Here is a 1,153,433-nt window from a genome sequence, read left to right as displayed (position 1 = left end):
AAGGTCCAGTTTATCATTTTTTCCTTTTATGGTCTATATTTTGTTGTCCTAAGAAATGTTTGCCTATTAAATTCTCCTATGCTTTTCTCTAGAATTTGTATACTTTTAACTCTTACATTTTTCACTATTAAATATGATGAGTTTTTTGTAGATCTTTATCATGTTGAGGAAGTACCCTTCAGTTCTTAGTTTTCTGGAAGTTGTTAAATTCTTTTTAATGTTATTTTTGCTGTTGCTGAAATGACCATATGATTTTCCTTTCATATTCTATTGATGTGTGGAATTACAATGATTAGTATTTTCTTTTCCTTTTTAAAATTGAGATATAATTCATGTACCATGAAATTCATCATGTTAAAGTGAACAATTCAATGGTTTCTAGTATATTCATGAGGTTTTTCAGTCATCACCACTAATTCCAGAATATTTTCATCACCCTCAATAGTAATCACAGATTCATTAGCAGTCACTCCTAACTCTCCATCCCCCAAATCCCAGGTAACCATTAATTTACTTTCTCTTTCTATGGATTTGCCTATTCTGGTTATTTTATATAAATGGAACCATACAACATGTGGCCATTTGTGTCTGGCTTCTTTCAATTAGTATGTTTTCTAGGTTTATCCATGTTGTAGCATAAATGAGTTATTCATTTACTTTAATGGCTGGATAATGTTCCATTGTGTGTGTGTGTGTGTGTGTGTGTGTGTGTGTGTGTCACATTTTGTTTATCCATGTATCAGTTATTGGACATTAAGGGCTGTTTCTGACTTTTTGCTATGCTGAATAATGCTGCTGTGAACATTTATGTAAAATTTTTGTGAAAACATGTTTTCAATTTTTTATTTATTTATTTTTTTGGTACGTGCCCCTAGCAGGAACCGAACCAGGAACTCTCTGGTCTGCAGGCCGATGCTCCAACCACTGAGGCAAACCAGCCAGGGCTATGTTTTCAATTTTTTGAGCATATACCTAGGGAGTGGAATTGCTCGGTCATGTGGTAATTCTATATCTACCTTTGTGAGGAACTACCAACCTATTTTATAAAGCAGCTTCATCATTTTTGTTTTGTTTTATTTTTATTAATTCTAGAGAAGGAGGAAGGGAGGAAGAAAGAGTGAGAGAGAGAGAAACATAGATGTGAGAAAGACACGTCAATTGGTTGCCTCCCATAGGCACCCTGACTGGTGGTCAAACTGCAACCAAATATGTGCTCTAACTGAGAATCAAACCTGCGACCTTCCGGTGCTCAAGATGACATTCCATCCAACTGAGCCACACTGGCCAGGGTAGCAGCTACATCATTTTAAATCCCACCAGCAATGTTTGAGGGTTCCAATTTCCCTACATCCTTGCCACATTTTTAATTGCTTTTTTTTTTGTAGTTATCCTAATAGGTATGAAGTAGTATTATATCATTGTAGTTTTGATTTGCCTTTCCCTAAACACTAATGATGTTGAGCATCTATTTGGGGACTATATTGGCTCATTGTATAACTTCTTTGGAAAAAGGTCTATTTAAATCCATCACCACTTTATTAACTGGGTTTTTAGCTTTTGTGTTGTCGAATAGTAAGAGTTCTCTCTATATGCTGGTTATTACACTCTTATCCAATATATAATTTGGAAATATATTCTCCCATTCTATGAATAGTCTTCTCACTTTCTTGTTAATTACCTTTATCAGCATAAAAGTTTTTAAAGTCTGATTTATCTGTTTTCTTTTGTTGTTTGTGCTTTTCATGTCATATCTAAGAAACCATTGTCTCTAAACCAAAACCACAAAGATTTACATGTGTATTCTCTTCAGATACTTTTATAGTTTTACCTTACATTTAGGTTGTTAATCCATCTTAACTTTTTTTAAAATTATTATATTTTTATTAATTTATTTTTGTTACAGATGTTTCTTCTTTTTTCCCCATTGACACCCTCCTCCCCATCTCTCCACCCCGTCCCCAACTTTGTTGTCTGTGTCCATCGGTTATGCGTCCATGCATATAAGTTCTGTGGTTTATCTCTCCCTTCCCCCTCTCCCCCTCTTCTGAGAGCCATCTTAACTTTTTGTATATGATGTTTTTATATACGAATTTAGTTTTAATCTTCCATATGACTATCCAGTTGACCCAGAACCATTTTTTGAAAAGAGTATTTCTTAATTGAGTTGTCTTGGCATAGTTGTTGAAAATTATTTGAGGATATGTGAGGGTTTACTTCTGGAATCTCAATTCTATTCCACTGATTTATATGTCTATCTTTATGCTAGTGCCACAGTCTTGGTTACTGTAGCTATGCAGTAAATTTTAAAATAAGAAAGTATGATTCCTCCTATTTTATTCTTTTTCAATTTTTTTTAGCTATTCTGGATTTCTTATAATTCCATATGAATTTTAGTATCTGCTTGTCAATGTCTCCAAAAAACACAGTTGGGATTTTGATAGAGATGGCATTGACTCCAGGGATTAATATTAGGGAGTATTGCCATCTTAACAATATTAAATCTTCCAATCCATAAATATGTCTTTCCATTAATTGAGGTCTTCTTAAATTGATTTTAATGATGCTTTATAGTTTTCAACATGCAAATCTTACACCACTTTTATTAAATTCAGTCTTAAGTATTTTATTATTGTTAATGCTATTATGAATGGAATTATATTCTTAATTTTATTTTCAGACATTTTTATATTGCTAATGGATGGAAATACAATTGATTTCTGTATATTGATCTTGTATCCTGCAACCTTACGGAACTCATTAGATCCAATATATTTTTTGTGGATCCCTTAGCATTTTTATATGCAAAATTGTCTTCTTAAAATAGAGGTAGTTTTAGTGTTTTCTTTCCAATCTGGATAGCTTTTTTTTTTTACTAAATTTCCCTGGCTAGAACCTTCAATACAATGTTGAATAGAAGTGGTGAGAGCCCTGGCCGGTTTGGCTCAGCGGTTAAAGCATCGGCCTCCGGTCCGGAGAGACCCGGGTTCGGTTGCTGCTAAGGGCACGTACCTCGGTTGCAGTTTGTCCCCGGCCCTGGTTGGTCGTGCAGTGGCAGTTACTCAATGTGTCCCTTCACGTGGATGTTTCTCTCTCTGTGTCTCTTCCTCTCTCTCCCTCCCACTCTATCTGTACAAAAAATGGAAAAATGTCCTCAGGTGAGGATAAAAAAAAAAAAAGTGATGAGAATGGACATCCTTGACACCTTCCTGATCTTAGTGGGTAAGAATCTAATCTTTCACCATTAAGTATGATGTTATCTCTGGGATTTTCAGATACCCTTTATCAGGTGGAAAAATATTCCTTCTATTCCTAGGTATTGAATCATGAAAGGGTGCTGGATTTTGGCAAATGTTTTCCTACATTTACTGAGATGCTCGTGTGGTTTCTGTCCTTTTTTTATTATTATTAATATGGTATATTATATGAATTGCTTTATACATGTTTAACTACCTTTGCAGCCTGGATAAACCCCACTTTGTCATGATGTATAATCCTTTTAATATAATGCTAAATACTGTTTGTTAGTATTTTATTAAGAATTTTTGTGTCCACATTCATAAAGGCTACTTACTGGTCTGTAGTTTTTTTTTAGTTTTTTTTTTTTTTGTTATGGCTTTGTCTAGCTTTGATATCAAGGAAATATTGGCATCTTAAAAAGAGTTAGGAAATGTTTGTTACTCTTCTAGGTTTTGAAAGAGTTTTTGAAGAACTGATCTTAATTCTTAAACAATTAATTAGAATATATCAGTAAAGCAATCTGGTCCTGGACTTTTCATGTGAGAAGATTTTTGATTTACTAATTTAATCTCACAGCAGTTTTCTTATGCTTACTATTTTTGCATTGCACACCATTTTCCATCCTTTAATTTTCAATCTATTTTTATCTCTATATTTAATGTGTAGCTCTTGTAGACAGTGTACAGTTTTTCTTGTATCCATTTCAAAATTTCTGCTTTTTAATAGAAGTGTTTAGTCCATTTACATTTAAACTAGTTATTGATACAGTTGAATTATTTGCCATTTTACTATTCTTTTCAATTAGTGGTACCTGATTTTTGTTCCTCCTTTCCTGCATTTTTTAGTTAATAAATTATTTTTCTTTTTTAATTTTTTTTCTTGCCTTGCAAGATATATCATTTTGCACAATTGTTTCTAGCAGTTGCTCTGGAGATCACATTTTGCATATCAACCTATCACAGTCTCCTGAGAGTGAATATTGAATTACCTCAGGTAAAATATACTAACCTTGCAAAGATATATTTCCAATTATCATCTCACATTCTTAGTATTATAGTTGTTATAAATATGATCTATAAACATTATAAGCCCATTAATACATTTCTATACGGTTTTTTAACTCATCTGTATTGTTGAATGTGCCCCTTTTTCCGAATTAACTCCCTCCTCCCCAACCCTGCCCTCCTTCAGCCCTCCCCACACTACTGTCAGTGTCCATTGGTTGTGCATATACGTATAGAAGTTCTTTGGTTTCTCTCATCCTGCCCTCCCTCCCCCATTCCCTTTGAGGTTCATCAGTCTAACAACCAATTTGTACTTCTTAATTCCTTCATCTTTTTCACCCATACCCCCAAACCTCGCCCATCTGGCAAGCAAGGAAACGTTCTCTGTATCTATGGGTCTGTTTCTGTTCTGCTTGCTCATTTTGTTTGTAGATTCAATTGTTGATAGATATTATTAATTGTCGTTTTATTGTTCATATTTTTGTTCTTCTTCAACATTTCATGTAATACTGCTTTGGTGGTGATGAACTCCTTTAGCATTTTCTTGTCTGGGAAACTCTTGATATGTCCATCGATTCTAAATGATAGTGTAATCTTGGTTGTAGGTCATTGCTTTACATCACTTTGAATATCTCTTGTCACTCCTTTCTGACCTGCAAAGTTTCTTTTGAGAAATCAGCTGACAGTCTTATTGGAGCTCCTTTGTAGGTAACAAATTGCTTTTCTCTTGCTGCTTTTAAAATTCTCTCTTTGTATTCAACCTTTGGTGTTTTGATGATGATGTGTCTTGGTGTGGTCCTCTTTGAGTTCATCTTGTTTGGGACTCTCTGTGCTTCCTGGACTTGTATGTCTGTTTCCTTCACCAATTTAGGGAAGTTTTCTGTTATTATTGTTTCAAATAGGTTTTCAATTTTTTTTCTCTCTCTTCTCCTTCTGGCACCCCCAAGATGCAAATGTTGATATTCTAGAAGTTGTCCCAGAGGCTCCTTACACTATCCTCATTTTTTTTTTTATTCTTTTTCTTTTTGCTCTTCTGATTGGGTGATTTTTGCGTCCTTATATTCCAAATCAATGGTTTGCTTCTTGGCTTTACTTACTCTACTATTGATTTCCTGTAAATTATTCTTTATTTCAGTTAGCGCATCTTTTATTTCTGACTGGACCTTTTTAATGTTGTTGATGTTTTCACTAAGTCCCTTGGAGGTCTCCTTAAGTTCCTTGAATGTCTCACCAAGTTCCTTGAACAACCTTATAACCTGTGTTTTAACTCTGCATCTGATTGATTGCTTATCTCTATTTTGTTTAATTCTTTTCCTGGAGTTTTGTTCTTTTCTTTCATTTGGGACATGTTTCTTTGTCCCCTCATTTTGGCTGCTTCCCTGTGATTGTTTCTATGTATTAGGTAGAGTTGTTATGTCTCCTAGGCTCCGTAGGGTGGCCTATTGTTGTAGGCCAGTGTGAGCCAGGTTGCTGGATCCCAGATATGGGGGCTGTCTGCCGCCCCAGGGAAGGGCTCACCAAAGCAACATCAGCCTCTGCCAGCAAGTCTGTCCAGGAGAAAGCCGCCTGTCCAGCCCTCATCCTGAGGCCAAACAGCTCACTTCTTTCCTGTATGTCTCTGGTGCCCTTCACACTGCCTCTGCTCTGAGCTGAGGGAGCAGGTCCCAGTAAGTCCATGTAGACCCTTTAAGAGGAGCTGCCTGGGGCTCCAGCAGCCACAGCCTCCCTTAGCCTCAGTTCCCACTGGTTTTACAGCCAGAAGTTATGGGGATTCTCTTCCTGGAACCCTGAGCTGGGCGCCTGGTGTGGGACGGGGACCCCTCACTCCTCAGGAAGGACCTTCCTAGCCGAGGTATCCTCCTGATTTTTATCCACCACACGTGGGTGTGGGACCAGCCCATCTGCCTTCGCTCCTCCTACCAGTCGATGTGGCTGCTTCTTTAATTGCGTAGTTGTAGGACTTCCGTTCAGCTCAATCTGAGGCAGTTCTGAATGATGGTTGTTCTATAGTTTACTTGTAATTTTGATGTGGTTGTGGGAGGAGGTGAGTACTGCCTTTACCTACCCGCCATCTTCCATTTCTATAAGTTTTGCTTCAAATAGTCATATGGCTTTGGAACACTTTAAGAAAAGAAAATTTATATAAATAATTTTGGATTTCTTTTCAATCCTATACTTTGGAGCTGCCCTCTGTTGTCATATCCTTTCAGCCTAAAGAATTTCTGTTAGCATTTCTTATAGTGCAGGTCTGCTGGTAACACATTCTGTCACTTTTTGTTTATCTGAAAATGTATTTATTTTGCCTTAATTTTTAAAAGTCATTTTTGCTGAATATAGAATTCTTGGCCAATACTGTGTTTTTTGTTCAATTCTATTTGTTTTTGTACTTTTGGCACTTAAAAAAAATTTTTTTTAATTGATTGATTTTAGAGAAAGAGGCGAAGAAAGAGGAAAACAGACAGACAGAGAAACATGAATTTGTTGTTCGACTTATTTATGCATGCATTGGTCGATTCTTTATGTGCACTGGCCAGGGATTGAACCTGCAACCCTGGCATATTGTGATGATGCTCTAACCCACTGACCTACCCAGCCAGAGCCACTTCTACCACTTTTAATATGTTGTTCAAATGTCTCTAGTCTCCATGGTGTCTGTGAGGAAATCAGTCATAATCATACTTGTGTTTCCCTATGTCTAATGTATCAATTCTTTCTAATACCAAAATTGTCACTTCGTATTTGATTTCAAGTAATCTGAATATTGGACGTGCTTAAGTGTAGTTACTTTATGTGTTTCTTACTGACTTTCATTGAATTTCTTGGAAATGAAAGTTACCTTTTTTTAACAACATTTGGGAAGATTTGGGCAATTGGTTCTTATATTTTCCCCCTTTCTCTCTCTCCTCTTTTTGATTTTGCCCCACAGGTCTCTGAGTTTCTCTTTATTTTTCTTCAATTTTGCTCACTCGCCAGGCTAGTGTGGCTCAGTGGATTAGGTGTCGTCCCATGTACTGAGAGGTCCGAGTCAGGATACATACCCGGGTCACTAGCTTGATCCCCCGTAGGGGGCATGCAGGAGGCAGCTGATCAATGTTCCTCTCTCATATTGATGTTTCTATTTCTCTTTCACTTCTTTTCTCTCTAAAAAAAACCAATAAAAACGTATTTTAAAAAATATTCAAAAAAATGTTTGCTCTCCTTTGAATTGTATAATTTTAACTGATCTATCTTCAAGTTTACTAATTTTGTTTTTTGCTCTCTCCTACCTGTTATTAAGCCTATCTAGTGAATTTTTATTTCCATTATTGTATTTTGTGGATGCTTTAGCATTTTTATATGCAAAACTGTGTCTTTTTAATTCAAATTCCATTTTTGAATTTCCATTTTCTAAATAGTTTTTATTTTTCTGTTGAAATTCTTATTCTGTTTACTTATTAATTCTATTTCTCTAACTCTTTGAATACATTTATAATAGTACCTTTGAAACCTTGATCAGTTATACTCAACATTCTGAAGCATTTTCTATTGACTGCATTGTTCCTGAATGTGAATTATACTTTGCTGTTTTTTTATATATCTATAACTTTAGTCATTGCAGATAACTCATAATGACAATTCAGGATTATGTTGTATTCTGAAGATATTTTTATTGCTCTTATAGGCAGTTAACTTTCAAGGATTCAAAATGTAAACTCTGTTGGGTAGGGAGTGGGAGGGGAGAATCAGTGTGGGGGAAAAGGAGATACATCTGTAACAAAAATAAATTAATTAATTAAATTAAAAAAATGTAAACTCTGTCTCGCCCATGGTATATAACCCTGATGTATTTGCTCCGTTTCTATAGCTTCTTGCTACTGTTGTTTTTACCCTGACTTCCTGGGAATTTCATCCGCCACTGCTTATGCTGGAGGTCAGTCAAGGATTTGGGCACAGTTTATATTCAGATATTGGGGTTCACCTTCTCTGTAGGTCTTTTTCTTATGAGATTTTGCCCTTAAATTTCTCTACCAGCCTTAGGCTCTGTTCTCTGATACCTCAAGCCAGTAACACTTCAGTTTTCTGTCCACCTGAGCAGGTTGAGGAACCCACTCAGATTAAATAAAAAAAGAAAAAGTAGCAAATTTATAAATGTCCTAGTACACCTTGCACAGCTGTTTGTTCTCTCTGTGCCCTCACTATTTTCTCACCGGATGCCCTGATTTCTCCTCCCACACACGCAGTCAACCAGCATTAGGGAGGAGTTTATGCTTAGATTTTGTATCTCACTCATTGTGCATTTCTCTTGCTTCGAAAATTTTCACCTTAAATTTACAGCTACTTTTTCAGGTTTGAACTCTTCTCTGCTATTATAATGCTGTGAATTTTTTCTGCTATAATCATGGTGTTAGGGAGAATCTTTAAGAAAGAAAGCCAAAAACTTATCATTCTTCCTCCTCTGATTGCAGTTATTCAAGAATAAACTTTCCGATGCCTGTCTGCTCTTGGATGACTTCCAGCACTTTAGAATGTTGGGAATATATATATTCCAGATTTCATAATTATTAATGGCACAAGGTTTCACATAACCACTTCACTTTGCTGTCATTAATGAAAGTATTTCAATAAAACAGTACTTTGAAAGGAATCTAAAAGGAATTTGTGGGCTCAATGTAGTCATTAGGAATTTTGATAGCAAATTTGACAAATGAAATTTTTTTTCCATTTTCACTTATTGGCATCACGTGGACAGAATGTCAAGTCTGTGTTTGATTTTTTTTCTCCCCACAGCCACAAAAATAGCCAATTGCTAAACCATTGATTAGATCATCTGAGAGACAATGTCATGGATATTAAGAAGGTAGAAATCCCCTATCTTATGAAAAAAGGTTGATTGTATTCAATCAATCAACATATGATTTGTTGAAGTACACTGTGTATACCAAGAAGCTATGATGTGATTCAGCAGCTTATTAGCCAACTTGAAATATATTAACTTGACTGAATTCTACCAATTTTTGGTCTATTAATAGAGAAGATTACATACCAATATAATATTCTACTTTATAAAACTGGGTTAAAAAGATGATTTTCTCAGAAGTTGAGCATGGTGTTCTATATTTTTCTTTTTTTCTTATAAAAATGTGGATAAATTTAGAAAGCTAATTGAGAAAAACTTTAATTTAGGAGAAAAAATCTCTTTAACAGTTCCAGATGTATATATCAAAGTGAGGTACTCTTAGAACAGACATTAATTTTAATGTGTGTATTTTTCAAAACATGCATGTGTTTGCATGCACACATGCAAACACACATACACACAGCATGTCTTGATGTTCAGCAACTCTGCTTTTCAAAGTCATTGATTCCACTTGTGTATAAGAGTACCATGAAATAAATAAGCAAGTGTCACCTCTCCAGGTAGGTAGCAATTGAAAACATCATTCTTTAACATTTCAGATACATAATGCTTAGCACCTCTTTACAAAGAATGACTCTACACTATTGAAATTTAAGTGTAGATTACAAATAGACCAACAGTGAAGAAATACATGGTTCAATGCCTTGACTACTAATATGAAAGGAAGCTGGTATGACAAATTCAACTTTATGTAAGGACCTGAATTGCCATTTGCACCCATACTATGGGCAGTCAAAGGATAAGAGCACATAAGCTTTCCCTGAATCTACTGTTCCCTCAAGACTTCTGCAAAAAGCGCTTTCCTTGTTGTGTTGTTTCTTTTTCAGGTTTTTTTCTCCACACAGTCAAAGAATTTCAGTAATGAAGCTATGTAAAGAGAAGTTAGAAGGGGAAAAGAAATAACTAATATTTTAAAATAGAAAAATAATCTATATTCTATTTTGCTGTGTTTTTCAATAAAGTTCAGTAATACCTTCCCAAGATTTCCTGACGTTTATATAGAAATAACAAGGTCATGTTCACATGGAGTAATTTTTTTAAGTAAGCACAAATCAAAAGTCATGTTATTTTACAATGTGAACCTACCTATTCACCAACCACCCTCATAAATAGATAAAATGGTACCAGCTTCACAGAGGCCTCTCCATATTTCTTCATAATATCCCTCTTCCCTAAAGGTAACTACTGTCAAGAGTTCTATCACCATAGGTAAGTTTTGCCTATTTTTGACTTTTATACAAATAAAGTAATAAAATATGAATCCTTGTTGTTGAACATCTCTTGCTCAATATTTTGTTTTGTGACATGTTTATGTTGCTATATTTATAAGTAATATGTTTGTTGCTGTATTACATTGTTTTAATAGGTCAGAATGTATTAATTTTACTGTTGATGAACATTTTAGATTCACCCAGTTTTGTCTTTTATGAATGTTGTTACTACGAACATTTTCCTATATGTCTTTTGGTGATTATATGTACTAATCTGTGGAATATATATCTAGGAATGACATTGCTGGGTCATAGTCTCATTTTTGTCTTTAGTAGATATTATTATCTGGGTAATTTTGAATGGTTATTAGTAAGTTTTTAAGGAATGATTGGCATATGATAAATATCACACTAATTCTTTAGCAAGACAGTTACAATTATTCCCTGAGATTCAAGGAACATGAATAGAATAGTAAATGTGATTCACATCCATTCAACAAGTTTAGGGAGATTCCAAGATGGGGTCAGATTAAGTGAAAGCTACACTGACCTTCTCCCAGGACCAAACTGGAATTACAACTAAAATATAGAAAAATCATCCTGAATAACCAACTGAAGAGAACCTTTATAACCAAGGATGTAAAGAAGAGCCCGCATTAAGGCTGGTAGGAAGTACAGAGGCATAGGAGGGCTGGCTGGGCTCCCACAGGCAGCAGCTGAAGTGCTGGAGGGATAACTTAGCTGTGGGGCTTCCCCCTGGGAAGTCTGGTGTCTAAACCCCTAGCTGGGCTCCCCAGCCCAGAGTAATGGAACTGGGAAAGGTACTCACATAACATCTGGCTGTGAAAAGCACCAGAGGTACTGTCCAGCAGGGAGAGACAACTAGAAACACAGGCACCTCTTAAAGAGCAAGTACACTACATTTTGTTTCCAGCCACTCATCCTGGGATCTGACAGAGGGACAGTAGAGTGGACTAGTGCTGTGTGAGGAGAGTCTGGGGTTGGTGGCTCTGGGGAGAGAGCTGAGAAGATAGCTGCCAAGATCCCCGTGCTAAGTCATTTCCCACACTGCAGAAGCCATCTTTCTCAGGCAGAGCTTTCCCATCAATGCAGCTTTAGCCTGGGGGGAAGCAACAGCCCTACCTGTTGGAATCCTTCTTGCCCCATCCTATGGAGTTTATGCCCTGCTGAAGACTACAGCCTGAGGCTCATTAAGTGACTGACAGTCAGACTGCAGGCAGAGACAGATCTCTGGGTGTTTTGAGTCTCTACCTGACCTGCTTCTTGGTACAGGGCTAGTAAAAGCAGACCTTGGTGTGCAGTTTGGTCCATTTCAAATGTACCCAGCACAAGCAGAGGGAGCCGCAAGCTGTGGATCACTAATAGCTCCAAACAGGGTATTCAGGGCTAGTCAGAGATGTCCATAGTATGCAAAGAAATCCATAAATTCAATGCAATCTCTGTTAAAATAAGACGTATTTCACAGGTCTAGAACAAATACTCCAAAAATTTATATGGAACCAAGAAGATCCCGAATAGCTGCAGCAATCTTGAGAAAGAAGAACAAAGTAGGAGAGATCATAATACCTGATATCAAATTTTACTTCAAAGCCATTATAATCAAAACAGCCTGGTTCTGGCACAAGAGCAGGTATATAGATCAATGGAACAGAACAGAGAACCCAGAAATCAACCCAAACCTTTACGCTCAATTAATACTTGACAAAGGGGGCAAGAGCATACAATAGAGTAAAGACACTGTCTACAATAAATGGTGTTGGGAAAATTAACTACTTGCAAAAAAATGAAACTAGACCACCAACTTACATCATACACAAGAATAAACTCAAAATAGATAAAAGATTTAAATGTAAGTTGTGAAACCATAAAAATCCTAGAAGAAACCATAGGCAGCAAAATCTCAGACATCTCACATAGAAGAATTTTCATTGATACATGGCCTAAGGAAAGAGAATCACAAGAAAAAATAAACCAATGGGACGTCAAAATAAAAAGCTTCTGCACTGCAAAGAAACTAGCATCAAAATGAAAAGGGAATCCACTGTATAAGAGAACATATTTGCCAATGATACTTCTGACAAGGGGTTAATCTCCAAAATATGTAAAGAATTCATACGACTTAACAAAAGAAAAACAATCCAATAAAAAAAAAAAATGGGCAAAGGACCTAAATAGACATTTCTCCAAAGAGGAAATACAGATAGCCAACAGACATATCAAAAAATGCTCAGTCACTAATTATTAGAAAGAGTCAAATTAAAATGGCAATGAGGTATCACCTCACACCTGCCAGAATGGCTGCCATCAACAAATCATCAAACAAGTGTTGGCGAGGATGTGGAGAAAAGGGAACCCTAGTACACTGCTGGTGGGAATGTAGACTGGTACATCCACTATGGAAAACAGTACGGAACCCTGGATGGTTTAGCTCAGCACTTAGAGCATCATCTCATGGACTGAAGGGTTGTGGTTTCGATTCTGGTCAAGGGCACGTACTGAAGGGTGCAGGTTCAATCTCCAGCCCTAGTCAGTGTCATGTGGGAGGCAAACAAGGCGTCTCTCTCACATCAATGTCTCTCTCTCTCTCTCTCTCTCTCTCTCTCTCTCTTCCCCTCCCTCCCTTCCACTCTCTCTAATAATCAATGGAAAAGATCCTCTAGTAATTCTCTGGTAAGGATTAACAAACAAACAAACAAAAAACCAGTATGGAGTTAAATTAAAAATGGAACTGCTGCTCTGACCAGTTTGGCTCAGCAGTTAGAGCATTGGCCTGCGGTCCGGAGAGACCCGGGTTCTGTTCCTACTAAGGGCACATACCTCAGTTGCAGTTTGTCCCCGGCCCTGGTTGGGTCATGCAGGTGGTGGCCACTCCATGTGTCACTTTCACATCGCTTCCTCTCTCACCCTCCCACTCTGAACAAAAAAATAGAGAAGTGTCCTTGGGTGAGGATAAAAAAAAAAAAAAAAATGGAACTGCTATTTGACCCATGTTCCCAGTTCCAGGAATAAATCCTCAGAATCCTTAAACAGCAATCAGAAACAGCCCAAGTGCCTATCAGTAGATGAGTAGAGAAAGAAGCAGTGGTACCTTTACACAATGGGATACTATGCAGCCATAAAAAAGAAGGATTTCTTGTATTTTGAGACGACATGGAGGGACCTGGAGACTATTATGCTAAGTGAAATAAGCCAGTCAGAGAAAGACAAGTATCACATGATCTCACTTATATGTGGAATCTAATGAACAAAATAAACTAATGAACAAAATAGGTCCAGAGATATGAAAGCATGGAGCAGACTGATGAACCTCAGAGGAAGGGTGGGGGTTGGGAATAGATTTACCATGAAACTTATATGCATATATGCATAATCTATAGACACAGACAATAGTGCCGTGAAGCCCGGGGGGGTGGGGGGGTGGAGGCAGGACCAGGGTCGAGGGGGTCAGTAGGGGGGACAAGGGGAGGGACATATGTAATACTTTCAACAATAAACATAAGTTAAAAAATATCAAAAACAAGTTTGGATAAGCAATTTAAGATGTCAAGGAGCGTATTAGGCATTGGCAGTACAGCATTGTTCAAAGCAGTCTCTGTTTTCACCAAGTAACTTTATAATTCCCTCTATTGAAATCGTTTACATTTAACAGAAAACACAGAAGAAAATCTTTGTGACCTTGTATTATAGGCTAAATTATCCATCCCCACCCCCACCCCCACCCCCAAATAATATGTTGGCGTCCTAACCCCCAGCACTTCAAAATGTGACTGTATTTGGAGATAAATCTTTAAACAAGAGATTAAAATAAAATGAGGACATATGGTTATGCCCTAATCTAATATGACTGGTGTCCTTGTAAGAGTAAGAAGAGGAGATTAGAATACAGACATGTGTGTGCACCAAGGGGAGCACACGAGGGCACAGTGAGGCAGCACCACCTGCAAGCCAAGGAGAAAGGCTGCAGAAGAGACCAAATCTTCATCTCGGACTTCTAGGCTACTGAGCTGTGAGAAAATCAATTTGTGTCATTCAAGCCACTTATTTTGTGATATTTTGTTGTGGTAGCCCCCTAGCAAATGAATACACCTTGGGTTAGGCAAATAATTTTTAGATATGGCTGCCATCATAATGCATAAAAGTAAAAAAATTATAAACTGAACATAATCACGGTTTAAAACATTTGTTCTAAGAACCCAATTAAAAAATGGGCAGAAGAACCAAATAGACACATCTCCAAACAGGACATACAAATGGCCAAGAGATGTATGAAAAATGCTCAACATCACTAATCATCAGAGAGATGCAAATTAAAACAACAATGAGGTATCACCTCACGCCTGTCAGAATGACCGCCATCAATAAATTATCAAACAAGTGTTGGCGAGGGTGTGGAGAAAAGGGGACTCCAGTACACTGCTGGTGGGAATGCAGACCGGTGCAGCCGCTATGGAAAACAATATGGTGTTAAATCACAAACTGAAAAATTGAACTTTCATTTCACCCAGAGATCCTACTTCTAGGAATATACCCTTAGAAACCTGAAACACCCATGAGAAAGAATGTATTCACCCCCATGTTCATAGAAGCACTATTTATAATAGCTAAGATCTGGAAACAGCCCAAGTGTCCATCAGTAGATGAATGGATAAAAAAAACAGTGGTACGTATACACAATGGAATACTATGCAGCTATAAGAATGAAAGATCTCTTGTCCTTTGAGACAACATGGAGGGACCTGGAAAGTATTATCCTAAGTGAAACAAGCCAAGCAGAGAAATACAAATACGACCACATGATCTCACTTATTTGTGGAATATAATGAACATAACAGTCTGCGGAACAGGGTAGTCCCAGAGACTTGGAAGTAGGGTACAGACTGACAATCCCCAGAAGAGGGGGTGGGGGAGAGAAATAAACCACAGAACTTATATGCTACATTGTATGCATGAACAACAGACATGGACAACAAAGCTGGGGACCGGGAGTTGGAGGGGAAGGGGGGAATCAGTGGGGGAAAAGGAGAAACATCTGTAACACAAATAAATGAATTAATTTAAAAAAAAAAAAAAAAAAACATTAAAAATGGAAAAAAAAGTTTGTTCTGCAAAAGATCCTAGTAAGAGAATAAAAAGGAAGCCACAAAATGGAAGAAAATATTTTAAAATTATATTTCTGATAAAGGAATTTTATTACAAATATATAAAGAACTCTCAAAACTTAACAAGAAAACTAAAAACCCAACAAAAAAGTGAACAACAGATTTGAAGGGACACTTTACCAAAAATATACAGATAGCATAAAAGCATATGAAAAGATGCTTGACATATTAATCACTATGAAAATGCAAGTTAAAACCACAGTGAGCTACCTCTACACACTAATTAGAATAGCCAATATTAAGAGACCGGCCATAACAAATGTTGGAGAAGATGTGAAGGAAATGAAACCCTCATACATTGCTGGTGGGAATGTAAAACAGTACAACCACAATAGAACACAGTTTGGCAGCTTCTTTATAAACACACTTACTGTACATCAGAGCAATCCCACTCTTGGCCTTATGTCCAAGTGGAATGAAAACCTATGTTCTCAATAAAACCTATAAGAGAATGTTCATGGTAGCTTTATTCATGATTACCCACAACTGAAAACAACCCAAAGCCCCTCACCAGGGGAATGGCTAAACAGACTGTGGTACATCCATACAATGGAACACTACTCAGCATTAAAAGGGAATGAACTTCTGCTCAGCCAGTGTGGCTCAGTGGTTGAGCATCGACTCATGCATCAAGAGGTCACCGGTTTGATTCCGGGTCAGGGCACATGCCCAGGTTGTGGGCCAGATCCCCACTGGGGGGGAATCAGGAGGCAGGCAATCGATGTTCTCTCTCCTTGATGTTTCTCTCTCTCTCTCCCTCTCCTTTCCTCTCTCTCTAAAATCAATAAAGAAAAATAATAATAATAAAAGGGAATGAACTTCTGAAACCTACCACAAGTTAGATGAGTCTCAAATTCATTATACTGAGTGATACACATATAATATATGATTCTATTTATATGTCATTCTAGAAAAGGCAAAACTACAAGAATATAGAACAGATTAGTGGTTGCCAGGCCATAGAGTCTGACTATAAAGGTAACAAGCAAGAGATTGAAGTAGGGGTGGGGGGCAGTGATGAAACTGTTCTGTATCTGGAATATACTGCTAGAGGTCACCTAAGTCTGTATATTTGTCAAAACTCACAGAACAGTCACTTATAATTTTGCCTTTCCTAGAATAACATGTAAATAGAATCACACATTATATACGTATCGCTCAGTATAATGAATTTAAGACTCATCCAATTTGTGGCAGGTTTCAGAAGTTCATTCTCTTTCAGCGTTGAGTTGTGTTCCATTGTATGGATGTACCACAGTCTGTTTAGCCATTCCCTTGGTGAGAGGCTTTGGGTTGTTTTCAGTTGTGGGTAATCATGAATAACACTACTGTATATAAATTTAATATAATAATAATAAATTGATGAATTCAGATATCCACACAACAACCCTCCCCCTAAAAATCATTTTCCTGGTTTTCTAAAAGTAGAGATAAATTCAAGGATTAATAAAAGTAAAGTGCCCGGCCAGTGTGGCTCAGTGGATTGAGCATCGTCCCATGGACTGAGAGGTCCCAGTTCGGTTCCCAGTCAGGGCACACACCCAGGTTGAGGGCTCGACCCCCCAGTAGGGGACCTGCAGGAGGCAGCCGATCGATGTAACTTCCTCACATTGATGTTTCTTTCTCTCGCTCCTTTCCTCTCTCTCTCCACAAAATCAATAAAAACATATTAAATAAATAAATAAAAGTAAAGCAAAAGGTATCATGCTGTGTTAGGACAAATAGAAACAATGTGTTATCGCTAAGGAGTGAAGCTGAAGAAGCACACAGGAATGAATTTATGGAGGGCCTTGTGTGCTGGACTGTAGGGAATGGGAGCTATTAAATGATTTTGAGAAAGAGAATGCTACCATCAGCTTTACATTTTAGATAAACTGGTCTGGCTGAGATATAGACAAAGGATTTGACATGCAGGAAGACAGAAAGCAGCGAGATCAGTAAGGTGTTGCTGTAGTCCTAGTGAGATACGCAAACATTCTGAGCTCAGTCAGTGATAATGGGGATACAAAGTAGGGGAAGGTTTCTGAGCCCTGTGGAGTATAGACACGGAAACCCAAGAGAGCTGGAAAGGAAGGAATGACCTCAGAAAGGGATCTTTTAACTTTGGAGGGTCCCTTAGTACCTTGTCCTCACTATCTTGTTTCAGTCATAAAGGACAGAATCACTACTTCTGGGCCCTACTCTAATTTCTGTTATATGAACACATATGAATTCCAGGCAATTTTTTAAGTACATGGCCTCGCATGATTTTCAGATGTTTTTTCTAGAAAATCCAGAGGGCAACCAAACGCATGTGATTAAATGAGGTATAGTTAGGTTGACCATATGTTCTATGGACCCCATTACTACTGATTGCCAGGCACAATTATTTTAGTATATTAATAATAGCACCTCCTTTCATTCTCAAAAGTGCCCTGGCTTGGATGGTAAATTTTATGGTCACCCTAACTTATAATAGCTTCCCCATTTGACTATTCTTCAGGGAGGAAGAAAAACAAACATAAAGATGTCAATAAATTCATCCTTTGACTAGAAACCAAGGGAGGTTTTTTTTTTCATCTGTAAAAGCCTATCGCAAAGTAAAATAGAATGGAAATCTAGATAAAATGAGCATCAAGGTAATCATTTAATGACATAAGATAAATAAACCCTATTAATGGCCTTAACCCTCAAATAATTATCAAATTCTTCCCACTTACTTTGTGTACTAAGCCTTACTATCCCTTGTTACTTAAAAATTTCAACAGAGTGCCCTAGGGCCTTGAAGGAAATTAGGGGGTTGTAACTGGCTGCTAGGTCCCTGACTGTTCTCCTTTCAAAGAGTCATCCTTCATCCTGTCTTCTGTGGTCCTGTGAGAAGCCAAAGCAAGCTTGCTCAGTAGGGCTCCTTGTGAAATATCAAGAATTCTGCCCTAAATCATCACTTCACTCACGCTAGGTCCACATAGGGCAGACCGAAGAGAAAGAAGCATAACAGCTTTGTTTGGTGGCACACTGTTCTGTCACATCAAAATTGGTTTTTGATACACCTCAATCCCTGTTTTCACACTCTTGACCATGAAGCTGAAATATAATTCTGGCCTGTGTAAGCCAATACAAAAGTGACGGACTAATGGACTACCGAGACAAGGAAGAAACTACTGAAGATCGGAAGAAAACTAACATCAGATTGTGTTATTTCTACCTATCCTACTTCATAAAGGACTTAAAGCAATAAAATAAATAAGCAGCTGGAATGAATTACAATCATTGTCGGCAATCATCAAAAGAGAAGTTGCCGCTATGTTGCCTTTTTCTTGCTTGATCTTTAGTTTTAAAATAAATTAAGAGTCCTGCAAACTCTTCACAGGTTCAACAGCTTGAATAACATACTAACTCAAAAGATTAATACTTGGCTCTTTTATCTCTGTAACAGTCTGATGCCTTCAAGCTTTCTAAAATGAAATTGAATTTGAATAAGGATAGCACTCCTGAGGTCTGTAAATTGTCAGTTCTCAAAAGGTTCCTTCTCAGTATTCCATAGTCTCTTTTTTTAACACCTATATGACACATTGTTTAGACCCAATTCTAAATATAAGAGGTAACATGCATGGCAAAATTTTCCTTTTTTTTTCCAGAAACTGATATGCTCTTCAATTCCATTAAATCTAAAAAATCTCTATACAGCCCTGGCCAGTTTGGCTCAGCGGTTAGAGCGTCGGCCTGCGGTCCAGAGAGACCCGGGTTCGGTTCCCGCTAAGGGCACGTACCTCGGTTGCAGTTTGTCCCCGGCCCTGGTTGGTCGTGCGGGTGGCAGCCACTCGATGTGTCCCTTCACGTCGATGTTTCTCTCTCTCTCTCCCTTCCTCTCTCTCCCTCCCACTCGATCTGTACAAAAAATGGAAAAATATCCTCGGGTGAGGATAAAAAAAAAAAAAAAAAAAATCTCTATACAGATTTTATCAACAGAAGAAGTTTTGACATGGTCAGCATGGAGTTTTTCAACAAGGTAAAGAGAAGGGCTTTCTTCAGCATCCTTTACCCCCAGCTGGGCCCAGAAGAGGTACTAAATCAGTTACTGTAACCATCTGTTCTATTATTTAATATGTTACACTGTAATGTATCTCTTTGTTTATGTAGCTCCCCCACTAGACTCTATGAACTGCTTGAGGGTAGGGGTAGTTTCCCATTCATCTTTATTTCTCTGGCACCGAGCAGGAAAGAAATTCAGTAAATTGTTGTTGAATAAATGAATAGGGTCTTATTTTCATTTTGTTAGAGGCCATTCATATATAAAACTGGTAACACTGTGCCTCTCACAAAGTAAGTGTTCAGTAAACGTTAACTGTATTTGCTATAAAGCTATAAGATGAGGCTGTACTGGAACATATTCCTACTAGCTGTTAAATTTTCAGAAATTTTGAAAGCTGGTTGTCAAATTATGGGTAGTTCAAAATAGCCTGTGGTGGGGTATTTACACCATGGAAATTGGCAAATGGTGAAAATTCTGCACACAGAACCCCCACCCCCACCACTACCATCAAAGCCAGCTGCTTAACATTTACCAGCTCAGCGTCAGAAAACATTATCCTGGGGCTTGAATCCCTCCAAACGTTTTAATGTGCACATATGATAAAATGTATATGCGATGTGTGTTGGATTTAGGAGAGATAATAAAAGCAAAAATAAAGGGAAGTATATGAGGAAAGAGAGGTGATCTGCCAGCAACTGAGTGAAGCTCTAAACTCCATCTCCCTTCACAGCGCACCTCCCTCCGACAATAGCCTTTGCAACCATTTATGATACAGTCTCCTAGTGGGTTTAATTTTGGCCCACAAAACAGAATTGGCTGATGATCTCAAAAGTAGCAATTCAATTTCCTAAATAAAAAAACTTTACAAGTTATGGTATTGACACTATAAAGAATTTGTTTTCTTTTCTTTTTTTTTTTTTTTTTTTTTTTGGTACATGCCCCTAGTGGGAACCAAACCCAGGACTCTCTGGTCCGCAGGTCGAAGCTCCAACTGCTGAGCCAAACCGGCCAGGGCAGGAATGCTCTCATGGAAGCTAGATGCAAATCTGCAGAGATACTGCAGAGTGACCTGTCAGTAGCTGGTCCTCTAGCATCTTGCTTATCCAAGTCTGATCTGCAGACTTCTCCAGACCCAGCCCAAAACTACTAAATCAGAATCCGCATTTTAATAAGAACCTCAGGTTGTTCATATTAATTAAATTTTGAGAAGTCTTTGTTCTAGATCACCTCGAAGGCCGCAGTTAACTGCAGGATTCTAGGCCTCTATCATGACTTGATGAAGACACGCAAATCCTGCTTATATTTTTCAGGAAAAAAACTGTCAGCATAAAACGCCTCTACATTAAATTCCAGATACAAATTCCAAACTAACCTCAATGCACCTAATGATAGGCAAAAAAAAAAAAAAAAAAAATCAGCAAGATGAAATTCAAAAGCAAAAATATGAAATCTCTGCTTAGACAGATTCTAAAACAAAGGAATCAGGCACTTCACGGGACTGGGGCTTAGAAAAGCATTCAGGTAACTGACTCACAGGCAATTCATCTTTTATCCTCCTGTCCTAATTCTGAGCTCTCTTCATTGGTTCTATGGGTTTATATTATTTTGTGAGTTTTCAAAGTCACTGTAGGAACAAACGACTTCTTAAACTAGACCAGTTAGTACAACAACATCTGCTTTTCTGAGGCTCTTTGCTCCTCCCACAGGGCCTGGAACAGAGCTTTTTTTTTTTTTATCCTCACCCGAGGACATTTTTCCATTTTTTTGTTCAGATAGAGCGGGAGGGAGAGAGAGGAAGAGAGAGGGAGAGAAACATCAATGTGAAGGGACACATCGAGTGGCTGCCACCCACACGACCAACCAGGGCCGGGGACAAACTGCAACTGAGGTACGTGCCCTTAGCGGGAACCGAACCCGGGTCTCTCTGGACCGCAGACCGATGCTCCAACCGCTGAGCCAAACCGGCCAGGGCTGGAACAGAGCTCTTTACCAAGCAGGTGATCAATCACTGCTATTGACTGACACTAACTATTAATAGCATTTTAGATAGTGCCTTTGTTCCTATATCTTTTCAGTTACTACAAAATCTGTATAACACAACAACAAAGTGAATCCATGATAGAAATTATTTATACTGATAAACAATATATATAATATGAATTTTAATAGATCAAATAACAACTGATATACTGTTACAATATCTAAGTAATATCCTGAAACTACCATTTTCAGATTAAACTTTAGACTATAAACTATCAATGTTTCCCCAAGGTGATCAAATCCATTTGTTGCCAGAGAATCGAGTGGGTAGAATTTCTGTCACTAGTGGGAGCGGAGTTCTTGCGATATCTTGAGAAAAAGAATTCTCTCAGACTCGCGCGAGAGAAGTAGTGATTTTTACTTGCATAAAGTTACATCCCTCAGTTTGCCAAATCCCGTTCCTTCCAGTCCTGGAAAATATGTAGCTATGGGTTCAGTAGAGCTAGAAGCAGGGCCAGTGTCCGGAGTTTCCATTCCATGGTGGAGTTGGGTCCGGCACAGCATCAGGCTAAATTCAGTCCATCAATCCATTGTGTGAGCTGCAGGGAAGTTGCTCCCCCTGCAATAGGAGTCCCAAGAGAGCAAGAGCAAAAACTTCCTTTGTTAATGAGTTAAGTATCACAGAGTGGCCATGTCTAGTCTACTCAATTACCTGTTTCCAGGTGTGGCAGACAGGTAAGCATCTTCCCACATCACCCAGACCCTACTGGGCATGCGTCTGTTGTCCAGTCCCTTCACCCAGCAATCTGCAGGGAACAGACTTGGAAAGTGCTAAACTGTAGATTCCTGGCAAAGCTGTATAACTGGCATGCCTATGTTATCCAGTCTCCCCTTTGCTCCTTTTCTGTTAAATAATAACCAGGTTATTATAACAGTATCACACTGACCACTTCTGAGAACCCTTGCCTCTTCCTGATTTCTGTTGGGTAAAACAGAGTTGGCAAACTTTCTCTAAAGGTCCAGACAGTAAATATTTCAGGCTTTGTGTGTGATATAGTCTTTGTCGCAACTACTTCAAAATAGCCATGAAATAGGCAAACCAATCAGAGAATGAGGATAGGTGTGTTCCGTGAAAACTTTAACTACCAATACAGGTAGGCCACAGTTTGCTGACTCTGAGGTAGAAGACTCAGTATTACAAAAAGCCAGAGTCTCCTCTTGTACTTACTCCGGGTAAATATTGCTCTAGTTCACACGGATTTGACCTCTTTTCAACACAGGAACCCATATGTGTCTTCTCTGTTCAACATAAGCCAATAAGTATGATTCAGACACGTGTGTAGACAAAACGTTGGAAGTAAGAAAGGTACATTTGCACAAATATGTCTTTCTTCCCCCCATTTCCACTTCTTTCCTCCTCCATCCTGTGTAAATGCAAAGCTCTATTCTATTCTGCTTATCTTTCTCAATTTGATTCGGGAGGAAAATTCACATACTAAAAATTCTTCTTTGACTCTAATAATGTAGATAAACAGGCCCATGAGCCAAGAGTGAGCTCAGTTGCCTAAAGAAATATAGATTGAGAAATTCAAAGGCATTTTGCTTTTTATTCTCTACCAGTCATGCCAGAGGAGTGACTGGTTACAGAAAGCAGCCCTGCCCTCTGGGGGGTGGGGGGACTAACTGATTCCCCCTGAATCTATTTAGTTCCAAGTCCATGCTACTCCTCATGATACCACTTCTCACACTGACTTATTTAACCAATTTGAAGAGGATTAAGGGCTTGGATGACACGTACAAAGGAATTTCATGTAGTCCAATGAAAAACAAGTTCTGACAGCTTTGAGCAGTACTACAATGAGTTAGAATGTCAGATAAAGGAAGCTGGAGATTGCATCCTATTATGAATGCAAGCTGATATCAGAAAGGCCTTAAAAGTTCTGTTTTAATTTGCAAATTGAGATTTACCAGAAGCCAGGAAAGACAAACAGTCTTCATCAATGCAGCATTTTTGCAAGTTTAATCCACAAGTTCACAGTTTCTTTGACCCTGGTGGTGCTTGAGATTGTTTTGCTTCTCCCAGAGCACCATGCAATAAAAAGAAGTTGATCAATGAAGAGACACCTCTGCTGCATGTAAAAAAATAGCTATGGGGAACTATAGAACTGTTTTTATTTCATGGCTGAGTATATCTTATATTTCCCCAATGTTTTTAATTCAGGCTTTTTACCCTGCTTAAAACAAAAGATGAAGGGGAAAAGCTCTTATGAAAAACTTATTAGAAACATTGATTTGGGCTGTGCTCTTGAAAAGGTTTAGGGGTTAGCCCTGGCTCAGTGGTTAGAGCATCAGCCTGCGGACCAAAGAGTCCCAGTTTCGATTATGGCCAAAAGCACGTACCTCAGTTGCAGTTCATACCCGGCCCCAGTTGGGGTCGTAGGGGTGGCAACTAATCGACGTGTCTCTCTCACATCAATGTTTCTCTCTCTCTCCCTCCCACTCTGTCTGAAGATAAAGTGGAAGAATATCCTTGGGTGAGGATTTAAAAAAAGAAGAAGCAAGAAAGAAAAGATTTCTGGGTTAATTTATTTATTTGAGAAGACAGACAGTACAGAATTAGATAATCCAGCTGTTATAATTTTGAAATAAGCATAAATGTGATTTAGAAGTATATTCACTTTGCTGTGTGCCCGCCAGTGAAAGATAATAGTTGAAAGGTGAAAGTCGGTGGTTCGAGGTGCTCGGGCATGCTAAATAGCAATCTCAGCCAGTGAATAAAAAAAAATTGGATTTATTTAAAGAAAAGGGGCTGGGGACTGGGGTTATCCAAAGGGAAGAATTACACATCACCAAGCCACGTAGTACTGGGTCAATGATGGCAGCCCTTAGGAGCTGGAGTTTCATCCTTATATGAATCCACTGGCAGAAAGCTTTTGTCCTCAGTGGGTCGTGGGGTCTTGGCTGGTGGGTTTGGGCAGGGGGTTGGGACTACAGGAATGCGGATGTGTGATTGGGTGCTTCTTTGGTTGCTGGTGTCCGGTGGCATTTCTTCCGGGTAATTCTCCTGTGGCAGGATGTTTGGTCTTTGTTCTCCTGGACCAGGAAGGCTTGCAAAATGGCCATTAGGAATTGCCTGTGTGAGTCCTAACAGTAGTGAAATCCTCAGCAAAGGCACCAATTGCAGTGATCTTAATGAACTGGAGCCTGACAACTGTGAAGAAATAGCCACAATATCTGTAATACAGAGAGCAAGCAAGGGAGAAAACAATAATAAACAGGGTAAATGTTCATATTCAGTTTCTTCTTCGCAAGACATGCATCAAACATCCCCTAGCTTCTCTCCCAAAAGGTACAAATGAATATGGGCTACTACCCCTTTCATCGAAACTGAATGTTGAAAAGAAGCTTCAATCTCATTGATTAATTCAGCTATTCCTTTAAATTGAATTTTTAAACATATGGGCACACAAAGCAATCTATATGCAGAACAATTCTGCGAACAGCATGCGAACGGTTTGGGATTACATGCTAGGTATCACACAAGTGAGTTTTCACAGTACAAAAGAACAAGTTCCTTATTGTGACACTTGAGATAACAATACTAAAGAATTTCAGCTCAACTTTAAATTTTTCCTTCCAACTGCTATAGTTTTCTTAGTAGGAGTATAATACCCTCCTTAGCTTCTGGTTTCTTCCACCAAATTAATTGTTCATGGCTACTAAAAAATGGTCCTTCAATCCTTTCATTCACTTAGTTATTCAACAAACATGTATTGAGGAACTCTTATGTGGCTAGTACAATCTTAAACACCAGATTAAACGTGGCATAAATCCATTACAAATTACATCCTTAATAAATATGAAAGACGTATGTGGAAAGTAGTTATATCAAAAGAGAGAGACGCCAGCTGCTGTGGCTCAGTGGTTGAGCGCCAACCCATGCACCAAGAGGTCACCGGTTCGATTCCCAGTCAGGGCACATGCCCAGGTTGTGGGCCCGTTCTTTCTCATCGATGTTTCTATCTCTCTCTTCCTCTCCCTTCCCCTCTCTAAAATCAATAAAGAAAAAATAAATTTTTTAAGAGAGAAAGAGAAACACATCCTTAATTTGAGATATTTATTTCAATACAATAAATCTTATTTTTATCACTATATAACACACTGACCCTGTGTTTTGATTTGTTTATGTGTCTCTCTGAGAAATTCCTCTTTTCAGTCATCTTTCTTGATAAAAAAATAAAGATTAATAAACCAGGGCCTGCCATTGTATCTAGGGCACCGACCACCAGGACGGTGCAGACAGCAAGTCGAAAGTGGTCTGATGGAAGCCGTTAGCAGTGATGTGTGAGGACGGAAAAAGTTCAGCCCTGAGACTTCCATTGACATACAGGGTGGGGGCAAAAATAGGTTTACAGTTGCAAGTACACAAAACACAGAGTTTACTCTTGTATTATTATTTATTAATTATTGTATTATTTTCCATATGAACAACTATAAACCTACTTTTGCTTCACCCTGTATTTCTTAGTGCACAGTGAGGGTTTCAAGGGCTGATTCTGCCCCAGCTCACTTACTGATGAGTGTAGCCAATGGGGGAAGAGAAGCTGGGAAAAGGGGAAAAACTCTTTATTTATTTTCTTTATTGATTTTTAGAGACAGAGGAAGGGAGAGGGAGAGAGAGAGATAGAAACATTGATGAGAGAGAACATCAACTGGCCGCCTCCTGCATGCCCCCCACTGGGGATCAGGCCTACAACATGGGCATGTGCCCTGACCGGGAATCAAACCTGCGACCTCTTGGTGCATGGGTCGAGGCTCAACCACTGAGCCACAGTGGCCGGATGAGAAAAACTCTTTAAATATTAAGGTATTTATGGTCTAATAAATAGGATGATACACAATCCGTATGAATTGGTTAGGCATCTGTACTGATTGCTCACTCTTTTAATATCACCCTGGGTCTAGATACCAAATGTAATGCATAGAGAATTGAAAGAGAATATAATATATACATCAGTGGAATATTATTCAGTCTTTAAAAAGAAGGAAATCTTGCTATATGGATAACATGGGTGAACACAGAGGACCTTACGCTAAGTGAAATAAGCCAGACCCAGAAGTACAAATACTGCATGATTCCACTTATATCAGGTATCTGCAATAGCCAAATTCACAGAAACAGAGCAGAATGGTCAGTAGGAGAGGCTGGCACAAGTGGGGGCAGCTGGTGGTCAATGTGTATAAAGTTTCAGTTATACAAGATGAGTAAGTTCTAGAGATCTGTTGCGCAACATAGATAACAGTATTGTATTGTGCACATAAAAGTGTAACAGGGTAGATCTCATGTTAAATGTTCCTATTGCAATTTAAGAAAGGAAAAAAAAGAAAATTTAAAATTCGAAGCACTTCTCCCCCGCCCACCACTCCAAATAAGGGAATTTGAGTTTCAAAAATTATGTTACCTTTGAGACTCAATCAGGAAGGAGTTACCTCCTGTGATGAGTCTTTATAAAGGAGAAAGAGTAGCTAGGCCTGCAAGGGGGTTATGGGGGCTTTCCAGGCAAGGAGGACACACGCGTTAATAAGAAACATCATGATGAGTGTGGGTGAAGAGAAGTTGAAGATGAGACCAGAAATGTACACAGATCGCAAATTACAGCTGATCTTGTATACGTTATGGAGTTTGGACTGTGTCCTCAGAACCATGAAGTGCCATATAAAGCAAGGTGCCTTTTCATGAAGACGACCACAGAAGTGAAGAAGGAAGCCCCTGCCCCTCTCAAAGCCAAAGCAAAGGCTTTAAAGGCAAAGAAAACAGTGCTGAAAGGTGTCCACAGCCAGAAGAAAAAACAAGTAAAAAGACAACCCACGTCACTCCCCTTTCCACAGCCCAAGACGCTGCGGCTCCGAAGGCAGCCTAACTATCCCGGGAAGAGCACCCCCCAGGGGAATCAAGCTTGGCCACCACGCCATCATCAAGTTCCCCTTGTTATAATGTGTCAGCGAGATAACCAGAGACGCACAGCCAAATTGTAAAGGAGTGGAGGGCATAGTCTCCCCTCAGATCAGCAGCCCCGATTCTTCTTGCTCATCCAATTTTAAAGACAGAAGCCCCATCCTCCTTCCCCCAACCCTCCCTCCGAGGACCAGTGCAACAGTGGGTGTGACAGCGATTACAGCTGTCAAAATTAGCATTATTCACCGGGCTCATGAATACCTACAAATGCCTGCAGATACTGATACTGGAAGCTGCAAATGCCTCCCCAACATGTGGGACAACTATAATCTTTACTTCTAGGGGTAATTAACCTATTATTGGAAAAATATTGAGGAAGGTCCATTGATGATAAAAATGGAGTCATTTAGTCGCCTTAGCTCGGGGCCCAGGTCATTCCCCACTGGTTTTCCTGACAAGTCAAATCCTTGACTCGACTTAGTTTTTGTGAGGCTGTTTATTAGACATGGCCCAAAGGCTAGGAGTAAACATAATATAGCAAGAGGGCCAGCAATGGTGGATAATAGAGTTGTAAACCAATTTTCAGATTATTGCCTTTTTCTTTTTTGTTCCGCAATATTTTTTCCTAACTAGTGATAAACTGTCTTGAATAATCCCTAAGTCATTTGCATAAAAACAACATTTTTCTCCCAGTGCAACACACAATCCTCCTTCTTTAAGAAATAAGAGGTCTAATCCTCTCCAATTCTGTAGGACCATTTCTAAGTTCCCAGTTCCATTGGGGCTCAGGTGTATAAAGATTCCCCTGAACAGTCATAACCAGAAAAATCAAAGTCCCAATAAACGCAAGAGTCTTATCTGGAGAGGCCTGAACCATCCATTTTGTTTTTTCCCCCTCAGCCAGAAATGGTGCTGCCAGATCGGGATGCCGTTGACCTTGAGTCATTGGTGTAGGCAGGATGACAGTGGATAGGGTGGTGAACCTCTTTACCCACACAGCGTCCCTGGGCTGGAAGGTGTGCATAGGGTCCGAGGTGGGCACAGGCAGGGCGTCACAGCTGTGTTTATGGACAGCTTTCTGGGCAAATTGCAGGGCCTTCCAGAACTATAAGAGGGCAAGAGGGAGCAGAGTGGTCCAGTTTTCACCAGTTTCTAAAGTAAATTTGGTTAAGGTTTCCTTCCTGTTCATGCGCTCTACCTGCCAGGAAATCTGTGGGTGGTAAGCACAACTGAGCTTCCAATTTATATCTAACCCCTTAGAGATATCCTGTGATCTCTTTGCTATAAGGGCGGGGCCATTGTCTGATCCAAGGGTTAGGAGTAGCCTAAACCTGCTACTCCCTTTACTACATCCCAGACTGTTATTCCATTACCAGGGGCACGCTCTCCCTCTCTCAGTGTCCTGTTTTCTTCCCTTCTTGAGTATTCCTCCAATGTCCTGTCTTCCTGTAATATATATGTCCCTTTCATTTTTTATTTTCTCTGCATAATCCTTCTCTTTTCATTTCTTGCATAGACCCTCTGTGACTTTCCTAGTCCCTCCCCTGACATGAACCTGAGAGCTTGCTCGGTCCACCTGCCATCTGCACATCCCCCAGCTTCCCTTCTCCCCCTCCCTACTCAGATCCACACATCCCTGCTTCCCTCCACCTCCTCCCTTTCCCTGTGAACTTACTGGACATTACCTGCCTCTCAGGAGTTCAGTAAGCTTTAGTGTAACCTAAGTGGGTAGTCTGGTGCAGCTGGTTGACTAGAGTCTGACGTAGAGCCTCTGGGACCAACAACCTCCCATCAGGCAGAGTCCATCACCCGTTTGGTTCTTGGATGGCTTGCTTCTGTTCAGCCAAGTCATTATCTCACCTAGTGTATCTGGAGAGGCCCCACTGGTTTTAGGGCTACTTCTCGAGCTTCCTGGTGCAGCAGATTTCCCTGTCCTTCTATGGAGTTCCCCTTTTGATGTCCTTCCTGGCCAAGGTTAATAACTCTCGTTCCCCATAGATGATGCTCTGCATGTGCACTGTGGCAAAGGCATATCTGCTGTCAGTGTAGATGGTTACAGACTTTCTCTTGCCCCATCGGAGAGCCTAGATCAGGGCTATGAGTTCAGCCTGTTGGGCTGAAGTTCCCCTATTCAAGGACTGAGACCAGATGACACGGCCCTGAGTTACTCCTGCTGCCCCCGCATACCTGATTTCTTCCCGGACATAGCTGCTCCCGTCTGTGAACAATTCCGCACCTGATAGGGCAGCAGGACATGCTTGAGGTCTGGCTAGGCTGTCTGCACTGTCGATCACCTCCAGGCAGTCGTGTGGAGGTTCCTCCGGGTCATCATCAGGGAGCAGGCTGGCAGGATTGATGGCCAGCGTTTTGTGGAATTTGAGGCGGGGTTGACCCAGGAGGAGCGCCTGGAGCTGGGGGACTCAGGTGTTTGACATCCAGCGCTCTGGAGCACTCCACACTCCGGAGAAGGGCTTCAGCCGCATGGGGTGCAGTTAGAGCTAACTCTTGCCCTAGAGTTCACTTGTCTGCCCCTGTACTAGGAGAGCAGTAGCTGCCATTGCTCTGAGGCAGGCAGGCAGGCGTCCAGTTGCTACAGGATCTCGTCTTTTGGACAAGTAGGCTACCGGTCTCTTCCAGGGTCCCACGTTTTGAGTGAGGACTCCCTTTACTATGCCTCTAGCCTCGCTTACATACACATGGAAGGGTTTTGTGACATCTGGTAGGGCAAGAGAGAGTGCTGAAACTAGGGCCCTTTTTAAAGTCTCGAAGGCCTTCTGTTCTGTCTCAGTCCAAATCAAAGGTGGTGCCCCTCCTGTACATGTGTACAGCGGCTTAGCAATGGTTGTGAATCCTGGGATCCACAGGCGGCAGTATCCTACTGCCCCTAGAAATTCCCGGACCTGTTTCTTGGTTTTGGGGGCCAGATACACAAAATTGCCTCTCTGCGGCTAGAGGATAGAGTCTGATGGCCCTTGCTGATCTTATATCCCAGGTAAGTAACCTCCAGGGAACATAGTTGAGCTTTTTTGGCTGAGAACTTGTACCCTAATGCCTGTAACATGCCCAGGAGGTGCTCAGTACCTCTCTGGCAATTCTCCTTGTCTTTTGTCACTAGGAGAAGGTTATCTACATATTGGAGTAGGGTACATTCAGAGTGTTCTAGTCTGAAGGCCTGTAGGTCAGAACGGAGAGCCTCATCAAATAGAGTAGGAGAGTTCTTAAAGCCCTGGGGCAGCCTTGTCCAGGTTAATTGTCCCGAAAATCCCTCTTCAGGGTCTGTCCACTCAGATGCAAAGATAGGCTGGCTAACAGGGGCCCAAGGGATGCTAAAGAAGGCATCCTTCAAATCCAGAACTGTATCGAACAGGTGTGCTGGTGGAAGTGGGCTCAATAGAGTAAAGGGGTTTGGGACCGTGGGGAGTATGGTCTCAACCCATTGGTTCATTTCCCTCAAATCTTGCACCGGCCTAAAGTCTTTGGTGCCAGGTTTCAACACTAAAAGTAAGGGTGTATTCCAGGATGATTGACAGGGAACCAGAATCCCAGCCTCCCAGAGCCGATGAATATGAGAGGCAATGCCCTTCTTTGCTTCGTGGCTCATGGGGTATTGTCTTACCCTGACTGGAGTCACCGTGGCAAGCATTTGAACCACAGTTGGTGGCTGGTGGCCAGCTAGTTCGGGAGGATTGTTTTCAGCCTTGACAGAAGGGAAGAGATGTTGCCCTGGCCAGTTTGGCTCAAAGGTTAGAGCGTCGGCCTGCGGTCCAGAGAGACCCAGGTTTGGTTCCCGCTAAGGGCATGTACCTCGGTTGAAGTTTGTCCCCGGCCCTGGTTGGTCGCGCAGGTGGCAGCCACTCGATGTGTTCCTTTCACGTCGATGTTTCTCTTTCTCTCTTCCTCTCTCTCCCTCCCACTCTATTTGAACAAAAAAAAAAGAAGGGAAGAGATGTAATTCCTTCATGTAAGCCGGTGTCTCAGGGTTCATTTCTGGAGGACCTGGGGTTTCTTCCTGTAAAAGATATTCTCTGACAAAGGGCAGGTTACAAGTATTTTTGAAGGGGAAATTGGGAGTCGATCCTGATGTTCCGGGTTTATAGTAAAGTGCGCTTCTTCTCCAATAAATGATATTGTAGCCTGTAACTTTTGGAGGAGATCACGCCCCAACAGTGGATATGGACATTCAGGCATAACTAAGAAAGACTGTGTAACGGTGCCCTTTCCAAGATTTATAGTCCTGTTAGTGGTCCAAGGATAGAGGACAGTCTGACCTGTCGCTCCTTGAACTGAGGTCTTCTTCGTTGTTAGTGGACCCAGAGGCTCAGTTAGGACTGAATGTGTAGCCCCTGCATCTATTAAGAAATTAACTGGTTTGCCCCCTACCTGTTCAATGATTCTGGGCTCCCAGGGGCTGAGTTGCAAGGAGCCCTGGCCCCGTCATTCTTCTAAGGACGGCTGGGGTACTTCTACTGGGGCATTTTCTCTTCCAACGTCTTTCTTTTTTGCAGTAGGCACATTGGTTCTTCCCCAGTTGGGTCCTAGGCCTGCCATCCTGACCCGTCCTCATGTTTCCCTTCCTAAGGCGATCTTTCCCCGTGGGCCCTGTTTCCCTTAAGGCTGATACTACCACCTTTGCTATTTCAAACAATTTCTTTAGGCCTAACAGGAGAACACGGTGAAAAGTGTCCAAGGAAGCCCTCCCCCCCCCCCGGCAGTACTGGGGTTCCACCTTGGGCAGAGGGATGGGAAAATTTCCTCTGACCCCAGGTTTTCAAAAGGACACAGGGAAGGGGAGCGTCCTCTTAGTGCACATGTTTACATGGGGCAGAGTGTTTTTTTCAACTCTCTCCAAGAGCATTTCATGCCAGTGCCCAACTCCCCAAAACTCCCCAAAGTTAACAGCTCCACGGGAAACCTGCGTTGTTGTACTCGCTGCCACCAAACCCGAGAGCCCTCTGGGCTGGCACCAAAGGAACAGGCCTCTTCTGCAGCCGAACCGCTCTCTGGGGAACCCTGTGGCCCCTGCAGCCCCTGAGTGAGTGCCTGTGTGACTGCTCGCTGCCCCATTTCCCAGGACAAGGGGCTCTCCACAGCGACCTCAGTTCTGATGCTCGGCGCCATGCAGGATGCACAGGGCAGCCCACTGGCAAGGATGGCCCCTGAATCACTTATTACTCTGTTAACTGCCTGTAGCAACCAAGCTACAAAATCTTGATATGGCTCTTCAGGTCCTTGTCTGATGGATGTAAGACCTAGCAAATTTTCTCCTTTTGTTGGGAGCTCTTTCCAGGCCTTCAAAGCACAAATATTAATCACAGCTGTAGCGGAAGACGGTGGGAGAGCCTTTAAGGACTCATAGCCTTTCACTACACCTGGCTTCCCCACCTTATTAGCCCCCTGCATGCCCCCCACTGGGGATGGGGCCCACAACCTGGGCATGTGCCCTGACCAGGAATCGAACCAGTGACCTCCTGGTGCACAGGTCGACGCTCAACCACTGAGCCACATCGGCCAGGCTTTTTGCTATATCTCTGCCTCGCAGGCACTTCCCTACCTTTGCCCAAGTTTCTCCTGGGGCCCAATTTGAGGCCCACTAGCAGTATTTGTGCCCTAATCAGAACCTTCCTCAAATCCTTCTCTAAGAATGTTTACTATGCATCCCAATGAGGTATCTTGGGCACTAGGGCTGCTGTCCATGATTAGACTAACCGTAACAAAGTTGAGGGAGACACAGTAGGGAGGTAAAGGAGGACAAAAACAAGGGAAGACACACAAGACAGAAACTTTCACTTTGCCCGCCTGGCCATTCCCCTCGCAGAGATTTCAGATGCCTCTTGGCATGTGGCAGGTTGGAATAAGCCCCCAACTCGGATCAGGTTCGCTGGTGGAACAGCAGAGTGCTCCAAGAACCTGATGCTGCCTTTTAGCCATATGAGGCCATCACGGAACCACAGGTAGGACTCACACAGGCTCCGTTACAAACGTCATGGAGCACAGTCACTCACACACAATTACAGTCACACTCACACATCATTTGAATTTCCTTCCAGAAATTCCCTATCCGGAGCGGTGCCTATGCCGCTTGGGAGGTGATCAGTCTCCCTTTCTGCCCCAGTGGCAGGTCTGAATGAACAGAATTTTCTAGATTTGAACCCCACCTAACGTCTTAGGGGGATTCCGAGGAGAGGGGAGGCTGTGATGCGTCTGGCCCTCTTACTCTCATCCAGATAGACCTGTCACCCAGAACTCATCTCCGGAGGCTTCTACCAGGTCTCCTTCAATCATTTTGGGGATGTCTTGGCGTTTCCTGGCCGCTCGTCAGAAACCCAAGTAGGATCTTCAGGGCTCTGGAACCCAGGGGTCGCCTACCCTCAGATCTATAGGGGTCCAGCAGCCAGATCGGCTGGATCAGGAGAGGCTGCCCATCCCAGGGGTCTAGCCCTTGGTGCAGCAAAACACCAGGGGATCTCACTGGAGCCTCCAAATGTTATAATGTGTCAGCGAGATAACCAGAGACGCACAGCCAAATTGTAAAGGAGTGGAGGACATAGTCTCCCCTCAGATCAGCAGCCCCTACTCTTCTTCTTCGTCTGATTTTAAAGACAGAAGCCCCAGTCTCCTCCCCCACCCCCGCCACCTCCTGCAAGGACCAGTACAAGAGTGGGTGTGACAGCGATTTCAGAAGTCAAAATGAGCATTATTCACCGGGCTCATGAGTTCCTGCAAATGCCTGCAGTTACCAGTACTCAGGAAAGTGCAAATGCCTCCCAACACGTGGGGCAACTATAATCTTAGGCAAAAGTCCTTTACTTCTAGGGGTAATTAACCTATTATTGGAAAAAATATTGAGGAAGGTCCATTGATGATAAAAATGGAGTCATTTAGTCGCCTTAGCCAAGAGGCCTACATAAGAATGGAACCTAGTCCCCTTAGCCTCGGGGCCCAGGTCACCCTGACTATTGAGTGAAGAAGATAGAAGACAACAGTACCCTTGATTTCACTATGGATGTCAAGGCCAACAAGCACCATATCAAACAGGCTGTGAAGTAGCTCTAACATTGACACGGTCAAGGTCAACACCCTGACCAGGCCTAATGGAGAGAAGAAGGCACATGTTCGACTGGTTCCTGACTCTGGTGCTTTGGATGTTGCCAACAAAATTAGGATCATCTACACTGAGTCCAGCTGGCTAATTCTAAATATAAAACTTTTTCACTGTAAAATAAATAAATAAATAAATAAAAATAAGACTGAAGCAAGGAAAGTTAGGGAGGGAGGCTTGGTCCTGTCATCTGATTTGCATTTGAAAAGGTTACTCTGGCTGCAGTGTGGAGAATGAATTGGATTGGGCAAAGGCAGGAAGTGAAGATAGTTTTGAATACGTGAGACCTGGAATTTTGTGGGACTGGAACAGCAGAAGGGACAGGTTATGTGAGTTTTGAGAGGCCAGTAAGGGGCAAATAGACTGGAGGAAATTGGAGTCATCAAGGTTGTAAGTATCTTGTTATAGGAAAGAGCAGCTGGAACGGGATCGGGGAAGGAGTGGAGTGTAAACTTTGGAGGTTAGAACCAAATAATGATTTCTTGGAGTTTAGGAGTTCTTAGGTGGTGTGGTTCAAAGTATGTGTGATATTGTGATTAATAATAAATATATATTTTGGTCTTCCATCCAAGGTTCCTGACTCAGAGATCCCAAAACCCTTGGCATTTCCTACGCAATAAGAGCAATGGGAGCATCTTTTGTTATAGTGTCTTGTCCTCAGTTCAGAACTTGTTATTTATAACAGGCCCCTTTCCACAACAACTGAGTTTATGCTAATGAGGTGACTTTTAAAAATCCCCTAAAAATGGGGGTGGGGAAGATGCTGGTTGCCAGGGGAACCAACCATGATTAGAGGGTTAGAACTTTTAGTCCCACAGCTGATTTCCAGGGACGGGAGAGACCTGCAGGTTGAATCAATCACCAATGGCTAATGATTTAATCAATCATGCCTCTGTAATGAAGCCTCCATAAAACCCCAAAAGGACAGAGTTCAGAGTGCTTCCAGATTGGTGAACCGGGACACATCCATGTGCCACCACACGGAGCCTCACACTCCACAAGGAAAGATGCTCTCGTGTTCAGGACCTTGTCCTGTGCATCAATTCATCTGGCTGTTGATTTCTATCCTTGAATATTCTTTGGACCAAACTGTTAATCTAGTTGAGTAAACTGGTTTCCTGAGTTCTGTGCATGGCTCTGGCAAATTTATTGAACCCAAGGAGGAGGTCATGGGACCCTCTGATCTATAGCCAGTGGGTCAGAAGCACAGGTGACAGCCTGGTCTTGTGATTGGAATCTGAAGTGAGGGCAGTTTTGGGGACTGAACACTTAACCAGTGGAATCTGATGCTATCTCCAGGTGGAAAGTTTCAGAATTGAGTTGAATCGGAGCACACCCAGCTGGTTTCAAGGAACTGCTTGGTGTGGGGGCAGGAAACACATATTGGTATTGGGAGAAGAATGAAAATGTAATGAAAATGTCTATAGTGTAGCCATGGAAGTTAAATGCAGAGGTAGGAGTAGAAGCAGACAAAGCTAAGTCTCTAAGAGATTCATAATTCTGATTGTGTATCAGAATCATGGGTAGGGATTTTAAAAGTCATAGAAGCTACGGCCCCATCCACAGAGATTCTGTAGGTTATACACACTTGAAAAAAAAATGTTTATAGATGTTTCTAATGTAAGCTAAATTGGGAACCCCTGAGCTGAAGTTGGATGGGTTATCCATACAAACCCTGAATCTCCACATGACAGCAATTTCCGTAGGATAGAAAGCAAAGTCTTGCCCGGTTGGTGTGGCTCAGTGGTTGAGTGTCGACCCATGCACCAAGAGGTCGCTGGTTCGATTTCTGGTCGGGGCACATGCCCAGGTTGTGGGCCCCATCCCCAGTGGGGGGCATGCAGGAGGCAGCCAATCGGTGTTCTCTCTCATCATTGTTTCTATCTCTCTCTCCCTCTCCCTTTCTCTCTAAAATAAATAAAAGAAAAAAGAAAGAAAGAAAGCAAAGTCTTCACTGAATCAGAACCAGTGAGCACAGTCAGAGTAAGAAACAGAAAGAGGAACCAACTGTGGCATAGCCAGAGGGCAAGAAGTTCAAAGGCGCAGGGGTTTTTACTGGAGGGTAAAGGATTCAACTCAGCATCAGAGAGCAAGGGTGAAGGTGTAAATCTCACCTCCCAACACTGACTTCCTGTAAACTGGTTCCCACAGCACAAAGCTGTTGGCTCATCTCCACCTCACCCTTGGCATTTCCAAATTTCTACTTCACTTGATTCTGTGAAGAAATGGCTTCAGGGATGTTCTCATATTCTGAAGCTCTACTTTCCACCTTTCAGAGCCCACTGCCATCTTTTAGATATTTCATTCACTTTTAGATGACCATAGCTCCTGGGGGGAATAAAGTGAATCCTGTGGACTTGAGTCTAGGAATTTTAAAATATAAATTATTTTCTATAATGTTCAGTAGCCCATCTCTTATAGCTGGTTTTCAAGATATTTATGTGAAAGAGGATTAGGATGGAGGGTTATTAGATCATGTAAATGAGATCATTTTCAGGAAAAAAAATGGAATTCTTTAGAATAGAGTGGAGTATTTGGACTAAAGGAAGTTCCAAGTGACTGTCTCTAGCAATAGTAGTAGTAGTTGTAATGAAGCATTGCAAATAAATGAACAGCACACGTCTTATTCATCTAGTATACTTTATTATCATTTTAATTGTTTTCATTGTAAAAGTAATACAAGCTCCATGTAAAACTACTGGATGATTCAGAGGTATCTAAAGTAAAAGTAAATGTCATCTTTCCATAGTGGCACTACCAACGCCCCTCCCCTAGTGTGTATGTGTCCAGAACGTTTCCTATGCATTTATAAAAATATATGTGTGGCCCTGGCCAGTTTGGCTCAGCGGTTAGAGCGTCGGCCTGCGGTCCAGAGAGACCCGGGTTCGGTTCCCGTAAGGGCGTGTACCTTGGCTGTAGTTTGTCCCTGGCCCTGGTTGGTTGTGCGGGTGGCAGCCACTCGATGTGTCCCTTTCACATCAACGTTCCTCTCTCTCTCTCTCTTCCTCTCTCTCCCTCCCACTCTATCTGAACAAAAAATAGAAAAGAATGTCCTAGGGTGAGGATTTCAAAAAATAAAAAATATGTGTGTATATACAGGGTGGGGCAAAAGTACATCTACAGCTGTTCATATGGAAAAGAATATAATAATTGATAAATAATAATACAAGAATAAACTATATTTTGCATACTCACAACTGTAAGCCTACTTTTGCCAAACCTTGTATGTATTACGCATTTTTCTACAATGTTTCTTTCTGTTAGCAAGATATCACAGATATCTTTCTACACCAATACATATGGATCAACCTTATTCTTTTTAGCATCTGATAGCATTTCATAGTATGGGTGCACAATGTCTTTAAATATACACCCTTTTTTTGGATATTTGTTTCAAATTTCTTCCTTTTATAAAAATAATTCTTCCATAAACTTCCTTGTGCACATATTTTTGTGTTCATGTGTTAATATTTCTGTAGTATATATTCCTAAAAGGAGAATTGTTAGATCAAAGGATATGCATGTTTAAAATGTTGATAGATTATTGCCCATGTCATTAAAAAAAAAAAATGTACATATCCACAAATATCAAGTGTTCATTTCCCCAACTCTCTTACTGGTTGTGTGTGTATTATCAACATTTTTCATTTTTCAAGTTAGCATATTCTTTTTATTTGCATATCTTTGATTTTAAGTAAGGCTTCTTTGATTTCAAATAATACTGTGGCAACATCTTTTCCTTGAATTTCCTCCCCATATGCATTAACCTTTGAGGGAGGATTGTTATCTTCTTAATGATTTTTAGGAGTTTTTTATATATTGTGGCTATGAACTCTTTGTCTATTATGTATATTAAAGATATTTTCTCCAAATCCAATGCCTGTCTTTTAACTTTGTTTAGGATGCCTTTCATGATACAGAAAGAGCTTTTTAATTTTCATATAGTCATATCTTTTCATTTCTTTCCTTTATAGCTTCTGGCTTCTATGTTCTGCTTAGGAAAGACTTTCACATACACAAGATTATTTTCAAGATAAATATTCTTTTCTATTTTCTAATGTATTGTCGCATGTAGAGTTCCCCGGGATGCAGAATCTGAGATGGAATTTAGCCTTTTGGATACTGGTTAAGGAATGCTCTTGTGACCAACACCCATGGAAAATGGAGCGGGGGGAAAGAAGCAAAAGTGGTCAGAGGAAGCAGCTAAGGTGCCATGCTGGGCCAGTGGCAGCGTCAGCCCCCTCATGGACAGCTCTGGGGCTCAAATGGTTCTTCAAAATTTTCTTGAATTGAGCTGAGATGACCAAGCCTATGTATTCCTGCCTTTCATCTGTCAGTGGATGTGGGCTGCCCTGGGAAGAGATCTGACCTTGGGTGAGGCAGATCTTTGCTGCTGAGGTAATTCCTAAAGGGGCCAGCATCTGAAGATTGTCTACTGAAGTATTCAGCAGCTGGAACAGTAAGTCCTTCATTGAGGAGACATCTGGATAGTACTTCATAATGTCTACCACATATACATATGGTTTAGAGTCTTTAATCCATTTGGAATTTATTTTTATACATGACATGAGGTAGACAGAGGTCCTCATTTTCCTATTTAAATCAATAGCCAGTTCTTCCAACATTTTCTTGATAGTACATTCTTTCTCATTAAACTTTGAAGTCATTTTTTAAAACTCAATCAAAACACCTATTAATTTGAAATCTACTTGTTCGGTGTTTTTGATAACTCAGATACAATGTGGGAATTTCTTATTAAGTTAGACTAAAATAATTGTCTTAGTCCATGCAGGCTGCCAGAAAAAGTAACATAAACTGGGTGGTTTTTAACAACAGAAATTTATGTCTTACAGTTTTGGAGGATGGAAGTCCAGGATCAGGGTACTAGCATGGTCGGGCTCTCTTCTAGGTTACGTTCTGTCGCCAACTTCTCCTTGTATCCTCACATGACATAAAGAGAGGGCTAGCTCTCTTCCTCCACTTAAAAAAAAAAAAAAAGCCACTAATCCCATCATGACCCCTCCACCCTCATGACTTATTATCTTCTAAAGGCTCTACCTGCTAATATCATCTTATTGGGAGTTAAGGTTTCGACATAAGTCCTGCAGGGTAAAAGGTGGGTGGGGGTAGGGACACAAACATGCAGTCCCTAATAATAATTTCAAAACAGAAGAATGTATCTAATTAAGGGCTAAAGAAGAGTTCTCTGTTGAAGGTTTTTTTTGTTTGTTTGTTTTTTATCATTAAAGTCATAAGCTATTAAAACCAGAAGGGAACATGATACACATTTTCCAGTCTCCTCATTTCCCGGATGAGAAAACAAAGGTCTAAAGAGTGATAGGGATAGATTAAGACCCAGAACATAAGAGTCTTGATTTCCAGACCAGTGTTAATTCTTCTATACTTGATTGGGTGCTTCTAGTATGCCATTTTATAATATAGGTTTTTGAGGCTTTTTAATATGTTTATTAAAATCTTTATTTGTTTATATTCATTCATACTTTCTTTTTGTGTTTTTTGTTTTATTTTTTTAGAGCAAGAGGAAGGGAGAGGGGGAGAAATAGAGGGTGAGAATCATCAATGTGAAAGAGAAACATTGATCAGTTGTCTCCTGTATGCACCCCAACCAGGGATCGAACCCATAACCTGGATATGTACCCTGACCAAGAATCAAACTGGCAACCTTTCCGTGCATGGGATGATGCTCAACCAACTAAGCTGCACTGGCCAGGGCTCGTTTATACTTTCTAATATGTCCTCCAGTTGAAAATAAGGCGACAGTATTTTTTAAAATAATATTCTCTAATATAAACTCTTCATGAAGCTCAGCTGACCTCTTCTCTCATCCTCTAATTATTTGGAATTAGTATAAAATTTGTTGTACTGGCCCCATTCTCATAGAAAACCACAGAGCAATTAGCAAGTAGAAGGCACACCAAAAGCAGACGATACTATTTTGGCTCGTAAGGATAATTGTGAGTTTACTGATAAAAATCAATTTTTATCAGCTCACTTATACTTCATAATAAGGCCACTGTGGCACTTCCTGCTCAAGGCACATAAGTGAGAGTTCGTATTTGATTTTAATAAATGCTATCTATGGGAAGCCTGGACAGAAATGAACAGATGTTGGAACCATATGATAATAGGGTGGCAGGGTAAAAAACCTGTGCATTTATGTGGCACACCTGGTGTTTATGATACTTTTGCAACTTTTATCACTATAGCATCTGGCCCTTGGCTGCTGTTCTTTAATTTTCAAATACCCAGGATCTTATGTCTCTTGCAGTATAGACATGCCCATCAAAAGGAGAAAGAGGCAGTAAACATGTCACGAATTATGCAGAGAGAGACTTTGGCGACCCCACAAAGAACTTGTATTGAAATTGTTAGTAAAATTTAAAAATATGAGAAAACATTTAGATCAGCCTTTTCCAGCTCTTAAAAAGCAAGAAGGATTCACTCAAGGGTTGTTACATCGCCCATCTGCACTGCAAATTTTCTCAATATTTAAATTTGCAATAAAGATAATTTATGGGGAATATCCAAAATACTTAGAGCACTATAGGCTCCAAGTTATGCCACTTAAATTCTATTTGATCCAAGTGATGTAGGTTGAGGTGGACAAAAAGAATGTAATTTGATGTAATTCAAGTTTGCTTGAATTTTGTGATTTTCTCTGAGATTTAGGTGGTGCTCATGTGTTAAAAGCTACCAGATGTAAAATATTTCATGTAAATTTTCAGCTTTTCTAATGAGTAAACCTGGTTAATAATATAACTCATCCAAAAGTTGATTTTTAAAAATCACTTGACACATACACATAGCATTATACTAAATTTATTTAGTAACTCTCTAACTCTTCTGGGGTTTTCATGACCAGAACTTGGCATACACTTCAGGGTGGTGAATAAGATCTGACTTTTACAACAAGTCATGTTCCCTGAAGATGACCCCAGTTTTGGCAAGACCCCCCTTTTTTTTTTTTTCAGGAAACCATCCTACTTGGGTTTTTGAGATGCTGAAGCTGCTAGGGTTGGTCAGATGTCAAACATATAAGATTTTCATGAACTGGATAGATTTCAGTGAGGAGGAAATCCCCCAGAAGACAACCTCAAACCCCTAAATCAAGGATGGTAAGCTCTCAGTGGGGTAATGGATTATGGATTCTTTCTCACTGAGTACTAGCAAACTTCAACCAGGTCTATTCCCACACATTCTAAGTTGGTTTATGGGATAAGCCAGAAATGATTGACAGGGAGCATGAAACAAGAAGAAAAGAGAATCAATTCAATGATGCATCACCAAGTGGGCCACTACAATGAGTGCTCAATCATTGTCGGACCATCTAATTTAAATTTACCTTGTGAGGAGAAGGTGGCAGCGGGCAGGATTGTAGGGAGGGTGAGTGTGTGAGACAGAATGAGTGGACATGAAGGTGGACGACCAAACCCCTGCAGTGCAGAACTGCGGAGCAGAAGGTTCCTGTGCTGTGGACAGAGCAGGCGGTTACCACAGTAAGGGTCCCTTCAAGGTGCTTCTCCCTGCCCCACGGGGAGGTCCCACCATTTTGGAAGATCCCAGGTCTTCCCTGGGAGGAGGCAGTGGGAGCAGCTAGGGCCCAGCAACCTGAGCCCACCAGTGCACCTGGCACCATCGGACCAGTGGACAGCCTGTGTCAACACAGACCAGTGTGCAGTAGCAGAGCTGCCAAGGTGCTGGTCATGGAAGCTGCGAACAGCCGGGAGCCTAGCACCACTCCCCACAGTAGCAGCCCCATCAGAGTCCAGATATACCCCCAACAACAGAGGCTGGGGAGCAAACATCCATCCCCAGGCAACAGAAGCACAGACCAGCAGCAGAGAACCATCCCCAAAAACTACAGCAAAAGCTGAGGAGGAGTTGAGTCCCATGGGGCAGCAGCACTCCCCAGCCGCCAGCAGCGGGACCGGGGGCTCAATACAGGCCTGTGTGACCCAGTAGCCCACAAGAGCAGTGGGAAGCCGGAGCTCAAGAGGGACTGGTGCAATCCTGCTGCCTGCCCACGGGACCTGCAGGGTGCGAGGGCACCAGAGAGGCCTGTGTGACCCAGCAGGGACTGTGCAATCTAGTTACCCACAGGAACTGCGGGGTGCTGAAGCACCAGAGAGGCCTATGCGACCCAGCTGCACACAAGATAGGCATAGAGGATGTGAAAATGGAGGTGGAGTGAATGGAAGCTACACAAATGATTTCCTAAGACCAAACGGGAATTACAACTAAAATAAAGACAAATCCTCAAAAAAAAAGCAACAGTAAAGCACCAGGACAGGACCATACAACCAGGGAAACTGTTAGGATCTGCAGAGGTGCAAGAGGGTGGTAGGCTGGGAACCCATGCACAGCAGCAGTCATAGCTGTGAGCAGCGCCCTTGGGGAATAAAAACCAAACCTGCTCCACAGTGCAGAGAGCCAGGACAGAGCGCTAAAACAGCCACAGCCACAGCCACTAACCTGAGGTCTACAGCAGAGGGAGGGCAGACTGGGCTGGAACTCTGTGGGGACACCCGGGATTTAGAAGGCACTCAGAGTTTTTGCTGAGTTGCAGCCACAAAGGACGGTGGCCTGTGTGCTCCTTCCCCAAGCTGTGGGGAAAAGCTGCAGCCCCCACCCCCCTTGGAGATTCAGCCTTTCCCAGGTGAGCCAAAGAAATGCAAATTGAGGCTCATTAACAACCAGCATCTATCCCACCCTCTAGAAATCGTTTTCTGTAGTACACCAGGGCTACATTCCAAGCCACTGAGTAACTGAGACTACTAGCCTCCAGGAAAAAGCTAGAGGATAACTGAACTTTTCCAGGGCTTGCAAATCTACCCAGGAAAGTAAGACTTGACAGTGGTGTTTAACGTGGGCCCACCCAGGCTCATCCAAACCCAGTAGAGGGAGCCACAAACAGCAGAACAACAACACCCACAGGGAAAATTTGGCAGGCTCCAAAACCCACTGAGATAGCCAAAACAGTGAAACAAAAAAAAAAAAATCCCAAATGAAAGAACAAGAGAACTCTATCGAAGATGAGAAAAATGAAATGCAGCTAAGAAAATGATCAGAGGTAGAGTTGAGAGCCATGATCTTGAGGAAGCTCAACAACAGGAATAATGACATCAGCATCATAAGTAAAGATATAGAAACATTGCCCTGGCAGGTTTTGCTCAGTGGTTAGAGCGTTGACCTGCGGTCCGGAGAGACCCGGGTTCGGTTCCCGCTAAAGATATGTACCTCGGTTGCAGTTTGTCCCCAGCCCTGGTTGCGTCATGAGGGTGGAAACCACTCGATGTGTCCCTTTCACATCGATGTTTCTCCCCCCTACACACACTCTATCTGAACAAAATATCGAAAAATGTCCTCGGGTGAGGATGACAAAAATGAAAATAAGAAAAAAAAATTTTTTTAAAAAGATATTGAAAACCAACCAAGTGGAAATGAAGAATGACATAGCAGAAATGAAGAACACATTGGAAGGACTAACCACCAGATAGAGGAAGCTGAGGACCGGATCAGTGCATTAGAAGACAGGGTAGAAAAAATCAACGAATCATAAAACCAAAAGGAAAAAATAATTTAAAAACAAGAAGACAGCTTAAGAGAACTGTGGGATAACTGAAAACATAATAACAATGACATCATAGGAGTCACTGAAGAAGAAGAAAATGGGCAAGGGTTAGATAATATATTTGAAAAAATAGTGACAAAAATCTTCCGATTTGGTGAAGGAGGAAGGTATTCATGTTCAAAAACCACAGAGAGCCCCAAGTAAGAACACAAACAGGCCCACACCAAGACACATAGTAATTAAAATGCCAAAAATTGAAGACAAAGAGAGAATCCTAAAGGCAGCAAGAGATAAGCAACCTAGAAAGGAAACCCCATAAGGCTCTCGGCTGACTTCTCAACAGAAACACTATAGTCCAGAAGGGAGTGGCATGAAGTAATCAAGGTCATGAAAAACAAGGATCTGAATTCAAGACTGCTCTATCCAGCAAGGCTATCATTCAAAAGAGAAGGTCAAATAAAGAGCTTCCCAGACAAAAAAAAAAAAAAAGGCTAAGGGAATATATTAACACCAAACCAGCACTGCAAGATATGCTAAAAGGACTGCTGTAATTAGTAGAAGAAATGGGAAGAAAAATAGAACCACATTAAACACAAATGGCAATAAATAAGTACATATCAATAATCACCTTAAATGTGAATGGTTTTATGCTCCAATAAAAAGACACAGAGTAGCTGACTGGATAAGAATGCATGACTCACATATATTTTGTTTACAAGAGACCCACCTCACAACAAAAGACTCACATAGGCTGAAAGTGAAGGGATGGAAAAAATCTTTCAAGCAAACAGAAAGCAAAAAAAAGCTGGGGTAGCAATCCTCATATCTGATAAAGTAGATTTCAAAATGAAGGCCATAACTAGAGACAAAGAAGGCCACTATATAATATTGAAAGGATCTACCCAACAGGATGATATAACCTTGGCAAACATATATGTACCCAATATAGGAGCACCAACATATATTAAAAATCTTCTGCAGGACTTCAAAGGAGAAATCAACAGCAATACAATCATAGCAGGGGACTTCAACACCCTGCTGACATCACTGGATAGATCTTCTAGACAAAAAAATTAACAAGGAAACACAGACTCTGAATGAAGCGCTAGATCAAATAGATTTAATAGATGTCTACAGAGAATTACACCCGAAAACTGCAAAACTCACATTCTTATCAAGTGCACATGAGACATTCTCAAAGATAGATCACATGTTATGGCACAAATTAAGTCTCTTCAAGTTCAAGAAGACTGAAATCATATCAAGCATCTTCTCAGATCACAATGGCATGAAACTAGAAATCAATTGCAACAAGAACATGCAAAGACATTGGAACATATGGAGGCAAATAGCATGTTATTAAACAATAGGTTACCATGGAGATCAAGGAAGAAATTAAAAACTTCCTGGAAACCAATAAAAATGAACACACAACAACACAAAATCTATGGGATGCAGTGAAAGCAGTTCTGAGAGGGAAGTTCATAGCACTACAGGCCTACCTCAAGAAACAAGAAAAATTTCTAATAGACTATCTAACCTCACAACATAAAGAACTAGAAAGCAAACCAAAAGAAACCCCAGAGCAAGTAGAAGGAAGGAAATAGTAAAGATCAGAGCAGAAATAAATGACATGGAGACCAAAAAAACAACTCAAACGATTAATGAAACAAAGAGCTGCTTCTTTGAAAGGATAAACAAGATTGATGGACCCTTATCTAGACTCACCAAAAAATAAAGAGCGAGAACCCAAATACACAAAATCAGGAATGAAAGAGGAGAAATAATAATTGACACCACAGAAATACAAAGGATTGTTAACAAATATTATGAGCAATTATATGGCAACAAATTAGACAATCTAAGCAAAATGAACAAATTTCTAGAAACACATAGTCTCCCAAAACTGAACCAGGAAAAGATAGAAAGCTTGAACAGATCAATAACAACAAAAGAAATTGAAGATGTAATCAAGCCTCTCCCGGCAAACAAATGCCCAGTCCTGGAGGGCTTCACGGGCGAATTTTACTGAACATTCCAAGAACTAATACCCATTCTCCTCAAACTATTTCAAAAATTCAAGAAGAGAAAAGACATTCAAACTTGTTTTATGAGGCCAGCATAATTCTAATTCCTAAACCAGAAAAAGACACTACAAAGAAAGAAAACTACAGGCCAATAGCCCTGATGAACATAAGATGCCAAAATCCTGAACAAAATACTACCAAATTGAATCCAGCAATACATCAAAAAAATTATTCACCATGACCAAGTGGGATTCCTCCCAGGGATGCAAGGCTGGTACAATATTCGCAAATCAATAAATGTGATACACCACATCAACAAAATGAAAGATAAAAATCATATGATCATATCAATAGATGCTGAAAAAGCATTTGACAAAATCCAGCACCCATTTCTGATAAAAACGCTCAGCAATCTGGGAATAGAGGGATCATATCTCGACATAATAAAGGTCATATATGAAAGACCTACAGCCAACATCATACTCAATGGGCAAAAACTAAAAGCATTTCCCTTAAGAACAGGAATAAGACAAGGATGCCCACTTTCGCCACTCTTATTAACATAGTATGGGAAGTCTTAGCCACAGCAATCAGACAGGAAGAAAAAATAAAAGGGATCCAATTTGGAAAGGAGGACGTGAAACTGTCATTATTCACAGATGACATGACACTATATGTAGAAAACCCCAAAGACTCCATCAAAAATTTACTAGACTTAATAAATGAATTTGGCAAAGTAGCAGGATACAAAATTAACGTCAAGAAATCAATGACATTCTTATATACCAATGATAAAATCACAGAAAGAGAAACTAAAAAAAAAAAACCATTTACCATCATGGCAAAAAAATTAAGATACCTAGGAATAAACTTAACCAAAGAAATAAATGACCTATTCAAAGAAAACTACAGGTCATTGAAAAAAGAAATAGAGGAAGATATAAAAAAGTGGAAGCACATACCTTGTTCATGGATTGCAAGAATTAACATCATTAAATGTCTATACTACCCAAAGCAATCTATAGATTTAGTGCAATCCCCATCAAAATACCAAGGACATACTTCACAGAACTAGAACAAATATTTCAAAAGTTCATATGGAACCAAAAAAGACCTCGAATAGCCACAGCAATCTTGAAAAAGAAGGACAAAGTTGGAGGGATCACATTACCAGATTTCAGGTTATACTACAAAGCCACTGTAATCAAAACAGCCTGGTACTGGCACAAGAACAGGCAGATAGATGAATGGAACATAATAGAGAACCCAGAAACAATAATGAGGTATTACCTCACACCTGTCAGGATGGCTGCCATCAACAAATCATGAAACAACAAGTGCTGGCGAGGGTGTGGATGAAAGGGGACTCTAGTACACTGCTGGTGGGAATGCAGACTGGTGCAGCCACTGTGGAAAACAATATGGCGTTACCTCAAAAAATTAAAAATTGAACTGCCATTTGACCCAGTGATCCCACTTCTAGGAATATACCCTAAGAATCATGAAACACCAATCAGAAAGAATATATGTACCCCCATGTTTGTAGCAGCACTATTTACAATAGTTAAGATCTGGAACTAGCCCAAGTGTCCATCAGTAGACGAATGGATAAAAAAGCTGTGGTACATATACACAATGGAGTACTATGCAGCTGTAAGAAAGAAAGATCTCTTATCCTTTGAGACGACATGGAGGGACCTGGAAAGTATCATCCCAAGTGAAAAAAGCCAAACAGAGAAAGACAAGTTCATATGATCTCACTTATTTGTGGAATATAATGAACATAACAGTCTGAGGAATGGGTAGTCCCAGAGACGTGGAAGTGGGGTACAGACTGACAGTCCCCAGAAGAGGGGCTGGTGGGGGAGAGATAAACCACAGAACTTATATGCATATATGCATGAACAATGGACATGGACAACAAAGCTGGGGACAGGGCGGGGAGGTGAGGGAAGGGGGAATTAGTGGGGTAAAAGGGAGAAACATCTGTAACAAAAATAAATTAATTTAAAAAATAAATAAACAAAAATACAAATTTACCTTGTGAAATGCAATCCAAGACCAACCACCTAAAAGGGAAAAGCATTTAACTATCAGCTCTGTTTCCCATAGGCTAAAGTTGCCCTAACTTTCTCCCCCACCCTGCTTCCAGGTTGCTCTTGTTTGAATGTCAAATGCCTTCTGATTCCTTGGCGAGGAATCAGAGAAGCTCTGAGCTCAGGAGTGAGAGTTCTTTGTGGCGGCCAAAAACAAGGCACTGTAGCTGGCCCCTTGCATTAAGACTGGTCAAAGCCTGCTCGGTTGCCCAGATGTGACTGGGTAGGAGATGAAACCAGGGGATTTGAGGGGGTACACAAGAAATGTTCCGTATACCCTTTGCAGGGCCTGCCAATGAGAAATTATCAAAATACTTCATACTATAATGACAAACAGAAGAGCAGTTTGTTTTCTACAGCTATCTAAAAATTCCCCCACATAATTTAAACCTGAACTGTAAAAGTTTGTTCCTCTTTCAATTAGTATTAATGAAATAATGCCACTGAGATTGGTTACTCTGATAAGCACCATGGAACCGATGAAAAATGGATTTTTTTATTAGTATTTTATCCTTATTAGCAAGGAAATTCCACAATCATGCCGTTACACATAATTTTGAATAAGCAGCTTATAATTATGAAATATAGAGTTATGGAATCTAATTTAAATAATTCCACTAATGCTCCGAGGTTTTTAATCACATCTGTGATTTTTTTTTCAAGACCAAAGATGACAGGTTTACCTTTCATGAAAGAAGACAATTTACTTATCAACAAAATCTTATCATATCATAATTAGTAACATGTCTTTTTCCCTTCCTGGAATGGATTTAAAATATTTTGAAATTGCTATAACTTAAATTCATGGATATGCTTTATAATACTCCTACTTAGCCCTGGCCAGTTTGGTTCAGCGGTTAGTGTCGGCCTGCTGACCAAAGAGTCCCGGGTTCGATTCCGGCCAAGGGCATGTACCTCAGTTGCGGTCCATCCCTGGCCCCAGTTGGGGTCATGCGGGAGGCAACCAGTCAATGTGTCTTTCTCACATCGATGTTTCTCTCTCTCTTCCTCCCACTCTGTCTGAAGATAAATGTAAAAATATCCTCAAAAGTATATATAATACTCCTACTTAGCCTATTTGCCCATATTACCCCAGGGTATCCCATGTGTACTGAGAATGCAGTGGAGGGTTGAGAGGGGGAGAGGAGGCCATTCATTTGGAAAGGCAGTATGGTTAACATCTGCCATTTATTGAACTCTTGAAATGTGCTAGTCACTGTGCTAAGTATATGCTGGTCGTATATCATGTCATTTAATACTCACCATATAGGTGTTTTTATCCCCATTTCACAGATAAGAAAAGTAAAGCTCAGAGAGAGGTTGAATGTCCATGGTCACACTGTTGTAACTGATTCAGCCAAGATTTAAACAAGCGTCTTTTATTTCAGCATTCAGGCTGTTATTTAGCAGTTTGCTGCCTTTGATTTAGATGTCTGGAATGGCTAGGGCAGGACCTATAATTCTTTGTACATTGAGTCCATTAGAAATTTGTTTTGTTTTTTGCTAAGTGTCTGTAGCCAAATCTGTGGAAGAATCACACTGCTTGGCCTCCTTCTGATAAATTTCTAGCAGCGCCTTATTCAGGAGAAAAGTAATGCATCAAACAGAATCACATTTCTAGTCGTCAGTTTTTCATCATCCTTACAGATGTTCATTTTGAGAGTTTTTAATGAAGTTTCTAAATAGTATAGCCTCAATTGCACTAACAATGTGAAAGGTTTTGTTTATTTGTTTGTTTATCCTCACCCAAGAACACTTTTGCATTTATCTTCAGATAGAGCGGGAGGGAGAAAGGGAAGAAGAGAGAGAGAAACATCGACGTGAGAGAGACGCATCGACTGGCTGCCACCCACACAACCCCAACCAGGGCCGGGGACAAACTGCAACTGAGGTATGTGCCCTTAGCAGGAACTGAATCTGGGACTCTCTGGTCCCCAGGCTGACGCTCTAACCACTGAGCCAAACCTGCCAGGGCAACAATGTGAAAGTTTTGATGTTGTTTGGGTCTCTTGCACAGGAATCCTGCACATGGCCTTCCTCTTCCCTTTAAGCCCACATCCCTCCCATCCATATTCTCAAATATTAAATTGAACAATGTTCATTCAATTTATTAAATTGTCCCCTTTTTATTTTAACATACCCATGTAGGTACATGGGTACTTAATGAAATTATTATTCTTTGTTTCTCATCTAGCAGAAATCACCCAGCCTAGACAAAGTGAATTAGAGGTAATATTCTAGGTTCTTTATTTCTAGAACACATGTGGTTCGATTTGGAGGCAACTACATTATCTCTGCCCCAGTCTCCACAAATGTTTCTCTATAATTGGTAATGCTTGACCAAATTAGCCTGTATGTCATGAACCAAGACTACTGAAAAACCATGAGCTTAATTAATTGACAGGTAGAATATGTCTTTCTCCACGTCCTAGCCTGTTGGGGCAGTGTGTGTTCAAATGGGTCATCACACCAAGACAGAGGTCAAATCTTTCATCTTGTTTTGCTTCAAGTTTCCAATTGACATATGATACCATTTAGTAGTTACAAGGATGATTAAAGCGCTATAAAAAGTGTCTATAGCAGTAATTAGCTAACTATACATCCGAATAACAAAAGACGCTTGGAAAGTTTGCTTTACCTACCACTAAGCTTTGCTCTCGGGCAGGTCAGGGTTCTTTTTGCTATGACAGGGTTGTGAAAATCATGCCCTTGATAAAGCAATGGACATACAATGGGGAAGATTTGAATTACCTACAGAGCAATCCCTGAATTGTGAGATTGAGATTCCTTGTGACAGCTCCCAAGGGAGAATAAATGCTTTCTGAGATACTCATACCACTGTCTCAAATCCTTATGTTGACCCTGGCCCATAAGGCTCTAGTCACCCTATACATCAAGGCAGCCTAACTCTTGTAACAACAAATTTCAATATCTGAGTGACCATACACAATAAAAGTTTAGTTCTCATTCACCACCTAGTCCAAAAAGGTGATGAGTGAGAAGCCATCTCCAAAATCATCCAGAACCCCAGACTTCCTCCACGGTGTGGTCTGCCATCCCCTATTGCCCGAGAGTCTTCCATTGGATCCTCTGCTTCTGTCTGGGTAAAAAGGGAAGAGAGAGAATACGTGTTTTTAACAGCCTTAGCAAAGCCATGATATGCTGGCTTCCACTCATGTTCCATTGGCAAGAAATAATCACGTAGCTCCACCTCGATACAAGAGGACTAGGAGAGGTGATGTGCCCAAGAAATGAGTTGTACCTGAAACAACCACAGCAATAAATATTCCAAAATGATGTTCCTTCAGAGCACCTTGTTTGTTGACTTTGTAACACATCACGAAGTGCCATTACTTTATTTATTAATTCACTTGAGATTTACCTGTTGTTTTGTTTTGTCTATCTTTTCAACAAGAATATATACTGAGGACAATGACCATGTCTGTGTTTTCCACTATTGAATTCCCAGCACAGGGCATAGTGTCTAGTACTTTATAAGCAGAGTTGTTAAATGAATGAATGCCAGTACTATGGGAAAAAAAAGAAAAAAAAAGATGAGGGGACAACTGTAAAACTGTAATAGCTCTTTAATTCTAAGATGTACTATCTAATGAATAACAGGTGTTCATTGGGGGTGGGGAATCACCACCATAATAAATATACATATTGATAAGTCACACGCAGAGTTCAGAAATATTAATCTGGAACAAATGGATAACAGTTAATGATAATTCTGCCTGATGGGCTCTGGAAGTTTCCACCGGGGATATTTGAGCTAACGGAAAGATGGCACTGCCAGGTTTCAGAAAGCCGGGAAAAGACGTCGTGGACGTGGAGAAGAACACGCACAGAGCCGGTGCAGCTTCCTACCTTTGGGAACAGAGAGTAATTTGGTACAAAGCGAAGAATGCTGGACTCGAGATGGGGCTGGAGAGGCAGGCGCCAGCAACGGTGTGTCATTGACAACTTCCAAGCAAAGAACTGACTTGGTCAGATACTGTTTTCATTCTGGCAGCGGCCTGAAGGGCGTTCTGAGGAGGTCAGACTGGCGTGAAGGAAACCGTGAGGCTGCTGCAGGTGTGGGACGTGGAGGGAAGGGTGTTACATGTCAGCTCAACAAAATATAATAGGCAAACACAATAGAATCTCTTTTTCTACTAGGATAATTAATATCAACTTAAGGAGTAGAAAAAAAAAAACATCGGTTGTATAGAATTATTTATTGCAGACAACTTCTCATTACCGCATCAAATTAGCTTGAACCACCCTGTGAAAAATAAAAATCACTTGGTGATACAGAATCCTTCTTTAAAATGATATTCTTTGTAATGTCCTATATGACAATCAGTTTTTCCTTTGGTCTATTTTAGCAATTAGGAATGTTCCATTTCCATCATATATTAAACTATTGGGTGTGTGGAGATGGAGTGTTTTGACTTTTTTATGCCCATCCCCGAATCTATCTTTTCTCCTAAGTAAATAGAAATTTATTTATTACTCTTCATTGTTTTGTTTTCAGATTTGAGGCATTCCTAACACACTGTGGGGAAGGGGGAAATTCCTCTCCTTTCCTCTCTGGCTTCTTATGGCTTGTGGAATAATTTAAACGACATAAGGCAGCCCTGGCCAGTTTGGCTCAGCGGTTAGAGCGTCAGCCCGCAGACCAATGAGTGGTGGGTTCGATTCCGGTCAAGGGCACGTACCTCGGTTGCAGTTTGTGCCCCGCCCTGATTGGGTCGTGCGGGAAGCAACCAGTCGATGTGTCTCTCAAACACTGGTGTTTCTCTCTGTCTCTCTTTCTCTCTCCCTCCCACTCTATCTGATAATAAGAAAAATATCCTTGGGTAAGGAATTAAAAAAAAGAAACACAACAGCATAAGGCAGATTAATAAGAGAAAATCCAGATTTAACATGTGCCCACAGGGAATTCACATAAGCATGAAAATTTCAAAGACAGTAAAGCACACAGAGGTATATATGTCATTCTGGACCAAGGAGAAGGAGGTAGGGATCTGAGACTTCAAAGGGAAGTTCGGGCAATTCACAGGGAGATGGAAAATGTTAATGTTTAGTAAACAATTGTTTGCTGGGCCATCTTGAAACAGAGGCAGAGAGGACTTGGATCAAAGGGGCCTTGCTGGGTTCCTCCCCGTCTACCACACTTAGTTCAGATTAAACTATAGTGATCTATGATGATAGCTTCTTCTTGGCACAAGCCTTCTAACTTAAATTCTTTGAGGCAGTTAAGGAGAAGTTCAAAGATTCTTCCCGAGTCTTCTGGGCCGTGATTGTTTTCAGCTCGAAATAATCTGTATGCCAGAGTGGCACCTTTTGGGGCAAGTCATTCTGAATCCCTACAACACCTCTTGTTCTTAATAGTATTGTGATTGTGGAGCTGAGAAAAGTAAACCTTCTGAAGACTGCACTTTGTGCTGAATATATTGAAAGAATGGTCTGGTGCTTTCTAGATAGATCACAGTTTGATGAAAAGAACACAGGCTTTATAGTCAAAACAACTTGGGCTGAGTTCCAGCTCTGCTTGGGCAGGTCATGTAACCACCGCCTCCTTGGGTGGTTGTCAAAAGTAAAATAAGCTAATGTAGGTAAAGGCCCTAGGAGATTGCCCCGGGGCTCAACAAATACTTACTGCATCCATCCTCCAGGGCCCTAGTTAGCCATCCAACTCCCCACATGCCCAGATTCACCGTCATTGTTTCTCACATTAGCACTACATGTTGGTTTGTATTGAAACAGTGGTACAGTTATTAGTTTTTCCTTTTGTTACATTTATTCATAGAAAACATTTTTGCATAAGAGTGCTTGTCTCTTGTGTTGTGTTTGTAACGTTGTGTTTTTCCCTAAGTGGCATGATGCCCATTTCTGCCCATCAGCCTTCATGGCATTTTCTCCCAAAAGATTTTTTTCTTTAAAGTTTGTTTCCTTATCAGCAATAGGATTCATTATAAAAATGACAGCAATAACAATCATTTTCTAACTATTCCCTTTATCATAGGCTTTGCTTTGTATTTGTCTTTCAATAAAGTAGTACTATTGTGGTACATCCACACAATGTCCCTATTCTCTTTATAAGATTTTTTTCTTTGTTTTCTAAAAGTTGAAAATAACTTTTCTTCCCTTCAGGAGACAGTGCTAGTAAACATCTCGATTTTCCACTTTCCAGTTTAGTGCACATGAGTTTATTATCTTTTTAAATAGGTGTTAATACTTTGGATTCAAGCTTCTTAACCTGAACTTTTACTGAGATTTCATCATTTTAAAGCTTTTCTTCCACTCCTACACATCTAGTTATTCTTGGTCTGTAATCACTCCATGCGAGGTCTAGTTCTGTTAACCTCTGAGTACCACTACATACATCCTTGCTTATTCCTCCTACTCAATTGGTTTGACTATGTAAACTTGATTATATTTTTTAAAAATGATGCCTTGCAGTTATGGCTTTTTGTTGTGGTGGTGGTGGAATGGAATCCCTTAAAAAGTTCTTATTTATTTTAAGAGACTTTTATTTATTTATTTATTCTTTTTTTTTTTTTCTCTATTGATTTCAGAGAGAGATATAAAAACATCGATAAGAGAGAACATTGATTGGCCGCCTCCTGCATGCCCCCCACTGGGGATCAGGCCCACAAACTGGGCATGTGTCCTGACCAGGAATCTTACCAGCGACGACTTGATGCATGAGTCGACGCTCAGCCACTGAGCTACACTGGTTGGGCAAGAGACTTTTATTTTGTTTCTTTATTTTACAATGTGGAGAGGAATTGCATCTTCTGTGCAGTTTTTCCTCTATATATTAAAAGCAACTTAAGACATCCGTCTTGAAATCACTTGGAAAGTGGAAATTGTCTTGATATCTCCATCAGTGATTTGAAGCATCCACCTCCTCTGGTGACAGAGTTAAAAAGGGACATTACAAATTGTACCTCCCGCTTTTAGCATTTAGCAAAGGGCCACCTCCCAGACAATTAAATATAATCAAAGGACACAATACAATCTTCAGCATTTCTGTAATATTGTATTGGGAAAGTCTATGCATAGTCTATGTATAGTATTCATACCCTGAACTGATGAGTTGTTTTGATTCATATCCTGAAACAAAAGCAACCAGAGATAAAATGCCAGTCTCCAATTCAGTTGGGTTCAACAGATACTTACTGAGTGCCTACTATGTGCCTCTAGTGTGATACATGAACCTCATGATTTCTAGAGGATATTTTAATACTGATGAGGAAGATAGGGAAAAATTGGGGCCCCAATGTGCTCATCTAGAAAACCAAGAAGTTGTTGGAAGTTTTTCAAATCTTGAAAAACCTCTGAAAAGTCTATCTTAATTTGGCCTATATCTTTTCGTTCAACAAAGAAGATATCCAACACTTGGGAAGGAGGGCACAGAAAGCCACAAAAGACCTATGAGCTACTTTAGGCAACATGTCAAAATAATACCATTGTTAATAACCTGATTGCTATTAACAGGAAAGGAGCAAAAGGGGAGACTAGATAATCTAGGCATGCCATTTATACAGCTTTGCCAGGAAGCTACAGTTTAGCACTTTCCAAGTCTGTTCCCTGCAGATCAGTGGGGGAAGGGATTGGACAGAGGCAGTTTAGATGCATGCCCAGTAAGGTGTGAGTGACATAGGAAGGTGCTTGCTTGTCAATCACACCTGGAAACAGGTAATTGGCCAGAATAGGTGTAGCCACTGCAAGGGTGCAAAACATGATATATTTAAACTCCTGAACAAAGGGAGTTCTCTCTCTTAGCTCTTGGCTTTCTTGGCCCTCTTACTCTCTTGGGACTCCTGTTGCAGGGGTCACACTCCCATTCATTCACCCATGTGGCTCATGGCCCCATGGGACCCACACAATGAACGGCTGGGCTGTGACTAGCCTGATGCCTGATTCTATGCCAGAGTCAACGCCACCATGGTATGGAAACTCCAGACACTGGCTTTGCTTCTAGCTCTACTAAACCCTCAGCTGCACCTTTTCCAGGACTGGCTTAAGGGAAATAGGACTTTGGAAACCGAGAAATGTAACTCCATGAAAATAAAGCCGTTTACTACACCTCATCCTCCCAGGGGGGACTCCAGAAATGCTTATTCCAGCAGAGCTTTAAGAACCCCACTCCCACTACTGACGGAGAAATTCCACCTGTACATTTCTCCAGTAACCAAAGGAACGTGGAAACGCTAGTGTTTCCTGACTACCTTCTCCCTGGTAAACAAGTGTGACCCAACAGTAGATACACATGCGGAAGATGTTCCCCTGCTGAGATGGAGGACCTGTGAATTATCCGCCAGAGTCCTTTTGTTATTTGAAATAACTCAGGCAATCAAAGGGGTAAGACCCCTGCCTTACCCCAGGTAACCTTGGCAGAAATAATCAATGTTTTGCAAGAATAGGTTTTTTACCCCACCTCCTTCTGCCTATAACATCAAACAGGTGGTTTTTATTTATTGACATCTTCACCCCCCCTTCACAGGCCATCACACTTTCACCCAAGCCTACCACGCATACTGTACACTCACTTTTTACCTATGTAAGGGAGGAAATTTTTTCTTCTACCCTCTTTGGTCTCTGGCTGACCCTAAGAATTAAACAGATTAGCCCTGGCCAGTTTGGCTCAGCGGTTAGAGCGTCGGCCTGCGATCCTGAGAGTCCTGGGTTCGGTTCCCGCTAAGGGCACGTACCTTGGTTGCAGTTTGTCCCCGGCCCTGGTTGGTCGTGCAGGTGGCAGCCACTTGATGTATCCCTTTCACATCAATGTTTCTCCCCTTCTCTCTCTCCCTCCCACTCTATCGGAACAAAAAATGGAAAGAAATGTCCTCGAGTGAGGATAAAAAAAAAAAAGAATTAAACAGATTAATGGGACAGAAGCATACATATTTTATTGAATATTTATATGCACATGGTAGTCTTCCCAAGAGAATGAAAACCTGAAGAAGTAACCAGAACAGAAAGCTTTTTTACCTTTCAGGCAAAGAAACAATAAATTTGTGAAGAATTTACAAGACAAAGGGTTTTCGGCTATGCATAGTAAATGATAAAGAAGTACTGTAACTAGGTTTGTTTATAAGCCTACTAAGGCCATAAATTCCCCATCTCTGGTGATAAGCATGTCTTCTCTCCTCCTGGTACACGGTGGGTACATTTCACATGGGAGATTTATCTCCTGCTTTCAGGAGGACAAAGGAGGGCCAAAGTGTCCTATTTGTACCAGCTGTTTCTTAAGTACCTTTAATTCAAAATAATCAGTGTGCCAAAGTGGTATATTTTGAGGTGACATATTCTGCTACCCTTCACAAATATAAAGGGAATGGTTTCTACTCACATGTGCTGGAGCTTTAGTTTTGTTACATGAGGAAAGAAGAAGTTTTGGTTGAGGGAGAGGGTCAAGGGAGACTAGAGCGAAAGCCCAAGGGTATGGAATGAGCTCCATGTACACAGTCCTTTGGACTGGGTTTGGTGCTCTTATATAGAGAGTAGGTTAGAGGGAGAAGCTGAGAAATAAAACACAATGTTCCTACCCAAAGACAACATCTTTGACATAGATGATGGCTTATCTTTGTAGGGGAGAAAAAATAATTTTCACTCTACTTTTGAGTCCTTGTCTAAGACTCCAGGTAATAAAAGACAGATTAACAAGAGAAAAACAAACAAGTTAATTAACATGTGCACTTCATTTATACATGGGAGATACCCAGGGAAAAATGAATAAACACACAGAGATGGCCGATACCACAACCTTAAAATATCATCATCAGCTAAAGACAAACGAATGATATGGGGATGGAGGGGTGGGTAGTTCAGTTATAGGACGCGACCAGGAAAAGCATGATAAACAAGGGTAAAGTTGTTATGCAGATCTAAGTCAGTGCCTTCTCCACTGCTAAAATTCTCTTACGATTTAGTCAACCTTTTCTTCCTGATACAGAGAGAGATAATTACAAATAGAGATCTCTTTTATAAATGTAAATGCCCCTTACAAAAGGGTAACTTCTAGTCTGGTTTCAGAGACTCTTTGTCTGCTATTTGTCAAAAATAATCTTTATGCCAAAGAAGCATGATTTTGGGTGGCATTTTCTGCTCCCCTTCATCATTATGGTCTATAACAGCAGTGAGGTCCCACCAGGATATTTTAAGCACAGTAGATACAAACAAATAGGGTCAGGGAAGAAGAATATAGAAGACCCCACTTATGAAAGTAACTGACAGACTGTTTTGTAGGTTCATGTGAAGCACTCCTCTGGGGACTCTCAGAAATAACTGGGGGAACATTTGCAGGTTGTAAGGCTGAGACCTTGCTTCTACACAGTTGGAAGTTAGCAAGTCATTGAATATCTGGGTTACAGTTGGTAACACTTTCCCATAATAGTGTTAAAAAAAAAAAAGAAAGAAAGAAATGATAGGCCCACAATGGAGTCACTTGTGCTAAGCCCCATGTCGGCAAAGCAAGACTTAATACTTAACCTAATTTCAGTTTCAGCCTCTCCCAGGAATGCAACCTTTAATCAGTCAATCTGGAATTACCTGGTCAGCACTAGTGAGGTTATCTGCATGATAGACCCCTGCCTTACCCCAGATGATCTCGCCTGAACTAAGCCATTCTTTGCTAGAATAACCTCCTTGCCTCACCTCCTTCTGTGTATAAATGTCTTCTGTTTTGTACAGCTCCTAGGAATGCCTTTGTATCTGCTAGATGAGATGCTACCCAATTAGTGAATTATTAAATAAAGCAAATAAGATCTTCAAAATTTACTCACTTTTTTTTTCTTTTGACACTAGCATACAATTCACAAGGTATATAGAGCTACAAATCAACAATGCAAAGCTTTGGCCTCACAAAAATTTTAGGCTACTAACTAACCACATCTCCAGAAGTGAAAAACTTCAGCCACTCTTTAAGGAACTCAGACTTCACCCCCACACTCCACCACAACACATATGCACACACATCTAATCTTTTTAAATTTAAAACCAGCTCCCAAGGCTGCATGGTCAGTCTACACCCACCCCCAGGACAAAGTGCACTTGTTCTTTGGAAACATTTGGTTTCTACTACAAAGATAGGCCTTTTCTTCATGGCCTTTTACTTCACCAGGAGTAGATTCCATCTCAAGAAACGACTTTATTTGCTCACCCATAAGAAGCACCTCTTCATCAATTACAGTTTTTATTGTTATGGCAGAAATTCGGTGGGCGGGAAGAGACAGACTGCATGAAGGTGTCTTTGGCCCCTTCCAAAGCCCCCATTTCATTCCTTACAATGACCACTTCCTCTTTCCTTTGTGTCCTGACATCTTCTTTCTATACTCTACCCACCTCCCTGCTCGGAAATGCCTAGTAATCTAATATCTCTAAGAACAAAAGGCTTCTTTGAGTTTAATCCCACAGGGGATTTACATTTTAATAATGGGTAATCCTCCCAACAAAAGAAATTAATTACACCTGAAGCAATTTGAGATTTTAGCAAAAGGTCCTAAAAAGTTTGTGTGGAGAGTGGAACTTGCAGCAAATTCTACCACTGAATAATTGCATACGTTAGGGTGGACTAGCGTCCTTCATTTTGGTAATAGTTTAGGACTTCAAATCCACACACCCTCTCTTCCCCTACATCTTTTCTTGAATTTTATTTTTCTATACATCTCTCCCTAGTTTTTCAGAGAGATAAGCATTTTCCAATGAACACAATAAAATCTAGATTCTGCTGACCCTGATTGTTTTCCAGGCAGAAGGAGTGAACACATACTTTATGTAAGATGAAAAGACAATTGATCTTCTTGGTTAAGGAATTTTTCTTGTCACCTTATGTAGTTACTAATTTATATCTTCAAAAGCTATAGGTGTACCTCAAAGATATTGCAGGTTTGGTTCCAGACAACAGCAATAAAGCAAATGAACATTACAACAAAGCAAATCACACACACGTTTTGGTTTCCCAGTGACTGCAAAAGCTATGTTTACACTATACTATAGTCTGTTACATGTTCAATTGCTTTATATCTTTAAAAATGTAGTGTACATACCTTACTTTAAAATACTTTATTGCTAAAAATTGCTAACCATCATCTGATCCTTTGACAAGTCATGACCTTTACACTACAGAGGGTCTTGCCTTGATGTTTATGGCTGCTGACTGATTAGGGTGGTAGTTGCTAAAGGTGAGATGGCTGTGGCAATTTCTTAAAATAAAACAACAATGAAGTTTGCCACATTGATTGACTCTTCCTTTCACAAACAATTTCTGTGAGCATGCAACGATATTTGATAGCATTTTCCCCATGTTAGAAATTCTTTCAAAATCAGAGTTAATTCTCTCAAGCCCTGCCACTGTATTATCAACTTAATTTATGTAATATTCTAAGTCCTCTGTTGTCATTTTAATAATCTTCAGAGCATCTTCACCAGGAGTAGATTCCATCTCAAGAAACCACTTTATTTTCTCACCCACAAGAGGCAACTCTTCATCCATTACAGTTTTATTGTTATGGCAGAAATTTGGTTGGCGGGAAGAGACAGACTGCACGCACTCGGAGGATTAGAAAAGGACTGTTTAATGCACAACAGTGCTGGTCCAGTGGAGTCACCTCCAAAGGCTGAGCCCTGCACCCAGGTTCCCACTGCCTTTTATACATGATAAGCTTCCGGGTATTTGGGGGCTTCTAGTTCCTCTGTAGTTTAGGCAGTTGGTGGATGTAAACGGATTACAAGAGCTAGGGGCAGAGGTCTCTGCACTTCAAGGAAAGGGGATGTCTGTGTTTGCCAGGGGTGGGGGTCTTTACACTGTGAGATAAGGGGATTGTCTGTATCTGGCTTGCCTTCCCATTATCATGAGACTGCAAAAGTTCAGTCCCATCTTCAGGCTCCACTTCTAATTCTAGTTCTCTTGCTATTTCCACCACATCTACAGTTACCTTCTCATCGAAGTTTTTAATCCCTCAACATTATCCATGAGGCTCAGAATCAACTTCTTCCAAACTCCTGTTAATAGTGATATTTTGAACTTTTTCCATGAATCATAAATATTCTTAATAGCATTTAAAACAATGAATCCTTTCCAGAAGGTTTTTGATTGAGGTTGTCCAAATGCATCAGAAAAATCACTGTCTATGTCAAATATAGTCTTATGAAAAGTATTTGCTAAATAATAAGAATTAAATGTTGAAATTAGTCCTTGATCTATGGGATGCAGAATGGATGTTGTATTAGCAGTCATGAAAACAGCATTAATCTTGTTGTACATGTCCATCAGAGCTCTTGAGTGAGCAGGTACATTGTCAATGAGCAGTAATATTTTGAAAAATATTTGTTCTGAGCAGTAGGTTTCAACAATGGGCTTAAAATATCCAGTAAACCATGTTATAAACAAATGTTGTCAGATAAATTAATTTCTCTATCGCTAGTGGGAGTGGCGCTCTTGCAATATCTTGAGAAAAGGAATTTGCTAAAACTCACACAGGAGAATGATTGGTTTGTATTTGTGTGGAGTTACATTCCTTGGGTTCTAAAGTCCCAGTTCCCTTAGTTCAGTCCTGAAAGAGTGGTAGCTTGGAATTCAGCAAAGCTAGAAGTAGGGCCAATGTCCAAAGTTTTCACTCCGTAGTGAAGTTGAGTTTAGTGTAGTATCAGGCTAGATTTACACCATTAGTCCATCGTGTGGGTTCCACATGGTCGTGAGCCACCTGGGAAAATGCAGAGGAGTGTTCCCCTTGCAACAGGAGAGCCAGAAGAGCCAAGAGAGGGAGCTTCCCTTGTTTAAGAGGTGATATATTTCAGATTTCATGCCACTGCTGTGACCATACCTATTCTGACCAAGTACCAGTTTTCAGGTATGATTGCCAGTAAGCATCTTTTCACATCGTCCAGAATTTATTGGGCATGTATCTAAGCTGCCTTTATCCAGTCCCTTTCTCCATTGATATATGGGAAGTAGACTTGGAGTGTATTAATTGCTGCTTCCTGGCAAAGCTACATAAATGGCATTCCTACATTTTTTTAGTCTCCCCTTTTGCTCCTTTCCTGTTAAATAATAACCAGGTTATTATAACTGTGTCAATACCAGATTTGATGTTCCATTTATAGAGCACAAGCAAAGTAGATTTAGCATAATTCTTAAGGGTCCTAAGATTTTTTAGGATGGTAAATGTGGATTGACTTCTATTTAAAGTCACCAGCTGCATTAGCCCCTAATACGAGAGTCTACCTGTCCCGTAAAGCTTTGAGCTTTGAAGCCAGGCATTGACTTCTCCTCTCTAGCTATGAAATTTATAGATGGCATCTTTTTCTAATATAAGGCTATTTCATCTACATTGAAAATCTGTTGTTTAGTGTAGCTATCTTCCTTAATTATCTTAGCTAAATCTGGTGGATCACTGGTTACAGCTTCTACATCAGCACTTATGCTTCAACTTGCACTTTGACATTATATTCTTTTAAGGAAAAAAAAAACATTATTTTATTAAACTTTATTAATCAACCTCTTCTAGCTTCAAACTTTTCTTCTGTAGTGTCCTCATCTCTATCAGCCTTCATAGAATTGAAGAGTTAGGGCTTTGCTCTGGAGATTGTTTTGGCCTAAGAAAATGTGGTGACTGGTTTGATCTTCTATCCAGACCACTAAAACATTCTCCATATCAGCAATAAGACTGTTTTGCTCTCTTATCATATGTGTGTTCACTGGAGTAGCACTTTTAATTTCCTTCAAGAACTTTTCCTTTGCATTCACAACCTGGCTAAATAGTTGGTGCAAGAAGTCTAGCTTTTGTCCTATCTTAGCTTTTGAAATGCCTTCCTCACTAAGGTTAATTATTTTTATCTCTTGATTTAAAATGAGAGACATGTAACTATTCCTTTCCCTTGACCACTTAGAATTCATGGTAGGATTATTAATTAGCCTAATTTCAATATTGTTGTATCTCGGGGAATAAGAAAGACTGAGGAGAGGGAGAGAGATGGGGTAACAGTGGGTCAATGAAGCAGTGAGAACTCATACACATTTATCATTTGAGTTGGCCAGTTTATATGAGTGCCATTCACGGAGCCCCAGAACAATTACAATAGTAACATCAAAGATCACAGATCACCGTAACAAATATAATAATCATGAAAAAATTTTAAAATATTGTGACAGTTACCAAGATGTGACATAGAGACACAAAGTGAGCAAATACTGTTAGAAAAATGGTACCAATAGACTTGCTCAACGCAGGGTTGCCACAAACCTCTAATTAGTAAAAACAAAAACAAACAAACAAAAAAACACAATATCTGAAGAGCACAATAAACCTAGGCATGCCTGTATACATTCTAGGATTTCTTTCTACTGAAGAGTTTGATATTATTTTATTGGCCTAAAATTTGAAATAAGAATAAAAGGTTTGGATGTTTTTTGGTTTTGGTCATTAGTGAAAAACTGTCTTAATATGGTCTTGAAACATTACCAAAATAGCCAAGAAAATGTCATCATCAGGAAAGGTATAGTTCTTGGTCTAGTTTGCAGTAATGAGGACAGGACCTTAGTGGGTGAGCCTAAATTATGCTGTTATGTTCTTCAGAAGCAGTGGGGTTGAGACTAATCCACGGGAATTGTACATTTGTAAACAGAAGTAGGTTAAAGTAATTAATCCTATGTCTTGCAGCTCCAACATTTTCTCCCTTAAGAGAAATTACCCAGAGTCCAAGGCAGCTAACAGCAAGGTGCAGTGATAAAGTGGTTGAGTTCTCTCTGATTCGAGACCTGTTATTCGTTTCAATGTATATTAGTCTGTTGTGTGCAGAGTGCACGTTTTAAGCCAAAGAGCAAGTATAAATTTTGTGTAACCTCATATCCTTCCCAGTCAGAGATATGGAAAATACTTTTAGAAACATAGAGTCACATTTTTAAAAGCAACTCACTGGAACTATTCAAGAAGCAATTAGATGCCATCCTGTGTGGGGAAAAGCTTCAATAAAATGAGTGAGTGATTTCTCTTAGCATTTCTTATATTTCTAGTTTTATGCTTAATGAAACAGAAGGATAAGAAAGAAACTCTGCTCATTAATGCTTGGGGTTTTTTCCTGGAGAAAATTCGAAGTCATTTTTTTTTTTTAAATTACAATGTTATTTAGGCTCCTGGAAAAATAACTGCATTTAGGGGTCTCACTCCTATCATGTTAATCCCAGAATTAAGTGCTTCATTCATTCATATAATAGAAAACACCAAAACAATCTTCATAATTCATTCACAAAACAACAACAAAAAAGATGGATCTGCAATCTAAGACTTTGCTAGCACAGTAGGGTGCATATTCCTGTAGAGCAAACATACAGCACGTATTATGTGCCATGCATGGTGCTAAGTGTCATACATAAGTTAACTCATTAAGTACTACAAAAATTCTCAGACATAGGTACCTAGACATTCCTATTGTAAATAGGCAACCGAGGCTCAAAGAGGTTGTCTGCCCTAATAAATAGTCAAGCTGCTCCAAAGTCGTTACAAAGCTCAAGGAATTTCATGTATTCATCACAGTATACAGCTTCCCCTGAAGATAGCATGCTACTAAGGCACATAAGTAAAGACATATGCCAATCTGTGGGCATTAGCATGAAAACTCCTGGTCTGACACTGATTAGAAAGAGCCCCGGGCAGGTGTGGAAGAGCAGAGTTGAAATGTACTATGCCTGGAAAAAACAGTCACTGGCTGGCTTAGCAACAGACTGAAAACCCAGGGGCTGTTAGTTCTCCTCAAAGCTTTGTTTGAGCACAGATGTGACCTTGATCTCACTAATGAACCATGCTAGCCTCAGTTTTCTCATCTGTGACTTAGAAATGGAGACATGGAATACTTCAAAACAGACCCAAGGTGACAGGAAATTTTAAGAACCCACATTATCATACTTGATGTACAACCACACATCGTTCTGTATGGAGTTAAGTATATGTTCTATGCAGAAACATGGACAAAAGACCTATTCCCCTTTAGGGGAAAAGAAAAGCTATTTACCAAGTTTTCCTTCTGCTAATAAATGTCACCTTGATGGATATGGCTAAATAGAGCATTGAAAAAATGGAAAGGTTTGTCATTTCCAGGAGTAAACTTTTTGAGTTTTCTGTTTCCAGGCATAGTCAAAGTACTATAGTTTTAATAAATATGGAGCTAATAAAATAGTATTATTTTGAGCTTATGAATTGTTAAGCCTATTTTTTATAATGATTAATGATAAATCATTTTATAAAGCTTGGGTGATTCATCAACAGAGCAGCATGCCTTTAAAACAGGTGTTCTGGGAATTCAGAACCTCTGTAATAAAAAGTTTTTTATTCTCTAATTTGGGGATTTCCAAATCACCTGCAAATGGGAATAAAGACAAAGAAAGTAGGAGATGTCTATTCTCAGCTCCCCACATTACTTCCATCTACATGTGATCTTAATAAATTTATTATAACAAAATGTAAACTACAAGTAGAGTCCAATTTCAGAACTGATGTAACAGCATTATCTAAAATAGATTATGCAGCCCACCAGTGTGGCTTAGTGGTTGAGCGTCGACCCATGCACCAAGAGGTCGCCGGTTCGATTCCCGGTCAGGGCACATGCCCAGGTTGTGGGCCCGATCCCCAGTAGGGGGCGTGCAGGAGGCGGCCAGTCGATGTTCTCTCTCATCAATGTTTCTATCTCTCTCTCCTTCACCTTTCCTCTCTCTCTAAAATCAATAAAGAAAAAAATAATTTTAAATAAAATAGAATAGATTGTGCAGCTTTTATACCATATTTTTTCCCCAAGTATTTTGTTCCTGCTGTGTTATCTTAAAGGATTAAAAAAAGAAGAAGAAAAAGGAGAGTAGCAAATCTGTGTCTGCTTCACAGCTCAGATGTATTTTTGTTGTTGTTGTTTTTTGTTTTTTGTTGCTTTTTTTTTAATGTAGACTGCTTCCTTGGCATTATTTTTCAGAAGGAAGGGTATAAACTTGATTTTAGATAGAAGATATAAGGTGATGTGACAAAGATCAAGGAGAAAAAAAAAAGAAGCTGAAACTGCCCACTTAATTCCATTTCTCTGAACTCATGAAATCATCATTTGATGGAAAGATAATTATCATGACTATATTTTTGCCTCATGATATTTTTAGCTTATCTAAAAAGAAAGTCTTAACATAAAATACCAACAATAAAGAAATGCTTAAGTTATGAATGCCTGTATGATAGAATATGCTGCAGCCACTATAAGAAATGTTTTAGAAGAACATTTAATAACAGACATATTTTATAATATAAATGAATAGAAACAATAGAGTACAAAACTGTAAGAAGAGTATGAATTATTATTGGTAGGAAGCTCTCCATGTCCCCACTGGTTGCTGGGGAAGGAGACTTCTTGTGATGTCATGAGAATAGGAATTTTCTGAGACTCACTTGGGAGAATGAGTTGCATTGATTTGCATAGAATTAAACCCCTGAGTTTCCAAGGTCCCCCATCCCTCTGTTCCACCATGGAAGAAGTAAGTGTTGCTGCATCCTTAGTAAAGCTAGTATTAAAGCTGTTGCCTAAAGTTTCCATTTTATATTTGCCAGTCCAATCCAGCATCAGGCTAGCTTAACTCGTGTTCCCAACAGCAGTCTATCAGCCTATTGCACGTGGGATCCACATAGTCCAGAGTCATGTGGCTTCTAGGAAAATGGGCGAATACGAGGAAGCAGGAACAAAACCAGAAGAACAAGAGAGGAACCAGACAGCAAGAATTTCTTTGTCTGAGGGGTTTTAACTAGGAGCATAACTTGTTAAGCCTTCAGGATTTCACATGCTCACAGTGGCTCTGCCCTCCTCACCAACTGTCTTTGTTTCCACGTTAGAATAATAGTCATCTTCCCTACGCCATCCCTACTTCATGTCTCATGTGCCCATCTCCGCTTTGTTGGACCCCTTCCCCCGGTGATCTGCAGGGAATGGACCAGGGGTTCCCTGAGGAATGTGAAATTGCAGCTTCCTGGTGAAGCTGCGCAGATGACTGTGCTTATAATGTCTGGCCTTCCTTTTGTTCCTTTCCTATTATTAATAACTACCTAATTACAATGGTAACACTATGAATTCAAAATATCTAGGAAAAAAGAAACATTCATATTAATGACTAACCCTGGTGGTGTTTTTCATTTGATCTTTTTTTTTTAAATCCTCACTCGAGGACATTTTTCCATTTATCTTCAGATAGAGTGGGAGGGAGAGAGAGAGAGAGAAACATCCAAGTGAGAGGGACACATCAATTGGTTGCCTCCCGAATAACCCCGACCAGGGTCGGGGACCAAACTGCAACTGAGGTATGTGCCCTTGACCAGAATTGAATCCAGGATTCTTTGGTCCACTGGCTAACACTAGCCACTGAGAAACCAAGCCAGGGCTATTTGATCTTTCATAATTTTCTATATTCCTCAATTATACATTGAACATATTCTTGTTTTCCTCTTAAAAAACAAGTACACATATTTTTATTAATGAATTAATTTATTTTTGTTACAGATGTTTCTCCATTTTCCCCGACTTATTCCCCCCTTCCCCTCTCTCCCCACCCTGTCCCCAGCTTTGTTGTTCATGTCCATTGTTCATGCATACATGCATATAAGTTCTGTGGTTTATCTCTCCCCCACCACCCCCTCTTCTGGGGATTGTCAGTCTGTACCCCACTTCCACGTCTCTGGGACTACCCCATTTCTCACACTGTTATGTTCATTATATTCCACAAATAAGTGAGATCATACGATACTTGTCTTTCTCTGTTTGGCTGGTTTCACTTAGGATACAAATACTTTCCGGATCGTCTCAAAGGATAAGAGATTTTTCTTACAGCTGCAGAGTACACCATTGTGTATATGTACCACAGCTTTTTTATCCATTCGTCTACTGATGGACATTGTAAATAGTGCTGCTACAAACATGGGGGTACATATATTCTTTCTGATTGGTGTTTCAGGTTTCTTAGGGTATATTCCTAGAAGTGGGATCACTGGGTCAAATGGCAGTTCAATTTTTAATTTTTTGAGGTAACACCATATTGTTTTCCATAGTGGCTGCACCAGTCTGCATTCCCACTAGAGTCCCCTTTTCTCCACACCCTCGCCAACACTTGTTGTTTCATGATTTGTTGATAGTGGCCATTCTGACAGATGTGAGGTGATACCACATTGATCATATGAGTAGATGCTGAAAAAGCATTTGACAAAATCCAGCACCCATTTCTGATAAAAACGCTCAGCAATCTGGGAATAGAAGGAGCATATCTTGACATAATAAAGGCCATATATGAAAGACCTACAGCTAACATTATACTCAATGGGCAAAAACTAAAAGCATTTCCCTTAAGAACAGGAGTAAGACAAGGATGCCCACTTTCGCCACTCTTATTAACATAGTATGGGAAGTCTTAGCCACAGCAATCAGACAGGAAGAAAAAGTAAAAGGGATCCAATTTGGAAAGGAGGACGTGAAACTGGCATTATTCACAGATGACATGATACTATACATAGAAAACCCCAAAGACGCCATCAAAAATTTACTAGACTTAATAAATGAATTTGGCAAAGTAGCAGGATACAAAATTAATGTCAAGAAATCGATGGCATTCTTATATACCAATGATAAAGTCACAGAAAGGGAAACTAAAAAAAAAAAAAATCCCATTTAGCATTGTGGCAAAAAAATTAAGATACCTAGGAATAAACTTAACCAAAGAAATAAATGACCTATTCAAAGAAAACTACAGGTCATTGAAAAAAGAAATAGAGGAAGATATAAAAAAGTGGAAGCACATACCTTGTTCATGGATTGAAAGAATTAACATCATTAAAATGTCCATATTACCCAAAGCAATCTATAGATTCAGTGCAATCCCCATCAAAATACCAATGACATACTTCACAGAAGTGGAATAAATACTTCAAAAGTTCATATGGAAACAAAAAAGACTTCGAATAGCCACAGCAATCTTGAAAAAGAAGAACAGAGTTGGAGGGATCACATTACCAGATTTCAGGTTATACTACAAAGCCACTATAATCCAAACAGCCTGGTACTTACTGGCACAAGAACAGGCATATAGACCAGTGGAACAGAACAGAAATGGACCCAAGGCAATATGCTCAATTAATATTTGACAAAGGTGGAAGAGCATACAGTGGAGTAAGGACAGCCTCTTTAATAAATGGTGTTGGGAAAATTGGACGGCTACATGCAAAAAAATGAAACTAGACCATCAACTTACACCATACCCAAGAATAAACTCAAAATGGACAAAAAAATTAAATGTAACTCATGAATCTATAAAAATCATAGAAGAAAATGTAGGCAACAAATCATATGATTTTTATCTTTCATTTTGTTTATGTTGTGTATCACATTTATTGATTTGCAAATATTGTACCAGCCTTGCATCCCTGGGATGAATCCCACTTGGTCATGGTGGATAATTTTTTTGGTGTATTGCTGGATTCGATTTGCTAGTATTTTGTTCAGGATTTTGGCGTCTATGTTCATCAGGGATATTGGCTTGTAGTTTTCTTTCTTTGCAGTGTCTTTTTCTGGTTTTGGAATTAGAATTATGCTGGCCTCATAAAACGAGTTTGGAAGTCTTCCCTCTTCTTGAGTTTTTTTAAATAGTTCAAGGAGAATGGGTATTAGTTCTTCTTTGAATGTTCGGTAAAACTCCCCCGTGAAGCCATTCAGGCCTGGGCTTTTGTTTGCTGGGAGAGCCTTGATTACATCATCAATTTCTTTTGTTGTTATTGATCTGTTCAAGTTTTCTCTCTCTTCCCAGTTCAGTTTTGGGAGATTATGTGTTTCTAGAAATTTGTCCATTTCAGTTAGATTGTCAAATTTATTGCCATATAATTGTTCATAATATTTGTTAACAATCCTTTGTACTTCCGTGGTGTCAGTTATTATTTCTCCTCTTTCATTTCTGATTTTGTGTATTTGGGTTCTCTCTCTTCATTTTTTGGTGAGTCTAGCTAAGGGTCCATCAATCTTATCTTTTCAAAGAACCAGCTCTTTGTTTCATTGATCCTTTGAATTGTTTTTTTGGTCTTCATGTCATTCATTTCTGCTCTGATCTTCACTATTTCCTTCCTTCTACTTGCTTTGGGGTTTTTTTGTTTGTTTGTTTGCTTTCTAGTTCTTTACGTTGTGAGGTTAGATAGTCTATTAGAAATTTTTCTTGTTTCTTGAGATAGGCCTGTAGTGCTATGAACTTCCCTCTCAGAACTGCTTTTGCTGCATCCCATAGATTTTGTGTTGTTTTGTGTTCATTTTCATTGGTTTCCAGGAAGTTTTTAATTACTTTCTTGATCTACGTACATATTTTTTAACCTCTTAAAGTTAAATTTTCCATTTATTTTCACACAAGTAACACACGTTGACTCATTTTTATTTTTCTAGAGACAAAACAAAAGTTACTTTGACATAAGGGCAAAAGTAAAATAATTTTACTTTTAATACTCTTCCTATTGCTCTCTATCTATCAAAGTATGTGACCCTTGTACTTGAGAGTTCTGTAAACCCAAGCCATTTCACATTACATTTAGCTTCCTTCTGTAAAGATAGCCATTGTGTTTATAATTGTCAAATGTTAATGTTTGTATAGTCATTTATTTGTTCATGTATTCACTCAACATTCTCTTATTGAGGAACACAGGCATAACATTATCTTAGTTTTGGGGACAGTTTGGAGGAGGGAAAACTAAAGATGGGAGACCAGTTAGGCAAGGACAGATGCATGCCTGAAACAGGGTGGGTATTGTGAGTATGTGAAGAAAGGAACAAAGTCAAGAGATAGCCTGAGAATATACAGAACAGAAGTTGATGACTTTTCATAAACAGTTATGTCCAGTATGTACTAGACAGTGTGCTAATGTAGATTGCACAACAGTAAACAAAACATACCTTCTTTTCATTCCTCGAACCTCGAACACAACCAACCTCATTCACTCCTCACTCTCAACTGATTGTCTGGGAAAAAAAGCAGCAATCAGAAGAGATTGAGTCACAATCCTACATCCAAATCTAGCAATCTCTCTATATCTTATACCTTATATTCTGCCTTTCTTCCTGTTAAAATGGAAGATCTATCCATCCCTTCATGTGTGTCCTGCATCACCTCCTCAAGGATATCACTCTCATAAATGCTCAGCTATTTTGTACCATCAAAATTTCCCCCTCTAATGGATCATTGTAATCAGCACGGAAATATTGTGTCATTCTCTCATCTTAAACAAACATGCCCTTGATCTCAACACTGTCTCCAGCCACCACCCCATCTCTTTGATAAAATTTGAAAAAGAAAAGGAGAAAAAATATATACCTTCACATAGTTATCTACCTTGATATCCAGACTTCCTCTCCTTGCATTCTCTTTAGAAACCAGTCCAGTTAGGTTTTTGTCCTGAAAACTCTACCAAAACTCGTCTAGTAATTGTCATCAATGACCCCCAGGTTGTAAGCGCTAAAGACAGGGCCAGTTTTATGGTATGCAACCTATGGAGTAGCACTGGGCCACATGCTTAGAAGGGCCCAGTGCTTGGCTTAACACTCTGCTGTTGCCATCCTGAAGTTCTGAATAACTTTTATTTATTATTATTATTTTTGGTACATGCCCCTAGCGGGAACCGAACCCAAGACTCTCTGGTCCGCAGGCCAATGTTTCAACCGCTGAGCCAAACTGGCCAGGGCTCAATAACTTTTAAACAAAGGGCCACACATTTTTATTTTTTTTCAATGGACCCAGAAAATTATATTGCTGGTTCTATCCAAAAGCCATTCTGAGTTCTCATTTTTCTACTCACCTGCATTTGCTTCAACTGATCACACACTTCTTGGAACCCTTTGTCTACATGGCTTTGTGAACACCATGATTTTGGTTCTCCTATCTCTCTGGTTCTCCTTGTTTGGTTAGTCCTAACCTTCCAAATATTGAGTATTCTAGAGTTCAGATCTCATTGTTTTTCTCTTCTCTAAATTTCTTCTCTCAGTGATTTTATTTATTTTCATGATGTTAAATAGCACTTAAATACTAATGCACTTCACACACATTTACACCTCTAAGCCAAAACTCTCTGCTGAACTCTAAGTTTCTATAAGCAATTCTTTACTCAATACAGGATGGGGCAAAAGTAGGTTTACAGCTGTTGGTATGGAAAATAATACAATAATTAATAAATAACAATGCAGGAATAAACTGTTTGCATACTCACAACTATAAACCTACTTTTGCACCACTCTATATATCTACTTGGATGTTCCATAGGTAAGATGACTCTCAGTTTGTCTGGGACAGTTTTGGTTTATACCTATCATTTATAAATAGTGTTCTCTTTCACACTCAAAGTGTAATGGTTTGTACAAGAAATTATATGGTCACCCTACCTAGATAGCTCAAACTGAACATGTTCAGAAATGAACTCGTGGTTTTCTCCCCCGCCTTCCACACTCTTTTTGATCTCATTGAAAGACACCACTGTTCACATAGTTTCTCAGAACCAGAGGCTGATGTATTGTGCAGCTAATAAAGGCTTCAGGTCTCCTTCTTTTCATGGGTCCTGCTAAGACCCTAAGAGCAGATATGTATTTTTATATGGTTCTGTAAAATTTATGAAGTAAGATATAAATTATTCTGATGTTAGGAAGCAAATTAGAAAAAGATGCTTTGGAAAGGTTCTGTAAACCACATGAACATTTACAGCCTCCTGATTTGGCCAAATATGAAAAGTACTCCTTTTGTCATCTTTAAATTTATTTAAAGCAGAGAGAGAAAATTCAGATAAAAAATTAACGAAATATGAAGCAAAAGTGATAAAAATGAATGATTGAATCAATAGAAATTATTCTGACATTGAGAGAAGTGACTTGAAACATTTTTTTTCCAGATTATGCCAAAAGCAGTAATTCATTAAGAGAAAGATATAAATTTGGAATAGAAGTAATGAGTAGGTTCTTGGATTGTTTAAAAGTCCAAATAGTGAAGAGAAGTGAATCATATGATGTATCGGGGAAAGATTTAAAATTTTTGCTGATTTGATACAATACTGACACTGATGAAGATAACATCAAACTCATAATAATGCCACTACAATGAGCACATTGATGCCAAAGTGGTTAATGAGTGTCATCAATTCAAATAGTTATTTCATATTAGTCAGTGTACAAGAAAATTTGCAATACTCTGAAATCTTACATGTCATAAATTAAATAAACTTGATAGAAGTTACTCAAATTGGACAAAAATCCTACAACTGCATATGACATTACCAATAATATATTGAGAAGGTGACAGAAAGGTCTAAAAGCTATCAGTAATAAAAAGATTGATCAATTATGCTAGAGAAGACCAACTTCTTCTCAAAGGATTTGCAGACAAAAAAAAAACAAAAACTAAAACAACTATAGGCAAAAAGATAGCCTAGCAGTGTACTGGGCAGTTTATTTAATGAGCATTATGTTATTTGCCTGGATTTGTGTCCTGTGTGTGATATTTGTCAGCTTTTTAAAAAGTAAATGATTTATTGCGATACCTTTTCTCATTCTGTAACAACTGTTAATTATCCCAAAACTTAAATAATAAGACGTATTATTTCACATCTGTGACTCAAGAATGAGTGGCCTCTTGACTTGGGAGTTCGCATTCAGCGTCTTTCACAGGCTGCAGCTAAGATATCAGCTGGGGCAGCACTCATGTGAAGGCTTGACTGAGGCTGGAGGATCTGTTTCCAAGATGGCTCACAACCAATTACACTGGCTGTTGGTGGGAAGCCTGAGTTCTTCCCCATAGAGACCTCTCAGTTGGGTTTCTTACAACATGAAAGTTGACTTCCCCTAGAGTAAGTAAGTGATCCAAGAAAGAGCAAGGTAAATGCCTCAATGTTTTGGTGGTGGTGTTTTTTTATCATTTGGCCTCAGAAGTCAGATAACCATCATTTTGACACTGTTCTACTGATTACACAGGTCAGCCCCATTTAGTGTGTAAAGGGACTGCTCAAGATCATAAATATCAAGAAGCAAGAACCATTAAAGTTTGTCTTGGATGCCCTGGCTGGTTTGGCTCAGTGGTTAGAGCGTTGGCCCACAGTCCAGAGAGACCTCGGTTCGGTTCCCGCTAAGGGCACGTACCTCGGTTGCCGTTTGTCCCCGGCCCTGGTTGGTCGCGCAGGTGGCAGCCACTCAATGTGTCCCTTTCATGTCGATGTTTATGTTTCTCTCTCTTCCTCTCTCTCCCTTCCGCTCTATCTGAACAAAAAATGTCCTCGGGTGAGGATTAAAAAAAAAAAAATAGTTTGTCTTGGAGGCTTGCTACCACAATCTTCTCTCTGGTTACCAAAGATTCATGCCTTTCTCATAAGAAAAATATAATCACTCTCTCCCATGTATCCAAATAGCATTCCAGCATTAGCTGGAATTTCGAATCTCCTTGTCTAAATCAGGTTCTAGTGAGGCCGAGGCTCCTCCAGTATAGTTCTATGAGCAGAGTTTCTCAAGAACACTTCTTGATCCAAAGACCCATCAACTAAAGAGATAACCTACCTGATGTCCACACACCCGATATGCAATATTGGAAAAGGCATAGCTATGATGAGGATTGTAGGCGCTCTCATTCAAGAGGGAGAAAAATGGGAAGCACCCTGGTGCAAAGAAATTCTGAAAATTAGCTGGGCGAATGGAAGTTTCTTGATTAGTTCCAAGTCTTCCTCCTGCCCAGGAAGTATGCGGCATGATCCTTGTCTCTGCCTCCTGCGCTCTTGGTTCTACCCTCTGAGTCCCAGTTTGAAGTTGCATAGTTTTTTTTTTTTTCAACCCGTTTCCTGCCTGGAGCAGTTTGGGGGTTCAAAGTCCTCTTTTGATTTTGTACTTTTCCGTCATTTTTCAATACAAGCTAGCGGTATTTTTTCCAATCTAATTCTTTTATTTTTTTATTTTTATTTTTTTGATATTTTGTTCAGATAGAGTGGGAGGGAGAGAGAGAGAGAGAAACATGGATGTGAAAGGGACACATCGAGTGGCTGCCACCCAAACGACCCAAACGGGGCCGGGGACAAACTGCAACCGAGGCACGTGCCCTTAGCGGGAACCGAACCCGGGTCTCTCCAGACCGCAGGTCAACGTTCTAACCGCTGAGCCAAACCGGCCAGGGCTCAATCTAATTCTTTTAAAACCTTGATGAATATACTATGAATCGTATTGGGGGTTCACTCTATTAGATAAAATTTCCTTGAGATAAGCAGTTTTCTAACTTCAGGTTTTGCTGAAACTGATGAGGAACAACACTCCTAAGCTTCTTACAAGCCTTATTGTTTAACTAAATGGATCTGTGAAGCACGATTCCGCATTGTTCTGAGGTCTTAATTTTACAGCCACAGTCGGATCCCCATCTTTATACCCAGTTTTTCTGACAGTGACCTGGATTTGATCCTTGCCCCTGAGCCGTTCCTTAAGTTTAGCAATGTCTGCCATCTGGAGATGTTGAGAATTTTCAAAACCTGCAACACTGGCTCTTGTTTTCTAATATTTCCCCCAGTTTTACTGAGATAAAGTTGACATATAACATTATATGAATCCAAGGTATACAACATAATGATCTCATTAATATATATATTGTGAAATGATTACAATAGGTTTAGTAACATCGATCACCTCACATAGTTACAATTTTTTTCTTATGATGAGAACTTTTAAGATTTACTCTCTTAGCAAATTTCAAGTTTTAAGACCAGCTCCTATTTGTTAACAGTGCTTCCTTAAGCTTACCATTCTCTTGTCACCTTTTATGATCAATAGCAAAAAGAAACCAGGAGGCACCCTCAACACTCTGCCTAAAAATCTCCATTGCACCCTGGCCAGTTTGGCTCAGCGGTTAGAGCGTCGGCCTGTGGTCCAGAGAGACCCGGGTTCGGTTCCCGCTAAGGGCACGTACCTCAGTTGCAGTTTGTCCCCGGCCCTGGTTGGGTCCTGCGGGGGGCAACCACTCGATATGTTCCTTTCACGTCAATGTTTCTCCCTCTCTCTCACTCCCACTCTATCTGAACAAAATATCGAAAAATGTCCTCAGGTGAGGATAAAAAAAAAAAAATCTCCATAGCTAGATCACCTGCTTCCTCAGATATATTTCCTACTTTCTCTATTAACACAGGTGACAGTGTTGTTAAACTTTTAACCTCTATATAACAAGGATCCCCTTTCCTCCAGTTTCCAATAACATTTTCTCACTTTCTTTTAAGCCATCTGCAGCTTCATTAAAGCCCATCAGGATTCTACTAAGAGTCTTGTTAATGTTTTTAGGCTCTCTCTAACATCTCAATATCCTTCTAGCTTCTGCTCATTACCTAGTTTCAAGGCTTCTCCATAGTTTAGGGTTTTATTATGGTAGCACTCCATGCCTGGCATCAAAGCTGTATTACATATGTTTTCCTGCAAAACAAATTTGCCCAAAACGTAGTGTCTTAAAATAGTAAAGATTGCCCTGGACGGTTTGGCTCAGCAGTTGGAGTATTGGCCTGCGGACCAGAGAGTCTTGGGTTCGGTTCCCGCTAGGGGCACGTACCAAAAATAATAATAATAATAAAGATTTATTACCTCCCACAGTTTCTGTGGGTCTGGAATTCATGAATGGCTTAGCTGGGTGGTTCTGGCTCAGGATCTCTGATGGCATTGCAGTCAAGACATTGTCAGATGCAATCAAGATCACCTGGGACCAGCTTGGAGGCAAGCCACAACACATTCAAAATAAATATTTCCCACCACATTTTATTTATTTATTTTTTATTTATTTTTTATTTTTTATCCTCACCCGAGGACATTTTTCCATTTTTTGTTCAGATAGAGTGGGAGGGAGAGAGAGGAAGCGAGAGAGAGAAACATTGATGTGAAAAGGACACATCAGTGGTTGCCACCCGCATGACCCATCCAGGGCCGGGGACAAACTGCAACCAAGGTACGTGCCATTAGCAGGAACCAAACCTGGGTCTCTCTGGACCACAGGCCGATGCTCTCACCGCTGAGCCAAACTGGCCAGGGCTCACCACATTTTATTTTCATTTGTAATTTTATATTTATTACATGTATAAATTTTAACTTCAAAACACTTGGATCTCCAACAACTCTTTAAAAAAATTTTTTTTAATTGCCCTGACCCAGAATCAAACCCACCACCTTTTGGTGTATAGGACAGTGAGCCACACTAGCCAGGGCAGATCAACAACTCTTGACTTTTCTCCTTGTCTCATACCCCATAGTTGGGCTGTAAGTACATCCTGTTAGATCTACCTGCAAAATATATCCCCAATTCATTCACATATCACAACCTCTACTGTTACCAATGTCTTCAGATCAAACTCATCTCTCAGAGATTACTGCCATTGTCTTCTACTTGGTCTTCCTGTTTCTATCTTTGTTCTCCCGTAGTCAATTGGCAACACAACAAAGTGGTTATTTAAAATAAAAGCTATATCATGTTAGTATTTTGTTCAAATCCTCCTATGACTTCCTATCTTACCCCAAGCCGATGTCCTTATATATTCTACAAAGCCCTACATGAGTGGTCCGTCTCACTCTCTGCCGGCATACCCACCTCTCTCCTGCTCACTGTGCCGTGCATCAGTGTCTTCCTTGCTGTTCCTGCCTCAAAGACTTTCTTTTTGCTGTTCCCCCATCTGAATGCTCTTTCCCCAAATTCACCTCTTTGTTGGCAATAACACGTCATATGTTTTACTCTTTAAAAAAAAACTGTATTGCCAAGATGTAAGCTCACTGAGGGCAGGAGCTTTGTTCTGTTCGTGGAAGTAGTCCCAGAGCAGAGAACAAGGCCTGACACATGATGTATAGTCAATAAATATTTCTTGAGTGGATGAACAGTTGAAGGAGTGAATAAACGATGGAACTTTTGGAGAGGTCACATTAAAACTAGGACTGTGTGCTATTACTATGGTCAAGAGGAAAAAGGAGACAAAAAACAGTGATAGTGATACCATTAATAACCTGGCTGTTACTAACAAGAAAGGAGTAAAGGGGAGACTAGATAACATAGGCATACCATTTATACAGCACTGCTAGGAAGCTGCAGCTAACACTCTCCAGGTATATTCCCCACAGACTGATGGTGGAAGAGACTGGACAAAGTCAGTTTGTTTGTTTGTTTATTTATTTTTAAATATGTTTTTATTGATATTTTAGAGAGAGGGGAAGGGAGAGGGAGATAGAAACATCAATGTGAGAGAGAGAAATTGATCAGCTGCCTCCTGCATGTACCCTACTGGGGATCAAGCCTGAAACCCAGGCGTGTTCTCTGAATGGGAATTGAACCAGGATCTCTCAGTCCATGGGATGGATGCTCAATCCACGGAGCCACACTGGCCGTGCAGACAAAGGCAGTTTAGATGCACGCCCAGTAAGGTGTGTGTATAACACGAGAAGATGTTTACCAGTCCATCACACCTGGGAACAATTCAGGAGCCAGAATAGGTATGGCCACTACAAGGGAGCAAAATCTGAGATACATAAATTCCTAAACAAAGAAAGATTACTCTCTTTCTCTTTCTTGCTGCTCATGTCTGACCCCTGGCTTGCAAGGCTCTCACACTCTGCATTCGCCCATGTGGCCCATGGCCATGTGGACTCCACACAGTGGACTGATGGATTGAATCTAGCCTCATGCCTGATGCCTGATGACTGATGCTACATTGGACTCAGCTTCACCATGGAATGGAAACTCTGGACACTGGCCCTGCTTCTAGCTCCACTAGAGACCCAGGTGCCCCCTTTTCAGGATTGGCTTAAGGAAACTGGGACTTTATAAGTCAAGGAATGTAACTCCACACAAATAACGTCTTTTACTACATCTCATCCTCCTGTGGGGGCCTCTGGAAATGCTTATTCCAGTGATGCCCCAAGAGTCCCACTCCCACTAGAGACCAAGGAATTCAATTCTCCAATAACAATAGGATTCTCTGTGTCAAATGCTGTACAAAGGTAGAAAATGAGACTGGAGAAAGGACAGAGGGGAAAGGAAAGGTCAAATTTGGTGATTAGAAGATTAGTTGACAGAGTAGTTGTAATGCAGTTGTGGAAACAGAAATCATTGCCAGAAGGTAATGAATGAGGAAGGAAAGCATAGAGGCTGTGAATATCCGTTTGAGAAAAAGGATAATAAAAGAAAGGAAGAGGAAGATAAGAAGGGAAGGAGTGAGGTAGATTGAGAGAGGGAAGGAGAGACAGACAGACAGAAAAAGAAAGAAATAAGAGAGAAAGCCCAGTGCAGTGGTTAAAACCTTAGGTTTTGGAATCTGATTCTTATGGATTTAAGTTCCAGCTCCACCACTAAATACTTGCATGACTTGAGACAAGTCGCTTAAACTCAGGAGCCTCAGTTTTGTCTGTGTATTGAGAATAATAATATTATCTACCTCATAAAGTACATGTGAGGATTAAATTAAATAAGTCATGCAAAGAGTTGAGTTTGATAAACTTTCTTGAACATAGTAAGTGCTAGCTTAAGAATAAGTGCCTTTAAAAAAGTCACAGAGTTGCCCTGCAGTTGTGGCTCAGTGGATTGAGCATCCTCCCACGGACTGAGAGGTCCCAGTTCAATTCCTGGTTCAGGGCACATGCCCGGGTTTCGGGCTTGATCCCCAGTAGCGGGCGTGCAGGAGGCGGCCAATCAATGTTTCTCTCACACTGATGTTTCTCTCTCTTTCTCCCTTCCTCTCTCTACAAAATCAATAAAAACATATATTTTTTTAAAAACTCATGAAGGATATGGGAAGACGTGATCATGCTTAAAAGCTAAGGCGAATAAGCTAGAGGAAGGAAGACACTGAAGATGTAAGAAGTGTACGGGTGAAATGAAAGTGAACCATCGTTGATAGTTCTGAGAAGAGTGGAATTGAATGAGAAGGGCTCATTTCTGATGTGACATTGAAGTAGGTAAGGACAATGGAATGGGCAACAGGGAGAAATTTTAAAGAGGGAAAGCTGGCTTGTATTTCCCAAAACAGAAGGAAATGCTGTGAGAAAAAGGAGTTTCTGGATTGAGATTGAGAGAGGATCAAGAGCAAAGGGGACCCAGTGGACTGCTCAAATCTTCTACAGTAGGGTAGCCACACTGAAATCACCACATTGGATAGAACTGTGCATACTACTATGGCAGTGAAGGTTGCTTTAAAAAATGGTTTAACAGCCCTGGCTGGTTTGGCTCAGCGGTTAGAGCGCCAGCCTGCAGACCAGAGAGACCCGGGTTCGGTTCCTGCTAAGGGCACGTACCTCGGTTGCAGTTTGTCCCCGGCCCTGATTGGGGTCGTGGGGGTGGCAACCAGTCGATGTGTCTCTCTCACATCGATATTTCTCTGTCTCTCTCCCTCCTACTCTATCTGAACAAAAAATGGAAAAATGTCCTCGGGTGAGGGTAAAAAAAAAAAAAAAAGAAGCTTAACAGCACTTAGTGCTTCCTGGTGACATTACTTCACTCCATGTTTGACTAGTTCTATTTATGGCTTTAAATAAGAAGGTAGGAGAGGATGAAGGGGAGGAATGGTGGGTCAGCCCTTAGATTTGAAAATGTTTTTTGGTCTGAAAAATACCATCATCATCCACAACAAACATTTGTCAAGTACTTAGTACTTTGAGAATAGTTCTAAGGTCAGAGGAATGATTTTAAATGTCACTGCGTAGTGTTGGGAAATTTATCAAGAGAAAAAGAAGACATGAGTTGGAAATTGTTTGGATGACTTTTTAAAAGACAGTTGGGTTGTCTAAACCATTCCCACATGTGTCTTCTAAATTCTAAAAAGCTAAGAAAAAAAATAGTAATTCACTGTGGAATGTACATTGTAGTTTTTCAAACCCTTGATTTAGATAGGATAGTGGTTAGTAATAGCCGCATTTGTTACATGACAATACATGCTTTCAAAAATAGGTAGAGGACAGCCCTGGCCAGTTTGGCTCAGTGGTTAGAGCGTTGGCCAGCGGACTGAAGAGTGGTGAGTTCAATTCCAGTCAAGGTACATACCTCGGTTGTGGTTCGGTCCCCAGCCCTGGTCAGGGTCGTGCGGGAGGCAACCAGTGATGTATCTCTCTCACATTGATGTTTCTCTCTATATCCCTCCCTCCCTCCTACTCAATCTGAAGAAAAATGGAGAAAGAATACCCTCGGGTGAGGATCAAAAAAAAATAGGTAGAGGACATAAATATTATGTATCACTGCTTAAAGCTATATTTTTGCTATTGATTCCTCAGTGAAGTTACTGAACTCCAATAATCATTGTTCCTGTGGAAATTTTAATTCATTCTATGCTAGTTCCTAGGAAAACAGTGCAGCAAATGAGAAGCATATATATTTTGTTTCTATGTCAAAAGTTTTGTTCTTAAATCTACACCTTAAAGTTTGCCAGCCTTGAGAGTCTTGATTGGAATCCGCTGAAGACTGGTGGCCCGCCCCCAGCAGTCAGACTCCCGCAAAGCTCAGGCACTTAGAGTCTCGCATTGGAAACCTGTTGGAGAGAGGCAAGATGTTAGAAAGAAAGAAAAAAGGCTAGAAGGGAGGTTATATTCCAAAGTAATGGCTTTTTGAAAGGATGGGCACTTCAGGACGTTTCAGGAAGAAACTATTCTGATAACTCGAAGAAGCGGCTGGCCCTGGATTTCAACAGAGTGGTGAGAAAATAAGTAATATCACACTGGAGTCTTAACCTTGAGTGTTTTATGAATCACTCCTTAGCATGCTCTGCAGGGTGAAGTGGCCCGAAATACACGTTACAAGGTAACATGAAAATTGAGCATTTGACTTGTATTTCAGTTTTGCTTCCTTTTCCTTGGCCCTCTAGTTTTGTATTATTTAATGTATTTACTTGGCGTTCATAGAGTGACAGAGAACTAGCATCAGTAATTCAACTGAAGTTTTAGCGAAGAGAAATACTGGGTTGGAGTATAAATTGGTACAACCTTTTTGAAGGCATTTGCATTGAATTTCACGGTCCTTAAAAATATTTGTAGCCTTTGACCCACTAATTCCACTTTAAGAAAGCTTAAGGAAACAATCAAATGGGCATAAGGTTTTATACACAAAATTAGAGAAGACTGGCTATATTCTTTCTCTCCCCTTCCTTCCATTATAGGTGATTTAGAAACTACAGAAAAACATGATCATGATAGTAAGAATCACTTGCAATTACCCAGGGACAATCACTGTAATTACACTCTTCTTGCTGTTATTTTCTTCCAAACTGTGATGTTTTCTATTTGAGGCCCTAACAAATGACCACGAACTTACTGGCTTAAAACAACACACATTGTTTTGAGCTTCTAGAGGACACCCACATTCTTGGCTAATGGCCTCATTCCTCCGTCTTCAAACCCAGCAAGGTTGCGTCTCTTTGTGCTTTTCTTTCATATAGACCTTTCTTTAAACACTGCCAGAAAGATTCTCTGCTTTTTTCCCCCCCTTTCTATTTTTTTTTAAATTGATTTTAGAGAGAGGAAAGGAGAGGGAGAGAGAGATAGAAACATCGATGAGAGAGAACATCGATTGGCCGCCTCCTGCATGCCCCCCACTGGGGATCAGGCCCAAAACCTGGGCATGTGCCCTGACCGGGAATCAAACCGGTGATCTCTTGGTGCACGGGTTGATGCTCAACCACTGAGTCACACCAGGAGGCCTCAATGAAATGTTTTTATTTGGAGGGGAATTATATTCATTCTTGAAGTAATTATATTCATTCTTTTAATAAGGATTCAGTGACCACCTGCCAATTTTCCTTGTGCTCTCTTCATCTTCATCAGTCCTACCAGGGTTCATGTCACCATCATCTCTGGATAGAATAATTACAATATCTACGTAACGAATTTCTTTCTCTCTAGTTTTGCTACACTGCATTCTTGCTCTTAGATAGCTATTAGAGTAATTCTTCTGAAATGTAGATATGACCCATCCCTCTCTTCCCCCCTCCATCCCCACCACGTCAACTATGAAATGGTTCTCTATTTAGCAACACACTTGTCATCAGCTTCCAGATCAAGAAACATTACCAACACTCCAGGAGCCCCCTCATGACACCTCTAGTCACTACCACCAAAATAACCTCTAGCCTGACTTATAAACAGCATAGATTAGTTTTGAACGTTTTGTACATTATGCACATAAAACTATACAGAATATATGCATTTATATCTGGTTTCTTTTATGCAACATTATATTTATAAGATTCATCTATCTTGTTTTATATGTTTGTAAATTGTTTTTTCTCCTACTGTATAGAATTCAATTGTGTAATATACTACAATTTACTTATTCATTCTACATTGGGTATTTAAGGAGTTTCCATGTGAGAGCTGGTGAGCCTGGGAATATTTATTTGTTGGTTATAAAACTAGGAGAGGAATTTCTGTGTCATAGGGTATGTATATTGTTAGCTTAAGTAGGTACTACCAAACCATTTTCTGAGGTGATTGTGCCCATTTCATTCCTACCACCAATGAGTTTGAGTTCTCCTTGCTCTATATCCTTGTCAACACTTATTTTCTATCTTTCTCATTTTAGATATTTTGATGGGTGGACTCATACCTTTTTATATATATTATCCTCGGTGTAGTTCCATAATTGCAGCTATGGGTTTTCTTCATTGATTGAATAGCTATTTAGGAAAGTGGTTTTTAAAATTATGACTAGGCCCGGCCAGTGTGGCTCAGTGGATTGAGCGTCGTCCCATGGACTGAGAGGTCCCAGTTCGATTCCAGGTCAGGGCACATGCCCGGGTTGTGGGCTCGATCCCAAGTAGGGGGCATGTAGGAGGTGGCCAATGGGTGTTTCTCTCTCACATTGATATTTCTCTCTCTCTCTCTCCCTTCCTCTCTCTCTAAAAAATAAAAATAAGTAAAATTATAATAGTTGTGTCCTTTTCTTTAAAGCATTGTTAAGTTTTAGTTTGAGCACAATGATCAACTCATGTGGCCTTGATTACCTCTGGTTTTTGAAATGTGTTTTCTTTTAGAATCTGTGTGATCAGTTTTGTAATTGTACAAGGGATATTTGAATGTAATGTAGATTTTCTGTGGTGTTTTTAGTTTATTCTGACAGCCTGATTGATATTTCAGTCATTTGTTGTTTTTGCTATTTAATCTCTACGATAGAAAGGGCGGATTAGAGATTTCCACTTCAGCTGTGTTTCTCTCATTTTCTTGGAGGCAGCACATGTAGTATAGTGGTTCTCAGATTTTAGCATGCAGAAGAATGAACTGGAGCACTTCTTAAAATGCAAACTCCAGAGCTCTAGAATATATCTGAGGTGATGCCAGCAGTTTGCATTTTTAGTAAGCATCCCGCTTCAGGTAATGCAAGGATTAACCTCTCAGATACACTAATGTAGTGTCTTAGAGGATCTCGAGTCTTAAAGACCAGGGTCCAAATCCCAGTTAGGTCTTTAACAGTGAACAACTTGAACAGCTTATTGAACTTCTCTGTGCTCAGCTGCTTCATCTGTAAAATGAGAAGAATAATCATGTCTACTACATCATGTTGCTCTGAACATTGAATTAGCTAATGTAAGTAAAAATGGTAGCTCAGTACCTGGCCACATTATTTATTATTATATAAAGGCTCAGGCCTCTTATTTTCATTGGCCATATGCTATTTAACAATGTAAAAGGACTCTGCCTTATTTACTGGATTCTACTTTGATCCTTAAGGGCCACTAAGACCTTTTTATTTCATTTTCTGTTATATTTTTGCACATTTCAAAATATTTTAATTTTTAAGACACTTTAGTTTTGATATCTTATAAGTTGCAAATAGCTGTTTTTATTTTGTTGATTCAGTCTGACACTTTTTTTTTCCTTTATTGATTTAGAGAGAGAGAGGAAGGGAGAGGGAGAGAGAGAGAGAAGCATCAATGAGAGAGGCATCCATTGGCCGCCTCCTGCATGCCCCCCACTTGGGATTGGGCCCACAACCTGGGCATGTGCTCTGACTAGGAGTCAAACCAGTGACCTCTTGTTGTGTGGGTTGATGCTCAACCACTGAGCCACACTGGCTGGGCTCAGTCTGACACTCTTATTAGGGGAACAAATTCATTTATATTTGCTTTATCTTACATAAGTTCCCTTTGCTTTAATATTATCATATTTTCATGCTGTTTGCCTTGGTTTAATACTAGATTTTTCTGTGCTTTTTTGTTTAGATATCTGGAACAACTTAACCATCTTTTAATTTACCTTTGTGTTTAAAAGTTGTACCTATTTTTTTTATCAAGGTTAAGTATACAACAGTATATATTTTTTAATTTCTCCTCTTCTCCTGACACAATTTTAGTGTAAATAGAGCAATGTTTTACATAGCTAAATGTTCATAAGACTTACTTATAAACTTTGAATTTTAAAAATTTCAACCAAAAAATGTCTGCTCTTGCTTGCCTCATTTAGTTTGTATTTTGTTGACCTTATTTCAGCTCAAAGTTTTCTTCTAAACTTTAGTTTTTTACTTACTTGACCTGTCCTTCATGTGATTGGAAAGTTGGGATCTCCTAGATCTGTTCACCATATTTTTTTACATTTTTTTCATTCTGAAATTTTTTAAAGTGCTTTAGGATTTGACGTTGACACCTAAACAGCATCAACCCCTCCAATATTATTTTCCATATTCCCTGCTGTGCTCAAAAGGCATTGCTCCCCTCTCACAAAAAATATAACTTATCTCTGATGTGGAACATATGTAGAGAAAATGGAGCTAATCAAATGATAATAAACACTGACTCCAATATATAGGTTCAAAATGGACCAAGCTATGGTGTTTATAAGAATAAGTTCTAAGTGGCATAAGCATGCCTTGTCTTTCTATCCCTTACTGTCTGCCATTGGGTAGAAGAACTCTTCTTGTATGGAAGCCCTGAACTTCGTGTGTTGCCAGCACACAACTTTGCTTCTGCTACTTCTCCAACTTCATCTTGTTTCCCTCCATAATCATGTTAAATTGAATTTCTTTCACCCTGTCAAATACTCTATAGTTAGCATTATTTTGACTCCAGGTAACAGAAAACACTAAGTCAAAATGCCTCAAGTAATAAAAGAATTTATTAACTCAAAACTAGAGATACAAAAGGATGGCAGACTCTACATATGATAGCAATCAATAGTTACTCAATTATTATTATGAAACACCCCAATTTTTTCCAGTTCTGTGCTAAGCTCTCCACACTTTGACTTCATGTTAAGGCTGGTTATCTTCTGTGTAGGAAAATGATTACCAATGCAAATAAGGGCTACAAGCTTTTCCTGATCATGTCCAACAGCAGAAAGAGGGGAAAATCTCTCCTTGATGGAATACTGCACAGCTGTAAGGAAGAAAGTTCTCTTAACTGTTGAGACAACATGGAGGGACCTGGAGAGTATTTCCCTAAGCGAAATAAGCCAATCAGAGAAATACAAATATCACATGATCTCACTTATTTGTGGACTATAATGAACAAGGTGGGCTGATGAACGAAATAGACCCAGAGACATAGAAAGGAGTATGGTTCAGACTGACAAACCTCAGAGTAGGGGGATACGGGCATGGATGAGATAAATAAAATAACTTATATGCATGTATGCATAACCAATGGACATAGTCAACAATGCTGGGGACAGGGTGGGGGAGGGGGATTGGGAGGAGGGTGTCAATGTCAGAAAAAGGAGAAACATCTGTAACAAAAATAAATTAATAAAAACAATTTTTATGGCACAAGAACAGGTAGATAGATCAATGGAACAGAATAGAGAACCCAGAAGTTGACCCAAGACAATATGCTCAATTAATAATTGACAAAGGTGGCAAGAGCATACAGTGGAGTCAAGACAGTCTCTTCAATAAATGGTGTTGGGAAAACTGGACAGCTACTTGCAAAAAAAATGAAGCTAGAACACCAACTTACACCATACACGAGAATAAACTCAAAATGGATAGAAACTTAAATGTAAGTCGTGAATCCATAAAAATCCTAGAAGAAACTGTAGGCAATAAAATTTCAGACATCATATGCAGCAGAATTTTCACTGATACATCACCTAAGGCAAGAGAAACAAAGGAAAAAATGAACACATGGGACTACATCAAACTAAAAAGCTTCTGCACAGCAAAAGAAACAACCATCAAAACGGAAAGGGATCCCACTGTATGGGAGAGCATAATTGCCAATGATGCATCAGATAAGAGGTTAATTTCCAAAATATATAGAGCGCTCATACAACTCAACAAAAGGAAGACAAAGAACCCAATTAAAAATGGGCAGAGGACCTAAATAGACACCTCTCCCAAAATGACATACAAATGACCAAGAGACATATGAAAAAATGCTCAATATCACTAATCATCAGAGAGATGCAAATTAAAACAACTATGAGGTATCACTTCACACCTGTCAGAATGGCCACCATCAACAAATCATCAAACAACAAGTGTTGGCGAGGGTGTGGAGAAAAGGGGACTCTAGCACACTGCTGGTGGGAATGCAGACTGGTGCAGCCGCTGTGGAAAACACTATGGTGTTACTTCAAAAAGTTAAAAATCGAACTGCCATTTGACCCAGTGATCCCACTACTAGAAATATACCCTAAGAAACCCGAAACACCAATCAGAAAGAATATATGTACCCCTATGTTCATAGCACCACTATTTACAATAGCTAAGATCTGGAAACAACCCAAGTGTCCATCAAAAAGCCATGATACAGCCCTGGCCAGTTTGGCTCAGCGGTTGAGCCTGTGGACCAGAGAGTCCCGGGTTCGGTTCCTGCTAGGGGCACATACCATACACAAAAAAAGCCATGATACATGTACACAACGGAATACTATGCAGCTGTAAGAAAGAAAGATCTCTTATCCTTTGAGATGGCATGGAAGGACCTAGAGTATTATGCTAACCAAAACAAGCCAAGCAGAGAAAGACAAATATCACATGATCTCACTTATTTGTGGAATATACTGAACTAACAAAACTGCCGAACAAAATTAACTCAGAGACACAGAGGTGGGGTACAGACTGACAAGCCTCTGGGGGAGGGTTGTTGAGGGGGAAGAGATAAACCACAGAACTTACATGCACGTATGCATGACCAATGAACATAGACAACAAAGCTGGGGATGGGGTTGGGGGGAAGGGGAGGAGGGTGTCGATGGGGGGAAAATGAGAAACATCTGTAACAAAAACAAATTAATAAATAAAAAATAAATTTTAAAAATAAAATAAAAATAATTTTTGAAAAACTGAAAGAGAAATAAATAGCTTTCAAACCAAAAAAAGAAAAGAAAATCTCTCCTTGAAATGTGGACTAGGTCTTTCCCTTTGTTTTATGGAGCTAACTTAGGTCAGGAGGCATCTGCTGGACAAATAATACTTGCCAAAGGAATGCCACATGCTGATTAGCTTGAACTAATCAGATTCTCCTGACCATCCAGAAATGGGATTGGACATCTGAAAAAAAATTAAAATCACAATCAGAGTAAGAAAAGGGTAAATGGATGTCAAGGAGGCAATGAACAGTGTCTACCACGGATGCCACCTTCTTTCTCAAATCCTTATCTTTGCACACTCCATTTCTTTGCCTCCCTCTTTACTTAGCTTTCTTTTGCTTATCTTTCCACTCTTATCTTAAACGTAATTTCCTAACCCATGCAAACTGCATTGAAGATGTTGGGGCCTATACAGATTTTGTATGTTAAATCCAATTTTGTGAATGGGGTAAGGATAACTCAAGTGTCTTAGAAATATTTGCTTCTAGAACGTATCTCAGGTTTTAGGCAGCACTTTATGGCTTCACAGGCTGGGTACTTCAATTCAATCATATCCCCTTGACTGGGGCTGGGGTAGTCTGTGAACTGTGACCAATGGGCCAAAGCCAGCCTGCCACCTTGTTTTGTAAAGTGTTATTTGAGCACAACCACATTTATTTATTGTATGGCTTACAAAGCTCAAAATATTTGCTGTGTGTCCCTTTACAGAAAAGAAATATACTATCCTCTGACTTGGACAATACAGAGGCACCTTTTCTAGGCCTTGTCTTGCTAAAGTTGCTATACCTGGGGAATTGACTTGGGATTACCTATCCTCACTATAAATAGGAATGTAATGGGTGTTTATGCCCCTTTTAACTCCCACTTGGTGAGCATACAAATAACCATAGTCTCAATAATAATCGATGGGAGAGCGAGTGGGTGGGACTGGAGTGCATAGAAACACCTGTGAGATGGACAGAGATGAGCAGCTCACAATTCAGCTTCCTCATACTGTGCTGTCATCAGCAATTGTAAGTCACTGTGGGGAACTGGGAACTGTACACATCCATCCGGGTTCATGCTGCTTTATCGTCTGTTTTACGCAGGAGTCTCTAAATAAATGGGTTTCTGTATCTGTTTCCTTAAACAGACTTAACATCCTTAAACTATACATATGTAACTATCAATCACATTACTGGACTAAGTGTAACAGCAGATTTGTCCATCTATATTGATGGCTAAAGGTCTTATGTGGATATAAGGTATGAAAGTATTTACTTTGAAAGTTGCACCTGATTTTTTTTCCAAATGGTGAACTTGATGAAGATAGGGACCATATTTTATACTACTTTGTATGTCTCACCTAGAAGAGGATTAAGTGCTAGGCTGCTCAGTAAATGCTTGTGAATGTGGAATAAAAACAGCACAGTCTAGATCGGCAATCAAGCAAGATTGAATGTTTTGGCTAATCCATTGTTTTAAGGAGGGAGAAGTTCAGAACACTTCCCACATCTTATCATTTTGTGTGTTTTCTCATATAAAAGGTATAAGTGAAATAGTAATAAACCCAATATAAGTGAAACTAGAATGATTGATTTGCTGCTAAAAGCACACATAAGGACTACATGGTAGACTGTACCCTTGATCTGTAGTTATAGCCATATTCATAAAAGGCTCAGGGACTTAAGCATGCTTGAGCTGCCCCAGATGAATAAGGCAACTCTGCTCTCTATTTCTTGCAAATGGCATGTTTAAAAAAAAAAAATCGAGCCCTTCAATATCAGAAAGCTCAAAGTCCAATTACTCAGAAAGATGCAGACTTTTCATAAATTCAAAAACGCTTAGAACCAAAGGTGAATTGTGATTCTGGTCTGCAAGATTGATTCATGAAAGGTAGTAAAGCTAGCATAATGTCATCTCTGTGATTGAATATGAAGCCCTAGTTCTACCTTTGTTCCTAATTCATTTGCAAAAGACATAAGGCTAAAAAATGAATGTAATTATTCTTCTTCCCATATGCCAGACACTGTTCAAGGTACCACAAGTGTAATGTTGGATAATGCAAGCAAGGTCTATGCCCTCAGGAAGTTTATATTCTATTGGGGCAAGACATAGGTAATAAGATGCATTTTAATATAATGACCATAATAAGTGATAGGCCAAATAAAGTACTGGGTGCTATGAGAACACAGATGAACAATATTCAAAGCAGAGTGAAGGACTAAGCAAGCTCTTCCTGAGAAATTACACTGATATCTATACATCTATACTATGAGTGGAAGTTGACTCAGTAGAGAGGTAGGTGGAAAGTTGGTGAGAGTAGTGGGGAAGAACATCCCAAGGAAAGGAAACAACAAATACAAAGGTCCTGAGGTAGAAACAATGGGGGCGGGGGTAAAATTTTGAAGGGAAAAAATCGTTTTTTTTTAAGAAAAATGTGTATTTACTGAAAACAATTCAACAAATAGCATGACTGACATGAGACTAGGCTTCAGAGGGAGGCAGGAGTGATATCATGAACAACTTTATTAATTGTGCTAGAGCTTTTGAACCATGTTAATGACTTTTAGGACAATGAGGAGTCACAAAAGGATTTTGCATAAGATAAGAGTATAATCAGCCCTGGCCGGTTTGGCTCAGCGGTTGGAGCGTTGGCCTGCGGACCAGAGAGTCCCGGGTTTGGTTCCCGCTAGGGGCATGTACAAAAAAAAAAAAGTATAATCAGATTTAGGTTTTCTTAAAGAATATCGCTAGTCATTGTATGGAAATCCAGAAGAGATAGAGCAAAGGCAGGTTGCCCAGTTGGGATACATTCCGCTTCTTTCCTTTCCCACGCTTTCATTTGTAGGGAGCATTGCGCAGTGTAATAACCACCGTACCTGCGATAAGTCAGTTAGTGACTTATTTGACCCTTTGAATTGGTCAAGAAACTTGTTATACTTCAGTAACAACAACAACAAAACCAAATCTCTATGACTTAAAACAACAAAAGTTTGTTTTTTGCTTATGATACATGTTCATCTAGGGCAGTGGTTCTCAACCTTCCTAATGCTGCGCCCCTTTGATACAGTTCCTCATGTTGTGGTGACCCCGAAAGGTAAAATTATTTTTGTTGCTACTTCATAACTGTAATTTTGCTACTCTTATGACTCGCCATCAAAAATATGTGTTTTCCAATGGTCTTAGGCAACCCCTGTGAAAGGGTCGCGACCCACAGGTTGAGAACTGCTGATCTAGGGTCTACTGGTAGACTCTGTTTCATGTCACCCTCATCCCAGGACTCAAATTGACAGAGAAGCTATGATCTAACGTGTTACCCATTTCTGGGAATTGACTTGGGATTATCTGAGTCAAATAACACACATGCTCCTGTTCCATGTAGAAATGATGCATATCACTTTTTCTCACACTGAGAAGTGATGAGGAATGCAGTCCTATAATATGATTGAAAAAGAGGAGAATACAATTTTTATGACTAAAAAACAACCTATAGAATGAGAAATATATACAAATCCTATATTTGATAAGAGTCTAGTATCCAGAATATATGTGTCTAGTATCTAGAATATATAAATAATTATGAAAACTCAGCAACAAAAAAGATCAGCCCTATTACAATATGAGCATAGGACCTGAATAAACATTTCTCCAAAGAAGGTATACAAAAGGCCACTAAGAACATGAAATGTCTAAAGTACTAAATGCCACTGAATTATTCACTTTAAAATGAGTAATTTTATGTTACAAGGATTTTACCTTAATAAAAAAAATTATATATGACAAGAACTAATGACTACCACACCTCTCTCTAAAAATCCCTCATGAGACAACTGTAGAATATTTTCAAATATTTGTTTAAGATACAAACACATTTTAGAATGTAATGTCTCTCTGGAAACTATTTTCTTATAACCGTAATTGCCACCTTCCTTTGTAGTTCTGTTGCCTCCTATGACAACAACATCAGCTATCTTCCTACACATTTAAATATTTTAAATTTTTCTCCACAGAAGTCATCATTAGCAAGATACTTTGACCACATATGTGCTTCCTGAAGATCATTAGGTTGTCCCTTGTCCCTTTGTATAGAAACCAGGCACGATCGCCATCTGGATATTTAAGAGTCAACGTTAGCAAAGTATTTGCTATAATTTTTCAGGAGGAGCTAGCTTTTAGTAGGGGTCAAAATTTTCAGAATCCTGGACCTGGTTCAAAGTGCTTACTCTGTGTTTTTTAATGACATATTAGCCAGTCCTGAAAAGAAGCCATCAAATAGCTACGAAATAAAGAAGGTTAGGTATGCTTGCTACGGAAAGGAGAACAGGCACCATTACCATTCAGGCTGTAGACCATTTCATGCTATTCAGACCTTAATATGCTTGCTGATTAAAAGCATATTGATAAAAGTTTTATCACCTAAGGTCACTCGGGATTGTACTTTCTTCCCAGAGATGGTTTGGTGGTGTGGTCCAGTCATGAAATTCATTTATTTTTATTTGCAAAAAATAAAATAGAAGTTATTTAAATTATTAGAGCAAGTCAAAATAATTTGTCTAATGGTTCCCCAAACAGTCACTGTCCTTTGTTATCTAAGTTGACACTGCTGACAATGGTGTTTTCTATATCAGACTTCTCTACCTCGGCAAGTGATACACAGAGAATCAATCATTCTCATGGTAGGGCCTCTGCAATACCCGCCCTTTCATCTCTGACCAGCCTCATGCAAAGGATTATGGATGTTTAAGAGCCATGGGTCACCTTGGCTGGTTTGGCTCAGCAGTTAGAGCATCAGTCCTCGGACCAATGAGTCACAGGTTCCATTCTGGTCAAGGGCACGTACCTCGGTTGTGATTCGTCCCTGGTCGGGGTCATGCGGGAGGCAACCAGTCGATGTGTCCTTCTCATGTCAATGTTTCTCTCTCCCTGTCTCTGTCTCTCTCCCACTCTATCTGAAGATAAATAGAAAAATATTCTCGGGTGAGGATTTTTTTTAAAAGCCATGGGTCCAAAAGTATGTAGATAAACAATAGGTGGTGATTTTTTATTTGTATTTTTATGCAGGATACTAAAGGCATGGGGCTAGATGGGAATAGCCTATGATGTGATCAGCAGACGTGGACAGCCACTCTACCTTTCTGTGCTTCGGTTTCTTCATTTATAGAGATGATAGTACCTAACTCATTGAGTTGATATGCAGAATACATGAAGTCAATTCATGTGAAATGCTTAGAAAAGGGGTTCTCAAACTTTTTTGCATGCATCAGTCACCTGGATGGGCTTGCTGAAACAGTGCTGGCTCCCCACCCCTTGAGTGCACTGCACCCCTCATTTCAGTAGGTCTGATATAGGGCTCAACTGTGCATTTCTAGCAAGATTCTGATGCCACTGCTCTAGGGAACCGCACTTTGCAAACCACTGCATTAGAATGATGCTTGGCCTATGGTAAGTTAGGAACAACTGTTTCATAAAATCACAACTACAATATATTAAGCATTTGCGGTACGCCAGGCACGTCAGAGATTTTATTATATGCATTGCCTCACTGAAGCATCACTACAACTCACTGAAGAAGGTATTGTGACCAGGACCTGTTCACAGATGAAGAACAATCGCCCAAAGGGGTTGGGAAAATTGGCCAAGGCCCCATTATAAGTGGCAGAGATGCAAATTAATTCCGTTCATCTTACTCCAGCGATCCCAACTCAGTAGTCCCTGGACCCTCCCCCAGGTACTTTGGTGCTGTTCTCTTTGGCGTCAAGGAATCCTTGCCAGGCTATACTGGATCTTTAAAAATGCCTGTGTTTAGTCTTCCCCATTATCTCCACCCTTACCTTTTCCACCTCTAACCCAAATCACGGAGTACTTCCCCGGTGATCACAGCCTATATCTAGAATGACCCCCTTCTCCTCTCTAACACAAATGTTTCCTATTTTGTATTTTTCATCAATACCTAGCTCAGATGTCATCTTTAGAAACCCTTCCCTGATTAACCCTCCCTCCCTTTGTCCCTCCCTCCCCCCTCTCCTCCTGCTTCTCTTTCTCTCTTCCCATCCCTCTCCCATTGCAAAAGAGTTGATCATACTCTTCTTCTGAGAATGTAGCATCTAAGAGTACAGTACTGGAATTAAATTCTAAACCTACCTCTGTTCCTTACTGGCTGTATGACCTTACAGAAGTTATTTAACCTCTCAGCCTCAATCTCTTCATGTCTAAAATGGCGATAATAGTGCCTACCTCACGATTGTTAAGAAGATCAAATGAGTTTATCCATATAAAATAGTTAACACAGTTTAGAGGGCATATACTGTGATATAAAAAAAAACACTCAAGCCCAGCCAATGTGGCTCAGTGGTTGAGCATCGACCCATACACTAACAGGTAGCCAGTTCGATTCCCAGTCAGGACACCGGCCCAGGTTATGAGCCTGATCCCCAGGGAGGGGCATGCAGGAGACGGCCAATCGATGTTCTCTCTCTCATCGGTGTTTCCATCTCTCTCTCCCTCTCCCTCCCTCTCTAAAAATCAATAAAGAAAAAAAAATTTTTAAATACTCAAAACAGTAGCTATTATTTTTTTTTTGGTGCTATCTTTATAATATCATCCATATCTAAAGTGTTTACTCAGTGTATCACCTTATCACACTGTATTATAACCATCTGTTTCCTTACCTATGTCCTTTGCTGGGCTTAGGGGCTCTCTGAGGAGCTCTTGCCTGTGTAGTTTATATCGTTCTCAGTGTGGTCCCTGCTTGTAACCCGCTGCTTGGGTTTGTGGTCTGGGTCCTGGGCCTGGGTTCACTGCACCCTGGGATCTTGTTCCTTTGGCTCCTGGCCATGCATCTGCATCAGCTCCATTTACAAGGAGAGCTCGGTTTTGATTAACACTTTAAATCTTGACATTCAGGCCACTTAGAAACTTCAAAATCCAGTATGTTTTAAACAACGCCCAGTCCAAACTTCTGTATTTTATAGACAAGGAAATGCAGTGCGTGACTCTCTAGGAACTCTGTAAAGGGGAAGTACTATTTAAAAAAAATTATCTACACTAGGGATCCTCGCAGTGTGGTCGCATCAACATTATCTGGGAACTTGTTAGGTCAGAAAAAAAAAAATATATATATATAGTTTAAATAACATTTTATTTTTATAATTAAAGTAAAAAATATGTATATATAGTTTAAATAACATTTTATTTTTATAATGAAAGTTAAAAATATGTATATATAGTTTAACTTTTTCTTTTTATAATTAAAGTTTAAAACATGTAGCTATAGTCTAAATAAATTTTATTTTTCTAATTAAAGTTAAAAAAATATAGAAGCTCTGGGAGAGGGGCCCAGCAATCTGTGTTCTCCCAAGTCCTAGGCACAAGTTTGAGAACCACTGCTATCTCCTGCTTGGCTGAAGAAATGTCTGATTTCCTAAGGGCCCACTCTCAATTCCCTTTTCTTTTTATCACAAGGCATCTTGTTTGTGAGATTTTTCTAGGACCATACTCTAGCAACACCACAGTGACATAGTTATTACTGGAGTTGGCCTTTAAATATCAAGGTTATGAGGAGAAGAAAACATAAATCTCCATATTATATATAATATTCTTTTTTTTTTTTATCCTCACCCAAGGACATTTTTTTCTTTTTTGATATTTTGTTCAGATAGAGTGGGAGGGAGAGAGAGAGAGAGAGAGAGAGAGAGAGAGAGAGAGAGAGAAACATCGATGTGAAAGGGACACATCGAGTGGCTGCCACCCGCACGACCCAACCAGGGCCAGGGACAAACTGCAACCGAGGTACGTGCCCTTAGCGGGAACCGAACCTGGGTCTCTATGGACTGCAGGCCATCGCTCTAACCACTAAGCCAAACTGGCCAGGGCTATATATAGTATTCTTAAAATCCTCAAGTGTCGAGCAACCCGGAGTTTTCTAAGACTATGCCATTTCTAGGAGGAAAATATCATTTTTAACCATCCTTATCGCAATTAATAAAGCCCCGGAAGACTTAAGGAAAACAAGCGTCTCTCTCCAACAACAGAAAACACCCTTCTTTATGCTAAACTAAGACAATTTCCCATTGATTTCAAGATATCTCTTAATCACATATTTAACTCCTCTATTGAAGTATACTGCCTGTTTATGCATAGACACAATTACTGACAACTGTAGAGAATTTTAACTCCTTCAGAGGGTTCCAGAGGCAAATCTTTAGTGAAAAAACAAAAGTGGCAACTTTATCAAAATACTGTGGAATTAATTCATTTCCACACTGCAGTGTGCTCAGTACTCTTTAAAGCTCATCAAACCCATTAAAATATACGTTGTTTGCATATGATCTAAGCATGAGTCTGGGCTGGTGAGGCTACTGCATCTCACTTTTGGGGGTACTTCAGAGACCCTTGAGTGGGGAGTTAGGGCACCTAGATCCTAGTCTGGGTACTGTCGTGGACTAGCTCTGTGACCTTGAGCAAATCACTCCTCATCTCTTTACCTCATTTCCTTGTCTATAAAACACAGAGGTTTGAACTGGGTGATGTTTAAAACATTGCTTTTTGGGTCCTGGCCAGGTAGCTCAGTTGGTTAGAGCATTGTCCCGATACACCAAGGTTGTGAACTCAATCTCTGATCAGGGCACATGCAAGAATCAACCAATGAATGCATAAATAAATGAAATAAGAAATCTCTCCCTCTCTCCCCCTACTCCCCCTTCTCTCCCCCTCTCTCCTCCTCACTTCCCCTCGCTTCTCCTCGCCTCCTCTCTCCCCTCCTCTCTAGCCATCTCCCTCTCTCTATAATCAATAAATAAAATTGTTTTGGTTTTTTAAAAAATATTTTTTCTTTAGTGATTTTAGAGAGGAAGGGAGAGGGAGAGAGAGAGAAACATCAATGACAGAGAACATTGATTGGCCACCTCCTGCATGCCCCCCACTGGGGATCAGGCCCACAACCTGGGCATGTGCCCTGACTGGGAATCGAACTGGTGACCTCTTGGTGCATGGGTCAATGCTCAACCACTGAGCCACACTGGCCAGGCAGCCTGCCTTCATCTTAAAGGCCTGTGCAGCCTGGAGAGTCACCTATCATTGAAGCAGGTGACAGAGTAAGGCACTCTTTTTTCATAATCTTTGGTGAACTGCAAAACAGTCTTCAGAGCCTCTTTGCTACCTAAGACTGATCCAGACAATGTCTTTGAATCTAGAAAAGGTGTATTTATTTTGTTTGTTTGCATTTATTGTGAAATTTTTAGATCATTGAGTATTTAAGCCTATTTTTTAAGTTATTAATTTGTCTTAGTTGTAGCATCCATTCATTTTTTAAAGTGATTTTTAGAGAGAGGAAGGGAGAGGGAGACAGAGAAACAATGATTTCAGAGAGAAACATCCATTGGCTGCCTCCTGCACACCCCTCACCGGGGATCCAGCCTGCAACCCGGGCATGTGCCCTGACTGGGAATCCAACCGGCGACCTTTTGGTGCACGGGATGATGCTCAACCAACTGAGCCACACTGGCCAGGGCATAACTTCCATTCTTCTTACTTTTTTTCAGAACCAATGACCCAAGAGAGTTTCTGATGCACTCCCAAGACACAAAATAGTTCTAGATTGGCCATGAAACTTAGCATTTAAAAGCGTCGTATTGATATTGGTCATGAAATTATGCTAGAGACATGTCAAAAATTATAACTTGCTACCCACAGTGAAGTTAATCGACTCATCCTATAGAATTGTCTATTGCTACCTGAACTTCTAAATATTTGTTTGGGTACACAGTTATAAGTTTGATACTTCCTGATTTTACATGCCTGATTTTGGATCATTACCCTTGTTTTACTGTTGGTTTTCATATTTAAATTCAATGATTTTTTTTTTAAAGCTAGTAAATACTAAAACAGCTTCAAGATGAACATAAGCATCTGAGTGCCCCGGGGTCTGGCAGTTAGACAAACAAATACAGTCTAAGCAGATGCTTGAACAGCCAGGGGAGGCCTTCGGCAGAACAGAGTACTTAGACTCCAGGAGATGCTGGCAGAGCCCAGAGACCATCATTTCCTAGCTTGTAAGCAGCCTAACTCCCCAATGTTATGCCTCAAGCTTGGGTGGTGGTGGTGGGAGGTGTATTTCCCAACTCAAAGTCGGCTCTTGTAGCTTTGCCTCACTCCTTCCAAACCTCTGCCTGAAATGCTCCGTCTCCCAGGCACCCATGCCAAGAGAACCAAAGGAGGAAGCCCAGAGTCGAAGCAACAGAAATGAAATCCCCAAAGATCTAAAAACGTTTCTGTGAATTTTAAAATAAGAGTTAACATTTGTAGAGTGCTTCTTGTCTGCCAGCCCCTGTGCCAAGTGCTTTACATGGATTATCTAATTTAATCCCCGCAACAGTTGAGGTGGTAGACGCTATTATTTTCTCCCATGCTAGCAACAGGGAAACTCCAGCTGAGGGAAGTTTAGCGACGAGCCCGAGGTCTCAGAGGTAATAAGGGACAGGATTAGAATTTGGAGTCAAATCAGACACCAGCATCCAAGTTGTTTTTTTTTTTAATGAAATTTTTTTTTTTTTTTTTTGGGTATATGCCCCTAGTGGGAACTGAACCCGGGACTCTCTGGTCCGCAGACCAATGCTCCAACCACTGAGCCAAACCGGCTACGGCCAGGATCCATGTTCTAACCCCTACACTAGAGTGTCTGCATGGAGCGGGCGGGAGATGTAGTTCAGGGGAATACTTGTGCAGGACTTCCAATGCTGAAGACTGTCCCAGCATGCTCTGCAGCAGTCCAGCTGCTTGTGCTATTCAGGGCACTCAAACCCAGGGCTGAGGCCCTGCAGTCCGTTGCCCACATGGTCCTGTCACTATCTCTAGAGCATGGCTGTGATCGGGAGAGGTAAGTCTGCCAGGCACAATTCAGCGGATAAAAACCACTGGAGTCAAAAATTGGCACGCTAGGGCACCAGGTGGCAAGAAATAGGGAAGGAAACAGCAAAGACCTGGATAATTTGAGTGGAGCCTGAGGGTCCATGGGAGGCAGAGAATAAACAGCTTCTATACATCGTTTGCCAAAAGCACCTAGTGAAAGTCTCATTTTTAAAAAAGAAACAGCCAACACACCAATGAGCAGGTGAATACGCGGTTGCTAGCAGGTGCACAAAACCATTAAAAGAAATCTCGCTTTTCCTGCACAGTCCCATCCTTGATGGCTGTTCTTGCTGATTCCATCCTGGCTTGCCAAGACTGCTTCAGCGCCTGCCCTTTGAAAGACAATTATCCTCCTCAGAGGAGTCCAGAGACTCTGGGTCAGGGAGACTTCTGCAGGTCACCAAGCTCTTCTTCCCGTGGCCCAGGAAGCAATGCAAACAGAAGTGCCTTTCAGAGCCTTGGAGAAAATGCACCAGGAGGAAAGAGTGGGTCAGATGGAAAAAAATACTCCAGGAAACCCAAGGTGAGAGCGGCTCCCAGCAAGGCTCTTGTCTTTTCCTCGTGTTTCATATAACACACTGAAGTTTGCCCCGTGAGCATTAGATACAGTTGACTTGAGTCATGAGTGTATGCATTAGTAGTCAGTAACATTGTGCAACTACATTTAAAAACTATACATTATTGATTCTGGAGAGAGAGGAAGAGAGAGAGAGAGAGGGAGAGGGAGAGGGAGAGGGAGAGGGGGAGGGGAGGAGAGGGGAGGGGAGAGGGAGGGGGAGGGAGAGGGAGAGGTTGCCTCCCTCCTGCCTCTACTGGGGGATTGGAATCAAACCGGCGACCTCTCAGTCCATGGGAAGACACTCAACCAACTGAGCCACACCGGCCAGGGCATACCACTGCACTGTGACCTCCTGGAGTATTTCTCCGCCATCACTCTGCCCCACACCCCTCGGTTGTCTGGAAAACCTAGATAACATAGCCCAAATCTCTTTCCTGGAACATCCTGGCTCTCTGCCTTGTATGCTGTGCTCCATTCATACACCTGCGGATGGCCCACCATGAGCCAAACCTGTAGGAAGGCACCTCCGAGGCTACAAAAGGGAATTAGACACAGCCCCTGCCCTTAAAGAGAAGAGAGTGCTGTCAAGACCTGTTTCCCCAGTTGGAATTTTCCCCAGCTTCAGGAACTAGTACAGATGAGGCCACTTAATGGCAATGACCTGGTTCTCCGCTGCTTACTCCCACCTGCTGGTGTAGGAACTTCAGGCTGTGTGCCAATCATGACTGCGTTTTCAGCAAAAAGGCGCTTGCAATTTTTACTTGTAGCCCAGCCCCCGCTTTCCAGGAGGCTTAGACATGAGCTAAATGGAGAGCTGAACTGGGAGCTAACTCCAAGCAGCACACAGTAGATGGGGGTGCAAACTCAGGCCTGTCTGATTGCAGGATCTGAACACTTAATGCCTATACCATTACCATGCCCATCCATTATGAGTTTTGCTTGCCTGTGAAAGCGAACTTTCCAGTGGCGATAATTTTATCCTTCCGTTTACACATTCCAAACTTGAGTTAGGAGTGTGGGCATAGGTGACATTGGAGAAGGCCATAAAAAGAGATTAAAGCCCCATGGCCTTAGAAAGCCAAGTTTACAATCTCTCTCAGCTGTGGAAACTTAGTATTAGGCTTTTTTTGCAAAGCACTTCCTGATGTGAGGGTAGAGAATTCCTAGAACTTGCCAGCAGAAACACTAGACTGACATGCCAGGCTGTGAGCTACTGGGTACAAAATTCTACAGCCTTCTCTCCACTTTTATTATTAGATTATTTTCCATGTAATAGCCGAGGCTGCCTGCGATCCCTTCTTGGAATACATTCTGCCCTATTTTTCTCTCCTAATACTATGGTTTCAAATTCATCTAATTACTTCCCTGTGCAGCACTAACTCAAGGTGGCTTCAAAATGGAGATGACCCAGTGAGTTTCATTATTCTCTAACGTGCCCCACTGTGGCAACGGTGTGTTTGCGGCATAAATAACCATTGTAAAGAACAGCAAGGGTTTTTGCTTGTTTTGTTTTGTTTTATTAAGATAGAGTATGCCCAGGCAGCATGGCTCAGTTGGTTGGAGCATCATCTCATACACCAAAAGGTTGTGGGTTTGATTTCTGGTCAGGGCACGTACCTAGGTTGGGGGGAGTCAATCCCCAGTCGGGACATGTACGGGAGGCAATAAATGAATGTTTCTCTCTCATATTGATGTTTCTCTCTCTCTCCCTTCCCCTCTCTCTAAAAGTCAATTAAAAACATATAAACACAGTATAGGTTTCACCTGGGTTTTAAACCTGAGTGCCATCTTTTTCAACTGACGGTGCACCATAGCAAAACTGTTTACACTAAGTCATTCAGAATCTTTATCCCTGCCTTTTTGTTCTTTTTAAAAAAAAGACTGAGTGCAAATTTTAGGGACATTAAATCAGCTGCCACTCCTATCAAGCTAGCTTACCCCAATGACTTGTTTTCCCACAAAAATCATTGTTGTGTCAATAAGCATCGGTGCTATTTATTGTGGGGTTAAAGCTAGAACACAGCAACGCCTGCCTTGAAATGAGAGAAAGACAGAGTAAAGAGTAGGAAGAGAAAGTCTGTTGTCCTTTTATCATTTGACTCAAGTCTATTTGAAAAATCAAAATTTGTTGTCTCGCCAGTGTGGCTCAGTGGTTAAGCATTGTCCCATGCACCAACAGGTCATCGTTCAATTTCCAGTCAGGGCACATGCCCTGGTTGTGGGCTCGATCCCCAGTAGGGGGCGTGTGGGAGGCGGCCAATCCATGTTTCTCTCTCACAATGATGTTTCTATTTCTCTCTCCCTCTCCCTTCCCCACTCTCTCTAGAAATCAATGAAAAATATATTTTAAAAAAGAAAAATCAAAAGTTGATTTCTTTGAGTCCTTCTGCTCAATTTTCCTTTTATTTTTTTCCTGTGAAAGCAGAATACAAGATGGCTTCAAGGAGCATATTCTCAGTTCACTCTAAAAAACAAAATGGCCATGTCTTAACTGTCAGGTATTATTTCTGCTCCACAGGCAGAAATGAATCCATAGCTAGAAGAGGTGTGTGTGTGTGTGTTCCCCTTGTTAACAAGAGAGTTTCTGGAAGAGCTTTGCTTACTTGCATCACGAGAAAGTGGGACCAGTTGTGCTGAGACGCCTTTGAGTCATGATGCAGCGTCAGGCTCCCATACACCTTTTAGGTAGCACCCACTTACCTCTACACTGTGGAAAGACTTGGGGATCCCTGAAAGGAGGACCTCACCATTCAAGAGGAATTTACTTCTTTTATTTTTCATTTATCCAATCTTTTATCATTGAGAAAATCTGTATATCTGCTCATGTCAAAACAGAGCATAGCAAAGAAGTTGTGTGGAATTGACTCCGCTTTAGGTCGCAGGGCTCCGGCAGCTGACCACGTTCACCTGGGCTGCCCTCTGCTCCACACACACGGCCTGGCTACCCCTACCAATCTGTGGCTCTTTCACAAGATGCCAGACTTTCCCAGCCCTGACAAAGGCAACAAAAGAGATACTATGAGCCTGGGAGTTCCTATATAGATTAGGAATTCTTACAGCTGCGTAGTCCTCCATTGTGTACATGTACCACTGCTTTTTTATCCATTCGTCTACTGATGGGCACTTGGGCTGTTTCCAGATCTTAGCTATTGTAAATAGTGCTGCTATGAACATGGGGGTACATACATTCTTCCTGATTGGTGTTTCAGGCTCCTTAGGGTATATTCCTAGAAGTGGGATCACTGGGTCAAATGGAAATTCAATTTTTAATTTTTTGAGGTAACACCATACTGTTTTCCATAGTGGCTGCACCAGTCTGCATTCCCACCAGCAGGGTATTAGAGTCCCCTTTTCTCCACACCCTCGCCAACACTTGTTGTTTGATGATTTGTTGATGGCGGCCATTCTGACAGGTGTGAGGTGGTACTATGCAGCTGTAAGAAAGAAAGATTTCTTATCCTTTGAGACGACATGGAGGGAGCTGGTAAGTATTATACTAAGCAAAACAAGCCAAACAGAGAAAGACAAGGATCATATGATCTCACTTATTTGTGGAATATAATGAACATAACAGTCTGAGGAATGGGATAGTCCCAGAGACATGGAAGTGGGGTACAGACTGACAATCCCCAGAAGAGGGAGTGGGGGGGAGATATAAACCACAGAACTTATATGAATGTGTGCATTAACAATGGACATGAACAACAAATCTGGGGACAGGGTGGGGGGGGAATTAGTGGGGGGAAAAGGAGAAACATCTGTAACAGAAAGAAAGAAAGAAAGAAAGAAAGAAAGAAAGAAAGAAAGAAAGAAAGAAAGAAAGAAAGAAAGAAAGAAAGAAAAGAAAAGAAAAGAAAAGAATTCTTCCCAAATTGATAAATGCCATGGAACAGCATTTTCCTGCAGGTTGGAGATCTGAGTCTAGGTGAAGATTTATTCATCTCTAACCTGGGGATTTCTGAGCCTAAGCTTCCTCAACCTTGAAATGAGAAGCTAGGATAAAAGAGGATCTCTGAACAGACCGATGGAGGCCAGAGAAGAAGTATGTTGGGAGACTGGGTGAAAAAGGGATTGAGAAGTACAGATTGGTAATTACAAAATAGTCATGAGGATGTAAAGCACAGCATAGGGAATATAGTCAATTGTGATAACTATGTATGGTGCCAGGTAGGTGCTGGAAATATCAGGGAGAAAACTTTGTAAAGTATTTGATTGTCTAACCCCTATGCTGCACGCCTGAAACTAATACAAAATAATCATGAATGGAAACTGTAATAGAAAAAATAATTTTTTAAAAAGAGAAAAATAATAAAATATTTTAAAAATTAATCTCTGAGGTAGTTTTCAGCTCTAGCACTTTGTGACATGTCCCTTCTTCTCATCCTCTTCCTCCTCTGATTTGAAGCAAACAACTGAGTACAGTGGACTGTCTGGTTCATTGCATCTGTCAAACGACATCTGGGCTAGCCCTGGCTGGTGTGGCTCAGTTGGTTGGGGCATTGTCCAGTACTGTACACCGAAAGTTGCGGATTCAATTCCCGGTCAGAGCACATACCTAGGTTGTGGGCTCGATCCCCAGGTGGGGCACAAATGGGAGGCAACCAATCAATGTTTCTCTCTCACATCAGTGTTTCTCTCTCTCTCTCCCTCTCCCTTTCTCTCTCTCTGGAATCAATGAAAAATATATCCTTGGGTGAGGATTAAAAAAAAAAAAAAAAGACATCTGGGCCATAAGAAGCATTGGGGCTCTGCACATATGACCTGAACATACATGTGGCCGGATTCAACTTTATTTCCTAGGCAATGAACCATTATCCTCATCAGAACTCTATGTAAATATATCTATCCTCTGGGGCCCAGGGCTGTAAGCCATGTAGGTCATTCTTCCATTCTGCTTTATGATCTCTTCTACTTTTTAAATTTGTTTGGCCAAGTAATGGTGGTATTACACTTTTTTTTTTTTTCATATGCCTTCAATTCAACATGTACTAATTAAATACCTGCAAAGTTCCCTCTGTTGAAATGGAGGTCATGGTAGGTTGAAGATATATACTATACTATATATAATATAGACATATATGTATATTTATGTGTGTGTGTGTGTGTGTGTGTGTGTGTGTGTGTGTGTAAAAATCTCACGGAACATAAACATACACTCCTGGGGGGAGAGAAGAGAGTTGTGCAGGAGATAATTGTATATGGGCCAATATTTGTAAATGGACTACACCCAAGACAACTGAATGTCATATCATGTAATGAAGGCTGTTCGAACCATGGGCCATCACCGAGGACAGAGGGGGTTGTAATGATGTAAAGAAGACTTCAGCAAGGATTTGAGGTTATAATTGACTCTTGAGTGATGAGTGGGATCTGAAGAGCTGGAAAAGTGGGAAGGCCTTACAGGATGGCACTGCAACCTGAGAAAAGGTACTGTTTTAATTAAGGTTCTCTTGGTTTCAGACAACAGAAGCCATGCATAGCTTTGCTACTCAAATGTCACTCCTAGACCAGTGGCATCAACATACTCTTAGAAATTGTTGGTAATGAAGCATCTTGAGCCCCACCATGGACCTACTGAATCAGAATGTACAGTTTATTCAGACCTTCAGATAAGTCATGTGTACATTAAAGTTGGCCTAGCATCGGAGTAGGGTAACTGCTCACAGCCTTGGGTGCATATTGGTATCAAAAACCCAGAAACAGCTAAATTAAAACCATCAGATCAAGAAATAGTGTTTCATAAGAGTTTATTGTACATATAAGAACAGTTCACAAGCTGGGAGCTTTCAAATTCAGAATGATGTGAAGCTTGGGGGCATGAAATTATAAGGTGGCTTATAATGTGCAAATTAGGAAGAAAGCTATTTCTTCTTTACAACAATTGGATATTACACTGGAGATTTCCAGGCAGCAGGGATTGGTTAAAGTGATTAGCTCACACCATTTTTAGGAAGACGACTTAAATTTCTTTAATGATTGTCAGAAGCACTTATAAGAAAATAACCTCAGTTAAGTTTTGCTTATGTTTATGAAATAAGATAGATTTAGTTTTGCTTATGTGGCTTACACAGTTTTGTCTGCTCAGGGAATTCTCAAGTCTGGTCTTCATTTTGTATTTAATTTTAACATTGAGATCATCTGGGAAACTTAAATAAGAATAATACTGTGTCTCACTCCCATTGACCTGAAGCTACCTTAAATAGTGGGCAGTGAAGGGGTGTGTTTATTGAAATGTCACTAGAACGTTTCTTGAAATTATTGAAGGACCAACTCAAGGAAGCCAGGAAGCAAGGTAGCTAGAGAGAAATATCAGATATATTTCATGAATTTTCCTTCTAGAGCAGTACTTCTCAATTTTAACATTTATTCCTAAAACAATCAGCTTAGAGATAGGAATTTCTACTTTATATCCAGGGTCATTTTCAGAGAAGGGAAAATTCTGAGCTAGGCAGCTGCTGTACAAAATGTATACTATACCCGCCATGGCAAAAACGAGCATGAAACATGCAATCAGACAAGAACACAGAACAAGAATTGGTACCTCCCTTCAGGTGAGAGCTTCTCGGCTTAGATAACTATGACCACACTCACAAGTAATCGCATTCCTTCTTTGTTTCATTTGTTTCCTTTAGGATATTTTCTAAATGGCTACTTATTTAAAATAAAATCTCTAACAGTACAAAACAATGTAAAAAGGAAAAGTCCGACTTCTACTCTAGATTATCCACCTTACAGTCTTCTTTTATTTATTTATTTATTATTAATTGGTTTTTGTTACAGATGTTTCTCGTTTTTCCCCCATTGACACCCTCCGCCCCTTCCCCCTCACCCTATCCCCAGCTTTGCTGTCTATGTTCACTGGTCATGCATACATGCATGTAAGTTCTGTGGTTTATATCTCCACCCCCCAACCTCTGAGGCTTGTCAGTCTGTACCCCACCTCTGTGTCTCTGGGTTAATTTTGTTCAGCAGTTTGTTTAGTTCATTATATTCCACAAATAAGTGAGATCATGTGATATTTGTCTTTCTCTGCTTGGCTTGTTTTGGTTAACATAATACTCTCCAGGTCACTCCATGCCATCTCAAAGGATAAGAGATCTTTCTTTCTTACCGCTGCATAGTACTCCATTGTGTATATGTACCACAGCTTTTCATCCACTCATCTACTGATGGACACTTGGGTTGTTTCCAGATCTTAGCTATTGTAAACAGTGCTGCTATGAACATAGGGGTACATATATTCTTTCTGATTGGTGTTTCAGGCTTCTTAGGGTATATTCTTAGAAGTGGGATCAGTGGGTCAAATGGCAGTTCAATTTTTAACTTTTTGAGGTAACACCATGGTGTTTTCCATAGTGGCTGCACCAGTCTGCATTCCCACCAGCAGTGTACTAGAGTCCCCTTTTCTCCACACCCTCACCAACACTTGTTGTTTGATGATTTGTTGATGGCGGCCATTCTGACAGGTGTGAGGTGATACCTCATAGTTGTTTTAATGTGCATCTCTCTGATGATTAGTGATGTTGAGCATTTCTTCATATGTCTCTTGGCAATTTGTATGTCTTTTTTGTAGAGGTGTCTATTTAGTTCCTCTGCCCATTTTTTAATTGGGTTCTTTGTCTTCCTTTTATTGAGTGGCACCTCACAGTCTTCTTCAGGTTCCTACACAGAAATCACCACACTGAAGTCTTTCCCTTTTGCAAAGATTGAAGTTTCTAGCTTTGGGTTTGATACAGCAAGCCAACGCCATTTGGAGAGTTTCCATAATCACATTATTATGGAAAGACTTTCCAGGAAATAAATTGTATGTTAGCCATTTGAAAATGGAAACTTAAGTAGATCAAATTAACATCATAATACCACCTTACCCTTGTATCACAGGACGTTAAATTTTACAAAGCACTTTCGTATGCATTATCTCATTTGATCTTCATATCGATTCTGTGAACTTCTGCAGGGCAGGTATTTTTCCCCTAATTAAGCAATTTCTGAGGTTCAGAAAGGTTATGGTATGTCCCCTAATCATATTTCTCACCAAAATAAAAGACCTTCTGAGGTAAAATTGAATTATAGTCAAATATTTATTTTCAACTCTTAGGAGCCCTCTTGCCCCTGACTGCAAACTTCTCCCAGAGTAGGATACTCAACCCCTTTCCACTAATTAAAACACTCCCGGGGTTTCCCCAGGCCCAGCTACTTATAACTAACAAACCAGGCTCAGGTAATGATGGCAATACTTGGCAATTAACTAGAATGTCCAGATTTCCAAGCAGCTTCATGTCCAGGCAAGTATCATCAATTCACTGAACAAATATCTCATCCTACTTGGTGCCAGGCACTGTTCTGGACACTGGAACACAAGACAGGCAGGGTCCCTACTCTATTGAGCTTACAGTCCACTGGGGAAAGAGAGACAAAGGAGAAAGCAAATGTGTATGAGTTTTAGACGATGATGAGTGCTATGAAGAAAATAAAACAGAATGATGGGTGATATGACACAGAACGACTTGTGCTGGGTGCTAACTACCTTAGATCAGAGGAGGCGGGAAGACTCTGAGAAGGTGACTTCTGAGCTGAGAATTGAATTCGGGTCCTGGAGCTGTGCCATTTGCTAGCTATGTGAACCTCAGGCAAGGTGGTTAACTTCTTTAAGTATTAGTTTATTCCTCTGTAAAACATGGGTTATATACAGTAATCTAATAATGATAGTCACTGCATAGTCATCCTCATTTTGAGGATGGAAATGAGGTAAAGTAGGCAGAGAATTACTCACAAAATTTAGTACGTGAACAACTGCCCAACAGAGATTGGTATATGGTTATCTATGGTTTCATTTTCTCCTTGTTAATGATCCTTTTCGTTGTACAGGGTGGAGATTATCGTGTCTGTTTTTTAGTTAAGGTAATTGAGAGTTAGAGAGGTGAAATCATATTGGTCACTCAATGCGTCGACAGCTTGCCCAGTTTATCCGTTTGAAGTTAGAGTTCTACTAGCAATGTTGTGTTTGAGACAGTTTGACAGGCTGAAGACCGGGATATGGGGGCAGGGCATATGATATCCTGTTCCAATCAGAATAGAGCTTGGGCTCTGGCCGGTTTGGCTCAGCGGTTAGAGTGTCGGCCTGCGGTCCGGAGAGACCCGGGTTCGGTTCCCGCTAAGGGCATGTACCTCGGTTGCAGTTTGTCCCTGGCCCTGGTTGGGTCGTGTGGGTGGCAGCCACTTGGTCAATGTGTACCTTTCACGTCAATGTTTCTCTCTCTCTCTCTCTCCCTCCCACTCTATCTGAACAAAATATTGAAAAATGTCCTCGGGTGAGGATAAAAAAAAAAAAAACAGAATAGAGCTTGGTATCCCATTCTCAGACTTCTAGAGGAGTATGAGGCAATTATTTTAATGGTCACGACAAAGAAAGCATCATTACAGGGGATCAGTAATACTAAATACAGTAGGTATAAAGCAACTTCATTAAGTTAGTTGAAAATGTACATTATCACCGGCTCCTGAATAATAAGCAATGCTCGTTCAGTGAAATGAATACTCTCCTGTAAAACTCTAGCCTATTTTTTGCTTAGCCCAGTGCATTTTAATCTAATAGAGTTAGAAAAAATTAATTCACATGTGCTCAAATCATTACATTTTTATATTCAACACTGCCTGATATATAGAATCTATAAAACGTGTGTTATTACAAACTGATAGGTTGTGATGGCGCATAATAAAGTTAAACCAACGTTCGCAGGAACGATTCACAACCCTGGGACTAAAAAAGCAAACTTGTTAGTGAGATAATCTCCTGTGCCCCCCAGAGAGTCAGTCACAATATTCCTATCAGAACCCCCAGAATCTGGAATCCCCTTATAAGGACAACAGCCATATTGAATTAGGGCCCCACTCTAATGGCTTTATTTTAACACAATCACCACTGTAAAGATCTAATCTTCAAATAAGGTCACATGCTGAGGTATTGGGGGGTTAGGACTTCAACATATAAATTTAGGGGAGGGGTGCACAATTCATCCCGTAACATACTATTATTATTTTTGTTTCAAAACTGAGCCCTGGCCAGGTGGCTCAGTTGTTTGGAGTGTCGTCCTGTACACCAAAACGTGGCAAGTTCAATTCCTGGTCATGGCACATACCTAGGTTTCGGGTTTGATCCCCAGTCGGGGCGTGTATGAGAGGCAACCAATCAATGTTTCTCTCTCATATCGATGCTTCTCTCTCTCTCTCTCTCTCTCTCTCTCTCTCTCTCCTTCTGTCTCTCTCTCTCTCTGTCCTTCTCTCTCTCTCCCTCTCCCTCCCCTTCCCTTTCTTCCCCACCACTTCAGATCAATGAAAACATATCCTCTGGTGAGGATTTTTTAGAAAAAACTTAAAAACTAAAGATAAAAATAAAATAGAAAAGAGGATGCAGAAGCACCTGGGGATTGGGTATCTTATCCCAGACTACACACTAATAAGTGGCAGAGCTGAGAATTGAACCCAAGCAATTTGGCTCCTGAGCGAACATGTTTTTACTCACTACCCTAAGGTACCCTATGCACCAAGAAGGTGGGGTTCCCTGTCCCGCTCCTTGAATACCCCTTAGGAGACTGGTTTCTCTGCAGTTTCTCATGCAATGTAGGCCAGAGGCAAACTTACGACAGTACTACTAACTGAATTTTATTTTCATTTTGAATTTGGGAGATGGGGATGACAGAAGAGCATTTGTTTACCCCAAGAACGGTTTGTACGGAGTGAACATTTCCTGGAAGAGGGTATCTCTGAGAGACAGCCCCATCTTTCTTGCATCATGATGCCTCCATCTGGAATGCAACACATTCTGTGAAGAATAGAGCCAGGGAATCTTGGCTTGTCTCTCGGTTCTCCTAGAAACCTGTCTCTTCTGAACAGGTCACATCCTGTCTGCTTGTTCTGAGCTACTTAAGCTGATTGTCACCAACTTTGCCTCCCTTCATTCTTTCTGGAGAACTGGGCTGCTGTGGGGGGGGGGGGGGGGGGGGGTGATTTAAATTGAGATATAATTGACATGTAACATCATATTAGTTTCAGGTGTGCAACACATAATACTTGGACATATTGTGAAATGATCGCCATAATAAGTCTGGATAACATTCATCGCCACACATAGGTACAGCTTTGTTTTCTTGTGATGAGGACTTTGAAGATCTCTTTCAGCAACTTTCAAATATACAATGCAATATTATTAACAATAGTCACTGTACCATACATTACATCCCCAGGACTTGTTTATATTATAACTCTAAGTTTGTACGTTTTGATTTCCTTTACCCACTTCACCCACTCCGCTGCCCCCCCACACCTTCGGCAACCACCAGTCTGTTCTCTCTATTTATGAGTTTTATATATCTCGCATTTAAATGAAATCACATGGTATTTGTCTTTCTCTGTCTGACTTATTTCATTTAGCATAATACCTTCAAGGTCCATCATATTGTCCCAAATGGCAAGATTTGCTTGGTTCTTGTAGCTAAATAATAGTTTAGTGTGTGTGTGTGTGTGTGTGTGTGTGTACACGCACACATTTTCTTTTGTTGTTGTTTGTTTGTTTGTTTGTTTGTTTGTTTGTTTTTATCCTCATCCGGGGACATTTTTCCATTTTTTGTTCAGATAGAGTGGGAGTGAGAGAGAGGAAGAGAGAGACAGAGAAACACCGATGTAAAAGGGACACATTGAGTGGTTGCCACCTGCATGATCCATCCAGGGCCGGGGACAAACTGCAACCGAGGTACGTGCCCTTAGCGGGAACCGAACCCGGGTCCCTCTGGACCACAGGCCGACGCTCTAACCGCTGAGCCAAACCGGCCAGGGCCGCACATATTTTCTTTATCCATTCATCTATCAATGGAAACTTAAGTTGTCCCCATGTCTTGGCTATTGTAAAAAATGCTGCAGTGAACACAGGGGTACAGATCTCTGAATAACTGCTTTAATCAGAATCTTTTCTTTTTGAAAATAGAAGCGAGGAGGTTGAAGAGAATATGGTTGCCAGGATGAATTTGCATGTGTCACACCTGGAAGAAGCCTGCTCTATTCCAGCACTGAGCAGGTGCTTGTGAGAAATATTCGTCAGTGGCTTCCAAGGGCCACATACTTCCAGGTTTGTGAGATAAATCGGTAAGTGCTTTGCCATGCTAGTTCTTTTAGATTTCTAAGTGTTATGCATGGAAAAAATTTTAAATGGCCAAGTTTCCAGACACTGACGCTAGGGGACCAAGAAATTAAGAAATTATAATGAATAAAATCTACCTATTGGTCAGCCTCAAACTGACTTTTTTCCAGGTTGTGCCTCTCCCTCTGCCATTGGTGAGAAATGACCTTGCCTACCTTTTTTTTTTTTTTTTTTTTTTTCCTTATCCTCACCCGAGGACATTTTTCCATTTTTTGTTCAGGTAGAGTGGGAGGGAGAGAGAGGAACAGAGAGAGACAGGGAAACATCAATGTGAAAGGGACACATCGAGTGGCTGCCACCCGCACGACTGACCAGAGCCGGGGACAAACTGCAACCGAGGTACATGCCCTTAGCGGGAACCAAACCCGGGTCTCTCAGGACCGCAGGCAGAAGCTTTAACCGCTGAGCCAAACCGGCCAGGGCCTATTTTTGAATTTACAAGCTAAAAGAATGTTAGAGATTACTTAGCCTACCTCCTTCGTAAGACAATGAGGAACCATTCAATAAGCTCCAGGGATACAGGGCTGGCTTTGGTGTTCACTGCTCTCTCTCCAGGGCCTAGCATAATGTTTGGCCTGCAATAGGTCTTCAATAAGCAGTTTCACATGGGGAAATGGTTAGGGACTCCTATGGCTGATAAGGACCTTAAAAAAGGCCCTGAGATCAATTTCCCTAACTTAAAACAATTTTTTTCTTTTCTTTATTGATTTTAGAGAGACAGGGAGGGAGAGGGAGAGAGAGATAGAAACATCGATGTGAGAGAACATCAATTGGCCGCCTCCTGCATGCCCCCCACTGGGGATCGGGCCCACAACCTGGGCATGTGCCCTGACCGGGAACCGAATCCGTGACGTCTTGGTGCATGGGTCTGCGCTCAACCACTGCGCCACGCCGGCCGGGCCCTAACTTTTGTACTGTCTTATTAAATCCTCTACAAAATACATATGGATCCTGTTGCTCAAGACTCAAAGAAGGACATTTCACAACCTCTGTAGTAAACTATTCCAAATGCTAATGATCTGAAATCTCTAGTAAATTCTCTATTCCCAAGTTGATGGTTCTCAGGAGGCCAGTGGTCAACTGGCCTGTGTCATCTCTTTTTCCAGCTTGAAAAATCTTGACCATTTTGACTTTTTAGTCATCTTCTTGTTTCTCTCCTGTACGACCTCTAAATTTCTATTGTCCTCCTTAAGTACTAAAATCACTTTGAATGTACAGAGGTCAAATATGAAAATAATTACAAAAATGTAAATGGGTTGTAGATAAGATCTATTTCAAATGCAAATATACACATATAATGATAAGGATACGCTTTTGCTCTTTAGGACAGTGCTTTTCAATGACAAGCCTAGTCTGGCAAGTAGGGGAGAGTAAAGAGGAGAGATTTTTTTTTCTTATGTTTTCCAACATTCCCCACATGCATTTTTTTTTTCAGTCCCCCTTACAGGCTATGCTCGACAATTCTCTAGGCGACTGCTATTTCAAATGCATTATCGTGCCTGTTAGCTGAACTGCAAATTGTCACCTCTCTCTCTTGGGAGTACTACTGCCTAGTAAGACTGAAGAAAAAGAAAAAAAAAAAAAAAAAAAAAAAAACATCATTTCTAATTGCTGCAGTACTGAAGTTGACCAGAAACATCACAAATCTAACCTTACTTTTCACTGGAGTAGCAGAGCCTCAAAGTTGCTGGCCATTTTCTCGATTAGCAACAGTAGTTGACTTTTAAGACAATGCTCTGGTTCCCGGAGCAGGATTGTAGATCGTGGGTAAATTGGAAGAGATGATTAAGGAAGTTTCATACCTTAATAATAAACCATCATGGGTTTTTGTTTATTTATACAGCTTGAATGCTTTAGAAAATTGAATTTTTATTATGTTTTTGTAGCTTTGCTTTCTACGCCTCAACCCATTCCTATGGGGAAAAGATATTGCATGAAGCACAGCTTGCTAGCGAACACACACACCGAGATGGCAGAGTGGACACTGGGCTGTTGTTTCCTGGCCTCTTGGTTCTTTTGGAAACATTATTTCTGATGGTTCCCTTTCTCCGAAGAATAACATAAAGTGAAAATGAAAAATAAGTGTAATGTCGTGAAGCTGCAAAAATAGTAAGAAATTGCTTTTCCACTCTTTTTTTCTTATTCAAAATTATATATACACAGAGATTAAAAGTCAAATAATATAATATAGTTCCATAATAATAAAATAATAGTTATATAATGTAATATGATTCTATAATAATACGAAAAACAATGGTTTCTTTACTTCCTCCATATCCTATATCTTGCTCACTGGCAATAACTTTCATCTATTTTTAGTAGTTCTTTTGCTATTAGTCTAAATCTGTTGTTGACCAATAGAAATAGAATGAGAACCACATATATGAATTGTAAATGTTCTATTAGCAACATTTAAAATGTAAGAACATGGCAAAAAATACTACATTGACCCCAGTACTTCCAAGATATTTTGAAATGGATGCAATGTAAAAAAAGAGAGAGAGATTTTACATTTTTTTTTTATACTATGCCTTGGAAATCTAGTGCGTAGTTCACATCACAGTACATCTCAATTTGGACATTAAATTTGCATCGGAAATGTTTGATCTGTATTTAGATTCCCTATAGTTTGATAAAGGAAATTCTCATGCACAAGTTGTTCTCGAGGCACTTAAAAGCTTTCCAATAACTGAACTGAGTATAAGATCTTTACATTTTAATTAGTTAAAATTAAATCAATTTAAAAATTCAGTTCCTCCATTGAACTAGCCACACTTCCAGTGCTCCATACCCATGAGGGAATAGTGCCTACTGCATTGAACAATGCAGGTCTAAATAACACGATTATATTGTTTCTTTGTTAGTATTTCGCCTTTTACACAATCTCCTAACATCTCACTACTGAAAATAAGATTCAACTCTTTTTTTAAAAAGTATTTTTTCTTTATTGATTTTAGAGACAGAGGAAGGGACAGGGAGAAATGGAAACATTGATGAGAGAGAACGTCGATTGGCCGCCTCCTGCATGCCCCCCACTGGGGATCGGGCCCACAACCTGGACATGTGCCCTGACCGGGAATCGAACCAGCAACCTCTTGGTGCAGGGGTCGACACTTAACCACTGAGCAACACTGGCCAGGTAAGATTCAACTCTTTTATCATTCCCAACCTTGTGCAAATATATAAACGTTCTCCTCTTATCTTTCCACCCTTCCCTAATAATTACATCATTTTATTAAATCAATATTTATAGTTAATAGTTGTCTTTTTTTCCCCTTAACTTTCTATATATGTATTTTTTGCCCTGTAAAAAAATATCCTTTAGTACATTTAGACATATTAAATATTCTATCTACTTCATCTTCTTGGCAAGAACATCATCTATGCAGTGGTTTTCAACCTGTGGGTCACGACCCCTTTGGAGATCGAATGACCCTTTCACAGGGGTCACCTAAGACCATCGGAAAACACATATTTCCGATGGCGATTCATAACAGTAGCAAAATTACAGTTATGAAGTAGCAACAAAAATAATTTTATGGTTGGGGGGGTCACCACAACATAAGGAACTGTATTAAAGGGGCGTGGCATTAGGAAGGTTGAGAACCACTGTTTATAGCCTGTAGAGTGGAGTGTACCAGACCGCCAGTCACCTCCATTCTGTGAATTCCTTTTGCTACTCTTGTTAGTTAGAACCCACATGACTTTTATTACCAGTCTTCTTCCTTCTTGGTTTTCTCCTCCATTTTGGTGGGAGATATGCCCTGGTTATTTTCTGGAAAGATGTGTATGAGAGAGAAAATTTTTGTTTGTTTTGGAGAATTTTCAAGTTTGAAAATGTGTTTGTTCTGCCCTCATATTTGATTACTGGTTTGGTTGGATGGGGCATTTTAGGTTGAAAATCATTTTCTCTCAACATTTTGAAGGTTTGTTCCATTGCCTTCTAGCTTTCAACATTGCAATGGAGACATTTTGTTGCTGCCTTGTGTTCAGTTTGTTCTCTCTGAAAGCTTGTAGGATCTTCTCTTTGTCCCAGGTAGCCTGAAATTTCATAGTGATGTGCTTGGCAACGAGCCCTTTCAATCCAAAGATTGTTGTCTTTTAGAAGCAGAAATTTTTCTTGAATTATTTCTTTGATTTTCTTCACATTTTCAGTGTATTATTTGTTTGTTTTTTCTCTACATTCTGAAAGATTTCCAATTGCTTTGTCTTTAAAACATTCTATTCTTTTGAGGATTTTTGTTTTTGCTACATTTTATAATTTCTGAGATACTTTTCTTATTTCCTGAATGTGGTGTGTGTGTGTGTGTGTGTGTGTGTGTGTGTGTGTGTGCGTGCGCGCGCGCGCGTGTGTGTGTGTGTAAAATTTGTTTTTGTTTCATGGACCTTTTTAAAAAATATCGTATATCTCAATGCATAGTTAGTTTCTCCCTAATTCCTCTTGTTTAATTTCTGTATATATGTTTGTTTGTTATTTAGGTCTCTGTCATTTCTACTAAAGACTTTCCTCAAATGTCTGGTCATCCTTGACTATCTGTTTATATTGAAGAATGAGAAACTGAAAAGCCAGTTTATAAGCTCAGAGCCTGCACGTCTCATTACAGGATATTCTGGCTGAGTCATTTCTTTGGGGGAACCGCTGATTTCAGGATTTTCAGGTCTTTCCTCTTATGTTGCTCATATTCACCAAAGAAAATGCTTCAGATTTGCTGCCTAGATAACGATGTTATGAAAGGTGAGTCGGAGGAGAGCACTAGGAATCTCAGTATTGAACTAATATTCTTTTTTTGCCCCTCGATTATGACTGTTGACCCCTGCCCAGAGTTTGTGTTTACCCTCTGCGGAGAATAAATTCCCAATCTTCTGTCAAGGTATAGGAATGCTGGATCTTCAGTTCATTGAGAGCAAAAGAAGATTTGGTAGATATAATTGTTTCTTAATGTAAATTTGACTATGTAAATTGAATGTTTCTCTTTCCCCCTTGTCAGTTTAGGATTAGGCTTTTGGGGGGGGGCTTTAAATTGGGTATTTTTTGTCCATAAGCTTTCCAGCTTCCAAATTTTACTGCTCTGATCACCTTCCATGTTTACTTTTATTGTATCCCTTTAATTTGTAAGAGAAATCAAAGACTAATTTTAAATCTTCCATCTTTAATTTGAAATCCTACTTGCCATTATTTTGCGTGGTTTTTGTTTGTTTGTTTTTTGAAACAACATCGATTTTTGCTGGTACAAAAAGTGTATGAAACTTTTCCTTCCCTGAATCCCTAACCCATTTGTTTGTGTGTATGTGACAATTTTCTGCAAATCCCAAGCTGCCTTGGGAACATCTACTCATTCTTGAGAACATCTACTCATTCCTATAGTAGTGCAATAATTACTCAGACAATAATTCCTGGGTAAGAAAAGATGGCCAAAACTCCTGTGTACATAAATAATACTAGACAGAATTAAGTGATTCTCATATTGAACTGAGTTTTTCTCTATGTATATTAAAATACTGTAGGTTGGGAGCAGAAAAGCAATGACAGATGCCAAAGTTGTTCTAATTGCATTGTTCCGAAGTAAGCACTTTTAATTTATTGTTATCCTAAATAATTTTCAAAATATCACCAACAAGCTCTACCTTAGTAACTCTCAAGAACTGCACCAGCACTTACGTACTATGATGGTGGATAACATCACTTTTCTTGCCTACTTTAGACTGTGGAAAGAGGAAATCTTTTGGGAGCCCAATATGTCTTGGCATCTTCTTCCATTCGTCTTCTATAATTACAAATCTTTTTGTTCCTAAAGCTATAGATTTTGCTATTTTTGTGGTCTGTTTAATGCTTTTCCCATAAACTCCACTTGCTAGATCTTCAAGGTAGGCTATAACACATTCAAATAAGTCCACTGTGTTATTTGCCACTATATCTCAATACTGTGGACATTAGCTGATTGCTTCAGTAAAGAGTATAATTAACCACTGAGCTGAGTCCCATCTTCTCACATACAACCTAAAATTCAAGGTGAAAATGAAGAACTAATACTGCTACTCTTTGTCTAAAATTATTTGAGTTGTCAAATATTATCTAAGAGTCTAGAGTTGATCAGAAGCTCCAGAAATCAACCATATGATATCCAACATGTCTTACAACTAGTAGGTAAAGCTTTACCCTCAAGTAGAAGCAGACTGTTTTTCATGGACTGTCTAAAAAGCATCTGCAGTAATAGTGGTATATTTTGAAAGTAATCATGAATGCTATGCTAACCCCAGAGGTGTATTACTATACTTGTTTCAAAAGAATTGTTGGTCCATGTCAGCCTCGAAGAATTCACAAAAAGCAGTATTTCCAACACAAGTCATTATGCACTTGGCATGCATTGGTTATTCTACTTAGCTCACAACAGATGTGACTTGGGTGTTACGTTCATGGACCTACTGAAGGTGGTGTCCCATAAGTTAGCTGATATGGAAGAAGTCTTTCAAAAGTTTAATTATATGTCTTATTTTATTCCCACCACTAGGGAGTTATAATGAGGCTTGGAGGTTGGAGGTTTGAATAGCAGAGAATGGTGAGGGGTACATTTCCTGGAATAAATGTAGACTAGATTCTTTTTTTGTAAACCTTTTTTTTCTTTTCTTTTTGAGAGTATGTGCCCTTAGCGGGAACCAAACCCGGGTCTCTCTGGTCCGCAGGCCAATGCTCTAACCACTGAGCCAAACCGGCCAGGGCTAGACTAGATTCTTGAATTCTATTACTTATCTTATTTTCAGCAATAGCCGAAGTTGCTTTCAGGATTGCAGTTCATGTGACTGGAACACATAGGCATATGTTCTAACTATGATACATTTAAAAAAATACTTTTAAAATTGGATATAACCTACCACACTTGAACATTTTTTGATAAAAACAAAGAACTAAGATTTCCAAAGGTTGATGACTGAAAAATTATGCTTCAAGAAGGAAGTTCCATAGCAATTGCTCTTTATAGGTTTAAGCAAAGTTTTAGGGTCAGTTTTTTGTTTTCTTGTTTTTAATAGAGGGTGGGAATAGTATGCTAATCTTTTCCTTTAAACACATGTTTATAGTTTGTGCCTTATGGGTTGGACTATACGACTACCACCTAGTGGCAGCATGCCTAAATTGAGAATTTGCAAGATTTTTTCCCCTTTTTCATTCTAACAAGGTGAATATTCCCTTGTAGGGCATAACTCTGAAGGACAGAAAATATCACACATACTTATCCAGATACCTAGAGCCCATTTCGGGGCAATTATTAGTTCACCTCCCTATGGAAATAGATTATAGTAATCCCTTTCTGCCATTTACTTGTACATTTATTTTCTTGGTTGCTAATTTGAGATAATTTGGCTTTGGCACATGTACTACATCATGATTTTTATTTTTTCAAATATTCTACAGATTGCCAAGTGTTGGAGATGAGCGTGTGGGTTTGTGTGTATGGCTCATGAATGCTTTGATTAACTTGTTAATGAGACAGGTAGAATCTCATTATATGAAAGTTTGTCTTCATGAAAAAAAATCTCAAGTAGACGATAATGAGATTGCACAGACGGGGCATATCGGGGGCAAAATTATGAGATGTGTGCAGCTTCTCTTGGGTGCCCTGCCTCCCCGCCCCCCTTTTTTCAGTACTTCAGATCTCCTCCAGCAGCCTTCTTTCCCCCAGGGACCTGTTCTGGTTCTCTCTTTTCGGTCCAGAATATAGCTTCTCACCCACACCTGCCCTGGAGTCTGCCCAGGGCATCTCTTACCACATTTCCCGAAGCCCCACAATCAAATTGAAATTGATTTGTCCTGTATCTTCTCTCAAGCTTCTCAGGATTCTTAATGCAGGATTCCCAACGTCCTCTCCACTGCAATGCTTGTGTCTGACGATGTCCACATACATTACATGACTCTCACAACGTACTGTACCAGGATTTCTGAAATTCCTTGGGCACAATCTGTAATTCTTGCCCACTCAAGAAATCAATTTTGAGTGCGAAGAAGTAGAGGTGGTGATGTTGTAGGACTAGCTTTGAGTGTGCTCTAATTTTATTTTACTCCTTAATTCATCTTTTGAACTCCAGAATTTTTAAATCCTCCGTATTACTTTTGATATCTCACAGCTGACTGTGACACAGCAATATGTTGAGACACTTGAATCCACCATTCTGGTCATGACACACAATGTGGCAACCAGTCTGTTTGAGGATCATTTAGACATTGCTAAAAGTGTCGAGCCGGTTCCCCTTTATCCTCCAAAATAACTATGGTAACAGAAGAAGGAAGACAGCAAACTTTTGATAGATTATTGGGAGAGATGTTTGGACCTGATAAGGCCTTTTAGTAGCTTTTGAATGGTATTAGGTGGTCAGTTTCTTGCTCTGCCAATGCACAGCATCAGTGCCTTATACTTTCCTCAGTCTTGGTTCGGTTGACATCTATTGCATTGATTACCCAGCACACCTTTGGAAGGATTGGCTCCAGTTAGATCTATATGATGGTAGCTGACGCTGTTCAAGTTTGACACTGTAACTGCAGCCCCAAGCTAGGCTTCTTATTGAACCAAGGGTGAGCTGAACCAATCTGGATGTGGAAATGATGAGGAAACCCATTTCTTTCTGGGTGGCTAGATAAGAACGTGGAATCCTGAGCACTGAGGTGGCCGTATTTTTGATGATGTGGATAAAAGCAGCAGCAAAACCTGGAGTGCAGAGAAAAATAAAGACTTCTCAGATGACATCTGAGTTGTCATTTTTGTTTCTTCTTGAAGTCCAGTTACATTTCTGTTCATGAGTTCTCTGAGACATTCCTTCATACTTGTTATAATTCCCCCCTTTGTTTTTCTTAAGTTACATTGAGTTAGTATTCCATTACTTGCTCTTGTTTTGAGTTTTTTAAATATTGATTTTATTTTTCAATTACAGTTGGCGTATACTATATTAGTTTCAGGTGTACAACATTGTGGTTAGACATTTATATACCTTAGGAAGTGATCACCATAATAAGTCTAGTACCCATCTGACTGGACCCCACATAGTTATTACAATATTATTGATGATATTCCATCATTCTAAGTGAAAAAAATCTAGTAATATAGTATTTCATTCAATGCATTTTGAGGCCCTTTCTTAAAGGGAAGGGTCTCTTGGGGTGTGATTTTAAGAATGTGGTAAAAAATCATTTAAAAAATAAAATAGAAACAAGATGACAAAAAGAAAAAAGAAAAAAGAATGTCATAAGTTCATTTTATTGCTCTCTCCCATTTTCTTTACTTGACAGAAGGGCAAATAAAATGTTTATTATCTGTTTACATTACATTCAGAGATAATCTCTCAGAGGGGAAAGACCACAATATTTTTTGTATCAAGCCAAAAGCATCTGGCATGGTACCATGTACATGACAGAACCTAATAAATACTGCATCATGATATTGCCTTGGATTACAAGAGGGAGAAACTTCCATTGACTGTGGACTCAAAGAAGAACAAAATAGAAGAAAAGCCGTGATCAAAGGACGTTTGGTAGATTGCCTTTTCCAACCCACGTGCTCTCTGGAAAGTTGCCACGCCCCCCTCAACATGTGTGGTCTAGTTCTTCCCCCCCCCCCTTAACTCTGGCTGGTTTTGTGACTTGCTTGTCATCAGCAATAACGCAGCGGGATCTATGAAAGCAGGTCTTCAAAGGTAATGTAGCTTCTGCTTTGCTTGCTGGAAATATCACCCTTAAAGCTTTTCGACACCCTATAAGCAGTCCGACACCCTAATTCTGAGGAAGCCCAAATTAGCCTATGCTAGTTCTCCTCGTGGAGAAGCACTGAAATTTCAAGAGGAGAGAGAGAGAGAGAGAGAGAGAGAGAGAGAGAGAGAGAGGCCTAAGCAGCCGCCTCTTCTTCAGCCCAGCACAGTCGGGCTCCAGCCACTGCCCAGTTGCAATTACACGAGAGTCTCCAAGCCAGAATCTCCCAGATGAACCCTTTCTGACTCACAGAATCCATGGGAGGTGACGGCATGATTGTGGATGTTTTCAGCCTCTACATATTAAAGTGATTTGTTACAAAGCAATAGTAACTAGAACAGGAAGCATAACCCCAAAATCTGCAGGAGGGGAGCTAGAATATGAATGGCAAGTAACCCTGAAGAATAACAGACCTCTAGCAGAATTGTGTTTATCCATCTCTCCATCAAGATAGCAAGAGGGGAAGGCATGATGGATCGACTAGAGATGGGAAAAACAGAAACAACTCCAGCCTAACTAATGTTGCTGCCATTCTACGGTCACTTAAGGGTTATTGACAAACAAAGGAACAAACATAAACATTTGAGGACAAAACCTCCAGGCAAAGGAAATAAGAAAATGCATTATTTTTAGCTGTAGTTTTTTTCCTTAAAAATAAATCTAACCTTTCTTAAAAATAAATAAATCTGGACTTTTTTTTTTTTTTTTTTGACAGAGAGAGAGAAACACCATTTTACTTCGTGCGTTCTGTATCCATTTCTCCCATATGTGAAATGTGGTGGTAATGAGCCAGATGATAGATTCGGTGGTGAAATTGTTTTTGTTACTCAATGATTGTCAGTCTGTAGTGATGTATAATCAGAAAAATATGCTTATAGAAAACTGAAGGGAAGGAAAAGGAAGAAGAAAAATATCAATTTAGATATAATGGCTTATCCTGCTAATTTACTAACTGACTTAATAGTTACTGTAAGTTCTTCTGATACTCACATGCACCTTACAAAATGATTGATTCAGATAGCAGATTGTCCATGGAGTTCATTGTCATCCCTCTTTGTAAGGTACCATGTAATGTGGCCTATATAACCAGAGGAAAGTGAAGGTCTACTCTAGGGAAACATACATGGTGGCATTTGTGTATGAAATGGTGGCTTTGCTGTAGGTGATACTGAGTGATAATTAAAATAAATCCCATGCAGCCCAGCTGGTATGGCTCAGTGGTTGAGCATCGACCCACGCACCAAGACATCACCAGTTCAATTCCTGGTCAGGACACATGCCCAGGTTGTGGGCCCGATTCCCAGTGGGGGGCATGCAGGAGGCGGCCAATTGATGTTCTCTCTCATCGATGTTTTTCTCTCTCTCGCTCTCTCCCTTCCTTTCTCTCTAAAATCAATAAAGGAAAAATAAAAATAAGCCCCTTGCAACCTTCCAATTTTAGGAAGAAAAAAAAAAGTTTCTTCCTGATACTTCAGAAATGAACATGCAGTTACCATACCCTAACCTTAGCACTCAGAGAAAGTTATCTTTTCTACTAATTTCCCGGACAGCAATCTACTTTTAGCTGTTCAACTCAGTATTATTACATAGTACATCTAAGTTTTACTCCATATTTTTATTGTTTTTCCCAACTACATGACAGAAAAACTTTGGTAGTTCAGGAAAGTGTGTTAATTTTCTCTAGGGTCCCAGAACATGGGAGCTGTAATTTTCCAAACAGCACCCTTGCGGTAAGTTGATACAGCTTCTCCAAGTGTCTAACTTTCTCTCAGGGAGGAGCGGGAGCCCTGGGAGAATTTGGCTCATTAACAAGAAAAGCTATGTGAGGCTCACTCCATGGATGTGGGGCAGGAGAAAAATCCGGCTCTTTTGGAGGGAGTTTGAAATATGTCTCAGATGCTTCTTTTTCACAACTCTCAGACCATTGAATCCAGGAAGAAAACACCTCACGAGTGAAACTATGTGTGGCAAATATTGATGAATACTAAGTTAGTCCCGCACCGTGTGCAAATGTAAAATGCAGTGGTTCTAGTTCAAATGGATTTCTCCCAGAAAATAAGGATTGGTTCCATCCAAAATAGTACGTAATAGAGAAATGCCCTACCCTGACTTAACAACTATATATTTAAGTGATAAATAGTCTCATCCACGAAGCCTGATGTTTGTGGCCATTTCATTCTAATTGTCACCATTTTCCTTAAGTAACATAATTTTCAGAACAATCTGGCTAGGAAATACATACCCTGGCTCACATAATGTACAGTTAGCATATTCCTAAGCTAGCGTGATTTCTTTTCTGCTTCAGCTTCTTTTATTTTAGAACGTCTTTTGAAACAAATAACATAGCCTTGAATGACAGAAATAGGGGAAAACACTGTGTTTGCCCTCTCCGCCATCCTCTTACCTGCCGGGTAATTGTGTTTAATGGGGGTGAAATTCACGTAACAAAAATTGAGCATTTGAACGTGTAAAATTAAGTTGCATTGACTACATTCACAATGTTGTACAATTATTATTTCCATTTAGTTCCAAAATATTTTCATTGCTCTAAAAGGAAATTTTACACTGTCATTCCACATTACCCCCTCTCTCCAGCCCATAACAACCATTAATCTGCTTTCTGCCTATGGATTTACCTATTCTGGTATTTTATATAAATGGAATCACACAACATGTGGTCTTTTGTGTCCGGTCTCTTTCAGTTAGCATACTGTTTCCAAGGTTTATCCACACCGTGGCATGTATTAGTACTTCGTTACTTTTTAGGTCTGCATCATACTCCATTGTATGGTATATCTTTGTTTACCCATTCATTTGTTGATGGATAATTGGGTAACTTCCATCTTTTGACTGTTGACAGCAGTGATGCTATGAACTGTGGTGTACAAGTGTTTCTTTGAATACCTGTTTTCAATTCCTTTGATTAAATACCCAGCAAGTGGAAATGCTGGGTCATATGGTGTTTTTGTGTTTAATGCTTGAGTAACTGCCAAACTCTTTTCACAGTGACTGAACCATTTTACATTTCTGCCAGCAGTGTAGGAGGGTTCTAATCTCTCCACATCCTCAACATTTTTAAGAAATTTTTATTCTAGCCATCCTGGTGAGTGTGAAGGTGGTATAGCATTGTGATTTTGGTTTGCTTTTTCCTAATAGCTAATGGTGTTGTGTATCTTTTCATGTGCTTATTGGCTACTTGCGTATCTTTGGAGAAATGTCTATTCTTTTCCGGTCCTTTGTCCATTTTTTTTTTTAATGAGTTGTCTGTCTCTTTGTTGTTGAGTTGTAAGAGTTCTTTATATACCTGGATACTACACTTTTATCAGATATATGAGCTCTACTTTTAAAATGTACTGAGCTAGTCATAATAATACACATTCCTAATAACTGACAGTTGGTAATAATCTTTCTTTCTTTCTTTCTTTCTTTCTTTCTTTCTTTCTTTCTTTCTTTCTTTCTTTCTTTCTCTTTTTTTGGTACGTGCCCCTAGCGGGAACCGAACCCAGGACTCTCTGGTCTGCAGGCCGACGCTCCAACCGCTGAGCCAAACCAGCCAGGGCATCTTTCATAGAAATTTCTGGACCTTCCTAAAAAGAAGAATGGGTTCTAGACCAATGTCTTTGCCTTATATAGAGAAAGACCTAAGTGAAAAAGAGAATGTAGCACTTACATCTCCAAATCTACTGAACATCTGCGGTGGAAAGCAGAGTGAATTCCATATTTGCCATTTCAGTTCAAAAGCAAATGTCTAAGTTTCCTTTTGCTCTGGATACAATAGCATATGTTTGGGGCACGAATCCTTCTTACTTTAGATTAGTGCAGTGCAACAAGCAATAGGAAAGGCATTTTCTCATTCATAAGAGAAATGGTTGAAGGAACTAGAAATGTCTAGCCTGGAGAGCAGAAAACTCAGGGGATACGATAGCTGTCTACAAATTTTAAGGGTTGTCATGTGGAAGAGCAATTAGAATTGTTTTTGACATCCCCAGGGGGGGTGAAACCAAGACCAATGGGTGGGAAAACTTATGGAGACAGATTCTCAATTCTATAAATGGATAAAACATTCTAATTGTCAAGGCCATCCAAAGTTGGATGCAGGAATGCATAGCTTTGGAGTCAAGTTAGAATTTCAGCTCTGCCGTACATATTAGCTGTGTGATTGGGCATGGCTTAATCTCTTCAAGCCTCAGTTTTCTCATATATAAAATGAGGTTTATAGTGGCTGCCTTATAGGAATGCTATGATGACTAAATATTCAGTCCAGGGCATGTACCCATTGAGTGCAAAGGTGAATAAATCAGCAGCATTGTTTTCATAGTGTTTTCTCTCGCGCGCTCTTTCTTCCTCTCTTTTTCTTTCTCTTCCTTTCCCTCCCTCTCCCTCTTATCCCTTTCTTTTCTCCTTTCTGATATAAGTGCTTATAGTTAAATTTGCCTGTGTTAAATATTCATATAGTATAACTCTTTTCTATTAGGATACTTATGAGGTGTTCAAGCAGTAGATAGATAACTCCTTGTTAGAGTGAAGAGGTTGCCCTGTGGAGGAACAGCCCAGCAAGAGGGGACCTAGAGAGGAATGTCAGAGCCTGAGCCTACATGGGACTCAGTCCAGTAAGGTCTGTGAGAGCATAGCAGGATTAGAAAGGAATCCACCAGAAGACCTAAATAGACACCTCTCCAAACAGGACATACAAATGGCTAAGAGACATATGAAGAAATGCCCAACATCACTAATCATCAGAGAGATGCAAATTAAAAGAACAATGAGGTATCACCTCACACCTGTCAGAATGGCCGCCGTCAACAAATCATCAAACAGCAAGTGCTGGCGAGGGTGTGGAGAAAAGGGGACTCTAGTACACTGCTGGTGGGAATGCAGACTGGTGCAGCCGCTATGGAAAACACTATGGTGTTACTGCAAAAAATTAAAAATTGAACTGCCATTTGACCCAGTAATTCCACTTCTAGGAATATATGCTAAGAAGCCTAAAACACTCATCAGAAAGAATATATGTACCCCCATGTTCATAGCAGCACTATTTACAATAGCTAAGATCTGGAAACAGCCCAAGTGTCCATCAATAGATGAGTAGATAAAAAAGCTGTGGTACATATACACAATAAAATACTATGCAGCTGTAAGAAAGAGAGATCTCTTACCCTTTGAGACAACCTGGAGGGATCTAGAGAGTATCATCCTAAGCGAAACAAGCCAATCAAAGAAAGACAAATACCACATGATCTCACTTATTTGTGGAATATAATGAACAAAACAAGCTGATGAACAAAATAGACCCAAAGACATAGAAGTAGGGCACAGACTGACAAACCTTGGGGGAGGGGGAGGGAGATAAACCACAGAACTGATACGCATGTATGTGTAAACATGGATGTAGACAATAATGCTGAGGGGGAGGTTGAGATTGGGAGGAGGGTGTCAATGGGGGGAAAAGGAGAAACATCTGTAACAAAAATAAATTAATTAACTTTTAAAAAAAGAAAGGAATGCAGGATTTTATCTGGAGATCATAGAACTAGATGGAGGTGGTAGTTGCACAACATTGTGAATGTACAAATGCCACTGAATTGTTCACTTTGAAATTGTCAAATTATGTTATGTGAATTTCATCTCAATAAAGGTCAACAAATAAATAGTCATTGGTAGTAATGGGTTGTTACCCATTGACTAAAAAAAGGAAGTCCTGAGCCCATTGGGATATAATTTTAAATGTGAATAAATTGAAAGTTTGATGAGGAATGGATTTCTACATGGCTTCAATGTGCCTGCTCACAAAATATTAATATAGTCATTGAAGATGCTTACATCTGGGGAAAGTTGGGGTGGGGGGTGAATACCTGGGATTTGGGACACAATATATTTGCTCTAAATCTAAACTTATTTCAAAATAAAAAATTTCAAACTATGCTAAGTGGGAAAGAAATAAATTTACAACAGAGATTTTTGGCCCACATTCATTTAATCAAGTGATCAAAATGAACACCGCCAATAATGAAACAAATAGAAATCACAACATCACTTCTGTGATATTCCTACCAAAGGTTCATAACATGATCTTCATTGAGACAAAACGTCATTCACCCACATTGAGGGAGAAACTGCAAAATCACTGACCTGTAATCTATGAAAGTGTCAAGATAGTCAAAGTCAAACTAAGGAACTGTCCCAGTTTCCAAAAGGGTTCATAGTTATGACAAGTCAATGAAACGCTTTATTTTAAACTGAATTCTCTTGCTCTAGGTGACATTATCGGAACAACTGGCAAAACCTAAATGGAATATTAGGAAGCAATGGTAGTAATGCATGTCCTGATTTGGGTGGTAATATTGTGGTTATGTAGGGGAACGCCCTTGTTTGGAGGAAATAGGCACTAAACTTTATGTTTGTGGGGTGTTGGGGGCATTAACTTACTCTTAAATGGTTCAGGGCATAAAAAAAGTTATTTATAATGTAAGTGTAACTTTTCTGTAAGTGTGAGGTTATTAAAAACAAAGAACAAGAAACCTTAAGTCAATTTACTAAGGCTCCTGTTTTTTGACTGCATGAAATGTCATTTTGCCCCGTAGAACTGATGAGAATCAGATTGCACTGACTGCTTCGGCTGTGACTTGGAAAGACTCGTTCTGTCATTTAGTCTAATCTTTCTTTTCTTGGGCTAAGTTACCCATAGCATAGCTCATTATCAAGGGAGTGGAGGTGCTGGGAGAAGCCGGGGAAAGCATGACTCTCACTGCCTAAGGCAGGAGCTACAGTGATACCTCGGTTCTCGAACGCCTCGGTTCTCGACCAAATCGGTATTCGACCAGGAGATTCGAGAAACTTTTGTCTTGGAATCCGAACAAATATTTGGAACTCGAACTTCCGAGATGAGCCGAGTAGAGCCGAATGGCGTTCATTCGGCCCAGTGCGCCTTGCTCGCGTCATCAGTGTGAGTGCAGAGAGAGAGTCACGCTTTGTGGAGAGAGTCACGCTTTACACTGAATTTAACCCTTAGACATACTGTACACTTTTATTTCTTGTTGAGACTTATATTTTTCTACATATTATATACAAATTAGGCCAGTAAATAGGCATTTTCTGGGGCTTGGAACGAATTAATCCAGTTTCCATTATTTCCTATTGGGTTTCATTGCTTCGGTTCTCGAACAATTTGGTTCTCGACCGTCCTCCTGGAACGAATTATGTTCGAGAACCGAGGTATCACTGTATGTGCAAGAAGGTGACACAACCCTCCAACTTTGGCTTTGTTTTTTTGTGGGGTTTTTTTTTTTTTCATTGATTGATTTTAGAGAGAGAGGAAGGGAAAGGGAGAGAGATAGAAACATCGATGAGAGAGAACATGGATTGACCGCTTCCTGCATGCCCCCCACTGGGGATCGGGCCCACACCCTGGGCATGTGTCCTGACCGGGAATCGAACCGGCGACCTCTTGGTGCATGGGTCGACGCTCAACCACTGAGCCACACCAGCCAGACATCCAACCTTGGCTTTGAGGAGAGATGATTAGGAGCTAGTGCATACACATCTCCTCCCCCTGGTGGCTGCACAATTGCCCCAGGCTTTGAGGATGACTCTGTTTAACAGCATTTAATTAATGTGTGGGCTCAACAGGTACCTTGCTATGTTACTGCCAAATTCATCCATTTTCAGGGCCCCAAGCCTGTTCAGGGTCTACTCATTCTCCTTTTAGCTGAGAAAGAGCGAGCTTAGCTGTATAGTTACAGTGTCAGAATCTTTTATTAGGACATGGGCTAAGAGCAGGGACTTTAACTCTGAAAGGTAAGAGAGTCTCATTCCTTAGCATAATGACCAGGGAGCATAAAACAGTCCAGGAGCCACAATATAAAAGTAATGTCTATCAAGTGTGCAGTTAAGCATTACCTAAATATAATAAACTGCAGGCAACAGCATCCACCCAGCCACACACGGTCAGATTACTCCCTTATCCTTTTATATTACAGTATGACAAAACCACTTTCAGAGAGAAATTGGGGCTTCTTCACAGCACTTGCCAAGCTATTACAAGCTTAGCCCTGGCCACATGGGCTGCATCTACAAACACGGACTCTTTAAAATAAAACTACATTTAAAACTCTCTGCCTTTCTAACTTGACAAATAATCCATGCAGTTGATGATGACACACATTGGTTCCAGTTCCCGTCCTTTTTTTGAACCTGTATTTTCTTTTTCATACTATATTAAGAGGCTTTGGAACGGGTCTCTGTGAAGAGGGAGAGACCGTAGCTCCCACTCAAATCTTTCCCAGTTAAGATGCTGGTCTGGGGTTGATGGGGCGGTGGGTGGGGGGAGGAACACACCAATTGTTCCTATGCAAATAGCCCTTTGAGCTTGAATAATTGTACCACCCTATCACAATCACTGCGTCTCATTTAAGCTGTTTAGATAAGTCATTTTTGTTTCAACTGTTATTAATTTATTTTTGTTACAGATGTTTATGTTTCTCCTTTTTCCCCCTTAGACACCCTCGTCCCCATCCCACCCCCCCTCACCTCCCCAGCCTTGTTGTCTATGTCCATTGGTTATGCGTACATGCATATAAGTTCTGTGGTTCATCTCATTCATCCCCCCGCACCCTACTCTGAGGTTCGTCAGTCTGAACCCTACTCCTTTCTATGTCTCTGGGTCTATTTTGTTCATCAGCCCACCTTGTTCATTACATTCCACAAATAAGTGAGATCATGTAGTATTTGTCTTTCTCTGCTTGGCTTGTTTCGCTCAGCATAATACTCTCCAGGTCCCTCCGTGTCGTCTCATAGGATAAGAGATCTTTCTTTCTTACAGCTGCATAGTACTCCATTGTGTACATGTACCACAGCTTTTTTATAGATAAGTCTGACTTGATCCTTAAAGTAGTTGAACAAAGCACTCTCATCCCCTGTTTAACAGGATGTTCTGCATCGTAATAAGTAGCTCATTGCAAATCCTCGCTAAAAATGAGAAGAAATCAACAAAAATAAGATATCACTGGTCCAGAGAAACGGAAGCTGAGTTGATGAGACTATGGACAAGTGTCATATTTCTTAGTGACGCTTTGTCCTAGGAGAGGGGTCTTCAAACTACACCTTTCAGGGTCAAAGCCACCCTCGTTCTTGATTTACTGTCTACAGCCACTTTTCTCCTACAATCACATAGTTAAGTAGTTGCCCATGGAGATCGTCTGGCCCTCAAAGACTAAAGTATTTACCATCCGCCCCTTTACAGAAAAAGGGTTCTGACCTCCGTCCTAGAAGCCTCTGGCACAGAGCATAGCTCTTCTAATGTCACTCTGGGGGTCTGGCTCCCTGCTTAGCCTGGAGATGTCAGTCATACCTTCCTTGCCTGCATGACTTCTGTAGGAAATCTGACCCAGCCACTAGATGAAAGGGGTAACTCTGGTGACTCCACCTTCCGATCACAGCTAATAGGACCCGGATTGGAAACCTTGTCCAATTGCCCATACAAATTGGCAAGAGAAACTGCTTTACCTGGCACGTGTGACGTTGAAGTGGGAGCTGCTATTATGGCAAACCAAATTAGGGTGCAAAGTTGTGTGACAAGGGCAGAGGAACTATAAAATTTGCGGGGAAGCTGCTATCTGCAGAAAAGAAATTGAGAGCAGACCAGTAATTCATTCGAAAAACCACAAGGCCCCAAAGAAACAGAAACTGACGCTCTTTCTCTGCATTTTTTTAGTACCCATGTGGTTTGCCTGTATTTCCTGTCATATGGGGCCCGTGAGGTTGTCTCGATTTCTTCACCTAAACCCCCTTTGCCTAACCTAGCCTGAATGGTTTTATGTTTTCTATAAATAATTGACTGTGAGACAAAAATACAGAGAGATAGTTCTTATTGGTATACATAAAATTTATTGGCTGACACTTCTGTTGCAAATGTTGTTCTGGTTGCTCAAAATACAATTGTGAAAAAACCAAACAAAAACCCCTGCCCTCATCGAGTTCCTATTTTAGGGTGGTGTGCATTTGGCTGACTTGTCTTGCCTTTCCTTCCCCGTCATTCTTATTTGGAAAGAGGAGATAAAATACGACCCATCTCATTTGGATTGTCAAATGACAAAATGAAAACAGTTTTTTAAAAGCTTGATGTCTTGCCCTGGCCAGTTTGGCTCAGCGGTTAGAGCGTCTGCCTGCGGTCCGGAGAGACCCGGGTTCGGTTCCCGCTAAGGGCACGTACTTCGGTTGCAGTTTGTCCCCGGCCCTGGTTGGTCGTGCGAGTGGCAGCCGCTCGATGTGTCCCTTCACATCGATGTTTCTCTCTCTCTCTCCCTTCCTCTCTCTCCCTCCCACTCTATCTGTACAAAAAATGGAAAAATATCCTCGGGTGAGGATAAAAAAAAAAAAAAAAAAGCTTGATGTCTTGCCTGGCTGGTATGGCTCAGTGATTGAGCATCGACCCATGCACCAAGAGGTCACCGGTTCGATTCCCCATCAGGGCACATGCCCAGGTTGTGGGCCCGATTCCCAGTGGGGGGCATGCAGGAGGCCGCCAATTGATGTTCTCTCTCATCGATGTTTCTATCTCTCTCTCCCTCTTCCTTCCTCTCTCTCTAAAAATCAATAAAGAAAAAAAATAAAAAAAAGAGCCTGAGGTCCTGGACAAGAGTGACTTTTATAGATCCTTAGAAGAGGCCATAAGAAAAGAGGACATGATTGGGCCCACCGGTCCCACTTTCTGAGGTAAGGCAAGCTAGCTAAAGCTGAGTTGGGGGATTGTGATTGGTGTTGGGCTTCCTCGACATTGAATAATTTTCTGACTTAGGTTTAGATTTGTGACATATACTAAGCCACTGAAGTGGCCTCCATTTTGTGGGTCCTGACATACAAATTAACTGTATCAGGGTTCATGGGATGATGACATGGAATATGCACATATGTATGTGAAACACATTAGAGTTCCTGGCATGATGTTTATGTGCAATAAATGGTGGTGGTTTGTTGAAAAGAGAAACTGAAAGGAAATATAGGCTATAGCCAGAAGAATGCTTGTGAGGGAGAGCAAATATAAGCAGGTATTAGTGCAAGGACTACAGAGGTATAGAATTTTTTTGTATCCTTGCCTTTTGTAATTCAGAAATTAATTGTCATTCATTACTACCAGTGTCCCCAGCAACAATCTGCCTTCCCACCTTTGTGACTCATTTAGAAGGTTTTGCTCTTTCTTATCCTCCCCAGAAGAAAGGCACTGGGAGATGAAGAGGAAGCCAGGTTTAGTAACCTTACTCAGTTACTCTTTGGCTATGACGGTGGGTGGTAATTATGTTATGGGCCCCAAATATCCCCGTGATGATTTCTACCTGCCCAACAGAGCAAGCCTGGTGATAGCCAACCTCGGAACTTTTTACAGGAAGGGATGCCAAACAGATGGACCAGGACTGGTTCTAAATAAAGAAAGCTTATTTTGATGAAACCTAAGAACAGTATCCATTTTAAGAATTTTCAGAATGGACCATTTGCAGAATGGACCAAAAGCATAGGCAACAACCTACACCAGAGTGGTCTGTGGGTCAGCTGCTTTGGAACCACCTGAAGGGAGGATGCATTTAGAAAGTAGATTTCTGGCCCAGCCGGTGTGGCTAAGTGGCTGAGCATCGACCCATGCACCAAGAGGTTGCTGGTTCAATTCCCAGTCAGGGCACATACTCAGGTTGTGGGCCCGATCCCCAGTGCGGGGCATGCAGGAGGCGGCCAATCGATGTTCTCTCACATCGATGTTTCTATCTCTCTCTCCCTCTCCCTTCCTCTCTCTCTCAAATCAATAAAGAAAAAGTATTTTTAAAAAAAGGATTTCTGGGTACCCCAACCCACAGTCATTGAATCAGAATCTCTGTTGATGGGGCCTAGGAATCTGCAATTATAGGAAGCCTCCCTGGCGATTGGTAAGCTGGCTAAGCTTGAGAATCAGTGACTTGAAATGCCACCAGTAAAGATTCTTTGGTTTGGGGCTCTGACCTTGTTTAAAATGTAAATATTTCTAGAAAAGATAATATTTTATTTTTATTTTTTTTTATTTTTTATTTATTTATTTATTTTTTTATCCTCACCCGAGGACATTTTTCCATTTTTTACTCAGATAGAGCGGGAAGGAGAGAGAGGAAGAGAAACATCGATGTGAAAGGGACACATCGAGTGGCCGCCACCCACACGACCCAACCAGGGCCGGGGACAAACTGCAGCCAAGGTACGTGCCCTTAGCGGGAACCGAACCCAGGTCTCTGTGGACCACAGGCTGATGCTCTAACCGCTGAGCCAAACCGGCCAGGGCGAAAAGATAATATTTTAATATGTGAACATAGAGAGGGTAAGTTAATGTGTGCCCAGCAATCCAACATCACTACTCACAGAGAGCGGAGTGGAATGAGGAGAGGGGGAGGGTCCATAGGGCACGGGCTCCCTGGTAGAGGCGCTACAAGGGGAAGAGAGCACTACTGTACAATTTTCCCATGAGTCTGTTCTGCCTCGAAATATAGTCCTGTTTCCTTATCTGGGGTTCCAAGAAACCCCTCTGGTAGCAAAATCAAGTCCCTTAATATAAATTGGTGTAGTATTTGCAGGTAACCTAAGCACATCCTCCCATGTACATTATATCAGCTCTTGATTACTTACAATACCTAATATAGTCATGCATGTTTAACAGTGGGGATATGTTCTAAGAAATGCATCATTAGGCAGTTTTGTCAAGGTGCTAACATGGAGTGTTCGTATACAAACCTAGACGGTATAGCCTCTGACTGGAATTGGATGTGCTACACTTCTGTGCGACTGGTCTGCCACACAATAGGTTTTCTTTACATCAGCATCTCGAGTATATGAGTAATATATTGTGCTACAACATTACAGTGGTTATGCCATCATTAGGAAATTGGAATTTTTCAGCTCCGTTATAATCTCATGGGACCACTGTCGTATATGTGGTCCTCATTGACCAAAATGTTGTTACGCAACGCATGACTGCAATGTAAATGCTACGTGAATAGTTGTTATACTATGTTATTTTGGGACTAGCAATAATGACAAGAAAAAAGTCTGTACGTGTTCAGTACATACGCAGCCATCAGAGGCCTAACGACATAGCACGTGTCGCCAGGAAATAACGTTTTGTTCCTAATGGTTTTGATCCGTGGTCGGTTGACTCCACAGCTGAAGAACCTGTGGCTACAGAGGGCCACCTGTAACAGGTAGGCCTATGTTAAAGTTCTTCTATGTGCAGTGTTGCTCCGTCAGCAGCTGCACCTGAGTTTGGGTCATGCCTCTCTGACAGGCAGGCCTGCTCCTGAGGGTGCTTGTGATGTGCACTGTGTGTGCGTAAGAGGGGACTCCCCAGATAGGTCCAGTCAAGCTTGCTCTTGGTTATGTGAGCTGGGAGAGGTAGTGAAAGCTTTCTGCTCTCCTATCCATGCATTGCCCGGGGCGTGGGGGCAGGGACCCACCATGCACAGCTCCAAGCTCTTCCTTCTCTGGACGAAATGGTAACCATCACCAAAAAATCCCAAACCCTGTTATTGCCCCTGTGTTTCCCATTGTGGAATTTTAAAAAATCATTAGGGTTGCGGGGAGCAAGCTTTCTTTCTTGTTAAAGGCTATAAAGCCGAGCCTTGTGGGCAGCTCTGGCTGATTATCAGGATTTTCAAATTGACTCTTCTACTGTGTAGAAGGAAGTTAATTCCGTATCTAATTTTAATCTGCATCCCATGGTCAGGCGTGTTGTGCTAAAGCATTTGTTAACATTTAAAGAGGGGGAGCTGATTACATTGATCCTTCTTGTGTAAATTGGCCAAGGTGATCAATTTTGGGTTGTAAACTTTTGATGCTTAAATGCATTACCTTAATACCATTAAGCACAGTGAATTGTCAACCCTATTAACCCACAGTGTACAGTTTGAATGTGGAACTCCACTTGTCCAGAATGGTGACAGGAGGAGGGGAGTCTCACTGTCTCCACACAAAGTGGAGCTGCACGTTTCTTACAGGCTGTATCCTGCGTGCGCTGCTGAAATCCTGGGGTCATTGCCATAGTCACGGCTCGCCTTGCTGAGAATCTACCTTTCCTTCCTCATCGCATCTTGACTGCAATGATGAGAGAATGAGCAGATTTATATTAAGTTAGTGTTCAGGCCGTTAGTATACAGGTGGGGAAGGATTAACGGTGGCATCTGTTGTTGCAAACCACCAAGAGATAAACAAAGGCAAAATGTTGGCAGCGTGAAGCTACTGACACACTGAGGCTAAGGGCACAGTGATTGCCACAGCCCAGGAGATGGTTGGTGGGCACAGGGCTGCTTTGACATGAATCACCCGCAGATCATTCCTTCCTAAGTGCTTTCTCTGCCCTTTGCCCACGCAATACATTCCCTCTATAAGGAAAGAAGTTGATTAAACGCTGTATCCGTTAGGATTAGGAGCAGCTGTGAGTTACGGGAAATCCAAATTAACAGTGGCTTAAATGCACAAGATTTGATCCTCTCTGGAGAAATCTAGAGGTTGAGAATCCAGGTCAGGTTTGGCAGTTCTGCGAATTGACTGGGACACAGGTTCCTTCCAGACTTGAGATCCATCATCTATCTCTAGGGTGTTTCTCACATGCTATGACTGAAGATGATTGCTTGAACTCTGGCTATCATATCACCTTTCCAGACAGTAGAAAGGAAAAATAGGGCAAAGGACAGTATATTCTTTTCCCTTAAGGACGCTTTTTAGAAGTCACACATGCAACTTTTCCTTATACACTAATGGCCAGAACTTAACCATGTGGCCATACTGAGGCACAAGGGAGGCTGGGAAATATACTAGTAGGCCTGTGTTCTGCTAAAAGTCAAAATTCTCTTACAAGGGGAGAGAATAGTATTGAAGGTCAACTCACTGTCCCTGCCCCTGCTGCTGTGTGTGTTGGAGGTAGAGAGAGAATAACTGAGTCAAGCTTTTTTCTTTTTCTCCTGCCATCATATATCAACAACTCTCCATTCCCCTTTATCTCAACCAGTCTAAAAACTTTATAGCAACCTAAACAAAATGAAAAAGCATCCAGAAAGACCCGAGACAAGGGGAAAGGGAGTGTGTAACATCAGCATTTCTCCCACAAATGATTTCAAAGCATTTTATTTCACTTGCTCACTTTGTATGGCATAGTCTGGCCATCAGCTCTCTTATTTTTACTCTGGTAAGCTAAGAATGTGATTTTTCCTTTTTACAGTTCAATTACAAGTCTCATTAAAGCACACCAGTTAAACTGTGCATGTTTTTTATCCTCACCCGAGGACATTTTTTAATTTTTTTGTTCGGGTAGATTGGGAGGGAGAGAGAGGAAGAGAGAGAGAGAGAAACATCGACGTGAAGGGACACATCGAGTGGCTGCCACCCGCACAACCAACCAGGGCCGGGGACAAACTGCAACTGAGGTACGCGCCCTTAGCAGGAACCGAACCTGGGTCTCCCAGGACCACAGGCCGACGCTCTAACCACTGAGCCAAACCGGCCAGGGCAAACTGTGCATGTTTTTAAATAAAAATAACTTACCTGTAATTTGGGATACTCCAGAAGGCACCTACCTACCTATCTATCTATCGTACCTACCATTCCAGATGTCCCAGTTGTCAACAAGAAAGCTCATGGAGCCCTGGCCGGTTTGGCTCAGCGGATGGAGCATTGGTCTGAAGACCAGAGAGTCCCGGGTTCAGTTCCCGCTAGGGGCACATACAAAAAAAAAAAAAGAAGAAGAAGAAGAAGAAGAAGAAGAAGAAAGCTCATGGAAACTTGAAGCCCCACCACAGTGTCCGTAAACCATGTACTTTGGGTTCCAGACCGTGTTCAGGGTCACTGGGTCCCCCTGGGATTGAATCTACACTCTCCATATAGTCCTTTTCTTAGGAATTCTTTCTTAGGAACTATGAATTTCTATTTGTTTGGGAAGGTTTACTGAACACATCTTTAGGAATGAAGAAATCTCTAATAAGGCAGATTCTCAACCTGTGGATTAGCCATGCTTAATGATTCAGCCTACAGAGACTTCGCACAACTCTATCATATGCTTCTTAACTCTCTCTTTGCCTATTTATGTGTGCTGAGGGAATGCAAATTTAAGTTTAACAGGAGCCTAAGCAAAATCTAATTGAGAAGGTAACTTTCCCCGAAATAATATACAAGGTAAAATAGAAATGATTTAAAAATTATCAGTGTCACATTCATTGATGTGGATAATCAAGAAATGACTATACAGTAAAGCTTCATTATTTTGGGCCCCAGTAATTCAGAATCTGTGATTAAATTTCTGCCCAGTTCCTGTTCAAATTACCATTGCACTGTCCATGAATGAATGGTTAGCGAAGCAAAGGAGTAGTGTAAACAAGATTGCAAAGGGGCATGTTGCACCTAGGAGGGATCCATCTCTTTTTAAGGGCTTTGACACATTAATTATTTGCATGCAAATGATTTCTGCTCATTACAAATAAGTGTTGTATAGTCATTAAAACTCAGAACTTTGTTTGGAAACATTTTGTTACCAGTTAGTTTGTTACTAGGTATTATGGCAAATAATCAAATAATGTGTAATCTAATATATATATATATATATATATATATATATATATATATAAGCTTTCTTCTTCTTTTTTCTTTTTTTTTTTTTGTATGTGCCCTTAGCCTGGCCAGTGTGGCTCAGTGTTTGAGCATCGACCCATGCACCAAGAGGTTGCTGGTTCGATTCCGAGTCAGGGCCCATGCCCAGGTTGTGGGCCCGATCCCCAGTGGGGGGCATGCAGGAGGCGGCCATTCGATGTTCTCTCTCATCCATGTTTCTCTCTCTCTCTCTCTCTTCCTTCCTCTCTCTAAGATCAATAAAGAAAAAAAATTTTTAAATATATATATATATATATATATATATATATATATATATATAACTTAGACCCTTCATAAATTGAGAGGCACCGTGCCTGTATTTGGCCTGTATCATTGAGGTTTTCCTGTATGTATGGAGATACATTTAGCTAGCCATAGGCTGAAACTAACCCATGTATAAATTAGTGACTATTTTTGCAAATGGGCCAATGACCCTGCCCACATGAGGAAAACATTCAGGATCATTTCAAACTACCTGAAATATTTCCCAACTCTGAACAAGCTCAGTGAAGGCACTGGTAAGACATTTAGGCTTTGATTCTAGTCCAGTTACATCAACTCACAGCCAAACATCTTGACAGTATTACAATCGCACTGAAATTTTTTTGTTTGTTTTATTCGATCTAATCAGCCCAGTCACAAGCCACATAACTAGGTATGCTTAAAACAACTACAAACAACAAACTATCATTTATAGTACACTTATATCAGTGGCTTTTTGGTAAATCCGATCAGGTAATCCAGCTAGTTGATTCATTATTAAAATCTCAAGACTTATTCCCTTGGCTCAGCAAATAGGTTCACTGGGAAAACAGTGTTTCATCGTAGTTAAGAGCACAAAACAAGATAGTTCAACCCCCAATTTCTCTGTTCTCACCTTAGGCATTGTTAGTCAGTCTTCTCTCTTGTAAAATGGGGAATATATTCCCTACCTTAGGACTTAGCACAGTGCCTGGGAAATATCCTTATAGCTATCATTAATATTAGTGACAGTATTTGCTGAATTTATGTAACAAGTTTACAGATCTGAACAGCTTTAAAGGGGACAGACAGTCCCATTGGTTATTAGTTGCAACAGGCTTAGCCAATGAGGTTCCAGAGTTACTGGCCTGTAGCCATCGCACAGTGTTTAAACCTCAGTTAACCTTTTTATGCATTGACAGTACTTGGAAACCCATGGTGAACTGTATGTGAGTGTAACTAAAAAAGTCACTTCGGGATCAACAGTACCTTCCAAACTAAGCACATGTGAAGTCTGTCCTCTGATTAGTGAGTGTGGCTACTATCCAAATTGCCGGCCACCTAGACTCTCCATATGCCACGACATATTGTATACACGTAAGAAATTCCCGGGCTCACTGCATTTCAATGATTTTGATGACATACTCATAGATCACTGTTGCCCAGCAGAAGAGCTATATACAGTATCAGCTCAAGAGAACAAAATAGAAAAATGAGTGTGAGTCTGCCTAGAGTCAGTCATTAGAGCACATTCTTTGTGGTCTTTTACTGAATGGCAACCCTTTCTAAAAGCAGTGTTTATTCCTCCTCAGCCTCTTAATCTAACAACACTGTATAAGCTATTCACCCATCTCTATGCCTTCAAAGGTATTTATCATCACATTATCTATAGGACCAGACCCAGGTACAGGTGAGGGACTAAACGAATGAGATCAGTCCTTCCTCAGACGCTAGCCAAACAAATTAAGAGGTTGAGCCCTGGCCGGTTTGGCTCAGTGGTTAGAGCGTCGGCCTGCGGTTCAGAGAGACCCGGGTTCAGTTCCCACTAAGGGCGTGTACCTCGGTTGCAGTTTGTCCCCGGCCCTGGTTGGGTTGTGGGGGTGGCAACCACTCGATGTGTCCCTTTCACATTGATGTTTCTCTCTCTCTCTCCCTCCCACTCTATCTGAACAAAATATGGAAAAATGTCCTCAGGTGAGGATTAACAAAAAAAAAGGTTGAATTGGTCAGATAGTTGGGCATGCTTTAATTTTTTTAAAAAAGACAGTGAAATCAAAGTGATCTTTCTAATTACATCATTTCCACTTAGTACTTACATCCCATTAATGCTTTCTTGAGTGGCAGCTAAAGAGGTAGGGTTACACACAGAAAACAGGGTATTGCCCTTCACTCTGGACATATTCAAAGGTAGGTGACTGGACATCAGCACCCTCTATCTGGTATGTTGCAACTGGGAAAAGAAAGGTCGCCCTGGCCGGTTTGGCTCAGCGGTTAGAGCGTCGGCCTGCGGTCCAGAGAGACCCGGGTTCGGTTCCCGCTAAGGGCACGTACTTCGGTTGCAGTTTGTCCCCGGCCCTGGTTGGTCATGAGGGTGGCAACCACTTGATGTGTCCCTTCACGTCGATGTTTCTCTCTCTCTCTCCCTTCCTCTCTCTCCCTCCCACTCTATCTGTACAAAAAATGGAAAAAGATCCTCGGGTGAGGATATAAAAAAAAAAAAAAAGAAAGGTGATTAGCCACTGGCTGAGTGTGCATCCTAAGGCACCCGCTGGCACTAGGCTTTATCTTGCTAAGAGCTCCTCATTTCATTGTGTTTTCTCACCCTCCTTCTCTTAGCCATTCCCAAGTCCTTCGGGTCTAGAGACCCAATATCTGGACTTTATTCTTGGGGTTTATTTATTACCAATCAGAACATAAAAAATTCCAAATTCCATTCTTTTTTCATTAGTATTATTATTCCTCATTTCTGTGTAGAGTCATGTGGTTTTGGAACACTTATGAACCCACATGACATGTGTAGCTGAATTCACATTTGCCCGACAACCTATATCATGTTGAGGTAAGAAAAGCTTTGGACAAAAATTATAAAAGTTATCTTAGGTAAATGGCGCAGCTCCAACACAGAGATGTAGAGTGTCATTTCCACCCCCCCGCCCCCCCCCCGCCCAGGTCATGTTATCACTGCGAAATTACGTCTACCTGTAGAAGTCTAAGTTTCTCCATTTATGAGATGGGTTAGATAACATTGACATCTCTTTTTATTGATGGGTTTTGAGGGCTATTAAATTAGCACTTTTTAAAGGGGTTAAATAAGTGTCAAGCAGTAGTAAACAAATTTCACTTAAAACAGTGAATAATGGAATCTATGCTTCATTTATCATTTCCAGCAATGCAAATACATCAGAGGAAGGCAGTCATTTTTTTTAGCTTTCATGGCGAATGTGCAATTCAGAATTAGTTATTTGGGTTCTCTATGCATTTCTGCTCAATCTATCATTGACTGTTGAGACTGCTGCCTGCTTGTTGGTTTTGTATTTGCTCCTCAGCAATCTGCTGGAAACTGATGATAAATAAAAGGGTACCCCGATGAAACAGTACGGGCCCGAGGTTGAGGCTGGAGGTGAGGGTGGAAGAGGTGAAGGGATGGACGCTGGGAACTCAGTCTGGAAATGCAATTAGTCAGCCTACAAGGGGAATGTCTAGGTCTAAACAAACTGCAATTTAATACATGTTTCACTTTTCGGAATACACACGCAGTCTCCCATCTATGCATGCCTAAGGCTCTGGTACCCTTGCACTAATCACAACTCAGCTCTCTACTGTTCCTAATGGGTGGAGCATCTAATCAACAAGGGCGCTGTGTTCTTCATGCTTGAATGTTATGTCTGGATGGTTGTGTTGCAGAGTCAGAAAGCACTCTGAAATGAAGGAAGAGATCAGCATCCCAAAGTCCATTTCCAAATATTTTGGCCCACATGGTTTGGATCAAATCTGCCCATATTGAAAATGTTACTCCCACATCTTTGAAATATATGTGCATTTAATATTGAAATAGAAAATAATATTTATCAAATATTAATGTTATAAATAATAGTGATGCAATAAACGTTTGCTTCTACTAACCACCTAATTTTAAAATAACCACCAACGTGGTCTCTGGAAAGCCCTTCTGATTTCTCCCTCAATGTGGATGACTGACGTTTTGTCTCAATGAGGATCATGTTATGAACCTTTGGTAGGAATATCACAGAAGTGATGTTGTGATTTCTATTTGTTCCATTATTGGTGGGAATGCAGACTGGTGCAGCCACTATGGAAATCATGTGCTTATCAGTCCCTTGCATTTTTAAAATGTGTTTTTATTGATTTTTAGAGAGAGAGGAAGGAAGAGAGAGATAGAAACATCGATGTGACAGAGAAACATGGATTGGCTGCCTCCTGCACACCCCAGACCAGGGATCGAGCCCACAACCTGAGCATGTGCCCTGACAGGGAATCGAACCAGGACCTCTCAGTCCACTGAGCCACACTGGCCAGGCGGTCCCTTATATTTTTAAAACATTTGTGTCACAAATATTTATATCAGTGTATAACATCTTGTTTAGTTTTGTATAGTTTTGAATTTACTTTTTATAAAGGAAGAATATATGTTTCTTTTGCCATGAAATACTGCGTTTTTCATGAAATATTCGGAGGGTCATCCATGTACTTCTGTGAAGCAGTACTTCACTAATTTTCAAATATATGACAAAACTTGTGAATGCATTCCACTGTTGATGGACCTCCGGTTTGTTCCAGTTTGGATATACTATAGACAACCGTGCTATCAACATTCTTATTCATGTCTACAGCTGTGAGTTTTACCCATTTCATTAACATGTTGTTTCTGATTGTCTTACTGATTTGTAGGATGCATACATATGTGTGTTTTTGTGTGTACATAATCTAGATACTAACCGTCTGTTCATCGTATGTTTTGGAAATGTCTTCTCCCAGATTATAGATTGTACTTACATTCTTTAGGATGATTTTTTAATTGAATTTATTGGGGTGACATTGGTTAATAAAAATATATAGGTTTCAGACGGACAATTCTGTAACACACCATCTGTATATTGTATTGTGTGTTTACCACCCCAAATCAAGTCTTCTTCTATTATCATTTATCCCCCTTTATACCTTCCTCTACTACTTCCAACTCCTTTCCCTCTGGAAATCACCAGGCTGGTACCTGTGTCTGTGAGGTTTTCTGTTTGTTTGTTGTTGTTTTTTGGTTTAATCCCTTTAGTTTTTTCACCCAGCCCTGCAAAACCCCCTCTCCTCTGACAGCTGTTCTATCTGTGGATCTGTTTCTATTTTATTTGTTAGTTTATTTTGTTCATTAGAGGCCACACATTTGTCTTTCCCTGACTGGCTTATTTCACTTAGCATAATACTTTCCAGGTCCATCTATGCTGTCTTTTTTTTTTATGACCGAGCAGTGTTCCATAGTGTACATGTACCACAGTTTTTTAATCCACTCATCTACTTACCGGCACTTGGGCTGCTTCTAAATCTTGGCTCTTGTCAATAATGCTGCAATGACCATAGAAGTACATATATTTTTTTGAATTAATGTTTTGGATTTCTTCATTTAAATTCCCAGAAGTGATAGCCATTCTCACAGGTGTGGGGTTATATCTCATTGTGATTCTAATTTGCATGTCTCTGATGACTAGTGACATTGAGCACCTTTTCACATGTCTACTGACCGTCTGTATGTCTTCTTTGGAGAAGTGTCTATTCAGATCCTTTGCCCAGTTTTTAATTAGATTTTGTGCTTTTTTTGGTGTTGAGTTGTATAAGTTCTTTATAAATTTTGGGTATGAACACCTGATCAGATATATCATTGGCAAATATGTTTTCCCATTCAGTGGATAATCTTTTCATATTGTTGATGGTTTCCTTTGCTGTGCAAAATCTTTTTAGTTTGATGTAGTCCCATTTGGTTATTTTTCTTGTCTTTCCCTTGCTCGACAAGATATATCAGAAAAAACATTGCTATGAGAAATATCTGAGATTTTTCTGCTTATGTTTTCTTCTAGGAGTCATGGTTTCAAGTCTAACATCTAATTTATTTTGAGTTTATTATTGTGTGTAGTATAAGAAAGTGGTCGTTTCTTTCTTTCTTTCTTTTTTTTCCTGCAAGTATCTGTCCAATTTTCCCATCATCATTTATTGAATAGACTATCTTTACAGCACTATATGTTCTTGCCTCCTTTGTCAAATATTAATTTACTATAAAGGCACGGCTTTATTTTTGGGCTCTTTGTTTTGTTCTTCTGATCAATGTGTCTGTTTTTATGCCAGTACCATGCTGTTTTCATTACTATGGCCTTTTGGTATAGTTTGAAATCAGGTGGCGTGATTCCTCCAACTTTGTTCTTTTTTCAAGATTACTGTGGTTATTCATGGTCTTTTGTGATTCCATAATAATTTTTGAAATATTTTTTCTAATTCTGTGAAATATGCCATTAGTATATTGATAGGAATTGTATTGAATTTATAGATTGCCTTGGGTAGTATGGACATTTTAATGATGTTATTGATTCCTATCTATGAACATGGTATATGCTTCCACTTATTTGAAACTTTTTTATTTCTTTCTTCAGTATATTATAATTTTCCAAGTACAGTTCTTTCATCTTTGGTTAAATATATTCCCAGATAAATAGATAGATGATTGATTTTTTTTTTAATGCAATTCTGAATGTGATTGTTTTTTTACTTTCCCTTTCTGATAGTTCATTATTGGTATATAAAACATGCAACTGATTTCTGGATATTTATTTTGTAGCCTGCTACTTACTAAATCCATTTATCAGTTCTAGTAGGTTTTTTTGTGTGGAATCTCTAGGGTTCTCTATATACAGTATCATGTCATCTGCAAATAATGACAGTTTTACTTCTTCCTTTCCAGTTTGGATACTTTATTTCTTCTTGTTGTTTAATTCTTGTGGCTAGGACTTCCAGCACTATGTTGAATAAGAGTGGTGAAAGCAGTCATCACTGTCTTGTTCCTGAGCTTAAGGGAAACATTTTAGTTTTTGCCCATTGAGTATGATGTTGTCTGTGGGTTTGTCATATATGGCATATGGCCTTTATAACTTTGAGATACGTTCCTTCTAGTCCCACTTTGCTGAAAGTTTTTGTCATAACTGGGTGCTGGACTTTATCAAATGCTTTTTTTGCATCTATTAGTATGATAATCTGGTTTTTATCCTTCATTCGGTTTATGCGGTGTATCGTGTTTCTTGATCTGGGGATGTTGTATCAAATTTGCATCCCCGAAATAAATCCCACTTGATCATGATGTATGACCTTTTTAATGTATTGCTGGATTTGGTTTGTTAATATTTTGTTGAGGATTTTAGCATCTATGTTCATCAGGGATATTGGCCTATAATTTTCTTTTTTGTTTTAGAATAAGGATAATGCTGGCCTCATAAAATGAGCTTGGAATTCTTCCTTTCTCTTTAATTTTTTGAAATAGTTTGAGAAGGATAGGTGTTAGTTCTTCTTTGAATGTTTGGTAAAATTTACCTGTGAAGTTATCCGGTCCACGACTTCTGTTTGTTAGGAGTTTGTTTTAGTAGTGCTTCAGTTTCACTAGTTGTCATCTGTCTATTCAGATTCTCTGATTCTTCCTGATTCAGTATTGGAAGATTATATGTTTCTAGGAATTCATCCCATTTTGTCCAGGTTGTCCAATTTGTTGGCCTATAGTTATTTATAATATTTCCTTTCAATCATTTGTATTTCTTTGGTGTCAGTAGTTATTTTTCCTCTCTCATTTCTGATTTTATTTGTTTTGGTCCTCTCTTTTTTTCTTGATGAGTCTGGTTAAAGGTTTGTCAATCTTGTTTATCTTTTCAATAAAACTGTTTTATTGCTTTTGTATTCTTTTTTTTAAGACTCTATTTTGCTTATTCTATGATTTTTATTATTTCCCTCCTTCTAGTCACTTTGGACTTTGTTTGTTGTTCTTTTTCATGTTCCCTTAAGTGAAAAGTTAGATTGCTTATTTGGTTTTTTTCTTGTTTCTTGAGACAGGCCTATAATGCTCTAAATTTCCCTCTTAGGCCTGCTTTCACTGTGTCCCATAGATTTGGGGTTGTCGTATTGTCATTTTCATTTGTTTTAAGGTCTCTTTTGATTTCTTCCTTGATCTTATTGTTAACCCATTCATTGTTTAGTAACTTGTTATTTAGCCTCTATTTCTTTGTGTGTTTTTCAGTTTTTTTCTTGTGATTGATTTCTAGTTTTATACCATTACGATCAGAGAAGATGCTTGATATGATTTCAATCTACTTACATTTATTGAGACTTATTTTGTGTCCTAAAATTTGCTCTGCCCTAAAAAATGTTCCATGTGCACTTGTAAAGAATCTATATGCTGCTGCTTTGGGGTAAAATGCTCTGAGGATATTAATTAAGTCCATCTGATCTAGAATGTTATTTAAGGCCACTGTTTCCTGGTTGATTTTCTGTCTGGAAGATTGTCCATTAATGTCAATGGGATGTGAAAATTCCCTACTATGACTGTATTACTGTCAGTCTCTCCCTTTATATCCATCAAGATTTGCTTTACATATTTAGGTGTTCCTATGTTGGGTGCATACATGTTTACAAGGGTTATGTCCTCTTGCTGGATTGCTTCCTTTTTCATTATGTAGTGTCCTTCTTTGTCTCTTACTATAGCCTTTGTTTTAAAGTCTATTTTGTCAGATATAAGTATTGCTATCCCTGCTTTTTTTAAATTTTCCATTTGCATAAAATATCTGCTTCCATCCCTTTGCTTTTAGTCTGTCTGTATCTTTTGTTCTATGGTGGGACTCTTGTAGACAGCATATACTATATGGGTCTTGTTTTCTTATCCATTCAATTACCCCGTGTCTTTTGACTGGAGCATTTAAGCCATTTTCATTTATAATGATTATTGGTAGGCACATCTGTATTGTCATTTTATTTTTTATACCTATGTTTCTCTGTGGGTTTTTGTTGTTATTTGTTTGTTTGTTTTCATTCTTTTTCTTAAAGCAGGCTTTTTAACATTTCTTGTTATACTGGTTTGGTAGTAATGAACTCCTTTAGCTTTTTCTTTTCTGAAAAGCTCTTTATTTCTCCTTCAATTTTGAATGATAACATTGCTGGGTAAAGTACTATTGGTTATAGGTCTTTGCTTTTCATCACTTTGAATATTCATGCCAATCTCTTCTGGTCTGAAATATTTCTGTTGAGAAATCAACTAAGAGTCTAATGGGAGCTCCGTTGTAGGTAACTAACTTCTTTTCTCCTGCTGCTTTTAAGATTTTCTCTTTGTCTTTAAACTTTGCCATTTTAATTAGGATGTGTCTTGGTGTGGGCCTCTTTGAGTACAGCTTGTTTGGGATTCTCTGTGCTTCCTTGACTTGTATGTCTTTTTCCTTCACTAAGTTAGGGAAGTTTTTGGTCATTATTTCTTCAAAAAGGTTCTTAATCCCTTTCTCTCCTTCTCCTTCTAGTACCCCTATGATGTGAATGTTGCTATGCTTCATGTTATCCCAAAAGTCCCTTAAACTATCCTCAGTTTTTAAAACTCTTTTTTTCTTTTTGGTGCTCTGATTGGGTGGCCCTCCTGTCATAATTGAGTCTTGATTGCTATTGGCCTGTTCATGTATGGCATCGACCCTCAGGCTGGCTGACTGTGAGGCTCAACCCCAACCATGGTGTGTAAGCTGCTGTGCAGGTCCTGACCACATAATGCAGAATTTGCCTCAGTTGGGTCTGGTGCCTGCCAAGATCTCCCTTTGGATATGTTGCTTGTGAAACTTATTGGATCTTGCTCTGATGTCTGAAGCTGGTTACTGGGTGTGTTGGTTCTGGGCCTCTTTGAGGAACTCTAATATAGCCTAGTGTCAGCTGATGCCTGTGACTGGCCCTGGGAAACCTGTTTGGAACTACAAAGCCATTCACAGTTTGTAGTTGCCTCTGCTGGGCCTGGGTGTGCACAAGAAGGACCAAGCTGTGCACCAAGGCCAACTAATATCAGCACTGGTCCTGGGGGCAGGTCAGCACCCTGAGATCTTCCTTCACCTGTGTCAGCCTGCCAGCTGCCTATTAGACTCAGTCACTGAAAAAGCCTCTGGTGGTAATCGAGTTGCATGAGGTAGGTTCTCAGTGAGTCAGCAGGTAAGAGTGAGTGGTGTTCACCAGATTGATACAAGTTCAAACTCAATGCCAGTGCTGGATCTAAGGCCACTTAGCAAAATTCTTAAGGTAAATCAAGGCTAGCTGCCACCTGCTGAGTTTGCACACTTTTGTGGTAGGGCAAGTTCTTAAGGTGAGGCCAACAAAGTTTGTTGGGCCCTAACAGACCAACATTTGTTTGTATGAAGGGAGGGCTCTACACTGCTCAGACATGCAAGGGAAAAAATGGTCTCTGTCCTAGAGCCACACAACTTAGTCTGTCCCGGATTTTGTCCAGCCCTCAGCAGGGCAGAGCCATCAGGAGTTGGGAGGTTGGGGCCACCAGGAGCCTGAAGGTTGGGCTAGTGGATCTCCCATGATGGGGAAATGCCAGTCAGGTTCACAGGGAAGTGGGAGAAATAGCCTCCACACCAAAGCCTCACAACTCAGTCACTGATATTCCTTGAGTCTGCCTACACCTTTACACCCCATCCAAGGCAACTGACTCCTCAGCGGGGCCCAAGCTCTGCAGGGTGAATTGAGAGGAAGTCCAGAGGGTGTTGCTGTAGCATCCCCCCAGGTTGATTCTGTAAGGAGTGGTGTCTACCAAGAAAGATGGCATGTGTGGTGTGGTAGAATGATTCGGCAGAGGGATACCTGTGGCTGTTCCTTCAGCTCTCTCCCCAGAGCCACAAACCCCAGACTCTCCTCATGCAACTCTAGTCCAGTCTGCCATTCCTCCTCCAGAGCCCAGGTGAGTGGCTGCCAATGAGATTTTGTGTGTTGGCCCTTTAGGAAGGCACTTGTGTCTCTAGCAAACTCCTATCTCTCCCTGGAAATAAAATCTCCACTGATTTTCACAACCACATCTTATGTAAGTGACTCTTCCTGGCTTTGGTGCTCTGGGCTAGGGAGCACAGCTGTGGGTTGAGATCCACACTGACCAGGGGTACCCCCACAGCTGGGATAGCTTTCGGGAACCTTGGCTGCTGCCTGTGGGAGCAGGGCCAGCCCTTTTCATATCTCTGCCCTTCCTACCAGTCTCAATGTGGCTTCTTCTGTAAATCTCTTGATTATAAGGCTTTTCTTCAGGCATTCTTTAGTTGGTTATTCAGGATGATCTTTCTGTATTTTAGTTGTACTTTCAGTTTGGCCCTGGGAGGAGGTGAGTGTACCTTCCTCCTCTCCACTGCCATCTTGGATCTTTAGGATGACTTTTGATGAATGGAAGTCCTTGCTAGATTTTAATGCATTTAAATTTCCATAATCTTTTTCTCTGTGGTTTGTGCTTTCCATATTTTTAAAAACTTTCCTTTTCTACCCTGGAGGAATGAAAATATTCTCCTATAAGTGCCTTTAAAAATAGGTGTCCTTGTCTTTTACATTTAAGCCTTTAGTCCACCTGAAAGGATTTTTTGTATGTGGTATAACATAGTTATCTATTTTTGTTCTCTATTGATTTGTAACAAACCACCCCAAAACCTAATAGGTTAAAACAACAATTTGTTTTCTCACATGGTTCTGGGGATTGAGGTTCATTAGAGTTGTTCTCACTTAAAGTCCCTCTTATAGTTACTATCAGATGGAAGTCATTCTGGAGTAAAACAAGGCTTCTTCATTCATATATTTGATGCCTGAGCTGATCTCCCATCCTCTCTACACATGGTCTCTCCAGGTGGCTAGATTGGCTTCTTTGTAGAATGACAGTCTCAGTATAGTCAAACTTCTTACATGTTGGCTAGCTTCTCCCAGGGCAAACGTTCCAACAGATAGGGAATGGAGACTGCCAGTTTTTACAGGTCCAAGCCCATAAACTGGCACATATGCTATTGTTTGGTCATGTTTGATTGTTCAGAAAAGTCACACGGCTCCCCTAATTTCACTAGGAGGAGAAATAGACCCTACCTTTGGATGAATGGAGTTTCAAAAAATTTGAGCCCATTTTTAATTGACCATAGGATCCAAATTTATTTTTCCCCATATAGGTAACCAGTGGACTCACTAAAACCTGCATGGAGTCATTAACAACAAAACACCACTTTAAACTTAATTTTCAGGGGAGATTCTTGCCCCACTAGCCAACACCAAGTTTTGAGCTGGGCAATTTTCTTTAGAATCCCTTACTGGATGAGCTGGAGTATCTTTAGTTCCAGATCACCTTTGTACTACAGACATAGCTTTTTGAAATCTTAGTTTTATTTCAGAATAGGGATCTTTATAGTAGATTTCCTACCTCATCAGCCCTGGTCTTTATCTCTGGCTCCCCACACCCCACAAGGTCATAAAAAAACAACTGTGAGTTCAAACTCAGTTTTATTAGTACCCTCCAAGCAAAAGTGAGCTTACTTCTGTGAGTTCCTGTTTTCATTTTGTTTTTTTTACTCCTCTGCATAGTCCTCACTTACTTCCTTGACAACTCACTTATGATTAAACAAGTGCGCGTGCACGCACACATGCTCACACACACACAAATGTCATTGTTAAGCAAAATCAGAAATTAATTCATGCTAGTGTTATGGAAATGAAAAGGGCTGGAGGAGATGTGAACATAACCCTGGAAGCTGTGCTCCAGGTGTGCAGAATTCCATGGAAGCTGTCATTGCTTTCTTAATCACTGTAATATGCTGACTTGCTTTGTTTTGTTTGTGCATCGTTATTGTTAGAGAAAGTGAGACTTCTATAGCTCACCTCAGGGAGATAGGAAATAGAACACCCTCATTCCATCCAGGTAGATAGTGAACCATAAGTGAATCACTGTTATCTTACTGAATGTACAAATAGTCTTCCTCTAACAAGGTAATACTTTCATTGAGTAGCATTTCTTAAATTTCATTTGTTTTCCAGTCGTCATTACCAAGTACATGTGAAGCTCTAAACCTCGAGAAAGAGATGAATACATAAAGATTCGTGGCAATTCCAAATGATACTGTGTTTTTTTGTTGTTGCTGTTCTGTGTGTTTTATTTAGGGACATTTTTGTGTGTCCTAAAAAGAAACCCATTAAATTGTATGCTTCAAAGAATATTTATTAGGAAGTCAGGTGTTTTTTGTTTTTTTTTTATCCTCACCCGAGGACATTTTTCCATTTTTTGTTCAGATAGAGTGGGAGGGAGAGAGAGAGAGAGAGAAACATTTATGTGAAAGGGACACATCGAGTGGCTGCCACCCACACGACCCAACCAGGGCCGGGGACAAACTGCAACCGAGGTACGTGCCCTTAGCGAGAACTGAACCCGGGTCTTTCTGGATCACAGGCCGATGCTCTAACCGCTGAGCCAAACTGGCCAGGGTAGGAAGTCAGGTTTTAAAACAAAACTCTGGGGCTTGTCACATGCCTGAACCTAGGATGAGATGATATCGTATTTGCTATGGTCCAAATGTCTGTGTCTTTCAAAATTCATAGGTTGAAATCCTAACCCCTAAGCTGATGATATTAGGAGGTGGGGCAGTGTCTTCAGAAAAGAAGCCCAGGGAACTCCTTTGCTCCTTCCACCATGTGAGAACACAGAGAGAAAGTGCCATCCGTGAACCAGAAAGCGAGCCCTTACCAGGCACCAAATGTGCCAGCAGCTAGATCTTGGACTTCCCAGCTTCTTCAACTGTGAGAAATAAATTTCTGATGTTTATAAGTCCCTCAAGCCTCTAATATTTTGATAGAGAAGCCGGAATAGACTAAGAAAGTCGTCACGAACATGCTCTCTGATGTTACTTTCCAGCTCCACCTTTTCCTAGGTAGATCATTTTTGTCAAGTCACTTAATCCCTGCATCTTTCCATAAGGACCGCAATAAGTCCTTCACCTCACAAAGGAAAAAGGTCTAGTCTTCTATGACTAGTATTTGTGAACAGGAATAGCTTCAATCAGTCTAGCTTTTCTTTCAACCATTACTATATTTAAGCTAAGATTGAGCAGCAATGTCTATCACGTACAGGGCAAGGCAATAGGAATTAAGAAGAGTCCAGTACATTTAAGATTGTTGTATTTTTAACTTGATCATGAAAGTGTTGATGTCTTAGCCGGTTTGGCTCAGAGGTTAGAGCGTCGGCCCGTGGACCGAAGGGTTGCATGTTTGATTACCGGTCAAGGGCACGTACCTGGGTTATAGGTTTGATCCTCTGCCCTGGTCTGAATCGTGCAGGAGGCAACCAATCAATGTGTCTCTCTCACAGACGTTTCCCTCACTCCCTCTCTCTCCCTCCCTCCCTCCCTTCCACTCAATCCAAAATCAATGGAAAAATGTCCTTGGGTGAGGATTAACAAAAAGCAAAGAAAGTGTTGACTGATCTGGCTTCTTCAAGGTGCAGTTGTACTTACAGTTTTATTTATGAATGGTCACCACTGACCTCCACAATCTAAATGCAATGATCAGACAATTACCTTTTGCATTTGAACTGAAAAAAGAAGAGAGTCATTTAATTGGTAGTAATTTTTTCTCTATATACAAAAGCCCTTCCTTACTTCTCGGTGACATGATAACAACAGCCAGATAAAGCACTGATTTTGTACACAGTAACCCATTTTGCTCCTTAAAAGCCAAACTGTAAATCCCAAATGGCCTCATATGGCTTATAAGCATAGGGTTGAAAGGGCTATATTTGCCATATATATATATATATATATATATATATATATATATATATATATTTTTTTTTAAGAACAAAAAAGGGATTTGGGCAAGCATTGAGATAAGGGAACTATTTCTCCTCTCCCATTGTGTCTTTCTAATAACATGGTTGACCTGAGCAAAACAAATCTATGAGATGATTTAGTCCTCTTCTTCTTTTTTCTTTTTCTTTTATCTTCAGATAGAGTGGGCGCGAGAGAGGGAGGAAGAGAGAGAGAAACATCGATGTGAGAGAGATACATCGAGTGGCTGCCATCGACCCGAGGTACATGCCCTTAGCGGGAACCGAACCCGGGACTCTCTGGTCCGCAGGCCGACGCTCTAACTGCTGAGCCAAACTGGCCAGGGCTTAGTCCTCTTCTTGTCTTCCTCTACCTTTCCAGACTTGTAAGTCTACCCCCAGACTTGATCCCCTCACCGCATTCTTGAAAGTGACTTGTAATGACAGATTTGGGTGAATAATTCTGACTTTCGGATGAAAGAGGAAGAAAAACATACGACATGCCTGAGTCTTGTTCTGCAGTTTGACTCCCAGCTGCTCCTGAGCTGCTCACAGAGAACTAACATGGGTTTGATTAGCGAAATCTGGGGTGTTGGGAAGGTCACACAATGTCTGGCAGCTTTCTTTTAAACTAAATCCAAGTAATTTATTCACGGTGGTATCTATTTCGATTGCAAAGAGACAGAGGGAAAGAAAACATAGTCAGAACAGTGATTTAGAAAACAGAAATTCTTGGGCTTTGCTCCCAGCCTTAATGTCAACTACCTCTAGAGCCTGGATGCGTGTCCCAGAAGGGTACTCCGAGGATTAATTAGCTTCTTAAATGCTTTGAATGTGACAATGTGCTAAATAAACATATGGCAGATTGAACTCATCAGAGGAGAAGAGAGACCTGAATTGGGGTGAGGGGGGTGAGGAACAGTTATAGAAATAGATGATTGAATGTTGGTTCATTCTTACTTTGGAACAATAAAAAAGAAAATATCCTTGTGGTGTATATTGCTTTATGTAAACTGGAGGAAGAGGAGAATAAGGTTAAAAAAATCATTAGGAGCAATCCAGCCGGTGTGGCTCAGTGGACTGAGATCCGTCCCATGGACTGGGAGGTCCTGGTTCCAATGCCCGGGTTGCAGGCTCGATCCCCAGTAGGGAGTGTACAGGAGGAGCCAATCAATGTTTCTCTCTCACATCAATGTTTCTATCTCTCTCTCCCTTCCTCTCTCCCTCAGAAATCAATTTAAAACAAAACACACATTTTTTAAAAAATCATCCGAAGCTAATAGAATACTGTGATCCATAACCAGTGACTAGAGGCAGGAGGCTGAGGGAGGACGAGGGTGAACATGTAATAATGGAGAGCAAGGCTCTGTAGCTAGGAAAAAGGGTAGAAAGAAAGCTCATCTTTCAAGAAAGGAAATAGGACACTGATCTTAGGAGGCGGAGAGCACTGCGGTACAGAAAGCAAGAGACAAGACTGGATAATTAGATGGACTTGTCCCAGAGGAAATAACTCAGGAGGAAGTGGAGGTAGGTGATATTAATGTTGTAGGCAGATGGACAGTATAATATCAAACCAAGGTTGCTGATCCAAAACATAGGGGCAGACATGATGTAGTCAAAACAGCAGGGCATGATTGAAAACGAGAGGGAAATTTTACAGCTGGAAGATAATCAGCTAGTCATAAAGTGCTGCTTATCAGGTTGGAAAGAAAAAGAACACAGTGAAATGCTGAGGAGGTGGGGGAGATGACATCATGTGGTCCCAAAGGCAGTGCAAGTCAGGCATCAGAATATGAAAGAAAAGAGAAATGCTACAGGAACACGAGGAAAGAGATACTGAATATCAGATGGTACTGAGTGAGGGGGAGGGGTTAGGACATTACAGGAAGAGATGTGTGGTGTAATAAGACTGAGTATGGATGGGTCTTTGACATGCATGCTATCTAGTCTCTCGGTAAAGAAAGAATTCTGAAGCAGGAATAGAACTATTCATATGTACAGTTGGCTCGCTGAACACCAGCACCTCCTCCCCGTAATTGCTTTGGATGTCCAGTTTGCATTTGCTTCTGTAGAATGAATGTGTGCACCTGCTCAGAACACTCTGCTCTCGTTTTAGCCTGTCGGCTAAGAAAATAACAGTCACAGTTTGCATACCCAATTAAGAACTTCCAAGGCCATCATTCTCCATTATTTCCTTTCAGGGCAATAATTCCATCCAGCAAGTTTGCTAGTACTTCCACCAGCCCAGACCTTGGGGGAAACCCACTTCATCGACATCAATCATTTAACTCAAGCTTTAAATTTTTGACTGCAGTTTCAAAGTTAAAACCTTGTTCGGAGCTTTTCTTTGCTTAACTCTTGTCTTACACAAAGTGGGACCCGGAAATGCGTAAAGAGCATTCCTCCAAACCCAGATTACAAAATTATTTGGTGATTTATCTAGTTATCTCTTCTGAATTGGCTAGATAAAAGCCATAAACCGTAATTACATAATAAAGTTGCCTTCTAAATATCAAAATCCCTAAGAGAACAATCATTTGCAGTATCTGGACCAAGATTTTGTGTACAAGATCACCAAGCGTCCCCACGTGGGTTGGGGGGCACAGGCTGTTACTGCCAGCTTCATGGCTGCTTCACCACCTCAGCTTCACTGGATTAACCCTCTGTCTGTCCTGCTCGATGTTACCCGAGCCACTCGATTCACAAAATAAACAGGGGGCTCCCTGTGGAGTCAAGGTGCTTATTTAAGAGTTCAAGTGTTTAATTCTGGCCGCACCCATAGGTTACCCCGGGGAGGCATTCAACATGGACCCCTCTGTTCTTTGCAACGACTTGCTTGATTTGTTGTTTATTACTATTCCCAGTAACTTCTTCAATATAAACGTTAATAAATACTCACTGCAGAAAATTCAATATACAGAAAACCACGAAAAGAAAGGCAGAGGCAAGGACATTCCTCCAGAGAAGACATACAAAAAGCCAACAAGCATATGAAAAGATGCTCAGTATCACAGATCATCAGGGAAATACAGATCAAACTATAGTGAGACATCACCTCATACCCATTAGGATGGCCATATTGAAGAAGAAGGAGGAGGAGGAGGAGGAAGAGGAGGAGGAGGAGGGAGGAGGAGGAGGAGGAGGAGGAGGAGGAGGAGAAGAAGAAGAAGAAGAAGAAGAAGAAGAAGAAGAAGCAGCCACCCAGCCAGTGTGGCTCAGTGCTTGAGCATCGACCCATGCACCAAGAGGTCACCGGTTCGATTCCCAGTCAGGGCACATGCCCAGGTTTTGGGCCCGATCCCCAGTGAGGGGCAGGCAGGAGGCGGCCAATCAATGTTCTATCTCATTGATGTTTCTTTTTTTTGGGTATGTTCCCTTAGCGGGAACCGAACCCGGGACTCTCTGGTCCACAGGCCGATGCTCAACCACTGAGCCAAACTGGCCAGGGCTCATTGATGTTTCCATCTCTGCCTCTCCCTCCCTCTCTCTCTCAAATCAATAAAGAAAAAAATAAATAAAATAACAAGTGTTGGTGAGGACGTAGAGAAATTGGGACTCTTGTGCACTGTTAGTGGGAACGTAAAATGGTGCAGCGCTATGGAAAACGTTATGGAGGATCCTCAAAAAACTAAAAATGAAATTAACATATGATCCAGCAATTCCATTTCTGGGTATATATGCAAAAGAATTGAAAGCAGGATCTCAAAGAGATATTTGCACTCCCATGTTCATTGCAGTATTATGCATAATACCCAAGAGGCGGATGCAACCCAAATGTCTATTAGTATATGAATGAATAAAGAAAATGTGGCATATGCATACAATGGAATATTATTCAGCTATACAGCCTAAAAAAAGAAAATTCTGCCACGTGCTGCAATATGGATGATACTTAAAGACATTATTTTAAGTCAAATGACCCAGTAACAAAAGGACAAATATTGTATGATTTCACTTGTACAAAACATCTAAAGCAGTCAAGCTCATAGAAACAGAAAATAAATGGTGGTTACCAGGGGCTGGCAGGAGGGGAAAAGAGAAGTTAGTTGTTCAATGAGTGCAGAGGTTTAGTTTTGCAAGATGAATATGTTCTAGAAATTTGTTGCACAACAATGTGAATTCAATTGACACTACTGAACTGTACACTTAAAAATGGTTAAGATGGTACATTTTTTGTGTTTTTTAACCACAGTTAAATTTTTTTAAAAAAGAGCCCTGGCCATTTTGGCTCAGTGGTTAGAGCATCAACCCATGGACCAGAGTTTCGGGTTCAATTCTCGATCAAGGGCACATACCTGGGTTGAGAGTTCACCCCAACCCCAATACAGGTCATGCGTGAGGCAACCAGTCGATGTGCCTCTCTCACATCAATGTCTCTCTCGCTCTCTCTCTCCTCCTTCCCTCCCACTCTATCTGAAAGAATCAATGGAAAAATATCCTCAAAAGATCCTCACCCGAAGACATTTGTGCATTTATCTTCAGTTAGAGAGGGAGGGAAAGAGAGAGAGAGAGAGAGACTTCGATGTGAGAGAGCATTGATTGGCCGCCTCCTGCATGCCCTTCACTGGGGATCGGGCCCACAACCTGGGCATGTGCCCTGACCAAGAATCGAACCAATGACCTCTTGGTGCATGGGTTGATGCTCAACCAGTGACCCACACCTGCAAGGCATGGCCTGCATATTTTTGAACTAAATAAATGGTGGTTGTTTGGGGGGAAAAATTTAAGCAAAACAGAAGTCACTCAAAATTCTTGCACTTAGCCTTTCCTGGTTTGGTTCAGCAGTTAGGGCATCGGTCTGCGGACCAGAGAGTCCCAGGTTCGGTTCCCACTAAGGGCACGTACCTCAGTTGCAGTTTGTCCCCGGCACCAGTTGGGGTCATGTGGGTGGCAACCACTCAATGTCTCTCTCTCACATTGATGTTTCTCTCTCTCTCTCTTCCTCCCTCTCTCCCGCCCACTCTTTCTGAAGATAAATGCAAAACTGTCCTCGGATGAGGATAAAAAATAGTAATAATAATTCTTGCACTTAGAGGAGCCCAATCGTGAATTTATATAAGTCGTGTGAATGTGTTTGTGCACATAATAATATTCTATCATAACTTTGCATTTTTACTTCTTTGATCCCAGTGTCTTGTTGTGAGACATTTACCTTGTTTTCAATATTGTGATATTGAAAAAAGCACTGAGATGGGCACTTTGGGGATATATTTTGTGTATAACCATGATTATTTTATTAGGATGATTAGGCGTTGAATATTTGGGTGAGCACTACATACATTACCAGGTATCTTAAAAGCATTAACTGAATCCTGTTTAAAATGGGGTGGGGGCAGATTTTGTCTTCACGTCTGATCACTAAATTATAACACTTTCTGGAAATCTAGCACTGTCGAACTGTAAAAATCAGTTGATTAACTACTTTGGGTGAACAGCTCAAGAAAGAAATCTGTAGGCAATGAAAATAGATATTAGTGGGTAAATTCTTATTACAGCTGAGAAACACACAAATGCACCCCAAATAGAAAAACACATTTATTGCTGCTGTTGCGATGTTTGCCTGGTTTATGAAAAGGAGCAGAGCTCGGTGCCCGCGGTGAACAGCAGCACACGTTGGACTGGGACAGCAGACACCGAGAGCTTTCCACGTTAGTAACGCTGTGAGATCCACTAAATTGTTTGTGCATAAATGCCTCGAAACATTAGTTTATCCACACCCTCGAAGAAATAATATTAAGGTTGATTTATTGTCCATCTTCATCTATTTTAAATGCCAACCAACCTGTGAATGGTTCATATCAGAAGGCCATTCAACACCTCTCCAAAAAGGATGTACCAATGACCAAGAGACATATGAAGAAATGCTCGACATCACTAATCATCAGAGAGATGCAAATTAAAACAACAATGAGGTATCACCTCACACCTCTCAGAATGGCCGCCATCAACAAATCATCAAACAACAAGTGCTGACGAGGGTGTAGAGAACAGGGGACTCTAGTCCACTGCTGGTGGGAATGCAGACTGGTGCAGCCACTGTGGAAGACAATGTGGTGTTACCTCAAAAAATTAAAAGTTGAACTGCCATTTGACCCAGTGATCCCACTTCTAGGAATATACCCTAAGAAGCCTGAAACACCAATCAGAAAGAATATATGTACCCCCATGTTCATAGCAGCACTATTTACAATAACTAAGATCTGGAAACAGACCAACTCTCCATCATTAGACAAATGGATTAAAAAGCAGTGGTACATATACACAATGGAGTACTATGCAGCTGTAAGAAAGAAAGATCTCTTATCCTTTGAGATGACATGGAGGGACCTGAAAAGTATTATGCTAAGTGAAACAAGCCAAGCAGAAAAAGACAAATACCACTTATTTGATCTCACTTATTTATGGAATATAATGAACATAACAGTCTGAGGAATAGGGTACACCCAGAAACATGGACGTAGGGTACAGACTGACAACCCTCAGAAGAGGGGGTAGTGGGGGGAGGGAAGAGATAAACCACAGAACTTATATGCATGTACACATAACCAATGGACATGGACAAAAAAGCCGGGGACGGGGCGGGCGGGATGGGGAGGAGGGTGTCAATGGGGTAAAAAAAGAGAAATATCTGTAACAAAAATAAAATTAGAAGTAAAATTAAAATTAAAAATAAATAAACAACAGGTGTTGTGAAAGACAAATATCACATGATCTCACTCATTTGTGGAATATAATAAACTGAACAAAATTAACCCAGAGACATAGAGGTGGGGTACAGACTGAAAAGCCTCAGAGGAGGGGGGGTGGGAGGAGGAAGAGATAAACCACAGAACTTGCATGCATGTATGCATGACCAAAGAACATAGACAACAAAGCTGGGGATGGGGCAGCGGGGAAGGGGAAGAGGGTGTCAATGGGAGGAAATGAGAAACATCTGTAACAAAAACAAATTAATAAATAAAAAATTAATTAATTAATTAAGAAAAAAAGGCCATCCAGCTGTAGACTATCAATAAAATGGCATGAATCAATATTCTTTTAACTAAGTAAGATGTCATCCTAGATAAATATTTTGGAACTCAGACAAAAAATATTGTCCTTTTTAACTAAGGTATCAATAGATATCTAGTCCCTCTTATACCCTGCAATGCAAGTATAACCCAGTTTTTACATATGCCTGTGAATGAGGAAAAAAGAAATATTTTCTTAGGTAGACTAAAGTTAGCTTATGCCCAACATGATGAGTACAGATTAAGACATTGGATAAAATTCAATAATGGGTTGATTTTCTAGGTAACTGATATTTGGGGGGCATTTCTAAAAGCATAATGTTTAGTTGCCATCAATAATGTGTATTTAGTGGAGTTTTGACAGTTCTTGGCAAATCTCTGCACATATTCTTTTGAGAATTAGCAGAAGTTTGAATCATTATGTTGGCAACAAATAACCAGCCGTCCAGGTCAGTCTCTGGGCCTCACATCTTACAAGGGGCTGCTTAGGAAGTAGCTATTTCTTTCTCTATTGATTTTCGAGAGAGAGAGAGAGAGAGAAACATCAATGAGAGAGAACATCATTTGGCCGCCTCCTGCATGTTCCCCACTGGGGATCAGGCCCACAACCTGGGCATGTGCCCTGACCGGGAATCGAACCGGAGACCTCTTGATGCAACCACTGAACCACACCGGCCAGGTAGGAAGTAGCTACAGTGATACCTCGGTTCTCGAACGCCTTGACTTTCGACCAAATCGGTATTCGACTAGGAGATTCGAGAAACTTTTGTCTTGGAATCCGAACAAATATTTGGAACTCGAACTTCCGAGATGAGCCGAGTTGAGCCGAATGGCGTTCATTCGGCCCAGCGCGCCTTGCTTGCGGCATCAGTGTGAGTGCAGAGAGAGAGTCACGCTTTGTGGAGAGAGTCACGCTTTACACTGAATTTAACCCTTAGACATACTGTACACTTTTATTTCTTGTTGAGACTTATGTTTTTCTACATATTATATACAAATTAGGCCAGTAAATAGGCATTTTCTGGGGCTTGGAACGAATTAATCCAGTTTCCATTATTTCCTATTGGTTTCATTGCTTCGGTTCTCGAACAATTTGGTTCTTGACCGTCCTCCTGGAACGAATTATGTTCGAGAACCGAGGTATCACTGTATTTCTATAAAGCTAGAGAAGCTTGTCAGTGAATAGCACCAGCCTCATACACCAAGCTTCCCTTTCCAGTTCCTGGAGTGTGTATGCGTGTTGGAGGAGGGTCAGTATGTGCAAAGAGGAGAGAATCTCCGACATTGTAACAGTTAGCGGAAATAGTCCCCAAGAAAACTCTCTCCACTGCTGCGCCCTGAACTTCATACACTAAGCAAAGGCATCTTATGAAGCCCTAACAGTGGAGCCAAGTCAGTGTGAAATCGAGCACTGAGGACAAATTAAAAGATGCTGTTGCTGCCCTGGCCAGTGTGGCTCAGTTGGTAGGGCGTCATCCTGTGCACCGAAGGGTGGCCGGTCCAGTCCCGCTCAGAACACATGCCCGGGTTGCAGGTTTGAGTCCCAGTTGAGGCACATGTGTGGAAGGCAGCCGAACAGTGTTTCTTTCTGTCTCTCCCTCTCCTCTCCTCTTTCTAAAAATTTAAAAAAAAAAAAATTTCTTTTTAAGATGCTGTTATTGGCCCTGGCCGGTTTGGCTCAGCGGTTAGAGCGTCGGCCTGTGGACCAGAGAGGCCCGGGTTCGGTTCCCGCTAAGGGCACGTACCTCAATTGCAGTTTGTCCCCGGCCCTGGATGGTCGTGCAGGTGGCAACCACCCGATATGTCCCTTTCACGTCGATGTTTCTCTCTCTCTTCCTCCCTCTCTCCCTCTCACTCTATCTGAAGATAAATGCAAAAATGTCCTCGGGTAAAGATTTAAAACAAAAAAAAAAAGATGCTGTTACTGTATTTTGTAATTAAAATAATTTTATTTTTGTGGTCGTCACCTTTGGGATCTGGAACCTGCTTCTCTCCACCCTCCCACCTTGAAATGCAAACAAAGGCTGTTGATGTAGTGCTATGAAGAGCAGTTTTTTTGTTTTTTTTTAATCTTCAGATAGAGTGGGAGGGAGGGAAGGAAAGGGAGAGAGAGAGAAACATCGATGTGAGAGAAACACATCGGTTGCCACCCACATGACCCCAACCAGGGCCGGGGACGAACCACAAGTGAGGTACATAACCTTGACCGAAATCGAACCCGCAACTCAGTGGTCCACAAACCGACGCTCTAACCGCTGAGCCAAACCGGCCAGGGCTGATGAGGAGCAGTTTGACCCTAGAAGAGCAGGAGCATTTATTTTTTCTCTTCTGTTCGTAGAGCATTGCATGTGTTTTGCAGACAGCAGCCATGAAAGAAATGCTTCAAATCCCTATTTGATCTGGCCCTGACACACACTTTCGTATACACACACACACACACACACACACACACCCCTTTTGGAAAGGAGGGAAACTTAAGCATAAAAGTTTCTCTGGTATATAAGCTAGTAATGATAGATTTCGGGTACTATAAATCTAAGATCTATGATTGAATTCTATCTTCCCCACCCCAAAAATATGTGTTAGGTGTTTTTATTCTAACTAAAAACTCCTTTATCTTTAAATTGCTCACTCGAGGAACATAGGGCCTGGATATCCCTGAGATATCTTATTTGCAGATACAGAAAATGGAGCGAGGTTGTGGGCGAGCACATATTTCAAGGACATAAGTGGAAAATAAAAGTAAGATGGCACAGTAATTAACACAGATGAAAATAGTTCAGATTCTTCCCCAGAATTCTTGTGCATGATAAATTGCCTTAGCTGGAAACTATATTTTCCAGTTGTAAATCTTCATATGACTAATGACTTTCCTGTGCCTTGCAATGAAATTAGAGAACAAATATTAAGATGTAGTTTTTATTTATCTATAAAATTATACCAGAGCAACAGCATGAAACTGTACATGAAATTATGGCCACAAGTTATTACTTGATATCCATTTTCCCCTATTAAATTATATGGGTAGCAGTAGGTAGATAGAAATACAGGATAACTAAAGTTCATAGCCTGCATCTTGTCCAGTGGGTAAAAGATTTCCATTGAAGGGATCAATTCATGCTGGAAATATTTATTATAATTCAAATCTCTTCATGTATTAAAAATTCAGTTCACTGAAAAGGAAGATCAGAGCCGTCTTGTAAACATCTTTGAAGAGCGCATTTGCCACACTTAAGTTGGTATGTTGACTGTCGAATGTTTTTATAAATGGGTGTCTCTGGCTTTCCACATGTCATGAGTGTTTCAGCCAACTGTTAGGTACATCAGACAAGTATTGCTTCTATTGCCTTCCCTGGGCATCCAGTGGGGGCTGCTTCCTCAGTTTAAACATTGCTTGAAGGAATTTAAGAACATAGAATAGTCCTCAAGTCATGTCCATGAATTCCTGGGTACCATTCACATAAAAAAAAAGCCTAGCCGGTGTGGCTCAGTGGGTTGAGTGTTGTCCTATGGACTGAGGTCACTGGTTCGATTCCCGGTCAGGGCACATACCTGGGTTTGGGCTCAATCCCCAGTAGGGGGCATGTAGGAGGCAGTCGATCGATGTTTCTCTCTCACATCGATGTTTCTATCTCTCTCTCCCTTCCTCTCTCTCTAATAAATCAATTAAAAAAACAAACAAACCATGAGTTCTGCCTCCATAGTCCAAGGGCTAGAACTCACCCATTCCAGCAGAGGTAGGAAAAGACTGGCTTTGATCCACAGCTCAGCAGTTGTTAGATCCTGAGTCTAATTATATCAGGCAATCCATGATGTGGAAGAAGTATTTGGAGTCAAAAGGCATTGATATATTATAGAAAATATAAAAAGTGCAAAGCTTTTAATTTTTGGAATTTAATCAGAGTCTGAATGCCCACCCATCCAGGATGCTGTGAGGGAGATTTCTGTATTGGGTGTACCCTGTGAAATCCATTCCAACTGTCTGATTCTATGATTTGGAGGTAGAATTATTAAATACGAATATTTTGGGCATCGTATTATCATGATTATTTTAATAGTTTCCTTACACAGACACTTGTGTGAATTAGAAGATGCTCCCTTAGGTAAAGTGACAAGGAGTAGCCAGATCCCTACAACAAAACCCCTGGGTGAACAGACTGTGTAAATGTTCATTCATTTGCCCATTTTATCAACTGCTTTATTATAATTCATAGTCTGTTTTATTCACAATGAGTCTGGTGATAGAAGGGTGGCTTGTATCTCCTACAACATCTACAGATAGCAATGATAAGCTCTGGAAAAATATAAAAAGAACTGCTATTTGAAGGAACTAGGGAGAAAGGAAAGCTGTCAGAAATCGTCCAGTTCTTTGACTCTTGACTGAAGGAAGCTATACTGTTTGAGGATCACCTTTATCTATCTTTTCCTCTGAGACCAGTTCCTAGTCGGAACATCGTGAGGATACAGGGGAGATCTGCAAGCCCCGCCCCCATCTATGGTTTCCTCCTTTCCTGGATTTCCTTTGCAAATTCCGATCCTTATAGCAGCCGTAGGCTTCATCCTTTAGCATAGGGGGCAGCAAAGTTGTTTTTTTTCTTATTTTTTAAATTAATTTATTTTTGTTACAAATGTCTCTACTTTTTCCCCTATTGACACCATCCTCCTGACCCCACCCTCACCCCGCCCCGCCCCCAGCATTGTTGTCCATGTCCATTGGTTATGCATACATGCATATAAGTTCTGTGGTTTATCTCTCCCCCCTTTCTGAGGTTTCTCAGTCTGTACCCTACTTCTGTGTCTTTGGGACTATTTTGTTCATCAGTTTGTTTTATTCATTATACTCCACAAATAAGTGAGATCATGTGATATTTGTCTTTCTCTACTTGGCTTGTTTCTCTTAGGATAATACTCTCCAGGTCCCTCCATGTCATCTCAAAGGATAAGAGATCTTTCTTTCTTGCAGCTGCATAGTACTCCATTGTGTACATGTACCAAAGCTTTTTTATCCATTCGTCTACTGATGGACACTTGGGCTGTTTCCAGATTGTAGTGACTGTAAATAGTGCAGAAGGCAGCAAAGTATTTGTGTGAAGGGCGTTAGTATATACTTAAGGCTTTATAGACCACATGCAATCTCAGTTGCATATTCTTTGGTTTTTGTTTCCCACAAGCTTTTACACATGTAAAAATCATTCTTAATTTCCATTATTTTAGTTTGAGGGCCCTAGAAACAGGCCAGAATTGGTCAGGAGGCAGTAGCTTTTGTATCCGTGATCTAATCCCTCAAGCTAGTAAGACTGCAGTATCTAACATGTTTGTAGTATTTGGCTTCCCCGAAGGAGAAGAGGAAAAGAATAGAGCAAAAGAGCATGTGAAGATGTAATCCTGACAATTTTGGTGAAAAGCATCAATGTACAGATTTAAGAAGCTCAATGAACTGCAAGAAGTATAAATACATGAAACAAAAAAAATGAGGTGCCTCTTAATTAAATTACCCCCAAACAAAGATACACAAAACATCTTGAAAGTAACTCTTTTTACAAATTTAATTCTATGTAGACTGTGAAATGTTAAGGATACATACCATAATCCCCAGAGAAAACACTAGAAAATAACACAAAAGGCAAAGTTAAAAAGCCACAAGCTGAATTTCAATGGAAAAAATTTTTTAAACTAACCCAAAAGAAGACAGAAATGGAAGAACAGAGAAATAAAAATCAAATTGAAAAGCAGAATAGTAGAAATCCACCCAACCATATCAATAAATTACGTGTAAATCAACTAATCTCTCCAACTAAAAGGCACAGATTTATTCTCTTTTTAAATTTATTTTTGAATTACAGTTGACATTCAATATTATTATATTAGTTTCACATGTACAGCATAGGTGTTAGACATTTACATAACTTATGAAGTGATCCCCTGATAAGTCTAGTACCCCACCCCCCAACACATACTTATTACAATGCTATTGACTTTATTCCCTATGATGTACTTTACATCCTCATGAATATTTTGTAGCTACTAATTTGTACTTATTTTTTAAAAATTATTTTTCTCTTTATTGATTTTCGAGAGAGAAGAAGGGAGAGGGAGAGAGAGAAAGAAATAACCATGCGAGAGAACATCGATTGACCGCCTCCTGCACGCCCCCCGCTGGGGATCGGGCTCACAACCTGGGCATGTGCCCTGACCGGGAATTGAACTGGTGACCTCTTGGCTCATGGGTCAACGCTCAACCACTGAGCCACACCGGCTGGGTGCCAATTTGCACTTCTTAATTTTTTTACCTTTTTTTTTTTTTTTATCCTCATCCGAGGACATTTTTCCATTTTTTATACAGACAGAGTGGGAGGGAGAGAGAGGAAGAGAGGGAGAGGGAATCCTTTTACCTTTTTTACCCAGTCCCCTAAACCCCTTCCCATCCCCCTAAACCCCTCCCATCTGGCAATCATCAGTTTTTTAGACTGTGTTTTATTTTTAATGTGACCTTACTCTATGATGCAACAGACATTGTGTTTTGATGTAATGACACAGATAGGTTGAAAACAAAATGAAAGAAAAACGTGTATGGTACAAACATTAAACATAAGAAAGGTTGTGTTATCATTAGACTAAGGAGAAAGAATATTACCTGAAATAAAGAAGAACATTTCACACTATAAAAGGGTTACTATATGAGGAAGACTTGCAATCAAATCTATTTGTGTAGTTAATAATATTGCTTCAGCCAAAGCTGACAAAACTAAAGGAAGACATAGACAAATCCACAGCCATAATTGGATATTTTAGTACCTCTTCGGAGTAACTGATGGAAACCCTGGAGAAAATATTTGAGGCTATAGAAAGTTTAAACATCATCATCCAATTTAACTTAATTGATATTTTTAGAACAACACACATGTCCAAGTGTCTACATAACATGTTCACCAAGACAGAATGTATGCAAGGTCATAAAATAAGTGAATAAACTTCAAAAATGTAAACCTTATATAATATATTATTTAACTATAATGGAGTTAAATTATAAATCAATAACAATAAGATATATAGGGGAAAATGCCCAAATATTTGAAAACATATTTGAATTTACATCATTTACCCATGTTTCAAAAGAAAAACCACAAGGAAAGTTAGAAAATATTTCACATTGAGTCACAATGAAAATACAGCATGTGAACATTTATGGAATGAAGCTAAAGCAGTACTTAGAGGAAACTTTGTAGCCCTAGAGGCCTATATTAAAAAAGGAAGAGTTTAAAAGCAATAATCTAAGCTTCTACCTTAAGCTACACAAAGAAGGGGTAAATTAATCCAAAATGAATAGAAGGAAGAAAATAGTGCAACTAAGAGGGAAATCAGTAGATTAGAAAATAATATAAAATTTGGTTATTTGAAAAGATTACTGTGATTGATAAAGCCCTATCAATACTGATCAACATAAAAATAGAGCACAGATGTCCAAAATCAAGAATATAAGAGGGAATGCCCTGGTCAGTTTGGCTCAGCGGTTGGACATCGGCCTGTGGACCAGAGAGTCCTGGGTTCAGTTCCCGCCAGGGGCACGTACCACAAAAAAAAAAAAAAAAAGAATATAAGAGGGAATATCACTATTATTATTTAATTCAGGGAAGATCCCACCTGCATTAAAAGGGTAATGAAATATATTATTAATTTCTTTGATACCATGGGTCAAATTCTTGAAAAACACAGCTTGCCAAAATTGACATAAGAAAAATAGACCATCTCAACTGTGGCAGGTCATTTATCCTAGAAGCAAATACTGTCTCTCCTTGCAAAGACCAGTTCTCCAGTGTGCTGAAGAGCAAAATTTGCTCTGTATATAAATGTCTTTGCAAAGATATCTAGTCTCCTTGCGAAGTCCATCACCCCACCACCTTCCCCCCACCCCCCAAAAAACATACTGTGTGCTTTGTAAAATGTTTAGGTAATACTTACGTGGGGACGTTTAACCAGGTCTCTGCTAAGATTGCAAAGGGTTCATGTTCTTCATAGAAGTGCTGCTACTTAAGAGATGGTTTCTTTTAAGGCAGGAACAAATACCAGTCAGGATACCCCGCTCCAGTAGCTGTTAGTTCATTTCCGAGGCCTCTTGCAGTGTGAACATCTACGCAAGGGATCAGGGGGGAGTTCTGGAACGTGTGCTTCCTTGTCTCGAGTTTATTCAGAGTTGGGTTATTTGGGTGGTAAAATGTACAATTTGCTCAGCAGATAACATCATTTTGCTTTCTCCGGGGTGTGTGTCGGGGGGTCCTCCTTATATTACCTAAAGGTGGTGGGTGAATATTTTGTCAATGTATTACATAAATTCTTTTTGTTGAAATGCCCTTTCAATAAAGGGGCTCCCCCCCAAAGGTCGAGTATTGTCAAACACCCTTTCCTTAAATCCCACTCACCATTATCTCTTTAAATAAAAGGTCTTATCGTAATATGCAAAGTTTCAAGAAGTAGACATCATTCGTTTCAATATTCACTGAGCACCGACTGTATGCAAGGGCTGAGGTGGGGAGAACTGTGGTGCCTGCCCTCCAACAGCTCGTACTCCCGTAACGAGGTATTTCCATTCCTGAGGATTAGTTTGTACCATATAATGTCGCCATTTCCGTAGGTCAAAAACAACAAAGTAATGGCAATTTCATGTGGACCACCATAATGCAATCTGAGGGAGAGCGTGTTCAGTCCCTGCAGCCCAGAGAAAGGAGAGGGCGTCTTAAGGGAGTGGCGAAGAGGTAAAGAGAGGAGGGTTTCTGCCTTTTTGTGACTCATTTGTTTGTTCCCTTTGTAGTCATCATGAAAATGCATCGTCTGCCAATTTAGAGTAGATCCGTATTTCATTTGTGCTTTGAGAGGGGGGATTGTAAAAAGAAGAGGGATGGAATATGGAGGGGACATTGGTGTGCGGGCACTCAAGATCTGGGCCTAGACATTGTGGGACACTGAGATGTCTCTCGCAAGAGCGCCTACTACTGGGGTGAGGGGTGCTCTGCATCTAAAAACGGGGCGATCTTTGAAGGATGCACAAAGCCTTTACAATTGTAAACAAAAATATCTGTGTTTTTGGATGAGGATATTGCATGCATTTTTCTGGGGGACAGATGACATGGAAAAAAAAAAGAGTCTATAATGCTCACCAGATTCTCAAAAGATCCGTAACTCACAATAGGTTAATTACCATAAAGTTATGTGCACACAGACTTTAGGTGTGGGTACGTATATTTGGAGGGAGTTTGTGATCAGAGTCTTGATACCCAGAGGAGGAAAAAGTTCACTTGCAGTGGGAGGGACCAGTGAACATTTAGGAAGGGGACTTTAGCATCAAAGGTTAGGAGATTTCCTGCAACGGATTTGGTGAGAAGTGGCGAAGTCTAGAACCATGGCATTGTCGGGGGGGGGGGGGGGGGTAAAGCAGAGGGGTAGAGCAAGAGCTACAGACATAATAGAACTGGCAAGATTTGGCAACTGATGAGCTGAATGACCAAGACAGATGGAAAATTTGAAGTTGATGTTAAACTTTTAAGCCTGGGTGAATAAGAAGATCAATTTCTCACTTCAAGAAATCTTAAAGTATCAAACATTTGTTTACAAAACACATGTTTCTGTTCTGTTCTGCTTTTAAAAAACACTGGATTGCCCTGGCTGGTTTGGCTCAGCGGTTAGAGTGTCGGCCTGCTGTCCGGAGAAACCCGGGTTCGACCGAGGTACGTGCCCTTAGTGGGAACCGAACCACATACCTCGGTTGCAGTTTGTCCCTGGCCCTGGTTGGGTCGTGTGGGTGGCAACCACTCGATATGTCTCTTTCACGTCGACGTTTCTCTCTCTCTCTCTCTCCCTCCCACTCTCTCTGAACAAAATATCTAAAAACGTCCTCAGGTGAGGATTAAAATAAATAAATAAAATAAAAAACACTGGATTGACACTTTAGCTTTTTAACTCTTTATAATGGAAAACTTCAAACATATAAAAGTAGAGATAATTATACATTGAACCCCGTTGTACCCATCATCCAACTTCAACAATTATCAATGTCAAAGTCCTGGTGTCTGGTTTAACAACACATAGCTGAAAATTAAATTCTCCCATAGCCCAATTGCCCATGGATAGGATTTCTTTTATGATACCCCTAAAGTGTATATAACATTGTGTATGTCTCTGTGCATTTGTAGATACAGAGAAATATTCCACAGCTTCTGATAGGTTCTATGACATGACCCCATCCCACAAATCCCACCCTACAGGAAGCTTTGGTCCTATAAAAAGAGAATTTACTTAAGACATGATCTCTGAAAGTTGGGATATAAATTAAACATTACTCTTGATGAGTTATTCTGATTCTTCAAAACTAGAGTATTAAACAGAGAGGAAAATAAGTAAGTACTGGGGTCGGGGAGGTCTGTAGCATGTAATTGTGCCCACAGAGGATATGTCTAGATGGGTGTGGTCTATACTTCTACCTGTGAGCACTGGTTGCTTAGGTATATATTTAAATTGGATGAGAAAGTTTAACAAGTAGATGGTTGTTGATTATATACAGAATCTTCATTTATTCACTTAGCAAGTATTTAGGGACTATCTATAATGCACCAGGCACTATGATAGGCCCTAGAGGTACAGCAGCAACAGTCTCTACTTTTGTGAACTTACATTCTCATTGGGAAAACAGATGTCATCTCAATTATTATAAAAAATAAGCATACGTCCATAAAATATGGCAGCTGCTAAAAATGAAAGACAACGAATAGCATGTGCAAATGCCCGGAGTTGGGAATGAACAGGAAACTATATCTGCACCCTAAATCACAGCTACAATTATCAGGAGCTCAAATCTTAAATGTAGCGGGTGCACAGATCATGAGGAAGATCAGAGTGTGTGAGGAAATTTGAGGGACCGGTAGGCAAAGGACAAACTCTGTAGGGCATTGTAGACCATAGCGAGGAGTTTCCTTTTTGTAAACTATGGGAAGCTTTTAAAGTTTTTAGCACAAGTACTGGAAGTGGGGAAAGTAAGTTGACATGATCAGATCTGCATTTAGAAAAGATAACTGTGCCTGGTATGTGAATATCAGATTTCGGCTTGGGGCTCAAGCTCATGGTGAGTGACCAGTTCAGTAGCTATTGTAGAAGTTCAGGTGAGAGATGATGGCTTATGTTGTAGGGTGGTGGTGATAAAGATGAAGCAAACTGGATGCTGGCGTGGAGTACATTAGCCCACTAAACAATTTTGACACATCTCATTGCAATGGAAACATTTGAACCTCACTATACATATTTCTTAAGTAAAATAGAGCTTCCTGGTAGTTTAGCTGATTAGTTAGGGTTAAAGCTCTGGGACATGCCAAAAGTGACATACTAAGTGGCCAAGCCAGGCCTCAAGCACAGACACTAGTTCAGGTTGTGTATACAAGATAAAAACCACTGATTAATTCTGTAAAAACAGTTGATCAAGTAGCTTCAATGTCATCTTAGCTTCAGTCAATCAACACAAGGTATTGACCATGCACTGTGCAGAAAACAAAACTATCCCACTAAAATAGCCTCTAGTGTGCAAAGAAATAAGCACGCTATGTACGATACACTCAATAAATAAATTCTGAATATTGAATAGATACTATTGAACCTAGCACTGGGCTCTGCAAAATTACCAAGGGCAGTTCACAAGGTAGCTATGCTGAGTAGTCTGATAGACCAATTTCTAACTAATGGGATGGGACTACGAAGAAAGAATTGTCTTAGGTATAAGTAAAGGACACTTAATGATTCTTTCTCCGAAACCAAGAGTAGTAAGTCTGTTGATTCCTCCCATGATTCTTCTTCAGCAGTGGTGGGTTTTTTTCCCCTCTCGTTAAGGAGCTATATAAGACTGTCATTAATAAAGGGGTACTAGCCCTTTAAGTCTAGGCTAGCTAAATGAGAGAATCAAAAACTGTGGTTCCCCTGAAGGCCTTTAGTTTCTGGAGGAGTTATGTGCACAATTTATCGCACGAGCTTCGGTTTACAGTCGCTCCCTGATTGGTCTGGCTGATCCTGTTCTGCCCACCCTGCAGAATCACTGGGGCCTTGAATGAGCCAGCTGGTGGCCTTCCTGCTTGCTTCTCAGATCACCACCCAGCTACCTCTCTTCCATCTCCATCCCTTCCTGACTCTTGCCAGCCTCCCATTCACTGTCCGCCGTCTTCACCACTGCCCATTTCTGGGTTTACCTCAAGTTTCTTAGCACGGCCTATTGTGTTTCACGTGACATCACTGGGAAGCCTTGGACGACCACCCTCCACCAGTGGTTCTCAATTCTGGCTGTGTGAGAATCACTAAGCAGAACTTGTTGCAAACGGAGATTCCTTGGTCTGATTTTGTGTTAGATTCTCTGGAGGGTGAGTCCCGGGGATATGCATGTTTAGAAAGCTTCCCAGGTGTTTTGGAAGTAGTGGACCGGTTTTGGGACCCCCTGCAAACTCTTTGACTTCTGTTCTCCTTAGAGGTTTCAGATTCCCAGAGAAGGAAAGATGGGTCAGCATACTGGCCTTTAAGTTCCTCTCAAGAAAGAACTGACCATTCCTCAAACATGATATTGGAGTAGAATGGTACTAACGCCGGTTGACACCGAAAAGACATCATTTTCCAGTCATGGTAACAACCATCATTTATTGAGTTCCTACTGTGTGGTAGTCACCATGCTATAGGTTTTTGAATTTAATCTTTTTGTTTTAATCCCATGAGGATGTTTAACATTCCTCAGATGAAAACAAAATGCCACTCAGAAGGGTTAAGCAACTTGCCGAAGAGGAAGGAGACAAGTTCGGATGCGAAGCCAGGGCTGTCAATGGCCACGTGGCCTTCATCTCTTACTAAACAGGTAACAGAACTGAGAACCAGAAGAAGGTCTGTCTCCTGCTGGGTTCTCCGAGCTTACTCTAAGGTGCTCCGCCGTGGGGGCCGGACACCCAGTTAGGGCAGGTAAGACCTGTAGCCGCTGCCCGTGAAGAAGGATTTGATCTCACCGACGAGGCTCATGAAAATGGATGTGCTAACAAACCTGAGGCAAAACCGTGTTTTGTGCACCCTGGCTGTTTTTGAGTTTATTTTAGCTGTACCATTCCGTTCGAGTCTCAGCTCCCTGCCCTGTTTGGCTGTGATGCTGTTACGCACTGTGAAACCCCCAGCTGCCCTGAGATTGTCAGTCCTGCGGGGGAATCTGCCGGCAGCAGCTGAGATGCCTCGATGCCATTGTCTTCCCGGCCACGATAACTCCCACGGTCTCCTCCCCCTTGGTAAGCATCGGCCTGGGTTCACCAGCACAGCCGGCTGCTTTTGTTCAGACTCAGAAGGAGAGGAATAAACACAAAAAGGTACCCTCTCCTTCATGGCTGTTAAACCACTGTAATCAAGGCAAAGTGTTCTGCTAGTGGCAAGAAGTTGATGGATCTGTGGCAGAGTTCTAAGAAGTGGACAAGAAACAAAAGGCTTCTCTAACAGATGGGATTTCCTGTTGAGTTATTAACATTTGTATCGCAGGTTCTATTTCCGCTACATTCACCAGGGACAAATAACACATTAGTTTTGATCCTGCTATTCAACAGGAAGCTATAAGGTGACTGGTACAAAGGCTGTCCATTCCACAAATCCTGTTGGAAGGCAGTACACTATTAATTGTTCTCAGCTGCCTCATAATGGAAACGAAATACTTGCTGATGTTCTTATTTTTAAATGCAAAACTGTGTTTTTAACATAACCCGATGTAATGTTCGCACCAAATACTTACAGTAAAATTTGTTTTGGGTATTTCCGTTCTCATTGTGCAATATACTAGATTTTCTTTTGACTCGTGTTCCACAGTATTATAACCCCGATAAAGCAAGTAATGAACACTTACCAGTCAATAGAAAGGATTTAGCCATTTCTGATTATCTATGGAAATCAGATTATCCCACAGTGCTTCCTGCACAATCACATCCTAATGTAAGGGCTAAAGCAACCGTCCGTCCAGGCCATGGAGACCGTTCAGCCAGACGAGCCATTCATCCATAGGACAGCCCCATGCAAAGCTCACAGGCACCTCATTTGCCACCTTCTGAAATGCCTCCTTGATCCGGTGTGCACACATAGGACCACAGTGAAATCGTTTGACACCGGCAAAGTGTCTGTCAGCTGCCTGAAGTGACAAACGAGGCATAGTGAATTTTCTTTGTCACATCTAGAGACGCGAAAGTGGAAAGGACAGTTTCTGGTTAATCTTCCAGGAGAGTCCAGATACAGAGGCTGATACAGTCCAAGTCACTTCTGTCCGGAGCGCGGCAGATAGGGCCCCTCTCCAGAAACACAGGTCTCTGTCTGACAGCCTGTTCCTGCCAGCTAGGTGCATAGGTGGACATTACTTTACCAACCAAGGTAGGTTTTTATCAAAGAGAAGTCCTATAAGGGCACCACCCCACAACCTTGCCTTTTATTGTTGTCCCTAATCTGAAAAACAGTTGTCTCAAAGTGTTTCTCTTTGTCTTCAGAGTTAACCCCATTTCCTCTCATGACCATGTCAGGAAAGCTTCTAGAAATGCCTCCTACCCACCTGCCAGCACTTTCTTGCCTGAGCTCAATTCGATCGATCGCCACAAGCAAATAGGCAGCTGGGATTCAGGCAGAGGGACCGACCCACTAAACTTGACTGCAGGCTAAACCCACCGTTCCGACAGCCTTTGCAAAGGAAGACCTGAGTTCTCAGCACATCGTTCCGCTTGAACAATGTGTGTTTTGACTCCTTGGGGGGTTTTGGTTGTTGTTCTTATTGTTGTTTGTTGTTTGATCCACAGTCATCCCAGGAACCCAGGGTAAAACTGATCTCAGTGTAATGATCACAGAATCACTTTTCAAGGCCACTTTTTTTTCTAAGGAGATGCTACCAACAGGCATGCTGGCCTCCTGCTGCAGAATGGACGGTCTGCACACACTTTGGATTGTCAAGTGGAGTCTTCCTGAAGTCTGGTTCCTAGAAGCATTGGCCTAATTAGCTCTTTTAACTTATTCTTGCTGAAGAGAATATTGGATACTAGCCCCCCCCCCCCAAACTTATGTTGTGTCCAGTATCAGCATAGGTCCCATTAGCAGAATTCCATGACAATTAGTTTCTATTGTTGATTGCCCAACTGTCTGGTCAAACATCAATTTCTCCGCCATCTGTTTGGAAATTTCCGACACGAGCAAACGAATCTAGCAAAGCAAACATTTTCAGCCTGGCTTTTGACAAAAGACCTCTTGTGTGGTGGTTTCCTCCTTCCTTTCTCCCCAGGTTTGCACACAGCACAGTGCTGCTTTTGAAAGCGGAATGCACACAAATATCAGCGACTGGGCTGAAGAAGCAGTATTTACAACACTGTGCACATTCCACAAGCTAGAGCTTTAATCAAAGCCAAACAGTACATTATCAGTGGCTATGAAATTTGCTCACAAAGCTGGGCTCATCAGTGTCTCCAATCCCAACGATCTCTTCCCTTCCACCGCCCATCCCCCCGCTTCTGTTGGCTCTTTCGAGCCGCAGTAAAATCATGTTGTGAAATAAGATGCGATTGAATAGCGAGAGCATTAAGATTTCACATTCTGTAGCATAACAATGAACTGCCTTGTATTAGAATTCTGGCTTGTTAGTAAGGCTCGCAAATATTATCATCACCTGTGGTGGCAATTTTCTATCCATCCAGGGAAGTGGGTTTTATAACTGGAGCCAACACACACAGTGCCTTGGGGGCGGCAGATAGCGTCTCTTCACCATCGTCCCACGTGCTGGACTGCATGACACCCAATTCCTACCTGCACGCAAGAGGGTCAGTATCTGTGATGGATTGTATGTGTGTATCATGTTGATCACTCAAAGGGAAAAGTAGTTCCAAATGGCTATTTTTTTTTTTTTTCGAGGCAAGGTTTTTCCAAGGAAGAGGGCCAGTGCCCAGTCACAAGCCTGTAGACCTGTCAACGGTGTGGAGTCCAGTGATGCGATGTCCAGGTCTGAAAAGGAGGCAGGCGGGAGGCTTTGAGCTTCCCCTGCCTCTGTCCGACGGCCTGCCTATTCAGGAGCCTGGGTAGCCGCTGTTTCTCTCTGTCCCGTGCTCCAGTCCAGGCCTGGGAGTTTGTGCAGAATGGAGTCGGAGCATGCGTGGCCAATTTGGTAGGTAGGACACACTTGGAAGATGATGGAAAATTTGCGCCCTGGCTGGTTTGGCTCAGTGGTTAAGCACTGGCCTGCGGTCCCACGAGACCTGGGTTCGGTTCCTGGTTCCCTCTAAGGGCACGTACCTCGGTTGTGATTTCTCCCCGGCCCTGGTTGGGTTGAGTGGGTGGCAGCCACTCAATGTGTCCCTTCATGTCGATGTTTCTCTCTCTCTCTCTTCCTCTTTCTCCCTCCCACTCTGTCTGAACAAAGAAATGGAAAAATGTCCTCAGGTGAGGATAGAAAAAAAAAAGAAAGAAGATTTGTGTTGAGACTACCAGACAACCTCTCCCTCCCTTCTCTCCCCTCTATGCAGAGGGGCTTAGAGTCTCTGAAAAAGCCAGAGAGGAAACATATTACCCCACTTCCCAACAAAGGAGGCCAAATGAATTCTTTAGGGGGTAAACTGTCCATGCTTGGAGTGAAATAGGATCGTTTTTGTTTCTTTTTTTAATATTAAAGTTCCTAAGGCAAAGTCGGTCAGAAATTTCAGTCTATAGAAAAGGTTAACACTAAGCAAGTTGTTGTTTTTTTCCAATTGATTATCATCATTAAACTCTAAACCCCTGAAAGTCTGAAAGTTGGCACATTTCAAATCTTTATTGAGGGCTAATTGCTATACCTAGTAGGATATAGATGAAGAAAAATGTCTTACAATTGACAGAAACATCAGAAGAGAGAGAATACGCTGCTGAGAAACTTGTTTGCATTTTCTTAACTCAAAAACAGTTTTCTAATTAGGGTTTTGACAGGGAAAGTTAACCTCTGCAGGGCTCTGGAACGGAAGTAGATCCTTTGATTTCGAATCATCGACTGTGACCTGGAATGAATGTTTACTGTGAATTCCTGCTTGGAGAAGTAAAACCTAAGGTGATCCAGGAATAAAAGCAAAATGTGTTTTTATCTTCCTGGAAAACGTGCCTGCTAGCAACAGGAACAATGCGTGTGCCCGGTTTCTCCTCCCAGTAGGAAAGGGAGATTGCTAGGAATATCAGTAACGGAATAATGCAGCAAGAGTCCCGGTGGGGATCTTGTCTGTGTGCTCACCACGGGACCCCTGGAAGGCAAGGACTGTCACCCAAATGGCAGCCAGGTCCCTTGGTCCCCTAGGAGACATGCAAGCAGTGCAGGACTGAGTGGCTTCTGGGAAATCAGGGACAAAGACTCTTGAATTTGAAAACATGCTGAAGTCTCCTTTTCTCCTTTGTTGCCCCAAGAGAAGGAATTCGCAAACAATATCAGTTCCATGTCATGGTCGATGAGGAGAAATCAGAACCTCATGCTGACTAGACAGGTACTCAGCAGGAGCAACGACAGAATGTTTTTCTGGAGTCTGTTTATCCTTCCTGATACCATTCTTCTTTCCTCCTCCCTCCTCAGCCAAATTCCTCAGAAGAGTGGTCGAGGCTAGATTCACCGTCTCCAGTTACCTGCCTCCCAGTCACTTCTCAACCCACTTCTTCCATCCACCCCCTAGATCCAACCTCAACACCTACCCAAACCATCCTGACTCCATCAAGGAGGTCCTAAGTGTGGTAGCTGGTGGCCTGTGTGTCCGAAAATCCAAGCACTCTTTTTAGTATTCTATCTGGTTTGATCTCCCATCAGCATTTGACATTTGATCTTCTTCCTTCAAGTTGACTGTTGGTTAATGTTATACTGCTCTCCACTCATTTTATTTCTACTTATCTGACCACTCCTTCCCAAGCTCCCCTTTCTCTGTCCAGTCTTTAAAGGGAAACACACCTGTCCGGCCGGTGTGGCTCAGTGGTTGAGCGTCGACCCATGCACCAAGAGGTCGCCAGTTCGATTCCCGGTCAGGACACATGCACAGGTTGTGGGCCTGATCCCCAGTGGGGGGCATGCAGGAGGCGGCCCATTGATGTTCTCCCTCATCCATGTTTCTATCTCTCTTTCCCTCTCCCTTCCTCTCTCTCTAAAATCAATAAAGAAAAAATAAAAAATAAAATAAAATAAAATAAAATAAAATAAAATAAAATAAAATAAAGGCAGGCATTCCTCACAGTTCTCTCCTAGTCTTAGGCTTGTCTATCTCCATGCTCCTGGTGGGCTGGCTCAGATGCTCACATGCCTCACGGACGCAGCTTCATGCGTGACCTCTCCCTGGTGCTTCATCTCCCTTTATCTGACGGCCTAATTGGCCTCTCCACTTGGATGTCGTAATGATCCCTCCAACTCCACACTCTAACATTAAAATCACATTTCTCCCCAAACCAGCCACTTGTTTTTTATCTCCTACCCTAATAACGTACATCACCACTGTCTCCCGAGTAAGTTACCTAAACCAGGACCCGTATGCCATCCATGATCCCTTCTTTTCCTTGTTTTCCCAGATCTTAGTTGAATCTAATCCACCTCTCAAATCTGCCCAGTCTGCTCTGGCTCCATGCCACTACCAAAGCCCCAGGCCACCAACACCTGTAGCCTGCCTCCCACAGCAACAGACTCAACTCTTTTCCCTTCCTCCCTCCTTGACCTTTTCCAACCGGTTCTGCCACACTCCAGTCAGAGCGGTCCTTTCCCAATTGCCATCCTGATCACGTGACTCCCGTGTTTATATCCCATACTGCACGAGAAATTCTGAAGTTTTTAGAATGCATTGCAAGGTTTCCCATCATCTAGATTTTTTTTTTTTTACTTTTGTTTTTCCTTATTGATTTTGGAGAGAGAGGAAGGGAGAGGGAGAGAGAGATAGAAACATCGATGAGAGAGAACATCGATTGGCCGCCTCCTGCATGCCCCCCACTGGGGATCGGGCCCACAACCTGGGCATGTGCCCTGACCGGGAATCGAACCGGCGACCTCTTGGTGCATGGGTCCACGCTCAACCACTGAGCCACACCAGCCGGACTACATTTTTTTTTTAATCTACCCAGTCTGATGTCTTACCGCAGCAACCTTTTTGTTCTTTATTCCAGCTTCAGTCATTTTGCAGTGTTTCAAATTTGCCAGGTTCTCTCTTTCTCCTGCACTGTCACACTTCCTATCTGGAAACAGTCTCCACCTCTACCCACCTCTTCTCCTCTGAGCAAATGCCTTCATGGTTCATCTGAAGAGCCATTTACTCGGAGGGGCTCTTAGGTTTTGCAAAATCTGCTTTTCCATGCATAACGCTCATTATGCTTTTATGTAATCACTTGCTTGTTCTGCGGAACTGGAACCTCTGTGAGGGTAGGAACCTTCCATGTTTTACTCATCGCTTTATCCCCCGTACCTAGCACAAGCCTCAAAAAGCATTTTGTCGATGATGGATTTATTGTGTGTGGGAATTACAGGAAAGGAGGGAGGAGGAACTACTTACATATTTGTTATCTCGGAAGAGTGGTTAACAGGCAATGAGAAATGACAGGACTTATTCAAATACTTCATGGTTCTTTCTTTCTTTCTTTCTTTCTTTTTCCTTTATTGATTTTAGAGAGAGAGGAAAGGAGAGGGAGAGGCAGATAGAAGCATCAATGAGGGAGAACATTGACTGGCCACCTCCTGCACGGCCCCCACTGGGGATCGGGCCCACAACCTGGGCATGTGCCCTGACCGGGAATCGAACCGGCGACCTCTTGGTGCATGGGTCGACGCTCAACTACTGAGCCACATGGTTCTCTCTAGGGGAAATTGTTCTAATACTTAGAGAACTATAAACCTGAAGGAAGAAGTCTACTTTGCATTGGGGATACAAAGCAACTGAGATCATTGATTATTCAGGCTACCAAAGGACATTTGAAAATGCTATGGCCAAGTGGGAGAAAGATTGTCCTCCAGAATCCAAGGCAACAGAGCAAGACTGCACATGGCACCATGAGGGGCGGTTAGGGCCCCGATGAACGCCTCCATTACAGGGTAAGGACACCAGCTGTAGCACTGCAGAGACCCCAATGAAGAGCTCAGTAATGGTCAAAAACAGGAATTGCAGATGCTAGTGTCACCGCGGTAGGAACCATAAACTATCAGGTGCCATTGGAAAAGGGCTGCTAATTTTGAGAACTGCTTGCCTTCTTCTGGAATGAAACGCTGGTTTTTGTGAGACTCTTTGTAGCTAGGGCATTCTTAATGCCCCTCCCCATACACAAATAGAGAGACCACTTCCTCTGAGTCAAGAGAGGGAGAAAGATGGGCAAGCCCTCCTTGCCTGCCTGGTCCCTTTCTTCCACTGAGCTGGGGTGTATGGGGCAGTGGTCACCCGCTCCCTTCCCAGCCAAGGTTTATGTCTGCGGGTAATATAAGCTTTTCAGAGAGAATTCACCCACTGCCTTTCCCCAGATACAGTAATCCTCACCTGCGGCTTGCTTTCTAAACTCCAAATGGAAAAGAATAGAAAACAACAACAAAACCCTTGAGGTTGCCTAATAAACCTTGACAAGGGTAAAACTACAGAAGAGAAATCAAACTTGGCCCCTACGTGGTTCTGACTGAGCAACATACTTTTCCTTTATCTGCAGATATTTGATTTTGGAGCAACAACGTTCTAGAGAATTCAAAATGGCATATTGAGCATGTGTAATGCCATATTGTCTTCTGTACCTTTACAGAGGCATGCTGAGATGTGTTCCTTTGAATGTTCACACATGTGGCTACTTGAAAGTATGATTCAAAAGGAAGAGGAGAAAGAAGCAGAAGGGAAAAGACCTGGAAGTGATATTAAGCACCATGAAGCAAAAATTGATCTTTCTCTACCGTGTCTTCCAGGAGACTGGTGTGTTCGACAACTTGCCCGGAGCAGAAGCCAAATCACCCTACACTTAGCGGTTGGGCTCATCAGCTGCAAAGAGCTTTTCCAAAAGTTTCATAAAAAAAAAAAAAAAAAAGTAAGAAAATGAATGCAAATAATAACCAAAACACGGAGGGGAGAGGGACACATTGTAGTTCTGCAGAATTGCAGTGGCAGCCGTTTGAGATTCTACTTTTGGATCTAGTTCAGGAAGAAAGACTGCCTGGCTTCTCAATACCGTATTATGATTCTACTCTTAATTATTAAATATATTAATGATGTATCTGCCTACTTTTAGAATCGTAATCGATATTTGCCCTGAAAAACAGCCATTCGTAAGTAGCAAATGTCATCAAGAATGAGCAAATGTGATGTTCATTTCCTACACATTCAGCTTCCCCACAGCCATGAGCTAGTCTTCTGAGAAAGCGTATGTGTGCGGGGCATTGGCTTCCACCATGATGCTGTGTTAAAGCAGCACTGACAATTCTCCCATGTGGTAGCTATTTCGGTAACATGGATTTGCAAGTCCCTCTCTGTGCCTTTTGTGCCTTCTCTATCTTCACGCAGTCTCTCTTTGTTAATGTAACTGTGTACATGTGTGTGTGTGTGTGTGTCTTTTTTCTACTCCTCCTTATAGCTGTCTATTTCTGTCTTATTTTGAAATGTTCCCTTGGAGTATATAACTGTCTCCGTTTTTCTCTGACCTATCAGTCTCTCGTCTGCTAACCTCCCTGCATTCGTGTGTTTTCTGTCTCTCTTCTTGGTAAATTTCTACTCACCGTTTGAGGACTGAAGCATAACTCACCTCTGCCAAGCCCTCCCTCCCTCCTCCTTCCTCCACCCCCACTCCCTGGCCGGGCCTCCCGCAGCCCTTGCACACCGGACTGTAATCTGCATGGAGGACAGTGTGGTTGACCAGGTCTCTGAGCCAGTCACATCGAATGCATAATGTGGTTGATGAGTGCCAGGAGAAACCCCTGATTAAAATACCCTCTGCTCCATGACTTCAATATTCATACTTTTCCTGTTGGAGCCTAAGCCGATTGCTACTAAAATGAGAAGGGAGGTGTGTTGCTTTCTGTTCATGGTCTTGAGTAATGGCTCTAACCCAGTGGTCCTATGTGATGGCGGAATAGTTTCTCTGGCAACTAGCTGAGTAGAAGCCTATGCCTTTCCCTGAGTACACCCATCCCCTGCTCCCTGACACTGCACTTATGTTACAATGATGTGCCTTAAACTTTGCTGTGTCAGCATTCCCTGGGGAGGCTTGTTAAAAATCCAGGTGCCCAGACTGTACCCCGGAATCAAAGTTGGGGAGGGAGATGCTGGGTATTTGTATTTATAATAAGCTCCCCAGGGCATTCTGATGCTCAGTCAAGGTTGAAAATCAATCATTAGAGAAGAATTTCTGTAGGTTAAGCATTGATCTCCTCCCGGACCTCATTTAAAGTAAAAATAAATTCTAGGTGGGCAGCACAGTAAGAAACAAATGCCTTGGTGTAAATGAGTTTAACATGAGGGTCTTAGACAGGCATGAAGAAAAGTAATGATATGTGTTTAGCATACTCCGTGTGCTCCACACTGTCTGCTACATTGTATGGCTGTTCGAAGAACCTTCTATTCCCATGGCCTTATGGGTAATGCCCCTTCTTACTAGAGCAACACTTCTGAATTCTCTTCCCACCCTTGCTCACTTTTATCCCATGGGTCCCGTTGCCAGGTAAAGCCCCATTCAATTTGAATTTCAGATAAACACTGGATGATGTTCAAGTATAAGTAAGCCCTAAACACTGCATGGGGCATACTTATATTAAAAGTTATTCATTTTTGCCTAGCCGGTGTGGCTCAGTGGATTGAGCGTTGTTTCATGGACTGAGAGGTCCCGGTTCGATTCCCGGTCAGGGCACATGCCCGTGTTGTGGGTTCGATCCCCTGTAGGGGGCGTGCAGGAGGCGACCGATCGATGTTCTCTCTCACATCAATGTTTCTCTCTCTCTCTCTCTCTCTAAAAAAAAAAAAAAATCAAGAAAATATATTTAAAAAATAAAAATAAAAGCTATTCATTGTTTATCTGAAAGTCAAATTTAATGGTGTGTTCTGTATTTTCATATGCTAAATCAGACAATCTGACCAATGGGAGGAGGAGTGAATTATCCAAACAGAAATATCGGTCCATGTTTTCAATTCTATAGAACTAAGAGGACATTCTGGGAATGCTTGTCTGTTCCACAGACCCACACAGCCCTGCAGGGAGGCCTTCCCAACAACTGGAGGCAGGGAGGAGAGAACTCTCGGGGCCATTTGGCTGCATATCAAAGTTATATCCTTGAGTTCAGCATGATTAGTAATAAAGCTGGTGTTTTATCTTTCTCTGCCTTAAGCCTGTGTCTTATTTCTCAGTTGGCTTTAAAACCAGATATTATTTCCTCCCCCAATCACCACAATGGTTATTTTATTTACTTTTATCTTAACAGTATCTCTGCAAGGTAGGTGCTGTAATCTCATTCTACAGTAAAAAAAAAAAAAAAAAAAGATGGGGGATGCCCGGCCGGTGTGGCTCAGTGGTTGAGCACCGACCCACGCACCAAGAGGTCGCTGGTTCGATTCCCGGTCAGGGCACATGCCCGGGTTGTGGGCCCGATCCCCAGTGGGGGGTGTGCAGGAGGCGGTCCATCAATGTTCTCTCTTATCGATGTTTCCATCTCTCTCTCCCTCTCCCTTCCTCTCTCTCTCTCAAATCAATATAGAAAAAAATAAGATTAAAAAGAAAAAAAAAAAGATGGGGCACTGAAGTAGGAAGTGGAAGGAGCAAAATCCCGACTTCCCAACACATGATTAGGCCTCAGGCCTTTGACTGGGGCAGGTATTTTCATCGCATTAGGGCAAATCCGACATCTGGATCTGCGTCTGATTTGGCTGACTTTATAATGTACTAGCCTTAAATCATGAAAAAAAACACCTTCAGTACTCCCGATGCTTTTATCCAGTTTGACAAAAGGAAAAGTGAAGTATTATCCTTTAACCCTCATCCTATGCTTTATGAATGCACAAGTAATTTTTTTTTTTTTTTTTTTAATAAACAACAGGGCCACTGACCAAGATAAAAGGCAGCATGTCTAAGGGGAAAAAATTCCCTCACCGCAAACATCAATTAGAAATGTTTATTAGCGGTATTTGATTGACAGGTCACATTTATTTGCAAGAAAAAAAGAATGAATCCTCTTTAGGCTGGAATGCTTAAAAGGCTGCAGGTAGGATCTCATGCTTTGGAGTAATTGCTCAAGACAAGTGACCTTTGGAATCCAGCATTAGTCAGTTTCGGGAAGAGAAAGAGACCATACACAAAAGACCTGTTCAAAACTCATCTTTGGATTTATGCAATGGCCTTTTATTTTAAGCCACAAATATAGGCTATGCATAAGTATTAACTTTCTAAATAAATTAAGGGAAGGGAAGAATAGGCAGGCACTTGAAAAATGATTGCACGTTGACTCTTGAATGTGGATATGAATATGAGTATGTATATATGTATGTGGATCTTTGAATGACAGCGCTATTTGTATGTGTGTTCAGATGTTTCTATACATACCCGCTATGCTTGACTCTGTAGCTTGTGAGCTCTCGCTCCTCATCTATTACTGTACAAATAAAACAAAGACACTTAGTGTCGGGCCCGCCCAGCTTGAGTCACTAATACAAGTTTTCTTCAGGCTCAGCCCAGTCCAATATTAAGCTGGCCCTGACCACCACGGCAGAAAATATAGAACATCAGAAAAAAATAGAAAGTTTCAGACATACTAATAAGCGAGGGCTAAATTTAGTGCTGTTGCCTAAACCCATTTTTTGTGTGTGTGCCAAGCATGACCCTTGGGCATGTGGGTGCTGCTTCCCTAGCCTCACCCCTCAGATTGGCCCTTTTCACCATCAATTCCTGCTGCCTCATGTTCAAGGTCACCATCACCCTGGACATTTTTTTTTTTATGTTTTTTTCTTTCTTTCTTTCTTTTTTTTTATCCTCACCCGAGGACATTTTTTTATTTTTTGTTCAGGTAGAGTGGGAGGAAGGGAGAGAGAGAGAGAAACATCTCCTCGAAAGGAACACATTGACTAGCTGCCACCCGCACAACCCAACCGGGCCAGGGATAAACTGCAACCGAGGTACGTGTCCTTAGCAAGAACCGAACCTGGGTCTCTCTGAACTGCAGGCCGACGCTCTAACCGCTGAGCCAAACCAGCCAGGGCAAATTTTTTTCTTTATTGATTTTTTTTTTTTTTAGAGAGAGAGGAAGGGAGAGGGAGAGAGAGATAGAAACATCGATGAGAGAGAACATCGATTGGCCGCCTCCTGCATGCCCCCCACTGGGGATCGGGCCCACAACCTGGGCACGTGCCCTGACCGGGAATCGAACCGGTGACCTCTTGGTGCATGGGTCAACGCTCAACCACTGAACCACACCAGCCTGGGCCTCCCTGGATATTTTACATTGGATTCTCCATTATCATTTTCAGCAGTAAGCCCTTTACCCTGCTCTTCCGTTATCACGTATTTCTCATCTTGTAGCTGGTCTTCACTTTCTGTATGTTGAATTCTTTTCTAGTGCTTACCAGATCATCATTGGCCAATCCCAGGCCCGTTGATGCTCATCGCAGAGAGTTCTCACCTTCTATCCCCACAACTGTGCAAATTTAAGTCCTTAAAATACGTGGAGTTTTTGCCTCAGCTACAGAAAGCCCACCCATCACACCTCCGTTGCTCTAGTTACACGAATCCATGTGATGTGAACATTCTGGCTTGCGTAGACCCTGACATAGCATTTGCTGCTATAGTAAGAGGGCTTCTGTTGGTCACAGTTTTTCTTTACCATTACAGAATACAGCATGAATCTTGGGCAAATTGTGAAATATCTTTCTTGGGGGTGCCATTCACCCTCCTTCCTGGATAATAATAGATAGAAAGATAGCTAAGGCTGCATTTTTTCCCAGATACAGCCACACGCTAAGCTCTCCCCGTGCATTATTTCAGTTGACGCCTCAGCACAATCCTAATGTGTAGAATTTAAGTTCAGGGGTACAGAGACCCTGTCTGGCTTGTTTTCTGTGGGATCCCCAATGCCAGCACAGAGCCTAACACGTAGGAGGCCATCAAATTTGTTGAATGAATCAATGAAGGGGTTGCTGGTATTAAGTTTCTGTTTTACGTACGAAGGAAGTGAGGCTCAGGGAAGTTAGGTAACTATCCCAATGTCTGTGTGAATGGTAGATCCATCTCACCTCCAAACCTTTATTCTTGGAGACTGTGCTATACTGTGCCCCTTTTCAGGAAGCCCATTCCCACCCATTGGGCACTCAACAGCCCCATGAGCTCCACCAGAGAACCAACTGAATCAATGCCAATGGTCCCTTTATGACATCAAGATCTGCATCACAAACGCCATCGTCCCTGTCAGCTCACTTATGCTAAGGATTTCCTGGGTTAACTTTCCTGTTTGAACCGTAGGGTTTTAATCCAGTCACTTAAGTAAATAAGAGTGACAATTTCGGGCAATATGACAAGGCACTGAAGAACATATTTCTGGTCCGGGACATTTCAACAAGACCTTTGGGATCACAACACACGGTGTCCTTGTATTTAGGGACATTGTAAGGCACAATCACGTTTTCACTACATTTAGCACATTAGCATAGAAATGTGGTGAATGAATGAATCCCTTAGTCGTGTGAGTAAGGTAAGAAGTAATGCACTATAGTAAATTATCATACGTGACAGGATACCATGCAGGGTTCTGTCGGGTTGGGGAGGATAGTGCTACAAAGCCAGATCAGGTAAGGTCCCTACCCTTCATAAGCTTACAATTTAGTTGAAGAGTTAAAGCAATTTAAGAGTGAAATCAATTCCATAATACATGAGCTGTCACAAGGCTGTCTGTGATTAACTTCCAAATGAGTAGTTCAGTCAATGAAGGCTGAGCTCAAAGGCATGAGACTTCAGAGTGGACTGGGAAGGCTTCATTGCTTAGTTGACATCTCGGAAAGTTGCTTCCTCGCCTCCTGGTACCTGGCCCATTATTTTCAAAGCACTTACCACTCAAATGGTATCTTTTTCAAATGGGCTTCAGAATATTTCTTGATTCAAAACAGTAGCCTGTCTCTGTGACAGAGCAACAGAGTAACCTTCAGCTAGTGACTTCTCCTGTCTAGATTTTATTGTTCTCCACATTAAAAGGAGAATCAAATGTAGCTGTTGCCAAATTTGTGCATCAGGGTCAGCTCTTACAAATACAGATTCATGGGCCCAGTAATATATATATATATATATATATACATATATATATATATGTATATATATATGAAATATACTTCAAAATAACCCCGAGGGTCGCCCTGGCCAGTTTGGCTCAGCAGTTAAAGCATCAGCCTGTGGTCCACAGAGACCCGGGTTCAGTTCCTGCTAAGGGCACGTACCTTGGCTGCAGTTTGTCCCCGGCCCTGGTTGGTCGTGCGGGTGGCAGCCACTCGATGTGTCCCTTTCACATCGATGTTTCTCTCTCTCTCTCTCTTCCTCTCTCTCCCTCCCGCTCTATCTGAACAAAAAATGGAAAAATGTCCTCAGGTAAGGATAAAAATAAATAAATAAAAATAACCCCGAGGGTGGTTAAATAAGATTATAAGTGAAATAAGATTAAATATGCGTGGTTAATTGTGGAATCTTGGTGATGATTATTTGGGAGTTGTTTTTAATATTCTGTCATTTTTTTATATGAGTGAGTTTTTCATAATAAAAAGCTGAATGAAATGAACAGAAAAGAGCCTACATTTGTCAAAGGCCTCCTCAGTGATTCAGATGTAGTTGGTTTTGCCAACTGGTATTTGAGAGTCTTTAGACAAGATTATCTCTCAAAGCTTTTCCGGGTAAGACACACTGGTTTTTCACAAAGAGAATGACACCTGGAATGGAACAAATCAGAAGTGCCTTCTTGATTAGGGATATATGTTTTTCTAGCGATAAATGCAGATGGAACCATCAAATGTAGAGGATGACACATGAAGAAAGAATTTCATACGGTCTAATATTCTGCATACAACTAAAGCCCAATACGAAAAGTGGTTTCTTTTTTTTTTTTTTTTTGAGGAGTGGGTTTGAAAATTAGAAGTTTTTCTAATCAAGGTAACTGTAAGTTAACAGCCAAGATGTTCCTTTTTAAAAAAATATGTTTTTATTGATTTTTTTAGAGAGAGGCAAAGAGATAGAAACATCACGTGAGACAGACACATCGATCAGCTGCCTCCCGCACGCCCCCTACTGGGGATCAAGCCCACAACCCGGGCATGTGCCCTGACCGGGAATCGAACCAGGACCTCTCAGTCCATGGGACAACACTCAATCCACTGAGCCACATGGCCGGGCATGATGCTCCTTTAAAACAGTTAGAACAGCACCATTCAAATAAAAACAAAGAGTAATAATGTTAATACCTTGTGGCATCTTCCTCAATGCATCTACATTGTCCATTTGAAGCTCATACCTCACTCACGAGGTGAAGGAGGGGGTTGAATGAGATCATTTGGAAGAGGCAGTTCCAACTTCTAATATTTCAGGATTTCAGGGGATTGTGTTGGTGTGGCAGGTTCTATCATTCTCATTTTACAAGTGTGGACATGGAGGTTCAAAGAACTGGTGTCCAAGTTTCTTTTATGCTGCTTTGATTCTTTAGATTAGTGAAACTTATCAGTATTTGCAAAATCTTAATAAGTTTCACCAGTCTAGACACTTCATAGCATAAAAAATTTTGCTGCGCCTGGCCAGTGTGGATCAGTGGATTGAGCGTCATCCCATGGACCAAGAGGTCTTAGTTCGATTCCCAGTCTCGGCACATGCCCAGGTTGCGGATTCGATCCCCATTGGAGGGCATGCAGGAGGCAGCTGATCTGTGTTTCTCTCTCACATCCATGTTTCTATCTCTCTACCCCTCTCCTTTCCTCTATATCTAAAAAAAAATCAATAAAAATATTTTTAAAATTTTTTGCTGAAATGGAGGGTGTAGAGTTTGAAAAAGCAGCGTCAGACTTAGATTTATTTGGTTAATATAGCTGAGGTTTCTGTGTCTTGGAATAATAACTGCTGGAAGGGTACTATCCCAGGAAGTGAGGGAAGTTGTGGCCCCGTTCCAGAACTTGGGAGAGACCTAGCAGAGAGGCAGATTCATCCAGGGGAGGTACAGCTAATAAGATCTGAGCATACAAAGCATGTTTAAAGGCTTCTTTTGAAACATTTGAGAAAAAGTGTTTCCTGTTTGAAGGTTAAGAGTTAAGTGTGGTCTTGAGTGTGGGTTTTGCTCCCCAGGGCTTTGGATGACCACATGGTGCTCTTCTTCAACTAACTCCTAGGAGTGCCATTTGGCCATCAGATATTTTATACATATCAACCAGAAAACGTACGTGTCATCTCGCCGAACTGTTACCAGCCGTTCCTACACCTAACACAGGATCATAGTGTTGATACAGTGGATAGCAGACAGTCTGAAGGACAGTTTCTCGACTGTGAATTAAGTTTTCAATGACTTGACAGCTCAAAGTTTGCTGATAAGAAGTAAAGTTGAGGCCTGGCCGGTTTGGCTCAGCCGTTACAGCGTCGGCCTGCGGTCCAGAGAAACCCAGGTTCGGTTCTGGCTAAGGGCACGTACCTCGGTTGCAGTTTGTCCCCGGCCCTGGTTGGTCGCATGGGTGGCAGCCAGTCAGTGTGTCTCTCTCACATCGATGTTTCTCTCTCTCTCTCTCTCTCTCTCTCTCTCTCTCTCTCTCTCTTCCTTGCTCTCCCTCCCACTGTATCTGAACAAAAAATGAAAAAATGTCCTCGGGTGAGGATAAAAAAAAAAGAAGTAAAGTTGATCTTGCAAATATTATTTATGAATGGGGAGACCTAGTTCAGCCTCTATTCGATCTACATTGACAGCTTCAGAAAATTGTAAAAGTTGACCCATGTATTAGCCAGCCAGGTTATGAAGAACAGCGACATGCTCCCAAATCTCCGTTAAGGAAAGTTGATTGTAAATAAACAAGCCACACACACTTTCCAAACAACTGGAGCTTCATTCATCACACAACAGCAAGCTCTCCTCTCACAAAGAGTGTTCTGTTACTCCATCTCTCACTGCTGGGAGGTTGGTGCTGCTATGGTCTCTGCTTCCCCCACTACCGACCACTAGACTGAATCTCTTTGAGTCTCGAATTGTAACTCCCCACGAGTAAGGATCTGCTTACAATCCTTATACCAGTCTACCCCATAGGCCGGTGGTCCGTCTGTAAATGCTGCCTTTGGGTCTCGTGTTGGACCACAGTTCAGTTATGAATACAGCAAAGTAACTAGGTCACATTGTAACTCATCATCTGATCTCAAACCACACTTTTTGAAAATCTTCACACGTGCTTTCGATGGAAATTGGAGAGAGTTAGCAAGGAATAATTATATCTAGTGGACACTTTCCAAACATTTCCTAAATGAATTTTAGCAAATGGGAAGATTATTTTGTACAACAGATGGCTTTATTGAGAAACTTAAAATTACATATTGAACAAAACTTTGAGTATCACCAAAGAAGGAATTTTTCCAATAGGCTTTCTAATCATAGAAACTAAAGACAATATGTACAGAGGATGGTTAAGGCTATCTCAAAAGTATAGCACTTTGACAGAATATTTCCTTTCTTACATTTTTCGATTAACCCTATTTTTGTTTGGCTTTTATTTTGTTTTCCAGTGGGAACTAAAAAGGAAAAGTCATAGTACGCACGCGCGTGCACACACACACACACAGCACACTCATTTGAAAAATCATGATATTAAAATGGCTTTGCGAACCCTGCCGAAAGCGAACCAAATTAGTCAGGAGTACAGGTCCTGCCACTAGCATCTCAGATGTTGAAAAATATCCCTTCTAGCATCAGTTAAAAGGACAGTTCAAATAGCCACAATTGTGAGGCCAATCACTTTTAATCTGTCCCCGTGGCATATCACTTCTCAGATGGACTACAGGGACAGCTTGTGATATTGGAATGTCTGGAGAACTATGAGCAATTACAAAATTGTTTGAATTGTCTAGTTACTCAGTAGTTAAGGTTTTCACTGACAGAAGCATCGACATATTATGCCTCCATTCAGAATCAGGATTCCGGATGGATTTTACCTATGCTGAGACTTCTAAGGCAACCCACTGACTCAACTGGACTTTTTTTTTTTAATTCTCACCTGAGTACATTTTTCCATTTTTTGTTCAGATAGAGCGGGAAGGAGAGAGAGAGAGAGAGAGAGAGAGAGAGAGAGAGAGAGAAATATCGACGTGAAAGGGACACATCGAGTGGCAGCCACCAGCACGACCCAACCAGGGCCGGGGACAAACTGCAACCGAGGTACATGCCCTTAGCGGGAACTGAACCCGGGTCTCTCGGGACTGCAGGCCGACGCTCTAACCACTGAGCCAAACCGGCCAGGGCTCAATCAGATTTTTAAAAAATTTAGGTCTTCGGTGGTTCCCTAACTCAAATGTCCTGAGTTGTTTTGTGCCTATGATTTTTCGGGTTGACTCAGAAACACAGAGATGAGGAGTTCATCATTTTCAACTCTTGGACCTAGATGTGTTTTGAGCTGAAGCCTTCCAGGTTGTTACAGCGGCTCTTCTGTCCAGCACTGGCGTCGCTTATGTGAAATTCTGAATGGCATCTGGTCCGAGGAAATGACACAGAACACACCACAGTAGGCACTTGTTCTCCACCACCATCACCACCACCAACAAGTTCTTGTGACTGCCCTTTAATTTCACTTTTAAGAACTATAATTAGATACATACCAGAAAGAGTGGGATGGATAACTTAATTGAAATACAATTGTTCTGTGTAGACGGCATGTGCTGGTTAAGGTGATAGCTACCGAGATTTGACCGTGTTGAACTGCAACTTCATGATTCTTAATGACTCGAACAGGGATGCCATCGTTACCATCTGATGCCTAGGTGGCTTCTAGGAACAAGGGATCTATTTATTTATTTATTTATTTATTTATTTATTTATTTATTTATTTATAAATACGCTTTTATTGATTTTTAGAGAGAGAGGGAGAGAGAGAGAGAAACATTGATGAGAGAGAAACATCAATTGGCCGCCTCCTGCACGCGCCCTACTGGGGATCGAGCCCACAACTCGGGCATGTGCCCTGACCGGGAATCGAACCAGCGACCTCTTTGTCCATGGGACGATGCTCAATCCACTGAGCCACACCGACTGGGCAATAAGGGAATTATTCAGTGCAGAGGCCTGTAGGCAGGGGTGTTCAGTGTCATGCTTGTTTGGTCCCCTGGCTAAGGGAGCTGACCTGAAGCTTAAGAATTAAGTGGGTAGGTTTTGAATCCTATTACCTTGATTGGGGTCTCCCCCCTAGAAGAGTTTGAACTCATGTCTCCCACATATTCCTACACACAGAGTCAGGATAGTGTTGCTTTGGGAGGAAAGTAGAGAAGTTTCAATAGTTGTGGTTTGCTCTGGGAAGGAACAGAAGGAATTCATCCTGCCCATTGACTTAAATATTAAGTGCTTACTGTATATGCTAGTCACTATACTCGATGCTGAGGATATAGTGATATGCTTTGGGCCCCCAGGTAGCTTACTGTCTAGAAGACGAGGTGGGCTTTAATCAAGTAATTACACCAATAGTAGTGATTGTGTCATCACAAACTGAGAAGTATTTTGAGGGAAAGAAAATGATTCTCTGAAAGCATCTAGCAAAGGAAATTGACCTAGAGTAGGAAGCTCAGGAGGTTTCTCTGTGGTCGAGACATTTGAGCGAAGATCCAAAGATAGGTGGGGGTTAAGTAAGTGTGAGCTTGTGTGGCTGTGTGGGGGTAGGAAGAGGGTGGATGCTGAGAAGATAATTCCAAATCCATGGAAAACTGGACGCACAAACTCAGTAGCCGGAGGAAGTGGGGGTTGGTCACAGAACTGAAAGAAAGCTACCATGTGTCAAGTACAGAGGACCATGGGGAGAGCGATACAAGATGATGCAGGGGAGGTATGCAGGGCCAGACTATGCAGAGCCTTGTAGACCCTGATAAAGAGTTTGGTCTCTGTCCTAAGATCAACAGGCAACCTTTGCAATGTTTTACTTAGGCAGGTGATACAATAAAATTTTAGTTTTAAGTGCACGCAGGCATATTTGTGGAGAATGGACCATTGGACAGGAAGAGTAGAAGTGGGCAAACCAGGGAAGAGGCTAGGGCATAATCCAAAGAAGAGAAAATAGTAGATGAGGTCCGGAATGGACTAATCATAGAGCTCCATGAATAAATGAGCAAGGAATTACTTGGTACCTATCGAAATATTCATAGTTAGCTCTACTCATCATCTTGAAGAAAGATTCATGTTCAGCCTCCCACCTCTCTTTCTGGCCGCCTTGCTTCTGTCCAATTATCAAGAATTCTAATTTAATGGAGTTGAGTTAACAAGGTGGTACTTTATTAAAAGTATTAGCATTTAAGGAAACCTGGGGATTGATTCAAGTGCTGTTAACTGGTGTTCTTGTGTAGAACACTATTTCTCAATCTGTGATCCGAAAGTTAATGTCTCAGAGTCCTCTGGGGGTTGGAGGAGAGGGGGCGAGGACATATAATAAGTCGGGTTTCTGGGTCCTACCCCAGACCTACAAAAATCAGAATTTGGGGATGAAGTTCAGGAACATCTCTGCTTATCAGGCTCCCGGGTGCTTCTGATGAGCTCTCAAGTTTGAGAACTGCTTATGGAGGCGAACTTGGGGATTGACTTTGAACAAGGCCGATGCGTGTGACACTGAAGAGAGGGGCACTCTGTCCTGAGGGAATGTCAAGAAGTGAGAATCAGCCAGTTGAATGCAAGGAAGACGAAGTAAGTAGATTGACTTCACTAGGGTACAAGAGCCTTCTCAGAAGCACCGAGAATCACCTCGAGGAGGAGAAGGGACAGCCTATGACAGCAGTGCTGCCAAGCCTGAGCCACACTGAATGAAGTAGTTTCTGTAACCCTAGAGTCACCAGATGCGGGGTCTATGGACTGCAAATTTGGAAATTTCCTCTCCCATGAAGTGAAGGGAACATTATACCATTTATTGGGCACATGGCACTAATAGCCAACCTTGCTGAGTTTGTACTGTTTGCCAGGCATTTCGCCAAGTACTTTTATTTATTTATTTATTATTTATTTATTTATTTTTATCCTCACTCAAGGACATTTTTGCATCTAGCTTCAGACAGAGCAGGAGGGAGAAAGGGAGGAAGAGAGAGAGAGAAACATCGATGTGAGAGAGACACATCGAGTGGCTGCCACCCGCATGACCCAACCAGGGCCGGGGACAAACTGCAACCGAGGTACGTGCCCTTAGTGGGAACCGAACCCGGGACTCTGGTCTGCAGGCCGACACTCTAACCACTGAGCAAACAGGCCAGGGCTGGCCAAGTACTTTAAATGCATCACATCATTTAATCCTCACAGCATCCCTATGAGATAGGGACTCCTCTAATGATCTCCATTTCATCGATGAAGAAACTGAGGCCTAGAGATCAAATAGTTGCTCACAGACACATAGCTGGTAAGGGACTCACTCAGATTTCTAACCCAAGTCTATCTCTCAAGATTGTGACTCTAGTTACAGTGCCGGGTCGCTCCCATCAATTCTAACTTATGCTCACACGGGTTGATAGTCCTCTAAATGAGGGCACATTCGTTCTTTCGGAAAATCATCTCCGATCATTATCCATGATAGAGCCTGGCCCCTGGGAATCCAGAGACAATTCCAACCATAACAAGGCTTGGCCGAGGCCTGGGTAAGCACACAAGCTCACGCACACCTTGCTCTGTGGACTGCCGGCCATGATGAGTTAAGTGTAGCTGTTGAGACTAAACCACTGAGAGCACCATAGCAATCTGTCAGAGTTCTTTTATATCTGTGGATGCTAACAAAAATAAACACGTAAATAAGGGCCTTTGTTTTGCATGCCTTTTTCATTACATTTTTCTAATCATTTATTCTTATTGTCTTTTATAACAGTACCTATACATTAAAAATGGAAAGCAAATCAAAACAAAATAACGGCTCTTCACTCCAAATGGTTTGCAATGCCTAGGCCCAGCGGGTGGGAGAGAAATGAAAATAACTGACAATGCGAAGCTATTTTAAAGTTCAGGTGCGGATGGTGGGCTGACCAGCGGAGCGGGTCTGAACCTCTGTTTTGTCAAGGCAGCCTCTTTGAAGTTACAAAAACTATCCCTCTTGAGAATCATTATAACAGATTACAGTGAGAAACCAGCCCCTTTTTAGTACACTTAGATTTTTAGAGGTCATACATTCAATTCTGGCCAATTATTGTCAGATTAAAACATTCAAGATGAAAGAAGGAAGTATGTAATTAGTCGAGTCCAGGCATCTAGAACCTGAGCAGAAACGCTTCAATGGGATGATAAACAGAATGGAGGGAATAAGGAAGGGAAGTCTTGTCGTTTTCACTGACACCCTTCACGGAGTCGGATGCTAAAGAATCTGAAATACTTCCAGTTTGTACTTTTGTTAAAAACAGAACAAGAGCCCTGGCCAGTTTGGCTCAGCGGTTAGAGCATCGGCCTGTGGTCCAGAGAGACCCGGGTTCGGTTCCCGCTAAGGGCACGTACCTCGGTTGCAGTTTGTCCCCGCCCTGGTTGGGTCATGCGGGTGGCAGCCACTCGATGTGTCTCTTTCACGTCGATGTTTCTCTCCCTCTCTCTTTCTCTCTCTCCCTCCCACTCTATCTGAACAAAAAATGGAAAAATGTCCTTGGGTGAGAATTAAAAAATGCAAAAGAAAGAAAAGAAAAAAACATAACAAGACACCAGGAAAACGATGCAGCAGCACTGAGTAAGTCTTCCTGTGGCACCGTTGATTCATTCAATGGGTATTTAAATGTGCGGCTATTACTTACCTGTCACTCGCTTGGCACTTATGGGTGCAAAGAGCAGCCAGTTTACATCCCTGCCCTCAAAGAGGTCACAGTCTAGTGGGACAGACATGAAAACTCTTGTAAATGTAACAAAACTTGATAAGTAATAATAGAGCAGTGATTATCAAGGGGCTAGGTTTCCGAATCAGGCTGGGAGATAAAGATCATATCAATATTTTATCACATTATATATAGAGGTGCATTGGTCTCTTAAGACGGAAAATAAAGATCAGTAAAAATGTGGCTGCTGGTAGACATAAGATGATGATTATCTAATCCAAGAGTCCAGAGTCTCAGCTGGGGGTAAGTACACAACCTCACACAGGGCTCGGTGTCTTTGCAAAGAGCAGGGAGAGGGCATGAATGGCAGGGCGTGCAAGAGGTTTATCCTAACGCGGCCAAGGTTTAAAAAGTTGAGAAACACCTTTGAATCTCGGTATAAAGAAAGATTTATGGGAACCACGGAGGCTAAAAAATTACCTGGGGTTGGTGGGAAGAAGATCGATATAGAAACAATGCGTTTTAGGTCACAATCTTTCAATCAGGAGTCAGAGTGACGCCGTAGGGCTGCATGAGGCACAGGAAGAAGGAGCCCCCGGTGCCCGCCTTCCGAAGCACATGGTCCCCGCCCACACCCCTGGCGGTTCAGGCACCTGGTGTAGCACCATCACCGCTAGAAGCTCTGGCTTTCAAATGCTGCTTTTTCATAAACAGGGTTTGCTAACTTCCACAGACCTCACAGACCTGCTGTGAGCCCCAAACAAGATGCTAGCTGTGTCCGGCCGCTGTGGCTCAGTGGTTGAGCGTCGACCCATGTACCAAGAGGTCGCCGGTTCGATTCCCGGTCAGGGCACATGCCCAGGTTGTGGGCCCGATCCCCAGTGGGGGGCGTGCAGGAGGCGGCCAATCGATGTTCTCTCTCATCGATGTTTCTATCTCTCTCTCCCTTCTTCTGTCTGTAAAATCAATAAAGAAAAAACTACTTAAAAAAAAAAGATGCCGGCTGTGAAAGCATTTTGTGAACTCTTTAGGAGTCATGTGCTGGGTGCTCACGCCCTGTGAATCACACCTCCCAGTTAAGTGAGATCATCAACGTAGAAGGCACCAAGCCCCTCAGAAGGAAACCGTTGTATGAAAATCTGAATGATAATGAGCCACCTCTGCCTCTAGCTGGTAAGTCCTTTCTGTAAAGGCTTGACAACCAAGAGAACCCACACAATCTGCCCTCTACTCTTGGACATGGGCCGCATTGCTGCGTCGTTAGCTGCCAAGCACTCCGTTTCCAATTCAAAAGAAATGCGTTTTGTCAACCTCGATGCTTCTTGCCAAAATCTGGAGACGGGCACTCATGTCAATGTCGTGTGCATACAAAAACCGCCATCTCCCTGTTGTTTGAGGCCGTGCACCAGATATCAGATCATGCTGAGCTATTGGTCACATCTGGCAGAACCCTTCAGGAAACGTTGAGATTGAAATCTGTGGTGGAGCAGAGCTCACTGAGAGCAAACATGAAGAGTGTCATTTTGTTTTTTAAAAAGTCCAATCATGGGATGGTGATTCCCAGCCTCGTGTCCTGGAATGCTGATGGTCCCTTACAACGCAATTTCACTCTTCGGACTTGAAAGGGCTGCTCCTCACTAGGGTCCACTCTTCTTGATGAATGGCTCAGACCTGAGTCATCCAAAACACAAAAGCAGTCCTGAGCCAGCCAGTGCCTTCAAGGAGAGAGGCGGGCAAACTCAAGGCAGGCAGGGGTGGGCAAAGGGCACCAGGGACGAGAAGAAATATTGCACATCACCCCAGATGTTCCTACTCCCGATGCTTCCTGCAGATGTGTGATAGTGAATCCACAGCGAAAGTTAGAGATGGCAGCCAGGAGCACGGTCCTGAGCCATAACTGGGAGTAAGCAACACTGACCTCTTTATATCTATCTCAACTGCCCTCTCCCCATGCTGGGCCCTCTCCTGGCCTTACCGGCTGCCCAGGTTTCAACCCATTCCCTCTTTTTCTTTATATCCCCTTGCCCTGTGTCCTGTTCCCGAGTGCCTCCCCTAATTCAGTTCTGGTCTGGTTAATTTATTGGAGCTGAGAAATTAATAGCTGCTAATGACTTTGTTTCTGAACATGAACTTTCTATTTTATTTTTGTATTGATTTTTTTTTAAGGGAGAGAGAGAGAAATATTGATGTGAGAGAGAAGCACTGATCAGCTGCCTCCTGCACGCCCCCTACTGGGGATCAAGCCCGCAGCCCGGGCATGTGCCCTGACCAGGAATCAAACCGGGACCTCTCAGTCCATGGGCTGATGCTCAATCCACTGAGCCACACCGGCCGGGCTGAACTTTCTACTTTAAATGGAAGGAGTCAGAACAGCAGCAGTTAGGCGTTGGGGCGGGGTAAGGAGCTGTTTCTGGGATCTCAGCCCAGCTCCTGCAAGGATAACGTGGAGGACAGGCTTGCATTTTAGGGCAGACTTTCCATCGCTCAGAGGGACAGTGTAGAGCATGGACATATATTTTTCCTTTACCTTAGACCAAGAGCACTGAGAGAGTCAGACAGCGCAATTCAGGATACGAAGATTAAAGCAATTACTGTAAATTAGCTTAATCATCCCTCCATATGTCTTCAGAGGCAGGGTTTTTCCTTCTCTCCTTTTGTCACCACCAAATAAATGGAAGCTTGTAAATACAGATAAACTTAATTTTTAAAGGATTATCTACCCTCAAGGATTCGAATGCTTTTAATTAAAAATGCCCTCACTTTATAAAGGCAAGTGTCCGTGTTGTGACAGTGCGAGTCACCAGGACAGCGTGCATGAAACCCGGGAAGGAAATGATGGCTAACGTGCGGTTGTCTTTGCATCTTACACACATATTCTTTTATTCTAAAGACAGCAAAATCTGCATTGCATGGCCCCGGACTGCCACAAATAACTCCCTCCCTTGCAAGCCATAGATTTGAGACCTCTGTTTCCGAGCAGCGCAGCCAGGGATCATTAAGGGAGCGCTCCAGAAGGTGGAGAGCCGGGCCTCTCAAGCTTTTCATGTGCACAGGAATCACCTGAGAATCCGTGAAAATGCAGATTCGGATTCACTAGGGCTGCAGTGATGCCTGAGATGTTTTATTTCTAACAAGCTCTCTGGGGACGCTGCTGCTGCTTATCCATGGAGCATATTTTGAGTCGCAAGAAACAGTCTAGATACAGAGTCTGGATGCTGAGCCCTCGGTGTAGGAGGCAGTGAACGCGTGGAGGAGCCGGGGCGGGGGGTGGGGGGAGCGACGCTTCTATCTGGACCAAGTGAAGGGCAAAGACAACGAGAGGGAGGCAGATAAGAGGCAGATGGCACTCATGCTCCTCGGGGGTTCAAATAGATGGGTTTCAAGCAGGGCATGCAAGAAAGGCAACTGCTTTCTCAAGCCCAGGGAGAAAATATGCCTAGTGGTTAAGAATATGCGTTCCAGCCCTGGCCGGTTTGGCTCAGCGGTTAGAGTGTTGGCCTGCGGTCCGGAGAGACCCGGGTTCGGTTCCCGCTAAGGGCACGTACCTCGGTTGTGGTTTGTTCCCGGCCCTGGTTGGGTCATGCGGGTGGCAGCCACTCGATGTGTCCCTTTCACGTCGATGTTTCTCTCTCTCTCTCTCTCTCTCTCCCTCCCACTCTATCTGAACAAAAAATGGAAAAATGTCCTTGCGTGAGGATTAAAAAAAAGAATATGCGTTCTCAGTGGTTAGAGCGTCGGCCCACGGACCAATGAGTCGCAGGTTCAATTTTGGTCAAGGGCACGTACCTCGGTTGCAATTCGTCCCCTGTCCTGGCCGGGATCGTGTGCAAGGCAGCCACTCGATGTGTCCCTTTCATGTCGACGTCTCTCTCTCTCTCCCTCCCACTCTATCTAAACAAAAATGTGGAAAAAAAGGTCCTCAGGTGTGGATAAAAAAAAAAAGAATGTGCATTCTGGAGTCATATTCTGTGGGTTCAAGAGCTGCCTCTATCGCTTTCTAATAAAGATGTTTTTTTCTTTTCTTTTTTTTATTCCTTATCCTATGTTGTACACCTGAAATGAATATAATATCCAATGTCAAATGTGACTAAAAAATAAAAAATTATTTTTAAAAATAATATGTTTTTCCGTTTACCTTAAAATATCTACTACAGTTTAAAAAAGAAAATTTAACATTTCGTAGAAGTTAAATACACACTTAGATATACATAGATATGTTTTTCTTTTTTTAATTTAAATAAGCGTAATATTATATTTGAAGTATTTCATTATCATTGAGTTATTTAATTTTTGTCAAAAGCAATAATTTTCTACTTAGATTAGATTAAAATGCGTTATCGCCACTACCTACTTACTTGTTTATTACTAGAGTAAGTTTAAAATAAGAAATTGAGAGTTTTTTTTATGTTTTTAATGATATTAATTACTAACTCACAAAGAAGATATAAATTTTATGAATTAACAGTTAACCACAAAAATACACCTGTCAAATCCACACAATTAGATGTAAATATAATAGCCAAAATTCGGGGGCATCTATTTATGATTAGATTTTATGATTAGATAGAGTAGGAGGGAGGGGGAGAGAGAGAGAGAAACATCGATGTGATAGAGCCACATCGACCTGTTGCCTCGCGCACGACCCGACCAGGGCTGGGGAGGAACCGCAACCGAGGTACGTGCCCTTGACCGGAATCGAACCTGGGACTCGTTAGTCTGCGGGCCGACGGTCTAACCGCTGAGCAGAACCAGCCAGGGCCCTAATAAAGATGTTGATCATGTCCCCTTACCTCCCTGAGCCTCAGCTTACTTCTCTGTGAAGTTTGAATAATAGAACCCGTCTCAGGGTGGTTGTGAGGATTCAATGAAATACAGAGCGTGAAGCCTGCGGCGGGGATGCTATAGCTGGTCCACGCTTTGCGCTTCTATTCTGCTGGGCTTCATCCAGGCGCGAGCCAACCATGGCAGTGCTGTATCTGCTTTTGATGTGACTCTCAAAGCAGCTTCAGTCGTTTGAGACTTAAGAAAAGTCTGTGATTTCAGATTTAAATAAATGGACTTCTGGACAAAAGCGTGAAAATGGGAAGAAAAACTCCCTGGCAGGAACTAAGCTTCTTTGATGCTTTGACCCTTGTCACTGCTTCTGCTTATTTCTCTGGCTTGAGAATCACTTGAATGATGAAAGAATGACTTGAAAATAAAGATGGATTAGAAAAAACAAGCTGCCTTCTGTCTCCGGGAAAAGCAAACGTGGAATCTGGGCAGTTATCATCCGACCTGGGGCAGGCCAGGAGCAAGGGAAGGAAAGGGAGAAAAGAAGACTTGAAGAAAGACATTTCCAAGTCCACCGAGTACACACGGAGAGTCGCAGGCTTGTAGGCACTGTCTTAGCGTAAATAAGGGCATTAGCTCTAACCCCTGTTTCAGGGGTTTCTGGTCTCGATGGGAAGAAATGGGAGTTAAATACATGTCCACGCTTGTGCGTGCACGTGCAACCACACATAGTGGCCTGTGACAAAGCCCCCGTGAGGACGCCCGTTAGTTTAAGCAAAGGGTGTGTCTCTAGGAGTGAAGATTAGTTTCGAAGGGAATGTTGAGTCAGACCGTGAAGATCCTTGAATGTGAAACGTGTCCGGCAGGCAATTAGAAGTTAATGATGTTTGGATGGGAGTGGTGGATCTCAGATACAAAAAAGAGCATTTTAGGAAGATGAATCTGGTACTAGTTTAAGCAATTCAATTTAACAAACATTTACTGAGTAACAGGTATAGCAGCAGGGTCCAAGGTGCAGGGCGATGCAAGAATGTAGAAAAAAGGACAAAACTGATATCCTCTAGGAATTAAAAGCCTCTTCAGGGAGACAGGTATGCTTTATGGAACAACATGGAATGATCTCCGATATAGACTCTCACGTATCAAAATGCAAGGTATAAGACAGTACGTTTAGTGTGCTGCCATTTGTTTAAAAAGGATAGAGGAAAGAAATGGATGTTTACATATGTATTTGTATATGTATAAGATGTATTCGTGAGGATAAACAAAAGTCGAATACCATTGGTTGCCTCCAGGGGAAGGGATCAGGGTGGCGGAAGGTATCATTGTACCATATCCCTTGGTACGCTCGGAGTTTTGAAACAAATGATTATCTACCCACAAGTCTTAAAGATATATAATAAAATGATGTGTATGCGAGTATGGAAGAGGGAAAAGATGAATTTCAGTTGAGGGGCTCTAGGAAGACTTCTTAGAGCATGTGGACTATGAAGCTGGGTCTTTGGAAGGTAAAATTTTCCCAGATGGTGGTTTGAGGGGGAGGTATTTCAAGCACAGGACAGAAGTTGCCTTGAGCCACAGGGTGAGGGCCAGGTCTGTGCCATCCAATATGGGAGCCACTTGCTACACGTGGCTATTGAGCACTGGAAATGTGGCTGGTGTGTGTGAATTAAGACATGCTGTAATTGTCAAACAAATACTCATGGGTTTTTGAAGACGTAGTATGAAAAAGAATGTAAAGTGTTCCATTCATAATTTTTACTTCGATTGCATGTTAAAAGGATAGCATTTTGGCTGTCTTGGGTTCAATGAAATATGCAGCAGGTCCTCAAATTGCATTGTTTCGTTCAACGTCATTTTGTGATAACATTGATGAGAGAGAAAGAAAAATCGATGCCTGTCTAGGGCCACTTTCTGTGTGGAGTTTGCACATTCTCTCCATAGCTGCGGGGGTTTTCTCCAGGGACTTCTGTTTCCTCCCACATCCTAAAGATGTGCTCCTTAGGTTTACCAGGGTGTCTACATTGTCCCAGGCTGAGTCAGTGTGGCTGGGTGTGAGTGGCCCAGTGAAGGAAGGGTGTCTTGTCCAAGGCGTGTCCTGCCTTGTGCCCTCAGCTGCTGGGAGAGGTTCTGGCCACTCATGACCTTGAAGTGGAATAAGCAGGTTGAAAAATAATGATCTTAACTTGTTACTATTCATCTTTCTTAAATGTGTGTAGAACTCGCATTTATTTCAGCGTTTCAGAATAGAAACATTTTGGGTCTTCATTTCGAAGTTTTTGTGACCGGAAATATGCCACGGGAACTTCTGTTTATATCAATTAGCCTATGGTCAAAGTGGTTTTGTTAAACATCCTTTGCTTGAAGTGGCAGTTTCCAAGAAGCTAATGATGTTAAGTGAGGTCTTACTGTATTAAAATTCATGGCACTTGGCCTTGTTCTGCGCTCCAGACAAGGGGGTTGGATTTGGTCTAGGGAGGCCCAAAAAGAAATAGAAAAAGCCCTGGCTGGTTTGGCTCAGCGGTTAGAGCGTCAGCCTGCAGACCAGAGAGACCGGGGTTCGGTTCCCGCTAAGGGCACGTACCTCGGTTGCAGTTTGTCCCCGGGTGGGGTCGTGTGGGTGGCGGCCACTCGATGTGTCCCTTTCACGTCGATGTTTCTCTCTCTGTTCCTCTCTCTCCCTCCCACTCTATCTGAACAAAAAATGGAAAAATGTCCTCGGGTGAAGATAAAAAAAAAAGAAAGAAAGAAAGAAATAGAAAAAGAGAGAGAAGCCTAGCATCAGAGAACGGCTGTTTTCCGGCGGGATCTTGAAGCCAAGTACCACGCCCTGATCTCAGAAAATCGACGTTCTGTTGCTCAGCTGTCTTTGGAACTTGAAAAGGAAAAAAAAAACAAACCAGAATGACTAGTTATCCAGATGCCCTTATTGCTCAGGGACGCAAGCTGGTGGAAGAAAAGAAGCTTCTGGAACAGGGCTCAGGTCATGCAAGAAAAACGACAGTTGCGGCCCTTGAGAAGTATGTATCTGAGCTGCATGGAGAAGGAGGAAGACTGGCCGAGGCGAGCCCAGCTTCTGCAGGAAGAGTTGGAAGGTGCTGTTTCAGAAAGACAGAGCGTCTCCTGCAGCCTGCTTCTCCCTCGCAGCAAGCGACTGGAAACGCAGAAGAACTTACTGGTCCGAGCGGCCACTGACCCAGCTGCTGCTGACCCAGAAACGGCAGCTGGCCTGCCCGGCACAGTTAAGCCCGGTACCTGTTGCGGTGAAGTCTGCAGCACCAACAAACGCCAACACGGGAGACTCATGTGGCTGTGTCGCAAATACTGGGAAGTCACTGCCGAACTGAAAAAGGTTAAGAAAGTAGAGAAAGCCATACTAGAAGAGTAAGACAAGAATGAAATGAAACTTCTTTCAGTGACTCAGGTCAGACTGTCATTGTGACCTTCTGGCTTATCTGACGTTTTCTGTTTTCCTTCTTCCAGTGCCGCCTGTGTGGTGGCCACGTGCACAGAGTGGCCTCCGGGCCTGCCGCGCTCTTAGCGGGACCGCAGCCCTCAGCAGACAAAGGGTTTCCTCCCGGATCCTCTACGGTTATTAAGGAATCTGTTTCTCAGAAGCATATTTAAGCCATCAGCATTTTATTAAGCAGAGAGTATAACCTTACATCTTAGCTCTAGGGTAAAGTTGTTTTTCAGAAAGTGAAATACAGTGATGCTCGCTGGAAGAAATTCCTTGTCTCGTTTTGTCACTCCCCAAACAACTTCTCTTTTTTCCTTGAATTATTTTTCTTTCTTGTAAAATTACATTTAGAAGTTGTCAGGCAATGGATGATAATAGGAAAACACTAATATTATCGAGGTTTTATATTGTTTTGTTTTGTTTTTAATCCTCACCCGAGGACATTTTTCAATTTTTTGTTGTTGTTCAGATAGAGCAGGAGGGAGAGAGAGGAAGAGAGAGAGAGAGAGAGAAACATTGATGTGAAAGGGACACATCAAGTGGCCGCCACCCGCATGACCAACCAGGGCCGGGGACAAACTACAACCGAGGTACATGCCCTTAGCGGGAACCGAACCCGGGTCTCTCGGGACCGCAGGCCGACGCTCTAACAGCTGAGCCAAACCGGCCAGGGCAGGTTTTATATCGTTTTAAAGATCTCTCCCACCAAAGGGGAAAAAAGGGTTTCTTATATCCACTTGATACCCTAGTGTGTGTTTGGAATTTGGTTGTGTCTGTACTCAATAAACAAATGTTGACTAGTGATGATGTATAATAAAAGATGCCTACAGTTCAAAAGATAAAAAATAAAAATTCATGTCACTTGCTTGTAGTTACTTTTCCAAATGGAGCTGCTAGATCATTTCAAACGGTGTCTGTGGCTTGCATGGGATTTCTACTGGTCACTGCTGGTCTAGATCATGGAGCCTTTCAGCCGAGGGAGGGCTAGGCCGGAATGGCTGCCGCAAAGGGAATGTGGGTAAAAGTGGGAGAGAAGGTTGGAGGAGATGGGTCGAGCCAAATCGTGGAGAGTGTTGGGTACTCAGCTGAAGAGTTTGGACTTGAACTTTGTGAGCCACTACAGGGCTTTGAGGGTGGGAATCAGACGCTCAAGTGGCCTCTTTGGACAGGGCTGAAGGTACAGCTGACCCTTGAACGACACGGTTTAAACCGTGCGGGTCCACCTATATGCAGATTTTGTTCAATAAACACCTGTATTGCCCTGGCCGGTCTGGCTCAGCAGTGAGAGCATCAGCCTGCCAACTGAAGGGCCATGGGTTTGATTTCTGGTCAAGGGCGTGTACCTGGGTTTGGGGTTCGATCTTCAACCCTGGTCGGGGTCATTTGGGAGGCAACTAATTGATCTCTCTCTCTCTCTCTCTCTCTCTCTCTCCCTCCCTCCTTTCCACTCTATCTAAAAATCAATGGAAAAATATCCTTGGGAAGTATTAACAACAGCAAAAAAATAATAAAATAAATAAATACTTGTACTGTTGGGAGTACACAGATGCGGAAGGCCAACTGTATGCATCAATCTACACCATTTTATAGAGGGCGCTGCGCATCCATGGATATTGGTATCCCCAGATGGTCCTCAAACCAATCCTCCACAGATAGTGGAAAAGTTATACCTGAATTGTTGACTGTGTGGTTGGGGGAGGGGGGGTTGCCACACTTAACCCCCACATTGTTCAAGGGTCAACCGTACAGGCAGAAAGAGTCGTTATGACAGTAAACACGGAGTGAAGTAGAGGGTCTGGGGTTGGGTGGTGACTGAAATTAGAGAAAGATCTATATAAACTATACTGTTTATATAGACTTGATAGAACTGAGTAGAGATATGAGCGTCAAATATAACCGGAAGATTTCTAATGCTGGTGATTAAAAGCATGTCAGTGTCAGTGATTAAAAAAAAAAGCCTGGAGAGGAAGTTGAATGGGAATCGCTGGGAGAGAAGATTACTTTCTGTTTTGACCGGGTGAGCCTGGGGTGACGCTGAAACATGGGATAGAGGGATGAGAGACACAGATTTGGGGGTATTAGTAGAGATGATCGTGGCGGTCAAATAATTATAATAATGATTTGTATTTGTATGGCATTATAATACACAAAATGCTCTCACATAGACTATTTTACATAATTCTTATAATAGTCCAAGTTCCAAAGAGTTTAAGTACCTCATGCAAGGTCACATAGCTGCTTAGTGGCGAAGGTAACATGCTAAAACTATCTCTGGAATTGAACATTTTAAAATGTCAAGGGAAAATGTAGAGAAACCTTAGACTCTAAACTGTTTCAGTTCTCCCAAGCTGCTGCCTAAATTGAAGGCTGGACCCAATGCTGGAAAAAGCATCTTAGGTTCTCTTCCGTTATTTTAAACATTTTTAGAGATGAAAAAACTGAGGCATGCCCGGCCGGTGTGGCTCAGTGGTTGAGCGTTGACCCATGCACCAAGAGGTCGCCGGTTCGATTCCCGGTCAGGGCACATGCCCAGGTTGTGGGCCCGATCCCCAGTGGGGGGCGTGCAGGAGGCGGCCAATCGATGTTCTCTCTCATCCATGTTTCTATCTCTCTCTCCCTCTCCCTTCCTCTCTCTAATATCAATAAAGAAAAAAAAATTAAGGAAAAAAAAAAACAAAAACTGAGGCCCTGGGAAGTTAAGGAAAATGTCAAAAATGTCTACTGGTAAGAGAGAGAGGTGGAATTCAGACAAGGGCCTGTGGTCCATTGCATTATTGTCTCCAGATATTAATCTTTCCTTCCCTGTTAGAGAGCTTGTCCCTGTCTCCTGCCATGAGCCCTGCCAAGTGGGCTTGGTCATGGAACTTGCTTTGGTCAATGGAATGTGAGCCAAAGTGACCTCCGCCACGTATGACCAGCAGCACTTAAGAGCCACGGCGTGGGGCAGCCTATATTGTTCTTTTCCCTCGGTCAGAAGAGTGGCGTGTCTCAAACAAGGACCCTCCTTCAGCCAGGGTCCTGGAATGAAGAAGGTATGTGAGGCAGATCCTCGGGTGACCTAGAGCTGCCACACGGACCTTCACTATGGTCACTGAGGTTTGGGGATTGTTTGTAGCCATAGCACCACCTAGCCAAAGCTGACTGATAACCACCCCATTGCAGGGGCTTCGTTGTATGACATTGACTCGACGCAAATGCGCACTTTTCACCTGGTTAACTTCTACTTGTCCTTTAGGTCTCCAATTTTATATCACTTTTTCAAAGAGGACTTTCTTGATCCCCTGGTCTAATTTAAGCCTTCCCCCGCAGCATACACCCACCCCATCATTTTCTCCTGTAGTATCTGTATTCTTTCCTTCTTAGGCACTTAACGCAGTTGTCATCATATACCGATGTCTTCATCCTTGACACGCTCCACTCGACTGTAAGCCCACGAAGAGCTGGATCACGTCTATCTCGGCTCCCATTGAATGGTGCCTGTCGCTCAGCGGTTATCTGTGGACTGAGTGATGAACACACGAATCGCTTATTGTTAACATGGTTAAAACCAAAAAGGCAGGGCGATGCTGTGTAATTCTTCCTGTTCCTTGTCTTTCAAGGAAACCCGGGAGGCAGTGGTACTTTTCAAAACCCTTAACAACACATTCACTGGCCAACAGACGTGTGCGGTCTGGCAGGCTTCCTGGCTAATACCGGGGCAGCCCGCAGAGACAGGAGGCCTCCTTTGAAAGCAGGGAGGGTCATTGCCATTGAATGCTTCATTGTATGGAGTAGGAGCAACACCTACCCTTTCCCTACTGAGGGGTTGATACAAAGCAGGGAAAGGGGGAGGAGAAAGGACTCCTGGGCTAAAGGAATAACGGACTGGGCACGGTGAATGCCTTTCTGGTCCAGACCCAAAAATAATCAGCCCACTTGCCCTCGCTTTCACCGGCCAAGAAACCACTTAAGAAGTGACTCCAGGACTGCATCCCGCCCAGCTGACAATCAAGAGTTGAAGGCTTCGTGCAAAACTGTCAACTTCTTCATGACGGGGACATACACTCATCCGTGTGCTCGGGTGATGGGACGGAGGAGGGAGCACCCATTCTGTTCTCTAGCTCACGGACTGTCTGGTATGGGGAAACCCCCGAGGTCCCACAGCTTGACTCGTCGAAACGCCCAGGGAAGCCTGATGCTGAGTATATTGTGTCAGTAGGTGGAGTCACCGACCCAGGAGGTCCCTCTGCTATTAGGGAAGCCCATTAATTCGGTGACCCTCAAGTTCCTGCCTTCTGTGACTCCAGAACTCGCAGCCAGGCTAGAAGCTTATAGGAATATACTGCACTTTTCAAAAGTAAATGAAATGTAGTAAAAAGCGGGCGGCATAATTGCCGTGACTTATACCCCATGACATTTGATAATAACAAGGTTGGTACATTACCGATAAGTTCCACATTTACAACTCTGCCTTGATATTTACACTTATTAAATTGTTTAGGGAGGTGATTCCTGGATGCTGGAGGCCCATATATAAAACATATTAGCATAATTGGAGTATAGCCAAATCCCTCAGTGTGCATTGCAGATACTTGTTAAAAGCTTGACCTTGGAGGAAAAACCTTCCTCCTTGTCTTCAATCAGTCACAGCTCCTGAAAGCACTCCCCGGAAATCCACGTCTAGCCATCCACCGTGGGAGCTTGTCCTCAACGCTGACCTTACGCAGGCCCTCAGTTCCCAGAACAGTGATGAAGGCTATGCTCTCACCTGGATGAGGAAATTAGCCCTGATCTTCCATTACCTGTACCCGACATTCCTTTTCATTTGTTTAATTCACCTGGAGTTGACACTCCACATTAATTCAGTGAGCAATTGCTTTGTGTAAAGGCCCCGAGATGAATGAGACAGTCATTGACGTCAAGAAACTTACGCCTTAGTCAAGGACACGGGCAACTAACCCGAGCGGAAGGCAGGAGGAAATGATGGGAGTATGAACCGATCGCTGAGGGAGCCTAGATACCACAGTTTGTTTGGATGAGGGAAGGAGAGGTAAGGAAGGCTTCCGGATTAGCAGGAGAAAAGCAGTGAAGCTGGGTGGTGAGGGCGGACCAGACTAAACCGATGTCCGGGACATGGCATGAAAGGGATACACACGTTGGGGGATGTGATCATATATCTGTGTCTCATCGGCAAGTTCCAGTGGCAAATCCAGCACGGCGTGGCTGGAGGGATGGTGGAGAGGCTTGAAGGTTATGGTTGAGTCTGCTCCTGGGACCTGTGAAGCCCATACTGGGTTTGTTAATTAAGGGGAATAATCAAAATCTTTGAAGGACGTGAAGAAAGGCCTTTTAGGCGGCAATCTCCAGCAGCGTGGAGCACGGGTTGAGGAGGGAAGGAGTTGAAACAGGGAGACAACTTCGGAGCCTCACTGGATATTGGGAGAGAGGGACTAATACGAGATGCTTCTGGCATTTCTGGCCTTAAAGACTGGGAAATGTGTAGCGCCCATAATGAGATGGACAACTGGGTAAAAGGATCAGTTTGCTGGCCCTGGCCTGTTTGGCTCAGCGGTTGAGCGTCGGACTGCGGACCAGAGAGTCCCGGGTTCGGTTCCCGCTAGGTGCACGTACCACAACAACAAAAAAGGATCAGTTTGCTGGAGAAGAGCGTATTTAGTTGGGTATATGCTGCATTTAGTGGCTCTCTCTGGGGTCCCGGAGAGATCTCAGAGTCACCTGCTGGTAGGAAATTGTCGAGGCCTTGGAAATGGCTAAGATGACCCTGGTGGTGGGGAGGATACAAACGAACACAGGAGGCACCACCTATATTCAGGAGTCATGTGAAGACAGCCAGTAATAAAGGAGACTGGAACCTTCTGAGTGGTAGGAGTAGACAGGGCTTCGTGCACTGCGGGACAGTGGAGGATGTGAGCAGGATGAGGGTTCAGAAGAATTGACAGGACTGGGCAGTTACGTGGTCAATGGTAACCTTGTAAGAGAGATTCACAGGAAGGTTACTGTTGTTTTTGTTTTGTTTTGTTTTTTTTCTTTACTGATTTTAGAGAGAGAGGAAGAGGGAGAGAGAGATAGAAACATCAATGAGAGAGAACATCGATTGGCCCCCTCCTGCATGTCCCCCACTGGGGATCGGGCCCACAACCTGGATATGTGTCTTGATCGGGAATCGAACCGGCGACCTCTTGGTGCATGGGTCCATGCTCAACCACTGAGCCACACTGGCTGAGTGAAGGTTACTGTTGTTTAATCAGATGGAGGAGACTTAAGGATGCGTGTAGACTGAGAGGAAATGAGGTGATGGAATCATGGATATAGAACATGAAAGTTCTTTCCCAAGTACAAAGCACCACACAGCTGAAGGTCACAGCAAGTCAGCTTTTTATCCCAGATGCTCTAGAGTCAAAAGGTCATTGACATCTAAAAGGCACTTTCAGCTCCGCCGGTGTGGCTCAGTGGTTGAGCATGGACCCATGAACCAAGAGGTCGCCAGTTCGAATCCCGGTCAGGACCCATGCCTGGGTTGCTGGCTCTATCTACAGTGGCGGGCATGCAGGAGGCAGCTGATCTGTGTGTCTCTCTCATCGATGTTTCTATGTCTCTCTCACTCTCCCTTCCTCTCTCTCTCAAAATCAGGAAGAATAAAAAATAAAAGGCACTCTCATTTTTATCATTGTACTAAATTCTGCTGTGGAGACTTATTCATGGCCCCTGCCCTCCATCCCCTCAGCGCTCAGATACAACACTTCCTTACTCGATTTCTGTTAGCAAGTCTAGGCCGCCCGACTATTATATGTCCTCGGTTTCCAAAAGCTGCTCAAAGAGAAAATTCACAGTATTTGGGTATTTTCAACTTAATCCCCACTCTAAAATTCAGTTGTTTGGAGGAAAACGAAGAGACAATAATAAAAGATATCTGTGGGAAGTGAGGTGGGGCGGGGGAATGGAGCAGATTCATAAACCAGTTCCTCTTCCAAAACAAAATAAAATTAAGTAAAATAAAGCCATTCAGTGTGACATGTACCCAGCAGTTGAATGTATCGAGAAGGGCAGCCCTTCGGTTCCTGCAGGTGTTTATCCTAAAGGGAGTGGACTTCGGCGCCGCTTAGAAGCCTGAGAGATTCCTGGGAAAATCGTAAAAACAGGAGACTGCTCCTCATTTAGAGAATAGCAATTGTTCAAGAACCTCTTAAATGTATGGCTTAACGTGTTAACCAGACACTTAAGAAGTCCTAGCTGTGAACTAATTAGAGCTTTTTCCATAAATTATACTTCATCTAAATGCCTTCCCTGTCGCTATGAGGCCAACACTCAATCAGTACATTTTAATGTCCACTCAGTCTTTGTCAGTGTTTTGTTTCTTTGAGCAGCCAGTCAATGCTTTGCCTTTCAGCATTGTTACAAAGGAAAAGAGAAGGGAATGGGAGAGAGAGAGAAAAAAGGGGAATAGGAAGGAAAAGAGAGAAAAAAGGCAACCTAGAGCCATTCCCCTGGTCCTTATTACCATAATCCCTGTAACATCACTGAGTAAGTTCTTGTGCAGAATCATGTTCTCCTGTCTTTTCTCTGTCTTTATGACGATGTCCCTTGTATATAAAACTTGTATGAGCCATTCAACAGTGCAGATAATAAGATCATAGCAAATGGCAGAGCTACAGCTGTGCGTATCCATGGTATCATCACTACAAAGATGAGCTCTTATTCTTGCGTTCAATTTTTCTGTTAAAAGTAGCCTATCAGTCACTCGGGTCTGAAACCTTGGGGTCCGATTTGAATCCTCCCTCTCTTCATACCCTCAACATCTAATTGATTGCCAGTTCCTCGTTTTATTTTATCTTTAATATGTTTTTTATTTTACTCCTCACACGAGGACATTTTCTTCTATTTTGCTTCAGATAGGGTGGGAGGGAGAGAGAGAAACATCGATGTGAGAGGGACTCATTGACTGGTTGCCTCCTGCATGACCCCAACCAGGGCTGGGGACAAACCACAACCGAGGTACGTGCCCTTGACCAGAATCAAATCCATGACCCATCTAACCACTGATCCAGACTGGCCAGGGCTTTAATATGTTTTTAATTGATTTTTGAGGGAGAGAAAGAAAGTGGAAGAGAGAGAGAAACATCAGTGTGGGAGAGAAACATTGATCAGTTACCTCTTGTATACACCCTGACCAAGGATTGAACCCGGGGATTCAACTGTCTTGGGTCACTGTTGAATCAATGTGATATACATGGGAGGCCCACAGAGGTTTTGAGAATGTTATACCAGCAGAATTTGTAAGTAATGAACTTCGATATGTGCCCTCACCGAGAATCGATTTGCAAACTTTTGGTGGACAGGATGACATCCAACCACCGGAGCCACACCAGCCAGGGCAATGTCCACTTCTTTCGATGCCACTTGGATCTGTCTCACTGATGCTACGCTTGTTTAAGGCCTCATGATTTATCAAAAGTTTTTTTGCACACTGGCCAGTTTGGCTCAGTGGTTGGAGCATCGGCCCGTGGACCAAAGAGTCACAGGTTCGATTCCAGTCAAGGGCACGTACCTCCAGCCCTGGTCAGGGTCGTGTGGGATGCAACCAACCGATGTGTCTCTCACGTCATTGTTTCTCTCTCTCCCTCCCACCATCCCACTGTATGTGAAAATCAATGGAAAAATATCCTCGCATGAGGATTTGAAAAAAAAAAAGTATTTTTGCAATAGCCCCCCCCCAAAAGTCAGCCTTTTGTGACCTCTCTCCTCTTCGCCCTACACAGAGCTTCCAATATCATCTTCTTTAAGTGCTTTATATCATCTCCTGCCTCAAAAATCCCCCGGTATTTCCCTGCTGTTTATAAAATCAAACCCAAACCACATTATTGCTGCTGCCTTTTGTGGGCCCGACACTACAGGGGAACTGAATTGTTCAGTATTCCCTGCATATGCATAACCGTTTGTCCTCCTGCTCATGCCTTCCCCACCTCCTCAAAAAGATGTAAGCTCCATGAGAATGGGGACCACGTCTGTCTGCTTCACTGTTAGGTTCTCGCAGCCTTGTATTGTGGTTGGCATGCAGTAGGTGCTCATTAAATATTGACTGAATGAATAAAAGCTTCACGTCTCCAAATCAACTTACCCTTTAAAATTCAGTTCAAATGCCACCCCTGCCAAAAAATCGATACTGATACCCGCTTCCCATCTTAATACCTACCTCACCTCACCTCTAAATCTAAGTGATTTGTTTTTTCTCTGAACTCTCACAGGCTTTATCGATACCACTCTTTCTTCGCACTTTGAATTATAATTCTTTTTGTACCTGTGCCATCTCCCACTAGACTGTGAAATCCCTAAAGGCATCAGCTATGTTTACTTCATAATTGTGTCCTGACACACAATGTCCACTGAATGGACACTCAGTGATTAGAATAGCCACACTGGAGGCTACAGCAGAGAACGCTGAGGTTCGTTAGTATGTCTAATCAGATGATAATAGCTCTTGTCCTTTGGCTCATAAGCATCAAAAGGTGAAAATGTTGTCTGGATCTCAATTAGCCAAAATATAGGTGCAACTATTGGCTGAGCCTCTATTAGCCAAGATATAAGGCCATCATGGCTAAAAATTGAACCCTGGCCAATCTCCAAGAACTAGGAACAAAGTCATGATTTGCATAATTAATGAAATTGCAAATTGGTTTTCCCTGCAATGGATGCTAACTGTAATAATATTTTATTTGTGGCTATTGGGACTATAGACATCTAAATAAATTCAGTCTGTAAATGGGATCTTTGGCTATAGCTTTCTTTGTATTATAAATCAAAACCATACAGCACGTTGCATGCATTGCATATCTATCAATCGTCAGATTGCCACTTTCCTTCAAACTTTTGACATTAAGCTCAAATCCCCCTAGTGTGGGTACTAAGGATTCTCAGACTCCCTACTAAGGAATTTGCCTACTTGGGTGTCTGGGGGAGAAAAAGCCTATTTGATTCCTGGAGCAAACCATTCCAAGGGCAGCAATGGTGTTGCCAGGCACTTCATGTGTCGCCTGACTGGTGTAGCTCTGTGGATTGAGCACCATCCCATGGACTGAGAGGGCCCGGTGCTCGATCCCCAGTAGGGGGCGTGCAGGAGGCAGCCGATCAATATTTCTCTCATTGATGTTTCTCTCTCTCCCTTCCTCTCTGTAAAAAATAAAAATGAAAATAGATCGTTTCATGTATAGACCTGGTTACTACCTAGTTCAGCCCTCCATCTTCAAGTCAGCAGACCTATGATGAGAGATTTTATTTTTTTATAATTTTTTTCTTTTTTGATTAGAGAGAGAGAGGAAGGGAGAGGGAGAGAGAGAGAGAGAGAAACATCAATGAGAGAGAACATGGATTGGCCGCCTCCTGCACGCCCCCCACTGGGGATCGGGCCCACAACCTGGGCCTGTGCCCTGACCAGGAATCGAACCGGCGATCTCTTGGTGCGTGGGTCGACGCTCAACCACTGAGCCACACCAGTTGGACTGATGGGAGAATCTTTTGAAAGCCCTTCAGAGAAGAATTATCTATAATCCTCATTTATTACTCATTGCAGATTTTTACTCCTCTGAACATTTGAAGCCCATTTGCTTTCATTCTATAATCAAGAAAACAAAAAACACACCAAAAAAACTCTTTCCTGTAGAAACACTTTCTCTGGAGGATATAAATCACCCTTCTGACTCTTGTATTTCTGTTCAGCTTCTCTTTCTAGAATGTTCTTATATCCTGTGTTGATATTTCAGTTTGTACCTTTTCACCCATCCTTTTTTTTTTGAGGATATTTTTCTATTTATCTTCAGGTAAAGTGGGAGGGAGGAAGAGAGAGAAACATTGATGTGAGAGAGACACATCGACTGGTTACCTCCTGCAGGACTCCAACCAGGGCCGGGAACCAAACTGCAACCGAGGTCCATGCCCTTGGCCAGAATCGAACACGAGACTCCTTGGTCCGCAGGCCGACGCTCTAACTGCTGAGCCAAACCGGCCAGGGTTCACTCATCCTTAATAGCAATTATCAGAGGCAACACACCATTTCATGTACATCTTAACTTTATTGAATAAGTGTGCATTACATATAGATTGCAAGTCATTCTTGGTCCTGCGAAGAGACAGGTGTTTATTCTGAGGCAACATGAGAGCATGAATCCACAGTTCTACTGCTACTGAAATACTTCTGGGTGTCTTGGTCTGGGCACAATCTCCCTCAACACTATTCAAAGCAGGCTTTGCTGTCACCTCTCCCTTCAGCTAGGGCTATCTCAAATCAATTTGTAAAGAACCCTTCTGTATCAGAGGTAGTTTTATGCCTGCGTTATGAATCATAGAAGACATTTGGTCAAAGACTCCATAAAAGGGGCAGAAGAGATACACTAGAGCTCAGAGTTGGAACCAATTATGTTTTCAAGCAAATTGGCCATAGTAGCAAAAGTATCAACCAAATTTTCGAATGGCCTGTTCAGCCATTGAACATCGAAGCATGCGGTAGCCTGTGCACACAACAGCTTTTAGAGACAACCTTGAATTTGGCCTGAGCACCAAGGATGCATTTTAAAAAGTGCAAAGTACACTTGTGTGCATTGACTAGTGTAGTGAGCTGAGTGGTGGCTCCCTAAACGTACCTCCCTGTCCTAAATCCCAGACCCTGTCATGTTATCTTATTTAGAAAAAAGTGTCTTCAAAAATGTAATGGGGTTCAAGATCTTGAGATGAGGAGGTTATTGTGGATAAACTGGTGGACCCTGAATGGCATCTCAAGTGTCCTTAGAAGAGAGAGGCAGAAGTTGGTAAGATACACACTGGGAAGGGTGATGTGAAGACAGAGTCAAGAATGATTTGGCCACGGCCGTGGGACAAGTCACAAGAAACTGGGCCAGGCAGGGAACCGATTTTTCTCCTAGAGCTTCCGGAGGGAGTGCAGCCCTGACGACACCTCAATTTAGGATTTCTGGCCCCCAAAACAGTAAGAAAAGAACTAGCTGTTGATTTAAGCTTCCACATCTGCAGTAATCTGCTACAGCAGCCCCAGGAACCTAACACAGATTTTGGTGCCAGGAAGTCAAGACTTGCTATATATCAAATAACTGAAAATGGGGTTGACTTTGGAATTGGATAATGGGTAGAAGCTGGAAACATGTTGATGCACGTGATAGAAAACCCATAGATTGCCTTAAACAGACTGTTTGCAAAAATCTAGATGTTAAAAGTGCTTCTGGTAAGGGCTCGGAAGGGACTAAGGAACATTAGAAGCTAGAGGAAATGTGATCCTTGTTAGATAGCAGCATACGTCTTGTCTGAATTGTCTCCAACAGCTGCATGGAAAGTAGAATTTGTAAGTGATGAACTTGGATGTTTAACTGAGATTTCCACGCAAAGCACTGGAGGTATGGCCTAGTTTCTTTGAGCACTTACATTAAAATACAAGAGGAAAGAAATTGAGGAGAGAACTTTTAAGCAGAAAGGAACCAGCACTTGTTGATTCAGAACATTTTGAGCCTATTCAGATTGTGAAAGATGCTAAAATTGGGAGATTCGCTGTTAGGATAGTGTGCTCCCCAGATCAAGCCAAGGATGTGGCTGGACAACCTCTGGCAAGTGCTGGAGAGATTAGACCCTGACTCATGGATCAACTCAACCTTATCTCAACAAGAGCCAAGAACAGAGGTGGGGTTATCCAGCAAAGATCTGTGAGGACTCTCTTGTGTCACTGTTGAATCAATGTGACATTCATGGGAGGCCCACAGAGGTTTTGAGAATGGTATACCAGCAGAAACACTTCTAGGTTGGCCTGGAAGGGGCTGAGACGGGACGCAATGAGAGAGGCTGCCAGACTACCAAAATTTTACAGGCAGCAAACAGGCTGAAAAGACTGCAACCTAGTGCTACCCTTCAATGTAAAAGGCCACCTCTAGGGCACAGCTGTAGGTACAGAGGCAGGGGCCCAAGCATGGGAACAGAAGCAGAAGTGACAGCCATGGGCAGAGAGGACAGAGCGGCGGGCCTAAGGGCGGAGCCCTAAGACAAGGAGGATTATTATCAGGCCTGCAACCTAAGGGGGTTTTGCTGGCTGAATGTTGAAAATCATCGGGACAGATGACCCCTTTCTACTTTGTTTGTCCCTTTGGGAATAGGACTGTCCATCACCATTACCCAATGTCCCACCGTTGTGTTTTGGAAGCAGATAGCTTGTTTTCTTGTTGTCCTGATGCACAGATGGAGAGGAGTTTTGCCTGTACCTGATTTAGATGATCTAAATGAGGAGATTTGGGACTTTTGAACTGATGAGCTTTGGATGGAATTTTAGACGTAGACCTGATGCTGCAAGGAGTTGAGACTCTGGATGAAGGTTGAGATGGAATAAAGATATCTTGCCCGTGGGACAGAGCCACGCTGGGGGAAGCCAGAGGGCATACTACAGTGGGACAGAGGTCACCTCCGAAACAGAGATGTTCATAACCTCATCCCCAGAGCCTGTAAATGTTACCTTATTTGGAAAAAAGGCCTTATAGATGTAATTAAGTTTAGGATCCTCAGGTGAAATCCTGGGTTATCTGAGTGGGCCCTGAATGCCAACCTAAGAGTGTCCTAAAAGAAGGGAGGCACAGGGAGATCAGGGACACAGAGGGGAGGTGATGCGAAAACGGGGCAGAAGAACGTGGCCAGAGCCCGAGGAGGGCCAACAGCCGCCAGAGGCTGGAAGAGAGAGGCAAGGGGACATCTTCCTTTACAGCCTCTGGAGGGAGCATGGCCCTCGGTGTGAGCTGTCTGGACATCAGAACCGAGAGAGAATGTGCTTCTGATGGATGCAGCAACTGAGCGGTGACCACCTGTTATAGCAGCCAAAGGAAACTGATGCAACTAGTAAACCTCTCAAGGATTTTTTAGTAATTGTTCAAAAAACATTCTGAAGAAAATCTTCTTCGAGTGGTGTTTCTCACGTGTGGTGGTCATGAACGCAAGAGAAGCCTTCAGTGTGACCTGGTTCTATGCTAAAAAAAATGTCATTGTGTACTTTTCTGGTGATACCTGTCTACCGAACCCCAGACTGCGCGTAGCTAGAGCAGGACCGTTATGAATCTGGGAAGTAATTCCCTGAACTCGATGATGGGAACTTCATGAAAGACCCTGAAAAGGCTTCGTAATATCTGTGAAAAGCATGTGGGATTACTCTAAATACAAATATATAATTTATCAATAATAGTATTTCATTTGTTTGTTTTTTCTCACAAACTACAAAATAAGGCAAGTTCACACCTGGAAAAGGTGACCCACCTCAGGATGTCTACCTTGACCAGCTGGACAATATGGCATGGCGAATGCCCCTACATCTTAGTCACGGTTAATTTTGCAAAATGTTTTCCTACAGCCAAAAAAAAGCTATCAAAAGACTCAAAGAAGCCATACCGTGATTTCGGAAATGACTTGAAGTCAAAAATCCACAGGTTAAGTATTTACATAAATTAGTTGAACCTGTATCTCTGTTGTTGTTTAAAAACCAGGCTGTGTGGAATTGATATCTCCCTTAAATTTGTCCGTGTGCCTATGCACGCGTCTTAGGACGAGATCAAACTGTAACATCTCAGATACTGTAATTCGTTCTGATTTCTCTACTGTAGCAGCTTCAGAGCTTTTGAAAGTATAATACCCAAGTACGAATGCACTGGAGGAAAAGGCAGCAGTTTGAATCATTACACATCTCTATAAAGGAAACTGAGCTATTGGTCCTTTGTTCTTTCTGAATGTCTACAGTGTGCTTTGGAGGAGAAATAGGATTCTCTGTATAAGATATGTACACATAAGAAATCTTTTACAATAATCATCTGCATGGATTAGTCTTGAAGTTGCACTCCAGAGAAGTTATGCCACATTACTTTAATGCATATTTTAAAATAATAGGCAATTTAAATATAATCGTCACTCGTCGATTTCAGAGAGACGGAGAGCCCATTTTCCTCCTAGAGTTGTTTGTGGCAGCATCATTTTAATTTGTTAATATAAGTAAGTGAGCATGATGACTGAGAGGTTCACTTAGTCACGGGGATGTGGAATTGCTGTAGCAGGAGATATAAATATATACACATATATACACATACATACATAGAAATGTGTTTTCTTCCTCAGCCCACCAAAGCGGAATTGGAAAGGGGAGTAGAAAGGCAGATAAAACAATTGACCTTTCGGTTTTCTGCTGCCTCCTGCAGAGAGAAATCTTTTTCCTCTCAGGTCTCCTAGAATTCTATTCCGTGCTTGGAAAGGGGTACGGGAGAAAGAAGCGAGAGAGAGAAGAAATAAGCCACAGAGATTAGGAATCAATATTTACCTTGAAAAATCTAAATAAAGGTAATGGGATTTTCAGGTTCATCCCTCGCACAAACGTGAAAATGTGAAGTTTTTCTCAAAAATAGCCGTATAAAGTCTTTGTAGAAAGTAGAGCTATGTGCATAATTAGAAAACACGTCTTTAAATAAAGTTGAAATCACTGTAACTGCTTCTGCTGAACTTTGGTTTATTTTTAGCCACGAGAAGCGCCTGCAATATCATTGCTGAGACGCTGGATTAATGATCAGTTTCATTTCAGCCAAAGCAGATGAAATTCATCAGCTTTCACTTGAGATATAAGAGTCTGAATAACTTGACAGGGTGAGGCAGGACTATTTCTGAGTTGCAAAATGGCTTCTTCTACGGAGTAGGCAATGTTGGTGCCCCTCCAAATCATTTCATTGGCCTTTTCTCCTTTTCTATGTAACAAGAATCAGAAGCAGACACTGAGTCATTCTTTCTATTCTGATTTTTTTCTTTCTTCCTTTTGCTTTTGGAGGGGGGGGGGGTGACCTACAGATTTGAGTAACATTGTAAACTTTTGACAGCCTGAATGTTTTTGAAAAGCCTGAGATCTCTTACACTTTCCACCACCACCATCAGGTCACACACAAGAACAGATAACACACATCTCTGCACTACAACGGAACACACATTTATAACCCCGATCGTTGTGTTCATACTAGTACAGCTGTGGGAGGAGTTTGGCAATAGCTTTACAAATGCAGGCTGCTTTATCCGGCTTAGCTTGATCTTTGCAGAAATGCGCTGATTTTCCCCTCCATCCCTTGAGTGCATGTGTTGTTCTTCGCAAAATGAATGATTTTGTTTATTTAAAGATTTTGATCTTCTTTGGCATCAGGAATCACTTAGATGAGACAGCTCCATTGTGGCGAGAGCGTGACCTTTCCAAAGGTGCTCGTCTGTTATCTGGAAGACAAAGAGAAAAAGGACCAAAAACACGGTGAGCTTTAGATCTCGGCTATTACAGGATGTCAGGGCGAGAGAGGGTTTCGAATCATCCTGAAAAATCACTTCGAATGAATATGTAAATAAGTAACGCGGAGCCCAGATCGGAGGAGTTTCTGCCGCAGCTACTAGGCTGACTTCAAGAGCTCTGCAATCAGTCCTAAGTGACTTTTCTTGGTAAGTGAAGTCAGAGTGATGCAAGAAATGGAGGAATTCGCTCAAGCACAATCCCCTTGGAAATGGCAGGCGACAACGAAATTTCTTGGTCAACATGTTAAATTGAAAGGATCTATATACTGTGCCTTTTGTTGGAAAAGCACTTCAATTCCCCATGAGTTTTCCATCTGTATACCGGCTGCCTCTAGGGGCCACCAGTGTGGGCAGAGCAGAAAAGAGTTTTGATTTTTTTTTTTTTTTTTACAATGACTGCAATATGTGGCCATCAAACCAGCTACCGAGTCTTTGCCTGATTGTATGATGTAAACAAATTCAATACACTATATAGTCATAATGGGAATGAATAATGAATAGGTCCCATTCCCCTCAACTGTCACAGGAAGAATAATCACTGTCGAGATAACTGTTGGCACGGAGCTTGAAAAGCGAAGTTTTCAAGTATTGAAAGTTGCTGAAAATAGTTTTAGCTTTAATAGGAAAAAGGTTTACAGCTTTTCATGGAGATGATCACTACTATGTTATTACCTCTGTTTTATGCTCGGCTTAAATGCAATTGATGTAGGTGAAAATCCTTTTCTGACAAAAGCATAATATACTTAGATTCTCTAGGTAGAAATGAGACTAGGTCCCTACAAATAATGACAACCACCAGCACTAACATAAATGCTAACACTTTACACTCATTAATTTGCTAATTCATACAATATCCCCGGGAGGTAAGCCCATTTCATTGTATCCTATTATCTTCACTTTCCTGTTGAAGGTTACACAGCAAATCAATGGTATGTTGGGGGATTATCATGCAAAGTTAATGCCTAAATGCCTGCTTTGTTCGGAGGTAAATGTTGGGGGTTGGGGCCTCCCAAACTGCTACTCATTTCTTCCCTATGATGACGCTGTGGAAGGAAGGCATCCTCTGTGTCCCAGAGAAGGATGGACTGTGAGAAGTGCTGAGATTTTGCTATGGTATCTTTTTTAAAATTTTTTTATCCTCACCCACGGACATTCTTGCATTCATCTTCAGATAGAGAAGGAGGCGGGGGGGCGGGGAGAGAAACATCGACATGAGAGAGACACATCGACTGGCTGCCACCCACACGACCCAACCAGGGCCGGGGACAAATTGCAACCGAGGTATGTGCCCTTAGCGGGAACCGAGCCCGGGTCTCTCTGGTCCGCAGGCCAACGCTCTAACCGCTGAGCCAAACCGGCCAGGGCTGCTATGGTATCATGTTCATCTGTGCCGTGTGTCTTGACCGACTCCCCGTGTCTGTGCTCAGTACGCAGAGCAGAGAGAGCTAACTGGCCTCCATGACCTTGGCCTCATTACCGCCCTGGTCTGAGTGCACCCAATCAACCAGCTATGCGCCGAAAGTGCCTTATATGCAATGATATCACTGCGAAAGTAAGAGGCATTTTCTTTTTCAGAGATATATCTGAGTGATGGATTATTTGGGCATCCTTTTAAAGATACGATTTAAAAAATCCAATATTTAGTTTGTGATATGGATCACAATTCAGCTAAAAATGTGAAGATAACATTCCCAGATAAAGGGCTTATTAGCTAGATGTCACTGGTTTGCATGCAGATGGGTTTGGGACTTCTTAGAAAACATTTAAAAGGGAGATTATAATATAACGGTTACCAGCTCAAAAAGAGGCTTGCTTCTTGGTGGTCTGACACAAAAAAGCCAAACCGGCCCTCACACTCACTCCAGGAATGCCCCTGGCTCCCAGGACATCACTCCCTGCCCGCTGGGTCCAGAGAAGTAGCACATTACGGACACCCAGCCTCACGGCACTGAAGGCTGTGATGTGAGGTTCATGTCAACCTGCAACCTATTGCTAGCATTTGGTGCAAGAAAATAAACTTTCAGGTCAAAATGAACTGAGGCAAGGACACTGAAGCTTTTGGAAGGCAAAATAAACACTGGTTCAGGGTCCAAATCTAGCTCTTGGCATACACAAAGGAGAAGTATTCTACATCTCCTCCCTCCCTTTCTTCATTCACCTCTCTCATTTTTTAAATCCTCGCCTGAGCATATATATATATTTTTTCCTATTTATCTTTAGAGTGTGAGGGAGGGAGACAGAAAGAAAGAGAGAGAGAGAGAGAGAAACATCGATGTGAGAGAGACACATTGACCGGTGGCCCCCGCACGACCCTGACCAAGGCCGGGACGAACCACAGCTGAGGTTCGTGCCCTTGACCGGAATCGAACCTGGGACTCCTTGGTCCCTGGGCTGATGCTCTACCTGCTGAGCCAAACCGGCCAGGGCTCCCCTCTCTCTTTTAATTTTTTCGTAGCTAATCAGTCCCCTATGTTCAGGAGATAATTACAAGTGGAAGCAATTCTGTAAAGGTCGCCACTTATGTTTTTTAAATATCAATGTACAACCTTGTTTATGAAAACAATGCCATTAGAAACAATGACAGAATGACTGATCTAGATTTTACGATTTATCTACAATTGTCTATATTTATGTTAAAACTATTTTAGGTACAAAATATATATTTATGTTCTACAGTTGTATAGATCAGACCATAGTGTAATTTAGAGGATACTATGTTATAAGCACATATAACATGAATATATATATTCATCGCTCTTCACACTCTAATAGCTTGCAAACTAATGACAATGTTTCATGCTTGGATTCATGCCTTCTTTGAAGCAGGGACTGTGAATCACTAATTTTTTGAAATGCAAACTTCAGTGTTTATATTATTAAATACTAATGAGTAAAAATCAGTGGCCTGCCTGGCCGGTGTGGCTCAGTGGTTGAGCATCAACCCATGCACCAAGAGGTCACCGGTTCGATTCCCGGTCAGGGCACATCCCTCTCCCTTCCTCTCTCTCTAAAATCAATAAAGAAAAGAAGATCAGGTTAACCAGCTCAAACCAAAAATGGTTGAGGCTTTTCTCACTATTTTTTTTAAGAGTTTTTTTTTTTTAATTATTTTTCTTTATTGATTTGAGAGAGAGAGAGAGAAACATCGATGAGAGAGAACACCGATTGGCCGCCTCCTGCATGCCCCCCACTGGGGATCGGGCCCACAACCTGGGCATGTGCCCTGACCGGGAATCGAACCGGTGACCTCTTGGTGCATGGGTTGATGCTCAACCACTGAGCCACACTGGCTGGGTCCCCACTATTTGAACAGCAAGAAAGCTTTAGACTTTTTCCGAGCCTAAATTGATGTGGCATTCATCTCAAAATTTTCCCAACTGAGTCCTGCACTGAATGAATTAAACCCATTCTTGTATTGCTTTCAAATTCATTCATTCAATCATTTCTTCAGCAACTCTATACAAAGCACATCATTCATGAAGCACCTGAATGTCGCAATGGGTCAGACCCACAGCTAAATCTACACCACTCATGTTCTTCTTACCGAAAACGTGGTCAAGGAGTGAGCACATCATAGATAAGGCTGGAACAGAACGTGGTACGAGATAGACTGAGGGACTCAAGCCTGTGGTGTGTGACCTAGGAATGGGCGAATAATCCTCTGACAAAGTGAGTGGACGCCAGAAACAAAGCTACATGGCTGCACCTTGTCTATTGCATGAGTAAGTCAGATTGGAAGTGAAAAACTGTGATAAAAAGGCCGCGTCCATTATTTATTTCCCCCCAGGTTAGGTGTCCATCTGTTGTCCATGGCAGAATCGTTAACTTCCTGGTGCTTCCTGATATAAGATGTATATCAGGGGTGACCTAACATAACTCACTAGACACTCCTAGCAGAGTAACAGAAAACAAGTGTGCCTGGTATGTGCTGCCCATTGTGCCTGGTATATGCTGCCTGTTGTGTAACAAAATATCCCATTTTCATGCAAATTAGCTGGCTAGAAAACAAAGTAAAAGAAACCCTCCATAGTCATTTACTGTGAGCTTCGTTTTCTCCAAAGCTCTTCAAAAGGGATGGTGTGGCCCACTGACCATCAACGGGTATGCATTATTTCCAGCAAACTGAGCGAAGAGATGATTGGGTTTACCGAGTGTAGGCTAAAAAAAATTTTTTTTTTGTTTAGGTTGCTTCAGGAAATGTCTATTGAGTAGCTGTTTGCATTCCAAGCACCGATAAAGATAATTTGAGACTGTTCTACTGAAATCTCATGAATTTCCACTTTTCCCCTTGTGTCTCATGATTCCGAAACTGTTTGATTTAGGTGTGGTTTTTACTGTGATTTTAGGTATCTGGAACTGATACAGTCTTTTCCTCACAAGAAATGACAAAAAGGTGGCGGCTGAATTAGCTTTAGGCCTGATCTCTTGGTGGAGGACAGCCAACTGCTCTATTAGCTGAGCAGATTCATTCTCTTCACTCTTACCAAAATGGTGACTTTTTAAAAGAAAAAAATATATATATGTTGAGCTCAAACTGCATAAACAATTTGGTGTTCTAATTTTTCATTTACTGTTTTATTGTAGAAATGTTCCATGCCATTAAAATTCTGAAACATGGTATTGAAAACATGATTTTCAATGGCCCCTTTCTTTTATATTATATAAATGTACCTCAATTTGGTTAATCAGCTCTCTATTGGGCATTTCAGCTGCTCCCAATTTTGTCTATTATAAATGCCTCACAATGCACATTCTTACAAATTATATCTTTATATTATAACGTGTGGAAGTGACATTGTTAAGTATGCAAATAAGTCTTTCTCTAGCCAGAGCCACTGGACACACATTCAACTGTATCTCTTCTTTAAGGTTTGATTTTTTTTTACATTTAATTATTGAAGTGATTTTGAAGCTATTGTGTTGTACACTGTCAGATGAGTTTCTACATTGCTTGTTTGCTTGCTTTTTTTTCTTGCAAAGAAGAAATGGGTCGTCCCACGCTATCTGTTGAATAATCATGGATTTCTAGGCTGATTCACGATTACCTTCTTTATCCTGTTATCTATACTAAGGTACATTTCTATTCCATCGACCTAAGTGTTTTTCTGACTAGTATTTTCGTGCCAATACCTTCTGACTGAGTTGTTTCAGTCTCACGATGTTTTAATACCTGGTGGAGATAATCCTCCATAATTTATATTTTCATCTCAAATATGTATTTTCAGGGCACGTTTTGGAATGTCCACATCATGCTATCATCACAAAACATCCTGAAAACAAACAAACAAACAAAATGCAGCTTGAAAAACAAACCCAATGGGTACTAACTAGACTACCCTAGTAAGACCAGGCAGGTGTCTGTCTGTTGACTGCCAATGAGTCAAGTGACTCTCAAGTCCCTAATGATGTTTTTCAAGAGTTCTCCATTTTCTTAAATGTTTTTAAAAAGCCCCTTTCCCTGTCTTCTGATCACTTTTTCTACCAACTGACCCGTTTTCTTCTAGAAACACAACAGAGGCCATCACTAAGAAAAAGAGCATCAGGCCCTGGCTGATATGGCTTAGTGGTTAGAGTGTCGGCCTGCGGACCAATGAGTCACAGGTTCGATTCCGGTCAAGGGCACGTACCTCGGTTGCGGTTCATCCCAGGCCCTGGTTGGATCATGCGGGAGGCAGCCAGTCAATATGTCTCTCTCTCATGCTGATGTCTCTCTCTCGCTCCCTCTCTCTTCCTCTTTCTCCCTCCCACTCTGTCTGATAAATAGAAAAATATCCTCGGGTGTGGATTACAAAAAAAGAAAAGAAAAAGAGCATCAGCAATTCTACCCAGAGATTTTCTAATACTCTTATTCGCATTATTTTTGCCTTGTCAAAAATATGAATAATTGGAATGAAATGTATCGTTTTGTTGGTTGTTGATAAAGTCTAGTGTTTCTAGTTTGTAAATCTAATTTTCTCATATGTTTTATAAAATTGGCTTCCACTACACTCCGCGCACTACGCTATATCACACATTATTCGATTCCAACAGAGTTGCAGACAAGGGCGCTGAGGAAGAACGCGTGTCTGGAAGCCAATCAATTACCTCCACCTAACACACAGTTCTAGCCCTTTTCTAATCTCCACGACATAATCTTCTTCAAATTAGAAACGGGCCATGTTGTGAAATCTATATCTTTCATTAAATGCAAATAAATCCATGCAAAGAAAACAGAAGCCCAGATCACCGTGCTAGTTCAGGTTGGCAGAAGAGATGAAAGTATTTTAATGAGGATGGTAATGGAAAGCAATAATGTTCAAGTAGTTCAGAGGCTACTGTGACTATAGACACACAACTCCCATTAACTGTAATTGGAGTTAAGCACATGTAATGATAACAAAATAGACCCCTAAATATCTTTCCAATTGGAAAATAAGCAAATACGTTCCAGGAAATGGCGTGCTTTTGTGTGGAGAATACAATATTCTAATTGAGATGCACAAATTAGTTTCACATTGATATCACTCAGGGTGTGATGCTGGGATTTTTCCTGAGCTTAGGGATGTAGATCTGCTAGAGGTAGAATCTGTACAAAGAATGCCTTGCCTTTTTTCTTCTTAATGCTCAGCATTCGTTATGTTATTAAAGGAAAAGTCTCAATAGTTGCAATGGATTTATTAATTCAGTCGCTTGTTATCAGCATGAAACTCTGCTGTGCTAGGGGAAAAACAAATTATATTTTACAAAACTGCAGTACTGAGATAGAATCACTTTTCTATATTTCACTTTCTTCTTATCCTCCCTGCCAGGTAGTAACTGTACTCTCTATCTCTATTATGAACCTCATATTTTGCAAACTATCAAGTCTTGTAGTAATATAAAGGTACATTATCAAACAAACTCAATTATAGCAACTTTAGGAAGATTGAAATACGTGATAAAAGTACAACCACATAGTACAATAATAATATTACTTCAAGGCACTAAAAACTTAATCCATATTAAACTACAAATGTAGAAAATATGCAATACTTACTTTTATCTATCATAAACATGATATTTTCATAACATGTACAACCAACCTCTTGGGATTTTAAATGACTCACATTTACATAATTGGTAACTTGAGTATTTCAAAGGATTTCAGAAAAGTATGGCTCAGAAAAAAGCTAAAATCAGTATATTGTTCAGTATTTCAACCGCCACAGACCTTGCTATTGATTATCTTTGGACACAATGTCAAAGCTAGTGAATAGATTTTTTTAAAAAATGTCCTTGCTTTTGTATATTAGCCGTGCATTATGTTTGCTTCTATACTAGGAAATGCAATTGGGCCCTAAGACAAATTTTCTCTCTGTGGGGTTGCAAGTCTGATTATGATGCCTGTACATCTGGAAAATCTGGAAAAGGCAACAAATAAAAGGCTGAATAATATTAGAAAATAGTTGGAAAAGCTCCCAAGTAACTTACATATATGAGAAACTTACATCAAACCATACAAACTAGGACAGAGCTGCTCAGGTGTCTATCACAGTGGATTACATGTAGCAGTTTCTCAAAAACTATCTGTTGCTTAATCATCCAATCATTAGCAATGAATCAAGAACTGATCCTTCAGTTCACCTTCTGCTACGCTACTTACTCACAGGGAATAAGATCTGCCATCAATTGAAAGAATGAAAAGGAAACCTACACTTCCTTCCTTTCTCCCTCCTTCCCGTCCACCTTTTCATCCACCCACAAATGTTACTGCACAAAGTATTTGGGAGTACCTACCATAACAGGCACCCTCATAAGTTACTAGGGAGGAAAGGATAAATGTACAAACAACCATAACACGAAACTCTCTCTCTTTCTCTCTCTCTTTTTTTTCCTTTATTGGTTTTAGAGAGAGAGAGGAAGGGAGAGGGAGAGGGAGATAGAAACATCGATGAGAGAGAACATCGAATGGCCGCCTCCTGCATGCCCCCCACTGGGGATCGGGCCCACAACCTGGGCAGGTGCCCTGACCGGGAATCAAACTGGTGACCTCTTGGTGCATGGGTCGATGCTCAACCACTGAGCCACATTGGCCGGGCCGAAACTATATATCTCATAGCATCTATTACAGTCTAAGTATGATGGAGGTTCAAGATAGAGAAAAGTCATATCCCTCTGAGTGCAGGAATTGGGGGTCAGGAATAATGTCATCCCAATTAGGCCTTAGAAGACAGGTGGAATTTCAACAACAAAAAGTAGAAAAATCGTTGTTAATTTTGGCTTCGAAAAAGCGAGTTCCTTATATTGCTGACTATTTTAGTAACCTTTTTTTTTTTTTTTTTTTTTCCTATTTGGGGTGCATGAAAAGCAACGGACATATAAAGGCAGATTCAGAAGATCTCCACATAGTGAACCTTTTTTCCTAGGAAAAGGAAGAAAATGAAAGGACATGCACTGGATTGGCCAGATGCATAGCGGTAGCTATTTCCATGAACATGTGATTTTAATTTTAATTGTAATGCTTTTTTAAAAAGTCCTGAATGACCTGCACAGAAGACAGCAGTGTGTTGCAGAAACAACACGCACGAAAACACCTAGCAGAAGTGGGCCCTCTGGAACCATCTGCTCGGGCCCTGCTCTTGAAGCCTGGACAGCACTGTCACGTGGGGCAGAGCAAGACGTGCAGGGACGGCAGTGAGCTGGGCCAACAGGACTTGGCAAGACGAGAGCCTGAGCTACCATTTGCGTTGGTGCAGATAAACCAGCTGTTAAATGATAATGTGGCTACAGGGTCAATTCATTTCTACCACCTGTCATCTCTGTGCCTTTCTACTCCATAAGTGACATGGTTCCCGATGACTAAGACTGCGAGGCACCGGCCATTTCTCTAACTTGGATCATATGATGAACAAGCCTCTGTCATTTTCCGTGGCAGCTGCCTGTGATCTGTCTGAGCTCTGTTGCCGAGACGCTGACCTACGACATCCTCACCTGTCATCTGCTTCTGTTTCTGAATCACTCGAGGAAGACGAGAGATCTACTCTTTTTGTGTTCGGCCTGTGCAACCTAGTCTGGGCTCCCCAGTTCTTGCTGCTGATGGACGATGCGGTCGTCGGCCCAGTTGCACAGCTTCGGGAGCCCCTGGGCCGCGGGGTCCCCTGAGCTCACGGGTTCTGCAGTCATGCAGAAGTGGGAGGCTTTGCCCGCGTGATGCCTCTATTCCCCAAAGGGCCAGATCACGGAAATGTACCACTGGCTGTGGGTTTTGAGGAGAGAAGAGACTCATCCACAAGTTACCATGTGCGAGCCCAGAAACAGGTGCTTCCCATTAGTAGTGTTCCCTCTGCTGCCCTGTGTCTAATCACTTACCCAGTTGTACGGACAAAGGCAGCCTGTATGGTTAATATCACAGGCACTTTAGCAGCTGCCGGTGCCATTGTTTTGAACTATAAACAGTCCCTTAAGGTAGAGAGCAGTCAGCAGTTGTTTTAAATATGAGTAATTAGGACAGAGTTAAAACGCAGCTTCTCAATGTCATATTCATGACGGGCAGAAGTTCTTTTGTGATTTTAGTGTCCAAGGCAATCTGTGCACAAGCTGAGTGCAGGCCAAACCGAGGCAGGAGTAACAGTAACGGCTACTGACTAGCAACGTACCTATCGTATGTCTCAACAAACCTCTCCCGGTTTTTAGGTCTATCGGAACAAAGTCGGTCCTTACATTATCAGACGAATGTATAAATATATAGGGCTGTACGCTGATGTTCTTTGCAGCATTGTTGACACTAGTGGAAATCGTAAATAGCCTATGTGTCCGTCATAGGGTTGTCTTAGTAAAAGATGGGACCCATGTGTACTGGGAAACAATGCAGCCATTCTGAATTATTATATAGATCTCCATGTGCTTGACACAAAGGTCCATGTTATAAAGTGAAAAGTGCAGTACCAAAGAGTATATCATATTCTGTTATTTATTTATTTTTTCCTTTATTGATTTTAGAGAGAGAGGAAGGGAGAGGGAGAGAGAGAGAGAGAAACATCAATGAGACAGGACATGGATTGGCCGCCTCCTACATGCCCCCCACTGGGGATCGGGCCCACAACCTGGGCGTGTGCCCTGACCGGGAATCGAACCGGCGACCTCTTGGTGCACGGGTCGATGCTCAACCACTGAGCCACACCAGCCAGACATATATCCTTTTTTAAAAAAAAGATATAATTCTTAGAAGTTTGGAAGAATATATACCAAGAAAACAGTGGTTATCTCTGAATGGTAGGGTCATACATTTTTTTCTTTTTTATATTTTTCCCTGTCTGAATTTTTGGTATTGAGCATGATTAATCTGGCAAATTAGGGAAACAACCCAGGTAAGATGTAAAATTTTCTGTCTTCAGATAAAAAGCACTCACTGTTCTCAACTTAATGAAAGAACAGTCTACTATTCAATAATCTGAATTAATTCATTGTTGATTATACCATCACAAAGTACATAATAATGGAAAGGAAAAAAATAGAAATCAGGTATCATTTTTAGCCTTGCTTAAATAAGGGCCATAGAATATACCCTCATCAGAATGTAATGGCTTACGCCTGGCCGGTGTGGCTCAGTGGTTGAGCGTTGACCCATGCACCAAGAGGCCGCCGGTTCGATTCCCGGTCAGGGCACCTGCCCAGGTTGTGGGCAAAATCCCCAGTTGGGGGGCATGAAGGAGGCGGCCAATTGATGTGCTTTCTCATCAATGTTTCTTTTTCTCTCTCCCTCTTCCTTTCTTTGTCTGTAAAATCAATAAAGAAAAAAAAAAAAAGTAATGGCTTACCTTAGCCTCTCTCAAGCACCTCCAAGTATAGCGCAGGCAGTAACCAACCACAATCATTCTGTAACTCCTACCGGCAGCCCCAAGCCTGGCACAGGTGGTGGCTGACCTTGCCCTGCACCGGAGCCCTCCCAAGATGCTCCAAATGAGAGTAAAAAGAAATGAAACAGAGTCCAAAAGGAAAAAAACAAAACAAAACAAAAAACAATAGAAAAGATCAATGAAACCAAGAACTTGTTCTCTGAAAGGATCAACAAAATTGATAAACCTTTAGCCAGACGCATCAAGCATAAAAGAGGGGCTAAAATAAAGAAACTCAGGAATGGAACAGCAGAAGTGACAGCCCAACGCCACCGAAACACACAGACTTATAAGAAACTACCAGAACAATCATGTGACAACAGATTGGACAACCTGGAAGACATGAATGAATGCCTAGAAACATAATCTTCCGAGACTGAATCAGGAAGAAACAGAAAATCCGAACAGACTGGTAACTAGTAGTGAAAAGGAGTCAATAATCAAAAAACAAAACAAAAACAAAAGCAGCCCTGGAGAAGATGGCTTCACAGGCGAATTTTACTCAACACTGAGAGAATTACTACCTATACTTCTCAGACTAGTCAAAAAAATGTAAAGAAGAAGGAAAGCTCCCAAACTCATTTTATGAGGTCAGCACTGTGCTAATACCAAAACCAGACCAAAAAAAAAAAAAAGAGAGAGAGAATTATAGGCCAATATCCCTGATGAACATAGATGCAAAAATCCTCAACAAAATATTAGAAAACCGAATTCAGAAATATATTTAAAAAAAAAAAATCATACACCATAAGTAAATGGGCTACATTCCTAGGAGGCAAGTTTGGTTCAATAGCTGCAAATCAATTAATACAATGCACCATATAAACAAAATGAAGAATAAAAATCATGTGATCATATCAATAAATGCAATGAAGTGGGGATAGAGGGAACATACCTCAACATAATAAAGACCATATATGACAAACCCACAGCCAACATCACATTCAACGGTGAAATGCTAAAAGCGTTCTCTTTAAGATCAGGAATAAGACAAAGATGTCCACTTTCACCACTTTTACTCAACATAGTATTGGAAGTACTACCCACAGCAATCAGACAAGAGGAAGAAACAAAAGGCACCTGAATTGGAAAGAAACAAGTAAAACTGTCATTATTTGCAGATGAAATGATACTATCTAGCTAGAACCCTAAATATTCCACACACAAAAATGTTAGAACTAATAAATTAATTCAGCAAAGTAGCAGCATACAAAATTAATATTCTGAAATCAGTTGCATTTATATACACCAATAACAAACTATCAGAAGGAGAAATTAAGACAACAATCCTACTTATAATTGCATCACAAAGAATAAAATACCTAGGAATTAATTTAACCAAGAAGGGAAAAGACCTGTACCAAAAAAACTGCAACATTGAAGAAACTGAAGAAGATACAAATAAATGGAAGAATATACCATGTTCATGGAAGAATGAACATAATTAAAATGTCCGTACTACACAAAGCAATGTAAAGATTAATTGCAATCTCTAGTAAAACACCAATGGCACTTTTTCCAGAACTAGACAAATAATTCTAAAATTTATATGTAACCACAAAAAAATCCAAATAGACAAAGTAATCTTGAGAAAAAAGAACAAAGTTGGAGGTATCACACTACCTGGAATCAAACTACACTACAAGTCGGTAATAATCAATAAAGCATGGTAGTAACATAAAAAGAGACACATGGATCAATGGAAAAAAAGAGAGAACCCAGAAATAAACCCACACCTATACCTTCAATTAATCTATGACAAAGGAGTCAAGAATATACAATGTGGCAGAGACAGTCCCTTCAATCTAAAGTGCTGGGAAAACTGGACAGACACATGCAGAAAAATAAAACTGGATCACCTTCTTACACCATAGACAAGAATAAATGCAAAATGGATTAGCGACTTCAATGTAAAACTCAAAAACATAAAAGTCCTTGAAGAAAATATAGGCAGTAAAATTTCTGATATTTCTCTTAGCAATATTTTTTTCCGATATAGCTCAGGCAAAGAAAACAAGAAAAATAAACAAATGAGACTATATCCAACTAAAAAGTTTTTACACAGCAAAGGAAATCTGTAGAATGGGAGAATATACTTGCCAATGATGCATCCAATAAGGGGTTAATAGCCAAAATATATAAGGAACTCATATAATTCACCAAAAAAATAAAACATCTGATGAAAAAAATGGGCAAGGACCTTTTTCCAAAGAGGACATACAAATGGCCAATAGACATGAAAAAATACTCAATGTCACTGAAACCACAATGAGATATCACCTCACACCTATCAGAATGACCATCATCAATAGATCAACAAACAACAAGTATTAGGAAGATGTGGAGAAAAGGGAGGAATTCCTAGTGTGCTGCGGGTGGGATTGCGAACTGGTGCAGCCACTATGGAAAACGGCATGGTGGTTTCTCAAAAAACCAGAAACATAAACTACCATATGACTCAGCAATCCCACTCGTGGGTATTTATCCGAAGAAATCCAAAACACTACTTTGAAAACATGTACACTCCTAAGTTCATTGCAGCTTTGTTTACAATAGTCAAGAGATGGAAGAAACCTAAGTGTCCATCAATAGATGAATGGATAAAGAAGTGGCACATACAGCCCTGGCCGGTTTGGCTCAACGGTTAGAGCGTCGGCCCGCGGACGAGAGAGTCCCGGGTTCAGTTCCCGCTAAGGGCACGTACCTCGGTTGCAGGATGTCCCCGGCCCCGGTTGGGGTCGTGTGGGTGGCAGCCAGTCGATGTGTCTCTCTCACATCGATGTTTCTCTCTCTCTCTTCCTCCCTCTCTCCCTCTCACTCGATCAGAAGATGAATGCAAAAGTGTCTTCTGGTGCAAAAGCATCCTCTGGTGAAGATGAAGAAAAAAAAAAAAGAAGTGGTATATATTTACAATGGAACATTACTCAGCTATAAAAAAGAATGAAACCTTGCCATTGGTGAAAATATGGATGAACCCAGAGGGTATCATGCTAAGTGAAATAAGTGAGAAAGAGAAATACCATATGATATCATTGATATGTGGAATCTAGAAAACCAAATCAACAGATGAAACTGAAACACAGAGATACAGAGAACAAATTGATGGGCACTACATGGTAGGGGGTAAGAGATAGGGGACAGGGGGAAACAGATTAAGTAGTAAAAATAGGTAGTTATAAAAAATAGTCACAGGGATGGAAAGTACAGCATAGGGAATATAGTAAATAATATTGTAATAACTGTATGGTGTGAGACGGGTACTAGACTTATCAAAGTGATCACTTCATAAGTTATATAAATGTCTAATCACTATGTTGTACACCTAAAACTAATATATATTGTATGAATACTGTAACTAAAAAAGAAAAAGAGAAAACGGCTTACACACTGACTGGCTTTAGACACAACTAAAACTGTCTTTGTATATTTCTGTCATTTATAGAAGTATTTCCTTATTCTTAGATTCTAAATTTGAACAGTTCTAGTCTTAAGAAGGACAATGTCTCTATCCAAAAAGATGGGTAAAAATTCAGAAAGATAGAAACTTTACTTCAATGGTAAAATCGAATTAGACTGAAAAATTGCTTTGCAGCAACATGTTACCTACAAATGACAAATTAAAAATAAAGCCTGTCCTTTGGTGGTAAACCGTACTGACCCATTTTCAAAAGCCATGCCCAGGGGGTGTTCTTCCCGGTTCATGCAGGCAGTGTGGTGGTGGCGAGGGGAGTCTTGGCACAAAGCATCACATTTTTTCTTACCACCATTTGTACAGGTGCGATGCTGTGCATGTTTAAGTCACTTTGGGGACAATGGGATAAGATGCAAACAGATGTTCTTAGTGCATACGGTTAGGAAATCAGAATTTATCAGGTTCTGACTTTAGATTTATTTCATAAGTCATCATGGGCTGGGAAGCAATTTTAGTATCTTTTGTAGCAATTTATTTCTTTTTCTTATAGTCAACCACTGGGCAGAAAAATGTTGTCAGGCTGCTTTCTACTACGTCTTGGCTGTAGGATTCCGGTTGTCTGGACAGATTTGTTCCTTAGGGGGGGGATTGGTATCTCTAGAGATTCCAGCCTGGCTTGAATGAAGTATCTAGTAAAACCGACCACTTACCCCCCCCCCCCATAGGACAGCAGATTTACCAGGCGACCCGCTGACCTTGAATTGGGTTCTTGAGCAGGACCGCTTCACTGGAAAGAGGGAGCCTTCCTTTTTTTTTTTATCCTCACCCGAGAATATTTTTTCCATTTTTTGTACAGATAGAATGGGAGGGAGAGAAAGGAAGAGAGAGAGAGTGAGAAACATCGACGTGAAGGGACACATCGAGTGGCTGCCACCCGCACGACCCAACCAGGGCCGGGGACAAACTGCAACCGAGGTACGTGCCCTTAGCGGGAACCAAACCCGGGTCTCTCCAGACCGCAGGCCCACGCTCTAACCGCTGAGCCAAACTGGCCAGGGCAGAGGGAGCCTTCCTTACAGTCATAACCGGGGTCTGTTCCCATGTCAGGTGTATTTCCCTCTGTCTAAAGACTGGCCAGCAATTTACTTTAACAATCCTTTCACGAATACCGACCATGTCCCTCAAGTGGTACCGTGAGGTAAATGAGCCAGTCTCCTCTTTCCAAGCAGGTGCCATGTAGTATTGTGACTTTTCGGTTAAAAAGAGAGTCCGATGAGATGTGTTAGCACTTCTATAGTTTGCTATACGGTTCTCAGCGAGTCACACTTCGCAAGACATTCGCACGTAAACGAAGGTAGCATATACGAATAATTAGAACATAGTTACACAGTGAGGTCTGTGATTAAAGGTATACTCTTCAGGAGCACAGAAGAGGAACACTTAGCCAAGCCTTAGGGGAAATATCTCTGGGAAGGCTTTCTAGAGAAGGCAGTGTTCTGTGTGATTCTTAAAGGATGAGGATGAAGTCCGGCCAGTGTGGCTCAGTGGTTGAGCGTCGACCCATGCACTAGGAGGTCGGCGGTTCGATTCCCGGTCAGGGCACATGCCCAGGTTGTGGGTCCGATCCCCAGTGGGGGGCATGCAGGAGGCGGCCAGTCCATGTTCTCTCTCATCAATGTTTCTATCTCTCTCTCCCTCTCCCTTCCTCTCTCTCTAAAGTCAATAATAGAAAAAAAATTTTTTTTTTTTTAAAAAAAGGTTGAGGATGAATTAACCTTGATGGAAAGTATATTCCAGGTAAAGGAGAAACAGTGAGGATAGGGAGACAAGACATGAGAGAAAGTGTGTGGGTGGCTACTAGCAAATCACTGTTGATTAAAAGCAGGGGACCATGTGCTCAGATCATGGAGAGTCTTGTGTACCCTTTTCAAGCTGTTGGGCTTTAGATGTTCAATAGAGACTGAAATTGTTAAGATAGTTAAATTTGGCCCTGGCCTGTTTTGCTCAGCGGTTAGAGCGTCGGCCTGTGGACCCCAGAGACCCGGGTTCGGTTCCCACTAAGGGCACGTATCTCAGTTGCAATTTGTCCCCAGCCCTGGTTGAGGTCGTGTGGGTGGCAGCCACTTGATGTGTCTCTCTCACATCGATGTTTCTCTCTCTCTCTTCCTCCCTCTCTCCCTCCTGCTCTATATGAAGATAAATGCAAAAATGTCCTTCAGTGGGGTTAAAATAAATAAATAAATAAATAAATAAATAAATAAATAAATAAATAAAGATAGCTCAATTTGGTGATCATGTAGTGGAGGGGCTTAAAGGGGACGAGATAAATGGACAAGGAGGATAGAGAAAGAGTTAAAGAGAACTCTAAAATTTCTAGCTTATCCATTTGGGAGAATGGAGGTTCATCAACTAAGATAGCGTATATAAGAGGAGGAGGTGTGGAGTTCAGGGAGAAGATGACTTCAATTCGGACTTTTCAAATTAGAGATACCTTTCAGACATCCAGGTGGAGGTTCCTGCGGGCAGTGAGACATGACAAGACTGAGGTTCAAGGCAGAGTTCGGGAACGCGTATGAGAGACTTGGGAGACTTATCATCAGGACCGTAACTGAAGCCATCACACAGGACAGTATGCAGAATGAGGAGAGCAGTGGGGCCCTGGCCGGTTTGGCTCAGTGGTTAGAGCGTCGGCCTGTGGTCCAGAGAGACCCGGGTTCGGTTCCCGCTAAGGGCACGTACCTCGGTTGCAGTTTGTCCCCGGGTGGGGTCGTGTGGGTGGCGGCCACTCGATGTGTCCCTTTCACGTCGATGTTTCTCTCTCTGTTCCTCTCTCTCCCTCCCACTCTATCTGAACAAAGGATGGAAAAATGTCCTCGGGTGAGGATAAAAAAAAAAGAAAATTAAAGCAGAGCAGTGGGCTGATGATCCACCCTGGGAAACACTGCCATCCAGCAGACGAGCACAGGAAGAGGAGTCCACCAAGGGGACAGACAGCAGACATTCAGAGCGGGCCAGAACGAAACATCAGAGCGCACACATTACAGAACTGGAGGAGTAAATATTTTGAAAAATGGAATAAGCCATGATATCGCATTCTGTAGAAAATGCGATAAAATAAAGACAGAAAACTATCAGCTTTAGAAATATGAAGGTCATCAGAGACCTTAATGAGAACAATTTCAGTAAAATAAGAGGAGCAGAAGCCATATTGTCAAAGGTTGAGGAATAAGTGGAGGCAATGAATGTAACTTATACTTGCATTTCCCATGACCCTGAAAGAGGTGATATTTTCACAGACCAAAAACAGTTATCTCAGGTCATTGTGCCTGACATGCCCAGCACACCATTTCTAGCTGAAACTGTTCTGCCGGCAGTTTTTTTTTTTACTTAGGGAACCAGCACTGAATAGGCTCCCCTCCCCCACCAGAGGCCACTGAATGGACGATGATGGTCATCTGTCCCCCTCAAAGGCAGCCAATTCATAGGCTGCCTAGTAACACATGACAAACCTTTTGATGAAAGGCACTATTCACAGGGTAATAGACCAGTGGAAAGAGAAATGAAAAAGAATGAGCAGATACATAGAAGGAAGTGAAATCCATTTTGTTTCTTTTTTTTTCTTCTCTTTTTCCTTTATTGATTTTAGAGAGAGGAAGGGAGAGGGAGAGAGAGGTAGAAACATGGATGAGAGAGAACATCGATTGGCCGCCTCCTGCACGCCCCCCACTGGGGATCGGGCCCACAACCTGGGCAGGTGCCCTGACCGGGAATCGAACCAGCGACCTCTTGGTGCATGGGTCGACGCTCCACCACTGAGCCACACTGGCCAGACCCATTTTGTTTCCTAAGGTGTCCTGAGTAAGTTTCTGTTGTAAAAGAGCCCAATATAACAAAGACGTAAATTACATGATATAATTCCTAATGCTGGGGCCAACTGCATTAAAAAAACAGTCAATGAAGCTCACGAGGCCAATATTTCTTGTATCAGGGTATCTGTAAAGTTTTTTTTTGTTTGTTTGTTTTTTGGTATGTGCCCCTAGCGGGAACTGAACCTGGGACTCTCTGGTCTGCAGGCCGACACTCCAACCACTGAGCCAAACCAGCCAGGGCTAAAGTTTTGAGTTTTCATTTTTATGTAAAAATGTTGCTATGAACATAATGTGTATCATCACCTTATAATTAACTAGTGTATTGCTCACGGGTGGGTGGCTATAGTATATGAAAGACAAACAGTCAGAATATATGGCGACAGAGGGAGACTAAACACTGGGTGGTGGGCACATGATGCAGTGTGCACACGATGCAATTTAGAGTTGTACACTTGAAACTTATATAATCTTATTAACCAATGTCACCCCAATACATTTAATTTGAAAAAAAAAAGCTAAGCAACATCACAGTATACTGAAATAAAGTTTCACAATAATATAAATAAAGAAACTTTTCAGAGAGTTGAGTCACCCCAGAGTATGATACTATTTCACACCATAGCCGGACATATAAGGACCTGTGGCAAAGAAGTCACTACCAACTTCATAGTCTGAGCAGATGTACAATCGGAATCCAGTTTTTATGGACCAACTTGCAACTGTTCATCAGCTACAAATAAAGGAATAAATATGCAATGAATGATATTTTTTTCTAGCAATAACTGCATTACATAGCTATATTATGAAGATTTCAATCCTAGCCTTATCTTTATGGAAGCAAGACAACTTTACAAAATTATCGAGGAGTTACCCTATCAAAACGGAAATCTGAGAGTTGCTCAATATCAGTTTTTGTTCAATGTGGAATCTGATGGTACTGAGTCAGAGGACAGTGCCTTGAAGTTATTAATACCATTTTTTTGCATGAGTATCAATAAGGTCAAAATACGTGATTGGGCCCTGGCCGGTTTGGCTCAGTGGTTAGAGCGTCGGCCTGCGGTCCAGAGGGACGTGGGTTTGGTTCCCGCTAAGGGCACGTACCTCGGTTGCGGTTTGTCCCCGGCCCTGGCTGGTCGTGCGGGTGGCAGCCACTCGATGTGTCCCTTTCACGTCGATGTTTCTCTCTCTCTCTTCCTCCCACTCTGTCTGAACAAAGGATGGAAAAATGTCCTCGGGTGAGGATAAAAAGAAAAAAGACATGATTGGATCCAAAGTGAAATCTTTCTACTATGAATCTAGCATTAGTAGACACATTACTGTTCTTATCTGTTCTATAGTTTTACTAAAATTGTTAAAGCATAAGGAGTTTATGTCTATTTTTATATTTGTTGGTAGTTTATGGCTATTTTTATATTTGTTGGTATTTAAGTAACGATATATTAATAATAGTTTAAATAAATAACCAGAGACCCCAAGGAATTAGATTCCCATTAAAATGAATCTAGAGATCCCTTTTATCACTACTAAAATGGGAGATACGAGGCACTGGCTAGACTTATCACTATACCTCGAGTTTCCTCCATCCAAGCCATCCTCCCACCTACCTCCCAAGCAGTGTTCTCAAAGAAACCTTACTCTCCAGCTCAAAAGGCTGCAATGGCTCTGGCTGGTTTGGCTCAGCAGTTAGAGCATTGGGCCGCGGACCAATGAGTCGCGGGTTCGATTCCGGTCAAGGGCATGTAACTTGGTTGTGGTTCATCGCCGGCCCTGGGCGGGTTGTGCGGGAGGTGACCGGTTGATGTGGCTCTGTCACATCAATGTTTCTCTCTCTCTCTCTCTTTCCCTCCCTCCCACTCTATCTGATGATAAACAGAAAAATATCCTCGGGCGAGGAGTGAAAAACAAAAAAGGCTGCAATGGATTTTTATCTGTTTTTTTAAAAAAGTTATTTTTATTGTTGAAAGTATTACAGAACCCCCCCTTTTGCCCCCTCCACTCCACTCCCCCCCCCCAAAAGGCTGCAATGGATTTAAAACAAGACTAACTTCCATAGTGGTTGCACCAATTTGCAATCTCACCAACAGTGCTTGAGGGTTCCCACTTCCTCAAAAAAGTAAAAATAGAACTATCACCCTGGCTGGTTTGGTTCAGTGGTTAGAGCATTGGCCCGCAGTCCAGAGAGTCCTGGGTTCGGTTCCAGCTAAGGCACATACTTCGGTTGCAGTTTGTCTTGGGCCCCGGTTGGGGTCGTGTGGGTGGCAACCAGCTGATGTGTCTCTCTCACATCGATGTTTCTCTCTCTCTCTTCCCCTCTCTCTCTCTCTCCTGTTCTATCTGAAGATAAATGCAAAAAAAAAAAAATAATAATAATAATAATAAATGTCCTCGGATGAGGATAAAAAATATATATATATAGAATAACATACGATCCAGCAATTACACGTCTGATATTTATCTAAAGAAAACAAAAACACTAAATTGAAAAGATTTATCCACGCCTATGTTCACTGCAGCATTATTTACAACAGCCAAGATATGGAAGCAATGTAGGTGTCCACCAATATATGAAAGGATTAAAAAAGATGTGAATCACCCCCCCATACACACGCAATGGAATATTACTCAGCCATAAAAAAGAAGAAAATCTTACCATTTCGACAACATGGCTGGACCTAGAGTGCATTATGTTAAGTAAAATAAGTCACAGACAAATGCTGCATGATTTCACTTATATGCGGAACTTAAAAGATAAAACAATGAACAAACAAAACAAAAACAGACTCATTGACACAGAGAACAAACTGATGGTTGCTAGAGGGAGTGAATTGGGAGGATGGGTGAAAAAGGTAAAGGGAAATAAGAGGTACAAACTTTGTAATAAAATAAATAAGTCACGGGGATGTAATGTACAGCACAAGGAATACAGTCAATAATGTCGTAATAACATTGTATGGTAATAGGTGATTATTAGACTTATCATGGTGATCACATGGCTCAACTATAATTTGAAGTGCTGAAAAAAGAAAACAACAATCAAATCTTTAATAAGTTAACTTCTAAAAGGATTTTGGAGGGCTCGTAGATTAAAATTCACTGCAGGATTAAGTCTTATAAAGTTAAAAGTGAGCAGATTCAGTGTAAAGAAAGTAGTTCAGGGAGATTAGAATATATGTGTAATAAATTTGGCTCTAAAGTTTGTGGCCGCCAAAAAAGTAAAAGAAATTTATGGATTATACACTTTCTATTTTTGTTATCATTATTATTTTTTAATCCTCACCTAGGGATATTTTTACATTTATCTTCAGACAGAGTGGGAGAGAGAGAAACATCGATGTGAGAGAGACACATCGAGTGGCTGCCACCCACACGACCCCAACCAGGGCCGGGGACAAACAGCAACCGAGGTACGTGCCCTTGGCCGGAATCAAACCCGGGTCTCTCTGGTCCGCAGGTCAATGCTCTAACCGCTGAGACAAACTGGCCAGGGCCACACTTTCTGTTTTTGTTTTACTTACTTATTTATTTATTTATTTATTTATTTATTTATTTATTTATTTTTACACACACTCCATTCTAGCCCATCAGACTTTCCTCTCTTCTCTGCTACTCGCACTTGAATCTAGTTAGGTTGGCTTCTGCCTTCTCCCTCCCCTCCATTAAAGTCTACTCATCCTTCAAAGCCCAGTTCAAATCCTGCCTCCCTCCCCTCTCTGGCTTTCATTGATCTTTCTCTCCTCGGGACCCAACAGCACCGACTTGGCTTGTATCACACAATTCAGCTTTGAATTTTAGGCAGTTTCACTATCATTTTATGAATTGCCTTTCCAAGAGATCAGAGGATACATCTCTCCTCTTTTTTTATTAGCCTTCTCAATACTAAATAGCCCTTTGAAGTATACCTATTGGTTCTCTTTCCATGCACAAAACTTTTCTGAGGATTTATGGACATACGTATGTCATCTGTTCCCATCTACACATATTGGTGCGGGACAATAGCTTACAAACTCTACTCTGTCTTTTCAATACTTTCTTTTACTATGGGTCTAAATTGTGACTCTTTGAAATTGGTTCTGGAGATAGCTTTGTGTTTTTAGGAGAATTGAGGGAAAAGGAAAATGTGCATGGTTAGATTGTGAAGTACATAAAATAATATTTAGCAGTCCTGAGAGTGCTGATGTTGACCACATAAAAACAGACAACGACTTGAACGGAAAGATCCTTCCTTGGAAGACTCTGTTCTGACCCACCACCTTAACAATCTCATTCTGAGACGCTCTATTTTATCCTACTCTGAGCACTAGTCACAAAATACAATAACCATAAATATTAGAATTTTAAGACCAAGGCAGAATTTTGTATGTATTGCTTTGAAAAGAGTCTCTGTCAGGATTACTTAACCACCTTTTGATAGTTAAAAAAGGATTCACTCCAATAGTGAATGCTTTCTTATAGAATAGAAAAACTAGATCATGTAAAAAAAAAAAACCAAAAAACCCACAATTTCTATAAGTATAAAATGTTATGCTGTATAAATGCATTCTTTTCTTTTCTCGAGTAATACACAGTGAAATTCTATTGAAAATACAGGGTATGTACCACGATGAACATACTTATGAATAGGCCTATTCTGAACCATTATCACATTCCTGCCTTAGGAATTAGACTTTTTCTTTCAGTGTTTATTTTCCTTGACCTCTCTGTAGCACATGGTACGGTCAATGATTATTCTTCTCATGTAACTCCCACCTCCCTTCGCGTGTATATATTATCACTCTTAATTTCCTAATCACCTCTTTGCATGATTCTTCTCTGTTGCTTTCATAAGTCGCCATTCTTTTCCTTGTCTGCAATATGTTAATAATCTTCACGGTTTTAGTCTTTGTCCTTTCCCATATCACTCTGTATATTCCATGAACTACCTCCATGGGTATATTCCTTCAGTTGCAAAACTTCGACTTCTCTACATCCTTCGTGCTAATGAACGCCATTTTCACATTTTGCAGGCTCGAGGTACAACTTCAACCACCTTCTAAATATTTCTCCTGATGGTTCAAAAGCTACCTCGCACTCAAGATCCTCCCCTTGCTTCTTTGAGGTCTCCTTTCCACGTTTCCTGATTCTGATGGATGGTACAGGTTGAATTGCTCCTCTCCCCCCAATTCTTATGTTGAAGCCCTAACCCCCATTACCTGAGAACGTGGTTTTGTTTGGAATAGGGTCTTTACAGATGTAATCAAGTTCCAATGAAGTCCTTAGAGTGGGTTCTAATCCAATCTGCTTGGTGTCACACATGGAGAAGTTTGGAGACACACTCACAAATGGAGAACGACACGTGAAGGTGAAGGCAGAGGTCGGGGTGATGGCCGCCAGCAAATCACTGGGGAGCCCAGAGGCCTGGAGCAGATCACTCCTAGCGGATCACGGGGACCACAGCCCTGCTGACACCTTGATCTGGGACCTCTATTCTCCGGAACTCGGAGACAATACATTTCTATTGTTTAAGCCACTCGCTTCGTGGGCCTTGGTTTTAGCAGGCCTAGCAAAGGAACACAGCCTTCAGACATCAAGTCGCATAAAAAGACAACAAGCAAACCATCGCCCTAGACGCTTTCCTTTTCTTCACCCTCATATCCAATTGCTCAACAAGTTCGGTCAATTCCGACTCCTGAATCACTCTCGGGTCGACCTTCTCCCCAGCAGCATCCCCACTGGTCCAGCACAGGGCCTTCTTTCATTGCCTAGGCTCTTCCCACACACCCCGATGGGCTCTCTCCTGCTTCCAGCCGCACCCCACCCAGTCCACCTCCCGTGTCGCCAGAAGGCGGAAATAGCTCTGCATCAGCCATGCAATGGGGAAAGAAAAAAAAAAAAAAAATCAAACTTCTTATTATCTAAGGCCTCTCCTGACAATTCATTTGACCACTTTCTATACTTCAGCAACGTTGAACTCTTTTCTCTTCCTTGAATATCTCCTGCTCTCCTGTTACCTCCACAGACATGCTTCGCCTCCTTTTTCTCTTCCTGCCCAAGAAACTCCTACTCATCTGTTAAGATTCAGCTTGAGCTGTACACTGTGACTGGCCCGGGGCCATCTGTCCCCCTCACTGCACTGCAAGCTCTGGAAAGGCACAAACTGCCATTTGCATGTTTCCTTGGTGCCTGAAATATAAAAGGCATTCAATAAATGGTTTCTGAGTGCATCCAAATGAGCACATTCGCTTGTTTATCCACAGAGAAAGCAAAAATATTAGAGCCACAAATGTGCATGAGTCCGTTTGTGTGTATGTATTAAAACTGTTCTTTAGGTAAGTGAATGCACCTATTTCGCTAAAGAGGGCTGGCCAGATCTGTCTCTCACAGTTGGTCAGGACGTATTGCCAAAACTTTGCCTTTTCCTGTGCGCTTTGAAGCTTCGAATAAGAGAGTTCTATTGAAGATCTGTTAGTTCCGCGGTCGTTATAGGGCAGAATTAAATTAATCTTTCCAGTCCTTAGATCCCTAAAAAAAAAAACTTTAGGTCTGTCAACTCTCCTTAGATGGCTTTTAGGAGAATCAAAAGCAGTCAATTTGCTGCTATAGTTGCATACTGTATTTCGACAGAAAGCCTAATTCTTACTTTATACTTCAACAACCCAAATCACGCTTTATACCATATATTATGAAGGGTTAAGTGATCATTTCTACTAGGTTGCACAGGTTGTACAACCCTCCCCCTTACACACACACACACACACACACACACACACACACACTCCAGTGACTTCACTCATCTCATATGATCGCCTCCAGGTGGCAAATGCTTGAGCGCACTTTCATTTTCTTTAAACAGTAAGAAAACCATTCCTGGTTATACCTGCCTCCCTAGACAGGGGAAGGGCAGCAACACAAACACACAGAGCTCAGTTAACACAACACACAAAGACATATTGCCAAAAAAGATTCAGTGCTTTCTCGTGAAAACAGTCGCAAGTCCCTGCGGAGCGCAGCGTTGAGAGTGTCCCGCCGAACCCGTGATGTGAATTTGCTCAATGGGACGGTGCGTACGGGTGTCGAACAATGATTCGATTTGGTATCTGAATGAGCTCAGGTTCCCCTTAGAGGCTGACTGCTTCAATGACCCCATTATTTTGCTTCCACGGCTCCCAGAACTGATCAACTTAATTATTCTGACTAACGAAACATTTAGGACATGAATTTCTGATTTGTTTTAAACCATATGGGACATCTAAAAGTGCTTCACTTAAAAAAAAAAAAAAAATCACAATACAGAAGAAATGAGTATGAGGAGATGTTAGCCGCTTAGAAGTAGGGCAGGGCCGAGGTCCATGCCGGGCGCACAGCGACTGTGTCCCTGGAAGCGTCCTGTGTTTAAATGACTCCTTGGGATCGGTTCCGTCCTAGCAATTTCACTCTCGCACGGAGAACTCAAAACAGAAGCATCAGTTTGGCAGTGGGGGTGGGGGGCTCGGAGGTGGTTGAAGTTAAACCTCGTGCTCCCTGACATAATACTTTCAGATTCTTAAAACAGTTAATGTTCAGAAGGGCAAATAAAACATTTTGCAGAGCAAGCCAATTACAGAGAATCTTTGGCAAGGTGAATCAAGAACGAGAAAAGGCAGAAAATGGGACGAACTTCAGAGTTGATGTGCAAGGAATATGGCCTTTCAGAGGTGGACAGTTAAGGTCAAAGTATATCTCTTAATAAAAAGTGCTGTCACCTTTGAAATATTGGATTTTGACATTAACTTGAGCCACAGTGGTACATTAGCAATAGTATATACTTTGGTAAGAACAAGATATACTATTTTGATATAGAAATATACTGATTCTGGCCCTGGCCGGTTTGGCTCAGCGGTTAGAACGCCCGCCTGCGGTCCGGAGAGACCCGGGTTCGGTTCCCGCTAAGGGCACGTACCTCGGTTGCAGTTTGTCCCCGGCCCTGGTTGGTCGTGCGGGTGGCAGCCACTCGATGTGTCCCTCTCACGTCGATGTTTCTCACTCTCTCTCTTCCTCTCTCTCCCTCCCACTCTGTCTGTACAAAAAATGGAAAAATGTCCTCGGGTGAGGATAAAAAAAAAAAAAAAAAAAGAAAAGAAATATACTGATTCTGATAAGTCACAGTTGCTTTAGCCTTAGCATCTTGAGCAGCAACCCCAACGTCGCTCATCGTTTCTGTTTCTATCAATGACTATTAAAAAAGTACACGTTGCCCTGGCCAGTTTGGCTCAGCGGTTAGAGCGTCGGCCTGCGGTCTGGAGAGACCCGGGTTCGGTTCCCGCTAAGGGCACGTACCTCGGTTGCAGTTTGTCCCCGGCCCTGGTTGGTCGTGCGGGTGGCAGCCACTCGATGTGTCCCTTCACGTCGATGTTTCTGTCTGTCTCTCCCTTCCTCTCTCTCCCTCCCACTCTATCTGTACAAAAAATGGAAAAATATCCTCGGGTGAGGATTAAAAAAAAAAAGTACACGTTTACCTACAGGAAAAGGCAGAAAAGTACTACTGGTCTCCAGAATTTTACAGATGCCGGTTTATTTCTCATCAGCGAATGGATCTGTCCTTAAAAAGAATGAAAGTGACATCAAGATGGTCCCCCTTGCCTCCCTTCACTAATGGTACATAACGGTTGCTGAGCCCACAAGAAAACGTGTTTGTGTCCAGTCACATTGCCATCATTTTACAATCCAGTCTGATTCCTTAAAAAAAAAAGGAAGTCACAGGAGATGAGCTCAGGTTCCTGCTTCAAGGCATTCCCCGGCCTCGGCCCTTCTGATTTGACAAAGCACAGGGCAAGTCAGGAGACAAGTCTCTTCATCTCCTGGCCAAACCTGTCTGACAGGCGTCAATAATGATTCTCTCCCACAGCTACACTCTCGCCCTTTTAGATGAAAGTCTGAGGGGCCGCTTTCTAGCCATTCCTCACAATATTTTATGAAAGACGGGGGTGTAGAAATGCGTTTGCCTCAGTGGGGCTGGTCCCCTCCTCTGGTTCCAACAAATCCGTGTGAACAGTTGGCAGTTTGAATAACAGGACGAACAGGTTGCCACGCACAGACAAGAAAGCACAGAATTCGGAGATGGAAGCAAAAACGGAAAGCAAAATACAGCAGCCTCTCTTCTATAAAAGGATGTCTTTAATAACAGCAGCTGGGGAAAATGTCTCTGCGCTGTGTCCTTCTCCTACTGTTTTATATAAAGCAGCTAACCACACTTTTCTTCCGAGGCGACATCTACTGACAGACTGTCAAAGGCAGACAACTTTCCCCCTTACATTGCAATAATCATCTGCTGTATTTTTAATGCACTCCAAACAAATTTTCCTATTATATGCCATCGGTGACAATGCCCCCTGTATTCCCGATGTAAAATGATATCTTTGAAATATGATCATCGGAAAAGCAGCCTATCCATAATTACTATTTTTAGGTTAAATAAAATATCAACATTTTTTATTCATGTTTAGGTTAACATTTGCAATTCAGCTTTTTGCAATATTTAAGTGGAATTGAATATGTTATGGGAAACTAAAAAAAAAAAAAAAAAGAGCAAACTTTAAGATTGGTTCTTTCTTGAGTGGGTTGTCATCCTTACTGCTCACCCGTGACCTTCATCATGTAACAGTAAAGAAAATCTCAGGCCCTGGCCGGTGTGGCTCAGCGGTTAGAGCGTCGGCCTGCGGTCCAGAGAGACCCGGGTTCGGTTCCCGCTAAGGGCGCGTACCTCGGTTGCAGTTTGTCCCCGGCCCTGGTTGGAGTCGTGTGGGTGGTGACCATTCAATGTGTCTCTCTCACATCGATGTTTCTCTCTCTCTCCCCACCTCTCTCCCTCCTACTCTATCTGAAGATAAATGCAAAAATGTCCTTGGGTGAGGATAAAGAAAAAAGAAGGAAAAACTCAGATATCAATGGACACAGACAACAATATGGTAAAGGCGGCAGGGGTGGGGGATGGGAGTGGGGAGGAGGATGTCAATGGGGGAAAAAGAAGGGACATCTGTAACAAATAGATTAATTAATTTAAAAAAAAACCAACAACTCAGACTTGACATTAGCTGGGGGAGCCCATTATTACCTGTTAGCTGTGTCTCTGTTCTCACCAACTGGAACTTAACTCCATTTAGAACCCATACTTAGCGATTATTTAGAAAGAAAAAATGGCTGTTTTTATCCAAGGTGCTGCAATTATAAAGATGAATAGATACAGCATAATTCATAGGCTTCTGACTGTGACCATACTGATTCTGATAGAGCCCAGTTGCTTCACAGTTGACATCCTTAACAGCTCTAACATCACCCATTGTTTCACTTTATATTAATGGATATTAAAAACCTATTATGTTTACCTACAGGAAAAGAAGGTATAAATGTATTACTGGTCTCTAGAATTTTACAGATGCAGGTTTATTTCTCATCACTGAATTCCTGTCCTTAAAAAAGAATGAAAGTGACATCAAAATGGTCCCCTTTGCCCCTCTCCTCCTGTCCCATTCAGACGGTGAATTAATTCGTGTGGAAGAAGGGGTGGGGTCGGGTTCTGTCATTACATTTGGACACATATAAACTAACTACATATAAATGTGTGCATATAAACTAACTTGGAGAGCAATGATGATGTCTGTATCTTTCTTTTTTATCCTCACCCAAGGACATTTTTCCATTTTTGTTCAGCTAGAACAGGAGGGAGAGAGGGAGAGAGAGAGAGACATCGACGTGAGAGGGACACATTGACTGGTTGCCTCCTGCGCGACCCCAACCAGGGCCGGGGATGAGCCGCAACCGAGGTACCTGCCCTTGGCTGGAATCGAACCCGTGACTCATTGGTCCGTGGGCCAATGCTCTAACCACTGAGCAAAATCGGCCAGGGCAATGTCCGTATCTTTAAATGCCAATTTTCTATAACTTGAGTCTGAGGGTTTTCTCTTAGGAGAAATATCTCAGAAAAATAAGTAATTAAAATAATAACTATATAAGCAAATACATAACGTGCCTTCCTGTTGAACTGTGAGAAACAGCCCCAGTCTGGTTTTATTCCCCCTCAGGTTGAGACTTCCTGGATTTAAAGCACACTAGAGGGGAAGTTACCTGATGTTGTGCATCAGATGGTTACTTCTTCTAACGATGCCCAGCTTCTGCTGCATTTTTTGACGCACTGTGACATGACTCACTATTTCGTCATGACCTGAAGACTGATGACCCCCGTATCTTTTCTTTTCAGGGGCTAAACATTCCAAATACATCTCCCTCTCATCACAGATTCAAGCACAAGAGTTTTTGTTTTTTAAATGAAAATGATTTGATATATAACATCTTATACATTTAAGGTGTACAACATGTTGATTTGATACATTTATATATTGATATATGACTGCCATCATACCGTTAGCTAGCATCTCTATGACGTCACAAAATGATCATTTCTTTTTTTTTGGTGGTGGAGACGATGAAGATCCAGTCTCTTAGCAAGTTTGAAGTGTATAATACAGTACTGTTGACTATAATCACTGTGCTGTGCATTCGATCTCCAGGGTTTATCTAGTAGTTACACGTTTGTGCCCTTAACGACATCTCTTCTATCCCCCCGCCCAGCCCCTGGTAACCACCCTTTTACTCTCTGTTTTTACGAGTTCAGTTTTCTTTAGATTCTACATATAACTGACATCATATAGTATTTGTCTTAAGCACAAAGGACTTTTGATACCACATCAGATCTCGATTCATGTAGGTCAATAAAGTGTTTCCTAAAAGGTATCTATTTTTTGAAAGAGCCCCATGATCTTGTATAATAGTTTGGTCATAGTCAACGGAACACAGACTTTGGCAGCTAGAAGAGAATCTATGGATTATTTAATTGAAATCTAAGCCTTCATTTTATAGATGATGATACTGACTTCCAGAGAGAACTGATTTGTCATAAATACCCTAGACAGTAAAGATATGACACTGAGAGGCTTAAAGCAGGGAATGGAGGTGACGTAATAAACCATACGCTCACAATTGTTCTATCATTCATTTACTGGATAATATATGACTGTTTATAAAATATATATTCATAATGAAAGACAGCAATAACACGACAGAGTATGATCTTCTGATGATCCCGTATAATAACTAATCTAAAGAAGTAATTAGAGAGTATCACTATGCTTAAAAGTCCTATAATTCTATAAAATAACATTCAGTCATTCAGTTATTTGGTAAGGAAAAGATCACTGGAAAAATATATATCTCCTATAATCTGCATTTTGATGAACCTAAAACATATTGACATCATTCACTGTCCACAAAAATCCTTACAGGACAAGTTTATACAAAGACCTCAAAGAGGAAAACACAGTCATCTGGGCTAGTGCCTTGGTGAGATGAACTCTGGGGTGGAGAAATGGACACAGGCCCGTACACACGCGCGTGCGCGCGCGCACACACACACACACACACACCTATATATGTATACATTTGATGTTTGGCACCAGGTCTTTATTAAAAAGCACTGGACTTATGCATTAGTTAAGATTGCAAAGTTCAAAGCCCTTCTAGTTGTGAATGCAAGTTAAGAAAGTCACTGCCCTGTCCCTTCTGCTAATTCCATCATGTTCCACATTGATGATGGAAGGAGCTCAAAGCTACTGGTGTCACATGAACGTTCACTGTCGCGGTGTTTGTCAGCCTTTGTCCCAAGCTTAATGTTATTTACATAGAGTATGTGTTTTAGTCCTTGGGCCACTGCCTACGGCGTTTTGCTATGAGCTGGGTATTTTAATTCATGTTGAGTGGTAAGAAACTATAATTCGAAGCCAACTGCCAGGTGAACAAGTTAAAGGAGAGCCCTCTTTCATCAAGTTTCTTTCCAATTATTCTCTGGAACCTGAATGAGTTGTACATCGTCAATAGAGATCTTCGGAACTTGACTAGAAAGCAACATCAGGTTTTGAATTCATTCTTCATGCCACTTACTATGGTGTATCTGTTTTAAAATGCTATAAAATACGGCTCCTTTCACTGATTTCAAGTCTAATTCTTTTTCTGAACAATTACCTCCTCATCATTGTTTCTTACTCCTGCAAGACAAAACGGTGTGACTAGAGCAAAGGCAGGTGGATGTTCGTGTGTACGTGGTTTATGTACAAGGTGGGGCAAAAGTGGGTTTACAGTTGTGAGTACGCGAAACAGAGTTTATTCTTGTTATTATTTATTATTGCATTATTTTCCGTATGAACAACTGCAAACCTACTTTTGCCCCAGCCTGTATATGAATCTCATTACGTTATAGCCACATTGCCTATTTCTAAACATTTTTGTTGTTTAAAAAATTTTTTTTTTCTTTATTGATTTTAGAGAGAGAGGAAGGGAGAGGGAGAGAGATAGAAACATCGATGAGAGAGAACATCAATTGACTGCCTCCTGCATGCCCCCCACTGGGGATCGGGCCCACAACCTGGGCATGTGTCCTGACCGGGAATCGAACCAGCAACCTCTTGGTGAATGGGTCAACGCTCAGCCACTGAGCCACACCGGCCGGGCTCTTAACTCTTTGTTTTCTGCCAGATTCCTCCTTCTCTTCTGCTCAACAAGACAGTTTTCCAATTCATCTTTTTACATGATTCATACCAGCAGCCCCTCTGGCCCCCATCTTAATATATTGGTTATCATCTGGTACACGTTTCCAATCTCAATAGTATTCCAGCCGTCACAGATAAGCAAGCATTTCAATCATCCCAATGCAGTCTTAATAATGTTATATGATGGGACAGAAAACATTCTCATAGTTAATATATTTCATTGCACCAATCACCACTTCATGCTTCCACGTAGCCCTGTTTATTTATGATTTTCCTCACCTTCTGTAAAATTTCCTTGTTTGCATTATGTAATGTTATGTCAATTTCCTGTTGTTATTGGTCGGCATGCCAACCTCATGCACTTCTTGAAATAAAACTTCAGCCCAGCTGGTGTGGCTCAGTGGATTGAGCATTGTCTCATGGACTGAGAAGTCCTGGTTCAATTCCCAGTCAGGGCACATGCCTGGGTTGCAAAGTCGATCCCCAGTAGGGGGCGTGCAGGAGGCAGCCGATTGACGTTTCTCTCTCACATTGATGTTTCTATCTCTCTCTCTCCCTTCCTCTCTCTCTCAAAAAAAAAAAAAAAATCACTAAAAACATAAAATCAATAAAATTTCAGCATTTTTTATCAGCTCATACATTTTATTTAATTGAACTCATTAAAGTAGTAGAGAATCTTGCTTCATGTTTGGATTCCACTTAAATTGCTGCTATCATTTTCAATTGCTTTGTATCAAATTTTCCAAATGCCCTTATAAAGAAATTTTATAGCAAAAGTATATATTTTCTTAAATGAGGAGAAGTAGCACACTTTAAAAAAAAAACAAAAAGGTCTTATTTTAAAATATGCTGCTCTCTGTACTGGCCAGTTTGAATCAGCAGTTAGAGCATCAGCCCGGAGACCAAAGAGACCCGGGTTTGATTCCAGCCAAGGGCACGTACCTAGGTTGCAGTTTGATCCCCAGCCCTGGTCGGGGTTGTGCAGGAGGCAACCAGTCGATGTGTCTCTCTCACATCGATGCTTCTTTCTCTCTCATTTCCCTCTCTCTCCCTTCCACTCTATCTGAAGACAAATGGAAAAATATCCTTAGGTGAGGATTAAAAAAATACACACACACACACACACACACACACACACACATAAATGCTATTCTCTAAGACATTATTGTACATGTTTAAAACTATACCATGAGCCATAACGCACAGTGTGCGTTCCTTTTGTTGGGAAGTAGCCACTTAAAAATGCAGAAAAGAAAGAGCCCCATCCTAGGCTCTGAAGAGACCCGCCTACTGACTTGATGCCTGCTTTTTGTCACGCAAGAATAGAGATCATATTTCAAACCTCAAGATTAAGTGAAATCTTCTCTATAGAGTCCCAGGTAACAATGGGTGGCACATGGCAGGCATTAAATCCATTCAATTTCCTAGCTGAATCTAAATCTGATCATTGGCTGTGTGTGCTTAATAAACACATCTCAATGTATCAACCTTGGAGAGGGGGAAAGAACCAACTTTGAACCGACAGGTAAAGGTCAAGAATGAGCCACTGAGTACTGGGTGGAAGGTAGAATAAGCACTGCCTCCTGTATTTACCTAGTGGGGGCAAAGCATTCGTATTGTGAAAGGGTTTAAAATGCAGGATTTATAAGGAAAAGATTTCCTTGTTTCTCATTACTATAATAAACAGTGATCAAAAAAATGCCTCATCAGACTTACGGTAGATAACGAAGGAACTACAGCTTCAATTACATCCCTGATTTATGGATAATACTGCAACATCACAAAGAATGAACATCATATTCTCCCACAATCTATTTGCAAAAATGTGTGTATGTGTACGTGTTTTAGGGGTGTGATGGGGAATCATTTTTCATCCCATTCTTTTCAAATTAGAATGAGCTTAAATAACTGTACTAGAAGGAAAATGCAAATGAACATTAAACTACTTACATTCCTTTAAATTCTCTTCCAATATGTGTCAACGTACACAGTATTATAGATATAATCAGTATTTATACACTCTCTTGCGATCTAATTCTTTCACTTAACATTGTTTCGTGTATACATTTCTATGAGTTGTCGCGCGATGGCACCACCATCAAATTGCACCCGTTTCCCTACACCTCCTCCAACACCTCACTTTGTACACGGACATTTTAGCAGATAATATGTTGCTACCTACTGTTAGTTTGTTTATTTTGTAAAGAAAGATCTCTTTTTTTCTTTTTCCTTTATTGATTTTTAGAGAGAGAGGAAGGGAGAGGGAGAGAGAGATAGAAACATCGATGAGAGAGAACATCGAATGGCCGCCTCCTGCATGCCCCCTACTGGGGATCAGGCCCACAACCTGGGCATGTGTCCTGACCGGGAATCGAACCGGTGACCTCTTGGTGCATGGGTCGATGCTCAACCACTGAGCCATACTGGCTGGGCGCCTCACAGTTATTTTTTACAAATCAACCCAGAAAGTTAACTAAAATACAAATCCGATTGTATACCCCCGTCTCTAGTTAATAAATCTGTCTTTATTGCTTAAAGGATAAAAAGAAACTTTCTGAGCATAGCTTAGAGAAGTCCTTTGCAATCTAACCTCACATACAGCCCAGCCTCATTTTCCCATTGTTCCCATAATTCTATGTTATACCTAAGTGGACTACTCATTGTTCCTGAATATCCTTCTCGCTTTTCTTCTTCTTTTTTTTAAATCTTCACTCAAGGACATTTTTCCATTTATCCTTAGATAGAGTGGGAGGGAGGGAGGGACAGAAAGGGAGAGAGAGAGAACAACATCGATGTGAGAGAGACACATCGAGTGGCTGCCACCCACATGACTCCGACCAGGGCCGGGGACGAACCGCACCGAGGTACGTGCCCTTGACTGGAATCAAACCCATGACTCACTGGATCCCGGGCCGACGCTCTAACCACTGAGGCAAACCAGCCAGGGCCATCTGTGAAGTTTTCAAGTCCATAACCTGAACCACCACACTGTATGGCTGCACGAGCCTGAATTTCTAGGGCCATGACTTTGACAGAATGATGCCTTACATAAACAAAGGGGAAGTCAAAAGTAGGACAAGAACAAGAAGCTTTGTCATCCATAAATGCATTACCATCTTCAATAGTAGCGCTGTTAATACATTTTTTATTTTTAATACATTTTTAAACTAAAAACACAAAGAACAGCACACTCATGGTCTATTTAGCCTCATGATTCTATTTCTGGTGAGCGGCACCAAGGGACGCCCTATAGAAGGACATAGCTGTCCTCCTTTGCTTCTCTAACCTTCTCTTTGCTAACCATGTGTCGACAGTGATTAGCTGACTTGGATCACTTTACTTTAAAAATATATATTAAAAAAATTTTTTTCCCCTTTATTGATTTTAGAGAGAGAAGAAGGGGGAGAGAGAGAGAGATAGAAACATCTATGAGAGAGAACATGGATTGGTCGCCTCTTGCATGCCCCCTACTGGGGATCGGGCCCACAACCTGGGCATGTGCCCTGGCTGGGAATTGAACCGGTGACCTACTGGTGCCTGGGGTCAATGCTCAAACACTGAGCCACGCTGGCCAGGCAAAAAATATATATACATTTTTAAAATATTTTTTCTTTATTGATTTTAGAGAGAGAGGAAGGGAGAGGGAGAGAGAAATAGAAACATGGATGAGAGAGAACATCGATTGGCCGCCTCCTGCACGCGCCCCACTGGGGATCGGGCCCACAACCTGGGCATGTGCCCTGACCAGGAATAGAACCGGCGACCTCTTGGTGCATGGGTCCATGCTCAACCAGTGAGCTACATCAGCCGGGCTCACTTTACTTTTTTTTCCCAATATTTATTAATTTATTTTTGTTACAGATATTCCTTTTCCCCCGCTAGACACCCTCCTCCCCATCCTGCCCCCCACTCCCCTAGCATTGTGGTCTATGTCCATTGGTTATGCATACATGCATGTAAGTACTGAGTATGGCGGTGGGGGGATGGATGAGATGAATCACTTTACTTTTTTAAACATGCTAGTCCTTTACAACTTCTGGGCTTATTCCATAAGGTATGTATAATAGGTCCCCTTCCCAACTATTCACTTATTATTATTTTTTTTAATCCTCACCCGAGGACATTTTTCCATTTTTTTGTTCAGATATAGTGGGGCGGGGTGGGGGGAGGGAGGGAGGGAGAGAGAGAGAGAGAGAGACAGAGAGAGACAGAGACACAGACACAGACAGAGACACAGACATCAACGTTAAAGGGACACATAGAGTGGCTGCCACCCGCACAACCGACCAGGGCCGGGGACAAACTGCAACCAAGGTACACGCCCTTAGCGGGAACCGAACCCGGGTCTCTCTGGACCGCAGGCTGATGTTCTAACCGCTGAGCCAAACTGGCCGGGGCCCAACTATTCACTTCTGATACTCCTTATTTCCAATATTCTTAGGTCTGGTAAACAGTTTTGCACATATCCTATCCACACCTTTCATGGTTTCATGATTTGATGGGCTCTGAGCAGAGCCTCACTCAACCATTTTATTTTCCAACAAAAGAGCCCTAATTGCTTTGGCCTTTCATAACCAGGAGTCTTCCCCGTTAGCTGGTGCGTTAGAAATGCCTTCTCTGGTTGGATGCAGCAGCAGCAGCAGCAGCTTTTTAAAAAGGAGCAGCAACCAGAATTACTTGCAGTCTTTCATCAAGTGCTCATCTTGTACGAAGTCGAACATTTTCTGCTTGGATGCCAACATCTTTCTCTTTCTTTGACGGCTGACCAGCAGAATGTTGACCTTTGTGGCAACAGCACCTTCTGGAGCGAAACTTTTCAGGCAACAGTTCCCAACCACTCCTCGGTCCCTTTTCAAGACGGGAACTGAGAATTCAGAGCCTGCCAGTCGGTGAATGCAGCCTGGCTTATTTTACCTTCGTTTTTCCCACTAAATACATCACCTTACCTCCACGGGAGCTCATCTGCCATCTCTCCGCCCACTCAGGAGTCTCAGGAGAGCTCCCGCCGGTTCTCCCTGGCAGCTTGGCAGTTACTTTCAGTGAACAATGCAAATCCTGCTACTTCAGCTTCCTTAACTTTGTCACGGAATAAACTACTTCCTGGAAGTAAAGTGATGTTTCAAACTGAAGGAGCAATGTTAACTGTAAAATGATCCCCCAATTAAAAAAAAAAAAAAAATTGCTCCACACAGTGATCGTTGTCTTTGAAAAAAAAAAATAATTCACCTTTCTTCACACTGATGATGAAAAGTAGATTGTAATAAAAGTCTAGGTGTAGACATGCCCTTGGCCTCATATTTCTGAATGCACAAAACCAAAGGATTAAGCTGCCCAGTAGCCGAAAATGCATCTGCTTTCATTGTCGTAAATCCTTCCAATTGGTCTCCCCCAGGTTGCTTTGTAATTCTATATGCCTCGTACATATTTAAACAGCTTAATGTTTATCATTGCTTCATTTTAAAAACTTTTATTTCCTACTCTGGGAAGCCTTATTAATTTTTATAATACTCCCTTTTCGGATTGTGAGATAAATAAAATAGATTTCTAGTCTTCTCAGATATGCCTCAATTGTAGAAGGGCTTATTAGGAATTTAAAAAATCAATTAGCAGAATTCTAATCTTTGCATGGACATTTCAACAGAAAAGAATGCAGACACGATTTTTAAAAACCTTGTACATGAAGGAAATATAATTCTAAGGTTTGTTTTGGAGTATTTTGGGGGCAACCAATATAAAATTAATTTTCATAATCCAACTACACTTACTTTGGGGGAGAGGGGGTGTCCGTGTAAACGTATACCACAAAATGGTAGTGTTGGAATAGGTAGACATAACCTAGGTGTTTCCTTCCACTACAGCCTACACCCACATGAATTGAACAACTATAGAGTTATCGTAATATGTACCTTAGTTTTATGTTCTGTCCTGAACACAGGTTGCTTTATAGTAAAGATTCTGAATGATCTGCCCAAATCCCATGCTACTTAGGTAGACGCAGCATGATAGAGCAGAAAAACCACGGAATTTGGACTGAGAGGTCGTAGGCCCAATTTTTAAAAAATCCTCACCTGAGAAAAAAATTTTTTTCTTTATTTGATGTTTTAGAGAGAGAAGGAGGAAGGGAGGGCCATCAATGCGAGAGAGAAACATCAATTGGCTGCAGTTGGGGATCAAACCCACAGCGCAGGGATGTGCCCTGACCAGGAACTGAACCTGCAACCTTTCAGTGCACTGGATGATGCTCCAACCAATGGAGTCCCCTGGCTCAAACTTTGCTCAGCCTTGTTCAAACCAAGAAACTAGAAATGAGTCACTTAACCTTTCAAATGCCCAGTTTCCTCACCGGCAAAGTAAAGAAGGTAACCCTGCCCTGGCCAGTTTGGCTCAATGGTTAGAGCGTCGGCCCGGGGACCAGAGAGTCCCGGGTTCGGTTCCCACTAAGGGCACGTACCTCGGTTGCAGTTTGTCCCCGGCCCTGGTTGGGGTCGTGTGGGTGGCAACCAGTCGATGTGTCTCTCTCTCTTACTCTCTCCTGCTCTGAAGATGAATGAATGAAAAATGTCCTCGGGTGAGGATAACAAACAAACAAAAAAGAAGGTAACCGTATGTTACTATGCTCACACGTTTCTTGTAATGATCAACCAAGATACTGTAAAATTAAGGTAGCTACTGAACAAGACTTTACCAGGCAGCCATAAAGTTTTACTATACTTGGCTTCATTAACCGCAAGGCCTCTCTAAAGACAGACCCTCTTTCCAACTTTGTATCTTTTTGACTGCCGGCTTTCTAGTTTATATTATGATCCTCGAAACATATTCCCGGTTTTATGAATGTATTCATAATAATAAAATCGAAGTATTTTCCATGCCACCTGAATAAATAAGCACAGAAGACACAGCCTTATTGTTTTTCTTTTACCATTTTCTTTTTAGCTCAGATTCTTCAGCACCAGCCACTCTGATGATGTTTAAAACCGAGATATCAAATGACACTGTCATGATCTGGAAATGTCTGCAAAGTCCAATGGGAAGTCTCAGCAAATGTCAGAGAACCTCTAAGGCAAGGCCGATCCTCAGGATGGATAATGATTCACGAGTTTAGTGCTGCACTAAAGATACAGCAGGGTGCTGGGGAAAGGCTGCTTGAGGCTCAAAGGTCAAGCAGTACAAGTTTAATGCCAAGTAAAGTAAAAGGTCACTTAACATTGTGATTAGTGATGCCGAATGGGTGCAGGGTGATGTAATGGAGAGAGTCGACTCACACTGCCATTTCAGAAGGTGTCAGAACAGATATTTTCATCCATCCCCCTGCCTTTCTGACAAGAAATGACTCAGAAAAGCCAACGAATGGAAACACATCCTAGGCAGCCGTCAACTGGTCAGTAGTCTACTGCTATTGAGTTGCATTTAAAAGGCATCATAGGCCCTGGCTGGTTTGGCTCAGCGGTTAGAGCGTCGGCCCGCGGACCAGAGAGACCCGGGTTCGGTTCTCGCTAAGGGCACGTACCTCGGTTGCAGTTTGTCCCCGGCCCCAGTTGGGGTCATGTGGGTGGCAACCAGTCAACATGTCTCTCTCACATCGATGTTTCTCTCTCTCTCTCTTTCTCCCTCTCTCCCTCCCGCTCTATCTGAAGATAAGTGCAAATAAATAAATAAAAGGCATCACAGTATAGATCTAAGGGAAGAGAAATTATCTTTCCACATCTGTGAAGAATGGTCCCACTGGTGTGTCTATCACTGGCAAGTCAATTGTCGATTTTTCTTTTAAAGCAAAACAAATACACGCATCAAGATAATGCAGAAAACTGGAAGAAGAATTGATCCAACCCAGAAATACTAAATCAAACGATACCTATCATCAAATATGGCAGTCGCATAGTAATATGCACTAAAAGAGGTGGCAAAAAATCTCTAATAACAATATCCCAATACCACCACCACCACCACCAAAATATTCCCAGAAATGGAAAATGAAAGCATTTCTGCCCCTCATCTTCTTCAAATGCCTATAAGGAATGCTGAGATACGTGATAGTGTGTGAAAGTTAGGCCTACACTTTCATAACAAAAAACACTTGTTGCCCTGGCCGGTTTGGCTCAGTGGGTGGAGTGTCCGCCTGCAGACCACAGAATCCCGGGTTCGGTTCCCGCTAGGGGCATGTACCAAAAAAAAAAAAAAAAGCACTTGTTGCCCTGGTCGGTTTGGCTCAGTGGTTGGAGTATCAGCCTGTGGACCGAAGACTAGCAACTTTGATTCCTGTCAAGGGCATGCACCTCGGTTGCAGTTTGGTCCCCGACTCACTCTCTCTCTCTCTCTCTCCTTCTCTCTCTCTCTCTCTCCCCCTCCCTCCCTCCCTCCCACTCTATCTGAAGATTAATGGAAAAATATTTGAAGGTGAGGATTAAAAAAAAAGCACTTGTTGAAGTCTAACGCTTCATTGTATAGATATCATTCATTTCTCTATGTTCTATCATATCATTTCCTATATGACTGTAATTAGTCTGGTCAGAGCATTCAAAGCTTTACCCTCACAGCTAACTGGATATTCATGCTGATACTCTAGTAGGCCTCTGGGGTTTATACAGATTAGACCTCAGGCTACTTGAGGACTTGTCTACATCTTTGTATGTTTAACGCCTAACATGGGGCCTGCCAAAAAGCTTGTGGCCAAGAAAAGCCTGTTGATTTCTTTTTTAAACAATTGTTGTTTTCTTTATTGAGTTTAGAGAGAGAGGAAGGGAGAGGGAGAGAGAGATAGAAACATCGATGAGAGAGAACATCGATTGGCCACCTCCTGCACGCCCCCCACCGGGGATCCGGCCCACAACCTGGGCATGTGCCCTGACCGGGAATCGAACCGGCGACCTCTAGGTGCGTGGGTCAGCGCTCAACCACTGAGCCACACTGGCCAGGCTGTTGATTTTTTATGTACAGAAACTTTGTTCTCATGGGCCTTAGAGTCTCGTATACAAAAAAAAATACAATATCAAGTGAGAGAAAATAAATGCTAAGAATTGAGATGAGACACTCTTTTGCCTATTTGCATCTGTGGCATCCAGAGAGGCGCAGGGCCTGTGGGCAAGGCCGCAGGAACACTGAGATATGGGTGTCATGGAGGTGAAATTTGATCTAGGTCTTGAGCAAGGGGTAGGATTTGAAAAGTTTGTTCCCAACCCTTCTTAGCAATAGTCTCTAATGAAACTAGAGAGGGATGTCCCTCCTCTAACCTCATACAATTTTTTTTTTTCCTCACCCAAGGACATTTTTCCATTTTTTTGTTCAGATAGAGTAGGAGGGAGAGAGGAAGAGAGAGAGAGAAACATCGACGTGAAAGGGACACATCGAGTGGCTGCCACCTGCACGACCCAACCAGGGCCGGGGACAAACTGCAACCGAGGTACGTGCCCTTAGCGGGAACCGAATCTGGGACTCTCTGGACCACAGGCCGATGCTCTAACCACTGAGCAAAACTGGCCAGGGCTGTACAAATTTATATGAGTCTCTTCCTTCTTCTTTTATTTAATCCTCACCTGGGGATATTTTTCTATTTATCTTCAGACAGAGTGGGAGGGAGAGAAAGGGAGAGAGAGAGAAACATCCATGTGAGAGAGACACACTGATTGGCTGCCTCCCACACGAATCTGACCAGGGCCGGGGATGAACGGCAACCGAGGCACGTGCCTGTGACCAGAATCGAACCCGTGACTCACTGGTCCATGAGCCGACGCTCTACTGCTGAGCCAAATCGGCCACGGTGAGTCTCTTCCTTCTTAAAGCATGGCTTCTTTTCCATGAAGTGAAACCTAACCCGATTTTCTGATAGGTCAGGATTGTATTAATGACAGAAGTTGGACCCCGAGGACAAATGCCAGGGAATCTCTCCCTTGCTGTAGGATACACCTCCTTTTGACTTTATAGCCCTGCGGGTTCATTCTCTTTATGTATTTTGTTGGTGAAATAAATTTTCACTTTGTTTTTCATCATTTGAGTTCAGGAGATATTTACTGTGTCTACCATGCACATGGAAACAAAAAAAAGAGTATATAAAATAGAGATATAGTTTCGAGTGCCTATATTTATGGTAAAGAATGGGAGTGAACTGTTCTGACTGTTGTTAGGGATATCTCTCCCATTACCAGCCTTATAAAAAAAATATATTTCTAGATCAGTTCAACGGAAGAGTACTCTGACAGGACAAGGAGAGTTGTTTAAAACTTACTATTTACAACAATTTACCCAATCAAATCAGAACGGTCTCTTTATGGTAAAGTAATAAATCAGATGTAATTTCGATGCTGAATCTGATGTAACACAGGAACTATAATCTATAACTCCCAATTTCAAACGTTTTCGTTTGAAGCAGTCTGTAATTCATTGACCGCATAGTAAATAGATGTTCTACAGTTGAACATATACATTTATTCTAATAAAACCCCACTCTTATCTTTTGTCTGTCTGGGTTGGATGCAAAATTTTATTTGGAAATGTTTTCTCTGCATAAAAACAAAAGTGTTTGAAAGCCGCTGCTCTAGTCTCTTCTCCCCAGTTACTCCCAGAGGTCTCTTTCTAAAACCCAAATTGGATCATGGCCCTCTTCTGGTTAAAATCTGTACACGGTGGGGGGAGGGAAGAGATAAACCACAGAACTTACATGCATGTACGCATAACCGATGGACATGGACAACAAAGCTGGGGACGGGGCAGGGGGGATGGGGAGGAGGATGTCAATGGGGTAAAAAAGGAAAAACATCTGTAACAAAAATAAAATGCAAAATTAAAAAATAATAATAAAAAAATAAATAAATAAAATAAAATCTGTACACGTATATGCCTGGCCGGTGTGGCTCAGTGGATGAGCGTCGACCCATGCACCAAGAGGTCACTGGTTCGATTCCCGGTCAGGGCACATGCCCAGGTTGTGGGCCCGATCCCCAGTGGGGGGCGTGCAGGAGGCGGCCAGTCGATGTTCTCTCTCATCCATGTTTCTATCTCTCTCTCCCTCTCCTTTCCTCTCTCTCTAAAATCAATAAAGGAAAACAAAATGTTTTTAAATAAATAAAATCTATAACATATAAAGAAGTACATCTTGTCACATATAAATGTTCAAATGCCTTTGTATCAGAACCCTCTTTGGCTGCCATTCAACTCCCCAGCCTCATCTCTCACCTTGCCGTTCTCATCTACATGTCAAGCTGCCTACTTTTTTTTTTTAATTTACTCTATTTAATCCTCAGAGATGTAGTTTCCTTACACACGAGAAAATTAAAGGATAGAAAGTTTAAACAATTTGCCCAAAGGTCATAAAGTTAGTAAATGGAGGACAAGAAATTTTTCCAGGCAGTCTGAATCCAGAGTCTATGTTCTCAACCTCGATGCCAGTGAAGAAATGGATGGAATAGTTTACTGAGTACATACTATGCTAAGAAGTTTATATACAGTATCTCAATGAACATTCCAAAGAATTCCAGGTGGAAGGTAAAATTGATGTTCCTACTTTAAAGACAAGGGAACTGAAGCTTAGGGAAACTAGGTAAGTTCAATGAGTAGGGAGGTCATATTCAGGTCTCATTTCTTACCTACCCTCCTCCCTGGGTCTTCTTTAAAAAAATTGTTTTAAATTAATTGATTTTTGTTACAGATATTTCTCTTTTCTTCCCCCCAGACACCCTCCCATCCCCACTGCCCCCAAGCAAGGCATCTACTGTCAATGTCTTGTTGTTCATTTCCCCCACTTGTTCAAGAGCGGTACCCAGTACCTAGGATGCTGACTATGCAGGCTGGCATCCTTATCTACTAAGAAAATGACTTTTTATCCTTCCAAGTTCAACCAAACTATAAGCCTTTTCTGATAGACTATTTCCCCCTCCTACAAAGAACTGGGTCTTTCTCCTACTGTGTTCACCAGGCAACCAGTATAAACCACCACTATCCAACTCAACAAGTTGTTGTTTTTTTAAAATATTTTTTCCTCATTGATTTTAGAGAGAGAGGAAGGGAGAGGGAGAAAAAGATAGAAAAATTGATGAGAGAGAACATCGACTGGCTGCCTCCTGCATGCCCCCCACTGGGGATCGGGCCCACAACCTGGGCATGTGCCCTGACCGGGAATCGAACCGGTGACCTCTTGGTGCATGGGTCGAAGCTCAACCACTGAGCCCAACTCAACTAGTTTTAATGGGATTATTTGTTTGCACCCTGGTCTCCCCAACTAGATTGTCAGTTTGACAAGGACAGTGATGTGTGCTGTCATGTCTTTGAATCCCTGCTACTTAGGACAGATCAGTTCACAAATGTTAAGTAATACATACTTGTTGAATAAATAAAAACTGACTAACTCAGAATTCATCAGTTGCCCAGGAACTAGGGTTGATGTTTACCTTAGTTCAGCAAACTCCTTCCCCACAGATAATCTAAAATTAATAGTATAAATAAGATTATAAGGAGAATATTAAAAATGCTTAAGAGAACAAACTTTTCAAATCCCCTCAAGTACTTTATAAGCATCAATTTACATATAAGCAATTGATATGCTAATTACAATTTAGCCATATTAGTTCATTAAAACTGGGTCCTTAAGGACCTCTATGAGGCAATGGTTTGAATGACTGAATCTTGTTAACTTGTTGGAGTTCCTGAACATTCTCAGAGATAAATAAAAATGCATTTCCATAATATTATTCTATAATTCAAATAATTTCCTCTGAGTCGGAATGGCCGTTCCAATTTTGCAAGATGCTTTATTAACTACTGTTTCATTTGATTTTATGATACTACTTAAATCCATTCTTTCTTACTTTAAAGATAAAAGAAATTCCCACAAGGGTATTGGTAGAGGCTTTCTATTCTACACTATCATAAAGTTCAAATTCTTTGGCAGGAAACAGAAGGCCAGCTACCAAATACCACCCTGTTCATTTTCTCTCCGTCTGTGTATTCTACCATTCCCTACGACTAAACCCATAGTCCAGTTACACTAACTCCTTGCTCTCCTTGAAGGATGCTAGGTCTTTTCATAACATCTCATTTTTAAAATTTTATGTTTACTTTTGCCTGGCCGGTGCGGCTCAGTGGGTTGAGCACCGTCCCATGGACTGAGAGGTCCTGGTTTGAGTCCCAGGCAGGGCACATGCCCGGGTTGCGGGCTCAGTCTCCAGTAGGGGGCGTGTAGGAGGCAGCCAATTGATGTTTCTCACATCAATGTTTCTATCTCTCTCTCCAAAAAAATCAATAAAACTTATTTTAAAATTTATCTTTATTGTTGAAAGTATTACAGATGTTCCCCCTTTTTCTCCCACTGATCCCCCTTCCCCATGCCCTGCCCCCCTGCCTTCACGGCATTGTTGTCTGTGTCCATCGGTCACGCATATATGCATGTAAGTTCTTTGGTTTCTCTCTTCCTACCCCTCTCCCCTTCCCTCTGAGATTCATCATATTTTCATACATATGAATTGCTTTTCTCTCCAATATCCTTCGTATACTCACAACCACGAATTCACCTAAGAACTCCATTCTCCATTATCTTTTTTTTTTTTTTATCCTCGCCCGAGGACATTTTTCCTTTTTGTTTGTTTGTTTGTTTGTTTGTTCAGATAGAATGGGAGGGGGAGAGAGGAGAGAGAGAGAGAAACATCGACGTGAAAGGGACATATCGAGTGGCTGCCACCCGCATGACCCAACCGGGGCCGGGGACAAACTGCAACTGAGGTACATGCCCTTAGCGGGAACCGAACCCGGGACTCTCCGGACCGTAGGCCGACGCTCTAACCGCTGAACCAAACCCGCCAGGGCAGAACTCCATTATCTTTTATCCTATGCTTCAAAAGACAGCTCCATAATAAAGCTTTTTTGGTCAACTAAGACAGTTAGTCACCTCTTTCTGTGTTCCCGTAGCATTTTGTTGAGACATATACTACTTATGACACTGTATTGCAATGATATCTTTATGTGTACCCCAGAGTGAAGTCCTTGAGCGCGATGAAGTCTATCCCCAGCATCTAGCATTGTATCTGGTAAACAGAAGGCACCCACTGTGGGTTGAATTGTGACCTCTAAAATGATGTGTTGTTGTAGTACCTGTGAATGTGACCCTAACCTGTAGTACCTGTGAATGTGACCCTATTTGGAAATTAGTTCTTTGCAGATGTAATCAAACTGAATATGAGTGGGCCTTAAATCCAATGACTGGTGTCCTTATTAGGAGAGAGTTGGTGACACAGAAGACACACAGAGGGAAGAAGGCCATGTGACAACAGGGGCAGAAATTAGCGTGATGTAGCTGCAACCCAAGGATTGCTGGCAACCACCAAACATGGAACAGATTCCCCCTCAAAGCCCCAGAGGAACCAATCCCGCTGACACCCTGATTTCAAACTTCTAGCCTCTCGCGAGAATGAATTCCTGTCGTTTTAAGCAACCTAGTTTATGGTAATATATTCATGGCAGCCCTAGAAAACTAATACAGCACCCAACACATTTTCACTGAAGGAAGAAATAAGTGGATGAGGAATGACTTAACATTCATCCTCTCAATGAGATCTTTTTACTTGGAAAAAGATCTATGGCCAATGAATTCTCCAAAACATCTATCCTTCTCTGCCAAGTAAGCGTCTCGGTCAGTATATGGAGAATCCCCTTACCACTTCCGTACACGGCCAATTCCAAGATGATCTGGCTACAGGAAAGGGGGCGGGCAGAAAACTCACGTAAACGACTGCTTCTCTCTACCATCGCTCCCACCGGGAAGAGAACAGATCTCGGAGCCACAGTTGAAAGACTTAGAATCATGAATGAACCCATGAAATTTCTTCTCTATGGTGAGAAATTGCCTTTGACATTTTGGGGGGCGTTTTGTGCTCTAAAATATGCAATATAATGCTGGAACCCACAAAAAAATGTTCTGGAGTCTATGGTAGATTGGTCATGTAATGGGGACTGTTGGTATTACTTCTGTCGCTTGCAAAACCTATTTTAGGGTTAAGTTTCCAACAAAAATTACAGTAATACACACAGTACATCTGTATATAAAACCAGGTAGGCTATTACTTCTCTAGCCATTTCATCACCTTGGCCTTTGCTATACAAACAACCATTGCCTACAGTCATATGAAAGTTTTATTGTTTATGAAACACTGTGACGCATGGTCTTATTCGAAATAAAAATAAAATGACCTTTTATTCATGTTTATCATTAAAAAATTCCTTTTATTCCTACTGTCTTGTTCCTACACTGACATTGACTTGCTAGTTTTTTTGTTTTTGTTTTTTACCTGAAGTCATTTTCTTTATCTCTGTTTCTAATTTTCTTAATAAGGCTTTCTCTCATTCACCCTATTTAAAATATGTCTATCACGTTCATTATAATGACTTCCTAAAACGATTTCAACTCTCCTGTTTGTAGCTAGCTGTCTCTTCTTATCTCCTTCCCTTAAGAACTGTAGAGTAAACTAAAACAAAATTGAAGGTAAAGGAAGATTGCATTTGCTTTCCTTTTTTTAAAACTTATTAAAGTATAGTTGACAATATTATATTAGTTTTAGGTGTAAAACATAGTGATTCAACATTTATATACCTTACGTAATAATCATAATAATAAGTCTAGTAATTATCTGTCACCGTACAAGGTTATTACAATATTATTGACTATATTCCTCATGCTGTACATTACATCATCATGACTTGTTTATTTTATGACTGGAAGCTTGTACCTCCTAATCTCCTTCGCTTATTTCACCCTTCACCCCTCCCCCATTCGGGCACTTACCAGTTTGTTCTCGGTGTCTATGAGTCTGTTTCTATTTTGTTTTGTTCTTTAGATTCCACATATAAGTGAAATCATGTGATATTTGCTTTCTCTGACTTATTTCACTTAGCATAACACCCTTTAGGGCCATCCATGTTGTCACAAATGGCAAGATTTCATTTTTTCACATGGCTGAGCAATTTTCCATTGTATGCACTAACAGCTATATACAGAATGGCCTATCCAAAACCAGCAGAATAGCCCTGGCCGGTTTGGCTCAGCGGTTAGAGCGTCGGCCTGTGGTCCGGAGAGACCCGGGTTCGGTTCCCGCTGAGGGCACGTACTTCGGTTGCAGTTTGTCCCCGGCCCTGGTTGGTCGTGTGGGTGGCAGCCACTCGATGTGTCCCTTTCACATGGATGTTTCTCTCTCTCTCTCTCTCCCTCCCACTCTATCTGTACAAAAAATGGAAAAATGTCCTGGGGTGAGGATCAAAACCAGCAGAATAGACATTGTTTTCAAGTGCACATGAACCATTCTCCAGAACAGATCACATTAGACCACAAAACAAGTCTCAATAAATTTAAGAAGACGGAAATCTTCTTAAAAGACTGGCATATTTTCCAACCACAATGGTATGAAACTAGAAATCAATTACAAGAAGAAAATTGGAAAAAAACACATACATGTGAAGCCTAAACCACATGCTACTAAACCAATGGGTCAACAAAGAAATCAAAGAGGAAATCAAAAAATACCTTCAGATAATAAAAATGGAAACACAACATTCCAAAATCTATGGGATGCATCAAAAGCAGTTCAGGAGGGAAGTTTATAGTGATACAGGCCTACCTCAAGATACAAGAAAAATCTCAAATAAATCATCTAACCTTACACCAAAAGGAACTAGAAAAAGAAGAACAAAGCCCTAGATTAGTAGAAGGATAGAAATAATAATGATCAGAATGAAAATGAATCAAATAGAGACTAAAAAAAAAAAAAAAGAATAGAAAAGATCTTTTTTGAAGAATTCAGATCCAATGGTCAGGCAACTATTGCCTATAAATGACTATAAAGCTATGACCATAAAGAAGCACTAGAACTCAGGGAGACCCATATTCTTCCTGTATATCACTGACAAGTTTAAGTCAAAACAGACAGAGATGAGTAATGACACAGTGTAAACCCAGAAAGAGACATATATTAATGATGCAGACACTGGAAACACAGATTGCAAAGCATCAAAGCAGCACATACCAAATGTCCCACCAGTCTGTTTTTTGAATCTCTTTAGGAAAAGTTTGGCTGAAACCAATTTATAATCTTTTGTCTGCTCAGGAACCCCAAGAAAAAAAATCCTGAAAGATCTACTGTCCGGCCGATGTGGCTCAGTGGTTGAGCGCCGACCCATGCACCAAGAGGTCGCCGACCCATGCACCAAGAGGTCGCCGGTTCAATTCCCGGTCAAGGCACATGCCCAGGTTGTGGGCCCGATTCCCAGTCGGGTGTGATCAATGTCCTCTCTCATCGATGTTTCTCTCTTTCTCTCCCTCTCCCTTTCTCCTCTCTAAACTCAATAAAGAATTTAAAAAATTTTAAAAAATACGGAAAGAGCCCTGGCCAGTTTGGCTCAGCGGTTAGTGTCGGCCCGCAGACCAGAGAGTCCCAGGTTCGGTTCCCGTTAGGGGCACGTACCAAAAGTAAAAAAAATATATATATATACAGAAAGATCTACAGCTGCCTTATTGGAAAATCTCAAGTAGGTTTATAGTGGCTCTTGATCTGGAAGGACCTGTGTGAAATAGACTAATTTTTGGACCACTGTTTTAAGTAGCTAGGGGATGCCAAACATTTGATCTTACTTATGTCACATACACTTAGAATAAGTGCCATCACTTACTTTGTGCCAGGAACTCATTTAAGCATGTTACAAATAGAAATTTACTTAACTTCATTACTTTAGGAAGCAGATAATCTGATTATCTCCATTTTCTAAATAAGGGAAATGTGGCACAGAGAAGTCAAAATGACTCGTCCAAGACAGAACTATTCAGCTGCAGAGCTAGGATTCGCACCCAGGCGGCCTGTTTCCTGTAGTCCCTGCACAAACCACTGTTCCATCCTGCCTTTCAGCGATTTCCTGAACCTTTGAGGCGAATGTGGATCCAGAGAAAGGAACACCTTTAGCCTTCCTCGGTCTCTTGAATGATGCGTTAGCTCCAGGTTCCCATCAGACTTCATGATTTTTTCAGTGTCTGAGATGTGAGAGAGCTCATGGCAGGTACTGTTGAAGTTTTCTGAGGAAAGTATGCAGTCTTTGCCTTCTGAGGGCTTCAAAATGAGTTAAACACATGGGCCATATGTAGGCCAAAGGAAAGCTTAGGGGCATTTACGGAGCTTTAGATGTATCAAGAGATTGCTCATGTGCGGAGGGGAGTGGAAGGGAGGGATTTGGATTCTGTGCCACAATCCCCTATAGGTTAGAAGTAGTGTCTGCGAGGCCGTTAATCACCAGACATGCTGCTATATGTCTAATTACAGAAAGATGCTCCATTTGAGACCGATTTCACCAGCTGCCTATGTCTCTGCTAGTTTATCCACTGTGAAGGGAGAACTAGCCATTAGTTGGACTACATACAGCCTAATAGTATACCAAAGGGAGGGTTAGGAATATACAAATGGATTTTATTTATTTAAATTTTTTCCCCTTTATTGATTTTTAGAGATACAGAAAGGGAGAGGGAGAGACAGAAACATCGATGAGAGAGAACATGGACTGGCCGCCTCCTGCACGCCCCCCACTGGGGATCGGGCCCACAACCTGGGCATGTGTCCTGACCGGGAATCGAACTGGTGACCTCTTGGTGCACGGGTCGACGCTCAACCACTGAGCCACACCGGCCGGACTACAAATGGATTTTAATATGTATACATATTACACATATGAAGACATAATATATATATACAAGTATATACTCATGCATACACTAAATTGTTGAGAATCTACTATATGTAGGCTGTGTGCTAAATGCCTTATATAAATTATGTTATTAATCATATCAAGCATGTCATACAGGTATCATTATTCACCCCCTTTTACAGATGAGAAAACCGAGGTACAAAGAAGTACCGTAAGTGGGAACTGTCAAGACACAAACCCAGGCTGTCTGGCACCATAGACATATAATCTAGTGTATATAATTGGAGTTAGGCCTTCTGCTTTTTCTTACTTTCTTAAAAGTCTTTTACATCTTCCCAACCATTTTTTCCCTCACTGGAGGATATTTTTCCATTGATTTTTAGATACAGTGGGAGGGAGATAAAGAGAGAGAGAGACAGAGAGAGAGAAATATCAATGTGAGAGAGACACAAACATTGGTTGCCCCCTGCATGTCCCTGACCAGGGTCGGGGATCGAACCTGCAACCGAGGTACGTGCCCTTGACCAGGAATTTAAGCCTCGACTCTTGGGTCTGCAGGCTGACGCTCTAACCGCTGAGCCAAACCAGCCAGGGCCCAACCATTTTCTTTAAACCTACTCATTACATAAAGTATTTTAAAGTCATTCAGAAAACAGAATCAAGGATTTGGTGTAATGTCAAAAGTTGCAATTTTGTGTTTCAGCACTGGGCCACAATAGACTTGAATCCTTTCCCTCTTAGGATTGTTATTTTAGCTTTAAACCCTGCTGTTTATATAATATCACTAGTAAAAAGGCTATTGCGTTTGCATTTAAGGGAGTCTTCAAATTAAAGGCAATAAAGTCTCATTGCCATGCCCTGCCCCCTAAATCCTTATCAACACAGACTATGATAAAAATGTCTGGTTGATTGGTTGATCTGTAATATGTGAACAACATCCAAGTCTCTGGTATGTTTAACAAGGAAAAAAACTCAAATGCTATGAAAATGTTGTGAATATTTAATTATCTTAATTACGCTATATTTTGAAGCAATAAATTTCACCTCCTTGGCACACTGTGATAGCTGATACATGTGAAAGGAACTGTACCATTAAAAATTAAATTATATTCAGTGCCCCAAACAATAGTAAGAATAACATAAATCCATGTTAATTATTATAAAAAGCACAGTGTTTATTAGGAATATATCCTAAGAAGCCTGAAACACCAATCAGAAAGAGTATGTGCCCCCCTATATTCATAGCAGCGCTATTTACAATAGCTAAGATCTGGAAACAGCCCAAGTGTCCATCAGTAGATGAGTGGATTAAAAAGTTGTGGTACGTGTACACAATGGAGTACTATGCAGCTGTAACAAAGAAAGATCTCTTATCCTTTGAGATGGCATAGAAGGACCTGGAGAGTATTATGCTAAGCAAAATAAGCCAGTCCGAGAAAGAGAAGTATCACATGATCTCACTTATTTGTGGAATAAAATGAACAAAATAAGCTGACGAACAAAATAGAACCAGAGGCATGGAAACATGGAACAGACTGACGAATCTCAGAGGGAAGGGGGGAGCAGGAAGAGATTAACCAAAGAACTTATATGCATATATGCATCACCCATGGATACAGACAATAGTGTGGTGAAGGTGGGGGTGGGCGGGAGCTGGGTGGAGGGGGTCAATGGAGGAATAAAGGGGGGACATCTCTAATACTCTCAGCAATAAAGATAAAGGAAAATAAATGAACAGTGGTATGAGTTGAATTGTGTTCCTTCAAATTCCTATGTCAAAGTTCTAACCCCCAGTACCCCAGAATGAGGCTGTATTTGGAGACAGGGCCTTCCAAGAAGTACTTAAATTAAAATGGGGTTGTTAGGATGGTCCCTAGTCCAATATGATTTTGGTATCCTTACAAGAAGAGGACATTAGTACACAGCCACACAGGCAAAGGAATACCATGTGAGGACACAGCGAGATGGCAACCATCTAAAAGCCAAGGAGAGTCAACAGAAGAAACCAAACCTGCCAACACCTTGATGTTGGACTTCTAAACCTCTAGAATTTTGAAGAAGTACATTTCTGTTGTTATACTACCCAGTCTGTGGTATTGTTATGGCAACCACAGTAGACTCATACATATAATAATGATTATGAAGTCAACAAAATTCTATGACTTGGAAGTTCTTTTTCTTTTGGATTCTTCAGATAACAACATAGACATAGATTTTCCACAGGGAGTTGCACTACCATTAAAACCAACAAACGCTCACCCGGCCGCTGTGGCTCAGTGGTTGAGCACTGACCCATGCACCAAGAGGTCGCCGGATCGATTCCCGGTCAGGACACATGCCCAGGTTGTGGGCCCGATCCCCAGTGGGGGGCGTGCAGGAGGCGGTCAATCGATGTTCTCTCTCATCGATGTTTCTATCTCTCTCTCCCTCTCCCCTTCTCTAAAATCAATAAGGAAAAAAAAAAAACCCATGGAAGAAATATTGCTCAGAATGGACAAACAATTGTCTGAAATCTGTGTATGATAGATTTTTCCTAAACTTATTATATGAGACTACCTTTTGAAATGGCCATTCCATTATAAATAGAACTTTAGTCTAAGAATGTTTTTCTTTGACTCTCAAAAACAAGTCTTTCTTTGAAAACATGCTTAAGCCTCCTTCGGTTTTTCTTCTTTCTTAAGAAAATTAAAAAAGAAAATATGCATATGTACCTCCTTGGAGATGTATCCAAGCTTAAAAATCTGCCATTTCTGAAGAGTACAGGTAATTTATTTTGTAGAATGTGCATCTGTTTGCTGTTTCCTCATGATCAGATTTCGGTTCTGCATTTGGGGCATGGGAACTGTTCTACAGGTAAACAAGACATTGTAACAAAATGCAACGTGTGCTCTTGGATTTTTTCTTTTGCTATAAAGCAGCAGTTCTCAACCTGTGGGTTGCGACCCCTTAGGGGGTCGAACCACCCTTTCACAGGGGTCGCCTAAGACATAACAGTAGCAAAATTACAGTTATGAAGTAGCAACGAAAATAATTTTATGTTTGGGGCTCACCAGAACATGAGGAACGTATTAAAGGGTCGCAGCATTAGGAAGGTTCAGAACCACTGCAGTATAGAGGATATTAGTGGGAGAATTGATGAAGTGTGAATAAAGTCTATAAATTAGATAAGATTTTATCAAGGCGAATGTACCAACATTAATAAATTTACTGTCCCTATATAAAAGAATGTTTTAATTTCTGAGAAATGCACACTCAAGTATTTAGCGGTCAAGTGACATTATATTGCAACTTACTTTCAAACATTCAGAAAAAATAATGCATGTGTGTGTCTAAAGAAAGAATGAATATGCAAACATGATAAAATATTAATATCTGGGGAATCTGAGTAAAAGGCATATAAAAATCTTTGGACTATTTTTGTAAGTCTAAAATTATTTCAAAATAAAAAAATTAAAAGCTATAGAATATTTTGAATGTGTTTATGCCCAAGTTAGGTTATTTTCTCATTTACACATATACCCAGGCAAGAAGATCTGAAAGGCAAGTTTTAACCTGAAACTTTAATTTCTAAGATCTACTTCATAATAAATTAAACTCAAATACTGAAGCCATTTAGCAAACCAGCGTTATCAACAAAGTGGACCATAGTAAGGTGAATAAAAAGCAAGCTGAAATCACAAAAGATAATATGTTAGAAGGGTTTTTTAATGAGTGTCTTTTCTTCTGCTTTTAAAATGTAGATAAAATAATTTCTCAGCACTTAGGAAAATCTCTACCTATTATTTTATAAGTGGGCAGGTTTCTTGATATGGGCTTCAATGTACAAATAACTCAGCAAATTTCCAAAATGGATTCTGTTTAAAAATAACAAACATAGCCCAGGCTGGGTTGGTTCTGCATTTGGAGAGTTGGCCCGTGGACCGGGGAGTCCCGGGTTCGGTTCCCGCTGGGGGCGCGTGCCTTGGTTACAGTTTGTCCCCGGCCCCAGTTGGGGTTGTGTGGGTGGTGGCCACTTGGTATGTCTCTCTCACATCGGCGTTTCTCTCTCTCTCTTCCCCCTTCTCTCCCTCTCCTTCTATCTAAAGATAAATGCAAAAATGTCCTCGGGTAAGGATAAAAAAAAATAAAATAATAAACATATGAATTTACTTTATTCCACTTGCAGGTAAGTTAGTACTCTGCTTGGACAAATTTCAAGTTCTTTTATTTTTTTTATTTTTTTATTTTAGAGAGAGAGGAAGGGAGAGGGAGAGAGATGGAAACATCGATGAGAGAGAACCTTCATTAGCCGCCTCCTGCATGCCCCCCACTGGGGATTGGGCCCACAACCTGGGCATGGGCCCTGACCGGGAATCGAACCAGAGACCTCTTGGTGCATGGGTCGACCCTCAACCACTGAGCCATACCGGCTGGGTAAATTTCAAGTTCTTATTGTGAAAAGCAAAAGCTTTCAAAGTAACATAAAGGTTTAGAGTTGTTTGGGGTCAATTAATTAAATCAGAACATATTCCAGAAGACCAAGTAGTCTATTTTACAGATTTTTTTTTCTTTTTAAGGGATCATCTTGTAGTGGCTACAAGCAAAATTCTATATGGCATACAGAAAAAACCACCCCTAAGACATGAGCAAAATACTACCTATCGCTCTGCTTTAAAGGCACTGTGAATTCTGGACTGAAGTGGACTTGTACTGAATCCCCAATGCCCATACTATTGCACATTCAATTAAATTAGCTTCGAAAACTGGGTCATGTCACTAAGTAGTGATGCCTTTTCATGATTAAGAAAAGCAACACAGCTCACAGAGCCCTCCGGATAGGCCGTGATTTCTAGCCACAGGCCATCCCTGCTCTTTAGAGCATATTCAAAAAGGCACGAAATGAGAATTCACAACAAAGGGCCTCGAGGAGAGTCACGCAGAGTGAGTCATACTGTTGTGGGCAGGTTGCATCGCCCTGTGATCAGGAAAGAATACAGAAACAAGTTCTCCAGATTCAAAATGACCTTAAAACTGTGTGTCCATCAAAAATTGTGTGGGGGAATGGCCGCCATCAACAAATCATCAAACAACAAGTGCTGGCGAGGGTGTGGAGGAAAGGGGACTCTAGTACACTGATGGTGGGAATGCAGACTGGTGCAGCCACTGTGGAAAACATTATGGTGTTACCTCAAAAAATTAAAAATTGAACTTCCATTTGACCCAGTGATCCCACTTCTAGAAATATACCCTAAGAAGCCTGAAACACCAATCAGAAAGAATATATGTACCCCCATGTTCATAGCAGCACTATTTACAATAGCTAAGATCTGGAAACAGCCCAAGTGCCCATCAGTAGATGAATGAATACAAGAGCTGTGGTACATATACACAATGGATTACTATGCAGCTGTAAGAAAGAAAGATCTCTTATCCTTTGAGACGACATGGAGGGACCTGGAGAGTATTATCCTAAGCGAAACAAGCCAAGCAGAAAAAGACAAATACCACATGATCTCACTTATTTGTGGAGTATAATGAACATAACAGTCTGAGGAACGGGGTAGTCCCAGAGACATGGAAGTAGGGTACAGACTGACAATCCCCAGGAGAGGGGGTGGAGGGGGAGAGGTAAACCACAGAACTTATATGCATGTACGCATAACCGATGGACATGGACAACAAAGCTGGGGACGGGGTTGGGGGGGATGGGGAGGAGGGTGTCAAGAGGGGAACAAAGGAGAAACATCTATAACAAAAATAAATTAATAAAAAAATTAAAAAAGAAAAAGAAAAAAAAGATTTTCCAAAGCAAAAAAAAAAATGTGTGGGGGGAAGAGAGAAAGAGAGGCTATGAACGACCGCACCAATGAATGAACGAATGAACGAACGAATGAATAGGGAGACTGGCTCTGGATTGCACAAAGTACTCTGACATCCTCAGATTGGTTCTTTTTCCTGGAAGAGAGTGGTTTCTGCTGTCAGGTATTAGAGCATGGGTTTCATTTGGAACTATTGCAGGGCCACTTGAACATTTCCATCAGCACTGCTTAGCCAAGACCAGGTCACAAGAATTGATGCTAAACTTCCTGCACCTTAGTTCAAATAGGATACGTATTTGTGGAGGGCAATTATACAAATAAGATCCTTAAGTAGGGAGACAACATGGAGCTGAGAAAGACAAATGGATTCAGAATTAGGCAGATCTGGGGTTAATTCCAACCATCACTTAGCAGCTGTATGACCTTAGGCAACTTACTTAACTTCTCTGGGCCTCTAAATTGCTCCGTCTGTAAAATGGGGATAATGATGTCTATCCTAAAAAGACTCTTTGAAGACTTTTCCCTTTTTATCCTCACCCGAGGACATTTTTGCATTCATCTTCAGAAAGAACCGGAGGGAGAGAGGGAGGAAGAGAGAGAGAAACATCGACGTGAAAGGGACACATCGAGTGGCTGCCACCCACATGACCAACCAGGGCCGGGGACAAACTGCAACCGAGGTACGTGCCCTTAGCGGGAACCGAACCCGGGTCTCTCTGGACCGCAGGCTGACGCTCTAACCGTTGAGCCGAACTGGCCAGGGCTCAACCTTTTGCAGTTTTAATGAACTTTCTGTCTAAGCTCAGCTGAAACTAAAAATTAAGAGCTGTGTCACATGGTCTGAATGATATGTGGCACCTAATGAACAAAATAAACTGGCGAACGAACTAGAAACGGAGACAGGGAAGCAGGGAACAGACTGGTGGATCTGAGAGGGAAGTGGGGAGGGCAGAAAAAGATAAACCAAAGAACTTTATACACGCACACATACACACACACACACACACACGCACACACACACGCGCACACACACACAAAACCAAGGGACACAGATAATAGTGCAGTGAAGGCCTGAGGTGGGGCATGGGGGTATCAATGGGGGACAGAAGGGGACATCTGTAATACTTTCAACAACGAAGATATCTTGAAAATAAAAAAACAGAGCTATATTTTCTTAGCTTGATGTAAATTGACATCTGTATGGCAATAATAGGGCAGTTTGCTTTTAGAGACTCCATTGTGATTTCAAGAATCGTTCGTACCAGTATTTGACAATCAAAATCATTTGAGGGGGAGGACAGGGACGCTTTGCTTTTAGGAAAAACACTATTTAAATCTCATGCAAATCAATTTCTGTGTTATTGTACTGAATTTTCCTTTGATTTTCAGAGGATCACCTTGCGGACATAGTTATATGGATTGTCCATACATTAAGTCTCATTTGAATTTGAGAAACCTCGCTGAAAATGAGTAAAAATAGATTTTCCCCCACCACAGAGAAAGAACTATACCTTTCCATTTTAACTAAGCTAAAAAGGGAAGGAAATATTAAAAAGAAAAAGAAACAGTTTCTGAATTCAATTTATTCTTTTTTTCCTATTAAGACTAAGTTGAAAATTGGGTATCCAATTTACCACTGAGAGGGTAGTCAAATATTTCTGCTCAATCCCTCATTGCTTCTAAATTTACTCAAAGGCAAGATTATTAATTCCTCCTGACAGAAAATCAAGATTTAATGAGTAGCTGACAGCCCTTAGGAATTACTTGGAAAATTTAATACAATAGTGTTGACTAAATAATGTGCTTTTACATATATGAGAAACGCATTATGCAGAGTAACGAACATACAGTAAATGTTAGTTTAGCTGTTAAATTTTGGACAAGAGATTAATTTTATGGGAATATGTATTTTTATCAAAATTCCAAGAAAAAAGCTACCTCTACTCCAACGTCGTTATACATTTTGGCAGATTGCCACAATATTTTCTTGCATGCATTTTTAATTCAACTGCTCAGCTATTTTGCCTGTTCCTGAGCGCTAGGTCCTGGAAGAGTGTTTCTACTTTCAGGATGTCAAATCCAGTGGGTGATGGAGATAGGATACAGAGACAACTGTTACACACAGAAGAATTGAGCGCAATGACAGATGGGCTAGGAGATAAAAGCAGAGGAACATTTGATTTGGGGGGGCAGTGCGTGGTAGTGGTGTGTGTGTTCAGGAAGAAAGTCTTCATGAAGGAATATGTGTTTGAAATGAGCCTTAAAGAGTGAGTGGTTGCCCGGCCGGTGTGGCTCAGTGGCTGAGCGTCGACCCCTGCACCAGGAGGTCGCTGGTTCGATTCCCGGTCAGGGCACATGCCCAGGTTGTGGGCCTGATCCCCAGTGGGGGGCATGCAGGAGGAGGCCAGTTCATGTTTTCTCTCATCGATGTTTCTATCTCTCTCCCTCTCTCTCTAAAATCAATAAAGAAAAAAACATTAAAAAAAAAAAAAGGGGAGTGGTAGGGTGAAAATGAGGGGGAAAGCTGTGCGGGGAGGAAGGTAAGGTACAGTCAGAGAAAAAGGAATCATTCCGGTGGGCTGGAGTACAGGGTAGATGAGAGAATAGTGAGAGACAGAAAAGGTCCACTGAAGGCTATACCATGGATGGCCCTGTCAATGCCCACGTTTGTCTCACAAGTAGATTCGATTTTTTAAAAAATATTACTTGTTTTTCTTTTTCTTTATTGATTTGAGAGAGAGAAGAAGGGAGAGAGAGAGATAGAAACATCGATGAGAGAGAACATCGATTGGCCGCCTCCTGCTCGCCCCCCACTGGGGATCAGGCCCACAACCTGGGCATGTGCCCTGACCGGGAATCGAACCAGCAACCTCTTGGTGCATAGGTGAGCGCTCAGCCACTGAGCCACACCAGCCGGACATCTCACGAGTAGAATGTAAGCGCCTCAGTATGTCTCTGCTCTCCCCAAAGCCTCCAGGTACGGCCTTCTTGGATACTGAGTAGATCTGCATGAAATACTCAGGGAACTGACTGGGTTGTCAAATTCATTTTCAATGGATTTTCTAATTTTACTATTTCTGAAGCCTTCCTGTTAAACCTCCTTTTAAAAAATAGACTTTAAATTGCTTTTCTAAGATGAAAACACGAAAAGAATGTAAGGCCAATGATTCACACAGCTATTAGAGTCCCACCTAAAAGAATGATACCACAAGCTCAGGGTGTCTGTACTGCCTGGTGCCCCTTGAACCAGAACCATTAAAGTAATAACTTGTGGTACATTTTATAGGAAAACTGACTTCCAGTCAGTAAAAATGACACGGCCTAACCGATTTTTACTTAAGATTTTAGCTTTCAGATAGCCTCCGTAGGGAAATAACATCAACACTAAAATTGGCGTGGAAAATGGAGATTCAGTAAGCCTGCACTTGGTACACTGATTTTATTTCTGGTCTCCGCTCTCCTCAGAGGAACACTCTACAGCGAACTAAAAAGAAGCTAGTAACAACCCATTTGTAAATTTCATGTTGCTGACGGTAATGACAATGGAATCACTTTGGTTTAAACGCTACATAATCGTTAACGATCACATAAAATAATATTCATTTAAGTGTGTACAGTATTGATTTAATATTCTACCAGCTTTCATTTCTTGGGAAGAAGATATGTTTTATATACTTGGAGTGCAATTTGAATATGCCTTACTAGCGTTCTCCTCTTCCCTTCCAGCTATAATTTCATGTGATACTATTTGAATCTCCGGGACTGTAGAGGGGTGGAAATTGAATGAGTTCAATAGGGAAGGCTATTTTTTATGCTTTTGATGAATAATTATAATATGAATTAATCTTTTTCTGGCAAGGGTCAGTAAAGCACTGACAAAGAAAGTTCAACAATTATTATGATAAAGCAGCAAAGAATCAATTTACATCTCAGGCTGCTGAAAAATCTGAGAGTCACAGATAAATCATAGTGCCAGACACCAACAGGTACTCAATGTTTATTGAATGAATAAAAGAAAAATATTTCTCATGACCATTAGCTTGCGAGAGATTCAAGAATAAAATATGTAGAGACATTTAAAACATGTTAAACAGAGGCTCCGTGAGAAGTACTGGAAAATGGTGGACATCAAAAACGATTCCACTTTAGAATACACTAGACGTTCATGGTGTTTATTTTCACAGTCGTTTAAATTCTGTGCTAGATTAAATGTAAACACGTATCATGTGCCACTTCTTCCAACTAGACGAGGAATCTATCTCCCCACCCCTTTGATCTCGGCTGGCTCTGACTTGCTTTGACCCGTGTGTGACTTGTGACCGGGCCTCATGAGATTGTTTCGTTTATATTCTTGACCTGTAGGAACACTGCACTGGCCGTGAACTTCCTCCTGGGGAGCCCATGAAATTACAATTGCTGGGCTGACAGCCCCAGCGAACCACCAGGCATGAGAGTCCACCCTGGACCACCCGGCCCCAGCAGAGCCTTGAGATAATTGCAGCTGCATGAGTGACCTTAGGTGAGACACGCAGCAGAACTTCCCAGCTGAGGCCAACCCAGAATGCAGAATCATGAATAACTGTTTTAAGCCATTAAATTTGGGGTGGTTGGTTATCCAGCAATTGATAATGTATAGACCTTCTAATATGAAAACTTATTTCTTTCTTGAGTCCCTTTTTCTTTCTACTCTACCTTGCTCGCTTTTCATTTTGTATCTTGAGCTCAGCCTATTTATTCAGTATATCTCGGCTTTTAAAAATGTCTCCTTGTGCTGAGCCGGTGTGGCTCAGTGGCTGAGTATCAACCCACACACCAAGAGGTTGCCGGTTCGATTCCCGGTCAGGGCACATGCCCAGGTTGTGGGCCCGATCCCCAGTGGGGGGTGTGCAGGAGGCGGCCAATCGATGTTCTCTCTCATCGATGTTTCTATCTCTCTCCTTCTCCCTTGCTCTCTCTCTAAATCAATCAATCAATCAATAAATGTGATGCATTTTTTTTTTTATCCTCACCCGAGGACATTTTTCCATTTTTTGTACAGATAGAGTGGGAGGGAGAGAGAGGAAGAGACAGAGAGAGAGAGAAACATCGACGTGAAGGGACACATCGAGTGGCTGCCACCGCACGACCAACCAGGGCTGGGGAAAAACTGCAACAGAAGTACATGCCCTTAGCGGGAACCGAACCCGGGTCTCTCCGGACCTCAGGCCGATGCTCTAACCGCTGATCCAAACCGGCCAGGGCTAAATATGATGCATTTTATTTCTCTTAAGAGGAAACAGAAAAACACCTCCTCTTTAGAATTACAGAAACATATTTATCGTCGTTTTTGTGATTATGTTTCTTGTCTGCCTTCTAGTCCAGGGCATATAATGGATAGAACCTTCTACAAAGCCACCAGTAAAGCCAGATTGTCTTGGCGTGTACACACGTGCCCGCAGACACACACAGGCGTGTATGAAGACTGGAAAAGAGAACCATCACCTGCGCTGTCCTCCCCTTCCCAGCTCAAGGTATCACTGGCACATCTGCATTCCCTTGGGATGGTGAAGAGATGGACAGAGTTGCAAAAAATTGTTTTAGATCATTGTGTCTTCCTGTTGACTATGTACTTCAGTAATCTGTCCCCCTTTTTCTTTTTTGTATTTTTTTTTTCTTTATTGCTTTGAGAGAGAGATAGAAACATCGATGAGAGAGAACACCGACTGGCCGCCTCCTGCATGCCCCCCACTGGGGATCGGGCCCACAACCTGGGCATGTGCCCTCACCGGGAATCGAACCGGCGACCTCTTGGTGCATGGGTCAACGCTCAACCGCTGAGCCACACCGGCCGGGCAATCTGTCCCGCTTTTCCCATTGTATGTGATATGTAGGCAATGTTCACTGGAAAGATGGCTGCAGAGAATAAAAGTTTGCTTTCCTCTGGGTCACAGATCTGCCTTCCCTTCCCCCAGCTTCGGTCATGATATTACAGCACTTCCCCGTGACCTCAGAAGGATTTCTCGAGTATCCACACAACCCACTTCATCCGGCTTTTCAAAGCGCTGAGTCCCCTGCTGAGTAAGTGGATGGGGACCCTTGCTAAACGTAATTAACCCTCTTCTTTTCTCTTTACCTTCTTGACTCAATTTTTCTTTCATTTCCTTTGCTTCAGAAACAGAATTCCAGTTTGGCATTTCATATTTGGGAGGAAATGTCACGGTCAATGTGGGAGCGAAGTGACCCATGAGGAATGTGCAATTTTTACTACGCCTGTGAGCACGAGGTAGTTTATTTTTCTTATCGCCCTGCTCATGCTTTGGCTCTTTTTCTCTGGAGACTGCTCAAGGGTGACACCTGAACATATGTATATATCCACTCCGGTAAGTTCAGTGCAGGTGTATGAACAATTATTAACAAAGTTACGGAATTGTTATAAATAGAAAACTTGAAGTATCTATGACTGATCGTTAGCAAAGGTTCTGAAGGTCACGCATCTTCCCTTCCAGAGAAAAGTTTGCAAGAAGGCTGCCAAACCACTACTTTGTTTCTAGGTTATCTTTCCCGCTAATTATAAGTTGTCATGCACCTGCCTCCACAGTTTTCACATTCTACAGTGCCTATCATTTTATACATGATGGGTTTAAATATTTATATCTTCTAATCAGTTGCATAATGATGATCAATTCTCTATTAATAACTTGGTGATATTGTTATTTAAATTTTTCTTTGTGTGTTCAACACCTTATTTTTAAAAACATGCAAAAGAATTAAACGTATTCCATTAAACCATTGTGAAGTTAACTACTGTTTCACTTAATCTCAGCAAGGTGCTAATTACCAGAAAATTCTACTGCAGATTTTGCAAATCAATTAAAAACCATTCAAATCTGGTTTGCGTTTTTGCACAAGGGTAAAGGATATAATATTTTTATCTCAACTCCTGAAAAGGTGTCCATTTCCAGTTGACATTTCCAACTTCTACAACTCTTTTAATTACAGACACACACACACACACACACACACACACACACACACACTCTTGGGGTGGGAAGCAGGACAAAGATAAACAAAACAATAGGAAATTGTATCCATTCATCTGAGCCTTAAAGAAATATAAATATTTTTCACTCAGATCCTATCAGTGATGCATTGCAGTTCATATATTTCTCTCTTCTGGATCCCGAGTTAAGCCATTTGGGGCAAATATTTGTTAATGCCAACAGTGTACCGAGTGTGACAAGGATAGAAGACAAGCACTGTCTGTAGGGATCTTGCACCGCTTGAGCAGATGGATAATCATGGGCCAATTGCTTAAATTAATGCTTTTGGAAAAGAAAATACTTTGTATCTAGTGGCATTTCTTTGCTCATTTTTTTTTTTTCATCTGTAAATTCAGCATAATCCTAAGTAATCTATAATAAACATGTAATTTGCTTCTCAATGAATCGAGAGTATATCCTTATGATATGGTGGGGTTAGTATATGAAGTATAAATTTGTATATATTTTCTTCTGTTTTGTTTTCCCATCTTCCATAGTACCACCCCCTAGAATAGGGTATCAAAATAAAAATAAGTTCAGTGGCAAAAAATAAAGAAAATTACATCTTATATACCCATTTGTGAATTTCAGATTCATACAATACATACATACAGTATATATTATATATATATTCTAATATTTTTGGGCTCTTTTAAAATTCAATGCCAAATTTAAAGGAATAAATTAAATAATCTAGCAAAAGGAGTTATGACATATATCTGTCCATACCAAAGGAATCTTCATGTACTTGCCAGGTCACCTGTTTCTTCCTAGGCTATTGCTTTAAATCTAAATTATTCTGTTTCTGGAAAATGACACAGACTGGTGTGGCTCAAACCTAATGAAACTCGAGCGAATTCCAATTTCGAACCTGCAAATTCTTCCAGGATTTGGCTTTTGAAAACCCAATGCACTTGAAGGTCAGTATCAAGAAAGGAGGGGAAGAACTCTATTGTTTTAAGTCAGAATGCAGTCACTCCTTTTACCCTTTAGAGAACCTTGGACCTTCTGCAGAGACCTCTCTGGACGATCTACTCTAATTATAATTGAAAATCTGACGGCTGTTTCTTCAGGCTACAATGCTTCACTGCCATGATTATAGCTAAGGAGCCATAGAGAGCGGGAAGGGCTGGAATCGTTCTGACTGCTGACAAATATTTCTGTCCACTGTTAGATTTCTTTATGGTCACTTATATATAAAGCTATTTAACCTTTTTAATTGGGTTACAAAACCAGTTGTCTTAATGCAATGAGCAAAGCGTTATTTTTCCTCTCTTCTTTCTAAATATACTTAGCATTCAGAAAATGAAAATGGTCAGTGGGTTATAAATGCAAATAAAACCCACAACAAGCACTAAAGACAGACTGATTAAATACAGTTCAAACGAACCCTGGAGGACAAGGCCCTCTGAGTGTAGAATCTTAGCGGAGGCTTGAATCTATGCAGAGGTACAGCTTCCTTTATTCAGCGTCTTCGAGACAGATCTACTTAGATAGAAATCAACCACAAAGGAAGAGTCAGTTGAGTTTATCTTCACTTCTGACTTTATTTGAGTAGGAGTTTCTGGCTAGTACAGCATCCGTTTCAATTTGTTTCAGTATAATGTGCAGCAGATACACTTGATTAATGAACTGATTAGCAACTTCTTTATTTTCTAGTTGTTTTTTTTGTTTTTCCATTATCAAAGCTGCAGCGAATAAAGGTACTGTCCTCTAACTATGGTACTTAAAAATTTTTAAACACCAATTTGTGTTCCTAAAAAAGATGAATGGAAAGTATGACAAATGTCTAATTTCAAAATAGCTTCCTAAGACCTCTCTTATATATAAATCCTGTATCTTTCATTTCTCAAAAAAGCTGTAAAGGTTAAGGGGGAAAGACGGGGCGGACTTTTACAACAAATAGTTCAGATTATACAAAACAATATGGAGAATATTCTGGGTGCTGATAATTCAGCTGTCTTGAAGCTACGCTACATACATAAATCATAGAAATGAAATATTTGATAATCTAGCACAAAAACAATATAGGCTAGATACTGGATTTGACCAATGATTGCTGCTTAACCAATTAACCCCAAATTGAGTGGCACAAAATAAATATTTATCATCTCCAGTTTCAGTTTCTTTATGTTGAGAATCTGAGCTTAGTTTGGGTGGTGCTCCCTGCACAAGGTTTTTTTTGTTTGTTTTTTTTTTTTTAATCTTCACCAGGGATATTTTTCCATTTATCTTCAGATAGAGTGTGTGTGTGTGTGGGGGGGAGGGGGGCCGAGACAGAGACAGAGAAATAGTGATGTGCGAGAGAGACATTGTTAGAGAGACACATCGACTGGTTGCCTCCTGCACGACCCCGATGAACCGCAACCGAGGTACATGCCCTTGACCGGAATCGAACCTGCGACTCTTTGGTCTGTGGGCCGACTCTCTAACCTGCTGAGCCAAACTGGCCAGGGCCCCGCACAAGGTTTTTTATGCAGTTGCAGTCAAGCCATCGGCCAGGGCTTTGATTTGACCTGAAGGCTCAACCAGGGCGAGAGAGTGAGGCAGGATATTTTTCCAAGTTCACTCACATGGTCGCTGGCAGCCGGCGACCGCTAGACATGGGGACCTGTCCTTAGACGGCCTAGGTAGGTGTCTTCCCAACATGGCACCTGGTGACCCGTGAGAGACTGAGCGTCATCCCAGATGGAAGCCAGGTCTTCTTGTAACCTCATCTCAGAAGTGCCATCCCATCAGAAGGAAGCCCCGCGGCCCAGTGCTCACTCAGTGGGCATCAGTGCCGGGAGGAACCATGAAAGCCCACGTCCGAGGCCACTTATCACGCAGACTAACCTGTTCAAATTAAGCTAAGAACTCTACTTAAATAAACTCGAGCCTTATTATCGCATCACCTAAGTGATCTCTACATCCTTCCAATCTATCTTTGCTATTATTGCTGATAGATCATTCAAATATGAGGTGTGATTTGGAAATTCTGCTGCTCAGAAACCTTCAATGGTTCCCCACTGCAGAGCGTTCGAGAACACTGTTCAAACTCCCGGTCATCTATCTGGTCTTCTGTGATCTGACTTGTCGCTCTAGTGTCACTGTAAACACTGGGCACTTTTTCATTTTCATGCTCCCTCTGAAATACCGCCCACCTGGCACTTACTTCTCTCACCTATTCACCTGCCGAAGTTTAACCCATTCAGTCCGGACCCATTCCGAACACTTTTTCTGCCATGAATTCTTCCTCGTAAAATTCAATCCTTCCTTCCTCCATGTTCCCATATAATTTCGATTTTTTCCTCTATTATAAGATTATGACTGTGTACCATATGAAAGGTATTTGCATGGATATTTGTCTCCTCCAGTGAACTCTATGCTCCTTGAAGACAGGGATCATGGCTTTTCAGCTTCGTTTGTCAAACTTTACAGCAGTCAATAAAAGAAGTTTAGACTTAATCACGTGTGGATAATTTTGTACAATTTTTGCGGAATACAGGCCTCTATCGGATTCCACTCAATCTGATGACATATCCTTTGGCAACAGTGTTTTATGAGGTTGCAGGGTATATGATTCTTCATCCAATACTGAAAGATATTTGAAAAGAGTGCAGCGAAGCTATTGGATTTCCGGGGGAGAGGGTGGAGAGCCAAAATGCCATTGAAAGACGATGTAAATAATCCAATGAAGGAATTCGACAAATACGTATTAGTGTGAAATATCTGAAGGCCTTGGTAATTTAATATACTCCGGTGGTACAAATATTAAATGGCTATTTTGTTGAAGATAATTTTCATGGAGTTATAATGTGTTAAGATCAGACCAACAGAAATTTTTTTTTTTTTAAAGGAAAAGCTGACTCCTAAAATATTTTCATTCTAAAGAGCCAGAGTGCGCCCTGGCTGGTGTGGCTCAGCGGTTGGAGCATTGGCCTGTGGACCAGAGAGTCCCGGGTTCGGTTCCCGCTAGGGGCACGTACCAAAAAAATAAAAAATAAAAAAATAAATAAATAAATAAAGAGCCAGAGTGCGAATGTGGCTTCATATAGTCAGTATTACATCTGAGTAATTTGATAACTGGGGTTCTTATTCACAGAACATTTTACATTGAGTATTCATGGTAAAAAATGGTATGATGTTTTCAAAGAAATTTATTTTGGCTTTGTCTATAAAATGCCGCTTATTATAATAGCTGAGCCAGAGTTTCCAGATCCATTCTGAAACGTATTCTCTTTATGATTCACGTAACTGCATTTTCCCCTCATTTCTCATTTAGTAAACTCCTTGAAATTCTTAGAATTTCTTGGTACTGCAAGTGTTTTATTTGCACGACATCTCCATGAAGTGTAAGAAGTGTGAAGTAATTATCTCATTTAGATAGAGCTTTCCCTAAGGATACAGAAAAGATTGGAATGAACACTCTATTCTCTGTTGTTTTAGATGTTCACCTGTGTTGCTATGTATAGGGACCACAGTCTTTTAATCATTTTCTATCATTTTCATATTTTCTGAAACATATATTATTTGCAACTCTGATTAATAAGAATTGCTGTACCAGTAACTATCAAATTAAATGTGCACACTTTGTTATTTATTTATTTTTTTATCCTCACCCGAGGACATTTTCCCATTTTTTGTTGAGATAGAGTGGGAGGGAGAGAGAGGGAGAGAAACATCAACGTGAAAGGGACACATCGAGTGGTCACCACCCACACGACCCAACCAGGGCCGGGGACAAACTGCCACCGAGGTACGTGCCCTTAGTGGGAACCGAACCCGGGTCTCTCCAGACCGCAGGCTGATGCTCTAACCGCTGAACCAAACAGGCCAGGGTACACTTTGTTATTTTAAAAATATAAAGCTGGCCTGGCCGGTGTGACTCAGTGGTTGAGCATCGACCCATGCACCAAGAGGTCGCCGGTTCGATTCCCGGTCAGGGCACATGCCCAGGTTGTGGGCCCGATCCCCAGTGGGGGGCGTGCAGGAGGCGGCCAGTCGATGTTCTCTCATCGATGTTTCTATCTCTCTCTCCCTCTCCCTTCCTCTCTCTCTCTAAAATTAATAAAAACATTAATAAATAATATAAAAATATAAAGCTAGATGGTAGTGAGCGTGAGCAATATCTATATTCTTTATCAAGCATAAAAAAACATGTCTAGAGCATTTTATATATTCAGGAATTTTCTGCTGATTTTAGAATTTCTAACTTCACATCTCCTATCAAATATACTATTCCAAATGAGCCTATTTTTTTTTACATAAAATGTTTAGAATAACTTTAGATTTACAGAAAAAATTGCAAAGATAGTGCAGAGTTTCCCTCTATTCTGTGCCCACTTTGGTCTGTGGTTACTATCTCACATTCGTGGGGTATGTTTGTCATGACTAATGAGCCAATACTTTAACATTAGGTAAAATTCATACTTTGTTCAGAATTCCTTTCTTATTACTTAGTGTCCTTCTGTCCCAGGATCTCATTCAGGATACTACATCACATTTAGTCTTCCAACAACTCTCTTTTTTTTTTTTTTTCCTTATTGACTTGAGAGAGAGAGGAAGGGAGAGGGAGAGAGAGATAGAAACATGGATGAGAGAGAACATGGATTGGCCGCCTCCTGCATGCTCCCCACTGGGGATCGGGCCCACAACCTGGGCATGTGCCCTGACCGGGAATCGAACTGGCGACCTCTTGGTGCCTGGGTTGATGCTCAACCACTGAGCCACACTGGCCGGACTAGTCTTCCTATCTCTTTAAGCTCCTCTAGACTATGATAGTTTCTTAGACTTTCCTTATTTTTGATGATGTTGACCATATTCTGGAGTAATGGTCAAGTAGAATTTCCTTCAATATGGGTTTGTCTGGTGTTTTCTTCATGATTAGACTGGGGTCATGTGTTTTGGGGAACATATTATCTATGTGTCTTATCACTAATGATGTTCAATTTAATCATCTGGCTGAGTTATCCAATGAACCTAATTTTCCTCATTTTTACACATCCAAAATGTATCAGAGACTTAAGGAAGCAGCTAGAAAGCTGTCAGGTAAATAATTTACTTTACTTATTTCAATTACATATGTATATACCAAGTAGTCAGTGTTCATGGGGACGTTGAAATTTTTTTTTCGTTGAAACACAAAACCTGTTGGCTATTTATGGGGAATGCTAAATAGAAAAATATTAAAATTTTAAATGAAAAGATTTAAATCAGAGTTGATACCCTGAATAGAATTTGCCTTTTGTACAGTTCCCTAAATATACGAAACACCAATTAGTAACTATTATACAACCATTTTATTATATAGTAACGATATAACATAACTTTAATCTCTTTCATTGTAATGCCTGAAAGGTCTCATGTCCAATTGTAGAACATGGCAAAGATACTTATTAAATAAATGGCATGCATAATTTATAAGAAATAAGTATGAATTAAAACCAGGTTGAAAATTTAAGTAAGCCTAACCACAAAGGATTTGGGGCAGAAGGAAGAATAGAAATACATTAATTAGATGGGACATGACTAAATGGATGAGGTGATCATTTGAAAAAGCAAAGCCTGAGAATTTGAAAAGTGCATAAAACAAATTCTAGAAAAACTAAGGTGTTTGGAAACTACAAAATTCTGCCAATAAGTCAATTAAAAACCACTACTGTTTTTTTTTTTTTCAAGAAGCAATCAAATTGGGTTATATACCTGGAGTACAGTTTTAGGATAGTTTACAACTTATTGGTAAGCTAAGAAACTATCATAGTCTAGAGGAGCTTAAAGAGATAGGAAGCATTTATATTAATTCTAGAACACAACTCATTTGATTTTAATTTCTGCTCATTTCCACTGAGTTAGATTGCATACACTACTCTGTGATTCCATAGAGAACAACGGCCTATATTAGAACACTGTCAAAGGAAATCAACTGGATTCTTCTGAAAATTACCAGAAGAAAAGGTTTTTTCCTGTTCCAGAAGAAATTCACACAAGATGACTTACAATCATTGTGGTAGAGATTAGTTCCGGCTAGAATCATCAATACTTATTAAATTTAGTTGTCTTAAAGGGTCTGCTCCCTAATTGCTTATTCGTTGAAACGGAAAAAATAATACGTGCTAAGTAGAGACACCGGGCAACACACTGACCAGCGATCAAAATCAACTTCACCAATTAGGAACAGAGAGACACTGTGCACCTCCAGGTGGGAAATGCTCAGGAAGACATACTTTGCGCGTGTAGTATTCTGCATGGGACCCCATAACCAGAATCACGAGAGAAACCCAAACTGAGGAACGTTCTATACAGGAACAGACCAGTGTTCTTCGTGTTCAGCAAGGTGAGATGCAACGTCACGCGGAACCGTTCCCCAGTAAAGGACGCTAACAAGACAAGACAACTAAAGCAATATGTGACCCTGGACTGGAGTGGAAATAATAGAAAAAGGTATCATTGGGATGATTAAGACAACTGGAATATAGACTCTGGGCTGTGAATCAGATGAAAGTATTATATTAATGATACAGTTCCCGAGTTTGATCATTTTACTGTGGCTACCTATGAAAATAACCAGGTTTTTAGACAACAGTCACTGAAGTATTGAGGCGTAAAAGGCATAACGAAATGTATGTGGCCAAACGTTTAAAATGGTGACTCTGAGTAGAGGGCACACAGGAATTTGCAATATGATTCTTGCAACTTTTCCTGCAATTTGCAATTATTGCAAAGTAAGAAATCAGAAAACAGATGAGTATCGGGAACTCCATCCAGAGGGTTGTGCACTGAGAGAGAAACTGACTAATTACATATTAAAGACAGGCGGCAAAAGCAGCCTTTTCCATGTTACTTTCAGGTCACTGGGCTAGCTCACTTGTCAACTGCCATGTCCTCAACACAGTCACACAGCCTATGGAGAGGCTCCTCCTCCTGAGGAGGAGGAGCTAACATCTTAAAATGGATTTCACTTCATGCTAAGCAAGGGGAAGGAGCACATGCCAGTTTGCGATCGTTTCTACAGCACTAGTGAGTGTAGCTTTACTTATAATAAATTGATACATTTCTTCAAACAGGATCACAAGAGAAAAATAGAGCGGAGTTCAAGCTGCCTGTGCTTTTGGATTTTAGATATCCTTTTTGGATTTTGTTAACCTATTTCTAACTCTTTCTCATTCTCGAGATCTGCCTGCTGGCAAAGCCACTTCCTTTGTTTCAAATTGCCCACTTGCCCAGCGTGGGGGAGGGAAACCTCTTTCTGGAGATGATTCTGGCCCATAATTCAAGACAGAATCCGTTTTAGTGACACTTAAGATTTGGCCTCGAGTAGAATGCAAAATGAATTGTAGACATTTCCCAACTCACCAAAGTGCCCAGGAAAAAAATGCTCCAAAGCGTGCAGCCTAGATTTTCAGAAATATTATAGTTGTAAAATCTGTGACACCAGTAATAGTTGTGCCAAGCATGGGTTTTATTTTAGCAAGTTGTTTACCTACGCCAATGTTTAAGTGTACTTCTGTGCAAAAAGATGTAGATAATAGTTCTCTTTATAGAAAAATCAATGCACCCAAATAGTAATAAAATACAACAGTGTGCACATGTCCATGCATTATGCAAGTACAAATAGATCTACGTTGGGCCAGATGTGATCTAATCATTCTGGAAGTTCTGTTTAGGTATATGGTGTTAAAAAATGCTGAACGGGCTTTTTCCCTTGGAGGGAAGCCATACATTTCATGTTACTCCTAGCAAATTATATTTGACATGTAATTTTAAAATGAAGTTACCCTAATTTAAAGTAATAGTGCAACAACAGGGATAAGCACTGAAGCCTTTTGTAAGATAGAATGGATTTTAAAATTCTAGAGAGTTTTAGTTACAAGTAAATAGAAATGCAATTTGCAACACTTAAATTGTATTTCTTCCAATGGTTAATTACATTAGAACAGCTATTGTTCCAAATGGTGATGGACTAATAAATTGTAATAATCACCTCCCTAAAAATTGGATTGTAATGTTTTAATAAGCAGTCTACATGACCAGAGAAGTCTATATTTTCCAACCCTGGAAATTTATTTCATTAAAGCGTTGTGTTGGCATACACACAGATGTATATACAGATAGATTCACGCACATAACAGATAAATAGTATTGACACATATGGGGGAAGGGTAAAGTAGGTCTACAGTTGTGAGTATGCAAAACACAGAGTATTTTGTTGTATTATTATTTACTGATTATTGTATTCTTTTCCATAGGAACAAGTGTAAACCTACTTTTGCCCCACACATATAATTACGGTCTTGTAAAACTGAGTGAGACTCTAAAAGACATTTTAATTGTAATGTATGTTATATCTGTAAAAATTCAGGTAGAGTAGAGTAGATTTTACTAGAATACACATCACTTTTTTTATTTTATTTATTTATTTTTTTAATCCTCACCCGAGGACACTTTTCCATTTTTTTGTTCAGGTAGAGTGGGAGGGAGAGAGAGGAACAGAGAGAGAGAGAGAGAAACATTGATGTGAAAGGGACACATCGAGTGGCTGCCACCCGCACAACCGACCAGGGCCGGGGACAAACTGCAACCGAGGTACGTGCCCTTAGCGGGAACCGAACCCGGGTCTCTCAGGACCGCAGGCCGACGCTCTAACCGCTGAGCCAAACCGGCCAGGGCGAATATACATCACTTTTAAAAAGAAGTTGCCATCTGATGGTTGCCAGATGGGAGGGGGTTGGGGGCTGGGTGAAAAAGGTGAAGGGATTGGGAAGTATAGGTAGGTGGTTACGGAACGTCACAGGGGTGTAAAGTGCAGCACAGGGAATACCGTCCATAATACTGTAATAACTACGTATGGCGTCAGGTGGGTCCTAGACTTATGGGGATCACCTCTTAAAATATATAAATGTCTAACCACTATTCTGTACATCTGAAACTAACAAAATAATGTTGAATGTGAACTGTAATTGAAAAAAAAATACCCTAAAATAAATTAAACTACATGTAGGGTCTAAGTAGGTCTCTGTATACAGGCTCCCTTCTTTCAATTGTCCCAGAGACGTGGAAGTGGGGTACAGACTGACAATCCCCAGGAAAGGGAATGGGGGGAAGATAAACCACAGAACTTACATGCATGTATGCATGAACAATGGACATGGACAACAAAGCTGGGACAGGGCAGGGAGGGAGGGGGAGGAGGGTGTCGATGGGGGAAAAAGGAGAAACATCTGTAACAAAAATAAATAATAGCCCTGGCCGGATTGGCTCAGCGGTTAGAGCGTCCACCTGCGGTCCGGAGAGACCCGGGTTCGGTTCCCGCTAAGGGCACGTACCTCGGTTGCAGTTTGTCCCCGGCCCTGGTTGGTCATGCGGGTGGCAGCCACTCGATGTGTCCCTTTCACATCGATGTTTCTCTCTCTCTCTCTCTTCCTCTCTCTCCCTCCCACTCTGTCTGTACAAAAAATGGAAAAATGTCCTCGGATGAGGATTAAAATAAATAAATAAGTAAATAAGTAAATAAATAAATAATAAATAAATAAATAAAATGTATCGCTATTTGACCATTAGAAACAAAGGAAGGAAGGAAAGGAAACAAAGAATGGAGAGGAGAGAAAAGGTAAGGAAACGAGAAGGAAGGAATGCAAAATGGAATCGGAAAGGAAGCAGAAACAGAAACACACAGGGGGTAAGAGAGGGGAAGGGAGAGGAGGGAAACCCCCATATTCTTGAAGGCTGTGAAAACTCACTTATACCAGTACACCTACCACAGGAAGAATGACAACCTTTAGGAAAATAAACAACCTAAGGTTTGGCCACACCCTATTTTGCCATCCTACCAAAAATGTAAATTATTTTAATTTTTAAGTCAAGGTCAAAAGCAAATGGTAGGTCTCTGTTAAAAAAATGGATGGTGTCCGGACAGTGTGGCTCAGTGGCCGGAGCATCGTCCCATGGACTGAGAATTTAATTCCAGGTCAGGGCACATGCCTGGGTTGCAGGCTCAATCCCCAGGAGGAGATGTTTCTCTCTTACATGAATGTTTCTATATCTCTCTCCCTAAAAATCAATAAAAATATATTTTTAAAAAACTGGATGATGATAACATGATTATGAATTTGTTACCATTTTAATGAAATCTTAATGAACATTTATATTTTTGGAGATTTTTTTTTCCTCATATGAACAGTATCCCACATACCCTCCATGGTTATTCCTTACTCCCCCCCACACACACATCTGTCTCAATCACTGATTTCACACATCCATCTCATTCAATGTATAATTAAAACCAATTCAACTAAGTCCACCTCAGAAATGATAGGCAATAGCTTCACGCGTCCTTTTCTCTGACAACAACCTCCTACGCGTCCAGCTCTTTCCCGTAATGACTTCCACTATGTCTGTTCTGCATTTGAAAAGGCATTTCATATGTCTGAGCCCCTCTACTTTGTTTTAAGCTATCAGCCCGTCCCTGTCCTAACTTCTTTCCCTCTCCAGCCTAGAGCCCATGGTTATCTGCGATTTTGTTGCTGATAACTGGTGGCTGGCTAACCCAGCAGCCTTTGCCAGTTACGTCCTCCCTCGCCTTTAGAGGTGAGTACACGAAATACCCACTTTAGCAGCAGCTAATGCAGCAAGACCTGCGGCACAGTTCTTGGCACTGAGATGCTGGTGAAAGTTTTCTGGACACAAGCAACAGATAGAGTTTGCATTTCCTTGTCCCCATTCTGCTTGCTTTGAGTACATATAGGATGCCTGAATCTGTGGGAGCGATCTGTGACCATGACTGAAAGGTGGAAAGAATCAAGTTCTAGCCCTGACACACTTAAGCCCCTGAACCAAGGGGAGAAGCCACCTACTTCCACACTTGTTATAGGAGAATAATAAATGCTCAATTTTAAAGCCACTCTCTAAGTTGGGTTAGCTGTTCCATCTAACACCCCAAAAGGTATTCTTATCTCCTTTCTTGCTAACTCCTCAATTCCTCTGCCCCATTGTAATTCTCTCAAATGTTGCTGACAAAATTCCTACTCTGAATCAACCTAATAGTCCAACTGACCTCCATATTTTACCTAAGTTGATGAGTGTTACTAGAGAAAACTATAGCACCATATAGGTAGATATCACTGTAAATTCATAAACCATAACTTGAACTGAGTCACCTTCCCTACGTATTTCAAATCTATGACCATCATGGTTTCTATACCCCCAACTCCACTGAAACTGTTTGCATCCAAAGTCGCCAACCTATTTATAAAATCCAAAGGACTTCTCAATACTGACTCTGCTTGTCCTTACATCCAAAGAATCTCTCTGCAGCATCAGTCAGTGTCAACTACTCTCTACTTATTGAAACAGTCTTCAGTAATTTTATGATACTCTCCTCCCACCTCTCTGACTATTCTCTTCTTATTTTATTTTTTTCCTTATTGATATTTGAGAGAGAGAGAGAAAGGGAGAAGAAGAGATAGAAACATGGATGAGAGAGAACATCGATTGGCTGCCTCCTGCATGCCCCCCACTGGGAATCAGGCCCACAACCTGGGCATGTGCCCTGACCGGGAATCGAACTGGTGACCTCTTGGTGCGTGGGTCGACGCTCAACTACTGAAGCCACAGCAACCGGGCTTCTCTTCTTATTTTAGGTGGATTCCAGTTCCCTGGTGAAATTCTCCATATGGTCATCTATTTTTCTGAATGTATTAATCACAGTAACTTGTTTAATCAGAATAATTTTCAAGTCTATGAGGATGCCAATACCTAGCTCATTTGTGGGTCTATTTCTATTGTCTGATTTTTCCCATGGTCCTGTTTGATTGGCTACAGAAATTTTGTATATATATAAACTGCAGGGGCTCTGCATGGTATTTTCCTCCTGAGAGGATTCCCCTTGTCATTTGCAGGCTTTTCGAGTACAGGCAGATCACCTTGATCTAACCAAGTAGCAGAATGACTAGAAGCTGAGTGGCAGTCTTTCAAAGGTTCAGTCTGCCCCTAATTTACCCCCAACCCCTAGAGAGTAGATTCTTCAGGGGTCTCAGCTGAAATCCTGAGGTGTTTCCTGGGGTCGCTCTTCTATGGAACACTGTGAACATTAATTGTTGTTTCTTCAGTAACTATAAAACTGGGGAAAACTCCACTCTGCATTTCAGCTACTTTCTGCTCAATCAGGCTTTCTCAGGCCATGAACAGCTTAAGAATTTGGTAAGTGACTAGAGGGGAAAAAAAACAAAACAAAACTACTGATTGCCAAGTTCACTTCTTTGCTCAGCCCTTCTCTTCAAGATGTTGGCCCCTCTAGTGCTAACTGCAGAGACAGCACCCTGTTTTCTTCTCTTCCCTGACCTATGAGATAGCTGAGACCTCTAATGACTACTTTGTATCACAACAACTGGCAAAAGTCCCAAAGGGAAATGTGGCTAACTCTCTAGAGTTTTCCTTACTCAAGATTTTAACTTAAGCCCCGGTTGCCTTGGCAGCTTTCCTATGCTTTCAAATAGAATATTTGTCTTCCATCTGGCTCATTGAGACGTTCTCAGTAGAGCATTGTTCGGGATCACGTCACTACATCATTGCCAGCAGTGGAAATCTTTGGTTGGCTATTTTTTTTTCTTTAGTCCCCTCTCCAGACTCTTTGCCATATGATGGAGTCTTAAATATTATTTCTTCTGCTAGGAACATTTGTCTGCCGTCTCCTCTTTTCCTGTTTCGCCCCAACTCGTCTTTCAGGTGTCATCCTAGAACGCTCTGGGAAGTGTTTACTAATTGTCAAAGTCTGAGTGAGATAACATTTCTATATATGCCCTTCAACATTGTTCCCCTTTATTGATTTTCTTACAGAGAGAGGAAGGGAGAGGGAGAGAGATAGAGATAGAAACATCGATGAGAGAGAACATGGATTGGCCGCCTCCTGCATGCCCCCCACTGGGGATCGGGCCCACAACCTGGGCATGTGCCCCGACCGGGAATCGAACCGGCGACCTCTTGGTGCACGGGTCGATGCTCAACCACTGAGCCACACCGGCTGGGCTCTATATATGCCCTTAATATTCAATAGTACTTCCACATCAAAACTTAACGCAGTTCATTATTATTTCCTACTTACTTATCTGTACCTGCCCTGCATGTGAGGGCAGAGATAATGTCATGGCTACCACTGTGTTCCCAGTATTTTCCCCACTGTATCTCCAAACACGTAGCACAGGGCCTAGCCCACAGCACAGTGAATATTTGTTGAATGAATGATCTGGCAGTCAGCTGTTAAGCAGCACAGAGAACTGCGTGGCTCAACGCTCCTCCCCTATCACCTCTCTTCTCTCCCTTCAGAGGAATCATGCTGTGAGGCGGTCCCCGGCTCCTTTTCCCCAGTGACAGCTTAATTAACGTGATTGTGGGAAATCTATCACACTTGTATAATTTAAATAAAGCCGAGCTACCCCCGGTTCCCTCCTGGCATCTAGCTGAACGCCAGTAAAAATCAATCAGAATGAAACATGATTGGAAAACAATGTGAATAGTCACTGAATTTTCTCCAAGGACACCAAAGGAGGATTCCATTTATAATGTGCGACCAGACTAAAAAAAAAAAATGTTCCCATCACTCTCTCTTTCTGACTCAAACTTTGATACTCAAGGCAGCACATTCCCAAAGTTGCCTCCCCCATTCCAACATCTATCCTATAAAGCTGGAAAACAAGGCAAATAAATAGCTCTCTCCCTACCTCAGCTCAAGCAACCTCTGGATTTTACTCTTCCTCTCTGTATCATCTCTTTACAGTGTGGCTCAACTTAGCCTCTCTAACAGATTTCAACTTTTCTGTCCATCCATTAGCACACATATAAATGATGGCCTGACAGCAGATTATAGAGCAAGAACTCCTTGCCCTTTGGAAGGTGGTCCCTGTGGAATGCTAAAGTATACTGTTTGTTTTCTTTATCCTCACCCAGGGATTTTGCATTTATCTTCAGGCAGAGTGGGAGGGAGAGAGAGAGAGAAACAGCGAAGTGAGAGAGACACATTGACGGTTGTCACCCACACAACCCCAACCGGGGCCGGGGACAAACTGCAACCGAGGTACGTGCCCTTAGCGGGAACCGAACCCGGGTCTCTCTGGTCCGCAGGGCGACACTCTAACCGCTGAGCCAGACCAGCCAGGGCTATAGTTTTCTTTTTATCCTATGTATTTGTACGTGTGTCTTCTTTCAAAAGTTTCCTGGGGCACCATATCTCCCTTCTCCCCCCCCCTTGTTTGATCCCTAGCCAATCACTAACCTCAATCACAGCGTGGTAATCTCAGTATAAAACCCCTGTAAGTAAAAAAAGAGGTGGAAAGCAAAAGTTCACAAGTTTTACAATTCAATTAGGCTTGCTAAAGAACACGTGGCATTTAAAGTCTTCAAAAAATGCTCCTGAGGCCTCTTCGGAGGCCTCACACAGTCTCCATCTACTTCTTCAACAGCTTATAATGAAACGTGTTTTTCCTCACGTACCAACATTCGAGCCAGAAATAGAAAAGTCTCGTGTTCAATGCTATTGCTTTTGTTTAATTATGAGTATCACAAATGTGTTCGCTACTGTTCCGCTGCAAATGTATAGGATTTCAGTGACATTATTGGCTGTCCTGGGGGAGCCCAGCCATCATTCATCACATTGCTTCTGTGGGAAAATGCTTTTCGGATTCCATACAACTGACATCTAAACAAAGTTTTCCCACTTGAGTAATCAGGATTCAAACAATAATATGTCCTACATCTGTCGACAAGTCATTTGTAAGATTGGGAGTGTCTGTATTTGAAAAACACAGGCTGGTATGCTGCTCTTAATCAAGGGGGAAATATTAGCGCGATGAGATTCTTTACCTGAATTTTTCTGCCTAGTCCTCTGTTCTATCGGATTAGATTCACGTAAATCCTAAAGAAAATTCTGTCAGTATCAAAGATGCCGTTTTTAATCTTTTCAGAATAATTTTCAACACGGCAGACATTAGTTAGGCATGCAGGTTACAGAAACCTCTCAATAACTAGAGGAATCACAGTTTTGCAGAACCAAGTCGATGTAGTGAGAGAGATGTTTTGTTTTCAGAATTCTATCTAATGGATCGACAATTTTTCTTTTGCTCGCAATGGACCTGATCAACATACTACCACCAAATGTTATTGCCTACAGCATCAGTGAGCCTGGGGGCAATAGAGGAGAAAATGGTCAGTGGATAATTCCAGGCTGAGGATGGTAAAGCCAGTAGCGACCGAAGAACCGTGTGAACGAGGGTAACTCTTGACTACAATGCTACAATGGCTGACAACAGAGTTCTAGTTGCGTAGATACAGAAGTGGGTGAAAACTGAAATGGGACGAAAGCTTGTAGAAAAGCCCATGGAGAAGCACAACTACAGGTCTGATAGACTGGGAAGGATGGAAGGAGAAGAGGCTGTGTTCAAATAAGAGAATTTGAGAGTACCTAGAGGTACCACAGTTTCAAGGGATAAAATCCAAATTGGTGATCGCTAGATCTAGGGGATCAGTGAGAAAAAGGCTTGAGTCAAAGTTGACTCCAAGGGTTTGAATCTAGGTAACTGGGCTCATCACGAATAGAGATGGAGAAGGTAGAGGAGGAACATGCTTTGGAGGGAAGACACAGTCAGAGCAGTGCTGGGATGAATACTAAAAATGGTATTATATGCGCCCTGGCTGGTTTGGTTCAGTGGTTAGAGCATTGGCCCATGGACCAATGAGTTGCGAGTTCAATTCTGGTCAAGGGCACATACCTTGGTTGAGATTCGTCCCCGGTCCTGGTCAGGAGACAGCCACTCGATGTGTCCCTTTCACATCAATGTTTCTTTCTCTCCCTCTCTCCCTCTCTCCCTCTCTCCCTCTATCTCCTTTCCACTCTATCTGAACAAAAATGGAAAAATGTCCTCAGGTGAGGATAAAAATAAAATAAAAAAACCAAAAACATAAAAATGATATTATAGCAAATGCCTCTTCTAGCTTTTTGTTAACAAGTGACAAATGGCTACGACAACACTGATTGCTGTTTTGCATTCCTTCTTCTCAAGTAGCCGAATCACAAGACTTTCCATTCCTGTGAATTCAAGAAAAAAAAAAAAAAGATTCTACTTTGAGACCTCCAGAGCAGTGGCATTTTACCCTTCTGTTTGCTGGGTCACTTAGGACGGCCATTCAAATCCCTCATGTTCAGTGTCACCATCATCTGTATGAAGCAACCTCTGCACGACTGCTTCAAAGACATCTGTGGCGCTACGACCTGCTTAGGGGAAGAAAAGCTTTCTCAGAGCAAACTACACACTCCTGCTTGAGGTCATTTTTGTGAAGAAAGAGGTTTGACAAGGCTCCAGTGATACTAACTCAACCTGCCATGCCCCGGTATAGTCATCTACAGATGATGACGAACTCCTCTGGACAGTCAAAACTGTGAAGTGATTGCCAGAGGCCTGGTTTGCTGACATTGATCAAGGTCAGACTTATGTATTTGAAGTAGTAACTATGAAACGTTTTTCATTTATAGCAGTCATGCAAATTGTTCTACCGTCTAGGCGCTTACATGGAACCAAGCCATGGGCAGAAGAGTTTCTAGCGAAATATTCAACATGTACCTCACAGCACTGGCAGTCGATGTGGCCCAGATACTCTCTGTCACATCAGACCCGAAAAGGCCAAGTCAGATGAAACAGTAGAGAGTATGAGAAGGGATGTCTTAAATTCTGGTAGATTATAGCCCTTTCATATTTTCATTTTCCCTAATCAACTTATAAGATTGATATCTAAAGTAGAAAGAACATAATTTTATATTTTTTGATATCCTAATAATGCACCTCAAAGCCACCCTCTGTTCGCCTGTTTGTTCTTTTTTTCATTCATCTTTCATTCATTCAAACATTTCTGAAGGGCCTATTAAGTTCCAAGTGACATGCTCACCACCAGATCTACAAAAACGAGTAAGACGTCGTGCCCCCGAAGAGCTCACACTCTAGTGAGAGAGACAGGCAGGGAAAGGAACCTACATAAAGCAGTGTGATGGGAGCATCACGGAAGGACTGAGGAGGTCCGATCAATCCTCCTGGGGGCAGGGCCAAACTGAGTATTAAAAAACGAGCAGGAGTAAATGAGCAGGTGAAAAGCATAAGGGTGTAGGGATAGGGGTTTGCTGGATGAACAAAATGTAACCTTGTGATGTGCATTCTCACAACCTGGCCAGCCAAGGATCAAAGTATGTGTGTGGACAGATAGGCTTGTCTGGAGGGCAGGAAGACCATTTTGTTTGCTTGAAAATAGATAAGGTTTGAATATCAAAGGGTTGGAAGACCACCCCAAGAGGATAATGGGCGAGGAAGCCCAGGCGTGGATGGATATGTTTTATTTTTTTCTCTTTGATGTTTCTTCGCTGTAAAAAGTGAGAGACAGGGCTTGGCTGTATGGTCAGCAGAGATGCCATCTCAAGGAAATAATTACCTAAATCAACATGTAACCTGGGGAACCACTTTGCAAATAAATTGGGCTGCATCCAGAGATCTGGAGCATTGACTCCCTTGCGATGCTCCCCCTCACTCCAAGCAGCGTGTACTTGCAGAGCACTGCACTGCACCAACGTAAGGGAGGGCAGTCTAGGCAGAGGGGCATGGTGAGCAATGGTTTGAAAGGAGGGGTGGGTGAGACCGTGGACAAGACTGGGAGCTGAAATGTCATTTAGAAGATGGCTGCAGTCACCTCGGCAAAGGGTAGTGAGAGACGGAAACAGGGCAGTGGCAGTGAGGATGAGGTGACACATCTGAGAACTATTTAGGAGGAACAACCGACAGTATTTGGAGATGTGGAGGCTTATGGAAAAGGAGGAGCCAAGATTCATGCCCAGTTCCTAGCTTGTGTGACTGGCTAGATGGTGGTGTCACCAACACAGAATCAAAAAAGGAAGAGATTTTTGGAGGAAAAGGCAGAAATACGATTTTGACATGTTTAAATGGAATCTTACTTGGCCGTAAATACAATGAAATCCAACCATTTGCAACAGCATGATGGACCCAGAGGGTATCATGGTAACTGAAATGAGAGAGTCAGAAAAAGCCAAATGCAACATGATTTCACGTATATGTGGCGTTCAGAGAACAAAACAAACAAAACTGAAACAGACTCATAGACACAGAACATACTGATGGATGCCGGAGGGGAGAGGGCTGGGGGCTGGGTGAAAGAGGTGACGGTGAGAGCTACACATCGGCAGTTACAGAACAGTCACGGGATGTGGAGTACAGCTCAGGGGATACCGTCAGTCATATTGTAATGACTGTGTCTGGTGCCAGGTGGGTGCTAGACTTATCGGGGGATCACTTTGCAAATGATATAAATGGCTAACCACTATGCTATATATATAAAAATAAAAGTAACATAAAATAATATTGACTGTGAAGTGTAATGGAAAAAAAGAAAAGAAAATCCTGAAATAAATCGAACGACATGTAGGAGAAAGAAGAAAACGATGCTGACATGTTGAACTGAAGGTGCGTGGGAGACACCCAGGTAGCAGGGCCCAGCGGGCGTCTGGCTGCACAAGTCTGAAGTTCCAGGGAGAACTGTGGGCTCCGCTGCAGAGTTGGGAACCGTACACATGACAGATGGAAACATGGGAGCGGGTCAGGTCATGCAGAGAGACATGCAGAGCAAGAAAAACAAGCACTGAGGGTGGAAACTTGGTCAACAAGAGCATCTCATGTGCAGGGATTAGAGGAAACGTTGGTGATGGAGGAGAGAGAGAAAGGTATTGGAGAAATCAGGTAAAGGGTGGTGTCACGCCCTGGCCGGTTTGGCTCAGCGGTTAGAGCATCGGCCCGCGGACCAGAGAGACCCGGGTTCGGTTCCCGCTAAGGGCATGTACTTCGGTTGCAGTTTGTCCCCGACCCTGGTTGGTGTGGGTGGCAGCTGCTCGATGTGTCTCTCTCACATCGATGTTTCTCTCTGTCTCTCTCTCCCTCCTGCTCTATCTGAAGATAAATGCAAAAATGTCCTCAGGTGAGGATTAAAAAGAAAGGGTAGTGTCACACACACACACACACAAACACATACAATTTTGTGGAGGAACCTACAGACAACTGTGGAGACAACAGGGATTCTGAAAAAACATTTTTTTCCTGGGGTTGCGTTCTAAAGAATTACAGCAAGGGTGCAATATCTTAATTTTCTGTCTCTTTCTGGGCTAGTATCTGGCTCATTATAGTTCTCAACGTATATTGATGGATGAATGAAGGAATGTTTGTTAATATGACCGACTGTATATTGTTAAGTGAAATATAAGGTACAAGGAAAGCATTGAAGCCATGAAGTGGCCAATGAAGAGAATGGTGATGATCCAGTCTGGGGGCAGATTTCTCAGGTGGGGGAGAATACTGATCACAGACCTTGAAATGAACAAGTGGCATAGCTCAGGCATACTAGTCACTAATTCCACAAATATTAAAAAGACTACTATAAATAGTTGCCAGACACTGTTTTAGGCACTGGGGAGTCTTTGGATTACTAGAAGAGTAAAAACTTTCTTCTCTTGTGGAATTTACATTTTAGTGGGGGAGGAAGAGACAATGAACAAATAGCCAGATGACCGGTGGTGAGAAACGCTAAGAAGAAAACCGAGTTGGGTAAGGGGGCAGACTGGGGCTACCGGTTTACCGGTTACACTAAAATCTAGTTGTTGCTTCTTTCTTTCTTCTTTTTTTTCTTCTTTATTGATTTTAGAGAGAGAGGAAGGGAGAGGGAGAGAGAGATAGAAACACTGATGAGAGAGAACATCAACTGGCCGCCTCCTGCATGCCCCCCACTGGGAATCAGGCCCACAACCTGGGCATGTGCCCTGACCGGGAATCGAACCGGCGACCTCTTGGTGCGTGGGTCGACGCTCAGACACTGAGCCACACTGGCTGGGCAGTTGTTGCTTATTTCTAACATAAAGATGATCCGACATTTTATGAAAAACTATGAAAAATGAATTTAAGAACTAAATAATTTCCAGGAAATTGTAATACCAGTAATAGTTTAAAATGTTTGTGACTTAGAAAACAGAAATGAGATGGGTCATTAAAAAACTGGAAAAGGTAACAACACCTGTTATCTATTTCATATACACACACACACACACACACACACACACACACACATACACATTTAATCCTCACTGAGGACATGCTTTTATTGATTTTAGATAGAGAGGAAGTAAGGGGGAGGGGAGGAGAGAGAGACAGAGAGAGAGAAATCGCTGTCAGAAACATTGATCTGTTGCCTACAATATGCACCCCAACCAGAGATGGAACCTGCAACCTGGGCATGTGCCCTGACTGGGAATTGAACCTGCGACCCTTCGGGACTGTACTCCAACCAACTGAGCCACACTGGACAGGGCTCAAGTGACATTTTTAATGAGCAGATCTGGTTTTGGAATTGCTCCGAATTTACTTGAATGAGCTCTCCCCTTCCCCAGACCTTTTTTTCTTTCCTGTTTTCTAAAGATTGCTCAACAGGTGAGGAGGTGGACGAGAGATGTTGTGTCACCACCCAGCTTCCACAGAGTGAACCCTGGGAGTCGTGCAAGCGGAGGACGTAATTCCCCTTGGCAGGCTGCATTATTACCAGCGCTGGCATCCTTTGGCTAATTGGAATTCCAAAGGACAAAGATAACCACTTAAATAAAACAGGATTATGAATTGGTATTGATATGAATGAGATGTTCAGTCCATTTAATCTTGGTCATTATCTCAGGCTGGTTTCTGAGGTTAGTTACAATTCTTTCAAATGCATTGCCACGCTTATTAAGAAGGGAGAGCGTTCTGCAGAGGGGTCGGGGACAAAGGAAGCCCTCATCAATCTCTTTGCCTTTATCTGGTCTGAAAAATTCGAGGGGGTGTGGTGTACGGAAGTGCGTAGGGACAGAGAGAGGAAAACATTCCAATTTTCCACTAATTTGATTTCAAAGTGTACAGGCAATAAGGACAAAAGTCTTAGGAGAATAGACACGGTCTTTGCCTCTGGGCTGAAATGAATCGCCTTTATTTGTGACCAACCTGGGAGACAACAGGCCTTCCTCCACTGCAGGCCCCTTTGCTGGGCTCTCCAAAGGCAGGAACCTGGTATGTAAACGGTTAATAAGCCTCCCCTCAGGGGCCTGTGATCACCCGGGAGGCCTTTAGTTAGGAACAATGAAAATCCTCATCTATTCCCCTGGAGAGGGAAGGAGGGGTCCGGCGAGGGGGAAATGTATTTACTGTTTGTGGTAATGTGGCAGGGGCCCTTTGTCCTAGTGAAAACCAGAGCATGGAGAATATTAGCATTGAAGGGAAGTACAAAATGTCAGGGTTCCATTTGCCTAAAAGGCACATTGTAGATCAATTATCAGTAAAAGCCAGTTCCTGGCTTTGCCTCTGTGAAATCCAAAATTAGGCTAATTAAAGTGCTAATGAAGGCAGTCATGATTTTTTAACCAAATGGACCTCAAATTATAAACTATAGAGTTCAGAAGTATTTGTTGACTGAATGGATCAAAGATTAATTAATCTGCTATATAAACAATGTCATTATGAAAGTTAGAAACTGAGAGTGTACATACTAAGCAGGGATGTAAGTTCTGTACAGAGAAGGGAATGATGATACAGGGCTCAGGTCTGTTGCGTGCGGGGATGCGACAGTGATTAGAAGGCATTTCTAACCCTGCAATTCTATGTTATGGTAGAAAAAGTGCCACAATAGTCACCAGAGGATGTGAGTTCTAGGGTCAACTTTCCACTCAGGAGGTATGTGAAGCTGCACAAGTCTTTTCCTTTATGTGAAAGGAAGGCGTTGATAAATGTACTTTAAGATCATTTCCACCTTTGCCCAGCTGGTGTGGCTCAGTGGTTGAGCGTCGACCCCTGCACCAAGAGGTCGCTGGTTCGATTCCCGGTCAGGGCACATGCCCAGGTTGTGGGCCCGATCCCCAGTGGGGGGCATGCAGGAGGCAGCCAGTCGATATTCTCTCATTGATGTTTCTCTCTCCCTCTCCCTCTTCCTAAAAATCAATAAAGGAAAAATAATTTTTTTAAAAAAAGATAATTTCCACCTTCAAATTTCTATGAGTCTAGGACCTATATGCAAATAAATATCAATAGATATGCAAATCGTTATCAATCACAAACTTTGTCTATAAAGACTATTTGGTGCCCTGGCCGGTTTGGCTCAGCGGTTAGAGCATTGACCAGCAGACCAAAGAGTCCCGGGTTCGGTTCCTGCTAAGGGCACGTACCTCGGTTGCAGTTTGCCCCTGGTCCCGGTTGGGGTCATGTGGGTGGCAGCCACTCGGTGTGTCTCTCTCACATCGATGTTTCTCTCTCTCTCTTCCTCCCTCTCTCCCTCCCACTCCATCGGAAGATAAATGCAAAAATGCCCTCGGGTGAGGATAAAAAAAAAAAAAGACTATTAGGCTAAATAGTTTTACGGTTAACATTTCTTGTACATTTGAAATTGTTTGTAACTTGAAAAAAGAGCGAGATGCACAAAGTTGGTGCTCAATACCTGCTTGCAAGTGGAAGTAAGATTTGAAAACTTTTTTTTTTTATCCTCACCCGAGGACATTTTTCCATTTTTTTGTACAGATAGAGTGGGAGGGAGAGAGAGGAAGAGAGAGAGAGGGAAACATCGATGTGGAAGGGACACATCGAGTGGCTGCCACCCGCACGACCAACCAGGGCCGGGGACAAACTGCAACCGAGGTACGTGCCCTTAGCGGGAACCGAACCCGGGTCTCTCTGGACCGCAGGCGGACGCTCTAACCGCTGAGCCAAACCGGCCAGGGCAAGATTTGAAAACTTTTTAAAAATAAATGAATTTTTTCCTGTCTCAGGACTATCACCTGTCACTTTACTTCGGGATGAGGTAAGGTAAGGACCGTGCATGTGAGGAAAAGGGAGTGAGGAGTGGGGAGGACTTATTACAGAATAAATACTTTCTACAACATGTTTCAAATATATTCCACCAATGCAACGACACGTAATTGTGCTTCGTAAGTGAACAAAGGTAACATGACAGTGGCTTGTTGATGAAACAAATGAGCACAGAGAACATTTTTGTACCATCTCTACTTTAGGGATTTGGTATCATCTCTCGAGTTTGTATCTCTAACTACGATCGAAGACCATGTCATTCTTTGTTTTCCATTTTAAACATCTTCGTTTTGTCATGATGAGATCTGTAAGAGATAGGCTGTTTTTCTTTTTGTCTTGGCTTCTAGGAAGCTCAGAGAAAAATGTAATGCTCAATAATAACAACCATCCTTAATTTAGGTATCTGAAGTGATTGTCTAAAAGATTCCTTCTAACTTGTAATGTTATTTTAATTGCTTTTTGTTGTAAGCTACCTGAAATCTTTCTGGGAAGTAGATGAGGGATAAATACGTTAATGCATACAGAAAAGGAAGGAATGAAGGGAGGGAGGGAGGGAGGGAGGCTAATTTAGATGGGAGGAAGAAGGTTGAGTAACTAGCCCTTCTAGACTTTAAATCTGAGCTAATAACTTAGCAAAATGGACCAAAAGTAGCTAGCTGCTTAGGATGCAATCAACATGTATCTCAATTCTATCCAGAGGGGGGAAACATTTATATATGTGGAAATTTGAGTATACTTTAAAACCACGGTCTGAAAAAATTCATTAGAAATAAATCAGCTTTGAGTAATTAATTCCATAAAAGCACTGTGATAACTGCTAACTAGATGTGGAACACAGAGACCGAGATGGAATGTAAAATTCAATGCCCTCAGCCCTCACTGGGACTACACAGAGCAACAGGAAGTTTAAAGGAAAACAAGCTAAAACACTTTTGAAAATGCAACATTTGGAAACTCTTTGAAGTTGTACATTTTTAACGGTTTCTCTAAAAAACAACAACAATAAAACGAAACAACCTTAGTCCCTACATACATAAAAAATCTTTTTTATTTCAATTGGAGGTCTAAGGATAGCTAAGATTAAAATAAAACTCAATACCATTCGCGTTATCCATATTGGGTAGGTGAATTTCTTGATTTGCTTTCAGAGTGGACCATTGGGGAAAGGAGGAGGATAAATGTGTAGAAAGAAGAAAAACAGCCCTGGCCGGTTTGGTTCAGCGGTTAGAGCATCCGCCTGCGGTCTGGAGTGACCCAGGTTCGGTTCCCGCTAAGGGCATGTACCTCGGTTGCAGTTTGTCCCCGGCCCTGGTTGGTCGTGCGGGTGGCAGCCACTCGATGTGTCCCTTCACATCGATGTTTCCCTCTCTCTCTCTTCCTCTCTCTCCCTCCCACTCTATCTGTACAAAAAAGTGGAAAAATGTCCTCGGGTGAGGATAAAAAAAAAAAAAGAAAAAAAAAAAAAAAGAAAGAAGAAAAACAACCTAAAGGGCTGGGGAAAAATGAATAACAAACTATCTGACAAAGATTGACAGATGGGTATCTGGGCCACCGTTTAAACAGTAACCTGTGTTGAAAATTACTTGGCAGCCTTCTCAATCACAGTCACAAGTGTACTTCATCTTTGTAGGCTCACAGAGGGCTAGGCACGAACTATTATTCCCTTAAACATTTAAAAACCACTTTACCCCTGGCCGGTTTGGCTCAGCGGTTAGAGCGTCGGCCTGCGGTCCAGAGAGACCCGGGTTCGGTTCCCGCTAAGGGCACGTACCTCGGTTGCGGTTTGTCCCCGGCCCTGGTTGGGTCCTGCGGGTGGCGACCACTCGATGTGTCCCTTTCACATCGATGTTTCTCTCTCTCTCCCTCCCACTCTATCTGAACAAAAAATGGGAAAATGTCCTCAGGTGAGGATTAAAGAAATAAATAAATAAAAACCACTTTAAAGGTGTCTAAGCAGCCCGGCCAGTGTGGCTCAGTGGATTGAGCGTGGTCCCATGGACTGAGAGGTCCTGGTTAGATTCCCGGTCAGGGCACATGCCTGGGTTGTGGGCTCGATCCCCAGTAGGGGGTGTGCAGGAGGCAGCTCATTGATGTTTTTCTCTCACATCGATGTTTCTATCTCTCTCTCCCTAAAAATAAATAAATAAAAACATATTTAAAAATAAATAAATAAAAGCATCTTAGCATTTTTAAAGAAAGGACAGAACATGTAGCTGCTGAGCGCTATGTGGCAATGACCATCTTCTTGCAAGTTCGTGCACAACCAGGTGACAAACGATATATTTGTTTCGGGAAAGTTCTCCATAAATTCTTTTTTTTTTTTTTCATCCTCACCCAAGGACATTTTTCCATTTTTTGTTCGGGTAGAGTGGGGGGGGAGAGAGAGGAACAGAGAGAAAGAGAGAGAGAAACATCGATGTGAAAGGAACACATCGAGTGGCTGCCACCCGCACGACCGACCAGGGCCGGGGACAAACTGCAACTGAGGTACGTGCCCTTAGCGGGAACCGAACCCAGGTCTCTCCGGACCGCAGGCCGACGCTCTAACCGCTGAGCCAAACCAGCCAGGGCCATAAATTCTTTTTTGAAAATTTGAAACAGAGCAGTCTTAAATGCAATCAAGAAAATGACTAACTAAAGTGACCCTACAGTGAATCTCTCTTTTATTTTATTGTTTACTTTATTTTATTCTTGTTTTCCATCACCGCTATACCCTCTTCCACCTCCCCTCCCCGCCCCTGTCCCCACATCACCACGTACAGTGAGTGAATCTCTAATTTTTAAAGTGAGAAATCCCTCTGGGGGGGGGGGGGGTCACCTTAGCTTACCAATTTTGTGAAATAATATTTTCATTTGCTGAGTTGACTTAAACAGGGACACATCTGTATACTACTGTGAGCAAAAATGAAATAGCCATTTAAAGGTACTGTTGAGCCCTGGCCGGTTTGACTCAGTGGTTAGAGCGTCGGCCCGCGGACCAAAGAGTCGCAGGTTCTATTCCAGTCAAGGGCATGTAACTCGGTTGCAGTTTGTCCCCAGCCCTGGTCGGGGTCATTCGGGAGGCAACCAGTCGATGTGTCTCTCTCACATCAATGTTTCTCTCTTTTCCTCCCTCTCACTCTATCTGAAGATAAATGGAAAAAAATATCCTCAGGTGAGAATTGAAAAAAAAAAAAATGTTCTGTTCACAATGCTCAATTCTTGTTATAGGTATCAGGGAATATATATAGCCAAGTCTCAATTATCTGTGCTAATGGAGAAGAACAGAGGCGTGGCTAATTTAAAACAGCAAATAATCTAGAAAGTACTTATGTAAATTTTTAGAAACGCCACCTTTACATCCAGATTAGAAACTGAGCTGGAGTCAGGAATCATGAGAGCTGAGCAAGCTTTCTCTATGGATCCCCAAGGCTTTCTTTCGTTCTTTCTCTTTCTTTCTTAACTGTGTTTTTATTGATTTTTTTAGAGAAAGAGGAAGGGAGAAAGAGATGGAAACATCGATGTGAGAGAGAAACATGGATCAGTTGCCTCCCGCACGCCCCCTACTGGGGATCGAGCCCACAAGCCGGCCATGTGCCCTGACCAGGAATCGAACTGGTGACCTCTCGGTCCATGGGACGATGCTCAACCACTGAGCCACACCGGCTGGGTCTCAAGGCTTTCTTATTCCTGCTTCTAGAAGTGGAGGAGCTAGAAGGCACACAGTTATTATTCTCAGCTACAGGGAAAAGCTTAAGAATCCGAAGGGCAGGAAGGGGCCTGGAGTCTCTTGGACAGTCCCGTCTTTCCTCCTTTGGGCGTCCCTGTTGCAACTGAGGACTGAAGCTGCATCCCTGGCGGTCTAGTGCGCAGAATCGAATATAGCGGGAGATCCTGACTTGGGAAACAAGCTTGATCAAATGGACACTGCTGAGCGAAAACGAGGTGGAAAACATTCTATATGTGACTTCAGAACAACTGGACTGACTTTTTCTATTTTAAATGTATCTTTATTGTTGAAAGTACTGCAGATGTCCTTCCTTTTTCCCCCCCTGCCCCCCTGCCCCCCTTCCTACCCCACCCCGACCTTCCCTGCACTATTGTCTGTGTGCACTGGTTGTACATATATGCGCATAGAGTCTCTGCTTTATCTCTTCCCGACCTGCCTTCCCCCTTCCATCTGAGGGTCCCGGATGATTTCCAGCAGGGATTAATAAGGTCCCAGGGTGTTCTGGGAATTCTTCGCCATCCTGATTTTTCAACATAGCTCTCTGCCGTTCCTTTATCTCCTCCAGTTTGGGAGCTACGTGGAAATAAGCAACTGACTTTAGATCTATATGAGAAATAAATACGAGAACCAGGAACTCGCTGTTTATGTAGATACCTCTTACTGCTAGCTCTGCTTACCAAAAATAAGAGAGACTAGAATAAAACAAAATAAAATTGCCTACCGGGCCCTTCGAATCCACGCCTGTTTCCACAGCAATGAGCAAGTCTTTGCATCCATTTAAAGTTTGGGGAAGAGCTTCATAGCATTCTGGCCCCAAGACTTCTACTCATTAGGTTTGCCATACCAGACTGCATCCCAGTGCCAGGATCAGCAGAAGCGAGCCCAGCACGACAGTGCCGTTCATTTTCAGAGCTACCTGCTCTTGCGGGTGACCAGTGCCGTCTCCACCGAGTGCCACTTCCGTAGCTAATGTCTGCTTGCCTTGTAACATGCACCTATTCGGGGTCTGGCGAGCCTCGGCCAGCATGGGGAGTTTTAATTCAGCATTTGGCTCTTTATAACATTATTTTGCTAGTTCTGACATTGGCCATATGTCCACCCTTAGAAAAATTACATTTTTTTTTTTTTTTTTTTTGCCTGTAGGGTTTCCTTTAATAAAAACAGAGCTAGAAAAATGTGGAGATGATGTTTGTAAGTAGATTTTTTTAAATCATAAAAGATATTGGTTTGTGAGAAACCAAGAATATGTCTGACTTAAAGCCTTAGCTTCTCAAATTTGTATCAGCGATAGATTTTAATAACAATTTATAAAAACGCCCCCCCCCCCAAATTTCTTGCATATAAATTTTTGTTTTAAAAGCTGGAGAAAACTAGCCTCACTTTATCCAGAAAGATGTCCTTTTCCCCCTTCCATTTGGTCCTGTCAGTGATTCTCAGCTTTACAGATGAAAGATATATAAATTATACATCATTGCTGTGCTTTCTGAAAGTTGTGAGGGAGACGGTTTGAATTGCTCATTTTTATTATTTCATTGGAAGGGAACAAAAAAAAACACAAACCAACAAAAATCAAGATAGACTGTCAAGGTCTTTTAAGTAATTTTCTTCTTCAAACCATGGAACAAACGTGTTGCAAATGACAACGGAATTAGACTTGCTGCCTGACCACAATGAATGGGTTCAAATGCTACATTTACTGAGTTCAAATGCTCCGCAATAATTGATTCCCTGTGACTGTGAACTCGCATAGTGAATGTGCTTGAATGGGGACTGGGAGAAGCAGCGAGGAAACAACATAACAATTAATCCCAAAGATGTAGAACTGCTTCCAATTTGGGGTTATTTTGGATGAGTGAAAAGGAAGACAAAAGAAAAAACAAATCAAGTAGTAAGAAATTCAAGGGGAAATAGCAAGATGTTTCATTAGAAAATGATCTGAAAAGAAATGATGTACTAATTGTAAGATCAAAGCCCCCCCCCCCCCCCGAAGCCGTCTTGGGATATTTCAAACTGCGGTGATCTTGTCCTTCCCTGAGGTCCTGCTGCCACAGCGGCTGTGTTTTGCACTAAAAATGTATGTGAACAGCCCTGGCCGGTTTGGCTCAGCGGTTAGAACGTTGGCCTGTGGACCAGAGAGACCTGGGTTCGGTTCCCGTTAAGGGCATGTACCTCGGTTGCAGTTTATCCCCCGTCCCGGTTGGGGTCGTGCGGGTGGCAGCCACTCCATGTGTCCCTTTCACGTCGATGCTTCTCTCTCTCTCTCCCCCTCCCACTCTATCTGAAGATGAATGCAAAAAAAAAAAAAAAAGTATGTGAACACATGATGTGATAATGAATAAAAATAATTTTGGAAAATCTAGGATATGCCAGAACCTATACAAAACATTGTAGTACACATTAATTGTTGAGCATAATTGGTTTTTGCTCAACCATTAGGTAAGTCTTCATTCCCTATGAAAGGGAATATGCTTTCTACTTTCATACTTCCCACAATACTAAGCTCGTAATATGTCCTCATTAAATACTACTTATTGAATACATTCATGACCTGATGGGTTATTTTACTTTTTATACTTTTATTTATTTATTTATTTTTAATCCTCACCAGAGGATATTTTTCCATATATCTTCAGACAGAGCAGGAGGAAGAAAGAGAGAGAGAGAGAGAGAAACATCTACCGGTTGCCACCCAGACGACCCCAACCGGGGCTGGGGAAGAACCGCAACCAAGGTACATGCCCTTGGCCGGAATCGAACCTGGGACTCTTCGGTCTGTGAGTTGACCCTCTAACCGCTGAGCCAAACCGGCCAGGGCTGATGGATTATTTTATATATATAAGTATGATCCTTCAGCAGCAGAGTTCAACGATCTAGAACCTTTCCACAGAGGTCCCTTCTTGGTTCTGCTACACGAGGGACACAGACACAAGTCCTGTGCCAAAACTGGATGTGGCAAATGTCACTTTCCCATCATCATCCAGCATTCTAGCCCCCTCCCAAGGAAGTTTAAGCTCCGTTAATTATAAACCGTGCTGGGTATGAGCTCTCTGCCTTCAGAGAACAAATCCGTGGTTTCCTATTTTGCTACTTCGTAATGTGCTAGCTTCATCTGCGTTGGGCACAGACAGGAGAGGACGGGGCGGGCTAGCGGCGGGGGCGGCAGCTGCGGTGTGAGCCAGCGCGGGGCTGCTGGCAGATCGCTCCATCCACACACTCCGAACAACGCAAATTTGCGAGGTCTGGCGATTTTCATCCATTCTCTATAGCAGATATGTAAGCTCATTAGTCTTGACAAAGGTCAAGAAACTGAAAGTAAATCTGTACACACAGTAGTATGCTCCAATTTCGTTTACAATTAAGAGTCTCCATTACAGCATTTTAAACTCTCATTTTGTCGACTCTAAATCTATGCAAGGAATGAGCAATTTGTTAGTAAAGCCAAGTATTTCGATGAACAGTAGTGTGGGTCTAAGAGGAAGTGTGCGGGATGCGAGGCGCGTGGGAAGTTCAGATTGAAAGGCCAATGGGAATAAAGATGTGTGTGAAAGGTCAGGAGATTTTTTTTCTTCTTTAGATCTGGCACCTCATCGACTCCTCATTTAAAATGTCTAAAAGACAGAGGAGAGCACAGAAAATTACTCTTGGGGGTGATGGTTTGGGATGGGGATAGGCGGGTGTGACAATAGATAACTGATTATGTGGGGGCGCTGGGAAGGAGAAATGCTGCCGAGTGGAAAACGTTGCCATTCAAAGGCAGGAAAAGGCGCCCTGGCCGGTTTGGCTCAGCGGTTAGAGCGTCGGCCCATGGACCGGAGAGACCCGGGTTCGGTTCCCGCTAAGGGCACGTACCTCAGTTGCAGTTTGTCCCCGGCCCGGTTGGGGTCGTGTGCGTGTGCGTGTGCGTGTGCGTGTGCGTGTGCGTGTGCGTGTGCGTGTGCGTGTGTTGTGTGTGTGTGTGTGTAGTGACCAATGTGTCTCCCTCGCATGGATGTTTCTCTCTCTCTCCCTCCCACTCGATCTGAAGATAAATGCAAAAATGTCCTCGGGTGATGATAAAAAAAAAAAAAAAAAGGCAGGAAAAGGCAATTACATCATCCTCTTAGCCATCCCATTATCTGCTGGCTCTACAAATCCCACCCTTTCCACATCTGGCTTCGTTTCACTGGCCCCTTCTTCCCCTCACTCCCCGCTGGGCGCTCTGCTCCTCCCCAGTTTGCAACCGTCAGTCCCTAAGCCTGCGCGCCCTGTTGGGGAACTGGTGGCGTCGATGGCCCGACTTTATGAAAAGCTGCTGTAATGTTAGTCAGCTCTGAATCAAAAGCAAAAGATTGTCTTTTCTTTTTTTTAATCCTCACCCGAGGATATTTTTCCATTTTTCTTCAGAGAGAGTGGAAGGGAGGAAGAGAGAGAAACATCCACGTGAGAGAGACACATCCATGTGGTTGCCTTCTACACAACCCCGACCAGAGCCCGGGACGAACTACAACCGAGGTACGTGCCGTTGATCGGAATCGAACCCACAACTCATTGGTCTGCGTGCCGATGCTCTAACTGCTGAGCCAAACCGGCCAGGGCAAAAGACTGTCTTTTCTAATGTGAAGTCAAATGGTTTCATCTGAATTCCAACTCTCCAACAAGAATAGAGGCACCCTGGAAGACGATCTCATTGTTTTAACTGTCACGTATACGAAATGATCACTTATGAAACATCTACCATTTTACAAAGCATTCAGAATCAAATATAATTATGATTACCTTTCATAAGGAGGCTAGATAATCAGGACCTCATCAGGAATAAAAGTCACATTAAGATGGGAGACCATTTTATTAAGTACCAGAAAAAAATACCTTTACAAGTAAGTAATGCTTCAGTTTTTTTTCTTTCTCTAAAAACTATCTAGAGAAAGACATAATATAAAGATAGTAGAAAAATACATTTAATTCCATTATGTTGAAATGTTTATCTATACTGGAGAACAGATTCCATGTGTGCCTCATTCATTCATTTAATAAATATCCATTGAGTACGTATTACCATTCACCCTCGAACAACGCGGGCATTAGGAGTGCTGAAACCCCGGCACACAGTCGAAAATCTGTACTTTTGGCTCTCCCAAAACTTTGTTTCCTCCCTCAGTATCCACTGAGGATTGGCCCTAGGACCTCCCTCAGACAGCAAAATCCTAAGAAGCTCAAGTCCCTTATATCAAACAGTGCAGAACACACGTACAGTTAGCCCTCTGTATCCACGTGGATACCCAACGGCAGATAGAAACAGCACAGGTATTTATTTTATTTTTTAAATCTGCATGAGTTGACTTGCGTAGTTCAAAGTTGTGTTGTTCAAAGATCAACTGCACAGGTAAGTACTGTGGAGATAACAAAGACAGAATCCCATTCTATGTCAAATAGAGGCATAAATAGAATTGAGGCTCCCTGAAAGCAGGAATTTGGAGTCTGATTTTTTCACTGTTGTATCCCCAGCACCAAGACCAATGGCCAGCAACCTTTTCCTTCTAAAGGGCCGGAGAGTAAATACTCTTCTTGTCTGTTTATTTGAAAATGGGTCATAACGTATACAAGTATAAAAAGTATTCTTAACACCAGTCCCACAGGCTGGAGATGGCCAACTGACTATAGTTTGCCAAACTCTGGTGTAGATCATTGCCCAGCACTAGAAAGAGCACATACAGTATTTCAATGAATGACGTATAAGCAATGGAAAAATAACAAAGGTAGTATGGCTGATGCCCTTCAAGAGCTAATGGGTAAGGAGAAGGTCTATACAGAACTAATGATAGTCAGGGTTAGAGGGCTGGGAGGAGAGTTGGAATGACCAAAGTCCATGACGCTTGAGCTGACTCTTGGATAGGAGTTTTAATGAAAAAGAATTCAAATGGTTCTAAGTAGAAATCAGTTCTGATGATTTGGGAACTCATGGCTAAACATATGTAGTCATTTCTGCACCTCTCGGAAAGTACAGACCAAGAGTTATGTCACATGCTGGGGTTATAATTTTATTTCCTTCTAGTTCACCACCTGCCAAAAAAATCAATGGGTATCTGGAAACATGCTGAAAGTCAAGGAAGCTAATTTTCTTTGACTGAGGATGCTGATTCAATGCTGTACTTTGGGTAACATACAGATGCCACCGTTAATGCTCTGAGGCGAACCAAGCATAGCAGCCGCAACAAACCTTCCCCGGCTGCTTGTTAACTAGAATCAAAGCGGTACCTTCCATAAAATAAGAGATAATCGGCAGATATATAGAGCCATAGCCTTTTAACAATCCATTTAGAGTTTGATAAATAAGAAGGACAGTGACAAATCAGAGACCCTAATAGTGAAACTGCACATCAGTATTTCTATACAAATGATTTGGCTCTTTTTTTTTATCTTCACTCGAGGACATTTTTGCATTTATCTTCAGATAGAGCGGGAGGGAGAGAGGGAGGAAGAGAGAGAGAGAAACATCGATGTGAGAGAGACACATGGAGTGGTTGCCACCCACACGACCTCAACCGGGGCCGGGGACAAACTGCAACCAAGGTACGTGCCCTTAGTGGGAACCGAACCCTGGTGTCTCTGGTCCGCGGGCCGACACTCTAACTGCTGAGCCAAACCGGCCAGGGCCAAATGATTTGGCATTTTTAATATGTTAGTACAGGTATGGAGTTGCCTTTAAACTGTTGCGCATTTAGGTTATAACAGATGCAGGAGATTTTTTTTTTTTTTTTTTAAAGCAGCAACTTCCTGAAAAGATAAGTTGGAATGTTCTAGGATTGATGAGTTAAAAAAGAAAAAAAGCCGTACCTCATTTGCTGCATTATGCTTCGGTGAGCACTATGGCAGAATTGACCTTTCTTTATTAAGTACCGCATATGTTCATTCTTTACATGACATCCAAATGGATTCAGAATGCAGCGAGGCTGTTGGCGTGGTTACCGCAAGCTCGAGGGTGCTCGCTTACCCAAAGGAGGTCATTCAATTCTCGTTTTCGCTCAATCCAGGGCTAATCTGCACAACCCAGGATGTTTGTTAATCTTCCTCAGGTGGTCCCTTGCATCCGGCTGTCTTTGCTAACCCTGCTTCTGAGTCAGGTTTCCACCCTGTGCTGCGTGATGATGGATGTCTTTCCCCTGACTACTTCTCCCTGTTGAAAGTCACCACTGTCAGCAGCATGGCCTAACACGACTAGTGTCATACTCCATAACGGTGATGATTCCAAAGCAGACAGGAAACAGAAAAGAAAGGGCAGCAGCAGCCGCAGAACAAGAGGCCTCTTCTGCAATGTAGGCATCACGAGCCCCTTAATTGCAAAATATAACTAGGGCTTTAAAGACATAATTGTCCACTGGTATCTGAAGTGGTAAGGATGACCATGTCCTACCCGATCCTCTCGATTTCCAATTACGAAAGGAGTTTCCTGGTGTTTGACTAATTGAACTGCAATTCTGACCTATGTTTATTACGGCCACGTGATACATTTTATACTATGTCAATGTACCTATTAGTGATTCACTCTTAGAGACATGCATAATCTGGTTTAGGTTGTGATAAAGAATGTAGTAAAGCCCTGGTCGGGTGGCTCTAAGGTTAGAGCGCCGGCCCACAGACCCACAGACCAAAGGGTCGCGGGTTCGATTCGGTCAAGGGCATGTACCTCAGTTGCGGTTCGGTCCTGGACCCTGGTTGGGGTTGTGCGCGAGGCCACCAATAGACGTGTCTCTCTCACATCGATGTTTCTCTCTCTCTCCACCACCCCCACTCTATCTGAAGATCGATGGAAAAATATCCTCAGGTGAGGATATATATAAAAAAAAAAAGAATGTAGTAGATCTCAAGCTCATTTTTGGGGGGAACGTTAATTCCCTGCAAAACTTCAAATCGGTGTCGTTTTTTCTGTTATTAAATCTATCTGGGTGTTGCAACAGAAATGAGTTGAATTTGGGTTTCCCTTCTCTAGTTTACCTGGCAACACTCCCAACACAGAAACCGACCAAGTAATAGTCGGTGAGGTTGGCCGCCGTCATTGCGCGTGAGAAAGGAACAGTTCCTGTGAACAATGACTGACTTAGCACCGAGGTCCTACGGAAGCTAGAAAACCGTTCCAGGGTGCTTGCCTGGAACCTGACTTCCATGAAAAAGACATTTGAGAACCAATGAAAACATTATAGTCTTCCTTCACTACCACAGAAAAAGACTTGTAAGGTAGTGGAAAGTAAAAGAATCTATTTACACAGCATCTTCTTTCAAAAGCGTCATTGGATCCAGATGGTCGACAACAGGGCAGGGCAGCCTGAAATTGTTCCAGGGAAAAAACCTCCAACAGCCTAAGAAGAAACCATCGGGGGAGACAAGGTGCTTTTTCACTCCTGTAAAATCTCTACTGTGTGGCTCAGCTAAGACGAAGAGCTGTGATAAACTTAAGATGATTTCATAGATAATTACCAGAGGTATTATCATAAATATATCCCCCATTTTCCACGAATTTAAATATAAGGTGTAGTCAGCAATGAAAGTAGGCTGAACATAACAGAAATATTTTTTTTGATGGTTCAAAAGGTACTTCGGGGCATTCCACTGCCTCGGGGTCATCATTATGCACATCAATCATCGCTGTTCCGCAGCTGTACAGATGTGCTGGGTAAAAGAGAGTTCTTCGGTTTAATAAGAGGCTACTTAACATATCTGACTATTTATTTTGAAAAGAGAGAAACTGTGAAGCAGACTGAATGCATAAAATTAGACCTATGCCATTATAACCTGTTTTTCCCAAAAAAATAATTGCTAATAGATCATTACTGCAATCCTCCTTTCTCTGTGATTTTCTTGGTCTTGCTGTTGGGTTTCTCTTAATTTTCTTTCTGCTGTGTATTTGTGCCCTACCTCCTTTTAACCAATTTTTCACCCTGTCTTCCAATTTCTTAATTGACCTCATGAGCATTCTACCAAAGGCTTCTTTCCTTAGTCGGGGAATTTCACTTCTCCATAGATTTCCTATGCTATTGCTTTTACCATTAAAGTAAAGAGGACTCGGCCGGTGTGGCTCAGTGCTTGAGCGTCGACCCATGCACCAAGAGGTCGCCGGTTCGATTCCCGGTCAGGGCACATGCCCAGGTTGTGGGCCTGATCCCCAGTGGGGGGCATGCAGGAGGCGGCCAATCGATGTTCTCTCATCGATGTTTCTATCTCTCTCTCCCTTCCTCTCTCTAAAAAATCAATTAAGAAAAGAAAATGTGTGTGTGTGTGTGTGTGTAAAACTAAAGGGGAGAGAGTGAAAAGCAAAAAGTGTGTGTTTGTCCCCTCTTGAAAGACTAGACTGAGAACCAAGAGACCTGGGTTCTAGTTACCACTCTCACTGATTTGCTGTGTGACCTGGAGAAAATTGAAGTCACCCTCTGTGGGCCTAGTCTGCCTCCTCCGGAAAATGAGAGATTTGGACTAAATGATCTCTAAGGGCCCTTCTGGCTCTACCATTCCCCAGATGATTTTTTAAAAAACTATTTTTAAAATTATGTTTTTATTGTTTTTTCAGACAGAAAGATAGAAATATCAATGTAAGAGAGAAACACTGATCGGCTGCCTCCTGCACGCCCCCTACGGGGGATCAAGCCCGCAACCCCAGGCATGTGCCCTGACTGGGAATTGAACAGGGACCTCTCAGTCCATGGGACGACGCTCAATCCACTGAGCCACGCTGGCAGGCTCCCCAGCTGATTTTATCAGCAATTACACAAGATAACAGTTATGCGGGGGCAGTTCAAATACATGTAGACTTTGCCTATAGACCTCAGCCTGAGGTAGATCTGTTTAGATCATAATATGTCAACTCACTGTGAATGCCTTCGCTGTTGGCCCTTTGGAGTGTTTCTACACTTTGTATAATCGCTTGAGGACAGGGAACATTTCTTATTCTTTGCAGTATTCCCAGCATTTAGAACAGTGCCGGGTCCTCAGTAACGATCAATTAATAAATATTCCTTCTGTTCCAACAAAATGAACTAACAAGCAAAATAGAAACAGACGCATAGAGAACAGGCTGACAGCTGTGGGGGAAGGGTGGAGGGATTGAGCAAAAAATTTAAAAAAGAGAAAAAGTCATGGACACAGATAACAGTGTGGTGATGGTGGGGAGGAGGTGGGCAGGAGGCGGGGGAAGGGATAGGGTGATAAATGGTGATGGACGGAGACTTGACTTGGGGTGCTGCTCACACAATACAGTGTACAGATCACGGGTTGCAGAATTGCGCACCTGAAACCTGTATACTTTTGTTAACCAGTGTCAGCCCAATAAAGTCAATCAAAAGGGAAAAAATATTCCTTCTCCTTGGTGTTTCCTCATCTCACAGCATTTTCTGTCCATAAATGTTTGCCTTATATACGTTTATCGCATTTAACGTAAAGTATTCAGTGTCTATACTTGCTGTCTACTTAGTTACTGGTATTCGATTCTTTGGAATATAACATTTTCCTGTAAAATGGCAGGGCTAATGGGAAGAACACTCTTTTCAGAAAGAGACTGGACGGACTCACAAGGGAATCAACGTTCACCTCCTAAATAATTCACTAAAACTTACTGCTAGGACTGCACTGGGATCCTACTTGTGTTACTAGAATTTCAGTTCCCACTCGAAATTGTGCCTTTTCAGAATAAAAAGTTTAAAAAAGTCATGACTTTTGGAAATGCATTTGAAAAGGCAGCTCCAGAAATAATAAAAAGTTTTAATAACATATTTCTTCTGCTCAAATTCTAGAAGCCTAAGTGGTATGATAAAAATGACTGTCCCAACTTACACTTAACATCAAGAATAGGATTTTGGTGAGGGAACCCTATTAAAAGAAGTTCTCAGAGTCACTCATTGATCGTGCAAAAAGAGAAACAAAAATCTGTAGACTGGTTATAGATGTCAAATTAAAATACTGGTATTTGTTTGGACCACTTTGGTTAAAAAGCATGCTTTCTTTGCATCTTAAACTTTACATTTCTAACATTTAACGATGATTAATTGTAAAGGACACATGTAAGACTACAATGCAGCTAAATGATGCATTTGTAATTCATGTGAAACAACATAATTAGTTCTCCAAGGGTTCATCAATATATTATTCTGCTAAACAGAATACTTGAAAGTCCCACTTGAGTTTTAAATGCAATATGAGGCCTTTATTTTAAGCATGGTTTCCTCTGTGTAATATTCTCATAATTATTTTCCAGCTACAAGAAATATTAGGTTGATTGTTTTTATTCTAGCTGTTAGCCCCTCATGCTGCGAAGAAAGCAACACTGTGAATTCATTTATTTCTATACAAACCTGACAGATTTGGGGAGCTTTAAAATAAGAAAACGTAGAAAAGCTCCTAGCTAAAAATTTTTATGTTATAAGAGGTGAACAGCTGAACTAAAATAATTATTTTGAAAACCCACATTTATTAAAAGTCAGAAAATATTTCTATTGATTCCCTCCGCAAAGAAGAACCTCCATTGCACAACATACGATAAATAAATAGAAGTCGGTTTTACGTACAGAATTTGATTCACGGAAATAAATTTCCATCTTCCAATATATAACATTTTTATGTATACTAAGAAAGAAACCCCAAAAGGCCACCTGTTTCATTTTGAGATGCGTCCCTATGTACAAGACAAACTCCTTAAGCATATTTGTCTTTTAAAAACAAGATCACTGTGCGTTGTCTAAACTTTTAGATAAGAATGAACACGAGCCACACAGCTCCTACCGCTCCTGAAAGTTCTGCTCTTTCCTGCAACTCCTGTCCGCTAATTGTCTCTCCAAACCATGAAGCTTGAAAACGACCCAGTGCTTTTGAAAAGAGGCTGAATGAAGTCATTCAATGCCACTCCCTCCTCGCCTTCTAGGTAATCTGATTTTTAGTGGCTGTTCTCTCGGTTTATTTTGAAAATCCCCAACTCCAAAGAAGAGTAGTCATCTTTGTACAGTGGCTTGTCCATGTGCCTTGCTCTGCGGAAGGAGAACCCAGATGAGCAGGGACGAAGCCACAGGGGAGCAGCCACTTAAGTGCCGCTGCCCAGCGGACCCAGGAGACTTTTATTTCTGACACTGGAAGTGTGGGGGGGAGCGGGGTGGGGGAGTGTCTGCTAAATTAGTTTCAGACAATAGCAGCCTGCAGCATTTCCTGTGCTCTAGCCATTTTCTTTATTGAGGCAGAAAATAGAAGGTTGGAGTAAAAAGCAAAGGAAAGAAAGGAATGGAAGAGTGGGTTCACGAAGGCCTGGCGTGTGTGCAGGGGTGCAAGGAAGGCATTTAGGACACGTGTCTCGGGACCCCTAGAAGGCACCTGTGAGGAGTAAGACTCAACAGACATCACCAAAGGACCCCTGCGGGCCATTGCAGTCACTTGCAAACTGTTTAACTTGGCCGAAAAAGTATCACTAAGTGGCCACAGTGGACTCCAAGGTTACTTAGACACTGTTACCCTAGTCTAGACTACGTCTAGCAAGTGGTATTGAAATCATGGGTACTGTGGCAAAGAGGAGAGAGTTTTTTTATTATTACACGAAGCTCATTGTTGAGATGTGTCAAGTCCTGGATAATCAGGGTGGCCCTTCAGCTGTGCTGTGTGGACGATATTGGGGACTTGAATTCTTCCCCCCAGAGTATAGCTGAGAGTCTAGTTTGGTCTCAGAAACCAAACTGACCCCTCCTTTTTTTTCTTTACTGATTTTTAGAGAGAGGAAGGGAGAGGAAGAGAGAGAGAGAAACATCGATGAGAGAGAACATCGACTGGCCGCCTCCTGCATGCCCCCCACTGGGAATCGGGCCCACAACCTGGGGGTGTGCCCTGACCGGGAATCGAACCAGTGACCTCTTGGTGCATGGGTCGACAAGTTACCATACATCACAGTTTCTTTTCAGTGACAGTATCTTATTGGATCATGGCCCAATCTGGCATTCTTTCTCTTCCTCAGTTTGCCTCCCTTCCTCAAATCATCTTGGACTAGTCAAACTTGAGCTCCTTTCCAGCCAACAGACCTAACAATGTTCACGTGATTATTTGAACGAATCCGATTAAGCCAACATTGATCAGGGCACTGTCTTCCTGTCCAATATATCTTAAATGTGTCCAAGCTCTTCAGACTGAGGACTGAAAGAAACTATAACTCAACATGGTATTTTTATCTCAGTTTTGGAGTTTATAAATACGAAAAAGTATCAGTTTTTACATTTCACATATGGAATACAAATTATGAGAATTATTTTCTCCCTTTCTAGAGAAAACTGTCAGTTGAAAGCTTCCAATGCAGGGTCACGAGGAACTACTTACCCATGGACTGTACCAACTTGTATGAGGGTTTCAGACAGAAGGCTATTTTCTTTTTTTTTTAATGAATTTTTTATTTATTTTTTTGTTACAGATATTTTACCTTTTTACCCCATTGGCACCCCCCACCCCACCCCACCTCCGCCCCGTCCCCGGCTTAGTTGTCCATGTCCATTGGTCATGCATACATGCATATAAGTTCTGTGGTTTATCTCTTCCCACCCCCCACCCCCCCACCTCCCCACCCCCTCTTCTGAGGGATGTCAGTCTGTCAGAAGGCTATTTTCATACATTGTCTTACCACCTGTGAAAGTTGCAAACTAACACATGATTATACTTTCTTTCTTTTCTTTTTTAAATCCTCACCCGAGGGCCCGGTTGGTGTGGCTCAGTGGTTGAGCGTCGACCCATGCACCAAGAGGTCGCCGGTTCGATTCCCGGTCAGGGCACATGCCCAGGTTGTGGGCCCGATCCCCAGTGGGGGGCATGCAGGAGGCGGCCAATCAATGTTCTCTCTCATCGATGTTTCTCTCTCTCTCTCCCTCTCCCTTCCTCTCTCTCTAAAATCAATAAAGAAAGAATAAATAAATAAAATCCTCACCTGAGGATACTTTTCCATTTATCTTCAGATAGTGTGGGAGGGAGGGAGGGAGGGAGGGAGGGAAAGAGAAACATCAATGTTAGAGAGACACATAGATTGGTTGCCTCCGACAGGACCCCAACCATGGCCAGAGACTGAACCGCAACGGAGGTACATGACCTTGACCAGAATCAAACCCAAGACTCTTTGGTCTGAGGGCCGATGCTCTAACCGCTGTGCCAAACTGGCCAGGGCACTTACTTTTCTTTTTTAACATTCGAATGAATTTAAGACTTGAAAGGGTAGTAATTCAAACCCAATTTGCTACTCTTAATCTTTGTAAAGGTGTAATCCTATTACCGTCTTGAGCACCTGAATTCTAGCAATAACCTTCTGGGACAGTTTCTGCCCCTTAAATTCAATGGTTTCCTTCACTTCTTTGGTTTTGTAAAGACCAGAGCTTGTTTCATTTGCGTGTGTTTGTTGCTGTCCTGTGGTTTGACAATATGAAGTGAGCTGAAATTCTCTTACATTTTGGCTACCGAATAGGCAATGATTTCCTAACAGGGCGGAATGACACTCTCCAAGACTGGTCATCACCGTGAATATGACTGTGTACGGGAAGGGATAAAATGAAACAAAACAGTCATCTTCACTCAGGCATGCATTTGTCACCAGGACAAGCAAGAGTTCAAACTGCATATTTAACACGTGCCAACATTGCTTTGCAAACATGCTTACAAAGACTTCACCACCTCTCTCTTTCTTCCCTTCTCGTCATCACTTTGAATACATTTTTAGTCACTTTCTAAGATCTTGTTTTCCATCACATTTATTGATCAAACTTAATGGTGGGAATTCCTGACTCTTACTCTTTAGACTGTGGCCTGGTAAGGAGTATGCAGTTTTATATGAGGCCTCAAGTTGCCTGCCGGGGTCCTGTCAGTTACGTGGGTGTCACTTAAACATGTTTTACTTTAACAGTGCCAGGGTGGAGGGGGATTCCAGATTGCCTTTTGAAATGTAGTCATTCTAGGCAAAATGTGTTCACCAACCTGCATTACATTGTACTCCTGCTCACCTATATAAAGGGAACTGCAGCCTTCCTTCCTCCCTTCCTCCCTTCCTCCCTCCCTCCTCCCTCCCTCTCCCCTTCCTTCCTTCCTTCCTTCCTTCCTTCCTTCCTTCCTTCCTTCCTCCCTCCCTCCCTCCCTCCCACTCCCTCCCCCCTTCCTTCCTCCCTTCCTCCCTCCCTCCCTCCCTCCCTCCTTCCTTCCTTCCTTCCTCCCTCCCTCCTTCCTCCCTCCCACTCCCTCCCTGCTTCCTTCCTCCCTCCCTCCCTCCTCCCTTCCTCTTTCCTCCCTCCCTCCTTCCTCCCTCCTTCCTCCCTCCTTCCTTCCTTCCTTCCTTCCTCCCTCCCTCCTTCCTCCCTCCCTCCCACTCCCTCCCCCCTTCCTCCCTTCCTCCCTCCCTCCCCCTTCCTTCCTTCCTTCCTTCCCCTCACCTGACGACATTTTTGCATTTATCTTCAGATAGAGCAGGAGGGAGTGAGAGAGAGAGAGAGAAACATCGATGAGAGGGACACATCGAGTGGCTGCCTCCCACACGACCCCAACCAGGGCCGGGGACAAACTGCAACCGAGGTACGTGCCCTCAGCGGGAACCGAACTCGGGTCTCTCTGGTCCGCGGGCCGACGCTCTAACCGCTGAGCCAAACCAGCCAGGGAGGAAACTGCGCTTTTAAATAACAGTGTGCTGTTTCTCAGGGGGAAAAAAGTGATTGCCTCCTGGCACTGGGCCAGGCTAAACAGAAGTGGGAAACCAAGCTCCACACACCACTTTCAGGCCATGTTTACCGCAGCCACAGCAACGCACCAGGAGCAGGCGAGGGTGTGTTCCCACAGCCCAGATCAGTGATTTTCCACCCCTTTCATCTCAGGGCGCACGTAAACTAATTCCTAAAGCTCTGAGACACACCAAAGAATGTAGTTTTTGCCAATCTGACAACAACAACAAAAAAGTATATAATTTTGATTCATTCACACTGGACGGCTACTGTGTTGGCTGTTGTCATTTTTTTATTTGACACTCGAAGGGAAAAGAGGTCAGTGCCCCTGACTGAACAGTCAGGTCCTGCATGTTTCGAAAATGCTTGCGGCACAGCGGTTGAAAATTGCTGACTTAGGTGATTTTAGAAGCTGGTCAGCCACATAGATACTGTTTAGGTAACAGAAGTTCTACGTGGAGCTTACCTTTATTTCTTTTTTAAATTTTTTTTTCCTTTTATTGATTTTAGAGAGAGAGGAAGGAAGGGGGAGAGAGATAGAAACATCGATGAGAGAGAACATCGACTGGCCGTCTCCTGCACGCCCCCCACTGGGGATCGGGCCCACAACCTGGGCATGTGCCCTGACCGGGAATCGAACCGGTGACCTCTTGGTGCCTGGGTCGACGCTCAACCACTGAGCCACACTGGCCGGGCACCTTTATTTCTTATAACGCTCTCATTTGGTTCTAGCTAGAGTCCAGAAAAGACCCAAAGAAGACAGGCAGAGTGAACGTTCCTCTCTTGGTCTAGGGCAGCGGTTCTCAACCTGTGGGTCACAACCCCTTTGGGGGTCGAACGACCCTTTCACAGGGGTCGCTTAACACCATCGGAAAACACATATCACCAATGGCGATTCATAACAGTAGCAAAATTACAGTTATGAAGTAGCTACGCAAATAATTTTATGGTTGGGGCTCACCACAACCTGAGGAACTATATTAAAGGGGCGCGGCGTTAGGAAGGTTCAGAACCCCTGCTCCAGAGTATTCCAGAGGAGACAGCCTCAGGCAACTAAATAGCTATTTATCAGCAGTCAAAACGACTCATTTGCTTAAGTTAGAGCAGAGATAACATGGCAGCCAAATGAGAATTGGGAAAGACATTGCCACTTCCATCAACTTTTTGTTTTCAATTACTCAGAGTATCTCGGGTATATCTTTTTTTTTTTTTTTTAGAAAAGCAGCATAAATTAGATGCAATTTATTTTTCTTGAAAAGAAATGCTGACCTCTACCTGGAGCCTGCTAATAGCGTTATTTCTTCTTTTCTTTCTCTGCACAGAGGAAGGGAGGGGAGGGATACTGGGGGAAGGAGTGTGACAATAAATACCTTTTTGTAGAAGTATTTTCTTGCACCTCCAATTACCTGATGGCAGGTGCAATGACCACTCTGTGCTCTCCTGAGAACAAAAAGTGGCAATTTGTACTTACAAATACATAAGTGTATCAGTAAAAATGAGGCCATGCTGAAAATCTGCCCTGAGATGTTTAAAGGACACTGAGTTTTGACTCAAATTTACACATAAGTCAATGCCAAATGACAAATTTCAAGCTTCACAAGTTCCGACAATGATCAGGGAATTGGAGAGCCAGAGCCACAGAGCCGAGAGCGTTCGGGCCACGGAATATTCAACAAAAGCTGTATAAACACGCCTCAAGGAAATGCAATCACCTCAAGCAAAAGTCATCAAGGCACAACAAGGATTTGATGAATGAAGAATTCTAATTTCTTCTATTCTTTGCACTTCCCTGGAAAATGAGATTTGCCATCACTGTTAAAGGTTGATAACTGCATTTTTTTTTTTTTTTTTTTTTTTTTTTTTTTTTTTATCCTCATCCGAGGATATTTTCCATTTTTTTGTACAGATAGAGTGGGAGGGAGAGAGATGAAGGAGAGAGAGAGAGAAACATCGACGTGAAGGGACACATCGAGTGGCTGCCTCCCGCACGACCAACCAGGGCCGGGGACAAACTGCAACCGAAGTACGTGCCCTTAGCAGGAACCGAACCCGGGTCTCTCCGGACCGCAGGCCGACGCTCTAACCGCTGAGCCAAACTGGCCAGGGCGATAACTGCATTTTTAAAATTGACTTGCAGCCCTGGCCGGTTTGGCTCAGCGGTTAGAGCGTTGGCCCGCGGACGGGAGAGTCCTGGGTTCGGTTCCCGCTAAGGGCACGTACCTCGGTTGCACTTTGTCCTCCGCCCCGGTTGGGGTGGTGTAGGTGGCAGCCAGTCGATGTGTCTCTCTCTCTTCCCCCCTCTCTACCTCCCGCTCTATCTGAAGATAAATGCAAAAAATGTCCTCAGGTGAGGATAAAAAATAAAATAAAAATGGACTAGCAATCCATTTGAAAAGGTGTGAAAGAAGACCAGAAATTTGTGTAGCACTTCATTTATAAATGGTTCCTACATTCATTACCACATTTCCTTCCCACTTGGAGGCTCTGTGACAGGGCCAATATGACATCTTCATTTGATACGTAGAGGGTAAGAGATTTGTCTGTGGTAACACAGTGTTATGTGCTGCATGTTTGCACACCCCCTGAAAAGTCATATGTTGCAGCCTAATCCCCAATGTGTGGTATTTGGAAGTGAGGCCTTTGCTAAGTGATTAGGTCCTAAGAGTGAAGTCCTGACAAATGGGATTAGTGTCCACATAAGAAGACACAGGAGAGAGATCATCTCTCTCTTAGTCATGTGAAGACTCGGCTAGAAATCTACAAGCCAGGAAGTGGGCCCTCACCAGACCGTGGGTCTACTGGCACCTTGATCTTGGACTTCACAGCCTCCAGAAATGTGAGAACTAACTAACTAACTAACTAACTAACTAACTAACTAGCTAGCTAGCTAGCTAACTAACTAACTAACTAGCTAACTAAATATTTATTGTTTAATCCACCCAGTCTACAGTATTTTTTTGTTTAAATCGTCACTTAAGGATATTTTCCCATTTATCTTCAGATAGAGAAGGAGGGACAGAGAGGGAGAGAGAGGGAGGGAGGGAGAGGGAGAGGGAGAGAGAGAGAGAGAGAGAGAGAGAGAGAGAGAGAGAGAGAGAGAGAAACATCAGTGTGAGAGAAACACATTGATTGGCTGTCTCCTGCACGACCCCAACCAGGGGCCGAACCGCAACTAAGGTACACGCCCGTGACCGGAATTGAACCCAAGACTCTCCCGTCTGCGGGCCAATGCTCTAACCTCTGAGCCAAACCTGCCAGGGTAAGTCTACGGTATTTTTGTTAGAGCAGCCTGAACTAAGATACAGAGCTAAGAAGCATTGGAATTGTATGTATGTATGTATGTATGTATGTATGTATCTATCTATCTATCTAATGATCTTTCCTCTGTTCCAGGCTATGAGGACAGACTGTCCCTGTTTAGACATGGTAATATTTGATTATCCTAGGGTGTGAGCCGGGTATTGCTGCTGGTCAGACTGTGAATTGCTTTTGGTATTTACACTGATACCCTAGGCAGTTCCCCCCCTCCCCCACTCAATAAGTTCAGTACTTTAACACTCTCTAATTACAAATTGAGATATGAATAATGTGTATGTCTAGCTGCCAACATATGGTTAATATTAATAAGGATATTCTACGCTATGAGAATAATCATGTGTGACATTATTTTAGTCTAAGATAGTTCTGTTTCCCCATTGGGTAAGATGAAGTGATGGGTATGATTAATTTTATATACTCTTTGAGGCATGAAAAAGTACTGTGCAGGTAAATATAATATTGATGTAGAATCTAATATTTACTTTAAGTGGAGGCAATTCGAATAACCCATACAAAAGAATCTACTTCTAAATCATAAGAGATAAGCAACATCAACAACATTGATTATATATATATATTGGTATTATAATCACTAGCTACTGTGCTAAGTGTTTTAGATTAATTAGTGCACTTAATCCTCAGAAAAACCCTTTTATTATCTATATTTGATGGGTGAGAAGACTGAATTTTAGATAAAATTTTATCTGTGCAATTTGCCGAAGTTCACACAACCAGTAAGGGTGGAAAATGAATCAGAATCCAGTTTATCTGATTAAAAACTGTACAGGTAAATAGAACAGAATATCTTTTTAACTATTACGTCTCTGGTGTTCAAACTTTAGTAGTGCACAGAAGAATGATCTTAGGCACCTGTTAAAATGTAGATTCCTGGGTGCCATACACTGTGCTTCAGTAAACCTGGGGTCGGGGTCTGAGAATCTAAATTTAAATAGGCTCCCCAGGAAATCCGCATGCTGATCATTTCTTCCCCCAGACTTTGAGAAATACTGACATACATTATACTGACATAGCTAACGTCGCTTGTTCCGTATTACTTTCATGAGTCTTTTCAAAACAAACCATCTAATTGCGGTTGTTCTGCTTTTTTTTTTTTTAACTCATACTGCTTACTGTCTCTTTGTAACTGAGAAACGTACCAGGAGAACGGAAACCAGGACGTGATGTGAGCGTATTGATATTTGCATAATGGCTACATATGTAAGAAATAGATTTGATCTGATTCAATGAGGCCAGACAACAGGCTTTCTCCGTCGGGTTAAGTGAAGGCAGGTAGCTAGCAAGGAGGAGAAGAAGACAGAAATGAAGGGAGACAGGGAAGAAAAGAAAGAAGAGGAGCCTTCAAAGACTGAGAGCTACTTTTGAACAAAAATAATTACATTTCTTTCCCAGGACAAACAGTTTCTGATTAAAATTTGCTTTTGGACAGACGTGTCTTTTTATCTAATTTTGTTTAGGTCCTCGAGTGGATGACAGGACACACAATCCAATTGGCAGTTGTGATGAAGAGGTCAGGCAGTGAATTCAGTGCTTTAAATAAATCTTTCTCCCCCACCCCTCCAACCTGCACTTCATAGTCTCCTGACTCATTCATATCAGCAGACAGCAGTGGCTGACCACCCTCCACTCACAAATCCAACGATAGGCTTCATTATCACCTTTTGCTTCAATGAAGTCTAGATAATCCAGGCACATATATAGCTTTTCAGTCTCGATGATTGTTTTTTTTTCGAGGAGAAGAAGACAGAAATGAAGGGAGACAGGGAAGAAAAGAAAGAAGAGGAGCCTTCAAAGACTGAGAGCTACTTTTGAACAAAAATAATTACATTTCTTTCCCAGGACAAACAGTTTCTGATTAAAATTTGCTTTTGGACAGACGTGTCTTTTTATCTAATTTTGTTTAGGTCCTCGAGTGGATGACAGGACACACAATCCAATTGGCAGTTGTGATGAAGAGGTCAGGCAGTGAATTCAGTGCTTTAAATAAATCTTTCTCCCCCACCCCTCCAACCTGCACTTCATAGTCTCCTGACTCATTCATATCAGCAGACAGCAGTGGCTGACCACCCTCCACTCACAAATCCAACGATAGGCTTCATTATCACCTTTTGCTTCAATGAAGTCTAGATAATCCAGGCACATATATAGCTTTTCAGTCTCGATGATTGTTTTTTTTTCTGAACGATTAATCTAGTATGGAAAAGCTTAAAAAAAAAAAACTAAAAGGCTTTTTTAGAAAAGGAATCACTTTTGTCCCTATACAAAAGAACAGCCAAAAAAGGTACTCCCAAGGACAGACTCCGTTAAAAATCAGATTATTTCCACCACGCTCGCCTATTATTCACCTGTCAGTAAAATATGTCGTCTCGTCGTCTGGGCTTGAATGCCTGGTTTTCTGACTGGAGCGATCCGGTCATTTTTGTATTTATTATTAAGTTCTTTAGGTTTTCCTCCCCATTCTGCTCCCCCCACCCCAGAGCATGTTTTCGGTTCTTAAAAACTGGGCCACATGCCTCGGAGGGGAAAGTGGTGCATTATTTCATTCCCACCTTTCCTTCTCTTGTGGCATCTCTGAGGCCTGCTATGCCCAGAAGTGCTTCCACTCAGGCCGGACCATCAAATCAATGATCACAGCAGTCTGCTTTCTAACTATGAATGGCAATGAATGACAACAGGCCCGGCAAACTTTCAACTTTGATCTGTCATTGGTAATGTTAATCTTTTTTTTTTTTTTTTTATGGTAGTCCCCTCCCCCTTCCTTTTCCATCTCTCTCCCTCTCTCCCGGCCTCTCCCTCTCAATCTCGCCCTCCCTCCTAGACCTCTGAGAGGGTCCGGCGGATGGGACAAACTCTCCCATCTGCTGTCTGCAGCTGCATGGTATCAAATCTTCAAATAAAAGCGTCACCTTTGTGAGTCCCAGTCACAAGAGAAAAATGGTACTGGGAGCCATTATTGCTATGAAACCTCGTCCAGCTCACCCTCAGCCTGATTATTACCGCATCTGAAGAAGCACCGCGGTGCAGCATCCTCATTCATTTGGCCTGTTTAAAATTCTTGCCCGCGCCAGTAGTTGAAGCTTCAATTGTTTTGTGCTTAATGTTGCTCATTTCATATCAAGTTCTTGGTGGTGTGAAATACTTTAATTTTTAAAATGTTATTATATCCTAGCTGTTTAAAAAGATTGAGGATGCCATAAAGAGAGAGACTGGTTTAAGCAAACTCTAACTAGCTCTCATAATGTTGCATGTGGTCATTAATCCATCACTTTTGTGAGGAGGTCTGCAATTTCTGGAATGCCCGAGTGCTTTGGTTTCTTTTCTGAAACTGGCAGCAATTCTTTTCAGTGGCCAACGACGCCATACTTTTATCAGTGATATTTATAAATATTGCTTTTAAAAATGAGTTCAGAGAAATAACATAACTTGAAAATAACAGGCAAGAGAATCAATTATGCCAACCACTGTTAACCAGAAATTCGGTGCCGGAATCTCAGACTATAGATTGTCTTGATTGAGCTAAATAATGATGAGCTGTGTAAGGCTATGCCTAGAAGCGGTTAATTGTTGAATTAAATTGTCAATTCTGGCCTGGCCCTTGTGGCTCAGTGGTTGAGCGTGGACTCACGCACCAAGAGGTGGCCGGTTCGATTCCCGGTCAGGGCACATGCCCAGGTTGTGGGCCCGATCCCCAGTGGGGGGCATGCAGGAGGTGGCCAGTCCATGTTCTCTCTCATCGATGTTTCTATCTCTCTCTCCCTCTCCCTTCCTCTCTCTCTAAAATCAATAAAGAAAAAACAAATTTTAAATTGTTGATTTTGTCCTGATTAGTCTACCAGCATTGAAAACTATGCATCGCAATTGACTATGACACACACACACTGCTCTTTGTGTACTGCAGATGTGGAGGAGGGGCAGGAAAGAATATGAATTCTGATTCCTATCGTCTAGGAACAACTTCATGTACCAGATTTGTCACACACGTATAAAAACAAAACGATAATAAAATATACTATTTGTTAAGCATCAAGGGAATTGCACAGAATGCAAAAAATTATGCAATTGTGGGAAGCAGATTACCCCCAAACTGCGTGGCTGATGGCGCCTTCAGGAGGAAGACGAGATCTGAGCTATGCGGGGTGGAAGCGTGGTGGAGGTTTGCACCGGGGGAGTAGGAGAGATGTGATTCCCAACGGGCAAGTAAACAGCTTGAATTGATATGTTCATTTGTTATTCTTTGAAAAATTATCTTTGAGCTCAAAACAGATCTTTAGTACCTAACTATATAAATGGTTAACTAAACAAACTAAGAAAACCTGAAGAAGGTAGAAAAAAGTATACATATCAGCAAATGGACCCTAACTCTAAGGAACAGTCTTTTTGCAGATTACCCTTAGGCTTGAGTGTATGAAATGTTGGGTCAAAGGTGGCTTTAAAAATTCTTTTTCTTTATTGATGTTAGAGAAAGAGGAAGGGAGAGGGAGACTAGAAACATCGATTGGCCGCCTCCTGCACGCCCCCCCACTGGGGATCGGGCCCACAACCTGGGCATGTGCCCTGACTGGGAATCAAACCGGCGACCTCTTGGTGCATGGGTCGACGCTCAACCACTGAGCCACACCGGCTGGACTCAAAGGTGGCTTTTAAAGGACCAGCAGTAGCTATAACAAATAGGATGCTAGTTCAGGCTGATTCGAGATTTTATAAGTGTTCCTGAACTCTTAAGAAATTCTGAGGTGCTCCAAAGAAGATAATAATGGTTGATTTCTATTAGATTTCTAAAGATGTCCCAGGCTGAGGTTGGGTGTCCTACAGTGGTTGAAATCTATGACTGACCCAGGACGGAGCTGCATACTTTGGGGACTCTCCCTAGACTGGTCTCCCAACCTTCTGTATGAGTTTCTCAGGGCTGTCAGAAGGAATTACCACAAACTGGTGCTTAAAACAACAGAACTCTATTCCCTCACAGCTCTGGAGGCTGGACATGTGAAATAAGGTGCTGGCAGGGTTGGTTCTTTCTGGAGGCTCTGAGGGAGAATCTGTTCCATTCCCCTCTCCTAGCTTCTCTTGGTGCCATCGATCCTTGGCGCCACTGGGCTAGTGGCTGCATTACTCCAATCTCTGCTTCTGTCATCATATGGCATTCTCCCTGGGGGGCTCTGTGTCCCTGGGTCTCCACATGGCGTTCTCATGACACCAGTCATTGGATTTAGGGCTCACTCTAATTCAGTCTGACCTCAACTTCATTACACCTACAAAGTCCCTATATTCCAATAAGGTCACATTTACAGGTACTGGGGGGCTAGGACATCAACATGTCTTTTAGAAAGAACACAATTCAACCCACAACCGGTTCAGAGTCCATTATTATTGTTTTTTTAATCCTCACCCAAGGATATATTTTTCATTGATTCTAAAGAGAGGAATGGAGAGGGAGAGAGAGAGAGGAACATCAATGTGAGAGAGAAATGTTCATCAGTTGTCTCCTGTATGGGCCCCAACCAGGGATCGAACCCGCAACCTGTATGTCTGCCCTGACCTGGAATCAAACCCTCAACTCTTCAATGCACAGGACGACACTCCAACCAACGGAGCCACACTGGCCAATTATTAAAGTATTAGTCCTCCGAGTAGGATTACCTAATCCCATCCCAATGATTCATTTCCCACACTTTCTTCTTTTGAAACATGCAAGTTCATATAACACCTACACCTAATAAATAACCAGAGTTTCAATTAAAAAGGAATGTCTAATTTCCAAGCTAGTTCAGTACATATTACAGCTGTCTTCAAAATCTATTTTCTACTTCACATAACAGGAGCAAGGTAGTGAACTCCAAGTTACATTAGGCCCTGTGGGGAGATAAAAAATGATAAAAAAAAAAAAAAAATTGGCTCCTACTTTCATGTAGTTTACAGCCTTGAGGTTTCACAGTGTAGAATGTTCGCAATGGAAGGGATCATAAAGATCATCTATTGTAAACCACTCGTTTTATAGACGAGGCCTTTGAGGCCCAGAGAGGTTAACTAACTTGCCCAGGGCTCCCAAAGTTAATTGGGGAAATAGAACATGCAAAGGAAATAAATGAAGGGCACCATTTTAAAGAAACCCTGCAATGGCTAGTATCTTGCTTTTATGTACTAGGTATACCCTGAATGTTGATTGTGCCATAGAGAGATGAGACAGAAGTTTTGCAGTCAAGTGCAATTCTGGAGTAGATGACAAGACACTCCCTTCTCTCTTTTGTCCTGATCTCTGAAGCCTCCCAGAAAGTGAAACGACTCCCTGACCCTTCTTTTCCTGGGGCCTGGGGTTTAGCTCGAGGTTCAGTTGTCTAGCTAAGAAATAGCTTTCCAGGAGAAAGGGAAGACAGATGTACTGTCATGTCCGCGCTGTTCCGCCTGTAATTCTCTGATGACCATGAACTGCTCAGGGAGAAGCAGCTCCCAAGGAGGGGAGAGGCCAGGAGGAAGGACTCAGGAATTACAGATTTGCCATAGACAAGAGAACTTTAATACACTACATGGTTTGTTCTTTCCTGTTTTAAAAAATGATATATGCAATATTACTAACTGATTTCGGAAGAAGAAGAAGAAGAAAGGTTGGATTGCCTACTTTAGATGCAACCAATCGTTAGAATAGCTTGCAAGTCAGTTTGTTAATCAGAGTTCTTCTTTCCTTTCTCCTTTCCCAGAAAAAGGATGGTATTTAAAAAATGACTACTAAGATGGCCAAGAGAAATATGAAGAAATGCTCAACATCACTAATCATCAGAGAGATGCAAATTAAAACAACAATGAGGCATCACCTCACACCTGTCAGATTGGCCGCCATCAACAAATCATCAAACAACAAGTGATGGCGAGGGTGTGGAGAAAAGGGGACTCTAATACACTGCTGGTGGGAATGCAGACTGGTGCAGCCACTGTGGAAAACAATATGGTGTTACCTCAAAAAATTAAAAATTGAACTGCCATTTGACCTAGTGATCCCACTTCTAGGAATATACCCTAAGAAACCTGAAACACCAATCAGAAAGAATATACGTACCCCCATGTTCATAGCAGCACTATTTACAATAGCTAAGATCTGGAAATAGCCCAAGTGTCCATCAGTAGATGTGTGGATTAAAAAGCTGTGGTACATACACATAATGGAGTACTATGGAGCTGTAAGAAAGAAAGATCTCTTATCCTTTGAGATGGCATGGAAGGACCTGGAGAGTATTATGCTAAGCGAAACAAGTCAAGCAGAGAAAGACAAATACCACATGATCTCACTTATTTGTGGAATATAATGAACTAAACAAACTGCTGAACAAAATTAACGCAGAGACATGGAGGTGGGATACAGACTGACAAGCCTCAGAAGAGGGGAGATTGGGGGGGGAAGAGATAAACCACAGAACTTACATGCATGTGTGCATGACCAATGGACATAGACAACGAAGCTGGGGATAGGGCGAGGCGGATCGGGAGGAGGGTGTCAATGGGGGAAAAAGGAGAAACATCTGTAACAAAAACAAATTAATAAAAAAATAAATAAATAAAAACGTAAAAAATGACTACTAGGGCCCTAGCTTGTGTGGCTCCGTTGGTTGAGCATTGTCCCTGCACTGAAAGGTCGCTGGTTCAATTCAAGGTCAGGGCACATGCCTGGGATTGTGGCTTGACCCCTGGTAGGGGGGGTGCAGGAGGCGGCCGATCCATGTCTCACTCTCACACTGATTTGCCTGCCTTCCTTCCTTCCTTCCTTCCTTCCTTCCTTCCTTCCTTCCTTCCTTCCTTCCTCTCTCTCTCTCTCTCTCTCTTTCTTTCTCTCTCTCCCTTCTTCTCTCTATAAAACCAATAAAAATATATTAAAAAAATTAAAGACTACTGGAAACAAAATGTACAAGAACCAATCACTGGTGTTAAAGAACACGGAGGTCCCATGACATTCTATCGTAACCTAACTGAAGATTTCACAAATCAAGAAATATCTGAAAAAATGGCAGGACATTACAGGGATGAACCAAGTAAGAATTTGCTTATCTTATTTTTGAACCAGCCTTAAATCTTCATAAATGGAGCCTCGTTTCTCTGAATTAATGGCACTAGCATTTGTCTGACTTGCCTAATATAGGGATAAACTTACTTCTTACCCATAAAATGTACAAGATTTTTCATTGCAGTAGAAATGCACCGCTTTCCAAGCCTACTATTTGGGTCTTCACAGAAAAACTAACTATGTTTCTACTAATGTATTCAATATTTCTCTCAAAATATTTTTTTACATAATTGCATTTTTTAGAGCTAACTCTAAGAACTGCAATTTCAAATTAGGTGATTTCAAGTACACCTCTATGCCTATGTGTGAATTAACACAAATGTTAGTATCATCAACTTGAAAACAGAAATGCAGAGAAACCAAGTAATGTGTTGTCGATTAACATAAACAAATTTACATAATCAGAGCTTCTGAGACCTAGTAGAATGTTACGTTTCCTTTGGGATTTTGAAAAAAGAATAAAATTTGACAAATAATGCATTATAATTACCATCTTCATGGGAGTGTAACTGTGGAATAGAATTTCTGGCTCCACTAGCAACAAGTATTATGAATCGAATGCTTTAAGAGTGTGTACATCATGCTTCTCTGGGAATCGTGACACAATTGTGACAATACAGCAGGTTACCTCTCACGAAATGTTTTTCCTTACAAAAAAGTTAAGATGCGAAGTAACTTTGGAAAACTGCACAAATGAGTAAGTAACTAGAAGAGTCGCTCTTCCACTTAGCACTGACTTGTGCCTTGAGAATTGAGTTTTTGTCATTTATGATATAGCTGAGATGAGGAGCTGTTTGGTGGTTTTTTTACTAGAAATTTCATCAAGATTGCCCAGCGGTGTGGCTTGGTGGTTGCGCGTCGACCCATGCACCAAGAGGTCACCGGTTCGATTCCCGGTCAGGGCACATGCCCAGGTTGTGGGCCCGATCCCCAGTGGGGGGCATGCAGGAGGCGGCCAGTCCATGTTCTCTCTCATCGATGTTTCTCACCGATCTCTCTCTCCCTCTCCCTTCCTCTCTCTCTAAAATCAATAAAGGGGAAAAAAAATTTTAGAAAGAAATTTCATGAAGATCTGTAACTGGAAAAGTACCCATTACCTAGGCAATAACTCTAAGTTCTATAACAGTTCTCACACTTTACTTCAGTGGTCAAATAGAGACACAAATCAATGCGAGATTTCAGTGAGAAATTACACATGCTAGTTGAAATCTGAAAGTACTTTAATTTAGTAATTGGATTCACCTTCTGAAAACGATACAGATGAATCACCTGCATAACTTTTTCTAACACAAAAGATGACTTAATCTGAAAAGGACATATGTTTTTAAAATAGTACTACTCATTCAATTGAATAAAATACTTCTACCGCCCAGGTTTTTGCTTTTTTTTTTTTTATCCTCACCTGAGGACATTTTTTATGTTGCATTTATCTTCAGATAGAGTGGGAGGGAGAGAAACATTGAAGTGAGAGAGACACATCGAGTAGTTGCCACCTGCACAACCTCAACCGGGGCCAGGGACGAAATGCAACCAAGGTACATGCACTTAGCGGGAACCGAACCCAGGACTCCCCAGTGTGCGGGCCGATGTTCTAACTGCTGAGCCAAACCGGACAGGGCTTTTTTTTTTTTAATCCTCACCCAAGGACACTTCTCCACTTTTGTTCACATAGAGTGGGAGGGGGAGAGAGAGAGAGAGAGAGAAACATCGAAGTGAGAGACAGATCAATTGCTTGCCACCCACACAACCCCAACTGGGGCTGGGGATGAATCGCAACCGAGGTCCATGCCCTTGACCGGAATCGAACCCAAGACTCATCGGTCCGCGGTCCAACGCTCTAACTGCTGGGCCAAACCGGCCGAGGTCGCCCAGGATATTTTGAAGTTGTATTTCATAACCCAAGTTCTGTACAAAAGCACTTCTTAAAAGCTCTTAAATATAAGTTGAATTTCAGAATTTCAGTTCTCAGACCCAGGAGACATACAATTTAATTAAGATTGGGCCAGATGCAGACACGAAGTGCACACGCCTGTGACAAAAGGGGACTTTAGCTTAGAGTGTTTATATCTTTGCTATTTCACTTCTATCACAAGCCCAAGCTAAACTTTAGCAGTTTATGCAAATCCTTGGCTAAGGGGTGTAGGAAAAGCGCGCCCTTATGCTTTCACAATACTAATGTGTGAAACCACTGCACTTGCCTCCATGCGCAAAGTACAGTTACTTTTTATAACCAAATCAGAACACCGTAGTAAATTACAGGTCTATATGTATGTCGTGACTTCAACCAAAATTGGAACATGACTTTCTCAGTCTTCGCGTTAATATGATGTGACGTATCCCTAAACAGACTGAAATTAATGAGAAAATATGGACATTTCGCTTAGAATGAAAGACTTAGAGGACAAGCAATTTGTCTTAAACCATGATGTGTTGGGTTCTAACAACACAGAGTAAAGCTACAATTGAGCTGAATTTTATTTTATTTTATTTTATTTTTTATCCTCACCTGAGGACATTTTTGCATTTATCTTCAGATAGAGCAGGAGGGAGTGAGGGAGGAAGAGAGAGAGAGAAACATCGATGTGAGAGAGACACATCGACTGGCTGCCACCCACACGACCCCAACTGGGGCCTGGGAGGAACTGCAACCGAGGTACATGCTCTTAGCGGGAACCGAACCCGGGTCTCTCTGGACCACAGGCCAACACTCTAACCGCTGAGCCAAACCGGCCAGGGCTGAACTGAATTTTACATATAATATGGCACATATCGGTGGATTTCCAACCTCTGCCTGCTGACTCACGTACAGTGCTTTATTTTTCGGAAAATGGACCATGTTGTTCATTTCAGGTTTACAATACTCATGCTATCACGTGATCAATTCGGGAAGTCCTACCACCTTTACCAAAATGACTAAGAGATACAGTTGACAACTGTGTTTACATAGCTAGCACGGCAATTAGAAAATCTAAAACTTGCATTTCCAGACTGCGTATCACCTACACCGCACTGACAACCAACCATTTTCTCGGCAAATCACTGACTGACGGCTCATTCTTCACATGCTTGGAGAAGCACATTAATAAGATAACCCATACCTTTTTCAACTCTAACATCTATAGATGATCCCTATTCCAGATGACTCTAAGCAGCTAAACACGAATAAAAAAGAACACCTTTCTGGCTCATTAAGGCAATTGCTCAAGCTGTCATTAGCATTACCTCTCTGAGAAGGCAGTGGGCCCTGTCTGCTGCAGAAACGAAAGAGCTACCTTTTGACAGCAGGACTAAATTTACATACTTTACATATTCAGTGAGTAAAGGAATAATTTACATTAATCAAATAAGCGATGTTTGGGGGACTCCCCCCTCCCCTCCGCTGAAATGGACCCATGCGCGCTGTAGGCCTGGTCACAGACAACTGCATGCTAAATGAATTAATTGCGCGGACACAAAAAGGGCCCTTTGTACTTCTTCAACCCTACCCGTTTCCTATAGGGCAACTGTAAATTATGCCTCAGAAGATAAATAGCAAGTCAGGCCTGCGAAGATGAGATGCTCTGGTTTTCCTCCTCCAACCTGCTCGGCTGACTACCTGTCAGATAAGGATGAAGCCAGGATTATGCCTTGAAAAGCTGACAAACCACAGATTTTTATCACTAAATCAAACCTGCTGGGTTTAAACTCTGTGAACTTTAATTATCTCAGATTTAATTAAAAGAACTAGATTAAACCCAAAGTGGCGGGGTGGGGGCTCTGGCAGAGACTCACGGAGTTGTTAGGGATGAGGAGACTTCCTTTTGCGAATCAAATCTCTCCTTCCTAATACAGCCAGGTTCACACAGAGGACACTCCAGGACCAGTGGTCCGCATGAGGCTGGAGGTTCTCTAGTCCATCCCAGAAGGACAGGCATCCTCCCCGTTCGGAAGAATCCCCCCAGGAAGAGGTTCTGCACGTGCTGAGAAGGGGCACTATTACCAGAGATGAAATAATGACAATTTCTGTACTTCATCGACTGAAAGATAAGAATGATCTACGCCCCAAGGGCTGCTTTTGTTATTATTGTTCTTTATTTAAGGTACGATAACATAGTCACCAGTCCTTACAGAGTGTCTTATTTCATAGTAGCATAGTCAGAAGATACTGAATTATTTAACCATAGGCACTCCTCATGGATGGTCTATTCTAGCAGTTTCCAAACCTTCACTGTAAAGGGCCAGGTAGTAAGTAGTTTAGGCTTCCCGGGGCATAGGGGACTTGTCACAGCTGCTCAGCTCTGCTGCTGTAGCCCCAAAGCAACTGTGGACAATACATACATGAATGAATGTGCCTATGTTCCAGACGCCTTTATTTATTTTTTTCTATCCTCACCCGAGGACATTTTTCCAATTTTGTTCAGATAGAGTGGGAGGGAGAGAGAGAGAGAAAAACATCGATGTGAAAGGGACACATCAAGTGGCTGCCACCCACAGGACCAACCAGGGCCGGGGACAAACTGCAACCGAGGTACGTGCCCTTAGTGGGAACCGAACCCGGGTCTCTCTGGACCGCAGGCTGACGCTCTAACCGCTGAGCCAGACTGGCCAGGGCCAGACATCTTTATTTATGGAAGGTGAATTTCATATAATTTTCTTTTTTTTTAATTTGTTTTACTTATTGAGTTGAGAGAGAGAGAAACCCCAATTTGTTGTTCCATTTATTTATGCATTCATTGGTTGAGTCGTGTATGTGCCCTGATCGGGGAATGAACCTGCAACCTTGGTGAATCAGAACGACGCTCTAACCCACTGAAGTTATATAATTTCCATGTCACAAAATATTCTTCTTACTGTGATTGTCTGCAACCATTTAAAGATGCGAAATTCAGTCTTAGACTTTAGGCCAGATTTGGCCTGGGCCATAGTTTGTCATCTCCTGTTCTAGTCCATATTTAAATCATTATGAAGGGGACAGGAAACAGTGTAAAACATGGCCACTTTTCATAACGATTGGAGAAACAAGGAAAAAAACATTAAAAGAGTGGCAAATAATAGAATAAAGGACTAGCCCGGATGGTGTGGCTCAGTGGTTGAGCGTCGACCCATGCACCAAGAGGTCACTGGTTCGATTCCCGGTCAGGACACATGCCCAGGTTGTGGGCCCGATCCCCAGTGGGGGGCGTGCAGGAGGCGGCCAATCGATGTTCTCTCTCATCGATGTTTCTATCTCTCTCTCCCTCTCCCTTCCTCTCTCTAAAATCAATAAAGAAAAATAATTTTTTTTTAATATATAATGAAGGACTAAAATATGTGGGGCACCTCATGGGGTCTAAAAGAATGAGGGTATGGAAGACACGACTTTGTGATAGTTGAAATAGTCAAAACAGGGCTCATGTGGTAACTCATTGTACCAGGAAGAACTACCTGGATTTATACAGGTGGAGAAGAGAAGGAAAGATAACTCCAGGTAAGAGAAATAATATGAACCTAGACAGAGAAACATGAATTAGCAGGATACATTTGTGGGGAAGTAGAATAGACTATCTAAGCAGTATCAATTGGAGAAATGAATTAATTTATTCAATAGATAATTATTGATCACGTCTGTGTCAAGCCGGAGGCTAAATACTAGAGATAGTGTGATAAGTAACACACAACTTCCTGCCCTCCAATTGCTCACAGTCCTGTTACAAGGACAAATAGGCAGACAGTTAAAACACAAGCAAGAATATACGCCCTGGCCGGTTTGGCTCAGCGGTTAGAGCGTCGGCCTGCGGTCCGGAGAGACCCGGGTTCGGTTCCCGCTAAGGGCACGTACCTCGGTTGCAGTTTGTCCCCGGCCCTGGTCGGTCGTGCGGGTGGCAGCCACTCGATGTGTCCCTTTCACATCGATGTTTCTCTCTCTCTCTGTTCCTCTCTCTCCCTCCCACTCTACCTGAACAAAAAATGGAAAAATGTCCTCGGGTGAGGATAAAAAAAAAAAAAAATTATAAGAATATGGGACAGGATACTAAAACTAAAGAGTAGAGCTAACTGAACATTTTAAAAACTATGTCAATTCTCAACATTCCATTCATTTACATTTAAGGTAGAAATCTGTGCTTTAAACCATAAAGGAAATCCAAATGCAAAATAAAAATCTCTCTGCGACTCATCCAAGGCCTGATCATTGAAATGTGCAGACTTAACTGCCTCTCCTAGAGAAATGGCAAAATCACATAAACGTCCTATAAGTAATTTCCAGGGACCCTTTGAAGATTATAATTTTAAAAGGGGGTTATCATTTTACTGGCTTGATTCACTGGAACGGGGCATCACGTCACTGGCCCTAACGCTGTGCCGACGCCTATCTGTAAGCCTTCTCAGCGACGGGGTAAATTACTGCAGAAAAGCCTGGAGCGCTTTGCACCAGAGGTCTTTAAGAAAAGGATTTATATCTACCTGCATGAGATGTCTCAGGATCAATAATGCCTGGAGCACAGCATGAGTTTTCAACTCTCTGATTTGAAAACTCATAAATGTATTCCAATGAATATTTCCACAAATTAATCACTCATTCTTTTCTAATGTAATGGTGTTACTCGTCTTTTTTGAGGCGAGAACTGAAAATTCAGCTACAAGTGTTCCTAGAAGTATGAGAGAAGAAAATCTGGGAGATGTCATCAATCTTTTTTGCAGGAGCCCCCAAGTAAAAGGCAACATTGAGCAGAAATAGCAGAGCAGGTGGTTTGGAAGTAGACAAGTTTGTGTTCAGATTCTTTTTGTTTTTTAATCTTCACCCGAGGACATTTTTACATTTATCTTCAGACAGAGTAGGAGGACATTTATCTTCAGACAGAGTAGGAGGAACAGAGAGAGAGAAACATCGATGTGAGAGAGACACACAGACTGGTTGCCACCCGCACAACCCCAACTGGGGCCGGGGACGAACCGAAACCGAGGTACGTGCCCTTGACCGGAACTGAACCCAGGTCTCTTGGGTCTGCGGGCCGATGCTGCAACCGCTGGGCCAAACCGGCCAGGGCTCATGTTCAGATTCTGACTCCAACTGCTCACTAGCTGTGACCTTGGCCAAGCTACTTCACTTCCCTAATCCTGCATTGCTTCTCCTGTAATCTTGGGAAAAGGAAACCTAATGTTCAGTAATTTGGGGGAAATGGAGGGAGGAGGTTGCATACGGGACCTAGGCAGTGCCTAGGCAGAGAGAAAGAGAGACTGGGTCAAATGGATATTTTATTTCTACTGTTAAAAAGTCCTGTTGTGCAACCCCCCCAGTCTTGTTCAATACAGGACTCGGGCCATTTATGTAGCTGCACTTGGATTAGCTCTTGTTGCTCAAGGATGACTTACTATTGCAGAAAAAAAGAAATGAACAGAAACGTTGTTTGAAATGTGCAAATACACAAATAGGTATTCTACTGCACCCAGAACACTGAATAAAACGAAATCACCAACGGTACATTTATAACATTGGCTCAGGACAAAAATTAAGACTATAGCTTGCACACAAATCGCACTTTTATTTCATTGGTTATCACGCAGGTCATGATGAATTTCATGTCACACAATAAAGGAGTGAACTGGTTATTGTTAGCATTCCGTCCCTAGCTGTGTTCTTGCTTCTTTCTTTGGAAAGTAGTAAGTTAATGAATAGATGCTACTTTCTCTGATACGGATGTCCTTCGCTATTACAATCTATTGAATTCAGCACTGAATACATATTCATGAATGCGCACTCTTCTCAAAACAGGGATTTAGACAGTCTACTCCATTAAACATAAGTTTATTTTTCTTCCAGGTGTCAGCCAGGGAATCAACATTTTGGTCAGTGGCCTTTTCATGATGTTTGTCCTAATGGATGCCACCTGGAAGTAAAATCAACTTATGTTTAATGGAATAGATTTTCTAAATCTCCATTCTGAGAATGGCATTGCTTCGTGAAGAAGTAATTAATTCTGCATATTAGAAATGAACATGCATTCACAAATACAGCTCTAGCTTAATTTGGTGCTGATTGAAATAAGAGTTAAACAAAGACTATATAATTTATATCGCATTATATATTCGCGTTGTATTGTGGTGAGATAGTGGTGCCGACGAGTATGATACGAGTCCCCATCTCCCTCCAGTCTTGTGTGTTTCAAGAACCGTTCTGTCCTATTCACGACGATGATTACGCAGAGCATAGCAGCAGCCTCTCATACGTGATAGTGGCCAGAGGCTGACATTTGAACATTAAAATGGCCTAGTATTCTGCTCCCTGGTGAGGACAATGTGATGGCAGTAGGGATACAGTGTGGAAACATCCTAAGTGGGAAAATTGTGCTTCTATCTTTTTTTATTTTAAGTATCCCCCTGCCAGCTTGGGCTGATTGACAACTCTTACAGACTGACCTAATGAACCTTCAGCCTGGGAGCCTTCACACATTCCCGGTAAGCGGTGAACTCGAGTTTTACTGTAGGCGTCATCGCCTAAGCCCCAGTGATCCGACTCGAGTGGCGAGGCCTCCCAACACCACTGCGAACATACAGTGAAGGCGGATCCCAGCAGGAATGTTGTCAAACTGCTTTTTCAGCTTTTACGGTCCCTCTGCAAATCAGCTCAAATTACACTGTTCCAGGTTTCAATGAAGCATCTAATTGTGTCTTCCCATAGAAAATACATGGTCTCTGCTAGGATTTTCCAAAGGGGTAAATTATGGTACACCAGGCAAATTATCTGCTTATTCCCCTGTAGACAGTGAAATACGTGTGTGTGTAAATATATATATATATATATATATATATATATATATTTTTTTTTTTTTTTTCAAGTATGTTTTTATTAAATTCAGAGAGAGGAGGGGAGAGGGAGAGAGAGATAGAAACATGGATGAAAGAGAACATCAATTGGCTGCCTCCCGCATGCCCCCTACTGGGGATCGAGCCTGCAACCTGGGCATGTGCTCTGATCAGGAACTGAACCAGCAACCTGGTGCATGGGACGATGCTCAACCAACTGAGCCACACTGGCCAGGCTGTGAATTATATTTTCAAGTTTAAAAAAAATCTACCATTCATGTTATAGTTATTTTATTTTGCTGTTTCTTCCTTAGCCATTAGAGTCAGCTCATATGTAGAATGGGGAAGATGAGACCTAAGGTAGGACAGGAATGAGTTAGGACTGGGATGAACACACATTTGTCCTGCATAAAGGGAGTCTCCGGTCACATTTAGAAGGATTCTTCTACAATGTACATCGTAGGTATTTTTTTTTTTTTTTAAATCCTAACCCGAGGACATTTTTTTCATTTTTTGTTCAGATAGAGCAGGAGGGAGAGAGAGGAAGAGAGAGAGAGAGAGAGAGAGAGAGAGAGAGAGAGAGAAACATCGACGTGAAAGGGACACATCGAGTGGCTGCCACTCGCATGACCCAACCAGGGCTGGGGACAAACTGCAACCGAGGTACATGCCCTTAGCAGGAACCGAACCCGGGTCTCTCTGGACCGCAGGCCGACGCTCTAACCGCTGAACCAAACTGGCCAGGGTTATACTGCTTAGGTCTGAAAGTATAATTGCACAGAAAAAGTGTGGAGACCAGTGTACGAGTCTATTAGAAGACAGTGGATTGGGGTTTGAATCTTTGTGTAACAACAACAGAAAGGAATTAGCCTGCCTATCCGTAGTTTTCTAGAAATAGCAAGTGATTTACTTTGGAATCAAATGAAGATCATGGAACTTTAGAGTACGGAAGCTATGATTTACATATCAAATTTCTGAAACCACATTTACGATGAAGTTTGCATATCAGTTATTCTTAAATTAAGTATAATGTTTATTGTTCTACATCTTAGATAAAGGGTGTGTTCATGAGATCATACTGCTTAAACAGAACTTGAATTTTAGCTTTAAAACTGTCTTCTGTTCCTCTTAGAAGTTAGAATGACTAAAAAAAAAAAAAACCCAGAGAAATAAAGATACTTTAATCCACAGGAATAGAGAAAAATATATACTTTTCTCAAATCACTTCATAAATAAAGCATATTCATCCCCAGGATTTGAACTTAGCAGCAGAAACACACACACACACACACACTCACGCTCAAGCTCCATAGCAGTCACAATAACCACCAAGATAAATCTATTTTGCCCCTCTGGGGCTTTTGCCTGTACTTGTAGCACTGATTTTGTATAATATGGTAAAACAACAACAAACAAACATAGGATTCATTAAAATGGCTGTTTCAGCACGGCTGGTGTGGCTCAGTGGTTGAGCGTGGACCCATGCACCAAGAGGTTGCTGGTTCGATTCCCGGTCAGGGCACATGCCCAGGTTGTGGGCCCGATCCCCAGTGGGGGGCATGCAGGAGGCAGCCAATCGATGTTCTCGCTCATTGATGTTTCTACCACTCTCTCTCTCTCCCTTACTCTCTTTGTAAAATCAATAACGAAAAAAAAATATATATTTTTAAAAATGGATGTTTCAGGAGGTCTGTGGCAAAGTGTTCCTCTCATTCTCCTAAAAGCACTAAATTCATCTTCTTAGTTTGCAATGTGTCTAAAGGACTTCAATCTATCTTTTTTAATGTGAGGGCATAAGAAAAGCATACTGATCGTGGATCAGATAAGTTGAAGTAAATGGGAGACACTTGTTTTTTCTTTTTAACACTTCAGTAAAAGAGTCCAACCAAATTACTTTGAAGTCTCATAACTGGCTAGCAACACATTTAACTGGTCACTTGTATTTGGTAAACTTTCTTATAAGTTTGCTACTCTCAGGGATGGGAATGATCTGTCCTCATCAGTGCAGTGGGCGTTCCCGAATCAGGCAGTGGTTGTCATCATGGGAGACATTTGAGAAGTGCCGCGCTCATGTATCTTCAGGGTCAGCTTCACATTCATTTGAATCGTCTCAACGACAGCGTATCTTTGATCTTTCATAGTACATTTCGGTTTTGGAAAACAGAGAAGCATTTCAGAGCCCAATAGAATAAATAAGCTTGGCAATTAAGCTGTGCAATACTCGGGTGTGGTTATAAACTAGGTTCAACAACCGAAATGATACTAAATTTCTTCTTAGCTCAAATCATGGGACTCTGAAGAACATTTATTGGGATGAATAAATTCGTGTTGGTTTGGTAATAAAGGCAATATAGTCTCTAAATATAAATAAATGTATAAATACATGTGTACTCTGTATGTGTGTGACAGGAGTCTATAGCTGGATAAGACAATTAATTTTACAGGTAAAGAAAAGGAGGCCCAACGCCTCATATACTCCTTGTAAAGTACCTGGTATACAGTAAAGTGCTTATTAAATGGCAAAATAGCCCTGGCCGGTTTGGCTCAGCGGTTAGAGTGTCAGCCCACGGTCCAGAGAGTCCTGGGTTCGGTTCCTGCTAAGGGCACGTACCTCGGTTGCAGTTTGTCCCCGGCCCTCGTTGGTTGTGTGAGGGGCAACCACTCGATGTGTCCCTTTCATGTCGATGTTTCTCTCTCTCTCTCTCTCTCTCTCTCTCTCTCTCTCTCTCTTCCTCTCTCTCCCTCCCACTCTCTGAACAATAATGGCTCTCTCGCCCTGGCCAGTTTGGCTCAGCGGTTAGAGCATCGGCCTGCGGTCCAGAGAGACCCGGTTCGGTTCCCGCCAAGGGCACGTACCTCGGTTGCAGTTTGTCCCCGGCCCTGGTTGGTTGTGTGGGGGGCAACCACTCGATGTGTCCCTTTCAAGTCAATGTTTCTCTCTCTCTCTCTCCCCCTCCCACTCTATCTGAACAAAAATGGAAAAATGTCCTCGGGTGAGGATAAAAAAAAAAAAAAGAATGTAAATGGTAAAATATTTTCTATGTAGCCACAATGATGGTCTATGGAAAAATGCACAATATATTTTAAAACTGTTACAGTGCTAGGATTACAGGTGTAGCAATCATCAGTCCATTTGCCTGCCCTCCCCATACTTCTTCCTCGGGGAATCTGCTCTTCCATAAGTCCCCGCAAGAGGCAGCCACCCTACGGACCATGTGATCTTATCTCTTCCCTGGCGGGCTGCACGAAGGTTGGACACCTGACCCACGGGGAATGACCACAGGGGCTAGGCTGGGCCATTTAGATTCCATCACAAGAATCTAAACCCAAAGAGACTGGTGTCACATAAAGATAAGCACTTGAATTAAGGGCCATACTGTCTCCCAGCTGTGGCTGTCACGTTGCAACAAAGAAAACCAATGGAGAAGAAGAGGGGACAGAGATGAGTGAGACCATTCAAGGACAGAGGTAGTGACTTATTTTTCTAACGTCTCAGTTTTGGTTCCAGTCCAAGGCACGCGATGGTTTTTTTTTTTTTTTTTTTCCTGTCCTTGGATGTCCAAAAGGTCGCCTACCATGTCCCCGAATAAATCCCCCTTCACTCCAGCCAGGTTGAATAGATTTCTATTCCTTGTAAAGAAGCCAACACAAGGACATGTATCACTGGGCTTCTAGTCCACCCATTAGCTTTTTAATAAGTCAGTTTTTAAAAATACATTTTAAACCGTTCGTGGAGCAGCTGAATGTCCAGGGAGATTAACTGGTTCCCTCCATGTCACTGACACAGTAGCAGGTCAAGGACTAGAAACCAGATCTCCTGACTTGGCACGTAGCATCTATCAGTAGCGTTTGCTGGTTCAGGGCACGGACCCAGGTGCTACATGACCTTGGAAATGTTCCTTAACCCTCTTTGCCTCAGTTCTCCCCTCTATAAAATGGGGTACGATGATGGTGCTTAATCTAGCCAAAGGGATTTTGCGAGAATTAAATCAGTCATGATGCGATGCAAAGACTAATAGCTCATTGAACCTGGGTAGGACCATGACTCAAGAGGCAGCCATCCTAAGCTGTGGAGTACCTGGGCCTGGTGAAAGGGGGGGGGGGGGGGAGCACTAAATAATATCCCCCTCACGGGAATGTGAAATTGGAACCCAAGAGTCTTTGTCAGGAGGTAGGAGGGGCAGTTAGACCAGGGAAAGCCAAGTACACCTCCCCAAAGGCCCCTAAACTTGGACTGTAGGACCCCCAGAGCCACTTTAAAGTAGATCAAAGACCCCACCATCAGGGATGTAGGTCTAGATATTTCCAGTCCTGAATTCCCACGAGCCTCTCCGTGTCTCTTCAGTAAACACCCTATTTAAATAGCGTTTTGTCCCTTGCAATCAAAAGAGCCGCAATTCAGTAAAGTGTTTGTTAACATCGCCTTCACTTTTTATAGGAAAGTGAACAGGATTGCAAATACAGGGCTTGGGGGGCAGGGAACAGCCAGAGGCGCCCATCTCCACCCTCTCCTCCTTGGTCCTCGCTCTGTTCCCAGCATCACGATGCCTCTCGTTTCTCTTTCCGGGCAGAAGGGCCCTGTCACCAGCTTATCACCGGGAACTGGGCGGCGCCCGTCTTAAGAATGAGTAATTAATCATTCTATATCCATTCGGCATCATTGGATTCATTTTGTTTAACATGACAGATAATGGTGGAGGCCTCCATTCTTCCAATTAAAATGTGAAAATGTTCTTTACTGAGGTCCTTTCCCCTTACACGGCTAACCAAACTCGAGAGCATGTTCTATAATTAGCGCCCTGAAAATATTTTTTAAAACAGCAACCTGAGCACAAAGCAGTAGAGAAACAAGACCGCTGCGGATTGTAAACAACTTCCGATGATTTATAGGAAGAGAACTCCACGAAGCTTCCTTAATGTCAGGGTATAAACAGTTTTTTAGTGCTATTTAGTTGAATGATAATTATGAAACTCATTGAACTGAATGAGAATTAGGATTGTCAGACAAGTGCTTGTAAGGGGTTAATTAATTCATACGAACCGCACAGCTCAGCTGAAAATGGGCTCATTATTCTAAGCCACCAACTTTGTCGGCATCTTCGGACTGTCCTCCTTTCTCCATCCGATTCACCCTGTTGCACCCCCCACCCCCAGAAGCAAACGTCAGGAGAGAGAAATATTTCAAAGAAACTGCGAGCTGAAGGCGTTTTGCCAGGGTACGTCGGGGCTACAGAGATGTCTGCTGGAACACTGGGTTGGAAAGATCATTTATTAGTACACCATGGTTCATAACATCCCAAAGGGTTCAATATTTTCATTATGCACACAAACATCCCCCCTCCTCCTTTTCAAATGCCTCATTACAGCCAAGCCTGGAGCTTTTTTCTTAAAAAGCTTTCCTCTGAAATTATTAATAATTTGAAGTTCCCTACAGGCCAAGGTTATTATTACAGTCAAAATGCATCAATATGTATATATACTTATATACTCTCTTTTATGCTATTTTAAATAACAAAGTATTTAGTGGGAACAGTAAAGAATTTATAAGCTCTATACAGAAAAGCCCAGAGGAAGACGGCACCATCCCAGCCTCGGAAGAAATGGCTCTTGAAGCTTATTAGGTGGGGTAGGAGACAGTAATAGGATTATGAGTTTTGGTTTAGCCTGTCCATCATTTCAAAATCCCCATAACTAAAGGGAATATCTTCATAGGGGTCTGAGTTGAATATTGAAGCTGCTTTATTTAATTCTTCCTATTTTATAATGCTGAGTGCTAATTAGTTCCATCCACTTTCTTCAGGCTTGTCAACACGGCAACTTGGAAGCCAAGAACCTGCTGAATTATGGATTACCCAGTTCCCTAACAGCGTGTTCAAGCAACCTAGTTAGCTACTCCAAAGCGTGATGTTATTAGGGGCACAGAAAAGCAGAAAATAATCTTTTGTTATCTTCTGCTTAAAAGCAGAAAAATAACTCCCTAACAGTGCAAATGGGTTAGTTTAGATGCGTTGATGAACATTTTAGACTCGTAAACTGGAATAAGTCAAATGTACTTCCGTGTGCAGCAGACACAACCTCTTACATCCACAATTTCCACGAGATCGGCTCTGTGAAATGACAAACTCGTCTGAAACTTTTTTTTTTTTTCTTTTAACACAGAGATACATTTTAAAGGCAGAGAACTTGAGCGATTGAGCCTGGCTAGGGAGAGTTCCCTCACCTACCTGCGCTTGTATTGAACCTGCATCACAACCTCCCAGGGCCCTTCCCATCATCCCTCCTTTTGGCATTTTAATCGATTCCTTTCTTCTTTGGGGAGACTCTAGAATCAGCCCCTCGGGGTCATAAATTCTGAAGTGAGAAGGGAAGGTAGAGAAAAAAACGGATGGAGCTCTCTCATCTGACAACAGAATTAACTGAGACGCAAAGGTGAAGTGACCTATTTGCAGGTCATACAAGCTAGGTGACAGGAGAGTTGAAAAGTGAATGCCAGCCTCCTAATGTCCTGTTCAATGTTCCTTCCTGTCTACTTACCATCAGAACCAACCCGCCCTGGCAAGTCTGGTTCAGTGGTTAGAGTGTTGGCCTGCGGACCAGAGAGTCCCGGGTTCGGTTCCCGCTAAGGGCATGGACCTAAGTTGCAGTTTGTCCCCAGTCCCGGTTGGGGTCGTGTGGGTGGCAGCCACTCGATGTGTCTCTCGCACATTGATGTTTCTCTCTCTCTCTCTCTCTCCCTCCTGCTCTATCTGAAGATTAATGCAAAAATGTCCTTGGGTGAGGATAAAAAAAAAAAAAAGAACCAGCCCACCCAATCATGCCCAAACTCACGGGCCTCACTAGGCTGCTGGGCTAACCTTCCAATAACCTGGGATCTCTCTCCCCAGACATTCATTATCTTGGCCTCGAAGAATCGAGCTGTGATTGAGCATTGACAAAACTCAACTTGGTTCTGTCTACTGTGTGCTCCCTGGCATACTCCCCAAATCGCTCTTCCTTCATACGATCTCACTTATCTGTGGAATATAATGAACATAACAGTCTGAGGAATGGGGTAGTCCCAGAGAGGTGGAAGTGGGGTACAGACTGACAATCCCCAGAAGAGGGGGTGGGGGGGAAGATAAACCACAGAACTTACATGCATGTGTGCATGAACAATGGACATGGACAACAAAGCTGGGGACAGGGCAAGAAGGGTGATGGAGGGGGAATCAGTGGGGGAATCAGTGGGGGAAGAAGGGCCAGGGCCAAGTTCGACCCAGGAAGCTGAGCTCCAAATTCTATACTCCCCTTTTTTTTTTTTATCCTCACCCGAGGACAATTCTTGATATTTTGTTCAGATGGAGTGGGAGGGAGAGAGAGAGAAGCATCGATGTGAAAGGGACACATCGAGTGGCTGCCACTCGCACAACCCAACCAGGACCGGGGACAAACTGCAACCGAGGTACGTGCCCTTAGCGGGAACCGAACCCGGGTCTCTCTGGACCGCAGGCCGACGCTCTAACCGCTGAGCCAAACCGCCCAGGGCTAAATTCTGCATTCCTAATAATCACACTTCCTCTTTAATATATGTCATAGCTTCACCGTCACTTATTAGCTCAATGACACTGGGCAACCTACTGAACTTCTTGGAGACTCAAGTCTCTTTACATGCACAATGAGAAGAACGTCGCTAACCTTGTAGGATTGATATGAGAATGAGGTGAACTGGAGAAAATATGTAATGCACTAGACCTGTCATATACGAAGCAGTCAACAAATGACACTTAGTATAATGACAGTTAATATAATAATGATAAGGTTTACAATGTGTTTAAGAAATCCTTAGCAAGCACTGTTCTTAGTACTTCACCGGTGTGAACTCATTTAGTCCTCAAAACAACCATGGTGGGAGCTCTACTATCACATCCAGTTTATAGATGAGAAAACTGAGACAGAGAGAGATAATGAACTTCCCCGAGGTCACGAAGCTAGTAAGTGTCAGAACGAAGATTTGGACCCAGGCAGTCTCGTTCTAGAATCTGCGCTGGGTAGACTCTGAGTTTTTTGTAGGAGGGAAAACTTGAGCTAGCCATGTCAGAGCAAAACACAATAGATGCATAAAAGCTGCAGGAAGTATGGAAAGGCAGAGTCTACTTGGAAACTCAAGAAAATTATCTGGAGATTAAAAAAAATAAAATAAACATGCAAAAATCAAACCAGAATCCTGCGCCCCATCCCAAATCTACCGGGACTGGAGACCAGTAGAAGCTAACAGAGGAACAAATCAGAATCACTTGGGTAGCTTTTCAAAAATTCCCACGCCTGGAGACTCGGCTTCAGCACATCCATGGTGGTTCCGACTTCACTTGTTATCTTTGGGGGAAGCTAGGGAGCCACCGAGTCATTTTGAAAACTGGTAAATAAAGGAAAAGAATCAAGCACTTAGCTTGCCTTCTGTTCATGAAATATACCTCCATGTAACAAAACAACTGTTTAGGGGACATTTCTCTTTGTAGAGAGATAAAAAAGATGAAATCATCATTTCACTTGTTTGAATGAATGGATCTAGGCAATGATTGTCAGTGGCTGCTAATATTCTAGGAATCAACCAGTCATCATGTGCTCTATGATTAAATGACACACCACGCCTTGGCCGGTTTGGTTCAGCGGTTAAAGCATCGGCCTGAGGACTGAAAGGTCTCGGGTTCGATTCCCGGTCAAGGGCACGTACCTGGGTTGCAGGTTTGACCCCTGTCCCTGGTTAAGGTGGTGTGGGAAGCAAACAATTGATGTGTCTCTCTCACATCTATTTTTTTTTACTCCCTCCTTCCCTCCCTCCCTCCTTCCCTTCCACTCTATCAAAAAATCAACAGAAAAATATCCTCAGGTGAGGATTAACAACAACAACAACAACAACAACATAAATAAATAAATAAATAAATAATAAACAAAAATGACACACCAACAACTATAAGGATATGTTACCAAAAACACTAAATTCTCAATCTGATCTAGCTTCTTTATCTAAGTTTATAGGCAATATATTGGGTGGGGAGACAGGGAAAGATATATGTCCATGATACCAGTGGCATGCAGTAAGTAAACTACAAACTATCAACAAATGACTTGGTTGCTTCAACAATACCAACAGAAAATTATAATTGGAAAAAAAAAAGGACAGAGAGAGATGGAGAGGTGCAGTAGTGAGCCTTCAGAAGACCCCCTACTTATCCCCACCCCTGGGTATTCACGCTCGGGTTTAGCTCTCTCCCACGCTGTTTCTGGGTTGGTCTGTGTGACCAACAGAATATGCCAGAAGTGTTGCTTTGTCATTTCCAAGGCTAGGACATTGAAAGTACTGTGGCTTCCTCTTGGCTCTCCCTGTTAAGCCATTCACTATTGGGGAAGCCAGCTGCCATGTCGTGAAGAGACTCAAGAAACCCCACAGAGAGGCCCACATGGCGAACTGAGCTGAGAAACAGATTCTCCAGCCTCAGTCGGTCAAGCCCACAGACAACCACAGCCCTGGCGGACATCCTGAGTGCCGCTTCATGAGAGACAGTGACAGAATCACTCAGCTACATCCCTGACACCCACAACTTCAAGATAATAAATACTTGTAATTCTAAGCCACTAAACTTTGAGGGTGATTTGTTATACAGCAACTGATAACTAATACAAGAGGTATCTCCTAGTTTAAAAGGGACTTAAGAGGACAACATTAATAAGTTAGTTCGTTCCTCAAACTGGGGAGAAAAATAGTAGGTAATCAAGAAAATGTGAACGCTGAGTCTTTATTAAGAAGTATTAAAAAAAAAAAAAAGGTATAAGCCCTAGCCACTGTGGCTCAGTTGGTTGAGTGTTACTTGTGCACCTAAATGTTGCCAGTTTGATTCCCCGTCAGGGCACATGACCAGGTTGCAGGTTCAATCCCCAGTAGTGGGTGAGCAGGAGGAAGCCAGTCGATGTTCCTCTCTCTTGCCCCTCCTCTCTCTCTCTAAAAGTCAATAAAAAAAATCTTTAAAATAAATAAATAAAAACAAGGTATCATAATTGTATTTGGTTTTGTTAGAAATAATCCTAATATTTTGTGAATACATATAGAAATATTTACAGATTAAAAATGCACTGTTTAGCCCGGCTGGTGTGGCTCAATGGATTGAGCGTCATTCCATGGACTGAGAGGTCCAGGTTCGATTCCCGGTCAGGGCACGTGCCTGGGTTGTGGACTTGATCCCCAGTAGGGGGCGTGCAGGAGCAGAGGATTGATGTTGCTCTCTCACATCGATGTTTCTATCATTCCCTCCCTCCCTTTCCCTTCCTTTCTAAAATCAATAAAAACATTTTAAAAATGCACTGTTTAACATTTGCTTGAAAATATTCAAGGGTGGGAGTATACATGGAATGAGACTGACCAGGAATTAATCATTGTTGAACCTGGGTTGGGTTCATTATATTAGTATTCCATTTTGTAGATATTTGAAAATTGCAAAATAAAGAGTGAGAGGATAAAAAGAACTGACTGACCATCATGGCACCGCATCAGCTGAAATAATTCCAGCTCAACCACCCAATTAGGAGAGGTGAGTTCCCAACAGCCATATAGGTTCATCTGTGGATGCTAGTATATGCGAGTGGTACATTCTGTACAAACTGTACACTGGGCATACATATAGATGTACACATATCTTACTTCTTTGGTGTGACCATGTTGTTTCTCCCCAGGCAGACATAGGATAGTAGCTTGGGGATCTTTTTTATTCATTCATTTACTGTTTGGTATTTATCACTGAGGTTTGCTTTTTTTTTTTTTTATTCCTCACTTGAGGATATTTTTCTACTTATTATCAGATACAGTGGGAGGGAGGGAGAGAGACAGGGACAGAGAGAAACATCGATGTGATAGAGACACATTGATCGGTTGCCTCCCGTAGGACCCTGACCAGGGCCGGGGACAAACTGCAACCGAGGTACGTGCCCTTGACCAGAATGGAACCCGTGACTCATTGGTCCGTGGGCCAATGCTCTACCACTGAGCCAAACCGGCCGGGACAAGGTTTGCTTTTATTTTTTATTTATTTATTTATTTTTATCATCCTCACCTGAGGACATTTTTCCATTCTTTGTTCAGGTAGAGTGGGAGGGAGAGAGAGGAACAGAGAGAGAGAGAGAGAAACATCGACGTGAAGGGACACATCGAGTGGCTGCCACCCGCACAACCAACCAGGGCCGGGGACAAACTGCAACCGAGGTACGTGCCCTTAGCGGGAACCGAACCCGGGCCTCTCCGGACCACAGGTCGATGCTCCAACCCCTAAGCCAAACCGGCCAGGGCTTTTCTTTATTGAATTTAGAGAGAGGAACAGAGAGAGAGAGAGAAACATCAAAGTGAAAGGGACACATCGAGTGGCTGCCACCCACATGACCAACCAGGGCCGGGGACAAACTGCAACCGAGGTACATGCCCTTAGCGGGAACCGAACCCGGGTCTCTCCAGACCGCAGGCCGATGCTCTAACCGCTGAGCCAAACCGGCCGGGGCAAGGTTTGCTTTTAAAGTACAAGGAGGACCTGGGCATTTGTACAGAAGAAAGAAATCAATGTAAAGCAAGACGTTAAGAAGAACACAAGCAGGGGGTAACTGGTGAAGCGAGATTCTGAACGGGGTAAGAAGAGTCAGATCAGGAGCACCTGTGGGCCTCAGCAAGGGGTTCTGAGGGAAACTGAGGGAACTTGGGAAATAAGGTCCTTTACTGAGATGGATGGGTGTGAGTTCCAGTTGGAGGAACTGAGGACAGGAGAGCAAATCGGGAACAGACACCGCGGCGTGCGATTCAGCGAGCAGCGAATAAGGAGATTGCCGAGCAGTAATGAAGAGTCAGCTAATGCTACCCGTGTACTTCATACATAAAAGATGAAGGTAATATGTGAGATTCTTCCACAGGGCAATGAATTCATTTTGAGTATTTATTTTGTTTTGTTGTTATTGTTTGATTTTTAGTTTTTAAGGAGAGGGCTAAGGAGCAACTGTGCTTCAACTGTAACACAACTAAAAGGGAGATATGATTCTAAATACGATATTCTTTATGCTGTAGATTTTTTTCTCAGGAAACTTTCCAAATAGCTTGAATAATTTATGATTTGATTTTAATACTTTGCAATAGTTTGGAAAAATGTAAATATTTCTTCTCTTACTTTGTGGAAGTCTGCGAAAGTAAGGGTCAACCAACAAAGGCAACATCGAAGAGGAAAAACCTCACAATGGAGGAAAGAAGATATATTTTTAAATCTAATTGGGCCATTTACAAAAGAAGAAGGACAATCAGTTAAACATTTGTTTCCATGGCCATCTGAAAATAATGCCTCAATAAATACCTATGGACATTCAGGAGAGGAAGCTTAGATATAACAATAATACATGATTTAATAGGACAAAGTGCTGTAGAGCAATTTCATTTTAAAATAGAAAAACCTAAATGGAGATCTCAGCTATCCAGAAACCTCAGAGAATGAGCTGATCTGCATAGGTGAGAGTTTATCATTTGTTTTTTTCATTCTTGCCCAACGATATGTTTTTTATTGACTTGAGAGAGCGAGGGAGAGAGCGAGGTGAGAGAGAATTATAGATCGGTTGCCTCCCGTGCATGCCCTGATTGGGATAGAACCCACAACCTGGGTATGTGCCCTGACTAGGATTCGAACCCACAACCCTTTGGTGTACGGGACAATGCACCACCAACTGAGCCACCTGGCCAGGGTGAGGGTTTATAATTTTTTAAATAGGAACATTTTTTATCTTAGTCACTTCGTATAGGGATGTTTCAAAGATGTATTATACATTTTGCTGTCTTTGTAAAGAGAAAGTACTGAAAATACGTCTTTGCAGATTCACATAATTATCTTGTCCATCAAATATTATGCTGTTCTTTAAATCAAACGAGGTCCTCGGGGTGCACTTGAGGTGTATCTTATTTGTTTCCTCTTTAAATAGACCAGAACGACTCTGTGTTTCAAGTTCTTTTCCATCTCAATCATTTATGTTTAAATGATCGATTTATTTATTCTCATGATATAATCAGCATGTGGTCACCAAAGAATATTAGCAAAAGCAGGAAGTGAAAATCATCCACAGTCCCATGATATAGCCACAAAGACTGTTCATATTTTGAAGTATTTCATTCTGATTTTTTTTTTTTTTTTTAAGCAACTACATACCTATATTTTATATCGCTGAGATCGGTTCTAAATAGTGTTGTATCTTGGGCTTTCGCTCTGTAAGATGTTACCTGCTCGGAGAATTAGTTCATCGCCACTGGTGCAGCATATTCGCTCCACCACTTCTTCCTGCTGCTGGTGGGTCTGAACGTATCCAGCCTTACTAATATACTACGCCCTTTCCCATCCACTGGGGTGGGGGTGGGGCGGCGGAAAACCAGATTTAGTAGAACTGTGTCTGACAGAGGAGTGAACAGACATGAGCGAGGGACCGGGAAGGCTCTCTTCAGATGAATTCCATGAGCTGTTGTTTAGGGACTTTCATATTCCTTTCGCCTATTTAGAGCTATTTGGGGTTTTGCATACCTATCAGGTTCATGGCCAGATACGGAAGGGACAGGTGGCATTTCCAGGTAGGCACGATTGCTCGAGTAACTGACCCTCGGAGAAGGGAGGCGGTATTTGGACTGCAATGCTACTGACTATCATAAATTGGATGCATGAGTCTGGCCTAGCCCCCTTCCAGCACATACCTACATAGACAAGAAAGACCCCCCCCTCCAAATTCATTCTTGCTGAATAAATAGCAATAATATGCATTATTGGTTGTCAGAAGAATGACTAGCTGACAAATCTGTATTCCTAGGCCATCATGTACTTGTTACCACATTAACCCTTATTATACTGGATTACACTAGGTGGAAGCATATGCAATTGACATTTTTGTAGGTCAAAAATGGAGAATCTCATATGGCTCAACATAATAGTTAATTTCATATGTCTCTCTTTTCCACAGTAGATAGTAAACACCTTTGGGAGTAGGTCCATCTTTATGCCCTCAGGGTCTGGCTCTAATAAATATTGAAAATGTTTGTTTAAAGAATGTGAACAATATATAGATTTAGACAGCTAGATGGATCAATGGATCCATCCAAAATCAGCAATTACAGATTTGATTTGACCCAGGTAAACAATGCTCTGGATGTGGTAAGTGATAAAGATTTCTCATTTCAAGTCATTTACTTTCTTTCGCTTTTTCAGACAATGTAGTGGCTCAACTTTACTCCTCCTTCTAATCACTTGTTTTTATGTCTCTTGCCTGGAGCTGTTCTTCTCATAAACCATTTTTTTTCTCCCAGCTTTATTGAGATATAATTGACCCATAACATGGTGTAAGTTTGAGGTGTAATGATGATTTGATATGTGTATATATTGTGAAATAATCCGTCAACTCATACATTTTTTATGAGAACATTTAAGATTTAGTCTCTTAACTTTCAAATATGCAATGTAGCAGTGTTAACTACAGTCACTGTGCTGTACATTAGATTCCCAGAACTTACTCGTCTCCTAAATGAAAGTTTTCACTCTTTGATCACTATCTCCTCACTACCCCCTCACCCCCCACCCCCCCAAGACCCTGGCAAACACCAATCAATTCTTTGCTTCTATGAGTTCAGCTTTTTAATATTCCTCATATAAGTGAGATCATACAGTATTTGTCTTCCTCTGACTTATTTCACTTAGCATAATGCCCTCCATTTGGTCTATAGTGTTATTTGAGTCCACTATTTCCTTATTGATTTTATGCCTGGCTAATCTATTCAATGTTGAAAGTGGGGTATTGTAGTCCCCTACTGTTATTGTATTGCTGTCTACATCTCCCCTCACTTATGTTAATATTTGCTTTAAATATTTAGATGCTCCAATGCTGGATGCATATATATTTATAGTGATTATATATCCTCTTGATAAATTGACACCTTTATCACTATATAGTCTCTTGTGACCAATTTTGATTGAAAGTCTGTTTCCTCTGATGTAAATATAGTTACTCCTGCTCTCTTAGTCACCATTTGCATGGAATACCTTTTCCATCCCTTCGCTTTCAGCCTATGTGTGTCCTTAAAACTAGAGTGAGTCTCACAAAGATAGCATATTGTTGGATATTTTTTATCCATTAAGTCACTTTGTATCTTTTAACTGGAGAATTTAATCCGTTTATATGTAAAGTAATTAGTGATAGGTAAGACCTTACCACCATTTTGTTAATTGTTTTCTGTTTTTTAGTTCCTTTCTTCCTATCTTGTTGTCTTTGTCATTTATTTTTTGTAGTAGTATGCTTAAAATTTTTTTTCCCTTTTATTGATTTTAGAGAGAGAGGAAGTGAGGAGAGAGAGATAAGAACACTGATTGGCCGCCTCCTGCACACCCCCCACTGGGGATCGGGCCCACAACCTGGGCATGTGTCCTGACCGGGAATCGAACCAGCGACCTCTTGGTGCATGGGTCAGCGTTCAACCACTGAGCCACACCGGCCGGACTGTAGTAGTATGCTTTAATTCCTTTCTCTTTATCTTCTGTGTATCTATTACAGGTTTCTTCTCTATGGTTACCATAAAGCTTACACAAAACATCTTACAGATATAACAGTCTATTTTAAACTGATAACAACTTATCTTCAGATGCACATAAAACCTCTACACTTGACTTCTACTCCCCCCACACACATTTTATGCTACTGATTTCCCACTTTACATCTTTTATATTGTGCTTCATTAACAAATTATGATAGCTATAGTAATTTTTAATATTATTGTCTTTTAATGTTTATACTAGAGATAAAAGCTGATTTGTGTACTACCATTACAGTATTAGGGTATTCTGAATTTGACTATATATTTACCTTTACCAATGAGTTTAATATTTCTGTATCTTTTCCATTGTTACCCTGTGTCCCTTCATTTCAACTTACAAAACACCCTTTAGCATTTCTTGTCAGGCAGAAATGGTGATGAACTCCCTTAGATTTCATTTTTCTGGGAATGTCTTTTGTCTCTCCATTTCTGAAGGACAGTTTTAGAAAGTGTAGTTTTCTGGGGTGGCAGTTTTTCTTTTTCAGCACTCTGAATATATCACCCCATTCCTTTCTGGTCTGCAAAGCGTCTGCTGAGAAAACCACTGACAGCCTCATTGGGGTTCCCTTATATGTGATAAGCTGTTTTTCCCTTGCTGCATTCTGTCTTTGACTTTTAACATTTTGATAATAATTTATCTTAGGTTAATCTTCATTGGGATGATCTTATTTGTGGTTCTTTGAGTTAATGTACCTGGGTATCCACATCTCCCCAAATTTGGGAACTTTTCAGCTATTATTTCTTTAAATAAACTCTCTACTTCTTTCTTCTCCTTCTGTGCCTCCCATGATGCAAATGTTCATTCACTTGAGAGTGCTCCATAAATTATGTAGCCTTTCTTCAGTATTTTTCATTCTTTTTTCTCTTTGTGTTCCTCTGGCTAATTTCAAGTGATCTGTCTTCAAATTTGTGGATTCTTTATTTTGACTGACTCTTCTGGTCATGCTCTCTATTGATATATTCAGTTCTGTCACTGTATTCTTCCGCTCCAAGATTTCTGTTTTGGTTCTTTTTATGTTTCCTATTCCTTTTTATTTATTTTTTTATTTCTTCCTCACCCGAGGCCATTTTTCCATTTTTTCTTCAGATAGAGTGGGAGGGAGGGAGAGAGAGAGAGAAACATTGACATGAAAGGGACACATCAAGTGGTTGCCACCCGCACGAACCAGGGCCGGGGACAAACTGCAACCGAAGTACGTGCCCTTAGCGGGAACCGAACCCGGGTCTCTCCGGACCGCAGGCCGACGCTCCAACCGCTGAGCCAAACCGACCGGGCATGTTTTCTATTTCTTTATTAAACTTCTCATTTTGTTCATGCATCGTCTTACTGATTTGTTTAGTTGTTTATCTGTGTTCTTTTCTGTTTCATTATGTTTCTTTTTTAAAATTTTTTTTTCATTATTAATTTTAGAGAGGGAGGGAGGGAGAGGGAGAGAGAGACAGAAACATCGATGAGAGAGAACATCGATTGGCCGCCTCCTGCATGCCCCCCACTGGGGATCGGGCCCACAACCTGGGCATGTGCCCTGCCCGGGAATCAAACCAGCAACCTCTCGGTGCATGGGTCGACGCTCAACCACTGAGCCACACCAGCTGGACTCATTACGTTTCTTTAAAATGATTATTTTGGGCTCTGTCAGGGTACCTCAGTGAGTTAGAGCATCGTCCCAATATGCTAAGGTTGCGGGTTTGATCCCCAGTCAGGGCACATACAAGAATCAACCAATGAATGCATACATAAGTGGAACAACAAATCAATTCTCTCTTTCTCTCATATCAATAACTTTTAAAAAATTATTATTTTGAATTTTTTTTCTTCTTTTTCCTTTATTGACTTCAGAGAGAGAGGAAGGGAGAGGGAGAGAGAGATAGAAGCATTGATGAGAGAGAACACTGACTGGCCGCCTCCTGCACGCCCCCCACTGGGGACCGGGCCCACAACCTGGGCATGTGCCCTGACCGGGAATCGAACCGGCAACCTCCTGGTGCATGGTCAACCACTGAGCCACACTGGTGGACTATTTTGAATTCTTATCAGGTAATTCATAGATCTCCATTTCTCTGAGGTCAGTTACTGGAGCTTTACTTTGGTTTTGCTCCTTTAGTTTCCTTTGGTAGTGTCGCATTTGCCTGATTCTTCATGATCCCTGTAGTTTTGCATCAGTATCTGTACATTTAAAGGGCCAAACACCTTTTCTAGTTTCTACAGACTGATTTCAGAAGGTAAATACTTTCTCCTCTCAGTTCCTCAGGCTGATAGGATTACCTCCAAAATTGCGGTCATGCTGTTTTGGAGCTCGGTCACCAGCGTGACGTTGGGTCTGCAGTGCCATGGCGGGGGTGGCCCCGGGTGTATGGGGTAGCCTGCAGTGCCTTGTGCAGCAGGGTGGTGCTGGGGATAAGGGTTTGCTTCAGAGTTCACGGTTGGGTCCTCAGACATTGGGTGTGTTACCAGGTGGACGGATGGGTGTGGCTGCCACCAGGTCCCTGAGAAAGCTTCTAGGTCACAGGTGTCTGGGCAGGTAGGACCATGGCCAAGAGGGTGCAGAACTGAGTCCCAGGACCACTTCAGGTCCCACTGTCAAGACTAAAGTCTGTGGAACTGAGTCTGCAGACATGGAAGTGCACGTCTCCCACCAGGCCCCTGGGTGGGCTGGACGGCTCCTGACCCCGGTTGGGGGCGCTGGTGCCGAGTACGGGGCGATCTGAAGATCTCTAGAGGTGCTGATGGGAGCGCCTCTGGCTGGGCTCCTGGGCTGCAGTCCAGGTACAGGGCCGTTTCACCGCCTACTGTCAAACTGAGCTTGGCAGCCTTACCTCCAGGGGCTATGGGACCACAGCTGAGAGGGACTGGAGCCAGTCCACGGGGCACTGCAGGGTACACGTCCGGGACTGAGCTCTGTGGGCCTATTGCCAGAGGTATGCGTTGCTGTGACTCCTCCCAAGTCCCTTGGCACATAGCACTGGTGGCAGATCCAGGTCATACGGGGCTGTGGCTGAATCCTCTGGGGTCTGGAGCTATTTCTGGATCTGTAGCTAGGACCACAGTCAGTGAGTCAGCCACCTAGGTGCAAGCCTACCTTCTCAAAACGGCTGCCCTGGCTGGTTTGGCTCAGCGGTTAGAGAGCATTGGCCCGGGGACCAGAGAGTCCCGGGTTCGGTTCCCGCTAAGGGCACGTACCTCAGTTGCAGTTTGTCCCCGGCCCTGGTTGGGGTTGTTTTCCCTGGTCTTAGACTCCCTGGGGTTTCAGCATCTCCTACCTGGATCCAAAGGCCCCGCAAGGGCACTTCTGTCGGTAGATGGATGCTGAAGTCTTGTTACTGAGGGAAAGACAGGTAGAGGACCTCCTGTTCTGCAATCTTGCTGATGACTCCTCTACATTTACTTTCTGAATCCCTTCTAGGATCAAGTTGTGCTGATTTATAAGTATATGCACTATATGTAGAAAAGTATTTACTACAGCATTATTTATAGCAGCAAAAAAATAGAAATAAATTCAATGTACGATTTAAGGGATTGATGAAATGAATAATCATATATCCAGATACTTGAATATACAACCATTAAAAGGGTAAATTATTGTCCTGGCTAGTGTGGCTCAGTTGGTTGAGTGTCATCCAGTGCACTGAAGGGTTGTCAGTTCGATTCCTGGTCAGGGCACATGCCTGGGTTGTGGGCTCAATCCCCAGTAGGGGGCGTGCAGGAGACAGTCAATTGATATTTTTCTCTCTCTCATAGATGTTTCTCTGTCTTTCTCATTGATACTTCTCTCTCTCTCTCATCAATGTTTCTCTCTATCTCCCTCTCCCTTCCTCTCTCTCTAAATATCAGTAAAAAAATCTTTAAAAAAAACCAGGTCAATTATTAAGAGATTTATTAATACATGAAAATGCTTACATAGTTAAGTGAAAAAGTAAAAGACACAACTGTGCATAAAGTATAATATGAATAATATAAAATATACAAAAAATACAAGAGAGAAGGAAATATACCAAAATGTTAATGGTAGTTCTTTCTGGATATTGAGACTGTAGATGAAATTTTTCTTTGTCTTTATATATTATACATTTCCAATTTTTCTACAAAGAGCAAATATTATCTTTTATCCTGTAAAACTTTTTTTTTTTTAAATTTTTTTCTTTATCCTCACCTGAGAGCAGTTTTTTAGTTTTTTGCATTTATCTTCAGACAGAGCAGGAGGGAGAGAGGGAAGAAGAGAGAGAAACATCGATGTGAGAGAAGACACATCGAGTGGCCGCCACCCACACAACCCCAACTGGGGCCGGGGACAAACTGCAACCGAGGTGCACACCCTTAACGGGAACTGAACCCGGGACTCTCTGGTCCGTGGGCCGACGCTTTAACCGCTGTGCCAAATTGGCCAGGGCTATCCTGTAAAACATTTTAATAAAGAAAATTGTGATGGTAACATATTTGAAATTATTTGGTCAATCTTGGAAAGAGGACAGGCAAAAGGGAAATATAATAAATTAATAAAAATGGAACATTTCTTTCATTCATTCATTCATTCAATAAATCTTTGTTAAGAATATACTATGTGCCAGGAACATAAACAATCTTAGCCATTACTTTTCATGTGAATGACTCAGAATACTGCAGAAGTCCATTTCCATTGTGTTTTCTGTTTTATCTTCCAGAAAATGGAACCAAACTATATAATTTTAGTCAGAGGATTCTGAAATACTGGCAGGGGACACTGACCAATATGTAATTTATAAATGATGTCCCTCTTCATGTGCATCATTCCTTTTCACAGTCATATTTTTTACCATCGCAATCAAATATAATAAGAGAACAAGAATCTATAGCATTTGAGAATACGAATCTACCCACAATCATTTCTCAGGATAGCCAAATTCTGGATGACCTCAGCAGGAAATCCTAGTATCACTTTTACAGCATGCTGAATTTTTAACTTGAAGACAACCCCTAGATGCTGATAACTTCTGCTCATAGGTTTCAGGAAAGCAAGTGGAAAGCTAAAATATTAATACTATGTTTCTGCTTCTGAGAGAGCTATGATGGCTATGGCCCCTCTGATCATGACACTTAAATATACATTTGTGTCCAGTAATGGACACAAATCAGAATAACAACATAAAAATCTTTATGGAGATACTAGTACAAGTATGAGCAAGTTGCATCTCTTAGGCGCATATTCGACTATAGTGGTTTCTTAAGAGAGAGTTATTACTTTTGCAGTCCACTTATAACTAATACGTTTGAATCTTCAATCTATCAAAGCAAAATATTGGTACCATATATTTAAATTTTTTTTCCTACCTTAAAAAATAATCAGATAAACCAAAGAACTTATGTGCATGAATGCATAACCAATGGACATAGACAACAATGTTTGGGAGGGGGGTAGGGACGAGGGTGTCTGTAGGGGGGGAAAAGGAGAAACGTTTGTAACAAAAATAAATTAATGAAAAAAAAAATCAGAAAAACATTACTATTTTAATTCCTGGATTTGCTTGTTCTCGATCCAAAATAAGTTTTCTTTCCAAAACTTGACTGCACTTGAATAGCTTAGCCAAGAAAATAAAAACATTTTCAACATTATAGACGTAACAACATAAAAAGTAAGTCTAAGTTTGAACTGTAAAGCCCAGGGCACAGGCAATATTTTCATTGCTTTGTAAACTTGTAATAGAAGCATTAAGTTTCATTATAATGATTTAGAGTCTGGAGTATGGGGAGATGGATACTTTAAAATAAGATTTATTCTAATTGTTCCACTTAGAAAATATGCCTTACTCTATATTGAAAGTCTGAGAGACAATGTAACTGAAAGTTCAACAAAATGTATTTACGGGTTTTTATTTATTTATTCATTCATTCATTCATTCATTCATTCCTCACCCGAGGATATTTTTCTACTTATTATCAGATAGAGTGGGAGGGAGGAAGAGAGAGAGACACACAGAGAAACATCGATGTGATAGAGCCACACTGACTCGCTGCCTCCCGCACAACCCGACCAGGGCCGTGGACGAACCATAACCGAGGTACGTGTCCTTGACCGGAATCGAACCCGTGACTCTTTGATTCACGGGCCGATGCTCTAACCGCTGAGCCAAACCGACCAGGGCTATTTAGTGGTATTATTTAAATACTTCATGAATTCTGGCTTACACTTTAATTACAATCAATTATAGATACACATGAAACCAAAACCATTTTCCCTATTTTCCTAGTCATGACCAAACCATCATAATAAAACTTACCTTCTGAACCATCAAATTTTATAAAAAAGCCCTAGTTTCCGGGATGAGTACGGGAATATTTCTGCTCCGAAAACAATGCTTCTCTTCTCAATATACTAACAGTTCTATAGCCGAGAGCCACATTTCCTCATAGCTCTGAACTATTCAAGATGAGGCAGGTAATATAAGTACAGATTGGATCACACAGAGCCTTTTAAGCTGCTGTAAAAATTTTTCATTTCCCTAGAAGTAATGGGAAGCCATTGAAATAAATGGCACTGGCTTAACACGTATAGTAATGATAATAATCTTTATACACTTTAAAGCTTTTTCCAAATTTCAAATAAATAACATTTTTAAATTCCATGAAATTGTCACCTCTGGCATCTCATTTTGTCTTCACAACCACTGTAGGAAATAAGATATCCTCATTTGTGATTAACTTATGTATGGAAAATGTACCATCACGATGAAGATTCCCCAAGTTTTAATGTCAAAACTTTCTCTTTTTTTTGGGGGGGGGCAGGGGTGGATTAGCAATGGTATGATTTCACTCATATGTGGAGTTTAATGAACCAACTGAACTACCAAGCAAAACAGAGACAGACTCATAGATAGAGGGATACTGGAGATGGTAGAGGGACAGAGGAAAAAATAAAAAAGAGAGAGCCCGGCCAGTGTGGCTCAGTGGTTGAGCATCGACCCATGCACCAAGGGGTCACCGGTTCGATTCCCAGTCAGGGCACATGCCCAGGTTGTGGGCCCGATCCCCAGTGGGGGGCATGCAGGAGGCAGCCAGTCGATGTTCTGTCTCATTGATGTTTCTATCTCTCTCTCCCTCTCCCCTCTTCTCTCTTGAAAATCAATAGAAAAGAAAAAGAAAAAGAAAAAAGAAAAAAAAGACAGAGAGGGAACTCATGGACATGGACAACAGTATAGTGATTGCAGGAAGTGGGGGAAATGGAAGAGGGAGGGGATAAATGGCGATGGAAAATATAAAATATAAATTTTTTAAAAAGATGAGAACAAAGAAAAAGTGAAAATGAAAGAAATCAATTTTTAAAAAGTCTTAAAAAAAAAAAGCTGAATGTTTATTCACTACCCTTCGTCTAGATGCCGCAGTACTCAAGAAACTTGAACTGATATTCCCACAATACATAACAATCACTTGATCCACTGGGGGCAAAAAAATAAAAGGCAGCTGCTTTGTAGGCTTAATCACACTCAACATAATGCTGAGGCCAGAACACGATAAATACCACAGCCCATTGAAAGGGTATAAGCAATTTTAGCACGTAGAATGTAAGACATACAGGATCGTACAATGCCAAACATTTTCACAAGCAATGGAGAGAGGGGCCGACCCCATGGCATACTGGGTTCATCTAAAGGGCGCCCCGGGGTGGGGTGACTCACTCAGATACTGGTCCACCCACCCTTTGTCCCTTTGACTATAGCTCTCATTCTTTGCTTGTCATTTCAGTGGGGATTTGGTCAGATGAAATTCTCTAGGATTATAATAGGAATTGTTTTGTTAAAAGCCTGGCAACCCGTTGAAAATACCGCGTTCTCCCACACCTTCTCAACAATCTTCCTTTTGAATGACCAGGAGTTGTTTCACAAGATAAAATACATTTATATGGTGTAAAGTTGTTTGCTTGCTAGTTAGCCAGGAAATATTATTAAGTTTTATTACTTTAATTACAAAAATCATAAAATAAAATGCCTCTGCAATAAAAACAGATTATGAAACAAATACCTGTTTTCAAATTGCCTTGGGACTGTTTATGGAGCGGTTTGGCCTAAAGCAATTACTAAAACCAGATTTGAATGCTATTATAAATAGGCAAAGGCTTTCCTTACATAACCCATACTTATATTTATCAATAAAAAGCTGAGACTTAAAGCCTGCAGTGATAACTCTGTGGAGAAAGCAGGGCAAATTTATTATCTGTGATCCCTTCTTCATCTCTTCCTAGTCCATCTGGGACGACTCTGTGGTACTTAGGTGATATGACTAAATCTTATTAGTGGAGGGTTTTTCTATTTTAAGCACAAATCTGGCATTTAAAAATCCCAAAGTAAAAAATTAACACAGAAAATGTCAGGAAATTAAGCAAATTAAAAGATACTGTCAATAGCATGCACTACTGTCAGAGGGCCACTAATCCCTGGTAAAGAGTGTCAGGAATGGGTCGTGGATTTTTGAAAAATAGATACCAAGGCAACAGAGACACTTAATGTCAAAGCATAAAAGATATTTAGAGCACAATTGCCATTATATTAAGCCATCAGTCCTTTGATTATTATTTTATCATTTGTACAGTTGACACCAACGGGTACAAAAAGCAGTAAAAAAATCTATGAGGTTTTTAAATTACCAGCTTGTACCAGTGCTAACCATGAATCATAACCAGTGCCAGCATATACGTGAGATTCATGTCCAGCTTCGTGTATTTATATGTTTCAAAATGAGCTTATTTAGGAAAATATAAAGTACAAAAATTGTTAATGATATATAGACTTTTCAAAGCAGGCTTATTTTTATTTCAAAACTGTATTTTCCCTTCCAGTTTAAGTGGCAGGTAGTCAGTAATACAAATTGCTTATGTGGGTTCTGTTGTAATTAGCTTCGGAGGAATCATAAATGTTAAGAAAAACGAATTTTTAACTTTGTTTGGAAAGGAGAACATTTATACCATTACAAAATATTAATCTCCCTGTTCTTCTGATGCCGAATTTTGACATTATTAAAGCATTAGACGGGGAGAACCCTTTGGAGTACATATTGAATTTCTCCTTTAATAATGAAGATGTGCTTCTGTGTAATCTAAAATTAATTTAAAGCTAGTGAAAAGGAAGTAATATTCCACTATCTGTGTTTTGTTCTCTCCTATTCGAATGTATCAAGTGGTAGCGGCTTTTAGACAGCAAGATTCAAATGAGATGTCCAAGTTGAGTAAGTCAAGTTTGCCTTCTATTATTTGAGTGGGATTTAACTAATGTGTTCGATAACCCCCTTTTTTAAATGAAAATTCAGTTTTCCTCAAAAAAACTCACAGCGCGCTGCAAGATGAACTTCAAAAGCAGTGGCCATTCCATAAACAATGTGATACTCAAGGCAAAATAAATGAAATGATAAATGGATGGGGAAGGAGCCCATAGAGGAAATGCTGCGGTGGGCGGGGCTTTACAAGGCAAACCTCAGCCAAGCCCTCGCCTTTCCTGCCCTGCCTGCAAGTCAAATAAGACGGTTTCATTTGGCAACAATGTATTCCAATGACGAAAGCACCATAAACAATGTCCCAGTGGCTTGTTTTCATTTTAGCGGCCTTTTTGACGTTTGATGGCCCGTGGAGATGTTCCCTGCCTGGATCGCACCGACCCAGGTACCAATCTCTAAAGATCACCTCACTGGGACTATATTCAGGGAGTCCTCGCTTTGGGTTGTTTTTCTAATAGGAAAGATTGATCTGGAAATATTCATTTATACTCTCTTGCCCAGTCCCCATTATTCCTACAAGCTGCACAGTCCACCGATGTGCTTTAAAACACAACCGAAGCATCCGCAGCGTTTAGAGGACGAGAATCCCAGGCATAAAGGAGCTGGGGTGTACCTTCCAGCAGGACCTCCCCTGCAGACACAGGAGGACACGAGGGCACGTAATACCACTGCAGCTGCGATATTTCTGAAGTAGGACACGCAGAAAAGGCCACGAGCTATTCATGTTTCTAGAAACATTACATTTAATTCCTCTGCCAAAGATTTAGCAGCTTAGTGGAAAGAAGCAGCATGGGGGAGAAAAAAAAAAAACAACTCAAAACAAAAAAACTGGCCATGAAAGGAGAGACAGCACTGCGAGGAGATTTGCTTAAACTAATATTAGAAGGAAAATAGTTCAGAAACAGTCGCCTCTAATAATCTCATACCCTAAGGCTAGAATCAAAGGTCACTGCTAATTGGTACAAAAGCCGCTTTGGACAGACAATTAGGAAGTGAAATGCCGTGATGAATTCAACCCAACCACTACCCTTTTTACCTTCAATTATGCCAGGACACGTACCACATATTAGAGAGCCCAGAAAAGAAGCCAAAGGAAGCCATAATTCAAAATTAAGCTTCTTTTCCATTTACAAAAATGCCACATTTAACTTTTATAGCCAAATCAACCAGGAGAACAAACCCGATTTGATGGTCAGGAATGGAAGTTAAATAGTAGTTTAAAAAGTGATGCATAATGCATAACAGAAATGTTTTCGCATGATTTCGTTTAAAAAAGTCACTATCGGTAAAACATGCGAGTTTCCAAGGGCCCCGCTTCAGCCTTAGGAAACAGAGAGGCACACGCATTGCAGTGCTTTGCTGGAGCTCGCCTGCAGGTTGGGGTACTTGAAATATCAAGGGGTGCACTATGTAAATCATGTGATTGTCTGACCATGAAGCTGTACACCTGAAACCAATGCAAAAAAAAAAAAAATGATTTTAGGAGGAAGAGCGATGAACAACACCGACAAAAGACAAAAGGTGAAAGAAAGGAGTTTTAAAAATAAATTAATTAAATTAAAAATTAAAAAATAGTGAATGAAAAGGTTATGGGCTGGATCCCTGGTTGGGGGCGTGCAGGAGGCAGCCAATGGATGTTCCCTTCTCACACTGATGTTTCTCTTTCTCCCTCTCCCTTCCTCTCTCTCTAAAAATCAATAAAAAAATATATATTTTTTTATCCTCACCCGAGGATACCTTATCTTCAGATAGAAGGGAAGGGAGAGAGGGGGGAAGACAGAGACAGAAACATGGACGTGAGAGAGACACATCGACTGGCCGCCACCCGCACGACCAACCAGGGCCGGGGACAAACCGCAACCGAGGTACGTGCCCTTAGTGGGAACCGAACCCGGGTCTCTCTGGACCGCAGGCCGATGCTCTAACCGCTGAGCCAAACCAGTCGGGGCCAACAAAAATATTTTTTTCAATGGTGAATGAACAGAGATGTGTGTTTTCAAAATATTAGGGGAAAATTAACATATGAAACATATTATAAAAAAGGTGCTTTTAAAAAAAATGTTTTGCACGCCTTAGTAATAAAGAACTCTCCTAATTATGACTTATTCCAGTAAGACCTAATATTGTATTTGAATGAGTTTAGAAAAACAAAAATAAAAACATGTTGAACCTGCCAGACGACTGTAGGTATTGAATCCTAAACATTCTCCTTTCCATTGAGCACGTTGTCACCTGTCAAGCTATAAATAACTGTTTGCTGTGGTTTGAGGAACTGATATGAAAAGGTATTTTCCCTTTTAGGGTTTTTTCTTTTCTTTTAGAGTATATACTTTTTTTAAAAAATCCTCACCTGAGGACATTTTTCCATATTTTGTTCAGATAGAGTGGGAGGGGGGAGAGAGAGAGAGAGAGAGAGAAACATTGACGTGAAAGGGACACATCGAGTGGCTGCCACCCGCACAACCGACCAGGGCCGGGGACAAACTGCAACCGAGGTACGTGCCCTTAGCGGGAACCGAACCCGGGTCTCTCTGGTCCACAGGCTGACGCTCTAACCGCTGAGCCAAACCGGCCAGGGCTGCTTTTTGACAGCAAAAATAATCACAATTGTCTCTACTAATGGATGAAACACTTGAGGTAGCTCTACAAAAGGCTTATCATCTACTTGCTGCTTAGAAATTCCAGCAGTGACAACATCATAATTCCAGAAAGGCTGGGGGCCAAGGGTCCATCCAGAAACTTGTTTCTGGCCCTTTGAAATGTCTCTCAGTGCCCTCCTCCCTGCCGCCAAGAACAGAACCATTCGGCCTCCAGGAAGAGTGGCTTATTGGGGGCAGTAATGTCAGTCTTGGTTTTTGTTTGCTTTCCTCAAAGAGAATGCTGAGACCTAAGAGAAGTCAAATAGACTTCACACACTGCTCACACGATTAGATTTCCCTATTTTTTCCTTCCTGCAGCTAATGTGAGGAACAGCAGATTGGGACAATGGAGGCGGGAAAAAGTGTCGTGAGGAAGATAAAGAGATGAAAGAGGATTCTTCCGACGCAGCGGAATGGAACAGAGGAAACCGGTTCACCGAGGGCCCCAGGACCACAAAGCATGACAAGCAGGAAAACGTTCAGAAACTGGAAGCATGAGGGTGTCTGTGATGCTCGCGATCTGTGTGGACAGCATTCAACTTGACCATCATCCTTTTTCAGCCAGGAAGTTTCAGCTCTAAATGAGCCGTGCAAACTGATCGATACTATTTCTGGCAAATGCAAAAAAGTATTTAAATTGCTAGATGTGATATTTTTCTTCCCATTTGTCCTTCCCAATCTGATCCCACTTGATTTCAACATTTAAAACATCCTCTAATAATTTCCTAGAAACTCACTATGTTGGAACTTCATTTCTATATTTATTTTTACCCTGGGCCATTACCCCGGTCACTAACAATGGTCATCCTCTTGGGACCTTCACGCTGTGTGTTTTGAGGACTATTAACGAATGAATTTGTTTTAATGTTCTCTACAGGTCCACGAGAGTTCATTTAAATTTGAATCATAAAATAAAAACTATATACTAGAAAAGTTTTTTAAAGTCCTTTTCTTTTCAGTTCAAGTATGTTTTATTACAATTATCTGTTGCTATGACAAAATGAAATCCACAGATATGTACAATGCACAGTTATTTCTTATTATCTCTGCCACTTAAAGTAGGACTAACATAAACACCTGAGATAATGTCATAAACATAACTAAAATAAACACCGGAATATTCATACAAAGTCATACTGTGTATGCCTCCTGATACAAACATCCCATTATAGGTTAACTCCAAATATTGGAAGATAATTTATCAGTATACTAGAACATAAGATAAATACATACACTTTAAAAAATACATTTTTCTTTATTGATTTTAGAGAGAGAAGAAGGGAGAGGAAGGGAGAGAGAGAGAGAGAGAAACACTGATGAGAGAGAACATCAATTGGCCGCCTCCTGCATGCCCCCCACTGGGGATCAGGCCCACAACCTGGGCATGTGCCTTGACCAGGAATCGAACTGGCAACCTCTTGGTGCATGGGTCGACGCTCAACCACTGAGCCACACCAGCCGGGCAACACATACATTTTTGATTAACAGCTCTAACCCTGTTAAAAATCTAACAGGTATTATAACTGGGCACTAAAAATGAATCCACATATAATAATGTTAAGTTTCCCAACAACAATATAAAAATCATATCCTTGTTTTGGTGTCTTTTCATTTCTTTGTGCCCTGGATATACACCGACTTTCTGAAACCACTGCAGAGTTGTAAATAATGTATGAAAAATTAAAAAAAGAAAACAACAACTCTGTTCATTGCCCAGGGAGAACCGTATTGCTTGCTGTATAGTACATCTACGCAAGACAAACAATAGAACAGACCAGTAAACCCAGAAGTCTCAAGCTAAAACCTTCCCAAGTGGAAAGGGAAAATATCATCCTGGATTCTAGAAGTCCCTCAACCAAACAGTTCAAATCCTTAGAATACTCCTCTGTGCTACATAAAAGCTCTTAAACTTCAGAAAGATCTGTTCTCCTGAGTAAATCTGTGGAAAAGCAATTAATTAGTTAATGTTATTCTAAAGAGATTCACTAGCTCCCGTCTCCGTCCGGTCTTACAGAGCACATGTGCGAAGACTGATGAGAAGATATGCAAAACTTCCACAAAAGGAGGTTATTGCTGCTCTCTTTTTCCTGTATTTTCTGTAGCAGTATTTAGGAATTTCCCCTTTAAGTAGTAGGAGTATAAGAAACTGTGATTTGAGCTGAGAATGACCAAGAAGTAGCAAATACTGGCATAATAGACATAGAATAAGAGTAATGGCATATAGTTATTTTTTTTTTTCAAATATAAATTTGGCATTTTTCTCCACTTTCCAGCCTAAACACTACTGTATAGAAAGGTCATGTGACATGGAGGGACCTGGAGAGTATTATGCTAAGCGAAGTAAGCTAATCAGAAAAAGACAAATACCACATGATCTCACTTATTTGTGGAATATAATGAACAAGGTGGGCTGATGAGCGAAATAGACCCAGAGACATAGAAAGGAGTAGGGTTCAGACTAACGAACCTCAGAGGAGGGGGGTGGGGTGGATGGATGAGATGAACCAAAGAACTTCTATGCATGTACGCATAACCAATGGACATAGACAACAATGCTGGGGGGGGGGGGCAGGATGGGGAGGAGGGTGTCTAGGAGGAAAAAAGGAGAAACATCTGTGACAAAAATAAATTAATAAAAATTGGGGGAAAAAAAAAAAAAGGTCATGTGGATGTAACATACACAGGACCTTCAAGTTTGCCCATAGGAAAAAAACCTCAGTTTTAATGACATTCTGCTTACAGTGATATGGAATAAAATTTCTACTTGCTTCATACCCCAAATTTCAAACTTGAGAGATCGTTTTAGGTACAATATTTGGAAAAGGCTTTTGGGGTGATTCGTGTTTTTTTTTTTTTTTTTTTTTACAACTGCAAAGTATCCAACAAGCAGTTATCAAGAGCATATACTGACTATATTATACTGAGTTACTCCTAGGTGCTAAAAATAAATCACAATCTTTTAATAGTGAAATACAGTTATGAGCCTTATATTAAGTATTTTAGGTTTGTATTATCTTCGTCCTTAAGGGAGTTGACACTGAGCATAACCTAAAAAGCTTCCTGGGTTAGGTGAAGCAGTGAATTAGGTGCAAGGCATCTGGGCTCAAGCTTTTGCAAAAGCAAAATACACCAATGAATAAGACAAGAAATTGAATCTCAAAAGGGTCCCGTGGAACTGAAGATGCCCACTGCCCTCTTCCTTCCTTCCGTCACCTTCCAGCGCTCTCAATTTAATTGATACAAGGAAAGGCACTACCAGGAGCAAAGGTTCAAATTGTAATAAATGGGAGAGGTGTGTCTAAAGATTTCACAAAAATTGGGAGGGAGGGAGGCAGCGCATTTGTATCCAGGAGAATCTAGCTGCCTTCATCCACTGGGGAAGCAGATAAAATCTGGCTGAAGAGTAAGCAATTAACAATTTCTTACTCCTTTTTAGGAAAATAATCATATATCAGAGTCCATTCAAGAGGAATATAAGCCCATCATCACAAGCGCAAAAAATTATTTTCCTTTAGTTTTGAAAGTAATTAGTTGCCCAGAAAATTTAGAGTACTTATGACAATCTGATCAATACCTTGGCAGTTAATGTAGTTACAAATGCACAGGGTGTCTGCTTGTATTAGAATGGCATCATGCACCTGACATACAGGGTCCCAGCCACTTATTCTTGAATTGAAGGTTTGTAAATAAGCAGGTGGTTGTGAGCTTAGCCACCAACATTAGCATGTCTGTGCATGTTTGACATGGAATTAAAACGACCACGAGGAATTTATTGCTGCACAATAATTGCTTGTCCTAACGTCTCCCAGATTCCAATATCTAAAGGAAGCCTGCTCAATTCATATTCTTATAAAAATCAACTGAAATTGACCTTATCTCCTACTGGCCTGCAGCGATCACCAATGAAGAAATGTGCAGCAGAGCTGATTATACTGTGGAGGAGAACAGACAAGCCAAAGTGATTGAAATTTCTATAGAGCACATCATCGGTGCTTGCTTAGAACAATTTTGCATATAAATAGGGCATAAATGGTCTGCGTGCGATTTGTTCTCCAGTTGTCAAAAAATAATCAAGGGTGGGACTACACAGCAATCTTCTGTTTTTAGCTTCCTTAATGCAAACCTCGATCTTATTAATCAATACATGTATGTGTCTGCCCCAAAAGTAAAATTTAATTTCCATAAATAAAAAGAAAACAAAAAATCATGTAACTAATGTAGGTACACACTTCATCATAAGATTCACATGGAGTGATGAAGAGAACAGGCACTAAATTACGCAGTCTTAAAAAGTCGTAGCATTTGAGAATCCAGTACAATCTTGTTTCTACTCCACTCTCATCCCGGCTCCAAACACTCTCCTAAAACTCTCTTTGCTAAAGTCACCAATGAGCCCGGTCGCTGTGGCTCAGTGGTTGAGCGTCGACCCGTGTACCAAGAGGTCGCCGGTTCGATTCCCGGTCAGGGCACATGCCCAGGTTGTGGGCCCGATCCCCAGTGGGGGGCATGCAGGAGGCGGCCAATCGATGTTCTCTCTCATCGATGTCTCTCTCTCTCTCCCCCTCTCCTTTCCTCTCTCTCTAAAATCAATAAAGAGAAAAAGTAAAATAAAATAAAGTCACCAATGAGCTCTTAATAGTTCAATCTAATGGATTCTTTCCAATCCTGAGTTTATGGTTCTCTCAGCTCCATCTGATGCTCTTCAGCGCGTTCCCTTTGGAAAGCTCTAGAACTTTGGCCTCTGTGATAGACACCAGCTTCTTCTCCCCACAGCGCCATGACCAACCCTTCATGCTTTCCTTCATGTGCTCCACCTGCCAAGCCGGCCCCAGAAGCTGGTGGTTCTCAATTTTGGGGGCACATTAAAATCACCAAAATCACTTGGTCAAAATTGTAGCTTTGTTTTCATTTGGTATCATTTACAGGCAATAAATGGAAGTGTCTGGTTCAATTAATGTTTTTTTCAAACTTGTTTTTTTTTTTTTAACCCTCACCTGAGGATATTTTTCTATTTATCTTTAGATAGAGTGGGAAGGAGGGAGAGAGAGAGAGAAACACAGATTCGAGAGAGACACATCAATTGGTTTCCTCCCGAACGACCTCTTCTAGGGCTGGGGACCGAACCACAACCAAGGCACGTGCCCTTGACGGGAATCGAACCCGCAACTCATTGGTCCATGGAACAATGCTCTAACCGCTGAGCAACACCAGCCAGGGCGGTTCAGTTAATTTTTAAAAATATATAATTGGTCAGGCTCTGACTCCATAGAATTGGATTTGATTGGTTCAAAGAGGAACCAGACTTGGGTATCTTGGAGAAGTACCTCAAAGTGATTCCAATGTGTAGGTAGGGCTGAGAGAACCGCAAAGTGTTTTCTCCTTCGTCCACCTCTCTGCTCATTTCCCCAGATTAGCTTACCTACTCCTGTATTCTTCACTGTCACCTGAATGTTGATCAATTTGTTAAGATTCCCAGTATTTGCCCTCTAGTCATCGCCCAGAGGTAACCAAGCTAACGAATGCCACTGAGAACGCTAAGTGGCTGGCCTGAGGAGTATCTGATTTGCTGCTTCTTTTAAAAAAAAAAAAAATTTTTTTTCCTTTTCCTTTATTGATTTTAGAGAGAGAGAAAGGGAGGGAGGGAGGGAGGGAGAGAGAGAGAGAGAGAAAGGGAGAGAGAGAGAGAGAGAGAGAGAGAGAGAGAAACAGCGATGAGAGAGAACATCGACTGGGCCGCCTCCTGCACGCCCCCCCACTGGGGATCGGGCCCACAACCTGGGCATGTGCCCTGACCAGGAATCGAACCCGCAACCTCTTGGTGCATGGGTCGATGCTCAACCACTGAGCCACACCGGCTGGACTGATTTGCTTCTTCTTAATCACCTCCTTCTTTCCTCTCAAAAGAATCCCACATATACTGTGGCCTTCCTCCCCCTGACTTTCAGCACTTATAAACCGGCTCATTCCAAAGTCGACAAAGGTTTTCTGAAAATGGTCTCTTTCTTTTTGTCTCCTTTCCTAACTCTTCTCCTGCTTCTACCCAATTAACTGAAGAATGTCTTTCCTCCGCCCCCAGTCCATTCTTTCTCAGTATGAGCCACGGATGTCCTTCATTTTAACTCATGAGAATGGAACTCAGCCTGAGATGGCTGTGAATCACACATCGCACAGTAGATGAGAAAGCGCTTTGTTAACTGTAAAGTATTGTAACTACCTCACACAGTATATGCTTAATAAATGCAACTGAATTAAGAGGGGGAATAAGCCACACAATGGGAAGTACAAGCAGGCATAATGATATATGACTGGCCACTCCATTCGAGATGCTTGAAAGTGTCTAGAATTTCCTGTCAGAATCCCTGGAAGAGACGCAATTCATCTTTTATTCTCTAACAACCTTTCTTTCCTTCAAGCCTCAGTATGTATGGTACAAAAGATATTCTTCACTCTCTAATCCATTAGAACCTGGCTCTTGGCCCTCACTATTCTACCAAAATCGCTCCGGGAAAGGTCAACTGTTACCTGCCAGTTGACAAACCCATTTGTCTACTTGCAGTTGGCATTCTACTTAACTTTCTGCAGAATGTGTGTTGACTTTCTCCATTCTGAAATGTTCTCTCCCCTCTGTCTTCCAGGTATCACTTTGGCTACTTCTCTTCCTCTGTGTCTGACCGGTTTTTGTCCTCAGTGTCTTTTGTTGATTCCTCCGTTTGCCTCTTAAATAGTATAATCAGCAAACTCACTAACCTTGGTCTTCTTCGCCTCTCATTGCACACACTCCTCCTGGGTGACCCCAAGGTTTCTATAACGGTATATATGCAGGTGTTCTTCGAATCTGTTATCTCCAGCCTCCACCCCTCTTGCTTGTCTGTCTGTGTGTGTGTGTGTGTGATTATGCCATCCTCTACTTAACCCCTGCTGGCTCTCTGCTGTCGCGACAAATTTGTCATCATTGCCACTGTAATCTTCCATATGTCCACGGCATGTGTTTGCCATGTCCTTTCTCTGACATGCCTATCCCCCTCCTGTTCTTCCCTAGACGAAACCACTACTCATCCTTCAAAGCACAGCTCAGATGCCACTTTCATCATGAAATCTTGAATTTTCCAGGCACTGAGTCGCTCTTTCTGCACGTTCTGCACACTTACGTCATAGCATTTCTACTGCGCATGTATCTGTTTTCCCCACGAGACTCCTGCTATTTGATCAATAAATAATATGTGGCTGAATGCCATGTTTTTCTTTATTTGCTTACATCACATCATTTTTTGCTAGATTTGAATTCCACATAAAAATGTAGTAGCTGCACTAGAGACAAAATGGGATTTAGCTGGTCAATCTAAGTTTCTATCACAAAAGAGAGTCTGGGGAACCTCATGGGGAAGAACCAATCCTAAGGGAGAAAGAAGTAAAAAGCTTGAAATGAATGACCCAGCTTGACCTACTAATAATAAAACAAAAACAAACATAAAACTCTAATAGACCTTGGTCATCAAAAAAGGAGGATAATACTGAGTACTTCATGGTGTACGGTGGCAAAGAAGAGAGGGATATGCCTCTTCTTAAACAAGGGATGTTGCTTTCATATTAATAGATCAGGAATAGTTAGAGACATGGCCCAGTAGTTAAAGGAATGAATTACAAAAGACAGGAATTAGCAGAATCTTGGAGTTCCTGGAGTAATATATGGAACTGGGCATCTTGGGTACTCCCATTCCTGGTCCTCTCTTAATGCTTTTTATAGTGCTCCTGGGTAGCCCTTGTGTTCTCAACATGCTAACCCGTTTCATTTCCTCTCGCTTAGAAACAATAAAGCTCCAAATGATGTTTCAAATAGGATCCCCAACTACTCTCCTCTGGATGGTGAAGAACTCTAGTTGCTGCATCCTTCCCCTTCAATGCCCCTATTTCAGCAGGAAGCAGTCAGAGAGATCATCGCCCCTCTTCCTCACGTAACACTAAGGGAACTCTCTGTCCAAATGTTCTCTAAGTCTGCTAGGAGCAGCTTGAGAAGCAAGAGAGGGAAAGGAGAAGGCAACCCGGAGAGAGACAATCCCCTTACCTCGCAGTGCAGAGACCCCTGCCCCTGACTCTTGTAATCCCCTTATATCCGCCAACTGCCTAAACTACAGCGCAACTAGAAGGCCCCCAAATACCCGGAGGCTCATCGTGTATAAAAGGCGGCTGGAACCCGGGCTCGGGGCTCAGCCTTTGGAGGTGACTCCGGCGGGCCAGCGCCCGTGCACATTAAACAGTCCTTTTCTAATCCTCCGAGTGCGTGCAGTCTGTCTCTTCCCGCCGACTGACTTTCTGCCACAACAGTGGAAGCCGTTATGGGCTGGTCTTTGGGTCTTGCTGTATAAGGGTCAACTGCTCTAAGGATGCCCTAAGTGGTACTGCTTGGTACACTGGTGGAATGCCACACCTAAGGAAGGGAGTGGCATTTCCCCTGACTCTGCCGCTGTTAAGCTCCAGCACGGTAAAGGCACGACAGTGCCAGCTAGAGCCACCGGCAGCTGTGGGAACGCCTGGTATTAGAGGTGAAGGTAGAGGAACCGTGGCGGGTGACGGAATTTGTGAGATGTCCCCTGAGACTTTCTGGAAATGCTTCAGTGACCCCTTATAGGCAGCTGAGGTCCTGAATGTTTATGTGCAGACCAGCCAGGAAAATGTGTGTTTTATGACTGATGGGCGGTAGAGGGGCCTAGGAAAAACGTGTGTTTTGTTTCGCTGTAAAGATATTTTCCCTAATACCTAGGGTTTGTTTTTGTTCTCTGTTGAATATCGTTGTTTCTTGTCCCCTATCTGTTCTCAAATGGTAAATTACACCTTCTCATTTATACGGTTATCTTGCTGATCTATAAAACTAGGATCATGTGTCTCCTGAGTGTCTCCTGTTTTTTCAAATTTCGTTTTCTTGGTTGCCCTGTGTGGTTCTAAAACCAAATTACATTTATTCTGTTTCCTGGTTTCATTTCTTTCTAATGCTTCTCCGGTGTGCTTTTTTAATGTCTAGAACTATATATCAAAATCTAGTCCCAACCAGAATAGCTAAGTTAGATATCTACCTATTGCTGAGAAGCCTGTTTATACAGACTTACAGTGGGCAAAGAACGAAGGAGTCAAGTTGGTTAAAGGAGAGGAAGCAAGTGCTAAGTATTGATAGCTATTCAGTAATAAAACAGAGGCCGCGGTGTGTATTTATATTTCAGTGTACTTTTCCCTCACTCCTGCAAGGTTTTTCTCTGTGTTTTTCTAACCCTCCAAAGCTTACCTTCGATCGTATAAGGACAAAGTCAGGGATACTGATGGGCAATTCTTGACAAAGTGGATTATAAACATATGGAACTGAGCACCTTAGGTGCTAACAAAGGCTATGATAAAGAGGGTACAGAAAGTCTGGGCAGAATTCATAGATGATGGATCCATACGAGGTTACTAAGGAAAACTGGGATGGCCCTTTTACCCACCGAGCTTCTAGAAAGCAGAGTCCATATTCTAGGGATGCAAAGGCGCTCGAGAGGTGAGTTACCCTAACTCCTGTGCTGCACAAGCAGACAATTACTATCTCGTCACAGCACATATTAGATTGTGCTGCAATTGCATCACATGGCTTACGTTCATGTTTTCCTGGAGAGTATATCATGAAGAGTATATCATGAAGAGCATATCATGAAGAGTATATAACTCCCTGAGGCCAGTGGCCTATTTGGAGTTGCATCCTCTGTGCCTATGTATATGACACTCACGAGACAGTCAACAGAATTACTCAGTTGTTGAATGAATACTATCTATCCCTACAGCTTCACTATCTACTCATTGCTTAGTTCCTGAATTCAACTCCAAGGTCCATCCCAATATTGAAAACAAAATAAAAATGATCTTAAAAAGTCACTAGAAAGCTCCCAAGTGGCAAATCGTTGGTCTTGACCCTTTCTGATTCCATTGCAGTAGGTGTCATTGTTGAATATGCCCAAAGTTCTTGCCTACTTTTTATAAAATCTTTACCCAAGAATATGTTTTTGTTTTTATTTTAGAGAGAAAGGAAAGGAGAGAGAGATGGAAACATCGAAGTTAGAGAGAGACATCAATCAGTTGCCTCCCGTACACATCCTGACCAGGGATCGAACCCACAACCTGGGTACGTGCCCTGACCAGGAACCAAACCCACAACCTTTTGGTGCATGGGACAATGCTCCAACCAAGTGAGCCACCTGATAAGGGTAATTTTCTTGCCTTCTTAACACTTTCCTCTTCCTTTGTTTCTAGAACAGTAGTGTCTTGATTCTCCTCCTATCTGCCCAACTGCTCCTTGTCTCTCTTCTTTGCTAGTTCTATTTTTAGCCCCTAAGTGGAGGCATTGTCAAGGTTCTGGTTTTAGATCCCTTTTCTCTTCAAAATCCCTCTAACAATCTCTTCCATTTCCAGAAAGCTCATGAACTCAGTCCACCCTGTTGTGATGACATCTACACCCCTACTTCCAACAAGCTCCTGAGCATCCGGACCTCAGTGGGAATTTCTCTTCTATCAGCATTCATTTCCTTGATCTTAACTGTCCTCCCAAATAATCACACTCAAAAACCTTAAAATCATCCAGGACTCCTGGTTACTCCTCTTCCTCTACATTATCTCCTTTGACTAAGAACATGACAGTATCATCCTCATTCATCACTCGCACTTCTATAGATGAAATGTCTTTATATATATATATATATAGCTTTGCTCGTGGTCCTCCATTGCTTAAAAGCCTTCAGTGTATCGCCATTGCCTGAAGACTTACATGCTAAAACCTTAGCAACTTATTCAAGCACTCCATGACGTAGCACCAACCTACTTTTCCTGCCTTATCTCCAAACTTTGACACTTAGAGAACTACTGGCTGTACTATTTGCCATTCTCCCAAAGTACTTCGTATTTTCTTACCTCTGTATTTTTCTTAATGACCTTTCCTTTGACTACAGTGCTTACTACCCCCACCTCCAACTCCTACTGCTGAAATCCATTCTCATCTTCCAAGTCCCCCCCCCCCTTTTTTTTGGTACGTGCCCTTAGCGAGAACCGAACCTGGGACTCTCTGGTCCGCAGGCCCAGGCGCGAACCGCTGAGCCAAACTGGCCAGGGCCTTCCAAGCCTTTTTCTCCGTGATCTTTTTTTTTTTCCCAGATATATCCAGTAAGTCATACTATTTCCCTTCTCCGAACTCGCATAATATGGCATTAATACCTTTTTGTATAATACCTATTATCATCTGCCTCATTCTGCCATCTTTCTACACTTTGTATCCTCCCTACAAGACACAAGGGTCTTTAGCTAAGGCTATCTGATCTTAATTATTTCCGCATCTTCCATCATTTGTGGTGCGATGCCTGTCACAGAACAGATGTATGTTAAATTAATGAATGTTTAGGGGCTCATCTCCTAATCTCAGAGTTTGACGACGGCAGAGCCGTAATCTGGGTGGATACGCAGTGGTATGAATTAGCACGACGACAGTGGCCACTCATTGCCTGTGTATATTCTGTCCGGTTGGAGCCTGCACTACCCCAGCTATTCATATTTTAAATATCACTCCTGGTATGATAGTGTCCCTTAAAATGTCTTTTGGTGCCCTTAAGAGAAACAGCGCACTCAGCTGAATTGGCTGGAGGCAATATTGGGAAGCTCCTTCCGAGTTACCTGCAGTGGGTTACTCTTGCGGAGGGGCCTAGGCTCCGTATGCAAGCTCTGTAATTTAGGCAACTCATTATAGCATGTATTACCATGTTCGTTTTCGAATGAAGAATACAGACTATCACCTTATTTTGTTTAAATATGGGATTGAAAACACTGCAATTCGAAGCAGAATTGAAGGCCCTGGCTGGTGTGGCTCAGTTGGTTGAGCATCGGTCCGTGTACCGAAAGGTCGCTGGTTCTATTCCCGGTCAGGGCACATACCCAGGTTGCAGGTTCGGTCCTGGGTCAGGGTGCATACGGGGGGCAACCAATCAATGTATCTCTGTCACATCGATGTTTCTCTCTCTCTCTCCCTCTCCCTTCCTCTCTCTGTAAAGTCAATAAAAAGATATATTTTTTAAAAGAGCAGAATTTTAGAGAGCTCTGTATTTCACATACCATCATTTCCACCTGTGCACGATGCTGACGGAAACGGCAAGCAGAGCTTCAGGTTTTTGCCTACGTATTTTACTTGGAGAAGATGGCCATTTTCCATCAGTTGGTTTTACTGCTGTTATCTCATGGTGCTGAGGTGGAGATTGTTAAAAAGCAACAAGGACGCTGGTGTTGAACAGGGGAATTGTAGCGAGATAAAGTCAATGGGGCCCTGGCCGGGTTGGCTCAGCGGTAAGAGCGTCGCCCACGGATCAAAGAATCCGGGGTTCGATCTGGCGAAGGGCACGGACCTCGGTTGCGGTTCATCCCTGGTCCTGGTTGGGCTCATGCGGGTGGCAACCAGTTGATGTGTCTCTCTCACATCGATGTTTCTCTCTCTCTCTCTTCTTTCCTCTCTCCCTCCAGCTCTATCTGAAGATTAATGTAAAACTATCCTGGGGTGAAGATTAAAAAATAAAGTCAATGGGATCTTGGAAAGAAACGAAATAAGGTGCCTAATAAAGTCAACATGCAAACGGGCCAGAGGAAAAGACGGGAAGCCAGGAAAGGCGGAAGCAAGGAAGAAATCTGGAAAAGCCCCCGATTGTGTTGCTTATGGAAAGAAGCAAGCAGATGAGAGAGTTGTGCACTCTGTGCCTGCCTTCCCCTCTCCTCTCCTGGCTCTTCTACCGATGCCCAAGAGGCTTCACCCACCGTTGCCAATGCCTGCCTTCTCGCTTCTGGTCGCCGCCGGACATGTGCATTGGCCGCTGCCCCTTGGACTGACCGCCAGGGCTACCTGGGCTGACATTTCTTTGACCCTATGTGTTCACGGAGACACTCCGGCTACAAATCCAAGGAGAGCCCAATTTAGATTACTTGGAATCAGTCCTCTCAATTTATGCAGTTTCTGAATATAGTCTTGGTGTTTCACAGTTGACAACACTGCATTCCCTTGAGTGCCAAACTCCCAGACACCCCATGGAATGATCGCTCTCTCCCCGTAGTCTTTCTAGAGTCAGTCGGAGGTGTGAGACTAATCAGACAGGGGCCTTGGCGAATGTATTTTCAAAATAAACAGACTGGAGAGATGACGGCAGTTCTTTTCGGGCACAGAATCACTTCTACTTATCAGCCGCCTAACAGAAAACTGAATTGACATACAAATGATTTCCACTTGCTTTCCACGAACTATTAATGCTCTTGTAGTTTGAGGAAAAGCAGTGAAGGTTTGTTTTCCTTAAGAGGGGAAGGGGGCCCCTGACATCACTGTAGGACGTTCTCATCTCGCAGACTGGCGGCCTCGTAGTTACAGAGCCGTACTGCCCCTAATATTCCGCCAGGCAGAATTACCTTAAGAAATGCATATGAACATATAAACATAGATCGAAATGTTCTTTCCTCCAGGCTTCCCACTCCTTTTATAGGTCATCTTCAATGTCTTCATACACACAAAGCAAAACACTTCTCTCCTCTCAACCATATCTTACCTTCAGGCTAGACCACCCACCCGGATTCACTCAAACGTCAAACAGGTGAATATAGCTTGTGCCGCCTTTTGCCATAAATCTCAGCATTGCCCAGAGCCACCTGGATAGCTCTGCACTGGGCTCCATTTCCTCCACTGCTTTGTTGGAGGACACTGGTTTTGACAGCCACCGATTTGCATTCTAACCCCACCCGGTCGTTTCCAGGCCAAACACGGAATATTTGGGGACTCGCAGGCTATTCAAGGCAAATCTTGTAACTCTAAATGAAGCAGAGTCTACATGTTTGCTATTCATTTTCCTTTTTTTATTTACTTCTCTGTCTAGCTTTACAGCCCATGAAGAGGACATTTACAATCAACACAGCTGATTTCTTCCTCTACTTTAAGAAAGACAGGAACTAAAAAATAGAAGAATGTACTTAGAAGAGATGGATAGCTTGGCTTATTTGGATGATCCGGAGTGGAACTCCTATCGACCTCAGCCATAGGGCGTAAACAGAGAAGGTGGACAACTTGCTAGTTATGCTTCTAATTTCTTGGAGATCAACTCTCATTGGGTGACTTTGCTACTAATCAAAACACACACAAACATGTGTTCCAATGCTTGGGACTTTGGGGGACCTTCGATTATCTGCGCCTCCCCTCTCTTTGTGAACATGGAGAACAGACCGTGTCCGATGGCCTGGGGACTGGCGCCAGGCAAAGTGCTCAACCATTGTCTCCTTGCTCAGCCTTGCCTCCCACCCTGAACGGCCTGCCTCGAGCTTGTAGATTAACTCCCATCTTGCTCTTATCGACTCACATTCCAGAGGCTCCATGCATAGCCCCCGCAGGGCCAAACCCTAAGAGACAAATTCCAGCTACAACAGGCAGATATAAAAGACACGAGCCCCTACATTGAGCGCGGCTTCTAGGACTCGACCCCCGGAGTCTGTGAACCCGCCCGGAGTGCACCCAATAAAGCCTGATCCCTGTTTATTCGGCTGATTGGCTCTCCAGTCTCTTCTCTGTTTTATTCGGCGGCGCCCCCGATTCCTTACAGACCGTACTGCAAAGCCCAACTGGCCTCCAGAAGGAAACATTATCTCAGTTTCCTTACCTGTAAACAGCTAATGTGCCATCCTCGGGGCCGATTACTTTTAATGATTTAATTACATTTATGGTTTTAAACCACACCTTCCACCTAAACCACACGCTCATAAAATAGCAATTAAAATATTTAATATTAAACACAGTGGGAGTCTCCTTGTTTCTGATTTTTTTTTTTTTGCAAAGTCTACAGTTATCTGAAGATACTTTCACCAGGTTGCAACCTGCAATCATGTAGACGGAGAAGCCTGCTGAGACTTCGCACATGAACTGAGATCAAGGGTCACAAAGCCGGCTTCCAGGGGGAAGTTTCTGCGTGTGTTTCGGGGTGGGGGGTGTCCCCTGGCTCCGAACGCGAGCTGGGCGGGGTCTTACCTGGATTCCTGGGGATGCGCTTTCTGCGGTCTCGGAACGCGGCCCCTGACTGCAGGGCCTCCAGCAGATTATCCATCACGCCAGTCTCATCACCCTCTGGAGGGAAGGAGAAATCGGAATTAATCTTGGAGCAATTAAAGTTAAACTACAGGAAAATAAAGGGAAAAAACTCCTGTCAGATTTACATAATACCCCTAAATTAAAGACATATATCTGTTTTAACATAATGGATCCTGTCAGTTTCTGGCGCCGCGGAGGACTTTGCTTATTAGGCACCATTAAGCAAAATTCATGCCAATCCCACTGTTCTTTCAACTTAAAGACCTTGTCTTTTGTATTATTGATGACACGCTCAGTATGCAAATAAACAGTAGCTGATCAGCTACTGCTGCTTTCCTGTTAAGATTCTTATAAGATATTCCTAAGCAAGAAACCACTGACCCAGCTTAATGCAATCAATGCACAGGGTGTGATTTGATGAAGCGGAGTTACACAAGGTTAAATACTGATTGTATTAATACCTTCAGCATTCAACCATCATCTGCGATTATCTCAAAAGACACTATTTGCGAAGCACATTTGCATTCAATTCCTACCTAATCCATATCCTTTTCCCTTTTCGAAATGCTGACATTGTTCAAAAAAACACACAAAAGGTGACCACATCATCTGAAAGGCCACATTTTACATTTGAGAAACATCAGGCAAACTCATCATTCCTTTTAGAATGCTGCTGTGTTTCTAAGCTTTTCCCATGGGAAAGAACTGTCAAAAATCCATGAGCAAGCCCTGACTGGTGTGGCTCGGTGGATACAGTGTTGGGGTGGTGGGGGGGCGCACACCACAGTGTCATGGGTTCGATTCCCGGTCAAGGGCATGTACCTGGGATGTGGGTTTCATCCCTGGCCCCGGTCGCGGCCCTTGCAGGAGGCAACCAATCAAAGTCTCTCTCACATCGATGTTTCTCTCTCCCTCTTCTACTCTCTTTAAAAATATCAATGGAGAAAACATCCTCATACTCAAAAAAATGTTTGTGGAAATGCCTGATGTGAACGCATGTAGAACATTTCACCTTTGACAACTCTGGCCATCGAAAATATTTTGAGATTTGTTAGAGCACTTGTCTCAAGGTGTCAACTGTCAGGAACTCTCTACTACACTGAGGATAATCACTGGCTCTCCCGATGAGAAGGATCCCAACAGGATGGTTGATGTGCGTGGTCGCTGAATGTGTGGGTCTGGGGTAGAGGACATTTGTAGGCAGGAAGGTTAAGACAAGTAAAAGGGAGGAATGAGAAAGAAGACATTGTTTCTAAATGGCATTGCAAAGTTAAATTTAAATCCTTTTTTGTTTAAAGAGTTGACTATGGGGTATCAAATCACAGAAATAAAATATTCTCTTATGGGGCAAGAACAAACTAAACTCTTTATGATCATGCTGTTCATCTGACTGGAGATTTCTTCAATGTTACAATCATTGATTTGAAAATGAATTCTGTAGGACAGGAATTCTGAATGAAAAAATAATAATAATAAAGGGAGACCAAGGTCTTCAGGTCTAATATTTGGTGAAAACAGAAAAGTAGAAGCCTAGTGACTAGAGAGGGAAAGGGGGTGGTGCACTTTTAGGAGCATTAAGGCTGCAGATATCTGAATAAACACTTGCTCTTCACAATAGAAGGGAAAAAAAAGAACCGAATGTAGTCTGGTGCGGCTGGAACGTATCTAGGAAAATTCAATTTTATGCAGTAGGTACTTTACATTTTTTGTACCTTTTAATCTGCCCAACAACACAGCAAAATAGGTATTCTCTCTGTTTTTCAGCTGAGGATAGGAAAACTTAAGAGAGTTTAAGCTTCTTGCTCCAGCTCAAACAGCAGGCACGTGGAAAGGCCCAGGCATGAACCCAGATCAATCTGACCCCAAGACCAGCCCTCTTTGCATGACAAGTAACAGAAGATGAAAGGGAGAGGGAATACGGTGTCCAGATGATGCAAGATCATAATTTTCTGACAGACTTTGGGCATAATCCTATAAGCCAGCACTGTCCAATAGATCTATAGTGCATGCCAAAAATGTGAGCCACATAAATAGTTTTAAATTTTCTAGTAGCCATATATATACACATATATATTATATTTTTTATATATAAAATATGTATAATATATATATATTTTTTTAACAAAAAAGAACTGGGGAAATTAATTTGAATATATTATGTAAGCCCGGCCGGTGTGGCTCAGTGGTTGAGCGTCGACCCATGCACCAAGAGGTCGCCGGTTCGATTCCCGGTCAGGGCACATGCCCAGGTTGTGGGCCCGATCCCCAGTGGGGGGCATGCAGGAGGCGGCCAAGTGATGTTCTCTCTCATCGATGTTTCCATCTCTCTCTCTCCCCCTTCCTCTCTCTCTAAAATCAATAAAGAAAAAAAAATTAAAATAAATATTATATAAATATTTAACTCAATAGATACAATAATTATATATTTTACATTCATTTTATCAGACTAAGTGTTGAAAATCGAACACTTTTATTTTGGCACACTTCACTCCAGATTAGCTACAGTTCCAGTGCTCCACAGTGATACGTGGCTCCTGGCTCCTGTCTTGGGTAGTGTGGGAATAAGCAATAGGAAGTGACTTGATCAAATTTACTCTTTAGAAAGACCTGTCAAACAGCACTGTGGCGGAAGACAAGGCGGCATGACAGCAGGCAGGGAGGTGTTTAGGAGTTCAGGGTAATTGTCTCAGTAAGAGACAAAGGACTGAACGAAGGGGATCGCAGAGCGAACGGAGAGTATGGATGCTGTGAAGTTATTAATGCTCTTAATAGGGCCTGTCTGGGAGGGTGAGATCAAAGGGAAGGGAGTCTAGATGACCAGGGATGAACAGGTTTGAGAAAATGTGATCATTTTTTTGAGATTAGTTTTTAAGGACTATCTCAGTAGAGATGTCCAGTAACGAGTAGGAAAAGTGAGCCTGGAACCAGGAATGAAGTCTGGGCTGGAACGAACAGATCTGAGTGCTCCTGGGAGATGGACGAGAGTAAGCTGAGATAGTGGATGGAAAAGGGAGGGGGCACAGCATGCAAATCCTGAGAACCCTAATTTTTATTTTTAAAAAATATTTGTTTTCTTTATTGATTTTAGAGAGACAGGACGGGAGAGGGAGAGATAGAAACATCGATGAGAGAGAACATCGATTGGCCGCCTCCTGCATGCCCCCCACTGGGGATCGGGCCCACAACCTGGGCATGTGTCCTGACCGGGAATCAAACCAGCGACCTCTTGGTGCATGGGTCAGTGCTCAACCACTGAGCCACAGTGGTCAGGCATGAGGACCTCAATTTTTAATAGGAAGTCAGGAGACACAGAACTGGAAAGAAGACATGGAAGGAATGTTTAGAGTTACAGAAGTACAACCAGAAGAGAACCACAGTACAACTGAATTTGATGTATCCTTATAAAAAAAAAATAGTCATTATAGATGAATCTATGTATTCAATAAAATACAGAACAGTATGTATTTATGATTTTGCATAAATATTATGTAAAACTGAAACAAATTTATAACATAATGACATCATGGATACCATTTCAATACAAGTCTCTAAAGCTATCCTATTGTACTCTGATAAAAAGATGGAAAACAAATGTCACAGAAAGAAATTTAAAAAATAAATCCCTTAGGTTAATTAATTTAGTTGCTGCCATCTGACACCTCAGATCAAAATATTACGCTAGATCACTGTTTCTGAGCTTTTTCTTTCATTATCATCTCCCACCCCAGGAACCTTTTTAGGTTTTTTCTAACCTCCCATCATTAAAATCTAATACCACAGATAGACTACGTATCTGTTTATGTACTGTGGCTCTTTGGAGGGTTACAAACCAATGTAATATCTAAGATTTTTTTCTCCACTCACCTCCCCCCAAACCAATATTCATCCCCTTGGGGGTGATATTGCCCCTGCTGAGAAATCACAGGCCAAATGGTTCGGGATTTTGTTTAAAAAAAAAAAAAAGGCCAGGTCTTTGTAAACATTACTGATGTATTAAAGGAAAGAAATGTAGGTTTCAGGCCACCTTTATTTTTTCATTTGCTTCACGATAACTTTCAAAGGAGCTGAGAGATTTTTCTGAAATGTCTAACCCCATAGAATGAAGGTTATATGACTATACCGTAGAACTGATTTATATTTCAGTTAGTCTTCCTAAAACAAAATGGAAGCCAACTGATCCTTTGAAAGACATTATCCTTCATTTGAAATAAATTTCAGTGACATTTGGTATGTGATTGAATTGTGTGACGTTGCCAGCTCACTCAGCATCATTCATTCTTAGATGTGATTAGTAGTAAGTAGCTGTGATTTTCGTTTGTTTTTTTAAATGTTTTAGTCTATGTGATCAAACTCAGGAAAAATATCTTTTAAGTTGGTTTTTTTTTTTCCCATTGAAAAGGAAAAAATAGCTTTTCCTTTTTGAGTTACACAGAAAATGTGCTTTTTAACCATTTACAATACCTATTTTACTGAGTGAAAGAATTATCAAGGAGAGAATTGTTGATGCTTTTTAGCCACTAAAATGGTAATATATGGGTATGTCTGAGAAGTAACAATTCAGAGACAGCTCTCTAATCTTTCATCCTGAAATCAGATCACAGACAGCATTAAGGACCTAGGCGGGTTGCGTGCAGTCCTATGGGCTCTGTGGGAGCTACTTATGTTTGAGTAAATTAAAGGCATGGGTTGAACCTTCTATTTCATGTTTCCAACAATGTTGGTCATTCAGTGGATACTGAATGTTTGCTGATCTCAATGTTCAGCAGCGACATTTCCCTGGATTGTGTTGACTTAATTTCCCCAGAAGAGTTTGAAGATGCTACAGATTAAAATTTCCACTAGGTGAATTAATTATTCCTGTTCCACCTCTGTGCAAGGCTATTCCCCAGTGCCTAACTCAAACTTATTTAGAGGCTATTTTCCATGGGTTTCTCACATTTGTGTATATTTTGTGAGTACAGGCATTGATGGTCTTTGGTCTAAACTATCTTTTCAAGGATGTTTTTGTAGTGAACGACTTTGAAACACGTAGTGTCTCTCTCCAGAGCAGAGGGCGGATTTGTTTGCTTTCAGTCCATTATAAAAGATGCGGGTTCCCTAGGCCTGGGTTCCTCAGCTGTGATACAAAACAACTGTGTGCACAGCCTCCACCGGGGCCCACCTTGGCGTCACCCTGTGGGAGCTGGAAGGCAAGGAAAAGCAGTGTGAACGTGATGCTCCGACTGCTGGCCGTACCGCGACTTCTTTGTCTCGGACCCTGCATCTCGTGGCTTTTGCCGACATACCCGACACGGTGGCAGACTGACTTGTTAGCGTGCCAGTAGGGTAAAATCCCTGCCCCTGCACGGTTTTTTAAAGAGCTCTCCTTCCTTTTTAAGCATCATTAATTGGAATACCCCTTATTACTCTAGGAACCTAAACACCTAGTGCCTTGGACTTTCCCATTAACTAAGACCTCACTCCAGTTCATTACTCCTCAAAAATGATTAAACTAAAGCCAATACTATAAAAATCATTCGATAAGATCCTAGCAACCTGGGTAGAATGGCTTTAGTTCACTATTAAAGCCTCCTTGGATTCTCAATCATGTAATTATGGCTTTCTAGAAAAGCTGAGCTGCTCAAAGTTGACAAAGTTGCTACCAGCCCATCAGTGTGAAGTGACCCAAAAGAAGCAACAGGCTTCATACTGATGGCAGGACCCTACCATGTAAGATCACACTTATGTAGATTAAGTAACAAAAAAAACAACAACTATGCTCTCTGTGGGCTCAAAAAACTGGGAAAGACTCATGGAAAAATTAAAACTCAAGCATCTGAGAATGTTATATTAATAAGGCTGGGTAATGACTGGTATAAAGACAGTAAAATCTAGATTCACTAACTCCCAGCACACATGCATGTATTTACTCGTTTGCTGTGTGTGTGCGCACGCGCACATATACATTTGTAAATATCGTCATGCACAGATTTTAAGTGTACAGTTTGGTGAGTTTTGACGAGTTTCAACACCCATGCAATCACCACCTCAATCAAGATATTGAACATTTCCATCACCCCCAAAAAGTTCCTTCTTGGCCCCGCTATGCAGAGGCAACCTCTGCTCTGATTTCTACCGTCACATATTAGTTTTTCCTGTGCGTATCAGATAATTTAAGAGGGCAAAATGTGTCAAGGTTATTTTCAATCAGTGCAGCTACCTGAAATTAAACACGTGCGGTGTGCCTGATAAGCCACGAGGAGAGCGACAGAGATGAAAGGTACAGGAGCTATAATCTGAGCCAAGTTCTAAAGAGACCTGGATATCAAAGACAGAAATTCCAACATGCTTCAAGGGACTCTAAAACGTCATTGGGAGATCTTCAGCAAGATAGTGATATGATAAGGGTGACATTTAAAATCAGCCTCACAGTAGTATGCAAAATGGACCAGAGTGGGAGAGATAAATTATACATAGAATACAATTTCCTTTGCAGTGACAAATATTATTCTGTCTATAACCCTGGGTAAAGCACAACAGTTAATTCTGGCATTAATGGTGAAAGACTAAATAGAAAAGTAAAATTGGTTTTGTGAATGGAAATGGAAGCTGACAGCAGAGGAAGGTAGTGATAAGTGGAGGGTAAGACAAATCAGTGTTCGATTCAATCTTTTCTATACCAGCTACTACGGTCCAGACTAAGACCACGTTGCAAGATGTATGGACTTGTAGATGACACAAAACTAGAAGACCGCTCAGTTATCAAAAAAGAGGGCATCAAAAGCCCTTCTCTGGGAATCTAAAATTTTTTTTTAAAAAGGCACATGGCTGACAAATAGCTCTTATAACTCAACATGGAACAATAAGTGGGAATAGACGACGCAAAGGCAACCATAGCCCAGCTGGTCTGGCTCAGTGGTTGAGTGTCGACCCATGCACCAGGAGGTCCCTGGTTCGACTCCCACTCAGGACACATGCCCAGGTTGGGGCCCAATCCCCAGTGGGGGGCATGCAGGAGGCGGCCAGTCGATGTTCTCTCTCATCCATGTTTCTATCTCTCTCCCTCTCCCTTCCTCTCTCTCTAAAATCAATAAAGAAATAATAAAATAAAATTTTAAAAAATCAAGTTATTATTCCAAAGAGATTAAAAAGGGGCATAAATAGAATGTATAAAGTTCTAAGGGAAATAATGAAGGCAGATGCTCCTTTTCCAAAGAGGAAAACTTCCAAGAGGCAAAAGAGGGCACAGGAACTTTGAAGAAATTACCAGAAACCCCAGGATGAGCTACGGGCAATGTAGCGATTACATTATGCAGTAGTTGAAAATTTGTAAAACAAAACAGAAAAACATGATGCTCCCAGGTTGAGGCTTTGCACATTGGTATGCACCAAAAAGCAAAATTAATCTCAGAGCAATTAAAGGTAAAACTAGAGGAGGACATGTTGGTTGGAGAGTTCATTCAGTCTGTTATCTCCTCGCTAGATTAGGTCATTAACTGTTTCCCGCAGTGAGGAAAATCAGCAGAACCTTGATAAACTTCATTGTGACTACTCCTCTTCCCTAATCATGTTAATTTAAGGTTGATGTTTTAGGTACATTTTGTCAAGAGAAAGGTACTGGATTCGGGTAACGAGATAAATAGATATTCCACCGCGAAGTGATGAAGGGTGAAGGATGAGGTGGTTTCTCCCCAAATATCTACATGAGAGGTACTGCCTAAAAGTTTGTCAGGGGAACTGAACCGGTGAGTTAACTTTCCCTGATGTATCTGCACTTTAAAGAGGAGCTTGTTAACACAAATGAATGGATTTTCTAAAGGGAGAGTTTCAGTGGAGAACTTTTCTGGCCAGAGGCACCTTTGTGGCAGTTTGCCTATGGTGAGGCAGCTTCATAGTAAATGGCGGTTAAAAAATACTGTTTACCTGCATTCTTTTTTTTTTCAGTTTACCTATATACAAGAAGATCGAGACAAGAAAATTACACATTCTATAAATCAACAAACACCCAATAAACCTGAATGTTAATGCTTACCAGAAAACCACTGTTGATGCCTCTGGTAAAAGATCTCACATTCAATATTTTAAGTAATTAATATTTCAAAGAGACCTTTGAAATACTTGGTGTGTCTTATCAGAATCAATCATTTACTAAGGGCATGGAACACTTGTGAAGGGAGAAACAAGCAAAAACAAACTTGGAGAAAGAATAAATTTAAGTCAGTTCAAAACCATCCACCAAGGTAAATCTAAGTTACTGTCTGAAAAGATAAAACGAAGATGTTTTGCAGGTAGGAACGGTAATAGTATCTACCATTTATTGAGAGTATAGTGTGTATGTCAGGCCCTGTCCTAAGAGAATCCTCACATCGACCTATTTTCCAGGTAAAGAAACTGAGGCCTATTGATTAGGTGGAGTAACTCGCCCAAGGTCCCATAGTTGGGAGGAAGCAGACCAGCATTAGGACCTAGGGAGTATGTCTCTAGAGCAGGGGTTGGCAAACGAGGTCCCTCAGGGTCAAATCCAAACTACCCTCTGTTTGTTTGTTTTTTTTTCAATCCTCACCCGAGGACATTTTTTTTGCATTCATCTTCAGATTGAGCGGGAGGGAGAGAGGGAGGAAGAGAGAGAAACATCGATGTGACAAACTGCAACCGAGGTGCGTGCCCTTAGCGGGAACCGAACCCGGGTCTCTCCAGTCTGCGGGCCGACGCTCTAACTGCTGAGCCAAACCGGCCAGGGCCAGACTACCAACAGCCTACATGCTAAGAATGGTTTTCACATTTCCAGTGGTTTCTAAAAAGATCAAAAGAATATTGCGTGCTACATCAAAATTTCACAAGATTCAAATTTCAGTCCATGGGATCGAGTCGGCTCCTTAACAGACCTAGTTTGATGGGAACAGAGCCAAGTTCAATTCATTTCGTCCGGTCCCTGCGGCTCTCCGGCTACAACAGCGGGGTCGAGCTGGGACAGAGCTTTTGTCCTGGGAGGCCTGCAGTGCTTACTATCTGACCCTTTCCAGAAAAAGTGTGCTGACCCCTGCTCTCGAGTACACGCTAGGCGCAGACGCCTGTGAGCCCGCAGTGTGCCTAGGCAACCTCGCTATCACTGAAACACGGGCTCCCCCTCGTGGCCGGGGGGGGAGGCCATGAGCAGTCCCAGCAAGCATCCCTGAAACGGAGATGCTTCCATTCAGAGAGCCAGTGCCCAGAATGAGACAGAATGAAGCAACGATCACACACACACACACACACACACACACACACACACACACACACACACACACACTTACTTCTATCTGGATTTCCAGTTAGGAGTCCTTGAAGTCCAGTTCCTGAGGCACAGTTACAAAGAGACAAAAACGATTTTTCAAAGGCCAGTGGGAGACCCTTGTCTGCGAACCAGCCTCTGAGTGACATGGAGTAAATTCAGCGACTTTACAGATCTAGCTCCTTCCGTGTGAACTTCACCTGGACTGCCGTATCTGCACGTAATACTGTCTGTCATAACCTACCCCTCTTCATAAGAAACACGAACATCCGCAGGTGGAGGCGAGGAGAGGGAAAGGGTGAGTTTCAGCTTCTAGAGCGCCACCATGCGGTCAACTGTATCCTTGTACCTTCCTCAGTGCCTAGCACAGGCCTGCCCGAGGTAAGCGTGGGAATGGAAATGGCTTTTCCTTTTTTTCCCCTTTATTGATTTTAGACAGAGAGGAAGGGAGAGAGAGAGGGAGATAGAAACACCGATGAGAGAGAACACTGACTGGCCGCCTCCTGCACGCCCCCCACTGGGGATCGGGCTCACAACCTGGGCATGTGCCCTGACCGGGAATCGAACTGGTGGCCTGTTGGTGCATGGGTCAATGTTCAACCACTGAGCCACACCAGCCAGTGCTTATCTATTTTTAAAATGCAAAATATCTGGTATGTGCGTGTGTGCGTGCCTGAATATGTGTGACCACTTTACTTATTTATTTGTTTAATCCTTACTCGGGGATATGTTTTTATTGAGTTGAGACAGAGGAGAGAAACATCGATATGAGAGAGAAACATCAATTAGTTGCCTCCCATATGCACCCCAACAGAGGATCGAACCTGCAACCTGGGTACGTGCCCTGGCCAGGAATTGAACCCATGACCTTTCGGTGTAAGGGACAGCGCTACAACCCACTGAGCCATACCGGCCAGGGCTGACCACCTTATTTTTTGAATGCCCAGAAACTTAAGGGTCCTTCTAACAGCTACCCTTTTTCACATTCAGGAGCATATCTTTTTTTCAACCTGATGATATTACACACTTTCGCTTTTTTTAAAAAAAAAAAAAGCAAGTGCAGTTTGAAAACAGGCATGTATAACTAGTTTACTGAGCAGTCTCAACTCAGTTAAGATAGAGACATAAAATTGTTTTTCATTTTCTTCACGCAATGTCAAATCCCTCTTTCATGTCCCTTACTGACATCTTGGGAAGATTCCATCGTTTCCTGGTTGTAGTTTACGCATTAATCTTATCTTTGCTTCAAGGTGTTGCCTTCCTGTTGCTAGTTAGTCTTTTGGACCCGGGTACCTCAGGAAGAGAATGAGTGTCATAATCTGCTCCCTCATTCACTCTCTCTCTCGTGGAGCTATGAGATACCCCAGTGGATTGGAGCACCGAGGAAGGAAAAGGAAAAGAGGGATGTCTGTTAACTGGCTACTGTTACGACCGGCTGGATAGACATGTTACAAGGCTTGCAAGAAACAAAGGTGGGGGTTTAACATAAGGATGCACGCAGATGTGAGGAGGAGGAGGAGCCAGGCCTCTGCAGCTGTATGGGCGGCCTCACGAAGAACTGCAACACCATTCAAGATACAACCATGACTCTTACCCTGCGGCTACAACATCCCTGGTCATCCATTGATGTTATTACTTTAGTACTTCGATGTCCATTCTCACTACTCTACCCAAGTGCAGCTACTCTTAACATCTGTTTTTATTTGCCCTCTGCCATTTGCGAACTAATTATCTCTCTTTGTGTCTTTGAGCCCAAACTCCCCAAGAGAAAGGATCAAACTGGTTCAACCAGTAGAGAACAGCCTTTTGGGAGGAGTGTTCATAACAGACTATCTCTAACAAAATACACCAGCCTGCAGATGGCTGTCCGTGGGTCAGGAATCAATGTCTGGCCCAACCTGCAAGGAGGGAAGGGGAGCCTGGTACAAGCGTGGTCAGCAACGCTTAAGAGGCTGCCTAGTGCCACTTGCCTCAGATAAGGAACCTAAGGCATGTGCTGCTGAGCAGCATTATCAAAACTCAGTGTAATTTCCATTGATGCTGCCAAATGGGAGAGGAAAGGGTTTACCTATAAGCCTTGGTCGAAGTCCCTCAATCATTCCTTCCGAGGAGTTCAACACTCTGCTCCAGGAGAGAGCCACTTTGACTCTGAACATACCTGGATTCTCTGTCCGGCAACTAGATGGACTTGTCCTCTCAGTAATCTTACTGCTGTCTCCCGATGGCACTGAAACAAACTGCTGAAAGATTATTTGGAAAGTAGACCAACGTGTCACAGGACAGTCTGTGGCCTTCCTTTCTTGGACTCTGGGAAGGGATCTCAGTTTCAAGGTTTACTGTTCTCTTCTGTGATGGAGATGGCTTCATTTGCATCCCTGTCGTTGACTCCTATTCCCATTTCAGGCCCAAATCACCAGCTACCCCTGAATAACGTTATTTACAAAATTTCACATCATCTCAGACTCAACGTGTCTAAGACTGATTTACTCATCCACACACATCCCAACCCAACCACACCCCTAAAGACTCTCCATCACGATCTTCTCATGTCTGGTTATCCGCCCCCCTCCCCACCTTCCTCCCCACCCCCGGCTTGGAAACTTTGGAAACTTTGAATGGTCTCGGGTATTTTCCTCCTTTGTCTCCAAATTCAAAGCGTGACTAGGCGATTCCACTTCTTCCCAGGCAGTCTGCCACGGAACCAGAGTTGCTTCCCCAAGCCACCACTCACCCCGTGACCTGGATTGCACTACATGACTCAACTGTTGACTTCTCGAATTCTAGTCTCCTACATTACTCAACTCTAACTCGAACCACATCATCTCCTTTTCCAACACCCAGTGCTCATCAGATCCAATCCAAACTCAAAAGGCCTCATTAATTGTTTCCAGATTTTTCTTTGGCTCCTCCAACCACACCAGCCAGGCTACTTCTCTTTATCATTTTGTATATTTCCTGAGTGCTCAGTGTTCACAGCTATATGTCTTCCCTCATGTGCCTAAATAATAGATAAGAGATAAATGTAAATTCTAAAATAAAAAGTAACCCAAAAACTTAAAAGCTGTATACTTTCAAATTTAAATGGATATCGTTTTTGGAAACATTATTATTATTATTTTATTTTTTATCCTCACCTGAGGACATTTTTGCATTTATCTTCAGATAGAACAGAAGGGAGAGAGGGAGGAAAAGAGAGACAGAAACATTGATATGAGAGACACATCGTCTGGTTGCCACCCACATGACCCCAACTGGGGCTGGGGACAAACCGCAACCGAGGTACGTGCCCCTCGCGGGAACTGAACCTGGGACTCTCTGGTCTGCGGGCTGATGCTCTAACCGCTGAGCCAAGCCAGCCAGGGTGGAAACATTATTATATAAATATACTTTAGCTCACCAGATCTATTCAAGGGGTCAAATTCCTAGAGTGAGTGCTTTGGAAATAGAAATGACCTAAATTCTGGTAATTCAGACAATTTATACAAATATATATATTAACAATATTCTGCTCTATTAAATAATTAAAATTCAGATAGACCTTAATGATATGTTTTATTAAATAAAAGGAAGTTGGTCTCCAATAGAAAATTTTAATTTCAAAATAAATAAATAAATATCTCCCTGAGGCAGATACTCATAGTAAATTTAACAAACTGCTACTACCATTTAATTGAATCCAACCTTTAAATTAAAAAAGAAGACATATTAAAAGCAATATGGTAATTGTATATTAGGTGGTATTGCCTTTTGGTGTTTCAAACAATCAAGGCAACAGTGATTAACCTCATCATTACTTTATAATGTTCATCTGGGGAAAAAAATAGCTCTTCTAAGTTCAAATTTTCTAAAATTGAAACCCACAAAGCTCCCAAGAACACAGGGCAATAAAGCATAGGGTGCTTCATTAGAGGAAGTCTATAATTACAGATCACTGAATAAATAAAATGGATGCGATCGAGTTACATGGGAGTTGACCAGTTAGTAGAAAATGTTATAGAATTACAAAATTAGGCACCAATACCTCAAAGATATAATTATGTCAATTTCTGAACATTATGTGCTTCTTTTACTATAAAGTCATGAATGATAATTATGCTTAAATAATCTGCTAAAAGCTGATGAAACCAGACAAAATACTGGCATTTAAAGACTGTCATTCTTAGGCGTTTACCTTCATACGTGCATTATTTTAATTGATGTGTCTACTTGGCCTCTGCATTTCTTTGATTTTTCTTTCTATTTTTCTTTTTTCCTTTATTGAGTTTAGAAAGAGACAGGAAATGCGAGGGAGAGAGAGATAGAAACGTTGATGAGAGAGAACATCGACTGGCCGCCTCCTGCATGCCCCCCACTGGGGATCGGGCCCACAACCTGGGCATGTGCCCTGACCGGGAATCGAACCAGTGAACTCTTGGTGCATGGGTCGACGCTCAACTACTGACCCACACCAGCCGGACTGATTTTTCTTTTCAAATTAAAATAAACTTCCATGGTTGATATCATATATTATTTTAAGAAGTAACTCTGTCGCTATCTAGCTGTGATTGTGCGACTACTGTTTGCAAATATTGTTATGTGTTTATTGAAATGGATAGAGCGGTGATCAGAGACACACTTGTAAATCGGCACCTGATTTCATGCTTCGGTTTAAGGAGAAAAGATGCACAATTTCAAATTTGTTCAAGCACATCTCTTCTTGGGACAGTAGGCTCCAGAGAGGAGAGCGGGGAGGACTAGACACAGCTAATCAGCATCGCTTCAATCAGACCCTCAGCACATTCCTTATTTAGTTTTTTTTTTTTTTTTTTTAATCCTCATCCGAGGACATTTTTCCATTTTTTGTACAGACAGAGTGGGAGGGAGAGAGAGGAAGAGAGAGAGAGAGGGAAACATCAATGTGAAAGGGACACATCGAGTGGCTGCCACCCGCACGACCAACCAGGGCCGGGGACAAACTGCAACCGAGGTACATGCCCTTAGCGGGAACCGAACCCGGGTCTCTCCGGACCGCAGGCCGACGCGCTAACCGCTGAGCCAAACCGGCCAGGGCCCTTATTTAGTTTTTAATTTACTCCTTCAAGCTTTCCACACACAACCACGGGGCGATTACTCGGCGGACAGCACTGTGAGAGACGGAGAACTACAAGGCATCCTCTTAAGGTTACGTTGCTACAAGTAAGTCAATTGTGCGTTTCCTTCTCTGTGCAGTCTAATTTGAAAATTAAGTAAAGTTTTGGCTAATAAAGAGCCTTGCTTCTCAATCCAAGTAAAAATGAAATACTCTCTAAAAATCTCTACTTGTTTGATAGGTGATATATCTGCAGAACAGAGAGAAAAACAGCAGATGTTTGGCTTTTAGAACACTAATTTAATAGAACATCCTATATTTTGTTATACTTTGGGCACAGTTCAAGTGTTTTCTGAAGCCAAAAGTTCCCATTTAGAAAAGCAAGTTATTTTTGTACAGTCCCTATACTGATAAATTACCTCAGATAAATATGTGATAAAAGGCGGACTTGCTGATCTTTATTAAATAAAGTATACTGAAGACTGGGGCTATTTTGCTTGTCCACTGAATAATCTTTTTTAATATTCTTAATTATTTCTCCTATTTTAGATTAGTAAAAAGATATTCAAAATCGAACGTCTCTTACTCTTCATAAATGGGGTTAAAAAATGGTATCTGCCAGTCCTGGCCGGTTTGGCTCAGGAGTTGGAGCGTTGGCCTGCAGACCAATGAGCCATGGGTTCGATTCCGGTCAAGGGCATGTGCCTCGGTTGCAGTTCGTCCCGGCCCTGGTTGGGTTGTGTGGGTGGCAACCAGTCGATGTGGCTCTATCACATCGATGTTTCTCTCTCTCTCTCTCTCCCCTCCCTCCCTCCCTCCCACTCTATCTGATAATAAGTAGAAAAATATCCTTGGGTGAGATATTAAAAAAGCAATAATAATAATAAAAGTGGTATCTGCCAAAAGGGTGCAGAGTGAGGAGGTTACTATATGATTCCAGGCAAAGATTTAGGACCAGGTGATATTTTGTTCTTTTTATGATTTGCTCACCGAAAGTCACCAGTGAAATCTTTGCACACGACCTGATTTCATTTGACTCTTTATTTCCTATTTATAGCCTGCATCAACAACAGGCACTGCAGTCCACAAAGAAATGGTGAGGACGGTCTTCTACTCTGCTTCTTTGGCAGCCGGTGATTTCCAGTATAAGGGCAATTCAGCCTTATCCTTTATAAGGAATCCACTACCTATGCTCTTATGATGTATGGAATCCGGGTCTTCCACAGGACTAGGGCTCTCTATTTCAGGAAGAGGAAGAAAGGAATGCAGCATGATTTCTTAAAGCAATTACCTACCTTGGGAGGTGTTTAAAATATCATTATATTTGTTTTAGTAACTAAGCACTCACACTGTCTTCAGTAAAAAAAAGGAAAAGCATATTTAGAGACGCTATTCATTGCTGAGATCGTCTTTGCAGCCAGGCTAGAGGAAGCTATACACGGATGTGACCTGAGGTGAGGATAAACTGAGGCAGAGGTCACTTCCACCTCAGGGTCAAACCTGGAGACCTCTGCACGTGCCAGACGGATTAATGGTCCTCATTTAACAGGTGGCTCAGGAAAAGTTGTCAACATCCAGCTATAGCCAAGATACGAGACAGTTGTCTCTAAATCTCATTAGAATGACCGGGGCATGTTCATTTAGAACAAAAAGAAAGAAGATGATACATTAACCGACCACACTGTATTTTCTCGGAAGAAATATTTACAAACAGAACTGTATCCACAGGAAACCAGGCTACTGATTAGGTGACTTCATTAAGGCCTGTTTCCCACGGTGGCCCTGTAAGAACAGGGAGAAGGTTTTCCTATTTAAAATCTCTCTTAATGTCAAATAATCTGCTAAGGAAACTGTCTTAAATGTCAAACTTCACCACCAAATGATCAACTATGGCGGAGTTTGAGTTTCATATACAACAAAAAAGTGGCTAAGTAATAGTAGGGTATTGCCTTTCTGTTTGGGGAATTATATATTTTGTTTTATTAGACTGAACCATGCGAAGTTCATTTTTATAGGCTGAAAAATGGCCAAACAGCAACAATTTCATATGGTTCAAACCAATATTTAGGGATCTAGCAAAGCCATGTGAACTATTACCAACTCTCTGAGAAAATATTTCAAAATAAAAGAGGGAATCTTTGTATATACCAAACTCTATTTATAATGTAGGACACCTGAAACTTGTGTCATGTTATAAACTCATGTTACTTCAGTTTACAAAAAAGAAGAGGAGCCCTGGCCGGTTTTGCTAAGTGGTTAGAGCATCGGCCCGCGGACCAGAGAGACCCGCGTTCGGTTCCCACTAAGGGCACGTACCTCGGTTGCAGTTTGTCCCCGGCCCTGGTTGGGGTCATGTGGGTGGCAACCAGTCAATGTGTCTCTCTCACATCAACGTTTCTCTCTCTCTTCCTCCCCCTCTCTCTCCCGCTCTATCCCAAGATTGTCGAAGATTAAAAAAGAGGAGAGGGGTAGACAAGAGTGGAAGATTGTAAGATGCAGACAGCTATGACAATGAAAACGCGCCTTTGAAAATATTTCCTGCCCTGGCCAGTTTGGCTCAGCGGTTAGAGCGTCAGCCTGCGGTCCAGAGAGACCCGGGTTCAGTTCCCGCTAAGGGCACGTACCTCGGTTGCAGTCTGTCCCCGGCCCCGGTTGGGGTTGTGTGGGTGGCAACCACTCGATGTGTCTCTCTCACATCGATGTTTCTCTCTCTCTCTCTCTTCCTCCCTCTCTCCTTCCCGCTGTCTGAAGATGAATGCAAAAATGTCCTCAGGTGAGGATTAAGAAAAAAAAAAGAAAAAGAAAAAAAATGCATTATTCGAAAGCCATCGTCCTGCCAGTCCCTACACTGCATTGGTCCTACCTCCATGTTCTTTTTCTTTTTTAATCCTCACCTGAGGACATTTTTTAGATACTTTGTTGAGAGAGAGAGAGAGAGAGAGAGAGAGAAACATCGACGTGAAAGGGACACATCAAGTGGTTGTCACCCACAGGACCCAATCAGGGCCGGGGACAAACTGCAATCGCGGTACGTGCCCTTAGCGGGAACCGAACCTGGGACTCTCTGGTCTGCGGGCCGACGCTCTAACCGTTGAGCTAAACCAGCCAGGGCCCTACCTCCATGTTCTAACTGTGTGTGACTCATCGATTCGAGATGAAGACACGCCAGTGCTCTCTGCACACAGTCAGCACGTCCTTTTGCCTCTCCTCTCCAAGGTGGAGATGTTGCTAGTGTTTCACTGAGGTCAATAACTGGTACCTGTTTCCCCTAAAGCTCAGGGATGGTTTGCAAGCTCTCTCAGAACTCTGTCCCTTGCCCCCACCCCAGCACAGGAACGCAGGGCAGCTTATCTTGTCATTTTAACGACACATCTTTGAGGTATGATTTCACTGGGGAGAGATTTAGAAATCAAAGCTTAAGCAGGACTTGTGAAAGCAAGTTATGCAGTTCCGAGCAAAACGCAATCTCTAGAAGTCATTTTTCCCCTCAGCAAGCATTAATGAATGTCAAGCCTTTATAGATTAGTTAATATACTTAGAGATAGAGAATACATGTTTGTTTTTCCAAAACCTTGATACAGCCAGCACCTCACTGAGAGCTGAATAAACACATCCACTCATTATGGCATTTTTTGGAGAAGAATTCAGCAATATTTGCAAAGAAGTCACATTGATTTAACACATGAAATAATGACAACTGCTTCAAGTATTAACATATCTGCCACGTTGGCGCGTATTAATTGTTATTTTATTTTTGTGTCTTCGAATTTATCAGATAAAAAAACAACAACCAACTCCATTCAACCAAATATCTAATTACATTTCTCATGCTCTTTGTCATTTTCGTAAGTTTTTTGAAAGCGAACGCCAGCATGACTTTTATTAATGTCAGAGAATGCATTTTTCCCTTTTGATAAAAGAAGAAAGAACCTTTCACATTCAAAATTCAATTTTTCTCCTAACATTTCCAATATGACATAAACATACGGTAAATAAAATTATTCTAATAAATTTTAGAGCCAGTGGACCAGTGAGGGGATCTCTGAGCATGCTGCGAATATACTGAATACTAAAGAGCATCGGAAATATCAAAATCAGTGAACTTTTAAGAAAAATGGAATAATTCCATAGCTTTTCATTAAAGAAAAACATAAGCAGTAATAACAATTAGCCAAGATACGTCTACGTATTGAAAAAGACTGACAAGTGGACCAGACGTGATGGCGGTTTTCAAGAGTTTTACATAGTGGGATATACTGGTTAGAAAAGTGTATATACATATACATATACATATACATATACATATACATATACATATACATATACATATACATTTTTATCCTCACCCGAGGACTTTTTTTTTTGCATTTATCTTCAGATAAAGCAGGAGGGAGAGAGAGAGAGAAACATCGATGTGAGAGAGACACATTGAGTGGCTGCCACCCACACAACCCCAACTGGGGCCGGCGACAAACTGCAACCGAGGTACGTGCCCTTAGCGGGAACCGAACCTGGGACTCTCTGGTCCGTGGGCTGACGCTCTAACCGCCGAGCCAAACTGGCCAGGGCAAAAAAAGTATATTTTTGCTTTTTATTTCCTCAACAGGAATGTAATTAAGGTTAGGTTTAGAAATAAAACACTTTGCCTGAGGTAAAGAAATAAGACACATCAAATAATTTCAAAAAAAAAAAAAAGAATGATTGCATTCGAGAACAATGGGACTTGTGAGGAATCCGAGAGCAGTGGGTGTTTCCCTGGACATCCCTCGCGATCTCAGCACTACTGGTGCTACCACGCGTGTCTCCTCCTGGGACATTCAGAAACATGCCGCCTTGACCATTTGTCTCCGAGATACACACGAGCACACCTGGAGGCAGGGAGCTGGCTCGGGTAACCTCGATAGCACCCCAGTGCTTCATGGAAACCAAATCACAGAAAACAAATTTCAAAGCATTGCTACAACACTAAGTGAACTGAGGATCAACTGCAAACAGACCCAGAGATAATGCTGTGGAATGAAATGCGACAAGCCCTATTATAGCACTTACAGGGGACAAACTGCAACCGATGTAAACTCTGTGTAGATATGATACCTTAAGCCTCTGGGGATTAAAAAAAGAAAAACAGGAAACTCTTCAGCAAAATCTGTGAGAAATGGGAAGCTGTTTGCTCAGAGTATGTAAAGGATTCATCAGAGAAAAATGTTCAAACCTACTTTAAGAGAGATGAGAACTATTTCTTAGTATATCAGAAGAGGGCTGAATAAGACAGTGTCCTGACAGAAGTCCTCGAGGGAAACGCTCCCCTTTTTATTTGCTGCAGAGATCATGTTGGAATTGATGGGAAAAGATAGACATTTTGAAATAAATAAAACAGGTCACTTGCAGGAAGAGAATTTCTTTTAGAAGTGGATTCTTGTTAAAAGAGACTCAGTTTTATTCAAGTTAAAATGTTCATTTTGTTCCTTGAACAAAGTGGGGCGGGCCCAGCTGGTGTGGCTCAGTGGTTGAGCCTCGACCCATGCAGCAGGAGGTCGCCGGTTCGACTCCCACTCAGGGCACATGCCCAGGTTGTGGGCCCGATCCCCAGTGGGGGCCATGCAGGGGGCGGCCAATCGATGTTCTCTCTCATCCATGTTTCTATCTCTCTCCCTCTCAAATCAATAAAGAAAAGAAAAAAAAAGGGGGGGTGAGGGTGCAGATTTTGCTTCTTTCATTAACTGTTATCACTTAGGCAAAACACAGGGACTTCCAGGACTTGACCCATGCAGTCACACAGGTCCCAGTGCTCAGAGGGGCCCCAGAGTTGGTTTAATTCTCTGCTACTGCCATGTTGAAATGAACAATCTTTGAACGAGAGGCCCATCTTTTCATTTTGCAGTGAACCCTGCAAATGATATAGCCGATGCTGGTCAAAATGAAACCCATCTGCAACATAATAAACTGCCCTGATGGCCTATTTCTCGCCAGATTCTTATTAACATTTGAAACAGATTACAAGGTCTTCGACATGATGTAGTAGTTACTATTCCTGATAATTCCTTAATGCTATTTTCTTTAACATTCATAAAATCACATCAAAGAAGAATTTCCCAGTGGTTGAGTCACTTCCTTCAGAGGCCGCGCTAACTTTTCAATCCACTCAAGCGTGATTTAGGAAGATAATTGTCTCAATGCTCCAATTAGCACTGAAAAGAAATGTTTGGCTGTTGAAAAGAACATTGAAAGTGGGGAAAAAAAAACCCGACACAGTAGCTTGGGATCACCTTTCTGCTAAGTTCAGGTCCAAGCGGGCATCTGGGGCAAAGGTGTCAAACTGAAACCAATGAAAACTCAGACATGTGTATTTACTCTCTGGAGAACATTCGAGAACATCCATCCAGAGGGAACAGAAGCCCTTAATGTAAAGTTCAAATAAGAATAATTTTTTTTTACTTTCTTTTCCTCCCCCAATTTTTATTAATTTATTTTTGTTACAGATGTTTCTCCTTTTTCCCCCCTAGACACCCGCCTCCCCCCCTAGCATTGTTGTCCACGTCCATTGGTTATGCGGACATGCACATAAGTTCTGTGGTTCATCTCATCCATCCTCCCCACCCTGCTATTCTGAGGTTTGTCAGTCTGAACCATACTAATTTTTTTCCTTTATTGATTTTAGAGAGAGAGGAAGGGAGAGGGAGAGAGAGAGAAACATCGATTGGCCGCCTCCTGCATGCCCCCCACTGGGGATCGGGCCCACAGCCCGGGCATGTGCCCTGACCGGGAATCGAACTGGCGACCTCTTGGTGCGTGGGTTGATGCTCAACCACTGAGCCACACTGGCCGGACTAATGAAACGTTTTGGCTGGCCATTAACCAAGGGATGGAAATCACTCAGAGCAATGAGTGAGGAGACAGGAGGAACGCCTTTGGTGAGATGGAACTCAAGGAATGAAAGCCCCTGTGACCTTAATATGAAGGCCAAAGGTCCCACGCCGTGGGGGTGGGGGTGGGACAAACCTTGGCTCTCTCTTGGTCCAGAAAGTTCCTATAGAGGCTTTGCCCAAATCGTTTGTCATTCCCACCCCTTGGAAATTCTAAAAGATATATTTCTGGCAGAAAGAGTAATTCCAGGTGGGTGGTCTGAGAAGCAATACCTGGATACATGCAAATGAACACTGTTTGAAAATAACTATCAGACTGTCATACAAGACCCTGACATCAATACTGTATGCCTTTCTAAGCTAGTTTTAAACACTTCAATGGAAGTAAAAAGAAAATGAGTTATGATAATCAATTGTATTATTACACAGACACACACAAAAAGCCCTTTAATTGTGGGAGTCTGGCCCTGGCCGGTTTGGCTCAGCGGTTAGAGCGTCGGCCTGCAGACCTGAGGGTCCTGGGTTCGGTTCCCGCTAAGGGCATGTACCTCGGTTGCAGTTTGTCCCCGGCCTGGTTGGGGTTGTGTGGGTGGCAGCCACTCGATGTGTCTCTCTCACATCGATGTTTCTCTCTCTCTCTTCCTCCCTGTCTCTCTCCCACTCTATCTCAAGATAAATGCAAAAATGTTCTCGGGTGAGGATAAAAAATATATAATAATAATAATAATAATAGTGGGAGTCTGTATAATAAGTGTGTGTGTATGTGTGCATGTGTTTATATACATAGTGTGTGTGCACATATGCGCACACACTGTATATATTCTGTCACCTTTGGTATACTTAAAAGGCATCTTTGCTAATGAGTTCATCTAGTAAAACCATATCCATATTCACTTTTGAACATACTGAAGTTTCATTGACCTCACACATATTTCCAACTGCCCAAGCCCACCGAACACCTATGAACACATCATGTCTACATGGACAAGGATAAGGTCAAATGGTGATTATTCTTTCCTATCACTCTTCTGAGATAAGCACTTCTTTACTCTCAGCGAAAATAAAGACATACTGCTTGAAGCCTTTCTGGACTGCTCCTAGAAAATTAGCGGTTATTAGCTATTACAGAACGGCAAGCACACTGCGGCATGACGGAAACACATCCGGCAGGAGGGTCTATCATAACACATGGCATACTGCCGTTCCAAGTAGATTCGGAATCAACTGGTTTTTTTTTTTAGAAATGAAATGAAAGCAAAAAGGGGCCCTCCCAGAGAGCCCCGTAGAGTTGTGAAAACACAAAGTGGAGGAAAATGTAAGAAAACAGAAAGGGACTGCTTCATTCCTTTGCAATGCAACCTGGACTGCTGAGGCAGTTCTCACCACCGTATTTATACATCAGATCGCTCACAAACCATGATGTCACCCACCAGGAACTCATGCATATGGAAGAGTGTGACAGTGTGACGGTCCCGAAGCAGGGAGAGAGGCTTCATCAGCTCCAAACAGCCACACGGTTTTACGGATAAAATCACAGACAAGCAGTATGTGGCGATCAGAAACTAGTTGCTGAAACTGCCCACAGGCCGGGGTGTGTGTGTGGGGGAGAAGCTTATAACAAAGGACTTATGTTTTGTGAACAGAAACACAGGATTTCTTGAATGTCAGAGATTTAGAGATCGCCAGCTTCCCCGGAAAGGCCTCCTTTCCCTAACATATTTGTGAGACAAGCAACTAAGGTAGCTTCTTATTCCCCCCCCCCTCAAAACAAAAGAAATCCCTGGCACATGGCCTCGTTTTCTGTTTAAATAATGCCTTTTCCTTTAAGACATACTGCTGTCTGCGTAGATGTCTGCAATGGTGCCACAAGATGCAGACTTGTGGTTTGACTTTAGTACGAAAGCACAATCAATTCTTAGTTGCTTTGTGTTTAAAGGGCTGTATCCTTCAGAAGTGTTCACTACAGTCCAGGGCACTCAATATCTTCCTAGCATTATGATCATCTACGATTTGAAAAGAGAGAACTTAAACATTTCCTTATAAAGATGTTGATTTTTGTTGTTGTTGTTAATTCGCACCTGAGGATATCTTTCCATTGATTTTTAGAGTAAAAAGGAGGGAGGCGGGGAGAGACAGACAGACAGACAGACAGACATGGATGTGAGAGAGACACAGCACTTGGTTGCCTCCTGCACAACCCTGACCAGGGCCAGGGATCGAACCTGAAACCCAGGCACATGCCCTGACTGAGAACCAAACCCCAGGCCCTTTGGTCTGCAAGCCAACACTCTAACAACTGAGCCAAACCGGGAATCGAACCGGGACCTCTCAGTCTATGGGACGACGCTCAATCCACTGAGCCACACCGGGCAGGGCTACGTCTCATCACATGTTGAGGAGAAACAGAGACTGAGCTATAGAGGTGGACCCTGGCCCTGGGACAGGCCCAGAAATGCAGGAGAACATGACAAGTGTCGTTCCTGCTTATGTGTGGTTTATGTTCTAGTAAGAGGATTCTGTTTTTAATTGAAAAGTTTACAAGCGCCTGGCCAGGTGGCTCAGTGGATTGAGCGTCGTCCCATGGACTGAGAGGTCCAGGTTCGATTCCCGGTCAGGGCACATGCCCGGGTTGCGGGCTCCATCTCCAGTAGGGGGCGTGCAGGAGGCGGCCGATTGATATTCCTCTCCCCTCCTCTCCCTTCCCCTCTCTCTAAATCAATAAAAATCATATTTAAAAAAATAATGGCCAGCTAGCCCTTAGAACAAAGCTGCACTGACTCTTTGAGTGAAGAAAAAGAGATGCAAAGAAAAATACAACAAAACCGAACGACATAATGGATTCCAGTTACGCCAGACTGAGCTCCGACTCAGAACCCGTTGCCGCAAACAAGGAGAGCTTCCTTTTAAACACCGGGGAAGACACAGGGGAGGCGGTCTCACATACCATACTGAATTTCAGTAGAACTAGGTCGGTTAAACACTCTGTCCTGAGACACACACCTTTCATTTTCAATTGTTTTCAAATAAAAAGAGAAAAATCCCCTTTTCCAGTTGGATTGTTTAAATGCACCTACAGCTACTCCTGTCTAGCAAAGGCTAGGCAAGCTCTCCCTACTGGTGCATTTCAAAAAAGGTTCAATTGGCAAAAGAAAGCAAGTGCAAAGGGTTTTTGACAAAAGAGGACTAGAGGGAACACATTTCCTTTCGCAGAAATACTGTTCTAGGAAAGCAAAGGCGGTAGCAACTCAAAACAGGAACGCACAGATACTGGTGAGCTAATCAGGGAATTTGGAAAACTTCCTCAACTTCAGACATTCAGCTGCATGAAATTATTAGCTTAAAAATGGAGATGGGGGTTATGACATAAAAAGGAGAGACTCAACATCCAAACAAAACAATGTATTTTGACTTTCAGATTACCACACAGTCTAACACAGCCTACTGGGAGAATGTGGTTCTTCTACCACGAATCATATAGGTCTGAAAAAAATGGGGGGAGGGAAGAAATAAACCAAAGAACTTATATGCATATATGTATAACCAATGGACACAGACAACAGTGTGGTGAAGGCACGGGGGGGCGGCAGCAGCGGGGAGGAGGGTGTCAGTGGGGGAATAAAGGGGGGACATCTGTAATACTTTCAACAATACAGATAAATTAAAAAAAAAATTCCTGCCCTGGCCAGTTTTGCTCAGTGGTTAGAGCATCAGCCAGTGGTCCAGAGAATCCTGGGTTCGGTTCCCACTAAGGGCACGTACCTCGGTTGCAGTTTGTCCCCGGCCCCGGTTGGGGTCATGTGGGTGGCAACCACTTGATGTGTCTCTCTCACATTGATGTTTCTCTCTCTCTCCCTCCTGCTCTATCTGAAGATAAATGTGAAAGTGTCCTTGGGTGAGGATAAAAAAAAATTCCCTAGACCCTGGCCCACCCAACAGGGGATGGCTGTGGTTCCCTGGACCCACACACCTCCATCCTGTTTAGCGATGTTCAAGTATTTCCTAATCAGCTCTGTCCAGGGCTCGGCAAATAGAAAAGTTTAAATCAAATTCAAGAACTCTGAAATATCTCCTCTGGCCCTGGCCGGTTTGGCTCAGCGGTTGGAGCGTCGGCCTGCGGTCCAGAGAGACCTGGGTTCGGTTCCCGCTAAGGGTACATACTTCGGTTGCAGTTTGTCCCCGGCCCTGGTTGGTCGTGCGGGTGGCAGCCACTCGATGTGTCCCTTCACGTCGATGTTTCTCTCTCTTTCTCTCTCTTCCTCTCTCTCCCTCCCACTCTATCTGAACAAAAAATGGAAAAATGTCCTCGGGTGAGGATAAAAAAATATATATATATCTCCTCTGCTGAAAAGAGAATTTTTTTTTTTTTTTTACACAATGCGCACTAAAAGTAGATTCCAACACCGGTTCAAACAAATAAAAGTGTTACGCCATCCATCGTTAATTGCACGTTTAAAAGGCTTATTATTTATTGTTTGCTTCTCAAATGAATCATACCATCATCTTCTGAGCTAGTAGGAAATAGCATATGAAAGCCATTTATTCATTTAGATGACAATCAGTATTGTCGAATTAGGTTATAATGTTATTCTAATAGCATTATAACAGAGGCATAACTGCTAACTTAAACTAAGAGCGGGGTTTTTCCTGCATTTTGCCCGCTGATTAGTCTGCTGCAGTTACAGACTGTTCATGTGTGAAGGGAGTAACTGAGGGCTGACTAAAGAAACAGAAGTTTTCATAAAGAAAAAATACGTGAAACCATGAAAAGCTCCATGTTATATGCCACACAGGGTGCTGTGTGAGTGGATGCACACACACACACGTGCATACGTGTGCAGCAAGAACCATTATTTGTCACGGAAGAGGGAAGAGACACGGAGCGGGAGAGAGGCTGACAGCCCCTTAAGCAGGTGAACAGTGCTGAGTTGTCACACGACAACACTGTGATTAGGGTGTGTCACCCCTGCGCAGCGCGCTGTGGGCACTCAATGAATCCTTGGAGAATTTAAATTAAAAATCACTGAAAGGTTTTCATCCATAATAATCCTTTTGCATATTTCGTGTGCAATAGATTTCGCCCTGATTCTGCAGCAGTCCAGGGGCTCAGGAATTCAATGTGGGCGGAACAAATATAATTAAAAAAAAAAAAAAAAAAAAAGAAAGTCATTAGAGACTCGGACGGGTTCAGTGCAGTTTGTTGGTTCTATGAATCCGTTAGGTGTAATTACTGACACGACTCGCGACGCACTTGACCGAGAACAGAGCCCAATTAATTGCGATGTTGGTATAGAACAGCTGTCATTCATTTGACACTTTTCTCTAATAAGTGAGGCTATGAAAATATGCAACCAAAGCCTGTTGCTAATAAATGAGGAGGCCACATCTCTTACGGAGCCAACGGGATTGTTTTCAGCCCCCTGCTCGGGGATTCCCAGGGTTTCTTTCTGCCTGAGTCCAGTCCCAGGAGGAGAGCCAGGGGCCCGCCCGCCACGCTCACCCTCCGCGCGGGCCGGCGAACTCTTGTTAAATGCTCAGCACACGGAAGACAGTTCGGATCGTTTCTGCAGATCTGAGTTTCTGAATTTAGGACGTAAGGACGCTTAATGAGATCTAAAGTATATTGCCTATCTGGTTTCACGTATTTATTTTGGTCTCCTACTTAAAGGCGTATTTTTAGGAGACGCAGAAAAATGTGGCCCTGCTAACGCAGATAGAATGGGAGTTTAGCACTTACTTCCAGACAGCGGATGCTAGAAATTTAATTAATTTTAGTATGAGGTCGGGAAAAAAAAAATTCCTAGTGATGAGTGGCTGAAATAGACTACAGGAAAAAATAACTAGAAACTTCAGTGACTCTGGAGGGTATGGAATGAGCACAGATGATGGCCACCCTCTGACGCCTGCAGGCAACCATCACTGATGCTCTGAATAATGGTCCACAGGCAATAACAACGTCCTAAAGATCTATCAGTGATCTATATAGTCTGTGTGCTGGCTATCTGTACAAAGTTCCAGCTAAATGCTGTGTGCTGCGAATTTTCGTCCGTGTAAAATGTAAAGCCAACAATACTGGGAGGTAGTGGGGAGGCGGTTGGGAGGGGGGGAGGAGGGCTGTAGACTAATAGAGTTCAGAATGATTATGAATAATAAAGACTGATATGCACATGGCTTTCTATATAATTACAAAATCCAATTAATCAAAACATCTCTTCCCCAGGCATTCTAGTCAACCAAGATTTTATTGTAGTGAGTATTGCCGTTAATAGATTCCCTTGATATGTTCGCTGAAGTAGCTATTATCAGTAATGGGCTAACACATGTAACATGTAAGCGTTAACCATGTGTCCGGCAAGTGCTAAGAGATTTGTATGTATTGTCTCATGCAATCCTTATGAAAAGCCTAGGAGGAGGGTGCCATTCTTCCCACCGTTTTTACGGGCAAGGAAGCTGGGTATCACAGGGTTCCGGGGAACTGCCCAGAGTTACATTGTTCAGGGTGCAGAGTCGGGATTTGAACTCAGGCTTGTTTGGCTCCAGGGGGGAAAGGGTTGAACTCATCTCAAGTGAAGGCAACCCAATGAAAGATCTGTCTGAGACGCTTGTCACAGGGCTTATCACAACCAGCCAGCAGGGTGTGATTTATCACTGGATGGTTACTGCTGTGGGAGCTCCTTACACCTTAATGGCTTAACCCAGGATTTGAACTTAGAAATTCAAGAAGTGTATACTGCGTGAATGGTAGTAGTATGTCATGATGTTGCCTAAAACGGGCTAAGGATGTTTCATTAAAACAACAAAGCCCCGTCCTGGTCAGTTTGGCTCAGCGGTTGGAGCGTCGGCCTGCGGTCCAGAGAGACCCGGGTTTGGTTCCCGCTAAGGGCACGTACCTGGGTTGCAGTTTGTCCCCGGCCCTGGTTGGGTCATGTGCATGGCAGCCACTCGATGTGTCCCTTTCACACCCATGTTTTTCTCTCTCTCTCTTTTCCTCTCTCTCCCTCCCACTCTAGCTGAACAAAAAATGGAAAATAAGTCCTCAGGTGAGGATGAAAAAAAAACAAAGCCCCAAATTTACACTAAATACCTTCGTTTGCTAAAAGCTCTAAAGACCTGGGCAAATCTTTACTGTGCTGAATAATTTTATTTGGAAAAACTGTCCCATAAATCTCCACTGAAAAACAAACCTAGAGAACAAAGAGAAGGAAAAAATTCTGACTGTGAATAAACATAGATTTGGTGAAAGCTTTTCTAATGTAGGGAGCAAGGCAATTTAAATAAATGAAATATCAGCCAGATATTCTTTTTCTTTCACAGATAAGGCTTTTAGATCAATGGTTGTTTGCTAGGCCCGCAAAGTATACACATAAAAGAGATGGAGAAAAAGGCAGCTGCAATTGCAGCCATGGGCCATTCATAAGCATGTGTGAAATATGCCAGATTGATGGTATCTATATTGCCTCAGTAATTGACACTCCCAGGAGACCTTTAATACTACTGCGATCAATTCCATTAATTACGGGTGTTCTAATCTATAGTTTTGACCTATTCAGTTTAAAATAATGTAATATAAAATAAACTCATTTACTTATAAGATGTAATTATTTTAAAACCTAGAAAACAGACAAAAATTGCTATCTCCCACTAATCATAGAGTTTGAGTGTTTAGGTTTATTGGTGAAAATGTGCTATTTCACTCTCGAAAGACGGATTTACCATCAGATCTCACTAAAGCAGATCATTCTTTATTATTATCCTAGAAGTAAATAGGCAATTCTAATTTCCACATACTCTTATGTAAGGAGGAACAAAACTGTTCCTGATTAAATAATATTTGCATACAAAACACACTTGGAGATTCCAATCTCAGAACAACCTTTTTTTAAATGCATTTCTTTTTATTGCTTCTTTCAAATCCTTGCAATTAATTTGCTGACTTCCATAAACATGAGAAGAGATTTACTCACAAACATTACAAATATTTGGTAAGCCTCCTTACTCTACCTACAGAATTAATTAATTTATTCTTAGTGGTCCCTAAATTAATTATCATCTACACTAATATAATCAAAGGTTGGAGAACATATATTATACCAAGTACTTTGCATACTTTATATACTATTACACATTTTAGAGTACATTTATTGATTTAGCATATTTCTGGCTGCATTTAAATTAGCTTTCTCAATTTTACATTTAAATAAATAGTGTATTACTGTGCATGCTCTAATTATAATTATTTGGGAAATGGTGCAATAAATGTTGGTTGAATGAATGAAATAACCTAATATGTCAAAAACATCAATGCGTAATTATATATTGGTAAAACAAGCTGTTTGTTTTTTTTTAAAGTCTTGGTTATTAGTGAATCTGTTGCCAGCAACTCCCACTGCCTTTTTCTCCATCTCTTTTATGAAAATTTCCTTCCTGTTACTCCCATCTTCTTACACTGCCTCAGGTTTAAATTCCTTTGAAGACAGAATAAGGTATGAGCTAATTCTTCTTCTTCTTCTTTTTTTTTTAATACTCACCCAAGGATATTTTTCTATTTATTTTTAGATAGAGTGGGAGGGAGACAGAGAGAGAGAGAGACAGACAGACAGACATCAATATGAGAGAGACACATCGATTGGTTGCTTCCCGCATGACCCCGACCAGGGCTGGGGACGAACTGCAACCGAGGTACGTGCCCTTGACCGGAATGGAACCCGCAACTCTTTGGTCCACAGGCCAACACTCTAACCACTGAACAAAACAGCCAAGACAAATTCTCTTTTCTCCCCCCCTCACCTTTCACTGTCTTTTTGCAGCTACATCTACCTTGTATTCACCTCTCCTTTCTTGTGCTACTGAACCCCTACCCCGGGAATCCCGGAACCATTCCTACCATCACTTTGGCTTCCAACCTCATCACAACACAACTCCCCCGTCTGACTTGGAAGGCTTTTCACAATTTTTCCAACAGTTTTCCCATTCAAACCCTTCTCTGCAATGACAATGAGGGAAATGACAATGTCAGAAAATATTTACTGAGCACTGAACTATTTATCAGAGACCAAAGACATCAACATATAACTGATCGAATGGAGTGTAAATAACACCAGTCTCTGTGGGTTACCTCGTTTAGTCTTCACCAACAAGGAAGGTGCTGTTATTCCATTTTACAAATAAGGAAATTGAGGCACAGAGCAATGACACACCTTACTAGAGGTCATATGGCCAGTCAGTTGTAGAGCTGGGACATGAACTTAAGGCCGATCTTCTTAATCATTCTGATGCACCTTCCTGTGGGCCATTAAACATTTCTTACATAAGGCCTGCAGCCGTACGTGATGACGTGCACTACCGCTGATGTTCTCCTCCTTCACTTGACCACTTTTTGCCACTGCTTAGCCAAATATTTCCCATCCTTCAGTGCCCAGTTCCACTGATATGCTCAGAGACTGTACTTAGCCTTTTCCACGAAACCTTACATTATTTTACCAGACTTCATTGATTTCCCCTTTCACATAGTTCTAAATAATGTCTGTTATACACCAGTATACAGTTTACACTTTGCTGGTTCAGAATGATTTTACGCAAAAGATAGCAGAATATGCCACCCCAAAATCTGCCACTTTGGCATAAGGATTATTTGGAACTGAAGGCAATTAGAAGAAGCAAATACAAGCAAAGCTCTCTGCCCTCCCCCTATTTGCCTAAAAGCAGGACATGTATTTGTGTCCCTTTTCTCCTCTGTACCAGGAAGGACAGAAGTTAATCACCAGAAACAACTCTAGAGAGACTTTGATTAGTCCAAAACAGCACCAGAGGTACTTCCACACAAAACCTTACTAACTAGCCCTTATCGTCAGTAGTTCCCCCAGACACTTACCTTCCCCTCCAGAAACTCAAAATCTCTTTCCTTTGCCTTATTTAAAAATGTCTACAAATGAACTGTTCCGTTGTGAAGATGCTATATAAGCCCGAGTGCTAACTACCCCTTTGAGTTACTCATCACTGAGTGCTCCCACCTGTACGTGTAATGCATGAATTAAATAAACTTGCCTTTTGTTTTGTTTTTGTTTTTTTGGTACGTGCCCTTACTGGAAACCGAACCGGACTCTCTGGTCCAGGCCAATGCTCCAACTGCTGAGCCAAACCGGCCAGGGCACTTGTTTTTTTTCCTTGTTAATCCATCTTTTGTCGGTCTAATTTATAGGGCCCCAGGGAATGAACTGAAGGTGGGTAGCTGCAAAACAGTTTTCAGCCCCCACACATCTGTCTGACAAAACTGTAAATCACATAAGGGTGGAGAGTATGTCTTGAACGCCTTTTGAGATTCTTCAATTGCGCAAAATGACTCATTATCAGGAGCAACATGTAGACTCTAGGCCCTGTGTTATATACTGGACTTAACGATCTTATTTAATCATCACTAAAACTATGCTATAGGAGGTAAATGCCATTCTCCTACATTACAGATGAGGAACGGAGGCACGAAGAGATGAAGGAACAGAAGAAGCCAAGGATAGTAAGTAGTAGAACTAGGGTGGATCACATTGTTGACAGCCAGGCTTTAATACCTATTTAGTCCTACCACTTAATGTTTATGAAATGACAGTCTAATCGTGCCTTTTAGCTCCTTTACAATGAGAAATATACAATTTCCACCCTGGCCAGTTTAGCTCAGCGGTTAGAGCGTTGACCTGCGGACCAGAGAGACCCGGGTTCGGTTCCCGCTAAGGGCACGTACCTCGGTAATGGTTCATCCCCGGTCCTGGTTGGGGTCACGTGGGTGGCAACCAGTCGATATGTCTCTCTCACATCAATGTTTCTCTCTTCCTCCTTCTCTCTCTCCCACTATATCTGAAGATAAATGCAAAAAAAAAAAAAAATGTCCTCGGGTGAGGATTAAAAAAACAAACAAATAAAAATATATGATTTCCTATGCTGGCCTCTGCCTCCTGATCACCAATTCTCTCAAAATGCAGCCTAGAACATGGTAGAGTTCACAGATTTAACCTGAAAGATATAATTCTCTGGCTGCTTCATTTTCATATCTTTACTTAATTCTGAGCTCAGCTGATCACATCTAGATTACAGAAATAATCTTTTGTACTTGCTTTATTCTATTATTCTTCTGAATGATAGAAATAATCTTTTGTGTTTGCTTTATTCTATTATTCTGAATAAGTAAAATGTAAAATATTTTTTCTTGATGATGTACATACTTTTGCATGCCATGTAAAAATATCTTACTGTTATTACTTATTGGCTATATGGGATCATGGAAGATTTTTTTAAAGGGAGAAGTTTGCAATTTGCTAAGTTGATCTGAAATTAAAACTTACAGAAAGAGTATGTGTGTTTTTCCAGTTGTTTGTAATTTTCAAGTGATTTTCTTTACCCAAGGGACTCTTTACTTAAGTACATTGTTTAAATGTACAGTCTTCTGGTTCCAATGGATCTCTAGTCACACGGGCACAATAGACCTCTCCACTCCACATCAGTGATTTTTCAACCAGTGTGCTGCCAGAATTTTAAAACATGCAATACCTGGCTAGTTAGTCAGGAGCACTGACTTCTTTCCCATAGTTTGTCAAATTAAAAAATAACAACAACCCTGGCCAGGTTAGAGCGTTGGCCTGCGGACCAGAGAAACCCGGGTTTGGTTCCCGCTAAGGGCACGTACCTCGGTTGCAGTTTGTCCCCGGCCCTGGTCAGGGTCGTGCAGGAGGCAACCAATTGATGTGTCTCTCTCACATTGATGTTTCTCTCTCTCCTCCCTCTCCCTCTATCTAAAGATAAATAGAAAAAATATCCTCAGAAGGATTAAATAAAAAAATAAATAAATAAAATCATCCTTCAAAAAAAAAAAAGACGACAACAGCCAACAGAACAATGGTTGTCAAGTGTGAATGAATCAAAATTATACCTATTTTTCGGGTAGATCAGAAAAAAAAACCATAATATATATTTTGGTGTGCAGAGTTTTAGTAATTACTTTCTGTGTACCATGAGACGAAAGAGGTTGAAAATCGCTGCTCTACCTAATACGTTATCTCACAATGGAAGTCAAATATTCAACATCATCGTGCATTCAATGGAAAGAAAGATGCCATGTTCCTTGGGTGGAAAGTGGAAGACACTGTTCCAATGGGACACATCTGAAGTTCTCTAAATCCCTCTCCGACTGCACCTCCCTCTCACGGACCCCCATGTCATACAGCTCGGCCAGGCTGCCCCCAGCTCTCAGAATGTCTGTAATCGCCTTTCGCCTAGTTAACACTGTCTGGGAATCTCACTGACACTGAGTTCCATCTTCACACTCAACGCTGTTCTTCTTATTTCTTTTCAGCATCTTTTCACCTTAATTAAGGCGACACGCGTCCTTGCCCTGCGATGAGCATCCCAGCGGGGCCACACGACCTGCAGCCTCCCGAGTCAGAGGGCCCAGCTCATGCTCAGAGAGCAACCCAAACAAAACCTCGAGGAACGTCTGTTCAAAAGAATAACTTTTTCTTGGCACACACACAGGAGAATCAGATATTATCTAGTAGAAACTAGAGTGATGACACGAGGGTCAGATCCAAGAATAGACAACAGTTCTGAAACCTATGACAAAAACGGCTGATAAAGAAAATGTGCATAGACCTACAAGAAGCAAAAATAACATTACAATGGGGAAAAACTACATTTCTTCATTGTATTATTTTTAAAATATTTCTTTACTGATTTGAGAGAGAGAGATGGAAACATCGGTGAGAGAACATCAATTGGCCGCCTCCTGCATGCCCCCTGCGGGGGGATCGGGCCCACAACCTGGGCATGTGCCCGGACCAGGAATCAATCAAACTGGTGACCTCTTGGTGCATGGGTCGACGCTCAACCAGTGAGCCACACTGGCCAGGCAAAAACTGTATGCCTTTAAAACCGTCTAATGAATTAACCAACTCAACTATAGCAATTGATACACATACTTTGGACAATAATAATCAAACTCTGTAGTTGTTACCAATCAAAATGAGCCCCAAGATCAACATATGACATTAAGCCAAACATTTCATGTTAAAAACAATAAAACACACAAGTGACCACAGCAAAACCAAAGCAACATGCCAACATGCTCAAGAAACCTGTGGTTGGATCTCATTGTGGCCAGTTTGTTCAATGTAAGGTTAATTCATTCAGAAAACTTGCGCAAGTCAAAAAGATGAAAGTTCTGCAACGATAGAGAAATTTGCAGCTATCTCTTAACACTGCAAAACCTCAGCCTATAAACACCAACAGTGTAACAGTGAAAAGTCATGGAGCCTCAAATACGATGACTATCACTAAATTTGTGAGGACATCTGAGAACAAACAACTTTTGCATCCTATTAGAAGTTACCACAATAATACCCATAATATCCAGGACTCCCTGAAACAAGGCGTCAGTAGAACCTCTGCCAATGTTACAATTTGGAAAGGGTCTCATGAGAAAGAATTCCTACAATTAAATAGTTTTATCGAGCATTAAAACCAGTTCTTCTCAGGAACTAAAAAGAAAAGACAAGCTCTGGCCGGTTTGGCTCAGCGGTTAGAGCGTCGGCCTGCGGTCCAGAGAGGCCCGGGTTCGGTTCCCGCTAAGGGAACGTACCTCGGTTGCAGTTTGTCCCCGGCCCTGGTTGGGTCGTGCGGGTGGCAACCACTCGATGTGTCCCTTTCACATCGATGTTTCTCTCTCTCTCTCCCTCCCACTCTATCTGAACAAAAAATGGAAAAATGTCCTCGAGTGAGGATTAAAGAAAAAAAAAAAGAAAAAGAAAAAAGAAAATATCAAGATTGCAGATGGGTACAGCCACTATGTAAAACAGTATGAAATGTCCTCAAAAAATTAAAAATTGATCTGCCATTTTACCCAGTGATCCCACTTCTAGGAATACATCCTAAGAGGCCTGAAACACCAATCAGAAAGAATATATGCACCCCTATGTTCATAGCAGTGTTATTCACAACAGCTAAAATCTAGAAACAGCCCAAGTTCCTATCAGCAGATGAATAGATAAAAAAGCTGTGGTACATATACACAATGGAACACTAGGCAACTATAAAAAAGAAGGCTCTCTTGCCCTTTGAGACAGCATGGATGGACCTGGAGAGTATTATGCTAAGCAAAATAAGCCAGTCAGAGAAAGACTAGTATCACATGATCTCACTGATATGTGGAATCTAACAAACAAAATAATCTGATAAACAAAATAGAACCAGAGGCATGGAAACGGATCAGACTGACGACTCTCAGGGGGAAGGGGGCAGGGGACAGGAAGAGATTAACCAAAGAACTTATATGCATATAACATTACCCATAGACACGGACAATAGGGTGGTAAAAGCCTGGGGCAGGATGGGGACCGGAAGGAGGGGGGCAACCTATAATTCTAAAACACTCAATAAAGATTTTTTTTTTTAAAGTATCACATCTTAAATTACAGATGGGCCTGCTCCATCTTCTGATACCAAACTGACAGAAAAGTAGAAAAGCACTGAGCAGCACGGACATATTATAGCCAGAGCACCTATCGACAGTAAGTGGGCTCAGCGCAAAGAAACCACTGAAGAGAAAAGCTCATCTGAGTGAGCAGAGAGCTAGCGCAGGAAGGATGCTGAAAAGCCTCCTAGCTCAGTAGTTACAAAGCCTGAATCTGAAGGACACAATGAAAAACCAGTCGGGCCCTTCTGGACAACCATGGCAGAAGAAGACAAAGATTATTTACTGAAAAAGTAAACAAGATACTTTCTGAAGGCCTAAACCTGATTAATCAGGGATGCCCCAAAGAAGAAACACTGGACACACTGAGTGACCTGATTAAAAATATTACAGCTGCAAGCCCGGCCAGTGTGGCGCAGTGGTTGAGCGTTGACCCCTGCAACAAGAGGTCTCCGGTTCGATTCCCGGTCAGGGCACATGCCCAGGTTGTGAGCCCGATCCCCAGTGGGGGGCATGCAGGAGGCGGCCAATCGATGTTCTCTCTCATCGATGTTTCTATCTCTCTCCCTCTCTGTTCCTCTCTCTCTAAGATTAATTTTAAAAAATTTTTTTTAAATATTGCAGATGCCAAAAAACTTTTTAAATATTGGCGATGCCTCGCATGTGTAGAACCACTCACAAGTTCTATTGGAAATATTATCTCAATCCAGATGAAGGCCATTCTGACAGGAGCTCAGCCTATTGAAGAAATGTGACATGCAATTGTAAATATTCTAACAATGAAAAGTCAAGAAAAAGTTAAATTTGACAAAAATTTAGAAGAGGCTTGTGCAACCAAGGACCGAATCTAAGATGTCAACATTGAATATATTGGTGTTAATTTAGAGTCAGGAAAACCTGAAATGGAAAATAAAAATCATAGAAATGCGGTATTTTGAGATTGTGAAAATCAGCAAGTGAGTCAAATAAACCATCCAACCAATGATGGTAAAACCCCCAATACAGAAGCTAAGGAGGGTTGCTTAATTAAATATAATGTGTCTACCACACCCTTCTTGCAAAGTGTGAAAAAGAAAATGCAGTTTGATTTTTAAAATTCCACATTTAAAGAGCTAAAGTTGCTAACACCAGTTAGACGTTCTCAACGTCTTCAACACAAGACTTTTAAATTGCCTGACATGTTAAAAAACCATTATCCTCGTGTGTCTTCATTGGAACAGTTAACAGAGTTGGCAGATGGAACTGATGTGCTAATATGTCACCCTCCTGCAGGTGCCGCGAGTATTTGGAGACAGAAACAACAAAAGAGAAACGAGGTTTTCAGTATCCCTGGGATGTTTTGTTTGTTTGTTGTGGCTTCACATGTCTCTTAGGTCAGGAGTTGGCCAAGTATCTAAGTATTCATGGCAGTAAGCTTTTCTTCTCCTAATTTTTTTTTTTTTTTTTTTTTTTTACTAACACTCACATTATAACACGTTTTGCCTTCTGTGTTGGAAAGCTAAACCCTCCATTGTCTATCTCAACAGACGAAGAATTTCTTTAGTAGGTGGGTAAATTTGGCAACTAGTTAACTATGTTCCTTGACTATAGTTAATGCACGTCATTCTAGTTTCGGTGGTATTTCTAAAGTAACTAATACTTAAACTTGCTTTGAAATAGAAAACTTAACTGTTAGATCATGTCCCCTGAAACCTGACAGTTATAGGTTGTAATTTCTTTTTTATTAATTTATTTTTGTTACAGATGCTTCTCCTTTTTTTCCCCATTGACACCCTCCTCCCCATCCTCCCCACCCCATCCCCAGCTTTGTTGTCCGTGTCCATCGGTTATATGTACATGGATATAAGTTCTGTGGTTCATCTCTTCCCTCTCCCCACCACCCCCTCTTCTGAGGGTTGTCAATCTGTACCCTACTTCCATGTCTCTGGGTCTACCCCATTCCTCAGACTGTTATGTTCATTATATTCCACAAATAAGTGAGAACATATGAAACTTGTCTTTCTCTGTTTGGCTTGTTTCGCTTAGGATACTACTTTCCAGGTCCCTCCATGTCATCTCAAAGGATAAGAGATCTTCCTTTCTTACAGCTGCATAGTACTCCATTGTGTATATGTACCACACTTTTTTATCCATTCGTCTACTGATGGACACTTGGGCTGTTTCCAGACCTTAGCTATTGTAAATAGTGCTGCTATGAACATGGGGTGTACCTTCAATTTTGCTAACCAACAGAACAGCTACTTTATCGGACGTGGGCATAGCAGCACTTTGTACCTAGGCTCACAGCTGAGCAGGATGCTTGTCCTTATTTTTCCACTTATAACAGTGTTGTCAATATCCATCACGACTTGAAATGTTCAAGCCCCCCAGGAAGAGTGTTAATTGTTGCTGCTCTGTGTCAACACAATGGACATCAGAGCTTATAAGGCTCATCTCCCCATATCAGTTTTTCTCTCTTCATCTCGCCCTCTTCTTCCCTCCACCACCGCCTCATCCAGAACATATTATAATTTGGTAAAACAAACAAATGAAGAGAAAAAGACTCTTTCAACAACATATTACCTTGAATGGGTTACCAAAAATCTGGAGTCCTCCATGTAGGGGGACAAGAAATACAGATGATTTGATGAGAGAAATTTGACACAAGTCATCAATAATATTTTGAATTTTTCTACCAAGCACACAATTCGCTTTATAATCCAAAGGGAATTAAGTGCAATGATTTTGCACTCTATAGATCATTTAAAAAATGGAAGTACTTCATACCTCTGTTTATATTAATGAGCTGTTTCTTTTTCTTCTGGCGTTCCAACTTTTCTTGTTCGGCTTTCTCTTTCGCAAGCTTCGCCCTCCTAGTCTTCTCTTCCATTTCTTTTCTCTTGTTGTTTTCTTTTACTGCTTCCTGTGCGTATAAACAAAGGTAAACAGAAATCCTTCCATTACTTATATATTGGAGAAGCTGGACGATTTTATAATTACATATTCACACATGCACTTGGGTGCTCACAAATAGTCAAGTATTACAGTAGCGTCAAGGTGCATACATATACTTTGAAGAAAAAACAATAATCCTAAGACACTGAAAAAATTTAGAATTAACTTAGGCTTTAAATATGTTTTCTTTGTGTGTGTTTTTTTAACTGATTTTAGAGAGAGAGGATGGAAGAGGGAGAGAGAGAAAGAGAAACCTCAATGTGAGAGAGAACATTGATCGGCTGCCTCCTGCACGCCCCCTACTGGGGATTGAGCCTGCAACCCGGGCATGTGCCCTGACCGGGAGGGGAACCGGCAACATCCCCATGTATGGGATGACGCTCAACCACTGAGCCACACCGGTCAGGCCTCACTCAGGCTTTAATTGACATTACCTAGGGTGCCAGAAAATTAGGGACATGAATGTTTACAGATTTAACCAATAAACATACTTTCTCTGTTATTGAAATATGAAACAGTTTTGATTTACAAGAAACAATTTAATGCCCGGCCGGTGTGGCTCAGCAGTTGAGCATTGACCCATGCACCAAGAGGTTGCTGGTTCGATTCCCGGTCAGGGCACATGCCCAGGTTGTGGGCCCGATCCCCAGTGGGGGGCGTGCAGGAGGCGGCCAGTCGATGTTCTATCTCATCCATGTTTCTCTCTCTCCCTCTCCCTTCCTCTCTCTATTAAAAAAAAAAAAAAAAAAAGCACCAAGAAAAGATTTAATATGGAAATATAGCTAAGCAAGTATTTTACAACTTTATTGTATCTTTTGCGTTTATCTGCAAAATGGGGGTCTAAAAAAACAAAACTACCTTATAAGATTTTTGTGAGGAAAAGTGAGATGCACTTATAAAGTGCTTAGAACATTCAGTCTGTGGTGGTGATGGTGGTGGTTGTGGTGGAATGGTTTCGACCGGTGCAAGGCATGGAATAATCAGCCATATTATCACAGGAAAGAAACACCTGAAGTGCCATAGCTTTTTACACGCCAGGACCTTTAGAAATGCTGAAACAGATTTCAAGCTATTGTCTGTTTTATTTTCGATAGATTATTTATGGCACGCTAGTGACTCAGGACATTCTAGTAGATGGTACGGGCTAAAGTTGAAGTGACGTGATCAGCTGGAATAATAATATTAACTTCCTTTGAGGTCAGAAAATTCACTAATACGGAGGCATATCAACGGCAGGTGTCTTCCATCAAGCTGTTCTGTTTCTTTTTTCCCATTATGATTGATTGGATATACCTCATAGCATGTACCAGCTATTTCACAAAAACTGTTTTGTTCCAGAAACCCTAAAGAAAAGGACTCAATAACAAGAACACATCTACAAGACTTTGCCTGGAGGTGTCTGTATCGAAATATTTCTCTTCATATTAGACACAATAGTTTTTAAAAGCCCTGAAAACACTTTCCAAAAAAAAACCTCTGACTTGCAGGAATTATTGGCGCCCCTCCCTTCCACTGCGCCAGCAGGCTGGTACTTCAAGTGTTAGGCTAAGAGCACAGGGCGATCTGACTCCTGCAGACAGACTACCAGTGAAAAGCAGCTGGGATAACAGAAATAGAATTTTAGAGCAGGGTTTCTCAACCTCGGCCCCGCTGTCGTTTGGGTCTGGCGGATTCTCTGTTGTGGGAGCGGTTCTGTGCATTGTAGCATGTTTACCAGCATCCATCACCTCTACTCACTGGGTGCCAGGAGCAACCGTCCCCAGTTGTGACATCCAAAAATGTCTCCAGAGACTGCCAAACGTAACCCAGGTGGAGAACTACTAACCTGGGCGGTTTCACAGAGATCATTTATCCACCAAAAAATTACCAAGTGCCTTCTCTGCGGAACCCAGCTTCTTTTCACGAATGTGGAAACTGAGTTCCCAGTGGGTGTGAGTCCTTTCCTGAGCCCACACGTTTCTGTAATTGCAAAGGTGGGAACAGAGCTCATGTCTCTTTACTCCTGGTTTAGTGTGGGTTTTATTCTTCAAGGATGGAACGATAATGATTGATATAATACCAAAAGCATAAGCAACCGAAGAAAAATAATAGATAAATATGACTCCATCAAAACTAAAAACTTTTACCCATCAAGGGACACTGTCAAGAAAGTAAAGAGATAACCCATGCAGTGGAAGAAAATATTTGCAAATCATTTTCCTGATAAGAATATATAAAAACTCTTACAACTCAACAACAAAAAGACAAATAACCCAATTAAAAATGGGCCAAGGATTTGAATAGATCTTTCTAGGAAGAAAATAGACACATAGCCAACCAGTACATGAAAAGATTGCCTGATGTCATTAATCACTAGAAAACTGCAAATCAAAATCACAATGAGGTACCACTTCACACTCACTAGGACGGCTGTAATGATAATAGAAAGCAGATAATAACAAGTGAGGGTGTGGAGAAATCGGGAACTCTTTGCATTACTGTGGTGAATGTAAAATGGCCCTGGCCGGTTTGGTTCAGCGGTTAGAGCATTGGCCTGCGGACCAAAGAGACCCGGGTTTGGTTCCCGCTAAGGGCACATACTCTCAAAAAGACAAAAAAAAAATTAAAAAAAAGGTGAGTCACTTTGGGAACGAGTTGCTTAAAATGTTAAAGAGTTACAATGTGACTCAGTAATTCCACTCCTAGATACAGACCCAAGGGGGAAAAGAAACCACATGTTTGTTCATACAGAAACTTGTATAAGAATGTTCATAGCAGCATTATTCCTTAGAATAGTCAATAAGTGGAAACGACCCAAGTGTCCATCAACTGATAAACAGATAAAGAAAATGTGTTAAATACAACGGAATATTATTCAACCATAAAAAGAATGAAGTGCTGATACATGCGGCAACATGGATGGACCTTAAAATATTGCGCTAAGTGAAAGAAGTCAGACAGAAAGGCCACATATGGTATGATTTCATTTATATGTAATATCCAGAATTAGGCAAACACATAGAGACAGAAAGTAGATCAGTGGATGGGAGAGGGGGAAATGGGGAGCAACTACTGATGAGTATGGGCTCTTCTGGGAGCTGATGAAAATATTCTGGAATAAGATAGTGGTGTTGGTTATACAGCCTTGTGAATATAATAAAAACTACTGAACTGTATACTTCAGAGTGGGCCATTTTATATTATATCTCAAAAAAATTTTAAAATTGGTGTTTGAGACAGGCAGGATTGAAGTACAACTGTGACTTAAAAAAAACACATAAATAATGTGAAAAAACAACCTATATTCAGGCTGTGATACTAACAAGTTATATGACCTTTGGTAAGTAACAAAACAGGCAAGTAATAGAGGAGAGGAGGGCGGTTAATGCTGGTATATATTTTATTACTGGTCGAAATCTGATTTGGTAATGAGTCACCAACATCTTGGTGGACTCTTTTATTATTCACTGAATGAAGCTCAAAAAAAGCTGCTCACTTCCACTTAGATTTCTTCCTTGTTCTGATAACAACTACTCTTTCACTATTATGTGCTAGGTGTTTTAAGTAAATACTTTCTAATCTTTATAGAAAACCGCAAAGGAGCTACTATTTGTTCTCATTTTACAGATGATGGAACTTAGGTTCAGGTAAGTTAAGTGAGATGCCCAAGGCTACCCAGTTACCTAAGTACCAGAACCATGAGTGTTCACGCCTTCCAAGTAGAGTTGCCAAATAAAATACAGGGTGCTCAGTTACATTTTACTTTCAGGTATACTACAATTTTTTTTTTAAGTGTAAGTATATCCCATACTATACTTAAGCAAGTCATGTAATGTTTGGGACACATTGATGTGAAAATTATTCATAATTTATACAATACTTGGAATATACGTACACTAAAAAAAATCATGTAAAATCTGGGACACTTTGATACTAAAAAAAACATTCATGCTTTATCTGAAATTCAAATTTATATGGGCATCTATTTTTCTTTGATAAATCTGGCAATCCTATTCCTAAGAGTTTTTTATAGGTATCCTTTCACAGACTAAGATCATCTAATGAAAACTGTAGAATGATTACAAAAAACACAAAAAAGCCCAAATATAAGCCATATTTTGAAAACAGAAATGTTGATATAGATTACTGATGGGCATTCCGAGGGTCATGGACTTGAATTATATTATTTCTGTAGCATTCTCTCTATATTCCTTCCCTTTATATTTCTTGAAAATGGAGTAAAACAAACAAAAACATGATTATATCTGGCCCTGGCCAGTTTGGCTCAGCGGTTAGAGCATTGGCCCACAGACCAAAGAGTCTCGGGTTCAATTCTGGTCAAGGGCACGTACCTCGGTTGCGGTTCGGACCTAGCCCTGGTCAGGGTCATGCAGAAGGCAGCCAATCAATGTCTCTCTCTTTCTCTCTCTCTCTCTCCCTCCCTCCCACTCTATCTGAGGATAAATGGAAAAACATCCTTGAGTGAGGATTTAAAAACAAAATGTTTCTATCTAAACTGATAGAATTGGGGTAGAAGGAAGTAAGTCAACAATATCGATAATGAAGAAATTTGGCAGATGTAGACGGGTTCATTTTCTATATAAAATGGAGGCTTGAATTTGGCAACATACACATAGTAAATGATGAAACAGACCAAGCAATAGGTATGTTTTGGAATAGATTTAACTACAAAACAAGCACATGATTTGAAATGGCGTGCATTAACCTAAAGAGACCAAAAGGGAAGAGGAAGATAACTTCTGTGGTTTGGCAGCAATGTAAATGAATGAAAGCATCTACAAAGACATATATGTGTTCAAGCCACACAGACTGCGAAGTCTGATTCTGGTCCTGATGCCACGAGTTCTGTCTTCATGAAGAGGCCTCATGCTGAAAAGAAGACCCTATTCCTCTTGCTCTGACTTAAAAAAAAATTAGGCGTGGGAAACACATGCCTGTTTAATTCTTTCTCCTTAAGAGAAAATATTAAAGGAGAAAAGCAAATCTTAACTATGGTTTCATATCATCAATCTTGACTTTTACTAGCGTGAAAGACAAGACATTTCACAATCTGGTTTAACTCTGCTAAAAACGTGAAATCTGATGGGGAGAGAACTTTCTTGAGGAATGAGATATTGTCTTTTCATCCTAACTCCTACAAACAAAACCCAAATAATCAAACGAATGAAAGCAACAGGAGCAAATTGAAGCTCAGGTTTAAAAAAAAAAAAACAAAACCCTTAAATAATTGGCTGTGAGTCACAACACTTTATATTTGTCAAGCCTCACTAAACATTTTAAAACACTAACTTATGAGTGCTATCACCCTCAAGTAAGCATTAATCATTATTTCTTAGGGCTGGGAATGCCAACTGATTAGATTCTGTCAATGTACAGGACTGTGTTCTGTTAAAAGGATGCTAATTGAGAAAGTGTTTTAGTAGTAACCTCGAACAAGATAAGAAATATTTACAGAAAAAAGGCCTCAGTTTTACTGGCACATCTATTTTTCAAGAGCCAGTAAAAAGTACAAAAGGAGCAAAATAGAACTGAGAATGTCGCTAGGATTTACTGCAAAATATATCATCTTAAATCTCTCACTGAAATCTCTATTGCCTCGCTGAAAAATATGAATAAATTAAAAATCTTATTTCCCTTGCTATACATAATTAACAAATGAGACCTAGGGACTGAAAATGCCATGCGCAAATAAAAAGAAAAAAGCGCTCATGTAAATGCTAGGATCTCTCATTTATTCCAATTACGCTTTAAGGAATGGATGAACCCGGTCCGAAAACCAGTCCTTCCTTCCGTTGTCTCCAATGGCTTAGTGTCCAGGGCTGACTACACAAGCACTTGGCAGGCACTGTGATCTCACTGAAAGCCAGAGGTCTTTTTGAGGGATGGAGAAGTGGAGAAATTAGTAAGGAAAATGGATCTTGGAGTCAGGAAAACCTGGTTTCAAATCCAGGCTCCCATCATTGCCCTGGTCGGTTTGGCTCAGCAGTTAGAGCGTCGGCCTGCGGTCCAGAGAGACCCGGGTTCGGTTCCCGCTAAGGGCATGTACCCGGTTGAAGTTTGTCCCTGGCCCCGGTTGGGGTCGTGTGGGTGGCAGCCAGTCGATGTGTCTCTCTCACATCGATGTTTCTCTCTCTCTCTTCCTCCCTCTCTCCCTCCGGCTCTATCTGAAGATAAATGCAAAAATGTCCTTGGGTGAGGATAAAAACAACAACAGAAAAAAACAACATCCCTTCACTAATCCTAAAAGCTGTGTGACCTTGAACAAGTTCATTACTTCGTCTTTTGAGCTTTGGTTTCCACATCTGCAGAATGGAGGGACTCAAATCAGTTGGTTGTTAAATAGATGAAGGGAAATAGTATTTATATAAAAAACTGAAGACAATGCCTGGGACAGAAGAAATGCTCAGTCCAAGCTGGCGCTGATTATCATGTGTAATAGAAACATCTGAAAGTTTGAACAGCAAGAATTGGGTCATTAAGATACAAATGAGCCCTGGCCGGTTTGGCTCAGCGGTTAGAGCGTCGGCCTGCGGTCCTGAGAGACCCGGGTTTGGTTCCCGCTAAGGGCACGTGCCTCGGTTGCAGTTTGTCCCCGGCCCTGGTTGGTCGTGAGGGTGGCAGTCACTCGATGTGTCCCTTTCACATCGATGTTTCTCTCTCTCCCTCCGACTCTACCTGAACAAAAAATGGAAAAATGTCCTCGGGTGAGGATTAAAAAAAAAAAAAAAAAAAAAAAAGATACAAATGACCACATGTGTTTTCAGTGGTTTACTCTGCACAAGCCCCTCTCTCTCGTTCGGAAGTCAGGAAGGAGGATGTGATCTAGGACTAGAAATGTTGCCTCTTGACACGGTGTACCCTCATAGGAGACTACAAATGTCTTTTCTTCTCGTTTGGGTTTTGGATCATCCTGGGAACCCGTGTGAATATACTTGGAAAGACTTGCGATTCATTTCAGTGTCAGGAGCTGTATGAGCGTAGAGTCCCACAGCCTTAAAAGAACGTAAATGGGACACGTCCTGGTGGACGAATGGAGAACTCTGGTGCCCGAGGCCTACGGGATCACCCTGCTGAGTATTTCTTCATTCCTCAGGGATGTCAGAAGGGTTCGCAAATGACAGAGTCAAATCATTTGGCAACGATATAAAGAAATCTGGTGTCTATTATCTAGAAAATCTTTTCACACAATAAACATATGTCGTCGAGGTGAAAACTCAGTAAAACAGGTGAAATTCTCTCCCCTGCTCCCCCCTCCCTTTTTTTTAAATCTTGAACTGCCTAGCACCTGACTCTCTTAGCTTTAATCAAACTGGGCTTTTAGAGGGATTTTTTTTTCCACCCTTTTTTTTTTTTTTTTTTTAATTTATTTTTTATCCTCACCCGAGGATATTTTTCCATTTTTTGTACAGATAGAATGGGAGGGAGAGAGAGAGAGAAACATCGACGTGAAGGGACACATCGAGTGGCTGCCACCCGCACGACCAACCAGGGCCGGGGACAAACTGCAACCGAGGTACGTGCCCTTAGCGGGAACCGAACCCGGGTCTCTCCAGACCGCAGGCCGACGCTCTAACCGCTGAGCCAAACTGGCCAGGGCTTTTCCACCTTTTTTTATTTTATGTTAATCACTTCAGAACTTTAAAATGTTTCCTCCGATCGACTTTTTACAAAACAACAGAGGACACAAACTTTAAATGAAAGAAGGGCTGACATGGCCACTGTAAGTGTCTGTCTTTCCTAGACAAGTGTGATGATTCTATGGCTTCATTTTTTTACACAGCTCGTTGATACGACTTCTAAAACCTGACCTAAAATTTTACGCCCAGAGTTAAAATAATGAGAAAGAGGCCTATTTATTTTGTGCCTCTGAAGTCAGAGCCCATAATCCACACATTCTAGGTAGAGCAGCACACGCTTGTGAACACAGGGTGGCCTTTAGGAGGCGAGAGTTCTGGTTTAAATCCTAGCTGTCTAGTGAGGAGCATGCTTGATCCCCTTGGGCCATTTACTTAACTGAGCTAAGCCTCCTGTCCTGATTTATGAAGTACCTGTACTTCAGAGTGCTGGTCTGCAATTTAATGAGAAATTGCATATCAAGCCATTAAGCTCAGTGCCTGGTACACAGAAAGTGTGCAATGAACAGCGGGGGGGTTATCATTATTATTCCACAGTTGGGCAATACCAGCGCCTCATGCAATCCAGGGTCTGTATTCCATGTCCCTCAACCCAGGCGTGTGCCCACAGATGCGCATGCTCACCGGGGAGAAGGAAGAATCCTTCATGATACGGCAATTTTGCAGCATCTGGTAAATATATGAACAAACAAAACGCATATTCTCTCTCTTATCTACAAACTTTGAACAAACAATAGGACTTGCCTTCCTGAGCCATGAGAACGACGACAGAGAGAGAATGAACAACAGAAGTTTGTGGGGAATATTCTTGTTTTTGTTTGTTTTGTAATGCTCACCCAAGGATATTTTTCCATTTATTTTCAGATAGAGTAGGAAGGAGGGAGGGAGGGAGGAGGAGAGAGGAAGAGAGAGAGAGAAACATCGATGTGAGAGAGACACATCGACTGGTTGCCTCCTGCATGACCCCAACCAGGGCCGGGGACGAACCGCAACCGAGGTACGTGCCCTTGGCCAGAATCGAACCCTAGACTCTTTGGTACATGGGCCAACGTTCCAGCCACTGAACCAAGCCAGCAAAGGCGGACTATTCTTGTTTTGATATACCATTTTGGACACATCTAAGACACAAAAACAGTATCGGATATTTTGTTCTGTGGACCAATAATGAAATTCACACATCATCTTACTTAAAGTTCAACACACCTTAGGGGACTATTCGTGGAAACTGAGGGATAACGTTCCCTGGAAGAAGGCAGTATTTTGTTCTTGTTTTGAGTTGTTTGTTTTTAAACATCTGGAGTTAGTTCTCTCATCTCCCTGAGAAAATAAAGCTCAAATTCTTTAAAACAAGAATTTGGAAATTAGAAGTCTGATTGTGTTTTGTGGGAGACCATTTGCACGGCATCCACCTTGTTAAAGTCTGCTCTGCTGTCTCCGGCCCCAGGGCGGGGTCTCTCTGCATACAGTGCCTGCCTTCCTCTAGATAATTGTTTACTCCATTCTTTGCTTATCATTTGTTCCACCTGGGGTATTTACTGGAGTTTGCTTCAGGTGGGATACTCATTAACTGTTTCACCTGTTTTTCCCCTATATATTATGTGACCTCCCCCTGAATAAACGAGACTTGATCAGAATCCTGTCGTGTCTCCATTTCTCGCGTCTCTTGTCCCTCCTCATCCTCACTCCCCCTCTAGGGTCCTCGTTGCTCGACCTGCGGGACGGGTCAGTGTTTCTTTTGTCTTTATCTCAGAATGCAGTATTCGCTTGCTCTGCCTCAAGGCTGACGGAGGGGTCAGAAGAACGAGCCTACACTCAGTCCTCGACCTCAGGCCTTGCTGATCTTTCTTTTTATCCTTACTCAAAGACATTTTTCCATTTTTTGTTCAGACAGAGTGAGAGGGAGAGAGAGGAAAAGAGAGAGAGAGAGGAAAAGAGAGAGAGAGAAACATCGACATGAAAGGGTCACATTGAGTGGTTGCCACCTGCATGACCGGGGACAACTGCAACCGAGGTACGTGCCCTTAGCGGGAACCGAACCCGGGTCTCTCTGGACCGCAGGCCGACGCTCTAACCGCTGAGCCAGGCCAGGGCTTGCTGAGCTTTCATATGCTTCCTCTTCCCATCTTTACCCATAGGAGGCTGCTAGTCTTGTGGGAAAACCAGCTCCTGAAGGATTTCAAATAGAAGATAAGCTGCATAGTATAACCTTTTGGCTTGTTGGTGGGGTCCTCATTTAATTCCAGGCATAACAGGAGGTAAACGTGAGATGGAAAGTTTGTCCGGACTGATGCTCTAGGGTTGCAGCCCACTGTCCTTTCCCTGTTGCAGAGATATTCTGAGCATGACAATGAACAGAAAAGGCAATTCTATGTATGATGCCTTTTCAGCATCTTACCGAACAATTTTCTTCCAAAAAAAAAAAAGTCTTCCTCCCCCTTCGACTGTGCTTCGTAGAGATAGATACCTAACACATTCTTTGCTGGAATTGTTTTGGCAGCTGGTGACATTTTTGCAATTTGTCACGCATGCTTGTAACTAAGAAAACACAGATCCCAAAGTCGGTTACCACTAACTGATGTGTGACACGGGCCAAGTCCCGTTTGCCAGCGTAAGTGGGTGAAAATCCTGAATATCAAAGGTCACTCCCGTTTTATTTATTTTTTCCTAATTTTTGTTTTTTTTAATCCTCACCAGAGGGTACTTTTCTATTTATCTTCAGATAGAGTGGGAGGGAGGGAGGGAGGGAGGGAGGGAGGGAGAGAGGGGTTTAGAAACGTTGATGACACATTGACTGGTTGCCTCCCGCAGGACCCCAACCAGGGTCAGGACGAACCGCAACCGAGGTGCGTGCCCTTGACCAGAAACAAACCCGCGACTCATTGGCCCGCAGGCCGATGTTCTAACCACTGAGCACTGGCCAGGGCAAGGTCAGTCCCATTGTAGAATGATCATGTCAGGTTACAAATGGGATGATGTGAGCCAAGATGAGTTTTTCAGCATTTGAAGAAAGAATCGAACCAGCAGATGATTGGAGAGGGAAAAAACCTATGTAAGATGGTGGCAATAATTCATTAGATTTTTCAACCGCAACCAGGGGCAAATTAAGGCTTTTCATTAAAGAAAGGAAAGAATCCTCCACTTTAATTAACATCAGACAACATTAGGTATTCCTTTTCTATAGTTGTTCGCTGTGTTTAAAGGGCATATTGGATTGAAGGAGTCATGACAAATGCTCAGGGCAAAGACTTTCTGGCGACAGCAACTACACTCGGAGAAGCAGTACCTCTGAAGAATTGTCGGCACTATAATACGGCGAACCTTTTTCTTTCCCAGAGATTTCCACTGATTATGGTACAAGTGACTTATAAGGCCCCTCTTATGCCAGGTCTCATGAATATTTCACCAACCAATCAACTACGATTGTAACTGAGAGGTATAACTTTCTCACTGGGGTAACTGAAATCTTGATTAGCTTGCTCAAGTACTAGACATTGAATACATGTATTGATACTGCATTTAGATAGAGATTGAAGTTGTGTTTATTAACCTATGTAAATGCGGTATGAATTATAGAAGTATAATGGGCCATAGGTAACCTGCTAAACCAAATCAAACAAAATAACACGTTTTCTGCCCACTCAGATTCCTGGCACTGTGTCCCTTCCTTCCTATAGACCCAACTGCTCTCTCTCCATCTCATTTCTAGACGACACTGCCTTCCCCAAAGCTCCTTCCTTACCTCTTTTCCCCTCCTTCCTTCCACGTCCTTTCTCTCTCTGTCTGTCAGCCTGTCCGAGAATCCATCTATTGCTGTTCAGAGTTGAAGAAGAAACAGCCCTTCCAGTAGCCTACAAGGCCTTCCATGACCGGGGCCCTACTCCTTCTCTGACCACGTCTTCTGCATCATTCTGTCCCAGCCCACTGGTCTCCTTCCCTCAGCTCTCGGTTCCAGCAAGTCTCTGCTTAAATGTCCACTTCTCAGTGAGGCCTTCCCAGACCACCTTACATAAAATAACCCCCAACGACCTCCCTAGCTCTCATTCCCTCCTGCAGTCTTCATAACATAAAAGGTGAAAACCTACTGCGACTTGCAATACTCTTCACATTTTCTAAGAATTAGCAGCTGGGGCTAAGTCTATTTACGTAACAGTAGTTTTCAGCCTGGGAATTCTCAAAACACTGAATTACCCAGAATATCTCTATACAGTGCCTCACACACCTCCTATTTCTTTATTGTGGAAAACATTAGTGGCCTTGAAATAAGCATTATCCATCTTGGAATGATAGGTTCCCTCCTAATCGTCTACAGGCTGTGGCTCGCTGACAATTACAGTTATTTTCTTAAAAATGCCGATGCTTACTGTTTCTTAGGCCCGGTATCCATGCCATTTGCCACACTGACATGCTCAACACTCTGCAGTGAAAATTTACTCAAGCAGAGATTAGTGTTTACAAAGAAACTCCAAGGTGAAAAAGAAAGATGTGTCCCAATTTTGAAAATGAGTCTTTGTTTCGAATGAGTTATTTTGGGGCTCCATGAACATCAGTAACACACAGCTTTCCCAGGGACCTTTTGGTTTTAAGACCAAACTGCGTCAGGTTCAGGGGAAGGTTGATATCAAAAGTTCCTTGAGTTGATTTGTATCAGTGACTCCCTTTTGGTAGAGGGGAGACTCACTGAAGACACTGATCGGCTGGCTAGTGGTGAAGGAGCCAGCTAAGTCGATTCTAGCACATGTTCATTGAAATCGCCCTCTTGAATTCAGCACAACCAGCTTACTGCTCAGCCCCCTTAGGAAACAAATAAAAAATTAATGTAGCTTTCACATGCTCTACATATCTGGAGGTTTGACAGACAAATAGATCTTTGCACACCAGCATGGTTGAGAAGAGAACTGCAAAGGTAAATTATTAAAAGTGAGAAGAAAGATAAAAAGACTATGTGCACATCTTCTTGGATAGTACACTTGCAGTTGGTTACAAAGCGGTCATGCACCGATAATGAAGGCTGGCTGTGATCCCCAAGGCCTTCTTTTAAAATATCCCTTCCAACTGCAGAAACATGTGATCTGAAGTTGGGGGAAAAGCTGCCTCTCCCGTCACAGTCTATTAGAAGGCTGAACTCTGAGTAGCTGGGAGTTAATCTGCAATCTGTAGCATGGACAAGGTTTCAAATGCTGCAGGTTTATGCAGACACCTTTTCTTAGCAGGCATCTGAGTATCCCTCTTTCCACCTGGGAAAGAAAAACACTCGAGAGTCGCCTGCCTTTATGAACCTCTACTTGATTCAAGTCTACCAAGGGCTTTGAGCGTCTAGGAAGTCAATCTATAACTTAAATTCATTTTATCTTGAACCAAAGGAACAAAATGAATCTCTAAAGTGACTGGTACAACCTTTTCATGGGAAAATGTCTTGGAGAGACATGCGTGGGGGGGAAGGACAAGACAATGGTATCTTACAGGCCTGAGGGTTGAGTTGACTGATTTACCACTGTCACCATCTTAGAATATACAAAAGGCAGCACAATCTCAATAAGGGGTTTTTTTTTAATTTTTTGTTTTCCTTTATTGATTTTAGATAGAGAGGAAGAAAGAGGGAGAGAGAGAGATAGAAACATTGATGAGAAAGAACATCGACTGGCTGCTTCCCACATGCCCCCCACTGGGGATCGGGCCCACAACCTGGGCATGTGCCCTGACCGGGAATCGAACCAGTGACCTCTTGTTTCATGGGTCGATGCTCAACCACTGAGCCACACCGGCCGGTCTCAATAAGGTTTTTGATGAGACCAATTTGGGTGCGCTGAAAAGCACTGGCGACTTGGGAAGGCATATCAAATGACCTTGACAAGAAGAAATATGGAGTCAGACAGGAAGGGCCCTAAAGAAACGCTGGCTCTCGTCTTCCGCCCGTGAATAGGGCTCCTTGCCCTCCCGCACGAACCTGTGCTGAGTTCATCATGTCTAAAAGAAAATACTTCCTCAAGTCTAACGAAAAGCTGATGGTGTTTTAAGCCGATGCCGTGTCTATTGGCTGTTGAGAAATAAAAATCTGGTCAATATATTCTTCATCAGTTTTTCACACGGGTGTAACTTGCCCCCAGGACAAGGGGTGCCTGAGTTCCACAAAAGCAAAGCGAACCCTCAAATGCAATGCAGGTGGATTTCTTAGTTTGTGGGGAAAATGTTGGGGGTGGGGTTTAGAGGCCCTTAGATCATTTGTTTGGACCCCAAATTCAGCCGCACAATATCATTTTCTAGAAACAGTCTCTCACAGAGAGTTCCTCCTAAAATTTTAATGATGTTAAGGGTTTCCTCTGGGTCTTCTCTCTACTTGTTGGCCATTATTTTTAAAATTATAGGCTTCTTCATCCTTTTATGACCTCCCCCTCCAAAAAAAACCTGAACAAAACTGGAAACAATAATCTAAGAGATGGGCTAACGAATATCCAGTGTAAGGATATTCCCAGTTTTCCACAGCATGTGTTTTGTAACATTTCATGGTGCAACGGTAAACTTTTAAGATTGGTTCCAATATATCTGTTGAAATAATGAATCTTGTTCGTCAAATAACCATAAAGTTATTTTGGTGAAGGTCTTCACTCTGTGATTGAACCTGCTCTTTGAGAATTAACCTTTCAATCAAATGAAATCAGTTTGGTTTTAGGTTCACAATATTTTAAAAATTTATTTATTGATTTGAGAGAGAGAGAAACATAGATTTGTTGTTCCACTTACTGATGCATTCATTGGTTGACTCCTGTAGTGCCCTGACTAGAGATCAAACCCGCAACCTTGGCGTATCGGGACGATGCTCTAACCAACTGAGTAACCTGGCCAGGGCCTAGATTCACAATATTTTTGACAAGAGATTTTGTTACTCAATTTGATTGCACATCTTTTCATAAATCCTGGGTCAACACCACTTTTAGCTGTTTGTAAAAATCAAATCCACTCTCAAATTGCAAACATTTAGCACCTCTGAGAGGGTCTAATTCCTAACTGAACTTGATCTTATTTCTGAGGGAACATACACAAAAGAAATTTTTTAAATGAAGTATTATAAATCCCTCTAGACATACTACCGTTGATAATTTTTCTGTCCTCTAGGTGATGGGAGAGACAGGGAAAGCAAACAGAGGCCAAGGAAGCGGAAAAACTATGATAAATGTAGCCAAATTATTCATATCCAGTGACTTGCATCTGCACTGAGAACCAGGAAACAGTCATTCATTCATTCGTTATTGACCGTGTATTGTCACATACAGTTCTAGTTCCTGAGGGATCAACAATGAGCGTCAGGCTGTTGCATTCCTGCCACTCAGGAGTTACCCAAAGAAGCACTAGAGTGTTCGTCCCCTTTTAGTCAATTTCCCTCTCACTCACCTGGAGCCCTGTCTTACTGCCAGTTCAAATGACATTCTAGAGTCCAGAATCTCGATCCTGTTTTTTTACAAATCATCATTAAGAATGCATGCCACATGGGAGAGCATCAAAATCTTAGCAAAATCTTTATCTTGGTCTAGAAGTTACCAACTCGATCACAGAAGTAAGTTAAAGTGGGTTTGCTCAGTTTGCTTTTCACAAAGCCACCTTGATTGGCAGTCAGAACCCTGGGCTCTTCCAAGTAGAAAGTGATTGTTTGGTGAGTTGTTAGCCTACCTGCCAGGATATTGACAGACAGTAAGATGTCCTTCCAGTAATTATGCGGAGGCAACTTGCCTGCCTTTTACTGATGTTGTATGAACAATCAGAGTAATTTTCATAGGTAGAGAAATACATGTAACACTGAACAAGTAGTGGGAGGCAAATAACACAAAGAAGGGAGCACTGATGACACACGGGAGAAAATGGTCACACAGTCCCTAGAGGTCACAGTGATCCTGAAGTACATCTGACATTTCCATGCTACAGTGTTGGTAAGAGAAATGTCATTTTCTTCTTTTTCTTCGAGAGAGAGGAAGTGAGAGGGAGAGAGAGACAGAAACATCGATGAGAGAGAACATCGACTGGCCGCCTCCTGCACGCCCCCCACTGGGGATCGGGCCCACAACCTGGGCATGTGCCCTGACCGGGAATCGATCCAGGACCTCTCAGTCCACAGGGTGATGCTCAATCCACTGAGCCACACTGGCTGGACAAAAAAATGTCATTTTCATCTGTTAGAAGAGAGAGAGCAAACCTTTAAACCTCTACTCGCTCAGATTAAATTAGAGACCCCAAGGACTGCTTCACTAACCATCACCATAAGAGGCACTCATCCTTTCTTGTATATGATGTTAATATGTCTGTTAAATATTTAACATGCATTCAGACATCCATATATTTCCTTCATGCATTTTTGCTTCGGTCTTGGCTTAATTTCACAGCCTCTGAAAGGGCAGGCGCGGTGTAGGTTTAGTTTGCTGCACGTGTGTGTGTGTGTGTGTGTGTGTGTGTGTGTGTGTGTTATATTCAGATAAGCACTCCTTAAGTATAAACTGAATACAGCACCTATACAAAGGAGACGTGTAGTAATTATTTCTTAATTAATAAAGACCATGATGGTCTTTATAAAGACCAATAAAGACCTGGTCGATTTGGCTCAGCGGTTGGAGCGTTTGCCTGTGGTCCAGAGAGACCTGGGTTCAGTTCCCGCTAAGGGCATGTACCTTGGTTGCAGTTTGTCCCCGGCCCTGGTTGGGTCATGCGGGTGGCAGCCACTCGACGTGTCCCTTTCAGGGCGATGTTTCTCTCTCTCTCTCTCATCCACTCTATCTGAACAAAATATCAAAAAATGTCCTCGGGTAAGGATTAAAAAAAAAAAAAGATCGTGATGATTAATTTATTGTAAATATTAGCTTTGTACATGTGATATTCTTTTTTTTTTAAATCCTCACCTGAGGATGTTTTTCTATTTATCTTCAGATAGAGTGGGAGGAAGGGAGGGAGAGAGAGAAACATCCAGATGAGAGGGGCACATCAATTGGTTGCCTCCCACACGACCCCAACCAGGGCTGGTGACGAACCACAACCGAGGTAGGTGCCCTTGACCAGAATCGAACCCATGACCCATCGATCTGCAGGCTGATGCTCTAACCACTGAACCAAACCAGCCAGGGCACACATGTGATGTTCTTTTTTTTTATCCTCACCCGAGGATATTTTTTCCATTTTTTGTACAGATAGAGTGGGAGGGAGAGAGAGGAAGGGAGAGAGAGTGAGAAACATCGACGTGAAGGGACACATCGAGTGGCTGCCACCCGCACGACCAACCAGGGCCGGGGACAAACTGCAACCAAGGTACGTGCCCTTAGCGGGAACTGAACCCAGGTTCTCTGGACCACAGGCCGACACTCTAACTGCTGAGCCAAACCGGCCAGGGCACATGTGATGTTCTTATTTGGGTTTATCCTTTTTGACAGTTTGGCCCTTTTTAAATTCCTTTTATGCTTTTTTATTGTGGACACTATTACAGATATCCCTACTTTCTCCTCATTTGCCCACCTCCAAACCAGCCCTCGACACCCCCATTTCCCTCTGTCCAACATCATACTGTAGTCTGTGTCTATCGGTTACACATATATATTCTTTGGCTGATCCCTTCACTTCTTTCATCTAGTCCCCACCTCCCTCTTCCCCTCTGACAGCTGTCAGTCTGTTCCATGTATCCATGTCTCTGTTTCTATTTTGTTCATCAGTTTATATTGTTCATTAGATTCCACATGAGTGAAATCATATGGTATTTGTCTTTCTCTGACTGGTCTATTTCACTTAGCAGAATACTCTCAGGTCCCTCCATGCTGTTGCAAGGTGTAAGAGATCCTTCTCTCTTACAGCTGCATAGTACTCCGTTGTGTACATGTACCACAACTTTTTTATCCATTCGTCTACTGATGGACACTTGGGCTGTTTCCAGATCTTAGCTATTGTAAATAGTGCTGCTATGAACATGGGGGTACATATATTCTTCCTGATTGGTGTTTCAGGCTTCTTAGGGTATATTCCCAGCAGTGGGATCACTGGGTCAAATGGCAGTTCCATTTTTAATTTTTTGAGGTAACACCGTAGTGTTTTCCATAGTGGCTGCACCAGTCTGCATTCCCACCAACAGTGTACTAGAGTCCCCTTTTCTCCACACCCTCGCCAACACTTGTTGTTTGATGATTTGTTGATGGCAGCCATTCTGACAGGTGTGAGGTGATACCTCATTGTTGTTTTAATTTGCATCTCTCTGATGATTAGTGACTTTGACCATCTTTTCCTATGTTTATTGGCCATCTGTATGTCCTCTTTGAAGGACTGTCTATTCAAGTTCGCCCTTTCATCAAAAAGCTGTGCTTAATTTATGGGCAGGACAAGTCGAAGGGCAGAGACAGATTTACCATGAGGCTAACGAAACAAAGCATCATGTTCCCTCACTTGCATGGGAGGGTCGCTGGCAAAGTGTTCACCTGGCTGTATGTTTTTATAAAATTTGCAATAGAGCCCTGGTCTGTTTGGCTCAGCGGTTAGCGCGTCCAGCTGCAGACCAAAGAGTCCCGGGTTCGGTTCCCGCTAAGGGCACGTACCTCGGTTGAGGTTTGTCCCCGGCCCTGGTTGGGGTTGTGTGGGTGGCAACCACTCGATGTGTCTCTCTCACATCGATGTTTCTCTCTCTCTCTTCCTCCCTCGCTCCCTCCCACTCTATCTCAAGATAAATGCAAAAAATGTCCTCGGGTGAGGGTAAAAATAGATAATAATAATGTAAATTTTGCAAAAGAAAGATATTTTTATATATTTTTAATGGTTCCTCCCAAAATGTATGCATGCAGGCCTCACAAATGTGGGTCCTCCTCTGTTGAAGGGATGTACACAAATCTGAAAAAGAAGCCTGATGAATGATAAAAGTGCTAACAGTTTGGGAAATGCTCACCTATGAACAAAAGATGGCTAATTAGGCTGAGGGGAGCTCGGGTTAAGGAACGGGACTCTATCCGTGCACATGAATGGAATATTTATTTAAACGATGAAGATTATCAGGTATCTTCCCTATTTCCCGAAGGTGAAATAATAGGACCCGAATCGCGGAGTTCTAAGAAAAGAAACTCGGAATTACAAAGAGCTTTACAGCAAGAGTGGCAAAGCAGTGGAACCCAGTGAAATTATGAAACGGCTTTCTCTAGAAATGTATTTGAAAGATTAGCTAGTTAGCTGCTAAAAGGGTTGGGAAAATATGCCAGGAGCCAGGCTGTGCGAGAAATCCACGCACATTCCTCGGCTTCTATTCTAGGCTATTTTGGCTGCATCAGTATATGGGCCTGAGTCATTAGTTTATAAAACAGGATAAATAAAATGAATATACAATTTCATGTCTCTCTTGACACCATGGATCTGGGCTGCGATCAACTCTGTGAACATATCTGAAAACGGAATTATAATATGGATCACTGCAAACTTGGGTTTGGATGGGATAGGGGTCGGAACCAGAGATATTCTGCTTTAAGATCCCCTGTTGAAAACTAGAAATAATAAGGACATTGTTACATAGCGGTGACTGCGTTCTGGGAAGCAAGCCATTCGCTCTGTGAGCGCCGCAGCCTCATTCCGCAATGGGAAACCCATCTCGCTTGTGATTATATCCTTGATCGTGACCTAGATTTGGTCAAATATCACTGCTTACTTACTGATGGGAATATCCTTTGCCTTCTATGCTAATGATCTACTGCCCTCTCCTTTACCTCCTTCCTCCCTGGGGACTCTGCCATTATTTATAGAGGAGTTGTCTGGCTTCCTCATGAATCTTCCGCTTAAGTTGCCTTATTTATTGGTATAGAGGGATTTCGCCATTAGGCTTGACATGTTGGACAAATAACTTACTAAGGGATTTAGGGAGTTTACAGACACTCTGGGTTTTATTTCTTGTGCAAAACTTTGCGGTCATAAACGCCGTGTTTTAGATTTGACTTCTCTCAATGGGAACGTGTGTAGAAGGCCCTCTGGCCTCACAGGTTCTCAAGCACAATGCCCGCGGCCCTGTCTACACCCAAGTCCTTGCCGAAGGACGTCACGACGCCACATTATGCGTCCCAGCGTTAATGTGACTACATTTCACATAACGTCTGACTTTTTCTCCTCTTCAAGTGCAGCAGCTCCCCAAACGAGAAAAATTCAAACCTGTTCCTCTTTTCAAAGGGTCTCGGAAGATGGCAAGACTTAGAGAGGGTGGAAAGATCAGGCACATGTTTGAAGAAGAGTCCTTCTCTAATGATTTTTATTCTAAAGAGAGAGAGAAAAAAATAGTCCTAGAGCCCTGGCCGGTTTGGCTCAGCGGTTAGAGCGTCGGCCTGCGGTCCAGAGAGACCCAGGTTCGGTTCCCGCTAAGGGCATGTACCTCGGTTGCAGTTTGTCCCCGGCCCTGGTCGGTTGTGCGGGTGGCAGCCACTCGATGTGTCCCTTTCACGTCGATGTTTCTCTCTCTCTCTCCCTCCCACTCTACCTGAACAAAAAATGGAAAAATGTCCTCGGGTGAGGATAAAAAAAAAAAAAAAAATAGTCCTAGAGACATGAGCCAGGGAGTCGCTGGCTATGGATAAATACTGAAGATTGAAGGGGTCAGAGAGCGTCACGAGGGAATAGTAAATCACAGAGCGCTGCTGATAAGTGGCAGGTTGTATACTTGAATGTCCATATAAACGGGGGTCAACACAGGTACTTCCTGTCACCACTGAAGGTATTCACGGAGAACGGAGTTCGTTGGGGGATTTTACCACTTCCAGCGATGTGGCGAACGTAGATGAGTTGAACTACTTTAGTCAAATATTTGCCGAATCAATGTTGATGGAGAATCAAAGGCGTCACTAAAATAATGAAAGGTTTTGGAAAAACTGGCAGAGAGAGTGGGAAGGAGGGAAGAGAGCAGCTAAAGGGCTTTGAGGCCTTTAATACAAGGCCATTTATTACTAGACTCCTAGCGTGGGGGGAGCATGATTACCAGTTGCAAATATGGGGACTGATCAATAACTATTTGCTGACTCCTTCTATGTGCCACACACTCTGCTGTGGGACAAACATTCAAAGACACGTGAGATCCATTTACTCCCCAGGAATGCACTGTACAACCAAGACGGTAGGTCTGCACATCCCCAGCTAAAATGAGTGGCATGTTACAGCCCCACATTCGTACCGTGATATCAGTATACAAAAGAGGGAGCAATGTCCAGCCAGTGTGGCTCAGTGGTTGAGCGTTGACCCATGCACCAAGAGGTCGCGGGTTCGATTCCCGGTCAGGGCACATGCCCAGGTTGTGGGCCTGATCCCCAGTGGGGGGCGTGCAGGAGGCAGCCAATCGATGTTCTCTCTCATCGATGTTTCTGTCTCTCTCTCCCTCTCCCTTCCTCTCTCTCGGAAATCAATAAAGAAAAGGAAAGTTACAAAGCAGGAGCCTGCATGTTTTCTCTGATTTCCCAGGTCAGCATCTCTCTTTGCAACCCTGGTTTCCATGCTCTATGTTGAAGGCCCACAGGTTCCCTTTCTAAAGGGCCAGACAGTAAGTCCTTTTAGCCTTATGGGTCACGTGGATTCTGTCCCAGCGACTCCACACTGCTATCTTACAGTGACAGCAGCCACAACGCACACAGGGATGAGTTGTGTGCCAACGCAGCACGCTTACAAAGGCAGAGGGCAGGCTGGATTTGGCCCCTGGGTCACAGATGGCTGCCCCCTGGTCTTTATCATGGCAGAGGCCATTACCAGAGGACGCCCATCTGAAAAGCAAAGATCGGATTATGAGTCCACAACAGACAGGTTAAGTTGTGGACAGTCCTTGATGGGAAAAAAAAATTTTTTTAAAAACCCTAGACCCAGGAAGACTAGGCAGCCACGTACACGATATTCTTCCAGAGGAACAAAAAAGGCTGCCTTTCCCCCAAAGATTTCCTCTATCAGCTACCATGATGCATAGAGTTCTTGCCGGTAGAACTGTTCTGCTGGCTTAAGGCATTACCCTGACTTCACAGGGCATGTATGTAGCGCAGGATGAGGGGTGCATTAGTGCTGATTAGTTTATCAGATCAAGTAGATGACAGCCAGCAGAGAACAAGGCCCAGGACAAATGGAATCCAAGATGAACTGTCTTTGTAAGTTCCTTACAATTTTTCATACATTTGGCACCAAAAATATGCTTTTACTCCACTACATGCTTTGTTATACATGCCATCTTTTATCAGACTCTCCTGTCTAGAAGCTCATTTTGGAATATTAATGTCTCTCTTCCAAAATAAGGCATCTGGGTTACCCTTGGGGAAGAAGCAGTCACCGAGGTTGAGTTAGTATTCATCTGAGGTACTGTTTTGCTCTGTTTTCTTTTCTCTTGAAAAGGGACAGGTGTTAATTAATAAGGACAAGAGCCACAGGCCTTAGAAATAATATCAGGAAAAGGATACACATATCCTCCTGAATTTGCTCTTTTAAGTTTTGTATTTGACCTATGTCTAAAAGTAGTCAATGTGGTCCGGCCGGTGTGGCTCAGTGGTTGAGCGTCGACCCACACACCCAGAGGTTGCCGGTTCGATTCCCGGTCAGGGCACATGCCCAGGTTGTGGGCCCGATCCCCAGTGGGGGGCATGCAGGAGGCGGCCCATCGATGTTCTCTCTCATCGATGTTTCTATCTCTCTCTCCCTCTCCTAAAATCAATAAAGAAAATAAATAAATAAATAAAAATAGTCAATGTGCCCCGCCTCTCGGTATAGACCTCCGCATATCCACCATATGGCAGAAGATAATATTGCAATTCTTTAACTGAGATGATAAAGCCCTTGGTAAGACTCTCTCTCAAGTGGGGCAGAGTTCATTTATACTTCTACTCCACTACGTAAGGATACATAAGTTATGAAATAGTTACAGTGTGTGTGTGAAAATCATCTAATTGTAATTAGTGAAATCTTGTACAGAGGAAAACTCGGTGGCTCTTGTATTTAAGGAAAAAGCTACAGTGCCCAAATCTAAACCACAACTTAAAATACTGATTGCCCAAGGAACTTAATAACTAATAATTAAACCTTCCAGCCATGGTCACATGGCCATTCATCTCCTTGGCATGTTTTTTCAACACATAATATGATTTTCCTAATTACGTTTATAGTTCATTGTCTCACTTTCCCCATCACCAATTAAGCCCCACGACGGCAGAGATTTTAGTGAACTAAACAGTGCCAATGGCTAGAACAGGGTCTAATTTAGTGAGCACTCAATAAGTATTTGTGGAATAAATGAAGGAGAAAAAGCAAGCAAGCAAATTGGAAAAGCTAAGCTATCTTGTATAATAAGTATATTCTAGCTAAAGACAGAAAACACACAGGAAAGGATAACTTGAAAATAAAAGAATAATGTTTTTTTATTTACATTCCTACTCCCCACGATTTTGTTTAAAAAAAAACAACAACGCCCTGGCCGGTTTGACTCAGCGGTTGGAGCGTCGGCCTGTGGGCCAGAGAGTCCCTGGTTCAGTTCTTGCTAGGGGCACGTACCAAAAACAAATAAACAAAAAGAACAACAATTTAAATAAACAGAAGTGTACATTTCACAAATACATCTCATTCATTTGTATTTTGCCAGTTCGGAACTTTTGACAATTCGGAACTTTTGACAATTCAAACAATGCTGAGCAGCGATGTACTTCTACATTGTCTATTGTATAGAAACTGTGAGTGGTCTGCCTTAATCCATCCAACATCAACTTTATTACTTGCTAGCAGAGCCCTAGATTGGTTGGCTGCTCACTCTCTGCACAGTCACGTGCTCAGGGAAAGGCCCAACCCCAGGCTCAGGGGTGAGTCATGATTAGTCTAAGATTCTCCTTGATGGTGACAGTTTAGAGATGGGAATGTGATCTAATCTGGATAACAGAATTTGAAGAAAAAAATCTGCCCAGGGGCTTCTGGAAACACTTTTCTGCTTAATTTAAAAAAAAAAAAAAAAAGTTTTATGGGAGGCAATACCCTTTTGTTTGTTAAATAATCATTATATTTGCATGTGATGCCTGGAACAATTGCAGTCATCTTGTAACCATGAGTCAACATGCCAAAAATGGGAGCACAGAAATACTTGGAAAATCAGAGATCCTGGGTGATATTGCTAAGCTACTGAATTACCCAATTCTGTTATTAACTTAGCTTTACACTTGTCATATGTGAGAGTAAAACCATATCCTTAAGCTAATTTTGGTTATGCTTTCTGTGACTTGGCAGCCAAAAGCATCCTGAAATTATTATTTTTCAAATTTTAGTAATACTGCACACACAAAAAAACAAATATTTATACTGGACACGGAATAGTTTGGATTAGTGTGTAAGAAATCGCAAATGCCAAAACATGCTAATCTGTTTAAATACAAAGTAAAAGCAATATTTTCAGGTGCTTATAAAAATACTTAAACAGCAATATCTACAGACATAAGCAGTTATAGTAACAGTTACAAATTAATTTGGCCTATGCATTAAAGCCTTCTACCTAAAGGGTTACCTAAAAATATATTTTGTCTAAATGATGCTCAAATATTTTTCAAAAGTAGATTTCTATAAAAATATCATATGCTTTAGACTTGTCTTGTGGTATGAGGGAACAATCACACATGATAATGATGTATTAAAGAGACTTAATCTTAAATTGATTTTTCATTTATAAATCTTATATTTTAAACTACAGCACACGAACATGGCCAAGTACTTTCTGGTAGAAGTCATCTGATGGGAGAAAGATGGTTTCTAATACTAAAAATAATTAACCTTCAAAATAACATCTCCAATTTGTTGGGGACATCAACTCATATCTCCCATTTAGAGATATTTTTTCTTTATTGATTTTAGAGAGAGAGGAAGAGAGGAGAGAGAACATTGATTGGCCGCTTCCTGCATGCCCCCCACTGGGGATCGGGCCCACCACCTGGGCATGTGCCCTGACCGGGAATCGAACCGGTGACCTCTTGGTGCGTGGGTCGACGCTCAAGCACTGAGCCACACCGGCTGGGACCATCTAGAGATTTTATTGGTCCCTATGGTTATATCTATTATTTTACCCCCACTTGAATTAATCATATATTTTGTTCTTCCTAATCACTGTCGCAGTTATGTCTCTAATGTACGTGAAACTTTACGTTTTTTTTTTTAACTCATAGACCAAAGACGATTGAACAAAAACAAATTATACACTAATCCAAACTATTCTGTGTCCTGTATAAAAATTTGTTTTTTTTGTGTGTGCAGTATTAATACAATTTGAAAAAAAAAAAATTCAGGTAAACCATCATATTGAGTAACCTATCAATTTGAACACAGAATTTATAAGATCTTGAAGAATAATGAATTTTGAACATTATCTATTTCAAAATGCCAACATTTGAATAGATGAACGGTCTGTTCCCTGGCTTTTCAGGAATACTGTGCAATCTTGGATTTGCCCACAAACTCCATCAAGAATATCAGGAAATTCTGATTATCATGAGAACAAACACTTGCAGAAAATAAAATTAACTTGGGGTGGTGAACACACAATACAATGTACAGACGATGTATTACAGAATTGTACACCTGAAACCTATGTAATTTTATCAATCAATGCCATCTCAATAAATTCCATGAGAAAGTTAAAAAAAGAAAAAAGTAAAAAGAAAGGAAAATCAAAACAGATATATGAGCAAAAATAGGAACCATTTCATCATCAGGATTATAACATGTTTCAGATCTAAGAAAAAAAAGGTTTAAGAGACTATATTCTATGACTTTGAAATTTGGTTCAAGGAGAGAAGGAGAGAAAACAAAAAGAAAACTGATCTAGATATTGAGGATAAAATCAATAGATTATAAGTAATACTATTACCTTTGTTAAATCTCTTTTTGTGATTAAATGACAAACCTTTATATAATTAATAGTTTCCATTTATAAACTGAAAGACAGTCTAGTTGAGGTAAATGGTTCTTACATCAAAACATGCAGCAGAGCCCGACTGGTGTGGCTCAGCGGTTGAGCGTCGACCCATGCTCCAAGAGGGCACTGGCTCCATTCCCGGTCAGGGCACGTGCCCAGGTGGGGAGCATGCAGGAGGCAGTCAATTGATGTTCTCTCTCATCGATGTTTCTATCTCTCTCTCCCTCTGTCTTCCTCTCTCTCTAAAAATCAATAAAGAAAAAAAATATTTAAAAAAATACAGCAGAGACAGGTAGCAGAGTGCTTGTAAACACTAGTGTGAATGGGACTGATACTGTTGTAATGAAGCTGGCTATTAATAAGAGGAAAAGGAGCAAACGGAAGGCCACGTTTTAGAGGCATGCCACTTGTGCAGCTTTGCCAGGAAGCTGCAGTTTAGATGCACGCCCAGTAAAGTCTGGGTGACATAGGGAAGGTACTTGCCTGTCAGTCTCACCTGGGAACAGGTCACTGGCCAGAGCAAGTGTGGCCACTGTAAGCTTAGGAAGATTTGGAACACTTAAATTCCTAAACAAAGGAGTTTGCTCTCTTGTGCACTGGGCTCCTGGTTCTCTTTTTGCAGGGGGTGTGCTCCCCTGCATTTGCTCACATGGCCAAGTGGACCCCACACACAATGGACTCCAACTAGCCTAATGCTAAACCGGACCCAGCTCCAACATGGAATGAAAACTCTGGACACTGGCTTTGCTTCTAGCTCTGCTGAATCCCCAGCTGCACCTCTTCCAGGACTGGATTCAGAGAAATGGGACTTTACAAACCCAGAGATGTAATTCCATGCAAATACAGCTTTCTACCACATCTCATCCTCCTGTGGGGGCCTCCAGAAATGCTTATTCTAGCAGCACCCCAAGAACCCCACTCCCATTAGCAACGCAGAAAGACCATCTATGCATTTCTCTGATAAGACCAACTGGAATGTCACCAATGACCCATTTAAGGCCCCTTGTCACAGGTAAGTTTAATAAAGGAAACAAAAAGAGAAGGTGAGATTTCAGGAGTCTATTTATAGGTGGCTTTCAATAGTCAATTATAGTTAACAGGGCACCAAGTAATCTGGAAAAGCCAATTAACATTTTAATCACAACTGAAGACATAATCAGTGGCACTACACACTAAATGCTGATGGTCATATCCACATAGGAATAAGCTACAAGGATTTTTACAAGTAAATATAAATTTGGGGGCTTAAATTTTCACAAGACTTTTACTACTAAGAAAAACATATTCAGCATCTAAATACATATGTACATACACAGAGAAATGCCTGGAAGTATATATGACGAGGTATTAATTTAAATTATCTCTGGGTAGTAGAATCTCAGTTGAGTTTCTTTCCTTCTGGTTTTAAAATTTTCCACAATTTACATGCATGATTTAAAAATTTTACAAGTCATTATGAAACAGGACATGTTTCAATGATAGAGAAAATATTAGCAACCAAAACAATACCTTATAGTGATCAAGTTGATAATTGAAATTATCATTATAATATTAAATTGATGTGACAGATAGATGCATTATTAACTTAATCTAGTGCAAATTTTGCATACTAATTTGAATCATCTCACATTGTTTCCAAATGAAAATTAAAAAAAAAAAATCTTTACCAGATAACTCTAAGCAGTGTTTCTCAATCTTTGCATTTGGGGGCAGATTTTTCTTTGTTATGGGGGACTCTCCTGTACACTGTAGGATGCTTAGCAGAATCCCTGGCTTTACCCACTATACACTAGTAGTAACTCTTCCTTGGTTGTTGACAACCAAAAATGTCTCTAGACCTTGCCTAATGTCCTCTAGGGGGCAAAATCACCATTGCCCTAAAGTAACACCAGACAAGTCGGTCTTTTTTTCTTTTTAATTGAGTTTTTTTTTTTTCTTTATTAATTTTAGAGAGAGAGAAACATCAATGAGAGAGAACATCAACTGGCCACCTCCTGCACGCCCCCCACTGGGGATCGGGCCCACAACCTGGGCATGTGCCCCGACTGGGAATCGAACCGGCGACCTCTTGGTGCATGGGTCAACGCTCAACCACTGAGCCACACCGGCTGGGCTATTTTTATATATTATTTATCATCTATTTTTAAAGGGCAATATTCAGCTTGCCATAAACCATTCTAACAACGTTTAGAAATAGTTTTAGGAACACATGATGTTTTACAATTTCATAATATTAATCTAAAATGTATACGTATTTAAAAACTCTTTATACCAGTAGGTACGTTTAGCATGTTGGGAAATTTGGGTTTTCTTTAAACTACATATGCCATTATTACATATTCTTTTAGTTCCTTATGATATTTAGCTTTTTTATACAAGGAACGATCATATCAGAAAAATAGGACATCTATTTCTGGCCCAAAGTAAACAGTCAAGCAGAATACAACAGTTGATAGGTGACATCTTTTTCTAAAGAAGAATCCAATGATGTCTGTATAATACCATAAAGTCTGCTCTCTGGCAAGGCCGGGGAATGAGGCACTCTGGTCCCATATTCTGCTTAATAGACTTACCATATATTTTACATGGATTGCCTAGTTTTCAAAGAGTTGCAATAGATCAAAATAAACCTAAGGCTATGTAGCCTGGGTGGTCCTGGCTGAGCTCAAAGGGAATTGTCTGGTGTGTGTGATTAAATACAGGGAGTTGGTGCCCTTTGGGGCTCAATTTGCATGAAAGGATTTAAGCTGGTATTTTATTTATCCCTGGCTTCCAGAAAAAGGAACACACACGCCTAGGTGCCTGAGCAAATTCCAGGAAGGGGAGCGATGGTGGGGTTTATGGTCTCAGGAACCCCCCCCTTCAGGTCTCTAGGTCTTGAAAAAAATGTTGTTTCAGCCTCCAAGGAGAAAAGGATCAGGAGAGAAGAGAGGGACCGGTGTTTACGAAGGGTCCTATGAAACATGGCTACCTCTGCCCTGAGCATAAGCCCATTATGGACTGTGAGGGTCGGTGGCGACACTGGAGCGGCAGGGGACTGCAACCTTGGCCAGAGGCAGGCGCTTCCATTGAGGGCGAAACCAGCAACTTTGCCAGCAAAGGGCATTTAGCAAAGGGGAGCTGAAGCAACAAAGGGACAGGAAGGCAGGGCTTGGTCTGTTTCGTTCAATGCTATATTCTCATCACCCTGGAATAGCAGGCGCTCAGATATTTGTGAGAAAATATCAGGTGGTGACTATAGAGGACACATTTTTGAGTTGATAGCAGATGATTCCAGATGTACTTCTGGGAACAGTTGACGCTTTGCAAGGAGTCCCGCCAGTGGGGGAAATTCAGAAGGTACTTTGGGATATCTGGGTGATTGTCAGCAAGGTGACCCCCGTCTAAATTCACAGGGGATGCGACCTGGAGACATTTACCCTACAAATATAACTCTACGATTCAAGAGGCACATCAGGGTCTCTGCAGTTTCTCAAGGGCATCGTCATGATATTAATTAATTACCATTTTATTGGCAAAGCAAAGATGTAGCAATTTATGAGGCATCTAATAGAGATTTTGGATGATGAAACTGTATAGATAACAGAATTTCTGTGATTGATTAAGTCTCTTCTTTGTTAAAGACTATATTTGGTTTCTTATGTAAGTCCACAATTTTTATAATGTTGCACTAAAGTTTCCTTTAAATGTCAAGTGCTTTGTGAATTGAAGGTTTAAAACGTGTCAAAATAGCTTCGTCGTCTTGGATCAGGAATTATATATGCAATCTTTTAATGCAAAAATTCATCCTCATTTCTTTAAAAGCAAATTGCCCTTAATGAATGAATAAAATGTTCTGTATATCATCAATTTAGTCTTTTGAGTCTAACTAAAGGCAGATGCTCACTTTGGCTTTCCAATTATAGTTTAGATTTAGACATGATTGAGGCCTTATAAAGAGGAAGATGTCTTGAGAGAGATGGGAGCTTCTCACAATGAAGCCTCCCCATAAAGCAACACAGGGAGCTCTCGGACAAGGTTAGATTTTAAAAGAACAATTACTTAAGAGGGAAGGAAGCACATCCCTGAGAATTAAGAGTGACCTCGGTTGTCATACTCCCCATGCCATCCTAGCTATGGGAGCAATTAAGGCACAGTGACAATAACACTTGCCTCGGAGACCTCATTTAATTTGGCTACTGCGATCCCCAGGTTTCTCTCCACCAAAGAGGCTCAAGTCCTCTTGGGCACTTGCCTTTGTGTTGTTTTGTGGCTCCCGCTTTCCATACCCGATTGTGCCCGTCGGGGAGGGGAGGTCATGCCAAGTGCTTTCAGTTCGTTCAGCCAACCTTCGATGGTCTGGCCTTTAAGTAACGACAGTTCTGATTTGGGAAACCACCATGAATATTTATTTATTTTTCCTTATCCTCACCTGAGGACATTTTTGCATTTATCCTCAAATACAGCGGGAGGCAGAGAGGGAGAAGAGAGAGAGAGAAACATCGATGTGAGAGTGACAGATTGACTGATTGCCACCCACACGACCCCACCTGGGGCTGGGGACAAACCGCAACCGAGGTACGTGCCCTTAGCGGGAGCCGAACCCGGGACTCTCTGGTCTGCGGGCCGATGCTCCAACCGCTGAGCCAAACCGGCCAGGGCAAAACCATCCCAATTTTAAACAGTTTAGATTTTATCCAGAGGCCACGGGGGAGTCATGAAAGCATCGGAAGTCAGGAAAGTAACGTGATCTTGTGAGTTTCGTTTTTAGTTTTACTCCGACTATAAAATGTGGTGAATGGGTCCCAAGTTAGAAAGGGCGAGAGAAGTAGACAGGGTCCCCCCGAGAGATGGGGGAGGCCCCGGACTTCAGCGGCGTCAGTGGGCTGGGAGAGAAATGGATGGATTCAAACGGTATTTCGGAGGCAGGAGCAAAAAGGCTGAACCGTGGCAGAAAACGCGATGATTTCCAGACATCACTTAGCCTCCTAATAGCCATTTTAATGCTCCTCTAAGAGCAGTTCAAAAATTGTTCAAGTTCCGATTAAAAAATATTCCAGTTTATCAAATGAACGGTAGCAAATGCTTCCTTTGTGGAGGGGAAATCTTCTGGCATGATTACTAGTAATGGCAACATTTTCTTCTTAAGTTATGTCAATGAATCTAATTCTGCAAAGCCTTGCTCCTGTATTTCCAGTGTGTGAGCTGCAGAATAATATGCACACAACAAATATTTACTGAGTACCTAGGTAGCATATTGTTCTTTACAAAACAAAACGCGCACACACAGAAGCAGCAGGAAACTGATGGATTTAAAACAGGGAAAAAAAAAAAAAGTGATTTTCTATAATTTATTTGGAGCTATGAAAGTTATTAAAGTATAATACTTGCCTCGAACACTTCCCCAACAGCTGAAATTAATTTTTATGCCTAAGCAAGATACTGCGCGGTGGCAAAACATATAAGGTTCACTGACTTTGAATATTCTATTCAAAATCTCTCAAAAGAAGAAAGGCTGTGCAGTCAACTATTTGAACTAGGCGAATGGCCGAAGCATACGGAAGAATAGCAAAGAAGATGTTTAGACATTACTCAAATATGGAATTTTATTCTCCTCCACAAAATATTCAGTCTAAACTTAGGGATTATTAATTACTCTTGCCTCTACTAGAAGCATTTTTTAAACTCCGATGAGCTCAGAGAAGCTGACTGGAAAGAGAGCCTTCATTCTGCATTCAGAAATGTTTCCAATTACATATATCTTCGTGCCAAAATATAGGACATTCATCTTGAGTGTCTTTCATATCCTCATTAGCTGGATAATATTAATGATATGAATAATTAATAGAGCAGCATCTCATGGAGATTACTCCATTTTGCTTTCATTAATTGGAATGTGATTATTTTGAAAAGGGTCTTAATCCATAATGCCCCCTCCTCTCTATCTCTTTGAGGAAGATTTTTTTGGTTTGTGCATGTTGTTTTCGCCATGCATGCCAGACCTCTCCCCAAGTGAAACCTGGAGCTTATGTGGAAGTCAATTTTGGTAGCGCATGAATCAGAACCCTTATTTTCTTCTCAGCACTACGGGCATTTTACGGCTTCCGTCTCCAGTCCGATATGCTTTTAGCACTAAGACCCCTGAGGCCAAACACACAAAGCGCGAAGAAAATGGGAACTTCTGGCGATTACGAGTTTTGTCTCCCTTTCGGGGTCCTTCCCTCCCCTGGGAGAGCGAAATCACTTTCAGCTCACTGCGAAACAGGAACATGGTGGGCACGGATGATTGACTGAAGTTGGTGATGTTGATTTAGGAGTGTTCAGCTTATAGGTCAGGTGTAAAACCCTTAAATCTGTTTGTCAAAGTCTGCCTGTCAAACTCCTATGGATTTTTCCAGACTCGGCCTAAATGTCACTTTCTCAATGAAGGCCAGCTCAGGCAGGTCCCCTCTGCATTATTATAGCACCAGCCACGGCAGCGCTTATCAAGTTAGATTGTATTCACTTGTCTGTCTCCCTCTACTTATGTATATAGAGAGACTGTTCTCTTCCTTTTTTTTTTTTTTATTCTCACCTGAGGACATTTTTGTATTTATCTTCAGATAGAGAAGGAGGGAGAAAGGGAGGAAGAGAGAGAGAAAAACATTGACGTGAGAGAGACACATCGACTGGCCGCCACCCACACGACCCAACCAGGGCCGGGGAGAAATTGCAACCGAGGTACGTGCCCTTAACGGGAACCGAACCCGGGTCTCTCTGGACCACAGGCCGACGCTCTAACCGCTGAGCCAAACCGGCCAGGGCTGTTCTCTTCCTTTTATCTCTAGACTAAAGCATTACCAAAATCAAGCTGGTTCTCTTTCATAATAATCAAATGGATGGACAGAGAATGGCCAATAATACTCTTCATCTGCATAGCGTGGGTTACATGGTACTTTCACCTAGTGGTGAAGACACGGCAGGAACTGTCATCCCTATTTTGTACACGAGGAAACCGATCCCCAGAGAGGTTACGTGACCAAACCAAGTTCTGAACAGCTAGTTAGTTTCAAGCCTAGTTCTTACGGGAGCCAGACAATAAAGATTCTAGAATTGGAAGTGGTGCTGTTCCGTCAGAGAGATGTCAATGCCTGGCCAGGACACAGGGTAGGAGCTGCTGACCTGTTTTGAACGCTCCAAACTCAATCTGAGCAGGTTCTCAAGAAGTTAAATGCACACAGAACTGGACTTCAGAACATCAACTTATTTACAATGAGAACGATTTGCGACGTTACCGCCCTGTACTTAAGCTACGTGGGAAGTCAAGCTACATACTTGATTCTCTTTCTGAAATTCAGACCATGACTCTTACAAGGCTAAAGACGAATAAGGTCTTATAGATCACTACTATAATCCCTTCACTTTACTAAATGAATGTAGGAATACACAGATAAATAAACAAATGGCCAGAAAGGATAAATGACTTACCTGCACTCACATAGCTTGTTAATTATAGCATAAGGACCCAAAATCAGGTCTTCTTTTTTTTTTTTTTTTTAATCCTCACCCGAGGACATTTTTTTCCATTTTTTGTTCAGATAGAGCGGAAGGGAGAGAGAGGAAGAGAGAGAGAGAGAAACATCGACGTGAAAGGGACACATCGAGTGGCTGCCACCCGCACGACCAACCAGGGCCAGGGACAAACTGCAACCGAGGTGTGTGTCCTTAGCGGGAACCGAACCCGGGTCTCTCTGGACTGCAGGCCGACGCTCTAACCACTGAGCCAAACTGGCCAGGGCAGGTCTTCTTAACAATGATACCCTTACAGTTTTTGAACAAGTTAGGACTGAGAAGTACAACTATAATTCTTAGCAAGTCTTTTAAGCCTCTGGCTAACAGGACCAAACACGGGCTGTGGGACAGATACTGTCCTTCATCAAATGCTGCACACAGAGAGAAGTACAGCAAATTCCACTTTGTGTCTGTGTACTGGGAGGGGCAAGGTGGGGGGCGGGGGCGTGTACACAGACAGGGTTTTTTGGTTTTTTTTATCCTCACCCGAGGATATTTTTCCATTTTTTTGTACAGATAGAGTGGGAGAGAGAGAGAGAAACATCGACATGAAGGGACACATCGAGTGGCTGCCACCCGCACGACCAACCAGGGCCGGGGACAAACTGCAACCGAGGTACGTGCCCTTAGCGGGAACCGAACCCTGGACTCTCCGGACCGCAGGCCGACGCTCTAACCGCTGAGCCAAACCGGCCAGGGCTACAGACAGGGTTTTAAGAGCCAATCTATGTTAAAACAAGGCACTTGACAATATTAGTTATATTTATTTCTCTCCATTCACCCATAGACACTGTTACAAAATTAATCCACTGAATTTATATTTTCAGTGGGTCAACTGAAGTGTCCTTTCTAGTCCCCATTCCTTTGCAACATGCTTTGTTTTTCTTTTTGAAAATAATCTAAGTAGATATGACCTGGGTGTTCCTATGCTCATATCCTATTTGTGACTTTTTTTTTTATCCTCACCCGAGGACTTTTCTTTTTGCATTTATGTTCAGATAGAGCAGGAGGGAGAGACGGAGGAAGAGAGAGAGAGAAACATCAATGTGAGAGAGAGAGATCAACTGGTTGCCACCCACACGATCCCAACTGGGCCGGGGACAAACTGCAACCGAGGTACTTGCCCTTAGTGGGAACCGAACCCACGTCTCTCTGGACCACAGGCCGACACTCTAACCGCTGAGCCAAACCAGCCAGGGCATATTTGTGACTTTTAAGTTTTGAAAATAGTCTGACCACTCATGACCAGTAGAACACCTTTTAGTACTTACTGGCCAGCTACAAAGTTAAAAATATGTCTATTAAGGGGCAAAGACCAAGGGCCAAAATAAGCCAATACTCTTAGCAAAAAAAGAAGACAAATGATCATATTTATAAAAGCTTTGGGGTTAGCTTCCGTTACCAAAGGCGGGGTGAGCGCTGGGTCCTCGGTCCTAAGGCAGCAGATGGAAGCAGATGCTTTCCACAAACACACTGGTACCTCGCAGGCTGTGCAAGTCACGCCAAAATCAAATGATTTCACGGGGCAACACCATCAATTAAGAGACGGAGCCTTATTTAGCAAATAACTGCTTTGGAGCTAGAAACCTACCTTGAACTGCAATAATTAGTTTGCTAATTGGTCTTCCTGCTGGGGATAATTGCTAGAATTCTTTCTTTAAAATAGATGGACCTTGACCTGTTTGATATCAACTCCCGTGCATAGCTTTCTGTACTCTCAGCACCAGGGTCTGGGTTCTTCTGCTCCTCGGCTGGACCCAGAGTAGTTCCACTGCATTTACCCCGCAAAGCTTCGGTTTACCCTCTAGGATCGCAACTGGCACCCTGATTGCCCCCCTCCAATTAACGCTAATATCTGCTGTTATCCCCAAGAGTTACAGCTGGAAGCAAGAGCCCACATTCCAGAGGAAACCTTAGGTATTCACGGTCATTTAGAGTCCAATTTGAGATCAGTTTCTCATCCAGACTATGAAAGAAACTTGTTCATTAATCACAGCATTTTAATGTAGTAAGTGAAAGATTCTTTTAGATAAGAATTTTTAGCTAGGTCAAATTTTAGTATTAGGCGCTGTAAAAATCATGATCATTTAAGTGCCAGTTCATTTATTTTCTGTAAAATTTCAGGAGAAAAATCCCCGTGTATAGCTAAAGTTGAAGAGAATTCTTTCAGATCTCCATTATACATTAAGCCAGCCAAGCACTGTCACTCATGTCGCAGGTATAAAATATCTGTCAGTGCGTGTTAAAGGGCTATAACATAAAATCAGTATGGTCAATCGTTATACAAAATACCAAATGGAAGAAAAGGATCTGAAAACAAAGGCAGCAGACTCTGCAGTGTGCGAAGATGTAGGACTCACCAGAAACAACGTTCGGAAGTTGTTGAGATCGCCGAAAAACTCCTCGATGCTCACTGTCTTCGAGTCAAAAATGAAGTAGTCTCCAAGAGTGTCATAGAGCTTCACCATGTTGCTGTGCATGGTGGACAGCTTGTCATACTGCTCTCTGGCACTCTTTGTGAAGCTGTGGCTTTCTGTTAAGGAACATGATCCGATGGTACCTCAAAGACAATCGTTGCACGTTAAGATCTAATTATCCCACCATTTCTCAAAATACTTGTGTTCCTTTGCGAGGGTTGCCATGACAACATGCCCCAAACTGGACAGCTGAAATGACAGACATTTATTTTCTCACAGTTCTGGAGGCTGGACATTCCACCAATATCAAAGTGTTGTCAAGCTTGGTTTCTTCTTGTCGATGGCGACCTTCTGGCTGGGTCCTCACACGGTGGTCCCTCTGCATTGTCTGGGTCCTAATCTCTTATGAGGACACCAGTCACACTGGATTAGGGCCCACCCTTGTAACCTCATTTGAACCTAATTACCTCTTTACCGGCTCCATCTCCAACTAGTCACCTTCAGAAGTTCTGGAGGTTAGGGCTTCAACCTACGATTTCTGGACAGACACAATTCAGTCCATCCCAACTTGCTGGTGTCATTAAATTAGCTAGTGAGTTTTGAAAATCTATAAATTAGGCAGAAGTATTTCATGTATACCCGTGCAAAACATGTCTGCTAAATCAAAACATGTAAGTATAAATACCCCCAAACTACCTTATATCTTTTTTATGAACAAGGTACAGTAGAGATAAACACCAAGAAAACACTTAGACAAAAGTGTATATTCTCCTTTTTTAATACACACTTTCCATACAGGTGGAGAGGTTACTGTGAATTCTCCAAATGGGTTCTGTAATATATCAGTGTGTGAGCGTGTGTGTGTGTGAGTGTGTGTGTGAGAGTGTGTGTGTGAGTGTGTGTGAGTAACCCTCATGAGGAGGGGAAGGGAGAGGGAGAGGGAGCGAGGGAGAGAGGAGAGAAAGTGAGAGAGACATTCTGCTGTCGTTCTGTAACCTTAACCACTCCAAGGGCTTATTAAAACCCAGATTGCTGTTTGCTGAGCCTGAGCCCAGGGGCCTGAGCATTATAATCTCTAACGAGTTCCCAGGTGATGCTGAAGCTGCCAGTCCAGGATTACACTCTGAGTACTATGCTTCAGAAAAGCTACTTATCCACAAATTAATTACATCACTGTTGTACAAATTGTATCGAAAAGCGATAACCATCACCACTATCGAAGCATAAAATACACCATATTTTTAAATGTGTCAAACGAAAGGTATCTCATTATATCTAAATGTAAACTTCCAAAAGAAATTATACTATTTTTTTCCTGACTATGGAAGATATATTTATAGAAAACTATTTCTTTAGGGAACTTAGAAATCTAAAAACAGAAGTAAGTAAACAAAATTTCAACAACACAGAAGCAAGTATTGTGAACATTTCAAAGTATTTCCTTCTGGTCTTGCTTCTATGGCTAATGATCTTAGAATGTTAATTGGTAAGAATGCTTCGGAGAAAGGTAAGCAGGCTCACCATGCAGAATATAGGCAACCAAATCCGCCTAAAATTCCAGTTAAATCCATTAAAAATCAGTAGTGAGTCCAGCCGGTGTGGCTCAGTGGTTGAGCGTCGACCCACGCATCAGGAGGTCGCCGGTTCGATTCCCGGTCAGGGCACACGCCCAGGTTGTGGGCCCGATCCCCAGTGGGGGGCATGCAGGAGGCGGCCAATCCATGTTCTCTCTCATCGGTGTTTCTATCTCTCCCTCCCTCTCTCTTCCTCTCCCTCTAAAAAATCAATAAAGGAAAAAAAATGTTTAAAAAGAAAATCAGTAGTGATAATAGATGCAAAATGTCTGTAAATGGAAAGGAAATAGACTTGGATGGAATAGTAAAAGAAGAACATGGTTTGGGGGCATGCTATTTTAAGATCTGCTACAGTGTTTTAATATTTTGTGCCTGTATTATTTTATCAGGTACTGCTACTTGTGTCTTGAAATCCTTGATTTGATAAGAGTTTCTGAAATTTTCAGTGTTTTATTATAACCTGGGGCCAGATTTATTTTCCATGGGAACACCGCTCTAGTTGTACAGTGGAAGTCAATGGGGAAATCAGACCATGCTCTTGTGCTACTGAAGTATAAGCATTCACATTAGTGACCCAACAACCTGTTCCCTGCTAAGAAGTGACATTAAATCTTTCAACTCCCAAGTCCATTTTGATGTCAACAGACCTGAAAGAATTAATGCATTTCTGACTTATTCTCTTTTCTTTTTACCAACAAAGGGTTATAGGTACTGCTACATACATATTCTGGTTTCTCCTCTGAGAATATCACCACATATTTATTTATTTTTTTTTATTTTTTATTTTATTTTTTGCATTTATATTCAGATAGAGCGGAGGGAGAGAGGGAGGAAGAGAGAGAGAGACATCGATGTGAGAGAGACACATCGAGTGGTTGACACCCACACGACTCCAACCAGGGCCGGGGACAAACTGCAACCGAGGTACATGCTCCTAGTGGGAACCGAACCCGGGACTCTTTGGTCCGTGGGCTGACGTTCTAACCACTGAGCCAAACCGGCCAGGGCTATTTTTATTTTTAAGGAAGTGTTAAATATCCCGTTTAAGAGTTGCAGAAATAAGACAATGTTCTTCGATTCTTAGCACAGAATGAAGTGAGAATTCTGTTTTCTAGTCTCTCTTCCCTAAATTAAAGACTTATGCCAGAGACTTTGTACACAGAAACACTTTGCAAAGGTCACTTGCTTGCACTCTATTTGCAATGCAAAGTTCTAAACTATCTATTTCAGAAGACAAAACACAGAGAAAAGGCACAAGGTAAAAAAGGCACAAAACTGTATGTTTCCCATTTATCATAACACAATTTTTCACCCACTAAAATATGTCCGTGCAGCGATACACAATTTCATAAATTTGTTCTCCCAAAACAAAAACCGATTTCAAAAATTCTGTCTGTATACCAAAGCAAGACCATTTGAAAAATTCGAGGAATGCTTGATCTTAGAAATAACACAAAGAAAGCAGCCCGATTTCTAAGTCCTTCATTTGTCTTCAAAGTGATTACTTTGTAAAAGGGAGAGTCAGCATGAGCCAGCACAGATAGCTTCCACAATTGCAACCGTGTTACCAAATCCTACTTGGGACAGCAGGTAAAAAAGAACTAGACGCCATCTCTTTTCATTCTTTTATATCAGTTACAACATTCTGATTTCATTTTATTTTTTTCAGCAGCCACTAAATACAAGATACTGGTTAGTACTGTGCTAAGCAGCATGATGAATAAAATGATCATTCGAGTCTAATTCAGACTCTGAAGACACTTATAATCTAATAATTCAAATAATTCTCCCATCAACAATTTGCTTTTGTATAGGACTTTACCATTTTAAGATATATTTTTTCCTTGCATTATATCCCGTATTCTCGGTAACTACGGTGGTAGACAGCCAGGCAGACATGAGCAGAGCAGAGATGAAAGGCCACCAGAAGGGGAAACCCAGGTGCCTAGCAACGGGCAAAACTGGGAAAACAAGGATCTCACCCCCAGGATATCCTTTCTTCCCCTAGCACATCACTGAGTCATGTGGTTTATTTTATTTTATTTATTTTTTAATCCTCATCAGAGAACATTTTTGCATTTATCTTCAGAGAGAGCAGGAGGGAGAGAGGGAGGAAGAGAGAGAGAGAAACATCGATGTGAGAGAGACACTTCGAGTGGCTGCCACCCACATGACCTCAACCAGGGCAGGGGACGAACCACAACCGAGGTACGTGCCCTTAGCGGGAACCGAACCAGGGTCTCTCTGGTCCGTGGGCCGACGCTCTAACCGCTGAGCCAAACTGGCCAGGGCTGGGTCATGTGGTTTAGACCCTCCTGACCTTTCATATCGCGGGTCATGGGGCTCGGACCCTCCCCTGACATTTCCTCCCCTGGCATGTTGCTAGTCACACGGGTTAGACCCCCTTAGAGGGGAAATGAGCAAGGAGGGCAGAGGATCGGCCTTAAGCAGTAAGCCCCCAGGACAATGAGGTTCGGACCCAAATCACATACATCTAGGCCTCAGTTGTGTTTCAGCGCCAGGCCCAGAAAAGCAGCAAAACCAAATAAGCGATGCTATGGCTGACCTCAGGACCAGCTGCACTGACTAATGACCCCCCCCCCCCCCCCGCCCTGGTGCCGACCAATCAGTAGAGGCCACAACCCTGAAAGGACACGCCATGAAAGGTGACGAATATTCTATTGGGATCCTCCCGATAAATATCCTCAGGGGCGTTTTCCTTGCCTCTTCTCCTAAGCTCCGGGGGCCTTTCTTTTGTCTCTGTAACTTGTTCCCTAAACTCATTTCTTCTGTGACTCACTTCTTCTGCCTCTGTGACTTTCTAAATAAATGTTGTCCGATAGTTTGAGGGTTGCCTCTGAATTCTTTCCTAGCCAGAACTCAGGTACTGAGGTTGCTGAACCAGGTCCTATCTGGCCTCACCAGTCTAACATCAGGTGCCCGTTTGCTGCCGACACAACCTGATGTGAGACCTTTCTCGGTTCAGTAAAAAATGTAGGGTTGTTCTATTTTTGTAAAAAATGCCATTGGAATTTTGTATGGAACCAAGAAAGATCTCAAACAACCAAAGAAATCTTGAGAAAAAAGAACAAAACATCATACTCCCTGATTTTAAACGATAGTACAAAGCTATAATAATCAAAACAGTATGATAGTGGCATAAAAATAGCCACATAGATGAATGCAACGGAATACAGAGCCCAGAAAAAACTAATATAAAATAAGAATGAATGTACATTATAATTAAAATGTTAAAAAAGAAAAGATATATGCCATCCTATGTCCACGGCAACATTCTTTCCAATAGCCAAAATATAGAATCAATTGAAATGTCCATTGATGAATGAATGGATAAAGAAGATGTGATCACACACACACACACACACACCCTAATGCAGAGGTGGCTTCCTTATATCAGGACAAAAGGAACATCCTTATCTCCAAGATGGAAGGAGACCCAGAGGAATCCAAATGAACAGGCCTTGCTAAGTGCCCCCTAGTTTACAACACTTACCTCGATTCTTTGACCTATCACCTTTCCACGACTTTCCACTCTTTATCAAGTCTAGCATAAAAATACACAAGTTTAACAATTCCTTTGGGCCTTAATTTCTTTCTTTTTTTTTTTAAATCCTCACCCAAGGATATTTTTCTATTTTATCTTCAGATAGTGTGGAAGGGAGGGAGAGAGAGAAAGATCAATGTGACAGGGCCACATCGACTGGCTGCCTCCCGCTCAACCCCACCCAGGGCCAGGGACCAACCGAGACTGAAGTACACGCCCTTGACTGGAATCGAACCTGCGACTATTTGGTCCGGGGGCCGATGCTCTAACCACTGAACAAAACTAGCCAGGGCCTTAATTTCTGAATAAAGACTACCACGTCATGGGAAAGCTATATTCAATACATTCCTGTTTTCTCCTGTTAATCCAGCTTTGTCAGTTTAATCTTTAGGCCCAGGCAGGGACCCTAAGCGGGGTGAGGAAAAATTTTTCCTCCCCTACATGGTATTACTGCATCAAATACTAGACAGAGAAAACTGTTTATCACCACACTTAATTGTGATGTAAAGAGTAATTGTTATACGTATTGCACAGCTAATTGAGTGAAGTCAGTTTTCATCTTTGTAGGTAGTACGTTACTTATGATTTTAATAAAAACTCAAAATTTTCAATATCATTTTTGCTGGATCATTGAGAACATGGAAAGAAAAATCAACTTGAGATCCACTTAACCTTCACACAAGCTTTAGTTAGCAACGGGGCATAATTAGTCATTAAATAAAAGGAAATCACAAATATATAATTTCCTCAAGAATATAGATAGTATTTCCTCGTTCCATAACCTCCCAGAAAAGATTTCTCTAAATGCTAAAAACAAAATATTTTTTAAATTGAAATATGTCATTTTAGTAAAAAGTTATTAATATTTCAAAAACTTTACCTTAAAAATAATAGTAGGGCATATTCAAGTAGCTGAAATTTAATTACAAATCACATATTATGTGATGAGTATGAGTTGACAAGTATTTTAAAATGTGAAACATTAACAAGGACAATATGGACTTAATATATTAATTTGCATTTGGAGTTAACATAATACTTTAAAACAGTTCAGGGCATTGACTACAAAATTATTTAAAAATCAGCCTGGCCAGTGTAGCTCAGTGGTTGAGCATCGACCCATGCACCAAGACGTTGCCGGTTCGATTCCTGGCCAGGTCACATGCCCAGGTTGTGGGCCTGATCCCCAGTGGGGGGCATGCAGGAGGTGGCCCATCGATGTTCTCTCTCATCGATGTTTCTATCTCTCTCTCCCTCTCCATTCCTCTCTCTCTAAAATCAATAAAGAAAAAAAATATAAAAAAATAAAATAAAATGACAAAATCTAGGCATAGGACATTTAACTAATATAACAAAGATAGCATAGTCAATGATAAGGATTCTAAAACAAAGTTTCCAGTTTTTAACATATAGGAGGCAATTCTGGTACCTACTGGAGAGAAGAAACTATTTTGTAATGACCCCGCTTCTCCACAGATGGCCTCAGTCAGCTCGGTATAAAGGAAATGCTTTTAAGCCAGCTTCCAGTTAAAGCCACAAAGTGATGGTTATTATAGGTAAGAGGTACACTCAACACTGCTACTTTTCTCTACACTTTCATTATTCACTCCATGTGTCTTTCTAAACATTTATTTTGACTTTTCCTTTGAAGCCGGGCTCTATCTTTGCACTCTTAGGTACCCAACAGTGATTTTCCCGTTCACTCAAATCTACGTATTAAGTGCCTACTACGTGTCAGGTGATCTAAGTGCTGCGATATAGCAGTAAATATGCACACAGGTAACAAGTCACTGCTTTCATGGAGATAACGGTTTAGAGGGAAAACATGCATTAAACAAATAAAAACAACATTTTTCAAGTTACAAACTGAAAAATTTCATTGCAAAGCACAGGTTCTTAGAAAGTGTATATTTGGGAGACCTAACTTAGACTTGTGGAGGGGTGTGGTAAAGCCTCTTGAAGGATCAAACATTAAAAGTGAGCCTGGCTGGTGTGGCTCAGTGGTTGACCGTCGACCCACACACCATGAGGTCACTGGTTCTATTCCCGGTCAGGACACATGCCCAGGTTGTGGGCCTGATCCCCAGTGGGGGCGTGCAGGAGGCGGCCAATCGATGTTCTCTCTCATCAATGTTTCTATCTCTCTCCCCCTCTCTCTAAAAAATCGATAAAGAAAAAGAAATTAAAAAACAAACATTAAAAGTGAGACCTGCCCTGCCTGGGTACCCAGTTGCTTGGTGCGTCATCCAGTACACTGAAAGGTTTTGGGTCCCCTTCCCGGTCACGGTACATACTCAGGTGTGGGTTAGATCAGATCTCTGGTCAGGGTGCATGCAGGAGGCAACCTAGTGATGTTTCTCTCTCTCTTTCCCCCTTTCCCTCTCCAAAATCACTAAAACATATCCTCAGGTGAGGATTAACAACAACAACAACAAAAATACACACACATACCCACAACACACATGAACAACATCAAAGTAACCCTAGGACTAATGGAATACAGAATACTGTCCAAATGATAGTAAGTCTACTAGCTAGTTCCTGACTACCGATGAGAAGAGTATATAAAGTATATTTGATAAATTATTAAGATTATATAGAATCAAAGACAGTTAAAAAAACAGCAGGTGTTAGGCAATACATAACTATTGAGATTGGCATAGAAATAATTGTCTTTAGAAATAAACAGTTGTGTTTAGAGGAAGAGAAGAGTTATGATTGTAAAATGTGGAGATTGATGTGTGTATTTTGCAATGTCAGTATTATTATTTAATATTCATGGAATGCACACATGGACGGTAATTAGATGAAGTCCTACCTCCAGCCCTACCTCACATTCAGCTCTCAGCATCATTTATCACGTGGCGACAATGTATCAGAAACGGAGAGAGATTAAGTAGAGAAAAAGCAAGTAAATTGGTAAGACATGGCTCCTAACCCTCACCGAATTTATAAAGCAGTGTTGGGAGACAGATAAATAATAGCCGAGCAGCAGTAACAGGAACTGATGTTTACTGAACTCTTACAATGAACCAGACACTTAACTAAATGCTTTACAAGCCTTGTCTTCCTGAACCCTCCCAATGGCCCTGTGCCGCATATATGCTATTAGCGACTCCATGTTACACGCCACGGGATTAGCCTCAGAGAAGTCCACTGCCCTCCAGCCCATCTCAACAGAAGGGGTGGACTCAGGCTATGAACCCGGGTACCCTTCCTCACTCCCCCACAGGACAAAACTACGCATTTAAGCAACTGCTTTACTGTGTCTCCTGTTTGCAAAAGTAAGTAAATATAAGTGTGCAGTAAAATAAACTAAGTTCCACAAGAGAATTCAAGAAAGATGTAGAAATACGTAGAAAGGAGAGGCTCTGAGATTATTAGGAAAGGTCTCAGGAGGAAGGAATTTTCCAGTTCCATCTGGAGGTATGAAAAGGATTTTTCTACCCAAAGAGAAGCCACCTAGGCAATGACAACAGAATGAGCAAAGGTGTAAATGTATCTAGGCCCGGCCGGTGTGGCTCAGTGGTTGAGCGTCGACCCATGCACCAAGAGGTCGCTGGTTCGGTTCCCGGTCAGGGCACATGCCCAGGTTGTGGGCCTGATCCCCAGTGGGGGGCACGCATGAGGCGGCCAATTGACGTTCTCTCTAAAGCATGCATAAGGGTTATTTTGAATTGAAGGCACTTGAGAAAACGGCAAATTCGAGGAGAGATTTTCTCTGAACTCCCTTTATTTGCTTAAAGACAGCTCCAACAGGAACTCAAATGTCATAAATCTCCTCTCTGGGCGTTTCATCAACCAGCAAGAGTTAACTCCTGTCAAAGGAGAGGAGACTAGAAGTTGACACCGCACCCGGACAAACTCTGTCACACACCATCATATCTTCACCTATTCTTCCAAGGGCCCGTCTAGTTTTTCTGAAAATCCTTTGCTCTCTCCTCTAATTGGCCTACATCCCTCCTCCCCTCCTCTATTGAGACAGGATATGAGCTCTCAAATCTCACTGTTTGGGCATTTCCTTGTTTCCCTGTGATGTCCCCATGCACATAACATTAAAATGTCATCAGTTTGTACACCTTTTCTCCTGTGCGTCTTGCCTATTGGCAATTTGTTTCATAGACCCAGCTATGAGACCTAGCAACACAGAGGGCAAGTCTTGCTTGTCCTACACCTGGAAAGGTGCTGAAAGCACGTTCAGGTTTTCTTTATATGCAATGAGTCATCAATGATTTTTTTTGTGTGTGTGGCATATGCCCCTAGCGGGAACCGAACCCGGGACTCTCCAGTCCGCAGGCTGATGTTCCAACCACTGAGCCAAACCGGCCAGGGCTGTGTTTTGGTTTTTAATTTTTACTCCACCAGGTACTTCTGCTACGCCTGCTGCTTTGGCATACATGGCTAGGTTTGGGGGACTGATTGTTTCCTATAAAACAAGTCTCAATATTATTTGGGCGTTTTATTTTTCTAGTTTTCCTACACTGGTTTTCAAATGCCCATTTCAGGTTTGGGGATTATTCTACTGAATTGCAGACAGTTTCCGATCCTGCTTTTCCAATCCAAGTAGTTGTCTGAAATTCAGCTGACAATGCTTTATTATTTCTTGCTTATCACTCCTTAACTGTAATCACCAATGAGGCAAAGAAGTGGCTACAAGAAGGGAACAATCTTTAATTTTATTATTATTATCCTCACCCAAGGACATGTTTCCATTTTTTGTTCAGATAGAGTGGGAGGGAGAGAGAGAGAGAGAAACATAGATGTGAGAGACACATCGAGTGGCTGCTACCCGCACGACCCAACCAGGGCTGGGGGCAAACTGCAACCGAGGTACATGCCCTTAGCGGGAACCGAACCCGGGTCTCTCTGGACCGCAGGCCGACGCTCTAACCGCTGAGCCAAACCGGCCAGGGCATGAAGCGAACAATCTTGCAAACCAAGTTGACTCCGACAAGTACGAGGCAACTCTGTGCATTCTAATAATTAGCAACTGAGGCACGAGACTGAATCCCTTTTTGCATGGGCAGGGTGGTCTGCAGGATTCACTTCTTAGAGAAATGAAAATAGTTACAGCCCTGGCCGGTTTGGCTCAGGGGTAGAGCGTCAGCCCGCGGATCAATGAGTCCCGGGTTCGATTTCGGTCAAGGGCACGTGCCTCGGTTGCAGTTCGTCCCCAGCCCTGGTTGGGGTCCTGCGGGAGGCAACCAGTCGATGTTTCTCTCTCTCTCCCTTTCTCTCCCTCTCTCTCTACCTGAAGATAAATAGAAAAATATCCTCAGGTGAGGATTAAAAAAAGAAAAAAGAAGAAGAAAAGAAAAGAAAACAGTTACAGAGTGGAAATTCTGTAAGGTTCATTCCGGCTGTAAAGTGCTGGACCCTAGAAGTATTCAGGTAAAATGAAAGCATCATGTCTCGAGAAACAATGACCACAGTGCTCGGATTTCTTTCACGGAAATCCTTGATATATACGCCAGGTGCTTAGTTTTATAATGTATTCCTGTTCTAGATTGAAGACAGCTGAAGGTAAAAATATATTTTGCATATTTTTTGCATGCTCTTTGGTCTCTAAAACAGGGTGAAGAGCCTGGTAAATGCACGGCAACCTCATCCTGAATTTAACCCACAATAAACAATTTCAAAGACAGACATATTACTCTAAAATAAATAATAGCATCATTGACACACAACTTTGTATTCCTAACCCAGTTCCTTATTGAGGACTCGTTTCTTTGCAATCCGGGCTGTTGGCCACCCCGGACATTAAGCTGCCAACTCCTAGTTCTCTAAGCTTTCGAGATCTATCTTCACCGATCAGAATCCATCCATGCCATCCTCGCCACATATGCGTTGTGTTTAGGTGATCATGTAAACCTAACCCTGATACTAATCTCTTCCTCAGTTACTAAAACTGCTTGCAAGATTGAAAACAAATGCATTTCAGGATATAAAGAGCATTAATATCTCAGGCATGGCAGTCAAACATTTCAGAACATGTGCCTGTGCTTATTAAATATGGTAATAGCTATTCTGGACCAACTCTGGGCCCCAGTTTCTGCTAGGAAAATTTTATTTTTGCTACAATGAAGTTCTCAGAAAAATGAAAAATCTGGGGGTTTTTTTGTACAACATTTCTTATGCTTTTAAAAAAAATTATCTTTTATTTTTAAAAATGTTTTTATTGATTTGAGAGAGAGGAAAGGAGAGGGAGAGAGAGAAACATCGATCAGCTGCCTCCTGCATGTCCCCTACTGAGAATTGAGCCTGAAACCTGGGCATGTGCCCGGACTGAAAATTGAACAAGCAACCTCTCGCTGCATGGGGTGACGCTCAACCACTGAGCCACACTGGCCAGGGCTTCTTATGCTTCTTAGCAACTTATCTATTTTTTTTTTAAATAATAATTTTTATTTATTTATTTATTTATTTATTTATTTATTTATTTATTTATTTATTTATTTATTTTTATCCTCAACTGAGGACATTCTTCCACTTTTTGTTCAGATAGAGTGGGAGGGAGAGAGAGGAAGAGAGAGAGAGAGAGAAACATCGACATGAAAGGGACACATCGAGTGGCTGCCACCCACACAACCTCAACCAGGGCCGGGGACAAACTGCAACCGAGGTACGTGCCTTTAGCGGGAACCGAACCCGGGTCTCTCTGGACCGCAGGCCGACGCTCTAACTGCTGAGCCAAATCAGCCAGGGCTATTTTTTACGTTTCTCTAAACACATATGCTTTTATGTGGATGTGTGTACCTATGTGTGTATGTATGTGTATATATACATACATATGCATTTATTAATTTTATTGTGTTATGAATGAATGTGGTTATTTCTAGCATGTCTTCAATATGAAATTGCATTATTTAATTCTACAAGACCTTGTTAGATGCTTTATGTAGAAGAAGTTATTCAAATACAGTGGCATTACTTCCAAATAATGCATTCTTCTTCTTTTCTTTCCTTTGTTGGAAAGATCAAAATGTGCCCTGTGAAATTTTTCTGCTTGAGGAAAACAAACAATAACAAAATAGCTTCAGTAGTGTTCAGTCTGTGACATGGATATAAACCAGTACTGCAAATCTATCTTTAATGTGTTTGCTGTCTCTAGGTGTTTCTGACATCTCCAAAAATTACATGATCTTAGGAATCATATATGCTTCAATGTCAATGTGTTATTCAAAGCCAGCACTTGTACCAAAAAAAAAAAAAAAAAGGTAGAATCTCAAAGAGATAGCTGCACTCCTGTGTTCATTACAGCATTATTCACAATAGCCAAGAATTGGGGGAAAATCTAAGTGTCCATAAACACGGGAATGGATAAAGAAAATGTGGTCTCTTCATACAATGGGATGTTGTTCAACACACAAAGGACGGAAATCTGTCACATGCTACAGCATGGATGGACCTGGAAGACATCATGCTTAGTGACATAAGCCAGTCACAGGACAAATATTTCATGATACCACTCACAGGAGGGATCTAAAGCCGTCAAACTCATAGAAGCACCAAGTAGAACGTGGTTGCCAGGGGCTGGGGGGAGGGGGAACGGTGAGTTGCTGTTTAATGAGTGTAATTTTAGTCACACAAGATGAAAAAATTTTAGAGATTGGTGATACAACATTGTGCTTATAGTAAAACATACTGCTTTGTATACATTTACAAGTCTATACAAATATCACATGATCTCATATGTGGAATCTAATGAACAAAATCAACTGATGAATAAAATAGAATCAGAGACAAGGAAACCTCGCACAGACTGAAGAATCTCAGAGGGAAGGGGGTAGCGGAGAGATTAACCCAAGAACCTATATGCAGATATGCATGGCCCACGGACACAGACAATAGGTGGTGAGGGCCTGGGGTGGGAACAGAGTGGAGGGGGCAGTGGGGGAAAAAAGAGGGAGACCATCTGTAATACTCTCAACAATAAAGACTTAAAACAACTTTAAACATCTAATAGGAAGGTAGATCTCATATTATGAGTGCTTTTTTAAACCACAATTATTTAAAAAGGCACGTTTCTATGTAGGTCAGTAACTACACACACACACCCCGAATCCAAATTTTTGCGTGTTAAGTCTGAGTAGTCTCAGGGTTCTTGCAAGTTCAAGGGGTCAGTGACTTTCTCCTTCTCCCTTTTCCCCTGGCAATTTAGTACACATAGACCATGCTTAGGAGCTCAGAGGGAGGGAGAACGAGAGAGAGAGAGAGAGAGAGAGAGAGTGTAGCATGGAGGAAGGGCAGGAAAAAGGCCGTGGTTGTGCCTAGACAGATTTTCAGACTTACATTTTAGAGCCAACAATGCCGAGAGAAGGCTTCTAAGTGTTAGCCGAGTTACCCAGGGAACAGCAATAGAATTAGAGCTATAGCAACAATAGAAACATTCGATGTTTCCACTGACCATAAGTCGAGTACCTGCCTGCTTCCTCCTGCGGGTTCCCCCCTTCGGAACACCCAGGGGCCCTGGAAGATAGGTTGCTGCCCGAGAATACTAAAAGTAGTCACTGGCTGATCTAAGGAAACTCAGATGTACAGGTAAGCTGCAAACAAGGGATACAATAGGTTACACATACCAATGCCCAGGTATGTGAAACAGTCTAAAAACAAACCACCAAATCCTAGCACTCCAACGATGGTTAAACTGTGCTTCTATTTTATACTAACACTCGACTCCCTCTGTTTGTTGTGATTTTTATTTTTTTAAGTGGGCACTTACCTTTTAGCATCTCCATTTATTCTCATTTTAGTGGGGGGACTATTTGGGGGAGTGACTTTCACTTGTTTATATGTACAAACAAACAAAAATACATCTCTTTTATCCACAAATGCCCGGGCATTGTCAAGACACAAGAGCGAAGCATGCCAAAATGTTAGGCTGTTAGTTATTTTGCATAAAACACACATCCAGACACATATTAACTGAACAGCAGATGGCAGAGAAAAAAATCAGTGAGATTGCGGTGTGGGTGAAACATACCCAATAAGTTCTGTAAAGATGGAAACCTGGGCATAAGAGACACCATATTGAGTAAGCAAATGGAATGTCTAATCTGATTCTTTCATCTTTACTGCTTTTGATTTATCCTGTCTCTATAAATACATTATCATTTTTATCATGATGACTTAAAGCTGTATTTTGATGGAAAAGGGGGGGTAATGGAAAAAATATGTGTATATATTAATACATCTTGGGAAATACTTAATCTAGGAATAAAAACTTTTAATGATGCACAGTGCTTCCTAATAATTCATTAGTAGATGAAAATTAGTTTAGCTAAAAATACAAATATATTCATGAAAAATGATGAATATGGCTCTATAGTCTAACATCTATGAGAAGTGTTTTCAGCTCATCTTCACTCTCAAATTAATAGAATATTTATATATTTTGATATTTTTCAGTTTATAAATTATTTTTCCCAGTCAAAATAAAATAGAAGTAGAAAATAAGGCTATGTATGTCAAAAGAACATGTGGAAAAGAATGAAAAGATATGCACATTTACTACTGACTTAGGACTTTTGGCAAATAAAATGGACATTTTATTCAAATTAGGTGGAAACTAAGATGCATGAAGTAAACAAGGACAATGACAGATGCTAGATCTGGAAAAAAACAATAAGATAACCTAATACTTAAGGAGCTCATAGTGTATTTTTAGAGCAAAATAATATGATTAAACTAGACTGCAAAACACCATATACCTAAATGATTTGCTAGTCTTAACAAAACAAATACACACATGCCCCAAGCTAACAACAACGGGGAAGAAGAGTGATTGCTACTGGAGGGGCATCTTTGCTTTTAGATGAATTAAGAAGGAATTAATTAAATAGATTGTAGGGGACGGTATGAAAACTACTATTTTAAAAGGCAATGTAAGTAGTAGGAAAATGTCAACTTTGAAGAAAAGGATGAACCTAACAAAGAAATTTCCTAAGCCTGCAGATACTTGCCCATCAAAATAAAACCTGTTGGCCCTGGCCGGTTTGGCTCAGCGGTTAGAGCATCAGCCCGCGGACCAGAGAGACCCGGGTTCAGTTCCCACTAAGGGCAGGTATCTCGGTTGCAGTTTGTCCCCGCCCTGGTTGGGGTCATGCGGGTGTGTCCCCGCCCCGGTTGGCCTCATGCGGGTGGCAACCAGTCGATGTGTCTCTCTCACATGGATGTTTCTCTCTCTCTCTTCCTCCCTCTCTCCTTCCCACTCTATCAAAAGATAAATGCAAAAATGTCCTGGGGTGAGGATAAAAAAAAAAATAATAATAATAATAATAAAACCTGTTGAACATTCTATATTTCCGCCTGCAGGCACAGAAATTGGCTCTCGTATAACTGCTATTTATAAATGCCCGGGAATGGGGCTCAACCAGTTTTTCCTACTGGCCAATTAAACAACCACCTTCTCCTGTTCCATCTGCTCCTGTTTCTCTCTTCCAGAAATGACCACGCACAGAAGACCGCAGAGGACCCTTCTGTGAAAACACGAAAGTGCGGCACACGTCCCTCTCCAGGGCAGGGGTGTGTCCCTTACTGTGGCAGGCCCGGGAGGGAGTCTCCGCGACGGTGACACCGAGCTGAGTGTCTGCGCGTGTGCCAAGCGGGAGGCTATTCATCAAGCGGGAGAGTCGCCCAGGGCAGCTCAGCACAGCATGGACCACATCCTGCTTCCCTTTGATGCCACTTGGCTGAAACCTGAACTCCAGCGGCACTGTTGTCCTTCCCAGACTAGGTTTGGTGCCGTTCTGGACAAGCTGCAAATGCTATTGTCACAGCTCATTATAATTTTCATAGCAGCCACCTCGCAGCCCCGGGAAGCAAGGCTGTTTTGTATGCAGAAAAGAGAGTCCCAGGTCCCGGGCAGGTGGGTAGGTGCTTATTTCTGGCTGCAATTTTGCTAAGTTTCTAAATCAGTTCTGCTTTAATTAGGAGCTTTTCTTCTGAGTTATTTTGATACTAATAATATATGGCTGTCGCATTCCTTGTACATGTTCCCAAACAGTGATACAAACATTATTAAATCTAATCAGTGTTTATGGAGTATTCCATATGCTACCCACTGTGAATCTTTTGAAATGTCATTTTAGTGGATAATGCATAAAGGTTGGTGTGTACAATGACATGCTTTTGTTCCTTCAGTGATTTTTATGAAACCTTTTCTACAGACGGTAGCTGCTTGCAATTTGTATGTGACCACATTTAAAAAGGAATATTTTGTGTATTAGGCTTCTATATCATGTACACTTAAATCCACAAACCCTTTCCAATTCCGAAGAGTACAATGATTAACTTTCCCTGGAGTCAATGAAAAAACAGGAACAACGCGGCAAAGGCCTAAAATGCCTAAAGTAACATTTCGAAGGAAAGCTAAGCAATGGGAAACTTCCTCTCGCCAGGGCCATCCGAGTGACTGTCCAGCCTGGACCACTGCTGTGCATTACAACATAACATCCTTCCTGCTCTCTGTGCTGACAATCACCTACTAATATTCAACGTGGCCATTAAAAGCCTTTCTAACCAGATGGCCCTATATTTCCAAAGGCATGTGTTTCCTCTCCTTGAGCAACGCTGTCAAGTACGTTACTTTTCTAAGAAGCAGAGTGGAGGAACAGAGTGTCCGCCACAGAAGAGCCTGCTCCCGGCTCACACGCACGCGGTGCCCAGCGGAACTTGTCCGTTTAGCTCTCCATCCAGTCAGGTCCGCAAAGAACGACCATCACTAGGGTCACTGTCTTTAAACTCTCAGATGAGTGATCTATGTTTCCGAAAAAAACAATTTGCTTGCACGGCTTTGCAGCAGTGTCATACAGATGGGTCTCCCTGCCCGAAGAGAGAATATAAAAAGAGCTGATGGGCGCTGTTTGCCTCTGGACATCGATAAGTTGGAGTCCCTTTCACACTGACTGCATGTCGGTCCTTCCAGACCGCACACGCCATCAAATTAGGTCTGTCAGATCAGACAGGAAAACAATAAGAACGCACACCGAGATGCCGTCATTAAAAAATACAAGGGCTGAAAGGCAAAAAGTGTTTTTGTCAAAGACGGATTTTAAAAATTTATTATTTGACGAGTTTATTTTATCTACCGTGATTGTGGGGGTGGCCTGTTTTGTCATTTTACTGATCTCCTGATGCCTTCCAATCACCACGGCATTCCTCTCTAACATGTTATTTATAACATCTAAGGAAACTATAAAGTCAACTATAAAGGGGTTTCTCCTTTTCTTTGTCTTTTTGCAAATTTATCTTAAAAAGCACTAGAAGCGTGTGATTTCTCTACTGTTTACTTCTATACTTAAAAGGAGGACATTCAAAGCCTGGCAGGCAGGCCCTGTGTTTTACACTTAATGAAAGGAATTTTATAGGAAATGACAGTTGCGGTTTCCGCCTGAAAATATTAAGTGGTGCGTCTGACTTTTAGCTACCAGAGGTGTTTACCTGTTCCTTATTTACAGCTTTCTACAGAGCAGTGAACAGTGTAGCCCTTCTCACTCCCTGCTGAAGACTTGCCGGACCATAGAGAATGCAGCTTCCCGAATGGGAATATCATGGAAGCCTTTGAATGACCGGTAGTTCCCTTTAAATATGTTACTATAGTTATCTCTTTAAATATATTTTATTGAAAGCAGAGTTAGCCCTGGCTGGTTTGGCTCAGTGGTTAGACCGTCGACCCTCAGACCAGAGAGTCGCGGGTTTGGTTCTGATCAGGGGCATGTGCCTCGGTTGTGGTTTGATCGATGTCTCTCTCACATCGATGTTTCTCTCTCTCTCTTTCTGCCCTCCCCTCTATCTGAAGATAAAAGGAAAAAATATCTTTGGGTGAGGATTAAAAAATAAAAAAAAAGGCAGAGACATCTTTATGCACCAAAGGGTGATTGTTTCCCTTAAAGTTGGTTATTAGTGGAGTTGAATTATAGCATTTAGATTCTGAATACACAAATGAGGGCCGCATTTTAGGAGTAGGCCCCAGAAGTTACTTGGTTTGGCCCAGAAAGAGCCTTTCTTTCCTGTGTTTGCTTTTCAAAGACTGGGAAAAACTTAGGAATCAATGTGAAAAGATTTCTATTTGCAGAGCTGTATCACCGTTTACGGCAAGTACGAATGTTGCAAAAGACCTCTCGCTATTAACAACCTAGTTTTCAGTCGGAAAGAAAATCTCGAAGCACCATCTCTAATCTAACTTCAATTTTGAGTGCGACCACTTTTCAATTAAAAAGGTGGGTTTTTTTTCCTTCTTGAAAAATTAATCGAAATCAGTAGATTCAGCTGGACTCCCAAATCTCTCCAACGCTGTCCATATTAAACCAGTGGCTAAGAGGCGGGGATGGTTTCTGGGGTGTTTTGTTTCCATATGCCTTCAGGCGCACACATGTAATTTTGTGCTTCAAGGAGTTAGCACTTCATAAAAACAGGGATGAACAGTTATAAAACACATACCAGTGCCCTTTGGAAGTAATTAAAAATACGGCCTTTCCTATACCCATGCACAGCCTCTCCTCCAACTCGAACTTGCAAAATACATTTTCTTTCTTTTGTACTCTCACCAAAGAATCATAGGCTTAAACTTTCAAAAAGTGTGCCATGAATAATATGATTAGGCTTTGACACACATCGGTTTTTTTAATTGCATTAAAACTAATAAGAATGAACTCAGGAGAACATTGTCTCCACATCACAAACTACATGTAGGCTATTTGTGTCCCGCAAGTGTGGGTTTTTTTTTTAATCTTCAAAGGGTCTCCAAAGTGAGAAGTATAAATAAATAATGCATTTTCATTAAATACAGTGGGACATGTATTTGATGAATACATTAAAATTTAGTTATAATTAAAATTTCAGCTCTACTGCTGTGGGTTTTTGCATTTGACACTAACATTTGTTTATCCAAATACTTTAATAAAATTGTGTCTTTCCAAATTAAACCACATGCAAATGTATTTCTACAGGTATAAATTAGCATGGCATTTGCTTAAATATGCCTATATTCAAAACAATTTCCTGTATGATTTTTAACCAAGATTAGAAGACAACTTTAAAGAGCAAGCGAATGGCCTTTTAAAACACTTATGCATGTGAATGTATGTAATATACATGCATGCATGTATGTATATGAATATGACTATAAATATACTTAAGTTCGCTTACTTTATACTACTTCTTATTCTGCAATGCTAATATTCTAAAAGGAAGGATAACTTTGGGAAAAAAAATTGGGCTCATGATAATTGAACATGTTCAGCTGCATGCTAGGGGCTATGATAATGTCTATATCATATGCTCCTTGCATTATTTAAAATTTTTATCTCACAGTAATGCCGTGTTTCACATGGCACACTTTGATCTCTGACATATACAAAATGAGTCATGTTATGAAGTTCTAAGAAACACTTTATCCTTAAATTTGCTTCCATACCACTGCAAATGGAATCCTAATTTCCTAGTACATAGCATGATTCAGAGGTTAATTGTCCATCTAGTACTCTTCCAGGTCCCAGTTATTAAAAAATTGCATAATGCTATTCTAAATAGTTCAAGTTAGAAAATCTGCTCCTCTTCAGTCATCTTATAAATGATGTTATAAAGGATAACTGACAACTGTAGTGGACTCATACATATTAAATGAATTAGTAATAAAATCTCTACGAATACCATTTGCAACTAAAGATATAGCCTTTAATGAAAATAATTTTTTCTACTTTTCTTTTTATTCTTTCTATGCCGAATAATAATTTTGAGGGTGAGCAATTAGTTTGCAGTTTGCCTGGGACTTTCCCAGGTTCAGCACTGAGAGTCCTGTGTCCATGGAAACTCTTTGGTGCTTGGGAAAATCTGCAAGGCTGGTTACGCCAGAGGTAATACTGAAACATACGGTCCCTTAGGCTGTTTAACAATTTATGTTCTGAATATGTCATGGGAACAATAGGCTTTTTTTTTTGGTTGTTGTTAGAAAGTTATGTGTCTCTCGGCAAAAATAAATAAATAATAATAGCTTTTAAAGAGTATATTGAAATACTTATGAACCATAATATTTAGAATGTTTGCAGTTCCTGGTCAGTACCAAGTGCTACACTAGGCAAAAATTCTTTTTCTGAAACGGTATTATGAAAATTTTATATTCGAGATACTTTCAAGTTCTGGTGCCCTAAAAAAGAGTTAAATCCCTCCAATTAGAATAGGAAAATGATCATTGTCACACTTGATTTGTAATTGTCTTTTGTGTGTGAATATACTCTAAAATCTCTACATTGCCACGGAGAGGAAAATGAATATAGACTCAAAGTTCCTGTTTATCGAAGAAGAGAAACAGGAAGCATGAGAGAGAACTGGAGAGATAAGCAAATTCCTTAGTAATTTCTGTACACTTTGTGGTACTGTAGAACCTGTTTACTCATTAATTTTAGAAAATTCTCCAGATTATGAATGGGAAACAGTCATGTGCAACATTCTATGTTTAAATAATTAAGAAAAAAGAGTGTGCCCTGGCCAGTTTGGTTCAGTGGTTAGAACGTCAGCCCGCGGACCAAAGAGTTGTGGGTTCAATTCCAGTCTAGGGCACGTACCTGGGTTGCGCTTTGGTCCTGGCCCTGGTCAGGGTCGTGTGGGAGGCAGCCAGTCGATGTGTCTCTCTCACATTGATGTTTCTCTCTCTCACTCCCTTCCACTCTATCTGAAGATAAATGGGGGGGGGGAGGGGAGTATCCTCGGGTGAGGATTAAAAAAAAGAATGTTTAGAGGAGTGTATCAACATACACTATTTCTAATCTGATCTTTGTCTCAGAAAAGAAAAAAACACATCTACTGTTATTTCTTGAAGATTCTTTTGTGTTTGAGACCTTATGACAAAGCACTCTGTATTTCTGATTGCATTAACAATACAGTTGGGAAGCTTTATTCAAGTTTCATGTCTCTGTAGTTTTACCACTAGCCTTTCTCCAAATGTGGGTGGTTTTTAACACACTGGTGATGATTTGACATGTTAAAAACTGTAATCAAGGTACAGTGGGGTGATTATAATCACTCTCCAGGCCAGAGGCATACTGGTTGCTAGACAGGAAAGTAGATATAATTACTGTTCACTTCAGTCGCATGAACAGTACGACCAGCATCACATTCTTTTGCAAATGCACAGTGTTACATTCCACAATTCTGGGACTCTCGCTCCAGTATTATTTGTCCAAAATATGCTCTCACAAAAGGGCTCATATCTCTAGCATCAAGTTCAACATGGTTTGGGGTTAATACTAACATTTCTTCAATCAAATCAATGTATGAGTTTTAACATCTGACTGACTTAACTGGAATTATCATCGGGTAATAGTAACTATAAGAGCAGTGTCTGTTTATAAACTAAACCTTGAACAAATCATTCCTAAGAAAGCAAAATGAGATTTCAAGTCTGAATTTTGCCTTGCCTAGGCCAGAGAAGGTGGGACATCAAAATAAATAACTAAGCCCTTGAACTTTTTTTTTCTTTTAAATTTTTTTTTCTTTATTGACTTTAGAGAGAAAGATGGAAACATCGATGAGAGAGAACAGCGATTGGCCGCCTCCTGCATGCCCCCCACTGGGGATCGGGCCCACAACCTGGGCATGTGCCCTGACCGGGAATCGAACCGGCAACCTTTGGGTGCATGGGTCGACGCTCAACCACTGAGTCACACCTGCTGGGCCGAACTTCTTATTTTAAAACATTCTAACAAAATTGTTTGAGTTTCACAAAGTTAATCATGAGAACGAACAACAAACAATGGACAGGACTGGAGAACTTGTTCTGCAATCAGAAAGGTGGTGGTTGGGCCATCAAAGAAATGATGATGTTTGAACATTTTCAGTATTCACCTGCTTTAGTTCATTTCTTACAGATTGCACCCCGAATGGACATAGTAATCCTCTGGTTCAAGCTCAATATAAAGTCATCCTGATTTTCCGAAAATAATAGGAGCATTACAATAGTCATCATGCAATTCATATTCCAGGCAATTTGCTTTCTCATTTTGCCTGGACACCTTGCACAGGTTTCTATTACCTTCCTGTTTCAATTTGTGCTGTTCCTATTATGGAAGCCAGTGCACATCTAACTCTTTCATTTGACTTGGACCCCAATACATAAACACATTTGCCCCATCTACACAAGACTATTACAAATTTTGCCCAAGGTAAATGGAAACCCAGAGGGAAACTAGTCAACTTGTAAAAACATGTTTTTTTTTTTTTTCTTAATATGTAAATAAAATTTGTCTGCATAGGGCTTAGGGACAGAAGAATGAACTGGACTGTCTGTCTCCCTTCATCAAATCGCCTGTGCTCTGTGGTTCACTTGTTTCTTTGGCCTTTGTAAATCAGGGGGTTTGAAGACAAGAAAGAGAGAAAAGGAGAAACAGAGGGAAAAAAGGAAAAGAGAAAAGGAAAGAGAAGGGCCAACTATGCTTCACTGTGTATCTTTATACCATCTGCATTGAAGAAATGGTCATCTTTGAACGGCACCCCAGGGTAAACAGATGAGGCTGCTCGTGAACTAATGCAACAGGCTAGGGGACACAGCCACCCCAAGGGCTGATATCTCAATGCAGTGAGGCTAAAACAACGCAGAATCAAATGTAATTGAAATGCTTATTTGTTTTGTGGGGAGCAAAAACAAATACACAGATCTATAAGTTAATGGCTGCCAAATATGGTTATTTAGGCAAAATCACATGAAGTCACGTAGACTAGACATGAAATCAATAATCATTACCTTCATAAAAATGGGAAGCAGCTTTTTCTAAGGTTTTCAGATAATGCCTTCCCATTCACAATTCTTCTAATTCAATAAAAATTATGCCCTGGCCAGTTTGGCTCAGCAGTTAGAGCATCGGCCAGCAGACCAAAGAGTCACGGGTTCGATTCCAGTCAAGGGCATGTACATCGGTTACGGTTCAGTTCCTGGCCCTGGTCGGGGTTGTGTGGGAGGCAGCCAATCAATGCGTCTCTTACATTGATGTTTCTCTCTCTCTCTCTCTCCCTCCTTCCCCACTCTATCTGAAAATGGAAAAATATCCTCAGATGAGGATTTAAAAAAAATTACAATGCACATTCTTCTAATTCAATAGGAAGGTGTGGCCAGCCACGGCAATAGGCACACTACACATATCTGTCGTTTATCCTCACAACTGAGAGACTTAATTAGAGGGATAATGGTGATGGATGAAGTAAGCATTATCTAAGGGCAGAACTGAAATTTCAACCCAGAACTCTCTTACTCCAACATTTTCTACTAAAGCTGTGACTTATACTTTTTTTTTAAAATTTAAAGAATGCTCTCTTTCCACGAAATCTAACACAAAAACTCAATTTATAAAACAGATGAAAATGGAGCTGCTCTGTATGGGCGTGCATGAGTGTAGGGGGCTGGGGGTAAGGTTCCCATCCCACCACCACTTTCTGATACATTCTGAGGGAAATCCAGATCTAGGGTCCCTTGGAGCACACTTTGAGAAACGATTGCATTGGATCATATAACCATAAAATCCACATCTCACATGTTAATCTACAGTAAAAATAGGACTGAAAACATGTTTCTCTGTTACACCACATCATGCCTCACGGTTCGTGTTTTTTTGTTTTGCTTTTGTATACTTGTTTTATCTCCTTTACTGGGTCTCTAATTACAGAGGGAAGAAGGATAAGAGTCTAAGAAGAAGAGTGATAGCCCTGGGCAGTTTTGCTCAGCGGTTAGAGCGTCGGCCTGCGGTCCAGAGAGACCTGGGTTCGGTTCCTGCTAAGGGCACGTATCTCGGTTGCAGTTTGTCCCTGGCCCCGGTTGGGTTTTGTGGGTGGCAGCCACTTGATGTGTCCCTTTCACGTCGATGTTTCTCTCTCACTCTTCCTCTCTCTCCCTTCCTCTCTATCTGAACAAAAAATGTTAAATGGAAAAATGTCCTCGAGTGAGGATTAAAAAAAAAAAAAAAGAGTGATAGCCCGGAGTGATAGCCCAGCCGGTGCGGCTCAGTGGATTGAGCCTTGTCCCATGGACTGAGAGGTCCTGGTTTGATTCCCGGTCAGGGCACATGCCCGGGTTGCGGGCTCGATCCCCAGTAGGGGGCGTGCAGGAGGCAGCCAATCAATGTTTCTCTCTCACATCAATGTTTCTATCTCTCTCTCCCTTCCTCTCTCTAAAAAAATCAATAAAAACATATTTTCAAAAATAAATAAGAGTAATAAATAAAACTAGGTATACAGTCAAAAGCCACATAGTAAAGGCAGACTTTCTGTCTCATCACGTGTGACTAAAAGAGGGAAATGTTAAAGATATGGACCAATTTGCTTCTAAGGATTATTCAGCTAAAACATTTCCCAGCAACAAAACCATGTCAGCCTTGCAAGGACTCGGGGCACCACTGACATCCATACACAACATGTTATCTTGAAAACAGTAGCCTGGCCAAATGGCCTTTGTGGTTTCTAAATCTGCACAAACTACATGATGCATTTAAGTATTCCTCTAAATTCTCTAACACCTTTTCAGTCCGATTCTAAATTTTCCCTTGTAAATTCAAATGCAGAAGAAGCAATCGGCCCCCCCAGGAGACAAAGATACGCATCACAGAGGCTGCTAGTCAGGCAAAAAGATAAAGTCAGACCAACCGATAGACCCTTATCTTTAACTTGTCCTAGAAAAATACTGTGACCCCTTTTTAAAGTATATTGTCAGCACTCTTGACAAATGGGTATCAATGTGTGTTAATTTCTGATTTAAATGCAACTCGGCAGTTCAGATTTTCCATTATACTCCATTTTACTGTGGTAATCTTGCTTCATATGTTAACTTACCGAAAGAAAATACAATGTCAAATATTTTACTTCCACTTTTATGAATATATACAATACTCCTGGATTTCTCTTTTTCCACACATCTGCGTGACTTACTTCTGTTCGAGCCTTAATTAGGAGTTACCATGTCCATGAAGCTTTAACTGGCTACCCTATCCCAAACACCATCACACCCCAACTCCCCCTTCTTTGCTTTCTTTTTCCTATAACATTTATCGCTTTCTAAAAGACTTTGCAATTTAAAAAAATTTTGTCTGTTTTTCCTTACTAGTATGTAAGCACCAGAAAATTGTATCTGTTCTGTGTACTGTGGGGTGCCCAGAGCTTAGAACAGTGTGTAGTTCCTTAGTAGGTTCTCAATAAATTCTTGCTGAATGAATGAATGGGTTTTAAAAGTTAAGCTGATCGGTTGAGTAATTCACCCTTCATTTGAGTCTATTCTTCACATTCCAATCATGCTGATTCTTTGGTGGCAATTTTGTCACATCGCAAATTCAGAGCGGGAAAATGTAGGAGGGGACCAGATTAAAATGGGAGAGTGAAGATTTCTCTCCGGCATTCTTTAGGGATAGAACAAACAGCTTTGCTTTTCTGTTCTTTTTCTTTCCACTTTTTCACTCCAGGAATATCATGATTGCTTGTCCAGCAACTTTCTTTTATTTTTATTTTTTTAATCCTCACACGAGGACATTTTTCCATTTTTGTTCAGATAGAGAGGGAGGGAGAGAGAGGGAGAAACATCGACGTGAGAGAGACACATCGACTGGTTGCCTCCCCCTCCACCAGACCAGGGCCAGGGCCGAACCGCAACCAAGGTACATGCTCTTGACCAGAATCAAACCTGTGACTCATCAGTCTGCAGGCTGACGCTCTAACCACTGAGCCAAACCGGCCAGGGCTCCTGCAACTTTCTTGTTACATCAAGATTAGAACTAGCAGAGAAGAAACAGGTTTATGAATTCACCGCGTCTTGGGCCCTAAAACCAAATGGTTCTATATCTCAAGGATTCCAAGATTCTTCATGAGACGAGATGAAATCCCCGACAGATATCTGAGGTTTTATATAATTCATTCTTAATGCTGTCATATGAAAATGGTGGGGAAATGACCAGTATCTAAACATAGCACTTTCTCAGTAGACATCAGAAAAGTTGCTAGGAAACATTCTAGCAGCTGTAAGGAAGAGTCACAGAAATATTGTTCTTGAAATGTTATTTAAAACATTTTCTATAGCAACACCAAAAAACAAACCGTTTTAAAAGAGTAACTCCAGTTCTTCTAGGTTCTTCTGGGACAAAGTTACCTTACTGCCAAAGCCCATGCAACATCAGGGAACATATTTAAGCCTTGAGAATGCATCAATGAAAACTGGGTCTAAAAAGTAAAATTGAGCCCTGGCCGGTCTGGCTCAGCGGTTAGAGCGTCGGCCCACGGACCAGAGAATCCCGGGTTCGGTTCCCGCTAAGGGCACGTACCTCGGTTGCAGTTTGTCCCCGGCCCTGGTTGGGGTCGTGTGGGTGGCAGCCACTCGATGTGTCTCTCTCACGTCGATGTTTCTCTCTCTCCTTCTTCCTCCCTCTCTTCCTCCTGCTCTATCTGAAGATAAGTGCAAAAATGTCCCTGAGTGAGGATTAAAAAAAAAAAAGTAAAATTGAACGAGCCACAAATCAAAGAAAATGTTGAATAAAAATCTGGCAGCAGAGGCTTCCCCACACATTAAGAACTGGAGGCTGCACAGAGTGAAGGGAGAAGGAAGTGTAGCAAGCGAACCAAAGTGGCAGGATTTGAGGACGAGAGGAGCATTGTCACTTCTGATACTGGGGACCTTAATAAGCACAGTGTGAGAGGACTTCTGACCCGGAAGTGAGGCAAGGTCAGTCTGTAAGACCAGAGTAGGTTAAGCAGTAATGAAACGGTGTTTCATTTAATTAGGAAGCTATCTGATTTAGGCCTAGGTCATTCTGTGTCTTTCCAACCTTGCCTATCTTTTTTATTTTTCGAACATTGCTAATATCTGTGTCTAACTAATTAGTGTTTAGACAGTACTGACACTATTTGAAAATGATTCCTTTTAATATTAAAAACCTATTGAAGCCCTGGCCGGTTTGGCTCAGCGGTTGGAGCGTCGGCCTGCGGAGCAGAGAGTCCTGGGTTCGGTTCCCGCTAGGGGCACGTACCAAAAAAAAAAAACCTACTGAAAAGTAGATGACGATATTGTGTCTGAGACTCATTAGACTATGTTTGGAGGATCTGTATGATCTACCTTTAAAGTCACCTGGGGCAGCACAAAGAACACACTAAAGCCAGGTCTCTGAATCGCAGGAGTAAAAATACTAGGTAGAGCCCAGCCGGTGTGGCTCAGTGGTTGAGCGTTGACCCATGCACCAAGAGGTCAGTGGTTCGATTCCCGGTCAGGGCACATGCCCAGGTTGTGGGCCCGATCCCCAGTGGGGGGCATGCAGGAGGCGGCCAATCTATGTTCCCTCTCATTAATGTTTCTCTCTCTCTTTCCCTCCCCTTTCCTCTCTCTCTAAAAATCAGTAAAGAAAAAAAAAATTTTTAAATACTAGGTAGAAATGATGAATCAGTAAACGAGGTTGAGTCATAGCAACCTAGTCTTTGATGATGCATTCTTATAACCAATAACATTTATACATTTATACAACTAATAACATTTATACAACTAATGTGCTAATAAAACTTATACAAGTAATGCTTGTTCTATTTTTCAGACTGAATTGGAAATCTATAAAAGCTTAATAAATATAAAGAAAAAATAAAACCTTTACGTGGCTTCAAAATCTTCTCAGGCAAAATCTATTGCTTATAAATCACATTTAATTATAGCCTCCTTCCAATCAACTGATCATTCAATTCTCATAAAAGATTACTAGCATTCTTTCCCCAAAGGGATTCCCTTTACGACCAAAAGCAAGACTCTTTCAGCCCTGGGGAAACGTTGGTTTGCCAAATAAAACAGAACAATTAAACCTGAAAGACGGGAAAAGACTCCTAGCTTTGGCACAAATGCCGTTTTCACGTTTCTTGCTCTCTGTGGTCAGCTATGACGATTTCTGTCTCATAGGAATACATTTCTAGCTTCCCAAAGCTCGGGATTTATAACTGACAAGAACATTCTTGCAATTCACACTGGCTTTTTCATGCCCGCCCCTCACAGTAAGGTCCTACTCACAACCCTCATGTACACATATGACAAAAGCTTCTTCCTTAAGCAGTTGGGTCTCTCAGGGGGCTGGTCTCAGTGGACACCTCCAACCTTTTACTATCTCAGTCACAGTGAATTATCTATCCAATAACCCAATTAAATAGAACAATCCACTGCTCCTTAACTGTTAGATTGTCCCACCTCTCGGCCTTTGTTAACTGTCCCTCTGGTATGGAAAGTCTTATCTCCATTCCTACTTCAACTATATAGCTGAAAGTCATTTCTTTGAGGTAGGGGATTAGGTTCCAAAGCAAGTGTTTACATATTCAAGTGCTTTGGAAGCTGTGCTGATGAATACAAAAGTACCCACGGGGGAAACAGACGTGTGACTGTATTCCTCCCAAAACACCCGGAACATTAGGCGGTATATGTGCACACAGAGGGGCAAGGGGTAGGCAGCGGACTGCAGGGAAGTGGACAAAGGTGTGTTGCCCCAGGGTACCCGGCTTTGCCCCTTTTATCTCCCTCCAGGTTGAGCCCATGGCCTTGGGTCATGCTGAATTTGGTTCAGGGAGGAGGAAAGTCCAGTGTTTGTAAACATTCTTTTTTTTTTTTTTGAGAATTTTGTTTTTCCTTTATTGATTTTAGAGAGAGAGGAAGGGAGAGGGAGAGAGAAGGAAAAACATCGACAAGAGAGAACATGGATTGGCTGCTTCCTGCACGCCCCCCACTGGGGATCGGGCCCACAACCTGGGCATGTGCCCTGACCGGGAATCGAACCGGCGACCTCTTGGTGCTTGGGTCGACATGCAACCACTGAGCCACACTGGCCTGACTGTGAACATTCCATTAAATGAGAATGTCTAGACGGTGGAAATCCTGTATGAAAGGTGTGTGAGGAACAGAGCAGCGGTACAGCAAGAGTGGAGCTTTCCAGACCTGGTGACGGCCAGCTTAATCACCAGCTACCACTAAGGCCCCCAACAACAAGCACCCCACCCCCTTACGCAGCTCTGGAACCGAAGAGAGCTCTGCTGAATTCTGCTGCAGGCACTTCAGCCCGTACTTCCTACTACATGGTGCGTCTTTGACTAACTCCATCGGGAACTTCTTCTAGCCCGAGAAAAAGAGAGGGAGGAGGCCAGCTGGTGTGGCTCAGTGGACTGAGAGGTCCTGGTTCGATTCCTGATCAGGGCACATGCCTGGGGTGTGGGCTCGATCCCCAGTAGGGGGCGCACAGGAGGCAGCTGACTGATGTTTATCGATGTTTCTATTTCTCCCTTCCTCCCTCGCTAAAAAAATTAACACAAACATATTTTTAAAAAAGCGAGGGCGGGGGAGGGGAAGAGGTAGCATTGAGGGTACTGCCGGTCTGCGCCTAATCTGAAATGCCTTCAATGACACTTAGTGAGAACACTGTGAATTAATTACACCAGGTTTCCTGAAGCTTCTTTTTAATATACTTTCTATTCAACCTTGTTCAATTTATTTTACAGACAAACCTTGCTGGGGCCAGACAGCAACATTAACATGCCACCGGGCACGAGGTTGTTCAAAGCAGCTCCAGGTGAGAAAAACTACCCAGTACCACTGGCTGACGTGCCCCGGTGACAGCTCCCTGCCTTCTTGCCTCCTCTTGTTTGGCTCTTTTCTCGGCCTGGGATATCTTAGCTCCTACTCTTGGCTATGACATTAGCCTCAGATCAGCTCGGGAGAGATGCCGCCTGTTGACACTGGACGCTCTCCGCCCGCGACTCTCTCAGGGCGTGTTGCAGCAGCATCGCACTGCCCACCTCGCTGTTTCTCCCTGCAAGTGTACCCCACTTAAAAACAAATCCCAAACAAAAATAACCATAGATCCTTTCTTATAATGAAACGACAAAACCCGGGAATTGATACATTAAAAAGCAGAATCCTACTCTGTCGGTAGCAAAATCCTCCCTTTACAACGGTGCAATGACTACAGCAGCATACAGAATGCAATTTCTGAAAAGACAGCTTCATGTCAGTGTTTATATGCAACAGCATCCTTTATTAAAAAGAAAAGAGCTATAATAAACACAAATCATAGTGACAGCAGGAATCATGCTATCAACAAACCCATCAAAATGGAATCAAACATCATGAGATGAACACCATCACAGAGATGTGTACAAGTGCTTTTCCCATCTGGGAGTCGCTGCCACTTCAATTTGAAACTACAGAACTAGGGCAACTGTTTCCAGCAGTGTATCTGTCTGGGCTTCTTTTCAGTGCTATGCTGCGCTCGCTCGCTCGGGAGTGGTTCACAGAGGGGGTTATCCTGTAACATGAGGGTCGTTCATGGGCACCGCTTCATGCAGTCCCAGGTTTTCAATATTGCTGCTCTAAGTGTTCAAGCGATTCATTTTCGGATCAGCTAATTCTGCTATTAAATACCTTTGTAAGGCTTTAAGTAACTCACACAGCAAAAAACATGGTTATGCACAGAAAATCCTTGGACAGTGATTATGGTTTGTTGGTGTAAATGGATCATGGGTTTTATTTATTTTTTTCTTTATTGATTTTTTAAAGAGAGAGAGAGGAAGGGAGAGGGAGATAGAAACATCGATGAGAGAGAACATTGATTGGCCGCCTCCTGCACGCCCCCCACTGGGGATCGGGCCCACAACCTGGGCATGTGCCCTGACCGGGAATCGAACCACTGACCTCTTGGTGCATGGGTCGACGCTCAACCACTGAGCCACACCGGCCAGACAGATCATGTGTTCTAAAAGTAACATCTTTCTTACTAATTAACAATAATCAGGCTTGTATCCATACAAAGCTTTACGATGTTCTAAAGTCCTAGGTATAACAGAACCCATATTGTTTACTTACATAGTATCTAAAAGTCTTCTCTGCTTTCCTATATTCAACACCAAGGGTATTGCCAGTGCATGTTTTAAAGTAATCCTATTTAATTGTTTTATTTTCTCCTCCTGAACATTTCATAGGAGGTTTCCTAAAATCAGGAAGCTTGGCTAATAAGGCCTGTAGGTATTTTGGGTATGGAGTCTAAGAAAATTTTAACAAACTGTCCTGTGAACATTTTACGTATGCCTTATTCATCCAAGAATAAATAGCTAGACTACTTTTTCTCAAACTGTGCACTTGAGATGTCAAACACACACACACACACACACACACACACACACGCACACATGTAAATACACGCTGCGTGGCTAAATAAGTTGTGAAACATTGCACACCCCAGCTCCTTTTAGACATTTACAATGAAAGTAGTATATTAAGTCATGGGAAATTCTGGAGTGAATAGACTTGTTGATCTTTATTTAACCTTGCATATCCGCAAGTCATTTCCCACAGACAATCCCCCTGTTTACCTCCCCCGACAATTTTCTTTTGAAATTTTACCTGAACAGCCCATGGAACAATATTCTGGAGAATACAGTTTGGGAGCACCAACCTCAATAAATAAATAATACCGCCCATGTATAATTTAACATAATTTCAGTATTTTATAACAACAGCATATCACAACCTTCTTTCCTGAGAATGCTAGTTTATCAGGACTGGTATGAAAAGCCCTGGCTGGGCAGCTCAGTTGGTTAGAGCATCATCCCAATAAGCCAAGGTTGCAGGTTTGATCCCCAGTCAGGGCACGTACAAGAATCAACTGACAAATGCATAAATAAGTGGAACAACAAACTGATGTGGTATGAAACATTTTCTGAATAGTATGGGGCTAAGAAATAGAGGGTGACATTGGGAATTTGGAACCCTCTCTGTATGTCTTATGATATATGCAACCCACAGTTGGGTGTCTCTTGTTGATAACGAAAACAAGATGATCTAGCATTCCAGTCTTTTGGATGAAGATCAAAAGTATTAGCAATTGGAAGACAACTCAAACACATTAGAGGCCAAACCAAATCACAGGGTGGGACAAAAGTAGGTTGACAATTGCTCGTATGGAAAATAACACAGTAATTAATAATCATACAAGAATAAACTGTTTCATGTACTCCCAACTATTAACATACTTTTGCCCCATCATGAATTTCTTTTTATTCATCAAAGACACTAAGTCACAAAAATTTAAACCAGTAAAGTCATAAACCTTTTATCTATTCAAAGTAAAAAATAAAAGTGACATGCAACTCTGTAAACCAAAAAGTTAAGTCAAGTACTAAGAGTGTTAAGAACCCCAAAACATACTTGAAATCTTTAAAAAAAAAAAAAAACAGCCCTGGCCAGTTTGGCTCAGCGGTTAGAGCGTTGGCCTGCGGTCCGGAGAGACCTGGGTTCGGTTCCCGCTAGGGGCAGTTTGTCCCCGGCCCTGGTTGGTCGTGTGGGTGGCAGCCACTCGATGTGTCCCTTCACGTCGATGTTTCTCTCTCTCTCCCTTCCTCTCTCTCCCTTCCACTCTATCTGTACAAAAAATGGAAAAATATCCTCGGGTGAGGATAAAAAAAAAAAAAAAAAACAGTTTTTCTTTTTTCTTTTTATTGATTTTAGAGAGGAAGGGAGAGGGAGAAAGAGATAGAAACATCGATGAGAGAGAACATCGACTGGCTGCCTCCTGCATGCCCCCCACTGGGGATCAGGCCCGCAACCTGGGCATGTGCCCTGACTGGGAATCGAACCAGCAACCTTTCGGTGCACAGGAAAATGCCCAACCAACTGAGCCACATGGGCCAGGGTGAGTTTCTAGTACTACAAAAGGTTGAGTAAGCATCTAATATATTGCCTGGGCCACACAGTTCTAGGGTCCTTTCCTGAGCTCTACTGACCTCATCAAATTGGATGAGCAAAAGATACCACTCCAAGGGCCATTCACTATGAGATAAGAAACATGAGCAAGAATGTAAATCATGTCAGCTCTCGGTAATGAATATTTTCTGTGGAAACGAACTGTATTTCTTTTATTTCATCATTTTGTTCCTACAAATGTCCGGATTTAAAGTTTTGTTTAAGACTTAAAAACATCTCAACAAAAACTCTGTAATGTACCCTTAGTTTTGCTAACACATTTTGTGCTTATTCCCTGAAAGCTAATCATTTTAGGCTGGGTCAGAGGTGAAAAGTATATGATAAAGAACAATCTGGTAGCCCTGGCCAGGTGACTCAGTTGGTTGGAGCAACGCCCCATGCACCAAAAGATCATGGGTGCGATTCCAGGTCATGACACATACCTAGGTTGCGGGTTCGATCCCTGGTCACTGTGTATACAGGAGGCAACTGATCCATGTTTCTCTGTCTCTCCCTCTCCCTTCCTTTCTGTGTAAAATCAATGAGGACATGTCCTCAGGTGAGGATTATAAACAAAAAGAACAATCTGAGAGTCCTTCACAGATCTCATAGCCCTGCCCCAAGAAGGTTCTAATGCTTTTTTAAATTGTTATAAAATGTATTTGTTTTCATAAGAAACTTAGAATATATTTTTTTCAATTTTTATTAATTTATTTTTGTTACAGATGTTTCTCCTTTTTCCCCCAAACACCCTCCTCCCCATCTCCCCCCACCCCCTGCATTGTTGTGTATGTCCATTGGTTATGCATACATGCATATAAAGAATATAATATTCTTAAGGTATCATATGTGACAAATATTTTATTTAAATGTTTAAGACCTTCATAGAGGGCATAAGTCATATCTCACTGTATAAATATCTTAGCCCTCTGAACACCATGGGGACATTAATATATGCATTCATTTTATATAAAAGCTACTTATCCAATCACTTCAATTTTGACAATTGTTATGTTATCAATAAGAATGGGGTAATTCTTCTTGCTTATGTAAAAAAAAAATAAGCTAAATACCAGTTACTAGTCTAGTCAGTCACTTTGGCCTTGGTATGGTCTAGGTGCATTAGATCCTGGTAAAGTTGGAAAACCTCACTGAATTGTCCTCTCTCTATAACCATCTATAGTTATTATAGGTACACATTTCACTATCGATAGTATGCGTTCTACATCTAAAGGAGAAAATGTTATTTCTTTCCACAAAAGAGCTGAGGCGTGACGTCTTTAATTTATTCTCAGAATAGGTCTGGGGAGTGTCTGATTTCCTAAGACTTGTAGACTAAGGTATCTTATTCATGTCCCTAAGTATCAATCTCGATCATTCTCTTGACAGCCTTTTTCTTCAGAACTCGGAATGACAAGATGTCTGACTCACATAAATCTTAGTAGTATGTTCTGGAGTGTGACCATTTGCCGACCAGGAAACCAATCCAGATGCCATTCAAACATTTCCCACTGCTGGTCATTATCAATCACAATCTGTTCGCAAATTTGGATGGGCACTTCACTACTGAATACATCTCTTAGTTCCCATCTTCTGAGTCATTAACCACCCTAAGAAGCTGTACCACCATCTACACAATATAGACAGTTATGTACTCTAGGAAGAACAACGTATAATTTATTCCATGAATTACTAAAGAGACATACTGTCATTTCTAAAGTCCTTCAGGTATCAAAACCTCCCAAACAAACACATGAAAGTTCCTAGGAATCACAAAATATCTCTGCAAACAACATAGAATTGCAAATGACCTATTCGACATTAATCCAAAGTTTGTCAGTCTGACAACACACAATAGGGAGGGAATCTCTTCCATCACTTATACCTATGATCGTGCATTCTTGTTACATTACCAAACACAGCTCTCAAGCTTCTATTGTTCTAACAGAAAGAGGTGCAGTATATAAATTTCTACTAGTACTTGAACAACAACAACAACAAATTGCCGTGCTTTTTCCATTGGAGTACAGTTTAGTCTCGAGATTCGATTTTGAACGCACTGTAAATGTACGACATATGGAATTAATTAACCACAAATGGCATTTATTATGCAGCTTGGATGAAACTATCTTAATTGAAATTTTAAAAGTCTGTTTATTTCGGTCACTACAGTTACATCAACTGCAATGTATATGCATCACTCTTCCTTGTCTAATTGAAATACCAGCATCTTTTGCTTGACAGTGACATTTACAATATCCATTCCGAACAACGTTGCCAGGCTGTTCAAATGAAAAGAACCATGTGCTAACTGCATGTCTGGTGTCCGAGGTTCCAGGCCTTGCTTTGCCACTAGCAAACGGTGTGACCCCGGCCAGATCACCCGCACCTCACAGGAGCTCGGGAATGAGTGGGACTGCACTTGGTGACATTTCAAGGCCGGAAATTCCAATGTATGAGTTAGATCTTCCTAAGGTGTTTTTCAATCAATGCACTTTATTTAATTCATTTATTTGTTGCATTTCTCTTCAGATAGCTTGGGAGGGAGAGAGGGAGGAAGAGAGAGAGAGAAACATCGATGTGAGAGAGACACATCGATTGGTTGCCACCCGCACGACCCCAACCGGGGCCGGGGACGAACCGAACCCGGGTCTCTCTGGTCCGCGGGCCGACGCTCTCACCGCTGAACCAAACCAGCCAGGGCCATCAGTGCACTTTATGAGATCAAGTTCAAGCTACGTGGTTTGTAACTCAGGCTCCTCTCACTCATCCTTCTGGCATTTGCTACCAGCACTCCCCGCAACGTAACGCTGTATCCGGACAGGTAGCTGGCAGCCCTCACCGGCAACTTCATCCTCATTAAGCCTGAATCATGATGGTTTCATGGGTACCTCTTGTCACCTCAAAATATAGATGGTACTAGTAAGACTGATATCAACATTACTATAATATTATTAACTATTATGAATGCTAATAATAATTCAAGGCCTCCAGCCTAATTTAGTTCAAGGCCTTCACAATAATAATAATTGGTATTATTGTTACTTCATATAAGACACTATGTGCCCACATTTATTTATTTATTTTCTTTATTGATTTTAGAGAGAAGAAGGGAGAGGGAGAGAGAGAGAGAAACATTGATGAGAGAGAACATCGACTGGCCGCCTCCTGCATGCCCCCCACTGGGGATCGGGCCCACAACCTGGGCATGTGCCCTGACGGGGAATCGAACCAGCGACCTCTTGGTGCCTGGGTCAGCTCTCAACCACTGAGCCACACCAGCCGGGCTAATTGCCCATATTTATATCTCTGTTTCATCTCGTCCTCTCAGTTACTACCTGGCATTTTCCCTCTTTTTAGCTCCTTTTCTGTTCTACCTCAAAAACATGGAGATCTGATTAAGAAAGGTAGGCTAGCATATTATATTCTTCCTAGTTTCTGTGGCAGGCGGAAACCAGAAAGAGGGAAGAAAAGGATTGAAAATTCTTTGACAGTAAATGTGAAAATCACATTCATCAAATCCGTCATTTCACAGATTGTTGAAATAACACAGTCTACATCCTGGACCGCCTGGCAAGGAATTTCTCCACTTCTGACTTGTTCAAATGACTTTGCAAACATGACTTCTTAAAGCTTTCATTTAATTTTCATTTCCTTTTCAATGTAACTAGAGTCAGATAAGCTATGTTGTATTTATCCTACTAGATTTGACTTCCATGTTGACAAAAGTAAGGAAACCATAATAAGACCGCTGACTGTGCCTTGTTATTAATCAATGTCGTAGTGCCAAAGTCAGGTGTCAAGTTCAATCCATGGGTTTCTTTCAGCCATTTCAAAAGAGAATTCATTTTATCGTGTTCACTATTTATTCAAACTTTACTTACTAAATTCCAAATGCCTAACATCAGGGTATGAGGATAAAATTAATTCAGTTAGGCCTGGCCGGTGTGGCTCAGTGGATTGAGCGTTGTCCCAGGAACTGAGAGGTCCCGGTTCGATTCCCGGTCAGGGCACATGCCCGGGTTGCGGGTTCGATCCCCAGTAGGGGGCGTGTAGGAGGCAGCCGATTGATGTCTCTCTCTCACATCAATGTTTCTCTCTCACATCGATGTTTCTCTCTCACATCGATGTTTCTATCTCTCTCTCCTTTCCTCTCTCTAAAAAAAATCAATGAAAACATATTTTAAAAAATTAATTCAGTTAAGGTAACACCCAGAAAGAGTCAAGAAATGCAGCTTTAGTTATAATTGAAGAAAAATGCCCTAAGCCCTCAACATTATGAGAAGTATGTACAGAATTTGACACAGAATTTGACCTCTGAGATGACTAAAGCTGTACAAATGTGTTCTATTTTTGTTTGTCCAGAAGACTGACTCAAAAAGTTGTTAATTTTCACATCAAACTTAATATCTTGGTATCTCTAGATCCTGGAGGAGGTAATTGTGATACATAAACTACAGGGTTTCCCCAAAGTCCTGAAATTCAGAAGAGAATCAGAAATAGGCCTCAGTTTTCACAACAGAAACTATCAAATTCCACCCCATATTCTATAAGGTGGAAACAAAATAGTAATAGTAATAGTAATAGTCATAGTCATAGTCATAGTCATAGTCATAGTAATGGCTGTCTTGGGGGAAAAGTCACTCCCATGGTAAACTTTGGCACCTGTCCATTTATCAAAACCACTAGAACCACAGCAATTTTCACTTCTCTGCTTCAGTCCAATACCACAGGAAACAACAAAACAACAACAACAACAAAAACCCAGTGCACTACAAATTACTGAAATCAACTGGCAGAGTAGTTTGGGGAATTGTGTAGGATACTTCCACTCACTAGCTCATGTTTGCCACCAGTGCTGTTTGCATGAAGAAAAATCTACCGGAAAACTGAAAAAACATATTACTGACAGGTAGTTAGAGCCCTTGTGTCTATAAAAATCTACATTACACGAGAAAGAAAATAGTATGTCAGGACAACTTCCTGGCTTTCGATCTCAACTGCTATTGGTACATTGTTTTTTTACTCTTAAAACAAGCAACTCTGTGGGATTAAGAATCTGAACAAAATAAACTGATGAACGAAATAGACTCAGAGACATAGAAAGGAGTAGGGTTCAGACGGACAGACCTCAGAGGAGGGGGGTGGGGGGATGGATGAGATGAATCAAAGAAGTTATATGCATGTACGCATAACCAATGGACATAGACAACAATGCTGGGGGGCGGGGGGGGGGTGAGATCGGGAGGAGGGTGTCTAGGGGGGAGAAAGGAGAAACATCTGAAACAAAAATAAATTAATAAAAATTGCACACACAAAATAAGAATCTGACACAAGCTGCAAAATGTAGGTCTCTATTTGGATATGCTCTTTAAGAAAATTATTTCCCAACAGGCCATCTTATCGTTAGTTCTATTTTCTCTTCCGATTTGTTGCCTGTGTAATTTCTATATGTCAGAGTTGATTAGCTGATGGTGCTAATGAGGCCAAGGTCATGGATTTCTGCATGAGCTAGTTAGCTTTGCAAAAAGAACAACAACAAAAGGTTCTGTAGCAAGTACCCGAATCACAGCCAGCCAGGGGGCAAACTCGTGTCACTGGTGCAAAGAGGAAGCAGAGGGAATTTAGACGGGGCTGTGAAGACCCTTCACCCTCAAGCGCATGTTCTAATGGCAGCAAGTAAAGAGATTCTTCTTCAGTTCCAGCCCCAGAATGTTCACGTTAACATTGGGAGAGTATGTTGTAAAACCACGATCATGTCAACCACACACTGGACATATTTTCAGAATAAATCTACAACACGTGCTTACGTATGAGGGCACGTTAAAAGTCTCAGAGGGAGCCCTGGCCAGTTTGGCTCAGCGGTTAGAGCGTCGGCCTGCGGTCCGGAGAGACCCGGGTTCGGTTCCCGCTAAGGGCACATACCTCGGTTGCAGTTTGTCCCCGGCCCTGGTTGGTCGTGCGGGTGGCAGCCACTCGATGTGTCCCTTCACGTCGATGTTTCTCTCTCTCTCTCCCTTCCTCTCTCTCCCTCCCACTCTACCTGTACAAAAAATGAAAAAATATCCTCGGGTGAGGATAAAAAAAAATAAAATAAAATAAAATAAAAAGTCTCAGAGGGAAAACAAGTCGTCCATATGATGCCCGTTACATGATCCGGAGATCTATGTACCCAGGGTGATGTATAATATGGATAATTGCAAAACCTTATACACAAATGCGAACATGAAGCTGACAACTTCAACCATATATAAATCAATACTTAAGATAATGGTATTTATGCCCTGGCCGGTTTGGCTCAGCGGTTAGAGCGTCGGCCTCCAGACCAGGGAGTCGCAGGTTCGATTCTGGCCAAGGGTACGCACCTCAGTTGTGGTTGGTCCCTGGCCCCTGTTGGGTCGTGCGGGTGGCCAGGAAAGAGGGAGGTGGAACATGTTTCATATTAATTCTACTGAGTTTGGAGGTGGGGATATAGATCTAGGTAAAAATATGCAGCTGATTGTTAGAAAATTAGTCTGATGTGTGGGATGCTGAGCAAAAAGAGGAGATACAAACGTAATAGTTCTGCGTGTTGAAGGACTGACTAAAGATCTGGGACTCGAGCCCTGGCCAGTTATGCTCAGTGGTTAGAGCACTGGCCCGCAGACTGGAGAGTCCTGGGTTCCGTTCCTGCTAAGGGCACGCACCTCGGTTGCAGTTTGTCCCGGGCCCCAGATGGGATCGTGTGGGTGGCAGCCACTCGATGTGTCTCTCTCACATCGATGTTTCTCTCTTCCTCCCTCTCTCCTTCGCACTCTATCTGAAGATGAATGCAAAAAAAAAAAAAAAAAAAAATGTCCTCGGGTGAGGATTAAAAAACAACAAAAAAACAGATCTGGGACTCGGGTACCCTGGCCAAGGGATGGTGAGAGGAAAAGGGGAGACAAAAAATTATGAAAGCAGATGAAGCATTTTATATCCAAAGGCAAAATCTACCATGTCAATAGAGTAAATAAAATACAAAATAATGTCATGTACTTAGAATTTCATAAATATTAGTTGAAAATTTCCGAAATCACAAAGCTACTCTCAATTTTATTTTTTAATATATTTCTATTGATCTTTTTAGAGAGAGAGGGAGAGATGGAAACATCAACTGGCCGCCTCCTGCACGCCCCCTACTGGGGATCGAGCCCGCAACCTGGGCATGTGCCCTGACCCGGAATCGAACCAGGACCTCTCAGTCCATGGGGCTATGCTTTATCCACTGAGCCACACCGGCCAGGCAAACTACTCTCAATTTTATAATTCAATTCTATGATCTATATATTTCCTAGAGAAAATAATATAGTGATGGGAGGGTATTAAAGAAGGGTTTCAAGGTTCAATGGAGAATAATATATCTAAATTGTTAAGTACCATTGATTTTTTTTTCTTCTGGTTGTTCTCCTTTCCTATAATTATCTATGTGAAATAAAATCAGAAAAATTAGTCTGCTTTCTGTAACTAATATTCATATACACAACTTGAATAACTCAAAGGAAATATAATTCCTTACAAAACTCCAAAGCTCTACAGAAATAACCTTTGTCTTCAAATTCCAATAAAAAGGATACCAAATATGCCCGGCTGGTGTGGCTCACTGGTTGAGTGTTGACCCATGCACCAAGAGGTCGCCGGTTCGATTCCCGGTCAGGGCACATGCCCAGGTTGTGGGCCCGATCCCCAGTGGGGGGCATGCAGAAGGCGGCCAATTGATGTTCTCTCTCATCGATGTTTCTATCTCTCTCTCCCTCTCCCTTCCTCTCTCTCTAAAATCAATAGAGATAAAAAATTTTTAAAACCCCCCAAAAACCAAAATGTTAGTCAATGCAGACATAAGTCACACTTCTGAGTCTCAGTTTCCTCATGCATAAATGCAAACCAATGGACTAGAATATCTCTAAATCACTTTCCATTCCTAATAAATAAAGCAATAATCTTCATGAAAGTCTTGTTAGCTAGTCTGGCATTGGGTAGTGAGAGAAAACAGGAGGCAGGCCAGGTCACCCTCAAATAATCTATGGGTCAAAGTCACGGCCTATCTGTGACTTGGGAGGTCAAGACCAGGATAAACAGCAAGGGCCGCGGTGTGACAAGATCAAGCGGGGGCCTTCCGGGGATAAGAAAACAAAGAACCCACTCAGGTACAGGAGTGACTGGGAGACTACAGCGCAGATCCAGCCAGTAAACTGTGCTAAACAGTTTCCTTTGAGCTGTTTTTATAGCTGTTTTCTGTACGCAGAAGCCTGCATTTCACTTGGTCTCAGATGCTAAAATATTACCTCATATACTCTGAACATACTATTATCATAAAAGGAATAAAGTAGCTTTTGAAATTCAAATATTATCTCTTGCAGTAGCCATTGTGAACTATAATCACTATTTGTGTACAAATTAGGAACAAACTAAAAAAGACAAGAGAATCCGAAAAATGTGAAAGCAAGACTATTAAAAGAATGTCGTTTTTCCCTGGAGTGTAATTAAGTCCAACTGCTTAAAATCCAACAAAGAAACAAATACCTCAAATAATCCAAACAAAGTGATTCCATAAAAATGCTCAAATATTTATAAAACATGTTTCCAAAATTTAGTTGTTATATCAACTATGAAAGAGTCAATTTTCCAATACCTGCATCTCTTCTCATGATATACACAAAATAACAGCAATAAAAATATGTCAACAAAAGAGAGAGCAAAAATAAAATTTCTAAGCCCTGAGCATATGAGACTATAAAACCTTGAGAGATGTTGGGTAGGGCACCAAACTACTGGAATTTATAGGGACATTATACAATCTCTAAGAGTAGATTTGTTGGCCTAAGTCATTTGTAGGGTCACACATGCTTTGGAATTCTCTGGATACCACTCCATCTCCCCTTTCATTTAATTAGGGAATGCTACCCTGGATGGGTTGGCTCAGCGGTTAGAGTGTAGGCCCGTAGTCCAGAGAGTCCCAGGTTCGGTTCCCGCTAAGGGCGTGTACCTTGGTTGCAGTTTATCCCCGGCCCCGGTTGGGGTCGTGTGGGTGGCAACCAGTCGATGTGTCTCTCTCACATCGATGTTTCTCTCTCTCTCTCTCTCTCTCTCCCCCTCCCACTCTGTCTGAAGATAAATGCAAAAATATCCTTGGGTGAGGATAAAAATAAATAAAAAAAAGAAAAGAAAAAGGAGCCCTGGCCGGTTTGGCTCGGCGGTGAGAGCGTCGGCCTGCGGTCCAGAGAGACCGGGGTTCGGTTCCCGCTAAGGGCATGTACCTCGGTTGCGGTTTGTCCCCGGCCGTGGTTGGTCGTGCGGGTGGCAGCCACTCGATGTGTCCCTTTCGCGTCGATGTTTCTCTCTCTCCCTCTCTCCTTCTCTTCCTCTGTCTCCCTCCCACTCTATCTGAACAAAAAACGGAAAAAAAAATGTCCTCAGGTGAGGATAAAAAAATAAATAAATCATTAGGGATGCCTACCTGACTTGTGGGCGATTTCCTGCTCTGAGGAGCTGGAATGACTAAGTCCACACCCCACTGCTCAGCCACCTGAACACTGCTCTGTGGTCTTCTTCCTTTTGCACACATTTCTAAATGGTTTTCATTTCGTTTATTAAGTAAGGATTTATCTACTGACTGCTCCCAAATGTTTTTGAAGTGATCCATAAAATTTAATATAAAAGATTTTAATATAATGTGCAAATAGCATTGTCAAGGATAAAAACAGTAGATGTCATCTAGAAGGAGTTGAGGGACTGGATAAGGTAATTTTGAAAACGGGGTGTTGAATTTGAATATAAGTTCCCCAACAGCCAGGCTAAAGATTGGAGCGTGTAACATTTTCAACGTCTGATCAAAAGAAAGCACACATCTTTTTACAAAAAAAAAAAAAAAATCTTGCTGGCATTCAACTAAAACCGCCATCATGGGGATCTTTGTACGAGGGGCTTTGAAAACACAGTAGGCAACGACTTCACCTATAATTTAATAAAATCCACCATAATGTTCTACAAGTGATGCCTTCAAATTGCTTCTATAAATAGCTATTAATAATAAAACTAGCAGTATTAGTAGAGTAGAAATAGTAGTGTAAATGTCAGAAAGGCTGATTCAAATCCCTTACACATCAATCACTAGTCACATCATTTTGGGGAAGTCACCACTGTTTTCTGGTCTATAAACCAAGGATAACAGCATATGCCTTCCCGACAACCAGATGGTTGAAGGATCAAATGACAATACTGTATATGAAAGGGTTTAAGTGCTATACTAATGGAGGCTATTACTAGTACCATCGCTACTATCACAGTCATAAGAGTTAAGAATCACAGAAAAAATATGGAGACAGACACACTAGGCTTCATAAAAGACATTGCTAGTGCCTTGTCTCTTGACTCAACAATCCATTTTTCCACCTAGTGGTCAGAATTATTATTTTTTAAATGTTTATTCTTTTTTTTTTTTTTAACATTCTAATTTTTTTTTTTTAACTTCCTGCCATCTTTTATTCTTTTTTGTTGTTGTTACAGATGTTTCGCCTTTTTCACCCCATTGGCAACCCCCCCATCCCCCCCTACCCTGTCCCTGGCTTTGTTGTCCATGTCCATTGGTCATGCATACATGCATGTAAGTTCTGTGGTTTATCTCTTCCCAAGCCCCCCCAACCCCTCTTCTGAGGGATGTCAGTCTGTGCCCTACTTCCATGTTTCTGGGTCTACCGTGTTCCTTAGACTGCTATGTTCATCATATTCCGTATATAAGTGAGATCATGTGGTATTTGTCTTTTTCTGCTTGGCTTCTTTCACTTAGGATAATACTTTCCAGGTCCCTCCATGTCGTCTCAAAGGATAAGAGATCTTTCTTTCTTATTCTTTATTAATTTTTAGAGAGAGAAGAAGGGAGAGAGAGATAGAAACATCGATGAGAGAGAACATCACTTGGCTGCCTCCTGCATGCCCCACACTGGGGATCGGGCCCACAACCTGGGCATGTGTCCTGACCGGGAATCGAACCGGCGACCTCTTGGCTCATGGGTCAACACTCAACCACTGAGCCACACCGGCCGGGGAGAACTATCTTTATAATAAACCTTAAGTTATTCCTTTGCTTTACTATTTCTCATCCCCCATTACCTTCAGGATAAAACTCAGGGTCAGCTTCATGGACACGAGACCAGTGCAGTCACACAGGGGCCCAGGCGCAGAAGGGCTCTGAGCTTGATTCAGTGCTATTCTGCCCCATTTGAAATTCTTCCTGATTTATGAACAGGGTCACATACTGTCCTTTTGCATTGGCCCCAAAATTTATGTACAGCCCCGCCTCGTTATGTTGCGCTTCGCTTTATTGCCTTTCACAGATGTTGCATTTTCTGTTGTACAAACTGAAGGCAAGACCCTCCACCAGCAAAATGACTACGACTCGCTTTACTGTGAGATTTGCTTTATTGCGATGGTCTGCAACCAAACCCGCAATATCTCTGAGGTATGCCTGTAGCTGGTCCTGATCCAAACCCTTGAGATGAGATCCCGAGTCCTTAAGAAAATGGTGTGTACTTATATCACCAGCTATTCTAAGACTCAGTCATTGTAACTGTTAGCTCCCCAAAGTCCCAGCTCTTTCAATCTTTGTCTCTGCTCAGAGTCTGCTTGCCCTTCTCCCTGTGTATTGCAATAACAAGAGGGCAAGCCAATGGATCTCCTTTAAAATCTACATACAGCCTGGCCAGTGTGGCTCAATGGACTGAGCATCGGCCCATGGACTGAGAGGTCCCAGTTCGATTCCTGGTCAGGGCACATGCCGGGTTGTGGGCTCGATCCCCAGTGGGGGACGTGCAGGAGGCAGCTGATCAATGTTTCTATCTCTCTCTCCCTTCCTCTCCTTCTAAAAACAAAAATATCAATAAAAAGCATATTAAGCCTGGCTGGTTTGGCTCAGCGGTTAGAGCATCGGCCTGTGGACCAAAGAGTCGCAGGTTGGATTCCGGTCAAGGGCATGCACCTCGGCTGTGGTTTGTCCCGACCCCAGTCGGGGTCGTGCAGGAAGCAACCAGTCGATGTGGCTCTATCACATTGATGTTTCTCTCTCTCTCTCTCTCACTCTCTCCCCCTCTCCGTCCCTTCCATTCTATCTGAAGATAAATAGAAAAAAATATCCCAGAGTGAGGATTAAAAAAATAATAATATAAATGAAAAACATATTTAAAAAATCTATATAGAATCTCACTTCCCGAATCCTGTTGCATTTTGCAATGACCTTTGCTAGAGGTGGAAAAAGACACAGCTCCGATAACCCGTGAACGTGACGGCATCCAATGATATCTGTCACAAAAAACGACTGCCAAATGAAGAGACATGGAAGTGGAAAGGGGAGGTAGAGAGTTGGCCTGCTGTCGCTTTGGTTGCCCCAGCCGCACAGGCCACAGAGTGGCAGGGGTCGGAGAAGAACTGTCGCCATGGTTCTCAGAGCTGCGGCCCTCGAGGCTGGGATTTCACTGGTCTGGGGTGGTGCCCAGGCATCAGTATTTGTAAAAGTTCCCCGGGGGATTCTAATGCGTATCCAGGGCGGAGAACCACTGAGTTACAAGGACTTTAAAGAGCAATAAGTTAAATGAGATGTAGCAGCTCAAGGTGTTGAAGGATAAATAAACCCACTAATTATCAGAGCTGGGGAAATCTATTAAGTGGACAATGTAAATGATGATTTAACAGACCACCATTTAGCCCTGGCCGGTTTGGCTACGTGGTTAAGAGCGTCGGCCCCGTGGACCAGAGAGACCCGGGTTCGGTTCCCGCTAAGGGCACGTACCTCGGTTGCAGTTTGTCCCCGGCCCTGGTTGGGTTGTGCGGGTGGCAGCCACTCGATGTGTCTCTCTCACGTCAATGTTTCTCTTTCTCTCTTCCCCACTCTCTCCTTCCCACTCTGTCTGAAGATAAATGCAAAAATGTCCTCGGGTGAGGATTAAAAAAACAAAAACAAAAAACAGACCACCATTTAAAGCGATTCAAATCGCAAAGATGAGAGACATTACAGCATGTACCCCATACTTAGCTGATAGGCTCCACAATTCATTTGTACAAAATGTAGTTGTTCACCTGTGAAATCACCAAGAGAGCTAGAACACCATGGACCAAAAAACAATCGGTACCAGAAAATATCTGGGAAGAAGCCTTCGATACAAAAACATCAGCTAACCAAGCAGATGAAATAATAAAGTTACTACAAGAAGAAAGGTGCTCACAATGAACCTAGAGGAAATGAATTGCTAAGGACATGGGGGATTGCTAAGTAATCGAGGACAGAGAGAGATTAACGAGTTTCCATTGGTTGGCTTTCCAATGCTGCAGAAAGCACTCCTAGAGTGAAAGCTGTTCTTTTTTTTTGTTTAATTTTTTTCTTTATTGATTTTACAGAGAGAGACAGAAACATCGACTGGCCGCCTCCTGCATGCCCCCCACTGGGGATCGGACCCACAACCTGGGCCTGTGGAACCGGCGACCGCCTGGAGCATGGGTCGACGCTCAACCACTGAGCCACGCCGGCCGGACGTGAAAGATGTTCTTAACGAGAGAAAAAGATGGTTTATAGGGAAAGAGCATGGTGTCCTGGAAAGAATAAAGGCTTTGAAGTGAGCTAGATCTGGGGCTGAGGTGATTTAGTCGCGTACAGACTAGCCATAAAATCGTGGACAAATTGCTTAAATTCTGTATGTCAGTTTTGCTCAGCTGAAAAGGGATTAATTGGTAAAACATTAATGACTGTTGAAGCTGAATGACAGGTACACAGGGGTTCATCATGTCATTTTCTCTGCTGTTGTGCATGCTCAGTATTTTCCATAACAAACAAGTTAAAAAGAATATGTATTTCTCTGTGTTAGGGTACATATTAGAAATCAAGGTGAAGAACCCAATTCACTGTAGACAATAAATAAATAAACTAGGATTTGCCCCCCAATATAGTGTTCATTCTCTTACTTCTCCACTCTCATCCTCGTTTCTTTTTTTTATCCTCACCTGAGGACATCTTTGCATTTATCTTCAGATAGAGCAGGAGGGAGAGAGGGAGGAAGAGAGACAGAAAAACATCAAGGTGAGAGAGACACATCGAGTGGTTGCCACACACATGACCCCCATCAGGGCCGGGGATGAAGCACAACTGAGGTACGTGCCCCTAGCGGGGACCGAACCCAGGACTTTCTGGTCCGCAGGCCGACGCTCTAACCACTGAGCCAAACCAGCCAGGGCTCATCTTCATTTCTTACAGACATGCTCTTCAACTGTACCGCCACCCGCCGTCACTCCATGGATGCTTAATTATTTAGGTCTTTGACAGCTGGCTCAGAGACTTGCTCTCCACAGCAAATCCTCCCTCAATTATTCTGCCTGACTCAGTAGCTCTCCTTTCTCTCACTACTGCATATTGGTAACTCTGTCATCTGGATGACAAATCCATTCTTATTCCACCTTTGAAATATTTTTTTAAATATATTTAAAAATTTTTTCTTTATTGATTTTATCTTTTTTTTTTTATCCTCACCCAAGGACATTTTTCCATTTTTTGTTCAGATAGAGCAGGAGGGAGGGAGAGAGAGAGACATCGATGTGAAGGGACACATCGAGTGGCTGCCACCTGTACGACCAACCAGGGCCGGGGACAAACTGCAACCAAGGTACATGCCCTTAGCGGAAACCGAACCCGGGTCTCTCTGTACCGCAGGTCGATGCTCCAACCCCTAAGCCAAACTGGCCAGGGCTTTTCTTTATTGATTTTAGAGAGAGAGGAACAGAGAGGGAGAGAGAGAGATAGAAACATCGATGAGAGAGAACATCGATTGGCCGCCTCCTGCATGCCCCCCACTGGGGATCGGGCCCACAACCTGGGCATGTGCCCTGACTGGGAATCGAACCAGAGACCTCTTGGTGCGTGGGTCGACGCTCAACCACTGAGCCACACCAGCCGGGCTGAAATGTTTTTTAAAATTTTTATCAAAGTGTAGATGGTATTCAATATTGTATTCTTTTCAGGTGTACAACACAATGATTTGACATTAAACTTTACGATATGATCAGCACAATAAGTCTAGTGACTATAACCATGCAAAGTTACTACAATACTATGGAGTACATTCCCTGTGCTGTGTTCTGCAACCCCTCATTAGGAAAATGCGAATCAAAACCACAATGAAGTATCACCTGACGCCTGTCAGAATGGGTATCATCAATAAATCAGCAAACAACAAGTGTTGGCGAGGGTGTGGAGAACAGGGAACCCTCGTGCCCTGTTGGTGGGAATGCAGACTGGTGCAGCCACCGTGGAATCAGGATGGGGGTACCTCCAAAAATTAAACACAGAACTGCCATATAATCTAGCGGTTCCACTTCTGCAATCTTCAACTCAAGATCCCCCCTTTATGACAGTCTCATGTCCACGCATTCTCCACAACTTCCTTTATTGAATTTTACAGAGAATTTTCCTTCCTTATTAAATTCATGCGTGTTATCTGACTACTTGGCCCGGCACTGCTCTTGAAATCTCCAAGTACGACATCCTACTTTGTGATCACGATCACACAGCCATCAAACCCTCTGGTTTCCAGTACATCTGCTGCTCACCTGCGGAAATCCTTTTAGCTCGGCCATCTATTAGTGGACTCCTAGCCTCCCTTCCTCCACTGCCCGGCCCCACGGCTTATCACGTGAACCATGCAATCACTAGCCCTGTCAATTTCTTTCTACTCTCTGCTTCTTGAACTGCCAAGAAAAGCCCCAATCTGGACCAATACAAGTACCAACTCTGCTGTTCTGCTAGGGTGACTGCGAGATACTAAATGAAGTCACACAACTACCAAGTAGCGATAATACTAATTCATAATCTCCAACGTCAGCCAAGCCCTAAGCATCACCTATGAACCATTTTTGTCTGTATGTGTTAAGCATTCCCTCCTATTCTTCCCAGTTAAGATTCCAAACCAACTACCTTTCTAAAGTCCCATAACTAGATTTTTGCTGCCAAACAGAAATTTTAGATATGCTCAATTAATTAAATCTTCCTCTCCGCAGACAAGATGTTCATCTTTTTGAAGGTATATTGACTTTTATTTTCTTAATCCTCACCTGAGGATATGTTTATTGATTTTTAGAGAGAGAGGGAGGAAGGGAGGGAGAGACAGAGAGAGAGAAAGAAACATCAATCAGCTGCCTCCCATACGTGCCCTGACTGGGGATTGAACCCACAACCCAGGTATGTGCCCTGACTGGGGACAACCTTTTGGTGCACGGGACAATATTCCCATCAACTGAGCCACCAGGCCAGGGCAGAAGGTATATTAACATTTTAAACTTCTTTTTACAAAGGTCAGAGAGCAAGTTCAAAAGAGGAAATCTGAATTTTGCACACTGAACACTGGTGGCGAGTAAGCACAGAAATGCCTTTCACAGTCGTATTCAGCCTGCTGACATAGGAAGCCCTCAGGTGTACGGAAACAACAAAATATACCTTGCATGTACCTTGATACTAACATTGGACTCTTGTTTCATCTTTTTTTTTTTTTTTTTTAATCTTCACCCGAGGACATTTTTCTATTTTTTGTTCAGACAGAGCAGGAGGGAGAGAGAGGAAGAGAGAGAGAGAGAGAAACATTGACGTGAAAGGGACACATCGAGTGGCTGCCACCCGCACGACCAACCAGGGCCAGGGCCGGGGACAAACTGCAACCGAGGTACGTGCCCTTAGCGGGAACCGAACCCAGGTCTCTCTGGACTGCAGGTCGACGCTCTAACCGCTGAGCCAAACCGGCCAGGGCATCTTTTTTTTTTTTTTTAATCTTCACCCAAGGATCTTTTTCTACTTATCTTCAGACAGAGTGGGAGGGAGAGACAGAGAGACAAACATCGATGTGAGAGAGACACATCGACTGGTTGCCTCCTGCACGACCCCGACTAGGGCTGGGGACCGAACTACAACCGAGGTATGTGCCCTTGGCCGGAATCAAACCCGCAACTCTTTGGTCTGCGGGCTGATGCTCTAACCTCTGAGCCAAACTGGCCAGGGCTTCTTTTTTTTTTTTTTTGTGGTACGTGCCCCTAGTGGGAACTGAACCTGGGACTCTCTAGTCCGCAGGCTGATGCTCAACCACTGAACCAAACTGGCTAGGGCTGGCCAGGGCTTCTTTTATCATTTTTGGCTGACATGCTAATGTCAGATAAATGTTAGACAGAAAAATGTCTCTAGACTCACATGCAGAATTTGCAGAAAAAATTCTTGAAATTGGTTTCATGACTTTCCTATTCCCTCTGCTGGGAGCCACCTCTCACCCACTTCACAAACATAAGCAGGTCAGTAGAGCGGAGGAAAAAGGGTTCGTGAAGAAAGTCTCTGGAAAATGCTGTTGCCATGACGTGAGACACCTGCCGAGGACGCGGACGTGCGAGGAGATGCGACATCCTTCAGTCCCAACTTACTGAACGGGGCTTCCATCAGACTGTTCAGGGCATGAATGTGTTCTCTGAAGTTAGGGGACACAGTAGAGGGATGCTTGACTCATTTCTTTTTTTTTTATATCTCTTTTAATTTTTGTTTTTTAATCTGTATTGCTTTTAGAGCGAGAGGAAGGGAGAGGGAGAGAGAGATGGAAACATCGATGAGAACATAGATTGGCCGCCTCCTGCATGCCCCCCACTGGGGATCGGGCCCACAGCCTGGGCATGTGCCCTGACCGGGAATCGAACTGGTGACCTCTCGGTGCATGGGTCGACGCTCAACCACTGAGCCACAGCAGCCGGGCTTGACTCATTTCTGCAGAAGCTAAATGGCCTGGGTTGTTGGCATCAAGACAGCTGGGCTTCAATCCCTCCACTCACAATCGCGCATGCCTGTTTTCCCTGGACCAGAGGCGAGCCCCGTGGAAGAGAGGATCTGGAGCCTGTATTTGAGTCCTGTCCAAGAGGAACTTCTGAGACTGAGGGTGCACACACAGAATCCTCGCGGTAACATTGGTGGCATGGAACTCAAGTTGACTGCAGCATCGTTCCTTTTTTTTTTTTTTTTATCCTCACCCGAGGACATTTTTTTCCATTTTTTGTTCAGATAGAGCGGGAGGGAGAGAGAGGAAGAGAGAGGAGAGAGAAACATCGATGTGAAGGGGACATATTGAGTGGCTGCCACCCGCGCGACCAACCAGGGCCGGGGACAAACTGCAACCGAGATACGTGCCCTTAGCGGGAACCGAACCCGGGTCTCTCTGGACCGCAGGCCGACGCTCCAACCGCTGAGCCAAACCGGCCAGGGCTGCAGCATCGTTCCTTACACCAATAGGCTGTGGGTTCGATTCCTGGTCAAGGCACATACCTAGGTTGTGGGTTCGATCCCAGTCTGGGTGCATATGGGAGGCAACCAATGTTTCTCACATGGATATTTATCTCTCTCTCTCCCCCTCCTTCTTCTGTCTCTAAAAAAAACCCCACAAGAAACATATTCTCAGGCGAGGATTTAAAAAAAAGTAGGATGAGGGGAAGCGGCAGGTGGAAGGAAAAGCAATCATCCACATCAAGGGAGTTGTGGGGGGGGCTCCCCAAACAGGAGAAGCATCTTGATCCGGAAGCACTGCAATAGCCCAGCTTGGGAATCAGAAAAGATTCAAATTTCCACTTTAAATCTGGGAGTTTAGATTGCTAGCACTGTTAGCATGCTAGAGGCCAGCATTCTAATTTCGGGACTGAGGTTGTGTTTGCAATTTAAAGAGACTTGAGAGACCGAAAAGCCACGGGGACTGTCTAGATTTTCCTCTAGGTGCAAAGTGAGCCGATCCCCGGGGGATAGACGGTAAAGGAGGCAGCAGGAGACACACACTTGCATTTTGACCATTTTCTATGGTTTTGCTTGCTCAACATATGGGTTACAACTTATAAAACGGAAGCAATAACCAGGTTAGAAGTACCTATCCTGACATCTTGGTGTACTATTACAAAACGAAGTAATCATGTAGAATGTCAGCCTGACCAGGAGCGAATCTTACAGGCATGTTAGAAAGCTGAATTTGAAATGTCCGTGGCATGATGCATGGATTGCAAGAAAGGAGGAAGGGGAATAATTAATTTAAATAACTGGTTTCGCTGCCAATTTGATTGTTATAAATATTTGCTGGTTTCAATCACCAGCAATATCCTTTGTGCGGTGAGGATATTGTACTTTTGTCTCTCTCTCTTTTAGAGATAAAGAGGCAGTCTTACAGCTAGGATAATCACTCTGGCAAGACTAGTGAGCTTATTTCCTTAATTTATGCCTCTTCATCACCAATACAATGGTTTTTCATTAGGGGCGCTCAATGCTTTCATTTGTTCAGTGACAACTGAGCACCTGGTCTGTGCCAAGCCCAGTGCTAGGCATTAGCAACAGAGATGAGTAAGGCACAGAGCCCTCACCCTCTGCGAATTCACGGACTAGACAAGAGCAAGATACACATGTAACATAGATACGGCCCAATGAGATTCCTACCCGCCCTCCCTTTCCTCGTGCTGTAATCCCAAACCTTCCTAGTTTGAGAATTTCCTGGGGTTGATGAGAGGAAGGATGGGGCTGATGCATGCAGTCTGCTTCCCAAAGGCTCAGAGCATGCTGACTCGCTTGCTAGGACTCTTGTCACTTCGGTATCGAACATAGAAACATCAATAAGAGATGTGCTTATAAATGTGACAACCACCAGTATCAATTATCTTGGCCTGTTGGACAACATATTGTGCTGATCAATAGTCAGCCGCTATAGTCTGGAATGGCCATGCTGGTTATTAAAACATTTAAAAATACTTTCACACCAGTCGGGAAAAACTGCTGTCCTCACTGCACTAGCCCCGCATCCCATGATTTCCCAGATCTACCCAGGACCCAGCAATTAAAAGGGTAATCTGGCCCAGGATGGGCTTCGTGAATCCTACTCCAGACTATGATTTCATTCACTCTGGTCAGTTCTATGACATGTCAGTTGTTAAATATTTTAAATAGTACCCATGAGTACAAAGAAATGTTAAAATTGGCCAAGTACATGGAGTCCTCATTTGATTACAAATGTATGAAAATTGGAATAAAGTCCTAAGATATTCCTGTATAGCATTCATGTACAGTGAGCAGTCTTCCTTTAATTTTTTATATGTGTTTTTTTTTTAATTGATTTGGAGAGAGAGGGAAGGAGAGAGAGAAACATCAAGAATGCCTCTGTGATCAAGAATTCCTTCCTTATCAATAAGTAGATAGATGATAGAAGATGGATAAAGATATTCATACACATGTGCTATCCCTGATTTAGTTATCAGCTGGCTACGTGACCACATGCAAATTACACAGCTGGCTTAGGAACACTCAGTCTTTTTTATTTATTTTTCTTTCTTTCTGTATTTTTATTCCTCACCCAAGGATATTTTTCTATTTATCATCAGATAGAGTGGGAGGAGGGGAGAGAGAGACAACTAGACAGAAACATCAACGTGAGAGAGACACATGGACTGGTTGCCTCCCGCATGACCCCGACCAGGGCCAGGGATGAACCACAACCGAAGTATGTGCCCTTGACTGGAATCGAACCCACAAGTCATTGGTCCATGGACTGATGCTCTAATCGCTGAGCCAAACCAGCCAGGGCAACACTCAGTATTTTTTAATTGGACCTAAAAGGTATTTGTCAGTCACCATCTAGAACTCCCCTTCATTTCTAACCCTAAGTCTGGACATGCAATTATGCTATGGCATCTTCATGTCTCATTGGGGAAAACTGCCGGGAATTTGATGGAACATGAAACATGACAGTACATGAAATTTACTGTGTAAATCATGAGACAAGCCATGATTTTTTTAAATTGTGTTCTTTACTACTGAAAAGAGCATTCTGGGGAAGGCTGAACAAAGCAGATGGAACTCCAAGCATAAATTAATCCAGAGCGCACCTACTATCATGTTAGAACTGTTTCTCACCTCCTTGTAGATAAACCACACCTCTGGCTGAAATTGTCCAAAGCAAAAACATTGTCTTCTATTGAGAGGACAATGAAAGGAAAGGATTAAGGATGACTTCTTAGTTCAGTTGGTCTGTTATTTGGATACATTCCTTTAAAAATGCACTGAAAGTGGCTAATGGGACTTGCAATTTCATACTTTGGGGTGTGCTTGGCTGCAGTGTGAAGGCACAGGCCCATTAAGACAAATTACAGATGCCTTCTCCCGCATAAAAGCCCGGAGACTTCAGTGAGTTGAATGTTGAACTCTGAGGGCATAATTTGACAAATTAGTTTTCCCACTTCCTGAACTTCACAACTGCCACAATTGAGTTCTTTTAGTAAGTGAACATTTCATTTCCTCATCAGTGGTGCTTTTTCTTAAATGAAAAAAATACGAATGTGGGTTTTCAATAGATTCCTCTTTGACTCAGCTACGATTAGACAAGGCTAGCCTTTCAAGAAGTATATAGTCGGTGCCAATATTGCTTAGCATATCTGCTATAATACAATATTTACATTTTGTGGTCTTATATATCAAGCTAGGAAGCTTTCTTTGCATTATCCAATTTTCCCACACACTTTGATGAACTTTGTTGCAAACACGCACACACACACACACACACACACACACACACACTGAATTATGCTTGATGTCAACCTTTCTCATGGGCCTTCTAAAATATTCTACTTCTAGGTAATATATTAATGGCATCCATGATATATCCATGAATGATCTAGCCAAGTTTCAAGAAGTCCTTGAAAAGGGACAAGAGAGATCTGTTAAGTCATGAATAGCTATATATGTAGTAAATAGTAAGGGTAGTAAGGGTGTTAATCGATTAAAATCAAATTTCAAAGAATTTGTTCCAGGTGGATTATGCTATACCAATGATGTGTCTGTACATAAATCTATACCACTTCTCTAAGAAATCTTTTACCTGCATGTTTTGTCCCATATGAGTCTCAAGAACCCTATTAAATAAAAAACAATCTTAAGAGTTTGACTCTTGGAACATGATTTAAAACAAACGCATCATGGCCCTGGCCGGTTTGGCTCAGCAGTTAGAGCATCAGCCTGTGGACCAATGAATCGCGGGTTCAATTCCGGTCAAGGGCACGTACCTCAGTTGTGGTTCACCCCAGCCCTGGTTGGGGCCATGCAGGAGGCAGCTACTCGATGTGAGAGAGACACATCGATGTTTCTCTCTCTCTCTCCCTCTCTCTCGCTCCCTTCCACTCTATGTGAAGATAAATGGAAAACTATCCTTGGGTGAGGATAAAAAAAACAAACAAAAAAACCACTCACACACATAAGTATCGTGATACAGAAAAGTAGAAAAATCTTTCAATTTAGGAGCAACTTAATACAAAGTCAAAACACATCTGTACATTTCACTTCCTTTACTTTTCAAACTACTGAAGTTATACCTGCAAAACAGTCATTACTTGGCTTAAATTAGTGATAGCTGAAAGCTATACAAACACATCTTGTGGTTTTAATGTTATTCATCACATCCGCACCTCGGGGACCCGGGCCAATGCAGACACGTGCAATGCATATTTATAAGGCCTCTGGGACCCTCACGAGCTTCCAAACGCCTTGTTTGTTGCAATCTGCTTGTCAAACTATTAAAGAAGTGAAATCTACACTCTATCCCCTATTGTGCATGCAGACTTTCTAAGTTAATTAAATCAAAACTCCACGATTGCAAGGATGAGAAGTGATGTAACATCTAGCGCATCACCACCTTCTCTAGGCAACCTGAAAATATAACGGTTTCAGTAACGAGGCTTATATTTATTTCTTTGTCACTGACTATCATATTAAAAATATTTCAAGTCTGACTGATTCCTAAAAATGTTCACTTAAACTTCAGCTTTAGCAAATTTACTACTAAAATTCTCTCCATTCTAGTCCTTAATTATAGCTACTGTAATGTAACTCTAATCTGGTATAGACTTATTTACCTCTCTGATGGAAAAGGCTCAACATTAAAAAGGCCCAAGACTAAGAAAGCTTGTGGTGATTTAGGGGAAAAGAAAACTCCATGCCCATCTGGTGTGGCTCAGTGGACTGAGCATCATCCCATGGATTGAGAGGTCCTGGTTTGATTCCCAGTCAGGGCACATACCCAGGTTTCAGACTGAATCTCCAGTAGGGGGCGTGCAGGAGGCAGCCAATGGATGTTTCTCATCGATGTTTCTCTCTCTCTCTCTCTCCCTTCCTCTCTCTCTAAAAAAATTAATTAAAAGATTAAAAAAGAAAAAGAAAACTCCAGGATTTTATTCTGCGTTAAAACAAGGAGGAAAAAAATCTATATCTATATATCAACATCGACATCTCTCTCAATGTATTTATGATGTAGAAAACGGGTAATTTTGGTCCCTACTTTAACTACAACGAAGTCATTGGAAAGGCTAACTCATCCACCTGTCTTCTCGCTCTCGTGAACATGGTCACAGGTAATGACAGTGCTATAGGCGTCCCGGCCTGACTAGGAACAGTAAAAAGACAGCCTGAGAAATGTATTCTTCCAGTTCTTTCCACTAGTTACATCTGTGATGCTAATCATAGATATAAATAAACATTCACTACCCTTTTAAACCTGGCATGATTAGGAGCAACGACACCATCAGTGAGGAAAAAGGTATAAAAATTATTCGCCTCCAGAACATTATAGAATTACCTGTTTTACAAACAGAAGCCTAGGTGGACATCTTCAACAGTCAAAGCTCAAAGAAAAAAAAAGGTTCGGTTCCTTTTAATCTTTTTCTTTTTTTCCCCCACCAATTTACTTTCTACAATCAATGGCTTTGAAACAAGAAACAGGGGTTTTTACATGAAAAATTCGGAAACAAAGTGTGAAATGAGAGAGAAAAAAATGCCAGAACAAATCTAGAGATTACATTTCTAGTCCAAGCAGTGACAATAATCTGTGATATTATCTCCTTGGGATTAGTTCATTTCCTTGTGCTTGCTTTTCTTGCCTTCAAAACTAGAAAATGAGACCAGATTATCAGATTTCACAATTTAGAGGAACCTTGGGGTTCATCTTGTACCTCTTTTTGGGGGGGGGGGTCATGCCCTTAGCGGGAACCAAACCCGGGTCTCTCTGGTCCACAGGCCGACGCTCTAACCGCTGAACCAAACTGGCCAGGGCCACCTCGCACTTCTTTTGTTTCCTAGATCAGGAAACCAAAGTCCAGAGAGGTGAAGTGCTGTGTGGCCTGGCGTTGAGCAAGGGGCAGAACACAAGCGGGAACTGCAGATGCTGGAAAGCCAGCCTCGCACCTTCTCCCACGCGTGTTGTTTTGTGCAGCAAACCAGCGCCGCACAACCCTTCCTCACGTCAGCGGCTGTGATTCTCGGGGGGTGACAACAGTCTGCCACACTGACAGATGGCAACCTGTGCCCGGCGCAAAGCCAGATAACAGCACACCTTGGGACTCTTTGCCAAAATCATGGCTATTCGCAGGTATCCAGACAATGGCATATTCTGCAGCAATAGAATGAAATGTGCCAGCAAACCTTGGAAAGACGTGGAGGAACCTTAAATGCGTATTACTAAGTGAAGGAAGCCAATCTGAAAAGGTTACGTACGATAAGATTGCAACTGTGAGCAAAGGCAAAGTTATGGAGAGAACAAAAAGGCCCGTGGTTGCCAGACGTGGTGGGGGGAGGACAGGATGAGCACAGGAGATGTTTGGGGCAGCCAAACCATTCTGCACGATACAGTAATCGTGGAGAGATGTCTATAAATTTGTCAGAACCCATAGACTGTATAAAACAGCGAATGAACCTAATGTAAACTGTGGACTTCAGTTAACAATAACTTATCCATCGTTGTTCAGCAATTGCAACAGAAGGACCACACTAATGCCGGATGTTAATTACAGGAGGAACAGTGAGGGGGATGGAGGGGGCACATGGGAACACGCTACCATCAGCTTGGATTTTATGTAAACCGAACACTGCTCTAAAATATAAGTCTATTAGTAAAAAAAATAGCTAGTTTTTAATTTAATTTAATTTAATTTAATTTATTGATTTTAGAGAGGAAGTGAGAGGGAGAGAGAGATAGAAACATGGATGAGAGAAAACGTGGATTGGCCCTCTCCTGCATGCCCCCCACTGGGGATCGGGCCCACAACCTGGGCATGTGCCCTGACCGGGAATCGAACCGGCGACCTCTTGGTGCCTCGGTCGACGCTCAACCACTGAGCCACACCAACTGGGCAGGGCTAGTTTTTTAAAAAGCTTTTCTTTTCAAGGAGTCAGAATGGGTAAGTCTAACGAACAGCAAATAATGATCCCAAATCCCTATTTTTGGAATGGAACTGGTCAAATGGCTAAAGTCATTTCTACAAATCTTTCCCAACTGAGGTAACAGCGCAAATGCGATCAAAGTCTCCAACAAGCAGCACTCAACCTGCAGGGTAGGGAATGGACAGGAAGGGTAAGGATAGATCCCAAGTCCAGCGGGAGGGCTGTTGGGAGACTGCATAGTGGAAGTACTGGGTGCTCTTCATGTAGCGGGGTCGTTGGGTGCGCACTCTGAGCTTCCTTATCCTGGCTGAAGCCACTGTGTCCACTCAAGCTTCCCTCCAAGCTGTTTCCAGGCGCTCTCTCTCCTTCTTTATACACACACACATACACACCCCACTAACTAGTTTTATTAGCGTGAAAGTTTCAAGGTTTCATTTGGTTTCAGTCATTAAAAGGAAACTGAGGATGACCATTTCTACTTTCTGCTGGTAACGATGTCAAGGCCAAGACTAAATATGGGAAATTACTGCTACTGTGGATAGTTTCTGAAGGTCCGAGTATTCATTAAAATGACCAATGTCAAATTACATGCGAAACAGGGTACTGACTCAGTGGAAACCGAAAGTAACTATTATCCTGGCCCCCAGGTGGCCTAATTAGTCAGCAGACCTTTGGGGCCATTTTAAATATAAAAATTCCCCCTTAAACACAAGCCTACTGGAAAATATCTGAGTATCACAGAATAGTATATCATTTAGCTGATGGTAAATGTTTCCAAATCTATTTTTTACACACACACACACACACACACACACACATTTATACAATCTTACATATCATTATTGGAAACAGCACAGAACGATCTGGGTTCAAACCCAGCTCTACCACTAAATGGACACGAGATATTGGGAATTTTCTTCTCTCTGAACCTATATGTGACCAGCCAAAAAAACCCCTCAATGTATTGAAAGTGCCTGAATACAGTGCCTGGCTAACAGTCTGTTTCAAGAAATGTCATCTTCTTAACAAGCCCTGCCATTCAGATGATATAATTATTTTGTTTGTTTCTAAGATGCACAAAGCTAAAATACTTATATGTAGAAATATATTCAGAGATCCATCACAAACAAAAGCTGTTGCTTCTGTTTTATAAATCTTCACTCGAGGATATGTTTCTATTGATTTCAGAGAAAGATAAAGAGAAAGGTAAAGAGAGAGAGGGGGGGAGGGAGAGAGAGAGAGAGAAACATTGATGGGAGCAAGAAACATCGATCAGTTACCTCCCATATGCACCCCAACCAGGGATTAAACCACAACCTAGGTATGTGCCCTGACCGGGAATCAAACCCGTAGCCTTTAGGTGTACGGGATGACGCTCCAACCGACTGAGCCGCCTGGTCAGGGCTATTGTTGCTTCTTGTAGCTATCATATTATTAACAAAGATACTTGCACTCTGTTTTTGTTTTTTGTCTTATTTTCTCTACCCTATAAATCCAATAAATATTGCCTTTTATTTGTTGGAGAATTACATGTGGTCAATGGAATTCTCGTATCTTATAAATTCTCTAGTCTATTTGAATTATTTTCTTATGTTCATTGGTATTTTATGCACCTATTAATTTATTACCCATGAACTTAATTAAACTGCTGTTTACTGGTACTCCTTACAGATCTTTAATGAAAATGTTAATTAATTACAGGTCTAGTACTATCAAAATTTCTAATGTAATGAAAGAACCTCTCCTATCCCATTATATTTACATCCTAGAGTCATTCCACAGAGGTCCTGTCTGATAAAATATTGATTCATTCATAAAATGATTTCAAAATTATGCTACATTAAAGTTCTCTATCAGTTAATTATCAGTAAGGTAACACCAATAAATGCATGATGTTAAGGTTAGCCCAAATGAGACAGCAGAAAGGATAATAATTTGTTGTAAATAGGCACTTGAACTTTTTTTTTAATCCTCACTCGAGGACATTTTATTTATTTATTTACTTTGCATTCATCTTCATATAGAGCAGGAGGGAGAGAGGGAGAGAAACCTCGATGCGAGAGAGACACATTGACTAGTTGCCACCCACATGACCCCAACCAGGGCCGGGGACAAACTGCAACCGAGGTACGTGCCCTTAGCGGGAACCGAACCCGGCCGGGCCTCTCTGGTCCGCGGGCTGATGCTCAAATCACTGAGCCAAACCAGCCAGGGCTAGGCACTTGAACTTTATAACATGGGCATGCATCATTTCATTATTTAGTAGAGAATCCTGCCACTCATCCAAGATTTCACAGAGTACAGTGGAAAATATCTATATCTAGATAACCGTATCTGTATCTACATGTATTTCCATAGACAGCCCAATCTCTGCAAAAAGCAATGTGTTGGGGTTCCAACCTGACCTGAACTTGACTATGTTCAGTTGACTTGTGTGATGCTCTATACAAATGCCAGTTGAATGGCCAGAGTACAGGTGCTTCGGTCTTGCTGAATTCTCCACTGTGATAACAACATTAGCCACAACTGGCACCAAATTGCACCCCATGACGGCACCTCGAAATGCCTCGACTGGGCTCACGTGGTGGCAGAGCGCTTCTCAGATGGTGACAGTGAATCTTTTCAACCAGAGCTGAGGCCCGATCGCTACTGCTCAAGGCCTTTCCCTCCGGCTCCTGACTCCCCTTGATGTCACTCAGACATTGTACTCGGACATTTCTCCTGGGGAGATTTGCTTCTCAGCACTGTTATTTAACTTGGCAAATGAAACTTTTAAAGAAGTTCACACAGCAAAGTAAAACTGTCTTCCTTGTTGTTGTTACAGCATGTGAACAATGATGTGCAGCACAGCGCTGACGAAGACTCCGTGTCTCTCAGTCCCTCGTTTGCTCAGAAATACGTACGGTTCCGGGAGTCTGCACAGGGCCTGGCGCTGGGTACTGCGGGGAACGTGAGGCGGGGTGAGCCGCTTCTGCCTGCAAGTGTGTGATCCTGTGGTGTAAGCAAGGCGTGTGCACAGGTGCACCTAGCAGAAGACTGCTTACTTAAACCCTAACGTCAATAAGGGCAGACAATATTCCTACTCATCAGTTTGTATAGTAAGTGATAATTGCAACATCTTGGGTAGACACTGAATCGCTCGGTGCGGAGGACATATTTTGCTAGTCAGTTCTCTCTAATCGGCAACACCTGGCACAACATTTTGCACACAGTAGGGACTCCATAGATAAACACTCAAGGAAACAATGGAATTTGCTAATCACTCTCATCAAATACCACCTTTTGCTTTAGACGTGGGCACCCAACCAATGCAAAGACAGTGCAGAATTCAAGCAGGAGGCATGGGAAATGTTTTCCAATATTTCCCCGGACAGTCATCGTGTGGAAGGAGGTGAAATCAGTCTGTGTAGTGTCAGAATGACGCAGGATCAATGGGCAGAAGTTCCAGGAAAAGCAGATTTTGGCTCCGATCCAGAACTCTCTAGTAATTACAGCTGTCCAAAAATGTAGCTAACTATTTCAAGAGCTAGTTAGGTGCTGGTCGTTAGGTACTCAAACAGAGATCAAAATGACCACTTGTCAAAATGTCATAGAAGGGATTCTACTACTGGATTCAAGCAAAGGAGTCAGCTTCTGAGCCAGCGAGTAATGGAGAAGCAGCATAGCAAACCCGATTGAGGTGCCACCCCCAGAGCCCCACTGATTGGGTTCAGACTCAGCTCTGCCACTTGGCCGCTGCGTCGCCTTGGAGAATTTGGCCCGTCTGTGCCAATATTCTCCAGCTGAAGTTAACAACACGTACCTCACTGTGGTTGCTCACGGGATTCAATGAGTTACAACTGGAAAACGTTTACAGCAGGGTCTGGCCTGTAGCAAATGCTACCTAAACATTGGAGGAATCAATGACATTGATGACAAGGCTGTGTCTTTGTATCTACAAGGAATTTTTGAAGGAGTTTCCCCACACACTATCCTGTTTGACCCTAATTTTCCACCTACTCCCCAAACCCCTGTCCTGAGTTCGTCACTTCCATTTCCTGCCCGCTATGATTCTTCTGTGACCTCACCCGCGGCACCGAGTCCAGCAAGAACTGTATCCTAATTGTTAGGGGCTCGGCTTTCTCCCCACCACACTGCGGATTCCTAAACACAGGGACTCTGTCTTGCCATCTGTCTCCCCCATTTGCCTGAACACATGGGAGGTGCTTGATAATTTCAATTCAACTGACAGTTACACTACCTGGTATTAACAATGGGAGAAATATTGGACTTAAATACTTTGCCTGCAATTGATATCCACCGCATGGATGATCATAACCTCTTCAGGTTTGGGGGGAATAAACATTAACCACTACTTAAAAAAAAAAACATATATATATATATATATATATATGTGTGTGTGTGTGTGTGTGTGTGTGTGTGTGTGTGTGTGTATTTCTTTATTGATTTTAGAGAAAGAGGAAGAGAAAAGGAGAGAGAGATAGAAACATCGATGAGAGAGGACATCGACTAGGGATCGGGCCCACAACCTGGGCATGTGCCCCGACCGGGAAGCGAACCAGCGACCTCCTGGTGCAGGGGTCGACGCTCAGCCACTGCGCCACATTGCCCAGGCTTGACCACTACTTTTAAAGTAAATAAACTTGAACATGAAATGGCAACTGACTTTCCTATGGTCACATACTTGGTAGAACTCAGCATATAACTCTAACCCAAGTTTCATATTTTTCCCAAGAGACCATACCACATCAAAAGAAGTGATATTAAACCCTAGGCATGACGTTTTGCTAAGAGAGTCATTTTTAGGTGGACAGAGAAATGCTGTAATAATTGACATATCACCATAGCACAGTAAAAGTGAAATACTGGAAGCTGACATAGGTCCTTTTCAGGATAGGACTTGGAAAAAAAATACTTGGTTGGTTTGAATTAGAATGATGTAAAAATAGGCCGGTACACATTGTTCTGGAAGTAGGTAGAGTGTAAATAATAAATGCAATGAAGTTCTTTGTAAACGAAATGAAATTACTCGAGCATATGAAATAGCACAATTCAAGGGTCAGTAATTTGTTTCATTTTACAAATTAATAACGAGGGGAGGCGACAGTCCAGCACGGGCAGCTGCCAAGAGCAACACTGCACAAACACAAATTGGCCGGGAACCAGAACCTGCATCTTTTCCACTGGAACTCTTCGATTATGGTAACTTGCCAGGCCCAACACTGCTGAACTTTTTCCGGCCGCAATGGTTCATTTGGTTAAATGGCTCTAAATGACACGCGAGTTCCTTTCATCTAGTGGCAAGCCAGCAGGGTGCAGAGAGCTCACTTTCGCATTCCAGGGAGGTGGCCACTTTGAGTCCGACCCTCGCAGGTGAGGCAACTATTTGGGGGGTCAAAGTTGGACAGCTCAGTTGTCCGTTAAGTGTTTTAAGCCGCATGGGTGCTATTCTGCACACTGAGATCACAGGAGAAAAATCAATGGGGTCCAGGTGCCCTAAAAGAGTTATGTATGTAAAGCGCCTGATTTATACCCGGGTGAATATCTTATTCACGAAGCGGGAACTGACACGCTGGGTTTTCCATCCACTTAGTGCAAGCGAGTCCCAAGTTCATTCGATCACCGCACCTGAGAACAAGTCGTTCCTGAAACAATATCTCACGGCCACATTTAGTTCTTGTCTGAGGAGTTAAGAAGTGAATGGGACTTCCTACTTGTTAGCCGAGCAACGGGGAGCTTGGCATGTTCTATTTCGAGGGATCGCCATCCTTCATCTTAATGAGGGCACAGAGGTAAAAAACAATGTTCAAAAAAATCTGAGGACACCGGGAAGGTCAGTGGTCGGAGTAGTTCGGAAAGTTTTTTCACTATAATCGAAATAAGGTTGATTTTTTTAAAAGAACAAGGAGACATTTTAATGGATTAAAATATTATGAAAAAGAGGATACGCAGCAGATGGTAACGCTGAGCAACATTTACTGCAATATCTCACTCGGATCCAGCTGCCGCACCCCATTACGTTTCATCCTCAGCATCCTTATTATTGATAACTCAGAAACTCTTTGCAGATTCTTAATGTGTACAAAGTCAGATGGAACGGTCGATAATTGGAGAGTTAATTTATATTGCAAATCAACTCTATGTACAGTCCAAGTGGCACCATCCTGTATAAGAAAAGCATTTCTTTTATATGTGCACATTTTCCGTGCAACACATCATTTCTTGGCTTGATAGCAGATATTAGAAAGCTTAGCCTTGTAGATTAGCAACCTCCAAATACGCAGTTTGTTCTATGCCATGAGAATCTTAACCACAGCAAAAGAGGTTTCAAAAAATAAGCTGTGTTACACTCCAGAAAAATCAACAAAAACCACATTTCATGTACACTGTTTGGGCTCAAAGAATGAGCCTGTCATTTCTGACACATACATAAAGGGCTGTGATTTTTCTTAAGGTAAAGCCAGAATTGATTTGGTGATTAAAAACATGAGGTGATGCCCGGCTGGTGTGGCTCAGTGGTTGAGCGTCGACCCACGCACCAAGAGGTCGCCGGTTCGATTCCCGGTCAGGGCACATGCCCAGGTTGTAGGCCCGATCCCCAGTGGGGGGCATGCAGGAGGCGGCCAGTTCATGTTTTCGCTCATCAATGTTTCTCTCTCCCTCCCTCTCCATTCCTCTCTCTAAAAGCAATAAAGAAAACGATTTTTTAAAAACGTGGTGATGAAAAGAAAATTCCTGCTGAGAGTAATAAAAACAAAAACCCTATTTATAAAAATATGGATGTATCTTTTGCTTTCTACTTGACTGAAACAGCACAAATTGAGACGTGAAACGCTTAAGCAGGATCACGGGCTGATGTGTTATGTTACTTTCTACACTTTCTCTCTCTCTCCCACTCCACTTTACAGAATTCAGATCTCCAACCGCCGCAGAAGCACTGCTTTGGTGGCAGACAGCATAGCTGTTTCACATCAGACATGGGGCCAGATGTCCTGGCCGTGGTCCAATAAGGACTATGACCTATGACAGTCATTGCTCTAATTCTCAGGCACCACCCGTAAAGTTAACAATGTCCAAACTGACAATGAGGGAAACTCACACTCTCAAAGTCTATCAGCAAAATAAATGCTGGCAACAGAGTCTTCAGAGACACAATCGTTTGTATACAACAAGAAAACAGACAATATCTGTTCTTCCAAAGTTTGGGGGGAAAGTTCGTCTTTTCCCAAATCAAAAGAATAGATTATTTATATCGTAAACTCCTTTGAAATAATTACTACGAGTTCTTCTCCAGGAGATCTCTAGCACCAAGCTAGGGTTAATCCTAAATATTAGAGAACTGACTAGTTAAAACCCAACTCAATTGCAATAATAATATTACTCAGCACCCAGATTTGGTACCGTTATGTCCAAACTCTTTATCCTGGCCAACAAGGACCTACATGATAGATCTCCTACCTGTTTCTCTGTTTTTATCTTATATTAATTTCCTCTTTTTTTATTATTTTTTTCTTTATTGATTTTAGAGAGAGGGAGAGAGAGATAGAAACGTCGATGAGAGAGAACATCGATTGGCCACCTCCTGCATGCCCCCCACTGGGGATCGGGCCCACAACCTGGGCATGTGCCCTCACCGGGAATTGAACCGGCGACCTCTTGGCGCAGGGGTCGACGCTCAACCACTGAGCCACACCGGCTGGGTAAATTTCCTCTTTTTTAACGAGCCACATGGGCCTTCTTTTTGTTCCTCGAACATACTAAGCTTATGTTCGTTTCACAATTCTGAACACACTATTCTCTCTGTCCAAGATGCTTTGACCCAGATTTTTACATGGCTGGAACCTCTGTATATTTCAGGCCTCAGTTCCAATGTCACCTTGACAAAAAGGCCTCGTCTGCTCTCCCAGTCTACAGCAGCATCCCAGTCACCATCACGTACATTTTCTCTCCTGCAGCAGCACTGGGTGCTGCACTGCCCCGGATCCCCAATGCCCCCTGCAGCTCGGCCCCAAAGAAAACTGAAGCTCCATGAAAACGGGCACCAGTCTGTCTCATTAATCTGTCTACCTGAAGGCCTCAGAACAGTGCCGGGCACACAGGCAATATTTCACTTTCTTAACTGATATTCCTGTTTTTAGTCTCTCCCTTTCCTTAGCCCTGCTGCACGCCGTGGGCAGACGGATCTTATTAAGTCCCACCCCCTCCGGCACGCAAGGGCCCAGCTCCCTCTGAAGGGACAGGAGCAGATTTTGAGTGCGTCTCTCATCTCCACTCCTGTCAGCTGCCTCCAGCTGGGCTATTCTTCCTCTGGCCTGAACTAGATTGATGAGGAACGGGAATAAAATAGTGGTAGAACCACACGTGCAGAGATTAAGATCACTAACACAGGCGGTATACACTGACAACAGAGAGTCAAGTCATTTCTCAAGAGACGGAAGATTGACCGTCCCTGAGTTCCAGGAAAGGAGGAGCCGGGGAGGACCGACAGTCATGCAGCCCAGAAGCCAGGGAACTGCCCTGAAGTGTGTGTAACCACCTGACCAGGTTGCCCTAATGACACTGAGGGCGTGTGCATGTGCGTGTGCATGTGCATGTGCGTGTGCATGCATGAGCGGGCAGGACATGCACAGCCGTTCTTGTTTTTTTTTAATCTTCACCCGAGGACACCCCTGCATTTATCTTCAGATAGAGCTGGAGGGAGAGAGGGGGGAAGAGAGAGAGAGAGAGACATCCACGAGAGAAAGACACATCGAATGTCTGCCACCCGCACGACCCAACCGGGGCCGGGGACAAACTGCAACCGAGGTACGTGCCCTTAGCGGGAACCGAACCCGGGTCTCTCTGGTCCACGGGCCGACGCTCTAACCGCCGAGCCAAACCGGCCATGGCTGTGCAGCCACTTTCGCTTCAATACAGTGCCTTTAAATGTGTGACATGTTCTGTGTGTGTGTATGGATTTCTGGGAAACATGCATACACGTAGAGAGACTGCAAAAGAGATTCAGACATATGTGATGTTTTCACACACAAGGGGACACTGATCTGTGCCTCAAAGACAACAATGTGACACGGGCAAAGCAACAGATGAAACCACGTTTCTGACCTAAGGTAGGCTGGAGAAACTGAGTACGGCCTCACCGGGACACGTTTCTGAAGCACTTCACAAAACTGATAACCCAAGATCATTAGGGTATGGTTCGAGTGTGGCTGGAACACTGTGTGTGTGAAGGAACACAGAGTACAGTTTCCGTGCCTAATAAAATGCCTAGCACATGGCCCAGGCTGGTTTGGCTCAGCGGTTAGAGCGTCGGCCACAGACCAATGAGTCACGGGTTCGATTCCAGTCCAGGGCACGTACCTCGGTTGCAATTTGTCCCCGGCCCTGGTTGGGGTCGTGTGGGAGGGAAGCAGCCACTCAATGTGTCCCTTTCACATCGATGTTTCTCTCTCTCTCTCTCTCCCTCCCACTTTATGTGAACAAAAATGGGAAAATGTCCTCGGGTGAAGACAAAAGAAAAAAAGTGCCTAGCACGTGGCTGGTGCTCAGTATAATACTGGACTGCAGAAGGCTAGTCCATACAAAAGGGGAGGGGTCGATTCCAGCACTCAAATGGTTAATGCTCAAACTTGGGAACCCTGGCTGTGTATAGCGGGGTACACACTACTGCAATTCCACATAACTGAACACTTAGTCAAAGCATCTCAGAGCCTTTAATGCAGCGGACTCGAAACACATGAAATGAATGGCTCATGGCAATTATTTGTGATCTGACTGACAACTTAATGGGGGCCTCCCGGCTGATCTGGAAACACAGAGTCAGCTCCGATGGAAGAAAAAGAATCCAACTTCACTCTCCATGTGCGCTATCCGAACAAATCGCAAAGTAAAAGAAATGCGTGATAGGAGTCTACATTTTGTCAATAAAACGCTGAGAGTGTTCTCAAGTCCCCAGCTCCTCTCTGCTGTCCGTGTTCAAGGCCTGACACGAGATTCCTGTCGCAAACTACTCCACGGGATTGCTGCGTGCGTTCTGTGTGGCCAAGTGGCCTGCGGGGGCCTTACACTGACACTAGTCCCTCCCAAAAAGCATGCCCTAGGTAAGTGCCCACATGTCACAGGCAAATATCAATTCCTGATGTGACTTCCCCTGGTGCACCCTTAGGTAAGACCCCTGCGAAGTTTACCAAAGCCTCACTCTTTTGGCTTCGAAGTCACCCATCTGGCCCAGAAACCCCAAAGCGAATAAAGGCATGTGCCCAGGTCCTTCGGCCCTCTCTGCCTGCACTCGGCCTTGACCTCCCCAGGGGCCCCTTGAGGCCTGCTGTGTACGTCCCCAGGGCCTGTGACAAACTGCCCTGGTGCTCTCGGCTCGCGACAAACTGCCCTGGTGCTCGCGGCTCGCTTGGGCTCGCCATCTGACACTCTGGGGCGCTGCCTAACAAATGTCAGCTCAACACACAACAAAACTTTTCCCATCAATGCAGAGCACACAAGGGTCTGGGCAAAAGGACCCCCCTTTAAACATTTCTGTCACTTGACTGCTAGTCCAGCACAGTTTTCTGTTTTCCTCCTACCACACTCATTGTACCTTTTCTGTTGTTGTTGTTAATCCTCTCCGGAGGATATTTTTTCCATTGATTTTTAGAGTGGAACGGCGGGAGGGAGGGAGGGACAGAGAGAGAGAGAGAGAGGAACATTGATGTAAGAGAGACACATTGATGCCCTGGCCTGTTTGGCTCAGCGGTTGGAGCGTCGGCCTGCGGTACAGAGAGGCCCGGGTTCGGTTCCCGCTAAGGGCACGTACCTCGGTTGCAGTTTGTCCCCGGCCCTGGTTGGTCGTGCGGGTGGCAGCCACTCGATGTGTCCCTTCACATCGATGTTTCTCCCTCTCTCTCTTCCTCTCACTCCCTCCCGCTCTGTCTGAACAAAAAATCGAAAAATGTCCTCGGGTGAGGATAAAAAAAAAAAAAAAAAGAGAGAGACACATTGATTGGTCGCCTCCCACACAACCCGGACCGGGGCTGGGGTTTGAACCTACCACCCAGGTACTGCCCTTGACCAGGAATCGAACCTGACATCCTTCAGTCCTCTGGCTGATGCTCTAATCGCTGAGCCAAACTGGCCAGGGCCTAACTGTACCTTTTTGGAAAAAAGATCCTCACCCAAGGATATTTTTCCATTTATTTTCAAACAGAGTGTGTGTGTGGGGAGATTGATGTGAGAGAGAAACATCGACTGGTTGCTTCCCGCATGACCCCGACCACAACGGGTGACCAAACCACAACCAAGGTCCGTGCCCTGGACCAGAATCAAACCTGAGACTGTTTGGTCCACGGGCCGATGCTCCAACTGCTGAGCCAAACCAGCCAGGGCCTAACTGTACCTTTTACTTCCCCACCTCTTTTGTTACAATTATTCTCACTTTCCTACTTTTAACAAATTATTTTTCGATTACAGTTTCCATTCAATATTATTTTGTATTAGTTTCAGGTGTGTCATCTTCCTAACTTCTAAATGTTGAGGTACCCCAGACCTTAGTCTTTGGACCCTCTCTATCTACACTCTCTAGGTATGTAATATTTTCCTACTCTAATAGCTTCAAATGCCATGTACATGCAGATGGCCCCTAAACATTGATATTGAGTCTAAATCTTTGCCTATAGTGTACGGCCAGTGTGGCTCAGTGGTTGAGCATCGACCCACGCACCATAAGGTCGCCGGTTCGATTCCCGGTCAGGGCACATGCCCAGGTTGTGGGCCCGATCCCCAGTGGGGGACATGCAGGAGGCGGCCAGTCGATGTTCTCTCTCATCGATGCTTCTCTCTCTCTCTCTCTCTCTCCCTTCCTCTCTCTAAATCTTTGCTTATAGTCTAGTCTCAAATATTCAAATAGTCTAGGCTCTGCATCTCTACTTGGATGCCTCACAATGTCTCAGACTTAGTAGATCTGAAACGAAACCCCGGATTCACCACTGCCCAACTACCCTTCTTCCTCAGCCCGTCTTCCCCGTGTCTGTAACTCATGCTCCTCTTTTCTACCCTCAGAAGGCTTTCCGTCACACAACGAAGTCTTCCATGCCTTCACCTTTGCCACCCTTTCTCCTTCTGACTTTCTCCCTCCCTCCCAGCAAACCGGCCACACTGATCTTTTCCTCTTCCTCCTGCTCCTCAAGCTCGTGTTCACACCTGAGCGCCTTTGGCCCAATTGTTCCCTCTACGGAGAGCTCTGCACTCGGTTATTCGCACAAACCGTGTCCTTGATTCAAATTCCTGTTTAATTGTCACTCCCTCAGAGAGGTCCTTCCTTGACCCATTTCATTTATCTTTTTTAAAAATGTTTTTATTATTTATTGAATAGCTATTAAGTCCTGGGCATGAGGTGATGAGCAAGTCAGAGAGCCTTATTATCACATCTTAGAGAGGAAAGCCAGTTGAAGATGTAAACAGATAAAACAATCTCAGAGCAGTAAATGCTGTGAAGTTTTATAAAGAAAATACAAAAGGGTGATGTGCTACTGAATGAATGGAGGAGGAGATTAGATCTCTCTGAGAAGATGACATTTAGGTGGAGATTTGAATCTCCTCTTTCTTCTCCTCCCTCCTGCCCCTCCACCCTCCATCACCATCAACTATCATCTGTCTGTCTTTCTATCATCTTTCTATCCACCTCTCTATGATGAAAACAACTTCTGTAGTTAAATTTTTTTAGTTACTACATTAAAAAAATAAAACAAAAAATAAAATGTGTTTTTATTGATTTCTTTAGAGAGAGAGAAAAGGAGAGAGAGATAGAAACATCAGTGAGAGAGAAACATTGATCAGCTGCCTCCTGCACACCCCCTACTGGGGATGGAGATTTGGAGTCAAATCGGGACCTCTCAGTCCATGGGTCGACACTCAATCCACTGAGCCACAGTGGCCAGACATCATTTACCTTTTTAAAAAGCATCATTATCTTTCTTAATACATTGCCCATTGTTATTTTTCTTATTTATCATCATCTGGTATAATAACTACACTTTTTTTTGCCTGTCTACTGCATTAGACTATACGCTCGAATATTATATGGAAAACAAGTTTAATTGCTCAAACATTTATATATATATATAATAATTTTTATATAGAGAAAATAAGTTTTACTGCATTAGACTATATGCGCAAATACTGGGATATGTATGTGTGTGTGTGTATGTGTGATATGTGTGTGTGTGTGTGTGTGTGTGTGTGTGTGTGTATATATATATATATATATAGTTTCACATTAATGAATCCCCAGTGAAAAACACCGTGCTTGGAAAATAGTAGGTATTTCATAAATATTTGCTAAATGACTAGATAATTTTTTTTTTTTACCAGAGTAGGAATAACCAGTAAGAATAATGTTACAGCCCTGGCCGGTTTGGCTCAGCGGTTAGAGCGTCGGCCTGCGGTCCTGAGAGACCCGGGTTCGGTTCCCGCTAAGGGCGCGTACCTCGGTTGCAGTTTGTCCCCGGCCCTGGTCGGTTGTGCGGGTGGCAGCCACTCGATGTGTTCCTTTCACATCGATGTTTCTCTCTCTCTCTCTGTTCCTCTCTCTCCCTCCCACTCTACCTGAACAAAAAATGGAAAAATGTCCTCGGGTGAGGATAAAAAAAAAAAAAAGAATAATGTTACAGTATTACATTATCAATATTGGTAAAATGAATCAGGAAGGAAATTAATTCAACATTTCTGCATTTAATGTTTGAGGGAACAAGGATGGACACACTGCAATGAATTAGGAATATAAGAACTTCCTAGAGCTGAAAGGGATATGCAAGATTACCTAATGTAATCCTTCCGTGCGCAGATATTTATTTGTATAACTTGGAATTATCATTTCATTTCCCTGAATTGATGGGTTCAGGCTAATTTATTAAAAGCTAAAACTTTTATTTCCTCTAGAGGGAATCAGTATTAACACACTTAATTCTTAATAACATTAAGATTGAAATGCAAAGCGATGACTTACAGAAGAGGCAAGTAAGTAACAATCATTCATACGTCCAAAGAGTTTGGGATCAATGTTAGTATTATTAGCCTAAGCACATCTTGGCATTTTATGTTGTAAAAATCAGAGATAACAACATAATAAAATATGAGCAGAAAAACAAACACTGAGGCATGTGTCCCCTGTGTCATGTGATTGAGTTAATAAAATTAGAGGAATCTTCCTTTAATTAACATATCAATAACGTTAATCTCATTACTCTTTTGGCATTTCACACACACATATACACATGGATCAAAGGAACTGCTAGGTTTGTATAAACTTTCAATTCAAAGATGTGACCTTGCAATCCCAAACTAGATCGTTTGGTATTTAAAAAACCATCATTTTAAAACCTCAACTTCCTGGAGGCAGCAAGCAGGGTTTCTTCTGTAGGACTAACCCATGGCAGCTCTATTTCATTTTTATTTGAAAAGACTGATCCAGTGTTTTTATAGCTCTCGATTAAGCTGTTTAAATAAAAAAAAGTAAATGTTGAAAGAGGAAACCACTGTAGTTAAGCTCTATGTAAACGAGTAATGGGTAAATCTCCGATTGTTTGAAAGTTCGGTTTGGATAAATATCTAAATCTATTCGAACCTCTTTAGCTCAAAAATTCCAGCTCCCAGAAGGTTAGTCGAGCTTTAGGTTTTCAACTGACTCTGACATAGCTTTTCAAAAATATCCACATTCAATCCCTAGCCAATAGTAAAAGCCACTTTTGGGGAAAAAAGTTAATAGAGTTTGTGCAACATAAAATGTCCTCAGTATTTGGTTCAATTTTGGAGATTCCTAATTCCAACTTTAAAACTCCACTAAAAGCACAACTCCAATAAGGTCTTGGACAAGAAACTATATGCATTGGATTTGCAACTAACCATGTCATCGTCGAGGTACCAAACTGTCAAACATTTCTGACACTTGTAGATAAACAAGCAGAAGAAAAGATTCATGTGCACCTCTCCCCTGACTTCTTATCCATTCTTCACATGTCAGCTCAAGCATTCCCTTCTCAGACAGCCCTGCTTAACTAGGTTGCCAATGGGCATGGCATTATAAATCTCTTTCACGTCACTTGCCATGATCATTTGTGGAGTTGCTGAATGTCTAACTCTCCCATCAGATTAAAACTTCCCTGAGGGTAAAGATTATGTCATGTCTTCTTTTGTTCACCACTATATTCCAAGTACCTAACACAATGCCTAGCACATAGGGAGAATCACTAAATAAAATTTGCAGAATGAATGAATCGTAGAAAACATCAAGTAGGTGCACAACTTAAAACGACAGTTTTTGTGCCCAGCCAGTGTGGCCCAGTGTTTGAGCATCGACCCAATGCACCAAGAGGCACCAGTTTGATTCCTGATCAGGGCACATGTCCAGGTTGTGGGTCCGATCCCCAGTGGGCGGGCAATCGATGTTCTCTCCCAACGATGTCTCTATCTCTCTCCCTCTCCCTCCCTCTCTCTAAAATCAATAAAGAAAAATTATTTTTTAAAAAAGTGACAGCTTTTGTTATGGAACATTTCAGAAGAGATATTCTAAGATAAAAGAGCTTTTTAAACTGAAAAATACTATCATCTATCTATCTATCTATCTATCTATCTATCTATCTATCTATCTATCTATCTATGTTGTTATTGCAAATCCAAACTATAAGGCAGCTTTGAATGCATTATTACAGGAAAAAAACAAACAACTACCTGGCCCATCAGGTACTCATTTGCATGTGTGAACACACACATGCACACACCTTTGTAATTTTGTAAACAATTCTAACTTGACTCCTTACTTGGCTCAGTAGTCTGCAGGTGGCAAGCATTACTCCATTCAGGGAAATACCATGTGGTAGTTGGAAGCAAGAAGAGGAAGGAGAACAATAATTATTTGCCTTTCAGCTCCGTGCAACCCACCAAATGCTGTTAAAACTCTTTAGACTGGTATTCTTTTTTTTTTTAATTAATATATTTTTTTCTTTATTGATTTCAAGGAGAGAGGAGGAGAGAGGGAGAGAGAGACAGAAACATCGATGAGAGAGAACATGGATTGGCCGCCTCCTACATGCCCCCCACTGGGGATCGGGCCCACAACCTGGGCATGTGCCCTGACCGGGAATCGAACCGGCAACCTCTTGGTGCATGGGTCGATGCTCAACCACTGAGCCACACCGGCTGGGAAGACTGATATTTGCAATTTGATTTTTAACTCTTTCCTAGTAATAACTTTCATTATCTCAAACAGGTCTACTCGATGTTCTTTCCATACATTTTTTTATCTTTACTGATGGAGTCCTGGTGGTTGGTCTGTACCTCTGCATAAAACCCTCCCCTGAGCTTTCAGTGAGAAGTGATCTCTAGTGCTCTGACTACTTCTAACGTGATGTATGCGAATCCTGTATGCAGACCAAAACCTCTATGGATGCACTAGGTTTTATTATTTTCTACAATGAATTTTCCATTTGTCATACCCATACTGTCTTATAAACATTGGGGTATAGTTTTGGTTCTGTTTACAAACTTACATATCTTATTTATTTATTTTTAAAATTAATTTTTTTTTCTTTATTGAATTTAGAGACAGAGGAAGGGAGAGAGAGAGATAGAAACATCAACGAGAGAGAACATCAATTGGCCGCCTCCTGCATGCCCCCCACTGGGGATCGGGCCCACAACCTGGGCATGTGCCCTGACCGGGAATCAAACCCGCGACCTCTTGGTGCAGGAGTCGATGCTCAACCACTGAGCCACACCGGCCAGGCTAACTTTTAATGCTTTTATAAGCAGTGCCACACAATTAAACTTATTAAACATTATCCTTTTAGTGACTTATTTCTCATAGGCATGCCCTGAACTAAATGTTATGGTTCTTTAAAGCAAGAGAATATTCTGTTCTTCATTTGAATGCTTCCGTCCCATGGGAACTAGTATAGGGCTAGATTCTGGAGTAGCCGCTTAATAAATCTATGCTGACTGACTGCTAAAAACATGGACAGGATCTCAGTTTTGAACCTAGAGAAACTGTTGGTACAGCCAGTTCTTAATCATCTGTGCTAAGGGAGATGGCTACTGCGAAATAAAGGATAATATACAAGTCATTTCCATTAGGCTCTGGAATGCATTTCCATACTTAACTTTTCATTGGGGTCTCTGGCTTGGTTCGAGAATATATTTCCAACCAAAAAAAATAAAGAAATAAGAAAGTTGCAAGGTTAATTCCCAACTGCGGTCAAAACGTGAACACTGTCTCACCGACCAGAAAGAGGGAGGGAATATTGAAAAATGCCTATTGCGTGTTTAGCCTGCACTACACTCATTTAGCAATGGAATCAGCTTGTATTGCTTGTTGCTGTCTTCTTTCTGTCAGTTTCACCTCCCCGACGTTTCTTCTTGAAAGCAGGAAACATATGTTAATCTTACTTTATAGATGTCCTAGTGTTCACAATATCAGCTTTCATGGAGTATGCAATTATCTTCAAATTCCATTTGTTGTTTTGTCCTCTCTTCTACTGCAGTGAAAAAGGCAGGGATTTGTTTAATACCAAACATCTGGACACTCCTGGAATAATGAGGTGTAAGCATCCTGCTTCCTCCATGGGCATTTACTGCATTTTATTAAATGTGACTTTTTAGTCCAGTCTTTAAATAGAAAGAAAACGTAGAATTTAGATTTTAAAAAACACGAAGTTAGATAACATGAAAACGGAGAAAAGCAGATTATGGTTATCTATAAAGAACATATTCCTTGAGGGATATTGCTTCCCATTTAGCATGTTCAAGGTCATTATTATACCTAGACCTAGTAACAACGTATGTGAGGTGGGCAAGTACAGTTGACCCTTGAACAACATAGATTTGAACCGTGTGGTCTACTTATGTGCAGATTTTGTTACAATAAGTATATAGCCGGCCCTCTGATTCCCTGGGTTTCATATCGATGGATTCAACCAATCAGGGATCAAAAACAGTATTTTCGATCCTTGGTTGGGAATGTGTGATGTACAGGGCCGACTGTATGCATTGTTCAATGACACTTTATATAAGGGTGCTTTAGCATCTGCAGATTGTAGCAACAGTGGGAAGGTGCTGGAACCAAGCCCTGCAGACACCCAGTGATGAATAAGTTTTGGGGGAGTCAAAAGTTACATGAGCCCTGGCCGGTTTGGCTCAGCGGTTAGAGCGTCGGCCTGCGGTCTGGAGAGACCCGGGTTCGGTTCCCGCTAAGGGCACGTACTTCGGTTGCAGTTTGTCCCCGGCCCTGGTTGGTCGTGCGGGTGGCAGCCACTTGATGTGTCACTTCACATCGATGTTTCTGTCTCTCTCTCCCTTCCTCTCTCTCCCTCCCACTCTATCTGTACAAAAAAATGGAAAAATATCCTCGGGTGAGGATAAAAAAAAAAAAGAAAAAAAAAAAAAAGTTACATGAAAATTTTTGTCTGTGCATGGAGGGGGTGGGGGGTCGGTGCCCGAACCCTTGCATTGTTCAAGGGTCAACTGTATTATCGTTTCAGTTTCACAAACAGGGAGACAGAGCATCTTTCCGAGGGTCACAAAGACCGAGGCTAGAAATTCAGGTCCACTGATACTCAGTCTAAGTATCTTTCCACTCAAAGGGATTAATAAAACTGCTTTGCGTTTGTATAGAACACGAAAGTTTGAAAGTACTTTTGTATATATGGGTCAAATCAAGTGGCTAGAATACTTCATGTAAAAAATGAAATGGGTTTGATCTCTTTAAAGTTTAAAAAAAAATTTTTTTTTTCCTTTATTGGTTTTAGAGAGAGACGAAGTGAGAGGGAGAGATAGATGGACACATCGATGAGAGAGAACATGGATGAGAGAGAACATCGATTGGCCGCCTCCTGCATGCCCCCCACTGGGGATCGGGCCCACACCCTGGGCACATGCCCTGACCGGGAATCGAACCAGCCACCTCTTGGTGCATGGGTCGACGCTCAACCACTGAGCCCCACCGGCCGGACTCATTTAAGTTTTGAGTCAGATCCACAACAAAGGAATTGAGAGATCAGTAATTGAACAGAGTTGCTGTGCACAGATGTGAAAGGTGCCTTAGCAGATAGGAAAACGCCATGTACTAAATGTTTGTTTTTCATACGGTAAAGAGGGGTTGATTCCTCCACCCCCTGGAAGCATTTGCAACTCAGGTCCTCATGCGTTTTCTCACCCAAACAATACCAACTGATGACTGGGTCACAGTCTCCTCCTCAGGATGATCTTGGGAAATCTTGTCCATAGTTCTTTTTGTTTTTCATTTATTTTCCATGGTCACCATTGGTGAGTGCCTTAGCTTTAAATGAATAGCTGAGATGTAATCATCTCAAGTTGAAAAGAATTCTAATGGTTTCTCTTATGAGGGTGTGTGTGTGTGTGTGTGTGCGCGCGCATCCACTATTCAAGTTCAGTTGGATAATTTCAGTGATGTTTGTTTTCTATTTCCTTTCACTTCTCATGTCACTCATGAGTTGAAACAATGTAATAGGTTATTATCCTATTTTGCCTTTGCAACACAAAGGAAAATAGCATTACATGATTACTAAAAATACTGAGTTGCTTTTTTCCCTTCCATTTAAAAAAAAATGTTTTCAGTCTGCACCCTACAAAGCTAATTCTCTTCTTATATCTTAGAGTTTAAAACCAGAAAAACAGGGAATGTTCAATGAAAAGCTGTCTGCTTGCTATAATTTTCATAAGCTGTATCTCAAACAGATTCCAACTAGAAATAACTAAACAGACTTCAATTATAGAAAATGATACTGATATATTTTCTACATTATGAAAATAGTACATGATTCAGATTTTGCTGCAAGAGTATATTACTTGAATAGTTCTGCTCACATCATTATCATTGCCTATAAACTGTGTGTATTTAACACACCATGCATGTCCTTCATAATTGAAAATAAAAAGAGTTTGAGTAAATTTCAAATCAAAGCAAAAGGAAGCAAACTCACAAATTCCTTGCTTACAGTACCTAATTTATTGTCTTGCGAACACCAAAGGGCTTTAAATTGTGGCTGTGTCTATATAGACATGTGAGTGCTACATGTCCCCTAGGACACAGGCATATACAGAAAAACATACCCATGCTGGGTCATTTACTTTTTTCAAGCTTCTTTTTTTGTCCCATTTCTATTCAATATAAATAAATCCCAGAAAAAGGTTTTAATCACTTAAAGCTTCGCTTCTGATGGGAAAGATGAGGATTTGTCATCTTTCAGACAAATTGTCCCGTTTTATGTTCTGGAAAAGATGATTTTCCAGATGAGACTCTAGGGGCCTGAAAGGGTTTATGCACCCTTTAACTGAGTAATATATTCTCATCATTAGCAGTATGCACAAAATGTCTATCAATTCCCTAAACAGAGTTGGAAAAATATAGCTCATCGTCTATGCAATTTCAGGCTGAAGTTCAAACAAGCACGTCTCTCCAAATAGAAAATTTTTTGTGCTGACGGATCCTAAAAAAAAATATGCTCCATTCAGTGTCTCAGAATGTGATTTCTAGCTAAGAGTTTAAGAGATGATTCTTTATAAATACCCGCATTTTAAATCAAAACATAACAAAGGCATGCCACTGGAAATCTGTTAGACTCTTCTTTTGTCAAGTCGAAGTTATGCCAGGAGAGCGTATAACTAATGTTTTCCCTTTACTTGCCAGAATGCTGTTTAACATTAATCATTAATACAATCAACTCTAACCTATTTAAACAAACATGGATGAAGACAACTTGCTGAAAAGCATTGTGCTGTGTTTGAGGTGGAGTTGCTCAAAGATGAATAAGAATCTGTATCTCGAAAGATTTTATAACCCAGTATGCAAAACAGACAGCAGAGTACAGGGAAGTCTGCAAGTACAATAATCAAAGTATTAAAATATTATGAGAACACAGGGGACAGGCAAATTAATTTTGATTGCTGTGATTAGGAAAGGCTTTCTGGAGGAGATGGTATAAGTGAGCAGCTAATTTTAAAATTAGCTTACAAACTTTTCGAAAAGGAAAACTTTCCCATTTGAGGGAGATTGGAAAGGAAGCAATAGTTCCACAGCGAACACACGTGGAATTCATGTCAGGTTTACAAAGCTTTCTGACCTCAGAGGCAGGACAACCACGGTTTCGAACACGAGGCTCGGAGTCGGGCGGACCAAGACTTCAGTCCTGGCCCTTGTAGGGGTGCAGAACAAGCTTCCCCAAAATGTGCACATTTGGCATGTGGATTATTTTGAGCTGAAGGCAATCAAGACCTTGCAGGCTCATGAAATACTTTAACCTCTCCTTTAAAGAACTGAATTAGGGTCCGGTCAGTGTGGCTCAGTGGTTGAGCGTCGACCCATGCACCAAGAGGTCGCCGGTTCGATTCCCGGTCAGGACACATGCCCAGGTTGTGGGCCCGATCCCCAGTGGGGGGCGTGCAGGAGGCGGCCAATCGATGTTCTCTCTCATCGATGTTTCTATCTCACTTCCTCTCTCTCTAAAATCAATAAAGAAAAATAAGTAAATAAATAAAAATAATTTAATCAGGGGCCTTGCCCACAAGAGTTACCACCAGAAATGACTTTTTATGATCTATAGGATAGGGAAAATTTCTAATTAGTTAACATGCGATCTCCTTATCATCCTGCAAAGACCTCCGTGCCCTCTGTAGCCTCACAGAGCTCCCTGGCTCAGCGTGCTGCCTGCGGCCCTGGCTGGTCTGCTCAGCAGCTAGAGAGCTGGCCCGTGGACCGAAGGGTCGCGGGCTCGATTCCCGGTCAAGGACACGTACCTGGGGTACATGGGCTGCAGGTTCGGTCCCTGGCCCTGATTGGGGTCCTGCCAGAGGCAACCAATCAATGTGTCGCAGACACGGCAATGTTTCTCTCTCTCTCTCTCTCTCTCTCTCTCTTCCTCCCTCCCTCCCTCTCTTTCACTCTCTCTAAAAATCAATAGAAAAATATCCCTTCCTGAGGATTAACAACAACAAAGAAGCCACCTGTACTCCATTTTTCTTTTCTGTCTCGGACTGTGGAGTACGTGGGGTTCCCATGCTTGTGTATGTATTACATTTGGTTATTTGCTCTTGTTAATCTGTCTCATGCAGACTGAAATGTCAGACCAGCCAAAGGACCCGTGAGGCTGCTAGAGAACAGTTCGTTTCCCCCCACTCCCAGGAACTGGCCTTACTACGTGTGTGATCTCACGTATGTGGGTGAAATACACACCTCAGTAGCCTCAATAGTCACATATTTAAAATGGGGTTAAAAATAGTGCCTACCTCATAGGATTGCTTTAAAAAAAATCACTTGATCCCGGTCGGTGTGGCTCAGTGGTTGAGCGTCAACCATGGACCATCTCGTTCATATTTCTCTCTGTCCCTCTCCCTTCCTCTCTAAAATTAATAAAAACATATTTAAAAACTAAAATAATAAAAATCGCCTGAGATTATATGTACATTTATATATAAATATATATGTATTTATATACCAGTGGGGCAAAAGTAGGTTTACAGTTGTCCATATGGAAAAATAATACAATGATTTAATAAATAATAATGCAAGAATAAACTGCTTCGTGTACTTCACACTGTAAACCTAATTTTGCCCCAACGTGTGTGGGTGTGTGTGACATAGTCCTCGTACTGTGACTGGCACATGATATTCACTAAACAGTTGTTATTATTACTATTTTATTATCATCTTTACTTTTATTATTATTATAAATGATTATACCTTCTATTTCAAATCAATGCACAATAAATTGAACTAAAAAACTCCCAATACCATTATGAAGAGTATATATTTCAAAGAATGGTAACAATCTTCCTTTTACAAAAAGCAGTATTACCCTGGCCGGTTTGGTTCAGTGGTTAGAGCTTCGGCCCATGGACTGAAGGGTCGCGGGTTCAATTCCAGGTCAAGGGCACATGTCTGGATTGCAGGTGTGGTCCCCAGCCCTGGTTGGGGTCGTGCAGGAGGCAGCCAATTTGATGTGTCTCTCTGACATCAATGTTTCTCTCTCTCTCTCCCTCCCTCCCTTCCACTCTATCTAAAAATGAATGTAAAAATATCCTTGGGTGAGGATTAATAACAACAACAAAAAGGCAGTATTGTTTTTACCCATGTGGTTTGCTGGAACATTTTGCTCCTCAATGTATGCATTGTCTCCATTACTGACTACGCGCTTTTTTGGTTCTCCATTTGCTTTTTTGAACCCTGAACCATCTCTCTGTGAGCAGTCTCATTTAAAAAAGTTTTGCTTTGAACTTCCTAATTTTTTAAGTTTGAGATCGGCAGTCAATTGAAAGTAAGAAATAAGAGTCAGAGCCGGTGAACTCCTCGCCAGTCTAGTCTCAAGTTCTCCATTTCGCATAAAGAACTAGAAAATAACCTGACTTCTTTTATCAAAACAAAACAAAACCGAAAAGGCTTTGTTCTTGAGGGTGTTTATTTATTTCCTGGTCAATTTTGTATGGCATTTACATTACAAAGTGTGGCTCCTCATTCCACTAAAACCTATTACTGGCATGTTCTCAAAGGTGATCAATGTTACTCTGCTTGAATAATATGTGAGTTTTTTTCATCTTTTTAGAAATTATTCTCTTAATAAAAAACAGTGGGGGACATTCACATACTTGCAGTGCAGTGTGGCCCCCAGATCTGTTTTGGATTGTCTGGTCAGGACAATGTGCTTCTTTCTCAGTAAGTAGATTTTTAACCACTTCAAATGACTCTCCCTCCTGCTAGGAGGAAATCCCAGGTGTTGATATTAGTTGACAGGGTGTTAATGTCATTAACGTTCCGTCAGCTCTTCTTGTCAGTGTGTTAATGGTGCCCCTGCTGCTCAGTCACTCCCTGTCCTCCGGTGGGTGAAATGATTTAGCCAGCAGTCAATCAAAAAGCTAAGCTGATTTGGGGCAACAGACAGCCCTGCCATTGACAAAATCTATGTGAGTACATGTGGGAAGAAATTTGTCGACAGGATATAAGCGGTAAGGTCAACATTGTATTTAATGTGCTTTTTAGCCAGTAGATGATGTTAAGAATGGATCACAACAAATATTTAAAAGTCTAAGATGCTCTCTGTTAACAATGGTCTTTGCTGTCAGAAAAAGGAAGGAGTGGTGAGGAAAAGTGATGCTTTGATTGAGAAGAAAGAAAGAAAAACTCTCGAGAAGACAAAACCTGTAAAAACTGGAATCCACCCATAGTGTCAAGTCAGAGAGAACAGCCTGAGGACTGGTAAGTGGTCCATTCGCAGTGCTCCTTCTTAGGTGTCTGAAGTATAGGTTCTTTTTCAAAACTTTGAAACTAGATAGATGTGATTCTGAACCTCAACCTACCAACGTTTGCAAACACTAACACAGATGACATAATTCCTGGTAACCTTAAAAAGTACAAAGTGATGACCCCTAGAAATTAGTGAATGAAAAACAAAGGGGTGTCCGGCCGGTGTGGCTCAGTGGTTGAGCACTGACCCATGCACCATGAGGTCGCCGGTTCGACTCCCACTCAGGACACATGCCCAGTTTGTGGGCTTGATCCCCAGTGGGGGGCATGCAGGAGGTGGCTAATCGATGTTCTCTCTCATAGATGTTTCTATCTCTCTCCCTCTCCCTTCCTCCCTCTCTAAAATAAAGAAAAAAAAATTTAACAAAACCAAAACAAAGGGGCTATGGCAAATAACTTTGAGTTGCTGAAGTTATCCTGACCTGACTTGAGCTCACTACAATGACACAGAGACAACTGTGGTCAATTTTATCATCAGACATGGAAAATAATAAACAGAAAGATTTTTTTTTTTTTTTATCATCCTTATCCGAGGACATTTTTCCATTTTTCGTTCAGGAAGAGTGGGAGGGAGAGAGAGGGAAACATCGATGTGAAAGGGACACATCGAGTGGTCGCCACCACACAAGCAACCAGGGCCGGGGACAAACCACAACCGAGGTACGTGCCCTTAGCGGGAACTGAACCCGGGTCTCTCCAGACCGCAGGCCGACGCTCTAACCGCTGAACCAAACCGGACAGGGCAACAGAAAGATTTTTAAAAGGTCAAGTGTATAAAATATAGGCAATGTCTGATACATAGTATAAACATTTAATAAATGACAGTGAATATTATAATTTTTATAACTTACTAAAAAAGTACACAGATTCTATTTCAATCTACCATACAAGCAGTTGAGCTAAAAACTTCCAATGCTATTACGATGAGCATATTAGCATGAATACTTAAGAACTTCGCTTTTTTTCTTTTTTTTTAAATCAGGAAACCATGATAGACTATTCCCTTCAATCCTAGAATGAAGTATAAGAGAATTTTCCCCATTTCTCCATGTTTTGTAGTCTTATACAATTAGTTTTGCCTATTTTACTCTTTCCATCTATATTTGGAGTCATTCAGCGGCTCAGAACAGGCCTCCCCACGATGTGCCACTTTGGCGTGTTGATTATTTTGAACTGAAAGCAATCAAGAGCCTGTGGACTCATGAGAAACCTATCTTTCCCTTAAAGAATTTAAATTGGGGGTTGTACAATAATAAGAGTTATTACCAGAGACAACTTTTTCTGACCTATATATATATATATAGGGCAAGGCAAATTTCTAATTACTACATGTCTCCCTTCTCATCATTCTATGAAGGACGGTCCTCCCCTCTGAAGCCCTGGGCCATGTCTCCTCACTCCTTGGCTCTAGATGCCATACAGACCTCATTCCTCTTTCTGTCTCGAAACCTCTCAAGTATGTGGGGTTCCCATATGTACATATGAAATTAAATTTGGTTATTTTTCTCTTGTTAATCTATTACATGTCCATTTATTTATCAGATCAGCTGGGAGAACCTAGATGGGTAGAGGAAAATTTCTTCCTCCCCCACATTCAGAATAAGCAACCAACTTGGGGGTAGAGAAAGGGAGACAGAGGCGAGCAGCTTCCTTCTAAAGCCACTGGGGGAGGGAGGGGATAGGGAGGAGGAGGGTGTCTGGGGGGAAAAAGGAGAAACATCTGTAAGTAAAGCCACTGGCTATTCTTTTTTTTTCTTTTTGGTACGTGCCCCTAGCGGGAACCGAACCCAGGACTCTCTGGTCCACAGGCTGATGCTCCAACCGCTGAGCCAAACCGGCCAGGGCGCCACTGGCTATTCTTCAGGAGGCAGGAAATAGCCCAGGCCCCGCCATTCACAGGAAAGGTTTCGTTCTCTTGTTGTTCCATTTTTTTGACATTGACTTTATAAAGGTGTGGATTACCCCTTCTAAAACTCATTCCACTTTACACGCATGCTCGAAAACAGGGACTCAGTGTTACTCAAGTACCTCAGAAGATTTATATGAAGACAAATTTGGTAACTGCAAGCACAACCTACTACTGTTTAACAATATCCCTTTTTGAAGTACTAAGTAAAAGTCAGAGATTGGACAAGGTCATCTCCATTGTCTCTGGCCCTAATATTCTGTGACTCAACACAACTTACGCAGCATCTACATGTTATTAGGCGCTGCACATTGTGCGAGGCATAGAGAAATTAGTCCATCAGACGTGATCTCGGCCGTGAGGACAGCAAGATGCCTGCCTGTCTGCAGGCAGAGGTCAAGTTTTCTATATTGTGCAATGTTGTATTTTCATGGCCTGGCAATGCCTAGCATATTATAAGTGTTTAATGAATACTGTTGAAAGAGTAAGGGTGAACATAGCTGGCTGGCGATGGGACTTTCGCCCTACCTGGAGGTTTGGTGAACATCCAATCTGTATATTCACCCTGTATGTGCCCTGGTCATTGCGCACTGTTGCTAACTATAGCACTGATGTTTTTCTAAAAGCCCAGAGGCGTGGCAGTGTTATCCAGTTTTTGAACTCACGGTGCTTATAACGAGATGACTGCTTAAGTCGGTAAGGTTACTTTCAAGGGAAACTACTCCCATACTTGTGCTTGTAGTTTTTCAACGTAAAGGGTCGGTGACCTGAATCCTCGCAATGTATTGGCAGTGGACAGAAACAATGGGGAGATCATCCAGGACAAAGAATCCTGTACTAGAAAGAGAATCAGGGCCCTGATTTTAAAACAGAATCAAATAGCCCTGGCTGGTTTGGCTCAGCGGTTAGAGCATCAGCCTGTGGTCCGGAGAGACCCGGGTTCGGTTCCCGCTAAGGGCATGTACCTTGGTTGCAGTTTGTCCCCGGCCCTGGTTGGTTGTGCGGGTGGCGACCACTCGATGTGTCCCTTTCACATCGATGTTTCTCTCTCTCTCTCTTCCTCTCTCTCCCTCCCACTCTACCTGAACAAAAAATGGAAAAATGTCCTCGGGTGAGGATGATAAAAAAAATTAAAAAAAAATAAAACAGAATCAAATATCCCACAATAAAATATCCTTCCAGCCCAGCTGGTGTGGCTCAGTGGTTGAGCATCAACCCACGCACCAAGAGGTCGCCGGTTCAATTCCTGGTCAGGGCACATGCCCAGGTTGTGGGCCCGATCCCCAGTGGGGGGCGTGCAGGAGGCGGCCAGTCGATGTTCTCTCTCATCAATGTTTCTGTCTCTCTCTCCCTCTCACTTCCTCTCTCTCTAAAATCGATAAAGAAAAAAAAAATTAAAATATCCTTCTGTTTGAAATCTGCCAGAACAGCAGAAAAATATTAAGTGGGCACCAGAATTTATCCAACATTCATACATATGATGATTATGCATTTTGTTTGTCATTTTCCAGAAGTCCAAAGCTCTCAGTGGTAGACCATGGAGTTTTCCCAAAAAAGAATAATTTGAGTAATAGTTCTATCATTGTAATTCATTAATTTGGAGTTTTTAACCAACTCAACTCAATTTTTCTAATTTTTTCTCTAAAATAAATTGCTCTATATTTTATTTGTTTTTTTTTAATACGATATGCGAAGTTACAGCCCCATACATTTTAATATCATTTTCAATCCCCTTGTAGACAAATAGTCACACTTTAGTGCCCCTTAAATGAAGAATAACCATTCATCTGTAACATACAGATACAGAAGGCTCTGGATTTTCATTTTAAAGAACTTAATTACCTGCATAAAGAGAGAAATAAAATAAAGAGCCCAGGCCAAGTTCATGAGGGTTTGAAATTACTTTTCTTTTTCTAAATGAGCAACAAAGACTCCTCAATGGTGCACGCTGTTCTTTGGCCACAAGCCAAGTGTAGAAGGAACTGTTGAAAAGAACAAGGGGATCAGGAATAAAATGGAAATATCTGATGCAAGAACCAAACTCAAAAGTTGAAAATGGAGGTGGTGTATTCAGCCACAGGACAACGGAACATATTTGCCAGAATCATCTAATCAGCACTGAAGTTAAAGCTTCACATTATGGATCCCAACACGGGCAGTTACGTAATCCAAGATTATTGGTGAGGATTTCCTGCCTCCAATCACCCACAACTTGTTTACAATATCCCTATTTATGCATGGACTCCGCATCACTAAAGAACCACACAAAACACAGCTTTCATACATGAACCATAAAACCGAGAATGAAAGACAATTTTTTTTCACGTAAATCTCAACTGCCATTCCCAAGTCATTCACGTTCAGTACTGGAACTTACAAATTGGGAAGGAAAGAGAGCATATCAGAGCAGAAAAAAGCAAGAGATTTAACCTTGAAACAGGGTGACTGCCATATAGTTGCTGAAGGAATTTCCTTATTATCAGATAAAGAATTTACAGTATTTATTCCCTCTTGAGATATAAACTAGTGAATCAATCTGCAGTTCAAGATATGTACTTAAACCCCGAGTAGGAGGATATGGCTTTAACTTCTGAAAACCCAAAGAGAAAAAAAAACAAAATAAAAAACAGCTCTAATGTAGTTTATCTTTAGACACCAGATTTAACATTAAACAATTCAGGCTAAATGCTATTTCTCAAGTTCTCCTTTCATTTATTCCTGTAATTTCGATGAATATACCATATGTAAAATGGAAGTTTAAAACCATTTCTTTATCAGGAAATGCTTAATGGTTCATAGATAGCTACTATAATCTATTTAAATATATAACCTCCTGATCAATCCATCTATTCGTCCATCCACGCATCCATTTTATCCTTCGCAATCCTTTTAGTCTACGGATATTAGTCACCCTCCGATTGCCCTTGAAAATGTATGTGTGTTCTCAGAAAAAGACGCGCGCACATAAGAAAGAAACATCAAAAAGTCCTGACGAAAACTAATTTTCTCCTGTTGATCATTTCCTTTAACCAAATGGTTATAAAAGGAGAGTCTCTGTTTTGTTTTAGGACTAATCAAGCCTCATAAGACTTACCTTGCATCTTGTGGCCTTCAAATGAAATTCTTCTTTGAGAAATGGCACTGTTTTCTCACATAATTGTTCCCTTGGCTACTCTACCTGGTTCAAAACACTATGAACTAAAATTTATACTGCTAATATAAAAACCGCCTATACACAAATTCATCCAGACAGTGTGAACAGACTAAGTTTAGAACTAACCGGATAGTAAATATACAGGCAGACACACAGACAGGCAGACACACAGACAGGCAGACACACACACACGCGTACAGACATAAACTAACAAATAAACAAAATGCTTCAATAAAGGATATCGTCATCTTTTCCACGAACTTATCGTGTTGATTTTCCATTTGGGGAAATTTCTCGATGTCACGTTCCAGATGAAGAATTTGCTGTTCCATCGCTGCAAGATTGCTCTTGAGAATTTGAGCTGAAACTGAAGAAGAATATGCAAATGCTTTAGAATATTTTACCAGGTAGTGCAGAAAAAGACTAAAAGAAAACAGTATCGGTTATTTTTTTTTCTTAATGTGGAAAAGAGTTCTATGAAGTCAACTCACATTTTTCTGAAATACTGCTCATAAAAATTCTACTCTCCATGAAATAAGAGAAAATGTGTAATATAATATACCAAATCATCAGGTTTAATATGAGAATGTCACCATTTTATTCAGCCATTAGTTCAAATGAATCTATTTCTATTTAAATTTATTGATGGAATTCCTAATATTTCATTCTTTAAAATCTAATTTGAAGATTAAAGAGAAACTAAGGTTCAAAGAGATCTTATTTTATTAATGCCTGTTCTTGGCTATCTAAATGATTTAAGGTTAAATTATACAAAAGAATCAAATATTTTTCTTTTGTTGAAACACCCTAGTTTTTATAAACCAACATCTATGGCGAAAGCTCCATTCTCATAGAGAATGTGAAAAATTCTTTTCATACTCCTAGAGATGTGAACAATAACTGTTGACGCATGCGTAAAGAGGATTTCGAGCAAAACCCAGCAAACACATATGCTCATACATACCCACACACCTTCAGCAAGACTTCAAACACTATCATCACTTGCGTTAATTACCCCTGACATTCTCTGCACTTTTTATTCCCCTCTCATCATTGACAACCAATAATTTTCAGTATTGTATTCAAACTGTTCTTAAATACACTTTCCAGATCTCTCATGATGCCTTCTTTTCACAGAGGTACTTCTTTGAAAAAAGAATACTACTTTATAGATACTCTATTGTTGCATGACAACCAATTATGCATGAAGACATTTCCATCAATATCAATGGCATTTTGCAAGGTTCTACTTGAAAAGACAAGGTAGGTATTAGAACGTGATAGGTAGGCTGTGACCTTGGATCTTAAATCCAGACCTCTGATACACTGTTTTGTTTTAATTTTTTTTTCCTTTATTGGTTTTAGAGAGAGGAAGGGAGAGGGAGAGAAAGATAGAAACATCAATGAGAGAGAACATCAACTGGCCGCCTCCTGCATGCCCCCCACTGGGGATCGGGCCCACAACCTGGGCATGTGCCCTGACCGGGAATCGAACTGGGGACCTCTTGGTGCATGGGTCAACGCTCAACCACTGAGCCACAGTGGTTGGACTGTTTTGTTTTGTTTTCATTAAAGAACTAGAGAAACAGAAATAGAACTATATTACAATTATTTTTTGAGTAAATTTCAGTCTCATTCTGACACATATCAGAATTACAATGTAAAATTCAATCATACTGACAAAAATCAATCCCCTGGCCAATTCTGGCCAAATTCTCCTGACACAAACTCCTCACACTGACTACATACCTTTATGACTCAATGAGGAGAAATTGCCTTAAATATACCTGGGAGTTCAAGAGACTAAAAAATCAAGCACCAACGCTAAAGACCATTCCCCCCCCCCCCCCGCCTTATTAATCTGTCAGTTGAAATACTTCTGTCCAATTTATTTCCATTTGTTTAGATCTGAAAAGCTTGGAACTTTTTAAAAAATTTAATTAATTAATTTATTTTTGTTACAGATGTTTCTCCTTTTTCCCCCACTGATACCCCCTCCCCCACCCTCTCCGCCCTGTCCCCAGCTTTGTTGTCCATGTCCACTGTTCATGCACACATGCATATAAGTTCTGTGGTTGATCTCTCCCCCCCACCCCCTCTTCTGGGGATAGTCAGTCTGTACCCCACTTCCACGTCTCTGGAACTACCCTGATCCTCAGACTGTTATGTTCATTATATTCCACAAATTAAGTGAGATCATGTGATATTTGTCTTTCTCTGCTTGGCTTGTTTCGCTTAGGATAATACTCTCCAGGTCTCTTCATGTCGTCTCAAAGGATAAGAAATCTTTCTTTCTTACAGCTGCATAGTACTTCATAGTACTCCATTGTGTATATGTACCACTGCTTTTTTATCCATTTGTCTACTGATGGACACTTGGGCTGTTTCCAGATCTTAGCTATTGTAAATAGTGCTGCTATGAACATGGGGGTACATATATTCTGATTAGTGTTTCAGGCTTTGTAGGGTATATTCCTAGAAGTGGGATCACTGGGTCAAATGGCAGTTCAATTTTTAATTTTTTGAGGTAACACCATATTGTTTTCCATGGTGGCTGCACCAGTCTGCATTCCCACCTTGGACATTATTCTTGAAGAAGTCTAACAGAATTTTGTCTTGCCAAAAATTTGCTAATGGCTTAGCGACCACTGCTTGCTGTATTTAAAGGTTGAGTTTGCTGTGGAGGAGATCATTCTCTCTGACTTGAAAACAGAAATTTTTTCATTTGTTGTTTTGTTTGTTTGTTTAATTCTTGCCAATTATTCTCAAGGTTTCTCCTTGCCCATTTGTTCTATTGAAAAACTGAAGATGTAAAAATGACAAGTTGTTGTTGATGTCATTTAGGCTGCATTGAAGAAATAAACTCACGATAACTTTCTGCAATAAACAAAATGTGCCCCAGGCCAGGTTTAGGTCAAAATAGTAAGCTTCCTACTAAAAGCAATAGTAACTCCAGTAGTAAAAAGAAGATGAGGAGGAGGATTCATCTTTTTATTTATTTATTTTTTATCCTCACCCGAGGACATTTTTGCATTTATCTTCAGGTAGAGTAGGAGGGAGAGAGGGAGGAAGAGAGTGAGAAACATCGATGGGAGAGAGACACATCAAGTGGTTGCCACCCACACGACCCCAACTGAGGTCGAGGACAAATTGCAACTGAGGTGCGTGCCCTTAGCGGGAACCGAACCCGGGACTCTCTGGTCCGCGGGCCGACGCTCTAACCACTGAGCCAAACCAGCTGGGCCAGGATTCATCTTTTGATTGTTCAATACAGAAAGAGTCCCAGCAAGTTGCTATGCACACAGAAGTCTCGATATAGTTCGTTGGAACAAGGGGCGATATTTTTAATGCAGTAAAATTGCTTTATACCCTAAAGTGAAATTCTCAATAAAACACTGCTTTCCAGACACCTCTCCTCCTCAATTTCACACGTCGAATCCCTAATCCTCTAGAAGGCCCTCCAGAGCTCTGGTCCAAACTCTCCAGCATTCACGGGCACTTCTGTTTAAGTGATCTTCCACGCCCCACCTTCCACTTGAATGGGAATGATTTTTGCTTCCTGTACATAAACATGGTCTCCACTCTAGAACCTCAAGCTACTTGATGGTGAGATCCGTATCTAATTCTTTGCTTTTCCCTCAGTACTTGACATATGTGGTCCTCAATAAATGTTTGTTGATTGAGCCCTGGCTGGCTTGGCTCAGCGGTTAGAGCGTTGGCCTGTGGACCAGGCAGTCCCGGGTTCGGTTCCAGCCAAGGGCACGTACCTCGGTTGTGGTTTGTCCTCGGCCCCGGTTGGGGTCGTGTGGGTGGCAGGCAGTTGATGTCTCTGTCTTGCACTGATGTTTCTGTCTCTCTCTCTCTCTCTCCCTCCCACTCTGTCTGAAGATAAATGTAAAAGTGCCCTCAGGTGAGGATAAAATAAATAAATTAATTAATTATAAAAAGGTTTGTTGAATGAACATGCATATTTCAAGAAGCTTTGGTTCAGATGGAAATGCATACCCATTTTTGCAACTGAACGTGCATGCAGCGGTGAGAGGCAGTCAGGACTGGAAGTTACTGTGTCAATTACAACATGAGTATGGAAAAGCCAGGAGAAAGCTGACGTTTGTCTAATTATATGTAGAGGAGGCAGGGTTGCAGGAGATGCTTATGTTATTGGTGGAAGTAGGGTATCCAGGGGTGGAAGTGGGGGATCCCTTTCCCCACTGGGTACTGGGGGTTGGGTTATTACAACATCTTGAGAAAAGAATTTTCTGAGACTCATCCGGGAGGATGAGTGATTTTTATTTGCATGGAATTACATCCCTGTGTTTCTAAAGTCCCATTTCCCTTGAGCCAGTCCTGGAAGAGGTGCAGCTGGGGATTCAGCAGAGCTAGAAGCAAAGCCAGTGTCCAGAGCTGCCCTTCCAGGGTGGAGCTGCTTTGGCCCAGCATCAGGCCAGTCGCAGTGCGTCAGCCCACTGTGCGTGGGGTCCACGTGGCCATGAGCCATGTGGGCGAATGCAGGGGGGCACGCCCCCTGCAACAAGAGAGCCAGGAGCCCAGTGTGTAAGAGCAAACTCCTGTGTTTAGAGGATCAAATATCTGAAATCTTCCTGCTCTTGCAGTGGCCACGCCTGCTCTGGCCAACGACCTGTTCCCAGGTGTGACTGACAGGAGAATACCTTCCCCGTGTCACCCAGACTTCACTAGGCATGCGTCTATTTTCCCTTTGCTCCTTCCCAGTTAATTAATAAGTGGGTTAATTTACAATGGTATCGCTTAGACAAATGAGAAAGGGAGGAACTGAGATAAGAAAGAGAAGGAACACCATTCTTTATTAAGCTCCTTTATTCTTCCCCTCTAATGAATTATTAATACTATGCCGAACAAAAGACTAAAATACCGGAGCTGGAATAATCCAAGGATTTTAGCCACTTGCATATTTGTGGTTGCATTGAACCAACAAATATATAGAAAATGTCTACCTTTAAATTGGTGGAATTGTGGTACCTTCCTCTCCAGTTCCAAAAACTCAGGTTACACAGTGTCAGTCTACTGAAGGAAACCAGTTTTGCCACCCAGAAGCTACCCTTTTTTGGATACTGATTTTATTCTTTTTTGTTGTTGTTAATCCTCACCTGAGGATATTTTTTTAAATTGATTTTTAGATAGAGTGGAAGGGAGGGAGGGAGGGAGGGAGAGAGAGAAACATTGATGTGAGAGAGACACATCAATTGGTTGCTTCCTGCATGACCCATCCAAGGTCAGGGATCGAACCTGCTACTCAGGTATGTGCCCTTGACCAGGAATCAAACCCATGGCCCTTCAGTCCATGGGCCAATGCTCTAACTGCTGAGCCAAACTGGCCAGGGCTGGGATACTGATTTTAAGCTGATTTTTAAGAAATAAGACGCAGAAAGAACCTTTGGTCCCCATCTTCCTACCCATGAGATGCAGACAGAAAATCTGCTCCAGGATAGTGATTTTAGGACGGTGCCTTGCCCCAATTTGAATTAAGTACGGTAAACAAAAGGGCTTGAGCCCTGGCCAGTGTAGCCCATTTGGCTGGAGCATCTTCCCGTGCACCGAAGGGTCTCAGGTTCGATTCCCGGCCAGGATACACACCCCAGGTTGCAGGTTCGATCCCTGGTTGGTCTGGGTTCGTACGAGGCAAGAGATTAATGTTTCTCTCTCACATCGAGGTTTCTCTCTCTCTCCCTCTCCCTTCCTGTCTCTCTAAAATCAATAAAAACACATTTTAGCTCGGTAACCCATTCCCTACTGTCTCTGGGCTGCTCTGAAAGGATTTCCCCACCACGCGTGCTCTGTTTTTCCTCAACTACCTGGTAGTCGCTCATTCTCGCTTCTGAAATCTAAGACCCTACCCCCTCTTTTCTCCTTTGTCCAAAATGTCTTACACACCCAGCGTCGCCTCCCTGTCTTTGGAATTTTTATGTTCACCTGAATTCCCCATGCTCATGTCTGAAACATTGGATTTTCTCCCGTTCATCTGCCCCTGTTAATTTGATCATTAGCTCAGCCAGAAGAATTTAGAAGGTGGGAGAAAAAGTATTAATTCTTTTTTAGTCCCCACACTAGGTTCCTAGAAAACAGAGCCTAAGACACAGCCTCTTGTGAAGACTGTATTGGGGGGGGGGGGTCCTGCCAGGGAACTGGGCCTGAGGGAAAAGGGAAGAAAGCAAGTACGAGAACGTAAGTTACTTTAATGCTTTGTTGTCACCATTTTAAAATTCTCAATGAATTATTAAAAGGGACCCTGCGTTTTCATTTTGCACTGGGCCCCACTAACCACGCAGTCCGTTTCGGCCTCCAGATAAGACAAACGACACAACTACAACTTGGAAGAGCTGGTTAGAGGCGGTGAGCAGTTCGACTGCTGGTCCCTTCTCGCTTCCTATTCTCTCTCTGGGGAAAGTCTCTTCCGAGGGGTGTGAATTTCCTACTCCAGCTGGGGAGCAAGACAAGAGGCCCAGGCCTGGAGGTGGGGGTGCCATCGAAGGGTGCCCAGTGAATCTAAGGTGGCGCATAAACTAGATCCAGAACAGAGGATTCACTCAATCCTAAGTGGCTTACTCCCTTTTTGACAGTGGATAAAGCTAAAAAAAATTCGTTCACTTATAATCAACACCAGCCTACTTGAAAAAAAAAATTTTTTTTTAATCTATCAGATCGGACCTCATTTTGCCTTGTAGCCACACTGAGGAAGTCTACTCCCTATTTTCCAGGGAAGGTGCCACTAGCGTCTTCTTAATCTTCCCAGGCTACAGACACCCAGTTGCTTCCACTAGTTCTTCGAAGACAGGGTTAGTCATTGCACCACCTCGTAAGCAGTAACTAACAATTACTGAGTCCTTACTTTGTGCTACACATCGTTTTTTTTTTTAAATGATTTTTTAGAGAGAGAGGAAGGGACAAAAAGATAGAAACATCCATGTGAGAGAGAAACATCAATCAGCTGCCTCCTGCACGCCCCCTACTGGGGATCGAGCCTGCAACCCGGGCATGTGCCCTGACCGGGAATCAAACCAGGACCTCTCAGTCCATGGGACGATGCTCAATCCACTGAGCCACACACACGGCCGGGCTGTGCTAGAGATTTTTCTAAGTAGTTTTATCTATTATTTCATTCAGTGCTCACAAAAACTCTACGAGGTATGTACTACTCTAAAGCAGGGGTATGACTCGAGCCACATGACGTCTTCTCAGGACACTGTAAAGGTAAACTAGTGTCTCTAGTGCCTGGAAGGCTAGGCTGCTGAAATGCAATCGGTATCCATTGGCACAAAGGCATATTACTTATACAGGGGAATAGGCGTGGTCTTAGGTGCCAGATGGACCTAGATTCTAATTTCTGCCATACCAATTACTAGTTGGGTTACCTTGAGCCACTCACTCAACCAATCGGGGTTGTCATTTTCCCATTCGCAAAATGAAGATAATAATCCCTTCCTTAAAAGGCAGTCATTCGGCCCTGGCCAATTTGGCTCAGCGGTTAGAGCGTCGGCCTGTGGTCTAGAGAGACCCGGGTTCGGTTCCCGCTAAGGGCATGTACCTCGGTTGCAGTTAGTCCCCGGCCCTGGTTGGTTGTGTGGGTGGCAGCCACTCGATGTGTCCCTTTCACGTCGATGTTTCTCTCCCTCCCTCTCCCTCCCACTCTATCTGAACAAAAAATGGAAAAATGTCCTCGAGTGAGGATTAAAAAAAAATTAAAAAAAAAATTAAAAAAAAAAAAATGGCAGTCATTCGAGTTAAATGACTTGATAAACAAAAGTTTCTATTGCTACACCTGGTATATAATAGATAATCTATAAATATTCATGTCATATTTCACTATCATTTCCCCCCCACCATAATTTACAACAGACAAATCCCTACTGTCTATGTGCCACCAATAAATAAACGACAATTTAGATGTACCTGGACAACTAAGGCATTCCCTGCTTGCTACCATTTTATGGCTTGATTGAACTTGATATAGGTCTTCTTTCTAATCAAGAGAACTGAACTTAGATTGTGTTCTCTTTGTAGGTTTTACAGGGTACATGAAAGTTTAGGTCTGCGAACCTGTGACAATTATACAAATGAGCAGCTAATTTATTAGAGATACTAGGAAGTTCTACATTAAAAGAAGATTTCTGGAAATGAGAACCTGTAGTCTGTATTTCTGTAGAGACATTTAAAAGTTAGGTATTTTGGGTTTCTAGACTGGTCTAAAAGATAACAGGTTTTTTTAAGTGTTACAAAAGAATTAACATGCCTGATTATTTGCCTTGGATATATCTGGTTCAATCTCAAGAACTGGGAGTCGCCCTGGCCGGTTTGGCTCAGCAGTTGGAGCGTTGGCCTGCGGACCAGAGAGTCCCGGGTTCGGGTCCCGCTAAGGGCGCGTACCAAAAAAATAAAAAATTAAAAAATAAATAAAAAAAGAATTGGGAGTCAATGAATGTTGATTAGTTAACTATTTTATTAGGTCCTAACCTACATTACTTCTAATATTTCTTGAGTGTGAGTGTGTGTGTGTGTGTGTGTGAGAGAGAGAGAGAGAGAGAGAGAGAGAGAGAAATTTTCTTTTGTTTAATCCTCGCCCAAGGATATTTTTACATTTATCTTCAGATAGAACAGGAGGGAGAGAGACAGAAAGAGAGGGAAACATCGATGTGGGAGAGAGACAGAAAGAGAGGGAAACATAGATTGATTGCCACCCGCACGACCCCAACCAGCGTTGGGGACCAACCACAAATGAGGTACGTGCCCTTGGCTGGAATGGAACCCGGGACTCCCTGGTCCGCAGGCTGACGCTCTAACCGCTGAGCACACCGACCAGGGTGAGAGAAACTTTTAAGAAGGAGGGGAGTGTACATGGAGTTCTAAGAACATTTAAATAGCAAAGGGGTTAACAATGCATGTCTCCTGCATAGCCTCAGTCTTAGGGTACAGTTCTGTGCCTGTCATTATATTAGTTCCCTAATATAAATTAGGGAGTCTTTAATGACAGTGCAAACATTTTCTATCTGAGTAAATTCCCACCACAGGCATTTTCAATGACTGATTAGTCATTCTGGTGGCACTTTAATTTTTTCCCCTCTCATTTCATTTTTTACATCTGCTACTGAATTACTGAATCTAAATTATAACACTAAAAAATTAAATTATAGCTATCAGGTTCTTTATTATAGCTTTCTTCCTGTACTCCATAAATAACCTTTTAAGTTCAGTATACTCTTGAGCTATATGTAGGGAGAAACTTTCCCCCACAAATCTTATTTATCTCCTTATTTCGGTTGAAAAATATACATGTACAGGGGAACCTCGGTTCTCCAGCTTAATTCATTGCGGAAGGCTGCTCAAAAAGCGACTTGTTCAAAAACCAAATCATGTTATCCCATTAGAAATCATGTAAACTGAATTCATCTGTTCCAGACGCACAAAAGCAAAAAACAACACAAAACATAAAAATATTCACAGCACAATTTCCTGAGATGTTGACAATGTGCGGTTGAGCAGTAAACTGACTCATACTCACGCATTCTCTTCTTCGTCTGTCACCGGAGAGATGTGTGACTGATCGTACAAGTATCAGCACAGAACGGTTGTAGGGTGAGAACGGAAGTTTTGTTCATCAAGGCATTTTGCCAGTGAACAACTTGGTTGAGAATGGAATTGCTCAAGAACAAAGGTTTAACTGTAGATTTTTCCTGGCTTCAACCAAATATATGACAGTGGCCTCATTCAAAATATTTTAAATGACTGATTTGCTCTAATTCATAATTTCTTTCCTTTATCGATTTTAGAGAGAGGGGAAGTGAGAGGGAGAGAGAGACAGACACATTGATGAGAGAGAACATCGATTGGCCGCCTCCTGCATGCCCCGCACTGGGGATCGGGCCCACAACCTGGGCATGTGCCTTGACCGGGAATCGAACCAGCGACCTCTTAGTGCTCAACCACTGAGCCACACCGGCTGACTAATTCATAATTTTAAAGAAATTAAAGTTGAAAATACGCCCTGGCCAGGTGGCTCAGTTGGTTGGAGCATCATCCTGTACACCGAAAGGTTGTGGGTTTGATTCCAGGTCAGGGCACATAAATGGTTTGCAGGTTCGATCCCCAGTCAGAGCACAAATGGGTGGACACCAATTGATGTTTTTCTCTCACATCAATGTTTCTCTCTCTCTTCCTCCTCTTTCCTTTCTCAATAAAAGCATATCCTCGGGTGAGGATTAAAAAATGTATTTGAAGTGAGATGTTTCAATGGAAAGATATATAAGAAAACCGATATGAATTTAAAATTAAAAAAAAAAAAAGTGCTCCAATGACACTGTCCAGACCACGTGCAGCCTTTGTAATTTTACATAAATATAAAAGCTTTTCCAGCAACCTGAGGGGTTTTTTCCCCTCTAAGTTAAATATTTCTATTAATTTTACCCATTGACAAAGTAACCAGGCACTTCCTCCATCTTTGTTCCGAGAAAGGCCAAGTCAAAATTTACTCCGGCAAGTCTACATGTGAATAGGCCCAAACGTGATTATAAGTACCCTGTAATTTTCTGTAACTGAATATATTTAGTTGAAGAATTACTGTCAGCTGAGGCGCACAGCATTAAAGTGACTCATCCAGAAAGCATATGTAAAAAGAAAAGGACATTACAAGCAGCCTGAACAACAGGCCCAGTTATATTCTTTCTCAAGTGCGTTTATAAGTTAATAGTTTCATTCTATATGAACGCCGCGCATGAGAACGGAGCAAATGTGTTCATATAACAGCAGCAGCAAAAGCTCATCACTGTGGGCTTCTTAGGCCTTTGCAAAAAATATGTGGTAATGGCACCCAAATAAGAATTTCCTATAATGACAAGAAAAATCTGTTAGAAAACGACTCATTGCTGAAAGGGAAAAAAAAAAATGTTAAAAAGAAAATTTCACTAGAATAAGTATTAAGTGAAAGGTAAGAAGGCACATCCTCAGCATGCGCTCACAAGCTCCTTCGCTGCTCCTCGAACGCGTGCCCTTGGGGATAAAGGGACGGTGAGTATTTCTAGACTGGATTCATCAATGGTCTGAACTGATGCTAAGAGCAGAGGAACTTCCATTGGAAATCATGAAACACTGCTCTATAAACCACATAAATAGCCCAGCCAGTGTGGCTCAGTGGTTGAGCGTCGACCCATGCACCAAGAGGTCGCTGGTTCGATTCCCGGTCAGGGCACATGCCCAGGTTGTGGGCCCGATCCCCAGTGGGGGGCATGCAGGAGGCGGCCAATCGATGTTCTCTCCCATCGATGTTTCTATCCCTCTCTCCCTCTTCCTCCCCTCCCTTTCTCTCTAAAATCAATAAAGGAAAAAATAAATAAACCACATAAATATTTCACTCTAAATACTTCACTAAACATATTTCCGTGTCGGGGCTCACCTTTGCAAATGTTTTCAGCCTGAAAACCTCATTCTGAATGCATGTTTTAAAAATAAAGAAATGGAACCTTCTTTAAAACATAAAACTTACTAATACCTCTGGAGAGCATGGCACCAAAGATAGCTGGGGTAAAGGAGGAAGAAGACGAAGTTTGTAATCTTCTGAAAAATGATTTGCACTAAAAAAAATTCTAGAGCCTGCCCAGCAAACCACCAGCAGTGGACAGTCAAACCACCCATGAAGAATTACAGTTCTTTCCCCCCTCGGTGTCTTCTGCAGCTGCTATTCTGCCTGCAGCAAATCGCATGTGTGAATTTTAAAATCAAAGGCTAAAAAACAAACTGAAAGCTCCTACTCTTGTTGACAGTCTTAGCTCAAGGCCAGGATTGGGAAGTATATAAGCAAGCTGAAGCTTCTATAAAGCCGAGCTGGATACAGGCTTGTTGCAATACTTTGTTCTCATCACGAAGAATCTTTTATTCAAGCTCATTTGTTTCCCTTGCAATAAAAGAAACCTCACTCAGCTACACCTTGAACTGGAATAATTTTAATTTATTTTTTATTCTTTTTTTTTTTTTAAATATGTTTTTATTGATGTTTTAGAGAGAGAGGAAGGGACAAAGAGATAGAAACATAGAAGTGAGAGAAGTAACGTCAATCAGCTGCCTCCTGCTCGCCCCCTACTGGGGATCGAGCCCACAACCCAGGCAAGTGCCCTGACCCAGAATCCAACAGGGACCTCTCAGGCCATGGGAGGATGTTCAATCCACTGAGCCACACCGGCCAGGCATGAACTGGAATAATTTTAATGGGTCAAGTTTTCACTCACTTGAGGTTGGCTATACAAAACTGTCCTCCCCTGATGATTTTATGTAAGCGGCTGTAACAGGTATTGTCCTCAACAAAAAAAGCTTGCCACATCCTTCAATTGCTGCTAAGTCACTTCATGACAACCTATACGAATGTTTGCCCTTGTCCAATGTATGCAGTGCCTTTTTCTTTCACCTTGGAATTAGAACAGTAGTGGTGAAAAGGGACTCTGTGAAAGGAGGCTACTTAAATATTACAATAGGAAGCCTTAAAAATAAATTAGTAGCCCGGCCGGTGTGGCTCAGTGGTTGAGCGTCGACCCAGGCACCAGGAGGTCCCCGGTTCTATTCCCGGTCAGGGCACATGCCCAGGTTGTGGGCCCGATCCCCAGTGGGGGGCGTGCAGGAGGCGGCCAATCCATGTTCTCTCTCATCGATGTTTCTCTCTCTCTCTCCCTCTCTCTTCTTCTCTAAAACCAAAAAAGAAAAAAAAAATTTAAATAAAATACTTAGTACAATTGTGAAAAAATAAGGGCTGTGGAAAAGATAGACACGTTGACTAAGACTAGAAAGGACAAAGTCTCAATTTACTCTTAATCTGAAATGACAAAGTTGCCAAATTTAATATTTTAAGTATGCTTTTCTGTGTCCAGTTTTGAGATATAGTAATTGATACTGTTTTTTAAACTCACAGAGAACAAACACCTAGAACTCAACTATATTCAATATTGCCAAAGTTCTGCAAAAACCAGGTGTGAGAAACAAGCACTGTTTATTTCACATCAAGACAACCACCTGCTTCTTCAACAAGCATTCAAAAATGCTTCTATCTCCCTGGCCGGTTTGGCTCAGCGGTTAGAGTGTCGGCCTGCGGACCAGAGAGACCTGGGTTCGGTTCCCGCTAAGGGCACGTACCTCGGTTGCAGTTTGTCCCCGGCCCTGGTTGGGTCATGCGGGTGGCAGCCACTCGATGTGTCTCTCTCTCTCTTCCTCCCTCTCTCCCTCTCACTCTCTCTGAAGATAAATGCAAAAATGTCCTCGGGTGAGGATAAAAAAAAAAATGCTTCTATCTGAGCGATCACTTAATGGCAACTTTACTAACAAGCCCTCACTCCTGGTATTTATATCCTTAACAAGATGTGGAAAGATCATATGATTGATAAACAATTTGAGTGCTTTCGCTCATATGCTAACTGGCAAGAATGAAATACATGGAGGTAGAGTTGTCATAAAGTTATATTAAAGGAATGTCAGCCTTCTTGAGCAAGATTTTTGTGATCGTGGACCAATGTTCCGTGAACTCTATTCCTACACTTAATGGGACTACACGATCTGCCCTAGTTATTCTTGTACTTGACCGGGTTTTCCCAGAACAAGTGTAATGTGTGAAGTCCACAGGTGTATACATATACAAAGCCACCAACTTTCACCCAAACTGAATGCAGGTTGTCACCAGATCAGTGCTGAGGTCATAATGCTGGAGTCATCAGAGTCCATTCCGCATTACTGCTGTCGTGGCTAGCAGCTCTGCTTCGTAGTAGGGTTACAGGACACATAAAACGTGCTTAGAAGGGTATAGTAACCTGATGATTACATTCTTCTTATTTATTAACTGATTGCAGATACTAATAGGATTACTACATGCCCACAGATAAAAGATTGGCAACGCAAGCTAAAGTAATTAGAGGATATGACTGCAATGATTATCTAAGTTCTTTACCACTGAAATCAGTCCATAAAAAAACAAAACAAGACTTTATCAGGGTACTATCATCTCATTATACCGTAAGTCTTTTTTGCCTAATAACCAAACAATGAATTAAAAGAGGGGATGAGGTTCATAGGCAAGGCCTTCTAGATAAGTTTAGGTTTCACCCTAAGAGTAGTGGAAAAAGACTGAAGGGCTTATAAGCAGAAGAGGTTGATGAAATGTACACTTAAAAAAGGTTACTCTGCCTGGCCGGTGTGACTCAGTGGCTGAGCATCGTCCCATGCACCGAGGTCGCTGGTTCGATTCCCAGTCAGGGCACATGCCCAGGTTGTGGGCCAGATCCCCAGTGGGGACATGCAGGAGGCGGCCAGTCAATGTTCTCTCTCATCGATGTTTCTCTCTCTCTCCCTTCCTCTCTCTCTAAAATCAATAAAGAAGAAATAATTTTTTTAAAGGTAACTCTGGCAGCTACATGGCAAATGGATGGAGGGGGGTCAAGAACAGAAAAGGGGAGGAGAGTTAGGAAACAATTATTATGATCAGGAGATGTAGGAGGCTTGGATTAGGGGGACCAAAGATAGTTAGTGGCAGTATGTATTTTAGAGGTAGGACCTGGCTTGGTTGGGGTGGATGAAATGTGAGAGGAAAGGAAGAGGGAATTGTTAAGAATGACCTCTGGGTTTCTGACACGATCGATGTTTGGGAGATTTGTGGGGAAAGATCAAGGGTTTAGCTTTGGACCTACTAAGTTTCAATTGTATGAAACATCTAAGTTGAGACTGCGAATAGGCAGATATATCAGTCTGGAGCTCACAAGAGAGGTCTGAGCTGGACACATTAGAAAGGAAGGCATTCTCATACAGATCCTACATCAGAAAGTTACAGTGTTTTATTACATTGCTATAATATCATTTAGTCTACAGTTAGTTTTCTGTCTGTAAAAATCTAGGTATTAATTCCTGCATCTCTGACTCATTCTAAGTATAAGCATTTCTAGATGTTGGTTAAGGTCATTTTCCTTTGGGCTACGCTTGTAATTTATTCCAATTTTTTCTCTCTATTCTGCTTTTCTGTGAGTTACTTCAAACTTGCACAGGTACCATGGCTATTCCTATTAAGACATGTTTTTTTTTTCCTCCAAGTCGTGCTGTTATACTTCTTTTAAAACAAATGTTGCCAATAACAGCCACACAGCTAATTGCATTTAGAGGTAGGGGGAGTACACCTAATCAACACTGCAGGCCTTGAAAGCACAGAGCCCGAACATCTGCCAGAATTCCCTCCAAAGCAGGAGGAGAAATATGACTCGATTGTTTTGCCTTCACTGTGCACATTATTGGCATGCTAACACTGGTACTGGGGAGGAGGCTGGGGCGATTCAGCCAATGAAAGACAATGAAGGTTTCATCCATCTTTGGGCCCTTCCTCCCATTGGCTCCACCTGAGGCATTCATAGTAAATCATGTCTTCTTCCTGACTGTAGCTCTACCATCTTTTTTTTTTTTCTTTATTGATTTTACAGAGAGAGGAAGTGAGAGGGAGAGAGAGACAGAAACATCAATGAGAGAGAACACCTACTGGCCGCCTCTGCATGCCCCCCCCCCCACACACACACACACTGGGGATCGGGCCTTCAACCTGGACATGTGCCCTGACCGGGAATCGAACCGGCGACCTCTTGGTGCATGGGTTGACGCTCAATCACTGATCCACACTGGCCAGACTCTACCATCTTCTTTTAGGATATATACATCTCTAGTTTTCACTGTTGGCTGCTTTTCTTTGAATGATCATTGCAATTAATTGCTGATTTTCTTATCACTGAGCTATTCTTTTCAGACCAACAGCAATGCTTATCTGTATTTTAATTAGGACGGACCAATATAATTACCACTTCTGAGTGTATTGAGTGGATAGGGAAGCTGCACACATCTGCTTTAGTTCCCAAGTCAGTAATTCTGCTGCTGCCCTGGATGTGATAAAGTCCCTATAGAAGCATCGCTCTCTAATTTTTTTAAATGAATCTAACTTTCTGTCAATTTCATCCTTCCAGTGAATCAGCATGCTACACTTGCAACTGTAATCTCTAACCTTTAGTATTCTAAAATAAAGGTTTAAAAATTATGGTCCTTTTGCCCAAATTATTTTGCCAACTTATAAAAGATATGGATGTTTTCCATGGGGCCAGTAATGGATAAGAAAAATTAGAAATCTACCCAAATGCTCATTACTTTTAACCTAGGTCAACTAGAAATCAACATTCATTAGGTAGGTATAGCTATTTCCTACCAAATTCAAATTGATACTGTTTCAGTATCAAATATGGTTTGCCTGCTTAAAAGCTGCAGAATGACTTTTGATTTTTTTAGAGGGGGGGGAAGAGAGAGAGAGAGAGAGAGAGAGAGAAACATCCTGTACGACCCTGGTTAGGGCCAGGGACAAACCGCAACTGGGGGTACATGCCCTTGACTGGAATCGAACCCACAACTCATTGGTCAACGGGCGGATGCTCTACCACTGAGCCAAACCAGCCAGGGCCAGAATGACATTTTTAAAGATGTGATCACAGAAAATTCCATCCATAACACACAGCAAAATGTCACACTGGTAATACTGACAAAATAGATTTAGCACCGGACATCACATATGTTCTTCCAAAACAGTTTTGTTAGTAGCTCAAACCAACCACAATGATAAAACATGTTTTGATATTTAAAAAACTGAACTTAACCACAATGAACATTAATTCAGAAAATGTGGCCCGGCTGGTGTGGTTCAGTGGTTGAGCATCGACCCAGGCACCAAGAGGTCGCCAGTTCGATTCCCGGTCAGGACACATGCCCAGGTTGTGGGCCCGATCCCCAGTGGGGGGAATGCAGGAGGCGGCCAATCCATGTTCTCTCTCATTGATGTTTCCATCTCTCTCTTCCTGTCCCTTGTTCTCTCTCTAAAATCAATAAAGAAAAAATATTTAAAAAGAGAGAGAGAAAATATGGTAAAATACACATAGCAGAGTACCCAGCACGTGGAAGGTGCGGACTAAATGTCAGCTGACCCAGAATTGGAATCTGAGTGATCATTATGTCCTACAAACAGTCCTCCTAGAGACACACATGGAAATTAATCAATAATGGCACCATAAAATCTGGTTCCACACTATGCCAGATTTATCCTTTAAAGACTAAAACCTGGTTTTGCCACCATGAGCCTTAAAATCGTTCAGTCATCCAGTGGTTGTGCTATGTTACGGCAGAAAAAAAAAAACAACCTTCGGAGTCAGACATACCCGCTTTAAGTTCCCTTTTCACTACTTAGTGTGTGATTCTGGGCAAGTCACTTACCCTTTGTGAACCTTACTTTCCTGATCTGTGAAATGGAGAAAATAATTTTAACCGCATAAGGTTGTCATGATGATGACATGAATAATGTATACGAAGCTCTAATCATAAACTAGCGATTTATAGAAACAGACATTTCCGTTATTTGTGTGCCGCAGAATCAATACAGATAAGTCCCTGCAGTATGTGGCTGCTGTCTCCCTAACATGGATTATCACTGAAGGCCGTGCTCCTGCACTGGTTTGCTCCTGAATTCCCATACTGACCTGCTCTTTCATGCCCCCCTCTTTGGTTCACATTTCCTCTGCCTAGAATAATTTTTGGTTTTAAATTTTCACCTGAGGATATTTTTCCATTTATCTTCAGATAGAGTGGGAAGGAGAGGGAGAGAGAAAAACATCGATATGAGAGGGACACATCGATTGGTTGCCTCCCGCACGACCTCGGCCAGGGCCAGGGACGAACCGCAACCGAGGTACATGCCCTTGACTGGAATCGAACCCGCGGCTCATTGGTCTGCAGGTTGATGCTCTACCCCTGAGCCAAAGCGGTCAGGGCTGGAATGCTTTTTTATGCTACCTTGGCCTGATTCTGCACCTCTTCCTTCTCTTACTCCTCCTCCTCCTTCTCTTTAAAGAATATAACAACTTTCGCCCTGGCCGGTTTGGCTCAGCGGTTAGAGCGTCGGCCTGCGGTCCGGAGAGACCCGGGTTCGGTTCCCGCTAAGGGCACGTACCTCGGTTGCAGTTTGTCCCCGGCCCTGGTCGGTTGTGTGGGTGGCAGCCACTCGATGTGTCCCTTTCACATCGATGTTTCCCTCTCTCTCTCTTCCTCTCTCTCCCTCCCACTCTGTCTGTACAAAAAATGGAAAAATGTCCTCGGGTGGGGATAAAAAAAAAAAAAAAAAGAATCTAACAACTTTCAATTATTTCTTCGTGTAAATTTTCAACGTAGTCTTTATTTTTAAGTTATACATGTATGTAGTTTCTTCTTCACCCGAGGATATATTTTTCCATTTTTTGTACAGATAAAGTGGGAGGGAGAGAGAGGAAGGGAGAGAGAGAGAGAAACATCGACGTGAAGGGACACATCGAGTGGCTGCCACCCGCACGACCAACCAGGGCCGGGGACAAACTGCAACCGAAGTACGTGCCCTTAGCGGGAACCGAACCTGGGTCTCTCCGGACCGCAGGCCGACGCTCTAACCGCTGAGCCAAACTGGCCAGGGCTGTAGTTTCTTCTTTTTTTTAAACGTCAGTCTTTAAAAATTTTTTTTTCCTTTATTGATTTTTAGAGAGAAAGAAAGAGAGAGACAGAGGGAGAAGGAGAGGGAACATCGACTGGCCGCCTCCTGCACGCCCCTCCCCTGGGATCAGGCCCACAACCTGGGCATGTGCCCTGACCGGGAATCAAACCGGCGACCTCCTGGTGCATGGGTCGACGCTCAACCCCTGAGCCACACCGGCTGGGCTACATGTATATAATTTAAAGAGTCAAATCATTCTATAAGTCTGGTTATGAAAACGGCACTTGTTAACTCCCACCCCCTATTTCCCATGCCCCAGAGGCATTTGCTTTCTTTTAGCTGATTACAAAAATATTTACCCTTTATCTTGAAAAAAACAAAAAAAGCTAATGCCACTAGCTCTTATTTTATTTTTGTTTGATTTCTATCCCCCCCCCCTGCTTTATTGACATGTACATGTTGATTTCACATGTATATATGTTGCAACATGGTTACCATCATAGCCTTAGCTACCACCTCCATCCCGTCACATAATTACCATTTCATTTTTGTGGTGAGAACATTTAAGATCTACAATCTTTGCAAATTTCAAGTATATAATGGAGTATTCTGAGCTATAATCACCATGCTCTCACCATTAAATCCCCAGAAGTATTTGAGCTTATCACTCGAAGATCAGTAATACCTTTGAACCCTTTGACCTATGCCTCCATTCCCCATTCCGCCCACTCCATCCCCTGGGGACCACAAGCTCCTCTATTTCTCTGGAACGCCCCTTCTTCCTGAGGTCACCTCTTCTATAAACCTTATCGTGGCTCCTCTGGATGTAGAAACTGCTTTCTCAGTGCTCTCCTAGTATTTTTTACTGTTTCTAGGATTTTTTTCACTGCATTATAATAGTTTATATGGCTACTTCTCTCAAGAAAATTGTAGTTCCTTGAAAGCAGACTGAGGCTTTAAAAACTATCTTCTTATTCTCCCCTTCTAACACTGCACCTGCTGAACACATTTTGTTTGAACTGAAACACTGTTTTCTTTCATTTACACAATTAGTAAACACGGTTTTTAGACTGTAGACTAACTTGTACTGCTGAGAATACAGTTATAGGAACTCTCATACAATGTTAATAGGGGGGAAATTATAACTTTTCTACAAAAAAATTAGAAAGAGGCTTACAAATATTCATACTCTGACACAGTAATACTAGTTGTTGTAAACTGTCTTTAAGAAAATGCCAGAGCCCTGGCCGGTTTGGATCAGCGGTTAGAGCGTCGGCCCGTAGACCGGAGAGTCCCGGGTTCGGTTCCCGCTAAGGGCATGTACCTCGGTTGCGGTTTGTCCCCGGCCCTGGTTGGGGTCGTGCGAGTGGCAACCACTCGATGTGTCTCTCTCACATCGAAGTTTCTCTCTCTTCCTCCCTTTCTCCCTCCTGCTCTATCTGAAGATAAATGCAAAAAAAATGTCCTCGGGTGAGGATAAAATAAAGAAAAAAGAAAAAACCAGGAAGACAAAGGGTTTGGGGCCAAAAAAATCATAATCTTACATAAAGTGGCAGAAATATGACAAAACCTAGATAACCAGAGATAAGGGAATGATAAAATCTTTAGTGCAATGATGTGAATAATGATGATACAGAAACTAATGTGAAATTCCTGAAAACTTTTTAATAACAGAAAAATACTTGTGATTTCTCTCATGTCAAGTGAAAAAGCATCACATGAAAGTTTATCCATCATTTGATCCGAACTGTGTAATGTCTTTTGTTTTAATAACCTCTCTCTAAATGAAAAGGAACTCCTTAACTTTGAATGGTACCCCCATTACCACACACATGCTCATTACGCATTTTATAGAGAATAATTGCTGGGACTTATGGTGAGCTGAGAGCTAACAAAGAAGGAAATGAACCTTTTTAAGTATATGGGAAGATTCTCTGAAGCAGCACTTACTGCCGCCCCCCGAAAAATCACTGAATGTGCCTAGGGTTCTGAATAATTGAGCTACCTAAGAGGCACCGAGGTTGTCTTAAATCTGCCTTCTTCCATAACACCCACATACATATCTGAACTGTGTTATTCAGAATTCTCAATCTATTCAAATACGTTCCTGACAAGTCCCTCCACCCTGGCGAGAAGGGACTCATCAAACACACACCATTGTGTAATTAAATAGCAACCCGTCTCCCAAGTCATGCAAAGAAAAGCTGATGAAAAGTTTCATTCATCTACATAGGTGGGAAAACATTAGGCAAAGTAAAGCTGAATGAAAAGCCCCGAGACTCTGAAGTATTCAGGCAAAAATATATATGGCCACACACACACACACATACACCTATCTGGCCAAAGGTCCTTCAAAATATTCAAATGCCCTGTGATCACTTATGAAATAAGGGAAGGTAAAAATAGTTACGAACACCAATACTCAGAGGTAATACCTTGCATACCGTATATTCTCAAATATATATACATGTAAAAATTGTTTGGCTGTTCCAGATCTGGGGTTGGCCAACGACTGCTCATAGTCCAGATCCGAGTCACTGTCTGTTTCTGCACGGCCTGCAAGCTAAGAATGCTTTTCACATTTATAAGTGGTTGGGGAAAAATGGAAAAAATGATATTTTGTGACGCACAAAAACTGTATGAAATTCAAATTTCAGCGTGCACAAGTCAAGTGCTATTGGACCCCGGCCAGGCCCTGTCATTCACCCATTCATTGCTCATGGCTGCTTTTGCACCCAAGTGGCAGAGCTGAGTCCTGTGCCAGGGAATCTGTGTGGTCTGCACAGCCTAAAAGATTGCATATCTGGCTCTTTGTGGAAAAGGTTTGTTGACCTGCATTCCATATTTTTTATTGAGTTGTAATTGACACATGACATCCCTGTATTAGTTCAAGGTGTACAACATAATGGTTTGGTACGCAGTTGACCCTTGAAGAGGGTAGGGGTTAGAAACGCCAACTCACCCACCTCCATGTGCAGTCAAAACCCCATTTATAACTTTTGACTCCCCAAAAACTTAACCACTAATAGCGCACTGTTGAGCCGAAAACATAGTCGATTAACACAAATTTTGTATGTTATACGTATTATACACTGTATTCTTACAATAAAGTAAGCAAGAGAAAGAATGTTATTAAGAAAATCATAAGGTGCCCAGCCGGTGTGGCTCAGTGGTTGAGCATCGACTCATGCACCAAGAGGTCGGCAGTTCAATTCCTGGTCAGGGCACATGCCCAGGTTGTGGGCCCGATCCCCAGTGGGGGATATGCAGGAGGCGGCCAGTCGATGTTCTCTCTCATCGATGTTTCTATCTCTCTCTCCCTCTCCTTTCCTCTCTCTAAAATCAATCAATAGAAAAAAAAAAAAATCATAAGGAAAAAATACATTTACATATTTATTGGAATAAAACCCTCTTATAAGTGGACCGACACAATTCAAAACTACATTGTGAAAGGGTCAATTGTATGTATATATCGCAAAATGATTACCACAGTAAGTTTAGTCAACATCTGACACCTTACATAGTTGCAGCTTTTTCTTCAGGGTGATGACAACTTTTAAGATGTACTCTCTTCACAACTTTCTTTTTTTTTTTTTTTTTTATCCTCACCCGAGGACATTTTTCCATTTTTTGTTCATGTAGAATGGGGGGGAAAGAGAAGAACAGAGAGAGAGAAACATCGATGTGAAAGGGACACATCGAGTGGCTGCCACCCACACAACCGACCAGGGCCGGGGACAAACTGCAACCGAGGTACGTGCCCTTAGCGGGAACCGAACCCGGGTCTCTCAGGACCGCAGGCCGACGCTCTAACCGCTGAGCCAAACCGGCCAGGGCTCTTCGCAACTTTCAAACACAGTCCAGTATTATTAACTAGAGTCAGCAGGCCCCCAGGACTTCCCTATGTTATAGCTGGGAGCTTGCACCACTTGACCTCCTTCACTCACGCTGCCCGCTCCCCCCTCCACCTCTGGCTACCACTCCTTTTTCTAGATTAATAAAAGCACACTCTTGGGAGTGACACTAGCAATTTCCTAGTCCAGATCTCTCATGAGGATATGGGAACAGACAGAAAACAAAGGCGATTGACTGTGTATACATCTACAGCCAAGGCTCTGATTTCTGGTTCCTCTATCATCGTAACGCAACTGATTCCCTTTGCAATGACTGTTTCCACCCTTCTGCGGGTAAAATGTATGTGATGAATTCTATCAGGTGAAGTTGACTATACAAGTTTATTCTGCCAAATGTCTCAACAGAATAATTATTTACCAGAACTAAAACAAGCATTTTTTTGTTTGTTTGTTTGTTTGTTTGTTTTATCCTCACCCGAGGATATTTTTCCATTTTTTGTACAGACAGAGTGGGAGGGAGAGAGAGGAAGGGAGAGAGAGAGAGAAACATCGACGTGAAGGGACACATCGAGTGGCTGCCACCCGCACGACCATCCAGGGCCGGGGACAAACTGCAATCGAAGTACGTGCCCTTAGCGGGAACCGAACCCGGGTCTCTCCGGACCACAGGCCGATGCTCTAACCGCTGAGCCAAACTGGCCAGGGCAAAACAAGCATTTTTAATAGAGTTAGCACAATGCCACCGACAGGATCAAGGCATTCCGGCAAAATTTATTTTTAAAATTTCAAATTAAATAAATAAAAATTTAAAACAATAGATATATGCAGAAACTCAGTCAGGTCCTGTAAACTAGTCAGTATAAGAGAAAAAAAATCAGTCCTGGCCAGTTTGGCTCAGCGGTTAGAGCGTCGGCCCGCGGACCAATGAGTTACGGTTTCGATTCCAGTCAAAGGCACGTACCTCGGTTGCAGTTCGATCCCAGCCCTGGTCGGGGTCCTGTGGGAGGCAACCAGTCAATGTGTCCCTCTCACATCGATGATGTTTCTCTCTCTCTTCCTCTCTCTCACTCTCTCTCCCTCCCTCCCACTCTACTTGAAGATAAATAGAAAAATATCCTCAGGTAAGGATTAAAGAAGAGAGAGAGAAACAGAGAGAGAGAGAATCAGCCACTATAAAGCAACAGGAAATTCTATCTCAATGGCCAAATTATCACTTTAAAAATTTTTTTTTCTTTATTGATTTTAAGAGAGAAGAAGGGAGAAAGAGAGAGATAGAAACATGGATGAGAGAGAACATCGATTGGCCGCCTCCTGCATGCCCCCCACCGGGGATCAGGCCCACAACCTGGGCATGTGCCCCGACCGGGAATCGAACCGGCGACTTCTTGGTGCATGGGTCGACGCTCAACCACTGAGCCACACTGGCCAGATTGAAGGGTAAAGTTAAAGTCATAATGAGGCCAACAGACAGGTTCCAGAGGCAAGGGCTGAGTGAGGATGGCTGTGGGTAGGAAGGCACATTTGGGAATCCTGGAGGTACCCATATTCTAAGTGATGACAAAGTCTATTTTCCATGCATATGAGGGAGCTCTAATGGAGGGAAACATTCATGCTGAGGGACTGGAGGCCAAGGAACTCGAGGCAAACTGTAGAAGAGAAAAGTTATCAACGTTCATCTCCTATTTTCTACTAAAAAAAAAAAAAAGAAAACATGTATTTCTCCTATTTTATATTGCTTTTGTGGTTTTGTAATTTTCTTCCTTGGAGGATGTTTTTGTTTTGTTTCTTGTTTTGATGAGGGTTATGTTTAGAAAGGAGGAGGAGGAGGAGAACTCTGAGAAAGAGTGTATGATTAGCATAAGTGAAAATCAGATTTTAGCAGAGCGGTATTTTATTATCTCTTTGGAGGAATGCAGATTGGAAAAAACACATTTTTCTTCAGAGTAACAGGCACCCCAACATTTTGAACAATAGTCCCATATTTTCAAAATAGATAATATAAAAAGAATTGGTAATTCTTTCAAAACGAGACTGAAGTGTTACTGTGAAAATATTTCTTAGCTACTTATATTACACTGAAGTTGTAAGTTACATAGATACGCCAGGATATTTTTAACATGGCACTATAAATTTGGCGGCTTTTTCTTTTTTTAGAACATTTTTATACAGTATCATGGAGCTACAGTAAATTATTCTTAATTATATACATGCTGTTTACTTACCATATTTATTTTTAAATGGCCACGATTTTCAGACATGAATACATAGTGGTTAAAATAAAAAATACAAAAAAAAAAAACCCAGTACATCCAGATGTTAAGAGATGAGTGAGCTATTTCCCTGGTGCAATCCACATATGTTTTCTAAGCCAATTAACTCTCCTTGGCCTCTGGAGAATACCAATAAGAACCCTTTCAAGAGTAATTTACTCCAAAAGCTGGGAAGAGTTAGTATGCCTCAAACTATATTCAGAAGAGCCCAGTAAATGGTCACTTTAGACCCCTGACCTATCATACGTAATACACTTAAAATGGATGTTCACTCGGTAAAGCAGAGCGAAAATCTATCCTGTACCTTTGGGATTTGTTTTGATGAAATTCGAAAGTTTCGCTTGCAGGAGACTTCAGGAACTGTATAATAAATGTGGGACTGCACCATCACAACGAAAAGAAAGTTTGTCTTGCAATCAGAAGTCCTGAGTCCCACTCACTTTCCATATGACACTGGAAGAGACACTTAAACCTCTTTCTGTGTCTATTTTCTTACCTGTAAAACGGGAATAATCCACCTGCCTTGCTGACCTCATAGGATGGTTATAAAGATAAAGCATGAGTTGGGGAAATTCATTATAAATAGTGTTTGTGATCTAAAAAACCTTGAGTTGATGGTATTAAAGATGTAGCTGTAGGGAGATTGTGCTGGGCAGCAGGGTGGGGCCAAAAGAGCTTCGAGGTTTCTATGTGGAAAGGGCATCCTTAGAAAGCAAATGAGCTAGATTCTTCTTGGGCACTTCAGGAACGCCCCTGTTCTACAGCAGGGTCGCCTGTATTTATTCGAGCTTTGTCAACTTGGGAAAATAATTATGGTACATTTTAGACCCCGAGGATACAATATGAAATCCCTAAGTACCTTTATTGTGATCTCTATGAAGATTTCCGATCTTTTGTTTGAAGAGAAATGAGTATCTGACACAGAAAACTTCTTTGTGGCTAATGCTATAACACTGCTTCAATGCCAAACACGCATCTCTTTGTTCTACCGAGCAGTGGACTCTTCTTCCTGTTTCACCTGCTGCCTTCTCTGCTTCTCGCCAAGTAGATGGGAGCACTCCCAAGACCCTCTGCCTTTTTCTCAAGAAACTCTTTATCCTAATGCATTGCTTTTATACCAAGACTTGTTATTATATAGGTTAGGATTCTCAAATCTGTATATCCAAGTTCCAACTTCTTATTTGAGAAAGTCTTCTATTCTCACACACCAATTCAACACAGCCAAATGGGTCTGCCGTGTCCCCATGAGCAAATATCTAAACCTGAGCTGCCTGGCCAGTGTGGCTCAGTGGTTGAGGGTCGACCCACGCACCAAGAGGTCGCCAGTTCGATTCCTGGTCAGGGCACATGCCCAGGTTGTGGGCCCGATCCCCAGTGGGGGGCATGCAGGAGGCGGCCAATCCATGTTCGCTCTCATCGATGTTTCTCTCTCCCTCTCCCCCTCCCTTCCTCTTTCTCTCTCTGATATCAATTAAAAAATTAAAATAATTTAACCTGAGCAATCACCTTTGCCCGGAAACCAAAATCTATTTGATTATCTCGTTTTCACCAATGGTACCACCATTCTCTCAGCTGTCATTGCTTAAGACCACATAGTCAGTTTCCATTCTTTATCCTTTTCATTAACCAGCCAGTCACCAAGTCTCATCAATCGTCATTTTCAGCATGCCTTTCAGCATCGGTCTTTGCCTTCCCACGGCAACGGCCCCTTTTCTGAATCTGCATCACCTTAAGGTTACACAATTGCATCTGGTCACACTTTCAATCTATCTCACAAATGCCTCCGGGAGAAAAGATGTTTCTTCTTAGAACACTGATGTCACCATATCACTCTTTGATCCTATGAATTAAAATTAAACCCTTCAATTACATTTGAGGTCCCAAAAGCTACCATAGGTTACAGAATGCAATTAGAAACTAATGAATATGACTAATATCCTGAACACAAATCAAGACATTTTTAGGATAGAATGCATTAAAGTAATACAAATTAATAGGAGACTACAGTGCTGCTCGAAATATAAAAATAGTTATAATCTCCATGGTGGACATAAAATGAAATTGCTTTTGTAAACTTCATACACCAGCCTTATTGTCTTTGGGAATTAAAAATGCACTAGAGCCCTCTGGGTAAACACGTGGGCTCTGCTATACATAGATGGACAATGGTGCATCCGTGTTACGTTACTGCTTTCTCTCTGTGGTGTGGTTTATAAGCTACGATCAAAATCAATTCTTTAAATATGCAAATCACATTTCATGCAGATATCCCTCATTGATCTTGCAAAGACCAGCTCTCAGCTATATTTTTAGCATGACATAAAGAGAGAAATCTCAATTTTCCAAGATAATCTTGTTTTATTGCGTTTCTACAGCTTCCTCTTTGCAAATTGTGACTAGTGTCATCCTTTAATGAGTAACAAGGTACAGAGATTTTAATTTTATTTGAGATTTTATTCATTAGGGGGAAAAGTTTTCTCTATTACTTTTCAAAAGCAGAAAAACTATGTTTTATTTACATAATTGTAAACTGCTCATTTTCTTTTCTCCATTAACAGAATATTGCTGCCTAATAAAGGGTGTGATCTTAGAAAGAAAAAAATGAGCATACACTAATGAGTACTACTAGAACAACAAAGTTGGAAAAGACTTCCTTTTTGCTTGTCTTACCACACACACATCAACAGATTTCATTTTCTATGTGGATTCTCTACTCACAAAAAGCGTAATTTCCTATTTTCCACCATAAACACAGATTCTAGTATATGACCCCGATCATTTTAGGACTCATGACCTCATACTATTTACAGTCAAAAGTTTATATATTAGGCAGTAAACTACCATTCCCCCCCACCCTAAGATTTGTTCCATGCACCTGCTAAATTTTCTTATAAAATTCTAGGGCAAGAGTTAATAATTAAATAGTTCAAGGATTTAAACATTTGCCTAGGAATAAGTTTGAATTTTAAAAACTGGATGTCAATTTCGCAGTCACTTTGATTTAATTACGCCTTATAGTCACTAACCTGAATGCAACAAATGGGTTTGGCTTCCTGATTATCGCCTCTTCTTTTTTTTTTTATCCTCACCTGAGGATATATTTTTCCATATTTTGTACAGATAGAGTGGGAGGGAGAGAGAGGAAAGGAGAGAGAGAGAGAAACATCGACGTGAAGGGACACATCGAGTGGCTGCCACCCACCCGCACGACCAACCAGGGCCGGGGACAAACTGCAACCGAGGTACGTGCCCTTAGCGGGAACCGAACCCGGGTCTCTCCGGACCGCAGGCCGACGCTCTAACCACTGAGCCAAACCGGCCAGGGCTATCGCCTCTTCTTGAGTGACCTGAAGAATCTCCTTTTTCTTCAGTATTCACTATCATGTGCAAGTTCGGTTTTTATAAGATTTGGAATAAACTAAGACCTGTTTGAAATGTCTTTCTAAACTCTCTCTGAGTTTCAGAGAGTTTTTAATTTGACTAAATCCTTTGCAATCATTTTATCAGAGACATTATATTCCTGCCAACTTCTTGCAAGCAAGGGGTACTTTTTGTATTTCTCACTGAGCCTGACAAAGTGCATCACACATACATTTGAAGTGAAATGAACAAATGTGTTACTATCCAACAGCCTAACTGTTAGTCAGCAAAGACTAAACCACATCAAGTCCCAAATAATAAATGAACAGAATGGGGAACTATCCATATATTATTCATGTATCACGTCACCTACAATGCCTGCATACTTTTTTAAGCCTTGTACTGTGTTCAGAATGCTTCAGCGCCATGCATACCTAAGGTATTTTGTTAAGTCTGATCATATTAGGTGAATAAGATGATCTAAATTTTCATATTAGCATATTATTTTATATATACATACATCTTTTTATCCTCACCCGAGGCCATTTTTGCATTTATCTTCAGATAGAGCGGGAGGAAGAGAAAGAGAAGCATCGATGTGAGAGACATATAGACTGGTTGCCACCCACATGACCCCAACCAGGGCCGGGGACAAACTGCAACTGAGGTACAGGCCCTTAGTGGGAACTGAACCTGGGACTCTCTGGTCCACGGGCAGACACTCTAACCACTGCGCAAAACCGGCCAGAGTTCTATATTTTTATTACATACTTACATACATTAAATGTGACCATATATATATATGTATTGCTACTGATTAATGCCCTTGAGGGGATTTTAATAGAAACATAATGGTTGAAACATATGAAACTGCCATTTTTGTAGGTCACTATATCCATGTCAAGGTATATATCATAGAACAAGTTCTAACCTTATCCTAAAAAGCAGAATTCTTTTGTCTTCGCTGACTCTCTAAATATTTACATTCCATGCTTGTAAGCATACATCCACTCTTCACCCCTCAGGAACAAGCCTTGGCATGTTTCCAATTATATGATATACTCCCGAACATAGTATTTCTTTTCATAGCCTTACATTTTATCAACTATTTTCCAATTTGCGGTGGAAAAGGCTATTTCATTGAAAACACCAATAGACTTTCCAAGACGTCCTGATCCATTCATTTATGCAATTATTAGACATGGGTAAACACTCGGAGATTGGTACCATAATTATACTTCTAGCTCTTCCAGCTCTTAGTTCCTACAAAAAAATTATAATCTGCCCTACACCATGGAAGCATTTGAGTCTCTTTTACTGCTCTCTAAGTGTTTCTTATCTGTAAATCCTATCTCTTCAATAAGAGGGTAAGTTCCTCTAGAGCACAGACGTCACATTCTTCTCATAGGATCTACTAAAGGCCCCACTGGAAGTTCTGTTTATCTCTAAGTTAGAACTGAGATTACCAACAAAATTATCCTCAGTCCACTATGAGCTTCTCCTTTGCAGATAGTTGGTGGGCTACTGGTAATCTACTTTCTGAATAGAGAGAAACAGACAGGTGCCTTCAGGTTTGGTTTGTTTTATTCCTTAACGGGTAAAATGACAACAGCCTATGGGAGTTGAGCTTGTCTTTCGGGGTGGGGAGCATATTCAAGGCCGAACACACAATGACCCATTTTTACACCATAGAAAGGAAAGAAACTGATGGACTTAGAATACGAAGTTAACATTTCTAGTAAATATGAGTGAGCAGCAATAAAGTTTTTAATACAGTAGACATGACTAGGAAAGATAATTAGAAAATCAGGCAAGGTCAATTAATCAAAGAGTTCAGTTAAAGTAGGTGTTCATAAAACATGATGTACATCTTAAATATTTTAACCGAAGAAGTATAAATAATATTCATTTGCCAATCTTTCTGATGTAGAGCTAAGATAGTCTGTTTGACTTAGGATCCTCTGATTGGCTCTCTGCAGAGACTTATTTGCATATAACCAACTTACAAAATACACCCTCTAAACCATCTCTAGATTGATTCCTAGATTTCAGTTTCTAGAACTTAAACACATTCATGACGCAATCCGAGTACAGAAAGCTTTTGGAATCGGTCTCCTATCATTTAAGAGTGCTTACCGACGCCGGACTGAAGGGAAAGTTTAAAATGACTTGAAGAAGCATTTCTAAAGTATTCAGCACAGTTTCCATAAGGAAATGGCATACACTGTTTTCAAACACTATTCCTTAGTTCACACAATGTTTGCAGGACGCAGAGAACTAATGGGTACGATTGGCACACACCGGAGGTTTGGAGACTAAACACGCGGTCTCATGGGAACCCGAGATCTCAGATGTTCCGAGCAGAAGTGCCAGGGTACCCCGAGAACAGCCCACTAGCTGCGAGCAGTCACAGTGCCCTGGGCCTCAGTCAACACCTCATGGCCAGCCAAGTGTCAGCATTGATTTCTCAGGCAACTTGGTTTCGAGGAGGGAAAGAGATTTTCTACCAGAGGGGAGAGAACAACAGAGCGCCCAGAAACAGATGCAGCCTTTAAGAACCCCTTACTGAGATCTTTTTTTTTTTTTTTTTAATCCTCACCTGAGGACGTTTTTGCATGTATCCTCAGACAAAGCAGGAGGGAGAGAGGGAGGAAGAGAGAGAGAGAAAGATCGATGTGAGAGAGACACATCGAGTGGTTGCCACCCACATGACCCCAACCAGGGCCGGGGACAAACTGCAACCGAGGTACGTGCCCTTAGCGGGAACTGAACCCGGGTCTCTCTGGTCCGCGGGCCGACGATCTAATTGCTGAGCCAAACCGGCCAGGCCACTGAGATCAGTTTTAATTCTCAGAATATTCCAATATTTTGAACTGGAAACTATAAGACAGATACCTTTCTAAAAGAATGGCTCATGTTAAGAATTAAGACGCTACTGATGTTGGAGCTCATCGAATCTTAGAACATCAATTCCTCTATCAAATACATATTGAAAAACTGAGAGAGAACACAGTGTATTTCCATTCAAAGACCTACTAGTTCACCTAGAAATAGCGTATTGCACTCATGAACACATAGCAAAATTCAAGAGAGTAAAAACAACACATAAACAAAGCATGTCCGCTCAGCAATCTTCCCCTCAAGAATGAAAGCAGAAAATGAGTTTGTTGTTAGATTCGCACACAATTAGGGAGAAGTGGGATCATTAGAGGCAGTTTATGGACGGGCCTCCTTGTTCTCAGTCCATAAATGCGACCATTTGGCTTCTCATGACCATAATCCCCTCCTCAATCTTGGCAGTGCTAAATTACAGCTGGATATGTAATGATCTTAATCTTTCCCTTCGTTTATTAAAGCATAAAAAGATTAAGGAGCTACTAAGTGACCTGATGATAGTTAAAGAAAGACAGTATCATAATTTTACTCTGTGGTAATTAAGGAGACTGGCATTTGTCACTGCAGTTTAATTGCAAACCTTGAAATGCTGAAAACCGGTATTTTCAGAAACTGACAACTAACTGTTAGGGTAACAGTACAACCCAAATAGATGAACTACCATCATGTTTTTATTGTTAATGAGGGTCTAACTTGGTCAGGAAATGAATACACGCTATTCCAGTTGACATTCAAGACTAATCTATCCTTGTGCGTTTTACTTCATTTCAAACTAAAAAGGATAACAGTTCTGGTTTCCAATAATTTTCTTTACTTGGAGATGAACCCGCCATCTGTTTCTGAACAAAAACAACAACAACAAAACAAAACAAAAAACCTCCAGAAATATATAACTGCTGCTTCAATTGCTAATTCTGAAATTCTTCCATTCATACTTCTATGCCCCTGATCAAACTACTCAACTATAAGTTGAGTGCTGGCTTCAAGTTGCTGTTCATAAGTACGAGGACACTACTCATTTAAATCAGCTGAAACAGGGGTTTAACTGCATCCCAGAGAAAGTTTATTAAATATCAATTACCCTACATGTTTTAGCAATTAGAAAATATATGATCTATGACTTTCTACCCTAAAAAGGTGGTGGGGGCATGCTAAGACATATTTTTAAAAAAGGAGCCCTGGCCGGTTTGGCTCAGTGGTTAGAGCATCAGCCCATGGACCAATGAGTCGTGGGTTCGATTCCAGTTAAGGGCACGAACCTCGGTTGCGGTTCGGTCCCCGGCCCTGGTCAGGTCAATCAGGAGGCAACCAGTCGATGTGGCTCTATCACATCGATGTTCCTCTCTGTCTCTCTCTCTCTTCCTCCCTCCCACTCTCTCTGATAATAAGTAGAAAAATATCCTCAGGTGAGGAATAAAAAACAAAAAAAAACCCATAAGTTCATATAAGTCAATTTTAATCACTCCTACATAAGAAAACACTAGTGGGCTGAAATTTAGGGGAATAAACTTATAAATGAATCTCTAAGTAGTAAGAGGCCATTGAGCTAAACCATCTAGAACTTTGAGTAGAATACTAAACCATAGATGTGATAATAAAATGTCTTCATTTAAAATAATAAACATGAAAGAACAGAAATTCACTTTGGACTCACAACTAAAGAAAACTCAAGGTTGTTTCTCACTTTAACAAAATGATACTCACGAGAAAAGTCTAATCTTCAGACAATTCTCTGAGAATCCAGGGGTCACACGATGCTAACACTGTGTTTATTTTAGGCTTGTAAATGAATGAAGACTGACATGATACCTTTATATGTTCCTTTAAAATATTCCACAATACTACATATGTTAATGTGAATTTAGCAGAAATTCAAGGGGTGATTCATATTTAATACGTGTTCTTATCATTAAAAATCAACTTTAATTTCTGTATACAGGTTAATGTAGTTTCTGTGGAAGCATTTTATCATTCATGAACAGGTGTTTTAGACTTTTATTTTTTAAGTACCAAAACAAACAAAACAAAAAATGAAGGAGCCAGTCTGGATGTGGTTGAGAGTATCACATGCTCTCACTTATTTGTGGAATCTAATGAACAAAATGAACTGACGATCAAAATAGATCCAGAGACTTGGAAGCAGGGAACAGACTGACGAACCTCAGAGGAAAGGGGGGTGCGATGAGATGAACCAAAGAACGTATATGCATCTATGCACAACCAAGGGCCACAGACAACAAGGGTCACTTCACAGAAGTGAAGGTGAGGGGGAGGGGGGTCAATGGGGGGAAAAAAGGAGAGACATCTGTAATACTCCCAACAATAAAGATGCATTTTTAAAAAATGATGTTCACTTAAGTGTAATACTATGAGATTTGCTACAGAAATGTAAATAACACTTTGATATTGTTGGAATAACTTCAGCTAAATATACATTCTTTGGTATAAAGCCCAATTCTATTTTCATCTGAGTTAAAATAAACTAATAAGCACTTTTAGAATAAAGACACAGACATTTAATAGCAATCATTTTGCATTTTATAAAGTCAGTTCATTACAATCTAAAAAGTGTCTCAGAAAGAAAAAAAGGGAGGGGCACAATCATTTTGTTAAATTGTGGGAGAAGTTTCATACTATTACTTTGGACAAAATTTTGAAGAAGGAATTCCAGTGACCACCCTAAGAATGAGTTCCTTTATTTTAAAACAAAACCCACACTATTTAGCAGCTTCTCTGGTGCAGCAAATATTTCTGTGTATAGCAGAGTTACCTCTGCGTAGCTGTATTAGCAAAGGGAGCTTTGGTTAGTAAATTACACACCAACCAACCCTCTCAGAGAACTTCTATGGAGACAAATCTCAACACCTGTGCAAACGGTATTTTTAATTGAGCTAGACTCTCGGCAGGTTTGGAAAATTGTATTTCATCTTTATTTAGCTGCAAGATGAAATATACACACACATGGTTTATAATTTATTATTTATTCTACCTAAACTCAACATAAGGAATAAAAATATATATGTATATATAGATGAGGCTGAATCATACCAAATTGATATTTTACAGTTCAAAAAGGGTTGAGTATCAGCGATTACACGTGGTTTGACCTAATACAATATGTTTTTGTTGCAACCACGCCATATGGCTGAAAACTTCAAATCAATGCCCCACACATGTCCTCTCGGGGCGAGATGGCAGAAACATTTGCAATGGATTCATTTTTACGGAAAAAGAAGACCTTAGTCAAGGACCTATTTCAACTTAAATTAGGCCATTTGCTTTCCTTTTTTAATGGCAACCAGAATTTCAACGGAAGAGACCAGCAAATGCTCATGTGAGTTCTACAATTGAATGTGAAATGAGAAAGAAAGAAAAAAAATCCACTAAACTGATTTTTAACAGTATTTGCTTCTGCTATATAAATCGATTGTATGGTGAAGTTATAGGGACATATCTGTGTGTGTCAATATCAGGGTTGTTGCATGCATTAATTATTATTTATAATATACATACAAATACCATCATCATCAGAGTTGTTACATGTACTAATTATTATTCACCTGGAGACCGAGAACAGTGAACACTTTTTTCGACGTTTCAGTAGATTCATTACCACACGTGCCGCCTTTAGACAATAGAAGAGAAAGAATGCTTTTATAGACACTGTTTGCAATGGGAAGGAGAGCTAGCTATATGGTGACAGCAAAGTCGAGTTTTGAAACATTCAGATATTGGCACAGCTTGTTAGTACATCTACCTCTCTGTAACCATGCCAACAGTGCCATGGAGTGCCTCTCTTCCCAGCTACCATCTGCGCCCACACCGCCCCCCCTTGCTCTCCCCTCATCCCCATTGTCCTGCACCCCCTCCTGTCCCTCCCTGTTATGTCATTCCCCTGGAACTCTGCTGTCTGTGTGCTGGGGGAGCAGGCAGAGGAACACAAGTGTTTATCAGTAAACCCACAGCTCCGGGTTGTTGCTCTATTTGCTGTCCTCCAGAACCAACTTAAATCATGACATTAAAGGTCATCTCAGATTTCTTTCTTTCTTTCTTTCTTTTTTTTCCTTCGAAAATGTGTATGCACTACCAAGGTCATCCTGAAAAGGAGGGCCTGTCAGAATGCAACTTCTGTGCATTCAGGATTTTTCAGAACAGAACTTCCAGTTCTCTGGCTAAAAAGCACAGAAGTGTTAGAATCTTTGGAGTGAGGCTGGAACTGAACCGCTTTTCACAAAGGATAGCAAAGGAAATAGCATTTTGACAGAAGGTGAGTTACATCTGGGTAGGAGAAAAATACATTATATAACAAATGTAGCTTGACAATAAATATAGGTGTAATTTTCTACACCCAGTGTTTATTCTGCAAACAATCTCAAAATATAAACTGCCCTCCCTTCCTACCATGAAAGGAATATATTCCTGAGAATTTATTGAATACGGCTATGATTTTGCATGCCTGTTGAGAGACCTATTTTCAGTATTAACTTGTCCTTGCCAATCTTCTAAGTGGTCTATAATTCTCAACGATGAGTATTTTGCAGACGGTAAATCTAATCATTCTGACATCTATAAAAGATATTTAGTTGGCGAGCAAGATGAAAAATGATGGTGCAGAAATATAAAGTCTACCTTGGGATAACAATAAGGTAAAACTATGGGTAAGCATATACCTGCACCAGGGTAGTTTCTCTTTAGAGCTACTTACATTTATGTTTTATTAATATTCCTTTAAAAACCCAAACAACTAGTATATGTATATTTGCTCATATTTATTCAACGGATTTCATTGTAGTCTTGGCTGTGAATCCCTAAGAATAAAACTGTGGCTCTACAATGGGGTTAAAAAAATGACACCACCACCACTTATAAGACCTGTCAGGTTATGGGTACAATTTTTTTTGTTTGACCTTTTTCAAACTTTCTAAAATATCATGGAAGAAACCCTGTTGCCCTTCTTTTATTAATGTTTTTCTCTAAACAACAAAATAATTCTGACATTTACTTCAAAGAGTTAACAAGCAAACTATTTACATTTAATGTTTCCATATAGTATCCCATAAGATAGTCAAATGTGTAATATACCTATGTATGCCTATTGTCTAACATAGAAAATGCTAAAGTGTTAAAGTATAGTATAAAATTTTACATTTTACTCTATTCATTCTATAAATAATTCTATTCCTTTCTCCATGACTTCCTTTCATGTTTTTATTTTTTATCCTCATGCAAGGACATTTTTGCATTTATCTTCAGATAGAGCGGGAGGGCGAGAGGGCGGAAGAGAGAAACATCGACGTGAGAGAGACACATCGACTGGCTGCCACCCACAAAACCCTAACCAGTGCTGGGGACGAACTGCAACCGAGGTACGTGCCCTTAGCGGGAACCGAACCCGGGTCTCTCTGGTCCACAGGCTGATGTTCTAACCGCTGAGCCAAACCGGCCAGGGCTCCATGACTTCCATCCAGAAGAACTTGCAAAACATAGGAAACATTTTTCATGTAGAACCTAGCTTGCACCAGTCTACTAATTCCATATATGCAGAACAGATTCACTGTATACTTAGTATATTATATGAAGATTTAATAATTTCTCTAAAGACTCACTATCAGAAGACTACATCTGGCAAGGACCTATGATATCCGATTCTGACTTTAATAAATAACATTGCTTTAGGTATGAGTTATTTATCTCTGAGTATTCCACAGATCCCTTGTACAAATATGAATAAGAGGACCATGGGAGAGGCAATGGGCACCACTCTGGTCCTTTTTAAACAATTTTTCTTTATTGCTTTTAGAGAGAGAAAAAGGGAGAGGGAGAGAGAGAAACATCCATGAGAGAGAACATCGATTGGCCGCCTCCTGCATGCCCCCCACTGGGGATCGGGCCCACAACCTGGGCATGTGCCCTGACCGGGAATCGAACCGGCGACCTCTCGGTGCATGGGTCGATGCTCAACCACTGAGCCACACCGGCCAGGCACCACTCTGGTTCATTTTTATGCAGCTTAGAAGATCTGTATTAAATATGTTTCTCCTCCTATCTGATTTCTGTCCTTCCCAGCCTCTTGTATTTAATGCACGCTCTAGTATCAATCCTCTAGTGTTAAAAGGATTGATGTTATTAAACTCCATTCCACACATACTCATTAAGTGATTATTATGTGAGAGAAATACTGTGTTAGGTTTGGCAGAAGCCTCTGTCTTACACAGCCCCATTCCCCTGTTTCCCGATTTAGTCTAGCAGCTGAGACAAGGCAATCAAACCCAGGGCTCAAGGAAGAAAATCATGAATGCCACAGGTGAATTTCAAGAAGATGCTTGACTGTTCAAGGGAAGACACCCTTCCCTCCAGTGCGGGTACTGCCACTGAAGAGAAAGCATTTGAGACGGGGCCCAAACAATGGGTATATTTTATTTATAACACTCAGCTCTTCAGTCAGGGTCACACAAACGTCAGCCTAATTCTCCGTTGCTACCCACTCCCCCTTTGCTCTCTCAACAAACATGCATTGCTTTCTTAAGAAAAGTTTTGGGCCCTGGCCAGGTTGGCTCAGCGGTTAGAGCGTCGGCCTGCGGTCCTGAGAGACTCGGGTTCGGTTCCCGCTAAGGGCACGTACCTCGGTTGCAGTTTGTCCCCGGCCCTGGTTGGGTCGTGCGGGTGGCAGCCACTCGATGTGTCCCTTTCATGTCAATGTTTCTCTCTCTCTGTCTCTCCCCCTCTCTCTCTCCCTCCCACTCTATCTGAACAAAAAATTGGAAAAATGTCCTCGGGTGAGTATAAAAAAAAAAAAAAAAAGAAAAAAGTTTTGGCTCGGCCGGTGTGGTTCTGAGGTTGAGCATCCACCCATGCACCAAGAGGTCGCCGGTTCGACTCCCACTCAGGACACAGGCCCAGGTTGTGGGCCCGATCCCCAGTGGGGGGCATGCAGGAGGCGGCCAATCGATGTTCTCTCTCATTGATGTCTCTATCTCTTTCTCTGGAGTCAATGAAGAAAAAAAAGTAAAATGAAAATTTTTGCAGCATGAGCTAAAAATTTTAGTTATAGCCCATGAGACTCCTCTGTTTATGAAGTATCTTTCACCAGTCAACAGCCTTTTAAAAGTGGTTCCCTAGAGAGTAGAGTGATGGTTATCGAGGGCTGGGGTAGGGGTGGGGATTCGGGAGATATTGGTCAACGGGTACAAACTTCCAATTAGAGACAATGAGTAAGTTCTGGGGATCCCATCCACGGCATTGTGATTAGAGTTAACAATACTCTATTGTGTATTTGGAAACTGCTGAGAGAGTCGATCTGGCATGTTTTCACTACAAAGAAGAAGTGGTAATTACGGGATGTGACGGAGGTGCTGGCGAGTGCTACAGTGGTAATCACATTGCAACACATAAGTGGATCAAATCAACATGTTGGACACTTTAAATTTACACAATGTTATATGTCAATTTTATCTCAACAAAGCTAAAAAAAATTGAAAGCTAAAAAAATAAATAAAAGAGGTTCCCCACAGAAGATCCATTCGTCGAGGGCGCCTAGTATCTGCATTGGTATAATGGCACGTGGTGCTAAGAAACACTATACAGAAAATTGTTTTCCTTTTTTTTCTTTATTGATTTTAGAGACAGGGAGGGAGAGGGAGAGAGAGAGAGAAACATCGATGAGAGAGAACAATGATTGGCCACCTCCTGCATGCCCCCCACTGGGGATCGGGCCCACAACCTGGGCGTGTGCCCTGACCGGGAATCGAACCGGCGACCTCTTGGTGCATGGGTCGACACTCAACCACTGAGCCACACCGGCCGGACTCAGGAGGGGGGCGGGGAGAATGGATGAAATAAACCAAAGAACTTAGATGCATATAAGCATAAGCAATGGACATAGACAGCAATGCTGGTGGGGAGGGGGGGGCAGCATGGGGAGGAGGGTGTCTGGGGGCGGCGGGGAAGGAGAATCATCTGTAACAAAAATAAATTAATAAAAATTGGAAAAAAAAAAGAAACACTATACAGAACTTCTCTCAAATAAATTTAACAGTCCTCAGAGTGATCCATCTATTGGTTAAAAATTCTTTCAACAGATGACTCAAGTGAATTAGTCTCTGACACTATCAGAAAGAGGTAAATCACCACACAAATAACAGAAAATAGTACAGCTTTGGTCTCCAAGTTTGATTGCTAAGCCAACTGCATCAATTTCATACCTACATCTTCAAGGACAAAACATTTTCAAGTGTGTGAGCTATAAATGAAAATAAACTACTATCTTTCCTTACTGTCAACTGCATGTATGTGTTCTATATCAGTATATGAAGCGTATGTATGCGTGCATAGGTAAATGTACCTTTTCCCCAAATGGGAATGTGATTAACTTAGGCAGCAGGGTGTAGCAGCTGCAATTGTACAAACAAGCGGCCAAAGCTCATTATGTATTTAATAGACTTTAATGTAAAATATGGAGCTTCACATACTACCTTGTGGCCCCCTTAGTGTGCAATCTCATGGCTAAAAGGGCACACGGTCCGGCCAGCGTGGCTCAGTGATTGAGCGTCGACCCACGCACCAGGAGGTCGCCGGTTCGATTCCCGGTCAGGGCACACGCCCAGGTTGTGGGCCTGATCCCCAGTGGGGGACATGCAGGAGGCGGCCAATCAATGTTCTCTCTCATCCACGTTTCCATCTCTCTCTCCCTCTCATTTCCTTTCTCTCGCTCTCTGAAGTCGATAAAGAAAAGAAAAAAATTGAAAGCCTTTAAAAAAATAAAATAACAAAATAAAAGGGCACATGAAGGCCTATTGAGCAAAGGACAGAAGGCTCCGTGGAGGATTTCTCTGCTTGGTCTTCACCTTCAGCAATCACATGGCTGCTGGTGAGCTGAGAACTGGATTCCCATTTCTCTCTTCCACAGACAGTGATGTGATTCACTTCACAGAGCTGCCCATGCTTAGAACGAAAAATTAACAGTTTTTGAACCAACTCGAAGCTATTTCCCTCTTAGTGTACATAAATGATTCATAGCACTGTTAATAACAGTTGAATTCTTGCATGACGAAGGGAGAAAAATCTCCTCAATGTGAGATGTTGACCGAACTCAATAAAAGGCTTTTAAAGCAATCAGCTGCTAAGATTCAATGAAACAAAACCACCTAATATCCCCCCAAAAAACCATATTACAAAGATCCTGGGAGGAAGAACTGTAGGCCCGTCTCTCAGAAGGAGACAGATTTAATGAGATCAGTATATTTCATTTATGCAAGTTGTTATTAAAAACAAAACGAAAACTAAACCTATTCATCCAGATTGTATGGTATGTAGACACTGAATATTAAAGATTTGTTTTCAAGCAAGATATAGGAGGCTAAACCAATTCCATCATTTTCATTACTGGAGTCTCAAAAAGTTGAGCAGGGTTAAGCATGTCTTACCAAAACTGTGCTTATTATTGTAGGAAAAAACTTCAGCTACTCAAGAAAAACAGAAACTCAATACCCAACTTTATAATATGCATCTTACACTTTAAGATTTTTTTTTTCTTCTTTTTTTTTTTTAATCCTCACCCGAGGACATTTTTCCATTTTTTTGTTCAGGTAGAGTGGGAGGGAGAGAGAGGAACAGAGAGAGAGAGAGAAACATCGATGTGAAAGGGACACATCGAGTGGCTGCCACCCGCACAACCGACCAGGGCCGGGGACAAACTGCAACCGAGGTACGTGCCCTTAGCGGGAACCGAACCCGGGTCTCTCCGGACCACAGGCCGACGCTCTAACCGCTGAGCCAAACCGGCCAGGGCTTAAGAGTTTTTTAAAGAGACGTTTCTAGGAAAATCAGAAATATGAAAGACATTACAATTTTACCAACTCTCTCTCTCAAAACTTTTATTCTCACTTTCCAGTGAAAACATGTTATATTCAAATTCTACAATTGATATAGTTTGGCCTGTGGAAGGCCGAGACAGAAGACTGGCCTTTTACTTATGAAGTTGCACAGACTGCATTCCACGCTCCTAAGACAAGCGATTCCCTGGTCTATTGGTGTTAGATCCTTTCATGACTCGATTTCTCCGCACAAGCGATTCTCAGCGCTAACACCTCTTCCTTCTTCCTGGGCAATCTCTTACTTGTCCTCTAAGATCAAGATCAAAAGCCTGGCAGTAGGTAAAGCTTTCTTGGACTTGAACAGGCAGAGGTATTTGTACTGTCCACTGTACTCCACAGCACTGAGGTTGATATTGGGACAAAACGAGTTACCGTGCTGCGCTGTAATGTACTTGCTCAACTATCTGCTTCTCTTACTGCAGTGTAGGATTCCGGATGGCAGGCGCTACGCTGTATTTATCTTTGTATCCTTAAGGTATCTGATATATAGCAGTTTAATCACTGTTTATTGAATAAATTAGTGAAAATGAAAATAAAACTACTTTAACAAAAATGATTCTCCACAGTAAATGAAGAGTACATTTGCATGTTGCCTGAGTATGTTCAACCCTTTAATAATATTTCATTTAGTTAAGTTATTGGGAACATTTTTTTAAACATGCAAACCAGTATTTGTTGCATCTCAGCATCTGCTAATGCAAAGCGAAATTCAAAAATATGACATACAAGAGTATTTAGATGGCTGTGGTAAGTAACAGCGATTTGATAGGAAATGAAAGAATTGACGTAGCTGTCAGCCTTGATGATATTAACACCTTAATGCCAAACAGTGTGCATATTTTAACATTTCAATAAAAACGCATTTCTTAATTTTGAGAGCAAGTGAAAACAGAAGCATTCGAAAGACGGCATGATGAGTAGCGCAGGAAGGGGAAAACAGCACAAGGAGACGGAAAGAAATCTGTCCTCCTTTGGAGAAATCAAAATGTGATCAATGTCTTCAACTGAAGCTAGAGCCTGAAATATGTCTATTATTTTAACACATTCTCATTTCATATCTTAGTAATTAGTCTCAGGTTGCCTTGTTAACGTTCGCAGACTCCAACAACAGAAACATGCGCAATTCCTTTCTCTGCAGTGAAAGTTCATTTCTACAGAGAACCAAACACTGATCAAAATTTCACGAGTTCCAGACTTTAAAAAATTCTAACCATCACCAACCAAAACTGCATTTGCTACACATTTCAACCATTCCTGTACTATATACGCATGAAACTAATCATAATAATCATTGTATATTGTTGCAAATTCCCAAACCTTTCTTTCAGCGATTTAACCAACGATGTTTTACTGACAAATTTGAAAAGTTACATAATATGATACATCAGAGGCTACTGTAGGTTATCTCATTTAATTTTAGCAACAACCTCAATAATGCAAATGTGACCATTACAGAAGATGACTTCTATTGGGAGGAGTTATAAACATGCCTAATATCACACGACAATTCACTTGGAGAGCAAGGACTCAAAGTCAGGCCTGTGAGTCTAAACATTGTATACTCCCCCTCCACCCACCTACCCAACAATGCTTTCATCATTAATAACCCAAATTGGAAAACAAAACGGATTCATATTATTTGATATGACACAGGTTATCTTTATTTCTTTTTAATGAGAAAGAAAAAAAATCGAATTTCGACTAAGGCTACCTTAAAATTAATTATTTAAAAAGTAGCCTAGGCTATTTAAACGAGTTAAAACCAAAATCAAGTTTCCCTAGCCATGCAGGTAATGAATTAAGCAAAAAACCCACCCAAATGTTCTAACATACCTTTTATCTTATTTTATTTTTTTTCTTTATTGATTTTAGAGAGAGAGGAAGGAAGAGGGAGAGAGAGATAGAAACATCGATGAAAGAGAACAGTGATTGGCCGCCTCCTGCATGCCCCCCACTGGGGATCGGGCCCACAACCTGGGCATGTGCCCTGACTAGGAACCAAACTGGGGACCTCTCGGTAAATGGGTTAATGCTCAACCACTGAGCTATACTGGCCAGACAAGGACGTTACTTTTTAAATGGAGCTAGGTGGAGGTCAGTATCTTATTTAACTAAGCAAGTATGTTCTGTGTGTCCAAATAAGAAAACAAAACAAAACAAAACAAAACAGGATTAAAAGAAAATAATATCCATATTGCATAAATATGTAGATTCACACTTTTCGCTGATCTACTTTATGTCTGATTTTAATCTCTCTACCCCATGGGCCTATTTTTGCAAAACAATATTTCAGTCTGTCAAAGACAAAGTGCACTGTGCATTGATTTCACTGTCTTGTCTATTTCCTTTGCCAACAGGGGCACAACAAAATTTTAAGATAAGAGTGTTTCATAACAAGTCCAACCCAAAGTAGCTCCTGGCCTCATCAGAGTTTAATGAGACATTCAATCTAAGAAATAAATTAAATGACATTTTGGGATCATGCTTAATGAAGCGGGTACCTACAGAAGCTCTAGATTGCAACAGTGTTCTTATAATCTGTGGAGAATAGGGCAGGAGAATGTCATCAATCATTTGGGACAAAATGGTACTCGGTGGAATAGAAACTGTTGAACCTCAGTAGCTCCCAGTCGCAGGCATAGCCCAGAACTGGTTTCTTGTTATGTCAGTACCATAAAATAGTTTGCACATGTCTGTGTTAATTCTATAAGTCAGTGTCTCATATTTGTCGTAACCATATAAAAACAAACACTGCTTGTGAAACTCCAGAATGAACAAAACCTGGACAAATACAATGTGAGAAAAGTCAAGTAGAAAACAGTGAGATTTTCCTATAAGAAAAATAAAATTCAGTTAAATGTGGCATGTTGAAAAGAAATACTAAGAGATATACTAGTTAAGACAAAAATTCTGTTCAAATCATAAGGGAAAAAGTACACAATAAGTGGTCATAACAAGAGAATGTAGTTAACCTGTAACAACAGTCTTGATAGACTTACAAACTCAATTGGCATCTATGATTCCAAATCAACAAGTTATTTCACTGAAAAACTAAGTGAGAATATGTTTAAAGGATATCACTATTTACAAATACAAACATACTAAGAATTACTTAAAATTCTTCATTAGATTTTTGAAAGTTATAATCATATGACTATAATGAAACAGAGAATGGGAAAACATTTAGAGCAAATACGTGTTAAAGAATTCATAAGAAGAGATCCAAGATGTTAGCAGGTAGGTGAATGTTACACCTACCCCCTCCCAGGACCAAACTGAAATTGCAACGAAAACATAGAGCAATCAACCCGAAGGACCAACTGAAGATGAGCTGAAGAAAAGTCTCATAACCAAGGATTTACAGAAGCAGCCATATCCAGACTGTTTGGAAGGGTAGAGCCGTGGAAAGGAGCTGGCCCGAACCCACGGACAGCAGCTGAGATTCTGGAGGGGTATCTCAGCTACAAAGGTTCCCCTCTGAGGAGTGTGGGGTCTCAGCCCCAAGCCGGGCTCCCCAGCCCAGAGCACCAGAGCTGGGAAGAGGAGCCCATATAACATCTGGCTGCGAAAATCAGCGTAGATTCTGTCCACCAGGGAGACACATGAATTGGCTAGAGACACAGGTGCCCTTCTAAAGGGCCAAAGCACCGAATCTCTTTGGCAGCCACTCACTCTGAGCTCCGGCTGAGGAAGGGTGGAGCAGAGGAGAGTTGCATGAGGACACACTGGGGGTTGGGGTTCTGGGGAGAGCGCTGCCAGGACCCCTGTGCCGAGTCCCTCTCCCACACAGCAGATGCCGTCTTTCTTTTTTTTTTTTTTTTTATCCTCACCAGAGGACATTTTTTCCACTTTTTGTTCAGGTAGAGTGGGAGGGAGAGAGAGGAACAGAGAGAGAGAGAGAAACATCGACGTCAAAGGGACACATCGAGTGGCTGCCACCCGCACAACCGACCAGGGCCGGGGACAAACTGCAACCGAGGTACATGCCCTTAGCGGGAACCAAACCCGGGTCTCTCTGGTCCGCAGGCCGACGCTCTAACCGCTGAGCCAAACCGGCCAGGGCTTTTTTTTTTTTTTAGATGCCGTCTTTCTTGAATGGAACACTCCTCCCATGTGGCCATCAGCCTGGGAGAAGCAACAACCCCACACTCCGGACTTCCCGCGGCCCCACCCTGGGAAGTCTGTACCCTGCTGAGGAGTCCGCTGCCTGGTCCAGGGTGTAGAGGTCTGGGCAGACTCGGGGGGTGAAGGAGTTTTGTGGCTTGGGGACAGGAGGCCATGCCCCCTACTTTCCCACGACGCTGACCGAGGCTTCCCCCTCGCAGGATATCCACAGCCCCTCTCTCCAGATTCCGGGGAGCCGCACCCTCCTGACTCCAGGTGGCTCCGAACCTGCCAAGGTCTGGGCAGAATCCAAGACGGAGTTTTCTGCCTCTGCAGAGAGGAATACCCCAAGCATACCCCCTCATGGGAGATCTACCATCCCAACCTCCTGACACCCGGCCCTGCTGAGATGGGGCTCCTGGAAGAGTCTGGGACAGGCTGAGTCCTGGGGCTCTAAGGCGGGAGCCATCTTCCCCTCGCACACCCAAGCACCGCAGAGCCAACCCATCGCACGGCCAGATCTTGGTCTGTTTGGGCCTGATAAACTCTGCTAGCCTTACCCTGATGGCTCCCAAAGACCACGCCACACCACACCACAAAACTGTGTGAGCACCCAGTGGGTGGCAGCTGGACTTGGAATACTCTGGAACTGTTGCTGTGGCTTCAGACCAGTACTGGCACCAAGGGGGAACCTGTATCGATCTGGTGAACACCACACACCACTCACTGAGAACCTATCTCATGCAACTCGAATGCCACCAGAGGCTCTTTCCGTGACTGAGGCTAATAGGCAGCCAGCAGGCGGAGGCAGATCTCAGGGGGCCTTGAGTCTTTTGCTGACCTGCCCCTGCACCTGGCGCTAGTAAAAACTGGCCTTGGTGTGCAGCTCGGTCCTTCCTGCATAAACCCAGGCGCAGCAGAGGCAGCAACAAACTGGATCACTTTGTAGGCCCAAACAGGTTGCCCAGGGCCAGTCATGGGCAGCATCTGATATTGGCCCATACCAGAGTCCCTCCCAAAAGGCCCCAAAAGCAACACACCCAGTGGCCAGCTTCAGACCACATCAGAGCAGGATCCTATAAGCTTCACAAGCTGCACATGCAGCAGGAGATCTGGGCAGGCAAGAGACCCCGCTGAGGTGAATTCTGCTGCATGTGGTCAGCACCTGCACAGCAGCTCATACACTGAGGTAACCATCAATTCTCAGTCAGCCAGCCTGAGGGTCAAACCCACGCACAAACAGGCTTATAGAAATCACAACTCAGTTACCACAGGAGGGCCCATATAACCCACATAGAGGACATTCCTAGAGCACCCAGCTCAGAGACTATGTCACTAGGTCCCATAGGACACATACCACATAAGGACACCCCACCAAGACTGGAAGTCATAGCAGATCTACCAAATATATAGAAATAAACACAAAGAGGCAGCCAAATTGGGGAGACATAGAAACATGCCCCAAATGAAAGAACAGGAGAAATCTCCACACAAAAATTTAGATAGCTGAATGAAATGAAGGAGGCAACTTGATATAGAGTTCAAAAAAATGGTTATAAGGATGCCCAAGGAACTTAGTGAGAACTTCAACAAAGAGATAGCAAGCATAAAAGGATATAGAAACCATAAAAAAGAACCAGTCAGAAATGCAGAATATAATACCTGAAATGAAGAATATAGTAGAAGGAGTAAACAGTAGATTGGATGAAAGAGAAAATGAAATCAGCAATTTGGAAAACAAAGTATTAGAAAACACCCAAGCAGAGCAGCAGAGAAACTATTTTCCAATGGGAAAAGTTTTAGTCACCTTTGAAACAACATGAAGCATAAAAACATCCACATCACAGGGATACCAGAAAGTGAGGAGAGAGAGCAAGGGATCAAGAAGCTATCTGAAGAAATAAAGATGGAAAACTTCTCTAATCTGAAGAAAATACACATACAAGTCCAACAAGTGCAGAGAGTCCCAAAAAGATGAACCCAAAGAGGCCTACACCAAGACACATCATAATTAATGTAAAAGATTAAAGACAAATAGGGAATCTTAAAAGCAGCAAGAAAAAGTTGGTTACCTACAATGGAGCTCCCACAAGCCTGTCAGCTGATTTCTCAACAGAATCATTTCAGGCCAGAATGGATTGACATGAAATATTTAAAGTGATGAAAAGCAAGGACCTACAACCAAGATTACTTTACACAGCAAAGCTATCATTTAGAATTGAAAGACATATAAAGAGCTTCCCAGAGAACAAAAAGCCAACGGAGTTCATCACCACAAAACCAGTATTACAAAAAGAAAACAATGAAGGGTCTTCTTTAAGAAGAAGAAAAAAAATATGAACAATAAAATGTCAATAAATACATATCTAACAATTGAGTCTGAAAATAAAATTAGTGAAGAAGAAGAACAGAAACAAACTCAGATGCCGAGAACATGTTGACAGTTGCCAAATGGGGAATGAGTGAAAAGTGTGAAGGAATTAAGTACAAATTGGTTGTTACAGAATAATCATGGAGATGTAAAGTACAGCATAGGGAATATAGTCAATAGTATCCTAATAACTATATATGGTATCAGATGGGTTCTAGATTTATCGGGATGATCACTTAAGTAAGTTATACAATGTCTAATCACTGGTGTGTACAACTGAAACTGATATAATATTGTACATCAACTGTAAATAAAACATGACTTAAATTGAAAAAAATATTAGCCAACCAGATCGAGCGATATTAAAAGATCATACATCATGACAGAGTGGGATTTATTCTGGGGATGCAGGTTGGTACAATATCCACAAATCAATAAACGTGATACACCACATAAACAAAATGAAGGATAAAAATCACATGATTATATCAATAGGCACAGAAAAAGCATTCAATACAATCCAGCATCCACTTATAATAAAAACTCTCAGCAAAAGTAGGAATAGAGGGAACATACTTCAATGTAGTAAAAACCATATATGACAAACCCACAGCTAACATCATATTCAATGGGCAAAAACTAAGAGTGTTTCCCTTCGGATCAGGAACAAGGCAGGGATGTCTGCTTTCACCACCCTTATTCAACATAGTACTGGACATCCTAGCCACAGCGATCAAACAAAAAGAAGAAATAAAAGGCATCCAAATTGGAAAGGAAGAAGTTAAACTGTCATTATTTGCAGATGACATGATACTGTATGTAGAGAATCCTAAATATTCCACCAAAAAACTACTGGAACTGATAAATTAAAGTAGCAGAATACAAAGTTAATATTCAGAAATCAGTTGCATTTTTATATACCAATAATGAACTATTAGAAAGGGAAACTAAGAAAATAATCCCATTTATACCTGAATCAAAAAGAATAAAATACCTAGGAATACTTTTAACCAAGGATGTAAAAGACCTGTACTGGGAAAATTATAAGACACTGAAGAGAGAAACTGAAGAAGGTTCAAATAAGTGGAAGTATATACCGTGTTCTTGGATAGAAAGAACTAGCATCTCTAAAATGTCCATACTACCCAAACTATAGATTCAACAATGCAATTCCTATCAAGATACCTATGGTGTATTTCACAGAACTAGAACAAACATTCCAAAAGTTTACATGGAACGACAATAACCCCAAATAGCCAGAGCAATCTTGAGAAAGAACAATTTGAAGGAATCACACTACCTGATATCAAACTATACTACAAGGCCATAGTAATCAAAACAGCATAATACTGGCATAAAAACAAAGACATAGGTCAATGAAATAGAATAGAGTGCACAGAAATAACGCTACACCTTTATGGTCAATTAATATTTGGCAAAGCAGGCCAGAATACATAATGGGGTAAAGATAATCGATTCAATAAATGGTGTTGGGTAAATTAGACAGATATGTGCAAAAAAAAAAAAAAAAAGAAAGAAACTAGACCACCTTCTCACCTTCTTATGCCATACACAAGAAAAACTCAAAATGGATTAAAGACTTAAATGTCTAGAAGAAATCATAGCCAGTAAAATCTAGGACATTTCTCATAGCAATATTTTTTTCTGATATATTGCGTAGGGCAAGGGAAACAAACAAACAAACAAACAAATGGAACTACATCAAATTGAAAAGTTTTTCCCTGGCAAAGGAAACCATCAACAAAATGAAAAGACAACCCACTGAATGGGAGAACATATTCGCCAATGATACATCTGATAAGGGGTTAATATGCAAAATATATAAAGAACGTATACAATTCAACAACAAAAAAGCAAATAATCCAATTAAAAATGGGCAAAGCATCTGAATAGACACTTCTCTAAAGAGGACATACAGATGGCCAACAGACATATGTAAAGATGCTCAATGTCACTAATCATCAGAGAGATGAAAATTAAAACCACCATGAGATATCAACTCACACCTGTCCGAATGGCTATTATCAATAAATCATCAAATAACAAGTGTTGGCTTGGCGCAGATGTGGAAAAAACGGAACCCTGGCGCACTGTTGGAGGGGATGCAGATTGGTACAGTCACTGTGGGAAGCAGTATGGTGTTACCTCAAAAAATTAAAAATGGAATTGCCCTATGACCCAGCCATTCCACTTCCGGGAATATATCCAGAGAAATCTGAAACACGAATTCAAAAGAATATATACACCCCTATGGTCACTGCAGTGTTATTGCCAATAGCAAGATCTGGAAACAGTCCAAGTGCCCATCAGTAGATAAGTGGATAAAGAAGTTGTGGTACCTTTATGGAATGGAATACTATGTGGCTATAAAAAAGAAGGAAACCTTACCTTTTGCGACAGCATGGATGGACCTGGAGAGTTATTATGCTAAGTGAGATAAGCCAGTCAGAGAAAGACACGCACCATATGATTTCACTTATATGTAGAATCCAATAAATGAAATAAACTAAGAAACAAAATAAAAACAGACTGACAGCTGTCAGGGGAAGGGGTTGGCCTAGTCTGAGTGAAAAAGCTGAAGGGATTACGCAGAGGAAAAAAGATCTTTAGATACAGATAACAGTCTGGTGATTTCCAGAGCATAAGAAGGGTGAGTGGAGGTAGAAGAGGGTCAGGGGGGATTAATGGAGAGGGAAGGAGACCTGGGGTGGTGAACATGAAATACAATATACAGATGATGTATTATGATGATACAGTTGAAACCTATATACTTTTATTAACCAGTGTCACCCCAATAAATTCAACAAAATTTAAAAAAAGCATTCATAGGAAAGAGTGAAACACTTAACCTCAATCAATAAATGACCAAAACTGAAATGAAAAGATTAAGTTAATTTAAAAAAACTAGGAAAGTATACTTATTCATAGTCATAGGAATTTAAATGACAACAAAAGAGATTACCACTCTATATTTATTGGCACAATTTTTTATATATATAGTTTTTTAATCCTCACCCAAGGATATTTTTCCATTTATCTTCACGTAGAGTGGTGGTGGTGGTGGTGGGGAGGGGTGGGGGGGAGACAGAGACAGAGAGAGAGAAACATCGATGTGAAAGGGACACATCGAGTGGTTGCCTCCCGCAAGACCCAACCAGGGCCGGGAAAAAATCACAACCAAGGTACGTGCCCTTGACCGGAATCGAACCCGAGACTCTTCGGTCTGTGGGCCGCCGCTCTAACCGCTGAGCCAAACCGGCCAGGGTGGCACAGTTTTTTCAAACTCTTGTTTTTATTTTACATTTATATTGAATTTTTGTTAACTTCTTTTCACTACCAGCTATCTTAATCCCTCTTTGAAAGTAAGACTACAATAAATAAATAGATAAAAAACTGTTTTTGAGGCTGTAGTGAAACTCATCTTTATTTATTCCTGATGACTGTTGATACACATTGATACAATCTTCCTGGAAGACAAAATTTCTAGAAAATTCAAGAGCAAAAATTGGCACAACTCAAGGAAATAATCAAATCAAAGAAAGGTATATATAGTCAGAGAGAGCAAGTATAGTTATTTTTAATAGTGAAAGGTACATTAGGTGAAATAGGACAGAGAAATACAAATAACATATGATTTCTCTTATATGTAGACTCTAATAAACAAATAAAACAGAAACAAACTCATAAATACAGAGAACCTTTTGATGGTCGCCAGATGGGAGGTGATTGGGGGGATGGGTGAAAATGGGGAAGAGATTAAGGAGTACAAATTGCCAGTTATAAAAACAGTCACAGGGATATAAAGTACAGCACGGGGAATACATATAGTGAATAATACTGTAATAGTTATTTATGGTGCCAAGTGGGCACTAGACTTTATCGGGGTGATCACTACTTAACTTATACAAATGTCTAATCACTATGATGTACACCTGAAACTAATATAATATTGTATGTCAACTGTAACTGAAAATTTTTTTAAATTATTTAAAAAGGTTAGAGTTCTTTGTGTTCTATGATACAATACTGATTTGATGAAGTTTGGCACAGCAATTTGAATCAAGATTACAGAATAAAAATAATTGTGAAGAAAAGGTAATATGACAGAGAGAATATCATGCTTTAAAAATATTAAGTGTAATAAATGCAAATAAAGACCATATAATTCTATAAACGTTCCCTATGAACAAAAATTGGGAAAACACTTAAAATGGAAACAAAAGACTGATCAGTTTCTTAGATCCTTGAGAGATGGAAAATTAAAAACAACTTTTCGTTTCCTTAATGTTATTTAAAATATATATACAATAAAAATGAAAATAATGCAAGGGCTTATATAATAGTCCACTTAATTCTGGGCCAACAGAATGAGCATCCTACTCAAAAGATATTTTTTGTAAGAACATTTGTTAGAATATCTTATTATCTTTAAACACTCAGAAATTCTACACACTTATCCCTAAATATATATTGTCGCAGAAAACAGACTATTCTGCTCATTGAATTTATATAGAATTTTGTCAAACATTCCCTTTCTGCCAAAAGTAGCAGGGAAAAGCAACCCTTATCTCATAACGGCTAATTATTAATTTGATTCAAACTAATCTGAAGACTGACAAACAAATTAAGCAAATTAAATTCCATTTGGAAGTAAAATTTATTCTTATAATCTAAATAACAGAACTGGCCAACACCTTGAGTTAATCTTCCTTGAGGCAGGTAAGTATATAATCAACAAAAATGAATGAGCTTCTATTCTCTTGAGCTCAATTAAGTTTTTGAAAACAACGACCATGTCTTGTTTGCTATTATATTCTTAGTGCTTATTATAGTGTTGGTCACAAGATAAATTCTGGATAGATGGATGGATAGATAGATATAAAGACTATTTCTAGGAAAAAAAAACAAAACACCTGAATTTTTTCATTTCCATGATAATTTGCCCTGAAACGAATATAATATTATATGTCAACTATAACAGAAAGAACATTTTCAATTAAATAAAAAAATTAAACAGAACTGAAACAAACGCCTAGATAGGGCATTTTGATGGCTGCCAGATGGGAGGTGGTTTGGGGAGACTGGTAAAGGAGAAGGGATTCAGGAGTACAAATTGGCCAAGTTCTTCCTTTTACATATGACAACGAATTCAGTAGGAAAACCACTGCAGCGCACAGGTTGGTCAGCTAAATATACGGGTAACGACCGATTAGCAATACTCAATGAGAGCATCATCTTTGTGTCTCTCCTTGAGGTTGATTAATAAAATAATGGGCAGAAGGTAAGACAAATCTTGCTCTGTCAATCTGATCTATGAACAAAACAGTCGAACGTCGGCTCTTACACTTCCTAGCTTTGGAACCTGGGGCATGTCGCTTCTCAGTTTTCTCACCTACAACATGGGATGAAAACGGTTCTTACTTCATAAGGTTACTGCAAGGCTTAAATACATTCATATAAAGTACTTAGAACAGCTCTGACATATACTACAAGCTCAATAAATGTGAAGTGCTGTCATCACTGCCATTCTTGTCATTATTATCATCGTTAGAAATCTTCCAGGAAACGATCTGAAGAGATCCCCACAAGTGCTTTCTGAATGAGTGGCTTTCTACTACCTTGGGTTTATATTATGCTTATAATGTTAAAGTATTTTAATTGAACTTTGTATACAGTTATAGGGTATCTATACTATATGACGGATTACATTTTTTTTACTAAATAGATACTTTCTTGAAAAGTGATTGAATTAAACATGCAAATATCGCCCTGGCCGGTTTGGCTCAGCGGTTAGAGCGCTGGCCCGCGGACCAGAGAGACCCGGGTTCGGTTCCCGCTAAGGGCACGAACCTCGGTTGCAGTTTGTCCCCGGCCCAGTTGGGGTCGTGTGGGTGGCAGCCACTCGATGTGTCTCTCTCACAGACGCGTTGATGTTTCTCTCTCTCTCTCTCACTCTCTTCATCCCTCTCTCCTTCCCGCTCTATCTGAAGATAAGTGCCAAAAAAATATCCTTTGGTGAGAATTAAAACAAAACAAAACAAAACAAAACAAAACAAAAAAAAACATGCAAATATCCAGTTCAGCTACTAATTTTGCCAGTAACACCAAAAAAGATACTACCAGCGTGATAAGGGATTGGTTAGGTGCAGTGCCAAAAGTCCATCAAATGCCAATAGGTTGGATTCATGGTGCAAGAGACGGCTGGAGGGTCACTATGACCTCCTGAGATCAGAATAAGGAAGATGCCGAAAGCCAAGATACAGAGCATATTTAGAAAACATAGTCAAGGTAACCGGTAACAGAGACATAGAAACAGGGTCAGAGGCTATTAAGAAAGCTGCAAAACCGTATCATTCCTGCCAAGGATGCTTTTAATATGTCATAAGTACCCATCACGCTGACTCTGCCTGACTCATAGCATCTTAAAAGCACTGCCTGACCCTTCAAAGGTACGACTCGCTTGATTTTTGTGTCAAACATACTACCTTACAGTCACAAATCTTTAAACATTTGTTTTAACATAATCTCAGCAGAGCTTAAAATGGGTCAAATGGTAAATGAATGTGTAATTACTGCTCAGCACTAGAGGAGATATGACTAAGATATATGGATATTCGAAATGGACCATCTGAATATATGTATTATAAATGTCTCTATACATTTTTTAAGTATGCTCCAAGGCTCTCGATGTGCCTATTTAGAAAAGATTTCATGACGCAAGTATTTATTTCTCCTTTTAAACTCCACAGTGAGTATGAAGTGGCATTTTAGGACTCCATAAGAAGCACATCCGCAATCATTCCGATATTTAAACAGGTTGGTCTTTTTATAACGTTTCATTTCCAGAAGTCGTCCAGAAGAGGCAGAACTGAAGAATGCCAATATAGAGGTGTATACTTTTATTATACTTGGCCTAGCTCTTTTTAAAGTAGGTAACCTTTAAAAAGTACTTAAGTCAAGAAAGAAAATGTAAGAGACCATATATTCAGATTTCTTCATGGTTGAAAAAGTTTCAAATAATTCAGTTCCATAGAAATCAGAGTAAAAGCCAAACCATTAAGTTCCTATTAATATCAGTGCGGTTTAAGTTCCTTCCCTACCCGCCCCCCCAGCCCCGGTTCACATCAGACCGGAAAACAGTGGTTGGTATGCAAGGTCTCAGCTTCAGAGCTGAGAAGACAAATATTTCACAAGAACTAGAACATTCTGGGGGAAAAATAGACACTGCTTCAATAAAGGGTCAAGGGGCATGATGTGAAAGAAGAAATATCCCTAGCACAAGCTTTCCATAAATGTTTGCTTGCGAGATGGGAATGCAGAATTATGCCACTGACGAATATTCAGTATATGTTACAAATATACATATACATGCACAGAACATATGTGTATGTCCATATACATATCTACATATACTCCACATGTATATATGTAATAAAAGCCATTTAAATTATATATCACGACAAAGGAAATTATTTTTTAAGCCCCTATATTATCAGTTTTTGTGCTGATTATATGTATACCCATATATACATATATATGGGTGTACATACACACACTTAATCATCAAAACAACCTTATGGGGTGATGGGGGTTTAGATCAAGGGGGACCGGCTATTATAAGGGGAGATGGTAGAAGTAGGATAAGGAAAGAACTCAGAGCACTGCCTTGCACCTGAGACATGCTGCCGACAAGGCTCTCTTCCTCCCACATGCTATCTATCCCAATGCCATGCTCCCCAGCCCCCTTCTTCTTTGCTAGTCCTTCCTTCCTTCCTTCCTTCCTTCCTTCCTTCCTTCCTTCCTTCCTTCCTTCCATCCTCACTAGAGGACATTATTGCATCCATCTTCAGATAGAGCAGGGGGGGTGGCATCGATGTGAAAGAGACACATCGAGTGGCTGCCACCCACATGACCCCAACCGGGGCCGGGGACAAACTGCAGGCGAGGTACGTGCCCTTAGCAGGAACCGAACCCAGGACTCTCTGGTCCGCAGGCCGACGCTCTAACCACTGAGCCAAACTGGCCAGGGCAGTTCATTCTTTTTTCTACACTGACTTCCCCCTGACCTTTAATAAGTTCTGACCACAGCTCACAGGCCCACTCAATATATTTGAAATACAAAGAGTATCTCTTGCTTGCCTTTCTTAACAGAGCTGTCAGGGATGGAATATCAAATGCACGTGTTGGGAAATCACTGAAACTTTATGATAAAATTGGGCTGCATTGCTTCAACTGTGGAGGGAAAGTTCAATACATTTGATTAAACCCATCAAGTGCGTTCTTGTCTAGACTCTGCACCGCCCTAACAGATCAAATGCGGTAGCTGGCATGGACCGCTTACCTCAAGCACTTATCATTTTCATACTATAAAAGAGCACAGGCAGCATGATTCCATCAACTCGGAATGACATTTCACATTAGGAAAAGCACTTATCGATTAGAAATAAAAATCTAGTAAGTACAAATTCAAATACATTTGTGAATATGTGTGTGTGTGTGTACATATTCAAATTAAATAAGCTCTAATTTCATACCTTTTCTCATGGGAAAGACTTTTGTGACCATTTACAATATTGGACAATTTTTCCTTACATACACACACATACATTATATGTACACTCACATGTGTGTGAATGTATGTGTGTATTCTGTTATCAACCCTCACTAAATTGAACACCATATTTTTGGTAAAACATAGCATCCTTAGATTTCGTATATATAGATCTCTCTCGACTCAACCAATGGGATGGCTTCTTTTTTCAAAACCCGGAGATGAGCTCAACATTCATGACACACGCGGCGGCATCATTCGCTCCCATTGCCTTTTGGGGAAACAACTGATTGTCATGAATCTGACAGGCTCTCAGTCCGAGTCCTATAAAGCTCTCTAAGTGATGCAAACGTAACTGGCTTGCTTCAGAATACTGAGTATGTAGTTCTTTCTTTTCTTTCTTTCTTTCTTTGTTCAACTAGAAATACACAAGGCTTAGGAAATATACAAAACAATTAAAGTTGGTTTTGAAAGAACCTGATAAATGGCATTAGCAAGTCCTTGACCGTCGACTTGGTTGCGGTTAAGAACATAAATTGACCTGATCAAATCAAATTTAACCTAGGGAAACGGCTGAAGGAAGGGTTGCAATCATTAAGTGGAAGCTACTAATTCTGTAATGTGTATGTATAAATATCACCGTCCCCTACCCTGGTAAACAACAGAACAGAAACATTGTCATCAATAGTAAGGCACCTTAAATGTTTGTTTGTTTTTTTCCTCACCCAAGGATATTTTTCTACTTATTATCAGATATGGAAGGGAGGGAGGGAGAGACAGAGAGAAACATCGACCGGTTGCCAACTGCATGACCCCACCAGGGCCGGGAATGAACTGCAACCGAGGTACGTGCCCTTGACCAGAATCGAACCTGTGACTTATTGATCTGCGGGCCGACGCTCTATCTGCTGAGCCAAACTGGCCAGGGCCTTAAATGTATTTTAAAATGTAGACAAATCTCATTTTCTATTATAGAATTCTCTTGAAAAAAAATTTGGGTACTTAAATTTTTTAACATTGAATCAACTGTTAGATATCTAAAGACTACAAGTATAACTTAAATTGTATGTGACCTTATAAGAAATGAATAATCATCCAAATGTTTTTCCTAGATTATTCTAATCAGAAGTATTCTTAAAATTAGACATATGTACAAATTTAAGCACATTCATTTGGTGGGTATTAGAAAGTCTTTTTTGTTTTTTTTTTGTTTTGTTTTTGGTTCATGCCTCTAGTGGGAACCAAACCCGGGACTCTCTGGTCTGCAGGCCGATGCTCCAATTGCTGAGCCAAACTGGCCAGGGCTTAGGAAGTTTTGAGGCAATATATAAAAAAACAATAATGTGGCCCGGCTGGTGTGGCTCAGTGGTTGAGCACTGACCCACGCACCAAGAGGTCGCAGGTTTGATTCCCAGGCAGGGCACATGCCTGGGTTGCGGGCTTGATCCCCGGTAGGGAGTGTGCAGGAAGCAATTGGTATTTCTCTCTTATTAATGTTTCTAGTTTTCTCTCCCTCTCCCTGAAATCAATATAAACAATATTTTAAAAAATAATAGCAATAATAGGCTCAGCAGTTAGAGTGTTGGGCTGCAGACCAGAGAATCCTGGGTTCAGTTCCCGCTAAGGGCACGTACCTCATTTGCGGTTCATCCCTGGCCCTGGTTGGGGTTGTGTGGGTGGCAGCCATTTGATGTGTCTCTCTCACATCGATGTTTCTCTCTCTCTCTCTCTCTCCCACCTGCTCTAGCTGAAGATAAATGCAAAACTGTCCTCGGGTGAGGATTAAAAAGTAAAATAAAATAATAATAATAATGTATAATCGGACAAGGAAAATTAAATGGAAGTATAATAGAAATCCACTTATTACATGGCCACTGCCTAGCTGTTTTACTCACCATACCCACGTGGTACCTCTGTTTCCTCTCCTGTGCCAGAATAAATATGCTTACTACCTAATTTATAAGTGTACAGTGAGGACAAATTATATTTCCCATGTGATATGTTCTGAGTTACATGTAAAGTAATCTGTATATCCATATACATAGGTATATACATACATAGACACAAGTCATAAATTGGAGAGTATACTTTCCCCCTGCTACGTGCAGTGCTAACTTAAAAAGCTTGTCCAATCCTGATATAATCCATCATAATCCATCAATCTGCCTCATACCAAATAATGGAAATAATGGAGTTAATGCATTATAATCAATGGAATTGGTCATATATTTCATTTAAAATGTTTTTCATTTGCATTTTCTCAGTGAAAATCAGATGCGCACCAGCTTCAAAACCATATTCTCAACATAGAAATCACCTTTTGAATCACTCTACAGTGCTATCTGGCCCATTTTTGAGATTTTAATCTTGAAAGAAGTTGTTGGTAAGGAGAATAGTGAACATTTTCCCTTTCTCTGTACCAAACGTCCAGTACTAGCTCATAATTGAGGGATTTCGTGTTCTTTCTTTCTTGGTAGTTCTACCACTTCGCTGTTTATTAACATTTGAAGACATTAGTTTTGTGAATTTCACACCATAAGAACCGTATTTTCTTTCAACAAATTTCTGTTAGTATCTGATGATTCCCTAATGCCTAAAATCTTCTGTGATATCCTGCTTAGCTTCAAAACAGATAAGATGGCACGTAACACAGAACTGAATAAAAGAAGGTAAAATATAATACTGAAAACCCCTTTTTTACTCTTTCTCCACGCACTGCAATATAACAAAACTCCACACACAGACACGCGTGTGCGTGCAGACTTGTCTCTGTGTATGGCTATAACTCCAGTTCTGAGTTCCAGATCCAGTGAAGCTACCAAGCTTTGCTATCCTGTGCCATTGTCACCATGTGTTCAGGTGACAAAGTTTCTTAAGACACCAGTGGCACATTCATTCATATGTCTTATCCCATAGTTTTGGGTGTTTTGTTTTTTGTTTTAATCCTCACCTGAGAATATTTTCCCATTTATCTTCAGAGTGGGAGGAAGGGAGACAGAGAGAGAGAGAGAGAGAGAGAGAGAGAGAGAGAGAGAGAGACATTGATGTGAGAGACACATCGACTGGTTGCTTCCCGCATGACCCAGACCAGGATCAAGCACCAAACCACAACTGAGGTACCCGCCTTTGACTGGGATTAAACCTGTGACTCTTTGGTCTGCAGGCTGACACTCTAACCACTGAGAAAACCGGCCAGGGCTATCCCTTAGATTTTAATTAAATGTAATCAAATCTTGCCAGGCCTGGTTTGATTTTCCAAATAAAATTTTAAAATAAAATAATGAGCCCTGGCCGGTTTTGCTCAGTGGTTAGAGCATCGGCCCGCGGACCAGAGTCCCGGGTTCGGTTCCCGCTAAGGGCATGTACCTCGGTCGCAGTTTGTCCCCGGCCCTGGTTGGGTTGTATGGGTGGCAGCCACTCGATGTGTCCCTTTCACGTCAATGTTTCTCTCTCTCTCTGCCCCCCTCTCCCTCCCGCTGTATCTGAAGATAAATAAATAAATAATGACATATCAAATTATTTTTTTTATTTACATGTGCATTTTTTATTTGCCCTTGCATTTCATTAATATATAGCACAGAGTATTTCAACATCAAGAATTTGGAGAATGGTAGGGTATCTTAGGGTTTGCACTACTTTCTATTTACCAGCAATCTCTCTGCTTTTAATCACTCCTCAGTTTACAATGAGACCAGGTGATTTCGATATCCAAAACACACCCTCTGGACTATGCGGCCCTTATGTTATGCTTAATAGTAAAATAAAAATGTATTATGACATCCTTCATTCCTTAACAATTTTTAAACATATCTGGATATTACATATGTTTTAACTACTTCACAGAGTCTATAATTTGTCTTTTAATTTTGTTTATACCTTTTTGGGGGGTTTTAGTAGTTCTAATTGGTACATATCTAGACAGAATGGTTTCCTATAGGCTAAGGTGTCCGGCAAGGGTGCATGTTATTTCCCTATCTGTGTAATCTTTATGCAGAATATATCATACAAAAAAAGTGGGCTAGACTCAGAAGAGATAGGAGTGCAAATTGGTGGAATAAATATCAATAACTTCAGATATGCAGATGACACCATCTTACTGGCGAAAAGTAGCAATGATTCGAAATGACTTCCGATGAAAGTGAAAGAAGAAAATGCCAAAGCCGGACTTGAGCATCGAGAAGCCAGAAATCATGACCACAGAAGAAATACACAACTTGAACCCAGACAATGAAGACAGTGCAATTGTTAAAGACTTTGCTTCCCAGTCATCGATTCAAACGAAGACTGTAAGCAAGAACTTGGTCAAGGCCGAGCCTCGTCGGGGCAGCAGTGGAAGAATCAGGAAAGCTCACCAAGAACAACGATGTGTCACTAGAGACCAAGGCTGAGATCATCCACACACTCGTATTCCCAATTGCGATGTATGGATACTCAAGCTGGACAGGGAAGAAGGCTGATAAGAACAACAAAAAAATGGACTCATTTGAAATACGATGCTGGAGGAGAGCTCTACGGATATACCCTGGACCGCCAGGAAGATAAATAAGTGGGTTCTAGGGCAAATTAGACCTGGATCATTTCTGGAGGCAAAAAAATGTCAAAACTAAAGCTGTCCTACTTGGGGCAAATAGTAAGAAAGTAGGGTTCTTTGGAAAAGAAAATCATGCTGGCAGCAGGAAAAGAAAAAGACCATGGGAGGGGAGGGGGAGGGGGGAATCAGTGGGGGAAAAAGGAGAATCATCTGTAACAAAAATTAATCAATAATAATAATAAAAAAAGACCAAATATGAGATGGACCGACTCCATGAAACAAGCCATAGGCATGAGTCTACAGGAGCTGAGCAGGGCTGTTGAGGACAGGACAGTGTGGACATCACTCATTCATAGGGCTCCAGAAATTGTAGCCGACACAGTGGCATGTAACACACAAACACACATTTAGTAAACTGTACTCATGGTTGTTCTGTAAGGCTTCATGCTTAGCAAGCCCCATCCTACCCTAAGGTCACACGACAATCACCTGTGTTTTGTTTTCTCTTTATAAAAATTGTTCATTAATGTCGGCTTTTTAATGTACATAGTAGCAATTTATTTTGGGATATAGTGTGAGGTTGGGATCTAACCTCCCACCCATCGAAATAGTTTAACCAATTATTGCAGAACTATTAAGCAATGCATCCTTGAGAAAGGTAGCTATAAAGTTTGGGAAGCGATTTTGATGTATTTAAAATAATAATGAGCTTTTAACACCTGAATGTGGAATCTTTTTCTTGCTATCATCATTAATATGCTCCTGAAAAGTGATAAGCTATAAAATGGCTCATTTAATCACATTTAATCGAGTCTACAATTTTATACTTAATTCAGGTTTAAACTCTATAACAATACCATTTATTCTCTTCCCTCCCCTCTCATCATGGTGTTCGAGGTAGGTTACCCCAGAAGGTGAAGCCACTAAAACAAATTCGACAATTGGAAAACATTTCTAGGATATTATCATGGGAATAGGATATATGACTAAGAATGGTATCCCTGCCAGGGAGGGAAGAGGGAAGACTGATTTTAAGAATAACATACAAAGAGAGGCAGGAACAGGAACATGGAGTTGAGATAAGGGACAAATATAAGACTTGGAGTCACAGGACCTGAAGTTCTAGTCCTGACTCCACCACTAACTAGCTAGTTGTGTAGCTCACATTACTTAGCTATCTGAACTTCAGCTACATCACCCATAAAACGGGAGTAACAGCACCTAGTCTTCCGTGTTACTTTTTATTTTTATTTTTTTATCCTCACCCGGGGACATTTCTTCCCATTTTTTGCACAGATAGAGTGGGAGGGAGAGAGAGGAAGAGAGAGAGAGAGAGAGAAACATCGACGTGAAAGGGACACATCGAGTGGCTGCCACCCGCATGACCAACCAGGGCCGGGGACAAACTGCAACCGAGGTACGTGCCCTTAGCGGGAACCGAACCCGGGTCTCTCCGGACCGCAGGTCGATGCTCTAACCGCTGAGCCAAACCGGCCAGGGCTCCTCCGTGTTATTAAGTTAAACAAAATCTGATAATGAATGTAAAAGATTCACTAAAACCCTAAAAGGAATCAACACATACATGTTTCTTATATAAAGTATTACACAAATAGAAAGTATTCCGATCAGTACAAACTTATTTACAGACCAGGAGGCAGAAGCCCTTGTACATGGATTTAAATTTTCCACCTGGCTTGATGTCCTAATTTCTGCAGAGAAAACAAACTGACCAGGCATTTCCTTGGGTCAGATAATAATTTGTGAGGATGCTACAATCCTGCTCGACACACAGCAAAATAAAATAAATGAATTCCACATATAATTAAACGCATTATACCAATACCCATTCCACTCAACTCATCAGCATCAACTTCATCAGCAAATGAAATCGCTTTTCCAGCACCAGAGGCGGCCAGTGGAATACCACTGATGCCCTTTTCAAATGATCCCAGTAGGGAGACAACTTAGTCCTAGAACGAGGACAGTGAAAACCTTACAGATTTGACAAGACAAATTTAGCTTTAATTCACTTTCAGAAAACGAGAGAGGAGTCAATAACTAAAAAGTGTTTGACTAACAACTGCATAATGGAGGTAACCGAATGCAGCCATGTCATCAAAACGTAGGGGGTGTGTATCTGGTAAAAGAAGAAAAATAAAGGTGCCACAGTTAAAGTGAATTTAATTGTATAAATGTGTTCTTTAGGAAAAAGAGCAGGTAACTGCTTTATTCAGAGCTCTGGACTAGGAATATGGACCCTTAAGTTCTAGTTTCAATTCCATCATTTCCTGGTAGTGAATCTTGGGCAACTCTTGACTTCTCTAGGCCATACTTTTCTCTGCTGTGAAATAAGGAGATTAAACGAGATCAGTTGTCCCCAGGTGTTCTGATTCCAGGAGGCATTGCCTTCCCTCCCACAGACACTAACTTTCCACACTGCCAAATAAGGCTATTATTTTAAAAGGAAACCTCTTACCATTTATCATCACCATCTTTCTCATAAAAGTAGAATAGTTTATCTTAAAAAATGGTAGAAAAGAAATAATCTCAGAGCTGTTCTTTACATTGAATACATTTAGCTTAACTTTCTGAGGGAGGGAAGGAGGCAGACAGAGGGAGAGAAAATGTGTGTGTTTAATTATTTTTTCTTTATTGATTTTTAGGGAGAGGAAGGGAGAGGGAGAGAGAGATAGAAACATCGATGAGAGGGAACATCGACTGGCCGCCTCCTGCATGCCCCCCACTGGGGATCGGGCCCACAACCTGGGCATGTGCCCTGACTGGGAATCGAACCAGCGACCTCTTGGTGCATGGGTCGATGCTCAACCACTGAGCCACACCGGCTGGGCGAGAATGTGCGTGTTTAAATTAGCATTGAACTACAGACTGGTGAAAAATCACAGATCAACACTGGTCCGCGGACCAGTGTTTTAGAAGCAAGGGAGCAATGCAGCCTGAGGGCGCCACCTCTGGGCCTTCCATTCCATGACTCAGCACTTTTTGCACACTTTTTAGCTTACAAAACTGTATCTGCGTATTTTAAAAACATGGACTAGTGTTGGGGGTTAGGGATGAGGATTTCTACTTTTTCTTAAAAGGTACTTATTTTCCATTGTGCCCAGGCGGAGAATCTGGTCAGGGCCCCATTCTTTTTCTGCCAGGTGGCCATTTCATATAAGCTTTATCGGACTCCAAATCAGTGGTTTTCCCACTGCTTCCTTTTGAGAGAATGAGAGTAGATTCGTATTCATCTTTCCAACACTGACCTGGAGGCAACAAAGCTTATGCTACCATCCCGTCACTCTCCTCTCCTCTTCCTGAACCCACCGCAGATGTAATTGTAAATGGAGGATATGATGAAACTGGAAAGTTAGGAGGCCTCAAAGTATTAAAAAGTGTCCTGTTTGTATCACACTTGGGATCATAGAGCATGGGATACTATGAATGGACAGTAGGTTTCTTCGGGGCTATTCCTATACTTAGAGAAAAACTGAGCTAGGGTGCTAATACCAACATAAATACAGTTACACATTGAGCAGGCTATAACCTAGATACTCTTTTTAAATTTAGAGAGAGAGGGAGGGAGAGAGAGAGACATCGATGAGAGAGAACATCGACTGGCTGCCTCCTGCATGCCCCCCACTGGGGATAAATTTGTTTTGCTGTGGTAAGAGAACCTAACATGATCTACCCTCTTAAAAAAATGTATAAGTGCACAGTATGTTATTGTTGACTACAGATACAATGCTGTACAGATCTCTAGAAGTATTCACCTTGCTTAACCAAAATGTTGTCTGTTTATCAGTAACACCCCATTTCCCCCCGCCCCCAGCAACTACCAATCTACATTATGAGTCTATGAATTTGATTATTTTAGATTCCTCAAATAAGTGGAATCACATAGTATTTTCTCTCCCTGGATAATTTAGCAATCCCATGTCTGGGAATTTATCAAAAATAAAAGTTGAAATCAGGATCTTAAAGAGATATCTGCACTCCTGCGTTCACTGAAGCAATATTCACTGTGGCCAATTTATGAAAACGACTTTCCACTGATTGATGAATGGACGGAGAAAATGTGGTATGGACAAATGAAATACTACCCAGCCTTTAAAAAGAGGACATTTTTTTCCCAGCTGGTGTGGCTCAGTGGTTGAGCACTGACCCATGTACCAAGAGGTCGCCGGTTCGATTCCCGGTCAGGGTACATGCCCAGGTTGTGGGCCTGATCCCCAGTGGGGGGTGTGCAGGAGGCGGCCACTCGATGTTCTCTCTCATCGGTGTCTCTCTCTCTCTCCCTCCCTCTCTCTCTAAAATTAATAAAGAAAAAAAAATTTTTTAAGAGTACATTTTGCAATATGTGACAACATGGATGAACCCTGAGGACATAATTAAGTGAAACAAGCCAGTCTACAGCCTACTCTGGGACCCTAGTCTATACTCGTCACCCTGTTTCCCCGTGAGGGTACAAACCACCTTCTCAGTACCTATCCTGGCTAGAGATTTTAACAGGAAGTACTTCGCTCAAATTGCTTGAAGGAACCAATCCAACAAATCTGTAAGTTTTTATCTCTGTGTACGAGACCCGAGTCCACTTAGCATTCGCAAGAGGGGACAACCACACAGAGAATTAGGGAGAAAAAGAAGAGGACTCTGTGAGGCTAGGACCAAACACTGCCCTTTTTTTTAGTTTATTAATTTATTTTTGTTACAGGTGTTTCTCCCCCCCCCCCCAGACACCCTCCTCCCCATCCCGCCCTCCACCAAGCATTGTTGTCTATGTCCACTGGTTGTGCATATATGCTTATAAGTTCTTTGGTTTATCTCTTCCCCACCCCCCACCCCCACCCCGAGGTTTGCCAGTCTGAACCGTACTCCCTTGTATGTCTCTGGGTCTGTTTTGTTCATCTGCTTTTTTTGTTCATTATATTCCACAAATAAGTGAGATCATGTGGTATTTGTCTTTCTCTGACTGGCTTATTTGGCTTAGCATAATACTCTCCAGGTCTCTCATGTCGTCTCCACGGGTACGAGATCTTTCTTCCTTACAGCTGCTTTTTGACTTCAGAAAGCGGCGCGGGGCGATCCATATTCTAGGTTCCAGCTCACGCAGCTCATTCCGTTCACCTCTGACTGTCGGCTCCCTCGCAGGAGGCATTCCCAGTGGGGCTCACCCCCGTGTCAACGCTCAGAAACTCTGAAAACTTTCTAAAAGTCACACGGTATACATAAAGTTTAAACTCTCCTGGTAGCGTTCGGAAAAGAAATGCTTGTTTTTGAATTGCTACCATTCTGCTGAAACAAGAGAAAGTCCACAGAAAAACCTTTAAAATCGCGTCCCAGCCAGGGCCAGCACATCGGAGAATCACAAATGTCTCCGTTCCCCCTTGTGCGGACCTGCGCCACCAGAATGCAGAACCCGGCTCTCTCAAGATACGGTGCTCTGGAGACCCATGCATCAGGGTCGCGGGGACAGGGCCACAACTACTGCTTGAAAAACTGAGCACATCACCAGGGGCCAGGCAAGTGACTAGAGAACAAGGGACTAAATTCTAAAATAATTTTTTTTTTTTTATCCTCACCCGAGGACATTTTCCCATTTTTTTGTTCAGGTAGAGTGGGAGGGAGAGAGAGGAACAGAGAGAGAGAGAGAAACATCGATGTGAAAGGGACACATCGAGTGGCTGCCTCCCGCACGACCGACCAGGGCCGGGGACAAAGTGTAACTGAGGTACGTGCCCTTAGCAGGAACCGAACCCGGGTCTCTCAGGACCGCAGGTCGATGCTCTAACCGCTGAGCCAAACCGGCCAGGGCAAGGGACTAAATTCTAAATCTGCTCCTGTGACTGCTCCCGGATTGCTCAAGCCCTTTGGACACTGTCTATGTAAAGCAGGCGCTTCCTGCCAGCGCTGCAGGTCCTCTGGGCGCCCGCACCGGGGCGCAGAGCGCCGGCTGCACAAGGAAGGGCGCGCAGTCTGAGTAGCCAGCCGCTGCTGCCCACACCTTGCCGTCTGCCTCTGCTCGTACCCTGGGAACTGCAGTCATAGCTGCCTAGCTAGGCGTCTCTCAAGGGACTGGCGCACAGGGGCAGGAAACAGACTGCGGGAGAACTCTAAGGGTTACACTTTCTTTTCTTTCCTTTTTTTTTTTTAATCCTCACCCGAGGACATTTTTGCATTTATCTTCAGACAGAGCGAGAGGGAGAGAGGGGGGAAGAGAGAGAGAGAAACATCCATGCGAGAGAGACACACTGAGTGGCTGCCACCCACATGACCCCAACCGGGGCCGGGGACAAACTGCGACCGAGGTGCGTGCCCTCAGCGGGAACCGAACCCGGGCCTCTCCGCTGCCACTCTAACCGCTGAGCCACACCGGCCAGGGCAAGGGTTACATTTTCTAATAAGACACTTTTTGGTTTTTAGTTTAGGCAAAGGGCATTTTCGGGGGGAGGGGGGAGTAGTTGCTTTCTCTTATTTTCTCTTATATATTTATTTTTCTTCATTGATCTGAGGCTTTAATTTTGCATTTTTGGCTATTTGGAGCTGGCAATTTCTAATGAACCCAATAATGACAATGGGTAGTTTTAAATATAATTTATAATTCACTATCCATAAACCTGGGGATATACAGTACTTTTTTTTTTAAATCCTCACCCAAGGAGATATATATCTATCTATCTCTATATCTATCTCTATCTCTATCTCTATATCTATATCTATATCTATATCTATATCTATCTATCTATCTATCTATCTATCTATATTTTTTAATTTATCTTCAGGTAGAGTGGGAGGGAAGGGGAAGGAGGGAGGGAGGGGGGAGAGAGAAACAGAGAGAGAGAGAGAGAGAGGAACATCGATATGAGAGAGACACATCAACTGCTTGCCTCCCGCATGACCCCAACCAGGGCTGGGGACAAACCACAACCGAGGTACGTGCCCTTGACCAGAACTGAACCCGTAACTCGGGTCAACGCTCTAACCACCGGCCAGGGCATGTACCGTTCTTTTATAGCATCCAGTCATTATTTAGCACTGGGAGGGGGAGGCGGGAGAGAGAGGAGAGAAGAGAAGACAAGATAAGACTCAAGTGCAGGATCTGGACAGAAGCAAAACCAATTTTTAGAGGCTCCTCTCTTTTGTGCCTTGTTCCTCAGAGCCTTCTCTCTAGTTAGTGTGACTCAGGGGGCCGCATCTTTCTTCCATTCTTCCACATGCCACTGCTCCAAGATCTCTGGTCAACCCCGGCTACTGAGTCTTGGGGGTTCACGTATGGTGTTTGGTTAGCCAGCCTTTCTCTTGACTTTCTTTCCTCAGCAGTCAGGATACTGTCTTCATGCGTCTCTTGGACTTGCTTACATACCTGAATTATTCGCCCAGGTTTTCTCTTTCTATAGCGCCCTAATTTGGAAGGAGAGTGTACCCCTTCCTCCTTATCTTCAGCTCCAATGGCTGTCTTGGCGCAGAAAGGAAAAGATAATCTTGCCAACTCCTCTGGCGGTTATTGACCTTTCTCAGTCCTCAGCTTTCCACCGCATCCTGTCCAGCCCACGGACTTCAGGCTGGATTGCTAGGAAATGTGAGCGATGGTGGCCGTTTCACAACGAGAAACCCGACACTGCAGACTACAATCATTTTATACCACCTCTCAGAGAGCATGCTTTTCATGTTGCGTGAAATGTGCTTTGATTACCACAATAAAACATTTTGAAATTATTTTTTTTTAAGTATGCACACATGAATGTAATTAAAATGCTCTGTAGCGCTGTAAATTCAAAATAATTTAGCGAACAACCTTGGTTGCTTTTCCTGCAAAAACTAACATCTGTCTGTTATTAAAGGTATGCGGAGCAAAGAACTCAACTCATTTTATTCCTGTGGTGGTTAAACTACGAAATCATATTGAACAGTCTGAAGTTAAAATCAGTTAAAACAGGATAGCAAACTTCCAGTCATTTTCCAACATATAAATTAACCTGATTCCCCTTTCCCTTACATCCAGTTGGGTTTGACTATTGGTCAAGCCTGAAGCAGCCCCAGGAAAGCCATTTTCTGCCTTTAATGTGCTCCGGAACCCGCTGTGGAAGGGCTCCAATAAGAATGTCATCCCCAAACTTGCAGGCCTGACATCAGTGTATACTTTTCAACTTCTTTGTGAAAGTTGATGATATTTTTTTACTCCCTGCTGCTCTTAAAAACCACTTTCTTTCCTTGGCTCCTGAGACACAGCATGAGTTTTGTTTATCTTCCGTTTTTTTCTTAACACCCTCTTGGCAAGTTCTCTTCAACCCCCAGCCCAAAGGTAGGCGTTATTCTCCAAGATTTTATCTGCAAGCCCCTTCCCTTCTGCTCCAAAGACTCTTCCTTGGATTCACCTATGATCTTCTTGGCAACACCTACCCAATATTTCTCTAGGTATATATTTCTAACTGTATGCTTAAAAATCACTCAAGGTAGGCTAATGCCTTTATAAAGCCATCATTTTCATCCTGCCCTCTTACTCCAGCAGACATCACCCTTAACTTCCTTGTTTCCAAAAAGAGGATCAACTTTCAACTATCTTGGATCAAGGCCTTTACTTATTATCTGATTCTTTTCCTCACTTGTCTCATATTTTGTCAATTTCCCCTTCTACCACTGGTCTGGTCACTTCATTCGCATCTGCTACAAAACGAGTCAAGGGACCCATCGCATGGCACGTGGAAGGCAATAATAGCTACTTAATTGTTCTTCCGTCCCTACCCCTTCTCTGATTCATTCCCCACGTTTCTAACAGGTTAGGTGGCAGTTTATGCTCATATTCCCTGGTACTGCAGAGTGGTCATCTCTACCGTGTGAGTGCGGGGGGAACCAACATTTTGCCACTCTGGAGTTGCCTCTAAGGGACATTGATTTTGAGCTGTTCATTATGAAACAAAAGACTGAGAAAGAACCTTTGGTCCCTCCCTGCTGGTCTAAGAGATTCAGATGGAAAGGTCTACTCTAAGAGAATTTTAGGATGCTGCCTTCGCCTAATTTGGATTAAGTCTGGTGAATAGGAGGGCTGCAGGCAGCGGCTTGTTACCTAGACACCCCCTGTGGCCCATTGTTTTGGAGTCACCCAGCAAGGACTTTCCTGCCAGGTGTCTTCTGCTCTCCCTCAAATACTTGTAAATCATCCATTCTCCCATCTGAAATCTAATACCACCCCCACCCCCACCCCCACCCGGCCGCTTGGTCTAAAATGTCATATATACCCAGTATTGAACACTGCTTCACAGTCTTTGGAATTTTCGTGCTTATGTGAATTCCCCATGCACATGTGTTAAAGTTTGACCCCCCCCCCCCCACGTTAATCTGTCCCCGTTAATCTGATTATTAGCCCAGCCAGAAAAACTCAGACGGTGGGAGAGAAAGGGTCTGTCTAAATGGCATGCCTATATTATCTGGCCTCTCCTTTGCTCCTTTTCTGGTAAATAATAACCAGGTTATTACAACAGTGTCATAACCATGGAGAAACTTCATTTCTTTAATCTGACCTTTTCTCCTTTCATCCCAAACTGGCTTTATCCAGCACCTGGACTCGCGGGACTTCTCCCCTGCACACCGCTCCTGTAAGCACTAAGCCCTCGGGACAATGAGGCCCTGGTCAGCGTTAAACAATCATAAGAACAAAGCCTTGGGTCTATTGATCACAATGACACAGTTTCAATCAAACTAAAGATAACATCAAAGCTTCAGTTGTGTTTCAGCTCCAGACCCAGAATGGACCACCCCACTGACCAGACCCTTCTGAAACCAGATGAAGCAAAGTCATGGCTGACATCAGGACCAGATGCAATGATCAACGACCCCTAATCCTAGTGTGGACCAGTCAATAGAGACCACAACCCTAACTCCACCCTAATTATTTTTCTTCCTATATAACCAATTCCCTACAAGCCAGTGCGGAGCCAGGTTTTTTAAAAAAATACTTTTTCTTTATTGGTTTCAGAGAGAGAAGAAGGGAGAGGGAGAGAGAGATAGAAATCTCGATGAGAGAGAACATCAATTGGCCGCCTGCTGCATGCCCCCCACTGGGGATCGGGCCCACAACCTGGGCATGTGCCCCGACCAGGAATCGAACCGGCGCTCTTTTGGTGCGTGGGTCGATGCTCAAACATCGAGCCACACCAGCCAGGCGTGGAGCCAGGTTTTTAAGCACAAGCTCACCTGTGACTCCAAGCATGGTGCCATTTCCTTAAATAAACCTTTACTTTCTTGGCTGCGTGAACTCCTGTTCGGGTTTGATTGGGTTTTGTTGTGCCCAGGCAAATGGACCTCTTTAGTCCAGGAACAAAAGTATTCGTTTTTTTTTTTAGCCCCACAAATGGCAAGGTCATCACGTCGCATAAAGTTACTAGTCTATTAAATCCATAAGGGAAAAAGCCACAAAGACATAATTAGAGTGGGAGCTCACAGACAGGATGAAGTCATTCCTGGTAAAAATTACCTTGAACGTCTTTCATTACAGAAACAGAAACTGAGAGAGCAGGCCTTGGGTAGACAGGCAAGAGGTCATAGCTTCTTTTGGTCTATATTCAAACATCATGAAATCCAGGATGTCCCTGGCCGGTTTGGCTCAGCGGTTAGAGCGTCGGCCCGCAGACCAGAGAGCCCTGGGTTCGGTTCCCGCTAAGGGCACGTACCTCGGTTGCAGTTTGTCCCCAGTCCCGGTTGGGGTCGTGTGGGTGGCAGCCAGCCGTGTGTCTCTCTCACATCCATGTTTCTCTCTCTCTCTCTTCCTCCCTCTCTCCCTCCCGCTCTATCTGACTATCTGAAGATGAATGGGAAAATGTCTTCAGGTGAGGATAAAAAAAAAAAAAAAATCATCCAGGATGATAAGCATCAAATTAAACTAAAAAATGTGTAAGTGGACCAAAACAGTTGAAATGAGGAGTCAAGGCAAAGCTTTTCATTCATGTGGAATGGGTCATTAGGGACAGAGGTATTAGCAGCCTATACTTTGCAAGCCAATTGGTTTAGATTTCTTATACCTTTCCTGTTTCTCTGTGAACCAAAGTCTGGATGAAAGGAAAGTATCAATGTTTCAATGTTTCTCAATTGTCTTAAAGAAAAGGAAGCATCCCCAGTCCCGCCCATGGTCGGGTATAGCAAACACAAGGTTTTCACAAGCTTAGAAAATATCATGCTAAAAATCAAGAAGTGGCATGGCGAATTCTCTCCATACCGCACTAAGAAAGAAAAAGGCATACGGATGGGATAACAATATAGTTGGGTAGATTTTAATTTAGTTGAAAAAGTAAATTTAAAGTCTATTAATTATCAGATTAGTGTCGACCTAGTAGGAGGCTTCTGGTCGTTACTCCCAGGCATTTCTTCTTCCTCCTGTCTTTTTAAACATGCCAATGACTCAGAAAATGTTTGAAGTGTACCGGCTAAATGTACAAATGCCACAACACCTGAGGGATTCTAGTATGATAGATGACAGAATCGAGATTCAAAGTTTTTGTAACAGGTAGTGACACCGTTGTAATTAACTAGTTATTAATAACAGGAAAGGAGCAAAGGGAAGGCCTGACGTTATAGGCATGTTCCCTGCAAAACACTCGGGGAGGGAACCACACAGAGAAGATAGACGCATGCCCAGTAAAGCTGGGGTGAGATAGGGAAGGTCCTTACTTGCCTGTCAGTCACACCTGGGAACAGAGGTCATTGGCCAGAATGGGAGTGGCTATTTGGGATATTTAATCGCCTAAACAAAGAAGTTCATTCTCTTGGTGCATTGCACTTAACTCCTGGCTTGTGGGGCCCCTTGCTCCTGCTTCCTTCCACTGGTCCCTGTGGCCCCCGGTCCTGCGGGCCCCACACGATGGACTAATGGACTGCAGCTAGCCTGATGCTGCACTGGACCCGGCTTCAATATGGAAAGGAAACTCTGGACACTGGCTCTGATTTTAGCTCTAGCGAAACCCCAGCTGTACTTCTTTTATGACTGGAATAAGGGAAATAAGACTTTGCAAACGCAGGGAGGCTTAATTCCACGGAAATAAAGCTTTCTACCACATCTCATCCTCCTGTGGAGGCCTCTGCAAACGCTTAATTCCAGCGGTACCCTGAGAAACCCGCTCCCATGAGCAGCAGGGGTAGATGAGGCACACCGTCCCCCTCCGGTAACACTAGCAATGCTAAACTGAAACCAAACAAAATTAAACCTAACAGGGATAAACACAAATCTTAAAGGTATTTAAAAAAATAATTGCACAGGATCCAAGATTTGAGATAATCTAACTTGAATGTGGTTTATAAAAAAAAAAAAACACAAAAGAAAGTGAGAGAGTAAGGATGAGGATTTTAGTCAATGGCCAGACAACCACAGAATCAACATGCCTCCAGCAAGATGAAATTACTATAAAGCTAAAAACCTTCATGTCATCAATAATATAAAATGGGAACCTATACTTTAAAGATTTGACCTTGGAGGGTAGAGGATGGGTGGAAAAAAGAAAAAGAAAGACACATTAAAGTAATGGTGAGATATAGTTTTATATTTGTCAGATTAGCAAAGATTTAAAAGAATGAAAAGACAGAGCCCAGTGTTGCAAGGTTATGAACGGTTCTTGTTGTATGCCACTGTTAATAACGGTTTCCAGCCCAGCTGGTGTGGCTCAGTTGGTTGGGCGTCATCCTGTGCACCAAGAGGTCACAGGTTCAATTCCTGGTCTGGGTACATGCCTGGGTTGTGGGCTCAATCCCCAGTGGGGGGGCATGCAGGAGGCGGCCAATCAATGTTTCTCTCTCATCAATGTTTCTATCTCTCTGTCCCTCTCCTTCCCTGTCTCTCTAAAAATCCATAAAAATATGTTTTTTAAAAAATAGTAGTTTCCATAGATACACCCTTACTCAAAAACAATCTGACAAATTATATAATCTTTTAAAAGTACATTTTCTTTGGCACCAAATTACCTTTTTTGAAATTTATTCTAAGGAAATATTCAGACAAGTATGCACATAAAAAATAACAAAATACAAAAATAAAGACTTAACCTTTAAACCTATAATGTATAAGGCACTGTTCAATTGTATTCTGCAAAGATCAGACTCTATTTGGACTATAAGGTTAAATAATGCAGCATAACATTTTAGGAGGGTCATTGACAAATTATAATAAATGAGAAAGGGAGGAACCAACATTCTGGAGGAGTCAATAAGTAAGGAGTGGTTGATAAAATGAGGACTATGCACCACAAAAAATACCTTGGAAAGTGAACAAAATAAAAAAGAGCTTCGAATATTTAAATAACTGTTACAAAGAAGAGGAGCTGAGTGAGAGCTCACAGGAAGACATCACAATTCAGTGTGAGGAATATATTGTTAATGGGACCGGAGCCCACAGAAAGTAAAGAAGTCTATGTCACTGAACACTGATCTCTCAGGGGTGTTCTAGAAAGGACTGCTGCATTCGAAAAAGGGATTCAATTAGATGATCCTCAAAGGTCCCTTCCAACAAACTAGAATGCATTATTCCATGAAACAAGTGTTACCCTAAATCATAAGAGAATCACCACTTAAGAGTTTTCTACCACTTTTCAATCTGCTAGACATTCAGAGTCTTACAGTTTGGATGTTGTGCAAATAACATTCCTGACCGCCCTAACATTACTTAAGATAGTGTTCGGAGTTCATTTGCCAATCACAGTGATTGGTCTCCCTGAGCCCGATATGCTTTGACCCAATCTCCCGGGTCCCAGAGGCACCTCTGTCAAATGGCTAGCTGGATTTAGACTTTCAGAGTACGCTCGTGGAGTCGAGATCTTCTCACGCGGGGCTAAGGAACCAAACCTGCCTCGTTAGCTGTCTCCCACGCCTCTGTGATACGAATGGACGGATGTCTCCATGGATGCGTGGCTGTGTGTATGTACATATGATATGTATGTGTGCAAGTATACACAAGTGACAGGACACGGTGAGAGAACAAAGGTGAAGGAAAAGAGGAAAGAAGTGGCAACATAGTCACGTGAGAGACAAAATACTGTCTGCAACGAAGACAAGCTACAAGCAGGATTCCAAATGGAAAATCAGAGGAAAGCCTTTGTTTATCAATGATGGGAAAAGGCAAGAACAGAAAGGAAAAGAGGACAATAAAAGCCCATGGCCCTGGCGGCAGGCAACTCAACAGAGAGGTTACAATCTGAGCTCCAAGGAATATTGATTTATTCCAACGTAACATTTTTTCATGATAATCATCTCATTATTTGGCCACAATTAAAAATATTGGTCAAATAAAACCTCTAAAGCTGGGCAGTTTCCCCAGGTAAGGGGTTATAGCACTACAAATCATCAGAAGCCAGTAAGAAGTTAATTGTGCATTGGCAAATTACATTTTGCTTCTCATTAGTATTGGAAGATTAGTGCATTCGGTTCCATACTGGAGAACCTACAAAATACAAATAATGTCCATTTTCTTTCTCATTTTTTTGTTGTTCAGGCAGCACATATTTATCTTAATGAGTACATGGCTGTTTAAATGATAGCTGTAAAACAAAATAGCACTATTTGCATTTCAGAGTAATCAGTAATATCCAGCTTGAAATTTGTCCAGAACTAAAATGGTGCTAAAGAGAATCTGTCTCATGCTGATCCGTTCAAAATCTGAAATTATGGCTTTAAAAATCTGCTACAAAATGATAAAAATGCTTCTTGTGTGTGATATTAAAATTTATAATAGACCCAGTTTAATATGATGAAAGCAAAAATAAGCAGTGTTCACCTTTTGAAAAGACTGCAATCTACACACATTTGACTTCCCTTTATTATCACCCAGGACCTACTTAAGCCCTGACAATCAGATCTCTGTCCTTTCTCCTCTCCAGAAACTGTCCTTGCAGCATCAGCAATCTGACCAAGGCCAACAAATGCAACGACCTACTTTTTCATCCTCAACTCAGTTGTTTTCTCTTTATATACATTCAGATTGTTGATTAATCACTTCTTCCTGAAATTTGCTCTTGCACGCGCTTTCTAAACGCGGCTTTAGTATAATTCCCCCATCCAGCCTCTCCACCTTTTCCTTCTCTAGCAACTCTGATGTCTGCACCCAAATGAGGTGCTCATCAAAGCTCTTTCCTTGGCCTTCTTCCTTTCTCACACACTCTTCCCTAGTGATCTCTTCTAATCGCATAATCTCAATGATTTCCTTTGCTGGGGACACTTATTCAAACCACACTATGGCCATCTCCCTGTTAGGCAACCATCGCTATGTACACTTCAAATCGGAGAGGTTCACAAATAATTTCTCCCCAAACAGAATCCTTCCTCTGAACTTATTACTCATTTATTTATTTATTTATTTATTTATTTATTTATTTATTTATTTATGTTCTTTATTGATTTTAGAGAGAGAGAAAGGAAGAGGCAGAGAGAGATAGAAACATCGATGAGAGAGAACATCGATTGGCCGCCTCCTGCATGCCCCCCACTGGGGATCGGGCCCACAACCTGGGCATGTGTCCTGACCGGGAATCGAACCGGCGACCTCTTGGTGCATGGGTCAGCGTTCAACCACTGAGCCACACTGATTGGCCTATTACTCTCTTATTTAAAATAATAAAATGATATCTCTATTCAGCAAGTTATTCAGGTTCAGAATTGTCTTTGATCTTTTCCTGCCCACATTTAAAAAAAAAAATCAGGTATGTTGAGCCATTTTCCTGGATTAGGCTCTGTTTGTTCAGACTATTGAGATAAACATACAATTAGTTCCCTCCTTCCATTTTTTTCCCCTCCATCCATGTTATTTATACCTGTCGGATCAGTCTTCTCAAAACCACCTCTGATCATATTCCACTGTTACTCCACATTCTTCAATGGCATGATCTTCAGCTTGCACCTTGGTATAGTTTTTTCTTTCCCCCTTGAATTCCAACCTCTTTTCTTCCCCCATCTCCCCGAGCCCCCACGGGCCACGGTCTCCATCCACGGGATCACATCAAGGACTTCCACCACTCCTATGAAACTCTCCCATGCCCCCAGCTAGAAGGTCCCCCACCTTCTCTGAACTCCCAAAGTGTTTTCTGGTCTGGATTTCAGGGTCCATTTTTATTGTGAAGGGAAATGGCAAGTGACAGCAAACAGGGAAGAGGCAAAGCAAATGGTTAATGGATGACTCATGTCCTTAGAAGAGTGTTTATAAACTTTCCACAACTATACTACACAATATGACATATTAACATACCATGATCTTCTTATAAAAATAAATTTACAGCACATTATTTGTAGCAACCTGTATATTACATAAAATGTTAAAATAGTTACCTACTTACATATTTAAACTTGTAAAAGACTAGCATTGTCATATTAACTAAAACTAGGCTTGGGGTGAGAATATGGCAGGGAAGGTCTTTGTTAAAAGTACACACACTGCCCAGCCTGTGTGGCTCAGTGGATTAAGGGTCGTCTCATGGACTGAGAGGTCCCGGTTCGATTCCCAGTCAGAGCACATGCCGGGGTTGTGGGCTCAATCCCCAGTAGGGGGCGTGCAGGACGCAGCCAATTGATGTTTCTCTCTCTATTAATGTTTCTATCTCTCTCTCCCTGAAAAAAAAAAAAAACAATAAAAACATATTTAAAAAAAAACGGGAGACACACAGAGCTTGGCATTACCACAAAAGATGCCACAAAATTATAGTTCCCCATACAACCAATAAACATTTAACACATATACCAGTAACCCTACCACCAGCACTAACACCACTGTACCAGGTACATGGTAGAGGCTTGGTTAATCTAAGCACAGGGAAAAGAAATAAGGCCAAAGAGAAATACAAGGCTGTCACAGGGTTGCTAAATCACTGTCCTGAAAAGCCATGAATATACTAGTCTTTAAAATGAATAATAATAACCACCAATACCCAAACAATCATTTCTTTTCCAGATCTTAAAACACAGTAGTGCCAGTGTATGTTTTCTGTGCACCATTCCCTGAGAAAGCCCTAAACATATCCAGACCATTACGTGAAGTTTAGTTGCTAACTCTGCAGTACTGAGAAATACCACTTTATGGGTAGGAAACTGGAAAACACAGTGTTTTTTGTCACTGGTCAAGGTAAGAAAAAGCATCAGGGTTTTCTTATTCCTACTCTAGTGCTTTATCCAGTAGAGCAGTAAGAAAAGCCAATTAGCAGGGTGATGTTCCTTTTCTTCAAGTAGGCTTTTCAGAGGTATAACAAAAAAGGGATGCAGGGAAGAGAAATAAACGGGAAATTCCAACGGAAAATGATAGATTCTACCAGGGTTTCTGAAAATGCAGTAATGAAGGAGGAAGGAAGATCTTCCGGAACCGTGAGAGGGACGAAAGGGAGGAAAACTGAAGCCAGCAGAGTAAAAAGAAATTCAAATGTACAAAGTCAAGCCAGTTGGGATGGAGCATAACCAAGTGGACAGAACACTGGAATATGATGAGATCTAAGTTCTAATCTTGCCGAAGCCACTTAATCACCAGGAGACAACTGACAAGGTACTGAAACCCCAAGGCTTCAGGTTCCTCATTTGCAAGATAAGTATTTTTTTTTTAATCCTCACCCAAGGACTTTTTTTTTTTTTTTTCTATTTATCTTCAGATAGAGCAGGAGGGAGAGAGGAAGAGAGAGAGAGAGAGAGAGAGAGAGACATCAATGTAAGAGACACATCGAGTGGCTGCCACCCACACGACTCTGACCAGGGCCGGGGACAAACTGCAACCGAGGTACATGCCCTCAGCGGGAACCGAACCCGGGTCTCTCTGGACCGTAGGCCGACGCTCTAACCGCTGAGCCAAACCGCCCAGGGCTGGAAGATAAGGTTGGACAGCACAACATCTCCAGCCTGTTCCAGAACTGCTACTACATACATGGTGTAGGGTTCCAATAGACAGAATCATACCCAGTTTTCTGAAGGAACACAGGCAACTGCCCGGAGTCTCTGCAAGTAGCTGTATCGGGCAGTGCTATCGGCTATCAGGAAATATGCGAAATCTACAATCTAAATTCACTTCTATTCAAGTAATCCAATTTAACACAATGATCACTAATAAGAGACATTTTTATAGCATTATGTAGGCTAAGAGAAAGGAGAGTGGAAAACAATTGAAGACAAAGGGGGAACTGGGTGAGAAAGGACTCTGAAAAAAAGAAAGGTTAAAAAGAAACTAATCATCATGGTTCAGTGATACCTGGAGCTAAGACACTTAAACGCTTCTTAAGAACAATGTGTTCAGACTAAGAAAAGAGCTTCCTTTTTGATGAGTGGTAGAAATAGCTACAGAAAGAACCTCTAATTTTTTATTATTTTTTTTTATTTTCACCCGAGGGCATTATTGAATTTATCTTCAGATAGAGCGGGAGGGAAAGAGAGAAGCATTGATGTGAGAGAGACACATCGAGTGGCTGCCACCCACACGACCCCAACCGGGGCCGGGGACAAACTGCAACCGAGGTACATGCCCTTAGCGGGAACCGAACCCGGGTCTCTCTGGACCATGGGCCGATGCTCTAACTGCTGAGCCAAACCGGCCAGGGCGGACCTCTAATTTTTATTGACACTTGCTAATCCAGAGGTTCCAGATTTTACCCTGCAATTCCCTAAGTCTCGAGGTGCAGGTAATTCACAGAGCAACGTAATAACTTACAGAAACCAACAAGCACTCCATTTGGTGACATCTTCTGAACATACCTGTGAAAGATAAGTCCACCAATTGTTCTATAAAGTAGACAAATGATTCACAAATAAACACCAAAGAAGATAAGTTGTCAGTTAATTTACATAGTTATCATATATCTGGAAAGTAACTGACTTTTCACCCATCTTCCTTCCGGAAAAATATTTTTAGTTAAGTTGGCACTAATCTTTGCAGTCTTGTCAAATGCTTAGAATGAATTTACCAGAGCAAGTAGCATCTGGCTAAACTAATCATAGGCAGTTGTCAGCTATTTTACTGTAAATCGTCAGTAAAAATGACCAGAGTTCGGGAGGAAAGTTTAAAAAGGCAGTGATTCCAACCTAACCAGTACTTTAATGCCAACGTAGTAAGTAATCTCCACACAGGCTGACATCAGTGTTACAAATAATACCATTTGCCATTCAGGCCCCAGCATATAGCCATCCTGGCCGCCAGCAGAATCAGGAGGGCAGTCAAGGTACTATACTCACAACGCAAGGATGCGTCCTTCGAAACAATTTCCCTTGTTCACGAATTTCCCAAAAGCAGGGCTCAGAAGACTTTGTATGTTTCTTTCTACCCTTCTGATTTCACTGGTCAAAAATCCTTTATATGTATATTTATTTTTGTAACATTTTTTCTTTATTGATTTTAGAGAGAGAGGGAGAGAGAGATAGAAACATGGGTGAGAGAGGACATCGATTGGCCGCCTCCTGCACGCCCCCCACTGGGGATCGGGCCCACAACCTGGGCATGTGCCCTGACTGGGAATCGAACCGGCGACCTCTTGGTGCAGGAGTCGATGCTCAACCACTGAGCCACACTGGCCAGGCAAAAAAAACTTTATATTTTCCTATAATGTCAATCAGTATAGAGCTATGGCACCACCTATTGCAACATTACTTAAATGCTGATATCAAATGACAGCCTATTAGACACTAGGTAAATCATACACGAAATTTGGTGTTCAAGGAAATGTAAATGACCCCTTTCCATGATATAAACGCTGCTTGCAAAATAGAAGCCTCAAACCTGTTATAACTTGTTTTTAATCTTCTAGAAATAGGTTCATAATGCGGTGTTTGCACGTGATGATATCGAGTAGCAGGACTATGGGTATTTTTTATTTATTTTTAATCCTCACCAGAGGATATTTCTCCATGAAAGGACTATGAGTAGTAACGACATTCTTTCATCCAAGTGGCCAAAAGCTGTCATAATGGTTACTATTATCCCTTGGCTAGACTTCTTCAGAATATTAAAAATAACTTCCTTCCTTCCTTCCTTCCTTCCTTCCTTCCTTCCTTCCTTCCTTCCTTCCTTCCTCCTCCCTCCCTCCCTCCCTCCCTCCCTCCCTCCCTCCCTCCCGGAAATACATGTTAGTATAAGAAGTAGCATATCCTAACTGGTATGGTCCTAGCTAAGTCACTATTCTCCAAGGGGGTGGGGGTAAGAGGCAGCCCAAAGATGGTGTCTGCAAATGTTTTAAAGAAGTTGTTCTACTTTGGAACTTAAAAAAGCAGGATCAGCCGGAAATAATTAAAACGCAATGGAATTAACTATATGCCGTTTTATTAATTGCTCTTTTAAACAGACACACATTCTGAGAAACCTAACTCCAGGAATTGGGTTTCTGAAGAATCTAACATTAGGATAATTCATTTTTAAACATTTTAATGTTTCATGGGAAAACAGCCTTAGAGGCATAAAGGAATCACATTATTTTATCAAAGAGTTTATGAATACTTTCTCCCCATTAATATCTAAGATAACTAAAGATATGTTAATCTAAGCTCCTGACAAGGTTAGGAGCTCTTTCCAGAACAAAGTCACAATGTGCACATATCAACAATTCTTCATTCATTTATCTATTTATTTTTCTTTATTGATTTTAGAGAGAGAGGAAGGGAGAGGGAGAGAGAAACAGAAACATCGATGAGAGAGAACATCAACTGGCCGCCTCCTGCACGTCTCCCACTGGGGATCAGGCCCACAACCAGGGCATGTGTCCTGACCGGGAATCGAACCGGCGACCCCTTGGTGCATGGGTCGACGCTCAACCATTGAGCCACACCGGCCAGGCAATATCAACTATTCTTACTTACAGTAGTGTCCTCCTTCCTAACATGCCTGGAAATACAATCCTAAAACCCAGGTGCATTTTCTCTCATTTTCTTTTCTGGGTCCTAAGACTTCATTTCAAAACTTTATCTGTCTTTTACTATCTGTGGGAACTTCGGCAAGTCTCCCCAAGTTCCAGTTTCTTCATTTAGAAAATGGGGAAAACAATAGTATCTTACCTTAGAGGGTATGTGTGTGTGTGTGTGTGTGTGTGTGAACTATAAAGGAGAAAATGCATGTAGAAAACTATGTGCCATATAATGAATGCTTGAGAAATGCTACTATCTTCTACTGCTCAACACTGCTATTCAACATCTTTTCTCACTTTTAAAAAATACTCCTAAGATAGCCCTTGTCAGTTTGGCTCATCGGTTAGAGCGTCGGCCTGCAGTCCAGAGAGACCCGGGTTCGGTTCCCGCTAAGGGCACGTACCTCGGTTGCAGTTTGTCCCCGGCCCTGGTTGGTCGTGCAGGAGGCAGCCACTCAATGTGTCCCTTTCACGTAGATGTTTCTCTCTCTCCCTCCCACTCTATCTGAACAAAAAATGGAAAAATTGTCCTCAGGTGAGAATAAAACAAAACAAAAAAATACTCCTTCCTAAGACGAATACTTAGGATTTGTGTATACTCAACCCCAAATTCTCATGGTTGCCAAAAAGATATACAAATGAAATCTACATATGCTAGAGATTTTCATAAGGAAAACATACTCTTCAGGGGTTATTTATTGCATTATAAATGTTTAACAGAGAAAATCAAAATTCCATAAGGTCGTAACTGCGTTCCAGCACTGGGGTGGTCTCTGGGGTTACAGAAATAAACTAAAGCTCCATGAAAGCGACTGTGCTGTATGGTCCTCAGGGAAGCCTACTTGGAGTAGGTGGCAACTTAATTAATCTGAGCTTAAGGATGGGATACAGATTTTCAAAGTCTCGGATCCAGGAAGTCTAGGTGGAGAGAGTATCATACAAATGGGAGGAGAAGAATTGAAAGTAATTCAGTTCACCTGGAGTTTGCAGCCCTTCGCGGGACGTTTTAGGAGACAATTTGAAACTATGGTATCTGACCTTTAGACCACAGTGTTTGGATTTTTATTCTTAAATAGCAGCTATGACTAGTCCTAGACAGACGCAATTAAAAAAAAAAAAAAGGGGGGGTCCCCATCAGGTATATCTGCTAAAGTCTTCATTGGATCCCTCTTTTCATCATCTAAAATATTTTAAAAATTAACATTCCTGATTTATCAAGCAACCCATTCTTACTGGGAAATATTCACAGGCTATATAAAGTGAAGAAAATATGTTATCTGACTTATTAGTGCTTTAGTATCGACGAGGTTCAAAAAGGAGGGCGAGAGATGCGGATGTTTCTGTAAGCAGCAGTGATGGCCAAGTTATTTGGCCTTTTCTATGTCTGGACTGAGAGAGACTACTCCGGATTCAGTTCCTAAGCAACATCAACATCAGATGACATGCCGTCTGCATTTACCCTTTTGCTGAAAATCGACAGAAGCCTCAAAAAGAAAAAAAATGACCTCTGATTGCCCATCACATTTCTCAAGATGGTAAAAGAACAGGAAAACCATAGAGTGCAAGTAGTTTAAAGTCAAGAAGGAGAAGATGTTTAAGGTATCATTTGTTTTCAGAAACTAGAATTCTCTCCAACTGATTTCCAAATATTTTTTTTAATTGTAGAAATCTGTTTCAAAACTTGTATTCCGTAAACTATCAGCGTGACATAGAAATTAAAGTTTCTCAATGCCAACACACACACACACACACACACACACACACACACCCCCAAATGGGACAGTGTTTGATTCTAGAATGCATAAAAAGTTGATATTTGCACATATAAGATATGTGGTATATCAAACATATGTGACCTATAATTCAGCGACACATGGAAAGGCTGTGATCGAAAACCTGCTACAGAAACAACTGCTGCAATTCTATCCAGACCTCGGCTAAGGATGGGACCTCTTCCCAGGACTTCCTGCTGCTGGACAGCGCTCCGCTTCCACTGGCGCCCTTCCAACTGTTGCTGTGAGGACAACTCCTGCCCCGCTCTCTCTTTGTATGCCATCGTTCCCAAACCTACCGCCATCAGAGTATTTCGCTTTTGGACATGTTAAAGTGGATTAATATTCTAAATTTTTAAGAATATGTCAATATAAGCCCATTTTTTACATATTCATATGTTCGTAGAGTTTTTAAAAAAAATAATGTTGCAAACTGGAAATAACCTAACTGTCTAAGGATATTGGCTGTATATAAAGCATGCTACATAATAAAATGCTACACCACTATTCAAACTCATGAAAGTGTTTAGGGAAGAAGAAGGATGAACATGATATATTGTTATGCAAGAAAATAGCAAACATATGACAAGAAAATAGCAAACATATGAACACTGTATTTTCATCTTTGGTTTAGACAATCAATTGATTAAAGTACACAGAAAAAAATAAACATAAGAACTATGAACCAAAATATTAACAGTGGCTATGGTTGGATCACAGAAAAAACTAATTTTCTTCATTTTGAGACTTTCCTAAATTATCTATAATAAGCACTATTATTTTTGTAACAAGTAAAGAATAGGTTGTAAATGTCTTAGCAGAAAAGACTTATTACCAATTCTTCCACTCTCCTTCACTCTTCTTTTTTTTCTAAATCCTCACCCGAGGATATTGTTCTATTTATCTCCAGATAGAGTAGGTAGGAGGAAGAGAGAGAGAGAGAAAGATCAGTGTGAGAGAGACACATCGAGTGGCTGCCTCCCACACAACCCTGACCAGGGCCGGGGACAAACCACAACCGAGGTATGTGCCCTTGACCCGAATCGAACCCACAACGCATTGATCCGTGGGCCGACGCCCTATCCGCTGACCCAAACCAGCCAGGGCCATTCTCCTTCATTCTTAAATCTACTCCAATCCAGCTCTTCCCCCCACCAACCTCTATCTATATAGCAGTTGTCCAGGGCAGATTGTCAGATCTCATATTTAATTCTCAGTGTTTATTTTACTTGATCTCATTTTATTTCACAACTCTGACCCCTCTTTCCACACAAGAGTGCGTTCAGAAGGCTTCCAGGGCACCATTAAAATCATTTTAGCCCGGCTGGTGTGGCTCAGTGGTTGAATGTCCACTCATGCACCAAGCGGTCACCGGTTCGATTCCCGGTCAGGGCACATGCCCAGGTTGTGGGCCCGATCCCCAGTGGGGGGCGTGCAGGAGGCGGCCAATCAATGTTCTCTCTCATCCATGTTTCTATCTCTCTCTCCCTCTCCCTTCCTCTCTCTCTAAAATCAATAAAGAAAAAAAATTTTTTTTAATAAATAAATAAAAATCATTTTATTTCGCTGGTCCCTGCTTAGAACCTTTTGTTAATTCCTCTTCCTCTTCCAGCCCTCTGAACATTTCAAGGTCTCACAGATCAGACTCAAGGCCTCTTCTCTTTTGTATCTATAATCATTCCCTTGGGAATTTCATCTAGTCTCATGACTTCAAAGACTACTTATTTGCTCCCACATTTATAAAGCCAGGTGGGACCTCTCCCAATGAGCCCAGACTCATATTTTCTACTGCCTTTTTGACATCCCTATTTGGAAAACAGATGAGTATTTCCAAAAAGAAGTCGTTATACCCGACCTAAACTTGCTCTATCTGCAGTCTTCCTGTCTCTCTTTTTTTAAAATCCTCACTTGAGGATATTTTTCCATTTTTCTTCAGACACAGTGGTAGGAGGAGAGAGAGAGAGAAACATCGATTTGCTGCCTCCCACAGGGCCCTGACCAGGGCTGGAGACTGAACCGCAACCAAGGTGGTACATGCCGTTGACCGGAATCAAACCCAAGACTTTTTGGTCCGCGGGCCGACGCTCAAACCGCTGAGCCAAACCAGCCCGGGCTTCCTCATGTCTTTAAATGCCAACTTTCTCTTTCTAGTTGCTCAAGAAAAATGTCCCCCTCCCCACAAAATGAGGAGTGACTCATTTTTGACTCCTCTCTTGTTCTTGCAAACTATGTCTAATCAATTTCCAAATCTTTACCTGCAAAATAAATCAAGAATCTGATCATTTTTTCTTTCTTTCTTTTTCAACACGGCCACCACCTGGTGCCAGCCACCATCATTTCTGCCTGGATTACTGAATAAGCCTCCTAACTGTTCTGGCTTCCTCCCTTGCTGCCTATAGATTACTTTCAAAACAGCAGCTGGAGTGATCTTTTTAAAAACCTAAGTTATCAAAACATGTTCTTTCTCGGCTCAAATCTTTCCAGAGCCTTCCCATCTCAAAGTTCAAGCTCAAGTCTTCACAACGGCCCAGGAGCCCCTACCTGCTCTGGGTTTCTGTTATCAGCTTGACCTCATCTCCGAATACTCTTCCTCTTGCTCAGTCCATGGTAGCCCCCTGGTTTTCGTCCTTTTCCTCAAACTCCCCCGAGCACATACCGTCTTGGGAAGGTTGCACTTCGCTGCTGTGAGCTAGAGAACCTCGCCTCTGACAATTTGCACTGTCATCTTGCTTTATGAGTCTCCATAATGTCTGTCGCCAGCCTTCTATGGAATCATTGCTTGCTCATTTGTTCACTGTGTCCCTCACCACCTCCAGAATGTAAACCCCAAGAATCAGGGATTTTTTTTTTTTTTTTTTTTGGTACATGCTTCTAGCCGCTAGCCTAGCGGGAACTGAACCCGGGACTCTCTGGTCTGCAGGCGAACACTCCAACCACTGAGCCAGACCGGCCAGGGCTGGAGCAGTAGCTCTTAACAGTATGGTCTGGGGCACTGGGGATCTCTGGGGCCCCTTCAGTAGGTCCCTGCGGTGAAAACTACCTGCATAATATTACTACACTGTTTGCCTTTTTCATGCTTGTTCGTGAAAGAATGTACACACAGTGGAGTTTTTTTTTTTTCCTTTATTGATTTTAGAGAGAGGAAGGGAGAGAGAGAAACATCAATAAGAAAGAACATCGACTGGCCGCCTCCTGCACGCCCCCCACTGGGGATCGGGCCCACAACCTGGGCATGTGCCCTGACCGGGAATCGAACTGGCGACCTCTCAGTGCATGGGTCCATGCTCAACCACTGAGCCACACCAGCCGGGCTGGAGTTTTACAGAGTCAACATGACATGCCCATCATTGATCTGATAACTAATGGAATGTGTGCTTGTGTATTCTTGTTTTAAAACTATCTCAGTTTTCATTTCTAACCTAATCAATATTGATACATTCAACCCATGTAAGCAAACATTCTTGGAACCCTCCATTCTTAAGAGTGTAGAGGGCTTCTGAGATCTAAATGTTGGAGAAAAGTTGCCCTGGAGGTAATTCTTTGAACATAAGCATCGGGAGGGAAACAAAACACTGTTCACATCAGCTTTGTCTGTATCAACAAAGAACTGGGTGTACTCATCTGCGAAGTGAACTGCGGTGAACTCATCTGATGGAAAGCCACGTGGCCAGGAACTGAAACTCGGGTTCATACACTAACATTGGCAAAGGTCGAAAACAAAATACTTAATAAAAAATCCCAAATTGCGGCCCTGGCCAGTTTGGCTCAGTGGTAGAGCGTCGGCCTGCGGACCAGAGAGACCTGGGTTCGGTTCCCGCTAAGGGCACGCACCTCGGTTGCAGTTTGTTCCCGGGCCCCAGTTGGGGTCGTGTGGGTGGCAGCCAGTCAATGTGTCTCTCTCACATTGATGTTTCTCTCTCTCTCTTCCTCCCTCTCTCTCTCTTGCCTATCTGAAAATAAATGCAAAAATGTCCTCAGATGAGGATAAAAAAAAACAAACCCAAATTGTGGAATAATGCATTTTTTATGATTCCCATTCTATAACTGTTCAGAACTGAGCAAAAGTAGACGATATAGTGTTTAGGGCCATCGAGTGGGAGAACTATAGAGAAAACACAGGGATGACAGACTCACAGTTCAGGACAGTGGCTAGCTCTGGAGTGGGACAGGAGAAGGGCGGGGTCTAGGAAGCAGACACGGGGCACCAACAGTTGCATCTCTTCAGCTGAATTGAATGACTATCCTTTGTCATTTACATGTTATGTGCATGTGTACACGAAATATTTTGTAATGTTTTTAACTGTCTTTACTAACATTTAAAAAATATGAAAGCTACTGTTTGCCTAGTTTTTTTCTAGTCTTTCTGGAAGGAAGGGAGTTGAGTCAGACATTACTCAATAGCCCATGTAGCACTATGTGCTCATGTTTTTATTTTCCTTTGTCCATTTCTGTATTACAGTCTCACCTGCTTTCAAAAAAAGGAGATACGCACCTCTTTCAGCCTTTCCTTAATATATATATATTTTTTATCCTCACCCAAGGACGTCTTTTTATTTTTTGTTCAGATAGAGTGGGAGGGAGAGAGAGGAAGAGAGAGGGAGAGAAACATCGACGTGAAAGGGACACATTGAGTGGCTGCCACCCGCACGACCCAACCAGGGCTGGGTACAAACTGCAACTGAGGTACGTGCCCTTAGCGGGAACCGAACCCGGGTCTCTCTGGACCACAGGCTGACGCTCTAACCACTGAGCAAACTGGCCAGGGCCTTTCCTTAATATTTAATTATTCCACCTTCTTTAATGCATCAGAATACTGTCAATAATAATTGACCATTCTACTGACATCATTGTATATCACGGAATGATATTCAAGGCACGACTAAGCAGCACTATGTATTACATTATGCCCAAGGCTCTTTTTTCCATAAAACAGCATTCTGCATTGATATCTTGCCTTTTTTCTAAATCATATAATTACTTAGTATATAATACATAAGGCAACAGCCAATTAATACAATTAGTGTCGAGAAATTTTTGACAAATGTAATGTTTATTTAAGAAAAATATCAAATTTTTCTCAATGAAGAATAATATTAACATCTTCTTGGTTATTCTTAAATACCTTATAGTATAAATATCTTTCTTTAACTGTAGAAAGGGACAGTCAAGAAATATGGAAACAGACTGAATATCCCTAAAGACAGGAAGGGGAGGGAGGAGAGGAGGAAGGGAAGGAGGGGGAAAGAAAGGGAGGGAGGTTTTATAAGGAGCTGCAGTTTTTTCTCTCTCTTTTTTTTTTTTTTTTTATCCTCACCCGAGGACATTTTTCCATTTTTTGTACAGATAGAGTGGGAGGGAGAGAGAGAGAGAAACATCGATGTGAAAGGAACACATCGAGTGGCTGCCACCCGCACGACCAACCAGGGCCGGGGACAAACTGCAACCGAGGTACGTGCCCTTAGCGGGAACCGAACCCGGGTCTCTGCGGACCGCAGGCCGACGCTCTAACCGCTGAGCCAAACTGGCCAGGGCTGCAGTTTTTTCTCTTTTTAAAAAAAACTGAGGGATAACTGACATAACATTTTATCAGTTTCAGGTATAAAACACACCGATTTGATATTTTTATATAACATGAAATGATCACCACAATAAGTCTTATTAATATCCATCACCATACACAGCTACATAAGTTTTTGTGTGTGCTGAGAACTTTCAAGATTTACTCTTACCAATATTCAAATATGCAATTCGGCATTAACACCGCTTTGATATGCAGAATAGCTCCTATTCGCTGCCCATACTTGTTCTGATATTGCATCAGCTTATGAAGGATGGATGCACAATCAAATATTCAGAAACCAACAAAGCACAATTCACAGGTTAAAATTTAAAGGCTCTTATCTTGATAACGTTTCTTTGTAAACTATGTTATGGCTCCCATGAAATGCTAACCCTGCTAACAGCAAGGACTGCAACCTCCTTCTCAGCCATTAGGTCCCCATCGACATGGCTGCTGCTCAGAAGAGCCAGCTTTGTGCATAATATCAGAAGCAGCCCTCCTGTTGCATCGACCCCACAGTATTACAGGCCATCGACGCACCCAGTATGTTTCTTTAATAGCACACATCAAAGGCTATAATTGCATTATTGCTATTAATTGTCTCGCCTGTTAGACTGTAGGCACCAGGAAGGCAGTGACCACATCTGCCTCGATCACCATGGCTTCTGCCTAATATAATCCCTGGCACGTATTCAGCATTCAATACATGTTTATTGAAAGAATGAAATACAGTGTATGTAACGTGTCCTCCTCCTGCTTTACTATTTATTCTAACATATTTCTCTCTTGGCCCTCTGTTGCAGTTTCCATTTTGTTTTTATTATGCCTTGGGGTACCATGAGCACAGATATTTGACAGAAGACCATACAACAAATCCCACGATGTAAATATTCACACTGTCTTCTGTATCAATCACTGTATAAAATCCTAACCCATCGTTCATGTTCAGAGGAGTGGTGAAGGAACAGGGAAAAGAATCTTAATTTAGTCTTTCGGTTTTAAATCCTCACCCAAGGAGGAAGGAGGCAGAGAATGAGAAAGGGATAGAGGGAGAGCAACATCAATGTGAGAAGTTATCAAATGGTTGCCTCCCATCCATGCCCCAACCAGGAATCAAACACACAACTAGGTATGTGCCCTGACTGGGAATTGAACCCTTTGTTGTACAGGACAATGCTCCAACCAACTGAGCCACACAGTTAGGGTTTAATTTATTCTTAAATGCCAGAAAAAGTAACAATGACTTCTAAGAATGGTCAAGAATGCAAAAAAAAAAAAAAAAAAAAATTATTTAGCAAAAGAAAACTAATACTAGGTACTCATTATCTGAAAATTTAAAGGCATTCATGTTAAAATAGGAAAGCCAATGTATGAAAAGAAAACATACACTTTTTTTCCTTTATTGATTTTAGAGAGAGAAGAAAGGAGGAGAAAGAGATAGAAACATCAATGAGAGAGAACACTGATTGGCTGCCTCCTGCATGCCCCCCATTGGGGATCGGGCCCACAACCTGGGCATGTGCCCTGATGGGGAATCGAACCGGTGACCTCTTGGTGCCTGGGTCGACGCTCAACCACAGAGCCTCACCAGCCGGGCAAGAAGACATACATTTCTAAATCTGATGTGTTGCTTTGGCTCAGATTTGACAATTTCAGTTTACCTAAGGCAACCAGGTCTCTCGTTTTCTATTTACAAAATTTTTAGTACAAACTCAGAACCATAAGTCTGCCTCACTTTTTCTAACATACCCTCAAGATTGGGGGAGGGGTATTTTATACAAATTTCTTTTGGAAAAGTAGGAAAGATAAGCATGCCTTAGGCACGTGTGGGTGCAGTTGTGTGGCCGGCTATGTAAAGGTACTCCAGCCTAGATGTATCTGATGTACAGGATTAAGAATGGGGGCTTTGCATCGCCACTTAGCGCTTTTCACTATGCTTCATTTATTTATCCCCTTCCTCTAACTGAACTGTAAGTACCCTACATGCTGACAACATCTCTGAAATGAAACTAATAAAGTAATGCCCTTAAAAATGTATTGAAATAGATTCTCAATAAGCGGTTGATTTTAGTGAATCTTGCTTGCTTACTTGAAATCAGGGATTGTAAATACCATTACACACACATTAATAAAGGTAAATAAGAACTAAAAAGCCAGAGAAAATGAAAAATTATCCTTTTAAAAGGACTGGAAAAGTGATGCAGTAACAAGGACTAGAAAGGCCAAAATTCAAGAGGCTAACCTGCAGAGAGGTGAGTGCCATGATTTAATAGAAAAAACATGGCAATAAAATGATATTCTAAAGTAAAACAAAAGGTAATTATGTGAAAAGATGGATGTATTAAATACGTTTATTTTGGTAATCATTTGTCAATACATAGTGTACCAAATCATTACACTGTATATCTTAAATGTACATGTCATGTCAATAATATCTCAATTAGACTGGGGAAAAAGCTTAGGAATCAAGTAATACACCACTTTACTTATTAAAGAAAAAAACCGATAAATTTGCATTGTCACACTGGATAGTATCCAACCAAAGAAAATGGTAGCATAAGCTAATGTGAAGGGCTACTAGTGCTATTCATATTATTCTGTATAAAATTTTAAAAAAAAAAAAAAAGGCCAGTCTCAAAATTAAGATTGGCAAATTCCCAGGGGCTAGAAACAAAAAAGAAATTCAAAGCCAAATCTTTGATAAAGAGCTAAAGGCCAGACCAAGAAAAATATGGAACAAATTACAAGCAGAAAGACTAGGGTTTTAATATCTACATACGGGAGAGCATTTTTGTCATAAGTTTCTTGTACATGAAGAACTGGAAATGAGCTCCCTGAGTAAGGCTAAGAGACTGGAAAGGTGGTCCCATCTGCAAAACTGGTCTAGAAAAACTTCAACCACTTGCTGAGGGATGTGATAGGGAAACAAGTTAGCATGTTAAGCTGTAAGTCTACCAACATGTGAAATATCATACCCTACCAATCTGTGGGAACACTGCACTGAAAAATTAATATAAAACATGTAAAATTTAGCAGAGACAGGAAAACAAAAATCATTCCTTATGGTACCTTCATAACCCAGAGCATCTGGAACTTCATAAAAAAAAAAAATTCTGTCTAAGATGAGCTCTCAAGTAAAGAAATCACAAATCCTATAAACTGAAACCTCTATGAGATAGCATAAATAAGAAAGGCTAAAACTCATAATTTAGGAGTTAAAGATATCAGAATAATCAGAAAGATTTTAAAATAAGTATGTTCAGTTGATCTAAGAAATGGGTACCATAGAACAAGGAGGGAAAAGAATGGATTAGAAAATAGAAAAAAAACATAGCAGAAATGGAAAGTATAGATATTATAATTATGAAACAGCAATACTAAAAATAGAAAAATTCACTGGCACTGTTCTAAGCTCATTCCATACATTCACTCATTTAATAATAAACCTACAAGGCAGATGCTATTCTTATCTCCATTTTACAAATGATGAAACTGTGCCACAAAGCGGTTAAGAAACTAGCCCAATATCACCCAGCTAGTGAGTGGCAGAGAAAGAACTTGAATCTAGGGATTCTGCCTTCCAAGTTTTTGCTTATAACTACCACACTATACTGCTTTTTAACAAATGACTTGAAAATTTTACTAGATACAGCTGAAGAGAGAATTGGAAGATAAATTCAAGTAAATTTATAATATTAAGGTAATAGTAAAAAGAAAGCTACAAAGAGTTCTAAAAGGAATATTACAAAGAGATATCAAGAAAATATATTAGGAGGTGGATATTAAGAAAGAACAGTTAAACTTGGAGGACAGAATAAGATGTTTGCAAATATATCATAAGAATTGCAGATTAAGAGACTACAGTGTTACAAAACTGAAGAAGAGTCCTCAAGACTGAAAAATACAAGCTAATGCTAAAGATTTAGATGCTTTTTCACTAAACTGGAAGTAACAAAGGAGGCTTTCTTTTTCTTCTTCTTCTTCTTTTTTTTAATCCTCACCAGGAGATATTTTTCCATTGATTTTCAGATAGGGAGGGTGGGAGGGGAAGGAGGGAGAGAGAGAGACAGCGATGTAAGACAGACACATCGATTGGTTGCTTCCTGCATGACTCCAACCAGGGCCAGGAATAGAACCACAATCGAGGTACATACCCTTTACCAGAATCGAACCTGGGACTCTCTGGTCCACGGACCTATGCTCTAACCATTGAGCAAAAACAACCGGGGCAAGACAGTCTTTCTTTATCATAATGATTCGTTTTAGAGAAAGATTGAAAAAAATGTTCATTGGAAAACCATTCCTTTTTTTTTTTTTTTTAAAGATTTTTAATTAATTTTTGGAGAGAGAGGAAGAGAGAGGGAGAGAAACATCAACGTGGGAGTGAAACACCAATCAGTTGCCTCCTGCATGCCCCCTACTGGGGATTGAGCCATCAACCTGGGCGTGTACCCCGACTGGGAATCAAACCTTCCGTGCATGGGATGACACACAACCAACTAAGCCACACCAGCCAGGGCAGAAAACCATTCTTAATGGCAGACTTTAAATTCCATATTAAAGCTATATTAAGCTATAATGAATGATGTTAAAGATATGAGAGATTTAGTGAAAATAAAACGATGGAATCTGAGTGCACCCTAAGAATGAAGTCTCTTTTTTGCCCACTTACGCAATAATGTGCTGGAGTATACATGACAGGAAAGCATAGTAGAACATGCACCCCAGAATATGCTACTTTGACATAAAGTCTATTTTGAGCTGAAGGCAATTAAATAGGAGACACAAGAAAAACTCTCCCCTCACTCTCTCTACAAGGAAGGGCAGAATGAGTCTTAATTACTGGAGGCAACTCTAAACTCTTATCAGCCCAGAGACAACACCAGAAACTACATAGCAAATCTTACTAACTAGCCTTTACCATCCATTCATTTTCTCTCTATATTTATTTACCGTTCCACAGTTTTCTGCCCTTACAAGCTCCAAGACCATTTTCTTTGTCTTGTCACCTCTCTACAAAACTTACTGTTCTTCGTTAAGATGCTATCTAAGCCCAATTTCTAACCCCTTTGAATTACTCATCACTGAGTACTGCCATGTGTATGCATGCATTAATAAACCTGTTTCTTGTTCTCTTGTTAATCTGTTTCTTCTCAGTATAATTTATAGGGCCTCAGTCAGGGAACCTAAAAGGATAGAAAAAGGCCCAGCCGGTGTGGCTCAGTGGTTGAGCGTTGACCCACGCACCAAGAGGTCACCGGTTTGATTCCCGGTCAGGACACATGCCCAGGTTGTGGGCCCGATCCCCAGTGGGGGGCGTGCAGGAGGCGGCCAATCGATGTTCTCTCTCCTCTATGTTTCTTTCTCTCTCTCCCACTCCCTTCCTCCCTCTCTAAAATCAACAAAGAAAAAGAAAATGGATAGACATATACTTCCTTAAAAAATAATAATAAATAAAAATAAAAAGATAGAAAAAAAGGGTTTTCCTTCCCTATAACAGTGTTTTTTCAACCCTTTTCATCTCATGGCAGACACAAACTAATTACTAAAATTCTGTGGCATACCAAAATATATCTGCTTTGCCGATCTGACAAAATAAAATGGGCATAATTTTGATTCATTTACACCAGCTGACTATTGTTGCAATGGCTGTTGTCATTTTTTTATTTGACAATCTAAGGGAAAAGAGGTCAGTGCCCAAGACTACATAGTCAGGTATTGCATGTTTTAAAAATTCTTGCAGCATACTGGTTGAAAAAAAAAAAAATCACTGCTATAAGAAGTCCATTTAATAAAAAAAATGTACTTGGCAGGGAGACTTTGAAAGGCCAAGTGCTATCAACTAATTTTTAAATGATCTCTCATACTAGAAAAAAAATAAATGCACTAGAGTAGTATTTAAAGAAAACATTAACAACTACTAGAAAAATCTATACTTTTAATTTTTGAAACACAATGGCTGCATATGAAATATAAATCACTGATAATAACAAATACTATTTACAACTTGTGAGGCAACCATTTAAGACAGGTAAAAACAATGAGAATTGGTACTTTAGGGTTAGTTACTTCCAGAAGTAAAGCATTCCTATCCACACCGATAGAACACAAGCTCAGATCCCGTGTTCCTGAGCTACACACACGCACACTCCAGTCTGTGCTGTGTATTGTTTCCCTTTTGTTATCCACCTAAAGAAACAACTCCACTTCCACTAATGCCGGCGCTATTTTCGTTATAATCCTGTTAAACGTGGGCCTTTCTCGCTCACTGAATACAAAAGATATCTGAGGCATGAATTCTGCTGGTTACTTTAATAGACCTATTTTTACTGGCACAAGTCTGCACAAGGTTTATTTATTAGTTCCATGGAGAGTAGGTAACCTTTCTGGTAGAAAGATTTCGTTTTAAAGATTCATTGTCTTGAGAAATTTTTACGTGCGAGTCTTGCTGTTTTGCTGACCTCTCACTGATTTGCAGTATTTGTGCAACAAGCTCTCATCATGAGCTGCAAAAGGATCAGAAAAACAAGAGAAGATGAATGCAGGTGGAGGAAAATACCCAAAGTGGGCTGCTGAGAGGGAAACAGGGCAGAGGCATGTGCGTGGGTAAATGAGGCAGGGGGGAGGTGGGGAGGGACAGTCAGGTTCAAGGGCAGAAAAAGAGGTACCACACAACCATCTGAAGTGAGGCCGCACTCATTTAGAGTAGCCTGATGATGATCCCGATCTAAGAGGAAACGTTTCCATAACCTATAAATTCATGTCACGTGGCCCCCAAGCCCTTGGCCAAGACTACTTCATCTTTAAATCTCAGAAAGAAGGACACATGCCTGTTTATTCAGGGCCTCCTGTCTGCCGGCCACGCTGCTGGACACTCAGCTGTACGATGACCTAGCCCAGGTGAACTTGTGCAGCAGCATCTGATGGCACTCTCCTCTTTCGACACTGTTTTCTCAGCCACACTTACTTTCCAGGTCCTAGAACATGTTAAACTCTTTCTGTGTTGGGGCCACTGTCCTTGTTGTCCCCCCCACCACGTGGAAAACCTAAACATCACATCATGGAACGCCTCGTACTGAATAACATCTTATTTGTATGGTGAATGCCTCGTCCCTCAGGGAAAACAACAGCAACAGCAGCAAAAAACGAAAACAAAAAAAAAACACCACCTTAAAGCCTGGCTGGTGTGGCTCAGTGGACTGAGCGGCAGCCCATGGACTGAGAGGTCCTGGTTGGATTCCTGGTTAGTGCACAGGCCTGGGTTGTGCGCTCCATCCCCAGTAGGGGGCGTGCGGGAGGCAGCCAATCAATGTTTCTCTCTCACATCGATGTTTCTCTCTCTCTTGTCTCCTCTTTCTAAAAACATCAGTGAAAACATATTAAAAAATAAATAAAACCCGTCAAGAAAGAAATGCTATTTATAACAAAGTTTCCCTCTTGTCCATTCCTCAGAGATTGGAAGGATATATACCAACATGTAACTAGTGGTTTTCCCTGGTCTGAGGGAGTAGGGGTAATTTCGGCTGTTTACTATTCTATGGCTCTAATATTTCTGTATTTCCTAACTCTTCTAGAATATTGTACTTTTCATAACCAGGAAATTTGATTGCCAGAAAAATGAGATAAATTTAAATGAAATACATTTTCATTTTTGAAAATCTGGTAGGTACCTGCCTATGGGGCCACGGACACACGTAAAATCTCAACCTGTTAGTTTAACCTCTGAAACCCCACGGCGCTCACTAATTTGTGGACGGAATTAACCAGTTGTTCGGCTGCAGTGTTGACAGATTACGGAGTGCTTCTGGAAGCCATTACTCAATTGGTGACAGGAACTGTTTTGGCTCTTGGCTCCAAGACACATTTAGAGTTTCTTGGCTACAAGGACTAATTAGATTGAGAAAATTTTCTTTAACTCTGTTAATCAGTTATATTGACAGAGCTAACATTTGTCAGGCAGTTTCTATAATTAAGGCACCACAATATATGATTCCAATAAAATATTTCCTAGCATAAAAAGTAGTATATGTTAATTTGAATGTTTACTACATATTTAATCACGCTCATATCCATCACTACCACCGCACGTTAAAAATGTATATGCCAACCTTTAGCCCAGGGTGACTTCTAAGGCTGAGTTATGAACCCAAACTGAAATAGTGGGGTTGTAATGGAAATGCTGACAACCTTAACTATAGCAGCATGAACAACATTGACTATAATAAAACCCTTGTTCAGATATAACTCACATAAAAAGTAAAAGCCAAGGGCTGTGAACAACAGCTCAGTACACTTAAGCCATTTTTCAACCTATTCGAAATCCATATAATTCTGTATTCCTTTCAAAGCAATACCTGATGGCTTTGCAGACTTCTGTGTTTTGTTTCTAAAAAAAAAAAATCTGTATATAGTAATATCTCAGACGACTCCCTGTGAAACATTTTCCCCCTTTATCTTCAGTGAGTGCACATTCTAATGAAACTTTCATGAAATAAATGTTATTATGGCCTGGCCTCGCTTTGCATTTTCAATGTCCCTGGGAATGGACTTGTTCAGTGAATTCGGAGTCATAATAAAAGGCCCAGCAAATTGTCATTTGCAGAGCCGGTTAGAGTGACTCTGACTGAAAACTGCCAGTCTAAAACTAAAGAGGACGATATTGGCCCACAACAGTTCTAACTAGCATGGTTTTTCCCCCTGAATGTCACAGGAGTGATGTTTTTTTTCTTTCATGAAAAAAAAAAAAACCCACACAGAGGAAATCAAGTACAGGAGTCAGAAAGCTCTAGCAAAAGCAACAGTGCCAGTCACTAGTTCTTTTTAATTAAAGTGTTACAGTCCCTGAGCGCTCACAGCCGCTCCCACACTGCTATCTGCAGATGCTCCCTCCCGCCCACTTGGCACAAACTGGGGATTCAAGAACCTGGAGAATGATGGAGAACTGACTGATCTCGTATTAACTGTTTCTAGCTGCATTTGGAAATTACTTAGGGAAGATCGAGCTCTTTGTTTCCTCTAATCTCAGATATGAGCTTATAATTTTAACATTATAACATTTCAACATAAATATGGTCCTAAACATCAGCTTGTTGCTTCATTAATCGCCATCATTTCCCATTGTTTTAAGACCGCAGAAGACCCGAGTCAGGTATAGAATGAAGATGATTAACTGATTATGGTTGTTAGAAAAACAAGAGAAAAAAGGGTGTTTCTAGATATACATTTCTTTTCATATGTAACAAATTGTGAATGTGATTTACTTTGCACAAGACTGCTTAGAGAGAGGTGATTCTGTTGTGATTAATAGCCATAGAAAATTAAATTATATTTTGCAAAATACTTGAACATCACAAGCCTTTAACATCACATTAAGGCTCAGCATATACTTTTTATGTGCTAACTACTTTAAATGACAGTGAATCTTAGAGAAATAATTAGTTTTGAAAACAGAAGTGCAAACAGAACACAGAATACAAATAGGCTAAATGTCTGACCCTGCTATACACTTGTTTTGAAATTTGATCAGGCAGAATAAACATTTCTTTATTTTTCCTCCCAAACTTAATTGATGACATTGAATCTGAAATTCCAGTTTTCTCTAGAACTTTTACTTACTTTGGAGTGTCAGTGGTATGCCAGTGTTGTTGCTAGAAGAGAAATCCTTTCAGGGAATCATGTGTGTTTTGAAAAATAGACACAGGTCATTTCAAATCAGCACATACATTGTTTAGGTGCGTTATCTGCACACATATATTCCTGTTTTTGCAGCCTTTCAACCCAATGTGGCTTCCTCACCTACCACTCACATCACACCCCAAAGCCAATGAATATTTAAGTCCTTCCCTTTTCCAAAATTTCTCTTTTCCTTTCCAGTCTCACTGCTATGGTTTCTCGGGTACTGAGAAGTGATCCTAGGTCATGAAAGACTTGCTATGATTATAAAATAAGATTTGAGTACATCATGAAAGAGTTCAAATTATGTTTGTGAATCATTCATTTAAAATTCTTCATGCTAAGAAATACATTTCTATCAGGGTATTAGTTCCAAGTCTATTCGTTTACTTACTGCTGATATGACAATGTGGAAAATTCTGTCACCTACATGGGTGCCTTTGTTAAACAGTCATCAAGATAAAAATGTAAATGGCAGTGATCACTTTTCACATAAGGCCTGTCTAGGAGAGGCCAATATAAATCATGTAATACCTGGTGCTGGACCAACTGCAATTCAAGATTAGTTGCTTATCTACAACCAGATGAAATTTACTAGGCGCATACTTGAATTTCCCTTTTCTGGGCTTATTTTTGGTATACAGTTATTTCTCAAGAAAAGCAACTGGTTGGGCAGGCACTTGGCTCACTGGGTCCCGGAAGAACAGTTGCCTGGCATCACTGTGAGGAACGCAGCAGTGTTGCAAATGGGCTGCTCTGGGCCACGTGGCAATGATGTCAGGCCTAACGTGCCACACCGGCCATGACCACAAAACGCTTGCATGCTGTCGACACAATCGGTGCCTACATTTCAACTGTGCCCATTTCCGGAAAACACCTGCCGGTTTTAATTTCCATCAGGGTATTTCAGTTCACGCAAACAGAATCCAAAGACAAACACACCCATCGGGTCTTCCCTTTATGAAAAGGTGGGGGTTACAAGTAGGTATTTTGCGTGTTGAAGGGACTTTTAATATTTAAAAATATGGCGAGGGGATAAAACTCTTAAAAGAAAACACAGGGGAAAAGCTCCTTGACATTGGATTTGGCAATGATGTCTCAGATTTGACACCAAAAGCACAGGTGACAAAAGTAGAAATAAACAAGTGGGACTATATCACATCTATTTAGTTAGTTTTCTTTATTGATCTTAGAGAGAGAGGAAGAGGGAGAGAGAGAAACATCGATGAGAGAGAACATCGACTGGCCGCCTCCTGCATGCCCCCCACTGGGGATCAGGCCCACAACCTGGGCACATGTCCTGACCGGGAATTGAACTGGCGACCTCTTGGTGTGTGGGACAACACTCAACCACTGAGCCACACCAGGTGGGCCAAAATCAAGTCTTAATGAACTTTAATGACATGGCAAATGCAAACATAATAAATCTAAATAAAATTATATACAATAAAGTCACATTAGTCATAATACACTTAACAGTAATATTTGTTGTAATATTCTTGTATTTTTTATATTTCCTATGTGGTATAGATCATTGATTCTTGTTATTTGCAGTGCTTATGTTCTAAAAAGTCACTATGAACACTGAATTAACAAATACTGAATCCTTGTTCCTGGGGGAAGCACGGGGTTAGGTTGCTGCGAGTCTCTGGTCTAAACATTTTCATCCGCCAATCAGAACATAGCCTGATTTTATGTGTGTTTCTGTTTAAAGACACCCTATTGAATATTCATGGTTGATTCATTAATGTTGAACTCACAGCCAGCAGCACTATGTCTCATGCCTGAATGAAGTCTATCTAACACACACATTCTCTCTGTAAGGCATTTCACAACATTCTTAGTCATGGCAGCACTACACAGCACTTTAGTATTATACTTCAGGGTCATTTAAAAAAGCAAGATCGCCCTGGCCCGTTTGGCTCAGCAGTTAGAGCTTCGGCCCTCAGACCAAAGGGTCTCCAGTTCGATTCCCAGTCAAGAGCATGTGCCTGGATTACAGGTTCCACCCCTGGCCCCGGTCAGGGTCATGCAGGAGGCAACCAACAGATGCATCTCTCTCACATCCATGTTTTTGTTTTGTTTTTGAAAAGGCAAGATCACCCAAAAAAAGCACCCAAATAAGAAAAGCATGGCACTAAGTAGATCACAGAAGGCCAGCTGTTCACAGTATGTGAGCTAAAACAAGACGTCAGAGTGACACCTTGTTTGACCTCGGCTGGAAACACGTGCCTGGGACAAGCCAAACTTTTCACCACTCCGCGCATGTGCACGTGCGTGAGTGACCACGGAAGCGCTGTGAATTTTTACCAAGGCTGCAGGTACATTTCAGCAAGTAGGCAAATTCACAAATGTGGAGTCTTTGCATAAGGAAGACCCACTGTTCTTATTTTCATGGGAGGGTTCAGTCATAAGTGTTATTACGAAAAATAAAGGAAGACAAGAGGATAGAGAAAGACAGAGGGTGCTACATTATATCTGGTGGTCAGAGAGGCCTCTTTATACAGATGTTTTGCCAGAAACTTGGTTAAGCTGAAGTCACAATCCGTGTTTGTATCTCAGTAAAGGACATTCCAAGGAATGGAAACAGCAACTGAAAAGACGTGAGTCTTCTACATACATAATGTATTTGAGGAACCCAGTGTGTCTGGACCCAAGTGAGTGAGGGAGAGCGTGATCGGGAGAGACGTTGGGGATGTAGCCAGGTACAAGAGTATATATGATCTAAAGGCTCTGGACTGCTCATTGGCTTTTATTCAGAGTTTAATGGGAAACCATCAGCAGGTTGAGATTGTGGAAGTCATGAGATCTAACTTATACTCAAAAGAACCATCCAGGCTGCCATGCGGAGCAATGGACTGCAATAGGGCAAGAGTAGAGGAAGGTCAGGAGATTACTGAAGTTGATCAAGTGAGGAAACATGTTAGTGTCAATTAGGGTGACAGTGGTGGAGGTTATGAGAAGTAGACTATTTTTTCTTAATCCTGACCTAGGATATTTTTACATTTATCTTCAGACAGAGTAGGAGGGAGAGAGAGAGAGGGAGAGAGAAACATCGATGTGAGAGAGAGAGACATTGAGTGGCTGCCACCCGCATGACCCCAACCAGGGCCGGGGACGAACCGCAACCGAGGTACGTGCCCTTAGTGGGAACTGAACCCGGGTGTCTCTGGTCCACAGGCCGACGCTCTAACCGCTGAGCCATTCCGGCCAGGGCTAGACTGTTTTTTAAAAAAGATAAAGTCAGCTGCATTTGCTGAGAAATGAAATGAGAAGTGTGACAGGATGACTTCTTCAACCATAACTCCAAAGTTGTCATCAGAGCAACTGAAAAAACATAGATTAGCCATCAGTTGAAGTGGGGCATGCAGCAGAAGGACAGGTTCAGGAACTGGGAGTTTCAGGAGTACAGTTTTGTACACAGGTTTTACATGTCTATTAGAAATGAAAACAGAGATGTCACACAGACAGATGGATCTGAGAGTCTGGAAGTTCAGGGAGATATTGGGGCTAGAGATAGACCTGTGAAAGTGATCAGCACATGGATAGCATTTAAATCCGTGAGTGGATAAGAGCACCAAGAAAGTGAGAGTATTCAGGGAAGGGAAGTGGCTGAAATACCGAAAACTCAGGGGCTAGGGATCCAGGTAACCACTAGGGTACTTTTAAGTGAATCAGAACACCCATCTGAGAGAGTGTAAAGAGCCCTGGGCCCTTCCAGCATGTACAAGAATTGAATTTGATTGAAACTATAAAGAATAATGATAAGTACAACTTTTAGATATGCTCTATTAAACCGGTGCACCAGATGTTCTGTTCTGCATATAGTATATCATTTGTATTATCTAGGAAGGAGCCTTTGCTTTAAAGAAAAAAATACTAATGTACTCATGAACACATCCGTGCAGAAATCACACACATACACGGGTCTACTGTATGTATATATATTAGCCCTAAAAATTACTTACTACTTTCTATAAACTGTTGATCACCGTAAAAGTCTATACATCATTATTTGGAGATTAACACACATGAAATAGTATGTGGAATAGTGGGTTTGAGAAAATCTGCAAGTGTCAAAGATTTATCTCCTACAAATTATTTTATTGTTTAATATATATGATTATTTTTATTTATTTTGTAAATCTTTACTTCCAATATCTTCTAATCAGAACACTGAGCATATGGAAATTCTTAAGAAAAAGGCATTGTGGCTTTAAGACTGTACCACTGCCTGGACAGTGTGGCTCAGTGGCTGAGCACTGACCCACGCACCAAGAGGTCACTGGTTTGATTCCCAGTCAGGGCACATGCCCAGGTTGTGGGCCTGATCCCCAGTGGGGGGCGTGCAGGAGGCGGCCAATCGATGTTCTTTCTTATCCATGTCTCTCTCTCTCTCCTTCTCCCTTCCCCTCTTTCTGAAATCAATAAAGACAAAACATAAAAAAAAATTAAAAAGACTGTACCACCATGTGCTCCTCACTATGTAGGTACCTGTAGTCACCATGCTGTTTATTAGGTCTCCAGAACTTATTCATTTTATACAGGAAAGTTTGTACCCTTTTGTCAGTGTCTCCCCTTTTTCTTTATTCTCCAGACTCTGGTAACAGCTATTCTACTCTCTTACTATGAGTTTAACTTTTTTATTCCACATTTAAGTAAGATCATGCAGTATTTTTTTCTGTGTCTGGCTTACTTCACTTAATATAACATCACCTAAGTTTGTCCATGTTGTTGCAAATGGCAGGATTTACTTCTTTAAGAATAATATTCTGTTTTATATAAATATATATAGATAGATATAGATATATATAAATATATAAATATATAGATAGATATAGATAGATATAATTTTTTTTTAATTTTTATTTACGGATCTGAGAAAGAGGAAGGTGGCGGAGGCGGGGGAGAGTAGGAAAAAGGAAAGGGACATTATTTCTGCGTTCACTGGTTGATTCTTGCATGTGCCCTGACTGGGCATGGAACCCAGAACCTTGGCATGTCAGGACGGCGCTCTAACCAATGCAGCTACCCGGCCAGAGCTATATAATTTTCTTTATCCACTCATTTGTCAGTGAACACTTAGATTTTTTTTCCCATACCTTGGTTACTGTGAATAATACAGCAATGAACATGGGGACGCAGATCTCTCTATGAGGTGATGATTTCATTTCCTTCGGATGAATACGCAGAAGGGGGATTGCTGGCTCATATGATAATTCCGGTTTTAAGTTTTTTTGAGGAACCTCCATGCTGTTTCTCCATAGAGGTTGTACCAATTTACATTTTCTACCAATAGTGTACAAAGTTTCCCTTTCTCCTCAACCTTGGCGACACTTCCTCTATTTGGACTTTTTGATAACAGTCATCCCAGCAGGTGTGAGCTGGTATCTGATTGTGGTTTTGATTTGCGTATCCTGATGATTAGTGATGTTAAGCACATTTTCCTATAACCAGTCGGCCATTGTATGTCTTCTTTGGAGAAATGTCTGTTCGGGTCCTTTGCCCATTTTTTGAGTTGGATTGTTTGTTTTTATGCTATTGAATTCTATGCGTTTCTTATATATTTTAGATGTTAAACCCTTATCCAGTATATAATTTGCAAATGCTTTCCCCTATTCTAAGTTGCATCTCTTGTGCAATAGCTTTTAAATTTTTTTTTTTTTTTTGATATTTTGTTCAGATGGAGTGGGGGAGGGAGGGAGGGAGGGAGAGAGAGAGAGAGAGAGAGAGAGAGAAACATAGATGTGAAGGGGACACATTGAGTTGTCGCTACCCTCACAACCCAACCAGGGCCGGGGACAAATTGCAACCGAGGTACATGCCCTTAGCGGGAACCGAACCCGGGTCTCTCTGGACCGCAGGCCGACGTCTAACACTGAGCCAAACCGGCCAGGGAAATAGCTTTTAAATTTGATGTATGCCCTGCTGGTGTGGCTCAGTAGTTGAGTGTCGACTCATGCACCAAGAGGTCGCCAGTTCGATTCCCGGTCAGGGCACATGTCCAGGTTGTGGGCCCGATCCCCAGTGGGGGGCATGCAGGAGGCGGCCAGTCGATGTTCTCTCTCATCGATGTTTCTACCTCTCTCCCCCTCTCCCTTCCTCTTGCTCTAAAATCAATAAAGAAAAAAAAAAATTTTTTTTTAAATGGTTACAAATGTTCAATTCAGGGACTGCAAATCCTTATCCTATTAGAGTTAAATAAGCACGTGTGTAGTCGATGACCATATCCTTCAAGAAGGGTGGGCACCAGAGATATTTACTCTTTGTTCGTAATCACAGCGCATTTTATTCTTCTCTGTGTACATGTAAAGCAAACGTCAATGAAATGAAACTCTTAATTCTAACAATACCATTTTCATATATTTAGCAGTTTACTGTAGTTTCAGCATAAATCAGTACGTGTTTGTAGTTGTATGATGTCACTGGCTGTTTCGAATTATAATAATTAATGCTCCCATTAAAATACAGAATTTACCAAGATGTGTATTGCTTTCTCCATTTCTCTTACCTTTAGGGATACAGCTTTATATATCGCAGCTTTTTCAGCTCTGTTTTTGATAGTACTCTCAGTGTCGGTCCAGTGAGAAGAAAAGGGCATACAGAAGTAGCCAAAAGCTTAGCTCTTATTAATTCTGGGACCTTGAGCACTTTATTTAGTGTTTCTGAGACTCAGTCTCCTTTTCCATAATAGCATGCTTAAAACAGTGCCTTGCAATTAGTAAGCTCTTTATTCATGGTAATGGCTATTATTATCACTATTAGGTTATTAGGAAAAATGCATAATTAAGTGTACAAACAATAGTTAGCATAAACATTAGCCTTGGGTTTCCTGCTACAAATGCAGGCAGAATTCATTTCTTTAAAATGCACATCAAAAAATGCTTTATTATAATTTTTATTAGATATTATAATATTCAAAATTCATGCCTTTTTTTTATTTCACCCTAAACATTTACTACTAATTACTTAGAATATTCTATTAAAAACTATATGCTTTTTCTTTTCTTCTATGCTTATAACTAGTAAGGACAAAGATAACCAAACAAAATAAGATACTGGAACTTTTACGATCAGCTCTTAAATGTGGCACAGTGATTCTTCCATCAAACCTTATAGATATCACTCATAGTAAAATGAGCCTTTGTGATCATGTCTACATTTTAAAATACTTTTCTTTATTGATTTTAGAGAGAGGGGATGGGAGAGAGAGATAGAAACATCGATGAGAGAGAACATCGATTGGCCGCCTCCTGCACGCCCCCCACTGGGGATCGGGCCCACAGCCTGGGCATGTGCCCTGACTGGGAATTGAACCAGTGACCTCTTGGTGCATGGGTCGACACTCAAGCACTAGGCCACACTGGCTGGGCTGTGATCATGTTCTTAGTCTTACTTTTAAAAAACTACAAGATGGCTTTTATTTTTTTTTTTTACTATGCAGCTATAAGAAAGAGAGATGTCTTATCCTTTGAGATGATCTGGACAGACCTAGAGAGTATTATGCCAAGTGAAACAAGCCAAACTGAGAAAGACAAATATCATATGATCTCACTTATTTGTGGTATATAATGAACTAAACAAACTGATGAACAAAATTGACCCAGAGACATAGAGGTAGGGTACAGACTGACAAACCTCAGAGGAGGGGGGGTTTGTGGGGGAAGAGATAAACCACATAACTTATATGCATGTGTGCATGACCAATGGACATGAACAACAAAGCTGGGGACGGGGCAGGGGGGATGGGGAGGAGGGTGTCAATGGGGGAAAAAAGGAGAAACATCTGTAACAAAAACAAATTAATAAAAATAATAAATAAAAAAAACACTACAAGATGGAAAACGTAAAAGAACATGTAAAGGAAATGAAATTAATAACATTAAACATTCTTTCAGAGAGCTTTATGATTTACCAAGTGAATTTTGACACTCATTTCAAAAATGAGACTGAACAAACCAAAACAAAACCTGATCAAAATCATCTGGAATGAACATCACGTTAGCTTGAATGAGAAACCATTATGTATCTGTAACACCTTCCTCCTAAGGCATTTCCACACTGAATATCTAATTTTATTATTACAATCACACCTGGAGGAATACGTGGGCTAAATCTGACCATCTCGATTTTCCAAATTAAGAAGTGTTATTGTACAAAACAGGATATAGGCACTGAGAGGTTAGCTGGCCAAAGCAGGATCTAATAAGTAGGCAGTAGCAAAGTTGACACTGGAATGCCTGCTCTGTGATTCTCTCTGGGCATTTTATTTCCAGCAAGCGTCTCCTTTCAGATATGACTGCGCCAGAATCCTTTGCCTTAGAGCTATTAGCTTCAAATAGGACTCAGAGTTGTTTTTCTCCTGTTATTTTAATAAAACTTCTAGGAAAAATGTCCGCTCCTTTCTCTTTTACATGAAAATACCATTGAGGAGTTTGAGTCCTATGATATTGGCACAAGTCAATATTATGTTTGCTATTTACTAATTTTCCTCATCGCCTTGTAGAATCCAAATTCCAGAAAAAGACCCCAATTAAATTCAAGAAATCACACCAATGCCCTGGCCAGTTTGGATCAGAGGTTAGAGCGTCGGCCGGCGGACCAATAAGTCCCAGGTTCGGTTCCCGCTAAGGGCACGTACCTCGGTTGCAGTTTGTTCCCGGCCCTGGTTGGGTCATGCGAGTGGTAGCCATTCGATGTATCTCTCTCACATCGATCTCTCTCTCTCTCTTCCCCCCTCTCTCCCTCCCGTTCTGTCTGAAGATAAATACAAAAATGTCCTTGGGTGAGGGTAAAAAAAAAAAAGAAAGAAATCACACCAGCAGTGTAGCCCCCTATGACCTAGTCCTTGTGTTCAAGACACGTGGGAAATGCGTAAAAAGTGAATAGAAGCAGTTGCTTAGATTGCTATGATACAGTTCTTGCAATCTCCTGAAATCCCTAACCTCTCTATCCCTAAACCTTGCTGATCCTCACTGATGACTCCATCAGAAGGAAGGGTAGTGATGCAGTAATGGTAACCAAGTCGATTGCCAGATTCCACCCATTGTTCTCTGGGGGTACAAGGGAGTCCCCCTCGGAGCATGACCACCTCTTCTATGACTGCTGTAGCAGCAGACAGTTGGTTCTCTCTTCATTTCTGTTGTTCTTAAAATTTATGTTTTCCTTTATTGATCTTAGAGAGAGAGGAAGGGAGAGGGAGAGAGAGATAGAAACATCGATGAGAGAGAACATCGACTGGCTGCCTCCTGCACGCCCCCCACTGGGGATCGAGCCCACAACCTGGGCATGTGCCCTGACCGGGAATCGAACTGCTGACATCTTGGTGTATGGGTCAATGATCAACAGTGAGGCACACCGGCCGGGCTTTTTTTTTTCTTTAAATTTTTTTTTCCTTCACTGATTTTAGAGAGAGTGGAAGTGGGAGGGAGAAAGAGATAGAAACATTGATGAGAAAGAACATCGATTGCTTTCTGTTATTCTTTCCTCTTCCCTCACTCTCCCCTTTCCACCTTGACATTACTCCTCAACATCAGTCCTTTAACCTCTGGCATCAAATATGTCCCTGAGTTTTACTTCAGGAGTCAATCAAATGATAACGTGCGATGTATGAATATTCACCTTTCAACTAACGAGCTTGAATCCACGGTGAGATAAAACTGAGCAATATTCCCACGTATCCTATTTCCTGACATTGAAGCAAAGCCACAGTGATAACAATGACAGCAGTGACAGGCTCTTGGTGAAAATTTTAACTCAGGATGTGCTCGGGACGTGCTGGGATTCAATGCTATACAAGACAGCACACTACTGATAACAACTATAGAAAGATCACCCTGAATGTTTACATGGTACATAATGTGGTTGGAGGGTTCTTTTTCTGTCTTCGTTTTTTGTTGTTTTTTTTTAAATACTCGAGTGCTCTCATCTATTCTTACACTAGAAGACACTTTGATAAAATCCTTAAGTGACATATGACTTGCTGAAAAATAATTATTATTTACAATGACATCAGATCAACTCTGACAGCAAATATTTATACGGTGAATGTGATTAATTATAACTAAGCACAAGTTAAAACATGAAGACCTTTTGAATTTAAATGCAGTACCTTTCTCACTTTTCATAAGCCATTGCATATTTTAAAAATTAAATTGACTGGCCTTTATTTTATTTATTTATTTATTTATTTATTTTCTTGATTGATTTTAGAGAGGAAGGAAGAGGGGGAGAGAGAGATGGAAACATCGATGAGAGAGAACATCGATTGGCCGCCTCCTGCATGTCCCCCCCATTGGAGATCGGGCCCACAACCTGGGCATGTGCCCTGATCGGGAATCGAACCTGCGACCTCTTGGTGCATGGGTTGACGCTCAACCACTGAGCCACACTGAATGACTTGGCTTTTAAAATGCTTTGTTCAACCATACATACATTCTGCACATAGGTGACCAGCTGAACGAATGTTTACAAACTAAACACCCAGGATCCAGATCAAGAACAGAACATGAGCAGCATCTCATGAGCCCTTGCATAACCCCTCCCAGTCACTAACTCACCCCATGAATAACCATTATGATTTCTAACACCACAGATTCGTTTTAAAGAATACTGTTTTGAAGACCTGGTTTTCCACTTGTTGCGTAATGTGTAGCAAATCAAAATTAAGTATCTGCAAATGTATGTTAGTCCATTTAAGTTCCCACCATGGGGTTAAATAAAGACAGTGACAAGGATGAGGAACGTGCGATAAGTATTCACTGAGCTGAACTTACTCTACCAGTCCTGTTAGACTTTGCCCTAACAGAGGAGACAGAGGACATCATACATTATTTCAGTAAGCACCATGCCAGATGCAGCCACAAACACGGAAACCCATAGATTGTAATGCAACAGAATGCAGGATCAAACACCAAACGAAGACTTTCAAATGAATACTACGGTAGAGTAGGGAAGTAAGAGACCATGTAAAACCACAAGTCAGAGAAGTCATTATGGAGGGGTGCCATTTAAGCTGGGACTTCAAAAAGATACTTTTTTATATATGAAAAGATGGTTCAAGTTCACTAGCTATATGGGGAATTCAAATTAAAACCTGAATGAGCCCTGGACAGTTTGCGCAGTGGTTAGAGCGTTGGCCCATGGACCAAAGAGTCGTGAGTTTGATCCTGGTCAAGTGCACGTACCTTGGTTGCAGTTTGTCCCTGGTCCAAGAGAGGGTTGTGTAGGAGGCAAACAGTTGATGAGTCTCTCTCACATAAATGTTTCTCTCTCTCTCTCCTGCTCTTCCTCTGTCTCCCTTCCACTCTATCTGAACAAAAAAGTAGAAAAATATCCTCAGGTGAGGATTAAAAGAAAAAACAGAATGAGATACCATCTCACACCTGTTAGAATGGCTATCATCCACAAGACAAGAAATGACAAGTTTGGCGAGGCTGTGGCAAAAAAGAAACCTTCATGACTGCTGGTAGGAATATACATTAGTACAGTCACTATGGAAAACAGTATGGAGGCTCCCAGAGAAATTTAGAATAGAGCTACTGTATGACCTAGCAATCCCTCTTTTAGGTATCTACTCTCAAAATTAAAAAACATGCATTCATAAAGAGATATGCATATACTGCTATGTTCACTGCCGCACTATTCACGGTGGACAAAACATGGAGACAACCTAAGTGCCCTTCAGTGGATGACTGGATAAAGAAGATGTGCTACATATATGCAATGGAATACTACTCAGCCGTAGGAAAAGATGAAACACTGCCATTTACAACAACGTGGATGGATCTTGAGAATATGCAAAGTAAAATAAGCCAGACAGAAAAAAACAAGAACCATATCATTTCATTCATATGTGGGATTTAAAACAGAAAGCAACAAAACAAAACAAACAAACAAAACACCCTCATAGATGGATACCAAAGGGGAAGTGGGTGGGGGAGGTAGAAGGGAGTAAAGAAGGGGGGTCAAATATATGGTGATGGAAGGAAACTTGACTTGGGGCGGTGAATACACTATACAATATACAGATGGTGTATTATAAAATTGTACACTTGAAACTTATAAGTCAATGTCACCCCAATACATTTAATAAAAAAATTTTAAAGACACTTAGGGATCAAAAGGGCTGAGGGAAGGGGGTGGCATTTCAGTTTGGAAAAGTGCAGACGTCTCGGCTCTAAGTCAGGCAGGGCAATGGCATGAGACAGAGAAGCTATGTATACAAATGTCTAGCAGAAAAAGATCCTGCGATGCAAAAGCTAAGGTACCCTGACAAATGCCTATATAAGTCTATAAAAAATTGGTGATTCAATTATATCTTAATAAAGTTGTTTAATTTTTTTAATTATCAAAAGAAAATGGATGACTCTAGAGTGAAGGAGACTGGCAAATACCACCTTAATGAAGTGGCTCAAGTTAATGTCACCAGTAACGGAACAGATTGAAATCGTGTGCCATCAGATGGGATCTAAAGAGAATGATACAACACGACTTCTGTGATATTTCCAGATTGAAAGAGACTAAAGGGATATGAAAACTAAACATAATACTTGACACTGGACTGGATCATTCTGGACATTTTGGGGACAACTGGTAAATCTTGAATAGTAGTAATCAAATAGTAATGTGTCGGTGTTAATTTCCTAATTTGGATGGGTCTATTGTGGTTGTACAGGAACAAGTCTTTATAGGACAGGTAGGGGTGATGGAGCATCATGTCAGCAACTTATTTTTAAATGGTACATAGGGGCCCAGCTGGTATGGTTCAGTGGCTGAGCATTGACCCACGCACCAAGAGGTCGCCAGTTCGATTCCCGGTCAGGACACATGCCCAGGTTGTGGGCCCGATCCCCAGTGCGGGGCATGCAGGAGGCAGCCAATCGATGTTCTCTCTCATCAATATTTCTCTCTCTCTTCCTCTTCTCTAAAATTCAATAAAGAAAAATTAAAAAAAAAATGGTTCAGAGGGAAAAAATTCTTTATAGTATAAAAAAAACTTGTTGATTTATATTGAAACATTTTACTGAAATCCAAATGGCCATGGCCTCTGCTTCCTTTCACTGCTAACTGAAGATTAGTGTTTTCAACAGCTTCCTCTAGAAATGAAAATTAATTATGGTGTTTTTATACACTATGAATTGAAAATACTGGTTGGTAATAACTAGAGTACTAACCAGCAAGAAAACATTACTTTCTTTCCTGAGTCCTTTTGACATTTCAGGTTGAAAAGACATTTTCCGCACATATTCTGGACATCTTACTCTTTTTGCTATTTCTAAACAATTCATGGTGTTAAAACAATTGGGGTGACTTGGTGAGAGTAAGGAAGAAAGAAGTATAACAAACTGGAAAATGTATGACTTTGATTCCCTAAAACTTAATGTTCCTTTAAGTTTTATAAGGTATGTATGGTGTTGATATGATAAACAATTTTTTGCTAAATAAATTAGTCTAAGTTATTATTATTATTATTTTATCCTCACCCGAGGACATTTTTGCATTTATCTTCAGATAGAGCGGAAGGGAGAGAGGGAGGAAGAGAGAGAAACATCGATATGAGAGAGACACATCGACTGGTTGCCACCCACACAACCCAATCAGGGCCGGGGACAAACTGCAACCAAGGTACATGCCCTTAGCGGGAACCGAACCTGGGAGTCTCCGGTTAGTGGGCCGATGCTCTAACCGCTGAGCAAAACCAGCCAGGGCAGTCTAAGTTATTTTAAACAGTATGTATGAAAAAGTCCAAAAGAAGCTAAACAAACAATTGAAAATTTTTATTAAAATGATATAACAGTATGATGTGCACTCTCAGACTAATATTTTTAAAAAATATTTTTTATTTTGAGAGAGAGAGAAAGGGAGAGGGAGGGCGAGAGGAAAGGAGAGGGAAAGACAGTATCAATTTGCTGCCTCCTGCACGCCCCCTACTGGGGTTGAAGCCTGAAACCCTGGCATGTGCCCTGAGGGGGAATGGAACCCTCAACTTTTCAGTTCAGGGGATGATGCCCAACCAACTGAGCCACACCAGCCAGGGAAGACTGGTAACATTTAAGTAAGGTCAATTCTACTGGTATTCTGTCACATCAATATATTAAACTTCCAAAAAATTTGACTACAACTCAAAGTTTCAATCTGCTAGGAAATCCTACAGTTTACTACTTTCTCACATCATGGGTCCTATGAGTCACTGTATATTAAATACTCTAGAAACAGCAGGATTTTGTTCCATAACTCAAAGACTTTCCAATAAAACTAACAGCGGACAGTATGAAAGTAAATTTTCTAGGCATTAGACTAAAAGGTTGAAGTTTCAGCTGTTAGCTATCACAGTGACAGACTTGGCTACCATCAGTTCCTACGAGACTTTTAATCCTTACTGTCCACCATAAACCTTTATGGTTTGGTGGCCTCCAGAAATTCAGGTACTCGCCATTACTAACTTGACTGTTTCCAATTTTACCTTTCTCTTTGAAAGAAGTATGGACCAGGAAATATTGTTAAGTCCCGGTGTCCTCTTTATTCTAACTTATTTTTTTCTCTCCTATTTACAACAAACGAACTTTCAGATTGCTATTCTCTTGGTGAACTTCCCACAATATCTTTTTTTTTTTTTTTATCCTCACCCGAGGACATTTTTCCATATTTTGTTCAGGTAGAGTGGGAGGGAGAGAGAGGAACAGAGAGAGAGAAACATCGATGTGAAAGGGACACATCGAGTGGCTGCCACCCGCACAACCGACCAGGGCCGGGGACAAACTGCAACCGAGGTACGTGCCCTTAGCGGGAACCGAACCCGGGTCTCTCAGGACCGCAGGCCGACGCTCTAACCGCTGAGCCAAACCGGCCAGGGCCCACAATATCTTATTTGGAAATATGCCTGCTGTACTCAAATGATATATAGTGATTCCCCTTAATACACATTTACTGAGCATTTACTTCTCCCTGACATACTGTGCTACAACTGAGACCTCAGAGACAAATGGGGCATATTTTTTGTCACTGAGGAACTCAATCTAGGAGGTACACAGAGAAGCAAACAATGAAATAAAAAAAATGCAAATATGGTCTGTGCTATATTACTAATAAGGCTAACATGCTGTGACGGAAAGAAATGGGGCGAGAGAGACTGGACCACTACACAGAGGAAGCAGAATTAACGCTCCACTAAGCCTTTCATTTGGTCAGCATTTACTTTCTTTATGTTTTCCAAGATGTGAGTATTAATTCTCTCTTGTATAATCCAGACCACAAGGGAAGCCAAAGTGGAGCCGAAATGTACGGAATATTTCAATTCCAGACAAGATCTGCAAACTTGCATTGACTCTCCACCGGTTGTATGTATGATTCCTTCATCATTCTGGGCCTCAGTTTCTTCAACTGTAAAACGATGGACTTGGACTAAATGCCATCTTGGGTCCCTTTTAGCAAGGATTCGATGATCTCTACAATTTCTGTCAGCTCTGGAGTTTCAGAAAAAGTTGTTTTGGACTTTATCATTCCTCTACCTTTTGGAGTCTGCTATTATATTACTTTTTTCTTTATTTCATAGATTTTTTTCCCCTTACAGTATGTCCTGTAATTTGAACTTTTAGCATTATTGATCCTATGAATAGGCAGAGTGGATAAACAGGTAATCAGAGTTACTTACTATGACATGAAAAGATGGAAGATATCAAAAGATATAGATGGTCATTAAAATTTATAATAATTGATTTAATTCAAAAGAAATTAACACTGTGCATATGCAACTTAACCAGCTTTTATTTTGTAGGATGGCACTAATTTAACTGAAGTAAAACCCATTTTGGATTTATGCAAAACCTTAGGATTAATGGTACCTTCAAATACATTAATATAATTTTTCCCTGTTGAGTAGAATAGTTTTAATTAAACTTTACTAACCCCTTTGGTTTAATCCCTGGAGCCCACCTATAAAACACTAGAGGTTTTAAATCAAACCATAAAAATATTCAAAGCTGAATGTTAAAGTGATAGCCACGGGGGGCGGGGTAACAATAAAGGATTTATAAAATATGTCTAGTAAGCTAGCAATGTTTTATGCAAGATATATCTGTATATCTATCATACACAATTATATACACAAGTATATGTAATCTTAAAAATTAACCATTGGGGAAAAGGCGATTGTGGTTTTCAAAAATATTTTCACTATTTAAAAGCATCGGGGTCTCTATAGCAACCACAGTTTTTTCTCTCTAAAGACTCATTGGTATGTCAAACATGAATGAGAGGACCTGCAAATTTATAATTTAACCCAGAATAAAATGACCAGAGCAAGATCATTTTATTAATTACACTGTTAATAAAATTACATAGTACTGTTTGATTCTGAACTTCATAAGGACTATGAAAGTATCTGCTTAGAAGAAAATTAGGCATTCTCCTCCCTTACCCAGCCTGCTTTGTCTCCCTCCTTCCTGAAATAATAAGTATATAGATAAATATACAAGTGACACCAAACCAAAACAAAATCACTGTATAATTCTTCAGTCGGTGTTTCATAAATTTTTCCCACCCAAGTACCTCTAATGGAAGAGAAGATTGAACACGTACCCCTAGGGATCGACTGCTAGTTTGAAATTTCTTTGAAGTCATCTGTTTTATTTAAAAAATTCATGTGGATTTTGCATTCTACTCCATCATATGTATCTGTTTTAATGTAAAAATGATGTGTTTTCTGCCAATATCTTTGAATTGCAGAGCTCTGGGAAAACAGGCTAAGTTTCTACCACAAATAACATCTTCCATGGACCTCACATATTTCCTGTATCCAGTTTTCCTTTTACCTCACTGTCATTTTTTTTTTCTTTGTCAGTTAATTTGAGGCCTATGACTTCAGGACTGTCTTGCAATAAATGTGCTCTTTGCTATATCAGACAGAAAAGATCCTTACCCTATCAAAATAAGAACTCAGGTTCTAATAATCCAAACACATAGAAAAAAGGTTTCAGTGGTCATACAATTGTTCTTTGCATAAGAGTTACATAATTAAATCATTAACTAAATTAGCCTCATCTTATCTCTATTCCTTCAGCTTAAAAAATGTTACTGTTTTTGATTTTGCTTGTGAAGGTGACCATCACAAATAAAATGAATTATATTGTATTGATCTCTTTTTAGTTCTGCTGGTATGAGTTACACAATTAAATCATTAACTAAATTGGTTTCATCTTATCTATATCTCTTTAGCTTACAAAATTAGTTTTTGGTTTTGTTTGTGAAGGTGACCATTTCACAAATAAAATGAATTATATTGTGTTGATCTCCTTTTATTTTTGCTGGTGGACTGTGAATATATATGCTACACACAGTCCTGAGGGTGACAGAACGAGATTCCAACAGGACTGAAATGTACATTAAGCAAACAAGACAAGTTAGACTCAAATACCAGGAAAATGTATTTAACTATAAATAAAAGGAAACTGGCTTGATCTTTTAACATGTTTTGTTTTTCCTGCAGACTAAATTCAAAAGTATTTTCTCCTAAGGCTTTAGTAGCAAAATATTAGGAAAGAGAGAAAAAAGAAAAGGAATAGATTCTGAACAGTAATATGACAAATGATAGTCAGTTGTCTTAGAGGACAGGGCAGGTGAGATTTCCTGGCATGAGATGCAGCATGAAATCGAACACAGAGAAAGGAATAAAAACGCCTCAAGAGAAAATGTGTCTGGGCACACAGAAATGAAAACTGGGAGGAAATGAAAGAGGGATGCAAGCCGGCAGAATGTGCTTACGAACTTTCTGAGTTGAGAACTCGGAGTCAGAATTTCATAGGGAAAAAATAAGAACGAGCAGAAATAACTTGAGAATGGGGATTGCTGTGCCCCAAACAGTGAGATCGGAAGAGGATTTCTGGCAACAGTCTTTTGAATACACCAGCAGGGAGAATACACAAAGGCAGAAATAATCAAAATACAACACAGAGATTTTGCTCTTCAAATGGATTGGGAGGAAGAAGTTGGTTATATTGTAACAGAAAAATATGAAAGGATTTACCAAAAGCCCAGACACAAGAAATAAACAAATAGAACTGAATGTGCTCCATACTTAGCTAAGACTGGAGGAAGTATAGGTACCCTTATGGTTATGATTATTTCCTTCTAAAAAGGCAATAGCAATGGCTATAATATTTAGAGTAGTATATCAATTACTACCACTACTACTACTACCACCACCAATAATAATAATAATAATAAAGATATCCCTGGTTGATTTGGCTCAGCAGTTGGAGTGTCAGCCTGCAAACCAGAGGGTCACGGGTTTGATTCCCGGTCACGGGCACGTACCTGGTTGCAGGTTCAATCCCCGGTCCCAATTGGGGTCATGTGGGAGGCAACCACTGAATGTGTGTCTCCCACACTGATGATTCTCTCTCTCCCTCCCTCCTTCCACTCTCCCTCTTCTTCCCTCTCTTCTACTCTATCTAAAAATCAATAGGAAAATATCCTTCATGGAGGATTAACCAAAATAAAATAATAATGATAATGATGATAATAATAATAATGATAGCAGTATAGCAACAACTGAATATTTACTAAGTGCCAAGCTTTTTACTACATACCTTGAAAATGTTAATTCATTTTATCTTATTGTTACTATCATTTCCATTTTACAGATGAGGAAACAAAAACTTGAAAGTTGAAATTACTAGTTCAAGGCTACAGAAGTGGTAAGTATTAGAGCTGGGATTAGAATTTTATAAAATCTGACTCAAAAGGCTGTGCACTTCATCAACAGCAGTGGTGGCTGGCAGTGTGTATGATCTGACCGAGCTACAGACATAGCTATAGGTATAGACAAACAAGCATTTAGACTTAAAAATCAAAGCTGATAAAAACTTCATTCTAGATTTCATTAGAATTGTTCCAGCTTATTTTGGCTAAAGATGTGTTTACCAGATATATACATGTAAATTATCCTTAATGTAAGATTTAAAAGTCACCATTGTATTTCTATTTTTTATCCTTACCCAAAGATATTTTTCTGTTTATCATCAGATAGAGTGGGAGGGAGGGAGGGAGAGAGAGAGAGAAACATCAATGTGAGAGAGACACATCAACTGGTTGCCTCCTGCATCACCCTGACCAGGGCCACAGACCGAACTGCAACCGAGGTACATGCCCTTGGCCGGAATCCAACCTGCAACTCTTTGGTCTGTGAGCCGACGCTCTAACCACTGAACCATATCGGCCAGGGCTCAAAGGTGTGTTTTTAAATTCAAGGACCAAGATATAGAAATTCTTTAAAAAAGCAATTGCCAGAAAGTTACTATTAGAGTCGTACTGAGTACAAGTTTCCATTATACTATTAAATTTATTTTATAAAAAAGAAAGCAAATAAATAGTACTATGGAGTCATAATTTGTCTCCTAGTGTTATTTTGGTCCTTGGACCACAAAATGCAACACATTGGATTAAATTAAGAAATATGTTGAGGATTTGATCGACAATACCAGACCAGCAGAGATGACCGCTAGACAATATTACACAAAAAAATATTTTGAGCTTTGTGGACACATTTTCCCCTTCAAAGGACACTAACTGCTTTATATGGATTATAATAAGTGGGAAATGTATATGCTTTTGAGTCCTTACTGAAAGTCTTCAGAGTTATAGAGAGATGTGTTTAATGCAGTGCAATTTCAAATATAAGATTTATGACTCACTTACAGGGGACAATGTACTTTTCCACATATATAATCTCCCCTTCATATGTTTCCTCAATCCTCCTCTCTTTCCTTTTTCAACTTCTTACCAGAGTAGACAATACTCACTAACCGACAGAGCTAATTAGCTCAAATAACAATCTGAGAAACATTTCTGTGCTCCTGCTCCTGTTGCTCCCCATTCTAGGTCTTTTTAATAAATAATAATAATTTTCCTTTATTGACTTTAGAGAGGAAGGAAGAAGGAGAGAGAGAAACATTGATAAGAGGGAACATGGATTGGCCGCCTCCTGCACACCCCCCACTGGGGATCGGGCCCACAACCTGGGCATGTGCCCTGACCGGGAATCGAACCAGCGACCTCTTGGTGCGTGGGTTGACGGTCAACCACTGAGCCACACCGGCCGGGCCCCATTCTAGTTCTTCAGTGATGCCCCTGCTGCCTACCACATTGAGACCGGCCTGCTCAGAATGACACTGACATTTCTGAAATGCCACCTTAACTCTCCAACCTCATCCGTCCTGCCACTGGGCCTTGCTCCGACGGTGTGCCCTCTGGAACGCATGCGCTTTTCATGTCTGTAAAACTCTTGTCCCCAGGCCTCAGTCTTCTGGCCTTGTCCATGAAAGCCTTCTCTTATCTACCCATTCAAAACTCCTTTCTCTCTCATCTAAACGACAGTACATTGCCTTTTCTTGTAGCACTTTTCATATTCATCTTTGTTTTAGAAAATATCTTTATCTATGTCTTTTCTTACCGCCTAGATTTTTTTTTAATGTTTCATTGATTTTTTTGAGAGAGAGAAACATCGATTGGCCGCCTCCTGCACGCCCCCTACTGGGGATCGAGCCTGCAACACGAGCATGTGCCCTGGCCAGGAATCGAACTGGGACCTCTCAGTCCATGGGACAATGATGCTCAATCCACTGAGCCACACCAGCTGGGCATTACCTCCTAGATTTTAAACACACTCAAAGCAAGAAATGTCTCACAATCCTTTGCTATCACCAAAAGCCCCACAGGTAAGGCTCCTTTGCAAACAATATACACTCCAGTGTTTATGAAATGTGCGAACAAACATACTATCTGATCAGAGATATGAAGGCTGCAGTACCCTAGCAGTGTTCCAAACGAAGTCAGTGAAAAGCAGGTCATTAAAACACACGATGTTGTCAAATACAGGCTAACAGAAACTACCTGCCTGTTTTTCTCTTATCAGTAAAGAAACGGAAAAATATATACGATTCATGTTCATAGATTATTTAATCCTACCGTTTAAAATGCAATACTTGAGCAAGGAACAGTCTCAATGCATTTATAAATCACTTACCTTTGCTTGCACTTTCTATATGTTCCAGTTCTTCCGGGAATTTCAGGATATCTCGGTATTTCTCCTCACATATTTCCGCAATAAAATGCAAGAGGGTTGTTTTTTGATCTGTTGATTTAGTATCTCTGATCTGGAATGAAATAACAAAAATTAAAGTGTTTTTTGTAACATAAATATAGACTTTCTTTTCTTTTTTTTAATCCTCGCCCGAGGACATTTTTGTTCAGATAGACTGGGAGGGAGAGGGGAGAGAGAGAGAGAGAGAGAGAAACATCCATGTGAGAGGGACACACTGACTGGTTGCCTCGCACATGACCCTGACCAGGACCAGGGACAAGCCTCAACCAAGGTACGTGCCCTTGACCAGAATCGAACCCGCAACTCATTGTTCCGTGGGCCGACGCTTTAACCGCTAAGCCAAACCGGCCAGGGCGACTTTTTTTTTCTTAAGTAAGTGGAATGAATAAACTCAATTCATCATCAATAAAAATAGTTTGGGGTGGGTCCCACTGGGGTCTAGTAACAATGCCCTGGATTTGAAAATGAGCTCCACATGTTAAAAGCAAGAATGATGAAAAAAACCAAAAACTGTGAAAAATTAAACTTGAATCTGTATAATTAAAAATGTCTCAATTATTACGGCAAAATGAACGATTCTTTCCATGAGAAAACAACTTCCACTTAAATGTTGATAATAGCAGCCCAAGTTAATGTGTGCTTACGTTATCAGCATTCTGTTCTTTGCTTTATCCCAGAAATATATTCTTGAAAGCTGGATTCGTTTGCAAGGTTATATTTATTTCTCGCTATCATTGATGCAAATTAATGTAAAAGAGTAAACACATTTTCCCCTCCTTTACTGCATGGGCCATCAAAAAAGAGTAACTGACAACTTCTTATGCAGATTTATAAACAGAATCTGAGCACGCAATCATGATAATATGACAAAGTTTATTTGTCTGCTTACATATTATATTTCCTTTACAGAGACACTAGAAAAGAGATGCTACAGTTGGAATGATAAAAATCTTTAAAGTGTAGGACACAAAAAAATCTATGATGAGAATCTAAGTGTTTTTCTCAATATAACTCTGTAAGCTGCAAATGAAATCGAGGATTTGGTGAAAAACAAAGGATAAATATGGTATAAAGTATCAAGTTTTCTCATTCTATTGGATGTTTTAATTCTATAATCCTTAGATGATGGGTTCGTCTACTGAAGTTCATACTGATTCGGGGTTTTTAGCTTTAAGGATTACTCTGTTTAGAATAAATGAATATTCTTCACAAACAGATTTATGAAAAGGCTATGGAGGATATTTGGGTAATTACAGAGTAATTCAATCTTACTGTTTTAGTGACTCAGACCAAAAAAAAAAAAAAAACCAACCAACTGCATTTAATCAATCAGGCCCATACTGAATCTCTTCTGTGGTATAGCTGTTTCCAGCGCAATGATATGAAAAACATAAAAGAAATTTTAGTCTCGAGGCTCAAAAGAAACAGCTACAGGAGGTATGATGTTGAAAGTTCAAGTGGCCACAATGATTTATTTCTTCTAAAATTTCTGGGATTACCTCATCCCACACAGGTAAAATATTTAAAACTTGGCATTGTTGTTATGATCAACCTAACACTTTAAAGTACTGCACACCTGAAACGACAGGACTCAAGGGAAGGCTGAAGAACAAAAAGCACCCAGAACCTCAAGGGCAATTTGTCTTTAAGTCTGGCGGCTGTAGAGGAATCAATGGGAGGCTCACTCTCCTAAAGAGAGGTCTTTACCTGGGATTAAGGCGTTACGTGTTCACAAAGTATTGTTTTCAGAGTATGCTGGATATTCCAAATAATAAGAAAATTAACATTTCCTTTTTGTTTTTAAGTACAAATTGCCTAAAGTCCTAAATCCTAAAAACGTCAAGTGCATAAGGAAAATGAAGGTACATCTTCCGAAGGGAAAGGAAATTGATCTGTTTTTCTATGAATTTTGTGACGACAAATACACACACACACACACACACACACAACAACAACAACAACATAAACCCATCTAATTTTTCAGGATACCAAATTGTATAACTATATTATAATTTTTTAAATGCACATGGCCATTTTTTAAAATGCACTTGGAAGTAAAACAAAAATGAAAAACCAACACTGTGCTCATCTGTCAAGTTTATGGGTGATTTAGAACTTCAGCTGTGAACACGCATACTTATAAGTGCTTAATTCTCAACAACTTTTTAATTGATAACCACTTCTTCAAAAGCAGGTCCATTAATTTAATTTCGGTCAAGAAGTTTAGTAGAATCAATGGCGATATTTTAAAAAGATAAATAAAGCATCACATTCAGTTAAACAAATATCTTAGTATTTTTGACAAAACCAGAAAACGTTGTAGACATAGTATGCATGTACTTTTTAATTTTAATTTTATTTTATTCATCCTCGTCTGAGAATATGTTTTACTGATTTTAGAGAGAGGGGAAGGGTGAAGGACAGAGAAACATCAATGTATGAGAGAAACATTGATCAGTTGCCTCCCATACACACCCCACCAGGGATCGAACCCATAATCTAGGCTGTGCCCGGACTAGGAATTGACCCGGCCACCTTTCGGGACACGGAACTATGCTCCAACCAACTGAGCCACACCGGCCAGGGCTGCAAGTACATTTTTAGAATTGTAATATTTCCTTCAAAGCACGGGCAAACATTGCCAAATGCCTGTCTTATCAAGCTAAGAAATACCTTAGTTGCTATAGGAGACAAACTGCTAAACCTGTATTGCAATATTTATTTGTTCAATAACCTCAGACAGAGAGTCTACTTTAAGGTTTCAAACTGGAAAGGAATAATCATGACAAATATGTGGTCTTGTTTATTTTTCTCTATGTATATGACCCTTGGACCAAACATTTTAAAATAAAATTTTAATATTAAAATAGAAGGGGAGCCCTGGCCCGTTTGGCTCAGCAGTTAAGCATTGGCCCGCTGACCAAAGAGTTTCGGGTTTGATTCCTGGACAAGGGCGCGTACCTGGGTTGCAGGTTTGATCCCCAGCCCTGGTCTGTGTGAGAAGCAACCAATGACGTGCCCCTCTTATATAGATGTGTCTCTCTCTCTCGTTCTCCCCCTTCCTCCCTCTCTCTCACTCCCTCTAAAAAGCAATGGAAAGATATTCTCAGGGGAGGATTAAAAAATAAACAAACAAACAAAAATGCAATCTAAGGAGAAAGAATTTTTACTGATTAAAATATATTTTCTGCCCTGGCCGGTTTGGCTCAGCGGTTAGAGCGCCCGCCTGCAGTCCGGAGAGACCCGGGTTCGGTTCCCGCTAAGGGCACGTACCTCGGTTGCAGTTTGTCCCCGGCCCTGGTTGGTCGTGCGGGTGGCAGCCACTCGATGTGTCCCTTTCACATCGATGTTTCCCTCTCTCTCTCTCTCCCTCCCACTCTGTCTGTACAAAAATGGAAAAATGTCCTCGGGTGAGGATAAAAAAAATAAAATAAAATATATTTTCCCACGAATACAGCATTCCCACAGCAGCCGCAGTCTCTCAGGACCCATGGTGGTGTTGTTCAATGTCAGCACAGAAGGCAACAAAGAACCTTCCCCCTCATCAGTTCTCACGGCTAATGGCATTTATCCAATAATTTGCTCTTCCAAGTGCACTAGTCAGACATACACATCTCTTGGGGTTGTATAAAAGTAACCTAGTCTGAGTTTGTACACAGTTACTTCCAAAGTATTTGGGTTAGTTTATTATGAAATAACACCGATTTCCACTTGATATCTGGTTAACTACGAATTAGGTTAATTTTATATTGACATCAAATATTCCAATAATAGTTGTCCCATTGCCTGAGTCTCGGTGGTGACTATACGCATTTCTTTTGTTTTATTTTTTCCTTTGTTTATTTTAGAGAGAGAGGAAGGGAGAGGGAGAGAGAGATAGAAACATCAATGAGAGAGAACATCGATTGGCCGCCTCCTGCATGCCCCCCACTGGGGATCGGGCCCACAACCTGGGCATGTGCCCTGACCGGGAATCGAACCGGCGACCTCTTGGTGCATGGGTCGACGCTCAACCACTGAGCCACACCGGTTAGATGACTATTTGCATTTCAAGGTTTGCTACAGTCAGGAGCCAAGCGCCTTTCTGCCTCCCTGCCCGTGCTCTCTCTCCCTCTCACCAGCCACCGAGAGGCAGGGGTGTAAGGGACACAGGACTTCTCTTTACAAGGTGTCACCCTCCGATCATCTCTCTTGTATATATTTCCAAACAATAAAAACACAAACAGCAGTTCCAGACATCGGAAACCTCTGAAAAAGTTCACAACATTTCAGAGTATTTTAACGAGCTGAGTTACCAATGAGTGATAACAATAAAAGTAAGATGGAGTAGTTCACTACCTTCACTGATAAAGTGCCATCAGTTAATAAACCATGTAGCGATTTTAATTGTAATCATCTGACCAATAAATGTTACACATAAAGATTAATAACTGAATTTATACTAACTGTATCTACCTAATCTTTAATAACTTCCTGAAATGGTACATGAATACAAAATAGCTTTAACAGAACACCTATTTCTATGGCCAATTCTGAGCATTTCTCTTTTTTTAAAATAAACACGAGGGCTATATTATGAAAGATAATATTTATATTTGACATGTTCAACACATTTCCAAAACTTCAGTTAGGTAGGGAGCAGAATATTTAAGCAACTAATTGCCATGTAATATATATATATATCTTTTTTTATTTTAAAAACTCCCATTCAAGCCTGAAAATGTGAGGACTTTGCCCTGTCTCTGAAATCAGGGGATTGAGCACGCAGAAGCCAGCACACAGCCAGAGAGCCCGAGAAAACAACATTTTAATCATCTACGTCAGTCACACTCAATCTTTCTGTGAAGGACCCCTTCTGTAGGTAATTTTTCCTTCTGCTGAGCTTTAAACCTATTTCTGGCCTCAGTGGGAACCAAAAGGAACTGGCCACTGTCCTCTGTACAACCACCTCGCATAGAGGGCAAGTTCCCTTTTCGTGTGTCCTGCTTTCTATACCGGCGATTTGCGCCTTTCTCATCTCGTGGCACAGTAACTACTAAAATTCTGCGGCACACCAAAGAATATTATCTTTTCTGCCGATGTAATGAAAAGAATAGGTATAATTTCGATTCGTTCACACTGGATGGTTATTGCCGTGCTGGCTGTTGTCATGTCTTGATTTAACAGTCTAAGGGAAAAGAGGACAGTGTCCCTGACGAAATAGTCAGATACCGCCTGTTTTCAAATTCCTGCGGCACACCAATTAAAAACCGCTTCTCCAAACCCAACAATTTCCAAACCCATGCAACTTCTCCACACAGATGTCAGGATTCAAACGTTTCGTTTTGTCAGGATAAAAGGAAACATTTTATTATCATTTGTATCATGAACTAATTTTAATGATAATATTTTTCATTATAAATTAATTATAATGTATATATCATGGAATATATTTGAATGGAATATTTTACGTTACATATCCATATATTTAAGCATGGAATATATTGTAGAAGGCATATGTGATTGGACTAATTGGAATCCATTCAAAGTATCCAGGGCACAGGCTCCCGTCCTCTACTGAAAAAGGACAGGGATTTTCCGGTTCTGCTTAAAAAGGTCCTTTGCAAGCTGGTCCTTGCCCAGCTTTCTAACCTGTCCCTGCTGCATACCCTTCCCTTCAGTCTGGTCACAGTAGCTCGGACACACCATGCAGTGTCATAACACTGTGCTTTTCCGCATCTTGTTCTCTTTGTAGATTCCCCTTCCTTCTCCCTCCTTTTTTTTTTCTATCTGCCAGGTGAATACTTGGTCATATTTCTTAGATTTTAGAGAGAGAGAAAGGGAGAGGGAGAGATAGAAACATCGATGAGAGAGAACATCAACTGGCCGCCTCCTGCATGCCCCCCACTGGGGATCGGGCCCACAACCTGGGCATGTGTCCTGACCGGGAATCGATCCAGTGACCTCTTGGTGCATAGGTCCAGGCTTAACCACTGAGCAATACTGGCTGAGCGAGAGCTCATCTTTTAAACACAAGTGGTACCTACATGGAGCTAATGTATAAGAAGGTGGTCATGGCCGTTCCATGGTCTCTGCTTCATTTTATCCTATGTGAGTTAACCTAGTTATGCTTTATAACACATCCAAATGACCATGTCACTCTCTTGCTTCAAAAAATCCACTGGTTCTCTGCAACTTACATAAATGAAGTTCAAATTCTAATTTTAGAATAGTTATGAGCACAGATTTTGGATTGACAGAACTGGGATTGAACCTTGATTCTAACATTCACTCATTGTGCGACCTTGGGCAAGTTACTTAAACACTCTATATGTCTCAGTTTACTCATCTATAAAATGGGCATTAAATACTTATGCTCACAGACTTGTACAATTGAATAAGGAAATGTATCATCATGACCATATCATTATCCAGATGAGACGTGATGGGAGCCTGCTTCAGCTTCCCATCCTCACACACAGTAAGTTATTAGCATAACCTCAAAGTCCCTCTGTGCTCCTGGCCCCTGTTGCCACCACGATGACATCTCTAGCTGTAGCTATTATCCCTCACCACCCCTTCAGCCATGCCGGCTTCCTAGCGGCCGCCCCTTGAAATCACCAGGCATGCGCCTCACTCAGCCTTTCTGAGTGCTCCTGCTCTGCTTGGAAGGTTTCGCTTGTACTCACCTACACCCTTGCTTTCTGTCAAGATCTATTCTTAAACACCACTTTCTCATCATGGTCTTTCCTAGCCACTCGATGTAAAATTGCAATCCAATCTCTTAACACCTCTTACCTCCTCCCTCTTTTAGCTTTCTTCATAGCAATTATCTCAAATATACTATACACTTCATTTACTTATTGAAGATCTCTTTCTGCTAGAATGTCAGCTACACAAGTATAGGGTTTGGTTTGATTTTGTCTTCTCTGCTCACTTTTATATACCCAGCATGCAGAAAAATGGCTGGCACAGCCTGGCCGGTGTGGCTCAGTGGTTGAGCGTCGACCCATGCACCAAGAGGTCGCCAGTTCGATTCCCGGTCAGGGCACATGCCCAGGTTGTGGGCCAGATGCCCAGTGAGGGGCGTGCAGGAGGCAGCCAATTGAAGTTCTCTCTCATTGATGTTTCTATCTCTCTCTCCCTCTCCCTTCTTTTCTCTCCAAAAATCAATAAAGAAAAAAAATTCATAATCAGCCCTTAATACCTTAATACATATTTGTTGCATGCACAAATGGGTAAAGATTGCTCTCCATTTGCTTATTTTCTTCCTCACCTCAGATGCCCTTTCTTACTTCATCAGGTGGTAGTACCCTACTCCTCCTTTAAGGGGGAGGGGACTAACATTTGCTATCTCTCTATCATGTGCCTATGGGCCAGGCACTTTTAAATTTTAAAATTGATATTAGAGAGAGAGGGGAAGGGGGAGGGAGAGATAGAAACATGGATGAGAGAGAACATTGATTGGCCGCCTCCTGCATGCCCCCCACTGGGGATCGGGCCCACAACCTGGGCATGTGCCCTGACCGGGAATCGAACTGGCGACCTCTTGGTGCATGGGTCGACGCTCAACCACTGAGCCACACTGGCCGCGCATGGGCCAGGCACTTTCATTAGTGCTTTATATGCATCCCCCCTTTTTTAAAATTCTCAAAACAATTCAAGGAGTTAGTTATGAATATGCCCATTTTACAGCTAAGGGGATTGGGGTACCTAGGTGGAATAGTTAACCAGAGTTGGTGCCAGAACACAGCCTGTTAACTTAGGTACGCTGGGTGTTTAACAGATAATGGACTGAATTAAATGCCATGGCCGATGAAGAAGGTGTGTGAAGTGGGGAAGGGGTTTAGAGCGGTGCTACTGAGCCTTTCTCAAGCTCCCTGAACAGAATGAATCCATTCTGACTGTGTTTTCCCACGGTGATGGATATACGCTCCAGTTACAGCATTCGCCTCACAATACGTAATTGTGTTTACACAATCAGTCTCACCTTCCAGATTGGGAACTCCTTAAAAATGAGAACTGTATCAATTTCTGGTCAGTCAATGTCCATTAAATGAGTAAATGTACGAAAGAGGTCAAAGATGATTAGGACCAATTTGATGACGAGAGAAATTTCCAGTGACCTCCGAGCACAGCTTTAATCCAGGGCTGGGGTGCAAAATGCAAGAGAACGGATAGCCAGGAAGAGGAGGTAACGCGTAAGTTAATTTACCTAAAATCCTGACTGTGGACAATAACTAGGTAATACTTAGAGGGGGCAGCAGAGCCAACAGCTGGAAAGTAGTGAGGCTAGTGACAAAAGTTACTCTCATTATTTCTACTGAATAAGTTCGGCATAATGAAGCCTGGGGGGTGAAGCAGTGGGAACTGAGAGTTACAAATCACGGGGAAGGGGCCTGCATGGGCCGGGGCGACCTCACTGCTTCTCACACCATGGTCCGTGAGCCGGCAGTATCATAGCACCTGAGACCTTGCTGGAATTGCACATTTTGGGGCCGAATATTAAATCAGAAACTCTGTGGGTAGTGTCCCTGAACCCGTGTTGTTTTGTTTATTTCCCTTTTTATTTTTATTTTTTAATTAATTTATTTTTGTTACAGATGTTTCTCCTTTTTATCTCTATTGACACCCTCCTCCCCATCCCCCTGCCCCGACCCTGGCTTTGTTGTCCGTGTCCATCGGTTATGCGTACATGCATGTAAGTTCTGTGGTTTATCTTTTCCCATCCCCCACTACCCCCCCTCCTCTAAGGGTTGTCAATCTGTACCCTACGTCCACGTCTCTGGGTCTACCCTGTTCCTCAGACTGTTATGTTCATTATGTTCATGAACCTGTGTTTCAACATACTGGAAAAAAATATTCTGGTATCACCTCGAGTGATTCTGATGCATCCCAAATTTTGAGAACCACTGGACTTCCCTGAGGGACATTTCCAGGCAAGAAGATGCTCCGCAACTTCCCACAGCTTGCCCGGGCCCTCTCTTAATTCCTTTTACATATGACAAGTCCAAGTGTCAACATCATTTCAAGGCTCAGGGTCAATTTAGAGCCAGAGACGAACTGTCCGGCAATTCGTGCCATCTGAAGGACAGAGTCACTGTGAATGTTCTTAATTAATTTACATGAAAATGAGGCTGATTTGTATCATAATTTACCATGTGCTTATTTATCCAAGAGTGGGTGACTGAAACAATATGCTCCATGATTGAAGATACATTATCCATAAGTCTTCTTTTTCTTTTTTTTTATTCTCACCCGAGGACATTTTTGCATTTATCTTGAGATACAGCAGGAGGGAAAGAGGGAGGAAGAGAGAGAGAAACATCGATGTGGGAGAGACACATCGAGTGGCTGCCACCCACATGACCCCAACCAGGGCCGGGGACAAACTGCAACCAAGGTACGTGCCCTTAGCGGGAACCGAACCCGGGACTCTCTGGTCCATGGGCCGATGTTCCAACCGCTGATCCACACCGGCCAGGGCTGTCCATAAGTCTTCAAACTGTCCCTCATCCTTCACCTAAAACTATTGGAAATACACTTAGGTGATGCTGTAGTGTGTCTTGTCTACTATGTATTACTAGAGTGATGAACTAGATAACCCAGAAGATCATTCATGCTTTTCAACTCAAACTCAAGCTACAGACTACCTCGTTGTTGGCAAATCGGAATTGTTGGTTAAATATTTACTCAAGAATTTTGAGTGAGGATATCACATTTTTGTTGCAGACATCAGGTTGTAAGGCTTTCCATAAAAACCTTGCATTGCAAATGCATTTCACCTCTCCTAACTTCAGGGCTAAAGGGTCCTGGCTTTAAGGAGCCAGGCGCCTCAAGCCACCTGCCAGACAGAGTTTATTCCTAGGAATGCGCAGCAATCGGAACACAGTGGGTGAATGAAGGTAAAGAAAAAGATGGTAAAAAGAGGAAGCAGCACCCCTATCCCTGACCTAGGCGCTGCGCCTAATACCGCGTTTCCTGTTTCCCGTGTTGGTGACCCCACATGGGTTGAAGGTCAAGAGGGAGAATGTTTGCGTGCATTACCTGCCATACATTACAGCGGAACAAAGCCGCAGACCTTAGCCCGACCTACAGAAATCCTACACCCGACAGGCAGAGCGCGCAGAGAATCATCAGCATGAGCAAAGGCCGCAGAAGCAGGCAGCTGGAGGAAAAATGTCCCCTTTCAGAAAGAGGCAGGAAGGTGCAGGAGGAGCACCAGGCTTTCTTGCGCATGGAGCCTTCATCAGAGCTGAACCGGATTTGCACATAAAGAATGAAAGAGATGAAGTAGTAAAGCAGTGTGGCTATTACGAAAGGAAAAGCTTCGGGACACATTTAAGCAGGTTTTTCTTTCAAGTGTATGAAACTTTTAATGCGAGGTAAAAGTCCACGCAGAGAGATTGCATCTGAAGAAAGGCCTTCAGACACCATCCTCTCTTTTCCTCCCCTTGGTCTTTATACAAATGGCCACGTGAAACTCAGCACACTTATCAACAGATCCTGTACTCAGGAAGAAATGGAACGGCCTAATCCCTGTGTGTCAAGGAGAGCCGGACAGACAGCAATACTACGTAACATACACTTACCTCGGACTGGCGTTGGGAAGAAAGAAGGGGGTGAAATGCACTGAAGGAATCTGGTTGAGTCATTGGAACAAGCCCATCTAAACTACCAATACGATCAGATAATTCAATTTCATTTCTTTCTAGTAAAAATTTTCCCTAATCATGGCTTCTTTTCTATTATATTTGTATATTCATGGAACAGTTAATATTTAAGCAATCATGAATGCTCCAGTGCATATACCAAAACAACTACTACTGCTTGCCAGTCTTGATACAGCACATGCATTCTAATGTTAATCTCCTTTATTTAAACAAAATGAAGTTCTGTGCTCTCTGCCAAGGGTTGTTTACAAATTATTGCTTTCTTCAACACCACCACACACTGCAATAACATTGAAAAAGATAATGCATTTTTAAGGATTGCAATTACCATAAAGACATTAGCTCTGTAGCTACGACCAGCCAGGTTTAATACATGCTTTCCTGGTTTTATTTCTAAATCTGTCACCAAAAATGGTTTTCTGGGCTCTACATGACCAGGGCTGACACTAATTCAGCCAAACGTAATTTACAGTGGAAAAATGTCTTACTTCTTTCTGTAGGCTTGATCGTCCCTGTTTTATACTCTTGGTGTCGGTATTATAATGGGATTTCCAACAAAAAGGGAACAGATGATATCAATTGTGTAAAAGTCAAGCACTTTAAGATTTTTACACTTGTTAGCTTAATTTATGGCAGCAATCTGTGAAAGGAGAGCGTAAACTTGAAACCATGACAACAGTAAATAGCATAAGGATTCATCTCCACCGTCGCCTTCAGGCCGGCAGGGCACTCAGGAAGGTAGTCTCCCAGAGAAGACAAGTTTTGCTTTTCTGCTCTTCCTGCTCCACCTCTCAGCATTTTCCCTTCTAAGCTCCACTTACTCAAGGAGAATGCCCTGCATATATGCATTAGCCTGCGATAGCCAGACCCAGTGGCAAATCAACAGTCATTTGTACTTATTTTAGGCAAGGCCAGAGAGAATTAATGAATTATGTCTATACTTTAAAAGGAAAAGCTGGACTAGTACTTTAAAGTGCTCTTAGTTAATCAACCTGCCTATGGTAGGCTTACCAAATAGAGGCTCCTCTGAGAATAGTTGTAACAAAAATCAAATTATTTTAAATTGATACAGAAATAGTTTGCAAGCATGAATATCTCTAAGGTGTTAAGTGGTTTCTTCTCAGAAATGGTGTAAGCATTAACTGAAACTTTTTTATTGTCATGAGTATTTTACTTAACAAAACTGTTTTATATGTATGAGGTTTGAGAGAGTGGGTGGAATCGTTTTTTGATGGTTTTATTTTGTTTGTTTTTTTTTCTCTGGATATAGCTTTAAAGATGATCACCACCACCAAAAGAGTGTGAGACCTGATCTCTCTAGGTATATATACTGGAAATCAATTGCATCTGGTGGTTCAGCATTAGTGGTATTAGCTATTTAAGAACTCTGAAATTCTAAGACATGTAATATTTGGTAAAGCATAATTTAGAATTTAGCACTGAGGGGCAGCTCTTCAGGGGCGAGTTACATAACTCTGCTAATGTTTGTAGCTATTTCTGTTCATTCATTTGTACTGCTGAGTACTATTCCACCATACGGATATAAATCATTTTAGTTATATTCTGCTGAACATTTCCGTTATATGGTTTCCATTTGGGGCGGGGGTTCATTATTACTTGGCACTATTACAGATAATGCTACCATAAACATTCTTTTATTATAGTAAAATACACATAAAATTTAGCATTTTAACCATTTTAAGTGTACAGTTAAGTGGCATTAAGTACATTCACATGTTGTGCAACCATCACTACTATACATCTCGAGAACTTTTTCATCACCCCCAACTGAAACTGTACACGTTAGACACTAACTCTCCATCTCTCCATCTCTCCACACACACCTGCCCCCAGGCCCTGGCAACCACTACTCTATTCCTGCTCTTTATGGATTTGACTGTTAAATGTAACTCATATAAGTGGGATCATACAATATTTGCCCTTCTATGTCTGGCCTATTCACTTCGCATAATGTCTTCCAAGATTCATAAATGATTTACAAATATTTTCACCCATTCTGTGGGTTGTCTTTTTAGCCTGTTGACAGTATCCTTTGAGGCTGTGGTCATTCTTGTACATGTCTCCAGAGTCCTTACGTAAGAGTTTATCTGGAGGATATACGAGGAGAGGTATTTTTGGAGATTGTATATTGAACATTTCTACACAGCGACCAAAGTATCTTCCAAAATACAGGCACGAAGATACATTCTCACCAGCAGTCCCCTTCAAAACATATTCTCACTCATACCTGATATTATCAGATTTTTAAAAATTTGCCAATCTCATGAGTATAAAATGATGTCTCATTGTGGTTTAATTTCATTTATCATAGGTCTGAATAAAAAATGGTACAGACACTTTGGAAAATGGTACCTTTTAAAATTAAACCTCTACTTTCCATATGACCCCGCAGTCCCACTCCTGTGTATTTATCCAAGATAAATGGAACTTATGTCTTGTATATGAATATTAGTAGTAGCATTATTTGTAATAGCCAATGAGTAGAAAGAACTCAAATGTCCATCAACTGATGACTGGAAACCAATATGATACATCCATACAATGGAATATTATACAGCACTAAAAAGGAGCTACTGATAGATGCCACATTATGCTAATTGAAAGGCACACCAAGCACACACCAAGCACAAAGTAACACAAAAGACAGCATTACTCGATGATTCCAGTCATATGAAATCCTAGAAAAAAGGCAAAACTATACTAATAGAAAGGAAATGAGTTGTTTCCTAGAGCTGGAAGTGGGGACTGACTGCAAAGGGCCATGAGGAAAGCGCACAGGTTGATGGCACTGTTCCGTACCCTGACTGTGGTGAAGGCTACACAACTTTATACAAATATCAACACTCATCACACTGTACCCCTAAAAGTGACTACATTTGATTATGTCAGTTCTACTTTGGTAAAGTCACTTCTAAAAATTACAGGTTAATTTCAAATCTCTCTTGGTTGTGACACATTTGACTTCTGCACTAGTGACAACACAACAAAGCCCTAAGGAGATGCTTTCAGGAGTTGATGACTACCCTGGACTGTCACTGACTTCCTGAAGCCTGAAATTTGGAAACAAAGAGGGATGTGAAGGGACCAGGCTGTGACTGATGGAAAATCCTTGGCACTTCGCTGCCACATCTCTCCCCAAATGCTTTCCCACTTTCCTCAGCACAGGCTTCCACGTAAATTATTCTCTTTTAAGATAAGTATCTAACCTGGCCAGTGTGGCTCAGTGGTTGAGCGTCGACCCATGCACCAAGAGGTCCCCGGTTCGATTCCCGGTCAGGGCACATGCCCAGGTTGTGGGCCCGATCCCCAGTGGGGGGCGTGCAGGAGGCGGCCAATCTGTGTTCTCTCTCATCAATGTTTCTATCTCTGTCTCCTTTTCCCTTCCTCTCTCTCTAAAATAAAGTAAATAAACATGTCTTTAGAAAAAAAGATATTTGCTTGAATTTTAAAACTGAATTCCATTCTCTGAACAGCCTCTGAATAGCTTCTATTTCCTTGTAGCAAGTTGTGACCCCTCCTCACACAGAGCATTAAACAGTGACTTTCTACATTTTTGTTTAACTTAGCTGTATCATCTCATGATATTCTGTTACTAAAGGAAATATTATATGATTTGTTTTGCCCAATTAGTGAATCAGGAAGAGTCTAAACATACAACAGTCACAGGAGTGCCATTATCTTGCCATTTTTGAATAGGTATGGAGTAATCCAGTCCAAATTTAAAAAAATAATACCATTTCATTATAGTACAAAGTAGGTAGAAACTTATGAGCAGCAGGTTTTTGTTTGTTTCTTTTTTTTTTTTTGCATTTATCTTCAGATAGAGCAGGAGGGAGTGAGGGGGAAAAAGAGAGAGAGAAACATCAATGTGAGAGAGACGCATCAACTAATTGCCACCCACACGACCCCAACCGGGGCCAGGGACAAACTGCAACCGAGGTACGTGCCCTTAGCAGGAACCGAACCCGGGTCTCTCTGATCCGCGGGCCGGCGCTCTAACCACTGTGCCAAACTGACAATGGTGAGAAGCAGTTCTAAAGATACTTTATTTTAGCATAAAAAGGGAAGAGAGTATCCTGAGAATGCAGATTTTTTAAAAACAGCATGGCTTTGTGCTTAACCCATGACAAAAGTCAGAGAGTCCCGGGTTCGGTTCCCACTAAGGGCACGTACCTCAGTTGCAGTTTGTCCCAAGCCCGGTTGGGGTCGTGTGGGTGGCAGCCAGTTGATGCGTCTCTCTCACATTGATGTTTCTCTCTCTCTCTTTTTCCCCTGACTCCCTCCCACTCTATCTGAAGATAAATGCAAAAATGTCCTTGGGTGAGGATAAAATAAATACATACATACATGCTATCACCACACCCCAAACCCCTGCCTCACTCCCCCTATTTCCCTCCATTTCTTGTGTTTCTTTTTTTTGTTTTTTGTGGCCTAGAACTTGAAAAATTCTATTCAAACTGTAGACCATTCTTTGATCTTCTTTACAGGCATTTATTTGCCATGGATTCTCGACTAATACATGCACTGTCATATCCCATTTGGTATTTGCCTATTGTATTGTTTCCTTGAATTTCTGGGGGTGACACTGGTTAACGAAATCCTGCATGTTTCAGGTGCACACTTCTACAACATCATCTGTACGCTGTACGGTGTGTTCTCCACCCCCAGGTAAGGCTCCGTCCATCACCATTTATCGTCGCTAAGACCCTCAAGGACTGGAGATATTTATTTTATGTCTCTTTATTCCTGCAAAGTATCTACCACAGGGTTCCACAGAAAGTAAGCGCTCAATAAATACGGCCCAGCCTGATGACTAGCTAAAAAGTATTTATATGTACAGTTGACCTTTGAACAACATGGGTTTGAACTGTGTGGGTCCACCTAGACGCAGATGTTTTCCAATACATACAGTGGGGCCCTAACCGCGCTCTCCCAACCGCAGATCAATAATAGTTTTCGAAACGTAGTTGGTTGAATCCATGGATGCTAAGGGCTGACTTAAGACCCAAAAGGTAGGCCCTGGACAGTTTGGCTCAGTGGTTGAGCGTTGGCCTGTGGACCAGAGAGTCCTGGGTTCGATTCCTGCTAGGGGCATTTACCACAAAAAAAAAAAAAAAAAGACCCAAAAGGTATAGTTGAATTTTCTACTGTAAAAGTATCTGCACCACCCCCCGCCACACACACATTGTTCAAGGGTCATTTGAACATAAAAAGTTCTGCCCGGCCGGTATGGCTCAGTGGTTGAGAGTCAACCCGTGCACCAAGAGGTCGCCGGTTCGATTCCCGGTCAGGGCACATGCCCAGGTTGTGGGCCCGATCCCCAGTGGGGGGCATGCAGGAGGCGGCCACTCGATGTTCTCTCTCATCTATGTTTCTATCTCTCTCTCCCTCTCCCTTCCTCCTCTCTCTAAAATCAATAAAGAAAAAAAAAAGTTCTTAGGTTCTCTCAAATCGTCACAGAGATAACTGGATGTTCAGTGCTGTATTTCAATATTAACTGTATTAACTGCTGCATTATAAACCCCCTTCCATGGCTGTAAGTCCCCCTTCTTGAAGGTATACCACACCTTCACTAGGATGGCCTCCTGTGATGGGAGGGTTGGTCTGTAAGACGATCAGTCACAGTAGCCACGTTTTTGAACAACAGTCTCATACAGGGTCGAAATCCTCTTCAAGCAGAGCTTTCATAGAGTAAAAAGGCATTTGTTTCCAAACTTACTAATTATATTCACTAAATGCTGTTCATGTTGTCAACTTTCCCCCACTGTGAGAATTACAAAATCAGCCATAAGATTAAACTCAGAAAATGACTACAGCAATTCACAGAACACTAAGCCAGCTGGGTTCATTTAAATCCTCTCCGGAAACAGTCTTTGTGGCGAACCAAGAAAGACCTACAGCTAGTCCCATAAATCATCTTTTTTTTTTTTTGTCTGCTCCAGTGCTGGATTGTTTATTGCCACCCCTGATATATGGGGAACTCATCAAGAAACAAAAAAGCCCTGGCCGGTTTGGCTCAGCAGTTAGAGCGTAGGCCCTCAGACTAAAGGGTCAAGGGTTCGATTCCAATCAAGGGCACATGTCTGAGTTGCAGGTTCGATTCCTTCACCCCAGGGTTGTACAGGAGGCAACCAACTGATAGGCTCTCTCACATCAATGTTTCTCTCTCTCTCTCTTTTCCTCCCTGCCACTCTATCTAAAACTAAATGGAAAAATATCCTCAGGTGAGGATTAACCAAAAAGAAAAAGATACCTCAAGAATAAAGTCATCAAATCATTTAAAAAAAAATAAACAAAAAAAGGTTTTTTTTTTGTAAATTAAAGGATCATTCATATCTCCTAGCCATACCACACAACAGAACTGTTCATTTATCCACTTTTTAATCACAGTGACCCTGACAAGTATAGTTATGGTACAGTGTTAAGTTGTGGGTTTTTTGATATTTGTTTTTTTAATTTTTTTTCCTTTACTGATTTTACAGAGAGAGGAAGTGGGAGGGAGAGAAAGACAGAAACATCGATGAGAGAGAACATGGATTGGCCGCCTCCTGCACGCCCCCCACTGGGGATTTGGCCCACACCCTGGGCATGTGCCCTGAGCGGGAATCGAACCGGTGACCTCTTGGTGCATGGGTCGACGCTCAACCACTGAGCCACACCAGCTGAACTTTTGTGTGGTTTTTAAAAAGACTTTTTGAGAAAGAGGAAGGGAGAGGGAGAGAGAGAGAAACAACAACATAGAAGCCAGACCTCCATGTCCTGCCTCCTGAACACCCCCTTCCAGGGATCAAGCCTGAAACCCAGACTGGGAATCGAACAGGTGACCTTCCAGTGCATGGGACAAGGCCTAACCAACTAAGCCATACATGCCAGGGCTTAACTTGTGTTTCTTATAGCAGTATGAGCATAACATTTTTTAAAATGCAATAAAATACAGATGTATTCATCCTTTTTGTTTCCTTGAAATGCAACTGTATTTAATAAGTCATAAATCAACCCCTCACTAGAATTTTATATCAAAATATATATTGCTGGCTTTTTAATAATTATTATAGTTAGAAGATAAGAAATATAATTTGGCAACTCCTACTTTGATTTTTTAACTGCTTTTCCCAAGTTTATCAATGTATGTATAAGAAGAAATATTTAGCCCTGGCTGGTTTGGCTCAGCGGTTAGAGCATCCACCTGCGGTCCGGAGAGACCCGGGTTCGGTTCCCGCTAAGGGCATGTACCTCGGTTGCAGTTTGTCCCCGGCCCTGGTTGGTCGTGCGGGTGGCAGCCACTCGATGTGTCCCTTTCACATCGATGTTTCCCTCTCTCTCTCTCCCTCTCTCTCCCTCCCACTCTATCTGTGCAAAAAATGGAAAAATGTCCTTGGGTGAGGATTAAAAAAAAAAAAAAAGAAGAAATATTTAATCCAATCCTCTTTCTCTCTGATCATCCAGTTCTGAAAATCATTCATGGTTATTTCTTACTCTTTCATTCTTTTTCGCTTTTGTTTTATCTCTCAGTCTCTGTGTATGTGTCTCTCTATATATACATAAACACACATGCAGACATGCACACACACACACATACACACCATTTTCTGGCTTGGTCTCGCTTTCAATTCCTTTTCCTTGGTCCTTTCCCTAATGTAAAACTTTTATCCTCACCCGAGGATATTTTTTTCCATTTTTTGTACAGATAGAGTGGGAGGGAGAGAGAGGAAGGGAGAGAGAGAGAGAAACATCGACGTGAAGGGACACATTGAATGGCTGCCACCCGCACGACCAACCAGGGCCGGGGACAAACTGCAACCGAGGTACATGCCCTTAGCGGGAACCGAACCCGGGTCTCTCCGGACCGCAGGCCGACGCTCTAACTGCTGAGCCAAACTGGCCAGGGCCTAATGTAAAACTTTTAAAAACTAGAATGTCTTTACATCAAAAAGGTCATGTGTTTGAACATGGGAGGACAAAAACCAGGCAGAGCTAGTACACAAGGGAAGTATGTACTATATATATTCATATTACCCGTCAGAGCAAGTTCTCCGGGCATATGGGAAGCACCTTTAACTGTAACACAGTTAGTGCCAAGGACAGCAGCATAGGCTTCGCAATATTAATAATCACCGTTAAGGGCATGGGGTGTGTGTGTGTGTGTGTGTGTGTGTGTGTGTGTGTGTATGTGTGTGTGTTTAGAGGACAGAACATTTTCACATACATAAGTAAAATAGAAAAAAATGTTGAGAGGAAAAAAATGTCTCCACAGCAGTCAGTATTGACAAGGAATACTAATCAAGTCTGCATCAGACAAATTACATTTACAAACTACTGTTCTCCAGAGAATTTAATAAACTGAAAATCGGGGGTATAATGAAGTTTTCACACAACCTATGGTGTTGTAAATGTGATAATATCTAAACAGATGTAATCAAATTCTGAGAAAACAAACAAGTGTTACATTTAAAGTATTAGCTGACTAATTTGCACCAATGAATATAAATTAATGAATATTTCAACTTAGAGGAAAAATCTTTAAATAAGCTCATGGGATGTTGGTATTTTTAGAGGCAAGTAGGACAGTAAAGGTGTGAATTTGTTTCTTTTAACCAGAACTCAGGTTTTAAAAAAACTAATTCTGATAGACATACTCTCTCATAACTATACCAAATCTGAAGTACATCTATGAAACTGGTTAATTACTGTGGGCAACACTGATCATATAGTTTTAGCCTACTAACACGCCAGTTGATCTTTTCTTCCATCTCTTATTCCAGAGAATGAGAAAGATAGAATGTATCTCCACATTAACACAAATCTAGAAAATGGTGTGACCATTTGGAAAAAAGGAGAGAACTAACCGGGAAGAAAGCAGTTCTAAAGACAAAAACACACAAGACTTTCATATGTTTTCTTCCTATTTAAGGAGTCAATCTGACACATCTTTTTTTTTATCCTCACCCGAGGACATTTTTCCATTTTTTGTTCAGATAGAGTGGGAGGGAGAGAGAGGAAGAGAGAGAGAGAGAGAGAAACATCGATGTGAAGGGGACACATCGAGTGGCTGCCACCCGCACGACCAACCAGGGCCGGGGACAAACTGCAACCGAGGTACATGCCCTTAGCGGGAACCGAACCCGGGTCTCTCTGGACCACAGGCGGACGCTCTAACCGCTGAGCCAAACCGGCCAGGGCTAAGGAGTCAATCTGGATGTGCTGATAACTATAGTACAAACGCAGATAGAGAAACAAGTACCCTCCAACCTAGTAGTAGAAAAAGAGCTGGTTTTCTTTTTCTTTTTTTTTTTCTTTATTGATTTTAGAGAGAGAGGAAGGGAGAAGGAGAGAGAGAAACATTGATGAGAGAGAACATCGATTGGCCGCCTCCTGCATGCTCCCCACTGGGGATCAGGCCCACAACCTGGGCATGTGCCCTGACCGGGAATCGAACCAGCAGCCTCTTGGTGCATGGGTCGACGCTCAACCACTGAGCCACACTGGCTGGGCAAGAGCTCACTTTCTAACTCTATGACAAAGCAGGTGGTAGTGTGTTCACAGGATTATGAACTCAGGAAGCCATAATCGTAAATTTTCAACTTGTACAGGGCTGGACTTAAAAAAAAAAAAAATTTATTTTATTTTATTTTTTCCATCACCATTTATCCCCTCTATGCCCTCTTCTACCTCCGCCACCCCTCTCTCCCTGCCCCTGCCATCACCACACTGTTGTCCATGTCCATGAATTCTATTTTTTTTCCTTTTTCACTCAATCCTTCCACCCCCCTGAACACCCCCACCACCAGAGCTGTCTGCCTGCTCAGAGGGCTGCACTTTTTTTGTTTGTCTGTTTGTTTTTTTATTCCTCACCCGAGGACATTTTTCTATTTATCATTAGATAAAGTGGGAGGGAGGGAGGGACAGGGAGAGAGAGAGAGAGAGAGAAACATCAATGTGATAGAGCCACATTGACTGGCTGCCTCCCACAGGACCTGCTCAGGGCCAGGGACAAACCGCAATGGAGGTATGTGCCCTTGACCGGAATCGAACCCGCGACTCATTGGTCCATGGGCCGACGCTCTAACCACTGAACTAAACTGGCCAGGGTGAGGTCTGCACTTGTTTTGTTTTGTTTTTTATCCTCACCCGAGGACATTTTTCCATTTTTTGTTCAGATAGAGTGGGTGGGAGAGAGAGGAATAGAGAGAGAGAGAGAAACATCGATGTGAACAGGCCACATCGAGTGGCTGCCTCCCGCACAACTAACCAGGGCCGGGGACAAACTGCAACTGAGGTACGTGCCCTTAGCGGGAACCAAACCCGGGTCTCTCTGGACCGCAGGCCGATGCTCTAACCGCTGAGCCAAACCGGCCAGAGCGATGTCTGCAGTTTTAAAGAAGGAAATGAAAATCAGAAGAAGCCTGCGTTTTGTTCAGATTTTAAGCGACATGAAAGGCGCTGAAGGTGAGAACTTTGGACCGGCTCTCCAGGCTGGCATCCAAGCCTCTTGGTTACTGGAGCAATGCGATGACCGAAGCAATCTTTCAGTTATAACATTTGCCTGGATGCACAAGTCCACATGCCCTGATTCATCATATGCGCTCTAGCATCTATAACGAGCAACATATGGGAATTAAAAGATCTTACAGAGAATTGTTTCTTTAAAAAATTAATTTAGTGTTGAATAAATTTTAAAACTCCCGGACTTATTGACTCAAGGAATATTGATGCTTGCTGTTTGCAAATTACAAATTCGGGTATATTGATTTACATGAAGAACTGCGGGGAACAATAACCCCATGACACAATTATAGAAACGGAATCTAAAATGTCACCAGTGGCACAGTACCACAGTGGTGTGACATTCATCTTTAAGCTCCAGAAACTATTCAGTGACTCTCAATGATGAGAGCCCATTAAGCACAATACAATAAAACACAATGGTCTTAAATAAAGGTCAACCATCAAATAGGTTGAACAAAGGAAACCATTTAAAATTAAGAATGATATCCTGTCCTGATGTCATTCTAGGGTGCTTAGTTATTGCAGAGGTCACAAGATGGTGAATGTTCTGGTTTCGGTATAATATAATGAGGCCCAGACAAACCCTTCACTTGAAAGGTTTGTGTCTACTGGTCATGAGTTATGAATAAATGGTACGGTGTGTCACTATATTATATGATGCCATTTTAAATGCAAAGTACCATGGCTGAGCTCCTGTGCATTTTGCTGTGGAATGAGATCTTACATCACTGATTACAACCAGTGAATCAGAGAGATTACCAACTGAAAACTCTCCTGCAAACACCCCACAGGAAGGAAACTTTAAAAGACCCAGAGAGTCTGGCCGGTGTGGCTCAGTGGTGGAGCATCAACCCAGGCACCAAGAGGTCGCCGGTTCAATTCCCGGTCAGGGCACATGCCCCGGTTGTGGGCCCAATCCCCAGTGGGGGGCATGCAGGAGGCAGCCAATCGATGCTCTCTCTCATCGATGTTTCTCTCTCTCTCTCCCTCTCCCTTCCTCTCTCCCTGAAATCAATAAAGAAAAAATAAAAAAGACCTAGAGAGAGAACAAAGGAAGTTTGGAAAGAGGATGAACATTCCATTCAACCCATACTCGACAGTCTAATCTTCCCTTACACAGAATCTTTCCAAGACAAATTACATCCCTCGAAACAATTTTCGTCTCAGCCAATGATCAACCACATTGCCCCCAAATTGAAATAATACTAAACACTGTCTGATAGGAAAAAACATATGTCAGTGAACCAAAAGAGACCATCGGATTCTAAAACTAGCTGGAGCCACTGAAATAACTTGAGTCCCGGGAAAAGTTGGATTCCACTCTGCCTCTGACACTGAGTGGTCCTGGGTAAGCCATGTCTCTGGAGAGCAGATCCTCCTTGTGAAATACGAGAGCAGCAGCCAACCTTCCCTACACAAAACTATATACTCTGGGAGCACATATGCATAACGCCAAGTGATAGCTCTACAACGATTCAGATGATTCTGTGCTGTTTTTTATTACAAATATACAGGCTGTACTGCCTGGAAACATTAACATCTATTCAGGGAAGAGAAACTTTCTATTAATATACCTACAATTACTTCCAATTCCATTTGAATAGAGAGAGAGAGAAAGAGAAAGAGAGAGAGAGAAAGAGAAAGAGATTGCTCATTTTACAAGCTACCAGAGTCAGGAAAATCCACATTTGATTTTTCCCATTTTCAGAACACAGCAAGTAGCAGTTGGTTCTGTAATGCTTCCTGGAAATGAACTACTACAAGCAAGCACTCCGTTTTAGTGCAATGATAGGCAGTTTGCTGCAAGGATTTGGATGCAGAAAATCTAGATTTAATCCTGACTTTGAACATTTACTAGCTTTTTAATTTCTTTTTTTAATCCTCACCTGAGTTATTTTTTCCACTGGTTTTTAGAGAGTGGAAGGAAGGGAGGGAAGGAGGGAAGGGGAAAGAAAGAGATACATCAATGTGAGAGAGGCACATCGATTAGTTGCTTCCTGTATGCACCCCAACCAGGGCTGGGGATCAAACCTGCAACCCAGGTACATGCGCCCGACTGGAAATTGAACCCAGTTCCCCCCGGTTTGTGGGCCAACGCTCTATCTGCTGAGCCAAACTGGCCAGGGTATGAACACTTACTAGCCTTTTAATATTGAAAAATCACATAACCTCACTGGGCTTCAGTTTTCTGTTCTTCAAAATGGGTGAATTGCTGGTTCACATTTATAGCAAATGATACATTTTATGTTTTTACAAATAAATCATAGCACAGTGTTTCAATTATATAGTCAATAGTTTTGCTGGTAAAAAAAAAAAAAACAAAAAAACATACCCTTTATATCTGACAGGTCCTAAATTTTCTCACTTTAAAAAAATCAACACTTATTCTCAACATTCACAACAAATCCTTTATTTAATCAAACTGCCTGGTTTTCATTCGATGGTAATTGATCTAAGACGTCATATACAACTGACTCTGGGGATAGAATGTAGAATAAAATACACATCCAAACTCCACGAATTCTGAATCTTAGAAGACAAAGAGAAATGAAACAATTATAGTAAAGTGTGGACAGTTCTATAATTATTGTCCTCACAATGTGCACTGAGAAGCAAAAAGAGCAAAAGGGCAAAAATCAGATAAAGAAGAGCAGCAAAAGACATTACAAAAAGGCCAAAGGCCAACTGCTTCAGTTACAGGTTTGAAAAGGACAGAAAAGGAAATGGAAGGCAATTAGGAGGCCAGGGCCCAAATTCTAGTTTCATAACTAACGTGACCAACTGTCCTGATTTGCCTGGGACTGTCCCCAGGTTAGCACTGAAAGTTCCACCACTCAGGAAAGCCCTCAGTCTTGGGCTGACCAGGACAATTATAAGGTTAAATAAGGCCATATAAGCAGGGCCTAATCTGATAGGGTTAGTGTCATAAGAGGAGGTCCAGATCTCTCTTCTCTTTCTTTCGTTCTCTCTCTCTCTCTCTCTGAGAAAAAAAGGTGCATGAGAACTAGGCAAGAAGGCAGCTGTCTGTAAGCCAGGAAGAGAGCCCTCACCAAAAATCACCTAGGCTAGCACCTGGATCTTACACTCACAGTCTCTAAAACTGTGAGAAAGGAAATGTCTGTCGCTGAAGCCACCAACCTGTAGTGTTGCTATGACAACCCGAGCTGACCAATACACTAACCAAAGTATTTCACTGTTCTGAGTATCAGTTTTCTCTCCTGCACACTAACGAGGCTAGACCAGATCTCTTCTGATATTAAGATTCTCAGTTTATATGAATACAATCCACGATTTCAGCTGAAAAAAATTAGACATTCTGAAATTTTTAGAGTGCTTTGGTATGACTGTTTTCTTAGGTCTTTTGTAGATGGTCTCTTGGATTACATATTTTCTTTTTTTTTTTCCTTTTATTGATCTTTAGAAAGAGAGAAAGGGAGAGGGAGAGAGAGACAGAAACATCATTGAGAGAGAACATCAACTGGCCGGCTCCTGTGTGCTTACGTCAGGCAGAGTCACTTTCTGTTGCTTGCAAACAAAGATCAGTGGGTATCTGATCTAGTACCCACAAAGCTGAGTGCCTAGGGAGTTTGAGTATTTGTCAATGTTCTGTCTGTATGCAGATTACATATGTTATTATATACTGAAAACATAAACAACAAATGACCCTGTGTTGCAACACTGCGATTGGTTGGAATGTTAATAACCAACAGGCGAGCACAGGCCCAGCTGACACTGGGAACTCATCTGCATGGAAATGATTTTTATTACAGTTCAGCACCCTGGTTTGGTGCCTCACAAAGTGATAATTCACTGCTGAAAATTAACAAAGCATTTTGTGGTGGTGAGGGTAGTACTTATAGTAATGATACTCTTTAGTGATATTTGACATGTAGGTTAATCCATCTGTTTTCCTTTTCTTCCCAAATATTACAGGAGCCAACTGGGACCATTTGAATTTTTAATATGGCTTTCCTACAAGATACAGTTAATAAGTTTAACTGCGTATACCATGGCTCCTTTTTAACTAGGTGAATATTTTAACATACTCTATAGCTTCTTGCGAAAAACGTTGGATTGCAGTTTTAAATTCACTGAGAAAGAAAATTGTCATTAGAATAATTTAGGTGGTTGAATGGTATCATATTTAAAGCTTAATCAGTGCTCTACAAAGAAAGTTCCCTGAGCGATTTTTTAAGGAAAGAAAAAAAAAAAAAAAACACTAAGAAAAACCGATCACGTAATCTTTTATAATAGAACTGGAATGTAACAGCAATTCTAGCTACTCACACATCAGTAGTCAGTTAATTCATTTGCGGACAGATTACAAACCTAACCTATTTCTATGTACTTCGGTAAATTTCTGTCATTTTCGACATCTACATCTCCTCAGAATCCTTTTAATCCCAGACATTATAGGAATATCATGCATACATATGATGTTTATCTTCCTTAATGACAAGATAAAACTGCTACTGAAAAATGGGGGGGTGAGGGGCAGAGATTTTATAACATTCACCTCTTTCTCTTTCAGAACACCTATTACTACATGATAGTATTTCCCACAAGGTTGTTTTTCATTTTATTTGAAGTTGGCAAAAATCTCTGTGCCGAGTCCTCTGAGCCTACCTCTAGCGATAGGCGTCAGGACAGCGCTGTGTAAGAGAACTTTTATTTGACAGGTAGATGACAGGAAGCAGCCTCTCTCCCAAATATAAAATGTAACTGGAAAATCCTTCTGTGAGATTAATATCATCTTTAGTTGCTGTATACAAATGACTTATTCATGCTGGCTTCAAAAAAAAAAAAATCTGTTCATGTAATTAATTTGAATAGTGTGAAATTAAGACACTTCAAAAAAGGTACATTTATTCAAATTAGGAGAGTTTGTTTTAAATATCATTTTACATGAATTAAATGTGAAATAGGTATATAATACAAATTGCCAATGATATTTTCTTTTAATTTATGATATTTCTGTAATCATTAACACTTTAAGATTCTTTCATTGTACATATAGCATACACTCTAAACCAAGTTTCATTTTGGTAAGAGATGATTTCAAAAAAATTTATTTTTTCTTTATTGATTTTAGAGAAAGAGAAAGGGAGAAGGAAAGAGAGAGAGAAACATCGATGAGAGAGAATATCGATTGGCCGCCTCCTGCACGCCCCGCACTGGGGATCGGGCCCACAACCTGGGCATGTGCCCTGACCGGGAACCTCTTGGTTACATGGGTCGACACTCAACCACTGAGCAACACCGGCCAGACGAGCTGATTTTTATCATGAATATATGATACGCAGTACAATGAAAAAGTCTAAAATATTTAGTTTTGCCCTAAAAATCTGGCTATAACTTATTCTAGTTTATTAGAAGCATTGCCTTATTCTCTCTGGCATTATAAAAGAATTTCACATGTCCCCTAATATCACAACAAGATGGAGTAAAAATGTTTTTTGACAAATTTAGCATTCTGGATATCTTCCTTTCTCTCTTTCCTTATATCCCTCAAAAATAAATCAGGAGCAAACAGATAGAATTCCATTATATATCCTATTATCTACAAATGCTATTCTTTATGTCTGAGTTAGAACCACCAGAAGCAAATCATTTTTGATACGTATTAAAATGCCTGTCCATGTATATGTAATGCACATCTATTTAATGCATGAATAGAAAAGAAATTTATATTCATTCTTAGATCTGGGATTCTCGTTATAATATACTTCAGCAACTAACCAAAGTTCTGCAATGTTTTCAGATGTGAGAGAAAAAAGAGGTGAAAGAATGGTGAGATGTCAAAGATAGATTGCTTGTTTTCAGATTTATTTTCAGCTCTCGCTTTCTTACAGGTCTTCACCTCAGTCTGTTCAGCTTTCTCTCAGCAACAGACAGATCTTTTCTGAATAAGGTAGTTTGTTCTAGCCTAGAAAAGGACCTATACAATCACTCTTGTGCTTCTCTGGTTCTTTGTTTACTTTTCACAAGAATTAAAATCTCAAAAATAACACTATAAAATGGCCTGATCCAAGGAATAAGACAATTTTCCCTGATTTTTAAAAACTTTTAGTAAACACAGCAGATACGTAGTATAAGCTTAGTACTGCACCACTATCCAACGATAAAGAGTATTATTTTCTTAGAGAAGAATAAGCAAAGCACATTCAAGAAGAAATTTCTGGCTACTCACTGAACTTCACTCCTCAAATACTTTTTGGAGAGGCATAATATAGGTACAAAGAGATTGAAATACAAGACTGCATCTACATTATCAAAGCAAATTTTCTTGATCAACAAACTCTAGTAATATTTGCTCAGAAACATTTTAGTGTCATCCTGCAAAAGAATTTGCCCACCCATTGAAATTTTACTGCAATTGAGAAATTATTTATCTGTTTTAATTGAGATATAATACACAGATCATAAAACTCACCCTTTTTACGGTCTACCTTTTTTGGATTGTATACTATCGCTATTCAGAATAACCCCCTTAGAGAGCTCGTATTATGAAATGGAATAAATACATAAAAATGTTATCTTACCTTACAAAGGAAGTTGATCCTAAAACCCAAAGACTGGGCATTTCTTGAGCCCGAGTTCATGTAGTTGCCAACCAAAAGAACTAACTCTAGGAGTCTGTTAAAGCTCTCGCTTTTCTTCAGTTCTTCACAAGCCAGAGTTACTGCTATGATGCTTGGTCTGATGTTGTTTACATGTTCTTCAAAAGTAAGCTTGAAAAGAATGCTGTTGAGACGGGGCCGTAACATCTTCACTGAGCTTATCTGTAAGACAAGGCATGTTCGATAAGAATATATTTAAGGTGTTATTTCTCTCTCTAGTGGGGATCATTTTATAGACAATACTGGAAAACTTCTGCATAAAGTGAATTCTCTCTGGGTTCACAACATAATCTTACTACTCCTCAGTTTAGACATGCCAAAAGAGTATTTGTATAAAAGCTTAAAAAACAGCTGTTCAGTTTTAAACAAATTAAATCATCCTTATAGCATTAAGATAATATTATTGAAGGTAAACTTTATGTTAACAAAATAACCATTAGGCATCGATAGCATTTTTTTTCCTTATCCTCACCCGAGGACATTTTTGCATTTATCTTCAGATAGAGCAGGAGGGAGAGAGGGGGGAAGAAAGAGAGAGAAACATTGATGTGAGAGAGACACATTGAGTGGTTACAACCCACACAACCCCAAACGGGGCCGGGGATAAACTGCAACTGAGGTACGTGTCTTTAGCGGGAACCGAACCCAGGACTCTCTGGTCTGTGGGCTGACGCTCTAACCGCTGAGCCAAACCGGCCAGGGCTGAGGTACGTGTCTTTAGCGGGAACTGAACCCAGGACTCTCTGGTCTGTGGGTTGACGCTCTAACCTCTGAGCCAAACCGGCCAGGGCACATCGATAGCATTTAAACTGCCAACAAGCTGTCCCTGAGGTGAACTAGGAAAATTTACAAATATGAAATTGAGTTGAGTGAGTAGTCAGGTCACAGATAAAAGATGTAAATAATGACAGAAAATATGAGTGGACCCACAGTTCCTAAAAAATTACCTATTACTATGCTGTTTGAAATCAGAGGATTAGCTCTGATAGATCATTTAATAATTTTTAAACCTGTGATATCTATTCAAAAATATATTAAATGTTGATACATGCTCTAAAGAATCTCACCTATTTCACAGAACGTTGATGTTAAATAATTCGGTTATGGTAAAATCACAGGAACTGACTTTTCAGTCCATTATTCAAGAATTCTATGTTGGTTTTCTTCAAAACATTCCAACTTAGGTCTTAATTATTTGTTTCACAGTATTGGTGCACGTTCTCTATTCCCTTTGGTATAGCTCCTGAGATAGTAACTTTTTTTTTCTTTATTGATTTTAGAGAGAGAGGAAGGGAGAGGGAGAGAGAGAGAGACAGAAACATGGATGAGAGAGAACATGGATTGGCCGCCTCCTGCATGCCCCCCACTGGGGATCGGGCCCACAACCTGGGCATGTGCCCTGACTGGGAACCGAATCGGCGACCTCTTGGTGCACGGGTCGGTGCTCGACCTCCAAGCAACACCAGCCAGACTAGTGTTTAATTTCCTATAACTCCAAGTCATTTAACTAGTTTTCAGTCACCAAATGAAGTCTGGGAGACAGGTGAGGGGAAAGTAGGCACACATGAACATACACAAGCACACACACGGTTAACAGTCCTAATTACATTTCTTTTCTGCACATGTTGCTTCGTTTCTTGACTACAAATGCCGGACTCAGACTAGGCACTAAGATATCTGTAGATAACAGGCAAAGAATATGCAGCATAAAAACAAGTCCTTAAACCACAAAGTACCCTTCAAAAGCATCCAATAAGCTGTTGAATAGACCATATCTGCTGTAATATGGAAGCAAGGCAAAGTCTATCATTCTTCTTCTTTGAAATGAACTTGCCCATTAACCATGGTGTCTGCTCCTCCAAAGATTAACCTTTGCCTTCTACTAATCCCCCTGTATGCTTTCATGATTTTATAGGCAGATGTATCAAAGTATGCTGGGAATATCCACCTGTTACTACATTTATGTAGGTCTTATCACTTATCACTAGCTTTCTTATATAATCAGGATAATATACAAGTCATCCTACTGTTTCTTTAGTGCTCAGATGATAGGTTTAAGACACACCATCTTCTCAAAAAAGTTCCTAATATAGCCTAAATCGTATAACCCAGTCATTTGAAAACCATATCTAGTGATAAAATCAGATGACTCTAGGTGGGTAAACAGAAAATAAGTGCTGATGATATTCACTGAAGGAATAGACCACTTTAAAGTCTTATGCCTACGATGTTTAATGAAGGCTTCACAGTAGAGGAATACAGATGGATAGAATACACACAGAGACAGAGACAGAGACAGAGACAGAGACAGAGACAGAGAGGGACACAGAGAGCAAAGAGTGAGAGGAAAAAGTGGGACCAACAGGAAGACGTGGAAAGAAACAATGGTTGTGTGAAAAGGTTTATTATTGGTTAGGAATACATAAGGTATATACCTAGGGACAGGATTTGGACCAAAGTTCCTCTTAGAGCCCATGGAAAGGACATAAAATGAGAAGCTAACCACATCAAAATCTATGTCTCCATAAACGTGTAAATCTCCTTGTATGTGTTTATGTGGGAATTTTTCTAAGTTTTCCCATGCTTTTCTGCCTTCATTTCTGCCTCTACCATAAGTCTCCAAATTCCTCCCCGCTTGATTTTCCCTTTCCTTTCACTGGCAACTGGCCACCATTAGCACAGAGGCTTGTTTTATATCATTTTAGATATTTAGGGAATAGTTTTTCAGTGTCCCTGCTGGTTAAACAATCCAGGGGTACTTTGACCAGGTGCTAATCACCATGCACCTGCTCCTCTGGCCATGTTTCACAGGCTGCTGGGCCCCAGCTCACCAGGAGGCCCCTGGTCCCTGATCAACAAGGAATGTAAACCCGAGGCTCACATTGATTTGTAGTCTTACTTCAGTTCTAATACCGCTTGTCTTCTTCATTCATATTTTTATCCTTTTGGAGCTGTGTGTTTCCAACCTTGGCCTACAAACCCAGAGCACGGTTTCGATCTGTTTTTTAAGACCAGCTCCAACTGAAATAATGTGACCAAAATGTACTGTAATGACTGGTAGTAACAATAACAACAGTGACTGACGTTTACTGAGTACTTTGTGCCAGATATTTTTCTACATAGTATTTTATTTTATGTGTGTGTGTGTGTGTGTGTGTGTGTGTGTTGATAGATAGATAGATGGATAGATAGATAGACAGACAGACAGACAGACAGACTTGATTCTGAAAACAACATTAGGGAAAGATTATTAGCATTAGTCTCCTTCTAAAGATGAGAAGCCCCAACCAGTGTGCTCAGTGGTTAGAGCGTTGGCTCGAGGCCCAAAGTCCTGGGTTTAGATCCTGCTAAAGACACGTACCTCGCCCTGGCCAGTTTGGCTCAGCGGTTAGAGCGTCGGCCTGCGGTCCGGAGAGACCCGGGTTCAGTTCCCGCTAAGGGCACGTACTTCGGTTGCAGTTTGTCCCCGGCCCTGGTTGGTCGTGCGGGTGGCAGCCACTCGATGTGTCCCTTCACGTCGATGTTTCTCTCCCTTTCTCCCTTCCTCTCTCTCCCTCCCATTCTATCTGTACAAAAAATGGAAAAATGTCCTCGGGTGAGGATAAAAAAAAAAAAAAAAAAAAAAAGACACGTACCTCAGTTGCAGTTTGTCCCCAGCCCCGGTTGGGGTCATGTGGGTAGCAACCACTCGATGTGTCTCTCTCACATCGATGTTTCTCTCTCTCTCTTTCTCTCTATCTGAAGATGAATGCAAAAATGTCCTCGGGTGAGGATAAAAAAAAGAAAGATAAGGAAAGCAAGGCACAGAAACACCCAGTAACTTGCACATGGTCAAATTGCATGCTGAAGACCTGGGGATGTGAACTGAGGCCATTAGGCCACAGCACGCAGACTCTCAACCACTATGCCACACTGCCTCTTCGGTCACACTGGGAGCAGTATGTATGAGCAGCTGGAACAGAGACCAGTGGCAGAGACACCGTTAGGATGTCTTCAAAGTGGCCCGAGAAACAGGTAAGGAATGTGTGTGTCCAGAGCTCGGTGAAGAACAGGATACAGCAGCTATTGAATACATTGTAAATATTGGACTCAGCTCCCTTTAGCCAGCTTAAATACATCCTTTCTATTAGAAACGGTATTACTGAAAACGTGTTATTGTGCAATCAAGACCCTATGGAGGAGGGGAAGCTATACTGGGTGTCTCTCTAAACGGGAGCAACAAATCAGCACACATTGATCGACAGACAGAATCTGATACCATCGCAAGGGTGACGTTTTATGAACAGAGTGCACTGACAGACAACAGTTGAATCTCCATTAGAGGATTTCCGCGTGTAAGGAAATGTCTTGGATAACTAAGCTTGGAAATAATACAAAGCACTGCGCAATATCCCCAGCCACAGATACAATTATTAAAAGGCTCATGTCTCATAAAGGCACTTGAGTGCGCCTAAGTGATAGAAGTAAATAAAGCAAAACTCGGCTGAAATGTCTGTTTGTTTTCAGTTGTGGTCCCGCGCAGCGTTTTAGTTGACTGGCATCCTTTGTTTTATAATTCATTCCTAGAAGCGCTGAGGGATGCTGACCGCGGTGTTGTATTATGTAGGGGATTTATTTGGGTTACAAGGTACTTGTCTATCAAATCACATCAAGCACCTATCATTTCTTTAGCTGGTCTGCACTGTATTAAAAGAAATGTGCATTGACAGCTTTAGTGAGAGCAGCTACAAGTGGGTTATTTCCCCAAAGAGTTGGACACAGTTTTGTTTATATATAATTTGAATTTTATACACTTCACTACCTATACAGCTGCTGAATATTGATCTACTGCCAAGCTACCAAAAGAATCCAGAGAGAAAGTAAAGAGGCACAAGTATAAGAAGCACATGTGAGGGAGGAGGAGAAGGCCACGCTATTCCTGTGGTCGAGTTTTGTTCACCTTTAAGGTTCTTTCTTTCTTTTTCTTTTTTTTCTTTTTTTATCCTAACCTGAGGACATTTCTCTATTTTTGTTCAGACAGAATGGGAGAGAGAGAGAGGATGAGAAACATCGACGTGAAAGGGACACATTGAGTGGCTGCCTCCCTCATGACCCCGGCCAGGGCCAGGGATGAATCGCAACCGAGGTGCGTGCCCTTGGCTGGAATCGAACCCACGACTCATTGGTCCGCGGGCTGACGCTCTAACTGCTGAGCCAAACCGGCCAGGGTTAAGGCTCTTTCTATTATTCCTTTTATACTGCTAAGAAACACACCTTCACCTACCATCGTATCTGAGCCTAACTAACCCCCCTAGTCTCTTCAAAACACAACGTTAAGACTTCATTAGAGTTAACAGATGTATTTGTAACAAATGTACATTTGTTCCCAGGCGTTTTCCCCAAATAGTTAAATATTAGAACCTACTGCACCCTGAACATGTGGAATAATTTTGCATCCGTGAATATAATAAAGGAGATGATGATTATGTCATATAGACTGTGTGTGTTAAGTTACACAGCAGGTGAAACTGCCTATAAAAGTTGTGAGACCCAGGCTCAATGACTGAACAAAACTCTGCCTGCTAGTATGGAAATAAAGCAGGGACATCGGTGATTCTCTGCTGAAGAAATAATTTTCTCATCCTCGTTCAACAACAACCTCAAGGTAGGGTTTCTCCTGCTCCTGGCTGTACTTTCTACAGCACACCTAGTACCTGGCCTGGACAAAATAATTAGTACTAGTGTACATGCTATTTGGGGCCGACGGCAGGTGTTTGTACATTTGATGCAGGAGAAATAAGAGCAATGGTTAATCTGTAAAATGAGGCTTTGGAAAAACAGAGTGTTGAAAATGGACTCTCTTCCAGGGAAAGAATGATGTGTTGATAAAGTATCCTTTCCTCAAAGATGGTGATATGTGGAAATCATGCATCAACAAACATCGACTTGTCTGGTCTGGAACGGAGCACAGTAACGATGTCTGTCCCAAAAGACACTGTGAGCTCAGAAGAATCATACTAAGAATTTGAGCAAGAATTTCCAAACATGGCCGGGTTGGTGTGGCTCAGTGGACTGAGGGTTGTCCCCTAGGCTAAGAGGTCCAGGTTCGATTCCCGGTCAGGGCACATGTCCAGGTTGCGGGCTCCATCCCCAGTGGGGGGTGTGCAGGAGGCAGCCGATCTATGTTTCTATCTCTTTCTCTAAAAAATCAATAAAAAGAGAATTTTCAAACACCCTTCCGAAAACAGCTGTTGAGGGCAAAGAATGACCTTCCAAACATCTACAGTGTTGCTACACTGTTGTATTAGGAATTGCTGACATATGGGGGGAAGGGGTTAATTTTTTATTTTTTAAATTTAATGAAATGCAATCCATAGCAAAACTGATTGACATCCATAGACTTAATATGAATATTCAGTTTTCAGATGGTTTTCTTTACCTCATTTTATTGCAAAAGCTGGTGGAAATAAGTTCATCCTGTCACAAATGGATTATTATGAGAAATTAATGAAATGAACAAGAATGTGAATGCATGGATTTGAGAATGAATCAAGGCGAGCTTTCTTTTTCCTGATCTCCAAATTATTAAAGCAGCCTTTTCTCAGATAAAATGAATGCACATCTAGAAGTAAGAACTAGCATTCATATTGACAGAAAGAGTGGAAATAGAAACAATTAAGGCATTACATATCAAAATGCTGAACACTGAATGCACGCAGAGAAAATAAAGAAAAATGTGATTTTCCCAATGAATATGCAAACCTGAATAATGATTCAATATTAATGGAACAGAGGAGCTACAATTTTCCATCCAAAGCAATTGCCTTTGATGATATGCAGGAGAAAAAGAAGGAAAAAAAAAAGCTTTTAAGAATTTCCTTTTCACCTGGTTAAGCTATCTTGAATAGAGCTCATAAGCTCTTATGGGGCTTTAAAAATAAAATTAAAAAGCGCACAGACTATAGAGTTGCACTTCCATCTATAGGCATAAATCCATTCCTCCCGCCTTCATGTATTTGTGGAGAAAGAGAAAAAAAAACAACGAAGTGTGCTGTCAGCAATATCACATAATCTGTGCTTTTCATTATAAATGGCTTTCTGCACAGGGCTATCTCAACATCTTTTTGTTAGATTATAGCTTTAGAATATTTTAATTGAAAAAATATGGGTAATTTTGAAGTCAGAGAAACAAAGTGCCGATTACTAAGAGAACTAATTATTGCCTTCTTTTTCTCAGAAGATGTGTTAGTTTAATAGATACACACAGTATGGGTCTCTATCCTCAGTGCAAGACAAGTGGGAATTTCCATAGCTCTGAGGTTGGAGAACAGCTGAGCTGCAAACACACTGCGAAGAGTCTAAAAGCTCCTGCTGGGGGTTCTAACTGGCAAAGCTTTCAAAGATCTGCGCTTTCTTCCCTGCGAAGGTTCAGCACAATTACAACGGTGTACCCGTGGGAAGCTATGCAGCCAATCTAACCCCTAAAGAAAAGAATTATTGATCATAGAAGGTGGAGGAACTAGCATATCCCTCTTACCAGGAGGTCTCCCTCCAGACAGAGAAAGGTCCCTAGGTTTTTATTTGTTTCGTTTTTCTTTTTCTCTTTTTAACTTTTTACATGTGAAATACAAGCAAACCCAATGATGTGGCTGCTAAGAGAATCCCGAAAAGTTTAGAGAAAGCTTAGCAGCCCAGTGACTGTCTCAGATAAATTTATGTCTTTCAAAAAGTCAAAGCCAGATTTTCCCCCCCCGTGTTGCCAATTTTATGGGGTTTTTTGTTTGTTTGTTTGTTTGATGATGATTTTAATGTATCTGGCAGCAGTCATCTCACTTCTGGTATGTCCCCAACGAATGAGATTCTGTTTTCATCATCCAGGAAATTATATAAAAATGCAAATTCTACAAGGCACTAGCAAGGGTTATACAGATAAAACCAGGAAAGGTATTTATTGTTAGAAAATGCAAGGAAAGAAAAGGTTACAATAAGGAGCCTAAATCTTTCAGTGTTCTCAAGGGCCACGTGGGTAGGGAATTAGGCCCGAAAAGAGTCCATTTCATTTAGCCTTCATGCTAATACAGTCAAGAAACTTGTTAAATACATATCACATGAACAAAATCATCACGACACATGTACTTATAGAAGTTGCAATCTAGCCATGGCCGGTTTGGCGGAGCGGTAGAGCATCAGCCTGAGAACCAGAGTCCCGGGTTCGCCCTGGCCGGTTTGGCTCAGCGGTTAGAGCGTCGGCCTGCGGTCCTGAGAGACCCGGGTTCGGTTCCCGCTAAGGGCACGTACCTCGGTTGCAGTTTGTCCCCGGCCCTGGTCGGTTGTGCGGGTGGCAGCCACTCGATGTGTTCCTTTCACGTCGATGTTTCTCTCTCTCTCTCTGTTCCTCTCTCTCCCTCCCACTCTACCTGAACAAAAAAATGGAAAAATGTCCTCGGGTGAGGATTAAAAAAAAACAACAAAAAAAAAACAGAGTCCTGGGTTCGATTCTGGCCAAGGGCATGTACCTCGGGTGCAGTTCGTCCCTGGCCCTGGTCGGCGTCATGTGGGAGGCAACCAGTTGATGTGTCCCTCTCACATCGATGTTTCTCTCTCTCTCCCTGAAGATAAATAGAAAACTATCTTCGGGTGAGGATTGAAAAAAAACAAACAAACAAGGAAGAAGAAGTTGCAAGCTAGTGCGAGTTTACAGACATTAAATTAAAAAACGTTACAAATAAACATTTAATTGAAAACCATAATTTGTAGAAAGTAAAAGAAAACAACGTGCTGTGAGAGAATTCAATAGGGAGACCTCATTGTGATTGATAGGTAAATGAAGGTGTCACTGGGAGAATGAACTGAAGCTGAGACGGGAAGAAGCAGGAGAGAGGCAGGTAGTGAGTGGCAGCGACAGGGAGCAGCGTGCATAATGGGGCCAGAGGCAGGAAAGAGCAGGTAATTTTAAAAAACCGAAAAACACCAAGCGGCTGAGGCATAATGACAAAGACTCCAAACCGCAGGAGATAAAAGTAGAAGAGGTGGTAAGTTGGGGTACGGAGTTTATATTGTAGCCTTAGTGCCATATAAGTCACTGATGCTTGAGGCAGATAAATAGTATGATGATGCAACACAAATGCATCCTAAAAAGGTCACATCGATGGCTTTGCAGAGACTGATTTGGAGAAGGGCGAAAGTGCAAGCGGGAAAAACCAGCTAAGAGTATAGCATAATGGTTAAAAGGAATGATGCTGCTGGCTTGGGCTAAAGTGGTGACAGCAAAGATAAAGAGAAGGGAGGAGAGCTGATGTGCATTTTCGATGAAATTAGGAGCTAATTAAGGAACTCTCATAGATCAGTTTCAGGGCATTATTTAAGGCAGAATTCTGGTTGCTGTTCATTGAAGGTAAGGCAGTAGAGTCAGAGGGGACTAATCTTTGAAAACTGATGCTAGGAAATGGAGAGAGGGAAGGTAGGTATCAGAGACTTTGGGCCAATGAAGAATTTTTACTCATCCATCTCTCCAGCTATCCAATCATTCATTTTCGGGCACTGAGTGACTGAAGAACATTTTTTAAAATGAGTTTTTATTGATTTTTTAGAGAAAAAGGAAGAGCGAGAGAGAGAAACATTGATCAGCTGCCTCCTGCACGCCCCCTACTGGGGATCGAGCCAGCAACCCCGGCATGTGCCCTGCCTGGGAATTGAACGGGGACCTCTCAGTCCATGGGACGACGCTCAATCCACTGAGCCACACCGGCCAGGCAGATTTTTTTTCCCTCTGGAGAGAAGAGTGTGGTGGAGACTGAAAAACTGAATGCACAACTAAAGTAGTCAGGGGATAACAATGCCCCGAGCAGAGATAAGTAAATTAGCACAGAGCAGAGCACCTCACACACATACACACATGCGCACACACACTCACAGCAGTACAGAACAGTGGTTAAAAGCACTGTCTGTGAAGTCAGGCTGGCTGGGTTTGCATTATGGTTCTACTACTTCTGGTGTAACCTCGCCCAAGCTTCCCGGCCTTCCTTGGTCTGTTTCCTGATCCATTATATGGAGCTATTGATAGTAGCAATCTCATAGGTTGTGAGCAATACCTGAGATGCTGTTCACTTAGCGTGGCCTCGGACACAGTAAGGGCTCGATGCACTTTTGTTGCTGTCACGAATGACAGCAACAATATTAATCATAATGCATAAAATATCCCTCTTTCTGAAGTTTGATAGAGAATACGTCACTGAAAGACAAGGGTAGAGATGACTTGGTAGGCAGAAGAGATATTGGAGGTTCTGAAGCTGAAGGGTGAGTGAGAGATGAGGTTGTTTGTAGTAAGTGAGAAGAACAGGGAGGGGAGGGACAGAAGACTTGCAGAGGGCAGGCAAGAAATGATTCAGCTGCTATGAAAAAATGAAAGACCACTGAATAGAAACAAGTAAAATAACTGCTGAAATGGCAATGAGAGTCCCGCTGAGGTAAAAGCTAAAATGTCATAAAGACACCAATTCACTGAGCGCACCAAAGAGAACAGGGAGATATAAAGCCAGAGAGTCAGAGGCGGAAGGAGAATGCTAAGGAGCTTGGGTTTTGATCTGTAACTTCTGGGAGACACCGAAGGTTTTTGATACCGGTGTCCTAGGATGACGAGAGATTTTCAGACGACCGCACTAATTGTTTTGAGAGGGGAAGACAGCAAAGGCAAGACAACCAGTCTGGGGCCTCTGTCATTTGTGCAGATGATGCTACACATTGTCAGAGCTGTGCTACATGTAGGCTGCTGATAAAATGTGAGGGTTAAAGAGTATTTGGGAATGTCCACACAGAGTGAAGTGAATTTCGGCACCAAACAGCAGATACATGTTTTAGCGTAATTTTCACGTCTACACATCTAAAATACGCGATTTTTCATCTCAGGCACCCACTTGGGTTTAATCATTGTCCTATAATTTAATTCAATAAACATTTTTCAGTTGTCTATTGTATATAGACTTGTCCTAAGCACTGCAAAGCATACATGCTTAAAAGACCGAGGCGCCTGCCCAGGCCGGTTTGGCTCAGCGGTTAGGGCATCAGCCCGTGGACCAGAGTCCAGGTTCGGTTCCCGCTAAGGGCACGTACCATGCTTGTCGTGTGGGTGGCAGTCAGTCGGTGTGTCTCTCTAACATCGATGTTTTTCTCTCTCTCCCTCCCACTCTATCTGAAGATAAGTGCAAAAGTGTTCTCAGATGAGGATTAAAAATATATATAAAAATAAAGACTGAGGCGCCCGGCCAGTGTAGCTTAGTGGATGAGCGTCGACCCATGCACCAAGAGGTCGTCAGTTCGATTCCCGGTCAGGACACATGCCCAGGTTGTGGGCCCGATCCCCAGTGGGGGGCGTGCAGGAGGCGGCCAATCTATGTTCTCTCTCATCGATGTTTCTATCTCCCTCTCCCTCTCCCTTCCTCTCTCTCTCTCTCTAAAAAATCAATAAAGAAAAAAAAAAAAAGACTGAGGCATACCATTACTGCAAATATCTTTTTGTCAATATATAAGAACTTTATTTGGCAAATGCTGATTGACACTGCTTAGAAACTTCACACAGCACAAACCACTTTGTGATGTCCTTGACTTTCCCCTGCAGACATGTAGCTAAGCATGGAGGGAGGAAAAAAGAGGACCAGGTGACTTCATGTTCACAGCCCAGAATTATTTACGGTTATGTGCATAAACAAGAAATCTCTTCCATCTTCTATTTTGCTTTAAGTTCAGAAGGTATATTGCTTTTTATGTCTCCAAACTTCATTTCCTCAGTGTGGTACCAAGGATATTCCTCTTGAAGGACTTGCTTGGCAAACTAATACATCTTCCAAGATAAACTACATTCAGAAAAAAAATGGCTTCAGAGAAATTGTGTAGCGTACCGACTGTAAGCCTCATAACCATCATGACACAGCGGAATTCTCAGATGGTCCACAGCCGAGCTTCGATTCTAATATGAATTCAAGCAGCTTAGGTTTTCAGTGTGGACTTTGGTCCAGAAAATTTTATTATTTAATACTGTGCTAAAGTGCTGCCACTTCATAAATAATCTTTAGCCAGTTCAGATTAATTTACCTAAATCAAAACTAGGAGAAGTATCTTCCTCAGGTATACTTACCTGCTCTATCTCATCCCAAATATACAGTCCTGATTTGCTTTTCGGGGATTTGAAGGAATCCTCCTAGATCACTGCACGCAACGCCATAGCTGAGAATTAATAAACTCTAAATATGGGCAAGCTGTTAATTCACATGTTCAGAAGGAACATTCTCTGTCCCATCTATCACATTTTGACTTTAAACAGGATTTTGAAATTGCAAACGACCAAATCGGATCGATTCAATGTATTACTATTAAAAAGGTTATGAAAGAGTTTGGATGCAGCTGACACTGTGTTGGACTATTAGGCTGATGGTAATTTTCAGGCGTAGTAGGCAGATGGGAGTGTTCGGGGAGCCAGGTTGGAGCTGGCAGCTGTGCGGGAACAGTTTATTCCCACAGCCAACAAACCTGCGTTGGGCACCGAAGGCAAAAACAGCACTTTCTCGGAGAAATTAAATAAATCATCATGTCCTCTTTCCCACCATGTTTTTTTGTTCTTTTTTTGGGTGGCAATTATTTAAATAACAGGTTTGGGGAGTACTGAACAACATGTAACTGTATTCTTTAAGACATAATTTGCACCTAGCCATCTTTTGTACCCCTTAAAATGCAGAGGGGATAAGGAACCATAATACTTTCAATAGTGATTTAATCACACTAACGCGTATAGTGCATTTATGAGATACTCCTTCCACTTGAAAGGGTGTATTCGAAACTTTTAATCAATTAATGACACTCTGTAGGAAATCTGAAAACTCTCCGCTTTTTCTGACATAATATATACCACAAAAAAGTCTAAAATATAGCTAATTATGTAATTAGTATCCCTTTTATCAGCCTACAATTGGCGGGCCAAAGTCTCTCATCAAGATCTGAATAGAAAAAAAGTCCAATAAAATAATATACATACTATAGTATACATACTATTTTTCATATATTAATAAAATTAAATATTAGCACTGGTATGGAGTAAGTTCCCATAAGATATTTTGAAATATTTTATAAGATATAAATATTAAGCCCTCACTGGTGTGGCTCTGATGGATGGAGCACTGTCTCGTACACCAAAAGGTAGGGGTCTGATTCCTGGTCAGGGCACAGACCCAGGTTACGGGTTCAATCCCCACTTGGAGGTAGGGGTCTGATTCCTGGTCAGGGCACAGACCCAGGTTACGGGTTCAATCCCCACTTGGGGTGCCTGCGGTAGGCAACCAATCTATGTTTTTCTCACACATCAATGTTCTCTCTCTCTCTCTCTCTCTCTCTCTCTCCCTCCCTCCCTTCCTCTCTCTAGACTCAATTAAAAATAAACCTTTAAAAATATATATAAACATTTCTTTATTTTTCAATACCATGACAAATAAATAATAATAAACAAGGAGTTTTTTTTGCCAGACAGCCCACATCATATTAATTATGTAGCTATATAGTAAAACAAAAGTTGATGAATAAAATGTCTTTCTTTTCACTGTTTCTGAGAAGTGTTACCTCCCAGGTGAGTTTGGGGGCCGTACGCTAGATACGTACCACAACTCCAAATTGTTCAGGCTCACAAAGGTCATCATACTCGTTCTTCAGCTGTGCTAATTCACTGAGCACCTTCTGCTCTGGAAGATGCTTCACAAGATTCTAAAAAGAAACATAAAAGGACAAGTGATTAGTATTTTATTATTAGAATTATTAAACATGCATTAACAACTCTAAAAGTGATCATTTAGAGTAACAGATAAATTTCTGACTAGCTCTATAATAGAACCAATGATTCCAACCCTTCTTCCTAAAAAGTTAACCAAAAAATGAACTATATTTTAATGTGAATAAGTATATAAATATATTTGGTTACTGTGAACTACAGTATGTAAAAGTTAAACAAATAATAATATAGGCATAAATGACATCACATAGCAATAAAAGAACTAGCCTCTGGGTCTTAAATATATAACATAATTTTTTAAGCTTTATTTTCTGTCATGATAATTAGTCAATCCATACAGAAAAATACTATGAAGACATTAACTCATGTGCAATAATAATAATAATAAGTCAATTGTACTTTTCATAACTGGCTAAATTTGGGATCATTTTCAATCTTATAACACACGAAGCCTGTAAAAATAATTGCCCATTATTTACAATATCTGTATATAAATATATAATGCATTCCGCTTTAATGGAAAATCAAGCAAAAGTTCTGAAATCTGATACATGCTCAGGTCTGATGTGTAAGAGTTGGTTAATTCTTCCCAGTCTGGTCTATCTTGGACTTTGGTAGAGTTCTGATTATTATTGCATTAGCCTGTAACCAACCTTTTGGGGACTTGTATGGGATTTTTCAAAAGATAAACCAAAGCATTTGTATGCATATATGCATAACCAATGGACATAGGCAATAGTGGGGTGAAGGCAGGGTGGAAGGGGGTCAATGGGGGGTATAAAGGGGGTGACATCTGTAATACTTTCAACAACAAAGATAAATTAAAAGAAAAAGAAAGAAAGAATTAGGAAAGCAGGGATTAAGCCCTGGCCGGTTTGGCTCAGCAATTAGAGTGTCAGTCCAGGGAGCAAAGGGTCTCAGGTTTGATTCCCTGTCAAGGGCATGTCCCTGGATCATTCCCCGGCCCTGGTCGGGGATCATGTGGGAGGCAACCAATCGATGTGTCTCTCTCCCATCGATGTTTCTCTCTCTCTCCCTTCCACTCCACCCAAAAATAAATGGAAAAATATCCTTGAGTGAGGAGTAACAAAAGAAAGAAAGTAGGGATTGACACAAAATGGCAAAGAAGGAAGTTCCAGAGATGAGTCCTTCAGCAAAGCCAACACTGAGCTAGAAAGAGTGATTTAAATAAACAATTTCAGAGCTCTAGAACATGAGTGAATACTTACAACAAGTAAGTGTTTCATGCAGAGAGACACTGGTGTTTTCTGGTAAGAGAATGACATGCACAAAATAGATACCATACTCCACTCCTCAGCATCGCTGTGAGGATAGCTTGTGTGTTCCTGTAGGAGCAGGTGATGCCAGGGTAGGCAGTAGGGCCTTGTTCTCCAAAATTTGGAGTAGTACATTTTGGTTTGGTTTGACAGTTCCCTGAAGGAACAGTGAAAACGTTTGCCTTGGTTTCAACCCTCTTGGGTTGCAGCAGCAACTCTCAATGATATCAATCAGAAGATCTGAATAGACAGAAACAATTCCTCTGCAATTTGGAACCAGACACTTAAGGAAATCTGTGTCAAATCACTGGCTGACACCGGAGATAATAAAACCCAAACTTCAGTGACCACACACCAGGAATGTACACTTTGCAAAACTTATCTGGAAAAGTCAAACACAAATGGCTACAGACCTCAGCAAACAAAAAATCAGCTATCTATAAGGAGTGGCAGAATCAGATTTCCAGTGTTGTAATATATTCAAATGCAAGTTTTCAACAATCACAAAAAATGACAAAGTATGCAAAGAAAAGAGAACATTGCCTAAGCCCACGAAAAAAAGAATTTGACAGAACGTTTACTATGCCTAAAGAAGCTCAGACTTTGGAATTACTTGTCAAAAACAGTTAATAAACTGTCTTAAATTGAATATACGCAATGAGCTAAAATAAATTATGGACAAATATCTAAAGGAAAACCGAAAAATGATATATGAACAGAATGAGACTATCAATAAAGACACAGAAATTATAAAAAGGAATCAAACAGAAATTCTGGAAGTGAAAAATACCAAAAAAAAAAGAATAGAAAAATTAATTCGGGGGGTTCAACAGCAGACTGGAGCATGGAGAATAAAGATCAGTGATTTGAAGATAAGGAAATTAAAAATGATCCAATCCAAGATGCAAAAAAGAAAAAAGAATAAAGAAAAATACAGAGGCTGAGGGAGCTGTGGTACACCATCAAGAATACAAACGTGTGCATCGCAGAATTCCCAGGAGAAAGGGAAAGGGGCAGAAAAAATATTTGAAGAAATAATGGTTGAAAACTTCCTAAATCTCATGAAAGACATAAACATACACATTAAAGAAGCTTATCAACTCTAAGCAGACTATTAAAGAAGTTCATAGTAGAAACTTTCTAATCAAGTTCTAAAAAACAAAGAAAGAGATCATTTTTATGGCAATAAGAGGGAAATAAATTGTCAAATTCAAGGGATCCTCAATAAAATTAATATCGAATTTCTTCCATGAGAGCCAAAAGGTAGGGGAATAAAATAACATATTTGAAGTCCTACAATAAAATTTAAAAAAATTTTAAGCCAAGAATTCCAGATCCAGCAAAACTAACCCCCTTCAAAAATGAAGGAGAAACTAAGACAATCCCAAATTAACAAAATAAAAATAAAAATGGATAATTTTTGCCAGCAAACCTGTCCTGCAAGAAATGCTAAATACAGTCCTACAAGCAGAAATGAAAGAACACTAAACAATAAATCAGACAGAAAAAGAAAAAGAGTGATTATAAAGATTTACTACATAGGTAAAAATAAAACCCAACGTTACTTTACTTTTTGTTTATAACTCCTGTATTCCCTTCTATATGATTTAGAAGGCAAATGCATGAAACAATAATTATAAATCTCTGTTGATGAGCATACAATGTACAAAAACGCAATCTGTGACAATAACAATGCAAAAGTAAGGGTATAAATGTATAGGAACAGAGTGTTTATATATTGTTGAAATTAAGTTTATATCATTATAACTAGGTTGTTATAGTTTTAAGACGCTAATGGTAATCCCTAAGGCAACTACAAAGAAAATAACTAAAAATTATACAGAAATAAAGAAGGGAATCAAAATAGCAGGTCAACAAAAAAATAAAATTAAATACAAAAAATATACAGTAATAGAAAAGTTAAAGAAGAAAAACTATGTAATACACACAGAAAACAGCTGAATGACAGAAATAAGCCCTTCCTTATGAATAATTACTTAAATGTAAATGAGTTAAACTTGTCCATAAAAGGAAGAACTTGGCAGACTGGATTTAAAAATAAACACTGCACACTATTGGTGGGAATGTTATTTGCTGCAGCCACTATGAAAAATAGTATTTTGTTCTTCAAAAAATTAAAAACAGAACTACCACCCTGGCCTGTTGGGCTCAGCACTTAGAGAGTCGGCCCGCAGACCAGAATCCCGGGTTCGGTTCCTGCTAAGGGCACGTACCTCGGTTGCAGTTTGTCCCCAGCCCCGGTTGGAGTCGTGTGGGTGGCAGCCAGTCTATGTGTCTCTCTCACATCGATGTTTCTCTCTCTCTTCCTCCCTGTCTCCCTCCCACTCTATCTGAAGATAAATGCAAAAATGTCCTTGGGTAAGGATAAAAAAAATTAAATAAAATAAAAAAATAAATAAAAATAGAACTACCAGCACTGGCTTGTATGCTCAGTGGTTAGAGTGTTGGCCTGTACATAGTAGGATTGTGGGTTTGATTCCCAGTCAAGGGCATGTACCTGGGTTGCAGGTTCGATCCCCAGCCCCAGTTGGGGCACATGCCAGAGGAAACCAAGAGATGTGTCTCTCCCCATATGAATCTCTCCCTCTCTAAAAAAAGAACCACCAGTTCCAGCCAGGTAGCTAAGGTGGCTGGAGCCTCATCTCGTACACCAAACAGATTGCAGGTCTGACTCCCGGCCAGCCGGACACACACCTAAGCTGTACTAGAGGCAACCAATTGATGTTTCTTTCTCACATCGATGTCTGTCTGTCTGTCTGTCTGTCTGTCTGTCTCTCTCTCTCTCAAATCAATAAATATATCCTCAGGTGAGGATTCAAAAAAAATAGTACTGTTATGACTCAGCAATTGCATTTCTTGGTATTTATCCAAAGAAAATGAAAACACTAATTCAAAAAATATGTGCAAACCTATGTTCTTTGCTTCATTATTTACAGTAGCTAAGACACAGAAACAATTTAAGTGTCATCAATAAATGGATAAAAAAAGATATGGGGTATATGTATATGTGTGTGTCTATAATACTACTTAGCAATGATATCTTTGCCATTTGCAACACCAGGATGGACCTTGAGGGCATTATGATACATGAAGTCAAAACAGAGAAAGACAAATACCATATGAGCTTACTTATATGTAAAATCTAAAAAACAAACAGAAAAAGCAGCTCACAGATACAGAGCTTAGTGGTTGCTTGGGTGGGCGGGGGGTGGGCTGTAAAAGGGATCAAAAGGTATAGACTTCAGTTATGAAGTTGGTAAGTCATGGGGATGTAATGTATAGCATGGTGACAGTTAGTAATATCTTATTGCGTATTCAAAACTTGCTAAGAGTAGATCTTAAGTCCTCATCAAAAGAAATAAAAGAAACATTTCTGTAACTATGTAAAATGACTGTTAACTACATTTATTATGGTAATCATGCTGCAGTGTATACAAATACCAAGTCATGCTCTACACATGAAGCTAAATATTATATTAAATTCTACCTCAGTAAAAATAAACAAAAAATAAAAACAAACACATCCATCTATATGCAATCTACATGAGGCTCACTTTAGATACAAAGACACAAAGAGGTTAAATGCAAAAGGATAGAAAAAAAGATATTCCATGTAAATAATAACCAAAATGAAAGCGGACGTGGCAATACTCCTGTCAGACAAAATAGGTTTTAAATTCAAAAGGTAATAAAAGACAAAGAAAGACATGTTATATTAATAAAAAGTTTCAAACCGTAAAGTAAACAGCATTATTATAAACACATGCCTACCTACGAACAGAACTTCAAAATCTATGAAGTAAATATTGGCAGAATTAAAAGGAAAAATAGACAGTTCTACAATAATTACTGGAGTATTCAATATCCGATTTTCAATACTGGATAGAACAAGAAAACAGAGGAATAACAAGGAAATAGAGAACGTAAACAACAGACCTAACAGATATATACAAAACACTCTATCGCAAAACAGCAGAATATACATTCTTCTCAAGTGCCCATGGCACATTCTTCAAGATAGAGCCTATGTCAGGCCATAAAACAAGTCCTAATAAATGTTAACAGACTGTAAAATACAGAGTATCTTTTGTGATCACAATGGAATGTAACCAGGAAAAATAACAGAATAGTAGAAAATTCACAAATATACAGACATAAACAATACACTTTTGAAACAACCAATGGGTAATACAAGCAATCACAAGGGAATATGAAAAGACCATGAAATGAATGAAAACGCAACATGCCAAAGTTATAGAATTCAGCAAAGTCAGTGGTAAGAGAAAAAAATTAGAACAATAAACATCTAAGGTCTAAAATAATAACCTAACCACATATCTCAAAGAACTGGAAGAAAAGCAAACTAAACCTAAAGCCATAGCAGGAGGGAAATAAAGATTGGAGCAGAGATTGAAAAAAAAAAGAGAATTGAAAACCAATGGGAAAAATCACTAAAATTGGAAGTTTACTACAAAACTGACAAATCTTTAGCTAGAATGATGAAGGAAAAAAGAAAGAAGATTCTAATAACTAAACAGAAATAAAAGTTGGAACATTACATAGAAATAGATTATAAGAGGTTACCTGGAATAACTGTATGACAACAAATGCTAATCTAGAAGAAATGTCCAAAGTCCTAGAAACGCACAATTTTATAAAAATAAAGTATTTTTTGGAAATAAAATATTTTATGGAAATATGAAGTATAAAAGAGGCTACTAGGAATAGTCGTATGCTTACAAATGCCAAGCTGGAAAAATGGGCAGGTTCTTTTTTTGGTATGTGTTTATTTTTATTTTCTATTTTTTAAATATTTTCCATCCCCATTTATCTCCTCTGTGCCCTCTTCCACCTCCACTGCCCACCCCCCACATTCCCTGCAATCACCACACTGTTCTTCATATGAAAAGATGCTTAATGTCACTAATCATCTAAGAAATGGTCATCAAAACCACAATGAGATAACGCCTCACACCTGCCAGAACGGCTATCCTCAATAAATCAACAAAGAGTACTGGTGAGGATGTGGAGAAAAGAGAACCTTTGTGCACTGTTGGACAGACTCTTAGAAATACACAACTACTAAAACCGAGGTCCAAAACAAATGAAAATCTGGGTACATCTATAACAAGTAAGGAGACTAAATCAGTAATCAAATACTTCTGAACACAGATAAGCTCAGGACCTGATAGATTTCACTGGTCAGTTCCACCAAATATTTTAAAAAGTAACACCAATCCACTTCAAACTCTTCCAAAAAAATTAAGAGGGGAGAAACTTCTTCACTGATTCTATGAAGCCAATATGAACCTGCGACCAAAGGCAAAATATCTCTTAATGTAAACAGATTCAAAAATCCTCAAAACAAACTTGCAAACTGAATTCAGCAGCATATTAAAAGGATTACATACCATAACCAAGTGGGGTTTACCCCAGAGTGCAGGGGTGGTTCAGCATACATAAACCAATCAATGGCCCTGGCCGGTTTGGCTCAGTGGTAGAGCATCTGCCCGTGGACCAATGAGTTGCAGGTTCGATTCCAGCCAAGGGCACATACCTCAGTTGCGGTTCATCCCTGGCCCTGACAGGTCATACGGGAGGCAACCAGGGAGGCAACCAGTCGATGTGTCCCTTTCACATCAATGTTTCTCTCTCTCTCTTTCTCCCTCTATCTCCCTCCCACTCTATTTGCAGATAAATTGAAAAATATTCTTGGGTAAGGATTAAAAACAGTAATAATAAAATAAAATAAAACATTAAAAAAAAAATCAGTGTAAGACATTATTTTAATAGAACAAAGGAAGAAAAAAAGGCACATGATCATTTTTTTGGAGCGGGGTGGGGGGGGTTGTTTGTTTTTTTGGTACGTGCCCCTAGCGGGAACGGAACCCGGGACTCTCTGGTCTGCAGACCGACACTCCAACCTCTGAGCCAAACGGGCCAGGGCGGCACATGATCATTTGAACTGATGCATAAAAAGCATTTGACAAAATCTAACACACATTTCTGAGAAAAATACTCTTTAAAAGAAACGGTTCTCAACATGATAGAGGTCACATATGATAAACTCAGTTAACATCATACTCAATAGTGATGACTGAAAGCTTATCTCCTAAGATTAGCAGCGAGGCAAGGATGCCTGCTTTCATCACTTCTATTCCTAATAATCTTGGAAGTTCTAACCGCAGCAACTAAGCAAGTAAAAGAAATAAAAGGCATTTGCATTGGAAAAGAAGAAAAGAAAATGGTCTCTGTTTACCGATGATATGATTTTATATGAAGAAAACACTAAATAATCCACACAAAAAAATTGAAAATTAGAGCTAATAAATCTATTAGAGCTAATAAATCTATTCAGCAAAGTTTGATGATACACACTCAGCACACAAAAATCAGTTGGATGCATTTCTATGCACTAGCAATGAACAATCTAAAAGGAAATTAAGAAAACAATTCCATTCACAATAACATTTTTAAAAGCACCCACAGTGAGATACCATTTCATACCCACTAGAATGGCTATTATCACAAAAAGGGGGGGATACCCTGGCCAGTTTGGCTCAGGTTAGAGCATCGGCCTGCGGAACAGAGTCCCAGGTTCGGTTCCCGCTGAGGGCACGTACCTCGGTTGCTTTTGTCCTCGCCCCGGTTGGGGTCGTGTGGGTGGCAGCTACTCGATGTGTCTCTCTCACATCGATGTTTCTCTCTCACATCGATGTTTCTCTCTCTCTCACCCCTTCTCTCCCTCCTGCTCCATCTGAAGGTAAGTGCAAAAATGCCCTTGGGTGAGGATAAAAAAAAAGGGTGGTGGTGGTAATAACAAGTGTTGTTCAGTATGTCCAAAGATAGGAATCCTCCCTCTTGGATGGCTGGAATGTAAAGTCTCTCAGCCACTACAGAAAACAGTTCGGTGGTTTCTCAGAAATTAAACACAGGCTTACCATATGACCCCACAATTCCATCCCCAAATATAACCCTACGTACATACCAAAAAGAACTGAAAACAGGGTCTAACACAGATACCTGTACACAAATGTTCCTAGCATCATTCTTCAGTAGCCAGGAGGTAGAAACAAACTGTCTATCAACATATCAATTAATAAAATGTGGAATATACATATAAAGAAATACTCTTCAGCCACAAAATGAAGTTGTGTTACGTGCTAAAGCATGCATGAACCATGAAAGATGGACACAAAAAGGACAAAGAATGTATGAATCCACCTATATGTGGTATGTAGAAGAGGTAAGTTCTTAGAGACAGCAGAATCGAGCTTACCAGGGCTGGGGCAGAGGGGAGTGGGGAGTTACAGTTTAAGAAGTATATTCTTTTCATTTGGGATGATGGAAATGTCTGGAAATAGTGGTGATGGATGAACAACAATGTAAATATACTTAATGCCAATTAATTGTACACTTAAAAATGAGTAAATGATTACTTTTATGTTATACATTTTTCCACATTAAAAAAAAAAATTGAGTAGGCTACATATAGCATGAGTCCCAGGGGGAAATAACTGTATCAAGTTCTACTCTAAGTGCTCTATTGTTCACTGGATTTATCTTCTCTTTCCTCCCACTCAATTTTGCATTTCCATTAAGCTCCAGACCTACAATGGCACCCACTGTGTAACTAATGAGACTAAAGATCTAAAATATCATGTTCTCTGCTTTTAAAATAAACACTGAAATTGATATAACAGCCCGGTCTGTGTGGCTCACTGGATTGAGCGTCCTCCTATGGACTGAGAGGTACCAGTTCGATTCCCAGTCAGGGCACATGCCCGGGTTGTGCGTTCGATCCCCAGTAGGGGGCGTTCGGGAGACAGCTGATCCGTGTATCTCTCTCTCCCTTCCCCCCTCTCTAAAAATAAAAATGAATAGAAACATATTTACAAAAAAAGAAATTAACTATAATCAAGTGAAATTAAGAACATTCATTATTTTGCATCACTAATATCACTAAGTTTTATAGAATAAAAATATAAGTGAATACCAAGGTTTTATTTCCCTTTTTCCAGGATATTTCTGACGTAAATTTTTCAACTGTTTTGTAAAATGTGTCTCTGGAAATGGGATTTTCCCAGAAGTATGCTATTAGGAAAAACAAAGAATCTGTTTGGCACCTTGCATCATTTTTACTACTGGGAAACTAAATTAGAAAGATGCAGCACATTATTAAAATGACAAAAAATATATCAGTTGCACATATTTTAAACATTGCATCGTAATTTTACATTTTAACTGTGAACAGAAGTATCATCGAATAAATCAAGGCGCACATAAAATTTTAGCTCAGAATGTGAAATGTGTTCTTTTGTTTCTCTTCTAGCTGCAGGTAACCTGTTAACTCGTCTTCGGGATGCAAGCTCCACAGTGGGTGACATGGCTTGTCTTTCTCTGTTCAGCTCTATGAAATATTTAACGCGTTCAGTGGGCTTAGATGTATTGTGATTCTGGATACCATTTTATGGCTGAGTTACAAGCGTATGTAACTGCCAGTGTTTAGCAGGTCCTATTTGCAAATAAGACTGGGAAGAACACTCATTCTCTCGCATGTGTAACAGACACCGACAACTACTGTACTCCTTAGTGCTTAATGAGTCAGCTCCCTCTGGAATCCCATGTTGCAAGTGGCATCGGAGCCGATGCTTAAATCTACCTAATTTTTACATTCATACTAAATTTTATAGACAAAGATGCTGTAGAGGATTGGACATTAATATGTTTTCATGCCCATACTTTGCTGAACAGAACAGGAAGATTATGAAGACAAAGGAGGTGCTGGCCGGTTTGGTTCAGCAGTTAGAGTGTCAGCCTGCGGTCCAGAGAGACCCAGGTTCGGTTCCCAATAAGGGCACGTACCTCGGTTGCAGTTTGTCCCCGGCCCTGGTTGGGTCGTGCGGGTGGCAGCCACTCGATGTGTCCCTTTCACATCGATGTTTCTCTCTCTCTTCCTCTCTTTCGCTTCTACTCTATCCTAACAAAAAAAATGAAAAAATGTCCTCAAGTGAGGATAAAAAAAAAAAAAGAAGACAAAGGAGCCCAGCTCCTTTGTGGCTCAGTGGATTGAGCATCCTCCCATGGACTGAGAGGTCCCGGTTCGATTCCTGGTCAGGGCACATGCGCGGTTGCAGGCTCGATCCCTCGTAGGGGGCATGTAGGAGGCAGCTGATGGATGTATCTCTCTCACATCGATGTTTCTATCTCTCCCTTCCTCTCTCTCTAAAAAAATCAATGAAAACATAGTTAAAACAAAGAAGACGACAAAGTAAAGGGAGACATAGTGCTACCCATTTCCCTCTACTCTCCTTCAGCTACTAATCAAAAGGATGTCAAGAAAGAAAATGAAGAAATGCAGATGTTCACAGGACAGTTTGAGACTAACGTGGACAGTCGGAGGAATCAGCCAGGTGTCTATTTGTGTGGTGGACGAAGGGTCCTCCTGGGAGAGAAATCTCCTGCCTAATTGAAGGACACTGTGTACCAGATGATCAGGTCCGGCCCAGTAAAAAAGCCCGCATCTCGGAAAGGACCAGGGTGATTCCGGATGCAGCATCTTTATTTCCTGGATGTTGTCCCCAGGTCTGGTCTATGGAAAGGAAATCTGCGAGATGAGCACTGCTTTGGCACCATCTAGTCTGGTGTGCTTGCAAAGGAGAAAAGGGATGAAAGAGACTTCCACACTTTGCCACAGAATAGCCCCCATCCTGGGCACCTAGAAGGGTTCAGCACACACCAGCTCTGTCTGGTGGGAAACTCCTCCCCTCTCCCCACACTCACTCTAGGAGGGTGTTCAAAATAGGAGATGAGGGAAATCACCCCGCAGCTAGTACATGGAAGCTGACACAAATCATGGGACGTGGAAATTAATCCCAGACACACCTGGAAACATCTGATGTAGGGGCTTTGAAAAGAGCTGAGGTCTAGCCCAGCCAGTGTGGCTCAGTGGTTGAGCACTGACCCATGCACCAGGAGGTCGCCGGTTCGATTCCCGGTCAGGGCACATGCCCAGGGTGTGGGCCCGATCCCCAGTGGGGGGTGTGCAGGAGGCGGCCAATCGATGTTCTCTCTCATCGATGTTTCTCTCTCCTTTCCCTTCCTCTCTCTCTAAAACCAATTAAGAAAAAAAAATTTATTTTTAAAGAAAAGAGTTGAGGTCAAGCAAGAGTAAGAAAACTCGAGGTGAACTGATAAGGACTGGGCCAGTGTTTAAAATTCGTATTGCCCAAGGACTCTGTACTTTAAAAATGTTGACTTTAGTTACTTTATTGATGCTACCACTACATATATACATACATTCTCTAAATAAATAGCAATGATGAGTTCAGACACCCGCTACACTGTACGGGAAAAGCTGGGCATAGTAGCAGAGGCGAGAAATGATCATTTTAGGAACACAACTTTGAGTCTAACAAAGTGTGAGTTAATGGGCAAATATGCCCTTCCGTTTCTCCCTCCCACTGCTCCTGCTTACTACGGAGCAGTTTCTTTCAAATATTTCAAGATCTGTGTTTGAAAGATCAATTCTGGGTCAGTATGAAAGTTTCATCCTTGAAAATGTCAATGAGCTGAAATTCCCGAAGAAAACAACAGAGAGGAAAGCAGGAACTGTTACCAAATGAGCAGATTTTTCTTCATCTTTTATGCACCACAAATTCCCTTTCTGATGACTGTCACTGTTATCTAAAGGAATTCCTCCTAGCAGACCCTGGGCTTCTAACTACGTTTTTTTTTTTTTTTTTTTTTTTTGTTACATTTCTGCAATTACTTTATAACACTTCCAAAACTTTATTTCCTTTAAATGTTAATTGCACACTTAAAGGTTAGTTAAGTGAACGTATTGAACCATAATGCCCTTTCCTTCTTGCCAAAATATAACCTTTCTTTTTTGTCTTATATCTCATTAAGTCATTTTAGTAGTAGGAGAGCTGAGTTAGGTTCACTGTGATTAGGTCTATCATTCCCCACATCTATGGATTAAGGCCAATATTTCTCTTTAAAAATTTATTATTTATTAAAGTCTTTTAAAAATGTATTATATAGCATATATACAAAATTTTATATGACACATCTATACGCACATATGAAAACAGTATGGATTTTATTTATGTTGACAAATATTTGATTTTTCTGAAAATCCAGATAAGAAATGTTTCCCCAAAATCTTGGCTAAATTCCTGTCATCTTACCTCAAACCTTCCCCATTTCGCCTGATCCAAAATCTCAGTCACTTAACTATTATAAGTTCTTGAACACTTTCTTAAGGCATATTTCTTTTTCTTTTTCAAAATTTTTTCCCTTTATTGATTTTAGAGAGAGAGGAAGTGAAAGGGAGAGAGAGACAGAAACATCAATGAGAGAGAACATCGAGTGGCCGCCTCCTGCACGCCCCCCATTGGGGATCGGGCCCACAACCTGGGCATGTGCCCTGACTGGGAATTGAACCAGCGACCTCTTGGTACATGGGTCGATGCTCAAACACTGAGCCACATGGGCCAGACTTAAGGCATATTTCTTAAATTGAGTGTTTATATTTAATGTTCCAATATCCTGTTCATGTGTTCTTGTTCTTTGCTTTGAATTAAATGGCAAAAACTATGATGCCAGGTTCTACACTTATTTTGGGTTTCATCCATCCACTCAGCTAATACACTATACACTGGCTGCCAACTGTGTGATTACAGCCCCATTAAGCACCGGAGAGCCTGCCCTCACTAAGATAATAGGTACAAAGGGCCATGCATATACCTGCCTACGCAGTAGAACCATAATCAACATATGACTCAAAGTAATTTGTGTTGCAGTTTATCCAAAATACATTTGTCAGGTGGTCATGCTATAATTCTCTTGCTTTGGTTTGAAATCCCTAGCAGTTTTGTAACTCCTAATATAGACTCCATGGGCCCACTCGAGTATGTTAAAATGCTGCTTAGCTGGACAAAAATTCAGGGGTAGTGGGATTTTCTGGCTCTTTTCAGGGAGGCACTCCTTTTTCTTTGTTTTAATTTTTTTCCTTGATTTTAAAGAGAGAGGAAGGGAGAGGGAGAGAGAGATAGGAACATCGATGAGAGAGAACATCGACTGGCCGCCTCCTGCATGCCCCCCACTGGGGATCGGGCCCACAACCTGGGCATGTGTCCTGACTGGGAATCGAACCAGTGACCTCTTGGGTCGACGCTCAACCACTGAGCCACACAGGCCGGAAGGGAGCCACTCCTTTAAAAAAAATATTAGTTGAGCCCTGGCCAGTTTGGCTCAGCGGTTAGAGCGTCGGCCTGCGGTCTGGAGAGACCCGGGTTCGGTTCCCGCTAAGGGCACGTACTTCGGTTGCAGTTTGTCCCCGGCCCTGGTTGGTCGTGCGGGTGGCAGCCACTCGATGTGTCCCTTCACATCGATGTTTCTCTCTCTCTCTCCCTTTCTCTCTCTCCCTCCCACTCTATCTGTACAAAAAAATATATATATATTAGTTGATAAAAAATAATAAATAAAAATAAAAGGATATGCAAGCTCAGGTTAAAAAAATAATTTTTTTCCCTAAAGAAAGTATTCTAAATTCTGAGGCTTACCATTAACTCGGCTCCCTAGCAGGCTCGTCAACTCTCCCAGGGTCAGGATCAGCTCAGTAATCACAATGTCGAATGAAGGGCTCCAGCCCTCACCACCCTTCCCCACCTTCAACTTCCCTGTTTCTCATTGAAAGTCCTGCCCAGATGTCCCAGCATTAACTCAAATTGAACACATCTAAAGGAGAATTCAGCCTCACTCTGACCCCTCCCTCTTAACAGCTTCTCCTAATGCCCGCATTGTGCCAATAGGGCTGGGACCCTACTCATCTAAGCTTCCAAACTGGCAGTGATCACTCAGTCACAAGTCTGATGATTCTTCCCAGCGAAATCTTTCGGATTTAACCCTTCTTTGACATTCTACAGCCAAAAATCTGGGCCGGGGAAATCACATGGTATCAAAACATTTCTTACTTTAAGTTCAATTAAATTATTTAAAGTGTTCTAGCTCTGTAGTAGACTAATGGAAATTACCACTTCTATAATTAGAGAAGGAAAAAATGTGGCTGCTTTTTACATAAAAAATCCGACTCCCGCTAAAGTTATGATCCTATTTGCAGAAAAAAATGTATTGCTTACTAAAATAATTTATATGATTTACAGTTAATCTAAAGATAATTACTGAAAGTATTCCCTGGATGCTAATTAACTTCTATTTTGTTTGTCCCACTTCATACTCAAAAATAAAAATCAGAAATCATATTAAAACTAAAAGGTGATTTTAAGAATTAAAAACATAGCCCTGGCCAGTTTGGCTCAGCGGTTAGAGTGTTGGCCCACGGACCAGAGAGTCCCGGGTTCGGTTCCCGCTAAGGGCACGCACCTCGGTTGCACTTTGTCCCCGGCCCCAGTTGGGGTCGTGTGGGTGGCAGCCAGTCAATGTGTCTCTCTCACATCGATGTTTCTCTTTCTCTCTCTCTCTTCTGCCCCCTCTCCCTCCCACTCTATCTGAAGATAAATACTAAAAGAGAAAAAAAATGTGCTCGGGTGAGGATAAAAGAAATGATTTAAAAAAATATAGAACATACAGAATGAATGACTCACTATGAATATTGAATAGCATACAAGGTGTGTATGTCCATGTCTAAATGTGATTGATACACTCTTTCGAACTATAATACAAGTGGTAGCCACATTATTAATATTCTTTTACAAATTATGTACCTTTCATGGATTTTAAATTAACATATTTCAAATAAAATATCTTTTCATTATAAGAGGCCAAACTGATATTCTCAGATACAAAACAGTTTTGTATTAGCTAAAGCAGGTGATAGGTGTACAATATCCTGTTTATGCTAAACACGGCTTTTTTGAAATATCACCTTATCATGATCATGACAAACTGCTACAAATGCAAAGATGCACTATTATAAAATATTATATGTAGATGCTTCCAAAGCTGAATCCTACCTGAACAAAATAAACTAACAAGCAAAACAGAGACAGACCCAGATAGAGAGCAGGCTGACACTGTGAGGGTGGAGGAGGCTGGGGGGTTGAGGGAAAAAGAGAAAAAAACTCTTGGACACAGACAACAGTGTGGCGACTGGGGAGGGGAGGTTGGAGGGAGGTGGAGGAGGGTATATGGGGATAAATGGTGATGGAAGGAAACTTGGAGTGATGAACACACAATACAGTGTACAGATGACTGTAGAATTGTGCACCTGAAACCTGTATAATTTTGTTAACCAGTGTCACCCCAATAAATTCGATGAAAAGGAAATAATAAAAAATAAATTGAAAAATAATAATAAATAAAAATCCAAACTAAATAAATAACTAAAGTATTTCCACAGATAAAGATTCAGCAATCATTACTTCACAATTAAAAAAAAAAAATACAGCTAACACAGGAAGAAGCAAACATTAGTAAGAGTCAGCCAAACAAGCAACAGAATCAAGTCTATAAAGACATAACATACACTAGTTGAAAAACAAAGACTCTCTAGATATAAGAAATGTAAGAATGGACATGAGAAATTTGTTGGATAGGTAAAACAGAAGATTAGGCATGAATCATAAAACAATGACTACACTGAGAAAACCTACTGGAGTACAGTACATAAAGACAAAATATGAAACAAATGTAAAAACAAACAAACCCAAATCAGAGTGGAAATGTTTAAAATATGCTTAACTGGAGTTACAGAAAGCAAGAAAAAAGAGCATGAGAGAGATATTATTCTAAATAAAAATAGCTAAGAATTTTCCAGAATTCATGAAACAGAACAGTCTTTAAATTGAGGAAGCCCGATGAATGAAGCAGAACAGAAGGATGCATGAAAGGAAGGCACACCCAGACACATCATAACGAGACTATAGAACACCGAGACAAAAAGATCAAAAAATAGAATAGACAGGTTACTGCCAGGGAATGTTAATTTAGAGTACAGCTTGCCTAACAACAATTGAAGCCAAAATAGGATGAAATAATTTTTTCGCACTGCCGAGAGAAAATAATTTGCAAGCTAGAATTAGACAACCATTGAAAATGTCTTTTAACAAGATAAAAACAATAAATTATCAAACAAATAAAAACAGTGTTTACTATGACCAGAATCTCACTAAAAGTATTTTAAAAAGACATGTTTCAGTAAGAAGTAAAATAATCCTAGAAGAAAGTTCTTTCATTCAAGAAAGGAGGTATACACATAAATACGTGGGTACATTTAAGCAAAAATGCATGAAACAGGAAAACTAATGTCTAACTTAAGTTTTGAAAAATAGCCAAAATATGGAACAACAGGTAAATTAGGAGGGGGTTGAAAAATGGCTTTGAAAGTCTTTAAAAAGGAAGTAACTAGAAAGACACACATGCCATGTTCGAGGATAGGAAGAATCAAATATCATATGGATCTCAATATACCCAAATTTGTCCAGGTTACTTATGCAATTCCAGCCAAATACTCTGACAGAATTTATGCTGTTGTTGGAACTTGACAAGCTGATTATAAAATTTACATGGCTGAATAAAGAGAGAATAATAGTCAACACATCCCTGATGGACAACCAGAATGTGGGTTGACTTCCTTTACCATGTATCAAATCTTATTATAATTATATCATTAATGAATTTATGATATTGGAAAACAGATAGACAGGCCAATGGATCAGAATTTAAGTCCCCCAAAGAGAGTCATGCTTAGAAGCAACATTATAAAAATTAGTGGAAAGATGAATGATTTAATAGATAATGCTTGAAAAACAGTTACTCATATGTAAAAAAAAAATGAAATTGATCCTGTTCTTCACAGAATACACAAAAATCAATTCTAGGTAGATTCAAGACTGAGAAGTAAATGACAACCTCTTTAAATCTTTCAGAAGAAAATATAATAATACCTAGATAACCTTAGACTACAAAGCAATTTTTAAAACCACACATGAAAACACAAAATCTAAAAGAAAAGACTGATAAATTAAAATTAGCAACAACTGGTAAGGAAAGTAAAGGCATCATGAAGAAAAAGAAAAGACAAGAAAATGGGTAACTACTTTCAAGCGTAATCAACAAAAATTATTATTCTAAAATATATCAAGAGCTCAAACAAAATCAACCTGAAAAGAATAAGCAACACAATAGAAGAAAAATGGGCAAAAGACTCAATCAGGCATTTAACACCAGAGGAAACACAAATGGTCCATAAGTGGCCCAAATGGTCCCAAAGGGGCTCAATTTCATTAGTACAGATGTGCGTGCACGCGCATGAGCACACACACACACACATACACACACACACACACCCCGCAATTAAGATTCTTCTTTCCCATCTGTAAGACTGGAAAAAATATAAAATTCTTATAATATCAAGTATTGTACAACACTGGTTTTCAACACCATCTTTACATAAAAATAACCAGAGAAGTGTTTTTAAAAAACGGTGCATCAGAATAACCAAAATAATCTTGCAAAAAATGAACAAAGGGCCCTGGCCAGTTTGGCTCAGCGGTTAGAGCGTCGGCCTGCGGTACAGAGAGACCCGGGTTCGGTTCCCGCTAAGGGCACGTACCTCGGTTGCAGTTTGTCCCCGGCCCTGGTTGGTCGTGCGGGTGGCAACCACTTGATGTGTCCCTTCACATTCATGTTTCTCTCTCTCTCTCTTCCTCTCTATCCCTCCCGCTCTGTCTGAACAAAAAAATGCAAAAATGTCCTCGGGTAAGGATAAAAAAAAAGAACAAAGGTCAAGGCATAACACTTCTTGATTTCAAAAAATATTACAAAGCTACAGTAATCAAAACAGTATGTATGTTACTGGCATAAAGACAGATACATAATACAGTGGAACAGAACTGAGAGGCCAGAAATAAACCCATGCATATACTGTCAACTGATCATTGTCAAGAGTTTAAGAATACAAGATGGAGAAATGACAGTCTCTTCAACAACTTGTGTTAGCAAACTAGATATCCATGTGCAAAAAAAGAAGAAAAAGGGATTGGACCTCTACCTTACACCATACACAAAAATCAACTCAAAACAGACTAAAGATTTAAGCACAAGACATGAAACTATAAAACTACTAGAAGAATACACAGGGGGAAAGTTTTATGATATTGGTTTTGGCAATGATTTCATATATAGAACACCAAAAGCAGAGGCAATAAAAGCAGAAATAGACAAGTGGGACTACATCAAACTAAACAGCTTATACACAGCCAAGAAAACAATCAACAGAAAAGACAAAAAACAGAATGGAAGAAAATAAAATATTTGCAGACCATAGATCTGAAAAAAAGTAGATTTACAAAATACAGGGTGGGACAAAAGTAGGTTTACAACTGTTCGTATGGAAAATAAAACAATAATTAATAAATAATAATACAAGAATAAACTCTGTGTTTTGCATACTCACAACTATATATCTACTTTTGTCCCACCCTGTATATAAGAAGTTCCTACAATGCATAAGAAAAAAACAAATACCCCAGTTTAAAAATGAACAAAGGACTTCAATAGACATTTCTACAAAGAAGACATACAAAAGGCCAACAGGTACATAAAAAGGTTGAGGTAACACCTCACACCTGTTAGAATGGCTATTATAAAAAAGAACAACAACAAAAAAGATATGTATTGGCAAGGATGAGGGGAATTTTGAAATCTTGTACTTTGTTGCTAGGAATATAAAATGGCACAGCCACGATGAAAGACAGCATGGAGGTTCCTCAAAAAATTAAAACTAACTACCATCTGATCTAGCAATCTCACTCCTGGGTACATATCCAAAACCTGAAACCGGGATCTTGAGAACATATCTGCACTTCCATGTTCGCCGCACCATTATTCACAATAGCCAAGATGATGGAAACAACCCAAGTGTCCATTGACAGATGAAATGGATTAAAAAAGAAATGTGGTTGGTGTATACATACATACATACATACATACAATGGAATATTATATAGCCTTAAAAAATAAATTCCTACCATTTGCAACAACATGGATGGATCTGAAAGACATTATGCTAAATTCATAAGTCAGTCACAGAAGGACAACTAGTACATGATTCCATTTATATAAAATATATAAAATAGGCAAACGTATAGAAACAGAAAATAGAACGGTGATTGTCAGACCATGAGGGAAGGAGCAAATGAGGAGCTGTTCAATATTTACAAAGTTACAGTTACACAAGAAAAGTAATTTCTAGAGATCTGCTGTAGAATATTGTGCCTGTAGTTAACCACATAGTATTGTGCACTTAAAATTTTTTTAAAAGGGTAGCTCTCATACCACAAACACCAAAACTAAAAAGCAAATGGACAGCCCTGGCTGGTTTGGCTCAGCGGTTAGAGTGTCGGCCCAGGGACCAGGGAGTCCTGGGTTTGGTTCCCGCTAAGGGCACATACCTCAGTTGCGGTTTGTCCCTGGCCTGGTTGGGGTCCTATGGGTGGCAACCAGTCGATGTATCTGTCTCACTTTGATGTTTCTCTCTCTCTCTCTTCTTCCCTCTCTCTTCCACTCACTCTATCTAAAGATAAATGCAAAAATGTTCTTGGGTGAGGATAAAAAAAAAAAAAGCAAATGGACACAAGGTAACTTTTGGAGGTAAAAGATACGTTTATTACCTTCATGTAGTGACGGTATCATGGGTACATACATATGTCCAAACTCATCAAATTGTATGCATTAAATATGTGCAGTTTTTGTAAATCAATTATACCTTGGCAAGCTAGAGGGAAAATAGTGTGTGGGTCCCTTCCCCAAAAATTATGATTTAATTGTGCTGGGGAGAGTTCGAGGCAATTGAGAATTACTTATTTAAACCAATGGGCACTTTCACGCAGTGTTGGTAGGATTGTAAATACAAGCACTTCAGAAAATAATGTGGCATACTTGGTAAAGCTGATGATGCAGACACCCACAGTGCGGTAGTCATAAGACTCTAGAACCATTCTCAAACTATAGTTTATATAGAACACAGACTGCTGGGCCTCGCCCCCAAAGTTAGATTCAGTAGGTCTGATTTGGGGGTGGAGATTTTGCTTTTGTAACATGTACCCAGATGATGCTGAAGCTGCTTTACGTGGCAATCACACTGAGAACTACTCATCTAGAGGAGCTCTTCAAGATTTGCACCAACAGTCCATGTGTCTCTCTTGCGTCAATGTTTCTCTCTCTCTTCCCCACTCTCTCTCTCCCTCCCGCTTTATCTGAAGATAAATGCAAAAATGTCCTCAGCTGAGGATTAAAAAAAAAAAAAAGGCAAAAGCTCAACATATATTTTAGGGATACATCCATATGTGATAAAATTATAAAGAAAAGCATGGGATGATGCGGCCAAGATTCGGAATAGTGGTTTCTTCTGGGGAGAAAGGGCAAACAACAGGCTGCATAGACATTGCTGATGTGGGATTGTATGGGTACATTTTGCTAATGCCATATTCCGAACTGTACATGTACACAGCCGCCTGTTAGAGAAGTATCCCAAATGATCCTTTTGTAAAACTTGTTTCAATCTTTTGTCTGCAGGTATTCTTGATCACTCTGGGAGAGTTCACATTGTTGCCTTAAAACTCGACAGTTTGGGCCTTAGGCTTCTATTCATCTGACTCAATTCAATATTGATTTCTTCTGTGGAGCGAGTCAGGGCCATTTTTCAGCTGGTCATCATCATCTAGATAATGATGCTTCACATTTGCAAAGTCTAGACATCCTCTTCAGTTTACTTTTCCTCCACAGGCTAAATAAGAATTCCCTAGGCTTAAACTCAACTATTTCAGACTCCTTTTTTTTTTTTTTAAGGAAAAACAATTGTTGATATTTTGCGGACCCTTTCCAAATATCCCACAAAGAATTGTCAATTGAGTTTAAACAGAATGAGGTAAGAGACAATCAGACAAAACTGGACAGCTCATCTACTTTGGTATTCATTTGTACCATAAATTAAGAGGAGTTAGTCAAACAAAAATTGAACAATTCCTGCCTGGCTGGTGTGGCTCAGTGGTTGAGCATCGACCCATGCACCAAGAGGTCACCGGTTCGATTCCCGGTCAGGGCACATGCCCAGGTTGTGGGCCCGATCCCCAGTGGGGGGCGTGCAGGAGGCGGCCAATCGATGTTCTCTCTCATCAATGTTTCTCTCTCTCTAAAATCAATAAAGGAATAAACACTGAACAATTCCTACAATTCAAAAAATTTTGTTTGAAATATTTCCTTCTCAAAGCAGTATTCAAGTTATCTATGAAAATAGCTCCTGAAGTATATTTGGCCTGGAGCACTGAGTTTCTAACCAATATAAAGCCATAACAGTCTTCCCTGCAATCCTCAAAAATTGATTGTTTTCCCAACTAGCGACATGTGTTAATGTTTATTTATAAACATTCATTGAGCAAATTTTACCACTACTCTACAATCAAATAAAAGCGATGAATTCGATTATATGTAGACAGAATCTGGAATATGTACCAATGCCAAATTCCACAAAAATAAAATGAGTATCAATTACCATATACATGTAAGACAACAGATGAATATTGAGTGACCAAATACATTTGTAATCCCGTGACCTGTGTTTTGTTTGTTAGGTCGCATTTGGCGCTTTGGGGAATCGGGAATTCATTTCAGAGGTAGCGCCGCTCCACCCAGCCACTCCAGTGTGGCTCCTCACTCCATCGTCAATTAGTCATCCATCATCTATGGCAATGGTTCTCAACCTTCCTAATGCTGCGACCTTTTAATACAGTTCCTCGTGTTGTGGTGACCCCCAACCATAAAATTAGTTTCGTTGCTACTTCATAACTGTAATTTTGCTACTGTTATGTCTTAGGCAACCCCTGTGAAAGGGTCACTTGACCCCCAAAGGGGTCACGACCCACAGGTTGAGAACCGTTGAAAAGGTTGGCTCTTTTGTGACAACTGACCTGTTTGTCCTTCTGAGGAAACCTGGGCATCAAATAAGATAAGGGGAGTCCATATGTTCAGGATCTAAGGAAGATATCTGGTAAACACTCCCAAACTCCTGTTTAGGTAAGTCAAATCTTTCCTACAAAGCATACCTTCCCATTATACACATACCGAGCAGCACCTGCAGGCTTTTAAAAAATTTTTTTTTCTTTATTGATTTTTAGAAAAAGAGGAAGGGAGAGGGAGAGAGAGATGGAAACACCAATGAGAGAGAACATCGATTGGCCGCATCCTTCATGCCCCCCACTGGGGACTGGGCCCACAACCTGGGCATGTGCCCTGACCGGGAATTGAACCAGCGAGATCTTGGTGCATGGGTCGACACTCAACCACTGAGCCACACTGGCCGGGCCACTTGCAGTCTTTATATGAGTTCAGACGACCTTCATGGACTTACGGCAACCAATAACAAAAGCTTCCCTTTGTGTGATACTGTTCATCACCAACGGAAAGTCTCTTCATCTAGAAGTGGTCCCGATTTTTGTTTTGAAAATTATACAACATAAAACGTGCATGAACTGGACTTGGTGGCTGCTCCCTCTGGCTGTAGTGTAGCACAAACATGGTTTGCGTGCACTTCCGCTACTGGAGACCACCAATGCTCCTGTGCTTGAAACACACTCTCCCAAATGGGCAGTTGGGGCCCAGGGAAATTGCAACATTTTCGTCTTTCAGTGCTAAAGATCTTTCAGAGCAGAATAATCTACGCCAAAAATGTTGAGGACCAGCTGAAATGCCTACCTCCAATCACGACGATAAGCTACTGCTTTGATACTGTATGGAATCACTGTGCTTATTTTCATAAAGACCTTCAGTTCAATCAAGGAGATTGGGGTGGGTTTCATAATCCTCAGAGATAATACAGACCTGAACAGTCAAGAAGGGGAAACCCTTAACTCTGACACTAAGCTTAGCATGGACTGCTCACCCCATCAATACAGCCCTACAGAAAGGGTCAGTCCAACAATTTCACAATCTCTCATTTAAAATACCACCAAATCATATGATATGATAATATTTCTCAAATAGACAGAACACAGTATCATACATCTGCCTGGTTCTAAAAGAACTTTAAAAATGACTAAAATAGCCCTGACCAGTTTGGTTCAGCGATTAGAGTGTCAGCACACGGACCAAAGAGTCACGAGTTAGATTCCCAGTCAAGGGCACATACCTCAGCTGGGGGTTCAATCCCGGGCTCCAGTCGGAGTCGTGCAGGAGGCAATCTGACCCTCACATCAATGTGTGTGTGTGTGTCTCCCTCCCTCCCACTCTATCTAAAAAAACAATCAATGGAAAAGTATCCTCGGATGAGGATTTAAAAAAAATATCTGCCCGGCCAGTGTGGCTCAGTGGTTGACCACCGACCCATGCACCAAGAGGTCGCCGGTTCGATTCCCGGTCAGGGCACATGCCCAGGTTGTGGGCCCGATCCCCAGTGAGGGGCATGCAGGAGGCGGCCAATCGATGTTCTCTCTCATCAATGTTTCTCTCTCCTTTCCCTTCCTCTCTCTCTAAAATCAATAAAGAAAAAATAAATAAATAAATATATATATATATAAAACTTGCTGAAACTCACCAAACCTTTGAGTTTGACTAGAGATCCCCAACAGTATTTAAAACAAAAACAAAAACAGATGGCATTCACTGCTATTGCTTCTTTAAGAAAGAAAATGAACTACATAATGGAGGAAAGAGAAAAACCTCGTTGAATCTAGTAAAATGCACTGGATTGGAGGCAGTCTAGAGACAAAAAGACCAGCTTAAAAACAATACGAAACAGTACAAGAAGAGTAAACTACAAAACAGTAGTAGGAGCACTAAAGTGGTGAGCGATCACTCCAGTGGGAACAGGGGGCAAGAGTGGATCAAATAAACTTCCAGTGAAAAGACCATAATGAATGCATGATGAGCCCTGGCTGGTTTGGCCCAGCGGTTAGAGCATCGGCCTGCAGTCCAGAGAGACCCGGGTTCGGTTCCCGCTAAGGGCATGTACCTCGGTTGCAGTTTGTCCCCGGCCCCGGTTGGGTGGCAGCCACTCGATGTGTCCCTTTCATGTCGATGTTTCTCTCTCTCTCTCCCTCCTACTCTATCTGAACAAAAAATGAGAAAAAAATGTCCTCGGGTGAGGGTAAAAAAAAAAAAAAAAAAAAAAGCATGATGAGCTGGGATAAGTCTCAGGCAGGGCAAAAGAAGAGAGAAGGAATGAAGAAAACTTCAGGAGATAAGTACGGTAGGACATTATTTGAGGGACGGAACAAAACAATGAGTTTTCTTTGGGATACCCTTTCAAGTGATGGTTGAATACTCAAGTGGAGAGTTAATTACCTTTATTACACCACTGGAATAGGTGAGAAGTTAGGATTAAGTAGATCTCCAAGGGACTCATCTATATTTGCGTTCTATTTGTTTAGCATTTTCAAGTTTGCAAGTGATTTCAAAAATGCTCATACTTGATTTTCATAATAACCCAGTGTGGTAAGTATACCCCCAACACTTCTATAGGCAAGAAATTTAAGGCTACGACAAGTGACCTCCCAAGACTGCACAGGGTATAAGAGACTGAAACCCAAACCCAGTGCTTTTTCCCCCACAACACTAACAGTGGTATTTCAAGAATAATAACAGTGGTATTTAAAGAATAAACCACTGAAGAGTAAAAACTCCAAAGACATGATGTAGCAATTAGTCACAGCACTCAGGGAAGAAAAGCAGACACCTTATTTGCTTTTCCTGAGGAGCAACTAATTTTTCAACTCTGCTCAGCTATATGCAGCGAAGAAAAATTATAAAATGAAGGCCAAAATATTCCCTCTTGTTTTTCTCACAAAGCTGAAAGACCTGATTTCATTAAAAGGGCTCACCAATCTCCATCCTTCATATTGGATGAAACAAATGATGGCCTTATTAGTATTTGAACTACACTTTCATTTTACTAAAGTGCTGCTTATTAATGCAGAAACGGAATCCAATGTCCCTTATATTGCATTAAGTAAAATTAAGTCTATTTCTTGGCACCTAATTATATATTTCACAACACAAACAATAATGAATGTCAAACAAGACATTTATAATATCTTCTAATACTGGAAGAAGATATTTTAAAAGGATAATTTAATTTCGACTGTGACTTCCGATGATAGACGTTTCACAAACTGTTTAATTAGGCCCCACTTTGTGGCCACTTTTTTATTCCTGTCCAACAAGGAACTCCAGAACCTATTCCCCCATCTGCATACCACAGCAGGGAAAAACACAGGTAAAACAATAGGGGTAAAAAAAGAAATCGATGAACGGGGGCTCCATAAGAACTGAGTTGTGGCCCTGGCCGGTTTGGCTCAGCGGTTAGAGCGTCAACCTGCGGTCCAGAGAGACCCGGGTTCAGTTCCCGCTAAGGGCACGTACCTCGGTTGCAGTTTGTCCCCGGCCCTGGTTGGTTGTGCGGGTGGCAGCGACTCGATGTGTCCCCTTCACGTCGATGTTTCTCTCTCTCTCTCCCCCTCCCACTCTATCTGAACGAAAAATGTCCTCGGGTGAGGATTAAAAAAAAAAAAAGAACTGAGTTGTGATCCCATATTGGCTATGCAGCATAAAACTCTTTAAGCCTTCATTTCTCTTTCCATGAAATAAGGGAAATGGATAAGATAATTTATACATTTCATTTTAGCCTCAAAGGTTGATGTTCTTTAATTCTATGATAAGATACGAAGATAAAACCACATTGGAGTACAATGGCTCATTTGGAAAGAATGGTGATATATTACACTTACCGCTTACAGGATAGGTTCCCAGAAACTGGAAGACAATGAAAACTAAGACCTTCTACATATTCCACCAGGAACCGGATCTGCTCTCATCCATATGCTTTCTTACCATCCCTAAGAGGTCACCCTGCTTGCAATCTTCCATGTAAAGCCAGACCTCTGCAGGTTACACCATCTCACAAGTGTCCCCTGTCCTAGTGGTCATACAGCAATGCCATCCTCCTATTTCCGGCCCACCAATAACATTCCTGTAGCCACATTTGAGCACTGTCATCTAAGTTTATTAGCTCCCACCCCTTTTTTTTTATTGTTTATCCTCACCCGAGGGTATTTTTCCTTTTATCTTCAGATACAGTGAGAGGGAGAGGGTGGGGGAGAAACACTGATGTGAGAGAGACACATCGACTGATTGCCTCCTGCACATCTCTGACCAGGGCCGGGGACAAACTGCAACCGAGGTACGTGCCCTTGACCAGAATCAAACCTGCGACTCATTGGTCTGTGGACCGATGCTCTAACCGCTGAGCAAAACCACCCAGGGCCAGCCCCTAACTATTGATTATCTTTTGTGATTCTTTATTAGAATACTCAATGTAGATATTATGTCATAATTAATTATTCAGAATGGATCACACCATTGCTGATGAACTCTTTAATATGACAAATTCTTCCACAACCAAACCTTTAGACAAAGTCACATTCTCGATTCCTAGTACTTTGATTTGATTTGTACAAAATACTGCTTACAATTTCCTTCATAATATAAGTTAATGATTTTATAAATCCATGATTTCATATATGTTGTCATATATTCTAAATCATCTAAATATAAAAGATGAGACTCTAATATTATCCAACACACTAAAGTAAAGCAATCTTAAACAAATAAAATACAAACATAAAAATGCCAGGTACCTAGCTAAACCATATTCAGATCATTTGCTCGAAGGATCTCAGATTATGATAGCCTTATTTCATGCTTACTGATACTACAAATATTGAAAGCTAAATTTTACAACACTAAAAAGAAGACATGAGCAACTTATAATAATATAAATTCAACAACACATTAAAAAGTGTGGGAAACAATTGGTGGGTAACGTTCTGTTTCAGTTCCTCAAATGGAATATTAAAAAACCTACAAAACACTTTTAAAAATATTAAAAGGTTTCGGTACCATTGGCGAGTCCCCTAAAGTCAGCTCCATGGACGACTTGTATCCTAATCCACGTATATTTGTCCACTGGGAAGACTATACATTCCCCTTTCCAGCACACAAAGGAACAGAAATACAACATAAGGGATGCAGTATCAAGTACCAAAGAGGTAGAAGTGAGGTTTCTGAATTATCCTCTCAAAAATAGTAGAATATGGCCCTGGCCGGTTTGGTTCAGTGGTTAGAGCGTCGGCCCGCAGAACGGAGAGTCCCGGGTTCAATTCCCACTAAGGGCAGGTGCCTCAGTTATGGTTTGTCCCCGGACCGAGTTGGGGTTATGCAGGTGGCAACCAGTCAGTGTTTCTCTCTCTCTCTCCTTCCTGCTCTAACTGAAGATAAATGCAAAATATATATACACACCACACACACACACACACACATACACACATGTATATACACATATCCATCCTCAGGTGAGGTTAAAAAAAACAAGTAGACTATTCCCAGACTGTTCTGCTCCTCCTCTGCCCTGTTTGGTATCTCTATTTCTGGGCTTCCAGACAGTGTACAGAATGAAAGAAGCCCCAGGAGAATTGTCACCCTGCTGATAATGCTTTCCGTTAACAGAGAAAACGGAGGGCTGACTATTCAACTAAAAGTTTCAAAGAAAATATCTGAAAAATACCAAACCCTACTGAACCGATCACACTCATTCCCAGAGACTTCATTTTGTACCTACCACGTGACCAGCACGGTGCTAGAAGTTCACAAGGTTGGTACGTGGCGGAGGTGGGATTCAGACCCAGCTTTCTGACCCCAGCCTCGAGTTATCACTACATTACTTGACTTACCTAAATGACATCAAAAATAATAAACAGAAGGGTTTCAAAAAAAAATGATACAAAGTGAATTGTTCAACTCTACTGTCTTAAGAATTACTTTTGTTTCTGAAATATAAGTAGTAAAGTTACATGAAGTTGTTAATGTAAAAGAAAAAAAAACCCACCTACTATGTGATAAAGGAAAAAAGTAAACTCACATTACTATGACTGACTGTATTCACAACTGAAAAATAATTATGGTCTATATTTTCAATAATGCTTGACTAGGGGTATTTGCAATTTAAACTTAACATAAATACTTTACATTTCTGGGAGATTTTTTTTTGGGGGGGTGGGGGTTCATCCTCACCCAAGGAAGTTTTTCCATTGATTTTTAGATAGAGTGGAGGGGAGGGAAGGTGAGAGGGGGAGAGAGAAAGACAAACATGATTGAACCTGCAACCCAGGCACATAGCCTTGACTGGGAATCAAACCCGAGACGCTTCGGTACAAGGGCTGATGGTCTACCCACTGAGAGAACCGGTTAGGGTGGGAAAGAGATTTTTTATACACATGGAATCCAGATTTGTTTTCTTCTTGCCAATATTAATCAAATGTCCAAAACCTCTGCCATGAAGTTTCTGACAGAAAATAAAAGCAAATGATTGGAAGCTAATTAAATTCTGAAACTTTGCTACTTCTATTTCAGAAATAAAAGTAATTCTTAAGACAGTAGTTTTCAACCAGGGACACTTTTGCCTGCTAGGGGACATTTGTCAATGTCTGAAGGCATTTTGGGTTGGCACAACTGGTTCTGCGAGGCTGCTACTGGCATCGAGCGGGTAGAGGCCAAGGATTCTGCTAAAGATCCTACAATGAACAGGACAGCCCTGCAGAAAAAGAGAGTTATTGAGTCAAAAATGTCAATACTGCCAAAGCTGAGGAACTCTGGCTTACGTATGCGCTTTCAGTGCTTGTCAGATCCTTTAAAATATATATACTGGGTAATTTTTTAAGACATACAAAACTACCTACATGCCCTGGCCGGTTTGGCTCAGTGGTTAGAGCGTCGGCCTGCGGACCAGAGAGACCTGGGTTCGGTTCCCGCTAAGGGCACGTACCTCGGTTGCAGTTTGTCCCCGGCCCTGGTTGGGGTCGTGTGGGTGGCAACCAGTCGATGTGTCTCTCACGTCGATGTTTCTCTGTTTATCTTCCTTCCTCTCTCCCTCCCACTCTATCTGAAGATAAATGCAAAAATGTCCACAGGTAAGAATAAAAAAACTACCTACATAAGAGAATGACTCTGTGTGCCTACTACTGAGTTTAACAGATAAAAAGCACTGGATCTCTCTTGGATATTCCTTCCCGACGGTCTCTCTAAAATATGACTTAAAGAGATTAGTTAAATATCCATCATCTTATATCGATAGTATACTGTGTTAAAGTATGCCATAGCATGTTAACTATGGCATTTTCTGTTAAATTATACTATGAGTAACATTTGACGTTAATAGATGTGAGACTAGGCACATTTGTACATGACAAAGGAGATCGAGAATTAGAATAGAACTTTGCAAAAACCATGTGGTAAGTAAATACTTATTCCTTGTATAGAGAAAGGAATGTTTTGTGTTTTTTTTTTTTTATCCTCACCGGAGGACATTTTTTTTCTTCCATTTTTTTTGTTCAGGTAGAGTGGGAGGGAGAGAGAGGAACAGAGAGAGAGAGAGAGAGAAACATCGATGTGAAAGAAACACATCGAGTGGCTGCCACCCGCACAACCGACCAGGGCCGGGGACAAACTGCAACCGAGGTACACGACCCGAGCGGGAACCGAACCCGGGTCTCTCAGGACCGCAGGCCGACGCTCTAACCACTGAGCCAAACCGGCCAGGGCGAGAAAGGAATGTTTTACTTTATGCCCTGACTACATATCAGAGAAGTGGTTTTATAAATATCATCTAATACAAAGGACTTATAATTTATATGACTGGCCAATGATCTTTGGATTAAAGCCAATTTATACACTAGAAAACAAGAGTAGGAAGCTAGTAGACAAAGACTGTAGTTGCTCTCCATCTCGGTTTGTTTCACTGAAGGCACTGGAGCCTATACACTCTGCCTTCCCTTTCTCCTGGGCTTAGGGACTGCTGCATTTTGTCCAGAGACAGCCACACAGCTACAAGTCAGAGAAGGAGTTTGGGTCTGACCTTGTTTCTCATTTCCTAGTTCAGGGTTCTGAAAGTCTGTGTGAGGAATATGGGGGCACTTTCAAAGATCTACAATTGCGTTTAGCCAGTGTGACTCAGTGGTTGAGCATCGACCCATGCACCAAGAGGTCACCGGTTTGATTCCCGGTCAGGGCACATGCCCAGGTTGTGGGCCCGATCCCCAGTGGGGGGCATGCAGGAGGCGGCCAGTTGATGTTCTCTCTCATCGATGTTTCTCTCTCTCTCTCTCTCCCTTCCTCTGTAAAATCAATAAAGGAAAAAACAAAAACAAAAAGATCTACAGTTGCAGAGCAATTCCTAGTCCACCCCAAATTTCACCTCACTGCAGTAGACCCAACGAATCTATGCAGTACGAAAGAACCAGAATTTTAATGAAGTACTACCATGGCTTAGTCTTCAAAGCAGCATGGACTATGACGTTTTGAGGCTACATTTTGCTCAACTATTAATAAGACTTATGTTTTGTTCAAAGTGTACATTGACTACATTTTTGAAAATGTTTTATAAGACAATCTGTACAAGATAAATTCATTCTTCACAGCTACATTTCCTTTTTTTGTAAAATGTGTGGACTGCACCACAGCCAGTGAGGGGGACAAATGAAACACCAGTACTAATCAACAAAAGATATAGACGGGATAAAAATAAGCAGTCATCACGTTTGCCTGGAGCAGGTCTGATCTGAATAATAGAATGAAAGTAGCCAACGAGGGCGAAAGAAAACTTCAGTGAAGAAAGATAGCAGAAAAATAAAATCACTCAACTAAACAGTTAGAAGCAAAAGACGAAAAGGAACAGCAGCTCATGGATAAAAGCACTTTTAGCTTGCAATACGCATGCCACAGAATAATTATTTATTCCACCATGATGAGAAATGGGCAAGAGATGTTTTATGATTGTTGCTGTCATTGCTAATGTTTCATGTTCCCTAGAGAATTATGAAAATGAGTGTGGTGAATATGAGTTGTTATTTAAGAGAAAAATGTTTCCAAATTCGACAATACTAATGCCATTATAGCCTTAATTGATATACTTGTATTCTTGTAGTGCACGAATACATGCAGACTCACAGCCTGCATAAAATACAGATGGTCGATAGCCGCGTAAATAGATCAATGATTACAAAGATGGATTGAGGAGACAAAAACGAGCTCTACTATTACACATGCATGAACTTCCTGACTATAAGAATAATTATACTCTAGAACTGGTTAATTGAGGGAAGTTGAAGAATCTTTTCTCCCTGCGCAATCGATAGATACCCATCTATCTTTGATGACTTAGGAGTAGCCTTGTCTGGAATCAAGGGAATGGATTCCGTGACCTTTGCTTCATTCTAATCATCTTATCAGAACCCAGTAATAAGTTATAGAGATCATCTCATCTGGTTTGAGGTATAAAATAACATTTGGAAAAACATAATTCTGTGGCTACTGGCAGACCCCACACTGTGGGTCCAGGGCCAGTACCTTAAGGCTTTCTGCAAAGTAATGCCACCGGCAGCGGAAATGAACAGGGAGGGGGGAGCCCAAGCTGGACATTTCCCCCGCAAGTATCGCAGAAAGGCATCTTTGGGGCTATTTCTGTCGTTTCCAGCTATGAACAAAATGCCCTAGAGCTGTATTTCACCAAGGTGCTATTATTAAGAAAGATTTGTGTGCTTTACTTAAAAATTATTTAAAATGAAAGAAAGGGAAATTAATGAAAAAAGGAAGGAGGGAGGAGAAGGAAGGAGAGAAGAAAGAAAAGGTCGGAGAAACTGAAGCAGGTTGGTGGGGGGGGGGGGCAGAAAACTGGACATTGGCCCTGGCCGGTTTGGCTCAGCGGTTAGAGCATCGGCCCATGGACCAGAGAGACCCGGGTTCGGTTCCCGCTAAGGGCATGTACCTCGGTGGCGGTTTGTCCCCGGTCCTGGTTGGGTTGTGTGGGTGGCAACCAGTCAATGTGTCTCTCTCACATCCTCACATAGATGTTTTTCTCTCTCTTCCTCCCTCTCTCCCTCCCGCACATAGATGTTTTTCTCTCTCTTCCTCCCTCTCTCCCTCCCGCTTTATCTGAAGATAAGTGAAAAAAAAAAAAATGTCCTAGGGTGAGGATAAAAAATAAATTAAAAAAAAATAGGACATTGGACATTTGCATGACCATGAGATACATCTGTCCTTTAAAAAAAATAAGGGAGAAAGACACCAAAAACAATAAATACAACATCTGTGTAAGGAATACAGGTATCTGCTATGTAGTATGGTTTGTCTTAAGAAAGAACTACAAGAAAATAACAACTACTTGAACTAAGCCACTGCAGTTCAGAATATCAAAAGGATTATTTCCCGTGATCTCATTCTCTTATTCATCCCTCCTGAAACTCTTCCCTATGCTGGCTTTTGTGACAGACCAGGTACCGGGCACTCTGCAGGAGGTTGGCCCCCTTTATTGTGATTTACACACCCCCATCCACCCCCAACCTTTGTGGTCTCCAGAAATGTACTTCTTCACTTTCCATTGGTCACTTTTTCTCAAGAATTTCTTTGGTCTTTATACTCCAACAATCACTTCTTTGCAAATGACTCCAAAAATCCTTATTTTTCAGGCCTATGCTCTATTTTCACTTCCGATATCCATCCTAATGTAATGTATCCATAAAATTTGTCTCCTCTGTCCTGGAAAGATTTTCTATCCCACCTGATTTGCCTCTTTTGTTAGTAGTACAACCATTTGATCTCTCACCAAGATTTTTCAATAAATCTTTTTTTTTTAACTTCTTCTTCATCCACCTTCTCTTGTTTTCTCTACCCCCATATGTATTTCAAAGCTTCATTGGAATTACACTTGAAATTACAATGATTTCCTTATCTCTAATGTCTTTTATCTAAGACATCTGACATACTGCAGTTGTAGTAATCTTCCTAAACACACATTTGACCATGTCCAAACTCAGCAGCTTGGTATCCTGCTTGTCCATGGGGGATCAAAAAGTATGAATCTCATCCAGCGGGTATGGCTCAGTGGTTGAGCGTCGACCCATGCACCAAGAGGTCACCGGTTCGATTCCCGGTCAGGGCACATGCCCAGGTTGTGGGCCCGATCCCCAGTGGGGGGCATACAGAAGGTGGCCCGTAGATGTTCTTTCTCATTGATGTTTCTCTCTCTCTCTCCCGCTCCTTCCTCTCTCTAAAATCAGTAAAGGGAAATAAATACATACATAAATAAATTTTAAAAAGGGGCAAGACGTTTTTCTTAAAAACAAACGTATGAAGCGCATAGGGACTAGGACTGGATCAGAGTGGGTAAAATGCACCGGGGGGTGGTTAGGCCTGTGGCAAACGAGACAGCATGTCCCTGTTCCTCTCACTCACTAACTAAACATTAATAGCGCTTCGAAGTGCAGTTCAAGTTCTGCATGTTCCAGGAAGACAACTGAACCACAGCCCATCCCAGACTTTATTTTTTTAGAGCACTTTTAGGTTCACAGCAAAACTGAGCAGCAAGTACAGAGAGTTCCCAAACATCTTCTGCCGCTATACATGTACAGCATCCCTTACTATCAACATCCCCCACCAGAGTGGTCCACTGGTAACAACTGATGCACCTACACTGACATGGCAATGTTGCCCAATGACCACAGTTTACATTAGGGTTCACTCTTGTAGATTCTGTGAGCAAGTACCCACCATTATGGTATCACACAGAATAGTTTCACTGCGCTAAAAAGTCTCCATGCCCTGCTTATTCACCCCTCCCTCCCCACTAATGCCTGGCAACCACTGATCATTTCACCGTCTTACAATATTTTTAAGGGAATCCTCTAAATCACTTAAGTGGGAAATTTTTAAAAAATGTTTTTGTTTCATGATATATAACAATATATAAATAACAGTGTGTCAGTTTAAGATAAATAACGTGATGGCTTCATAAATGTACATATTACTAAGTGATTACCACAATAAGGTTAATTAACACACTCATCACCTCAAATAGTCTTATAACTTTTTCTTTATTCTGGTGAGGACTTTTAGGACCTACTCTTAGCGCCTTGGCTGGTTTGACTCAGCAGTAAGAGCGTCGCCCACGGACCGAAGTGTCTCGGGTTTGAATCCAGCCAAGGGCACAGACCTCGGTTGTGGTTCATCCCCGGGCCCGGTTGAGGTCATGCGGGAGGCAACCAGTCGATGTCTCTCTCTCACATTGATGTCTCTCTCTCTCTCTCTCTCTCTCTCTCTCTCTCTCCATCCCCCTCTCTCTCAAGCTCTATCTGAATATTAATGAAAAAATATCCTCAGGTGAGGATCAAAAAAAAAGACTTACTCTTAGCACCTTTCGAATGTGCAACGCACCATTGTTAACCATGCTATACACTACATCCCCAGGACTTATTCATCTTACAGCTGGAAGTTGTATCCTCAGACCACTTTCATCCATACTCCCTTTCCCCCGACTCTTGCAGATCACCAATCTACTTTCTGTTCCTCTAAGTACGTTTGTATTTTTAATTCCACATATAAATGAGATCATACAGTATTCATCTTTTTCTGTTAACACATTTTTCACTTTAAATAATGCCCTCAAGGACCACCCATGTTGTCACAAATGACAGGGTTTCTGTCTTTTATATGACTAAGTAGTATTCCATTTTGCATTGTGTGTGTGTGTGTACACTGCAACTTCTTTATCCATTTGCTGTTTCCATGTTTTGACTGTTGTAAAAAAAACAAAAAAAACTGCTGCAATGTACATGAGCATGCAGAGTATTCCTTGATATAGTAATTTTATTTCCTTCAGATATATATCCAGAAGTGGGATTTCAGGATCAGATGGTAGTTCTATTTTAATTTTTTGAGAAATCTCCATACTGTTTTCCATAGCAGCTGTACCAATTACATTCCCACCAATTATACAAGGGTTTCCTTTTCTCCACATACTTGCCACGTTTTTCTTATCTGTCTGATAGCAGCCATTCTAACAGGTATAAGATGGTATCTCACTGTAGCTTTGATTTGCATTTCTCTGATGATCAGTGATATTGAGCACCTCTTCATGTACCTGTTGGACACTGGCATATCGTCTTTGGAAAGATGTCTATTCAAGTCCTTTATCCATTCTTAATCAGATTGTTTTTCTGCTTTTGAGTTCTATGAGTTGCTTATATGTTTTGGATATTAGCCCATTATCAGATATGTACTTTGCAAATATTTTCTCCCATACTGTAGGGGGCCTTTTCACTCTGTTGGTTATGTCCTGTGCTGTACAGAAGACTTTTAGTTTGATGTGGACCCAATAGTTTATTTTTGCTTTTGTTGCTTATGACTTTGGTGTCATATTCAACAACACCATTGCCAAGACCAATGTCAAGGAGCTTTTTCCATGATTCCTTCTAGGAATTTTAGGGTTCCTAGTTTTTTAAATCTTCATTCCATCTGTAGTTCATTTCTGTAAGTGGTGTAAGATAGGGGTCCAGTTTCATTATGTGGCATGTGAATATATATAGTTTCCCAGCACCATTTATTGAAGAGACTCTCCTTTATCCCATTCAATGTGCTCATCTCCCGTGTCAAACAGAAGTTGACCATACACGCATGGGTTTATTTCTGGGCTCTTGATTCTGCTCCATGTACCACACTGTTTTGAATACTAGAGGCCTTTTAAAATATAGTTGGATCTCAAAAACCGTGATGCCTCCACTTTTGTTCTTCTTTCTTGAACTTGTTTTGGCTGTTACAGTTCCATATGAATTTTAAGGTTACTTTCCCTACTTCTGTAATAAAGGCCAGTGGAATCTTGATACGGATTGCATTGACTCTACAGATGGCTTTGGTCGTATGAACATTTTAACAAAATGAATTCTTCCAATCCATAAATATAAAATCTCTTTCCATTTATTTTTGTCTTCTTCACTTCCTGTCATCAATAGCTTAGAGTCGTCAGTGCACAGATATTTCACCTCCATAATTAAATTTATTCCTACGAATTGCATTGTTCCTGATGCTATTGGGAGACTGTTTTCCTTATTTCCTTTTCATGTATTTTTGTTCTTAATGTACAGAAACGCAACTGACTTCTGTATGCTGGTTTTTGTATCCTGTAACTTGACTGTATTTGTTTATCAGGTCTAACAGTTTTTTAATGGAGTCTAGATTTTCTATATAATAAATCATGTCATCTGTCAACAGAGTCAATTTTATTTCTTCCTTTCCATTTTAGATAACTTTTATTTCTTTTCGTTGCATGAATGCTCTGGGTAGGACTTCTAGTACTATGTTGAACAGAAGTCGTCACCGTGGCCACCATTTATTGTTCCTCATCTTATAGGAAAAACTTTCCACCTTTCACCATTGAGTATGATGTTAGCTGTGAATTTATCATATGTGGCCTTTTAAAAATATTTTCTTTATTGAATTTGGAGAGAGAAAGAGGGAGGGAGAAAGAGAGATCAATGAGAGAGAACGATTGGCCGCCTCCTGCATGCCCCCCACTGGGGATCAGGCCCACAACCTGGGCATGTGCCCTGACCCGGAATTGAACCGGCGACCTCTGGTGCACGGGTCAACGCTCAACCACTGAGCCACACCGGCCAGGCGCCATACGTGGCCTTTAATATGTTGAGGTATATTCCTTCTATACTCAACTTTTTGAGAGCTTTTATCATTAATGGATGCTAAATTTTGTCAAAGGCTTTTTCTGCATCTATTGAGATGATTATATGAGTTTTATTTTTCAGTCTATTAGTGTGCTATATCCCATTTATTGATTTATGTATGTTGAACCATCCTTGTATCTCAGGGATGAATCCTATTTGATCATGGTGAATGATCCTCTTAACAACTGAATTCAATTATCTAGTTATTGATGATGGATTTTGTGTCTATATTCATCAGGTATATTGGCCTGTAATTTTCTTTCTTATATCTTTATCTGGCTTTGGTAATTCTGACCTCAGAATATGAGTTTGGGAGTGTTCCTTACTCTTCAATTCTTTGGAAGTATTTCAGAAGGTCCGTGTTTATTCTTTTTTAAATGTTTGATAGAATTCACTAGTGAAATCTTCTAATCCCAGACATTCCTTTATTAAAAGTTTTTAGATTACTGCTTCAATCTCCTTAGTCATCACTGATGTGTTCATATTTTATATTTCCTCATGATTCAGTTTTGGTAAGTTGTATGTTACTAGAAATGTATCCATTTCTTTTAGGTTGTCCAATAAGTTTGCATATAATTTTTCACTCCAGTCTCTTAGATTCCTATTATTTCTGTGGTATCTATTGCAATGTCTCCTTTTCATTTATACTATTATTTATGTGGGACCTCTCTTTTTCTTGCTTATTGTGGCTAAAAGCTTGCAAATTTAATCTTTCTGAAAAAACCAACTTAGTTTTGTTCATCTTTTCTATTTTTTTTCTGTTCTCTATCTCATTTATTTCTGCTTTACTATTTCCTTCCTTCTGCCAACGTGGGGTTTAGTTTTTTTACCCTGTTTCTCATTCCCTGAGGTGTAAAGTTAAGTTGTTTATTTGAAATCATCTTTTTTATCCTCGATGTGTGTATCGCTATAAACGTCTGTTATAATTGCTTTCATTCATCCCACCAGTTTTGCTATGTTGTGTTTCCATTTTCATTTTTCTCACAATATTTTCTTTCTTTTTTGTTCCCTTCTTTGATCCATTAGTTGCTCAGCAGTGTGTTGCCTGATTTCCAGGTAGGTGTGTACTTCTCAGCTTTCCTCCTGTTATTGACTTCTAGTTCCACACCACTGTGCTCAGGAAAGACATTTGATTTCAATCTTAAACTTGCTATGACTTTGTTACCTATCATATGATCTATTCTGGAAAATGGTCTGTGTACACTGGAGAGGAATGTGTATTCTGTTGCTGTTGGATAGAATGTTCTGTACGCATATGTTAGCTTGTACAAATCAACTGTTTCCTTATTCATTCTCCATCTGGATGAATCTATCCATTTTTGAAAGTGGGTTATTAAAGTTCCCAATTATTAATTCATTGCTGTTTAATTCTCCTTTTACTTTTATTAGTATTTACTTTATATATTTACATTTCGCAATGTTGGGTGCATATTTACAATTATTATATCTTCTTGACAAATTGATCCTTTTACCATTATATAATTACTATGTCTATTTTTACCTTTTTTTCCTTTTGCTTAGTCTATTTTGTCTGATAAAAGTATAGCAAACCCTGATTTATGTTGGTTACCCTCTGCTTGAAACATCTTTTCCACCCCTTCACTCTTAATCTATCTGTGTCTTTAAAGCTAAAGTGAATCTCATGTAGATAGTGTATCATTAGAACTTCGTTGTTGTTTTTTTAAATCAATTTAGCCATTGTATTTCTTTTTATTGGAAAATTAATCCATTTACCTTTAAAGTAATAACTGATAGGTACGAATTTCCTATTGACTTTTGTTAACTGCTGACTGTTCTGTAGATTCATTTCTTGTTCTTCTATTCCGCTCATCCTTTGAATACTTTTTGTGGTTGTATGCTTTGGCTACTTTATCATAATCTACTATGTTTTTCCTTTAAAGTTACCATAATGCTTACAAAAAATATATTTATAACATCCTATTTTAAGTTGATAAACTTAATTTCAATAGCATATAAAAACATTATAATTTTATTTCCCCACTCATATTTTTTGTTATTTTGGATTACTGATGTTATAGTTTACATTATTTTTATACTGTGTACCTAATAACAGATTCTTGTAGTTATGGTTATTTTTAAAATATATATGGTTTTACTTTTAAATTAGAGCTATAAGTGAATTAAGCACCATTACAATATTAGAGAATTTCACTTTGAATATATATCATTACCACTGAGTTTTACACATTCATAGGTTGTTACAATTAAAATTAGTATCTTTTCATTTCAGCTTGAACGATGATTTTTAGAATTTCCTATACTATGGGTCTACAGATAATGTACCCCGTCACCTTTCTTTTCTTTGAGAAAAGCTTTACCTTTTCTTCATTTTTAAAGGACAGTTTTTTCGTGTATAGTATAAAAAACAAAAACAAAAAAAAAACATGGTTGATAGGTTTTTTTGTTTGTTTATTTTTCAATAGTTTTCATATATCATCCCCAAATCTCCTGGTCTGCACTGTTTCTCTTGAGAGAGAAATCTGCTGCTAGTCTTCTAGGCTTTCTTCACTGTTTCATTCTTTACTTTCTTTACCGGATACTCTCTGTCAATATTTTCAGACATTCTTCCGCTTAACAGAGTGTGATATTAAATCTCTCTATTGAATTCTTCAGTTCAGTTAACTCTAGGATTTGTTTGGCTTTTTTTATGGTTACAATACCTTTGTTGAACTCATTTTGTCCATCCACTGTTTTCCCAATTGTGTTTAGCTGTCTTTCTGTGTACTCCTGTAGTCCACTGAACTTTTTAAAATGGATTATTCTGAATTCGATTTCAGAAATTTGATAGATCGCCATCTTTTTTAGGATCGGTTATTGGTCTTTATCATTTTCCTTTGGTTTTATCATTTTTACCTGATTCTTTGTGATCTTAGATCCCTTGCATTCGTACCTGCGCATCTGAATAAATGGTTTCCTCTTCCGGATTTTACATGTTTGCTTCGGCAGGTAAAGACCTTCACTTGTCAACTCACCTTGGGGTACTGGATGTGTCAGCTCTAGTGCCTGTGGGCCGGTAGGACTTGTTATCATGGTAAGCCATGGCCTATTATGTGAGGTTAGAGAGGGTACAGCTGGCCAGGCTCCTTGGTTGGGTGGGCCTGATGGCTGCGTTCTGCATCCTGGCAGAGCCATTGTGTCGACTCCCTGCATGGGGGCGGAGGGGGCTACTGGCTGTGCAGTGGTCAGGTGGGGCCACCAGCTGGGTTCTGCAATCAGTTCTGGTCAGGCAAGGCCACAGGCTATGTTCCCAGGCCGATGGTACCATTGGCTGGACTCTGCAATCAGGCAGGGTTATGGTCTGTGCTTTGCAACTGCTCTTGGTCAGCTCGGGTCTCGGGCTGTGCTCTTTGAGTGAATGGTGCTGCTGCCGGACCATGTTCAGTTAGGGCCACGGGCTGTGCCCCGATGTCAGGCAGGCTCTCTGACTGCGCTTCACCAGCAGCTAAGCCGCTGGCTCTGCTCCACTGTTGGGCAAGGTCGCTGACCGAGCTGTCTGGTCGAGAGGGGCCTCCAACTGTACCTAGGGTGTAGTCCACAAGTGGGCATGAAACTGGCTGTGCTCACTGCCCGGGCAAGGGCACAGTCTTTGTCCAACAACTGGGCAGGGTCATGGCTGGACTCCGCCGCTACGCAGGGCTATAGGCTGGACTCTGTGGCGTGGTGTGTGTGCAGGCTGGGCTCTGAGGCCGCCCAGAATCCCTGTTCGGGGCCCTTGATCATGCAGAGCCAGGGGGTAAGCTGCACAGTTGGGCAGGGCCGTAGGATGGGCCGCACAGCTACCTGGGTTCTCTGGCCAGGCTTCTGGGACAGGTGGCACTGGAGGCTATGCTCAGCATGTGTACAGGGCTGCACATTCACTCCCTGTCTGGGCAGGACAGTAGGTCGGGCTCCATGGCTGGTACAGCCTGGTGACTGGGGACCCAAATCAGGCAGAACTGCCAACTGAGCTCCCTGGCTGGATGGGGCCACCCAAGTGGCCCTGGAGATAGGCAGAGCCAGGGGCTGGGTCACGTCTCTGGCAGTCAGTCCTCAAAGCAGAACATGGTCAGCCAAGGGCCCCATCCCTCCTTCTCCATCTCTATCTGATCCACGGAGGCCGAGTTCTGCAGAGTCCCCCAATGAATCTCCATGAGGTGAGTGGGTCTTCTAGGAAGCATCCCATAATGCTCGTATGGTTGGATGTCCCCCTAGGGTTCTCTCTTTCCACTGGAGAAGCCATAGGTCCCTAAGGGTCCTCTTGATGCAACAAGAGGAGCAGACTGGGGAGGAGCAGTATGGTCAGAATGTAGCTATTCCTCGTACCCTTCGAATGTGGTCCTTCTTGGTCTCTCTGGTTTAGGAGGGTGCTTCAGACTCCACCCTGGGCCTGGGGTTTTTACAATGGTGTCCTTTGCTGTGAGGGGGAAACTGAAGTTGAGAACGACTTTTGTCCACCATCTTGATAGGGAAACGTTTCTGTACTAGTTTCTAGCCTTTTTGTCTGTGTCATGAACCCTTTTCACCAGTTTGTGGATCCCTTCTCAGAATAAGAACATAGGACTACAAGAAAAGCAATTATGTTGAAATAGATATCAGCATATTCACAGAAATACGTTGTGATATCATGGATGTGCTTCTTGATTAAAGCATTCAAAAATAAGGTCCAGTGGCAGCTTTAATAAGCAGCATAATTTTGATGTAGTAATGACTACAGACAAGATTTCAAGATATCTATCACAAATTTAATGTGATATGAAAATATTTATTATTTCTATTTGACAAAGTTAGAGATACTGTTAATACTACTTTGGTCTGTTGCCCACATTTTTAATCAAATGAAATATCAAATATTAGTTAGAAGTTCAAGTTAGTATTTTTATTTACTAATAACCTTAAAATTTGAGCTTGATCTTGCTGATGAATTGTTTTTATAGCAAGATATTTATTCTGCCAAATAACTAAAAATCCATTAGTTGTCTGGCAGGAAGAGGCTACTGACCCATAGTAGGAGACAGAATACTAATGTTAATTCCTATCCTGAAATTAATTCAGAGCCCCCTTTGGGGACCCACTGGGAAAATTCAAGGGTTTCTGAACTTAGATGTGAACCCCTGGTTGTCTACAAATAACTTTGCAAGTTATTCTGCAGTAATATTATACTATGTTAATCATCTTTTTTCTGCATATGCTTTGTGAATGTGACCGTAAACTCCCTACCAACATGAACTTCCACAGCATTTAAGAATCATTTGCACGCACGCACTAATGTTCTAAAATAGAACACACTTGGTTCTTTTCTTTCTTTTTTTTTTTTTTTTTTGGTACGTGCCCCTAGCGGGAACCGAACCCGGGACTCCCTGGTCCACAGGCCGACGCTCCAACGACTGAGCCAAACCGGCCAGGGCTGAGCATACTTTTCTTTTTCCCTTAAGACTTGAATTACATTTTTGAAACTCTTAGTTTAATTTCTTCGTCAACGTTCTATAAGGAAGCGTATCTACAAATATTTCATTTTTACCACTGATATCCTAAAAACACTTACTGGTCTTAGATTTTTCTCTCAATAGATACAATTAAATTACACTTCAGCAGATCTTCAAAGATGAAATAATAACTCCAAACATCACCTAACTTGAATACCCATTATTTGGAGCTAACTCATAATCGCATACATTAAGAGCTCCTCCGTTTCAGGATATGATTACTTGTTAAATGTTTCTATGTGCTCCTGCTCTCGGTAGTTTCGGACATTGCAACGTCGTCCACGTCGTAAACTCAGCTTCTAGTTGACATTTAGACGTTTTGAAATAGAAGAGATATTCGTCTTTTTATTTATTAACAACCTTAAAATTTGAGCTTCATCTTGCTGATTATTTTTTCTTGTTCTTTCAGTAAGACATTAATCCTGCCAAATAACTAAAATCTATTACTTGTCTGGCAGGAAGAGGCTACTGACCCATACGAGGAGAGAGAATACTGGTGTTAACTCAAGTCCCTGGAAAGCAATGTGTTCTTAATTGTTTTCTGTTGTTTTGTTGTTAGGAGGAGACAACCATGCCACATGAGCAACAAACTATGTTTATGCGTGGATGGAGTTTAGCACTGTAATCAAATAGAGCTTACAACAAAGTTAATCTGATGATACATATTTAATGCTATGCATTATCGATGTGCTACATGGTAATTAGACATAAATGGGAAACAGCGCCTATGAATGGCAAATTGATGTTACTTTTGCATCACTGAAGCAAACGGTTCTGGGAGGGGATGAAGAGGTACCCGTGATTCTGGTCTTGTTTTCTTTCCTGAGGGGGCACGCACTCTTTCGGGTGCTGGAAAATGAAATAATTGCTTCAACCCAGAAACTTCCTGCTTACCAGAAGACACTGAGGCATTTGATTGGTCTGGATAAACGCTGTATTAACTTTAATAACCCCGGTGAGTTCCTCACCAGTTGCGCCTTGTGTGTATCCAAGCAGCGTAATTCCAATTGTGCATACTAGCAAATTGCCTGTTAAATTGTTTTCTCCTACAATCAGAACTAAGAAAATGAGTTTTGATGGAGAAGGGTAAGAAATGAGAGAAAATTGTTGGGTAGCTGGCACCGCGAGGGACGCAGGCTGGCGTGGGGGGCAAACAGAAAGCGGGCGCAAAATTGGTGGGGCAAAGGATGCAAAGGGTACGAGGCACAGATTATGTAAAAACAAAAAAAAAAGGTTAGAGATAAAAGCTTAGAAAAGGGAAGGGAGGTCTAGAGAAGAGGAAGAGACAAGACAGGTGAAGTCACGCACGGCAAACAGGAAATGAATGAGGCATAAGGCACGGACACGCTCAGGAGGAGCCTGGCAGTACCTGCACTTCGTGACTCTCCTTCGCTCACCCTCCCAGGGTACGATCCAAAATTGAGCATAATGATATGATTCCACAAGCAGTTGTTTTGCCATTGTGGATAAGATTAAACCCGCAAATCTAACAACTTAGACGGATTTTACTGCCATCTCTAAATTTTAAGCAATTCTATTCCTCCCAACTGGACCAGGGTTACCCAATTTAGAGAGAGAAACAAATATATATTGTTCATTCCACAAAATTCAGTGAAACATTTAAAAAAAAAATCCCAGGTAATACATTTCTTTTCTTTAAAATATGTTTTTGATTTTTTAAAGAAAGAAGAGGGGAGCCCTGGCCAGTTTGGCTCAGCGGTTAGAGCGTCGGCCCGTGGACCAGAGAGTCCTGGGTTCAGTTCCTGCTAAGGGCACGTACCTCGGTTGTAGTTTGGCCCTGGCACCAGTTGGGGTCGTGTGGGTGGCAACCGCTCGATGTGTCTCTCTCACATCGATGTTTCTCTCTTTCTCTTCCTCCCTCTCTCCCTCCTGCTCTATCTGAAGATGAATGCAAAAATGTCCTTGGGTGAGGATAAAAAATAAATAAATAAAAAAATTCTTTCAAAGAAAGAAGAAGGGAGACAGAGATAGAAACACTGATGTGAGAGAGAAACATCAATCAGCTGCCGCCTTCCTGCCTCCTTCCTCTCAGTCCATGGGACGACACTCAATCCACTGAGCCACACTGGCTGAAACCAGGTAATACATTTCTATATACACAAGTTAAAACCTTGTTGCATAGTAGAGAGACATTCATAGTGAGAACCTTTCTCTTCCTACATTCCCTAAAGAGTTAAAAATATGACTTAGAAAATAATAGTTTTTAATGTTACTGGGAAATAAAAACCACAGTAGCATCCTGCACATTTACATTATTTATTTGCCAAGGCATATAAAGGAAAAACTGCACAGTTTTAATGGGTAAAATAGATGACCCCATTAAAATTTCAAAATATGGTTCTATTTTACTCTAACTTGATTATACAGAAAAGACTAGAAAGCTTCAATTTTTGAATAGGAGTCGGAAATCTGTTTGCTTTCTGTAGTTTAAATTTCAACTGTCCAATTGAAAAAAAGAGAACTAAATCCCATTCAGGCTTAATGCTTTGCTCATTCTGACTATTGCACAAAGAATTGTGGGGCTGCCCGGCTGGTGTGGCTCAGTGGTTGAGCGTCGACCCATGCACCAAGAGGTCGCCGGTTCGATTCCCGGTCAGGGCACATGCCCAGGTTGTGGGCCCAATCCCCAGTGGGGGGCGTGCAGGAGGCGGCCAATCGATGTTCTCTTTCATCAAAGCTTCTATCTCTCCCTCCCTCTCCCTTCCTCTCTCTAAAATCAATAAAGGAAAAAAAGAAAAAGAATCATGGGACTAAAAGGGACAGGAGAAATTTGATCAACTCACCATTTCAACTCAGAGAACTATGGACTTGCTAGTTGCACAGAGAAAAACATTTTTCTAAAAACTTTACCACCAGGGGCTTTCTTATCAAAGTGTAACTCTTACTGAGATTAATTAAGTGTATCATGGTAATAAACACACTATATCAACTGATTAAACCTTGGGCCTAGAGAAAGTGAATATGTATATTTAAAAGATATACATGAGCCCTGGCCGGTGTGGCTCAGTGGTTGGAGCGCCAGCCCGCAGACCAATGAGTCTCAGGTTCAACTCCAGTCAAGGGCACGGACCTCGGTTGCAGTTCGCCCCCAGCCCTGGTCGGGTCGCGTGGGAAGCAACAAGTCGATGGGGCCCTATTACATCAATGTTTCTCTCTGCCTCTCTGCCTCTCCCTCCTTCCCACTCTATCTGATGATAAACAGGAAAATATCCTCAGGTGAGGAATATAAATAAATAAATAAACAAAGTAAAAATAAAAGATATGCATGAGGTGAACTGTAACGCAAACCTCCACTACAAAAATGAAAGAACCGTAGACAATAATATAAACAAAGCCCCTTTAAAATGGAGCCAGCGCAGCCATGCCAGAGACACTACCTTGCACATCTTATGCCTTAAGTCCTTGGGATGTTAAAACAGGGCGAAATAACCTTTGGACTTGGCCTAATCGACCTTGTGCCTTGCAAAAGACCTGTTTGCAAAGATAACGAGAAAGCAATTATTATGCCTACTGGGCTGATGACTACTGGACTGAAAATGTAAAGCACTGTTGAGAATTAACACCGCTGTTTGTTATGCTATCTGCACCAATAGCAATGCCTTCCTTCTACTAATGCAATTGTCCCCCTTCCCTTTCTCATAAATACCCATTGCCTTTGTCTCCGAACCAGAACACCACTTGGGCTTCTGCCTGAATCAGGGTTTCCAGAATAGCTGTTCTTGTTGATCTCAAATAAACACTTGTTTGCCTCTCACTCTGAAAGGTCTTGTTACTTGTAGGTTAACAGAACTTCCACATAGACACAGAGGGGCAAATGACAAATGCTGGCTCTCTGAGATTTCGACACAGTCTGAAGAAGATATGGCAAAATTATTACAGCATTAAACTACTCGGTCGTCTTAAAATCAAAGCAAACGGCATGGCTCAAAAACAAACAACAACCGAAAACTACAATGACTGCCTTTCTGGGAAAAATCTCTGCAGTGTTTCCGCCTAGAAATTAAACCAGACAGGGGCAGACATACCAAGCATTCTAATATGTTGGATCTTGTATAGTGCTTTATTCTAGAAAGCACCTTTGGGGTTTAATCATCACAGTGGCCCTGTGATCTCAGATGAGGACGCAGAGTATCACAAGCCGAAATAGTTTGTCCATAGGAGGCAGAATAGAATAGACCAGAAAGAGCAATAGTTTTTGAGCACGACAGACTTTGTTCTGAAGCCCAGCTTGGCTACACTGCCCCCTACAGCTATATGACACGGGCAACCTCTCTAAGCCTCAGTTTCCTGATTTGTAAAATGAGGGTATTGGTACTGACCTCATAGGATTGTTGTGGGACTCAATGAGATGAAATATATCTTGTGCGTGGACAATCCCCAGCACATGTTAAGTGCCTAACAGAGGAGAACTTGACCATTTATCCATTGATCACGAGCAAGCGATTTAACCTGTTGCCTCTCCTCTTTTATAGCCATAATAACAATATCTACTTTACAGAGCCACGGTGATGATGAAATACATGCAGTTTTCTGCACAGTGAATAAGAGAGCAGGATATGCCTACATATGCAGAAACTTAAATTTAAAAAAACAGACATATCTAGTACACGGCAGAAACGGAAACGGAACCTAGGTCTATGTTGAATCCTCTATCAGCACAGGGACATACTCCTGATTCCATTCTCCAAACACAGAAGAACATTTTCTCGCAACTCCAGTCAGAAGACAGCAACCTAGGAACACCTGTGAAAATGAATTTTAAACAGAAAATATGCAAGTTACCTGAATTAAGGCCTCACTCAACATGTCTTCATTGACCTCCAAAATACTGTTTTTGATATCTTCATATGGCATACGATATGATCCTAGGAAGATAGCTAAAATAAAAAGTGATTTTATTAAAAATGGAAGAGCGCCCAAATTTTAAATTAACATCCTAATAAATACCTGATTCTCATTTCACAGGCTCAAAATATGAAACTTCAGTCACTAATATTAATTTACAGAGTTATGAACAAGCAAAAGGACTTCTCATTTGATCACCACTCAACTAGGGGAAATGGCCTATTATCACAGGCTCTAAAGTTTACAGCTATCACATATTTATACACAAAATAAAACTCTCACTAATAGTATTGACAACTACATGTTTATGCCTTTTAGATTGAGCTGCTACAAAATGACCCATGAAAAGTTAGAGATTTGATTTCAAGCGGGCCTTCTAATTCAAAGTAGAATTCGGTGTGGACACTGTCAGGTGCATCCAAGACAGTACTGCTCAAGAACGACAATAAAGTCACCGAATACAAGAAAAGCATGTCAATGTGCTTTGCAGTTCTCCCATATAGGAATGCTCTCCCCATTCCTGCTGACACTCATGTGGTGCACGATTTCCTTTGTCAATGTCTTCTTAACTAAATACATATTCTGGCCTGGCCGGTGGGGCTCAGTGGTTGAGCGTCGACCCATGCATCAAGAGGTCCCGGTTCGATTCCCGGTCAGGGCACATGCCCAGGTTGTGGGCCTGATTCCCAGTGGGGGGCATGCAGGAGGCGGCCAATCGATGTTCTCTCTCATTGATGTTTCTATCTCTCTCCTTTTCTCCTTTCCTAAATTATCTAAAAAATCGATAAAGGGAAAAAAAATACATATTCTGTCATATCGAAATAATTCAATAAATTATATCCAGAAAGCTTATATTCACTCAAAACATATTTTTCTTTTCTTTTTATTAAATTTTTGTATTTTTGTTAATCCTCACTGAAGGATATGTTTTCCATTGATTTTTTAGAGAGAGAGAGGGAGATAGAGAAACAGAGGCAGAGAGGGTGAGAGAGAGAGAAACATTGAGGTGAGAGAGACACATTGATTGCCTACCTCAGGCACCCACCCCGACCAGGGCCAAGGAGTGAACCTGCCACCCAGGTACGTGCCCTTGACCAGAATTGAACCCGAGATCCTTGGTCTGAGGGCCGATGCTTTAACCACTGAGCCATACTGGCCAGGGCTCAGAACCTATTTTTCAATAATACATTTCACTTTAGCCTCCACTAAAGATACCTTTTAAAGAACACTTGTGTGTTCTTATCATCAGAACAGGAATATATTCCTAAGAACTTTTTTCATGTAAAGATCCGTTTGACTTCACTGTCACTTACAAAAGACAAAAACAAACCCTTACTGTCTAAGCACATGATTACCTAGACACTAAATGAGAATGCTGTAATCAAAATTAATAATGTTGACAGATCTCAACTGGCAATTAAGACCATACTGTGTTTTAAAAAAAAATACTGAACACCCACTTTATAAAGACTATGTACTGTCAGTCAGATAAGCAACGCACACATTCACAACAGCTATTAGAACACTGCTTTTCTGACAGCCACCTTCCGACTGACAGGAGAATGATGAGCTGTTTATTTTCATCCGATTCCCTATAGCACGTTCTTTAACAAAATAAACTCCTATGGTATCTCTGTGCTTAATTAGAAATGCTTGATGTGTCGAAATTTCTCATGCGTAGTGTTTCAGTGTCCTCGGAATATAAACACAGCCTTCGGTGGCGACAAAAGAACGCTGAATTCAATGCACAGGGGAGAATTTGTCAAAGTAAAATATTTAAGCCTACTTAAATGAAGATGGGTTGAACTGTCTGGCTGCTTTAGAGGAAGTATATTTAAGGGCTGACTGGTCTGTTAAAGGTTTTCAGGTTTAGTAACCAGTTGTAAGGTGCAGTGAGTGGTTAACCACTGAAGCAGCTCCCACACAATTACTTCGAATGTAAATGAACGGCAGAGAAGGATTTGCCCAATGTGACTAGGCTGAAGGAACACAAATAATACTCTTTTCAACTCTGCCGTACGTCTCCCTATGTCTTCTGACAACGCCTAATTATTGGTCCCTCCCAAAGGTCTATTATTCATCAATTTCATCCAGCCGGAGGAAGGCTCAATGAGGATGGCCTCCTTTGTGGCTGAATGACAAAAAGGCAAACCCAAGCAGGTTTACACAGAATTTTTGTTTCCAGCAGGTGCTAAAAATACCTGTGAAAGGAGTTCCAACTTTGTTTGAATACATTCATCAGCCACCCTCTCACCACCAACCCCTATGCAGGAAATTGCACGTACACAGATTCTGGGCCGTTTTGGGATCCAAAACTCTCAACTCTTTCACTTTCTTCTTTGTGGGCTGGGACTTCTTCGCCTCTAAAGTGTCTGCATTCTTTTGAGCTGAAAGAAAAATGTTGATTCATAAACAATAATGGCGCTAATCCAAATGCACAGACGAACATTAGTAAGGCATATTAACTACATTAATAAAGCTCATGCCCAAATCAATAAATGTGTTTATTTCATTAGTTCGAGGAAGAGGATAAACATAAAAATATAGACCTGTTTAGAGGTTTCCCTACAAATTAAATATCAGCACTTAAGCAGAAAAGATAAGCTAAATAGAACCAAAAATCAATTGCTGCTTCTTAACATTAATTACTCTTTACCAGGTACCTACAAGCAGCACTGCAATTAAATATATAGTAAAATCTCCCTAATTTGGACTAATTGAGGAAAAAGACATGCATTTATCCTAACTTAGATTAAAATTCCGGCAAGTCTTTAATTCAGTGGAATTGCTTTGAAGTACCTAAGGTAACTTAAACTGCTGAACAGGTTGCCATATAAAAATTCCTGCTGAGACTGCTTTGAAGAATAGATATGAACCTTTTGCTGCACCACAGTAGCACCCATTTGCATACACATAATTAACAAACCTCAGAGACAAGGTCTTTTGAGTAGGTTAGCTTGGTCTCCCTCACCATTTTTTTTTTCAGTACTATTTCCTTTCTTAGAACAAAAGACATCTTTATGCTGTATTCAAAAGCAATCCTGTAGTTCAAAACAATTAAAATGACCTGAAACTGTGAAGAGTGGCAGTTCCAAGGGGTGGCTTTAGCTTCCCATTATCTCCATCAGCTCTCACCCATATACGCCATCCCCAAAACCAAAGGCTAAAACAACCTGGCTGCCTGCTATGAAAATGAAGCTTTGGACCACATCCCTAGCCCTCCTATCCAGAAATATTGCAGCTAGCATTGGGCTCATGTGTTACCCGTTTCCTTCTTCCAATATAAAAATAAGGTTGGAGGTCATGAGACCGTATGAAAATAGGAGTAAAGCCAACATTTTTTTCGACCAAAAATATATTCTTGCCCCTCAACTCATGCCCCTAAGCTTCATCACTGAATCATATGGCCATAATCCTGCTCTTTGTTTTTATGACTTTAAATTTTGAGGCAATAATTATTTTTAGTATTTTACTTGATCTAATCTTTGTTAAGGACATCACAAAGAAGTGGCTGATTTTCATTAGAGGAAAATCAACACAACCACAGTATATTTTTGCTAAGCTATGTGTTCAAAGACATTAGCATCTGGAAAACTTTCTAGACATGTCATAGAAGGCATCAAAATACAGCAAGTCCATAAGATCACCTTTGTTTTAATGGTGCAAATTTATAAAAATTAAGTAAACTTTCTATAAAACAACAGATAAAATAAATTATCTGAGTAACTAAAGTCCTAAGAGTTAGTTCTAAGTTTTATCAGTATCACCAACCTAAAATGATGCAGTCTAGGCAGATTAGATAGTAATTACACTTAAAAATCATAATCTTTTCAGAGATGACAAGTAGTTGGCCATGTTTACTCAACATAATAGTTATTGCTAGTACTGGAAGAAAAATGACTTTTAATGTATGTCCTTTAAAATCATCACATATGTTCCTCAAAGGATCTAAGAGCACAGTGTCTTTCCTAGTCAGCATTTTAATTTATTCTAATTTTCCAGCACACCCAGCTAAGACAACTCTATATAAAGAAATGACAATTCAATAGTCATTCACTTCGACAATACATATAAATATATACACGCATACACACACACACACACACACACACACACATATTCAAATTTTGTTTCTAGCAGGTGCTAGAAATACCAGTGAAAGGAGTTACAACTTTGAATATATTCAACAGCCACCCTCTCACCACCAACCCCTATGCAGGAAATTGCACGTACACAGAATCTGGTCCATTTTATTATATATATATATATCTAATATATGTATATATATCTGAATCATATTGAAATTACTTCTAGAATCATTCAGTAATTTTAACCCAAAGTAATAGTCAAGAAAACTGCCCTAATCTCTCGATATGTCTTAAACCCTTTTATAGGAAACTGGTTAACCAAGTATACATAGGATAAAAATGCTGTAGTATGAAGGATACATTAAGATTATTCTGCAAACAGCCTCCTGACTAACCCAGACATACATAATGCTCATTTTTGTATGCCTTATTTTTGCATTTTTTTCCATTAAAATATACTTCAACCTCTCTCTTCTTTAAATGAACAAGTTATTTAAAATTAAGATTAGATGTCTCAAATATCTCAAGTTCACAGTTTTGGGTTGTTTTTTTTTTTTGAATCATAATATATTTTTCTTATATTATGTATGCAACTTGGCTTTATCCTGGGTTCAAGAAATGGTAAGAATTCCAGGAGTGGGCAATGCTGTTCTGAGAATTACTACAGAAAAGCTAGTTTAAAACAGTCCGTTAGCCCAGCCGGTGTGGCTCAGTGGCTGAGCGTCGACCCCTGCACCAAGAGGTCGCTGGTTCGATTCCCAGTCAGGGCACATGCCCAGGTTGTGGGCCTGATCCCCAGCGGGGGGCATGCAGGAGGCAGCCAGTCAATGTTCTTTCTCATCGATGTTTATCTCTCTCCCTTCTTGTCTCTCTAAAATAAATCAATGAATAAAAAAAATTAGCAATACCACATGACCCAGCCATCCTACTTCTGGGTACATATCCAAAAGAAGTAAAATCAGCATCTCAAAGAGATATCTGCACTCCCGTGTACACTGCACCATTATTCACAATATCCAAGATATGGAAACAACCTAAATGTCCATTAAGAAGTGAATGAATAAAGAAAATGTCACACACACTCACACACACACACAGTGTAATATTATTCAGCCTTTTAAAAGAAGAAAATACCACCATATGCAACAACATGGATGAACCTGGAGTACATGATGCTAAATGTACTAAATGAATTACAGAAGGATAAATGCTGACATAAGAAATGCTAATATAGTACTTCTATAAGTAATCGGAAAGCTTTATGTTTATGCTATAGATTACTTATATAAATTATCTAAAATGTCAAACTCATAGAAACAAAGAGTAGAATGGTGGTTGCCAGGGGTTGAAGGATGGGAGGAATAGGGAGTTGATGTTCAAATGGAATAAAGTTTCAGTTATACAAGATGAGTAAGTTCTAGACATCTGCAGTGCCACATTGTGCCTACAGTTAACAATAATGTCCTGTACATTTAAAAATGTGTTAAGAGGGGCCCTGGCAGGTTTGCCTCAGTGGTTAGAGCATCAGCCTGTGGATCAGAGAGTCATGGGTTTGATTTCGGTCAAGGGCACATATCTCAGTTGCAGTTTGTCCCCGCAAGGCCGTGTGGAAGGCAACCAATCGATGTGTCTCTCTCACACTGGTGTTTCTCTCTCTCTCTCTCCCCGTCCGACTCTGTCTGAAAATAAAAAAATTTTAAAAGAAGGAAAATATATCTTCGGGTGAGGATTAAAAATAAAATGTGTTAAGAGGGTATATTTGTTGTTAAATGTGCTTATCACAATAAAATATAAATTAATTTTAAAACATAAAATAAGCCCGGCTGGTGTGGCTCAGTGGTTGAGCATCAACCTGTGCACCAAGAGGTCGCAGGTTCAATTCCTGGTCAGGACACATGCCCAGGTTGTGGGCCCGATCCCCAGTGGGGGGCATGCAGGAGGCAGCCAATTGATGTTCTTTCTCATCTATGTTTCTATCTCTCTCTCTCTCTCCCCCTTCCTCTTTCTCTAAAAGATCAATAAAGAATAAAATTTTAAAATAAACAAATAAAACGTAAAATAAATATATAAAGATTCTGCAATTATTTGAAATTACTTTGATGGGACTGAAGAGATTTTGAGTCTCAATACAAAAACGTCAAGAACTGCCCTGGCCAGTTTGGCTCAGTATTAGAGCATCGGCCCACGGACCAGAGACACCCAGGTTCGGTTCCGCTAAGAGCGCGCACCTCGGTTGCAGTTTGTCCCCAGCCCCAGTTGGGGTAGTGTGGGTGGTGGCCAGTCGATGTGTCTCTTTCACATCAATGTTTCTCTCTCTCTCTTCTTCCCTCTCTCCTTTTAGCTCTATCTGAAGATAAATGCAAAAATGTCCTCAGGTGAGGATTAAAAAAAAAAAAACTTCACGAAAGTATTTTGTCATCAATGGCCCTATGGTCCTCAGGCTCCAAATGAGGCCTCCAGTCAAATGCGACCTCTCTCTAAGCAGATGTAAAACCATACAGCCACGAGGTTTGAATCCAATGGATTGAACTGAATGCATGTATTGGCACTATTAATTGAACAAATAATAATGAAACATTATAAAATACTGTCTGTAAGAAGATAATAATGCAATAATAAAGACATATGTATTATTATTAAAGATACGCTAACACCAAGACACTAATTATCTAAGATAAAATGCCCAATGAGTATTCTTATATTTCCTTTAATACAAGGATTTTTACACGCAACCGTAGTATAAATTTATTCCTTTACAACTGAGGGACGCTTATCAGCATAAACAAAGTAAACATGGTTACATTCTTTCCCCAATCTAATTTAGGCAATGTTCAGAAATCTCCTATTAATTTCTGCTATCCCAGTGGATATACAGAACATGTGACAAAACGTGTCATTTGTAGCAAATATTAAGATATTATAAATGGGCAATACTGAATGATTTACATAGTGATAACTAACCATAAATCATAATAAAATTTTTATAATTATTTTAATTTATTTCAAAATTCCAGTGAGAAAAATTGATTCCTAAAGTCAGTATCAATACGATGAAGTCATTAATTTATTCATTCATTCATCCAGCAAATACTTGTTGATTACCTACACAATATGTTAGCCTAAACTGAGTGTACAAATGGTACACAAGACTGAAATGTCTCCTCATACTTGTTAATACATGGTTATATGTAAACTACTAATTATGGAAGTATCTCCAAAAGATAACTAACATTTGTAATTTTCTTATCAATAACAATATTGCTTAAATGAATATATGCATATCACTAAGCAAATTTCTTTTTTTTTTAATCCTCACACAAGGACACTTTTGCATTTATCCTCAGATAGAACAGGAGGGAGAGAGGGAAGGAGAGAGAGAGAAAAATAGATGTGAGAGATACACATCTATTTGGCAGCCACCCACACAACCCCACCGGGGCCAGGGACAAACTGAAACCGAGGTACGTGCCCTTAGCGGGAACCGAACCAGGGACTCTCTGGTTTGCGGGCCAACGCTCCAACCGCTGAGCCAAACCAGCCAGGGCTCCTCATGTTTTTAAATTTTTTTTTTTTTTTTTTTTTTTCTTTATTGATTTTTTAGAGAAAGGAAGGGGGAGAGAGAGAGAGAGATAGAAACATCGATGAGAGAGAACATCGATTGGCCGCTTCCTGCATGCCCCCCACTGGGGATCTGGCCCACAACCTGGGCATGTGCCCTGACCGGGAATCGAACTGGCGACCTCTTAGTGCGTGGGTTGACACTCAACCACTGAGCCACACCGGCCGGGCTCCTCATGTTTTTAATAGCTACACTTCCACATTAGAGAATATTGTATCTTTGAATGAGCATCAACTGATGTGTTACATGATATTATGAAGAATATGTAGAGCCCTGGTCGGTTTGGCTCAGCGGTTAGAGCGTCAGCCTGCGGTCCGGAGAGACCCGGTTCGGTTCCCGCTAAGGGCACGTACTTCGGTTGCAGTTTGTCCCCGGCCCTGGTTGGTCGTGCGGGTGGCAGCCACTCGATGTGTCCCTTCACATCGATGTTTCTCTCTCTCTCCCTCCCACTCTATCTGTACAAAAAATGGAAAAATATCCTCGGGTGAGGATAAAAAAAGAAAAGAATATGTGGAAAAGCAAAGTTATGATACTTCCTATTAAGTGTACTGTATACAAAGCCAGGGAAAAGAATGCTAATAGTAGTGTCAAAAACCACACTAAAAATATATGTAACTTCATGTACACACATGTATATATAAAATCAACAAGTAAATGCCTGACTGTTGTTTTAGATCTATCATATAAATATAGGAATTGTGATCTCCCTGAATAAATACATATTTTATCTATATGTATACAATTCCAGAAGTTATTCTAACTATATTCTATATTCTAATATTTTTTTCCTGTACTAGTTGAAATAGTTGTTATTTTAACTTCAATTAATAAATGTTAAAATAAGTGCAAGTATGAAAACAGCTGGCAGGGGAAATCTATAATTTCTATGTATAATAGCTACAATGATTTTTTAAATGTTATTGTTATTTGTCACTCTTTTTAGAAAAATCACCTTTAGAACTTCCGGTCAAGATGGCGACGTAGGGAAACGCAGTATCGCGTTCTCCCACAACCACATCCAAGTTACAACAAAACTACAGAACAACCATCATCCAAAACCGCCTGAAATCAAGCTGAATGGAAGTCCTACAACTACGGAATTTTAAAAAAAGGCAGCTACATCCAGACTGGTAGGAGGGGCGGCGGCGCGAGGGGTGGCGGCAGCCGCACGGCGGCGGTGCGACGTGCTGGTCCCACACCCAAGTGTGGCGGATAAAAATCAGGAGGCTCCCGAGGCTGGGAAGGTCCTTCCTGAGGACTGAGGGGTCCCCGTCCCACACCAGGTGCCCCGCTCAGGTTTCCAGTACCAGGAAGAGAAGTCCCCATAACTTCTAGCTGGAAAAACCAGCAGAAACTGAGGCTCAGGGAAGCTGACCTGGCTGGAGCCACAGGCAGCTCCCTAAAGGGCCCGCGCACAGACTGGTCGGACTCTCTCCCTCTAAGCTCGGAGGGGAGGCAGCTCCAGGGGCACCAGAGAAATACAGGGAGGAACTGAGCTGTTTGGCACTGGAGCGAGGGCTGGAGAGGGGGCTTTCTCGGGGACAAACGTGCTGTCAGAGGCCTTTGTTCCTTTGGTGAGCCCTTCCCTGGAGCGGCAGACAGTCGCCATATCTGGGACTCCAGCAACCTGGCTCACACTGGTAGCCCCGCCCTGCTGACTCCCTGAGGCCCCGCCCCACCCAACTTTCAGGCCCACCCAAGCTGTTGCTACTTGCTTAACCATAGGATTGGCCTGTCTTGGATCCTGCTTCAGGTTTTTCCTAAATTCTTTCAAACGAGCAGCATCGGGTCTCAGCGAGCCCCATACCTCTCATTAAGTAATACACAGAAACAAACACAGGGAGGCAGCAAAATGAGGAGACAAAGAAACAGGTCCCAAATGAAAGAACAGAACAAAACCCCAAGAAAAGAACTAAGCGAAATGGAGATAAGCAACCTAACAGATGCTGAGTTCAAAATACTGCTTATAAGGATGCTCAATGAACTCAGTGAGGGCCTCAAGAGCATAAAAAAGTACCAGTCAGAAACGATCGCTGCACAGTTAGAAACGAAGGAGGCTTTAACTGAAATAAAGAATAATTTACATAGCTTCAATAATAGAGTACGTAAATCCAAGGAGCAAACCATCGATTTGGAATATAAGGAAGCAAAAAACGCCCAACCAGAACAGCAAAAAGAAAAAAGAATCCAAAAAAATGAGGATAGTGTAAGGAGCCTCTGGGACAACTTCAAGCGTGCCAACATTCGCATCTTGGGGGTGCCGGAAGGAGAAGAGAGAGAACAAGAAATCGAAAACCTGTTTGAAACAATCATGGCAGAAAACTTTCCTAACTTGGTGAAGGAAACAGACATACAAGTCCAGGAAGCACAGAGAGTCCCAAACAAGATGAACCCCAAGAGGCCCACACCAAGACACATCATCATCAAAATGCAAAAGGTTCAAGACAAAGAGAGAATCCTAAAAGCAGCAAGAGAAAGGCAGCTAGTTACCTACAAGGGAGTTCCCATTAGGCTGTCAGCTGATTTCTCAAAAGAAACTTTGCAGGCCAGAAGGGAGTGGCAAGAAATATTCAGAGTGATGAAAACCAAGAACCTACAACCAAAATTACTCTATCCTGCAAAGCTGTCATTTAGAATCGATGGACATATAAAAACTTTCCCAGACAAGAAAAAATTAAAGGAGTTCATCACTACCAAACCGTTATTATATGAAATGATGAAGGGTCTTTTTAAAGAAAAAGATAAAATGTAGGAACAAACAAAATGGCAAGAATACATATCTATCAACAATGGAATCTACAAACAAAATGAACAGGAAGAACAGGAACATTCTCATAGATACAGAGAATATTTTGTTGGTTGCCAGTTGGGAAAGGGGTTGGGGGAATGGATGAAAAAGGTGAAGGGATTAAGAAGCACAAATTCATTGCTAGACTGACAAACCTCAAAGGGAAAGGGGTTGGGGGGGTGGGAAGAAATAAACCAAAGAACTTATATGCATAACCAATGGACACGGACAATAGTATGGGAAAAGGTGGGAGGGGGGCGGGAGTGGGGAGGAGGGGGTCAATGGGGTAAAAATGTGGAACATCTGTAATACATTTTACATCCAACAATAAAGATGTGGGGAAAAAAAAAAAAAAAAAAAAAAAAAAAAAAAAAAAGAAAAATCACCTTTACCCTCGCATTTCTGAAAATATCATACAAACCACTGAAAATGGGCAAAAGATTATATATGCATGTATGTATACACATACATACAAATACACAGTTAAATGTGTATGTATAATACACATATATAAGAAACACACACAAGAGGAGAGTAAAACAATAATAACTACAACAATAATAATAGCAGTAGTACTATTAGTAGTAGTAACCACAACCACAATCATCACAACATCACCAAAACATCTGCTCTGTGCCTGGCACTAATTTAACTGTATATCATCTTATAGAGTAGGTATTACCATTGTCATTTCACAAAGGCGAAAACTAAAGAACAGGAAAATCGACTCATTTGTCCGAGATCATATAGCAAGTAACAAAATATGGTCAACTTCATCAGTAATCAGGGAAATGCAAATGAAAACAACAAATGAAATACTATTTCACAGACATCACAGTGAAAATAACAAAAATATTTCATAATACCATGTATGGATGAGGAGGCAGAGAAGAATTTGATTGTGCCAACAGTGACAGTAAAAATTAGGACAACAACCTTAAACTACACATTTATGAATGTCTAGTATATTTAAGGTGTGTTGTCCATAATTATAACCCAATCCTTCCACTTGTAGGCCAAAAAGGTCAAGGAGACAAGACATTCACTATAGCAATGTTTATAACAGTAAAAAAAATGGAAAACAGCCCACATGTCAGGGGTTCTGAAATGGGTAAATAAATTGTGGAATATTAATATAATGAAATACAACCAAGCATTTACAGTGACTATACTACAGATAAATATTTCAGCAAAAATAGCCCTGGCCGGTTTGGCTCAGCGGTTAGAGCGTCGGCCTGCGGTCCTGAGAGACCCGGGTTCGGTTCCCGCTAAGGGCATGTACCTCGGTTGCAGTTTGTCCCTGGCCCTGGTTGGTCGTGCGGGTGGCAGCCACTCGATGTGTTCCTTTCACGTCGATGTTTCTCTCTCTCTCTCTGTTCCTCTCTCTCCCTCCCACTCTACCTGAACAAAAAAAATGGAAAAATGTCCTCAGGTGAGGATAAAAAAAAAATATTTCAGCAAAAATAGATCCCAAATACAAATCTTAGAAAAATAAAAGTGGTGAAAAATGGTGCATGCAATATAATAGCAGTCATCTAAATAAAGATAAAACACAGACTAACCTAATGTACTATACTGCTTATAGTGAGTGTACACACACAGACACACACACACACACAACAAAATTATAAAAACATGGAAGAGATACTCAGCAGAATATTGACAGTGCTTGTCTTGGGGACGCAAATACCGGAATAAGTGGAGCCCTGGAAACTTCCACTTAATCTCTAATGATTTATTTCTTTAAAAGTAAAGACCTGTAGTACGTATGACAAAATACTACTAATTGTTCACTCAAGTAGGCTGCTCTATGGGTGTTTGCCATACGAGCCTTTGCAAATATCCATTTTGTTCAACATAAAAATAAAAAGGATATGACTACATTACATAAATAGACCCATCCCTTTTTACGGTGTATAAACTGTTAGCTTTGGCAATCCCCACGACCAAGTGTAGATAGCAACAAGAAACGATAGTGGAGAGAATTAAAAAAAAATAGGTAAAGATTAGTCAGCTTGGTAAGCAAGCACAATTTTCTTTGCAAGTGTTTTTTTTAATCCACTGCATGAGGAGTAACGCCATTTGTTTACCAAACCTTGGGAGGAAAAGCTGATGCGACACGGAGCAGGAGACTGGGTTTCGGTCTCCTTTTTCATGCTGCACAGTGCAGCTGTGAACGTTCCCTCTCTGTGTCGCCTACAGCTGTGCACTAACTAAGGCGTCCCACGGAAAGGTAGATTTCATTCTGACACCTGCATGGTACCCGAAGCCATAGGAGCGGCATTAGCAGGAGTGTTCCCGAAGTTTAGAGCGCATTAAACAAGAGTAATGGTTCTAATGGTGGGAATCACACACACACATACTTTGTAATGATTTCCTAATTAAGGAACAAATCTTACTGGTTGTAGTTTAGACAAGAACCCTCCCAAATCAGGCAGCACATGTTACTGCAAATTAACATCTGCATAACTAATATACTTGTACACCTGTTCATTAAGCCAATTACTGAACACGCTAAATGTCACCAGAACACTATGTTTAACAACGTGCGATAGCTAATGTTGTATATTTTCGATTGGGCCTCAATAGCTCGCCAGGTAATGTATATTTTGGGAAGGACAAATAGAGTTGGCTTCGAGTTTTAGGGAGAATTTCTCTGGTTTTGAAGTGATGATTTAAATACCAAAACTGAAGTATAGTTCTAACCTCCACCTAAGCGGTTGATAAATGGGGATGCGGTGTTCCTCCTGTTAATGCTGAAGCTATGTGGAGCACCTCATTCAAGGGACAGTTAGTCCCTTTCCTGGCAGGTGGGCTCTGGCTCTGTAATGTTTTTCTGGCCATCTCACGCACTTGGGGAACCTCCCATTATGTTAAATTTCCTAATTCATGTCACAAATCAGCAAGTCTAGCAATAAACCCCAAGGGCTGTGTGAGTCAAAGAGGCGTCCTAAGGAAAACATAACAGGAATCAGAATGCTGAGGCCCAGTGCCACGTGGACAGTCATAACTGCCAGGCTCTTCTTTTTTTTTTTTTTCTTTAATCCTCACCTGAGGACATTTTTCCTTTTTTTTTTTTTTTTGTTCAGATAGAGTGGAAGGGAAAGAGAGGAAGAGAGAGAGAAACATTGATGTGAAAGGGACACATTGAGTGGCTGCCACCCGCACGACCCAACCAGGGCCGGGGACAAACTGCAACGGAGGTACGTGCCCTTAGCGGGAACCGAACCCGGGTCTCTCGGGACTGCAGGCTGATGCTCTAAGCGCTGAGCCAAACCGGTCAGGGCCAGGCTCTTCTTTTTTAATGTGGTCCATTTCAGACTGGTACAATTCTGCACACAATTCAGTTTAACCTTGTTTAGCGAGACTGAATACAGTAACACCCCAAAATATTTGTAGCCAGGGTCTCAACTTGACAAGGTAGGATTTTTCAGTCTGGGTTACAGATGTACCTTAGCATGTCTAGAATAAATTCAGTGTTGTAGATCTCACCAAAGATTTTCTCAAATGAAAGACCACTGGGAAACTATGTCTCCTAAAAGCAACTTCTCATTTTCTGGATATTTCCACATGATTGTCTAATAAGGGTCTCAGATTTTGCACATCCCAAACCAAACTCCTTATCTTATTCCCAAACCTGCTTTTTTTAGTCTTCTCCTTCTCAAGAAATGACAACTCAATCTTAATTGTTCAAGCAAAAAAAATAAATAAAAGAAGAGTCAACATTTACTCTTCTCTCTCACACCATATCCCACTCTTTGGCAAATCCAATATTTTATCACTTCTCATCACCTCCCCTCCTACCTAAAGAGTTCAAACCACCGTGACTTGTAGCCTATGTTACTACAGTAGACTAATGAGTAGTCGCCATTCTGCCTTTGCTCTTCTTCCCTCTAGCCTGTCAATTAACGAATTAATGTCTGTCCTCTGTTCAAAACCCTCCAATGGCTTCCAGTCTTGTTCAGAGAAAGAACCGAAGTCTTTACAATGGCCCAGAATGTCCTCTTTTATAGTTTATGGAGTCTCCGTAGCTCCTCTGACTCATTTCCTACCTCTTTCCTTTCATTCACTCTATTCCAGCCTCCCGTGCTGCCTTGCTGTTTGCAAACATACCAGAGCATCTCTCACAGCGGGGCGTTCGCCCTGGACGGTATATCGCCCCAGGATCTTCCCTCACTTCTTTCAGATCTTGGTCGAATTTCAATTCCTCATAGAGACCTTTCCTGACAATGTTCAAACTGCAACTCCTCCCTCTTGGCACCCCTTTTTCCTTTTACGGCCTTCATTTTTCTCCATCGCAATGATCACCATCTGACAGAACACATGTCTTATTTGCTTAACGTCTCTGCCTTCCACTTTGATGTACACTCTGTTAAAAAGAGGGATCTGTGACGGTTTGGTTCATTGTTACATACCAGCACCTAGAATTGTGCCTGGAAAAAAAACAGGCACTCTGATTATTTTGGCATTTATCCTACATACATATTCTCATTTCTGCACAGTGACTGATGTATAAGGTTATACATTCCAGTATTATATTAATCACAAAGGATTATAAATGTTCATCAACTGGAAGTGTAATAAATCGTGGCATAATGGACATTGTTTATAAGAGCAAAAGATTTGAAATGACCCACAAGCTCATCATTAGAAGACTGGTTGATTACACTAAAGTATGCCCACTCAATGGATTACTCAACTGTTCAAGGAAGCTCTTTATGTAATGATACAGAGTGATCATCAATAAATATAGTTAAACGAAGCAAAGAAGGTATATAAGACTGTGCTGTACATATCATTTATGGGAAAAAAAGAGGGGAGGATATTTATTTTTATGTATTTGCTGGTATATGCACAAAATGTTTCTGGGAAGATTTACAGGAAATGTATTACATGAGTGAATTCTAGTGAGGGAACTGAGTAACTGAGAGACAGAAATGGAGGAAAAAATTTACCTCTATGTTATCTTTGTGCCTCTTGAATTTTAAACCATGTAAATATACTATCAATTCAAAAATAAATAGGAAAACAAAACAAAAAGAAACAAGGATTTTATCACTAAAATATCTGAATGCACAGGAATGCTCCGTGGCACAAGTTACTCGCAAAGTAATTCGTGTACGTCTGGTTGCAGCACGGACATGTAGTCCAGGTTCAAGTAGCATGATCAACAGTCAGAGCATTGCCCGGCCAGTGTGGCTCAGTGGTCGAGCGTCGACCCATGCACCAGGAGGTCACCGGTTCAATTCCCGGTTAGGGCACATGCCCAGGTTGTGGGTCTGATGACCAGGGCGGGGCATGCAGAAGGCGGCCAATCAATGTTCTCGCTCATCGATGTTTCTATTTCTCTCTCCCTCCCTCTCTCTCTAAAATCAATAAAGTAAGTAAATATATATTTATATATTAAAAAAAAAAAAAAAAAAAACAGAGCAGAGGAGGAACAAAGTGACACCCACAAAACGGTAGCCTCACCACAGAGCATGTTGTAATGTATGAGTGAAATTCAAATAAGAAAAATTTGAACAACATACTTATATGTTATGTGTGGTGAGGCGGAGGTGGGGGCTTAAAGATTCACTGTTTTCAACATGCCTAACGAATTTCATCTTCTTCATAATTGCATTACATGTGATGCCCGTATTTCTTACCACTAGTAGCAACACATTCATTTTCTTATTCACTATTTATGATTTATCAGAGGAAGTCAAAGTGCAATAAAATATTAAAATACCTGCACGAGCTGTTTCCTGTACAGACAAAAATAGCAATACTATAAACACAGAGCTTGGTTGGTCCTTCGACACTGTCATGTCTGTGAAAATGCCTAAAGTCATTGTAGGAAAGGCCATTTAAGAGTTTCATTGAATTATAATATCTGCAAAGGGGAATCTGAAGGTTAAACATATAAATGTCAAGGGCTGCCCTGGCCGGTTTGGCTCAGCTGTTAGAGCATCAGCCCACGGACCAAAGAGACCCGGGTTCGATTCCAGCCAAGGGCACGTACCTCGGTTGCAGTTCATCCCCGGCCCCAGTTGAGGATGTGCGGCTGGCAACCAGTTGATTGTCTCTCTCACATCGATATTTCTCTCTCTCTCTCTCTCTCTCTCCCTACCACTCTGTCTGAGGACAAATGTAAAAATATCCTCGGGTAAGGATTTAAAAAGAAACAAAAGTCAAGGGCCACCTAGACATTATTTAAACAAGTGGCCTTCCCTACAGAATTCTTAAACCTGTTGGGGAGAACTGCAGAAGACTAGCTCCTGCAAGACCAATTCAGGTACGTTATTCACACACAGTTTCTGTCATTTTCTTTCTATCCCCAGACCCTTTCGACCTGGGGAAATATTGGATACACGTAATTATGAAGAGCCAACATACAAGCATCATTAGGCACTGCACTGGAGGGGTCCTCCTAGCAATTCTGCAGGGGGGTATTCGCGAGTCTGCTCAGGACGCTGTACCGAAACACCGCAGACGGGGCTCACGTGACAGAAAGGCTTCACGGTTCTGAAGCCTGGGAAGTTCAGGATGGGGATGCTGGCGAGGTGGGCTTCGTTCTGAGGCCCACTCTCTTGGCTTTGAAGTGGCTACGACCTCACTCAGTTCTCATGTGACCTTTCCTTGATGTGTGAGCAGGAAAAGAGAGAGTGAACCAGCTCTCTGGTGTCTCTTCTTATAAGGACACTAATTATAGTGGGTCAGGGCCCCATGCATTTTTTTTCTACCTCAATTAACCTTAATTACATCCGTAGAGGCTCCATCTCCAAATATAGCCACACTAGGGGTTAGATCTTCTATATATATTATATGAGACATAAACATTCAGTCCATAACAGTATTATTATTCCAATTTTACAAATAAGGAAACTGAGGTCCCCAGAAACTTGCGGAAGATCTGGGAGGGAAGTTAAATGGTGGAGCTGGGATTCAATCCCAGGCTGTCTGACCCCAAAGCCTATGATGTTGCCGAAAGGCTCTGCCAATCTCCATGGATACAGGGGGTTCACAGTTGCCTCCCATAACTTACTACTAAATAATTCAAGATGAGAGGGTTCGGTGGAGATGCTCAACGTACCCCACGGCTTAAAATCCCTCATAGAGTTCTTCCTTGTGGCTTAACCAAAATGTTCTGCTATGCCTTCTGCAGTATTAAATCAACGCTGTGGTTTCTTTTTCAACGCATGGCTTGGCTTCCTCACTTGCCCGAACTAGAATTCTGAGTTTAGTGGTCAGTGATCCCAATAGGGATCAATTTTTTTTTCTGTATTGATATTAGAGAGAGAGAGAGAGAGAGAGAGAGAGAGAAACATCGATGAGAGAGAACATCGACTGGCCGCCTCCTGCACGCCCCCCACTGGGGATCGGGCCCACAACCTGGGCATGTGCCCTGACCGTGAATCGAACTGGTGACCTCCTGGTGCATGGATCAACGCTCAACCACTGAGCCACACCGGCCAGGCAGGTATCAAAATTTTTTAGTATTTGACAAGGAAAGGGGAAGTAGAGGACCAGAAATGGAGCACTGGCTTGGGGTATGTGTTCCTACCTGGTCCAGCCTTGCAAACAAACTGCCTTTGCGTAATATATGGATGAAGAACTAGAGTGAGAGGCTTAGAGATTATATCAGGGACCCAAGGGTTCGGAGAAGTCACCAGATTTTTTTAAGTGGTTGTGCAGAGCAGATCAATATGCTCGTTAAAGGCAAAGGCTTGATGAGGAAGCCCAAGCCAAAGAACATTAGCAGATGAGTGGCGGTCACCTCCACCCCGTAGGTCCCTGGCAGGAACCAGATCCTTTGAACAGCAGTTGAAGCAAATTCTAGGAACTGTGTAAGTAGGCCTTCTGGCTCGGGCCAGACTGTCAATACTTCAGGCTCTGCCGGTCATACAGTCTATGTTGCATCTCTCTTTACCTCTGGCATTGTCGCACGAAGGCAGCCATTGACAATAAGTAACAAATAGCATGGCAGCAATCGAATAACACCTTATATACAAAACCAGGTTGAAAGCCATGGATGGACACAGTCAACAGTGTGGTTATGGACAGAGGAAGGGGGCAGGGGCTGGGTGGAGGTGGGTAAAGAGGGCTAAATAGGGGAACATCCGAAAGAGTGTCAACAATTTAAAAAATGGTGGCAGGCTAGATGCCCTTCGCAGCTTGCCAACAATAAGCGTCTGATCCCTAATCTTCCTCCTTTTGAAACTGAGGTCAATTTATTCGTGCTTCAACCTTTGAAAATGTTCACATTTTCCCCTACAACACAGCATCTAGAAAGTGCCTTATTATCATTGTTGATGGATAGTTCCGTTTTCCACATAGTGTTCACATAATCAAACACATTTATACTCATGTTTTTTAACGTGTCAATCCTACAGGGATCAGTGATTTGATCCCAGACCGTAACTGTCTCCTATGTATTCCCCATCTATTCTCACAGGATTGTCACCATATGTCTACATATAAATTGACCATATAAACAAATCAGCCTTAATAAAATTATAAAATTAGTTTCTATCGTCCCATCAATATCTAGGTAGAAAGAGAGCTCATAAGGGGCTACAATGCTTGGTAATGCTTCACTTGGAATATGCTTGTTTATGATAAGATGAAAATCAGAGTTCTATAAAAAACAAACATAAATCAGACCTTTGAAATTCATGTGATACAGTTCTCTTACTTTATGTACATAAAAATATTACTGAGTATTTCAATTTGGTTTGTTGCTGGCTGAGCTCAATGGGAAACAACCATAGTTACATTGTCTCTGTTTTCTCTCTCGGATTCCAACTGGTTTCAATTTTATCTTTCAGCAGTAATGTTCTTGAGTTCACAAAACCACATCAGTGTATTCCGTTGAAGGCAATCAAAGCATTAGAAAACTTGAGAAGGGTAGGAGAGGACGTACCCGAACTTTTGCTTTCTTTCTTTCTTTTTTTTGTCAAGTTTAGTCTGTAGGGGACTTTCTATCTGAAAGCGGAAAGCAACGTTTGAGACTATTTCGGAAATGTGAAGAGAGATGATAAGAACAACACTTGAACAAGTTTCAAGTTATCCTGTTTTTAGGACAGGCAGACTCATGACCCTCTTCCTTCCCAAACTCTCAGCCTTTCTGTTAAACTCCCAAGAAGGCAGAATGACTGAGATCACGTCCCTGTCCTTCCCTGTTCTGTCCTCCACTTGTAATCTGGACTGCACCACACCCAGAACTATGGAACCAGAATGTCAGAAGCCCTGTAGGTGGGGCCTCGGGGCCTGTATCTATTCAGAATTCCCCAGGTAACTCTGGATATTAGGAAGGTTTGGAACAACTGCTCTAAGGCACAAGACAGGACACTCTAATAGCTCGGTAAATACTCCCGAAATTGAAAACGCAAATAGCATCCACAGTAACCAATAGAAGTCTTGTTTGTAATGTCTTCTAAAGGTCAGAATCTAACACTGAAGGCAACTCTTGATCAACAATTGGGCTCAGAGTAGCGACAAGTAATGTGGTTTTAAGAGAAAGCTAAGGAGACTCAAGGCACATTCTGTTTACTTTTAAATCAATTATCACCTTGAGGGCAAGGATCTGGCTATAATCAATCACTCTGCTAAGTATATAGAAATTTTAGAAATAAGTAAGAATGCATTAATTAAAAATATGTATGCACATAATAGATGCTAAAATGAATAACAGATACTATTGCCTTTCTCCCCTTCTATAGATGCAGTTATCGCAATGCTAGAAGTGAAGGAAAGATACAATGATTTGCCATTAAAAGGAAAGCGAAAGGTAGTTGAAGACAGATTGATCCTTGCTGAATGTAAACATGCTCCTATTTGACAAAGTCGCTGAAAACAACCAAATAGGCAAGGGACTTGGAAGATGCAAAATAGGAAAGGATAAAATATATTCCATTAAAACTGGGCTCTTCAAAAAAAGGAAAAATTCAGTCTAACCAAAATCCATAGTGGAACTACACCAAATGCTAAGCAAGCACGCCGTGGCTGTTTCATTGCTTCTGGACACCACGTGGCCGTTGTAAAGCTCACATGCCTTAGACCGAGAGATCTCAAGAACCAAGTTCTGGTGACGTACACGCGTCTAAGTAGAACACTCCATTTACGTCAAGGTTAAGTTCAGTTATGCTCCCAACAGTGAGAATAAGGCAAACCTGAATTCAACACGCAGGCTATTTATCAAAGTAAATTAAGTCAACTTCTATGCAACCTACTCCATAGTTGCACTTATTTTGATGTCGAGGCACTGATAAGCATAACTGGGGTAGGGGTGTGTGTGTGTGTGTGTGTGTGTGTGTGTGTATGTGTGATTAAATATATCATAATTAGGTGGCTTCAGTCTAACAGCAAGCTTCCATGAAGTACTTTATTCTACACATGCCAGAAACAGTTTGGGTTGTAAGCTTTTAAGATAAAAAAAGATAAAAAAACAAAAGGTCTTGAATGAGGGCCCAGCGATGAGAAACTCTGTGTCCTGTGAGAACGATCACTTAAGAACATTATTTTCAGTGTATACAGCATTTTGAATATACTGCAAAAGATATACTATGAAACTGAAACAGAAACCTAGTCATTTATTGCAGAATAATTGGCAATTACCTATTGTGTATCTTTTATTAATTTTTGAGCTCAAGAGGTACATAATAGATGGTCCTATATTGTTTACAAATGCATATATAAGCTAAAAGCAACGTTTAAAATTGAACACTAAATCTCAGGGCAAAACAAAACTCGAATGTACATTTGTACCCTCAACGTACGGTTTCCCAAATCCTCAGAAATCTGTAGAAGGAGACAGAGCTGTGACGATGTAAAGTAAAACACATCTCATAAAGATTACAATGAAACCCTGCATTATGTTGAAAAGAAGAAAATCAGAAATCCCTTGAATTGAAGGTCTTACTGGAAACTTAAAAGAGAAAGTAATAACCCAGGCAAGAAGCAGCTGCTAATAGTCTCAGGCAGCAAATAAATTTTACTGCATCAGGACAGCAACCTGCTGACTCTTTTTCCTAGCCAACTATTCAAGCCCGCTGTGCTCGCCATTAGGCTGGCCCTGACTTCACCCCAGCCCCTTCAGTCCCATCACTGTGGGGGCTCATTGTTGCTTTCCTCATGGCTGCCACCTAAGTGTGCCTCTCCTGTAGCCTAGCGGGCTTTGACTCTGAACTTAAGCACTGCTCTACAGAGAGAGCAGGAAGTCAATACATAACATTTGAAACACAAGCGTCATAAGGAAATGTAATCATATTAAAAGCTTCAAATGGGCTAATGAGAAACAATAGATTCTTATTTCTTGCTGGAAAATTGTACTAAGATATCGGATAAAAAACATGAACGCCAAAGTTGGGTGTGACGATCCACGAAGAAGCTTTCTACTTAGATCTCATGGAAATAAATCTGATAAGACATTTAAAAGGGCAGAGATTATATCTGATATTCAGTGTAGTATTTTTTAAAATATGATTTTATTGACTTTTTAGAGAGAGAGGAAGGGGGAGAGAGAGAGAAACATCAACATGAGAGAGAAACATAGATCGGCCGCCTCCTGCACGCCCCCTACAGGGGATCGAGCCCGCAACCTGGGCATGCGTCCTGATCAGGAATCAAACCGGGACCTCTCAGTCCATGGGATGACGCTCAAACCACTGAGCCACATGGCTGGGCTTCAGCACAGTGTGTTTTTTAAAAAGGAGGCAGCCCTGGCAGGTTTGGCTAAGCGGTTAGAGCATCAGCCTGTAAACCAATGAGTCACGGGTTCGATTCCAGTCAAGGGCATGTAACTCAGTTGCAGTTCGACCCCAGCCCTGGTGGGGGTGGTGCAGGAGGCAACCAGTCAATATGGCTCTATCACATCGATGTTTCTCTGTCTCTCTGTCTCTCTGTCTCTCTGTCTCTCTCTCCCTCCCTCCCTCCCTCCCTCCCTCCTTCACTACCACACTATCTGATGATAAATGGAAAAATATCCTCGGGTGAGGAATAAAAAATAAAATTAAAAAATATTAAAAAGGAGGCATACAAGATACAATAGAAATAAATGAATACAAAAAGTAAATGGTTATACTTATTTAAAAATCACCCTTGAAGTCCTGCATTCAAAACATATACACTTTAATATACTGTGAGTACGGCTTAAGTTATTGTGGATACAGTGATTCTGTGTGTCTAATATAGATGAAAAGATTACAGGTTCTACCTCTCAGGGATGTTTGCCCATTGTCTACCTAGGGCAAGTCTACCTACAGATCGCTATTACAAGGCTACTGAATGACTGCAAAATGCTTTAAGCTCGCCTCCCTTCACACCTTTGCTGTTAAACCGGGATCTATCTATTGAGATCCAAGTGAAGTTCCACTTTCTCTATGAACCTCCTCCAATTACCAGTATATCCTCTGCCCACGTACATCACCAATAAGGTACCTTCCACATGCTGTTCTACTTCACTACGTTTCATGTCTGTCACTAAGTTTCATGTCTGCATCTGATTGTGTTGCCTAAGTTACACGTTCACAGGGAAAACAACCAAGTCGTACAATCTTGTTTCCTACTTCCATCACACTTCCCATAGTACTTAGAAAATGATATTCCAGAAATCTTATGTGAATAAAATGTAGAATATTGGAGTAGAAAAACACTGAGGGTACAGAAAGAGAAAGGAGAATTTGATGATCTCCTGTCTTCAAGATGTAACTAAACCTTAAGCCATGACTGAACAGTCAGTGAAAAAGAATCCAACTGACAGAAGAGTAGACCCTGGAGGATGCCCGGAGTCATGGACACAGTGAAGAATGAACTGCCAATTAAGAGGACAAAAAGAACCATCAAAAAAAGTGTGAGAAACAGGGGAGCACATTGTCTCCACAGCGAGAAAGAAAAATGTTTCAATAAGAGAAAGTCATCAACAGTGTCAAACAAAGAAGGAAGGTCAAGCATAGTCTTAAGTTCCAGGAAAAAGAAGAAAGAAAGAAAAAAAGACCAGAAGAAAATAGGCCATTTCGGACATTAGAGAGCAATTTCAAGAGAGCAATGACAACAGAAGCCATAGCCATATTACAGGATGTGAGGAAGAAGTGATTGAAAACAGTGAGTAAAGACCACTCACCAGAGAAGTTCAGTCGGAAAAATAATTTTAGAGTATGAAAGAACCAGTAATAATGTGACTGAATCCCAAGTTTATAAAAGTTTCCCTATTACAAAAAGGCACCTGGTTGTCAAATTTAACAACAGTTTTTATTCCCAAAATGATTTCAGAAGAAACCCAGCATACAATGACTTACTGCACAAGATCAATAGAAACTGTGCAAAGAGATTATACTGTTCAGCGATCCATGTTGCATCAATATCTATAATGGAATGAGACAAGGTGATACAATGGCCCAAAGCTTCTTTGAATTGCTCCTTAACGAAATCAACCAGGAAAACAAAGTCCACGTAGTAAGTACCACACCCTCTTTTTATTGATGATAAAACAGCATTTTCCAGTGTTACAGGAATGGAAAAGGAGTACGTAGCAGTATTAACCAAACTCGGCTCGAAATTATTGTTTCGAGAACGAAATGTTTATATGACAAGCACTGCCAATAACACCCGGTCGCTATCTATGGCAAAGAAACACAACAACTCCATCTACATGAGTGAACAAATGAATAAAATCGGTGTGTTCAATGGAAAATGCTCCAAAGCAGCCACCTTTGCCATTTTTCTTGAATTACAGAAGTTACTGAATGAGTACTAGAACACTATTGAATTCTGTCATATCGGGGCTAAACTAAAATATGCAGTGTTTATCTACAACATTAGCTAAAGGAAATAAACTGGCTGTCACCCAATTACCCATGGTGTCCTGAAAGTGTGAAATCGGACCATATGCAGTCCTAATGGTAGTTATTAAAGCTTCCCTCTGTACCAAGTACAGATGGGCCGGCGAGGTGGCCTACCAACAAGGCAGCAGGTGGCTTTCTCAATTTACTGACTGCATTTGCAGTCTCCTTAAGAGAAAATATTCAGGGAAAGAATAAAATTTGCTGGGTCAATCTTGTGACAAATGCATGCCATCGCAAACAATTGCAATACGATATAATTAAAGAAATAGTTAAGTTCCTAGTAGGGGGCAAGGTGTTACCCTAGGAAGTGAAAGAGTTCCAAGAAATACTGCTTTAAGAAAGCCATGGCATCCAGCATGCTTGCCAAATTAACATTTCAATTAAATTTTTGTTTTAAGTTTCTTTTAAAAGGCCATTGCTTCTCCCCTCCTTTGTCTCTGCCTGCCATGCATGAATTATCATTCAGGAATAACACCCAAAGAAAATCAAACATTTAATTTCCTTTCTAATATCAGTTATTATTAATGATGTTGACTAGTCTATTATCTCCTATTTAATGAGTGCCTAAGATTATATGTAGCTCCAGCCCTTAATTATCATAATAACTCTTCAAAGTAAATACCCCATTTTTACGATACAAAAAGTTAGGCTCGGGGCAGTGAAGTAGCTTTGTCCCTCTAAGGAGCAATAAATCCTGGAGGGAGCTTTCAGGCCTGTATGCCTTCCACTACAGCAGGCTGTCTCCCTTGGTGGGTCTGCCTAGCGTTTCGTTAAGTGAATTGTCACGTGTAAAACAGGAAGCCGAGCGGCTGATACTTAGGAGCCGTGATAAATGCCAATTCCTAGTCAGTGGCCCCCGACAATCATTGTCCAGATGCTGCACACACGCACTCTAACCTAGTGAGTTACACAAAGAAACAGGGTTCTGTCGAGTTACAGGTAAGCATATAAGGTCGCCCAAATCCCATTGCTAAATATGATACAGGAAAAATCTGGTTTAACACAAAGGACAGAAAGGAATCTACATCCACCGACAGGGCGAATGGTAGTTGAAGCACAATGTGCCGACTGAACTACTTCCCAAACGCAGGGATGATCATATGCTGGCAGTTTTCTGGACTAGCTTTCTAATGCGTATGGTCATTATCAGATTGAAAATAAAGAATCTCGGTATGAATTTTGCTTAAGTAATTCCAGTAATTTATCATCCACAGTAAAAACGCACACTCAAAAGATAATATAAAACTTCGCCTTCCATACAAAGTAAAATAAAATTTCCCTGGCATAAAATACCTTTGGGAATGAGTTACCTCTTGGCAAAATAAAGAGTATCAAAATAATAACAAAACACCTGTCAAATTCAATAAGAGAGAAGACATTGCATTTTCAGCAGTTATTAAATGCTGGAGTTTACCACCACATAAAGGCTCTTACAGCTACATCCTCAATACTTGGCCACACTGAAACCTTTTAAAGCACGTAATCAATGAAAGTAAAATGCATAAACACACATAGTGGGGGAAAAAAAAAAAACCTACTTCAAGCTGACTACTTGAAAAATGAGAGCACCATGCTCTTAGATGAGACATGAATCAAGAAGTGTATGCTCTTTGTTCTCTTTACTCCTCCCTAGAAAAGGTCCTATTGCTTACATCTGAAATTATTTAACACCACATATGCGCGATCTTGCTAACTTCCCAATCTATATTAATATGTGTGTGTTACATATATATCCATAATATCATACAGAAGCATACCGGAAAGTACTGATACAGGCCTTCCCCCAGAGCCTCTGATTTATAAACCCAGTTTCTTACCTCTTCCACCGGACCTTCAAATAAAGATGCTCCAAAATAAACTCACATCTAGTCACTTGAAAAGTGGTTTGTCTGTTCCCTCCATTGGTTAAAGGCATCATAACCCAATATATATGATACGAGTAAGAAGCCACTGAGTTATCATTGACTCTTCTCTCCCTAACCCTGCCTGCCCCCTGTCAAATTCTGCCTCCACTTCTACTGCCTTCCTGAGAGCCTCCAACAATGATGGCTCAGGCCATTTATTCATTCATCCATGTATTCTACAGCTTATGCACCATGGTAGGCAATGTGGATGCAAGAATGATGACAGCAGAACCTCTGTCTGGAGAGGGAACAGATGAATAATCACAGCAGTGTATTAAGGTATATGGAAGAGCTATGAATATACAGTAGTCTCCAGGATTTTTGTTTTGCATTTTTTCCCACTCTAACTACTCTCATTTCTTCTCCATATTCATTACTGGGGTTACCGTTTTAAAATATTATGATGTTTTATTTAGACTTAACTTTTTCACTACCTATAGGACAAAACTTCAGTGATAAGCCTGGCATCCGGGGCCTTTCCAAACCCGGCCGGAAATGGAAGTAGCAGCTCCCACGTGTCCCGGGGCTCCAGTCACATCCGCGCACTGGCCATTCCCGAACAAAGTCAGGAGACTCCAAGTCTGTATGTCTTTGCTGAAAGCTCTTTATATCTCACTCCTTCTCGTCCTTAAAACATTTGGCTGGGCTGAAATACCATCTCCTCTGGGATGCCTTCCTAAACTCTTCCAGGCAGAACTCATCACTTCCTCCTCTAGGTCTCTACAGCTTTTTGTTCCTAGCATGGATGCAGAAGCTAATATACTGAATTATCATTAGTTTAGATACCCAGCTCCCTAATTAAGTGTGAGCGTCTTAAAGCCATCAGCCACATATTGACCATACTTGAATCACCAGAAACTGGTCCCAATTTGGTACATAACAGACATTAAAAAAAAATTTTTTTTTTGCTAAATTGAATGAAAATCCTATTTTGCTAATCTATAAAAATTCTTTAAATTCGATGTGTTAGAAATTAAAATTCATTCTATTTCAAAAATGCAAAGCCGCCTTTTCATAGTTATTGGACATCCACCCTTATCGCCATCATTAAATTGCATTAAAGATGCCGCAGTCGTTTATCGCTGCCTACTGCCTTTAGTCATTGTGATTCGATGTTTGATTTATGCTTTCGATTTCCATCACTAGCATAGAACTTAACAGCTGGCATATGTGCTTCTCTGGTAAAACCCATTATTGGCGGCAGATAACAACTTAGACAGATTTTCCTATGGCAAAATCCTAGTGTCAAGTCACTCGACATGCTAAGCAGAGCTTCTGTGAGTGCTTCTGAAGCCTGGAGCAACTGGATGCAGGGAGTTTGCCCTCCACGCCCTCCAGTCCTGAGCTGAAATATCAGAAACCACACACATACACACAGAAGCACACTGGCATTCAGTGTTAAGGGGCCATTAGTAAGATACCGCTTCTGCGTAGCCTGCATTGATTTTTGACTTGGTCTCCCTCCCCCACACCTTTGAGAAAGTTCTTTTGTGAATGGGGAGGAGGAGAATTCTGTGAAAGAGTGACTAGAAACTACAACCATTGACAGAACATAGTTCCTACCCATGAAATCACCTCTTCAATCACTCTGATTCTTAAATGGGTGTTTACAATCATTTCCCCTGTTCTAAAAATGAATATTGGTAAGTAAGTTAGATCAGAAAAAGACTGGGCACCATGATTTCTGTATTCAAGCACCAATGTTTCATGTTTAGGAAAATGCAACATAAGAATTAAGTCATTTTGAGATGTCACGTGACCATATAAAAATGGGAGGGAGGTGGAAGAGGGTATAGGAGGAATAAATGGTGTGGGGGGGGAAAAGACAAATAAATAAAATAAGGGGGGGGGAACTTCTGTTTCTGAATGTACGGTGGATTACATACCCTAACTTATCCGCCTCCCACTAAAAACACAAAATGTAATAAATATTCTAAAAATAATTTCAAATGCATAGCTAATCTAGGAAGAAAGTAAGGAATACGTAGAGGCCACAAACTAAGTGAAAGACAAACTCAGAAAGGTAAACAGCAGTACAGCCAGCTTTGACCTTGAGTGAATTTGCTAAACCCAGATGAACTTAAGGTTCAGTTTGCAAGGCGTCAAGTACAGGGGAAAGGAAACCGAGTCCAGGGCTTGAGCAAAGTGGAAAGAGCAACAGCAAATGGTTCTGTAAACCCCAGAGGACTACAACTCAGTTTAACAGTGTATTGGAAATAAACTTGCTCATCTCCCAAGAGGCCTGAGGGGAAAAAAAACAAAAAACTTCCATATCAAACCTTGGCGCTAAAACAGAGAAGGCAAAAATTATTCTTGGAGAATTACTAGTCAAAAGCCAGTCCTCCTACAGCCAGAATCCACACTCCCTCAAGAGACTGAAACGACCTGAAGCCAAAATGTGGTAGCAACCTAGCAAATGCCAACATAAGTCTCTTCTGAAGGATATTAACCTTCACATAAGGCCTTAAAGGTACAAAAATCAAGCAGGTTTAATATGTTTAAAGAAATGAAAAGATTGACGGTATTAGTCAAGAGCAAGAAACTACTAAAATCACTAAGCAAATCTGGAAAACAACCAAATAACTCTTTAAAACAAAAATAAAAGATTAATAAAAATTTTAACTTGGAGAGGGGGACGTTTTGCAGCAGATGAAACAGCTTAAGACAGATTCATGAAGCAGAAGATAGAACTATTTCCAGAATGCATCACTTAGAGATAAATAGAAAATAGGAAAGAGGGGTTAAGAGAAATGTAGCACAGAGTGACAGGTGTAACTTCTATGACCCACTGTTCACAAGGTTTAAAGGAAAGAATGAGGCAGCCATGCCGGTGTGGCTCAGTTGGTTGGCATCCTCCCGTGCACTGAAAAGTCGCCCGTAGTTCGATTCCCCGTCAGGGCACATGCCCAGGTTGCTGGCGCCAACCCGGCAGGGGGTGTGCAGGAGGCAGCCTATTGATGTTTTGCTCTCACACTGATATTTTCTCTCTCTTTCCATCTCCTTTCTTCTCTCTCTACAAATGAATGAAAAATAATTTTTTAAAGAAAGAAAGAGGCAGAGGCAATATTTAAGGAGATGATGACGGATAATTTTCCAATATTCCAGAAGGATACAAACACATAGATTCAGGTAGCTCAAAAATTCCAAGAAAGAGAAATGAAAAGAAATAAACACTTAAACATAGAAATACTAAAGATAAATAGATGATCTTAAGAGAAAATACACAGAAAAGACATCACCTTAAAAGGAACAAATACAGAGTGAGAGCTAATTTATCAACAACAATGGAAGCCAAAATTGAGGAATGATATAGTCAAAGTGTTAAAAGAAAATAAGCTAGAATAGACAAAGAAAATATTTTTCAAAAAAAGATAAAAATAAAGTCATATTAAAAAAAAAAACCTACAAAGTTTACTACCAAGGGAACCTCCCTAAAATAAAATTTAAAAGACATACTTCAAAAAGGAAAATGATGGCATTAGAAAGGTAAAAAAATATATACAAAGTCATGTTGATCAAAGAAGGAAGTAGAACATGGGCAAATCTAAACAAATAATAAATTCATAAAACTACAAAAACAAGACTACTTTTGTTGATGATATGTCTATCCTATGACCTAGCAATTTCACTCCCAGGAATACACTTTAAAAGAATTTTTGCACAAGACTAGACTAAATGCACACTAGACAGTTACTCCTGTGTGCTGATAACTAGCATCCAAGAGTAATTACCCAAAGTCATGATTTCCAAAATCCATTCATCATCTTCCTGAGTCTACTCTTTCTTTCTTTCCTATCACGAGTTGTGTTAAAAGTATAACTATTTTCTCAGTCATAAAGTCTTAAAATCCCAGCATCTTTGACTCTTCCCTATAAACATTTTTTAATGACAAATATCATTTTATTTTATTTTATTTATTTTTTATCCTTACCCGAGGACATTTTTGCATTTATCTTCAGATAGAGTGGGACAGAGGGAGAGAGAGAAACAGCGATGTGAGAGAGGCATATTGACTGGATGCCACTCACACGACCCCAACCGGGGCCGGGGACAAACTGCAACCGAGGTACATGCCCTTAGCGGGAACCGAACCCGGGTCCCTCCGGACCACAGGCGGACGCTCTAACCGCTGAGCCAAACCAGTCAGGGCTTCCCCATAACCCTTTATGCAACAACAACAAGTTCTCTAGTCCCAGAAATTCTAACTTAAAGCACCCTTTTTATTCAGGCCCTCACGCCTTCTCACTCTACAAGGTTGCACTCAAGTTCCTCAGAACGCTTTGCTGAATTAGCCTCTCCCAGGCACTTCCAAGTCCAGCACTAACTGGCAACCATGCGCAGATCACTCTGTAGCTCATACCGAGTGGCCACAGCAGGACACAGGCAGACGCTGAATTTGGCATGCACTTCCCAAGAGACACTAGACCCAACACTCCTGGTGGCCAGTTTCAGAGCGCACAAAGGACACACGCAAAGGGCACCAGAGCACCACTAAAGCAAATCCTGCTCCATAGATTCAGCCCCCTGTACAACAGCTCCTCCAATGTAGTCACCGCCAGTCTTCACAGCCAGTCACCCCGATGGCTCTCCCTCCCACTGATGTGCCATCAGCAATCAAGGCTCATCTACAACAGGAGGGAACACAACCCACACAAAGAATATATCTAGAGAACCTGACCTGGGTGACCAGGAGAACCATGCCATTGGGCCCTCCAGTACACCGACTACATAAGGCTCCTCTACAAGACCGGGAGATGTAGCAGCTCTGCCTAATACACAGAAACAAACACAGGGAGGCGGCCAAATTGAGGAGACAAAGAAACATGTCCCAAATGAAAGAACAGAACAAAACTCCAGAAAAAGTACTAAACAAAATGGGGACGGGCAATCTACCAGATGCAGAGATCAAAACACTGGTTATAAGGATGCTCATTGATCTCAGTGAGAACTTCCACAACGGGACAGAAAATATAAAAACTGCGATAGAAAACAAACAAACAAACAAAAAAGACACTCAAAAATGAAGAATACAATAGCTGAAATAAAGACTGCATTAGAGGAAATCAAGCGTAAAGTAGAGGAACAAGAGGACTAAATCAGCAATTTGGAACATAAGGTAGCAGAAAAACAGCAAAAAGAAAATAGAATCTCCAAAAAAATGAGGATAGTTTAAGGGGCCTTTGGGACAGCTTCAAGTGTGCCAACATTCCCATCATAGGGATACCAAAAAGAGAAGAGTCAGAGCAAGAAATTAAAAACCTATGTGAGAAATAATGACAGTAAACTTCCTTAACCTGACAAAGAAAATAAACATACAAGTCCAGGAAGCACAGAGAGTCCCAAACAAGATAAACCCAAAGACTCCTACACCAAGACACATCATAATGAAAACGCCAAAGGTTAAAGACAAAGAGAGAACCTTAAAAGAAGCAAGAGAAAAGCAGTTAGATGCCTACAAGGGAGTTACCATAAGATTGTCAGTTGATTTCTCAACAGAAACATTTCAGGCCAGAAGGGATTGGCACAAAATATTCAAAGTGATGAAAAGCAAGGACCTATAACTAAGATTATTCTACCCAGCCAAGCTAGCATTTACAAAGAACAGATAAACAGCTTCCCGGATAAGAAAGAGCTAAAAAAGTCCATCACTATCAAACCAGTATTACATGAAATGTTAAAGAGACTTCTTTAAGAAGAATAAAAGAAAGAAAAAAAATATATATGAACAACAAAATGGCAATGACTACATATCAACAATAATTTTAAATGTAAATGGATAAATGCTCTAACCAACAAACATATGGTAGCTAAATGCTATCTATAAGAGACACACTTCAAAAAAAAAAAAAAATACACACACCGAAAGTGAAAAAATAGAAAAAAAATATTCCATGCAAATGGAAATGAAAAACAAAGCTGAGGTAGCAATACTCAGACAAAACAGACTTCAAAACAAAGGACATGACAAAGCACAAAGAACACTTCTTAATACTAAAAGGATCGATCCAACAAGAGGATATAACCCTTGTAAACATATAGCACTCAACATAGGAGCACCTAAATATATAAAGAAAATCTTGGTGGACATTAAGGGAGATATCAACAGCAATACAATGATAGTAGGATTTTAACACTCCACTGACATCAATGGATAGATCTTCCAGATAAAAAATCAACAAGGCAACAGGGACCTTAAATGATATACAGGATCAGATGGATTCAATTGATATTTATAGAATGTTTCATTCCAAAGCAGAGTATACATTCTTCTCAACTGCATATGGAACATTCTCTAGGATAGACCACATGTTAGTACACAAAACAAGTCTCAATGAATTCAAGAAGACTGATATCATATCAAGCATCTTCTCTGACCATAATGGCATGAAGCTAGAAATCAATTACAAGAAAAAACTAAAAATCTTCAAACACATGGAGGCTAAATACCATATTATTAAACAATGAATGAGTTAAAAATGAGATCAAGGAAGAAATCAAAAGTCACCTGAAGATAAATGAAAATAAACACTCAACAACCCAAAATTGATGGAATACAGAAAAAGCAGAACTGAGAGAGAACTTCATAGCGCTACAGGCCTACCTCAAGAAACAAGAAAAATCTCAAATAATTAATCTAACCCTAGACCTAAGGAAATAGAAAAAGAACAACAACAAAAAAGCCCATAGTAAATAAAAGGAAGGAAATAATACAGATTGGAGCCAAAGTTAATGACAAAGGAACTAAAAAAAAAAAAAAAAAATACAAAAACATCAATGAAACCAAAAACTGATTCTTTGACAAGATAAACAAGATTAACCTTTAACCAGACTCATCAAGAAAAAAACAGAGAGAGGAAAGGATGGTAAGAAAATATTTTGAACAACTATATGCCAACAAATTGGGCAACCTGGGCAAAATGGATAAATTCCTAGAAACACACAATCTTCCAAAATTGAGTCAGGAAGAATAAGAAAATAGGATGAGACAAGGACAACTAATGAAATCAAAGCAGTAATTAAAAATCTCCCAGCATAGCCCTGGCTGGTTTGGCTCAGCGGTTAGAGCGTCGGCCTGTGGTCCAGAGAGTCCTGGAATCGATTCCCACTAAGGGCATGTACCTCAGTTACAGTTTGTCCCCAGTCCTGGATGGAGTCGTGTGGGTGGCAGCCACTTGATGTGTCTCTCTCACGTCAATGTTTCTCTCTCTCTCTTTTCCTCCCTCTCCCCCTCTGCTGTATCTAAAGATAAATGCAAAAATGTCCTTGGGTGAGGATAAAAAATTAAAAAAATCTCCCAGCATAGAAAAGTCCTGGAAAAGGGGGGAAAGGGGACATCGGTAATCCTTTCAACAATAAAAATAATTTTTTTTAAAAGTCCTGAACTGGGTAGCTTCACAGACAAATTTTACCAAACATTCAAAGAACTAACACCTATTCCTCTCAAACTATTCCAAAAATTTCAAGAAGAGGAAAGACTTCCAAGGTCTTTTGGAGGCCAGGATTACCCTAATTCCAAAACCAGATAAAGATACTACAAAGAAAACTATAGGCCAATGACCCTGATGAACATAGATGCTAAAATCCTCAACAAAATATTATTAGCAAACTGGATGCAGTAAAACATTAAAAAGATCACACACCACAATCAAGTGGGATTTATTCCAGGGAATGCAGGTTGGTACAATATTTGTAAATCAATAACCTTGATACATCACATCAACAAAATGAAAGATAAAAACCACATGATCATGTCAATACATGCAGACAAAGCATTTGATAAAATCCAGCACCCATTTATAACTCTCAGCAAAGTGGGAATAGAGGGATCATACCTCAACATAATAAAAGCTGTATATGAAAAACCCACGGTGAACACCATACACAATGGGCAAAATCTAAAAGTGTTTCCCTTAAGATTGGGACAAGACAGGGATGTCTACTTCCACCAGTCTTATTCAACATAGTACTGGAAGTCCTAGTCAGAGCAATCAGACAAGAAGAAGAAACAAACAGCAACCAAATTTGAAAGGACAAAGTAAAACTGTCATTATTCACAGATGACATGATACCGTATATAAAAAACTCTGAAGAGTCCACCAAAAACTACTAGATAAAATAAATGAATTCAGCAAATTAGCAGGATACAAAATTAATATTCAAAAATTGGTGGCATTTCATAGACAAATAATAAACACTCAGAAAGAGAAACAAACAAACAAAAAAATCCCATTTACTAATGCAACAAAAAAACTAGGATACCTAGGAATAAACTTAACCAAGGAGTTAAAAGACCTGTTCTCAGAAAACGACAGGACATTGAACAAAGAAATAGAGGAAGATATAAAGAAAATGGAAGCAGCCCAGCTGGTGTGGCTCAGTGGATTGAGCATTGGCCCATGCACCAAGAGGTCACCAGTTAGATTCCCAGTCAGGGCACATGCCCGGGTTGCAGGTTCGATGCCCAGTTTGGAGTGTGCAGGAGACAATCAATCAATGTTTCCATCTCTCTACCCCTCTCCCTTCCTCTCTATCTAAAAATAATAATAATAATAATAAAAATACAGTTTTTAAATGGAAGCATATACTGCGTCCACAGATAGAAAAAACTAACATCATTAAAATATCGATACTACCCAAAGTAATCTATATATTCGATGCAATTCCTATTAAAATGCCAACAGCATACTTCACAGTTCTAGAATAAATATTCCAAATATTTATATGGAACCACAAAAGACCCTTAATAGCCTCAGTAATCTTGACAAAGAAGAACAAAGTTGGAGGTATCACACTACCTGATATCAAATTATACTAAAAGGCCACAGTAATCAGAACAACATGGTATTGGCACATGAACAGACATAAAGCTCAATGGAACAGAAGAGAGAGAACGGAAATAAACCCATGCATTTATGTTCAGTTAGACAAAGGAGGTGAGAACATACAATAGGGTAAAGACAGTCTCTGCAATAACTGGTGCTGGGAAAATTGAACAGATACATGTAAAATAAATAAATAAATAAAACTAGACCATCAGATTACATCATACACAAGAATAAACTGAAAATGGATAAAAGACTTAAATGTAAGTCGTGAAACCATAACAATCCTAGAAGAAAACATAGGCAGTAACATTTCAAACATTTCTCGCAGCAATATTTTTGCTATTGTATCTCCTCAGGCAAGGGTAACAAAGAAAAAAATAAACAAATGGGACTGCATCAAATTAAAAAGCTTTAGCACAGCAAAAAAAAAAAAAAAAAAATCAACAAAATGAGAAGGAAACCCACTGTATGGGAGAACATATTTGCCAATGATACATCTGATAAGGGGTTAATTTCCAAAACATAAAAAGAACTTATACAACTCAACACCAAGAAGACAAACAATCTAATTCAGAAATAAGCAAGGGACCTGAATGGACGTTTCTCCAAAGAGGACCTCCAGATGCTCAACAGACATGTGACAAAATAGATATGTGTGGCTCAGCTGGTTGGAGCATCATCCCATGCACTGAAGGGTCATGGGTTCGACTGCCAATCAGGGCTCGTAGCCAGGTTGTGGGTTCAATCCTTGGTTGGGGCACATACTGGAGGCAACTGATCAATGTCTCTGTCTCTCTCTCTTCCTCCCCCTCTCTTTCCCTTCTTCTCTCTCTAAAATCAGTTTTTTATAAAAGAAAAAAAAAAAAACATATCCTTGGGTAAGGATAAAAAAAAGAGAAAAAAAAATGCTCAATGTACATCACTAATCATCAGAGCAATGCAAACTATAATCACAATGAGGTAATCACCTCATGACTGTCACAATAGCTGTCATCAATAAATCAATAAACAAGTATTGGCAAGGATGTGGAGAAAAGGAAATCCTAGTACACTGCTGGTGGGAAGACAGACTGGTGCAGTCACTATGGAAAACAGTATGGAGTTTCCTCAAAAAATTGAAAATTGAACTGCTGTATGACCAAGCAATCCCATTTCTGAGAATATATCCGAAGAAAGCTGAAACACTAATTTGAAGAATATATGGACCCCTTTGTTCAGTGCAGCATTATTTACAATAGCCAAGATCTGGAAACAGCCCAAGTGTCCATCAGTAGATGAGTGGATAAAAAAGCCGTGGTACACACAATGGAATACTATGCAGCTGTACAAAAAGAAGAAAATCTTACATTTTGTGACAGCATCGGTGGACCTGGAGATCATTATGCTAAGTGAAATAGGCCAGTCAGAGAAAGATAGATACCATATGATTTCATTTATACGTGGAATCTACAAAACAAAATAAATGAAAAAAACAAAACAAAACAGAAACAAACTGATAGACAAGGTTGCCAGATGTGAAGGGGTGTGGGGGGACTGGATGAAAAAGGTGAAGGATGAAGCAGTGCGCATGGGTAGTCACAGAATAGTCATGGGGATGTACAGTACAGTACAGGAAATATAGTCAATAATGTTGTAATAACTATGCATGGGGCCAGGTGGGTACTAGATTTATTGTGTTGATCACTTCATAAGTTATAAAAATATCTGTTCACTATCTTGTACACCTGAAACTAATATAATATTGTAAATCAACTGCGACTGAAAAATAAAAACTTATTTACAAAAGTTTAAAAATAAAAAAGAAAATCAACGTCCCCCTCCCCCCCAAAAGTTTTGCTCATATAAATCTTCTACAATCCCTCAGTGTGTCCAAATTTCTTATCTACTGAAGACTGCAATTCTTAGTCTAGCATTTAAAGGCCCTCATAACCAGTTTGAACATACCTTTCTAACACCATTTTCTGCCATTCCCTCTGAAGTTCCTCCCTTCCATTGCAAACATGAACTCTGCAGTGTAGCCACATGTTATATATCTGTGGTTGCCCGGGGAAACTGACATTATAAGCTGCAGGTTTCTCCACAAAGAATTAGTTCTGCTGAAAACATCTCCCTGCCCTCCTCAGTCACGTTACTAAATGCCTGAAGCTCACCCAGCCTTAAAAGCCCAGCTGAATTGCCTCCACTTTCCTGATGTTTTCCACTCTCTTCTCTTCCCTCCCCTTCCTTCACCCCCTTAAAACCAGCAGCACTTCATCTCGGTCTCACCTATAGGACTTATATATATTTGGTATAATCGTATTAGTTGTGTGCATGTCTTACTCCCCCCTCCCCTTTTTTATTGATTTTAGAGAGAAAAAAAGGGAGGAAAGAGAGATAGAAACATCAATGAGAGAGAACATCAATTGACCGCCTCCTGCATGCCCCCCACTGGGGATCGGGCCCACAACCTGGGCATGTGCCCTGACCGGGCATCGAACGGGCGACCTCCTGGTGCATGGGTCGATGCTCAACCATTGAGAAATACAGGCCAAACAAATGTTTTATTCTTGAACTTTAAATTTCTGGATATAAAGATCCAAATCTAACCTAGTCATCTTTGTGAATCTCATAATACTTAAGAAGGTAGCTTTCATGTAGCTTCAAAAATGTCATTTAAATTAACAAATAACTTGGCTTGAATAAGCACATATTCATTAATGTCTATATTGAATGCCTATAAATTGAATCACGAGCCTTCAAAATCCTTTTGTCGGCTTTCATTTTTAATCAAAGAGGCTAATAAGGTAAATGATAAAAAAAAATCAGGTTGACTCAAGTTCTTCTTGGGCTGTCTCATCTCAATGGGAAAATTGGTAGTTCTAAAGTCCAAATAGATGATTTTCCTATAGAAATGAGCCATGGAGATCGGCCAATGTGGCTCAGTGGTTGAGCATCGACCCATGCACCAAGAGGTCGCCAGTTCGATTCCCAGTCAGGGCACATGCCCAGGTTGTGGGCCTGATCTCCAGTGGGGGGCATGGAGGAGGCGGCCAATCGATGTTCTCTCTCACCGATGTTTCTCTCTCTCTCTACCCTTCCCTTCCTCTCTCTCTCAAAATCAGTAAAGACAAAAAGAAATGAGCTATGGAAATGAGGCTCACTGAAGTTTTAATTTTCCTTCTTATTGGTAAACTCTTTAGCTAATCATAAAAATCCCATATTATATTATATATATTCAGCCATTTAATAGGACTGTCCATCTAATTCAAAGCTTATGGTAGATCTAACCCCTAAGCCATTAAAATACCTTTGGTGGGTAGGGAATGTAAAAATAGGGAACAAAGTAAGACAGTTATAGACCACCATGACACCAAGGATACAGACATTATATGAAATGTTAAACCAGAGAACACATATCTGTGTCTGTAGATATATTCGAAAACACTTGAAATTCCAGATTCCACAAACATCTGCTAAGCACACCTATCAAACCTACCAAGCCAGCAGCTGTGTGATCGATTAACATATTCCCAATACCACCTGGAAAAATGCACACTGTACAGCCTTGTTCATAAAAGAAAATAACTAATGGTCTCTGCTGATTTTCTATACCCCACCTCCGCCCTTATCATAAAAGTTAACAACACTGCCAAGGGAGATTGTATAATTAAAAGTTAAAATCTTAATGACTTAAATACTAATCAGTCTTTGATATCATCTTAATTATAGATGGCCATAAAGGGAAAAATGTGATTTGCTGTAAAATTTGAAGTCTCTTTAAATCAATAATAAAAATAAGAATGAAAAGTATATTTAACATTCATATTGTTCTAGATATTACATAAGATCCAATACTAAATGCAGTATTTTAAGAATTTATGGAAATCGATACTATTTAAAAAAATCACCCTGAATGCCTACAGACCATGTCTCCTCTTTCATGCCACATGACTGTAAATTGAAAATACAATATTCTACATAATCTGATTTAAATTCAGCAAGTAACAGTACTGAGTAATGAATGCACAGATAATCATTGAGCCAGTGTAAAAAAAAAATTGAAATATATGCCAAGTTTTCCAAAGATGAGACAAATCAAAGAAAAAGGACTACAAAAAAAAAAAAAAAAATCATAAATCAGATGGACACATTAAATAGGATCCTGAAGCAATAATCTAGTTTAATGTAACACTCAAAGAGCATAACAAAGTTGTTCTGTTCCCCTAAGCTAAGTGAACATCTTTGTATGGTTTCACAAAACTGACACATTTGAACAGCGTCCAATGACTCCAGTTTCAATGTTAATAAGAGTAATGTTAATAAGAGTATTTCCTTTCCAGAGGAGGGTAAAACAAACAAACATGGTTCACTTATTTGTTAATTGTTGATGTCTCATATAGACGGGGTCCATCTAAAAAAAAAAATTCATTTAATATACTCTCATAATTATACTACTATTACTTAATAAACCAAATGAGATTACATGGGTATTCACAAAGCAAGAGACAATAAAAGAAAAAGATTTAAAAAAAGAAGCAGTAGATTAAAAAAAAACCACCCAGTTCAAACATGGCAAGAAAATGTTTCAAAAAGCAAGCATTTGATTATCACTGTTACACTAAAAGGAGAGACGGTACACCACCAGTTCCGAGATATGTTTCAAAAAAAATGCAATAGCTTAAAATATGGGATTTTAGGAAAAAATGTATTTTGAGGGGGAAAAAACAGAGGTAAAAGGTGTATCTGTTTTCAATGCCAGATACGGCATTTATAATGAATAGAAGAAAAATGTAAATGTCATTATGGTATAAACCTCAAGTTCCAGCTTTATGCTTTAGCAGCCTAAGGAATAACACGTCTGACAAGCTGGTCCGCTACAGTTTGCTAGGGACAGAGCAGACTTCACTTCCAACTTCACTGGAAACACCAGTAATTCAAACAACTTTTTTAAAAACAATGAGTTGCCTTGCATATAGTAATTACTCAGTTATTATCTTGAGTGTAATAAACAGCATCTACGTGTGTTAACTAGGTTTCTATTGCTATAGCTCAGTTTATGCTGTTTTCTAGAAAGGTCAATTATCAAGCAATGCAAAAGTGAGAGGAAAAAATGTAGAAGCTTTAAGAGAAAAGGAATTAAAATAAACAGAGTGATTTCATAAAATGAAGCAGAACATTAAATGTAGGAATTTTAAATTGAATTATTCAATTCAATAAATGTGTATGAGGTTGTTTCCAAAAATGTTATTTTCCGAATATATTAAAAAAAATAAAAAAATAATTTATACATAGAACTCGATGTAACCACATGATTTGATTTGATTTTTTTTTTGCTGTTGTTAATTCTCACCTGAGGATATTTTTCCATTGATTTTTAGATACAGTGGAAGGGAGGGAGAGGGAGACAGAGGGGGGGGGGAGAGAGAGAGAGAGAGAGAGAGAGAGAAAGAAAGAAAGAAAGAAAGAAAGAAAGAAAGAAAGAAAGAAAGAAAGAAAGAAAGAAAGAAAGAAAGAAAGAAAGAAAGAAAGAAAGAGAGATAGATAGATTTGAGAGAGATACATCGATTGGTTGCCTCCCGCATGACCCCGACCAGGGCCGAGGATCGAACTTGCAACCCAGGTACATGCCCTTGACCAGGAAAAAAACCTGAGACCCTTCGGTCCATGGACCAAATCTCTAATGGCTGACCCAAACCAACCAGGGTGATCCGAAAGATTTTTAAAGTTGAAAATATAAATAAATTCAAGAAGAGTTTTTGTCCATTTATAGTACTCCGCAATGGATTATTAAGGCTATTGTTTAACCTTTTGAGGTGGACGTAGATTCTGTTTTCTCACTAAGATTTCTGCTCCAATTCTGTTTGATATTTTAATTTCTTGTTTAATTAACTGAGTCACAGAAATAACTCAAATAGAGTATTAATATACATGGCCATTAAATATGTTAGCAGTATTTACTTTATGTTAGGACAGGTAATTATTTGCTATATCCTCACCTTATATACTATTTGTTTGTTTTTTTTTTAATTGATTTTAGAGACAAAGGGAGGGAGAGGGAGAGAGAGAGAGAAACATCGATGAGAGAGAACATCGATTGACTGCCTCCTGCATGCTCCTCACTGGGGATGGGGCCCACAACCTGGGCGTCTGCCCTGACTGGGAATTGAACTGGCGACCTCTGGGTGCATAGGTCGACGCTCAACCACTGAGCCACACCGGCCGGACTATTATTTTTAAATTTAAACTTCTTAATTACAATTAGGCTACCACATATGTGTTTGAAATCATTTCACACCTCTATCACACCAATAGGACTTTTGTAAATGTGAAGTCCCATGATTTAGCTAGTAACATGGTCTAATGACATTTTTAACACTTTGTATTTGTTAATTTAAAAGTAATTTGTCTTTCCTTGCATTCCAATAACAAATACACATCTAGTATCTAGGTATTGATCTGTCATACAATTCCCCACTGAAAGAAACCAGGTTCCTAAGAAAGACAGCTGATCTCAGGGCTACAGAAGGGTAGGTAAAAGATGAATCTAAAATGTCATTTCATAGAAAAGTAAGATATTGCTAAAAAAAAGACGAGGGGGGAGGTATGTCACAAGAATAGCTTGAGGGGGCTCTCTGGCCAAATCTGGTAAAAATTGAGCACCAAAATAATTCAGTTCAGTAATGAATTATAAACTATTGTAAAATCAAAATTTATGAGTCCATATTGATAATAAATCCATAAGTAGATAGATCAATCAATCAATCGATGAGAAAGGAGAGGTCTCGCTTGTAGTAGAATGCTGAGTGCCAACAGTGTAAAGGGAAGGCTGGAATTGGGAAAAATCGTGATTTTATAACCATTATAGTAAATATTAGGTAACCTAGGGGAACATTTTGATGAGGAGCAAGATATCTGTGTGGTCTTCAAATGTCTCGCCACAGACTGCTTATTAATATCAAGGGGAAAAATAATGATTACATACTGGAAAAACTTGACCAAGTGCTCAAAATTAACATCACCAGTGAGGGGCAGACAGATGTTGCGTGTCTCCAGATGTGACGTCTGACACAGCATCACCTATGTATCATCTTGGCCAAGAATGCATATCCTGAATCTAATCAAGAGGAGACATTAGACATTAGACACGGAAGATGAAAAACATTCTATCAAAGAAAACGAGACTTATATTGTCCCAAAATATCGATGTCGTCATCAAAGACAAAGAATGACTGAGGAATGTTCCAGATTAAAGGAGGCTGAAGAAGAAGAAATGGAGCCAGAAATGGGGATGGGGGTGAGATGGAGGAAAGGAGGAAGACAGAGAAGGACAGAGACTGTGTGTGTGTGTGTGTGTGTGTGTGTGTGTGTGTGTGTGAGCACACTCAGATGGAGAGAAGGGAGTAGAGAGAGAGAACGAATGACCATGAATGGTGCCAGTGGTAGGTGAATCTGGATAAAGGATGTATACAAGTAGTCCCTGTTGTATTCTTATTCTTGCAATTTCTATATGTTTGAAATTATTTCCAAGAAATAAAAACATAAACTGTAACTTGTCTTTTCTTAATTTTCTTTTTTTACTATGTTATGCATTTTCCTGGTCTTACTTTTAAAAAAAATATTTGAATGACTGTTTAAATGATATCACAGATTCAAAGGAAAACCAGAAGCATTAAATCACACCGTGACAAAGAGCTTGGAATCCTGCACCAAGGGGATAGAAATATACATAGCATATATTTTTGTCTACACTAAAAGCTAAGATACAAATATGTAAAATATTCCAAATTTATCACAGAACAGAATCAGAGGATCCTTTAAAAATATGTTAATAGAACCTCCCCACTTTTCGGTGTACAGAACTGAGGTCACACAGTCACACAGAACCAAAACTAAAACCCCAGAACTCCTCTTGAGCCTTATTACCTTCCAAAATACATATACTTGGCTAACTTGAACAATCTAAAACATTTCAAGTAAATCCTTTATATACTGTTCCTATGAAGATATTTTATCAAGGAAATGATTATAAGTATTATATATTTGAACTGTTTATTTTAAGAGTTTGGCCTGGCCGGTGTGGCTCCATGGTTGAGCATCAACCCATGCACCAAGAGGTCACTGGTTCGATTCCCGGTCAGGGCACATGCCCAGGTTATGGGCCCGATCCCCAGTGGGGGGCGTGCAGGAGGTGGCCAATCGATGTTCTCGCTCATCCATATTTCTATCTCTCTCCCTTTCCCTTTCTCTCGCTCTAAAATCAGTAAACAAACAAAAATTTTTAAAAAACACTTTGCAATTATACATTTCTTTTCTTTACAACATGCTTTTTAAGGTAAAGGGTACTATGTAAATCTAAATGATTAAGCTTCAAAAATTCATTATAATCATAGCTAGCCATCATTCATTAATGTCATTCTACTTAAACTATCCTCATTAAATATACCACCTGAACTAGATAAGCACAATGGAATGCATCTTCATTGGACTACACCTAACAATGCATGAAGTGATTTTCATTCAGTCATCAGTTTCTAAGGCAATTGGTTTGCCAATATTTAATTTTCATACTACACTTGTGAGATAAATAGGTAGTAACTAGCATAATCCAGCGGCACCACTTTTTCCATTTTATCTTCCGCGCTCTTAGACCCTCCCACTCATTTACTAAGGACTTCTGTTGGTGTTTTCACTGACTTCATCCAACCATCTACCCTCTCACTTTCATGTGCTTTTTCATCTGTATCTTTCCCTGAATTTAGGCAAAGCCATTCAATCCTATGGTCATGGTGTAGTCACCAAAAACTAACTCAACTTCCCAGTTCACTCACAAATATCTGATAACCGCCCTGGCCAGTTTGGCTCAGCGGTTAGAGCGTCGGCCTGCGGTCCGGAGAGACCCGGGTTTGGTTCCCGCTAAGGGCACGTACTTCAGTTGTAGTTTGTCCCCGGCCCTGGTTGGTCGTGCGGTGGCAGCCACTCGATGTGTCCCTTTCACATCGATGTTTCTCTCTCTCTATCTCTTCCTCTCTCTCTTTCCCTCCCACTCTATCTGTACAAAAAGTGGAAAAATATCCTCGGGTGAGGATAAAAAAAAAAAAAAATATCTGATAACCTTTTCTCCTATAGTCCCACCTTAACCGATCAAGTAATCCTGCTGAATCAATCTCTAAGTGTCATTGAAACCACCAGTTTTTTGACATGCCATCCAACATGTCCTCACTTCCCTCTGCATCTAGTTTAAATTCCATGACCAAATAAGAGTCACCAAGCATTAGTGATCATTGTCTAACACACATACGCAACACACTTTCCTCCTGATGTTTCTACTACATTTTCTAGGTCTACATGTGTACAGCTGAGTATTTCTGAGAAAATAAAAAATAACAGAACGGGGAAGGGTCATCGTTACTCCAAAGTAATTATCAAGTTCAAATGAACAATCAGTATCACCCAGCAATGGCAACAATATCCCAAGAATTATTTCAATCTTTTTCAAAGGGTCTACTCATCAAACCAATACTCACTGTCGCTAAACTGTTTGGTGATGACCCTGATGCCTAACTCATGAGGAAACAGAAACCATCAAATGGGAACACCTTCATCGTGTCACCATAAAACAGAGCTGTATTTACACCGTCTTCTTCTTTCCTATTACAAAGGAGAAAGAGACCCTTCTATCAAAGGTAAGTTCTTCCCCATAAGGATCTTCTGTTCTCAATTTTTTCACTTTTTGTTTTCTTATCTCTCTCCTACATCTTCAACCTATCTTTCCCAACTCTTTTATTCCCATCAGAATTCAAAGATTCTTCAGCATTTCTCATCCTAACAAAAAAATAAAATCCCCTAATACCATGCACCCTACAGATGCCACCCTTTCTGTGTTCTTCCAGGGCCAAGCTTCTCAAGAGGTGTCTAACCACAGTGCATACAATCCCTCACCTACTATTTCACTTTTCATCTCTTTTTTTTTTTTTTTTTATCCTCACCCGAGGATATTTTTCCATTCTTTGTACAGATAAAATGGGAGGGAGAGAAAGGAAGGGAGAGAGAGAGAGAAACATCGACATGAAGGGACACATCGAGTGGCTGCCACCCGCACGACCAACCAGGGCCGGGGACAAACTGCAACCGAAGTATGTGCCCTTAGCGGGAACCGAACCCGGGTCTCTCCGGACCTCAGGCCAACACTCTAACCGCTGAGCCAAACCGGCCAGGGCTCACTTTTCATCTCAATCCAACTTGGCATCTAGGTCAAACTCTCTTCTGAAACTTCATAAGGGTATCAATGGCCTCAATGTTCCCAACTCAATGGATATGTCATAGTCTTCCTACCTTATCTCTCAGATCATATCCTCCTTCTTAGAACATTTTCTTTTCTTGGTTCTGTGACACTACACTATTCCACTTTTCCTAGTTATACTTTCCTCAGTTTGCTTTGCTAAATCTTCCTCCTTTCTCTAATCTCTAATGGATAGAACACACCAGGGCTTGGTCTCATACTTCTTTTTCTTTCCCATGTATACACTTCACCCAGACACATTAATTTAATGCCATCTATGTGACAATGATCTGAAATTGATATCTTTAGCTCGAATCTCTGGACTGCCAGACTCAAAATCCAACTACTTACCTGACATCTTCACTATGATCTCTCTTCAACATAGCATGGCCAAAGCAAAACTCTTTATTCCTAACCCCTATCCCTACCATTGTCCAAGTCTTCCCCTTCTCAATAAATGTCACCATCAGCCAGCCAAACAATTAGGAGCCTTTCTCGATTCCTTTCTGTCTTTTATCCCAAAGACCCAATTCATCAGCAAGTCTTGTTAACTCTATCCCCAAAACATTTCTCAAAAGCCACCAAAGCCGTGAACAAAACAAAGTGAGAAAGAGTGAAGGAGACCACTCAGGAAAGTGTGGAGTCATGCAAGCCAATGCTCTCTCCTCTACAACGGAGGGAATGGTCAACTGTATCAAATGCTGCTGAGAGGCTAAAACAATAACTGAGAAGCAGGCATTGAAGATTATTGGTGATCTTGAGAATAGTAGAGTCTGTGGAGTGATGGGGATTTAAGTTTATATGGAATGGACTAAAGAAAGAGTGAGTTGAGAATGTAAACAGTGACTAATAGAGAAGTCTTTCAGGGGGTTTTGCTCTGAAAGGCAGAAAAATGGGGAACAGTTAGAGAGGACTATGAGGTCAAGAGAGATTCTGTTTTTTTTAAGAGAGGAAACAATAGAACATGTTAGCATGCAGCTGAAAATGATGTTTTGTCAAGAAAATATAAAGATAGCATGGGACAGAAAATAAATAACTCAGGAGGGGGAACCACTGCCCAAGTTGACAGGTTACTCTTCCATAGGTGCAGGGACCCTTCTTATCCATAGTAATAGGAAACATAGAGTCAGAGGCAGGGTAATTTGGTAGATTTGGCAGAGAAAGTTGAAGGAATTCCTAATTGAGTGCTTCTACATTTGTCAGTGAGTTATAAGGCAGGACATCAGAGTGTGTGTATGTCTGTGTGTCTGTGTGGTGTGTGTACTGGGGATTGAAGAGTGGGGCATGAAAATAGTTGAAGAAGAGAAAAGGTATGAATTAGCTGTGTTAAAGACAACACCATTTGGTCATGTGTAGGATTTAAACACACAAACACACACACGCACACACACATACACACAGCAGGTTAGTGGATTTTTATTTTCTTTATTGAAAATTACAATTTCTTATTATACAGCAAAGTACTTTTGAAAGATAAAACATTACATATTTTCTTTGTTGTATGCCTAAATAGAAAACTGTTATAATAGTTCACAAAAGAAATGACATTCTTGTAGAAAAACAAGTCATTCGTTTTTCTCCATACAAGTCTATTTCTGTATAGAGATGTCACAGATTACTTTGAAGACATAGAAGCCTGCAATTAATATTGCACCATGGTAAAAACTAGGCCCATTTCAAACATGTTTCTTTTATTCTACACATGATCAGAAAGCATGATGTCTTAATGTCAAGAGTATTTATTTAAAATTATATCGAGTAAGCAAGTTATATTTACAATACCAGCAGCACTGGCTGAAATTATTTGCCTTCCTTTTAGCATTTTAATTTAGAGCTTTCTAAATGCAAATTAGGGAAAGAATGTCTCTGCTCACTAGATGGTAAGTAGATTTTTTTTTTCTTTTTATAATATTTCAATTGTATTAGTAGTATATTGACACACAGCCTTCAAGCATGGCCCTTAAAATACTTAATTAACTATTAAAAGCATGCCTACAATTCCCTCCCACTAAATATCTGCAATGTAGAATTAAAATCATCCTCCCCAAAAGGCAAAATACTACTATTTTTATGTAAAGAATAAACTGATATTCTAAACAACTGACTACCCTCACAAAAGAAAATGAATAATATCAGAATTTTACTTCGCTCTCCACCCAGTATTTAAATACAAAATACATTCATGAAACTTAAAACATCCATAGCTATAAAATTTACTCTGCTTTGGCCTTTGAATTCTCTGCACCATTTTTATTACAGGGCAACTAAAACACTACAGGGCTAAGCAGCAGAAGGAAGTCTTCAAAAAAGCGCCAAATCCTTTTTCTCAAGCAAAGATAGCCAAAGAGTTCAAAGAGATAAAGCCTTTTGTGAAAAATGACTCTCTAAAATTGAAATGCTAAAATTGGTGAAGCTTGCTCACATTCACAAACAAAAAAAAAGCATATTCACTCATTTGAAAAACTACCGAGAGGGACAGCAGTTCTAATCCCAGTAATATTTGCAGCCATAAATTTGTAAACTTTATTATAAAACACACAAACAACAACAAAAAAAAACAATGTCCACTTGGTTTTGCCAGTTTTCACTCTGATGAAACAAATCTCCTTTTAAACACTGAAATAAGTACATCTGAACCATCAGAATGAAAGCCCATGTTATTAATCTATAGATATTGCCAGACAAGTACGCTTTAAAAACCCAAAATTTAAGGTTGTTTCAAAAACAAAAGCATCTTCAATGGATTTTATACCTACTTAAAAGTAGCTGATTAACAAATGATTTCTTTTGATATATTTTAACAGACTACAGGGAGTTGCAAATTTCAGCAGTGTTTTTCAACACAAACTCACTTAAATTTTGCCTCAATGTCAATTTAAGTATCAAACAAAACAAGCAAGATGATAATAGACAAGAGTTTCTCCAGTTCAGTGACAATAATTGTTCCATTTTTTTATTCTTATGGGACTATCAAAGTTGAATTACCTCACAAAACATAAATCAGAAATAGTGTTTCAGTAGTTTTAGCTTAAAATAAACATACACACAAAGGAAAGTAGGTATTGTGATCACTAAAATTCAAAGACCAAGCATTCTTATTTAAATTTTTTTTTCTTTATTGATTTTTAAAGAGAGGAAGGGAGAGGGAGAGAGAGATAGAAACATTGAAGAGAGAACATCGACTGGCCGCCTCCTGCACGCCCCCCACTGGGGATCGGGCCCACAACCTGGGCATGTGTCCTGACCGGGAATCGAACCGGCGACCTCTTGGTGCATGGGTCTACGCTCAACCACTGAGCCACACTGGCTGGGCCAAGCATTTTTATTTTAAATATGTTTTTTTAATTGATTTTTTTATATACAGAGGAAGGGAGAGGGAGATAAAAGCATCGATGTGAGAGAGATACATCAATCAGCTGCCTTCCGCCTGCCCTCTACTGCATTCTTATTTTATTTTATTATTATTTTTTAATCCTCACCCGAGGACATTTTCCTATTTATCTTCAGATAGAGCAGGAGGGAGGAAGAGAGGGAGAGAAAGAAACATTGACATGAGAGGGTCACATCGACTGGCTGCCTCCCGCACGGCCCCGACAAGGGCCAGGGACCAACCGAAACGGAGGTACGTGCCCTTGACTGGAATCAAACCCGCGGCTGTTTGGTCCGCAGGCCAATGCGCCAGCCGCCGAGCCAAACTGGCCAGGGCTGCATTCTTACTTTAAAATGGAATATTGTTGAAGGAATTTTGACTAGACTTTACTTTCAATGACTGACTAGACTGTTTTTCGGATTTTATTTTATGACGTTAGCAATGGTTCCATAGTAACTCAATAAAAACATATGAATCAGAGGCCTGAGAGGGAGAAAGTAACGTACTACTTCTCAGTTCACACAGAAAGAGGACTATAGTTCTACATTTAATAGGATATTAAATAATAGGATATCCAAAGCATAGCCATTAGCCTTAAAAGCTCTTGCATATTCAATAAATTCATCAAATAAACATTAGAAATGTATTCATGGATCAAAAAGAACTCCAACTTGGTCTATTACAATATTATAGTCAAGCCCTGGCCGGGTAGTTCAGTTGGTCGGAGTAGCATCCAGATACACCAAAGTTATGAATTCGATCCCTGGTCAGGGCACATAGAAGAATCAACCAATGAATGAGAAATTAAGTGGAACAACAAATCAAGGTCTTGGTGTCTCTGTCTCTGTCTCTCTCTCTCTCTCTCTCTCTCTCTCCCTCCCCCCTCCCTCTCCCTCCCTACCCTTCCTCTCTCTCTCAAATCAATAAATTAAGAAATGTAAATGATAATTTAATTTAAATAACAATTACTGTCACAACAAATTATAAGTAGTAAGTAATGGCAATGTTTTTTATGTATGTAATTCTATTTACTCGCACTAACAACCACATGAGAAAGGTATTATCATGATTCAGAGAGGTCAAGGTACTTTCCCCTGGTTGCTTAGCACCTGAGATTTAAACTCAGAGTTCCTGATTTCAAATTATATTCTCTCCATTACGCTCTTGTAAGAATAACAACAACTAACCTCCGTAAGAGCAATAGCCGGCAGATTATGTAAGAATTTACCAAGAAGTTATACTAACGCCTAGTCCAGAGGCATAACAACCAGTGAGTCAATGTATAATCTTACAACTAAAGAGAAAAAGAATGATATTACTAGAAGCTGAATTAACTTTTAAAAAGTCCATATTTATATTCTTTATTTCTGCTCATATTCATTTATTTATTTAAAATGCTTTGTTCCAATAACAAAAAATGATCCACCCATTCATTGTTGACTCACCCAGGAAATATATATATTTATAAAATTCCCTCACTAACAATAGATTTATTGCAAAAAATTGATAAGTGGAAATTCATTTAGTGAAATCAAAATTTCCCGTTAATTTACACTTTCCCAGAATCAACAAATAATTAGTTCCAAAGAAAAATACTGTTTTTTCTAATGACTCCACTAGCTTCTAACAGGGAAGCTACAAAGAAATAAATATCCACCACAAACAGCGAAATGCCCAGAACAGCCATGGTTAAAACAGTTCTCACGTCCTAACAAATAAATGTCCAAAACATACTTGGAAAAATGTCACTCGTGTTTTTTTTTTTTTTATCCTCACCCGAGGATATTTTTCCATTTTTTGTACAGATAGAGTGGGAGGGAGAGAGAGGAAAGGAGAGAGAGAGAGAAACATTGATGTGAAGGGACACATCGAGTGGCTGCCACCCGCACGACCAACCAGGGCCGGGGACAAACTGCAACCGAAGTACATGCCCTTAGCGGGAACCGAACCCGGGTCTCTCCGGACCGCAGGCCGACGCTCTAACCGCTGAGCCAAACTGGCCAGGGCGTCACTCGTGTTTTAACTTAGGAAAATACTTCACGAGCAGAAATCTGAAATATCAGTAATCAGTTAGTTATTACAACATTCTGTCAGCAAAGGGTTTTCCCTTTTAAAGTCTTTCTCACACATGGGCCTCATTTCATCACTGGAGACGCATAGGTAGGCGACTTCCTGCAGCATCTGCCAATGTCTTAGCACAGAGAGAGCATTCAATAAATAGTTACTGGAGAAATATAAGATTGAAATAGGTGAATGAGTGAATGACTAAAGCAAGAAATGACAGTACCATCATCAAAGGAGAAGTCAAATATCAGTTTGTGGTATACAGGACATTATGCATTCATTAATCAAAACCCACAAAACTGTACAGCAAAATGATGCACCCTGATGCAAACTGTGGATTTCAGGTAAAAGTAACATATCAATAGTGGTTCATCATTTGCGACCAATGTACCAGATGAAGGCAAGATGCTAATGACAGGAAATTCTGTGCAAGAAGCCAAGGGGTATATGAGAACTCTGAACTGCCTTAATTTGTCTGTAAGTCTAAAACTGCTCTAAAAGAGACAGTCTACTAAACAATGCACAGTATATAGTTTCAAATTAGGAAATGGCAGGCCTGTCTGAAAAGCTGTCCTTGTACTGTCACTTTAAAGCAGGAAGGAAAAAAGCCAGAAGAGAAAAAGGAAACAATGTCACTAAACACTTCCAATGAAAGGTTATAGTCATAAAAAAAAAAAAAAGACTACAAAGAGGAAAAAACAATCAACACCACATGTATTATTTATTATTTTGATTTCTGAAGTGTAGCGGTGCAAAAGCGCCTCCAGCAACATGTACAGAAAGGTGTCGATCTGCACATGAAAATGGAAACCCTTCCAAACAACCCAAAGACGGACTAATAACAGGAAATCCAAGTACTTTCAATACAAGTACATGTCTCAAATCACTGGGAACGATAAACCACCCAGAGGGAGGCTTGCTCAAAGCCCTGATGGCTGATGATACGAGCTCTAGTCCTGTCGGGTCAGAAGGGAATAATATATTTCATCCGAGGGCCCAACATATTTCTGGCCTACAACCTCTACGACATCCCAAGCTGGGAAATGATGGCTACTCCAAACTGCTGTGAGACCTGCCAACTAAGCAGCACCCAAATGGACTGTGACAAGTTGGTTAAGTCATGTAAACTGTGAAAAACAGTTGCTCTTGTCTCGGTGTGTTAACAAACATATAACGTGTTTAAGAAATGCTTTTCGTGATAATCATGTTGTACACAGAACAGCGCCACAGATACCGCAGTCTGGTACAAAGTGTATGACAAAAAAGACTCGTGCACTATGATGGCCCGGTTTATTAGATCGCGAAAATATTATATGCCCAAATGTAGAGTAGAAAGTAAATGTGTCAAGAGATCAATACCAACCACGTCTCTACAACATAATGTGACTGCCAGGGAATCGACCAAGTTCAATACTCTTCAGTCAGGTCTGTGTGCCTGAGCAAGAAAACAAAAGCAGTGTCTCTGGGTTTGACTTATCCGCACAGTGAGATGTTTACACCACGATCGCTGAGGTCCCTTTCAGATATAATATGCTTTGGTTTGATGACATGGATATGACCCATCTGAGTCTTAGGGAACTTGAATGTGCTACACGTGGGCACGTATTGCTCCACCACTGCAAGAGCTCCAAGCCAATGCGTGGACAATGACAGACAACTCCCCCTAGAAAGCAGGAGGAGCTGGATCAGCTCCAATCACAGATCTAAAAGATAAAAGTGGACTGAAATCTTGCCAAGAGACTGTCACACATGGAGACTCGGGAAGCAGAATGTGAAAATAACAAAGCTAGCTCCATTTGAATGGAAGCCAGGGATAATGATTAGCACTACTTGTATAATTTCTCTTGAGTCTATATTACAATTATTAAACTCTCCTCTGTGTCTCTGGAGTAACTAAAGTCAAACTTTGCTATCTAATGGAAAATTCTAGTTTAAATGGTCAAACCAACTTTCCACAAAAACAAATAAAATGATAAAACTTTAGCTCATCTTAATGTATTTCAAAATAAGATTAAAAGGCAATTGGAAACTGACAAAAAACTGCAAACTGTAACAAAGTTGACAAAGGGTTAATGTAAACATACAATATTTTTAAAGAAAATTAAAAAAAAAAACCTATCGCTGCAATATAAAAAATTGAGTAAAAAATATGAACAAAAATGGACAAAGAAACACAAAAGTCAATATATATTAAAACTGTTTAACATAATTAGTAAACAAATAAACACAAATAAAAACGATACAATTTTTGACTCAATTCAGAAAATATTTTTTTTACTATTACTTAGTGCTAGTGCTGGCTCTAAATGATTGCTTACTACTCATTTACGACTGGTAGGAATGAAAATCTGAATAGCCTTTCTAGAGATAATTTAGAAATACATAACAAGAGTTTAAAATAACTCATGTCCTTCTATTAGTAATTTCACTAAGAATTTACAAAAAGATTAATATATATAAGATGTCCACGTGGCATAGTTAGATCAAATATTTGGAAATGATCTAACCACAGAACAACAGGGGAACAGTTATATAAATCATGGTATAGCCTATGAGAGTTTTATCCAGCCATTAAAACCATGTATTTTCAAAATATTAGTTTATATCCCAAGTATATATTAGATCCAAAAAAGCAGGATATAGTATATACTATATATACAGTAAAATGCTATTTTATATATAAAAAAATAAGGATATAAACACTGATTTTTTTTTTTTTTAAAGAGCACCATCACTGAGAAAATATATAACAAAATGGTAAGTTGGCTATCACAATCAGGTGATATAAATTCAATAGACTTTTTTTTCTTTTCATTGAATTTATTGGAGTGACACTGGTTAACAAAATTATAAGATTTGAGGTGCACAATTCCACAACACACCATCTGTACACTGTATTGTGTGTTCAGCACCCCAAGTCAAGTCTCCTTCCATCACTATTTATTCCCCCTATACCCTCCCTCCACCTCCCCCCATATGCCCCCGACAATCACCCCACTGTTGTCTATGTCCATGAGTTCGTTCTTTTTTTCTTTTTCGCTCAATCCCTTCACCCCTCCTCCTAGCTCCACCTCCCCCCCAACAGCTGTCAACCCGCTCTCTATCTATGAGTCTGTCTCTATTTTGCTTGTTCAAGTTGTTCATTAGATTCCACATATGAATGAAGTGAACCACAGACGTGGAAACAGGGTACAGACGGACAATCCTCAGAAGAGGGGGTTGGGGGGAGAGATAAGCCACAGAACTTATATGCATGTACGCATAACCGATGGACAACAAAGCTGGGGACGGGGCGGGGAGGGGGGTGGGGATGGGGAGGAGGGTGTCAACAGGGAAAAAAAGGAGAAACATCTGTAACAAAAATAAATTAATAAAAATAAATAAATAAATAAAATAAAATTCTTGAATATTCAGATTTAATTTGTTCATAGAGTTTTTTAAAAAGGTCTCTTCTATACTTTCTAAATAGTATGAAATGAACATGTATAATAGAAATGGACATGAAGGAAAACGTGAAAATATCCCCCAAGGTAACTCTTGGGGGAAAGTGACCCTATGTTGTGGCAACTACAATGTCAAGACAAATGGATCAGATTACAAGTATTTTTGAGAGCAAAGTGTGCCTGGAAATACATATACATGCCTGAGATCTAAGTAGAAGAAAGCCCAGTATAATCTCCTAACAACTAATTCAGTACAATACACAAAAGGTGGAATGAGTTCATTACTGAGCTGCTAAATAGAGAGTGGATTCAAGAGAAATGTTTGCTCATCTCTATGTTTAATTACAATCTATTACAAACAAACAACCAAAAAGTGGGTATACATTCAATTGTATGAACAACTCGGATGTGCATTCTGGATCTACACTTAATAGTTCAACTCCAAGCCAAACACTTAGCTCTTTAAACTTCTGTTTCTTCAACTGCAAACTTGAGACTTAAAATACTTATAACTCTGCCCTGGCCGGTTTGGCTCAGCGGTTAGAGCGTCGGTCTGTGGACCAAAGAGTCTTGGGTTCTATTCCGGCCAAGGGCACGTACCTCAACTGCAGTTTGTCCCTGACCCCTCTGGGGCCATGTGGGTGGCAACCAATCGATGTGTGTCTCTCACATAGATGTTTCTCTCTCTGCCTCTCTCCCCCTCCCACTCTGTCTGAAGATAAATGTAAAAATGTCCTCAGGTAAGGATTAAAAAAAAATACTTATGACTCACAAGTGAGGTAAACTCATCTAACACAGTACTAGTAAATCTAAATGCTTGACACTCAGCAAGAGTCCTCTTGCTGTTTTGAAGATTGCCATGTATTTACTGCACCTCCCTAAAAGTAATGTCCCTATATTTAAAGATGTTCCAATAAAGTAAAGAGCACTTACACAAAATATTAGTTTGACTCATGACCCATATTTGGTCAGTCAATTCTCTCCTCAAATGTACTCTGATAATGAAATGAAAAAAAAAGTCATGTGCTTTTTGACTTGTTCATCAAATTTGGGACAGATAGGAGGATGGTTATTACTAAATTTATTTCTATTCTTAGTCGATTTTTTTTTGACAGCCCCTTGGCTCCATTTATACACCTTGCATGTGTATACAGGTATGACTTAGGCCCTGGACGGTTTGGCTCAGCGGTTAGAGCATCAGCCCGCAGACCAGAGAGACCCAGGTTCAGTTCCCGCGAGGGGCACGTACCTCGGTTGTAGTTCGTCCCCGATCCTGGTTGGGGTGGTGTGGGTGGCAACCAGTCCATGTGTCTCTCTCTCACATCGATGTTTTTCTCTCTCTTCCCTCCTCTCTCCCTCCTGCTCTGTCTGAAGATGGGTGTAAGAGTGTCCTCGGGTGAGGATAAAAAGAAGAAAAAGGCATGACTTAGTATTTGGGACAACCGTGAGCACTCAGCATGGTAAGCACCATACAGAGCCTGTTTTTCTGCTAGATGGCACAGAGGCCTATGACCCCACATACAAATCATCTGTTTCTTACAAGTATTCTATAAAATAAATGTACAGGCCATGTTAGCTGTTTTTGTTCGAATTTCACGTCTCAAAAACACTGACTTTTCTTCAAGAATATTGACTTCTGTGGCACTTTCTGAGATGTTTGCACATGAAAAGGATATTGAAGTCAGATATAAAACAAAATACTAACACTGTGTATTTTACATAAAATCTAGCCATATATTTAACAAAGCAATCTCATGTAGAACATTTTTGACAGGAGTGGATATGGTGAAAATAAGCTTCATTCCTCAAACTTAGAGTGTTTTATTATCAAAAGTAGTTTTAAATTTGAAGTGTTCATATACTAAACTTCAAATCCTAAAGTAAGAATTAAAATAGTGTTTAAATAAAATGAAATGTCTAACATTGAAATGGATATTATGCTCCTGAATTTTTGCAACTGGATTTAAATCTGTTTTTGAATACTGTTCCTCCTATGACTTCTTTGGTTCTCCTTTCTCAAGGGCCTAAACAGACTTAGAACAGATTAATCCAAATGTCTCTCTAAATCCTTCCTCAAGATTGATCATTTCTTTGGTAAAGGCATCTTAGAACCCCCAAAGAACTGAGCCCAAGCTTTTCAACCCTCTGGCTAGAGGTATATATCCTAGAATATAATGTGTCCAGACAACCATGTTTAAAATATTAAGATGATACTCAAAATCAATGCAATTCTAATTCAAGAAATTAAAGTCAAATTGGTTTTTAATTAAGTTAATTGATTATATGAAGGAGAGCTACTGTTTCCCAACTTGTACATTTGAGACTTTGTAAAAAAAAAAAACAGATCCATTTCATTTAATCATGTGATTTCATTACTATGTGCAATTTCTTTTTTTACTCCAGAAATTGAGACTTTGCAGAATCAAAAAGTTAAAATACTATTTTAAAATTCTTTATACAGCATAATTCCTGAATTTCTCTTCATTAACTTCATGCAAAAATCATTCCAAATAATGAAGGAGTCACATAGATCAAGACTACTTATATGAATGTATTCATATTTCATGCTAATTAGTCCCCGTACACGTAATCTCTTTCCCTGGTGTGTCCAGTACATGTGTCTCTGTCCTAGATTGCTCATTAAATCTGCTATAGTTCATTTGAGCACTGCATCACTGTGAATGAATTAGACAATTCAGAATCTAAGGCCCATGATTTCTTCCTCTTGTGTATTTCTTACAAAATCTTACAAGCAAAGCTCTGGTAGTGTTGGAGAAGTAATGCATACAGCAGTCGATATGTTCTGTAAGTGTATAAACAAGGTTATCACAAAGGTAGACTGCTATCCTCAATACCTCCATTGTGCATGTAGGTAATATGCTCAGTATCCGACAAGGCTTGAGAAGTAGCAATCCTTATTCTTTTTAATGGGGACCTCTGAGACCAACAATGTCTAGAAAAATACCATGCTCACTGTTACACAGAGACTTCTCCTAGATTACTGTATATCCAGGCCGCATATACATACATAGACACACACACATTCTCTCTCTTTTTAATTAAGTTACAGAGAGTGTTCAATGGTTACAATGGTAATATATTCCTCCTGCCTGAACTATAATGTTCTGAACCTGGTTCTTTATAAGTGACAGAAAGAGGTTATGTTAACATAACACAGTGGTGCAGGGTCTCAAGTATGGATTAATTTTTAAATCGTTACCATTGCGATAGTTTGATTTCTACCTTTTTCCTACTCTGTTGTGAAAGAACACTGCTGGAGGATGAAGTTTTTTACTTTTGTTTCAGAACCAGTTCTGTACAATCCCAAGGTAAGATATTTTGCAGACTTGACAATTCCACATTGATTTTCACTCTGCTATTTTTTAGAACCGTAGGCTAACAACATTAAAAAAAATTCTGTCCTGAATACACCATATAGATTGTTTTAAAAACCAATCTGTCACCTATGTGTTTCTATTCAGAATATGTTTATAACTGTTCATTATCTACATATCAATAATAAAAGTCAACTGCAATAATTATTGGAATAATTATCTTCTATTTTTCATTGACTTTTAAAATTATAATTTCTCTATGCAAACAATGCTGGCCAAATTCAATCTGGCAATATCTGTTCATTATTGAGTTTAATTCACAAAACAGTATTGCAATCTAACAAAGCATACACTAAAAATGCCTACTCTACAAACATTAACAAAATGAATGACTTCAAAATTTGTGCAATTTAAATTTAAAATCCCAGTTAAATTCTTGACAAAATTTAATAGAAGGCAGTAAGAAGTTAACTTAAGACATTCACAGCTGTGGTAGGAATATTTACATATGACAAAATAAACTTTCAAACAAAAGTTATAGTAAGAGACAAACAAGGACACTACATAATAATACAGAAAGCAACCCAACAAGAAGATATATCCTTTGTAAACATTTATGGACCAAATATAGAGCACCTAAACATGTAAAGCAAATCTTGATAGACATAAAGGGAGAGACTGACCATAGCGGATTTTAACACCCCATTGCCATCAATGGATAGAACTTCTGGACAGAAAATCAATAAGGAGATGGTGGCCTTAAATGACACACTAGAGTAAATGTATTTAATGACTATCTTCAGGGCATTCCATCCCAAGGCAGCAAACTATACATTCTTTTCAAGTGCACATGGAACAATGTCTAGGATAGACCACATGATAGAATACAAAACAAATCTCCATAAATTTAAGAAGATTGAAATCATATCAAACATCTTCTCTGACCATAATTGTATAAAACCAGAAGTAAATCACAAGGGAGGAAAAAAAAACAGAAAAACACACAAAGACATGGAGGCTAAATAACATGTTATTAAACAATGAAATGGGTTAACAATGTGATCAAGGAAGAAATCAAAAGATACCTTGAAACAAATGAAAATGACAACACAAGAACCCAAAATCTATGGAACATAGCAAAACCAGTTTTAAGAGGGAAATTCATAGCATTATAGGCCTACCTCAAAAACAAGAAAAATCTCAAATAAAAGATTCAACTTTAAACTTAAAGAGACTGAAAAAAGAACAACAAAGCCCAAAGTTTGAAGAAGAAAGGAAATAATAAAGCTCAAGCAGAAATAAATGAAATACAGCCCCCCCAAAAAAAACAAAAAAACAAAAAGCAAAAGCTGGTTCTTTGAAAAGGTAAAAGATTGACAAACCTTTAAACAGACTCATCAGAAAAAAAGAGAGGACACAAATAAATAAAATAAAAAATGAAAGAGAAGTAATAATTGACACTGTAACAGGGTATAGGGCATAAACAAACCCTCACATTTAATTAACTAATCAAGAATTAAATATACTAAGAAAACACATAGTCTAAAATATTAATAGTTTCATATTTAAGCATGTTACAGGCAGCAGCAGTTCCAGTTCCCCTTTTCACCAGCCTTGACCACAGGAGTGTAGCAGATGCCAATGGCTGGGCCAGGTCTGCAATATCCGGTTCCCAGAAACCAAACACTCAGAGAGAAAACAAATGCCAGACGCTGACACACACACACAAGAGCCCGTCAAAACCACCCAAGAGCTCAAATGTGAAAATGCATGTAGTTCCCCTCTATCCAAAATCCCCCTTTAAAAGCCCTTTGCCTACCCTGAGATATCAAGGCAGTTGTTAAGGTGTGAGCCTGCTATATTCTCAGGTTGTCAACAACTGAATAAATCATTTTCCTTCTATCAGCACCTGCATCTTGTGTTTGGTTCACAGTGGCGGGCAAAAGAACCTGAGGGTTGTTTGGGCAGGTTTCAACACCACAGAAATACAAAGGATTGTAAGAAAATATTACAAACAACTAAAAATATTATATGCCAACAAAATAGACAATCTGGATAAAATGAACAAATTCCTAGAAACATACAATCTTTCAAAAATAAATCAGGAAAAAATCAGAAAACCTGAATAGACAGATTACAACTAGTGAAAATGAAGCAGTTATTAAAAAAAAAAAAAAAAAAAAAATCTCCCAACAAACAGAAGTCCTGGACCAGACGGCTTCACAGGTGAATTTTTCCAAATATTCAAAGAAGAACTAACACCTGTAGTTCTCAAACTATTTCAAAAAAGTCGAAGGGAAAGAAGACTCCCAACCTAATTTTATATGGCCAGCATTATCCTAATTCTAAACCCAGACAAAGACACTACAAAGAAAGAAAAGTATAGGCCAATATCCCTGATGAACATAGATGCTAAAATCCTCAACAAAATATTAGCAAACTGGATCCAGCAAAACATTAAAAAGATCACACAACAAAGATCAAGTGGAATTTATTCCGGGGATGTAACACTGATACAATATCCACAAATCAATATACGTGATACATCACATAAACAAAATGAAGGATAAAAATTACATGATCATATCAATAGAAAAAGCATTTGATAAAATCAAGCACCCATTTATGCTTAAAAAAAAACCTCTCAGCAAAGTGAAAATAAAGGGATACATCTCAACGTAATAAAGGCCACGTATGACAAACCCACAGGGAACATCATCTATTTACAGCAGCCAAGATCTGGAAGCAGCCCGAGTGCCCATCAGTAGATGAGTGGGTAAAAAAGCTGTGGTACATTCACACAATGGAATACTCCTCAGCCATAAAAAAAATAAAATTGTACCTTTTGCAACAGCGTGGATGGAGACCTGGAGAGTATGATGCTAAGTAAAACAAGCCAGTCAGAGAAATAAAAGTACCATATGATTTCACTTATAAGTAGAATCTAATGAACAAAATAAACTAACAAAACAAAAACAGCCTCATAGATAGAGAACAGATTGACAAGGTCAGAGGGGAGGGGTTGGGTGGCTGGGTGAAAAAAGTGAAGGGATTAAGCAAGTTAAAAATATCTCAGAGACAACAGTATGGTAATTACCAGAGGGAAAGGGGGTGGGAGGAGGCAGAAGAGGATACTGGGGGGATAAATGGTGAGGGAAGGAGACTTGACTTGGGGTAGTGAATATATACAGATGATGCATCATACAATTGTATACCTGAAACCTATATAATTTTATTAACCAATGTCACACCAATAAATTCAATACATTTTTTAAAATTAATTTGTTAATTAATTTTTCTCCCTTTGACACCCTCCAGCCCCCACCCCCACCTTCACCACATGTTGTCTGTGTCCACTGGTTGTGCATATATGCATGTAAGTTCTTTGTTTTTATCTCTTCCTGCCCCCCACTCCCCTCCACTCTGAGGCTTGTAAGTCTGTTCCCTACTTCCATGTCTCGGGACAATAAACATTTTAAAAAACAGGCCGTCCCTGCTGGAAGAGATTTCCAGTTAGAAGAGCCATTCCCTTCAGGCTAATTACTAGAGCAACGTTGATGTAAAATATAAATTGTTATCAAAATAGCAAGTTAAATTACTTTCATCATTTAAACCTATGTACATTTTCTACTGGGGGGGGTCATTGTGTTTAATACTTATTTACAACTTTGCAATCACCAATAGATGTACTTACGTGACATTTATAGATTTTTAAGTTTCAAAAGTTAACTTGATTCACCAACTCAAAAAAAAAACAAAAAAACAAAAAACTCACATGTACCACAAAGTACACTGACCCTAAGGGAATCTGCTAATCCTTGTGACAGTGACTTTAGTTTTCCAGCTCTTTCCTTTCAAACATCTTTGAAAAAGGTGTTAAATAGTATTACATTGTTATATTATTTAAACATTCGCTATTACTTTATTTTGCTTAAATGCAAAGGGTTTAAATAATTCACAAAGTTCTCTATTTAGTTCAAAGTAAGCTACAGTACACTACTGTTCATTTGAAAAAGGCAAAAAATAAGGGGGGAGGGACACAAGGAAAGCAGTAGAGTAACTAATGGAGATGACCTTTCAAAAAGACATTTACCTAGCACTCTAAGGCAACTCAGTTTATTGAATCTGGCATCTTTCTGGTCTAGTTATCTGGCTCAATGCTATTCTCTTCCTTTGGAAAATAAGTACATTTTGAATGTGAGGATTCTAAATATTTCAAGTTGCTAACTGGTTTTAATTGTTTTCTAATCTTGTTCATAACAATGTCACATTTTCATTGCTTGGCAAGGAATGAATATCTAATCTAGATGTGGCCATGGAAACATAACTATATCTGAAGATCAAATATTCGCACAAGTTTTTAACAGCACACTAGCAATTGTTTTTTATAGTAGGGAAAAAAGAGTCTGTGTGGACGAGTGGCAGAGGATTTGAGACTTTCAAAATACAGAATCCAGAACCTTCGGGAAGGATGCTGTACAATGGTTTACGGGTGTGTCTGGAGAGACTCATGGTTTCTTATGTAGTATGACAACCCTCCAAATAGAGCAGGCCTTCAGTAAATGCTTGTGTGACATGCACAATCACCCCGACAGAGATTCTAGCAAGTGAAATGAAGTTATTTTGCCCAAAAGTAAATTGACTGAATTATTTCAGGAAACCCATAAAACAACCAAACTCGTTAGTCATATAAGTCAGGCTCTTTTATTTATTGCTTATGTATTTAGAAGCATTTATTGAATTGTTCTTTATCTTTGCCACACACAAAAATATAGCCCGATTTCTTAGGTTTTTTCTCCTAGATAACATATCTATCACTCCGTAATCAGTGTGGTTCACGTGTATAATATTTTTAAAGAAAGATTCCTGATATTTTGGTACATATATGTAGTCTCAAGCATTTGGTGGATATATTTTAGGAAATGAAATATAGAACTCTAAAATTTAGAACTGGAAGGAATACTAACAGTCATTCTAGTTTGGCCTATTCATTAAATGTTTTCATTATAGAAAGTATCGACAGACATAAAAGTAGAGAGACTGGAATAATGAGATATACTCATTTCCAGCAATTATAAACCCTCTAACAATCTGGTCCAGCATCTTATCTCTTGCCCTCCTCCTTCCCTTTTTGTTCCCTCTCCCCTTTCTTCTCTCTCTCTTTCCTCCTCCTCTCCCTCTCTCTCTCACTATAGTATTTTTTTTTAATTCCAGACATATTTTATTCGTAAATACTTCTGTATATGTATGTAACAGAAAAGGATTTTTCAATTTTTTTTTATTTTATTTTTTTTTATCCTCACCCGAGAACACTTTTGCATTTATCTTCAGATAGAGCAGGACGGAGAGAGGGAGGAAGAGAGAGAGAGAGAAACATCGACGTGAGACACATTGAGTGGCTGCCACCCACACGACCCCAACGGGGGCCAGGGACAAACTGCAACCGAGGTACGTGCCCTTAACGGGAACCGAACCCTGGACTCTGATGCATGGGCCGATGCTCCAACCGCTGAGCTAAACCGGCCAGAGCTAGAAAAGGATTTTTTATATATCCACACCCAACAAGATCAACAGTAGTTCTTTTGTTGTTGGTGGTGGGGTTTTTTTTGGTACGTGCCCCTAGTGGGAACCGAACCCGGGTCTCTCTGGTCCGCAGGCCGATGCTCCAACCGCTGAGCGAAACTGGCCAGGGCAACAGTAGTTCTTGAATATCATCTAATATCTAGTCAGTGTTCAGATTTTCTTAACAGTCTCATACATGTCAGACTCTTTAAACAAAGGAGTTCCATCCTTTAGGAAAGACTGAGAGGGCACAAGCAAAATGAAGTTTTATAATACGCTCTATTTCAAATGTTCTACGAAACTTATGCAAGTCCTTGTGGTAATTAAGACAATCTCTTCCAAATCCTTTTTCTTAGAGGAAAAAAAAATGTGCATTTGAGTGCTTTTGTAAGTGTAATATGCCAGTAATAGATGTAAAAGGCGACAAGAATGAGATACCCCAAGAGCTTAAAAATTAAGGAAATAAGACTAGTAAAAGAAAAAAAAAAAAAACTACACACAATAGCTATTATTAGCTATCAAGTGGCAAAAGATGAAGGATTAGTTCCACGATCTGCACACTAAATTGCCCAACCACCACTCAAAATTCAAATCAAGATGGCAGGGATAACCTCAGGAAAGAGAACTATAATTTAGTAAATTGAGTAATATAACATAATAGCCTTTATCAAGTTGTAGGATTTAAATGTTATACTTTCTACAACTATAGAATCTGTACCCGACTTTATGCCCACCATTTTAGTTTAGACATGTAGCGATGTCTTACCTAGATTTCTATTGCAGTAAGCTCCAGACATGTCTATGTGCCTCAAGTCCAAATGTCCCCTCCACGCCATCAACCATGCCCCTATCATCTCTCATACCATAATCACAGTGATCTTTCGAATGTTTTCATCTGAAAATGTCAGAATTCTCTGCTTCAAATTCATATTCAGTGGTGCCTTTAGGATAAACATCCAAACTCCTAAATATTTCATAGTAGGCCACTAATGAGTTGGTCCCTTCTTGCCTCTATACGCTCATTCCTTACCACTTCCCCTAGAAGTACACGACCCGCCAGCTGTAACAAACAACTTGGTGTTTCCTGACTGCACAATGATTTCTCATACCTTAACACACGCGCCGGTGTGCACCTGCACTCTGTCTAGAACTCCTTGCTACTGCGATCTCGATTTTCCTTTGGCTAATCCTTATTAAGCCCGTGAAACTCAGGCCTGACATCAATGTCCACGGGGAATTCTGGCTGACTTCCCTTCATCTGAGTTCAGTGGCCCTCCCTCTTTTGCGGGCCTGCAGTCCCCCCCTTATCTCTCTTCTGGGGTTGATCACACGTTATGATAATAATCTATTTACCTGTCTATCATCTCTGCTAGAATTCCCTGAGGGCACAGAGTCATATTTCTGTATCCCCGGCATTCAGCACGATGCCGAGAAAAAAGTAGGTACTTAATAAATGTGTATTGACTAAAGAAAGTAGAAAAGCACAACTAGCATTTGCAGTAAAAATCCTATTAACAATACTGAATATAGGAAGGCTGCCCCCAAATAGAATGATGCTGGAATAAAAACACAGGACTATATTATGCTATTAAAGACATCCTTTGGCGGGGAGATAGCTATAAGGTTTATGAAATTATGGTTTTGTTTTTCATTATTTCTTTAACTTTCTGTATGGCATGGTCAGAGTATTGGTTTTCTTCTCCCCCACAGGCTAAAGTGAAAACACCATAAGGTCATTCCTCAAAATTTTATCATTTCACACTGTAGTGAAAACTAAATATAAAGAGCCCGGCCAGTGTGGCTCAGTGGTTGAGCATCGACCCAGGCACCAAGAGGTCGCCGGTTCGATTCCCGGTCAGGGCACATGCCCAGGTTGTGGGCCCGATCCCCAGTGGGGGGCATGCAGGAGGCGGCCAGTCGATGTTCTCTCTCATCGATGTTTCTATCTCTCTCTCCCTCTCCCTTCCTCTCTGTCCCTAGCATCAGTAAAGAAAAAGAAAAAGATAAAACAAACAAAACTAAACTAAATATGAAGACCACTTGTGGGGTGCCAAAAACCAATGACCTCCAAACATGAACCCTTCCCCTGCGGTAACCTGTGGACATACTGGCTGCAGTCAACACCTAATGTCCTCCTCGGTCGGACGATTTGAACTCACACACTAGAGCTGAGAAATATAGTAAGGGGTGGTTCATCAGTGGGTCCTGAGAATCCTGAAAAGTCAAGATAGAAGTATAAAAGAGGGTAAAGGAAGTAACAACTACTGAGCTGGAATAATCTCTTAAAGTCTTGAATAAAGCAGGAACTAGGAAATAAAATCAACATTCAGAAATATGGCAAATCAAGGTAAGAAGTCTCGAAAGTAGACTTCCATATATTAATACATTATTTGAAGTATATGTCTCTCTACTCACTAAAATTTTAGCCATGAGTCCATTTAGAATCATTAGCTGTAGCATCACGGTACAACTGACACTGCTGTTGTGGTGGCGCCATGGAAAAAACATTTCACTGAACACCGAATGTGGTCAATGTAATTTTCTCCTTAAAAATGAAATTGGAGGTTTTATGTATACATTGCATTACATCTGAAACAGGTGTAGCAAAATTGAATAAGGTGATTTCAAACACACATGGAAAACATGAGGGGACACACTAAAGTCATTGTAAAAACAAAACTGAATGTGAAAATATGAGCTCTTTGATCCTGTGATTTGTATATTTCTCCATGCTGCCAAACACAGTCTATGTCTTATGGGTATGCATGGTACATATAGCATAATATTATAATATTAAATTACGAGTAAGCATAACAAAGTCAAAATCTGTATGATGTTTTAACTGAAATAATATTGTCATATTGCATTCAAATGCAGCTAAGTATCAGATTAATGGAAGAAAAATAGTGGTGATTATAATTTTTGTTAATATATAGCAAAACTTGACTTGTTTTTCCATTCTCTCTAAAGTATCCAATTATTCCTCTATCAGTAATAGCCATTCTAACCTATAAGAATGTCTCAAAGCCCTGGCCAGTTTGGCTCAGTGGTAGAACGTCGGCCTGTGGACCACAGAGTCCTGGGATCGGTTCCCGCTAAGGGCACATACCTTGGCTGCGGTTTGTCCCCGGCCCCGGTTGGGGTCATGTGGGTGGCAACCAGTCGATGTGTCTCTCTCACGTCAATGTTTCTCTCTCTCTCTTCCCCCTCTCTTCCTCCTGCTCTATCTGAAGATAAAGGCAAAAATGTTGTCAGGTGAGGATAAAAAAAAAAAAAAAAGAATGTCTCAATAACTTCTCTCCATTCCTATCACCTTCGCCTCCTTCTCTATGATCTGCTTCTGGTCTGAATTATGTTAACTGGGCAATCCAGAGGTGGGTAAAACCTGTACTGAGATATTTGTCTTCCTTCTCTATCTCCTACTCTTCAGCCCATAGAAAATAAATTAATCAGGCAGGATTTGTGACTTGGTGAATATTTGCCTAAGTGAATAAACTGGGATTATATGAAATCATCAGAGGAGGAGAGAATGGTAGGTGCTTGGTGTGATGGGGGCCTGCAAAGAGTATTAATGAGGAACCTGAGAAAAGGGTGATTGGTCATAAATGTGAGAAGAAAAGCTGATCATCTAAAAAGAGTCTAACCAGTGTGCTGTATACCTGAAACTAACACAAAATAATATTGCATGTAAATTGTAATCGAAAACTCAAATGTTAAAAAAAACAGAGAGCTGAAAGATAAGATCGTATGTATCAAAAGAAAGAAACAAAGGAGGACTCACACAATTTCAAAATTTACCGCAAAGCTACAGACATCAAGGCAATGCTGCACATGCATAAAGATACAGATCAAAGGAATGAAACTGGGAGTTCTGAAATAATCCTTTAGATTTATGGTCAATGGATTTCGGACAAAGCTGCCAAGAAAATTATGGGAAAGAACTGTCTCATCAAATGGTGCTGGGACAACCGGATAATCCTAAGAGAAAGAATAAAGTTAGCTAAAACAATAAAATTCTTAGAAGGAAACAGGCACAATCTTTGTGACCTTGGATCAGGCAATGGTTTCATAAACATGATACCAAAAAGGCACAATCAACAAAAGAAAAAATGAATAAACTGGCCTTTATCAAAGTTAAAAACATTTGTTTCAAAAACATATGTTTCAAAAACATTTGTTTCAAAAACATTGTTTCAAAAGATACTGTCAAGAAAATGAAAAGACAATCCATAGGATAGGAGACAACGCAATTAATAATGGGCAAAGGATCTGAATAGATATCTGCAAAAAACATACACACACACACACACACACACACACACACACACACAAATGGCCAGTAAACACAGGAAAAGCAGCTTAACATTGTCAGCCATAGGGAAATTGTAAATCAAAACCATAAAAGTGTACTACCCCATCCCCTTTAGGATGACTACAACCCAAAGACAGACAATAACAAGTATTGAGGAAGCTGTGGAGAAGTTGGATCTCCCTTACATTGCCAGTGGAAATGTAAAATGGTACAGCCACTTTGGAAAACAGTTTGGCATTCCTCAAAAAATTAAACACAGAATCCCATGTGGCCCAGAAATTCTCACTCCTAGTTATATACCCAAGTTTAAACAAGCCTTCATACAAATACTTGCACATGAATTTCAATAGCAGCGCTATTCACAAGCGCCAGAAGGTTGAAACAACCCAAATGTCCATCAAGTCATGAACAGATAAACAATATGCAGTGTATCATCCAGTGTGGAATATTACTCAGCCAAAAAGAAGATTGAAGTACTGATATATACTACAACATGGATGAACCTTGAACACATGTGCTAAGTGAAAGAAGCCAGACACAATAGGCCACAAATTATATGGCTCCACTTTTATGAAATGTCCACAATAGGTAAGTTCATATAGAAAGGAGATTAGTGATATGAGAGCAGGGGACTGAGGATGGGAGGCAAGGATTGACCACTGTATAGAGTTTCTTTGTGGTGATGGCTGCACAACTCTGTGTATGTACTAAAACCAATGAATTGTTAAACACAGCACACACACGAGAGAGAGAGAGAGAGAGAGAGAGAGAGAGAGAGAGAGAGAGAGAGAGAATGCCCCGAGAAGATCCTGTCAAGCATAACATAATGATGAAGAATTTTAAGAAACAGTTAACAGAGAAGGTTGGGAGGCACTAACTAGAGGCTGGAGGGAAGGTAGTTTTCAGAGTAGCAAACAGAGTCATCCTACTGCCAGGAGCCAGTGAAAGAGCTGGGAAGTAGTGAGGGCACTGGATATAGGCAGCATTATTGAAGACGATCAGCCATGAAACAAATACAAAAGAAAACAAACAAACATTTATATGCTAGGACCACACGCACCTTGAAATCAACCCCATAAACATTTTTCAAAGATATTCTATGGAATATCTCAGTATTGTTGTTTCTATAATACAACAAATTTCCTAATACCTTAAGAAGATTAAAGTCATATTTATGCAAATGACCAAGCTTATATATGAGACTGTCACAGCTTCTTACATGATACAGCTTTTTAAATTTACAATTGCATTTTAGAACTTTTCCCAGATCGTTCTGAATCAATTTTTTTTTTCCCCCCTCGAAATAAAGACCTGGATGTAATTGCGTGAAAAGTAAACAAGAAACAGGCCGACTCAGTGTTTGCAAGGGCCACGCCTGCTGGAAACTCGGGTTCCGTCCGGCGTCACTGGAATGCTACTCTTTATGGAGGTCCTTTGTGCAGTGATGAATGAAATGGCTACTGATGCTCTCTAAATAAAAGACTCACTCTCCCCGAACAGAAGCAGGTGCTGTGGAACAGCTCCTGTTTGCACGGTGACTGTCCAGACAAAAACGTCACACAAAAGGAACATACAAATAATTCCTGGGAGCCCTCCTCTGTGAACTGCTGGACAATAATAGCCCCGCTGCAGAAATGCCACATGTGTCGTTCTCCAGTTTGGTATGGGTGCCTTATTTTTTTTTTTTTTTAATAGCACTACTACAAGCATATTTATAACACGCACATCACGTAGAATTTGACATTTAGGGTTATATTTCATGACTTGATGAATGTCTTGGTATAAGACTTTTATTGCAAACATCCTTTGGCTGTTGGTGCTTACAGCTTTAACACAATTAAGTACTGGCAAGAAATATCTTTCTAGCACTTTCTCTATCACCTAGCATATTTTAGACTAATCTATTATCTTAAAAAGTAGCTATTGCACATACTCTACCTACTTTGCAAAAGGAAGAATTAGATTTGTAGCTTATAAAAATGTAAAGTGATGTGATTATTAATGATAATTCAACAATCCACACTAAGGGCTATGTTGTTTCTAATTTCCTTCTGCACGTAATTTGCATAAATGTTTGTATCTCCAACACCTTCCTGGTATCAGTGTGGTTAAAATAAACATTAGAAGAAATAAAGGTACAGATGAGGCTTATGTTTCCACCTCAAGTTGTAGCATTAGGTTTTTATACCTAATTATTTGGGCTCCTGCAAAATCTCTATAGTACCAGGCATGTCCAAAATTAAGAGCAACGCTACTCTGAAATTGAGAAGAATAATGAATAGATTTTTTAAAAATAATGCTAGAATTCTGGCATTGTTTTCTAGAAGCATTATCAACACTATAATTGATATCTAGCAAATCCTCACATAAGACATGAAAAGGAAAATCAAATATATTCTAAAGAAAGGCTAAACGATTTGTTTAAAAAAAATATCTTCTAGAGGGGAGTGGGGTTGGGGGGCTGGATGAAAAAGGTGAAGGGATTAATAAGGACAAATTAATAATTACAGTCATAGGGACGTAATGGACAGCACAGGGAATACAGTCAATAATCTTGTAATAACTGTATGGTGCCAGGTGGGTCCTGGAAACATCGAGGGAACCACTTTGTAAAGTATATGATTGTCTAACCGCTATGCTGTACACCTGAAACCAATACAAAATAATATCGAATGTAAACTGTAATTGAAAAATGAAAAAAAAAACAGTATCTTCTACACTGAGAGAAAACAAAGCTCTGTTGTTTACAAGCCAATAAGAAGCCAATTATCAGAAGTTTCGAGAGGAGATCTGGTCACCTGGGCAAAAACATTTTTCTAAGCAGTTAGGGGTCAGGGAAAAGGGAGAGCAGCAGTTCTTAACCTAAACTTAGAACTGAAAAGATCAAGAGAGCCATCTGCAGTTTGAAGTCCAGAAACATGAAAATTTCTCCGACCTTCTTTTGAAAAACATGGATTCTGGGAATGATAGCCCCGGAGTATCTGATTAAGTTGGACTTGGTGAGAAAAGCAGAGTACAATAGAACCCAGATATACTGTAAACAAACAAACAAAACACATTTTAAATTATATAACCCTTTCTATCTAAATCCTTTTTCTAAAATTTATCATTGTATGTCTAATGTATTCAATAGGTACTTGAAATATATTTATTGAGCACCTACTACATTAGTTATTTTTTATTTCCTAAATAAATGACAACTAGGTTTCTATGATAAGGGATATGTTCCTATTACTTATGCAACCATAATAGTCCTCATAAGAATGACCTTCAAGTTTGGGAGACACTATCACAACATAAATTTACCATGTCTTTTTAAAGTGAACTTTCTATCTTTCTATTTTCAAGTTTCTTTTTTTTTTTTAACTTTTTAAAAATTTATTTTTTCTTTATTGATTTTAGAGAGGAGGGGAGAGGGAGAGAGAGATAGAAACATCGATGAGAGAGAACATCGATTGGCCGCCTCCTGCACGCCCCCCACTGGGGATCGGGCCCACAACCTGGGCATGTGCCCTGACCGGGAATCGAACTGGCGACCTCCTGGTGCATGGGTTGTTTTTATTCCCTCTATCCCTAGTTAGGTACCATACAAAATGTCCACCATACAAAATGTCCTCATGGCTCATATCAAATATATCCTTCAAATAAACGTGCCCCAGCTAACCTGTAAAGTTGTGTGAGGTAAGAGCACAGCCTATTGTGAAGCATGAGTCTGTTTGGAGTATTAAGAGGTAATGCCATACTCGGTGTGAGTAATGAGGTCTCTGCTGGATCCTAGAGTCTAAGGATATCAACGTTTAGTCAGGGAGGATAGGCTAGGAGCTGAATCTGTCAATAGCTCAAAAACCTGACAAGATAGAACGTCCAGGCTGTGGCCACCACAAGCAAAAGTCCCCCAGAGAGCCATGGATCAGCTTTCTCAGGGGTAGAAACACCCCACATCCAATCCAAGATATTAGAAAAATCCAATCAACAGGACCCTGTTGCCTTTGCAAAGAATTATTCCGAGTTGAAGAGTTGACCCATATTTAACAGATCAGGTCATTCCCAACTTCAGAAATAAATCAGCTCTTTTGAGACAGAAATCAAGAATAATCCGATCTGGTCCAGAAAGCAACTGTCCAGCTTTCATACTGACTGGTAGCTGGGTTTCTTTATCTCTTTTCATCAGATCACACTCCGGAGGAATAAGTGGAAATATAAGTGAAAATCCTCGAGCCTAGCATAAATTTCCCAGTATAGCTTTGGTAAATGTATGTTTGAACATACCTCCCCCAAGCACTGACGGTGTGTGGGGGGAGAGCGGCGCTTCCTTCGCGGGAACAGTGAAAGGGACTGACACACAGAGAGCCACCCTTGCCTCCGGCGCCTGCCCACACCAAAGCTCGTCTCCGAGTTGTGGGAACAACCTGAAGCTGAATCTCTTTGAGAGACACTGGCTCTGGAATATGCACAGATATAAATTGCTACTCTTGGGTGTTCATTTGAAGATAATTACCAAACGTTTCACAAACACCCAGGGAGGGATTTTACAAGTCTCTCCACCTCAAACAGTTTGACAATATTAACATTAAGGGCCATATCACATTTTTTTTTAGCAAAATCTAGGCACAATGTAGACATATTTTCCCAGGCAAAATAGCCTAAATATAAATTAGAGTGAAAAGATTTCTAATCCACTTTCCTTCATTCTTATGATCTAAAGAAACAATGTCTATCTTTTCCTGTGAGTTGATACATAAGAAAACCCCTAGTACCCCATTGTATTGCAGATGGCTGATATTCCCTCCTAGACTAGTACTTACACAGTTTTAAATAGAATATAACATAGAAGAATAAATAATGTGTGTATACATTTTTAAATGCCCGATTATTGATTGGCTCTCATTCCCAATGAAATCTGACTTCCTTTTGGTAATATTGAAGTAGACTGCTCATCTTTAGCTATTTTTTAGTGGAAAATGTTTTATGTGTTGTCACTGCCCAGATAAGGAATTTAAACTGTTAATGTATCAGGTAAAAAGTAAACTGCAAATAAAATATTGAATCAAAGCTTCTTATCTATACAAACATGGTATAACCTCTTCTCTTAATGATTACATTCTTAATTCTACAGGCATCGATCCAGAAAGGCTTCCAATATATGTCATCCTCAAAAACATTTAATACTACAGAGGCTAAAATGCATAGATATGTTTTTCATGTAATAACAATAGAAAACAGAAAATGCATTGGCTTCATTGGTAATTCTTTTCACTTGATAAAATATCTCAGAGGTCCAGATGATGGAGGAGTTAACATTATGAGTCCTGGAGCCAGACAGCCCGGGTTTCAACTCCAGCTCTCTCCCCTACTGGCTATATGCTGTTGGCTTATCTAATTAATCTCTTTGTGTTTCACTTTTCTCATTTATAAAATGAGGATATAATCAGCTCTCATTGGGTTATTGTGAGAATTAAATGAGTTGATATGTATAGAACAATGTCAGGCACACAACAAGTGCAAGACAAATGTTGGCTGTTATTGTTAGAGCCTTTAGAATAATCTAAATCAATTAGCAGGTATACAGAAAAATACTAAACCCCTGACATTTTCAACAAAATTAAACAGAAAGAAAATACTGGAAACAATGAAAGAATAAGAATAGCAAGTCTAATATTTAACATGAAGCAATTAAGATCTGAACATAAAATCTAAACCATTTCCAACAGCAACACAGTACTAAAAAATAATACAAATGTATCAAATAGTATACTCAGTGTGAATGAAATTTGTGATTTCCCAGTACCTAACAATATCTCTGTAATACAAACATGTATGTAATATTTTAAGAAATACGTTTATCAAAAAAGATAGATTTTTGAGAATATTAAAAGCTAAAAATCATGCCTTGGCCGGTTTGGTTCAGCGGTTGGAGCGTTGGCCTGCGGACCAGAGAGTCCCGGGTTTGGTTCCCGCTAAGGGGCACTTACCAAAAATTAAATAATAAAATAAATACAAGCTAAAAATCATTATCTTAAAATGTCAGAATTCCAGATGACATTAATTTTTTCATTTATGTATTTTTACTAAATGTGCCAATGATTTCTCCAGATTTTCCAAGCATTAATTTTATCATAAATTAGCTTTATGAAAACTGAACTGCTCTCCAATAGTTTTAAAAACATTGCTTTCAGAGAAAAAGCTAAGTTGATGTAAACGATTGTAATTAAAAAAAAAAATCATATATCTATAGACATCCACCTAGAGCATAAATAGAGGTTTTCTTCTGCCAAAGCGCATCTTCTTCTTCTTTTTTTTTTTTTATCCTCACCCGAGGACACTTTTTGATATTTTGTTCAGATAGAGGGGGGGGTGGGGAGAGAGAGAAACATTGACGTGAAAGGGACACATCGAGTAGTTGCCACCCGCACACACTAACCAGGGCCGGGGACAAACTGCAACTGAGGTATGTGCCCTTAGCGGGAACCGAACCAGGGTCTCTGGGGACCGCAGGACGATGCTCTAACCGCTGAGCCAAACCGGCCAGGGCCAAAGCTCATCTTCAAAGCCACTTCACTGAACTTTTCCTGTTCATCTAACAGAAGAAAAATAGCATCACACACACTCCCAACAAAGGTGTTCTGGATGGACCACACCGCACAATGTCAACAACAAAGCAATACATGTGAAGATGTAGATAGCGTTTATAGGATAACCATTTTCATAGTTGCTCATTACCCTTAAAATTACCCTAAAATTAGGTACACTTGGTATCACTACCCTTACTTTACATTGGAGGAAACAGCTTCAGGCGAGTAAATGGACTCACTTGATGTCAGGCCTAGAAAGGTACAGAGCTGGGATGAATCCATGCTGGGTCTTCTCCTTCCCAGTCTACTAACAGATTCCACTCTCTATCACATTCTGTGTCTTCCATAGCTTTTTAAAAATTTTTTTTTATCCTCACTCAAGGACATTTTTGCATTTATCTTCAGATAGAGCGGGAGGGAGAGAGGGGGGAAGAGAGAGACACATTGACTGGTTGCCACCCACACAACCCCAGCTGGAGCCGGGGTTGAACTGCAACCGAGGTACGTGCCCTTAGCGGGAACCGAACCCAGGACTCTCTGGTCCGTGGGCCATCACTCTAACCGCTGAGCCAAACTGGCCAGGGCTCATCCATAGCCTTTAACTGTCCAATTACAAGCCCTTACCTCCAGTCAGGCCGATCTTGGTTTTCTTTCCCAATTTCCCCATTACCCTTACACTTAGTGCATGCCTCCAGTAGAACAACTATCTCACTGTATCAAAACGGTTTGTTTACAAGCCTCTTTTCCCACCACACTATGAGCTCCCTGATCATAGTAATTATGTCATTTGATTTTGGTTCCTCCAAAACAAGGGAAAGCACTCTACACAAAGGAAGTTCTGAGTCAATATTTTCTGAATGACTGTTCTGTAATTTAAATGCACACAATATATTCGACTCCGCTGGCCTCAGAGTACTGTCGAAGTAGCAACTAATTACCTAGTAACTATTTTCCGATTCAATTAAGATTCTACTTATTTGTTCTATTTCAAAATCGCTGAACATTATTAATTTTATTTCTAGACCTTAACACTGTTTGAATTATAGTCTTTGGTCTTTGGGAGAGTCCTGTGTAATCTTTACTCTAAACACATTATTCAGGGCTCTCAATATCCATTCATATGACAATAATTTTTTTTAATCCTCACCCGAGGACGTTTTTGCATTTATTTTCAGACAGAGTGGGAGGGAAAATGGGAGGAAGAGAGAGAGAGAGAAACATGGATGTGAGAGAGACACATCGACTGGCTGCCACCTGCACGACCCCAACGGGGGCCGCGGACAAACTGCAACTGAGGTACGTGCCCTTAGTGGGAACCGAACCCGGGACTCTCTGGTCCGTGGGCTGACACTCTAACCGCTGAACCAAACCATCCAGGGCGACCATAATTTTTAAGACTTTCTCTGCACAAGTCCCTAAGAACACAAAGAGGAATAGAAGCTGTCCCCCACCCATGAAGATTTAACCTTCTGGGAGAAAGAAAAGCAATCTGACTGTCAGAATTCAGGACATCATGAGAAAGCAGGAGTTATACTCATCATACCTGCAACGTCCTTTTTGCTGGTTCAAATAATCTTATGTGTCATAACATTTTTTAGGTAGTGATAAAGAGTACACCTGCAAATTGCTTTGCTACTACAAATATACATCTAAAAGTTAACTATTGTTAATTAGGAAACCCCATAAATTGTAGCACAATACACACATAAGTTTGGAGAACAGTAAGTACATCGGGAATTGTGTTCCTGAATCAGCTCGAGCGAGGGTTCATTTCAAGCATGCTTCAGGTTTGGCAGTCTGCTTCTACTTCCATGTCTTTGTTCCTATTTTGTCAGTTTATTTTGTTCATGAGATTCCAGAAATAAGTGAGATCATGTGATACCTTGTCTTTCTCTGTCAGGCTTATTTCGCTTAGCATAATACTCTCCAGATCCTTCCATGCCCTCTCAAAGGATAAGAGATCTTTCTTTCTTACAACCTCAGAGGGAATGAGGGCAGGGGAGCAGGAAGAGATAAACCAAATAATTTATTTGCATATATGCATAACCAATGGACACAGACAATAGCGCAGTGATGGGGAGCGGGGATGGGGGGGTGTCAATGGGGGTTAAATGAGGAGGGACATCTGTAATATTTTAGAAAAAAAAGATAAATATAAAAACTAAAATGAAATAAAGTATGTTTCAGGCTGACTCTCACTAGAAATTGTCCCATACAATAACATTTACCATCCCTGTTAAAATGTGTTGATACTGCCCCAGCCAGCGTGGCTCAGTGGTTGAGCGTCAACCCATACACTAAGAGGTTGCCAGTTCGATTCCCGGTCAGGGCACATGCCCAAAACATGCGGGAGGTGACAAATCGATGCTCTCTCATGGATGTTTGTAGCTCTCCCTCTCTCTCTAAAATAATAAAGAAAAAAATTTTTTTTTTAAATGTGTTGATACTGAAGCTTGTGTGAACTGGATTACAGGAACAGAAAAGCAGATGGGTCAACCATAGCACCACACAGCCAAAAGCTTCAGTTCTCCATGTTCTTTAGGATTTCTTTTCATCCAGTTGATGCTTCAGTTGAACTGGCATCATTCCCGTTAGCTTTAGCGAGCAGGTAGATTTAAAATACAGGCTATATGGCATTAACAATCTGACGAGTTCCCCCAAGGGTCTGTTCCACATAATGATGTGACAATCCCAGTCTTGCCTGATTCTTATAACTTCACTAACGGGCCTCAGTTTTTTAGCAGAAAACTCATTCTTTTTATGCTGCCAATGGAAAATGTATTATTAATATTTAGATCAGCATCGAAATGGATGAAATTAATGTAAGAGGGTTCAAGTAGAAATCAATTAAGGCCTATTTCATATTCAGAGGGTAAAACTGATTAAAATCGTTTGGCTGATTATTCCTGAGAAGAGTGACCTAAATAACCAATTAACTTTTAAACAATAAAAACATACCGTGAGTCATTCTTCAATCTATTACTAAAATAGCACTGGCCAAAGTTTTGGAGAGGCAAGTGATAGATTGGGAAATGGAAGTGTATAGTTAAATAATAGGTTATTATCAAGGCAATAGATTTTGGTTCGGATGGTGAAGCCAAAGGAACTTACTATATTATCAAAAACCACTTATTAACTTAATAAATGAATATATTAAAAGTGAGTCACCCATAAATCAATGATGAGGGGATTATGCACAAAGGAGTTGTGATTAGTCTAACTTTGAGTATCAGAGAATAAAATCCCACCAGCCATAGAAAACTGAACACATTATTACCATATGATCTAGCAATCATGTTCCTTGGCATTTACTCAAGTTAGTTGACAAGTTATAACTATAAAGCAAACCTACACACAAATGTTTACAGCAGCTTCATTCATAATGGCCAACGCTTGGAAGCAAACAAGCTGTCAATGGATAAATTCTCGTACATCCACCTAAGAGAATATTATTCGGTAATGAAGAGAAATAGGCTACCAGCCCATGAAAAGACATGAAACAATCTTTAAATGCGTATTGCTGAGTGGGAGAAGTCTGTCTGAAAAAGCCAGACAGAACTATGGAGCCGGTAAAGTGATCAGTGGTCGCCGGGGTTTGGGGGAGTCGGGAGGCAAGGCTGACGAGGTAGGTAGAAGGAACGCAGGGGATGTGTGCGGCACCGCCGTTATAAACTGTGAAAGCGCATAGACTGTACCACACAAAGAGGTGGCCCAAAGGTAAACCATGGACTTTAGGTGATAATAACGTATCAATATTGGCCCATCAACTGTAACAAATGTACCTCAGTAATGCAAGATGCTAAGAATATGGGATACTGTGGCAGAGTGAGGTCATAATGGGAAATCCGTACTTTCTACTAATTTTTTTTTTTTTTGTAAAGCTAAAACTACTCTAAAGAATAGTCTGTTAATTAAAACAATAAAAAATAAAAGTACCACCAGCCATTTATGAATGCCTAATTAATCACAGGGGTTTATAATATATGATTAATTCCTCTCTATTAAAGCCAATGTATGTTAAGCATGAAGCAAAAGTATAATATATGAAATATGTTGGCATACTGGTACTGTGGTCAAAATAGCAGCAAAGTAAATACAGTGATTCATAAAATAAACACACACGCACAGTCTTATACTAAAGTTCTAAGTTGCTAGCCTCTCCTGTTTCACATATGAATAGGCAAATAAAATTAGAGGCTTATTAACATGGCAAGACAGCTGTACTTTAAAATTATTAATTAACCAACAATATGTGAGCATAGAATGTTGGTGATAAGGACATTTGGAGCATTTAGATCTGATCTTGTGTTCAAAATAGCACAACATACCATAAATGCAGAAGTCAGATTAATAAACGCAAATGCTAAACCATCTAATAACTGTTTTGCACACAGCAGTTTCCTTGCTCCTGGTTCCTAGGCAACTAAGATTCTGTGACATTTATGTGTTTTTCTATGTTCCTGGCTCTCAGGTCATGTCATCTGAGCACAAAGTGCTAAGTAAAATTAATTTGTAGCTCATCAAATCCACTCACATGGATTTTCTTCCATATATTAAGTTTATTTGCGTTTCATAAAGATCTACCAATAATCTAGAGAAGAGGCAGTCATGTAATTTAAAGCCACAACACTGTAACTTTCTATCTGTTTTATCTCATTATTGAAACAGTTGAAAAGGAAAAGCTAAAGGAACTATTACTACTAGGAAGTACTTGCACCTCCAACTACCATCAAGCGGCACCATAAGCTCACAGATGTGGTTAAAAATAAATTACATAGCCCTGGCTGGTGTGGCTCAATTGGCTGAGTGTCACCCTTTGCACCAGAAGGTTGCCAGTTGGATTCCCAGTCAGGGCACACGCCCAGTTGCAGGCTCAGTCCCCAGTAGGGGGCGTGCAGGAGGCGGCCGATTGATGTTTCCCTCTTATCCTTTCCCTTTCTCTCTCTCTAAAGCAGTGGTTCTCAACCTTCCTAACGCCGCGACCCTTTAATACAGTTCCTCATGTTGTGGTGAGCCCCAACTATAAAAATATTTTTGTTGCTACTTCATAACTGTAATTTTGCTACTGTTATGTCTTAGGGGACCCCTGTGAAAGGGTCATTTGACCCCCAAAGGGGTCACAACCCACAGGTTGGGAACCGCTGCTCTAAAGGAAATCAATAAAAATATTTTTAAAAATAAAAAAGACAGCCCTGGCCGGTTTGTTCAGTGGTTGGAGCGTCAGCCTGTGGACCAGAGAGTCCCGGGTTCGGTTCCTGCTAGAGGCACGTACCAAAAATAAAATAAAATAAAAAAGATAAAATAAATCACACAAAATGGAGGGTCATGTCATCATGGATTTAATTAAATACCATATATTTCAATCCATCTTTACTGTCTCAAAAAAGCACTGAACCAAATTCAGTGAAACTTACCTTGAACATTTATGACTGTAAAACAAACTAAAGAGATGCCAAATTACCCTGAGAGACACTTCAGAACCACTCCTATCCCATCTGAATCACTACATCAGAATTCAGGTTATACAGCGCTTATCCAAGTTTTATTATACGTATGACCTTTGACTTTATATACTATTTACAATCTTTGAAAAATGAGTTTTCTTTCCTCACCACCACCAACCAAAGGAAAAACCAAGGTGAAACTTCCAAACTGCTGGTGTTCAGTAAGCACATTTCCTACAGGGAAAGGAAAAGACTCATGGTAATTGTTTATAGTCCTCTCCTCAAAGGGCTATCTTAAGAAGATTTAGTAATGATCAAGTTTGTACTGAGAGACACACCTTTTAGGGTTCGGGTTTCACAGTCATTGTTTGACAAATCTTAAATTCAGCATGTTCCAATAGATGTACCTCAAGCAGCTCCAAGAAAAATGGTTTTTTGTTTGTTTGTTTGTTTTTTTATCCTCACCCGAGGACATTTTTTCGTTTTTATTTTTGTTTGTTTGTTCAGATAGAGTGGGAAGGAGAGAGGGGAAGAGAGAGAAACATTGACGTGAAAGAGACACATCAAGTGGTTGCCACCCACAGGACCCAACCAGGGCGGGGGACAAACTGCAACCGAGGTACATACCCTTAGCGGGAACCGAACCCGGGCCTCTCTGGACCGCAGGTCGATGCTCTGACCACTGAGCCAAACCGGCCCGGGCCCAAGAAAAATGTTAAAACTTCATACCCAGCTTCATGATGGGAGCTGGTGACAGACCCTACAGACTCCCATTCTCACCAAGTAGAAATATCAGTCACATTTAACATTAACCAGTAAGAATAGATCACCAACAAATTTCTGCTTAGAAACTGATATGTTATATCCTGCTCACCACACAACCCTGAAGACCTATGCTGGGAGCCGAGACCATTATAAATAAAATAGATGGGTGAAAAGATTAAGCAATGCTACATGTTCAGAGATGAAAGCAAATTCCATTGTGGTGGACAGCCTGGAAACTATATATAGAAGCAGTGACAACAGTGACATATGTAGCAGCTAACAATTGGGGGTGGCTCCTTTTGAAGACTGTTCTTTGAGAAGAGATGGAAGCAACTTGTCAAAGGTATACATGGCACCCCATTCTATAAACAGTGAGTGTAGTGTCAAATTATTATGAGGAAAAAAAAAAGGACGTCCATCTCCTGATCTTTAAGAATAAACCTTTTTGGAGAGAATCAAAGCCATGAATATGACCAATTCCTTACACAGTGAAGATAAGTAACCTATGATATACAGCACATCTATCGTTATAATGAAAGCTGATTATCCATTCTCATTTTGATTTTTCATAAAGACATGCTAATGGCACTAAAATTACCATTCCAAATAAAAGGTCAAGAATGAGTTAATTTTAATACTTCAAAATACATTTTCACTTTCTGCCAAATTATATAAACTCATAGGCTAAGTGAGATGTTCTCTAAGACAAATGAGAACAACTTAACCTTAAGAAAAGCCAAGCATCAATTTTTCATGAATTAGCCACTGGTGGGTTTGCATTTCATAAAAAGAAAAATTAAATGTCGATTTCACACTTGGTGAACTGCCCCACCTACTGATCCAAATGAAAACAGAAGAAATTCCTCACCAACAAATTGACAGCTTGTGATTTGTTTGAAGACATACCTTTTTACCAGTATTCTAGTCTAAGGATAACATATTCCTACTACACAAGTTAATAGTAGGACCCGGCATAATTGTTTTACTTATTTCTAACACAAAGGTTGAGTAGCTTCTTAAGACATCCCTAGCAACAGAGCTATTTAAATATAATTTGCTCCGATCAAAAGAAAGCATACAGGAATTGATCAATACACAGTTTCAGTGTAGACATCTGAAGTTAGACCACTACAGCTATAGCTATTAATTTCCTTACAGACCGTCTGCTGCAAACTTGCTACTAGATGAAGAGGTTTTTTAATAAAAGAGATTTCTGAGCCAGTATTTGCTTTAACTGAGAAAGATGTTACAAAGCCACAACATATTTTTTAAAATGCCATGTTAACATGTACACAGACACAAATTTGCCTGTGAGTCATGAAGTCCAGATTTTAAAATTTTACATAGAAAGAAAAAAAGTAAATTGGACATAAGGTCAGCAGACCAGAGGATATTTGTTACTCTGTAAAGCTTGGAAGGGTTGCCAGAAGCCAGGTCACTTAAAGAACAAAGAGTGAATGCAGATAGGAAAGACCCCATGGAAATGATTGAATTCAGTCACTTTTTTTATGCGTTCATGAAAATCAAAATGAGGCCTTCCCTAAAATGAAACACGAGAGGGTTTGTGTAGGACAGAGTATTTCCACAACAGAAAATACCATATCAAAGGGCCCTTCTAAAAGTAATGTTCATTAAAAATGCTCATTGGTTCATATATAAAAGTTGGCATTAGAAAATGGTTTAAGTTAAATAGGGTCATTTTGATGACTGAAAGATACTATACATAGGCTAATTTCTGTGTAACTTTCATGTTATTTATATAATTTTTAGATAAATAAAAGTGCTACTGATCCCCATTCTTCTTGAAATGTTTCTTTAATGTGCTCACTATCCAATCTTTAGAGACTGAATTAAACATCTTTTTAAAAAATAAAATCAATTACTTTGAGAATAAATTTCCCCAATACAGAAAATCAAAGAGTCTAAATGTAGGCTATATTCCCAACTCATACCCATACTTCAAGTCTAGATAATAATAAATCAAAATAACAACAAGAAACTAATGGCACCCAACACTCATGACATTTATTATGGACCAGGCCACTATTCTACATGTTTAAATCCTTTTAACACTCATGAAAATCCTACAAGGGACTATTACTTACTGTTCCGCCTCTTTTCCAGATGAGGAAATTAAGATGTAGGAACTTAGGTAACCTGCCAAGGGGCCCCCCAGCTAGTAAATCAGGGTGCCAGGTTCCGATCAAGCGCTCTTGACGCCGGAGTTCATCCCCTTTAAGCGCTGCACTGAAGTTGCACAATCTCCTACCCAGTGTGAAAAAGCTAATGGTATCTTGCAAGTAGTTTTTAATGGACAAATATCTACAACTAGTTTTTGGAGGAGTAAAGCAGTGGGATTGATCTGATTCAAGTTGTTGAAAGATGGATGCTCAGGATATGACAGGATTATAAAAAATAAAAATATGATTTTTCTCCCTGGGCAGTTTGGTTCAGCGGTTGGAGCGTCGGTCTGTGGACTGGAGAGTCCCAGGTTCAGTTCCCGCTACGGGCATGTACCTCGGTTGCAGTTTGTCCCTGACCCTGGTTGGGGTCGTGTGGGTGGCAACCACTCGGTGTGTCTCTCTCACATCGATGAGCCACCCACTCTATTTAAAGATAAATGCAAAAATGTCCTCGGGTGAGGATAAAATATATATATGAATTTTCACGAGGGAGAGTAAGAAATAAGTGTGGGGAGAAATGGAGGCAAAGAAAAGTACACAACAAAAGTAATAAGTCTGAAAATCTGAAACAAAAATCGAAGCAAATTTTATGTAAAAAAATAAAATTCCTCTAAGAAGCAAAGCCGAGAAACACTCCATCTTTAATCGCCAACAATCTGGTTCTCAGAAACGCCACTTCACTGAAACAGCTAGTTTTGCTCGTCAATTTTCCCAAAATTCTTTTCCATTCTCTTACTGACCTATTGTCTAACTTCAACCACTGATCATCACCTTCATTTTTCTAGCTCTTTTCTCTCTCTGTCATTAGCCATGCCTACTTCGCACGATGCCATACCGGATTCCTGGTTTCCATTCCTCAGTGACAATCAAAGAAAGCTTGCCTTTCCACGTCTCTATTTTTAGTTGCCTAAAATTTATCTCTAATTATACATCCCAACGTATCACAAAAGTGTACATAGAAAAAACAGAAACAGTACACTGCATCACAAAAAAGGCTCCTTCCTACTTCTCCATCATTTTCTACTTCCTTAGGTTAATCAGCCAGTGGAGCCTTTGGCTCTATCCATAGTCAATGCTCACTCATCCTTTATGAGGTGCCTCTCCCTTTCTAAGTCCACTGCTGGTGACACAGCTTTGAAGCTTGCACCACCTGGCCCTTGGTTGCTAAAACATAGCTTATGCCCCTGGCCAAAGTTTCTCCCTCTGCGGTGTCCATGTCCGGCTGCCAGATCAGATGGTCCCAAACATCACATTGCAAGATCCACCAAGGCTCCCCAACGCCTTGGCTACAACCTGAACCTCCAGAATTTATTTCTGAAGAACGATTTGAACAGTTCTCCCATCCTCATTCCCACTTGCAACCTCCTTAAATGCATTTCTCACTGTTCTTCAATGAGCATTTCCTAACCCAGTCAAAGTGACTAAATTGTACACTCGCATCCAATATAATTTTTGTGGATTCCTTACCTCTGTGCCTTCAGGAGTAAACAACTTAAAATATCAGAACCTTGGGCATTTTGAATAATCACGCCTATTTCTTTTCTTTTTTTTTTTATTGATTTTTAGAGAAAGAGGAAGGGAGAGACAGAAACATCAATGAGAGCATTGATTGGCCGCCTCCTGCATGCCCCCTACTGGGGATCAGGCCCACAACCTGGGCATGTGCCCTGACTGGGAATTGAACAGGTGACCTCTTGGTGCGTGGGTCGACGCTCAACCACTGAGCCACCCCGGCAGGGCTCACACCTATGTCTTTATTGGGGTGTGGGATTGTAGAAAATTTCCCAATGACTGAGTGTCTACCCAACCAAAGGAACCGTGCTAGGTTAGTCTTCCCAATACTGTCAAGCAAGTATTATACAACCGTATTATACCTCAGAACAGTGACGTTAAACCATTTGTCCAAGCTCGCCCAGCAGATTCTAAGTGCAGAGTTCATGCCAGCTACCTTTCCTAAGCCTCCTCCTCGCTGCTGTCTGCCCGCTGCTCTGCGAAGCTTCGGACGGCCAGGCTAATTCGTAACTTAGAAACAAAGGGGTTGCAGCCTTTACCCTCGCTAATGCCAGCTCTTGGGCCCTGACTACTGAGGTATGGCGATCGCACTGACAAGTGCACAAAATGACAGCTGCCAGCAGGAAGAAGACAAAACCCCTATGAAAAGCAGACACGGAAAGTGTTCAATGACAGCAGACTGGGAGCCTGAGCCACTCCCGTCTTCTCCCTGAGCATGTCTCTCCACCGGCAAACTGACAAGCAGGGACAGAGCAGCTGTCCACCCCTCTTCTCCCTATTTTCTGCTCAATGAACACATGAAAAATGGGGGGGCGGGTGTTTTGTTCTAGTCGCTTCGGTTTTCTCTGTTTTAGTCCACAACTGCCTCCTTTCGCTTGTGAAGATGCCCCCGTAACAGACCACAGACCGAGGCGATGCTCAGCAATTGGCGACTGGGCTAAGGAAGCTCGTGTCTTCCTCAGGGGGCGTCTTCGGGCATCCCCCGCCCTTCCGCTCTTTCCCGCGGCCAACTCTTCCTCGTCCTGCAGGGTCCAAGGCTACCTCTTCTCTGATGCTTGTCCTGAAGACCCAGCGGATGTGTGTCAGGAAATGCACAGACACCCCACGAAGCTGGTGGTATTATCCATGTTTTAGAACTGAGGCAGCTCCCACTCCAGGTTTCCAAGGTCGGTATATTTTAAGTCTTGTCTCGCTTCAAATGCCGTGTTCTTTCCAACTGTAGTGTAAGCTCCTGCCAACTCTGATGGCGGTGGAAGGCGTGACATTAAGCTTTTGATTGCCCAGGCATCCACTTCAAAGGCGTCCATCTCAGCACCCACATTGCCATCTACAGGACCAGATCAAGAGCCCGGCCACCCCACCTCGGAAGCTCTCATTTGTAGAGAGGGTCAGGTTGACTTCGATTACTGTTCGATCTCTTGATTTTCCCTTCTTGAACTTTAATTCCTACTCTTAGGTTTTCAATTCACCAATAAAGAAGGAACCTCTAAAATCCTAGGCACCCTACCTTCAACTCCAATAAAGGCAGAAGCCCAGGTCCTCCCTCCCTCCCCCTCCCCCTCCTCCCCCTCCCCCTCTTCCTCTCTCTCTCTCTCTCTCCCCCCCCCTCTCTTTAGATCTTGTGTGGGCCTCAGAGATGTACCCTCCAGGACCTGTGAGTCATAAACCTTGCTTTTTTCCAAAGCTCCTTGATGGTTGTTGCTAAGGTGCTTCTTGAAGTCATAATATTAACCACAAGGGCTGGTCCAGCCACAACACTGGCTCCTAAAGGGGAAATGTCTGTGGGGGGCTCACTTCAGGGCCCAGGTGAGTGCCCCCAGGCATTTCTATCCAATAGTATCACTCTGCAAAGGCTGAGACCAACACAGATCACCAACAATAGGACGTTCCCTCAAGGAACTTCTATTAGTTATTATTTGAAGATATTCGATTCAACAGTCACTCGGTGCTTTGTATAACTCATTTGGTTTATCTTATTTACGATTCATAACAGCCCTGTAAGACAGGTATTATTAAACTCAATTTACAGAATCTTGAGCATCAAAGAACCCAGATAATTTGCTGAAAATTACACAGGTGATAAGTAACAAAAGCAGGGTTGAAACCTGTATCTTTTGCTCTAAATCCCAAGGTGGTTTCCTCACAATTATAAATCTGCCCCCAAGACCTTCAAAGTATCTCCAGCACAGCGTACATACATCATTTCACTCAATGCTTATCTAAGAGTTGTCTTGTACAAGTCCTAGAGTGTAAAATCCTCAAGGAGGGAGTGTCGAATTTAAAATTTGTATTTTTCATTTCCGGCAGTAATATACACGATGGCCCACTGCATGGAACGCACGCGTGGACAAAGGACGCAGTGTCGGCCTGACTGGGCTCAAACCCCAGGATTGCCATTTTCATGACAGCTTAGGAGAGTGATTTAACCTCTGGGAGCTTTATGTTTTTTTTTGTTTAGTTTTGTTTTGTTTAAATTTAGACTTCAATAGTAGTATCTACCTCTGAGGGCTGTGAGGATTAAATGAAAGTGTGTGTGATGTCTTAGCACAGTGGGTAGCACAAAATAACTTTTGGATAAATGTCAGGGACTATTATGGTCATCAGTGAGGTCATGCACCTCAGGAAATACTTCTTTTGGCACTATGGCTTTCTATCCTGTAACGCTTTCCCAGATGAGGCAGAATTAGGAGTATCTCCCCCATGCTCCTATTGCATCCGAACCCCCATTATTACTTCACAGAATGGCTGGTTTTAATATCTTTCTCCCATGCTGCAAGACACGTTCCTAACACCATCATCTAAATGTGACTTCTGTCCAGCTGGTGTGGCTCAGTGGTTGAGCGTCGACCCCTGCACCAAGAGGTCGCTGGTTCGATTCCCGGTCAGGGCACATGCCCAGGTTGTGGGCCCAATCCCCAGTGGGGGGCGTGCAGGAGGCGGCCAGTCGATGTTCTCTCTCATCGATGTTTCTATCTCTCTCTCCGTCTCCTTTCCTCTCTCTCTAAATCTCAATACAGGGGGAAAAAATAGAAAAAAAAATAATAAATGTGCCTTCCGTGCACACATAAACCCCTTTGCCTGGAATATCCCTTACTGTCTTCTCTCTCTCAACAATCCCTACTCATTCTTCAGAGAGAAATGACTGTTTCAATGTGAGGCTTTCTCAACGGGCTCAGGCAGTTACAATTCCCAGAGCACTTTTTTCACACCTTGACTCTAGTATTTACCACACTGGAGTATTATTTATTCATCTGCACACTTGTCTAACTAGAATGTGAACTCTTCCATGTCAGAAACCCCATTTTCTTCATTGTTTTAGGCAGATGCTCAAGAACTGTTTGGATGAATGACTGATGAGCAAAGGAAGCAAGCAGGGACTAAATAATACATAATGTACTTGTTCAATGGAATCTGAAGTATTATGAACTAACTAGGCTTCAGGTCACCATATATGAATTGTCATGACTGCTATATTATAGAGCAGGGTATTTTAAGAATGGCCTCTTCATGTGTCATTTCAATTTTAAGGGATTCGAGGAAAGTATATATGTAGGGAGATGCTTGGAGTTAGCGCAAATAAAATTTTGCTTCTCTTGAGCTGTTTAGAAAGCAGAACCATTTGATAATTTCAGCATAATCATAAATAATATTCCATGAGGGTTGATTTTAAGAAAAGATAGAAGTTTAGATTGTTCCCTCCTTGAATATAGGTTATAGTTTTCCTCTTCGTACACATTTGTAGAAGAAAGAGAGCAAACATAGGAAGAAGGCTGAAAATGGGAAACAAAGGGAGAAGGAAAATGCAGAAACAAAGATAAAGACAAGAAAGGAATGTGGTTTGCATTCAAAAACTAAAACGGGAACAATCAACAGGTCATCTCAAATTTGGACTACAAAGTTGCCTGGCTTTGATCTAAGACTGGACGGCCTGACAATTTTAACAAGTATTAAATTTATTTCATAACAATGAAAACAATGTCCTATAATATCGTCCTTTCAAAAAACCACTCTTCTATTTCCCTCTTCCATTACGTGGTATTATTGGAGCAAATATAATAAAATGAGAATTAAAAATGTTAAAAGAACTTAGAAAGTAATTGATTTTGTCCCATCTCATAAATAATTATATACTGGAAAGTGATCAGTCTGGTACAGCGAAGTAAAACAGTAAGGAAAAGGGAAGGATATTTAGATCTTGAACTAACAATCTACAATTAAAATCCATGGAATCAATGTGGCCATGAGGTAGAGAAATGTCGGTTCCATCTGTTGGCTTTATCCTCACAAGGAGTCGCAACAAGTGTAAATGCAACTACAGCTTCTCGCCCTGATATTTTGATTGTCCTTGATACAGTCTGCACAGGGGCAGGTCACAGCACACGGATGCCAATGGACGTGTATTCATTACAAGTTATCACTTCTTTTCATTGGAAAGTAAAGATAATGGATAAAACTTTTAATAACACACTCAAGCTTAGATCTATAAAAACACGTAATGCTTAAATACACAGAGTTAAGCCAATGTGCAAATGAGCAGTTAAGACTATAGATACATGGATTAGATTTGACCTACTGAGTGACAACAGGCTCTGGGCCAGTGAGACTCATACACATTCAAGGATTAACAACTTGAATTATCAAGACAATATTTGTTCATCAACCTTTCCTTTGACAGAAAGGCTAATTATATCTACGAAGTATTTCTATCTCTGATAGAAATACTATCTCTGATCTTGGAATGTTCATTCTGATTTCAAGAAAAAAATAACTTGCAAAAATTACTGAACCAAGCTGAGAAAATCAACTTTCTTCCAAATGTAGAACTACTTAAACACGTAGCCAACTAGGACTACCTCTGCCAAGAAAGGTGGGAAAAAAAAAAAAATCAAGGCTACAGATACAATCTTCATTGCCTAAAATTTCTAGGACCTGGTCCCATTTTCAGGGTTAAAAATAAGGAAGAGGCAAAGGTAGAGAATTCAACAATGACATACTCCATACTAATAACACATACATTTGGGTTGGGGTTTTTCAAGAGTTAATAAATCTCCCCAATTCCTGCATTTGCCTAGTTTTGCATTATGTAAGCTAATTTAAAATAAATCCTTACACCTTGAGCATTTCCCCACTGAGGAAGTTAGTCAGGAAATAGCTTGAACTAACACCCAATGATGTTGTCAAGGAAACAAAACAAATATATTACCTGTTTCCTACCCTCAGGAAGCTAGAAACAGGTTGAGGACACCAAAGAGAACATTTAAAAGTAACTCAAGAGCATTTAGAAAGCAAAATGCACACCTTAATAGAATGCATATTAAGAAAATGAAAGGCTCCACTCAGGCATATTAGCTCTCCTCAGTATTCTCAAAGCTGGTATCAGGAATAATTACAAGAGGTAAACAAGATTGTGAAGGAGGTAAGTGCTGTGATCAGTTGAGTCAGAGGTATCAGGTATTTAATTTGGGGAAGGAGTATGTGACAGGCACACAAATAGACCATGTAACTCTATGCACAAGTGAGGACAACCAGACTGGTCTGGCTAAAATAAGAGTACAGTTCAAATGCACTGAACCCTGAGTTTGAAAACAATGGGGGTTAGTGAACTTTATAGGTAACGACAGCAGATAACAATAGAAACACATTAGGAATTATTAACTTTTGTCATAATCAACAGTGCTATGGGTATTTTGTCAACTAAAACAAATATAATTTTACAAAATGCATAAAGTATGTTAAATGTTTTATGGAAACGTATGTTTATGGAGACCTGAACTTCTTAATTAAGAGCTGTAAGGGAAGAATAAATAATATTCAGCTAAAAGTTGCAGGACTGAATGAATCTTGAAACTTTTAGCAATCTCTGTTTACTGAAAATGAAAGAATTTTCCATTCCACAGTTGTCAGATCTTTACTTTAAAACTGGACAATTCGGAAATATTACATCTACCTTTATTTTGAAGGTGGACTATTTGAAAATATTACCTTGCTATCGTTTATTTCTTTTGTAACCTATGTCTTCCACTCACAATGGTCAAAGCCAATTCCTGAGTCGTTTTCTTCTTTAATTGCTCATTAACCTTAATCCCCCTCCATTCTCAATAATAACCATTAACACATGTTAGGGTACATTTATACACATATATACATATACGCAACAGACATCAACTGAAAGATAATTCCGTATATCGCATTTCAACATCCATATTTTTCCTGGGAAAACCAAAACAACTGATACCTGCTAACGTTTCATACACTTGCTACTTGAAGGAACTCATTATTTAAAAATGAAGAAAAACACAGAAACTTAAGCCATGAAGAACAAGTAGTGTCAAACAATCCATCAGAAGGGCAACAGTCAAAATCACTTTCTAGCCCACAGTTTCTTTTCCTACAAAACAAGATAACACTCTGCAGGGATGCTGATCAGATAGTAATGGCGTCCGTGACATGGACCAAATTCTTTGCAAACAAATGACAAAGAATTGGCTGCACTACTGGACAAGAAAAAATGCCTGCTGCTACAATAAGCAAACTTTAAAAAAAAAAAAAAAAATTCCCTTTATTGATTTTAGAGAGAGAGGAAATAAGAGGGAGAGAGAGATAGAAACATCAATGAGAGAGAACATCGACTGGCCGCCTCCTGCATGCCCCCCACTGGGGATCGGGCCCACAACCTGGGCATGTGCCCTGACCGGGAATCAAACCGGAGACCTCTTGGTGCATGGGTCGACGCTCAAACACTGAGCCACACTGGCCAGACTAAGCAAACATTATTGACAGAGATAAAAATGATCACAAGGCCCTGGCCGGTTTGGCTCAGTGGTGAGAGCGTCGGTCTGCGGTCTAGAGAGACCCGGGTTCGGTTGCAGTTTGTCCCCCAGCCCTGGTTGGGTCGTGTGGGTGGCAGCCACTCGATGTGTGCCTTTCACATCGATGTTTCTCTCTTCCTCTCTCTCCCTCCCATTCTATCTGAACAACAACAACAACAAAATGATCACAAGAACTACCACATCTCACATGTGGCAAGAACTAGTTCAAACACTGTACAATATTAACTCAATTGTCACCATAAGCTTAAGGGGTAGACACCTAATTATCTCCATTTTAGAGATGAAGAGATTAGCAATGTTAAGTGTCTTACCCACGATCACATCAGTTACAAAGTGGTAGAAGTGGGTTTTGAACCCAAGAAGTCTGACTCCAGAGTCTGCTTTCCTAATTCCGCTTCTCGAAGCAACCCAGTCCTATTTGTCAGTGGATCCTAGCTTCACTTTTTACCATAACCACCTCCTGATGAGCATAAAGTACAAAAAAACCTAAGTGAAGTTCACTAATTTTTATTCTTATCATAAAGGGCTACCTTTACCAGAGAAATGTGTGTGTTCAGTGTTTCATTTTTATCATTAAAGACAATTTAAAAATTAATATATGAGTTTGGCTTTATTCAACAATAAAAACTCTTACAAACACTATAGGAATCTGGTTTTCCAAATCAAGAATGATTAATGTGTCCTCCATAAATTGGGCATTTCTTTCTTCATGGGGGGAATCATTAAAATGAGTTGGTTCTTGCTCAGCCTGTGTGGCTCAGTGGTTGAGCACAGATCCATGCATCAAGAGGTCACCAGTTCGATTCCCAGTCAGGGCACATGCCCAGGTTGTGGGCCCGATCCCCAGTGGGGGGCATGCAGGAGGCGGCCAGTCGATGTTCTCTCTCATCAATGTTTCTATCTCTCTCTCCCTCTCCCTTCGTCTCTCTCTAAACTCAATGAAGAAAAAATAAATATTTAGAAAATAATAATACATAAAAATAAAAAATAAAATGAGTTGGTTCTCTCTAATAAACTGTCATTTTCCCTCTAAAATCAAACAAATTCTCAGTAAATTCTGGCAGAAAACATGCATAAAATAAATCTTAGTGTTTTTTTTCTTCTTTTGTGATAAATAACACAATCTATTCACATATTCTAAACAGAACTATCACAAGGGTTAGAGGCTAATATATATTAATTACTATCTTTATTGCGGTGCCGTATAAACTTTTCTTCAGAGCATAACTATCTTTATTGACTGGCAGGATGCACAGCTTAAATCACTTTAAGGAAAAAGCATTTGCTTCCTCTGTAAAGTGCTGTCATTTACTATGAATATAGCTTCCCACAATTTCATCTGATAAAAACTAAGCCAGCCTTAGTGGACAATGACATTTGTCATAAAAGCATGAATGACACAGATGATAGCTGTTGCCTACCCTAGACATTTCAGCACTAAATTCACCATCTTACCTTTAATGCTTATGCTATCTATTGAAATATCTTTTCAAAGCTGGAATACTAAAAGCGTGACATTTAACATAATTGAAATAATCTCAATCATCAGATGAAATGCAAAAATCCAACAAAGTACAGAAGACATAGAAGATTGTTCAGAAAACAGAGATGAGCCCTGGCCAGTCTGCTCCGTGGTTAGAGCGACGGCCCTCAGACCAGAGTCACAGGTTCGATTCTGGTCAAGGGCATGTAACTTGGTTTCAGTTCATCCCCAGCCCTGGTCAGGGTCGTGTGGGAGACAATCAATTGACGTGTCTCTCTCACAACAATGTTTCTCTCTCTCTCTCACTCCCCCTCCCTTCTTCCCTCCCTCCCACTTTATCTGAAAATCAATGAAAAAATATCCTCCGGTGAGGATTCAAAAAAAGAAAATGGAGATGATACTGAGGTGAGGGTATAAATACAGCCTTGCTTAGAGAAAGGGCAATGACGGCTCAAGGTCTTCTGAAGACCCATGAAACTCACAACCTCTCCACGAAGAATAGCAGTGTTCAGACACATCAATTACCATTAGTAACCAGAAGGGTCTTGTAATTCCTATATGCCATACGAAGTTTAATAGGGTTGAATACTTCAATGAAGATCTTGAATAAAAACCCAATGTACTGGAGAGCCATAGGGTATGCATCCAAAACCTAAGTTAATAGGTCATTTACCCCACAGCACTGCAGGGATAAGGAACTATGACGACCTACATACCATCCAAGCCTCTCTCGTGCACCGAGAACAAAGAATTCTAAGGGATAATTTCATAATACTTAGATGACTGCTACGTACCACTGATACCATTGTAATTATCCAGTTATTAACAGGAAAGCAGCAAAGGGAAGGCCAGCTATTGTAGGCGTGTCATCTGGGCAGCTTCACCAGGAAGCTGCAACTCTGTACTCCCCAGGGCACTACTGGCCCAGTCCCTGCAGAATCACTGGGGAAGGGGTCCAACAAAGGGGAGAAAGAAGCATGAGCAGTGAAATTGTGGAGACTAGGGAAGGTACTTACCTGTCAATCAAACCTGGGGAACTATGGATTGGCCAGAATGGGTGGAGCCAATGTAAAACTCTGCAAATTTGGGAATACACGATCCCATAAAGAAAGGAATTCACTCTCTTGTGACTCTTGGCTTGTGGCTCGCTCTTGGTTTCTTTGCATTCACCCGTGCTTCCTTCGTAGCCATGCGGTCCTGCAGACCCCACATACAAAGGACTGATGGACTACAGAAGGAAACACAAGGTAAGCTAGCCTGATGCCGGATTGGACTGTGCCCCAACATGGAATGGAAACTCTGTACACTGGCTCTGATTCTAGCCCAACTGAAGCCCCAGCTACACTACTTCTATGACTGGACTAAGGGAAATGGGACCTTGGAAACTCGGGGGTTTAAGTCCATGCAAATAAAAGCACTCTTCCTCCCATGCGAATCTCAGAAAATTCTTTTTCTCAGGATATCAGAAGAAATCCACTCCCACGAGCAACAGATGGGGACGTGGACCTCTCCCCACTGATAACACCACAATCATAGTATGTTCAAGGATGCACGAATTTAAAACATTTCTCCATATGGTGCATCAACAGGACATACATGTGCAAAAAGGATGAGCAAACACCTACAGAGAAAGTGATCTTTGTATAGATTAACGTAAGAATGTTCTATTCAAGTAATTTACTGATATAAGTAAGAGGCAATCCAGGATTTGTTGCCTCTATATTCACATGTCCAGCCCACAATATGCCTCTCTGGAATACTGGTTATTTCAGGCTGTTATTTTGTTTTTTTTGAACTGCAGACAAAGGAGATGCTCTTAAAAGCAAACAGAAGTTACCCTTTTGTAAGAGAAATCTCCATGTAGCAGCGAAATCTCCATTTGTAAGGATGTCTGCCTCTCTGTACCTAGAAAAGGAGGGTTACTAAAACTCTGGAAACTCCTATCAAAGGAGATGGCTAAGACTGAAGTCTGCCCAACAACCTTACCCTAATTGACCATACTGTTCCCGGTAACCTCCCACCGGCTCCCTACCCGCCTCAATGTCTTTGGTCTTTAGCTGGAGATGGTATTTAAGATGATAGTTTAGGCCACTTGGGGGAGTTACTCAGTTTTACTGGGTAGCTCCCATATATATAGCAGGTATACGTTAGTAAACTTCTGTTTGTTTTTCTCATGTTAATGTCTTTTTATTATGGGGGTAGTCTCAGACAATAAAGTAGAAAAAAAGAGGAACAATTCTTTTTCCTCTCCAACAGCATCAAGATTATTTTAAGCAGATTATTTCTGAAAAACAACCAGACACGGGGGAAGCTCTGAAAACTGAGTAGAAGTTACCCTATGGTAAGGCCCGTTTATATTTACAAGGGAAACTTCCATTTGTTAGGGTGTCTACCTCTCTGTGCCCAAGGAAAGGATGATTCTAAATCACAAGAACCTTTTATCAATGGAGAAAAGACATCTACTTCAACCTGTACATCACACCAATCCTTTTCCTGGTCGCCTCCCAAACCTGCTCCCCACCCCAACATCTTTCTTTTGTCTTTAGCTGAAGATGGTATTCAAAGTGGTATCTTGGGCTATCTCAGGGGTAGCTCTCTAGGTAAATGTGAGGTGTCCATGTTAATGAACGGGTTTGTTTTTCTTTTCTGCCTTTTATTACAAAGGGTCTCAGCCAAGACGAACTTAGAAGGGTAGAGGGAAAATTATTTTTCCTCCCTTACACCATATATTCAGTATATTTCAACATTAGGCCTCTTGAAACTATTGTGTTTATTATTACCATCTCCTTAAATAGATCTGGGGTGGGGGAAAAAAACAGTGCCACATAACATCAACTCTCATTTAGGTGGTAGATAACAAACCGGGTTGTTAACAAAATATGCTGCAATAAATAGTTGACAGGAAAATTTGGAATAAGAAAATAAAAACATATTCCAGCCCTGGCTGGGTGGCTCAGTTGGCTGGAGCATCATCATCCCATACACCAAAAGGTTGCAGGTTCGATTCCTGGTCAGGGTACATACCTAGATTGCGGGTTTGATCCCCAGTAGGGGCACATATGGAAGGCAACAGATAGATGATTCTCTCTTTAATCAATGTTTCTCTTTCTCTCTCTCTAAAAATAAAAAAATAAAAAAAAACTTATCCTCAGGTGAGGATTATACACACACACACACACACACACTCAACACATTCCAGCTTTTCTTTATTGCCTTTGTTTTGAGGCTTTACTAATTTGGAATGTGACTTTGTAAATAAAATTGTGGATATCTACGTTCAACATCAAATATCAAAAATACATTAAGGTCAACAATTAGCAATGCTTCTGGAAAATCTACACAATTAGATCTCAAAATGCATGGCATATATACATAGTCATTGAGGATGATATAACTACAGCAATTTAAACTAAATATCTACGTATTTAAAAAGAACTGCAAATCTGACCACTAAGTTTTGACACTTACACACTCTAATTAAGGCAACATTTAGTGAACCAGTGGTTGTTACTAAGAAAAATAATGAGCAAAATCTGGCCTTACCATTAGACGATTTCTTAAAAAATGTGACAGTATTGTCAGTGAGAATTCAACCACCTAGTTAATTTCTGTCAACATTTTACTGACAAAAATGCCCTAATAGAATCCTTGACCTTCAATAAAGAGTTTAAATGCATCAAGCACAAATCATTAAGTATTTTTCAAAAGCATACAACAGCAATTTTGACATTTTACAAGGTCATTTTTCAGAAACATAAATGGATAAAGGTTTCATTCTGTAAAATCACTAACATAACTTTTATTAAATTGTATAAAATTTAAATTAATAAGGTCAATCATATTCAATGTTTTCTTTACTAGCATCAAAAGCTATGTGACAAAAATAATTTAAATCAAAAATGGTCATTTCCACATTTCTGACCATTATAGTCAATTGTGAATGAAGTAGTCTAAGGATGGATCTTTTACTGAAGAATTCATTTCCAAAAGAATGACTTTGAATTTCAGAGGTTCTCAGCTATTTGTCTGAATGTATTTTTATCTCTAGATGACTAGTAGAGATACATAAGCATATGACTTAAGATGGCACTTCATATAAATGTAGGGTATAAGTACAGTGGGAACAATTAAATTAATGATCTGTGTTTTTAAGCCTATCTCTTTTTCAAGGTTACTTAAATAAGACTGTCTGCTTAGATTAGGTTTGGGTTTATGAGACCGCCTGATTTTTACAACTTTTTGATTAACTAAGGTCCTAGATTCAGAAAATATATTCTTCAGGTATCAATTGCCTTAACCAATATAAGAGCACATTCAAATAAGTCATCTTTAGAGAAAACTAAGCTAACACATTTCACTTATTGGTCAATTGTCTCCTTTGCAAATTGTGATGAATGTGTGAACAGCATGGATTCTAGATTAATGCGACTTGTCAATTGGCCATAATGAATTATATTTCGAAATGTGGCTGAGAATATCCAGTGAGGCTTAAATTACTGGCTAACCTCCCCAATGCTTATCTCAAGGCCAGACTGCTCTGTGAGTTCCAGACCACGGGAATTTCTAAAAGATGAACATCTCACCTGAGTATCATACTCAACAGGATCCATAGTTCCTTCTTTCTTTCTTTTCTCTCTTTTTTTCCTTCCTTCTTCTTTTCGTTTTCTTCCTCCCTCCCTCCCTCCCTCCCTCCCTCCCTCCCTCCCTCCCTCCCTTCCTTCCTTCCTTCCTTCCTTCCTTCCTTCCTCCCTCCCTCCCTCCCTCCTACCAAAGCTTATATTCCTTCCATATTATCTCAATGACTGGCACTCCAGATACTTCCAAAGGTCCTCAACCCCAAAGAATTCCAATCTGGCTTCCATCCATAGCAACCCTTAGAAAGTGCTTATGTTAAGATCACTAACATTCTCCGTGCTGCCAAATGTAATACCCTACATCTCTTCTTTCTTCTTGAAATATTTTCCTTTCCTGGCTTTTGTGATGACACATTTTCCTTGTTTTGCCACTTCTTTTGCTGGCACTTCATTTGCTGGCTGTCCTCTTCCACTGGTCCTTGGAACGTTGGTGTTCCTCAGGGATTAATCCTGGGCCCTCTTTTTGTCTGTCTATACAATTCTTCTTTAGGTAATGGGGAGGCTAAAATAATCATTTCCCTCCCACCTTCTAAGTTCTTCAGGCTGGGCTAATAATTCAAATAACAGACAGCAGATTAACAGGAGAAAATCCCATTTTAATACATGTGCATGGAGAATTCACATCAGCAGGAAAATTCCGAAGACAGTGAGGTAACATTGGGTATATGTGACATTTTAGATGAAGGAAGGGGGGTGGGGACCGAGTCTCAGACTTAAAATGGGCAATTTACAGGTAGCTGAGAGAGGGGCAAAGAAAATTCCCATGAGGTGACTGAGAAACAATGGGACACAAGAATGATACCGCCACCAGGCCCCTGCATGGAGTACCCCCATCCACAGCACTGAGTTCAAACTAGGCCATGGTGAACGTGCTAAGATTTCCTTCCTGGTGTAGGCCTTTCCATCTGAAGCTTTTAGGCAGGAAAGGGGGAGGGCCAAAGGTCCTTTCTGAGTTATTTGTTTCTAAATAGTCAGCTTAATATCAATATCTCAAAGAGCGGTTTTAGGGTGACAAAACTTTGGTCCCCTTCAGTAATCTCATCCATTCTCATGGTATTAAATTTCATATACATGTACATGAATTTCTCTCTCAAACCCAAGTATTCTTCTGAGCCCCAATTTTCCATATACAATTGTCCACAGGACATAGCCACATAACTATCTTTTTTTTTCATTTATTGATTTTAGAGAGAAAGGAAGTGAGAGAGAGAGAGAGACAGAAATGTCAATGAGAGAACATCGAGATTGGCCGCCTCCTGCATGTCCCCCACTGGGGATCGGGCCAACATCCTGGGCAGGTGTCCTGACCGGGAATCGAACCAGCGACCTCTTGGTACAGGGATTGACACTCAACCACTGAGCCACACCGGCCGGACCACTTAACTATCTTATGTCTCTAACTTAGTAGATCTGAAACCTGACTTTTGTTGCTCCTGTTCTTCCCAGTCTCAGTAAGTAGCACTATTATCCACCTGCAAAACATATTAGACCTCTTTTCTGCCTTCTTCCCTGTCTCTCACCTCCCCGAGTTTAACGTTATTAATAAGTGTTAATTTCACTTTCTAAATATTTAGTTTCCATCTTTACATCCCCACTGCCACTGCTTTAGCTCATGTCATTAGAATCCCTCAATTGAACTATTATTAAAAAACCTTCTCGGCGAGGGTGTGGAGAAAAGGGGACTCTAGTACACTGCTGGTGGGAATGCAGACTGGTGCAGCCACTGTGGAAAACAGCATGGAGTTTCCTCAAACAAATTAAAAATGGAACTGCCTTGTGACCCAGCGACTCCACTTGTGGGAATATATTTGAAGAAGCCCGAAACACTAATTTGAAAGAATATATGGACCCCTATGCTCATAGCAGGGTTATTTACAACAGCCAAGATATGGATGCAATCCAAGTGCTCATCAGTAGGTGAGTGGATAAAAAAGCTGTAGTACATTTACACAATGGAGTACTACTACTTGGCCATTAAAAAAAGAAGGAAATCATACCTTTTGCAACAGCATGGATGGACTTGGAGAGTATTATGCTAAGTGAAATAGCGAAAAGACAAGCACCGTGTGATTTCACTTATATGTGGAATCTAATAAATAAAATAAACTAACACACAGAATAAAAACAGACTCAGAGCCCTGGCCTGTTTGGCTCCGCAGTTAGAGCATCAGCCTGTGGACCAATGAGTCATGGGTTCGATTCTAGTCAAGGGCACGTACCTCGGTTGTGGTTTGGTCCTGGGCCCTGATCGGGGTCATGCAAGAGGCGACCAGTTGATGTGTCTCTCTTACATTGATGTTTCTCTCTCTCTCTCTCTCTCTCTCTCTGTCTCTCTCCTTCCCTCCCACTGTATCTCAAGATGAATGGAAAAATATCCCAGGGTGAGGACTAAAAAAAAACCAAACAGATTCATAGACACAGAGAACAGACAGCTGTAAGACAGGAGGGGGGTAGGGAGACTGGGTGAAAAAAGGTGAAGGGATTAAGCAAAAACGAAAAAAACAGCAACACCTCATAGACACAGACAGCAGTACGGTGATTACCAGAGGAAAGGGGGGTGGGGGAGGCAGAAGAGGGTAAAGGGGGAATAATTGGAAATAGAAGGAGAGTTGACTTGGGTGGTGAACACACCATACAATATACAGATGATGTATTGTAGAATTGTACACCTGAAACCTATATAATCTTATTCACCAATGTCACCTTAACAAATTCAATAACAATAAAAGCAAAAAATACAAAGAAAACTCTCAAATATACTCTCATCAATTTTTCCCTTTCCATTCTAAAACACAACCTGATCATACCACCACAAAACCCTAGTTAAAAATCCATTAAAGGTAAACCACAGGTCATCATAAAAAGGTCCTTTACCAACTAATTCCCACCTGTCATCTCCCTCGTGTCCTTCACACCACATTCTCCAATGTCCGTGTCATACCGTACTCCCCAACAATGTGACGCTCGCTTGTACTACGCTTGTTTATCTACTTCCATCTGCCCTGAATGCCCTTCTCTTTTTGTAAAAAAAATTTACATATACCCCAAGTCCCAATTCAAAGATTTCTGTGATACAGCTTGCATTATCTTCAGTAATAAGAATATTATTCTTTCATGGCTCTTTATAGTAGTTCTCACATTCTATTACAGCAATTGCTTTATGTATCTGCCTTGCTTTTGAAAACTAATATGCTCCTTGAGGACACAAATCATATCTTGCTCATCTTGCCTTACACCTAACTGAGAATAACAAGGTGGCCTGAGACTTAATATTCTCGCCCAGGGAGCCAAGGTATTGGCCTGTTGCCTGTCTTCACCAATAAACCCGTAACAGGAGGGGCTGCTCCCCCCGGACATAACCAGAGTATTGTCTTGTCACAGGAGTATGATATCATCAGTTCCAAGGTAGAAGGGAAAGAGTCTTATTTTTATAAGTACTTTATTGATATTTGTAAATCGGTCAGTTAAAAAAATAAATTCTTTGGTTAATCTCTTCCCACACCCCTCTTCCCTCTGAGATTCATCAGTCTGTTCCATGTGTCCGTGTTTCTGGATCTTTGCATAAGCCATAGACTTGGACAGTAGTGTGCTGAGGCCTTGGGGGGGGGGGGGGGAGGTGATGGGAGGGGGTTAAGGGAAGACATCTGTAATACTTCCAACAATAAAGATACATTTAAAACATTCTGATAGATTTTCAAATTATAAAGGAAAAGGCCACTGAAGCACCCTACAGATATTCATTTCTAATAAAAGTAAATATCAATCTTTAATACCCCCAAAAAAATAGATTCCATGTTTTCTCTATAATAAAGTCATTCTAACTTTTCTCATTCTGACATGTCTTTTGAGACAGAAAGAACAGAGCTGCTGCTAGCACAGGAATAACTGCATAACACTTTGTTTTTTGCTGTATTTTTTTTAATCCTCACCCGAGGATATTTTTCCTATTTATCTTCAGATAGAGTGGGAGGGAGAGAGAAACGTCGATGTGAGAGAGACACATCAACTGGTTGCCTCCCGCATGACCCGACCAGGGCCGGGGACAAACGGCCACCGAGGTACGTGCCCTTGACCGGAATCAAACCCGCGACTCATTGGGCCGCGGGCTGACGCTCTAACCGCTGAGCCAAACCGGCCAGGGCCCTGCACATCACTTTGTGTATAACCATGGACGCAGTCATGATAGGACTATCACTCATTAACGTCAATTTCGTCAGGCCAAGTTCTGCTCCAGATCTTCTGCCCTGCATCTCTTCTACTAGGAGGACATTTCTAGACCTCTTACCTGGCTCCCCACATCCAGACAGTCCGGGTGTCCTGCCCGTGTACTGCCTTCCACGTACATCTCCCTCACTCATCCTGCCGGTGTGCACTGGTCGTATCACTACCCAATATCACACCCTGGCTGTCAGCACGGTGACATCACCCATGCATAACTGTAGATATAAACAATGCAAAGCAAAATAAGGTTGTCTGATAACACAAACACACTAATAAAACCTGAAAGAGAAGGAATGAGAGAACTACTACCATTTGGAGGCACGGCGGGGAGAGGATGGGCTGGCAGGTCCTTCTGTACCATCCCGTGGCCTAAAAGGAAAAGGAATGTGGCGGTCTGAAATATAATATGCTTATTGTTCTAAAATGTTACCCAGTCTCTGAGTTTTGTCAGGAAAGTCCTCTAGGTCTCCTGTCCCAAGTGCTTTCAATGAGACCATCAGAAGGAATATGGCAGATAATACGGCTGCTGGTCAAAAGAGAAAGTCTAGAGCTCTGTCTCCACTATGCTCTCTGTGTTACTCACTGCTCTTTATCTCATCATCTTTGCACAGTTCCACTGGGGTTTCATGTCAACTAAGCAATCAAAATACCGTCATCAATAATCTGCCTTGTTTGATAGATCCGAATGGATCCGGCCTCAGTTACATTCATCATTTCACAGTGGCCTAGCAGCATGCACCCCAGGACATTCCCTTATACTTGTGAATCATTTCTCTATGAACTTTCAATAACCATCGCAAACTTCAGGAATTACACAAATTTAGTTAGGACATGAGTCTTCATGTGCTTGACCACCTGGAGGTGCGAATATATATATTCCAGGAGACAAAGACAGTGAGGGCAACTCTTTGAAAAGACATTACAGACCAGGATTTTCATTACTCCCTTGCTGTGCTTCGGGTAATTGGGAGTATTTCTTCTTCCTTTCTCTCTTTCTTTTTTTTATCCTCACCCGAGGACATTTTTGCATTCATCTTCAGATGGAGCGGGAGAGAGAGGGGGGGGGGGGGAGAAACATTGATGTGAGAGAGACACATCGAGTGGCTGCCACCCACACGACCCCACAACCGAGGTACATGCCCTTAGTGGGAACCGAACCCAGGACTCTCCGGTCCACGGGCCGATGCTCTAACCGCTGAATCAAATCGGCCAGGGCGTATTTCCTCTCTCTAATGAAATGCTTATAACTCGAAGCACAGTAACTGCACTTAAGGAACACTGAAGTTTATACCACCCCACTACTTTCAAGACGGAGAAAACAAACTGTTGGTCATATATGTGTTCACATATATACAATAAGTTGTTTCTCCCAGTCATCCATTATGGAAATGGAGTTTTTATAATGTACTAACTTCTAAAAGCACTACATTGATTAAACAGAAAACCTCTTATAGCTACTGCTATGATGCTACTTTATCCTCAGTGAACAGCAAGAGAAAAAAAAAAGTGATTTATTGCAGAGCTTGATGAAATGGTAAAGGAAAAATGATATCAAGGCAATTAGCAAATTCATAAATTATAGTATAGTGGAAAAAAAAAAAAAAGGCCATGAAACAGAATGCCTTGGTTTGAATCATAATTCCTCCATTTATTATCTATGTTATCTGGGGCAAGTTATGTACCTTCTCTGCTTCTTATTTTCCTCATATGTGAAGTGGGACTAATAACAGTAACTTCGAAGAGTTATTGAGAAGACATAATGAGTTAATGCATGTAAGACCATTGTAACAATGTTCAGCAGAGTAAATGCTATGTAAGTGTGGGCCATTATTTTTTTTTTCCCTCACCCGAGGACATTTTTGCATTTATCTTCATATAGCGCGGGAAGGAGAGAGGGAGGAAGAGAGAGAGAGAAACATCGATGTGAGAGAGACCCATCGACTGGCTGCCACCCACACGACCCCAACCAGGGCTGGGGACAAACTGCAACCAAGGTACGTGCCCTTAGCAGGAATCAAAACCAGGACTCCCTGCTCTGCAGGCTGACACTCTAACAGCTGAGTCAAACCGGCCAGGGCTGGGCCATTATTATTATCACTTCTTTCCCAGCCTCCATTCATACATTTATTTATTTAAATTGGATTTTCTTCTTAACGTACAAGACTATGATCATCCCCTCAGAGGACAGGAACGTTTACGACTTGCAATTAAAGATGTTGCATTTTGCAGTGAGGGGGTGCTGAGAAAAGAGAGAAAATGCTGAAATATATTCCAGAGCCCAATGATATTGACATACTAATTATAGCCAATGTAACTCTCCAGGGTAACATTTGCCTTATTCCCAACAAGGAAATAATTAAGCCCCCTTCATGGCATCCGCTTCCTGCTAGCAAAGGACAGGTGGAGAAGGGGAAAGAAGGAAGCAGCGCAGAGGAGGACACACTACAGAAAAGAGTTCAGGGGAGTACGAGGAGCGAAGGCCAGTCAAGTCCTTTGCAGTGGCTGCCTACTGTGTGGCCCGCCTGGGCTGTCTCTGGAGCTATGACACTATTGTGCAAATCAGAGAAGGGCCGTCTCTGGTAGGACGCAGACCTGTGGGTACACAGCTTGTCAAACAGAGTCTGGTCGGATGCTCTGCAGGGCACCTTTGCGCACCGAGCAACCATGACGGAAGCCCAGGACCTCCAGCACCATGCCCCTAGCAGGAGCTTTTAGGGAATACAGACATGGAACGACAGGGGTCTCCCAAGACTGCCACTAATCACTTTCTCTACAGCTTAGCTTTCTACTTTCCCTAGGTCGAGTTTGGCCTTGTCCCTTTGTTCAAGCCCCAGCATGAGGGAAGAATTACTCAGCAGATCAGAATCTACTTTACTCTAAGGTATGCATGGACAACTGAGATTTCATGTAGAAATGTAGACAGGTTATATAAATCTAAGGATGTGTTTGTGTGTGCAACCTACATAAGACAATAAAACATGTCGGTTACTCTTCCAAATATATAGACACATGCATGATTACATATATGCTTTAAAATCTCCATTATGACACCATTTCTAAAAGACACACACACACACACACATAATCCACAACTCCTAGAATTGTGTGCTTCCTTTTATACATTATTAATTGAAAATGGCAAGTGATAAACAAACATTGGAACCAAAGGAAACCAGTTACCTAAAAGAGTGGGTTTGAAACTTTCTTATGTACTTTCCAGAGGCCTTCCAAAATAAATTCTTTGGAGTTCGCTAATCAAGTAAACTGAGCTATCCTAGATGCAAGTTAGCATATCCACACTGAGATACCCTTTCCACACGCCCCAGAATGCTGCTTGAAAAGATCACCATACAGAGAAGGACATGATCTTCCTGAATGCAAACCTCCAGTGCTCTCACCAATGAAGTTGTTATGCAGGTGCTAAGACACCTCTCTGCTAAACTGCAATGAAATAAAATATTACAACTGAAGCTATATCAGTGGTCATTGATAACTTCCGATATCTCAATCAAGCCACTGAGGATTCAGATTCAGTGCTGTTTTCTAGGTTATAAAGGAAAAGAAAATAATCAACAATCACAGTTGCTTTACTAATTCCACTCATTTCTTACGACTAAGTTATCAGAGAAATGCTTGAGTTGACATGGAACACCAAGAAATGAGAGAGGGCCCTTTGGTATCTATCACAAATAAGAATGCAGCCACAATAAGAATATACTTAACATTTACACAAACATCTTTGTCACATATGTATAACCCATTTGGGCTATTTCCTAATAATTAATAAATGCTAAACTCCTAGAACAAGATAATGAATAACCTTTAAAAATTCCCTAGGTTGGGGGCATTATTTCTATCTGGAAAGAGGACTTTGGAATATGGTGCTTCAAGCCATTCAGTGGACAGACCAGAAGAAATGACCTACACTTCTCACCCTGGCCAGTTTGGCGCAGCGGTAGAGTGTCGGCCCGTGGACCTCTGAGTCGCAGGTTCAATTCCGGTTAAGGGCACGTACCTCAGTTGCAGTTCGTCCCCAGCCCTGGTCGTGGTCGTGCTGGAGGCAACCAGTCGATGTGTCCCTCTCACGTCAATGTTTCTCTTTCTCTCTCTCTCTCTCTTTTTCTCCCTCTCTCTCCCTCCCACTCTATCTGAAGATAAATAGAAAAATATCCTCGGGTGAAGATTAAAAAAAAAAAGAAATGACCTACACTTCTTCCTGAACTTGATGGGGTTGTATCAGTACACTTTCAGTGCCCCTCAGGCACACAAAGAATGGACAGACCTTTCTTAGATCACAGATTTAGGTGGAATGAGAATAAAATTCTCTCTTCACCAGAATAAAATTGGTCACTTCATAATTAATTCACACCGAGAACACAGTGTGACCTCAGCCTAGAGAGTAAATCGAAAGACACACTTTGGTCAAATGAGGTGCAATGTTCATTTGACCAAACAGTTAAACACAGAGAAAAAAAAAAAGTAAAGGTTGCCTTAACAGTCAAATCAAAAGAGGCACCAACCCTTCGAGTTGAAGCAAAGGTTAATGCTAAAGCAATACATTTTATTTCCGTGCATCAACACTTAACTAATTCAAGCTGCACTGGATTTCCTGCCTTTGGAAATACTAGCATAGTGCATCCAAAGATGGTTTTATCTTGATTATCACATTGTTTTAATCCTCTAACCAATTTTTCCGTCAACACTATTGCCCTCAGCCTTTTCTGATTCGGTGGCTAGAACAGGACATTTACTGGACAGTAAGTACTTTATTGGCTCAAACGTCAAACCTACAAGTGGTCCCTGATTTCCGTGTGTTTTTCTTATCCCCTGCACTCAACCCAGTTAGTCATGTTGGCCTCTGCTTCTGAAGGTATGTGTTTTACATTCCCCAGTTCATATGCTTTTAAAATTACTTCCAGTACCATCACATTTAATCCTCCACCTAAATAATTCTCTATCATATTACTGTATTTTATCTTCTTTAGAATACTTAATGCTATCTGAAATTCATATTAATTTAATTACATGTTATTATTACATCTTTTCTGTTAGACTATGACTTCTGAGAGAATCAAGATCACATCTACCTTAATTACAACGATAGGCTCCCCGCCACTCAATGCCTAGACGAGCGTCTAGCACAGAGTAGCTGCTTACTATATATATTTGTAAATATAAGAATGCATAGAAAAGAAATTTACTGGTTACTGTTAAGGAACTCAGAGTTCATACATTTCTAAGAAAATATAAACAGTTCCCTCAAAAGAAAAAAGAAAAAACAAACTCGCATTATTCTGTAAACCAAATGCCTAGAAGTGGCAAACATATCATAACACCCCTAACAGTCTTTTTTTTCTTTTATCCTCACTCGAGGACATTTTTGCATTTATCTTCAGAGAGCACGGGAGGGAGAGAGGGAGGAAGAGAGAGAGAGAGAGAGAGAGAAACTTCGATGTGAGAGAGACACATCAACTGGCTGCCACCCACACAACCCCAACCGGGGCCGGGGACAAACTGCAACCGAGGTACGTGCCCTTAGCGGGAACCGAACCCGGGATTCTCTGGTCTGCGGGCCGACACTCTGACAGCTGAGCCAAACTGGCCAGGGCACCCCTAACAGTCTTTGTCACAATCCTGGTTTCCCCTTTATTGGATATTCCAATTGCTGTCTTCTCCACCCCCAATTCCAAACATCAAAGTACAGGTTGAGCTCAAAGTGCGCTAGAACATTTTTGATCCTACTGAGTTATAGGAAGCAACCAGAGCACTCAGATAAAAATAGGCAGAAGGAAGAGAACAGCTAAGCAGAAGGTTTCTGGACAATATTCTCCATCACTGCTTATAGAGGCTTGGGTAACACACACCAGTGTAAGCAGGGCTAGATAAGAACAACAAAATAACTGGGATCCTAAGAAATTCTTGAAAGTAGTAGAAGAAATAGATATCTTGAGTCTAAGTAAGGGCCCGAAGTACAGAAATACAGGGATGCTGTCAGGGTACAACAAGATAAACAAATCCCTTTCCACCACGGAGAATGTACACTTATCGGTCTGAGGGTCGCGGGCCTAACGGAGCAATAAGCAATCTGTGAAAACTGATAGTGTTCAGCATCTGATAGAAATCCGATGCATATTTGTTGAATGAGCAAATGAGACAAGGACGACAGCCTGAATGGCAGTTGGGAAGAATTGCTGGAAAAATGCTGTTACCTCAGTTCTACAGTAATTTAGTCTTTATGTAGGCCATCATTACTTATTAATAAGTATACACGGAAATGTAGCTCCCAAGACCTGAGCGTCAGCTGATAGCCGATTTGTGAGATGGGAACGTGTCACAATGTTGATGAGGCAGGAATCTGGGTGCATTGAGGGAAGGGAGATGTCTGAGGGAAACAGGGGGCAGGAGAACTGTTTTACAAGTTCAGTTATACTGAATTTAGACTTATGATACTATCTGCAAGGTTTATAAAAAAAGTATGTCGCCCTGGCCGGTTTGGCTCAGCGGTTGGAGTGTCGGTCTGCGGTCCAGAGAGACCCGGGTTCAGTTCCCGCTAAGGGCACGTACCTCGGTTGCAGTTTGTCCCCGGTCACATCGATGTTTCTCTCTCTTTCTCTTCCTCTCTCTCCCTCCTGCTCTATCTGAACAAAAAATGGAAAAATGTCCTCGGGTGAGGATAAAAAAAAAATAATAATAATTATGTCCTAGGGAGCAGACTGACAAACCTCAGAGGGAAGGGGAGAGGGATGGGAAGAGATGAACCAAAGAACGTATATGCATAACCCATGAACACAGACAACAGTGTGGTGAAGGCAGGGGGTGGAGGGGATCCAGGAGGAGGGGGTCACTGGGGGAAAAAGGGGGAACATCTGTAATACTTTCAACAATAAAAATACATTTAAAAAATTTTGTCTCAAAAGAAAGTCTTCACTCACTACTTAGTAATGGAGATTAGTATTGAACATCTCTTGAGAAATGTTTTGTCCACACCAACAGATTCTGTACAGTGGTTAGCATATTAATCTATTAAACCTTTTAGGTGGTTTATTTAACTCGTAACTAGTGCCTGCACTTAAAGTCATTAGTGCATCAAAACTATTGTCTATTTTGACTGGCAAAGAACTGTCTAATATTACATGTGTCCCAGTTGCCTACTTCGACATGGTAAAGAAAATGGATTGCTTTAATTATATAAATTTCGGGGTATAAGCCCTGGCTGGTCTGGCTCAGCGGTTAGAGCATTGACCCGCGGACCAATGAGTTGCGGGTTTGATTCCCGTCAAGGGCACGGACCTCGGTTGCGATTTGTCCCCGGCCCTGGTTGGGGTAGTGCGGGAGGCAGCCACTTGATGTGTCCCTTTCACACTGATGTCTCTCTCTCTCTCTCTCTCTCTCTCTCTCTCTCTTTCTCTCTCTCTCCCCCCACACACTCTATCTGAACAAAAAATGGAAAAATGTCCTCGGGTGAGGATTAAAAAAACAAACAAACAAAAACATTTCAGGGTATGCATCGTTAAGAACAAAGGCGTTATTAATAGACCCATTTGTTAAGTTTTGTATTTCTATGATGCAGAGATACATACTATAAATAATAAAATAGCGTATATTTTCATATCCTCCCCAAACATCACAATGATAACTTTTAATATGATAAGTAAAATACTGATGTTCCATAAGCAGCCATTTCATAAACTCCCATGTCCTAGCAATTTTGTTGTTTTCTACATGGAAAGTTGCTTGATTCCAAGGTAAATATCCTTAATTAAAGTGTTCAAGCTAAAATGTGTTCAGAAATACTCAAAGCAACCTCATTCTGGGTAATTATGATAGATTTAATTATTCATAATGTGTAACTGCTAATATACTGCAAATGCACATATTGTTAATATCACCATGTACCAAAGCCCATTTATATAACCTCTTTTGATGACTCAAATTTAAAATATTTCATGTAAACCCTCTTCTCTGACCTTGATTCAAAATTGGAAAGTGCAGAAAATGTAAAGGGAATGCCTATGGATAACAAACATTTTAGTAAGCTAGTACTGATGGGCATTAAATGCAATGATTCTTATAAATGATCAAATGCTTTTCATAAAACTGACACAGCATGATTTCTATTTAATAACTAATTTGACAACAATTGTTAGAAAATTAAGGCTTCCACAGTCTTTTAAATGATTTATACATTCCCAATAACTTTTTTAAGGCAATCTATTTGAAACAGTATAAAAATGTGTGCTGATAAGTTGACATATTGATTCCTTTCAGTCAAAGCAGCATGCTGTCGTGCCTACAACTGCTGCACACAGTCGCCTCCCAGCAGACATGTGGAAATGACCTTGGATCTCAAAACCCCACGCTGTTAAGAAAACGTTAATATTTGCATTTACAGGTGTAAAGAGTAATTTAGGTACTTAGATTACAGCTTTTCTAGGAGTCACAGAAACTAGATGCCTTCAAGAAGGTAGAAGAACATGTCTGACCGAACAAACCCCGTGTGGCCCCTCCTTTTAGAGAGGGTAAATGGTAGGGGATAAAGCAAGACAGATTAGAGAGAGAGAGAGAGAGAGAGAGAGAGAGAGAGAGAGACAGACAGACAGACATAAAACAAAACACAGTGATATCAGCTTAGAATCCTCAGCTTTTAATATAATAGTGAAATAAACTTGCAAAACACCTTGTAGCGTTTCCGTATAAAGGAATTCTGAAACACTTCCAACAGCAGTTTCAAGAGGAAAGACTTTTTGGTAAGAATTAATACGCAGTTGGAGGGGTTAAAACAATGGCAACTTCTGTTAAGAGTTTTTCGTGTCCTTCCCAAATTGCAAGTGTCACCTTCAAGATTTGATTCTAAAGTGAGCACACTTAGATGCCAAGAATGAGTAATACTGTACAGACTCAGAAGCAACTCAGACAGAAATGTGGATTGTCTGGAAATTCTCCCTCAGCCAGCGTATATCACTGAACCAGACTAATTCTCTTCCCCGCTGTCACACCCATTCTGGCTTGTAGATAAGCCACAGACCTGCCTGCCTGGGCATGTATCAGGCCGGTGGAGTAGGACTGTGGTTTCTGTGATACATACTTCATGAATATGTAAAAGGAAACTAGATTAGTAACTATATAATTGACACCATGTAAATGAACTAGAACCTGGCTGTTTGTACAGCAATTAAAAAGCACTGGGTTAAACTCAGCTTTGCTATCTTACTGCCCTTGTGACCTTTGGGCAAGTCACTTAATGTCCCAGTGACCCAGTAAGTGAAATAAGTCAGGGAAAGATAAATAGGGTATGATTTCATTTATATGTGGAATCTAAAAAATACAATAAAGAAACATACAAAGCAGAAACAAGCACATAAATAGAACAAACTGAGGGTTGCCAAATGGGAGGGGATCTGGGGACTGGGTGAAAAAGGTAAAAGGGATTAAGAAGTACAAATTGCCAGTTATTAAAATAGCCATGAGGACGTAAAATGAAGTCAATAATATTGTAATAGCTGTGTATAGTTTCAGATGGGTACTAGACTTAGGGTGATCAATTCCTAAGGTATATAACTGTCTAATCACTATGTTGTACACCTGAAACTAACATAATATTGTATGTCAACTGTAATTTAAAAATAGCCCTGGCCAGTATGGCTCAGCAGTAAGAGCTTCGCCCGCGGGCCAATGAGTTGCAGGTTCGATTCCGGCCAAGGGCACATACCTCAGTTGCGATTCGTCCCCAGCCCCAGTTGGGGTTGTGCAGGTGGCAACCAATCGATGTCTCTCTCTCACATCGATGTGTGTGTGTGTGTGTGTGTCTCTCTCTCTCTCTCTCTCTCTCTCCCCCTCCCTCCCTGTCTCCCTCCAGCTCTATCTGAAGATTGATGTAAAAATGTCCTCGGGTGAGGGTTAAAAAATAAATAAATAAATAAATAATAAATAAATATTTTTAATATAGGGGGAGGGGTGGTAAGATAAACCAAAGAACTTATATGCATAGAAGCACAACCAATGGACACAGATATTAGGCTGGGGAAAGCAGAGGTGGGGGGAGCATGGAGGAGGAGTCTAATGGGGGAAAAACAGGGGGACATCTATAATACTTTCAACAATAAAAAAATAAACAAATAAATAAATAAATAAATGGAGATAATAGCATTAGCTCATAAGTTGTCTTTCATGGGGATTAATTAAATGATTTAATATATGTAAAAGGTCACAACAATGCGTGGTATGTAATAAATGCTATGTGAGTCAACTCTTCTGTCTCCGTGCCCATTCTATTACATTAACGCTTAATTTCCAGTTCACATGTACATTCCAGGTGGTCAACTGCTTAGTGCAACGATTTTCAACCAATGTGCTGCAAGAATTTTTCAAACATGCAATACCTGACTATTTGGTCAGGGGCACTGACCTCTTTTCCCTGACACTGTCAAATAAAAAAAAATCAACAGCCAACACCACAACAGCTGTCCGGTGTGAAGAAATCAAAATTATACCTTTTTTTTGGCAGATCGGCAAAAAAATATATAATTTTGGTGCACTGCAGAATTTTAGTAATTAGTTTCTGTGTGCCATGAGATGAAAAAGGTTGAAAATCACTGGCTTAGTGGTTAAGGAATGTACAGTAAGTACCCTCAGCAACGAGCCAACAGACCAAATTGAATCTAGCCCACTTAATGAATGATTTCATATGTTTACTGCAACTCTAACCACATCAATCCTGAGGTGTTTGTTGGACTCTTCCCAACAATATCACTGTTGCTGCAAGAGACAAAAAGCGAAGATGGAGGAATTAAGACAATCTACAAAAAGAGAGTTTTACAAATTAAAATAACACTCCAAACAGCATAAACTCACTGTAATTCTTACAAGCATGAAGGAATTCAATGGTAGGTATAGGACTTTCTATAATGTATGGCCCAGGTGAATCTTAAGGCATGAGAGTGGACCTATATAGCATGTTTCCTAAAGGCCAAGAGCCCCATTTTCTTTCTGCAATCAAAGGTTTAAGATGATCTTTGAAAAACATCTCCCGGCCAGTGTAGCTCAGTGGATTGAGCGTCATCCCATGGACTGAGAGGTCCCGGTTCGATTCCTGGTCAGGGCACATGCCTGGGTTGCGGGCTCGATCCCCACTGGCAGGCGTGCAGGAGGCAGCCAATTGGAAACATCGATGTTTCTATCTCTCTTTCCTTTCCTCTCTTAAAAAAAAATCAATAAAAACATATTAAAAAAGAAAAAACCATTAAACCAGCCCTATTAGATCTGGCCATATGAAGTTCTTCTCACTGCTTCTTTGGTTTCTTATTCCTGGTCCAAAAGAAAACAAATAGACTAGAGCTAGAGAAAGTGAAATACAAGAAAGAGTACTATGAAAACATTTAGAGCAGTCTTCCCTATTCATATGGGATACGTTCCAAGACCCCCCAGAGGGTGCCTGAAACTGAGATAGTACTGAACCCTATATAGACTATGCATTTTTCCTATATACCCATATGTTTAATTTATTAATCAGGCACAGTAAAAGGTTAACAATAACTAATAATGAAATAGAACAATTTTAACAATATACTGTAATAAAAGTTACGTGAATATGACATTATTAAGTAAAATAAGGGTCACTTGTACACAAGTACTGTGATACCATAACAGTCAATCTGGTAACTGAGTCGACTACTGAGTGACTAAAGGGTGGGTAGGGTAGGCCCGGCCGGTGTGGCTCAGTGGTTGAGCGTTGACCCGTGCACCAAGAGGGCACCAGTTCGATTCCTAGTCAGGGCACATGCCCAGGTTGTGGGCCCGATCCCCAGTGGGGGGCATGCAGGAGGCGGCCAATTGATGTTCTCTCTCATCGATGTTTCTATCTCTCTCTCCCTTCCTCTCTGTCTAAAAATCGATTTAAAAAAATTAAAGGGTGGGTAGGGTATACAGTGTGGATTCACTGGACAAAGGGATGATTCAGGTCTAGGGTGGGACAGAGCTGGACAAAGCGGGACAGAACATGAAGCACGAGATTTCATCATGCTACTCAGAATGGCATAGAATTTAAACTTATAAATTGTTTATTTGGTGGAGTTTCCACTGAATATTTTCAGAACGTGTGTAAGCAAGGATAACTAAAACTGTGGAACGTGAAACCATAGATAAGGGGAGACTACTGTAATTGTCTTTATCTTCCACATATATCCCCAAAAGTTCCCTACATTCATTCCATTCTATTAAATCAGACAACTGAGAAGTGCTACATACATCACACAAATACTAAATTATTGAAAAAGATTACCCATATAGCCACTTGTAATGAACATAAAAATAAGAGCAAGCTCTTAAGACTATTATTTTATTAAGTCCTAACTAGGGTCCAATCTAATGATTTAAACTTATTTATTGTTAATCATTCTCAAGCAAATATGATACAATATATAAATGTTGAAGCACAAATGTAACCTGCCCACCAAGAAAACTGACAATGGTATTTTGAAAAGCATTATACCTAACAGAGCTGATAATAATAATTAACAATTAATTGCTTCAAAGTTCAGTGTCTCTAAAGGTATAAAGAAATGTAGACTATCACTGAAACAAAATGAAAATAATATCGTAACATTAGGATAATGGTGAAGAGGCTTTTGTATAACTGACCACTTTTCTCAATAAAGCTTAATTAAAATATATTCAGGTCTGTCCCTAAAAATAGCAACTTTAAGAATGCGTTGACTTGCCGTTTTGTTCTATAAGATTAATGATACACCATTATATCCTGATCTGGTAAGATACTAAATTTAAAAAGTACTTTAAAAAGTCTTAAATATTAAACAATGTAGAGCCCTATAGCATAAAGCTGTTCGTAGGCACTACTGTTACAGAAAGCAAATATTATCAAGTCTATACCTACTATAGAAAAAGGTGTTGTAAACAGCTGACCGTTATCTTGTCATTACATATATCTATCTGTGGCCAATTGTTTAAAACACCACACCAGGGTTATGAGTTCAATGCTTACTGCATCAGATACCTTGGTTTGGTACCATGGACAAAAACTCTACCCAATGTCATCACAAATGCCTATCATTTGTCACAAGAAGCACAAAAACAAAAAACAAAAAAATGAAATGATCAGTTTAAAAAAATCCTGCTACTGGAAATCAAAACAGTATCATGCTCTATTAATTATATTGGGTAGTATCTTTATATAAAGATGACAGACACCATCAGTAGACCAAATAAATTTCAAAGAAAACATATGAAAAATCTCACTGTTTTCATAGGATATATATAAGTGAACATGAAAAAGAATATAGCTGAGCAGAAGCCATCTCAGGAAAGGGTAAAGAATTCTAAAGTTTTAAGAAATTTTAAATTCTAAAAGAATCCCTTAGCTAAATTATGCCTTAGTCTGAAATATTCAATAAGGACTATACTTGTGTCCCAAAACCCTGTTTCAAATCTAAGAAATTAATGACCTATGATTTTACCTTTATATGTATTTAGTAAATGCCCTTAAATGGATTAAGAAACTATATAATGCCAAGTGATGATATTATTAATAAAATGAAGGTCTATAAACGACGATACAAGGAATTTAGAACCATATTCTGATCTATCATGTATATATATGTTTTAACATTTGAAAATACACTAAATTATGAAAAGATTTACATTCTCAGCATTGAGGAAACAAAAGCATGTGAAATAAAATAAAAATGCCAATAGTTTGGTATTACATGCTAGGAAAAAACATTTCTCACACATTGCCGAGAGCGTGTTATCAGTCTATTCTTATCACATGAAGCCAGACACAATCAACTCTCAGTAAACCATTCAAATGCAGGGAAAATTGATAATTTACAATAGTTATATTTTCCATTTAAATGCAACACATAGTTTGTTTAGGCAGCTATAAAATTTATTTAAATTAAAAGAATAATCCTTAAGCCACTAACAACAGATGACAAAGAACATGAAGAAATGATGCTGGGAAGGCAGGGAGAAATCAGACAAGTGTTAATATTTGGCCATGGATGAACCGAAGGCAGACGACACAAATGTGGAGAACTCAGCCAAGGGTTGCTAGCAACTTCAATATATTTTCCCTCTTTCTAGGTTGGTTTTATATTGGGAAATATGTTTTTCAATACACTGTAAAGAGTTACTTAGTGGCCCTGGCCAGTTTTGCTCAGTGGTTAGAGCGTCGGCCCGCGGACCAATGAATCCTGGGTTCGGTTCCCGCTAAGGGCACGTACCTCGGTTACAGTTTGTCCCCGACCCCGGTTGGGGTCACGTGGGTGGCAGCCGGTCGATGTTTCTCTCTCTCTTCCTCCCTCTCTCCTCCCTGCTTTATCTGAAGATAAATGCAAAAATGTCCTCACGAGGATGAAATAAATAAGTTAATTAATAAATATGTTTCTTAAAAAAAGAGTTACGTAGTGAGCAAACTGATTCACTCAGTTCTGTCGTGCAGAAAAGGCTTGTTCTAACGGAGCCTATTTCGACGCCTTTGCTCCCCCAGTAATCACAGCAAAGTGGTACAGCACGTAGGCTGTGCAATCATCCTGCTCGAGCTTGATTCCCAGCTCCACTTTGCTCATTTGCAAAAATGGCTATGATGATAGTGCCGACAGTGTAGAAGAGATTTTTAAAAAATTAAATGAAATAACCCACGTGAAACACTGAAAAAAGTAGCTGGCACACAGTAAGTGCACAACAAATATTAATACTTGCGACTGTTAAAATGGAACTGATATTTTTAAGTTCTAATTTTCAACATCTTGGGTCATCTCTTGTACAGTATCTGGAGGGCACGTAATAGTATCTCAACTGGCACGCCTACCTTACAAGATGCTCCCATTGCTTTAAAATGGTATGCTCACAGAAACAGAGACACGATTTGTGGTTGCCAGAGGCACAGGGATACAGGAGGGGGGACTTCGGTGAAGGTGGTCAAAAGATAAAAACTTGCAGATAATAGTGTAATGAAGGTGGGGGTAGGGCAGGGAGGAGGTATTTAGTGAGGGGAAGAGAGGGGGACATCTATAATACTTTCAACAATAAAGATAAATGTTTTAAAAACTTCCAGTTAGTTATAAAAGAAATAAGTTCTGCTGATATAATGTGCAAGATGACTATAGTTAACAATATTGTACTGTATTACATATTTGAAAGTTGCTAAGAGAGTAAACCTTAAAAGTTCCCATCACAAGGAAAACAATTTATAACTATGTGAGGTGAGGGGTACTCATTAATTTTATTGCAGTAATCAATATATGAAATCATTGTTATATACCTTAAACTTATATAACTTTATATGTCAATTATATCATAATGAAACTGGAAGAAATAACAAAAAACAAAAGCAGACCAAAAATAATAATACAAATAAAATTTATAGTAATAAAAATAATACTAAAAAGCATAATTTAAAATTAGGGAAAACAAAGTAATAACCAGCTATAATTGAATAACTTATTAAAAGGAAAGAATTAGCCCAGCCAGTGTGGCTCAGTGGTTGAGCGTCGACCCATGCACCAAGAGGCCGCCGGTTCGATTCCCAGTCAGGACACATGCCCAGGTTGTGGGCCAGATTCCTAGTGGGGGGCATGCAGGAGGCGGCCAATCTATGTTCTCTCTCATCTCTCCCTCTCCCTCTCCCTTTAAAGAAAGAATTAAATTTACTGTCACCAACAAGGACAAATTGATTAAAGGAATTACTTATATACCATACCTCAGAAAAGCTACCAGATTTAAACTTCTCTAAATTGAATACATTGCTTCAACAAACCGGATAAACCTTTTGTTCTTACTTCTTATATCATGCAAGACACAGTCTGGAACTGGTTTAACATTAGTATACAGTTGGAACAAGGCATAGCTCTGCGTAGTTCTTTACAGCTGTGTTAAAAATGTCCACTGCATTTCAATGTAAATAACTTCCATTTTCCAAAATAAAAACAATTTAGCTAGAATAAGTATTCTAAATATAAATTAGTATCTGAATGAATTATAAACGCTATCAACTGAACACCTGTTATTGTACCTAATCAATACAATGTTTATTAGCAAAAATTACTGAAATGAGAGAAACAGTCTCACTAACTCACAGCTAAAAGTGTCATACTGAAATAACACGAGGTGTCTATAATGTTATGAAGCTAACCTCAAAGGAGCCTCAAGAAAAACTGATGTAATTACTTTACATACCCCATATATATATCAATATATCCTTGCCAAATGCCTAATGACATGAAGACCACATTCCTTCGTTCCTTATTAGAAGTGACAGACCCCAAGTCACAGCAATGATTTACAGTTAATATATTCTATGCAGAAAATGTCTCTAAAAATCTTAGTCATAGAAAAAACAACTTCATTCCCGTCCATGAACGTAAAACTTCCTAGCTGTGGTTTAAGTTCTAAAGAACCATCTTCTGTGCCAGTATAATAAGATTACACTTTTCACAAAATAATACACGTGAAACTATTGCATTAAAAAGGAATCAGTTAAACTGTGCAAGAAAACGCACAAATGACTGAGGGCATAAAAGCCATTAAAAGTCAATGTTACAACACAGGGAAGTAAGTGATTACAAACACATCTGGGTTCAAACCTCAGCTCTGCCACTTACTAGCTATGTAAACAAGACAAATTGCTCAATCTCCCATACCCTCAGTTTCTTCATCTATAAAACAGTAATAATAGTATCTAGGGTTGGTGTGAGGACTAAATAAGATATGGATCGAAAATGCTTATCACGGTACTTGGGACAGAGTAAGTGCTTAATAAATGTGCTATTACTGCTATAATTGTTATGATGATGATTGCTATTATTGTTATTAATAGTGATGCTGTTAGTAGAAGCAGTACAGCACCACACCAACACCAGTATGTAAAGATAGAGCCATTTTGACGCCTACTCGTTAAGAAGGCTGTCTCAACTTCTCTCTACAATTAGTGAAACATAATTAAATAATGGCATGTATCTCTGGCTCTCAGATTCCTTGTTCCTTCTTCTACAGAAAGTGATCGATCAATGCTAGAACAGGACAACTGGAAATGAATGTATGTGTCAGCATATGTTAGAACACTTAGAATGTTCCTAATTTTTTTTATTTAAAAATTTTGTTTTTCTTTTTTGATTTGAGAGAGAGAGAAACATCGATGAGAGAGAACATCAATTGGCCATCTCCTGCACGCCCCCCACTGGGGATCAGGTCCACAACCTGGGCATGTGCCCGGACCAGGAATCGAACTGGCGACCTCTTGGTGCATGGGTCAACGCTCAACCACTGAGCCACACCAGCTGGGCAAAATGTTCCTAATTGTAAAAGCTTTGGTAAGGTGATAGACAAAGATAATCAGTTAACTTATATATAGAAATCTGAATTTTGATATAATAAAATGACACAATTATATCCAGGTACGTATGAGTTTTAGTTGGCTACCGGAAAAAATGAATTCTTCTCATTTGTTCTCTCTGTATTAAAGCTTACACTACAGATCATGCACACTGTGCCGTTAAGATGACAAATTATTTATTAGGACACCAGGGATCTCAGGACACTTTAGCACCATCTTATGGGGGTGTGTACTCTGAGACTGACATCTCATTATTTTCAAGTCAATTCCAAGAATTCCCGCATTATGAAGACAGAGATGGCCCTGCCCGGTTTGGCTCAGCGGTTAGAGCGTCGGCCTGCGGTCCAGAGAGACTGGGGTTTGGTTCCCACTAAGGGCATGTACCTCGGTTGCAGTTTGTCCCTGGCCCTGGTTGGGTCATGTGGGTGGCAGCCACTCAATGTGTCTCTCTCACATCGATGTTCCTCTCTCTCTCTCTTCCTCTCTCTCCTTCCCACTCTATCTGAAGATAAATGCAAAAATCTCCTCGGGTGAGGATAAAAAAAAACAAAAAGACAGAGATGAATTAGATCTTACCACTGTTTTGTTTTTTCATTGCTTTACTAAATATAGACGACTATTAAGCAACCAAAAGAGCAGGTATCTCCAAAAGGAGCCAGCTGATTCAGAGACTAAGAAACACAATTTAGGATATGATCCTAGAGGAAAAGTGCTTTTATATAAATACCTCAATTTTCTGTTATTATTAAAGCTGAATTGTACTATAGAAATATATTATTGAAGAACCTAGATTTTATTAACCTCTCATGTTTATTTCTTATATTTCCTCTAAGCAACATTAAAACCAAGAAATTGCTTATAACTTCCACACAATCTTTGTTCTTCCTGAGGCCTCTAGAGAACCCTAGAAATTCTAATTAGAATTAGCAGTTATAACCTACATATTTTATTCTTATTTCAAGTTTAGTTAATATTAGCCATCATTATGTTAATTCTTATATAATATCACTATTAGCTATGATTACTATAAATTTTTAAGGAAAATGACACTATTATTATAGCCTTGATGTTTCTATGTCACCAAATATCATCAAATCAAATAATAAAACCAGAACACAAATACAAATTTCAATGGTTGCATATATGGTGTATATTCAAAAGTATTAATGGGGTCTTTTCTAGCTGTCTCTAATATATATAGATATATAAATTTTTTTCACTAATCCATAGATCATTTTGAGATAAACTTTGTCATACAGCATCATTATGGCTTGTAAGAACCACCTAAATATTATAAGCTTGGGAACATAGGATTTGGGAACTAGAACACACATTAGAGATTAAGAGTACATACTGGTTGGATTATCATCGTATCTTGCCTAGCCTACTGATATTTATTCACAATCAATGTTCCTTCATCGATCTGTGAATTCCCATCACCTGTCTGTGTGCCAAACACCTGCTCAATTATTAATCATCAAATTACTGGGTCCTTACCCGGCCGGTGTGGCTCAGTATATTAAGCATCATCCCATGGACTGAGAGGTCCTGGTTCGATTCCCGGTCAGGGCACATGCCGGGGTTTCTGGACTCGATCCCCAGTAGGGGGCGTGCGGGAGGCAGCTGATTAATGTTTCTCACATCGATGTTTCTGTCTCTCCCTTCCTCTCTAAAAAATAAACAATAACATATTTTTTAAAAAATTTGGGCCCCTAATGCTTAAAAAAATCTAAACCCCATTTCCTCAATATGAAGTCCACTTTACTGCCTTCACCCCCAAGTCTCAACCCAACAGGCTGTGCTTTGAACACAGTATGGGCTTCACCTTTCCCCACATCGCTTTGCTAATGGTGTTCTTTGCCTAGAATGCCCTCTTTCCTTCTTCCCCTATTGAAATCCCACTTAAACATCAAGGCCCAACTCACATGATACCACCTCTGCGCTCTCCAATTCCCCCAAGGAAAAATAACTATTTCCATATTGTGCTGCTCTGGCTTTAAAAAAAAATCTATGTTGACATTTAATAGAACTTGATTAAATGCAGCGCCCCTCTTCCTCTCCCCCTCACTAGGCGATGAGTTGCCAGGTACAGGAACAAGCCTTACTCTTTTCTCTCCTCCCTATCTATTTATTTATTTATTTATTTATTTAATCCTCACCCAAGGACATTTTTGCATTTATCTTCAGACAGAGTAGGAGGAGAGAGGAAGGGAGAGAGAGAGAGAGGAAGGGAGAGAGAGAGAGGAAGGGAGAGAGAGAGAGGAAGGGAGAGAGAGAGAGAAACATCAATGTGAGAGACACGTGACTGGTCGCCACCCACACGACCCCAACTGGGGCCAGGGACAAACTGCAACCAAGGTACGTGCCCTTAGTGGGAACCGAACCTGGGACTCTCTGGTCCGCAGGCCAACACTCTAACCGCTGAGCCAAACCAGCCAGGGTTCTACCTCCCACTTAGATAGTACCCTGCACATAGTGCAGACTCTACGAATAGAAATTGAATAAAATGAGAGATCCATTCTCTCTTAAAATAAAAATAATTTGGTTTATAATAGAAAATTAAAAATAAATGTCTCTCTAACTCTAAGTAATTCAAATCGAAAGTCTAATTTAATGGTACTTTCCTATATTAAATATTTATACACTTAAATATTATAGTTATTGGAACCAGCGTATTTTAGAACTTCTATTTAGCAATCCAAAGCAACTTTAAATACCTAAATTAAACATTCTCTTCAAACCCAGACCAGTAATGCTTTACAATGCATTTAGGAAACAGGAGACATGACCTCTCCAAACCCCTTGCAGGAGGAGGAAATTCTCAGAGGTTTTAGAATAGTGGGTCTGAGCGCTTTGGAAACAGGTCTGAGGAACCATGAGTGTGTGGCTCCTTCGTGACTGCAGCTGAACAGGGAAGAGAGCGATGCCCTGGAGAGAGGGACAGCAGGGCAGTGTGGGTCACTGGAGCCAGGGCCTCCTGCTGATTTCTTACTGATCCCGCCACCTACTGACCAAATTATAAATCAAGGCCCCGCGAATGAAAAGGAACTTCAGCTATTACAGGAAGATCAATCAATAGTTATTAAGTGTTATTAAAATAAATGGCACTTCTGTATCAGGAAAATGTGTTTTGGCCATATTATACTTGTCGGGAATACGCTATGATGCTTAATTATTCCCTTAAATGTCCCTTCAGAAATAAATCTTAGTAAAAGTGATGGCACTGACAGGTGTGCCTGATTTGTACTCAAATACTCAAGATTAGGAAAGAACTAGTCGTAGCATTGCTTCAAACGTTCAGACTCTGAGTGAAGAGGAATGGAAATACAGTATTCTCAGTAGTGAGTGCATGGCAGTCTTTATATGATTTTTGTTTAGTTGTACTTCGGTTTGATGAGATTTTACCAGTCACAGCAAGAACCGCTTCCACTGTAACTGACTGGCTCTCTGGACTGCTGCTCTAGGAGCAGGAAATTCTCTTGCTGAATTAACAGTTGTATTAAGTGTCAATTACTAAAACAAAACACACATACACACACACACACACACACGTTAAATGAAAGGGAATTAATATTTATTGAGTGCCTGCTAAGCTAAGCACTGTGCTGGGGGCTTTAAATGTATAACCTTATTTAATTCTCACAACACTACTAGGTAAACATTAGTCGACTTGTTTTATGGATGAGAAAATTCAGTCTCGGCGGTTACAGGTATCACAGCTGGAATGCAAATGTGTGTAACTCCATCTCCTCTGGCTTCCCCCACTCTGCCACACTACGTTTAGGAACCCTCCAATGGGTTTTCCAGTTACCTCTATGTTTCAAACTTCATTTTCTTCATTGGTAAAATAAAGAGTCACTTCTAAGGTCTAGACTAATGCTAAAATTTTATGAAACCTATGATTCTTGTGGGACTCAATACAAGTACATCAATAAGTAAAATAGGAACTGCTCAATACAGAATGTGCAAAGAACTGGAGGGAAGAGTTCACGAGGAAAAGAAGAAATTACACTTGCCAATGAAAACAGAAGAAAAGCTGCTCAACGTCACTCCTAATTTAAGAAGTAAAAATTATAAGATGCGTGGTTTACCCTTTTCCCCTGTGTGATGGGCAAAGGTTGTGGGAAACAGATACTCCCATGTTTTAGGTGGCACTAGAAATGGACACAAACTCTCTGGAAGGCAATTTGGTAATAGCCATCAAAATTATAAATGTACACAGCATTTTATCCAGGAATTTTGCTTCTAGACTTTATCCTACAGCTAGCTCCCATGTGCACAGAGGTGTATTTAGGTACCTGTTCGCTGAAGCATTGCCTGAAACAGTGAGACTGGAACTAACCTAAATGTCCACTCCTAGGGGACTGCTGAAATCAACTCAAATAGGCCCACAGCACAGAATTCTATGCGGTATATAAAAAGAACACAAGAGATAAACATAAGCTATTATGGATAATAACCAAGGACATAAAATTAAAACAGCAGGAAATAAAACAAACAAGTAAACAAAATTAGATAGATAGATAGACAGACAGACATAAAGATACGCACACACATACACACATACACTTGTGCTTCATAGGCAATGTGAGAAATTAGCTAAGAGTGGATTTCTCAGGGAAGAAGCTGTTCATCTGGGATTGAAGGGATATATGCACCATGTATATTTTCTTCCTTTCTTTCTTTTTTAAAGTATATGAATACCTTAATATAAGCATATTTTACTTTTTCAGTTTAAAAAAAGTATTCATAATAAACAGAACTCTCTGGAGTCATTGAAGAACCCTTCACATGTAAGGTCTACCATAGCAAAAAAGAAAAAAAAAAAGACCAAAAGAGAGAAAATTTTTAAAATGTCAAAATTCTTCAGAATACTCTAATCACCCCACATTTCTGTGTGTGTGTGTGTGAACTTTAATTTACAAGGAACAATCAACAGTGCAGGCACCTCCAGTGTGCAAGCTGACAGAAAGGCTAAAAAGGAATAAATTCTCTCTCTCTCTCTCTCTGCCCCCCCCACCCCCGCCCCGCTAGGGCACATTATGACAAATGAATGGTAAAGGTGCTAATTCCAAAGGCGTGGGAATACGGAGCACATCAATTTCTTAGTTGTAAACACTCATTCAGACTGAAAAATCCTATGCTTAAACCATCAATTCTACATTGAGTAAAACAGTAATGTTAATATAAACTATCAAAAATTCACAAGCCACAATATTTAATTATAAGATTGGGAAGTTACCTCTGTAGCACCAAAAGTATGCGGCACATGCGCAAGAACAAAGGAGCTAATCATAAACAAGGCGCTCTATTATCAAACCAATAAAATATCCTTACTAGGGACCAGATTTTGATAGTATTCCAGAAAAATCTGCTTATAGAAAAAAACTATAAAATTTCCTAAAAAATCAAATTGATAAGTAGTACAAAAGTAAGAGGAAAGACTATTTCAGCACTAGGACATCAATCTTATTCCAACATCATGAGAACTTCAAGCCATTACCATTACATTATTTTATCTTACATGGTAAATCAACAAACTCATCTCTGCTGCTCAGTAAAAATGACAACTTTATAATAGCAGGGTAATAACACATATTAAACAATATAAATAAAACCTATATTTTCAGATGAATAACATTTATGCAAAATAAAATTAAAAGGAAAAAGAGCTACCTACTTTAGTTGCTAGGTAAATACAGGTAATGTATTAATCTACTCATGTTTGACTCTGTCCAGTGTCAAAAGACAACGCGTGTATACATTAGTAGAAATTTTAGCAAAGCAATGAATTCAGTACCACAATAAAGAATGTATAATTAAAAAAATAAAATGTACCTTTTATCTGGGTAGCAAAATTCAGTGCCAATTTTGCAAAGAGATCTGGATTTTCAAACTTCTCCTCCTTAACCTTTAACCAGAAACAATTCTCCAATAATTCTCTGGGTTCAATCTGAAACAAAAATAAGAAAGGTTACTTTCTAAAACATTATATTTAATCCTTCAAGAACTCACTTTCACCAAAGTCGAATGATTGCTCCTTTATTCATTTACCTACTAGATCAATTTTAGGATCTATCAAAATGACACTTTTTAAGTAAATATTCATCAGGAAAGGCACCGAATTCTATTAGTACATAGAAAAGGTACATGATAGCAATAGGCCATACTGCAAATTACATTTTTTTAAATCTCCTGGAGAAATCTTAAAAATAATGTAGTAAATCCTCTCCTCAACTAACATACATTCTTCTTGCTCCTGAATTTTTAAAAATAGAGAAACTAGAGATTCAGAAATGTGAATTCTCCATGTTCACTGACTAGGTTGAAGGCAATGACCATAATAGTCCACACACACCTTCTAATGTGTGTCTGATACTGTTTCAAGTGATTCGCAAATATCAGTTCATCTCATCTAATCCGCACAATAATTCTTTGAGGAAGGATCTATTATTATCTCCGTGTTAAAGGTGAGGAAACTGAGCCCCGGAGAGCTCCAGTGGCTGCCCAAGGCAGTAAACAGCAAAGATGGGATTTAAACACAGGCAGTGCAGCTCCGGAAAATTGTGCTCTTAGCCACTGCACTGAAACCCCAGTTTAGAACCGTGCATTTGCCAGGAAATCGTATTGCTTTGTGATACCTAAGTTCCATTACACTGCACGATACATTAACATAGCACTACATACACACACACAAATAACTGAGCCAACAGCTTCAGGATCCTTAAGTTTGGTAGATTGTGCCTAATTAAAAAAAAAAAAAAATCTACATTCTAAAACCATTTAGCCCAGCCAGTGTGGCTCAGTGGTTGAGCATCGACCCACGCACCAAGAGGTCACCAGTTCGATTCCGGGTCAGGGCACAGGCCCGGGTTGTGGACCCGATCCCCAGTGGGGGGCATGCAGGAGGTGGTCAATCAATGTTATCTCTCATTGATGTTACTAACTTTCTCTCTCCCCCTTCCTCTCTCTGTAAAATCAATAAAGAAAAAAATTTTTTTAAATAAAACCATTTATACTTCATTTACTTTTATGAGCAAAGCATTAAGTATATACTTAACTTGAAAACAGATTTAAACATTATTCTGGTCAAACCGATTTACTACATAGATACTGTCACGTTTCACTGTATGTTCTTAGATGAGTCATTTGCCCAAATGGTAGTCCGGGGAATTGTATTTTCATTAGAAGAGTAGTTCCTAATGAATGGGGACTCTGTAATTCTCAATAATAAGCTTTTTACAAGACATATTATTTGATAATAATAAAGCAAAATAATATTCAAAAGAAAAAACTTTCATACATATCAAAAAACAATGGGGTTATTCACTGCTGAGTATTAACACTTAACCCAAACTATCTGAAAACTAAAAAAAAAAGTCATTCCCTACGAACACAAATAACTAAGATAAAAAGGCTCAATAAGCCCTGGCCAGTTTGGCTCAGCGGTTGGAGCGTCGGCCTGCGGTCCAGAGAGACCCGGGTTCGGTTCCCACTAAGAGCACATACCTCGGTTGGCGTTTGTCCCTGGCCATGGTTGGTCGTGCGGGTGGCAGCCACTCGATGTGTCCCTTTCATGTTGATGTTTCTCTCTCTCTCTCTTCCTCTCTCTCCTTCCCACTCTATCTGAACAAAAAATGGAAAAAAAATGTCCTCCGGTGAGGATTAAAAAAAAAAAAAAGGCTCAATAATAAAAAAGATTGCATTTACTGTTACAGTACTTAAAGTTAACAATGGTAAAAAGAATCACCATTCTTTTTCATTTGGTGATATATTTTTTCTATATTATTCTCTAACACCACTTTCACTTTGATTTTCCTTTTGCCACCTACGTTAATTTCAAATTATCTGTGGAGTTGCCATTTTATACTAGGAAAGATGAATGGAAGACAGTGAATGTACAAAGAAAAGCAAGAGAGTCAGGAGTCATGTTCTCAAATATTATACACTCGCCCTGGCCGGTTTGGCTCAGTGGTTAGAGCGTCCGCCCGCGGTCCGGAGAGGCCCGGGTTCGGTTCCCGCTAAGGGCATGTACCTCGGTTGCAGTTTGTCCCCAGCCCTGGTTGGTTGTGCGGGTGGCAGCCACTCGATGTGTCCCTTTCACATCGATGTTTCCCTCTCTCTCTCTTCCTCTCTCTCCCTCCCACTCTGTCTGTACAAAAAATGGAAAAATGTCCTCGGATGAGGATTAAAAAATATATATATATATTATACACTCCTCATACACAGCAGTCCAGTTACAAACACAGTAATGATCAACTATGGGTAGGCAAAGCCAAAAAAAACCGAGTTGTAGTATTACCTTTGACCAGTTGATTCTCTTCATGGACACCTCGGGTTTATATACTTTTTTCTGCTTCATTCCATAAGGCAGTTCAATTGGTGCTCCTGGGGGAGGAGGAAGTCCTCCGAGGGGAGGTGGGGGAGGAGGTCCCCCAAACAAAGGCGGTGGTGGTGGTGGTGGTGGTGGTGGTATACCACCCGCCACTCCGGGTAAAGGAGGCGGAGGAGGGGGAGGAGGTGGCGGTGGTGGAGGGCCTGGAATTCCTTCCGCACCTGAGAGGCCATGACCCTGAAAGATAAATGACCCGATGTTGAAATGCTCACAGTAAAATGTAGCAGCAAAGAAAACTTATCAGGGGACCTCCGTGCTTTGTTTAAGATTACATGCACTTTATTTAACTGAGCAACATCTCAGAGTTTCCCAGTACAAGGAAAAGACGTGTATCGGTAAGAAAAGCATCATGAACTCTGGACATTGACCACTTTTGCTAACACACTAATGCTGGGAAAGTGGGAACCCTCAAAGATTTCATGAAACACTCGCCCAAAATAATGAAAAAAAAATGTACCTTTCATGATAACTACATGTAAAGAAGAAACAATATATATGGCTTGGGCCTGTCAGACTCCTTGGCTTGAATATGAGACAATACTTAAAGGGTCATAGATTTGATACCTTTGGGGACAACCAGCTCTACACAGAGTCTATCTCAGAGCACAGGTGACGCAGCTGTCTTCTAATACCAATAATTAACACTAAGTAACATCCATTTGCATATTAATATAAGTTTATCAACATTTTTACACCTATTATTTCTTTTCATTCTTATTATAAGCCTGTAATATAGGTAGAGCATTCTTATCTCACCATTATCTCACTGCTTATAGATGCGGAAACTGTAACTGCAAAAATGTTAAATGACTAATCAAAGGTCACATAGTCTGAAATGTGATTAAGATTTTTTTTTTTTTATCCTCACCCGAGGACATTTTTCCATTTTTTGTTCAGGTAGAGTGAGGGAGAGAGAGAGAGAGAGAAACATCGACGTGAAAGGAACACATCGAGTGGCGGCCACCCGCACGACTGACCAGAGCCGGGGACAAACTGCAACCGAGGTACGCGCCCTTAGCGGGAACCGAACCCGGGTCTCTCAGGACCGCAGGCCGACGCTCTAACCGCTGAGCCAAACCGGCCAGGGCGTGATTAAGATTTGAATGTGGTTCTTCTCATACCTAATGAAGTCCTCATTTCACTATAGTGACTGTGAATAGTGACAGCTTCATGAATAGCTGTCATTGCCATGAGGAGAATTAATTCACTCGGATTGGATTATGAGGAGAGTAGAACTTATTTCTACTACCGGAAAGTAACTTCAAACTCATTCTCTAACACGAGGGATGACAGATGAAAGAGAAGATAGCATTCCATACTGTCTGCTTTTTTGATGATTAATTTATATATGATTCTTTAAACAATTACTGATCACAATGGTTCACTTTACAAAATAAATGAATATGAAAGTGAAGTTGTTTATTATAAACATTCCTAAGAAACTCCTACCAATGAACAGACATCTTTTGTAATCAAGATATGACATTAGATTAACTGAATAAAAGGTTTAAAACCAATAAAATTTCTTGGTATAGTGATATTTTTACTTGGAGAGCAAGTCTTCTTCACAAATAATATGAATTTCCTACTTGGACTACTTAATTGTGCTCATTAAACTTAGAAATATCTTTACAAAATAATTAAGTTGAAACATATTTTTGGAATAATCAACTTAAAGGACTGATCTATTTACAAGATCATGAAAAATTAACAATCATGGGTAGACTGGATCACAAAAATGTCTCTAATATTATTCAGTGTGCATTGTCCATGTATTTTATTCGCATATATGAATGTGTGTGTGTATCTACATATATCCAACCGAAATAGATAGCCAATACACAGTGACTAATATGAGAAACAAATTTAATAAAGAATCTCAAACATTTATATGAAATACTACCCTCCTTTAAAAATCAAATCATAACAGCCCTTTTATTCCCTCCAATGAATAATTAGGAACGGAATAATTCAATTAAGCTACAATAGAGTACTGAGAATTGAATATTGTAAATGAATAATATGTGACACAATTTGGGGTGCACTAGAAAGTACTATGTGAATCTGCACTTTTACAGATTAGTTAATTTAATAATAAATAATCAACTACTCATTAAATGGCAAGGCCCTGCCCTAGGTGCAGTAGCGTATTGAATAAGAATAATAAGTACAACGCCCCGGCCAGTTGGCTCAGCGGTTAGAGCGTCGGCCCACAGTCTAGAGAGTCCCTGGTTCGGTTCCCACTAAGGTCACATACCTCGACTGCAGTCTGTCCCGGGCCCGGGTTGGGGTCGAGTGGGTGGCAACCAGTCGAAGTGTCTCTTTCATGTTAATGTTTCTCTCTCTCTCTCTCTCTGTCTCTTCCTCCCTCTCTCCCTCTCACTCTATCTGAAGATGAACGTAAAAAATGTCCTTGAGCCCTGGCCAGTTTGGCTCAGCAGTTAGAGCGTCGGCCTGCGGTCCGGAGAGACCCGGGTTCGGTTCCCGCTAAGGGCACGTACCTCGGTTGCAGTTTGTCCCCGGCCCTGGTTGGTCGTGCGGGTGACAGCCACTCGATGTGTCCCTTCACGTCGATGTTTCTCTCTCTCTCCCTTCCTCTCTCTCCCTCCTGCTCTATCTGTACAAAAAATGGAAAAATATCCTCAGGTGAGGATAAAAAAAAAAAAAAAAAAAATGTCCTTGGGTAAGGATTAAAAAGAAGAAGAAGTAAAGACACTGTCCTCAAGGTGTTTATGCTCCAGTGGAAGAAACAAAGCAGGCACACACACAAATAGGACATGAATGGTTACGAAAGTGATCTAGAAATCCACGGAAATCCCTAAATGGGGTTTTTGGAGAAGCTTTCCACAGGATATTGTACTGGGCTTATCCTTATAAAGAACGTGTCTTGCAGACACAGATGAACAAGGGAGGGGCACTTCTGACAGAGAGTAACATTCAGTCAGCATTTCTCCACCCAGTGCCATGAAAACACTATTTTCCAGGAGATGTTAATAGGTGGCCTGCGATAAAGGGTTCTGTGGTTCGATGAGTTTGGGAAAGCTGCCTGAGAAAGGCGTGGACAGGTTTGTTCAGTGTAGAACATCTCAGACCCTTTCATATGGTAATGCGCGTTCTGCCTCTCCAGGAGGAGAATTTCAAGTGTACCAAATGTACTGGACTACGGAATGCTTTCCTCATGCAAACCTCTTAGCATCTCTGTAACTAATGTCTGGGAAGCGCTGGCGCAAGGGAGTGTGGGCAGGGTGGATTTTAAACGTGAAGGGAAGAAAGGTGACTTCGCTGCCACAGAGGCTGCGGTTAGGGGAGCGGTGAGAGACTCGGCTGCAAAGGGGAGATAAGGGAGCCCACGATAGAAGGCCTTCAAATTCCTGGTAAGGGGATTTTCATTTAATCCTGAATGCAACAGGCAGCCACTGAACATATTAAAGCCTCGACTGACAATAATCAGGGCAGTGTTTTAGGAGGATTCATTTGCCACCGACAAAAAGGAGGAATCTGAGGAGGAAGAGACTATAGGCAGGGAGAAGAGGTTTGGGGGCTGTGGGGGGCAGGGGGAGGGCAAAAACCCCTCTAGCTTCATGATCAAAAGAATTGGTGGTGAAATTTAAACATATAAGAATGGAGATCAAGCTGGTTTGATTTCAACATCCATGTGGAAAGACAATCAAGAGCTGGAAATATAAGAAACTCAGGAGGCCTGCTACCTACTAAAAGGTGACATTTGAATTAAAATATTGAATGGGATATTAGTATGAGGACATACAGCGAAAAAGAGCAGGGGACAGAACACTGGGCAATGTCACCATTTGGGGGTCAAAAAGAGAATCTAAGTTCTCAGAGATATAAAAAGAGAAGTCAGATGATAGTAAAAAAAGAGAAAGGAAGATTGAGCAAAAAGAAATGAAATGAGTGAAACAGGCTAAGCGTAGGCCACACTGCGTTGGATAATTTGGAGTGCTCCGGTGACTTTGGAGTCACTTTTCAGTAAAGTGATGGCAAAAGATCTAATCAATCAACCAACCCCTGAGCATCCACTGTGTTAAGAACGGGTCTTATATTTCTTAATATTCATTTAAAACATAAAATGTGCTGAGAGTACTTAATCAGTTCTTAAGTTTAGACAGTAGAATGAAGATTAAGTGTATATGGGATCTTTTCATCACAAGAATGTAGGTGTCAATGTAAAGTGTATAGGTTTTGAAATGATGGTCGTCGAGATTTAAAGAGATCTCAAAAACCTTTGGGGATCATTTAAATTAAGGAGCATTTCCATGTTACTTTCAAAAGAAAATAGTCTGCATCTAATTTTTCAAATCGTCATGAAAATTTCATCTCAGAAACAGTTTTGCTGGTGTAATATATTCCATTAAGGATATTCAGGGCAGTTTAAGCGACTAATGCCGTATTTTTATCCAAACATTAAAATGATTTATTGTCCTGGAAAATCAAATCTGTAGTTATTTCAACGAAAATGTGAAACTGCCAAAAGTCAGCTTCTGGTCATATTTTTCCTACCATCTAACAAGATAATTTCCTCCCATCAAACTCACTGTGACATGACACAAAGTCTATAGCTCGTTTCATTACCTGGGTTCGAAGCTGCTGGATTTCGGTTTCGAGCTCTTTGATTTTTTCTTCTCTTTTCTGAAGCTCAGCTTGAGCTTCCTGTCGAGCTGTGAATTCTTCATCGAACTGCAATGATCACCACCATCAATGTACACTTCATAATATAGTTTTGAGAAAGCTTTAAACAACATTAGGTATTAAATAAGGGGAGTGTCTCTTGCTTCGCTGAATCCGCAGGCCACTCAAAATATCAGGGCTCGATTATTTTCATGACAACTGAGCACCCCTGTGGGGGTGCAGCATGGCTGCGGGGGCAGTGAAGAGGAAACGTGCCCCCAACCCAAGGTAAGCACACCCCATTGTCACTGCTGATAAAAAAAACACCAGACAAAGTTTTCTAAGGGTGAACTGAGAAGTCTCTCTTGATAGGTAATGGATCTTTTTTTCTGTTTTTGAAAGTTAGGTTTTAGAATTATTCGTCTTTGTTAATGTTTTATCCAGTACTTTCAAATGTATTCAATTGGAAAATGAATCCTAAAAACTACCCAGCAAGCGGTTCAACGTCTTAACGATGATCTTGAAAAGAGACTGCACTTTCCAGAATACTCGAATGGATGTACATTCATACAAATGAGAATATTTCTATTATAATCTTAATTGTCTAGCATCCAAAATCTGACAGTAGAATGATATACGCCATAATGGCATTCTCCTCCACGTGGGTAACCAAAACACCTGTCTAAAATGTTACCAGAGGGAACATAAGAGGTTAAATTACCATGTGCTAATCAAAGAGATCATCTGAACGGTGAATAACCATTTACTGCATCCTGCCCTGCTCTTACCCCAAACAGGGCTCAAAGCTTACAAATCCACTAAATTTATCCACTCCTTTTAATGACAAAGAAACTATGATCAAAGGAGACTAAGAAGCTTACTGAAAGTCACAGCTAATTAGTGGCAAACTGAGATCAGATCTTACAACTACTGCTTCTCATTCTAGCCCCCCTCAATCTCTCTCTCTCTCTCTCTTTTTTAAACGGCTTTATACTGCCTCTTAAAATCACCCAGAATAAGAGAAGGTATGTAGTCAACCACAGGGAGACCATACATGTTTTCATTCTAAATGTTGATGATGAGAATAAAGCATCAAACACTGAAATTTCTTTTTTATTATTTCAGGACTCCTTTTCCCATAACATATGCTTACAGAAAATTATACCAGATAGATCATCACAATTTGCTCCAGTCTTGTGGTGTCTAATCACAGTGCCAGGGAAAAATTAAGAGGAGTCTAAGATTTTCAAAGGGAATTTTAAATGTGCTACTTAAAACAAGAACATTCGAAATATAAAGGGTTATTAATCAAAAGCGTACATTTTCTTTCACCAATAAAAATGACAGCTTCACACAAACATTTTATGCTCAAGCTCTTAAAAATCTATTCTAGTAACTGAAAGAGCAAAGACATTTCTTCAGATGCCCTGAAGTAACTTCAGTAATACTCTATAATTTCTAGAGTGATAGCAAAAGTGATTATCTAATCTCCAAGGTAAGTCATAACTTTGAGGAGACAGCCATATGTAAGCACTTTATCTTGCCGTCAGAGGCTAAAACTGGAGAGCTTTTAGGCTCCTTCTCCCAGCCACCAACAGCAGAGAAACTATACTAACACTTCAAAGGGTCTAGAACAACCACCACAACGAAATGCAATGTTAGGTGAAAGCTAATAAAATTGTAACTATGCTTTCGTGACACAAGGAAAAGACAGCCTAAGATCTAAATGAAATTAAGATATTCATAAAGCTGGCATCTACATAAGGGGAACTGCAGATTCCAAGACTACATGAAGCAGCAGCATCCTTTAAAAAATGATAATTATAAAATTCAAAGGAGGTTAGTCTAAGCGGAGAGACACACATACACACACGGAGAAAACATTGCACCATTCTGTTGCTCTCAACAGCAATGACTTTATAGAGTGTAACAGGTAAGACTAGCTAAACATCTCACAATTCTCAAAGGAGATACCTATTGTAAGTGAGAGCTGTACAACAGAAATGGGGAACTATATTTTGGTGGATCGCTCCAAAATATATCCTTCACTTATCACTTTAGTAGAATACGGCTCATGTTTTTCTTCCATAATGGATTACGGGTGATGAGGAGGGAACAGTAGCAACCGTATCTTATCATCAATATTCTCTGGTTATGTTTGAATCCAGAAAAATGAAGTATTATGTAACTGAAACAACATTTATAGAGCCTCACATAAAGAAACAAGGTGCGGCCCAGCCAGTGTGGCTCAGTGGTTGAGCGTCGACCCATGCACCAAGAGGTTACCAGTTCGATTCCCGGTCAGGGCACATGCCCAGGTTGTGGGCGCGATCCCCAGTGGGGGGCATGCAGGAGGCAGCCAATCAATGTTTCTCTCTCTCCCTCTCCCTTCCTCTCTAAAATCAATAAAGAAAAAAAAATTTTTTTAAAAAGAAACAGGGTGGAATATATATTATGATTCAATTATTGATTTAACAATTATGGCTAATATTTTAAAAGCCTTACCTTCTTTGAAAATTCCACAGCTTTTTGTTCACTTTCTTCAACTTTTGCCTTGTTCACACAAGAGTCTATTCGTGACCAAAAAAAAAAGATCAGATCTCCAGGCAAAGTGTGGCTGCCAGCCCCATAATTCTACTATGTAGACAATCATCTGCATATCAATTGCTATCAAAGGGACATTGACCTAGACTATACAGAACACATAAACCACCATGAATTGTCTTTCTTTTGCACACTAACTGAATTCAATGATAGTACTGTTGAGGCATAAAACCATGTATCTAAATATATATTTGACTAAGTTATCATTTTTAGAGGCATTCAATTATTTTGCAACCTTTACAATTATAGAATTCTTTTAAAATAGTTTTGTAGTTTATTATGCTTGGAGAGGCCCCCAAGAATCTATGGTTAAGGTGATTAAGATTCAAAATGAACCTTAATATAAAATTAGAAGGAGAGATACAATAATATTCATTAATTCAGGTTTCCTCAAGAAAGATTTCACTTAAATAACTTCTGATTGGTGCAGGATATATTATGTAAATAAGCAAATAAACAGTAAACTTCTCACATTTAATCAAACATTTCAGAATATAAATAGCCGAAGAACCTCTTTTGGACAATACTCTCATTATTATATGTACAGTCTCTTCTGTATATAGCTATTCCACACCTATTTGTTTATCCCCAAGAAATAAAAACATATGTCTACACCCAGACTTGTATATGTTATAGCAACTTTATTTATAATAGCCTACAACTAGAAAGAACCCAAATGTCTATCAACAAGTAAATGTATAAACAAACTGCACTATATCCATATACTGGACTACTACTCAGTTATATAAAGAAATGAACTATTGGTACATATAATACAACAACATAAATGAATCTCAAAATAATTGTGCTGAATGAAAGAAGCCAGGCAAAAATAGAGTACATGTATGTTACTAGTTACATAAAATTTTAGAAAATGAACCTAATCATCTATATTAAGAGAAAGCAGATCAGTGATTGTCTCAGGATGGGGAGAGGTGGGGAGCCATGGGAAGGAGAAACTCCAAAGGAGAATTTAGGAACTGTTGGGAGTGGTAGAGATGTTTATTATATGGACTGTAATGATGGTGTTAAGGGTATACAAATATCAAAATTATCAAATTGTGCACGTTAAAGACTGGTAGTTTCTCTCATGTCTCAGTATATCGAAATTTAGCTTTCTCTTTCTTTTTTGTTAAAGAACCGTGTGACTGAAGCAAGGCAAATAAGGAGGAAACTGTAAAGGATGAGTTCAAAGAGGGGCCACATTTGTGCTGTGCTGGCAATGGCGGTGTCAATGAGGGGAAAAGGAGAAACATCTGTACCAAAAATTAATTATTTCAGTAAAAAATAATAACATAAATTTCCATTGGAAGGTATCAGAAATTAGGCAGGAATATTATCTAATTTATTAAAAACACAAGATCTAGCCTGGCCGGTATGGCTCAGTGGTTGAGCGTCGACCCATGCACCAAGAGGTCACTGGTTCAATTCCCGGTCAGGGCACGTGCCCAGGTTGTGGGCCCGATCCCCAGTGGGGGGCATGCAGGAGGCGGCCAGTCCATGTTCTCTCTCACTGATGTTTCTATCTCTCTCTTCCTCTCCTTTCCTCTCTCTCTAAAACTCAATAAAGAAAAAGAAATTTTTTTTTTCAATACAAGATCTACACAATTGTGAAATCAGAAGAGATTCTATGCTCAAATCCAGGTGGTCTTAAAATAGAGATTCAGAGATTTCCTAGAAGCCCTTGAAGCACCTGCAGATGTTTGTGAATGTGCATGTGTGCGTGTTCCACAGCACTGATCAGCTTCTCCAAAAGGCCTCTGACCATAAAATATTAAGAACCACACACATATTTGACTTCTCTAAATGTAGACAGTGAGGAAACTGAAGCCTAGAAAAGGTAAGTGATTTGTTCAGGTAATAATGTGTCTATAATGCTGACTATCCTCTGTCACTTGATCCCTTCATCTGTCCCCAACCCAGTACACAGAACAACTGTCTGTGAACACTGAATGAGCTGGCCAAAATCAACAGTACAGCATGTGTGCCAGCGACGGCCTATTATAGATTATAAGCCAACACAAATATTTGGAAATAGTGTCCTATAACTCTCTCAACAAAATATGAAATCAATTACTGAGTTTATCAAGCTCAATGAAAAATATGCAGGGACACTAGCATTCACAGTAATTTCCAGAAAAGGTAAAAAGCATTTAGCCTTCAAAATTCATACCTTCACTTACAGAAATCAATCCTAAGGAAATAAAAAGAAAAAGCCAAACATTTATACAAATAACGTTCACATGAGATTCATTTTAAATTGTGAAAACATTCTAGAAATAGGAAACAAGTCAAGACGATATGGTATTCCATAAAATGGGATGTTATACAGACATTCAAAGTCACATTTTAAAGGTTAACATGGAAAAAGTATCAAAGTCCCCTTTTAAAGGTTAGCATTAGCATGGAAGAATTCTTGTAATACAAATGGTCCATAAAAATTCCGCAGAGACGCAGGCAGAGAGAGAGAGAGAGACAGAGAGAGAGAGACAGAGAAAATGTATTGAAGAGAAAAGTGAGGTTGGTGATTTATTCTGTCACAGAAGTCTCTAGATTGCCTAGAATAAGGGAGCAGGAGTTTTAAAACAACAGCCCTGGCTGGGTAGGTTAGTGGGTTAGAGCATCACATCCCAATATGGCAAGGTTGTAGGTTCAATCCCCAGTCAGGGCATATACAAGAAGCAACCAATAAATGCATAAATAAGTGTAACAACAAATCAATGTTTCTCTCTCTCTCTTTCTCAGTAAATTTTTAAAAAGAATAACATGTAATAAATAATAAGAAGGAATTCATCTCTGAATATTACTTTGAGTCTGCTCTGTGCTATGGAGTGAAGAATAACATATAATTGGCATTCAACAGCAGTTGTTTTCTTCCTTTAAAGACAAGACAAATGAGTTCATGCTTGAATCTTAGCAATAGTGATTTCGATCAGGTATAAAAGTGCTTAACTATAAGGTCAGATAGCACAGCATATTTCACAAGAAAGGTCTTCATTTAATCCAGCGATTGTTCCAGAAAGTATAGCTAATTATGAGTATAAGATGATATAAGGGCATTTCCTCAGCAATCCAAGTAGATGAACATGATCTTCTGAAATTCTTTTCTAGCTCTAAGGTCTATGAAATATAAATTGTTCTACTTGGATAGAATTAAAAAGTCTTAAATTGCTGAAATAACTCTGTATTTCTTTTCTCAAACTTGAACATGAATAACATAGCTATACTACCAAGTAGACCCTATTGTACACATGATTTCTGTAAAGTCATTAAGGTACCAGCATAAACTGAATTGGAGGATTTCAGAGTCATATTTCTAAGCAGCAAGGCATTCATCTATAATAATACAATGTTTTTACGTGGGGTATTAATTTTAGCCTGAATTCAAGAGTGTTCAAACCTATCAAATAGGTCCATATTTTCAATCACACAGGCAGAACTCTCATGATCATCATAATTAACAATTACAGTGATTGAGTACCCACAGACACAGTGATTTATCAGATATTAATAGAGGAAGTTCAGTAAGAGAGCTATCCTTAAAAAGTGCTTATCAGACAGAAGGCACGAAAACACAATCAAAGGATGCTGAGGATTAGTCTGCATACCTATCAGATGAGTTAAATCGATGTCTAATCTTTGTCTGTACTTGAAATCTGGGTCCATGCCACTGCAGTGCAGCACTATCTGGGAAACACACTCCTCAATTATTTTGTAATACTGTGGCCTGCAAAAGAGAAAGAGTCTTCTTAAATACCTTTTCTACCTATACAAATCAATTTTCTTAAGAGCTGATTCAGCGTGATAACAGAACTAAGTATTTTTCTAGCACTGTTTAAAAAAAAAAGAAAAAACTTTCCAGGCATTATACTCCCTTAGAAAAAATATGGCTACGTTTAAACATGGTCAGGTTTGCCCGGCCGGTGTGGCTCAGTGGTTGAGCGTCGACCCATGCACCCAGAGGTCGCCGGTTCGATTCCCGGTCAGGGCACATGCCCAGGTTGTGGGCCTGATCCCCAGTGGGGGGGTGGGGCATGCAGGAGGCGGCCAATTGATGCTCTCTCTCACCGATGTTTCTATCTCTGTCTCCCTCTCCCTTCTTCTCTAAAATCAATAAAGAAAAAAAATTTTAACATGGTCAGGTGAAGGCCTGGGATGCTCTCAACAATAAAGATTAAATAAATAAATAAATAATGCCCCCTCACACACACACACACACACACACACAAAAATACCAATAAAGGTCCCAGCATACACTGGAATGAGCCTGTAACTTTCCCTTCCCCTCTTCTTCCCCGACAGGCATGAAAAAATAAAATAAAGATGGTCTGGACGTTATAGTGGGAAACCCATTGTGATGCAATCAACTGTGAATATTTAGTGACTTAATTAGTACTCTAGTTTGCCAAGATTCATGCTGGGTACAAAGATACTTCTCAACCTTATCTACTTAAACTTACACTGTTGTTCCTAAAGTTAATGAAAACAAATGACCTGGTAGTTCTACATCCATAGATACAAAAATAGTTCCCAGCCTCTCCATGATCTCAATTTCAATGAGGGATGCGAATCTTGGCACTGGGTGGCATTAGGTGGCAAGCAGTGTGTTGGGTTTACTCCAATACTTTCTCTCAAGATTAGCTAGAACAACTTCCAAAACTGGACTGAGCCACTTATGCTATGGACCATCCCAAAGATCTACTTACGCACGTATTTTAAAAGATCATTTTATAGATGCATACCCCCTTAATATGCATGCATGGCTAGAGCCTCAATTTGTTCAAAGTGTCTAAGGTTTTAAAACATCTACTAATTCTGTAATCTACCAAGGTAATTCTGGCCTAAAAATGACCACGTGCATACTTCTAAAAATTTCCGCCCTGGCCGGTCTGGCTCAGCAGTTAGAGCGTCAGCCTGCGGTTCACAGAGACCTGGGTTCGGTTCCCGCTAAGGGCACGCGTACCTCGGTTGCAGTTTGTCCCCGGCCCCAGTGGGGTTGTATGGGTGGCAGCCAGTCGGTGTGTCCCTTTCACGTTGATGTTTCTTTCTCTCTCTTTCTCCCTCTCTCCCTCCCACTCTATCTGAACAAAAAACTGAACAATGTCCTCGGTGAGGATTAAAAAAAAATTTTTAAAGACACTTTTTGCAGTAATATTTGGGGATAACTGAGTATTGATCATTGGCTAATAAATTTAACAGAAAAATCAGAAAGAAATATTACTATAGATAAATTATGACATAAACATCCCTAAAATTGTATGCTAGTAACTAGCCAACCTCCTAAAAGTTTGCCAATGAAGCCTAACAGATTCTAATTGCTCTTGTATGTCCTTTGGCATAGGGCTGTTCTCAAGAATAAGAATAAATAGTAGCCCTGCTGGCATGGCTCAGTGGTTGAGTGTCATCCCATGGCCTGAGATTCCAGGTCAGGGCACTTGCCCGGGTTGCGGGCTCCATACCCAGTAAGGGGCGTGCAGGAGGCAGCCGATCGTTATTTCTCTTTCATTGATGTTTCTATCTCTCCCTTCCTCTATCTCTAAAAAATAAATAAAAACATATTTTTTTAAATCTCCTTACTTTAAAAAAAAAAAAAAAGGAATAAATAGTAATATACAGGGGCAGACAGTAGGCAACAGTTGTAGTAAATAATTAATAAATAGTAATACAAGAATAAACTCAGTTTCATGTACTCACAACTGTAAACCCACTTTTGCCCACCGCTGTATGTTATACATTTGACGCTCTTTCACGTATCACCAGGTCTAGGGTAAATAATAGATTATGCCCAGCCGGTGTGGCTCAGTGAGTTGAGCATTGTCCCGTGGACTGAAAGGTCCTGGTTCGATTCCCAGTCAGGGCACATGCCCGCGGTTTTGGGCTCGATCCCCAGTAGGGGGCATGCAGGAGGCAGCCAATCGTTGTTTCTCTCTCAGTGATGTTTCTATCTCTCCTTTCCTCTTTCTCTCTAAAAAAGAAAAGAAAAGAAAAGAAACCATGAAAAGAAAACCATTTAAAAATAATAATAACAATGACAACACTGGATTATAATACATCTGGTCAATGACTGGGGTAAAAAAGAAAAATATAATTGTGTTATTTGAGGACAGGCTAATTATCTCTAAGTAGAATGTAAGTGCTTGTCACACTTCTACGTCACATGGATGTTCTCAGGATGAAAAGGATGTCATATTAGAGTAAGTTCTCATTTAATCCAAGTTTCTGATAAATGGATGGCTTTGCACAATTTCCCCGGGGAACTGCATACACACGGTCACAGTACTCCTTTAACTTCCAGAACGTATCTTAGAAAACAACCATCATTTCAAGGGTATTACCATTTTGCCTTTTCAAAAAAAGCTTAAAATTTACTATTTTAAACATGTTTCTATGTCTCTGTAACATCATTCTGTCCATCAGTAACTGTACTGGTCTGAACTAGAATAGTTTTCTACGTGGCTTTAAAACTGTCACTGTTGCTGCGACTGTGCCTGACCCTATGGTAACCTTCCTTTCCCGGTTAATCAAGCAAGTTTTGAGAAGTTAAAGTCTAGGTTGCCAGAATGTCACACATATTGACTACGAAGAACAGCTAAGAGTCTCTTAAACAGTTAAATATAAGATCATGGTCACCACCTGATGGATAAATTCAGTCACTCGGAAACCTTTCTCTAACTTTCTGGTTTTCAGATATATTGCCAGTTACTAGACCCAAAAACTTCTAATCTTATGGCTTAGTCTCTTAATAATTTATTTTGAAGAATTACATTACTGAATATAATGCTGAAATATTAGCATTATTTTTCTTTGATAAGAACTCATTGATTACTAAATACTATAAATCGAAATAACAGTAAAATCTTACTTATTAAAACAAGTACTTAAAAGTTGTACCACAGACTCTTCAGTATTGACTCTGTGTTACCATTAGCTAGCAAAGAAAATTCATCATGAGGTCGATACAATCTGTGTGGGGTTCATTGCTATTAAAAGCCCTGGCACTGGGGTACCCCATTTCTGTAAGTCAATTCTTCTGGTCCAATTAAAGACAAATTAACACCATTTACAAAATGTTACCTTAAGTTGTCAAGCTCTTACATGTACGTGTGCATATATGCACAGACTGCCCAGGCACCACTCCGTTGTTAATTTTCCTTTAATATCTCATTCAAATTATACAAGTAGTCTCTGAGAACTGCTTCTTACCTGATATAATAATCATTTCTGATGAGCAAAAAATGTTGTAGAATGGATAATAAGTAATTTTCAGCAGCTGTGTCCTTCAACATATTATACAGAAGATGGTATACTTCATTCATATCAGTGAAAAGTCAGTCAAGGAAAAAAAAAATCAAAGATTCTTCATGAAAGTTTCATTCACTGATGTATCATGTTGTTCCTATTACTGTTTCTAAACCTTCAACTCCATGATCCTGTATTTAAACATTTACCTAAAGAAATACAATCTGTGGAGTGGTGTTAGTATTTTGACAAGGGAAATAGTATTTCCAAGACCATTTAAGCATCGAAAGTCCAGACTGTGGCTGGTACCATTGGAACAGCGGTGCCATTAATGACAGTGGTTTTCTCTTGCTCTTCCTGCAGTTGTGATGGAGGGAGAACCTATCCCGTACATAAAAGCCCCTACTTCTCTATTTTCACTGTGACATAAAAGAGAAAGAAGGCAAATGAGCATTCTGTGGACTGACTAAAGATCACAAAACTGGCCTTATTTTTATTTATGCAGATGAGACACAACACAATCTGAAATTATTATTGTTTGCATTCATTTGTATTTCGTTATTTTATGAAAGATGGACAGCAAAGAATGAAACTTAGAACATTTTTCTCAGGATATAAAAAGAATGGTAGAAGTTTAAATGCTTTCAGTAAACTAGAAAACAGACTTCAAAAATGGATCAGGAAAATCAATGTAAAAGAAAGGTAGGACAGAAGATATAATCCAACATCCTAAAAATAACATGAAATGTCAACATTTTTGCTGAAGTAGAATTAAGTGTATGATAGATCACTCCTTAGACCCCATATAAGAGTGTTGTATTAAAGTCTCATAAGGTCCTTTAAGTGGTTACAAAATGGATCCAAAAATAGCTTTATGGTAAAGTTTAATAAGAAAAATCTATATAAAGCAAGAAAGCCAGCGAGTTATTAATTGACATAAAAAGCACTTAATATTATGGAAATCCTGTGGACTAGAGTCACTAATGATGGATAAAAAATTATGAGAAATCATTCCTTTTAATAATGAAACTGTCATTTGTTGCACACCTATTTACCCAGTGCTGAGATATAAGACACTTCGATAGGAGCATTAGGGAGAAAAGATGAAATAGAACATCTCTCCCCTCAATAGCACAGGGGCATAAAAGTGTACATAAATAAGACAAATGCAAAGTACTCTAAGAGTTTTAAGAAGGGGCATACTACTTCCAGCTTTTTTGAGGGGGAAGGAGGAAGAGGAAAGAAGACGTCAGAGAAAAAGTCCAGCTCTAAGGTCATGTTGGATCTGAAGTATTTCCCAGTTGCCCTAGAATCCATCAGTAGAAATTGCATGGGTGTAAAACAAATGGCCACCAATGCTGGGACAACCATCTCTGAGATAGAAAATCATTGCGTATTAAATTGTTGCCACTGGAAAATGAAATGTCGGTTGTATTTGACTCGAATGCTTCTCTCACACAACCTTGTTATAGTCACATACTATTACGTCTAAACATTTCTTTGTTTTGCTAAGGAACCTAAATATTTGGATTGAGAGGAAGACATTTATTTGAATTGAATTATATTTCTAAACCACTGAGTACCATTTAATAAATGGCGAGAGTATATTACCACATATAGACTCAGTGAACTTTTCCCCCCAAATCCTTATGCGTGAGGTCTATGTCCGTAGGCTCTTTCTTTACAAGACCATTGAGCAGAATATACCGCCACTGTGCAGATTTCAATATAGTCCGTGTAAATCATGACAGTCTGACAGCTCCCCAACATGAGCCTCAAGGACAGCATCATTGTGAGGTCCTAATATAAATAAATGGATATAAATTGGGCTTGCAGACAAGAACTCTAATAATGGTGCACAATATCACCCACAGATCCCTTTTTCACAATACAGGCAAACTGATTTTTCTGGCTTGTCAAAAGGATATTCCATTTCTGCTCGAATGTCGTTGAGACGATGTGATAACTCAGTCAGGTCGTCCTCTTTGTTCTCATCGAATACTCTCAACTGAATATCAAGCTCATCATTCTCTTTTTCTTTTAGATCCTAATATTTAAACATAAAACTTAACAGATGAATAACAGTTTGACAAGAGCATATTTTGGTAATAAAGGCCAGACACAATTATTCATTTATGTACACAGAAGCAATTTCAAATATTGACCCACGCACTTGGTTTCCTGAAAGAAAGCAAATGGACTATGTTCTTCTCTTTTAAAATAAAAGAATCTGATTGCATTCACTGCGTTTTCTTTTCATGCCCCAGATTTTGATTATTTACATTAAAAAATTAACAATCACTTTTACAAAGGAAAAAAAAAGCTAATTGCTAAAAACCCAAATTAAATGCTGTTCCTTTGACTAAACACACTAATCAAAGATTTCAAAAGAACTCATGCACTTAGAACATTCACATATGCCTCTGGCAAAAAATGCAAATATAGATAAATTGTATTAATAAAGAACAAACACAAGGATATACTCAAGCACAACAGTCCCAAGTATGGCGTGAAAAGTTGAAGAACCAAATTTATTTTAAATGATATTTTGTGATTTGAAGCAAAAAGATATCAGGACTTTTTATCAGGCTGCATATCTAGCCTCCTCCCCCGCCTTTCATTTTTGCTTAGCCTAATCACAAAATACCAACTTGGGCATCAAAGATTTGTTTTTGTAATACATTCGAAGGACATGCATTACAAACCTCTGATAATTTTCAAAATAGTAATAGAAACAAAATCTTTGGAGGCATGCCACACTAGAGATTGTTGGGCTTAATATATATCACCTGGGATATCTTTTAATATGTGTCCATTAAGTTGCAGCTTTCAAAACCCAAATGGATAATCACAACTGTGGATGCTCAAGGGTGATACCGAAAGTGGGACTAGGATTTTCAGAGTTGAGCTTGAACTCTAAAAGGAAATGTAAGCATGGTGTACTTCAAATTAGGTCAATGAAACAAAATAGGATGCATTTCTTGTTTCTATTTTTATTCAACAGAGTAATTATAAATGGAGATGTAATGGTGAAACTGAAGCCAAACACAAATTGATTCAATTTCTAGATGTTCTTTTCCTAACATTCTCAAACGTAATGATTAACTGAAAATTTACCTAAATAGCATATGAAAATATGTATTAATATATACCTAAATAATTTCATATAACTATATAACAAATAAATGTATTTATACCCGCTTCCTCTTTAGTGATAACTTGTTTTAGGTCCAGTTTTCCACTTTGAAGGGGAATGAAGAAACTCATTGGAATGCAAAATTGTCTAACAGTGGTGGGTCATATTATCAGGTAATTTCTGTACTCTGCTCAGAAAACAGCAGAAGCCAGACCTATCTAATATGCTGGTCACTGCAGAAACAACCTTTAACACATTTTAGAATATAAATCATATATTCTTTTTTTTTTTTTTTTTGGTACGTGCCCCTAGCAGGAAGCGAACCTGGGACTCTCTGGTCCGCAGGCCGACGCTCAACCACTGAGCCAAACCGGCCAGGGCCCATATGTTATCTTTATGTCACATTCTATTTCTCCTTAAATGCTCACTACAAAACTTGAACACATTCAAATGTGTTTGAAAAATCCAAGTTAAATACTGCCATTTAATTAGCATCAGCATTTTATAAAACATGGAATCAATATTCATCATAAACATATTTTCAGTAAATAACCAATGTCATGCAAATAAATTTAATTTAAAAATAAATATGATTAAGAAAAATATTTTCAGTAAAAATAGCTGAAGTGTTTAATTTATACACACACATATATAAATTCCTTCAAGTCAAATGTCCAACTTCCAAAGAAATATCCATAAATTCTTGATAAAATAATTTAAGAAATTAATGTTTTTATATATCACAAATGTGACAGATACCCTATAAAAATAAATAAAAATGCATAACTAAGGTTTTATGTTTAAAAATGTAGAATATCAGATGATGTGTTGTAGAATTATATATGTGAAACCTGTATAATTTTGTTAACCACTCACCCCAATAAATTCAATAAAAACAAAAAAATAAAATAAAAATGTAGAATATTATAAAATTACTTAATTACACTATTACTCATTGTGTAAACTACTATAAACATATTTCAGTTATTTTTTTAAACAGACTTGCTACATAGATATGGAACATTTTAGGCAGATTCTCTGTAACATATAATTATCTAAATATAGTGTACTTCTAAAGAAATCAAAGTCTATTACCAATACATGACTGATTACTAGTCAAGTAATCAAGTTTGAGTTTTCAAAAGAATAAGGGTTGGTTTCAGTCCTTTAAAAGAGATTAAGAATGCCTGCTGCCTACAAACACAACTTCTTACTATCATGTTCCTTCTCATATATGATTTACCTAGTATTTTCCTACTTTATTTAACTAAACAAAAGGCAGATGGACACTTCATAAAAAAAAAATATCAATGTAAGTTAACTACAGAGCAAGTACTATTTTAAAAATCATTGTACAGTATGTAACGATTCATTTACTCCAAATTGCTAAAGCAAATTTATGAAAAGTCAATTTTCCACATAAATGAAATATAAGCTCCCTTTAAACACTGTAATTTATCCATAGAGATGGGGAAATTTTGAAATGAAATTTTTACACAATATAATTTAAATAATTGTCCTTGAGGAGTCTGATAATCATATGAAAAAAAAGTTTTGCTCTCCTATAATATTATGATGGTCTCAGGAGTTACTGAAATACTAAGAACTATTCTTCCTTATCACTTAACGATGCCAGATAGTAATAATTTTTGATTCATATACCAACTACTAATATTAGCCATGGCCACGTCTAATTGGCTGCTATATTCTTGAAAATTAGGGAGATTCTTTTATTAGAATGGGATATAAAATAAGAATAGGAAAAAGTAAGGATTTTAAAGGCATCTATTATTATATTAAGTTTCATTACATACGTAAAAGATGTTTAATGTTACTACAAATTCTAGTGGTTTAAATGTAAACGTTTACTAAATTAATAATGAGTTAATAAGATAGTTGACATATTAGGTACATCAAGTATACATTTAAGTGTGATCAATTTGCCCCTTGCTCCATATTTTGATAACAAAACTTGAAGAACAGTCGCAGCAACAGTGAAATCTACATGACTAAAGAATGAATCTGTAATCTCGGGGTCTGCCTGAATTCAGATACTCATCCTCTACATCAGAAATGCTTGGGAATGATTTTTACAAATCAAACGTCTCTTCCCTACACTCAATAAGATCTTGATAGTTTCTTCTTAGGGGCACATGACCAATGTCTTGGTTGAGAACCAGAGCCATGCTTTGCCATATTTCACTCCATTGTTTTAGGGAAGGAAAAGACATTGAGAATCCTTGTAGATTCCATTCCAAAACATTAGGAAGCAAAAACATGACACTTTTCACATTTCTCCTGCTTCGGAATCACCGAGATCTGAGAAGCAGGGCATATTAAAAAGATGTGATACTTAAAGAAAAAAAAATGTAACTGGAAGAATATTTTAACAATACATATATTAAGAAGTACATGGTGCCACAAGAGGCTTTTTATACGGCTATAGGGCCAATGGGAAAGTTCAGCTTAGAAACATGGATGCAAAATCTTAGCTGTCACCGCAATTAAAAGAAGAACATAGCAGGAGACCACTGAACCCAGCAGAAATTGAGACACCCAGACAAAAGTGCAAAAGGTAAGTGCAAGAGCTATGGTACATACTTCTTTCTGAAAAGATGGGGACTTAAATAAATTAAAATGAGCCCAGCCAGTGTGGCTCAGTGGTTGAGCGTCAACCCATGCACCAAGAGGTCGCCGGTTCGATTCCTGGTCAGGGCACATGACCAAGTTGTGGGCCCGATCCCCAGTGGGGGGCGTGCAGGAGGCGGCCAATCGATATTTCTATCTCTCTCTCCCTCTCCCTTCCTCTCTCTCTGAAATCAATAAAAAAAAAAAAAATTTTTTTTAAATAAAGAGATTAGTGAGATTTTATGTGTCTCCTTTAACACTGCTATGGTTTGGGTGGGTGGGGCGAATCCCTCTTCAGTTAACATGCTAAATAAAATATAAAGTCACAGTCATTGTATTTGTATTCAGAGAATAAGTATGCTCATTTAGTTCTGATCAAGCCTATAAAGTTGTTTCAAAAATGTTTTTTAACAGTATCATAATTAGAGCAAATGTTCACATTCAAGAAATAAAACTGTTTCTCTTTAGAAAAGTTCCCACAGCAGTGTAACAAGAATACCAATCTTGGGTAATGTGTCCAGAATATACTAATCAAAATTCTATGCATACTTATGCTGAATGGAAATAAAATCAATTGAAGTTATCAAAGAAAAAAAGCAAACAATTGTAAATGAAAAATTGAAACTACCAAAAAAAAGTATTCTTTTATGTTCTTGTATTTACATTAAAAGAAAAGAAGTTCCCTTTTGACCTCAGGAAGAAAAAAAGCACTTCTGGACATATCACCAGTTACGTTCTGAATCATCAGATGTATGTGAAGACTGATATTACTATAATATAAAAAAGCTTACAAAATGTTGAATGCTTTGCAAAAGAAAATAGAAAGGCACATTTATTTACTCTGTTGCAAGCACCTGTGTCTAAAGAAAAAATGATGTTAAAGTTCATCAGCATAATAAATGGATACACTCAACTTACTGGTAACATTGTCTTTAGTCCTGAACGGAGGAATTCATTCCTTAAATGTATTCGAAAATCAAGCTCATAAGGAGAAGTGACAAGGGCATTTATAAACTGCATGCAGGCCACCTGCAATTAGAAAGCAAACCTTATTTTTAAAAAATGTTTTTTAATTAAAGAAATATTTAAATAATGCATTCAGACCACTATGTTTCCATTTACAAAAGGCATACAAACATATATTATTAAGTTAAGAAGAAACACAAATATTTATACAAGTTTAAGGATGATTATGATTTCAAAGGATAAACAACAAAGTGAATAATAAAATTTCTAATGTGCAGAATAATTCCAATGAAGATATGATGGATGGTGAAGTACTTCTATGCTTTGTTAAACAACATGAAGGAATTTTAAACTCTCTCTTGAGAAACTCACAGTTCCAAAAGTATGCATAGCGAGCCCTTTCAAAAGATCATAAACTGATCCAGCTATCCTTAGAGTAAACCTAGTTTCGATATTATATGGTCATAAACACTTATCTAAAATAAATCAAATAAAGTTATAAAAGTCCAAGATATTAAACAGGCAACAGTGATAATGTAGAGAAATCATTACATTGCTTTATACTCTTTCTATCCTATTATTGGGATGGATTTGCACAAAATTTAGAGTATTAATATATATGATTAAGATGAATTAATTGCTTATGTATAAAAATGAATTAAGTGAATTACGATCAACTAGAAGGCACTGTGATACCATACTAATGTGCATGCATGATGGAGTAAATATAAGGGTTTCTTTTCAAGTGAAGGTGATTCATTAATTATACTGACACTGAAAATGGGTTTCGCTTTTCTTACCTTCTGATATTGAGGCTCTCTACTATAAAAGGGGAATTATTTTCTGGTAATAGCAAGCTAAAAGGGAATCAACAAAATGCTAATTGCCAGGTGTTCCATACATTATTCGTGAACAGCATCTTTAGACAATGCCACTCAAGTTTAAGGCAACTGGCGAATAGTTGAAGTGAAGAGCTGCACATTTACACTGATTATTTTGTTAAAGTATGTGATGAGTGCTCAAAGAGCTGACTGCAGGAGGACTCCTGGAAAATACCAGATTTAGTAAAGAGGTCAAGTATATATGGAGGAGAACACAGAGACATCAATAGTTAGTATGGGCTCTACTCTATGTGCTTCATGTACCCAAGACACGAGGGGCTCTTCTGGGCAGGGACCATGACCTGTTTTTTCCCCTCTTTGGTTCCCCACCAACAAATCCAGCTATACCTGAATATACCTGCTCCTGGGTGTACCACAGGGACCCCAGGCTGACCAGGTAACTCCCCTACTCTCCAAGCCTCCTTTCCTCCTATGAGCAACAACTAATCTCCTGAGGCTGCCAAGATTAAATGAGCATAGAGACCAAATTACAGAGTTGGCAAACTACGGACCATGGGCCAACTGCACCCGACAGGTCTAATCTGGTGTGATACCTGCTTGTACCAATAAAGTTTTATTGACTCACAAAAAATATTATGGAGAAAAACATTAGCAAAAAAATATATTTCAAATGTATTTTGACTTTTATTATAATTATTTTTTCAAGTAGAGAGAAAATATGTCAGATAAGGGGTTAATTTCCAAAATATATAGAGTTCTCATACAACTCAACAAAAAGAAGACAAAGAATCCAATTAAAAAATGGGCAGAGGACCTAAACAGACACCTCTCCAAACAGGACATACAAATGGCCAAGAGACATATGAAGAAATGCTCAACATCACTAATCATCAGAGAGATGCAAATTAAAACAACAATGAGGTATCACCTCACACCTGTCAGAATGGCTGCCATCAACAAATCATCAAACAACAAGTGTTGGCGAGGGTGTGGAGAAAAGGGGACTCTAATACACTGCTGGTGGGAATGCAGACTGGTGCAGCCGCTATGGAAAACAACATGGTGTTACCCAAAAAAATTAAAAATGGATTTGTCATTTGACCCAGTGATCCCACTTCTAGGAATATACCCTAAGAAGCCTGAAACACCAATCAGAAAGAATACGTGTACCCCCATGTTTGTAGCAGCACTATTTACAATAGCTAAGATCTGGAAACAGCCCAAGTGTCCATCAGTAGACAAATGGATAAAAAAGCTGTGGTACATATACACAATGGAGTACTATGCAGCTGTAAGAAAGAAAGATCTCTTATCCTTTGAGACGACATGGAGGGGCCTGGAGAGTATTATCCTAAGCAAAACAAGCCAAACAGAGAAAGACAGGTATCATATGATCTCACTTATTTGTGGAATATAATGAACATAATAGTCTGAGGAATGGGGTAGTCCCAGAGACGTGAAAGTGGGGTACAGACTGACAGTCCCCAGAAGAGGGGGTGGTGGGGAGAGATAAACCACAGAACTTATATGCATGTATGCATGAACAATGGACATGGACAACAAAGCTGAGGACAGGGTGGGGAGGGGGGAAGAGGGAATCAGTGGGAGAAAAAGGAGAAACATCTGTAACAAAAATAATTTAAAATAGAAGTAGAGAGAAAAGATTAAAAGGCATACTGCTTTTATTTTTATATCTATATTTATGCATTTAAGATGTTTCTGTGGGAAATTAGCTCATTTACCACACATCCAGGTTCAAAAATCAAAAGTTACATGTTTTAAAGGGGAAGACTGGGGTTGTCTCTAACATTACTACATATCTAATTGACAATTTAGCAATGTAGTCTAATTCCTACGAATGCTCAAATGTCAAGTGAAAACACTTACACAAATGACTAAATATACTTGGAATTACTTTAAAAGATGTATCAGATAAAGTATTATGCTTCTGCCTTAATAGATTACATAACCCTCCTATTTACAATTTAAAAATGCTGAAGTCTTCATAGTTACAATAAGCTGAGATATGAGTTTGCATATTCTGCATGACCATTGCTATATTATTACTGTATTTGCTTGAATGATCCTTGTTATGTTACAACTATGACCTGACTGAACAAGCCAAAGTACATGTCCAATCCAAAATTAATAGAGAGAAAAGTTGCCATCTGCCAGGATTGTTTTTGCCAGAAGAAATTCCAGCTTAATGGCTTGTATTAATACCCTACAAGTAAAGAGAACACTTCCATAAGAAACAAGTTAATGAGTCTTAGAATTGTGCCTTTATACAAATAAAAGTATTTAGATCAGGAGATGATAAACATAGTAAAAGTCAATGAAATTAATGAATGTTATCAACATCAAAATAACTTCACATTTAATAAGATAAATGCTGCAATGCTATGAAATACTTTACATATAATGTGTGAATATATAACTATAAAAAAGAAGCTGCATCCATTGACTATAGTATTAAATAATTAGGAGACACTGAATTCAGTAGTTAAACAGGTAATGGCAATGGTTTATCTGTGTACTATTTATTGTTTATCAAATTCTAATAGATATCTAATCACAAATAACATAAGATGAATAATCAAACTACAATGTCATTTTACAACATAATCTGCTAAAGTAATGCTCTTTTACAGAGATATATATATTGCAAAAATGTAGAGAACAATAGTCATCTTAATTCTCTTCATTCCTTTATACTACTACACAATTACTGCCCTTTTAACAGGATGAGAGCAAAAAATTGGCCCTATTTATAACTACAAAATTAAACAGTAAAAATGTAATTAGATAAATTATAAAATTTAATTAGAAAATATTATTAATTGTAAACATGAAATATCCATTAGGTGGATTCTGAATTTATAGATAAAAAGAAAACTCCAAGCTATTATCATTATCTTTATTATTATTATTTAGTTACCAGACAATATTAGTGCTTTACATAACTCACCGTCTAATCTCATCCTCATAAAAATCATACAAGGTAAGTATTGCTATTGTCCTTATTTCACAGATGATGAAGCTGAGGCTCAAAGCAGATAAATAACTTACACAAGGTCATACAGCAAGAAGAAAACTCATGATTCTAAACCATATCACTGGAAATATAGAATAACTCCCTGCACAGTCCAGATGCCTCATAAACTCCCCTCATAGATTCATACAAGAAAAGATTTTAAGGATAGGTAAGATAATAAAATTTAACTAGTGCATCATGTTTAATACACTTGGAATATCTAACTTTGGAATTATAGTTTAATTAGAAAAACATACAATTTTTTTAACAAGCTGTTATCTAGTATATAAAATGGTTATGTCAATTATAACTCAATGTTAAAAATTAAATGGTTATCATAACATATAATGGAATGCAAAATTTTTTTAAAAGAAAGGTAGAAGATGGTTCCTGAAATGTGTTATATTCCACTTTCTGTATATATCGTAAACAGTGAAGTATGGGCAGTATCCCATCATCCAAAACAATGGTCTCTCACTCTCCTCTACTTACTGCCATGCCACTCCTAACTTAGCACACATGCGCACGCGCACACACACATACGTACACACATGTACGTACACACGCACGCGTGCGCATACACACACACACACAGGAGCTGTGCTGCTCTGCTGCCCTATAGGGAGCCATGAGTCACAATTTAAATTTAACTTAATTACAATTCAATAAAATTAATAATCCAGTTGTTCAAGCGCCACCTGTGGCTAGTGGCAACCAAAATGGACGGCCCAAACACAGAATCCTGCAGAAAGTTTCCATGGATAGCATTCTGCTGGAGACTTGAAAAAAAAAAAGGTTTCTGGCCTCAACTCTAAAACCTAAGCTCCCAAGGAGCACCAAACAAAATAATGCAAGTTTCAAAACTGGTACTCCACTTTCAAGGATATAAATCTTTAAGAGCATGACTGAACCTCTCAATTTATTTTACACACACACACACACACACACACACACACACACACACATATATTCAATTCCAGAGCTAGAAATTAAAGAATCATGGAATTTTAAAGCTGGTGAGAACATACAATATTTTGGTCTAATATGCTCACTTAAAGGTAAAGAAAGTGAAGACCTAGAAAAGATTAATTTGCCCAAGATCATATAAGTACTAATAAACCACAAAGACTGGACTGGAACTCAGGCCTCATAACTTTTAGTGTTGGGTTCTTTCTGCTGCCCTGCAATGCATAGATCGGGCATTGCTGAACAGCATTTCTCCTTGTACTAGAGAAAGAAAACCAAGTGCCCCTGAACTGAATATCACCAAGTCCATTATGCAGACTCCTCCTGTTGCTTAGTTTCCTTATAATGGCTTTAAGTTCAACACGGTCTGCTGTATCTATTTGTTTTCAATAGAGCTTCCATGATCATCAAAATTTAAAAATCACAGGAAACCAGTGAATTTTCTCCATTATTAATAAATACGCTAGGCTCAGACCACAATTCTGATTTTAAACCAGTAAAAACAAATAGTTTGTGTATTTACATTTTTATTTAGTAATCTCCTTACATCATAAGGAGATTTCTATAGGATATCTATATTAGCTATTGAACAGATGCATAAATATATATAGATAAAAACCACCAACTTTGTGCATGTGATAAAACATCCAGTAATTTGTGCTACAAATAATTATATACTAAACTGAATTACTATCAGATTTTTCTACCATATTATGATCCTTCCTTTACTGTAATAGTATATTGTCTTTCTATAATAATCACCTGCATTCTTTGATCACAGGATACTGTTATCTTCATTCTGGGGGATGGGGTGGGGTATAGAGAATGGAATATCACCAAAAAAAACTGTAAACTTTCTAAAGGCAAGGCTCTTTATTTCTTTGGGGTTTTCTGTGTAACACCCAACTGTCCCCAATAAATTGGTTAAAATATAATGGGTAAATAATGTTTAAGTATTTCAAATTTTATTGGCATGAGAGATATCATGACAAAAAGAAATTGCATTCAGTTTCTCACCTATGTGGTAGAAAGGGGAAATGTTTGAACAGGAAACATCTTCACAAGAATTACTGGGAAGATGCTAGAACGTTTTATTTATTTGAACGTATCAGCTCTGAAAACTATACAAACATCTACCAGTGTGACGACAATTCACAGAGCCATGGGGTACAATAACTGCCCCCTCCAGGGCTCTCTCTCACAGAGTATCCATACTGCCATTAGTTGTGACAAACTGTGCTCTTAAAATTTTATTGACACTGTCACACATTTGACCTTATTAAGTTCTTTGTAGACATTAACAAGGTCTTTCTTTATCCTAGGCCAGCAGGAGTTAGGAAAAAAGATGGTTTAAGTCGAAATAAGTACCAACCAAGAAACATACAAATGTACAGAGCCGGTTCATTAAGTCAAGAGATGGAAAAGGATTACAGGCAGGACAAAACCATGAACAAAGGTACGGAGGCAGAGGCATGAAACAGCATAAAATGTTCAGGAAGCTGAGCACAGCATGACTAGACCAAAGAGTTTTGTAGAAGAGGAGCAAAATAGGAGGCTGGAGAGACAGCAGCAAGCAGTCGGTGACGGAGCAGTTTGTGTGGACGAGGACTCGGCTGTAATCCTAGAGGCCACGGGAAGGCTTTGCGGGATTTTAAGCAGTGACATAGCAGAAACTGCGCTTTAGAAGTATAACTTGGCGGAAGATGGTTTGAAAGGGGCTAGCATGAAGGGCAGACGATATTTAAGTCCAGGGAAATGAAGAAAGCATGCCCTGAAACAAAGAGGCGGCAGCGGGGGTAGAGGATGAGGCCAACCATACGAAGGAAGAGAAGTAAAACACTAAGGAAGTAGGATTGGTAGAACACGGTGACTGAAGGAATGGTGGACAAAACAGGAGGAGATCTGAGATGATTATTACATTTCTGGTTTAGGCTGCTTGGTGGATTATACTCGGTTTAACCAGGATTGGGAACACAAGAGAAAGGCAGGTTAAGGCTGGAGAGCTGGCTGGAGTAGGAAGAAGGATGAAGAAGAGGAACGTATGCACAGTTAAGGACGATACTGAATGTGAAACCCAGTCAAGGGGCCACTGAAATACGGTGTCTGTGAGTCAGGAGGAATTTAGAAAAAAGACTGCAGAGAGATCCATCACATGGAAGTGTTAGCTACAGTCATAAGGATGGCTGCCTAAGGACACTGTACTGAATGAGCAGAGCACAGGACGCAAGGGCTTAGGACCAAGCTATAGGAATCAGTATGTTTAAAGGCCAAGCATAGAGACAGGAGGTTTTATTGATTGATTTATTTGTTTGTTTGTTTGTTTATTTATTTATGAATCCTCAACCAAGGATATTTTCCCACTGATTTTTAGATGGAGCAGAAGGCAGGGAGGGAGGGAGGGAGAGAGATCCATGTGATGTGAGAGAGACGCATCAATTGGTTGCCTCCCACATGACTCCAACTGGCTCCCACATGACTCCAAGTGGGGCCAGGGATGGAACCTGCAACGCAGGTACGTGCCCTTAGCCGGAAATCGAACCTGTGAACCTCTGGTATGCAGGCCAACACCCTAACCATGAGCCAAACTGACCAGGGTGAGACAGGAGATTTTAAATGCAACATAAGGCCAAAGGAGACCTAGGAGAGCTTAGTATCATAGAAGTCGAAGGAGAAGAGAGCTACGATACAGGAGAGATCACATAGTGTCCAATCACGCAGGAGAAGCCAATATAACTTGAAAAATGACTGCATTGTACAAACACCTTTATACAATCCCCCCATTGTATTCATTCTACTTTTAAAATGGTAATAGTATAGCCTGGCCGGTGTGGCTCAGTGGTTGAGCATTGACCCATGCACCAAGAGGTCGCCGGTTCGATTCCCTGTCAGGGCACATGCCCAGGTTGTGGGCCCGATCCCCAGTGGGGGGCGTGCAGGAGGCAGCCAATCAATGTTTTCTCATCAATGTTTCTATCTCTCTCCCCCTTCCTTTCTCTCTAAAATCAATAAAGAAAAATATTTAAAATGGTAATAATATAAAACTGTCAGTAAGTAGAACGAGTTTAAGTAATATCGGGCACTCATTCAACACAATATTTAACGTACGTATTTCTTATTCCCAAATTTTCTCCTTATTCATAAGCTGCAGCGTCATGTTGTATTATAAATGTTCCTCTATTGACACATGATAAATGATTTATCCAAAGCTACTTCCTCATATGTGATGGTATGAGTGCACTAACAGCTAATTTACAAGTAAGCTTCGAGTAAAATCTCAACACTTGAGAACCACTGTGGAAAGATTCAAGCTACAAAGGATCAGTACCTATATCTGATGGTCTGTCCAGTAAAGCATCATGTGTTTTTGCCTCAAACTATTTCTGAAATAAATTATGTAATTGCCACTTTTTCTGAATCCTCACCTGAGGATATGTTTACTGATTTGAGAGAGGGAGGGAGGAAGAAAGGGAGAGAAGAAAGGAGGGAAGGAAACGGGGGGAGAGAAAGAAACGCTGATGTGAGAGAGAAACATCAATCAGTTGCCTCCCGTATGCACCCCAACGGGAAATCGAACCCACAACCTAGGTATGTGCCCTGACTGGGAACTGAACCCACAACCTTTTGGTGTAGGGACGATGTTCCAATCAACTGAGCCACCTGGCCAGGACTGCCACATTCTTAAACAAAATATCCTAAATATAACTGATTTTCTTGCTCACTCGGGGACATGATGAAATATGTGAGTTAGTGAGCTGTGATATAACGAAGAGATACACTCACGAGCCATTGAGGGGTTTAGTGCTACTTGCTCTGACACCAAATGAAACCAAATGTTATAATTTTTGCACTCTAGTTCCAGTCTTTTATTATGTTTCTAGCTCACCCTCCCTTGCTTAGTCTGTCAGCTGTCACTTCTTGATCATCTCAGTGCACCTGTCTGAAATAAACCTTCTTCCAGCCTCCCAAGCTGTGCTTCTAGTCTGCTGTGGACAGAAAACAGATCACCGGGTCACTCAGGCACCACAGAACGAAAGAGCTACCAGGCTCTGATTAAAGGCCAAAAGGTCTTTGTTGTCATACGGCTAACCTGATGGATTTGGTGACATTTTGCAGGCTGCTCAGATTGTTTTATTTTATTTTAGTTGTATTTCTTTTTTGGCTCTCAGTTATATTCCAAAATGATCAATCTCTCCAATAGGTAAAGTCAGGATAAGTGAACCTATTACACATCAGTGAAGTGCACATTTACTGCTGTGTTTTTGTGTACCACGTCTAATGACAACATGCACAAATTTTTTATTATTACTTTTGGCATGTTAGAAAACATTTTTAAAATGTATTAAATCACGCTAAGTGCGCTTCTCCACACAGCAACTGAAAGACATTAAGACATGGCACCTCTCAGACTAACAGCAGCCTGCAAAGACCGGGCTCTTTTTCTAATACATCATTGGAGGTTAACTATACTACTCTGTCTTTCCATAAACAACTATTATTAACACTCAGTGTGCCCTAGCTCTTCCTGCTGGGCTATGCAAAAAATGGTTTCAACTGTCTGTTGATATTACTTCACTCTGTCTTCTTTTGTGAAGTGACTGGCAGACTACTCTGGCCTCAATTTTACCTACTGAAGTCCTTCTCCTGTGTCCCATTCTACCATAATACTAGCTCCTATGTATCCTTCAAGGCCTAGTTAAAGCATCACCTCCTCAATGAAGCCTCCCTAGATTTATGCAGGACATACCTAAATGTACATTCCTTTGTGCTCCCATTAAACTTTTCCAGGAAGACCCAGCCGGTGTGGCTCAGTAGTTGAGCATCAACTGATGAACCAAGAGGCCGCTGGTGTGATTCCCGGTCAGGGCACATGCCCAGGTTGTGGGCCGGATCTCCAGTGGGGGGCATGCAGGAGGCGGCCAATCGAAGTTCTCTCTCATCGATGTTTCTCTCTCTCTCTCTAAAATTAATAAAGAAAATATATATATATATATATCTATAAACTTTTCCAGGAGGAAAGGGAAATGGGTATGAAAAGGTTGATATTTCAAGTTTTCTCCATTCTAAAATATTTGAGGACATTTAAAAGTCTACAGCATAGCCCTGGCTGGTTTGGCTCAGAGGTTAGAACATCGGCCTGTGGACCAAAGAGTCGTGGGTTCGATTCCAGTCAAGGACACATACCTCAGTTGCAGTTTATCCCCAGCCCTGGTCAGGGTCATGCGCGAGGCAACCAGTCCATGTATCTCTCTCACATCAATGTGTCTCTCTCTCTCTCCCTCTCTTGCTTCCACTCTATCTGAAGATAAACAGAAAAATGTCCTCAGGTGAGGATTTTAAAAAAAAGTGTACAGCATATTTGGCAAATACCAGGTTTAGTTTGGCTAAAACATATGGTACATTTGGGAGACTGACAAGCCTAGAGCTGGGGCCACACTGAAAAAGGTCATACATCATGGTTGGGCTCATCACCTTTATCAAGGTAGCAAAGTAATAAGCACAGCTTTCTAGGAATGCTACTATGTTAGAACTGGAGTTACTTTTTGAGGATAACGAACAACATTACAGAATATCTGTATGGTAGGGAAGACTATATCAGTATAGGGTACAAATTAAAAAATTGTTGGAATGTCTGGCCAGTGTGGCTCAGTGGTTGAGCATCGACCGATGCACCAAGAGGTCGCCAGGTTGTGGGCCCGATCCCCAGTGGGGGGCATGCAGTAGGCGGCCAGTCGATGTTCTCTCTCATCGATGTTTCTATCTCTCTCTCCCTCCCCTTTCCTCTCTCTCTCTCTCAAAAAATCAATAAAGAAAAAAGTGTTGGAATAACATTGGTGGAAGAAGATAAAGGCTAGGTTAGAGAGACTGGGTTGGATTCATAGTCTGTTCTGTAAGTCTTGATGAATGATTGCATGCAAGGACAAAAAAGGATTTAGTCTTGAGGGAAATGAAAGATTAGGTAGACGATGATAACTACTGAATCTAAAATGAGAAAGACGTGAAGAAGAGTAGACCTCTTTGGGGGGTGGGGGATCAGGTTAAGGGGAAGAGAGAGTGAGCTCAGGAGGTACTACGTAGTGGTTGAGGACATGCGCTCTGGAGCCAGGAACCTGCCAACCTAGGCTTTGCCTCCTATTCACTTTGTGACCCTGAGCAAATTATGTAACCTCTGTGAGTCTCAGTGTACTCATGTATAACATAGGAATACTACTTCACTATCTTTTACTGATTTCTATCATATTTCTCTGTATCAAAATATATTAAACATTTTACATACAAAAACAAATAAGTAAAATAAAATAAAATAGGAATACTACTACTCTCTCTCATAGAATTGCTGTGAAGTTTAAAGATGAGGCAACATAAGTAAAGTATTCAGAACACTGGCGCGTGGCTTATAAATGCTATTTCCTTTCTTATTTTTATGATGTTCCCCAGACATCTAGTTAGGCAATTAGACATGTAGGTTTGAACAGAGAGAGAGAGATGAGCTGGACTTATAAATCCGGGGAATCACTAGGACCTAGGGGATGTTAAAGCTATGAAAGCAATTAAGAACATTCATGAGAAAAATAAAATATGTGTGTGTACATATACGTGTATATGAATATATATGTGTGTGTATATGTATATGCACATAGGTATATATATATAAAAATGGTAATAGAAGAGGACCAAGGACAGAGCATGGAGAACAAAATACTCAAGAAGAAAAAAACACATGAAGAGGACAGAGAAAGTGCAGTTTTAAAGGTGGGCAAAGACCAAGGAGGGAGCGGTGCCTGAGAACCAAGGGCAGCCCCATTTCAAGGCGGAAGGAGATGCCAAGTGATCAGGGTTGGGAACAGGCCGTCGGGTTTTGAAATTAGAGGATCACTGCCGACCTTTTTGTGAACTGCAAAAACAGCTGAGTTGTGAAAGGTAATTTAGGAAACAGAAAAAACAAGTATCGATGATGCTTTTTGAGATTTAAACTCTAAAATGAAAACGGATGATGAGAGGCTAGTTCAGGGATAAGTAGGATCAAAAGAAGGCGTTGTAGTAGGAGGGAAACTTGAGAATGCTACTTAGCTGAAGGGAAGTCAATGAAGGGAGAGTATATGAAGATACGTGATTTACTGTCTTATCTATTTTGTGAAGTATGAAGATAATGAAAATCCTATCACAAGTATAAAATTTTACTTTAAAGATGAGCTAGAAAACCTCTGTGAGAAGTTAATAACCTATTTTAAATCGCACAAAAGAAAAAAAGGTATATAGTTGTTATTTAAAAATATAATTAGTCCTGTATTTTAACAGAATTACTTCCTAAGACTGTAATAACATTTTGAGAAGTCTCAGGACACAGCCGAAATAGAAAAGTCATTCTGTTAAAATACAGCACTAATTATATTTTTTTTTAAACAACAGATTTGAACCTGTTTTTCATTCTGCAGCATTCTGAATATATTTTTGAACTTTTAGATGATATTTTTTCATTCACATGAAATAGTCCAAATAAACAAACCCACTTCACAATTCTTGTGAGAGTAATAGTCCCTGTATATAACAAATTACTAATTACTGTAGCGCATTAAAATGAGAAATTTCAAATTGTGACTTGCATATATTGGCATCTATAGTAAGTATTCAACAATTTCGTGAATGCCTAGCAAGGTGTCTATGATTCTTCCATATGTTTACTTGTTAACAACTTGCCATTTTAGCATTCCATTCAGCCTAGCTTCCTGAAGGCTGGAAAATGTTATTCCTTTCTTATCATTTGGGGTGAACTACTCTATGGCAGAGGTGTCATTTTAAAGGTCAGACAATTCAGTCTATCAGTGTTGACATCACAAGGACCTGGCTTCAGATCATACCTCTACCCCGCAACAGCTGTATGATTTTCAATGAGTGATGTAATGAAAACTTTCAATGTATCTAAAACACCTAATTCCTCCTAAACAAACTTTGCGAGACAAGTCCAAACCCCTACATATGACTGAAAGACAAAGAAATTTAGTTAGGTAAGCCAGAGACAGGAGAAAAAATATTTCAAGAAGTCATCTAAAAAGATAGTTTTCAAACCTTTCAGTAGAAATATTACCTTTGATTGAGATACATTTTATAATAAGAAGTGTGTTGTGAACAGAAAAACACCGAAAGTAAACACTTCGATTATTTTTAAAAACATTAATACCCTGGACATAAAAGGCACACCTTAAAATTGTATCCAAACTGCTCATTAAAGTTGGAATAGAACTAACAGTGAACACATTTCCTTAAATATTGGGCGAGAGATTACAGCTTCGTAACACTGTAGTGTTCTCTGTGGACAAGCCAGTTATCTATGTGCCATAGCTTCAAACTCTGGTGAAAAAAGATACCAATATTTCATAATACAATAAAAAGAGGAAAAGAAAATGCTTGTTTTACATCGGGTAAGAAATGTTAATATTTAAACACTCACTACTAAGTAATAGTACCTACACAGCTGGGTTGTTTGAGAATTCAATCATGTAACAGATGTAAACTGAAATGTTTAGGCCAGGATCTCACGCTGCACTGTAAGTATGGTCAATGAATATGAGTTTGCACCAGTTAAGAACTAAGTTATTGTTCATAAAATGCATAATTTCCTAAAATCATCTAACAAAAGATACTGAGTTCTGTCATTTTCTAACGAAAACATTTAGGCTGGGTCTACCCAGGGCTAACAGATAAACGTTGTCCTAAGAGTTGCCCTTCAATCCTCAATATTCTGGTGAGTCAGACTTCTGAATGCTGCATGTATGGCACAAAGAGAGATGCGTTTAGGTTTCTTAAATTTCTACAAGCCCACAGACATCACTAACTCTTGTTAGGATAACGACATTGGCTGAACTGCTTGCCCTCTTGCTCTGGTTATTGCTAAGGCCTTAACGTCTGCAGTCTATTGCATTAATTACAAAATTTCTACCCACATATTAATAATGATCATCATAATCACATTTATAATACTTCAAAGTACTTTTTCTCATTTTAAACACATTGATATTCTCACAAACAAAACTCCTAGCTTTTATGAACAACCAAGCCACAGGAAGAATTTCATTTTTATGTTTCATTCAATTTAAGTGTTAGCTCAAATGGAGTTAGTGTCATACAAAATGAGCGCTCTAAATATAACCATAGAAGCAATTTAAGACAAAGTAAACTCACCTGTAATTGCAAAGCTTCATCATTTTCTAATCCTTCCACAATTGGTGAAAATCGTTCTCTGTTATTTCTTTCTGCTGCTGCAGTTATAGCCCCTAAAAGTTTCTCTAGTCTAGAGAGAGAAAAAAAAAAAAAAAAGGAATGAGAAATACATCTCACGTACACATTGAAAATATGGGTTTTCTCTTTCAGATTTCCCTGTTTTCTTTTTGGTGACTGATCATTATATAGACCATCACAATTAAATAACTGTTCCTTTCCACATATTTCAACACGTCAACTACTGATTGCATTAAATAATTTTAGGGTATCAAAATGAAAATTCAACATAAAAATCTTGAGGAAAATATTTTTTCTGGGTGACACTTTTCAAAAGATACTTAATCGGGAAACACTGAAATGTAAAATTTCAGGTTTTGATATTTCGTGTAACATATTAATATCCCTTCAACCCTAAATGGCATCTATAATTATTAAAAGTTCTTCCATACAGACTGACAACCTTCAGAAGAGGGGGTGGTGGGGGAAGAGATAAACCACAGAACTTATATGCATCTATGCATGACCAATGGACATGGACAACAAAGCCAGGGACGGGGCGGGGGGGATGGGGAGGAGGGTGTCAATGGGGGAAAAAAGGAGAAACATCTGTAACAAAAGTAAAATTAAAAAAAAAAAAAAATTCTTCCAGTGTAACCCGACTACTTTTTAAAAAATTATTTATAAGAGTTTATTTGAGACAAACTGATGACATACGCTGGGAAGGGAGACCTCAAGTGCTCTCCTGATTGTAATTTTATAATAAAGTGCTGGAAAGAGTTAAAAGTTTTAAAAGAACTTAAAAACATTAATGTTCTTTTAAAATGGAACAACAACAACAAAACCACTACCTAAAAGAGAAAGCCTAGCTAATTAGAGAAGCATCTATAATTTCCTAGCACAAGAAACTTAAGTTACCTGAACAAAATAATGAAGACTATCTCTGTACAGTGCCTGAATCAAATTAAATTCTATGTAGTATACTACTCTTTCAAAACTGTATCTGAAAATATAATTAAATCGTAAGTATAGCAGGATAGGTTGTATTATATGAATTAAGTATTGAAAAATCTACTTGACTAGAAAAATATTTCTTACTCATGTGTAAACAAAATTTTCAATAAAACCTAAGGAAACCTTACCTTTGCAAATATTATCTCATTTACAGTGTGTTCTCACTGAGATAAGATTTAATGCTATATGATAATATTTTTGTTTAGTGTTTGTCTTTTGGCTTTGGAGGACACTAGCCAGCACTAAGCAACATCTCATTTTATTCTAGCAGGTATAGAAAAGTCAACATATTAGAATATTCAAAATATTTGTATAGCCCTGTTCTGATTCAAACTGAAATTACTGCCGGCACACACAGTGTTTCGATGAAACATCCTGGTCCATGTCCTTAGCAGGTATTTATTTCATTCTTTATCAAAATAGTTTCTGAGTCAATATTATTTCCATAAGAAGAAACGATCTAATGCATGGTCTGCAACAACTTGCTGAAACGGGCACTTTTACATGCACTTTGAAAAATCACCAACAGCCTTTGAGTTCTTTCTTTTTCACAGGTTAGTTCATTTTGGTATCTAGTTAATTCAGTTAGATAAAGAAGTCAAATTTTGTGATGTGCATATGTGTATAGGGTGTGTGCACAGAGGTAGGTGTGTGTAGGTGTGTGTGTGTGTGTGTGTGTTCTGTGTTGTGTGTGTATTTAGCCAATATTACTCTCTGATTTTTTCCCCTATATTTCTTGTAATTGATTTACCTTCAGCTAGACAAAATTCTGTTCATTCACTTTGAATCCAACTTTGAGGAATTTCCTATTAGGATTCTATCTGTTCAAACCTATTTTTTCCCAAAGAATCAAAAAAAGCTAAAATGCAAATAGATAAGATAAAAATGTTACTAATTTCTTCCTAAAATTTCATATTATTTGTATGCAAGTTATCTAAATAAACAGAACACAAGTAGGACTTGTTAATTTCGCAAGTGTCATTTTTCATGCAGTTAATATAACAGCACAGCAATACTTACATGTTTTCTTCGCCAACGATGCAAATAGCAGAAAGAATTTTTACTATTTCAGTCATCATGTTGGGTTGTTTGGGGTCAATTGCTCTTGCCAATAGTAAAAGACTTCTTTCATCTCCTAGAATCCTTTCCAATCCAAACTTGAAAAAAAAGAAAGAAAAGATTTTTCATTCAAAATGTCTTTGGAACATATCTTTAATTTAAAAAAAAAAAAAACAAAAACTTACAATGATTTTCTAAAAACCCATACCTCCACCATGAGGTTCTGCCTAATTATATGAATGTTATTGAAACAAGCAGTTATTTCTCTTTGTTTTTTATTTGAAGTGACTGTATCTTGGAGTTTGGGGCCCTTGATCCGATATGATCTCCATTAGCCTGCCTAAAAATTCCATGAAGATTTGGGGGAAATATGGGAACAATCAGTATTTCTTCAACAAAGAAGAGTGTGTAAAGCACATACTGGTACGATTTTCAAAAGTAATTCTACTTATGTCACTGGATCTCCCTGGAGATATCTGAAATTCATGGTTAAATTCTCCAATATGTTTGTATGGAAAATTAAGTTGAACAAAAGGGTAAAATGTTGACAGGTTCCTCGTGTACTATATGCCAGGTAAAGCAACGAACCTCTGTACAGATTTTTCTACACCTTCTGTTATTCTCCCCTGCTCAGGCAGCTGAGCTGCTATGAACACAAAGAAATGGCACCTGGATTTCAGTCAGTGTCACATTCAAGTAGGCAGAGGAGACTCCACTTTCATTTATTTTCTAGTCTTGAGTATGTGTGTGCAAGTGCGCATTGTGAGAATGAATAGCTAAAGAAATTTTAAAGAAAGCCCCAAACTTGGGTTTTCACTACATTAAGAAGGTAATATTTTCTTTGCTCTTTGTCCCACAAAGTATTTCTCAGATTTCTCATGAAATACATCTGGGTCTTTTTACAGTCTAATAGTGAAATCTGACAACATTTCATCGGAGCAAAATTGCCATTTCAAGCTAACCTTTAGTTAAGTACCAAGCATATGAAGATTTTCATGGTTGCTAATGTAACTTCTAAAAGAATTCATGGGGAAAAATAGCTGAAGCTCTTAAATGTGACTTTACCGGAGGTCGAAATAAATAAGGAAATACACAGAAAAAAAAAAAAAAAGGAAATGGATGAGACAAGATATAAAGGAAGCAAAGAAAACAGAAGGGAAATGTATGCATAAAGATGGCCAGTAGATAATAAATAGTAAGAAAAAGAAGTGAAAAACTGAAACGGAGAGATAGATTACCATGCAATTACCAAACTTAAAATAACAACTGTAAAAATCAATTAGACTGAGAGTGAAGTCATTTACATTTTCGAATTTCCACTTATTGTTGAAAAGTATTTTGTAATATACTGAAAGCAAAAATGAAGCTATGAGTAATGATGAAAAACCATAAATCTAAACTGCAGAGCAATATTACAGCAGAGGAAGTTAAGAAGCAATGGGTGGCTTTTTATGATCCTATTCTGACATGCACTGTGTAAGGAAAAAGAGTTTTTGAAGCAGGTAATATAAACTCCTTGGGGCCAACACATTTGATGTTTAAGTCATTTCAGATGACAGTTTGATTCTTTGATTATGACAATTTATTGCAACATGAAATGGAGACATCACTGTATATTTTTATTTTGAATGCAGGCTTTAGGTCTACTTCACATGCCTATAATGTAAAAGATCCACCATTCATTCATGTTCTGAGCCCCTATGTGCAATAAAGGGAATTATGTAATTAGTGAATTAGGCAGTGGTATTTTACCAACAGAGCAAATCATTTCTAAGACAGTAACAAAATAGCTTATAGAAAACATAAGTATAACTCCATAACCTATGCAAAGACTACTTTTAGAAGAAAAACCCTTGTCTAGATTATTTCATTGAGTCCCTCATAATGTAGAAAAAAACCCACTATTTTCCAGAAATGTCTTTTACATATGTTAACTGACATTAATTGAACATAAAAGAAAGAGAAATCTTAACTATATAATGTTCTTGGCACACAAGTCAAACCATGGCTTTGAATTTTCCTTTTCAAAGGAATAAAAACACTAAGAAAATGGTATTCAACATATGACATTTAAATTTTCCTACTACCATAAAAGAAAAAAAGGTATTATCTAATTTGGGAACAAGACATATGTTTACATGATGGTAAAAACTTACCAATAAATATTATGTGAAGCAAAATATATTTTAAATACAATTTCAATGAAACATGATGATTTGCATCATAAAGACCCTTTTGTAAACTAAATAAGCACACACTATTCTGTCTGTTTCCTACTTTCCTACTGTTGAGCAAGTTCTCACCTTTTGTGACAGAGGCAGAAATAAACACTAGTTACCTTATTATTCATAAATGCTTTGAGGCACTGAATAAGTTTATACTGATTCTTCTTGTCGATATTTTCTTGCCTGAATAAAAGAAAAAAAAAAACATATTATGCTGTGCTTAAACATTTCCCCTTTGGTGATTTGTTCATGTTTATTCTTACTGTTTCTTGTCCAGAAGTTTTTCCAGCACATCCAATAAGAGTCCAAGACCTTCATGGCCAAAGTTGTTAACCCAGCTAGGAAATAAACAAACCAAAAAAAGAAGTATAAGTACGGTTGTATATTGAAAACAGGAAGTCTCTAAAATGAAATTTTGATTTTCATCCTATCTTTATATTGCTTATCATTCTGTTTCCTACTCCAACTGCATCAAGCATCCCGTGAGGATGACTCAAGATCTTTACCTCAACCTCAGGCTTCTCTTCACATTTCAGATGCCCAACCTGCCTTTGTGCTTTCGCCAGCAACACAAACCTAAACCTGAATTTGTAAACCAAACCTACATTCCTGTGTCGCTGCTTCCCTAAATCAACTCCCCTTCCGTTCTTCCATATTCTGTGAACACTCCCACTGTCCTTTTAATCAATTCAGTCTTGAAATACTGGCATAATTTTTGATCCCCCATCTCTTTGACCTTTGCATTTGTTCTTTCTATTTATTCAATAAATATTGATTGAGTGCCTGTGAAATCCCAGCATGAATCAGGGGTGGGGGACGTCTGCCTAACATCACAGCCTCACCAAATTAGCCTGATCAAATACAGGAGGCTAATTTTTAGGTTTATAATTTCATATGGCCCATGAGTGATGTTATAAATATCCAAATGGCCCTTGGCAGAAAAAAGGTTCCCTACCCCTGCTAGGTGATAGAGATATACTAAGCCCTTGTCCTCATATAGTGTACTGTCTCAAAAAAGGGAGACAGGTGATAAGCAGATTAATATATAATAAAATGTCACTGCTCTGTTGCTATGAATGGAATAAGGAGTGACAGCATGTTATTTTTTTTAATGGATTTATTTATTTATTTTTATCCTCACTCGAGGACATTTTTGCATTTATCTTCAGATAGACCAGGAGGGAGGGAGGGTGGGAGAGAGGGGGAGGGAGGGAGAGAGGGGGAGGGAGGGAGGGAGAGAGAGAGAGAGAGAGAAAGAGATAGAGAGAGAGAGAGAGAGAGAGAGAAACATGGATGTGAGAGAGACACATCAACTGGCTGCCACCCACACGACCCCAACCGGAGCTGGGGACAAACTGCAACCGAGGTACGTGCCCTTAGCAGGAACCAAACCCAGGACTCTCTGGTCCGCGGGCCAACGTGTAGAGCTTCGTTTGATTTTTGTTGTCCGGTCCTGAAAATTCTACTTCCAGAATGACTCGCACACATGCCCGGGCCTCCTTTCCACTGTCTCTGCTACCGTTCCAGTTTAGCCCTAGTTATCTTAATAAGCCAGGAGCCTCCCAACTAAGGTCTCTGCGGCTTCGTTTGTTCTTTTCCTCATTTCACAAAATCCAGAACTTGATTGAACTTCACCTGTCTTCTTTGCAAACTTTTCCTCCGGACTGCCTAACACATTTCAAATCCTGATTCTGATCTGGTGTCAACCTGCCTTTACAGCCTCAGGCCTTATCCCACGTGTTCCAGTAAAAATCAGAGAAACTCTCTCTCCTACAGTCCTGCCTCCCCGGTATTAGTTCATTTCTGTTTCTTTCCAGAGGGCAACCCCAACTCCATCTCTCCAAACCCTTTAAGTCTCAAAGTGTCTGTCAATTCCCCCACTAATGTTTTTGTCCCCAAAGGTCTTCCATGCAAATATGAGTTCTTTTTCCTTTGAACATCCATGTATCTTTATCCCTTACTCCTTGATAATGTGATTTTTGTCACACATGTCTTACACACCTTTCTGGATTAAAAGTTTTCTGAAGACAGTTATATTATCTCATTTATCTTTCTGTCTTTCATAATACTTAGCAGAGTAGCTTACATATAGTCAACATTAAATAAGTATTTGCTAGTTCAAATTTAAGTAAACATACTGACTTGTGTGATTAAGAGAATCAGTAGTCTCATATTACACAAGAACTTCACAAATGTAAATTAATATATAGGAGATTCATATGAAGCAAAAATTAAAATCTATACCTATTTAAACCATGACTATATTTCTATTTCACACTCTTTAAAGTACATTTTATGTCTACCCAAGGTAAGGTTTATCAACAAACTAGAGACCTAAATTTCTAAGAGAATATCAGGAAGAAACATCAGATCACTGAAAAGATATTTTAAAAATAGCTCAAATATTCAAAACCAATCACATCCACAATATATATGAAAGCTCATTTTAAACAAATTCTGCTTTAATTTTCAGAGTGAAAATGAAAAAAAATCAATATGGCATTGTGATGATAATTGGCAGCCTGCTACTATTCAATTGAGGCATGTAATCAACCAGTACAATGAGCTATTTTCTCTAAAGACTCTTGATAATCAGTGGGGTAGTGGTGAAAGGATAAAAGGACATCAGCTCTGAGCATAATATAGTGTATTTAATCTATCACAGAGAGCAATCAGCAGATATTATAGCACAATGTACCCTATAGCAACCTTAAAATAATAGAAATTCTGACCAAATTTTATATACACAGCCCTCAGATCCACGTTGGCATTTGGGAAGGATAAAATCATTTCTGATTTCCTTGAATTTAACACTTACAAATTGTTTTTAAGTTTCTAAATTTTACTCTTTTTTTTTTTAAACCTAGTGCTATTAAAATTATTAGGATTGAGGGGGGTGTCTGCGGGGTAAAGGCAGAAACATCTGTAACAAAACTTAATTTTAAAAAGTATTAGGGTTATTTCTTCCTGAATCTAGGAATTGTTTGATACAAGAGCATGATTTATATCTAGATGTTCACTTGAATTTAGTCACCCACCTACACACCCCAGACTGCTTCAAACTGTACAGTTTATGGCACTTTGATTTCATTCAGTGAAAAGTACTATTGGTCTGAAAAAAATAGGATACAGTCACAAAACTGAAGTGTGAGGAGAAGGGCCTGTATTACAAACTAAGCAGTGAAAAGTTTCTTTGTTTTTTTTTCCTTTATTGATTTGAGAGAGAGAGGAAGTGAGAGAGAGAGAGAGAAACATCGATGAGAGAGAACATCGATTGGCCGCCTCCTGCATGCCCCCCACTGAGGATCCAGCCCACAACCTGGGCATGTTTCCTGACCTGGAATCGAACCGGCGACCTCTTGGTCAACCACACCAGCTGAACAGGCAGTGAAAAGTTTTAACTGAGAATATTTTAGGCCAATGGGCAGAGGAGGACTAGTAAGAACCCTCAGAACTTTTAGAGAGTAAGAGGCCAAAAGGGGTCTGTTGCTAGGGGGATAAAATAATCATGATGTAGCATGAAGACACTCAAGAGGTTAAAAGAAAGGGGGGCAACTAGACATACCTTACCAGCACCATTTTTCTGTCTTTCAGGCATCAGACACTCTGTGGCCTCTGGCCAAACACTATTTTTTCTCTTTCTCTCCCCCTCCCCATGCCCCATAGCAGTTTGAAAACCAAATCTTGGCTACTATAGTTAGGCAGGGATTTTGATGCCATAACACGAGGAGCAAACATAAATCAGCATTCTCAAGGCGAGTGCCCCAAACCAGCAGCATCAACATCATCTGGGAACGCATTAGAAATGCAACTTCTTGGACCCCAGCCTAGACCCAAGGAATCAGTAACTCTGGGGGTGGGGCCCTGCAGTTTGTGGTTTAACCACTCCAGGTGATTCTGATGCCTGCTCGGTTTCAGAACCACTGATACAGGACGATGGTTTGCTAATCAGTGGAAAAACCTTTCTCAGGGAACAGGGGCTCAAAACTCAAGACTGCTTCTACACCCTCCCAACCATACTGAGCACCTCCACCTCCACAGGACAGAGATCCAGAATCCAGTCAAAGCAAGCATATTTGGTAAAATTTACAGAGCATGCAAATTTCAGCTCTGAGTTACTTAGTACTAACTGGAGTGTCTAGAAATATAAAAATACAGTTGAGGACTTGACTTAAAATCTGACTCCAAGACTGCAGATAAGGACAGATAAAGACATACATTTCCTGTAGTATCTCAACTCTGAAACCAGAAATTGCAATTTACCATGGTCCCTAAATTTATAAGAGGCATAAAAGAAGCCAGATAATAATGAACAAACAGAAGTAAAATTAGGGGAAGAGAATGGTCTCTCATAATTTCCATAACCACTCTGAAACACAAGGTGTTTTTGTTTTTTGTTTTTTATCATCACCCAAGGACATTTTTGCATTTATCTTCAGATAGAGCAGGAGGAAAAGAGGGAGGGAGACAGAGAAACATCGATTTGAGAGAGACACATAGACTGGTCGCCACCCACACGACCCCAACCGGGGCTGGGGACAAACTGAAACTGAGGTAGGTGTCCTTAGCAAGAACCGAACCCGGGACTCTCTGGTCGGCCAGCTGACGCTCTAACTGAGCAGTCAAACTGGCCAGTATTATTTTCTTCTTTTGGATGAACGATTTACATATAGTAAAATTCATCACTTTGACAAAGGAATAGTCATGCAACCCCAACACAAACAAGACATGCAACATTTTCCCTACTCCAAGCTCCCTGGCAACCACTTATCTGATTTGTGTCCCTTTCATTTTGCTGTCTCCAGAATGTCATCGGAAATTGAATCACACTGTGTGCAGGAATTAGTGTCTGGCTTCTTTCACATGTCATAAATATTATAATATTCAACAACTTGGTGGTCTATTCCTTTTTATTGTATGGGTTATACCACAATTTATTTGTACATTCATCTGTTAACGAACCTCTAGATCAGCGGTTCTCAACCTGTGGGTCGTGACCCCTTTGGGGATTGAACGACCCTTTCACAGGGGTCGCCTAAGACATAACAGTAGCAAAATGACAATTATGAAGTAGCAACAAAAATAATTTTATGGTTGGGGGTCACCCCAACCTGAGGAACTGTATTAAAGGGTCGCGGCATTAGGAAGGTTGAGAACCACTGCTAGATTGTTTCCAGGTTTTGGTGATGAATAAAGCTGCTACGAATATTCAATATTCGCACGTAAGTATTTGTGTAAGCACATGTTTTCATTTGCTTGGAAAAAAACAATTAGGGGTGGAACTGCTGAACCTTATGGTACATGTATGTTCATTTTTTTTTTTTTTTTTTTACAAAACTGCTTTCCAAAGTGGTATTCCCCTTCAGCAAAGTGTTTACAGTTCCAATTGCTCCAAATCCTTCCAGGCCCTTCATATTGTCAATCTTTTTAACTTGAGCCATTCTGAAAAGTGTTTTCAAACAAAGAAACTAAGAAGCAAAGTTGAGTAACTTGCCAAACATCACTCAACAAGTAAGTACTATTTCTAGGACTCACACCAAAGTCTCACTCCAACGCTCATGTTTATTTGAACCATTAGAAATTAATAACAGAAACAGTATCCAATTTTCCTAAACATAATAGCTCCACCAATAACTCATTGAATAAAAATCTCTGGTTGTTCAGAACTACATTGAACTAATAACTATATGTCTATGTTTAGACACAAAAATGTTTTGTGCTGACAGTTTACTTCATTCATTTAGGTGTGATAAGCACATTTCAATCCATGTGTCTATTATCTTTTAAAGTCCTAAACTTCATAAAAACCCTACCAAATACTGTTAAGAAAAGATATCTGGAAACTCCAACTAAAACTTCCAATCAAGATTTAGCCCGGCCAGTGTGGCTCAGTGGTTGAGCATCGACCGATGCACCAAGAGGTTGCTGGTTCGATTCCCGGTCAGGGCACATGCCCAGGTTGTGGGCCCGATCCCCAGTGGGGGGCGTGCAGAAGGTAGCCAATCAATGTTCTCTCTCATCGATGTTTCCATCTCTCTCCCTCTCCCTTCCTCTCTCTCTAAAAACTGATAAAGAAAAAATAAAAACTTTTTTTTAAAAAAAGCTATGGCTGTGGCTTGGCTTCCTGGCCAACTTGTCCTCAGGGAGAGCAAACAGGTGAGCAGGGGCAGGGGCAGGAGGGGCAGGGGCAGGGGCAGGAGGGGCAGGGGCAGGAGGGGCAGGGGCAGGAGGGGCAGGGGCAGGAGGGGCAGGGGCAGGAGCAGGAGGGGCAGGGGCAGGGGCAGGAGGAGGAGGGGCAGGGGCAGGAGGGGCAGGAGGGGCAGGGGCAGGGGCAGGAGGGGCAGGAGGGGCAGGAGGGGCAGGAGGGGCAGGGGCAGGAGGGGCAGGAGGGGCAGGAGGGGCAGGAGGGGCAGGGGCAGGAGGGGCAGGAGGGGCAGGAGGGGCAGGGGCAGGAGGGGCAGGAGGGGCAGGAGGGGCAGGGGCAGGAGGGGCAGGAGGGGCAGGGGCAGGAGGAGGGGCAGGAGGAGGAGCAGGGGCAGGGGCAGGAGGGGCAGGAGGGGCAGGCACAGGGGCAGGAGGGGCAGGGGCAGGAGGGGCAGGGGCAGGAGGGGCAGGAGGGGCAGGGGCAGGGGCAGGAGGGGCAGGAGGGGCAGGGGCAGGGGCAGGAGGGGCAGGGGCAGGAGGGGCAGGAGGGGCAGGAGCAGGAGGGGCAGGGGCAGGAGGAGCAGGGGCAGGGGCAGGATGGGCAGGGGCAGGGGCAGGAGGGGCAGGCACAGGGGCAGGCGGGGCAGGGGCAGGGGGAGGAGGAGCAGGGGCAGGGGCAGGAGGGGCAGGGGCAGGGGCAGGGGCAGGAGGGGCAGGAGGGGCAGGGGCAGGAGGGGCAGGGGCAGGAGGGGCAGGAGGGGCAGGGGCAGGCACAGGCTGGTAGAAGCTCCACTGCAGTTGCAACCTCATCTTCCTCCTGGGCAGGTCATTATTTTTAAAAGACCCACATGTTGATCACCATAATCAAAGGAAAGAAAATCTTATGTTTAATTAAAGGATCAGAGAATTCAATAAAAAATAAGGTTCTCCCCTCTGTGCCCAGGCCCTGTGGCTCAGTTGGTTGAATGCTGTCCGCTGCACCAAGAGGCCGCCAGTTGGATTCCCAATCAGGGCACATGCCCTGGTTGAAGGCTGGATCCCCAGTGGGGGCGTGAAGGAGGCGGCCAATCAATATTTCTCTCTCATCGATCTCTCTCCCTCTCCCTTCCTCTCTATCTAAAATCAATAAAAACATATTTTTAAAAACATTTCTCTCCTCTCTAGTTCTCTGGGGGAAAACAAAGTGAGGGAAACTCCATGAACGCACCTATTGAACAAGAGAATGAGAATCTGCTCCCTCACATATACATGTAAATGAAAACCCTTCAGAGTTTCCAAAAGCTTCAACCTTTCATCCATAAATTAGACTATGAATTCAGACTATGAATTATTTAGTTATAGTTCATGTAAATATAAATTAAAATCAAAGATAGAGTGGAAGTCAGTTTAGGACCCCATACACAATATAGATATAACAGAAAATAGGGACTGCATGTACATTTATGATTTGATTAGCTGAATTCACAACTATCTTTTAAAAGGGTTAAGGCTAAAATTAGAAAGTTCTATCCTGAGTCCTGTAAGCTGTAAAGGCAATTGGTCTCAGGTGCAGGAGGCCAATAATTAGTCATGTCATCCCTTTATCAGTGTTTGTGCAGTGCTAAAGGCTAGTATAGAGGGTTATGTGTTCTGTACAAAGGATTTTATTTCCCTCTAATGGTGTTTTATTCCCATGTGTAATCTCATAGTACAACCCAAATCACTGGAACATCAAATGAAATGAATGATAGTTCAGAGTTTGTTGGGGGAATCAGAAAGTTGGTAAAATTATAAGACATGAAACAACCAATTCAAAGGATTGAGAAGACTTTAAAGATGACTGTAAATGGTGTTCACATGTTTTATTTAAAAGCAGGAAAACATCTCCTTTTAATCCTAATGTTGCTAATGTAATGTTTTTGAATTCAATTAAAACCAAACCTTAGTTATAAGCACATATGGGGAAAGAAGGAATCCCAGGTGATTAAAACCAATGCACAGTCCGGCCGGTGTGGCTCAGTGGTTGAGCATCAACCCATACACCAAGAGGTCGCCATTCGATTGCCAGTCAGGGCACGTGCCCAGGTTGTGGGCCTGATCCCCAGTGGGGGGCATGCAGGAGGCGGCCAGTCGATGTTCTCGCTCATCGATGTTTCTCTCTCCCTCCCTCTCCCTTCCTCTTTCTCTAAAAATCAATAAAGAAAAAAAACAAAAAAACAAAACACCAATGCACAACCCAATGCTAACACTATTATACATTCCGTCCACGGATCAGCATCTCCAAACAGCAGCCAAGAAAAGCTTAGTATTTCCAGCCTTTTAAAAAGGATAATTTGTTCAGCTAAATCAACTTCATAGATAATTTCACTATCAATATATACATCCATTAAAAAATGCAATGTTAAAAACAAAACCATATGGATTTGTATATGCTATAACTGCCTCAGTCTTAGTCCAATAAAAACATCTATATCTATTCAGGTTTGTCTACATGAAAGTAAACACAATAGCATTTGAATGTCCCTGAAAACTACTCATCGTGGTAGATGAATGCATACAAATTCTGACCAATTCAAGGAATCTACCAGATGTAATGCTGCCATTTCCAGACATTTGCATATATTCCTTGGAAGCACAACGTTCACTTTCCAATTGTTTCACCCAATTCATAGAAAGGTTGAATAGGTCAGTTTTCCAGCTCTGTCTCTTGGTGTCTTAGACTTCAATGTTGAGAGCGATTAAAATGTCCTTAGAAAATACCAGAGAGAGAAAAAAAAAGAAAATACCAAAGAGGAAATTCCACCTTTCTCTCTACACTCCATTATTTGGTTAAGAGGGTTTTATCTGGCTACATTTACTCTCCCAACCAGGGCTCACTGGAATGATCCTGCTCTGTTTCATACTACTCGCACAGTTTCTAAAGACTTCCTCACAAAAGAAAATGTGTGTTCTTTCTAGTTGATCATATAATATGGAAACAAATTCCGCTTATATATTCACAACAAACTGTAAATGCATGAGTTACATATAAAAATCTCCTGAGGGCAATAGTTTAAGTAAAAATGTTCTCTCAAAGGATACAGTTCCTTATTCATTAAAATAAATTTCTTAAGCTCTCAAAACTACTTTGGAGACAGTTGAAATGGCTCAAGTCCAAATCTTTTAAAATACCCAACAGTCGTAGTGAAGAAAAAAATATTTTCCTCTCCTGTACTCCTTTAAAAATTATTGACATCCTTAAGAGATGGTCCTAGTCATATTTCAAATTTTCTGCATAGGTTTGAAATTATAAATATAATTATGTTAGAACACTAACTAAAGTCGCCTCCTTCGTAATATAACTAGTCAAACTTACAATAAAATGTTGACTTCCACAAGAAAAACGTATTGGTTCATTTTCCTAAGCTATCAAACACATCACAGGACATTCCATTTCTTTTAGTTTAGTGGAATTTTGTCAAAATGAACCTACTCCTGGAAATCACGCTCCTAACCTGTAAACTCTAAACATGAAACAGAGCTGACATCAAGTTGATCTGTTGTGAACAAGGTAAGAAGTTCTTTGGACGCAGGGAGGAAAACAGAGAGGCATTAGAACATACCACCCACCTCATTTCCTTTTCTCCTGCACCAATTTGTATGATATACTGTCTGATTCTGGTGGGCAGCAGAGAAGTTAAATGAATTTTTTTTCATGATAACCGGGTAAGGAGAATTGAAGGGTAATTACTATTTGATGACTAAACAACTGAAATGCAACAGTTCTTCTCATCAACCAAGCAGGTGCAATTCCAAAACATATAATTAAAGACTCGTTATAGAATGTAATAGATACATAGACAAAGATCAAAGAAACTGAATGTTCATGAATATTTTCAGAACAAGATTACTATAACCAAACCAAAAATAAGCATTTCTTTGGGTTTTTGTTGTGCATGTCAAAAAAAGCTCATCAAATCCAAAGGTTTGTCTCAGAATGTGGTCAGTAACTACAGTTGTTCTGTTTTTTTGTTCTGCTTTATTTTTTTTAAATGTTTTTTTTTATTGATTTTTTTTAGAGAGAGAAGAAGGGAGAGGGAGATAGAAACATCGATGAGCCCTGGCTGGTTTGGCTCAGCAGTTAGAGCGTCGGCCTGCGGTACAGAGAGACCTGGGTTCGGTTCCCGCTAAGGGCACGTACCTCGGTTGCAGTTTGTCCCCGGCCCTGGTTGGTCGTGCGGGTGGCAGCCACTCGATGTGTCCCTTCACATCGATGTTTCTCTCTCTCTCTCTTCCTCTCTCTCCCTCCCGCTCTATCTGAACAAAAAATGGAAAAATGTCCTCGGGTGAGGATAAAAACAAAAACAAAAACAAAAAAAAGAAACATCGATGAGAGAGAACATCGATTACCCGCTTCCTGCATGCCCCCTACTGGGGATCGAACCCACAACCTGGGCATGTGCCCTGACTGGGAATCGAACAGGGACCTCTCAGTACATGGGACGATGCTCAATCCACTGAGCCACACCGGCCTGGCTTTCTGGTTTATTTTTATATAATATTTTAAATCTCCTTCCCCTAAAACTGAGAAAGATACTACGGAAATTGTGCATATATCTGTGTGCACACATATGCACTCTTAACCATGGTTAAATATCTTAATACATTCACCTTCAGTAAAATTTTTCAAAAGGTAGTCATTGAACAATGAACAGTCAAAATCTTTAATAACCCCACATTAAACAACTTGGGAAATGATAAGGTTTACCTAAGAGAAATTAAGCCATGCTCATTATTTTTTTCTTGCACGGAGATATTAAAACATCTAAGCATTGGTTCTCCACCTTCCTAATGCTGCGACCCTTTAATACATTCCTCATGTTGCATGTTGGTGTATCTGCATGTAGACGGACCTGCCTGGAGACGGATAGAGGAGGGTGTCTCAGCTCCTAAGACCATCGGAAATATGTGTTTTCCGATGGTCTTAGGCAACCCCTGTGAAAGGGTTATTCAACACCCCAAAGGGGTCGCGACCCACAGGTTGAGAACCACCGAATTCTAAAGCAAAGTAACAACAAAACAATAACATGTACAGGACTTACAGAAAGAAAAACAAAAACCTTTATAGGGCTACAATGCAAAAATGTTCCTAAGAAAGAGGTATTAGCCCTCAACTATATTCAACCTGGCTTGCACTCATTTTCAGAAGAATCTAAAACATAGCTATTCCTAAAAGATACATATTTGTACATGATAAGTCTTTCAAAACGTATAGATGTTTTTTAAAGAAAGCATAACGTTTTAATTGCTGAAATGTCTTTGGCCTTCTTCAAAATTGTAAGAACTTTCTTTCCAATTGGAATAGTTCAAAATCCAAAACAAACACTAACATTTAAATTGACAACACGGTTTTGTCTTCATTTACAAACAAACCTCATTGAAAGAACACACACTGAACACAGTAGCTTTACTGGTTGTGAAATCAAAGCAAGCTACCCATATTGGCTCTTTCATCTTACAGATAAAGAAGTTAGAGAATTTTAGTGACTTGTCTTAAATCATAGTTTGTTAATGGCAAAACTATGATTGAAATCCACCACTACTCAATCTGTACACACCTCTCATTTAACTCTATTATCAACAACTAACAAAAAAATCATCATTTAGTGGTTACAAGTGTTTTGGTTGTTTTGTTCATAAAGGAATATTGAATGAAACATACAATTTATAAAAATATCACCAATGTGCATATTCAGAGGTGAAAGCAATGCCAGGAAGGTATTTTTTAAATTGCTTATTATGGATTCCATCATCAAGGCATGGGAAACTTTAGATAATAAAAACACTGGAGATGTCCAAAAATATACTTTCTTTCTGCTTCCCGTGTATCAATAAATAAAATAGTTACTTGTTCAGCATATATACAGAGCCCTATCATACTGCAATTCTTTACTATGGATTGTTGACATACCAATGAAGTATAGATCTATAAACACCCACTTCCAAAAAATTTACCAATTGTTCGTTATATAGGGCCTGACACAAAATATAAGCATTGGAGGCCCCTGGACAAAATTAGAGCCATTTCACTTTAATTTGGGAGTAATATTCCGAGGTTTTCAAATATGTAAAGATTAAACAGCATGCTATGAACAACCAATGGGTCAAGGAAGAAATCCAGAGAGAACTTAAAAAAAAAAACAAATATCTTGAAAAAAATAAAAATAGAAATGTAACATACCAAAATTTATGGGACACAGCAAAAGGAGCTCTAAGAGAGAAATCCATACCAATAAATGCCTAACACAAAAAACAAGCAAGGTCTCCAATAAACCACCTAACTTTATACCTCACAAAAATAGAAAGAACAAAGCCCAAAGTTAGTAGGAAAAAATAAAAATTAGAGGAAAAATAAATAAAATAGACACTTAAAAGACAATAGAAAAGATCAATAAAACTAAGAGCTGGTTCTTTTGAAAGATAAAATTAACAAACCTATAGCTAATTTCACAAAAAACAAAAAACAAAAAAGATGCAAATAAAATCAGAAATAAAAGAGAATATGTTACAACTGGTAACACAGAATACAAAGAATCGTAAGAACCTACTATGAACAATTTTACACTAACAAACTAGATAAACTAAAATGGATACATTTCTAGAAACATACAACCTACCAAAATGAATAATGATGACACAGGTACGGAGACTGAGTCAGTAATCAAAAACCGCCCAACAAACAAAAGTCCAGGACTAAATGGTTTCACTAGTGAATACTATCAAACAATAAAAGAATTAATACCAAAACTTCTCAAACACTTCCAAAAAATATGCAAAAACCGTTTGCATTTCTTTACATTAATAATGAACTATCAGAGAGAGAAATTAGAAAAACAATCCCATATACAAGTGCATCCAATAGAATAAAATAGCTAGGAATAAATTTCACCAGGAAGATAAAAGACCTGCATATTGAAAACTACAGACATTAATATTAAAAAAAAAACTGAAGACACAAATAAATGGATATTCCATGCTCATGGGTTGAATAAATTAATTTTGCTAAAATGTCCTTATTACCCAAAGCAATACATACAACACAATTTCTATCAAAATTCCAACAGCATTTTTCACAGAAATAGAACAAATAATCCTAAAATGTGTATGAAAACATAAAAGACACTGATAAGCCAAAGCAGTCTTGAAAAGAGAGAACAAAAGCATCATGCTCCCTTATTACAAAGCTATAGTAATTGCCCGGCTGGTGTGGCGCAGTAGATTGAGCTTTGTCCCATGGACTGAGAGGTCCTGGTTTGATTACCAGTCAGGGCACATGCCCAGGTTGCAGGCTCGATCCCCAGTGGGGGGCATGCACGAGGCAGCTGATCAATGTTTCTCTCTCACATTGATGTTTCCATCTTTCTCTCTAAAAAAATCAATAGAAACATTAAAGAAACACACACGAATAAACAAAGCTATAGTAATTAAAATAGTATGGAATTGACATTAAAAAAAAAAACAGACATACAGATCAATGAAACAGAATAGAGAGCCCAGAAATAAACCCATGCATATATAGTCAATTAATTTACAATAAAGAAGCAAAGAATATACTATGGGGAATGGACAGTCTCTTCCAAAAATGCTGTTCAAAGAACTGGACAGCCACGTGCAAAAGAAAAAAAATGGACCACTAACATATACCATACAAAAAAATTAACTCAAAATGGATTAAATACATGAACTTAAGACCTGAAATTATAAAATTCCTAGAAGTAAACAAAGGCAGTAAGTTCCTTTACATAGGTCTTGGCAAAACTGGGACTACATCAAACTGAAAGGCTTCTGCCCAGCCAAGGAAACCATCAACAAAATGAAAAAGCAACCTACTGAATAGGAGAAGATATTTACAAATCATATATTAATCATAGGCTAATATCCTAAATATATAAAGAACTCATGGAACTGAATAGAAAAAATCCGATTTAAAAATGGGCAGGAGATCTGAATAGACATTTTTCCAAAGAAGACATAGAGAGGACCAACAGGTACATGAAAAGGTGCTCAACATCATTGTTCATCAGGGAAATGCAAATCAAAACCACAATGAGGTATCGCCTCACATGTGCTTGGAACATGACCATACATCCTGTTAGAGTGGATATTAAGAAAAAGACTAGAACTATCAAGTGTTGGCAAGGATGTGGAAAAAAGGGAACACCTGTGCACTGCTGGTGGAAATACAAATTGGTGCAGCCACTATGAAAAACAGTATGGAGGTTCCTCAAAAAATTAAAAATAGATATACCATATGATCCAGCAATTCTACTTCTAAGTATTCATCTGAGGAAAATGAAAACACTAATTCGGAAAGACATATGCATCTTCATATTAAATGAAACATTACTTATAATAACTAAGACATGGAAACAACCTCAGTATTCATTGATAGATGAATGCATAAAGTGATACACTATTACACACGCGCGTGCGCGCGCACACACACACACAATGAAATATTATTCTGCCATGAAAAATAAAAAATATTGCCATTAGAAATGGATCGACCTCGACGGAATTACATTAAGTGAATTAAGCAGAATGAGAAAAACAAGTATCATATGATTGTTCTTATATGTGGAAATTAAAATGTCTATATATCTATCTGTAGATAGATACATATATATACCCATAGATATATGTATACCTATATATATACCTATAGATATATACACACCTATATATCCATAATAGATCGATCGATAGATACATAGATAATCTAAGCTCATAGTTATAGAGTACAAAATGGTGGTTGCCAGAGGTGGGGGAGGAAGGTGGAAGAAATGGGTGAACTGTTCTTTAGTTTGTTTGAATAAATTCAATTAAAAATCAATATAATGCCCTAACCACAATATAAAGGAGAAAGAAGAAAAAACTCAAAATTAAATGCATATATACCTCATGTTATTGGTTTTCACTTTGTTGTACCTCACAGATATTGCATTTTCAAACACTGAGGCAAGACACCACCAGCAAAAAGAATACCACTCGCTGAAGCCTCAGATGATGGTATTTTATAGCAATAAAATATTTTTAAATTCAGGTATCTACATTCTTTTTTAAACATGATGTTATTATACACTTAACAGACATTTACAACGTAACTTTTATATGCACTGGGAAACCAAAACATTCATGTGACTTGCTTCATCGCAATATTCACTTTATTGCAGTGGTCTGAAACCAAACTTGCAATATCTCTGACATATGACTGTAATAAGTATTTCTATCTCTAAATGGTTGGACATGACTATACATACTAGAGGATTTAGTTGAATAGTCAATGCTTAGACCTCTGTAGAAAATATATATTATATATACAGAGAATATATTATATATACATATATAAATACATAAATAAAATGACCATTCAGATATCAGCTACAAATGCCATATTAGTGACCTGAATTTCAAAAATGCATTGTTCTCAGTAAAATCTTTCCCAAAAGAGCAAATAATTCTTGTTACAAATTTCTAAAAATATAAATAAAACCTATTCTTCCCTTGATAAAATAAAGAAAGTGGGCAAATGTGATGAGCAAGAAATGTCAAAGATGACTCCAAATCACACCCAGGGATCTGAGCCAAAACCATGAATAGATGAACAAGCTCTCTAAAACAAAGAATAATACATCGAGTCAAAAATAGTTGACTACTATTATGTAATCTCTAATCTGTTATGAGCTCACAAACTAAAAAGTCCAGCAACACGTTACATATAGCTCCACAGTATGTATCAGCATGTTGCTTATATCTCTACAATACCATTTGATAATTCATATTTACCTAGCATCCCTCATATCAATCGTACCAGAAATTTCCAGCCACATATCTGGAAAACAAATATGCATATATAATTTGGTCTTACTCCTCAAAATTAATCCCTCTATACTTGCCTGTTATTAACTTTTATCACTCTAATTTTCCAAGAACATTTGAAAGAGCTGAAAATGCATTAAGATCAATGCTTGCATAAAAGTATTGCATCAGCAAATTAAGACACATGATTTCAACATGTAAAGACATCATTGTAATTGCTATCAATATAAAAATAGCTAAAGCTGATGAAAAGCTCACATAGTAACAACTTGGCACATCACCCACAGCATTCTTTCCTGAGAGAAAATAATGAGTAAATAACCTGACAGGAAAGTTTTTGTACAGTACAAAATATGTCATAAGGTCAGAGATTACTAGCAGGTAGATAGATGTTCCATACCACTTAAATAAAATTATTTTTCCGTTTTAATTTATACTTATAATGCTGACTTCAATGATACTACAAAATTCTTAAGCATTTTCTATATTAAAAATTTATTAATGCTTCATATAGTTTTAGTGCTGGACTCATTTCAAGCTATTCTTATTCTCTGACAAATGCTAATTCACATATGGAAATTTATGATAACCCGATTTTTTAAAAATCTGTTTAACAATCCATTTTAGCACTTGGGCTTCAATACTTTTTGAGGAATGCTGAATGCACCAATTTAAGAAATTATCTCCAGCCCTGGCTAGTTTGGCTCAGCGGTTAGAGCGTCGGCCTGCGGTCCAGAGAGACCCGGGTTCGGTTCCTACTAAGGACACATACCTCGGTTGCAGTTTGTCCCCGGCCCTGGTTGGTCGTGCGGGTGGCAGCCACTCGATGTATCCCTTTCACGTCAATGTTTCGCTCTCTCTCTCTTCCTCTCTCTCCCTCCCACTCTATCTGAACAAAAATGGAAAAATGTCCTCGGGTGAGGATAAAAAAAAGAAAGAAAGAAATGATCTCCAGAAACCTCTTTTGGAAGCTGGTATCAAGGGTGGTATGGTACCACAGTCTTGCTCCATAAAATATCTAGAGCAGTACTCAGTATTCAGGCAGCAGCCTCCAATATAGACTTAACTGGATTCAATCTGTATATTTTCAGTAACACTGTATGCTGCAGAACAGACCTAACAAATAGGAGTGGGTTGATTCTGAGGATATGAAGGCTTGAGATTCACATTCACATGGCAGACCACTAAGCATCTCATTTGATGCTGAGTCCGTCTTTCAAAGTACACTGTAAGGTTATGAAGCCTTCTACATCCTGCCTTCGTGAATTCTCTCAATGGAAGACTTTCAGATTTAAACCGCCTGATGTGAGAGGCTGTACACCTATATAGCTTTGCTGACCAGGTGGGAAATCTCCCCAAATTAGCTGTCCATTATCTAACACCAGTTGAACAGCTGGGGTCACAGAGCAAACACTGTTATCTAGCACACGGACCTTCTTTCAATCGACCACACAGCGAACCAGCACTCCAGGTGCTAGCTAGCATCTTAATTGTGAATTTTCAGCTATCCAACTCCTATCAAAAGTCCAGCTGAGAATGATAGATATTCCAGAGGGAGAGCCTCAGGGACATTTCTCAAGCACACCTTGGTAGCGGGTTAGATTATTGGAAACTACATACCAGTACTATTACTCTGGGTCGTTGCAGAAACATGACGACCTTGATTTTTTTTTTTTTAATTCAAGGCCCTACGTAGGAAATTGACATGCATAGAAATCCTCTGTACTGCATGAAAAACTATCAAAGATTCACTCTACTGTTCTGTATAATACCCCTCATTTAAGAAACCACAAAATAAAATTCTCTGAGCTCAGAATTAGGAAAAATGTCCTTCCTAAAAAATAGATGGACTGTCAGTCATCAGATAATAGCTGTGTTTCTCAATACGTTTTTTCTCCCCTTGGCTACAAGGAAAACTGGAACTCTTTTATACTCAAATCATTACCTGGCATTGTCCCAGGCTTTTGGAAAAAGCCATTCCCTCCTTGCTTACTTGGAGTTGTATTTTTACCCTCATCCTAAAGGTCGTAAGATACCTACATCTCTTATTATAAGCTACAAGTGCTTTTAGTAATAGCCCCATAATAACTGAAGTATGTAAAACTCCAGTATGTGTCCAAGACCTTTATTTAAATCAAGTAATGTAAATAAAAATAAAAATATTTCAAATACCACAATTTATAAGCATTTTTTCCCATGACAAATTATAAATATATGAAAAATGTAATAAAATGTTTATTAAATGTTTTCAAGTGAAAGGAAGTTTAACATTCTACTAAGGAATCCATTTAATAGTAGTTTGCTTCTATTATGAGAAATGATATTGTATCTGCCTTCATTTAAAGTTATGTTCTGAAGCTAAAATTATATCATTAAAAATGCAATGTTGCCCTGGCCGGTTTGGCTCAGCAGTTAGAGCATCCGCCTGCGGTCCAGAGAGACCCGGGTTCAATTCCCACTAAGGGCACATACCTCAGTTGCAGTTTGTCCCCACCCTGATTGGGTTGTGTGGGTGGCAACCACTTGATGTGTCCCTTTCAGGTCGATGTTTCTCTCTCTCCTTCCCACCCTCCCTCCCTCCCTCCCTCCCTCCCTCCCTCTCTATCTGAACAAAATATCAAAAAATGTCCTCGGATGAGGATAAAAAAAAAATGCAATGTCAATATATATGGTACCAAGTAAGTTAAATGAGCATGGATATGGTTGCTGTTAATTCAAATTATTGACCAAGATTTTACGTATTTTTTTTAATCCTCATCCGAGGACACTTTTGCATTCATCTTTAGAGCGAGAGGGAGGAAGAGAGAAAGAAACATCGATGTGAGAGAGACATATCGACTGGCTGCCACCCACACGACCCCCAGCCGGGGACAAACTACAACCGAGGTACGTGCCCTTAGCAGGAACCGAACCCGGGTCCCTCTGGACCACAGGCCAACACTCTAACCGCTGAGCCAAACCGGCCAGGGCTTGACCAAGATTTTAGAAGAAAGCATAAAATTTAACATAAATACACGGAATTCACTATTTTCGATTCTATGTAAAAATATACTAGGGACTTCTAAAATGATTTATACATTTAAAAGTTAAAGTGAACAAATCTAAAATAGCAATATTAAATAGCTCTGTTTTAGTAATACTGCCTTATGAGATGTGTTCACAATTTTAAGTCTTGTTCACATTTCTTAATCATAAAAAAAACCGTCTTCATTATTTCATTTTTCATAGGTAGACCAATGCAAAATGTTCTGAGTATTGATCTGTACCTACCTTTATATTAACTTTCTAAGTAGTGTTGGCTCCTTTGCCAAGCTTTTAATAAGTTGAATGCAAGCTGTTTAAATAGTTATTAACACCCATAATTCAGAAAGTATATTCTATTTCTAATTTGTATTACTGTCAAGAGTCAGCTATTTTCATTACGATGATGTTAAAATGCACATTTGTTAATACACACAAAAAAATCTAAAGGGAAGTTAGAAGATATCGAATTAAAACAAATGTTCTAGAGGTAATGCAAATAATTACACATTTGTGAACTGTAAAAGGTATTTTATCAGTTTTTACCTGTTTAAAAACATTGGCTGAGGAAGCTATCAGCACAGAAAGTGAACATACACCCTATGCAATGAGTTTGGCAGATCAATCACTAAGGTTCCGAGCAAAAAAGAAAAAAATTTCCTAGTGGGGTAAAATACCCCTCAAGCTGTAAGGCAATTTCCGCAACAACTCTGCAAAGAACTCTACACAATCACAACTCTCATGCTATTCTTCAAACCAGAATTTGCTGTTTTTGTTGTGTGCTTAGAAACTTTAGTCACAATGATTTATTGCTACACATTTCTTTGGATCTTCATAAAATGTACTGCCAAATACTTATACATTCTGTAACGGGTTGGCTGGGAATAAAATTGTCCAAACTCTTTGGTCATTTCTCAGTAGTCACTGCCTCCCTTCATAAACTTTAGAAAAGGAGTATGAACAAAAATCTGTAAATAACATAGTTCTCATTCTAAAACACACAGACCATGGTATGTGCAGAGAGTAACACAATGTGTGATGTCAGGTTGAGATTTATAGTCAAAATTCATGGATTGTTAGGGTGTTAATAGAGTTGTAAACATTCAATTTCATTAATTCATTATGCAACAGTAAAAAGACCACTGCGTAAAGCATGCTATATTGTCTGTAGCTTATGGCAATCAAACCAACAGGTTACATTTCTGGGTGGAAGAAATTAGCTTCATTCTTTTGCTCTGATTACATCTAAAAATGCATGGCCACAAAATAGCACCAGATTAATGCAAATGCATTCTCACGGCTGGAGAAACAGAGGTTGTTATTGATGGTGGGTCAATATCCACATCAAATCACACATTATTATATACAAATTGCACCATACCTGCCATCAGGAAACAATACGAGGGCAAGAGTACCCCTTCCCCAGAGGAGTCTAAATTCTAAATGAGAAAAATAGATACACATGCATGAAACTATTACAGAGCATAAGCAGGTGCAGGTAAAAATATAGAGTACAAAATAAATGTTGAAGGAATCTATAGTAAGGGAGTGATTTGGGATACAGCCAGTTAATGGTTTATAAAAGGAATTTTAAAATATTTGCCTTTAGTAGAAAATAATACAATGAAGTGACTTTCTTAGAACCTTTATCATCTGAGTGATTAAATAGCATATGAATTTAAAATTCATGACTCCATTTAATATTCTGAAATGACTGTCCTTTGAGAATGTTTAGTAAAGCTATTAGTGTGTTTGTATATTTATGTTTGTTTATTGTTTTAGTAGGGGCTGAACAAAAAGAAACCAGTTAAAACTGTAGTAGGGCCCTGGCCGGTTTGGCTCAGCGGTTAGAGCGTCCGCCTGCGGTCCGGAGAGACCTGGGTTCGGTTCCCGCTAAGGGCATATACCTCAGTTGCAGTTTGTCCCCGGCCCTGGTTGGTCGTGCGGGTGGCAGCCACTCGATGTGTCCCTTTCACATCGATGTTTCCCTCTCTCTCTCTTCCTCTCTCTCCCTCCCACTCTGTCTGCACAAAAAATGGAAAAATGTCCTCGGATGAGGATTAAAAAAAAAAAAAAAAACTGTAGTAGGAAAGGAAACCAGCCATGAGAGGGCAAATGCCTAGATTCTAATGAATATCGGGGGTTGAAAAATAGTTATGTAGCACATTTGGAAACTGCTTTCTTTGATATTTTAAAGAAAATTATAAATACCTGTCTGGCATTGGTTAAATATATTTATAAAGGCAAGAAAATAATGGAATTCTAAGAAATCTTTCAGTCTTACGGAGGAGTTTTTCTCATCCTTCAAAATCATTGCTAAACACTAATGTAGTTCCAATAGCAAACGTAATAAATTGGAACTAAGCAAATGACAACATAAAACAAAATTTTAGAGCTGGCAAGCTCCCATTTCACTTACATATGGTGAAACTGCAGCCCAATGAGGCCACCAGCTGATTGGACAAAGGTCACCGAGAGTGAGAGATCTAAGACTAGAAGTCAGGTTTCATGACTGGCCATTCTAGTGTGACTATTTTATCTTCTGCTGTCTCTCAGAATTTAGTACTTCAGAAAATTTTTCTTTATAAATGAAATGAGGCCAACCAAATTTAATTTTATTAAAAATAATTATACATAGGCCGGCCAGTATGGCTCAGTGGTTGAGCATCGACCCATGCACCAAGAGGTCGCTGGTTTGATTCCCGGTCAGGACACATGCCCAGGTTGTGGGCCTGACTCCCAGTGGGGGGCATGCAGGAGGCGGCCAATCAATGTTCTCTCTTATTGATGCTTCTATCTCTCTCTCCTTCTGCCTTCCTCTCGCTTTAAAATCAAAAAAGAAAAAAAGAATATTTATACATAAAAAGAGATCTAGAAGTAGTACCTACTTCTAGTTTTTTGGATTTCCTGAACTAGTTAATGTTTTTACCTAGACAGAATTTAGCTTAATTTTGTTATTTCAAGGGTTTTAAGGATAACTGTCCTATGCATGATTGTAGTGGGTTGACTATCATCTATCTAGAACTCAAAATATCACCATATTTGGAAATAGGGTATTTGCAGAAGTAATTAAGGGGGGGGGGATTAAATCCAGTTACAGTATTCTTATGCTAGACACAGAAAAGACACACAGAGACACAGAGAAGGAGATATAACAAGGGAGACAGGTGTGAAATTACACTGCCACAAGCCAAAGAATTCCAGAAGCTGGAAGAAGTAAGGAAAGATCCTTCCCTAGAGCCTTAGGAGGGACCGTCCTGCCAAATCCTTCTGGCCACCTGAACTGTGAGAGAATACATTTCTGTTTTTAAGTTACCCAGTTTTCGGTAACTGTTAAGAAAGTACTAGGAAACTAAAACAGTATTAAATGATTTCCTGTTGAATTTCAAGAATTATTTACTTTTATATAAGACCCTACATATTCAAGGTGATTTATCCTTTTATAGACTATTTTCCTTTCCCTTCTTTTCTGTGTAATTCCCTTCTTGTTATACAAATGACTCTCATTCTTGGGTTTATTCTTGCACTGGTTTCTTCCTTTTCTGATTTTTTGTTGTTGTTTCATTGCTCGTTTGCGTTTTTGCTTCTGTCCAAAAGGAAGACTAGTTGTTTGCCATGTTGGTTTGATTACTTATTTTTTGGTTTCTGTGAGGGAGATTTTAAAGCAGGGGGTAGTTAAATAACAAGATTGTATAGGTTGGTGGTTTAACATCTGATGGAAATAGGTGTGGTTTGGATTATGAAATGGTTATAAGCATTTCTAAGGAATAAGTTTTTTGTTTTAATTTGGAAACTCTGGGTTGATAAAGGTAAAGTTTCTTTCCTGTAGGACTTTTAAAGGCTTAAAAAACAACAATGCTAATGCTCACTGTGAGTTCCCAAGAGGGAAAGATGCACTGCACTTCCAGAACTTATTTAACCATGTGATGTAGACACAAATCCTACCATCATTTTTCGGGTTTTTTGAGGGGTAGGTTGAGGAGAACCTTATCAGGAAGAAAGATTTTTGGACCAGAGTCTAATGGTAGATAAAAGTCCACTGCTTAGAGGTGGCTTACTAGACTTCGGTTAAGAATTCTCAGGACACTCAAAGGAAATATGAGAACACTAGATGCTCCTTGTTCTTTTCTTTCCAAAACCCACACATAATACTAGAGGCACTACGTAGTAGCAGTGTGTTACTTTTTCTCATTCACTTAATTTGTAATGCCACAAGGAATAATGCTAAATGCTAAATTTACAAGATAAATAAAATAACCCTTGGCCTTCAGGATATTGCCATACAATAACTTTCCTTCTCATCTTATTCAAGTTCCTGTGTCAGCTGGTGCCTGACAAGCTCATATCCCCTTCTTAGGGGAACACTCCCCAAAGTCATCTTCTAAGGGAACAGTCCAAGGTGAACAAATTCTGGACCACATCAGCCTGCCACCCTCTCCCTCACCAAAGGCAAGTCTGACTTAATCAGAGATGGTAAGCACTTATGCTGGTCTGCAGACTGAGGTGGCCTGGCATGAAAAGCTTTGCCCAAGCAAAACCAAATGGGGACCAGAGTCACCCCATTAGGAATCTCACCTGGGCAATATAGAGAAGGCCAGGCAGTTAATATCAGAAAAGGACACTGACAATGGGACTAATCGGGATGATGCTCCATGAATTTCTGCTGCTGACCTAAGGGAGGCTCATGACAAAAATAATCAGGTTCTAGGACTATCTTGGGACGTCAAATGACCTTCTATATCAGCCTCCATGAGGCACAGCTTTACAAATGTCCCTGGAATTCCTGTGCGATTTCTAGCTCCCTGTTTCGACTCAGAGTTATCCTTTTTTAATCTAGGTCAGGTCAAACCACTACTCGCCTTAAAACTCTCTAACAGCTTCCCAGCTTTCTCCTAGTAAAAGCCAAAGTCCTTCCAATGGCTCCCAAGACTCTACATTCTCTGCCTCCAGCTACACTGGCCCCTTTGACATTCGTGAAACAAGGCAAGCATCTGCTCTTGCTGTTTCCTGATTCTAACAATGTCCCTCTTCCAGTGGACGACATAGCTCATTCCCACACTTCCTTCAGACCTCTGTCAAATATCAGTCGAGGCAGGGAGGCCTGCACTAACCATATGACATAAAATAGCAACTTCCCCTCCCCAGCACAAATCTCAACCTGACATATTATGTATATATTTTTTTAATTTATCTGACTTCTCTTACTAGAATATTAGCACCATATGGACAAGAATAATTATTTTTGTTACTTCTTTATGGGATATCCTTCTGCTATGTAAAAACACACCACAGCCCTGGCTGGTTTGGCTCAGGAGTTAAAGCGTGGGCCCACAGACCAAAGAGTCAGAGGTTCAATTTCAGCCAAGGGCACATACCTCAGTTATGGTTCAGGCCCTGGCCCTGGTGGGGTTGTGCGGGAGGCAACCAGTCGATGTGTGTCTCTCTCTCCTAATCTACCTGAAGATAAATGGAAAAATATCCTAAGGTGAGGATTTAGAATAACAAAACAAAAAACACGTAACATTAGGTGCTATTCATTGAACTACTCCAACTTTAGGTATTACCAAAGAAAATAAATTCTTAACAGTATAATAGTTTTAAAAAAAGAGAAAATGTTTTCTTAATTTTTCATGCAGTAATAACTTGAAATAAATATTATATGGATGGCATTTGAATTATTACAGGTATCATCCATAGTGGATGGGGCAAAAAAGCCCCAAATTTCACTATACAGAGCCGTGTGGTCATCAGAAAAAGAGACTTTTCAATGCAATGATATATATTCTTAAGATAATATACTTCAAAAAATGAATGCATTGGTTTATAGAACATAGAGACTGTCAGATAATTTTTAATCAGTGAAAAGACAGGCTCAAGAGGTATCCTAGCATCATTAAAATTAATCTGGGTTACATGGCTAAATTTGCTACAACAACAATATAAAGTTTTGTTTATTAAACTGGTAAATGAGTTCACACCTAGTTTTATATTCTTCATACTTTTTGCTGGAAGATTTCATAATGGGTATTTTTTTTTTTATTGAAGTCAGGTACATTTTAGTGAAAGAAATACTGTCAAAATATGTAGTATGGGCCATGAGTAAAAGGAGGATATTTTGAAAGGTGTTCCTTATTGTGAGGTAGTATAGAAAAGAGGTTAAGGGCCCAGACTCTGAAGACACACTGAGTTGCAATCTTAGCTCTGACATTTACTAGCCATGTAACATTAAAATGGAGAAAATTATCTAACCTTTCTGAACCTCAATTTTCTCATCTATAACATAAGAACAATACTAATACTACCAATAATAAAGACAACCTGGTTGGGTGTGTATATTTTAAGTTCTTAGGACATTTCCTGGGGGGCAGTAAATGTTCTACAGTGTTCCTTGTTATTATTTTTGTAATGTTTTTAAAGATGTCTTTAGGATATCCAGGAAAGCATTTCATCAGAGTTTGAATTTTAAGGGAGGTCTGAGCTGGGAATATAAATCTAGGCATCAATAAGAGGGATGGACACACACACACACAAACACTTAAAACAGTGCCTAGAAGATAAGTACTATGTAAATGTTAAAATGTTAATTATTATTTTAATATTATCCAATTATTGTTATTTCAATAACCGTTTTAGAAACCAATTGAAGTTAAGCGTATTAAAATTAAAGTTAACACTTAAATGCATATAGTAGGTGCTCACTAAAGGTTTAATGAATGGAAATAATTATTGGTGGTTACCTTTTCTGATACATCATAATAAAAAGTAGACTGAAATTTTTTTTTAAATTTGTTTCTCAGATTACACTCAAAATCTAAATCTAAATTTATCAGGTAAATGTAATAAAACAATTACTAACACTTATGACAACAGAAATATTAGCTTTGAGTTGAAAACATTTTCAAATTTATTTATTCAGCTAATTTAGAATTAACCTCAATATAAATGCATATATTTCATATGCCTATCAGCCATAGGAAAACAACCCCAAGTAGACTATAATCATCAATTGTTCTTCAGATTCCTTAGGCTTAAATGTCCCTGTTGAAAATAGTTGATAGTATTTCCCCAGCATTTGTATCTTATCTTCAAAGGTGGGCTCATATACAGAGCAGGTCTGGAGAGGAAGGAAAGCATAGGCCAAGTCATTCACCATCTAAACAAAATTTAAAGAAAAGTATACACGCCAGGTGGATGGTTTAAAATGAATTTTTTAAAATCTTCTATCCCTAACATGCACCAAATGTGCATATATAAGATATTCTAGCAATTATATTCTGCCTAAAAACGTGTTGATTTCAACTCACATTATAGTTAGCCCTACTTACTATTTTCCACTGCAGTCCCTTACCTGCAGCAGAACCCCACTAAGGCACATGATTCCATTCGGAAGAATGGGGGGCGGGGGGTGGTACTGGGATAATGAACAAACCTAATATCTCCAAAGAACACAGATGGCCAGTTCCCCTCAGAGGATGGGGAGGAAGAGGGGGTGGTCCTAGGCCTTAAATTCAGGTGTACATAGCGCAACATCAGTTTCCAGGCACAGAGGCAGCCCCAAAAACCTTTTGTTGGTTGCCATTTCCTAGTTCCAGATGAATATTTCTAGAGTAGGAGAAAAAAGTGGCTACCCATTCATTCAATGGCCAGTTGAATAAACTTGGACCATTATGAGAGTGACTATAAAATCATAAAAATATCAGATTTTAATCTCGGGGTTCCAGCATTTTCTTAAGTGATATCACAAAAGAACATTATGTCTCCTAGACTATTTCTTTCGGCACTCAGATTCTGGGGAAGAAATATGCCCCTTATTGCCTCTCTCCCAGTATGATTTTCCCCAAGGCAGGCAAGCTTTATCAACAGAGTATAAAAGCAGGTTTATAGTATGTTAACCATTGGTGGTTTTTCAAAAGGGTGTCATTTATGAATTCTTTGCTTTTCAGGGGAAGAAAAGTGAAGTTTATGCCTCAGAATGCTGAAGTGAGAATTGGTGATGTTATGTAAAGGCTGACAAGGAGAGGCCATATTCTGATAATTTTCCTGACAGTATGGATTACTGGCAATGGCACATTTAAGGGATTTTTCTCTATGTTGCACCTTCTTTTGTAATCCAAATAAGACAAATGATGTTTTATTCTTCTACCTGTCTGAATGACTATATACTTTTAATATTTTTTTCTCTCATGTAATAAAATTAGCAACTTGGAAGATACCATTTTTAGTATAAGTATTATTCAGGGCTTACTTCTTTCAATTTTTTTAAAGTCCCACATAGTCAAATGTATTATTAAAACAAGGATATAACATGTTATTGGTATTATATAGAGATGAGAAAAATTATTCTGGATAATGAAAATTATTATTCCTCAAAAATAGAACAAAAGGTTTTTTCAAGCATATTTAGAAAAAAACACACAATAAAGATTTTACAGAAGCATTTTAATAAAAACATTCAAATAAATTTCAGTTAAACTTACTAAGCTTAATAGTTCTATAATTCCATTTTCTTTGTTTGCCTAACCTATAAGAATAAAACCTTGTTATGTATAACACAGAGCATTTAGGACTATTTAGAACATCAAAATTACAGAAAGTCAGGCATCAATGTACCGTATAACTACAACAGATTGTAATTTAATCCAAATATCACCACATCTTATTTGAAATATCCATTAAATGATCACTTTTTAAAAAATAAGCACTGAAAGATGATCCTGTTATTTAAACACAGTATAATCTTATTTTTAAAAAATAAACCTATGGTAATAAATGTAAATCATTCAATAAACACTTGAACTGAGCACTTGAATTCACAGATTGTTATCTTCAGCACATTTGAATTAATCGATTACTATATTTAGCAAGCAATAACAATGACTATAATAAGCTGGATTCAAACATGGAAAATAAGTCTAATGTAAAAACAACAGAATTTTATTTATTTTTTTGTTCTCTCAGCTGGCTCCATGACTGCATCTATTGTCTCCTAATACACTGCTATTTCAAAAAGAAGCTCCCATGCCACTAAACAATAATTTTCAATTTTTTCCATACCTTTCCCCCCTCAAATGCATTCAGTTGCGTTTTCATTTGCTTGCTGGTAAATCCTACAAAAGTCCAATCAATTTATCCATCGCGATCTCCCTCTGAGCTTTAAATATAGTAAGAAAAACAGTGAAGTTCAAAGCAGTTGGAAGAGCAGTGAGGTTCCAAAGGGATGCCAGTTAAGATTTTTGTTGAAAAAGTAACCTACTTCCTAAAAGTCAACAAGTCAAACTCAATCCCATCTGGCGACGGGGGTCTTCGGAAAACGAAAAATTTTGCCGCTTCAATCAGCAGATTTAAAATGCTCTCCATCCACAGTGGGGTAGATGTGGCCCTCGACCATCAGATATTCTAGGACTTCCTTGATGGCCTTGATGCTCAGGCTGCCAAGCTCCATCTGGAGCTCTCGAATGCTCTTGCCTTCCTGTCGAGGACACTCGTGAATCAAACGCAGGGCTTTCTCCTGGATAAACTTGGGGTGGGCCTCGCCATACCCTGTGGCCTGATCCACCTCGGATGGGGCAGCAGGTGCACTCGGCCCACAGGCCGCTTCCTGGGCTTTAGCCAGCATCATGTGCGCATTGACCGTTTCCAGAATATGGGAGGTGAACTCGTTCATGTCTTCCAGGACGCGGATCTGCAATACCTCAAGGATCTTCACCGCCTCAGAACCTCTGAGGACACCGAACACTTTGGCATACACTCCCACGGGACACGGACTCAGCTCCTGCTTCGCTCTGCCTCTGCCGAGCCAGTGGCGGGCGTCGATAGGCTTGGTGGTCATATCGTCAATCTTGTACAGAATGTAGTTCGGCGCGCTCTCGGCCTTCCTAATGAGGCCCACGATCGAGACCTGGGAAACCGCTATTCCCCTAACCTTGAAAACATCGTCGACCAGAGCGGCCGTGAGCAGCTGGTTCACACAGCAAGGTATAACGCTCTGGATTCGAGGCCTGGCTCTCGGCGCCCTCAGAACAGGAGCTGCGGCCCCCTGAGGGGGTCCATCATCGCTGCCACTGGCTCCACCCGCGGCAGAGCTGCCGCTACGGCTCCCAACCCCATCCTTACTCATCTCAACGACAGCACACGGGGAGTGGGCCTGGGCTCTGGTCCGCGAGTTCCTCGAGCGAGCGCCTGCCTCTACCGAGCACCTCCACCAAATGCGGCTTCTGCACACGGACGCCCCCCCACGTTCCCCACGGAGCCAATCAGCGGCCAGAACGCAGCGGCCTCTAGCCAGTCAGGGCCTGCCAGCTTTTCGCCCGATCCCATCATCCTTTGAAAGCGGGCTACATTTTAAAAGTCCCGCGTATAATTTCGGGCCTTGCCGGCCGTCAATTAAAAAAGCATTTTTGCTCGCTTCCCCCGACCCCCTTCATTCCGAAATCTCACAACTTCTACCACAGTCACTCCTTACAGAGCAATTCACGCCCTCACGGCGCAGTGACCACTCCACAGAAACTTCCAGACACGTGAGCGCACTGCGGCGGAGCGCTGCGGTTCCGTGAGGGGACGCGGACTTGAGGGAGGCGGGGCGGGATCAGGGGACAGCCACCACCATGGTCACTGCCCTACAAGGACTCAATTCTTTGTTCAAATCTCTTCAACCATAAGCATACTTCTACTGTCGCTTCTTAAAGAGTCATTTCTTCAGTCACTCAGTCAGTTAATCCTTCAAAGGAAACGTCGGAACCCACTGGTGCAGTGTGGCGGGCGCTGTAGGTTACATGGGGAAGGAGGCGGCAGGGGCCGAGGGGGGCGAGGGGAGCGAGGGGCTGAGGGGGGCGAGGGGCATGAGGGGGGGCGAGGGGCTGAGGGGGGCCTAGGGGAGGAGGGGGGCCTAGGGGTGGGGGGGCCTAGGGGCGGGGGGGGCGAGGGGCGGGGGGGGCGGGGGGCGTAGGGGCGGGGGGGGGCTAGGGGCGGGGGGGCTAGGTGTATGTGGGGGGCTAGGGGCTGAGGGGGGCGTAGGGGCTGAGGGGGCCTGGGGGCTGAGGGGGGCTAGGGGCATGAGGGGGGCTAGGTGTATGTGGGGGGCTAGGGGCTGAGGGGGGCTAGGGGCTGAGGGGGGCATAGGGGCTGAGGGGGGCTAGGGGCTGAGGGGGCGTAGGGGCTGAGGGGGCCTGGGGGCTGAGGGGGGCTAGGGGCATGAGGGGGGCTAGGTGTATGTGGGGGGCTAGGGGCTGAGGGGGGCTAGGGGCTGAGGGGGGCATAGGGGCTGAGGGGGGCTAGGGGCTGAGGGGGCGTAGGGGCTGAGGGGGCATAGGGGCTGAGGGGGCATAGGGGCTGAGGGGGGCTAGGGGTATGTGGGGGGCTAGAGGCATGAGGGGGCCTGGGGGCTGAGGGGGCCTGGGGGCTGAAAGGGGCTGGGGGCAGAGGGGCAACTAGGAGCACCGGGTGGGGAACGGCGGGGTGACCGGGATGTCGCGGTGTGCAGGGGATCCCTACCATGGTCACTGTTCTCAAAGAACTCACATCCTGTTCAAATCATTACAACCAGGGGCATTCTGGAAGACACTGCAAGATAGCCACCTTTGAATGATTATACTGAAATGTAAGTTACATCCTATCACTTTCTTTTTAAATGTTGTATTGTAGAATTATAGTTTTCCAGTTTTTCCAGCAAATGCATTCTACATAGAAATAAATCTAGTTGAGCCCCGCCGGTGTGGCTCAGTGGTTGAGCGTTGCCCCAGGCACCAAGAGGTCACTGGTCTGATTCCCAGTCAGGGCACATGCCCAGGTTGTGGGCCCGATCCCCAGTGGGGGGCGTGCAGGAGGCGGCCAGTCGATGTTCTCTCTCATCAATGTTTCTCTCTCTCTCCCTCTCCCTTCCTCTCTCTAAAATCAATAAAGAAAATAAATAACTAAAGTTGACCCTGGAACAATGCAGGTTCACATATACCCGTGCAGTTCAAACCTGCCCTGTTCCAGGGTCACCTGGCACTGGGAATCCATGTTATGCAGAGGGCTAACTTCAATTATAAGCCAATTTTCAAGTAGACTAGTGGTGGGCACCCCTACCCCCCATGTTGTTCAAATGTCAACTGTAGTATATTTCAATATACACATAAATCCGAACAGAACGACTAAGCTCTAAATGACTTTCAAGGCTCTATGGCTAGGTCAGAGAAGTACAAAATGTGACCGCCTTATATATTAAGAAAAACATGAATAAAATAAAAATACAATTTCTATATACTCTTATGCATTCATTTCTGAACTTCAGAGTCTGTCTAGTGATTGTGTAAGGAGATCCCAAAATATTTTCTATTACACTGAAAATCTATTTTCCTTATAAAAATATTTTCATTTTGTTGTAATTAATTTAAAGACATTTTATGGTTAATATATGTACATTAGTTACTGGAATACACCATTGGCAAGAAACTTGATTAAATATCCTTTTTAACAATTTTAAAGAGTTTATTAATACTTACGTATTTCTTTTATTGGTTAAAATAATTAAATTTTGCTATCTCAAATTACAGAAATGTGTGAGTAGTATATCTAAAACTTGTAGAATGTAAAATTTTATTTACTTCTCAAATTAAAAAAGGAATAATATCATAGAGCCAATATACTGAATTTGTTTTACAAATAAATATATAATAATAATTAGTACACAGATTTCCATATAAATGTGCATATTTAACTTCTGGATCTATGATTATATAATCAAAGAGGAATTAAACATCCAAGTAATACTTGTATTCTTAAAATTGTACATTATTAGAGATTAGATTAACTACATTTTTTAAATGCTTGCAACCTCATAATCAGACATTGCTGTTTAATTAGCTAACATCAGATTTCTGGTCAGAAAACCTTGAGGTTCATAAGATGTGACTGATTATATTCCCAACAATTATATACAGTACAAATTATATGACTCATACCAAAACAAATAAGAACCACCTACCTGACAGGATTGCTGGTTAAAGAAACCCTCAGAGATTCTAGGCAGTTAAGAAGTTTCTCATCTGAAATACCAGATCGTAATTCATGAACATATTCTTGCGAAGACAGGGTGCATTCATGTTTGCTGTTTTTCAGCCCTCCCTATGGGGGGAAGAAAAGATATCATTTAAGATAAACAACAGGTATTTTGTAAATCTTTTAAAATAAAATAATACACAGGATATGTTAGGAGTGTACTGTATAAAAATGTGTGCAGAGTGCTAGGCACTTAAAAATTCATGGTCATAGAATTGATGTGGTAAAATCATGTTGTGTATATCTCAACACTCTCCTCAGCCTCATTTAAAAGAAAATTACACTGCTGGTGATCATGACCTGAATAGAATATGGACTTGAGTAGCATAAAGTATCTCCGACAGGAATGCTTAAATTTATAATCCAGGCATTAGGATTAACATTAGCTGGTCCTTAACCCACAGGATGAACATTTAGCAATCATTAATTTTCCTAAGATATTTACATTCTATTTCACAAAATACAGTGAATGAAATTTAATATAAGACATTATACATTACCCACATTTACTGAAATACCAGAGTATCAGTCTATCTCAACAAACAAGTGAAAATGGTTATTAAAATGTAAAACAATAGTCTCCAATTAGAACGTTAATCAAATTAGTCTAAAACATTAATCAATTCCCAACTATTTTTTTCTAACTTTGTTACTCTCGTGTTGTAGATGAATCTTTAAAAAGTTATTAAATGCATTTATCTGATAGTGACTAGTCTTTAGCTTAATTTCCAATATAAGTGTCGTTATTTTATTTCTAGAACTCATTATCATATCACAGCTCTTTAGCTTTATCACCTTGCCATAACTCTGTGAGTAGTTTGGGGAAAAGGCTGGGAGGAAAATATCATCAACACACTCATTGTACTAATAACTCATAGTTTTACTTTCTAGACACACATAATCATAACTGCCTCTTTCCTATATTACAAGCATAGCCCTCTGAATGAAAACTCTAGTTTTATTCCTATTTTCTAAGTTCATACAAATTACACTGCGTTCTGCTAAGTATCTAAACTACAATAAGGAAAGCAAATTTTTTTCTCATTTGGTAGAAGTCATATCATTAGAGAATTTTAAAAACAACAACGTGTTAATAGTGAGAAATGCGCCCTGGCTGGTTTGGCTCAGTGGTTAGAGCCTCGGCCCGCGGATCAGAGAGTCCCGGGTTCAGTTCCCGCTAAGGGCACATACCTTGGTTGCAGTTTGTCCCCGACCCCGGTTGGGGTCGTGTGGGTGGCAACCACTTGATGTGCCTCTTACACATCAGTGTTTCTCTGTCTTTTCCTCCCTCTCTCCCTCCTGCTCTATCTGAAGATAAATGCAAAAATATCCTCGGGTGAGGATAAAAAACAAACAAACAAACAAAATAATGAGAAATGGATTCCCTAGGGTTTCATATTATTGCCTTTTTATTGAGAATACTTTCTCAATATAGAAATTGTCAATCATGCCTAATGTCTGAATTTTTAAAAATTCCATGAAATAGTAAACATTTCAAGGCTGACAAAGTCTTATGTATGGAAACTCTATTCCCTTCTAGCACTATGGCACTGTCGCTCCTATAGCACTTAAGACATTGGGGCAGAGGTCATTATCTGTGTCTGTCTCTCTTCTAAACTGAGAAGTCCATGTATGTCAAGCACCTAACACAGTGACTGAATTTCGTTGAACATCAATGAAAATGTGCTGTTACTGAGCATGTCCATAACAATTACAGAAGAACAAAATTTCATCCTTCAAGCACCCATATTTTGTGTATTGCCACTGAACTGCTTTTTCTTGCTTTGTTAGGATACACAGATGTTCAAGAAGTCTACTAGATAAATCACCACATACATGGCACAGTAAGTAAAACCATCACCATGAAATCACTTCCACATTTCAGTAATTATTTATCCACCTCTTATGGCTACCAATCCACAAGGAATTCTGCAGGTAAACATTTATAGCATAAAACTGTACAAGTTTACTGCCACATACCCCCTTTCATATGATCCTCAAACTTTTTTCTTAATTAATGGATAAGAAGGCTCTACTGATCCCCTGGAGGCTTTTATATAAAGCTTATTCCTGTAGAATAACCTTAGTGTTTGCTGTTTTCTCTGCCTGAAAGACTCTGACCCCGACTGCTCCATTGCTGGCTCTCATCATTTAAGTTTCAGCCCAAGACCAATTATCATCACAACACCATTGTATTAGCTTTATATAAGTTTATCTTGTGTAGCACTTTCTTTGTTTATGGTGTCTTCTTCAATAAAACATAAGCTCTATGAGGCAGATTATCTTGCCTACCTTTTTCATCACTGTATCTCCAGACTGGCTTGGCATATAGTAGTTACTCAATACATATTTTTTGAATAAATGGATGAATGGATGTATGGATGGAAGGAGAATAAACAAATGAATGAGTGACTGATGAGTTTCAATACATGGAAGTTTCCAAACTCAGTTTAGTTTTGTTTCAGAATATTACAGTTCTGAGCAGTTCCAATACAATATATTCAGAGATGCTAGTACAGAACAGGTAAATTGAGATAGTGTATGATGGCATGCTGGGGACCACTCAAACTGCCACTGGGTTAGAATCATGGCCCCCTCACTTACCTTCCAGGTAATCTTTGAGCAGGCTATTGAACTAATCTCTTTAAACCTGTTTGCTCACCTATGCTACAATCCCCTCATGTTTGTTATGAGGATTAAGTACGACAACACATATAAGGTGCCTAAAACAGGCATTTCGTATGTGTTGTCTTACAGAGTAAGCTGCTCAGATGTTAGTTCCCTGTTTCCATATGGCTGTGGCTGAGATGCTAGTTATGGAACAACTGGGCCAGCCCATCACATCGGGATTTACCCCTCCATCAAGTTTTAGAAACACATTTGAATTATGTCGTTTAGGATAATCTGTGATTATAAGGAGTGGGACAAATGATCTAATGGAGCAAGAAAAAAAATATATAGCCTTATAGAACAAATGCATTTTATCAAGCTCTGAAGAACTTAGGGGTTGTAACATAAGTTCATATTTGATAATTATGAAAACATGATAGCATGTAAAGACTGGACTGGCCCTTAAACATCAGCTATTCGAATAATAATATTCTAATATTACCTCATTACAGAAAAAGAGAATCACGGTGATTTCCCAAGTTCACATCATTAGTAAGGTTGCGAGAATAAAACACTAATATTCTGATCCTCGAGTTACTTCTTTTCCTAGTATATGTATCACTTTTCCCCAATATTGAATTTAAAAATTAAAGCAACAAGTATTTAATTCTGAAATCTCTATTACAAAATGTCAAAGAATCTTCAGCATAATCAATATAGTGCAACTAATATTAAAGAAATCATCTAAAAAAACAGTTCACTAGATTAAACTAATTCTCACTATATTTAATAGGGCTGTAATACAAGAATGGCTTATTATTAACACCATGTTCTGATACTGAACAAAGGAAACAACTAGATAATGGATGGATAATAATGGAAATTTTAATTAGCTGCTCTGTATGAGATTAATGAAAATTACCACTGTGCCCATTTGATCTTTAAAAAATAATGCAGACAAAGTTAGCAATTAGCATACATCAAGCTACTCCAAAGCTAGGTGAACAAAAAGCTTTCCTAATTTGAAACCATTCCTTAATTTGAAAATCATTAGGATGGAGACACTTGTCAATGTGACTGTGCTTGTATTATTCTAAGACACTACACAAAAAAACAAAAAGTATTTTGGTCAGTATAATAATATTTTCCTAACATGATATGAAATGTTAGCATCAAAACCAGACAAGCAATATTTTAAAAGGAACACTTTAAGTCTGCAGTGGAGATACCACTTGTGATTTTAGGTTGACTCTGAGCATGATCTGTCACTCTTTAATGTAAATATATATTTACTTATAATTTGAAGAAAGGCTTCATAATGCTAAGCTATAAAGGTAACTTACTGCAGACATGAGGAATAACTATTTGCACACGGGTCTTTTCAACTATAACCTGTACACAAATAGCAATTACTATCAGTGGTGTCATCTTCAAAGAGAAAGGACAATATTACTGTCATAAAAACAGTAATATTGTTACTCTTCTTGACCATGATTTATAAACTCTAATGTAGTCAGATTAATTTGGCTACTTTAATGTGAGTTTATCTATCATTGCATTTCCCTGAAAAAGCAATGTCAGAGATTAACAAATTTGGAATGATATCTACAAAGGTCACAGTATTGTTCTTTGAGAGGCTCCAAAAACTTTTAAAGCATAGGAAATTAAAATGCTATTTTCCTCATCATCAGTTCCTTGGGTTCCAGTAGGAAAAGGAAACACAAACAAGTTCCTGATCCAAGTCAAACTACCTATTTATTCTATTAGCAGTGCATTTGGTGGGCTATACAACTCTGAATGCTAAACTCTAAATGATTTCTCTCCAGTTATATAAGAAAAACATAAAGGGAGATGATTAGAGTTAATCATTTATCCAGAAAATACAAAATGTATTTTAAAATAAATATATTACAACATTTCAAATTATTTTGTATGCCATTTACAGTGAAAATTCTTTAAACTATATGAAAAATATCGTACATTATAAATTCACGGTCTTTAAAATAAAAGCCTACACAGAAAATTACTATCATGAGACAACTTCAGATAGTGTCATTTCCTATTGCAGAATGCAATGTTTTAAATTAAGACCTTTTCAGAGGCTGAAAGTAATATGCAAAATCAGAGAACATATGCTAAATTATCGGACAGAAAAGAAAATTCACAGCAATGTAGATGTATTATAATTCTCCAAGTTATACATACCATTTGTCCCAAAGGATTTGACTAAGTTTATTTAAATGTGATTAGCTAAAATATTTTTTTAAGTATAAGATTCTCCAAGAGAAATCATTTATTGTTTACTTATTGAAACTTCTAAATATTAAAACCCAGATTAAGCATTTCATCCCCAAATTACAGACTCTAAAACCATCACAGAAAGAATATTTAAATTATTCTTTCAGCACATGTACTGTTAGAAATATCAAGCGCACAAAGAAACTCTAAACATATATTTAAATTCTGTCACCCTACTGGTATTTCTTTTGTTATGAAACACATTTGATTTATAAAGTATAAAAAACTACTTTATAAAGTATGGAGGAAAACACTTCATAATAACCAAGTACTCAATTAAATACACAAATTTTAATTTTTAACATTAATAAAAGGATGATATTTTAATAAGTATAATGTTGATCTCAAAACACTGAACTTCACTTCTTGTAAAACAATCGCATTTGATTTACATACTCTCAGACACCTCAGACATGTCAACAACGAAAACCTAAACCACTGTTAAGTGATTTGCTAGTGAAAACTAATTAAAATATTTAATGATATTCAAAATTAGTCAATCTGTATAATAAGCAATCAATCTAATATGTTACTCTTTCATATCAAACACAACACATATGTAGTCTATTCCATACCTAAAATCTACTCACACTTGCCTTTTAAAACGAGTATTAAGCAACAATGGTAAATAATGTGCATATGGATGAATGACACCAAGTAAGTCTTTAAAACAAAGTGTTACTGCTAGTATTTTTTTTTTTTTTTGCCCTTATCACCACCCACAGTACTTGATAAAAGAAAGCTTATGCATTCTGTTTATCTTTTATTTGACAGAGGCCCTTGAGATATATCAGATAATGAAATGTAAACAGATAGAAAGTAACCCAGGGATTCTGAACCCTAGGTCCCAATTCAGGAAGTATGTAAACTTGAAAGGGAGAAAATGGCATCTTTATTTTCAGTAACTGCCGACTTGAATTCATCATCTCTTTCAATTATGAATGTAGAAAACAGACCACAGTGGTATAAGCAGTACCACAACCTAGTCACTGTGACTCACAAAAGTCACAGATATTTCCTGTCATACCACAAATACCACATTTGTGGCAGTTTTTCAAAATATCACGTACGCTCACCATTTCTTCAAAATTACTCTTTAGTTATACAAGGTGCCACTTTGTCTTATTATTTAACAAATATTGTAAAGAAGCGTATTACTGTCTCAATTGTTTAATTGAACTTTTTATTTTGAGATCACTGTAAATACACATGCAGTTGTAAGAAAAATGCAGAAAAATCCTTTGTTTCCCCCAACTGAAGCATCTTGCTTAAAACTGCATTACAAGTCCGGCCGGTGTGGCTCAGTGGACTGGGCGTCATCCCATGGACTGAGGACTGAGAGGTCCGGGTTTGAGTACCAGTCAGGGCACATGCCCAAGTGGCGGGCTCGATCCCCAGTAGGAGGTGTGCAGGAGGCAGCCAATTGATGTTTCTCTCTCACGTCGATGTTTCTATCTCTCCTTTCCTCTCTCTTTAAAAAAAAAACAAAACAAAAAACAATATAAAACACTTTTTTAAGAAAAACTACATTTTAATAACACAACTGAAATTTTAACACCGAGAAATCTCACCCATTTTATTCAGAGTTCCCTAGTTTTACTTGCACTTGTGTGTGTGTGTGTGTGTGTGTGTGCATGCGCACATTTAGGTCTATGCAATTTGATCACATATAGGTTCATGTATCAAACTACCAAAATCAAGATACTGAACAGTGCCACAGCCATAAGGATCCCTCATGTTGCCCTTTCGTAACCATACTCAAATCCCTTCCACAATCCTCCACCCCTGGCAACCACTAATCTAGTAGCCATTTCTATATATTTGGTCTTTTCAAGAATGTCATATGTAGGAAATCATGCAGTAATAACCTTTTGGCATGGGCTGTTTTCATTTAGCATGATGCCCTGGAGATTCATGAAGGCTACTGCACATATCACTAGTTTGTTCCTGTTTATTGCTGAGTAGTATGCTATGGTGCGGCTATATTAAAATTATTTAAACCATTCATCTGTTGAGCACATTTTTGTTTCCTGTGTCTGTCTATTATGAATAAAACTGCTATGAATATATGTGCACAGGTTTCTGTGTAAATAGATCTATTTCTCTGGAAGAAGTCACAATTTTAAAAAAATAATTTAAGAAGTATATTTTAATATAATTAGTTTCCTTTTTAACCCTATGTGTCTTATGTTTTACATTTAAAAACATGATTCTGAGAAGGTGCCCATAGGTTCACCAGACTGCCAAAGAGGCCCATGGAACAAAGCAAGTTACAGACCCTTATAGTAGCCTGTTTCCTTCATTTTGTAATCTCAAGACAGTTACTCTATCTACTGCCCTATGAAGGAAGAAAACACATGTTACCATTTTATTTATTTTTAAAATGTATTTTTATTGATTTTAGAGAGAGAAGAACAGAGAGAGAAAAGCATCAGTTGGTTGCCTCTGGTATATACCCGGACCAGGGACTGAACCCATAACCTGGGCATGTGCCCTGACCAGAAATCAAGCCGGCAACCTTTCGGTACATGGGATGACACCCAACCAACTGAGCCATACTGACCAAGGCCCTGCTACCATTTTAGATAGAGAAAGTTCATCTGTGCAAATAATGACTTGAGGAAAAAGAGCAGAATTTGATCAATAATAATGTCCAATATTTTACATAGCCAATTTCTTCACTGTACCAGTTAAAGATAAAAACAACAGTGAAATCTTTATCAGGATTTGTTATTTTGGGCAAAGAAAATGAAGATATTTAAATATAATGTTTCAGCTCCCTGCTTTACCAATTTTTAGATCCAATTCTCAGAATAAGTTTAGACACTGTAACAAAGCCAGTTTAATAATACTTTTGCAGATTATAAATGTTTTTTACAACCTAGATAGAAACTACATTTTAAGTAGGTAATGAAGCTATAAATTGTAAATGAAATAAAGAAAAATGTCTTCCACCAAACAAGAAATTACCCCATTATTTTCAAACAATTATCTCATTATTTTCCAACCTCTAGCCCGCCAAACATTTTAGTAAGTGCTATCAGCCAAAATGCAGATACTGAATTTTATTCAATTCCTTGCTCACCTGCCTCAATAGTGCATCAATAGTAAAATATGCAAAGGATAGGAAAACAAGAAAAAGTAAAAGATCTGAGATTAGCTGACATGTAAATAAATGGATGTGTGTCTTCAGCACTGAATGAGATTCATAGATTTAGATATCAAAAATGCCTTACATTTCTATAGCACAAACAGCTTTTACAACTTTTCCTATATATGCTTTCATCTGCATCTAAACTGCAATGGAAGATATTACCGAAACCATTTTTCTTTTCCGCAGTGTGAAAATTGAGCCATGGAGGAGTCATGACTTGTCTGAGACTAGATAACTAGCAAATGTCAGAAACAGGCTAGAACCTCAATAGAGTTCCTTTCTGAAGACCGTACAAAATTATCTTCAAACGGGCATAATTTGCTCCCAATGTAGAATTATGACAAAAGGAGGAAAAGTTTCAGAAATATTCCTTACTTTCAACAGCTGTGTGAATTTTTTTTTTTTTTTTTATCCTCATTCGAGGACATTTTTCCATTTTTTGTGTTCAGGTAGAGTGGGAGGGAGAGAGAGAGAGAGAGAAACATCAACGTGAAAGGAACACATCGAGTGGCTGCCACCCGCACAACTGACCAGGGCCGGGGACAAACTGCAACCGAGGTACGCGCCCCTAGCGGGAACCGAACCCGGGTCTCTCAGGACCGCAGGCTGACGCTCTAACCGCTGAGCCAAACCGGCCAGGGCCAGCTGTGTGAATTTAATCAAGTTTTTAGTTGACCTATTAGGCCTCGGGTTACTTATGTGCAAAATGGGAATAATAAAATATTTACCCTCAGGTTTGTTATAAGGATGAAATAAGAATCCAGATAAAAGACAGTGCCTGGCAAATAATAAGCACTCAATTAATGTTTGCTGCCATCATATATTTTTTTATCTTTCATTTAATGAATAATTTATTTCTTTTCTTTTTTTTATCCTCACCCGAGGACATTTTTGATATTTTGTTCAGATAGAGTGGGAGGGAGAGAGAAACATCAACGTGAAAGCGACACATCGAGTGACTGCCACCTGCACAACCCAACCAGGGCCGGGGACAAACTGCAACCAAGGTACGTGCCCTTAATGGGAACTGAACCCGGGTCTCTCCAGACCGCCGGCCAACGCTCCAACCGCTGAGCCAAACCGGCCAGGACGAATAATTTCTTTCTAAGTGAAAGAAATGCTGGTGTTACAAAGTATTAGTTTCTGGTCACCTTATTCAGGTGACACTGAGGTGGGCTGCTTATCTTTCTAAGATGCTCAAGAAAGGGTTTCTACTTTAGACAGATTAGATTGTTTTCAAACTGTATTCTGGGTGTTCAGAAAGTTCCTTAAGGTATTTTCTGGGCTGTGTAGGGGCTGAGGTAGGGATGTGCAAAAAAGGAAGGCTCATGGGGGAGTCTCCAGATCCTCTCCTCCCCCAATAATGAAGACATCTGCATGTTTATCTGCTTCACACATTCCTATTCCACATATGATTCCTTAGAGATTAGCTGCTTTGAGTTTAAATAAAGATTTAAACCCACTGAGCTAGATGATCTCAAAGGTCTTGCCCTTTTGAACCTGATTCAGAATATGCCACGATTCACACACTAAAGCAGAAGCTTTCATTTTTGCAAGTATAAAATTATTGATTGCCATAATCTCTGCACATACATGGATTAGTAGACTTCACTTTCTTCACAAAATACTGGAGCAAAGAGACAAGGTATCCATCTCTTACTGTGCATATGGGGTCCTTTTCTTATTAGAATACTCCCACTCAAAATGTACTGAGATCCCATGAGGTTCCGGGAACTGGGAGTACAGATATAAGCCAAGACATACCACCCTTGCCTTCAAAGAGCTTACTCTTTGGGACGGGGGTGAGGGACAAGAAGCAGACTATTAGTAACAGTGATAAGTGATAATAGAAGTAGATAAGGGGAGGATTTCAGATGGACTGTCTGATCCTCTTTGGGGGAAGAATGTCAGGCAAGCTGCAAAATGTGGGGAGAGCACAGTCATCAAAGCAGGTAAGTTTACTGTTGTCAGAAATTATTAATAAACATTGAGGCACCATGTTTGGGGATTTGTTAGTGGTCAATAAACCTGGAGGTCAGTGTTAATTTTCCTCAAACTGGGATACTTAAATGTATTCTTGATGACCTCTGAGTTGTGTAAGGTAATTTTTAAATTCTCAAGTTTCATTTCTTAAAATGATATATAAAGCTAGGCATAATAAACCGGATCATTGGGATAACGACATTATAACCAAGTCCTGCCACTGAATCTCAGTATCCACATTTGCATTTAGAATCACATTGGTAGTGGAAAGTATGACTTTCATTATCTCAGGCTAATGAAAACAGAGATGACCTTCATATGAAAACAAGGCATTTTAATCAAATAAAGACCATCTGACATTTCAGCATACTGTACTAATCAAAATTTAACCACAGTTGAAATAGAGGAAACCGGTGGTACAGCTGGGTCTTCCTACAACATTCTAGTCACAGAGAGGCACCGAGGACTCAAAACTGCCTGTATTGTAGTATCTTCACATTGTGAACAGCAATTGAGGTTCAGCAAAACATCCTTTATCCCTTATAATCATGTTAATTTAAATTTCATTGGTTTTGTGTCTTTTTCTTTAATATGCATATTTTTAGTTATATAAGAATTATTGGCATAGCTTATATCTTATTTTGTGTTGGCACATATTTAAACAGTATAATTAAAATATTTTAAGCCAACACTGGGGTCTTTAAGAAGGCTTTTCCCTTAAAAGGGGGGTCTATAGTGTGCTCAAATTTGACAAACTGCCACAGATAAGAGGAAGGCACTGGAAGGACTTAGGCTGTGGTGACAAATATATCAGTATTGCAAATGATGGCTTGGACAGAGAGGTGTGTAGAAAAGTAGCTGGGGGACAGAATGGAAGCAATAGCTTTGTTTAGTCTTTTTAAATCATCACAGAAGAATATGATGATGTGCTAACCATTAACACTGTAGTTAGACAAGACTGGATGAGAGTGTTTTTATTTTTTTGAGTGTTTTTAGAACATAGACTTATTTCCCCTAGTAAGTGAATAAGGATGCTGGGCAAGGTAAGATGAAGGAACTAAGATGTTTCCCAGGTTTAGGGAAGCCCTCTGAGCTAAGTGATGATGTTATCTGCATTTTTACAGATCAGGACACTGAGGCTTACAAAACTTAGGCAGGGGCCCATTTCTACTAAGTGATAGAGCTTGAATTTGATCCCACATCTGTCGGACTCTGAGGCCTGTGTGCTTAAACACTGAAAAACACTTTTTCCATATCCGTACTGATAAAATTGTGTTCAAGATTTCCACAAAGCATACAGAGAGTGAGAAGACAAGGCCAAGTAAGAAAATCTGAGCAGTGTTTACATTTAAAAGCAGAACAGAAGTACAAAACAGAATATTTTATAGATAGATAAGAATGAGACGGTTAAGATTTTAATTTGTATATATGCAACTGAATACTCTCAATTTTCCCTTTATGTGATCTAACCACCAAAAAATTATTGCAACATTAAAAATGACAATGTATTTACAACAAAATCAGCTAGTCCCTAAGTGTTCAGTTTTGTTAAAGAAACTGACATCTTTGGGATCAAATAGTATTTTAGTAGGAAAGTGTTCTGGTTAGTGTTTCAAAGAGGAATGCTTTGTTTAGGTTAGTATATGTGAACTCTAAGAATACCTGGAAGTTTATCTTTTTTCCTTTCATTTCGGACAACTGATTTTTACCTAACAAAGTCAAACATTTGTTTGTATTTTTCTATAGTAGTGATGGATTTACAGGTTATTCGAGCTTTTTTGTGATAAATAATTCATCTATGTGGCATGAAAACCAATTCTACTTCTCAAATAGTATACATCAAATATCACAAAATACTGCTTGCTCAAAACCCTAGCCTCACTTGAAAGAACAACCTGATAAGAATATTGAGCACATAGTACTTGAACATGTAGTCTTCATAGAGTTTTTGATAAAAGTTCAAACAATGTTCTGGCTCCAAAGGGATATATATCATGTTAGAGTTAGAGGTTATGTCAATAGAAGCAGCAGTATAATATTACTCAATATGATGGCATTACTTCCAGAGATTATCCACTATTTCTTCTGGTAACATTCTTACCTCTAAAGACAGACCTAAGCTGTAAATTTAAACATAAGAAACCACACGTTCCTGATTCATAAAAATAATTATTCTAAAAATAACATTACTTGATGGTCTGCATTCGATGGCTTATTATTTTAGCCTGTCACTTACTTCTCAGAGACAAAATTAACATAATCTAACACTTCATCACATACACACATCTCTAAAAGGCTTCATTTCCTTCTTCTACTACCCAGTGTAAATGTAGACATTAAATACCTTCAGTAGTAAAGATAATCAGTAATGTCTTTATAAACTTGCTCACAAAATGAATGAGTCTTTCAACTTATCAAATATATTTAGGGAAGATTGGTACAGCAAAGAATAAAAAGTACAACTTGTGATTTTTTTTTAAGTGCGTATTTACAAACACCATTTCCCCAAATCCGACATCAGTCAGAGGGCTCTGCAGCCCATTCTACATTCCTTTAAACAAAACAAGACAAAACAAAACAACTACAAAGAGTCAGCCATCTGGAGCTCAGTAGGTTAATGCGCTATTTTGACATTTCCAACTAGTACAATTAAAGGCAAAACACTTTCAAAGGAAGAGGCTGCTATACGATGTGTGTCCTCTGGAAAAAAATCAGGAATCTTGAAAAAAAAAACCAAAACACCTGAAGATTACTTGGGTTTCTTCAAAAGTTGTAGCATGTCATGAGCAAGCATTAATGTTATGCAGCTCCATTCAGTCAAAGAACATAATAAGAGTTTCTAGGACGAACAAGACATTATTCTAAGCCTTGAGAGGAGTGTGAACATGTATTCAAGTTCCTGACTGGCAAGAGGCACTCATTACATATCAAAGACTGATCTCTCCTTTAAAAGCATGTACAGTCACACATTGTATTTACATACAAAACTAACCAACACATTATAATTGGTTTACTCCTTTAATAAAGTGGGAGGAAACTGATTTGGAGTCATAGAGATTTGATTTTGAATCCAGGATCTGCTACTTAGGACTATTTCACCATAAAAGTAACAACTTTTGTGAGTTTCCTTGTCTTGCAGAATTGTTTTGATGATTTAAATATAAATAAGTGTGCCCTGGCTAGTTTGGCTCAGTGGTTAGAGCGTCAGCCGGCAGACCAGAGAGTTCCGGGTTCGGTTCCCACTAAGGGCACGTACCTCAGTTGCGGTTTGTCCCCGGCCCCAGTTGGGGTCATGTGGGTGACAACCACTCGATGTGTCCCTCTCACACATGGATGTTTCTCTCTCTCTCCTCCCTACTCTCTCCCTGAAGATAAATGCAAAAATGTTCTTGGGTGAGAATAAAAATTAAAAATAAATAAATAAAGTACAGAGTGTCCAGCACTATGCTTGACACATAGTTAAGTAAACGGTGGATATTTATGGTCTGTCTTATCAATCATCAACATCATTGGCATTCAACTTCTTCAGTGTACTTTGCCAGTCACAACAAACTCACTTTACATTTACTATCCTAATCCTTATAAACAACTCTGCAAAGCAGTAATTATCCCCAATTTACAAATGAGAAAACTTGAAGCTCACAAAAGTTAAGAAATTTATCTGAGGTCACAAAGCTAGTAAGTAGTAGAGATCAAAACCGTGGTCTGTTTGAACTCTGTGCTGGGTTGGGGGGCCTACACAGCTCTCTGTAATTTCACCCTTACCTACCTCTCCAACTTCATCTGACCCCATTCCACATCCCTATTAATTTCTCTCTGGTCTATTCTAACTACCCTGGTTTATTTTCTGGCGCTCAAACATCCCAAGCCCATTCCCACATTGGGCCTTTGCATGTGATCCCCCCTCTGCTTTGAAGGCTCTTTTCCTGAATATGTGCATGGCTGTCTTCTCCCGTCATTCAAACACCACCTCCGCACAGAGGCCTTCTCTGATGATCTTATATGATGTAGCTCACCATTAAAAGAGCATCCTAAAAAAAACTCACATCACTCTGTTGTAGTCTTTGGGGGGCTTTTAGTACTATTTGGTATTTTCTTTGTTTACTCATCTGTTAATTATCTTTCCCCCTTCGCTAAAATATAAGTTCCACAGCTGCAGGGGCTTTGTCTCTCTCCTTACAAGCTACATCCCCAGTCCACAGCATAGTGCCGAGAACACAGGAGACATTCTTAACATTTGTTGGATGAATGAATGAGTGGACAGATGGGTACACAACTTGAGATTTAAACTCAGTTGTTTAAATACACATACACATAAACACAGATGCACACCATATCTGGAAAGTAGATGAGTTACAGGAGAGTTTTCATGAGACACAAATATGATAGAAAGAATCTATGGCGCGTTTCCCTGAAATACTGTGAGTTTATCAGATACACTCATTAACCTGCAATGAGAACAAACTTCTCACCTTCAGTCAAACTCCCTTATCTTAGAGAGCTACACCCTATGCCCTCTACGAATCCTGGAAAGAAAACTCTAGAATCCTGATCTTAGACAAACCTACAGCTCAGCCTTCCTTCTTCATCACATTGGGATCCAGAAATCAGTCCATTTGATCTGTCTGGTCTCCTGACCAGTCAACATCCCACATGTATCATTGCAGATGTGGTGCGAGAGATTTTGTTAGACTAGGTTACTTGCAGATTGAAGATTCCACAGTTCCATTACAAATTAAGGAATAAAGGTACTTCCTGAGGCCTCTGAGAAAGAGTAACCACTATCAAAACAAAAAACAGGGCAGAAGCACACACATCCCTGAGAACATAAGTCTCTCCCCAGAAGCGATATTCTGTGGATCCTGAGTCCCATACGACTTACCAAAATTTCAGTTGATTCTCTGTCCCTGCATAGATACTGGAGTAAACATATTACTTACTCCTGAGATTACTTACTGCTCCATCATTATTATCGATAATTCTTTACTTCATCCACCAGCCACTGTAAGTTTTACTCTTTCAGGAGACTTCCTGAAAGGCAGTGACGTTTTTGTCATGTTTCACATAATTCTTTAGGAATATACCTATTGTTCAAGGAGTGATACACTTTATATTACCAGAATTTTACAAAATCCTGGGATTGGGAGAGGGAACGTCTTTCCTCCAATATATTTTTTTTATTTACTGAAGCACAAAAATCTGCATAAAGGGAAGCATTTTTATGAGAAATATCATATATGTTAATAAATGTATTGACATAGATCTCACAACTTGCTTGTGTCAATTCAAACAAAATGGTACATGCCATTACAACTAAATGTGCTCCCCAAATTAAAACTATTTTGAAATATTACTGACATTCCAAAGCATTTAAAAAAGGGAGTTTCTCTTAGAATACTAAAAATCTCTACAGACCAACTATCAATCTAGTTAATTCCCTGAAAGCAAAAACAAAACAAAAATTACAGGACAAAAGTTCTACTCTTGTCCCAGAAAATAATTACTTGCATGGCTTTATGCATAACAGGAGCTCTTAGTGGTCAAAACAGAACCAAACTGAAATATCTACACTCACTATGATGTGAATTTTGAAATGTGGTAAATGCCTTGAGTTCTTAGAAAAGTGTGGTGTATGTGTGAAATATTTTTACCTAATTTATTAATTATTTCAAAGACCCTTGTAGCTTCTACAGTATAGTAATGTTTCTTAGAAACAGATGACCTTTATGCATTGTATTTATTTTTTCTCTCAACCAGCAGATTAATTTCTTCAGTCAACATTTACTAAGCACTTCCTATAAGCTAGACACTAGGCATACAAAGATGGCTAAGAAATAGCCCCTGTCCTCAAAGAGATCAAAGTCAGATTGAATTGCATTATCTTTACCAGAATAATTGTTAATGAAAGTTTCTAAATGAGGCTTAGGGATGATTTTAAACTGTCACCTAACTCTTCTACTCATCCCAAGATTTCCGTTATTTTTAGAAAATACTCATTCTAGATAAGAATAAGTGAGATCAATTTATAGACAGAACTTTGCCACATTCAGAAAAAAACATGGATTCAAGCAATGAGGATAAAGAAATTATTTTCATGCCACTGTTTCGCAGCCCATTACTTAAATGAAAATATCATAAATTCATAGAGCAAAATACTTCCCATACTGTTTTTAGACTCACCATGTTAACTCATGGTGGGTTTTTTAAAGAATTGCTTCTTCTTACATTTTAATGTAATACATGATAAATACAAAAGAATATATGTAACATCACTTTTTCCTACATTTGCAGAAATCCTGTAGTCAATCTATACTTTGTATAATTAACCAATAAAAGATTTTAAGTTAATAAACTGGGGATATAGAAGTTTGAAAGTATAAAAATTAATTTCTACTTTCAAAGTTTAGACTGACTTTAGTTTTTTTGTCTCTAAAGTTAGAACTCTTTTGGAAGATGACAAAATGTATTTTTTTAAAATATCGCATTAACCCCTCTAGCATCCCTGTAAGGTGAAACATATTATCCCCGTTTTACAGATTGGGCAAGTTCTTTAATCAAATTTGGCCATGATATACAATGACAAATGGAGCTGGGAATAGAATCTAGAGCATCTGATTTCTAGTCTAGCATCCTATCCATTAGTCTTTCTCTCATGCCTTTGGCACTTCTCATTGTCCTAAAATGGAGACCTGAATCACTTACTCTCCAAAGTACTGGCTCACTTGTCAAGGCCACAATGATACAGAACCTTAGGGGAAAAAAGTATTGCTTTAGTTTGGGAATTTAACAGAGTAGTGAAATATCACAGAGTAATAACCCAGCAAAATAAAAGATTCCAAGTGTAGGAAAAATGTACCATGTACCCACTGCCTTCAAAATAAGTTGTGTAAGATTCAAATATCTACCATAAAATAACATACTTTGTTTAATGCATTAATTTGATAATGCAGTATACACAGCTATCCAGAAATTATGCAGTTATTGACTTAGAATACAGTTGAAACTAAAAGCTCTGCTCCAGTAGTGAGACAGAAATTCTTTGCAAATGCTGATAACATGCAGGCTTGGCATGATCTGTCTGTAAAAACTTCTGATAAGAAAAACCAAGAGCCTCAAAAAGAATGCATTCTCTTTGACCTACTAATGCTACTTCTGGGAACCATCTAGGAAATAATTTGAAATTTAGACCAAGATTGATGTACTTAAGATGTTTATGGCATCACTTTTTTAGTAGGGAAACTTGTAATCATTGTCGGAGACCAAATACAGGGAAACAGAGAGGTAAACTACTGCACCTACTGAAAATGGAGTACTATGCAGCCATTAAAATGTTTTCATGATATGGAACCATATCTTTCAGTTAATGTTATATGAAATGAGATAAAAAACTCTATGTACAGTAGGATTTCTGTGGTAGACCATTTGCATGGCATCCATCTTGCTAAAGTCTGCTCTGCTGTCTCCAGCCCCAGGGCGGGGTCTCTCTGAATACAGTGTCTGAATTCCTCTAGATAATTGTTTACTCCATTCTTTGCTTATCATTTGTTCCACCTGGGGTATTTACTGGAGTTTGCTTCAGGTGGGATACTCATTAACTTTTTCACCTGTTTTTCCCCTATATATTATGTGAACTCCCCCTGAATAAACGAGACTTGATCAGAATCCTGTCTTGTCTCCATTTCTCGTGTCTCTTGTCCCTCCTCATCGTCACTCCCCCTCTAGAGTCCTCGTTGCTCGACCTGCGGGACGGGTCAGATTTCAATTATGGAAACATGTTTCTATCATCTAAATGGTAATCCATGGCAATGTTAATGGTAATTATCCATAAGTAATAGAATTATAAATATATATAGTTTTTCCTCTTTAAAACCTGCTGTTTCCACATTTTCTAAATTGAAGATTATTATTTTTGTAATTAAAATACATTAAATATTATTTTTATTTATTTTTAATTTTTTTTTATCCTCACCCGAGGACACTTTTGCATTTATCTTCAGATAAAGCGGGAGGAAGGGAGGGAGGAAGAGAGAGAGAGAAACATCGATGTGAGAAAGTCACACCGACTGGTTGTCACCCACATGACCCCAACCAGGGCTGGGGACAAACTGCGACTTAGCAGGAACTGAACCCAGGACTCTCTGGTCCGTGGGCTGAAGCTTTAACCGCTGAGTCAAACTGGCCCGGGCTAAATATTGTTTTTAAAAAGAAAGCTCTAGGGAGTGACAGCTGTGCTTCCCAAGAACGTGTGGGTGGAGGGCCCCACACTGCCTCTTCCCCCCACACCTGGCCACTCAGGTGGACAGGTCAGTGCCCTGGGCCCCAGAAATCTCCCTGGAGGCTTGCCACACAGCTCCGTACCTTCCCCTCCGAGCCCATGCCTTCCTCCAGCCCAGCAGTGCCTCTGCAACATCTGGCCACCAGTCAGTGGCAAACAGAAGGGCTGAAACTGCGGCTGGCTTTAGCCTTTGTCCCTCCACCTGGTTCCCCAGCTGCCATCAAGGCCACCAGCCCCTCCATACTAATTTGTACTACCACCCCAGCCCCCAGCACCGTTTATCCAAGTCTCTGAGCTCCCATAGATCATCTTGAGGAATCAAAGAATCATCATCTGAGGCTGCCAAGATGAGCCTCAACATCGAACACCTGAAGCATGTGTAGCATTTTTTTTATAGTTTAGAGTGCCTTTACATCCCACCTCATCCTCCCAACAACATTTGTATGATGAGGCAACTTACCCAGAGGCACAGAGATTTTTAAAATGGCAGAACCTGGACTTAAAAGAAGTTAGCTATTCAGCCTTATGATAATCAAAAGAGGGCATGGATTCAGTGAAAGTCCAATACTTTATTGGAAGGCTTTTCTCTTAAATACATACATGTGTCTTCCCTCTCTCTGGTGTATTTGTGAACTTAGGCAAGATGTATATAACCCTAAATCAAAAGTGCAAATAAATTAAGGAAAATAAACCAGACACACACACACACACACACACACACACACACACACACACACAAGCTCTTCCAGATGATCCAATATACTCATATATGTAAGTAGAAACCTTGAATGAAGAAAAGGTGAGAATAAAAGAGATAAGTGATGAAAGAATAAAATAAATAGTTAACAATAAAGGATAGACACAAAACAGTTCAGGACAAAATGTAGAAAGAAATATAAAATAACGAGGACACAAAAGAAAACCCTTCCTTCATAACAAAGCTTCGTACAAGCTCTCCTGCTTTGACCAAAAAAGATTTGTACCATTTCAATTTCAAACACAAAGAGGATCCTTATTCAAATATGTATCACCCTGTGTTTGTTAAAACAGGCTTCAAGACACATCCTTATAGACAGACATTTATAAGTAAAACATATTGATTAGGGGAGGGATGGTGAAGGAATATGGATTACATATCACCTGAAGTTCTATACTCAAGCAGAAAAGAAAGAAAAAAACAAAAAAGACCTTTCCCATAAAGGGTTTCCCACATATATTCCCTTCAGTTAAAAATTCTTTCCCAAGTCCTAATACCCTCTCATTGATTACACAGTGAATGATTAGGACAAGCTCTAGACTTTGCATTAAAAGATGCAAAGCAACCCAGAATTCTTTGCACAGTCAACACAAAAAAAGCCACAGTAGAACAAATCAACAACCTAACAATGAAAAGTTTGACTATTTGTAAGGTGATAACATCATTTTAATGGTCACTAATATAAGTGAATATGAAACCAGTATTCTACCTTTAAATAATATATGTTGAAATGACCATGCATGTATGCACACATTCATAAATATACAGAGAAATATAGCTAAAGTCCAAACTCCAGACATGGTCAAGATCACCTCATTAACACTAGCATTAGTTGGAACTCTCTAGCTAATATTCAGTCTTCGGAACTCAAGGTCATTATTCACTGAGTGTCTACTATATATAAGTCACTATGTTAGGTACCACAGGTAAAACAGAGACAAATGAGACAGGCTTTGCCTTCAAGGAACTTAGAGAGAGGAGGAATACTTATTAACCTCCATGAGGTGTCACCATTACAATGATTCATTCATTCAAATACTAAGTTATTCATTCATTTCAAACCATTACTGAAGATGTACTGTGTGTGGCATTTGTGCTTGGTGTTAATGAATTGATGATTAAGAGGACAGTGCTCAAATTGGAAGTTGAAAATATAAATCTTAAGGAGTTCACAATACTCACTGGAGGCCAAAACCATACAGAGTCATTCAGCGAATACATTTTGAGCATCTCCTCCATTCCAGTTACTCTGCTCATTCTGAGGAGGTGAGAGCAAACCAAGACTATGGCCTCTACTCAGTGGCTCTCCTTTTCTAGTACTCTAAGTAGAAAGGGAATGGCAGAGGGGTATATGGGAATATATAGGAGGACTCAGCCCAGATGTCCAGAAAGGCTTCCTGGTAGAAGGAATTTCTAAGATGAAAACGAAAGGATAAGCCAGAATCAGAGAACAGAGGGAAACATGAGGTTTGACAGGTGAGAGAAAGTGTTCCGGGAACAGGGCACAGCACCTGAGAAGACTCAATCATGGGAGACAACAAAACAGACTCATGGAAATGGAAGATGCTCAATATGGTGGTAGGTACATGTGTGTGCGCATGTGTGCGTGAATGTATATGAGAGAGAGAGAGAGAGAGAGTGTGTGTGTGTGTTAGAGAGAGAGAAAGAAAGAGAGAGAGAGAGAGAGTGTGTGTGTGTGTGTGTTAGAGAGAGAGAGAGAGAGAGTGTGTGTGTGTGTGTGTTAGAGAGAGAGAGAGAGAAAGAGAGAGAGAGAGAGAGAGTGTGTGTGTGTGTGTGTGTGTTAGAGAGAGAGAGAGAGAAAGAGAGAGAGAGAGAGAGTGTGTGTGTGTGTGTGTGTGTGTGTGTGTTAGAGAGAGAGAATTTATTAGCTGGGGAGCAGATGCTGGTGAAGTAAATACAGGCCAAGGCATGAAGTCCCTTGAAAGCCCCATGAAAAGGTCTGGACTCCATTTAGCAAAGTGAAATCACTGAGGATTTTTAAACTGGGAGGTGATAGGTTTGGTTTAGATTTGTGTGGAAAGTAGAGGAAAAGGAGGCAAGGGTGGAAAAAAAGAAACCAGTTAAGAGGCTGCTGGTGTAATTAATCTAGGTGAAGAGGATGGTGGCCTAAGTGGGAAAGAACAGTGGGAATGAGAGAGCGAGGATGTTTCAGAAATACCTGAGCTGTTAAAATCAACAGAATATGGTGATGGAGTGGAGGCAGGGAATGAGGAAGTGCTAGGAATCGATGATGAAGGCCAAGTTTCTGCTCAGACATCCAGCTGCGTGGCAGTGTCCATTTCCTAAGGTGGACAACATAGAAGCAGGAACCTGTACGCTGTTACCGTTTTGTTTCGTTAGCATTCAGTAAAAATCTGTTTTCTTATCCTTTTTGACATTGTTGATCACAGCTGTTTTTGTTTGTTCTATTACCCCAATGGAATAAAAGGGGATTATTCTGATTGTGCTTTACTATCACAGTCCATCAATGTTGGAGACAAGTATATCAGCCTAAACCTTCTCTCTTTTCAGCTTTCAAACATTTCAAGAATGAGAGAACACATGCAAAACAATTAAGGTTGTTCCTGGTCCATAGAACATGATCAATACAAGTTGTTACTATTATTAATTAGCAGTATACTTTAGCATTCCTAACATTGTTCTTAGAAGTCTTTGCCATTCTCATTTTGTCTCTACCCATCTTAAAAATAAGTCTGGGGAGAATGTAAAAAAAAAAAAAATCATTAAAAATACCACCACACCAGAAACTAGTTTTTACGTTGTCATCTCATCTTTGATTACATGCTTACATTTTACATAACTGAAAGCATACATGGTACCACACATGTAATTTCTTTTGACTGTTGTATCAGATTAAGGTTTTTTGTTTTTTATCACCTGAGGGAGGGAGGAAGGGAGGGAGGGGGAAAGAGAGAGAAAGAAACAGAGAGAAACATCGATGTGAGAGAGACACATCGATTGGTTGCCTCTGGCACATCCCCAGGGCCAAGGATTGAACCTGCAACCCAGGTACGTGCCCTTGACCGGGAATAGAACTCGAGAGCCTTTGGTCCACAAGCCAACATTCTAACCACTGAGCCAAATTGGCCAGGGCTCAGAAAATGTTTTCATTTTTCTACACAGCCTACATATCATTTTAGTGCCTACCTGATATTCTAAGTGTTTGGCCCATAATTTAGACAGTCTCTTAGAATTAAGGTTACCACCCACCCCATTTTTCCATTAGTATAAACAATTCTGCAAAGAATCACTGTTTTCTTCTTTTGGATAATTTCCTTAGGATAAATTCTCATAAGTACTTTTAACAGGGGTCAAAGGGTATAAATATTTTGCATATTCTGTCAAATTGCTTTTCAAACAGATTTAACGCTTACCAGCACTATAATGAACAAATTTCATCGCATTAGGTAATGTCACTTTAATTATTTCCAATTCAATAGATGGAAAATGATACTTTTTAAATTTGCATTTCTCAACTGGTATGTTAAATCCCCCTACCCCCTTTACTGATTTTATTTCCACTTATGTGTATTGTCTGGGTTTTCGTACATGTATTATCTGTCCAAACCTAAATGTTTCCGTCATGCTCTGTATTAGTGACTAACAAGAGCAATCCCTTGTGTGAGAAACTTGTAGATATTTTTCTGTGTTTTATTTTTAGTATTTTCCATACAGTTTAGCTTTCATTTATCCGAAGAAGTAAATCTTTTCTTTTGTAACTTCAGTTACTTCAAAGCTTATAAAGTTTTCACTTTGAAATTTACTTTTAATCTCACTTTATGAATTCGGTATACAATAAGAGTTATGGACCTATTTTCCCCCCAGATTTATAGGCAGATTAATAAATGGTATTGGGATGACTGTCTCCTCTCCTTATTTTATATCCTTACAAAATACTAACTCTTTCTACTTATCAATATATTAATCATATATTATTGGACTTTCTTTTCACTTTTACTTATATACATGAATGTGTGTGCTAATACAGTGTCTCCCTTTAAAATTTTTTTTGCTTTACCTTCTTATGGAATAGTTCCCTATCACCAAATTATTGCTCCTCATTCTCAAAATGTTGTTTTATATTGTCAGTTTCCTTTTCCATATAATAATCTTGTTCAATTCAATAAATTCAATTAAAATGCCTGTCTTTATTTCATTATAATTATATTAAGATAAAAAAGAAATTTTATAACTTTATCGTCTTTATTCATCCCAATTAAAATTGTATTTTCTTTCCATTTATTCTAATCTTTTTCTATAGCTCTCAAAGTGATATAGATTTATGTAGATTATATATATCTCCTATTAAGTTCATTCAAATCATCTTATACTTGATTACTATCAGGAATGAGATCTTTTTCATTGTTTTGTAAATTATAGCAAAATACACAAAACATAAAATTTACCATCTTAAGCATTTCACTGTATTCTTTATTAAATATAAAATTAAAATTTTAATATTTAATTTGGGTACACAATCAGCAAATGACTTTCTTTATCCTCCTGACTTTCAAAATTCCAACCTTCAACTGGAAGATGAAACAAAACAACACATATGACTCCAGTCTCTTTGATTTCTAGTCCAGGGTCTTATTGTCTTTAGAGGTATTTTTCAAGTTTTTCTTAGTTGTATCCATCATTCTCCATATCGGTCAACAGAAGCAGAGAGAAGTGGACATATCTGTCACATAACTGATGCATGTTTCATGTCGTTAGCATGTTCTATCAGGTTTATAAATGGCTACTTCCAAGAAATGACACCTTCAATCAGAAGGTTCAGTTATGACCAGAGAACGCAAAATATTGAGGATCCTCATCATTGCCTCTAAGTGGAGTCTAGATTTAGCTTTGCTGTCCTAAGTCTAGAGCCCAATATACTTAGGGTAAATGGCCCCTGCTGGGACAGGAACTTGCCCTGAACCCTGGCTAACTTGGCAGCATGCTAACCTTTTCCCCTGGGAAATGAATGCACCATCCTAGATTATGAATCCCAAAGTCTGGCAACAGATTTGCTCCAAATCAGACTGATCACCTGCAACTACAATGCTGCAAAAGGTCTGCCTAGACGATCAAATACCTGCATCCTAATGATCAGGTCAAGGAACTCCTTGAATAATGTCAATGGGTCAGATAAAATGCCATCGCCCCACATCTCTGTGAACCTTGATTTCATCTATGGCCAAACCACTTGAGATTCAACAAAGTTCCAAAATGCCGACTCATGGCCGTCAATTTACTCCCTTTTCACCACTGGCTATTACACAGGTGGTCGCTGTAGGCCCAAAGGCTGAAACAGCTCAATATATAACATAAAAAACCAGTATCCACTATGAATCACTTTCTCAAATAACCTGGAATACAAAACAAAAGCCATCTAGATATGTACTTCAAAGGAATCAAATGAGCACTGCTATTTTACTTAATACCTTTGTATTCATCAAAGATTTTATCATCTATGTATCAACAACAAAAAAAGAATTTCTGCATGCATATAACTTGATTCAAAAATTTACTTTGATGTCAAAATGAGTAATTTTAATAGGAGACAAAATTTAGATCTGGTTTTTATAACATGCATACGGTTAACTCCCTCTACTGGATAAAAATACTTACTGCTTAGCTTCCATGTGATAGGCATACCTTACATTAAATAGCAAGTTGTAACTCATAAACATTTTCACCTATATTATGTCACTTGATTGTCATAACAATCATGTGTGATATTCAGAGCTGATAAGAACAGAAAATAAAAGAAAACAAGGTCCAAGCAAGTTGAGTGTGCTGCTGAAACTCCTGCGGATGTATCATTCGAAGCAATGGAACCCAGGTGTTTTGGCTACTTTTGGTTCAGTGTTTTTTTACATTATATAATAGCCTTTGTGACCCTAAAGAAAAAATCGACTTATCTGAATGGGAACAAACTTCCATCTGCATAATAAGATTAGTATAATTTTCAATAAATGTGTGAAATACTTAAGATTACTTGGTGTGATACCCTTGAAAGATAGATTTTTCTACAGACATCTAACATATATCACAGGAAAAACTCTAGAAATCTATTTATGGATTTTAAGTTTCTTTGAAATATAGACAGTATCTCTAGAAATAGTATTTTGCAACTCTCACCACTATGATAAACCTATTCTAACTTATTGTAAAAGTCATAATTTGCAATTTCTGAACATTCTTTTAAAAACAGGTAACTGTTATTCTTCAGTTTATTGTTTCACTCTTTCCTATAAAAATGGAAACGATACACACTGGCAGGGGATGTAAACAAATTCGCAGAAGTTTCAACAAGTGCTATAACATGTATACTTAAGGAACATTCACATTAAGTTCATGTATAATATATCATGTCTAAAACACTAAGGCAAGTCTTTTCCATCTCGCCCTAATTTAAAAACAAGACAAAACAAAACCAACTCTGAACTCAGAAAGATACTTGCTGTTTCCATCTCATGGTCGGGTGAGAATGTGTGTATCTTTCATTTCACCGGCTATATTGAAAACTCCTCAAGTGCAGAGACCATGTGTTATTGTTGTGGTGGTGGTATCTTAAAGTTATCCCTTCCTGGGATATGCAATAAATACTTGCTGAACGAGTGAATGAACAGGTACAGGGAGCTTTGAATGATCAGAAAGCTTGATGGGTTTTCTCTTCTCTGCCTCTGAACAAGATTTTTCTTTTTTTTTTTTTTTTAAATATTAGAACAAATAAATATTCAACTCTTCCGAAGAATACAAATCTAACTAATTAGGACCTCTGCTACTGAAAAACAACACAAACCTTAAAGTAAAAACAGTGTCACCACAGAAAGAGAGAAAAAAAGCTTGAATTCTGTTTTTAAATCTTCTGTTAACTCATTTAGCAGGCATATAACTTAAACTTTGTGAGAACTAGAGAGTCTGGAGACAGCTAATAAGACATCTTTCATCACCCAGAGGGCCTAAGCATATAGTTACCTAGAATAGACATACTGAAATTTGTTGTTGGATGAAAATTATCTAGTAAACACTACAATTATGATTACTGGGGTCAACAGGTCTGACACCTAATCAAGGCTGCTCTGCTTATTAAATGGCATAGAAAGAGAATCCAGTACCACAATGGCTCCTTATAAACATCTTTCATGTTTTAATTTCTGCCCCCGCCCCCACCCCCACCACACACACATGTTAATGGATTGTTTTTCTTAAGTATTTGTTTTCCCACTTTCTGTTCTTAGTCAAAGTAGCCATTGACATTTGGCTGGCTGCCATATCTCCATGCCAATATTCCAGCTCCAGGCGCTGAATAAAAGTATATTTCAGAGGTTCATTCAGAATACAATCTAGATTCACTAAAATTAATGTTTTTAATAGATTTTTTAGAGAGAGATAGAAACATTGATGTGAGAAAGATACATCAACTGGTTGCCTCCCACACGACCCCGACTGGGGCCAGTGATGAAACCAGCAACCCAGGTACTTGCCCTTGACTGGAAATCGAACCTGCGACCCTTTGGTCTGTGGGCTGATGTTCTAACCACTGAACCAAATCAGCCAGGAGTCTTCATATATTTTTTTTAAATTAGATTCTAACTTGCCCACATTGAAAAATGTCTTTCCTACGTTCTTTGCTTATCTAATCCTTATTCATCATTAAAGATTCTACTTAAATATCAATTCCTCAGGGAAGCCTTCCCTGTCCTCCCATATCCTGGATGTCTCCTTTAAGCACTTAGGATAATTAAAATGAATGCTGGTTTTGTATCTGTCTCCCCTGTTTGCATGTGCATAGGTACTATGCTATACTTATTTACTGCTCCATATGTTTTTACAATATTCAAAAGAAAAATGTGTATTTAATAAATGAATATACAATAAAACGTATCCTTTATTTCAATATGTATCATATTTCATTAGAAACCAGACAGCTACATAACCCTTGCTCTCATAAACTACATGATAAACCCAATCCTAATTAGAAGGGTATTACAGTAAGGGTCAGGAACATTTGGGTTTTTAATGCTAAAGCTAGACCCTCACGGTTCAGTTCATTTGGATAAAATATGTTCAATCATGAATTTAATACTGTAGTTTCTCTAATTGATTACATGAAGAAAAAACATCATACTGTAACAACATCGCAGGGAAAATCAAAGGAGAAGGTACAAGGTTTTAATTACCTCACAAAAATATTCTAAACAACAGAAAGATGAACTAATCATAACATATAAAATTTAAAACTTAAGAAATTTAAAGTGTAGAACTTAACACAAATTAGATTAATAATTTTAGAGTTAAGAAGGAAGCCTAAACTTAAAGACTGATAACTGCTATAAAATATTCACTCAATAACTCAAATGTCAATTCAGATGCCCCTGAGAGGTACAAAAACCAAAGATTATCGCCCTGGCCAGTTTGGCTCAGCAGTTGGAGCGTCAGCCTGCGGTCCAGAGAGACCCAGGTTCGGTTCCTGCTGGGGGCATGTACCTCGGTTGCAGTTTGTCCCCGGCCCTGACTGGGTCGTGTGGGAGGCAGCCACTCGATGTGTCCCTTTCACGTCAATGTTTCTCTCTCTCTCTCTCTCTCTCTCTCTCTCTCTCTCTTTCTCTCTCTTCCCCACACACACTCCATCTGAACAACAACAACAACAAAAAATGGAAAAATGTCCTCAGGTGAGGATTAAAAAAAAAACAAAGATTATGCTATAAGCCTACTCCTTGGTTGTTTAAAGCTTGAATTTTTGTTTTTCACTAATGGCATTTCATTTCAAAGTATGTTCATAAAAAGCCCATAATACAACAAGCTAGGCTAGGCAAAGAAAATAAGGGTTGGGTGTTTTTTATTCTGCATGTCACTATTTTGCACATTTTCGTTCATTTCCTTTAACTGCTGGAAAGATAAATGAGGCTATATGTATTTTTCTTAGTTTCAATATAAATTTTATATAATTTTATTAGACTCTCCTATTGTGATGTAAAGGAAATATGTAGTACCAGTAGACTTAGCTTTGGATTAAAACGAATAAGAACACAGGGGGAAATAGAACTTTGCCAATATTGTAGCACCTAATATTTTCATACATCATATAAGGTGACACCAGCAATGTATTAGTGCTGGTATACTATGATACAAACTGAAGCTACTCACAATAATTTTAAAAGCACAATTTTTCAATTTCAAAAATAAATCTAGAGCTAGTACATAGATCTTCTTTACTCAGTTGTCAAAGCAAGCACTAAATATTTAAATCTAGCAACATATGCACAAAATCACATGTGACTGGTGACTTATCCTCCAATAAACTATGAAACATAAAGCCGCTTTCAAAAAAATAAAAACAATGAAATGCTATAGTCTTAACGTGCAATTAACCCATTTTAGAAGCTATAACTAATAACAGATATAGCAAACAGTAAATGTTTTAAGATGAGTTCAGAAATACTATATTCATAATGCTTAAGAAAGTTTTACAGCTATCTCTGAAAAGTAGTCCTAAAATAGGGAACAGTAAGACACATTACTGAATCTATTTAGCACTATAGGTATCTTTGAAGTGAATGTATTTGAATATATTAATGAGAAATGGGAATGAATAACACAGTCACTTAATAAATTCAAGAAAGCCTGGCAGTGTGGTACAGTGGACTGAGCGTCGCCCAAGGACTGAGAGGTCCCAGTTCGATTTCCAGCCAGGGCACATGCCTGGGTTACAGCTGGATCCCCAGAAGGGGACGTGCAGAAGGCAGTCGATCAATGTTTCTCGCATTGATGTTTCTCTCTCTCTCTCCCTTCCTTTCTCTCTAAAAAAATCAATAAAAACATATTTAAAAAAATAAATTTAAGAAGTGTTTCTTAAAACAAAGTTTCTGTAATTTTAATCAATTGGACCAACTAGACACATTGATACCGTTATAATAACCTGATTATTATTAACAGGAAAGGAGTAAAGAAAGGGGAGACTAGACAATCGTAGCAGGCCATTTATACAGCTTTGCCAGAAAGCTGCAGTTTAGATGCACACCCAGTAAGATATGGGTGATGTGAAGGTGCTTGCCTGTCAGTCACACCTGGGAACAGGTAATTAGCCAGAACAGGTGTGGCCACTGCAAGGGCGTACAATCTAAAATACATAAGCTCCTAAACCAAAGAGCTTCTCTCGTTTGGCCCCCTTGCTCTCTTGGGATTCCTGTTGCAAGGAGCATGCTCCCCTGCAATTGTACACATGGCTCACCACCATGTGGGGCCCACACAGTGGACTGATGGACTGTGATTAGCCTGATGCTACACTGGACTCAACTGTACCATGGAATGGAAACTCTGGACACTGACCCTGCTTCTAGCTCTGCTGAAACCCCACCTGTATGTCTTCCAGGATGGGTTTAAGGGAACTAGGACTTTGGAAACAGAGGGATTTAACTCCACATAAATAAAGCCTTTTACCACATCTCATCCTTCCGTAGGGGCCTCCTGGAAAGGTTTATTCCAGCAGCACCCCAAGAACCCCACTCCCACTAACGAGAGAGAAATTCAATTCTCCTGCAACAACATGAAAAGGCTTTAGAAGCACAGGAACCATTTCCTAATGGCCTTTGCAATGTTCAGTCCCCAGCAAGCACATTGTAAGAATTCACAAGAAATGGCTGAACTGGAACGAAATAAAAGAGAAATCTTATTTGAATCCATTAAGGTTTAATTAAAATCAATTAACTTTTCAGCTTTAAAATATGAAATGGACTAGATAGCTGACATTCTAAAATGACGGTTTTTATAATAGATATTTTGAACTCATTTAGTACTAAGTAAGAATCTGAACAAACATCAACAATCTGCTCTGTGACTCATCTATAGTGGTATTCTCATGGCATATGTATAATTAATTTTCTTTCAAAATCCAAACATTGATTAACTGTAATGACTGTTTGGTGTGAATTATGGTACGTAGTAGTAAATTTAACTTTCACTTTCGACTTTTCACGACTACATTAACGCTACCTTTTTTGGTTATTGTTATTGTTGTTTGAACTCATATTGATAAAAATACTTCCAAAAAAGAAGCCACCACATTCCTGCTTCTATAAGTATATTCTGGGAAACAAAGATCTTGATGCCTTCTCAGGGTTATCATTATGAATAACAATTATCACGGGGGGGGGGGGGTGGAGGGAACAAGAAAGATAAGATCTAGGCAAAATCTTTGTGCATCTTATTACCTAATCTCAGAAATGAGACACCATGCCAACCAAACATTATTTGCTTTATTAAAGTTTCTATTTCAACTGCTATTCAAACTAGCATTTGTGAAGGTAGAAAACCAATGTGCTTTAAAAAAACTTCGAATGTTGTATGCCACGGAGACTGAGACAATTGCTGTGATTAGAAACTTAAGGTGTAATAATGGTTCTTACTGACCTCAGACAGTTCCTACAGAGGCCGACACTGTGGGATGAGAACCTGGAATAATCAAAACCTGAGGAGCTTCTTTGTTTTCCCTTCCTATGCTTTCCCTGTGAATGAGGGCCAACTGAACATGCACTAGAGGGAGAGCAGGAAGCAGGGTAGCAGCTTCAACTATCTACCAGCTATATAAAATAACGGCTAAGAGAATAGGTAATTGAGTCAAATTCCTGAGTTGGATCCACTTAACTATCTATGGAATCTGGGGAAAGTTACTTAACCTCTCTGTGCTTCACTTTAGGCCTTTATAAAATGGAATAAAAATACTATTTACTTCATTGGGATGTTATGACAAGTGAATTAAGACACTTAGAACAATGTTTGGCACAACAGTATTCAGCAAAAAGTGTTTATTGGTGTTATTATTACTGCACCAGGTAATCTACCTCAGGATTGCATCTATACAAAATATAAAGGTTCAGAAATGCTTTTTTATTTTTATTTTTTTATTTTATTTTTGTATCCTCACCCGAGGACATTTTTCCATTTTTTTGTTCAGGTAGAGTGGGAGGGAGAGAGAGGAACAGAGAGAGAGAGAGAAACATCGACGTGAAAGGGACACATCGAGTGGCTGCCACCCGCACGACCAACCAGGGCCGGGGACAAACTGCAACCGAGGTACATGCCCTTAGCGGGAACCGAACCTGGGTCCCTCTGGACCGCAGGCCGAGGCTCTAACCGCTGAGCCAAACCGGCCAGGGCCAGAAATGCTTTTTTAAATATGAGATCAATTTGATGTAGTAACACCATGTTATATTATGACAGCTAATACTATAAGGATCTGGTCCAATGGGGTACATGACTTTCTGTACCAGAAAGACCTTGTTGAAAAAAGTGCAGCATGAACCCTAAGTTCAGAAATATCACAAGGTGTGTAGGAAAATATTTTCCTAGTTTTTTTGTTTTTTTGTTTTACTGGAGGATTAGAAGTGGGAGAAAAAATGAGACAATGTCATATGAGTCCCTTTAGTGTTAAACTGAAAAAACAATAGAGGCTTTTCCAATTCTTCTGCCATATTTTCTTAAGGAAGTAGTTTACATTTGTAGAGGCACAAAAGGTGGAGTTATTCAGCTATCGAAAGGTCACTGCCTTCTTCTGGACAGCTGTATTAGGTTATGTTCTAAATGAATAGAAATAGTATTGGTTCATTATTCATTCACAGGTACATTCTGCAATATTTTACCACGGAACTGTTTTCATACCAAAAGTATTCCAAAATTTTTTGGTCACTTCATCATTCATTGGGAAAGATTTTTACTAGGTATAACCTCCTGACAAAATAACAGGAGAGTAAAAGTGGCCAATGTTTAAATTAGAGTAGGTAACAAAAAATAAGAGTATCTTGAGTATTAATTAGGAAAATAAATATCATTAGGTCTTGGCCCTACCTAAACAATAGGCATCATTGGAGAAAGAAGCACCTCAAAGCGAGCAAACTTTGAAAATAATGCTAATGCGTTCTGTACCAGATTGAAAAGAAAGAAAACAACAAAACCCCACAATGTCTGAGAAGTATATTACATAAAATCAAAATCCATTATCCCAATGTTATAGTCATAAGCAGATAATGTTCTAGATAATACTTCTCATGGCCAAAGAACAGACAAATGACAGTTCTGTTGGCATTTAATGAAGCTCAGGTTTAGGATATCATTCTCTCTGACATAACTTGATACCCAAAATTCTGATGGGAAAAAATCATCACCACTCCTGCCACTATCATTTATCTCTTCAGAATCTCTCAGCCAAGAAGAAGCTTGTGCCCTTTAAGATTCTCTTCAAAAGGGTAAAGTAAAAGTAAATGCATTTTACCATCCTCAATTTCCTACCCCTCCCAAAAGAAATGATCAACACTACCAACACGAAAATTACTTTAATACCTTAATGTGAACTGATTTTGATCAAATGGTCAATTCAGTTACAACAGGCCGAAAAATGCATCAAATTGCCAAACAGCTCAACCTCTGTATCCATTTATTCAACAAAAACATTTATTATTGCTTGCTGTGGAACATGCATGTTGCTAGTGAAGGGAACCAATGTTTTGCCTTGAGAGGATACTGCTTTTCAGCTAGTCATTAAGAAGAAAATAGAAAACTCAGAAAGAACCTTTGACCTTCCTCTCTTTCCTGCCTAAGAGATTTGGAGGGAAAAACCTGCTTCAGGAAGGGAACCTCAGCATGAAACAGAAGACTCCTAGCCAAAGCCTGCTGATTAACTGCCCCTCACCCCCACCCCATGTTCCATTTTTCTGAGATGCCCGGCAAAAATGTATTCTGTTCTTCCTCAATTACCTGCAAATTGCCCATTTTCACTTTTGAAATCTAAGATCCCATTCCCTCCCTTTCTCTTTTGCTCAAAACAACCTATATACCCAACTACATCATTTCTAAAGAGTGGCCTTTGTTCACTCATAAAATGAATACAACAGCTGAGCACCTATTACATGCCAGGCACGGGGTTATGGACCGTTACACACATCATCTCTTAACCCTAACAATAACCTACAAGGTAAACATTGTCTCCCATGTTAGAGGAAAAGAAACTAATGGCCAATAGACATATGAAAAAATGCTCAACATCACTAATCATCAGAGAGACGCAAATTAAAATTATAATGAGGTATCACCTCACACCTGTCAGAATGGCCGCCATCAACAAATCATCAAACAACAAGTGCAGGCGAGGGTGTGGAGAAAAGGGGACTCTAGTACACTGCTGGTGGGAATGCAGACTGGTGCAGCCACTATGGAAAACAATATGGTGTCACCTCAAAAAATTAAAAATTGAACTGCCATTTGACCCAGTGATCCCACTTCTAGGAATATACACTAAGAAACCAGAAACACCAATCAGAAAGAATATATGTACCCCTATGCTCATAGCAGCACTATTTACAATAGCCAAGATCTGGAAACAGCCCAAGTGTCCATCAGTAGATGAGTGGATAAAAAAGTTGTGGTACATTTATACAATGGAGTACTATGCATTTGTAAAAAAATAAAATAAAATAAAAAGGAAGAGCTCTTACCCTTTGCAACAGCATAGATGGACCTGGAGATTATTATGCTAAGTGAATTAAACCAGTTAAAGAAAGACAAATATCACAGGATCTCACTTACGTGCGGAATCTAATGAACAAAATAAACTGACAAACACAATAGGTCCAGAGGCATGGATGCAGGGAACAGACTGACAGATCTCAGAGGGGAGGGGGTTGGAGGGAAGAGATAAACCAAAGAATTTATATGCATATATACATAACGAATGGGCAAAGACAATAGTGTGGGGAAGACCTGGGGTGGGGCAGGGGCTGGGTGGAGGGGTGTAAGGGTGGGGGGTAATAGGAGGCATCTGTAATACTATTAACAATAAATTTTTTAAATGAGGGAAAAAAAGAAACTAATGTTCCATTACTCAGTGACTTTTGCTTATGGCCACGCAGCTATTAAGTAGAGCTAAAATTAGAATACAGATCTGCCTGAATCCAAAGCTCACAAACATTCCTTCCATTACACTTCACTGCCTTGTAACATTCCATTCAGTATCTTTTTAAAAAAAAAACATTTTATTTTATTATTATATCTTTTTATCCTCACCCAAGGATATTTTTACATTTATCTTCAGACAGAGTGGGAGGGAGGGAGGGAAAGAGAGAAACTCCAGTGTCAAAGAGACACAAGGACCCCAACCAGGGCAGGGACAAGCCACAACCAAGGTGCATGCCCTTAGGGGCAACTGAACCCGGGACTCTCTAGTCTGCAGGCCAAAGCTCTAACCACTGAACCAAACCGGCCAGGGCCCATTCAGTATCTCTTAAGGCAGCCATGCCAAATCTGGGCCTCTTGAGTCAACACTTAGTTCTTTTATTGATGTAAAACATGTTTCAGAGTACCTTATTCCTTGCTTCTACTTATTCCTTCTGGACCTGCAGAGAATGATTCCTCTGCACCGTACTTCTTTAGTTACTAGAAATAAGTATAAGCCCCCACACCCCACATGTGTTTTGCCTTATATTTTGTCTTTCAGCCCACAGGGGCAGCAGCAAGGGCTAAGGGCCATGGGGGTGTAAAAGGGGACAAAGGAGTGGTAGTAAATGGAATGACAATAAGGCGATAAGGGGCGATGCATATTGCCCTAAGCCAGGAAATCCTTCCCCTCTCGAGAAATACTCATTAACATAGGTAGTTATTCCATTAGACCGGAATGTTCCAGCAGTCACAGTGACAGTAGCATTAAAACAGGTGCAATGCAGAACTCAAAATAAGGCATACCCAAAGCAATAGAAATTTCAGATAGAGTTCATGTACTTTGAAACATGGTACCAAAATCTGTCAGATTCCCTTTACAGAGAAAGACTATATTTTACATAGCACTTTAGACGTTATAAAATACTGTGAAAGAACACTAAATATATAACTAGAAAAATATTTGCACTATTGATTCATTCAGCAAGAGATTCTGCAGTTTCCAACTCAAATTATAATACTCAATACGTGCATATTTTATCATTGCTTTGTTAAATGTGTCAAATGAGAAACTGGACCAAGTGAACATGAATATAATTGGATGAATTTATACATTTCCTTTAGTTCAAAGTTTAACTCAGCCTGATATTGCAAGTTTCATAATGGAGGGAACTCAAATAAAAATATATAAAGTACAATACCATTGTGAAGTCCTTTTCTTTCAACCACTGCCAAGACTTTCCACACTCGACTCTGAATGGTACCTTTGCTTTAATTTATACTTTATATTAAGTGAAATTAGAAGGACTGAAGGTGAAACACCAAAATATTCTTACCATATTCAAATCTGTGTCAAGAACTTCACTGAATAAAATTCACCCCAAATAATACGTAATTGGAAATGCACTGCTTCCCTACATGGAATAATTATTTGTTAATCAGGCTTAACAGAGACAGAAACGGGAAAATATTAATCATCTCATTACAGAAAAGGGTAACACATCCTTATCTTTTGAACTTAGAAATGGTGCCTCATCAATAAATCGACTTTCAACAGACTTAAAAAGAAAGCCCACCAAGCTGGTAATGTTCTTTAATTTATTGATAGCTTGTTCTTTTCACTAGCAGTTAGCCTTGGATTTGGCTGGTAGGATTAACATTATTTTAATCAGGCAGTCAATCTAGTGTCTATGTGAAAAGTAATCTGTGTATATTTGCAAAGGGTTGAGTATCTAAGTATTTCTGAAGAGACAAGTCATCAACCAGTAAACAATATGCCCCTTATAAACAAGGTCAAGCAGTGTTAGACAGCTATCATTTTAATCTGGCAGAAAAACTGCAATGCTACCTTAAGATATGTACAGCACTTTCTAACTTAAAAGTCTGGAAAGAAAAATGAGAAATTTATGACAGGAAGACAAAAATCTTTTTATAAGGAGAGGTTTTTTGCCACTAAAAATGTTTAATGATTAACTGCCTCCTGGATAAGTGGGGCCAGCCCATATGTAAAACCAGATTAATGATGGGCTGAGAAGAAATGTGTTTTCCTTACCGAAGTGTTTATAAATAAATCTTAAAATATTATTTTTCATATTTCACAACCACGACTGAATTATAAGGAGAATGTTAAAGCTTGCTGGCTTTTAAGAGTTCTGAGTTGTGTAATGAATGGTGTGTTCGGTGTTGTCAATGAATGGGGGGGTTCAGAGACGGTTAGTATATTGATTTGAAATAGCACTTCCTCTGCAATATGCTAAATATCACTGCAAAATCTGTGTCGACATAAATTTGCCAGACTCATTTGGGTTTACTGCTACTGACAAAACCATATGAAACTGAGCTGTCACCAAGTACAATGGTTGGTTAAGAAATTGGGTTGCCAAAAACAATTTAGTATTTAGATCTTCAGAGTTTATATATAAATCAATGATGATTTTACTATTTACACAAAAAATGGGATTAATTTTATCTTCTTTTGGCTGAAACTGAATCAAAAACTTGACTTTCTTGAAACTAAAGGAAAATTGAAATAAATGACTAAGTGAAGAATATTAGTATCATTTAAAAGGTGTGACAGAGTGACTATTACCTTTAAATTATGCATTTAAGCAAGAGTGTTTAATGAAAACTAGGTCATTTTACCTATGTGGAGCTTAGGCATTACTGAGAAGAAGGAACTGATTGATGACATTTTAAATGCTTACAATATGTTTTCATTTAGCATGTGTAGTCAAGAATTATATGTGTGGATTTTGGGTGCCTACTGACAGAGCAGTTTTGAAATTCATCTTTGTACTACTGAAATATATTTGCTAATAAAATTAATGGAGTAACAAAGAGTACAGAAGGAATATTGAAATTAGTTACTGGCATATCTGCAAGTGTGTGTGTGCTTTGGGGGAGGATGAGAAACGTATATTTACATTTTATTCCATCACTTATTTATTTTGTCACTTAAGCAAGTGATTTAGCCTCTTCAAGTCTCAATTTACAAATCTCTGCTTACCCACCTCAGAGGGCAATTTGAGGATTTCATAAATTATGCCACTCAACAATGCTAGGTTTTTTAAAAATTTGTTTTTCCTTTATTTATTTGAGAGAGAGAGGAAGTGAGAGGGAGAGAGAGACAGAAACATTGATGAGAGAGAACATCGATTGGCCGCCTCCTGCATGCCCCCCACTGGGGTTCGGGCCCACAACCTGGGCCTGTGTCCTGACCGAGAATCGAACCAGTGACCTCTTGGTGCGTGGGTCCAGGCTCAACCACTGAGCCACACCTGGTGGACAACTAATGCTAGTTTTTACCCCTTTCCAAAAATACTTCTGAAGCCCCTTCTTACTGACAAATAATTGATATACTAATCACTAAGAGCTTTTATCCATTCAGTAAAACATGTTTCCTAAGGCCTTCTGCTAGTCAGTGCTGTCAGCCTACTCCCAATCACTGTGTTTCTTTCAAAGAAAAATTCTGTAATTCAGACTTTATACTAATTTAGAAGAGCCTTTCCTTTTACGGTCAGGTTTAACTAACTTGCATTTCACACAAGTACACAAGAAATAATAACCTTTCCAAAGCTTAGCATACACCCACATAAGGCAATGGAACATAAGGAACATGATTAAACTCGTACCTTGGGGAAGTAGGGGTTATCATATCGAAATGCCAGCACCATAACACTCACATCATGCTTTATTCAGTGGATCTGGTTTGGCGGATCTTACCTCCACCAAAGTTTCTTTACACTGAGTCATCCCTTTCAAATCTAAGAAAGCACTTAGCAAAACCTGGATTCAGATCACAGCTCTGCATTTAGTAGGTGAGTGATTTAGTTAGCTAGTTGACTTGACTTAGCTTCAATTTCCTGATTTTTTTTTTGCTGTTGTTAATCCTCACCTGAGGATATTTTTCTATTGATTTTTAGATAGAGTGGAAAGGAGGAAGGGAGGGAGGGAGGAAGGGAGGGAGGGAAAAAGAAATATCAATGTGAAAGAGACACATTGATTGGTTGCCTCCCACATGACCCGTACTGTGGTTGGGGAATCAAACCTGCAACCCAAGTACGTGTCCTGGACAGGGAATCAAACCCATGACCATTCGGTCCTCGGGCTGATGTTCTAACCAGTGAGTCAAACAGGCTAGGGCAACTTCCTGATCTTTAAAATGGGGAAACTATACCAACAGCACAGTATTGTTGCCAATACTCAATGAAATTATGTACATAAAGCACCTAATAGGCATTTAGTACATGTCAGTTTCCTCCCCCTATGGCACTAAGTTAAGATTCCCAACGGCATTCCAATGGATTTTAAAAGCTGTAAACAACATTAACTCCACAAATATTTACTACATAACTACTATATTCTACTCTGGTGCTGAGGTTGCAGAAATAAATTTAACACAGCCATTATAGGGCCTGACACCTAGAGGGTCAATAAATGTCAGTTGTGTTTGTTTCCAGACCAAGGAGTTTACTATCAAACAAGTAAGAAACATAAAACTACCATACAATAAGAAAAACTAGAAACCTATGAGTGGGAAAGATTAGAGTACAAAGAAAAGAGTAATTCCAGTGGAATGGAGGGATATTATGAAAAACAGTGACGACCCTGGACCTCAGGGATGGTTTGAGAGACAAGGGCATTCTGTGAATGAAGAGCATCATGAACAGAGGCAAAAAAGTATGTAGTGCACTGGGAAATTCTGAGTAACAGGGTTGGGTAGAGTGCTGGATGCTGGGGTGGGCAGGGGAATGGGGGGTGGGCAGGAAGGGAATGACAAGTACTGCAGGTAGAACGCCAGAACCCTGCTAAAGGCCCTGCGGGTGACACGGAGATGGACCATTGCTAGATAACAAGGATCAACATGATTAGATTTATTTTCAGAAAGAAAACTCTGGAAGCACTTTCAAGGGGTCAGGGGTACTATCTGGGAGGCTCTTCTAAAAATCCTGGAATAAAAATATGGAAGTGGGAAGAAAATGGAAAGAAAAAGGCAATTATTTCAAGAGACATTTCATTGGTGAGAGTTTAAAATATGGATGAATGGAACGCAATGAACCAGCTTCATTCACTTCCTGAGATGGTTCTCTCTTTGCCCTCCATTCTCCATTCCAAACTTCTCAGAGTCCTACTCACGGGATGGGCTTTACATTACCTTATTTAGTAAGAGGGTACTGCAAGCATGAAGGTGAAGGGAAGAGGACCCTACCACTGCTTAGAAGAGCCCAAGGGACCACGCAGAGGCAACACACCTCATTTCTCTCTGATAAAGAACGCATGGAAGGGACAGCCCGTCTACACATAGGTCAAGCTCCACTAGACAGCACGCCAAGCATGGGGAAGAATGAAGAACAAGGGGTTGTGCAAAGAATGAGAGTTCAGTGTCACTCTGGAGTCTGATTCCCGGATGGGACTACTGGCCTCAGCACTCAAGGCCCATAGGAATTTAAGCACGGCATTTCAACTCCGGGGCTTCAAGTTCTAGCCTGTCGGAGAAAGACAAGTATCACATGATCCCACTTATATCTGGAATCCAATCAACAAAATAAACTGGGGAACAAAACAGATCCAGAGACATGGAAGCAGCGAACAGACTGACAAACCTCAGGGGGAAGGGCTGGGGGTCAGAAATAAACCAAAGAACTGACATGCACGTATGTATAACCAGAGGACACAGACAATAGTGTGGTATGGGTGGGTCAATGGGATTTGAAAAAAGGGAAGACATCTGTAATATTTTCAGCAATAAAGGTAAATTTAAAAAATAATTATAATAAATAAAAAGACATAACACAAGCCACCTTTGCTTATTTATAAAGATTATGTGAGATGATTCAGGCAAGGGGCTTAAAAGAGCATGGGCCATCTAATCAGTAACTGTTATCTGGTGGTAATAGTGTAGTGGAAATACACTTTCAAAAGGCACTACCAATTAATAAGGGGGAGGAGAGATGCTTTTCAATTTTGAGATCAGCAGTTTGTTTTCAAAATGCCAAATCATTAGTTCTCATTTGTTGAGCCTACAGTAGGGTTTGGCTTAAATGACAGGTAGAGAGTAAAAAAGAATGGAGGCAATAGATATTTAATAAGAAAAACAGCATCAATGGAAACATCATTAATGCTGTGATATCTCCATTGCACTAGATACCCAGACTGGAGAAGGAAAACGGATTTATACTCAAACTGAACAGACAGACATATGGAAAGGCAGCTGCAGGTGGAAAGGAGTCTGAGATCGCCAACTTTACTACAGAACATAGGCCCTGGAATGAATCTGGGCCTTGTTTCCTCATGGGTAAAATAAAGAGGTCAAGACAGGCCGGTGTGGCTCAGCGGTTGAGCATCGACCCGTGCACCAAGAGGTCACCGGTTCATTCCCAGTCAGGGCACATGACCAGGTTGTGGGCCCGATCCCCAGTGGGGGACATGTGGGAGGCGGCCAGTCGATGTTCTCTCTCATCAATGTTTCTATCTCTCTCTCCCTCTCCCTTCCTCTCTCTCTAAAATCAACATTAAAGAGGTCAACTACGTCAGTGATTCTCAGTTGGAGCAGGTAAGCTCCCCTACCTCTGGTGGGCGACACATCACGACCAAATGGCATGCGTGATCTATAGAAAGCTACAGAAGACAGCTCCTCTCACCTGGAGTTTCTGATAATGCCTTATCAGGGAGGGATGTCCTCTCGGTGAGCCACTAGCACTATTCTCATGTACCATGTCATCAGGGACACTTGGATGGAAAAGAAATCAAGACTCTAGATCTGCACTGTGCAATATGGTAGCCACTAGTCATGTTTGGCAGCCCATCACTTGCAGTGTGGCTGGTTTAGAAGTGAGGTATGCTGGACACGTAAAACACACACCAGATTTTGAAGAGTCAGTACCCCCGAAATGTAACATATCTTGAGAATTTTTAATTAATTACATATGAAAATGATAATGTTGTGAATATATTAACCAAAATATATTATTAAAATAAATGTCACTGTTTTCTATTTTAAATGTGGCTACTAAAATTATATACCTGTCTCACATTATAGTTCTTCTAGACAGCTCTGCTGCAGGTGATTTTGTTACATTCCTTCTGATGCAACAACCCTATGCTATCATGACTCCACTGGTAAAAGGGTAAAATCAAGTACAACTAGTCCTTGCATCCTTGTGGGGAATAATACAAAAAATGTTTGAAAAGTTCCAAACACGAAAGACTAACATGAAATACCAAACCCACACTAAATACCACCAAATATAAAAGAACATGATGAGACCAACAGTAATTTTAAGAATATGAAATTTAAGGTTTACTGAAAAGCATTAGCACAGTGATAGTAGGAAGGAACAATTCATGCCCAAGGTAAAATATTCTTTTGTTTTAATTAAACTCTTAAATTAATGCTTTACATAATTTGACAAAAAGTAGGTATTTAATTGTTTTAGGAATTCAGTTGTTTTAAAAGCCGCTCATTGGCATAGAAGGAAAAAATTAAGTCTCTTTAAATTAAAAATGACAACATACTATTTTCCTAAGAACTAATTAAACCATAGATGACAACTGAACATAGAGATATTTCTCTACCATATTTTCTTTCCTCAATGCAGGCAGGACATTTGAGTTAGAGCATTAAATGTGACTATACATGATGATTGAAAGATGAGCAACAGAAAAGGATATATGCAATGGAGAAACAGTGTAAGCATTTAGGGGGATAATACTTTTAAATTTCTCTGGCTGTGAAGAAAAGCTTCAGTTTGGGATTGAGACAGGCTTGGTTTAAATCTATTTTGCCTGACTCCAAATTCCATGTTCTTAAGCATTTCCTATATCTTCATATATGTATATGAGTATGACTGTGGATTTGTATATGAACACATACATGCACTCTTCACCTCTTCATCAAACTTCTTGACTAATTAATCTACAACAGCCTCCTGACCAAATACTCCTGGGCACATATTTGCCAGAATGTATTGATCTACATCATTTTGCCCTGCTAACTTTTTTTTCCTTATAAATCGCTTCCTTTCGATTTCACTAAAATACTTCTCCCGTTTATCTTGGAAAATCTGACACAACATGTGATGTACATGTAGTAGGGATTTAGGTTGCTTCCGCCATAATTAACAAATGAGAATTCTATGCAGCTGTGAAGATTCAAATATATAGCTAAACATTTTGATGATAAACATTATTATCCACATTTTCTGGCAGGAGAACTACCTTCTCTGAGAGCACATTTAAATACTGACTTCGGGAAATTCATTACAATCCTGCATAGGCTTAGCTCCAATATTAGAAACATGCCTCTAGGCTCATTTGTACGAGAATTTCTTCTTCAGCATCTCAGCTGCACAGGTTTCCACTCAGAAATGAGCAGGTAAAAATGGCTGGAGCTTCATAATGAGTCAACATTAACATAATTACTTTGCATTTCATCTATTACGGTACACTGTTTGACTCTCTCATTTCTTTTCATTTCAATCATTCCTTTAGAACACCCACAAGGCCCTGTTAAAGAAATGAGACTTCAGAGACTGCGCTATAGAAACCGAGGTGAGCGCAACACTTCTCCCTCAGAAATGATCAAATGTTCCACACTGACATAAACGGTGTCATTTTGTACTCGAGTATTTCTTTACATCCCTTAAAACAATGTATACAATTAATGGCACGGAAGTGATTTACTTGGGCATCACAAAGTGTGACTATAAAATAACTATCCTGTTTTGTTCTTTAACAAACACAACTTAATCTTCCAAATGTGTACTGTCTATCACAGTTATCTCGGGGGCTATATAAGCACTGTAATTACGCTGCCACTGCTGAACACATCCGGAACATCCTTTTTGGAAGAAGGAATTACCTTCAGGGACAGTTTACCACCCAAACAATAAAACATGTCTCATTGCTTTATATTTTAAGAATGGGGTTTGATTAATTTACTCACCATCATATTCATCAAACTTAAGGCACAAAATGTTGGCTATTTCCAAAAATTACTTCCTTTCTCGGAAGATGAAGTTTTACTATTAGCAAGAATATTCAAGAGAAGCAGCACTGGAATTCAAATAAAAGCCCAAGCGCTTATTACCAAGCAACTTATGGGGCAGCTTACTCAAATACTGAGTCAGAAGTCCCCCAACTTGAAAAGTGAAGATTGTAATATCTATTCTCACACATACAATGAAGATATCTGGTAAATAAGATGACATCTGTAAAAAGCACCAGCATGGTGCCTAATGGGAAGTAAGGGATCAATAGAAGAAAACTCGGTATTTACACTGTGGGAAATAAATCCTAGAAGCCACACATGAAAAAGCTTAATAAAGATGTGTTGACAGTGGTACAAAGAGGCCTGCTCCATTTTAATTACAGAATTATCCTATTTGATACAATATATGCACGCCTAAAAGTAGCATAAACGTTTTTATAACCAGAATCCAAATGTCCTTTTTACTTATAAGAGGACAATCAAAATTTTTCAGCACCTACTATTTCCAGGTACTACTCTAGGCAATGAAGGAGAAAAAGAAAAGAAAATATAGATTCTACCCGTAAGAAGCCGAATTGAGCCCTAGCTGGTATGGCTCAGTTGGTTGGAGCGTCGTCCCATACACCAAAAGGGCACATACCCAGGCTGCCATTTCGATCCCAGATCAGGCCACATGCGGGAGGCAGCCAATCAATGTTTCTCCCTCTCTCTGTCAGTCTCCCAATCTCAAAATCTCTCTCTCCCTCGCTCTAAAATCAGGTTGTTGTTTTTTTTTTAAGTAGAATTGACTAAATAGTTGTTTTACTTTGACTTGACCAACCAGGAAGCTTCACTGTCTCACCTTTTAAGTTCCTTGGATACGCACTCAGCTACACACCCACACACACATACTTTTACACAGTAAGATGCTAATAAGATATGAACATGTTTATCCATGAAGCTATTTATAAGGTTCCTTTGGGAACCAGTCATTACCTAATATGACTTATAGTTGAGATTTATAACATTTGGGGGTTTTATTGACTTTTTAGAGAGAGAGGAAGGGAGAGAGATAGAAACATCAATGTGGGAAACATCAATCAGCTGCCTCCTGCACACCCGATACTGGAAATCAAGCCTTCAACCCGGGCATGTGCCCTGACCAGGAATTGAACTGGGACCTCTCAGTCCATGGGATGACGCTCAATCCACTGAGCCACACAGGCTGTGCTACTTCAGATTTTTATATCCATACTTCACAAAATAAAACACCCTTACCTAGTAATTAAATGATAAAATAACTAATATCTAAAATACAACTACCTGTCATCTCAGTGACATCATGGTAATTTGAAGCACACAAGAAAAGGAGTACGTGACATGTGATGTTTACTTCACTACTATTTTAGCTAGACTGTCTCTATTCCTTATATTACGTATACCTGTGCCACTTTAAAATGAAATTAATCAAGTGCTTGGGAATGGAAGTTGAGAAAAATAGAGCCATCATGCAAAATATTTTGCAGCTATTCTTTTTTCTATTCTGTAATGAGTATAAATAATTGGTCTAGGTCAGCCTGATTACTTAGCCTATCAGAAGAAAGAAGAATAGTTAGTCATTAATTATATTCATTAAATTATGCAAAACCCAAGACTGTTTTGCTAATAAACTAGAGTATAACTAGCTATATAATTATATGGAAATCAATATGCCCTTGAGAACAGTCATTTATCACGAGAAAATTCATTCCATAACCAAACGGCATTTTATGAGTACCTTAAACTCTAGATAACAAAAGTTCTCTAAATCATTAGATTATATAATCCTAAAGCAATGACTCTGGGCATAAATTCCTGCCTCTCTTTCAAGGCCCTTAATGCCACTGTACTTAAGATTCCATTCCTAACCACAGTGTCTCTATTGCAAAAGTTAGGCAAATGTCAAGTTTGATACTCAGATATCACAACCACACCACAATAGAAAAAAACGTATTTTATTGTAGTTAGGCAGAAAACTGTATTTGTAACTGAATAACATTCATTTTAGATAAAAGCAAACATCTAAATTTTTTTAAAATCATTTAAACATAAAATCTAAAGCAAAAGCTGATAAGATAATATACATTGATGGCAAGGACTCTTTAAAATTTCTAAAATGTAAAAATATCCTCTCCTTTCACATTAGGCTTGATGGGGGAGTGGAGGGGGGTGAACTGTGATTAGAAAATGCCCCTGGTCCCTTTTCTTTTGGAAAGGTCTTTAAGATCACCAAACATGGACTTATGGACTTTCCATTCAACCCAGTAATCTTTAGGTACCTCTTTTTTTATTTCTGTTACGAATGTTTCTCCTTTTTCCACCATTGACACCCTCTTCCCCCTCCCTCCCAACCCGGTCCCCAGCTTTGTGTCCATGTCCACTGGTTATGCGTACATGCATATAAGTTCTGTGGCTGATCTCTTCCCTACCCTCCCCCTCTTCTGGGGATTGTCAATCTGAACCCCACATCCACGTCTCTGGGACTACTCTGTTCTTCAGACTGCTATGTTCATTATACTCCACAAATAAGTGAGATCATATGATATTTGTCTTTCTCTGCTTGGCTTGTTTCGCTTAGGATAATACTTTCCAGGTCCCTCCATGTCGTCTCAAAGGATAAGAGATCTTTCTTTCTTATAGCTGCAGAGTACTCCATTGTGTATATGTACCACTGCTATTTTATCCATTTTTCTACTGATGGACACTTGGGCTGTTTCCAGATCTTAGCTATTGTAAATAGTGCTGCTATAAACATGAGGATACATATATGTCTTCTGATTGGTGTTTCAGTCTTCTTAGGGTATATTCCTAGAAGTGGGATCACTGGGTCAAATGGAAGTTCAATTTTTAATTTTTTGAGGTAACACCATAGTGTTTTCCATAGTGGCTGCACCAGTCTGCATTCCCACCAGCAGGGTACTAGAGTCCCCTTTTCTCCACACCCTCGCCAACACTTGTTTGATGCTTTGTTGATGGCTGCCATTCTGACAGGTGTGAGGTGATGCCTCATTGTTGTTTTAATTTGCATCTCTCTAATGATTAGTGATGTTGAGCAATTCTTCATATGCCTCTTGGCCATTTGTATGTCCAGTTTGGAGAGGTTTCTATTTAGTTTTCTGCCCATTTTTTTAATTGGGTTCTTAGAACAAACATTTAAGGTGATTACTGATATGTACTTATTTATTGCCATTTTTGTTTAGTGTGGTTATATTTTTCTTCCTATTTCTTCTAATTACAGCAGTCTTTTTAACATTTCTTGCAGTGCTGGTTTGGTGCTAACATATTCCCTTAGCCGTTTTTTGTCTGGGAAGCTCTTTATTTGACCTTCTATTTTGAATGAAAGCCTTGCTTGGTAGAGTAGTCTTGGATTCAGATCCTTGTTTTTCATTACCTTGATTACTTCATGCCATTCTCTTCTGGCCTGTAGTGTTTCTATTGAGAAGTCAGCTGAGAGCCTTATGGGGTTTCCTTTGTAGGTAACCTGTTCCTTATCTCTTCTTGCTTTTAGGATTCTTTATCTTTAAATTTTGGCATTTTAATTATTATGTGTCTTGGTGTAGGCCTGTTTGGGTTCTTCTTATTTGAAGCTCTCTGTGCTTCTTGAACTTGAATGCCTTCTTCCTTCACCAATTTAGAAAAGTTTCCTGTCACTATTTCTTCAAATATACTCTCTAAGCCTTGCTCATTTTCTTCTTCTTCGGGGACTCCTATAATGTGAATGTTATTACCTTTCCAGTTGTCCCACAGTTCTCTTAAGCTGTCTTCCTGTTTTTTAATTGTTTTTTTCCTTTTGGTTTTCTGATAGGTTAATTTTTTCTACTGTCTTCTAATTCACTGATCCGGTCCTCAGCTTCCTCTACTCTGCTGGTTAGTCCTTCCAATGTGTTCTTTATTTCTGCTATGTCATTTTTCATTTCTTCTTGGTGGTGTTTCATTTCCAATTGGTTGATTTTCATTGTTTCTATATCTTTCCTCATGGTGTTGATGTCCTTACTCATGCTGTTGAGCTTCCTCAAGATCATGGCTCTGAACTCTACCTCTGATAACTTGCTTAACTGCATTTCATTTATCTCATCTTCGGTAGAGTTCTCTTGTTCATTCATTTGGGATATGTTTCTTTGTTTCACCATTTTGGCTATCTCAGTGGGTTTTGGAGCCTGCCAAATTTTCCCTGTGGGTGTTGGTATTCTGCTGTTTCTGGCTCCCTCTACTGGATTTGGATGCATGGGGGGGGGGGCTATGTTAAACACCACTGTCAAGTCTTACTTTCCTGGGTAGATTTGCAAGCCCAGGAAAGGTTCAGTTATTCTCTAGCTTTTTGCCTGGAGACTATTCGTCTCAGTTACTTGGGGTCTTGGAATGTAGCTTTCTGGTATTCTGCATAAGAGAATTTCAAGAGGGTTGTTAATGAGCCTCAATTTGCATTTCTTTGGCTCACCTAGAAGGAGCTGAATCTCCGAGGGAGTGACTGCTATTTTTCCCCACAGCTCAGGGAAGGAGCAAGCTGGCCACCGTCCTTTGTGGCCATGACTCAGCATGAACTCTGAGTGCCCTCCAAATCCCTGGTGTGCCCACAGAGTTCCAGTCCAGTCTGCCCTCCCTCTCCTGGAGCCCAAGGTGAGTGGCTGTGGCCAATTCCATGCTCTGTTCCGGCCCGCTGCGCTGGGGAGCGGGCTTAGGATTTTAACCCCGAGGGCACTCCTCACAGCTAAGACCACTGCTGTCCATGGGCTCCCAATCTGCCACCCTCTCGCACCTCCGCAATCCTACCAGTGTCCCTGGTTATATGGTCCTTTTCCACTGCTTTTCTGTTGCTTTTTTCCGATGACTTAAGTTTATTTTACTTGTAATCCCCATTTGGTCCTGGGAGATCGTCTGTGTAGCTTCCATTCACTCTGCCGCCATTTTTCTCCCCTCTTTAGGTACTTCTAAGGCCCTCCTGGAGTCAGCCGAGGTGACCATGAGGGAAGGGAGAGATCTCTTTCTCTTCTTGGAAGGGGCCAAGTAGAGGATAGATGTCTTTCTTTGTCTGACTTACTTCACTCAGCACAATACCCTCTAGGTCCACCCGTGTTGCTGCAGATGGCAAGGCTTCACCTTTTATGGCTGAGTCGTATTCCATTGTATATATGCACCACTTCTTTATCCACTCCTCTATTGATGAACACTTAGGTTGCTTCCATACCTTGGCCAATATAAATAATGCTGCAATGAACATATGGATGTATATGTCTTTTTGATTTAGTGTTTTGGGTACTATTATACATGAACTGCAATTAAAAAATATTTATTTTAAAAAGAACGTAAGGCCCATGCTCTGGCTACATGTAACAGCAGAAACTGAGGGACCTTGCTAGAGCTTGCCCTACCATTGCTCTCAATTCTCATGGGCTCCTAACACCTAGTGGATTCACTGTAGCAATTGGCTACAATGGCTTGGTTTTAAACTATACAGAGGCACCAGCTGGTGTGGCTCAGTGGTTGAGCAATGACCCATGCACCAAGAGGTCACTGGTTCGATTCCCAGTCAGGACACATGCCCAGGTGGTGGGCCCGATCCCCAGTGGGGGGCATGCAGGAGGCAGCCAATCGATGTTCTCACTCATCAATATTTCAATCTCTCACTGCCTCTCACTTCTCTAACATCAATAAAGGAAAAAAAAAAAACTATAAAGAGCAGTATAGCATAAAAATGAGTATGATCTCCAAAGCTAGACAACACTGGGCTGCAAACACTGGCTCTACCACTTACTAGATGTGAAACTCAGAGCAAGCTACTTAACCTCTATTGACTTCAGTTTCCCCATTTGTAAAGTGGAAATAATAATTGTATCTCATGTTTTTGTGAGGGTAAAATTAGTTCATTTGTTATGAAAGACCTTAGAACAGTGCTCGACACATAATACATGTCCAATTAAGATTAGATGGCCTGCCCTGGCCGGTTTGGCTCAGCAGTTAGAGCGTCGGCCTGCGGACCAGAGAGTCCGGGTTCGGTTCCCGCTAAGGGAATGTAACTTGGTTGTGGTTTGTCCCCGGCCCCAGTTGAGGTCGTTTGGGTGGCATCCAGTTGATGTGTTTCCCTCTCATCAATGTTTCTCTCTCTCTTTTCCTCCCTCTCTCCCTCCCGCTCTATCTAAAGATAAATGCAAAAATGTCCTCAGGTGAGGATAAAAAAAAATATTAGATGCCTTTACTATTTTTATTATTATTATTAATATTTTCTTAATTCCTAACTCATTCCTTCTTTTGAGACTGGGCCAGTTTCCTCATTACCATTTTTTATATTCCATTTTTGGCGTTTCTCTCCCAGTAACATACTTCAAAGTCCAATTCAACTGTCATCTACTACGTTTTTCCTGCCATTGAAGAGGCAATTTAACATAATAAAAAAAAATGCCTCTGGAGTCAGAAAAATTTCTTTCAGCTCTGACACTGACCAGCTATAATCCCTTGGACAAATTATTTAACCTCTCTCAGCAGATGAAACAGGGAGACTTTAATTTCCTTGAAGTCAAGATAACAAGAGCTCAATAAATAACTGTGGCCCTGGCTGGTTTGGTTCAGCAGTTAGAGCGTTGGCCCACGAACCAGAGAGACCTGGGTTCGGTTTCCGCTAAGGGCATGTATCTTGGTTGCAGTTTGTCCCCAGCCCCAGTTGGGGTTCTGTGGGTGGCAACCACTTGATGTGTCTCTCTCACATCGATGTTTCTCTCTCTCTTCTCCCCCCTCTCTCTCTCACACTCTATCTGAAGATGAATGCAAAAAATGTCCTCGTGTGAGGATAAAAAAATAAATAACTGTGGAGTGGACAGTAGGACTGCCTTCTTTGTTTCTTTCTAGCATGCTTTATAATTGAATGGGTAAGAAAAGTTGACCATTTATGACCAAACATTTTTGGTTTACATTAAGAATTATTTTTTGCAAATATGACCCAAAGGTAAAAGCAATGTTTTCCAATTATGTCCTTTTCCCCTAACATGGCATACTACTAAAATTTAAATAAGGGCTTGCATTTGTATTAGATATGTAAAGAATCTGAAAGCTTGTATATGTTCCTATTTTTTACCACATTGCTTTTGATGTATATTTTGAATACTACATCTGGTAATTTTCTTAAACTCATTAGTTATACATGAGCAATTATGAAAGGGAAACGCTTAGAATTACTAGAAACTTAAGTAAAGGAAGAACATGACACCTATTTCAAAATACTTTAAGATGTATCTCAAATTGTTGAATAGGAATACTGTCTCATTAGCTGACATAGATAACTGCAGCTGATCTTAGGAAACAATACTTAAATTGTAATATTCCTTGCCATACAAGGTGCTCAGCAATACTGCGAAAATCCTATTGTCTTCAATATGATCGTGCAACAATAGAAAGCAATAAAGCCATCTCTGCATGGTAATAAAGCCCTTTGAAAAGTCACTAGGTTGAATAAGTGAAAGACCTATGGGCCTGTCTGATTTTTCTGGACTCGCTCATACAGTAAAACATTTATTTTTTTTAGTACCAGAACCTAATCCTTTAAAAATCTTGACCGGTCTTGAATAAGATTGTGTTTGCATTTCCTATGTAAAATGTATTATACTACTGATTTTAATAGAAGGCTATGAAAAGGGAACACAAATATGTATTAAAACAAACTAAATCATAATTTCCTACCTAAACTATAGTTTTTAATATAGGCAGAATAAATATATAAAACCAATTTTTAAAATATATTACAAAGAGCAATTAAAGATAATAGAAAATTTTCCTTCAAATTCACAGTGCTTTCTGTATACAAATCTCTTCTACTACTTTGCAAATCATTCGTTATTTTTAAATTTCCAAATTCCTGCAATTTACCACTTCATATATTTTATAGTTAAATCTGTGCCTCCTTACAGAACTTCCCATATTTGTGTCTCCCCCACCAAAATTATCCATTTCCCAAAACTGCCAAATTTAAAAAAGGAAAATAACAAGGAAAATAATTAGGCATATGTATCTATCCTGATTGTAACAAAAATCTAAAAGAGAAGTGATTTTTACCTGAAATCAATGCTGCTTCCATTGTTTGCAAGTTATACACATGTGTATCCTCTCGTGTCTTAGTTTTGTTTTTGTTTTGTATTTTTAATCCTTACCCAAGGATTTTTTTTTTATTTATCTTCAGATAGAATGAGAGAAAAGGAAGGAGAGGGAGAGAGAAAGAGAGGGAGTGAGAGGTGGGGTGAGAGAGGCACACTGACTGGTTGCCTCCCGAACCACCCCGACCAGGGCCGGGACAAACCGCAACCGAGGTACGTGCCCTTAACCGAAATCAAACCCAAGACTCTTCGGTCCGCGGGCCAACGCTCCAATCACTGAGCCAAACCGGCCAGGTCTCATGTCTCAGTTTTAAGAATAAGTGCAAAAATTAGGAATTTTCAAGCTGTGAAAAGCCCTGGAATGATTGCCAACAACAACTTTAAGAGATCATAAATATATTACCTACCAATGTCATGTCTTCTAGCCAAGTGCAAAGTGATACAAAAATCTTTGTGTGATCTGCACCTATTTGCTTGGCTCTTAACTACCCAGAAGACTTTGTTACTAGTAAGCTTGGAAATTTTACCATGCAACTCCCTCCACAAGATACTTTACAGAACTTCAGTATTGCCACTGGTCCTGGAGGAACCCCATTTTATTCTTCTCTATCCAGAATATAATCTATTTATCCATATCTTTTTTTCTCATTGCTAAATTAGTATCCATTTCTGTACGTATACAATATAAGTCATTCCGTACTGACTCAGCTTTAATAGTATTTACCATGGTCCACTGTCAAAGTATATGTGAGGGAAAGTTGGAAGACCTTTTCTTTGGTTATGAAAGTAATACATGTGCACATTGAAAAATATATCAAACGGTGAATAAAGAAATACCGTGAAGAGTGAACATCCCACTTACCAGAGCAGAACACTGTTAAGAGTGTTTTGTGGATTGTTCCATACATCTCTATAATATAAATCCAAGTACTTTACACCACACACACACACACACACACACACAAACACCCTTGAAAAGATAGGTTCTTACCATACCTGTTCTTTTGTATCTTCTCCTCAATTATTATATTCCCATTAATAATGTTTGTTCACTGATATTTTGGGTTCTCCTCCTTAGAGGAAAATGATGGATTTGTACTTCCCTGCCCTTTGAAATTAGCTGTTGCTATGTGACTTGTTGTGGCCAATGCAACCTGAATAGAATGAAGGATGGTACTTCTAGATGGAAGCATCTAAGATGTCATTATGTATCTTCTACTTCCTTTTCTCATATAGTGGAACCCAGGGTCTTGAGTGAGAATAACATGGGGCAGAGACCCTCACTGACACATATGAACATGAAGCATGAGCAGGAAATAAGCCTTTGTTGTTTAAAGACACTGAGATTTGTCCTGGCTGGTTTGGCTCAGCAGTTAGAGCATCGGCCCGTGGACCAGAGAGACCTGGGTTCAGTTCCCGCTAAAGCACGTACCTCAGCTGCAGTTTGTCCCCAGCCTGGTTGGGGTCATGTGGGTGGCACCCGGTCTCTCTCACATCGATGTTTCTCTCTCTCCCCACCCCTCCTTCCCACTCTATCTGAAGATAAATGCAAAATTGTCCTCGGGTAAGGATAAAAAAAAATTTATAGACACTGAGGTTTTGAGGTTAACACCTCAGTGTAGACCAGCCTATCGTCACTAATATTACATCTTGAAGACGACTGATATCAGCACACACAGATCGACCTGATTCACTCAAATGATTGCTTAGTCTTCTTTTGCATGAATGAATAATTTAACTCACTTGGTCAACAAGTATTTTGTGAATATCTACCATGTCTTAGTTATTGCTTTAAGTACTTCAGATGTTAAAGTTCATTTACTCCCACAGCAAGTCCATGAGATAGGTTCTATTCTCACCCCCCAGTTTACAAATATGGAAAGTGAAACACATAGAGATTCACTTAAAATTGTCCCCAAGTGCCCACAGACAGCAAATGGCAGAGACAGAATTTGAACCCAGCTATGGCTCTAGAGTCAATGCTTTTGATCGCCTAGTCACACTGCCTTTGCACATTCCAGGGAAATAGATCATACATAAACATGCAAGAAAATATCAGATAGTAACAGCTACTCTGATGAAAATGAAACACAGGACTATGCTAGGGAGCGGGAGTAAGTGGAAGGTAGGTATTAGGACAGGCTTCTTTGAGGAGTAACACTGAAACTGAGACCTGAATGACAAGAAAGAGTAGGTCATGTTAAAAAAAACACATCTTGTCAAAAAGTCTTCCAAGGGGAGAGAACAGCTAGTGAAGAGGTACCTTCAAGAAACAGAAGCCTGGTCCTGAACGGTTTGTCTCAGCAGTTAGAGCATCGGGCCATGGACCAGAGAGACCCGGGTTCGGTTCGCACCAAGGGCATGTACCTCGGTTGCAGTTTGTCCCCGGCCCTGGTTGAGATTGTGTGGGTGGCAGCCACTCGATATGTCTCTCTCACGTCGATGTTCCTCTCTCTCTCTTCCTCCCTCTCTCCCTCCCGCTCGATCTGAAGATAAATGCCAAAATGTCCTTGGGTGAGGATAAAAAAAAGAAACAGAAGGCTGGAGTGCTTGGAGTACAGGGAGCCGGGGAAGAATGAAAGCAGATTTATTTTACCACTCCTGCCCTGACACACACATTGCATCCAATATTCTTGTCCATGCATCTTTGTATGTTTGTATAGGATTAAGTGTAGGACAAATCCCCACAACTAGAATTGCTGGAGCAAGTTTTAATAGATACCATGACATTTGACCTCCAAAAAGAAGATGGGAAAAATTGGTTCCCATACCCTCTTCTACATTATCATATTATCAGATGTTTTAACCTTTGCTAATTTCAATTTATTATACTTAATAAAAAATGTTATGTTACTGCTGGTTAATACACATTTTTTAAATTCTGTTTGAAGTGCCTTTTATATATTTATTATCTGTATTACTTTAACTGTAAATTGTTCAAGGGTTTTCCCAGTTTTAAGTGGTGATTTTAATGTGCTTGTGTTTATTTTGTAAAATGTCTTTGTATATTAAGAATATGAGCACTGCCCTGGCCGGTTTGGCTCAGCGGTTAGAGCGTCGGACTGCGGTCCTGAGAGACCCGGGTTCGGTTTCCGCTAAGGGCATGTACCTTGGTTGCAGTTTGTCCCCGGCCCTGGTCGGTTGTGCAGGTGGCAACCACTCGATGTGTCCCTTCACATCGATGTTTCTCTCTCTCTGTTCCTCTCTCTCCCTCCCATTCTACCTGAACAAAAAATGGAAAAATGTCCTCGGGTGAGGATTAAAAAAAAAAAAAGAATATGAGCACTTCCCTTGCCAGGTGGCTCAGTTGATTGGAGTGTTGGCCCGTACACCAAAAGGTTTCGGGTTCGATTCCCAGTCAGGGCACATAGCTAGGTTTCAGGCTCCATCACTGGTCCAAGTGCATACAGGAGGCAGTTGACCAATGTCTCTCTCTCTCTCTTCCCCCCTCCCTCCTTTCCTCTCTCTCTAAAAATCAATAAACATATCCTCGGGTAAGGATTAAAAAAGAGAGAGAGAGAATGAGCCCTTCGTCATATGTGTTGCTAATATGTTTTCACTCTGTAATGTAGAATTTAACTCTGTTTATGATCTTTTTATCAAATCAAAGTTTGGAAATTAAATAACAGATCTTTACTGAGTTCAAATGCCTCTTCCATCATACATTAATTCCCATATAAATTAAGGTCTGTTCCTGGACTCTCTGCGTTCTGTTCCACTAATCCGTCTGTCTATTCCTTGAACAGAATTAAACTATTTTAATTACTGTAGCTCTAATGGCTTTTCTTATTTCGTGGGATTAGTTCCCCTTCACTTGCATGTCTGTCCCAGTGTTTTCCTGGCTATTCTCAAATACTTAATCTACAAAATAAAATTTAGCATTATACTGCCCATTTCTTAAAAAAAAAAAAACTTTTGAAATTTTTATGGGTATGTCATTGAATGTTTCTCATTGCTATAATAAATAGAACTGTTTTCCCATTAATTACCATTTAAGTCATTATTTGTATGTAGAAATGCTATTAACTTTATTTTACCAGATATTCGTATCATATGCAAATAATTTGCCATAATCCTTTCTAATCTTTATATTTCATTCTCTTGTCTCACTGCATTGCTGGATACGCACTGCCCTCCTCCCCTGTGAAAAATAAGAAAGAATAAAGAGCTAAACATCACTGGTGATTATGAACGTCCTTATCTTGTTCCTGACTTTAATGGGAATGCGTCAGGTATTTTACCATTAAAGGTAACAGTAAGATTTGGTTTGAGGTATATACTTTCATCAGGCTAAGGAAGTAAGTAACTTCTCCCACTGTATTAAACATGTTAAAAATAAGAATTAATAAAATGCATGCTGCATTTTATCAAAGACCTTTTGATAATACATATTAAGATAATAATTTTCTTCTTTCTGTGGCATTTTAAGTCTCAGTAGAATACCTAAGGTTTCATTTACCTACCTATTTATAGTCCACCCTGAAAACCTAAACATATTATTTAGGCACAATTTTCCCTGGCAACAATGTATTACCTTTCCACTTAATGATGCATATTGTATACATTTCTGTGGTTCCTTCCTTATTAACATAAACCACACCAATTTCCCTGTTGTGGAAATGGGAATGGTAAACTACAATGTAAAAACAAACTCCAAATTTTATATCATACGAATCAAGATTTCCCAAAGTCTTTTGTCAGTCACTATTATGTAGGAGATGATAATAAATGTCCTGGAATCCTCTAAGATTTAGAAACAATGAGTTAAGTGAAGCTAATTAATTTTTCTACTATACGACATGTTGGATTACTTGCTATATGAACGTGCACTGTGATTCTTCCTGATAAGGAGGAAAGTACAGCATGCTCGATTTTCCAAGATTATCTGGCCAAGACACCTCCCCGCGCCATGCACACAAATAGCATCTCAGTAGGCACAGGCATTCAAACGTACACATTAGCATAGCTGTCCAGCCGATCTAACTACTCTCATTGCTACTGATAACCAAGATGCCTGCCAAGTCAAGAAGCCTCTCTCCAGCAGCTGAGAAGCAGGCTGACTTACTGAGAGAAAAAAAAGATAAGAAAAAAAAAAGACAAAATTCTAGTACCATTCTCATCTCCACTTCACTCCTGTCCACACTGGTCCATATACACAGACAACGGTTCTCAAAGGACTCCGGGGTGTCAGGAAACTCTTTTAGGGGTGGATGCAAGGTCAATATTATCCTCATAATAATACTAAGACATTACTAATACTAATACTAATATTAACACTAATACTAATACATGACTTGGGATAAATCATCACTCTGATAGCAAATGAAGTATGTTCTAGTATTTAAATTTTCCCCTCAGTCTTAAATTTAATCAGAAAATAACAATAGATAACTCACATTTTAAAAGTTCTTTGGGGTCCTCAAAAATTTTAAGAGTGTACAGTGCCCAAAGACCAAAATATATGAAAGGCATTATAACTTACTGGTCTAAGTGGGCTCTGTCCCTCACAGGGGTGGGAAACATCCAGCTCTCGGGCCATATAAGGCCCTCAAAATCAATCCCAGCTAACAGTACACGCCTCACCAAATTAGCCTGATATAATGTTGCAGGGTCATTTTTAAGCTGATAATATCGGGTGGCCCTCGAATGATGTTATAAATATCCAAATGGCCCTTGGCAGAAAAAGGGTTCCCCACCCCTGCAAGGTCTAACACAATTGGTTTTGCTATCTTTTGAAAAGCAGCCCTCCAGATCTTTTGGGTTGTTCATTCTGTTTTTAACCTAAGATGCTCTCTTCATCTGGACTATGGTTTAATACGTACATAATATTTTTCTCTTTGCAATAGCTACCTTAACTCTGCCAATTTGCCATTCAGGTCATCTTCAGTCTTTGGTTTGCTTTTTCTCTTTAAATCTTTAGCTAATACTTTTCCCTTCCTTTACAATAAGAAATTCAGATTCTTTAAAAAGTGTTATATAAATAACAGATAATAAAGATTAGAATATCGGAGGAATAAATTAAAAGTATGATCTAACTTAGTCTTCAATTGTTGATATAGGTTAACTATTACCGAGCTTTATCTTCTAAGAATGTTTCATTTTAAGGGATCATTCTAGGTTTATATTCATATTTAACCAGGAAAGTATACCCAAGTTAAAGAATGTGTTTTACAATGTATTTTAAATTTATAATACATATTTGTCACTCCATTAAATAGAATTCCATTTCAAATGTTTAAATAATAATTTTTCCCAAATAATCCAAACTTGAACTCTTTCACATCCTAAGTTCAACTACTCTACTACTGGCCATGTAGCTACAGAGCTACATAACCAGCTATATAACCTTGGGTAAATCACTCCCCTTTCCTGCTTTCAAAGGAGGACACGGGACTCAATGACCTCTTCTAGCTCCAACTATTTCTGACTTTGCAAATCAGGCTTGCCCCTTACCTTTAATCTAGGTCAGTGCCCGAATTCCTCCCGGTGGCAGAGTGTACATGTATTCAACCTAATGGCAGTATTTGACTCCCACACATAATGTAGAATGGTGGCAATCCATATATAGGTACCTGATAATAAAGTGCATCTTTCTATGTTATTCTACCTATAATATTTTTCTTTACTGATTTTAGAGAGAGAGAGGAAGAGAGAGGGAGATAGAAACATCGATGAGAGAGAACATCAGTTAGCTGCCTCCTGCACGCCCCCCACTGGGGATCGGGCCCACACCCTGGGCATGTGCCCTGACCGGGAATCAAACCAGCGACCTCTTGGTGCATGGGTCGACGCTCCACCACTGAGCTACACCGGCTGGGCATTCTGCCTATAATTTTTATTCACTTTTCATCATTTATGTTTTCAATGGCCTTTAGCCATTAAAACAATGAAAATAAAAGTTAGCCAGTGTGGCTCAGTGGATTGAGTGTCGTCCCATGGACTGAGAGGTCCCAGTTTGATTCCCAGTCAGGGCACATGCCCGGGTTGCGGCCTCGATCCCCAATAGGAGGCGTGCAGGAGGCGGCCAATTGATGTTTCTCTCTCACATCAATGTTTCTATCTCTCTCTCCCTTTCTCTCTAAGAAATCAATTAAAAAACATATTTAGAAAAGAATAAGAAAGTTAAATAGCCAGATGGAGAAAAAGGACTTCAAGAAGCAGTACTCTTTTCAGGAGTTCTGTATTTGAACACTGGACACAATTTAAATAATTCTATATATAAAACAAGTGGTAGAGAGAATACTAAGCTTTATAAAACTTATTCTGAAGGCTTTCTGCAGAATGAATCAGACACTGGGGTTGGAGAACATGAAGGTGACAATACCAGAACCAGTGGGGAACGGACAGATTGTGAGGTCTGGCTGATTCCGGAGAACATGGGGAGAGGAACCAGCAAGGGGTAGCTCAGGTGTGGGTGACAGCGTGAATGGTGATGTTATTAAGGGACCAGGATCACAGAGAAAAAGCAGATGACAGAAAGCTAGAGTGGGTAAAAAGGGAAAATGATGTAGTCTATATTAGATATATTAAGCATGGGATAGCTAATATAACATGTTCTTATATAACAAGAAAACAAAATCATAAAAGAAATCTAAGAGAATATTATAGATTTCTAATAGGCCTGCTTACAATATAAATAATTAGCTCTTGTTTCTAGTTCTGTGATCTACCATAACTCTCTACCCACATAAACAGGGCCAATCGAAATCCACTTAAAAATCTTCATGAAGATACACATGGTACCAATTTATAACTGATAATATTGTTTAGCAAAGTAATAAATACATAAAAATAAATGTAGTAATCATAAAATTTACATAAACATCTTCAAGTTTCTCAAAAGTTTTATCTGATTAGAAAGTATTTAGTATTTGTGAGGGAGTGAAAGTTTATGTTCATTACATATAAGGAAACACTTACAAAAGGATCCCTGTCTCACCTGAGGAGAAATAGCCCAAAAGCAGTTGCTAATATGCATTTGATAATGTGCTGCACGGGTTTGTGATATGCGGTGCATGTTCATTTGAAACCTTTACATAAATAATTAAGGGAGAAAATCATATGGTCCTTGGACCCAATTGTTTACATATGCAAATCAACTGACATTTTCTTAAATAGCTCAGGAGATTGGTCTTTTGAGAAAATCACAACCACTTTGAGGGAAAAGCACCCTGATGAACATCTGTAGGTAAATTAAACTCGTATATGTGTCCCTTACATCTCTGTCTGATGCTATCATCTCTTTCTGAATACATTATCTAAAACTGAAATTGTGAAGCATTTATTGGTTTGTTTTTTAAGAACTCATTGCCATGAGTGTGGACAGTGGGACTTCTACTTACAATACAGAGAGCAGATGGGAAGATGTTACCAACTATCAGACTTGTTTTTGTTTTACTCTTCACATCTGTACCAGAGCATTTCAGTTCCAATAAGTTGATAATTTAAGGACATACAATTTCCCCCATGTGTGCTCTTCAACTTTGAATGTCTGGTGCTCAGTTAAATTTCATCTGTTTGCAATTTTTTTCCCTTACAAGGTGTTATTTTTAGCTTCCCAGACTATTAACAAAACACAAAACCTGGCTACAAGTCTACTTCTAAATGTTAACTACCATTTTATCCATATCATTATACTCTTCCCAAATACACCCCCCCCCAAAAAAATGGTCAAAATAAATTACTAATATGATGTCCTATCAAAAGTTGCAATCCACATGTGACTAAAAGATCCGAGTGTGGAGGGAAAGGTGGAGATATTTATATATCTGTTTTCCTCTGTTCCCTTAGTCAAATCAATAGATATATAATAGATTTGTGTTCTTTAATATCTAAAAAAAAAAAAGGTAGGTAAAAGAACTGCTGTGGGTTCCTTCTCCTCTGCAGCATGGATGGAGCTGGAGAATATTATGCTAAGTGAAATAAGCCAGACAGAGAAAGACAAGTAACATGTGATCTCACTTAGACGTGGAATCCTATGAACACAATAAACTGATGAACAAAATAGAACCAGAGGAGTGGATACATGCAACAGACTGACAGAGGTCAGAGGGGAGGGGGTGGGGGTGGGGGAACTGGGTGGAAGAAGGTGAAGAAAGTAACCAAAGAACATACATGCGTAGCCCATGAACACAGACAACAGTGTGGTGATGGCCAGAGGGAGGTGGGTAAAGGGAGCCGGGGGGGACATCTCTAATAATGTCAACAATAAATAAAAAGAAAGGGCAGAAATGTGTATTTTTATCCTTTACAAACACAGAGGAATTTTAATATTTCCTCTTGCTAAACTGAGAGTTGATAAACAAGGCAGATATGGCGAGTTTATTAATTCTATCAATGAATGCCACACTGTGAACACTAAGAGGGAATAAAGATAATGTAATCCATTCAACCTCTCCTTCTTGATCTTTTTTTCCTTTGTCTCATTCCAAAACTAAGACAAACAACATTGTAGGAAATTTGGAAAATACACTTAACATAAAAGAAGAAAATAAATCACCGTAATTTCTCATTTGGCAAGACCAGTGTTAATATTTTAGCACACAGTCTTTTCTTTCCAATGTACAATATATTCTTACAACTGTGGTCATACTTGATGTTGTATATACATTTCATATCCTACTTAATATATCACGAACAACTTTCATATTACTAAATATACAAAGGATTGTTTTGAATATCAGGTAACAATTACTTAACAAACACTTATTGGGTATCTGTGCTCATTCTAATCTTTCACTATTAGAAAAACCACTGAAGTGAACATCCATGTACAGATTCCTTTTTTTGTACATTGAATTCGTTAGAAAATGTTTTTAGAAATAGAATTGTAGGATGTTCGTATAAACATTATTTTTTTATCCTTACCCAAGGACATTTTTGCATTTATCTTCAGATAGAGCGGGAGGGAGGGCAGGGAAGAGAGAGAGAGAGAACATCAATGTGAGAGAGACACATCAAGTGGCTGACACCCACATGACCCCAACAGGGGCCGGGGACAAACTGCAACTGAGGTACGTGCCCTTAGCGGGAACCGAACCTGGGACTCTCTGGTCCGCGGGCTCACACTCTAACCGCTGAGCCAAACTGGCCAGGGCTGTATGAACATTTTTATTGCTTGTGTTTCATTCTGCTAAACTGCCTTCCAGAAAAGTTGTCGCATTTTATAAATCAACCACCAAAAAATGAGAATACATGCTTCTTGGCACCCTTACCAAGCAGATCATTTTTACCTATTACATTGCACCATTCTTTTAATAGGCATTTCTGTTATTACTAGTAAGGCCAAGCATATGCACACCCATCCATGTCCATACACATCCACAGAAGCCCACCAATGCATACCATATATACCATGTACATCATCTATATTAATTTACACTATGTGAATATTATGTCCATTATGTCTGCTCATATTTCTATTAGAATATTTCTTTTTCTTGTTGCTCAATAGAAATACTTATATATGAAAATATTAATGCATTATCAAAATTTTATAAAATTGTTCTAAATTCATCATTTGCCTTTTAATAATGCATAGATATTATGTTCTTCATTTACATAAGTTCCTCATTTGTGTAGAGTCAAAATTATATTTCCCTTTATGTCTTCTACATCATTACACCTGACTCTTTAAGTGTTCTGAAATTTATTCTGATGTATAATGTGAGGCAGGGAATCCATTTATATTTTCCCTTCAATAGTTTGTCAATTGCTTCAGCAACATTTTTCCCAATAGCTATGAAATGTCTCTGACATAATTTCTAAAATTAAAAAAACTCTCTCTGCCCTGGCTGGTATGGCTTAGGGGGTAGAGTGTTGGTCTGCGCACTGAAGGGTCATGGGTTCGATTCCCGGTCAAGGGCACGTACCTGGGTTGCAGGTTCCATCCCTGGCCCCAGTCGGGATGCATGTGGGAGGAGACCAATTGATGTGTCTCTCTCACACTGATGTTTCTGTCTCTCTGTCTTTCTCTCCTTCTCCCTCCCTACCTTCTTGTCTCTCTAAAAATTAATGGGAAAAAATTCTCAGGTGAGAATTAACATCAACCAAAAAAAAAACTCTCCTGCCATAATTCTTCCCCTATTTGACACATTTTATTCTCAGAAATATACTGGTAACAGCATTTGTGAATACTAGCCACCTACCCATCTGATTAAACTGTTTACAATATGTGCTCAAGGGCATCAAAACCCACCCTTGAATTAAAACGATCCCTTTCCTTCAAACAACACCAGGGCACCATTTATGTATTCAAGTTCTCCTCAATTCCATGCACAATCTAACAGCAAGCTGGTGGGCACTGGGAAGGTAGGAAATAGAGGAACTATTCAGGAAACTAAATCCAATATCCCTTTGTTTTAATGTTGTAGCATTACAAAATGGCTATTTTGATATTACTGAAATTAATAATACAAGGAAGTAGAACCAAATGTGAATTTGATGTTTCCTTATGTTCAAAATGTCTCCAAGATCACTGTTCATAAGATTTAAAAGTACTTTATAATCTATATGTAACCTAAGAAAGAGTAGGATAGAAAATTTCAAAAGTCAAGACAAAAAAACCACAACCTAGCAGGTGTGTCTTTGATGTTTTAAAAAGCAGCCTAAACAATGTATTCTATAGGAAAATCTAAAGCAGACATATAGAATTTTGCCTGTTGTGAGCCTTGTATGTGGGAGACTTATGCTACTATGTCTTATGTATACAAATGGATTATAGAGCTTTAGAAAAAAGTTCAATGCATCTTTAAAGTGTTTCCAAAGTGAAAATAACCTTTTTAAGAGCTAAGAGTCAGACTCAACACCAGTATTAGTGACAGCAAACTATCAGAGTTACATTCAGGCACTCACTTTCAAAGAGGATAAAAACTATATAACAGAACCAAATAAATACCCCGGTCTTAAAGTTATGGGAGGGTGACCGATGCTAGCTAGATTTAAGATTGAAAACTTGCACTTCGGCCAAAAAGTAACTTAAAAGAACCAAAAAAGAAATTCATTATTTGGAAAACTTTTAGATTTTTTAGAGAAGTTACTTTAATGGCATTGTTTTCCATAACTTCAAAATGTTAACTACTTTGATCCAATCACCTGGTAGTCGCAATGTGATCATCATTAGTCAAATACTCATCCAACAAATTCAAAAGCTCTATACTCCTGCCCCCCACCCCCTGGCTCAAGGACTGTCACAGCTTCCTCTGTGTGCTCATATGCAAGGAAGACAGAGACTGAAATCGAGAGTAAAGCAAAAAGTCAATGGGTTTGCTGTTTAGTCAAAAAGAAAAAGAACCAAGAAGAATACAGTAGCCCCCTTGTCCATAGGGGATGCGTTCCAAGACCCCCAGTGGATGCCTAAAACCACAGAGAGTACCAAATCCCATATGTACTATGTTTTTCCCTATACTTACATACCTTTTCCCTTAAAGCAAGTACTTTATGGCTTTCTCTCTCTCTCTCTCTCTTTTTTTTTGGCATTAAAAAATGGGCAAAGGACTTGAATATACATTTCTCCAAAGAAGACATCCTAATGGCCAACAGATACATGAAAAGATGTTCAATATCACTTATGATGGAAACTCAAATCAAAATCACAAGGGGATTACCTCATACCTGTTAATATGGCCATTATAAAAACAAAACAACACAACAGAAAATAATAAGTGTCGGCAAGGATGTGGAAAAATTGGAACACTGGAATACTTATGACGGGAATGTAAAATAGTGCAGCCATGGTGGAACACAGTATGGGGATTCTTCAAAGAATTAAAAATAGAACTACTCATATGATCTAGCAAATCCTACTTCTGGGTATATATGCAAAAAGAACTGAAATTAGGATCTCAAAGACACGTCTACTTTCTCATGTTCACTGCAGCATTATTCACAATAGCCAAGAGGTGAAAACCACTTAAATGTCCATAAACAAATGAATGAATAAAGAAAACATGGTATATACATACAGTAGAATATTAAAGAAGGAAATCCAGTCATGTGCTACAACATGGATGAACGTTAAAAACATTATGTAAATAAAATAAATCAGTTCCAGAAGGATAAATACTGCATGATTCCACTTATATAAGGTATTTATAGCAGTCAAACTCATCAAAGCATGAAGTAGAATGGTGGTTGCTAGGGGCTGAGGTGAGAGGGAAATGGGGAATTGCTGGTCAACAGATATAAAATTTCATTCATGCAAGATGAAAAGTTTTAGAGATCTGTGGTACAACATTGGGCTTGCAGTTAACAATATCATACTATACACTTAAAGCTTAAAGAGAAGAGCTCTCGTGTTATGTGTTTTTTTTCTACCACAACAATAATTTTTTAAAGACAAGTATATGAAACAGAGCTATTGTCTGCAAACATATTGATTCATTCCTACTTTGAAATAGGGAGATTACTTTCTTTTGGAATAAGAGGTGTTCTCTTCCAGCTACTATCGGACTTGAGAGAAAAAGAAAGATCACATTTAAATCTCCAGAAAAGATAGAATGGGAAGAAAGAGAGAGAGAGGGAGAGAGAGAGAGACCTTGTTTACATCAAATACCTAATGGAACAGCATGCAAAATCACTGTGGAATATCAGGAAATTACTGTGATTGGGTATCCAAAAATTTCATAATTTACTATTTTATATGCCAATCAATGAAATGTGCATAAGCAATTAATAACATCTTTGCCAAGCATGTCTTAAAACACTTCTAAAATACATAAACACACAGCACTGTTCAACGCAGTGAAAGAAGCGACTTTTGAGTGGAGAAAGGATAAAGATCTCCGGCACCATGTAATTTAAAACAATCATCAACGGAAGAAAATTTAAGAGAAAGTGCTGAGATACCCTTAAATGTGGATCTTCTTAAAAAGTCATAATATCAAACTCTAGACAAATCTTACAGTTCAATGGTGATTATTTTTTGATGTTATCTGGATTTCCATTAAAGGGTTTTTCCTCAACATGGTATTTCAAATGTGTTTCTCCGTTCGCTCCTGACAGGGTAGTAGGTGAAAAACATCTACACCATCGCTTGCTGTGCTGGCCTGCCTTTGTTGAATAAATGGCTTAATAAAAATGTTTCGAGTAGGAAACCATTCATGTTGAAAATGTGAAATGTCTTCTTTAATGGACAATTAAGCATCACCATGTCTATGTGAAGTGCATACATTTTTTAATGTAAACTTTTAAGCAGGATTTAAACCAGACCTGCAGATGTATCCAAAACAGGAGGTGGGTTGGGAAAGAAAGGATGAGGTGTTTCTTCTGCCTAGCAGAAAATCTCGTGTCACTGTAACTTCAGAATACGAATTAGTCTTTAGAGTCATACAGGTAACTGGTGCAAGTGATGGCATTTTGTAAACTGTATCATTATGTTCTTCATGTGTTCCACATTTCTGCCTCACTTGAGTTAACAATCAAGGCTGTGTGGGATTTTGTCTATCTATTGAGTATTTGTTAAATTAGCCCCCGAATATGAAGATATGATACAATGGGAAGGATGGCACCTTTCTTTTTTTTTCTCCCCTATAATTATAGTACATTTTAAAATCAGAGATTTTTTAAAAATATACTTTAATTTTTTTCAATTATAGTTTACATTTACTATTATTTTGTATTACTTTTAGGTGTACAGCATGGTGGTTAGACAATCATATACCTACAAAGTATTCCCCCTGAGGCACCTTTCTTGAATTATATAGGAACTAGAGTTATATATAATAAAAAGGGTCATGAAACTAAATCTTCCCAATGAAAAGTGGGCCAAAAAATACACGCAGAATTTTTTTTTCTTTATTGATTTTTTTACGGAGAGAGGGAGAGAGGGAGGGAGGGAGGAAGAGAGAAAGAAACATCCATTTGCTACCTGCAACCTGGGTATGTGACCTGACCAGGAATCGAACCCATGACCCTTCGGTGCACAGGACGCCACCCCAACCAACTGAGTCAAATTGGCCAGGACTATGATGGGATATTTTTCATCTAAGTCAGTTTCATTCGGTGTGGAAACATTACAGTGAAATATTCGACCCTGCGTGACTGTGGGCAGCACGGAACCCCTATGAGAGCACAGACAGTAAAACAAAAGCCAGGCAGAACTTCCCCAGAGTAGACTACGTTTTCCCTACATGGTTCCCTTATGTTATCAGAGGCAGAAAAAGGCAATGCATCATTTTTTTTCTTTACTTTTGATCTACTAAATAATCTAGGCACCGAATGAATCCTTTCAAGAATGAAGTGAGAAATAAATAAAAACCTACTAAACAAACACCACGCCAAGGATGTATCTGGCTCACTCCCGTGCCTTGTTCCTGTCTTTGCTGGAATATCACTCACTACAAGGCCTATCCTGACCAGCCTATTTGAAAGTGTAGCCCTCACTCCTGATACTATCTATCCTGCTCTATTTTTTTTCTTTCTTTCGAGAGAGAGAGGAAGGGAGAGGGAGAGAGAGATAGAAACATTAATGAAAGAGAACATGGATTGGTTACCTCCTGCACGCCCCCCACTGGGGATCGGGTCCACACCCTGGGCATGTGTCCTGACAGGGAATCGAACCGGCAACCTCTTGGTGCATGGGTCAATGCTCAACCACTGAGCCACACCGGCCGGGCTACCCTGCTCTATTTCAGTTCTTTTCACCCCAGCATTTACACCTGAGATATTATCTACCTACCTACTTACCTATATTTGTGTGTACATTCACATTTGTATGTACATGGATGTGTGTGTGTGTGTGTGTGTGTGTGTGTGTTTTTTCTCTTTGTCCTCACTATAATTTACTCATAAGCTGCTATCACAATGCCTGGAACATGGTTGGTACCCAAGTATCTGTCATGTTACCTATATTAAACTCTAATAGGTTGCCAGGGTTATCATCAGGGAATTCACCTCAGTGTTACCATACATCTTGGCAGTATGGCAGAGATATTAAAGAATTTCAGTGACTCTCTTCATTCTCTATGAGATTAAGGGCTTCCACATTTGGAAATGACATTCTGATAAATTATATGCTTTCCTCACAAGTTTTAAACCAACTCCATTTAGACTCAGAGGATATTAGTGCCTCACTGGAAAGACATGCTTTTTCTTACTTCCCAGAAGCAATTCCTTTTTCAAAATGATAGTTATCACTTATTTATGCTGAATAAATTATTTTTAAATTTTAGCATATATTTATAACTTTATTTTTGGAACACTAGAAAGAATTGAACTATGCTCATTTTTCCTACTAGAATGATGGAGCACTACTTTTGCACTATTTTCCAAAATTAACATGCCTAACCCTCCTCAATTATGGCTGGAAAATAATTTATATTTAGAGAACAAATATTAAAATCAACAGAATTTCACATTATTTTGAACATAGCTACACATTTCTTTCCCAATAAGAGTTTTATAAAATGTGCCATTCCTTCCCTGCCCTTTCATTTTCTCAACAAGAGAAATGATTCTGTTCCTTGCGACTTAACAATGTTGGATGAAACACTGCTTTCTACTGTCTCTATTTGCTAAATGGGGTAAGGGGCAGGTTGGGACTTTTGGAGAAATAAAGAGAAGACGAAATAAATGTGAATATTTTGAGTTTCACTTTCGATATTTACGTTTGAGCAAATGAGATAAGACAGTGGTACCTCCCCTAGGTATTATGCTGAAATTATAAGCCCAGAAAGCAGGTGACTTGAGGAGCATATACATTAAGGCTGATGATATGTACTCATCGTGGCAGGCAATTTTTAAAGGGAGAACAAATGGCCTTGAACAAAAACTCGGGAATTAGGTAAAATTACTGGGGCCGGAAATTACTGGGGAAGCTAGGAAATAGAAATAGGGTAGAGCTAGGTGGAAAGCACCGGAGTTTCAAGAGGAATGGGTATAAAATACCAAAAAGCATCTGAAGAAGACAACCTTTAAGAAAAGGCCTCTGGATTTGGACTCTTAAGATAAAGGTCACAGATAAGCTTGGAAAAGGCTATTGATAGAGTACATGTGCAGAAATTATATTGTCTAGGGTTTAAATATTCTCCTTTGTTCTGCGTGATTATACCAATGCTATGAGACATTTGTTGAGAATAAAAGTCAGTTCGATATGTCAGTTACATAATGTCTGCTGTGGCGCTCCTTCAGCGTATTAGGATTCAGGAAATGAACTGGTTAAATTAGAGGCTAACATATATCAGATTTTCTATATGGAGTTTTGTGATTAGGTAAATATAAATTGATATATGGAGCCTCTGACGTTTTCATTATAAAATGAAAATATCGTCATCCATTATATATAACTTAAATTAGTAAAGAAAACCTCTCTTAAAAACACTGACGACAGTAACAACTGATGATGAGTACAATCACTAACAGGGGTATGAATTAAACTATCACACTGGAAAAACATTTGGCATTTCAGCTGAGTTGAACCTATGCATGTAACCTATGATGTGGCAAATTCATGCACCAAACAGAAATGCATGCAAATGTATACAAAAACACATGTATTACAGAATTCATAGCAAAACAAACAAAATGTACACCAATATTTAAAAGAATAAGTTAATGGTGCTATTATTCATATAATGGAAAACTCTAGAGCGGGGGTTGGTAAACTATGGTCCATGGCCCAAATCTAGCCTGCAGCCTATTTTTATGAATAAAGTTTTATTGGAATACAACCACTCTCATTTATTTACATATTATCTATGGCTACTTTTACGTTACGACAGTCAGACTGAGCAGTTGTGATAGGGACTAGATGATGCACAAAGCCTAAAATATTTCCTATCTGGTCCATTGCAGACAATGTTTACTGATCCCAGCTACAGAACAATAAAATGACCAACTGCAGACTGTAAATGACTGTCACCAACATAGGTTTGAATGAAAGAAGCCAGTACAGAAAAATGGATACTCTATGAATCAGCTTCTATCACGTACAAAAATAGGCAGCACTAAACTACAGTAGTCCTCCCTTATCCACGAGGTTCTAAGACCCCAAGTGGGTGCCTAAAACTGTGGAGTACCGAACACCATATATATAGTGTTTTTTCCTACACGTACATATCTATGATCAAGTTTAATTTATAAATTAGCACAGTAAGAGCTAAAGAACAATAATAATAAAACAGAACAATTATAGCAATATATATATATTTTTTATTCTTCACCCAAGGCTATTTTTCTATTTATCATTAGATAGAGTGGGAGGGAGAGAGAGAGACAGAGAGAAACATCAATGTGATAGAGCCACATCGACTGGTTGCCTCCTACACAGCCCGACCAGGGCCGAGGATGAACCACAACTGAGGTAATATGCCCTTGACCGAAATCGAACCATCAACCCATTGGTCCGCGGGCCAAAGCTCTAATCGCTGAGCCAAACCAGCCATGGCACAATATACTTTAATAAAAGTTACAAGAATGTGTTCTTCCCCCAATTCTCTGACGACTGATCTGGCAACTGAGACAGCCCCTAAGTGACTACCTGGAGGGTAGTATTTACAGTGTGAATGCAATGGGCAAAGGGATCATTCACGTCCCAGGGGGACAAAGCAGGACCGCTCAAGATTTCATGATGCTACTCAGAACGGCATGCAATTTAAAACTTAAGAATTGTTTATTTCTGGAATTTTCAATTTAATATGTTTGGACAATGGTAGATGGTGGGTAAAAAACCATGGATAAGGGGCACTTCCGTATAGCGCTCCAAGTCAAATTAGTGGTTATCTCGGAAGGAGGAAGTCAACAGGAATGAGGAAGAACTGGTAATGTTCTATTTCACTTTGAGATGATTCATCTGAGTTGTATGCTTATGATTTGTGCATTTTTCTATGTATTCCTTCAACAAATGAGTTTTAAAATATTTAGAAGGATCATATGCCAAATTATTAATAGTAGTTTCCCCCAAGAGTATAAGATGGGTAGAATGAGATTTTATTTTTAATGTATACACTTTTGAATTTCTTTTCAATTTTTTTTTTAATCCTCAGCCGAGTATATTTTTCCATTGATCTTCAGATAGAGTGGGAGGGAGGGGGAAGGAGGAAAGGAGAGAGGGAGAGAGGGAGGGAGAGGGAGAGAGAGAAACATCGATGTGAGAGAGACACATCGACTGGTTGCCTCCCAGCACGACCTCAACCAGGGCCGGGAACCAAACCGCAACCGAGGTATGTGCCCTTGACTGGAATCGAACTCAGGACTCATTGGTCTATGGGCTGATGCTCTAACCGCTGAGGCAAACCAGCCAGGACTAATTTTAAATTTTTTAACTTTTTAAAAAATCCTATTATTGTAGAAATATAAAAACAAAGCAATAAAATGATACACATTATTATATCTTCATCACAATACAGTGCTATATTTTTATTGACAGGATCTCACATGTTGTAGGCACTCAAGTGGCAACAGGAAGTCAGAAACTAAATGCTTAAACCACTCAACATCTCTAAGTTTTGTTAACCAACAATACAAAATGCATTTTATACCTATCCTCTTCATGTTTTATCTAAAAGTGTCGTATCTTGTGAAACCTTCTCAAACGGTTTTTAAAACAGGATCTTAATTATCTTTGTCAGATTATAGCTGTTATACATCCCCTATCTTTAGTAATACTGTACTCTAACATGATGGTCTTAACCGTCCCCTTGAGCTAATTCTCCTCCTTTCCAAAGAGACAAAAGACTTCAGGAATTGAAAGTGACATTAAAAAAATGGTGCTGGCATCTACCAATTGTTACTTAAAGTAAAGATTTAAGAAAGAAATATTTCTGCATGATTTAATGATTGCTTGCTGTAGCAAAGTCCTTTTGTCTGGTCTCTAATTCAACTCCCGAGAGTGTCTTGTTCAATACACAACAAAACAATGATGTAGAGGTTTTGACAAAGAGCCCATCTCCCTATTGAAGTGGCATTACAGGATAATAACTGCCTAAGCTATATAATTCAATGAAATATATTTTAGTATTAAAATATCTGTTAATCAGTTTTTCAAGCTGCAGTGTTCAAAACTCAGAACAATATGTTAAACATTCCTTTACCAAAGGGAATGACTAATCTACTGTACAGCTTTGATAAGTTACAAGAAATAGGTTTATCTCAGAAGACTGGTTATGATTAATATGCAGTTCGTAAAGCTCCTTCGCTCTGTATGGTCTCTCTCTAACTGAATCTAATAAAGATAGGTCACGCATTTTTCATATTCCTTTTTCACCCATGACAGATCTCTAATAGGATTTATATGCATTTTATATTAATTGTATCGGAGACTGCACCAACTGCAATAATCCGTCATTTCTGTGCCTTTTTAAGGCTGTACATAAATTACAAAGTTTCCATTTTTGTTTGACTGCGGCTCTCACTGACGATCAACCATGTTAATGATAGAGAGGTAGAGAAAGATTAAGAACCACCTCACCTAGTTCACTGAAATACCAAATGGTACCAAAGGCTATAAACCCAGGGTTGAGAGCTGTTTTCGCTATCCTCTCCCTCGTGTCAGAGGAGCTCAAGTATATAACATCAGTGAAAACCTTGCACTCTGAATTGGAGAGGAAAGGACATGCTTTTAATAACCATCTCACAGAGGGGTGCTGGCAGTAACCCATCGTTGTGATGAAGCATTGCTTTTCTAACCATCCACAGAGACAACACAGGAAATGTAAAAATGAGATAGTGCTACCTAGAATGAAAAACCGAGTGTCCTGGGGACTCCATCTAAAACAGTCCTTAATTTTAGCTCTGAACTCAAAAGAGGCTTCGCTCATGTCTAGGGAAAAAGAAATGTATCTTGAGAGACTATTCAAATTATAATTGCAGTTAAGAGGAGTGGACAATTATATTTTCATATTCTATATTCTGCACTATGACATAAACAGTGAAAAATTCCATTCTGCAAAAGAGCATAGCAAGGGATTTGAGAAACTAATAAAATGTTGCTTTATACTCTATCAAAACACTTGGCTATTAGTGAATAAAATCCAACGGATAAAAAGTAGGTCACAATTGTAATGATTTTCTTTAGTTGAAACAGACTACATTCAAACTCAGCATGTGCATGTCTCATACATGTAGGACTTTAAAAAACAACCCACAAATAAGTCTGTATGACTGATTAAACTTATAGGATTACTTCATGGATATATATCTACTATTTTTGTCCCCGAATTAACAAAGGTTACTTTTAAAATGCAACACCTCCCAAAAATGAATACAAATTCAAAAGTCTATTAACTAAAGAAAGGCAACCAAACTCATTACTAATAATTTAACACCTCCTTGGAGCCTATTTTAAAGTATCTTTCATTTCAAAATGTAATAATATTGAAATAAAAAAGCATTACCAGCCTATACAAACAAACCTATTTTAAAATATCTAAAATTTAAATAAATTAACATTGAAATGAACAAACCAATTCTAAGTTTCCAAAATTACATTACATTTACATACTATTGAAATTATGGTTTTATAGCAACTGAGGTGTTAAATTAACTGCAGCATACACAATTTCATGTATATCACAGGGTTCGAATGAACAAGAATACTCTATCTAATCTGATAGAAACAGTATCCCCAGCTCTACATATTATACAAGCAGCTCTGATTTACAAGTACGCTGTACAGCAGACCCACCGTCACCCAGGGGGATCTGTGTCAGGGCCCCCAGTGGATGCCTGGAACCGCAATAGTACCAAACTCTATACATACTGGTTTTTTTCCTATATGTGCATACAATATACAGCTTCTCTTTGTCATATGGAATAATCATCACCGATACTCTTGTGCTTCGTGGATATCAGTAAGTAAAATAAGGGTTGCTTGCACACAAGCACTGAGATATGACAACAGTCATCTGATAACCAAGAAGGCTACAGAGTGACTAGGAGAAAGGGAGCATCTATACCATGGATACTCTGGACTAAGAGATGATTCATATGCTGGGCAGGATGGAGCAGGACAGCTCGAGATTTCTTCAAGCTACACAGAAAGGCTCATAATTCAAAAGATGAAGTGTTTATTTCCAGAATTTTCCATTTAAAACTTTCAGACCATGGTTGACCTCAGACAGTCGAAACCACAGGAAGTATGACTGCCAATAAGGGGGGCACTACTGTATTCTAAAGTCTGTTTGTAAATCAGTTGGCAAACAATGCTGGGCCATATTTAAATTTTAAAAAGTGTAAATAAAGTGCTTAAGTGCCAAGTTTATTCTTAAAAATACAGTTAACCCATAAAATAAGGGACTATCATCGTAACAGAACTAAGCTCTGAACCCCCGTGCAACCAGTGGCGGGAAGGAGGCCCTGAAAAATGAGAGGCTCGCGCCCTGGCCAGTTTGGCTCAGCGGTTAGAGCGTCGGCCTGCGGTCTAGAGAGACCCTGGTTCGGTTCCCGCTAAGGGCACGTACTTCGGTTGCAGTTTGTCCCCGGCCCTGGTTGGTCGTGCGGGTGGCAGCCGCTCGATGTGTCCCTTCACGTCGATGTTTCTCTCTCTCTCTCTTCCTTTCTCTCCCTCCCACTCTGTCTGTACAAAAAATGGAAAAAAAAATATCCTCGGTGAGGATAAAAAAAAAAAAAAAAAAAAAGAGAGGCTCGGGAGGAGAGGAGAGGAGCACTGGTCCGGCTTTGGCAGCAGGAGCCCAAAAGCAATGAAGGGGAGTTGCCAGCATTATGGGGCCCGAGCACCCCAGTTCAGAAGGAGAAATGGATTATCTGTAAAATGAGTAAACAAGGACTTTTCATAAGAAAGTATCAAAACAACAGAGAAAGATAACTGTATAAAACCACACAGAGCCCTGGCCGGTTTGGCTAAGTGGTTAGAGCATCAGCCTGAAGACCAATGAGACCCGGGTTTGAGTCCAGTCAAGGGCACGTACCTCAGCTGCGGTTCGTCCCTGGCTAGGGGTCGCACGGAGGCAACCAGTCGGTATGTCTCCCGCACATCGATGTTTCTCTCTTTCTCTCTCTCTCTCCCTCCCTCCCTCCTAATCTGTCTAAAGATAAATGGAAAAATATCCTCGGGTGAGGATAAAAAAAAATTTTAAAAAAACCCAAAAACATAAAAACCCCTAAGTGTCATGAAACAAAGCATTCCTTTACAGTTTTGAACTGAAAAGTAAGGGATGCTGGGTCTGCATTTCATTTACCATAAGTCGATTCCCCTACTAGAAAGTCCTAGAAGAATAAGGAGCTATTTTCCATTTGTTGCCTAGTCTTACATCAATAATCATCCCTGTTGCCCTATAGTGACTGAGATAAACCTACTGGATCTCACATTATGGCACCAGGGAGAGCCTTTGGGTAGGAAGCAACACAGCACAGCCGTTAAGAGATCAGAGTTTAGCGTCAGGCACAACTACTAACCTTGGGCTAGTTAAAGTCCCTGAATTTCAGCCTCCTTGACACTGGAGGTAAAAATAATGACCACCCCGTAGGGTTATACTGAGGATTAAATGTGCTCATCCATGAAAAACACTGATCATAGTGCCTGGTACATGTTGTTAAGTGGTCAGTAAACATTAGTGGACAGTTACCTAGAAAAGATGCTGGGACAGGGGTGGGCCTTTTTATAACATAACTGGCCTAATTCCTCTCCCAGTTGATAAGTAAAACTGCCAGCTTCCAAAGAACAACATTCCTGAAGTCTGAAAACTAGGACTTTTCCCCTCCCTATGACATGGCACCAGGGTTCAAGTATTTCTTTAATTGCCTTCCCTCGCCCCACAAAGTGTTAAGGCTTCGTTGCCTCATCAAGAACCGGAAACATCTTTTAAAAACAGTATCTTTTGTCCGGCCAGTGTGGCGCAGTGGTTGAGCGTCGACCCATGCACCAAGAGGTCGCAGGTTCGATTCCTGGTCAGGGCACATGCCCAGGGTGTGGGCCTGATCCCCAGTGGGGGGCATGCAGGAGGCGGCCAATCAATGTTCTCTTTCATCGATGTTTCTCTCTCTCCCTCTCCCTTCCTCTCTCTCTCAAATCAATAAAGGGAAAAAATTTAAAAAAAAAAAAAACAGTATCTTTTGTTTGTGGACCGATTATTTTCTTTAGAAATCAATCTCAAAGGAATTAATGTGAGGCAAGGTGGGAAACATACAAAAAATATTTCTGGAAACTTCCCCTTGTACTTGGTGCAGTTCTTCTGTATGTACGCCCATTAGATTTTTAATTATACTACGTGTCGAATAAGTCATTTTTCCCCATGCGCTTTCATAAGGAAAGCTAAATATGAGTCCTTCATGCAGCATAATCAGTGATCTATGAATACATGCTGGGTACTTGAAAGATACTTCTTTAAATATAACAACTAAAAGGAGGAAGAAAGAAAAAAAAACAAAAAACAAAAAAACCTAACCGTTCCTGATGGAAACTTTTTGAAAATATATTAGGCTTAGACTGCAATGATAAAGAGTACAAAGAATCTTTCCTTGATAACTCCTCATCAAAATCAATTTCTATTCTATGCAATAATACAGTGATGCTCTCCAAAACCACTGAAGAGCACTGGGCTGTTTTTCTCTCTGTGAAATAACTGAAGACTACTAATTTTTATAGTTCCTCCTTCTGCTATTAGCTGCCACCTTTCACTGTCAATCGCACCTTTCTGGGTTTTTTTTTTTTCTCTTTTCAAAACACAAGATGAACTGGGTGAGAGCCTGAGTTGACACCCACGATTCTCTAAGACCCACACGAGTCTTTTTGTCGCCTTAATTTGCAGAAATGCGGGCAATACTACAAATAGTTCAGATCAGTCAGGATACTGAGTTCCTGATAAGGGGACTTCTGCTGAATACAAAACTGCCATAACTGTATTTCAAAAACCAAGATGGTAAAACCCGATTGATGGAAACCTTTAAAATCATAAAACATGTTATCACAGAAAACTCCATGAAGCAGTAATCAAAGGTGATTTTCTATCAATCACCATGAAGATGCCACCTATCAGGGAGTCATCTAAATAGCTCTGAAATTAAGCTTTGAACATTTTGGGGCCTGTGATACCACCACAATAGGTCCAGATTTTCTGGAATGCTCACTTCTTTCTTTATTTTACTGTTTTCTTAGCTCCTATCTTACAAATACCCTGACCCACTAACCAAAATAAAGAAAAGTAAGCACTCTGTGAATAAAAGCCAATATCATGTGGGTCTATAACTATCTGTAGACAGGACCGTACCTGCAAATTCACATGGAAAATAAGCAACTGTGGTTGTAGCAAGCTTTTGAGATCTGTGTTTGGGGGTTGGGGGGGACAGGAATGTTTGATAACTTCATAAAACTCAAGAAGGGAATTCAGCAACAACACAAGGTGATGAATAGGCATTTAAACCACCAAGGCATTAGAGGCACCCTAATAAAGAACAGAAACTTAATCTCCCTGTCTGATGAATTAAGCATTAAGACTAATATGAACTCCCAAAATAAATGCCATCCAGTTTCCTTTCCCTATCAAAAGTGGTAATCAGCCTGGCCGGTGTGGCTCAGTGGTTGAGCGTCGACCCATGCACCAAGAGGTTGCCGGTGTGATTCCCGGTCAGGGCACATGCCCAGGTTGTGGGCCCGATCCCCAGTGGGGGGCATGCAGGAGGCAGACAATCCATGTTCTCTCTCATCGATGTTTCGATTTCTCTCTCTTTCCTTTCCTCTCCACTCTCTCTAAAACGAATTTTTTAAAAAAGTGGCAATCATACAAATCCATGCTGTGCAGAAAAGCATTAACACAGCAGGTCTAAGACTAAGGCTCGCCAGCCAGGTTGACCTTGGCTGGGGTCTGGTAACTGGGTTTGGAGAAGTGGTCACACTGCTTCCTAACTGATCGGGATGGTCTTCTGTGCCTGCTTTTACAAATAATGTGGATTATAATGAATATGTGCTTTACTGTGGGGTACCTGGATTTGGGGTACCTGCTAAAGACAGTGCTTACATGACCAGCGCCCAAGAAAAACCTTGGGCACTGACTCCCTACTGGGCTTCCCCAGGGCAGGACCATTGCAGCTATACTGCTGCATTTGCGTTACTGAAAGAAAGAGAGCTTTGTATGCAACCCCTCCGGGCAGGGAGAAAGCAGAAGGAAGCCTGCCCGTGCACTCCTCCAGAATCTGCCTGTGCCCCCCCCCCCCCCAGCTGGTTCTATATTCTTACTATGTCACTGCGCTAAATTTTAGCTGTTAGTAGAACTATATTCTGAGTCCTGTAAGTCCTTCTAGTAAATCTCTGAATGTGAGAGTGGTCTTGGGGACTCCTCACTACACATGTAGAACTCTTTTTATTTATTTATTTTTTTCTTAAATCCTCACCCGAGGATATTTTTCCATTTATTTTCAGATAGAGTGGGAGAGAGGAAGGGAGAGAGAGAGAGAGAGAGAGAAACATCAATGAGACAGAGACACATCAGTTGACCGAGATACGTGCCCTTGATCGGAATGGAATCTGGGACTCTTTGGTCCTCAGGCCAATGCTCTAACCACTGAGCCAAACAAGCCAGGGCTGCAGAACTCTTTTGAATGTGGGAGAAGAATTTTGAAATGGCTAATACTTGGGTTCCATCTGCAAATTGTTTATCATCTAGTGCAGAGGTTCTCAACCTGTGGGCTGCGACCCCTTTGGGGGTCGAATGACCCTTTCACAGGGGTCGCCTAAGACCATCGGTAAACATATTTCTGATGGTCTTAGGAACCGAGACACCCTCCTCTATCCGTCTGCAGGCGGGTCCGCGCACATGCAGATCCGCCCACACACAGCATGAGGAATGTATTAAAGGGTCCTGGCATTAGGAAGGTGGAGAACCACCCATCTAGTGGGAGTGTTGGGAGGGTATGCTGGCAATAAACCAGTAAACACTGATCATTCATTCACAATTTTAAGGAGCATCTATTGTATCCCTGCCAGTGTTAGGTAATAAGCACAACAGAAATATAAAAACAAAACACAGTCTTTGTATTAAGGGGGCTTACAGTACTATCAGAACTAACCCAGTAACAAATGGTCCTCTCGGAAATGACATTGCCTGAAATATTTAAAACAAAAAGATGTTAAAAATAAATGAATAAATCAAACAAAAAGATGTTAACTATTCCATTACGGACATTCCCGTTTTCTCTGACCTGTAATTTGACTTGCACGATTTACATGCTTCTTTGGGTCTCACTAGGGGTGTTAGTTAATTTTATTCAAAATATTTCAAAAGGGCGGGATGGTGGGCCCCAGGTCTTGCCAGACCCTTTAAATATTTGTTATAGGAGCCTTGCTAGAATTCATCAGTTATCAACCAAGTATCAAGCACTATGCTAGATTTGCTTGGAATCAAAATATAAAAACAGCTCCAAACTTGAAGGATCTCAGTCTCCTGAAAGAGACAAAGAAGTACATAAATTGTCAGAATTCCAGGTTACAAGTGTGAGAAGTTCGCAGGAAGTGACATGACAAATGCAGGTGAGGAGCGTAACGAACGATCTCTGCCATTAGACACCATTGTTGCTAGAAAATAAATGTGTGAACAGGAGCTAACAAGCTAACACCTGAGCGGCAGTGTCATAACATTAATTGCAAGAGTATTACTACTGCCTATACTTTAAAATGGTTCCACATTTTCCTTCGAGTTCTAAAATTAGAAAAACATTTCATTGAGATAGAATTTTACCGGACACAAAAGCCAGTATGAAATAAACCTTAAGAGTGATGTGTACAATGGTATTAGTGAATAAATTACACCAGGCCCTGAGCAGGTCCTCACATACATACCATTTTGCCGTCCTTCCGTTAGAAAAAGTTCCCAACGTTGAAAGGTATGTTTTGTTCTAGTAGGCATTATGTTGAAAAAGAACCTAAGCTTTTAACCAATTTTCTTTAAACCAACGAAAAACCATTTTTATAAAGGGGAAATAAATCTTGAAATCACTTTTAATCACTTCATTAAATTTAAACCTCTTTACCTTAAAAAAAAAAAAAGGCAGCAATTTTTTTTTTCTCTACACAGAATATTCCGATCTCCTATCTTTGAAGACTTGAAAAATATATTAGTTCAAAATCCATTTCTTGGTTCCCACTGAGATTTAAATTACCTGAAACTAATAGCCTCACTGCAAGAGTTCTATTCCATGGCTTGTAAGTTGAATTCACCAGCATGACATCTATGTTTTATATATGTAAATTCCACAGGTTTACTGTAAATTCATGACATCAACAACACTGGTTGCCTAAAAGATTGGTACTGCTACTGAAACAAATACACAAAATGAGACAGGAAGTAGCCATAATTTTTCCTGCTTGCCTATTTTATTACGGTAATCATGGAAGAAATGGAGATAGTCTAGGGCACAAAAACTAGGATAGCAGCTGAAAGCAGTATAAACTATACAAAAAAGAAATATTTGCATATAAATCAAAGCAAGCAATAAGGCTTACATCATGGTACATAATATAAAATTATTTTATTACAGAGGGTACTGCTTGCATACTAGCTTCAATTATTACATTTTCTGAAATCTGGCACCGGCTATATTGAAAGAAAATTTACTAGCAATAACATGTACAGTATGGACCAAGGTTCTCCTTTACCTTTTGAGTGCTTCCTAATACTCTAAGGAGTTTAGTCCACAAAACATTAAATTATCACTGGAGTAAAGTAAAAGGATTAGCATCATCATCACTGAGAATAAAGCAGAATGAGGTGTTTCAGTGTGGGGCTCCCTCGCTTGGTTTTTATATTTCTTTCTTCTGTTAAACAGCTAGGCAAGGAACATTGTCAATGCTCATCAAATTCGAATCAATAGATTGTTGTCGTTTTTTAAATACAAGCCGAAACCGATCTAAATCCCCCTTTTCTGTAGGAGGAATTACATTGAGGCTAAATTACACTTGCTACCAGTCTTGTTTGATACCCGCACAAAATCTGCTTACAATCTCAGCCACTCACAACAGACAGGACTAATTCCAAGTTCTAATTACCTGAAGCCCCATTCTCCACAGTCCCTTAATTACTCCCCGGTAATCAGGTGAGCACTTACAGTAGGATACTAACTTCTTCAGAGGTTATCAAGGGGCCATTCAGTTCATTTCAGCTGCCAAATTCTTGATTACTACTGCACTAAATAACTTTTTTACTACGCAATAGTGTCAAGTTCCACTGATGGCGACAGGGTACTTTTAGTACCTTTCCGTGAAAAGGGGCCTGCGGGTACAATCATAGTTTGGATCAACTCCCTTCGTTGCTCCAAACACAAACAGGTTTCCTCAACCTTGTGAAAGTCTCTGCTCACCTCCCTGCTCCCTCTATTCCTCAAGAACATTCTCCTCTGCTTTCTTTGTTGTACCATTCATTCCAGTTTGTCCTTCCACTCTCTAAACACTGGCATTCCCCTGTCTTTGTCCCTCTACTTTTTTCTGTCCACTGTCTCCCCGCCAGGGGGCCCCACGTTTTCTAACATTTGGACTACGGTTCCTACATGAGGCCTCACAAAATAACAACTCTTGCTCTCTCTCCTCTTTCACCTACTTTCTATGGAGCTTGTCCCCTTATGTTGGACTATTTCCACAAACCAAATTGATTTTTTGTGTGCAAAACCAACTCTGGTTCACTCTCTGAGAACGACAATAAAAGTGGCTAACATTTCATCCTTACAACATAGCTTGGAAGTAGATGCTATATTTTGGCATCCCATTTTCCAGACGAGAACATCAACATTACAGAGTCGGCCAAGACTGAAACCCAGGCCAACTGACAACAGAAGTTGTCATTTTTTTTTTTTAATTCTTTTTTTCCTTTATTAATTTTAAAGAGAGAGAAGAAGGGAGAGGGAGAGAGATAGAAACATCGATGAGAGAGAACATCGACTGGCCGCCTCCTGCATGCCCCTCACTGGGGATCGGGCCCACAACCCAGGCATGTGCCCTGACCGGGAATCGAACTAGCAACCTCATGGTGCACCGATTGACGCTCAACCACTGAGCCATACCGGCCGGACTGTCTTCTTTTTTTTTAATCCTCACCTGAGGACACTTTTACATTTATCCTCCAACAGAGTTGGAGGGCGACAGAGAGAAACATCGATGTGAGAGAGACACATCAATTGGTTGCCACCCACATGACCCCAACTGGGGCCAAGGCCAAACTGCAACCAAAGTATGTGCCCTTGGCCAGAATTGAACCCAGGACTCTTTGGTCCACAGGCTGACACTCTAACTGCTGAGCCAAACCGGCCAGGGCAGAAGTTGTCTTCTTAACCATTGTTGCTCACCGTACCTGAGATCATCTGACTAAGATTTAACCAACCTCCCAGTTCAAATAAATCCAGCTTCATCATCCAGGCCCTGATGCTGCTCACTGCTCTTTAAACTCATGGACCACCTACTATTACATCTTCCTCTCTCTAATTAAGCAAGGTTTATACATGGTGCAGGGCTATTAGGAAACAGGGTTATGTTTAAATTGTCTATGTGACCACTTCTATATTAATTTTTTGAAATAGCACATCTTTTAAAAAATCTTGATAGTCAATTGCCTGGCCAGTGTGGCTCAGTGGTTGAGCATCAGTTCATGCACCAAGAGGTCGCCGGTTCAATTCCCGGTCAAGGCACATGCCCAGGTTGTGGGCCCAATCTCCAGTGGGGGGCATGCAGGAGGCGGCCAATCGATGTTCTCTCTCATTGATGTTTCCATCTCTCTCCCTCTCCCTTCCTCTCTAAAATAAAGGAAAAAAAATTTTTAGTAAATTGAATAAAATCTTGATAATCAAACAGATGCATTCATTTTCACTCATTTAATTGTTGACACTTATATTCACAGTCCTGTTTTTACATGTATTTGAGAGATGTTTTAGTGTATGGAGGAGCTTCCTCTTAAAGTATTGTAGTTAAAAGGACTGCATTATAGCCCTGGCCGGTTTGCTCAGCGGTTAGAGCATCGACCCGCGGAGCAGAGAATCCCAGGTTCGGTTCCCACCTCGGTTAGTTTGTCCCCAGTCCCGGTTAGGGTCGTGTGGGTGGCAACCAGTCGATGTGTCTCTCTCACATCGATGTTTCTCTCTCTCTCTTCCTCCCTCTCTCCCTCCCACTCTATCTGAAGATAAATGCAAAAAAAAAAAAAAAAAAAATGTCCACAAGTGAGGATTAAAAAGACAAAAAAGGACTGCATTATATTTCATTCAATATTGCCAATTGCAGACATCTATAACTAGAAGAAATCAAAGACCAGACTGTGTGTTCTGGATTCAAACCAACAGACAAACAACAAATACATTCAATGAGATCTTAATATGGGTCTTAATATTTTAATAAAAATAAATGGCTTATTCATTAAGATAGTACACACACCCACCCATCCTGTCCCATTATGATTTTCAGCAACATGAGAGAAGTCTGGATCTGTAAGTAATCTGGCTGTGTCATTCACAAAGAAAACTGGTGCGCCTATGTGGAATATTAAAATCTCAAATAGCCAGAAAGCAGATCAATAAAGCAAAACACCTCCTGGCCTAGAATCAGGCGGGAATGAGACATTCCAGGAAAAAGATTCCAGAGAGATGAAAAGTTTCTACTCCAAAGCATCTATTTTAAGTGTTTGGGTTGAAATGTGCCCCTGTCTGTCTACTACTTTCCAGTGACATGAACATGTTACAATACGCTCCAGATAAAACTGGGATAATATTCAGATGCAGATGGATGGTACCTAAGGCCAAATGACTGACTAGGGTGTGCCACAGAAGCCTCCTTCCCACAATACCCTTCGAACTTGACCGCACCAGCAGATGTTTTTTGCAGGGACATAAAACACACAGAATAGAGCAGTGGCTCCCCCTAGGGAGAGGACTTTCTCCAGTTGCAAATGTACATCCTCAGGATCAAGGGTTGGCGGAGGGGAAGCACACTTCTCAAACTGTTAACGTTCCTCATCTGTCCTTGAGAAGTACCACAGGGAGCTTGAGCCTTTGCCTCAAAGCCTCTTTGCTCCCTGACCTGCCGCTCCACAGAGGTCTTCCACTTGTGTCTTTATTCCAGTTCCTGCCATCCAGCCACCTCAATCGCTATTTCTGAAGTCCACTGGAAAACTGTTACCACCATCTCTAGTTTGCATCTGTCACTGATGGCTGGAATATCTGCAAGGCATGGATGCTCAAGCTGTCCGTGATGATCTCTCTTTTCTCCCTTGTGAGTTTTTCTTTTTAGCTTCCGTGCAAGAAGGCTAGGCTTTTCAAGTCAGTTACCAGCCGGGACATGCCTTTCTCCCCTGTCATCAAACCAATGACTTAATGTGTAAAATGTAATCCCCAAGTCCTCTCTGGCTCCAGCTCTGACTGGCACGCTGCTCTTATGCTTGTCTTCTCTCTCCCTCTCCTCCCTCCCTCCTTCCCGTTTCAGTCATGACTCAGATAGTCAGTGCTTTTCTCAGCACCACAGTTGATCCCCACCCCGCCCCACCCCACACTTGTAAAATGCTTTCTGTTCTGGTTATTTTACTAGTATCAAAAGATTTCCTCGACTTACTACTACGATTTCACTGTGGTCTGGTTTTACGCACTGGATGCTTAATACCAAATAAGCCCTTGCAGGGAAGCAAAATAGTTTATGAGAGATTAATACAACTGCAATTTTATAATATAAAATGATCAATTTACGCCCTACAAAATGTGACCCCCGCTCCCCTGACAATGAAGGAACTGAGGCTTACAAGACAAATATTTTTAGCAATGGTCTACTCTAACACGAGCCGAGTTAGACCTTAAGATCCATGGGGCTTCCCCTCCCCATTACATTTTTCACTCAGCACCTAGAAAAATACCTGCCACATTCAAGAAGTCTTCGATATTTTAAAATAAATAAATAATATACGAAATCTTGAAAATACAGAATGAGGGCTTATATAGCGTTAAATAGCAGTAGAAAAGTCATTAGTATAGATTTCACACCTTCGAATCTGGGGAAATTTCTGCACGTGTAAAAGTACAATAGGATCATCTTCATACCTACATGTTCAATAGTATTAATTTTATTTCTTAAATTGAAATCTGTAAGCAAGAGAAGATGCCTACATTTATAAATGTATGTGTTTTAACACATTTTGGTGTTAGCTGTCTATTTCCATATAAGAGTTATCCAGGTATACTGTCTTACCTAAGCTATTCTCCTTGCATAAGAGAGCTGTATAAACAGGATCTTAAAGAATAAATTTATTGATGATTATTCTTTACATAAGGAAATGATAACATGTTCTACCCTTCATCCATAAAATGCTCATCTATATTCAGGTAGTCCTTTTTGTTTAATTTATATGACATAATATTTCTTGGAAAAGAGTTTGCGTGTAGAACCAAAGGTAATTCTGGCAATTAGGAAAATGTGACTGGAAAATTCTTTTTCTCCCTAAGACGTAGCAAGTAATGCTTATATCACGGAACTTCAGAAAAGCTTTATCCTAATTACTCAAGGCAGACTATTTAGACGGGCAGAAATCAAGATACAGATATAAAATGGACAGCTGAATGCGGCAGAGGTAATAAGGAGAACCGTCTATCAGAAGGGAAATCTTTATGTTGGAAGGCTAATGTTCCATCAGTATGGAGGAAATGGATTATAAAGGGCCATAAAACTTTGGGCTAGACTTTACCTTGATCTTCCAGACTGTGCAAACTCTCATAGATCATGCAAAGTCAGCTCTGCAATACCGTAATGCCACGATATTGCTGGCCGCCTCGTCGCTCCCTGACCACTTTGCCACAATCTATCTTTCAGCAATGCAGGTTTGCAGCCAAGTGTAACTGCTGCTTTTCGCCACCCTTCAATCCTGACCACCAATTCTCCTTGTTTCTATTTAAGAGCAACACAAATTTCTCATTTCCACCCTTTCTCTCATCATATTAAACTCCGAGAAAGCTCATTTTAAAGTCCTGATGCAATGTCCAGTGAAAGGAAATACATTTAAAATGTCTACACACACTTTAAATAATGGGTATGCTAAATTCACATATTGAAATGGATAGTGTGTCTAAGATTGGCGATTTTAAAACTTTTTTTCAAAGTCTAACCATTTTTCAAGTATATCAAAGAAGTATTCCATTAGTGGGAACTAGTTTTATAAGTCAATCAAGAAAGTCAATAAGACTATTTGGATAAACAGAAACATCTAACAGCAGGCATTTTATGCAAGAGCTACAGTCCTGTTAAAGCATACAGCCCTGGCAGGTTTGGCTCAGCGGTTAGAGCGTCGGCCTGCAGTCCAGAGAGACCTGGGTTCGGTTTCCGCTAAGGGCACGTACCTCAGTTGCAGTTTGTCCCCGGCCCTGGTTGAGTCATGCAGGTGGCAGCCACTCGATGTGCCCCTTTCACGTCAATTTCTTTCTCTCTCTCTCTCTCCCTCCCTCCCTCCCTCCCTCCCTCCCTCCCGTTCTATCTTAAAAAAAACCCAAAAAAACAAAAAGAAAGCATACAGACGATTTACACATTCTGTTCTAGTTGCACTGTATGAAGAAAATCCATATTTTCACAAATAAGTATCTATAAATGTTAAGAATTTTTAAATAGCATCTCTTGTGATCTTAGGAAACTTTACCAAAGACACCGACAATGGCTACATTCTGAGGTGAAAACAAAAATAAATTTATCTGGTCTTATAAATTCCTACTAGCCTGGGTGTCTCTGAACATGGGTGCTATTTTTGTAACCTTTTAAAATAAGTAAAGCTCTCTTTTTAAGCAGAATTGGGGGGGAGGGGTACAAAGCTCATGAAGCATGTCTACAAAAGCCTCGGGTGAAGAGCGAGCAGAGAGACAATTTGAAAGCATGATCAAACACTATGGCAACCCACATTTCTATATGCAAATGCCATATTTTTTTTCCAGAAAACACATTTGTGGGTATTTATAGATTCATGCTTGATAACAGTTAAAGATAAACTGCCATGACTTTGTAAGCATAGTGGAACTCTGAAAATAAAGATGTCTAAAGGCATTCTATTTCAAACAGCAATCTGATATAAGATTTCTTATGTCTGGTAAGATACAAAAGTAGATTTTAATGTTTAGAATATTCAGAAGGACTAAGCAGCAATGAATCTAAATAAGGCCCAACTATAACAACTACAGTGAATAATGTATCACATCAAACATTTCATTACTTCAAATTCTACTATACCTGTTTAGGGTTTTTTCTGAATGGTGGGGGGAGGGCAGACTAGAACTACTACCGGATGAGCCCGGTCTGTGTGGCTCAGTGGACTGAATGTCATCCCATGGATTGAGAGGTCCCAGTTCGATTCCCGGTCAGGACACATGCCTGGGTTGCGGGCTCAATCCCCAGTGGGGGGCATGCAGGAGGCAGCCAATCGATGTTTCTCTCTCACATCAATGTTTCTATCTCTCCCTTCCTCTCTCTCTAAAAATATCAATAAAAACATACTAAAAAAAAATACTACTGGATGAGAGTTAATAAATTAGTATGAGTATAATCACCTCATCAAGTTCAGACCAAGCAGATGGTAATGCTTGAATTTCTTTATTTTTAATAAGGAATTGAAAGGCGCTAACAGAGTTTTTATCAATAAAGTATGCAATGAACTAAATTTCAATAAAGAATCCATTAGGTCATTCTAGTATTTTTAAAAAAATAAAAAGAGGAAGGAGACATTTTTTAAAAAGTTCTACTTTAGAGAAAAATGCCAGATGATAAATGTAGAAAAAAATGATGAAATTAGAAATCACCATTTTGTAAAACTCCAGTTAATAATTGATTCGGGCAACAATCATCAACAGACGTTAAAGCCATGTGAAATGTTGCTGGAGAACAGGTTATTTACATGATCTCAAAGTACAACCTCACATAGTACTTATTAATTACAAAGACAAATGTGGAAGATACCTTCTCCACCAAATGATCGCACTTAACATCACCAACAGTGGGGCAAACTGCTATTCCTGCGCCTCATGATGTGATGCACTGAGGACAAACAGCACCTACAGGGTATCCTTGACAAAAATGTTTACCCTGGCCCTAGCCGGTTTGGCTCAGCGGTTCCAGCGTCGACCCGCAGACCAGAGAGTCTTGGGTTCGGTTCCCGCTAAGGGCACATACCTCTCGGTTGCAGTTTGTCCCCGGCCCTGGTTGGGGTCATGTGGGTGGCAGCCAGTCGATGTGTCTCTCTCACATCGATGTTTCTTCTCTCTCTTCCCCTCTCTCTCCCTCCCGCTCTATCTGAAGATAAATGCAAAAATGACCTCTGGTGAGGATTAAAAAAAAAAAAAAAATTTTTTTACCCTGAATCTAACTGTGGGGAAACAATCAGAAAAATGCAAATTGAGAAGCACTCTGTAAAACAACTGGTTTGGTTACATCAAAATGTTAATGAAATAAAATTTTTTAAAGTCTAGGGTGGGTTTGTTCTAGATTAAAGATGATTGGAAGATATGACAAATAAATGGAACACATGATCCTTGATCGGACCCTGGAGAAAGGAAGTTATAAAGAACATTATTGGGATAATAGTTCGGGAAATTTGAATACAGGGTGTACATTAGATAATAGTATTGTATTAGTGATAAATTGTCTGAGTTCTTTAATTATACTGTGTTATATATTGAAGAGGGTCCTTGTTCTTAAGAGAGACACAGTGTTTAGGGGAGAAGTGTTATAAATTGGCAACTAAGACTCAGAAATGAGAATAAAAGGAGAAACAAAAAAAAAGGATATAGCAAATATGACATAATGTTAACAATTAGAGCATCTAGGTGAAGGGTTTGGGTATTCATTATAATATTCTTATAATAATTCTGTGGGTTTGCAATTTCTCAAAGAAATTAGAGCAAATAAAATGTGGTAATAAGTTCCTTATACTTTCAACAATAAAAAGGGCAAAATAGATACCTATAAATTAATAGATCAATCCCTTTAATAAAAGTATTAACTGCCAAAACTCCAATCTTGCTTTAACACAATTCAAATGGTTAAATTGTTATATAAGAAAAACTTTAAAATATTTTGGGTGATTTTAATCAATTTCTCTAAAATGTGATAACTCAGAAATAAAATTAAAATTATGCACTTGTATGCTTACACACAATCTGATGTGATATTTTATAATTGCACTACATCAAGAACAAAAGCATGAAATTGTTTAGCAGCTATTTCAACTTAGTCATCTGTTTAATACAATTTTTCCAAATGAAGCTCTTGCTTCATGAGCAACAATAATTCAACAGCGCCCCCCAAAAGTAATGAAAATGGAGGTTTACGAAATTTCATGAGAGTTGACACAGTTTTCTGCTGCTTTGTATCCATTCAACACCTCTGAGATTTTCCTCCAAATTATTCATAGCTCATAAATAAGAAAAATGGATCATTATAAATAGATACCTATTGGAGACAACTGACATTTACTGTTGTTTCATATCCCAATAGCAATTTGTGCATTATGTGCACCCAATAATGAAACAGATCATGGACAGTTTTCATTAGATTTTTAAGTGTAATAATGGCCTCTAACTGTTCACATACTCAAACATTACTAAAGATAAAATCAAGCCAGAACTATTCAAGGCATCAAACGCTTGTAGATATTGAGTTTATAGTAACTAGACTGTAATTAAATGATGTAAGGGTACCAGAATTGATTAAAATACTACTTTGCGCCCTGCTGGTGTGGCTCAGTGGTTGAGTGTTGACCCATGCACCAAGAGATCACTGGTTCGATTCCCAGTCAGGACACATGCCCAGGTTGTGGGTCCAATCCCCAAAGGGGGGAATGCAGGAGACAGCCAATCGATGTGTCTCTCTCTCTCCCCCTCTCCCTTCCTTTCTCTCTAAAATCAATAAAGGAAAAAAAATTTTTTTAAAAGAGAGAAAGTCAAATTCCTACTATCACAAATCTTAAAGTACTACTCCAAAACATTCCCAGTTCTGAATTTGTGTGACCTTAGTTTGGAAATAGTTACTGAACCCTTAGTTTGTAGATTATACACAATATTCAGATGAAGAAAAGAGTTTAAATAAAATGAGAAAAGGATATCATGGCTGTGCCATTTAAAATGCAGATATCTTGCCCAGCCGTGTGGCTCAGTGGATTGAGCATCATCCCATGGACTGAGAGGTCCTGGTTCAATTCCCAGTCAGGACACATGCCTGGGTTGCAGGCTTGATCCCCAGTAGGGGGCGTGCAGGAGGCAGCTGATGGATGTTTCTCTCACATAGATGTATCTCTCTCTCCCTTCCTCTCTAAAAAAATCAATGAAAACATTTAAAATAAATAAATCAATAAAATGCAGCTATTTTAATATTTAGTTGAAGGATTAGGGCTAATCCTCATGGCTGCATGTGCCTTTTCATAAAGAAGGGACTTTAAGTGTAGTCTGTGGCCTAGGGGCCTTCTTAGAAGACCTGAGCTTTTATAAAGGTTTCAACGATAACTGGCTTCTAAACTGACACTGAGTAATGAGGATTGAACACAAGCGTGCGTGTGGTTCAGCACTTTCTTCCCAAAAATGTATATTAGGAACTACAATGACAATCACTTCAATGTGTAGTGTGTTTTACAGTTTACAGAGTGCTTCATAACTTTATTAGGATGGCAGGGTAGGTCAAAATAAAGAGACTTGGGCCCAGAAAATGTTGAGTGTTTCATCCCTAAATCACTCAACCATTAATAGAGCCATAACCCAAATCCCAGGTCTTCTGAGTCCAAACACTGTAATTTTCACTAGGTGATAATTTATGCTCTAAGCAACCACTTCATGTGGTGGCTCCCTTATGGGTATGATTCAGTCTGTACACCAAGCTGTGAGCGAAAACAACTGGAGATAAACTCCAGATGAACATCTAGAATATTTCTAGCTGGTGTGATGAAGTTTTTGGAGTTTCTTACATAATGGGGGATAAATGAGAGCAGGCGTGGTTCTCAGTACTTTTTAGTCACATCTGCACAGAAAGCTCACAATCACATGCCCGGCCAGTGTGGCTCAGTGGTTGAGCGCCGACCCATGCACCAAGAGGTCATCGGTTCGATTCCCGGTCAGGGCACATGCCCAGGTTGTGGGGCCGATCCCCAGTGGGGAGCATACAGGAGGCGACCAATTGATGTTCTCTCTCATTGATGTCTCTATCTCTCTCTCCCTTACTCTCTCTCTAAAAATCATTAAAAAGAAAAAATTTTTTAAAAAGATAGCTCACAATCACTATTAATAGCATTGTCAACACCTCAACTAAGGAAATGGGCGCGCGCGCGCGCACACACACACACACACACACACACACACAGACTGAGTAAAACGAGAATGAGAGCACTTAGACTGGGTGATTAATCGAGTAGCACTTGCAGCTCTGAGGCCTCCAACTGTACAGTCCCCAGACAATTACAAAGAAGGCAGGACTATATATGGAAAAGTCAAAACAAGTGGGAGAAGCAGCTGAAGGGCCACTTAAATCTCAGAGAGACTGCATGGGTGGCGGTGGACAATCATTCTCAGTGGAAGTAGGAAACGTCTCGAGAGGAAAGGGGTCTGCCTGAACTGCCACAGGAGAAATTTCGTTTATTCTTGAAAAAAATAAGATTGCACGATGCTGGATGGCACTTCCAATGGAGGAGGACTTCTGTTCTTAACAAGCCTTATAAAAGCAGCTTTCAGATTTCAGTGTATATATAGTTCAGTGCCAGAGAAGCTCTAAATATGTGGAGACGGAACCAAAGGATGTTTAATTATTTTATCATTGTTACAGCCTAGTGGTTTTTTTTTTTTATCCTCACCTGAGCATACTTTTCCATTGCTTTTTAGATAGAATGGAAGGGAGGGAGGGAGGGAGAGGGAGACAGAGCGAAACCTCGATGTGAGAGAGGCACATCGATTGGCTGCCTCCCACATAACCCTGACCAGGGTCGGGGATGGAACCTACAACCCAGGTACACGTGCCCTTGACCAGGAATCAAACCTGAGACGCTTCGGTCCAAAGGCCAACACTCCAACGCTGAGCCAAACCGGCCAGAGTTAGCCTATTGTATTTTTCAATGTCTAAGGTATATGAAGACATAGTCCTTGCCCGTTGAAAACTTATATGCATTTTAATTACACAATATTAATGAAATGAAACATATATGTAATTGAAATTAATTATAAAAGGCGAGAGTGCACAAGAAAGGTGAACAGCAAGGATATAAAACTTGAAGAGGTACACTGTTTAATCTATTTTAGAAACAGGGAAAATGGCTTAAAAGGAATGAAAGGCCATTGCTAAAAATGGGATTATTTTTAATATTTATGTTTGGTTCATAAAGCGGCAGTCTCTCTTTCCTCACAGTTCAATTGCTCAGTATGTTGTTGATCTGAGTTGATGCTACCTATTTGGGAGTATTTGCTATGAGAACACACAGACCATGTCTGCTCAGTCATTTCTGTCCCATAGAGCAGCATGTGACAGAGTAGCTTTCCCACGGGCAGCGCTCTATGTTGTCGGTGAGACTACAAGCATTCCCCAGCTGGTGGAAGATAACAGTCACCTATTAGCAATCAGGGAAGGACTAAATCATAACCATGTTAGAAAAGGTAAGCACCGCCCTGGCCGGTTTGGTTCAGCGGTTAGAGCGTCGGCCTGCAGTCCTGAGAGACCCGGGTTCGGTTCCCGCTGAGGGCACGTACCTCGGTTGCAGTTTGTCCCCGGCCCTGGTTGGTTGTGCGGGTGGCAGCCAGTCGATGTGTCCCTTTCGCATCGATGTTTCTCTCTCTCTCTCTCTGTTCCTCTCTCTCCCTCCCACTCTACCTGAACAGAAAATGGAAAAATGTCCTCGGGTGAGGATAAAAAAAAAAAAAAAAGAAAAAGAAAAGGTAAGCACCGATGGTGACGTGACGGTCATGATCCACAGCTGCCTGGAATCCACCCAGTTCTCAGGTTTGGGTTAAGAGGCCAAGCTCTGCAGTCAGCCTGACTGGATTCAAGTCCTGGCTCTCCCACTTACTTACCGAGCAATGCACTTGCTTTTCTAAGCCTCACTTTCCTCATCTATAAGATGGGGGTGAGAACTGTTATGAAGAGTAAGTTATGTTTTACATGGAATTTGCTTAGCATAGTTCTTGGCTCTTAGCGTCCTTTTAGAGGGCACTAAATTTGCTATAGAGGTTAGTGTTAAGCACAACAGAATAAATATGATGTAGTGTATTCATTTGCTAGGCCTGCCATAACAAAACAAGACAAACAACAACAAAACGCAGAGGAAGAGACTTTAACAACCAAGATGTATTTCCTCCCAGTTCTGGAGGCTCGGAGTCCAAGAGATCAAGGCATCAGCAGGGTTGTTTTCCTGTGAAGCCTCTCTCCTTAGCTTGCAGGTGCCTGCCTTCTCTCTGTGTTCTCAAATGCTCCACCCACCCCTGGTGTTTCTTTGTCCAAATTTCCTCTTCTTTTTTTTTTAATCCTCACCTGAGGACAATTTTTGCATTCAGAGTGAGAGTGAGAGAGAGAGGAAGAGAAAGGGAGAAACATCGATGTGAGAGGGACACATCGAGTGGCTGCCACCCACATGACCCAACCAGGGCCGGGGACAAACTGCAACCGAGGTACGTGCCCTTAGTGGGAACCGAACCCGGGTATCTCCAGACCGCAGGCCAATGCTCTAACCGCTGAGCCAAACCGGCCAGGGTCAAATTTCCTCTTCTTAAAAGGATACCAGTTAAATTGGATTAGGACATGCCCTATCTCCAAAGCTGTCACATTCTGAGGTCCGGGGATTTGGGGGGGCATAATTCAGCCCATAACCTATATCTTCTCTCATTCTAAGTAAAAGCATTCCACACAATAAGAAAATCTTAAATAATCTTGAGAAAAATACTCAGTTCTCTTAAAGTGTCTCAGTTTTCAAACACAGAGGAATCTATGTTAATTTAACTTTGAGAGGAGAGACGGATAGATGCACAGACACACACACTGTATCTAGGATACAGCTGCCAACCACACACTGTAAAACAGCTCTTTGACTGCAAAACCACCATCATCAATGAAAATAAATTATTTACCTGAAGCATACAAAGTAGTTACCGTACTCAGAGCACAGGAATTACATGGCAACAAGCAACTGTTTTCTCCTTAGAACACAAGTTCATTGAAGAAAGGAACCATGACAGGTTAGTAAAAATTTACAAACAGATCAGCATAAAAACTGAACTCAGAAAGCTTTTTATGTCTTTGATTGATGCTCTTGAAATTCATTTTTGTTTTCTTTATTGTTTTGATAGGTAATTGTGGTTGCAACTATAAAAGCATATGTAATTAATGCAGTAATCCTCATATCCGAATTACGGTGAGCACAGGGGGAAAAAAACCTACCTTATATGTTACCAGTAACATGACCATTATTGAGAGATGCAGGCCCACAAAGCATTTTACACAAGCACATAAACTAGATACTAATTCAAATTATGAATATCTGTTGACCATTGATGGGAAATACCTTGGCCAGTATATACTACTCAAAAAAATTACATGGGACAAGGCAAGACCCCAGGAATACGAGAATAGAAGCAATGTCTTCCTGAAAAATTGATGCACAAACATACAGAAATACATGTAATATATAGTTCAAATGAGAAACTACATAAAAGGGCTTTATAAGCTCTAAAGCACTACCCTGGCCGGTGTGGCTCAGCTGGCTGGGCATCATCCTGTGCACTGAAGGGTTGCTGGTTCGATTCCCGGTCAGGGAGTGTGCAGGAGGCAGCCGATTGATGTTTTGCTCTCGCATCGATGTTTCTCTCTCTCTCCCTTCCTCTCTCTCTAAAAATTAATAAAATGTGTTTGTTTGTTTTTTTAACTCTAAAGCACTTTATAAATCTAAGATGGCATTTTAAAGATGATCCTGTTCTGCTCTTATCCCATTCAATGGAGCTAATTTTCGTTCAACCAAACAGTCCTTTCCTAATAGATAAGCTGATAAAAGAAACTTGATTAACTAAAATGGGAAATGGTATCAAATACGTAAGAAAAAGCCCAAAATTTGATACATAATAAGTTAGATAACGCTTTAATATTGATTCTAATCTTACTGTTTTCACTTTTTCCGGTGTTGACAAGACTACCTGAATCAAGAAAGTGCCTCATAAAAAATACCCCTGTGGCATGCATGCCACTTTAAGTTTTGTAATGGCAACAGCAAATTTTGCACAGAGCTTTTAAAAGATATGTAGTATAGAGACTATATCACTTAACAACAAAAGCAAACACACACATAAACACATATATAATTATGTCATGCTATATGGCCAATTAATATTTTTACCATAGCTGAAAAGTAAAAACAAACAAAAATGATGCAATATGAAGTAATGGCTGTACTCATTTTAAATGTCTTAAGTCAAGCATCAGATTTTAAATGTATTCTTCTACCCGAGCATACACACAGAGATATATCATCAATAGAAATTTCTAACATGATCACAAAGTATTCAAAATAAACTTGCACTGCAGAATGCTACATACAAAGTACATATTTTTGTTTCTAATATCAAGACACATTATAAAACATAACTATCCCATACTCATAAATATTAATGTCATCAATTTACAAAATATATGCCTAAATAGGAAGTCAATGTTCATACCATCTTTCAGAGATTTCCAAATGCCCAAGGTAAGATGATTTGCTAATATTTTATAATCTACACTGTTTTAGCAATCCTTAAACAATGAATTTAATCTGGCACGATGAAATAATGTAATTTATGACAGTGCACTAGAAAGAAAGAAAGAAAGAAAGAAAGAAAGAAAGAAAGAAAGAAAGAAAGAAAGAAAGAAACTGATAAGAAATTGTTCTAAGAATGAATGGCGAATTAAATAAAACCTTTCAAAACATAGGTAGATGCTGCCATCCAAAACAAGTATAATATACAAGCTGGCTTGCAGTATTAAAACATAAAGAAATGGGAAGGTAGCTACTCCTTGCACATAATGAATGTGAAATTAGAAAAGAACGAAATTGGAACTTTAATAGTGCTTGTGCTATTTTTAAAAGATCACTTATAACATACCATCATTAAACAGTCTCAGGTCTTATTTTCATCTGATTACCAAATGAGTTTTTCTACTTTATATATACTAGTTAAAAATAATTGCTTGATTATTTTATTCTGATTGAATTTAGATTTTTAAAAGAATTGTTATGACCATGAAACTAAATATTTTACAGTAGGAACTATCCTACAATTTCTAAACCTGCAAGAGAAAAAAAACAATTAAATTGGAGAGCAAGAAAGCTACTTCAAGCTTCAATAATCAATGTTTTGTCTCCCCCTTCTGGACTATACAATTATTTTTTTATAAAGGCAAAGAAGATTTGCTTTTTTTCCACAGGATTATTCAAATCATGGGCCTGACACAAATGTAACATCACATGTAGTAATCATTAGGACACTAGTCGATCAGTAAACTAATAAAACTTCAATTTAATAATGCAATAGCAGCTTGTCCCACAAATACACACTGCCACACTTAGTGGTATTTGATGAATGTTATGATTACTAGTGGCTTATAATAAGGAACACATCAGTAGCATTTTGAATTTAGGACTTTGAGCTTGGCCATAAGCTTATGCTTTGAACGGGAACTTCCTTTCAGTATGACCTTCTTCACCAGCCAGGGAAACAAATTCCTTCGGCTCTAGTTTGCAAAAAAGGTTCTGCAATATTCACTCAGTCAGTGCCCGTGATTCCTATGCCCCAGTTAGGGCCAAGAGACACACATCCGGATTGAGCCTTTCTCTACCTGTGATGCAGTTGGCCTCTTAATGCAGTTTATTTAGAAGCACAGCAAAAGGTACAGATGTGACATCTCAATTATGTAAAATGGCTTATGTGGTAAGCAATACTACCGGCCAAGAAAATAATTAGCTCTTTTCTATCAGGGTCCATTGAGCAAACTAGAAGTACGCATGGCCTTCATTGCCTCGTACAGATACTGAGGTTTCAGTTTGCAAACAGGTAAGTGGCAGTAGGATAATAATGTGCAGAAAGAATGTTTAACAGCAAAAGTCAGCCCTGGCCGGTTTGGCTCAGCGGTTACAGCATCGGCCCGTGGACCAGGGAGTCCTGGGTTCAATTGCCACTAAGGGCACATACCTCAGTTGCAGTTTGTCCCCAACCCTGGTTGGGGTTATGCGAGTGGCAACCAATCGATGTATTTCTCTCACGTCAATGTTTCTCTCTCTGTCTTCTTCCCTCTCTATCTGAAGATAAATGCAAAAAATATCCTCGGGTGAGGCCCTGGTCAGTTTTCTCAGTGGTTAGAGCATCTGCCTGTGGACCAGAGAATCCCAGGTTTGGTTCCCGCTAAGGGCACTGTACCGAGGTTGCAGTTTGTCCCCGGCCCCGGTTGGGGTCGTGTGGGTGGCAACCAGTTGATGTGTCTCTCTCACATGGATGTTTCTCTCTCTGTGTTTTTCCCTCTCTATCTGAAGATAAATGCAAAAATGTCCTCGGGTGAGGATAAAAAAATGTCCTCGGGTGAGGATTAAAAATAATAATAATAAATAAATAAATAAAACAGCAAAAGTCAGAATCTGAAACAGAGAATCAAACTATAAAATTCTACTGTTCACGGTACAAGTGTTAATGAAATGTTCTTGCGTGGTGATAACTTTATTCTTGTTTTTGTGATTTTACTAATTTTTCCCTGATTGACGTGTCTAACTAAATTCATCATCTTTTCCTCCAAACTCAGTCTTGCTCCTGCCTTCTCTCTGAATGCTCAAGTCACCATCATTTCAGTCGCTCATGCTTGAAATTTCAGTCATTACTGATTCACACGTCTCTCCTCTGCCCTTTTTAATCATTTGCTGAGGCTGAGATATTCTACTTTCACAATCTCCCTCTCCCTCATCCATACCCTCCATTAAGTTCTTACTAACCACTCTCCAGTTCAGGGTCTTATTATTTAAACTACTTCAACAACCCCCAGCTTGATCTCCCTGCCCTACTCTCTAACCTTGCCAATTTCCACTGCTCCATTAATCTTCCCCAAATACAGCTCAGATTTTGTCATTCCAGTGCTCAGAACCTTCCAGGCTCCCTCCCAACTCCTCAGCGCATCTCTTCGAAAATGACCTTAACCCACCTTTCCAAATGTATTACCCACTACTATGATTAACCTATGTTTTTAGTCACCTTAACTAGTTCTTGGGCTGGTTATTAAAAACCCCAGTACTTCCCATGGTTCACCCCAGTCCAGCTACGGTGACCTCTTTGCTAATTCTTCAAATACTCAAGGCGCACTTCTGCCTCAAAGTCCTGGCGCTTCATGTTTTTCCTGCCTGGAAAGCTGTTCCTTGGATATTTGCATGGCTCTCCCCAGTTTCATTCATGTCTCGGTTTCATCTGCCCAGAGCTCACTTATCTAAAGTAATAACACACTCCTGATCACAAGTTCCGCATCTTGCTGTTTCCCTCTTCGTAGCACTCACCACTGCCTGCCATTATATTTGATATGTGTCTTTCTGCCCATCTCCCGGCTAGAATGTAAGCTCCATGATGAATTTAACTGTATGGTTCAGCATTTGAGCACCTAGGATAGTGCCCAGCCTAGAAGAGGTTAACCGGTAACTCTTTGTTCAAGAAAGGAATGAAACTGGGGCTGGGAGGTTGATAAGGTCACAGGGAATGAATGAGGGCTGACTCAGGAATTCATACTCAGGTCTTTCTGATGCCAAAACAAACACTATCCAAAAAACACCCCACTGCTGCACTAGGCTCTCAACTATTTATGTCATTAAATTACCTTCTATTTAACATTGTATAAGGTCTGGTCATTAAAATTCTATTTTCCAATTATCATATGTAATCATGTCAATTGTTTGGGGGTTTTTTTGTTCCTCACAGAGGAATAGTGATTTTTCAACCTGTGGATAAATTATTCCTAGCTTGCAGTGAAATCAAATCAATCATTTTCACTGTTTTCTAAATCTGTTTTATGCAATGTGTTACTAAATAATAGATACAATTTCTTTTGGTTCAAAAAGTTGGACAACAGTTATTTAGGACTAGAAGCCAATCAAAAAGCCATTCCATTCTTTCCACCGCTACTCTACTCCAAATTCTCTTTTGCTGTTTTAAAATATCTACAGGAAGATATTTTATCATTTCCTTATTTAGATAGTATCCATAACAAATCTTCTACTATCCTATTAAATCTTTAAAATAACCTTCTCAATATTACCTCGAGACCACACATGAATTTATTTCTCAAAACTCAACAATAATCTACACCACATAACACATAGCTCCCAATAAATAGGTAAAGCATTCTCCTTTTTCCATGCAGCTGAATCTTCCCAGCATTCTTGACCCAGAACAAATGCTATCAAATAACGCACCTTGAATACTTCACCAATAAAAAAGGCAGCTCATACTCTTATGTAATTTTCCTGTGCATCTTCTTGTTTTTATGTTTTCCATACCAAGTATTTTGACGAATTAAATACATTTAACAAAAAATATAATTCAGACCTACCATTTCTAAGCCTCTTTGTATGTTAAATATATTAAATGTAAACAACAAGCTCCAAAACCTTTCTGAATTTAGTATTGCTATCCTCATTCTATGCATGGGGAGAATGAGGTTCAGAGAGATTGAGTAAATTATCCAAGGTCACACAGCTACTATGTAGCAGAATGGGAATCTGAACCCAGGTCTATTTGTCTGTAAACCCACAACCTCTACTAAAATGTACATCCTTTCACAAGGTCTGTACTGCAGATTTAAAAAGACAGACCCATAAAGGGATGGTATTATTTAAGGCCTATATATTACTATAAAGCAGGGATTTTTCAACCGGTATGCTGTGGCACACTGGTGTGCTGCAAGAATTTTTAAAACATGCAATACCTGACTATTTAGTCAGGGACGCTAACATCTTTTCCCATAGATTATGAAATAAAAAAATGAGCCTGGCCGGTGTGGGTCAGTGGTTGAACGTCGACCCATGCACCAAGAGGTCACTGGTTCAATTCCCAGTCAGGGCACATGCCCAGGTTGTGGGCCCGATCCCCAGTGGGGGGCATGCAGGAGGCGGCCAATCAATGTTCTCTCCCATTGATGTTTCTATCTCTCTCTGTCTTCCTTCCTCTCTAAAATCAATAAAGAAAAAAAAGTTTTAAATGGCAACAGCCAATACAACAATAGCTGTCCATTGTGATCAAAATTATACCTATTTTTTGTCAGATCGGCAAAAAATATAACATATTTGGTGTGCCACAGAATTTTAGTAATTAGTTTATGTGTGCCACGAGATGAAAAGGGTTGAAAATTGCTGCTATGAAGTAAAATAGGAATATTATAACAGAAGCCCTCAAGGAACATATAATGTAATAGAAAGTATAAGATGAGGTAGAAAGCGATTCCCTAAGAGATGAAAAAGAACGTGCTACAGGAGTTCAGATACATGATTAGGCAGAAATCAGCGGGGGTGGGAGCATGTTAGGCTTCATGGAAGAGCTGGAGAGGATGGGTAGAATGTTGACAAAGGAAGGAAAACATTCTATGCCCAAAAGAAAATATGAGATGAGCCAAGTCAGAAGCAAGACTGCATGAGGCTGAGAGGTTGGTTATGTTCAGGAAACAGGCAGGTTTTCAGCCTGATTTTTAAAGGAAAATTCATAAAGTGAAAGTGATGGTAGTTCAAGATCAGGAGGGCCTCAAATGCCTCCATTTCTGCTTCTCAGCAGCACTGAGGAGACAAAAGAAAGGCAGGGTCACGCAGACCCAGTGCATTCCATTTTCCACCTTTCCAATTGCAATCTGGCTTCTCCATCACTCATTTTTTGAGCAACGTATGTGATTTCTAGGCAACTTTGATACTTAAAGCGGTTACTCTAGAAAGTCTTCTCTCTGGAACACTTCTGTGAAATTCTTACCTGCCCTTTTTATCAATGAAGAAATACTTCCCAGCTTTCGAAGATTGATGACACCATGAAAAACAAGGCCTTTTGCACCCGACTTTCACCAGAGTGATTTTAAATACTATTTTTCCTCCTCTCTCTGGTCTCACAACCACAACAAAAAAATGTCTCCCTTTCGGCACCCCTCCCATCTAAACTTCTAGAACTAATCTCTGGTCACTTTGTCTAGAAGCTGATTCCTATGGTTTACTCCCTTTATTGCAGGATTTGCAAACTCCACTGTGAGAAGCAGATCACAGACAAAACAATGGGTATGAAATAGTTTATACTGCCCAGGCCGGTTTGGCTCTGTGGTTAGAGCGTCAGCCCACGTCACCAGAGAGTCCCGGGTTCGGTTCCCGCTAAGAGCATGTACCTCGGTTGCAGTTTGTCCCCGGCCCCACTTGTGGTTGTGTGGGTGGCAATCAGTCGATGTGTCTCTCTCACATCGATGTTTCTCTCTCTTCTCTTCCTCCCTCTCTTCCTCCCACTCTATCTGAAGATAAATGTAAAAATGTCCTCGGGTAAGGATAAAAATAAAAGAAATAGTTTATATTGCAGATCAATCATAACACCTATCTCATCACACTGTCTTTCACAACACTCAGACAAAATGAAACGTTTCCGTGAACCACAGACAGCCTGCTGGCCCGTCACATTGCAGCTTTTACTGTATTACATCTTCAGGCCCTGCCTTTATTGTGCTTACCTGTCTTCCCCATTAGACCTAGTATTGTGAGAGCAGGAGCTATGTTCATTGGGGAAGAAAGACAGTAAGTGATTTATTAAAATAAAATATGTGCAGTATTATAACACGACTATATGCACAGTGCAATGGGAAGGAAGGAGTTACCTAGGAGAGCTTCTCCGAAGACTGACATGAAGCTTAATCTTGATGGATATTTGGGAGCTTGCTGGGTGTGCTAGCAAAGAAAAGGGCATTCCAGCTCAAAGAAATGGAACATGCTTGATTTAGAGGTATTAAAGAATAGGATGCTAAGGAATTGCCAAGTACTCCTGTACAGACAGATGATAGGCACATGTAAGAATGTAGCTGGAGAAGAAATTAGAAAGGAGGCAGGAATAAGATCACAGAGGGCAACAGGAAGCCATCTGAAAGTTTTTGTTGTTGTTGTGTTTTTTTTGCCCTATATTGGTTTTTAAAGAGAGGAAGGGAGAGGGAGAGAGATAGAAACATCGATGAGAGAGAACACCAATTGGCCACCTCCTGCATGCCCCCAACTGGGGATTGGGCCCACAACCTGGGCATGTGTCCTGACCGGGAATCGAATGGGCGACCTCTTGGTGCCTGGGTCGACGCTCAACCAGTGAGCCACACCATGCACAAGCCAGGTGAGTGAGCAAAGACTAGGAGACGGACGACACAGCCGGCTACGGCAATAACGGTGTGGTAAACAATGACTCTGAACTAAGGGAGCTGTGGTGTCGGTTGTCAGGGGAGAGAATTTAGTTATTTAGGAAAAATAGTCAATAGAACTGGGTAACTGGATGTGGTGGAATCAGTTGTATGCCACTGGTTTCTGGCACAGGCCATTGGATTGCTTATGGTGCCAAGACCAGAAACACAGGCTGGCTCTGGCCCACATTCAAATAGCTCAAGATGCCTTTATGACACAAAACTCCATAATTTAACCTCACCCCTCTATATCTACCAACCAGTTCAATACAGGTCCTCACTGACGCCCACACCAGTCTCCTAGGTAGCCCCCCAAACAAATCTCTCCCCATGGTAATCCAGTACTTCTCAAAGTGTGTTCTTCAGCCCACCTTAACAGAATCTCCTGCGGTGCTTGATAACAAATGCAGAGTTCTTGGCCCTATCCCCACAAAGGACAAAAACTGCATTCTGATACACTTTCAAGTTTGAGAACCATTAGCCTAATCTGACCTACCTACTACGATCAACCCTGCTTAACTTAGCTCAAACTAATTTCTAATATTCTGCCTGGACTTCAAGATCCTCTTTCAGCTTGATTTTTTTTTATTCTTTGCCATGTATATTCTTTGTTCCAGCAAACTCAACCGCATCTCTTGCTTCCCTCTTCCCTGCCCTGCTCCATTGTCATGGAGTTTTCTCTAATCACTGGAACCCTACTTCTCTGTCCTGCTTATGAATTCCTATTACAGTGAGTCCTCACTCGACATCATCCATAGGTTCTTGGAAACTGCAACTTTAAGTGATACGACATATAATGAAACTAAATTAACCACAAACTAATTGATATAAATGAGAGTTAAGTTCCTACAGCATCTCATCAACGTTATAATGAAACGACACTGAACAAAAAATGACGTTATTCGAGGACCTGCTGTACACTTACAATCGGCTTGCACAATTTAAGGTTTGATTATTTCAACATATATTATTGAAACTAAAAGGTCTTATCTCATTCTTATTTTCCGGTCATCAGTGCACCTAGCACAGTTCTTGGCACATAATAAGCACTAAAGAAATATGTGCTGATTTTTTAAATTATCCCAAAAGACTGATGGCTTCCCCCCCCCCCCCACATGTCACATTGAATGAAGAAAGAGAATAGAAGAAATCAAATTTAAAGCAAAACAAATATTAAATGCATCCATTGTTCTAGATTCCACGGTACTTGGTGATGGTAAAAGATGTTTCCTGCTATAGACTGCTTAGTCATAAAGGCAAGGTAATTACACCTAGCTCCCAATTACAATAAAGGCCATTTTGGTGTATTATGTAATAGTGTATCATGTAATCATAACACTGAAATACAGTGCCTTCAATATAATACCTTTAAAAGACAGCAACAGAGTCTTAAAAAACGATGTAAGCCAATCACTTCAATTTATTCAGTGAAATTATATGACTTGCCCAAAGTCACAGAGCTAATCATTGCACCCAACAAAGACAAGCACCCAGGCCTCCTGACTGAATGTCAAGGGTTGTTGTCATCATGCTATGTGCTCAGTGATACTAAAATCAAAGTGAAATATTGTGATAAAAATTCCTGTTAGCATAAACCAACATTTTAGGAGTCTCTCCCTGCCAACATAAGAGACTGAGGTAAAACATGCAATTTCATTAGAACCATAAAGACTGACACAGGCACAATTCCTAAAAGGAAACTTTCTAAGACAAAATACACAAGCATGTTCTAGTTCTAAAACATTTCCCAAAACCACAGGAAAAATACTTATCACAGCTAAATTCTAATCACCTGGTCTTAATATTCATCTCACTGCTTTGATATACACCAAAAGAAGAACCAAACACAAAATACCATAAGCAAAAGTCACTCAATTCCAAAAAGCACAAATTCACATCTAAGAGTAAAACATGTCTGTTGTACTCACCGCAACTTTACTTCCAACTATCTGCATGCAGTGGTCAGCGGACAGTGGTTATGGTGTAAAACAAAAAACAAAAACAAACAGCAACAGTATTAGTAATTAGAAGCTTTTCACAAAAGTGTCTAGTAAATTAGTAAATAGCTAACACTCTGTATGCTTTTAATACTTAAGATCTAGAGACTAAAACAAATATATCAATATTCAAAAATGTGTCAAGTCTGTGGAATAAGGTTTCCCAAACAAAAGATTATTATAATTTGAGGGTTTTATAAAAATGTACTGTGATGGGATCCTCATACAGTGCAACCAAAACATCAGGTAATGCAAGATTAAGTGTAATTAGGAATCAGATATTTTACCAGCCCATAGCCCCTCCAAAAATTAATTATCAATAGAAAATTAAAAATTTTCCCAAGTATTGCTTTTTTTTTTTCCTTTCCCTGTTATAACAAATATACTCGTTAGGTAGAAATAAGGTATTTTAGAATATAGATGTTGCATTCAACGTCATGTATTAAGAAATAAAAATTAGGTTGAGAACTAGAATACTTTACACTGTTACAAATTCAAGGTTTGTAATATTTTGTATTATACTTGAAAATTACAAGGAAGATAGATTGCTTATGATTCTAGTTTTCTAGGTCATCCTAGCATTTCTATTAAAAGATCAGAGTTTTCCATGTAATGTGGAGACAAAGCAGCATTTTATATCTAAACATGCACAGGTCCTCATACAGAGGAAACAGTTCAAACTGTAACTTCGATTGAGTGTTTCCTAACGGATAAGAATTAAGATAATTTCTGAGAGGCAGAATTGTGTTTTTAAAAGCAAGAAGTAAAATCAAAGTCTTAAACATAATTTCATGCCAAAGTCCAAATATAAATCAAATCATTATCAGATTTTAACACTTGAATATCAAGCGATGTCCAAAAAAAGAGCTAATTCACAAAAACCGTTCATCTGATAGAAGTTATTATCAATATGTGTTCTATTTTTCAGCTAGTACTTTAAAAATTAAAATCAAATATAATTGAAATCCCAAGAAGAATCCTAAATTGACCAAGAAACAAGATACAAAAAGATAATGACAGTTTCCAAGTAAAGGATTTCAGAGGAACCCATGAATCCCCCAAGAGAAAAGCAGCTTTCTTAAATATCCACTCGACAGACTATTTACAGGCCGTGATTATATAGTTGAATAACAGCCTCTTTGGCGCCATTAACAGTCTTCTGAATTGAAAGATATGCTATTGACCTAAATTACTCCCCCACCACCACCAAAAAGACAGAGGTCTTATTTGCCCCTTGTTTATTTAGCCCAGACCTGAGACTAAAAACAGAATACCAGCCTGTCTTAACAATAAGGCAGGTCTATACTCGGTGAAACGGCCAGAATATGGCCCATTTAATGATCATTCAGATTACAAAACGACTGCATTTAGCTGAGGCACATACAGCAAACACATCAGATTGGCAGAGGGAAGCTAAGAAAAACTGGTTTGGTCATGTTTGGGTTCAGCTGTTTCACCAAATCCAGACCATGCCTGGAAAAGACCTGAGAACGAAAATATCTGAAAATGGCAAAAGCGAAGCCATAACCCATGTATACAAAGACACGCATAAACATACTGAAACTTGAACTGCTTATCATTCAGCTCAATCTAGAAACAAATCTATAGATGTATTTGGTGTCACTATTTGAAATTATTTCCTATTGAGATTTTTTTTTTTAAATCAAGTATACCCCTCAAGAGCTCTTGTGTCTTCAAAAATAAAATGTTACCTAGTTTAAAAATCTCAACTTCAAAGATTGTGATTTAAGGTAGAAATAAACTGGTTTCCTAATATTCTAATGAGGACCTTGGCATGTGGCAAACCAGGGTTAGGATTTCAGTGACTAATTTTTCCTCAGACCTGTCTATATAGGCTGTTCCGATATAACATACAAGATGCCCTGTGAACCAGTGATGTACTCTGCCCTCTTTCAGGATTATGAATTGGTATGACAGCGTTTGCAATATTAACAAGGCTTGGTTTTCCATTTCTGAAAACATCTGTTGGTGTTTCAAATATAGATTCCTCCAGATTATCTGTGGCCAAATGATCTACACATATCAACTCGTTTAGGTCCAGAACCACGCTCGCTACAATGAGCAAACCAGTCCAGCCGGTGCAGAGAAAAGGTTCTTCTCCACACCCTGATTTCAAGTTCATTCATCTCTGACAGTTACTCAAGCTGCTTTTTCCTTTAATATTCACACAACTAAGCAACAGTTTTCATTATTATCTTTTCATTTCCTTTATATTCTCTTATTCCATGCTAATTTTAGCAAAGTTAATTAAACAATAGTCTCCCGTTTGCTTTGGAAACAGGTTTTGAGCACATACCTGTGTATAGTGTCATTTTGCTTTACTGTCCTTACAGGAACCCAAGAGGGTGGTGGACATTTCTTATTGAGCTCATATTTTGTTTTTCAATTCCATATAAAATGACTAATGCAGGTGTTAAAGGGGAAATGTACAATTTATGTTTCAGTTTAACTGTAATTCTCACATGTTTTCCATGTGACTAGAAAGCAGTTTTCCACCAGGTACTCTAGCCCTTTTTTACTTCAAGATGAAATTTTTGAGTACTTATAAATCATTTTCATAAAGCAGTGGTTATAATCCTATCTACTTTAAATGAGGAAACATTTTTAATCACTGTATCAATATAATAAAAAAAGTAAGCATAGAAAAATATAAGATATGCAAGCAGGATGCAAACCTTGGTTACACGTAGGTAAACAACCATAGGTTAGGTTATAATTTATGCAAATTTCACTGTCATAACCATGAAGAGGTCAAAAGACAAGAGGATTGTTTGTCACTGAATAGCATCCCTGTCACCTTCAAAAAGAAATTACATAAGCCATTATCTTTGTTTTAACAACAGAAAACACAGTACTAATTAATGTCTCCCCAAGGTAAGAAAGCTTTAAAACATGCTTATCAACAGGCTTTCTTTCATAATAATATTTGCTCCAGAAAAAATATTAGCAAATAAACTGTATAATCATGGCACTCTAATGAAAGTGCTGGACACATGTCAGGTGCACATATGTATGCTGAATAAAACAAAGGTCATACAATAAAGACTTATGGTATTGACTTTGAGGCGAAAGACGTTTTCAATGTCTTCTGAGAAATAGTCACTTTCCATTTTCTGAGTAAAGCAATTCAAGAGAGTCCACCCCACATTTCCCCAAGTTTTAGCATTTTAATCTGAAAAATGTGTATATAACTTAAAGTGGGCATTTCTTTGGTCATTTGAAAAGGAAACAATTTGAGAATAAATGAAAACAAGTTCTACATAGCAATAGAGTGAAAATCCAAAGGTGAAGAACTTCATACAATCTTCATTCAATTCAGCCCCACTGACACAAACAAAAACAACCATAAATGAGCCAGAAACACTAACATCATCTCATTAAAAATACGACATGATTATTCATATATTAGTATCTGTATTTGCACTCTGATTTGGTTATACAGATTTACTACTGTGTTGCCTTTAGGTATTTGAAAAAATCACACTGAATGTACACCCTGCATTTTCCTAAAGCATTTCACTGTGAACAATAACTTGAGTGCAAAATGAGAAGAGATTCATCAGAATTTCAAAGTAAAACCCTATGCATCACCTAATTCTATTGAAAACGACGCTCATGGCAAATTTCACTTATCACTCGAAACATATTTCTGCCCTTGGATACCAGAAGCAAATTAAAAAACATGCTGTTGTTCTGCTCTGGCAGAGCTGCAATGCGTTGTGCTTAAATAGTTAGCATTCAGACTTAGCCTGCTTAAAGTGTAATATGGAATCAATATGATCGGAGAATTCAGGGCAAAATACATCAGCAATTACTGTACTGAAACAGCATTAATAGGATAGAAAAATAATTTTAGAATATATTTTTCCAATGAAGAACTATTTTCTTCTCCGGTCAGCTTTTTAAATTTAAAATATGCATGTTTTCAATGTAAATGTGTATGTACATACATTATTTATATATACACACACACACATTATATACATACCACACAAATAAAATCACTGTATGTGTGCATACACATATATAATATATACATGCATGCACAGTGATTTCCTGATCTCTAGATAAGAAAAGGTTTTTCTGTACAGAAAGATAGACAATACATTTCCCCATTTCAAAAATACTCCTTTTTACAAAAAATTTTAAAAATCAATCCTGGAGACTATTTTTGGAAGCACCTTAAGATGTGAACAAAGCAACATATTCCATTAAAACTGCTTTTTTCTTCTGAGAAAGTCTTTTCAATGGACCCTACTTGGAAATCTTTTGAGACTCACACAGATTTTATTAAAGCTCCTATTAAGCAACCTTCTTTATATCAAATTAAGCTGTATAATAACAATTACAAGGCAGTTTGCATAGTTAGTATCACATAAAATAATGGAAAAAATAACTAACAAAACCGCATATTAAAAATATTGTTAAAATATTCATGCAAGCAGACACAAGACATGTAGCTTTAATGTAAACTTAGTTAAAGCTTGTGACTAGGGTCTATTTGTGTCTTCACCCTCAAAATCCGAAATATTCATGTAACTAACTGTATATTAGGTGGAACACCTGCAAATTGCTGTCAATTTTTAGTAAGTGCACAAAAACCTCTACCCTGAGACTCACAGGATTAATTAGGAGCCTTCTATTTTCAGTCCACCCTGTTTGTAATGGAATTCTCTCTAATTATGAACAGTTTTGAAATATATAGTAAATTTGAAAAAATACATGTATAATTTTTTTTTCTGAGTAATCTATATGAGTATAATAAGGCAAGAACTTGAAGGTCTGAGGTTTATTTTATAATAAATTTATCTCTAGTGTTGAAAGTATTACCGATGTCCCCCCTTATTTCCCCTGTTGGTTTATTTTTAAGCAGATAACTCTAAGCTCATTATGTTGGTGCCAGGAAAGGCTCACTACTTACAGATTTGGCTGTGGCAGAAATATACTGGACAACCATCTCGTGTTTGGTGGTAAAATCTTTGTTTCGTAAGGGAGCTTTTCGTTCTTCATTAAGGTTCATGTCTTCCTGTTAGAAAGAACATTATGGGAGAGCATTAGCAAATTTCTGCTTAAGAGTTTCAAAAGTGATTAGTGAATATTAATATTCTGTCTTAAAATAGTAAGTCATGATGAGACTAACAACAATCGTTATTTTTGTGGATTCTTCGCTTTTATTTTCCACTCTAGATACCATACTCTTGTACAAAATCTACCATATATTCATGGTTCTTATATGTCTACATAGTCAAATAATAAGCAGAAAGAAAAAAATTTATCCCACAGAATTGGTCATTTATAGCATAGACAGACATCATACAGCCTTAGCAAAGCTATTTATTTGCCCCGATAGCATAAATAAATAAAATAACATACTTTATTATTTGGCATATGCTCCATTAGGATCACTATTATTTAAAGGAGCAAATACGATTTGTAAATTAACAGAAAATATATATCTATATCACTGAGGAAAAATTAATGAGAAATTTCTGCATTTGAAAAAGCAAAATTTAAAAAAAGGTAGAAATATAGTTAGCTGTATTGGGATGACAAAAATCTCTCACTGGAGGAAAAAAATGTTCCGTTACAAGAACACAGTGTTTTGACGTTCAATAAGCTTTAATCTGGTTGGGAATCTTCCTTTACTTTTATTTACCTTTTTTTTTTCTTTATTTATTTTAGAGAGAGAGGAAGGGAGACAGAGAGATAGAAACATCGATGAGAGAGAACATCGATTGGCCGCCTCCTGCATGCCCCCCACTGGAGATCCGGCCTACAACCTGGGCATGTGTCCTGACCGGGAATCAACAAGGTGACCTCTTGGGTCAGTGCTCAACCAGAGCCGTGCCGGCCGGGTGGGAATCTTTCTTTATTTTGTAGCACACAAATATAAAATTTTCACAAGACAAATCCTTTTTCTTCATTTTGAAACTCATGTTAACCCTTGCAAAATAGTAAGACACCCTTGAGGGTCATCAAGTTTAAAATGACTATGCTTCAAAAAGCAACATCAAAAGAAAAGACAACCGCCCTGGCCGGTTTGTCTCAGCGGTTACAGCGTCAGCCTGCGGTCCAGAGAGACCCGGGTTCGGTTCCTGCTAAGGGCATGTACTTCAGTTTCAGTTTGTCCCCGGCCCAGGTTGGGTTGTGCGGGTGGCAAGCACTCGATGTGTCCCTTTCATGTCGATGTTTTTCTCTCTCTCTCTCTCCCTCCCACTCTATCTGAACAAAATATGGAAAAATGTCCTCGGGTGAGGATTAAAAAAAAAAAAGACAACCTACAGAATGGGTGAAAATGTTTACAAATCATATATGTGATAAAGGACTTGTATCCAGAATATATAAAGAACACTTACAAATCAACAATAAAAAGATAACCAATTACCAATGGGCAGAGGATCTAAATAGACATTTCTCTGAAGAAAATATACAAATGACCAAAAAGCACATGATGTTCAATGTCATTATTCATTAGAGAAATGTAAACAAAAACTACAATGGGATACCACTTCACTCCCACTAGAATGGCTGGAATTTAAAAAAAAAAGGCAATAACAAATGTTGATTTCCATGTGGAGAAACTGAGAATGGGATATGATGCGGCTACTTTGGAAAAGTCTAGCGGTTCCTCAAAAAGTTACACATAGGGTTACCACTTGACCCATATTACACCCAGGAGAAACAAAAACATGTCCACACAAAAAACTTGTACATGAAATGTTTACAGCAGCACGACCAAAGAATGGAAATAACCCAAATGTCCATCAGGTGATGAATATATAAACAAATGTGGTATGTCCACAGAGTGGAATGTTATGTAGCCATAAACAGGAACGAAATACTGATACATGCATGAACCAAGAAATTACATTATGCTAAGTGTAAGAAGCCAGTCGCAAAAGACACATATTGTATGATTCCATTCATATTAAATGTCCAGAATAGACAATTCTAGAGAGACAGAGAGAGGATGGTGGTTGCCAGGGGCTGGGTGGATTGGGGTATGACTGCTGATGAGTATGGTGTTTCTTTTTGAGGTGATAAAAATGTTCTGAAATATTTTGTGATGGTTACACAACTCTTTGAATATACTAAAAAACACACTGAACACTTTTAGAGGGGAGACTTTATAATATGTGAATTGTATCTCAATTTTTTAATTGATTTTTATCCCTTTATTCTCTTAGTAATTCTGGCTATTACTGTTTTTTTAATCAAGTAAACAAATGGACAAAGAAAAATATTAAAATCATTTTAAAGTCCAGCTGGTGTGGCTCAGTGGTTGAACATCGACCCATGTACCAAGAGGGCACCAGTTTGATTCTTGGCCAGGGCACATGCCCAGGTTGTGAGCCCGATCCCCAGTGGGGTGCATGCAGGAGGCGGCCAGTCGATGTTCTCTCTCATCGATGTTTCTCTCTCTCTCTCCCTTTCACTTCCTCTCTCTCAAACAATCAATAAAGAAAAAAAAAATTAAAATTCTTTTAAAGATTCAGATGGGAGAATGTGGGAGAAAGAAACAAAGGATCCGTGGAAATTAATCAAACTACGCCTATGTATTGAATAGTAACTTCGCTGACAGCCAGACTCTTACGATCTATATTTGCACCCACTGCAGTGACTCCTATGTCGATTCCTATAAATGTAGTGTATACAGACATGAGCGCTCCTCCTATCACCACTATCACTGCTTCTACCCGTCTTCCCTATCTTATCATCTTAGTCCTCATTGGTATCATACTTATTGATGATTTACTTGAAGGCAGAAAACACCTTTTTCTTTTCTCCCTTTCTCATAGGCTAAATTTTGCAGTGCTGAATCAATGTCAGATCACAGAAATGAAGTTGGATGGCACTTTTGATGTACTCCATAGATACTCATCTATGTTGTGTGTCAATTTCAACTAATAGGGAACTCACTACCTCGGCAAGCCACCCATCCCATCTTAGGGTAGTTTCATTTTTGCTAAGGTTTTCTTTGGATGACTGGATAGGAAATATGTACAATCAAATATTAATAGCATGTTAACGGGGCAGAATTGTGTCATTTTTTTCCTCTGCTTTCTAAATTTTGAGTCACTTATTTAGCGGATGCATACCATGCACCAGGGGCTTTGCGAGGCTGGCTAGGGGAGTGCAGATTTGCAAGTCTGCCTATACCCACAAATTAAATGAATTATTTATTTGTGAAGCACTTGGGACAATACCTGTTACTTAGTAAATGTCATCTTTTTTTTTTTTTTTTTTAATAGAGTGGGAGGGAGGGAGAGAGTGAGAGAGAAAGAAACATCGATGTGATAGAGCCACATCGACTGGTTGCCTCCTGCACGACCCGACCAGGGCGGGAAAGAACCAAAACCGAGGTACGTGCCCTTGGCTGGAATCGAACCCATGACTCATCAGTCCGCTGGCTGAACACTCCAACTACTGAGCCAAACCGGCCAGGGCAATAGGGTCTTTCTTAAATAAAAACAATAACCCATGGTCTAGTATGGAAGATGGATACATAAAGAAATAATTCTAGCCCTGGCCGGTTTGGCTCAGCGGTTGGAGGATCAGCCTGCAGTCCAGAGAGACCCGGGTTCAGTTCCCGCTGAGGGCACATACGTTGGTTGCAGTTTGTTCCCAGCCCTGGTTGGGTCGTGTGGGTGGCAGCCACTCGATGTGTCCCTTTCGCGTCGATGTCTGTCTCTCTCTCTCTCTCTCTCTCTCTCCCCCCCCCCCCGCCCCCCTCCCTCCCTCTCACTCTGTCTGAACAAAAAATGGAAAAATGTCCTCGGGTGAGGATTAAAAAAAAAAGAAATAATTCCAATAGAGGCATGTAGATGATAGGGAAACACGGAGGACAGATGGAATGATCTGAGAAGTCTTCATTAGAATTTGGGTCTTGAAAGATGAGAAAATCTGAGTGAAGGCAAGGAGACCAGAATGGCCTGCTGTCGTGTGTGGCTGCCCAACAGCATTTGAACATGTCGCTACATTTATCACACCCTCACAGTGTCAGTCCCACCTCGCCAAGGAAGAATTAATAAACACTGCATTTGCCGGGCACCCTTATAACTAGGGTACAGGCATGTGCCCGCGTTTCCACCAATGAAACGCAGTTAAAGGACGTGGAGATTCAGAAACCAACTATGTAAGGAAGGAGGCCACTAGTAAGCCATCCATTTTGCTGGCGTTGTTGGCAAGAGGTGATGTGGTTATGGAACTGATGGCAGCAGCTGCACCTTTTTCATCATGACAGTTTGACCAAGTGGTTTTGGAGTGGCAACAGCTCCTTAATTGGACTGTATTTCAGTTGTGTGGTTCTGGAAGTCATTCCTATAATGATATCTGGAGCCTGTGTCTGCAGCCTATCTGGTCCAAGAGAGCTTCCTAATATATCTTTATAGTGTTTTTGTTTTTCCTATTTAAACTAGCCAGAATAGATTCTCTTATGTTCCATAATTTGAGCTTTTAAAGTAATTCAAGTGACTAATGATGAGAGTCTGAACTAAGAGAGATGGTAGTCAGATTGGACAGAGGGAACAAACTCGACAACCATGTAAATATTTTTCGAAGGCAGCATTCCCTCCTTCGGGATAAAGTATACCTACCAGCTTCAACTTATCTTCATGTGACATGGCTTCGCATCCCTCTCTCTCTCTCTCTCTCAAATATTCTGTGTTTGATAAACCAAGGAAGGAAAGCACTTCCACCTCCTTCATCTTGAAATACTATACCTCTATGGATTCAGCCCCTGATTTTTATACCTACTGGCAAGCACATCAATCTGCTGACTCACACTGTGTTTGTTTCCATCAAAACCCCTAAGTACTGCCCACATATGCTAGGCTATGGCTCTACTGCCTCAAAACATTCTGGTTAAATTAGTCTCCTGCAGATGTGGTTAGCATAAATCTGCATACCCCAAGAGTAGAAGGGACTCTGGACATTGACAAAATTGAGTGTCTGGATTTGTGAACTTCACGCCAGGCCTAAGAGTGCGGTAGTGCCACCTCTGGCAGTCCCAGGTAGAGAATCCGCTCTCCTTCCAGTGACATTTTTACATTACAATGTACCTCCATTCAATTTTTAATGGCACACACTGCTAAGACCAAGCCATCAGAGTAGAATCATTTTCATGGAGGTAAGCAGGGCAATAAGGGGAATATGAGATTACAGACCTCAGAGGAACACTGTCAAGATGAAGCATGATCGTGCACCTCAAGAATGGTGTACAGGGTGGGGCAAAGGTAGGTCTAGAGCCCTGGCCGGTTTGGCTCAGTAGTTAGAGCGTCGGCCTGTGGTCCAGAGAGACCCGGGTTCGGTTCCCGTTAAGGGCACGTACCTTGGTTGCATTTTGTCCCCAGCCCTGGTTGGGTCGTGCAGGTGGCAACCACTCGATCTGTCCCTTTCACGTCGATGTTTCTCTCTCTCTCTCTCTCTCCCTCCCACTCTATCTTAAGAAAAAATGTCCTCAAGTGAGGATAAAAAAAAAAAAGTATGTCTACAGTCCGGCCGGTGTGGCTCAGTGGTTGAGCGTCGACCCATGTACCAACAGGTCACTGGTTCGATTCCCGGTCAGGACACATGCCCGGGTTGTGGGCCCGATCCCCAGTGGGGGGCATGCAGGAGGCGGCCAGTCGATGTTCTCTCTCATTGATGTTTCTATCTCTCTCCCTCTCCCTTCCTCTGTCTCTAAAATCAATAAATATATATATATATATTTTTAAAAAGAGTGGGTTTACAGCTATGAGTCCACGAAAGAGTTTATTCTTGTATTATTTATTATTGTATTGTTTTCCATATGAAGAGCTGTAAACCTACTTTTGCCCCACCCCCTATATTAACTACCTTCAAAAATGCTAGCTATTAGTGTTAGTATCACCTCCTCAGTCTTTTTTTTTTTTTTTTACCTCTTTTGATCTTACCCTGTTTTAATAATGCAAGGCTATTTGTAGTTTTCCCACATACACTGCGCTGTAACCCCCGTCCATTACTATGCGCCTGATGCTGTTCTCTCTGCCCACAAGGCTGGCATCTGCCCCACTCTCTCCATTCACCCCATCTCATCCCACTCGCCCCGCCCAGATCCGTATGTGAACAACTCATCCGTACACTCTTTCTTCATATTTCGTCCAAATTACCTCATTTAGAAATGACTATCTTCATTCTCTTCTTCATATGAATTCTGATGTCACAGCACTTAAACTGCAACTATCTGATAAATCGACCTCCCCTAAATTATAAGCTAACTAAGGCAGATACTGGGTCTTTCCTATCTTTGTAGTCCCAGCAAGGAGCATAGCTCCTGGAATGCACTAAGCATTTAATAAATATTTGTTGAATCAATGTGATATTTAGGACCTTTTCTCTAAATACTTTAATTTGCCTTATAGCCACCAAGATTTTCTATACCCATAAATTTGCTGCATAGGTTGATTGGAAATAGGTACCATTCATATGAACAGAAAATACCAGAATAATGACTCCTTTTATTTTTATAGAAATAAGAAATATACTACTAATTAGGCAGCTAATACTTCCAAATCATTAACTCTAGCTTTATAATACAACCATAAAACTAAATAGAGCAATACTCATAATTCAATATTAATTCCAAACAATGTAATTGAATATGAAACTACTTCTAAACACACTTAGTTCTTATAGTACTCAAAACACAAAAGCAAACTTTTTGTATGCTTAACATTTAGTTAGCATTCTACAGAACATAAGAAAAAATTAGCATTTTGTAGTTTTTAAAAATGTTGTTTGAACTCTAAGCAATTGACCATATATATATATATATATATATACACACACACACACCAAAATATATATATATTTTAATCCTCACCCAAGGACATTTTTCCATTTTTTGTTCAGATAGAGTGAGAGGGAGAGAGAGAAACATCGACGTAAAAGGGACACATCGAGTGGCTGCCACCCGCACGACCCAACCAGGGCCGGGGACAAACTGCAACCGAGGTACGTGCCCTTAGCGGGAACCGAACCCGGGTCTCTCTGGACCACAGGCCAATGCTCTAACCACTGAGCAAACCGGAGAGGGCGACCATTTATATTTTTAAAGCCATATTTGTAAACATTAATTCATTTTTCTCCTTCCACATATGCCACAATGTAATTTTCCCATTACAGACAAATTCCTTCATTTCTTTAGCAAATAAATACTGTACTGTTAAAGTTATCACCGAGGCTCTGGCCGGTTTTGTTCAGTGGCTAGAGCGTTGGCCTGAGGACCACAAAAAAAACTTATTACTGAGGAACCATATTAGAGTCAAAGGAGGTTAGAAGTTGAACCAGTTGCCTATTCATTCATTTGTATTTCTTATTCATTCATTCAAATTCTCTCTCATTCTCCATCTATCGCCCCATAAATCTTTAAACAGGTAAGAATATAATTTTTTAAACTTTCTCATCTTCTAACATCATATTCTAAGTCTTCTTCTGTTTTTCTATTTTGTTTTATGAGAGGTAAATGTCGATCTTTTACATTGTTATGTCTCTTACTTCCCTATAAAAAAGAAGTAGTACTTGTTCATTTATATAAATTTGCTATAAATTTCTTTATTCTCCATTAATTGTGTCTGTTTCTGCAACATGTCTTAATCCCAGTTTAAGACTGGATTCGCCACCTGCTGTTTTAAAATCTGAACTTGGCCTCACCATCAAATGCTTGCCCTGCTCCTTCAGCTTCTCAACAGGAATTTATTCAAGTATGTTTTAACTTCTATGTTTAGGGGACCTGAAAAGAATGAACCAATAATACTCTAGTATCTAAAAATATGCCCTAGCATGAACAGTGATCATAGTTATGTTTGATTATTCTAAAGTTGTAAATTAATGAACTTTTACAGCATTTGTTTCGTTTATTCTTTTCTAAAGATAGGTTCTGCCCAGCCTGTGTGGCTCACTGGTTGAGCATCGACCCCTGCACCAAGAGGTCTCCAGTTCGATTCCTGGTCAGGACACATGCCCAGGTTGTGGGCCTGATCCCCAGTGGGGGGCATACAAAGGGCAGCCAATCAATGTTCTCACCGATGTTTCTATCTCTTTCTCCCTCTCCCTTCCTCTCTCTCTAAAATCAATAAAGAAAAAAAATTAAAGATGGGTTTCATAATTCCTGTAGCTTCTGTGGACCAGAAAGGATAGAATGTTTCTTTATAAATTTCCAATAAAAGTATTAGGAAATTTTCTACATAATTAAATAATTGGCCAATTCTACCAGGCATTAAATAGCTACCTCATGTTTTCAAAAGATCCAGTTAACTTTACCTATATGGACTGTAGCCACATAACATATAGAAGCTTAGATGGAAAACAAAGTTAAATGAAAAAAACTGTCCAAATACATTATGTCTACAAAGATTATAGAGGCGAAAGCATGATATTAAATGAATGTTACTCAGTATGGCACAAAAACTCTTCATCTAATTCTGCTTTTAAGTCCTGTCAGAGGGATCCAACTTTAAATACCTCCATATACCTTTTTCCATCATAAGGGTAAATTCAGAACATATATTCAGATATTGGAAAACAAAAATTATTTTCACTTTCCCTAATCTTTAATCCTGAGATCATCATTCAACCAGTGGTTTCCAGAGTCTAGAGATTACAAAAAGGATCCATCGCAGTTTGTGAAATATTTATTTGTATTCAAAAACTACAAGAGCCCAGCCTGTGTGGCTCAGTGGTTGAGCATCGGCTCATGCACCAAGAGGTCACCGGTTCGAATCCCGGTCAGGGCACAGGCCCAGGTTGTGGGCCCATCCCCAGTGGGGGGCGTGCAGGAGGCAGCTGATTGATGTTTCTCACATCGATGTTTCTATCTCTCCCTTCCTCTCTCACTTAAAAAAAAAAATCAATAAAAACATATTAAGAAAAAAAAAAACTACAAGAAAATAAGCTTTAGTAGTTACCATGAGTATAACACTGGAGCCCTCACTGGATTTATAGGTCCAAATGGTACACGAGGTATCTTAGGGCAGAGTAGGTATTCACAGTGCGTATTTGTTCACCGCCAGTACAGGACAACACACTAGTTTACATGTACCTTGTTAAGTGTGTTTGTAGGTTTTTTAATCTAATTTTAACTAAATCACCCTCAAAATAAAAAAATAAAAAAGGACAAGTGGTTTTGAAAATTTCCTGCAAAGACAACAGATTGACGATAATAGGATAACACCAATAATACAAACACAAGGGAACAAGAAAATGCCAGACTGTTGTATCTCCTACTCATAAGTCTGAGCCTCCCATCAGTCATGCAATATGGTAAAAATAATGAAAATCTAAGGCTAATAAGAAGCGGATCCCACAAGATCAAAAATTATTAAGGTAACTTTGAAATATGGATGGATATCCATTATCAATGATGACTCCACTTTAAGCCACCTGGCCCTAGGAAACCATTTAAAACCCATTTAATAGCAAAAGACAAAAGGTCTGGGGCACTGGGTAAACACTTGGTGAGGCAGCTGAAATAATACATGCGGAACAACACGGCAGTAAACTAGAACAAATGCCTTTGTCAGCAAATACTGTTAGAAGACACTTAGAAATCACTGCTGAAACTTTGCTAAAATGGGTATTAGAAAAATTACTCAGTGTAAAAGGTTTATCATATAGTTAAATGAAAATACAGCTTTTTTTAAAAAACAACTCAGCTTATATTATTTGCTAGATTGTTTCAATAAAATATAGAAAGTACTTTTCTTTGAATCACTAATGGAACAATCTAATAGAGAAAACATATTGGGAAAGTAAATGATTTACTTAATAAAAAGATGCTTTATGAAGAAACTAAGTGGGAAGGATTCCTGAGTAAGGCTACCCCACATGTAAAATTCAAGCTCTTGCAAAAAAGAAGCTGAAACCAAAGACACACAGTGCTACAGAGTCAAGAATATAGCTTTTAGTTTTTGACATAAGTTAGATATTTCAAATACAGTAGAATAGTTACAATATTTTGAAATGAGATAGGAAGTAAGCATGAAAATATGTTGTACCTTACAGAGATACCTCTGGTTATCTCAAGACAAAGTATTTAAAAACCCATGAAATGTAGCATGACGTAGGCATTTTTTCACTCACAAAAAGACAAGTGATCCCTTGATAGTTTAACAATTAGTTTTTTTGGTTTGTTTTTTTAAAAAGTAGCTATTTAAATGAGCTGCATTGGAAAAGACAGACATTGGCAGACCCAACTTCCGGGTATGATCCCTGTATGATTCACTTCTTCCTGGCATTAGATGCAATGTCAGGAGCGGACATTAGTCAACAAAAAAGGGGATGAGGGTCTCCTCATTAAGAATGAAGAAGGAAAAATGCAAAGAGCCCATGTCTTCAACATCTGTTGAGGCCCATTTTTAACCCATTTATATAAAAATATAAAAAACACAACACTCCGGATTGGTTGCAAGAACAACTGATTGTCATCAAGGAAGATGGAAATTTACTACCACGGTTCAGCAGGAAACCTCTGCTTGATTCATCGGCTGGACTCAGAAAAGTTAATACTATGATTTAATAAGTGCTAACGATGTTCTTGTTCCACTTGGAACTACATATCGTTGTCAGATTTGTGTTTCAACTATAACAGACAGCAAACCAAATATCAAAATAAAATTATCTGGGAACTAAACTTTCTAATTACTGTCTTTTTTTTTTTTTTAACAAGACATACAAATGACATTTTCATTGTTCTCACTAGCCATGACAAAACAAAGTTATTAGCTTTTCTCATTCTTTACTATGTATTTTATAATGTACAGAGTATCATTTTATATATATATATGTATATAATTATTAAATAAAATATATTGGGGTTACTTGCTCAAACATGCATTTATACAGGGATGGGCAAAAGTAGGTTTACAGTTATGAGTATGCAAAACAGTTTATTCTTGTATTATGTATTATTATTAACCTACTTTTTCCCACCCCTGTGTGTGTGTGTGTGTGTGTGTGAAGTTTAGAGACCACTACACTAATCCAGAAGCTGACAAAGTTTTCCTGTAAAGGACCAGACAATAAATGTTTACATTTTGAAGGTCACAGGGTCCTTGTCACAGCTACTCACCTCTGCAGTTGTAGCACAGAGGGAGCCATGGAGAATATGTGAACAAATGGCTGTAACTGTGTTCAACAAAACTTTATTTATGAACAATGAATTTCATATAATTTTCATCTGCCCTGAAACAGTCTTCTTTTGATCTGCACCCCCCCCCCAAACCATTTAAACATACAAAAACAAGCTGGCCGGTGTGGCTCAGTGGTTGGGCATCGTCCCAGGCACTGAAAGGCTGCTGGTTCAACTCCGGCAGGGCACACACCCAGGACTGCAGGCTGGACCAATCCCCGGTAGGGGGCGTGAAGGAGGTAACCGATTGGTGCTTCTCTCACATCCCTCACAAAGATGCTCCTGCTCCTCTCTCTCTCTCTCTCTCTTTCTCTCTCTCTCTTTTTCTCCCCCTCCCTCCCTCTCCTTTCCTCCTTCTCTAAAGTAAATTAAAACATATATTTTTTTAATTTATATATATATGATTCTTACCCTGAGAATCGTAAAATAATGAAATCCTAGAGGCAGGGATAGTGCCTTTGTCATCTTTCTGTTCCCTGTACCTAATCTGGCTTTCAGTAGAAAGTTGTCAAAGTCCTCCATGACACAGCAGTTGTCCTGGCTTTTTCTTTCTCACAAGTACACCTTGTGTTCTGCTCTGTCACCCCTATTAGAATATAAGCTCCTTGACGAGAGGGATTTTCTTTATGTGTTCTCTGCTCCGGCATATAGAAGGCATTGGGCTTCAATGCACTTGATCATTCAAACTGGAGAACGACTTAATGCTTTAAGAAATAAAGACTGAAAATTCAGAAGTGGCACTGGATTTTATAGTATATTCCAGTCTTGTCTGTTTCCTCCCTGAGCCCCTGGCACTGGGTTAAGTGTCCACAATAGCCTACTCCCAGCTGTTCCAGTAGCATGGAAATCATCTGTTTACTAGCTTGTCTCCCTGACTAAACTCGGAGCTCTAAGGGGAAAAGGGGGGCGGGGGGGGGGATGCATTCATCTTTGTACCCCCAGCATGTAGCAAGCATAGGACCTGGCACATTGCACATATCAATAAATGGTTGTGAAAATGCATTGGCAATCAACACTAGTAGAACCTTTCAAACAGTAAAAAATATTTTGGAAAACATTTCTATGTACACACCAAGAAGAGAGGCAGGGAACTGTGAAGGTTACCAGCTACAATGAAAACAAATTGCAAACCTAGTTCCTTTCATTCCTCTTCATGGGACTCCTAGCCTACAACTCTCTCAGTTGTGAAACCTTTAATGAGACTTATACTTGGTGAGGAAATTTAAAAGTGACTCACATTTAGTTACCTTTTAGACCTGTTTACTGGGTCAATTTTGCTGGAGTCCTTGTTGACTAGAAATGATGCTGGTGCCCTGGCCGGTTTGGCTCCACGGTTAGAGCATCAGCCTGCGGACCAGAGAGACTCAGGTTCGGTTCCCACTAAGGGCATGTACCTCGGTTGCGGTTTGTCCCCGGCCCCAGTTGCAGTCGTGTGGGTGGCAGCCAATCAATGTGTCTCTCTCGCATCCATGTTTCTCTCTCTCTCTCTTCCCCCCTCTCTCCCTTCTGCTCTATCTGAAGATAAATGCAAAAATGTCCTTGGGTGAGGATTAAAAAAAAAAAATGATGCTGGTGTTCTTTCAGTGTAATGATACAGAGAAAGGATATTGGAAATGGAAATGGAACCAATGGAGATTATGCGATCTAGATCATCTTAAGGATCTAGTCATTTCTGAAAACTATTTCTACTGCTCATTATAGATTTTAAGATCTAGTTTAGCAATCATCTGTTTTAATGTAACTTAACTATTAATTAAAATTACTTCTGTTGAGAACACTGAAAGGGGTGCATCTAAGCTAACCAACTCCTAAAAACAACTGATGATGGGTGAGAAAGAAACCCATGACAGCAGTCAGGGGGGAATAAGCACACTGGGCTCAAGCACAACACCTATCGTTCACAGTTAGTCTCTTAACTGATGAAAACCAAAAGTGAGAGAACAAAATTAAGAGCTCAGAGATTATTTATCAGAGTTCTATCCAATGGAATATGGGATAGATTAGCATTTGTTACATATAACTATAGTCTTATTAAATTATGCCAAAAATGCAAAATACATTAATATAAATTGCTGAATAAAAACAAAGCATAAAGCTTCGCATTTGTACATAGAATCATATATTAAACACTGCTGTTTACAAATGAAGTTGAAATGAAGTGCGCCTAGAAATTAATCATAAATCATCACTAACCTCATCTTTTGCATATACGCCAACTATTTAATTACCTGTATTAGAACACAGTCCTTATTGCCATATTTATATGAATTCAATGTTACCAGTGTAAGCTGGACCTTCACTCAGTAGACCCTGTGGTAGCTAATAGAAATTTAATTCCAATTTGAAGTCTCTATGTTTATTTTTTTAAGCTTAAAATGGAAAGCCCATACCACTGCCCAAAATAAAGAACAACTGCATACACAAGAGCAAGAATATTTAAAAGCAAATGCAAGTGTTAAGGCACATTTCTCTCCTTGCTCTAACTGCATTAATTCAATTTGGATACAAATATCACTATTAAACATTTAATAGTCCTTAAGCAGTATACTCAATGTACAAAACCCAGTCCATTTAGTCTCCGTAAGCTTAAAATGTTGAATAGTTATTCAATTACAGTATTTTTAATTTCCTTATATTTAAAGTGGCAGGGAGGAGACATTTCACCAATGCTACTTAGAGGCAATTCAAAATGCCTCTGATTAACATGAGAAAGGCTACAGAACCTTATTCAAATTTGAATTTGGGGTTAAAGTTGATATGTAATACTACTCTATAGTTCAGTCACCCTTAAAAGTTATCCCCCAAAAGGTGGAAGCAGTATTATTGTTTTGGTCCTACTACTTTCACTCACTTGTGTAACATTTGAAAACATGATTCTGGGTGATCAGAGGAACAGGATTCTTAAAGAACAATTATAATTTACCCATGCAGGTAATTATAAAAATCATATAAAAACAAACGGCTTTTTTTTATTATTATCAAAAGTTTTTATATATTTTTAATTGATTTTTTAGAGACAGAGAAACATTTAACATGAGAGAGAAACATCAATTGTCTGCCTCCTACACGCCCCCTACTGGGGATTAAGCCTGCAACCCAGGCATCTGCCTTGAGTGGGAATCCAACCGGACCTCTCAGTCCATGGGAGGATGCTCAATCCACTGAGCCACACCAGCCAGGCTATTATCAAAAGTTTTAATCAAAGAACCACTTCCTAGTTTTCAATTAATAGTTAGTGATCATACTCTAAGTACAAAATTCACTTTTACAAACTATTGAAGACACACTGCTAATAAATAGCTTGTGCTCAATGAAACAATCACCTAAACGTTTCATATTTGGAGCTTTAAATCTGTCAGCAATAGCCACTGATACCATTACTCAGAAGACCTATTATTGCTTCATTGAGTATCCACAGTACGAAAGATGACATACCAATGCACAGAATAGATGTCAGTCAATGAAACATTAATATTCTACTAATACACTAGTAAAGTAAAACCTAACCACTCAGATCTTTTCGTTAACTGGACTCATTCCAGGATTTTACTTAGCTCTAAAGAGACAAGTGATTTTTAAAATGACCTATTAGTAATTAAATAAGAGTTCTAATAATCAAATAAGTTAATACTTTTTTTAAAATGTCCTGCAGTGATTAAAGTTTTAGCCCAACATCCCCTATTATCTACGTCTACAAGCCTGTACAATGAGAACTGTTGTTAATAGATATGATCCTCAGGCATAACAAGAGATTCAATTATCAAAGGAAGATAGGATTATACTTGAATATCACCTTTCATTATTTAAGCTTTCACCAAAAGTTTTACCAAAATATATCATTATCCAGAAATTCCAAGTGATACACTGTATCGGCAATGTTAAGGTAAGTTATGTCTTGTCAGGCATCTCAAAGACATAGGAGGAAATCAAATCAACGTTGGGGTGGGGAGGCACTGCAAATTGAAGAGAATGATCAACTGCATCAAATGTTGCTAAGTCAATTAAGATGAGAACTGAGAACTGACCAGGGATTCAGCAGCATGAAGATCTTTGGTGACATTGATAACAGTTTTGATAGAATGATGAGGTGGAAGCCTGGCTGGAGTGAGTTGAGGAGAGAAAGTGAGAGGTGAGAAATCAGAAGCAATCAATACAAAATAAAATTAGGGGAGGTGTTTTGCTTTAAAGGAGAGTAAAAATAGAGCAGTGGATGGCTAGGGAGATAAGGTCAAGAGAAGGCTTTGTAAAATGAGACAGGTTGTTTGTATGCTGCTGGGAATGGCAGAAGAGAGAGGAGAAAAATTATTGGAGCAATGTCCCTGAGTAGTTGAAAAGGAATGGAACCTTGTACACAAATGGAAGGATTTGGAACATAAAAAGTTCACCTATAGTGACAGGTAGCAAGACAAACTATATGAGTGCAGGTACTAAAAGTTAGGTAGATATATATGGTGGTGGAAGTTCTCTTCTGATTGCTTCAGTTTACTCAGTAAATTAAGTAGCAAGGTCATCAGCAGAGTATACAGATAGGTAAGAGTTCTGAGGATTGAACATCAAAGTAAAGGTGTGAAATAGTCATCTAGGAGCACAGCTGAGGGACTGGAATGTATAAAATAATTGTCTGGAAACATCAGGGCCTACTTGGGGCTTTGGAAAAGCGATGTTTCCAAATCATCTGTAGGGCATTAGTAGATTAGAACAGGCAGAACCTAAAGGACAGGAGGAAGACCAGTTAGGAGGCTATTTTAATAGCCTTGAAGAAACAAATAGAGAGGGATATTGTCAAAACTAGGGCAAGAGCAGCTGGAGGACAACTGAGGAAACAGATATAAGAGTCATTGCAAAAGCAGAGCCAATGGGATTTGGCAAGCAATCAGAAGCGACTGAGAACACCAATGGCGTGGAAGATAGCCCAGAGGTGTCAAGCTTAAGTGAACTGGAGGAGGGCAATGCCACTGATAAACTCCAAGAGCTATTTCAATGCTGTAAAAATTAGTAACCAATCGGCAGAGTAAAGCGGTAAGGATAATCGGAGGGAGGCTTGAGTGAAGAGAAGAAAGTACAAGAGAAAAATCAATTTTAAAAAATCTATTAAAACAAAAGTAAAAGTGTTAATAGTATCAAGGAATGTTTCTGTTTTGTTGTTATCATCACTGTTTTGGGTGATTAAGATAAGGCAACCAGGTGGTAAATTCAGGGGCAATCTAGGTGATCTAGAAATACTGGCAACTGAAGAAAAGAACAGACCTCTATTTGATAAAGAAAGGGAATGAATACACATTTATAGTTATTTATACAGAGAGCTTATAGGCCAGGCACTATTCTAAGAATATCATCTCCTTTAATCCTTAAAGATAACCACATGAGGTAGATCCTTTTATACCTTTGTTACAGTTAAGGAAAATAAAGTGTAGAGAGGTTTACATAACCTTTGCAAGGTAATGCGATTAACAGCAGAGCCAGAAGTCAAATCCAAGTCAGAATGGCCCCAAAGTCCATGTTCATAACCACTACACAATACATACTTTGTAAAATGAGGAGCCTGGGAGAGGTAGCATAGCTTATTTAGCTTCTGAGGAGAATCTCCGAGTTAGAGATCTTACACAGGTGGAATCATTCCAAAGAACGACAGAGTCCAAGGTGTACTCATGCCAATAATTAGCTAAAGACATAGATGCAGAAATCCGAGTTTAGGAAATCAAGGAACTAAGAGCAAAAAAGCATGGGGTTGGCAACATAATAGTTGAAATCAGGAGCAAGGGAAAAGGCCAAAGGAGAGCCAGGTGCTTTGATTACCAAGGAAGGTCAGCAGATCATAGACTTCACCAGAGAAAGGGTTGCTGAGAGATGGTTCAAAGATGGCATGGAAGGAGCAGGAGCAACAAGTGTGTGCAGGGTGTACCACTGGACGGGGAAGACCGGCTGAAGAGGGCAGAATGTCAGGACTTGTGTCAGCGAACAAGCCAGACATAAGGAATACTCAAGGAAACGTTCAAACATAAAGGAAATTAGTTTGTCTTCATTCAACACCTTTCAACTGATTATATATATATATATATATATACACATACATATACATATACATATTTTTTAATCCTAACCCGAAGACATTTTTGCATTCATCTTCAGATAGAGCGGGAGGGAGAGAGGGGGGAAGAAAGAGAGAGAATCATCGATGTGAGAGACACATCGAGTGGTCACCACCCACATGACCCCAACTGGGGCCAGAGATGAACCGCAACCGAGGTACGTGCCCTTAGCGGGACCCGAACCCAGGACTCTCTGGTCCGCAGGCTGGTGCTCTAATTGCTGAGCCAAACTGGCCAGGGCTCAACTGATATTTATTGAAGGCCTATCAACTCTTCTTCTAGGCTCAGGAGGGAAGGGGGTGGGGGTAGGGTGGGAAGAGGGGTAGTGACAAGTTGTCCCATAGTGAGCAGAGTAGAAGGGTCTGGATTTTCAGTGATTCTTTTTTTATTCTGGTGTGGGTGAAGCGACCTTGGAAATTCCTGTGAACTCTAATTCTAAATAAATAGACATCCACCCCAAAAATTCACAATGCAAAGTGGGATAGAATTATAAATGAATGAATCATCAGTCAGGATCTCAACTTCTTGTCTGGTCAAGCACACCAATGTATTATGGCCCAAATCCTCATCTCTCCCCTCTCCTACCATAAATTACTGAATACTCGCCCTGGCCAGTTTGGCTCAGCGGTTAGAGCGTCCGCCTGCGGTCCGGAGAGACCCGGGTTCGGTTCCCGCTAAGGGCATGTACCTCGGTTGCAGTTTGTCCCCGGCCCTGGTTGGTCGTGCGGGTGGCAGCCACTCGATGTGTCCCTTTCACATCGATGTTCCCCTTTCTCTCTCTTCCTCTCTCTCCCTCCCACTCTGTCTGTACAAAAAATGGAAAAATGTCCTCGGGTGAGGATAAAAAAAATAAATAAATAAATAAAATAAATTACTGAATACTCAAAATATTATACAGAGTGTCCCAAAGAAAATGTATGCAGGGTGTCTATAGATTCTATTAGATTTTGAAAATGAAATGTATTTTAATAAACACTGTCTTTATAATCTTCAAAGTTGTGTATACACTTTTTGGGACACCCTACATTTATTATCTAATATGAGATATAATACAGACCACAAGCTATAAAATATAAGCAACATGCTAGGAAATGTTGGTCGTGTGACTGTTGCTATAGAACAAACTTGGAGGAAGTAATTCCTCTGCCCTGACTACTGTTTTTATAACTTCTTCCCTCCCAATTCTATTTCATATACCGAACAAGATACCTTGTGCAGCAAAGAGGACTTAGACCTCTTTTGCCTTACAGAAATAGGAACACAAATCAGTTAACTGAAAAATTGATTCGATGTGCCAGAGACTACGAAATACTAGAGAACAAAAGTAAACAAGACCGGCCCTGCTTTTAGGAGCTCATACTGGAAGAGATAAGCAAGAATATTTAGCTGAAAAAACAGATACTTTTGCCCTTGCTGGTGTGGCTCTGTGGTTAGAGATTTGGCCCGCACACCAAAGGGTCTCGGGTTTGACTCCTGGTCAAGGGCACATGCCTGGGTTGCAGGTTTGATCCCTGGCACAGTTGGGGCACATGCAGGAGGCAACCAATCCATGTGCCTCTCTCACACTGATGTTCTCTCCTCCCCGCCCCCTGCTTCCGCTCTCCCTAAAAATCAATGGAAAAAATATCCTTGGATGAAGATTAACAACAACAACAACAACAAAATAACAGATACTTCTGAAAATAATTCTGCTGTATGAACAAGTTTCTGGTCTCCTTTACATGACATACACACGTTCCATACAAACATATCTACTTAAAACCCAATGCTGTTCTATGCACATGCATTTTAAAATTACAACAAAATCAGGGGTCTACCTTACCATCATTTTTTCAAAGAGATCCAGTACTTCCTTTTCTGACAAATTCGAAGACCGTTCATCGTATAATGGCTGAGGTGCTGGAAATTCACTCATCGCAACTAGGGAATCAATAGGATGTTGAATAAGATGTTTTTCTTTTTTGACAGTAGACTTTCTAAAACTTGTAATTCGGTCACGCTGCAAAGAGAAAAAAACATAAGCAGATAAGCCCTAAAAAAGAGATCAGGAATCATGAATGTGAAGAACTGGTACATCAAAATGGCACTTAGTATGATATACATCATAACTGTCTTTTGACAAAATGTTATTTTAAGCAGCAAGCTCCAATTAGAGATTGTACTATTTTGAAATCCTGAAGTAGCTCTTTAGCCTCAGCAGTCTCGGGGGTGAAACATATTCCTCAAAAGTAAAAGTTAGCCCGGCTGGTGTGGCTCAGAGATTGAGTGTCATCCCATGGACTGACCTCTGGTCCCAGTTCGATTCCCAGCCAGGGCACATGCCCGGGGTTGCGGGCTCGATCCTCAGTAGGGGGCGTTCGGGAGGCAGTTGATCAATGTTTCTCTCTCACAATGATGTTTCTATCTCTCTCTTCCTCTTCCTCTAAAAAAAATCAATAATAATTTTTTAAAAAAATGAAAAGTTAGTCCTCTGTCATTTCTATTTTGCACAGGATGTAGGTAAACAAAAAGTCCTGTGTCAAAGTCATTTGGTTGTTTCAGGGAAAATGTGTCTTTGTTGGCAACTTTCAAACCACGAAAAAAGGGGAAAGAAAATAAAAAGAGCTTCCAATAGCCAATTCTAAGGGGAAATTATAGTAATGCTTCTCTTCTTCAAAGTGACAAAAATTGTGACAAGTATCTGTGAATACTTTGTCAGTGCAGCAGTAGAATATAATGGTTAAGAGCATAGAATCTGGCCTGTCCAGTATGGCTCAGTGGTGGAGTGTCGACCCATGCACCAAGAGGTCACCGGTTCGATTCCCGGTCAGGACACATGCCCAGGTTGTGCGCCTGATCCCCAGTGGGAGGCATGCAGGAGGCGGCCAATCGATGTTCTCTCTCATCAATGTTTCTCTCTCCCTTCCTCTCTCTAAAATCAATAAAGAAAAAAAAAAAGAGCACAGATTCTGAAGCCAGACTACCTTACCTGAGAATGAACCTGCCTTTTACTAGCTTAGTTAGCCTGTGTAAATTAGCTGGTCTCTCTGTTTCCTTGTCTCTAAAACAGCATAATAACTTAACATTCATTACAGGAGTAAATAATATTACCTACACCATAGGATTATTGTGAGAATAAAATAAACTGATATGCTTAATGCATTTAGCAGCTATTTATTATTGTTGCTATTCTTGCTATTACTATTATTATTATTTCCCCTACCTTTTCTTTCTTCCCTAAAAAGTGGGACCAGCAAGATAAAAAGTGGGACCGTTTCCATTTACTGGAAACACAACATAAACAGAAATATCTTCATCCTAGAAACACTATTATGAAGAGCTCACTGTTTAATAGATATTGACTCTGAACCATTGATTCCATGTACAATCTCTAATAATTAGCTTGCTATTTCACATAAAGTGGGTTAACGACTCCAGTCGCTTGTAAACAGGCCATTCTGTTTTAAAGCACAAAACATTAGACATCAAAAATTAGTAAGGACCATAAAACCGAATGCAACTCAGTTTTATTCTGGTTTCTGTTAGGAAGCACACGCATGCATACTGTCAGCTCGCGTTAAACAAGCAGCCACGGTCAGATGCGAGGACAGCACATCTTCGCGGCCATGTTACCGAGGACTTCCAAATGACATCAACAATACAAGCAGCATCAAGAAGTCATCACCACAACTTGCGTAAGTTTCTGTTGACCTCCCATTAAAAAATACGTACTTTCCATTTTGATTCAAAGAACACTCGCTTGTTTTGTTTTTTTTAATTAAAAGGTGTGCTTTGAAAGAAATATGAACGGTTTTAAACAGCTTATTTAGGATTACAAAAAAATGATTTTAGTACATGGTTGTTTACAAAGAAATTATAGAAATTGTAGTATTTTAAGCTGGGAAGAAACTTGAAAAATCATCCAGACCAACTCTTCTCATTTCACAGAAAAAGTGACTCGCGAAATGCATGAGTCTCTGATTCCTATCCCAGTGTTCACAGATTCATTTTCTCGAATCATCTTGGAGTATATTTTCAAATTTTCTTTTAACTGTTTGAGGAAAATTAAGTTGGTGTAGATGTGAAGAAAAAAATATTAAGCAATCCCAAATAAGCCGAGTACGTATCCAACAAATTTCACAAAAAATATGATGGACATAAAAGCATTTAAATATGCAATCAACCACTAAATCAACATATACTCTGTTCCTGTCCCTTCATATCACTTAATATTTACTTTATTTACATATATATTCGATCTTTCACTAAGTCCTTCATTCCTATCTAGAAAATTGACTTTTGCTTTCAGCGATATGTTGATAAAAAATGAAGTTAAGCCCTGGCCGGTTTGGCTCCACGGTTAGAGCATCGGCCTGCGGACCAGAGAGGCCCAGGTTCGGTTCCCACTAAGGGCACGTACCTCGGTTGCAGTTTGTCCCCGGCCCCAGACAGGGCCATGTGGGTGGCAGCCACTCGATGTGTCGTCTCTCACATCGATGTTTTTCTCTCTCTCTTCCTTCCTCTCTTCCTCCCACTCTATGTCAAGATAAATGCAAAAAATGAAATGTCCTCGGGTGAGGATAAAAAAAAAAAAATGAAAGCCACATACTTTCACCTCCTTAAATCACTAACAATATTTTACATTATTTGTAGATAGGTAATTTCACCAGGTAAAAAATTGGCACTGCTTAAAATACCGTTTTTTAAAAGTTTAGCTATAAAAGGGCACATTTAAATTTTAAAGCCCATAACTTTTAAGACGTTTTACTATGATAGACTCAGCTCAAAAATACTTAAGGATTTTAAATATCTGACTAAAATAATGAACTTAACTTCCTTCCTATGTCAAATTAATTTCTTTCAATACTCATGTTACTAGTTAACATATTCACCGTCAATTTACTTGGCTATCAAAAAAGAAAACATCTGGATTTTCCAGAGTGATATTTACATAGAGATTTACACTATTTGGCTAAGATATATATCAAAATGATAATATCAAATTGTGTTGCGATTTTATATAATTGTTTATGTTACAATTCAAACAAAGAATTCTTCCATTCTACCATACTTGGTAAACATCCAAACATTCTATATCTTACATATATCAATGCTTTCATGTCCAGTCACTTAAACAAAAAGGCAACATGCATAAGTATTGTAATAGCATGCTACTAGACCACCTTACCACATCATCTGCCAAAGTTTTTATTTGAATGTTCTATTAAAACCAAAAAAGAAAAAAAAAAAAGAAAAAACACCTGTCAATAAGAGAAATTCAGATAAAACAAGAAAATAATTGAATGATTCTCATTTTTATTTTATCAAGTATAACTAGTCGAAAAGAATCAGACAGGTTAAATACATAAATAAATGTTTACAAAAGGGAAAAAAACAACTTTTTAAGAATTAAAAATGAAGGGGGGGGGGGGGTTGTAAAGATGACGCCCAAGGTCCCAAAGTCACATTTGGATCAGATATCATGACCACAGTGCTCAAACATGACAAAAGATACAGAGAAGTCATAAGCCCTTTCAAGTTTTTTCAAAGTTTCAGAATGATCATGTTTTTATAATACATATATTTAAAAATATATAAATAAGACAATGTCACATTTAATAGTAATAAAATATAATAAAATAGCTTAGTCTAGAACTCCATTACATCTGATGGATACTTAAAGGACACCTTTATAAACAGTCTAGATAAAATAGAACTTAGTCCTTCTTTTAATACATGTCCATTTCTCAAAAACTCCAACCCTTTCTTTGGATGTAGTTTTCTACTTCCAATGCTGAGAATCACTGGAAATGATGTATTATAGTCAATAAAATACAGTGGTTAATAAAAACTACCACATAACATACACGGGCATGATTTGAAGAACCAGAATAGAGCAATACTAAAGGAAGCAAAGTAACAGCTAATAATTTAGTAATCTTTCATGATTCAGAACATACTTCAAGATCTTACCATAACACACAATCAGCATGAAGGGCAGTTATTATTACATTAAAAATATGTTGAACTGCCAACTAAGAGACATAATTAGGGAAGAACAGGTTTTGTTTAAATCGCTTGTTAGGAATTGAAATTAACCTTTCTGCTACATCCTGTACATTTATTTCCTACAAAATAAACTGACGATATACATCAACTTGGTCGTGCATGCTCACATCCCTTTTTACTAACAAAAATATGATCTTCTCACTGATGGGGAGAAGTCCATTATGAGTTTTAAGGAAGTGAGAATTATTTGGACGCAGGATCTCATGAAATTGTCTTCAAATACCACCAACCAAATGCTGTTCAAGACCATCCTCCCCTCGATCGGCTGGGACAAAATACACTGTTATAGGCACAATTTATTTGCTACTTTTAATCCACAGATTCCCTCAGGGATCTACACCTTTATACCACGTCTTTATCACACCGTGCTGACACAGACCCCCATCAATCTTTACTGTCTAAGGAAAATAAAAGAGTGGGCTTAACTAGATCAGAATGGAAGCCATTTTAAGAGAGCTCGCCCTAGGACTCTCTCTAGCTGGTATTTTCTCTTTAATTCTCCCAGTGGGTTACCAAAAACTGCTTTATGCTTTGCACCATGACAAGCTTCACGATCTCCTGTAATGTTAAAACACAGTGTGAAATGCCAAGGTCTCAAAAGTACCTCAACTACCTAGTTTCCATCCGGATATATACCTGTCCACCTATGTTAGACAGACTATACAGTTCCTCAAGCAACTCCTGCTTTTCTTCTCTTCCCATCCTGTGGGGTTATAAACTCCAGGCTAAAAACAGATCTATATCTTCACAGTGAGAATGTAAATTAGGGGAAAATATAATTTGATTTGGTCAAATTCTCTAAGGTGAAGTACACATATGTCTGGAATGCTTTAAATCTATATCTCAGTTGATGTTGACAGTTTAATATGGGGACAGAAACAAGGGGGGAAAAAGTATGGTTAGCAACATATTCACCTTGTGTATGGGAATAGACTGGAGTTTTTTTCTCTTTTTTAAATTAACATATTTTGTCCACATTAAATCACACATTATGGAATTATAGACTATTAAAGTTGGATGGAGCCCTGGCCAGTTTGGCTCAGCGGTTGAGCGTCGGCCTGCGGACAAGAGCGTCCCGGGTTCAGTTCCCACTAGGGGCACATACCACACACAAAAAAGTTGGATGGAATTTGAGATCATCTAATCAAACCCTCTCATTTTATAAATGATGAAACCGACGCTTGAAGATAATAAGTTACTTGCCAAAGGACCACAGATCTGGTTATTACATGATACTAAATCTTAGTCACCATCTGACCTTTTCAGTGAGTATAATTAAGCTCTAGGATATTAGGATCGAATTACCGAATTGAAACAGTTCGTGGTAATCTCAAATTCACACACATCTGTTTTGGGGTAACTGCCTTTTGCCATCGTTACCCAGGGGGTCAAGATTCCTCCCAAAGAGCATTCCCCTGGCACCCACAGTCCTTCCTCAACACATCTTACATGTCATCCACCGAAATGAATTTGAACAATACACTTTATGTTCTTCCAGTGGATAATTAGTTCTTCGTATACAAACTATATGCTAACTTAGATTACTCAGTCTTTCATAATTATTATTATTTTATTTTTATTCCTCACCTGAGGACACTTTTCTACTTATCAGCAGATAGAGTGGGAGGGAGGGAGAGAGAGACAGAGAGAAACATTGACGTGAAAGGGACACATCGAGTGGCTGCCTCCTGCACGATTCCACCAGGGCCGGGGACAAACCGCAACCGAGGTACGTGCCTTTGGCCAGAATCGAACCCACTACTCATTGGTCCACAGGCCGACACTCTAACTACTAAGCCAAACTGCTAGGGCTCTTTCATAATTCTTAAATTTTACCTTCCAAGTTATTCCTTAATACTGCCATAATTCTAAAAGACCACTTCTAGGTGGATGGCAGGAGGGAAAAATGGGTTTGCAATTAATAGCCCAATGGAAACACTACCGGAGCACAAAGTAGGCAAAATGTCTCAGATAGTCAGGACGGACTTTCTAAAACAAGGGTAAAAGCCCTGGCCGGGTTTGGCTCTGCGGACCAGAGAGTCCCTGGTTCGGTTCCCGCTAAGGGCATGTACCTCAGTTACAATTTGTCCCCGGCCCCAGTTGGGGTCGTGTGGGTGGCAACCAGTCGATGTGTCTCTTTCACACATGGATGTTTCTCTCTCTCTTCCCCACTCTCTCCCTCCCGCTCTATCTGAAGATAAATGCAAAAATGTCCTCAAGTGAGGATAAAAAGATAAAAATAAAAATAAAATAAAAAAATTAAAGGAGGGTAACATTTATTAATGGTTACATCTGCATTGCATTTATCCAGGCTTGAGATTCCCGCCACCTTGGTCTCCTCCCTTTCTTCATTCCCTGTAACCAAGCAGCATTCAAGTCCCACGGTCGTCTTTCTGCAGTTCCCTCTTCATCCTCACGCAAACCACCCCAGTGTAGACTAATCAGCAGCAAGCAACCGCCTCCTAACTACCTCAGCTTCCATTCTTTTCTCACTGCCAATGTCCTCTTCTGAAAACAGAGGTCTGGTTCAAGCCGCCATCACCTCTCACCTAGATTTCTGCAAGAACCTCTTAATCTGTCCCCCTGCTTCCACCTTCACCCCCCCTCCAATTAATTTTGAACAAACCAAAAGTGATACTGTTAACACCGAAATCAGATCATGTCACTCCTCGGCTCAAAACTTTCCAATGAGCCCTGGCCAGTTTGGCCCAGCAGTTACGGCATTGGTCCACAGACCAAGGAGTCCCGGGTTCGATTCCGGTCAAGGGCACGAACCTAGGTTGTGATTCGTCCCCGACCCTGGTTGGGGTCATGCGGGAGGCAGCCACTCGATGTGTCCCTTTCACGTCGATGTTTCTCTCTCTCTGTTCCTCTCTCTACCTTCCACTCTATCTTAACAAAAGTGGAAAAATGTCCTCGGATGAGGATAAAAAAAAAGCTTTTCAATGACTATTTTCACTGCGAGTGAGAGCCAGGATCCTTACAATGGCCTCCAGGAAGGCCCTATTGATCCGAACACTCTCTATATCCCTCTGACCTCATCTCCTACTACTGTCCCTTTCATCCACTCTGCTCCAGTCACACTGACCACCTCACTGTTCCTTAATAACGCAATAAGCCACGTGCACTAGCTCTGCCCTGTGCCTGGGATGCTCGTTTCCATTATGCATACAGCTTACTCCATCACCACCACCACCACCACCACCGCTTCCGAGTGTTTGCTCAGTGAGGCCTACTCTGTCCATCTTATTGAAATGGAAAGACAACCTCCTCTGCACAGGCCTGATCTGCCTTACTGTGTGCTTTTCCTTGGTTCAGTAGGACTTCGCACATTTTAACACAGTCTATAATGTACTCCGTACTTTTTTGTCTGTGAGCTCCATGAGAATAGGGATGTTCACCTGTCTGGTTTAGGGACGCATCCCTAATGCCTAGAGCTTTGCTTGGCAAAGGCACACTAGCGATTATAAATGACAACCGCACGCATGTTCATATTCCATGGCTTCTGATGACCTACAAAATAAAGACTAATAGCCTTAATGTGGCATTCTAAGTCCTGTGTGGTTCAGCCCTAGCTCTATTTCTTCCGCTTCTTCCCTTCCCTCGTGATTCGAATCCTATAGAAAACAAAAAAGGAAATCCTGAAATCCTTTTCCCGAATGTATGGCCCAGCATGTCCAGTCCGTGTACTCACTGTCTCCTCTACCTGAAATGCCCGTCTAGCTAGATCCATTTCTATTTTTAGAGCTCCCCTTGAGTGTAATGGTTGACTACTGATAAACCAAAAGTCAAACATAATACTGGAGAAGGGTTATGCTTTTTTTTAATGTTTTCGTAAAGATTTTTTTTTTTCCTAACAGGCATCTTCAAGAATGATAGAGCACACTGACGCACATAGGAAATTATAGTCATGTAAAAAAATTATTGCAATTTCTTGTGATGGAGAACTATAAAGAAAAATCACTCTACTTGTGATTTCCTGATTTATAAGTTTCATTCAACTACAGAGTATATATCTTACATAACTAAGCACATTTGGCTAATATGGATATTTTCTCAGAGATTTCCCTCATGTGAAAATCTACTTGCATAAACATTATCTTGATACCACTATTTTGAACTCTTCTTTATAACTATTCAGAAGAAAATAATAAATGTGGTCTATTGGAAAGGAAAATCTTTAGGCAGATTTAAAGAGGTCAAGTTTCAGAAGGGGCGATTTCTGACCACTGTACATAAAAAATACACTGAAATTATTGATCAGTTACAATAAAATTACCTAAAATAGAAAATAAATTATTTCTACCACACAACTGTCTTTCTATAGCTGCAAAAAAAAAAAAAAGGTATGCCCTGGCCGGGTGGCTCAGTTGGTTGGAGCATCGTCTTGTACACCAAAAGATTGCGGGTTCAATTCCCAGTCAGGGCACATGCCTAGGTTGTGGGTTCAATCCCCGACAAGATTGCATACAAGAGGCAGCCCTAATCAATGTTTCTCTCACACATTAATGTTCTTCTTTCTCCTTCTCTCTCTCTACCCTCCCTCTTCCCCTCTCTCTCAAATCAATGACAGCATACCCTCGGGTGAGGATTTAAAAAAAATAAAAAAATGAAAGGTGCAAAAGGAGTTGAGAACAATAAGGAAAACCAATATCAAAAACAAAGTTCAGAGAACTATTGTAAAGAGCTGTTTCTTTGACAAGAATAAATCACAGTTATTTTTATGTAAACTGACCTTTAAAACATATTTTTACCCGGTTATATTAAAATACAGTCTCATTTATAATGTTCTACAGGGACAAGCTCTCAAATTTTATCTTAAGATCATTTATACACTTGCAGGCATCTCTCTCACACCACAGGCAAGCAGGCATTGTGGATTTTACCCCTATGTACAAACTATAGAGTTACAATGGAGTTCTAAAAAAATGACCAAAAAAACTTGTCACACCCCTGATTTAAAGTACTGATTAAAGTCATTTTAGGAAGTTTTTATTGCACAAATCTAATGATAATGGTCATTGGGATGAAGGCATATTACACCAATAAGTATAGTGACCATATATTTTCATTAAAATCAACTCTGGAAAAGCAGTAAGCTTGTGCATTAGTAAAGTAATCAGAGTTTATTAAACTTCATTTATAATCAGTTATACTAAATATAACTTAGTACAGTATTATATGAATATTGTATAATTATAAAAGTACTCCGAAGTCTCAACCCCTGAAGAATAAGAGAAATGGTTGATTTACTTATAAACTCTAATGCTGAAGTTCTGATTGAAATGCAAGAATCATTATTGCAAGAAAATTAAGTTTTAATTTTCTCAATCAGGCAGAAATTAACAAAAACAGCAAGATGTAAGGATTCAACTCTCTTATGGCTATTGTTATGTGGTAATACAATGTTTTATAAACATTGTACAATTACTCTAGCACCACAGAAATTGGACAACTAAATTGCATATAATGTAAAAGTCTCACCACCAACTTAAAAACTTAGTCACACCATTTGTCTTTTTCTTCCCTTTTAGAGAAAATAAATAACTTGGCCATCACAATGAAGATGATGGGTCAATTATTTACCCAGCTTTAAGTTTCTTGCTCTCTAAGAAGGGCAGGGCAATAAGACACAGAAAACCATGTTCAAGTCAACTGAACAAATATTTGAGCATCTGCTATGAACCTGTTCAGTGCTGGGCGGCAGGAATACAATCATAAACAAAATAAGGATGTGCTCTTCCTTTATAGAGGTTGCAGTTTAGTTGAACAGAAGATGCCTGAAAGAACAAATCACAGTAGAGCAACTCTGAGAGCTCTGATCGGGTAATACCCTAACACAACCTCCATATAATTTCCATGTTAGAAGGGGCCCTTAAGTTAGGCCATCCACCTCAACCACTGATGCAGGGTTTGATTTCTGGACAACATGCCTGGCCCAATACCTAATCAGATCAGCGGCAGTAACAGAAGGAAGTAGTTATTCTGCAATGGCCTGCCTTTCGACTTTTCAAATCCTGTACACACCCTGAACTTTATAAACCAGTAAAACCAATCAAGCCATTTACTCCCCTGGTGACCAAGCTGAACATTCTGTTTAGGCATTCAAATACTTTATCATAAACATTTCTTTTTAGGTGAGTACCTAACAGTTGTGTTTATTTCACCAGGAAAGTTATATATAATCTGATTTTTAGAAATAAAATCAATATAGGGGTTTGATTCTAAGACGACAAGAGGAAAACAAATATTGGTTTTCAAAATCATTGAACTATTACTGCTTGCATTTAAAATGACTCCAAAACATTCTTTCGTCTCCTTTCTAACAGTAACATTTTTAGGCACCCACATGTAGTCTTAAGCACTGTAGTCTTCCATCACCATAGATGAGAGAAGACGGATCAATGGGCAGTGTGCTAGGCACTGGGATTTGGAGGCACATGGCCTCACCCTCAGAAGGCAAAGCCTGAGAATTGAAAAGATGCGATTATAGGCATTAAGCTACTATTCTCCACCTTACTCTGCTGTTGTTAGCATCTAAAACTCTCCATTTCACCTCTTTAATAAAGCAATACTTTTATATTTTTGTAACCTTAAGGACATCATTTCAGAGGTACTATCAAGTCAAAAGCCTCAAATTTTTACCCACCAGAGTTTTTAGCTACTATTACAAAACAAAATTCTTTCCACCATTTTTATGACAAGAAAAAACTCCTTTTAGGACTTTCTTCTCAAGCTGCTCTTTCAATTTATAACAAACAAAATCTGTATCTATCAGAAATAAAATATGACATCACTGTATAGAGCCTCCGTTTTCTTCCTGATGCAAAAGACCATGTTCCCGCACTGGATAAGTTTCATAAATCCGTCAAAACAAGACATGCTCTATCTTACATTAACTGTCTTGACATGAGCTTCAATCTTTAACTTCCAAGATGGGTGACTATAATATGGGGATCCAGCTGTCTCTTCTGGGTAACACACATGCTCAGCCTCAGGGCTAAGGGCCGAGCGTTCAGGAAATGCACATTTGCCACTCGGGTCTTAAAAAAATGTTAACACTAATGAATGGGAGGAAGTCGCTCAGTACCTGAATTAATCAGAAACAACTGCAGGAATCATCCAGGTTTTTAAGGGTAGTAACTTCTTCTGCAGGTATAGAAATCATGTTTGTTTGTACTAAACCATTTTAAATGGGAAAATTGTTTGGACGTGAAAGTTCTTTCTTAGTCTTATGGAATGAATACAGAACTAGTTTTATACAAATCCAAATGTTTCAAAACCGAGCCCAGGACCTTGTACACCACAGATACTCTTAGATCAACGAGCTAGTCAAGTGAGGCTCAATATTTAATAAATAAAATTGTACCTTCTCTGTTTTAAAAAAAAGACAAATATCGCAACTAAACATTAATATATTTGAGTAGCCATTATATGCCCAGCACTTTATGGCTCATACAGGTTTAAGAAAGGATTCTGTCCTTAAGGAATCTGCAATATAACCAGGTAATGAAAACTAACCACATGAAAACAAATAGTTAATTGAATGCTAAACTATGAGATTCTGAGGTACGTAGCTCCTCCTCCTCCCTAGGCCCTATCACATGGCCTGTCTTACTACTTTCACAGCATTAACCGCTACCTGAAATTATCTTGTTCACTTATTTATTTACTTATTCGTGTTAGCAGTTTCAAGAAAACAAGTTCCCTGTCTTACTTTTAGATTTCTAACACTTAGAACAGTAGGTAGCACATAATAGTTGCTCAAATACTTGATGAATAAATTAAGTATTCAGAGAAGAAACAGATACATGTAGCTTCATTAAGAAATTGCATAAAGAACTATACCCCAATTGTTTGGGTAGGATTTGAATAGCCAGAAGGATGGGAAGAGAAGGAAGTTGGACGGAAAGAGCAGCATTAATAGTTGACTTGTGGGAAATAGCCTTATGAAGAAAGGGTTCGAGGTCAAGGATATTCAAATTTGAATATGTAGGTTAGGGACAGATTAGAGACAGTCCTGACAAGCTAGAAGGGGTAGTCTGACAGTCACTTGTAGTCCTTATGATTTCCTGATTCGCAGACAAACATGGAGAAGGTGGTATTTCAGAAAGATGACTTCGGGTGGTACAGGTCCAGGTCTCTTCCCTGAAACCCCGGAAGCCACAGTATTCTGGAATTCAGAGTGTTCCATATTTTAGAAAGGAATAAGATACAGGTACTATATATTACAGAATATACACAGCAGGATCTGGGGTGGCACCCCAAATCAAATGCACTCAAGGTTAGTAGTGAAACATGAATATTCCACAAAACAGGATAAAATGAAGACTAAATACAGCCTCAAGATAGGTTGGGTTTTGTAATAAATTCCATATTCAGAGCTTTCAGATTTTAGAATTTCAGAGAAGGATTGTAGGCTATAATATTCAGGACAGATTGCAAATGGAATCAAAGGCTTAAAAGGCAGCTTGTAGAGATCAGCAATTTGGTCTATTCTACCTGATACTAGCCACCATTTCCTGAGCATTTATTATGTGCAGGCGCTATGCTGAGTTTTACATGCATTGCCTCAGTCAGATCCTCACAGACATGCTATGATGTAGGAATTTACTGTCCTATATTACAGGTCAGGAAATCTAGGTGCACTGTCATTAATCATTTGTCTAATGTCATTTGCCTAAAGTCACAAAGGTAATAAATTGCACAGCTGGGATTAGCATTTAAATTAGGATTAGCATTTAAATATGAGTAGAATCCAAACTCTAACACCTCTATCTACATTCTGAACTCTGTCTGCAAAAACCTTCATCAGTATAACAATACTCATTCCAGCTCAAATTCTTTTTCAGCCTTGGCCATTCTAGGCTTAGTTCTGAAACTCAGCTCGGCTTACAGCCCTCACCCCACACCCCCTCCTTCTTCATCAGGCCTTCTCCTAATCATCTTTTCTGATTTCAGCTGGACCTGTCATCATCTCCCAAGGTTCCCAACTTCTTTTGTAACACATTCCTGTTATCCAGCTACAATTCCCTATCAGTGCAGGTCTTCCTTGCTACACTGCAAACTCTGCAGTAAGTACTAGGTCTCTCTTGGTCCCAACTGTGTCCTCAGTATTTTTGCAGTTTCTGGCACATGGTTAGCATTCAAAGCTGTCATGACTTGCTGGATTGGAGAGGGCGGTGGGGGAGAGGAGAGAGAGATCCAGTTGTGAGCTGAGAAGAGGTTAGACTAGGATGGTAGCAGTAGGAACAGAGAAGACAGTTACTATATATAATTTTGTTTAAAATTACACTTGTTATTGAAGCAATGTACCCAGACATATGATTGTTGTTTGTATGAAATAGAGTAATTTAATATCTGTTGTTGTGATTACTATCTTTATAACACACAAATAACCTCTAAATGGCTATGATTACCACTCTGGAGATACATGGCAAATCATTGTGAGGTGATGTATCTATTTCAAGTAGCTTTTATAAATAACCACATCATTTAGTTTTCTGATGTAGCTGCAAAATTAATCTGACAAAACAAAATGATTCACTCCTTTAAAGATTCAAGAGTACGAATCGCCTAAACCAGAAAATTATACCTGAGTTATGAATAAGGTATTATCATAACATACTTTTGGTAGGAAGAGCTATATAAACCAACCAATTATTTAAGTTAATTTCCCTATTAGTATTTTTAACTGATCCTCTTGAATTTGCAAGTAATTCCCAATTCAGAAATAGATGGTGGTCAGAGAGTTCATTTGCATGGCAGTCATTCAGGTCCTGGAACCTGTTTCCAAAGACACAGCTACTAAAAGAGGTTTCCAAAGTGAAAGCAGATAACCGTCTCTCCCCATAGAAAACCCAAACTGCGTATGCAGACCCATGCAAGAACTTTTTAAATAACTAAATATTATAAACAAATATTTAACACTTAAAAACTTAAGCAAAACATGATTATATGGTAGGAAAAAATGATGTAAAATTTCAGAAAACGTAAAAAGGATCTTTGCAAGAATTTAAGATTAACAGAAATTATTAAATGTTGTAACCTTCATTTTCCCCCCACAGCTTCAGAGTCTATGCTCAGTAGTGCTGACTCCATTGAAAGCTCTTGTCCAACAGTGTTACTTAAAGAGTTGTTTACTTAGTTTTAATTTGGATAACGGATTCTATCTCAATATAATGACAAATTCTGTCAAAGTAAAATAACACATTGCAGCAAACATTTGATTTATGTCACTGTGTTTTACAAACACTATCATAACAAATTAACAGGTAGTTTTAAATTTTGACGTTTTTATGATTTTAGGCAAAGCAACAATTGTGTTAGTGTTTATTCTGATAGAACTCAAATTTCTTCTACTCTAACACTGTTTTGCCCCAAATGGACTCTTCACGTATTTGAATTAACTGAGGTGGAGGAAAAAGGGTTAATAAGTCAGCCACGATACTCAGCCCTCGATGCCTATGGAGTGTGTGATCACTCTATCATTTACAATATAAAAATGACTAACCGTGTGTCCCTTTGCCTGAACATTTATAGGTAACTCAAGAACTAACATAATAGCCCTTACGCACATACAGGTCAAAGCAGATAATTTTTTTTCCTTAATATTGCAAAAATCTCAGAAATTTTTCTGATTTTAATATAGAAAACATGCTTATTTTTCCTTTCCAACAAGATTGTAAGACAACAGTGGTGTCTATTGTACAGGAATATACAGATCATACCTTGCATAAAGCCACAAAATATGAAGGGGCCATTAATCTCCTCTGCAATTTTTTTACTTCACTGATACCAACAAAGGCCCCTAACCAGCAAAATCAAGTCCTTTCATGGAGGTGCCTAAAAACCAATGAGAGATGCATATATGTCTCTGCACATCTTAAACTGGCCAGTAGCACTCCAAATGTCTGGCCAGTGCTCTTTGATAAAACAAGAAGTCAAAGATATGCAGGCTAAATTTGAGAAGCTCTGAACTTATTTTAACAGCAATTTGTTCAAATTTCTATTTTCCTCACTGCTGAGTAACTTGGTTTTATAACAGTTTAGCCAATTAAGGATTAGAACATTTGAAAAACATTACTATGCAACTTACAGAAAGATTTATAATCAGTAGATCATTGAAATACAAATATAGATGTGGTTAAACATTTATAGCATTTCTCTTACTATGCTGTCATGAGTTCGAGCTCCAAATTAATGAGCCAGCAACAGAATCATAACCAGGTTTTTCACAATATTCCTAAATTGAGTTCTCGTCAAGTACCATTCCATCTACGAATAATATTCTAGCCCTGGCCGGTGTGGCTCAGCAGTTAGAGCATCGGCCCGTGGACAGAGAGTCCTGGGTTCGGTTCCCACTAAGGGCATGTACCTCGGTTGCCATCTGTCCCTGGTCCCAGTTGGGGTCGTGTGGGTGGCAACCAGTCGATGTGTCTCTCTCACATTGATGTTTCTGTCTCTCTCTCTTCCTCCCTCTGTCCCTCCCGCTCTATCTGAAGATAAAGGCAAAAATGTACTCGGGTGAGGATTAAAAATAATAATAATAATAACAACAATATTCTACTTATTTTAAACAAAATTACTTATTTAGTGGCCATAATCAATACTATTGACGTTTTTGATGCACATAGGGCCTTTACAGCCCTACTCAACCCACAGACTCGGTTCTGTTACTATACTTAGCTACAGAGACAATATTTTCAATGATACTTGAATTCCCAAATCAGCTTAAAAACTCTGATCTATAACACACTTTCAGATTAGCACTAGTATGCCAACTGCATCCTCCTTTGAAACACTTTCTATAGAAAATACACATTCAAACTCAGGATGTCAAAAACCTGGTATTTTCCGTCCTGTAGGTGGGCTGGCGACACCAGCAGTGGTATACAAGGAGACAGAAGAGAAACAACTGGCCTCATATTTCAGTACTAGGGTTCAAAGAGGAACCCAGGAGGACATCAAGCTTCTGGGGTATCTTAACTGAGAACAATTCATCCCTTCCATTAAAAAAAATGTGTCCTGGGATCTAAATCTCTTCATAAAGATTGCCTCTAGAGTACTTACAATGAATTTGTTCAAGGGTTTTAGTACATTAAAGAGAAAAACATTTTTTTAAATACTAAATTGTTTCAAAAGTTTTAGTACAAGCTTGATTTACCAAGTTGACAAATCTCTCCATTCCCAGGTATCCACTGAGCTCTGAATATCTCAAATTTCACAAACGATACACAAGAACCTTTCTAGTTGAGTTTTTAAACAGTGACCATTTATTTTAGGAATGTACTAGAATGACCTCTTCCCTCTCTAGTAATACCATAATAAAACATGCTCAGAAAGGCATTTTCTGTCACATGAAATGCAGAAATGAAACTATGTAGGCCCAAAGCTGCAGACAGTGACTAAACATGAACATGTAATTGATGGGGTGGCAAAGTTTTAAAACTAAAAGCAATGACATCTGAAATTAACACAAAATAGTGTTGAATGCAAACTGTAATAAAAAAAAATTTTTTTTTAACATGCCCATGATGAAAGAAAAATCCAGAAAATTCATCTTCTCCTTACCTTTTGTTAATTGCAAAATAAACATATTTCCAAGAGTTAAAATAAAAAGTAATAATCCGGCAGGTGTGGCTCAGTGGTTGAGCGTCGACCCATGCACCAAGAGGTCGCCGGTTCAATTCCCGGTCAAGACACATGCCCAGGTTGTGGGCCCGATCCCCAGTGCGGGGCATGCAGGAGGCGGCCAATTGATGTTCTCTCTCATAGATATTTCTATATCTCCCTCTACCTTCCTCTCTCTCTAAAGATCAATAAAGAAAAAAATAATTTTTTTTTTAAACACAGGGCTAAGACGCTTTAAAAACCCACAGATGCCAAACTCAAATTATTTACACATTCAATTGTTTTAAATATAGCTCCAGTAAGCTCATTTCCAGCCACTGAGAGCCGTCTACTTTGCATACAATGTGAAACCCCACCTAACATCTGCCAGCCAAAGAGAAAATAAATGCAACAGCTACTGCCCTTTGGAGCTCTCTGACCAAAGACTCTCCATTGTGCTGCTGGTTGACATCACCCAGACATATACTGGGGGGAGGAAGTAGGTTTACAGTTGTAAGAATGCAACTGTATCATAATTATATATAAGTATTATTATATTTTCCATACAAACAACTGTAAACCTACTTTTGCCCCACCCTGTATGATCCCTCAGGAGTTCCCTTGACTTCCTTCCCTTCTGGGGTGTGGCCCCCTGCTACTGTCTCTGGAAGGTCTCAGGCTATGAGGGGCTTCCCCACATGCGAATCTGTTAACGCATCACCCAAGTAAAGCTCACTGTATACTACTGTCATCTCCTGGGCATATCCTCTTCCTTTGATCAGCCCCGAAATTCTTCAAACTCACTATAAAACACCTCGCTCATGGCCCTTGGAGCAACCATACATTTGTTGAATGAAGTACTGGAAGCTAGTAATTTCTCAACTTCAATGGGATCTCTCTCAGGTTTGATAAGAACCCTTCCTACCACTGGAGCAGTACACCACAAAGAACCTGTGAGACAGAACACTGCTGCACACAAAGGTGAAAAGGTGAGGAGGAGAAGGGATGGGTAGCCATAATATGGATGCCAACAACAAAAGTATAATTATAATTATCATTTACTGAAGGTTAACTACATTCCCTGTACCGTACTAAGCACTTTTACACATATTTTAAGATTTAATTTATCCAATAACCCTTGAAGTATATTACATTACTTAGCCCCATTTTACAGATGAGGAACCTGAGGCTCATAAATAGAATGTAACTTAATCATGGCTCATAGCTGTTAAAAGATGGAAGCAAGATAATCCAGGTTTGTTATTCTCCAAAGCCAATAATCTTAAACAATATTCCATGTCAAAGAAGTACGAGAAACCAAGAACTCGATGACATCTCAAAATATATTAGCAGCCAAAGAAAAAATGGGGCTGATCTTAGAAAAGTGAGCATATAATAGGCATTTACGGATCCCACTGCTAATTCAGCTAGAGGGAACGGGCGTGGGGTTAGAAAGTCAGTAATAAAAGAGAATAATATAGAATTTTAAAACCAAGAAAATACATCTACAGAGAAAAATTCAGATTAGGAAAGAGTTAACACCACCCTAAAAAAGTGAAATGAATAGTTAACTCTCAAAACATAGTCATAACATTGACCTAAACAGAATAAGAAATATCTGTAATCACTATGGTTTCCATTAACCATTCAGACAGGCTGATTAGGTCTACCCAGATCCCTACCTAAGGCTGATAAAAAGTGTGTGTGTGTGTGTGTGTGTGTGTGTGTTTGTGTTGGGTGGGGGAGATCTTTCAGGAAGGAGTTATTACACATATACACCTCTAGAACCTAAATATTCAGAAGCCATGAGGGACTGCTTAAAAAGAAACCTCCCCCCCTTCACTCCAGTTGATGGGGGTTGCTTATTAGGCAGGTAATAAAATAACAGGAAACAAACAGGAAGTTTCTTTTAAAAATCAATGTTTAAATCCGTTTTTATTGTTGACAGTATTACAGATGTCCCCCATTTCCTCCTCTTTGTCCTCCTCCACCCAGCCCCTATTGTCTGTGTCTATGGGTTACGCATATATGCATATATGTTCTTTTGTTAATCTCTTCCCGGACCCTCCACCCCACTCCCCTCTGAGATATGTTCAAATACATTTGAACTATAAAATTTAATCTGAATGTAAACACACACACACACACACACACACACAAATTACAAACCAAGGAAAGGGATGTCTGGGTCTCTTTTTCTCTTCTGGGATGTACAGATTGAAACTCTGTCTCCTAATTAAACTGCCACAATTCATAGAGCAACATTTATACCCTGAGCCTATTACTATTGCAGCTGGACAGCAACAAGTCCAAGAAACACAATAAATGGAGGAAAGGAGAAAGGAAGAGAGAGGGAGAGGGGCAGGGAGGGAGAGGAAGGAAATGAATGAATGAGAAGCTCTTAAATTGCCAAATTGTAGAGGCTGATACCCAGTAAGGAATGGTGTTAAATAGTTATTTTTATACTAAAAAAAGAAACAACAAACAAAAAGAAATACTAGACCTAAAGAGAGAACATCGCTATTATTAGTACTAAATAAGATTCACTAAGCACCTACTAAATGCCAGGCACTGTTCTTATACATGCTTTGGTTTAATTAACTAATCCCCACAACCATCCTGTCATGTAGGTATTATATCCCCATTTTACTGATTAGAAAACTGAGGCACACAGAGGTTGAACAAAACCATTTTATAATATTCTCTGACCTGTATGCAGTATCACCATGCCGACTAACACTACATCTTCACAAAGTAATTAGCAAACACAGGACTGTGACACAGGGTGATCCATCATAGTACAGACGGAGGCATCACAACATATTCAATAGTTCCCTGGGGTAAAACCCAACGAAAGTGCTTCAGCTGACACCTTAGATCATTTGCATCGTTTACTTTCAAAATTCAAGCAAGAGCTATAAAACACAAAGGTCATGTGCCTACCAGATCACTCACATGATCTTAGCTTGTATGAGCTAGCTTGTGTATAAAAGCTATTAAATTTACTTTCTGACACTGATAACACACAGACCTTTTCAGGCGTTCACTAGTCAGCACTCGGGTGACGAACTGTAAAATACAAGAGACTCAGTAAGCACCAAAATGCACTCTCGTGAACCTACACTAGAAGATTTTCCTGTGGTATTTGCATTTTTAAAAAAGAGAAGGAAAACGTCATGCAACAAATGTTTACGACCTCCGTAAGATGAATTCTCAGTTTGAATTTGCATTAAAAGTGTTCATTCACTTGATTTAAATTACATGGGGGAAAAAAAAGGTATTCCCATCTTGCATAATAAATCCTACAACAAAGATTAAAAACCTTCCCAATTTCTGCTTTCATCTACCTAAGTTTAGCTCCAGCAACATACAAAAGTGAGTATATTAACTTAATCCCTCAAGGACTTGATGACTTCAACATAAGCTTTGGAGACAGCCAGCAATGAAGAATTCCTTCTTTTTGACATAGCTTTGTCAAACAGAAGCTTCCCCTGAATTCCAGAAAGAAGGTAGAACCACAAACAGTCTTACTAAATGGAATCAGGAGGGGGGAAAACCAGTATGAAATGAGGTCATGTGTATAATATGCTACTCGGCTCTACATCCAATACCTTAAACTAAATCACAGGGTACAGTTTCAAGGGGGTGGGGGGGGGGGACCTGGAACTGAAAATGAATCAGAAAAGATTACTTCAGAAATATCCATTTATAACTGAGTGGTTTGTTGCTAGCCCTCTGGACGTACATTTATCAGAAGTAAAATCTGTCAAGTTGATGGGAAATTTTCTACCCAAATCTGTGGTGATGCGGCCATACAGCACAAATTAACATTTGTTCTTGGTGGGCGGTGACTTGGATTTTGTTCTGCCCTCCCCCCTCCCTGCCGGCATGACCAATGAGAATGCTCCACCTTAAAGAACATGTGAAGTTATACTAATCGAATAATCCCTAAATTATATTATGTATTGAAAATATTCTGAAAGGCTTTACCTGAATTTTTACAATGACCAAGAATGAAAAGAAAGATCTTCAACATTGTATGACAAGGCCAAACCTTGGACGGGTGCTTCCTGGAGTGAGACTAACCAAGAAGCATGTTCTCAATATTTGAAAGCATCAGTAAGAAACAGTAAGGTTCTCATTAGCACTAAAATTCTGTTTCTGTGCTATATTTCTAGTAAAAAAATATATATATGTGCTTGAACTGGAGACTTTGATATGTGAACTCAAAAGGATGACATTTTGACCAGGGCTGGAAAGGGTGTCGCAATAAACAACTGGAAAGAAATAGATGGATCACATGACCAGGAGGAGAACTGTTTGGAAACTGGGAGCTACATGTACACAATGTCTATGAACTAACCCAGTTCAGTAAAGGAAGGAGTTGCCAAACAACTGTTGACTGAAATAAAGGGAGAGTGCAGACTGAGGGTAAGATAATTGTTAAGTAGGCAATTTTTACCTAAATCCAAACGATTAAGCCTGGAAACTACATTTAAAAGTTGCAAGGTGTTAGTTAACCTTCAGCCAAGACTGAACAGGAGCTGGGGTGGAGCAGGGGGAAGAGGTGGCAAAAGAGAACCATAAGAATCTCACCTCAATTAGCCATGTCCAATTTATTTTTTTAAAAATGTGTCTAGGACTTCCACTTGTGCTCAGATTTACCATACTGTCCAAAAACCAACAGAAAAAAAACAAATATTTCCAACAAGGGTTTTCAAGACACTGGCCATCAGGCTACAAAGTCCAGCGATCACTGAAACACGGTAAACAGCTGAGGCAAGCCCTGTGGTTGCCCCAGCAGACCGCCTGGAAGGAGCAGCCAGGTGGTTGCTGGGGAAGGGAAGCAGGCAGAGCCCTGCAGACTGCTGGACGGGAGGAGTTGCGAATCCGAGACCAGGCTGCCAGAGTTCACGGGGCAGAGTGCCAGAAAGAAGAAAGCTACCCAGAGAGAGAACTCCGGAGACCTGTGGAGATCCAAACTGTAGGTTCAGCGTAGTGCTCACTGGCACATGTCTGTAAAGAAACCGCCTGAGGATGGGGAATAAAGAACCATCCAAGAGGCGTCTAGAGGACATTGCCTGGCCCTCATACAGAGCTGGGAATACAAACTGTCTACCAGCTAAACTGGAAATGCTCGTAATGAATGAGGCTTTGGGTAGAGCTCCCAGAGGTTCTTGCCTCGGTAGGAACGGAATAACTAGCCCTAGACTAAACCTTGCTCTGGTCTTGCCAAACAAATCTGAAAAGCAAGACCCAAAAGGATCAACCTGTTACCGAGTAACGGAACTGCATTCCGGAATAATGCTCTAACAGTAATTATAGCACTGCAATAATGTCTGCCACCCAACTAGGTCAAATTCACAAAATCTAGCATCAATAAAAGATTGCCAGGCACGCAAAAAAGCAGGAATATATGACATATAATGAAGAGAAAAATCAATCAAAACTAACCTAGAACTGACCCAGATTGTTAAAATTAACAGACAAGGGCATTAAAAATTATTTTTACTTGTATTCCATATGATTAAAAAGTTAAATAGAGGTATAGCAGATACAAAGAGGCCCAAATTTAACTTCTAGAGATGAAAATTACAATGTATGAGCAGAAAAAGTCACTGGGTAGGACTAATGGCAAACTAGACCTTACAGTAGGAAAGAGTAGTACACCTGAAGACATATGCTGTAGAAACTACCCAAAAGGCAACCGAGCAAAAAAACAGAACAAAAATGAAAAGAGCCTCAGTAATATGGGGGAAATTTCAATCGACCAAATATGTGTAATCGATGTCCCAAAGGAAAAGAGAGTCGGGGGTAACAAATAGTTAAAGATATAATGGCCGCCTGGTCCGTGTGGCTCAGTGCTTGAGCATTGACCCATTCACCAAGAGGTCACGGGTTCGATTCCCGGTCAGGGCACATGCCCAGGTTGTGGGCCCGATCCCCAGTGGGGGGCATGCAGGAGGCGGCCAAACAATGTTCTCTCTCATCGATGTTTCCATCTCTCTCTCCCTCTCCCCTCCTCTCTCTCTAAAAATCAATAAAGAAGAAAAAAAAAGATATTATGGCCAAAAATGTTACAAATGTGTGAAGAAGAGGGAATCCTAGGGCACTGTTGGTGGGAATGCAGACTGGTGCAGCCGCTATGGAAAACAGTGTGGAGGTTCTTCAAAAAATTAAAATGGAACTGCCTGATGACCCACTGACCCCACTTCTGGGAAGATACCCAATGAAACCCAAGACACTAATTCAAAAGAAATATATGCACCCCCCATGTTCACTGCAGCATTATGTCCAGTAGCCAAGCTATGGCAGCAACCCAGTGTCCATCAATAGGTGAGTAGATAAAAAAGCTGTGGTACATTTACACAATGGAATATTACTCAGTTATTAAAAAAAGAAGGAAATCTTTTTGCGACAGCATAGATGGACCTAGAGGCGGTTTTGCGAAGTGAAATAAGACAGAGAAACACAAATACCAAATGATATCACTTATATGTGGAATTCCCAAAAACAAAATAAGCAAAATAGAAACAGACTGATAAATACAGAGAACAGACTGCTAGAGGCCAGAGGGGAGGCGGCTTGAGGGGACAGGGGGAAAAGGTGAAGGGATCAAGAAGCACTAATTGGTAGTTGGGGATGTAAGGTAAAGCACAGGGAAAACGTTAACAATACTGTAATAACTGTGTATGGTGCCCGGTGGGCACTTCAATGATCAGGGAGAGCACTTTGTAAACTACATGAATGTCTCACTGCTGTGCTATATGCCTGAAACTAATAACCAAAACAAATGTTCAATGCAAACAGTAATCAAAAAATAAATTTTAAAAATAAGTAAACTATAAACCCACTGATCCAAAAACCTCAATGAACCTCAGCACAAGAAACAAGAGGACACCAAAGCACATCTTAATCAAATTAATGAAAACCAGTGATAAAGAGAAAATGTTAAAAGCAGCCAGAGGGGAAAAAAGATATGTAATGTAAAAGGAGATAAACCATGCTAACACAAATACAAAGAAAGCTAGAGTGGCTATATTAATATCAGATAAAGTGTATTTCACAGCAAAATGTATTACCAGGGATAAAAAAGGTCAATTCATAATGATAAAGGGATCAATTAATCAGGATATAACAGTTCAAAATGTTTATGCCTATAATAACAGAGTTTCAAAACACATGAAGCAGAAACTGATAGAACCGTAAGAAGAAACAGACAAATCCACAATTATAGTCAGGGATTTCACTGTCCCTCTCTCAATAATTGATAGAACACGTAGACAGAAAATCAGCAGGAATATGGAAGACTTGAACAACACCATCAATCAACCTGATCACATTGACATTTTTAGAACATTCTACCCAACGACAGCAAAATATATGTTCTTCCCAAGTGCATGTGGTACATTTACCACAAAACAGAATCTCAATAAATTAAAATGAATTCAAGTCATACAAAGTATATTCTCTGACCACAATTACCTTAGAAATCAAAACCAAAAGATCTGTAGAAATTCTCCAAATATTTAGAAACAAATAAGCTTCTAAATAACAGATTAGTCAAAGAAGAAAGCAAAAGAGAAATTAGAAAGTATTTGGAACTAAATGAAAATAAAATTCCAACAGATCAGAATTTATGTCACAAAAGCAGTAATTGGGTGAAAATTTATAACCAAGTGTCTAGATTAGAAAATAAGAGAGTTCTCAAATTAATTACCTTAGCTGCCACCTTAAGCAAATAGAAAAAGAAAATGAAATCCAAAGCAAGCAAAAAGGAAATCATGTAAGTCAAAATGGAAATCAATAAAATAGAAAAATAATATAGAAAAATCAATAAAACCAAAAGTTGTTTCCCTAAGGAGGAGGAAGGGAGGGGAGAAGAGAGAGTGGGAGGGTTAAGGAGGGAGGGAGAGGAAGAGAGGAGAGAAGAGGAGAGAAGAAGGGAGGGAAGGAGAAAGAGAGAAAGAAAGAGAGAGCGAGCAAGTGACTGACAACCCAACACTATGGCTTCACTTGTTACTCTACCAAAATCAATTTTACATAAATATTTTCAGAAAACTGAAGAAAATGCAAATTGATTCTTGGTTTGGGGTTGGGATGAGGAGGAAGGGAGAAATTCCCAAGTGGCATAACCCCTTTGGGGGGTATAGGTACTGTATGTTCACTATCTTGATTGTAGTGATGGTTTCATAAGTGTACACATATGCAAAACTTAGCAAGCTGTACACTTTAAATATTCATAGTTTGTTGCATCTCAATTATACTTCAATAAAGCTGTTAAAATAGACCTGATAGAACAGATAGATAAATGACTCCATACCAACAACTTATCTCCACTTACAAGATATGAAAAGAAAGTAACTGAATGTGTTTTTAATATATTAGAATGTACACATTCAAATCACTTGTTTCCTTTCAAAAACATTAAACTCATTACCATTGCAGACACTCCAATATAAGCTAGACTCCAAGCAAAATGTGACCTTGAAAGCGGTTTTCTCATGTCTCTTATAAACTAGTTCTGAATATTAATTCCCAAACACTCCAAAAGGCATTTTAGAGATGGTAGCACTGTCATTACAATGTAAAAACAAAACCTGTCACCCAGGGTGACTATACTGAAGGGACAACAGTTGAACATATTTACAAGGATTTGTGAGCTGATTATTTTAGAGCCTTAGTTTACCACCTGTAATTTGTGATTATTTTAACATTGTGGCAAAACAGGTTTTACACCCTAACTAGATGACTGAAAGAGTTGTTTGGGTGATCCAGATCAGAGGAAGGTTATCTGAAATACATAAAAGGGTCTAGGTTATGCCTTTTGTTTTGGAGACATAGGACAAGACCAAAAAAAAAAAAAGATTAGCCCGGCCAGTGTGGCTCAGTGGTTGAGTATCGCGGACTCATGCACCAAGAGGTTGCCAGTTCGATTCCCGGTCAGGGCACATGCCCAGGTTGTAGGCCCGATCCCCAGTGGGGGGCATGCAGGAGGCAGCCAATCGATGTTCTCTCTCAGTGATGTTTCTATCTCTCTCTCCCTCTCACTTCTCTCTCTAAAAAATCAATAAAGAAAAAAAAATGTTTTTAAAGATTAATCCAAAAATAAAGAAGACAATAGAGACATCTTATTCTCAGCCTATTATGTTTATGTAAGAATTCTCTAATACAACTCCCACTTTCGGCTATATTGAAATACACATGCACATTGAGTAGCACCCACTCCTTCAAACTTAATCCCTTCTCATCAATAATCAAACCTGAAGACACACATTCTTTTTTTTTTATCCTCACCTGAGGACATTTTTGCAATTTTTGTACAGATAGAGTGGGAGGGAGAGAGAGAGAGAGAGAGAGAAACATCGACGTGAAAGGGACACATCGAGTGGCTGCCACCCACACGACCGACCACGGCCGGGGACAAACTGCAACCGAAGTACGTGCCCTTAGCGGGAACCGAACCCGGGTCTCTCAGGACTGCAGGCCAACGCTCTAACCGCTGAGCCAAACCGGCCAGGGCCATTCTTAATTATATAAAATTTCTTGCAAAATACTCTAGGTCAGTAATGCTTAAAAGATAAATAAATATGAGGCAAAGCATTGCTTTACATCTTGTGTGTGCCCCACTTCCTCTTAACTATGACTGCTTAACTCCAATGATGACAAAGAATAAATCTTCATTGTTTAATCAATATTGCCATGTGAAAGCATATATAATCCAGCCATAACAAGAGAAGTATTGCAGTAAGTGGCCCTAGAGAGTGACTTTCAATGAGATTTGGCTCCATTAATAGCTTGCATCATTAGTCAATAATTGTTGCCCTGAGTTGAAAATCTTTGTTCTGAAATTCCCTTTCAAGTTCAAGGCTATTGTGTTGCACAAATATGAATGCTTTGCTCCCTAGATCTTCTTTCCTTTAATGAGTAATCAAATGACAATCAGAAATAAACTGCATGCAAGCCATAAGATGTAAATTACATATGTATTTTTTTTACTGTGTAGTTCACATCAATTCTTTAAAAATGCAAGTAAAGTTTTAATGTCGTCCTTTTTTTTTTTTTCTTTATCCTCACCCGAGGACATTTTTGCATTTTTTGTTCAGACAGAGCGGGAGGGAGAGAGAGGAAGAGAGAGAGAGAGAAACATCGACGTGAAGGGACACACCGAGTGGCCGCCACCCACACGACCAACCAGGGCCGGGGACAAACCGCAACCGAGGCACATGCCCCCAGCGGGAACCGAACCCGGGTCTCTCTGTACCGCAGGCCGACGCTCCAACCGCTGAGCCAAACTGGCCAGGGCCATCCTTTTTTTTTTTTTAACACAGAACTTTCCACTTCACTATTAAACCATTCACTGTAAGAGAAGTCAGTATTATCTCTTACTTTATAACAACACACTTCTCTAAAAGTTACCTAATATTTTCTTTGCTAGGTCAGTGGTTATCACAAATTGATTAAATCACTTGAAAGCACACTATTTTTTAATGCCTAACCATAAACACACACAAAAATGTATACATAGGTATATAAAGAGACACACAGATCCGGCCGGTGTGGCTCAATGGTTGAGCGTCGACCCATGCACCAAGAGGTCACCAATTCAATTCCCAGTCAAGGCACATGCCCAGGTTGTAGGCCCGATCCCCAGTGGGGGGCACGCAGGAGGTGGCCAGTCCCTGTTCTCTCTCATCAATGTTTCTGTCTCTCTCTCTCCCTCTCACTTCCTCTCTCTCTAAAAAAATCAATAAAGGAAAAAAAAATTTTTTTTTAGAAACACACAGATTTTGAAGTTCAGAGGACTTTTGTGGCTTGGCTCTTCTGACATGAACTTTCAAATGATTTTGCCTAGTGTTTCTACAGAATTCTAGGCAAAATTCTTCAAGCAAAAGAAACTTTCCAAATCAAACATAATTATCAATCATCATGGAAAAAGAATATTGATGCAATTTATTTATTCACTCATTCATTCATTCACTTAATATATATCTGATACTTGCCAAACTGTTAGACACTGTTTGCTAAGTGCAAGAGATAAATGGTAAGCAAAAATTGAAACATAATCCATGCTTCCATATAGTTTACAAACTAGTGGGGAAGGCAGACATTAAAGAATCACACACAGCCCTGGCCGGTTTGGCTCAGCAATTAGAGCGTTGGCCTGTGGACCAGAGAGAGCTGGGTTCGGTTCCCGCTAAGGGCACGTACCTCGGTTGCAGTTTGTCCTCGGCCCTGTTTGGGTTGTGCAGGTGGCAGCCACTCGATGTGTCCCTTTCACATCAATGTTTCTCTCTCTCTTCCTCTCTCTCCTTCCTACTGTATCTGAACAAAAAATGGAAAAATGTCCTCCGGAAAATGTCCTCTGGTAAGGATAAAAAAAAAAAAAAAGAATCACACACAGCCCTGGCTCAGGGATAAAGCATCGGCCCAAGGACATATGAGTCCCGAGTTCGATTCTGGCCAAGGGCATAATACCTCACTTGCAGTTAGTCCCCGGCCCTGGCTTGGGTCGTGTGGGTGGCAACCAGTCGATGTGCCCCTTCACGTTGATCTCTCTCTCTCTCCCCCTTTCTCTCCCTCTCTCTCTACCCAAAGATAAATAGAAAAATATCCTCTGATGAGGAGAAAAAGAAAAAAAAAATCACATACAAACTTATGGTGAATTCTATGAAGGAGAGGTGCTTCGGCTATGAAAGCAAGCGACAGGAGGAAATGACAGCGTCAATGCAGTTATAGGATAACTGAGCTGAGGTCTTAAGGAAGAGTAGAGGTTAATCAGAAAAAAAAGCGGGGGCCATAGGAAGAGCCTATGCAAAAATCTTGATACAGTTAGAAGACAGTTTGGCAGTTGCTTACGAAACTAAACACAACTAAACATCCTCTTACCACTCCTGGGTGTTTACCCAGAGGAGTTGAGATGTATGTCCACACCAAAAGCTGCACACAGATGTTTATGGAAGTTTTATTCATAATTGCCAAAATTTAAAAGCAACCAAGATCTCCTTCAGTAGGTGAATGGATAAACAAACTGTTATGTCCAGACAATGGAATATTTTTCAGCTCTAAAAGAAATGAGCCAGCAAGCCAATGAAAAGACTGAAGGAAACGTAAATGCATATTACTGCCTGGCCAGTGTGGCTCAGTGGATTGAGTGTCGTCCCATGGACTGGGAGGTCCTGTTTAGATTCCCGATCAGGGTACATGCCCAGGGTTGTGGGCTCAATCCCCAGTAGGGGGCATGCAGGAGGCAGCCAATCCGTGTTTCTCTCTCATATTGATGTTTCTATTTCTCCCTTTCTCTCTCTCTCTAAAAAATCAATGAAAACGTATATTTTTAAAAATGCATATTACTAATTGAAAAAAGCCAATCTGAAAAGGCTACATACTCTATGATTCCAACTCTAGGACACTCTGGAAACGGCAAAACTATAGAGACAGTAAAATGATCCGTGGTTGCTAGGTGTTAGGGTGCTGGAAGAGATGAAGAGGGAGAGAACAGAGGATTTTTAGGGCAGTGAAACTATTTTGTATGATACTATAATGGGGAATACATGTCATTATACATTTGTCAAAATCCATAGAATGTACACCACCAAGAGTGAAGCTGGCGTAAAGTATGGACTTTGGGTGATAATTATGTATCAATGAAGATGCCTCATTTGTAGTCAACACAGCAGCCTGGTGCAGGGTGTTGACAAGGGGAGGCTGTGCACGTGTTGTGGTAGAGGATACATGGGAACTCTCTGTACTTTCTGCTCCATGTTGCTGTGAACCTAAAATGGCTCTTAAAAAAATAAAGTCTATTTAAAAATAAAATAAACACACATACATAATCCTTGAGGCAGGAACAAGCTTGACATGGCTGCAAAGACCACTGGCTGCAAAAGCTGAGGAAGACATGCTCTCAGGGTAAAGGAAATAAAAACAAAATTAGGAGAGAATGGGTACAAGGAACAAGCTCAAGCTGAGGCTGTACATGACTGGCTCATCTCTATCATCTCCTCTCCCGTGCTTGAGCTTGGAAATATGTACTAGGGTGTGCATGTGTGCACATGAAAAACATGTGTATACACAAACATGCACACACCCACATATACACATCATACCACTCTCCACTGTGGATAGCCAGACCAATTCAAAGACAAATGATCAGAAAGGGACCGACAGAGAATCTATGCATAAAAATTGCAAAAAATCTAGATGGACTTCAGATGTCGCAAATAAGTTATATCTAATCATGTAAAAATAGAACAACAACAACAACAAAAAAGATTAAGTGCCAACATGAATATAACAGGAGTTATAATAGAAATGTTTTTAAAAAGAGATTGTTTACTGAAATGTATGTGGAAGATTTCACAGAGGTGATGAGACTTGGATTGGATCTTAAGGGATATGGGATGAAGATGAAATGAGGGCAGTGGATCTGCACAAAGAAGAGTAAAGACACAAGAGAATGGCCCTGGCCGGTTTGGCCCAATGGTTGGAGCATCAGCCCGCGAACCGGAGAGTCCCAGGTTCGTTTCCCGCTAAGGGCACATACTTCGGTTGCAGTTTGTCCCCGGCCCGGCCCAGTTGGGCTCATGTGGGTGGCAGCCAGTTGATGTGTCTCTCTCTCACATTGATGTTTCTCTCTCTCTTCCTCCCTCTCTCCCTCCCGCTCTATCTGAAAGTAAATAAAAAAAAATTTTTTTAAAGTCCTCAGGTGAGGATAAGAAAAAAAGAAAGAGAACAAAGAAAGTATACTCTCAGACCACAGAAACTAAAAATAGTGATAACACTACTGTAATGATAAGGATAGGATGGTGAGGGGTGGCATGAGCCCTCTTCTGTGTTCTCTGAGCTCTATTCTAGCATAGCAGAAAGTCAATAGATAATATCCAAAATAGATAAGGTGACACATAGTAGCATAAACATATTACTTAGAGATAGGGGAAAACTACCACACAAGACAGGTAAAAGGGGTTGCCACTGAACAACACTAAGGATAGATAAAGATGGGGCATGAGATGGTTACTACTTATTCCAAGCCCTTCTGTTTGACTGACTTTAATTTTCTCTCTCTCTCTCTCTCTCTCTCTCTCTCTCTATATATATATATATATATATATATACACACACACACACATATATACACACTCACACACACACATACATAGTATTTTGATACAAATAAAGATCCTTTTAAGAAAATAAAATGGAGGAAGAAGTCAAAACCAAGCTGGCAGAATTCTAGAAAGGATGAAACAATTATGAATAAAATCCACAAAAGATGCAACAATAATAAACAGAATAAAACATCTAAAATCCAAATTAGGGAAATGCTTGGTAGGCTTGCGGAAGTCAAATGAAACAAAATTGCAACAATCAAAATGTAATAATTATAGAGAAGATGGCAGATACGGAAAACAAAGGAGAGCCAGAGTAGTGAAGTGATGTGGCAAAAGTTACAGAAGAGTCCAGATTAGTACCCAGCTCTACCCTTTTACAATTTATTTGTAATAAACCTGGTTATTTAGCAGAGTTCAAATTCTAAGAATTCAATATCTAGCCAAATAATCACTTCAGTTTGTCAAGGATGTTGTTCATTTAAAAGTTTGGAGTTTCGCCCTGGCTGGTTTGGCTCAGCGGTTAGAGCGTCGGCCTGCGGTCCTGAGAGACCCGGGTTCGGTTCCCGCTAAGGGCGCGTACCTCGGTTGCAGTTTGTCCCCGGCCCTGGTCGGTTGTGCGGGTGGCAGCCACTAGATGTGTCCCTTCACATCGATGTTTCTCTCTCTCTCTGTTCCTCTCTCTCCCCCCCATTCTACCTGAACAAAAAATGGAAAAATGTCCTCGGGTGAGGACAAAAAAAAAAAAAAAGTTTGGAGTTTCGAATTTTGTTTTGTTGTTACTGCAGACCCGCTTTGTATAGAACTCTACCGTGATTATGTGCAGGAACAGAAATGCTAGCAAATATTATAATGACATTTGAATAGACCACTGCATCTGAAACTAATCTAGATCAACACAGCAGTAGTGGTTCTAAAAGAAAAAGCAAGTTACTTCTGAAAGGGAGGAAAAAGGGCATTTTTAAAAAATGAAACACATTCTCCTCTACCTCATATACTTTCTCTAATAGTTCACCCTTTTAAATACCCAGCTAGCACAGTTTGAGTCAGCAAAATACTTACCTTACACACAAATCCTCCAACTATCCTAACCAGTTGCTAATTGTCCTTCTTATCCTAAAGTGGAAGGTTGATAAGAAGGGTGATTGGGGGGGTGGAGGGTGTTATATATGTTATCCAAAGACTGACTAGCACTAACCCTTCCAATTCAGGGTACTAATCCACTCAAAAGAACCAGAGAAAAATAGAAATTCTTTTTTTTATTCACTCAAAGCAATCAACTCACATTTCAAACCACCAAGAAGAATGTGGCAGACAGGACAGTGAAACAACCATTTGGAATATAAATCGTGACATGGCATACCCCTCTGTGTAGGAATTCTAACCACTTGGCTATTATCCATATGATCATTAAAAATACATAAAGGGTCAGTGGCTAAGTATGTTCTTTTTTTCAATACAGCAGGGACAAAGAGTCAATCCAGCAAACTCCTTGGGGACAGAAATGCCCTATTTATCCTACCCCAATGGCTGAGCCAGATCAGAGTAAGCCTAGGTAGTTGAATGACAGTTCATCTGCATTTTAAAGGACTACTGTAATATGAATGAGGATGGTTCCAGAACACCCCTACCAGACTTCACATGTAAATGATACTTAGCAACCTCCCTGGTAAAATAAAAAATCCTACTAAAAATGATGAATACTAAGACAAATGTCGAGGTACAAAATACAGACTCCCTCAAGATTGCCTAGGAGGACCACAAATGTTCCAGAAAGTACATCCCTGGATATCTCTAGTCACTACATATTAAACTCACTCTCTACTTCATCATTTCCATAAAATAAATTTTCCACATTCAATAAATGCCTTTCACATGTCATGGGAAGAATATTACAATAAATTAATCTGCGATTCGTAAATTTTAAAGAATGAGCATCCAATCAGATCGACTACCACGGTCATTCAAGGAACACTATGAAGGCGTATTGGTCCCCTCTATGCCTAGAAATGGCAGAGACGTGCTAGCTGAAACTCCGTTTCATAGCATGGAAAATGAGCGTTTACTGTACAGCAGTATACGGATCGGATAAGGTCCAGTAGATGGTTACTTTGCAAAAATTGATTAAAGTGAGGAATCATTAAAAGTAAAATGATCTTCAACATTTTACTGCCACTTACAACATAGCAATATACATTCATTCATCAATCTTTTTTTTTTTTTCCAGATAGAGCGCAAGGGAGAGAGAAAGGAAGAGAGAGAGAGATAAACATCTATGTGAGAGAGACACATGGACTGGTTGCCGCCCACACGACCCCAACAGGGGCCAGGGACAAACTGCAACCAAAGTACGTGCCCTTAGCAGGAACCGAACCCGGGCCTCTCTGGTCCGCGGGCCGATGCTCTAACTGCTGAGCAAAACTGTTCAGGGCTCATTCATCAATCTTATGATGTAGAGCTAAGGCCTTTTCGTTTTTTTAATTTTTTTTCTTTATTGATTTTAGAGAGAAAGGAAGGGAGAGGGAGAGAGAGATAGAAACATCGATGAGAGAGAACATCAATTGGCCGCCTCCTGCATGTCCCCATTAGGGATCAGGCCCACAACCTGGGCATGTGCCCTGACCAAGAATCGAATCGAACTGGCGACCTCTTGGTGCATTGGTCAACGCTCAACCACTGAGCCACACTTGCCGTGCTAAGGCCTTTTCTTTTTTTTTTTATATCCTCACCCGAGGTCATTTTTTTCATTTTTTGTTCAGATAGAGCGAGAAGGAGAGAGAGGAAGAGAGAGAGAGAAATATCAACGTGAAAGGGACACATCGAGTGGCTGCCACCTGCACGACCCAACCAGGGCCGGGGACAAACTGCAACTGAGGTACATGCCCTTAGCGGGAACCGAACCCGGGACTCTCTGGACCGCAGGCCGACGCTCTAACCGCTGAGCCAAACCGTAAGGCCTTTTCTTTTAACATAGCCTCCTTAGCTGAAGTACAGAGCAGTCTTCCTTTCATAAACCACACCCTTAATTAATTGTCTACAATTTGCATTTTCTTTCAAAGAAAGAAGCTAAAGACTCCTGCAAAGCCATAGATAGAAATCCTTGTAGAATTTTGTTATTGTTTCCTAGACTTTCAGTTGCTTCACTCAGGCTTAGTTCAATGGCAATCTTTTTAGCTGCTTTATCAACTCGTGAAAAAGACTTCTATTAAATTTTCAAAGAAGGATCTCTTTCTCCTCACACTCACATTTCATCAATTTCATGATGTTTAATTAAATCCTATCACTACAGTGGCAATTATAGCTAGGATTACAAGTTTGGGAACAAATACAACAGACTCTTTGGTAAGATTACAATTCAACAGACAGGAACAGAAGGTAGTTTATAAATTATTAGAAACCAATGCTTGTAATGATAGTCATCATTTGCCTCAATGATCAAATTGTCTAAGCTCAGAAATTGTGTGTCACCATTTTTGGGTAAGAAATATAAAAGGACTTTTTATTAGTTAATTACTGCTTATATTAAGCCATTTGGGAATATACCCTTCACTCAAAAGGCCATACAAGTGATCCCAAATTTAGGAGACCCATTCTTATTACCCTATTTGCATACTCTCACCTCCAGAAACCTTTTTATATATATATATATATATATATTTTTCTTTATTGATTTTTAGAGAGAGGGAAGGAGAGAGCAAGAGAGAGAAAGATCGATGAGAGAGAACATTGACTGGCCGCCTCCTGCATGTCCCCCACTGGGGATCGGGCCCACAACCTGGGCATGTGTCCTGACCGGGAATCGAACCGGAGACCTCTTGGTGCATGGGTCGACGCTCAACCACTGAGCCACACCAGCCGGGCCAGAAACATTTCTGTTGCTCTCTTGGAAGCAGTCATGAATAAAGAGATGTGAGAGAGATGGGTTCATAAGTGAATTAAGGCAAGACTTGGAGAGTAGAAACAGTTTCGAGCCAATTACTCCCAAGGGAGAACTTGAAATCGGGGCTGCTTATATGATTACCTGTTCCCCAAAAACATTCTCCTTTCACTGTCTGCTTTATGCACTTTCCTGTGCTACCTGCTGGATACTTTGCCAAACAATTAACTGTTGTTAACAACCATCTTTTGAAAACAACAATAAACCCAGAAATGATTTTGGTACACCTTAGCTCATCTCATACTTAGGAGACAGACGTTATATGACAGAAAGTTTGAGAAGAGGGAAGAGGAGGTAGATAACTCTGGAAGGCTGAGGAAGAGGGGAGATCTGGGAGCAGGGCCACAGAAGAAGGGGTGTCACCTGAAGGGAGGGCACCGTTATATGGAAAAGGGGTAGTACAGAAAGAGATTTGGGGAAACCCAAAGATAAAATTTACCAATTTCCAAAGATTGCCTAGGATCAGCCCTGTACCTAGAAAAGGGGAAGAACTCTCTATTCATTGCTCCCGCACTACATGACTCGTGACTGCTCCCAGAGCCCAGACTCATACTATTAATAAAACAGCTCATCTACAATGTGCACTGAGTATGAAAAAGGGGAGCTACCCCTACAAACCTAACCTCCTTATATAACATGTTCCCAAAGAAACAATGTTCTCAGAGATATAAAAAAGAAACAAAAATTCTGACAAACACTTTTTGGAATATTGCACGCTCTTAGTTTTCATAGTACTAAAGGACACAGAGCAAAATTTTAAATTTAGAAGATATCAAGGGAGAAAGAAACCAAAGATCCAATTTGCAACAAAAAAGTGGTTGTCATTGAATCACTGTGTCATCATGATAGGGCTACAGCAGAGTGTCAACCTTTGCTAACCTCTGACCCCTTTAGATAATAATCTCACGTACCCCAAGGATTCTGTTACACCTTGCTCAGGGATTCTGTGTTCAACGCCTCCACTCGGGTTAGATAAAGGTGAGGACATGCTATTTTCTGTCTATTCCTGCCCGTCAGAATTTTGCAGGATTTTTTTCAGGTTGCATTACAAAAAGCAGGTAGCTTTTTAAATATACTTTTCATCTAAGTACATACACCCAGGAGATTTTTATATACTCCTCTAAGAGTCATCCTCTCCCCCAGCACAGTAGCGGGGAGTCTCTGCTCCCTAACAAGCTACAACTCAGTACCCAGCAATGATGTCCCATAATTACCTCAAGTTACCGTGTCCAAAAACACACTCATTTGCCCACCTACTCCATCTCTCTCCCTACTCCTCCAGGCCTGTTCCCCCTTCTCCCATCCAGATCCCACCCCAATGCAGTCAATAACTGTGGTTAGTAGCTCCTAAGTTCGAATCTCCCTCCTTTTCTCCATCCATAGTATCACTGTCACCGTTCACAAGTTCACTTCTTATCTTTGCTCTTGTAATAAATTCTCTGGTCTCCCAGCTCTTTCCAACAACAGCCTCTCCTTACTTATTTTAACTTTTGGATCTAAAATCAAAAACTCAAACACATACAGATTCTAAGCGGGTGATATAATCGAACGAAGCACTTCCCCTGCAGGAAAGTAAATATCAAGTAACACTTGGCCACGAAGAAATGCAGCCAGGGACGGACTGTGGCAAATCTAAGAGCACATGACCCATTCCAACAGGTACGGGACACTGCGGGTGGCCACGTAGGAACATGGGCTCAGGACTGCACAACTACTGTTTCAAGAGAAACCAGAAATTTGGATTTATTATGCACAAACTCCCCACCTTTTAAGAGCTGACAAACAAATCAAATTTTGTCAAACCATCCTGCCAATGCTACAAGCTTAACAAAACAAATCCGTGGGCCAGAGATAACTTGCAGGGCTGCCATTTCACAAGCTGTGCATGAGATTTGTGGTTTTCCAACTTTAGAGCAGAGAAACATCCAGGCAGCTTACTGAGGCAGATTCCTGGGGCCCACACCCAAAGGATTCTCAGTCAGGAGGTTGACGGAAGCTCCAGAATCTATGTCTTGTAGCAAGCTTTCCTGCGGCCTTTAGGCAAGTGGTCCTAAAACCACTTTTTAACAAATCTGTATGAAAGGGAATTTAAGGAATTAAAGGGAATGAGAAGAATGGAAAGTATATTTCTAACACATTTAAAATACTTTAGCCCTGGCCGGTTTGGCTCAGCATTTGGAGCATCGGCCTGTGGACCAATGAGTTGTGGGTTCCGTTTTGGTCAAGGGCACGCACCTCGGTTGCAATTCGTCCCCAGCCCTGGTAGGGTCATGCGGGAGTTGATATGGCTCTATCACATCAATGTTTTTCTCTGTCTCCCTCCCTCCCTCCTCCCTCCCACTCAATCAAATGATAAATAGAAAAATATCCTTCAGTAAGAAATGAAAAAAATAAAAAAGAAATACTTTCAATATTCTCATTTAGTCCCAGAGAAACAATTTAGTATCATAATTGTTTCAACTGTGAACAATAGTGCTCATTCATAAACATATTTTCAAGTAATATATGAAATCAGTGAGACTTATTAATAAGTTACTTTTTTCAATGTACTGGACATCTCAGATCAACAGTATAGCAATTAAAATATAAAGTGGTATCATCAAAAAATCAGGAACATTTCATTTTGTTTACTAAAAAACCTACTTAAAACGTATTTTTATAATATTTTCATTGACCCAGTCTATATACAAATGCTGAAACTGGGAATTCTATAATCCATGGAGTCATAGTTAACTCTTCTCTTTTGGCTTCTGAATGCCTTATCCCACAAAGAATGTTGGGGAGGGTGGGGAGGAAGGACGGGAGAAGTACTTGGTGACTCAGTTCCTAGCCTCTTTTAACCCAAAGTATTAATCTCTCCTGTTCCTAAATCCCAGCCATTTGTACGGCACTAAATACTAATGTGTATACCAGTCTTATTTTCCTTATAATATTGCAAATTCATTTGATAATAAGCACCTATATTTCAGGACTCTCTATCCTTCAGGCCTAAATACAATATCAGGAAACTGAGTTGCACTACTGTATGTACCAAATAAAGGAACAATGTCTAAGGGAAAATGTGTCCCATACTATTAAGCAAAAAGGAAGAGGCACTAGTAGCAGCAGGAAAAGTTCATGGCCATCACCAGCCTCAACTTTTTGGCAACAAAGTCAGATGGAAAAGCAAGTGGGAGAGAGACTGGAGAAGTGAATTGTTTCCAGCACCATCACATTTATGAAGGTCACTGAGAAAAAAAAACAAGCCAAAGACTACTGCACTCGTGATTGGGCCACCGAGTCCCAAAGCACCATCGGTGCGGAGGAAAAAGGCCAGGCAATATTTTTGGCTCTAACATAGCAGGGGAGCCCCTGCCAGAGCGCCTTGGATATGGCCATGTATTTATAACTCAGAGAGAGTTCCTGTCCTCTGCTTTGGTAGTAATACTCTTCATGTTTTAAGGGCTCAAAGGGGATTTTGCAAGAATCACAAATCTCTCATGAGAAAGTTGTCTAGCAAAGGATGATTCACATCCTAAAGACCTATGTCTTTTCAGAATAATTTTGCAATCCAACAAGGAGCCTGAAAATTTTCCCAGCCTATACCTTGCAAAATGATGTCCAGTATCTATAGCTATAAATCACTGCATAAAAAATAACCATTCGCTTTCAGTAAAACACATGATAGGTAATATCATTAAACTCAAGAAATAGAAAATAATCAGAAAACATTCAAATTTGGTCTAAGTTTCTTTGTCCTCGACTAAACCAAACACTGAATAACAGTTGTGTACCATAACATAAAAAGTTATACTTTAAATATATATATATGTGTGTTTTTATTGATTTTGTTTTTAGAGAGAGGAAGGGAGAGAGAGATAGAAACACCGATGTGAGAAACATGGATCAGATGCCTCCTGCACGCCCCCTTCTAGCGACCATGTGCCCTGACCGGGAATTAAACCGGGACCTCTCAGTCCATAGGACGAGGCTCAATCCACTGAGCCACACCAGCCGGGCTATATGTATTTTTAAAGTTTTACATTCAAACAAACCTAATTATTAATAATAACAATGATATATTATTTCATTCACATGTTACAAATCAGGTTTCATGTAAAAACTAGGTTTTAACACAGATTGACGCATATTTTGATAAGCTAGGTATATGAAATCCTTTGTATATGGACAAATTTTCATTTCTCTGACTCTTATCTCAAATTCATTTGGACCCCTGCAGTAATAAAAGCTTTGAAAGCTGTAGTAATAAAACTAAATTGACAGTATCTCTTAATACAAAGTTCACTTGTTTAAGTGAATTATTCTAAGTAGGAGACTCAAGTTCAAATCACAACCCTAAGACTGCTTTGTCATGGCTGTGAGAAATGTATCTCTTACTTTGTCACAGGAGATTCATACATGAAAATGGAAACAACCAAATCATGCCAACACTTCAGTGAGGAGAATTTTACTTAGTTTTGTATATCATAAATCTTGCAGGTTCTCTTGGAATATTCTGGGGACTGGAATTCAGTCTAGACACAACACATTCCGTTTGGCAGCAGCAGCCTTGTATGCTAAGTAAGCTACCTGACCTTTAGAGAAGTATCAATTTGTTAAAAAAAAAAAAAAGCAAGCCCTGGCCAGTTTGGCTCAGTGGTTAGAGTGTCGGCCTGTAGACTAGAGAGTCCCAGGTTCAGTTCCCGCTAAGGGCACATATCTCGGTTGTAGTTTGTCCCTGGCCCCGGTTGGGGTTGTGTGGGTGGCGACCAGTTGATGTGTCTCTCTGTTTCTCTCTCTGTCTTCCCCCCTCTCTCCCTCCAGCTCTACCTGAAGATAAATGCAAAAAAAAAAAAAAAAAGACATACACCCTGGCTGGTTTGGCTCAGCGGTTAGAGCACCGGACCAGGGGCATGTGCCTTGGTTGCAGTTCGTCCCTGTCCCTGGCCTGGTCGGGGTCGTGCAGCAACCGATTGATGTGTCTCTCTCACATCTACATCAATGTTTCTCTCTCTCTCTCCCCCCTCCCACTCTGTCTGAAGATAAATGTAAAAATATCCTCGAGTATTAAAAAAAAAAATTTATTTTAAAGACACAACAAAGAAAAAACTTTACACTTAGACGCACAGATCTACAGAAGAGTAGGTTGGGAGCAAGGGCCAATTAAGTCACTGCAAAACTGTAAGTTAGCAAAGTGCATGCTCTTTATGTGCATGTTTAATTTTACAAGTTCAAAGCTCTCAAATTAAAGCGTGCCAACAGGTATCAGAATTAATAGATGCTTTCATATTTACATTACAAACATGTTACCACAAAGTTTTGACAAAAGATTTTAAACTTCGTGCTATTTCCAATTACAAAAAGTCTACAGTAGGGTCTGATAACATCACTCCCCCGCTCAAATACTCTACCTGGGTTACAGAACGAAGTCCAAACTGTTTAGAGAAGCATTCAGCGCTCACCGTGATGGAGCAGCAATCTCCTTCCGGACTGACCTCCACTCTCACATTTACATCAGGGCTTCACCAGGCTAGCTCTTTTTTTTAATTTTTTTTTTTAATCCTCACCCGAGCATATTTTTCCATTTATCTTCAGATAGAGTGGGAGGGAGGGAAGGAAGGAGGGAGAAACATCGACGTGAGAGAGACACATTGACTGGTTGCCTCCCATACGACCTGGACCAAGGCCAGGGACCGAACCGCAACCGAGGTATGTGCCCTTGACTGGAATCGAACCCATGACTCTTTGGTCCGCAGGCCAACACTCTAACCACTGAGCCAAACCAGCAGGGCAGCTAGCTCTTTTTTTAAATTTTTCAACTACAGTTGACATATATTAGTTTCAGATGTACAACATAGTGATTAGACATTCTAATCACTTATGAAGGATCCCCCCGATAAGTCTAGTACCTCATCTGACACCACACATAGTTATTACAGTACTATTGACTATATTCCCTATGCTAAACTATACATCTCTGTGACTTCATAACTGGTATCAACCTAAGTGTCCATCAATAGATGAATGGATGATGAAGAAGTGGTATATATATACACACACACACACACAGTGGAGTATTATTCAGCCATAAAAAAAAAAGAATGAAATCCTACCATTTGCAACTACATGGATAGACCTAGAGGGTATTGTGCTGAGTGAAATGTCAGCCAGAGAAAGACAAATACCATATGATTTCACTTACATGTGAAATCTAAAAAAAAAAAAAAAAAAAAACTAAATAAATAAACAAAACAGAAACATACTATACAGATAAAGAACATTTTGATGGTTGCCAGATGGGATGCAAGTTGGGGAGATGGGTGGAAAGGGGGAAGGGATTAAGATGTACAAACTGCCCTGGCTGGTTTGGTTCAGAGGCTAGAGCGTCGGCCCGCCGACCAATGAGTCACAGGTTCACTTCTGGTCAAGGACACATACCTCGTACCAATGAGTCACAGGTTCACTTCTGGTCAAGGACACATACCTCATACCTCGGTTGCGATTCATCCCCAGCCCTGGTTGGGGTTGTGCGGGAGGCAGCCACTCGATGTGTCCCTTTCATGTCGATGTTTCTCTCTCTTTTTCTCTTCCTCTCTCTCCCTCCCACTCTATCTGAACAAAAATGGAAAAATGTCCTAGGGTGAGGATTAAAAAAAAAGATGTACAAACTGCCAGTTAGGCTAGCTCTTCATTCCTCAAAGTTGCCCTAACTTCCCAGCCCCTGGCAGCTGGGCACACTCCTCACTCCAGGGAAAGCCTCCTCTCCTCTCTCTAGCACTGTTTGTTTAAGAAAAACTCCAGCACTTGAACTCTCTTTCTATTGCCAGTCTTACATGAAGTCAACACTAACACTCTCAGCACTTTTACCTCTCCAGTAGCACTTATCACATTCCCCCTTGCACTAGAGTTTTGTACACATCAGAGTCCCCGATGCTGTGTTCCTAGTGGGCGGGGACTATTTTAGTACCCTAGTAATGTTTAGTACAGTACTGGGGCGGGTTTCTCCAAAGCGTTTATTAAATGAGATTAAGGACTGAACAAGAAGAATTTCCAAGCTAGAACTTTTCCAACTGTATAGCTTGTCCAAATCCTCAGTGGTAAACTAACTGTATATAGCTCTAAATTAGATGTTTGTGGACGACTCCCAGCCAACTTCTCAAGCTCTATTATTTCTCAACTAACTTAATCCGACAATGATGAAATGTGTCAGGATGCATTTATTAGACTCTGAATAAGGTTTGTGATAGGAGGAAAAAAATATAATATAAAATATGAAGTACATTTTAACAAAATAGAAAAAAGCATTATAGTTCATTTTTAAATTTTAAATATAGTCTGTTCCTTCTAAGAAAAAGGTGCTCTGCCACCACAAAATAGCATGTATTTTGGAATCAGAGTCAGTTTACCACTCTGAGACTCATTCTCCTTACCTGTAAAATGAAGGAAATAACTATAGTTACTATACACATTAATGACAAAAATTAAGTAAGATAGTGATGTAAAGCTCACAGAAGAAATGCCTGAAACATTGTAGGTGCTCAGTAAATGTTAGCTCCCTCTCTTTCTTTTTTTTTTTTTAACATTGGTTTGTTTGGTTTCCCCCCCCCCCCCTTTATTGATTTTAGAGGGAGAGGAAGAGAGAGATAGAAACATCGATGAGAGAGAACATCAATTGGCTGCCTCCTGCATGCCCCCACTGGGGATCAGGCCCACAACCTGGGCATGTGCCTTGACCAGGAATCAAATCAGCAACCTCTTGGTGCATGGGTCGACACTCAACCACTGAGCCACACCGGCCAGACTTAGCTCCCTCTCTTTACTTCACTTTTGAGATGGTGAAAAATGCTTCATCTGATCACCCATATTCGGTTACAAAGCAAGTTCAGTCACAGCCTTCCCTTCAAAACATAACATTTTAAAATCAATAACACTTAAAAAAAAAAAAAAAACCTGCCTTTACATAACTCTAAACTTACATACATGATGATCCCTCTATTTAGATCCTCCCCTGTAACCTTACCAAATCATTCTTCATTCTCCAAGACCCAGGGGCAAATGTGACCTCTGTGACGTCTCCTCTCCCTACCTAGCACAGCAGGTGGCATTCCAAGAGCACTGTGCTGTCACGTGTTTATTACAGGACTTGACCTTAGCCTCATATGTCCCTCTTTTCTGCCTAGGCCACAAACTCCTCAACAGTAAGAACTATGTCTAGTTGTGTTTGCACTCTCAGCATGATGCCTCATTCATAATGAGGATCTGAAATGTGTGGAATGATTACACACTGTAATGAACATTTATAATAAGCATAACTGTGAGCATGGCCACGCATGCCGCAGAATGAACTGGCTCTCTGCAGACAACTCCAGGTTGAGGGGGAATGAGTTGATCATGTCACTTTCAATCAGGCAATATAGATTTTAAGAAGTTACATGAAGAAATAGGAGGAAAGTACTTGGAATTCACTGAGAAGAGAAGAAAGGATAAGCAGTTATTTCAGATGGATGGGGCAATGTGGCTAATACCTTCACTTAAAGAAAGGGGCAGACAGACAGAAGAAAAGAAGACAAAATTAGGCAACCTAACAGTACCCTAAATATAAAAATAAGCTTGATCCTGTCGAAGTGAGTGAGAAGTAGTCCCTGACATTCACTGGTCAAACAGGGACATTTACTGGTCAAACAGGGAACTTAACCTTGATTCCACTGAACAAGAAATCATAAAGGTCAGTCAGTGACTAACATTATACAATACCGTCTGGCGATAAGTGAGGCAAGAGTAAACCTTATCTTGAAAAAGTAAACTTTATAAATACCGTGTGTGTGTGTGTGTGTGTGTGTGTGTTCAGGGGAGTAACATCGAGTTAATTTTTTTATTTGCCCTGAAAAAAAGATTTTTAAAACAACCACTGCCATAAAGAATTCCAGGTTTCGGATGGTTCAGAGAGAAATGAACTTTTTGCTGTTTTTAGAACTGCATCATAATTGGGAGATGTCTTTCAGCAAACAAATGATAGAGTACAAAACTCAGATGTCAAAGTAGCTGGAAAGGTTTGGCCTCAACTGCATTCAGGTAGCATGTTAAGAGGCATAGGATTGCCTGCGATTGTATGTGGAGAAGAGCAGATAAAGAGTGAAAAATTCAAAATCCGTACAGACGGTAAGTTAAAAGTGACTAGCATCAAAATTTGTTGAGGGCCCTGGCCAGTTTGGCTCAGCAGTTAGAGCAGTGGCCTGCAGACCGAAGGGTCGCGGGTTTGGTTCTGGTCCAGGGAACGTACTCAGGTTGCAGGTTCGATCCCTGACTCCAGTCAGGGTCATGCAGGAGGTAACCAATCAATGTGTCTCTTTCACATCGATATCGATGTCTCTCTCACTCACCTGCTCCCCCCCCCCCACCTCCTTCCTTCCCTCACTTCCACTTTCTCAAAAAAAAAAAACAATGGAAAAATATTCTTGGGTGAGGTATCATAAAATTAGCAGGTGGAAAAATAGCCTTTTAAAGGCATTAGGATGAGAATGAATTTTTTTTAAGTCAGAAATGAGATAAATGATAAGAGGTATAGTTTACAACTACAAAATTGTATAAACAGTCCATCCTCTACTCACTAGATACCAATAGCACCCTCCCCTACTTATGACAACCAAACATGTCTCCAGACATTACCAAATGTCTCCTAGGAGGTTAAACTGTCCCCCAAAGAGAACCACTGCTGTCAAGAAAAAGAGGAACATATTGTTGGGGACAGAGGAATACTACATTCTTCCTTATATATTTGTCCAAAACACAATGTTCTTTGGGTTAGATGAGGTCAAAAACAAAAAGGATATCAACAACCAGGATCATATTTGGAGACAATATGAATCTGTAAGAATAGTTAAGAGAGATATTTTAAAAACATAAATTTTTCAAAACACTTAGTCTGCTTAATGATCAGCTTTCCCAGTTATGCTTGTTTTTTTTTGTTTTTTTTTAATGTTTTTATTGATTTTCGAGAGAGAGGAAGAATGAGGGAGAGAAACATAATCAGTTGCCTCCTGCACGTGCCCAGATCAAGGATGAGAGCTGCAACCTGGGCATGTGCCCTGACCAGAAATCAAAGCAGCGATTTTTGGTGCACGGGACGATGCTCAACTAACTGAGCCACACTGGCCAGGGCCCCAGTTTATATATATATATTTTTTTGTAGAGATAGAGTGGAAGGGAGAGAGAGGAAGGGAGAGAGAGTGAGAAACATCGACGTGAAGGGACACATCGAGTGGCTGCCACCCGCACGACCAACCAGGGCCGGGGACAAACTGCAACCGAAGTACGTGCCCTTAGCGGGAACCGAACCCGGGTCTCTCCGGACCGCAAGCCGACGCTCTAACCGCTGAGCCAAACCGGCCAGGGCCCCAGTTTATATTATTATGAGAGCTTAAGATATCCTTTACCTCATTTGATATGTATTATACATAGCTCAATGAAAAGAACCAACATAGAAATTTTAGCTCATTAAGATTAGTGATCATAAGTGTGAAACCACCTGATTCCAGGCACATACCGGTATATTCATGAGCTACTTTACTCATCACATTTTCCAAAGTTCCTTTTGGGAAGGATGATGGTTAGGGTTGAGGGACTACAACTCAAATCACAATAATGTGCTTCTGTATTATTTGGCACTTAAGCCCAGAGTTTAGGGCTCTACCGCTCATCACATGTCAACGCAAAAAGAGCTTGTCACACTCTCAGCAGCCTAATTAAAAAAAAAAAAAAAAAAATAGTGCTTAGCTGAATAATGCCACACTTTTATAGCAGCCAATCTTTAGGCAAAGCAGGCACAGGAAGCAGCAGGAGAAGGTAGGTGGTTCTTGGCACTTCCCTAAACAAGAAATAATGCATATTGTGTACTTGTGTAACAGGAGACAGCATTCATTTTTCCAAAGCAGTTTTACTTCACACAAAATTGCACAAACAAACAGAAGGGGAATGGAGAAGGGAAGAGAGCAACTAAAAGATGAAGCATGCGGTATGGCTTGCAATGTTCAGAAGCGACTCTCTTCATGGCTAACATACAAAGAACAAAAAAGAAAACTGCATGCAATATGCAACAGTAGTCAAGTACAGCCGGCCTTGTGTGCCGACCATGAAATTATCTAACAGAGGCCAAATAGCCAGACGGTTTTTTGTTTTTTTTTTTGCTCTTGTTGTTGTTGTTTATTAATTAATTTATTTTTGTTACAGATGTTTCTCCTTTTCCCCCCCCAGACACCCTCCTCCTGATCCACCCCTCCCACCCCCACCAGCATTGTTGTCTATGTCCATTGGTTACACATATGTGCATATAAGTTCTTTTTTAATTAATTTATTTTTGTTACAGATGTTTCTCCTTTTCCCCCCACTGATTCCCCCCTCCCTCTCCCTCCCCACCCTCACCCCAGCTTTGCTGTCCATGTCTGTTGTTCATGCACACATGCATATAAGTTCTGTGGTTTATTTTTAAGAGTTACGTTCGTGTATCCTTAAAATCCACAGCCATATCACTTTTATCCTCGTGGCTCTTTTCTAGCAATGGTCACTACTTCATGGCAGTGATTCCAAAAATTTTAACTTTTGATCATCAATGGCACTAAAATGAATGGCCCTGAACTCTGTCTCCTAAATTACACATAAGCACACTGCAAAATCTACACCAGGTCCAACCATCACCAGTCTAGAAAACCACTAGATCATCAGGTCATGAAATTAAAGCTACTCTGAAGTTTAGGGTCTTCGGCACTATAGAAAATCATGGTTAAAAACAAGGGATTTTATAGTCACACTGGTCTTGAACTCCAAATTCACCACTGTATATCCTCAGGCAAGTTACTTATGTGCTCCGAGCCTTTCTCCTTACCTATAAAATAACGGTTCTGAAAATCAAATGGATTGCTATCGATGGGGGACAATACCTACCATCAATCCCTGAGCATCCCTGCAAATTCTTGCTGGGGATGCCAAGACTGACAGGCCCTGACAGTCCTTCCCCCAGGCCATTTCCCAGCGCTTTGTTTGCAGCAAGCAACCCTGAAGATGGAGTAATCATATCTCCCCTCCCCAGACACAGAGCAGGCTTTGCATCGGCAAACTATAAAAGTGATACGTCCCCTAAGCTCAGTGTCCCTCTCCTATAATACAACTCACTACCTGTGTAGGTATCCACCCTGGTCCATTTCATGGGGCTTAAGACCATAGTGAACCAGCGTGGCATGTTGACATTCTGGCTACTGTTTTTGCAATGAACAGTAAACTGTGTTTTATCTCTGATCCGGGAGTCTTGTGTCTTCTGCAACCATCCAGGAAACAGCAACAGGTGGGTAAGCAGGATTAAATCCCAGACCATACACGGTTCTTGACACATACACTTAAGGCACAAAGAAGAGCAACCGTACACATGAGGTTGTTCGTTGAGAATCACCTCTGGGTAGGCCTGAGTACTGTGTTTGTCAGAGAACCAAGGCAAACCACCCAGGAATTAGGCTGACCTCGGGCAAAGCCAGCATGCTCTAGGACCCTGCACACGGCGCATGGTTGAAACAACATGGATGTGACCTTCACTGAACTGGGCTAACTCAAACTCCAGAAACAGGACAGTGAAGTGAACTGGGATTTTCACCCATTAGCATTCGGCATTGAACAGTCATCTTTCATGATTGTCAACTTTTCGTCTAACTGGAACCCAGATGTCATGTATTTATGTTAGGGAAGATTCATTACTGCTCTCGGTAACCTTTGATTCCCAGCACGTCAGAGCTGAATGGAACCTTGAAGACTGTTTATTTCAACTCCCTTATTTTACAGAACAAACTGACACCCAGAGAGAAGATAGATAAATGACTTACCCAGAGTTACATTTTTAAAGTAGTCACCTTCCTCTCTACATAACCTCTTTAAACTGCCAGGAACTAACTCTTTAAAAAAAAAAAAAAAGGATTTAATAGGATCAGTTAGATATCCTATTTAGCCTATTTCAACTCTGGATATAGCATATGCAATAGTCTTTGATTCTATAAAATAAAATGTGGGGTCTTGAAAACATTAAGTACAAGTACTAAGATCAAAATATAGTTTCTACTAGTTTATGACAACAGGGTTGGTGACGGGTGTGGATGGGAAATGCTTTTAAATAAATCTCTGTCACACTCAGTAACTGATTTCACATCCAATGGCCATCCCTCCGCATGTTATTTCTGTAGCTAGGCAATACCACTCGCCATTAATAATATTTGCCGAAACCAGTAAAAACCACAAGGAATCAGATGATCTTCCAAGTAGGAAACGTGCAAGCGATAATAGAGTACTGAAAGGGAGGGGGTTCGAAAGCAGGGATTTGTAACATAACAAATCTTGATCCACAATTAGCTACAACAGAGCTGGTAGGAAGAGTGTGGAAAATCGGGCCCCGAGCCCTGCACGATTCCGACTTTAAAGTATAACTAATGCCTCGATTCCATTTTATACAGAGATACGGCCACTTAAACAACTTGGTATTTGGTCTCAGACCTACTCAACGTACATTAAAACGGAGCCCTTGGCTCTCACAGAAATTCACAAGAACATCTGAAAACGGTTTGATGAAGCAAGTGGAGGCTCTACTGCGAAAGCCGAGGGGTTTAGAGATTAGAGATCATGGGTTCGCCCTGCTTTGGTAAAACAAATACATGAAAAGCCAAACCACCAGCATGGATAAAATCCAGGCCATTTTTATTTTTTTGCATTGTAAAATTATTCTTCCCTTTAATAGCTTGTTTAAAGACCATTAGCTACTCAACCAAAGGGGAGGAAAAATGTAAGCTAATGCACTGCCAATGAAAAACAAGCTGTGATGTCAGCCGAAGAAAAGATTGTTTCTACTCACAAATGTTTTATGTACACACTGACTCTTCTGGAAGACATTGATTTTGTAATGTGAGGTACTCAGCTGCAGAGCATATTATTAGAGAAAATGCTTCTGCCAAATTTATTTTAACTCATCTTAACTTGCTATATGTTCTTGCCTTGTAGCACGGGCAATGGGAATGGAAATAAATTGAAGTTATGACACTAACTTCCCCAAAATGCAGTCTTATCCATCACAATCTGTAACCATGTAAAGCACTGTGGCACAATAATGTCCAGAAAATTACTTGGAAGAGTGCAGAAAGGGAGGAGCCTTAAATAAGAGAAAGTAATGAACATATTGAACCTGTAGCCTAGGTCCTCAAGGACACAGGCCTCTACATCTGAGGACTGCAATAATTCAAAAGCAAATGTAGTCAGGTTTAGGGCAACATGTTACATAGATATACACCTTGCATTCTTTTTGTCAGAATCAATGACCAATGGAAAATACCTACCTAAATGAGATCCTTAAACTAGGTCCTGGGCCTTGCTAACTTTCCTGTGAGGTTTTAGAACAAAATCCATCTGGTTTTTTTGTTTGTTTGTTTCTTTGTTTGTTTGTTTAGAGTGGGAGGGAGAGTGGGAGGAAGAAAGAGAGAGAGACATGGATGTGAGAGAGACACATGGATTGGTTGCCACCTGCACAACCCTAACTGGGGCCGAGGACAAACTGGCAACTGAGGTACGTGCCCTTAGCGGGAATCGAACCCGGGACTCCCCGATCCGTGGGCCCATGCTCTAAATGCTGAGCCAAACCAGCCAGGGCCAAAATCCATCTGGTTTTAAGTGTAGTACCTAGCCCATATGGCACCTTAGTGTGCATTAGACAAAAAATAGTGCCCTGAAGACACAGTCTTGTGAATGGGCACATGATCTGGTAAGTGATGTGACCTCTATGGTCTCTCACCCCTGAGTAGGGCCCCACCATACACCAGGGCCCTGGTCTCTATAACACATATACTTTATTAAAGTTCAAAATAGAAGTGTACAGTCAACATAAGGTCTTTCTTCCTATATACAGAATCTTCCTAAACAGCTTCATCCAGCATAATATGCTATTAAGCATTTGAGATTTTTATCAGTGATTGATTTCAAAACAACACCTCCACAGCTTTCTGTCCCCTGGATAAAACAAAAGGAGGAAAGGCCACCTGTCCAGCCCCAACAATTATCACTCATCTCCTGTTTGGAGGGAAATGACCCACCTGATTGGGTCAGTAAAAGGGCAGCCTAGAAGTTGCAAAGTGGAGATGGATTACTAATCTAAGTCTAACTTAAATCCACCAAGTTGGGAAATTATAAGCCTATCGCCTCCTGGCACAATAATCACAGCAGTAAATTGTTCTCTGGAAGGCAGTGGTTACACAATTTCTTTAGTAAATCTATGTGGAGAGTAGGCCACTTGCCCAAGTTAATTATCATACTTAACCCGGTCCACCCATCCCCAGCTCTATCACCTTATTAGTGTAGCCTGGTTTTCCATTTTAACCCCACAAAGGTTTAAATAAGAAACCTTAACAGTTCAGAGTTCTTTATCCAGATTCAGCAACCTAGTGTGTATTAAAGTGGCTAAAAACCAAGACACCTCAAATACCAAAGCGGCATTTGTATTGAAATAAAAACTAGAGCTAGTAACATAAACTTAGCTGTGTGTGTGTGTGTGTGTGTGTGTGTGAGAGAGAGAGAGAGAGAGAGAGAGAGAAACCATATGAACCCTTTACCTACAGAACTCAAGTACACATTTCCTTCACCCAACTATCTACAACATTTCCCTGGGAGGAAAACTCTTACACATAAACCTCACCCCACTTGACAAATTGCAAAATGAAGAATGAGTGATTACCCAATCAGTGAATGGAGCCAAAAGTCTTAATTTGGTCTATTTTCTACAGCACAAAGTAGCTATTCTAAAGAGTCTCTGCACACTTACATAGCCAACCTTTCCAGACACTTCTACAGAATTAAAGACAGAAGAGAACTTAATTGGATGTGATCCTTTATGGTAGCACTTTAGGTAGAATAACTTTGACTACGATTTTACCATTAATTTAAAGCTGTATTTGTTTAAGGAACTCAGTGACATGTATAGTAATTAAGCACACATTAGATTAAAATCTAATTTTTTTTAGGCTATTGGGGATATTTGATTATGAACTGAGTATTATATGATGCCAAGGAACACGTTAATTTTTAAAGATGCAACAATGGCATACTGGTTACATTTTTTTTTAAGTGATTTTTAGAGATGCACACTAAGTACCTAGGAGTAAAATGACATGATACCTGAGATTTGCATTGAAATACTTTAGCAAGAAAAAAATAAAAGATGAATGAAGCAAAGGTTGAAAATCAAGATAAATACTGTACGGGATGGGGCAAAAGTAGGTTTACAGTTGTGAGTACGTGAAACAGTTTATTTTTGTATTATTATTTATTGTATTATTTTCCATACGAAAAACTGTAGACCTACTTTTGCCCCACCCTGCACATGGGTAATGGATATGTGGTGGTTCCTTATATTATCCTCTCAACTCTATAGTATGTTTGAAATTTTCGTATGTTTTATTAAAAAGTCTTAATTAGCCCTTAATACAAAGAAAGTGGAAACTTTATTTTACCTCTTTTACTTCAAGGTGGGTAAGAGACTAACAAGTTTAGGGTAGATAAAACTTCCTCATCATTTTGACCAGATCTTAACCACAGCGTGTGGATATCTATGACAAAACAAGAAATAAGAAGTTTTCTGTTGTTGTTTATTTTTTAATTTTTTTTCTGTATTGATTTGAGAGAGAGAGGAAGGGAGAGGGAGAGAGAGATAGAAGCACTGATGAGAGAGAACATCAACTGGCCGCCTCCTGCACGCCCCCCACTGGGGATCGGGCCCACAACCTGGGCGTGTGCCCTGACTGGGAATCGAACCGGCGACCTCTTGGTGCGAGGGTTGATGCTCAACCACTTAACCACACCGGCCGGGCAAAATAAGAAATTTTTTAAAGGACTGTGCCTGATGTCTTTTCTCCTTTGGGTGAGCACTGGAATTGCCAGGTGATTGACTCCAACAGCCTCTGGGGAATAAGTCAATCCTAATGAAGTCTTGGATTCCTACCTAGGCTGCCTAGGTAGCTACCTGGAAGCTTGTCACTTGAAGTAGTCACCATAACTGTCAGAGCTCTAGGGAGAGAAACTGGCAGTCAATTTGCTGGTCTGTATTTGGTAGCAAGGTCGCTTTCTCCCCCTAAAGCCATACAGAAAAACCTTCATTAAGCCAAAGCCTGTGTAAATAGTGATTAGTAAGAATTCTGTTTTTTACATTCTTTCATGAGAAAGGCGCCAATACCCTTTCCCCCAGGCCACCTCACGTAAGGTGTCCGTCAAAGCTACAGCCAGAGTAAATCCTTTAGACTGAAACCAATGTGACCCGATCAAGTAGATAAGTTTTAAATAAGTATGAGTTGATTTCTTTCTATTACTTACATTAATAATAAATAGCTACGTGGAAGTATATCTGAACCTCCTTTTGCATGCATCATTTTTGAGCAATCTTCCATATGGGTGTTTTCTACAAGATGCCCACTTGGATAACAAGTATATTACCAGCCCTGGCCGATCTGGCTCAGGAGTTAGAACGTCGGCCTGCGGACCAAAGAGTCATGGGTTCGATTTCAGCCAAGGGCACGTACCTCAGTTGTGGTTGGTGTCTGGCCCTGGTCGGGGTCGTGCGGGTGGCAACCAATTGATGTCTCTGCCCCCCCCCCCCTCGCTCTGTCTCACTCTCTCTCTCGCCCTCCCACTTTGTCTGGGGAAAAAAAAAAAAACAAGTATATAACCATAGTGCAAGTCACCTAGCCAACATCTTTGTTTCTTCAGGATTGAGACAAAAATAAAGTGTCAAACAGCCAAAATTTAACAGAAGAAACTGGTCTCTTGTGCATGGCAGACTGAATATAGGAAGAGGAGAAAGTTAGGTCTTCAATAACAATCCCTATGGTGCTAGTGATACCCAGTAATATTTAGGTAAATGTGCTGATTCAGGTAAATGAGCATATATTACGTATGTAGTATTTTCAGAGCATCCTGTTATCTGCAGTGTTCTTTGAGACCAGGTTGGGAAAGAATATGAGTTCACTTCAATGACATGTTCTACTGAAAGCTAGGTGGATTACAATTATAACTGTTCCAAAAAGGAACAAAAAATAAAATGAGATTGAATAATTTTTCACTTTCAGAGTTCCTGAAGCATAATGACTCAGTGTCTCAGCTAACTTTGACAAAGAAGTGCTAGATCAGACCCCCTAACACATCAGTGACTCAGTTTCCTTATTTGTACAGCAGCAGCACAATACCTGACAAGACAGATGTCATAAATATCTAATGAAAGTTTTTTAACAACATTTTTAAATGTTTCAAATTCAAAGGGTAGCCGGGTTCTTTAAAAAAATTACTTGACAAAAAAGTTACATTCACATATTATATTCATTCGGTGAGAAAAAATATTAGTAAAAGGACAGAATGGATATCCTCCAAACGGACAAATGGAATTGGGGAGAGAATAAGGAATCAATAAACATATAATCAACTATATTACGGTACTTTATATAATAATAATGTTAGAATTATCATATTGCAAAAAAAGCCATTAAACCATCCAACCACAATACATTTGACTCAGGTAATATAAGGGGTTAACAATAATGCTCTATATTTGCATAGCAATACAAAATTTCCTAATGCTTTCTCATTCAATTACTGTTTTATCTAAACCACTTTGTGAAGCAAATCAGGCAGACATTGTCTCAGGACAGGCAGCTGTTAATCAAAGGGCTCAAACTTGTGTTTAAGGGCTCATCAGAGATCACAAGCAAATAAAGGACAGGACAAACCCTGGAACTAAGGTCCTTTGACCCTCCATTCATTCCTCTTTTCCAATAATATGAAGCCTCCTACTACTAATCACAATAAAATCTTACTTAGGTCATCAGCAGTTTTGATATTGTTTCTCTGTGTGGAAGTTCCTGAACTTCAGAGCCTGCTCTGTAACACAAAAGCCCAAACAAATAAGGGGTAAGGGATTTCTCCCAGCCAGGAAGTTTCTTGAATTCCAAAATTAAAGAAATGACACAACCCGGCCGGTGTGGCTCAGTGGTTGAGCATGGACCCATGCACCAAGAGGTCCAGGTTCGATTCCCGGTCAGGGCACATGCCCAGGTTGTGGGCCCGATCCCCAGTGGGGGGCATGCAGGAGGCGGCCAATCGATGTTCTTGCTCATCGATGTTTCTATCTCTCTCTCTCCCTCTCCCTTCCTCTCTCTCTAAAACTAAAGAAAGAAAAAAATTTAAAAGAAAGGCCACAGAAGAGTGTACAGAATAGTTTCATTTGATGGAGTATGTATGCTAAGGTTAAAAAAAAAGGCACATAAAAGTAAACATTTATTTTTTTAAGCCTCTTTTCAACAATTTATACTCTCAAAATGTCCAGCCCATGCGGAGAGAATTCCCAGCTTACGATAATTTACTGAGTAGTTTTGCACCCAAGCACTGGCCTGCAAAGTTTTCACGAAAAGGCACACTGTAGGACCCTTGCCCGGAAGCACTTTAGAATCTTTGTAAATACAAGATCAGCCTGTAACATTCAGACTCCAGAGAGCTAGGAGCTCAGAATAAGGAAGAACCTTCAGTAAGGTGAAGTAATCAGTGAATGTTTAGTGGAAGCAGGAGAGAATTTTGAGGCAGGAGCTGGGCTGAGAACCACAGGTGAGGTTTATAAAGGAGGACCAGGATAGGCAGTTCTGATTTGGTGAAGATGTTCAGGGTGGGTGGCAGAAAGGAGAGGCACTGAGGAAACTGAGATGCAGAGAAACATGCTAAGTAAATGGATGAGCTGCCATTGGAATCCAGGTCTCCAACTCTAAACAGCCAATTCTTTTACCCCATGGTGTTCCTCCTAACTGGTCTTCTTGCCTCCATTCTGACACCCCTCTCCAAGAAATTCTCCACTGTATTAAGTTTCTATCTGAAACACAATTCTGATCAGGTCAAGTCTCCGGCTTAAATCGCTCAATGTCTTACTATGGCTTTCAGAAAGAAGCCGAACCTCTAACACACAGCATACAAATACGCATCATGGTCAGCACTCTGCCTCTTTTCCAGCAGGTCAATCATGTGTTCCCTTTGTTTCAGCCATTAACATCTCCCCACAGTTCCTTTACTGGACATGCTACCATTTCTCTCTACCTTTGCATATGTTGTTCTTTCAACCTAGAATGCCTTTCCCTCCCATTCTTCAATTAATGGCCTATTCTTCAAGCCTTGGTGCAAATGTCACCTACCCGATTGGCCTTTCTTTACCACACTCAAGCATCCAATTAGATTTAGATGCCTCTCCATGATGTTTTTACATCCTCCTCTTATGCATATTCCAATCATTCCTTATCACACAGCTCTTTAATCGTTAACTTCCCTGTCTCCCTTATTCTACCTCTCCATATATCACCAACCCTCAGAATAATGCCTAGCACACAGCAGATGCTCAGTAAATGTTTGTTACAGAAATGAAATCATAACGTTCAGACTTCATCAATTAAAATCAAACATGATTTATCCAATTAAAAACCAATAACCAAATACACAGGAAGTTATTTAATAACCACAAAACTTCTGTTACTTCAAGTTACTATTTTGACTCTACTATTAAAGGACCCAAAGGCTTCAGGAATCATACAGAAACACAAAGTCAAAACACAAAAACACCCAAGAATGGTAAGCCACTCTACACCACTGTGTGAATGGTAAGCCACTCTACACCACTGTGTGTGTGTGTGTGAGAGAGAGACAGAGAGAGACAGAGAGAGAGAGAGAGAGAGAGAGAGAGAGAGAGAGAGAGAGAGAGAGGTGTTAGCTCTACCTTAACACTAGCCTCTCTTAATTGCTAAGTCACTGCCTTAAACATGTGGGATTCAATCATAACAAATCTAGAGCTCTCTCTTCTGCTCAATTTGACAAAAATCCATTCCATGGTTGACATCAAGTTACTCATTAATCTAAGACTCATGCTGTTTGATGAGATGCTACAATCAGGGCCTCACCAGATAGTTACATAAGATACAAAGCTCCCTATTAATGCATTATTCAAAATGTGATGAGTCCCAAACAAGGTTGCCTTCATTAAAAAGCAGTGAAATAAAAGGGTCATTATGAGGAGGCACAATAAGAAGATGGAATTAAATTTTGTTAAATTTTGACTGAATTCATCTTAAACGAAAGTTGTTCAACGAAAGTTGAAAATATTCTCACCAATACCCATCAAAAGCTGAGGATGTAAAAAGTATAGTTCTTCAATATAAAAAACATGCCCTCCTTCTCCAGTTTTCCAGAACAATGAGGAACTAAATGAAAACAACTGAATCACAAGCCTTATACTTTATGAATCCACCATAGACAGCTATTGAGTTCATTTTTCTATGTAGTGGAAACTTTCACCTTAGCTAATACTATATTGACATTGTATAATTAATTTCTTTTTACCCCCAAGTGAATTACCTTCAATATCAATCACTCCTGTAGTCAGTGCTGTTTTGATCCTCCCTTCATCACTGACCTCATCTCCCTAGTAACTTCAAGTGGAATCAACTGGTGTCTCTTTCTCTTTCTCCCCCCCTTTGGTACCCCAACAGTTCTTACTCCTCTATAGGTGACAGATGCCTTAGAGAAACTGATGAAAACTGTGGGGCCCAGAAAAATGCATGTACCTACGTACAAATCTTTTCATACAATTTCACGAGTTTAAGAACTGCTATCCCCCACAATCACCCACACAAATAATTTCTATTATAATCCCACAAGCACGGGCACACATGCACACAATTAAGGACTATTACACTGATTAATAACATAATACCCCAAATAATAAAATTTAGTCTAGGTAAAACTTTATCTTCCTAGCAATATATTTTTTTTTTCTGTATTGATTTGAGAGAGAGAGAGGAAGGGAGAGGGAGAGATAGAAACATCAATGAGAGAGAACATATATCAGCCACCTCCTGCATGCCCCCGACTGGGGATCAGGCCCACAACCCAGGCACATATGCCCTGACAGGGAATCAAAATGGCAACTTCTTGGTGCATGGGTCGAAGCTCAACCACTGAGCCACACCGGTTGGGCTCTTCCTAGTAATATTTTAAGTTAAGAATCCCAAATGAACTTTTCTCTAAAAGGCCTTAGAAGAAAATGCCGAGCACTTCAATAAGGCAACTCAAAATAAGGAGTAAGGCATTTATAAAAAGAAGTTTACCAAGTCTTGTTTGGTCAACTTGCTTGCCTTAAAAAGTGCTGAAACATCTTCCCAAATGTGTCCTTATTAACTGACACATCTGCTTGTAAAATCATGTAAGGTTCAAATGTTATATTTGAGCAAAAAAGAAAAGTTCTCACTGATATTAACACGCTCTTGGATTCAAATACTTGTTCTACTACATCAAGCTATGTTCAACACCAAACAGTGTCAGCCAGGGACTGAAAGTGACACCACCTCATAACTATCTAGTTACCTTATCAAAGGAAGTAAGACATAAAAGATGAAACAGGACAAATGACCAAACAGAAGACAATATAATCAAGGTGTTATTTACTAACAGGCAGAGATCAGTGCTTTCCCTTGGGAGCATACTTCCAAACACTGAAAGGATCTTGCTGGTTGTACCAAACTGTTTGTGGAAACTTATCAACCAAAACTGTTTGTGGAAACTTATCGATTCACTTTTATTTTTGCTTCAACTTTTGTTCACAGCTTAAACCACAGTTCTGTGCAGACTCAGAAGTAAAAGGAAATATGACCACTCTTTTACCACAAACTGATAAATTTCAAAATCACGGCATCAGAATTTTTAACTACATCCAACTCAGGTGATACACTCACAAAACTTTTCTGACTTTCATGATGGTGGGGTGCCCATTAAACCCAGGGTAGACAATTCACAAAGACCTCGTGACTCCGTTTCTTCCCTTGTAGTTACTGGGCTAACAGGGCACTTCAAGTAAGTAAATTCTCAATTTGCCTCAAGTTACTGGAATTGATGAGACTCCAAACTTATTTTTTCTACCCAACCAGGTCCCTTCCCACATAATGGAAAGCTGTATATTTCCTGAAACTATAACACTTTGACCACTATTTCCCAATGTGAAAAGCAAATAGGAGGCAAGAGAAGGAAGTATAACATGTACAGACCAAACTGGCCAGATGCCATAAGAAACGGCATTATTGCCCTAGCCGGTTTGACTCAGTGGTTAGAGTAGCGGCCTGTGGACCAAAGAGTCGCAGGTTCGATTCCGGTCAAGGACATGTATCTCTGGTTGTGGTTTGTCCCCAGCCCTGGTAGGGTGGAGGGGGAGGCAACCAGTCGCTGTGTCCCTCTCACAACTATGTTTCTCACAACTATGTTTCTCTCTCTCTCCCTCCCACTTTATCTTAAGATAAACAGGGGAAAATATCCTCGGGTGAGGATAAAAAAAATTTTTTAAAAGAAACGCATTAGTTAAGTCACCCTCCCCTTCCTAATCAAGTTGCTGGTTAAAACTGGAAACTCCAATGTCAACACGTGGCTTGTGCTTCGGAGCCCGACTACCACCGTTCGGACAGGAGTCTCTGCGGAACGTGTACAGGCAAACCATTTCCCCTCGTGGCACCCGAGGGAGAAAGTTGACCCCCAAAAAGAGGAACCCCTTTTTACTGATGAGCAGAGGAAACTCCAGTATTTCCCAATCGAATACCGGGCCCCATAGAGTTCATTCCCCTGCCCATGGAGTCAGTAGCAGGAAATGGACTGCCGGCACTGGTTCACACACACTCAGGACCGTGATCCTTGTCAGCCTGCTTCTCAAGTTCTGAATCGGCTCAGTGAGAGCGCTTGTCTGCCTCCGCCTATTCACACACGACAGTTGGTGGTACCTCACCCAGCCTCCAACTCCCACGCTCCCCCCACTTTCCCAAGAAATGTTTCTTGGGAGAGCACATGGAGAGGCAGGGGGAGGGCGGCGCACGTAGGCGTCTCTTCCTTCAATTTCTGCTAAAGTGAAAAAGACTTGGGCGGGGGTGGGGGGGCTAATTGTGTGTGTGTGTGGGGGGGGGGTGTTTTGTTTTGTTTTATAGGATTTTTTTTCTTTTTTCTTTTCGTAAGTCTGTGGGTGGGCTCCCAAGTATGTGGACTGCGAGGAAGAGCGGTTTCCCCGTCCGGACCCTAACGGCGATCAAAGAGGCAAAACCCAGCAAGTGACAGGGGCGGGAGGGGACCGGGATCGCGCGAAGGAGCTTCGCGCCCACAAGTTCCACAAACGGCAGCCCCTGCCCAGGACTCGGGGTCTCCCCAAGTTGGGGTGGGGCCTTTCTCCTCCCCGCGGTGCCGCCCAGGCCGGCGGGAGGGAGAAAGGGGGTAAGTGGAGAAGGGGGTGCTCTTCCGCCCCCTCGCCGTCTGCGCGCCTCGGCGTGGCCGCTCCTCGAGCGGCGCCCCGAGTTGTCCAGCGAGGTCGCGGTCGCCCTTGGGAGGGGGCCCCGGGGGCCCCCGCGGTCAACGGCAGGAGGACCCCGGGGCTCTCGCTTGTCCCCAAGGCCGGCGGGGGCGGCGGGAGCACTCACCAATTTGGGTTTGTTTTTCGTTTCCTCTTCGTTGGCGGCCCGGTTCCCCGCGCTCCGCTTGTTGCTCCGGCCCCCGCCGGGCTCCTCGCTGCCGCCTCCCGCCACCGCCGCCGCCGCCGCCCCGGGCTGCTCCATCTTTCTCCGGCCCTGTCACCTGTGCCCTGTCACCCCACCTCTCCGCCACTGAGGAAGCCCCTCGGGGCGCGGCCCCGCGCTGCGCCGGGAGCGCCGCTTCCGGGGAGGGCGTGTGTCTGCGGGGAGCTGGCGGCTTCAGGCCCCCGGGACTCCGGGCTCCCAGCACCCCTGACGCCACACGCCGCTGCCACCACTCGGCGCCGGGGCAAGCCCTGCCCCTGAGCAGCTGCAATTACCGCCGCCGCCGCCCTCGGGGCGGTGTTCGGGGTGGAGAAAGTGCGTGCCTGTCTATAAGGAGGCCTCGGCACACGTGATTCATCAAAGTGCCCGCAGTCCGCCCGCCTGGGCGCCGGCAACTGCTTCCTACTCCCGGTGCCCGCCGGCCGGCTACTGAGCATGCCCGGTGCGGCGGCCGGGCGGCGAGGGCGCCTGTGGGGCGCGCAGCGCCTGCCCGGGCCCCGCGCGGACTGGGAGGGAAGCGGTCCGGGCACAGGAGGGGGGACCCATTTTACAGATGGAGCAACTGAGGCCCGGGAGGGTGCCCGAGTGCGTTGCACTGGAGGATCGAGCTGGGTGTCAGCTTTCGCCGTGTAGGCCAGGGCCCCTGCCCCGGAGAAGCCTGCTGGGGTGCGGCCCGCTAGGCTCCGGGGGCGGCTGGCGGGGCGGCGGAAAAGCACCGCGGGGAGCGCTGATTAATTGCCTAGATTAGGAGGACTGTGCGGGTCGAAGTGGAAGGAGTGAGTGCTTTCTATTGCCATGATTGCGTGGCGCCCGGGAAAGTCTGTCCTTGGCTCCCGAGCTGCCGGCTCGTAGAAGCGGCGGGCACCTGCCACTCAGCTCCCCGGGGGGCGTGGGGCTTGTAACCGCAGCACCTGCGCGGTGACAATGGCACTGAGCGCGCTGGTCTGTTTCCCGAACTACTTTAGGTGTGGGGCTGTTGCGGAGAGTGAAGATCATGCGTGGCAAAACTTTGTTTAGAATGTGAATCTCATAATGAACATAACAGTCTGAGGGGTAGGGTGGACCCAGAAACATGGAAGTAGGGTACAGACTGACAACCCTCAGAAGAGGGGGTGGGGGAGGGAGGGAAGAGATAAAGCACAGAACTTACACGCGTGTACGCATAACCGATGGACATGGACGACAAAGCTGGGGATGGGGCGGGGACGAGGAGGAGGGTGTCAATGGGGTAAAAAAAAAAAAAAAGGAGAAACATCTGTAACAAAAATAAAATTAAAAATAAAATGTGAATCTCAGAACTTATATGCATGTATGCATAACCGATGGATGTAGACAACAAAACTGGGAAAACTGGGGACCGGGTGGGATAGGGAGAAGGGAGTCAGTGGGGGGAAGGGAGAAACATCTGTAACAAAAAAAAATTAATAATAAATAAATAAATAAATAAATAAAGATGCGTTAAAAATAAATAAAATAGAAAAAAATAAAAAGTAAATCTGTTCTTTTATCTCTGTTGTTGAAAGCATTACAGATGTCCTCCCTTTATTCTCCCATTGACCCCCCCTCCTCCTGGCCCCCGCCACCCACTCCCACTCCACCTTCATCACACTATTTTTTATTTATTATTTTTTTTAATTTATTTTTTTTTAATCCTCACCCGAGGACATTTTTCCATTTTTTGTACAGATAGAGTGGGAGGGAGAGAGAGGAAGAGAGAGAGAGAAACATCGATGTGAAAGGGACACATCGAGTGGCTGCCACCCACCCGACCGGGGACAAACTGCAACCGAAGTACTGCCCTTAGCGGGAACCGAACCCGGGTCTCTCCTGACCGCAGACGGACGCTCTAACCGCTGAGCCAAACCGGCCAGGGCTCATCACACTATTGTCTGTGTCCATTGGTTATTCTTTTTTTGTGTGTGTGTGGTACGTGCCCCTAGCAGGAACCGAACCCGGGACTCTCTGGCCCGCAGGCCAACGCTCAACCGCTGAGCCAAACTGGCCAGGGCTGGTTATTCTTATATACATATAAGTTATTAGGTTGATCATTACCCACCAAAAAGAAAATGTAAATCTCTAGACTAATGCTCCATGTTATTGTGCAACAGCAGCAGGACACTGCCAGTATTGTTAGTCATTAAACCTTGAGTTGTCAGGAAGAGGCCCACGCAGTTATTTTTTCCATCCTTTTTAAATAGGGCCCTTTAAAAATAATGTTCTCAGGGAGAACATTCAAGGGGCAGGGCAGGGTTTGAATGAACCAGCATCATAGAATAAGAGCACATATGTTAGGCAAGCTACGTGCAATGTAAGTTCAGGCACTAAGTCTCTAAACATGTCCATATGCCTGTTACTCAGATGTCTTCAGACTAAGACTCCTTTTGCCTTCTCTTCAATCTAAAGTCAGTTCTGCTGAATCTAATTTGTTTATGAACATATTTATTGAGTGTATTAGAATAAATGTGACTATGCCATAGGCATGATCAGGCAATTAACGTGGACAGTACAGTGAAAAGAATGTCAGATATCAAGACAGTTTAAATCCCAACGATGTCATTAACTGTCTTTTTAATCATGCAGATAGTAACCCACCCAGGGACAGCAGAGAAGAAGGAATACGTGCTCCCAGAGAGAGTGGACAAGGAGCCCTAAGGTAAATTTGCTTTGTTGACATTCCTCTTTGACTTAAATTTTGATGTATATTTTGAATTCCACTCACTACACGTGTGCGTGCATGCACACACATGATTTAAATTACTTAAATGTCTCCCCTCCTGAAAAGTTGCATGAATATGGTTGCTGCAGAAAGACATGACCCGTTTGTCCAATGCTTTCACGTTAATTCCTTTGAGAGATGTAGGTGTAGGCCATTGCTGAGGGTTTTCCAAGCTCAAATGATGCTTAGAAATCTCTGTAGACGTTCATTGAGCTCCCTAGGGTATACCAGGTACTATAAAGAGTGTGATGGGTTAGAAAGATGACGCGGACATCGTTTCTGCCATTTAGAATCTCACAGTCTACTGGGAGAGGCAGACCGTTAAAGAACCCCACTTCAGCACAACAGATATGAATAGGGAGCCCAGGAGCTCACTAGGGAGGTATCCCCCCAACCCCCCCAAATGTCAGAGGCTCCGGAACACCTTCCCAAAGAGTTGAGTCTTTAAGGTGTAAAGTCAGTAAGTATTTCTTGACAGCCTACTGAGTCTTAGGTACTGTGCCAGGTTTTGTGGGTACACCGGTGAACAAGACAGATGTAGTTTGCTCTTATGCAACTTGCTGGCTACTGGAAAAGATCTGAAACAAACATGTATTGAGCAATTTACTAAGCAAAGAAGGTGAGTGAAGAACATTCCAAGTGCCCTGGCCAGTTTGGTTCAATGGTTAGAGCGTCAGCCCAGGGACCCAAAGGTCTCAGGTTCAATTCCCGGTCAAGGGCACGTACCTGGGTTGCAGGTTCAATCTCTGGCCCCGTTCCAGGTCATGCAGGAGGCAACCAATTGATGTGTCTCTCTCTGTCTTTCCCACTTCTCTCCCTCCCTCCCACTCTATCTAAAAATCAATGGAAATGAAAAAAATATCCTCGGGTAAGGATTAACAACAACAAAGAACACTCCAGGCAAATGAAATAACAATAGCATGTGCAGAGACCTGTGCTTAAGAAATTGGAGGTGTGGGGTGGAGGCTGCTGTTAGCAAGAGAAGCAGAACACATAAGCAACTTCCAGATCATGAAGGTCCCAGATCATGAAGCTCCCTACTTGTAGGTCTCATTGGTGTGGTTTTAAAACAGGGTAAGGCGTTGTAGTACAAAAACTTCTGTTTGGAGGGTGTAAATAGACATAAAAATGGATTGACATTACTTTGCATGTAAGATGGGTTTCACCACCCTCAGGCCAGGCGAAACTACATTTAAAATCAAGTTAGAGGTCCATATAAAAGGCGCATAATCTTTACTAAAAAAAAAATGAAAAACTCTGTCCCTGACATGGCTTACATTTGACTTCATTGCAGTTATCTCAGCCCCATCTTCCAAATTCTTGATGTTTGTTTTTCAGCATTTTGCTCCAATGAATGTAAACAAACAAACACCCTTCCTTTGGGGCATCAGGGTCATTGGCCTCTCTTGGAAGTTAACACACAAAGGAGCCACTAATCTCCAGCTAGGACACTTTGTCCTCTGATTATGAACCAGGCTCATCCCCATGTGCACTCCCAAGGCTGATCGGACTGCACCCACATTTCTTTATTTTGACCTTTCTGGGACACACCAGTAAGCTGGTGGATGGAGAGACAGCTTCATTCCTATGCTGAAGAAAAAAAGAAGTTACATCACCATCAGTGAGGGTATCAAACATGCATGTTAGAGTCACTGACCTTTTGGTCTCTCCCTCTGGCCTCTCATGAGTTTAGCACCCAGTGAACACAAAAACGCCAGCCCTTGGAGAAAAGAAAGATAAAAGGCTACGAGGCTCTAGTTTTCTTCAAGTTGACCTTAGATGCATCCACTACTCCCCGAGGTTTCTGATGATCCTTATAGTCTTCCTCTGGCTTTTTGTGTCTCCCTTCTGCTGTGTGTTCTCATCTTAACAATCTGGGTCATTAATAGAGAAAGTAAAGAAAATATAAATTAGCCCTGCCAGTGTGGCTCAGCGGTTGAGCGTCGACCCACACACCAAGAGTTCACCGGTTCGATTCCCGGTCAGGGCACATGCCCAGGTTGAGGGCCCGATCCCCAGTGGGGGGCATGCAGGAGGCAGCCAGTCGATTATCCCTCTTATTGATTATTCTATCTCTCCCTCCCTCTCCCTTCCACTCTCTCTAAAAATCAATAAAAAAAAAATATTTTTTTAAGAAAATATAAATTAGACAAATATGAGAAGTAACCACCTTCAGGGTCATGGAAAAATATGTGAATGAAAAGTTGCCTATAAATGAACAAGTATTTCTTAAGCATGTACTAGATAGTCAACATCACACTAGATGTCCAGCAGATAAAAATTACCATTCTGCTATACTGTCATATATGTCTTCCTAAAAAAAAAATCTCTTTTCTGCAAAATTGCACACTAAAAATAACAGGACTTCAGGGGGAAATATGGTTAGGGAAGATCACTTAAATCCAGTGTAGCTTTGTAATCAGAGACTAATGAAAACAATAACTATCCTATTAAAAACACTCACGAGATTACATTTCCACTGGCTTTTGTACCCAGCATCACCATCATCAATGCTAGTAGTCTTCATGATTCCTTTTTCCCGATGTGGCTCCGCAGTCACTTTTTATAGATGTCATTTTCTTTTTTAATATTTTTTCCTGCCCTGGCCAGTTTGGCTCAGAGCGTCAGCCTGCGGTTCAGAGAAACCCGGGTTCGGTTCCCGCTAAGGGCATGTACCTCGGTTGCAGTTTGTCCCCGGCCCTGGTTGGGTCGTGCGGAAGGCAGCCACTCGATGTGTCCCTTTCACGTTGATGTTTCTCCCCCCCCCCCCCCCACTCTATCTGAACAAAAAATGGAAAAAGGTCCTCAGGTGAGGATAAAAAAAAATTTTTTTTTTCCTTTACTGATTTTAGAGAGAGAGGAAGGGAGAGGGAGAGAGAGAGAAACATCAATGAGAGAGAACATCGATTGACTGCCTCCTGCATGCCCCCCCACTGGAGATTTGGCCCACAACCTGGGCATATGTCCTGACCAGGAATCAACCTCTTGGTACATGGGTCGATGCTCAACCACTGAGCCACACCAGCCGGGCTATAGATGTCATTTTCATCAGAACTAACAATCTAATCGAGGAAGACCCAACTTTTATTTATTTATTTATTTTAAATATGTTTTTATTGATTTTTTTTAGAGAGAGAGATAGAAACATTGATGTATGAGAAAAACATTTATTAGCCGCCTCCTGCATGCCCCCCACTGGGGATTATGACCCACAACCCGGGCATGTACCCTGACTGGGAATCGAACCAGCAACCTCTCAGTCCATGCAATGTCGCTCAATCCACTGAGCCACTCCAGCCGCGCAGGACCCAGTTTTTTAAAAACATGTGATGAAGAGTCTTCAAAGCTTCATTATCAGTACAGCTTCATTAGATAGTCTGAAGTGGAAATATTAGAGTTGTCGAAGCCACTAAACCAATCACACTAAAAGGGCAGAGTCTTGATGCAGAATTCTTCTTTTTCTTAAAGTCTTCATATATTGCTAAGACTTCCCCGTAATTGTGAGAACTCTTGTTCCTTATCACTGCAAAACTAAAAATTCTAAGAAAATTCATCCATGAACCAACCAGCTGGACTTCCACCTTATTTTGCCACCATGCTTCTATTTGCCGATTGCTAATGTGCTATTCGTGGCACATCAACACTGTGGTGGGATAGACTGGCAAATATAAAATCTCTGCCATCCATAGGTATAAAATCGAGTTAAGAAAACAAATGTGGCCCAGCCGGTGTGGCTCAGTGGTTGAGCGTCGACCCATAAAACCAAGAGGTCGCTGGTTCGATTCCCAGTCAGGGCACATGCCCAGGTTGTGGGCCCGATCCCCAGTGGGGGGCACGCAGGAGGCAGCCAATCGATGTTCTCTTTCATCGATGTTTCTATCTCTTTCTCTCCCTCATCCTTCCTCTCTCTCTCAAATCAATAAAGAAAATTTTTTTTTAAAAAAAGAAAACAAATGTAGGTAACAGTAACAGGGAATTAGCTGCCTAACTCGGGGGTACTGACTCTAAATTCAACACAGTATCGCGAAGGGGTGAGATTAGTTGGGCCTAGAACAAATGAAGATTTTGAGGAGGTAAAACTTGAGCCGCAACAATGGATGTCCTAGCAGGCAGGCACAGAATAGAATCCAGACAGACTAGTGGCAAGCAGAAATCAGACTTGAATAGCCAAAGCAAAGAAAGGAAGCAAGGAAAAGACAACACACGGAATGGCCTGGAAACAATGCTGAGGAATAATGTTGAGGGGCCTTGAGGCTTGACTAGAATGGTGAGAACATTGATGTTGAATAATAGTAGGAAACATAGTTATCCCCATAGCGCTTTCCCGCTATGTAATCAGATTTGGATGTGAGATACAGCAGTAGTTACTGATAAGGATATTTAGCAGGAATGTTATAAAATAAAGAAGTTATTTGGCCCTGGCCGGTTTGGCTCAGCGGTTAGAGCGTCAGCCTGCGGTCCACAGAGACCCGGGTTCGGTTCCCGCTAAGGGCATGTACCTTGGCTGCAGTTTGTCCCCGGCCCTGGTTGGGTCGTGTGGGTGGCGGCCACTCGATGTGTCCCTTTCACATCGATGTTTCTCTCTCTTCCTCTCTCTCCTTCCTGCTCTATCTGAGTAAAAAATGGAAAAATGATTAAAAAAAAGAAGTTATTTGAAGGAGCTGGTCTCGCAGAATAACAAACTGGTCTATGCAATGTCACTTTGAACACTGATTTTCACTTATTCTTCCTTAGTACAGGTTATTTTTTTCTAAATCGAACTCTTCAAAGAACCCCAATATATACCAATCAAGCTGACCCGTTTGACGTTAACATGGGAGCAGAGACCACAGCCCTGCTCATGTCTACTCGGCTTCTTTCTCATCCTCTGCGGTGAGCCTTTGAGGCCCCGTTGCTGAACTCTAGCTCAAACCAAATCCAGTCCTACCAGACTGCTCATGAGGATTGGAACTGGAGTGGCCCCAGGGGAAATGAGAAAAAAGAAATGAATCCAAGAGATTAAAAAAAAAAAATTATGTATATATACAGGAAACAAAGGGGGTGGGGGGGGAGAATTATTAAAAGAAAAAGAATTACTGTTGGCCCAAGGAAATGAAAACTTAGTGGTAAACTGGGAGATATTATCTCAACAGGTGCTTGTCATTGGCAGGCAAAGTCAGACCAAGAAGCCTGGTACACATAAGGTAAAGACATTAATTAGGGCAGAACAAGGAAGCTGAGAGGGAGTCTATAGTCACCAACAAGACAAATCTGGACAGGCAGGTAAAAGAGAAGGGGTTGAGTAACAGTTGGCAATGGGCAGGAGACAGCTAGACTCTGAAGGGCAACAATGGATGTCCTAGCAGGCAGGCACAGAATAGAATCCAGACAGACTAGTGGCAGACTATAGACAGATGTTGATGTTCTGCAAGCAGTACGTAGCAGAAATCTACTCACGGGGATTGGGATTAAGAATCCAGTTAGCGCCCTGGCCGGTTTGGCTCAGCGGTTAGAGCGTCCACCTGCGGTCCGGAGAGACCCGGGTTCGGTTCCCGCTAAGGGCACGTACCTCGGTTGCAGTTTGTCCCCGGCCCTGGTTGGTCGTGCGGGTGGCAGCCACTCGATGTGTCCCTTTCACATCGATGTTTCCCTCTCTCTCTCTTCCTCTCTCTCCCTCCCACTCTGTCTGTACAAAAAATGGAAAAATGTCCTCGGATGAGGATAAAAAAAAAAAAAAAAAGAATCCAGTTAGCAGTCCCTTAAGAGATCTGGCAAGATAGCTCTAAACAAGGCAGGACACCCACCAGGCCTAAAGGAATCAGCCTATCAGATGCAGTCCATGAAGAGAGGCCAACAGCACAGGCTAAGAAAAACGGTCCTCATGACGCCCAGTTACTTCAGTTGGTCTGAAAGATCAGAATAGAACCAGAAGCAATAGGTCTACGAGATGCTAACTAAACCACTGAAATACTGAAATACTGATCCTTAAATCCTCTCTGGCTAGGAGCAGGACTGATCCCAGTGGGGGAAAGTGGAAACAAGGAAACACAGAAACAATAGTGGTCACTTACCCAGAGGTAAAGGTTAATGTGTTCAGTTGTGACGATTCCAGGGTTTGGGGAGCAG

The 1,153,433-nt window shown here is 40.6% G+C and overlaps 2 protein-coding genes and 2 pseudogenes across 2 annotated transcripts; 2 read left to right on the top strand and 2 right to left on the bottom strand.

The window, feature by feature from the left end:
* Positions 1-203,275: 203,275 nt before the first annotated feature.
* Positions 203,276-204,241, top strand: LOC118636133 (annotated as a pseudogene).
* Positions 204,242-220,162: 15,921 nt separating this feature from the next.
* Positions 220,163-1,144,651, bottom strand: DIAPH2 (diaphanous related formin 2). Its single transcript, XM_036270453.1, has 27 exons — positions 1,144,517-1,144,651; positions 1,088,470-1,088,502; positions 1,085,125-1,085,301; positions 1,065,988-1,066,092; positions 957,595-957,734; positions 925,892-925,966; positions 925,742-925,811; positions 923,365-923,501; positions 921,295-921,403; positions 907,228-907,338; positions 902,474-902,592; positions 900,510-900,626; positions 896,915-897,033; positions 893,208-893,272; positions 890,667-890,771; positions 885,984-886,253; positions 883,520-883,634; positions 761,585-761,686; positions 759,237-759,331; positions 711,947-712,048; positions 698,249-698,488; positions 670,450-670,579; positions 551,492-551,616; positions 463,753-463,917; positions 428,180-428,315; positions 389,727-389,822; positions 220,163-220,570 (listed from the first exon to the last, which is right to left on the bottom strand). The coding sequence occupies exons 1-27, from the start codon at positions 1,144,649-1,144,651 to the stop codon at positions 220,506-220,508; spliced, it is 3,258 nt and encodes a 1,085-aa protein (XP_036126346.1). The 3' UTR covers positions 220,163-220,505.
* Positions 423,346-426,842, top strand: LOC118635987 (annotated as a pseudogene).
* On the bottom strand, positions 953,585-955,357 carry RPA4 (replication protein A4). The gene has a single exon (XM_036270452.1). It carries the CDS (start codon positions 954,745-954,747, stop codon positions 953,959-953,961), a length of 789 nt encoding a protein of 262 aa, XP_036126345.1. The 5' UTR covers positions 954,748-955,357; the 3' UTR covers positions 953,585-953,958.
* Positions 1,144,652-1,153,433: the final 8,782 nt, after the last annotated feature.

Source organism: Molossus molossus, unplaced genomic scaffold (genome assembly GCF_014108415.1).
Source record: "Molossus molossus isolate mMolMol1 unplaced genomic scaffold, mMolMol1.p scaffold_m16_p_2, whole genome shotgun sequence".
Lineage (NCBI taxonomy): Eukaryota > Metazoa > Chordata > Mammalia > Chiroptera > Molossidae > Molossus > Molossus molossus.
This window is presented reverse-complemented; position numbering and strand designations above follow the sequence as displayed.

Coding starts and splice junctions, on each gene's coding strand:
- RPA4 (XM_036270452.1), bottom strand. CDS start 954,747: ATGAGTAAGGATGGGGTTGGGAGCCGTAGCGGCAGCTCTGCCGCGGGT.
- DIAPH2 (XM_036270453.1), bottom strand. CDS start 1,144,651: ATGGAGCAGCCCGGGGCGGCGGCGGCGGCGGTGGCGGGAGGCGGCAGC. Junction 886,254..890,666: donor TCCAGCAGCTTCGAACCCAG/GTAATGAAACGA, acceptor TTTATCTTTCAG/GGTCATGGCCTCTCAGGTGC. Junction 551,617..670,449: donor TATAGAAAGTGCAAGCAAAG/GTAAGTGATTTA, acceptor ATTCTTCTTCAG/TTTCAGCTCAAATTCTCAAG.